Source organism: Diabrotica virgifera, chromosome 4 (assembly GCF_917563875.1).
Source record: "Diabrotica virgifera virgifera chromosome 4, PGI_DIABVI_V3a".
NCBI lineage: Eukaryota > Metazoa > Arthropoda > Insecta > Coleoptera > Chrysomelidae > Diabrotica > Diabrotica virgifera.
The window spans coordinates 24,734,541-25,802,075 of NC_065446.1; the positions used below are offsets into that span (position 1 = coordinate 24,734,541).

Below are 1,067,535 nucleotides of genomic sequence, written 5' to 3' on the forward strand. Positions count from 1 at the left end.
GATTAAAAAAACATCTAAAATCTGATTTTACATCCTTGTAGCATTCAATTCGCGATTATGAAAACAGCGACTAATTTTCTAGCCTCTAGATTTTCTGCGACAGCGATTTTTTTGTCGCTGCGACTACAAATCGCAAGTGGAGTGCTAGCTTTAGAGGCCACTGTATAATGCGAACTTTCAATTTTTGTAATCGCTTTACTTTTGAATGTTTGAAAGAGTGTGTACCTATTGTTTGGGTATTGGCATTTTCGAGAATAATCTATTCTTTATCTATAAATTGGATTTATGTAATCTATTTTTGTCTTTCGTTTAACTATTTTAAAAGGACTAATTTGGTCCTATTTTAAAAGAACTTATTTTAAAGTCGAAAAGTGAGATAAATTATTATTTAATTCCCACAATTCAAAAAGAAATTATTAGAAACTAAAAAAACTCCGTGCGATTATTTTGGATACAATTCGAGACATGGCCATTGATTAATAACCTACACAGTTTTTACCCACTACCTGGGTAGTTTTTAATCAATGACATGGCGAAATCTGACAAGTTTCTGTAGTTTTTGGAACAGGGCCCCGCCACAAACACTGACACTGGGCTCCTGTGGGGCTAGGCTACGGCACTGTGTATAGGCGTGAACAGATGTAACAGTAGAACAAAGGCGTTTGCAGTGTATTGGCGTATCTGCATATGAGATTTTTTCGGAGAATATGTACATTATTTAGCGACTTTATTTTTTATAATTAAAAGGTACGGGCCCCTCCGGGGCCCGGGTCCTAGGGCGCCCGCCCCAAGCGGTTAGTGGATAAACCGGCACTGTTTGTCACTTTTGATGATTTCATTTCTGATTAAACTGAAAAGCACGGGACTCAGTGAGTCCCCAATCTTTTTTATCTTTAGTTTTATCCTTTGAGGCTTCAATCAGTTTAGTTTTTATTATTTTTAGCGTTAAAATTTCTGAACTCTTGTATTTCGGTTTCTGTGTCTATCATACATTTCAAAAAAATCACTGGGTGGTCTGGTGTTGGTGTGCATGTTTTAAGGGGAGGGAGTGGTAATATAATAAAATATGATTTCAGGAAAAAGATATGTGCAAAAAAAGTACACTATAATGCGTATTTAATAAAACAAAGTTTCATTTGACACACAACTTTTATTTTTTAAGTAAACTTATACAATATACTCGTATTAACATTTGGAACTTTCATTTAATTCGTATTTAAGTACATGCTTTTTGTAATAAATTCACTGTATGTAAAACTATTAGTGTAATGTTTACCTTAAATACAAGTGTAGCTATACTAGACAGCTTACAAAAAAAATGATAGATGGTAAATTTTCAACAAAAAAATAGGCCTGAATCTCGCGTTCTAAAAAAACCTAATTATAAGCAAGCTGAAAAGTTAATAGCTTAACGGTGTCTATTCAGACAAACTTTGATGTAATGGAACACTGTATCAGGGAAGTTTTAATTGTAGAACGTGTCATCCTGACAAGTTTATGATTGTGAAAACTAGCAGGTTGTTTTTAAATTTATTCAATAGCAAAATTTATATAAGTTTTGTCCGACATAATACATGGGACGTTTTCGTAGTCTGACGTACAAAACCTGTAACCTGTTCCACAAGTAAAACTTCCCCTGATCCAGTGTTCCCGTACATCAAAGTTTGTTCGACTAGACACCGATAAGCCGTTAACAAATTTTCAGCTTGCTATTAATAAACTTTTTTTGGTACGCGGGTTCCAGGCCTAAAATCGACATGTTAGATAGAGAATAATATAGAAATTGAAGAAATTCAATAATAAATAAATAATGAGAGCGTGATTAAAAAAAAACGTTCGGACACGTTTGATATTTTTTGGTGCTCATTTTTAATAATAAAATTTTTTTTATGTTGAGATGCGAAGAATACACGATTTATTACTCAGATATTTTTTTATCTTTTATTATTTTAAAATTTTGAAGTGTAACAAAAAGCATATAATAATATACGAATTGCGTATATTTGTTTCTAAAACAACTAACGAAAATAATATAAAGATTTTTTTGTATTTAATAATATTAATGTAATATTACATGTGGACAATTTAAACCTTTATAATTCTAGAAGTTTGACTAATTATCCCAAGAAACGAAAGCGAAAACAAGTTCAAAAATCGAAAAATTTAATAAATAAAAACGACGTACCACCGCATGCGTATCGAAATTTTTTCTCCGTCATTAATTTATTAACAAAAGAAAAAAAAAAGAAACTTTTAATTCATTTCAATATTCTAAAAAAACTACACATTTTAGATGAAAAAGTTCAATACACGACTTTTTTGAAAAGATAAGATTGTTTAAATTAAAATTTTTACTAGTACATTCTTTCACGGTTTTTGCTGTAAATTTTAAAGAACCGCTTGGATTGACATGAAATTTGACATACGCATAGCTAACATGTCTAAGAAAAAAATATATGGGTGCTTTTGCCCTGGTGGTGAGTTTCACCCCATCTCGGGGGTGAAAAAATGTATGTCCAAGATAAGTCCCGAAGTGGATAAACTGACTAATTTTAAGCAGCTTTTGTTCTATAGAGTTTTTTCACCAAATCAAGACTTTTCGATTTATTTGCAAGTGAATATGTTCGTTTTTCAACACAATAACCACGTTTTAGACGGTTTTTCGCAAATAACTCCAAACGTAAGCATTTTGCCAAAAAAAATATTCTTAGCAAAATTATAGCCTATAAAAAAGTGAAAAAACGGTTTATATATTAAGTCTCTATACCTAGCCAAAGCAGAGTTATAGGTAATGAAAAATAGGTTTATATTCGAAAAATTCCAAATAGAATAATTCAATGTGAAATACTTATCTAAATAATGAAGCATTCTTGGGGAAAACACATTACAACTTTTTTAAAGGGTTTAAAAAGGCTTTATTTCTGTTTTTATAAAAAAAAAATTCTAGTATCAAATGTAAGCAAGTTACGCTCAAAATAAAGTTGGTCCCTTTTGTTTTGGCAAAAAACAATCAGGAAGATCACCCCCCAATTAACAACTTAAATGAAATATTCGTTACCGCTTCACAAGTTACTTTACTTACATATGTTGTGTTTACATGATCTGTAAGTTTCATCGATTCAAAGTGCATAATTTTGAAAAAATTTGAATTTAAATAAAATTTTTAAAAATTTTAATTTTGAAAAAAATTGCTGTTTCTCAAAATATCTTAAAAATTGTTAGAGATACCAAAAATCTTAATAAAAAAGTCGGCTTTACTTTTCTGAATATTTTGTATTTTTTTGTTTTTCTGTAAGACAAAAATTGGTTAAGATTCGGTGTTTCTAAAGTTGCATACACTCGTGATAAGTGACTCGTTCAAACCCTTTTAACTACAGCTCTTTCAAAAATAAGGACTTTGAACCGATGAAATTTACAGATCATATGATCAATACATACGCGAGTAAAAAACTTTGAAGTGGTAATTTGAAATGCTAATTAGGGGGTGATTTTCCCGATTTCTTACCAAAAAACAGGGAACAACTTTATTTTGAGCGTAACTTGTTTACTTTTACCTACAAAACAAAAATATGCATTTTTTAAACACTTTAAAACAGTTAAAATGAGTTTTCCCCAAGTGCTTCGTTTTTTGGTTATGGCACGTTAAAATATTCGATTTGGAATTTGACGAATATGAACCTGTTTTTCATTAGCTATAACTCTGCTTCTACTAGGTATAGTGACCTAATATATACACCATGTTTTTCACATTTTTACTTGCTATATTTTTGATAAGAATTTTTTTTTCGACCAAATACTTACTTTTGAAGATATTTACGAAAAAACGTGTGAAAACGTGATTATTGTGTAGAAAAATTAACATATTCACTCGCGAATAACTCGAAAAGTAATAACTTGGTGAAAAACCTTTATGGAACAAAAATTGCTTAGAATTAGTCATTTTATCCATTTCCGGACTTTTGCGAACATATATTTTTCACCCCCAACAGGGGGTGAAACTCACCCCAAGGGCAAAAGCACACATCGGCACAATATCACATTTTTTCTTTGTCATATTAGCTATGTGTATGACAAATTTTATGTCAATCCAGGCGGTTCTTTAAAATTTAGAGATTTTGCAATATTTTACCTATAAAGAACGTATTATACAAATTAAGCCCAAAAGTGATCTTTTTTTTCAATTGTTTAAAATTATTAAATTAAATTAAAATAAACAATATATATGTTTAAAACAAGTTTCACAATGTGAGTTTTTATGTAACTACTACATGTGCAAAAGATGGAGCAGTTTTTTTAACAATTCTTTGTCTTCTCATTTGAGAAGAAAGGTCATTTTCAAATGGTTGTACGGGTGCTTTGTCAATACTTAGAAGGATTTTTGGCCTTTTCGTAAGGTCTCAAATTTGTATGTTTTTAAAAAAGTATCCTAATTTTTAATTAAAAGGAAGTTTTCAATCTAATAGCACATACAATAACAATAAAAATATTACTCTACATACCACCAGATTCAAAACAATGGGAACCTTCTCTGGTTACACCTCCGAGGCTTCTAAAATTTACAAGCCATAACGGATGCTGAGACTAAAGAAGATGAGGGAATTTTACAATTTATAATTCACGTCCCATCTGCTCAGCGCGGTAAAGTTCCAACGAGAATGGTTCCCTTCGTACTCCAATCAGAGTACACATGTAAATCAAAAATGATTTTACATCATTTTTGACTTTTAATTTTTTAATTGCTTACTTATAAAAAATTGATGCAGAATGAAGTATCATCTTTCGCCTTATAAGCATTTAAATTATCTGCACCGTTTTAACTTTTACAAAAAATAAAACAAAATATACTATCTAGAAAGTTAAAAAATATATAAAAAAAACATATATTTAACCTTGAACTACTGACATATATGTTTTAGGACGTACACTCTACCGTGTGGTAGATCATGCCGTTGCTTATTCTCCTTTATTTTCAATATTAATTTGTCTTGAGTATAGAGCTGTATTTGTTTTTTACATCTTTTATCAATAAAATATATATTTTATCAATAAAATAAACTGTATTTTTTCAAGAAAATTATGAATATATACATGCATAATCTTAAAAAATTTTGAAGTTTCTTATAAAATCCTTTATAAAATAAATTACAAAACACTTGAGTATCTGTAACTCAAAAATAGTAAAATAGTGCATTCCACTTGAAGACAGATCAGATGAATGAACTTGCTGTCATACTAATAGTGAAAGAATACACTGGACTGCTTTTAACTCTAGAAACGTAAACAATCACATGCGGTACGTGATACCACAAGAAAACTTTACGTGAACGTAGCTCAAGGACTAAACCATACAAATGTCCAGTTGCACCAACAAATAAACGATTGATTTTTTGATTTATTGTAACGAAATTTTTATAATATTGTAACGAAAGAGAAATCGTGGCCGACCGCCGTATAACAGTAAACACCTCGAGAATGACGTAATCGAATGATCTAGGCCTCGGCGGAGAGGAGGAGAGACTTCTCGAACGTACGTCCCGTAGGCGGAACAAGCTGATAGCTGGAGATGGGCGTCGATTGTTCCAGAATAACAACTGGGTATAAATACGGGCATATTTGTAAATAGAGTTTAGTCTTAAGCTAAAGTTTGTAAAGTAAACTTGTATAAATAAATAATAAAGTCGTAAATAAATACCCGAACGCTCGTTTTTGTTACAATATAATAATTGTCAAAAAACTGTCAATTAAAAACAGAAATTTTAACGATTCTCCCGAAAAATATTAAATTTTTTTACCATCAAATATAATAACAGAACACTTTTCTTTCGAAAAAGGTTAAAATTTATTATTTTTCGGGAGAATCGTTAAAAATTCTGTTTTAAATTTGACAGTTTTTTGACAATTATATTTTAAAATAAACGGGCAATCCAAATCAATCGTTTATTTGTTGGTGCAACTGGATATAAAACTGCTGCAGTTGGAAGCAGGTACAATTTTATTACACACCACTTAAAAGTACAGAGATGGTATTCTAGAAATCTTTTATAAAACACGTTTTACAACAAAATCTATTTTCGGAAAGGTATTACATACCGTATGTCAGTGGTTAAGGGTTAAAAAAGAAATTGGTAAAACCCATTGAACCAGAGATTTTTTTTTTTTTCGCAGCACAATTTTTCGATTTTTAAATGATTCGTTTCCTGGGCTAAATGTAGCAATGTAACACAAGACTCAGATTTGTTGAGGTATATATTTACAAAAATAATTGTGCAACAGAATCATGGAATTTCTTTATATTATTCAAAGAAATATATGCGCGATTGTTGATATTATTTTTTTGATAGTAAGGTAACTCTTATTTTATATTCTTTTCGGATTTGGAGTTTAAGTTACACTTTCTTTACAAGTACATAATGTAATAAAATGTAACAAGTATGTTAAAATATATTAGGTTTATTGAAATGCTACGTCTGGTCGATTCTTGATCGAATGTTACGGATAATTTTAATTTTATGAATTATTATTATTTACAACAATTTATGGTAAATGCACGTGTAAGTAAATACGGCTAGAAGGAACATGCTACAAAACCCCTCGCACAACAACCATGACAATGTATAAACAGAGAAGAACAGAGAAAATAAAACTAATGAAAAAGAAGAAAAGAAAGTATCAGGAACAAAGAATCAGATAGAAGAAAAAATAAAGAACAAACAAGCAACACAGTTCTTTAAAGCAGTTTCAGAGATCAAGCCTAATACCAAGCAAGAATAGAAAACTTCCTTCAAAACGACATCGGGCAGCTTATCACTGATAAGAAGGAAATCCTAAAAACCTGGAAGGAATACTTCTGTAAACTGTTAAACGACCAATCTAGCAAAAATATATTAAATATATGTAGGCATAGGCGCCCATACACACGGGCAGGGGGGTCCGTGCCCCCCCCCCCTAGATTTTTTTTGTCAAAAAATTATTGGATAATTTTGAGAGATAAATTGGAAACAACATATTTATTAATAAAATAATTCACATATTGGGTAATTAATAGTTTAACAGAAAATCTGTGTGTCTGCGACAGCGGTCTATATGGAAATATGCATAATACACACTTCGCACAGTCAGGGTATGCTATTAACGAAAACATTGAAAGAGATTAGAAACATGGGAACATAATATATACTGTAACCGACACCCAAAATTACAAATTAAATGAACCATTTACAATACTGCAAAAAAAAATCATATCAGCAAGAAATCCGACCTCTGACCGATAATCACTAATGAGCCATTCGTCTTTGAGAACTGGCACTATAAAGATAAAGTGTAAAATTTGTGATTATATTTGTTTTCTATAATATTAAGTTTTGTGTACACCGAATAGAACCATCTTCATAAGCAGAAATAAATTCATATTGAAAAATAATTTTTTAAATTTATTGAACATAGTCAAATTTTAGTTTGCAAAAGTATTTTTTACTAAGTAGATTATTTTTAAAGTATACATTATGATGAACACAACAATTTTATTTAAATGAAAAACAGGTGATCTTTCATGACGAATGAGTGTTATATACAGCGTGTCCCAAAAGTAGCGGAAAGGTCGAATAATTCGCGAAATGAACATCGGATCGAAAAACTGAAAAATATGTGTTAAATATTTCTCAAAAATCTATACGATGACACTAAACAAGTCCACCACTTCAACCCCTGGGTGTGAAGCGGGGGGTAACTTTAAATTCTTAAATGAAACCCCTAATTTTTGTTGCAGATTTGGATTTTCCTTGTAAAAATAAGCAAATTTTATTCGAGCCATTTTGCGAATTGTGGATAGATAGCGCTATAATCGGAAAAAACGATATATCGTGATACCATAGCAAAATTATAGAAACGGTCTAATATCTCGAGAAATATACTTCCAAATGAAAAACTAAAAAACACGTGTTTAATATTTTTCAAAAATCTATAGAATGGCACCAAACAGGATTTTTCATTCCACACTCTGGAGGTGGGGTGAGAGTTAACTTTAAAATCTTAAATAGGAACCCCCGTTTTTTATTGCAGATTGAGTTTCCTCCTCAAAAAATAAGTAACATTTATTCGAAACTTTTTTTAGAATTGTTGACGGATGGCGCTATAATCGAAAAATGCGATTTATTTGCGCCATCTATCAACGATTCTAAAAATGTTTGGAATATATGTGACACTTATTTTCCATAAGGATTCTAAATCTTCAAAAATAAATGGGGTTATTTTTTAAGATTTTAAAGTAAAAACTTGGTTCGACACATACTCATGGTTAGTCTACTCGCCAAAGTTGAAGGCAGGGCTTTGCAAGCATTGTATTCTTTTCAAACTGGTTTTAAAGAGAGGCGCAACTTTTGTGGTACCCGTGACATTTCCATTTAAAACCTTGGTCTAGTATTTAAATGTATGAATAATTTCTCACAACAGTATTCAAACTAGGTTTTTTAGGTGGTTTAAATTACAGTAAACTCCCTCTATAACGAGAACTGAAATGGTGGACTAATTATCTCGTTATAAGCGGATTTCGTTATATCAAATAACAATAATAATGAAATGTTTTGATGCCTCTTACGTAGTTTATTAGATGTCGATGGTCAACCTGAACAGTGAACAATGAGACTTCGCCGTCATAAATTGTAAATTTCCTATAATATTCAATATCGGTCGATAAACAGACATAAGTTTATTACAGGTGGCCGAATTTATTACAGCACTGGCCTCGATAATAAGACAGATGTTGGGCATTTCTATGTACAGGCAGTTAGGGCATTTATTTATTTATGACCATTACAACGCTAAAAACAGGTAAAGACACGTATTCTTCGATTTCAATTTTCCTCGTTGTAACCAAATATGCCTCGTTATAGAGCGTTATAGTTCAATAGGAATTTCATGGGACACCTAATGTACCTCGTTATAAGCGAAACCTCGTTATACCCGTGTTCGTTATAGAGAGAGTCTACTGTATTTATATTTTCATCCGAAATATACAAAATGTAATGTGCAACATCTTCACGTTTGGCCCCCCCCCTAAAAATTTTTATATGGGCGCCCTTGTGTAGAAGTAAATGCAGCTCTAATAGAAGGCCAATACCGGGCATACGAAGAAGTAACCCAGGCAATTAAAAAACTTAAAAATATTAAGGCACCAGGTAGCGACGGTATACCCTTAAAGTGGTTAAAACACGGAGGAGAAGCGTTGTACTGTTCTATATAGGGTGAGGCAGATAACTGGCCTATTAGAAATATCTCAAGCATTAAAGGCAACATAATCATTAAAATTGGAATAAAGGGGTTTTGAAGGATGGTCTATTAAATGAAAATATTTTCATCTCTTTGCAACTTCCGGTTATACCGGAAGTTGCTTATAACTTTGTTTTTTTTTAAATGGGACACCCTGTATGTTTTTACATTTTTGGATTCTCCTTAATATTTTCTTTCCTAAAATATGAGGTTTTGTAATATTATACAGGGTATTTTAAGAGATATTAACGTTTTTTATTAATTTCGTAGCAATATTCACACCCTGTAGAATTGTAATAGTTTGACATTAAAAGCTCTGCTTACGTTCAGGTGATTTTTTATATAGTCTATTATTGTTAAGAATCATTAGTATAGCTAATTTTTATATTTTAGTATACAGGGTTGGTCGAAACCGTATTGGTCGTATTATTGTTAAGAATCATTAGTATAGCTAATTTTTATATTTTAGTATACAGGGTTGGTCGAAACCCGGAATGAATATTCTCTGAGTTTTCTTAAATGGAACATCCTGTATTTTAGTATTGTAATGAAATGATATTTAATGGCACTTTTTTATTTTATAAGTATTCACTATACCTAATTGCTTTAATTTGTGAGTTATTGGTGATTCAAGCCGTGAAAATATTCAATCACAAATAATTTTTCAGAAATAAATGCATATTAAGCCAAACTGATCCTTAAAATTACCAATAATGTTTTAGCTATCAAAATACCTACGTAGTTAAGATTGTTGGAGCGATTAACAATTAAGCATAAATTAAAGCAGTTAGGTATAGGGAATGCTTAAGAAATAAAAAAAGTACTATAAAATATCATTTCATTACAATACTAAAGCACAGGGTGTTCCATTTAAGAAAACTCAGAATACTCATTCCCAGTTTGGACCAACCCTGTATACTAAAATTAAAAATTTAGCTATACTGATGATTCTTAACAATAGTAGACTATATTAAAAATCATTTAAACGTAAGTAGAGTTTTAGATATCAAACTACTACAATTCTACAGGGTGTGAATGTTGCTAAGAAATTAATTAAAAAACGTAATTATCTTTTAAAATACCCTGTATAATATTACAAAACCTTATATTTTAAGAAAGAAGACATCGAAGAGAATCCAAAAATGTAAAAATATACAAGGTATCCCATTTAAAAAAAAAACGAAGTTATAAGCAACTTCCGGTATAACCGGAAGTAGCAAGTAGATGAAAATATTTTCATTAAACAGATGACTCTTCAAAACCCGTTAATTCAAATTTTCATGATTCTGTTGCCTTTAGTTCTCGAGATATTTCTAATAGGCCCTTTATTTGCCTCACCCTGTATATTATTATGTATAAGCGTATTCAAGATATTTGGCGAGAAGGAGCAAAGCCAGATTAATAGAAAGAAGGGGTCATTGTACCAATCCACAAAAAAAGAAACAAAAAGCAATGTACTAACTACCGGGGAATAACACTCCCAAATACCACCTACAAAGTCCTCGCAAACATCCTGCTAGAAAGAACCAAAACATGCACAGAAGAAACCGTTGGGGATTATCAATGCGGATTTAGACCGCTCTGCTATTGACCAGATATTCACAAAAAAAACAGATAATGGAAAAATACTGGGAGTTTGATCGGCTGAGCTTCATTAGATGTTCATAGATTTTAAACAAGCATTTGATAGAGTATCGAGGGCTAGACTATGGACAGCGGTGCAGGAACTTGGCTTTCCAAAAAAAAGTCAGTTGATATAGATGTGTATGAAAGGGTTACAATGGAAGATGAAAGTTGGACAACAATACTCGGAGACATTCAAGATAAACAATGGACTAAAACAAGGAGATGCACTTTCACCACAACTCTTTTCGCTCTGTAAGCCGAGAATATGGGGCTCCTAATCAATGAAAATAAAACGAAAGATATTATGTATATGTATATGAGGCGCAATAATCAAAGCAGAGACAGAATCGATTAGAACATCACCATCGATGGCTTTAACTTTGAGCTTGTTAGAGAATTTAAGTATCTTGGAACAATAATAAATGAAGACAATAACGGAACACAAAAAACAATAGGATACAAGCCGGCAACAGACGTCTCTATGCCTTTATCTAACAAGAGTCACAAAAATACAAGTATATAAAACAATCATACGACCCGCTGTGATATATGGAAGCGAAACGTGGACAATGACAAAGGCAAACGAAGAGAGACTACGTGTTTGGGAAAGAAAAATCCTAGGGAAGATCTTTGGCTCTGTGCTTGATTAAGCAGCAGGCCAATATAGGATAAGAACTAACAAAGAGCTCGAATAACTTTACCCAGACGGCAATATCGTAAAAGAAATAAAGTCCAGAAGACTCCAATGGGTAGGACACCTAAGAAGGCATTCTGACCAAAGAACAGTAATGCTGGTGTGGCAGGAAAGCTCAACTGGAAGAATACCACGCGGACGTCCTTGTCCCCGGTGGCAAGATAATATAGCAGGAGACCTGAAAGCTATGGGCGTGGAGAATTAGATAGAGATTGCTCAAGACAAAAAAGAGTGGAGACATGTTGCTGAGTCGGCTAAAACCCACGAAGGATTATAACGCCACGGAGTAGTAGTAGTAACACGTGTAAGCGAAAGGCCACGCGAGCGATAATTTACGGCGTTGTAAGAGCAGTAAACCTGACGAGGCATTGGTTAACTAAAGTCTGATTCTCATTATACCCCAGGCTGTGGGTAAAAAATAGGTCGATTTCAGGATATAATTCAGGAATTTTTGAAACCTATCAGGTGTTGTAAAGGACGATGCCAGGAATAACTTCTACTAAAATGTTACCAAAAATATTGTGCGCTTTTTGTTTTATTGCGATTTTCATTTGTTAAATTTGCAATTTTTAATGATTTTTAATTTTGCAGCTTAGGATATTGATTTTAGAAAAAAAGTTTTTAATACAAAGTTGTAGTAAATTAAAAAAGCTACAATTTAAGGTATGGTATGTTTAATTTTGTTAATTGGTTATTGCAAAACAGCCTGCGAAATGTCCAAAATGGCCGTTTTTTACAATTGCATTATTTATTGTACAAAGATTTTTTTTATTTTTTAAAGCTTTAAAATGAAGATCTTTCAATTCCAAACATAAAAAATTGTAAAGCCAGATTAACGAATTTGTTGCTTAGATATTATAAATTGTTTATCCCAAGAGGTCAAATGTCGAAGGCTACAACTTTTTGAAAAAAAAATCGTAGAGAGTTGCTGAAACATCTAATATCCTACTAAAGAGTTATATTTTCATATTCTGATGTAAATAAATGCGTAAAACATTTTTAAACCTCTAATTTTTGGGTTTGAAAATAAGGGGGCAAATTTCGTTATAAACATTTAGAGCTGAAGCGGCCCTGTACATCCTATGAGTTTCTAACTTACAGATTATTGTTGCTGAAGACAAAACGAAGATTTATAAAGAAATAAAAATTTTCTACAACCCACTGAAGCCGAGATAATTTTTTTTTTTCTTAAATCGTAGTGCCTTTATTTATAACAACTAAGAAATTATTTTACAGTCATCTACTAAAGAAAGACTTATATTATCTTAAAATAAAAATTATTATAAAATATAATTACATATAATTATTAAAAATTATTTTTAAAATCGGTGCTTTTGCAAGCGGCCAAATTTTGCAAATCGCCCGGCTCGCTTCAAATCCGCGCGCTCGGAAAATTTTTACGTACCTTGTATTAAATCTTGTCAGAAAACAATTTAATAATATTACCATTATAATATACAGTATATTTACCACTGTATTTGTTTTTCTTGATAATCTTTTAAATGTGAAATTTCATTTCGGAAGAAATAATATTACAAAAATGATACATATATATGAAATATATAACTATATTTTTAATTTCTTCAATGTTATATAAATTTAATAATAATAATGTTACTTCTTACTATGAAATATAATATAAAACTTTTTCTTCTTGTAGTGACTATTCGTTTTGGATTTCACATATAAAAGTTCATCAAGAAAAACAAATACAGTGGTAAATACTCGTAGACTGTATATTATATTGGTAATATTATTAAATTGTTTTCTGTCAAAATTTAATACAAGTTACGTAAAAATTTTCCGAGCGATTTGCAAAATTCGGCCGCTTGCAAAAGCACCGATTTTAAAAATAATTTTTAATAATTAAATGTAATTATATTTTATAATAATTTTTATTTTAAGATAATATAATCTTTCTTTAGTTAATGACTGTAAAATAATTTCTTAATTGTTATAAATAAAAGCACTACGATTTAAGAAAAAAAAATTATCTTGGCTTCAGTTGGTTGTAGAAAATTTTTATTTTTTTATAAATCTTCGTTTCGTCTTTGGCAACAATAACCTGTAAGTTAGAAACTCATAGGATGTACAGGGCCGCTTCAGCTGCAAATGTTTTTAACGAAATTTGCCCCCCTTATTTTCAAACCCAAAAATTATCTCGGCTCCAGTTGGTCGTAGAAAATTTTTATTTTTTTATAAATCTTCGTTTCGTTTTTGGCAACAATAATCTGTAAGTTAAAAACTTATAGGATGTACAGGGCCGCTTCAGCTCTAAATGTTTATAACGAAATTTGCATCCTTATATTCAAACCCAAAAATAAGAGGTTTAAAAATATTTTACGCATTTATTTACATCAGAATATAAAAATATAACTCTTTAGAAGGAGATTGGATGTTTCACCAACTCTCTACGATTTTTTTTTTCAAAAAGTTATAGCCTTCGACATTTGACCTCTTGGGATAAACAATTTATAATATCTAAGCAACAAATTCGTTAATCTGGCTTTTCATTTTTTTTTATGTTTGGAATTCAAAGATCTTCATTTTAAAGTTTTAAAAAATAAAAAAATTATTTTTACAATAAATAATGCAATTGTAAAAACGGCCATCTTGGACTTTTCGCAGGCTGTTTTGCAATAACCAATTAACGAAATTAAACTTACCATACCTCAAATTGTTGGTTTCTTAATTTACTACAACTTTGTATTAAAAAGTTTTTCTCTAAAATTAATATCCTAACCTGTAAATTAAAAATCATTAAAAATTGCAAATTTAACAAATGAAAATCACAATAAAAAAAAGAGCACGATATTTTTGGTTACATTTTAGTAGAAGTTATTCCTGGTATCGTCCTTTACAACACCTGAGAGGTTTCAAAAATTCCTGAATTATATCACGTTTTTTCACCCACAGCCTGGGGTATTAGACGTGCAAGGAACCGGACCGGTAACTGCAAGGCACGGGCAAGGTTTTCGGAGCCAGTTCACACTGCTAAAGGCTTGCTGCGGGTTGGTTGCTTTGTGTAGTGAACAATGTTGAAATCGAACGTTAATAAACATTGCTCTAATATTAGACGAAGAAGCAGAAAATGGAAACAAATATTGCAGAAATTGAAAAAGACGTTGTTGGGTGCCTAAAATGCTTAAGAAACGCACAAAAGAAGGATAATTTGCAACCATACACTCCAAACTTGTAGACGATCAGAGAAATTTTTTAAATATAACCGAATGACAGTGGATGAATTTAACAACTTACTGCTGCATATTGAACCATAATATTCAACCTAGTTCTTGAGCCACTCATCAGAAAAACCGATGAAACACCAAGACAGTACAAATAACTGCATGTGTAAACGATGTAGTTCTACACTTTAACACGACTAACTGAAGCGTTCAAAGACATTGATCCTGAAGCACGAAAAAGGGAGCTTTAAATAAACGAAGCAAAAACGAATTACATGACCGTCAAAAGAACACCTGACAATGAAAATTATATCACAATAGACAACTATACTCTTGAACGTGTGGATGCCTTCACATATATGGGTACAGAAATCAAAAGAATTGCGTAAGGATCGAAATTAATGCATGTATTTCCAGAGGGGAATCGTACGTACTATGCTATTAAAAGATTGACGACATCGTAATTATTAGACAAAAGAACCAAAATGACTATCTACAGAACATTGATTAGACCCGTATGGTTGTGAAACCTCAGCAATGAAGAAAATGGATGAAGCCCAACTCAGTACATTCGACAGAAAAATACTGAGAAATGTATATGGCAAGAGGAGAATCAGTACATGGAGATCAGCACATGGAGAATCAGTAGAAACAACGAGATGAATGAATTGAATGAAGGTTACGATATTGTACAATTTGTGAAAAGTCAAAGACGCTCATGGCTGGGACATGTACAGGGAAAAGACAATCAATATACTACAAACAAAATATTACAATGGAAGCCGATAGGAAGGCGAAAAAAAAGAAAGGGCCAGAACGAGAGGAATGGATGACGTGGAAGACGATATGAAAACCATGAACATAAGACAATGGAGAAAAGTACACAAGAGAAATCCGAATGGAAGGATATAGCCAGACAGGCAAAGACCCATCCAGGATTATGATGCCAAAAGAAGAAGAAAAACTGGCGCATATTGAGGGACCTCTTTAAAATCAAAATATTTCTTTTCTCTATCGTCTTTATAAAACTGCTCTTAAACAACCAAGATTGCAGATTGCTTGCCGGTAAGGTATTCACAGTGTCGTGACCTTCACGGCACATGCTGGGCAAAGATTGTTTCGAAAAAACGTCGCATGCAAAACCCGTGGCTTGTCGGTGCCTGGCACGCATAGTGTCAATTAAATCCCGTGAAGTTCATAAGATTTTATGTAAAATGTATCTTGCCGAGCCGATGCCTTGTCCATGCCGAGCACTTGCCTTGCATGATAGTGAGAATCAGCCTTAACTCCTATTTCACCTACAACAATGCCTCGTCAGGTTTACTGCTCCTACGGCGCCGTAAACTATCGCCCGTGTGGCCTTTCGCTAAGTGGTATATTCCTATGGTTTCCAAGAAAAATCATTCTAACGATCGTTTAATTTTTTTTTGAAATTTGTTTAAATAATTTATACGGATAATTTAACATTAAATTTTTTATCAGTATGCACATCCGTAATGTAAGTATAAAAAAAAAGAGTACAAAGAAAACTCAAACAAATTTTCAGATAATTCGCCAGGTCAAAGTCACGGCATACCTTATTTTTCTGGACTATTTTAGGAAGGTTTTATCTAGACTATTTTATGACTTTCTCTGGACTATTTTAGGAAGACTTTTTTTCGTAAAATTTTCATTTTAACATATTATCCCAATATGTGCATCCTGCCATCTTTATTGAATACATAGAATATTATTAAATAAATTCCATCATTCGTCACACTAAATGTAGACGCTTCAAAAATTATTGCTACACTTTTTATAATAATTCGTTATTGTTATTACCAGGACGATTATACAGTTAAACAGACGGATTTGACTGGAACATTCAAAAATGTCTATAAGAGGTAAAACATATTTTTACACGACACATTTCCTAGACTAATAATTCGGTTGATTAGGTACACTGGATTTCGATGCCCTGGAACAAAAAAAGTATCATTAGTTGTATAAAACATGCTAGTGAGATATTTTCAAACAAAAAAGTATTATATTACACAAAATAAACATATTCGGTTGCGTTTCGAATAAATTCGAGTCTCTTACCATCCTTTTGCACGTGTTTCTAGGTCTACCTGTCATCAGTGAGGCTCGTAAGAACGTAAGAAGACTGAACTGAATCAAAACGCACCGACAATAATTGTCTTCTACAGTCACTGCACTCAATTATTGTTTGTGTCATCCTCCTATTTTATCTTATCTCCTTCCAATTCCATTTTTTTCCGATTCCCTTAATTTTTTCTGGTATTCTCCAATTTTATCTAATACCCTCCAAGAAAACAAGTTCTTGGTTAAAAAACATTCGTGAATGGAGTCAGATATCAAATGCTGGACAATTATTCCATATTGCAGAAGATCGAGAAGCCTTCGCAATGGTGATCGCCAACGTCAGATAATTCTGATATGGCACTTGAAGAAGAAGCAGATTCGCTAGAATTGGCAATAAAAATAGAATTAACAATACGTAATAAGAATGGGCATTTAATAATACTTCTGTTGGAATTTAATATTCAACTATAAATTATTATTTTTGATAGCGTTAGAATAAACACATGCAGTCTTCAAGGGGCGGGCCACTTCTCCGAACCATTAGGTCGATACAGCCTTACCTAAAATTGCATAAAAGTGTCATGTTACATATAGTCTAAGAGCTAGTGAACCTTCCGACTAACGGTCTTCCTGTAAGGCTAGAAATTTGTATAGTGATAATTCATAGCACACCAAGGCTAAAAACCGTGACCTGGCAGGCATCAGCCCTGCACGTGTATCTACCAGGTGAATCGAAAAGTGCATAGTTTAGGGGAAAAATAAACTTTCTCCTATAAAGTTTAAATTTAAGTATGTGTTTGAGTAAGTCATTTAGAAGAAATGTGTACAATGCCAGGCGATTCTGAACAGCATAAGACCTTGTCAGGTGCTGGGAAAAATTGGGCTTTTTTCCTAAAATTATTATTTTTGCATCGAACATAGTTTTTTTTAGATTTTTTAAATCATTCCAAACATAAAAGGTCTTTAGTGGCTTTTTTCTTAGGTTAATAGTTTTTGACATATAAGCGATTAAAAAGTTTAAAAATTACCATTTTTAACCCTGAATCGGTCATTTAACCCAAAATTTTAATGTTGCTAAGGTAGGTAGATATTTTTTAAACGTCAATTGATGAAATCCCGAAGAGTTCTTTGCAATACAATATCGAAAACCCCCTTGTTATTTAATTGCTAATCAAGCGGGCGCGACACTCTATTATAAGTTGGGACGTTTGAATTTGCATAAATTCATTATCTCGAGAATGGGCAAATTTGAAGAAAAATCCTCGGATAGGTCGATTTTTATTTTTAAATTAGGACTTTTGGCATATATATAATACTAGTGACGTCATCCATCTGGGCGTGATGACGTAATCGATGATTTTTTTGAATGGGAGTAGGGGGTCGTGTGATAGCTCATTTAAAAGGTTATTTAATTCTCTATTCAGTAATATAAACTTAACCTAATTTTTTATACAAATGGTGTGCAAAAAATTTTTCTTCTTTTTGTGTAAATTAATTTAATAAAATTTTTTTTGTACATTGTGTATAAATAATTATGTTAATGTTTATATTTCTGAATAGAAAATTAAATAACCTTTCAAATGAGCTATCACATTACCCTATTCCCATTCAAAAAAATCATCGACTACGTCATCACGACCAGACGGATGACGTCACTAGATGCCAAAAAGTCTTAATTTAAAAATAAAAATCGACCTGTCTGAGGATTTCTCTTCAAATTTGCCCATTCTAGAGATAATGAATTAATGCAAGCTCAAACGTCCTCACTTTACAGTGTCGCGCCCGCGTGATTAGCAATTAAATTACAAGGAGGTTTTGGATATTGTATTGCAAAGAACTCTTCAGGATTTCATCAATCGACGTTTAAAGAATATCTACCTACTTTAGCGACATTGAAATTATTAGTTAAATGTCCGATTCAGAACTAAAAATGGCCGATTTCGCGATTTTTAAATTTTTTAATCGCTTATATGTCAAAAACTATTAGGTAACCTAGGAGAAAAGTCACTAAAGACCTTTTCTGTTTGGAATGATTCAAAAAACCTAAAAAACTTTGTTCGATCCAAAAAATATAATTTTAGGAAAAAACCCTAATATTTCCCCACGCCTGGCAAGGTCTTATGCTGTTCAGAATCGCCTGGCATTGTACACATTTCTTCTAAATTACTTACTCAAACACATACTTAAATTTAAACTTTACCGGAGAAAGTTTATTTTCCCCCTAAATTTGCACTTTTCGATTCACCTGGTAGACACACGTGCAGTAGTGGGAGCACGCAGAATAGAATTCTATTTTAGTGACGTCACGTTGCCTAGCAGCGGTCGATTCTTGCATTGTAAAATTCGATTTTGTGACGTCAGCAAAATAGAATTCTATTTGGCGTGCTCAGAGCCCTGGGCTGATGCCTGTCAGGTCATGGTTTTTAGCCTTGGTGCGCTATGAATTATCACTATACAAATTTCTAGCCTTACAGGAAGACGTTAGTCGGAGGGTTGACTGGCTCTTAGACTAATATGGATGTGAGAACGCTGTTAGTTCTGTGTTTGATATTTAGTATTTTAGTCTGTTCGAATATTTGGTAGAGGAAACACCTCTCTTAATTTCTTTGTATTATATTGTAATAATTCGGTTCGCTTAAAATAAAAATAGTTTATATCTTTTATTTGTACTTTTTATTATCTTATATTGCTAATAACTTCTGCATGATAAAGGTGATGAAAAATGAAGGATTTCATGATTGAAAAGCTTTCATACTTGGTTTTCAACAAAAACTGTAAAACTGTTAAGAACAACCGTGAATAAAGTAACCATAACGGTACCATAACCATAGGTACTAAAAGATGAAGAGTCTTTAATGTAATGTGGTCACGGAGTGAATCTCTCTAATTTTACAAAAATAAGTCATTTAACCCCAAAGCAACGCTGTGTGATTCTGAAACGACATGAAAGATACTCAAGTCAAGATGATGTGCTGAATAAGATTTAGAAGTTAAAACTAGCGAATTCATCGTAAATACCAATTTTGATGCACCGGTAGAATGACTAACTACGGGATTATTGACCAAAGTTTATTATACCAGTAGCCAGTAGTTTCTTCTCTGCATCTCTTTATGATCCTACTGAATGTTAACTAAACAATATCATTCAAATCAAATATCTTTACAAAGAATTCGCCAGATGAGGGGTCAACCCATTACCCTCTTCAAAAATTTTATGAGGACGCATAAAAAAGTATTTGATACCATTCTCAAAGAAAGTAATAAAAATAAACACGTGTGTATGGCGAAGTCGGCCTTTTTTTTCAAACCTCTTTATTCTCTATTATTATTAACGCCACATAACAAATTGGGTAAGTTCTGAACATTAAAGGCGGCTATGGGAGAACCAGCTTTCATTTGTTCGAAGTCGTAAAACTCCTAAAGAAACTATGAATATATTTAAGTTTTATTACCTAATTATGACAGTAGCTTCCATGATTTTTATGTTCAGACAAGCTATTATGTATTATTTTGTTGAGATTCGTCAGACTGTCAAGGATGGGATTTGGAACGGATACAAAAAGATTACATGGACCAGCAACAAACAGTCTATTATAGTTTTTAAATGGAAACCAGAGAGACGAAGGAACGAATGAGCTGCAAAATGTTGGGGAGTGCTATTATATTGGTATACTGGGTCGTAAATCAAGAAGGAACGTACAAATTTAAAACGATATTTTATGACATGATTATCGTTGTAACTTATTAGGAAAAGTTAAATATCTCGTCTCAGGTTAAACTCGTATGTTTTCGTCTCAACCCCATAGCACGAAGAAACTTATAGCCCAGTAGATGACCGTTTTGAAGTAGTGTCATTTTCAGCGTCATGACCGATTTCGTTGAAAATTTTGATTTAGATTCTACTTATAGGCTATTGATAATGTATTTTAGAAAGGAACTACAGCGTTAACAGGGTTTTATTGTTTCATATAGTCAACGGACCTCTATATATGAAAAAACCGCGGAGTGCTACCATTTAAATTTGTGCGTTTTTGAAAAAGGGGTGAATTAGTCCCTAGACACAGGGCGAATTAGGGTGAGTTCTATGCACATTTAGTGCAAACACGTCTATAGGAAAATTATTTCAGGTTAAATTTACTATCGAAATATCACATTTTAAAGTCAAAAACATGTTTTTTTACAAAAATCTATCCAAAAGAAAAGCAAGAAAAAAACATGAAAGGTATCAATTTTATTTTTTGCCCCATAACTTTTTTCCACGGGGATGTAGGTATAGGCATTGCTTCACATAAAAGAAACTTCCATCCTTTCTCTTTAAAATGGCTTTCGGTAGAAGTCCCTGTGATTTACAATTTCCAAAATATGATTTTTCAAATTTCGCCACTCACAGCGATTTTGGGATATTTTCCTTGTTACTTCGCAAACATTGGTCTGTAACATTTTTCTACTCATTTCTAGGTATACGCAATGGTAATTTTAGTAGAAATAGAAGTCAATTACCTTTAAAATGTTCTATCGTAGAAGGACGTATGGCTATATTTATGCAAGATATGGTTTTTCAAAATTTTATACTTTTAATGCTTTTTGATATATTTTACGATTATTTTTAAATTTCTCATTATAAATTTTTTTATTTTATATTTGGGTATATGTATTGTGTAATAAAGAGGAAAGCCCATTTTCTTTACTTTAAAATGGTGTACTGTAAAAAATTCTAGGACTATTTTTAAACAAGATATGCTTCTTCAAAGTGTGACACATTATACACATGCAATAGTTGGAACCATATGGAAAACTCTTTTAGTATTAATATTATGAAAAAAAGTTATTCTTTATAAAATGCTCTGACTAGTATGAAACCCAAAATGCGATTATCAGATATAATATGTTATTAATAGTGTACGAGGTATGTTAAAAAATATGAATTTGCTCAGGAGTAAAGTACCTTTATATTTCACAATATCGAAAAGTGTTATTAAGAAAAACTATTTGGAATTAAAAATTATATTATAATATGCAATTATATTCTTCTAATTGAAAAAAAAAATAAAAAATAATTTTTTTCAATCTACGGATACTCTTGAATATCCTACGGATATCTTGTTTAAAAATAGTCCTAGATTTTTTTGGAATACACCATTTTAAAGTAAAGAAAATATGCTGTTTTCTATTATACAATGTATATCCCTAAATGTACAAGAAAAAAAGTCATAATGAGAAATTTAAAAAATAATCATAAAAATTATCAAAAACCATTAAAAGTATGAAACCTTGAAACAGCAGAACTTGCATCAAAATAGTCAAGCAACCTTATACAATATACCATTTTAAAGGTAATTGATTCCTCTTTCTAATAAATGCATATACCTAGAAATGCGTAAAAAAAGTTACAGAACAATGTTTGCGAAATAATGGGGAAAATGGTCCAAAAATGCTGTGAGCGGCGCAATTTTAAAAATCCTAGTTCGAAAAATATAAATCCTAGAGACTTCTACCAAACGTCATTTTAAATAGAAAGGATGTAAGTTAATTTCTGCTGAAGCAATGTTTATACCTATATCTCCTTGGAAAAAAGTTATGGGGCAAAAAACAAAATTGCTTTCTTTCGTGTTGTTTTTTTGCTTTTCTTTTGAATATATTTTTGTAAATAAAAATATTTTTGACTTCAAAATGTAATATTTCGATAGTAAATTTAACCTGGAACAATTTTCCTGTAGAGGTCTTTGTACCAAAAGTGCATAGCACTCACCCTAATTCACCCTGTGCCTAGGGACTAATTCACTCATTTCTCAAAAACGCACCCATTTAAATGGTAGCTCTCCGCGGTTTTTTCAAATTTAGAGGTCCGTTGACTATATGAGACGATAAAATCCCGTTAACGTTGTAGTTCCTTTTAGCTCTCTTACTTTGAACATAATCAATTGCCTATCACCCTACACTTCAAAGTTGGACTTGTGCCATTGGTTGCTTTTTCTTGGGGGGTGAAAGGCATTCCTTCTCGTGGGTTGTACGTGGGTTGAAAATGAACATACAATCTGTAGGTTCCTCTTGGTGTTATATTGAAAAATTCTGTGAGGTTCTTCGGTTTTCCGGTCGGTTGGTTCAAATTAAAGTTATATAGCGAGCAAACGTTAATGAATAATTGTAATATAATAGTCTCCTCGTAACGACCTCTAGATCTCTAAGGGCATGCGTTGCTATAATATTTCATTTTAGCTCGTTGCTAGACAAATACAAATACTTTGATAACGATAAGTTTTGAATGTATTTATCAAATATGTATGTGTAAAAAGTGCCTTAAAACTCACCATTTTAAACCTAATTTTTAAAATATTTCCTAAGGACCACAAGGTATCTCTCTCCTCCTCTGATATGACCAGGACCTCGATTTTTGACCCTTCGCTTCGTTATCGAACGTATTCGCTTCGTATACTAAACAGATACGAAGCGAATAAGTTCGATAACGAAGCGAAGGGTCAAAAATCGAGGCCCTGGACCGCTTTCTATAAACTTAAACCAGTTATTATGAAATAAAAAACTGGGAATAGAAATTAGAAATACAGTGCGTCCATAAAGTAACGCATAAATTCATTATTTCGTAAACCGGCGACTTTAAGGAAAAACACTGACACAGGTCGACTTTTATTTTTAATTTCCGATTTTTTGGCATATATATCATACTAGTGACGTCATCCATCTGGGCGTGATGACGTAATCGATGATTTTTTTAAATAAGAATAGGAGTCATGTGATAGCTCATTTGAAAGGGTATTCAATTCTCTATTCCATAATATAAACAGTAACAAAATTATTTATACAAGGTGTTCAAAAAAACATTTTTTTAATAAAAATAATTGAGACAAAAAGAAGAATGTATGTAATTTATCTAATTCAAAAAACGTTTTTATGTTGTCAAAAAACAGGAAGAAAATGTTTATTTGAAAAATAAGTATTGTTTTTTGCTTAAATTCAATATTAAAGCTGCCACCCAGCTGCCTCTTGTCAGTTTGAACATTTCGTTTAAGCGAAAATCAATGTTTATTTGTCAAATAATTTTTTTTTATTTTTTCTGACATTAGTAAAACGCATTTTGAATTAAATAAATTACATACATTCTTCTTTTTGTCTCAGTTATTTTAATTAAAAATATATTTTTTTGAACACCCTGTATAAATAATTATGTTATTGTTTACATTATTGAATAGAAAATTGAATACCCTTTCAAATGAGCTATAACATGACCCCTATTCTCATTTAAAAAAATCATAGATTACATCATCACGCCCAGACGGATGACGTCACTAGTATGATATATATTCCAAAAAATCGTAATTTAAAAATAAAAGTCGACTTGTTTCGGGATTTTTCCTCAAAATTTTCGGGTTAGGAAATAACGAATTTATGCGTTACTTTATGGACGCACTGTAGAGTATTTGGATACGATATATTCTTTGACTCGTTATCATTTGTATTCCGATATCAAGAAAAAAAAATGTGCTCTTCGCGATGTAGTGTTATCGAAGAAAGAGAAAAATATAATAGACACAACGCGTATCAGACATTTTAAGAAAGATGAGAAAGATGACTACTTAATCACATACTAAGAAATGGAATATTTAAGTTGATGCGATTAGTTATACTACAAGGCAAGGTGAAAATAAAAGGGGAATCGACGCACGTACTGTAGTGATGTTGATTATAGTTACTTTCGAGTATTCGTTACAAATCGTTACTTTTGTATAAAGTAATCACTTACAGTATTCGTTACTTTGGTTACTATGATTACTGATTACTTATGTTACTTTTGTATTTGAGTACCGGTAATCATATCTAAAATCGTATTTCTCAGTAGGTAGGTATTTTGTATAAAGTAATCATTTACAGTATTCGTTACTTTGATAACTATGATTACTTTTGTATTTGAGTACCGGTAATCATATCGAGAATCGTATTTCTCAGTAGGTAGGTATTTTGTATAGGTATTCCGATATAACAACGAGCTTCACCGATCTGTTTAAGGGATAAAAATGATTTGATTACTGTGATTATTTTTGTTACTTTTGTGTTTGAGTACCGGTAATCATATCGAGAATCGTATTTCTCAGTAGGTAGGTCTATATAGGTATTCCGATATAACAACGACCTTTACCAATCTGTTTAAGAGATAAAAATGATTTGATTATTATGATTACTTTTGTATTTGAGTACTGGTAGTCATATCGAGAATCGTATTTCTCAGTAGGTACTAGGTAGGTATTTTGTATAGGTATTCCGATATAAAAACGACATTCACGAAGTACGAAGTAATCAGAGTAATCAAAGTAGATACAATAGTCGATACTCGCTCTAATACGATTGGTATGGGTATGAAGTAACGAAGTAACAAGTAATCAGAATAATGAAAGTAATCAAAGTAGATACAATAGTCCTTACTCGCTCTGATACGATTGGTACAAAGTAAGAGTAATCAAAGTGTGGCGACACGCTTTAATTACTATTCTTCTATACTTTTACTATACTATTTATCAGTTCAGTCGATCTGCAACCACGCGTCGGTTCACGCACCCCCCAGCAAGCATCGGTCGCTCGCTGGGCCAAACAATAATACAACCTCTTTCGAGAAATATTCACGCTATTTTACCAACACAAATAAACATATTATTGTTCGTTGTTTACACTTATTTTTAATTGATTCCGTCAACCCAGCATCCGAACAAAAGTAATCAAAGTAGATACAATACAATAGTAGTTACTCGCTCTAATACGATTGGTATGAAGTAACAAAGTAATCAGAGTAATCAAAGTAACGATTTGCCTCTCTGTATAGTAATCGTTACTTTCGGTATTCGTAAGTAACGAGTACTTTTTAACGAATAGTTACTTTTTCAACATCACTATAATGGCTGAAAAATGTAAATCAGCGGAATAAAAACCAAGAATAGAACTATTCAGAACTGATACAGAGAAAATAGGCATAATAAGAAGAAGAATAAAATGTTCAATTATAAATACCAGAAAAGAAGAAACGGAAGGAAGCAGAAGTTACCAGTAGGTACCTAATATATAAATTTATTCTCTTTTACCGATCATAAACATTTATACCAGTAACATAATTTTTTGGATACAATTTCCAGATTGGTAATCAAAACGTCAAAATAAAGTGAAAAATAATAATTAATTAATTATTAATAATTAATTACTAATAATTGTGTTTTAATCCTATTTAAAAAATATTTTTTCAACATAAAAATTTTTTCTTAATTTTGCTTGCTATTCAATTTTAAAATACTTTTCTTATATCATTGTAAGGAAATAAGTATAAATGTAAGTGCTATCTTAAATACACTAACTGGTGGTAATTAATGTTTTATTTCCAAATAACATTTCTGTTTAATAGTTTGTTTACTATTATGAGTATTACTTGAGAATGGCCTGTAAGTGACAATAATTCTGAAACCGATTAAACGTTATAGTTTTATGAGCTTTATAAGATCTTGTTTATTTAAAAATGAATCAAACGGAACATTTAAATACAAACACACAAATTTTATGTTCTATTAATTTGTTCCTATGTGATATTATCGCTAAAGAGCCATTTTTCGAGCGTTTAGTAAAACAGTGTTGTCATTAATGGGTATATGGATGATTATGCGCAGCATTCTTCTATAATAAACCACACCTCAAAGGCATACATTTTTTGGCATTCTTGCGCAAAGAGTTTAAGTTTCTGAGGCGTATAGAAATCTTCTTCTTCTTTACGTGCCAACTCCGCGACGAAGGTTGGCAATCATCATTGATATTCTAACTTTTGACCACAACAGCCCGAAAGAGTTCAGTTGAGCTGAATCCAAACCATTCTCTGAGGTTTTTCAGCCAGGGCATTTTTCTTCTAGGTACCTATGCTGCGCCTTCCTTGAATCTTTTCCTCCATTATTAATTTTAGGAGTTTATATCTGTCACCGCGTGTCCAATATCAAACATTCATTATTCATATTCGATATTGAACAGTATATTTTTATCACCCCGTATATGACATGAACCAATTTGTTATTATATAATTACATGTACGGGTCTCTAATTTAGTTCAGGAATTGTAAACTGTAACCAATAATTCGGGCAATTGCATTATTTAATTTGATGATCAAATATATTTCTTTGTTCTCAATATTTGTAAATATACTCAGCGCGTGGCTTGACACCAATACTAAGTGCCACCGCTGAGAAAGTATACATATTTAGAATCATTCTCAAGAATCAACTCAAGCCGTCAAGATGTAACTTCAAATAGAGTCTTCATCAGTCTTCAACTAAACGCGTACCAGTAACCAGTCAGTGTTCAAAAGTTCTCCCGGGGTAAAAATACCCAAGTGTCGGTTCTATAAATAAATTCCTTTATCGCTATTGGTGTTTCCATCTGAACAACGTTCTCCACTGAGCCCCAAAGGGGTTATACATTATACACCACGTGTTATATGACCCAAGTATTGCAGTTTTCTTATTTTGATGGAATCCAGTATCTCCCTGCTGTTCTCTATTCTTCTTTAGTACTTCTCCATTGGTTATTTTGTCTATTCAGGAGATTCTCAGCATTCTTCGATATGTCTACAGGTATAGAAATATTGGGAGTATAAGTTTACTTCTTCTTCTGATTCGCAGTTGCCATCGTTAGATATGTTAGATCCGCGACCTATTCTTCTAAAGCCATCCTAACGACCTGTTGACCATAAATAGTGAATAAGTAAAGTGCCAAAATTCATCCTCTTTATCTGTTCTGAATTGTCTTAAAAACTTCTGATCTAGTCGTACTGTTCCCATATTGGGTTGGTACAGATTTTTTAAGTGTTACCAGGTATATCAGTGCATCCATCTTCAATTAAATGCACCAAAGATTCACCCAGCTTACACAGTCGGATAATTTGATCTTCTTCTTCTTCAAGTGCCCTGTCCGTTGAGAACGTTGGCAATTTTGATCTTGCTTACGGCACTTCTGACTGAATAGTTCGACCGATATGCGCCCGAACCACTTCCTCAGATTTTGGAGCCACGAGTGTCTTCTACTGCCTGGCCCTCGCTTACTGTCTATTTTTCCCTGGACAATCAATTGCAATAGACGGTACTTATCTTGTCTCAATATGTAGCCTAGATATTCAAGTTTTTTTTTGTTTAATTTTTTAAATTTCTTTCTCTTTTCCGATTCTGTGGATTACCTCTATGTTGGTGACATGTTCGGTCCAGTATATACGAAGAATACGTCGGTACACCCACATTTCGAATTTCTATTTTCTTCGTGAGCGTCTCTGTCAGCGTCCAGGCCTCCACATCTTATAGTAAGATCGGAAAAATGTAGCATGTAACTAAACGTAGTCTAAGGGTCGATTTCTCATAACTGCGGTAATCTATGGTTCAGTTGAACCAGGTTCACCGGTGATCGTCGGTTTTGTTCGGAATGCATTTCTCATTGCACGTTCATGTCAGCGCTCGTTCTACAGCTTTCGAGAAATGCCAATAGATGGCGAAAGGTAAAAACTGTCGCCATTTTGAACTACCTTTTTTATGCTGTTTTTGAATGAAGTTAAATTTGAGTATTTATAGTCAAATAGTCATTTTAATAATTATAAATAAATATTATAAAAACAAAAATAATGTTATCGTTTATCGTTAGCTTAATATAATAAAATAGGATATATTTATATTATGACAGCGTTTCGTGTTAATACAACGCATGCGTAGTCCATGAAATCATCTGAACTGAGTTCTGAAATCTTTGAACGGCCGAATTCCACCGTTCAAGCATCGTTCAAGTTTAAACTGCCATCGGTTGAACGTGCGAATTGAGAAAGACGATTTTGACTTTAAACCAACGTTTACTAGAAGTTCGGGTTAAACTGGAGTTGAACTCGATATGAGAAATTGGCCCTTAGAGGAAGAGATAAATCTTTGCTTAGGAGGAGCTATTTCATATTGTTAATTGCTGCTCTAGCTCGTTCTATTCCCGCCTTAATTTCTGTGCCGTATTCCCATCTTGCATTTACGTTGGTGCCAAGGTATTACATAAGATTCTACATGATCAATTAGTATGTTGTTTACTCGTAACTGTCGAGCAGATTGTTGATTTTTGCTTATCAGCATCCATTTTGTCCTCTTGAAGTTGAGGCTCAAGCCGTATTCATCACTAACTGAATTAACCCTTTCCATTTCATCTTGCAATGGAAAGGGTAATTCATCTAATCTTCAGTCGTAATTCATATACGCAACTTGCAAGGATCACCGTGTACCGTATCATCGGCATATCTTATACAGTTCGTAAACGAGTTTTCTTGCATTTCATTATTTTACATTATCAGTAATTTTCATATTCTGATCCGTAGGTACATCGCACACTATAATACAACTATAGGCACAGGTACCGCATCCTCGGAGTAGACCGCATACCAAACTTTTTCATAAAAAATAGAAAATTATGAAACTAAGGGTTTGTAATATACAGGGTGTAACGAAAATACAGGTCATAAATTAAATCACATATTCTGAGACCAAAAATAGTTCGAATGAACCTAATTTACCTTAGCACAAATATGCACATAAAAAAAGTTACAGCCCTTTGAAGTTTCAAAATAAAAATGATTTTTTCGAATATATCGAAAACTATTAGAGATTTTTTATTGAAAATGGACATGTGGCATTCTTATGCCAGGAACATCTTAAAAAAGAATTATAGTGAAATTTGTGCGCCCCATAAAAATTTTATGGGGGTTTTGTTCCCTTAAACCCCCCAAACTTTTGTGTACGTTCCAATTAAATTATTATTGTGGTACCATTAGTTAAATTCAATATTTCTATAACTTTTTTGCCTCTTAGTATTTTTTCGATAAAGCAGTTTTTATCGAGTTGTAGCTTCTTTTTTAATATGTTTACATAAAAATTTTATGGGGGTTTTGTTCCTTTAAACCCCCCAAATGCTTGTGTATGTTTCAATTAAACTTTTACTGCGGTACCATTAGTTAAACACAGTGTTTTTAAAACTTTTTTGCCTCTTTGTATTTTTTAGAGAAAGCACTTTTTATCAAGATATTACTTCTTTTTTAATATGGTTCAAAATATACCTAAGAATGTAAATCATAAATAAATTTTCATATTACCAAGTCTCCATAATCGTACTTAGCCATATACAAATATGTGGTGGATTTGACAAATATTCAAAATATTTCGATAAAAACTGACTTTTGGAAAAAGTACTAAGAGGCAAAAAAGTTTTTAAAATATTGTGTTCAGCTAATGGTACTACAATAATAATTAAATTGTAACGTACACAAAAGTTTGGGGGGTATAAAGGAACAAAACCCCCATAAAATTTTTATGGGGTGTCCAAATTTCACTATAATTTTTTCTTAAAATACTACTACCATAAGAATGCCACATGTCTATTTTCAATAAAAGATCTCTAATAGTTTTCGATATATTGGAAAAAATCGATTTTTATTTTGTAACTTCAAAGGGCTGTAACTTTTTTTATGTGCACATTTGTACTAAGGTAAGTTAGGTTCAATCGAACTATTTTGGGTCCCAGAATATGTGATTAAATTTATGACCTGTATTTTTGTTACACCCTGTATAGTATATTCTTTCACGGTTTTTGCTGTAAATTTTAAAGAACCACTTGGATTGACATGAAATTGCCATACGCATAGCTAACATGTCAAAGAAAAAAAGTGATATTGTGCTGATGTGTGCTTTTACCCTGGGGGTAAGTTTTACCCCTCCTAGAGGGTGAAAAATATAAATCTAAAATATGTCCCGAAATGGATAAAGTGACTAATTCTAAGCAACTTTTACTATATATTGTTGTAGAATTGTTTTTTTAAGAAATTCAGAAAAAATTAAATTTATATCAACGACCATAAAATGATAGTTTTTCATCACCCTGTATTTTCATCTCCAAAATTGTTTAGAATTTAATTTTGCTATTAAGCAAGTGTTTCGGGGAAAAAGTGAAACGACTAATAAGTGATTCGACATGAACAAACATTTCGGTGATTAGAAACCAAATTGTCGACCGGTTGAAGAGTCAATTTTCCTGGTCCGAGGGAGCTTCTTTTGTTTTGTCTAGAACGAGTAGCTGATTAATATCTTTTTGCATAAGATATCGAACAAGGAAAGCTGAGTAACAGAATTCAAGCAAATCCTGTATGATTTTTGGAAGGAGTCGTGACGAGAGGGACTTTTTCGCAACATCCAGAGAGTACGTGTTTGGGAGAATCAGGGACGGGCGCAATCCAGAGAACGAGGCAGTGAAGAAACAAAAAGGTCAGTCAAATTATTTGTCGGAATGGAGAAAATTTTTATATCAAACCCATATTTGTTTATTTGTTTATTGAACTTTTTTTACGCAGTTAGTCATTTAAAATTTAAGAAATCAAGTCAAAAGAAGAAAAGTAAATTTTATTAAATTTAGTATGAGTAAATAATAAATTAATTCAATAATTTTTTTTGTCAAAACAAGGAGATATCAGAGTTAGAGTTTAATTGATTAAGTAAGAGATTGTTGCAACAAAGTTTAAATTTAATATTTTTTGAATCACATGTACACGGCTTATTTAATAAAAACAGTAGGTTACATTTATATGATATTGAGTGTTTTCAATTTCCCTGTTTCCACCCTGGAAGAAGTAAGCAATCAGAAATATTAGAAGCCACAGATCACAGGCATTGTATCCAATACAAAATTAGCCCTGAGAATAAAATTGATTGGAAAATTTAATTTGAATTTAGTTTTTGTTTTACATAGGCAGTAAATAAAATAATTGAATAATTAATTAAAGTAAGAATTTGCTGATCAATCTAATTAAATAGATATAATAGAGCATAATAATATATTCATTCATTTTTCAACAAAATAACCACGTTTTTAGACGGTTTTTCGCAAATAGCTCTAAAATAAATATTTTACCGAAAAACATATTCTTTGTAAAAATATAGCCTGTAAAAGAGTGAAAAAATAGTGTATGCACGAGGTCTGTAGACTTGGTAGCAGCAGAGTTATAACACGTGAAAAGTTGGTTCATATTCGCCAAATTTCAAATAGGATATTTAAACATGAAATATCCAATTTTTGGAGAAACCTCATTAGAGCTTTTTTAAAGTGTTTAAAAAAATCTTTATTTCTGTTTTTATAAAAAAGTTTCTAGTATCAAATGTAAGCACATTACGGTCAAACTTATGTTGGTCCCTTTTGCTTTGGCAAAAAAAATCTAGAAAATCACCCCTTAATTAGCAACTAAAATGAAATTAATCGTTACCGCTTTACAAGTTGCTTTACTTATGTTGTGTTTATACGATCTGTAAGTTTCATTGATTCAAAGTGCTTATTTTTAAATAAATTTGGTTTTAAAGTAAAATTTTTAAAAATTTTAATTTAAAAAAACTGTTTTTTTTTTCGAAATAACTTAAAAATTATTTAGAATTTAAAAAATCTCAAACAGTAAAAAAGTCGGATTTGGTTTTCTGATTGTTTTGTATTTTTTTGTTTTTCTGTAAATTTTTAAATTGGTTAAGATATGACTGTTTAAAATGTGCATAAGCTCGTGATTAGTGACTTCTTTAAGATCTTTTAACTACAGCCCTTTCAAAAATAAGTAGGTAGTAACCTACTTTAAACCGAAGAAATTTACAGATCATATTATAAACAATACATACACGAGTAAAGTAACTTGTAAAGTGGTAACGATTAAGTTGATTTAAGAAGCAAATTAGGGGGTGACTTTCCAGATTTTTTTACCAAAAAAAAGGACCAACTTTATTTTGAGCGTAACTTGTTTACTTTTGATGCTAGAATTTTTTTTATAAAACAAAAATAAAGCTTTTTTTAAACAATTTAAAAAAGGTTGTAATAAGTTATCCTTAAAAAGTGCTTCATTTTTTTATTATTTCACGTTAAAATATTAGATTTGGAATTTGACGAATATGAACCTATTTTTCATTAGCGATAACTCTGCTTCTACTAGGTCTAGAGACCTAATATTCTATACCATTTTTTTCACTTTTTAACAGGCTATAGTTTGTTAAGAATGTTTTTTTCGACAAAATCCTTACTTTTTGAGTTATATGCGAAAAACCGTCTAAAATCGTGGTTATTTTGTTGAAAATGAACATATTTACTCGCAGATAACTCGAAAATCATTGACTTAATAAAAAAACTATATAGAACAAAAGTTGCTTAGAATTAGTAAGTTTTTCCATTTCCGGACTTATTTGGGACGAATATATTTTTACCCTCGAGAAGGGGTGAAACTCACCACCAGGGCAAAAGCACATATAGGCACAATATCACTTTTTTTCTTTGACTTGTTAGCTATGTGTATTATGCCAAATTTCATGTCAATCCAAGCGGTTCTTTAGAATTTAGAGGGTTTGCAATATTTTACCGTGAAAGAACGTACTACCTATATATTACGTTTATACCTGACAAAACAGACACAAAAATGACAGGTCAAAAATATTGAAAGCACTTTAATCTTATGAACAAAATTAGTTTCTTTAGAGAGACAGCTTTATGTGCATCTTCTTCACCAAATCTTAATACGAACGATAGTATTTCATAGAAGTACATAAAACTACAAGAATGCATAAATTATCTTCTCCTGGTGGTCTACAGCTGGGTGGCGAAATTTTAATTGCGCATCGAGATAGGTTTTATAGCCTCATTCTGGGTTAAAACGGTGTTCCATTTTATAAAGTTCGGCTCGTTGTGTCTTTTAAGTTCTTGGAAACTGCGATGTGAAAGCAAAGAGACGTTTATAAGCATCTAGGAAAAAGTCTGTCTGCATACTTTTAGGGCATTAAATATTAAGTTTGTTAAGTGTGTAATAGAATTCTGTTTATCTTTTTTTATCAGAAATTATTATGAAAGTTGTAACGTTACAAACGTCACATCTTTGATATTTTTAAATAATTATTTTACCTTATTTCCTTTAATATTTCATTAATAATTATCTTCTTCTAATTGGTTTACCCATTTTCCCTTTTAAAAATCGGTTGGCGCTCTCTTTTATCATTCTCTTTGATTATCCTCTTTGATTATCATTTTATTATCCTTTTTTATTATCTTCTATTTACTATATCTCTTTTCATTTAAATCAACATACTGAACGTACCCTGTATACATTGTTACTCCGTAAGTATCTGTCTCAATTCGGAACATGCCCGCCACCTATGTCGCACTGTCATGAAAGTGTCACTTCATACTTCATCCCTACCAGAAGACACAAACTGGAAGGGAAAAATTAATCCTTAAAAAGGCATGTAATTTGAAAAATAAATCATTTTGTTCCATCAAATCATCTCTTGGGGTAAGAATAATATTTTATTGTAATTATATTTCTCCGTCTAACAGTTTTTCTAATGTTTTTTTTATCTAACCTTCAAATGTTCAACCATGTGTTTGGTTTCTATATTTCTTTTCATCTATTAATATGCACGTTTAGTAATCAAAATTTTAACTATCCTCCTCATCTAAATTCTATGTAATTTAACCTTGCCAATTACTATTTCTGAATACTATTTGGCAAAGGTACATTTTGGTTTTTCTTCTTGATTGTTGATATGTGTTTACTCTTCTAGTTTTTGGAATAAGATCACCGTTCTCCCTCCGGGAGTTTCAACAACCCTCAGATCGCCGGCGATACAACAACGAGGACCATGTCATCAGGGCTGCAACCACATAACCAAGACTGCAACGACCAACATCCGTAGGCCTGGTGGAATATACAACACCTACAACCCCAGAGCCCGTTGCAGAACCAGCAGCAGTACCATACGACATCAAGAAGATACCATCAGCTACTAAAAGCCATAAGTATAATCCAGAATTGTTAGTTTTTGGCAAGAATTTGAATACATTTGTTAATGCAATTTACTAAGTCATTTTATTTATTATATCTTTATGAACAATAAACATGATTAGTTAAAATTATTGTTTTGTTTGCTACCATTCTAAATTTTCATAGTTCATATCTGAGGTTAGGACAAGACGAACACACACCTGAGTGACTGAGCTAAGCTGAGGGTGTAGCGATGGCTATCTTAGATGATTGAGGTAATATTTTCGAATATTATTTCAATTAGCGGGGTAGTCCATCGCTTTTCGTTTCAAAGTAAAAATGTAAATAACTATAAAATCATGATGGGAATAGTCTCAGGATGGTATATGTTTGTTGATCAGTCTTTTATCATGCTTAATAACCACACCCAGGGGCATAACAGAGGCCCCCGCAGCATGAAGCTTGCGGGGGGGGGGCAATATGTCAGGGGCCCCATCTTGTTGTCTAATATTTATGTAAAAATGTGTTATTGCTATATTATTAGGCATACATACGCAACGTTTTTTAAGCAATGCAGTATTGAAAATGAAGTTGCCCATCAGATAGATATGTATTAATAAAACTGTAGATATATTCGCTGATAGTAGTGCACGAAGAAAGTTTTGCTTCTCATAAAATAATACTATGGAATACAACGGTAATACTTAATGTAATCGTTGATTAATTTTCGTTCTATTGTATTCTATACCAATACAGACGAAAATTGTAAGTTGTCATAAACAGTGCGTGAATACACTAATAGCCCAGTAAATGACCGTTTTGGAGTGTAATTATCAGAGGCATCACGACGTATTTGCTTGACAATTAAGATTTAGGTTCTAATTATCCTACCCTTGAAAGTTGGATTTGTGCCGTTGGTTGCTTTTACTTGGGGAGTGAAAGTCACTCCTTATCGGGGGTGAAAAACATACCTTTAAAATTAGTCCGGAAATGGATAAATTGACTAATTATAAGCAACTGTTGTTCTATAGAGTTCCTTTATGTAAGTCAATACTTTTCGTAAGTTATTTGCGAGTGAAAATGTTGCGGTTTATCGCAAATAACTCACAAAATAAGTATTTTATCGAATTAAATATTATCGAAAAAATATTTTTAGCAAAAATATAGCTTATAAAAAAACAAAAAAATGGTGTATTTATGAAGTTTATCGACACAGTAAAGCAAAGTTTTAGCTTATGAAAAATTGTTCTTCGTCCAAAAAATCGTCCAATTCCAAATTAAATATTTCAACGTGAAATTCCCAAAAAATGAAGCACTAACACTTTTTCAAAGCACATTTTTTGGTAAAAAAAACTGAAAATCTTCTCCTATATGATCTATAATAGGTAAGTATGATCGGTTCGAAGTTCTTCTTTTTGAAAAAATTTGGTTTTATAGTCAAAAATGTTTTTTATTTTGGAAAAATGCCCATTTTTAAAATAACTTAAAAAGTATTAGCAAGGGAGGATTCAGAGAGGGGGCAATGGGGCCATGCCCTTCCTCTGGAACGCAACGTTTAAAAACATATAAATTTAAGTATTTCCAGTTCAAATATTTTTAGCTTTGTGCTGACCGGTAGTAAAGGTTGTGTTGAAAGGGGTAAAGTGTAAGGTAATCTAAGCTATGCATATATCATAAAAAAGGTTCATGCTTTCCGTTCTATACGTTCATTTGCTGGGATATATCACATATAAGTGTTTTTACACATGTCCCATTTAGTAATTTTTTAAAGGGGGCCCCATTTCCAATTCTGCGGGGGCCCCGACGAATTTTGTTACGCCACTTATCACACCGTTAAAGCAAGTAATACGCCAAAATATTTGCTATACCTACTCCTTGTAGAGATTTAGAGATTAATAAGTTGATTTCATGTCTTCATATAAAGATTCTCAAGTAATCTCCTCAAAAACTTCAATAATGCATGGGCCAGAAGCAATATAGAAGAAGCTGATGTCTTCGCGGAACATCTAAAAAATGTATTTAAACAATTTTCTTCCGCGATATCCACCACATAAGAAAAAGAAATAATGGACTATCTAGAGGTTCCATTTTAAATGGACTTGCCTATACATAAATTTACTGTAAAAGAAGTCAAATACATTGTAAAGCATGAAATCAACATAAAAATAAATATGAAAAAAATATTTTTAAGAAGCGCTTTTTTTAGTTACGAGTGACTAAAATTAAACATATAAAAAAATCAACTAAAAAGCAAAAAATTAAAAAATTGAAAAAATCTAACACATTCGTCAAAGAAAAGCGTGGCGCGTATTCATCGAATAAATGGCTATCGCACCACGCTTTTCTTTAACGAATGTGTTAGCTTTTTTCAATTTTTTTTATTTTTTTGCTTTTTAGTTGATTTTTTAGAATATGTTTAATTTTAGACACTCGTAACTAAAGAAAAGCGTTTCTTAAAAAGATTTTTTCATATTTTTTTATTTTTTACTTTTTAGTCTTACACTTTTCAAACATTAAAATATATCGTCATGTTTATTAAAATATGTATAAAACATATGATAAAGCATAACGTAAACAATTAAAGTAAAAAGTGAAATTATGTATAGTTCATATAATTATATACAATCTCTAAAAGTTTCAAGTTTCTTCATTGTAAAAAACGAGAGAATTTAAGCATTTTCCGTTAAAATGGTTTTTTATTTAAACAATTAATAAACAAAAAAATTTTTTATTGACTATTCGTGTATTGTTCCCGCGAATGCATATGTCTGCAAATTTTTAGTCATTTGCATTGAAGAAAAGTCAGTCAAATTAACGTCTAAAGATTTGACTCAAACGATTGAACTAAATAAAATCGTTTACTTAATTAATACGACAAAACGAATTCTAATGTTAATTGTAGCACAAAACGTCTCTACCGGTGGTTTCTCTAAGACTACGATAAAAACACGATCTTTTTGAATTCAAGTTTTGTTTCGTATTGTATTGAAATTTGACACGAACAAACGCCGATTTATATATAAACAAATATATGAGCGTTCAAAATTTGAAATTTTATTGTTTATTTATGAAGCATAACGTAAACAATTAACGTAAAAAGTTAAATTATGTATATAGTTCATATCATTAGCTACAATCCGTAAAAATTTCAACTTTCTACATTGTAAAAAACAAGAGAATTTAAGCATTTTCCATTATAATCGTTGTTTTTTATTTAGACAATTAATAAACATAAAAAAAAATTTTATTGACTATTTGTGTATTGTTCCCGCGAATGCATATGTCTGCAAATTTTCATTCATTTGCATTAAAGAAAAGTCAGTCAAATTAACGACTAAAAATTTGAGGCAAACTATTGAAGTAAAGAAAAGTATTTAAAAAGGCACCTGGATTCGATCTAATTTCTATAAAAATCCTACAGGAGTTACTTGAAAAATTCTAACCTTCATATTCAATGCAATGCTATGAACGAGTTACTTTCCCTGTACCTGGAAGATTGCAAAAATCATCATGATCCCCAAGCCCGGAAAAACCTGAGGTCGTCTCCTCATACAGACCAATAAGCCTGCTCCCAATGTTTTCTACATTTTCTAAATTTTTATTACATTTTGATATAAATAAATAAATTTGTTTATTGCAAAATAAAAACATATACTCTATCCTTTGAAATAACACTTTTTTTAGCAGAAACTTTCTTTGTCCATATATTTTAACTTAGAGAATAAACGTTTATTATTTTTAAACATATGCAATTGTTTAAACAATATTTCACAAACAATAATAAAATTAGTTTGATTTTTGTGGAATTAAAATATTAAAATACAACAAAATATAGAGTAAGAAAATAATATATTAGGTAAAGATTGCAAGAAATTTTGGTGGAAATCAACTTGTGTGAATCGAACACCGCTGTCCTGCGCGTAGCACCAAAAATTAATGTTTACTTAAAAAATTCCTGACGCCGTGGTAATTAATCGATTTTAATTTTGCAAATTAAAAATGAAAGGTGCAGTACACTTCTATAAGTAAAAAAAATCAACTTGCTATCTGCTTTATTTTCAGTCCTCCAGCATTTAGAAAAAATGGATTTTTTTTGCGAAAGCTGGATTGCAAAATTCATTTTGCAAAATATATTAAACCGATCTTAATGAAATTTACAGTGTTGTTTTAATATATCATGAAGTTTTTCTGGGTAAAATATGAAGTTCCTAAGTGTAGCATAAATGGTTGAAAAACGTAAAATGCCAATACTTGTTTTTGTATGGTTTTTTCGCAATTATTGCTATTTTGCAACAAGGGTGACCATTTCTTTAATTTTTAACCAATTCTATATTGTTGGAAATTTAATTACGCAACTTTTATGTTAGTACAACTTTTCTCAGAAATGAATAGTTTTAAAGTTATAATCAAAAAACCAATAAAAAAATCGAATTTTTCCTTCATATTTTGACATTTTGATTATTTAAACAATGTTCGGGACCATTTTGAGTGGGAGGATAACCCAAATATTATTATTTGAATTATTTTCAAGCATTTTCTGCAAAAAAATTTCAGTCACCTCTCAACGTCAATCTCAAAACAGATGCGCCCTGGTCTATTAGTGAGAAAGCAGCAGTGGCGGCCCGTGAGGTAGTGCCATAGAGCCATGGCACTACCTTGCAAACTATGCAGAAACATATTTTTTATCTTCAAAACTTTTTAATTCCTGTAAATTTTTTGTGTGTATTTCTTTTGATCTTCATAAATTATATAAAATATGGCAACTACGGGCGTAATACAATCCCTGCCGACAGCGGAGAGTATTCGACAGGAGAATCTCCTTCGTGCCGAAGTCAGTACTGGCACGACTAAAGAGAGAAAGATTTTACGAGCATTCTATGTAAGTGACAGAGAAAGAGCTATATTGGACTATTAGTATACCTTAAAATTAGAATCTCTGTGCCAGGCACGAGGGTATGATGCCAGGTCTATTTATTTTGAGTTTCTTTACGTGCTGGTTTGTCGCTTTTATTATGTATATTTTCTGTTAAAAAGTTTTTGTATTTATAATTAAACTTTTAGTGCATCACGATCGTGGGTATTTTGATAATATTTTGATTATTTCTCAAGTTTAATTTATTAAAAAAAAATGATTTGGTTTTTTTTTAATTTATTAATTGACAATGAAGATTAAAAGAAGTATCCTAAAAAATTTTTTTGGTGGTTTTTCGCTAGAAAAAAAAACTACAAATAATGTTATAAGGTGTTGTGGAGCTTTCGAGTTAGCTTTAAGACTTTAAGACGTCACGACGAAAAAGAAAATTCAGAAAATGGGGGCATATTTAAGGAGCTGGTCAATTTTAGCGCCGAATTAGACAAATACTTAAAGGTTCATATTATTCAAAGTACCAGATCTTCTCCGGACATTTAGTTGCTTCTAATTTATTTATGTCGGAGAAGTTTTCTGCTTATAAGCATCAGTTTTTCGAATCATTTCTTAATGAAACATGGAGACAATTTTAATTTTTAAGCAAAACTCGGTTTAAAACTGAATTAAAAGTAGGTACTGTATTAGCCAGACGAATTAAGTACTACCTCTGGGGCTGTTTCGCTATCGGTTTTATTGTAGAGGGAAGGTTTAAAAAGCACATTTGAAGAAACTATTAAACTTTTAAGTATTTTAGTTACCATTCCTAGTATACCAATGAATTTCATATATCGTAAACTTTAAAAGTGACATTACAAAAATTTGTGCATGTGTGTGAATAATGAAATAGTATTATTTTTATAAATTGGTAAATAGAGACTAAATCGTAATAACAATTTTCAAGCACTAACACTATCAGCAGTAAATGCTGGTAGTAGGTTAAGAGATTTTTATTATTAATTAATTTACGGAACTGTTTTGATCAATGTTGGACAATTGCTTGGCACCTCAGATCAATAAACTAAGATACATAACATAAAAGTATCCGCGCATATTTTTTTTTTAGTTTTTGTTGTCACTATACCTTTTTTGACAATATCGTGAATCCGTCACTAAAAATTTTGGCGGCTGCCCCGGCTGCCCGAGTTCTGCCACTACCTTCTTAAAGTGGTACGAGCCGCCACTGGAAAGCAGCAAGCTTTTGAGATGGGGCTTTTTTAGAAAAATAGTGAAAGTACCGTTGACCGATCACACGAACGAAATGGTACTGCACAGAATGAGAAGATGCAGAGAACTTTTGACCAGCATTAAAAAAGAAAAACAGAATACTTGGGGCACATACTTAGAATTGATCAGAACTAGTTATTACTGCTGATTATGAAGGGTAAAACTGAAGGAGAAAGGAGTTCTGGTAGACGACAAAAATATCCTGGCTGAAAAACATTTGTGACTGGACCAGGTTAAACACACAGGCCCTTTTCACAAGAGCAGAAGATAGAAAAGAATTTGCAATGGTTATAGCCAACCTTCATTAGTGGAGTCGGCATTAGAAGAAGAAGAATAGGAATACACGAAAAATATAGGATTTTAGATAAGATTAGGCGATGATGTTCAAAAACTATGCTGGAATTTTAACAGGCACGATAGCTAGAGGTACGCCAGGTGTTGGAAAAAAACTGGAAATTCAAGCGCGATGTACACCAAATCTTCGTGGACTTTAAACAAGCTTACGATTCTGTTAGCGGAGAAGCATTTTGGGAGACTATGGTAGAAATGGGAGTACCTGGGGAGCTGGTACGATTAGCACAGGTGAGCACGGAGAACGCTTCTGCACGAATCAGAATTGGTAGCACCACGTCGGAGGAATTCCTTATTGACACCGGGCTTAGACAAGGACATCCTCTCGCCCCCTGTTGTTTAACTTCGCACTGGAACATGCAGTATATGTGAATGCAGTATATGTGAATGAGGAAAGCTTAGGCTACGGCTCCACGGGCGAGAAATTGACGCTAGCAGTAGCAGTAAAATGAACTTAAGGTTCCGCGGAACGGAATGGGAGTAGCCGAACTGAACCGACTACGCACAAGTCCTGTAGTCGGTACAGTTCGGCTATTCCCATTCCGTTCCGCGGAACCTTAAGTTCATTTTACTGCTACTGCTAGCGTCAATTTCTCGCCCGTGGAGCCGTAGCCTTAGCCACAACTAACAAACGGATTTGCCGCCCAAGGATCAAAAATACTATTGGCCTTTGCGGATGACGTGGATACAATTGCACAATCCACCAGAGATGCAAAAGAAGTTTTCACCCTATTCGAGAACGGAGCCAAGGAAGTTGGTCTTAAGGTCAAGGAGGACAAGACCAATTACATGGTGGTTACGAAGAACCTAAGACCAAAGGTTAGACAAAACGTAACAATTAATGAATACAACTTTGAAGTCGTCAAAGAATTTAAGGACCTGGGAGCGATCATAACATATATAAATACGAAAAGGACGTGGCAGCCCGGATCACTGCAGCAAACATGGCATATTACTCATTAATGACTCTACTTAAATAAAAAATACTCTCAAGATTAGCAAAAATAAGAGTATATAAGACAATAATTCGTCCCACAATAACGTATGGACGCGAAACATGGACTCTGAACCAGCGGGAAACGACAAAATTACTTGTACTTGAAAGAAAGGTACTGCGGACTATCTATGGGCCTTGCAGAGAAGAGACAACAGGAGAATGGAGATGAAGACATAATGATGAACTCCAGACAATATACGGAGATGAAAACATAGTACGCTACATTAAAGCAAACCAAATACGATGGGCGGATCACGAAAGGCTCGATGGCAAAAGGTCAGTTGGTCACCTAAGAAAGAGATGGAAGGACGCAGTAGCCAGTGATCTACGCAAAATGGGAGTACAGCAATGGGAAATAGCTGCTCAGGACCGACAACAATGGAGGGAAATAGTAAACGCGGCCAAGACTCACATTGTAGAGCCAAATGATGATGACGATGACGATAGCTAGAGAGATTTTTAATAAAATAAAGTATGGATTAAGAAGTGCAGTGTGAAATTTATTTTAAACGTACAGGAATAATAAAAGCACTAAAAGTTTATAACTCCAATATCTCCACACATTTGAATATATATTAAACATTGTTGGACGGTATTTGTATATTTATTTGTTATTTAGTTATGCTCATAAATGTGTGTGTGCGTCAAAGTAATAAAATATATTAAAATACTTATCTTTTCGCTTCTGGTATTTGCGAATGCACCGATTCAAAGCACGCATTCGTTTAATAATGGACATTAAACCGTTATATGTAAATAAAAGTGATATGAACATAAATTGTACATAAACACAAAACGCAGCGGCTATAATATTACAAACCAAAACATTTTCGCATAAACCAATCAGAATCGGACTTGAGTGGTAGAGATTAAACAAGAAAGTGCATAAAGCGAAGAAAACTGCTAATGTAGTCTATTAAGGATGTGGCCGGTGGTCACCAATAAATGCCGTATTTCGATAATTTCGACCGTTATCGTTATCAGTCAAGTGCGATATTTCAATTTGTTGATAATCAACTAAGCGCTAGTAGTCCAAGTAATGAAACTTAAAATAGGGCAAAACCTCGCAATTTTTACAGAATGGATTTGCTTGAAAATTCGAGAATAAGTAGTGGATAGTCCAAGGATTAAAATGTATATGATGCCGAAAGGCGCTTTTACCATGGGGATGGTTGCCACCCCATCTCGAGGGTGGAAATTTTTTATTATATTTTGACCGCAAAAGTTGATAAAAACGTTCATTCTAATCAAAAAAGTTCCATACATTTTTTGGATAAAATTATAGTTTTTGATTTATTCGCTTTCGAAAGTGTTGGTTTTGTATAAAAAAATCAATGTTTTTAATAAGTTTTCTGCTAATAACTCCAGAAGTTTTCGTTTTATCAAAACAAACTGTACTTAACAAATATGTGCCTTAGGAAAAAATAAACAAAACTGTTTTTTTTTAATTGTCTTTAAGACCAATAGTAATCGAACTATACTATATTATATGTTAACTCTTCTTCGTCAAATTCTAAATATTGTAGTTTCAAAGTCAAAAGACGGGAAAACTATGCATTTTCAAGGATAACTTGTTAAACTACTTTAAAGTATTTAAAAGCTATCTCAAGAAATATAAAACAGTCTCTAGCTCAAAAATTAAGTGACTTATAATGAGAAGAACGGCAGTCTCTATTTTTTCAGCGAAAAAGTGATCGGAAGCAACCTCCTAATCACCACCCTAATTAAAATTAGTCATTGACCTTATTTGGTCTTCTTTATTTATGTATTATTAATAGATTCTAGAAGTTTGACCGGCTTACAATGATTAGTTTTTTTAAAAAAAATTGAGTTAACACGAATAACGAATTTTTGTGTTTGGGAAAAAATGGCATTTTCCTCAGAATTGAAAGATTAGCATCTGAGGTACGAATAAATTTTTCAATATGAAATTGTAGCTTATTTAATTCCCAAGAACCTGGTTTGCAAAAATTTTTTTACGGCAATAACTGAATGAGCTATTGACAATTAAAACTTGTAATAACATGCAAAAACCACCTTTACCAACTCTTTCAACGTCACCTCTTTTTGCGTTTGAGTCGTTAAAAAATAAATATATTTTTTTAAAAAAAGAAAGGAGAAATCCAATTGCAAGCATAATAATGTAAGTTTTATTGTAAGATTATATAAGATGTAAGATTATTTTTTTAAAAACTTCATTTAAAATCTAATAACGAATCGTTTAATAAATCTAAATAAAATCTAATAAAAATCGTTTACTAAAAAGTTTAATAAAAAATGCCATTTTCTTCAGAATAGGAAGATTAGCATCAGAGATGCGAAAAAATGTTTAATTATGAAATTGTAGGTTATTTAATTCCCAAGAATTTGGCTAAAAAAATTTTTTTCTACGGCAAAAATTGAGTGAATCGTAAATGAGTATATCGAAAATAATTGGTTTTTTCGATATGAAAATAACTCTTTCGAGAACGAATAAATCGAAAACTAATAATTTTATAAACAAAATGTAATTATAATGAATCTTTATCAACTTTTGCGGTCAAAACATAATAAAAAAATTGCACCCCCGAGATGAAGTGGCAACCACCTCCATAGTAAAAGCGCCTTTCGGCGTCATAGAGATTTTGATCCTTGTACTATGCACTACTTATTCTCAAATCTTCAAGCAAATCGATCCATTCTGTAAAAATTGTGAGGTGAAAAGCGTCGGTCGGTTCCTAGACTATAGGTTAAAACATGTACCGGCCGTACGTTGCAATGCTCGAAAATAACCAAAGACGCTGCCTCCAATATTTGAAGTCATTCATAGCAGATAGACACTGCGTTTGACATTCAATAGAGACCATCTATTATTATTGCATACAGCATACATTCGCAACCTACTGCGTGACAGTGTAGGCAGCGTACGGCGTTTATTGGTGACCACTGCCTGTGAAGCCGTGTACAGCAGTTTGATGCTAGGTTTGGAGTACGGTAACAGACCGTAACTATTATTTATTATACGGCGTAACTTTGTACGCAACCTACGGTATTTATTGAAGACCACAGCCTTAGACTTCTCCAAAGCTTTTCATGGTATTCCCAAACGTCCATTACTATCTAACTTGGATCACTATGGTACCTGCGTAAACTTAAACATCTGGATCAAAAATGAATAACCATTTTCAATTTCGTTGCAACACGAAACTACAGCCGCAACATTATTGCAGTTCAATCAGAGATTGCAGCAAGCACCTCTACCGGTTTCGAAACTTATTAGTCTCTCATCAGGAGGCACATATGCTGCTCTCTCTGACCCAACTAGGACAAACCCCGGCGTGCAGTAACGATTTGCAACGAACGAAATAGCAGAGATGCCCTAGCGGCAACTGCTAGCAAAAAACTAAGATTTCAATCTAATAGCACATAAAACAACATCCAAAAATGTTACCCTTCTCTGGTAACAGAGAGAAGGTTCCCATTGTTTCCAATCTGGTAGGATGTAGAGTAACATTTTTGGATGTTCTTTTGCTAGCAGTTGCCGCTAGGGCATCCCTGCCATTTCGTTCGTTGCAAACCGTTACTGCACGCCGGGGTTTGTCCTAGTTGGGTCAGAGAGAGCAGCATATTATGTGCCTCCTGATGAGAGACTAATAAGTTTCGAAACCGGTAGAAGTGCTTGCTGCACTCTCGTGATTGAACTACAATAATGTTGCGGCTGTAGTTTCGTGTTGCAACGAAATTTAAAATGGTTATTCATTTTTGATTTACATGTTTACTCTGATTGGAGTACGAAGGGAACCATTCTCGTTGGAACTTTACCGCACTGAGCAGATGGGACGTGAATTATAAATTGTAAAATTCCCTCATCTTCCTTAGTCTCAGCATCCGTTATGGCTTGCAAATTGTAGAAGCCTCGGAGGTGTTACCACAGAAGGTTCCCATTGTTTTCAATCTGGTAGGATGTAGAGTAACATTTTTGGATGTTGTTTTATGTGCTATTAGATTGAAATCTTAGGTTTTTTTAAACGTTTGGATTCAATTTTTTTTTCTATCGACAGGTACTTCCGGGTGCGTGTTGGAGGAGCTTATTCACTAGATAAACCAATCAAGAGCGGAGTCCCACAAGGATTAGTACTTGGATCACTACCCTTTCTACATTATTGATCTTCCGCTTGTATCCAGTAAGATTTCCATACGTAAAAGCGACACGACGCGACGTCCGTACCAGTCGAGCAGCTTTTTGCTGAAGCAGCTCTGGTACTAACGAATAAAAAAATGTTCTTCTAAAAGATAAAAGTATCAAATAACTTATTTGTGTCAGCAGATGGATGAAGAGCTCTTTAAAGCATAATATTTATGAGGTTACAATGCAATTTATCCTATTTCTTGTATATTTTAAGAGATTTCTTTAAGTAATAAAGATAATGGAAAAGGAATAAAGAACTGTTGTTTTTTATTAAATTAATCTCTTTATGTCCATATTCTATTAAGTATTGTATAGATATCGCATAGAAATTAATATAAATACGATATTTTTATAAGAAGGTATGGCCGATACCTATGTCCGATACGATACTTCATTGGCATAACCCATACAATACTCAATACTTAAAAAGTATCGATATTGTATCGTATCGTGAAGCTGTAGAAACCAACAACATTGCGGCCGAATTTCTAAAAGATGAGCGTGAAAAACTTAATTTTTTGCACATTTTCCGAGCTATTGCTATATTTTCAACAGTAAACATTAAATTTTCAATTAAAAATTAAAATTTCAATTAAACTTTCAATTAAAAATCTTTTTTCAAATCTCAAAATCTCAAAAAATATTTGTAAAATAAAATTTTTTTATTAGGTTGAAAAACTTAGCAGATGCCGCTACGCACCTACTACCTTCACGTCAGTTGCAATGGGGGACTAATATGTCGAAAAATTTTTACCTGGAGTAGAGAAAGAAGCCTATGCATTCTCTGAAGAGCCTCTAACAAGAGGTGAAATCGTCGATAAGAGTGCTGGCTGCACTCTCTAATCTAGGTAAAAATTAAGACGGTTTTTGGCTTCGCATTGCAACTGAATAAAAATGGTATACATTTTTATTTTATATTAGTATTACTCCTATAGAGTAACTAGGTCCATTTTCCGTTGGAACTTTACCAAGCTGCAGACGGGGGTTGTGAATTGCATAGTGTAGAATTCCTTCCCTTTTGTCTTCACTGCAGCATCCATCTGGCTTGCATATTGTAGAAGCCTTGGAGGTGTCACCAGGAAAATGGGCGAATAGGTTTCTCAATTAAAAATATTTTAAAAATATTTTATTTTACAAATATTTTTATTAAAATAAAAATGTATACCATTTTTATTCAGTTGCAATGCAAAAGCAAAACAATCTTACTCTTCAATTAGAATACGGAGTGCAGTCCAGTCCCTTGAATCGCGATTTTCGGCTCTTATTGGAGCCTTCATCGGAAGGAACGTAGGCACTGTTCTCCATATTTTAACTGATTCGTATCCAGAGGTTTTCCCACCCATTGCAACTGAAGTGATGATAGTAGGTGGCTAGCGCCAACTGGCGCTATTATCTATCTATGGCGCTATTATATATCTGGCTATTTTTATTAAGTTGAAAAACTTAGTCTTTCATTTAGCAGATGCCGCTACGCACCTACTACCTTCACGTCAGTTACAATAGTGCTACAGTGCTACAGTGCTCACGTAGCTACAGTGCTAATATGCCGAAAAAATTTTACATGGAGTAGAGAAAGCAGCCTATGCATTCTCTGAAGAGCCTCTAACAAGAGGTGAAATAGTCGATAAGAGTGCTGGCTGCACTCTCTAATCTAGGTAAAAATTAAGACAGTTTTGGCTTCGCATTGGAACTGAATAAAAATGGTATGCATTTTTATTTTATAATTTATATTATATTTTCAATTTCTAGGTAGTCAAATATTCCACAATTTTTTTTTCGAGAAATATCTCTTAAGTTATAGGCGAAAATGAGAGGGCAAAAAAACAAAAATTTTCGATTTTTTTCAAATCTTTTATATAAAAAATTAAAGACAAGTTTGCAACTGGCTCATATCAAGATACAAGATACATCCTGAAGAGTAAACAATAGCGCATCATAAATATTTTTGTTTTTCGAAATTTCTGCGAACTTTCAACAGAGAGGCAACAGTGCGTCGGTAATGCGACACTGACAGTAACTATCAAAAACAATAATTTTTATACTCATAGGCGCGAAATGTTGCCGAGTCAGTCACGTTCGATTTTTTGTTATAGAAATTCGATTTTTAGTAGATCCATTGTGACACAAAACCTAGGCATGGGATAAAAAAGTTTATTTGAAGAGAGTGTATTTCTTGTTCTTCTTAATGGCGGTTCAGGCTCCTTTTTGCAATATTTTATTTAGTTATAGAGTAATTTCCACACACATTTCTTAAATTGGGCTCTGTACCGCCATTCTTTATTATATTACGAATATGTGTGCCAAATATCTCGACAAAATATTCAAAATTACAGCCGCAATCTTGGACCGCGTTTGTTGCTATCTGTTGATCGCTACTGTATGCTCTGAAGTGATTCAAACAAAAAAAAAAATAAACTCATGTGGAAACTTTCTAATTCAAAACAGTTCCCGCCTAAACCACAATGTGATACTCACAACTGAGTATTAATTTAGACAAGCCTCTAAAAAGCTGATCCAACTCTGTCAGTCTAATGTTATTTATTCCGCATAGTTTATGAACCATAAAATTTTTTAGTTTGTTAGCAATTACACAAATTAACTGTGGCCAACGCGAGGCTAGTAAAACTTTTAATGGTGCTTTATTAATTAGAATGTAGACGATGCGGTGGTGTTGATGTTGACCACTTTTATAGGTGGCGAAAATGGTTTTGGGTGGCTCTGAGATAGCAGGCAGCTGTAGTTTTAGAGCAAGCAATCCTACGAAGAGCTGTTTTTTCAAATACTTAAATAAAACATTTTGAAACGTGCAATTACTATTCTACGTCCCTAGGTTAACGTAGATTTTATCTGAAATTATAATTAAATAAAATCAAAATTAAAATTCGTAGCAGTTTTGGAAATGGTGTCTCAACAGCCATTTGTTTTTAATGCTCCAGGTATCTCCTTTGAAAGTATAATGGAAATAGTAGAGTCTAATTAGACGTCAATTGTTTTCTTACTCTTCTTCTTTTTCTTACCATACTTTTATGCCTCTCGTTGGATTTTTTGACCCCCTTTTAAGCACTTAAGTTGTTTTATCGTTTTGTTAACACTTTCTATCTCTCTTTTGCCACTTAGTCCAAGTAATGAAGCTTAAAATAGGACAAAACCTCGCAATTTTTACAGAATAGATCGATTTGCTTAAAAATTTGAGAATAAGTAGTAGATAGTTTAAGGATCAAAATCTATATGAGGCCGAAAGGCGCTTTTACCATGGGGGTGGTTGCCACCCCATCTCGGGGTGGAAATTTTTTATTTTATTTTGTCCGCAAAAGTTGGTAAAGACATTTATTCTAAGCAAAAAACGTTCTATACATTTCTTTGATAAAATTGATAGTTTTCGATTTATTCGCTATCGAAAGTGTTAGTTTTATATCGAAAAAATCAGTCAAAAATGTTTTTATATAATCAGTTTTCTGCTAATAACTCAAAAAGTTTTCGTTTTATCAAAACAACTTTGCTTAACAAAAATGTACCTTTTGAAAAAATAAACAAAACAATTTTTTATTTTCTTTAAGACCAATAGTAATCCAGCTATACTTTATTAATATTATGTTAGCTCTTCTTCGTCAAATGCTAAATATTGTAGTTTCAAACTCAAAAGACGGGAAAACTGTGCCTTTTTCGAGGATAACTTGTTCAAACCAATTTAAAGTAGGTATTTAAAAATGTCTATCTACAGAAATAAAAAAAGTCTTTAGCTCAAAAATTAAGTGACTTATTATGAAAATAATGTCAGTCACTATTTTTTTCAGCGAAAAAGTGATCGGAAACTTCCCCCTACTTACCACCCTAATTAAAATTAGTCATTGATCTTATTTGAGTCTTCTATATTTTTGTATTAATAATAGGTTTTAGAGGTGTGAGCGGCTTAGAATGATTAATTAAAAAAAAATGTAGTTTGTAAAAAAAATGTTTTGTAGTTTAGTAAAAATGTCTTTTTTTTCAGAATAGAAAGATTAGCATCAGAGGTACGAAAAATATGTAAATCTAAAATTGTAGCTTGTTTAATTCACAAGAATGGGGTTAGCAAAAATTTTTCTTATGATAAAAACTGAGTGAGCTATTGACAATTAAAACTTGTAATAACATGCAAAAACCACCTTTACCAACCCTTTTACAGTCACCTCTTTTTGCGACTTGGGATTTTAAAAGGATTTAATATTAATAGACTTATAGATCTTGTAGAGACCTACAAAATTTTTTTTAACAAACTTTCTAGGATAAAAATAAAAAAGTTACGGTTAAAAAATCAATATATGTATTTAAAAAAAAAGAAAACCAATTGGAAGCTTAATAATGTAAGTTAGCGGTGTTTTTAGACATTGGCCTTATTCATACTTCTTTATTTATGTATTAGTAATACATTCCAGAAGTTTGACTGGCTTAGAATGATCAGTTTTAAAAAAATTAGAGTTAAAAGCAAATAACGAATTTCTGTAGTTTGGTAAAAAATGCCATTTTCTTCATAATAGAAAGATTAGCATCAGAGATACGAAAAAATGTTTAAATACGAAACTGTAAGTTATTTAAATCCCAAGATCTTGGTTTGAAAAAAATTTTTCTACGACAAAAATTGAGTGAATCGTAAATGAGTATAATATCGAAAAACATTGATTTTTTCGATATAAAACTAACACTTTCGATAGCGAATAAATCGAAAAATATTAATTTTATCAAAAAAATGTATAGAACATTTTTTGCTTAAAATGAATGTTTTATCAACTTTTGCGTTCAAAATATAATAAAAACTTTCACCCCCAAGGTGGGGTGGCAACCACCCTCCATGGGAAAAGTGCCTTTCGGCGTCATATAGATTTTGATCCTTGGAGTATCCACTACTTATTCTCAAATTTTCAAGCAAATCAATCCATTCTGTAAAGATGACGAGCTGAAAAGCTTCGGTTCCTGGACTAACTGTCTCATTGCCGAGATGGTGATGTCCTCTAATACTCCTAACAAATTTTCTCAATTGGTCTGTCTCTTCAGATCGTCTAAAGCTTTCGCAGAATAAGGTGACCGCTGAGTTATAAATTCGATTGGACCATCTAATTAGTTATCCTCCTCTTTGACTTCTTCCAGGGACGTTTTAAGGAACACTTAATCTCTTTAAATTATCGTCACCTTTGCGAGCCACGTGACCAAAGAACTTAGAATTCGCTGCAAATATGTGGAGACAGTTATTTTTCTTTTCCTCCGGAAAATAACAGGTATTACTGATGTCGCCAAGCATATAGTCAAGCTGAAATGGAATTGGGCACGACACGTAGCGAGACTAAGAGACTCAAGTTGGACCAGAAGACTAATTGACTGGCGCTCAAGATAAGACAAACGCAGCAGAGGACCACCACCAACACGCTGGATGGACGACATTAAACGGATATCCAAGAAATGGCAACAAGACGCACAAAACCGTGGAGAGTGGAAATGGGAGAGACCTATGTCCAGCAGTGGACAGAAAAGGTTGCATGATGATGATGATGATGATGCGGGGCAGCCTTTTTAGTGTCAAGTTGGTTAATAATGAAATAATTTGTCCTACGAACTGTACAGGGTATGCACCAAATCTTTCTCCAACACCACATCTCAAAAGCATCAATCTTTTGGCATTCTATTGCGAGAAGACTCACCACGAGCTGTAAAGCCAGTCAAAAAAGAAGAAGTATAGAAATATTCAGAATAAGAGTGCATTCCCCAATCGCATTTTAATTTTTGAAGAGATAAATCTGTTGTTAGGCGGCTCATCTCATTTTTTTTTTCAGCCTCTTGTCAGCCTTTTCAGTCTCCGGACGTCTAGTACGCTATAACCAATGTTAGTTATACTAGATGGGAGTTAGTTGAAGCTGTCTACTATCTGGTATTTCTGGTTACTCATCTGGATCTATCCATCACCATTATGTTTGTTTTGTATTTATTAATTTTAAAACCAACTGTTATGCTTTCCAACTCAACTCTTCGCAAGAGATCTAGTATTTCTTATTCACTTGCTGCTGTAAACGTAGTGTCATCAGCAATCTTACATTGGAGACTTTTCTATCGGCCACAGTTACTCCAACTACCCATTCGTCTAAAGCCATCCTCATGACATGTTTCCCATAAATATTGAATAAGTCAGGTAATAAAACGTATCCTTTTTTAATTCCTTTCTCTGATCCGAATAAACTTCTGATCTAGTCGTACTATTGCAGTAAGACTGAACCTAACTGGACTGGTAAATTTTTTAAATAGTATCATCAAGTGTACCACTATCAAATATTTATCCAGTTTACACAATCAATTGCCTTCTGGTAGTCAACAAAGTGTATTATCCTAGGTAATTGAAATTCTGTTGAATCAACGGAAGTTGATTTCGTCATTCCGTGTACTCAAAATAAAATGAAAAATTAAAAAACAGCTGTTTTTTTTATTTTTCATTTTACATATCCATATTTTGAGTACACAGAATTAATTTTCGTTGGAATTTTTCCTAGACGAATACACGGAATGTGGCTGCATATTGCAGGAGACCCTTTCATCTTCTTTATTTGTTGTCTCCTTGCCTTATAATTTGTAAAAGGCAGAGATTAAGGATGTTACCAGAAAGTGGTTCTACGAGAAGTTTCGACTTATTGTTTAGATCTGGAACTTCTCATTTCTCTTGAAAATTAATGGTGTTAGGAGAAGCAGGTACAAGACAGATCAGCAGGTATGAAGACAGATCCTGGCAGGATCGCCATGTCGCGTTGCAGAATTTTCATGTCGATTTGTCGTGTTGGATCCTCAATGGAACGGAAGACTATAACTTATAACTTTATTTAAAGTTTACAACATCCATACACGTAAAGTTACGAAGATGTTGTTTCGCGGGGTAGTCTTTCAGACACCCATCTCACACGACTGCTAACTAGCATGGTATCGATCTTAATCTTAATAGGAACATTAATCGTTCTATTTTACCACTCTGCGGGCTTTTTAAATCTTCCTATAATTTGAACTTTGAAAGTAAACGGTACGTGAGTATCCAAGCGGTACGCGAGGTTACCCAAACAAGCTTCGTCAATCAACCTTCGCTTTGTTGGTGATTGTAGAAACAACATATTCTGTAACGAACTAATTATGCTTAAATTGTTTACATTTTTTTAGATACATATTATATTATATAGTAAGGGTTTTTTCCCTTACTTTCAATTATGTTTCTCGTTGTTTGGCACGCTGAAGTGTTCTTGAAATTTAAGTCTCTTGGGCAGTAGTAATTTAACGCTTTCTTGCTTCAAGGAGTTTTGTATTGTGTATACACAATTTTAGTTGTTGCTCCAGGATTTTTTATGTTTGCTTTTATTTCACTCACCATATTTCTTGCATCTGCTGTGAAAAAGTCCTTCGTTGCATTTAATCATATCGTCACCTTTTAGAAGACTGTCACTATACGAAATTTTCATTTATTAAGTATCTTAAAAAATGATAAATTTCGTATAGTGACAGTATTCTTTTCAATGTGCGATATGTACCACATCACACATTGAAAAGAATACTGTCACTATACAATATCGCACATTGAAAAGAATACTGCTACTATACGAAATTTATCATTTTTAAGTATCTTAAAAAATTATAAATTTCGTATAGAGACAGTATTCTTTTCAATGTGCGTTTTGTACACCTACATAGGTGCTTTAAACTTGTTGTTATAACTGTTCAGATACTTCCAATCAGCAAAGTTATAAGATCGCTAATGTTTCTCAATTTATCTTCGAAAACCGATTTATGGTATCACAAGGCTTATTATGTTCAAAACTATGTGGGATGAAGGATAAAACTGTTGTTGATGGAAGTAAAAGTAGAGGAAAACTTAGTAGAAGATGAAACGATTCTGTGGCAGAAGACTTAATTAACCCTTAAGTTCCTAGCGTTACATATATGTAAAGCAGAAACCGCTAAAATCTTAAGCCTTAAATTCGGGAAGTAATTCTAATTTTAACTAGATGATGATGCAAGACTTTCAAGGGATGTTAGTTTTCAGCAGTTGGTTCGAAGATTTGATCTAAACTGTTTATTTAGTTGAGTGTTTTATGTGACGGTGTTTATTATTTAGGGAGCGTTCAAGTATTACGTAACGCGATTTTTGAAGATTTTTGACCCCCCTCCCCCCTACGTAACAAACTGTAATGGGCGTTTACCTATTACGTAACGCAATTTTTGAAGATTGTTGACCCCCTCCCCCAACCTTCGTTACGTAATACTTGAACGGTCCCTTATGGTAAAAATGAATCTCAAGTTTGAGTAAGTATATTTTTTACTATCCTTTTGTTATCATATTTTGTTTAAAGTGTTTTCAATTGAGAATAAATTAATGTCTTTTCTTATTGATAATATAAATTTTTAGAAATTTTATCCTGGTTTTGTAAAAAGTGCCTTTAATTTTTGGTGTTACATATTAGTGTAGGAAACAGAGGTTGAACCTTGCAAAATGGACACAAGTCCGGTTTAATTTTTTTTCTGGCATATCAAGGGGTGCTTATTATAAGACTAACTTTTTCTGAAAAAATTTCGCCCCGGAACCCCCCTTTTCACCCCTTTAAAGGGGGTAATTTATGGTTTTTGCAGAACGTAGCCCTTCCTGTACCTTTTACAAAAAATTTCTTTTATAGAAATATGAAGAGGACTATATTTTCTACGATTTATTTCCGACAGCATCTCTCTATCATCCACCGTTTAGCAAGGGTGGCGCCCCAAAGTTGACAAGTTTTTAAAAAAGATGTTTTTAAAAAATATATATTTTTCCCTAACTGTAACGGAAATTAAAAAGAAAGGCTGCGGAGATTATTCACAAATAGATGATTGATTTTTTGGTATAGGTTTCACTTAAGGGTAATTGCCCTTTTTTTAATTACAGGGTGTTACGTTTCAAAAAACCCCTTTTTATACCATCTGAACCGTTTATGCTAGAGTAAAAAGACTTTCAGCGATTACCCATGTACTGGTGTTATTTACAAATTTGTATAATGCACCCCCATTTTTTCCCCGGAACCATCTAAAAAAAAAGAAGAATTAATAAATAAAGTGATTTTCTTGAAATCCTTCACACACAATGCCCTTCATTAATATGCTTCATATATCATTTTGTGCAAGTTATTATTACCCATACATGGACACTAAAGGCGATTTCCTAGTGCAACCCCTGTAGCCAAAAACAATAAATAAAATGGGGGGTTGAAAATTTATTTTTGTTTTTTTGCTTTTTGATCCATATGGGCATATGCTGCATCAATAGTGCTTTTCAAAAATATATATGGTTATTGCAACATCCCTGCGCAAACCACCCCTATCCTTGAAAATATACTGCAGAAACTACCCCTATACCTTATCCAGCACGTTTTTACGATTTTCTCATTACCTATTCATTTTTTTTAAACAAAACTTATACAAGGTTAAAGACCACTATTTACTCTAAATATTAGGTCCTATTCATTTTTTTCGTTTAAGCAACCGTTACGGCACAGTGGCGCCGTAAACCTCATATATGCTTTGACGGGCTCCAGTTTTTGTTTATTTTTTCGTCATCTGTTTGTTTTATTGATAAAGTACTTATGTAAAATAAAACAACACAGTGTAACCTACAAATCATGACCTATGCACATTTTACATTCTTTGCTCCCCAAAGCTAGAGTGGTGGCCCAAAATATTTTTTTTTATATTTTCGCCACCTACACGCATTTTATTGCGTTAATGCTACCTTAATAGCACAATATTCACCCCTAAGTGGTCGCTAAGCAGTGGCGGATCCAGGGAGGGGCGATGGGGGCGATCACCCCCACCCCTCTCAAACCAAGTGATATTATATTTGAAGATTATAAAAATATTCATTTATTTTTATAGAAATACTTATATTATATTAATATTATTTTTATAAGAATGACTTTTTATGCTTTAGCGACAGTGGCGGATCCAGCATCGTTAAGAGGGGGGTGCCAATTGGTTAAATTTCTATAAAAATAAATGAATATTTTTATAATCTTTGAATATAATATCACTTGGTTTGAGAGGGGGGGAGGTGATTACCCCCATTACCCCTCCCTGGATCCGCCACTGCGTAGCGACCACCTAAGGGTAAATATTGTGCTGTTAAGGTAGCATTAATGCAATAAAATGCATGTAGGTGGCGAAAATATGCAAAAATTTATTTTGGGCCACCACTGTGGCTTTGGGGAGCAAAGAATGTAAAATGTGCATAAGTCATAATTTGTAGGTTACACTGTGTTGTTTTATTTTGCATAAGTACTTTATCAATAAAACGAACAGATGACGAAAAAAAAAACAAAAACTGGAGCCCGCCAAAGCATATATGAGGTTTACGGCGCCACTGTGCCGTAACGGTTGCTTATACGAAAAAATGAATAGGACATAATTTTTAGAGTAAATAGTGGTCTTTAACCTTGAATAAGTTTTGTTTAAAAATAATACATAGGTAATGAGAAAATCGTAAAAACATGCTCGCCAAGGGATAGGGGTAGTTTCTGCAGTATATTTTCAAGGATAGGGGTGGTTTTCGCAGAGATGTTGCAATAACCATATATATATTTTTGAAAAGCACTATTGATGAAGCATATGCTCATATGGATCAAAAAGCAAAAAACAAAAAAAAATTTTCAACCCCCCATTTTATTTATTTTTTTTTTGCTACAGGGGTTGCACTAGGAAATTGCTTTTGGTGTCCATGTATGGGTAATAATAACGTCCACAAAATGATATATGAAGCATATTAATAAAGGGCATTGTGTGTGAAGGATTCCAAGAAAATAAATGTATTTATTAATTCTTCTTTTTTTTGGGGTGGTTCCGGGGAAAAAATGGGGGTGCATTATACAAATTTGTAAATAGCACCAGTACATGGGTAATCGCTGAAAGTCTTTTTACTCTAGCATAAACGGTTCAGATGGTATAAAAAGAGGTTTTTTAAAATGTAACACCCTGTAATTAAAAAAAGGGCAATTACCCTTAAGTGAAACCTATACCAAAAAATCATTCAAATTTTTTTGAATAATTGCCTCATGATTTCTTCTTAATTTCCGTTACAGTTAGGGAAAAATATATATTTTTTAAAAACATCTTTTTTAAAAACTTCTCAACTTTAGGGCGCCACCCCCGCTAAACGGTGGATGATAGAGAGATGGTGTTGGAAATAAATCGTAGAAAATATAGTCCTCTTCATATTTCTAAAAAAGAAATTTTTTGTAAAAGTTACAGGAATGGCTACGTTCCGCAAAAACCACAAATTACCCCCTTTAAAGGGGTGAAAAGGGAGGTTCCGGGGCGAAATTTTTTCAGAAAAAGTTAGTCTTATAATAAGCACCCCTTGATATACCAGAAAAAAAATAAAACCAGACTTGTGTCCATTTTGCAAGGTTCAACCTTTGTTTCCTACACTATATATGTAACGCTAGGAACATATGGAAGCAAAAATTGGAACTTTTGTAATTGTAACGTATTGTTTGTTCCAGAAAAGGGTTCAAAAAGCGCTAAAGATGATTGATGCCGTTGAAACTTTTTAGACGTTGATGCTATATATTAGGTACTGAAACTCCAGAATTGAATGTGCTTACAGACGAGGAGTTTGGTGATGAGAAATATAATGATTTTAACAGGCTGTTCGAGAGAATTCTAAGAGAACCTGTTAAACTTGTTTTACGAAATAGTGAAAGAGATTTCGAAATATATGACGATATTGACGAGGCTCAGCCTTCCAGATCATCAGCAAAAGCTAAAAAACTAGTAAAAGGAAAGTTGAAGTTGATCTTATGGACCAGAATTTAGCTAGATACCAAGTAGGGATTTGCTCTAAAAAATGATGGTGGTGTCTATCTACATTGATGCTGGACATAACTATGGACATAGCGGTCTATTTACATTGATGCTGGACATAACTGAACATAATAAATCCTATGATCCTCTGCCACAACTAGAATTTCGAAGGTATCTAGTAACATAGTATCTTACGAAATATGGTATCAAACCAAAAGATACAGGCAGACCATCTTTGTCCAAAGTAGTCGTAGATATAAGATCTGATATGATTGATCATCTCCTGACCTATATTCCTGATAAGAAAAGGAGACGTTTTGCAGATGAATGCTGTAGTTCATATGTGCGCACCTTGGGTTGCAAGTGCAATGTGCAACATAGATTTTCATCTACAATAAATTGATTATGATTTTTCATTTATCTAGTATTGTATTTGTTTGTTATTTTTAAATTTATAATCGGAAATATTTTAAAAAGGTTTGCTCCTATATCTTCCTAGCGTTACATATTTGTAACGGCAATTTTCTAAAAAATCAAAAAAGAAAAAAAATGTATTTTGTTTTAAAACTTTCTCCTGAATACCTCAAAATAAAAAAAAATAAAATTGTCTAAATAAATTAATTCAGGATCATAAGGGTTAAGAGAGAAGAGTTTAGTGGAAGAAGTCACTACGAACAGAAATGGGTGCCTAAGAAGAGTAAGAAACAGCGACTCCTGAAAAGGCAAAATCTGAGGAAGAAGAAGAATTTTCACTTTCCTTTACAAAATGCTTGCTTAGGGAATTTGTAAATATAGTTATAGGCTTAAACGTCAAGAGTCAAAAAGTCAAGACGCAAGAAAGTTTATACCCAGATTTAGATAAGATAAATACAGTAACAAGGAATATACTAATTGCATATAAAAATGGGATCTATTTTATAAAAGTTGTCTGTATGAGTTGTATTATTTTTGTTTTGTTTATTTTCTCTCTAGAATATATTATATACAGTTTATATTATATTTAAATGTTGGCATAATTCTCTTAGTAAAAATCTTTTAAAACCTTCTCAGCTTTATCAGCAATAGTAAAATTTAAATGGCTTTAAATAAAAATATCGTTAAAGTGCAACTTTATAACTTAAAATGGGATTTAATGTCTCTAATGACGTTCTGACAACCATGAATAAACAAAGGCTTCTATTTTAGTGCCTGATACCGATGTCGTCAGTAAAACTAGCTAGTGTAAAACATTAAAATTAGAGAAAATCATACAGTCTAACAAGAAAACACTGAAAAACTTGTGTTTTCAATATTTTCACAAAATATATTATAAGTTAATATATCTACACCTGTTTCGACAGAGAGTCTTTCTCAAGTGAATAATTTTATTATGTGTCTCAGTGTTGCCAATCTGCGGATAATTATCCGATTTGCGTACCATTTTCAGAGTTGTCGTATCTTCTTCGTATCTTTAAATAAATCGGATATTTGCGTATATTTTTCAGTGTATCTACAATCTACTAAAACTTTCTCATCCATATACATATTCCCAACACCAACAACACATTAATTTTGTTTGGTTCCACCCAAATTTTTATACCGGATGAATGTTAGTGACATCCGATACTTTTCATCTTTTGACAAAAGGAACATGTGTCAATTCTTTTGTTTAGAATTTAAATGCACAAGTGCGTCCACTTAAAGCATACTAATTCAATTCAAATTTTAAAAACCGACTGCCGTCCGATGTTATTTATGAGTTTTTAGTTTTTAGTCTTTAAACTTATCAAAGCTAATTCACGCACGATTTAGTTTTATTTTCATTTTATGTAGTGCAGTCTAGGGATGGGAAAAACCTACCGGTTATAACCTAAAACCGGTTTTTTCTCTGATATAATCGGTTTTTCCGGTTGTTTTTTGTCCCGGTTATAACCGGTTTTCTCTTTTTGAAGTAACAACCGGTGAAAACCCGGATAAGTGGAAAAATACTGAATTCAGAGAAAAAATAGAAAATTTTTTCGCCCCACGCTCGTAAATGAGAAATTTTAACCAGCTGACTGGAATCTATTGTACCGGGTGTCCCAATAAGAATGGCTCTCGGCCATATCTCAGGAACCGTTTATAGTAGAGCTTTGAAATAAAAAAATTTATAACAAAATTTGCCTCAGGAAAAGCCTGGAAATTATTTTCATAATTGTGGGTCCACCGCTAGAGGGCGTAATTGAATATCAAAAATAAAAAAATCTAAATTTTACAAAATTTTCCTAATGAAGGGGCACTGGAAATCCGATTATTGTATTCTTCATCAAATTCTGCGCATATTTGATTTAACAAGTTTAACTGTACCTTTGCAAATAAGAGGTGAGGGTGAGTGGGAACCTTGTTGTGAAAAAATGGCTGTAAGTCCGGTTCTGCTAAATCAAATTTTGAAAACTTTGTCTTGTTGAAGACAGATCTTTTTCTTCAATGTAAGCGTGATAATTTTGAACCATCCCAATAAGTAATAAGCCAGCTGGGAGGCGTTATTTAATTTTTTTCAGAAATCTAGTTTTCTTTGGAAAATATTAAATACAAGTATGCATTTTTAATCATACTTTATAAAATTAGATTAAATTAGCAATAGAATAGCGAAAACCGCATGTCGATACCTTTTTTCTATCTCAAGATATCTCGAGAAACGTGTAAATTTTATACATAACTGTTACTATCACCGGTAAACTAAGTTAATGAAAAGTAGTGTGCTGTGGAAAAAACACAATAACATTTTCCAGATGTCAACGTATAAAAATATAATTAATTAAAACAACAATATAAAGAGAAACAATACTATTAAAATTAAATATAACACAGAACAAAAAGAACTACTTAGTGACGACCTAAATATTCAAATTGTTGCCCATCATACACTACTCTAGAATACATTATCCAGAGAATACTAAACGCCATTCAAAGCATATCGAGAGCAGAAATTGAGACTGCTGTTCAATCTACTCTTGAAAGAGTAAATGTTTGCAACGAAAATGATGGGCAAAAATTTGAACGTTTATGTCATCACTAAATAGTTGTTTTTATTTCTTTGTAATAGGGCTTTTCAACGCTTCTCATTTGTTTCGAGCCTCTGTCATATGCCGTATAATCCGTGTATAACATTAATATACGAGATATGAACGAGGCTCGAAACAAATGAGAAGCGTTGAAAAGACCTAATATACGTTGACAGCTGGAAAATGTTTCTTTGTTGTTTCCATAGCACACTACTTTTAATGAATTTCGTTTACCGGTGACAGTAACAGTTATGTTTTTAAATTTACACGTTTTGTAAGATATCTCGAGATAGAAAAAAGGTATTAACATGCGGTTTTCGCTATTCTGTTGCTAATTTTGTCTAATTTTGTAATATGGTATTAAAAATGCACGTTTGTATTTAATATTTTCCAAGGAACACTAGATTTCTGAAAAAAATTAAATAACGCCTTCTAGCTGGCATATTACTCAGTAAGCTAGTTCGTAATCATAACTTTTACATTGACGAAAAAGATCTGTCTTCAACAAGACCAAGTTTGCAAAATTTGATTAAGCAGAACCGGACTCACAGCCAGTTTTTCATAACAAGGTTCCCACTCACCCCCACCTCTTATTTCCAAAGGTAGACCTAAACTTGTCAAATCAAATATGCGTATAATTTTATGAAGAATACGACGATCGGATTTCCAGTGCCCCTTCATAAGGAAAATTTTGTAAAACTTAGATTTTTTAATTTTTGATATTCAATTACGCCCTCTAGCGGTGGTCCCACAATTATGAAAATAATTTCCAGGCTTTTCCTGAGGCAACTTTTGTTATAAATTTTTTTATTTCAAAGCTCTACTATAAACGGTTCCTGAGATATGGCCGAGAGCCATTCTTATTGGGACACACGGTACATAGGGTGTCTATAAAAACCGAACAACGGTTTTTGGAACAACCGGTTTTTGACCGGTTATAACCGCCAGGTTAAACCGTAGGTATTGATTTATTTATTATTTATTTTTCTAGTACCTAGTTTTAGGTAGTTATTACGTTTTAATAAAATAATCTTTAAAAGTGTTTTTCTTACTTAATAATATAATAAAAATAACGATCCAAATAATGAAATATTTAGATTTATTTATTTAGAATTTAACACTTACAATAATACAAAATACGAATAATATAATAATAGTAAGTAAATAGTATTTTCCACCTACCTCTACCGAAAGTATACTTTTCCGGACCTGATTGTAGGGAGCAAAGTTGTACTTTTCCTCCCTAGGGAGGAAAATTTTTTTCCTCCCTAGGGAGGAAAAGTAAAAGTGAGGTCATGGTATTTCATTCATGAAATATAACTTATTGACGCCCTGTACAATATCTATTTTCTATTACGTAAGTATCTATACATTTTAACGTTTATTTATAAGACACCCTGTATTTTGCAGAATGGTAAAAAACATTAAATTGTTATTTTGATTTAACAATGTTTACATTAATAATTTGACTTATATTTGACAGTTGACAGTTATATTGTACCTACTTGTTAGTTTTAGTTCTAATAAATTTTGTTGGTTAGTTACATAAATAAATTAAGTAAAAATGAAAAAATAACTTGTTATTTGAGGAAGGTGGAAAATCCATATGTATAACAATGGAGTAAAGTGCCTTTTCCTCCCTTGAATGATTACTGCCCTCCGCTACGCGTCGGGCAGTAAACTTCATTCTCGGGAGGAAAAGTAGCACTTTCCTCCCTTGTTATACAAATAGTTATTTCCACCTACCTCTACCGAAAGTATACTTTTCCGGACCTGATTTTAAAAGTTGCAAAGTTGTACTTTTGCTCCCTAGGGAGGAAAAGTAAAAGTGATGTCATGGTATTTCATTCATGAAATTTAAGTTATTGACCAATATCTATTTTCTATTACGTAAGTATCTATTCATTTTAACGTTTATTTATAAAACACCCTGTATTTTGCAGAATGGTAAAAACAGTAAATTGTTATTTTGATTTAACAATGTTTACATTAATAATTTGACTTATATTTGACAGTTGACAGTTATATTGTACCTACTTGTTAAGTTTTAGTTGTAATAAATTTTGTTGGTAAGTTACATAAATAAATTAAGTAAAAATGAAAAATTTATTGTTATTAATTTGACGAAGGTGGAAAAATGATTACTGCCCTCCGCTACGCGTCTGGCAGTAAACTTCATTCTCGGGAGGAAAAGTAGCCCTCCCTTGTTATACAAATAGCTATTACATACATGAATTAGGTAATCAGCTAGGATACGAGATTTTCATCTATAAACGAAAATTTTTAAACTGTGAAACAGAGATAAAGGGCCGGTTGTTCGAACGCTAATCAGAAATGGAATCAACTGATCATTATCAAATATTTAATTACTGTCAACGTCAACTTTGATTGGGTTGCTGAAAACATAATTGATTATAATTATGAGATTAATTGATTAATTAATCAATTATGTTAATAATTGTTACGTTAATTGATAATTAATAATTAATCAATCAATTAATTATGTTAATTATCATAATGATAATTGATTACAATTAACTGATTGGCGTACGAACAACGGATTTTGTTATTTGATGGTTGTTAAGGGGAGTAAAAGAATAACATTGGCAACATTGAACTTAATAACAGAATAAGTTTTGACCTAGCGTACCTTTTCGTGACAAATCGGATATTTTTCGAGTGATCATCGGATAATCTAGAGAAATGCGATTGGCAACACTGATGTGTCTACACTTTAAAATCTCTAAAAGGTGCATTTAGACGGACCACTAAAATTGCATATTTTCGGCAATATTTAGTACAAATATTGCTCAGCGATATTTGTCAAAACAGATATACCTCTATTGTCACTCTCGATGTAGCCGAAATGGCTTATTTTTTATACTGTTAAGGTCATTCGACCTACCACAGTAGCTAGTTTCAACTACTTTGGATCTGGAACTTTAACCTGATGATGGACTGATTAGTCCGAAAACGTTTGTTTGTATCGTACCAGTGATGTACACACTTTGGCGGCAGACATAGTGGAAGCGGTTTCCGCTTATGGGCAAACCGCGCGGTTCTCGCGCGCGGGTATGGTAACACAGTGAAGACGGGTAAAAGCGAGAGAGATCGTTCAAATTTGTCAGTTGCGTCTACTACTTGTAGCAAAATGTCGCCTTCCGATGACGATAATATAATGGCTTTAGATTCTGTTTTGACTAAACTGAAAAAAAAAGAGAGTTGGTGTATATATATCAATCGGTTTTAAAACGTCTTGCGACGTTGTCCGATGCCTAATTTCCATGACACTCTATCATCCCATTGGCCCTCTCTAAGATCTCTTGCGCTCATCGCCTTCGTTATTCCCTTTCTCCAAGATTTCTTGGGTCTTCCTCTCTTTCTGCGGTTTGGTGGTACCCATTGCATAATTATTTTAGGGAGTCTTGAGTTATCCATCCTCTGGACGTGTCCGTACCATATCAGCTGTTTTCTTTCTATGTCTGTTGTTAGAGAGCCGTCAACCCCCATTCGCTGTCTTATCTCATCATTACGTACAGAGAGTTGGTGTACATACTATTAATCAAGAAAGATTAATTTATGGAGAATATCATCATCTAGTTCAAAAATTAAAAGAAGATAATGAACGATTCTTCCAGTATATGAGAATGACTCAAGGACTTTTAATTATATTTTGGAGAAAGTGGAGTATCGTTTAACTAAAAACTGGTGTAATTTACATAAATACATATTTACATATTCATTGTAAAATCACTGAACTCGCGCGACAGAAAGAGGGAATAAACTAAATTCTCATTCGAGTAAACATTAAACCGCGCGGAAAAAACTAAATTCTCATTCTAGTAAAAGCGGTCAGGTGGGTTATTTGGCGAACAGAGTGGAGGCGGTTTCCGCTTACAGTTAAACCGCGCGGACCCGTTTTTAAACGTTTTCAAAATGAATGCACGTGTTTAAATGTACACGAACATAGTCAAAGCAGGTTCGCGCGGGCCAACCGCTTTAACCCGCCTGACCGCTTTTACTAGAATGAGAATTTAGTTTTTTCCACGCGGTTTTAATGTTTACTCGAATGAGAATTTCGTTTATTCCCTCTTTTTGTCGCGCGAGTTCAGTGATTTTACAATGAATATGTAAATATGTATTTATGTAAATTACACCAGTTTTTAGTTAAACGATACTCCACTTTCTCCAAAATATAATTAAAAGTCTCTTGAGTCATTCTCATATACTGGAAGAATCATTCATTATTTTCTTTTAATTTTTAAACTAATGATGATATTCTCCATAAATCAATCTTTCTCGATTAGTAGGATGTACACCAACTCTCTTTCTTTTCAGTTTAGTCAAAACAGAATCTAAAGCAATTATATCGTCATCGGAAGGCGACATTTTGCTACAAGTAGTAGACGCAACTGACAAATTTGAACGATCTCTCTCGCTTTTACCCGTCTTCACTGTGTTACCATAACCGCGCGCGAGAACCACGCGGTTTTCCCGAAGCGGAAACCGCTTCCATTATGTGTGCCGCCTTAAAGCGGTTGATCCGCGCGAACCTGCTTTGACTATGTTCGTGTACATTTAAACACGTGCATTCATTTTGAAAACGTTTAAAAGCGGGTCCGCGCGGTTTAACCGTGAGCGGAAACCGCCTCCACTGTGTTCGCCGACCAACTTGAATCTTTTTTAGAAACAATTTTAAATAAATTACTTATATGCCATCTACAAAGGAAGATTTTTACTTCTTTAGTAATTTTTATTATGGTATACAGCCAATGAGAGGGATTCTTTCTTTTTTTTAAATAATAATAATATGATAGAACAGTAATCTCTATAGATATGTTCGCGTTACCTTAGCATGCAACAAAGTAAATAAGTCAAGAATAGTAAGTCGCCATTATTTATCGTATTTCAAGTTTCATAACACATTTTTTAAGAAGTTCTTTTATAATGGAAACTAGTGACGATGAAACATTTTCTGGAACACCACCGGAAATTTTTAAAGCAGCAGAAGATGCAAAATTAAGTTTACTACCCGCTAAATCTAAGAAAATATACGATAAGGTCTACGATGAATTTGTTAGTTGGTAGACCAGGGCGCATCTGTATAAATATTAGTACATTTGGACGTTGAGAGGTGACTCAAATTTTTTTGCAGAAATTGCTTAAAAATGAATCAGATAATATTTGAGTTATCCTCCCTCTCAAAAAGGTCCGGAACATTGTTTAAATAATCAAAATGTCAAAAAATTAAGGAAAAATTCGATTTTTTTCTTGGTTTTTTGATTATAACTTTAAAAGTATTCATTTCCGAGAAAAGTTGTACTGACATAAAAGTTGCGTAATTAAATTTCCTACAATATAGAATTAAAAATTTAAAAAATAGTCACCCTTGTTGCAAAATAGCAATAATTGTGAAAAAACCATACAAAAACAAGTATTCGCATTTTACGTTTTTCCACCATTTATGCTACACTTAGGACCTTCATATTTCACCCTGAAAAACTCTATGATACAGTAAAACAATACTTTAAATTTCATTAAGATCGGTTCAATAAATTTTGCAAAATAAATTTTGCAATCCAGCTTTCGTAAAAAAAATTCATTTTTTCAAAATGTTACAGGACTAAAAATAAAGCAGATAGCAAGTTGAAATTTTTTTTGCGTATAGAAGTGTACTGTACCTTTCTTTGGAAATTTTGCAAAATTAAAATCGATTAACACCACGGCGTCAGGAATTTTTTAATTAAACATTAATTATTGGTGCTACGCGCAGGACAGCGGATAGTTTGCTCTGATTGGGCATTCCAGTGACCTTTGACAATGATTGCTACATTTTAATTTTTATTACATTTCGATATAAATAAATAAATTTGTTTATTGCAAAATAAAAACACATACTCTATCCTTTGAAATAACACTTTTATTAGCAAAAACTTTCTTTGTTCATATATTTTAACTTAAATAATAAAAGTTTATTATTTTTAAACATATGCAATTGTTTAAACAATATTTCACAAACAATAATAAAATTAGTTTGATTTTTGTGGAATTAAAATATTAAAATACAACAAAATATAGAGTAATTTCGGTGGAAATCAACTTGTGTGAATCGAACACCGCTGTCCTGCGCGTAGCAACAAAAATTATTGTTTATTTCAAAAATTTTCTGACGCCGTGGTAATTAATCGATTTTAATTTTAAAAAATGTACAGTACACTTCTATAAGCAAAAAAAATTTCAACTTGCTATCTGCTTTATTTTCAGTCCTGTAACATTTTGAAAAAATGAATTTTTCTTGCAAAAGCTGGATTGCAAAATTTATTTTGCAAAATTTATTGAACCGATCTTATTGAAATTTACAGTATTATTTTACTGTATCATGAAATTTTTCTGGGTGAAATATGAAGCTCCTAAGTGTAGCATAAATGGTTGAAAAACGTAAAATGCGAATGCTTGTTTTTGTCTGGTTTTTTCGCAATTATTGCTATTTTGCAACTAGGGTGACTATTTTTTAAATTTTTAACCAATTCTGTGTTGTAGGAAATTTAATTACGCAACTTTTATGTCAGTACAACTTTTCTCGGAAATGAATACTTTTAAAGTTATAATCAAAAAACCAAGAAAAAAATCGAATTTTTCCTTCAATTTTTGATATTTTGATTATTTAAACAATGTTCCGGAACTTTTTGAGAGGGAGGATAACTCAAATATTATTATTTGATTTATTTTCAAGCAATTTCTGCAAAAAAATTTGAGTCACCTCTCAACGTCCATCTCAAAACAGATGCGCCCTGGACTATGGTGCAAATTGTAGAATGTTAAAGACCACCAACACACCGGCCATCTAACATTACCGTCCGGCGCGCGGCGGGCGATAAAGAAGCCCACGGACGCTAAAGTGGCACTTTACGCCCGCCAAATGTATATATAATATGGACTTTACCGCTCGGTCGTACATAAAAAATATTTACTGCAATATTTCCAGCCCAGCCATGTTTGTTACATTATATTTCTGTTTTAGACGAAAAATAACGAAGTCAAAAATAAAGATGTCCGACATTGTACAAGTTGCTGCGTCCTTAACCGTGCTACGACGATACATAAAAAAGAAAAATAAAACGCAGAAAATGTGGATACCTCCTTTTTTAAGTAAACGCGAAACAATGAGTAATTTAACTATGGAAATAATGCTAGACAATTATTTGTTTAAGAATTTTACAAGGATGTCAAAAAGTGATTTCGAACTATTGTTTTCACCCAATTTTGAAAAAATGTGAAAAGTTGAATTAGCCATGTCCGTCCGTCTGTCCGTCCGCAAATACAACTCCTCTGTCATTACACCAAGTAGAATGACAAATGAGGTGTCGAATGAAAGCTTATCATCCAAGGGTAGCACTAAAGGTGAGAAATTTGACCCAGAATTAGGACCTAGGTTTTAGAAATATAACCCAAAGTACTGTTTTAAGGCTCGTTTTCACGATACGTCTTATTGTACGTTTTGTGTGTCATGCAAAACGTACGACAAAACGTATGTTTTGTGAATAAGCGTAGCGTGAAAACAGCAAAACGTACGTCTTGTCGAATCGAAAAAACTAAATCCGCTTATTCACAAAACGTACGTTTTGTCGTACGTTTTGCGTGACACACAAAACGTACAATAAGTCGTAGCGTGAAAACGAGCCTTTAAAGGCACCGAAGACTACTAAAGACGAGAACAAATATATACTTCCGGTTTCATGATTGTCTGTCCGCCCGCGAGTATAACTACTCCGTTATTAATACAGATATAATGGCAAGTGAGGTGTCGATGAAAGCTTATAACCCAAGGATAGTATTAAACGATATATTAAAGATTAGAATTTTGACCTCGGATTTCAGGTTTTTGAGTTGCAACCGAAAATACCGTTTTAAAGTAACCGAAAAAGTGTAAGCGACATATTATTCGACGTACCTTAGCAAGATGAGAATGTCCCAAGTGGCACAATAAAAACATTTTAGTTTTATTTTAAGTTTATAAAGGTTTTATTGTGGTAAATAAGAAGATAATGATTTTAAAGTTACCTTGTAGATATACTGCCAGAACTTTAAAACTGTTAAGCATTTGTCACTAGTTTTAAAGTATCTAATAAGAGTATCAAATAAGACTAATTAATCTTAATAGATAATTTGTCTTATTGTAGTTTTAAAATGGTTTATTCTCAGTTCACTTTAAAACTAATCAGTTTTATAAAGAACTTTTGGACTGTTTGGTTTTATTAGATTCTTGTTTGTTACCTTTTAGTTTTAAACCAGTTTTAAAGATTCTCCTAATATGACTAATAAAACCTATTATTAAAACTATTTGATCTCAAGACTATTATGTCAGTAAAACATATGCCTTAAAATTATTTTTGTAGTTGTCTTTAAAGTTGCTTTCTTAAAAGCAATTAGTAGGCTATATTAAAGCCAAACGCTCTTAACTGAATCAATTTGGGTATCGTATAGACTATAGACTAAACTATGCTTCTTATTAGAAACTCTAAAACTAAACCCATCCCCTCTTCTTTCATGTCCAAAATGATCGGCTATTTGTTTTAGAGCGAAACAGTGGTGTAGTGTGTTGTAAAAAGTGGAATTACAGTTAGTATGGAAGAAATATGTCGCAAGTACTTAAAATATAAACGAACTGGTCATTTTAAACGAAAAATGCAACACACACAGCACTGCGACCGCGACGCCTCGATTTTAGGTTAGATTCACATTAAACCCGAGTGGCATTATTGACAGCAGCATTAAAACTAAACGGTTTTAATACCAAGGCAACCTTGCTTTTATGTAGGATGTATGCTCTTGGCAAGGTATAAAATAAAACCATTTGATCTTATCAATTCTCTGTCGATAGACTAAATAGTTTTATTTGGATTTCGGCAATATTGCTTTCTGGAGATACTGAAAGCCATGATAGATTACAATATAAGGCTTACATAAAAATTATAAATAAGCGACCTAAAGACATAAATTCGATTTATTTTAACATTTAAACAATAAAATTGTAGATAAAATTAATTTTCTTTCAAATTAATATTTTTCGGATTTAAATTTTTTTATTATTTTTATTCTTTAATCGCCAAAAGTCAGAAATTTTAGGGCGCGTGAGTTATTTAGACCTCTTTTTGTTAACATTATTAATAAAGTTGGGTGCGCAAGTGTTTTTCTACCTTGACAGTCCGAAATAACCAAGTACTTTTTATTATTTTATGATTACAAATGCGTATGTACCTATCATAACACATGTAAAAATTTGTTGGCCTATATGGAGTATATGGGTTTAAAGAATCATTTAATATGGTAAATCGTCTTTAAAAGTCTCCATTTACGAAACCTTTTTAAGTTTGCTATAAACTGTCTGCACTTAAAGTGTCTTTTAACATGGTTTTAAAATCACCTTCACAGCAGCTTTAAAACAGTCGCTTAAGAAAACAAAGTTTTAAGAAGGTTTTTATTTTTGGTTTTATTGACCTCTTTCAGAGTGGGCCCTTTTATGCTGAAAGCGGTTTTATTGCAACCTTAAGATTTACTTAAAAACCAAATGGTTTTAATTTTAGTTTTATTCTACAGTTTTAAAACATCCTTAAAATACTTAATAAACCCGTTCGCTGCTACTTGGGGTATCCTTTTGGGTTTTATATCATTTCCGGTTAAAAGTTCAAAATGGAAATGTGATATTATAGTCGCAGACATAGTACATGTGACATATCAATCGAAGCTTATTTAAAAGTCGAGCATGAATCTCAAGTTCCGCTTTTGAAGTAATTTCCATTTAAACAGATATGATTTAAATAATATGAATTGACGCAAAGTTACACGAAGAGGTCAAATATCGACTTGCGGTTCTACTTGCGGTCACTTTATGAGAAAATCTATGAGTTACGAAGTTCAATTACTTATTGTGCGTTCAGTTGACCACGTATTCATTTTTTCTTTGTATGTTTGACAAAACCAAATTAAATTTCAATAGAGTAGCCGAGCAACATGCAAGATTTTCCACAGTAGTTCGACTTTATCGGAAATGCATCAGCCACTAAATGCAATAGTGTTAAATACCAGCATTATTTCGGCGACATGGCTCGGTGATATTTTCATTAGGCTACGGCTCCACGGGCGAGAAATTGACGCTAGCAGTAGCCGTAAAGCGAACTTAAGGTTCAGCGCAACGGAAGAGGAATAGCCGAACTGAACCGACTACAGGACTTGTGCGTAGTCGGTTCAGTTCGGCTATTCCTATTTCGTTTCGCGGAACCTTAAGTTCGTTTCGCGGAACCTTAAGTTCGTTTTACGGCTACTGCTAGCGTCAATTTCCCGCCCGTGGAGCCGTAGCCTTAGATGCTGCAATGTCGCCAGCAACATACTAGCCCATCTAAGCGCAACTTAACTTGCTCTTGCTCTCTGAAGTGAACCTTTTCGCTGAGAGTCTTGCGCCTCGAGAGCACGCTCTTAAAACATTGATATCTTGGCCAAAAATAAACCTACCAGCACTTTCTTAAGCTCAAAATGTTCCTTTTGAGTTATTTTATCATCAATGTTAATTAAAGTAAAAACGTGTATTGCTCAAATTTACTAAAAACCCTTATAAACAAACTGATGTACAAAATTTTTTAAAGAAAATTATAACTTTAAACAGGTATTACTTCAAAACTTCAAACTTTAACACAAATAAAGATAAAGTAATTTAATAAAAATTGTTTATAAGTGTGTGAATTGGACTTTAAAATGAGACCATGTTTAGCTCATTTGCATGCGTAGAAACAGAGTTACGATCGAAAAAGCTTCGAAAAATACTTATTTTGCACTTTGCACTATGCAGTAGTTTTACAATATCTTGAGTTTTAATCATTGCATTTAAGTATAGGAAACGCCATTTTCTTTATTTTTGAAGTTATACTTCTTTACGATCGAGAGTGAAATTTTATAATACCGGGCGCATGCGCACACAGACAGTATGTAGTTCGTTGCTAATCTTTCAAAATGTATCATAGATAAGGATGTATCAGCACTGTCAGAGCCAATAAGTCATTAAAAGGATATGTTAGTGTTTTTAGTAAATATATTATTTATTACAATTTTTGTGTCTTTGGATTTGTCTTCCTCGGGTGTAATATAATAAAATATCTATTAAAACATTTTTATACTTCACTTGATCTATTTGTCACCGTGATGTGTAATTATATCCAAGACGTCAATTACAAGCGGCTTGATAGCTTGGTTGGTAGAGCATTGCACCAGATATCGAGAGGTCCCGGGTTCAAATCCCGGACGATTCATATTCTTTTTTTTTTAATTTTTGGTATCGTTTTAATAAAAAATTTTTAAAAGTGGTATAAAATTAAATTGTTTATAACAATTTGTTGATAACTCGGATCGAAATCCACCCTCGAAACTCGTAATAGTAGCCAAAACTCCATTAGAAACCGTTAAGTTTGCCCATCAGAATTGAAAAGGACACAATGACCTAGCTGGCACCTTGACTGTCACTTATACCATATAAATTGTCGGCCTGTCATAATAGTTTAAAAAATAGAGATTGTAGCGTTTAAAAAACCAGTGAAAATATGATCTTTAGATTTGTATAGATTTTACAATCCCTCTCTAAGAAGTCCAAATTTTTTTATTCAGTTTTTTACTTAAATTCAGATTGCAAGGAATTTTCTAAAACCGCACCTGTATACATCTACAAAGTATTGCGCACATTTCAATGTGTTACAAGATTCCTGTTTATTTGAGACGCAAAAACAGAATTTGTAAGAAGTTTTGACAAAAGTACAGTTCTAATGCGTAGATGAACTTTCTAGAAGAAATGTTGAAAATCAATTTGATTGGTTTGTTTGAATTTGGTACAAAGATCGAAGCTCGTAATTGGCTCTGAAGAACGGAAGCCGGAAATTGCGTAGTGACAGGATCAAGGAATTTTGGCAGGAGACGGAGAAGAAAGCAGGCATTCTTACAATGGTAGTGAATCAGTAAACATCGATAGTCAGTAACCGGCTTTTTTGCGACGCAAAAAGAATTTCCAAGTAAATGGGATCTATCAAAGTTCTTCTGTGTTGTTGTTAAGTAGGTGTACCATCAGTTTGATGGTGTAGCAGTTCCTTTTTTGATGGTAAAAGTGTAATATACGCTTTGTAAAAATACTGCGTATGTATTTATGAAAGCCGGCATAGTACTAATATCGTAGTGATGAATTAAACCCAAGCCTCCCGTCTCCTGGATTAGAAAACCTATTTCCCGAGGTAAATAAGCAAATTTCTTTTGTTTTATGGTATTTTCATGGTATAATGGTATATGGTGCAATCAGTAATTTTCCATTGACATTTTCCCCTTCGAGTGACGTATGAACTACGTACGTGCTGTCAAGTGTCATGTCAAGTTTCACAATGGTGAAGTTTTGAATTTTAAGGTATAGTGACTTTTAATAATTATAAAATTCTCAAACTAATAACGTTAATTTCTTTCAACATAAAAAAATAAATCTTTTTGGAACTTAAAATACAAAAATGAAAAAGTAAATTGTTGAACAGAACAAAGAATAATTTTGCTTCCATCATTAAAATATTATTGTAAAGACATAATTGTAAGTTAATGTTAAAATCCTTTTTGAAACCTTTTGAAATAGTTAAAAATAAAAGATTTAGGGAATGATATTTGACAGGTGACATAGTTGTTGTTATTTTCAATAATTAAGTACTACGAGGAGTAGTCAGTAATTCTTTAATGTAAACATTATTCCCTGAATGAATATAAATTTTTGTTTTAATGCAAATGCTATAATATATGTCATAATTAGGTCAGTCAGTCAGTTATACAAGTCATAATTAAGTCAGATATCAAATCCTCAATGCAATAATATTATTGTTTATCTTTTGGTGCACCATAACCTATGTTCAGAAAAGTAGATGTATTTTTTTACAGGTAATTTTTTATGTAATCTGAAAGTTTTGTTATCTCAAGGAATAATTTTTCAATAAATGCCATAACTGTGTATTTTGTCCTGTTTATTTACCGCTAACCTATTGGCAAAATTTTAACCACAAACTTTAAAAGCTTTTTAGAGTCAAATTTTAAGATGTTGGATGATCATAGAAAGTAAAACTCCTGGTAAGGCGCCCTAACAAAATATAGCCAGGATTTATATTTAACACCCCAGGATATCTGTAAGTACCCTTGTTTAAATTTTTGATAGTAGTAAATATTCCCTAATCCCTAACTTCTTCTTAACGAACTCACAACCTTAGCTCTCCAACCAAAACACGAGCCGCCGTAGCAAAGTAGTTTTTAGAAATATCCCCTAGTTTTCTCGACCCTTTTGTATTTAAGCAGTATCTAAATTTTCCAAGCTTTTATCTTCCCCCTTATTTCTAAGCGCTACAAAATGTCGCCCTAGAACGTGGGGCCGATTCATTTTTCTGCCTCTTTCAGTGTCCAGTTGTGCGCTACAAAATAGCACCCTCAGACGTGAGGCCAGTCTCTTTTCACCCCCCTGTCATATCGTTAAGTTGTTCCCAAGCAGTTTACATTTTTTTAGTTAGTCCCAACTGTTTTTCAACTTAATTTCCTCTCCTTGCCCCAGATTCGAGACCGATTCTACTATCACAACCAGTATCGCAACATAGTTTAGCCCAAGAGCCCCTACATTTTTTTAACGTTACGAAGTGGTATAAAATTTTCAATAGGATGTGTAAATATGTACTCATTGTAGTGTATTAACATTGTTTTTATGTATGTACTTATAGTAGATGTTAATACAGTACCCATGGTGAAAGCAATATTTAAATTTTTTTTAAAAAAAGTATTGATTGTATAGACAAGTAATCTATATAAGTAACGTTGAACATTCCAATATTGAAACTATTGATAAAGTATAACATTTTAGTTGTATTTGTGCATTTATTCATAATTGATTAACAATTTTTTACAGAATAACTTGTTTTTGTGATTTTTTTTGTTCGTCATTTGAGTATATGTGTATAGTCTGTGTAGTTTCCGTTTGAGCTTTTACTCCCAATGTTGTCTAGTTGTCCCATTATTTTTTTCTCAACTAATCTAGCTTTGTCAGTGTCATAAAGATACCAAAGGTTAGTTGGAGTCTGCCTGTGAAGTAGTTTGAGTGTATCCGTGAAGTAAATTAGTTAGTCAGTCCAATTACTATTTGTCTTTCCCTTCTTGTACCAGAATAGATCACAAGTGTAATACTCGTGATAAAGGAAGTGTGCTTAGTTGTCTAGGAACACTCCCAATAGTTATCGGAACAAAAATCGTTGTTGGTGTTATCCCGTGTAAGCTCATTCGAGAAGCAAGTTTCAATATTGTTTGTGTTTGTCTATCCCTGTTTTGTCTGAAAATATTTGAGTCTGTTGTTTCCTGTTTGTTTTGTGTACCCTTGTGTTATTCCCTGTTAGTCCGTGTCAGTGGTGGAGTGTGACTTTTTTGACGAATAGTTTATTGACCCCTCTTTTGTTTATTGAGTGATTGCAGACCAAGAGCAGAAGTTGCAACAAAGTCAGTGAGGTTAGGATCTGGCTGCGTGAGAGTGCAAGTGAGGTTTGTGTTCGTTTGATAAATAGAAACGGTTTTTTGTCCGAAAGTCATACTTTCTACTATTCCCATTGGTCTTTCCCCTGTGTGTTGTTTTCACCCCAGTTCTAAAAATGAAGTCTACCCAAGTTAATGATCTGAAAACCGATGAGTTATCTTATGAACTTTTCATAAGAGGTTTTAATGTCCAAAATAAGACTGTTGAAGAAAAACGTAAGTTGTTGAGAGGTCAGTTAAGTAAAGAGACCATCTCATCTTCCATTGATTTGACTAAAAATGTAGTCGATCCTGATCAAGAGTTGCCTACAATCCAGTCAATATTAGCAGATTTGCAAAGTATTGCGCGGGCAATGAGTGCACAGTCATCAAAGGCTGACTTTGCTCGTTTCAAAACAAGGTCCAGTCATCTGGATTTCAGATTGGAAAATTTCCCTGATAATGTAGAAGAAGCTATAAAAGAAGTTATTGACAACTATAAGATGGATTTATTGATGTTGACTGGAGATGTCTTAGAAAAGGAAGAGACATCTGACAATGTGTCCATCCCATCGACTAGTGGTACAACTTCAGTCCCCGTTGCCCCTATTAGTTCAGTTTCAGCCCCTATTATACAAATTTCAACTCCTGTTAGAGTTTCTGATTTAAATATCAAATTTAATGGTGAGAGTAAAGCCCTTCCCACATTTTTAGAAAAAGTAAGAGATTCTGCTAGATCCAGAAATATTTCTGATGATGTCCTGTTTAGATCAGCTTTTGAGTTATTCGACGGAAACGCTGCTATTTGGTATAGGAGTGTTGGAAATACAGTTAACAGTTGGAATGAGTTGGTAACCCTTCCCAAAACTGCTTTCCTACCCCCAGATTATAATGATAATCTCCTTGATGAAATTAAAGGTCGAAAACAAAAAAAGTCTGAGTCAATCACTATTTATTCCGCAATCATGGAGAATCTCTTTAAACGTTTAGAAGAGTACCCGTCTGAAGCCCAACGAGTAAAGATTTTAAGAAAAAATATTTTGGTGGATTATATTCCACTCGTAGCCCTTCAAGATTTTCCCACTGTCGAAATGTTAGTCATAACTGTTAAACGTTTGGAGCAAAATGTTTTGCCCCTGCTTCAAACTACAAAAGGTCTTGCTGGTATTTCATTAGAGGATTCAGAAAAACCCCAAGAGAAGCTTCAGGTACTTGATAAACAAGACAAGCCTGATAACCTCAAAGGAGACAAACGAGAAAAGCAAGATCGTCCCTTTAAGAAATCCAAGTCTACGCAGAGAAATGAGAGACCCAATCCTCCAGTAGATACTGATGAAAGACATCAGTCTTCTTCTTCTTATCCACCAGAAAGACATCAGTCTTCTTCTTCTTATCCACCCCACAGAAATTAGTCTTCTTATCCACCTCCGTTGATGCAATCCCCTCCCTATCGACCGTATGGAAATCAGTCTTCTTCTTATCAACCTCATTCAATGCAACCCCCTCCACAACCCTACCAAACACATGACAACCCTAGAAAAATTATTTTTTGTTTTACTTGTGGTAAGCCCAACCACATTTCTCGCAATTGTACAAACAGAGAAATGTCTTGTTCTCGTTGTGGTAATAAAGGAGTGAGAACGTCCTCCTGTATGTGTCAAAAAAAACTAGGTAGTGTGCAGCCAGTCGGCAGTTGCACTCCATATAGAGTTAAGCCCGACAAATTCCCCCAAAACATACTTAACCCTCTTTTTGAAAAGAAAGGTTGTGACAGTCGTCCTCATGTTAGTATTTCTATCTTTTCTAAAAACTTTGTCGCCCTCTTAGACAGTGGTTGCACCACATCCGTAGTAGGTGCCGCTGGAGTTAAATTTTTGGATTCCCAAGGAATTAAATATAATTCTACTCCCTGTAAACACGTCTGCTTAGCAGATGGTTCTCAAAAATCAGTTGTTGGTACTATTGATCTTCCAATTGAGGCTGATGGTGTTTCCCAAGTAGTGAAATTTCTTGTCGTACCCTCCGTTCCCCATAGTTTTATTTTGGGAAGTAACTTTATGCATAAATTTTCAGTGTTGTTGAATTTTAGAGATGGAACATGGCATTCTTCCCAAAAGGAAGAGAAAACAGAAACTTTGTATTCTGTAGACTCATTTTCTCCCACTGAAAAAAATTTAGTAGATTCCACAGTCGCTTCTTTTGAGGAAATTTCTAGTTCCAAGTACATTGGAAGAACCAATAAAATTGAAATGGTTATTGACACTGGTGATGCAAAGCCATTTAAGAAAAGACAATATCCTTTATCCCCTTATATGAACAAAATACTACATGAAGAGTTAGATGAAATGTTACGATTAGGAGTAATCAAACCAGCCCAATCCCCATGGTCAAGTCCCATATTATTAGTCAAGAAAAAGTCAGGTGAATATAGGTTCTGTTTTGATGGTCGTTCATTGAATGAAGTCACTGTTCATGATACTTATCCTTTACCCCAAATAGACAGAATTCTTTCGTTACTTAGAGGAGCTAAATGCATTAGTTCCATTGACTTAAGAAAAGCTTTTTGGCAAATCCCGCTGCATCCTGACTCTAGGAAAAAGACAGCCTTTAATGTTTCTGGTAGAGGTTCCTTTCAATTCACTTCTGTTCCTTTTGGTTTGTGTAATAGTGCACAGATTCAACAAAGATTAGTTGATGCTATCTTTGGCCCTGAATTTGAACCCTATATATTCTGTTATTTAGATGACATCATAGTGTGTACCCCATCTTTTGAAGAACATATCCGATTGTTGAAAATTATAAGAGATAAACTGAAAGAAGCAAACTTGACCATTAACATCGATAAGTGTGATTTTTTTAAATCTGAATTGAAGTATCTTGGTTAAGTAGTTGGTAACAATTCCCTTAAAGCAGATCCTGAAAAAATCTTAGCTATGGTTAATTATCCCAGGCCATCTAATTCTACTGAAATTAAAAGATTTATAGGTATGTGTTCCTGGTATCGTCGTTTCATTAGAGATTTTTCCAGTTTAGCCTCCCCTATTAATGACCTCCTTAAAGGTCATAGAAAGAAAAAACAACCAGTAGTTTGGACTAGTGAAGCTGAAAAAGCTTTTTTGAAAATTAAAGAACTCCTAATTTCTGCCCCTATCTTAGCCCAACCCAATTTCGAACTTCCCTTTGTTGTGCAATGTGATGCATCTGACACTGGTCTTGGTGGTGTCTTGACTCAAACTATTGATGGTGAAGAAAAAGTTATAGCTTATGCAAGTAGGTCCCTTTCCCGAGCTGAAAGAAATTATTCAGTTACAGAGCGAGAATGTCTCGCAGTGATCTTCGCTATCGAGAAATTTCGAGGTTATATTGAAGGAGTTAAGTTTTCGGTCATTACTGACCACCATTCACTTCTCTGGTTGAATAAACTGTCCAATCCTACAGGCAAATTAGCCAGGTGGGCTATGCGCCTAAGACAACATACCTTCGATTTGATTCATAGAAAAGGAACATCCCATTTAGTCCCTGATGCTTTATCTTGAGCTCATACCAATGATACACCCAAAGATGCCCAAAAAGTTGATTATCTAGAAATAGATCTTGACAGAATAGACCCTTGGTTCGATGATTTAAGATCAAAGATACTCCGTTCCCCTGGTGATTTTCCACAATGGAAAGTGGAAAATGATTTCATTTACAAGTATGCCCCATCCCCCAGTTCTTTCAAGACTAATGATATTGAATGGAAAATTTTAGTTCCCAAACCCCAAAGATTAGAAGTAATGCAATCTTGTCATGAGCCACCTACGTGTGCTCACTTTGGATTCTATAAAACTTTGTCCCGTATTCAAGAAAGGTACTATTGGCCCAAAATGCGTTGTGATGTGCTTAAGTTTGTCAGATCATGTAAAGTTTGTGGTGCTCAGAAAACACCAAATCATGCTCCTTTAGGTAAAATGGGTAAGCAGAGAGAAGCCCAATTCCCCTGGCAAATAGTTGCCATTGATCTGATAGGTCCCTTTGTTCGTTCTAAAAAAGGTTATACATGGTTATTAGTGGTTGCTGATTGGTTTAGTAAATATACCTTAGTCCATCCTTTGAGGAAGGCTACGGCTAAGAGTATTACTGAATTTTTGGAAGATAATGTCTTCCTGATGTTTGGTGTTCCCCAGTATGTGATTTGTGATAATGCCTCAAATCTGAACAACCCTCTTCTAATTAATCTCTGTAGTAGGTATAATATTCAGAAAGTATGGTTTAGCCCCGTGTATGCACCACAATGTAATTTTGTGGAGAGAAATAATAAAACAATTGGAACAGCAATCCGTATGTATATAAAAGACCACGTAGACTGGGACAAGAATTTAGCAAAGATCAGACAAGCTATTAATACCGCAAAGCACGAAGTAACTGGATACACCCCAGCTTTCCTTAATTATGGCCGTCATGTTCCCCTGAGTGGAAACTACTATGGTGTTGATCAAAACGATCAACGGAAGCAAGATCTAGAAATTATTCCTGGTAACCGTGATATGTATGCTTCAGAAGTAAAAGGATTAAGTCAAGTCTTCGAAAAGGTCAGGGCTAATCTTCGAAAAGGATATTAACGTAACGCTAGAAGTTACAACTTACGAAGAAGAGAAGTCCAATTCCAAGTAGGAGATAGAGTATGGAAAAGGAATAAATTCCTGTCTAATGCTGCTAACAAGTTTATGTCTAAACTAGCACCGAGGTACATTGAAGCTACAGTCCGTGAAAAGTTGTCACCAGTGGTGTATCGTCTCTCTGATTTAAATGGTTCTGATCTTGGTAAATGGCATGTTAAAGACTTAAAACATTTTGTATCTGATGGAGATAATATGTCATCCCCTTAGTTCTGATCCCCTATTCCCTGTTCCCCCTGTATTGTTCTTCAGTTCCCTTAGTCTTGATAAGAAGTTGATATTCTCTTTGATTTTGGTATGTCGTCTTTTGGTCCCTGTTGTTGTCATATACCCCCTTGTATGAATTTGTTGTGATTTGGCCCTTGTTGTTGTTGTATACCCCTTTTTTAGTCTTATTTTATTTTAGTCTAGTTGTTGAAGTGAGTATATTCCCTGTGAGACGTTTAACATAAAGTTACCGATCTCGACTTGAGACAAATGTTAAGATTACGTTGTCTCATTGAGGTATTTAGAATGGAGATTCTAAATCCTCATTTTTGCTGAACCGTTGCCAACAAAATTCCCTGAAACTCGCTAGGCGTTTAGTGGAGTTTAGGCAGATGCCTATCTGCTGAGCCTAGAGCTCAAATGATTTTTTTAGTTCTCGAAAACCGCTCGCGGTTAGGCAACGAGGTGACAAGGCTGTGCCTGCCCTGATATTTCACTTGTGTTACTGTTGTGGATGTCAGCGAGGTCCACACAGGGCACAATGTTAGCTTCTTCCCCAAGGCACAGAAACTCTTGTCACCTACAGTTCATTTTAGAGTCATTACACATTTCAGTCTACTCGACTTTAAAGAGTCTGGCGATCGATGGTACGCTAGCCCAATCCCTAACGTTTGTTTGTTTAATTTAATCCCCACTAGCCATCATCTAAAAAAATTTTGATGTGATTGTTTAGCCTCACTCAAGGAGTCATGGTTGATTTTTGTTTGGTTTATCGAAAACTGGATAGCTATCCGAGCTTTCTCTTTTCGGAGGAGGCTGTGTAGCGTTTAAAAAACCAGTGAAAATATGATCTTTAGATTTGTATAGATTTTACAATCCCTCTCTAAGAAGTCCAAATTTTTTTATTCAGTTTTTTACTTAAATTCAGATTGCAAGGAATTTTCTAAAACCGCACCTGTATACATCTACAAAGTATTGCGCACATTTCAATGTGTTACAAGATTCCTGTTTATTTGAGACGCAAAAACAGAATTTGTAAGAAGTTTTGACAAAAGTACAGTTCTAATGCGTAGATGAACTTTCTAGAAGAAATGTTGAAAATCAATTTGATTGGTTTGTTTGAATTTGGTACAAAGATCGAAGCTCGTAATTGGCTCTGAAGAACGGAAGCCGGAAATTGCGTAGTGACAGGATCAAGGAATTTTGGCAGGAGACGGAGAAGAAAGCAGGCATTCTTACAATGGTAGTGAATCAGTAAACATCGATAGTCAGTAACCGGCTTTTTTGCGACGCAAAAAGAATTTCCAAGTAAATGGGATCTATCAAAGTTCTTCTGTGTTGTTGTTAAGTAGGTGTACCATCAGTTTGATGGTGTAGCAGTTCCTTTTTTGATGGTAAAAGTGTAATATACGCTTTGTAAAAATACTGCGTATGTATTTATGAAAGCCGGCATAGTACTAATATCGTAGTGATGAATTAAACCCAAGCCTCCCGTCTCCTGGATTAGAAAACCTATTTCCCGAGGTAAATAAGCAAATTTCTTTTGTTTTATGGTATTTTCATGGTATAATGGTATATGGTGCAATCAGTAATTTTCCATTGACATTTTCCCCTTCGAGTGACGTATGAACTACGTACGTGCTGTCAAGTGTCATGTCAAGTTTCACAATGGTGAAGTTTTGAATTTTAAGGTATAGTGACTTTTAATAATTATAAAATTCTCAAACTAATAACGTTAATTTCTTTCAACATAAAAAAATAAATCTTTTTGGAACTTAAAATACAAAAATGAAAAAGTAAATTGTTGAACAGAACAAAGAATAATTTTGCTTCCATCATTAAAATATTATTGTAAAGACATAATTGTAAGTTAATGTTAAAATCCTTTTTGAAACCTTTTGAAATAGTTAAAAATAAAAGATTTAGGGAATGATATTTGACAGGTGACATAGTTGTTGTTATTTTCAATAATTAAGTACTACGAGGAGTAGTCAGTAATTCTTTAATGTAAACATTGTTCCCTGAATGAATATAAATTTTTGTTTTAATGCAAATGCTATAATATATGTCATAATTAGGTCAGTCAGTCAGTTATACAAGTCATAATTAAGTCAGATATCAAATCCTCAATGCAATAATATTATTGTTTATCTTTTGGTGCACCATAACCTATGTTCAGAAAAGTAGATGTATTTTTTTACAGGTAATTTTTTATGTAATCTGAAAGTTTTGTTATCTCAAGGAATAATTTTTCAATAAATGCCATAACTGTGTATTTTGTCCTGTTTATTTACCGCTAACCTATTGGCAAAATTTTAACCACAAACTTTAAAAGCTTTTTAGAGTCAAATTTTAAGATGTTGGATGATCATAGAAAGTAAAACTCCTGGTAAGGCGCCCTAACAAAATATAGCCAGGATTTATATTTAACACCCCAGGATATCTGTAAGTACCCTTGTTTAAATTTTTGATAGTAGTAAATATTCCCTAATCCCTAACTTCTTCTTAACGAACTCACAACCTTAGCTCTCCAACCAAAACACGAGCCGCCGTAGCAAAGTAGTTTTTAGAAATATCCCCTAGTTTTCTCGACCCTTTTGTATTTAAGCAGTATCTAAATTTTCCAAGCTTTTATCTTCCCCCTTATTTCTAAGCGCTACAAGATAAGCACAAATGTTAGAACCAGCAACATAAACGAAAAATATACAGGGTGGGCCAAAGAAAACAGTCCACCTCGATATTTGGCAGTATTTGTTGGATTTTAAGAAAATGGCGAAACGGGTCGATTTTTGATCTAAGGGGACACATTTTTACGGTACATACATCTGTCATTTGTCTACCTCCTCCCTTCCACTCCCCCACTTATTTTTAACTAGGGAATAGGAGTCGTGTGCTAGCTCATTTAAAAGGTTATTCAATTCTCTATTCAATAATATAAATATTAACATAATTAGTTATACAAGGTGTCCAAGAAAAAAATATTTTAATTAAATTAATTGACACAAAAAGAAGAATGTATGTAATTTATTGAATGCACAATACATTGTACTGCTATCACAAAACAGAAAAAAATGTTTTTTGATAAATAAACATTGCTTTTCGCTTAATTGCAATGTTCAGTTGCCACCCATCTGCCTCTTGGTAGGTTGAATATTGAATTTTAGCAACAAACAATGTTTATTTATCAAATAAATAGTTTTTTCTGTTTTCTGTCAGCAGTAGAATGTATATTGAGTTAAATAAATTACATATATTCTTCTTTTTGTGTTAATTAATTTAATTCAAAATAATTTTTTGTGGACACAATGTATAAATAATTGTGTCAATGTTATTAATTCCGAGAATAACCTTTGAAATGAGCTAGCACACGACCCCTATTCCCTATTTAAAAATATGGGGATGGGGAAGTGGAAGGGAGGGGGTTGAGAAATTACATAATATACGTATGTACTATAAAAATGTGGGACATCTTGGATATTAGTGCACCCTATGTAACGCACGGCGGAACCTTATGTTTCTGAGTCACAGTGTTGCCATGCCATTTCTTTTATAATTTCAATCAATGTTAAATGTGCCTACATGAATAATATAATAAGAACGTTTACTTTTCCGTCATTATACTAGGTAGAATGACAAATGAGGTGTCAAATGAAAGCTTATAATCCAAGGATAGTACTAAAGGTGAGCAATTAGACCTAGATTGTCTCTCCCTCAAAAAATAAGCGTTATATTGGGGATTTCTAATGTCGACATTAAAAGTTGCACTATTTTTTTTCTATAAAACATTTTGATCTAAAACTTACCAGAAAACTTCTTTGTACTCTCTACTTCCAAATAAACGTTATTAAGAAGCTAAATTTTAAACTTTGTCAAGGAGCGTCATTTGAAATTTTGATTGGGGGGAATACATTATATATGATGTAATGACGAAAATTGATGTATTTTTTGTAAATTTCAGTCATTTTCAGGGCCAGGGGGGCAAATGCCCCCCCTGCCCCTATCAAATGACGCCCCTGTAAACAACTTTTGCGATTAAACTTTGCAATGCGCAACTTTTTTTAAATTCATAACCTTTATCATGATAAGAATAAAAACTTGAAGCAGGTACCTTTGTCTTCAGAAATGTTAGAGCTATATACTGTAAAAATTTCAGAAAAAAATATTAAAATGGAACAGAGTTGTAGCGAGGTAAACGCAATAAACGTGATTTAATTTTTATTTTATTTTTAGGTTAAAATTGCGATTTTGACAATGTTCCCCCACATAAAATTCAAAATAAACCTCATTTTCGTTTTCAGCACCCTCGAAAATATAAAGTATGATTCAAATTAGCCATTCATCCCTCCGTGGTCAGTATCTCGAAAACTAAGCGCTTTTTTGAGAGTGTCCCGCTCGTGTATAATATCACAAAAAATTGTAACGTGATAGTATGAAAAAATAGAGGATACAGCAACGGTGTTACAAGTGATGGTCGGATCCAATGCCAAAATCTACACAGACATATTTGGGTGCACTAATATCCAAGATGTCCAAAGTGTGTCCCCCTTAGATAGGGTTACCATAATTTATTAAGGCCAAACCCGGACAGGGGTAGTCCAAGGGGTTGTAAAAAATGTAAAATGTGAATTTGACTGTCTTGCTACTTACCTCTACATTGTACATATAGGTATGCGAAATGCTTAGTCTGTACTGGGCCCAGGGATACAATGTTCTTCATCTGTTCTTCTTTCGTACGTTTCAGAAGACATAATTTTTCTCAAAAGTGACTTGTTATTTTTTATTTTGTCTGGAATTCGGAACATGACATTACAGAATTTGGTTTAATATTGAGAAGCTCCTTTACAACAGGCAGAGATAATCTTCCTCTTTCAGCCGTCCATATAAAATTCATCATCGAAAAGATACGTTCAGTAGGAGCAGGAGCCGAAGTACCAAGCAGACAAAAGATGAATTCTACTATTTTAAAAATATTCGTAAAGGAAACGTTGCTTTTAGAAAATGCTTCAAATATTTCTTGCCATTTTCCATGAGTGTTTGTGGTTTCTTCTAGTAAAGTCCATTTAGGTTTCAGCCTTTTTAGAACTTAAAGAAGTGACGAGCGCTCATCAAATAATTCATCCACATTGACAGAATTCGGTACAACGCTGACTATAGTTAAAGCGCTCTCCTCCATCTCTTTCCATGTAGGATCACCTTGTAGCGTTAACCATTTGATTTAGCACAGAATGCAATTTCCCACCGTTGGGCTAAGTGCTTTCCATTTTTTTTAGTAAAGAAAAAAATCCGGACATTTCTCATATCCGGACGCCAATCCGGACATGTCTTTCAAATCCGGACTGTCCGGACTAAATCCGGACGTATGGTAGCCCTACCCTTAGATCAAAAATCGCCGTGTTCCGTCATTTCCTTAGAATCTAATAAATACTGCCAAATATCGAGGTGGACTGTTTTCTTTGGCCCGCCCTGTATATTACTGGCATAAAATCAACTGCCGACATAAGCTATAAAGCTGTAAAATCGGGTTTGTCTTAAATCTAGAATATGTCGATACTGCGTCAACAACTGGAACAGATGAAATTGAATAAATTTTGTAGTTTGCTCTGCTCTGCTACAAACAAACCAATCAACTAAGATTCGTAACTTCTGGATCATCAAATTTCTATTTATTTTTTATGAGATATAAACGTAAAAATATTCCAAAGCTTTATTTTAAATGGAATAATTTAAAGTAAACTTTCATCCGAAGTAAAAATTATCTATTCGCTTTGTGCTAGAAAATTTTTCACAAAAATTCAATTTCAGAGATATTCCAATAGTGACTTCAATTTCGTATCGTAACTTTAAATGAATATTTAATGAGAAGGACATAAAACTGAATCCATGGTTTTCTGCTGATCCTCTCTATACTTTTTGTTCTCACTTCCAGACTAGGTATCACATAATGCATAAAATTGCTCATAAATATATTTTACAATTTCGTCAAGTACGCTATAACTTTGGTATGAATAAAGTATGGAGTTATAAAACTCTTTTACACATCTTGCTGAAAGATATATAACCTAGGAAGACTCGCTTGTGTCTGTGTTAATAACCAAATTTTAAAGAAAATAAATAGTAGCTCTAGTAACTAGTGAATCATTAACTACGGATAATCAATAGAAACATTTAACATAAATCAATAGAAACTTGTTCATCTCATATTCTAGTAGTTACTACATCTAGTATTACTACATCTAGTATTACTGCAATAACAAAACATATTTGGAAAACGAAGCTGAAAAAGCACTATAAAAAAGAAAAATTACTAGGCATTACTTTCAAGCTTGAATATATGCCAGAAGTCAATAGAAAAGGCGTACCACCTCGCGGGTATCGAAATTCTTACTGCGTCATTATAGTTTTTTATTTTTAAAATTACGGAAAAAATAACGAATATTACAACTCCCATGAGATACTACCCCGTGAAATTATAAAAAATGTTTTAAAAGCAGGGGCATTTAAGGGATGCTGAAATTTTTATTTCAAACTGCCAATTTATTTATTGCTCCAAGACCAGTTGAGCTATGAAAATGAAATTTGGTGAGTTTTAGCAGGTAGATATTTTTTTACATGCAATTAAGAATTTTTTATTCATCATTGGCGCGCATACGGGTGGTAGTCTGAATTTTTTTTTAAGAAAAAAATAGTAAAAAAAAATTATTTTTAAATTTTACGTTTAATTTTTAATAAAACAACCTTTCTTCTCTTTTTTTTCATATGGTGCACCGTTTTTATGCAGAAAAATAAAATATCTTGTGAGGGTATTTTTCATTTCTTAATACATTACCAAGAACTATCCAATATAAATATAATAATACTAAACTAGAACAATAACAGAAAATATTACTAATGAGATTTTAACTAGTTGCAGAGCTACAACAAATGTTAAAAATGACCTCCTTTACAGGTAACAGAAGAATTTTATATTTATCATTGGCGCGCATACGGGTAATGATCTAAATTTTTTTAAGAAAAAAATAGTACACCACTGAGATATGTCAAACTAAAAATCATTTTTGAATTCCTCGTTCAGTTTACGACAAAAAATCTTTCTTGCCTTTTTTTCATACAAGGCGCCGTTTTTATACAAAAAAAAAATAAAACATCTTAGCACAAAGTATTTGAGGTAGTTTCCATATGCATAGAAACTTAGTTCAAATACTTTGTAAACGTTAAGATGTTTTATTTTTTTGCATAAAGACGGCGCGCCGCATATGAAATTTTGCCGCGTTGTAAATTAAACCAGCAATTCAAAAATTATTTTTAATTTGACATATCTCAGTGGCGTACTATTTTTCTCTTAAAAAAAATTCAGACCATTACCCGTACGCGCGCCAATGATGAATATAAAATTCTTAAGAGGATCGGTACGTATTTTCGGCTGCAATGCTATTCAAATGGGGATTCATTTTTTTCGAATCCTGAGAAAACTAATAAGTATTTTTTTAAAATTTAAACGCAGATTGAAAGATTACGTTATTAGCGAGGGCCGAAAGTCTCTGAGAACTTCTATAATGTTTATTTTAATAAGTTACAGGGGTGAAAAACTAAGAGAAAATTTAGTGTGATTTTTAATTTCAAATATATCATTCAAAATAAACTTTTTATTTATTCTAAGGGACTTTCGGCCCTCGGTAATAATTTAGTCTTTCATTCTGCGTTTAAATTTTTCAAAAATATTTATTGGTTTGTTCAGGATTCGAAAAAAATGAACATAATGCCGTGGTAATATTTCCCAAATCTATCTTTGTCTTACAACGCACTCAGCCGAATATAATATTGTCAGCATATATTGTCAGTCAGACACTGACAATCAGTGACAATTTTAAATATTTGACATTGCATCGGGAATATGTTGAGTTATTGATTAAATATTATTGATATATAGTGTATTTGATAAATAATTGATTTAAGACGTGAACTTAATAAAAAGTTATTTATTGTGTATTATTTGTGGAAGATCCAAGCAGAGAATACATCAGGATAATATTATATTCTGTGATCCAAGTATTTTGTTGTTAAAGATGTTCAAATTGTAAGCGTTCCATAACAATATATTATTAAAAAATCACTTTAACACTTTTCCTCTTTTCTCGATTGAGTATTAGTCTTTGTTGTACAAATAAATTATTACAATCACTGAATACATAGTTAGTGAAAAAATTATCACATTTATTAACTGAATTAATAATTTGCAATTATAAAAATAACAGTTATCCAAGAACATTCAAAACCCATCTCTTTAAATTAATGATGACATTTTCAAGTAGAATGACATTCTAGTAATGTTTACATATCCATACCAGTGTGAATTTTACTACACGTAATTTGCCGTGTAAAGACAGATAAAGTAGGGATACACGTAAAATATTTGCGAATTATGTACCCATAGCCTTTTGTATGTCAAAAAATGCGAAATAACTACCTTCTAAAACTCACCAAATTTAATTTTCATAGCTCAACTGGTCTTAAAGCAATAAATAAATTGGCAGTTTGAAATAAACATTTCAACACCCCGTATCTCGGAAACGAAGCATTTGCGCACATACGTTTATAAAGCAAACCGGCATTATTTTTTCATGTCGAATTAGCCCTTAAAATTTTTCATACTTATTTACTAACACCCTGTATTTGCAAAATAGATATTTTTACCTTCTTTTACACCCCTTCCTTGTTTTTCGTCCTATTAAAGTTTAAATTCACAAGTACATATAACACATAAAAATATATTACATTTGGAAAAAACCCTTTTATATTGTCAGTGTTCGTCTGCTTTATACTTTTTGTCTTTAAACATTTTTAAGCTAGTGTCGAGAAGCATAAAGTTTACTGCAAGTTTTCCCGTTGTAATTGTTATGAAATGAATGATGCCGTGTCCACGGAAACATTCTCTGTTTCAGGGGCGTTTGTAAAATGTTACAAAAGATTTATTGACACACAACTGTTATTTTGAATAGAGCTTCGGGTTTATGTTTTATTTTATGGTGTTCATTTTTTGCTTCTGAGTTGAGACAAGAAGTCCTTACTAGCGTATTATTGCGAAAACTGTTTCCTTGTGGCATTGCAGTTTTGTCAAATGGATTGTTGAGTATAAACCACAAAATGAAAAATGATTCTATGTATTTGGTATAATTTTGACACAATTCTGTTAAAAACAAGTAATTGGACTTCGTAAGTCCTAGGTTTTCACCCAAAGTAATCGAAACTAGAACTGGAAGTCGATATCTGAACGCTTCGTGTAACTTTGCGTCGATCGATATACGATTTTACCAATGTTGAGTCATTGTTACTAAACTTTGGGTATTCATTGTTTAAACAGAAATGACTTCAAAACAGGAACTAAAGATTAAAACTCAACTTTTCAATACGCTTCGATTGATGTGTTACATGTACTATTTTTGCGACTATAACGGCACTTCTGGTTAAAAATTTTTAAGCGGAAATGATATAAAAACCAAAACCAAAATTTTTTCTCATCTTTCTAAGGCACGACGAATGATATATCGCTTATACTATTTCGGTGACTTTAGAACAGTTCATACGGTTGGAACTCTAAAACCGAAAGTCCGGTGTCAAATTTCTCATCTTTAATACCATCCTTGGTTTATAAGCTTTCATGCAACACCTCATTTGTCATTCTATCTGTATTAATAATGGAGGAATTGTATTCGTGGACGGAAAGACAGATGAACAGACAGTCATGAAACCGGAAGTATATATTTGTTCTCTTCTTGCGAATTAGCGTCGAGTAATATATCACGTGTACTATTCCGGTGACTTTAAAACAGTACTTCTGGTCGCATTTCTAAAACCGGAAATCCTAGGTCAAATTTCGCACATTTAGTATCATCCTTGGATTATAAGCTTTTATTCGACACCTCAATTGTTATTCTACCTTGTATAGTGACGGAGGAGTTATATTCGCAGTCCGACGGACAGACGGACAGACAGCCTAGGTCAAGTTTCTCACATTTAATACCATCCATTTGTCATTCTACCTGGTATATTGACGGAGGAGTTATATTCGCGGTCGGACGGACGGACGGACAGACAGCCTAGGTCAAATATCTCGCCTTTAGTACCATCCTTGGATTATAAGCTTTCATTTGACACCTCATTTGTCATTCTACCTGGTATAATGACGGAGGAGTTATATTCGCGGTCGGACAGACCGACGGAAAGACAGCCTAGATCAAATTTATCACTTTTAGTACCATCCTTGGATTATAAGCTTTCATTTGACACCTCATTTGTCATTCTACCTGGTATAATGACGGAGGAGTTATATTCGCCTAGGCTGTCTGTCCGACCGACAGACAGCCTAGGTCAAATATCTCACCTTTAGTTTCATCCTTGGATTATAAGCTTTTATTTGACACCTCATTTGTCATTCTACCTGGTATAATGACGGAGGAGTTATATTCGCGGTCGGACAGACCGACGGACAGACATCCTAGGTCAAATATCTCACCTTTAGTACCATCCTTGGATTATAAGCTTTCATTTGACACCTCATTTGTTATTCTAGCTGGTATATTGACGGAGGAGTTGTGATTACAGACAGACGGACGGACAGACGGACGTGGATAATTCAAAGGTTTCACATTTTTTCAAAATTGGGTGAAAACAATAAAATGAAAAGGCTTATTTACATAGGTTTCACCTCATATTCAAACAAAATTATAGATACTTATACGATTAAACCAGAACAAACAACAAACACAAAATGAACATTATGCAAGTCTCAAGAGTATGTAATATGAGGCATTAAGAACATTCAACTGCGGACAAACCAGAGAGCGACACTGAAACTTTCTACGAAGGCGTAGACAATATTTCTGTAGTGTTTTGTTTTGGCAATACTTGATGTGTATCTAATTTAATTTTTCAGTAGCTTGAAATTTTCAGAACGAGTTGCCAATGTGATTTTTAACTTACAAGATAACCGGTGTAACGAAATTTGTTAACTGGTATTAGATCATTGTTTAATGAATACCTCTTTTTTTAAATGGTTTTCTTCAAAATACACACAAAAACAGGAAACATATGTATTATTGGCAACCCAAAAACGAAAAGTAAATATCAATACCTGTCAACATAAGAAATCAAGTTAGATATCAAGTCCTGTCCTGTCTAATAAGTACCACAACGGGCACATCATACTATTGTCATTCTCATTTTTACCAAGTTATAGCTAATACATTGTTTAAACTGTATAGTCCAGGGCGCATTTGTTTTGAGATGGACGTTGAGAGGTGACTCAAATTTTTTTGCAGAAATTTCTTGAAAATAACTCAAATAATAATATTTGAGTTATCCTCCCACTCAAAATGGTCCGGAACATTGTTTAAATAATCAAAATGTCAAAAAATGAAGGAAAAGTTCGATTTTTTTCTTCGTTTTTTGATTATAACTTTAAAAGTGTTCATTTCCGAGAAAAGTTGTACTAACATAAAAGTTGCGTAATTAAATTTCCTACAATAGAGAATTGGTTAAAAATTTAAAAAATAGTCACCCTTGTTGCAAAATAGCAATAGTTGCGAAAAAACCATACAAAAACAAGTATTCGCATTTTACGTTTTTCAACCATTTATGCTATACTTAGGATCTTCATATTTTACCCAGAAAAACTTTATGATATAGTTAAACAACACTGTAAATTTGATTAAGATCGGTTTAATAGATTTTGCAAAATAAATTTTGCAATCCAGCTCTCGCAAAAAATATCATTTTTTTTAAATGTTGCAGGACTGAAAATAAAGCAGAGAGCAAGTTGAATTTTTTTGCTTATAGCAGTGTACTGTACCTTTCATTTGAAATTTGCAAAATTAAAATCGATTAATTACCACGGCATCAGGAAATTTTTTAAATAAACATTAATTTTTGGTGCTACGCGCAGGACAGCGGTGTTCGATTCACATAAGTTGATTTCCACCAAAATTTCTTCCAATCTTTATCTAATATATTATTTTCTTACTCTATATTTTGTTGTATTTTAATATTTTAATTCCACAAAAATCAAACTAATTTTATTATTGTTTGTGAAATATTGTTTAAACAATTGCATATGTTTAAAAATAATAAACTCTTATTCTCTAACTTAAAATATATGAACAAAGAAAGTTTTTGCTAAAAAAAGTGTTATTTCAAAGGATAGAATATGTGTTTTTATTTTGCAATAAACAAATTTATTTATTTATATCGAAATGCAATAAAAATTAAAATGTATCAATCATTATCAAAGGTCATTGGCATGCCCAATCAGAGCAAACTATCCGATGTCCTGCGCGTAGCACCAATAATTAATATTTATTTAAAAAAATTTCTGACGCCGTGGTAGTTCATCGATTTTAATATTGCAAATTGCAAGTGCTACAGTACACTTCTATAAGCAAATAAAATATCAACTTGCTATCTGCTTTATTTTCAGTCCTGTAACATTTTGAAAAAATGAATTTTTTTTGCGAAAGCTAGATTGCAAAATTTATTTTGCAAAATCTGTTAAACCGATCTTAATGAAATTTACAGTATTGGTTTACTATATCATAAAGTTTTTCTGGATGAAATATGAAGGTCCTAAGTCTAGTATAAATGGTTTAAAAACGTAAAATGCGAATACTTGTTTCTGTAAGGTTTTTTCGCAATTATTGCTATTTTGCAACAAGTGTGACTATTTTTTAAATTACTAACCAAATCGATATTGTAGGAAATTTAATTACGCAACTTTTATGTCAGTACAACTTTTCTCGGAAATGAACACTTTTAAAGTTATAATCAAAAAACCAAGAAAAAAATCGAATTTTACTCAAAATTCGATAGGATATTCGGGAGGATAACTCAAATATTATTATTTGAGTTACTTTTAAGCAATTTCTGTAAAAAAATTTGAGTCACCTCTCAACGTCCAAATGTACTAATATTTTTACAGATGCGCCCTGGTCTAGTAGACTTAGAAGACTATATCCAAGGGTTTTTGCTCTAATTTTAAAAATCCTCTTAGATTGACATGACATTTGCCATACACGTAGCTAACATATCAAACAAAACAAGTGATATTGTGCCGATGTGTGCTTTTACCCTGGGGGTGGATAAAGTAGATAAACCAATTAATTCTAAGCAACTTTTGTTCTATACAGTTTTTTCCAGTTATTTGCGAGTGAATATGTTCATTTTTCAACAAAAAACCCCACGTTTTTGATGGTTTTATAAGCACTTTCGAACTGATGAAACTTCATCATATAAATACAACATAAGTAAAGTAACTTGTGAAGTGGTAACGATTAATTTCATTTGAGATGCTAATTAGGAGGTGATTTTAACATCCAGATGGGATGCATGGGAAAAGTTATAGCGGACGGACTATAGGTCCATTTTCCGTTGGAATTTACCCGCTGAACAGACAGGATCATGAATTGTAAGTTTTTGAATTCCCTCTTGTCTTCTTCGCTTCATCATTCATCTGGCTTGCAATTTTTAGAAGCCATGGAGATGTTACCAGGAAAATGGTCCAATAAGTTTTCAATTAAATATCTTTTAGGAATATTTTTAATATTTTTCAATATTTTTAGTGTTTTTATTAGGTTGAAAACTTTGACTTTCAGTTGCAGATGTCGCTAGACACCTACTCCATAAACGTCAGTTGCAATGCGGGGATAAGCCCTAGGACGCACTTGGGGAGCACTTGGGGCAGAGAGCAGCAAACCTATGCCTCTCTGATGATGACACTAAATAGAGTCGAAAATCGTCGATTTAGAGTGCTGGTTTGCGCTCTCTGTTCTAAGTGAAAATAAGATAGTTTTGCCTTCGCATTGCAACTGTATAAAAATGGTATACATTTTTATTTTATTTTATATTAGTTTTACTCCTTTGAGTAACTAGGTCCATTTTTCGTTGGAATTTACCATCTGAACAGACAGGGTCATGAATTGTAAGTTTTTGAATTCCCTCTTGTTTTCTTCGCTTCATCATCTATCTGGCTGGCAATTTTTAGAAGCCATGGAGATGTTACCAGGAAAATGGTCAAATAAGTTTTCAATTAAATATCCCTTAGGAATATTTTTAATGATTTTCAATATTTTTAATGTTTCCATTAGGTTGAAAACTTTGACTTTCAGTTGCCAGATGTCGCTAGACACCTACTCCATAAACGTCAGTTGTAATGCGGGGATAAGCTCTCGGAGTTTCGACACTTGGGGCAGAGAGCAGCAAACCTACGCCTCTCTGATGATGACTCCAAATAGGGTCGAAAATCGTCAATTTAGAGTGCTTCATGCTGGATTGCGCTCTCTGTTCTAAGTGAAAAATAAGACAGTTTTGCATTCGCATTGCAACTGAATAAAAATGGTATATGTATATTTTTATTTTATTTTATATTAGTTTTACTCCTTTAAGTAACTAGGTCCATTTTCCGTTGGAATTTACCAGCTGAACAAACGGGTCGTGAATTGTAAGTTTTTGAATTCCCTGTTGTCTTCTTCGCTTCAGCATCCATCTGGCTTGCAATTTTTAGAAGCCATGGAGGTGTTACCAGGAAAACGGTCCAATAAGTTTTCAATTAAATATCTTTTAGGAATATTTTTACTATTTTTCAATATTTTTAATGTTTCTATTAGGTTAAAAACTTTGACTTACAAACTAGTTAGTTACAAAAATAACGATCCGAATAGTCAAAAGAATATGTTAAGGCAGGTTAATTATTCTTTCAATCCATTTTTATGACTTTATGTTTAGAATTTTATTATTTATAGATCTGTTTAAAAACAATTAGCATATTTTAAATATCAATTAAAGATCAACATAAATTTTCGGGGACTTTCAACCTTTACCGATTCATGGCAACGTCTTTGGTCGTACAACACCGTCTTAGTTTATGGTTCCCAGCCCGTGTAACTTTACGATTGGCATTTTGGCTGAGACTTTTTATGGCAGTTACAATTTTTCACCTTTGTTTTGTTCAAGATTATTTTACAGTCTGTTCTTTCTACCAGACTATGTCTAACCCATATAAACTTTGTGATATATGTGTTTCTAGACTTTTATGTCTACTTTTCTTCTATATTTTATTGTAATCCTAAATGCTTCTCGCTAAATACACTTTAGGGTTAGCCCAGGGCAGGCATCGGCAGGTGAATTTACGACTGCTTATTATTAATCGCTGCTTAAAATTTTATTACTATATATGACTTATAACATTCGTTTCTTAGGATTAATACGTCAAAATGCAATATTTCAAAATTTGCAAATAGTTTTGTTAACGTTCTAGTGAATATTCTTGGTTCAAAAATAATTTTTATTGCAAGTCGCCAAAAAAATTTAAAACAAATCCGAAATCTAATAATAGCAATTATACCACTGAATTCATTTTTATTTGTTAGATAATGAAACTATTTACTTTTATAGTCAAAATATTTAACGTAGCCACAAATATTAATTAAATAAGAATAACTATATATACCCTTGGGAACCCTTATCAATGACACAGGTGACCAAAATCACGAGATAAAAACACGTATTGAAATTGCCAGGTCTACTTTTATAAAAATGAAAAAATTATTTTGTAATCGTGATATTAGTATTCATCTACGAACTAGAATGTTAAAATGCTATGTATTCATGGACTCTTAAACAGAGGAATATTAAAATTCTTGAAAGTTTTAAGATGTGGTGCTACCGCCGTATACTAAGAATAAATTGGGTGGATAAAATTACAAATGAAGGAGTAATACGCATAATAAATAACGAGCCAGAAGTTCTACTGAATATAAAAAAGAGAAAACTTGAATACTTAGGCCACCTGATGAGGGGACAAAAGTACACATTCCTACAAAATATAATGCAAGGAAAAATCCATGGACGAAGAAATCCAGGCCGTAGAAAAATGTCCTGGATGAGAAATTTGAGAAAGTGGTTTGGCTGTACCACTAACGAATTGTTCAAAACAGCAGTAAATAAAATTAGAATCGCCCTAATGATATCCAATCTCCGATAGGAGAGGCACTCAAAGAAGAAGAAGAACTATATATACACCGATATTGGGCGTCAACGCCCTTCCGGTAAGGATTTATTCAGGAGTATCACGTATCACCAAGCCGCAAGCTCTTATCCCTTGCCGTACCGCTCCTACATAGACCGATCACACACCTTGCTTATTCGAGACCAAGCCGTACATTCTGTACTATTCTTACGATGTCAGTTGGACCAGTATAAAAACAAAATTCGGCACCGTTTGTAAAACAAAGGCGGCGCAATAGAAATTAATGAGTAAACTTTTATTTTTAAATTATGGTTCAATATTTGTTAAACAGTAATAATGTTGTTAATTGTTCACATTTCTTTATGAAATTGACACCAAAGATAATTAAAAATACATAATACAAATGAAATTTAACGTGCTTATTAATTTGAGAAATAAAGAAATAAGACTACACTTTGAATATACACATAAAATACATGAAAACGAACAATTCCTCTTCCAGTCGAATTGTCTAATTCATGACTAATGAAGAGATCACTTTTACTACTGTATAGTATTTTTACTACAAAAGCGATATTACGTAGGTCAAAATTTTTGACGTAAGAGAACTGTCAAAACATTAGAATGTGACTCTTCATTATATCCATGTTTATAATAAACATGGCAATAATGAAAATTCACATTCTAATGTTTTGACAGTTCTCTTACGTCAAAAATTTTGACCTACGTAATATCGCTTTTGTAGTAAAAATACTATACAAAGGACATATTTTTGACAAGTTGAAATATATCACTATCCGTGTGTTCAGAACTTGATTCGACACTTGTCGTGTTTATAACTACCACACCAATATTGGAAAAGAAGTGAAAGGCGCAATTTACACAACAGTTATCAGACCAATAATGACATAAATACGCGGCAGAAACACGACTTGATACAGAAAGGACAGAAAGAATGCTAGAAACAGCAGAGATGAAAATACTTTGAAAAATCGATGGGATATGGGAAGAGGTAGAAGTGCAGATATACGACAGATATGCAAGGTGGACAACATCAATAACTGGGTAAAAAGCAGAAGAGTATAATGGAACAACTACATGAGCCAAATGACAAAAAACAAAGTAGTAAGGACGGCGAGAGACGGTTCCCCAATAGGAAGACAATCAGTTAGGTCTGTATCCCGCGTATGAAAAAAAAAAGTTGATTAATAGTAAGCTGAAAATTTGTTAATAGCTTAAGCGGTGTCTAGTCGGATAAACTGTGATATATGAGAACACTGTAACAGGGGCAGTTTTAATTGTGGTTAAAAATTTGGAACGGTCAGACTTAAACTCTCCGAACAGAGATTAAACTCTCATGCAAAAATCAGACTGCTATTTATCAGCTGTCATAATTCCTGTCATTTGACATATTCTACATGTTCCACTCATTAAAACGCCCATGTGTTGATAAATAGTAGGCTGATTTTTGCATGAGAGTTTAATCTCTGTTCGGAGAGTTTAAGTCTGTTCTGTCGGACAAAATACATGTGCCGTTTTCGTGGTCTGGCCGTTCCAAATTTTTAACCTGTTCCACAATTAAAACTTCCCCTATTCCAGTGTTCCCATATATCAAAGTTTCCCCAACTACACACCCTTAAGCTATTCAAAAATTTTCAGCTTGCTATTAATCAACTTTTTTTTCATACGCAGGATCCAAAACTAAGTGGGAAGACCACGAAAACGATGGAATGACAACTTACCTGAGCCACATTGAAAAACAGACAGTCATGTCTACACAAGAAGAAGAAGAAGGAAAAGAAGAAGAAGACATTAATATTGGTGACAAAGCAAGATAATATTTTTATTTTGCTTGAACATGAGCTACACAATTTTTCCAAATGTCACTTTTGACTTGTAAGTATATATTATATTGTATTAAAACAGAAAATAGCAAATTGACGTCATTAAATCTCGCATAATATATGGGACATCCTGTATAAACAATACAGTTTCAGTATAATACAATACAATAAAATTTAAAATTGATCATTAAAAGTATATAATACTTACAAATGCAATTTAATGTGCTTATTCATTTTTTAAGTACTAAAGAAATGAGACAAAAAATGTATTATAAAAATAAAATAATTGTAAGTTATGACGACGACACTGTTTATTTAGTGTTTATATTGCTTGCCGCCTTTGAAACATGAGAAGGTATTTTGACCAGATAACGATATGATTTGAGCCTAAGCACTTCCGAACAATTTGACCAATTACTCTTCAGTATTGCCCAATAAGATACGTTAGAAAGTAGTAAGCCACACCCGCGTCCATGTGGACTAATACAAGGAGTGATCAATTTTGAAGCAAGCAAATGTTTATATGGTTTATCTTTATTTCTATGCTCTTCGTAGAATTATTGACCGGACCCCAAAAATGCTTCTGGTCCAACTGACATCGTAAGAACAGTACAATTTTAGACTACTGCATCAGCCTTTTTATTTTTCTATTCACCGGACCGGGAACCTCGATCGTAAATCCACTAGAGTTGTCTACGTCTACCGAGAGCCTCAGCTCGCTAAGCCATCTGACCGACAAATAAGAAATAAGAATAATTAATTTAGTAAAAAATTAATAAAAACAGCACTTACAATTATTAATACCCGTGTTGAACTGCCCCCCCCCCCCCCACTACTTGCAAAAATTAAAAAATAAATAGCGCTGATTTATGAGCTCTCATATTCCGCAATATTAAAAATTTGGAGCTCGTTCCACTGAGCAGGAATTTAATATTTTAGTGGGGTCAGCCCCGCCCCCCCACTACATAAAAATAAGGATATTGAATCGATCTTTGCGGCAGAATTACGAGCTATTTATGAGTTCTCGAAGTGATATAGTTTAGATTTTTGAGCTCATCCCCTTCACTCCCAAACAACCCATTAATTGATTTAACTTAAGAGAAACATGCTGAGAAATATTAAAATTTATTGTATCGCGGATATAATTCGTATAGCTGATACACTCTAAGGATAAACTCTTAAATCACGCCCATTTCGATTATTGAGCTACAACCCCTTCGCAAGAAAACCACCCCATCTTCCCGGCTTAAGAGAGAGTTTTACTTAAAATGAATTCAATTTATTTTTTGGCTACATATCGTCTACTAATTTATTAACTCACAAAATACACGCATTTAGATCATTAAATTGCAATTTCTTTTGTATAGTGCAGTCAATCAAGGTAAAAATAAACTATTACATTCAATTTCGGTGAACCTTCATGGATTTTTACGAAAATTGGTGAGAGGTTAGTTAGAGCATACCTCAAGAAATAAAGATGACATAGTTGCCACCTTGCGCTTTTACCCAGAGGGTGGATACCACCCCTTCTCGGGGGCGAAAATTATTTTATTAAAAATAACTTCAAAAATCGATAGAAGGACAAATTATAAGCAAAATTTGTTATATAAATATTAAATTATTATATTTGTTTAATAAATATTAAAGAAAATTAAAAAATACTATACTAAATTTACCATCAAGATGCAGTAGAAATAAACAAACCAAGACACTTCAATGTTACAATGAACACTCCCAAAATATTATTTTCAATGTATATACATTGTATAAATCTCAAATCATGATTTATAAAGTTTCTACATTGTAAATCATGATTCGAAAGTGCTCCTCGTAACATTGAAGTGTCTTGGTTTGTTTATTTCTACTGCATCTTGATTGTAAATTTAGTATAAGTAATATAGAAAATAAAATTTGGACTTCAAAAAATGTTTATAGAAAACTTAATTCCCTACAAAAAGTTTTTCATAAAATATTTACTAGAAACCATAGTTTTTGAGTTATAACCAAAATACCGAAAAGTAGAGAATAAAAGACAATAAATCCGATATGAACTCCCTGTTTGCTGATCAGGCATCTGTAATAAAATAAAGAGTTTTCTGTATACCTATGTGAATTCTGTTAATACCTGTCTTGCAAGAAAGGTATTAAGCGGTCGCATATGTAGTATCTACAGACAGTGTGGAAGGCACTTATGGAATAAAATTATTTCTGCTCTTGTTTCAAAAAATTATAAAAAACGCCGAGACCCGTCGATTTTTAAATAAAAATGTGCACTTTTTAAACATAAATTTAAATATACAGGGTGATTCATGCAAGTCTAGCAGAGTCCATAAGCTTTAGTTTTAATGGAACACCCTGTATATTTTTGTATTTTTAAAAGCAGATTAATATCCTGATTTTAACGAACTATATCATGTAGCGTGTATTATAAAGAATATAGGGTGAAATTTTGACATTAAAAAACTATGGAAACCACTTATGGAATAAAATTGTTTATGTCCTTATTTTAGTTTAGAGAATTATAGAAAACACTGGAACATTTCAACTTTTAAATTCACATGGGCGCTTTACAAACATAAATTTAAACATACAGGGTGATTCACGCAAGAACAGCATAGTCCATGACCTCTAGTTTTAATGGATCACCCTATATATTTTTATGTTTTTAGAAGCTACTTCACAACCTCATCTCAAAAAAGTGAATTATGTAGGGTCCTTTATGAATAATACAAGTTGAAATTTTGAAATTATTTATAAATTTTGGCAAGACTTTAAATACAAAACCCAATAGATTTATACTTAGTTTGGCAAATGTATGTCTTTATTGAGCTAATTTAAAAAATAATACCATTATCTCTAAAGTATTATAGATTATTAATATGTATCAAAATTTTATGTAGGTATTTAATATTTTAATAAAAGTTATACATAATTTTAAAATTTCACCTTGTATTATTCATAATAGGCCCTACATAATACACTTTTTTGATGTGAGATTGTTTAGCAGATTCTAAAAACATAAAAATATACATGGTGTTTCATTAAAATTAAAGATCATGAACTATGCTAGACTTGTGTAAATCACCCTGTATATTTACATGAATGCTTAAACAGTGCATATTTGAATTTAAAAGTTGAAGTATAGCGGCGTTTTTTATAATTTTCTAAGTAAGTAAGTAAGTAAGGTATGCTTTATTGTCAAAAAATTTTAACAATTTGTGGACAAAGCTTATACAAAATAAAAAATACAATAAAAAACAAAAAATAGTAAAAAACTACAAACAAAACAAAAACAGAAACAGACACCAAGTAAATGGCGTGAGTTATACTACTTAATATAATTTTACAGTTATTAAGTACACATTAAAAAATTAAAAATTTTGCAAACAATAAGTATACAACGTCAGAGCAAAAAGAAGGCAAACGAGGAAAGGGCAAAGGGAAAGTAAATCAAAAGTTCTATGCCGCTGCAAATATGTACACAAGTACTCGAAAGTAATAATCCTACAAGTCAATTAGCTGAATTCAAATCGTTTATAAAAAAATACACTAAAATACTAAAATAAGGACACAAACAATTTTATTCCATAAGTGATTTCCACACACAATAATTTCACAAATTCACTCTGTATTATTCATAATACACCATACATGATATGGTTCGTTGAAATCAGGTTGTTAAGCGGCTTTTAAAAATATAAAAATATATAGGGTGTCCAATTAAAAATAAAGCTTATGGACTATGCTAGGCTTGCCTGAATCACCCTGTATATTCAAATTTAGGTTTAAAAAGCGTACACTTATATTTAAAAATGGACGGGTCTTAGCGATTTTTTAAATTTGTTAAAACAAGGACAGAAATAATTTTATTCCATAAGTGCCTTCCACCCTATATGTAGTAGAATTTTATTACACATTGTGTTTGTGGTTTGAATTATCTAGCTAGACAATTAGACAAACACTTTCATCTTCCTTACAAGCGTTTTGTATTTTCTTTTCTAGTATCTTCCTACACTCTGTGAGGTATATGTACGGTGACCATATGTACTTATTTAAGTAGGACAGTACTTATTTTTAAATAATGTTCTAATGTAATTTAAAACCTTTCTAAGGACACGCGAATGTACTTATTTTTTCTAAAAAATGAATATTTTTATCTTTTACTACTTTTAAACAAATTTCTTTGTATACTGTTCCAGGTATTGCAGCTTTTGTGTCTTGATGGTTTCCAATATTTCCATTCTTTTGTTGACTCTTCTCATGACTTCGTTGTTTGTTACAGGCTCGGTCCATGCTATCTTCAGGTACCTTCACCCACAGTTCAAATGCTTCCAACTTTTTAGTAGTCGACGCGTTAATTGACCATGCTTCTATCCCGTAAAGCAGAGTCGAGAAAATATAACACCTTGCCAGCCTAACTCTTAAGTCTTAATTATTTCAGTTTTCTTGCACAAACTACCTTTCTCATTTTATTGAAGTTGGTTCTTGCCTTCTCTATTCGAACTTTAATTTCTTTGGAGTAATCGTTTGTGTGATTAATTATTGTGTCAAGATAATTGTAGTTTTCAACTTGTTCTAAAGTCAGGCTTTTATCATTATTTTGGGTTTTTGATATCTTCATAAATTTAGTTTTCTTGATGTTTACTGATAATCCATATTGTTCTCCATACTCAACTATCTTGTTCATTAGCTTTTGGAGGTCTTGGAGGTTGTCCGCTATTATGATAGTGTCGTCCGCATATCTAATGTTGTTAATTGGCGTTCCATTTAGGTACCTTTATTCCTGCTGTTTCTTCCTCAAGAACTTTTTTCATAATTTCTTCAGAGTATCAATTTAATAGTAGTAGTGACAATACACACCCCTGTCCCACTCCTCTTTTAATTTTGAACTCTTCTGATGTGTGTTCGTTAATGCGTATGTGTGCCTGCTGTTTATAATATAGATTTGTTATAATTCAAAGGTCATTGTATTGTAATTGTTTTGCTTTGAGGACGTCCATTAGCTCTTTGTGGCGGACTTTATCGAAAGCCTTGTTGTAATCTATGAAACAGACGTACATATCCTGGTTCACATCCAAGCATCTCTGGATTAGTAATGTAAATCCAAAGTGGGTTTCTTCAATATTCATAACCAAGTGTGGTAAATGCGTTTATGAATGATCTTTAAAAACATTTTAAGTGTGTGAGACATCAGGCTTATGGTGCGGTGGTCGTACACAAAACTTCACTGCACAAGTGAAACATTTTTACACAAGATGTGTAACCTATCTAGAAAACTTGAGTACAAATTTTCATGAACTTAAACTATTCAAAAGCATAGATCTAAAGTGGGCTCCACACTTTCGGCGAAGTTACTTCGCCAAAGTTGACCGAAGACCGAAGTACCCTCTCTACACACTCGTTCTACTTCGCGAGGAAGTGCGATACCGACAAAGAGCGGTGCGATACCGACAAAGATCCCTTTGACCAGACCGACAGAAAATGGAAGTAGAACGAAGTGAGGCAAAGTTACACAAGGTGGCCGTCTACACTTTCGTACTTGTTGAACCTCGATCGACTTCGGCGAGAGTGTGGAGCTCGCATAAGAAGTGAAATAGCATGGAACGATGTTTGTTATTCTCTCGAAGCTTTTAAATTGTATATCAAGGCAACCATGTTAAACGAAGATCAACTCTTTGACGAACTGGGAATTTTGAAAGACGTGGCTACAAGTGAAAAAATTGCTGAGTGGAACAGAAAAGAAAAAAATATTCAGGATCGATAGCTTAAAGTTTTTAAGTGTGTAGATCAATTCAAATTGAAAAACTTGGCGATTTATTTTTTCCGTTCCGGGTAAATACTAGTGCGGCTATCGAGTGTTTATTTTCTGTAATAAATAATTATTATTGGACGTCGGAAAAGTCACAAATGTCCATATCCACTCTCAAGGCAGCGATGCTGGTGTACGCAAATTTTGATGAGACTTGTATGAAATGTTTCATTTACTTCAGTCGAAGCCGGACCTTCTTAAATTAATTTTAAGTTCAGAAAAATATGAATGATGCAAAAAACCGGAAGAAGATGAGGCTATTCCAGGTCTCTCATCTAAAAACTCTTAATTACAGGCTTGCAACTTTTTCAAAGTGAATGTAATGTGATATATTTAGTTTAATTGATATAATTTTTTATGTTTAGCTACATAGTTCATTTATTTTTAATGCAAAAAAGTTATATTTGTCCAATAACAAGATATATTTTGCGTTTTTAATACATTTTGGTTTTTTGTACTTTTTTTTCTTTAAAAAGATATGGTCACCGTAGGTATATGGCATATGCATTACCATAAAGAAAAGAAACCTAATGAATATAAGCCGACCACCTTGACTATAAATACGGAAAAAATATTTCATTGCATTTACTGATAAACTTATTTTAGCATATATCCTAATGAAGCAAATAAATTTTGTGAAAGCTCTATATTTTTATATATTTATCATGCCCTATAAATCAATGACAGCAAACTCAGAATAAAACTGTATTTGATATATTATGTATACAGTGCTAATAGTCAAAAGTCTCCGCTCCCCCTTATATATTCTTTTGAACGATTATATTTTTTATAATAGTGAAAGTTGGAGGGAGGAAATAAACGGACGTAGGCTTCTCAAATAGTCATAACTGATGACGTAATAGTGACAGAGGACGTTACAGAGCCAATTTGACTAATAATTTTAATATAATTAATTTTAAATAGGACCCCTTATGGCAAGCGATATCTCGTTTGAAAAGTATTGAAAATACCTATTCAATCATACTAATTTTGTTTGGGTTTACGTTGATTTTGATTAATGAACTAAAAAAATATAAATGATGAAAGGGTTGCCAATGCGAGTCCATTATACTACTGGATAAGGAAATGAGTCAATACTCGCAATCTTATAGTTTGTATGTTGTTTATTAGTTGTTAAGCAATCATGGGACAACCGGTTTCGAAGCTTACATTTTATGCTCCATCTTCAGGCCCAGTGCATATATTTTTCACATATACAAACTACTAGGTAAAATTAACAAAAAGACAAAAATGTACATACATATAAAAACATAAAAACAACTATGTCTAGGTTGTGACTAAAAACATACAATAAAGCAAAACAACTGTGGAGTATTGAACTTAGTGTTCCATAGATAGGGGAGTGCATATAGATTTTCACTTCGGAAAAAATCAAACAAGATAGAACTTTTTGCAATTTCATTAAGAAATGTTTAATAAACAACATCAAAAAGTTCTACTCGAGAAGTGGGTGCTTCATTTTTTATTAAACAAATGAACTACGAGGTTTGATGTTTTTTAAATAACTCCGAAAATATAAATTTTAGAACAAAACTGACTTGACCATTGGAAAATTCAGAAAATTTTACAAAAAAAGCCTTATACATAGAATTTTCTAAAATTAAATCTGTATATTCTATAATTTCTTATTTATAACGCTAAAGCCACTCTTTTTACAAACACTGGCGCACTATAAACTAACGTACGGCGAAGTGCACGGTTGAGTTATTTTAATGTAATTCTGTAACTAATGGATCAAACGAAATTTTACAAATTGAACATGAAAGAAGAATAATTAAGCTATCTTATGGTTATAATAGAAAGAAATAACATGTATGGGCATAAGTATGGTGTGGGCGGAAAGTGAGCCTTACATGAATTTTGTTTAAAAATGATTTAAAAATATGTAATTAATACAATTTTTCTTATAAAACTCTCAATTTTGCACAACTTGCCTTTCAAGCATCTTAGTAAATGATGTTTCGTTCAAAAAAAATCTCAAAAATTTTAATTCAAATGACATGACGTCTCAAAAAATGTAATTCTTGAAATCTTCGTAGTTTTATAGAATTACCACCACTTTAAGACAGTATTACTCAAGTTTGAACAGGTCTATTACAGTTTTATAAGTGATTTTTTAAAGCTTGGGATGTAATCTTTAAAATGCAGTAAATTATTTTACTTTAGAAATGAAAAAACTATTTCTTTTTAAGCAAATTAGGAAAGATAACAAAAATGTAATAAAAAACCGAAAATTACCAGCTAAAAAAATGTTTATACAAAGTGATCAAAACTTTTTTCTGTAAAACTGACCTAAAATACATTTAATAATAAGCTTCAACAATAATAAATGTTCAGCAAAAAATTTTTTTGGCTCTTATACAGTTTTTCTGCGTATTGATGACTTTTTTATTATCAGTTTTACAAAAAAAAGTTATTCTTTATAAAATACTCTGCATCGTATATAATCTAAAATACAATCATCAAATATAAAATTTAATTAATGTTATACGAGGTATGTCAAAAATATGAATTTCACTCAAGAGTAAAGTATCTTTACATTTCACAATATCGAAAATTGTTATTAAGAAAAGTTGTTAGAAATTAAAAAAATTGTTTTAGTGTTTAATTACATCCTTCTAATTAAAATATTGTGAATAATAAAGGCACTTAACTCTTAAAAAAAATTCATATTTTTTACATACCTCGTATAAAATTAAAAAAGTTTGATATCTGATGGTTGTGTCTTATATTTTATACTAGGGACAGCATTTTATGAAGAATAACATTTTTTCGTAAAAGTGATGATAAAATAGTTATCATAATTGTACTAAAATGATGAGTATCCGTAATTTGAGACAAAAATTGAAATTTTTATTTTCGATTAGAATGATGTAATTGTATATTTAGACATAGTTTCTAATTTCAAACAACTTTTCATAATAGCATTTTTTGATATTCTGGAATATAAAGGTACTTTACTCTTTAACGAAATTCATATTTTTGACATAACTCGTATAAAATTGATAAAATTTGATATCTGATGGTTCAGTTTTAGATTTTTGACTATCCAAAGCATTTTATGAAGAATACCTTTTTTTCGTAAAATTTATAATAAAAAAGTTTTCCATGTGGTTCCTAGCTACGCAGACATACTGTATAAGAGCTTCTGTATAAGAATTTTCAAATTGCAATGCCATTTTCGGATTCAGTATAATCAAAAACAAAATAGAAAGATATTTGATCAAAGTAAAATGATGAATTTAACGATATTTTTAAAATTATGTATACAAAAGAATTGTTATTGCTTAAACAATTAATAAACAATTAGCGGCCAAATCTGCGAGTAGAACTATTTACTTTAACATGTATATAAACTAACAAAAAAAGTTTTAGAGAAATATTAAGCTTGTTTGAATTTTTCCGAAACAATGCATGTTTTCGTTCTAATTGCACTCCCTTAATTAGTTTCTACGTTTTCTTTCACGGATATACTATTTTAAAAATAAAAGATTTAGGTTTTGTCTATTGTCATTATTGCCAACTATTAATATTCCCTACTGCACCTTTGTTTTATAATATTTATGTGCTTTGTCAAATTACCTCCGTTTATTGTTCTCTGGAGCGCTCCGATAAATATAAAATAATCTATAAAAGATAAAATACCATCTCGGCAGCATTTTGAGTATATAACCCTTACTTCGTATCGGTTATGGCTATTGATCATAAAACTACTCGAAATACCTACAAATCAAATAATCTGGAATTCAGTGTCCAATAAAATCGTGTAACAGAGAATATCAAAGAAATTCAGTTTAAAAAATTACTTTTTCTACGAGCGTGCAAAAATGTCTACTTTCGCGCACGCGTTTTAGTTTAGAAAGTTTTACTTTTTCGCACGGGTTTTACAATTCCGCACGCGTTTTACTTTTCCGCACTGAATTTAGATATGTTAATATGGCCTTAAAGTAATTATAATACATGCAATAAACTAATATTTAGATATTATTTACTAATTTATTTCAAATATATATCTTATTGTGTTCACATTTTAATGAAATTAACACGAGAATTCGATGATATAAAATAATTTGACATAATATTCGAAAGTCAAATCAGTAGACAATAACAGTGGTTTTGAATCGTCGTCATGGAAGCCAAGATCGTCGTCATGCTAACCAATTATGCTGAAAGTTTGGTTTTGACAACCTTGTCAAATAATTAATTTGTGTATTTATTTATTTTCATATTAATTAAATTAATTGATTAAGATTTGGTCATTTTTTAAAGACTCGTAGAAAAAATATTGTTCCTAACACTTGCAGAAAGTCTCTTTTCCGCACTCGACTGCTTGCCGAACTCCCGCTTCGCGTCGTTCGGCAAACTGCAGTCGCGTGCGGAAAAGTATGACTTTCTGCACTTGTTAGGAAAATAACTATATTTGATGATATTACTGACTATTCAATAAATTTTGCGGTTCGACAAGAGGCGAGCGTTACTATCTACTAGCCTAATTTTTTTTGTTATATTGGTACACTCTTCATATAGGGCATTTCAACATGCTGTCAAAATTAAATCAATCTCACAGCCGAGAGGCAAACATAAATGTTATTCTATCAGTTCTTAATGTGTTTTAGACCTTTTTAGTTGCGTTTCTTTGCAATTTTGTTTTGTACAAGGATTAATTTAACTTTCTCACTAGAAGAATTAATCTAAAAAGATAATATGCCTCATTTCTGCTGTGTTTTGAAGTGTGCAATGCGAAGTAATCATGATAAAGTTCAGTTTTATCGGTTAACATCACTGCTACATTTTAAGCATAAAACAACTAAAAAGTTATCATCTGAGAGACAAAAACATAAAACAACTAAATAAGTTATGATCTGGGAGACAAAAACAATAGTTAAGTGCTATAAAACGTCCTATAAAAATGCTAAATAACTAACTGTGTCCATGTTACTTACGCTTGGAAAACGTTTAAACCGTAGGTTAACTTAGGCCCCTCGAGAAAAAGTCAACCAATATTATTTATTTTCCAATCTTTTGCTTGTGCCTACCACTATGCGTCTAGGTACCTACTAGAAACATTTGTATTGTCTACCAACAACTTTATATGCACTCATGTTTAATTATTTACTGCTTAAAACTAAATAAAATCGTTCTTCTAACGATAGTTCTTCTACAACTAAAAACTACACAAACTCTGAAACAAAATGTTTGAAAAATACAACTAAAAAACTGTTAACGGTAAAAAGCTTAAGAAACATTTGGTGCAAGTAATATAAACAAACATAATAGGTTTGTTCGTAGTACGATCCAAACGATCAGCAACCGTTGCCAACCATTAGACGCATGAGCAGTAACAGTTGGAGTTGCGCAGTTAACAGTTAGAGTTCGTAGACTACGAACTGGCATGCGTCTGATGGTTGGCAACGGTTGCTGATCGTTCTGCGAACAAACCTAATGTTTGACAGTTTGCCTTCCAAACGTCAAAGTCCTGGAATGCCCTATGAACGTGTGTGAAGTTTAATTTCAATATGTCAATTCCTTTTTTTGTTTACAAGCCATTTTTTGTATCGGCGTGTCACAGTAGTGGTAGGGGAGCAATATATATATATATATATATATAATGTTCTTGAACTCCTAAGTGGAGCATAGAGCTTCAGTGAAAACGCGCCATCGGGTTCTATTTTGCGCTAGGGCCTTCACCTCATTCCAAGACTTTCCTTGACTTCTTATCTCGTCCATTATGGATCTTCTCCAAGTTTGTGCTGGGCGACCTTTTTCTTTTTCCTTGGGGATTCCACTCTAGGGCAGTTTTTGCATACTGGAACTATCTTTTCGGAGTGTGTGACCTATCCACCCCCACTTTCTGGATTTTATTTCATTTTCTACCCTCTTTTGTTGGGTCAGGTGTAGCAAATTTTCGTTTCTGATGGTGTTTGGCCAGAAAATACGGACAATTCTTCGTAGACATTGGTTAACAAAGACCTGCAATTTGTCTGTAAGGGATTTTGTCACTTTCCAGGTTTCACATCCATAGAGTAGAACAGATATAACATTTGACTGGAATATTCGGATCTTTGTCCTTGTAGTATATTTCCCAGACCTCCAAACAGGGTTAAGCATGCTGAATGCTTGTTGAGCTTTTCGTATTCTCATACAAATGTCGTTTTCTGTACCTCCGCTTTCTGTTATGGCACTTCCAAGGTACGTGAAGTTTTCCACATTTTCAATCTGCATGTTGTCAATATTAAATAGCGTGTTGTTCCTTGCGTTTATTCTCATGGATTTGGTTTTACTAATATTGATTTTTAAACCTATTTTATTGGCCTCAGTGGATAGTGTTTCCAATTGATCGGCCACATCCTGGAACCTTTGTCCTAACAGGCAGATATCGTCGGCGTATTCCAGATCACTTAGGCGTGTGGTTAACGTCCATTGTATCCCTTTTGTGTCAAAGTCTAGTTTGGAGAGAACATAGTCTAGAGCTATGTTAAACAGAAACGGAGAAAGCACACATCCCTGTCTGACTCCAGTAAGTACGTCAAATTCGTCACTGTTGATCCCATTGTGTGTCACGCTGCACGTCGCGCGTCGCCTCAGTGTACAGTGACTTTATAATCGAAATTATTTTATGAGGAATGTTGCTTAGCTCTAAAATTTTCCATATAGCAGCATGAGATAGGCTGTCAAAGGCACGTTAGAAATCAACAAAAACCATTTATAGAGGTGTGTTCCATTCAACCGATTGTTCGATTATTACCCTCACAGTATTAATGTGATCTATGCAGGAAGATTCTGGTCTAAAACCTGCTTGATTTGCTCGAAATTCAACCTTGTTTGTTAATCTTTTATGTATGATGGTCGTAAAAATTTTATTTATGACGGTAAGCAAGGTTATTCCTCTCCAATTTTTGACAGTGTGAGGTTGCCCTTTTTTGGAAGTTTAATAATGTTACCTTTTTTCCAGCCCGCTGGAATGCGGTTTGTTTCCCACACCTCTCGGACTATGGGGAACACAAGTTCAGCGGTTAGATGTGGGTCAGTTTTAAGTAGTTCGGCAGCAATGTTATCGATTCCCGGGGACCTGTTATTTCTCAGAGATTTGATATCTGTTATTATCTCCGTTTTGGAAGGGGACTCGCAAGATATATGCAAGTCTATATTCTGCGGGTGTTCAACAATTTCATCTGCGTTATCCCTGGGCGTGCCTAGCATCTCCTGAAAGTGCTCTTTCCATCTCTCTACTTGGTCATCCGTTGTAGTAAGTAATTCACCTCTCTTGGATCTTACAATGTTCGAACAATTGGGCCCATTTTTTGTTAATTGTCTAGTAATTTGGTACAGCTCTCTAGTCCTGTTGTGTTGTGCAGCTGTTTCTGCTTGTTTTGTCAGTTCTTCAGCCCACATTTTTTTGTCTCTTCTGCATTCCTTTTAACTGCTTTATTTAGTGTTTTATATTCTTGTTGTCGAGCCTTGGTAGGGGAGCAAAGTATATGCTTAATGTGCAGTCACTCGACCGCTTTGGAGACATATTGGGTTGTGAAAAGTAGGTCCTAAAACCAAAAAAAAGTTAAGTCATTTTAGTGGGGACTTTCCATTTTTAATTTAATTTTCCATTTCCAACAATCGTTTTTTTAGATTATAGCGTCATCTGTCCATAATTCGAAAAAATGTCTTGAATAAAAGTTACTTATTTTTACGCAATAAATCCAAATCTGCAATAAAAAATGGGGGCTCCCATTTAAGATTTTAAAGTTACCCCAAACCCCACCTCCGTGGGGGTCGTGTTTAGTGCCATTCGATAGATTTTTTAAAAATATTGAATAGGTACGTGTATTTTTCAGTTTTTCGATCTGATGTTCATTTCACGAAATATCGCGGGATTTGTATTTAAAATATTAAATTTACCCCCCACCACTCTTCGTGGGAAGTCGTGTTTGGTATCATTCGATAGATTTTTGAAAAATATTTAGTACGAATTTTGTAGTTTTTCGATCTGTCGTTCATTTCGCGAAATATTCGCTTTTTCCTTGTGAAATTTTGGGACTCACCCATTTCCTTACGCCCTTATTAAGCTGACGACTTCTAGTTTAGGTACATTTTCAGGATACAAGGTTTCTCCCCATGTAATAATCTGACGCGCTCGAGTAACTGCAAAAATCCCCGCTTGGGCTCCCCTATGGAAACAATTAAGTATCGTGCAGTGACTGAATTTTTATTTTTGGAAAGTTTAAAAGCAAAGGAAATTTATGAAAGAATGTTGAAAGTGTATAAGGACTCTCCGCCTTTAATTAGTATAGTATAGTAGAAAGATGGGTTACTGAATTTTAACCTAGTCTTACAAGCCTTGAAGAAGATCTACACCAAGAACGTCCAAAATCAGCAACAACGCCATAAATCGTAGAAAAAATCCGGGATATGGTATTGGAAAGCCGTCCAGTGACTGAAAAAAATTTATTAAAAGCCCTAGGCAACAACTCATTGGGCGGTGTAAGCAATATTTTTACTAAAGTATTGGTTTTCAGAAGGCTGTGTTCACAATGGGTGGCGCATTTGTTAACAAGGGAACAAAAACACATTCGAATACCGTCTTTCTAAACAACATTTGGAGCATCTTTGAAAGAATAAAGTATATTTTGTGCGTGGATTCATGATTATGGATAACCATGATCCTGAATCAAAACAAGAAGCTAGAGAGTGGTGTGAATATGGTTCTTCGGATTCGTGTTAGCACAAGCTTTTTGAGATACGAGAGGAATTTTGTATATGGGTTTACTTGAAAACAGGTAAAACAATAAATTCTGGATATTACTGTAACCTTTTAGACCAGCTGAAGGAAAAAATTCGTGAAAAGACCCAGTTTGCAGAAGAAAAGTTCCTTTTCCAGCAGGACAATGCACCGTGTCATATATATGAGCATTTTAATAATGGAAAAGATCCATGAATTAATTTCGAATTGTTGGACCATACACCGCATTCAGCAGATTTGGCCTCAAGCGACTTCTATCTGTTTCAAAACTTAAAAAAACATACTTGGAAAGCGTCTTTTATCAAATGATGACGTCATAAGAGCTATGGGCGCTAGGGTCGTATTTTTCAGCCCTTCCAGGTTCTCTCAGGGATAGACTTAATAAATTGGAATCTCATTGGCACACGTCAATTGATGTCCAAGGGGACTATACTTGTAACGTTACAAACGTCACATCTTTGATATTTTATTTTTAAATAATTATTTTACTTTATTTTCTTTAATATTTCATTAGTAATTATTTTCTTCTATTTGTTTTACCAGTTTTCTTCGTTAAAAACTCGTTGGCGCCCTCTTTGATTATTCTCTTTTATTATCCTCTTTTATTATCCTCTTTTATTATCTTTTTTTATTATCTTCTATTTACTATATCTCATTTCATCTAACATCTAAATCAACATACTGAACATACCCCGTACATTGTTACTCTGTAAGTATCTGTTTTTTAATACGGAACATGCCTGTACTAAACTAGCACTTGGTTGTCATTTCAAAAGTCGCACTGTCATGAGTGTCACTTCATCCCTACCAGAAGACACAAAATGGAACGTAAAAATTATTCCTTAAATAGGCATGTAATTTGAAAATTAAAATATTTTTATTTTAACAATCAACTCTCTTGGGGTAAGAATATTACGTATCATATTTTAATTATATTTCTACATGCATAACTAGCTTCTTATAACATTTTTTCTAAATTTTTTATATCTAACCTCCAATATCAAAAGCATGGTTTCTGATATTTTAGTTTTAAATATATTATATTTTTAATTTACATGTATGCACGTTTAGTAATCAAAATTTTAACTATTCTCCTCATCTAAATTCCATTTAATTTACCGTTGCCATCTACTGGTTTCTGAATACTATTTGGCAAAAGTACATTTTGGTTTTTCTTCTTGATTGTTGATATGCGTTTTACTGTTACAGCTTTTTTGATAAAGATCAACCTTTCTCCCTTCGGGAGCTTCAAGCCATCCTCATAATCGGTTATGGAACTACAAAGGCAGGACTTCATGGATAAATCGTTTAGGTTTAGACTACAGCATCGAACATCTTCAGCTGCAGGGGCCTAGGGCCGAAGATCAGCCCAGGCCTACAAGAAGTCTACAGCAGTACCATACGACATCAAGAAGTTACCATCAATACCAAAAGCCATAAGTATAATCCAGAATTGTTAGTTTTTGGCAAGAATTTGAACATATTTTGTTAATGCAATTTTACAAGTCGTATTTTTGTTATATTTTTATGAACAATAAACATACTGTTAAAAATACTGTTTTGTTTGCTTCCATTCTAAATTTTCAGTGTCCATTTCTAAGATTAGGACAAGACGAACACACACCTGAGTGACTGAGCTAAGCTAAGGATGTAACGATGGCTATCTTAGATGATTGAGGTAATATTTTCGAATATTATTTCATTTAGCTAAGGTAGTCCATCGCTTACTCGTTTCATACTGACTAATAAAGTGTATTTCGAATCATAAAATTGTGTTTTTCTTATTAAGAGCAAACAGTAGCGCGTTATCAATATAACTTCGGGAGATAATATCATACCTTTTTTCGCAAGGTCTGCGAAACATTGGCAACAGTGGTAATCTTTGACAGTATCTAAGATCAATATTTTGACAATTTAACTCATAGGCGCGCTAAATGGAAGTAATAGAAAACAATTTTGTTATTAGTAATTAAATATTTATAAAAATAAACCAAAATGGGTGAAAATGTTATGTTAACATAGGTATTTACACGAAATAATACCTAATAATAAATAATTATTTCGTTGTGAAGCGAAACAAGAGCTGTGTTTTATTTAGTTCATAATTTTCAGGTTCGCATAATTTTGGCACGGTTTTTAATGGACTTTTTCTTGGAAAGTTTCACTTTATTTTTTGTTTGATTAACTTTTTCCATTTTGTTAAACTATTGATTATATTTTTAGAATAAAAGATCCTCCTTAAACTTTTTATACTCGCATTAGAATTCGAAATTGTTCTATTACACAAAAATATAATAAATTAACTATAAATAAACATTACTTTCCAATGAAACAACAATAATGAATTCTTAAAATAACACACTACTGCACTGCATAGGTATCGACAAAGATAACAGAACCGATAAGAGAAAATCTGACGCAGGTTTTTCAAAATGACAGTGACAATTCCTCTATGTGGCCTAATTAGTTATTGCTAGTTATAATATGTTCGATTTCTTGTTAGAAATAAAAAATTTTAGTAGGTCCAAAATGACACAAAATCTAGGTATCGGATAAAAAAGTTTATTTGAAGAAAGTCTATTATTTTGTTCTCCTTGATGGCGGTACAGGCTCGATTTTTTAATATTGTATTCAATTACAGAGTAATTTCCACATACTAATATATTTCTCAAATTGGGTTCTGTACCGCCATTCATTAGTATATTACGAATATGTGTGCCAAATATCTCGACAAAATATTCAAAATTACAGCCGCAATCTTGGACCGCGTTTGTTGCTACCTGTTGATCGCTACTGTAGCCTCTTAAACGGCAAAACTTATTTAACAACCTAGTACTCTAAACCGCTGATGTTTTTTGAGATGATTCTGACTGTGCTTTTGTGTTATTTTGTGTTAATTTGTTTATGAAACCAGTATCATAGATGTGTCTGTATACAATTAATAGTAGAGGATCCGACATAAGATCGATCGGGATATATATGTTGGATCATTACGATTTTTCTCAATAAAAGTGTAAATATTTCGAAAATTATTAACTTACGGGCCGGTTGTTCGAACGCTAATCAACAATGATCACTATCAAATATTTAATTACTGTCACAACTGTCAATGTCAACTTTGGTTGGGTTGCTGAAAACATAATTGATTATAATTATGAGATTAGTTAATCAATTAACATAACAATTATTAACATAATTGATTAACTAATTTCATAATTGTAATCAATAATTATGTTTTCAGCAACCCAATCAAAGTTGACATTGACAGTTGTGACAGTAATTAAATATTTGATAATCATCATTTTTGATTAGCGCTCGAACAACCGGCCCTTAGACCTATAAAACCTTATAGGTCTTAAGTTATTCATATTCATATTCTTAAAAAATATATCCAAAAATGATTTAATATATAGGGTGTTCCACAAAAAACACAACTTTGGTTCATACCGTCCTTCTTACTGACCCTATATAATAGAAAATAATTTTAAATTATTATATAGACGTCTTTAATACATATTAGTTTTGTTATAAACATTTTTTTGTATATCCCATAGTTTAGCCGTAATCAAAGAAAACAAGAGGTATAACGCACCCTGTAATGCCCTGTATATCATTAAATACCTATACATATAACATGCTCCTGGTGATTACATACAGGAAATCAACATTAGATTAGAAAATGTTGAGGGGTGGGTAAAGTGCAGCCCGTGGGCCGCATGCGGCCCTTTAGACATTTTTTTGCGGCCCTTTAGACAAGCGAATTATTTTCATTTAAAGAATGATCGTTTTTTAATTGTTGCTATACCCCGTTTTTAAACTAAGAGGAGTAATTCAAATTTACCGCGCCGTAATGCTTGTTTTTAATTGGTCCAACTGCAGGCAAGTTTACTCCACCGATATGAAATTTTTACACTATTGACATTTATGAAATTTTGATACTACTGGCATTTCATAGGTTAATTGAGTTATATCGGCGATTCTTTATGTTTTCTGCGTTAGTCTTTTAATTTTTAGATTTTTAGTTTGCTTTTTTACAAAAAAAAAAACAGTGGTTTTTAGAACTGTTTAGCGACGTATTAATATTATAATAATATAATATTTATGGATTACCGTCGAAGGCCTACATGATCAACCAAAAGAGAAGATGTATTTGGTGATTTTTCTAGTGACTTCCTTGGGTGTGAATGTCCTTTTAGTTTACTCATCCTGGTTTAAAAACCAAGAAAGTATAGTAAGTGTAACAACGGATAGAGCACCAACCTTACGAGGAACAAATATTGGAATGTTGAGAAAACTTAAAGATTACGTTCATGAACAATTTCCAGAACATGATTTATTTTTTTATTGCATGATCGATCAGCAGGTGTTGTGCACAGTGTTTTGCATGTAGACAACGTCATTTCAATTATAGGTAATATTGTTAATGTTATTCGTTCAAGAGGATTAAATCATCGAGAATTCATAGCATTTTTGGAAGATTCAAATCGAACATACTCGATGGTTAAATTTAGGAAAAGTTCGTAGAAAATGCTGGGAATTAAGGGAGAATATTGTTTTATTTTTAGAAATGAAAAACTGCGACAAATTTGCTAAATTTACAAGTTTTTCAATGGACATGTGATTTTGCTGTCTACCCTGGACCTGGACATTGCTAATCATTTAAATATTTTAAAAAACACATTGCAGGGCAAAAAGGTATACGCAGACAATATGGTAACTGAGGTAAATTCTTTTAAAATGAAACTCAAACTAGTCATTGATCACATAAAAAGGAAAAAATGATTCGTTTTTCATCATTAAAATCAATAAATAATGTACCAGAAAATAAGTTTAAAATTTACGAAGAAAAACTTGTAATTTGCTCACGGAATTTGAAAATCGTTTCAATGATTTGTAACATATATAATTTTCCTTATCACTTATAAGAAATCCTTTTTCAATTCAAATTTATTCTATATAATATATTTGAGGAAAATCTCATGTTTAAATAAGTGGGAAGGTCATTTAAACAAAATTAGTATAGTTAAACATTTGAACATAAAACGTAACAAATATTGCGGCCCTCGGTAATAGATCAAAAACGTTTTGTGGCCCTTACCAAAAAAAGTTTGCCCACCCCTGGGTTAGAGCAAATTTTAACAAAATGAGAAAAATGCTCTGCACAATAGATTTGAAGTTGGAGCTAAGAGTTAGGTTGGCTAGGTGCTACGTTTTCTCGGCTTTTTTTATGGAATAGAAACTTGGACTTTAAATGCGATATCAATGAACAAGCTAGAATCATTCGAGCTGTGGGTGTATATAGGGTGAGGCAGATAACTGGCCTATTAGAAATATCTCTAGAACTAAAGGCAACAGAATCATGAAAATTGGAATAAAGGGGTTTTGAGGGATGATCTATTAAATGAAATGATTTTCATCTCTTTGCAACTTCCGGTTAAAATTGGTTTTTTTAAATTGGACACCCTGTATATTTTTACATTTTTGGATTCTCCTCAATATCTTCTTTCTTAAAATATGAGGTTTTGTAATATTATACAGGGTTTTTTAAAAGATATTTACGTTTTTTTATTAATTTCGTAGCAACATTCACACCCTGTAGAATTGTAATAGTTTGACATTAAAAACTCTGTTTACGATCAAGTGATTTTTAATATTAGTATATTTTAATATTTTAATAATAGTCTATTATTGTTAAGAATTATTAGTATAGCTAATTTTGAAATTTTAGTATACAGTGTTGGTCGAAACTCGGAATGAATATTTTCTGAGATTTCTTAAATAGAACACCCTGTATTTTAGTATTGTAATGAAATGATATTTCATTGTACTTTTTTATTTTATAAGTACATATTCCCTATCCCTAACTGCTTTATTTTGTGAGTTATTGGTGATTCAAGCTAAACATTAATTGCAACAAAAAATACGTAAATTTTTATTAGGTTGGCCGTGAAAATATTCAATCACAAATAATTTTTCAGAAATAATTACATATTAATCCAGACTGATCCTTAAAATGACCAATAATGGTTTAGCTATCAAAATACCTACGTAGTTAAGATTGTTGGTGCGACTAAAATTAAGCACAAATTAAAGCAGTTAGGTATAGGGAATGCTTAAGAAATAAAAAAGTACCATAAACTATCATTTCACTACAATACTAAAATACAGGGTGTTCCATTTAAGAAAACTCAGAAAATACTCATTCCGATTTTCGACCAACCCTGTATACTAAAATTAAAAATTTAGCTATACTAATGATTCTTAACAATAGTAGACTATATTAAAAATCATTTGAACGTAAGTAGAGTTTTAGTTGTCAAACTACTACAATTCTACAGGGTGTGAATATTGCTACGAAATGAATAAAAAAACGTAATTATTTTTTAAAGTACCCTATATAACATTACAAATCCTCATATTTTAAGAAAGAAGACATCGAAGAGAATCCAAAAATGTAAAAATATACAGGGTGTCCCATTTAAAAAACGAAGTTATAAGCAACTTCCGGTATAACCGGAAGTTGCAAAGAGATGAAAAGATTTTCATTTAATAGATCATGCTTCAAAACCCCTGTATTCCAATTTTCATGATTCTGTTGCCTTTAGTTCTCGAGATATTTTTAATACGCCAGTTATCTGCCTCACCCTGTATATGAATTTTGAAAATGTGGACCGAACACGTCACAAAAAAAGAGGTTCTGAGAAAGATGAATAATGAAATGAAAATCTAAGATACCATCAAAACAAGAATATTAGAATATCTCGGACATATTATTACACGTGGAGAGTGGAGAGTGATACAACTTGCTTCAATTTATTATGCATTGAAGGTTTAAAGGAAAAAGAAGCATAGGGAGATGCAGAATATCGGGGCTGCGCAACCTGAGAGAATGGTACGGATGTACATCAAATGAACTTTTCAGAGCAGCCGTCTCTAAACTCCGGATAGCTATGATGATTGCCGACCTTCGTCGCGGAGATGGCTCTTAAAGAAGAAGAATATCACATGCTCCAGACCTTTCTTTGCAATTTAAATTTTATATTCACAAAACAAATAAAGAAAAATTTTTACTTGGAGAATTATTTCATCATAAACGTTGTTTTGTAGCTGTCGCAGTATACCAGAAATATAACGCGACATGTTATTCTTTTTATAGCAAAAATGTTGTCCTATAAAGTGCGAAAATATCTGAACTTCAATAATATGACTATGAAAAACTTTCATTACATTTTCAACTACAAGAGGTGCTGCAGTTTTGATAACAAAACGTATGCATCAGGGGTAAAATTAATACGAAGAGAAGATTTTGCATGTTTTATACTTTCATACATTTCCGCACAGGAGCAGTAAAGTATAAACCGGTCGTAAAACCTCACAAGCGTCCCAGAAGCGGTGCTCTAATATGCCGCAGGCTATCCTATTGACTGCGCCAGTTTTCAATTCGGGATACTAGGTTTATGGACTTACGGATTAATGGAATAGAACTTTCCTCGATTTAACTTAAATGGAAGTTTAAGTATCGCTTCCAAATTTTTACGTTGACGGACATAAACAGAAAATTAAAAGCAAAATGTTTTATGCTACTTTCTTCAAAAATCGTATTAGAGAACAGCAAGATTTTCCGAGTATATAGAGAGGTTCAAAATTATGGAATAAATTTATCGACCACTTACAAAAAATTTAAAGATTTTCCGTAATATTATTGCTAAATTTGGAGTAAAACGCGCCACAAAAGAGAACCTTTAATATAGTTTGCATTTTGAAGTTTTTTTGTGGCGTGCTTTACTCCAAATTTATCAAATATTATGGAAAAATCTTTTAAAATAATACCAGAGAATACATTTTTGCGTCATGTAATATTTATATCAGCTCTTTTGTAGTCCGAATACTATCTACTAATGTTTACGGCGTTTAGAGGTTTTTTATTCTTGTTTCAGAAATTTTCCAAAGTTTTTTCTAAATTAAATGTATGAAGTTGAATGTAATGTTTCTCGATTACATGTTAAGCGTTATAAATGGTCGCCTTTGTATCCCATATCCGATTCATCCCAATACTTTTTTTCAATATAATTCTTTGTGTGCATCGAATCTGATTCCTTTAAAAAATAATTATAAAGGAAGCAAAATGGTCTAAAACACGTCATAGCCCTCCTGTTTACTTTCGTAACATATATAGAAGAGATATTTGTCAGTAGTGTAATAAAATAGAATATAGAACAAGTTAAACCTCATTTGCCCGTAAGTATGAAGTATTTTATAAAATTTCTGAAGGTTATGTAAATCGTTCAAAACGAACTTAGACAAGAAAATATCGGCGTCTTTATAAACTAACGACGCCGCTGAAATTGTGGAATTTCCCAACAAATTTAAAAATCAGTTCTTTACAATGAATCACCCATCACCCCCTTTAATAATAAGTCTTAGACTATTTTCCTTCTTGTGCTACTGTCTCCTTTAGTGGAGGTAAGCGACTACACTCTCAAATCTGTTTCTGTCCAATGAGGCTCTAAACAAAGATGGAAGGCTGGTCTAGTCTCTAACATTTTTCTAAGCCGTGAAATCTGGCACCTACCGGGACCCCGTTTTGCTTAAATTCTACCTTGGATGATCAATTGCGCGAAGCGGTACTTTTCGTTTCTCATTATGTGTCCCAAGTAGCTAACTTTTCTGACTATAATGATTTTTAGCAGCTCCCTACTATTCTTCTCAAAACATTTTCGTTGGTGGTGTGGGTTGTGCAAGGTGTTTTCAAGATTCTTCTAAAAAGCCAGAGTTCAAAGGCTTTTAACTTATTCATTAGTGTTATGTTGAGTGTCCACGCCTCAGTTCCATACAAAAGTATTGACCACACATAGCGACATAGCAACGCAAAAACGACATCTCGGGAATATATTAATGCTATTGTTACAAAATAAGATTTTCATTTTGATAAACCCCTAGGTATCCCGAATAAACTACGTGCCTCTTAGTGGCGTGATACGGGCAACAATACATTGGCTTATAGGGCTGTCCTTACAGTAGGGATCCTGGCCTATACAGAAAAATGCAGGCGGGTGTGGGGTAATACTGCACTTTGGTTGCATTAGTAGTGTATTGGCTAAACGTGCAGGGCAGGATATGGTGCTGATAGAAAAGGCATTCAGGCATCAAATATCCAAACAAAACCTTTTCAGGCCATAAAAATGAAAAGAACTTCTCCAATGATATAAAAACTTATATACTGAAATGATGGCATCTCCTGAGGTAAACTATGCTGGAAGTAAAATGAGCCTCCGTTCGGATTTCCGGGCGAGGGCTATCTCAGGGGGAACACCATTGCAGATTAGAAAAATCAGGATAGGGTCGTGGAATCTTGGTAGTCTTACAGGTAAGAGTCTGAAGTTAGTGGATGTGCTCAAACGAAGGAGAGTTCAAATTGCTTGTATTCAAAAAACTAGGTGGAAAGGACAAAGGGCGAAAGAACTAGGTGAAGGTTACAAATTGTGGTATGCAGGGAGTAGTAACACTAGAAATGGAGTTGGTATAATTGCTGATAGTGAAATTAAAGATAACGTAGTGGAAGTTGTAAGAACGAGTGATAGAATGATGTCAGTGATGTTGATAAAGAGGTATTGAATGTTGTGTGTGTGTGTGTGTGTGTATGCTCCTCAAATAGGTCTAGGTGAGAATGAAAGAAGAGCTTTCTATGACCAATTAGGAGACGTCCTGAGTGATATTCCGTCAGAGGAGAAAGTTATAATAGGAGGTGATTTCAATGCACATGTGGGCCAAGCCAAGGCAGGATACGAAGCAATACATGGGGGATTAGGCTTTGGAACTACAAATGAAGCTAGAGATGATATGCTTGAACTAGCAACAGCACTAGATATGGCGATTGTTAACACATTCTTTAAAAAGAGAGAAGCTCATCTTATTACGTACAAAAGCGGACAACATCAATCCCAACTAGACTATTTTATGATAAGGAAAAAAAAACAGACGTGAATTCAAGGACTGCAAGGTAATAGTTAGTGAGAGAGTTAACCAACAACATAAGATGCTTGTTCTGGAAATTGAAGTAAAAAGGGAAGCTAAGCCAAAATATCGGAGAGGGCCACAAAAAGTCAAGTGGTGGATGCTAGAAGATGAGAAGGAAGGCCTATTCAGGGAAAGAATAGTAGACACAATATGTTGTAACATGAAAGGACGCCCTAATACAATTTAGAGAAAAATGGCCAGTAGTATTAGACACATTGCTATTGAAATACTTGGGAAAACGTCAAGAAAAAAGTTTGAGGATAAGGAGACTTGGTGGTGGTCAAACGAAGTACAAGAGAAAATAAAAGAGAAGGGAAAATTATATAGAAAGTGGCCAGAAACCAGATCTGACACAGATCATCAAAACTATATGGTCGCGAAAAAGGAAGCGAAGGTAGCAGTAGCAAAAGCCAAAGCAGAAGCGTATTCAATCCTATACTATTAACTTGATACCAGGGAAGGTGAAACGAAGATATATAAAATAGCCACACAGAAAGCAAAGAAAGCAAAAGATTTTAATCAGATTAGATGTATCCGAGATGAAAATAATAAAATACTAGTTCACGAAAAGGATGTCAAAAAGAGATGGAGAAAGTACTTTGACAGCTTATTAAATGAAGAATTTGACAGACAGACTGTAGAGTCAACGGAGACAGTAGCAGAAATGGTCACCAAAATAACAAACGAGGAAGTGGCTCAAGCGCTTCAAAAAGTAAAGAAAGGAAAAGCGGTAGGACCAGATGGTATTCCTGGGGAAGTACGGAGAGCATTGGGAGAGACAGGAACAAGGTGGCTAGCAGGTTTATTTAATAGAATTATGGAAGTTGGACAAATGCCAGATGAATGGAGAAGCAGTATACTAGTACCTGTCTACAAAAACAAGGGAGATATACAACAATGTACAAACTACAGGGCTATAAAACTGCTTAGCCACACCATGAAAATATGGGAAAGAGTAATTGATAGACGGATACGTGAAGAGACCGAAATATCCGAGAATCAATTTGGATTTATGCAGGGCAGATCAACAACAGATGCAATTTTCATTATAAGGCAGTTGATGGAAAAATACAGGAGTAAAGAAACAAACGCTCATATGGTATTCATTGATCTTGAGAAAGCATACGATAGAGTTCCTCGAGAGATTATGTGGTGGGCACTCAATAAGAAAGGAGTCCCTGGTGAATATGTAAAGATTGTGAGGGATATGTATGAGGCAGTAACGACTAGTGTTAGGACAGGTGTGGGCGAGACTGATAAATTTCATGTGAAAGTAGGATTGCACCAAGGCTCGGTGCTTAGTCCGTATTTATTCTCATTTGGTTTGGACCAGATAACAGCGAAACTACACGGTAACATTCCATGGTGCTTAATGTATGCTGATGATGTCGTGTTAGTAGGAAATAGTGAAAGAGACTTGGAACAAAAACTGGAACAGTGGACACGAGCTCTGGAGGAAAAAGGTTTAAAACTTAGTAGGACAAAGACAGAGTATTTGGAATGTTCATTTAAAGATGGAGTTACTACAAGTAAAATGGTATCTTTGGATGGTGAACTGATTGTAAAAAGCAATAGTTTTAAGTTCCTGGGATCGGTATTACAGAGTAATGGAGAAATAGATGGAGATGCATGCAGAAGAATTAGGTCTGGATGGATGAAGTGGAAAGAAGCGAGTGGTGTGTTGTGTGACAGAAAAATTCCAATGAAGCTGAAGGGAAAATTCTATAAAACAGCCATAAGACCGGCAGTGATGTACGGAACTGAATGTTGGGCAGTGAAAAAAAGAGGAACAACGAATGCATGTGGCGAAAATGAGAATGCTTAGATGGATGAGTGGAGTGACAAAGAAGGATAAAATTAAAAATTAGTATATTAGAAGAAGACACCCGACACCTTAGGGTAAATGGGTTTAGGATTATATATATATATATATATATATATATATATATATATATATATATATATATATATATATATATATATATATATATATATATATATATATATTGTTAAGATATGTAAAATTTGAATTAATATGGTTTCGATCTTAATATTTTAGAAAAGTTAAAACATATAATAAAAATATACCAAAATTCATTTCGAAGAAATGAAAGTCAATTATCTTTGGATGGCCGTAGGTAAACAAAATTTAAATAGGGATTAAGTATTTTCTTTGTACAGTTAGTATGAAAAGAAAGTGGTTGTGTGTTTGGACAATGAGACCGGGTTTCCCAAATGGACTTTTGCGGCGAGGGAATAATTGTATTTAGAAATTTAAATGAATGTAATCTTTGTTTAGATATTAAGAAAGGAAAAAAAAACCGATTGGCATGTAATTAGTTTTAGGAAATTTCTAATGGTAGGGAAAATTGGTGTTTGTTATCTGAAAGGTAGATGGGGATAAAATTGAGGAACTCGGATTGGTGAAGAAGGAAAAAGGAGGGGCTAGGTATGAAGAATGGGAGTTTAGCGAAATGTTAGAGGGTGGAAGAAGAGTCAGTTGTTAAATGATCGTTAAGTCGACTAGTGGTGATCTCTAAGAGTCTCCTGAAGTAGTAAGGCAGATAAGTGAATAGTTGTGAGTTTGTTGAAATAAGTGTCCTGACGGAAGCTCATCACGTAAAGCATTGTAAGTTATATTGTTCTACTTATATTCCAAGAGTCACCGTTGCATGCCGGAACGAGAAATAGATTCAGTTTATCGAGAGGAGAAAAGGCTAGCATTGTTTTTTGAAAGATACGTGCATCTGTAGGGGGTCATTAATGACAATAGGCTTGCAATAATTTGTTGCGAGATTGCTGACTACATAGGGGGCTGCTAAGAGTAAATTGTAGGCGACCAGAGACAAGAATTTGGACAACTCATCATCCGAGAGACAGTTTTATTTTTTTTGTAGAATTATTCATAACGCAAATTTCAATAAGTACTTTAGATAGTGGTAGGGTTATTTCAATAATCAGAATAGGAGATATTATTTTTAGAGGATATTTTGAGGGTGAATTTATTTCAATAGATGCTTTTGTACCATATATGTGTTTTATTCCGTTAATCTTTGACCTTATTTATCATATATAAAGCAAAGGAGATATTGAAGCACGAGAATATAAAACCCTGAGATTAGAGCATTAAATAGTGTGATTAAATCATAAGTGCATCATTAAAATTAAATTTAATTAATTAGTTAATTATCTAATCAAGTGCTTTGAGCACACCGATCTTTGAATATCACATTAACTGGAGCCCAGAACGTGGTGGCTTAAAAATATCGCAGCTTTGCATTTGATGGTAGGGAAAGAGATAAGGAATAACTACAGGTGATCCAGAGATAATTTGACAATTTTTCCAGGTGTAAAAATAATTTTGATTTATGGATTGATCGTAGGTATTGGATATTTACTGCCATTGAATTATTTGATTTTTTTTTTTACCAATCGTACATTTGATATTTATTGTGAAATTTACTGATTGCATATTTGATATTTGTGGCGAAAATTTATTAAATTTGGGGAGAAATATTTGTCGTGTTCTGCAACTTATAGAGTGTTGTAAAATTTCACATTTGGCGGGGACAAAGAAAACAGTAACGAAAAGAAACAACATGTCGACCACAAGGAGGCAAAGCAAAATGCAAGAAAACAGAGAAGAGGAAAAAATTGTTGAAGAAGGATTGGATAATGAAGGAGATACAACGATTATGGAGAGAAAAGAACAGGAATTAACAGGAATAGAGAAACTATTGCAACTGATGCAACTCCAGTCACAACAAATGGATAGAAATCAACAGGAAACAAAAAGGACAATGCAAGAAAATCAACAGGAATCAAAACGAGCCATGGAAGAAACACAAAGAGAAATATCACAGAGAATAGAACAGAAATTGGAAGAGAATGATGGCAAATTGAAAAAGCGTTTGGAAAAATATGAAAATGAAATGAAAGCCTGTTTAGAAAAAGTTAGAGAAGAAACAGAAAGGAAACTGGAGATGCAACGAGAAGAAATAGAAACTAAAATGAAGGATATTAAGAATGTGCAGAAGATGGAATTAGAACAGTTAGAAAGCAAATTTGAAAATGCAATACAAGAAGACAGGCGAGAAATAGAAGAAAAATTTAAGCAAAACGAAAAACAAATTGCGGAACTCAAGAATCAACAGAATTGTGGAGAAAGAAGGGAAATGATTATCCATGGTACAAGCGACGCGAAAATACAATTTGGCGGGGATATTAGAAAAACACACCCAGTACCATTTGTTAAAAATTTGAGAACCAACATATTAGATATTTTGACGACTGCAAAGAAACAATTAGAAACCATCTGAAAGAAGGAGCAGCGTTATGTTATGAAAGTAAAGAAGATGAGTTTGAAAATTGGACAGATTTCGAAAATAAATTTCTCAACTATTTCTGGGGGAAAGTTAAACAGAGGGAAATCAACCAAGAGCTACAGAATGGAAGATATCACGAGAAAATGGGAATATCGGAGGAAAGATATGCTTTGCAGATATATAACAATTCCAAATATCTAGACTACAAATACTCTACCGAACAACTGGTAGAAATGATAAGCAGACATTTCGAAGAAACGCTGGAGGACCACGTGATTTTGAGAAACTATCAAGATATTGATAGTTTGTGCCAATTCCTTCAAGTAAGGGAAGCAAAACGAAGAGAAATGCGAAACAGAAGACAACATGAACAATATAATGGACCGGCAAGAAGGTATCAATCAAATTATGACCAGAGAAACCGACATGCCCAATCAACAAACGAAGATAGGCCGAGAGAATACCAAAATTACAATAGACAACAAAATTATGATAACAGGAATCACGCAAAAAATAGAACATATGAAAATCACAACAGAAACAGAGATGCACAAAATCCTCCGACTAGGAATACGAACGAACAAAGGGACGGTAGAAACAATCAGAATTTCCAACGACAAAATAGAAGGGAGATGAATCATGTAACAATAGAAAACGAGGAAGAAGATATATGCAATGAATCCAGACAGGATTTTCAATAAAGCATCCACTGAACAAACATAAACAACTCTCCGGTATATTTTGTCATCCGAGAGAGTTTATACAGTTGGCGGGAAATGAAAGACAAAGTTCTAATTCCAATTTAATATTCTTAGATGCATTTATAAAACATAAAGCGATTAAAATTTTGATTGATTCTGGATCGGAGATATCGTTAATCAATAAGAAACTAGTAAAAGAATTAAATTTGGACAGATTTGTGTACAAAATTCCTAGGGTTGTTTTAGTGGGTGCAAACGACAAAAAATTGACGACAGTAAATGAAGGTTTGGGAGTGCGGATCAGAGTGGGAGACAAATACTATATTATGCAATGTGTGGTGATCGAAGATTTAAACCATGATATGATAGCGGGAATTGATGAATTGAGTGAAAAACACATCACCATAAATTTTTCGGAGAATAAACTGGAAATCAGAGCAGAACCAGACAACATAGAAGAAGAAACGGAAATAGAGAGGAAAATAATTGTTGAAAAGATAAATGAACAGGAAAAACATAAAGAAATCAATATGACTGTAGAGGAAAAACCGAAAGTACAAGAAAAAAATCAACCAGAAAAAAAAAAGAAGGAAGAAAAAGAAGAAGAGTTCAAAAAGAAAGAAGGAAAACACGGTGGATACAAGAGAAAGAAAGGAAATCGAAGATACGGAAGAATTGTCGGCAATCGACGATAAAACAGAAAGGAAGCAGGAAGAAAAGGAAGTTCTCATAAGAGAAATGAAAGCAGTAGAAACATGGTGCTCGGGATACCAAATGGAAATTGAAGATAAAAAAAAACAGAAGAAGAAATAAAGGATGAGGACAGAGAAGAAATGGCAATAATGGACGAGAATCCAGAATTTTATGAAGAAATATTTTGGACAGTGAACACATGCGAACAAAATGAGGATGAAAGAAAATTAAAATGTGGAGAAAACATGGAAAAGGAAGTAGAGAAGATTCTAGAAAATTATGGAGATTTGATTAATGAAGAAAGCCGAGTGGCTAAAAATTATGAACATTCTTTTAAAGTTAAAAACTTAGAAAATTTTAAATCCAAGACATATCCAATCCCGTATAAATACAGGCAAAGCGTCGGACAGGAAATTGAAAAAATGATCGAAGACAAGGTGATAGAAAGATGTGACTCTCCATATATCAACCCGATAGTATGCGTTAAAAAATCGAGTGGTGATTTGCGATTATGTTTAGATGCAAGAAACATTAATTCACACACAATCGCGCAATACGAAGCGCCTTTGAACATCGAAGCCATATTTGGACGAATCACAGGGTCACACATTTTTTCCAAAATCGATTTGAAACATAGTTTTTGGTTAATACCTTTGGCAGAGAAATGTCGAAATTATACCGCTTTTTTGATCGACGGAGTGGTATACCGATTTAGGGTGGTACCATTTGGCCTACAGAGTGCATGCGCTGCTTTGGTTCGCGCATTGAACACAATCTTAAATAGGCATGAAGAATTTGTTGTACATTACATAGATGATTTATTAATTTTCTCACCGGATATAACAAGCCATCTACGACATATTCACACTGTGCTAGAAGAACTGGATCAAGCGGGATTGAAATTAAATATTCAAAAGTGTCAGTTTTTCCAAAAGGAAATACTGTATTTAGGATTCAAATTAGACACAAAAGGGATTAGTCTTGCAGAAGATAGAATCGAAATTATAAATAACTACGCTAGACCAACCAATTTAAAAACATTGCGGGGATTTTTGGGAATGGTAAACTATTTCAAAAAACTAATACCAGACATCAGCACAAAAGAAATACCGTTGATAGCATTACTTAAGAAAAATGTTAGGTGGAAATGGGGAACGGAACAAGAAATGGCTTTCAAAAATTTAAAAGGAGCTTTCTCCACAGCTGTAAGAGTACACCACCCAAGATATGATCAACCTTTCATTCTCCGGACCGATGCTTCCATAACAAAATTCGCAGGGGTGTTATCACAGATCCAAGACGATGTAGAGGTGCCAATCTGTTTTGTCTCCCGTGTAACCAAAACATATGAGAGAAAGTACAGCGTTACTGAATTAGAGTTCGCCAGTGTGTTATTTTGTGTAAATAAATTACGGTTTTACCTACTAGGGGCAAAATTCACCGTTGAAACAGACCATGCAGCTTTGGTACATATAATGAAAAATAGGCTGGTAAATAATAGAATTCATAGGGGCATTCTTTTACTTCAAGAGTATGATTTTGAATTTAAATATATCAAAGGAACTGACAATATCTTGGCTGATGCGTTGACGAGAGATAAACAATTCCGCAAAGAGGACCACAAAACTCTCCACGTTGGCATGAACATAATGAGAGAAGAAGCAGGCTTATTTTCTTTGGCTCAGATCAGGGAAAATCAGGAACAACTGGATGAAAGAGAAAAGCAAAGGGCCGAACAAGAAGATAACTTATATTTTAAGAGGGTCGATGGTAAAGAACTATATGTAACCACGGAACAGATGGCAAAAGAAGTTTTAGCAAAATTACACTGTGACAACGGACACATTGGAAGCAGGAAGGTGTGGCTTATGTTCAGGGAGAACTACATTTGTCGACAGGACTATACAATAGCCAAAGAGATGACTCGAAATTGCGAGACATGCCAAAAGTGTAAAAGTAAGAATTTCAAAAACGAAAACATCACAAAAAACGTCATAGCTCGGAAGAAACTGGATATTGTCGCCATTGATATGTTGAGCGATTTAATAACAACAACACAGAGGAATAAACACATATTAGTTATGGTGGATGTTTTCTCAAAGTATTTAAAACTGTACCCATGTAGAACCACGAAAGGAGCTGAAATACTTCGGAAGATAGACGATTTTATCGAAACAGTGGGAAGACCAGACAATATTTTGTTGGACAATGCGACATACTTTAGGAATGACCGTTTTAAAGGGGAATTAAGAGAGAGAGGCATAAATACAAAATTTGTAAGCATCCGACATCCACAGAGCAACCCATCAGAGCGTTTTATACAAGAAGTCACAAAATTTCTAAGAATTGCTGCGGAAGAACATCATCGACATTGGGACAGAAAAGTGTTTGAAATAGAGACGTATTTGAACTGTGCACCAAATACGGTTACCAAGGAGACGCCTTTATATGTAATGAAAGGAACAATGCCTACGAGACCGTGGGAAGACACCGCCCCCAGACAATACGAAGAAGTGATCGAGGTGGTTCAACGAAGATTGAGACGAAGTGGAGAGAAATATCTCCAAAGGCAAGAGAGGACCCGAAGAAGAAGGCCGTTTACATTCCAGAAAGGGGATAAAGTTTTAGTGAGGGCACTGAGGGTGTCCAATTTACAAAATGGTATTTGTGCTAAATTGATGCCGGTGTTTGAAGGTCCATATAGGGTCAATACGGAAAATGGGGTAAATAGTTATGAATTAGCGCATATAGAGACAGGCAAGATACGGGGTATTTTTAACATTCACGACATTTATAAGTATCATGAGTAGAGTTTGGTAACATAATGGAATAATTTGATCCTAAAAAAAAACTTGTGTCATTTAAATAAATAACAGAATTTTTTCGGCAAATCAAATGGCGGGGAGTTGTTAAGATATGTAAAATTTGAATTAATATGGTTTCGATCTTAATATTTTAGAAAAGTTAAAACATATAATAAAAATATACCAAAATTCATTTCGAAGAAATGAAAGTCAATTATCTTTGGATGGCCGTAGGTAAACAAAATTTAAATAGGGATTAAGTATTTTCTTTGTACAGTTAGTATGATAAGAAAGTGGTTGTGTGTTTGGACAATGAGACCGGGTTTCCCAAATGGACTTTTGCGGCGAGGGAATAATTGTATTTAGAAATTTAAATGAATGTAATCTTTGTTTAGATATTAAGAAAGGAAAAAAAACCGATTGGCATGTAATTAGTTTTAGGAAATTTCTAATGGTAGGGAAAATTGGTGTTTGTTATCTGAAAGGTAGATGGGGATAAAATTGAGGAACTCGGATTGGTGAAGAAGGAAAAAGGAGGGGCTAGGTATGAAGAATGGGAGTTTAGCGAAATGTTAGAGGGTGGAAGAAGAGTCAGTTGTTAAATGATCGTTAAGTCGACTAGTGGTGATCTCTAAGAGTCTCCTGAAGTAGTAAGGCAGATAAGTGAATAGTTGTGAGTTTGTTGAAATAAGTGTCCTGACGGAAGCTCATCACGTAAAGCATTGTAAGTTATATTGTTCTACTTATATTCCAAGAGTCACCGTTGCATGCCGGAACGAGAAATAGATTCAGTTTATCGAGAGGAGAAAAGGCTAGCATTGTTTTTTGAAAGATACGTGCATCTGTAGGGGGTCATTAATGACAATAGGCTTGCAATAATTTGTTGCGAGATTGCTGACTACATAGGGGGCTGCTAAGAGTAAATTGTAGGCGACCAGAGACAAGAATTTGGACAACTCATCATCCGAGAGACAGTTTTATTTTTTTTTGTAGAATTATTCATAACGCAAATTTCAATAAGTACTTTAGATAGTGGTAGGGTTATTTCAATAATCAGAATAGGAGATATTATTTTTAGAGGATATTTTGAGGGTGAATTTATTTCAATAGATGCTTTTGTACCATATATGTGTTTTATTCCGTTAATCTTTGACCTTATTTATCATATGTAAAGCAAAGGAGATATTGAAGCACGAGAATATAAAACCCTGAGATTAGAGCATTAAATAGTGTGATTAAATCATAAGTGCATCATTAAAATTAAATTTAATTAATTAGTTAATTATCTAATCAAGTGCTTTGAGCACACCGATCTTTGAATATCACATTAATATATATATATATATATATATATATATATATATATATATATATATATATATTAGGGGAAGTCTAGGTGTGGCACTAATTGATGCCAAAATGAGAGAGCATATTGTTATACAGTTCCGTAGATTGATCCTACATTGAAAAAGTCCCTTGACGTTAAAGAAGAAGTAGTCACGTACGAGAATGTTCTGGATGTCATGGAATAACCCAGAAATGTCTGGTGACGTCCAGAACGTCAGAAATCTATATAAACATACGTGTTTGACATTTTACAGTTCAGTTGTAATTGAGTATTTAAAGTTGATAGTTGTCATTGAGTTTGTATTGTAATTGAAGTTAAATAAAGTATTTTAAAGAAGTTGTAACATTGGTGACAGCGGTGGGATTGAAGACATAACTACATTTTGAATGGTTAATACGAGATCAACAGAATTTAAGAAAGAAATGGATAAGTCCGGACCCCCAGAATGGTTTTTACAAATGAAAGCAGATAAAGAGAAACGTAGGCAAGAAGAAAATATAGAGGAAGAGAAGCGTAGACAAGAAGAGAAAGAGGACAAGGAGAAGCGTAGGGAGGCGAAGGAGAAGCTTAGACAAGAACAGGAGGAGAGGCGTAGAAAAGCAGAGGTACAAATGATAAATAGTTTAACCCAAATTCATGAAAATTTTCAATTAGAGGTAAGCCAACTTAATAATAGAATAGACACATTAGATGAAAAACAAAACTCTTTAGTCAATAAAATACAGCAGCAACAAAATTCTTTAGTTAATTTAGAGCAACAACAAAACGATTTGAAATCTAATTTAGAAAGACAAATAGTTGAGTTACAAACCAAAATTAATACCCAAGCTTCATTATCACATATTTCAGTAACTAATATCGACTCTGAACAAACAGCCCCTTCATCGTCGATAGTGTATCCAGGTACCGTCAGAACGAGCAAAATCTTAAAACCACCGACATTTGATGGCCAAACAGCATGGGAAACTTATCGTTTTCAATTCGAAGCTGCAGCTAGAGCAAATGGCTGGAATGAGAACGAAATGGCAGCTTCCTTGGTGGTGTCGCTTCGAGGTCAGGCAGCGACCGTTTTGCAATTTCTTCCCCAGGATGCACCCAATTATACCTCTCTCGTACAAGCTTTAGAGACAAGGTATGGCCAGCAACATCTGAAGCAGGTTTTTCAAAGTCAGCTGAAAGTTCGATATCAAAAACATAATGAGAGCCTGCAAGAATTTGAAGCCGATATTAAAAGATTATTACATTTGGCATATCCTCAGGCACCAAGAGATTTTCTGGAACAAATCGGTATACAGGCTTTCATAGATGGACTGCATGATATCGAAATGCAACAGGCTCTGCGATTACAACACCACAAAACGCTAGATAAAGCACTAATCTCAGCTCAGGAGTACGAAGCGGCGAAAAATATTTCTAGATCTCTTCCACAATTAAAAGAAATAAGATTTACAGAAAATAAGCAAGTCACTACCACAGATAATGAACAACTAGTTTTATCCCAGATATTAAGCTTACTACAAAATATCCAACAAAAACCTCGAAATGAAAACAGAAGATGTTTTAACTGCGGAAGAATGGGACATCTAAAATCCAATTGCAGAAGCCGATCCCAAGCACGAAAAGAAGAATACAAGAATGAGATCAGAAGGTCGCCTAGTTCGACATCCAGAAGCCTGTCGCAAAGTCTCACTAGAAATTATGGTAGATGGTCACTAAGAAACAGATTTCCTACAACTGACCATAGAAAGGAAGAAAATATACTGGAATTTGAAGTTAGCCATTTGAAGGAACAACTAGCGATTAGTAAAAATGAAATAGAAAGATTAAGAGGACAGGTGACAATATTGCAAGAAGAGTGTAAGGTAATTCAAAATAATGCAAAAACTACACAGTCCAATCTGGAAAACGAATGTCAAAAACTGATGAAAGAGAAGAATGTGTTAAATAAACAATTGCAAGAATACCAAAATGCATTAAATGAATTACAAGTTCAAAGCCAACGTCAGCTAGCACAAAAAGAGAATGTAACCGAAGAAGTTAGTCTGCGGATGACCACAGTTGAACAGCAAGAAGATAATGACCAGATTTCTCTGGAAAACATTAAGAAGAGTCAAAAGAAAGATAACGACTTAAGAGTTATACGAGATTGGCTTAAAAATGGAGTAAGACCTCTTTGGCAGGAAATATCTAAATACAGTCGAACTATAAAGGCGTACTGGGCTCAATGGGAATCCTTGCATCTTTCGAATGGTTTGTTATATCGGAAGTGGGAAAGTTCCGATGGAGTACGTATAGTTCAACAGGTGGTACTGCCAAAATCACACATTAAAAGTGTGTTGGAAGACCTTCATAGCAGCCTGTCTGGAGGACATTTTGGAGTAAAAAGAACACTGGCCAGAGTTCGAGACAGATTTTATTGGATCAATTGTCGCCGAGATGTAGAAGAATGGTGTAAGAAATGCGATTTATGTAACGGAAGAAAAGGCCCTAGAACAAGAAGTCGTGGTAAAATGGCACAATATCTTTCCGGAGAGCCTTTTGAACGACTTGCAGTAGATATTCTCGGTCCACTCCCGCTGACAGAGAGAGGAAACAAGTACTTAATGGTTGTAATGGATTATTTTTCGAAATGGCCTGAAATTGCACCCCTTCCTAATCAAGAAGCGACTACAGTAGCAGAAGCATTTATAACACACGTCGTATCAAGACATGGAGTCCCTTTAGAGTTACATTCTGATCAAGGTCGAAATTTTGAATCAGAATTATGGCAAGAATTAATGAAAATCTTGGGTATTAAGAAAACTCGAACTACGGCTCTCCATCCACAATCAGACGGAATGATCGAAAGACACAATAGAACTATTTGTCAATATCTTTCAATGTTTGTTGCTGATAATCAAAAAGATTGGGATACCCTAATTCCTCTGTTCTTGTTAGCCTACAGAAGTTCCGAACATGAAGCAACTGGTTATTCTCCATCGATGATGATCGCCGGAAGAGAAATGAAGCTTCCTCAAGATCTTATTTTCGGAAGATTGCCTCCCTGCGAAGAAGAACCTTCATCCCTGACCTACGTTGAAAACTTAAAAGAAAGATTGGAAAAAGTCTACGAATTTGCTCGTAAAAGTTTGAAGCTCCAAAGTGATAGAGCCAAGTCCAGGCTCGATATGCATGCTACTGGGACAATTTTCGAAAGAGGCGACCCAGTATGGCTATACAATCCCACACGCAAGAAAGGACTTTGTCCGAAACTTCAACGCAACTGGGAAGGCCCATACACCGTTTTGAAGAAAATAAATGATCTACTCTACCGCATCCAGTTTTCAGCTAGAAGTAAACCCAAGGTAGTTCATATCGAGAGATTAGCCCCATATCATGGAACTGATCCACCCTGTTGGCTTCAACCAGACCCTGATAGAGCAGTTATTCGAGGCGAATAACTATAAAGGAGGGAGCAGTGTTATACAGTTCCGTAGATTGATCCTACATTGAAAAAGTCCCTTGACGTTAAAGAAGAAGTAGTCACGTACGAGAATGTTCTGGATGTCATGGAATAACCCAGAAATGTCTGGTGACGTCCAGAACGTCAGAAATCTATATAAACATACGTGTTTGACATTTTACAGTTTAGTTGTAATTGAGTATTTAAAGTTGATAGTTGTCATTGAGTTTGTATTGTAATTGAAGTTAAATAAAGTATTTTAAAGAAGTTGTAACAATATGTTGAGATGGTTTGGTCATGTTCAACGTCGAGACGTTAATCACCAAATACGAAGAATAGCTGGAAGTGCAGATTCCTGGAAGGAGTAGGAGAGGAAGACAAAAGGAGACGTGGGGGGAGACGATTAGGCAGGACATGTTGGTAAAGGGGATTAATATTGATATGACACAGGATAGATTTGTGTGGAGAAATGCAATTAGGGAAGCCGAATCCGCATAGCGATAAGGCAAAGAGAATGATGATGATGATGATATTTAACATACTGTAATGTCATTGATATTGTCTAAGTACCGCTCAAACGTTTTCACTTTGTAATATGCTTAATGTCGGCGGCATATCCCTTTAACTTATAATTCCTTTTAACAATTTGACAATTTTCGCACTAAAATCCCATTTAATTAACGAGACTGTATATGCAAAAATAGTAAATTCTGAAACGAGCTCTGGGAGTAATCCCCGTCTAGGAATTCCACGTACCGCAACATTAACCGTGGTCGTTAAACGCACTTTATATCCCTTTTATAGCATTCGTAAAATATTGCATGGGGACTAAATATACAGGACGGATTATTCCCTTGCTTTACACTATTGCATCTATCTCAACTTTATCAATGATAATATTCCGCCAATAAACATAAATTGCAAAATCAAACACGACTAAAACATTCCAAGCCTATAAATGTGATGGTAAATAAGAGTAATGAGTTCTGGGTAGCACTTTATGGTCAGATAGAACAAAGTTAATACAGTCAAACCCGCTTATTAGAATACCTCTTAAAGGAATATCCCGGTTTAAGGAATAGAAATTTGCGGTCCCGAAACGTTTCTACTAGCGACCAGTGATCGGTTATTAGAATATCCCGGTTATAGGAATATTTTTGATTGGCACGAAGGCTATTCCAATAAGCGGGTTCGACTGTACCATGTACTGTTTTTCTTCTAGTATTTAAGTCTCTATCAGTGTAGGTCGGTGACAATTTCGACATTTGTAGATTTGTGCTGTTCGTTCTCTTATGTCGATCGGAATTGAGTCCTGTACAGTTAATGCACTGAGAGCAACAGTGACCTAACCAACAATCCACAATTTTGCCAAAACGCTTTTACTATATTAAAGTTATCACTTATTTAAGTATATTCAGATGCGGAGTGGTTCCAGCATTGGTTGGTGGGTTGTGGGTTAGGTAATTGTGAGTTGTGGATTAGGTCACTGTTGCTCTGAGCGCCTCAGTTAGGCGGACGAATACTTCTGGACATTGTTGTTTTTTACTTTATCGTACTATATACGTAGTATAGTATAATAGATAAAGTTATAGGATCGTGCAAAAAAAATTTTTTCAGATTTCACTTTTTTTCGACGTTTTGAGTCCCTTTGAGTCTAAAAAGCAAATAAAAAAAACATGTCGGAAGTATGTACGTACGTACGTACGTACGTACGTACGTACGTACGTATGTCGCCACCGCCCAGCAAAGACTACTGGACCGATTTTGATGAAATTCGGTATGAGTAAGTTTAAGAGAATTTTGTCGAGAAACTAAGCTTTTAAAAAAAACCTCTCAAAGGGGGGCCGAAATAGGGGGGTTATTTTGGGCCCATTTTTGCAAATTTTGACCGAAATGAATGAAATTCAACTCAAAGTAAGCTCATCGATAGGTAAATAAAAATACGGAATTTGACATTTCCAAATTCAAAATGGCGGCCAAAATGGCCGACCGCCCACCCGACATATTTCCCTATCTATCTAAAAACTTGTTGAAGATAAGTTTAATTTGAAAAAGTCGTTATATAGTCTAAAGATGGGGCTATAAGAAGGATGTTATCGTTTTTCAGAAAAAGTTACGGGTTGCCTATATTTAAGGGGTCACATTTTGACATAAATTTGAACTAGATTTTCTCAAAAATGGCTCCAAGGAATTTTTTTATTTTTTGATATATCTTTGATATCCTATCAGTAAATTGAATGACATTAGTCATATATCTTAACTCCCCATAGGAGGGGAGTTATGAATTTTTTATAAAAAAATATTCGAGTGCCCGTAACTTCCTTCTTAATAGAAACTAAAATTTGAAATTTTGCAAACATATATGGTACTTTATTATCTATTATCACAATAAATTTTACCAAAAATATGGCAAAAAAAAAAGTTACGGTAAATCGAAATTTTGCTATAATCTTATGTGTGTCCTCTCTCACGCGTTCATAGCAGAGCATTATTGTAGGGCAGTCAATGAGGGTATTTGGCTCCGAGTTCCATCCTACTACATTGATGTACTTGATATTTTCACAGTAAGTAGGGAATAGCTCAAGAAACAAAATCTACCCTATATACTATGGCGCTTTTATCTTGGGGCGGTTCCCACTTCTTCAAGGGGGTGGAAAATTTGTTGGTCAAAATAAGCACGAAAGTGGCTAAAGAACCTATTTCTAAGCAAAAACTGGTCTATACTTTTTTTTTGGAACTCAATATTTTTTGAGTTATGCGTAGTTGAAAATTGGCCATTTTCATTGAAAAATGACACCTTTTCGGACGGATTTTTTGTGAATACCTTAAAAACTATGCATCGAACTAAAAACACTATATAAAACATTTTTTAGATTATAAATAATAAAGAGATTCGTTCCTTCGTAAATGTTCTATTTATAATACAAAAAGAGATATGGTAGGTGAAAATAGTTTGTTTTTTGGTGCATGCTCAAATTGGCGTATTCAACTTGAAATAACAGAGGAACGGTAGGTTTAGGTGTATAATGCTACCAACACCTTTTGTAGTGTTTGAAAAGGCCTTTAAAACGAGCACCGTTAAATGTCGGTTACTTACAAACTAAGCGAGATATGGTGCAAACAAATATATGACTAATGTACTTTAAGGAAAAATGAAAAGTATATACATTTAACTCCCCATCTACCATAATTTAAATGCATTGTTTTCCTTCTACAATACCTTTTAATATATATATATATATATATATATATATATATATATATATATATATATATATATATAAAAAAAAACAAAAGATGTAAATCTTTGAAACACACTCAGTGATCAAAAGATCTAAGTTATTGGTTTACCGACCAAACGTAACTAAATCAAACAAATGAAATAGAGAATGTGGAAAAATCCCCTTACGAACAATTCACACATCCATATATATATATATATATATATATATATATATATATATATATATATATATAGTGTTATTTCTACTTTCAAAATGTTGAACGGGTTTAAAATGAATGGTTTTTGTAAAAAATGTGATCAAATTATAGAATGAATTTTTAAATTTTCTTAAAAATCTTCCTTTTTCTCCATGTAATTCGAAAATAAAAATATTTCACCCCTGAGAATTGGTGGGAACCTCCCCCATGATAAAAGCGCCATAGTATATAGGATAGACTTTGAATTAGGAGATTGGGCTACTCCCAAAATTTCATTAAAATCCATGCAGTAGGATAGAATTTGGAGATAATATCTTGTTCTTAATCTCGTGCATTGACTGGCGTAATCGAAATAGAATGAAATGCAAATATTGTAAACTATTAATTTCTCAGAAAAATGAACTAATTTGAAATGAAAGTATGACTATAATATTCTATTAATTTATGCAATAATCTACACATCTATAGTGTGTCCCCGAAATATGGCATCGAACATTTTCTCAAATGCAGGAATTAATGATGCGTAGAACCATAAAATACTTTTAAGTACAGTAGGTGTTTCTAAAATATCAAAATAACGAGTAACTTTGTTATTTTTATAGAATTCCAGTATCTAGTACCAAAACGATAATAGATCGGTACGATAAAGTTCTCGGGCGGCCCTTCCGTCCAGCGTTTTATATATTTTTATTAGGTATTACTGTAACAATATTAATGTCTTTGCGGTAAATCTAATGGTGTCTCTTTAACCGTTTTGTTTCCTGACTGTTGTCTAACAAATTAATTACAAGGAGACCGGCCCTGGCAAGGTAGGAAGTGTGACAATTTTCAAAATTTTTAACTAAACCTATGTGATAGGAAATTTTATTGCGCAACTTTTATGTCAGTACAACTTTTCTCGGAATTGAAAACTTTTAAAGTTATAATCCAAAAACGAAGAAAAAAATCGAATTTTTCCTTCATTTTTTGACATTTTGATTATTTAAACAATGTTCCGGTCCTTTTTGAATGGTAGGATGACTCAATTATTATTATATGAGTTAATTCCAAGCAATTTCTGCAAAAAAATATGAGTCACCTCTCAACGTCCATCTCAAAACAGATACGCCCTGGACTATAATGCTTCTATAACTTTCACCTTTTTTATCTATAACCTCTTAACGTTTCTAAGTTAATACAGGTGCATATAAACAAACATTGCGAATCAACTTAATTTTATAATAATTATTTATTAGTATACTCCTATTATTTTGCCTGTTATTCATTTAGTATCATATTTAAATAAAAATGTGGGTGTGCATGTGTTGGGCAAATAAAAATAAAAAAATAATATAACAAATTTATTACAGTCTAAATTTTTATAATTGAACTAAATTATAAACATAATGTAACATGTTATACCAACGTAATAAAATACAGGCACATACAACCATATCTGTATTTCAGAGCCAGACTATATTAACGCTGAATTTGTTCATTTTTAGAATAATGTGTGAAATATTAAGCCCGGTAGCTTATTTCCGTTTACGTGTCCATTTCACGACAGCGCGGTTTTGAAATAGACACGGAAACAGCAAGACTGATTTGGTTCCAAACTAGCGTTGATTTGTAAGAGCTACTACCTCCGAACTACGTACCTACTGGTTTGTATTGTACATGAAAGTTTTTCAGTTTACATAAAATTGGTATGTACGAAGTATTGGTAGTAAAGAGTAGATTTGTAAATAATTTTTTTTTTTGAATTTTAAAGTAGTATAAAACTCAAATACATTTATTTGAAAGCGCTTTTTTTACAAATGCAAATTGATAAACAACACAAAAACAAATAGACGTAGTACTGCGAACTGTTATGTAGCATCCCAACGTCGCATGTTTCGGTACAAACCCGTGCGTAGTTCGGGGGTTAGCTGTTTCAAATCAATAATTGATTGGAACCAAATATTTCTGGCAGTTTCCTTGTATATTTCAAAACCGCGCTGTCGTGAAATGAATACGCAAACGAAAATACGAAGCCGGGTACATATGCGAGCCGAACTGTATACGAACGCTATATTCGTATCATTTGTACGGCAGGACGAACCACTTACGAGCTGTTCATTCGCCACTCGTCACGAATCACGGCCTGTTAGTTTTTAGGACGAACGCAAAGGATATTCGCAGCTCAGTTTGGACGGCGGACGCAGCGATATTGTCTCGTCGAATCGAGATTGTGTGAATGACGTGTTCCTAGAGATAATAAACGTGACAAACACAATGTAATCAATTTTTATTTTATTGTTGATAAACAAATAATTCTTGTCTTTATTTACATTTAGAATGTGACTTTGAGATAAAATACAAATTAAATAAATCATTATTTACACTTAGCACAAGTTGGTTCGTAGTTGTCTATTCGCTTTCCATGGATCTTAATGAGTTTGCGATGAGTTCGCTGTAAATATATTTTTAACGAACTGTATGCGAGCAGTCCGCGAACAGTTCGGCTCGCATAAGTGTCCGGCTTTTCATAATATTCTGTAAATATGTAATTCTTATTTTTAGTGTTTCTTTTCACAATGACAAATAAAAGTAATTTGCGTAATGGTGACGCATATTATGAAAGTTTCTTTGGATATGTGACAATTTGAAAATGAAATGTAAATTCAAAAAAATATTGAAGCTTCCGTTTAACCCATTAGCGCCCCTGTATCCCTTTAAGGCTGTTTTATCGGTGCACCAAAACCTAGGGACAGTGTTTTCTCTGTTATTTACCGACAGAATGTCTCGAAATTTGGACACGTTGTTCGAAATTATGTTGCCTTTAAAATGATGGATTTACTTTTTTTATTTTTTTGAAAATTCTGTTGAAAAATTAGATTATAATGTTTAACGTTCTATTATAACCAAACTTTTTACTCCCATCACTTGAAAGAGTTTTTTTTCTGTAATCGTTGATTTTTTTTTCACCTTTCTGTGTCCAGTAATAATCGAGAAAAGCGTGTTCCAACTTTGAAGAACATTTGCTAAAAATATTGAAATCTAATAATGAAACGAGTTACGCAGCATTGGCGCTTAGTTTCATCGTTATCGCCTTCGTGACGACAAATCTCATGAACGTACGGTCAGTCGGTCAGTTCGCTTGAATTATTAGAATTTATTTCCAGTTATTCATTCTTGTATTTTCTTCATCAACTTGCTTAGTGTTTACAGTTTACAGTATTCTTAGTTATTTTGAAAACATTAAACTTATTTAGTTTACGGGTATTTTAAGGACATAATATATTATTAGTTTAGTGGTATAAGTTACAAGTTCTTTAATTTACGCGTATTTTTAAGTATTACATTAGTTTAGGGATATAGGTTGACAAGATAAGAAATGAGTCCCAGGGTGTTTTAAAATAAGACAGAAAATTATACTACTATCCACGATTTGTGTTTTATTCATCAATTGGATACTTTCTTTATGTAACTGCAACCTATAAATATATTCAAATAATGTATATGTTACCGGCCAAACCCGATTTCGGGACAAACTAGTTTGGCCTAGGCCAAACTACTTTGTCCTAACCGCCTAGGATAAACTAGTATGACCTAGGTCAAACTAGTTTATCATATCACGCGTAGGCTAAACTAGTTTATCCTGATATAAATAAACACACTTCAGGCCAAACTAGTTTAGCCTAGGCCAAACTAGTTTATCCTGATATAATAAAGATTCACACTTCAGGATAAACTAGTACGGCCTTCTTCTTATTCTTCTTCTAGTGCCTATCCGTTTCGGATATTGGCGATCATCATGGCAATCTCTACTTTTCTCACTGCTGCTCTGAAAAGACTTTTAGTGGTTGTGTTGAACCACGTACGTAGATTTTTCAGCAAGGTGTTAAATGAAAGCTTATAATCCAAGGATGGTACTAAAAGTTAGGAATTTGACCTAGGCTGTCTGTCTGTCGGTCTGCCCGACCGCGAATATAACTGCTCCGTCACTATACCAGGTAGAATGACAAATGAGGTGTCAAATGAAAGCTTATAATCCAAGGATGGTACTAAAAGTGACAAAATTGACCTATGCTGTCTGTCTGTCGGTCCGTCCGACCGCGAATATAACTGCTCTGTCACTATACCAGGTAGAATGAAACTTATACTGTCACTTATACTGTTAAACTGTCACTATACCAGGTGTCAAATAAAAGCTTATAATCCAAGAATGTTACTAAAGCCCAAACTAGTTTGGCCTGAAGTGAGCGTCTAGAACCGGAAGTCCTAGAACAAAGGACCCCGCAGAAACTTTATGGGAAATGGCTCTCTGTCAAATGCTCTGAAACTTAGGATTGTGGTAATTCTTGATGTGTAGAACAAAAGACTCCATGGACGCGTAGCTCCAAAAAATCATAGTTCTAAGATATAAGCCTCTGAAGATATAGGTATAGAGAGGACGTTTGAGTTGGAATAAATTCATTTTCTCGAGAATGGGCGACTCTGGAGATAAATTACGAATCAGGTCAATTTTTATTTTTAAATTATAATTTTTGGCATATATATCATACTAGTGACGTCATCCATCTGGGCGTGATGACGCAATCGATGATATTTTTAAATAGGAATAGGGGTCGTGTGATAGTTCATTTGAAAGGCTATTTAATTCTCTATTCACTAATATAAACATCAACATAATAATTTATACAGGGTGCCCAATTTTTTTTTAATTAAATTAATTGAGACAAAAAGAAGAATGTATATAATTTATTTAATTCGAAATACATTTTACTGCTGTCAGAAAACAGAAAAAAATGTTTATTTGATAAATAAATATTGTTTTTTGCTTAAATTCAATATTGAAGCTGCCACCCACCTACCTCTTAGCAGTTTGGACATTTAATTTAAGCGAAAGGCAATGTTTATTTTTCAAATTAACATTTTTTTCTGTTTTCTGACAGCAGTAAAATGTATTTCGAAATAAATAAATTATATACATTCTTCTTTTTGTCTCAACTAATTTAATTAAAAAAAAGTTTTGGCCACCCTGTATAAATAATTATGTTAATGTTTACATTAGTGAATAGAGAATTAAATTACCTTTCAAATGAGCTATCACACGACCCCTATTCCTATTTAAAAAAATCACCGATTGCGTCATCACGCCCAGATAGATGACGTCACTAGTATGATATATACGCCAAAAAATTATTATTTAAAAATAAAAATCGAGCTGATTCGTAATTTATCTCCAGAGTCTCCCATTCTCGAGAAAATGAATTTATTTCAACTCAAACGTCCTCACTGTACCTATAACTTCAGAGGCTTATATCTCAGAACTATAATTTTTTGGAGCTACGCGCCCATGAAGTCTTTTGTTCTACATATCAAGGACTACCAGAATCCAAAGTATCAGAGCATTTGACAGAGGGCCATTTCCCATAAGGTTTCTGCGGGGTCCTTTCTCACCTTTAGTACCAGCCTTGGATTCTAAGCTTTCATTTGACACCTCATTTGTCATTATATCTGGTATATTGACGGAAGAATTACATTCGCGATCGGACGGAAAGACGGACAGACAGCCTCGCTAAGATTTCTCACCTTTAATAACATCTTCGGATTAAAAGCATTTATTTGACACCTCATTTTTCATTCTACCTGGTATAGTGACGGAGCAGTTATTTTCGCGGTCGGACGGACCGACGGACAGACAGCCTAGGTCAAATTTCTCACTTTTAGTACCATCCTTGGATTATAAAGGACGTAATTTGGGAATTCCCCGCATGTAAAAGTCCTTACATGTTCGTCAAATTACTTTCGACTCAGCTAAATTAGTGTAGGCTAGGCCGTACTAGGCGAAGGATTTCCTGGCTGAAAAATTTACGTACGTGGTTCAACACAACCACTACAAATCTTTTCAGAGCAGCAGTGTGAAAAGTAGAGATTGCCATGATGGCCGCCAACATCCGAAACGGATAGGCACTACAAGAAGAAGAAGAAGGCCGTACTAGTTTATCCTGAAGTGTGAATCTTTATTATATCAGGATAAACTAGTTTGACCTAGGCCAAACTATGTGACAAAAATGTGATAATTCTTTTAAAATATTATCCACGATAAAATCAATCTAACAAGGTATTCCCGACAAAACTAATTTGAATGGAGAATAATGCATTTTGTTGTCATTAAAATACTTATCCGCCGGCGCCACTGAGTAAAGATCGAATTGTCGGTCGCACTCCCTACTTCCAATCAATTTCAAGTAGGGAGTCACGTGTGTGGTGACGTAAGCAGTCTACGAAAGTAAGTGATACGCCCACTTAACATTGCAATGTGCTTCAACTGATAAAACAGCCTTAAGTAAAGCTGCTATTTTGACATACTAATGCCACATGGTCATGGTCATATACAATAAAATAGTTGCAATTCTTAGCAAGTACAGGAAACTAAATACCACTAGGCAGCGCACATCAAAGAAACATGAAACGTGAAACAAGAAACAAATACATTGTGAAAAAAGTACCATTTCATGTGATAATTATTGGCCAAACCAAAAAAAAATTATTTGTATAGTCGACACTGGAAAGTGATGACGAGGTCGTTGCTGTCGTGGAAATTCTTTTATAACTGTTTTATTTTTATTACTACGCACAAGTCCTGTAGTCGGTTCAGTTCGACTATTCCTATTCCGTTCCGCGGAACCTTAAGTTCGTTTTACGGCTACTGCTGGCGTAAAATTGTCGCCCGTGGAGCCTTAGCCTAAGGGAGGCAGCACATCAAAGAAACGTGAAATACAAAACATGTGAAAAAAATACATGAGTAACATTATATTTTCCATAATATGTGTGCGGTGACCTTTAATGCTTTCTATCGATAATTTCCCACCTCTACTAGTTTCTTCTCTTTTTAGTTCACAACATATTATGTTTTCCATCTTTTGCTTTATTTGGCCGGTTCTTAGCGCACTGTATAGAAATTTACGATACTGTTTATAGTTTTTTGGCTACAGAGGTAAAACTCTAAAATTTAATTTCAATTGAAGGTGGTAGGTGCAAAATCATTTTTATCGAATCCTGGGAAAATGAATAAATATTTTTGAAAAATTTAAACGCCTAATGAAAAATTCCATTATTATCGAGGGCCGAAAGTCCTGAAAACTACTATAATGTTTATTTTAGAAAGTTACAGGGGTGAAAAAAAAAAAGAAAAAATTTAGTGTGGTTTTTAATTTCAAATATTTCATTCAAAAGAAACTTTTTGTTTATTCTAAGGTACCTTCGTCCCTCGGCAATAATGCAATCTTTCATTCTGCGTTTAAATTTTTAAAAATATTTATTAGTTTTCTCAGGATTCGAAAAACATGAATGCATTTAAATAGCATTCGACCAAGATTTTGCACCTACCCCCTAAACCTTTTGCTGCCGACCACGCGCCAGCGCGTAATATAGGTACTTCAGTCAAGTGTCGTTCACGCGGCAGCGAGTCAGTGATGTTGAAAAAGTAACTATTCGTTACAAAGTACTCGTTACTTACGAATACCGAAAGTAACGATTACTATACAGAGACGCAAATCGTTACTTTGATTACTCTGATTACTTCGTACCAATCTTATCAGAGCAAGTATGTACCTAGTTGAGTATTGTATCTACAATCGGTTGATATAGGAATCGGACCGGTATTCCACGAGTGTTCGGCATTAGTACAGTTAACTAAAATTTTATCTATGAAGGGCTAAGGCTATGAAGAGTTTTACAGGATTATAGGGCGCTGAGTAGTAGCTGAAACAGAGGGAGGTATATCATTTAACAAGCATGCACCCAGAAACAGATGTCTATTACGATTTGTCGAGGTTGATAATTCACAGAATAAAAATAAAAATAAAAATAAAAATGCAACACATTAGATTTTAATAATAAATACACACTATTCTTATCAGGCATAAAAAATAGCTTAGATTGACCGGAAAAATGTAGAAATGATAATATTGCTAGACTATGATCATCAACTTTAATTTTCAATGTAGGTATGGCATTGTTTTTATTAGATCAGGGCATTTAACACTAAAAGCCCAGGAATAAATTTATTTTTAAATATAGTAGGTACATAGGGACTTGCAACTTTTTGCATTATATTTAGGATTAGGATGACGTCTGAAAAAAGTCTACAATAGAAAAATAGGTGGAAAAGCATTATTACATTTTAAAGTGTATAAAACGTATCGAAAAATGCATAAACATGTTAAAATCAGTATATTAAGGGCCAGATTTTCTTATTTCGGGGTATTTGACCCTCGAAACTATAGATGACGTACCTTAGCAGTAACCCTGGGCACCAGGTGCTTCGGAGGTTGGTTCTGATTGCGTAGTCGTGTTCAGTGATTCCAAAAACCCCCGAATAACAAAATCTGACCCCTAATATACTGATTTTGACATGTTTATGTACTTTTGGATGCATTTTATACTGCAATTATGCATTTCCACCCTTTTTTCTATTGAAAACTTTTTCCTGTTTCACTATTTCCCTAAAAATCATTTATTTTTTCCTAAGCGCCTTGCTCTATGTATATTTTATTGTTATGATCCAAAAATCTAAAATAGTATCTACCCGCGCCAAAAAATTTGTAGAATTAATTAAAAAATTCCTTTTTAATTATAGTCCTGTCGCCAGGGGGGGTACAACGGCCTTCTTAATTCAGATGGACTTACTCAAGTTTTTTATGTATTTTGGCCCGTAGAACACGAATTTTTTGGGTAACAGTTGATCCGGATGTCGATAAGATTGTTATAAACAAAGAAGTTGAGGAATTATATAACAGCGATTTCTCGCATAACAAAACATTTTTTTGTATTTTTTGGGTCATTCTAACCAAAAAACGTTCCTACAAGTTTTTTCATAGGATGCATAGTTTTCGAGATAAACGCGGTTGAACTTTCAAAAAATCGAAAAATTGCAATTTTTGAACCCGAATAACGTTTGAATAAAAAATAAAATAGCAATTCTGCTTACCGGCTTTAAAAGTTTGAGTCAAATTATATCTGTTTTGAATATTTGCATTGCTAAAAATTTATTTTTTGATTGTTAAAAAAGCTATAAACACATAGTGTTTCCCGTGCCTAATACATGCGTTTTAATGCATGCTATGTAGAAATAGCCCCGCTTGCACTTTTACCTCCTCTACCTACTCGTTCGATTTTAAATGAGAAATCATTGAAAACATCACTCAAGCACTAGGTGTTTATAGCTTTGTTTAACAATAAAATAATAAATTTTTAGCAATACAAATAATTAAAACCGATATAATTTGACTTGAACTTTCAAATGCGGTAAGCAGAATTGCTATTTTATTTTTTAATCAAAAGTTATTCGGGTTCAAAAATTGCAATTTTTCGATTTTTTGAAAGTTCAACCGCATTTATCTCGAAAACTATGCATCCTACGAAAAAAATTGTAGGAACATTTTTTGGTTAGAATGGCCCAAAAAATACAAAAAAATGTTTTGTTTTGCGAGAAATCGCTGTTATGTGATTCCTCAACTTCTTGATTTATAACAATCTTATCGACATCCGGATCAAGTGTTACCCAAAAAATTCGTGTTCTACAGGTCAAAATACATAAAAAAAAACTTGGGTAAGTCCATCTGAATACAGGAGGCCGTTGTACCCCCCCTGGCGACAGGACTATTATTAATTAGTCTGGACAAAACTATGTCGGGCAACACTTGTTTTTAATAATTAATAGATTACATATTATTTAATTTCTATCCATCAAATAGATCGGTGGAGGTCGTTTTTATATCGGATTTTGTACTTATACGAAATACTGAGAAATCTGATTCTCGATATATGATTACCGGTACTCAAATACAAAAGTAATCACAGTAATCAAAGTAACGAATACTGGAAATGATTACTTTATACAAAAGTAACGATTTGTAACGAATACTCGAAAGTAACTATACTCAACATCACTACAGCGAGTGATATGGTTACTTCAGTCAGGTGCCGTTCAACAGAATGGCTCCTAGCTGAGTTCCATCCTCTTCGATAGGCAGCGAATGGCTTAGGGAACATTGTTGTACTATAAAGTGATTTTTTGGAATTAAGATAGTCTAGCTCTTGGATACAGATATTTACCTTATCACGTTCGACTTGTCGGCCTGATTGGGCTAGAGACCGGCCTATGTGGAGTAGATTGGGCTACTGGTGAGGTGGGGGTGATTGGTGACACTGGCGACGAACACATTGCGGGCGCAGTGGTGAGTAACGTCGATTGGGGGTAATGACATAGACTAGGTGGCAGTAACCAGGGCTGATACAGCGCTGATGTGTAAATATTTGGATATGGAATGGTGTGGTAGCTGCATTGTAGTGATAGACTAGGTACAGATCTGAAAGAAAAAAATATACACTAAAGAAAATTATTATTATATTATATAAGAAAACTTTACTATGTACTACACTTCTCCAAAAAATTAACGCACCACCTTAAACATGGGTCGTTTTTGATGTTTCGAATTTCCTAAACCTGTTGTCCGATTTAAGTGATTTTTTCAATATGTTATAGCCTTATTATTTATCAATATTGCTGTAATAATACTGTTCCTACACAGGTAAATTGTCATTGTATACCGGGTGTACTAATCAAACTGTGTTTTTTTCTCAAAGTTTGTCACACCCTGTGGAATATTCTACCATTTATAAAATAGTAAAATTAAAACCTAACTATAGCCTCAGGTTTTCTTAACATTCTGTTTTTCTGATTCACTCGCTTATGTTGGATAATAAAAAGTTAGGTGCTTTTACAACTAACCATGTTTTTGAAATAACTATGACAAACTTTAAGGAGTAATTCTGCATAAAAAAATAATTGACTAAAGTTTGCTTTATAAACGTACGTCCGCAATTGCTTCGTTTTCCAAATAGGAAGTGTTGAAATTTTTCTTTCAAACTGACGATTTATTTATTGCTCTAAAACCGGTTGAGATATGCAAATAAAATCTGGTTAAAAGTTTTTAGAGGTAGTTATTGCGCACTTTTTGACATACAATTAAGAATTTTATATTCACCCTTGGCGTGCATACGTGTAATATGACCCTTAGGTGCGCCAATGGAGAATGTAACATTCTGTCATTATTTTTTTATGCAGAAATGTGTCGCACTTATCTAGAAACACCCTGTATTGATAAAAGAACATAGTTGTTAAAGTACCTAACTCTTTCATTGTCCAACATAAGCGAATGAATCAAAAAACAGAATGTTAAGAAAACCTGAGGCTATAGTTGGGTTTTAATTTTAGTATTTTATCAATGCTAGAATATTTCACAAGGTGTGATGAAGTTTGAAAAAAAAAACAGTTTGATTGTTATACCCGCTAAACAATGACAATTTACCCGTCTAGCAACAATATTATTATAGCGATATTACATTTTTAAGGTGGTGCGTTAATTTCTTGGTGTAGTGTATACAGGGTGAGTCATGAGGAACTGTACATACTCCTACCTCGTATAGAGGCTCCTATGGGGAATAATAAATGACCATTAAAAAGTGTCTGCTCCCATTGTTTAATAATATACAGGGCGAGTTTCGCATTTTGACAGAAATTTGTATTCGTCATAATTTTTGAACGGTCAGATCGATGTGTCTCTTATTTTGGCCAATCGTTACACTATTAGCACCTAATCAACTAATTTATTCAAACTAGAAAAAAATCAGGTCCGGCTTTAAAAGAATTAGTTCGTTTGGGTCTTAGAAAAAATTTCACCCTGTATACGCTTTTTGAAAACTCTAATACGAATTTTACAAATTAGACTAATAGGCAATTAAAATGGCATATTTATTTTTTTCCGCACACGATTACTTAATTTTTTATAAAAAAATCAAATTTCACTATGAATTAAAAGTTTGGTAAAGTGAACCATAGATTTAAAAAAAATAACTTTTATTACAAAAATTAATTTTTTTTGCACAAATAAGTAATTTATGTTACCATCCAATCAACTGATTTATTCAAACTAGAGAAAAATATTTGATCACGTCTATGTTAAACTATAGAGTCCAAAAGAAGTGTTATGGGAAGTTTTAGATCTAGACGTGTTATAGAAAAAAAAAAAATGGTAAAACTTTTAATTTTAAGAAAAACGTTGTTTTTGTAAATTAATTTTTGTAAAAAAAGTTAATTTTTTTAAATCTATGGAAAAACTTTGCCAAACTTTTTATGCATATTCAAATTTGATTTTTTAATAAAAAAATAAGTAATCGTGTGGGGAAAAATAAATACGCCATTTTAATTGCCTATTTGTCTTATTTGTAAAATTCGTATTAGAGTTTTCAAAAAACGTATACAAGGTGAAATTTTTTCTAAGACCCAAAAAAACTAATTTTTTAAATCCGGGCCTGATTTTTTTCTAGTTTGAATAAATCAGTTGATTGGGTGATAACATAAATTAAATATTTGTTCAAAAAAAATTCATTTTTGTAATAAAAGTTATTTTTTTAAATCTATGGTTCACTTTACCAAACTTTTAATTATTCATAGTCAAAGGACATCGCACACATCTTATGGAAAATATAATGTCACTCAAATTCAATAAAATTTATACGATTAGATTCGTTTTAATATAACGATCAATTCTTATCATTGCGCCAACTCTTAATTATGATTAATTACGGCGCAAATTGCAATTAAAGTTTATCGAAATCACATTTTTGGAGTCCATAAAATGTTAGTTTACAATCATTATTGCTCTGAGTGCTATTCATAACAGCTTAAATCCCGCTGGGCCTAAGCGGATTAGTGAAACTAATCCGCTGATTTATGGAGTACCGAAAATCTGGGTATTTTAAAATATTTTTTCTCTCTCTTAACTTATGTACCTACCCATTTGATTTCAGATTTATTTATATCAATTTCTGCTCTTATTTTTGAAAATAGAGAGTTGGCGCAATGATAAGATTTGATCGTTAATTTAAAACAAATATATTGGTATAAATTTTATTGAATTTGAGTGACATTATATTTTCCATAAGATGTGTGCGATGTCCTTTGATTTTTTTTATAAAAAATTAAGTAATCGTGTGGGGAAAAAATAAATATGCCATTTTAATTGCCTATTTGTTTAATTTGTAAAAATTATATTAGAGTTTTCAAGAAGCGTATACAGGGTGAAATTGTTTCTAAGACCAAAACGAACTTATTTTTTAGATCCGGGCCTGATTTTTTTCTTGTTTGAATAAATCAGTTGATTGGTGGTAACATAAATTAAATATTTGTTTAAAAAAAATTCATTTTTGTAATAAAAGTTATTTTTTTTAATCTATGGTTCACTTTACCAAACTTTTAATTATTCATAGTCAAATTTGATTTTTTTATAAAAAATTAAGTAGTCGTGCGGGAAAAAAATAAATATGCCATTTTAATTTCCTATTTGTCTAATTTGTAAAAATCATATTAGAGTTTTCAAAAAGCGTATACAGGGTGAAATTTTTTCTAAGACCAAAACGAACTTATTTTTTACATCCGGGCTTGATTTTTTCTTGTTTGAATAAATCAGTTGATTGGTGATAACATAAATTAAGTATTTGTTCAAAAAAAAATTAATTTTGGTAATAAAAGTTAATTTTTTTTAAATCTATGGTTCACTTTACCAAACTTTTAATTCATAATCAAATTTAATTTTTTTATAAAAAATTAAGCAACCGTGTGCGGAAAAAAATAAATATGCTACTTTAATTGCCTATTTGTCTAATTTGTAAAATTCATATTAGAGTTTTCAAAAAGCTTATACAGGGTGAAATTTTTTCTAAGACCCAAACGAACTAATTTTTTTAAAGCCGGACCTGATTTTTTTCTAGTTTGAATAAATCAGTTGATTAGGTGGCAATAGTAGAGATGCATCAAGTCAAACTAGTTTGATTTTACTCAACAAACTTGACTTGACTTGAAAATCAAACTTTTTGTATAAAAAAGTTTGACTTGACTTGATTTCGATATCTTTAGGTTTGACTTGAATTCAAGCATCTTCAAACAGTTTGAAAAGTTTGAATATTACGCAACTTGTTTATTTTCAGTTTTAAATGAGACCGCCTACGCCTTTATTTGTTCACTGGCGGATGAACGGGGGAGGGGTAGGGGAAATTCCCCCCTCCCAACAAGGTCCAAAAAAATGTTTTTGACAAATTTCAATAAACATAGAAATGTATTGGCTGATACGATATTTAAACCGCAGACAGACAAATAAAACCCAATAAACGCGCCAGTTAGGATAATTATTAAGAAAGTTTAATGCATATTTATACATTAATTTTTTTAAAATTTAAACCCAACATTTGTAGCCTGTATCCGAAAAAAATTTAAATTGTAGATATAAAACCATATAGACCTGAATCCCGCGGACCAAAAAAAAGTTGATTAATAGCAAGCTGAAAATTCGTTAATAGCTTAACGGTGTCTAGTCAGACAAACTTTGATATATGGGAACACTGGAACAGTAGAAGTTTTAATTGTGGAAAAGGTTAAAAATTTGGAACGTCAGACTACGTAAACGTTCCATGTATTTTATCGGACAGAACTTCCAATTGATTTGTTACCATTTCATTAAACTCTCATGCAAAAATCAGACTGGTGTTTATCACCAACTGGGCATTTTAATGAGTGGAACATGAAGAACATGTCAAATGAGAGGAATCATGTTGGTTAGTAATAGCAGTCTGATTTTTGCTTGAGCGTTTAATGAAAGGGTAACAAATCAATTGGATGTTATGTCCGACAAAATACATGGGACGTTTTCGTAATCTGACGTTCCAAATTATTAAACTGTTTCACAATTAAAACTTCCACCGTTCCAGTGTTCCCGTACATCAAAGTTTGTCCGACTAGACACCGTTAAGCTATTAATAAATTTTCAGCTTGCTATTAATCATTTTTTTTGGTACGCGGGATCCAGGTCTAATAATCCTATGGTTAGTTTTGAATTTTAAAGAAATACCAACTAATATACAGCAATACCAGAGAACAATGACCACTGTTCTCTGGCAATACTAACTTTTGTATTGTGGTACATATTTTCGAGTGAACTAGCAGCTTGGTACCACATGTTTTTTCGAACTGGCCCTAAGATAAATAAATGCCTTTTTTAATAAAAGAAAGTCATAAAAATTCCAAATAAGTTTATTTTGAGCTGTCCATTGGAAAACCGAATAGTCTTATTTTATTGTAACCCTTAAGGACATAGGCGTAACATGTCGCTTATCAAAATTTTCAATGTGTTTTAAATATATTAATTTTTTTCAAATCCTGAGAAAACTAATAAGAATTTAAAAAAAATTAAACGCAGCATGAAAGAGTACATTATTTCTGACGGAAGAACATCCCTGAAAACTTCTATAATGTTTATTTTAATAAGTTACAGGGGTGAACATAAAAGGGAAAATTTAGTGTTGTTATTAATTGCAAATATTTCATTCAAAACAAACTTTTTATTTAGTCTAAGAGACTTTCGGCCCTCGGTAATAACGCAATCTTTCATTCTGCGTTTAAATTTTTCAAAAATACTTTATTTTCTCAGGATTCGAAAAAAATAAATGTCTACATTTAAAAGTTTTAAATTAAAACACATTGAAAACTTTGACTTTTATGTGACACTCATTGTATAATTAATTTTCTTATCTTATTTGGCAACTAACATGACATGTCTATCTCGACAAAAAAGTATATCTACTAAATAAATTATTATTCAAACTGTTTCAAACTAGTTTGACAAACAGTTTGAATTTTCAAACCTGTACGATTGACCAGTTTGACTTGACTTGAAATATTTGTTAGAAGGATTGACTTGAGTTTGACTTGAAATTAAGTCAAACTCAAGTCAAGTTCAAACATTCAAGTCAAACTTGTGCAACTCTAGGCAATAGTGTAACGATTGACCAAAATAAGAGACACATCGATCTGACCGTTCAAAAATTATGACGAATAAAAATTTCTGTCAAAATGCGAAACTCGCCCTGTATATTATTAAACAATGGGAGCAGACACTTTTTAATGGTCATTTGTTATTCCCCATAGGGGCCTCTATACGAGGTAGGAGTATGTACAGTTCCTTATGACTCACCCTGTATTACAATCTGATACAAACAAAAAGATTTTTTTGTATTTTATCATTGATGACACTTGACATTTCTATTGGGGACAGAAAACTATTTAAATTATAAACACTTTATTTTACAGCTGATTTTACAAATGGTTTTTATGTATTTTGGTCTACTAAATCCGAATCTGTAACATGATAATCTGATTTGTTGGACACGGATTTGTTATCAACAATTTAATTGTTTAAATACTTATAACTAATAATCTAATAAAGATATACCTTTCTCCAATAATGTCTCGTTTCTTAAAAAAAAAAACAGATTTTTAAAAATTTAAATTGGTCGATTAGAAGCTGAGATATTGAAAATTTATTATTAAACATGCTGAAAATGCGAGCATTTTCATAACGAAAACTTTGTTTATTTACGTATTTAAATTCATAATATGGAAAATTTCTATTACGAAAAGTTTTTAGTATTAAATGCTATGTTTTAATATGCAATTATATCCTAATTTAAATATTGTGAACTATAAAGGTACTCTACTCTCGAGCGAAATTCATATTTTTTGACATACCTCGAAAAAAATTGATAAAATTTGATATATGATGATTGCATCTTAGATTTTAGACCATGCAGATCTTTTTATGAAGAATAACTTTTCTTCGTAAAATTAATAATAAAAGAGTTATGAATGAAAATGATATTGGTATCCGTAATTTGAGAAAAAATTTCAGATATTTTTTTTTATCTTTAGAAGGATGTACAAGTAATTGCATACTAGAACATAGTTTTTAACTCCAAACAACTTTATAGTCGGAGAGACAGAAGCGGATTTTGTGCGTGATAAGTAATATGAAAAAACTATACGGGGATATGTTGAGTTAGTTGTGTACATGACTTTCACCAACGGCCGGAAACCAGAGTGGGGGTCAAACCTAGTTACAAAGGGTCAAACTCGCGATTTTTATTATTTTTTTTTGTGAAGCACGAGATAGTGCACCAAAATTTGGGAATAAGTAGGTCATGACGTAATTAAGTAAAATCTCTAGGGGCGGAACGCTGCGTGGCCGACAAAGGGGTGGGGGTAGGGGTGAATATAAAAAAATATAAAGGGTTTTTTTGCGACGTTCATGATTGAGATAGTGGACCAAAATTTGGGAATAAGTAGACCATGACATTACTAAGTAAAATCCACAGAGCCGCAAAACCAAAGTGGAAGACGAGGGTAGTTACAAGGGGTCAAAGTCACCGTTTTTATTATTTTTTCTTGTGACGCGTATGATCCAGATAGTGCACCAAAATTTGGATATAAGTAGATCATGACGTAACTAAGTAAAATCTCCAGGGGTCGCACGCTGCGTGGTCGACAAAGGGGTGCAGCAGGGGTGAATACAAAAAATATAAGGGATTTTTTTGCGATGTTCGTGATTGTGAGAGTGCACCAAAATTTGGGAATAAGTAGACCATTACATAACTAAGTAAAATCCTCAGAGCCGGAAACCCGAGGTGGGGGACGAGGGTAGTTATAAGGGGTCAAATTCGCCGTTTTTATTATTTTTTTTTGTGACGCTCATGATCGAGATAGGGCACCAAAGTTTGGGAATAAGTAGGTCATGAGCTAACTAAGTACAATCTCCAGGGGTGGAACGCTGCGTGGCCGATAAAGGGGTGGGGGTAGGTGTGAATATAAAAAATATAAGGGGTTTTTTGCGACGTTATAGATTGAGATAGTGCACCAAAATTTGGGAATAAGTAGACCATGACTTAGCTAAGTAAAATCCGCAGAGCCGGAAACCAGAGTTGGGGATGAGGGTAGTTTTAAGGGGTCAAAGTCGCAGTGTGTATCATTTCTTTTGTGACCCGGCACAACATATGTCCCCCACGCAGCGTTCCGCCCCTGGAAATTTTACTTACTAATGTCATGATCTACTTATTCTCAAATTTTGGTGCACTATCTCAATCACGAACAGCAAAAAAAACCCCATATATTTTTATACTCACCCCTGCCTACCACCCCTTTTTACCTCAAGCAGCGTTCTGTCCCTGGAGATTTTGCTTAGTTACGTCATGACCTACTTACTCCCAAATTATGGTGCTCTATCTCCATCATGAGAGCCACAAAAAAAATAAAAACCGCGACTTTTACCCCTTGTAACTACCCTCATCCGCCACTCTGGTTTCCGCCTCTTTATATTCACCCCTGCCCGACCCCTTTATCGGCCACGCAGCGGTTTCACTCCTCACTCCTGGAGATTTTACTTAGTTTACGTCATGACCTACTTATTTCCAAATTTTGGTCCACTATCTCGATCATGAGCATCACAAAAAAAATAATAAAAAACGGGACTTGACCCCTTATAACTACCTTCCTCCCCTACTCTGGTTTCCGGCTCTGGTAATTTTACTTATTTATGACATGGTTTACTTATTCCCAAATTTTGGTCCAATATCTCAATCACGAACGTCGCAAAAAACCCTTAATATTTTTCATATTCACCCCTACTCCCACCCCTTTGTCGGCCACGCATCGTTGCGCCCCTAGAGATTTTACTTAGGTACGTCATGACCTACTTATTCTTAAATTTTGGTGCACTATCTCGATCATGAGCGTCATAAAAAAAATAATAAAACCGCGATTTTGACCCCTTATAACTACCCTCGGCCCCCACTCTGGTTTCCGGCCGTTGGTGAAAGTCATGTACACAACTAATTCAACATATCCCCGTATAGTTTTTCCATATTACTTATCACGCACAATATCCGCTCCCAGATCTTAGACTATTATATTGTAATAACACTTTTCAATATTGTGAAAAATAATAATACTTTAATCTTGATCGAACTTCATATTTTTTGACATACCTCGTATAATATAAATTTGATATCTAATAAAAATAAACAAATACAAAATAAACCGTTTTCCTTGAAAATAGTGAATTGTAATTTAACATTACATTAACATAAATAAATAAAATTTGTTTATCTGACATTTCAATTTTATGTTGACGTTTAGTTGCGTCAAACGAAAACAAAGTAGAGTTGACGTTTCTAAGTCGGAAGAAAATGACAATTTAAAGGAGGCTTGTGACGTCACAATGGCGACTTTGAGGTTGGATATCTCGAAGATGGTTAGAGATAGCGAAATGCCGTTTTCAGATTTAGATTTAGAAGACAAAACTACATAGGAATCCATCGCTAGTTGGCCTCTAGATATTTCAGGAGCGGCAACGCAATAACACACACACTTTTGCGAATTTATAAACGAAAAGTTTTCGTTGAAAATATAAAATTATCGACCTATGGGAGGCCTATATCCATAACTGAAACTAGAACAGGCTTCTAAAGAAGACAGTGTCAGCACAAGTAGCCAGGGGCTGCCTCAGGGAGAGTTTTGTCTCCTCTCTTATGGAATCTGGTAATCTATGACCTGATAGCTAGACTCAGCAACAACAGGCATCATAGCCTGTTTTATACAGATGACCTGGTCATTTTTAAAATTGATAGGAGAAGGTTGAATGCTCGAATATATGAAATTTATTGAAATAAAAGGCAGATATCGAGCACCCACACTCAACGAAAAAGGTACGTAATATCAATAAAAATGTTAATTCAGACAACAAACGCAATTCTTAAAATTTGTCCAATTCTTGGTTTTATTGGAACAACAAAGCGATGTTCATCAATTCATTATTTTCGTTAGTTGAGCCAATGTATTACGTTTATTGAATGGACGAACATTCATTATGTATACCATAATCTCACTTTATTGATATTACGAACTCTGTTCATTGAGTCAACGAACACTATTTATTGAAACAACAACGTCGTTAATTGACCGACGAAGACCATTCGTTGTGCCAATAACAGTGTTATTTCTCCTAACGTATTTCGTTTATTTCTACAATTATTTCCGTTTATTGTTACAATTAATTCCGTTCATTGGCACAATAAATACGGTTATTCTTACCAGCAATTCTATTCATTGTTACAATCAGTTTCGTTCATTCCTACTATGAACGTATTTTATATTAATAATTACTGAATGCATTAGCCCAATTTATCATATTAATTGATTAATAATAATTTTTTAAATCCCCTTTTTTGTCCTTAACCTTTATAAGCAAAACGCTCAGACAGGTCGATTTAAAAATTATCAAAGTATATTATAACATCAATGTTTCGAACTTTACACGATCCCTCTTCAGGTGACAAGCGTAACTTTGATTTTTTTAATGGGAAAGTACATCATGTGACAGCTCATTTAAAAGTGTTTGAAATGGTGATTTCAAAAATGTATAACACTTTAATCATTTTTGAGAGCCCAGGGGCAAAATTTCGATCGAATTATTTCTAAACGCATTCATTTTTTTGGAATCCTGAGAAAACTAATAAGTATTTTTGAAAAATTTAACCGCAGAATAAAAGACTACATTATTACTGAGGGCTGAAAGTCCCCTAGAATAAACAAAAAGTTTCTTTTGAATAGTATATTTGAAATAAAAAAATCATACTAAATTTTCTCTTTTTCACCCCTGTGACTTATTAAAATAATCATTATAGAAGTTCTCAGGGACGTCAGACCCTCGATAATACTGTAATATTTTATTCTGCGTTTAAATTTTCAAAAATACTAATTATTTTTTTCATTCAGGATTCGAAAATTAATTTTCATTCATAAATAACATCTTAAGTTCATCTTATAAATAACATCACAAGACAATATTAAAAGTAAACACTTACAAACATAAGACACTGACAAGTTTATTTTTAATTAGAATGTTCTCCCGTATTTACCTTATCAGAAAAAACTTACTTTTATTCAAATATAAAAAATAAGTAATATCTTATCCTTATCTTCCTTCTACTACGGACTACACTTGGAAACAAAATGCAATTATTTTTCGGCACTTCGGTAGAGGTAACAGCATTGTTTAACAAAGAACTCTTTTTTAAACAATGGTAACACAGAGAAGCTAGTAGGGGTATCACGATAAGGAAAAGCCGTTACATTTCAAATGGTCAAGCAAAACATTTATTGTCTCAACAACCACGATTATTGTCACAATTAACGCATTGTTTGTGGGAATTAAAGGCAGTAGTAGATTGATTAATGCATTCGTTGGCACAACAATCAGTGTACATCTATTCAATAATCATATATTACTCTATATTAACAACATTTGTACATTGTTTTAATGAAATCTGTACGTTGTCACGATAAACCAAGGTAATTGCTTGTCATCTACGAAATCAAGAACGTGAGTTGCTGCCACAATTAACAGTATTTATTAAATATACGAAACTAAGTTATTGGCTGAATAAATTGAGTGTTATTGATTAATGTACTCTAGTTATTCTCACAATTATTATTCAATCATTGTGGCAATAACCAAGTACATTCGTCAATGTCTAAAAGTTCGTTGAAACAACAAATTAAATTGTTGTGACAACGAAATACTATTCAATAATCACTGTTAATCAATATTACGAACTAAATTTTTTTGAGTGCAGTTTATTAAATCTTGCACAAGTATACTTTTGCTCCTAGAGTGGAGCATCACCAGGGGCGTTTTTAAGTTTGTTTAAACAGAGAGGCTATCGAAATAAACGAGAAATCTACTATATATGTGGGTATACAAATCTACAATATCAACGTAAAATTAAATGAGTCTCACCTTGCTGCCGCTAAGAGGGATGGTATTTCTCGAAAAGCTGAAAAATAAATTAAATTTTAAAAAGTTACCAATGTTGCGTGACAAATATAAAGAATATGTTATACAGGGTTGTGATATTATGAACCAACTAAGAAGTTGTCAAAAACACCAAGTATATATCTTTGTTATTGTGGTGTCTAAATGTGGGATTTTTAAGATCACTAAGTGTCCACTTTTACAGTTAACATATTTATGTTATTTTCCCAAAGAAACATCCTGAATATAAAATATAGATTATTATAGATTTATGTATTTGTTTATTAAATACATAATCGATAGGTGTAACCGTCTATCTATTTGCAATTTATAGTCATGATAGTATAAATACATGAAAAATAGGTCATGGTAGACTCTAACAGTCTACCACGACGAGTGATATGATAATGAGTTGCGTATTAGTTTGCTTTCCGAGATAATTATTCGTAATTTATCCAGCACAAAATTTCAAAAACCTTTCAAAAAGAATGAATTTACTATTAGTCTCAGATCCGAATCTATAGCTGGACCTTCACTTATCTGCTTTTCGGATGAAACATTTTTTTTATCAAATTTTCATGCATAGACAAATATGACTTGCGTGGATTGCCTATCAAAATCTTGTCATTGCTAAAGAGGGGGAGGTAGGGTTTTTCACAAAAACACATTTTTGTGATTTTTTTTAATGAATGGTAGAATTATTATTTTATCGCCAACTGTCACTAAATCATCCATTATTGCACTCCTTTGCCTTCATTTCTGGTAGTAAAGTAACACTTTATTGTACTAAAAAAAGAATTTTACTTTACCTGCCGCGATTATTAATCAAATTAACCGAGATTGAAAATGCAAGTGGTCGATGGAAGTAATCGATTACACAAGTTTACAAAAAAAAATAAATTTCGGACTATTTGACGAAACTATATGACTAGGGGTTTTTCGGGGTCGCTGATGACGAATCCGGGATCCACTGACCTCTCTCACGTCTAGCTCAAGGTCATTTTGAGGTCAAATCAAGATAAATCGACACAATCGCTCTGAAAAAGTATATTAGGGGGTTTTGGGGTCGCTGATCACAAAAATGGAGTCCGTTGAGCTCAACCACGTCAGGTAGTCATTTCAAGGTCAAATCAGTTTTGTAGACTTGTCCTGATTTGACCTTGAAATGACCTTTACCTGACGTGGTAGAGCCCAACGGACCACAGTTTTGTGATCAGCGACTCCAAAAACCCCCTAGTAAACATTTTCATGGCGATTGTATCGATTTATCCTGATTTGATCTTGAACTAGACGTGATAGAGGTCAGTTGACCCCGGATTCGTCATCAGCCACCCCAAAAACCCTCTAATACACTTTTTCAGAGCGACTGTCGATTTATCTTGATTTGACCTTGAAATGACCTTTACCTGACGTGATAGAGGTCAGCGGACCCCGGATTCGTGATCAGCGACCCCAAAAACCCCATTGTCATATGGTTTCGTCAAATAGTCCGAAATTTAGTTTTTTTTTTGTAAACCTGTGTTATTTATTTGAGTGAACTTAAAATTTATTTACTTTTATTATTAAAAATATTGTACAAAATGTACTTCATTAATAATTAATTTTATGTCAAAAAGTAAAATTCTGTAGTATTTTTCAATTATGTTCATACAAAATAAATCAAAACTTTACAGATTTAGTAATTATGTATTCAATATTGATAATGATAAATGATAACTATCGATTAAACATCGAAACCAGCCATCATGCAAAAGTCATATGTCATTACTGTCATAAGAAATGTTTATTTCGTCTAAAATTAAAAAATTCTGAAATTGTACGTAAGTGTTAATCTTTTTAATGATTAACGATAGATAATAAGATAAAGACTCTTTATCGAACTCGTCTGTTACTCGCCTCATTCGCTTCGCTCCCTCTGCACGTAATATCAGAATCGCTCGATAAAGAGTCACTTTACTGACTTATTACATACATAAATAACTACTATTTTTAAATTAAATAAGCATATTGAGTACAATTCATAGAATATTCAAAAAATATTCAAGGAAAAATAGGGTCTAGGACGTTTCATCGCCACCAATTCATCGCCGCCGTTTCGATGCCGCCAGTTCATCGCCGGCCGATTCATCGCCGGCCGATTCATCGCCAGTTAGTTAATCGCTATCTGATAAATTTCCGAATTTTCGACAGTTACATTTATTATTTATTTTTAGTATTAATTAGGAATTCAAGGAAATGCGAGATATGACCATTCCCGTTGCCATACTTAATCTTTTAATAGACTTTTAAACTTTTATAATATAAAATATATTATTATGATCTTTTAAATTTCACGGTCAACATTTCCAACCAAGAGAAACTGTTTCTTAAATGTGAAACGAACCCAAAATTTCTGTACAAAAATTTAGGGGAAGTAGAACAGTAAATATAATAATATTTTTTATCTTTTTAATTGTCATAAGTTTTGAACTGAACTTAACGTCGTGTCGTGTCATCTCCCATAATACAAAATCAACTGACTAACTGGCGATGAAACGGACGGCGATGAAATGGACTGGCGATGAATCGGCGGCATCGAAACGGCGGCGATGAACCGGCGGCGATGAAACGTTCCATTCCGGAAAAATATTGGAAAATAAGCCAACGGTGCAGATCAAAATCCATCATTTATTAGCTTAGATTTGCCAAGATTTTATTAGCTTATGAGTTTCTCGAGGTAACGCTTTAGTTTATCGATTTTTGACTTTTTGGTATCACTCCGTAGTCAAAACAAGGATTTTTTTTTGCAAAAAGGGTGAAAATCAACCTATTATATAACATTCCAGGTAAATCGGTCAAGTAGTTTTTGAGTTACAATGTCTACCTGCTTTGAAAAAGGCAGTTTTGAGAAAAACGCGTTTAAAGTATTGCCAACTTTTATTTTCAATTATTTTTCTGTCTTTCAAATCGCAAAGTGATGCACACCAAAATATGTTTTTGAATCACGGAGAAATTTACAAAAGATACCTTTTCACCGTTGCTCACTACGTTCAAGAGCGCTGGCGCGAACCTGCCGCAAAACGATTCGAAGGTAGGGATATTTATCATGCTGTATTTTCGGTAATTTACGATTTTCGTTTATGAAAGTATCTTTTCCGTCGACCGTCCATTTATTATCAATTTTAACACCCTCAAAATCATTGATTAATGATCCCTATTAATGAATGAATTTCTATTAATGAACGAATTCATTATAGGCAACACAACATACATTGCTTGCATAAATTAATTAAACGCACTGTGATTGGCAGTGACCTGTGGTGTAGGCAACCAAACATATACCTACCTATTTATATTACCACTAAAAAATTTAAACTCAAGTAGCCGCTGTCAGTACTATCTGTCATTGTATGTCATTATTTACTTTATTGTTTAAAATTCTGTGTATTTGAAAAATCAAAAGATGAATATATCTTTATTTCTGAAAAGTACGGTCGACGGAAAAGTTTTGTAACGAACTCGTGAATTAAAATGGCGATTAACAATCTCGAACATTAACGCGCTCGCACCGCTCACGCGTTTAAATATCTCAATTGTTAATCGCCCTTATTATTACACTTGTTGGTTAAATAACTATAAATGATATTAAATAATTAAATTTTAATATCAAACGCGATGATATAGTGTTGAATATCTTCTACTAGCTCTGCAGCAGGTTCGCGCCAGCGTGCTTGGGTGTAATGAGAAATGAGAAACGTTCAACAGGTGTTCCCATTCTATTTTGTGAATTACTCCGTGATTCAGAAACATATTCCGGTTTGCATCACTTTACGATTTGACAGACAAAAAAGAAATTGAATATGATAAAAGTTGACAAAACTTTAAACTGCTTTATTCAAAAGCGATAGACATTGTAACTCAAAAACTGCTTCGTTGCTATTTTTATAAAATTGCTATTTTTATCAAAACAATCATTGTTTTAAATTCTGAGTGAATTCTGAGTGACGGAACTCAGACTCAAAATTTACGTTGACCTGCGGTATCTTTTACCTAATAGTAAAACATGTATGTATTGTTACGATCTGCTTTCTATTAATTTGATATTAATTATTATTTATTTGATCAATTATTTAATTAACCCAAATCATACATAAAAATATTAAGAAAAAATCTCAGGGTACCTTTTGTCAAAAATTTAATTAAATTCTCTTAGGTTATACTTATCCTTTCTCGTGGTTTCAGTATCTCTTAATTGATCCTTATCGGGATAAAATAGGAAAAGGAAATAAATAGAAAAATCATAAATAAACACATACAAATACCTTTATTATCAAAAGCAATGCTCTGTAAATTTATTAATTAAATCCTGTGGGCATAACTGTCCAAAAGAAACTTTTACCATATAAATTAATCTAATTCAAACAAATATTTATCGCTTTGTTCTTGATACTATTAATAAAACAAGCTAAACAAACAAATTTGGTATTCGCAAATTACTTATACTTCCTATTAAATTTTTGAAATGTTGGAATCTTAAATGCTTATGCTTTTACGTAAAAAATTTTAACTTCTGATTATAAAACAAAATCTATCACATAGGTATAGGTTATTGACTGACCTTTTTGACTTACACAAAATGATGTCTCCTCTTGACCCAAACAGTTCCTCCTTGTTGATTATATTAGGCTACCAATCAAAGCCCTCTCCGTTCTCAGCAAACAATCCAGCAGGATACCAGCAACTATTTCTCCAAAACACAAGCCAGGCCTCTTTTTTGCCAGTACTCGTTCAATAAACTCCAAAACTCTTTCCTCTCTTTCTCTCAACAATAATCTCCTGAGACCCAAGTATCTTTTTTACTTGGTGTCACAAATAATTTTTATAATGATAATTCTTGTAACTTACTCACTTGGACTGTACATAATCAAAGAGATATTTCTTCTCGATTTGATTTGTCTCTCCTACCACTTTTCGGCTACTCCCACTATCAAAACAAAACACTAGTACTTGCTGCTGAACTACTCACGAAAACTTTTGACTGCCCCTTTTGGATGCCGGTAACACAATGAATTCCTCTTTCCAAAACTATCTCAACATTCAAACAAAACTTTCCCCATTCCAAATTGCCAAGCCAATCAGAAACATTTCTCTCTCCACCTCCCTCTGTTTCAATCGAAAAACCCAGTCATTCCTTCAAACAATACTTCTACTCAAAACTAATGACTTTTCGGAAATTATCTAAATATTCCTGTCATTGAACAAGCATATTTAAAATTCCAATTCTCTTTACCTCTATTTTTCTAAAAATTAATAATTACATCTACCTGTGGATTTCCCTTTTCCGTAATAAACAATCGGTTTAAAATTATAATCCTAAATAACTTTCACTTCACTTTTTATTTACAAAAATGTTTTTAATTCTTCATGGAAAACTTCATTAAGGAGAAACCACCTTGCGTGACAACTAACTTCTAATAAATATTTACAAATCAATATACAGGGTGTATCTTTATGTGCCCACGTTATATTAAAAAATAAAATTTTTATTCTATCTTTGATTGATAGATTGATCCACAATAGTATGTATCGGTTTTAGAACGTCTTTCGACGTTGTCCGATGCCTAACTTCCACGTCCTTCTATCATCCCATTGGCCATCTCTAAGATCCCTTGTACTCATTGCTTTGGTTACCCCTTCTTTCCATGTCTTTTTGGGTCTTCCTCGTTTTTTGCGGTTTGGTGGTACCCACTCCAAGATCTTTTTAGGCAATCTTGTGCTTGTGTCTTCTATTCTTTGAACATGACCATACCAAATCAACTGTTTCCTCTCAATGTCTGTTGTTAAGTAACCATCTATTCCAATACGTCGTCTTACGTCATTTCGAATTCTTTCCCTACAGGAGATACCTAACGATCTTCTAAACACATCCATTTCTACAGCTTCTAATTTTTTCCTGTTGTTCTCGGTTATTCTCCAAGTTTCTGCTCCGTAAAGTAGGCTGCTTTTAATAAGTGTTTCATAGATGTTGTATTTTCGCTGTATTCCTATTTCGGAGCTCCAAAGTATTCCATTTGGGCATCCAATTGTTCTTCTACCTTGTGTTACTCTTTTCTTTATTTCCTCATCGTCTTTTCCTGTTCTATCGAAGAGTACTCCCAGGTACATGTATTCACTACAGGATGTGATTTGTTCATTATCCTCTAGTTCGATATTGGATAACTCAGCTCCTATGGGTAGGTATTTAGTTTTTTCCACATTAATTTCCAAGCCCCACTGTTCATATTCCTCCTTCAGTTTTCTTGCCATATACTGTAGGTCGTCTTTATCATTAGCTATGATGACTTGGTCATCAGCAAATTGTAAGGTATACAGACAAACCTCTCCGAGGTCTATACCCATACCGTGGCATTTACGTTTCCACTAGTTTAGTGCTTTTGCAACATATATCTTGAACAAAGTTGGTGAAATACAGCAGCCCTGGCGCAGACCCTTGTTAACTATGAACTTTTTAGATAGTGTGTTGCCAATTTTTACTTGTGATGTAGAATTTTCATATAGATTTTTTAAGGCTTTGACTAGAGTGTAGCTGATGTTAGTTTCTGGTAGTGATTTCCACAATTTAGTCACAGGAACGCTGTCGTATGCTTTACGGAGGTCAACAAACATGAGATGGGTCTCTTGATTGGCTGCTGATTTGTTTTCAATTAATTGTTTTAGGCAGAAGACATTATCTGTGCAAGTCTTTCCAGCGCGGAAACCAGCCTGTTCTTCTTCTTCTTGTTCCCTATACTCCATCTCAATGAGATTTCTAAGAATGCGCCCGTACACCCGGCTTAGTGTAATAGTTACCGATATTCTTCTGTAATTTGAGCAATCCAACTTATTTCCTTTTTTATGAATGGAAGAAATATAAGCTACTTTCCATAAACTGGGTCGTGTGACACCGTTTATATATTTGTTCATACACCAAGTAAGTGCTTGAAAGAGTTTATCTGTGCCAAGTGCCACATTTTATTAATTCGGCAGGAATAGTAAAACATAACTCATGTTAAATAATTTTTGCAAGCAATGAATAGGTAAATACATTTGCGCAAAAGCGTTCTTAACAATCGTTCTAGACGGATTATACCGAGTAGAATTAAATTTGTCCAAAATGCAAACAAAATTTATGAAATTACCTTCATCGGTAATGACCGTAATAAACCGTTGAACAAAATACGACTTCAGCTAGTCGATTCTTAATGGCGGGTATCGCGTAATACGTCAATAAGGCAAAAGCACGCATATGCACATACTAAAAGTATTATAACCTTTGCATTTATGCTGCCATAAATTATAGTTTAACGATTGTGTGCAGTTGTTTCAGCATTTTACAGCATTATATCTCTCGGTTGTGTTTTACAAAAAATTTTCACACTTTATTCTCATATTGGTTTATTTGTAAGTTTGGTTGGAAGCCGTGGGTTGAGTGCTTTTGTATATGGATACCTTTTTTTGTCACGGAGAATTAAATAATTGCTACTTTTGTTTCATTGTCACGGACTCGGTTCACAACGTTGCGAAGGTTATAAACGTACACTGTTAAAAAAAAATTTAAATTATAATTTTGTCTATGTATTATATTAAACGAATAGTGTAGGAAACAGAGGTTGAACCGCGCAAAATGGACACAAGTCCGGTTTTATTTTTTTTCTGGTATATCAAGGGGTGCTTATTGTGAGACTAACATTTTCTTAAAAAATTTCTCCCCGGAACCCCCTTTTCCATCCCCTTAAAGGGGGTAATTTGTGGTTTTTGCGAAACGTAGCCCTTCCTGTGCGTTTTACAAAAAAAATTACTTAATAGTAAAATGAAGAGGACTATATTTCCTACTATTTATTTCCGGACAACACATATGTCTGTCATACACCGTTTAGCGGTGGTGGCGCCCCAAAGTTGACATATGTTTAAAAAAGATGCTTTAAAAAAATTATTTTTCCCTAACTGTACTGAAAATTAAGAATAAACCCTGCGGCAATTAATCACAAATAAGTGGCTGATTTTTTGGTATGGTATGTTAAACAGTAAATGGTTAAGTTCAATTAGTTACCACTATAAACAGCCCGGATTAACCGATAATAGTATAAAAGGCCCAGTTTCAGGTAAAATTTATTTTAGGCTTTATTATGGGAGTACCGTCTAGTCAGTGTTAATTGCAAAAGACCAACTCTGTCTACCTCGGTGGCTTATCGCTCCGGGTGGGTCTTAACAATGGGCCAGGTCAGATAAATTTAATAATATTTACGACCGCACTAATTGAATTCAAACCATTTACTGTTGAACAAACCATACAGGTTTCATTTAAGGGCAATTGCAAATTTTTTAATGACAGGGTGTTACATTAAAAAAAACCCTTTTTATACCATCTAAACTGCCTATGCTAGAATAAAAAAACTTTCAGCGATTATCCATGTACTGGTGTTATTTACAAATTTCTATAATGCACCTCCATTTTTTTCCGGAACCACCCCAAAAAAAGGAGAATTAATAAAGAAAGTCATTTTTTCTACAACCACTATTCAAAGTGCACTTTTCTGCACGGTTTTATGTTAGCAAACTTGATATTTTCTCACAGTATAAGATATTTGACATTAGTGTGCAGAAAAGTGACGTTTCTGTGCCGCAAAGTGACGTTTCTGTGCCGCAAAGTTCTTTTCTGCACAGTTGACTACCTCATTCTGAGTAACGTTATATTCTGTTTACATCCGTGGACTACCGCATTCTGAGTAACGTTATATTCTCTTTACATCCGTGGTTAAACTTTAGGCAAATATATAACCTATAAGACAATTATTATATTTAACTATAGCATAGAAACTAAATTATGGATGTTACAACTGTTTTATTTTACAATTTTATTCTTATTAAACATTTTATAATTATCAAATAACCAATAAGTTTAAATTGTTTAAATTTAAACAAATTAAGGCAGTGCATTAATTTTTTAACTGATTTCTGTGCAATTTATTTAGGTATAAGGAATTTAAATTGATTAGTAGGTATTAATTAAATACAGCTTAAAATTTATCACATAGGTACCTATTATAATTAATCGTCGTTTGGAAATTGTGATTTTTATTTTTAGGAAAAACTGTGCTTGTAGAAAAAGTATAGTGTGAAACACGTGCAGAAAGGTAATTTCTCACTCGTTTGAATTGCGGCACTCGCTTGCGCTCGTACCGCAACTTTTCAAACTCGTGAGAAATTAGTACCTTTCTGCACTTGTTGCACAATATACTATTCTTGGAATCCTTCACACACCATGCCCCTTATTAAAATGCTTCATATATTATTTTGTGCACGTTTTTATTGCCCATGCATGGACACCAAAAGCTATTTCTTAATGCAACCCCTGTAGCCAAAAAAACTAAATAAATATATATGATATAAAAATAAATATATATGATTATTGCAACATCTCTGCGGAAAGTACCCCTATCCTTGAAAATACACTGCAGAAACTACCCATATCCTTTGGAGAGCATGTTTTTACGATTTTCTCATTACCTATGCATTTTTTTAAAACAAAACTTATTGGGACCGTGCAAAAAGTTCGGCAAAGCGATAACTGGTTTCTACGCTCTGCAAATTTATTCGCACTTTTCATTATATTGGCCAATTATATTAGTCCTGGTTACTGGATAATTGTCAAGACCATAGTCCAAAAAAATAAAAAGAAGAAAAAATAAGATACAGGTTATGTTATTAAAATGTAAACAATTGTATGTAGTAAATAACATTAGTTATTAAAATGCAGTACTGCAAGCAAAATACAATTAATTAAATTTACCTTTATAATAATTGCATATCATATCAATATTGTGGAGCAATATACAATTTTTCTTCTTCAATGACAATAGGTATGAAATGTACGTCAATTTGACAATTTCAATTGACAATATGAATTATTTAAGAAAGTTACAATATTTCTCCGCTATTCGCGCAGGATCGTTTCTCGTATCCATTCCAAGTACTTGTACACCGCGAATACAGAATTAAAGACCACTATTTTCTCTACAAATAAGGTCCTATGCATTTTTTTCGTATAAGCAACCGTTACGGCACAGTGGCGCCGTAAACCTCAAAAATGCTTTGGCAGGCTCCAGTTTTTGTTTTATTTTTCGTCACCTATTAATTTTATTGATAACGTACTTATGAAAAATAAAAGAACACACTGTCTGCTACACATTATGACCTATGCATATTTTATTTTCTTTGCACCCTAGAGTCACAGTGGTGGCCCAAAATAAATTTTTGATTATTTTCTTTATTAATTCTCCTTTTTTTTGGGTGGTTCCGGGGAAAATATGGGGGTGTATTATACAAATTTGTAAATAACATCAGTACGTGGATAATCGCTGAAAGTTTTTTTACTCTAGCATAGGCGGTTCAGAAGGTATAAAAAGGGGTTTTTTAAAATGTATCACCCTGTAATTAAAAAATGGGCAAATGCCCTTAAATGAAACCTATACCAAAAAATCAGCCACTTATTTGTGAATAATTGCCGCAGGGTTTCTTCTTAATTTGCATTACAGTTCGGGAAAAATATTTTTTTTTAAAAACATATTTTTTAAAAATTTTACGGGGCGAAATTTTTTAAGAAAATGTTAGTCACATAATAGGCACCCCTTGATATACCAGAAAAAAAATAAAACCGGACTTATGTCCATTTTGCGAGGTTCAACCTCTCTTTCCTACAATAAGTGATTTTAGCCCAATAAATGACCGTTTTGGAGTGTAATTTTGAGGGGCAACTCCGAATTGCATGAAAATTTGGATTTAGGTTCTAGTTACCCTCCAGTTCAAAGTTGAATTTGTGGCGTTGGTTGCTTTCAGTTAGGGGGTGACAGTCACCCCTTCTCGGGGGTGAAAAAACATACGTTCAAGATAAGACCGGAAATGGATAAACTGACTGATTATAAGCAACTTTCGTTCTATAAAGTTTTTTATGTTAGTCAATACTTTTCGAGTTATTCGCGATTGAAAATGTTGATTTTTCGACAAAAAAAAACTACGTTTTCAGACGGTTTTTCGCAAATAACTCAAAAAGTAAATATTTTATCGAAAAAAAAATATTGCTAGCAAAAGTGTAGCTTATAAAAAAACGAAAAAATGGTCTATCACTAAAATCTATAAAAGGAGTAAAAGCAAAGTTGTAGCTCATTAAAAATACGTTGATATTCGTTTAATTCCAAATCTAATAATTCACCACGAAATCAACGAAAAATTAAGCACGTTTCGGGAAAAGCTTATTAATATTGTTAAAGTATATAAAAAAAGGTTAATGTTGGTTTTTTTACAAAAGTTTCTAGCAACAAAAATAAATGAGTTACACTGAAAAAAAGTTGGCCCCTTTTTTTGTTAAAAAAATCGTATAAACCTCCCTCTGTTAGCACCCTAAATAAAATTAATCGTTACCGCTTTACCATTTATTTTAAATGTATGTGTATTGTTTATATGATCTGTAAGTTTGATTGGTTTGAAGTGCTTATTTTTGAAAAAAAAAATGATTTTATAGTAAAAAAAATGTTCTAAAAATTTTTGAAAAATTGCCTCATTTCAAAATAACTTAAAAAGTATTAGTGATAAGAAAAATCTTAAAGAGTAAAAAAATGTAGGTTTTGCTATTATAAATATGCTAGTTTCATTTTGTTTTTCCATAAGACAAAAATTTGTTAAGATATGGCTGTTTAAATTTGCATAAACTCGTGATTATTGACCCGTTCAAGCTTTTTCAACTATAACCCTTTCAAAAATAAGCACTTTAAACCGGTGAGAATAACAGATCATATAAAAATAGATAAGTAAGTAAATTGTTTGTAAAGCCGTAGCGATTAATTTCATTTGGGGAGCTAAACACGGGGAGATTTTCATGATTTTTTTACCAAAAAAAATAGGGCCAACTTTATTTTGAGCGTAACTCACTTATTCTTAATGCGAGAAACTTTTATGAACCATTAAAATGCAGCCTTTTATAAACACTTTAAAAAAGTTTGAATGTTCACCTTGAAATATTCAATTTGGAATTAGACGAATAAGAACGTATTTTTCATGAGCTACAACTTTGTTTTTACTCGAATAATAGACTTTACTGATACACCATTTTTTTCGGTTTTTTGTAAGCTGCACTTTTGCTAAGGATATTTTTTTCGATCAAATATTTACTTTTTGAGTTATTTGCGAAAAACCGTCTGAAAGGTAGTTTTTTTGTCGAAAAATAAACATTTTAAATCGCAAATAAATCGTAAAAAACCCTATAGAACAAAAGTTGCTTAAAATCAGTCAATTTATCCATTTCCGGTCCTATCTTGAACGTATATTTTTTTACCCCCGAGAAGGGGTGACTGTCACCCCCCAAGTAAAAGCAACCAACGGCACAAATTCAACTTTGAAGTGGAGGGTATGTAGAACCTAAATCCAAATTGTCATGCAATTCGGAGTTGCCCCTGAAAATTACACGGAATCGCCGTATTTTCCGTTCATTTACTGGGCTATTTGGTATTTTTTTAAATAAATTAAGGGAGTGCAATTAGAACGAAAACATGCATTGTTTCGGGACAATTCAAACAAGCTTATATTTTCCTAAAACTTTTTTTGTTAGTTTATATACATGTCAAAGTAAAAAAGTCCTACTTGCAGATTTGGCCGCTAATTGTTTAAACAATAACAATTGTTTTGTATAAATAATTTTAAAATTATGGTTAAATTCATCATTTTACTTTAATCAAATATGTTTCTATTTTGTTTTTGATTATGCTGAATCCGAATATGGCATTGCAATTTGAAAATTCTTATGCAGAAGCTCTTATACAGTATGTCTGCGTAGCTAGGAACCACATGGAAAACTTTTTTATTATCAATTTTACGAAAAAAGTTATTGTTCATAAAATGCTCTGGATAGTCAAAAATCTAAAACTCAACCATCAGATATCAAATTTTATCAATTTTATACGAGTTATGTCAAAAATATGAATTTCGTTAAAGAGTAAAATACCTTTATATTCCAGAATATCAAAAACTACTATTATGAAAAGTTGTTTGAAATTAAAAACTATGTTTAAATATACAATTACATCATTCTAATCGAAAAAAAAATTTCTCAAATTACTAATTAGTAATCATTCAAGGAAGGAAAAGGCACTTTACTCCCATGTTATACATATGGTTTTTCCATCTTCCTCAAATTAATAACAAGTCATTTTTCATTTTTACTTAATTTATTTATGTAACTAACCAACAAAATTTATTAAAACTAAAACTAACAAGTAGGTACAATATAACTGTCAACTGTCAAATATAAGTCAAATTATTAATGTAAACATTGTTAAATCAAAATAACAATTTACTGTTTTTTACCATTCTGCAAAATACAGGGTGTTTTATAAATAAACGTTAAACTGTATAGATACTTACCTAATAAAAAATAGATATTGTACAGGGCGTCAATAAGTTATATTTCATGAATAATAATTTCCTCCCTAGGGAGGAAAAGTACAACTTTGCTCCCTACAATCAGATCCAGATAATAATAAACTAGATGTTGTAGTTATAAAATGTATTCACGTATATTGTCAATGAAGTTGGTAGGCAAACCACATTACACAAATTATTTTTATTCGAAAACTGAAATCAGTAATCAAATCCTATTATCGATAGACCCAGGATTTAGAAAAGCAATTTTGTGTTGATTTAAAGTTATCGAATTTATTCGACTTCCGTTTAAAGTTATCAAATTTATTTAACTCAACAGGTTTGGTTTTAAACACTTAGCGATCCGGGCAGCCTGCAGGGTTCTTAGCAATTAGTAGCCTTAGTCTGAGCTTGTGTTTTTTAATGATATATACCCCTAGATTATTTAAGACATTTTTACACTTCAGTCACCCCCACTGTGACCTCTTTTTAAACATAAACAAATTCCAACAACTTCCAACAAGTTAAATAAATTCGATAACTTTAAATTAACACAAAATTGCTTTTCTAAATCCTGGGCCTATCGGCAATAGGATTGAATTACTGATTTCAGTTTTCGAATAAAAATAATTTGTGTAATGTGGTTTGCCTACCAACTTCATTGACAATATACATGAATACATTTTATAACTACAACATCTAGTTTATTTTAATTTTAATTAATCATTTTTCACAGTGGAGTAAGTGTTGTTACATTTCGTAATTTAACAAACTGTACACCATAATCTTCAAATATGACAGGTTAAATTTTCAATTTCCTGTGGAACTGTCACTTGTGTCATGTCACCGTTCAGAAGTCCCCATTTATTTCATTGTCACTTGCCACCACACTGTCATGTGAACAAGTCGTATCAGAGGTCAGATGGTACCGAGAGCGTGGTACATATGGAATATTTTAAACATCCATACTTTAGTTAGCATATTTCATCAATGTTTCCTCAAAGGATTAATTTTAAAGGGTTTTTACCCTCATATTTTTGTAATATTATATTTTGGTGGTTAGCATGTTAGATCACGTGAGTATAACCTACAACTTTTCTTAACCGTAGTCAAAATTTTAAAACATTTGCATCATTTTATCAGGTTAAATTCATTTTAGGTAAGCACTGATGATGATTGGTCAACCAATCGAAAACTAGTTCTGTGATGATTCGTTTTTTTTTTAATTCATTTATTTCTGCTACGACTGATACTTTTGTTTGAGAAGATGTAATTTATACTACGAATAAATATGTATTTCCGATATGCATGTGTGTCCGTAAAATATGGAATATATTCCAGCCGAGCCCGGCTACGAGCTCAACCTGCAGCTCGAAGTTCAGGCTAAATGAGCAGAAATAAATGAATTAGAAAAAGTATTAAAGTATTATCTAAAATATTGACAAGCTCGTTAAATCCATCGGTACATAAATATAGTCCGTCCTCTATAACTGTTCCCATGCGGTACGATTCATTTTCAATCAAATTAAGTCAAAACATAAATTGAAACGAACGTCGATGTGTATACAGGGTGATTGATTAGTAGGGTAAAGCTCAATAGCTCCGCTATAGTAATAGATAGCAATAAAAGTTAATAACAAAACTTTTAGCCACCTTTGAGCTTCACATTACAAAATTAGTTAGAATGTTACAGGGTGTTCCATAACACAGTGGCAGACCTAACTTATGTTTTTTTAAATGGAACACCCTATATTTTATTTTAAATTCGAAATCCTGAAAAATGTAAAGGTTTGTTATGTTATACAGGGTATTTACAAAGTTATAACCAATTTTATATGAAAATCGTAACAAGTTCATCTCCCTGTATAAATAAAAATAAGCAAAACAACAATGGTTTATTAATGCCATAGTTTTTAGCGTATTGTCAAAATTTTCAAGAATGGTCGATATTGGTAATTTTCTTTATATCAAATACAGGATGAGTCAAAAGGCAAGTACATTATTTTCTCAGTAATTTTAAATGGAACACCCTGTATTTTATATCACTATTGAAAAGTACCATTACCGTACTTTAATTTTTAGATAACATTCCCTATGTCTAAATTTATTAGTTTTCGAGATATTTTCATTTTTCAATGGACCAGTAGCGTGGCCATCCAAATCACCAGAATTTAATAAACTGGACTGATTTTTTTGAGGTTACGTTAATAATGAAGTTTATAAAATACCTCCAACAACAAGGGATGAGATGAAAAATAGAATACAAAGTGTATTTCGATGTTAATTTACAAATGCTCCGTAGAGTAAGTAGCTCATTCAATGATAGTTTTTATGCGTACATAAATGTGTTAGGAGATAATTTTGAACACCTTATGTAATTAAATATTAAAAATATTTTATTAAAAGTAGCTTCTAATTTTTTCAAATATGTTTTTTTGCAAAATGTATTACTGATAAATGTTTCGTTCTTTATTTGTTACATTGTTACATTTACATACAAAAGTAGTGTTTAATTGTCTTCACAAAATATTGTATTTTGTGTTTGTGTGTTTTTTTGTAAAATTTATTACTAATTTTCTTTGTTTATTTGTTGCATTTACATAAAAAGATAGTTTTTAATTGTTTCAAAAATGTTGCATGTAGTGGTTGTGTTTTTGTTTGTAAAATGTATTACTAATAAATTATTTTTATTTCTTTGTTTGCTACAGTGTTACATTGATTACCGGATTGATAATCGGTAATCTTCAATTGTCAATTCAGTCATGGCTTACTTAAAATTTAGATAAATTTAAACACCTAAATTAATTTGCTCTGAAAAATGAAAATATCTCGAAAACTAATGAATTTGGGCATAGGGAATGTTATATAAAAATTAAAGTACGTTAATGTTACTTTTAAATAATGATATAAAATACAGGGTGTTCCATTTAACATTACTGAGAAAATAATGTACTTGCGTTTTGACTCACCCTGTATTTGATATAAAGAAAATTAGCAATATCAATAATTCTTAAAAATTTTGACAATAAATAAAAAAATATGGCATTAATAAACCATTGCTGTTGTGCTTATTTTTATTTATACAGGGAGTTGAACTTGTTACGATTTTCATACAAAATTGGTTATAATGTAAATACCCTGTATAACATTACAAACCTTTATATTTTTGTGATGGAGAAGTTAACAAGATTGCGAATATAAAATAAAATATACGATGTTCCATTTAAAAAAACATAAGTTAGGTCTGCCACTGTGTTATCGAACACCCTGTAACATTCTAACTAATTTTGTAATGTAAAGCTCAAAGGTGGCTAAAATTTTTGTTATTAACTTTTATTGCTATCTATTACTATATCGGAGCTATTGAGCTTTACCCTACTAATCAATCGCCCTGTATACACTTTCTGTTTTGACTTAATTTGATTGAAAATGAATCGTACCGCATGGGAAAAGTTATAGCGGACGGACTATAATTCGCAAATATTTTACCTCTGTCCCTATTTTTTCTGTCTTTACACGGCAAAGTACGTGTAGTAAAATTCACACTGATATGGATATGTAAACATTACTAGAATGTCATTCTGCTTGAAAATGAAATCATTAACTTTAAAGATATGACTTTTGAATGTTCAAACTGTTATTTGTATAATTGCAAATTATTAATTCAGTTAATAAATGTGATAATTTTTCACTTACTATGTATTCAGTGATTGTAATAATTTATATGTGCAACAAAAGCTAATACTCAATCGAGAAAAGAGGAAAAGTGGTAAAGTGATTTTTTAATAATATATTATTACTATGGAACGCTTACAATTTTGAACATCTTTAACAAACAAATACTTGGATCACAGAATATATCCTGATGTATTCTCTGCTTGGATCTTCCATAAATAATAAACAATAATTAACCTTTTATTAAGTTCAGGTCTTAAATCAATTATTTATCAAATAAAATATCAATATTATTTAATCGACAACTCAAAATATTCCCGATGCCATGTCAAATATATAAAACTGTCACTGTCTTGTCATCATATTCTATTTGACTCAGTGCGTTGTATGACAAAGGTAGCGAATGTTCGATTTGGAAAATATCACCACGGACATGGTGTCCATTTTTTCCAATCCTGAAAAACCTAATAAAATATTTTTTTAATTTAAACGCAGAATGAAAGACTATATTATTATCAAGGGCCGAAAGTCCCTTAGAAAAAATATAAAGTTTCTTTTGAACGAGATATTTGAAATTAAAAATCACACTACATTTTCTCTTAGTTTTTCACCCCTAAATTTATTAAAATAAACATTATAGAAGTTTTCAGGGACTTTCGGCCCTCGGTAAGAACGTAATCTTTAATTCTTGCGTTTAAATTTTTCAAAAATACTTATTAGTTTTCTCAGTAAATAATTACAGTAATATTAATAAGGTAAGCGGAAAATAGTAAATAATGTTAGATATGTGCCAACTGCGATTAAGAAAAATGAGGTCCCACAGCCAACTGTTTAACGTGCAACTCATTTTCTTTAACGTGGTAACTATTATTTATTCTCTTACTGCTTTTAAATAAAATTTAATTAATAAATTTTCAGTTACTTAATCAAAACTTTAATTATTTTTGTTGTAAGTACCTGTAATTTATTTGCCAGTTGATCCCCTAATACATTACCTGGATTCTACTTGGAAGGGTGCCCACATGCAATTTGTTAATACACATTACTAAGAATAGGCTAATATTACAGTTTATGTATATTAATTGCGTAAAGAAGTTTAAAAAAAATTTACAACGTCTAATTGACTAATAGATAACCGTATCTTTCATTAGTCCCCACCACAAGGTGGTGTCGCCGGTGACCCCACCGCACATTTTATTTTGACATGTGTGTGATTCTGATGAACCTATAGGTTTCTTCCAACATGAACTTTTGGACGGCCCAGAAACCGTCACGAAACTACTTGTACCGTTTGTTGTGCGCATGTTCGTAATTGTATCGCCCAGTTATCGTCCCATGACGGTAATTTGGAAACCGATGTTAGAACGGTTATCTGATTGATAACTGATTTATCTATCATTATCATATATTTGTCATTTGTGTTGGTGACAGTTTGTGTGCTTTTAGTCGATCAAAGGCTCAAAAAATTTAAAGAATTAAATCCTAGTGCTCAAGTCAGTCCAACCAGCACATTATGCATTTGCCCGATTACTGAAATGATCATCACGAAACCGTCACCGAAAGATCACAATTATTGTTGGAACAGTGGGAAGGACGATCCGACGACGATCATATTTCTGTTGGAACGGATTTTGTTTACTGCGCAGGAGCGTTACCGTTTCGTGACGGTTTTCAGTTCTCGGTCGTGTTGGAACAAAGCTTATATGTTTTCCGCCCATCTACCTTCAGTATTTCACATGACTCATAACTGGTGATGCATGTTTTTATGACAGTTCATATTTAGTCTTATTTGCAGCACATTTGTGATTTTTGACCTCACCTAAGGATAGAAAATCAATAAAACTAAGACAAAAATAATGGTGGTCGACAGATTCGACACTATTCAACTGACTAACATGTTACAAGAATACCAGATAGTAAACACCTTTGTCTATCTCAGGTCTAGTATAACTAAAGATGGTAACTGTGAAGCAGAAGTTCGGAGACGTATTGGTATGGCAAAAAATGCGATGAGTCGCCTAACTAAAGTTTGGAAAGACAGATCTTTCTCTCAAAATATCAAGATGCGACTGATGAATGCCCTTGTATTCTCAATATTTCTATATGGAGCAGAGACTTGGACTATTCGCGCATGCGAGCGCCAAAAATTGATGCCTTTGAGATGTAGTGCTGGAGAACAATGCTGCGCATACGTTGGACAGCTCATAGGACAAACGTTTCCATTCTAAACCAACACAATATTAAAAAAAGGCTGTCCACAATATGTTTAACGAATACTGCAATTCTTTGGTCATGTGGTTCGCAGAGGTGACGACAGTTTGGAGAGATTAATTAATTATTGTTTCTGGAAACATTCCAGGGAGAAGATCAAGAGGACGATCACCAACTAGATGGTCCGACCAAATGAAGAATTCAGCTGGAAACTCATTCTGCGAAGCTCTTAGAGCAGCTCAAAATAGAGACCAATGGAGAAACATTGTTAGGAATATCGGAAGAAATCACGATCCTCAGTAATGGGGAAACGACAAGAGAGAGAGAAGGATAGAAAAGGCCACCATATTTCTGTATACTGTGCAAAAAATATGTGTGCAGAAACATCAGTTTAGTATTTTTTATAAAGATTGTAAATAATATAAAAATAAACTATTTAACCCTTAACTTGGTTTTTAATAATTACCTTTGCTATGTGGGAAATGAAATGCGCTGAATTGGATAGATATATGGGAGGAACGAAAGTATATGAAGCTTGGCAAACCCTTAAAAATTTAAGAACGGACGAAAAGTATAATACTAACGTTCAGTTAATTAAAATGGAACAATGAGAAGAGCATTATAAAATGTTACTAACAGAGGATAGACCGGAATTTATAGAAAACACTGAGTCTGATCAAGAAGAAATAACTACAAATATAGAAATGATCACTAAAGAAGAAGTAAAGAAAGCTATGAAACACATGAAAAATGGGAAAGCAGAGTGACCTGGAGGCATACCTATAGAGCTGGTGAAATATGGCTCAGATTTGCTAATAGAGAAAATTACAGATATTTTCAATAAGTGTCTTATAAAGGGAGATACTTTCCCGAAAGATTGGGAAATGGCTTTTATAAGCTCAGTACATAAGAAGGGATTTAAAAGAACATGTAGCAATTATAGGGGTATTAGTGTAACCAGTTCTGCGGGTAGGCTGTGTGGTAGAGTTTTAAAAATAAGAATCGAGAAGTTTTTCCCAGAAATCGAAGAGCAAAGCGGATTTCGCGCCGGACGATCCTGTTTGGACAATACCTTTGTATTACAGCAATTGGTAGAAAAGAGAATGGAAAGAAATTTGACAACTCATCTAATGTTTGTAGATTTGGAAAAGGCTTACGACAGTGTGCCAATAAACAGGATGTTTAAAGTGCTCCAAGAATCTGGTTTAGATAACACGTATGTAAAACTCTTGATAACATATACAAAAATTCGGTTAGTAGGATAAAAATAGGAGACAATTTATCAAAACCCTTTAAAACATCTAAAGGTCTAAGACAGGGATGTTGCCTCACTCCTACGCTGTTCAAAATTTACATCCAAAAAGCGCTACAACTATGGATGAGAAAGTGCTCGAGAATGGGAATAGAAATTGGAGAAGACTGCCTGTATACTTTGCTATTTGCAGATGACCAAGTGCTAGTGGCAAATAATGCAGAAGACATAACATTCATGACAAGAAAGCTAATCGAAGAATACACTAAATGGGGATTAAAAAACATAAATAAAACGGAACATCTTGTAGTTGGAGGAAAACCAGAAAATATTCCAGTCGGGCTTATTTTAAACACGCGTTTTTCACCCCCTGAGAAGGGGTGACTGTCACCCCCCAAGTAGAAGCGACCAATGTGACAAATTCAACTTTGAAGTGGAGGTTAAGTAGAACCTATATTAAAATTTTCATGCAATTCGGAGTTGCCCCTGAAAATTACACTCCAAAACGGTCATTTATTGGGCAATTAGTATTGCTCATTTTAAAGGTTTTTTCAAGCACTACAAAAATTATTAGTATCATTATACATCTAAAATCGACAGTTTCTCTGTTATTTCAAGTTGAATACACCGATTTGAGCATGCAGAAAAAAAAACAAACCCTACCATATCCCTCTTTGTATTTTAACTAGAAGATTTATGAAGGGACGAATCTCTTTGTTTTTTTATAACCTACAGAAATATTTTATTTATTCAGTGGATATTTTAACTAAAACATTTTTCATCCCCGGGTGGGAACCACCCCCAAGATAAAATCGCACATCGGCATAGGGTAGACTTTGTTTCTTGAGCTATTCCCTACTTACTGGTGAAAATATCAAGTATATCGATGTGGTAGGATGGAATTCGGAGCCAAATACCCTCATTGACTGCCCTAGTAAGATTGCAACTAGATCGAATAAAGGACATATGTAAGTATCCCTTTTATTTTAGTAGTTAGCTATTCCCATTATCCCCTAAAGGTCCCACGACCCAGCTTGTCCGAACTAAAACCTGAGATCCATACGAAAAAGTACGATTAACCTTCTCTCAAGCCCATATCGACTTCCTTTTCTAAAGTAAATATTTCGTTTGTTCACTTGTTCCAATTAGTCCCCAACTCTATTTCAGAGTAAACATTACAATTTGTTACAAAATTCACCCTCGAAATTCGAAACCAGCAACCTAACATACATCAGAAATACTTGGATTTGTCCATCAGAATTGAAAATAGACAAGGCGGAAACGGCGGGTTCGTTAGAAAAAATATTCCCATGAGATTTTTTTTTGCATAATCACATTCGTGAGACATTCCAGAATAAGGTTCAAAAAGTCGCCCACGTGAAAAGTGGTCCAAATTTAAAAAAAAAAATTTAATAAAATTTCAAAAATCAATATTTTTGGTCCTTACAAATTATTGTTAGGTTTTTTGGACCATTCTGGACAAAAAAGGCCTTTTGTAATTTTTCTCTAAAGTTGATCGTTTTCGAATTATAAACAATTTAAAATTGAAAAAAAAAACGAAAATGAAGATTTTCAAGGCTTAATAAATTCGTTAAAAGCTACAAGACCTGAAGAAATTTTTGTCATTATGTATTTTGTTACTAAGCTGTTATTTTTAAGTAGGTAATAATAATGAGCGCCTGCACATATTAGGAGGCCGTCTATGGGGAGTGGTGAGTGCGAGAGAGATGTCATTACGGCAGTCCAATGGCGCATCTTACTCGCACTCACATATTTACAGCCGCGTCAATACGATCTTACGGCTTGTTGTTAATAATTAAAAATACTCACATATTTACAGCCGCGTCAATACGATCTTACGGCTTTATTTATTTAACCTGCTCTACAGGCCTTGGAGGCCTAGGGCTGTACAACTTAACAATAACAATTTTACATAATACAAATGACAATATGTACTAATGTCTTATATTTGTTATATAATTTGATTTAATGTCTATGTAAAAAGTGTTGCACTATGTTTCTCCACTGTATCCTGTTTTCGCTTTCTCGTTCCAGTCTGTAATTTCCATCGATCCTATATCTTCTTGAAACTTTTCGTGCCATCTTTTTCTTGGTCTATCTCTTCTCCTTGTCCCAACTGGTCTTCTTAGTAGTATCTTCTTTGGCATTCTTGACCTATCCATCCTCTCGACATGACCTACCCACCTGAATATTTGTGCCTTTGTGTATCTTGTTATAGTTGGTTCCTTGTAAAGCATCCTCAATTCTTGATTAGTCCTTCTTTAACAATAAAACACTGAAAACGTTTGTTTTCTATACTTCCACAAAATTTATTATATCTAAGTGACTACAGCTGTTTCGGCGGAGTGCCTTTCTTAAGTAATATAGTTTACAAAGTGTTTGCCTTTTTAATCTTCAACTGAAGAGGTTGAGGAGTGGGGAGCTGTTTGTCTCGAGTTGGTCATTCAGAATTATATCTGTATTTTTCAGTTTATTAATTTCCATAGATTCTAAAAAAGATAGCTTAAGGCCTTTATTTTGAATATGTAGAATTTGAAACTCTTCATTGAAAGAATGATTATGATCTAGAAGGTGAAGTGCGTATGTAGAAGTGTCTGTTTTTCTATTGTTGAATGCCCTTTTGTGTTCTGCTATCCGTTTGTCAAAAGTTCTGCCAGTTTGACCGATGTACGTTTTCGGACAGTCACCACAAGTTAGTTTGTACACACCACTCTGTAGTTGCTTTCTCTTTCGGCTTTTATTGTTCTTAATATATTTGCTTAAGTTGTTGTTAGTTCTGAAAGCTGGTGTTATTCCTTTCTTTTTTATGTATCTGGCTATTGTTGTTGTTATCTTGCCAGTATATGTGAGAGAGCAGAAGGTACTGGGTTCTTTCTGTGGTGGTGGATACACTAATTTCAGGGCTTTCTTATGGAGTTTTTGGTTTAAAATTTTGTTAACTGTTTGTTCGTTATAGCCGTTGTTTACTGCTATTTGTTTAATGATGTTTAGTTCTATTTCGAAGTTATTTTTTGTCATGGGAATTTCTGTCAGTCTATGTATCATGCTATGGTAGGCTGCTAATTTGTGTTGTGTAGGATGGGATGATGAATTGTGTATAGTTGTGTCAGTATGGGTAGGTTTATGATATACGGAGAACTCATGTTTGTTGTGTAGTCTGGAAATCGTTACATCTAGAAAGTTTATAGAGTTATTCTGTTCTGTTTCTACTGTAAACTCAATATTATTATGAAGTGAATTAATATATGATAGAAATTGGTCAAGTTGTCTGTTAGTTCCTGTAAAGCATACTAGTATATCATCCACGTATCTCCACCAATATAAGAACTGTTTAAATACGGGATGTTTAGAAATTGTTGTTTCAAGTTGGTTCATAAATATATCTGATAGCAATGGGCTTAGAGGATTACCCATAATAAGTCCTGCACTGTTGTTTGTGTATATTTGATTATTGAATTCAAAATAGTCTTGATTTATGCAAATTTCAAGAAGGTGTAAAATTTCAGATGCAATGATCGGATTTGTACTATTATGGTCTAAAAGATTCTTAACTAAAACAAAAGTTTCTGTAGGAGGAACACTAGGAAAAAGATTTTTTACGTCAAATGAAATTAGTCTGGAGTTTTTGGGCAATTGAAAATGTTGTATTTTATTAACTAGTTCTAGTGTATTTTTTACGGTGAATTTAGGTGAAAATTTAGTGTATTCTGTAATAATATCTGACAGTTTTTTTGAAATTTTATATGACGGAGCTGTATAAAAAGAAACTACAGGTCTTATTGGGTGGTCAGGTTTGTGTAGTTTAATAAAAGAGTATAATTTAGGAGGTTGTGGGTTCATAATATTAAGGTATTTCTGTTCTGTTGAATTTAGTATTGATTTTGAATTTTCAATAGCTAGTTTAATTTGTTTTCGGTATTTTTCTGTGGGGTCTTTGTTTAGTTTTATACTGTTTTGGTTAGTTAAAAATTCTATTGTTTTGTTATTATAGTCTCGTTTGTCGATAGCAATAGTAGTGTTACCTTTGTCTGCTTTTGTAAATATTATGTCATGTTTTATTGATTTATTTTTAATTGAAACGGCTATTTGGTTTTCTTTGAAAGAGGAATTATTAGTTTCACTACATACATCAGTAATAGATTTTGCAATGATGCTTTTTTCTATGTTTTTGGCAGTTTTGTTTAACGCTACTTCACATTCTACACCTAAATACTCTAAATTTTTTTGATTATTATGTTGAGGCAAGTTGTGTTTGAATCCTTTCTCTAAAAGTTCTATTTCACTATTATTGAATTTAGTATCTGTTAAGTTTATAAATCTATTGAAAAAACTATGATTTGAAAAATTTGTTGTATGAGTATTGAGTTTTTTACTATTGCGAATTAGATTATTTAGTTTTTTACATTGTGTATTAAATTTTTTGTCTATTATATTATCTACTTCAGTTCTTACTTTAGAATCTAGGATGTCAAATTCTATATTATCTAATCTATAATGTAATTCTGAATGACATACCTTAAGATAAACAGCTATAATATCTCGTTTTCTGTATTGGGTGCTCCTATCCCGTTTCAGCCATCTGGTTTGACCCTGGTGGATACCTGCTATGGCAGCGGCACTGCGGTTGTTGGTTTTTAACTTTATGTATTTCGGGAACACGTTGTTTTTCACGCACATGTTTAGAAACCAGATATTTTGTGTTGTTACTCTACGCTTTAAAAGCAATCTTGAAAACAATATGGTCAATAGCCCTGTATTGGCTTCCTGTAAATAATTGATGGATTCGACCGTTACTTGATGGAAGTTCATTTTATCTAACAATAAAACACTGAAAACGTTTGTTTTCTATACTTCCACAAAATTTATTATATCTAAGTGACTACAGCTGTTTCGGCGGAGTGCCTTTCTCAAGTAATATAGTTTACAAAGTGTTTGCCTTTTTAATCTTCAACTGAAGAGGTTGAGGAGTGGGGAGCTGTTTGTCTCGAGTTGGTCATTCAGAATTATATCTGTATTTTTCAGTTTATTAATTTCCATAGATTCTAAAAAAGATAGCTTAAGGCCTTTATTTTGAATATGTAGAATTTGAAACTCTTCATTGAAAGAATGATTATGATCTAGAAGGTGAAGTGCGTATGTAGAAGAGTTCAAGAGTTGCCGCTGCCATAGCAGGTATCCACCAGGGTCAAACCAGATGGCTGAAACGGGATAGGAGCACCCAATACAGAAAACGAGATATTATAGCTGTTTATCTTAAGGTATGTCATTCAGAATTACATTATAGATTAGATAATATAGAATTTGACATCCTAGATTCTAAAGTAAGAACTGAAGTAGATAATATAATAGACAAAAAATTTAATACACAATGTAAAAAACTAAATAATCTAATTCGCAATAGTAAAAAACTCAATACTCATACAACAAATTTTTCAAATCATAGTTTTTTCAATAGATTTATAAACTTAACAGATACTAAATTCAATAATAGTGAAATAGAACTTTTAGAGAAAGGATTCAAACACAACTTGCCTCAACATAATAATCAAAAAAATTTAGAGTATTTAGGTGTAGAATGTGAAGTAGCGTTAAACAAAACTGCCAAAAACATAGAAAAAAGCATCATTGCAAAATCTATTACTGATGTATGTAGTGAAACTAATAATTCCTCTTTCAAAGAAAACCAAATAGCCGTTTCAATTAAAAATAAATCAATAAAACATGACATAATATTTACAAAAGCAGACAAAGGTAACACTACTATTGCTATCGACAAACGAGACTATAATAACAAAACAATAGAATTTTTAACTAACCAAAACAGTATAAAACTAAACAAAGACCCCACAGAAAAATACCGAAAACAAATTAAACTAGCTATTGAAAATTCAAAATCAATACTAAATCCAACAGAACAGAAATACCTTAATATTATGAACCCACAACCTCCTAAATTATACTCTTTTATTAAACTACACAAACCTGACCACCCAATAAGACCTGTAGTTTCTTTTTATACAGCTCCGTCATATAAAATTTCAAAAAAACTGTCAGATATTATTACAGAATACACTAAATTTTCACCTAAATTCACCGTAAAAAATACACTAGAACTAGTTAATAAAATACAACATTTTCAATTGCCCAAAAACTCCAGACTAATTTCATTTGACGTAAAAAATCTTTTTCCTAGTGTTCCTCCTACAGAAACTTTTGTTTTAGTTAAGAATCTTTTAGACCATAATAGTACAAATCCGATCATTGCATCTGAAATTTTACACCTTCTTGAAATTTGCATAAATCAAGACTATTTTGAATTCAATAATCAAATATACACAAACAACAGTGCAGGACTTATTATGGGTAATCCTCTAAGCCCATTGCTATCAGATATATTTATGAACCAACTTGAAACAACAATTTCTAAACATCCCGTATTTAAACAGTTCTTATATTGGTGGAGATACGTGGATGATATACTAGTATGCTTTACAGGAACTAACAGACAACTTGACCAATTTCTATCATATATTAATTCACTTCATAATAATATTGAGTTTACAGTAGAAACAGAACAGAATAACTCTATAAACTTTCTAGATGTAACGATTTCCAGACTACACAACAAACATGAGTTCTCCGTATATCATAAACCTACCCATACTGACACAACTATACACAATTCATCATCCCATCCTACACAACACAAATTAGCAGCCTACCATAGCATGATACATAGACTGACAGAAATTCCCATGACAAAAAATAACTTCGAAATAGAACTAAACATCATTAAACAAATAGCAGTAAACAACGGCTATAACGAACAAACAGTTAACAAAATTTTAAACCAAAAACTCCATAAGAAAGCCCTGAAATTAGTGTATCCACCACCACAGAAAGAACCCAGTACCTTCTGCTCTCTCACATATACTGGCAAGATAACAACAACAATAGCCAGATACATAAAAAAGAAAGGAATAACACCAGCTTTCAGAACTAACAACAACTTAAGCAAATATATTAAGAACAATAAAAGCCGAAAGAGAAAGCAACTACAGAGTGGTGTGTACAAACTAACTTGTGGTGACTGTCCGAAAACGTACATCGGTCAAACTGGCAGAACTTTTGACAAACGGATAGCAGAACACAAAAGGGCATTCAACAATAGAAAAACAGACACTTCTACATACGCACTTCACCTTCTAGATCATAATCATTCTTTCAATGAAGAGTTTCAAATTCTACATATTCAAAATAAAGGCCTTAAGCTATCTTTTTTAGAATCTATGGAAATTAATAAACTGAAAAATACAGATATAATTCTGAATGACCAACTCGAGACAAACAGCTCCCCACTCCTCAACCTCTTCAGTTGAAGATTAAAAAGGCAAACACTTTGTAAACTATATTACTTGAGAAAGGCACTCCGCCGAAACAGCTGTAGTCACTTAGATATAATAAATATTGTGGAAGTATAGAAAACAAACGTTTTCAGTGTTTTATTGTTAGATAAAATGAACTTCCATCAAGTAACGGTCGAATCCATCAATTAGTCCTTCTTTGCCAACCATCTGCCGTATTTTTCCCCCGAAAATAGTCCTCAGTACCTTGCGTTCCCATCTCTCTATCATTTCTTCTTCTGTTTTGTTTAGTACCCATGTTTCACATCCGTAGGTGACTCTTGCTCTTATTACAGTTTGGTATATTCTAATTTTCGTCTTTCTTGATACGTAATTTGACTTTAATAATTTTTTTAAACTACCGACCTTTCGGTTATTTTTAGCTATCCTGTGCTTTAGTTCGTTTTGCTCGTGTCCTTTTTCATCTATAATGGCACCTAGATATGTAAAGTGATTTACTCGTTTAAATTTATATTCTTTTCCATCGAACGCTGTTAACTTTAGCATATCTTCAGGTTCTCTTTCTGCGTTGCCTAACACCATATACTTCGTCTTTTCTTCATTTATTTCTAGGCCGAATTTTTTTGCCTCTGTGACTAATCTTCTCATGATTTTCTTTAATTCGGTATTAGTTTTTGCTAGCAGTGCAAGGTCGTCGGCGTAGGCCATGCATTGATGTTCGTTACGGTAGATCGTTTCTTGTGTTTCTATTCTGCTGTTCCTTACAATTGTTTCCAAAACTAGGTTAAATAACACAGTTGATAGAGGGTCACCTTGTCTAAGTCCTTTTTTGACTATAAACTCTTCCGATTTGTGACTGTTCCACACTATTTCGTTAGATTCATATTTAAGGTAATTCTTATTAACTTGATTAGTTTTTCTGGTATTTCCATTTGCCGTAGGGCTTCATACATTTTTTTTCTATTAATTTTGTCATAGGCCTGCTTAAAATCTATGAATAGTGCATATAAAACCATTTTATGTTCGTAGTAGCTTGTTTGGATTTCTTTTATGTTAAATATTTGCTCTGTCGTCGATCTATTGTTTCTAAATCCTGCTTGGTATTCTCCTATTAGTTTCTCTGCGTATACCTCTAATCTTTCTCTTACAATCCTAGCAAATATTTTATAGCACACGTCCAGCAAAGCAATACCCCTGTAATTTTGCACCATCGTTGCATCCCTTTTTTATGTAATGGGATTATCCAGGCTCTGGCCCACTCTTCAGGCATCTTTTCTTCTTTCCATGTAAGTCTTATCAGTTCATACACCTTTTCTAGTAGTTTTCTTCCCCCTGCTTTCAGCATTTCTGCACTTATTTCATTTGGACCTGGACTTTTATTGTTTTTCAATTTGCTTACAACTCTTTGCACTTCGTCTTTGGTTGGGTCGGCTATTCGTATATCTGCACCCTCTGTTCTGTCTTCGTCCTCTCCCTGATCTTCATCATCACTGTTTAGTAACGTTTCGAAATACATTTTCCATTCTTTCATAACTTTTCCGGCTCACTTACTAGCTCTCCTTCTATGGTCTTTACGTAGCTTGTTTTGCTTTGGTAATCTTACGGCTTGTTGTTAATAATTAAAAATAACAGCTTAGTAATAAATTAATGACACAAATTTCTTCAGGATCATGTAGGGGGGCTTTAAACTTTGATTTAGTCACTTTCTGACTTTCATAATAATAATTTTTATCGCCACCCGTCACTAAAGTCATTCATTATTGTACTCATTTGCCGCCATTTGCGGTATAAAGTACATAACACTTTATTGTACTGGAAGAAGAATTATACTTTACCTGCCGCGATTAATCAAATTAACTGAGATTGAATGTAAGTGGTCGATGGCAGTAATCGATTACTTATTTAAATGAAAGAAGTGAAAGAAGTATATTAAGTGTGATATTCATTTCAAGTGTGTACAAAACCTATCAGTCTTTCAACTGATTACTTATTTGAGTGAACTTAAAATTTATTTACTTATTAAAAATAATATTGTGCAAAATTTACGTTATTGTTAATTAAATTTATGTCAAAAAGTGAAATTCTGTAGTATTTTCCAATTGTATTCATAAAACATAAATCAAAACTTTATTGATTTAGTAATTAGGTATTCAATATTGATAACAACTATCGATTAAACATCGAAATCGGCCATCATGCCAAAGCATTCTGTCACTGTCATTACTGTCATACGAAATTTTTATTTCGTCTAAGATTTAAAAAAATTCTTAAATCTTTTAAGTTTTGTATTATGGTAATATAATATGAAATGGTGTTTTTGTTAATTCGATTATATGTAGGACGGTGATATATATTTACTGATAATTTGTTAGCAAATATATTTATTTAGATTTTCTACTATTAATCAAGGGAAAAGCAACTGCGCTGCGGGAGGCTACACTTCATAAACAATGACATAACACATAACTACTAACGGTATTTTTAAATTTTGGTATTTTATTTTTTTTATTTATTTTATTTTATTTTATTTTATTTATGGTGTTATGTCATAAACAATGACATAACACATAACTACTAACGGTATTTTTAAATTTTGGTATTTTATTTTAAGTATTAAAATTAGTTAAATATTTAAATAAACATACGGTTAAACTGTTTAAAATATATTTATTTCGTTGAAATCATAATAATAGAAGTATAACTTCTTACGTGCATACAAAGTACACACACACTCTTTTTTCATTAGTAGGATGTAATTAAGTAAGGGTTAAGTACTAAGTGTTAATGTTTTTTATGATTGGCGATAAAATTTTGTGTGCACCACGTCAGTAAAGACTCTTTATCGAACTCGTCTGTTACTCGCCTCGCTCGCTTCGCTACCCCTGCTCGTAATATCAGACCCATTCGATAAAGAGTCACTTTACTGACTTGGTACATAAATAACTATTAACCGAGTTATTAAGTCTTAAAAATGGCCATTTTCGCGTTTTTCAAATTTTAAATTGCTTATACATAACACGAAAACCATCAAGATCTTTTTTATCCAGAATGGTCCAAAAAACCAAACAAAAATTTGTACTGGCCAAAAATATTGATTTTTGCAATTTGATTAAAAAAACTGTTAAAAAAAATTTGGATCACTTTTCGCGTGGGCGATTTCTTGAACCTGATTCTGGGTTGTATTATAAATGTGATTATGCAAAACAAATCTCATGGGGATATTTTTTCCAACAAACCCGCCGTTTTCACCATATCTAAAAGGTCACGGTGACCACTATTTTCCGCCTAGACTATTTTAAATATATCTAGAAAAAGAGGATAGGGTAGCTATCTTTGTTAAATAATTTTATTAAGGAGAATAGAAAGAGTTATAAAATTTTACTGTATTAGATATATAAGAGGGTTTTAAAAGTAAATGTGTTTTAAAGTTAATCCTAGATAAAATCTTGACTACAAACTCATATTTTTCTTTAGGAAACTATATACTTTGACTGGAACACAATACCGAAAGCAATTTCATTATCATTTCATGGTTTCAGGAAGAGTAGAGGTAATCTTTCACCCGTCTTTGAAATTGTGGTTATTTTTACGACTCCTAATTTAAAAAGCAAGCAACCGTGCTGAGTCAAAGCGCATAAAATTTATAGCTCCACAGTAAGATTGCAACTGGATCTAATAAAGGTCACGTGATACCTACGGAATAAAGCTCTTATCTATAATGATTTCATCACGTATCGATTTCACATAAATGCATTTAAGTCTATTGTATGTTTGGAATAATATCCAGCAATGAAACTGTAGCTTCATGAATACTGAAGCCTCGGCATACGCAATGTAGTCAATACTTTCCAGGGTTAGGAATTTTATGACCGTCAATGTCACCGACGAAGTGCTGGCCTGTTCCAAAACATTTTCCGCAACTAAAATGAAAAGAGTTGAGTGTAAGGAAACAGTGCAGTCAGTGGAAATTCCCTGGTAACGTATCTTGTAGAAAGTTGAATTCGTGAATTACGATCTCTAACGATTTATTCCTTTGCTTTGAACTTATAATGCTCTGTATAATGTTGAATAATTATAAACTCAAAAGAAATTAAAACCTCCGAAACGGAAAAGCAGCAGGAAAATAGCAGTGGAATTATTAATAACTAAAGCTCGGATTATAGGCAAAATGCCTTTTTTTGCCTATTTTGCCTAATTATAATTGTTTTTTGCACTTTTTGCCTTTTTTCGTAAATTCCGCCTATTTGTGCGTTTTTTAAAATTTCATGGTACTACCCATGATATTATTCTATTACTAAACCATTCTCTAATAAAATTTTGGGTCAATAATAAAATATCAATGGTTTGTTTAATATAACAGATTTCTAGGAAAATGTACCTGATCGAGACTTGAGGGTTAACTATTTGGAAATCCCTAAGCTTTATTAGTTTATTATCAGTTGTACAGTCGGTTACTGTATCAGAGTTTAGTCACAAATTGCTATATCCTAGTTTAGTTTTGTTGCCTATACCGAAAAGCAAAGAACACGTTTTAAAACGTTTTAGACATTTGTGTGAAAAGATGACATTTAAATTAAGGTTATGGATCGCACCTTATTCGGAACTTTCTCTAGAAGGAGATGGAGCATTTTGTAAACCATGCGGCAAATCGGTAAGTTTTATTTTTTCTCTTTTTTTCTCGTCCCACAATATAACTAAATTCTAAAGCGGTTTTAGAATTCTAATTATTTTTTTTTAAATTCTCAGATTTCAAGTAGAAAAAAGTACTTTATTGACCAGCATTGTGGAACCCCACTTCATAAACGTAATTTGGAAAAATTAAATTCCTCTAAGTTAGCCCAAATATCTCTGCGGGATAGTTTAAGCAGTTCAAAAAAAAAGGAGGAAGACGCATTTAAATTTGATTTATGCCAGATGATGATTGCATCCAACATTCCTCTATATAAAGTTAATAACCCTAGTTTTAAATGCTTTTTCGAAAAATATCTTAATAAATCCTTACCGGACGAGAGTACATTGAGAAAACATACTGTAGAAAAATGTTATCTGGAATGCATTTCAAAAATTAAGCGGGAGTTAGAGGGCAATTTTTTGTATATTATCGTATATGAAACGACAGATGTATGCGGCAGGTATATAGCTAATTTAATGATTGGAATTTTGAACGAAAACTTTGCGAGAAAACCTTATTTAGTTGTCGTTAAAGAATTGGAAAAAACAAACAATTTAACAATAAGTCGATTTATACAAGATAGTTTAACAAACCTCTTTTTACTCAACCCTATACCAGTTAATAAAATAGTTTTAATGCTTTCAAATGCTGCGGCATATATGTTAAAATCTGCTGTTAATTTAAAGATTTTTTATCCTAATTTAATTCATTGCACTTGTGTAGCCCACGGGGTAAATAGAATTATTGCTGAAGAAATAAGAAATCTGTTTCCGTTGGTAAATAATTTTATAAATTTTATGAAAAAAGTTTTTGTAAAGGCTCCGTTGAGGGTGCAAATATATAAAGAAAGACTTCCCGGTGTCCCTTTGCCACCTAAACCAGTAATTACAAGGTGGAGAACCTGGCTCGAATCAGTTTTTTTACTTTGAACACTGCAATGAAATAGAATTAGTTATGTCAGAATTTGATGATGATATTTTCGAAGCCATTCGAGAAGCAAAAAAAAATATTAAAAAATCCCAAATTGAAACAGGAACTGGCTTATATCAATGACAATTATAAATTAATAGTTACCACAATTACCTTATTAGAAAAACAAGAGATAAATTTATGTGAGTCAGTAAAATTAATAGATAATTTAAAGACGAAAATTAAATCGGCACCTGGAAGTAACGGTCAATTAATTTTTAAAAAAATGAAATATGTTTTTGACAAGAATGAAGGTTTTTCGTTTTTATCTAATGTTGCTAAAGTTTTGAATGGGAAATTTTCCGAGGAATTACAAATTATGCCAGATTTATTATCCGCTCTGAAATATGCTCCAATTACATCTGTCGATGTCGAACGTTCGTTTTCAATGTACAAATTAATTTTAAGTGATCGAAGACATAGTTTTAAGACCGAAAATATTGAAAAACATTTAGTTGTTTCTATTAATGATAAAATTTTAAGTGGTTATAAATAATAAGTTATATTCCTTTATTGCCTATATTTTGCCTAAATGTTAATATTCCTGCCTTTTTTAATAAAAATCTTTGCCTATATAGGCGCCTTTTTCTTCAATTTTTGTTGCCTATAAATCCGAGCTTTATTAATAACATACGGAGGAAGAGAATTACATAGAGAAATAAACCAGCCAATACAACAAATATGTATGTTACGGTCTTCTTCTTCTTGTGCCACTCCTATCGGAGATTGGAAATCATCAAGGCTACCCTGTGGGCTACCCTGACCTTGTTTACAGCTGACCTAAAAAGTTCATTAGTGGTGCAGCCAAACCACTCTCTCAAATTCCGCAACCATGACATTCTTCTACGGCCTGGATTCCGTTTTCTTTCTATTTTTCCTTGCGTTATATTTTGAAGTAATGCGTATTTATGACTTCTCATCCGGTGGCCCAAATACTCGAGTTTTCTTCGTTTTATCGTTAACAAAATTTCTTGGTCTCTTCCTATTCTTCGTATTACTTCAAGGTTTGATTTTTTCAACACAACTTATCTGCAGCATTCGACGGTAGCACCACATCTCGAAACTTTCAATATTTTTTATGTTGTTCTGTTTAAGAGTCCAGGCCTCTACACCGTAAAATAGCGTGTTAAATACGTAGCTTCTTAGCATTCTTAATCGTAGAGGGATGCTTATATCTCTGTTGTAGAAGAATTTTCTGATCTTTATGAAGGTGGCCCTGGCAATTTCGATACGTCTTTTTATTTCATTGTTTTGGTCTCCAGTTTCGTTTATTAAAGTTCCCAAGTATTTTTATCTTGATACTTTTTCAATTTGAATGCCGTTTATACTAATATGTGCTGGTTGTGTCATGATTTTACTGAAGACCATATACTTGGTTTTTTTTATATTCATATTTATGCCATAATTGTTGCAAGCAATATTTATGTTTGTAAGTAATCGTTGTAACTCTTCTACTGTTCTTGCAACTAGTACAGTGTTGTCCGCGAATCGAATATTATTTACGACCTCTCCATTGATTACGATTCCTTCATTGGCTTGCAAAAGGGCTTCCTGGCAGATACTTTCACTCTATACATTAATAGCAGTGGTGACAAAATGCATCCCTGTCGTACTCTCCTCTACGTATTTCTATTGCTTTTGATATCTCATTTTCTATGTTTATATACATTGTAAATTCCAAATCATGATTTGCAAAGTTTATAGCATTTAACATGTCTTGGTTTGTTAGTTTCTACTGCATCTTGATTGTAAATTTAGTATATTTATTAGTGTAGGAAACAGAGGTTGAACCGCGCAAAATGGACACAAGTTCGGTTTTATTTTTTTTTTTCTGGTATATCAAGGGGTGCTTATTATGAGACTAACTTTTTCTTAAAAAATTTCGTCCCGGAACCCCCCTTTTCATCCCTTTAAATGGGGTAATTTGTGGTTTTTGCGAAACTTAGCCCTTCCTGTACGTTTTGCAAAAAATTTACTTAATACATAGTAAAATGAAGAGCACCGTTATTTCCTACTATTTATTTCCCGACAGCATATGTCTATCACCCACCGTTTAGCGGGGGTGGCGCCCCAAAGTTGACAAATTTTTAAAAAATATATGTTTTTAAAAAGTATATTTTTCCCTAACTCTAATAAAAATTAACAAGAAACCCTGCGGCAATTATTCACAAAAAAGTGACTAATTTTTTGGTATAGGTGTCATTTAAGGGCAATTGCAAATTTTTTAATTACAGGGTGTTACATTTTAAAAAACCCCTTTTTATACCATCTGAAAAAACTTTCAGTGATTATCCATGTACTGGTGTTATTTACAAATTTGTATAATGCACCCCCCAATTTTTCCCGGAACCACCCAAAAAAAAAGGAGAATTAATAAATAAAATAATCAAAAATTGAATTTGGACCACACTGTGGGTTTAGGGTGCAAAGAAAATAAAATATGCATAGGTCATAATGTGTAGCAGACAGTGTGTTCTTTTATTTTCCATAAGTAGGTACGTTCTACGTTATCAATACAATGAATAGGTGACGAAAAAAAAAACAATAACTGCAGCCCCGCCAAAGCATTTCTTAGGTTTACGGCGCCACAGTGCCGTAACGGTTGCTTATACGAAAAAAATGCATAGGACCTTATTTGTAGATAAAATAATGGTCATTAATTATGTATAAGTTTTGTTTTAAAAAATGCATAGGTAATGAGAAAATTGTAAAAACATGCTCTCCAAGGGGTAGGGGTAGTTAATGCAGTTTATTTTCAAGGACAGGGGTAGTTTCCGCAGAGATGTTGCAATAATCATATATATTTATGAAAAACCCTATTGATGGACATGTTATGTCCATATGGGTCGTAAGCAAAAAATGTTTTCAACCCCCTTTATTTATTTTTTTTGCTACAGGGGTGACAAAAAAATCGCTTTTGGTGTCCATGCATGAGTAATAAAAACGTGCACAAAATGATATATGAATCATTTTAATAAAGGGCATGGTGTGTGAAGGATTCCAAGAAAATCACTTTCTTTATTAATTCTCCTTTTTTGGGGTGGTTCCGGGAAAAAATGGGGGTGCATTATACAAATTTGTAAATAAAACCAGTGCATGGATAATCTCTGAAATTTTTTTACTCTAGCATAGGCGGTTCAGATGGTGTAAAAAGGGGTTTTTAAAATGTAACACACTGTAATCAAAAAAATTGCAATTGCCATTACATGAAACCTATACCAAAAAATCAGCCACTTATTTGTGATTAATTGCCGCAGGGTTTATTCTTAATTTTCATTACAGTTAGGGAAAAATATTTGATTTATTCTTCTTAACGTGCCCTATCAAGTCCCCTTGACGTTGGAGATTAACATGGCGAAAGTGTCTCTGTCTCGAGCTATTCTAAATAGGTGTTCTGCTTTCTTTATTCCTGTCCACTACCGGATATTCTTCAACCAAGAGGCTTGCTTTCTACCAATTCCTCTGCGTCCTTCGATTTTACCCATCATAAGTTGAAGAATATTATACCGGTCTCCCCTTACTACGTGTCCAAAATAGGCCGTCTTTCTATATTTGATGTTATCAAGAAGCTCGCGGGTAGCATTTGCTCTCTTAAGGACTGCCACATTTGTCAGCATAGCTGTCCATGGTATTTTCAGAATACGTCTGTGCAGCCACATTTCAAAGGCCTCCAAACGGTTAATGGTGGATATTTTTAATGTCCATGCTTCGACACCATACAAGAGGACTGACCAAATGTAGCATTTAATCATGCGCTTTCGAAGTTCAAGTTGCAAGGTATAATTACAGAAGAATGACCTCATTTTTAAAAATGTCGTGCGGGCTATCTCGATTCTACATTTGATCTCTTTATCTGGATCTAGTTATTCAGTAATATGGCAACCAAGATATTTAAAACTGGGTACTCTTTGAATTATATGACCATCAACATATAACCGTGAATCTTGATGGGCCAAACGGCTAAATACCATGTATTTTGTTTTTGAACAGTTTATATTTAGGTCAAACTCTCTTCCCACTTTGTCAATCGCATTTAAAAGGTGTTGTAATCCATTCATATCATCACTTAAAATAACTGTATTGTCTGCATATCTGATTGTATTTATCAGAATTCCATGAACTTTCACACCCCATTCCAAATTATGCAGCGCTTCCTTAAACTTTTTCCCTAAATTTTTTTTTATAAACACCTTTTTTAAAAATATGTCAACTTTGGGTCGCCACTCCCGCTAAACTGTGTGTGATAGACATATGCTGTCGAGAAATAAATAATAGAAAATATAGTCCTCTTCATTTTACTATTTATTAAGTTAATTTTTTGCAAAACGTACAGGAAGGGCTACGTTTCGCAAAAACCACAAATTACCCCCTTTAAAGTGATGAAAAGGGGGGTTCCGGGGCGAATTTTTTTAAGAAAAAGTTAGTTTCATAATAAGCAACCTTTGATATATCAGAAAAAAAGTAAAACTAGACTTGTGTCCATTTTGCGAGGTTCAACCTCTGTTTCCTACACTATAAAATATCCCACATTTTTTCTAATGGTCTTACGAGTATGTCAGGACTACAAGCTACTGATAATACAAAACCGGAATTTACAAAATTCTATATTATTTATTCTACTGCTAGCGATTTCAATTAGTTAATTCCAAGCTAACTCCAATTTTTCCAACATTATTCAAACTCCTTATCTTATTTTTGTTTTAATTTTTTATGCATTTTAACCCATTTTTGTATAGTAAACTTTTTCTTGGCGTCATCTTGAACACAATGCAAAATAGTCCAGAGAAATAGGATTTTTCTCGTGACACAACCCCCTCCAGGCCGAAACCAAATTTTTTAAGTAGTATGGACGTTATGTTTCCTGCAGCCGATTTTGATGATATACGTAGTTATAAACAAATGAAAATCAAAAACGGTAAATTTTCGCTTTTTTCGTCATTAACCAAAAAGTTAAGCATTTTAAACAAATTTGAGAGCAAGAAACTCATAAATCGTCTTAAAAATTTCAATATACCGTTCGCTGAATATGTCTCTCCTTATTGGTTACTTAGAAAATTGCAAAATAAATCATAAATTTTGAGTTTTTATAAATATTCATAACTTATGCAAAAAATTAACTTAGAACCTTCTTGTTACACGAATTGCTGAGACTTCTGGTGCTTAGATTATGTTTTAAATTTCAAAGCAATTGGTCAAACAGTTTAAAAGTTATTTAATTTGTTTATCCCAAGTTCATTTTTTTGCAACACTATAAGTCAAAAAATTATGAGGTTACAGTAAGACTTCTGACAGTTTATGGAAGAAAAACATTTATACTATTGACTTAAGTAAAGAAAAATGACAAAAAGTAATTTTAAACAGTGGAAAGTTATTTTGCAAAAACACGTCGATTTTTTGCTTACTTATAAACAATTAGAATAACTTTTTAATCGTTACCCGTAGAAAAATTATTTTTTCATATTTGGAAACAATGAATTTTTATACACATTTAAAAAGAAAAACAATTGTCCTAGGACAATTAGGGACGAAGTTAGCCCCCCCTTTTTTAATTCACATGTTTTTGCAAAATAATTTTGCAGTATTTAAAATTATTTTTTGTCAGTTTTTTTAAATTAAATTAATAGTATAAATTTTCTTCTTTCATAAACTATCCAAAGTAATACTGTAACTTCATCATTTTCTGACTTATAGCGTTGCAAAAAAAAATAATTTGGGAAAAACAAATTAAATACCTTTTACACTATTTCACCAATTGCTTTGAAATTTAGGGTATGATTTAAGCACCAGAAGTCTCAGCATTCCGTGTAATAAGAACGTTCTAAGTTAATTTTTACATAAGTTATGAACATTTTTAAAAACTCAAAATTTATGATTTATTTTGCAATTTTCTAAGCAACCAATAAGGATAAACATATTCAGCGAACGCCATATTGAAGTTTTTTATACGATTTATGAGTTTCTTGCCCTCAAATTTGTTTAAAATACCTAACTTTTTGGTTATAGACGAAAAAAAGCGAAAATTTATCGTTTTTTTATCTTCATTTGTTTATAACTATGTATATTATCAAAATCGGCTGCAGGAAACATATAGGTTATTGTATTAATAAAGATGTCCATACTACTCAAAAAATTTGGTTTCGGCCTGGAGGGGGTTGTGTCACCAACAGCATATTTTCCCCCTTATTTCTCTGAACTAAAAAGTTGAAAGTCTCTAGGTGCTGTATTTAAAAATCGACGTATTCCGGTGTTTTTTGTTTTAAATGCCCATCTTTAGTATATTAAACTGTGACACTTGTCAGCGAATAGATTAAGAACTAACCATTTTAAATACCTAGGATGTTGGATAAACGAGACACTAAATCCGGATGAAGAAATTAAAACTCGTATAGAAATTGCAAGAGGAGCATTTATGAAACTTAGATCTATTCTGAGCAACTCTCAGCTGAACTTACAACTAAGAATCAAGTTCCTAAAATGTTATGTGTATCCTGTATTACTATATGGATGTGAAACCTGGATCATAAAGGTTAACATGATGAACAAATTAGAAGCCTTTGAGATGTGGTCATATCGTAGAATGCTCAGAATATCTTGGGTTCAACGCATTTCTAACAGAGAAGTCTTAAACAGAGTAGGTCAAGGCGAAGGTGACTTAATGAAGATGATAAAAAAGAGAAAACTTGAATATCTGGGGCATATAATAAGAGGTAGCAGATACAGGATGCTGCAGTTAATACTCAATGGAAAGATCGACGGAAAAAGAGGAATTGGTCGAAAGAAATATTCATGGCTCCGAAACCTTCGTCAATGGACTGGCTTATCGGCAGATCAATTGTTACATGCCGCACAAGATCGAGAAAGATATCGGCAAATTGTTATGGAAGCTACCCACGCCTAAAAATTTGGGCACGGTACTTAAAGAAGAAGAAGATTAAGAAAAACACCGATGGCCATCGAACGAGCTATGTTGGGAGTATCTTTGAGAGAACATATTATACGAAACGGGGACGTGCGAAGCAGGACGAAGGTGGAAGATGTAATTGGAAGAATTACGCAAATGAAATGAAATTGGGTAGGACACGTGGCACGACAAAACATCGAAAGGTGGACGAGAAACATTGTACCGGATGTCCCAATTAGTATGGCTCTCGGTCATATCTCAGGAACCATTTATACTACAGCTTTGAGAAAAAATATTTATAACAAAAGTTGCCTCGGGAAAAGCCTGGAAATTATTTTCATGATTGTAGGTCCACCGCTAGGGGGCGTAATTGGATATCAAAAATTAAAAAATCAAAATTTTACAAAATTTACCTAATGAAAGCGCACAGGAAATCCAATCATCATATTCTTCTGATTCTTCATAAAATTCTGCGCATCTTTTATTTCACAAGTTTAAGTCTACCTTTGCAAATAAGACTTGGGGGTGAGTGGGAACCTTCTTTTGAAAAAATGGCTGTAAGTCCGGTTCTGCTAAATCGAATTTTGCATACTTGGTCTTGTTAAAATCAGCTCTTTTTCGTCAATGTAAGTGTCTAATTTTCGGAACAGCCTAATAAGTAATATGCAAGCTATGAGGCGTTATTTAATTATTTTCAGAAATGTAGTATTTTTTTGAAAATATTAAATATAAGTATGCACTTTTAATCCTGTATTACAAAATTAGACCAAATTAGCAACATAATACCCAAAACCTCATGTCGACACTTTTTTCCTACCTCGAGATATCTTAAGAAATGTTTAAATTTTAAACATAACTGTTACTGTCACTGGTAAACGAGGTAAAGGAAAAGTAGTGTGCTATGGAAAAAACAAAGAAACATTTTCCAGATATAAACGTATATAAATAACTAAAACAACATTAAGACAAACAACAATATAAAATATAACAAAGAAATAAAAGCAACTACTTACTTAGTCTTAGTGACTGCCTAAATGTTCAAATTGTTGCCCATCATTTTCGATGCAAGCATTTACTCTTTCAAGAGTAGCATGCATAGCAACATATTTAACTGTTTTAGACTTTTATTTATGGGGACGGATTAAAGACCTTGTTTTTGCCGATAGGCCCATTACGCGAGAAAACATGATCTAGAATCTAGAGAATACGAAACGCCATTCAAAGCATTGCAAAAGCAGAAATTGAGACTGCTGTTCAATCTACTCTTGAAAGAGTAAATGCTTGTATCGAAAATGATGGGCAACAATTTGAACATTTAGGCAGTCACTAAGACTAAGTAAGTAGTTGCTTTTATTTCTTTGTTATATTTTATAGTGTTGTTTTAATTAATTATATACGTTTACATCTGGAAAATGTTTATTTGTTTTTCCATAGCACACTAATTTTCTTTAACCTCGTTTACCGGTGACAGTAAAGGTAGACTTCCGCACCAAGCGACCGAGACAGGAGACCGCGACAGGCGACAGATAGGTCGCGATTAGACGATAGTTGGTCGCTGGTCTCGGTCGCGGGCTGCAGAACTACCCTGATATAATTGCATTGAGAGCAGTCGTGGGGAGACCTCGCCTATCTGTCGCCTGTCGCGGTCTCCTGTCTCGGTCGCTTGGTGCGGAAGTCTACCTTAACAGTTATGTTTAAAATTTACACATTTCTTAAGATATCTTGTGATGATATGTTGTATCGACATGCGGTTTTCGGTATTAGGTTGCTAATTTGGTGTAATTTTGTAATACATGATTAAAAACGCATACTTGTATTTAATATTTTCCAAAGAAAACTAGATTTCTGAAAATAATTAAATAACGCCACCTAGCTTGCATATTACCTATTAGGCTATTTCGAAAATAAGAAACTTACATTGAAGAAAAATAGCTGTTTTCAACAAGACCAAGTATGCAAAATTCGATTTAGCAGAACCGGACTTACAGCCATATTTTAAAAGAAGGTTCCCACTCACCCCCACCTCTTATTTGCAAAGGTAGACCTTAACTTGTGAAATCAAATATGCGCAGAATTTTATGAAGAATACGATGATTGGATTTCCAGTGCCCTTTCATTAGGTAAATTTTGTAAAAATTTTATTTTTCAATTTTTGATATTCAATTACGCCCTCTAGCGGTGTTTCTACAATTATGAAAATAATTTCCAGGCTTTTCTCGAGGCAACTTTTGTTATAAATATTTTTTCTCAAAGCTGTATTATAAACGGTTCCTGAGATATGGCCGAGAGCCGTTCTTATTGGGACACCCGGTACATTGGAGACCACGCGAATACAGTCGTAGTAGAGGCGGACCACAAAAACGATGGCTAGGCGACATCAAAGCCAAAGTGGGGAGTAACCAAATAGCATAAAACAGACAAGAGTGGAGAGCTCATGGGGAGGCCTTTGTCCAGGAGTGGATGCAAACAGGCTGAAGAAGAAGAACAAAAAGAAGAAGAAGAAGAAAAAGAAGAAGAAGAAGAAGAAGAAGAGGAAGAAGAAGAAGAAGAAGAAGAAGAAGAAGAAGAAGAAGGAGGATATTAAACACCTCCAAACAGTTTTTTTAATAATTTTGTACAAGTATTTCTGAAAATAAAATATAATCAACTTTTTAATTATCATTATAATATGTAAATAAAAGTATGTGAAATAAAACAGCTGAAGTGCTCTTTTCCAGATTACTCTTTTCTCATACCAATAAAATGTAGTTTCTTGTACTTAAAGTCTGATGGCTAAATCCCGAAAATATTGATTTCGTTCCTTTTATATTTAAAATTTTTATAGAGCTTAAAGTTGCTTCTATTTCATTGCACGCTAATAAAAATATATCCGGATATAAAGTAGACTTGCAGTAAAACCATAGACGTAGATCCCAGGATAGATTTATAGGAAAGTTTAAAACGGTTTGCCAATCATTCGATCATGGGTAACTAATAAACTTGATCAGGAACGCACACTACAGGAGAAACATGATAAAACATTTTACATATTTAATACAGAATATAAATTATTGTAAAGTCCACAAGGAAAAGAAAGAATTTTTCCTGTAGCTGGCTTAGAGACGCATCAAGTCAAACTACATAGTTTGATTTTACTCAACAAACTTGACTTGACTTGAAAATCAAACTTTTTGTATAAAAAAGTTTGACTTGACTTGATTTCGATATCTTTAGGTTTGACTTGAATTCAAACATCTTCAAACAGTTTGAAAAGTTTGAATATCATATTACGCAACGTGTTTATTTTCAATTTTAAATGAGACCGCCTACAAGGCGACAAGGCAACAAGGTCCAAAAATTTTTTTTGGCAAATTTCAATAAACATAGAAATGTATTAGCTGATAAATATGATATTTAAACCACAGACAGGCAAATAAACCCAATAAACGTGCTAGTTAGGATAATTAAGGAAACTTAATGCATCTACATTAATTTATTTAAAATTTAAATCCAAACATATAATAAAATTTGTAGGCTGTATCCGAAAAAAATTTAAATTGTAGATATAAAACCATAACTCTATGGTAAGTTTTGAATTTCAAAGAAATACTTTTGTATTGTGGTGTTTTCGAAGGAACTAGCAGCTTGGTACCAAATGTTTTTTCGAATTGGCCCTAAGATAATTAAATGTCTTTTTTCATAAAATAAAATCGTAAAAATTCCAAATGATTTTATTTTGAACTGTCCATTGAAAAACCAAACAGTATTTTTTTATTGTAACCCTTAAGGGTAAATTCTTGGATTCTTGGCCATTTTTGATAATGACAGATAATTTCGTGACGGGCACAAAAATATTCTATTTTTCGTGCTGGTTCTGATATTGGATTCTGTAGATCATTCTTGGATTTATTAAAGTAGTTAACTTTAAATATTTCTTAATTTTTTTACTGCCTCTGATTGTAGAAGCTTTCCCCAAGATGAAGATGAAAATGCCTCTACTTTATCCGAGGATCCAAAACAAGGACTATACAGTATATCCAATTAGTTTTGTTACAGTGTTTCAGTATTTTATCTCTCGCAGCTTGAATTCAGTAAATTAGTTGCTTATCGATAGCGTCTCTTATCAATTTGATTATCAAGTTCATCAGCATATTTCCAATTTGTCTAAAAGTAACTTTATTGCAATCAACACCAATGGGAATGTGCAATATTTTTTCCCTTCGAGTATTGTAGAAAGTGGTCACGTCACCGGGTATAAGATGTTAAGAAAACGTCAAGACAAGATTTTTTTTAATTTCTTGATTTTTTCTCAAGACAAGACAAGAAGTTATTATCAAGACAAGAATTCTTGTCTTGTCAAACCCTAAAAATGCACTTTTCACGAAGAATGTATTATTTTTGTTTTAAATAAATGTATTTGTTATATCTACTTTCTATATTTTAATATTCATATTTTGGATATATCTACTAACTACATATTTTTTTCAAACCCTCAAACTAGTTTGACAAACAGTTTGAATTTTCAAACGTATAACCTTTGTCTAGTTTCATTTGACTTGAATTATTTGTCAGTATAATTGATTTGAGTTTGACTTGAAACTAAGTCAAACTCAAGTCAAATTCAAACATTCAAGTCAAACTTGTGCAACTGTAAGCTGGCTGTATACCATCAATTACAAAAAATTTATTGAAAAAGGCTTTGTAAAAGGTAAATTAAAATTACTTTAAGGGCTACATCAGAGAACATTTTCGATTTTTTACACAATCATCATCAGTGTTAAAAAATAAACAGGTTAAATGCTAGCTGAGCTACCAAAGAGATACCAGGGTGAGAACAATTTAAATGGTATATAATAAGTGTCATACTTAACCGAAGGGCATAATTCCTTCTAATATTATCCATCCTATGGAATTTCAAACAAATATGTAATTATAACATTATTATATACCATTTAAAGGTATCTCACCCTGGTTGTTTAATCTCAAATATTCATCATTCATATCCGATATTGAACAGTATAAATTTATCACCCCGTATATCACATGAACCAGTTTTTTATTATATTTACACAAGTGCGACCTGCTAATTTGTTTAATTGTTGAAAATCATAAACAATATATTTGGACAATTGCATATTTAATTTTGATGATCGAATATATTTCTTTGTTATCAATATTTTGTAAAGATACTCAACGCGTGGGCTGATCTCAATACGGGTGCCGCTAAGAAAGAGGGGGTCCGGACAAATAATCCCTGGACAAATAATCCCGGAAAAAAATCCCCACAAAAACAACAGCACTAAAAGTGCAAGTGGCACAAGTGGCAGGTCACATTGCGAGACTAAAGATGGACCAGAAAATTAACTGACAGGCACCCAGAAAAGAAAAACGCAGCAGAGGACGACCACCAACACGCTGGATGGATGACATTAAACGAATATCCAAGAAATGGCAACAAGACGCACAGAACCGTGAATAGTGGCGAAAAATAGGAGAGACCTATGTCCAGCAGTGGAGGCAAGAGTTTGCATGATGACGATGATGATACCACCAAATAGCCCTGCTCATCTTATTCTATTGGCCTTTATAATTCTGACTTGATATCTATTCCAAAGAGAGACTCTTTCGTTGTGTCTGCACTTCCATTCATTTGCCTCTCTAATACAGGGTGTTTCATTAATAATTGTCCATATAGTAACTGGAGAAACCTTAGCACAAACTACGAAGATTTAACCTAAAACACTTAAATAAAATGTGGTCCCTTACTGAGTTACAGGGTGTTTTATCTAAAAATTTAAAAACTATTTTTGCTCAGCATTTTAAAACTATTCAACGTATTCTTTTAATACTTGGCAGCAAGTGCGACTACTATACACCCTACTAAATTATGATAAACAAACGTTTCTAGCTACTACCAGAGGCGTACGACAGGGGATAGTGAATGGTTGACCCTTCTCAATTTCGACGCCACTGGGGGAATTACTATTTTAGTGCCGTTTTTAGATTTTCCAATACTTTCTACGTAAATAATATACTCCTCATTGGTAACGATAAAGTCATTCGTTTTCCAGATATTTGAAGTTAAATATGAAACGGCACAGTTATTTTGATTAATTTATGATATGATTCATATGATTACAATTTAAAAATTATTTGTACCCAGTACTTTAAAACTATTTGGCGTATCCTTATCATACTTGGCAGAAAGTGTAGGTACTGTACACCCTACTAAATTAAGATAAATAAACGTTTCTAGCTACTACCAGAGGCGTACGACAGGGGATAGTGGCGGGTTGACCCTTCCCAAATTCTACGCCACTGACGAAATTGCTATTTTAGTGTAATTTTTTGATTTTCCAGTACTTTTTATGTAAATAATATACTCATTCGAAACGATAAAATGATTAGTTTTCGAGATATTTCAAATTAAATATGAAGCACCACAATACATTAATCAAAATAACTGTGTCGTTTCATTTTTAATTTCAAAGATCTCGAAAACTAATGACTTTATCGTTACGAATGAAGAGTACATTATTTTCATAGAAAGTATTGGAGAATCCAATAATTGAACTAAAATAGCAATTCCGCCAGTGGCGTAGAATTTGGAAAGGGTCAACCATTCACTTTCCCCCGTAGTACGCCTCTGGTAATAGCCAGAAACGTTTGTTTATCATAATTTAGTAGGGAGTCTAGTAGTCGCACTTCCTGCCAAGTATAAAAAGGATACGTCGAATAGTTTTAAAATGCTGAGCAAAAATAATGTTTAAATTTTTAGATAAAACACCCTGTAACTCAGTAAGGAACCACATTTTATTTAAGAGTTTTAGGTTAAATCTTCGTATTTTGTACTAAGGTTTCTCCAGTTACTATATGGACAATTATTAATGAAACACCCTGTATAATAGACCGGGCAGTATCGTCGCCCCCGCTAGCGCAATTATTCCGATTCGATTTTTTTGTACAAACTTACTCAAAAAGAGGTCCTTATAACATATCCACAGGGTGCCGGCCGGTGCCGTGGTCGAAAAAAATTTTAAACAATTTTTTTTAAACAAATTCACAAAAATGATTTTTTTATTTCCAACAATTTTTTTTAGATAATTTGGGTCATTCTGAGCAAAAAATGTCTCCTGTCATTTTTCTCTAAAATTGACTGTTATCGAGTTATACGCGATTAAAAATTTGAAAAATGCGAAAATGGCCATTTTCAAGGCTTCATAACTCGATTAAAAATGATTATTATGAAATTCAAAAAGTGACAAAATCAAGATTCAAATACTTTCTTCAAAGTCCTGAAGAGATTTTTGTCACTATTTTATTACAAAGCTGTTATTTTTAGTTATTAACAATTAGCGGTATAGTCCAACTGTATCGTCGCCCCCGTTAGCGGAACTATTTCGATTCGATTTTTTGCACAAACTTACTCAAAAGAGGTATTTATAACATATCCACAGACTACCGGGCGGTGCCGTGGTCGAAAAATTGTTTAAACAATTTTTTTTAAACAAATTCACAAAAATTATTTTTTCATTTCCCACAATTTTTTTTAGATAATTTGGATCATTGTGAGTAAAAAAGGTCTTGGGTCATTTTTCTCTAAACTTGACTGTTGTCGAGTTATACGCGATTAAACATTTGAAAAATGCGAAAATGGCAATTTTTGCATTTTTCAAATTTTTAATCGCGTATAACTCGACAACAGTCAAGTTTAGAGAAAAATGACCCAAGACCTTTTTTACTCACAATGATCCAAATTATCTAAAAAAAATTGTGGGAAATGAAAAAATTATTTTTGTGAATTTGTTTAAAAAAAATTGTTTAAACAATTTTTCGACCACGGCACCGCCCGGTACCCTGTGGATATGTTATAAATACCTCTTTTGAGTAAGTTTGTGCAAAAAATCGAATCGAAATAGTTCCGCTAACGGGGGCGACGATACAGTTGGACTATACCGCTAATTGTTAATAACTAAAAATAACAGCTTTGTAATAAAATAGTGACAAAAATCTCTTCAGGACTTTGAAGAAAGTATTTGAATCTTGATTTTGTCACTTTTTGAATTTCATAATAATCATTTTTAATCGAGTTATGAAGCCTTGAAAATGGCCATTTTCGCATTTTTCAAATTTTTAATCGCGTATAACTCGATAACAGTCAATTTTAGAGAAAAATGACAAGAGACCTTTTTTGCTCAGAATGACCCAAATTATCTAAAAAAAATTGTTGGAAATAAAAAAAATTATTTTTGTGAATTTGTTTAAAAAAAATTGTTTCAAAAATTTTTCGGCCACGGCACCACCCGGCACCCTATGGATATGTTGTAAGGACCTCTTTTTGAGTAAGTTTGTGCAAAAAAATCTAATCGAAATAGTTCCGTTAACGGGGGCGACGATACAGTTGGACCATAGCGCTAATTGTTAATAACTAAAAATAACAGCTTTGTAATCAATTAATGACAAAAATCTCTTCAGAACCCTGGAGAAAGTATTTGAATCTTGATTTTGCCACTTTTTGAATTTCATAATAATCATTTTTGATCGAGTTATGAAGCCTTGAAAATGGTCATTTTCGCATTTTTCAAATTTTTAATCGCGTATAACTCGACAACAGGCAATTTTAGAGAAAAATGACAAGAGACCTTTTTGGCTCAAAATGACCCAAATTATCTAAAAAAAATTGTTGGAAATAAAAAAATCATTTTTGTGAATTTGTTTAAAAAATTTTTCGACCACGGCACCGCCCGGCACCCTGTGGATAGGTTATAAGGACCTATTTTTGAGTAAGTTTGGGCAAAAAAATCGAATCGGAATAATTGCGCTAGCGGGGGCGACGATACTGCCCGGTCTATAAAATAAATAAACATAACCGGTGTTTATTGCAGCTTAATCAAAGCTTGAGAAAATATCCTGAACTTCTATGTTAATTGTGCTACTGCATCAAGTCATCAACAAAGGCGAGTAGGTACTATTTTTGCTCACAGAGCAGCTACGTCCAGTTTGATTTTTGGATAAATTTTTCACATGACAAATTCCAAGGCCAGGTTAAACAACAATGGAGACAACGGATGTTCTTGCCTCGGTACAAAATTTACGCAGAAAATATTTGAAAATTTTCGCTTCAAGCCACCTTTACAAGGTCGGCATTATTGATGCAATATTTTCTCAATGATATTATTGTTTTAATGTACCTATTCCTTATACGTTCAATATATTGATCAATATTGATATTGCTTCAATATTATTGACCATGTAAAGGTGGCTTTATTCTAACTTGTGCAAAGGAGTTACTTACACATGTACGTTACCGCACTTAGTTTCTTGGGTACGCCTAGCTCAACCATTGCCTTCTGTAATGTTGAACGATTAATTGAATCATAGGCTTGTTTGAAATCTATGAAGATCTGATGTACGTCTTGATTACATTTCCAATACTTTTCAAGCATTTGTCTAATAGACATTTTATTAAATAGTCAATATTCCAGGCTTGAATCCACACTGGTAGTCACCATCTATTTCTTCGGAGTATGGTAGTATTTTTTTTAGTAATAACTAGGCCACTAGCCTAAGCATGTGCTCACTACGGAGACCAAAGAATGGTATCCTAGTCTAGAGCATGGTATCGTACTCTTCATATTCGTGAATTCTCGCATTTAAAATAATGTATTTATTTTACCTGGCGATCTAAACTATATTATCGATCGCTATGTAAAATAAATGAATTATTTTGAATGCCAGAATTCACGAATATAAAGAGTAGGATACTACGCTCTAGACTAGGAAACCATCCTTTGGTCTCCGTAGTGAACGCACCCTAACATTTAGGAACTAAGAATTTACGAGGTTATGTAAGGAAGCATCCAAAAGGGATTCAGCAATAAATCAAAACAAAACAAAATAGCTACTATGCTCAAGAAAAAATTTAGTTAATGTTATAAGTTTAAATATTGGTGACAATGAGTTTGAAAAGGTAGAATACTTTAACTATTTTTGGGTCTCAGTTAATGGAACTAATGATCATTATCATCATCATCATCATCATCATCATCATCACACAGCCAAATGCAGATGGAAGAATCAGATAGTCAAGGACCTTAAGAAGATGGGAGTTAGAGAATGGGTAACCATAAGCAAAAACAGGAACGAATGGAGAAAAATCGTAGAAGATGTCAAGTTCGCGCAGACTGATTCCCCGCCACAAATGAATCGGAAGATCCCAAAGAGGGCGGTAATCACTTCGCTAGGGATGTAAGGGATAGTGATGCGCAACGTATAGCCTCTCCTATCCAAATGTCAACCTCACCTGCCCGCGTGATGATCTTGATTCTGGTCATCCCGTGCATCCTGCTAGATAACAAACGAGGCTCTGACGTCCGAGTGATTGCCGGTATAAGCAATCCCCCACTTACCTACCAACGGCTTCGGGCGGATGAGTTGGGTAAGTGGTAGGGCACTCTTTTGTCCTAGGGTTGGGAAGCTGGCCCTAAAGGCGGATGAACCGAGAACTAGGTCAACGGCGTAAGGATGTAGAAGGCAAGGAAAAACCACTACATTAAAGATCCATATGGATATCTCTTGTACATCTGGCTACAGCTTTGAGAGTGAAGACTACTGATCATGTATATCGGAGTGCAAGATCCGGCAGGGGAGGAATAACAACACAGAACCATGGGGACTCCCAGGCCGTTAGCAAGCGAAACCCCCAAGTAAAAGGAAAGGATACGCCTAGAAAAATTAAGCAGTTTATTAAAATATGCACCTGGAACGTCAAGACCATGTACGAAGCAGGCAAAATTTATAATGCCATCCATGAAATGGAAAGACTGAATATCGATATAATGGGCATCAGTGAAATGCGATGGCCTGATGCCGGAAAATGTCAAATAAACGAGCACCAAGTATATTACTCTGGAAATACAGAAGCTCAACATAAGCATGGCGTCGGCAAACCAACGCAAATTACTTTTCGCAACCATTCCCAGCAAAAACCAACATAATCCAAATATACGCACCCACAGCAGACAAATCAGACGAAGTAATAGAGGCTTTTTATTACGATTTAAGGAAAGTCCTAAGTAAGTTAAAAACCAATGAAGTAACGCTAGTGATGGGTACTTTAATGCCTAAATCGGTAAGGGTAGTTATGGTGAAGTAGTAGGTTCATGGGGTTTGGGTGAGCGAAATGAGAGAGGAGAACGCCTACTCATATTTGCTACGGAAGAAGAGTTGGTAATCACCAATACACTCTTCAAATTACCATACAGAAGGTTATACACATGGCGCTCACCCGGTGACACGCCAGAAAATCTCATAAGAAACCAGATTGACTATATTTTAATAAATAAAAGATTCAAAAACTCTATAACATCAACATCAGTGAAAGCCTACCCTGGTGCAGATATTAAGTCAGACCATAACCCACTTGTCGGTAAGTTTCGTCTGAAATTTAAAAAAATCCAAAAACCTAATCCTATAAGATACGATCTCAAACAACTAAGAGATGATGACATAAAGCAAGAAGTACGGGAATATCTGAAGAACAACATATCCAAGTCAGAAGTAGTTAATGATGTTGACACAGAAATAAACCACTTAGAAAACGTTGGGAAGGAAATATTAGACCAATACCTGCGACCGAAAAAGACAGAAAAGAAAAAACCATGGATGACCGACGGTATATTACAGATGATGGACAGAAGAAGAGAATCCAAGCGGAAAGACTACGTTTCATATCAGTTTCTAGACAAAGAGATAAAAAAAGCTGTCAGAGAAGCTAAAAACAGAAATCTGGAAGAACAGTGTGAAGAAATCGAGATGTTGGAACGTAAACACGATTCCTTCAACCTCCACAAAAAGATCAAAGAAGCAGCAGGCATCTATAAATCAAAAAGGCCGGGACACTTAACAGACGCTCAAGGAAATCCAATAGTTGATATTGAAGAAACAAAAACAACATGGATGAACTATGTGACAACAACATTTGAAGACGATAGGAATTTCACCATCACAAAAAATAAAAATGACGATACCGGACCACCTATTCTCGAAGCGGAAGTAGAAGCTGCTATAAACAACATTAAGGAGGGAAAAGCCGCAGGACCAGACGAGTTCTACTCAGAATTTTTGAAAATTATGGATAAAGACGAAGTAAAAAGACTTACCTAGATCTTCAACAACATATACCAAAGTGGAAAAATACCCCAACAGTGGCTAATATCAACTTTTATAACAATCCCTAAAAAACCCAATGCCAAAAAATGTGAAGATTATCGAATAATAAGCCTTATGAGCCATCTCCTGAAAACTTTTTTAAAAATTATACATAAAAGAATATATAAAAAGTGTGAAGAACACATGACAAACACACAATTCGGCTTCAGGGATGCATTGGGTACTCGAGAGGCACTTTTTGCAATACAAGTTCTCTTTCAAAGATGTAGAGACGTGAATTGTGATATATATGTGTGTTTTGTTGATTACCAGAAAGCGTTCGATAGAATAAAACATGACGAACTGATGAAAATATTAAGTTCAATTGGTCTAGACAGCAGAGATCGCCGTCTAATAAACAATATCTATTTCGAACAAACTGCAGCTGTTAGAGTAGGGGATCAGTTAACAGACGACATAAAGATAAAAAGAGGTGTGCGACAGGGATGTATATTGTCCCCATTATTGTTCAATACATATTCAGAGCACATTATGAACCTAGCGCTAACGGACATAGACGAGGGAATACTTATAAACGGAGAACGATTGAACAACATAAGATACGCTGATGATACTGTCATTTTTGCAGACAGTCTTGAAGGTCTGCAGACACTTGTCTCCAGGGTGGCAGAAGTAAGTAGCAGGTTTGGGCTTGATTTTAACATAAAAAAAACCAAATACATGGTTATAAGCAAAAATAGGATACCACCTGGTCAATTACTAATTAACCAACAACCTATAACACAAATCACCAACTTTTGTTATTTGGGTGCAAACTTAAATGAACAGTGGGACCAATCGACGGAAATTAAGATAAGGATCGAGAAGGCAAGATCAGCCTTCGTCAAAATGAAAAAAATCTTTAACAGCCACGATATAAAATTGGAAATAAAAATTCGTTTTCTAAAGTGCTACGTATTCTCCGTTCTTTTATATGGCGTGGAGTCATGGACCTTAACTGAAGTATCACTGAAGAGACTCGAAGCATTTGAGGTGTGGTGCTATAGACGCATTTTGAGGATTTCCTGGATAGACAGAGTTACCAACGAAGAAGTTCTACATAGAATGGGTAAAGAGCGCGAACTAGTCGTAACCATAAAACGTCGCAAACTGGAATACCTGGGCCATGCAATGCGTAATGAACAACGATATGACCTACTTCGGACCATACTTCAAGGTAAAGTGCATGGGAAAAGAGGTCCAGGACGAAGAAGAATATCCTGGCTGCATAACCTGCGAAAATGGTTTAATTTAACCACTACCGGACTTTTCAGGGCAGGAGTCAACAAAGTCAGAATAGCCATGTTAGTGTCCAACATCCGTAACGGATAGGCACCATAAGAAGAAGAAGGAATGTAGATGCCATGCTGATTGTGAACCTGGTATATCAGAAATATGGACAAGTAGTTAGAAAGCTAACTTAATTTCGATATTTATTATGTAGAAAGGTGGTTATTGATATTCAAATAAAGTAGCCCTCATAGACGTGAAAACGTGTAACTACTGCTTCTTTTATAGCTTAAGCTTAAAGGATGACTTAGAGAATATTCTTAACAATACTGGCTAGTTAATTGTAGAATATAGAAACTTAAATTGCTTATCTTTATCTACTTACTTTACGGTTTTATGTTTTGTTACGCCGAACAAAAGATAGTCTCCTCATTTAAAAATTAAGTTTCTCTATACTCTAGAGGTAGTTTTATGATTATAATATTTCACTGAGGCATTTTTAAAGGAAAAACGCCAGCAAGGTTGGTCGTAAAATAAATCTTGCAAACATTAATAGTAAAGTATTAGATGATTTATTTTATGTATAGTTTTTGCCTTTAAGAAGTTTTTTAATCAGTTTACGACCCTAAAAGTAATTACACAGGTATCACATGGCGTAAATCATTTGTTTTACCAACCAGTTTCTCTGCGTTGTTTTTACAATTAAAACGATTATATAGCCAATTTGCAATTTATTTTCTTGCAACAAGCAGGAAGGCAACAATTTTAAAATATCTATATATGTACAATAATAAACCGGAAAGCTATTAAAACAGAATATATGTTATGCTAATAAAGATAGATATATAGAATATATGTGACAATGTGACAAGTTATAAAATAATTTTATACAAAGTAGAACTGTACACAAAAACACAATTATCCTTGATTTATATTATATTAAAAAATATAAATATCACATGGCATTCTTGCGAAATTCTACTCTCCTAACAGCAGTATTAGTCAAGAGAAATAAGGTTTTTGTCGGCACACTTGAGCAGCCATGTTGCAAATGGGTTTTTTGGGTACTTTATGCCTAATACATTATAAATACAAAATATGGGAAAATATGGGAAAGAGTAATTGACAGACGGATACGTGAAGAGACCGAAATATCCGAGAATCAATTTGGCTTTATGCAGGGTAGATCAACAACAGATGCAATTTTCATTATAAGGCAATTGATGGAAAAATACAGGAGTAAAGAAACAAACGCTCATATGGTATTCATTGATCTTGAGAAAGCATATGATAGAGTTCCTCGAGAGATTCTGTGGTGGGCACTCAATAAGAAAGGAGTCCCTGGTGAATATGTAAAGATTGTGAGGGATATGTATGAGGGAGTAACGACTAGTGTTAGGACAGGTGTGGGAGAGACTGATAAATTTCATGTGAAAGTAGGATTGCACCAAGGTTCTGTGCTTAGTCCGTATTTATTCTCATTAGTTGTGGACCAGATAACAACGAAACTACAGAGTAACATTCCATGGTGCTTAATGTATGCTGATGATGTCGTGTTAGTAGGAAATAGTGAAAGAGACCTAGAACAAAAACTGGAACAGTGGAGACAAGCTCTGGAGGAAAAAGGTTTAAAACTTAGTAGGACAAAAACAGAGTATTTGGAATGTTTATTTAAAGATGGAGCTACTACAAATAAAATGGTATCTTTGGATGGTGAAATGATTGTGAAAAGCAATAGTTTTAAGTACCTAGGATCGGTACTACAGAGTAATGGAGAAATAGATGGAGATGCATGCAGTAGAATTAGGGCTGGATGGATGAAGTGGAAAGAAGCGAGTGGTGTGTTGTGTGACAGAAAAATTCCAATGAAGCTGAAGGGAAAATTCTATAAAACAGCCATAAGACCGGCTATGATGTACGGAACTGAATGTTGGGCAGTGAAAAAGAAAGAGGAACAACGAATGCATGTGGCGGAAATGAGAATGCTTAGATGGATGAGTGGAGTGACAAAGAAGGATAAAATTAGAAATGAGTATATTAGGGGAAGTCTAGGTGTGGCACCAATTGATGCCAAAATGAGAGAGCATAGGTTAAGATGGTTTGGTCATGTTCAACGTCGAGACGTTAATCACCCAATACGAAGAATAGCTGAAGTGCAGATTCCTGGAAGGAGTAGGAGAGGAAGACCAAAGAAGACCTGGGGGGAGGCGATAAGGCAGGACATGTTGGTAAAGGGGATTAACATTGATATGACCCAAGACAGAATTGTGTGGAGAAATGCAATTAGGGAAGCCGACCCCGCATAGGGATAAGGCAAAGAGAATGATGACATTATAAATACAAAAATTCCCGTCACAGTTCGGACGAGAATTTTAGTTATTAACAAATAAGCGTCAAAAATGGCAGTTTTTTCGTTTAAATCGCTACAGGTAAAAATAGGGTAATTAAATATCTTATTTGGAGTATTCACCTTTTAGTAGATGAGCAAAGGTTCAAAATGGCAGTTTTTTAATTTTGGTCCGATCATTTGTTGCTTCGCTAATTGCAAAATAAAACTAAAATTTCGAAAATAAAAAATTTGCTATAACTTTTGCGAAAATTAGCCTTAAGACTTTGATATTGCATGAAAAGTTGAGAAAACCAGTACATATCATGCACAAAAATTTTTAAGACGATTCGTCAATTAGTTTAAATCTTATTTAATTTGTTTATCCAAAAGAGCTTTTTTTGCAATGTTATTGTTCGGAAAATAATAATGATACGGCAATTCTGTGGAAAGTACATGAAAGAAGAACACTTATCAAATAGATGAAATAGAGAATGTGGAAAAATCCCCTTAAGAACACTTATGTTTTCAAATCATTTAAAAAAATCTATAAAAAGTCAATTTTATCATTCCGAAAATATTTTACTAAAGTAGAGTCATTTTTAGCTTAAAAACAATTTGAAAAGTATTGTTAATATTGACTGTAGAGTCAATCTACTTTGGGATGTCGGAAGCTGATATTTTTACAAGAATTTTCAAAAAAAAACTTTTTGACTAGGTTAATTGCGATCAAATATAGCCACTGTTATCATTTAATTCACAGTTACTGCTATTTACATAAAATTCTCCTGTAACGAAGTTAGTTACCATACTCCTCCGAAACGGCTTGGCCGATTTTTATGAAATTTTACAAGTATATCCTGTAGGACTGAGAATAGGTTCTAATCTATTTTTCATGCCCATATATTATAAGGGGAGTTGCCCCCTTGACATTTTTTGTATTTTTGAAGTTATACTTCTTTACGCGCGATATGAGGGTGAATTTTAATAGGATTAAAACCTTTGATCCCGGCGCAGTCGCATTACAACTTTGTTCTGATTGGATGTTCAAATGACATGACAAAAATTATCCAATATGGCAGCTGTGGCATAGCTGTGGGACTGTGGTTTGGTTATGTATGGTTGTTGCGTTTTAAAATTTGTAGGAAGAGAAACAACAAACAAAAAGTTAGTTAATGGTTATACTGCCTTTTTAAATAGTTTTCGTATTATATTTTTGGACTTATTAACATTGAAGAGATGATTGTTGCATGCCAATGTGAAAGCCCATCAAACTGTGACTAGTATGAGTGCCGCAAAATTACTGATAAAAAACCTATTAGCTCGAAGGCGTAGAGAACTGTGGATAACAACAATCAACCGGGACGATCTACGATCTCGCTTATTCAAAGCTAAAGAATCTTACACTGGTAAGTGTTTTAAAAATAGTTGACCAAATTTTGTTATGATATTTGAACATAGCCACTTTGCATTGTTTTAATAAAAATGTTTGAGAAGTAGTAAGTACAAATTAGTTTAATATTTAAATAAAATATAAATAAAAAGTATATTAATTTCGTTTATAATCATATAATCATATTATAATAGAAGTATAACTTCTTACCTGCGTACAAAGTACACACACATTCTTTTTTTGGACAAAATTGTCTACCTTAATTTTATATGGTGTAGAATTAAAAAATACATACAACCCTTAATTTTCACTATTCTAAAACCAACCCCTATTTTTTAATAGCCATCTATATATTTGCATCTATAAAATTCTCCTTTCACACTGTTAGTTGCCATTCTTCTCCGAGACCGCTTGACCGATTGTTATGAAATTATATAATATGTATATTCGGTAGGTCTTAGAATCGGTCGTAATCTATTTTTCATATCCCTGAATGAGAAGGGGGTTCCCCCTAACATTTTGTAATGTTAGGTGGGGATATGTGTACATAACGTACTCTACAAGACAACGAGTACATACAAATTTAAAAAATTATGATCAAAATCCATCAACAAGCTCCGGAGATATTAATTGCAGCATATATTTGAAGAATCAATTTCATTTTTTGAGTGCACGGATTTTAATAATTATTCCCCTCCACCGACCATGAATCGATTTCGTTCGACGAAATTCTTAAAGCGTTATTAACCACTTTATTAAAGTTCAAAGTTTCGTCAAACTTTACACATAAACTGTATACTTTGAACTTCAAAATGGCGCTAGTTAGGTTGCTTAATTCTTATAAACAAAGTAGCTGTGAATTAAATAAAAAAAGTGGCTAACTCTGACCCTGATTAACCTGGGCAAAAAGGTTTTTCTTTGAAAATTCGTGTAAAAATACCAGCTCTTTGTACAGGTTTGTACCTGATCGGGACACTAAATGTCCCGATTTTTACCCACGAAAACCAATGAGGGCTTGCAGTGAATTTTATAACTACGTTATAAAACAAGTCCACTCCTAAAAGCAGCAAAATCGAATGAAAAATTAAATTATTTATTTTAATAAAAAATAAATAATTTATTTAATCTACGATTTTTTTTGTAGATAATTTCGTCTGATTATTATCATGTAGAATTAAATACAGATTAAAGAAACACCTTGTAGTCCGAACTGGAAATACTGCGATACCGTGTAATTTTCAGGATCAACTCGGAATTACATAAAAATTTGGACGGCTTGTGCCGTTGGTTGCTTTTACTCGGGAGGTGACAGTCACCCCTACTTGGTGGTGAAAAACTGCGCGTTTAAAATAAGTCCGGAGATAGATACATTGACTAATTCTAAGAAATTTTAGTTCTATACAATTTTAACTTAGTTAATACTTTTCGAGTTATTTATGATTGAAAATGTTTATTTTTCGACAAAAAAATCCCGTTTTCAGGCGATTTCACAAATAACTCAAAAAGTATTTGATAAAAAAAAATGTTAGCAAAAATGTAGCATAATATAAAAAAATTAAAAAATTGTGAACTCGTAAAGTCTATAGACCCAGCAAATGCAAATATGTATGTAGCTCATGAAAAATACGTTCTTATTCGTCAAATTCCAAATCAAATATTTCAACGTAAAATAACCAAGAAATAAAGCACCTTTCGGGAAAAACCAATTAAAACTTTTTTAATAAAGCTTTATGTTATGTTTTAAAAAAGTTTCTAGCATCAAAACTAAGAGGGTTATGCTCAAAATCTAGTTGATTCCTTTTTTTTTTGGTAAAAAAATCGTGAAAATCTCCTCCTACTTAGCACCCCAAATGAAATTATTCGTTACCGGTTTACAAACAATTTACTATATACTTAAGTATTTTTTACATGATTGAAAGGGCCCGGACCAATGACTAATCACGAGTGTATGCAAAATATGAAGAACCATATTTTAACCAATTTTTGTCTAACAGAAAAACAAAATGAATCTATCATATTTATAAAAGCAAAACCTACCTACTTTTTACTCCTTGAGATTTTTAGTATCCCTAATACTTTTTAAGTTATTTTGAAAAAAGGGCATTTTCCAATATTTTAGGAAAAAATTTTTATAAACAATATACACACACCCAAACTTATATGGAATCACCATGTATTTCAAAGTAATATTTATTTCTTTTAAAAAAACTTGTTATTGTTGCTAATAATAAAGGTTTTTATTGAAAATAAACAAATATATAAGACAATCGGATAGTATAGTTCGGTACTGTATAGGTTATTTGCTTGAGTTGCAAATTGAACGAAAATAAATACACTAACTTTTGCGTCCAAAAACGAAAATATACCTCACGTGGAGTTATAGAACTTACAACGAGCAAGGATTACACTGGGGAACACATTTTTTGTTGAGTTAGATCTGACACTTGTTTTGCACTAATTTTTGGCGTCTGAATCTGAGAATAACCTCAGATTTTCTCTATCACGTCAACTTTTAAAACTACAGGATTTTCTCAAAAATCATAAAAATCATGCATATAAAGGAACATAAAATAAAAACGTACAAATTATACAGTTTACAAATCATTTAATTTAAGTTGAATCGAGTTCATACAAATAAAATTGTTTAATTAATGAACATTACTTAAAAATTAAGAAAAAATTTGCGTTTATGGCTTTTTCTGGAGTATTCAGTTTGTGTACATTCGCGCTTGATGCTCCAACAATAGTCAGCCATCATATGTACATCCCATCTACCTGAGTACCGTGCTTCCATGATGCAACAGAACCAAATAAATTTCCATTATGGAGGAGAACACATTTCAAGCTTCGCTTTGAGCTATCTATAAACAGTCGTCAGTCAGGTGCGTTATAGTTTGAAATTCCCAATTCTTCCATTAAACCACTTACATTACGGCAAAACACAAATCCACCTTCACTTTAAATATATTCCAGAAATGCCCTTTCTTGTGTTCGAAAATTGGATATCTTGGCTCCCTTTTCAAGCAAGTTTTTCTCATTGAGTCGTGATGCTAAGAGCTCTGAAGCTTTTTTGGATAGTCCCAAATATTGTACCAAATCATTTAGCTCTTGTTGTTCGAATCCCTTACGTACGGAGTCATCTTCAATTTCGAAATCTTCATCGTTGGAGTCGCTTTCATCTGCACCATATCCGTATTCCTTTTCTTCCAAAGAGGGAAATTCATTGAAAACTGGCACAGGGTTTTCGGCTGAATGCGGCACTGGGCGTATAGCTGACAGTAAACTAGGATACTCTATTTTACATTTGTTTTTCTTGTTATATCCTGATGTTTTCAATATACAAAAGTAACAATCACTTGAATGACCTTATGGGCTCACGCCAAATCATAGGTATACCAAATGGAAGTTTAGCACGTTCTCCCTTGGTCCACATCCGTAAACCCGGAAATGCACTTTATGAGGTGCCCATACTTTATCTTGATCACCAAGTTTCACTTTAAAATAGACAAAATATGCTTGTCTGACAAATGTACTAATGTTTGTCTTTTGACTGGGAATGGTAAAACTGCCACATATATAACAAAACGAATCGGGGCTGTTTTCGCACTTACGACGTATAGGAGCAGAGGTAACCATGAGGAAACGTTTCAGTTCAAACACACTAAGCAGTTCTATACACTTCAGTAACAAAATACTAAATACTGCTAACCGACACACAACATTTCACCACAGTATAACAGATATAACTGAATTTAACAGGCAAGTCTAGACAAATTGCAGTTATCAGAGCGTCATTACCCCCACCAGGCGCCCCACCCACATAGAAAAAGAACGTGACGTGATAGAAGAAAACTAAAAACAGTTTTGAAATCAGCATGCCTAATTCTATAGAAAACAGCTAAAAAATCTAACTCAACAGAAATTAAGTTTCAAATTGTTCCCCAGTGTTATTGGTCTTGTGGAGAAAGAATGTTCTTAGAGGGACATAGCTGTAGAGCTAGGCGTAATACAGGGCGTTATGTCCAAAATTTATGCTAGGTAACAGGAACTAGGAAAGCTCAAAAATAAAGCAAGGGAAAGTCGCCAAAAGTAATAACTGCTTTCCACGATCGTTTAATTGTCCAATCAGCTTGAAGACACTCAACCATTTCTCACCTGCAGCTCCAAAAGGCAGCTTTTGGAAGCTACAGGTGTAACTGTTTCAGTTGAAACGATAAACGGCTTGCATCGATTTACATAAAAATTTGAGATTAGGATCATCTTACCCTGTACTTCCTATTCAATATCATGCTCAAGGGCGTTGATTATTTTTAGGGGTGTAAACTACCCCTTACTTTCAAAAATTATATACAAACATTGTAAACTTTAATATGGGTAAAATTTGGTTTTGATTGGCTAAATAACGATTGTTTTATGCTAAAGGATATAATATCATATTTCAACCCTTAAAAACTACCCTTAATAACATTGCCATTTTTATAAGTAGATAATTTAATATATCTATACAGAAAAAAGGTGGAATTAAATAATTACAAAAACATTTAGTTTTTTAGTCATCTTACAGTCTACGAACTAGTTCTGTGGTATTATATACATTGAAAATGCTCTATAAGAGGACTATTCGATTTTTTCGAAAAAAAAATTCGTTTTATAAACATAGCTCCTTTATTTTTGGCGATAAAAAGTGAGTTTCAAAATGATTTTGTATGAGTTTTGAGGAGCTATAAGACTGTGTAAATTAAATTCCGTAAGATCCCCTAGTTTTTAATTGAAGTGGGTTTAAAGGGCTCGATAAGGGGGTGTTTGCTCGTAAATAGAGGTTTTAAACAGCTATATCTCGCTAACTATTCACTGCAATGAAAATCTATGCACAAAGAAATTTTAGTTAGGAAAAAAGCTACAATTTAGTAGTCTATCATTTTTTTCGTATCTCTAGCATTTTCGGAGATATTTTGAAGAACATGGTGAAAAATACGAAATTGCAAAAAATCAATTTTTCTTTAAACCCCAATTTTTCTAAAATTAGGCCTTTTAAATGGGTCAAACTTCTTGGGTGTATTGATAATACAAATATAAAAGGAATTACAGAAAGGTATAGCCCCATTTTTAATTAGGAGGGTAGTTACGGGGTTGTTTTCACTGATTTTTTCATAAAGAAAAGCAAATATACCGACCTTTTTTTGATTATACGTCACTTAATTTTTATGCTAGAAACTATTTGTTTTTTTTTTGAAATGTCTAATTATATCCTCGAAAAAAGATTATCTAAGTTTTCCTCGAAAAATGCAAAGTTTTCCCGTTATTTGGTTTTGAATATTTCAGATTATAAATTTGACGAAAAAAGCTAACCTTTAACATGCCGTATCTCGGTTTGTATTGGTTGTAAAGATAGTATACAAAAAGAATTTGTTTGTGTTACTGAAAGACACAATTTCGATAGCTACAGTTTTTTTTTATTAAATGCATATTTTTCAAGTTATTCTCAAAAAACTCTCTAAAAAAGTGGATTTGTTCGAAAAATTCGAAACTCGAAAAATATTAGTTTTACGAAAAAAATGCAATACAACATTTTTTCTTAGAATTGCGTTTTACATCGATTTACATGGTTAAAATTTAATAAAACATTCCCACCCCCGAGATGGGGTGGCAACCACCGCCAAGGTTTCAGCGTAAAGCGGCATGATATAGAAAATGATCCTTGGACTATTCCCTACCTTCTGTGAAAATTTCAAGTAAATCCATGCTGGACGAAAAAATTGCGAGCCAAAATGCTTCATTTCCTCAACTACTAGAGGTGATAATACAAAAAAAATAAATAAAAACAATTATTTAAACATTATTCGTTTTACATTAAAATTTTGTATGCTATATTGACTTTTAAACAACTACTTTCAATTTGTTTGTTAAATACTTTATTGTTTTATTTAATTGTTATGTATTTGTTATTAAATTGCTTTAAAATAAATATTGTTTGACTTGTGTGTTCGTTTTTTTAAATTCGCACGAAATAGTAAGAAATATCAGATTATTTCATGTAAGTTTGGGTGTGTGTACATATAAAGTAAATGGTAAAGCGGTAACGATTAATTTTATTTACGGTGCTAAATAGGGGGAGATTTTCACGATTTTTTTTACCAAAAAAAGGAGCTAACTTTATTTTGAGCGTAACTCGCTTAGTTTTAATGCCAGAGACTTTTATATAAAACAAAATTAAAGATTTTTTAAACATTTTAAAAAATTTTGCTCGAAAATTGCTTAATTTTTTGGTTATTTCAAGTTGAAAAATTCGATTTGGAATTTGACGAATAAGAACGTATTTTTGATGAGCTACAACTTTGCTTTTACTGGTTTTATAGACTTTTTGAACATACAATTTTTTTGCCTTTTTAAAAGCTACATTTTTGCTAAGAATATTTTTTCGATAAAATTACTCGAAAAGTATTGACTTAGTTTAAAAATTATATAGAACAAAAGCTTTTTATAGTTTGTCAGTTGATCCATTTTGGGACTTACTTTAGACGCGCGTTTTTTTTACCCCCGAGAAGGGGTAACTGTAACTGTCACCACCCACGTAAAAGCAACTAACGGTACAAGTTCAACTTTGAAGTAGACAGTAAGTAGTACCTAAAACCAGATTTTCATGCAATTCGGAGTTGACTCTGAAAATTACACTCCAAAACGGTCTATTGCTGTTTATTTGTCCAAAACTACAACCCTAAATCCCGATTTGTTTTTGCTTATGTACCGATTAAAAGCAAATTGGGCCTGGCAACACTAGTTGTAACTAATACACTAAGGGCTGATATGATATATAGGAATAAGTTTTTGATAAATTTATTTTTTATAATTATTATTGGTTATTTCGCTATGATTATTTCATTCATAGGAGATTCTGACCAATAGAAAGCTACAGAAATCTAAATTAAATCGATAATTTTTAATAATTTCCCGTCGTCAAGTATATTACGTCAGATGCCCTTCGTTGCTCCGAAAAAATACATTCAGTGACATTAATGACAATTAATGGTTTAAAAATTATAAAAGTGATGACTTTCAACCGTCAAATTAATATTTATAACAACTGTTTGTTTAATTGTAGTAATTTGTACTTACATAAATAAATTACAATAAAATTTTGGTTTTGAACAATTTTATTCATGAAATAATCGCAACAAACTGCACTCGATCTCTAAAATTAATATAGAATATTAGAGCTCTTGTGCAATTACTACTGATTATTTCATTCATAGGAGATTCTGACCAATAGAAAGCTACAGAAATGCAAATTAAGGTGATAATTTTTGATAATATCCCGTCGTTAAGCATATTACGTCAGATGCCCTTCGTTGCTACGAAAAAATACATTCAGTGACATTAATGACAATAAATGTTTTAAAAATTATAAAAGTGATGACTTTCAATCGTCATATTATATTTATAAAAACTGGGTGTTTAATGGTACTTTGTACTCACATAAATAAATTACAATTAAATTTTGGTTTTGAACAGTTTTATTCATGAAATAATCGCAACCAATTGCACTCGACCTCTGAAATTAATATAGAATCTTTGCTCTCGTGACACTTTGACATAATTTCGCTCGCCTTCGGCTCGTAAAATTAAAACTGTCAAAGTGTCACTCGGGAAAAATTCAATAATTTCAGAGCTCTTGTGCAATTACTACTGATAATCTCCCGATTTAGTACCAGATTAACTTCATACTTTTTTTATGAAACGTATTTCGGCGTCTGCGTGAATAATAAAATCAGCCTCTGTCCTTTGGATAGTGGCTTGTGCAAACCAGTGGTATTTAAAATATTATCTGCTTTATGTATAAGTTTATTGTTATTTAATTCAACATGTCCATTATAACCAAGTATTTAAAACTGTACATTTTTTATTACATTTTTATCTGACACTATTAACTTAAAATGAAGCCGTTTAAGTATAAATTACTTAATGGTTTGTCAACCGATTTTTGTGAATAAAAATTTCTCTATTCCATTCTATTGTCTCCCCAGTATTTCGATGCCTGAGAAGCCAATCGGTGTAAGTTACATAATAAATATTTAAAATGAGATACTGAGACGTTTCTTATTAAAAACAAATAAACTGTCTTTATTTATCATAATATGGGTAACATATTCATAAATACAAACAAAGAAATAATAATATTATTAAATGTAATAATAAGTGTTATATCTCATAAGTCATTTTTAGGGAGAATGTAACTTATTAAATGTAATAATAAGTGTTATATCTCATAAGTCATTTTTAGGGAGAATGTAACTTACACCGTTTGACTTCTGAGGCATCAAAACAAATTTTGTCAAGTGTATGACAGTAAGCGAGGAAATAAAGCATTACACCTCCTAACTTTTTTAAAATAAGACGGATCGTTATGAAACCTTTTGCATTCGCTTCGGGAGAGCTTTAGGAAAATTTTTGACTACTTGGCATGAGGGACAAATGAAAATTGCATTGTTGTAGACGGAAAATGCATTTTCCAAAGTACATCTCATAATGTTCAAAAAATAAAAATTAACAACTCTGAAAATAATCATGGATATATTCAGTTTTATACTCGGGGGCTTTGAGGTTGCTGAACAGGAATATCGCGTCGGAGAAGCTGTAAAGCCGATGCCGCACTGCAGGATGCTAGATGGTCGCTTGGAGGGTGGATTTTAAAGGTGTATGGTGGAGGGGCGCTGCATTCTGGACGCAGTGAAAGAGTGAAATGAAGTCAGAAGTCAGTATCCAACTGACTGCTGAGGAATCATTTGTTTCATTATTTGTTACGTCACATTTGGTTTGTTTTTTAGCATATCGTCCTATTAGAGGTAAAACTCTCTAATTACACTTTCCAGAAAGTGGAGAAAAATCCACCCAAAGGTACAAGCTGTTTTTTAAATTCACCTGACTTGAATATTGGATTTTTTTAATGCAACTAGAAAGAATAAATAAAACAGATATAATATGTTAAGCCATGTTTCGTCACATAGTGGGTCTGCTGGGTCCCAAATTGCCCTTTCTTATACACAACACTTATTACGCTGTCCTCCGTAGTCAGGCTACCCGGATGGAATATCACACACGCCTGATGATTTGGGTGGATAGACGCCTGGCGAACCACTGGATGGTTAGATGGTAGTGGGAGGCCATTGCGGCTACCGTCGTTTTGTTATTCGTGGTATAAGTAGCTGGATGGTCGCCAGGCAGTTATCTACCATCCACCATCCTACCAAACTTCCTGCAGTGTGGCATCGGCCTAAGAGCTACCTGGTGTCCGGTATCCAGGTATGCACGTCGTCTCCTGAAGTTTTATGGAAATTCATTATGAAAATCGTTGTAACTTGTTATCCCGGTTTTGAAGTCGCTGAACACGAATTTTACTTCGGCGTTGCTGTACGAGGTACCTGGTGCCCGGTATCTACGGCGTCTCCTGGAGTTTTTTGGAAATTCGTTATAAAATTAAACAGTGAGTAACAGTTACAGTAAGTTATTTTAAAAATATCACAAGGAAAAAATTCCTGTACTGGCTGTATACCATAAATCACAAAAAATAAAAACCCTATCTTGTTAAAGGTATATTTAAATCCCTAAAAAGGGCTGTATCACAACAAAACGGAATCAATATTCCATCATCGGTGTTATCACCTAAAATAAGTAGGTATAACTCTACAAGCAAAACAAACGTGAGGTTAAATTTTGACAAAGGTAAAAAAGTGAATAGATAGTTATCAGAGCGTGAAGATTATAAAAAAATTCAAAATTTTTTTTAGATTTAATATTTTTTTAGACAGAAAGATATCAGAACCACGAGTATGTGATTAAAGCTCTCAGTAACCTTAAAAACCCAGAATAACAAGTTTTAACAATATATTACGAATTTCCATCCAATTTCCGGAGACGACGTAGATGTGGGGCCCCATGTACTTTGTACAGCATCTTCGATGCAACATTCATGTTCACGGACATTAAAAACCAAGAGATAATAAATTTTAACTATTTTCATAAAGAATTTTTATAAAATTACAGGAGCTGACTTAGATACCGGGCACCAGATACCTCTACCAGCATCTTCCATGCAAAAACCCGAGAAAATAAATTTCAACTATTTTTATAACGAATTTTTATGAAACTCCAGAAGATGATATAAATACCAGGTACTTTGTATTGTACCTCGTACAGTACCAAAACAGTTACAGAGTTAGTGTAGGAAAGAGAGGTTGAACCTCGCAAAATGGACACAAGTCCGGTTTTATTTTTTTTCTGGTATATCAACGGATGCTTATTATGAAACTAACATTTTCTTAAAGATTTCGCCCGGAACCCTCCTTTCCATCCCTTTAAAGGGTGTAATTTGTGGTTTTTGCGAAACGTAGCCCTTCCTGTGCGTTTTGCAAAAAATTTATTAAGTAGTAAAATAAAGAGGACAATATTTCCTAGCATTTATTTCCCGACAGCATATGTCTATCACTTACCGTTTTGCGGGGGTGGCGCCCCAAAGTTGACAAACTTTTAAAAAAGATGATTTAAAAAAAATTATTTTCCCTAACTGTAATGAAAATTAAGAAGAAAGCCTGCGGAAACTAATCAAAAATAAATGGCTGATTTTTTGATATAGGTTTCATTTAAGGGCAATTGCAATTTTTTTTAATTACAGGGTGTTACATTTAAAAAAAACCCCTTATTATACCATCTTTACCGCCTATGCTAGAGTAAAAAACTTTCAGCGATTACCCATGTACTGGTGTTATTTACCAATTTGTATAATACACCCCCATATTTTCCCCGGAACCACTCCAAAAAAAGGAGAATTAATAAAGAAAATAATCAAAAATTGATTTTGGGTCACCACTGTGGCTTTAGGGTGCAAAGAAAATAAAATATGCATATGTCATAATGTGTAGCAGACAGTGTGTTCTTTTAGTTTCCATAAGAACGTTATCAATAAAATGAATAGGTGACGAGAAAAAAAAACAAAAACTGGAGCACGCCAAAGCATTTCTGAGGTTTACGGCGCCACTGTGCCGTAACGGTTACTTATAAGAAAAAAATAAATGCATGGGACATTATTTGTAAAGAAAATAGTGGTCTTTAATTCTGTATAAGTATTGTTTTAAAAAAATGCATAGGTAATGAGAAAATCGTAAAAACATGCTCTCCAAGGTCCAAGGATAGGATTAGTTTTTGCAGGGATGTAGCAATAATCATATACATTATGAAAAACCCTATTGATGGAGCATATGTCCATATGGGTCAAAAAGCAAAAAAAAAATTTGTTTTCAACCCCCCATTTATTTATTTTTTTTTTGCTACAAGGGTTGCATCAATAAATCGCTTTTGGTATGCATGTATAAGTAATAAGAACGTGCACAAAATGACATATGAAGCATTTTAATAAAGGGCATGGTGTGTGAAGGATTCCAAGAAAGTCACTTTCTTTATTAATTCTGCTTTTCTTTTGGGGTGGTTCCGGAAAAAAATGGGGGTGCATTATAGAAATTTGTAACTAACACCAGTACATAAATCATCGCTGAAAGTTTTTTTACTCTAGCATAGGCGGTTCAGACGGTATAAAAAGGGGCTTTTAAAATGTAACAACATGTAATTAAAAAAATTGCAATTGCCCTTAAATGAGACCTATTATAGCAAAAAATCAGCCACTTATTTGTGATTAATTGCAGCAGGGCTTCTTCTTAATTTTCATTACAGTTAGAAAAAAATATTTTTTTTAAAAACAGCTTTTTTAAAAATTTGTCAACTTTAGGGCGCCACCCCCGCTAAACGGTGGGTGATAAGACATATGCTGTCGAGAAATAAATAGTAGGAAATATAGACCACTACATTTTACTATTAAGTAAATTTTTTGCAAAACCTACAGGAAGGGCTACGTTTCGCAAACACCACAAATTACCCACTTTAAAGGGATGGAAAGGGGGTTTCCGGGGTGAAATTTTGTAAGAAAATATTAGTCTCATAATAAGCACCGCTTGATATACCAGAAAAAAAAATAAGACCGGACTAGCGTCCATTTTGTAAGGTTCAACCTCTGTTTCCTACACTAAGTAACAAAAACTTTGAACTTTGAAAGCTTACAAATACAATTTAAATGAGGAAACGATTGCAGCATTAGAAAGTTAAATTAGAAATAACACTATTTGGCAATTGATTCAGTTGGCAAGAAGTTGAATAAACTCTAATTAAGCTCTTAATCGATATGCTTCACAACAATTATACACGGTAAAACTATAAAAATTTAGGAAGTTAAGATTAATGTGAGATTACAAATTAATGGACTAATACAATAATTAATGGACTAATTTGTGAATATTGTTCATTGTTAATTTTAAAAATATACTTACATTCTTCTATTTTACTAAAAGCTTCATCTTGATTTTTTTTGGAATATTTTAAGACGACGCCCACTAACGAGATCATCCTCCAGGATAATTGGAAGGAATCCTTCACCCGTTGACATAAGTTTAGAAGAGTTTCTATGGTCTGACCTGCCAACAAGAGTTTATATGTTACTTAAGCCATTTAAATCATTTGAAAAACATACAAAAACAAGTATTCGCATTTTACGTTTTTCAACCATTTATGCTACACTTAGGACCTTCATATTTTACCCAGAAAAACTGTATGATATAGTAAAACAACACTGTAAATTTCATTAAGATCGGTTTAATAGATTTTGCAAAATAAATTTTGCAATCCAGCTTTTGCAAAAAAAACTCATTTTTTTAAAATGTTGCAAGACTGAAAATAAAGAAGAGAGCGAGTTGAATTTTTTTTTTGCTTATAGAAGTGTGCTGTGCCTTCCATTTGCAATTTGCAAAATTAAAATCGATTAATTACCACGGCGTCAGGAAATTTTTTAAATAAACATTAATTTTTGGTGCTACGCGCAGGACAGCGGTTTTCGATTCACACAAGTTGATTTCCACCAAAATTTCTTTCAATCTTTATCTAATATATTATTTTCTTACTCTATATTTTGTTGTATTTTAATATTTTAATTCCACAAAAATCAAACTAATTTTATTATTGTTTGTGAATTATTGTTTAAACAATTTCATATGTTTAAAAATAATAAACTTTTATTCTCTAAGTTAAAATATATGAACAAAGAAAGTTTTTGCTAAAAAAAGTGTTATTTCAAAGGATAGAATATGTGTTTTTATTTTGCAATAAACAAATTTATTTATTTATATCGAAATATAATAAAAATTAAAATGAATCCATAATTATCAAAGGTCATTGCAATGCCCAATCAGAGCAAACTATCCGCTGTTCTGCGCGTAGCACCAATAATTAATGTTTATTTAAAAAAAATTACTGACGCCGTGGTAGTTAATCGATTTTAGTTTTTCAAATTGCAAATGAAAGGTACAGTACACTTTTATAAGCAAAAAATATTTCAACATGCTATCTGCTTTATTTTCAGTCCTGTAACATTTTGAAAAAACGATTTTTTTTTTGCGGAAGCTGGATTGCAAAATTTATTTTGCAAAATTTATGGAACCGATCTTAATGAAATTTACAGTAGTGATTTACTGTATCACATAGTTTTTCTGGGTGAAATATTAAGGTCCTAAGTGTAGCATAAATGGTTGAAAAACGTAAAATGCGAATACTTGTTTTTGTATGGTGTTTTCGCAATTATTGCTATTTTGCAACAAGGGTGACTATTTTTTAAATTGTTGACCAATTCTATATTGTAGTAAATTTAATTACGCAACTTTTATATTAGTAAAACTTTTCTCGGAAATGAATAATTTTAAAGTTATAGTCAAAAACGAAGAAAAAAATCGAATTTATCCTTCATTTTTTGACATTTTGATTATTTAAACAATGTTCCGGACCTTTTTGAGAGGGAGGATAACTCAAATATTATTATTTGAGTTATTTTCAAGCAATTTCTGCAAAAAAATTTGAGTCACCTCTCAACGTCCAAATGTACTAATATTTTTACAGATGCTCCCTGGTCTATGTGACGATTTCATGTTTAATTAAAAAAAATTATACTTTATGACAGTTTGTATACTTTTAGTTTAGTTATGTCGATAAGAATTTATATAATTTGTAAAAGTCATAACAATAATGAGCTTCAATAAAGAGAATATAGTTCAGGAATCGAAGCTTTTCACCTCCCAATTTTTACAGAATAGATCGATTTGCTTGAAAATTTGAGAATAAGTAGTGGATAGTCCAGGGATCAAACTCTATGTAATGCCGAAAGGCGCTTTTACCATGGAGGTGGTTGTCACCCCATCTCAGGGGTGGAAGTTTTTTATTATATTTTTACCACAAAAGTTGATAAAAACATGAATTCTAAGCAAAAAATGGTCTATACATTTTTTTGATAAAATTAATAGTTTTCGATTTATTCGCTATCGAAAGTGTTAGTTTTGTATCGAAAAAATCAATGTTTTTCGATAATACTCATTTACGATTCACTCAATTTTTGCAGTAGAAAATTCAAGATTTTTTCAAACCAAGTTCTTGGGAATTAAATAACATACAATTTCATATTGAAACATTTTTTCGTATCTCTGATGCTAGTCTTACTTTTCTGAAGAAAATGGGATTTTTTACCTACAAACTACAAAAATTCGTTATTCTCTTTTAACGCCAGTTTTAAAAACTAATCATTCTAAGCCAGTCAAACTTCTAGAATCTATTAACAATACACAAATAAAGAAGAATGAATAAGGCCAATGACTAAAAACACCGCTAACTTACATTATTATGATTCCAATTGGATTTCTCCATTTTTTTCAAAAAAAATATATTGTTTTTTTAACCAAAAGTTTTTGAAGTTATACTTCTTTACGGGCGTAATGACGGTGAAATTTTATATGGGAAAACCTAGCGACCGGGCGCATGCCCATTATAACTTTGTTCTGATTGGATGTTCAAATGACATGACAAAAATTATATCCAATATGGCAGCTGTGGCACAGCTGTGGGACTGTATGGTTTGGTTATAATGTATACTTGTTGCGTTTTAAAATTTGTTGGAAGAGAAACAAACAAACAAAAAGATAGTTAATGGTTATACTGCCTTTTTAAATAGTTTTCATATTATATTTTTGGACTTATTTACATAGAAGAGATGATTGTTGCATGCCAATGTGAAAGCTCATCAAACTGTGACTAGTATGAGTGCCGCAGATCTCGCTTATTCAAAGCTAAAGAATCTTTCACTGGTAAGTGTTTTATAAATAGTTGATCAAATTTTGTTATGATATTTGAACATAGCCACTTTGCACGACGCAAGTGATTGCGAAATTTATTAGTCGTTATACGGGCTCCGATACCTACCTTGAACGTACCAAAATACATAAGTAGTATGTAATACTTTTATTTAAATAATATTCACCTAATATATTGTTTTCTTACTCTATGTTTTGTTGTATTTTTTCAATTCTAAATCATTTCTATTCAAAATCAAAATAATTTGATTTACATAAGTTAAAAATGTCAAAAGGTTAATCTGTTTAGTTAGACGATCTTCGCACATAATGACAAGCTGTCTCTGTGGCGAAGTTTTAATGCGGGTGACTCCCAATACAACGCAAATACCAGCCGCTTGGTAAGTTGGTTCGAATCCCAATAGAGACTTTTATTTTTTTATTTTTTTTTATACATTTTATGATTGTAAGTATATTTATTATATAATTTTATTTTCAGAAAATACGTATTTAGTTAAAAAATTTTCCGACAATTAATGTTCAGAAATCATTTGTGGTATTTTTAATGTACTTGTGTGTGTTTTATTTTTTTATTATTTTAATTTTTGGCACTGTTTTAATAAAAATGTTTGAGAAGTAGTAAGTATAAATTAATTTAATATTTAAATAAAATATAAATAAAAAGTGTATTAATTTCGTTTATAATCATATAATCATATAATAGAAGTATAACTTCTTACGTGCGTACAAAGTACACACACATTCTTTTTTTATTTTTTATCTTAGAAAGTTTGGTAAAAAAGAATTTTGTAGGTTTACAAGATCTATAAGCTCATTAATATTAAATCTTTTTAAAATCCTCAGCTACAAAAAGAGGTGACTTTGAAAGGGTTGGTAAAGGTAGCTTTTGCATGCTATTACAAGTTTTAATTGTCAATAGCTCACTCAATTTTTGCCGTAGAGAAAAATTTTGCAAACCACGTTCTTGGGAATTAAACAAGCTATAATTTCATATTTAAAATTTCTTTCGTATCTCTGATGCTAATCTTTCTATTCTGAAGAAAAGCCATTTTTTTCTAAACTACAAAAATTCGTTATTCGCTTTTAACTCCATTTTTTCAAATACTGATCATTCTAAGCCGGCCAAACTTCTAGAACCTATTAATAATACATAAATAGAGAAGACATAAGTTTAGAAGAGTTTCTATGGTCTGACCTGCCAACAAGAGTATACATGTTACTTAAGCCATTTAAATAATTTGAAGGGAGGTTTTTTTTTAAATAACAAAATACTATGTTGCAATTCTATGGATATGCATGTGACGATTTCATGTTGTCATTTTTAATTAAAAAAAATTATACTTTATGACAGTTTATGTACTATCAATTTAGTTATGTCGATAAGAATTTATATAATTTGTACAAATGATAACAATATTGAGCTTAAATAATGAGAATATAGTCCAGGAACCGAAGCTTTTCACCTCGCAATTTTTACAGAATAAATCGATTTGCTTGAAAATTTGAGAATAAGTAGTGGATAGTCCAGGGATCAAAATCTATGTGATGCTGAAAGGCGCTTTTACCATGGGCGGTGGTTGCCACCCCATTTGTAGGTAACAAAGAGAGGTGACTTTGAAAGGGTTGGTAAAGATAGCTTTTGCATGTCATTACAAGTTTTAATTGTCAATAGCTCACTCAATTTTTGCCGTAGAAAAAAATTTTGCAAACCACGTTCTTGGGAATTGAACAAGCTATAATTTTATATTTAAAATTTCTTAGTATCTCTGATGCTAATCTTTCTATTCTGAAGAAAATCCATTTTTTTCTAAACTACAAAAATTCGTTATTCGCTTTTAACTCCATTTTTTTTAAATACTAATCATTCTAAGCCGGTCAAACTTCTAGAACGTATTAATAATACATAAATAAAGAAGGCCAAATATTGACTAATTTTAATTAGGGTGGTGTTTAGGAGGTTGCTTCCGATCACTTTTTCGCTTAAAAAATAGTGTGTTTTATTCTTTTATTTTTTTTTAATTTTTGGTATTGTTTTAAAAAAATTTTGCAAAGTAGTAAGTATTAAAATTAGTTTAATAGTTAAATTAAATATAAATAAACTGCTTAAATTATATTGATTTCGTTGAAATCATATAATAGAAGTATAACTTCTTACGTGCTGACAAAGTACACACATTCTTTTTTTTTATTTCTGGAGATCGATATTTTTAAATAATTTAAATTAATTTTAACAAATTATCCTCGAAAAATGCATAGTTTTCCCGCTTTTTGACTTTGAAATTACAATATTTAGCATTTGACGAAGAAGAGCTAACATATAATAAAGTATAGCTCGATTACTGTTGGTCTTAAAGAAAATTAAAAAAAATTTGTTTATTTTTTAAAAGGTACATTTTTGTTAAGTAAAGTTGTTTTGATAAAACGAAAAAATTTGGAGTTATTAGCAAAAAACTTATTAAACACATTGATTTTTTCGTTATAAAACTAAGACTTTCGATAGCAAATAAATCGAAAACTGTTAATTTTATCAAAAAAATCTATAGAGCATTTTTTACTTAGAATGAATGTTTTTACCAACTTTTGCAATCGAAATATAAAAAAATTCCACCCCCGAGATGGGGTGGCAACGAACCCTATGGTAAAAGCGCCTTTCGGCATTATATAGTTTTGATCCTTGGACTATCCACTACTTATTCTCAAATTTTCAAGCAAATCGATCCATTCTGTAAAAATTGCGAGGTTTTTTCCTATTTGAAGCTTCATTACTTGAAGCTAATAGTAGGAAAACAAGGAAAATGTCCGTGAAGTTTTAAAATTACACAATAAGTTCTTCAGTAAATTCTTTATTATTTGACTTATTCAGTTTCAGATTTTTTCGAAGAAAAAACCGTCATAACCTTCATTATTAAACCAAGAATTGTCTAAATATCAAAAGTAACTTCTCCTGCGAATATGTAGGATACAATAATGTATACGCATACAGTACGGTGGAAATATCTAGAATAAATTAGTTATTTCGTAAACTGGCGAGTTAAGAAAAAATCCCAAAATTGGCTCCGTGCGTCTCCCCTCTACTTACAGTCACGTGACACGCTGTCAGATTTTGTAAGGACGTTTTAACATTGAGTCTTATGGGATTATTTTGTTAAACTAGAATATTTTATTTTGTAGTGATAATAACCGAATACAATTATTAAAATTCATTAGTTATTAATTTATACTGTAATTTATAGTGCAACAAAAATATTTTCTTTTTCGTTAATAAAGATTTATTGACATAAACTGCGATAGTGAGGTTATGTATACAAAATCAAACTGATAATCAATATTGGAAATAGAAGAATTTATATCAGATAAGTGCGTTTTTATTTTCTGTTTATATTAATACATAATATCACTAGCGGGACACGGCATTTTTTTAAATGTCTCATTTAAACATACACAAAGCGTCCTGATAAAATTTCAAAAAACCGCTACCATGAGCAGGTCGGTCGATTTTGCTTTGACACTTTGTTAACGCTCAGAGCGAATAGCGGTCGTGTGCAAGCTCATTTGAAAGAGTATTCAATTTTCTATACTATATAGTAATATAAACATTAAATTAATTTTTATACAGGGTGTCAAGAAAAAACTTTTAATTAAATTAATTGACACAAAAAGAAGTATTTATAATGGGAAATAAGCCAAAATTTTACCAAAAAAAGATTTTGTTAACGTTTCTTTTTTTTTTACTTAGCAACAACATTTTTGTTTATTTTAGTAGTATTTTGTATTTTGACAACGAAACCCGATTTGGGCTTCGAAACGTTAATAAAATCTTTTTTTGGTATAATTGTGCCTTATTTCCCATTATAAATAGTTGATTATAAAAATGCCACAAGGAAATAGCTTCAGACCAACATAAAGAATAATATAAATGTGTAAGTTATTTAATTCAGAATACATTTTACTGCTGTCAGAAAACGTAAAAAGATGTGTATTTAACAAATAAACACTGCTTTTCACTTAAATTAAATGTTCAAAAAGCCAAGAGGAAGGAGAGTGTTAGCTTGGACATTGAATATAAGCTAAAAGAAACATTTATTTGTGAAATAAACCTTTTTTTGGTTTCTGACTGCTGTAAAATGTATTTTGAATAAAAATGCCACACATTCTTCTTTTTGTATCAATTAATGTAATTGACAAAAATTATTTTGCACACCCTGTATAAATAATTATGTTATTGTTTATATTGCGAATAGAGAATTGAATAAACTTTCAAATAAGCTGGTACACGACCCCTAATCTCATTTAAAAAATCATCGATTACGTCATCAAACCCAGATGGATGATGTTATTTGTATGGTATACATTTCAAAAATTTATAATTTAGAAATTAAAATCGACCTTTTCAGGATCTTTCCTTACAGTCGCCATCTTACCAAATACCGAATTTATTCCAAACATTTACACCTTACTATATTAGTCCTGTCGCCAGGGGGGGTACAACGGCCTTCTTAATTCAGATGGACTTGCTTAAGTTTTTTTATGTATTTTGACCAGTAGAACACGAATTTTTTGGGAACAGTTGATCCGGATGTCGATAAGTTTGTTATAAACAAAGAACTTGAGGAATTACATAACAGCGATTTTTCGCAAAACAAAACATTTTTTTGTATTTTTTGGGTGATTCTCAGCAAAAAATGGTTTTCCAAGTTTTTTCGTAGGATGCATAGTTTTAGAGATAAACGCGGTTGAAATTTCAAAAAATCGAAAAAGTGCAATTTTTGAACCCGAATAAATTTTGATTAAAAAATAAAATAGCAATGCTGCTTACTGCATTTGAAAGTTCAAGTCAAATTCTATCGGTTTTGATTATTTGCATTGCTAAAAATTAATTTTTTATTTGTTGAACAAAGCCATAAACACCTAGTGTTTCCCGTGCCCAATGCATGCGTTTTAATGTACGTAATCTACGTAGAAATTGTCTGTATGCGCGAATACTCGTTCGATTTCAAATGGGAAATGCATTGAAAACATCATTCAATCACTATGTGTTTAAAGCTTTGTTTAAAAATAAAAAAATTATTTTTAGCAAATAAAAGTAATCAAAACCGATAGAATTTGACTTAAACTTTCAAATGCGGTAAGCAGAAGTGCTATTTTATTTGTCAATCAAAAGTTATTCGGGTTCAAAAATTGCAATTTTTCGATTTTTTGAAAGTTCAACCGCGTTTATGTCGAAAACTATGGATCCTACGAAAAAACTTGTAAAAACATTGTTTGCTTAGAATGACCCAAAAAATACAAAACAATGTTTTGTTTTGCGAAAAATCGCTGTTATGTGAATCCTCAAGTTCTTTGTTTATAACAATCTTATCGACATCAGGATCGACTGTTACCCAAAAAGTTCATGTTCTACAGGTCAAAATACCTAAAAAAAATGGGTAAGTCCATCTGAATTAAGGAGGCCGTTGTACCTCCACTGGCGACAGGACTGTATAGAGTGCAATCCAAATACTGATCAATAGTTACAATCCGATAATAAAAAAATCTTATGATTAGTATATAGTATATATTAATAATATCTTATAATCTTATGATTGTATATATTAATAATATAGGTATGCAAAGTCCGCAGATAGTGTGCTACTTTTTTTTATAAACAAAATGGCGCCCGAAAATCGTGTTTTTTCAATTTTTGCTCTATAACTCCAAAGATTTTAACTTTACACCAGAAACACTTAAATGTAAATTCACCGTATTTAAATTCTGCATAGAGACGTCTTTTTCCCGATTTACTTCGACGAAAATTTTCCCCGAAAAATTCGGGTTTTTCCAACAAACTCTTTAATTTTCAACTAAAATTTTAGATAAGTAATTGTTTATTAATAATTAAATAACTTGGCAATATAAAAGCTCTTTTCATATAGATTATATTTCCAGAAGCCGATGGAAATTGAATAAACAGCTTTACAACAACTGAATTGTTAATTAAAAATTTACAGTCGCTATAATAACCACAATAGTTATGATACATAAAAATAACTATGATTTTTGTATAAAAACACACTGTACCTAGCTAATGTACTTTACAGATTTGAAATAGGACTATTTGGGCGGCCTCAGGAATATTTTAAAATTATAAACAATTTTTTGGCTTATAATCAAATAGAATATCTCTGGAAATATTAAATTAAATTAAATCATGAAAACGGTATTAGAAAAAAATTGGCAGGACGCTTGTTTTAAAATAAAAAAAGTTTAATTGTGATGAGTTTTTCCTAAGATACAACCGGTCAAAGTTAACCGGCATTTACGGCAAAGATACAAACAATAGGATCATAATTTTCGAACCATGTCCTTTTTATTTCGATCCTCTTTCTCTACACCAATTTTCATATCTTTAAAATGCTCATAACATACATTATTATAATAAAAACTAACGATATTACGAGTGAAAATTGCCAAAAATGGCAAAATTCCATCAAAAATTAGGATGGAGAAAATGTAATCTCAAACTTCAACATCGATATAGGTTAAAAAAAATGCATTTTCTCGGCTTCCCATTGAGCAATTTTCTTCATTCTTTTTTTTTAAAGCAAGTTTTTTGTTCGAGTAACTCGAGTAGAGCCATGTAACTAACGCAATATTAAATGTCAAAGTTGCTTTTGTTTTGTTATAATAAATTTATTTATTTATTGTAACAAAAATTTTTAATTTGTTTAAATAAAGATTGTTTAAACAATTATACAGCTTTCAAATGAGAATATTTGTGTTTTTAAAGTTAAAAGGTACACTTGTAGTAAGTTTACCTAAAAAAAGTCTACAACTGAAAAAAATTTGTAGTTTTCTTTTCTTATAAATAAATTAATCTATTATAACAAAACAAAAGCAAGTTTGACATTTAATAATGCGTTAGTTAGATGACTCTACTCGAGTTACTTGGGAACAAGAAAAAAATAAAGAAAATTTCTAGGGGGGCTACGACTTCACAGGATTGGTTTCTCCCAAATGGCTAAAAAAATATTACCAGTTTTATTTCCCATATAAACATGAGCAAAAAGTAAAGAGAAGAAATAAATGAGAAAGCTTTTTTTAAGAAGAAATGATACTGAAAAATTGACCATTTAAATGGAACAAAAACTAATCTCAGGTAACTTTGAACTATTTTGGGTGTGAAGACATGAACAAATAATGACATTGAATTTAAAATTGGAACATAGAATATGATTTATCTGAGAGAATATGATATTAATATAATAATAGCCATCTACACACATACTATATACCTTAATGAAATGGTTTGGAACCAGGCAAAGATAGTTACTTGACAATTTATAGATATATTGGATGCTCAATCAGTTTAAAACGTACAGAGAAGTAATGATGATTATTTCCAATATTTATTATTTCCAAAAACCCCATTCATATACCTATAATTTCCCCTAATGAATATTCAATAAAGATCGAAATAATCTACATCCTTCACTTAATGGGTTCGCTAAGGAAATTTAGCAATGACACTAATATTGCAAATATTCATAACAAAACATCCGAAGGTTAACAAAAAAATTACTATAAAAAAAGATTTTATTACCAGTGATTTTTATTCAGATTCCAAGAGGAGTTGTGTTACCCGCATGTCTCCTCACTCCAGACAACCATTGGTAACTTTTCACTTTAAAATTGCTTGATGTTGAATAAAATAATTATGATGGAAATCAACCGCCATTTTATGGTACCAACTACCCACCTCACAGCCACAAGCCAAGTGTCCTCATTCCTCTATCCTTCAAAGAGGAGAACCTCAAACGACCACAGAACATGAATTAAATGTCACGGAACGATTCGACAAGTACTTATGTTCCGTAGACGCCGAACTGTGACGTCACGTAATAGTCCTTTACGAGAAAATTAGAGAAATTAATTAAGCGATCAAAAGAAAATAATTATAAAAATATTTAATGATCTAATTTCGTAACGTGAACCGTTAGAATGGGAAGCCGAGAAAATGCATTTTTTAACGTATACCGATTTTGAACTTTGAGATAACATTTTCTCCAACCCAATTTTTGATTGGAATTTTGCTATTTTTGGCAATTTTCACTCGTAATATCGATAGTTTTTATTATAATAATATATGTTGTGAGTATTTTAAAGATATGAAAATTGGTGTGGAATGTATGAATGTGGTAAACGTTTTTTCTTTTAAAAGAAGCGTCTTGCCGCTTTTTTCCAATACCGTTTTCATGATTTAATTTAATTGAATATTTCCCAGGATATTCTATTTGTTTATATGCCAAAAAATTATTTATAATTTTTTAATATTCCTGAGGCTGTTTAAATAGTCCGATTTCAATTCTGTAAAGTACATTAGATAGGTACAGTGTCTTTTTATACAAAAATCATAGTTATTCTTATGTATTATAATTATTGTGGTTATTATATCGACCGTAAATTTTTAATTAACAATTCAATTGTTGCTAAACTGTTCATTCAATTTCCATCGGCTTCTAGAATTATAATCTATGCAAAAAGAGCTTTTATATTACCAAGTTATTTAATTATTGATAAATAATTACTTATCTAAAATTTTAGTTGAAAATTAAAGATTTTGTTGGAAAAACCCGCATTTTCCGGGGAAAATTTTCGTCGAAGTAAATCTGGAAAATACGTCTCTATGCAGAATTTAATTACGTGAATTTTTATTTGGGTGTTTTTGGTGTAAACTTAAAATCTTTGGAGTTACAGAGCAAAAATTGAAAAAAACACGATTTTCGGCCGCCATTTTGTTTATAAAAAAAGTAGCACACTGTCTGCGGATTTTGCATACCTATATTATTAATATACACAATCATAAGATTCGATTCGAGCAATAAAATTGCTGGTAAATAAGTTTTCCTTGTATTTTGCTAATTAGCCCAGAGTACTATAGATCGGTTACATAATTGTGACGACATATATGATGATTTATTTTGCGGATCGACAGGTATATTTTTATTAGTAACAGAGGAGATATAGAACAGAATAGAAGTAGAATGCTCAAATACAAATTACAAAAAAGTTTTAAAACAAAGTCCTGCAGTAGTACGGCATGTAAAAGGAATGTCAAAGCACAGGTGACTGAAAAGAGTATTGGACTGAGACCTACCACCGGGAAAAAAACGAAGATGAAGACATGCTAAGAGATGGAAAACGTGCATAGGAAATTATTTGATAGATAGACACCTCAGATAAAGTGCTATGCACGTCATCTTCTGTAGTTTCGTGGGGTACAAACAGATTACTCGGGGATTTTTGTTTGGGTTTGTTGAATACAAATATTACATTAAAACAGAATCTTGGAGCTTTTGTTTGGAGCAAAACAGATTAAGGGGTTTTTTTTCAAGAGTCACAACCTTTCTCTTGGTATAAAATTAAGAATGCTGAGATGCTACGTCTTCTCTGTCCTTTTTATGGTGTTGAATCCTGGAGATTGAACGAAGATATCTGACGAAAATTGGAAGTATTTGAGATGTGGCTACAGGGCCCCCGTAAGGGGTACTGGCGCCTGTTTGCAAAAAAGGATTTTGGCGCCCCTTAAGGCATTTTGGATCATGTTTTTTATTTATTTTTTGAAGGTAGGTTAGGTGCTTGAAATAAACCAGAAAACTGAACTTTAGAATGTGAGTTTCACCCCTTCTCGAGGGTGAAAAGTCATAGGTTCAAAAAAGTACGGAATTGGATAAAATGACTAATTTTAAATAACTTTTCTTCTATAAAGATTTTTCTCTGTATACTTTTCAATAGTTTTCAAGTTATTTGCGAGTCAATTTATGTTAATTTTTCAACAAAAAAAAAGCTTTTAGACGGATTTTCTTTTCTACCAAAAAAAATATAGCTTATAAAAAAGTAAAAAAAATGGTGTAAGTACCTATGGATGCCTCAGAAGTCAAACGGTGTAAGTCACATTCTCCCTAAAAATGACTTATGAGGATAATAACACATATTATTATATATAATATTATTATTTCCTTGTTTGTATTTATGAATATGTTACCCATACTATGATAAATAAAGACGGGTTATTTGTTTTTAATAACTACTATTTCTGTAACTACTTTCAGAAACATCTTAGTAGGTATCTCATTTTAAATGTTTATTGACTTACACCGATTGGCTTCCGAGGCATCGTATGAAGTCTGCAGACCCAGTAGAAGCAAGGTTGTAGCTGATGAAAAAGAGGTTCGTATTCGTCAAATTACAAATCAAATATTTCAACGTGAAAAAACCAAAAATACAAGCACTTATCAGGGAAAACTCATTACGACTTTAAAGTGTTTAAAAGAAGCTGGGGTGGCGATTGGGCTATGCTGGTCTATTACGCAATCGAATTTAAAGCGGACTGTATGGAAATAATAACAAAAAAATTCTTACCTTATTTTAACTGGTAGGTCGAGAAGTCTTCAGTTATTAGTAAGGTGAAGGAAGGAGGGAGAAAGGGTTAATTTATTTTTTACTATAACTGAAACCGGCGTTTTTTGGCGACACTTGATAACTACAGGAAACGACTTAACAATTCAATTTGTTCTTACTTACTGACGACCACGACTAGTTAGTACTAACGAAAGGTAATTAAAGAGAAAACAAAAAATTTAGTACAATATCTGGGCAAGAAAATAGGCCAGGTACTTCGAATGAAATAAATTTAATGAGGCCAAAACATCCTGCCCCCCCGAGTTTATTTTTAAAATAAACGAAAAATCAACGAAAACTAATTTAATTTTAATATGCTAAGTCTGCAGATGAACCCATCACCCTAAACTAAAATTTTAACTATCAAATAAAATAAAAAAAATCCTCTCCAGTTTATTGACTGGGTAGAGGACACAGTTTAACGACTGGGCGCATGTAACTACCGTGCTTGGTTCGCACTTTTACGATTCGAACAATCCCATCTTTTCCAGGCTACAAAGTCTCTATGACTGCCAGAGGCCACTGTAAAGGTGGGATAGTTTCATTTTTTATTATAACTACCATTCCCTCTTTGGGAGGGTTCGAGTTAGTGTTCCATTTTAAACGAGACTGCATAGAAGACAAATATTCTGAATGCCATCTTTTCCAATAATGTTGAACAATGCAATCTAATAATTTATATCTTTTCAAAGTACTCATATTTTTATCAAGATCAATATCCATCGAGGGTAATGACACTAAAGGTTCTGTACATAAAAAATGCGATGGAGTCAGCGCGACTGGATTTTCAGGGTCGTTACTTTGAACACAAAGAGGACGCGAATTCAAAAGACACTCGATTTGTGTCAGAACAGTTAAAAATTCTTCGTAAGTAAGGATTTGATTCCCCACAACTCTATTTAAATGAAGTTTTACACCTTTTATATTGCTTTCCCAAATACCACCGAAGTGACTGCCATAAGGTACGTTCATTTTCCAAGAAATTTTGGTATTATTAAGTTCCTGTTGGAATGCATCTTTATAAGTTTTTTAAGTAGTTAATTGATATATTTCATCGAGGACTCTCTTGGCACCCACAAAATTTGTGCCATTATCTGAATATAAAACCTTACAATTTCCACGACGAGATAAAAATCTTTTGAAAGTGGCTAAGAAACAATCTGTAGAGAGCGAGGAGGCTAATTCAAGATGTATGGCTTTCGTACTTAGACAAACAAACAAACATACGTAAGCCTTTTGAGTTTTTACGCCACGATATTTTCCTATAGTAATGGAAAACGCACCAGTATAATCTACACCAGTGTGTAAAAAGGCTTTTGCCTGATTGACTCTTACGGCGGGTAAGTCAGCCATCATAGGATAGGTAGGTTTAGGATTAAGACGAAAACAACGATTACATCTCCAAATTCTATTTCTGATGGCCTGACGACTAGATAGTATCCAATAATTTGTTCTCAGAAGATTTTGCAACAAATACGCTCCAGCATGTAAATGCAATTTATGGAAATAATCTATTAACAAAATGGTTAAAGGATCGGCTTTGGGCAACAAAATCGGATGTTTTTGTTCAAAACTACATTGGGAGTTGGACAAACGTCCACCTACTCTAATTATTCCATTTTCAATAAATGGATTCAAACGACGTATGGAAGATTTTACAACGAGATTTTGAGAAAGGGCTTTATATTCTTCAGAAAAATGCTTTTGCTGGACAGCTCGAATTAATTCAATTTCTGCAATTTTTAAATCAAATAGAGATATCCGTTTATTTAAAGACAATTTTCTAAGAAATCTCAATACGTATACTGTGGAATTTAAAAGTTTCGACCCACTGGAAAAATATTCAATAAGAGTATACAGCGGAGAAATTACACGAGTGACATTACCAAAGAAGGTTTGTGATCTATATTCAGAATCACAAATCATAATTTCCTGTCCGTTGACAGACTGAATAGGCCAATATTCTGGCTCCAACAGTAACCAATTTGGACCAGTAAACCATGTGGAATGGTTGACTAACGAAGAAGGAAACAAACCTCGAGAGGCGCAATCAACAACATTTTCCTTTCCAGGAACAAAAAACCAATACTCTGACGGAACCATCTTATGAATTGTAACAACTCTATTTTGAACAAATATTTTGAGATTTTTCTCTGAGGACTTTATCCAATTTAATACAATCATGGAATCACTTAAGGCAAAAATTTTATCAATATTATGTCTAGGAGAATAAGTTTCAATAGCATGTGAAAGAAGCTTTGAGAGAAGAAGCGCTCCACAAAGCTCTAATCGAGGAAGAGTTATTTTAGACATTGGAGATACTTTAGATTGAGAGTACAGTAAAGTAACTTTAACTTGACCTGTACAATTAACAACCCTGGAATAAACAATGGCTGCGTATCCAGCAGCACTTGCGTCTGAAAATCCTACAAAAGACAACGACGAATTAGGTGTAACTGCTATATGGCGTGGAATTTGTATTTTGTATAGGACATGAAATTCATTTTGAAACTTTTCCCATGCTATTTCGATTTCTTTTGGTACGGTACTATCCCAATCTACCTTTAGAGTCCAAAGTTTCTTTATCCAAATTTTAAGCAAGAGGGTTATAGGAGATAGGAATCCCAAGGGATCAAACATACGAGCAACAAGTGAGAGCATGTTTCTTTTTGTACAACGGGTCGATGAGGGTATTTCTAACCCAAAACTAAAATTGTCACATTTTTCTTCCCATTGCAATCCTAACACTTTGGAGACTGACTTATCAAATTGTTTGGTTTTGACCAATTGAAGGGGTTCGGGGATTGTCGATAGTAGATCGTTCGAGTTCGACATCCATTTGGTTAATTTAAAACCACCTTTTTGAAACAAATTCACTAACTGAGTGTGTGTAACTATAGCTTCAGAAACATTTGGAAAACTGCTAATAAAATCGTCTACATACATATCTCTTAAAATTGGGATGATAGCATCAGGAAAACTTTTAGATTCGTCATTACATAATTGTTTTATTACCCTGAGACTAAGATATGGTGAGGCTTTTACTCCAAAAGTTAAAGTATTTAATTGGAAAATAGAAATAGGATCATTGGTATCAAATCTCCACAAAACTCTTTGAAACGAACAATGAGATTCAACCACTTTAACCTGCCTATACATTTGTTTCAAATCAGCGACAATTGCGATTGGAAAAAGACGAAAATTCAACAATATTGTGGTAGGATTATTTTGTAATTTTGGACCTTTATAAAGAATTTCATTTAATGACGGTCCTTTACTAGTTTTCATAGAGGCATCAAAGACTATTCTACAAGGAGTGGAAGGGCTATCTGATTTAAAAACACAATGATGGGGAATATAATACGACAACGAATCAATGGTTTGAATGGGAACTAAACTCATGTGCTTTTGGTCTAAATAGTCTTGAAAGATATCACAGTAAAGTTTTCTAAGTTCTGGGTTTGGTGCTAGGCGATTTTCTAAGGACAACAATCTATTTTTAGCAAGAACAAAAGAATCACCCAGTACATTAGGATCATTTTGGAACGGCAATGAAACTGTGTATCTACCATCTGCATCTCTACATACATTTTCTAAAAATAAATTTTCACAAATTTCATCTTCTGATGAACTATTAGTAACAGTGGGCAAATCCTCTAATTCATACATTCTTTCGACCAAGGAATCTAAATTCAACAAAGGGTTACAGACGAAAGACAAATATGTGTGGATTTTTTCAAAATTTGGTGCAGCTGAGCCCATGACTACATAACCTAAACTAGTCTCAATAGCTGATAGAGAATCTTCGCATGACACTCTATTACAACCAATGATATTTGAAAAGACAGATAAGCCTAAAATACCATCTATCTTGCCAGGAAAAAAGAAATTCGGGTCAGCTAATTTCAAGTGTTCTATACTGTTAATACAGTCTTTGTCAACTGGTTGATCTGGCAACTTATTAGAGATTGTGTCTATAAGCAACACTTCTATAGGATATTGTATTTTTTTATCAAAATGGGAAAAGATAACAATGTTGGTTTTACCTACTATCGGGGTGGTTGATCCTCCTATACCAGAAACTGTCAAATTTAATTTCGAATAACTTAGGCCTAATTTTCGGGAACAATCAAAAGTAAGAAAATTAGCAGAAGAACCACTATCTAACAAAAATCTAACCTTGTGAGCACTACCCCATTTATCAACAACTTTAACCATTATTGTCCCAAACAGACTAACAGAACTCGATTCTGATTCATTTGGGATATTTTTAGAATGGCGGACATGTAAACTAGAAGGATTATCAGAAGAACCAGAGGTAGGCTCAGTACTAGTGGAGGGAAATGGAACATTCTCATTAGGCCGAGTAGTATTTGGCTTATGCAACTTGGAATGGTGCCTAGCTTTGCACACAACACAAGAAAATTTTGACGGACAATTGGATACTCGATGCTTTGAAGAAAAACAATTTAAACATAAATTATTTTCCTTCACTAATTTAAATCTGGATTCAAATGGTAGCCCTAAAAAGTGCTTACAGTCTTTAATTAAATGTGGGCCTTTTTTACAAACAACACAATCTATGGAGGAATACGTATTCTGTTCTTGCAAATGAAACGATTTGTTCGGTTTTTGAAACGAAAAATTATTTTTGGAATTCCTTGATCTATCATTTTTAATAAGAGATTTACTACGTTGGCGTAAAAATTTCAATAAATCATCATAAGCGGGTAAATCATTATTATTTCTTATTAAATCAAATGAATCTATGGTATCTTGTGGTAATTTTAACATAGCTAAATAAGTTAAAATATGATCATCTAAATTATCGAGATTTAATCGTTTTAGTGCAGAAACATTAGTATCAAACTTTTCCAAAAATATTTCCAAATATGATGGATTATTAGATTGCAAACCGCGAAAATTAACAATTCGATCCATATAGAGATTAAACAAATATTTTTTATCATTATATCTTTCAACAAGCATATTCCAAATAATGTCATAATTATTAGGAATGGGTTCTATTGAGCTACAGCTTTTCAAGGCTTTCCCGGAAATACAACTCAACAAATACTGTAGCTTATCGGACTTGGGATATTCTATTTTGTTATGAACAAATTGTTTGAAATTTTCATAGAAAACAGGCCACAGAGATATATCTTCACCATCAAACTTAACTAATTCAAATTTGGGCATTTTAATAGTAGAATTATTAGTACTATTGGGATTATTACTCAAAACAGCAGGTTTATTTATTAATAATGAAGCTAAATATTCAATATTGGAGTAGAGATCATAAAATGCATCTAAATGCGTATGGTATGCAACGCCAGCATCTGGCTCCATCTCTTGTTTTAATATAACGATATCTTGAACAATTTCCTCATATTCTGATAGAGTTTTTTCGAAAGTACTATATCTAACTGCAAAGTTACGCATTTTTGAGGCATTTTCTGGATCTTTTTCTAAGGCCGACCCGGCATCGTAACATAATTGAGCCCTACGACAGATAGTTTCACGTTTAGAGCATAATCGCTCCAATTTTAGTTCGTTTTGACTTTTAGGCATGTTTAATAATAAATATTGAAATTCTTTCAAAAAATTATCAATGATGAAGAAATAAAATGGAACAAAACCCAAAATATGTCAAGAATAGTAGTTAGGTGTATATATTTTTTCAACAATTACTAAAATTTTATTAAACTAAATCCAAACAAATTATTTTTAGGTTTGCAAAATATCCAAATCAAATATATTTACTTAATCAAAATCGATTTCACTAAGCGATGGGTTCAGAAGCAAAAACACGAATTCAATGTTCCAACTATAGTCGACCGAAGAACAAGGTTTTTGGATACACGACAAAAAAAGGGTACACTACGATTTAATTAGATTTTAACACGACAAATATACTATACCGATTACAATTATAATTTTAAATAAATTTATCCAATGCGAAAAATACGATAGATCAGATCTTGAACCGGCAAAGCAACAACGAAATTGATTCAAGACGATCCGGCTAGAAGGCCAAACTTATGGGGTGGCGATTGGGCTATGCTGGTCTATTACGCAATCGAATTTAAAGCGGACTGTATGGAAATAATAACAAAAAAATTCTTACCTTATTTTAACTGGTAGGTCGAGAAGTCTTCAGTTATTAGTAAGGTGAAGGAAGGAGGGAGAAAGGGTTAATTTATTTTTTACTATAACTGAAACCGGCGTTTTTTGGCGACACTTGATAACTACAGGAAACGACTTAACAATTCAATTTGTTCTTACTTACTGACGACCACGACTAGTTAGTACTAACGAAAGGTAATTAAAGAGAAAACAAAAAATTTAGTACAATATCTGGGCAAGAAAATAGGCCAGGTACTTCGAATGAAATAAATTTAATGAGGCCAAAACAGAAGCTATATTTTTTTAACATCAAAAGTAAGTAAGTTAAAAATAATATTGGCCCTTTTTTGGTAAAAAAATCATGAAAACCGCCCCCTAATTAGCATCCCAAATGAAATTAATCGTTACCGTTTCACCACAAGTTACTTTACTTATGTATTGTTTATATGATCTGAAGTTTCATCGGTTCAAAGTGCTTATTTTTGAAAAGGCTGTAGTTAAATGGCGAAAGGGCTGAACGAGTCACTAATCATGAGTGTATGCAAAATTTGAACAGCCGTATTTTCCAATATCACTAATTAATTTTAAAGTTATTTGGAAAAAGAAATTTTTTCAAGGTTTAAAAAAAATTACTTTAAAACCAAATTTTTTCAAAATTGAGCACTTTAAACCTATGAAACTTACAGATCATATAAATAAAGTTTTTCTTAAACATTTTAAAGAAGTTGTAATGAGTTTTCCCCGAAAAGTGCTTAATTTTTTGGTTAATTCACGTTGAAATATTCGATTTGGAATTTGACGAATAAGAATCTACTTTTAATGAGCTACAACTCTGCTTCTACTTGGTTTTGCAGACTTCATATAAATTATTTTTTTCACTTTCTTGTAAGCTATATTTTTGCTAAGAGTATTTTTTCGATAAAATAATTATTTTTTAATTGCGAAAAACCGTCTAAAAACGGGGTTGTTTTGTTGAAAAATGAACATACATACTCACTCGCAAATAACTCGAAAAGAATTGACTTAGTGAAAATCTCTATACAACAAAAGTTGCTTAGAATAGTCAGTTTATCCAATTTCGGACTTATTTTGAACGAATGCTTTCTCACCCCCGAGAGTACCCCATCGGCACAGTAGGCATCACTTCTTTTCTTGTTAGCTATGTGTACTTATGACAAATTTTATGTCAATATATGCGGTTCTTTAAAATTTAAAACAAAAACCGTGAGTAAATGGACTATTATTAGTAGGCTAAAATATCAAAATGAAGCAAACAGAATCAAAGCATAACAAAATAAATTAAAATGCCTGACTTCTGACATGTTCTCGCAAATGGGAATCGGCAGTAACTGGATGATATACTAATAAAATTTCGTGTGTATTTATATCCAATCCTAATTAATTTCTCAACTTTTATTTTAAAATTAATTTTTGTTTTTTTATTTCTTTGCTTTTTTGCAATTTTTGACCCCGGGTTTTGGCGCCCGTGTGCATTGCACACTTTGCATATATGGTAGCGGGGGCCCTGTGTGGCCATATCGGATAATTCTTAAAATCCCATGGACTGACAAATGAGGAGGTCCTTAGAAGAATGGGGAAGAACTAACTACCATCAAATCTCGAAAGTTAGAATACTTTGGACACATCATGCGAAATGAATCCAGATATGAACTTCTACAAGACATCCTGCAAGGAAAAATATTTGGAAATCGAGGTCCAGGAAGAAGAAGAACATCCTGGTTAAGGAAGAAAAACCTCAGAACCTGGTTCAATACAACATCTGTGCAGCTTTTCCGCGTTGCTGCAGATAAAGTGAAGATTGCCATGATGATCGTCAACATTCGTCACGGATAGGCACACCAAAAAGAATAAATATCTAACTCTTAAAACATGTTAACGTGATAACTTAGTTATTATATTTATTATTATATTATAAAAAATAGATAAAAAATAAGACAAGACTGTATCTAACTCTTCAAACATATTAAAGTGATTACTTAGTTATTTACTATATCTATTTATTTTTGTTACTATCAAGCGAATGTATATTTATCTAAAAGATAAAAAAAAAATTAAAAATCTTCGTCTAGAAATAATATAAAAATATATCTAAAAGTCTGTATTTGACAATCGTCAAGGAGAGTCAAGAGTCAAGAAGATGAATAAACTAAAGAAATATTCTCATACATTAAGTACGATATAAAAAAATAAAAACTCGAAGGTTAATTGCTAGCACTTTACTCCAGTGAATATGTCAAATTAATTATTACTTGAAAACATTGGAAACAATTTTTAATGTCTATCTATCTCAGCGTTTCCCAAATGGCGGGTCGCGACCCTGTACCGGGCCACGAAAGCAAAATGCCGGGTCGCCTCGTCTCGCCTTTTCACATGAACATCTTCTTTTAGACTGCGAAGTGCATTGACTATCAAAAGGGAATGTTAAAAAAAACTTTAATTGAATAATTAAAGGAAAAAATTTTAATATTCTTAGAACAACATCCACCAACGGCTAGGGATGCAATATTTCAATTTAAAGACAGTTTTCATGATGTCAATCGGTTAATCAAGGTAGCCTATATTTGTTATATTTTTGACTTCTCCAACAATTTAAATATGACATTACAAGGTAGCAATGTAGTACAAGAGAAGGTGGATGCTGCAACAAAAAATATTTGCTTAATTTATGGACACGTCGCGCGGAAGCAGAAAATTACAAATCTAACAGAACTACAAAAAGAGTATAATGTGAATTCATTGCCGAATGTTATTTCAGCGGCTTTTAACGAACACCTGCCAGGACTGGAGGCAAATCTGAAGGAATATTTTCCCCCATCCACAGCAACAAAGCATGGATAAGGAATCCATTTACAGTGGACGTAGAATCCAAGACAGGACTTGCGGATTTAGATATTGAGTCAGTAATTGAACTATCGTGTAATAGGGTACTCAAAGACATATTTGACAAAATTCCACTGATAGATTTTTAGCTGTCCTGCCGCCAGAAGTACCCAGTTTTAGCAGAAAAGCGATAAAATTTCCAATTCCTTTCGTTACGACATGTAAGTGTGAGGCAGGGTTTTCACTATTCAACACTGGTTTTTCTCAACAATAAATATAGGAACCATTTGGAAGTCGAGCCGGCCTGAGGATAAAATTAACATCTTTTTCTCCAAATTTGAAATATTCAGTTAACCAGACACAGCTGCATACCTCATTAATAAAGTTTTTGATTTTTATTTTGCTTTGTTACATTTATGTTTGAGCTAATGACTTTTTATTAATATATAAAACTATAATAGATATTTAAATATGTTTCCTTGTATACGCACGCCAGGATATGCAAAAAAAATAGTGGGTCACGAAGGATAAGCACAAAAATAACCGGGCCACGAAAAAATAAGTTTGGGAAACGCATCTAATTAGCCTTCTTCGGTCCATCTCTGGACATAGGCCTGCGTCCTCAATCCTTTTCCATTCTTCTCCGTCGCTACAGTCATCCATCTAGAGCCCAAGTTCTTCTTTATATCATCTTCTCATCTCATTTGTGACCTTCCTCTACTTCGTGTATATTACCGCGGTCCTCAACTTATAAGAATTTTGATCTATCGGTCTTCTTTTTCTTATACATATTGTGTCCGGCAAATCTCCATTTCAGTTTTACAACTTCCTGTCTAACATCCCTAACTTTTGTTTTCTCTCTTATCCACTCGTTTCTCTTTTTATCCATTAGTCTTTGTGCAACATTTGCCTTTGACTTGCTCTTTGCGTTTTTATGATTACGTTTGGGACCATAAGTGAGAACAGGCAGAGTCTGGATGAGCCTGGATTTTCCTCTTAGGAGTGTGAGCCGTATGGCTAAATCTGGATAAAATAACTTTTTTAATAAATGGATTAATTATTTAATAAAAATATAGTTGCACCAGAAATTAAAATTTTTATTAACAATAAATAAAATTTATATTTAAACAATTAAACATTGTGTAACTGTTTACAGTGCAAAAACTACCGTGGAATTTTTCTACTATGTGCACATGTATTACAGCATATTATACAGTGCATTCGTAAAGTGTGGAAATGGTCTATTATCTCATGACTTATTTATTTTCAGAGTTAAAGCTCTGACACTTCTGACAGGTCGATTTTTATTTGTAAATTATGATTTTTTGACGTACCTATAGTACATAATAGTGACGTCACCAATTTTGCATGATAACGTCATCGATGATTTTTTTAAATGGGAATAGGGGTCGTGTGGTAGCTCATTTGAAAGGCGATTCAATTATCTATTCAGTAATATAAACATTAACATCATTCAAAAATGAATAACCATTTTCAATTTCAAAAATGAATAACCATTTTCAATTTCAGTGCAACATGAAACTACAGCCGCATCATTATTCAAATGTTTTTTTTATTAACGCCATTATTTATACAGGTTGGCCAAAAAATAATTTGTGAATTAAAATAATTGACGCAAAAAGAAGAATGTATGTCATTTATTTAACTCAAAATACATTTTACTGATACCACATAATATAAAAAAATGTTTATTTCATAAATAAACATTGCTTTTCGCTTAAATTAAATGTCAAACAGCCACACACCTGCCTCTTGGCAGTTTGAACATTTAATTTAATTTTTCTCTTTTCTGATAGCAGTAAAATGTATTGTGAGTTAAATAAATCACATATATTTTTTTTGCGGCAATTAATTTATTTCAAAAATTATTTTTTTGACCACCCGGTATAAATAATTATGTTAATGTTTATATTACTGAATAGAGAATTGAATCACCTTTCAAATGAGCTACCACACTACGGCTCCAAGTATTGCAGGGACTGCGACGCACAAACGAACGTACGAACCAACAAACTTTGCAAATTTATAAACGATAACAAATTTTTCGTTGAAAAAAATTAGCGGAATTCATTAATGCGTTCATGAAAAAAACTTTTAACATGACTATAATTTTTGGTGTTGCAAAACGTTTGCGCTAAGTTTATGAAGGAAACGGTATTCCTTTTTCCTCTTCATATGCCATCTCCGCCACGGAGGTTTGCAATCATCATGGCTATTTTAATTTTTGAGGCAGTAGCTCTAAATAGTTGTTTTGAGCTACAACCGAACCATTCTCTCAGGCTCAGGTTCTTCAGCCATGAAATTTGTCTTCTTCCGATGCTTCTTCTGCCATCTATCTTTCCTTGCATTATGACTCGCAGGATGTCATACTTCCCGCCCGCATCACCTTTCATACTGTAGCTTTCTTTCTTTAATTGTAAGTTCAACTTCCTTCTCTTTACCTATTCATATCAGTACCTACTTCATTGTTCGTAACTCTATGTACCCAGGAACCCCTCATAATTCATCGATAGGTCTACATTTCAAAGGCGTTAAATCGTCTCATTGTCTCTGGATTTAACGTCCATGATTCCACTCCATAGTATAGTAAGTACACTGTATACGTAACATTTTGTTAGGCGTACTTTAAGACCTAATGTTAAATCTTTGTTACATAGTGCCTTTTTTATTTTGATAGAATTGGAACGTGCTTTTTCGAGTCTGACTTTGATTTCTGCAGTGTAGTCATTATTTTCTGTTACAAGTGTTGCTAGGTAAGTGTACTTTTTTAGTCTTTCGATCTGCTGGCCCTGTCTTTACTAATTGTCAAAAACTTCGTCTTTTTGAAATTGAGAGAGAGTCCGTGCTCCCTACTACAGTCCGACCAGGTTCACTTTGTATTTGAGATTTGTATGCGCACCAGGGCCGCCGCTACCATGTGTGCAAAGTGTGCATCGCACACGGGCGGCCAACAATAGGGCCGGCTAAAAGCAGGCCACTTATGATAATACTTTTTTTAAAACGAAACAAATTCAAATAATTAAATAGTAATAATACAAATAGTTCTAATTCTAAACTCTAATAATCCAAACAATAATTATTATTATTACCTGATAATACTAAAATGCGTTTCATTTATTATTTATTTTTTTTTCTGTTCTGCGCATAGTTTAAATCTGGCGGTGAATGATGTAGTAATAACAATAAGTTTTGAGTCGGTGGAATTTTTTAGTACTTTACAGGAACTATATGTATTTTTTTCTTCTTCGAATATTCGATGGAACATTTTATTAAAGCACCTTCCAAAGTTGACATTGAAGCATTGTCGGACACGTGATGGGAGAGTGGGATAGCTGCAACCGCACTATTAAAAACCCAGATATAGTCGTTTCGCTAAACTCAGACACAACTGGCTAGTGATTTTAGTAGTTAATTTTTTTGTTTTTTGCCAATTTTAACAAAATTGGCAAAATTACTAACTATTTAGTAATTATTAACTATTTAGTAATTACTTTTTTGCCAATTTTACCAAATGGGCAAAATCACTTACTAAAATCACTAGCCAGTTGTATCTGAGTTTAGCGAACCGACTACAGTAAAACCTCGATACAACGGACCCCTATTTAACGGACTTCGGATATAACGGACAAAACATCATATCAAAAGTAAAAAAAAATTGAATGTTAAAATAAATGAAAAATCGAATTCTGGATCGCTTGGATTGACTGTTATAATTGTTAGCAAATCTCGTAAACCTAGAGTTGTCAAAGGTATAATGCATCATCTGCCCGTTTTATACTAGAGCTCTAATAAGCATGATTCATCACAGATATTTTCAAAAATTGGTTTTGTAAAAAATTGTACCTGCAGGGAGAGAATTTCAAGAGAAGAAACTAGAAGCACCGCCGAAAGAAGTGAAATGTTTATTGATTTTAGACAACGCTCCTGCTAATCCCCCTGAAAATATTCCACATGCAGAAGATGGCAACTTTAATGGCATCTTTTTGCCAAAAAATTGATCGCTTATTCAACCCATGGATCAGTGAATAATTTTGGCAATTAAACGAGTATACTGCAGAAAGTTTTTAGATGGAGTAGAAAAGTAAAAAGTAGCAAACAAAACTTTATGTCTTTTTAACTTACAGATTTGTACGCTGCATCTAAATATCTTATGAGCATCTTTCAGTGCGTCACAGTTTTTCGATTTCATTCTAACGCATTAAATTGTATGTGACAGAAAAAAACGCACGTCGGTGATTACATTTCATCGGTGACATTTATATCATTTATTCTAGTTGTCAATAGATGGCGCTATAATCGAAAAAAAAATTATTTACGAATTATATAATATATCTACGAATATAATCTGTACAATTTATAAGACTATACAAATCAAAGAAAATACCATTTTATAAATGCAATAAACACAATTGATTTGTTTTTATGCCAAATTGCAAATAAATTGTGACAACTGTCAGATTTAACTAAAATGTCATGTCAATAAAATGTATATTATCACGGACTTACCTTTTTTTCTATCATTTGTGACGCACTGAAAAATGCTCATGAAAAGAAGCATACATATTTTCAAAAAGAAATTTTGATTGATTTTAAACCAACTTTTATATAACGGACTTTCGGCTTTAACGGACATCCCGTCCCCCTAATTATTCCGTTATATCGAGGTTTTACTGTATAAGTGAAATCTATTATGATGCTTTAGAAAAATTGCAAAATAATAACAAAAGGGATATGAATACAAAAACTTTAAATTAAAATTCATTTGTTCTGTTAAATACTAATCGAAAATAACGTCGACGTCATAGCCATTCAAGAAACTCACGCATCATCAGAAACCGAGCTTATTAAGAGGGGTAAAATTCCGGGATATAGCATGATTGGAGCCACTTACAGCAATGTTTACGGAACTGCAACTTACGTGAATAACAGTATACAAAATTCCAAGGTGAAGGACTGCAGCTGCGAAAATAGTGTATCCATAATCTCTGCGGAGGTGAATGACATAACCATAAAGAACATCTACAAACCACCATTAACTAAATGGCCAATAAATGTAATCAAAACTGAGGGCAACCAACCTACAGTCTACATAGGGGACTTTAACAGTCACCACAACAAATGGGGGTATGAAAACAATGATGAAAATGGGGAAAAACTCCTGGAGTGGGCCGAAGAAAACAATATCCACCTTATCCATAGTCTGAAAGATAAACCTACTTTCTTTTCTAGAAGATGGCGCAAAGGCTACAACCCTGATCTATGCTGGGTTTCGAGTAACTCACAGTTGCAACCACTCCCAAACTCCCGAACTGTACTGCCTAGTTTCCCTCGCAGCCAACATCGACCTGTCATAATCGAAATAGGCATACAAATTTGTATCGTTGAATCCACGCCGAGACCCCGTTGGAATTTTAACAAAGCAAATTGGCCTGAATACGCCAAAGAGCTGGACACCTGCATTCGCTTCATTGACCCGAAGGCCAACAATTACCACCGTTTTTTAGGAATGGTTATCTCTATCGCCAAAAAACATATCCCCCGAGGTTTTCGAAAGGAGTACATCCCAGGCTGGACGGAAGAAAGCCAAAAACTATATGAAGAATTTATGAAATCAGAAGATCCCGAAATCGGTGACAACTTACTCAAGTCACTGGATTCAACTAGACTTAATAAATGGAAATCTACCGTAGAACATATTGATTTCTCCCGTTCCAGTCGGAAGGCATGGGGACTGATCCGCAAACTGGGCGAAGCAAGCAGAGCACAACACTTAAACAAATCAACAATTGAGCCAAATAAGATAGCCAATAGAATAATTGAGAACTCTCGAGCTCCATCTGAGAAAACTCATACATCGATGGTAAAAAAAGCTCTTAAACAACTTAAAGCAAATACCCCCGCATCATCAGAATACTCACGTGCCTTCTCATTGGATGAAATAAACGAAGCGCTTAACCAAACCAAAACGGGAAAACCAGCTGGTTTCGATGGAGTATATCCTGAGTTTATAGTCCACACTGGTACAAAAACAAGACAATGGCTCAAAGAATTCTTTAGCGACATTGTGACTACAGCTATGCTACCCCCAGAATTCAAAAGAACAAAAATTATCGCAATCCAGAAGCCTGGCAAAGACAACAAGCTACCTGAAAGTTACCGGCCTATCGCCTTACTCAGTTGCTGTTATAAATTACTAGAACGACTCTTATATAATAGAATATGTAACACCATTGAGGACGCTGTACCAATTGAGCAAGCTGGATTTAGAAAAGGACGAAGCTGTTGTGACCAAGTGCTGTCCTTAACTACATTCATCGAAGCTGGCTTTGAAAGACGTGAAAAATCTGCCATAACATTTATAGACCTTACGGCTGCCTATGACACTGTGTGGAGAGAGGGTCTTATTTATAAGTTGATGAAAATCATACCCTGTCTCAAAACTTGCCAGCTGATAAACAAACTACTAACTAACAGACTGTTTCAGGTATATATAAATGATGCACGAAGTAGCGTTAGAAAACTTAACAACGGCTTACCTCAAGGCTCAGTGCTAGCTCCTTTATTATTTAACCTTTATACGGCGGATATACCTGAAACAAAATCGAGAAAATTCGCCTATGCAGACGACCTGGCCATTGGCTTCCAAGATAATAGTAAGGAAGCTGGAGAACGAGCTCTAAACGAGGACCTAACTACACTTAGTAACTACTTTAAGAACTGGCGCTTACGTCCTAACACAAGCAAAACTGAAACCTGTCTCTTTCACCTGTCGAATCAACTTGCGGGCGATACCCTCAATGTAACTCTAAATGATGCAGCTATCAAACATAACAACAACCCCAAATATCTAGGCATCACACTTGATAGAACACTCACCTTCAAAAGCCATCTTACAAACGCAGCCGGTAAACTGATAACAAGAAACAATATAATAACAAAACTTGCTGGAACAACTTGGGGTGCTTCTGCAGATACTCTTCGGACCTCTGCTCTAGCTTTGGTTTTTTCAGTGGCAGAATATTGTGCACCAGTATGGTTAAATAGTGCACATACAAACAAAATCGATGTCCAACTTAATCAAACCATGAGAATAATCACTGGAACAATAAAATCAACCCCAGTGAGATGGCTGCCTACTTTGAGCAATATTGCTCCACCAGATCTACGCCGTACAGCAGCATTAGTGAGAGAGTATCAGAAAATTGTAGCCAACATACAATTACCAATCCATCAAGACATACCAGACATCTCAAAAGAGCACCAGCGACTGAGGTCTAGAAATCCTCCAATCAGAACTGCCCGAACAATTGGTGATTCCTATGATATACAAAGGCAATGGTCCACAAGATGGATGCCAACAATAGCAGCAGACTATATTCAGATATCCATCCCAACCCAGGGTTTCATCGGATCGGGTCTGCCCCGGCCCACCTGGGCGAGGCTTAATCGCATACGTACCGGACATGGTAAATGTGCTGATTCTCTGTTCAAATGGGGTCGTGCAGAAAGTCCACAGTGTGATTGTGGATCGCCTAGACAGACCATAAGTCATTGTGTTTCAGATTGCCTAAATCGTGCCTACCGTGGAAACCTCCAGGACTTTGTGGAATGCTCCCCAGATGCAATTGAATGGCTATGTAAATTGGACATTAATATTTAGATTCATTCATTATGTTTTGGTGTTTGAATAATATATATTATATTTGTGTATTTATCGTACTGAAAAAGTCCATACGCTAAATAAATAAATAATTTGTTCTGTTGTGGTGTGGCAAGATATTTTAAGTAAGTAAAATAAACGTGGTTATCAAAATCCTTCAAAGTCCAAAATTTGACACAAAATCTTCACTTGATGTATTTATGTTATATATTTACGGTTTATTTTAATTAAATGGACGTTTAAATTAGGATATTGAGATACCTATAATGGACCTTGGATCTTGGATATTAGTCTAAATGTCGAAGTATCTACCTATTTACAAATGATTATTGTTATGCATCTTCTGCACATTTTTTTAAATAGGTACTAGTATGTATAAATGTCTAAAGTGTTGGAAGGGGGCGGCAAATATTAAGTTGCACACGGGCGGCCCTGATGCGCACTATTATTGACGTTTGGTTTGTCCACGTTTTCTAAATTTTATTTTGGTACCGTGCAGGCATTTTACTTGGCAAGACGTTACCAAAATAAAATTCAGAAAATCTGGAAAAACCGAACGGTAACAACAGTGCAAATCCAAATCTCAAATACATGAGTCTTTCCAGGTCTTCTAAACTATCGGCTATTATTACTGTATCATCTGTGAATCTGATGTTGTTAACTAAGACTCCATTTACTCTTATGCAGACTGTTTCATCTTCCAGAGTTTCTCCAATTACCTTTTCAGAATAAGCGTTAAATAATAGTGGTGATGTTTCCTTTTCAATTCTTACTGTTGCTCGCTAATTGTAATAGAGGTGTGTTATTAGCCTTAAATCTCTTTTATCTAGGTTTTTATTTTTTAGAACTTCCATGCGTCGATCATGTTTTACTTTATCAAACTCTGTATTGTAGTTTATAAAACAGACGTAAAGAAGACGGTTAACATCCAAACATCTCTGTGTCAGCACGTTGAAGGAGAAATCAGCACGATATTCCTGCAGTAATTTTCAACGAAAACATTTCGTTTATAAATTCGCAAAAGTGTGTGTGTGTGTGTTATTGCGTTGCCGCTCCTGCAATACTCAGATCAGATTTATCGATGGATTCGTGTGTAGTTTTTTCTTCTGAATCCAAATCTGAAAACGGCATTTCGATACTTCTAACCGTCTTCGAGATAATCGACCTCCAAATCTAAAATGTGCCGTCACAATCGTTTTATTTTCTGCCGACACACTACACGTCCAGCTGAAATCGTTGCTATTAAGTAGGCTAGTTTTTTAAACTCGATTTGTTAAGCAAAGCATAGGTGATTTACATTTGAGTTTGACACTTCGTGAGTCGTGAATGTCAAACTAAATTTTAAATTAAGTATTTATAAAACATCCATGACATTTGATAGTGAATTTAATTATTATATAAAATAAATAAGTTCAAAAATACAATTTGAGTATATTTTAAAAGCAATAATTTATTAACAGCTTTAAAAAGGTTTATACGGGTATACGGCTTCCCCTTTATAATAAATGGACTGTTTCATTTGCTATGAAATTAAAATATAGTCGGTTCGCTAAATTCGACCCAACTGGCTAGTGATTTTAGTAGGTAATTGTTTTGTTTTTTGCGAATTTTGCCAAAATTGGGAAAATTACTAATTATTTAGTAATTATTAACTAATTAGTAATCAATTTTTTGGCCCAATTGGCAAAATTATTGACTAAAATCACTAGCCAGTTGTGTCTCAAGTTTAGCCGACAGTATATGAAATAATATTGTTTGATATAAAAAATTATGGTCTGATATGTGCAATTACATCCTTCTAATGGAAAAAAATATTTGAAGATTTTTCTCAAATTATGGATACTAACAACATTTTCATTTATAACTCTTTTATTTTTAATTTGATGAAGAAAAGTTATTCTTCATAAAAAGCTCTTCATGTTCTAAGATTTATGATGCAACCATCATATATAAAATTTTAATAATTTTATACGAGGTATATAAAAAATATGAATTTCGATCAAGAGTAAACTACCTTTATAGTTCATAACATTTAAATTAGAATGATATAATTGCACATTAAAACATAATTATTAATTCTAAACTACTTTTCATAATAGCAATTTTTCATATTATGAACTAAAATACGTAAATAAATAAAGTTTCCGTTATGATAATGCTCGCATTTTCAGCTTGTACATTATCGATGTCTATTAAGCCAGATCATCCATTTCATAAGTCCATATTTGGAATAGTTTCATATTTTTTTGCTAATTTTTTGCTAATTTATTACCACAAAAACAATTTTTTTGCTCCACCCCTAACCGAGAAACAATGGTTGATGTAGCTTAATATTATGTCACATCATCGATAGCCATATCTCGCGAACCTAAAGAGCTAGAAAATCGTACGACGCGGCATATTTTTTTGCTAATTTATTGCTGTCGATCTGCATATTCAACATACCCCAAAACCACCCCTGCTTCCCTTACAGCTAAACAACACCCCCAAAAAACAACGAAAAATCTTGAAAAATGATTTTTGTGATATAGTTATTGACGGTTGATATTTAATTGCTAATTTTTTGCTGTCATTAGCAGTAAAAAACAAATTTTTTGCTCCACCCCTAACCGAGAAACAATGGTTGATGTAGGTTAATATTATGTCACATCATCGAGAGCCATATCTCGCGAACCTAAAGAGCTAGAAAATCGTACGACGCGGCATATTTTTTTGCTAATTTATTGCGGTCGATTTGCATATGCAACATACCCCAAAACCACCCCTGCTTCCCTTACAGCTAAACAACACCCCCAAAAAACAACGAAAAATCCTAAAAAATGATTCTCATGATATGGTTGACAGTTGATGTTCAATAACAAATTTTTTTCTATGATAAGTTCTATCGATCCAAAGCTTATTTTAAATGTTTTTTAATGATACTTATGCACGTATTATAAAAATTCAGTTATCCATCGCATTTTTTCGGTATGTCAAAAAAAAAAGTGTTTCATTTTTTGTTTATTACATTTTCTGTTATATCTCGAAAACTGCTCGATGGATTTTAATGATCCTCATCTCTTTTTATTTTGTTAAACGTGCAAAAATATGAATTTTTCATTTTACCATATCAATGTATATCGAACCATATCTCCGAGATTTATCGATCGATTTTTGACTATTATTAAATATGAGTCACTTCGATACCACTCCGGCTACACTCATAAAAAAAGTAGTTACCGATCTTAGAAAAAGCGTTCTTGAACGAAGAAAGGCTGTTTTCTACAGCAAAGAGTAAAATAAACTATAGCCAAGAACTTACTCTTCATAAGAATGTATTGAAAAAAAATTCTTGGTTGTAATTTATTTTACTCTTGGCTCTAGAAAACAGCCTTTCTTCGTTCAAGAACGCTTTTTCTAAGATCGGTAACTGCTTTTTTTATGAGTGTAGCCGGAGTGGTATCGAAGTGACTTATATTTAATAATAGTCAAAAATCGATCGATAAATCTCGGAGATATGGTTCGATATACATTGATATGGTAAAATGAAAAATTCATATTTTTGCACGTTTAACAAAATAAAAAGAGATGAGGATCATTAAAATCCATCGAGCAGTTTTCGAGATACATATAACAGAAAATGTAATAAACAAAAAATGAAACACTTTTTTTTTGACATACCGAAAAAATGCGATGGATAACTCAATTTTTATAATACGTGCATAAGTATCATTAAAAAACATTTAAAATAAGCTTTGGATCGATAGAACTTATCATAGAAAAAAATTTGTTATTGAACATCAACTGTCAACCATATCATGAGAATCATTTTTTAGGATTTTTCGTTGTTTTTTGGTGATGTTGTTTAGCTGTAAGGAAAGCAGGGGTGGTTTTGGGGTATGTTGCATATGCAGATCGACAGCAATAAATTAGCAAAAAAATATGCCGCGTCGTACGATTTTCTAGCTCTTTAGGTTCGCGAGATATGGCTATCGATGATGTGACATAATATTAAGCTACATCAACCATTGTTTCTCGGTTAGGGGTGGAGCAAAAAGTTTGTTTTTTACGGCTAATGACAGCAAAAAATTAGAAATTAAATATCAACCGTCAACTATATCACAAAAATCAATTTTCAAGATTTTTCGTTGTTTTTTGGGGGTGTTGTTTAGCTGTAAGGGAAGCAGGGGTGGTTTTGGGGTATGTTGCATAAGCAGATCGACAGCAATAAATTAGCAAAAAAATATGCCGCGTCGTACGATTTTCTAGCTCTTTAGGTTCGCGAGATATGGCTATCGATGATGTGACATAATATTAAGCTACATCAACCATTGTTTCTCGGTTAGGGGTGGAGCAAAAAATTTGTTTTTTACGGCTAATGACAGCAAAAAACTAGAAATAAATATCAACCGTCAACTATATCACAAAAACCATTTTTCAAGATTTTTCGTTGTTTTTTGGGGGTGTTGTTTAGCTGTAAGGGAAGCAGGGGTGGTTTTGGGGTATGTTGCATATGCAGATCGACAGCAATAAATTAGCAAAAAAATATGCCGCGTCGTACGATTTTCTAGCTCTTTAGGTTCGCGAGATATGGCTATCGATGATGTGACATAATATTAAGCTACATCAACCATTGTTTCTCGGTTAGGGGTGGAGCAAAAAATTTGTTTTTGTGGTAATAAATTAGCAAAAAATTAGCAAAAAAATATGAAACTATTCCAAATATGGACTTATGAAATGGATGATCTGGCTTAATAGACATTCTTTATCGTTTTACACCATTCTTTTTCAATTTTCGTTTTCCCATTTTCCTAAAGATACTCCTAAAAATAATTACGAGACGTATACATTAGATTAGATCAACGATTTATCAAAACTACATTCCGCCGGCATAAATATAATTCTATACGACCTTGCACTTAGCACTGAAATTGTATTTGCACGCACGTGCTTCACAATTTGTTACTATGTTGAATATAATCAGCTGTTATATTATGCAAATTCCATCGTTACATTCAAAATGTAATGTACAGATAGGATTTTTTTATCAGGTTAACCGAGATGTGTGTCATAAGAGATTAGTTCTAATCTCATATTTATTATTATCTAGGAGTAAATATACAAAAGTACTATGAAAAAATAATGTATTAATGCAGGAATACCGTGTCTATTTTTTTTTTAATAATAAAACACAAAAGTTTTGCACCAGCAAAAATTATACTCAGTTTACGGATTAACGGATTCCGTTAATTTTTTTCAACGAAAAAATTGTTATCGTTTATAAATTTGCAAAGTTTGTTCGTTCGTGCGTTAGTTTGTGCGTCGCAGTCCCTGCAATACTTGGAGCCGTTCTACCGATGGATACATAAATATGTAGTTTTGTTTCCTGAATCCAAATCTGATCGAGGCCACCTATGAGATAACTGATCTCAAAGTCGAAAAAATCGATTTTTCGACTAAAGGCATATGATATATCAGTTCGATGTGCTTTTTTAACGTAGATTACGAATATCACATTGCCAGTTCGAATTCTCGAACTAGATTCGATATTAACCGACCTCAAACTTGAAAAATCGAATTTTCAATTTATATTATTGTACAAAAATATACAGGGTGGGCCAAAGGAAAGAGTCCACCTCGATATTTGGCAGTAGGTATTAGATTTTACGGAAATGCCGAAACAGGTCGAGTTTTATTTTTAAATTACAATTTTTTGATATATCTTTCGTCACACTAGTGACGGCATACATCTGATTTTTTTAAATAGGAATAGGGGTCGTGTGGTAGCTCATTTGAAAGGGTGTTCAATTCTCTATTCAGTGATATAAACTTTAATATCATTATTTATACAGGGTGACCAAATAAATAAATATTTTTGAATTAAATTAATTGACGCAAAAAGACGAATGTATGTAGGTAGGTAATTTATTCAACTAAAAATACATTATACAATTATACCGCTCTCACAAAATAGAAAAAAATCTTTATTTAATAAATAAACATTTCTTTTGGCATAAATTAAATCACAAACAGCCTCCCACCTACCTCTTGGCAGTTTGAACACTTAGTTGAAGCGGAATGCAATATTTATTTGCCAAATAAATATTTTTATATTTCCTGACAGCCATAGAAAGTATTTTGTGTTAAATAATGTACATAATATATTCTTCTTTTGGCATATATGGTATACTAGTGACGTCATCCATCTGGGCGTGATGACGTAATCGATGATTTTTTTAAATGAGAGTAGTGTCGTGTGCTAGCTCATTTGAAAGGTTCTTTAATTCTCTATACATTAATATAAACATTTACATAATTATTTATACAGGGTGTCCAAAAAATTTTTATTAAATTAAATTATTTGACAAAAAAGAAGAATGTATGTAATTTATTTAATTTAAAATACAATTTACTGCTTTCACATATCAGAAAACAAAGTTTATTTCACAAATAAACATTGCTTTTCGCTTAAATTAAATGTTCAAACTTGCAAGAGGCAGGTGGCTGGCGGGAACATTGGATTTAATCGAAAAGCAATGTTTATTTGTAAAATAAACATTTTTTAGTTTTCGGGTAACAGTAAAATGTATTTTGAATTAAATAAATTAAGTACATACATTATTCTTTTTTTTTTCAAATAATTCAATTAAAATCTTTTTTTGAATACCCTGTATAAATAATTATGTAAATGTTTATATTAATGAATAGAGAATTGAAGAACCTTTCAAATGAGCTAGCACACGACCCCTATTCTCATTTAAAAAAAATCATCGATTACGTCATCACGCCCAGATGGATGACGTCACTAGTATACCATATATGCCACAATATCATAACATAAAAATAAAAATCGACCTGTTTCGGGATTTTTCCTTAAAGTCGCCGGTTTACAAAATAACGAATTTATTCCTGTTTCATTTGCACCCTACTGTATAAATATCCATATAGTATGGTATAACTAGACCCAAACCCAGACATCCAAAGTGGAAGTTATCCTCCAACACCAAATTGTTCTATATGGTCCACATAATGTTCAGAAAAAAGTCACACCATTTTGAGCGTCGGGTTTGGGGAGGAGAGGGGAGAGAAAGCGATAAATTCGTAGTTTTTTATGTTTTTTGTCAATACTTCTAAAACTATGCAGTTAAGCATGAACAACCTTCTATACAAAAATATTCTACATAAAATTTGAAATAAAAAAGGCCCCCCTATGCATAATCCTTCTAAAATGAACGGTTCCAAAGTTACGGAGATAGTATATTATAATTGGTCTAAAAAAAGGCCTAACCCAGACATCCAAAGTAAAAGTTTTCCTCCAACACAAAATTGTTCTATATGGTCCACATATTGTTCAGTAAAAAGTTACACCAATTTGAGCGTCCGGTTTGGGGGGAAGATGGGGGAGAAGTCGGTAAATTAGTAGTTGTTTTACGTTTTTCGTCAATATTTCTAAAACTATGCTTTGGCGTAAATTACATTCTATACTCAAATTTTCTACATAAAATTTAAAACAAAAAAGATCCAATACATAATTGTTATAAAATCAACGGTTCTAGATTAACGGAGGGTGAAAAGTGGAGGTTTTCGATACTTTATATATTTTCTGGGCAATTTAAATATTATTACTGATGAAAGAAATTTTTTTGTAAATAAAATTTGCTATTTCAGTGGCCGATGGTATGTTAGTGATAAGCCCTTGAAGAAACGTAAAAAAAAATATTGACGAAAATATTGACGAAAAACGTAAAAAACTACGAATTTACCGATTTCTCCCCTCTCTCCCTCCCAAACTTGACGCTTTGACGCTCAAAATGGTGTGACTTTTTTCTGAACATTATGTGGACCATATAGAACAATTTGGTGTTGGAGGATAACTTTCACTTTGGATATCTGGGTTACGCCATTATTTGGATCAATTTTATCATACTAATAATATATTTTATTTTGAACCTATGTTTTACTGAGTCTGTTGTCCAAAAAGAACTACCCGTTACAAGGTGGTTTTGATGCCATCTAGCAATCAATAAGAATATATTATTATGTCATTACAATAATCACATAAAAACTCAATATGAAATTATTATTCAAAAAATGTCTTTTATGCATTATTACAATTTTATTGGATTCACTTCCATAAAAAAGTGAATATTTTCTAAAACAAACTGTACATAGTATAAAAAATAGCACTATGTATCCTTGACATTGACTTTATCGAACTTTATGTGCCTCGTGTATTATGTTAATAAAAATACATAGTCGGGTACTGATATAATTGATTCGCAATATTTATCTTTTTAAATTTAGAATAGTTCAAAAACCCACATTAATATTTAGTTTAGATAAAGAATTTACGCAGTGATATGTTTAGATATACACATATTATGTAGTTTGAATATGCATCAGTTAAAATTGTGCTCATTTTCATAGTTGATTTTTTCGTGAATTGATTAACGGATTTAAAATACATATTAAAGAGTAAAGCCGTCTAATTTATTTATTATTAAAGTTATCAGAGAAAATAAAATGTTCACAACATGTGAGACCACAAAATGATTTTGATGCATACCTATCTTTGTACCTTTTACTCCCTACAGTCTTTCAAACTTTTGTTTTGGTTAAAACACACGTTAAAGAATAAAACCGTCTACGTTCTTTGTTTCTAAAGATATCAGAAACACTCAAAAAAGAAAATGTTCACAAAACATAAGACTACAATACCATTTTGATGCATACTCACACTTTTACCTTGTTCTCCCTACAGGATGTCTCAAACTTAACATTAGAAAAACATTTCTTTTCTTCCACCCAGTATAAGTGCAAAAAAAAGTTCGCAAAGTAAACCTTTGCCCAACTTTGTAAATACCAAAGAAAAATTTAAAATAATAAAATTATTTTTGATTTAAAATTTTATTGTTAAAATTATTATCTTTGCGTTTAAAGATAATTAATTAATTACGGCAAGGTTTCTGCCGACCGGGAAAACCTTATCAAACGCAGCCTGATGGAGGAATTGGACAGAGCAATCTTGTCCACCTCAACAGCCAAGCAAGAGCGCCCACGTTTAAGTCGTGGACCTAGTCTGGTGAGATCATCAGAGTGGCCTGCGATGACGACGAGGCGCTTGCGTTGCTAAAAAAGGCTATAGATGACCTTAAACCGTGGGAGGACGCATCACTGGCTGTTGTCAGTCAGGATAAGCTGCCGAAGCTTACTAAAGCCTCTCTATGGATCTCGGAGGATGTTACTAACACCTCCGATGACACAGAAAGAGTGCTGCGGAGGCTAACGGCGCAAAATCCGGACATGTCAGTTGCGAGATGGTGCACCTTCCACCATGAGGCCAAAACCGATCCAAACGGACACCTGTTCGTCTTCGGAATCGGAGACGAGGACATGGCTGTCCTTAAGAAAAGAGCAATGAGGCTGAGCTACGCGTTCACCTCATTGACTCTAAAAGCAAGCAAACAAAAAATGGAGGGCACCTCCTCGGAACCAGGGACCTCAGATACTCGGCAACCGGATACGGTCACTGAGACTGAAACACCCGTGGTTCCACAGCAGGACGACGACCATCAGATGGTGGTCGACGAACCCTGCAGAGGAAGCACCGAAACGACTAAGGCTGCCGGCTCCTCAAGTGAGGAGGAAATGGACGCCTAAAAAGAACCAATACGACACCTTCGCCATGGGCAAAGACGTCGGGAAAAAGGTAACCATTATTCAATGCAACCTCCAGCACAAAAAGGTGGCATCCGCGACACTCTGCCGCCACCTGGATGTAAAGGAGGATGCAATAGCATTAATCCAAGAACCTTGGATAATTAAGACCAAAATAACTGGTTTTGGCAGTCTTGGTCAAATCTTCAGCTTACCAATCAACCAACAACCGAGAGCAGCAATATATGTTCCCAGGAAAATTAAAGCCTCCCCCCTGGTGCAGTTTTGTACTTCAGACGTAACTGCTGTTAAAGTAAAATGCCCATGGGGAAAAGGCAAAAGCAGAGAGTTGATACTAGCATCGGTCTACCTACCCTCAGATGCAGCCACCCTACCACCAACAAAGGAGATGGAAGATCTGGTAGACCATTGTCTCAGCCAGAAGGTAGAACTTATTATCGGCTGCGATTCGAATTCTCACCATCTAGGCTGGGGCAGCAAAGATAACAACTCTCGAGGTAAGTCTCTTTATGACTATATTATTAGTAAAGATTTGTATATCTTAAATAGAGGCGCGGAACCTACATTTATTAATGTTCGTAGCCAAACTGTTATAGATATCACGCTAGCAACAGCAGAAATATCTAATAAAATTCAGAACTGGCAGGTCTCAGAGGACATCTCTATGTCTGATCACCGCTGGTTGACCTATATTATTAGTCTGGAAAAAAGCCTTATCAAATCTCGCGACCCTAGGAGGACGGATGTAGAACTCTACAACCGCCTCTTAGAAGATGCTCTGCGGAATGAAAAGGCTTTAACTCCAGGAACTAATACAGAATTGGAAAGGTACACGGTATCTATCCAAAATAAAATAAGCTACGCTTATAAAAAATCCTGTCCGATAAGGATGGTCCAGGAAAGTCGCAAAACCAACTCTTGGTGGTGCACTGAACTGGAACACCTTAGAAAGACAGCAAGAACTTATTTTAATAAAGCAAAACGCACCAAACTCAAAGAGGATTGGGATATTTATCAATCAAACCTCAGAGAGTTTAAGAAAGTCTGTAGACAAAAACAAAGAGCTGCTTGGAGAGCCTACTGTGAGGAAATCTAAGATTTTCCGCAAGCTTCCAGGCTACAAAAAGCGCTCTCAAAAGATCCACATCGGCATATCAGCATACTAACAAAGGAAGATGGAAGCAAAACTTCCAACCTTTGCGAAAGTGCTGAGGTCCTGATGAAAACACACTTCCCCGGTTCTAGCATTTCAAAAGCACCAAACTGGACGGAAGAAATAATCATACCCACACCAAATGACTGGCATCTTGCCAGAACATTAATTAGTGAGGAAAAGATAAGATGGGTCATATCGTGCTTCGCCCCTTTTAAGTCACCAGGGCCTGACGGCATATATCCAGCCCTACTACGGTGGGGACTGGATATTCTTTTGCCGCACCTTGTGGGAATGTTCAGAGCCTCCTTGGCTCTGAGATATATTCCTAGAGAGTGGAGAGAGGTACGTGTGGTCTTCATACCAAAACCAGGTAGGATGGATTACACCCTACCGAAGGCTTTTCGACCAATTAGCCTGACATCTTTTCTCTTGAAAACGATGGAAAGGCTATGCGAGAGGTACATAAGAGATGAAGTTCTGGTTCATAATCCACTTCATCCCAATCAACATGCATATACTTCGGGAAGATCTACCGATTCTGCACTTCATCAAGTAGTGGGAAGAATTGAAAGATCGCTGGATAATAAAGAATCCACCCTAGGTATATTCATAGACATTGAGGGAGCGTTTGATAAAACAACTTTCCCAACCATCACCCAACAGCTCAATGTCAGGAATGTCCCCCTGGCCGTGAGCGAATGGATATTCAGTATGCTGTCAAATAGAGCAATAAGCATAAATGTAGAAGACGTTTTGGTTAGAGGGATGGTTACGAGGGGATGTCCACAAGGGGGGGTGCTATCACCACTCCTCTGGAACATAGTGTTGGATACCCTGGTTTACCAACTCAGCAAGAACGGTTTCTACACAATAGCCTATGCAGACCATATAACCGTCTTGCAAAGCGGTAAGTTTGAGAACACACTATGCGAGAGATTACAAGTTGCTCTCAGACTAATAGAAACATGGTGTAAGGAACACTCACTGTCTATAAATCCAAAAAAGACAGAGATGGTCCTCTTCACCAGAAAAAGAAGGATCACGGGCTTAATACCCCCTAGGATTCTAAACTGCAGTCTGAATTTCTCTGAAGAGGTGAAATACCTTGGTATTACCCTTGACAGGAAGTTAACATGGAACTCTCACTTAGATAGTAGAGCTAAAAGAGCATATATTGCCTATGAACAGTGTCGGCGAACGGTCGGACGCACTTGGGGCCTTTCGCCCAGGGTGGTCGCCTGGATCTACACTACTGTCATTAGGCCAATGCTAACTTACGGAGCCATTGCTTGGGTACCAAAAGTGCTACAGGCAACAGCGATCAACAAACTAAACCATATTCAACGGATGGCTTGCCTAAATATAACAGGCGCCATGAAAACAACACCAACTGCTGCAATGGAGTTGCTCATTGGCATTACCCCTTTAGACATATATGTCAGAGAGGTGGCGCTGATGACGATGATGAGGTTACGCTCAGCGGGTGCAAACCTTGATGTAGGAATGGGACAATTGAGATGTCGTTTCTGGCGGGGTGAGCTGGAGGCACTGCCCCAGCTGCATGCGGGCCATGGATGCGACTCAATTAAACCTACGTTTGTCTTCGACAAACCCTACAAAATCGAAACAAGACAACATAGGGAGTCAAACGTGGCAAATGCATATTGCATCTACACCGATGGCTCCAAAACGAAAGAAGGCTCAGGATGTGGAATATTCTCCAGATCATTGAACCTTAGTATAAAATGGGGCATGGGCAAAAATGCCAGCGTAGTTCAGACTGAACTGGCTGGTATCTCCATAGCCGCAAAAGAGATAATCGGGAAAGGTATAGCCGGCAAAACTGTAATAATCTGCACAGACAGCAGACAAGCGCTACTAACCCTGAACAGACCACGCGTCATATCAGGGCTAGTAATGGAGTGTCATGAATCACTAGCCCAAGCTTCGGATGGTAACAACATCATCCTGAGGTGGGTTAAAGGACACAACAGAAATAAAGGCAACCGCATTGCTGACCAGCTGGCTAGAAGGGCAGCAGGCCTAAGACTCTTAGGACCTTGTGATCTTTTTGGCTTGTCGATTACAACAATCGCGGAAACTGTCAAATGTCACTCCCACACGCAAACCGTAAGAAGATGGGAAGAAGGGCCAGGATGTAGACTTGCCAAGGTAACACTAAGGAACCTTGGGAAGTCAGCATCAGAAAAGTACTTGAGAATGACCAGGAAAAACCTACGCTTGACCGTTGGTTTTTTAACTGGCCATTGTCAACTAAGAAAACACCTCCACACACTGGGGCTAGTAGACACATCTCTATGCAGGAGGTGTGAACGAGATGGCGAAACTGTCGAGCATGTCCTATGTGAATGTCCGGAGTTATCGTCAATACGAGAGTATGCGTTCGGCGAGCCTTGGCCTACACCTGCCGATATAGGGGAGATGTCACCAGGTGATTTGTCCACTTTCCTGGAAATGGCAGGATGGATAATGAACTAAGGACGACAACCCCCTGGGAGGATGTACAATGGGTCAATTGTGGCCTAAGTGCTGTGGGACTTGACTCACACTCCCTACTCTACAGATACAGACAGATGACTCAGATAATTCCAAAAAAACCCTTATTTAACATTAAGTTAAATAATGATAAGAACTTTTTTTTTAGATAACGACATGTAACCTAACTAATTAAAATAATGGCAATTAATGAGTTATTAAAGTGTATTAAATTTCAATCAGACCGACCGAATAGTTATTATTTATTTAATTTGTTTATCGCGGAAAGCGATTGATTATTTAAAGAACTGCACTTGCCCCAGCAGTGACTCTACAGGTATTTTTAACACGTTAAGCGCCATGGCGGTCCCTATGGATCGATGTAGGAAGTACTCCATACGCCATGGAAGTCCCTAGGGACCGCTGCGTATTGGCGAAACTGCCACTTGGCGCGGGAGCTATTTTTTCAATATTGTGTCTAGCGCTTAACCGGCTTAACGTGTTAAATTGCAATTGATTCCTTGAGGCGTCAGTTTTAAAGTATATTTAAAAAACTTTAACATTTTATTAAATTTTGAATTAATAAACAGTTTGACAAAAGACTAACTTTTCATCTAATAGCACATAAAATAATATTAAAAATATTACTCTACATCCCACCAGATTGAAAACAAAGAGAACCTTCTCTGGTTACACCTCCGAGGCTTCTAAAATTTGCAAGCCATAACGGATGCTGAGACTTAAGAAGATAAGGGAATTTTACAATTTATAATTCACGTCACATCTGCTCAGCGCGGTAAAGTTCCAACGAGAATGGTTACTTTCGTACCCCAATCAGAGTAAACATGTAAATCAAAAATGAATAACCATTTTCAATTTCGTTGCAACACGAAACTACAGCCGCATCATATTCTATTTCAATCAGAGAGTGCAGCAAGCACCTCTACCGGTTTCGAAACTTATTAGTCTCTCATCAGGAAGCACATATGCTGCTCTCTCTGACCCAACCAGGACAAACCCCGGCATGCAGTTACGGATTGCAACGAACGAAATGGCAGGGATGCCCTACCGGCAACTGCTAGCAAAAGACTAAGTTTTAAATCTATTAGAACATAAAGTGATATTAATATCATTATTTTTAATAGAGTAATATTTTTAATATTATTTTGCCAGCAGTTGCCGCTAGGGTATCCCTGCCATTTCGTTAGTTGCAATCCATAACTGCACGCCGGGGTTTGTCCTGGTTGGGTCAGAGAGAGCAGCATATGTGCCTCCTGATGAGAGACTAATAAGTTTCGAAACCGGTAGAGGTACTTGCTGCACTCTCTGATTGAACTAGAATATGATGTTGTAGTTTCGTGTTGCAACGAAATTGAAAATGGTCATTCATTTTTGAGTTTGACAAAGTTTAAATTTTTAAGCCTAGTAACATTTATAACACTTTTGATATTATTTATGTTATACCTATACAAACAGGTACGTTCAATAAAAACTGGTGAAAAAACACACGTTCCAAAAAAACAAAACCTATCATATGATGATAGGAACCAATAGGAACAAAGATAGCATTTTTTCTAATTTTCTAAAAAATCATATTTCCATTAATTAAAATTAACAACTGAAAATTGATCTGATTCTACACGAAGATTATGTAGACGGCGTATACACTGAAGGAGTAAAAATTTATAAGCTGTCAAAGTGATGATACTTGTAAAATACCGCCATGTAAGAGTGGAGGGGAGAACAATCAGAGTTCCATTTTTTTAGAATAGAACCTCAAATTGAAGCTGCTTTTTTCAACTTATCCCAAAAAGTTACAATGAAATTTACAAAACAATTTAAACTTAATTTGTGTAGTGTCTTGTTTTGTGTAGTGTCTTGTTTAGTGTGCTTTTATAACGTTTGTGTTTTTAAATATGGTCTGTTTTCGTTATGGGTCGAAACTCCAGAAGATGACGTGCTTTAGCAGTGACACCAGGTGCTCCGGAGGTTGGTTCTGATGGCGTATTGGTATTCAGCGACCCCAAAAACCCCCTAGTAATCTGTTTGTATCAATTTAATTTAGTGCCCATGTGGACGGCCATAGCTCAGCGGCCAGCGGCTTCACAGCCAGAGCGCACTCATTCGGTTCCCGGCACCAACAACATTTTCATTTCTTAGAATGATGCGAGCCGTTCACCGTGCTTCGGAAGGTACGTTAAAGCATCGGTCCTCCCGGACTAGTGTGAGCATCGACACTAGCTACTTTAAACAGGGTTAAAGATGCAATTTGCGCTGGAACAATCCGAAAAGATCTCCCCGGCTAAAATGCCAGACGATATTATTTATCCTTAGTGCCCATAATCCTCGAACCTCCCTATGACGTATCTTAGCAGTAACCCTGGACACCAGGTTCTCCAGTGGTCGGTTCTGAAGGCGCAGCCCAACGGCGTAACCAGGATCGTCCTAAGGGGGGGGGGTTACAAGGCTATAAGGGGTGGTTACAACTACTGGAAGGTCTCTAGCGGGTATGATGTTAAGCGTATAGAGCTCAAAGTACATCCCAATGGGGGTGAGGGGGGTTATAACCCCCAAAACCCCCCTGGTTACGCCTATGGCGCAGTCACCCTAAAACCCCCAGGTACCAAAATCTCCGGCCCTCAAGATGCTTATTTTGACAGGTTAATGCACTTTTGGATGCCTTTTATGCACTTTAAAACGCAATTATGCATTTCCACCCATTTTTCTATAGCAGACTGTTTTCCTGACATCATCTTAGACAAAGAGTTGCAAGTTTCTAGGTGCTGTATTTAAAAATGTATTTATTCCGGTGTTTCGAGTGCTAAATGCCCTGGTCTAAAAGACTTTTAGAGAAGACGGGTTTGTTGGAGAAAATATTCCCATGAGATTTTTTTGCATAATCACATTCGTGAGACATCCCAGAATAAGGTTCAAGAAATCGCCCACGTGAAAAGTGGTCCAAATTTTTCTTAACTATTTTTTTAATCAAATTGAAAAAATCAATATTTTCGGCTTGGGTAAATTTTTTGATTTTTTGGACCATTCTGGACAAAAAAGGTTTCTTATAATTTTTCTCTAAAGTTGATCGTTTTCGAGTTATAAGCAATTTAAATTTGAAAAATAACGAAAAATAACGATTTTCAAGGCTTAATAACTCGGTTAAAAGTTATTATTATGAAAGTCAGAAAGTGATTAAATTAAAGTTTAAAGCCCCCCCTACAAGATCCTGAAGAAATTTTTGTTAATACTTTATTACTAAGCTGCTATTTTTAAATAATAATAATGAGCGCCATGCACGTATTATGCTGCCGTCAATGGTAAGTGCGAGGGAGCTGCCATTCCGGCAGTCAATGATGCATCTTACTCACACTCACATTTTTACAGCCGCGTCAATACGATCTTACCGCTCATTGTTATTAATTAAAAATAACAGCTTAGTAATAAATTAATGACACAAACTTCTTCAGGATCATGTAGAGGGGGCTTTAAACTTTGATTAATGCCTGGTTGCACCAACAGATCTTAGGCTTAAGACGTGCCTTAAGCTCAGCTTATGAAACATACGCGTTGCACAATTGAGTATAGATCAATTTTCAGCTTGCCGCAATGGATTTCCACGTGGATTGCATCTTAAACTTACCAGTGAAGACGTGGTAACATAGCCGAGCCCCATCTATAAGCTGAGCTGGGCTAAGCTGGAGCTTAAGATTTGTTGGTGCAACTAGACATTAGTCACTTTCTGACTTTCATAATAATAATTTTTAACCGAGTTATTCAGCCCTATTCTGTAATTTTTAACAAATCGAATAGAAATGACCAAGTCGAATCGTAATTACCCAAAATCGGAATGTTTGATATCTATCGCGTCATTTTTGTGTTTGGATCGGTATTCTGTAACTCATATCGTAATCGAAATCTCTGACTTCTATTTCACGCGGTTCTGAGGAGGTGGCAACCGCGCAGTAACCAGCGAAATTTTGTTCTGTGACCTATTTTGTTACTTGAAATATGACACCGTTGCCATTTCCTCAATGTTTTCATACTTTCTTCATACTATCCTCAAAGTTTTGAGAAGTAAATAAAATATTCGTGTAAATACTGGATGCAAAAAGCTCAAAAGAGGATAAATGGTTTTAAATTAAAGTTAATTAAAATTGATATAAAAAAGAAGATAAACTGATAAATAAAAAAGATAAGTGAAGATAAGAAGTATAAATGCTTTTAAATCAAAGATATTTAAATTGATGTTATTAATTCATTATTATTAATAAATTATTTAAAATTGATATTACTAATAATATGCAATCTTTAAGATTCGATTCCAGTTGAAATAACTGCTAAACAGCTTTTCCCAAAAATGGCATCTTTTCTATAATTTGTTCAGACTATGAGCGTTGACTGATAAATATACAAGTATACTGGTATAATATTTATTTATCAATTAACGCATAAGAAGTCTATCGTATGCTATTCTTGTGCATTATACCATTGATTGCAATTGTACAAGAAATATGCGAAAAAAATATGGCAACAATGTGAATGGGAAACATTCACATTCAGACGCCAAGTAGCAAATAAATAAGGTTAGGTCCAATTATTCATACTCGTACAACATGTCTAAATGAAATATATATAGTTCTCTAAACAAATAACACCACAGACTAAAAATTAAGCAGCTAAAAAAAGGTACAAATACTATAAATAATTATAAATAAGTAGTATGTAATTAATTATTTTTATATATAAAATATAAACGTCAAAACAAAACAAAATGCGCTTGCGTCAACCACAATTCCGATAATCGAAATCTCATCTCGACAGGGTAAATGCTGTCGAAGTGATTTCTATTCACATTACGATTGTATAGATTCCGAAGTAGTTATGGAATACGGATTTGGACTATCTCTATTCGACTTGGCCACTTCTATTCGATTTTACTGACTTCTATCATCGAAATGAGTTACAGAATAGGCATGATTAAGGCCCGGTACTTTATGTCTCCGTTAACAGCCGGTTAGTTAACCGGGGTTTAATCGGGACAGAAATATATGCATAACATAGACATAAACGCAATTATACTTATTATTATATTCATAAATAATTATAATAATAATTATAATTGCTTTTATTACAACGCAAGAGGCCCTATGAGGTACTTTTCTGTCCCGATTAAACCCCGGTTAGCTAACCGAGGTTTAACCGGGACATAAAGTACCGGCCCTAAGTCTTAAAAATGGCCATTTTCGCGTTTTTCAAATTTTAAATTGCTTATAACTCGAACACGATCAACTTTACAGAAAAATTATAAGAGACCTTTTCTGTCCGGAATAGTCCCAATAATCTGAAAAAAATTTTTCTGGGCCGAAAATATTGATTTTTGCAATTTGATTTAAAAAAAATTGTTAAAAAAAATTGGACCATTTTTCGCGTGGGCGACTTCTTGAACCTTATTCTGGGGTGTCTCACAAATGTGATTATGCAAAAAAATCTCATGGGAATATTTATTCCAACGAACCCGCCGTTTTCGTCTTGTCTATTTGCATTTATAAACGTGGTAGATATTATCATTGATTATAAACACACACATGGTGTTTTTAATCAATGATATTATCGAATGTTTATTATGTTGCAACAAATATCTACTCTATGTTCACTTGTTCACTTCTTTGATTTGTAGTCCTGTATTTCATCGTTGAATAACACACCTACTACAAATTACAAAATGTGTAGGTTTGTACGTAGGCTAAATATAACAATTAGATTAAATTTTAATGATTTTAATAACCTAGACAAGAATTTATTTCTACAAATTTGCCAATAATAAACAGTTTTTATTGCTTTTCCTTGTAATTTATTATGAAGTTGCTAAACCCCGTTTTACGATTTCATATACGAGTACATTTGTACAAGTGCCAAAATATGCCAAGAAATATCAGTCAGAAGTATATAATTATAAAATTTATTTCTCTTGTTCTTTTTACTTAATTCTGATACATACAGTGGCTCACAGCTTGAATTATGCAGTCGCTACTCAATAAAACTAGCTTGTGTCCGTGGCTCAATATTTATTAGAAAAAAATTACATATTGAAATTGAATTACCATAAGTCTTCGAAAATAGCCTATTGTTGACGCGTATATCTCTATCTCCACTGGCGCGCATACGGGCCGTATTACCCGTATGCACGCCAATGGTGAATATATTCTTAATTGTATGTCAAAAAATGCGCAATAACTACCTCTTAAAACCCACCAAATTTCATTTGCATATCTCAACCGGTTTTCGAACAATAAATAAATCGTCAGCTTGTAAGAAAAAATTCAACATCCCGTATCTCGGAAACGAAGCATTTGCGGAAATATGTTTATAAAGCAAACAGTCATTATTTTTTCATGCAGAATTACTCGTTAAAGTTTGTCGCACTTATTTAGAAACACCCTGTATTGATGAAGACCATGGCTAGTTCTTGAAGTACCTCATTTTTTTATTATCTAACATAAGCGAATGAATAAAAAACGCTGGACGGAAGGGCCGCCCGAGAACTTTATCGTACCGATCTATTATCGTTATGGTATAGACGGAGAGCTAGAGGCGAGAAATCATCGTCATAAGTAATATGGAGTTTGTCATGTGAAATGTGTCTATTGTATATTGATAACTATGACCCCTTTCAGGCTGACACGTCAGTGGATACAGGAAGTAGCAATAAGGGATGAAAGGGGAAATTTGGTGCAGTCATTAAATGTTTTCACCTTCTATTTTATTAAACCTCCATCGATTTGCATGAAAATTGGTGAGTAGTTAGAGCATAACTCAAGAAACAAAACTGATATGGTGCCAACGTGCGCTTTTACCCTGGGGGTGGATGCCACCCCTTCTCGGGGGTGAAAACTATTTTATTAAAAATAACCCCACTAATCGATAGAGGGACAAATTTTAAGCAAAATTTGTTACTTCTAATTATTAAAATAAATCAATACTTTTTGAGTTATTAAAGATCAAAGATTTGAATTTTTCGTGAAATAATGCATGATGTAAAGCGGTTTTTCGTGAATAATTCAAAAACTGTAAGTTTTATCAAAATAGTTATGAATACCAAAATTGAAGATAAAAAAAGAGATTTGTTATTCGAAAAACCTTTGAGAATTATTAAAAAGTGCGTTATAGGTGATGGAATATATATTTTTTTCGGCTAGTACCCAAATCTAAGTATTCAAGCTCAAATAACGGGAAAACGGTGCATTTTATAAAATATATTTACTGAACACTTACCAAAGTACTCAAGAATACCTATCAAGTAAGCTCCAGATGAAGTTTATAACATCAAAGTTAAGCAAGTGATGATGAAAATAAGAGAACCCTTTCGAGTTTTTAGGAAAAAGTGAAAATTAAAACATACGCTATTTATATATTTATTTTGAAATTAGTTAACAGAATAATTTTTAAAGGAATTTCGGGAATGAAGTTAGGATTATAATTTATTATCAAGTTCGTTTTATTACAATTTAAATATAACAAGTTAAAAATGCGAGCATTATTATAACGAAAACTTTGTTTTTTATGTATTTTAATTCCTAATATGGAAAATTGCTATTATGAAAAGTTGTTTAGAATTAAAAATTATGTTTAATGTGCAATTATATCCTACCATTTAAATATTGTGAGCTATAAAGGCACTTTACTGAGCGAAATTCATATTTTTTACACATCGACTAAAATCGATACAATTTTATATAATCTTATGTTTATGATTGCATCTTGGATTTTAGACCGTGCAGATCTTTTTATGAAGAATAATTTTTGTTCGTAAAATTAATAATAAAAGAGTTATAAATGAAAATGATGATTGGTAGGTATCTCTAATTTGAGAAAAAAATTAAATATTTTCTTTTTATTAGAAGAATGTAGATAATAGTTACATTATTATAATAATTATTAATTATTTAATTATAATAATAACAACTAATGCATATATTAGAACACAGTTTTTAATTCCAAACAATTTTTTGTAGTAACAATAATTTACAACAGTGTGAAAAAAAGGTACTTTAATTTTGAGCGAAATTCATATTTTTTAAAATACCTCCTATAATATAGATAAAATTTGCTATCTGATGATTGAATCGTAGGTTTTAGACGATGCAGAACTTTTTATGAATTATAATTTATTTCGTAAAATTAAAAATAAAAATGTGTCCCGTAATATATGTGTCCAACTTAAGTAGACACACTGTATATTATACAATATAATATACATAATACATAAATCATTGGGTAGACAGCACCAAAAATTTGTAACCTGCCATTTAACATTACTTACATTAAAATTAATAAGTAATATTTATTTATTTGATATTTCAATTCTTTTACAGTTTATATGAATAGAAGTAATATATTTTTGAAATAATATGAAATTTTCATTAAAATTTTTACGTACAGTGTCTCCATTGTAGAATTATCTCGCTATCTAAAATTGCTAAAAAATCATAAATTGCTGTCCCGAGATGCAACTTGTTTTTGAGGTCGGTTATCTCGAAGATGGTTTGAGATATCGAAATACCGTTTTCAGATTTGGATTCAGGAGACAAAACTACATTGACATCGGTACATAAGCTCCAGATATTGCAGGGGTGGCAACGCAGGAACGAACGAACGGACTTTGCGAATTTATAAACGAAATCAAAATTTTCGTTGAAAATACTACTTATTTTTCACTTTCGCTGTCACATTCACTAAAATCGCTATCATAATTATTTTCATCACTTTCGCTATTATGAATGTCATCATCAGCTTGCTCATTATCCATCTCATCGTCTGTTTCATTCTCAAAAATAATATCTCTAACAATCTCTGGCCCTTCAAGCCATTTAAATTTATATGTGTTATCTTCAGCAAGTTCCCAACCATTTTGTTCAATAACCAGATCTGTCGGATTTTTTTATAGGCGTTCAACCAAATACTTGTAATGTATCGTGCTCGTAAAAGATGTTGATATAGCTCAGATTGAGATGGTGGTAAAGTTGATGCATCAAAATTTTTCAGATATTTTTTAAAAAATGGTTCATTAACGTCTTTTAGCTTATATCGACGATTAAATATTGTAAGCCGTATGTCATTGACTTTTCTTTGGAGAATTCTTTTTGTAATCCCTGTACCGTATATGTGACAAATATATGTTTCTAGAATTTCAAAAACCGTCTCTTCGTCAAAATCGATATCTCCAAGAGCGTAAAATGCTTCCTTATATTGCTCAAATGATTTCATAATATTGAATGGTCTCTTTTTTCCCTTTCTACGAAAACATGGATTATAGTCACAGCCAGTTCGAGCGTGGAAACCAGCTAAAGCTTTGCATATTGAATCTCCAAAATGTTCGTAAATTTTACAGATATCAATATAATGTTTTTTTTTTCCTGCGGTTCCAGACTGTATCCAAATGTGTAAATTACTGTTCAAGTGATGCATACTACTTAATATAATAACCAGAATATCTGTATCTGAGCACTTTATGATTCCATTGGCATCTTTCTGTAGTTGACATACGTGGTATATTATTTTAGTGTCTGCCTCCTCATGAGCTGGACAACTGAAATGTGGAGCTTCGTCTTTCTGCACTTCTCCATTTTTACTAACGAAAAACTTGTGACACTCAACAAAATTAACATATATTATTTTACCTTGCAGAAAAGGTGCTATTTCGTTATCAGCTCAATAAATAAAAAAAAATAAGTACTAAAATATTATTTTTATATTATTTCTATATTCAATTGAATTTTTTCTATCGATATAAACTTAGTGGCGGTTCTAGCCAGGGGCAGGGGGGCATCTGCCCCCCTTCAGTTTTTACAGTACTTTTGTACTATAATTTTCGTTAAAAAGGCACGTTATCTTGTTTATTCACCGGTTGTCTTCCCTTGCCCCCACTTTTTTTGGTCTAGAACCGCCCCTGTATAAACTGAATATGTACAGAAACTGAGGGTGTCCAATAATTGGCACATTTGACATAATATTCAAATACATTTTTGCTATATTTTATATAAATGTCTTAAAACAATTTTAAAAACTTATATAAATAATATCATAATTAAGCTCCACATTTTTGGAGCCTAAACTTTGAAAAATGTTTGTAGCATAATGTTTAATGGTATCAACTTTTCCGGGAGCTCATTTGATACATATTTCTAAGTACTTTGACAAGTGTTCAGTAAATATATTTTATAAAATGCACCGTTTTCCCGTTATTTGAGCTTGAATACATAGATTTGGGTACTAGCCGAAAAAATATACATTCCATCACCTATAACTCACTTTTTATTAATTCTCAAAGGTTTTTCGAATAAGAAATCTGTTTTATTTTTTATTATCTTCAATTTTGGTAATCATAACTATTTTGATAAAACTTACAGTTTTTGAATTATTTACGAAAAACCGCTTTACATCATGCATTTATTTCACGAAAAATTCAAATATTTGATCTTTAATAACTCAAAAAGTATCGATTTATTTTAATAATTAAAGGTAATAAATTTTGCTTAAAATTTGTCCCTCTATCGATTAGTGGGGTTATTTTTAATAAAATAGTTTTCACCTCTGAGAAGGGGTGGCATCCACCCCCAGGGTAAAATCGCACGCTGGAACCATATCAGTTTTATTTCTTGAGGTATGCTCTAACTACTCACCAATTTTCATGTAAATCGATGGAGGTTTAACAAAATAGGAGGTGAAAACCTTTAATGACTGCGTTAACTTTCCCTTTTCATCCCTTATTGCTACTCCCTGTATCCACTGAGGTGTCAGCCTGAAAGGGGTCATAATTATCAACATACAATAGACGCATTTCACATGCCAAACTCCATATTACTTATTATGATGATTTCTCGCCTCTAGCTCTTAGACTAGTACTAGATACTGGAATTCTATAAAAATAACAAAGTTACTCGTTATTTTGATATTTTAGAAACACATACTGTACTTAAAAGTATTTTATGGTTCTACGCATCATTAATTCCTGCATTTGAGAAAATGTTCGATGCCATATTTCGGAGACACACTATAGATGTGTAAATTATTGCATAAAACAATAGAATATTTAGTCATACTTTCATTTCAAATTAGTTCATTTTTCTGAGAAATTAATAGTTTACAATATTTGCATTTCATTCTATTTCGATTACGCCAGTCAATGCGCGAGATTAAGAACAAGATATTATCTCCAAATTCTATCCTACTGCATGGATTTTAATGAAATTTTTTGAGTAGCCCAATCTCCTAATTCAAAGTCTATCCTATATACTATGGCGCTTTTATCATGGGGGAAGTTCCCACCACTTCTCAGGGGTGAAATATTTTTATTTTCGAATTACATGGAGAAAAAGGAAGATTTTTAAGAAAATTTAAAAATTCATTCTATAATTTGATCACATTTTTTACAAAAACCATTCATTTTAATTAAACCCGTTCAACTTTTTGAAAGTAGAAATAACACTATATATATTAAAAGGTATTGTAGAAGGAAAACAATGCATTTAAATTATGGTAGATGGGGAATTAAATATATATACTTTTCATTTTTCCTTAAAGTACATTAGTCATATAATTTTTTGCACCATATCTCGCTTAGTTTGTAAGTAACCGACATTTAACGGTGCTCGTTTTAAAGGCCTTTTCAAACACTACAAAAGGTGTTGGTAGCATTATACACCTAAAACCTACCGTTCCTCTGTTTTTCAAAAAACAAACTATTTTCACCTACCATATCTCTTTTTGTATTATAAATAGAACATTTACGAAGGAACGAATCTCTTTATTATTTATAATCTAAAAAATGTTTTATATTATAGTGTTTTTAGTTCGATGCATAGTTTTTAAGGTATTCACAAAAAATCCGTCCGAAAAGGTGTCATTTTTCAATGAAAATGGCCAATTTTCAACTACGCATAACTCAAAAAGCATTGAGTTCTCAAAAAAAAAGTATAGACCAGTTTTTGCTTAGAAATAGGTTGTTTAGCCACTTCCGTGCTTATTTTGACCAACAAATTTTCCACCCCCTTGAAGAAGTGGGAACCGCCCCAAGATAAAAGCGCCATAGTATATAGGGTAGATTTGGTTTCTTGAGCTATTCCCTACTTACTGTGAAAATATCAAGTACATCAATGTAGTAGGATGGAATTCGGAGCCAAATACCCTCATTGACTCCCCTACAATAATGCTCTGCTATGAACGCGTGAGAGAGGACACACATAAGATTATAGCAAAATTTCTATTTACCGTAACTTTTCTAGTTTTTGATCTACAGCAATGAATTTTATGTCATTGGAAAGGTAATTTTGCATTATTTCAAAATATGTTAAAATATACAGGGCATATCTAAAAAAATTAAGATTTTTTATTCATTTCCGGTTCAACCGGAAGCCATATTTTTGGTAAGATTTATTGTGATAATAGATAATAAAGTACCATATATGTCTGCAAAATTTCAAATTTTAGTTTCTATTAAGAAGGAAGTTACGGGCACTCGAATATTTTTTTATAAAAAATTCATAACTCCCCTCCTATGGGGAGTTAAGATATATGACTAATGTTATTCAATTTACTGATAGGATATCAAAAATATATCAAAAAATAAACAATTCCTTGGAGCCATTTTTGAGAAAATCTAGTTCAAATTCATGTCAAAATTTGACCCCTTAAATATAGGCAACCTCTAAGTTTTTCTGAAAAACGATAACATCCTTCTTACAGCCCCACCTTTAGGCTATATAACGTCTTTTTCAAATTAAACTTATCTTAAACAAGTTTTTAGATAGATAGGGAAATGTGTCGGGTGGGCGGTCGGCCATGTTGGCCGCCATTTTGAATTTGGAAGTGTCAAATTCCGCATTTTTATTTACCTACCGATGAGCTTACTTTGAGTTGAATTTCATTCATTTCGGTCAAAATTTGCAAAAATGGGCCCTAAATAACCCCCCTATTTCGGCCCCCCTTTGAGAGGTTTTTTTTAAAAGCTTAGTTTCTCAACAAAATTCTCTTAAACTTACTCATACCGAATTTCATCAAAATCGGTCCAGTAGTTTTTGCTGGGCGGTGGCGACATACGTACGTACGTACGTACGTACATACTTCCGACATGTTTTTTTTATTTGCTTTTTAGACTCAGGGGGACTCAAAACGTCGAAAAAAAGTGAAATCTGAAAAATTTTTTTTTCACGATCCTATAACTTTATCTATTATACTATACTATACTACGTATATAGTACGATAAAGTAAAAACATAATGTTAAGAAAACCTGAAGATATAGTTGGCTTTTAATTTCAGTATTTTATACTGACGTATCCTATATCATGTAAATGATCTTGCAGGACAAATAAAGTATTCTATTCTATTCTATTCTATTCTATAAATGCTAGACCAGGGCTTCCCAAACTGTGCGTCGGGGCGTCGCGGCGTTGTCCCAGGGGCGTCGCTTGTCAGCGCGGACTTTTAATACAGTAAATATATTTGTCCGGATAGTATGCAGGACTAAAAGCTCTCATCAAAACCAAGCCTCCAAGTGTAAAATGGACACATTGTGTCATACATAGAGAGGCCTTAGCAGCAAAGAACATTACACCTGAATTAAGTGTTGTGATGGATAGCATTATTAAAGTGGTGAACTACGTTAAAACATAACCGTGAAATCAAGACTTTTCCATAAACATTGTGAAGAAATTGGGGCCGAGCAACCTCTTTAATGTATTATTGCAACTCTCGTTGGCTGTCCAAAGGCAACGTACATATCATACAGAATCCCATAATGATGCGCAAAACTTTATTAAATCAGAGTTTATAATAAAATTAGCATACCCCTGTGACATATTTAACAAATTAAATTATAGGTAAATCATACTCAAATCATCCTGAAATTGGCAGATAAAATTACTGGGTTTCAGAAGTTGCTCTTATGGAAGAGAAAATTAGACAAGAAATTGACTGTTTTCCTGCTTCACAAGGTATTCTACAAGAAAAATCGATAGAAATCCTCGGTTCCTCTTTAAAAAATATGTTTACACAACACATGTTATCATTGAACGAACACTGAGAAATGTTTTCCCAAAAATCTGGAGCAATATGACTACATCAGACAGAGTCCCTCCCTAGTCATTCACACCATCGACACTTTCAACAGAGGAAGAAGAACAACCGAGAGAATTGTCCTGTGATTCCAGCCTAAAGATTCAACACGACAACGACCTGTTTGAATTTTGGAGCTCAGTTTCTCATGAATATCATGCCATCAGCACTGCTGCATTAAAGGTTTTATTACCATTTGCGACTTCGTACTTGTACGAAACTGGCTTTTCTACAGTTGCAGTAAATAAAAACAAGTACAAGTCAAATATAAACTTAGAACAAGAAATTAGAGTGAAAAGTTCCAAATTGGAGCCTCGATTTCATAAGCTATGCTCAAAAAAGCAAGCACATCCCTCACATTAACCAGCCAGCTACATAAATAAATATCCCTTTTTATTTTTGTGCCTATGTTTTGATTTCTTTCTTAATTTCTATAAAAATTATAAATAACCTGTTACTAGGCTAGTACTAAAATTGGTAAGTATTATTGGGGGTTGGGTTGAGGGGCGTCGCAAAAAAAATAGCAAAGTCCCAAGGGCGACACAGTACGAAGAAGTTTGGGAAGCCCTGTGCTAGACTATTGAAAAGGGTGTGGCGAACTTTGAGAAAAACACATTTTGATTGGCAGGTCCGGTGTACAATCGCAATCTACCTGTCTAGCAAAAATATTATCACAGCGATATTGTTAAAGAATAAGGCTATAACATATTAAAAAAATCAATTAAATCGGACAACAGGTTTAGGAAATTCGAGACATCAAACATTACCCATTTTGTAGGTGGTCTGTTTTCTCTGACACGCAGTGTATTCACATGATCAGAACGTAGGGTGACACACTGACGAGAATTGCAGTAGAGGAAAAGCCAGATGGGATAATAGTTCACTAATATATTATGATTTAATATTCAAATGAATTATACGTACACGTGCAAACATCTTAAAGAAAAGGTAAACATTTCTGATTTTAGAAGAACAGATTAAAAAACTTCTAGAAATTTTAATATTCTATAATAGGGGTGGTCAAGCTTCAATTATTTAAAAAAATGTAAAAAAAAGTATGTAATTTTTCTCATACTGTTTGAACTACACGAACTTTAAAGTGAAATGAAATGATTCACATCGTTGTTTCAAATATGCAAATAATTCTACAAACAGACTTTACTAATTCAGAATACTTCAATTCTTCTTCATCCTTCCATCTTTTTCTGGGACGGCCTACTGATCTTCTACCGTCTCTCAAAAAACACTGTCTTTAACACTCTGTCTTCCTCTGATCTTACCACATGACCTGCCCATCTTATCTTAGCTTTTATATCTCTTACGATATTTTCAGTACCATACAGTCATCACTTCAGCTCTGCGGCGCCTTCTCCACTCTTCTGTCAATTCATCTATTTGAGGGCCAAACATCATTCTGAGAACTCTCCTTTCAAACACCAGCAGCTTATTTTTTCCCGCTGATGTAGAGTCTATGTTTCACTCCTATATGTAACAATTGGACGAATAATAATTGACATACAGTCTTAATTTAGATTGACTTTTTAGTAGCTTAGTTCTTAATAATGATAGTATGATGATCTGTTCCACGCAGTTATTCTTTCTGAGATCTCTTTTTATATGTGGTTGTCATCTGTGATTACTGCCCCTAGATATTTAAACTCTTTTACTACTCCGAAGTTGTGGTCATTAATATTTATGTTCTGCCTAACTCTTGGTCTTGGATTTTTGGTTACGTTCATGTTTTTCGTCTTCTCTTCATTTATTTGAAGGCCCAGACTACCTTTTCCTTTCACTAGTTGTGAAAACACCTCTCTCACGTCTCTTGTAGAATGAGCGACAGCGCCTAGATCATCAGCAAAGGCCAACAACAGTTTTGATCCTCGATTTGCAAATCCCCCTGTCAGCTGAGATGATATTGTAACAAAATAATTATTGACCTACCCTCGTATACCAGCTCCCGTCTTAGCACAGGCAGAACACTATCGATGTTTCGAGATACGCCGATGCAGCGCCGATGACGTGCAAGCGGTCACATGGACATAGCTGGAGATATATAGATATTTCTGGAATATCTGTATCGCATATATAAATAGGACATATTTGTAAATAGAGAGTCTTAAGCTAAAGTTTGTAAAGTAAACTTGTATAAATATAAATAAAGTCGTATATAAATTACGAACCGCTAGTTTTATTGTAATTAGAATTAATTACACTAATCACGCTGCAGTGGTGTTAACGGTGTGGAGTGTAAATAAATGAAAAGTGAAAAAAAAAAAGACTTTTGAACTTTATTCGTCGAGAATAATCGGAGTGCGTTAATTGTTCGGTATTCGGAAAGACTTTTAAAAGACTTTTGAACTTTATTCGTCGTTAATAATTGAAGTGCGTTGATTGTTCGGTATTCGGAAAGACTTAGACATTTTGAAAAGTACGTGTGTGCCGACCAAAGATGTTGCTACAAGAACTGACCATAAAACAGCTCCGTGAACAATTAGAAGAGTACGAATTAGACAGCAGTGGGTGCAAGATAGTCCTACAAGCACGACTCAAGGATGTCCTCACGAAGAACGGAGATGACCCAGAGACGTTCCACTTCCAGTCAGCAGAGCAAGTAATCTTATCGAAATTAAAAACTGTTTCTGAAACGATCGATGAAACTTCTAGAAAAAACAACGAAAAACTTGAAGAAGTTAGTAGAAAAAGCGACGATAAATTCGAAAATGTTGCTAAAAGATTTGACGAGACTTCTCAAGTAATTAAAGAAGTTTGTAGACAGAGCAACGAGAAATTTGAAAGTGTTTCTCAAGTAATTAAAGACGTTTGTAGACAGAACGACGAGAAATTTGAAGAGGTTTCTAGAACATTCGATAAGATACAGAAAAGCGTAGACGACAGTAAAGAAATGTTAGAAGATAAGATCAAAAAACTAGAGCGGGTCGACACCAAGGGGCAACTGCCGACCTCGAGAACTAGAGCCCCCATAGTAACTGTCAACCTTACGTCCTCCGGTGGAATCCACAACTTATACATCGAAGGTCGTATCAGTAATAGATGTAGATCATTTTTGGTGGATACAGGTGCAACGAGAACTATCGCACGTCCAGATGTAGTACGAGACCATAATAAATTATCACCTGCAACAGTAAAGCTTAGAACAGCGACTGGTGAGCTAATTAATACATATGGCGAGGCTAATATGTCAGTATCCATTGGCCAGACCACAGTTGAACATCAAGTATTAATTGCCGAGATCTCCGACGAGTTCATATTGGGGATGGACGTACTACGAAAAGTGGGGGCAATATTGGATGTTCAAAATGGAGTTCTCAGGATCAACGGTGAAGAGTTGCCCTTTCACGACGACAAAGAAGATGTCATCCGCTTACTAACTACATGCGACGTAACCATACCCGGTAATAGTGAGAAAATTCTGATGACCATGCTTGATGGACACTGCCGAGAGGGAAGTTTAAGGATGGTCGAAGATGTAGAAAATGTCGAGTTCCTAACGGCGAAAACTTTGGTAAAAGTTCGAGATGTCATCCCTGTAAGAGTTATGAATTTAAGGGAAACTGCTATTAAGTTAAGTAGAGGAGCTTTGATCGGACAGTGTGTTCCCGTGGCTTCAATTTGCTCTATGAATACCAATGAGAAATAATCAAAGTCAAAGTATCCAAAAGACCTTGTCGAGATGATCATTGAAAGATGCCAAGACCTTGACTATGAACGAACGGAAAAAGTAAGGTCTATGCTGATAGAGTATCAAGATGTTTTTGCTATTGATAAGAAGGATAAGGGCAAAACAAGCATAGTAACGCATAAAATAAATACCGGAGACGCTCAGCCAATCAGACAACGGCCTAGACGACTTCCATTTGCGAAAAGAGATGAAGCCGAAGAGATTATCAAGGATATGGACAAACAAGGGGTAATTGAACCATCGAACAGTCCATGGACATCACCAGTAGTTCTGGTAAAGAAGAAAGATGGTTCAACGCGTTTTTGTATCGACTACCGCCAGCTCAATGCGGTAACAAAAAAAGATAGTTATCCTTTGCCCAGAATAGACGATACATTGGATACTCTCTCCGGTTCTCGTTGGTTTTCCACACTCGATTTAAAAAGTGGATATTGGCAAGTAGACATGGAGCCAGCCGATCGGGAGAAAACCGCATTTTCGATAGGATCAGGGCTTTGGCAGTTTACGGCTATGCCGTTTGGTTTATGTAATGCCCCTGCCACATTTGAAAGATTAATGGAGGCAGTTTTAAGAGGTCTAACATGGAAAACATGCCTGGTTTACTTGGATGATGTAATTGTGGTTGGAAGGTCCTTTGATGAACATGCCAAGAATCTAATAGAAGTCTTTCAACGATTGAGGGCAGCGAACTTGAAGTTAAGTCCGAAGAAATGTCACATGTTTCGACGAGAAGTTAAGTATTTGGGACATATTGTATCGAGTAATGGTGTAACAGCTGATCCCGAAAAGATTGAAGCAATTAAAGATTGGCCAGTACCAAAAGATAAACATGAAATTAGAAGTTTCCTTGGCCTATGTACATATTACCGACGATTTGTCAAAGGATTTGCCAATATCTCCAAGCCCCTAACAAAGTTGACGGAGGAGGGCAAAGAATATACATGGAGTGAAGAGTGCCAAAAAGCTTTCGAACAACTACAAATGGCTCTGATCAGTGCACCGATATTAAGCTACCCGGGACAGGCAGGAAAATTTGTTTTGGATACCGATGCTAGCAACAGTGCTATAGGAGCTGTTCTCTCCCAAATCCAGGACGGACAGGAAAAAGTCATCGCTTATTTCAGCAAAGTCCTGTCGAAACCGGAAAGAAACTATTGCGTTACCAGAAGAGAACTGCTGGGTGTAGTGAAGGCTTGCGAACATTTCCATAAATACTTGTATGGCAGAAAGTTCCTTCTTCGCACCGATCACGCTGCTCTAAAATGGCTCATACAATTCCGTAATCCAGAGGGCCAGATGGCAAGATGGTTAGAACGATTACAAGAATATGATTACGAGATAGAACACAGGGCCGGAAGAGTTCACTCAAATGCTGATGCCCTTTCGAGACGACCATGCAGTGCGAATTGTAATCACTGTGCCAAATTAGAGGAACGATTTTGCCCCGTGAGACGAACCACCGTAATTAATGAGCAATGGCAGCCCCAACAGTTACAAGACGCCCAAGAAGATGATCCATGTATAAAAAGAGTATTAGATTGGATGCGGCAAGGTGAGAGACCTAGTTGGCAGAACATTAGTGCATGTAGTCCAGAAGTCAAGGCCTACTGGAGCCAATGGAATTGTCTGGTACTAAAAGATGATCTTCTGTACAGAACCTTTGAGAACGATGATGGTACAGAATCTAAGCTTCAGTTAATTGTACCTAAAAGTAAAGTGTCAGAAGTATTGCGTCAGTTGCATGACGGTACATCAGGTGGACACTTTGGTATTACGAAGACTCTGCAAAAGGTTCGAGAACGGTTCTATTGGGTGAACTGTAAAGATGATGTAAGAAGATGGTGCCGAAAATGTGAACCGTGTGCATCTGGTAATGGTCCGGTTGGTAAAAAGAGAGCACCCATGAGACAGTACAATGTTGGAAGTCCTATGGAAAGAGTAGCTATCGACATTGCAGGTCCATTTCCAGAAACCGATGCTGGAAATAAATACATCCTGGTAGCCATGGATTATTTTACAAAATGGACTGAGGCCTATGCATTACCAAATCAAGAAGCTGCTACCGTTGCAGAGGTACTTGTTAAAGAATTCTTTAGCCGATTTGGTGTTCCCTTGGAGATCCACTCCGACCAAGGGCGAAACTTTGAGTCAGCTCTTTTCCAAAACGTTTGTAAATTGATTGGTGCCAATAAGACCAGAACAACACCCCTGCATCCTCAATCAGATGGGATGGTCGAGAGGATGAACCGAACGATGGGTAAACACTTGTCCAAAGTTGTATCTGAACATCAGCGAGATTGGGACCAACACATTCATTTATTCCTGATGGCCTACCGCTCGGCCGTAAATGAAACTACAGGTCAAACACCAACCTGCCTGATGTTGGGTCGTGAAGTTCGGTTGCCCTGCGACCTAGAGTTTGGCTGCGGACCTTCCGAGGAACATGTTGCAGGCGAAGACTACGTTGACCGCCTGAAATTACGAATGAACAACATTCATGAACTTGCCCGACAACACATCCAGATAGCCAGTGACAGAATGAAAGATCAATATGATTCTCGATGCAAGAATGAAAGCTTCGAAGTAGGTGATCTTGTCTGGCTTTATAATCCGCAACGTCGTCGAGGCTTGTGTCCTAAACTGCAAAGACAATGGGAAGGTCCGTATGAAGTTAAGAAGAAAATAAATGACGTAATATATAGAATTAAGAAGTTGCCAAACGGTAAACCAAAAGTTATTCACATAAATCGTCTTGCACCATATGCTGGCTCAAATGAAACAGAAGAAGCACGAGTCCTCCAACAGGAGATGAAAGATGTCGCACAGCCAAGTTTTAATCAATTTATGTCAAATTACGCAGAAAGAAAGAGTGCTAGATTCAGCGTGACCACAGAAGTTCAGCAAGATCTGTTTGGTGTTCCAGAAAACGTCTCTCTAGCCCACTGTGTTGCACAAGACCTCGAGATGACTAAAGGAATCTCGTCCGTATTCAATAGAAAGTTCGGCCGCCTGGACGAGTTAAGGAATCAACAACCTAAAATTGGAAGAGTATTGCGATTGGAAGATGGTCCTCGATCTTTGCTGTATATAGTGACCAGGAAGTCTTATACGGACACGCCAAGCTACGAGAACATATGGCGTGCTCTAACTAATTTAAAGAAAATGGTCTGTAATTATGACATCAAAGGTTTGGCTTTACCAAAAATTGGCCATGCAGTAGAAAATCTGGATTGGAAGATTGTGAGAAGCATGCTGGAAGTGATCTTCAGAGAAACTGGCGTACGGATTACTGTGTGTTGCATGAACCCGAAGATGTCATACCCTTCAAAGACAGTAGACTGTTACTTCTTTTCTAGGGGTGTATGCAGAGCTGGAGAATCCTGTAGATTCCGCCATCCTGGGCCATCTAGAGTTGCTGATCGGGACGCTCAGATCTTAAGAGGGGAGCAGTGTAACAAAATAATTATTGACCTACCCTCGTATACCAGCTCCCGTCTTAGCACAGGCAGAACACTATCGATGTTTCGAGATACGCCGATGCAGCGCCGATGACGTGCAAGCGGTCACATGGACATAGCTGGAGATATATAGATATTTCTGGAATATCTGTATCGCATATATAAATAGGACATATTTGTAAATAGAGAGTCTTAAGCTAAAGTTTGTAAAGTAAACTTGTATAAATATAAATAAAGTCGTATATAAATTACGAACCGCTAGTTTTATTGTAATTAGAAGTAATTACACTAATCACGCTGCAATATTTTACTTATTACCTATTCTAAGATCAAATTAATAGCAACGATGATAAAGGGTCTCCTTGTCTAAGTCTAATGTTACACAGTCTTTCATATTTTTTGTTATCAATTATTTAAGTCATTTTAAAACACAAAAATTAAAAGTAATTCAGGTACATGTATTGAGAGCCACAAATAATCCTTCAAAGAGCCACATGGGGCTCGCGAGCCACAGTTTGACCACCCCTGTTCTATAATAATTATTATAATAATTAATCTATCCTCCAATCCTCCAATTACTTAAATATTTAATTTAAGAATATGAAGGAATCCCCTTGTCTGTCAAATAAAGAAAAAATAAGTTACAACTATTACAAGTACAAGACAGTAGATAAACTAAATTTAGTTGTCCCAGACACATTAAAAGGAAAAGTGGTGAGTGGTACATCGGCTACAATGCATATGCACTCCTAATTTAAGTATTATACCACATCACTTTTCCGGGTAATAACAGAAATGAAAACAGGAGTTATTATTAGAAGTTCAGCGATATATTCATCGCGGATACCTGTGAAAACATAACAAGCAAAAAATGCCCATTATGATAACGAAAACTTTGTTTATTTACGTACTTAAATTAATAATACGGAAAATTGCTATTAGTCCAAGTAATGAAGCTTAAAATAAGATAAAACCTCGCAATTTTTACAGAATGGATCGATTTGCTTGAAAATTTGAGAATGAGTAGTGGATAGTCTGAGGATCAAAATCTATATGATGCCGAAAGGCGCTTGCCACCCCATGTCGGGGGTGGAATTTTTTATTATATTTTGACCACAAAAGTTGGTAAAAACATCCATTCTAAGTAAAAAACAATCTATACATTTTTTGATGAAATTAATAGTTTTGATTTAATCGATATTGAGTGTTAGTTTTAAATCGAAAAAATCAATGCTTTTAATAAGTTTTATGCTAATAACTCCAAAAGTTTTCGTTTTATCAAAACAACTTTACTTAACAAAAATGTACCTTTTCAAAAAATAAACAAAACCATTTTTTTTTTTAATTTTCTTTATACCAATAGTAATCGAGCTATACTTTATTATTTATGTTAGGTATTCTTCGTCAAATGCTAAATATTGTAGTTTCAAAGTCAAAAGACGGGAAAACTATGCATTTTTCGAGGATAACTTGTTCAAACTACTTTAAAGTATTTAAAAATATCTATCTCCAGAAATAAAAAAAAGTCTCTAGTTCAAAAATTAAGTGACATAATGAAAACAATGTAAATCCCTATTTTTTTTTTTTTTCAGGAAGTAACCACCACCCTAATTAAAATTTCAATCAGTTTTAGAACGGGATCCTACAACATTCACAAGAAATAATACGAGGAAAATATCAATACCATATGTAAAAGGACTATCCGAGAAACTTAAAACAATAGGAAATAAATTCAACATATCAACAACATTCAAAACAACAAACACATTGAGATCTATTCTATCTAAAACTAAACCTAACAGTGAACAAGAAAGAACAAAGAATTGTATTTATAAAATACCTTGTGAATGCGAACAATTTTATATAGGTGAAACGTCAAGACCATTAGACGTTAGAGTAAATGAACATCAGTCTTATATAAAAAATAGAGAATTTGATAGATCTCAAATATGTCAACACGCATGGGATAATGAACACAGAGTTCAGTGGAGAGCTTCAAGTATAGTCCTAAAAGAAGCAGACAGTAAAAAGAGAAAAATCAAAGAAGCGGCTCTAATTATGCTAAATGAAACCAATTGTGTCGCAAATTCCTCGGTAGAATGCAGTAGGATGTGGTTACCCATATTAAAGGAGGAAGTCAATAGAAAGAAAATACCACAATTAGTAAATCAGTAACATATCGAGTTAGTACATATTTAGTATTTTAGTATTATTTAAAATTTAAAATATCAAGTCAGAATTTGGTATTAGTTTTGAGAGTAAACTAAATGTAAACCCAAATACTTACAATGTCGGGATAGTATCACGAGGTTTTTCCTGGTTTTCCCTCGTGATTTACTATGGAATCTCTAACGCGAGAATTTCAGTGCCACCGTTGCATTTGGTTGTCTTTTTAAAGACAGATCACATGCTATGATTTTTTGTGGCGGATATTCTTGAATTGGGATTGATTTCATGTAATCGAATGAACTATCTTTTAGTAAAGTCGTCCCAGGAACGCAACTCATCAATATTGGCAATATCATTTTAAAGTCGTCTACTTTAAAATGTATAATACGTGTCTGAATTGCCGATATAAATGAGTCAGATTAAATAAATTATTAGAAGAATTTTTTACTAAGCAACAACATTTTTGTTTATTTAGTATTATTTTGTATTTTGACAACGACACCCGACTTGGGCGTCGAAACGTTAATAAAATCATTTTTAGGTAAAATTGTGGCTTATATCCCATTTGAATATACTTGATTATAAAAATGCCACAAGAAAATAGCTTCAGAACAACATTATATATATATAGTATACAGAGAGAGTCTCTAATTTGGAATAAATTCAATATCTCAAATACTAATTGTTTTTTTGAAAAATGCTAAGACCCGTCGATTAGTATTTCAAATTGTCTTTTTTGGCATATAATAATAATGTATACAGGGTATCCCACCTTAGAGATGAGGTCATCGTTGATTTTCTTAAATGACAACACTGTCATTTTGACAGCTATTTTGATAGGGTGTGTAAAGTTATACACAACTGCAAAATATCAAATTTTTATTCTGAACCATTTACAAGATAATAGAAAATAACAAAGTTATATCTGTAATTTGGAATAAATTCAATAATTAAAATACTAATTGTTTTTTTTTTGAAATATGCTCAGACCCGTCGATTAGTATTTCAAATTGTCATTTTTGACATACAATAATAATGTATACAGGATGTCTCAATGTAGAGATATGACGTCATCGTTGATTTTCTTAAATGGCAACACTGTCATTTTGATAGCTATTTTGATAGCGTGTGTAAAGTTATACACAACTGCAAAGTTTCAATTTTTTATTCCCTACCATTTACGAGATAATAAAAAATAACAAAGTTATAGAAAACAAGTACATAATTAAATAACAATTGAATTTAATTATTTCACATAAGCAAATACTCATAATGTTGCCCTCAATTATTGTCAAATTGTCAATGGGCAACGTTATGAGCATTTGCTTAATTGAAATAATTAAATTCAATTATTATTTGATTACTTGTTTTTCATAACTTTGTTATTTTTTATTATCTCGTAAATGGTAGGGAATAAAAATTTGAAACTTTGCAGTTGTGTATAACTTTACACACGCTATCAAAATAGCTATCAAAATGACAGTGTTGCCATTTAAGAAAATCAACGATGACGTCATATCTCTAAATTGGGACACCCTGTATACATTATTATTGTATGTCAAAAAGGAAAATTTTAAATACTAATCGACGGGTCTGAGCATTTTTCAAAAAACAGTTAGTATTTTTTTAAGATATTGAATTTATTCCAAATTACAGACTCTCTCTGTATCCTTTCATATATATTGTTATATTTCTATTTGATATGAAAATTAAATTTTGATAATTATAAACAAAGTTCAATTTAATATAAAATATTTTCAATTTTCTCAACCACGGGCATATAAATTTAAAACAACCTGTATACAACAAATTGTTATATGTAATTTTAAGAAGTGATTAGAATAAGCGTACGAAACTCGGAACAATGTGCTTAGATAAACAAAGTGAATGACGCGTACCATTATCGTTCTTCTCGGAAGGTCGATCATTAGCCTATGCTAAATAAAACTCAGTGAAATAGATGATAGTTCATTATCGTTTTTCGCGGAAGGTTTCGATCATTAGCCTATGCTGAATAAGACTCATTTGAAAGAGAGAATAGGTCATTAAAATTTGTAAATAATAGAAAGTAAGTTAGAATGGGAATTAAATATTTTCTTTTGAAATCCATTAAGCATATTTAGAAAGATTAAAAATTGGTTTTGGGGAATACTGTGAATGAGAGTTGGTGGTGGAAGATTGATTTGTGAATCTGGAAGGGATATTTAGAAAGTAGGTGAATGAATGACAAAGTGAGATCAGAATGTTTTGAGCTGTGGAGAAGTGAAGTCGAGTAGTAGACGGTAGTGTACGGAGAGTGAGAAAGCCGGTGTAGTTCCGTGAGTGTGGAGTATCTATCGTGGAACGAGAAGTAGGCCAGGTCGAGAGTAAAAGAACCTCCTTGAGCCAAGAGTGTCCCGGTAGCTGATAGCAGTTTCGAAAAAGGTAGAACACAGCATCACGACCGAAGCAGGAACGAGAGCTATTCGAGCTAGTTTTTCAAAGGAGTACATTACTGGAAGCCAGGACGAGGTTTGATCGCAGCCAAGGATAGCAGGAACGGGTTTTATGTGAGGACATTTTCAGTTCACCAGGAAAAGGTCAGTCTCATTTGTTTGGACATGAATGTATGGGTTTTTCGTATTAAATTCCACATAAAAAATTGAATAACATAATCAATTATATCAGAAAAGCTTCACCAAACTTGAATAGAGTTGTTCCTAATAACTCCTAATAGTTAAATGTTAATAAAAACTTACAATTGAAAACCAAAAGGAAATAAGATTCCCATTTGTAAATGTTATGTTTAAGAATAATAAGAAATAGCAAATATTAAGCATTGATTGCCTTTTAAATAAAATAAAAAATATTTTGATTATAATTGTAACCCATATGTGTATTTTTTTTTACTCTTTTCTTTTCTATCCCGATTAGGAACCATTAAGAAATATTTAGAAGCCACGAAAGTAAGTAATTAATTTATAATTCGCCCTGAGATTGAAAACATATTGATATGTGATCTGGTTAATTAATTAGATTAGTATTAATACATTGATTAAATTAAGTGACATATAAGAATATTATCTCATATCAAAAATCAAGATCACATCAACTGTCGTCCAACGTGGAAAGCATTATAAAGTATTTCTAGTGGCAAATTTGAAGGATAGAAAGAGTAAAGCCGGTATTTGAAAATTTATATGCCTGTGGTAAAAAGTGAGATACTTACATTTGATAACATAAAATTTTAGATCTCTTTAGGTACAAATTTTACATAACTGATTTAATATTTTATTTTTACGATATTACATTTGATATATTTATTGACAATTTATAATATTTGGGTGAGAAAAAGTCGTCTTGGTAACATACTAGTAAAATTTCATATTTGGCGGGGACAGTACTTCTTGAAAACAAATGTCTGTGACAAGAAGCCAAAGCAAAGACAACAAAAAACAAAAAGAACATTCAAATCAAGAGAATAATTCAGACCAAGAAGACATTTTAGACACGACAATCATGGCATCAGAACAGCAAGAATTATCAGGAATAGATAAAATATTACAAATGATGCAACTCCAGTCACAAAGAATGGAACAAAAACTGGATGAAAATCAACGTGAAACGAAACAAGCCATGGAAGAAACATCAAAGAAAATGGATAAAGTGGATCAAAAAATGGATGAAACACAACAAAAAATGGATGAAACACAACAAAAACTGGATGACAATCAAAGAGAAACAAAACAAGCAATAGATGAAACAAAAAGAATAATGCAAGAAAATCAGAAGGAAACAAAACAAGCAATAGAAGAGAACAACAAGAAAATGGAGGAACGCATAGGAAAGTATGAAAAGGAAATAAAAGGATGTTTGACAACAATGAAAAACGAGATGAAAGAACAAGAAATGAAAATTCAAAATAAAATAAAGGAGATAACGAACTGCCAGAAAAAGGAAATAGAAAATTTGGAAAACAAGTTTGAAAACGCTATTCAAGCAATCAGAGAAGAAATGGAAAGAAAGATTGCGGAAATCAATATTCAACAAAATGGAGGAGAAAGAAGAGAAATAGTTATACATAGCACAGATGACGTGAAGATAAGGTTTGGCGGGGATGTAAGAAGATTACACCCAGTGCCGTTCATAAATAGCCTGAAAAAGAAAATACAGCACATCGGAAATTTCGAAACAGCAAAAGAAACTATCAGAAACCATCTCAAAAATGAAGCAAGCCTATGGTTCGATTGCAAAGAAGAAGAATTTGACAGTTGGCAAGAATTTGAACAAAAATTTTTGAATTATTTCTGGGGAAAAGTCCAACAATTGGAAATTAACAAGGAATTGCAAAATGGGAAATACAATGATAGGATGGGTATATCAGAAAGGACATATGCATTACAAATTTACTATAACGCAAAACATTTACAATATAATTACTCATCGGAACAATTAGTCGAACTGATTGCAAGACATTTCGAAGAAACGCTGGAAGACCATATCACATTGCAAAACTACAAAGACATAGATAGTTTATGCCAATTCCTACAAATAAGAGAATTGCGTTTAAGAGAAAGAAAATCAAGAAGGTCGCGAGAAGATTACAGGCCCCGAGAAACACAGGAGTACAGAGATAGAAATGAAAATAGGAGGGACGATACAAGACGAGATTTTAATCCCAGAAGGGAAAACGAAAATAGGGACAACGGAAGAGGAAATTATGAACAAAGAAATAGGCAATGGAATGAGGACAGAAATCGAGAATACCAGAATAGAAACACCACACGCTCAAATCAAGAAAACAGAAATAATGGTAGACAAAATGAACAGGGATATCGAGAAAACCGAAACAGATCCGACAGACCAAGAGAAAATAGAAGAGAAGTAAATAATACCCAGACAGATGAATATGACGGAGAGAGACATTATGACGAAAATATAAACAACGATGAGCAACCGGCGTTTTTTCACGACGGCGCTCACTAAAAACCAAAAATCAAACAGGAATTTTTTGTAACCCCAAGGAGTTTATTAAATTGGCAAGAAACAACGAAAAGAAAAATGGAGTTAATTTAAAATTTGTGGATGGATTTATCAACGAGAAACCAATTAAAATTATGATAGACACTGGATCTGAAACAACATTGGTCAACAGAAAACTAATAGAAGAAGTTAACTTAACAAATTTACATTACAAAATACCTAGGGTAAATTTAGTGGGCGCAAACAAACGGACATTGGCAACTATAAATGAAGGTATACGAGTAATGGTACGACTGGGTAAGAAGATGTATGCACTACAATGTGTAATAATGCCAAACATGTCACATGACATGACAGTAGGAGTTGACGAATTGGCAGAAAAACATGTAGTGATAGATTTTAAAAATAATACGATGAATCTAACAGAAGAAAAAGAAGAAGAACAGGACAAGGAACAGGAGAAACAAAATACGGACGAATCAGGTAAAGAACAAACAGTGGAAATGAATTTGGCAACGAGCTCAGGAGAAGAAGAAATAAAGCAAAAAAAATGAAAGCGAAAAAGATATGATCGAAACAGTGGCATTTGAAGAGGAGGCATATGAAAACGTGGATGCAGAATACACGGTAAAAGTATGTGAAAAATCTGAGGAAAAAGACAGAAGATTAATATGGGAAAAAGGGAAAGACAACATAATAGCCGACACTCTAACACAGGATGAGGACACTGAAAATAAGGAAACAATTACTCTACAGGTGGGACTAATTAGAGTAATACAAGAAGAAGGGGTATAAGACGTAGATTAAAGTAAGGAAATATACAGGGAGTTGGTTTTGCCTCGAGAAAATTTATTTAAAAATGCAGATAAATTTTATCGAATACAAGGCGGGGATTTGTTATATTTCTATTTGATATGAAAATTAAATTTTGATAATTATAAACAAAGTTCAATTTAATATAAAATATTTTCAATTTTCTCAACCACGGGCATATAAATTTAAAACAACCTGTATACAACAAATTGTTATATGTAATTTTAAGAAGTGATTAGAATAAGCGTACGAAACTCGGAACAATGTGCTTAGATAAACAAAGTGAATGACGCGTACCATTATCGTTCTTCTCGGAAGGTCGATCATTAGCCTATGCTAAATAAAACTCAGTGAAATAGATGATAGTTCATTATCGTTTTTCGCGGAAGGTTTCGATCATTAGCCTATGCTGAATAAGACTCATTTGAAAGAGAGAATAGGTCATTAAAATTTGTAAATAATAGAAAGTAAGTTAGAATGGGAATTAAATATTTTCTTTTGAAATCCATTAAGCATATTTAGAAAAATTAAAAATTGGTTTTGGGGAATACTGTGAATGAGAGTTGGTGGTGGAAGATTGATTTGTGAATCTGGAAGGGATATTTAGAAAGTAGGTGAATGAATGACAAAGTGAGATCAGAATGTTTTGAGCTGTGGAGAAGTGAAGTCGAGTAGTAGACGGTAGTGTACGGAGAGTGAGAAAGCCGGTAGTTCCGTGAGTGTGGAGTATCTATCGTGGAACGAGAAGTAGGCCAGGTCGAGAGTAAAAGAACCTCCTTGAGCCAAGAGTGTCCCGGTAGCTGATAGCAGTTTCGAAAAAGGTAGAACACAGCATCACGACCGAAGCAGGAACGAGAGCTATTCGAGCTAGTTTTTCAAAGGAGTACATTACTGGAAGCCAGGACGAGGTTTGATCGCAGCCAAGGATAGCAGGAACGGGTTTTATGTGAGGACATTTTCAGTTCACCAGGAAAAGGTCAGTCTCATTTGTTTGGACATGAATGTATGGGTTTTTCGTATTAAATTCCACATAAAAAATTGAATAACATAATCAATTATATCAGAAAAGCTTCATCAAACTTGAATAGAGTTGTTCCTAATAACTCCTAATAGTTAAATGTTAATAAAAACTTACAATTGAAAACCAAAAGGAAATAAGATTCCCATTTGTAAATGTTATGTTTAAGAATAATAAGAAATAGCAAATATTAAGCATTGATTGCCTTTTAAATAAAATAAAAAATATTTTGATTATAATTGTAACCCATATGTGTATTTTTTTTACTCTTTTCTTTTCTATCCCGATTAGGAACCATTAAGAAATATTTAGAAGCCACGAAAGTAAGTAATTAATTTATAATTCGCCCTGAGATTGAAAACATATTGATATGTGATCTGGTTAATTAATTAGATTAGTATTAATACATTGATTAAATTAAGTGACATATAAGAATATTATCTCATATCAAAAATCAAGATCACATCAATATGTATTCTCTATTTCATTTGTTTGATTTCGTACGAGTGGTCGTTAAACCAGTACCATGGATCTTTTGATCACTGAGTGTGTTTCAAAGATCTACATCTTTTGTTTTTTCATAAACATTATCTTACTTACTTTAAGTAATTAGGGAATTAAAACTTGAGACTGTCATTTTCAGGTTGGGCGTAGAATTACGCTCCTGCTATGTCTAGGACTCGAATGTTGTTTTTTGATTGGAATGTGTCTGAAGATATTCAACCTCTCATCTTCACTGATGAGCCCAGAGAGGTTGAAGAGGGCGAAACACATTTCTAAGAACTGGTGTTTGGATCTTTGATCCTATTCAAAAAATTTTTCCCAGACCGAAATGGTGGATGTGTGAATTATTGTTCGTAAGGGGATTTTTCCACATTCTCTATTTCATTTGTTTGATTGCGTACGAGTGGTCGTTAAACCAGTACTTGTGGATCTTTTGATCACTGAGTGTGTTTCAAAGATCTACATCTTTTGTTTTTTCATATAAACAAATATATATTGAGCGTTCAAACAATGAACGTAAAAAGTGAAATTATGTATAGTTCATATCATTAGCTACAATCCGTAAATGTTTCAAGTTTCTACATTGTAAAAAACAAGAGAATTTAAGCATTTTCCATTAAAATCGTTTTTTATTTAACCTTCCGATGACCAACCTTTTTTTGTTACACGGATGACCAAGGGAGGGGGAGGGGATGACTCCAGGTCAAAAATGTCAAAAATGACAATTAACAAAAAAATGAAAATTTTTTATGGCATGGACTTTATGTCATTCAGCCAGTCACAACATGAGTATTAGTGTCATGTGTAGTGTGTATGTTGAGTAAGTGTCTTGTTACTTTGCAAAGTCGACGTCATTACCGTAAAACTACTTGGAATTACACATAATAGACGCTATTTTACTATACATCAACTTCGGAATATATTTTTTATTCGTAAAATACAGGGATTCTTTTTTTTTATTTCAAAATATGAGGATATTTAGAATGATATTAAAGTCAAATAAAAAAATAATGAGTTAAAAATTGAAAATACTTTTGAATTTATTAAAGAAAAACATACGCTGGGGTCACAATTTCCCCCGCTTGGTCATCCGAAGGTTAAACAACAATTAATAAACATAAAAAATTTTTATTGACTCTATTCGTGTATTGTTCCCGCGAATGCATAATATATCTGCAAATTTTCATTTACTTGCATTGAAGAAAAGTCAGTCAAATTAATGTCTAAAAATTTTATGCAAACTATTGAAGTAAAGAAAAGCGTTTAAAAATTGAAATCAGGAGAAGAGTTAGTCTCTGATGTAACCAGGGTAGATGCGATATTTCGTATTTATTTTGCTTTTTTTATCTTCTTATGACCATATTTTGTGACGACTTACTTTTTTAAATTGTAATTCTCGATATGTTTGCCATTTCTGAAAGGCATTCTCGTTATCTTTAACATTTCAACTAATTTTGTTGCATATCAAATACTACTAAGCACCACAAATCGATTATTATGTATTCAGAAGAATTAAAAATGAATACATTTCTTTCTAATAATATCCCTAGTTGTAGTCCGTTCTTTAACAGTAAAATATTGCAAAACCTCTAAATTTTAAAGAGCCGCTTGGATTGACATGAAATTTGGCATACACATAGCTAACAAGTTAAAGAAAAAAAGTGATATTGTGCCGATATGTGCTTTTGCCCTAAATGTGGTTTTCACCCCCTCTTGGTGGCTGAAAAAATATTCGTCCAAAGAAAGTCAGGAAATGGATAAACTGGCTAATTTAAATAACTTTTGTTCTATACAGTTTTTTCACCAAGTCAATACTTTTTGAGTTATTAGCAGTGTATATGTTCATTTTTTCAACAAAATAACCACGCTTTTAGACGGTTTTTCGCAAATAACTCAAATAGTAAGTATTTTGTCGAAAAAACATTCTCAGCAAAATTATAGCCTGTAAAAAATTTAAAAAAATTGTGTATATATCACGTTTCTACACCTAGCAGAAGCAGAGTTATAGCTAATGAAAAATAGGTTCATATTCGTCAAATTCCAAATGGAATACTTTAATAACGTGAAATAACCAAAAATGAAGCACATTTCGGGAAAAACTCATTAAAACTGATTAAAATGTTTAAAAAAAGCTTCATTTTTGTTTTATAAAAAAAATTCTAGCATCAAAATTAAACAAGTTACGCTCAAAATAAAGTTAGTCCCTTTTGGTTATGGTAAAAAAATCGAGAAAATCACCCCCTAATTAGTATCTTAAATGAACTTAATCGTTACGACTTCAAAAGTTTCTTGACTCGTGTATATATGGTATGTAAGTTTCATCGGTTCAAAGTCCTTATTATTGAAAGGGCTCTAGTTAAAATTGGTTGAATGAGTCACTGATCACGAATGTATGCAAATTTAGAAACACCAAATCTTAATCAATTTTTGTCTAACAGAAAAACAAAAAAATACATGATATTCAGAAAAGCAAATGTGACTATTTTTGTTGTTTCTAGATTTTTGGTATCTCTAACAATTTTTAAGTTATTTTGAAAAAAAGCATATTTTTCAAAATTTAAATTTTTAAAAATTTTATTTTGAAACCAATTTTTTTTTCAAAAACAAGAACTTGGAATCTATGATACTTACAGATCATATAAACACAACATAATTAAAATAATTTGTGAAGAGGTAACGATTAATTTCATTTAAGTTGCTAATTAGGGGGTGGTCTTCCCGATTTTTTTTGCAAAAACAAAAGGGACCAACTTTATTTTGAGCGTAATTTGCTTAAATTTATTGTTAGAGACTTTTTGTAAAAACAAAAATAAAGCTGTTTTTAAACACTTTAAAAAAGTTATAATGGGTTTTCCCCAAAAAGTGCGTAATTTTTTGGATATTTCTCGTCGAAATATTCTATTTGAAATTTGGTGAATATTAATAATCTATTTTTCATTGACTATAACTCTGGTTCTACGTGATCCAGAGACCTAACTCGTACACCAATTTTTTACTTTTTTATAAGCTATAGTTTTGCTAAGAACGTTTTTTTGGACAAAATACTTACTTTTTGAGTTATTTGCGAAAAACCGTCTAAAAATGTGGTTATTTTGTTGAAAAATGAACATATTCACTCGCAAATAACTCGAAAAGTGTTGACTTGGCGAAAAGGCTCTATAGAACAAAAGTTACTTAAAATTAGTCAGTTTACCCATTTCCGGACTTATTTTTGACATATATTTTTTCACCCCAAACAGGGGGTGAAAATCACCCCCAGGGCAAAAGCACACATCGGCACAATATCACTTTTTTTCTGTGACATGTAAGCTATACGTATGCCAAATTTCATGTCAATCCAAGCGGTTTTTTTAAAGTTAGAGCAAAAACCGTGAAAGAATGGACTATAGGGAAGTCAATATAGAACGGAAACGTGCACTGTTTCGGAAAAATTCAAAAAAGCTTATACAGGGTGTCCCGAAAAGATTGGTCATAAATTATACCACACATTCTGGGGTCAAAAATAGTTAGATTGAACCTAACTTACCTTAGTACAAATGTGGTCATAAAAAAAGTTATAACCCTTTGAAGTTACAAAATGAAAATCGATTTTTTTTTCAATATATCGAAAACTATTAGAGATTTTTTATTGAAAATGGACATATATCATTTTTATGGCAGGAACATCTTACAACGAAATTATAGTGAAGTTTGTCCACCCCACAAAAATTTTATGAGTGTTTTGTTCCCTTAAACCCCCCCCCCAAACTTTTGGGTACGTTCCAGTTAATTCATTATTGTGGTACCCTTAGTTAAATACACAGTTTGTAAAACTTTTTCGCCTCTCAGTATTTTTTCAATAAGCCATTTTTTATCGAGATGCGGCTTCTTTTTTAATATATTTCCATAAAAATTTTATGGGGCCTTTGTTCCTTTAAACCCCCCAAATGTTTTTGTACGTTCCAATTAAACAATTATTGTGGTACCGTTAGTTAAACACAGTGTTTTTAAAACTTTTTTGCTTCTTAGTCTTTTTTTGACAAATCACCTTTTATCGAGATATGGCTTTTTTTTCAAAATATACCTAAAAATGTAAATTATCAATAAATATTCAGATTATTAACAGGTCTCTATAATCATACTTAACCATATACAAATATGTGGTGGATTCGACAAATATTCAAAATATGTCCATGAAAACTGGCTTATCGAAAAAGTACTAAGAGGCAAAAAAGTTTTAAAAGCATTGTGTTTAACTAATAGTGCTACAATAATAATTTAATTGGAACGTACACAAAAGTTTGGGGGGGGTTTAAAGGAATAAAACCCCCATAAAATCTGTATGGCGTGCACAAATTTCACTTTAATTTTTTTTAAGATGTTGCTGCCATAAGAATGCCACACGTCCATTTTCAATAAAAATTATCCAAGAGTTTTCGATATATGAAAAAAAATCGATTTTCATTTTGTAACTTCAAAGGGCTGTAACTTTTTTTGTGTGCACTATTGTATATAGGTAAGTGAGGTTCAGTCAACCTATTTTTGACCCCAGAGTCTGTGGTATAATTTATGACCAATCTTTTCGGGACACCCTGTATAGTCAAACCCGCTTATTAGAATACCTCTTAAAGGAATATCCCGGTTTAAGGAATAGAAATTTGAGGACCCAAAACGTTTCTACTACCAACTAATGATCGGTTATTAGAATATCCCGGTTATAGGAATACTTCTGATTAGCACGAAGGCTATTCCAATAAGCGGGTTCGACTTTACTTTTCTAAAACTTTTTTTGTTAGTTTATATACAGGTTAAAGTAAAAAGTTCTACTCACAGATTTAGCCGCTAAATATTAATTAACCTTGCAACCCTTGCATTCACGTATGTCTTCTTTCCTTATCATGAAGTAGTCTATTTGGGATTGATGTTGTCCACTTTTGTAGGTAATAAGTTGAGTTCCTCTCTTTTTAAAGAATGTGTTAACAATCGCCATATCCAATGCTGTTGCTGTTGCCGTCCAAACCGTACTTATACTGATATATTTTATTTCATTTTATTATAACTATAAGATGGCTTTATTGTTCTTCCTTTATTTCCTATTTGTAAAATTTAATTTGATCAATTATTTAAAGAATTATATTAAAATAACTCAATCGTGCGTTTCGCCGAACGCAACTATTCACTGCGCCAATGTTTCTGAGAAGGATGAATTTAGCGTTATAAATAAAAAAATTATAGAAGCTATAGATTTAATTTTAGAAAAAACTTTATCTGAGATTTTTTTGTGTAAAATTTTCTGAATTTTTCAATGGTCAAGTAAGTTTTTTATAAGATTTATACAGGGTGTCCCGAAAAGATTGGTCATAAATTATACCACAGATTCTGGGGTTGATTAAACCTCACTTACCTATATACAATAGTGCTCGCAAAAAAAGTTACAGCCCTTTGAAGTTATAAAATGAAAATCGATTTTTTTTAATATATCGAAAACTCCTAGAGGTTTTTTATTGAAAATGGACATGAGGAATCTTTATCGTAGCAACATCTCTAAAAAAAATTATAGTGAAATTTGTGTACCCCATAAAAATTTTATGGGGGTTTTGTTCCCTTAAAGCCCCCCAAACTTTTATGTACGTTCCAATTAAATTATTATTGTGGCACCGTTAGTTAAACACAATATTTTTAAAACTTTTTTGCCTCTTAGTACTTTTTTGATAAGCCAGTGTTTATCGAGATATTTTGAATATTTGTCGAATCCACCACCTATTTGTATATGGTTAAGTATGATTATTAATCTGTTAATAATCTGAAAATTTATTTTTAACTTCAAGTTTTTGGTATATTTTGAAAAAGAAGCCACATCTCGATAACAGTTGACTTATCAAAAAAAGACTAGGAGACAAAAAAGTTTTAAAAACACTGTGTTTAACTAATGGTACCACAATAATAGTTTAATTGGAACGTACACAAACATTTGGGGGGTTTAAAGGAACAAAACCCCCATAAATTTTTTATGTAAATATAGTAAAAAAGTAGCCGCATCTCGATAAAAACTGGCTTATCGAAAAAATGTTAAGAGGCAAAAAAGTTTTAAAAACGTTGTGTTCAACTAATGGTACCACAATAATGAATTAATTGAAACGTACACAAAAGTTTGGGGGGGTTCAAGGGAACAAAATCCCCATAAATTTTTTATGGGGTGGACAAATTTCACTATAATTTGGTTTTAAGGTGGGCCTGTCATAAGAATTATACATGCCCGTTTTCAATAAAAAATCTTTGAGAGTTTTCGATATATTGAAAAAAATCGATTCTCATTTTGTAACTTCAAAGGGCTGTAACTTTTTTTATGGGCACATTTGTACTAAGGTAAGTTAGGTTCAATCGAACTATTTTTGACCCCAAAATGTGTGGTATAATTTATGACCATTCTTTTCGGGACACCCTGTATATTAGTAGGTGTATTTAAAAAAACAACTAATATCGCAGTTCACTGGTTTAATAAAAAATGAAGAACCCACTTCTGGAGTAAAACTTTTTGGTATATAGGGTGAGGCAGATAACTGACCTATTAGAAATATCTCGAGAACTAAAGGAAACAGAATCATGAAAATTGGATTGGGGGGGTTTTGAAGGATGATCTATTAAATGGAAATATTCCCACTTCCGGTTTTACCGGAAGTTGCTTATAACTTCGTTTTTTAAATGGGGCACACTGCATATTTTTACATTTTTGGATTCTCCTGAATATCTTCTTTCTTAAAATATGAGGTTTTGTAATATTACGCACGGTATTTTAAGAGATATTTACGTTTTTTTATTAATTTCGTAGCAAAATTCACACCATGTAGAATTGTAATAGTTTGACATTAAAGGCTCTGCCTTGTAATAGTTCAATTGATTTTTAATATAGTCTACTATTGTTAATAATCATTGGTATAGCTAATTTTGAAATTTTAGTATACAGGATTGGTCGAAACTAGGAATGAATATTTTCTGAGATTTCTTAAATCGAACACCCTGTATTTTAGTATTGTAATGAAATGATATTTCATGGTACTTTTTTATTTCTTAAGCATTCCCCATACCTAACTGCTTTAATTTGTTAGTTATTGGTGATTCAATCTAAAAATTAATTTCAACAAAAAATACGTAAAATGTTATTAGGTTGGTAGTGAAAATATTTAATCACAAATCAGTTTTCAGAAATAAATACATATTATTCAGACTTATCCTTAAAATTACCAATAATGGTTTAGCTATCAAAATACCTACGTAATTAAGATTATTGGTGCGATTAACAATTAAGCACAAATTAAAGCAGGTAGGTATATGAAATGCTTAAGAAATAAAAAAGTACCATAAAATATCATTTCATTACAATACTAAAATACAGGGTGTTCCATTTAAGAAAACTCAGAAAATACTCATTCCGAGTTTCGACCAACCCTGTACACTAAAATTAAAAATTTAGCTTTACTAATGATTCTTAACAATAGTAGACCATATTAAGAATCATTTGAACGTAAGTAGAGTTTAAGATGTCAAACTACTACAATTCTATACAGGGTGTAAAAAAAATACAGGTAATAAATTAAATCACATGTTCTGGGACCAAAAATAGTTCGATTGAACCTAACTTACCTTAGTACAAATGTGCACATAAAAAAGTTATAGCCCCTTGAAGTTACAAAATGAAAATCGATTTTTTCCAATATACACACACCGGCAAAATTAGCCGAACACGTTAAAAATGGGACATGTTTGATGTCTCGTATTTCATAAACCAGTGGTCCGATTTGAGTGATTCTTTTAGTATGTTATAGCCTTATTATTTAAGAATATCGGTGTAATAATATTGTTGCTAGACAGGTAAATGTCATTTTATACCGGGTGTAACAAGCATACTGTGTTTTTTTCTTAAAGTTCGGAACACCCTGTGGAATATACCAGCATATATAAAATATTAAAATTAAAACTCGATTGTAGAATTATGCTTTCTTAACATTTTCTTTTTTGATTCATTTGCATATGTTGGAAAATAAAAAAGGTATGTGCTTTAAGAACTAACCATGTTTTTTATCAATAAATCCTCATAGTAGGGGAGAAAAGTATTCTAAATTTGCAATTACCCGAGCGTTCTTGAGACCTGCAGTGGATTGTGAAGAGTGGGTGCTACAACCAAAAAAAGTTAAGTTAAGTTTTTTATAAAGTGTGGGACTCTCCATTTTTCAATTTAATTTTCCATTTCCACCAATCGTTTTTTCCGATTTTAGCGCTATTTATCCATAATAGGAAAAAATATTGCGAATAAAAGTTGCTTATTTTTACGTCAAGGATCCAAATCTGCAATAAAAATTGGGGGCTCCTATTTAATATTTTAATGTAACCCCCCACTCCACCTCCGTGCGGGGTCGTGTTTGGTGCCATTCGGTAGATTTTTGAAAAATATTGAATAGGTGTATTTTGCAGTTTTACGATCTGATGTTCATTTCGCAAATTATCGCAGGGTTCGTATTTATAATTTTTAATTTACCCCCCACCCCTCTCCGTGTGGTGTCATGAGCCCCCACGGAGGTGGGGTGGGGGATTTAATTTAAAATCTTAAATAGGAGCCCCCAATTTTTATTGCAGATTTGGATTCTTTACGTAAAAATAAGCAACTTTTATTCGACTTTTATTCGAATTATGGATAGATAGCGCTATAATCGGAGAAAAATGATTGTTTCAAATGGAAAATTATATTAAAAAATGAAAAGTCCCCCACTTTGTGGAAAACTTAACTTAACCTCTTTCGGATTTTAGCACATACTCTTCATAGCGCTCGAGTAACTGCAAATTTAGTATACTTTCCTCCCCTACTATGAGGATTTATTGATGAAAAACATGGATAGATGCTAACGCACATAACTTTTTTATTATCTCACATAAGTAAATGAATCGAAAAGGAAAATGTTAAGCAAGTCTAAGTCTACAATCGAGCATTAATTCTAATACTTTTCATATGCTAGAATATTCCACAGGGTGTTCCAAACTTTAAGAAAAAACACAGTATGATTGGTACACCCGGTATAAAATGGTATTTACCTGTCTAGCAACAATATTATTACAACGATATTCTTAAATAATAAGGCTATAACATACTAAAAAAATCACTCAAATCGGACCACTGGTTTATGAAATACGAGACATCAAACATGTCCCATTTTTAACGTGTTCGGCTAATTTTGCCGGTGTGTGTATTAAAAACTATCGGAGAGTTTTTATTGGAAATGGACATGTGGCATTCTTATGGCAGGAACATCTTAAAAAAAAGTAATAGTGAAATTTGTGCACCTTATAAAATTTTTATTGGGATTTTGTTCTCTTAAACCCCCCAAATATTTGTGTACGTTCCAATTAAATTCTTATTGTGGTACCATTAGTTAAACAAAATATTTTTAAAACTTTTTTGTCTCCTTTTATTTTTTCGGTAAGCCAGTTTTTATCGAGATATTTTGAACATTTGTAAAATCCAACATAAATTTTGACATGGTAAGTAAGATTATAGAGAACTGGTTAACATGGTATAGTCGCTTAGATAAACTCAGACACAACTGTCTAGTGATTTTAGTAGGTAATTTTCTTGTTTTTTGCAAATTTTGCCAAAATTGGCAAAATTACCAACTATTTAGTAATTATTAACTATCTAGTAATTATTTTTTTACTTACTAAAATCACTAGCCACTTGTGTCTGAGTTTAGCGAACCGACTATAATAATATAAAAATTTATTGTGAATTTACATTGTTTAGGTATATTTTGAAACATTATTAATATCTCAAGAAAAATCGTTTAAATATCAAAAAAATACTACGAGGCAAAATAGTTTTAAAAACATTGTGTCAATTTTCAATAAAAAATCTCGTATAGTTTTTGATATATTAGAAAAAATCGATTTTAACTTTGTAACTATTATGTGCACATTTGTAATAAGGTACTAAGTTAGGTTCAATCGAACTATTTTTGGTCCCAGAATAAATATATGATTTAATTTATGACCTGTATTTTTGTTACACCCTGTACACTTATTTAGAGTGATAACGGATAATTGAAATCATTAATGGACAGCTGATAAAATTTAATTAACCTCATTATCGTGTATCCTTAAAAATATTTAATTAGACACAATAATTGCAAAAACTACAACAAAGTTGTATCGTCTTTATTACTATGTACGTTGTATTCAAGTTCAAATGCGAGGTTGTAATTAACATAATATGTATTTATAATATTATTATAAATACACCAGTGCATTGTTCACAAAAAATTACGCAAAAAAGTATGCCATTGTTGGCATTGTTCATGGATATTTAACATACACACGTCAAAATAATCTAGTGTTTCCTCCTCCTCCTCAGTCGTTTCCTCATTGCTGAGTGTCGTGATTCCCTATAATACGAGCAACTATCTCTGTTGGAAATTCCATACAATTGATTCGTTGTGTAAATAGTTCGAAATCATGTCCCTTTTTTTACCCTTGTCGACGTCCGTGGTTCCTCGCTTGCATATTTTCGAATGCACATCTGGGCCGCGGGCAAAAGGACTAATCACGTGAAAACCAGAAATTCTGTTCTCCCTTCGACAGACAAGAGAAACATTTAAGGTCGCCTCATATTATAATGCACGTCGCGTTTTCGGCACGTAGCGTTTCGTTTGCGAAAAATATAATTTAATGGTTTTTAAATTGAACCATTCATATTGTGCGTATAAGACACGTAACGTAGCGTATAAGACACGTTACGTCTGCGTTCGGTTCATTCGAAAGCAATATTTTTCGGATGTTGACAGCTACGGGTCGTTTTCCCCTCGTTATTTATTTAGGTATTTCTTTGAATTTGATACAGAGTATTTAGACCGGTCAGTATCGTCGCCCTCGCTAGCGAAATTATTTTTATTCGATTTTTTGCACAAATTTACTCAAAGAGAGGTTCTTATAACATATCCACAGGGTGCCAGACGGTGCCGTGGTCGAAAAATTGTTTAAACAATCTTTTTTAAACAAATTCACAAAAATATTTTTTCATTCGAGCAATATTTTTTTTAGATAATTTGGGTAATTCTGAGCAAAAAAGGTTTCTTGTCATTTTTCTCTAAAATTGCGAAAATGGCTATTTTCAAGGCTTAATAACTCGAATAAAAATTATTATTATGAATTTCAATAAGTGACCAAATCAAGTTTCAAACAACTTCTTCAAGGTCCTGAAGAGATTTTTGTCATTATTTTATTACAAAGCTGTTATTTTTAACTATTAACAATTACCGCTATAGTCCAACTGTATCGTCGCCCTCGTTAGCGAAATTAGATTTTTTTGCACAAACTTACTCAAAAAGAGGTCCTTATAAACACATCAACAGGGTTCCGGGCGGTGCCGTGGTCTAAACATTGTTTAAACAATTTTTGTTAAAACAAATTCACAAAAATAATTTTTTATTAATTATTTAATTAAACCCAAATTAATAATAATTTGAGTTATTCTGGGCAAAAAAGGCCTCTTGTGATTTTTCTCTAAAATTGATTGTTGTCGAGTTATATGGCCATTTCCGCATTTTTGCAAGATACGTTTTTTGCAAAGAATAACCCAAATTATCTAAAAAAAAATCGTTCGTAATGAAAAAATTATTTTTGTGAATTTGTTTAATAAGAATTGTTAAGACAATTTTTTGACAAGGGCACCGCCCGGCACCCTGTGGATGTGTTTGTTATAAGGACTCTTTTTGAGTAAGTTTGTGCAAAAAAATCTAATCGAAATAGTTTCGCTAACGGGGGCGACGATACAGTTGGACTATAGCGCTAATTGTTAATAACTAAAAATAACAGCTTTGTAGTAAAATAATGACAAAAATCTCTTTGGGACCTTGAAGAAGGGGTTTGAAACTTGATTTGGTCACTTATTGAAATTCATAATAATACTTTTAACCGAGTTATTAAGCCTTGAAAATGGCCTTTTCGCATTTTTCAGATTTTTAATCGCATGTAACTCGACAACAATCAATTTTAGAGAAAAATGACAAGAGACCTTTTTTGCCCAGAATGACCCAGTTTATCTAAAAAAATGTTGCTCGAAATGAAAAAAATATTTTTGTGAATTTGTTTAAAAAAAATGTTTAAACAATTTTTCGACCACGGTACCGCCCGGCACCCTTTGGATATGTTATAAGGACTTCTTTTTGAGTAAGTTTGTTTAAAAATATCGAATCGGAATAATTTCGCTAGCCGGGGAGACGATACTGCCCGGTCTAATTTAAAAAGTAGTTTTCGAGGCAATTTGTCATGTAAACATGTGTTGTGACAATAAACACATCTGCACCGCACCAAACTGAAACCAACGTAAACGTTCTATGTATGATAATGTGAATGGGCAGTCCGATTGCCGGTCTGCAAACGCTACGTGCCGAAAACGCGACGTGCATTATAATATGACGCGACCTTTAGACGGCCCACGAGAAAAGACGTAAAACATAGTGACTTGGTCGACGCGTCCTGAGTAACGATTGTAAGTACCTTATTTTTTACCTTGTTTTGTTGTCACCTATATTATTTATCCATTGTTCCTTTGTTATCGTTTTTTGAGCTATTTGACCACCAACAATTGATTTAAATGTGTTTATTAATAAGTTTATACGCGCCTATGAGAATTTCCATTAATCTCTACCAATAGTAGCTATCGGAAGAAAATAGCAGGTATTGTAATTTGTATTGTTTATTGTTTGTTTCGATTTTATGACTCGTTTCGTTCAATACCTGCTAATAACCTACGATCTCTTTCCATCGGCTTCTGTCCTGAGCTTCCCTCATGGATTCAGAGAATGTTTTTCCACTGGCTTTCTGTACTTGATCCGTCCATCGAGTACTAGGTGAGTGACCTCTACTCTTGCGCCCGTCAACGTTTCCAGAAATTATAAGTCTCACTATTATCATCATTTCTTCTTGCAATATGGCCGAAAAATTTTAAGACGGTGGAGAGGCAAATAGAGGAAAGTCGAGTCTGAATATTAAGCTCTTGGAGGATTGAGTGATTTGTTGTGTGTTCCGTCCATGAGATTCCAGCACCACATTTCAAAGGCGTCAATCCTTTTTCTGTCGTCCGATTTCATGTTCTAGTGTTTAGGGGACAAAAAAAAGAGTGTGTATTGGACATAGGCCTCCGTCAGTTCTTTCCAGTGTTCTCTACACTGAGCCGCTAGTAGCCAGTGTCCCGCTACTCTTTTTAATATATTGTCGGTACATCTAGTTCAGGGGTCACCAATTGGGGGACCGCGGTCCGCATCCGGACCGTGGGCTAGTTTTGTGCGGACCGCGATTAAATTCAGAATATAGTATTTTACAATTTTGAAAATGTTTTGCCATGAAATTGTTTAGTATGTTTGACTCAACTTATATGTGCGAAGCCGCTTTTTCAAGAATGAACTTTATTAAAAATCGGTACAGATCTCAGCTAACAGATGAATATCTTAACTCACTAATGATAATCAGTTGCAATAAACTCATTCCAAACTTCAGACAAGTTGTAAATTTTTTTACATAGGAAACAATTTTTTTAAATAAATTCAAAATTACCTTTTTGCTTCACAAAATGTATTTTTAGGTTTTTTTGGGTGATTTTAAACATTGATAGTTTTCGAGTTATAAGCGATTTGAAATCTGAAAATTGGGAAAATACGCATAACCATTTTCGAGGCTTGAAAACTCGTGTGTAAGTTATTAATAGTCCTGTCGCCAGGGGGGGTACAACGGCCACCTGTATTCAGATGGACTTACCCAAGTTTTTTTTATGTATTTTGACCCGTAGAACACGAATTTTTTGGGTAACAGTTGATCCGGATGTCGATAAGATTGTTATAAACAAAGAAGTTGAGGAATTACATAACAGCGATTTCTCGCAAAACAAAATATTTTTTTGTATTTTTTGGGTCATTCTAAGCAAAAAAGGTTCTGGCAAGTTTTTTCGTAGGATTCACAGTTTTCGAGATAACCGCTGTTAAAATTTCAAAAAATCGAAAAATTGCAATGTTTGAACCCGAATAACTTTTGATTTAAATATAAAATAGTAATTCTGCTTACCGTATTTGAAAGTTCAAGTTAAATTATATCGGTTTTGATTATTTTCATTGCTAAAAATTTATTTTTTTATTGTCAAACAAAGCTATAAACACATAGTGTTTCCCGTACCTAATACATGCGTTTTAATACATCCTACGTAGATATTGCCTCGCTTGCACTAGTACCTCCTCTACCTACTTGTTCGATTTTAAATGAGAAATCATTGAAAACATCACTCACGCACTAGGTGTTTATTACTGTTTATAGCTTTGTTTAAGAATAAAAAAACTAATTTTTAGCAATGCAAATAATCAAAACCGATAGAATTTGACTTGAACTTTCAAATTCAGTAAGCAGAATTGGTATTTTATTTTTAATTCAAAAGTTATTCTGGTTCAAAAATTGCAATTTTTCGATTTTTTGGAAGTTCAACCACGCTTATTTCGAAAAATATGCATCCTACGAAAAAACTTGTCAGAACATTTTTTGCTTAGAATGACCCAAAAAATACAAAAAAATATTTTGTTTTGCGAGAAATCGCTGTTATGTAATTCATCAAGCTCTTTGTCTATAACAATCTTATCGACATCCGGATCAACTGTTACCCAAAAAATTCGTATTGTACGGGTCAAAATACATGAAAAAAACTTGGGTAAGTCCATCTGAATTAAGGAGGCCGTTGTACCCCCCTGGCGACAGGACTATTAATGTTTAGGTTGACACATGCCTAAATTGAAGTTTAAATATTCAATTTCCAGATTCTAATGAATAATCGGGGCTTATTTCAATATAGACCAAAATTTTTTAATCGTTAATTGTCGCGCGTCGTACTTGATGGTGCGTCTCTGTCGCACGTATTTACACTAAGCATCAAAATTAACGCACCACCTTAAAAATGGGATATATTTGACGTTTCATATTTCTTAAACCTGTTGTCCGATTTAAGTAATTTTTTTAGTATATTATAGCTATATTCTTCAAGAATATCGATGTAATAATATTATTGCTAAAGAGATAAGTGTTATTGTATACCGGGTGTAAGAATGATAGTGTGTTTTTTCCTCAAATTTTGGAACACCCTGTGGAATATTGTAAAGTATATAAAATATTGAAATTACAATTTAACTGTAGCCCTAGGCTTTCTTAAAATTTTGCTTTTTGATTCATTCGATTAGGTTGGATAATAAAGTTAGGTACTTTAACAATTACCAATGTTATTCATCAATACAAGGTGTTTCTAAATAAGGGCGACAAACTTTAAGGGGTAATTATGCATGAAAAAATAATGACCGTTTGCTTTATAAACATATGTGCGCTAATGCTTTGTTTTCGAGATACGGGATGTTGAATTTTTTTTTACAAACTGACGATTTATTTATTCCTCGAAAACTGGTTGAGATATGCAAATGAAATTTGGTATGTTTTAAGGGGGTAGTTATTGAGCATTTTTGATCTACAATTAAGATTTTTATATTCACCGCTGGCGTGCATACGGGTATAAACGTTTTAGATACATCCCGTATGCACGCCAATGGTGAATATAAACCTCTTGGTTGTATGTCAAAAAATGCACCCCTTAAAACCTACCAAATTTCATTTGCATATCTCAACCAGTTTTAGAGCAATAAATAAATCGTCAGTTTGTAAGAAAAAATCCAACATCCCGTATCTCGGAAACAAAGTATTTGTTTTGATTATAAAGCAAACGGTCATTATTTTTTCATGCATAATTACCCCTTAAAGTTTGTCGCACTTATTTAGAAACACCCTGTATTGATGAATAACATAGCTAGTTGTTAAAGTATCTAACATTTTTATTATCCCACATAAGCGAATGAATCAAAAAGAAAAATGTTAAGAAAAATTAAGGACTAAGGCTACAGTTGAGTTTTAATTTCAATATTTTATATACGCTAGAATATTCCACAGGGTGTTCCAAACTTTGAGGAAAAAACACACTATCATTTTTACACCCGGTATACAATGACACTTACTTGTTTAGCAATAATATTATTACATCGATATTATTGAAGAATAAAGCTACAATACCTATACTAAAAAAAATCACTAAAATCCAATAACGGGTTTAGGAAATACGAGCACATCAAAAATGTCCCATTTTTAAGGTAGTGCGTTAATTTTTATGCTTAGTGTATATATTAAGCCGGCTACTCACGATACTTCGGCGTCTTTCAATTTTGTGAAATTCGACTAATTAACAAAAATCTTGATCGTATGTGCATCCAACAAAATCGTTACAATTTTACAATTGGCCATGAGCCGATGGGTAGAGGGGATTTGACAGCTTTCTCCAGCGCTGTTAGTGGCAGTTTTGTGCATTTATCTGATAAATTTAAATGATGCGCCATGGGTAGAGGAGAGGGGATTTGACGGTTTTCGCCACAGCTGTTAGTGCAACGTTGCCACATTTAGTAGATTTCTACTTTTTTGGTAAATTTTTGATATTTTTTAAAAAATTCTAGTAGGCAATATTTTTTAGTAGATTTTTGGTATATTTCAACATTTTCTTATGACTAAAATAAAATTTGCTTTTTAATAGTATTTACCCCATTTCTAAATTAATTTTTAGACATTTTGTTACAATTTCCCAATGTCATTACCGAAAATAAGATTCAGGGGTGGGATTCTGTGTACAATCGCTAACACCGCCGACCGCTTTCTATCAATGTCAATATATTTGAATTTTTAGTTTTAATTCAAATATTTTCTTGTTTTACAAGTGTCACTTCAGCATCAACTAGCAAAACTAGAAAATAATTCAATTAAAACTAAAAATTCAAATATTTTCACGACAATTGACATCGATAGAAAGCGAAGTGTAGATATCTACAGTGCACGGAATCTAGCCCCAGGACGTAGATGATGAATATTAAACAGAAATGAAACTGGATTCTGGTGTAACAAACTTGCATATTTCAAGTAGCAGTGCAATCAGTACCTATTTCAGGTGTTATTGAAGAGTTCTGGTATTCGGTGGTCGGTGAGCCTGTTAGAAGCTAACGATGGAAAACTAAAATATCTAAGGCCCGGTCTTTTCACCTCCGAATAAAAGTTATTCGGAGGTTATTTGACAGATTTACATGTAATCTGCCGGATAAACTTCCTAATAAATATTTATTCGGAGGTGAAAAGACCGGGCCTAATTATAATATATGTAACTTTGCAAAACAACAAATGTTGTGTTTGCGTGTTTCTAATGTAAAATTCGAAATAATTGTTTGAAGAATGTGATCCAGATATGCAGATGTTAAAATCAGTGGATGACAAAATATTATATATAAATATTAAATATGAAACTGATAAAAATTAATTATAGTTGGTCATTTTGTTCCCCAGTTAAAATATAAAAAAGTTTGGTTTTTGTTTACAAACAGTCATATTAATTTCTAGTTAAACTCCCTCTGTGGCTCAGTAGTAAGAGCGCCTACTTTTGGATCGAAAGGTCCGAATGGTCGTGAGTTTGAATTTCAGCAGGGTAGAGAATTTTTCGTTTATTATAAATTAATAAATGAAAATAGTTTCTATCCTTGGGGGATCGGTACCCACCGGAGGGAACGCAGACGTTCGGATACAATTAGCGTCTCTGCAAAGACAATGACATCGACTTTCCAAAGTAACAAGACACTTACTCAACACACACACTACACATAAAGTCTACTTTACACTACATGATTTATCACGTGATTTATCATATGATTTTGCCCATTACGAGCCGCATGACAATGCTTATGATAAAACACAATGCTTATGGCAAAATCATATGACAAATCACACAGTGTAAACATGTAAATTTTACTCCATGACCAAATCATATGACAAATCACATGATAAATCATGTAATGTAAAGTCGACTTAACACTAGCTACCTAATTGGTAAAATCCACTATACCATCACCATGCCAATGCCCATTAGTTGTCGAGGCATTAGCTAAATAAAAAAAATTTCTAGTTAGTCAGCTGTTATTTTTATTATAAAAAGTCATAAATTATATACAAATATATTAATAAAGTTTTATAGTATATTTTAGTTTTTGATAAGTAGATTTTAGTAAGCTAAACTTACAGTAGATTTTCTAAATAAAATGTGGCAACGCTGTGTTAGTGGCAGTTGGCAGTTTTGTTTTGTGCATTTGATAAACTTCACAAACTGAAATGGCGGGTAATATGGATTTTTCAAAAAAGAAAACAAGATATTGCAGCTGTTGTATTGATTCATGTAAAAATATTGAATATAACAGTACTGGATGCAGTTATTATATTCGGAAACATTGCGTACATGTCCTGTATCAACTAAATCCTTTCCTTTTTTGGTGTTGCTGATTGAAATTGGATATCATGGGAAATAAGACTGAATCCAGTATAATGTTTAATATCCATTTTGATAGAATTCAAACAAATTACAATTCATACAAATTGCAAATTTTAATAATCAAAGCAGTAAGCACACAAAAATAAACAGAGGTAACCTTTAAAATGTTAAATAATTCATATAAACTTATTCTTTTTCTCAATGGTCTCTTGCGTAAGCAGTCATCCAGTCTCACGAACTTATATATTAAATATTAAAATTATAATGAATAAAATAAAAAAACATAATTAATTTTACTATTAATTCTGTGTATTCGTTTAGTAATCAGGTAACAATAATATTTCAGTTCATAATTTGTGTCTTTCTAGATAAGTATCTATTTTTCTCGTTTTGTATATTTCACATACATAAATTTTATCAGAAAAGTATAAGTTTCAAACCGCGAGATAGCGCTACCGTCGAAACTCACAGCCAATAGAGAAACTGGTTTTTATGCTGCAGTACTGCAGAATTGATATCATCGACGATTTTGTCGAACAACACCGCAGTCTCGTGTGTGGCCGGCTTTATACGTAGTTATGCGAAAAATTTCCAACAAATACTTGACATTATTAAAATTTTATAATTTAACATAGTTCTTTTAGATATATGTTTTATTTATTCAGTTATTTATTACCAATGTGTTGATTAAATACGCCAATCATATAGTGCGATACGTACCATAGGTATAGTGCGACGCGGCGGCAGCTTAAGGGTCGAGTGGACGAGGATAATTAACAAATAAAAACCACGTTCTAAATTGAAATAAGAGCCCTGATCAGTACTCATCAGAATCCTGAAATTTAATATTTATACTATAATTTAGGTAGGTACTTAACAACCTCAAAAATAATAATTTACACAGTTTTCAAGTTTCGAAAATGTTTATTTTCGCATTTTTCAGATTTTAAATAGCATAAAACTAGAAATCTATCAACTTTTGAGAAAAATGATAGAGCATTTTGTTTAAGATGGCAAAAAAATGCTACAAACATTTTTGGGGGCAAAAAAGGTGATGTTTTGAATTTGTAAAAAAAAAAGTTACAACAATTTCTGACCAAAAATTTCACCAGACACCCTTCTGATTTGTTTAAAGGGGATATTTTTTAATAAGAATCTGCAAAGAAACCTAATCAAAACAACCACACACTGGTAGCATTAAGTCCGGACCCCGGAAGTGTCTTAGGTGTTCGAAACGGACCCTCAGGGAACATAATTGGTGACCCCTGATCTAGTCGGTGGTCGTCCATGGCTTCTTTTAGTTAGTTATTTTGAAAAAATTTTCATAATATTTGCTGAACTTGAAGTTGAAGTAAAGCGCGCCACAAAAAAATAACTTTGATAGAGTTTACAGTTTGAAGCTCCTTTGTGACGTGTTTTACTCCTTTAGCAAATATCATCGGAACATCTTTTAAAATAAAATTATAATTTTATTTTCCATCAAATTGAAATAGTTATTAAGGTACCAAAGGTATTATAAGGATAATAACGCTTGAGGTCAATGGTGTATATCCGAGGGATATACGTTGGCCGAAAGCGTTATTATCTATAATACCCGTGATGCCTTCAACTCTTAGGGCCAGTTGTTCGAACGCTAATCAACAATGATCATTATCAAATATTTAATTACTGTCACCAACTGTCAAAATCAACTTTGTTTGGGTTGCTGAAAACATAATTGATTACAATTATGAAATTACTTAATCAATTATGTTAATAATTGTTATGTTAATTGATTAACTAATCTCATAATTTTAATCAATTATGTTTTCAGCAACCCAATAAAAGTTGACATTGACAATTTTTGTGACAGTAATTAAGTATTTGATAGTGATCATTGTTGATTAGCGTTCGAACAACCGGCCCTTAATGTCAGACTAAATTATTCTTTATATGCAAAAATATGAATGAATTTTGAATTAATTAGTTTTCAAATAAGTGCATTTAGCAGCAATAATCGTAACGTAATTGTGGTAACCATAGTTCTACTTAGGTTGTTATTTGTCAACTTAACAGTAGTAGGTTGTTATTTGTCAACTTAACAGTATTTAACTAGTTAATTAAATTTGATGCCCTAAGGCATCATACTATACTCGTATCATACTTAACTGACTTCAAAATCATGTCATTATTTGTCAAATAATATACCAGTCTGACATTAATACATTTTTGCGCCACACAATTTTCATATCAGCTCTTTTGTAGCTAGAATATTTTGTGAAAAACTTAGAAGTTTTTTTAGTTTTCGTATCAGGAGTTTTTCAAAGTTTTTTATAAATTAAATGTATGAACTTAAATGTACTGTTTCTCGATTACCCGTTAAGCGTTATAATTGGTCGTCTTTGTCACATTATCGTCCAAATCTTCTAGTGGTTACAAGACTAAACTTGTGATAGGGCATTCCGAGTTTATATTCCAGCCATCCCAATACTTTTTTTTTCAATATAATTCTTTTTGTGCATCGAATGTCCACTAGATTTTTTTTCTATTCGGAATATATTGCAAAAAATATTATGATGGCTGACAAATGAACTTGAACTGCCCGGTCAAATTTAACGTCGTAACCACTACAACTAGAACGTTTCGGCGATAATGGTTTAATGGATTTTACTTAGCTGGATAGCTCGATATGGCGTAACCGATTTTGATCACTAAACATGAGTTCGAAAGGTATTGACAAGTAGTATCTGATGCATCTAAGGTCAAATATGATAACTGAAGGTACAATAGGTAATTAGTAAAATTGAAAATCTGTTTTTTCCCATAGGAACTTGATTTAGTCGTAATTCTTATGAGCCCTATAACTTAAAAATTCGAATCTTTTCAGATATGATTCATATACCGTAAACACATCTAAAGGCCTCGTACGCTCAATTATTGGCGCAATTCGTAGAATGAAGTTTTGAGTAATTGTCGGAAAACCAAAATTTTCAAAGTTCAATTTTTGAGTTTTTCGGCTATACTGAGCCGTGTGTATGTCCGATCCTGACCACATAGGCACCATTTGAAAACATAACTCAAGTGCTATTGATTTGGTGTATTCGCGGTTTTCCTGCCTCTCTTTGAACGTAAGATACATACCCCCAAAAAATATGCCGTGGTGTACCTACCCAGGACCTCGATTTTTGACCCTTTGCTTCGTTATCGAACGTATTCGCTTCGTATACTAAACAGATACCTTATACTAAACAGATTTTGCCACCTTTGTGTCTTGAGGTATCTTCTAACTACTCACCAATTTTTATGAAAATCGATGGAAGTTCAACGAAATCGGAGGTGAAAACCTTCAGTGACTGCACTAAAAAATACTATAAATTTTACTTGAATTTGTACTTTAAAATCGTGGTTTCGAAAGCGTACCGACGACGTCATCAATTGCGACGTTGCCTTTTTCTCTTCATGGCTTGTAAAGTAAAGGTGGCTGTGGAAGAACACACGGGTCAAATGTCTTCCTTTTCATAGCCATAGCCATGAATATCTTCTGGTTTTTCTTAATTCCTTCTACGTAATATGTCTACTAAATTATATCGTAAAATTCTTCTTTAATTCCCATGGCAGCATCTTAGTTGGGGGCATAAATCCCCTGTTGGAGGGTTTATGCCACCAACAGGGGGTATTTATTTATCATTAATGATAAAATTGATTAAATTATCATAAATGATAATTTGCTCATAAACTTTTTGCGAGATTTTTACGTATTTTACTAGTTTATTATAAATGGGCACAGCTGCACAATGTTTGACTCTATTATTCTTGGGTTCACCGCTGTAAACTTACCTATTTATTAAAAGAATTTTATAATTTACATAGTTCTATTGATTTTTCGTCTCATTTAAAAAGCCTATCCATCAATCAAGTTTGCACCTTGACATAAAATTATTAAGTTGACGCTTAAGAAAACGAAATCATTCCTGCAAATATAATAATTATTGATCCCACAACTCGTTCATATCTTCTACATAGTCCACTCACTCACGGTAAAATATTGCAAAATCTCTAAATTTTAAAGAAACGCTTTTATTGACCTGAAATTTGGCATACACATACACATAGCTAACATGATAAAGGAAAAAGTGATATTGTGCCAATGTGTGCTTTTACACTGGGGGTGGGTATCATTCCATTTCGAGCGTGAAAAAATATACTTTTAAAATAAGTCTTAAAGTGGATAAACTGATTAATTCTAAGCAACTTTTGTTCTATAAAGCTTTTTCACTAAATCAATACTTTTCGAGTTATTTACGAGTGAATATATTCATTTTTCAACAAAAAATAAAACACGATTTTAGACGGTTTTTCGCAAATAACACAAAAAGTAAGTATTTAATCCAAAAACTATTCGTACCTAACAAAAATATAATTTATAAAAAGTGAAAAAAAAACCGTGTATATGTTACCGGCCAAACCCGATTTCAGGACAAACTAGTTTGTCCTAAGCGCGTTAGGATAAACTAGTATGGCCTAGGCCAAACTAGTTTATCCTGATATAAATACACACACTTTGGGCCAAACTAGTTTGGCCTAGGCCAAACTAGTTTATTCTGATATGAAGACGCACACTTCAGGAACTAGTTTATCCTGAAGTGTATATTTTTATATCAGGATAAACTAGTTTAGCCTAGTCTAAACCAATTTAATAGAATTTTCTATTCACCCCTTTTTCCAAGATGGCGGCCAGGGGACAAGGGTGGCGACCCCAAAAACTTGAACTTAAGCTTCTACTGAGCCCCCCTACACTTTAAAAAAATAAAATTGACTCCTCTAACAAATGCAACCCTAAATGTAACATTTTAATGGACTAATGTTTTTATGAAATATTTTAAGATTCTAGGCAAAGCAAGAGCAAGGCACGTACACGGTGTAGTGCACTGTATAGTAAAACAATTTATTTAGTCTGCAAGTTATAAAAGAATCATTATTCACATGAATTGTTAGTAAATCTAAAATTCCAGCACTTAATGAATACGTTGCCACTTAATAGTATCATCAGTATCATATTGCTTCTCACCAGATGAATTGATAGCGTTTTCTAACTTTTCCTCTATCTGAAGGACCTTTTTTATGGAATCTACCAGTGTATAGTACAACAAATCGAGGCTTGACCGAGTCTGTCAGTTACTTCTAGGATCGCCTAGTCAAAGTCCGAAACAGATTATTTTTCCTGTGACTTTTGACTGAAAAGTTAGACACTCCTAGGTTTAACTAAAATCACTTCAGTCAAAGGCCGAAAATGGAATGTATTTCGAGGTTTGACTAAGACCGTTAGTCACACCTGAGGATTGCCTAGTCAAACCTAGGAATGCCAGAAATTCGGGGTTTGACTACAACATATACACCATTTTCAGTTTTTTATAAGCTATATTTTTGCTAAGAATATTTTTTCGACAAAATACTTACTTTTTGAGTTATTTGCGAAAAACCGTCTAAAAACGTGGTTTTTTGTTAAAGAATTAACATATTCACTCGCAAGTAACTCCAAAAGAATTGACTTATACTTATTAGTGAAAAAACTCTATAGGACAAACATTGCTTAGTCAAACATTGCTTAGTTAGTTTATCAAATTCCGGACTTATTTTGAACGTATGTTTTTTCACCCGTTAGAAGGAGTGGAACTCACCCCCAGAGCAAAAGCACACAACGGCACCATATCACTTTTTTTCTCTGACATGTTTGCTATGGTCGGAAAGCGGTTTCGCCGTCGCCATTTCGCCGTCGCCGTTTCGCCGTCGAGCCACTTCGCCGTCGCCATCCCGGCATTGGTTAAGTTTACAAGAACGTGATAACATCTATCTATCAATCGGTTTTAAAACGTCTTGCGACGTTGTCCGATGCCTAATTTCCATGACACTCTATCATCCCATTGACCCTCTCTAAGATCTCTTGCGCTCATCGCCTTCGTTACTCCCTCTCTCCAAGATTTCTTGGGTCTTCCTCTCTTTCTGCGGTTTGGTGGTACCCATTGCATAATTATTTTAGGGAGTCTTGAGTTATCCATCCTCTGGACGTGTCCGTACCATATCAGCTGTTTTCTTTCTATGTCTGTTGTTAGAGAGCCAAGTTTACAAGAACGTGATAACATACTAACTTTTTTTTATACTAAATGTCAGTGCAAATAAAATGCTGATGTTGGTAGTTAAACCAAGTTATATTTTCGTATTCAACTATACATTGTTTTCGTCTGAAAAATAAAATATTTACAGTATTAAAAATATGGCTATTATCAGATTCCCGGAAATAAACAATATTGAGAACAGGGATTTCAATTTCAATTGTTTTTACTGTATCAAAAATAAAAAAACTTCATTATGCAAAAGTGTTCGAAAGTAACTAAGTAAAATCTCCAGGGGTGGCACGCCGCGTGGCCGACAAAGGGGTGGGGCATGGGTGAATATAAAAATATAAGGGGTTTTTTGCGACGTTCGTAATCGAGATAGTGAACCAAAATTTGGGAGTAAGTAGATCATGACGTAACTAAGCAAAATCTCTTGGGGTGGAAACCAGAGTTGGGGATGAAAGTAGTTTTAAGGGGTCAAAGTCGCAGTTTGTATTATTTTTTTTGTGGCACATCACAACATTTATCCCCCACGCAGCGTTCCGCCCCTGGAGATTTTACTTAGTAATCTCATGATCTACTTATTCCCAAATTTTGGTGCACTATCTCGATCACGAACAGCAAAAAACCCCTTATATTTTTATACTCACCCCTGCCTACCCCCCTTTGTACCCCAAGCAGCGTTCCGCCCCTGGAGATTTTACTTAGTTACGTCATGACCTACTTACTCCAAAATTTTGGTGAACTATCTCTATCATGAGCGTCACAAAAAAATAATAAAAACCGCGACTTTTACCCCTTATAACTACCCTTGTCACCAACTCTGGTTTCCGGCTCTAGGGATTTTACTTAGTTATGTCATGGTCTACTTATTCCCAAATTTTGGTGCACTATCTCAGTCACAAACGTCGCAAAAAACCCTTTATATTTTTTATATTCACCCTCACCCCCCTTTGTCGGCCACGCAGCGTTCCGCCCCTAGAGATTTTACTTAGTTACGTCATGATCTACTTATTCCCAAATTTTGGTGCACTATTTCCATTATGAGCATCACAAAAAAGTTAATAAAAACCGCGATTTTGACCCCTTATAAATACCCTCGTCCCCCACTCTGGTTTTCGGCTCTAGGGAATTTACTTAGTTATGTCATGGTCTACTTATTCCCAAATTTTGGAGCACTATCTCAATCACAAACGTCGCAAAAAACCCTTTATATTTTTTATATTCACCCCTACCCCCACCCTTTGTCGGCCACGCAACGTTCCGCCCCTAGAGATTTTACTTAGTTACGTCATGATCTACTTATTCCCAATTTTTGGTGCACTATCTCGATCATGAGCGTCACAAAAAAAAATAATAAAAGCCGCGACTTTGACCCCTTATAACTACTATCGTCCCCCACTCTGGTTTCCGGCCGTTTTGGAAAGTCATGTACACAACAAATTCAACATATCCCCGTATAGTTTTTCCATATTACTTAACACGCACAAAAAATCCGCTCGCAGCTCTTAGACTACTATAAAGATGCCAAATTCCATGTAAATCTAAGAAGTTCTTTAAAATTTCCAGCAAAGACCGTGAGTAAATGGACTAACAACAGCAAGGATATACTTAGGTTATGAGTCCAGTATTATTTTAATGGTGCCGCTTACCGTGAATGCTTATATTATATTCTGTCGTTAAAATGATTATACACTTTCCCAAAGCTTAAATAATATTCAGATTGTATCGTCTCAGTTCTTTATATTTAATAACAGTTTCGATACTATTTTTTCAAAAATGTGGGAAGGTTAATATTTTACACTTTTAGTTAAATTGTTGGATACAGTGTTTACACCAGAATCGGTTTATACTAAAATTGCACAGTTTTCCAATGGTTCTCATTTGAAGATAAACAAAATAGAATCGGGAAAGACTGAGAGAAATACACTCAACCAAACTTATATGGAATCATCTGATATTTTTTATTATTTTAAGCGAATTAATTCTGAATTAAATTTTCTTCCATCGCATCTCTCAGGAGCCTAATAGTCCGTTCTTAAACGGTAAAATATTGCAAAACCTCTAAATTTTAAAGAACCGCTTGGATTGACATGAAATTTGGCATACACATAGCTAAGAAGTCAAAGAAAAAAAGTGCTATTGTGCCGATATGTGCTTTTGTCCTGGGGGTGGTTTTCACCCCCTCTTGGGGGTGAAGAAAAATTCGTCCAAAGAAAGTCAGGAAATGGATAAACTGGCTAATTTTAAGTAACTTTTGTTCTATAGAGTTTTTTCACTAAGTCAATACTTTTCGAGTTATTTGGCAGTGAATATGTTCATTTTTTCAACAAAATAACTACGCTTTTAGACGGTTTTTCGCAAATAACTCATATAGTAAGTATTTTGTGGAAAAAACATTCTCAGCCAAAATATAGCGTGTAAAAATTTTAAAAAAATGGTGTATACATCACGCCTCTACACCTAGTAGAAGCAGAGATATAGCTAATGAAAAATAGGTTCATATTCGTCAAATTCCAAATGGAATATTTTAACGTGAAATAACCAAAAATGAAGCACATTTCGGGGAAAACTCATTACAACTTATTTAAAGTGTTTAAAAAAGCTTCATTTTTGTTTTATAAAAAAATTTCTAGCATCAAAATTAAACAAGTTATGCTCAAAATAAAGTTAGTCCCTTTTGGTTTTGGTAAAAAAATCGAGAAAATCACCCCCTAATTATTATCTTAAATAAACTTAATCGTTACTACTTCACAAGTTTCTGGACTCGTGTATATATTGTTTATATGATCTGTAAGTTTCATCGGTTCAAAGTCCTTATTATTGAAAGGGTTGTAGTTAAAAGGGGTTGAACGAGTCACTGATCACGAATGTATGCAAATTTAGAAACATCAAATCTTAATCAATTTTTGTCTAACAGAAAAACAAAAAAATACGTGATATTCAGAAAAGCAAATCTGACTTTTTTTGTTTTTCGAGATTTTTGGTATCTTTAACAATTTTTAAGTAATTTTGAAAAAAATCATATTTTTCAAAATTTAAATTTTTAAAAATTTTATTTTGAAACCAAATTTTTTCAAAAATAAGCACTTTGAATCGATGAAACTTACAGATCATATAAACACAATATAAGTAAAATAATTTGTGAAGCGGTAACGATTAATTTCATTTAAGTTGCTAATTAGGGGTTTGTCTTCCCGATTTTTTTTTGCAAAAACAAAAGGGACCAACTTTATTTCGAGCGCAACTTGCTTAAATTAAATGCTAGAAACTTTTTGTAAAAACAGAAATAAAGCTTTTTTTAAACACTTTAAAAAAGTTAGAATGAGTTTCTCCCAAAAAGTGCTTAATTTTTTGGATATTTCACGTCGAAATGTTCTATTTGAAATTTGGTGAATATGAATCTATTTTTCATTGGCTATAACTCAGGTTCTACGAGATCCAGAGACCTAACGTGTACACCATTTTTTTTTACTTTTTTATAAGCTATATTTTTGCTAAGAACGTTTTTTTCGACAAAATATTTACTTTTTGAGTTATTTGTGAAAACTCGTTTAAAAATGTGGTTATTTTGTTGAAAAATGAACATATTCACTCGCAAATAACTCGAAAAGTGTTGACTTGGCGAAAAAGCTCTATAGAACAAAAGTTACTTAAAATTAGTCAGTTTACCCATTTCCGGAGTTATTTTGGATATATATTTTTTCACCCTCAAGAGGGGGTGAAAGTCACCCCCAGGACAAAAGCACACATCGGCACAATATCACTTTTTCTTTACATGTAAGCTATGCGCATGCCAAATTTCATGTCAATCCAAGCGGTTCTTTAAAATTTAGAGCAAATGGATTTAGAGCAAATGGACTATAACTAGGTACATGTTATAGAACCAAATCAACATACCTGCGAGCTATTATTAGTTAGTTGGATGAAAATTGAAGGATTGTTTTACCGATCATAATTCCTCCCCAGAACATGACCCTTTCTGTTTTATATTACTGAATAAATCTGGCAGTTTCCGTTCTTGCTTTTCTTTTGTTTTGTTTCTTTTCTTACTTTTGTTTGAAAATAGCACATTATTCCAATTTCCAATGTTCCAGTTTTGGTGATGAAGACACCAATTTAGACGATCAATCTTGTGCTGCCTGGATAACTCGGCATCTCGTAACTTCCTCCTGCCATAATATAGCCCTTGGGCACAGCAACTCATCTTCTTAACATTTCAACTAAAATATTTACACCTATTAGTGTAGGAAACAAAGGTTGAACCTTGCAAAATGGACACAAGTCCGGTTTTATTTTTTTTTTTTTCGTTATATCAAGGGGTGCTTATTATAAGACTAACTTTTCTGAAAAAATTTCGCCCCGGAACCCCCCTTTTCACCCCTTTAAAAGGGGTAATTTGTGGTTTTTTCGGAACGTAGCCCTTCCTGTAACTTTTACAAAAAATTTCTTTTATAGAAATATGAAGAGGACTATAGTTTCTACGATTTATTTCCCGACAGCATCTGTCTATCATCCACCGTTTAGCGGGGGTGGCGCTCCAAAGTTGACAAGTTTTTAAAAAAGATGTTTTTAAAAAATATATATTTTTCCCTAACTCTAACGGAAATTAAGAAGAAATCCTACGGCAATTATTCACAAATAATTAATTGATTTTTTGGTATAGGTTTCACTTAAGGGTAATTGCCCTTTTTTAATTACAGGGTGTTACATTTTAAAAAACCCCTTTTTATACCATCTGAACAGTTTATGCTAGAGTAAAAAGACTTTCAGAGATTACCCATGTACTGGTGCTATTTACAAATTTGTATAATTCACCCCCATCTTTTCCCCGGAACCACCCCAAAAAAAGAAGAATTAATAAATAAAGTGATTTTCTTGGAATCCTTCACACACAATGCCCTTTATTAATATGCTTCATATATCATTTTGTGCACGTTACTATTGTGATTATTATAGCGACCGTAAATTTTTAATTAACAATTCAATTGTTACTAAACTGTTCTTTCAATTTCCATCTGCCTCTGGAATTATAATCTATACGAAAAGTGCTTTTATATTATAGTACCAAGTTATTTAATTATTTATAAACAATTACTTATGTACAATTTTAGTTGTTGTTCTGAAGCTATTTCCTTGTGGCATTTTTATAATTAAGTATTTTCTATGGGAAATAAGCCACAATTTTACTAAAAAAATGAATTTATTAACGTTTCGAAGCCCAAATCGGGTTTAGTTGTCGAAATACAAAATACTATTAAAATAAACAAAAATGTTGTTGCGAAGTAAAAAAGAGAAAAAAAAAATTCTTCTAATAATTTATTTAATCTGACTCATTTATATTGGCAATTCAGACGTATATTATACATTTTAAAGTAGAAGACTTTAAAATGATATCACCAATATTTATTAGTTGCGTTCCTGGGACGACTTTACTAAAAGATAGTTCATTCAATTATATGAAATCAATCCCATCTCAAGAATATCCGTCGTAAAAAAAATCATAGCATGTGATCTGTCTTTAAAAAGACAATAAAATGCAAAGATGACAGTAAAATTCTCGCGTTAGAGATTTCATAGTAAATCACGAGGGAAAACCAGGAAAAAACCTCGTGATACTATCCCCACATCGTAAGTATTTGGTCTTACATTTAATTTACCTTCAAAAAACTAATACCAAATTCTGATTTTAATATGTTTAAATTATAAATAATATTAATAATACATAGATATACAATAAGTAACACTAAAATATAAAATTTGTACTAACTCGATATGTTATTGACTTACTAATCGTGGTATTTTCTTTCTATTGACTTCCTCTTTCAGTATGAGTAACCACATCCTACTGCATTCTACCGAAGAATTTGCGACACAATTGGTTTCATTTAGCATAATTAGAGCCGCTTCTTTGATTTGTCTCTTTTTACTATCTGATTCTTTCAGGACTATACTTGAATCTCTCCACTCAACTCTATGTTCATTATCCCATGCGTGTTGATATATTTGAGATCTATCAAATTCTCTATTTTTAATATAAGACTGATGTTCACTTATTCTAACGTTTAATGGTCTTGATGTTTCACTTAATAAAATTGTTCGCATTCACAAGGTATTTTATAAATGCAATTCTTTGTTCTTTCTTTTTCATTGTTAGGTTTAGTTTTAGATAGAATAGATCTCAATGTGTTTGTTGTTTTGAATGTTGTTGAAATGTTGAATTTATTTCCTATTGTTTTAAGTTTCTCGGATAGTCCTTTTATATATGGTATTGTTATTTTCCTCGTATTATTTCTTGTGAATGTTGTAGGATCCCGTTCTAAGTTGTTCTATTCCATTCGATCCAATCTTGTCAATTCCTTATTTATAAACGATAAAGGATAATCATTTTTTAATAAAACAGATGTTAACAATTGTTTTTCTTCTAAAATGAATTTTCGTTAGAACAAGTAATTTTGGCTCTATCATATAAGGATTTAATGATTCCCTTTTTAACGTTGATGTTGTGATTTGATTTGTAATTTAGATATCTGTTGGTGTGTGTTGGTTTTCTATACACTTGAGTCTCATATCCAGTATCCTTCTTTGAGACTAAAACATCGAGGAAAGGCAAAGTGTTATTGTATTCCTTTTCCATTGTAAATTTTACTGTCTCTTCTTGATCGTTTATAACATTCAGGAATGTATCCAACAATTCTGATCTATGAGGCCATATTGAAAACACATCATCTACATATCTCCACCATACTGTGAAATCCTCCATAAATATGTTAGCCAATAATGGAGATAAAGGAGAGCCCATTGCTGGACCAAAATTTTTATTTTTATTTTTTTATAGAATTCATTATTTAGTTGAAAATAGGTATTATTAGTACATAATGTCAATAACTCCATTATAGCTGATACATTTAGTTTTGTCCTGGTTGTCAATGTATTATCATTTTCTAACTTCGTTTTAATTATGTTTAAAGTTTTATCTAATGGCACATTTGTAGATAAACTGTTTATGTCAAAACTTACTAAAATATTATTTGGATTAAATTCAATATTTGTTAATTTGTTTAAAAAATGTTGTGTATTTTTTATAAATGTGTCAATATTATTTGCAAATGGTTTTATAATATTTAATAAAAATTTTGATAGCTCACTACAAGGAGAATTGATGGTACTACAAATGGGTCTAAGTGGAATATTCGCTTTATGAATTTTCGGTACTCCACAAAAATGTGGTGTCTTACTGTAATGAGGTGTCATTAATTTTCTTTGATAGTACGTGAGATCATTTTTAAATTTGAATAAAGTTCTATAGATTTTGTTTTCCAGTGTCTTCATTTGGTTGTCTTTTTAAAGACAGATCACATGCTATGATTTTTTTTACGACGGATATTCTTGAGTTGGGATTGATTTCATATAATCGAATGAACTATCTTTTAGTAAAGTCGTCCCAGGAAGGCAACTCATAAATATTGGCGATATCATGTTAAAGTCTTCTACTTTAAAATGTTTAATATGCGTCTGAATTGCCAATATAAATGAGTCAGATTAAATAAATTATTAGAAGAATTTTTTTTTACTTAGCAACAATATTTTTGTTTATTTTAATAGTATTTTGTATTTTGACAACGAAACCCGATTTGGGCTTCGAAACGTTAATAAATTCATTTTTTAGTAAAATTGTGGCTTATTTCCCATAGAAAATACTTAAAATTTTAGTTGAAAATTAAAGATTTTGTTGGAAAAACCCGCATTTCGGGGGAAAATTTTTGTCGAAGTAAATGGGGAAGAACACATCTCTATGCAGAATTTAATTGCGGTGAATTTTTATTTGGGTGTTTTTGGTGTAAAGTTAAAATCTTTCGAGTTATAGAGCAAAAATTGAAAGAAATACGATTTTCGGGCGCCATTTTGTTTATAACAAAAGTAGCACACTATCTGCGGACTTTGCATACCTATATTATTAATATATACATTCATACGATTCGACTCCAGCGATAAAATTGCTGGTAAATAACTTTTCCCAAAAATGGCCTATTCTTTGATAAATCTACCCAGACTAATTAGGTTTAAAAAAAATGTTAAGTAAAATGATAATTTTACGTTTAGTCAGATACTTTTGTCAGGATATACGACCCCCACAAAAAGGGTCGGAGAATTTTGTCGGGTCAGGAGGTCAGGTTGTCAGGTTATCAGGGCGTATGTAGACGGTTTTAAAACAATTTTAAGAACGGTAATAATTTTAGGAAATTATACGTTGGCGCTTTAAAAATACCGATTTAAAAAAAAACGTACCGATAGTAGTATCCGGTACGGCACAATAAATAGTTTCTTGGAAGCTATATTCGTCTGCGGTAATCACAACGCAATTACCTACATTCATATAGACCAGGGCATTTGGGACTAAAAACACTTATACTTTATTTCACGTTTAGAATATAGCCTAATAAAATAAAAAAAAGTCAAAATGTAAATTCGTACAGGTTAAAACAAATTTTATATCAAAGTTTAGGTGGGTACAAAAGATATTTTCAAGAAAGTATCCAAATCATACAAGGGGATCATTGTTTAAATAATTAAAAAGGGGTCATTTTTGCAAAAAAATACTTTTTTAACTGCTGAGCTAATCCACTTATCGATGAAGGTCTATGGGATTTTTTTCTGCAAAGTTGAAAAGAAAATCTTTCACATAAGACTTACTAAATTAAATTTGGCCCCCTATTTATTTAAATAATTGTATATAAAACTTTAAAAACAAATTTGCAAAAAAATATTTTTAGCGTTTTAAATAAGCACGATATAATATCTTTTTTTTACAAACTAAGTTGCGCTATGTTATCAGTATTAAGCAAAAAAAAATTGGTCAAAAAATATTTAATATTTTTTGAGATATTGAATTTGTTTATTAAATGTTACTCTATTTTCAATTACAAAAACGCGGTTGTTGCCAAAGAAGTATTCACCTGTATTAAATCTTATTATTTTTATTCTTTTGTATATGTTCGATAAATGTATTGATAAATTCAAATTTCAATTAAACTTCCCCCTAAAATGGCATTTGAAAATTATTCAAATTTGTTTATAATTTGTTTTTTTTTTTTAATAACGTCGCGGGGATTAAACATTTTCAAATACCGATTCAAAAATTGGATTCCTGGGAATTTTTCACTAATTAACAAATTTTTTTGTCTTTCTTTCCTCTTCTTTTTTTTTCTTGGAGTTATATTACTTTAGGGTTAAGCTTCGTTAAGAATGTCGAATCTCTAAGTTGTAGATTCTAGACCTAAAAATATTAAGATTGGTCTAAAATCACTTAAATAAAATGTGGCTACTTACTAAGTTACAGGGTGTTTTATTTAAAAATTTAAAAATTATTTTTACCAAGTACTTTCAAACTATTTGACGTATCCTTATCATACTTGGCAGAAAGTGTGGGTACTATACAGTCTACTAAATTGTGATAAACAAAAGTTTCTAGCTGCTACCAGAGGCGTACGACAGGGGATAGGTAATGGTTGGCCCTTCCCAAATTCTACGCCACTGAGTGAATTACTATTTTAGCGAAATTTTTCGATTCTCCAATACTTTGTATGTAAATAACTATAGTGGTATCGATAAAGTCATCAGTTTGAGAGATATTGGAAGTTTAAAATTAATGAATGAATGAATCAAAATAACTATGCCGTTTCATTTTTAACGTCCAATATCTCGAAAACTAATGACTTAATCGTTACCAGTAAAGAGTATATTATTTACATAGAAAGTATTAGAGAAACGAAAAATTTCGCTAAAATAGTAATTCCCTCAGTGGCGTAGAATTAAAGAAGGGTCAACCATTACCTATCCCCTGTCGTACGCCTCTGGTAGCAGCTAGAAACTTTTGTTTATCACAATTTAGTAGACTGTATAGTACCCATACTTTCTGCCAAGTATGATAAGGATACGTCAAATAGTTTGAAAGTACTTGGTAAAAATAATTTTTAAATTTTTAAATAAAACACCCTGTAACTCAGTAAGTAGCCACATTTTCTTTAAGTGATTTTAGACCAATCTTAATATTTTTAGGTCTAGAATCTACAACTTAGAGATTCGACATTCTTAACGAAGCTTAACCCTAAAAGGGCCCGTAGTAATATAACTCCAAGAAAAAAAAAGAAGAGGAAAGAAAGACAAAAAAATTTGTTAATTAGTGAAAAATTCCCAGGAATGCAATTATCGAAACGGTATTTGAAAATGTTTAATCCCCGCGACGTTATTAAAAAAAAATATAAACAAATTTGAATAATTTTCAAATGCCATTTTAGGGGGAAGTTTAATTGAAATTTGAATTTATCAATACATTTATCGAACATATACAAAAGAATAAAAATAATAAGATTTAATACAGGTGAATACTTCTTTGGCAACAACCGCGTTTTTGTAATTGAAAATAGAGTAACATTTAATAAACAAATTCAATATCTCAAAAAATATTAAATATTTTTGGACCAATTTTTTTTTATTAATACTGATAACATAACGCAACTTCTCCTGTAAAATAAGATATTTTATAGTGCTTATTTAAAACCCTAAAAATAATTTTTTTGCAAATTTGTTTTTAAAGTTTTATGTGTAATTATTTAAATAAATAGGGGGTCAAATTTAATTTTGTAAGTCTTATGTGAAAAATTTGCCCTTCAACTTTGCAGAAAACAATCCTATACACCTTCATTAGTAATTGAATGACCTCAGCAGTTAAAAAAGTAAGTTTTTTGCAAAAATGACCTCTATTTAATTATTTAAACAATGATCCCCTTGTATGATTTGGATACTTTCTTGAAACTATCTTTTGTACCCACCTAAACTTTGATATAAAATTTGTTTCAACCTGTACGAATTTACATTTTGATTTACATGTAGTGTAATTTTATTTTACTAGACTAATAGAACATTGGGCTTATGGTCCATGTGGTGAGACCGCTCCCGTCTGAAAAAATTTCTGATTCGGTTTCTTTGTGGATTCCTATTCAAAAATGTCCCCTTTAAACAAATCTGAAGCGGAATTTTTGGGCAGATATTCTTTAAACAATTTTTTTAAACAAATACAAAAGATCACTTTTTTTGACCCGAATAATACTTTTTAGGTTTCTTGGGTCATTCTAAACAAGAAAGGTACCTATCTTGTGATTTGTCTCAAAAATTGATAGTTTTCGAGTTATAGGCGATTTAAAATCTGAAAAATTCGAAAATACGCATTGTATGGCTTAAAAACTCATATTTAAATTACTATTTTTGAGGTTGCCAAGTACTTGAATTGTAGTTGAAAATATAACTTAAATTTACACCGTTGTTATTTAATTGTTAATTATGCGTGTTCATCCGATTTTTTTGCCGGTGCGGCGCGCACTTTTCCAAAAATCTCCGATTTTCCTCCGAAAAATATATTTTTTTAGATTTTTTGGGACATTCTAAATAAAATAGGTTTCTTGTCATTTTTCTCAAAAGGTAATAGTTTGAGGGCCGGTTGTTCGAACACTAATCAACAATGATCATTATCGAATATTTAGTTACTGTCACCAACTGTCAATGTCAACTTTGTTTGGGTTGCAGAAAACATAATTGATTACAATTATTAAATTACTTAATCAATTATGTTAATAATTGTTATGTTAATTGATTAACTAATCTCATAATTATAATCAATTATATTTTCAGCAACCCAACAAAAGTTGACATTGACAGTTTTGGTGACAGTAATTAAATATTTGATAGTGAGCATTGTTGATTAGCGTTCGAACAACCGGCGCTTAGTTATAAGCGATTTAGTCTAGTAAAATAAAATTACACTACATGTAAATCAAAATGTAAATTCGTACAGGTTGAAACAAATTTTATATCAAAGTGTAGGTGGGTACAAAAGATATTTTCAAGAAAGTATCCAAATCATACAAGGGGATCATTGTTTAAATAATTAAAAAGGGGTCATTTTTGCAAGAAAATTACTTTTTTAACTGCTGAGGTCATTTAATTACTAATGAAGGTCTATAGGATTGTTTTCTGCAAAGCTGAAGGGTAGATTTTTCACACAAAAACTTACTAAATTAAATTTGACCCCCTATTTATTTAAATAATTATACATAAATCTTTAAAAACAAATTTGCAAAAAATTATTTTTAGCGTTTTAAATAAGCAATATAAAATATCTTGTTTTACAGGAGAGGTTGCACTATGTTTTCAGTATTAAACAAAAAAAAATGGTCCAAAAATATTTAATAGTTTTTGAGATATTGAATTTGTTTACTAAATCTTACTCTATTTTCAATTGCAAAAACGCGGTTGTTGTCAAAGAAATATTCACCTGTATTAAATCTTATTTTTATTTTTATGTATATTTTCGATAAATGTATTGATTAATTCAACTTACAATTAAACTTCCCCCTAAAATGGCATTTGAAAATTATTCAAATTTGTTTATAATTTGTTTTTTTAATAACGTCGCGGGGATTAAATATTTTGAAATGCCGTTTCGATAATTGGGTTCCTGGGAATTTTTCACTAATTAACAAATTTTTTTGTCGTTTTTTCCTTTTCTTTTTTTTTTTCTTGGAGTTATATTACTACGGGCCCTTTTAGGGTTAAGTTTCATTATGAATGTTGAATCACTAAGCTGTAGATTCTAGACCTAAAAATATTAAGATTGGTCTAAAATTACTTAAATAAAATGTGGCTACTTACTGAGTTACAGGGTGTTTTATTTAAAAATTTAAAAATGATTTTTACCAAGTACTTTCAAACTATTTGACGTATCCTTATCATACTTGACAAAAAGTGTGGGTACTATACAGTTTACTAAATTGTGATAAATAAAAGTTTCTAGCTACTACCAGAGGCGTACGACAGGGGATAGTTAATGGTTGACCCTTACCAAATTCTACGCCACTGAGGGAATTACTATTTTAGCGAAATTTTTCGATTCTCCAATACTTTCTATGTAAATAATATACTCTTTACTGGTAGCAATTAAGTCATTAGTTTTCGAGATATTGGACGTTAAAAATGAAACGGCATAGTTATTTTGATTCATCCATTCATTCATTTTAAACTGCCAATATCTCTCAAACTGATGACTTTATCGATACCAATAAAGTTAATTACATACAAAGTATTGGAGAATCGAAAAATTTCGCTAAAATAGTAATTCACTCAGTGGCGTAGAATTTGGGAAGGGTCAATCATTCACTATCCCCTGTCGTACGCCTCTGGCACTAGCTAGAAACGTTTATTAATCACAATTTAGTGGGGTCTATAATAGCCACACTTTCTGCCAAGTATGATAAGGAGACGTCAAATAGTTTTAAAGTACTAGGGTAACAATAATTTTTAAATTTTTAAATAAAACACCCTGTAACTCAGTAAGTAGCCACATTTTATTTAAGAGATTTTAGTTAAATCTTAATATTTTTAGGTCTAGAATCTATAACACAGAGATTCGACATTCTTAATAAAATTTAACCCTAAAAGGGCCCGTAGTAATAAAACTCCAAGAAAAAAAAAGAAATTTTGTTAATTAGTAAAAAATTCCCAGGAACCCAATTATCGAAACGGCATATCAAAATACTTAATCCCCGCAACGTTTTTAAAAAAACAAATTATAAACAAATTTGAATAATTTTCAAATGCAATTTTAGGTGGGAGTTTAATTGAAATTTGAATTTATCAATACATTTATCGAAAATATACATAAAAATAAAAATAATGAGATCTTAAGCAGGTGAATATTTCTTTGGCAACAACCGCGTTTTTGCAATTTAAAATATAGTAACATTTAATAAATAAATTCAATATTTCAAAAAATATTAAATATTTTTTGACCAATTTTTTTTTTCTTAATACTGGTAACATAGCGCAACTTAGTCTGTAAAATAAGATATTTTATAGCGCTTATTTAAAACGCTAAAAATAATTTTTTGCAAATTTGTTTTTAAAGTTTTATATACAATTATTTAAATAAATAGGGGGTCAAATTTAATTTAGTAAGTCCTATATGAAAAATTTACTCTTCAACTTTGCAGAAAAAAATCCCATAGATCTTCATTGATAAGTTAATTACCTCAGCAGTTAAAAAAGTATTTTTTTTTGAAAAAATGACCCCTTTTTAATTATTTAAACAATGATCCCCTTGTATGATTTGGATACTTTTTTGAAAATAGTTTTTGTACCCACCTAAACTTTGATATAAAATTTGTTTTAACCTGTACGAATTTACATTTTGACTTTTTTTTATTTTATTAGGCTAATTTAAAGTTTTCGGATTTTAATTGCCTGGTGTCCAGAAACTCTCCCGACAAACGAAGACAGGAGATTATTCAGGTTTATGTACATCAGAAATATAACGTTGGACTTCGCATTAAAAATGTTTTGCACCTTACCACACTAAATAACTTTTTAATGTTAAAATTATTATATTATGTACCTATTACAAACAGTTTTGCAATACAAACGTCTCTAAATGACTACAAATACCATACAGTATCAGTAAATATCTCAAAAACCAAACCAAAAAAAATTTTCTTTTACTATTTCTGCTTCTTTATACTGGTTAAATACAACAATATAAAAAAATAATATGTATTTAAATCTTAAAAAATATATTCTCGGTCTTAATGGGTTAATCAAAAATACTCCGAAACTGTCATAAAGTAATAATTTCATTTAATTAAATTACTTACCATCTACAAAAGTTGAATATTCAATATGTTTTCCAAATTCTTCAAAATTGCACTTGCTTATTCACGAAGTTATATTACACATAGCCTAAGAGATCTATTTCAAATATGACTACTTGAATAATGACGAAAAAAGTTTTAAGGCTAGTTAATACGTTAATACTTCAGACATCTATGTCTTCTAGCCACACAAAGAGTATATTTAGAGTCTTTTTAACTTAACTTAGCAAAAAATTAGAAACATAAAAAACAGGTAGGCTTTTTGTCAAAAATAAATAAGGTTTTGGCGGTTGAACTTTGAAGATTAGATGAGAACGTTGCATTTAAACTGCAGATTCACCGACTTGAACGTTGGGTTGTTGAATGGAGTTCTTCGGTCTTGAGTGGTTGTCTTCAGATCTAGTTTGAAAAAAATAAATAAACAAATAAATTTAGCTGAAAAAATGATGTTGTATAAAACACCCAAAATTTTAAAATTAAAAGGAAAATTAAAAAAGTTAAATGTTAAGTGACTGATTAAAATATCTGCAAAAACAAATTCTAATTTTGGGTGAGAGTTAATTTTTTAATCATCCATACTGACGGGTCGAATTTCGAAGCTCCACGCCATCGTACATATTCAAGTTGTGTATTCTTGAGTATTCATTCACCACCCTCTTTCCTATTTAAAAAGAATACAAATAAATTATAATGTACAAAATAAATATCATTATTACAGGTTTCACAATAATTGATTACTTTTTTAGTGCCTAAATAGCCCGATCAAAGAACAATCTGACCCAAAGAAAATAAGGAAGGATGAAAATTGGAAATAGATAGTTGAAATTGTCTAATATTATATAAGAAAAAGTTTACAATTCTACATCCCCTCCATTTTACAAAAATAGAGGGGAATACCCCCTCTCGAAAATGAAAAAAAAAATAGATTCAAAATAAGACTGGAATTGGATAAAATGACTGATTCTAAACAACTTTTCTTCTATAGAGTTTTTTCACTAAGCCAATACTTTTCGAGTTATTTGCGAGTGAATATGTTCATGTTTAACAAAATAAAACATGTTTTTGGGCGGTTTTTCTGAGATAACTCAAAAAGTAAGTATTTTAGCGAAAAAAATATTAATAGCAAAAATATAGCCCATAAAAAATTTAAAAAAATGCTGTCGACCCAGTAGAAGCAGAGTTGCAGCTAATGAAAAGTAGGTTCTTCTTTGTCAAATTCCAAATCGAATATTTCAATGTGAAATAACCCAAAAACGGAGCACTTTTAGGGGAAAATTCATTTTAACTTTTTTAAAGTGTTTAAAAAAAGGTTTATTTTTGTTTTTTAAAAAAACTTGGAATATTAAAAGTAAGTGAATTACGCTCAAAATATTGTTGGTTCCTTTTATTTTTTGGTAAAAAAATCGCGAAGATCACCCCCTAATTAGCATCACATATACATTTTAACATTAACACTTCACAAGTTACTTTGTTTATGTATTATTTTTATATGATCTGTAAGTTTCCTCGGTTCAAAGTGCTTCGTTTTGAAAAAGCTGTAGTTAAAATGGCTTGAACGAGTAACTAATCACGAGATTAGGCAAATTTTGAACAGCCATAGCATAACTAATTTTTGTCTAACAAGAAAACAAAAAGAAAAAATATTCAGAAAAGCAAAACGTACATTTTATTACTCTTTGAGACTTTGGTATTCCTAATTGTTTTTAAGTTAATTCCATAAACAATTACGATTTTTTTCAAAATAAAAAAAATGTTTTATTTTAAACCCAATATTTTTCAAAACTAAGCACTTTGAACCAATGAAACATAGATAATATAAACAATACATAAGTAAAATAAGTTGTAAAGCGATAACGATTAATTTTATTTAAGAAGCTAATTAAGGGGTGATTTTCGCCGTTTTTTTACCAAAAAATAAAAGGTACCAACAATATTATGAGCGTTACTCACTTACTTTTAATGTTAGAAGTTATTTTAAAAAACAAAAGTAAACGTTTTTTTAAACACTTTAAAAAAGTTGAAATGACTTTTCCCCGAAAAGTGCTCCGTTTTTGGTTATTTCACATTGAAATATTCGATTTGAAATTTGACGAAGAAGAACCTACATTTCATTAGCTGCAACTCTGCTTCTACTGAGTCTGCAGACCTCACGCATACACCATTTTTTTTAAATTTTTTATAAGCTATATTTTTACTAAGAATATTTTTTTCACTAAAATACTTACTTTTTGAGTTATCTCCGAAAAACCGTCAAAAAACTTTTTTTGGTTAAAAATGAACTCATTCACTCGCAAATAATTCGAAAAGTATTGACATAGTAAAAAACTCTATAGAACAAAAGTTACTTAGAATTAGTCATTTTATCCAATTCCGAACTCCTTTTGGATAGTCCTATCAGGGAAATTGAATCAATCCCTGCCTTCTGCAGATTCCAGGTGTTTCCTGACCCGGGAAACTAGTACCTGCTAAGTGTCCCCTGTCCAGGGTCACGGATGAAGCCCACAACGGCATCCAGGGCGGAGAAGAAGGTCTTCACAACGGTCTGGAGGACGGAGGTGGCAGCCCCCTGGTTTTAGGGCTTGTATAAAATCGAACCTGGAAATCGGCAGCTGGTTTTTCAGTATCTGTATTGAGCGGAAGTCATTTAGGCCAGAACGGTCAATACAGAATAGTACTCGGTGCGGTGGCAACCACTTAAACAGCGTGTACACAGCGGTGTAGAAAGCCAAGGGAATGACTACTACACTATTTTTCCCAGGTTAATCAATATGGCTGAGGAAATAAACGATGGCCCCGAGTACGGGCGCTTCTTAAATGGGGCAGGGGTGCGAAGAATCTCCCGCTTGGCCAAATTTGATATACAGAGAAGTTGTAGAATAGGCACATGGAATGTGCGGAGTTTATATGAACCAGGAAAAACACACAATACCATAAATGAGATGAAAAGGCAGCAAATATCATTTCTGGGTATCAGTGAAATGCGATGGCCTGGATCTGGCCAATGCCATGTGGATGATCATGAAGTATATTATGCAGGAGAAAAGAGTAATTACCATCGTCATGGTGTAGGATTCATAGTCTCGAACGAGGTTAGCAAATGTGTTAGGGCGGTATGCCAGGTATCTGAACGAGTCATAATGATTCAGTTGAACGCGAAACCCAGAAACATAAATTTAATACAAGTGTATGCACCGACAGCGGAAAGTGAACTGGAAGAACTTAACAAGTTTTACGCCGATGTAAAAACTGTTACCGACCAACTCAAGACTAGAGATCTCACCATTCTGATGGGTGACCTTAATGCTAAGATAGGAAAAGGCAGACAAAGTAATATTATTGGCTGTTATGGACTGGGCGATAGAAATGAAAGGGGAGACTATTTCGCAGATTTTTGCAAAGAACATAATCTATGTATAATGAATACCTTTTTCAAATTACCTAAAAGGAGATTATATACGTGGAAATCTCCAGCAGATACCCCCAATAATATCGTAAGAAACCAAATTGACTACATAACCATCAGTGAGCGTTACAGAAATGCAGTAAAGTCTGTAAAAACCTATCCTGGCGCCGATGTGCCATCTGATCACAATCTATTGTTAGCCGAAATAAAATTAAAACTTAAACGGATAAAACAACAACGATCCTCTAACAAACTGGATACCGATTTTATTAGAAACAATAGTCAGGGGATTTCAAACAATTTAGAGAGCAATTTTGAGAATAGCGAACAACAAGAATCCATCGAGGATCATTGGAACCAAATCAAAACGATTATAAGCAACTCAACTCCAAACTTCAAAGAGAAAAATCAAAAGAAGCAACAGTGGATGAACGATGAGATTTTGAATTTGATGGAAAAAAGACGAAAATTTAAGAATCAAAACATCGAAATGTATAAACGCATTAATAAAGAGATAAGGACTAAAATACGTGCGGTAAAAGAAAGATACTTTGAAAAAAAAATGTTTAGAAATTGAAGAGTTGCAGAGAAAACATGATTCATTTAATATGTATAAAAAAATAAAAGAACTCACCGGTCAGGTCAGAACAAAAAACATGCAAATAACATCGTTGATAGAGACGGAAAACTGATTATCACTGATTTGGATAAAATAGACAGATGGAAAGAATACATTGAGGAACTGTTTAATGATGAAAGGCCCGAGCTTGAAATTAACGAAGTAGTTACAGGACCTGACATAACTATCGACGAAATTGAACAAGCAAAAAGATTAGCAAAGACCAGAAAAGCGACGGGACCAGACGAAATACCGAATGAAATAATAAAGCTCTTCGAAAATTCAGGTAAAAGATCTCTCCTTCATCTTTTTAATAAAGTTTATCAAACTGGCTATATACCAACGGATTGGCTGCTGTCGACTTTTGTGACGATTCCTAAAAAAGCAAACGCGAAAAGATGTAGTGACTACCGAACCATTAGCTTGATGAGTCATGTTTTAAAGATATTTCTACGAATTTTGCACTCTAGGATGTACCAAAAAATAGAAGAACAGCTTGGTGATACACAGTTTGGATTCCGCAATAACCTTGGGACCAGAGAAGCACTGTTTAGTATTCAGGTTATGGTACAGAAATGCAGAGATGTCGGACATCCGGTTTATATGTGTTTCATTGACTTTGAGAAGGCCTTTGATCGGGTAAAACATACGGAAATGATTGCTATTCTTCAGAAAGTGGGTATTGATGATAAAGACCTACGCATTATCAAAAATCTTTACTGGCATCAACGTGCAAACATCAGGATTGGCTGGGACACGTCTGAAGAACTTCAAATACGAAGAGGAGTAAGGCAGGGCTGCATTTTGTCCCCACTAATATTTAACATCTATTCTGAGTTTGTTTTCAATAAAGCAGTGGATAATGCTCAATGTGGTATCAAAATGAATGGCGTCAATATTAATAATTTGAGATATGCGGATGACACGGTGTTAATTGCGAGCAGTTATGAAGAACTTCAACATCTGATTAATAGGATTACCACAACGTGTGATGAATATGGACTCAAGCTAAACACCGCAAAGACCAAGGTGATGGTTGTCAGTAAGACGCCAATACAACCGGAAGTAGTAACAGCTTATGGTGAACAATTAGAGAGAACTAACAGTATCACCTACCTTGGTTGTAATCTAAATGAGAACTGGGACATGAGCAAAGAAATTAGAATACGTATAGAGAAGGCCAGAGCTGCATTCTTTAAGATAAAGAAACTTTTATGTGGAAACAACATTACTTTGAATCTTAAAATTAGATTAGTGAGATGTTATGTGTTCTCTACTCTTTTGTACGGTGTCGAAGGTTGGACTTTAACAGATACTCTTCTCAAGAAATTGGAAGCCTTTGAAATTTGGGTATACCGAAGAATCCTACGAATAAGTTGGGTGGATAGAGTTCGTAACGAAGTTGTTTTGCACCGGATGGCAAAAGTCACAGGAGTCGTCAGAACAGGTAAAAATCGAAAACTTGAATATTTTGGCCATGTTATGCGACACCCAGAGAGATATAATATACTCCATTTAATAATACAAGGCAAGGTAGACGGAAGAAGAGGACCAGGTCGAAGAAGAACGTCATGGCTTAAAAACCTGAGAGAATGGTATAACAGATCCTCTGCATCCCTTTTCCGAGCTGCCGTTAACAAAATTGCTATAGCCAATTTGATAGCCAACGTTCGATAATCGAGCACAACACATGAAGAAGAAGAAGATCCAATTCCGAACTTATTTTGAACGTATATTTTTTCACCCCCGAGAAAAATTTTTCACCCCGTATTTTCCATTTTTTGTAAAATGGAGGGGATGTAGAATTGTAAACTTTTTCGTATATAATAATAGACAATTTCAACTATCTATTCCCAAATTTTCACCCTTCCTTTATTTTTTTGGGGGTTTTCGTAAAATTTTGCGTTCCCTGATCGGGCTAAAACTTAAAGCTATGTCTACACTGGCGCAACTTCCTGTTCGACAAACGCATGCGTCACAGCGCACGGTGTAATAAAAAAAAGGCATGCGCTACAGCATGCCTTGTTTGGAGTTGAAAGGTGGAAATTTTTTAGCGCACGGTCTGATGCATATAGAATATAGAATATAGATCTAAACCTGTTGGATTTTTCGTTCAACTTCTCTTTCAATTCATGTTGTTTTCTGTGCCTTATCAGTTTTATCAAAAGCAATACTGTAATTATGTCGAGTAAAACAGACACAAACATCAAATTTTATTGATGACTACAAAAAAAATTTTGCACTGTGGGGTATTTGTCGTATACAGTATAAAAACAAACAATACGTACTGATCCTCTAGAAGGCTTAGCAAAAAAATATAATTTAACTGTTACCGCTGTCAAAACGAAAATAAAAAGTTTGAGATCGTACTTCTCAAAAAAATACTTTTATCAACTGTCAATATAGCTCAACCAATGTGGACAGCACTTTACAGGCATCTTATCTTGATCATCAAGGCATGCAATGTAAGCAATGTCGACAGTTGAAAAAGCGTATTGAATTGAAAGAGGAAGACGAAAGTGAACAAATGTAGACACAGCTTAAGAAACGATATAAGTTCGAACTGAACTGATCTGTTTAATGGATAAAAATTATTTGATATGTAAGTTAGTGTCTTAAAAATTATAGAAAACAATGGACAACCGATATAATCTTGTCCTGATTATAATGAATTAATAAATAAAATATTTTTTTTATAAATTAAAAAAAATCGGTCCGAGCAGATACACCTAATTTTAAATTTTTTGTATCATTCAAAACAAAAATGGTCTTCTGTAATTTCTCTCTTAAGTTGGTAGTTTTCGAGTTATAAACAAATTTAAAACTGAAAAAAAAAACGAAAAATGACGATTTTCAAGGCTCAAAAACAAATGTTATTCTGTAACAAATGTTAAATGTTATCAGTTATTGATAAGTATTTTGGACTGATTTCATTTTAAAACATGCATCAGGCATGCAGCCTGTTTGTCCGTCTTCCCAAAAGGAACCTTCATTAACAAATAAAAAAATATATTAGGTATATAATAAATATCAAAAATTTTTATCGGGACCTGATAGAAAAAGGTTTTACTGTGTTTCTCGATCTTGAAAATCGTCAATTTTCTTATTTTTTAAGTTTTAAATTGTTTACAACTCGAAAACGATCAAATTAAGAAAAAAATTACAAAAAATCTATTTTATTTCGAATGATCCAAAAAATCTAAAATAATATGTGAACGGTTAGAAAATTAAAAAAAAAATACATATTAAATAATTTTTATTTATTAAGATCGGTGAAGGTCACCCTTATATTAGGGCAGTCAATGAGGTTATTTGGCTCCGAATTCCATCCCACTACATCGATTTACTTGATATTTTCACAGTAGGTAGGGAATAGGCCAAGAAGGAAAGTCTACCCTATGCTGATGTGCGCTTTTATCTTGGAGGTGTTTCCCATCCCTTCTCGGGAGTGAAAAATGTTTTGGTTAAAATAGCCACGGAAGTGGCTAGAGAACCTAAATTTTAGCAAAAACTGTTCTACAATTATTATTTTTTGAAAACTCAATACTTTTTGAGTTATTCGTGGTTGAAAGTTGGCCATTTTCATTGAAAAATAACACCTTTTCGGACAGATTTTTGCGAATACGTTAAAAACTATGCATCTAACAAAAAAAACGGTATAAAATATTTCTGTAGGTTACAAAAAAAAACAAAGAGATTCGTTTCTTCATAAATCTTCTAGTTAAAATACAAAGATGGACATGGTAGGTAAGAAGAGTTTGTTTTTTGCTGCATGCTCAAATCGGTGTATTCAACTTGAAATAACAGAGAAACTGTCGATTTTAGGTGTATAATGACACTAATAACTTTTGTAGTTCTTGAAAATACCTTTAAAATGAGCAATACTAAATGTCGATTACATTCAAACTAAGCGAGATATTCTGCAAAAAAGTTGATAACTAATGTATTTTAAGAAGAAATGAGAAGTATATTTTACCCCTCATCGATCAGAATTTAAGTACATCGTTTTTCTTCTACAATACTTTTTATTATAGTGTTATTTCTATGTTCAAAAAGTTGGACTGGATTAAAATGAATGGTTTTTGAAAAAAATAAGATCAAATTGTAGAGCGCATTTTTAAATTTTCTTAAAAAGCTTCTTTTTCCTCCATGTAACTCGAAAAAGATAAGATATTTCTTATCATTTTTAAGTTACCTGGAGAAAAAGGAAGATTTTTAAGAAAATTTAACGATGCTCTCTATAATTTGATCTTTTTTTTTAAACCATTCATTTTAAACCCGTCCAACTATTTTAACATAGAAATAACACTATAATTAAAGGGTATTGCGGAATGAAAACGATGCATTTACATTTTGGTGGATGGAGGATAAAATTACTTCTCATTTTTTCTTAAAATACATGTGGTTATCAACTGTTTTTGAAGCATATCTCGCTCAGTTTTAATGTAATGGACCTTTAATATAGCTCATTTTAAAGGTCATTTTAAGCACTACAAAAGGTATTAGCAGCATTATTAGTGTGACTAACTTCAATTCAACCGAATTCGGGACAAGGAAGAAAAAAATACCTGAAATCCGGGACTTTGCCATGAAAATCGGGCCATTTTTTTTTAAATAAACATAGAACTTTAATACCATCATTTTATTGATTATTATTTAACATTTCTATGTTGACAATAATATTTTTGATGGGATTATGCTACAATTGGTTTGTCCACAGTTTTGGTTTTGGTAGAACTATAATAACACGGACGGTTTTTTTTCCAAGAATACGGTCTAACAATAAACATCAAGAAGACAAAATTTATAAGCATATCTAAAATACAAAGAAATAACGAAAATCTCCTCATGAACGGAACTAATGTTGAACGAGTAGACCAATATACATATCTTGGAACAATAATCAACTCCACAAATCATTACTTCCAGGAAATTAAAATTAGAATAGAAAAGGCTAGAGCTAATTGGCTAGGTGCTACCTTTTCTCGACTTTGTTTTACGGAATGGAAGCTTTAAACTTGAATACGGCATCAATGAAAAAACTGGAATCATTCGAGATGTGGGTGTATAGAAGAAGTCTGAAAATATCATTTGACAGAACACGTCAACAAACAAAGAAGTTCTGAGAAATATGAATAAAGAAATGGAAGTTTAAATACAATCAAAACCAGAAAATTGGAATATCTCGGACATATTATTACACGCGGAGAGAGATACAACTTGCGTCAACTCAATATGCAGGAAAGATTCAAGGAAAAGAAGTATTCAACCTGAGAGAATGGTACGGATGTACATCAAATGAAATTCTCAGAGCAGCCGTCTCTAAAGTTCGAATAGCTATTATGATGATTATAACCTCCGTCGCGGAGATGGCACTTGAAGAAGAAGAAGATAATATCACGATATAAAATGCATGCGTTTTGGATGTCGTATTAGTATTACGCTCTAGAAGTTGTCGACTTTTTTTCGTCCCACCAATTCAATAATTTGATATGAATTCTTAGAAGAATAATATTCAAAATTTCAAAATAGAATTTTACCAAAACGTTGAAAATTCGGATGACCCGGAAGCCTTGCGCGGGACGCCGGGACACGACTTCGTAATTCGGGCCATGTCCCGGATTTTTCGGGCTAGTTGGTCACACTAAGCATTATACACCTAAAATCGACTGTTTCTCTGTTATTTCAAGTTGAATAAATCAATTTGAGAATGTACCAAAAAACAAACTATTTTACCTACCATATCTCTTTTTGTATTATAACTAGAAGATTTATGAAGACAAGTGTCTCTTTGTTTTTTATAACCTACAAAAATGTTTAATATAGTTTTTTTAGTTAGACGCATAGTTTTTAAGGTATTCGCAAAAAAACGTTCGAAAAGGTATTATGTTTCAATGAAAATGACCAATTTTCAACCACGAATATTTCAAACAGTATTGAGTTTTGAAAAAAAAATTATAGAACAGTTTTTGCTTAGAATTAGGTTTTCTAGCGAATTCCGTGGTAATTTTAACCAAATAATTTTCCACCCCTAAGAAGGGGTGGGAACCACCCCCAAGATAAAAGCACACATCGGCATAGGGTAGACTTTGAATTAGGAGATAAGTAGAAGCTAGGCCCAAAATTTCATTAAAATCCATGCAGTAGGATAGAATTCGGAGGTATTTAATATCCTATTCTTGCTCCCATTGACTGGCGTATATCATATATCGGATCTTTTATTATTAGGGTATGTATTTAAAAAACAGAATATTTTTTCAACCTTAATTTTTCAATCGATCTTATATCGGATCCTCTACTATTTGGTTAGGACATACACAGTAATTTAAATTAATATTTTCCCAAGTATTACAATAATTATTATTTATTTATCTAACCCTAAACCATGAAATTTGCACACATTTCAAGTAGAAAATATGATTCAATGTATACAGTGCGTCCATAAAGTAACGCATAAATTCATTATTTCGTAAACCGGTGACTTTAAGAAAAATCCCAAAACAGGTCTGTTCTTATTTTTAAATTACGATTTTTTGGCATATATAACATACTAGTGACGTCATCCATCTGGGCGTGATGACGTAATCGATGATTTTTTATAAACGAGAAGAGGGGTCATGTGATAGCTCCTTTAAAAGGGTATTTAATTCTCCATTCAATAATATAAACATTAATATAATTATTTATACAGGGTGTCCAAAAAATATTTTTTAAATTAAATTAATTGACACAAAAGATGAATGTATGTAATTTGTTTAATTGTTAATACATTTTACTGCTGTCAGAAAACAGAAAAATGTTTTATTTGAAAAATAAACATTGATTTTCGCTTAAACGAAATGTTCAAACTGTCAAGAGGCAGGTGGGTGGCAGTTTAACATTGAATTTAAGCGAAAAGTAATATTTATTTATCAAATAAACATTTTTTCCTGTTTTCTGACAACAGTAAAACTAAAGTATTTTGAATTAAATAAATATATACATTATTCTTTTTGTCTCAATTAATTTAATTAAAACATTTTTTTTGAAGACCCTGAAAAATTAATTATGTTAATGTTTATATTAATAAATAGAGAATTGAATGCCCTTTCAAATGAGCTAGCAAATGACCCCTATTCTCATTTAAAAAAATCATCGATTACGTCATCACGCCCAGATGGATGACGTGACTAGTATGAAATATATGTCAAAAAATCATAATTTAAAAATAAAAATCGACCTATTTTGGGATTTTTCCTTAAAGTCGCCGGTTTACGAAATAGTGAATGTGTGCGTTACTTTATGGACGTACTGTATTACCCTTTTAACCCTTTAATATCTGGGTACAATAATTAATGAAAATAATGAATAAACAGAAGAAATTAAATCCAAATAAGACAGGCAAAAAATGCACTCAACAAACTGAAAAAAGAATTCTGTAGCAGGGATATGTATTACAATTTCTTTAAAAATAAGACTTCTGAGGTTCTACGTGTTTCCCGTATTATTTTATGGGTTGGTGGTTTGGACATTAAAGAAAGATGTTTCGGACAGATTAGAAGCCTTCGAGTTATGGGCCTACAGAAGGATATTACGAATAAGTTAAAAGAAAGAGAGGTTCTAGATACAATTAAACTTAGAAAACTGCAATATCTGGGACATGTCATGAGTGGCGAGCATTATAACTTGTTGCAATTAATAATACAAGGAAGAATACAGGGTAGAAGGAGTCGCGGAAGAAGACGCATCTCCTGGTTAAACAATTTGGGAGCTTGGTTTAACTGAACTTCTGCTGATCAGTTTAGGACAGCGGTATCGAAAGTGCGAATTGCCATGATGGTTGCCGATCTTCTTGGAGGAGATAGCACACGAAGACGAAGAAGAGACTTCATATGACTGACACGTGATCCCGGGTAGGAATGCTTCTGGAGCAGTTAGGGCGTGTGACTTTCTTCTTCTTCTTGATGTGCTTATCCGTGACGAATTTTGACGATCATCATGGCAATCTTTAATTTAGCTGTACCAACGCGGACAAGTTAAACAGATGTTGTGTTGAACCAGGTTCGGAGGTTCTTTAACCAGGATGTTCTTCTTCCTCCTGGACCTCGCTTTACAAATATTTCTCCTTGTAGGATGACTTCCAGGAGGACATATCTGGATTCATTTCGCATAATGTGTCCAAAGTATTCCAACTTTCGAGATTTGATGGTGGTTAGTACCTCTAGGTTCTTCCCCATTCCTCTAAGGACCTCCTCATTTGTGACCCGGTCAGTTCACGGAATTTTAAGAATTCTCCGTTATAGCCACATCACAAATGCTTCCAATTTTCGGCAGATATCTTCATTCAAGGTACATGATTCAGCCCCATAAAAAATTACGGAGAAGACAAGTGACAGTTTATGGCGCTGTAAGGGCAGTAAAATGAAGCGCGAAAAATCGGCCCACGATGAGTGTAGTGGATGGCCAGACTGAGCTGTAAAAATATCGCGCAGCAACATAGTAACATAGCATAGGACCTTTTTTCGCGCTTCTCTTTACTGCCCTTACAGCGCCGTAAATTGTCGTTTGTTTTGCCGTAGCCTTACTTTTATACCAAGAGAAAGGTTGAGGCTCTTGAAAAATTCCCCCATACGGTTGAAGGTGATCTAGCTTTTCCGATGCCCGCTCTTATTTCTTGGTTGTTGGTCCATTCTTCATTTCTTATTTTGCCAAGGTAGGTAATTGTAGTTACCGCATGACTTTAGATGACTAATTTCATTTTTTGTTTGCTAGGTTATAGGCTAGAGGCGCTTTGACAGGTTTCAGAAGTTAATTATTATTTCTAGTTCTGTTTTTTAATGTATGAAAATATAGTTTTAGGTAATAATTATTAATAACTATAAAAAGTACCTAGGTTAACTGTTTCTAGTATTAGTTGATACAAACAAATTAATATGTATTTGATCATTAGTATTCATTTAAAAAAATTTTAATATATGTACAGTGCATAACGATTTTTATCATATTAATTCTAATTAAGAATCGATTAGCATTAATTTTAGTAAAAATAAAAACTGGCTTTGGATAAAATAAAAATACTGGCTTTCAATAAAATAACAAATTAGATTATATTATTATTATGGAGAAATTAGTATCATTAATGGCATTATAAACCATTACTTCTAGCTTCATAAGCCAGGGCGCACGAATTCGATTCTCAGTACCAACAACGACATTTTCAATTTTAAAAATCATACGAGCCGTTCACCGTTCTTCGGTGAGATCTGTTCTTCACCCATATCCAAGATTTCTCGACTTATTACCTTTCCAACAAGTTTCTTACGCACAAAGCACACAAATCCTTCTCCTTCGTATGAAATCGGCGAGCTCTCTGCCTTTACCTGTCATACTTCCGCCCTTAAGTGTTGCAATCGTCCTGTATACTTCTTCTTCTTCTTCTTCTTCTTCTTCTTCTTGTGCCGTCTTCTACGAAGGTTGGCGATCCCTACTTTAATCTGAAAATTAATATCTTTTTATAATTGATGGATTCGACCGTTACTTGATGGAAGTTCATTTTATCTCACAATAAAACGTTCTTATATTGGTGGAGATACGTGGATGACATACTAGTCTGCTTTACAGGAACTAACAGACAACTTGACCAATTTCTATCATACATTAATTCACTTCATAGTAATATTGAGTTCACAATAGAAACAGAACAGAATAATTCCATAAACTTTCTAGATGTAACGATTACCAGACTACACAACAAACATGAGTTCTCCGTATATCATAAACCTACCCATACTGACACAACTATACACAATTCATCATCCCATCCTACACAACACAAATTAGCAGCCTACCATAGCATGATACATAGACTGACAGAAATTCCTATGACAAAAAATAACTTCGAGACAGAACTAAATATCATTAGACAAATAGCAGTAAACAATGGCTATAACGAACAAACAGTTAACAACATTTTAAACCAAAAACTCCATAAGAAAGCCTTGAAATTAGTGTATCCGCCACCACAGAAAGAACCCAGTACCTTCTGCTCTCTCACATATACTGGCAAAATAACAACAAAAATAGCCAGATACATAAAAAAGAAAGGAATAACACCAGCTTTCAGAACTAACAACAACTTAAGCAAACATATTAAAAACAATAAAAGCCGAAAGAGAAAGCAACTACAGAGTGGTGTGTACAAACTAACTTGTGGTGACTGTCCGAAAACTTACATCGGTCAAACTGGCAGAACTTTTGACAAACGGATAGCAGAACACAAAAGGGCTTTCAACAATAGAAAAACAGACACTTCTACATACGCACTTCACCTTCTAGATCATAATCATTCTTTCAATGAAGAGTTTCAAATTCTACATATTCAAAATAAAGGCCTTAAGCTATCACTTTTAGAATCAATGGAAATTAATAAATTGAAAAATACAGATATAATTCTGAATGACCAACTCGAGACAAACAGCTCCCCACTCCTCAACCTCTTCAGTTAAAGACTTAAAAAAGCAAACACATTGTAAAATATATCACTTGAGAAAGGCATTTTGCCGAAACAGCTGTAGTAATAACATAGTTGTAATAAATTTTGTGGAAGTATAGAAAAACAAACGTTTTTCAGTGTTTTATTGTGAGATAATATCTTTTTGATATCGTAAAACATATTTTATAAAAAGGTATTTACCCTCTTTCGCTTCAAGGCCGTAGACTTGAATTCCACGGTTGGATGATGTGTTGTCTTATTTTTGTCACTTATTTTTAGTTTAGATGGCTGCTTTTAACTAGTTTTGATGGGAAATGGCTTCTTTTCATGAGGTATTCAAACATACTTACATCTCTTTTGCATCTCGAGACTCGCAGAACTTAGATAAAAGTACTACATCTTTATATTTTTCATCAGTTATAAGAATAAAGTTGAAATACAACTGGTTAGGCAAATTTAATGGAACTCCGATACTCCGATTCTTTTAGACTTTCAGATTTTTTTGACTGAGCGGAAGAACGAATCGGATCTTCAATCCTATGGCCTATACCCATGATAGTGAGGGGGTTAGAACTGATGGACAATATTTCCTATATCTTATGTATTGCGAAAGGGCATTTATTCAGATATCTTTTAGTTAAAAATTTGGTCCACTCTTTAACAAGAGCTTGAGTTATACACGCGGTGCGCCTCGTGGCAAGCGATATTGCTTGGGAGACAATCATTGTTTTCACCCAATTACGCGTGGACAAATATCGTTTTCTCCCGGTATGGCCAATTAAAAAGGCTTAAAATCTCTGAACATTCATCGTTTTCTACTGATGAAGGAATGATGCGATAGTATTTGTTAAAATCTACAAGACGGCGTATTTAACAAAATTTCACCTATTTAGTGACATCCACGGTTTTCTCCCAACCCCCTTCATTTATTTATCGTTACGAAGTATATGGCCCAGATACGATGTTTTTCTAATTTTTATTGTGTTCATCAGCTTGCTGCCATGTCCAATTCGTCTTAACACTTCTTCGTTTGAGACTTTTGCAGTCCAAGGAATTTTCAGAATACGCCTATATAGCATTCAGAATACATTTCGAATGCCTCCAATTTTTTTACGGGGTGGGCTTTTAGAGTCCAAGCTTCTACTCCATATAGTAGTTGCGACCAAACATAATATTCGACGAACCTCAATCGAATGGCTATACTCAATTTCTTATTTGTACCTAAACATTGACTTGTATTTTATACATCCTTTTCGAGCTATTTCTATTCTGACCTTTATCTCTTCATCTTAGTCTAATTGTGAGTTTATAATTGCTCCGAGGTATTTATACTTGTCGACCCTCTCTAGCAGTTTACCCTCCAATGTCAGATGTATGTTATCAACAGGGTTTTTTGAGATCACCATTTATTTGGTTTTATTTATATTTATTGTTAGTCGCATCTTTTTCCTCTCTCTGTTAATGATTACTAGGAGAATTTGTAAATCGTCTATATTCTCTTCCATGATTGCGGTATCGTCTGCAACTCTTATGTTATTAATGATGCTCCCTCCAATCCTTACACCTTCAGTTCTTTCCCATAGTACCTCCTGACATATTGGTTGGGAGTACCTACACATTAAATAATTGTGGCGACAGCACGCATCTCTGTCTGACTCCTCTTTGAATTTCCACTTGGTTGTCTCACTCTCTTCTACCCGTACGACCGCTGTTTGATTGTAGTATAGATTTTTGATTAAATTAATATCCTTGGTATGTGTTTCAATGCATGTGTGAGTTTACAATGTTGAACTCTGTCAAACGCTTTTTTGAAATCTATAAAACATACATATGAATACGTTTTTATTATATTTCCTGCATTTTTGTAATAGTACCGTCATCCGTCATCAAGCCAAAATCCAAAAGTCGACGTCAACGAAATAGCATTGGTCCATAAATATAAATACTTAGGGCATGAAATCCCAATTGTCAGGGACAATCAAACTGCCGAATTACAGAGAAGGATCACCTTAGCATGGGCCGCATATCTCTATCAGACATCTTCAAGAGCAACTTGCCAAATTATTTGAAAAGGAAGACGTTCAACCAGACGTGTGCTTCCAGTCATGACTTACGGCGCCGAAACATTATCGTTAACCCAGGCCACAGCAACGAGACTTAGAGTGGCCCAAAGAAGAATGGAACGGTTACTAGGTACTTGGATTGACTCTCAGAGACAGGGTCAGAAACGAAGAAATCAGAAGAAGGACAGGCGTCACAGATGTCATAAAGCGAGTAGCATGGCTGAAGTGGAATTGGGCGGGCCATGAAGCCAGAATGAAGGACGGGAGGCGACCCAAAAAATTACAGTGTGGAGACCAAGAGAAGACAGAAGAAGTAGAGGTAGACCACCTACACGATGGACAGACGACGCGACGTCAAAAGAGTTGGTTGCAGAAAGCCCAAGATCGACAAAACTGGAAGAAATTAGGGGAGGCCTATGTTCAACTTATTTAGATGCAGAAGGCTGGATGATGATGATGATGACCGTTATTGCGAGCAGGGCCTATTTTACCACTAGGCCAGTGAGGCACCTGCCTCGGGCCCGCATTTTAATGGGGCCCGGAAAGATCATCACAAAATTTTTATTGCAATACAACAAGATAAATTTTCAAATTTGTCAACTATGGTCTTAGAACCACATGAGCCACACTTTGAGAATCTTTCTACGTATCATCCACAGTAGAATCAGAGATAAATGTGAAGAAGATCAGGATGAAACACAATTTGGCTTCAGAAATGGACTGGGAACCCGGGTCGCACTCTTTGCACTAAATATATTATTGTAGAAATGTCGAGATCAAAGGAAAGACGTATTTGCTGTATTTATTGACTATGAGAAGGCCTTTGATCGAGTACAACATCACAAATTAATTAAAATATTAAAGAATTAAGGAGTTGATAGTCAAGTACGAATCATAGAAAAATTATACTGGCGTCAAACATCGACAGCTTGCATAAAAAGAAAATCAACAGAAATATGCAAAATACAAAGAGATGTCAGACAGGGTTATATACTGTCCCCACTGTTATTCAATTTATATTCAGATAGAATATTTAAGGAAGCCTCCATATTTTGGAATGGGGTGTGAAAGTTAATAGAATTCTGATAAATACAATCAGATATACAGACGATACACTTATTTTAAGTGATGATATGAATAGATTACAACACCTTTTAAATGCCATTGACACAGTGGGAAGAGAGTTTGGCCTAAACATAAACTGTTCAAAAACAAAATACATGGTATTTAGCCGTTTGGCCCATCAAGATTCACAGTTATATGTTGATGGTCATATAATTCAAAGAGTATTCAGTTTTAAATATCTTGGTTGCCATATTACTGAACAACTAGATCCAGATAAAGAGATAAAATGTAGAATCGAGATAGCCCGCACGACATTTTTAAAAATGAGGTCATTCTTCTGTAATGATAACTTGCAACTTAAACTTCGATAGCGCATGATTAAATGTTACATTTGGTCAGTCCTTTGTATATTGTCGAAGCATGGACATTAATAATATCGACCATTAATCGTTTGGATGCCTTTGAAATGTGGCTGCACAGACGTACACTGAAAATACCATGGACGGCTACTCTGACAAATGTGGCAGTCCTTAAGGGAGCAAATGCTGCCCGCGAGCTACTTGATAATATCAAATATAGAAAGATGGCCTATTTTGGACACGTAGTAAGGGGAGACCGGTATAATATTCTTCAACTTATTATGATGCGTAAAATCGAAGGACGCAGAGGAATTGGTAGAAAGCAGGACTCTTGGTTGAAGAATATCCGGGGAAAGACAGGAATAAAGAAAGCAGAACAACTGTTTAGAATAGCTCGAGACAGAGACAGTTTCGCCATGTTAATCGCCAAGGTCAAGAGGACTTGATAGGGCACGTTAAGAAGAAGAAGAAGGTCTTAGAACAATTAAAAAATTTGATATCAATATTAACTAATTAACTTAATTAATATTATTATTAAATTATATTTAGGGGACCGAAAATTAGTGTAGTGCCTCGGGCCTGAGTTGAAGTAAAATAGGTTCTGATTGCGAGCAATGATTCTCTTGTTCCCATTCCACCTCTAAATCCAAACTGTGTGTTGTCTATAATTGTTCTTCACATTTTTAATTGTTGAATTGTTCTATAAATTATATACTATTATATTTTGAATTAGTTGTGTGCCAAATATGCTCGAAAGCCTCATTTAACTAAAAAAAACCGAATCGAGTTATCTCAGTTATTTATCCAAAACAAAGCAGGCATTTCCTTTTAAACTGGTCCATTTCCCACGTCAAATTAGTCATCACAATATTCACCGGTCCATGATTAGTTCGTTCATTTCCCGTTACTTATTTTTGCTACTCTCTCTCCGTCAACAATTCCATGCATTATTATTATTAAAAAAACCAGCTCAGACAAATTACGCTGTAATAATTAGAACCGAAGAAACTAATGTAAAAATAATTGCGAAATGAGTTGGAAAAGTTGCAGAGTTGACAAAAAGAGATTGCAGTTCATTTGGTGCTTAATAAGATCACAACGATTTAATTAAGCGAAACGAATGCTATTTTGGTCCGCAAAGTAATTAATTAGTGGCGTGTGGTTCTTTTTTTATACTGCTGGGTATGAAGTGTAAACAGAAAATTGGTAAAAATGTTCTGAAATTTTTGCTTGTAGCATGTTTAAGTTAACACATATGGTGCTTCTCACAGAACAAGAAGAGAGGAAAAACGCATACACCGAAAGAAGAAACGAGACTCAGAAAATGACATATTAGAACGGCTTGAAAGCCATATGAGTCACGGAGAAACAAGAAAGTTCTACCATCAAATAAATACTATTAGAAAAGGATTCAAACCGAGAATCAATTATTGCAATGATAAGGAAGGTAACTTACTTACCAACAAAGATGATATCCTGTTACGATGGGTAGGGCACTTTCAAGAGTTGCTGGAAGGGGAACCTACTAACAACATAGAGCTGGAATACCGAAATGAGGAGCTCGTGGAACCCCCCTCGGTAGAAGAAGTGAAAATATCTATTGAAAACCTAAGGAACCACAAATCTCCAGGCAGCGATGGCATCCCAGCAGAGTTATTTAAGCACGGTGGAGAGCAGATCACCAAGGTGATGCGAGAAATTGTTTGTAAAATTTGGTCTGAGGAGCAAATGCCTGAAGAATGGAGTTTAGGCTTAATATGCCCGTTACACAAAAAGGGAAACCAACTGGAATGCAATAATTACCGCGGAATAACTCTCCTAAATACAGCATACAAGATATTGTCAAACATTTTACACGAGAGATTGAAGCCCTATACCGATACGTTTCTAGGAGAATATCAGGCAGGATTCAGGCGCGGATGTTCAACCATTAACCAGATCTTTACACTACGACAGATCCTCGAAAAAGCGCAAGAGTTTAACATAGATATGTACCATATTTTTGTCGATTTTAAAGCGGCATATGACAGTGTCTTAAGACCAAGTCTTTACAATGCTATGAATGAGTTGGGAATTCCAAAAAAACTCATATCTATGATAAAAGTGACAATGGCGAAGATGCTATCAGCAGTAAAAATTCAAAACTACTCATCAACCCCATTCGAAATACATAAGGGGTTAAGGCAGGGAGATGCGCTGGCGTGTCAGCTTTTTAATGTAGCCTTAGAAAAAGTTGTACGAGAGGCTAATTTAGATAGCAGAGGAACAATATTTAATAGATCAGTCCAAATTCTTGCATATGCAGATGACGTGGACATTATAACAAGAACCAGGGCGAGAACTGCGGAAATCCTAACCGATCTAGTAGCAGCAGCAGAACTAATGGGGTTACATATAAATCAAAATAAAACAAAATTCATGGCGACCAACTCAAACACAAGAGCTGGAAATGTTGATGCAGATCTAATCATCAATGACCAAAGCTTCGAAGCGGTCAAAGAGTTCATATATCTAGGGACATCGGTTAACCCCAATAATGACACATCTGAGGAAATAAAAAGGCGAATAATAATTGCAAACAGGTGTTATCATGGTCTATCAAAGTACTTATCTAACAAACGTCTGTCTCAAAAAACTCGTATAAGGCTGTATAGAACATTGATAGTCCCCGTTCTCACATATGGTTCAGAGGCATGGACGCTAACTAAAACAGATGAATCCGCTCTATCAATTTTTGAAAGTACTACTAAAAAGTACTACCAGTAAAGTACTACCTGAGACAGTACTACCTGAAAAGATAGTACTACGCAAGATATTCGGAGCGGTTTGTGAGAACGGAATATGGAGGCGTAGATATAACTTTGAACTGCAGCATATCTACAAGCAAACGTTTGGTGGAAAAGATATTATCACTATAATTAAGCGAAATCGCCTGCAGTGGGCAGGACATGTAGCCCGAGCCCCTGAATCGAACATGATAAAAAGGATTCTAACAGCTCAACCCGTGGGAATGAGAAGACGGGGTAGACCAAAGTTGAGATGGATGGACGGGGTAACACAAGATGCCGAGAAGATCGGAGTCGGCAACTGGAAAGTGCAGGCAAGGGACAGAACAGAATGGCGTAGAACGCTTGAGAAGGTCGAGGCCCTCTAAGGGCTGTAGCACCATGATGATGATGATGATGATATGGTGCTTCTCAGAAACCTTTTTCAGTGCGTCACAGGTGACAGAAAAAAGGTACCTACATCTGTGGTTGTGATTATACACATTTATAACATCTATTCTAGTTGTTGATGCAGAGCTGGATTTAAGGCAGTGGGGGCCCCTGGGCAGATTTGTGTATGGTCCCTGGGCAGATTTGTGTGGGGACCCTACCTCCTACCATTAAAAAAATGTTGATCTGCTTTTATAAATATATCTTTACATAATAAAAAATACAAGAGCTGCAACTTGTTACAGTAAAATGTTAAAAATAAACATAGTAAGATGAATGGTAAAAGTACGGATACTTTTTGAGATATTTTAATAGAAAATTCCTTGATTATGTCATACATTTAAGACATCGTGTTCAATGCTCATTATGGAGAGATGATCATAAAGAAAAGTCGATTTTTAATTAACTTAAGTTTTGAGAATGATCTCTACCCACTGCAGTTAATTAGGATCAGAACTAAAAATATAAACGAGGTGTCACCTTAACATTTGGAAACGCATTATTCCAATAATTCTTTTCTTTTGGCCGTCGGTACATTTGAAGTTCTTTGCTGATATTTGACGAGCCGATTTCCTCTTTAAATGAATTGAAGAAGTCTACAAGTTGTACCAGATCGACACCTATGTTTTCATCTAAATCATTGCTGTAAAAATAAAAATCTTGATAAGCTTTAGCGATGGACCTTCAATTTCATTGAGAGTTGAATTCTCCAAATGATGTAAAAATCCAAAATTTGAATGAATGGATTCATATGCAGAAAGCTGACTTACAGAGGTAATGAAGTGATCTATAATAGCGATAAAATTTTGAGTCCTAAATTTCCCTGATATTCTCATATTATTTAAAGTTGTCACGTTTTCACTGTATAAATTATTTTATTGATATTTATTATGATCTAAGTACCGCCACTCCTGAATTAAGGTCAATATTTGGATCTTGTAGAATACGACTTGTGCTGTTTGTCTTCTCTAATATTTCATTTCTAGGATCCTCTCTGTTTGCAGTAAACACATTCGATTTTAGGTACAGTCGGAAAAATGAAAGAATACCCATGAACACATCAATCACATATTATTCAGATTATTAATAATCTATCTCTCTCGTTTGATATTTATGGAAAAAGAACAGCAAATACAAAATATGTGATTGATGTGATCGTTCATGGGTATATGTACTTTCATTTTTCCGACTGTACAAACCATTTGCATCGCTACGAGTTTTAAATTGTTGGTCACCGTCTTCTGAAATTTTGGATAATGCTCCTTTAATCTGATTATAACCTTTAACTAGCTCTTTTGCGGCATCACCTCTAGATGACCATCTAGTAGTATTTACTCTTTTATTAACAATACTATTTCTTCCACGGCCTGCATTGCTTTCGCTTAAAACCGCAGCTTTTAAACATTCGATTATATGTATTTATATGTAGAGGAAGTGAAAAATACATATTATAGTTCTTCTAAGAAATGAAAGAATACTATAGCAGCAAGACAACACTCAGCTGCAGCTTCTGCAACTAAATTTAGAGAGTGGGCGGAACAAGGAATCCATAACGCTAAGATATTATGTTCTATCTATATAATATAATTGTAGCCTGTGAACACGATTGTATTTTTTACTCATAACTGACGCATTATCGTAGGATTGTCTCCTGCTGTTTTTCAAATCGATATCATGTTCTTGCAAAAATGTCATTAGAGAATTAAATATAGGTATATTCTGCTTTGTGACCGCAATTTGGCAAAAATATGGTAAACCTTTTAACAGGAGTGAAAACTATGTAACGAAATATCACAGTTAATTGATTGGTATGCCATTCATCAGGTGTCAAGTCAAGAGAAACGGAATAATATTTTGACTTCTTTTAATTCCAGTAGGTTATCATTCCACCTTTTTCGTGGTCTTCACACTGATTGTCTTCCTATTGGGGAACCGTCTCTCGCTATCTTTACTACTCTATTTGTTGTCATTCGGTTTATGTAGTCGTTCCATTATACTCTTCTGTTTTTCACCCAGTTATTAATGATGTGTAATTAATCCCTGTCTAACCATCGATTTTTCGAAATGTTTTCATCTCTGCTGTTTCTAGCATTCTTTTTTGAGTTACCATTTTCCAATAGTTCTCTATTTCTTCGGCCTGCTTTGCTATTTCAGTATCACTACACTCCACTTCTTTCGCACTACAGGCACGGTAACGACTGCATTAAGGTTTGCTTTCGACATTTCGTGATCCATAAGCCTACTACCTACATATTTCCAATAACAAAATCCGCTGTGGCTAAAATGTATACCCACACCAGATAATAATTTAAAGAGAGCAATACACTCAGTGGAAGCTGAAAAACATAACTATGAGCAATGTATTATATCACCATTACGCTCCTTCCTTTTAACATACTTGTCGTACATTGTCGAATTCCTGATTCCTATATCTCCTGCCAATATCTGTTTAAAAGAACACCTCTTACGTTTTAGGTTTTGTGGGGGCCCCCGGAATGTGGGGGCCACGGGCAGCTACCCAGCCTGCCCCCCCTTAAATCCGGCCCTGTGTTAAAAGCTGGCGCTATAATCGGAAAAAATTATTTATTACTAGCTGACCCGGCAGACTTCGTACTGCCTCAATAGATAAGAACAAACTTTTGTAAACAATAAACTTAAAATAAACAAAAGGAATTCGTAATTAATAAACACAAAAAATGCTCGATGTGAATGAGTTTTTATTATTATTTTTAATGAATTACACATAATGTTTGAAGTAATAAAGTTTAGTTAGAAAAAGTTTGCAGTGCAACAGTTGCAATCTTAAATTTGTTTTTCTTATAATGAATATAACAGCTTTATTTTATTTACATTCAAAAAAACCCTGTATTTATAATTGGGTTCGGGGTTGTCCAACTATATAGGTGTTGAAAAATAAAATAAAATTAAAATTAAATATCATTAAATAAAATGAAACAAAATTTCATAAAATTGAATAAAAGTCAATAAAAATAAATAAAACTGAATAAACTTAAATAAAAATAATAAATAAATTTAAAAAAATAATAAAATTAAAAAAAATAAATAGAATCTAATAAAAATAATTAAAATTTAATAAAATGAAACAAAATTAATTAAAATTAAATCAAATTTTATAATGTGCTGCTTGTTCTTTTCGTTTGCTCAGAACTTTTCTTCTGCTTGCCGTTCGTCAGAAAAGTTCGGTAGAGATATTTTTTGAAAGTTTCGAAAAATTAAGAAATTCATATTTTGCCCAAATTAAGTCCAAAAGTTAAACAGTTGCACTTTTCTTCGATGAAATTTGTTGCTCGTTCTTCTTCTGTCTTAATATTTCTATGGCTTAAGATATTGTATTTTGGACACCGATTGAGCTAGAAAAAAAATTTAGTAAGGTTCTGTTCGAAATTCAGCAAGGAGTACACCGAATTAATTTCGTATTTTTCACGTCACTATTGTGAGAGTTATGACGTCACACGCAACCCCCTTATGACGTAGAGGTATAAAATATCGACATAAACCTACTCCCAGTCCGGTCGAACATAGCTGCCAAATTTCATAAAAATCGGTCAAGTCGTTTCGGAGGAGTATGGCAACAAACACTGTAAAAAGAGCATTTTATACATATAGCTGTAAAAATTTTGGTGGCTACTAAAATGACAATATAAAATCGTATAAACCTTCCCTGAACTTCCACAAATAATTCAACATCAAAATTAGCCAAATCGGTCCACACATTCTCGAGTTTTAGCGAGACTAACGCACAGCAATAGATTTTTATATATAAGATGCAAAATTTTAGATGGCTATTAAAAAATAACGGTCGAAGATAGAAAAGTGAAAATTTAGGGTTGTATTTACCTTTGCCTTCCACATCACATAAAATTAAGAAAAAACAGTTTGACCAAAAAAAATAAAAAAATATTTTAGGGGGGCAGCCCCCGTTACGACGTACGGATATGAAAAATACATAACAACCTATTCTCGGTCCGGTCAAATATACGTGGAAAATTTCATAAAAATCTATTCAGTCGTTCTCGAGTTATGTGTTGGTAACTGTCACGACTTTCTTTTGTTTATATAGATGTAAAATATTTAAATTGCCATTAAAAATAACGGTTAGTGCTGGAAAAGTGAAAATTTAGGGTTGTATGTATCTTTACATTCCACATCATATGAAATTAAAAAAAAAAGAGTTTCTCTGAAAAAATAGAAATAAATATAAGGGTGGCAAGCCCCCTTAAGACGCACGGGTATGAAATACAGATAACAACCTACTACCGGTCCGGTCGAATACACTTGCAAACTTTCATAAAAATCGGTCAAGTCGTTTCGGAGGAGTATGGCAACAAACACTGTAAAAAGAGCATTTTATACATATAGCTGTAAAAATTTTGGTGGCTACTAAAATGACAATATAAAACCGTATAAACCTTCCCTGAACTTCCACAAATAATTCAACATCAAAATTAGCCAAATCGGTCCACACATTCTCGAGTTTTAGCGAGACTAACGCACAGCAATAGATTTTTATATATAAGATGCAAAATTTTAGATGGCTATTAAAAAATAACGGTCGAAGATAGAAAAGTGAAAATTTAGGGTTGTATTTACCTTTGCCTTCCACATCACATAAAATTAAGAAAAAACAGTTTGACCAAAAAAAATAAAAAAATATTTTAGGGGGGCAGCCCCCGTTACGACGTACGGATATGAAAAATACATAACAACCTATTCTCGGTCCGGTCAAATATACGTGGAAAATTTCATAAAAATCTATTCAGTCGTTCTCGAGTTATGTGTTGGTAACTGTCACGACTTTCTTTTGTTTATATAGATGTAAAATATTTAAATTGCCATTAAAAATAACGGTTAGTGCTGGAAAAGTGAAAATTTAGGGTTGTATGTATCTTTACATTCCACATCATATGAAATTAAAAAAAAAAGAGTTTCTCTGAAAAAATAGAAATAAATATAAGGGTGGCAAGCCCCCTTAAGACGCACGGGTATGAAATACAGATAACAACCTACTACCGGTCCGGTCGAATACACTTGCAAACTTTCATAAAAATCGGTCAAGTCGTTTCGGAGGAGTATGGCAACAAACACTGTAAAAAGAGCATTTTATACATATAGCTGTAAAAATTTTGGTGGCTACTAAAATGACAATATAAAACCGTATAAACCTTCCCTGAACTTCCACAAATAATTCAACATCAAAATTAGCCAAATCGGTCCACACATTCTCGAGTTTTAGCGAGACTAACGCACAGCAATAGATTTTTATATATAAGATGCAAAATTTTAGATGGCTATTAAAAAATAACGGTCGAAGATAGAAAAGTGAAAATTTAGGGTTGTATTTACCTTTGCCTTCCACATCACATAAAATTAAGAAAAAACAGTTTGACCAAAAAAAATAAAAAAATATTTTAGGGGGGCAGCCCCCGTTACGACGTACGGATATGAAAAATACATAACAACCTATTCTCGGTCCGGTCAAATATACGTGGAAAATTTCATAAAAATCTATTCAGTCGTTCTCGAGTTATGTGTTGGTAACTGTCACGACTTTCTTTTGTTTATATAGATGTAAAATATTTAAATTGCCATTAAAAAATAACGGTTAGTGCTGGAAAAGTGAAAATTTAGGGTTGTATGTATCTTTACGTTCCACATCATATGAAATTAAAAAAAAAAAAGTTTCTCTGAAAAAATAGAAATAAATATAAGGGTGGCAAGCCCCCTTAAGACGCACGGGTATGAAATATAGATAACAACCTACTACCGGTCCAGTCGAATACACTTGCACACTTTCATAAAAATCGGTCAAGTCGTTTCGGAGGAGTATGGCAACAAACACTGTAAAAAGAGCATTTTATACATATAGCTGTAAAATTTTGGTGGCTACTAAAATGACAATATAAAATCGTATAAACCTTCCCTGAACTTCCACAAATAATTCAACATCAAAATTAGCCAAATCGGTCCACACATTCTCGAGTTTTAGCGAGACTAACGCACAGCAATAGATTTTTATATATAAGATGCAAAATTTTAGATGGCTATTAAAAAATAACGGTCGAAGATAGAAAAATGAAAATTTAGGGTTGTATTTACCTTTGCCTTCCACATCACATAAAATTAAGAAAAAACAGTTTGACCAAAAAAATAAAAAAATATTTTAGGGGGGCAGCCCCCGTTACGACGTACGGATATGAAAAATACATAGCAACCTATTCTCGGTCCGGTCAAATATACGTGGAAAATTTCATAAAAATCTATTCAGTCGTTCTCGAGTTATGTGTTGGTAACTGTCACGACTTTCTTTTGTTTATATAGATGTAAAATATTTAAATGGCCATTAAAAAATAACGGTTAGTGCTGGAAAAGTGAAAATTTAGGGTTGTATGTATCTTTACGTTCCACATCATATGAAATTAAAAAAAAAGAGTTTCTCTGAAAAAATAGAAATAAATATAAGGGTGGCAAGCCCCCTTAAGACGCACGGGTATGAAATATAGATAACAACCTACTACCGGTCCGGTCGAATACACTTGCAAACTTTCATAAAAATCGGTCAAGTCGTTTCGGAGGAGTATGGCAACAAACACTGTAAAAAGAGCATTTTATACATATAGCTGTAAAAATTTTGGTGGCTACTAAAATGACAATATAAAACCGTATAAACCTTCCCTGAACTTCCACAAATAATTCAATATCAAAATTAGCCAAATCGGTCCACACATTCTCGAGTTTTAGCGAGACTAACGCACAGCAATAGATTTTTATATATAAGATAATTTGATTGCAATTTGGTAAAAAATCAAATCAATCGTGTTTATTGCGTTTATAAAAAAGTTTGTTCTTTGATTTGTATAGTCTATAAATTGTACAGATTATAGTCGTATAGATAATACGTAAATCATTTGTTTATTATAGCTCCATCTATCAACCACTAGAATAAATGTTATAAATGAGTAGATAGATAGATAGATAGATAGACATTTATTGTTTTTAAAAACTACTGTTTTATAACAATGAGTTTAGTAAGTACAGAATATAACTAACAACTAGTCTAGAACATAAATAACTATTAACAAATTTAAACAAAAGTTAAGCGCTATCACTAACTGAAATGGAGAACTTGGTTTTTTTAATAAACACCAATGAAGGAGAAACTGAAGTACAGAATATAACTAACAACTAGTCTAGAACATAAGTAACTATTAACAAATTTAAACAAAAGTTAATCGCTATTACTAACTGAAATGGAGACTTGTTTTCTTAAATAAACACCAATGAAGGAGAAACTGAAGCCTATTCATTTAAAACAAAAGATCTAAGTTTTATGATATTCCAAATATATATTGAAATTGCTTTCAGAGATATTATAGTTACATTATTAAGACAACCAATAAGGTCGGTGCAATTATTAAGGGGGGCCATATTAACCGGTTTCATTGAACTGTAAATGGGACATTCAAACAGTAAATGTTCAAGAGTTTCCAACTTGTTTGTGTTACAAATAGTACAGATTTCAGATGGTCGTATATGATATGTTATACCATTATAGGTAAATTTTAACACATGGCGATTAGATGTTCGAAGTTGCGCCATGGCACGAATGTATTTTATGGGAATTTGAAATTCCAGATATTTCTGTACTGAGGTATCTACGGATAAATGTTTGTAAATAGTTGAGAATGTTGACATGGAGACTGCTTGAATGTCTTCTTGATGAAGCATATCCATATACTTTTTTAACATGCTTTTCTTGTTTTTTAATAGCCAATCAGAGATGTTTTCATCCCAAGAAAATTCATAATCTAATATTTGAAAATATTGCTTAAACTGTGAAACCCAGTTGTATCTGTTCGTATTTATTGAATTATTTGCTGAAGAAATTTGAAGCTGACGCAGAAAACAAATAAGAGGAAGTCTTAAATCATGCATTTGCGATAGCTTGATAAGCCAATTTAAAGTTAGCTTGAAAATAGTAAAAGAAATTTTTACTCTTCCTGTCTCCAACCTAACAGCATAATCAGGTGTATTGATACTGGGATGTAAAAGTTTTTTAAAGAAAGTTATTTGTATTCTTTCTAACTGGTCAGCATATCTCATTCCCCAAACGGGCACACAGTTCATAACAAGGCTTTGAACTAGCGAATCGAAAAGTTGCACACGAGATGTCCAAGAATTCATTTTGGTTTTAGCCATTAAACCTATCACGTTACCAATTGCGTGTTTTGCTCTTTCCACTGTTGTATCGGCCATTGCTTTAAAAAGTGATGTTGTGGTTAGGGTGACTCCAAGATATACAAATTTGTTAACAACTTCTATTTTTTCATTCTTATATAGGAACTTAACGCCTTTATTGCCAATTTGACCGCTTCGGGCAAATGGAAGAATTTTGGTTTTGCCAACATTTACAGTTAGCTGGTTTTTGTCACTGTATTTTTCTAGATAACTTAAATTTTTACCGAGTTCAACTTCCGAGTCACAAAGAATGACCAAATCATCAGCATACAATAGCATTATTATTTGATTTTGGCTATCAATGGAGATACCTTGTGATCCTTGACTAATAAAAAACTGTTCTATATCCGCAATAAATAAACTAAATAATAGTGGACTCAAAGGTTCACCCTGTAAGACTCCTGTTGAAATATCAAATGGTCTTGTGTAGCCGTTTGGAGTTTTGATGTACATCCTAGCATTATCATAAATGTTTTTCAAAATGGCTATTATTTTAGAACTCACCCCAAGGCCAAATAGCTTTTGCCACAGCAAATGATGGATAATGGAGTCAAAAGCCCGCTTATAATCTACAAAGGCAGCGTACACTTTGCGTTTTTTCAGTCGTAGTTGCAGTTGTACAGCAGAAGTGAGGGTGAATACATTATCAATGCAACCCCTTGATCCCCTGAAACCCGACTGACATTCGGGAAGAACATTATTTACTTCAACCCAATCTCTGAGTCTGTTTAACAAAATATTAGTAAATATTTTTTCAACACAATTAAGTAAGGCAATACCTCTATAGTTTGCTGGATCATCTCTGTTGCCCTTTTTAAATATCATAGTAAAAATGACTTCACTCCAGTTATGCGGCGTAATGGTTGTTTCCAGTATTCTATTAAACATGCCCGTTAAATACAGTATCCAATTATTTGGAAGATTTTTAAAGAATTCATAAGAAATATGGTCAGTTCCAGGTGCTTTACGATTGGGACAGTTATTTAGGACTCTATATATTTCGTCACTGGTTATAATAGCGTCAAAAATTGGATGTCTTGCATCAAAAAAACGGGCATTATGATATAGTTTTGGGGGATATATATTCGAATAAAATTGCTCCCATACGTCTACATCGATAAAAGAAGTATTGTGATTTTTCCGAAATTTCCTAATCACTGACCAGAATGTTTTGGAGTCCCTGCTGTTTGCAAGTTGAGAATACAGGTTATGAAAATATATATGTTTTTTCTTTTTAATTATTTGTCTATAGGCTTTTTTTGATGTCAAAAAATTTGTTTTATAGGGGTCGCGGAAGTTATTTGATTTAGCTGTTTTGAGGCTTTGTTTCATGTTGTTTTTAGCTGAGGTACATTCATGATCAAACCATGGAGGACTTTGCCTGATACACGACGGGAAAGATTTTTCTTTACAAAGTTGTAATTGCGAAGCAGTTTCTTTAATTGCTGACATTAGATTATTGTATAGTTCCTGTGCATCAATATTTATAGAAAGAGACGTTTTATTCGAATGTTGCATAGAAATTTTATAGAAAAAGGCAAGGTCAGTATTCCATTGATATATAGTTTTTTTTTGTATAGGAAGTGCTTTTTTGAAACGACTTTCTCGAAAAAAGTCGGAAACGCAAGTTACCAGTATACCAAAGTGGTCAGAAGGGCTGTTATGGTTCATTACACATAAATCTTGGATAATAGGTATTGCACTGTTCTGGATAAATGCTAAGTCAATTACACTATTTCCAGCTTTGCTAATGTGAGTAAATTGTGCCGGTGTATCAGACTCAGTCCTCCCATTAAGTAGACAGAAAGAGTTGGTGTTCATGAAGTCAATAATATGGCGCCCCTTAGTATTTAAAACCATGTCATTGCTTAGACGATACTCCGATAGATTTGTGCCCTCCAGCATCTCTGGCGGAACTTCTCCAATATCTGATATTCTACTGTTAAAGTCACCGCCAATTAGAAGCGGAACATCGAAATGGTTTTCTAGAATTTCCGACAGAGATACTTGAAAAAGTTCTAGAATATACACAATATCTAAGGACGGTTTAAAATATACTGTGCAAATAATAATAGACTCTTCCGAAGGAGAAACCAGTCTGCAAAATAGCCACCACGGTGTTTTTTCTAAAATTACACAGTTGTATACATTTTTATAAAATATGTAGATACCACCGCTTGCTCTGCCCACGGATTTCTCTTTCGAAGCAGGACTACTTATAACATTATAGGATGACAAAACAATTGACAAATTATTACACTCATTAAGTAGCCATGTTTCAGTAAGACATAAAACCGAAAAATCATCGTAATCTCTAACAAATTCATCCAGATTGGCAAATCCTTGACAGTTCCAAAATACTATTTTGAATGATTGCTATTCAGGTACAGATGAGTTTGCCCCACATAAAGCAGGCTTTGAGGTCTTGAGTCCCTTTTCACGTCTAGGTGATTCCTGTTCCTCTCTATCACGTTTGGTTGTTCCTCTTGTAGTAATTCTAGGTATTTTGTTTATGTAGCTTTAAAGTTAGCTTGAAAATAGTAAAAGAAATTTTTACTCTTCCTGTCTCCAACCTAACAGCATAATCAGGTGTATTGATACTGGGATGTAAAAGTTTTTTAAAGAAAGTTATTTGTATTCTTTCTAACTGGTCAGCATATCTCATTCCCCAAACGGGCACACAGTTCATAACAAGGCTTTGAACTAGCGAATCGAAAAGTTGCACACGAGATGTCCAAGAATTCATTTTGGTTTTAGCCATTAAACCTATCACGTTACCAATTGCGTGTTTTGCTCTTTCCACTGTTGTATCGGCCATTGCTTTAAAAAGTGATGTTGTGGTTAGGGTGACTCCAAGATATACAAATTTGTTAACAACTTCTATTTTTTCATTCTTATATAGGAACTTAACGCCTTTATTGCCAATTTGACCGCTTCGGGCAAATGGAAGAATTTTGGTTTTGCCAACATTTACAGTTAGCTGGTTTTTGTCACTGTATTTTTCTAGATAACTTAAATTTTTACCGAGTTCAACTTCCGAGTCACAAAGAATGACCAAATCATCAGCATACAATAGCATTATTATTTGATTTTGGCTATCAATGGAGATACCTTGTGATCCTTGACTAATAAAAAACTGTTCTATATCCGCAATAAATAAACTAAATAATAGTGGACTCAAAGGTTCACCCTGTAAGACTCCTGTTGAAATATCAAATGGTCTTGTGTAGCCGTTTGGAGTTTTGATGTACATCCTAGCATTATCATAAATGTTTTTCAAAATGGCTATTATTTTAGAACTCACCCCAAGGCCAAATAGCTTTTGCCACAGCAAATGATGGATAATGGAGTCAAAAGCCCGCTTATAATCTACAAAGGCAGCGTACACTTTGCGTTTTTTCAGTCGTAGTTGCAGTTGTACAGCAGAAGTGAGGGTGAATACATTATCAATGCAACCCCTTGATCCCCTGAAACCCGACTGACATTCGGGAAGAACATTATTTACTTCAACCCAATCTCTGAGTCTGTTTAACAAAATATTAGTAAATATTTTTTCAACACAATTAAGTAAGGCAATACCTCTATAGTTTGCTGGATCATCTCTGTTGCCCTTTTTAAATATCATAGTAAAAATGACTTCACTCCAGTTATGCGGCGTAATGGTTGTTTCCAGTATTCTATTAAACATGCCCGTTAAATACAGTATCCAATTATTTGGAAGATTTTTAAAGAATTCATAAGAAATATGGTCAGTTCCAGGTGCTTTACGATTGGGACAGTTATTTAGGACTCTATATATTTCGTCACTGGTTATAATAGCGTCAAAAATTGGATGTCTTGCATCAAAAAAACGGGCATTATGATATAGTTTTGGGGGATATATATTCGAATAAAATTGCTCCCATACGTCTACATCGATAAAAGAAGTATTGTGATTTTTCCGAAATTTCCTAATCACTGACCAGAATGTTTTGGAGTCCCTGCTGTTTGCAAGTTGAGAATACAGGTTATGAAAATATATATGTTTTTTCTTTTTAATTATTTGTCTATAGGCTTTTTTTGATGTCAAAAAATTTGTTTTATAGGGGTCGCGGAAGTTATTTGATTTAGCTGTTTTGAGGCTTTGTTTCATGTTGTTTTTAGCTGAGGTACATTCATGATCAAACCATGGAGGACTTTGCCTGATACACGACGGGAAAGATTTTTCTTTACAAAGTTGTAATTGCGAAGCAGTTTCTTTAATTGCTGACATTAGATTATTGTATAGTTCCTGTGCATCAATATTTATAGAAAGAGACGTTTTATTCGAATGTTGCATAGAAATTTTATAGAAAAAGGCAAGGTCAGTATTCCATTGATATATAGTTTTTTTTTGTATAGGAAGTGCTTTTTTGAAACGACTTTCTCGAAAAAAGTCGGAAACGCAAGTTACCAGTATACCAAAGTGGTCAGAAGGGCTGTTATGGTTCATTACACATAAATCTTGGATAATAGGTATTGCACTGTTCTGGATAAATGCTAAGTCAATTACACTATTTCCAGCTTTGCTAATGTGAGTAAATTGTGCCGGTGTATCAGACTCAGTCCTCCCATTAAGTAGACAGAAAGAGTTGGTGTTCATGAAGTCAATAATATGGCGCCCCTTAGTATTTAAAACCATGTCATTGCTTAGACGATACTCCGATAGATTTGTGCCCTCCAGCATCTCTGGCGGAACTTCTCCAATATCTGATATTCTACTGTTAAAGTCACCGCCAATTAGAAGCGGAACATCGAAATGGTTTTCTAGAATTTCCGACAGAGATACTTGAAAAAGTTCTAGAATATACACAATATCTAAGGACGGTTTAAAATATACTGTGCAAATAATAATAGACTCTTCCGAAGGAGAAACCAGTCTGCAAAATAGCCACCACGGTGTTTTTTCTAAAATTACACAGTTGTATACATTTTTATAAAATATGTAGATACCACCGCTTGCTCTGCCCACGGATTTCTCTTTCGAAGCAGGACTACTTATAACATTATAGGATGACAAAACAATTGACAAATTATTACACTCATTAAGTAGCCATGTTTCAGTAAGACATAAAACCGAAAAATCATCGTAATCTCTAACAAATTCATCCAGATTGGCAAATCCTTGACAGTTCCAAAATACTATTTTGAATGATTGCTATTCAGGTAGAGATGAGTTTGCCCCACATAAAGCAGGCTTTGAAGTCTTGAGTCCCTTTTCACGTCTAGGTGATTCCTGTTCCTCTCTATCACGTTTGGTTGTTCCTCTTGTAGTAATTCTAGGTATTTTGTTTATGTATCTAATCGTTAAATTTTTCTCCCCATTATCTATACGACTTTGTAGCTCTGTTCGTAATTCAGCTAGATATTTTGACTGGCAAGGTGTCAGATCTTGTTTTATGTATATGTTTGAGTTTGAGTTTTGATTCAGTTTAGATTTATTTTTAAGAACAAAAAGGGCATCTTCACTGGACATCATAGTAACTTTCAGCGGCCTTGGTTTCATATCTTGGCGAGGAAAGCCAAGCCGGCGATGCGAAGCTATTTGTAAGTTAGGAGCTACCTGATTTAATATTTGTTGTGCATTAACTTCATCGGATTCTGTATTTTCTGGAACACCCATGAGCAAAACATTTTTTTCCCTTTGTTTTCTATCAGCCAGCTCTATAAGGATATTTTCGGGAGGAGAGGATTCTATTTTCTGGATTTTAATTTTTAGCTGTTCGTTTTCTCTTCTTAGAACCGCTATTTCCGAGATGCAAGCGTCAATTTTTGTCGACTGAGAATTTACTAAATTATGTAAGTCAGACATTCGAGTGTTACATGTTGCGATAGCGTTACTTAAATTAGCAAGCTGAGCCATAATTGCGTTGAAGTGCATTGTGCTAGCATCTGCTTCTGTGGTACAATTTTGACACTTCCATGTCAACAAGGTTGCAGGTGAAAAATTTAAGGGTTGAGGTTGAGCACAAACACCGTGCCATGTTGTTTTGCATCCAGAACATTCCAGTTTGCTACCATCTGTCGGTGTTATAATTTTATGGCATGCCTGACAATTTAAATCCATTATAGTAATATTAACCGTACTATTAAAGGTACCACTAATTACTTAAGTTTTTGTCTAAGGCAATACTCAAGTTTCAATTAAGTAGATCGCTGAAATGTAGATTGTATTTCTTGTTTAAAAATTGGGTTTTTCTCCTTACAGGTGTGTTTATAGTAAAAACTATTCAACTGTTCTAAGGCAATATTCTGGTTTCGATTGAGTAGAACGTTGAAATGTAAATTGTATTTCTTTTTTAAAAATTAAGTTTTTCTACTTACAGTTGTGTTTACAATAAAAACTGTTTAACTTTTAACTTATATTGGTAAAATTCACAAGCCACTGTTAAACGATGTTACCTCTACGGCTGCTAGAACTAAACTCACCTTTAACTTATATTGGTAAAATTCACAAGCCACTGTTAAACGACATAAATGAGTATAATCACCGACGTACCTTTTTTCTGGTGCTTCCAACAGAAAGAAATCGAAAAACTGTGACCCACTGAAAAAAGCCTCTGAGAAGCCCCATACATAAATACATAATCGATAATCCTCTTATACCGGAATGTGTCGAGGTGTCTTCTTTACTCGTTATTCACTGCGAACTTACGCCACTTTTTTCTGTCCCTAGCTAATTATTTGGCTTCCTGCCACGATTTTCCTGTATTCGTCAATATTTTAATCACACTTGTATTCCAGGTTTTCCTTTTTTCAACTTCTTAAAAAGGTCTTCCAGCGCTTGATAAAAACAATTAGAGTAGATATTACAAAGATTGCATGGATTAATCATAGTATTTTTGTCAAAATGTTTAAAATACATTGTTCTATTATCAAAATATTATAATGATGGGTCGGCGTTCATACAGGCCTTAATACATGAAAGGGATAGTTAATATTCAGATCGTTCACACGGAAAATTATGTGGCGATTATTATGGTTTGATTGCTTATCATTATCTTAAATTTTATCTTGATGCGTATGAATTATGGGCAGAGTGAACCACGGGCCAAACAGTTATTAACTCGACTGTCCTGTCGAAAGGTATTATCTTATAGTAGGTAGGTATGATACTCTACAACAGATGTGTGCCATTATAACGTTGTTACGACGTAATGAAGTAATATTAAATATTAAAGTGTAGTCCATAGTTTTGAAAATATTTATGGGTTTCCCCTGGTGCTTCTTTGCTGTAGCGTTGTGGTTCTTTATGTTATGGGATTATAATATACTGTTTTTTTTTTCATTTTTATATAGAGGAAGCTCTGATACATTATTGATTATATTATAAACAAAAAATCTTGCTAAAATGCTGTACACGAGGTGAAAATCGATAATAAGTATAAAAATATGGGCTAAAATGTACATATTTGAGGAATGTAAACGTGGAATACCTAAGGTATGGTTAAATTAAAATTGAGACCAAAATATGTATTTATTTAAATTGCTATCCAGCGCTGCAGAGATATGAATAAAGACGAGTACCTACATGCTTTATAGACTACGCAAAAGCATTCGATAATGTAAAGCACGAAAATATAGTTAAAATAGGAACTCCATACGATCAGAATCGACTCTAGAGACATTCGAACAATAGCGAGCCTCTATTGGCGTCAATCACAATCAGTTAAAGTGAAAGAAGGATCTACTACATTGACAATAAAATTGAGATCAAGAAAGGGGCCGTACACCGGCGCAATCGTGCCCATAGCTTCAAGGAGACTTTATCCAGACATCCTCTTCTTCTTTAAGTGCCATCTCCGCGACGGAGGTCGGCAATCATCATAGCTATTCGTATTTTAAAAACGGCTGCTCTGAAAAGTACATTTGATGTACATCCGTACCACTCTCTCAGGTTGCGCAGCAACGATATTCTGCGTCTCCCTATGCTTCTCTTTCCTTGAATCTTTCCCTGCATAATCAATTGGAGCAAGCTGTATCTCTCTCAACGTGTAATATGTCCGAGATATTCCAATTTTCTTGTATCCAGACATATTACATAGGTATTATAGTAGGTGCCATTGGGCCAATCGTCCCCCGCCCGTTGCAAAAACAGATTTTACATTTATGTTTACAAGTACATATATCACAAATACAAATGACGGCTTTTAAAAATTTTAAGAATAATTTTAAATAATTAGTTTAGAATATAAACTGTTATTGAATGAGTTAGTTGTTAGATAATAAATAAATTATATTCTCTCAATTAACGTACTAACACTATTTAATATTAAATACTCAGTTAAAAGTCGATATGACCATTCAAATAAAATAAATAAAACGAAGCAATTATTACAACGAAACGAAGCAACATTATTTGATATACAGGGATAATAATATAATAATAAATCAGATTTAAATTTTATGTCTTTGGTGGATCAATTCCTTTTAAAATAGGCAGAGGAGTCCGACAAGGATGTATTCTATCTCCAAATCTTTATTTCTATGGGGGATATATAATGAGAAAAGCACTCGACAAATGGAATGGCGGTATATCTATCGCAGGAAAGAAGATCTCAAATCTCAGATATGCAGATGATACAACATTAATAACTGCATCCGAAGAAGAAATGTCCAGCCTGCTGCAGCTAGTGGAAGCCGAAAGCAATAAACATGTGGTCTCAAGATCAATAAACAAAAAACAAAAATTATGATAGTAGATTATTCAAATTCACTTCAGACAACAGGAGCCTTAGACCAGTTTGAAGTGGTTAACGAGTTCAATTATCTAGGATCCTACATCAGTAATACAGGATCTTGTGAAACAGAAATACGTAGGAGAATAGGCATGGCCAAAAACGCTATGAGTCGATTATCAAAAATCTGGAAAGATCGCCTTGTCGAAGAACACCAAAATAAGATTAGTACGTGCCTTAATTTTTCCCATATTTAATTACGGATCCGAAACATGGAGAATGAAATCGGACGACAGAAAAAGGATTGACGCCTTTGAAATGTGGTGCTGGAAAAAAATGCTTCGGATCTCATGGACGGAACACAGAACAAATCACTCAATCCTCCAAGAGCTTAATATTCAGACTCGACTTTCCTCTATTTCCCTCTCCACCGTCTTAAACTTTTTCGGCCATATTGCAAGAAGAAGTGATGATAATCTTGAGAGACTTATAATTTCGGGAAACGTTGAAGGGCGCAGAAGTAGAGGTCGCTCACCTACTCGATGGACGGATCAAATACAGAAAGCCAGTAAAAAAACATTCACTGATTCCATGAGGGAAGCTCAGGACAGAAGCCGATGGAAAGAGATAGTTTCTATTATAGGGAATCACGACACTCAGCAATGAGGAAACGACTGAAGAGGAGGAGGATCAATTATTGGTATGTAAAAAATTAATTAAAATTCTTTATAAAAAGTATATCTATAATTTATTAAAATTCCCTTAAAGGAGCCAAATCACATATGTAGAACGTTTTCGATCTTAATACAGATCATCATCAGTGATGAAAAGGATGTTCAAGCCATGCTAAGCCGCCAAAATTGAAAATTTATGGGTAAAGACCCTTTAAAATGATACAGTCATGAAAACATTGATAAAACTTGTTTTAAATAGCAGGGATGTTATAAATAATACATGATTAAGCACCGGGAACCATTTGACTCTCACATGAGCTGGACACGTCCTGAGGTTCAGCTACCTCATATCTTGAACGGTTGATCGCAACTGAATCGATATAACTAGAATCATTGAATAACAGTAAAGTGGCACAGAAAGCAATGGAGAGGTTAATGTTGAAGATCTCCTGGTATTCCGCAGAAACAGAATTTTAAATCAAATAGTTACGACTAGTTACGAGAGAAACCGTTGTGACGGACACAGTTAAAAGAATTACAACGATAAAAAGGAACTGTTACCAGAGTCAAAAATGGTAGAGGAACCAATAGTCCATGTGGTGAGACCGCTCCCGTCTGAAAAAATTCTGATTCGGTTTCTTTGTGGATTTCTATTCAAAAATGTCCCCTTTGAACAAATTTGAAGGGTATTAGGCGGAATTTTTGGGCAGAAATTGTTTAAACAATTTTTTTAAACAAATACAAAAGATTACTTTTTTTTGCTCTGGGTCGTAAACGTAAAAAACATATTTTTTACGTTTTTTGGGTCATTCTAAACAAGAAAGATATCTTGTAATTTTTGTCAAAAATTGATAGTTTTCGACTTATACGCGATTTAAAATCTGAAAAATGCGAAAATACGCATTTTCAAGACTTAAAAACTCATATTTAAATTAGTATTTTTGAGGTTGCCAAGTATTTAAATTGTGGTTTGAATATTCATTTGCCAGATTATGAAGAGTTATCGGGTCTAACCTTAATTTAGACCGCCATTTTTTAATTGTTAATTATGCGTGTCCATCCGATTTTTTCGCCAGTGAAAAATATATTTTTTAGATTATTTGTGACATTCTAAATAAAATACGTTTTTTGTTATTTTTCGAAAAAATTAATAGTTTTAAAGTTATAAGCGATTTAAAATTCGAAAAATGCGAAAACGCGCATTTTTGGGTTTTAAATCGCTTATAACTTTAAAACTATTAACTTTTAAGAAAAATGACAAGAAACCTATTTTATTTAGAATGTCCCAAAGAATCTAAAAAATATATTTCTCGGAGGAAAATAGGAGATTTTTGAAAATAGGGCAAAAACATTGGATGGACACGCATAATTAAAAATTAAAATAACAACGGTGTAAATTTAAGTAGACCCGATCAGTCTGCAGAATCTTGAATATGAATGTTTAAACTACAACCCAAGTACTTGGTAACCTCAAACTAATTCAAATATGAGTTTTTAAGCCTTGAAAATGCGTATTTTCGCATTTTTCAGTTTTTAAATCGCCTATAACTCGAACACTATCAATTTTTGAGAAAACTCATAAGATATTAACTTTTTTGTTTAGAATGACCCAAAAAACCTTAACAAATATTTTTTTCAAAAAAAGGTGATCTTTTACATTTGTTTAAAAGAACTGTTTAAATAATTTCTGCAAAAAAAATTTTGCCCGGCACCCTTCAGATTTGTTTAAAGGGGACATTTTTGAATAGGAATCCACAAAGAAACCGAAGCAGAAATTTTTTCAGACGAGTGGTTCTCACCACATGGACTACAAGAGAACCTTCAACCTCCCCCTGCAACCCTAGGGAAAAGCACACTTCGCATTATTTTAATTCGGCACAAATTTTCCGCAAAACCGAGGTCCGTTGATAAAAATCGGAAGTTAACATATTGTTATCGTGGTACACTGGACTAAATGTACTAATTTTTTAGTTCAAGTAATGAAGCTTAAAATAGGACAAAACCTAGCAATTTTTACAGAATGGATCAATTTGCTTGAAAATTTGAGAATAGGTAGTGGATAGTCCAAGGATCAAAATCTATATGATGCGGAAAGGCGATTTTACCATGGGGGTGGAAATTTTTTATTATATTTTGACCACAAAAGTTGGTAAAAACATTCATTCTAAGCAAAAAACGTTCTACACATTTTTTTGATAAAATTAAATGTTTTCGATTTATTCCCTATCGAAAGTGTTAGTTTTATATCGAAAAAGTCAATGTTTTTAATAAATTTTCTGCTAATAACTTCAAAAGTTTTCGTTTTATCAAAACAACTTTACTTGGCAAAAGTGTACCTTTTGAAAAAATAAACAAAACTGTTTTTTTTTAATTTTCTATAAGACCAATAGCAATCGAGCTATATGTTATTATATCTTAGCTCTTCTTCGTCAAATGCTAAATATTGTAGTTTCAAAGTCAAAAGACAGGAAAACTATGCATTTTTCGAGGATAACTTGTTCAAACTGATTTATAGTATTTAAAAATATATATCTCCAGAAATAAAAAAAGTCTCTAGCTCAAAAATTAAGTGACTTATAATGAAAAGAATCTCAGTCCCTTTTTTTTCAGCGAAAAAGTGATCGGAAGCAACCCCCTAATCACCACCCTAATTAAAATTTGACATTGACTTTATTTGGTCTTCTTTATTTATGTATTAATAATAGTTCTAGAAGTTTGACCGGCTTAGAATGATTAGTTTAAAAAAAAATGGAGTTAAAAGCGAATAACGAATTTTCGTAGTTTGGAAAAAATGACCTTTTCTTCAGAATAGAAAGATTAGAATCAGAGATACGAAAAAATGTTTAAATATGAAAGTAGCTTATTTAATTCCCAAGAATCTGATTTGCAAAAATTTTTTCTACGGCAAAAATTGAGTAAGCTATTGACAATTAAAACTTGTAATAACATGCAAAAACCACCTTTACCAACCCTTTCAAAGTCACCTCTTTTTGCGACTGAGCATTCTAAAAAGATTTAATATTAACAGACTTATAGATCTTGTAATAACCTACAAAATTCTTTTTTATTAAAATTTTTAAAGTAAAAAATAAAAAAGTTACGGTTAAAAAATCAAAATTTAAAAAAAAAAAAAAGGGAGAAATCCATTTTGAAGCATAATAATGTAAATTAGCGGTGCTTTTATCATTGGCCTTATTCATTTTTCTTTATTTATGTATTATTAATAGATTACAGAAGTTTGACTGGATTAGAATGATAAGTTTTTAAAAAACTGGAGTTAAAAGTGAATAACGAATTTTTGTAGTTTGGTAAAAATGCCATTTTCTTCAAAATAGAAAGATTAACATCAGAGATACGAAAACATGTTTAAATATGAAATTGTAGGTTACTTAATTCCCAAGAACTTGGTCTGAAAAAATTTTTCTACGACAAAAATTGAGTGAATCGTAAATGGGTATATCGAAAAACATTGATTTTTTTATATAAAACTAACCCTTTCGATAGCGAATAAACCGAAAACTATTAATTTTATCAAAAAAATGTATAGAACATTTTTTGCTTAAAATGAATTTTTGTATCAACTTTTGCGGTCAAAAATATAATAAAAAATTTCCACCCCCGAGATGGGGTGGCAAACACCCTCATGGTAAAAGCGCCTTTTGGCATCATATAGATTTTGATCCTTGGACTATCCACTCCTTATTCTCAAATTTTCAAGCAAATCGATCCATTCTGTAAAAATTGCGAGGTGAAAAGCTTCGGTTCCTGGACTATTTATAATAAATTAATAATGAATTTTTGCACCATTGGATTTAAAATTTGACGATGGGGTAGAAATTATCCTCTGTGGTGAATACAAGTACCTTGGCATAAAGATAACTTGCCATAATATAGATTTGACACTCGATGATGCTATAAAAGACAGAAACATACAGGGTAGAAAACACATATCCATGATGAACGGCATTCTGTAGGACCAAGCAATATCTAAAGCGAACAAACAGCTCATATACAATACCACACTTAAAAGTGTAATCACATATGGCAGTGAAGTTTGGCCACTGAAACAAAGAACAGAGAAAGTGTTACTAGTACAGAAAAGGACTGCTGGAGAAAAGCAGCAGGCAAATCAAGAAGAGATCGGATATCAAATGAGAGAATACGAGAAAATAAATGATGGGAGTCACACATACAATAGTTGATGACATGGTACGGCCATGTACAGAGAATGCCACATGACAGGATGGCTAAACACATTTTGGCGTAGGCACCGCAAAGGAGAAGAAAAAGAGGAAGGCCGAGAAGGAGCTGGAGGCTGGAGGGAGAAAATTGAAAAACAACTAGAGGAATGAGAAATCCCTCCAGGTCTATGGTTAAACAGAGAAAAATGGCAGTTAGGAGTCGGAAGTCCGAAGGCGTTGGTGAACACTGTAAACCGATAATAGTACTAATTACAATGTTAAGAATCGCTCGATTTATAATTATTATTCTTCCAATATTGTAATAAAGACACGGGGCATAATATACTCCAAATTTATTTTCCGTCAACATCAACTTAGTAAAATCAAAAAATCCAAAAACTTCTAAGTAATACGACATTATGATATGAATGTAATGGTTAATGGTTTTAATTATTTAATACACTATGAACTTTGTTATACATATTCATATGTATAACATATTCAAGTTCGGTTCAAATAGACTTTTAACTAAGCGTACAAAAGTACCTACGCCTACGACTATTGCTTTGTTATTACATTTACCTAATTAATCTTACTTGTAGTAGTGCAATCATTGAAGGTTTTCACCTCCGATTTCGTTTAACGTTCAAGGATTTTCATAAAAATTGGTGAATAGTTAGAGGGTACCTCATAAAACAAAAGTGGCGTGGTGCCAACTTGCGCTTTTACCCTAAAGGTAGATGCCAACCCTTCTCGGGGGATGATTTGATTGAAGATGGCCCCATAACTCGATAGAAGGACAAATTCTAAGCAAAATTTATTATATGGTATAATACATATTATATTATAATCGCCAGGGTAAAAGCGCAAGTTGGAGCCATGCCACTTTTGTTTCTTGAGGTATCCTCTAACCACTCACCAATTTTCATGAAAACGATGGAGGTTCACCGAAATCAGAGGTAATGCCTCATATCCACCTTCAGTGACTGCAGCTTAGATACATAACATGACACATATCTTGTAAATTAACTGATTTAGTATTAAATATTACATAGAAATTTTTAAAATATTATTAACAGGTTGACTGTCAGCCTGGTTTTCCCTGCATTGTCAAAAGAGTCATTTGAGTAGGTACCATATATGGTACTAAGTCTAGAAAATAAACTGAAATATTGAGTGCCAAATTTGGTACTCCGTATAACTTAAAAAACTAACAAATAAAAATTATTGTCATGGTCTCATGGATCAACACGCTCTAGAATTGCTGCAGCATAAATGGTAAGTTAACTGTGTACCATATTAAATTTGGTAGTCATGGCAGTCAACCTGTTTTAACTATTACTATATCTTTGAAAAAAGAAACCGATACTAACCTTCATCTATTCTCCGTGATGCCTCTTCCAGATCCGCCCTCGCATCTTTGAGGATGGCATACATTAACGGCATCATTTCCCAGGGGTACTTAAACCTTTCTAGTAATTTTTGGCAGTCTTCTAGAAGGTCTGAACTTTGGTGTTCTGCAACAAAAATTACATTTAGTAAAGGCAAAAACCTAAACAAAAATGTTCGAATAAATATTAGGCCTGGATCCCGCGTACCAAAAAAAGTTGATTAATAGCAAGCTGAAAAAACCCAGTTAATATGTTAAGCTTAAATATTGGTTAATATGAATTTGAAAAGGAAGACCATTTTAAATATCTTGGAGTCTCAGTTAATGGAACTAATGATAGAAGTATCGAAATTAATGAAAGAATCCAGGCAGGAAACAGAACCTATTGGAAATACAGTAACTTCCTCAAAGATAAGAAGCTTACTCAGAATACAAAACTGAAAATTTACCAAGCAGCAATTAGACCAGTAATCACATATGGTGCTGAAGTAATGTGTCTGACACAAAAAGAGGAAGAAAGATTGAGGATGCTAGAAAAGAAAATAATTCGGAGGATAGCAGGACCACTAAACTTAGGTAATAATGAATTGAGAAAACTCATGATCCACGAAGTAAGAGAACTTCTGAAAGGAGAAGACATCGTGAGATTTATCAAGGCACAGAGACTCAGATGGATGGGACATATAGAAAGGAGAAATCCACAAGCCGTTATCAAGAAAATTTCCAAATGGAGACCTGTATCAGGCAGACCACGAGGAAGACCCAAAACTAGATGGAAGAACCAGATAGTGGAGGACCTGAAGAAGATGGGAGTCAGAGAATGGGTAACCAGAAGCAAAAACAGGAACGAATGGAGGAAAATTGTAGAAGATGCCAAGTCACACAACATACAACCAATTGTAAAACCAAAAGGTTAATGCGGATTGATTCACCGCGACAAACGAATCGGAAGAGCCCAAAGAGGGCGGCAATCACTCCGCTAGGAGTGTAAATGCCATGATGATGATGATGATGAATAGCAAGCTGAAAATTTGTTAATAGCTTAACTGTGTCTAGTCGGACATACTTTGATGTATAGGAGCACTGGAACAGGGGAAGTTTTAATTATGGAACAGGTTAAAAATTTGGAACGTCGTACTACGAAAACGTCCCATGTATTTTGTCGGACAGAACTTCCAATTGATTTGTTACCCTTTCATTAAACTGTCATGCAAAAATGAGACTGATAATATCAGTCTCATATCAGTGATAAATATTATTTATCACCAACTGGGCATTTTAATAAGTCCGACACGTGGAATATGTTAAATGACAGGAATTATGTTGGTGATAAATAGCGGCCTTATTTTTGCAATAGAGTTTATTGAAAGGGTAACAAATCAATTGGAAGTTCGGTCCGACAAAATACATTGGACGTTTTCGTAGTATGACGTTCCAAATTTTTAGCCTGTTCCACAATTAAAACTTCCCCTGTTCCAGTGTTCCCATACATCAAATTGTGTCCGACTAGACCACGTTAAGCTAATAACAAATTTTCAGCTTGCTTTAATCAACTTTTTTTTGTGCGCGGCATCCAGGCCTATATTCGAACGTATATAAAAACCATGTAAAGAAATATGTACATATTTTTTTCAATTGTGTAACTTAACCCCCAGCAACGTTGTAAACATTGTAAATGTAAAACACTGTAATAGTCCGTTCTTTAACGGTAAAACATTGCAAAACCTCTAAATTTTAAAGAACCGCTTGGATTGACATGAAATTTGGCATACACATAGCTAACAAGTCAAAGAAAAAAAGTGATATTGTGCCGATATGTGCTTTTGCCCTGGGGGTGGTTTTCACCCCCTCTTGGGGGTGAAAAAATATTCGTCCAAAGAAAGTCAGGAAATGGAAGTCAATACTTTTCGAGTTATTTGGCAGTGAATATGTTCATTTTTTCAACAAAATAACCACGCTTTTAGACGGTTTCTCGCAAATAATTCAAATAGTAAGTATTTTGTCGAAAAAACATTCTTAGCAAAAATATAGCCTGTAAAAATTTTTAAAAAATTGTGTATATATCACGTCTCTAGACCTAGTAGAAGCAGAGTTATAGCTAATGAAAAATAGGTTCATATTCGTCAAATTCCAAATGGAATACTTTAACGTGAAATAACCAAAAATGAAGCACATTTCGGGGAAAACTCATTAAAACTTATTTAAAGTGTTTAAAGAAAGCTTCATTTTTGTTTCATAAAAAAAATTTCTAGCAACAAAATTAAACAAGGTACGCTCAAAATAGAGTTAATCCCTTTTGGTTTTGGTAAAAAAATCGAGAAAATCACCCCCTAATTAGTATCTTAAATGAACTTAAACGTTACGCCTTTAAAAGTTTCTTGACTCGTGTATATATTGTTAATATGATCTGTAAGTTTCATCGGTTCAAAGTCTTTATTATTGAAAGGGCTGTAGTTAAAAGGGGTTGAACGAGTCACTGATCACGAATGTATGCAAATTTAGAAACACCAAATCTCCAAATCTTAATCAATTTTTGTCTAACAGAAAAACAAAAAAAATACATGATATTCAGAAAAGCAAATCTGACTTTTTTGTTTTTCAAGATTTTTAGTATCTCTAACAATTTTTAAGTTATTTTGAAAAAAAAGCATATTTTTCAAAATTTAAATTTTTAAAAATTTTATTTTGAAACCAAATTTTTTCAAAAATAAGCACTTACATTGATGAAACTTACAGATCATATAAACACAAAATAAGTAAAATAATTTGTGGAGCGGTAACGATTAATTTAATTTAAGTTGCTAATTAGGGGGTGATCTTCCCGATTTTTTTTGCAAAAACAAAAGGGGCCGACTTTATTTTTAGCGTAACTTGCTTAAATTTGATGCTAGAAACTTTTTGTAAAAACAGAAATAAAGCTTTTTTTAAACACTTTAAAAAAGTTATAATAGGTTTTCCCCCAAAAAGTGCTTATTTTTTTGGATATTTCACGTCGAAATATTCTATTTGAAATTTGGTGAATATGAATCTATTTTTCATTGGCTATAACTATGGTTCTACGAGATCCAGAGACCTAACGCGTACACCATTTTTTTTAGTTTGTTATAGGCTATATTTTTACTAGGAACGTTTTTTTCGACAAAATACTTACTTTTTGAGTTATTTGCGAAAAACCGTCTAAAAATGTGGTTATTTTGTTGAAAAATGAATATATTCACTTGCAAATAACTCGAAAACTGTTGACTTGGCGATAAAGCTCTATAGAACAAAAGTTACTTAAAATTAGTCACTTTACCCATTTCCAGACTTAGTTTGGACATATATTTTTTCACCCCCAAGAGGGGGTGAAAGTCACCCCCAGGGCAAAAGCACACATCGGCACACTATCACTTTTTTTCTTTGACATGTAAGCTATACGTATGCCAAATTTCATGTCAATCCAAGCGGTTCTTTAAAATTTAGAGCAAAAACCGTGAAAGAATGGACTATAATAGTGTTACTGTTAAGTAGGTAGCTATAACACAGGCCTACAGTGTTTTTGGTGCCAAAGTGTTTAGAGCTGATTTTAGGTATATTTGGGGTGCTGATTCCGAATATACCTTCAGTTTTGCCCTATCAGCTCTAGTTTTCAAGATAACATATGCCATGCTAGCTTTTATGCATTAAACTACGCATACGCTGATATGGATATACTAAATTGAAATAAAAATCACACAATTAAAAAATACGTATATTTTAAGCCATTTAACTACAATAAAACCCTTTGTACAATGAAACAGATATACAGTTTGTTTTGAGAAAAAACTAACCAAATAGAAAAAAAACTTTACTTGACGTAACGAAAGCTTTGCTTGCGTGATTTCCTGGAATGAACTTTTAAACAGTCTCTGCTCAAACTCCAGCAAAAATCTGCCAGCATATGAGTGTCCCATCTTCCTTGGTAGCAGTTATTCATGATTTTTATGTCTTGGTGAAATCTCTCACCTTGCTCCTCACTTGTGTCACCTAAGTTTTCAGGGAAACGGTCCAGTTGGCTGTGAAGATAGTGGACTTTGATGCTCATATTACATCCAAGTGATTGGAAGTTATTCAGCAAACGGTTTACCAGCTCAGCATAGTTTTCACTTTTGTGATTTCCCAGAAAATTTTTCATAATGTCCACAAATGAAAGCCAAGCTTTTTTCTCTGCCTCATTCATTGACCTCACAAAAACCGGATCCTTTGTAAGAAGTCTGACTGTGGTCCATCAAAGATTCCAGCTTGAAGTTTTTCCGTACTTATCTGGGGCAGCTTCCTTCCTATGTAGGCAAAGCATGGTCCATTAGAATCAAGTGCCTTAACGAATTGCTTTAGACCTAACTTAATATGAAGAGGTGGTAAGATTATTTTCTCTGATTTGACTAAAAACTGGTAATGAACCGACTTGTAATGCATAAATAAGGCATAATACAGTGAGAACAACAAATATACTGAGGAAGAAGTTTAATTAACAATGTACATGCCTTTAAATAGCATATTCTTCATTATCCCAAACATTAAAACTACAAATTTCGGAATGTGCCATATCCAGAAAACTAGAGCTGATACAAAAAAAACGGAATCCATATTTCGATTTATCGCCCCTAATATAGTAAAAATCAGCTTAAAGATTCACGGCACCAAAACAAAATTTTTTTTCTGTAGACCTGTGTAATCTATAATGTGTGCCTAAAAAGAAATATGTTTCGCAAACACTTTCTCTTCAAGTATCACTCACTCACTTTCACCCTCTAAATACGTTGGCAACATGCCCTTTTTAGAGTCAGTGCGATCTCAGTCTAGATCCAAGCAACACCCCGTTGCCGGACTATCTCTCATAAGCAGTGGCAGATCTACGGGGAAGGAAAATTAAGAAATTTCCCCCCAACAAGTTCCAAAATTAAAGAAATAAATATTGTTGAAACGTAAAAATATATTAGCTGACATGAAACTTAAACCAAAAAGAAAGACAAATTCAACCCAATAAACACGCAAGTTGGGAAAATTAAGGGAATTAAGGGTTTATCTTTTTTACGTCTCTTGGTTGGTGTTTCTTTGCAAGTTCCCCCTAAGGCAAATTTCCCCTCCCAAGGTAAATGTCTTGATCCGCCAATGCTCAAAAGTGTGAGCAAAGCAAAAGCAGTCAAGGAATTTTACATCACTCTCTAAAGTGTAAAAAGAAAAAGAAGACTCAACCTTCATTGTGCTTCAATAAAGTCTTACTCCAATTAGAAAACCAATCAAATTACAAGTAAGTGTCAATAGTGCCCTTTTTTGTGCGAACAAGTGTTAGAAGCTCCATCGCCTTTAGGTGAAGCCAAGCAATGTTGCCACGTTCTCCTCACACCACCGTAGCCAGGACCTGCGTCCCAGTAAAGTATTTTTCATAGACAATAGTGCACACAGAGAAATTTGGAAGACTCATTTTTAATAGTAAGTACTTGCAGGTACATAGTACTTTTTGTTCCTCGTGTAATCTCCTTTTTTTGTGCTCCATTTTGTATTGAGATGCTACAATAAATAGTCATTACCCTTGTAAAAGCTCTTTTTAAAATCATAGTATGTATTATAAATCCCTCTATAGGGCATTCCAACATGCTTTCAAAATTAAATCAATATGGCGGCTGGGAGGCAAACATAAATGTTATTCTGTTAGTTATTTATGCATTTGAGGTCAATGTACTTGTAAGACTAAGTTTTCAATCTAATGGCATATAAAACAACATAATGTTACTCTACATTCCACCAGACTGAAAACAATGGGAACCTTCTCTGGTTACACCTTCCAGCCTTCTAAAATTGGCAAGCCATAACGGATACCGAGACTAAGGAAGATGAGGGAATTTTACAATTTATAATTCACGTCCCATCTGCACAGCGCGGTAAAGTTCCAACGAGAATGGTTCCCTTCGTACTCCAATTAGAGTAAACATGTAAATCAAAAATGAATAACCATTTTCAATTTTGTTGCAAAACGAAAATACAGCCGCACCATATTCTAGTATTGAAGTCCAATCAGAGAGTGCAGCAAGTACCTCTACCGGTTTCGAAACTTATTAGTCTCTCATCAGGAGGCACATATGCTGCTCTCTCTGATCCAACCAAAATAAACCCCGGCGTGCAGTCACGGATTGCAACGAACGAAATGGTATAGATGCCCTAGCAGCAACTGCTATTAAAAGACTAAGTTTTCAATATAATGGCATATAAAACAACATAATGTTACTCTACATCCCACCAGACTGAAAACAATGGGAACCTTCTCTGGTTACACCTCCGAGGCTCCTACAATTTGCAAGCTTTGGAGCAATTTCACAATTGCACAATTTTACAATTATAAATTGTAAAATTACCTCATCTTCCTTAGTCTCAGCATCCGTTATGGCCGTTAGGAATATTACGAATGAGAGTTGGTGGTGGAAAATTGATTTGTGAATCTGGAAGGGATATTTAGAAAGTAGGGGAATGGATGACAAAGTGAGAGCAGAATGTTTTGAGCTGTCGAGAAGTGAAGTCGAGTAGTGGACGGTAGTGTTCGAGGAGTGAGAAAGCCGGTGTAGTTCCGTGAGTGTGGAGTATCTATCGTGGAACGAGAAGTAGGCCAGGTCGAGAGTAAAAGAACCTCCTTGAGCCCAGAGTGTCCCGGTAGCTGATAGCAGTTTCGAAAAAGGTAGAACACAGCATCACGACAAAAGCAGGAACGAGAGCTATTCGAGCTAGTTTTTCAAAGGAGAACATCACTGGAAGCCAGGACGAGGTTTGATCGCAGCCAAGGATAGCAGGAAAGGGTCTTGTGTGAGGACATTTTCAGTTCACCAGGAAAAGGTCAGTCTCATTTGTTTGGACATGAATGTATGGGTTTTCGTATTAAATTCCACATAAAAAATTGAATAACATAATCAATAATATCAGAAAAGCTTCATCAAACTTAAATAGAGTTGTTCCTAATAACTCCTAATAGTTAAATGTTAATAAAAACTTTCAATTGAAAACCAAAAGGAAATAAGATTCCCATTTGTAAATGTTATGTTTAAGAATAATAAGAAATAGCAAATATTAAGCATTGATTGCCTTTTTAAATAAAATAAAAAATATTTTGATTATAATTGTAACCCATATGTGTATTTTTTTTACTCTTTTCTTTTCTATCCCGATTAGGAACCATTAAGAAATATTTAGAAGCCACGGAAGTAAGTAATTAATTTATAATTCGCCCTGAGATTGAAAACATATTGATATGTGATCTGGTTAATTAATTAGATTAGTATTAATACATTGATTAAATTAAGTAACATATAAGAATATTATCTCATATCAATAATAAAGATCACATCAGTATATACTGCATATATTTTTTCAGATACATAGGTATATAAGACAATAATACGACCAGCAGTCGCGTATGGAAGCGAAACATACGGAAGAGACATAAATAAATTGCTGTTGTGGGAACGTAAAATCCTTTGAATGATTACCCAAGTAGCACAATAAAAACATTTTAGTTTTATTTAAGGTTTATAAAGGTTTTATTGTGGTAAATAAGAAGATAATGGTTTTAAAGTTACCTTGTAGATATACTACCAGAACTTTAAAACTGTTAAGCATTTGTCACTAGTTTTAAAGTATCTAATAAGAGTATCAAATAAGACTAATTGATCTTAATAGATAATTTGTCTTTTGTAGTTTTAAAATGCTTTATCCTCAGTTCCCTTCAAAACTAATCAGTTTTTATTATGAAGAACTTCCGGACTATTTGGTTTTATTAGATTCTAGTTTGTGACTTTTTAGTTTTATTGCAGTTTTAAAGATTATTCTGATGTAACTTATAAAACCTCTTATTAAAACTACTTGATCTCAAGACTATTATGTCAGTAAATCATATGCCTCAAAACGATTTTTTTAGTTTTCTTTAAAGTTGCTTTCTTAAAACCCATTATCAGGCTATATTAAAACCAAACGCTCTTAACTGAATCAATTTGGTTATCGTAAAGACAACACTATGCTACTTGTTAGAAACAATAAAACTAAACTCGTCCCCTCTTCTTTCATGTCCAAAATGGTCGGCCATTTGTTTTAGAGCGAAACAGTGGTGCAAAAAGTGGAAGTACAGTTAGTACGGAAGAAATAAGTCGCAAGTACTCAAAATATAAACGAACTGGTCATTACGGCTTATTTTTCAAAGAATACAACACAAGCAGCAATACGACGCCTCGATTTTAAGGTTAGATTCACATTAAAACCGAGTGGCATTATTGACAGCAGCATTAAAACTAAACGGTTTTAATTCCAAGGCAACCTTGCTTTCATGTAGGATATATGCTCTTGGAAAGGTATAAAATAAAACCATTTGATCTTAACAATTCTCTGTCGATAGACTAAATAGTTTTAATTGGTTTTCGGCCATATTGCTTTCTGGAGATGCTGAAAGCCATGATAGATTACAATATAAGGCTTACATAAAAATTATAAATAAGCGACCTAAAGACATGAATTCGATTTATTATAACATTAAAACATTAAAATTGAAGATAAAATTATTTTTCTTTCATATTAATATTTTTGGGATTTAAATTGTTTTATTATTACTATTATTTTTTAATCGCCAAAAGTCAGAAACTTTAGGGCGCGTGAGTTATTTAGATCTATTTTTGTTAACATTATCAATAAAGTTGGGTGCGCAAGTGTTTCTCTACCTTGACAGTCCGAAATAACCAAGTACTTTTTATTATTTTATGGTTACAAATACGTATCTACTTATCAAAACACATGTACAAATTTGTTGGCCTGTATGAAGTATATGGGTTTAAAGAATCATTTAAATTAAAATTGTCTTTAAAAGTCTCAATTTAAGAAACCTTTTTAAGTTTGCTATAAAACTGCCTGCACTTAAAGTGTCTTTTAACATGGTTTTAAAAGCACCTTCACAGTAGCTTTAAAACCAGTTGCTTAAGAAAACAAAGTTTTAAGAAGGTTTTTATTTTTGGTTTTATTGACCTCTTTCAGTGTGGGCCTTTTTATGCTGAAACCGGTTTTATTGCAACCTTAAGGTTTACTTAAAAACCAATTGGTTTTAATTTTAGTTTTATTCTACAGTTTTAAAGCATCCTTAAAAGACAAATATGATTTGAGAGAGCGACAAATAAATGAAGGCGCAGATACAATAATTGTGCAGATGAGTTAGAGTTTAGAGTGTTAGATTATCTCTTGGGAAAGGAAGATCATATATTATTTATAAAAGGCAATAGACTCATGTAGGCAGGGAATGTGAAACGCAGTAACGACAGTCACCTTATAATGTGTTTTGGTAAAGGCTAGATGGGAGAAAATCTGTATGACGGCCTAGGAAAAGGTGGAAAAATGCAGTCAGAGAAGATCTGGAGAATATAGGAGTGAGACAATGAGGAATAGTGGCACAGGACAGGCAAACATGGAAGGCAATAGTAAACGCTTTAAAGACTCACGAAGAGTTGTGTACCATTTTTCCATGCTGAAGTCCGAGACCGAGACTAACATCACCCAAGAATAAAAAAAATATTGTTTCATTCACCATAAAATTAAAATGTATAGTCCGTCTAGAAAGTATCCGGAAAAAAGAAAGCAGAATTATAATTTTACGGTATTCATTTCTATCACTTGAAATATAAAATTTCAACAAATAATTCATCTTATTTACTTATACAACCTCCATTTAAATCTAAACTCTTAACTAAACGTCCAGGTTTACCCGAAACTAGGTCAAGGTCATAATTTTCGGTAATGGTGTTTCAGGCCTGTAAAACTGACCGAATTAAACCTTCTTTATCTCGTGGCGCTACTCGCTCCACTTCAATCTTCATCAGTCCCCATATGTTTTCAATGGGGCTAAGATCTGGAGATGCTGTGGGCACGGAATTGTTGCCAATTCGTGTTCTTGCATCCAAGCTTGAATATAAGCAGAAGTATGGCATCTTGCATTATCTTCCTGAAATCGCCACCCCTCTGGATGTAAAACATGAGCCGTTTCAAGAAGAAAACCATTTAGGATGTCACAATATTGCGTACTATCAACAGTACCATTAACTATACAGAGAGGTGTAGCATCACGCTGAGATATTGCTCCCCAAACCATTATTTTAGTGAGCAATTTGGAAATTTGAACGGTAACATTTTCTCTTGATATAAAGCTGGAAACAATTTTCATCAGATATAAAGACATTATTAAAATTATCTTCTCGAAAACGTTGACAAAAATCTATTCTTCGTTGCCTTTGCAGAGGTGTCATTGTAGGGATTTTTTTTATTCCTTGATATGTAGCCTTGCTTTTTCAGTGACATGCGGACAGTTTCTGGGCACACTTTTATTCTTCGTTGATTTCCAAATGTGTTCGCTAATTTTCGAAATCCTGGGCGCGGATTTTGTCGTCCTAAAGCCACTAAAGCAGGGGTTGTCAATCTGTGGTACATGTACCACTGATGGTACGTCTCATTATTTGGGGTGGTACACAAAATACAAAAACACAGCAAAAATCCAGCATATTCGTAGTTAGTTAGATTACCTAGATCGATAGGTATTTTAGTTAGGTGGTACCAAGAATAATTTTAAAAGAATTTTGAGGTACATGACTCAAAAACATTGAAAACCGCTGCACTAAAGCATTTAAATTATTTCCGCGAATCTTACGCGGTCTACCCGAAACTAGTCTATGTCTCATATCTATGCCATTTTTATCCTCTTTATTGTCTCATACACTGCACTTTTTCAGAGTTCAGTCAATGGCACTAATTTTTTATTCTAAACAAATATTCCACCACTTTTCTTTTTCTACTTGCGACATTATTTGACAAATCTTAAGTCTGTTTACAAACAACAATATTTGACAGATGGTGTTGTCATGCGATTTTGTCCATAACCTACTATCGGCACAACCTACTTGATGCATTACTTTTGTGTCTTAAAATGTTGCAAAAATACTCTGGGCTAATTAGCAAAATTCATGGAAAATTATTTACCAGCAATTTTATTGCTGGAATCGAATTATAAGATCCTATATATTAATAATATAGGTATGCAAAGTCCGCAGATAGTGTGCTACTTTTTTTATAAACAAAATGGCGCCGACAAATCGTATTTTTTTCAATTATTGCTCTATAACTCCGAAGATTTTAACTTAACAACAAAAACACCCAAATAAAAATTCACCGCAATTAAATGCTGCATAGAAATATGTTTTTCACGATTTGCTCCGACAAAAATTTTCGTCGGAAAATGCGGGTTTTCCTAATAACAACTATAATTTTCAAATAAAGTTTTAGGTAAGTAATTATTAATCAATAATTAAATAACTTAGTGACATCAAAGATTTCTTGGTATAGATTGTAATTCCAGAAGCCGGTGAAAATTAAACGAATATTTTAGCAACAATTCAATTGTTAATTCAAAATTTACGATCGCAATAATAACCAAAATAATCATGATACTTTGATCAAACTTATAAAGATGAGATGCTTGTTTAATATTTTATCGACAAAATGTAAATTTTTTTTTTGCATAATCTTTAAATTTTGAAAAGAAAATAGTTATAATACGTTGGTCTAATTAGTAAAGTACAAAGAAAGGTTATTTACCAGCAATTTTATTGCTTTAATCGAATTATAAGATCTTATATATTAATAATATAGGTATGCAAAGTCCACAGATAGTGTGCTGCTTTTTTTATAAACAAAATGGCGCCGACAAATCGTATTTTTTTCAATTATTGCTCTATAACTCCGAAGATTTTAACTTTACACCAAAAATACTCAAATAAAAATTCATCCCAATTTAATTCTACATAGAGGCATGTTTTTCCCGATTTGCTCCGACAAAAATTTTCCTCGGAAAATGTGGGTTTTCCCAACAAAATCTCGAATTTTCAAATAACTTTTTTGGGCCAGTAATTATTTATCAATAATTATATAGCTTGGTGAAATAAAAGCTTTCTTGGTATAGATTATAAATTCAGAAGCCGGTTAAAATGAAACGAATATTTTAGCAACAATTCAATTGTTAATTAACAATTTACAGTCGCAATAACAACCAAAATAATCATGAGACATTGATCAAACTTAGAAAGCTTATAAAGGTGTGATGCCTATTTAATATTTTGTCGACAAAATATAAATTTTTCATTTTTTTGCATAATCTTTAAATGTTTAAAAAAATTGTTATAAACAACTTAACATTTCTTAGAAATTGTTTATTATATTCTAATTTTAAAAAATACTTAAAATGCGTATTTCATAGGTCTTGAAAATGAATGCTTTAAAAAAAATTTTAAACCATTTGCAAAAAAGTTAGGAAATAGCAACATAAATATACGATATCTCCATTGTTTATAATTTGTTTTAATTGTTTCAAAGCTTAAAAGTAAGTCTATGGTACAATCTAATTACTCACAAAGAATGTCAAAAATTAGTGCAATGGTTATTAATCAAAGATTAAAAATACTTTTTTTGTAATTTTTAGCGCGAAAGTAGGCTTGATACAGAGCCGGAGATAAAATGTTCACTCGAAGCGACTGACACGCTTAAACTCGCGCGAGTTGTGTATGTGGGCGGGTAGCTACGGTACTGTATTTTTCTACTTTCGCGCGTGTAAATTACAAAAAAATATATTTTAAATCTTTAATTAAAATATAACCATTAAGCTGATAACCGATATTGTTTATAAATATTTAGCTTGTACTTTAAACTCACTTCTACGCTTTGAAAGAATTTAAAAAAATATTAACACCGCAGTAATCGTATGTTTACTTTGCTGTTTCATAACTTTTTTGCAAATGGTTGCAAAAAAGTTTTAAAGCATTCATTTTCAGTATATTGAAAATGCGCATTTTAGCTATTTTTTAAAATTATAATATAATAAAAACTTTCTGAGAAACGTTAATTTGTTTATAACTATTTTTTTAAACATTTAAAGATTATGCAAAAAAATAAAAAAATTATATTTTGTCGACAAAATGTTAAATAGGCATCTCATCTTTATAAGGTTTCAAAGTTTGATCAGTGCATTATAATTATTTTGGTTATTATTGCGACCGTAAATTATTAATTAACAATTGAATTGTTGTAAATATTCGTTTAATTTTCACCAGCTTCTGGAACTATAATCTAAACCAAGAAGGCTTTTAAGTCACCAAATTATTTAATTATTGGTAAATAATTACTTATCTAAAACTTTATTTGAAAATTAAAGATTTTGTTGGGAAAACCCGCATTTTCCGAGGAAAATTTTCGTCGGAGCAGATCGGGAAAAACACGTCTCTATGCAGAATTTAATCACGGTGAATGTTTATTTGAGTGTTTTTGTTGTAAAGTTAAAATCTTCGGAGTTCTAGAGCAATAATTGAAAAAAACACGATTTTCGGGCGCCATTTTGTTTATAAAAAAAGTAGCACACTATCTGAGGACTTTGCATACCTATATTATTAATATACAGGATCTTATAATTCGATTCCAGCAATAAAATTGCTGGTAAATAACTTTTCCCAAAAATGGCCTATTCTCCGATAATCAGCCCAGACTAAAAGAAAATCTATTAAAATTAGGAAAAATATAAAATTCCGGATACTTTCTAGACGGACTATATAACTATTAACATATAATTTATTAATTTATGCACTTACAAAATCTAATATGCATATTATAGATAATTTTGTTTATTTTAAATTCAAAATATGTGATATATTTCACTATTTCGCCGGTAAGTTATTCAGTCGGTATAGCAGTTTACTACTTCATTAATGAGTGATTAACTGACAGGACATAAAACATCAAAATCGTAAAAAAGTATTTATAGAATAGTTTATGTTTTGTTGAAAACACATCAGCCAATTAAATTAAGTACTTCAAAAATTGCCGAAGGTCGACCAAAATACCTATATTTCATTATCTGTATAAAGCGAAAAAATAACTAAGTTACAAAAAATAAGTAAAAGTAGATACCTATGTATTCAATAGAAGTAGGTACCTGTAATGTTAAATTATTAATATAATATTGTGTGGACTGTATTAGGTTTTGGTTCAAGGGAGATTAGATAGGGAGATATTATAGGTTTGTTCTAGCAAACAGTCAAACTAGTCAAAAACCGTCAGCAAACAGTTGGTCAGTGAGAGAACATAATAATACAGTCACCAGTGCTATCCCCTCTACTCACGCTGGTCCACTATTCGCTGATGGTTTCAAACCGTTTGAAACTGATGCTAGAACAAACCTTATGATACACAGATAATATCTAATTAAGTTTATAAAAAATCCAAAAAGTCACTGCTCACTAGCGTATTGATCAACATCACATATGCAGGTTTCACACGCAGATGATTCGCGTACGAAGTTGAATGGGCTTTAGCGGTTTTGTGTATAACGGAATAACTGTAGTTGTTCTGTTCTTCACTTTATTGTCTTTAGCGGATACGCGCGTTTTAAATTAGTTCATAAAGAGATAAAAGCATTTATTCAGCGATAGTTCAACCCAGATGAGCGTTAACTGTATTTTTGCGTGTTAACTAGCGAGGAGAGAAAATTGTGGTACTTTACCACGTGTTTATTGCCTTCAAGCGAAGAAGACAGAAAAGAGAACTGTCAACAATCGAGAGATGGCACTGTTTTAAAGTTATAAACAATGTTTTGGCTTATAAACAAATACAGTGAGCACATTTGAATTGGAATACATACATTTTCTTGAGAATGGGCGACTCTAGAGATAAATCCCGAAACAGATTTGAAATCCCGAAACAGATCAATTTTTATTTTTAAATTATAATTTTTTGGCATAAATAACATACTTACTAGTGACGTCATCCATCTAGGTGTGATGACGTAATCTAAATATTGGAATTAATTTAATTCAAAAAATTTTTAACCCTGTAGAAATAATTATGTTAATGTTTATAACAGTGAATAAAAAATTGAATAGCCTTTCGATTGAGGTATCACACGGCACATATTCTCATTTAAAAAAATCATTGATTACGTCATCATGCCCAGATGGATGACGTCACTAGTATGATTTATATACCAAAAAATTAGAATTTAAAAATTATAATCGACCTGTTTCGGGGTCTATCTCCAGAGACGCCTATTCTCGAGAAAATGAATTTATGCCAACTCAAACCTCCTCACTGTATTTGTTTATAAGCCAAAACATTGTTTATAAATTTAAAACAGTGCTGAGGCCGCTTAAATAATCCGATTTTAATTCTGTAAAGTGTTTTAGATAGGTAGAGAACCTATTTATATGTAAAAAAATTATCAAACTTCTAAATGGTCTACATTTTCTTCAGAAAATTTTTAAAAGATTTGAACTTTTTTTATAAAAATTTAGATTGCAAAATTATTCTGCAAAATCTGTAAAGTCGATTTTAATGAAATTTGGTATTTAAGTATCTAGTAAGAATTTTCTGAGCGAATTACGAAAGTTCTAAGTTCAACCAAAGTGGTTGAAAATCATTAAATAAAAACAGGCTTGTTTTGCCCCCTTATTTTGTATTTATTGCTATTTTGCAGAAATGGTAATAACTTAAGACATTTTTAACCAGTACCTAGTTTATCATTTAATTCATCATTCTCTTCATCATTCTCTTTGCCTTATCCCTATGCAGGGTCGGCTTCCCTAATTGCATTTCTCCACACAATTCTATCTTGGGTCATATCAATGTTAATCCCCTTTACCAACATGTCCTGCCCTATCGTCTCCCTCCAGGTCTTCTTTGGTCTTCCTCTCCTACTCCTTCCAGGAATCTGCACTTCAGCTATTCTTCGTATTGGGTGATTAACGTCTCGACGTTGAACATGACCAAACCATCTTAACCTATGCTCTCTCATTTTGGCATCAATTGGTGCCACACCTAGACTTCCCCTAATATACTCATTTCTAATTTTATCCTTCTTTGTCACTCCACTCATCCATCTAAGCATTCTCATTTCCGCCACATGCATTCGTTGTTCCTCTTTCTTTTTCACTGCCCAACATTCAGTTCCGTGCATCATAGCCGGTCTCATGGCTGTTTTATAGAATTTTCCCTTCAGCTTCATTGGAATTTTTCTGTCACACAATACACCACTCGCTTCTTTCCACTTCATCCATCCAGCCCTAATTCTATTGCATGCATCTCCATCTATTTCTCCATTACTCTGTAATACCGATCCTAGGTACTTAAAACTATTGCTTTTCACAATCATTTCACCATCCAAAGATACCATTTTATTTGTAGTAACTCCATCTTTAAATGAACATTCCAAATACTCTGTTTTTGTCCTACTAAGTTTTAAACCTTTTTCCTCCAGAGCTTGTCTCCACTGTTCCAGTTTTTGTTCTAAGTCTCTCACTATTTCCTATTAACACTACATCATCAGCATACATTAGGCACCATGGAATACTACCCTGTAGTTCCGCTGTTATCTGGTCCAAAACTAATGAGAATAAATAAGGACTAAGCACCGAGCCTTGGTGCAATCCTACTTTCACCTGAAATTTATCAGTCTCTCCCACACCTGTTCTAACACTAGTCGTTACTCCCTCATACATATCTCTCACAATCTTTACATATTCGCCAGGGACTCCTTTCTTATTGAGTGCCCACCACAGAATCTCTCGAGGAACTCTATCATATGCTTTCTCAAGATCAATGAATACCATATGAGCGTTGGTCTCTTTATTCCTGTATTTTTCCATCAGTTGCCTTACAATGAAAATTGCATCTGTTGTTGATCTGCCCTGCATAAAGCCAAATTGATTATCAGATATTTCGGTTTCTTCACGTATGCGTCTATCAATTACTCTCTCCCATATTTTTATGGTGTGGCTAAGTAGTTTTATAGACCTGTAGTTTGTGCATTGTTGTATGTCTCCCTTGTTTTTGTAGACAGGTACTAATATACTGCTTCTCCATTCGTCTGGCATTTGTCCAACTTCCATAATTCTATTAAATAGACCTGCTAGCCAACTTATTCCTGTCTCTCCCAATGCTCTCCATACTTCCCCAGGAATATCATCTGGTCCGACTGCTTTTCCTTTCTTTATTTTTTGAAGCGCTTGAACCACTTCCTCGTTTGTTATTCTGGTAACCATTGCTGTTACTGTCTCCGTTAACTCCACAGGCTGTCTGTCAAATTCCTTATTTAATAAACTGTCAAAATACTTTCTCCATCTCTTTTTGACATCCTTTTCGTGAATAAGTATTTTATTATTTTCATCTCGGATACATCTAATCTGATTAAAATCTCTTGCTTTCTTTGCTCTCTGTTTGGCTATTTTATATATCTTTGCTTCGCCTTCCCTGGTATCAAGTTAATCGTATAGGTTTGAATACGCTTCTAATTTAGCTTTTGCTACTGCTACTTTCGCTTCCTTTTTGGCGACCATATAGTTTTGAAGATCCATGTCCGACCTGGTTTCCTACCACTTTTTATATAATTTTCTCTTCTCTTTTATTTTTCCTTGTACTTCATTTGACCACCACCACCATACAAAATTCAATTATCTTTATTTTATTTCTGTACGACTTTGTTCCAAAATGAATCGTTTTAAAGTTATAAGTAAGCAAAGAAAGTAGAAAAATCGAGGTTTTTCGAAATTTTTAAATATTTAATTTTTTTTATTAATGTTCCGGGCATATTTGAGAAGGAGCATAAGTCAATTATTATTGTTGAAGTTGTTACCTAACTTTATCTGCAAAAATCCGAATGCCACCTCGCACATCCAAAAATAGACGTTTTTTCACAGATCCGCCCTGGTCTAGTTGGAAATGTTGATTTTAAACCCTACGCCCTCGCCCTCTCCCTTAGCAATAACAATATTTTGATAGGCAACCCATGCAGTCGTATTTGTCTATATGCATGAAATTAAGTAAAAATCCGTGTACAATAAATATTGTTTACATTTTATTAGTTTAAACAAAGCGATAATTATGAAGTTACGACAATCAATAAAACAAAGACTTTTAATTTTGTTTATATTTAACAGGGCGTGAATCACATTTTGTAAGCCTTATACCGCAATAAAATTATCAAACTGAATAAAAACCTATTAAAACTAAATTTTAAAGTGCAACCTATTACCAAATTTAATTCTTTTGTTATTTCATTATACTTATTTGTTAAATTTCCCATAAAAATAAAACCTCCTCCATATTTGGAGCCATTAAAAGAAACAATTAAACCGGCCCACGACGTCAGCCTATAGAAAAGCCTCCAAACAATAGGTCATTACAAAAGAAGGCTGATGTTGCCATCCGATTTTTTTTCATTGCGATTCCAGGTTGCGATTAGAGGTATCCAATAGTAATAGCGAGGCCTGCGTAGGCCCCACCTTTAACGACCGTCTACAATTCTATTGGTTAATGCCGCGCGTTATGAGGCACATGTCTCTAGATAGAAGGAAGTGATTAATGTGTACGTTGCGTTTCGGGCCGGCAATGCCAAGCCAAAGCCATTCCAATGGAGAATGAACGACTAGAGGCTCGTCACTTCGTTCTCGCACTTCGGGTTTTGATAGGGTGATTACATAACGTATCTGCGTATTGTGCGTATCCTTGTTCTCGAGTTCCACACACATAAAAGTGAATTCTTCCTCATTCAAAACATATCTGGGGCTCACTTCATTTATGCATAAATGTAATTTAAAAAAAAATATTGTTCTGAATGTTTTTACAGAGGGTATTTCTGAAGAATTATTTCTTGTGGTCTAAAATATGTATTTGATTGCCAGAAAATTTCTTGTTCACAAATATAAATATGGATTAACTTAACATATAGTTCTTATACTGCAAAATATGTATAGTTTTCAATTTAAGAAACAAAAACTTTAGGATAAGAAAATTAAAATGTAACCATTAATGCATTTGTTAGTATTGAAGAAATTATCTGTAAGAAATTATTGAGTTGTGTTTAAAAAACTAGTTTCTTGATATGTGAAGCGGTATGTTTAAGTTAATATGATATGGTAACTTTTAAGAAAGATAGCTCAAAGAAATCAGTGTTTTAGGAGAAAAGAAATTGTTCTCTCGGTGTACCAATAATTAACAATAATAGGTTCGTCCTTCCGCTAAAATAATGTAGTTATGTAATAACTAATATTTGTCTTGTGTTTTAAAAAATTAAAAAACAAAAAAGCGAGGACGGACGATATTTAGACAGCATTATTAAAACATAGAGGATACAAAGTCTGGGGAAGAATTCCTTATCCAGTGGCGTAGCGTGAGTGTCGGCCGCCCGGGGCGGAAGACAATTATGCCGCCCTCTTATTTACGTATTTCAATATATTGTATAACATTACATACATTAATTATAGAGAACTTTTCGGCGAGAACAGTCATCATTATTTTGCATTATACAGGTTAGATTTTAAATAAAAAAGTTTATCTAAGTTTTACAATCACGTTTATTAATACAAAAATTCTTTTATTTTAACCAATTAGATACATTGATATAACTTAGGTTATATAACCTAACTTAGGTTGATATAACTTAGGTTAGGAATATAGAATATATGTAGAACGATACTGTAATGTTATATTTTTATTTTTATTGAAAAGTAATATGAGTGTTTGTTAGAATTAAAAACAAAACTTCCGTCTTCAATTAAAAATTTATACGTCTACTTTTTTTAAGAGCAGTCTTTTATTGCACCATAAATGTCTATCGCATCACACACCTCTTGCTCAATAGACAAAATAGCCAAATTAGTTAGTCTTAGACCTTAGAGTACCTACTGTTATTGTCGATCTTAAATACCTTTCATTTTCAATTTTGAAAAACTCTTCTCACAGCTGGCATTGTTTATAGCAACTGTGAAAAATATTCGGAACATTATTAAAATATTGGACAGAGTATCTTTCAGCTTGGATTTAACAATAAATTTAAATAATTCAAGTGAGTCTGCATTAATCAATTTCGTTGCAACGAAAGTCCGCAGTCGAAGTTTTTCCAGCTTGAAACCCTGCTCGTCAATTTCGTCAGATGCGTAGTCTAGATTACATTCAGTGTTGTCTGGATCTAATAATATAGCAGGTGTTAGATAAACAAACTTATCCGTTAAATTCTGTTGCTGTTGAAAATGCTCACGAATTTCTACAATAACTCTATCTAACGAAGAAAACAGCTTTCCTCTCAACTCATTTTTCCGTCATCGAAAATATGCTTTCTTTTTATGCGCCTCCGAGGTTTTATGGAAATTCCAAGTTCTTCACACATATTTTTGCATAACCTACAGCGCCATTTGCCCATTCCTCTCTTCTCTCTGTCAATATCATCTGCAAAGCATTTACTTTCTGAGCGCACAATCTTATGTCAAGTCCCCTTGTTTGTATTTTTGTACATCATTCACTTCATGTAGCACCAGTTGCCACAGGCCCAAAAAACAAAGAAAGGAAAATGACTGCATCGAAACTAGTAAAGCACCTGCATCTGTCCTAGTGTTTAAGCTTTCACCTGCCTCTGTCAGTTTTTCCAAAGTGACGAGAATGTCTTTGTAATGATGCCATGTCACATTTACGGCATCGCCTCTTGCACTCCACCGCGTGTCTTGAATCCTTCTTTTGCCTGTAGCTGCTATCAGAACGTCCCAACGATGTGTCGATGAGAAAAAAAAAAGAATAGGCAACGTTCTAAAGTGCCGAAAAAAGTTGTGCTGATGGTTAGTCATAAACGGGGAATTCCCGTTTCAGTCAGTATAGACTATAGACGTTGTTGCCAGTCGCTACAAAATATCATTCAAAGAAAAGGAATTCCCCGAATTCGTCACAAAATAAGTATGTAATGAAAAATTCCGTGCTTCTTTCAATCGGTCCGAATTTGTAGTTGCGATAAAAATATAAAATGGTTCAAATATATACAAAATATTTTTATTATTTATTGTTCAAATTTGCCGCCCCTGCCGCCCCCACTACGCTACGCCACTGTCCTTATCTAATAATAATTAATATGGACCAAGACCACACTATAAAGAAGGACAGTAGAACCACTCTCCGAAAAATTGGAAGTAAAATCTGTAGTCGGGCATGGCGACCGCGCAATATTGGCAGTCGCTTTTGCCTCACTCTCGCATTGCTATTCGCATAGAAACGTACGGCTTTTAAGAGGGAAAACCCGCATCCACCACTGGTGAATTACCAATTGCGTACTGCCGGTGTTACTTCTTGAGATCAAAGCGCCGATAGAGGAGTGAATTTACTGTGGAACCTCTATATACTGTGCCAAGACCAAGAAGCAAATGCCAGAGGAATGAGCAGTTAGCCTTATACAGAAAAATATAACATGTACAAGAAAGAAGATAAGAGGGAATGCCAGAATTATAGGCCAATTACATTGCTTAATGTAGTTGGTACCTATACAATATTCTTTCTAGTGTTATGTACATAGAGTAGATTGTTAAAATAATCCGGAAATATATTCGGCGATTATCAAAATGAATTCAGACCAAATAGAGCCACTACTTACAGTAGGTACAGACAGAGAATATAATCATACTTACTAAGAACGATTTAAGAAAAAGCTTATGAATACGACTCTACAAAGAATTTAAACAATATTATTTAGAAGACTAAGTTTTCAATCTAATAGCACATAAACTAATACCAAAAATATTACTGTACATCCCACCAGATCGAAAACAATGTCCTTTGTTTGTCCTGGTTGGGTCAGAGAGAGCAGCACATAATATGCTGCATATTATCCTCCTGATGAGAGACTAATAAGTTTCGAAACCGGTACAGGTGCTTGCTGCACTCTCTGATTGAACTAGAATATAATGCGGCTGTAGTTTCGTGTTGCAGCGAAATTGAATTTTGATTTACATTTTTACTCTGATTGGAGTACGAAGGGAATTCTCGTTGAAACTTTACCGCGCTGAGCAGAGGGGACGTGAATTATAAATTGTAAAATTCCCTCATCTTCCTTAGTCCCAGCATTCGTTATCGCTTGCAAATTTTAGAAGCCTCGGAGATGTAACCAGATAAGGTTTCCATTGTTTTCAATCTGGTGGGATGTAGAGTAATATTTTTGGTGTTGTTCTGAAGCTATTTTTTTGTGGCATTTTTGCAATTAACTATTGTTTGTTTCTTAACCAAGAGGAGTGATTCAAATTTACCGCGCTGCATTGCTTGTTTGTAATTGGTCCAACCGCAGGCAAGTTTACCACTGTTAGAAAATTTTGACACTAATGACATTTATCAAATTTTGACACTAGTGACATTTCATAGGTTAATTAAGTTATAATCAAGTATATTAAAATGGGAAATAAGCCACAATTTTACCTAAAAATGATTTTATTAACGTTTCGACGCCCAAGTCGGGTGTCGTTGTCAAAATACAAAATAATACTAAATAAACAAAAATGTTGTTGCTTAGTAAAAAATTCTTCTAATAATTTATTTAATCTGACTCATTTATATCGGCAATTCAGACACGTATTATACATTTTAAAGTAGACGACTTTAAAATGATATTGCCAATATTGATGAGTTGCGTTCCTGGGACGACTTTACTAAAAGATAGTTCATTCGATTACATGAAATCAATCCCAACTCAAGAATATCCGCCACAAAAATTCATAGCATGTGATCTGTCTTTAAAAAGACAACTAAATGCAACGGTGGCACTGAAATTCTCGCGTTAGAGATTCCATAGTAAATCACGAGGGAAAACCAAGAAAAACCTCGTGATATTATCCCGACATCGTAAGTATTTGGGTTTACATTTAGTTTACTCTCAAAACTAATACCAAATTCTGACTTGATATTTTAAATTTTAAATAATACTAAAATACTAAATATGTACTAACTCGATATGTTACTGATTTACTAATTGTGGTATTTTCCTTCTATTGACTTCCTTCTTTAATATGGGTAACCACATCCTACTGCATTCTACCGAGGAATTTGCGACACAATTGGTTTCATTTAGCATAATTAGAGCCGCTTCTTTGATTTTTCTCATTTTACTATCTGCTTCTTTTAGGACTATACTTGAATCTCTCCACTGAACTCTGTGTTCATTATCCCATGCGTGTTGACATATTTGAGATCTATCAAATTCTCTATTTTTTATATAAGACTGATGTTCATTTACTCTAACGTCTAATGGTCTTGACGTTTCACCTATATAAAATTGTTCGCATTCACAAGGTATTTTATAAATACAATTCTTTGTTCTTTCTTGTTCACTGTTAGGTTTAGTTTTAGATAGAATAGATCTCAATGTGTTTATTGTTTTGAATGCCGTTGATATGTTGAATTTATTTCCTATTGTTTTAAGTTTCTCGGATAGTCCTTTTACATATGGTATTGATATTTTCCTCGTATTATTTCTTGTGAATGTTGTAGGATCCCGTTCTAAGTTGTTCTGTTCCATTCGATCCAATCTTGACAATTCCTTATTTATAAACGATATGGGATAATCATTTTTTAATAAAACAGATGTTAACAATTGTTTTTCTTCTAAAAATGAATTTTCGTTAGAACAAGCAATTTTGGCTCTATCATATAAGGATTTAATGATTCCCTTTTTAACGTTGATGTTATGATTTGATTTGTAATTGAGATATCTGTTGGTGTGTGTTGGTTTTCTATACACTTGAGTCTCATATCCAATATCCTTCTTTGAGACCAAAACATCGAGGAAAGGTAGGGTGTTATTGTATTCCTTTTCCATTTTAAACTTTATTGTCTCTTCTTGATCGTTTATAATATTCAGGAACTGAATATAAATAGGATTGATTTCATGTAATCGAATGAACTATCTTTTAGTAAAGTCGTCTCAGGAACGCAACTCATCAATATTGGCAATATCATTTTAAAGTTGTCTACTTTAAAATGTATAATACGTGTCTGAATTGCCGATATAAATGAGTCAGATTAAATAAATTATTAGAAGAATTTTTTACTAAGCAACAACATTTTTGTTTATTTAGTATTATTTTGTATTTTGACAACGACACTCGACTTGGGCGTCGAAACGTTAATAAAATCATTTTTAGGTAAAATTGTGGCTTATTTCCCATTTGAATATACTTGATTATAAAAATGCCACAAGAAAATAGCTTCAGAACAACATTAATTAAGTTATATCGGCGATTTTTGTGTTTTCTGTGTTATTCGTTTAATTTTTAGATTGTTAGTCTGCTTTTATATAAAAAGCAGTTGTTTTTGGAACTCTTTAGCGACGTATTAATTTAATATAATATTTAATGGATTAACGTTGAGGGTCGACTAGATCAACCAAAAAAGAAGATGTATTTGGTTATTATTCTAGTGACTTTCTTGGGTGTGAATCTGTCTTTTTAGTTTACTCCTCCTGGTTAAAAAATAAGCTATAGTCTTGATGGGAAATAAGCCACAATTTTACTAAAAAAAATGATTTTATTAACGTTTCTACGTCCAAATCGGGTGTCGTTGTCAAAATACAAAATATATTAATGTTTAATAAAAATATTAAATCGATTTGGGCGTCGAAACGTTAATAAAATCATTTTTTTAGTAAAATTGTGGCTTACTTATTTCTCATCAAAACTAATATTTTTGGTATTATTTTATGTGCTATTAGATTGAAAACTTAGTATTTTGCTAGCAGTTGCCGCTAGGGCATCCCTGCCATTTCGTTCGTTGCAATCCGTGGCTGCACGCCCCGGGGTTTATCCTGGTTGGGTCAGAGAGAGCAGCATATGTGCCTCCTGATGAGAGACTAATAAGTTTCGAAACCGGTAGAGGTGCTTGATGCACTCTCTGATTAAACTAGAATATAATGCGGCTGTAGTTTCGTGTTGCAACGAAATTAAAAATGGTTATTCATTTTTAATATTATGTAGACATATTCTAAGCTCAGGTTAAACAACAATGGGATCTCCCTGTCTTCACCATATTCTAATTTGTGTAAAGAAGTTAAAAAAATGTACGTTACCGCAGCTAGTTTCTTGGGTATCTTCAGCTTAACCATTGCATTCAATTGTATTATAAACGATTCGTTGTTTTCCTCGTAATACGAGAGATATCGCTAGATTGCGTCTCAAAAGGTGGAATCATTGTATCGCGATGGTTTCCCTTAAATAGGCAGATTGTTTATGTTCCTTTCAGAGTTGTGACTGCATAGCTTCACTGAGGAGGCATGAGGATGCTGAAATAGCTATATGGAGATGGTGGTCCAACTCTGGATCGAATATAAACAAAAACTGCCTTTATCTTTTCCATTTGTACTCAGTTTTGAGTACATATTTAGAAATTGTCTTTCGGTCCTTTTCCTAGACGAAGAGAAGGTAAATGCGTGGCCTAAGTGTCCTCTATTTGCTTTCTCCTATTTTCGTCGTCTCTGTGATTATATATTGTAAAATCCGGATATACGGGATGCAGCCAGAAAGCAGTTTATTAAAGAAAAGTCTTGGATTTAAAATATTGTTTATTATATTTTTATTTCAATTATTCTAATTGTTTAAAAAGTAGTAAACTTTGTATCTAGGGCTTTTCGTTGTTTTCCTCGTAATACGAGAGATGTCGCTAGATTGCGTCTCAAAAGATGGAATCATTGTATCGCGATGGTTTCCCTTAAATAGGCAGATTGTTTATGTTCCTTTCAGAGTTGTGACTGCATAGCTTCACTGAGGAGGCATGAGGATGCTGAAATAGCTATATGGAGATTGTGGTCCAACTCTGGATCGAATATAAACAAAAACTGCCTTTATCTCTTATAAACGATTAATTTATTCGTATATTCGTACTCCTGTTTTGAATCTATAAAGATCTAGTATGTGACATACACCTCTTGATTACCTACACTCCCAAGACCTTCAGGCATTTGTTTAATATAATAGTATAAGTATTGGATCAATAGTCGATCTTCCAGGCCTGAAGGTGGAACCAGGGGCTCAAAGGATTAGTGACACGTACCTATTATAGGATGCTGTCACCTGAGCAACCTTGATGAAGATTAGGTAACCAATCCCAATTGAAGGCAGGGTCAAGCAGTCTTTCGAAAAGGTTGTTTTGCTGCGGACCAGCGATCCATACAGGTAAAACACTAATGCTACGAAATGAATATGTTTCCACGTGTGTAAAACGCATGAACAATGAAAGATGGCCAAGATAGATTCTCTTAAGCAATGCAATATATCGGTAGTCAATGCGGCAGTCAGTCAATGCTCGAAGCATTTTATGGTGATATCAAACGACTTCTCATGGTCTTTAATAACTTGTAGATGATTATTAATTTGTTCCGTATCTGGAGCGAAACCCAGCCTGGTCGCAAAGTTGAATAGGCTGCTTGTGAACAAACTGTATACAGTTTGGCAATCCAGTCACAACCTATAAAACAACTACAGTGCCGGTTTAACCTAACTTCGGGCCCTGGGCGCTGAATATTTCGGGGCCCCCTTAATTGCTATTCGTTGTCAGTTTTATAACAAGAAAACACATATTTATTGTAAAATCCATACTTTTTTTAAACCAAACAAGAAGAATAGGAAACGTAAAAAATATTCCAAAAAATACATTTATAAATATAAAAAAAAACAGAAATTTACACAAAACAACACATGACGAACAAAAAAATATATTCTAAAAAATACATACTAATGACAAAAATTAGATCATTTTTTTTGACTAGGCATTAGCAATCTGTCATATAATACTATCACAATTCAGTTGCTCCAGGTCTTCATTTTCTATAATACAATAGTGATATGCGTCTAGATTTTGTTGGGCCTAATTTGGCATTAAATATATTTTTATTGTTTTTAAAGTCGAAAAAGACCGCTTGCCTGACGCATTAGAAGTTGGTATCGTGAAATAAACTTGCAGTAAAGGGAAAATATTGGTAATTGTTGCCTTTACAATCTTTACATCCTGGATGACACCAAATTTTATAAATGTTTATTTAATTTTTGGCATAATGTCATAAAATGAGTAATTTCATTATGCAAGTTCTCTTTGGTTTCATCAACATCTTTTTTATATTTCACACATAAAGTATTAACTGACTGCTTCTTTATCTAGCGTAGAAAAACATCTAACAGCTGATGTAACATCTTTGTAGCATTTAATTCTCTTTAAAAGATCTTGAGTTATTATACTGGCTATAACATTAAATACATACTTCAATTCCAAATCTTTATTGCCCCTTTAATTGTTTCACTTTCACCTGCTTCATTGAAAAATATTTTCCCTTCTTTGTTCTTTGAGAACAGAGAATATGTTATGAACAGAGATATCGTCGTCGTCTTCGTAAAATATATTTTTGGCTTTTATTCAATTTCACTTATCATATTTCTTACGTCTCCAACAAATCTCAAAATAGGTGTCATTAATTCTACTCCAATTGACACAAGTCCACAGGTTCTGCACGTTCACGTTTTGCTTGTTGCATTAACTCGTTCCAAAGTTTTTGTCCAAATCACTGTTAATTGTCTCTGTCTCAATCACTGTCTCAAAGGTATCCATTTTATTTTTCAATATCTTGGCTTCATTTTTAATTGCTAATTTTTCGTCTCTGTTATTGCTTAACTGGAGAAAATAGGTTTGATGGATCCCTAGTTTTTAACTAAAGCATTTACAGCGTTAAAAGTTTCTACAAGTTTTGATTTTATTACTTCCAAGAACTCATTGCAAATTTGGTGAGACAAATAGCTAACTGAACCCTTTCATTTATTCGCATTCCGTTGTAAATGCTCAGCTAAGAAGTAGTCAAATTTAGCCTAGTATACAATTTTCTTTACGACGACTCGCTAAATCGTCATTGGATCAACGGAATGCTAGTCCTTGAGAAGCAAGTAATTTAGCAGTGACGTTTATCCAATAGCAGTAGTAGTTTATCCTGTAGCAGTAATTTAGGACGTTTATCCAATAGTCAGCTTCGCGTTCTACTTGCTCTTTCAAGGCAGCGTCTGCAAGTCCAATTATTGATGATCTTGTTATTAATGTAACCATAAAGTTACTTTTACAGATAAAATTTACTTTTTTCGTGAGATTTGAACAAACTATTCAAATGTTATCAGTGGATCCATCCAAAATCAGTTAAACTATTTTTTCAATTGAAAATAATTTGCACGGGTAACAATAAACAGCTTTAGCACTTGCGTCGTATATTAACCAATCTCTCTTTTCTTTGCCTCCATTGAGTTTTCCTCTATAAAAGTTGCTTTCATTTAATCTTCTATAATAATCTTTGTCTTCATCTTGACACATTTTTTTACAATTTTCTAAGGAATCACTCTTTGGTTTAAAAGTTCATAGTTTTTATAAAGTCATCCGTCTTAAAATCAGACCATTTTAAAATCGCAGGTATTTCGTCGTCGTTTTTTCTATTTTGGAAAATATGTAGATTATTTAGCGCGGTTTACTTTTTTATTAATAAAAGGAACGGGTCCCTACGGGCCCCTCCTGGGTCCGGGCCCCTGGGCGCCCGCCCCAAGCGCCCAGTGCATAAACCGGCACTGAACAACTAGCAAATATGAGATCTGATGTAGTAGCCATTCAGGAAATGAGATGGATAGCGTTGGGAACAATACACATGGAGAAGTCATTAATTAGTAGTATTGTGGTCTGGACTGGACATGAAACTCGACATGAAAAAGGATGTGGCTTTGTAATAAATGAAAGACTGCAATTATTAGAGCTATTACACTTTTAACCAATTAATGAAAGAATCGGAATTATAAGATTAAGGAGTAAATAATGAAATTTAACTATATTCTCAGTGTATGCAACAACCGAAGAAGCATCAGAGGATTATAAAAACAAACTCTGCGACTCTTTAAATCAACTATACACAGAAGCTCCTGATCATTATATCAAAATAATACTAGGGGATATAAACTCGAAAGTAGGTACCTACACACGTGTACCTACGTAATACCGTTGGCAGGAAGATAATAGTTAAATGACGTTAGGAATAACTGACAATGGATCAGAATTGATAGATTTTGCGACAGGCTGCAAGTTAAGTCATCAAAAGCACTCAGTTTGCTAGAACAAAAATCCACAAGGCAACATGGAGATTAAACGATGGAAGAACAAAAATAATAACATAGGTCATGTACATGTATTGATTGACGGGAAACATTCTTGCAGCATATGCAGCACAAAAGAAACAAACAAAAGAAGAATTGATTATGTGTCTAACCCATCAGACGAAAAACGTATACAAGTCAACAGAGAGAGAAGGAGAGACAGTTAGAGATAGAGAGAGAGAGAGAGAGACGCAGCTAAAAGAAAACTAATGCAAAAAAAAACAATATCGTCAACAAATTTACGGGTACAAGGAGAACATAGACACAATCAAAGTAAAACATTCTTCAGAAAGGTAAGAGGCTCCAATATAAGTAGGTACACCCAATTTCGTAAGAGACACTAATGGAGAAATGCTTCTACAGAAAACCAAATGATGAGCTGAATATTTTGATGAGCTCCTAAATATCTGGAAACAACGGAAAAAGAGTATCAAACGGTCGAATTAGAAATTTTATACCTACTGCCAGTTGTCAGTTTTTGTTCCATGGCAGATATCCCTGGCCCTGGTTCCCTTTGAGGATTGGCGATACGATTTCCTATTACATATGTATTTCTTATTATTTGTATTATGTCTGTTTTTCCTTTTATGACCTTAGTTATTGTTTCCATAATTATATTAAACAGAAGAGGACTAATCCTATGTTATTGTTAAGTTCCTTTCTGGTTTTAAGTGGATCTGATCTTTGTCAATTTACTATTAGCATGTCTTACGTCATCGTCATCATAATATATACCTTTTTTATTCCGGGACCTCCGAGGAGGTCCTCTAAGACAGTCCTAAATTACCTTTCTATTTGTGTCTTCTTTGTATCTTCGTTTCCTGTGGGTTACTTGTTCTTAATTCTTGATTAAAATCAAGACAAATAACTGCATCAGAACCTCAATACACTATAACTAAGAGATCTAAGATTATAATAATATTGGGTAATATGTAACAAAAGTCACCATAGCATATTACGAATACAATGCGTCCATAAAGTATAGCATAAATTCATTATTTCGTAAACCAGAGACTTTAAGGAAAAATCCCAAAATAGGTCGATTTTTATTTTTAAATTGGGATGTTTGGCATATATATCATACTAGTGACGTCATCAATATGGGCGTGGTGACGTAATAGATGACTTTTTTTAAATGAGAATAGGGGTCGTGTGGTAGCTCATTTGAAAGGGTATTCAATTCTCTATTTACTAATATAAACATTAACATAATAATTCATACAGGGTGTCCAGAGAAAAAATTTTTAGTTAAATTAATTGACACAAAAAGATGAATGTACGCAATTTATTTAATTCTAAATACATTTTACTGCTCTTAGAAAACATAAAAAAAATTATTTGAAAAATAAACATTGATTTTCGCTTAAACGAAGTGTTCAAACTGATAAGAGGCAATAAGTGGGTGGCAGCTTTAACATTGAATTTAATGAAAAATAATATTTATTTGTCAAATAAACATTTTTTTCTGTTTTCTGACAACAGTAAAACGTATTCTAAATTAAAGAAATTATTTTATACATTCTTCTTTTTGTCTCAATTAATTTTTGTCAATTGTCAAAAAAAAAATTTTTAACACCCTATATAAATAATAATGTTAATGTTTATATTATTGAATAGAGAATTAAATACCCTTTCAAATGAGCTATCACATGACCCCTATTCTCATTTAAAAAATCATCAATTACATTATCACGCCCAGATGGATGACGTTACTAGTATGATATATATGCCAGAAAATCTAAATTTAAAAATAAAAATCGACCTGTGTCGACATTTTTGTTTAAAGTCCCCGGTTTACGAAATAATGAATTTATGCGTTACTTTATGGACGCACTGTATATTAAAAATAAAATGAAAAAGGACATGATACACGATCATTATATTGCTCGATAACTCTATACCAAAATTAATTTAAACAAATACGTTCTTGGCTACTTATTGCCTCGTGTTCAACAAGGCAATAAGCACAACGTAGCACACACCTCTTTTAATTACTTATACACAGTTTTTATATAGCCGTTAATGAGTTAAAGCTGAAAATCGGTTAATGCTTACCAAGACACCACCTCAGGTGGAAATTTTACGTCCATTAAAATGCGATGTAGGTGCATGTTTACGACTAGACTACGACTACAAACTGAGCTTTCGAATCGAAGCAATTTACACTGAATTGGCAGAGAGGAATTAGCCCCAGTTTTCCACAATCCTTTTATGTAAAGATTATTATCTACAACCTATGTAATGTAACATATTATGTAATGTAACATTTTAGAAAGAAGATTTGAATGTTGGATAAAAACATCAGTTGGTTAAAAAAATCCTTTATAAAAGGTATATATTTAAAATCCCTAAAAAGGGCTACATCACAGAACATCACAACATTGGTTGACCAATCATCATCAGTGCTGACCTAAAATGAGTATAACCTGCTAAAATAATGCAAAGATTTTGAAATTTTGACTACGATTAAGAAAAGTTGTAGGTTATACTCACGTGAAGTTTACATGCTAACCACCAAGATATAGTTTTACAAAAATATGTTGATCAAAGCCCTTTACAAGTACCTAATCCGCCAAGGAAACATTGGTTAAAATGCTATCTTAAGCATGGATGTATAAAATATTTATTAATACGCCCCAGGTAACATCTGTGCTATGGTTTTAATTGTTCACATGGTGACAGTATGGCAGCAAGTGACAATGAAATGGATAAAGACTCCTAAACGATGACATGACAGAAATGACAGTTCCACAGGAAGTTAAAAAATTAACCGGTCATATTTAAAGACTATGGTGTACAGCTAGTTAAAATAAGAAATTATGTACAACACTCACTCCATTGTGAAAAATAATCATTTAAAATACAATAAACTGGATGGTGTAGTTAAAAATGTATTCATGTATATTGTCAGTGGAGGTGGTAGGCAAACCACATTACACAAATGTTTGTATTCGAAAACTTAAGTCAGTAATAAAATCTTGTCAAAAGACCTAAGACTTAAAAAAGCAATTTTGTGTTGATTTCAATGAACTGTCAATACGGATGGAATGGCCCCAAATAGTGAAGCGAGATTGACGCCAACATGCAAGCGAGAGGTGCTGAGAGAGATAGAAAAGGATCAGGTAAAATTTGACAGGCCGTGTAATTTGAGTTACCTATATCAACTTAAATCGGGGAAATGGACCTCATATTTTTTTAACTTGGTATCAGAGCTGATAGGTAGTATTTAAAATTAAGTAAGTTAATAAAGTTAAAAAAAAATGAGGTCCCTTTCGCCGATTTAAGTTGATATAGGCAACTCAAATTACACGGCCTGTCAAATTTTACCTTATCCTTTTCTGTCTCTCTTGGGACCGCTCTCTTGTATGTTGGCGAAATTAATTTTCTTCATGCCTATTCCATCCGTATTGACAGTTCCTTGGTTGATTTAAAGTTATCGAGTTTATTTAACTTATTGGTAGCTGTTGGAATTTGTAAGTTTAAAAAGAAGTCACGATAGGGGTGAGTCCACTGGCGGATCCAGGGAAGGTGTCACGGGGGTTATGACCCCCCTCTGCAATTGTAAACCCGCTTATCCTAGGGTTGGTAAGACTAAGTGACCTTGCATCTGAGAATAGTAATAAAATCGCCCTCAAGACCCATGACGCCCCCCAAAACAATTTCTAGATCCGCCACTGGGGGTGACTGAGCTGTAAAAATGTCTTAAATAATCTAGGGGGATGTATCATTAAGAAAGCACAAGCTCAAACTTAGGCGACTAATTCCTAACGACCCCGCAGGCTGCCCGGATCAGTTAGTTTTTTTCTAATGATCAGTTAGTTCTTTTCCCTGATCCCGGATCAGTTAGTTCTTTTCTAAGGAACTAAGCGACATTTTGGTATTCATTTATGGTTATATTTTTTTTTTCATTTAGCTAATTCTTCGACAACTAATGGCCATTGGCACGGTGAATTTTTGCAGTTATAACCTAGTGTTATGTGTAGTGTGTGTGTTGAGTAAGTGTCTTGTTACTTTGCAAAGTCGACGCGGGTTTATTAACCCACAGACGGGAGATTATTTAAGGTTTTAACTTATCAGATATTTACTTCTTCTTCTAAAGATTAGCATACTAGACCAGGACATTTAGCACAAAATAAGAAAATCCATTTTTAAATACAGCACCTAGAGACTTGCAACTTTTTGCATTGTGTTCAAGATGATGTCAGGAAAAAAAATCTACTGTAGAAAAATGGATGGAAATGAATAGTTGCATTTGAAGTGCATAAAATGCATCTGAAAGTGCATAAACATGTCTAAATAAGCATATTTAGTGCCAGATTTTGTTACTCCGGGGTTTTTGGGGTTGCCAAACACGACTACGCCTACGACATCAGAACCGATCACCGGAGAACCTGGTGCCCAGGTTCACTACTAAGGCACGTCATCTGAAGGTTAGAGGTTTTTTTGGCACTAAAATAATGCAAACGGATTACCTACTCGTGAGTTTTTGGAGTCACTGAACAACAGAACAACAATACGTTATCAGAACAGAGTCCCGGTGCACCTGGTGCTCAAAAACCCTCCATATAACATGACAGCGACCCCAAAAACCGCCTAGTAACCGCCATGCATCCAAGGCAGAAAACATTCGAATCTCCTGAAGATGACGTGCCTTAGCAGTGACCTTTGGCAACAGGTGCTCCGGGGTCAGTTTTTTGGCCTATTCGTGTTCTGTAACCCCTAAAACTTCTCTAGCTCTAGGAGATGACGTGACTCTAGACACCACGTGCTCCGGGTATATATAGGCTCTAATGACGTATTCGTTTTCAACAACCTCAAAAACCGCCCGAGTAATCTATTTGCATCAGTTTAGTGTCGAAAATACTCGAAACTCCAGAAGATGACGTGCCCTAGAAGTAATACTGGGCACAAGGTATAGGATCCTGCGAGAAATATTAAGGTATGATGTGTAGCATAAATGGAAAATAACACGGAAAGAGTCCCTCCACAGCTCAATCCTTTTGATACCTTGGGATGAGTGAATTTCATCATCAGAGTAAGTGTGAGTCGTATGGCTAAATCTGGATAATATAATATTTGCGATAAGTCTGCCCCCCTATTATAAATTTCTAGATCCGCGCCTGCCTACATGAGCCATACGACAAAATCCGTAAGTCTTGCGGAGGATGAACAAAGAAAGAGAGCGTATGCTGATAATAAAAGAAGGGAAAACACAATATTTTGGTTAGAACTGCTCCAGAAATCGAAGGCAAAATCAATAGTAAAAGGGGAACAGGAAGAAGATGCAACTATTGGCTTAAAAACCTACGACAATGGATGAATATGACCTCCATAGAACTGCTCAGGGCGACTGAAAATAAGATTAAATGAGAAATAAGAAGAATTTTCAAATTCAGAAACATAGGTGTAGAATTACCATTTTTAAAATTCCAGTAAACAATTGACATTTCTGTTTATTCGCACACATATTAAGACAAAAAATTAATAAAAACAAAAGAACATTTTTTAGTAAGAATCGTATTGTAAACCATGTGTGGAATTATAGATACTGGCTCGTATGAATAAAAATGAGAATGTAATTTATACTCCAAATGTTGGAGTACATCATACTCCACGTAGAGAGTGGATGTACATGTATGTACTTTTATGTACTGTGAGTAGAAACTCATCACATCAATAGATTTTTATTCATATGAAATGGAGTATAAACTTATACTTTATTCTCATACTCATGAGAACATACTCGGAGTTTATATGTACTCCGTTTTTATTCATACCACACTGAACCAAAAAGTACGTAAATATAATGAAAAAAACATTGATTCAAAAACGGGGAGCATTAATTTTCGTTCAAAGATCAGTATCGTTGGTCCAATGTAAGTAGATACATTAACTAATGCTCAAAAACATTAACTTCAGGGGCGTAACAGAGGCCCCCGCAGCATGAAGTTTGCGGGGGGCCCCAATATGTCAGGGGCTCCATCTTTTCTAATATAATACGTAAAAATCTGTTACTGTATTATTTTAGTTTGCGCATACATATCTACGCAACATTTTTTAAGCAATGCATTATTGAAAATGAAGTTGTTCATCAGATAGATACAATGTATCGTATGTATGTATTGTATGTATTAATAAAATTGTAGATAATTCGCTGATACTAGTGCACTAAGAAAGTTGTTCATCTCATAGAATAATACTATGTAATATTGTAATAATGTAGTCGTTTATTAATTTTCTTTCTATTTTATTATATACCAATAAAGATGAAAAATGTAATTTGTCATAAACAGTACATGCGAATAGCCCAGTAAATGACCGTTTTCGAGTGTAATTATCAGCGTCACGACGAATTTGCTTGGCAATTTGGATTTAGATTCTACTTATCCTTCACTTCAAAGTTGGTGTTGTACCGTTGCTTGGTTGCTTTTACTTGCGGGAGTGAAAAACAACATACGTTTAAAATAAGTCCGGAAATGGATAAATTGACCAATTATAAGAAACTTTTGTTTTGTAGAGTTTCTTTATCTATGTCAATACTTTTCAAGTGATTTCCGAGTGAAAATGTTTATTTTTCAACAAAAAACCACGTATTCAGGCGGTTTTATCGTATAAGTAAAAAATTAGTAGGTACTTTATCGAATTAAATATTATCGAAAAATTATCGAAAAATTATCAAAAAAATATTTTTAGCAAAAATGTAGCTTATAAAAAACAAAAAAAAAAGGGTTCATGAAGTCAATCGACACAGTAAAAGAAAAGTTGTATCTCATGAAAAATTGCTCTTATTTGTTCAATTTCAATTCGAATATTTCAATGTGGAATAACCAAAAAACGAAGCACTTTTCGGAAGAAACTCATTGAAACTTTTTTTTAATGTTTAAAAAAGAGCTTTTTTTTATTTTAATTTTTTTGTAGCATTTTATAGTAAGCTTCTAGCATCAAAACTAAGCTTCAAAAATAAAGTTAGCCCCTTTTTAATAGGGGGCCCCATTTCCAATTCTGAGGGGGGGCCCGACGGATTTTGTTACGCCACTGATTAACTTCTATGAATTAGTACGTTCATTCAATGTACTTTCTAGTTAAGAATTAATGTACCGATACATTGATTCAATGTACCGATACATTGAGTCTTAACTGGAAAGTAAATGAATGAACGTACCAATTCATAAAAATTAATGTTTTTGAGCATTAGTTAATGTATCTGTATGTTTACTAGGTATTGAACGAAAACAATAGAGCAATCAACAATAGTTACAATACCTATACTTTAACTATGCCTTCGATAGCTTCTATTGGTAGAGATGAATGGAATTTTCCAATAGACGCATATACACATATTTAAATCATTGGTTTGCTGCTAAATGATTCAAAAAAACGAAACAAAGGAAACAATGGATAAATAATATAGGTAATTAAAACTACTTACTTGTCGAATGCGAAACACTAGCGAACCAACGAACATCGATGTGTGCACACAGGTTTCTCGTCTCCATGTGTCTCATAGGGGGAAGAATTATTTGGACGCTCAACCACTTGAAGTCCATTTCTTTCGCGACACATGTGAACCTCGCTAACAGGCGAACAAGGAAGAACAAAGGCGTCGACAAGGGAAAGAAAGGAAACGATTTCGAATTATTTAAGACAACCAAATCAATTTTAATGGAATTCAAACAGTATCTACTGTTATATTTCTATTTGATATGAAAATTAAATTTTGATAATTATAAAAAGGATTAAATTTAATATAAAATATTTTCAATTTTCTCAACCACGGGCATATAAATGTAGAACAACCTGTATACAACAAATTGTTATATTTAATTTTAAGAAGTGATTAAACGAAACTCGGGAAAATGCGCTTAGAATAAACAAAGTGAATGGCGCGTACCATTATCGTTGTTCGCGGAAGGTTCGATCATTAGCCTATGCTAAATAAGACTCAGTTGGAATCGATAATAGGTCATTATCGTTGTTCGCGGAAGGTTCGATCATTAGCCGATGCTGAATAAGACTCAGTTGAAATAGAGAATAGGTCATTAAATTTTGTAAATAGTAGAAAGTAATTTTAGAATGGGAATTAACTATTTCTTTTTTGAAATCCATTAAGCATATTTAGAAAGATTAAAAATTGGTTTTGAGGAATACTGCGAATGAGAGTTGGTGGTGGAAGGTTGATTTGTGAATCTGGAAGGGATATTTAGAAAGTAGGGAAATGAATGACAAGCATAGATCAGAATGTTTTGAGCTGTCGAGAAGTGAAGTCCAGTAGTAGACGGTAGTGTACGGAGAGGAGAAAGCCGGTGTAGTTCCGTGAGTGTGGAGTATCTATCGTGGAACGAGAGGTAGGCCAGGTTGAGAGTAAAAGAACCTCCTTGAGCCAAGAGTGTCCCGGTAGCTGATTGCAGTTTCGAAAAAGGTAGAATACAGCATCACGACAGAAGCAGGAACGAGAGCTATACGAGCTAGTTTTCAAAGGAGAACATTACTGAAAGCCAGGACGAGGTTTTGATCGCAGCCAAGGATAGCAGGAAACGGGTCTTGTGTGAAGACATTCTCAGTTCACCAGAAAAAGGTCAGTCTCATTTGTTTGGACATGAATGTATGGGTTTTTCGTATTAAATACCACATTATAAATTGAAGAACATAATAAATAATATCAGAAAAGCTTCATCAAACTTAAATAGAATTGTTGCTAATAAATCCTAATAGTTAAATGTTAATAAAAACTTTCAATTGGAAACCAAAAGGAAATAAGATTCCCATTTGTAAATGTTATGTTTAAGAATAATAAGATCTAGCAAATATTAAGCAGTGATTGCCATTTAAATAAAATAAACAATATTTTGATTATAATTGTAACCCATATGTGTGTATTATTTTACTCTTTTCTTTCCTATCCCGATTAGGAGCCATTGAGAAATACTTAGAAGCCACGAGAGTAAGTAATTAATTTTATAATTCGCCCTGAGATTGAAAACATATTGATATGTGATCTGGTAAATTAATTAGATTATGATTAATGCATTGATTAAATTAAATGACATATAAGAATATTATCTCATATCAATAATCAAGATCACTTCACTACTTACATTGGACCAATGATACTGATCTTTGGACGAAAATTAATGCTCCCCGTTTTTGAATCAATGTTTTTTTCATTATATTTACGTACTTTTTTGGTTCAGTGTACCTCTCCTTCTTTAAGCTTATTTCTATTTTACCTCGTACCATTCTATGGTCGCTACTGGTAACAAATCTGTTTAGAACCGTAATGTCTTTAACTGTGTCTTTTTTGTCAGTGATAATCTATTTCGTTTTGAGTTTTTCCATCAGGACTTTGCCATGTCCATCTTCTCTGTGGTTTCTTTTTAAAAAAACTGTTCATTTGGAATAGTTTGTGTTGCAGCATGAACCTTCACAGTGTTTCGCCACGTTCATTTCTACTTTTCTACCATCCAAGCCAAAGTTTCCCAGTGGCGTTTCTGTAGGATTGGATGCCATTCCTATTTTGGCGTTAAAATCACCACATATAAAAGTAAAATGTCCTTGGTTGTCTTTAAAAGCAGCTTCGATATCATCATAGAATAGATCCACTTCTTCTTCATCATGGCATGTTGTTGGTGCATAAATCTGTATTATCATCATATTATACCTTGTATTCAATTTGAGAGTAAGACAAATCACTCTTGTTGAAATTTTTTTTAGTGATACTATACTTGATTGAAGACGCTTGTGTATAATGAAGCCGATTCCTCCTAAGGAATTATTGTCGTCACCTACATGGCAAAAACTATGCCCCGATTTTAGTTTAATTAATTGTTCGCCACTTCTTCTGACTTCGCTGAGACCGACTATGTCCCACTAGTGTTTTCTAGTTCGCACTCAAGTTCAGTAATTCATCCATCGGATAGTAGAGAACGTGCATATGTTCCTATGCACCAGCTGACGCATTTTATTCCAGGTTTTTTAATATACCTACCTAATCTTCTCCAGAAAAAACGCAGTTGGTTGGATACGAAGTGAAATAGCATTTTATTGTCTCCAGATAAGCCAAGCCTATTAGCCGCTTTCCAATCCAAAAAATCAATCAAACCGTAATTGGAAGAGATTATGGAGATAATGTGAAATAAAGATTCCCTCCTAGATTCGTTACTGACCACAACAAACACATTTCAAATCGAGATACGTTAGAAATAAAAGGGAAGAAACTTTTATGTCCTCAGAGTTGTTACGACTGCAAAATTTTAATGGATCGTCGTTAAGTTCGGGTGTACGAGGACCAACTCCTAAAGCTGCTATTAAACTAGCGAAATGTCGGCGGTCGGCCCATATTGATTTTCTTGGTGCTGGTCGGAAATTCGCAGTCGCTTTCCCCAATATAGATGCACTTTTTATATCTTTTGCATTAGCGTAAAACTGCACAAGAGGTACCTTAACTTAAACTAGAACAACAACGATTTAAGCGGAACATTTTTTCTGTTAGAGCTCAATTCTTGATCGTAGAAAGTCTGATGCTATGGATCCTTTTTGTGAATCGTTTAAATTATTTTCTCTATTTCTTTCAGAATTGCTGCTTGTCAACAAATATCACAGAAATATAATTTATATTATAGTCGAGGAAATGAAGCGTTTTGGCTCGCAATTTTTTCGTCCAGCATGGATTTACTTGAAATTTTCACAGAAGGTAGGGAATAGTCCAAGGATCATTTTCTATATCATGCTGCTGTAGGCTAAAACCTTGGGGGTGGTTGCCACCCCATCTCGGGGGTGGGAATTTTTTATTACATTTTATCCATGTAAATCGATGTAGAAAGCAATTCTAAGAAAAAAATGTTTTTTACATTTTCTTCGTAAAACTAATATTTTTCGAGTTATTCGTGGTTGAAAGTAACAGTTTTTCGACGGAAAAATCGATTTTTTTAGAGGGTTTTTTGAGAATATCTCGAGAAATATGCATTTAATCAAAAAAACTGTAGATATCAAAATTGTATCTTTTAGTAACACAAACCAAACTTTTTTTCTATAATATGTTTACGACCAATACAAACCGAGATACGGCATGTTAAAGATTAGCTTTTTTCGTCAAATACATAATTTGAAATAATAAAAGCCAAATAACAAATAACTTTGCATTTTTCCAGGAAAATTTAGATGATGCTTTTTCAAACATACAATAAGATCTTTCAAAAAAAATAATAAAAGTTTCTAGCATAAAAATTGAGCTACTTATAAAAAAAGTCGGTACCTACCTGTTTTTCTCTACGAAAAAAACAGTGAAAACAACCCCCTTACTACTCTCGTAATTAAAAATTGGTCTTCGCCTTTCTGTAATTCCTTTTATATTTATATTTATTTATTTATATTTATATTTTATATTTATACACCTAAGAAATTTGACCTATTTAAAAGGCCTAAGTTTAGAAAAATTGGAGTTTAAAGAAAAATTGATTTTTTGAGATTTCGCATTTTTTATCATTTCCTTCAAAATATCGCCGAAGATACTTGAGATACAAAAAAAATGATAAATTACTAAATTGTAGCTTTTTTAATAACTAACATTTTTTTGTTCGTAGATTTTCATTACAGTAAATAGTTAGCGAGATATAGCTGTTTAAAGATCTATTTACGAGCAAACACCTCCTTATTCGAGCCCTTTAAACCCACCTCAATTAAAAATTAAGGGATCTTACGGAATTTAATTTACATAGTCTTATAAACTCTTCAAAAATCCTACAAAACCATTATTGAAAAAACTTTTTATCGACAAAAATGAAGGAGCTATGTTTATATTTTTTGAAAAATTCGAATAGTTCCCTTACATAGAGCATTTTAAATGTATATAATACCACAGAACCAGTTCGTATACTGGATGATGACTAAAAACTATTTGTATGTGTATTTTTACATATTTGTAAATTCGTATTTTTGTGTAAATAAGTGTTTTTGTAATTCTTTAATTCTACTTTTTTTTCTGGATAGATCTACTAAATTATCTACTTATAAAAATTGCAATGTTATTAAGGGTGGTTTTTAAGGGTTGAAATATTATATTATATCCTAAAACATAAAACAATCATTATTTAACCAGTCAAAACCAAATTTTACCCATATTAAAGTTTACAATGTTTTTATATAATTTTTGACAATAAGGGGTAGTTTACACCCCTAAAAATAATCAACGCCCTTGAACATGATATAGCATATGAAGTACAGGGTAAGATGTTACTAACTCCAAATTTTTATGTAAATTTATGCAAGCTGAAATTGTTATTTTACGATAAGTAAACTTTTTATATATAGCTCCAACAAGGGTGTCTTTAAGGGTTGAAATATTATGATATTATATCTTAACGCATAAAACAATCATTATGTAACTAATAAGAAGCAAATGTTGACAATATTAAAGTTTTAAATGTTATTTTATAATTTTTTACACTTAGGGGTGGTTTTCACTTTTAAAAAACCAAAAGCGTACAACGGCTTAATATACAGGGTGGGGCATTAGTGTGACAAAGTCCAATTACTCGTTTCTCGTAAGAGATACGAAAAAAAGTTATTTAGATAAGGGTGGGGCATTAGTGTGACAAAGTCCAATTACTCGTTTCTCGTAAGAGATACGAAAAAAAGTTATTTAGATAAAAGTTGGGGCACACATAGTACCATAATCTAAAAATATTTTCAAATATACAGGGGCGTGCGTATTGACAGGGTGACACAAACTTATGTTTTTTTAAATGGAACACCCTGTATATTTTTACATTTTTGGATTCTCCTCAATGTTTTCATTCTTAAAATATATAGTTTTGTAATATTATACGAGGTAGTTTAAAAGTTAATTACGTTTTTTTGTTAATTTCGTAGCAACATCTACACCCTGTAGAATTGTAGTGATTTGACATCAAATTTTCTATTTATATTCAAACGATTTTTAATATAGTCTACTACTGTTAATCATTAACAGTATAGCGAAATGTTTAATTTTAGTATACAGGGTGGGTCGAAACTCGGAATGAGTATTTTCTGAGTTTTCTTAAATGGAACACCCTGTATTTTAGTATTGTACTAAAATGATATTTTATGGTACTTTTTTATTTCTTAAGCATTCCCTATACCTAAGTGCTTTAATTTGTAAGTTATTCGTGATTCTTTAAGCCAAACATTAATTACAGGAAAAATGACGTAAAATTTTATTAGGTGGCCGTGAAAATATCCAATCAAAAATAATTTTTCAAAAAAAATACATAATAATCTAGCCTGATCCTTAATTTATTAATATTGGATGAGATATCCAAATACATTCGTAGTTAAGGTTGTTGGTTCTTAAAATATTAATCAGACATATAAAATTTTCCCTAGTTGGCTATGACACAAAATTTGCTTAAAAATTTGACATTATACTATTTATATAGTTCCAGTTGATTTGTTACCATTACTAATATTAATTTTTCTAATGAGGTACTGATTAAAATGGCTTTGTGCTAGGACAGTATAACAAAAATGAGCTACTTGCAATAAAAAATTATCATCAGCAATTCCCTGATAGACGACAACCAAAAAGAGAAACTTTTGAAAGTGTACTAAAACGGTTTCAACAGACTAGATACTTAGATTGTAAGAACGGTTGTACTAATATGCAGATCCTCAGTGAAACTAAGGATTACATTTAATTCCTGTTTTTTTTCACTTACAATAGTTTTTGTTCGATCAGATTTATCATAATCTAAGTGTCCAGCCTGTTGAAACCGTTTTAGTATATTTTTAAACGTTTCTCTTCTTAGTTGTCGTCTATCAGGTAATTTCTGATGAAACATTCTTATTGCTAGTAGCACTTTTTGGTATACTCCATTAGCACAAAAATCTTATCAGTTCCTCACTAGAATAATTATTCATATTATGTAGTAATGGTAATAAAGCAACTGGAACTATAAAAATAGTATAATGTCAAATGTTTAAAGAAATTTAGTGTCATAGCCGACTAGGTAGAATATTGTATGTTTTTATTAATATTTTGAGCACCAACAATCTTAACTACGAATTTATTTGGATATCTCATCCAATATCAATAAATTAAGGATCAGGCTAGATTATGATGTATTTTTTTTGAAAAATTATTTTTGATTGAATATTTTCACGGCCACCTAATAAAATTTCACGTAGTTTTTCTTGCATTTATTGTTTGGCTTAACAAATCACGAATAACTTACAAATTAAAGCACTTAGGTATAGGGAATGCTTAAGAAATAAAAAAGTACGATAAAATATCATTTCATTACAATACTAAAATACAGGGTGTTCTATTTAAGAAAACAAAGAAAATACTCATTCCGAGTTTCGACCAACCCTGTATACTAAAATTTAACATTTCGCTACACCGTTAATGTTTAACAATAGTAGACTATATTAAAAATCGTTTGGACATAAAATAAAAATTTGATGTCAAATGACTACAATTCTACAGGGTGTCGATGTTGCTACGAAATTAACAAAAAAACGTAATTAACTTTTAAACTACCTCGTATAATATTACAAAGCCATATATTTTAAGAAAGAAAACATTGAGGAGAATCCAAAAATGTAAAAATATACAGGGTGTTCCATTTAAAAAAACATAAGTTTGTGTCACCCTGTCAATACGCACGTCCCTGTATATTTGAAAATATTTTTAAATTATGGTGCTATGTGTGCCCCAACTTTTACCTAAATAACTTTTTTTCGTATCTCTTACGACAAACGAGTAATTGGACTTTGTCACACTAATGCCCCACCCTGTAGAAAATGAACTAGACAGTGAAATGAGCCTAATCCCAAATTTTTGTACAAATCGATTCTGGACGAAAAAATTGCAAGGTTTGCCATTTTTCCAGCTTCATTTCCTCGACTACTAGAGCTTAGGCTTCTTTCAGACGGTACGATATTTTGTCGTAGTCGTGTAAGGAGACGATATCGTGTTAACTCATTAATTAAATACAAGCTTTCACACTACATGATTTAAACTGCCCTAAAGGTACCTTAACTTAAATTAGAACTACAACGATTTAAGCGGAACATTTTTTCTGTTAGAGCTCAATTCTTAATCCTAGAAAGTCTGATGTTATGGATCCTTTTTGTAAATATTTTAAATTATTTTTTTTTCTTTCAGAATTGCTGCTTATCAACAAATATCACAGAAATAGAATTTATATTAGAAATTAGGCTTCTTTCAGACGGTACGATATTTTGTCGTAGTCGGGTAAGGCAACTGTATCGGGTATAGCAGTTAACTCATTGATTAAATGTAAGTTTTCACACTACACGATTTGGAGAGATTGGAACAGGCTTGAGAGATTGGAAAGAAAAGGCAAGGGACTGAATAAAAAGCAGAGAAATAATTAAGTTTGTGGAAGACAGGTGCCTATACAAGACCAGTAGTGTTGCATATTTTAACTAAATATGTATTGTTATATTTTACAATCCTATAATCGTTAACTATCCACCCTAATGAGAGGGTGAAACCTATGTCGTATGCATCCTCGAAAGCCTACAATTGAGGGGGCTAGAAGTAAAACAGTTTAAGTGCACTTTTCTAAAATTATACTCGAAGTACAAATTCGCAAACTTAAAAGGTATTGGTGGTAAAACGATTCAAGCATATTTCGCCCTACAGTCGCCATCTATCACAATTACATTTAATTTAATGAAAACAATTGCAGTTTGCATTAGTAATAAACGGGATTATGTGCGCTTGAACCATTTTACCATAAAACAGTTTTTAGTGTTTTGTAAAAACACATGTTAATTCAGGATTAATTTCAAGTAAATAAATACAGTAGAACCCCGCAAATCCGAACTAATTGGGGGGACAGTCTGTTCGGATTCCAAAAAGTTCGGAGTATCCAAAAGTTAGCCTAAATATGAAAGTTAGCTTTCGTCGCTTTGAATAATTGATTTTGAGTTGCTGCAAGTGTCTTACTCTCTCCCTCTTCCACCTATCTCATATTGATGTCACTGATGCAGAGCCAGTGTCATTGTTTGTGTTTAGTCGAACTCGCTGGTTTTCCACGCTCCATTACAAGATGACCTGGAAGTCGTACAACAGGATGAGAAAACGAAGAAGAAAGTGCAGTTTCAGAATGGATTAAAGCTGACGACAATGGGTACCAAGAGTTTACGGATAAAGACATTGTAGACTTGGTTTAACCCCAAGGCAACCCTAATGAAGATGAAGAAAGCTAGGAAGAAGTTTCCCTGTCATATCGAGTGGCACACACGGATGCCACTAAAGTCTTGTTGTGGCTCTACATTACGTGGAGCAGAACTCTGCTGCGTTACTGGTCGATGTAATGTTTATGCGTAAATGGTTTACCATCGCTGGGTCAATTCACTACACCTCCATGCATCAGAAAAAAATTAGTGAGTCAAAAACCTATTAATCCTAGATTTTTAAATTTTCTGGTTTTACTCTGTATAATATTCATGTTTTTAAGTTTTTGTCTTAAATTTTTATTTTTTTTTATTCACTTTCTGTTGGTTCGGATTTGCCAAACGTTCGGATTAGCGGGGTTCGGATTTTCGGGGTTCTACTGTATTACATTTTTGCCGAATTTTGAAGGCTAATTTATTCTTATGCAACTTGCCAGTTGTAGTTACACTGTGGATAACAGCTGGGATAAAAATATTATTAGTAATAGCCAACATCATCACTTGAACTGTTTTACCTGTATTTATCAACACGATGTACCGATTCAAGTACATTTTTTTAATAACTGAAAAAAGGACGAAAATGACAAATATAGTAAGAGTAACAATATCTTATTCTTCTACGGCACTACAGCCCAAATTGAGCCTTGGCCTCCTTTATTTTTTGCCTACATCCTTGCTTGCCTGAGGCTGCTTCTCTCCATACACGGACTCCTAAAAGGGCTTGTGCGTCGCTGTTTAGTGTGTCTTCTCAGCGCTTTCTTGGCTTCCCAACCTGTCTCTTTCCCTGCATTCCAGCGTTCAGTGCTCTTTTTGGTAGCCTATCATTTTTATCACATATCCGACCCATTGCAATCTTTGTACTCTAATGAAGTCTGACAGGGGTGTTTCCTTATAAAGTTGATAAAGCTCGTCGTATCGACTTCTGAAGATTCCGTTTTCCCTCACAGGTCCTAGTATTCGCCTTAGAAGAGTCATAATATACCCTTATATTTTTATCATTTTATAGAACATTGTACACTAGACATATTTTAGTTTAATGACTAACACTGTTACTAATAAAACACTCGTATTCAAAGGTTATTCCGTATTTATACCTAGAATAGTTATCCTAAGTATAAGGTCGATATAGAACGAAAATAATTTGTTACTAATAAACTCGGTATAAGTTAGATATAAGTATTCCCACTTTATTCCGAAATAATAGTTTGGCAACGTCGCAATCATCTGCATAAATACATAGAACAACGATATATTGTGTCAAATATGTCAATTTTGATTTTTCTCTGTAACCGACAAACCAAATTAACATAGGCAAAAAGTTTTTTTTGAAAATTCGTTTATATAAAAATACCAGCTTTTCAAATCCCAAACTAGATTTAAGTCTACATTTAATATTAACAGACTTATTCAAATTGTTTATAAGCCAAAATTGACTCTACTTTTGTAAAATGTTTTCGGAATGATAAAAATGAGTTTTTGTTGCAGTATTATTTTTTCATATGGTTTCCACAGAATTGCTGTATCATTATTATTTTCTGAACCCTTGGGATAAACCAATTGAATAAAATTTAAACTAAGTAACTAACGAATCATCTTGAAATTTTCTGGGCATTATATGGACTATTTGACTTAACTTTTCATGCAATATCAAAGTCTTAAATTCATTTTTGGAAAAGTTATAGCAAATTTTTAATTTTCAAAATTTTAGTCTTTGCAATTTTCGAAGCAACAAATAATCGGACCAAAATTAAAAATCTGCCATTTTAAACCTTTGTTCATCTGCTAAAAGTTGAATACCCCAAAAGATATTTAATTACCCCATTTTTGCCTGTAGCGATTTAAACGAAAAAACTGTCATTTTTGATCCTTATTTGTTAATAACTAAAATTCTCGTCCCAATTGTGACTGGCATTTTTGTATTTATATTGTATTAGGTATATAGTACCCAAAAAACCGATCTGCATCCTGGCTGCTTAAGTTTCCCGAAAAAAACCTTATTTCTCTGGACTTAAAAACCTTACACCCTCTTTAGAAAAACGATATTTAATTCTGAATTCCTTATCGGTGTATTGTGAAAAGGGATTTATTCTATCTTTGAAAAGTTTCCCTTTTCGTGTATTTTCTATCACTCATGTTAATTAAATTATCAACTTCTTCGACAGCCGCAATACCTTCTAACACATTTCTTTATTATATAATTACTCACAAAACAAATCAAAAGATAATATATTTTTGCCTTTGATGACATTGACAGTCATAAAATAGGTTATACCAGACTTAAACAAGGGTGTGGGTCGGTCAGGGTCGGTCAGGGTCGGTACAAATTTGGACTAAATTATTATACCAAGTATAACCTATATCTAAGTAATTCCATGTTTATTGGTAGTAATCTTGCCTATACCTGATTTATTCTCAGTATAACTTTTATACTTGGTTTATTAGTAACAGTGCTAGAATTTACAAAACTCAAACAACTTTGAAGCTGATTATCTGAGAACTATCAAAGCTGCACTTAAATCATAGATATATAATACACTTAAACCGTTGTACGTCTGACCACCTCAATTATCTAGTAAAAGGAAAAATCCCATTGGTTGGATGTATAACATAGTTTAAAAAACTTACAATAAAGTAAACAGTTTCTAATGTATAATGGTAGTGTAGTATATTATATTTAAAGGTAACGTATAAGTTATAACGGCATCATTATACATTAGAAGTTACTTACAAACAGTTCTATTTATAATTTATATTGACATTTAGCTGAAAACCAACTTGTTAAGCATGATATACACTATATATTTAGAGAACATAAAATACAAAGTTAACACTCTTGCTAATAACACCATTTGAGCTTAAGCTTGCGTTTGACCAATCCACCATTCAATTCTTGCAAGACGGATGTGAGGATATTAAGCCGTCACCCCGTATGTTTTTTTGTTTATAATTGATATAATCTACAGATACTTTTAAAAGTAACATCCCTACATGATAGACGTTGAGTACTTAATGATATGACATCATATGACTATGACTATAGGCACGTATGGTTATGGGTTATGGTTTTATTGTGTACACCGATATATATATTTAAAGATATTTGGAATATACGTATTTCATTGTAGTAAACATATTGTGGGGATGATACAATGTCTTTTTATTCTGGTTAATATCCGTAACCGGCATTATAGTTTGACTGATAATTTTCTTTTATTTCTGAAAAAACAAGAATGAAATTTACTTTTATTGGACTGAAGTCAGTTAGATCAGTTTCATAACTTCTTCTTCTTTTTAGTCCTAAGCCTTCTACCTTTATAGGTGTAAGTAGGGATGGACTTGGTCTCGAGCCGAGCCGAGCTTTTGACAAGCTGGAGCTCAGCTCGAAATTTCGAAACGAGCTCGAGATAGAAGCTCGGCTTGAATTTCGAGCTGAAGGTTGACCTCGTAGCTCGTGTCGGCTCGGCTAGAACATAACGAGCCGAGCAGAGGCGGGCTCGGCTGGAATTTATTCCATATTTTACAGACACCCTGTATATTGAAAATAAATATTTGTAGTCTGGATTATTTTTATTCTCAAGCAAAAGTATCATTCGTAGCAGAAATAAATGAATTAGAAAAAGTATTAAAGTATTATCTAAAATACTGACAAGCTCGTTAGGGAAAGCTTGGCTCGTTTCGAATTCAGCTCAGCTCGGCTCGAAGCTTGGATCACAAGAAACAAACCGGCTTGAGCTTGAAACTCAGTTCGTCAAACAAGCCGATCCGAGCTAAGCTCGAGCTTGTGACCATCCCTAGGTGTAAGGCTGGTGGAGTTACGTCTAGCATTGTAGTCTCCATGTTTTCCGATCTTGTGTTAGTTTCTTGCACTTTCCGTCGTCAATCCTTTCTTCTCGACTTCTGTTCTGATTTCATCTACCCACATAACCCTTGGTTTTCCTCTTTTGTTTTTCTCCTGTACTCTCGTTTCGAACACTCGTTTTGTTAGTCTCTCGTTCGACATTCTACACACGTGCCAGGCGCCGATACGGGGGGGGGGGTCAACGGGTCCATGGACCCCCCTATTGTATTTAGTCTATAAGTATTTTTTTATTATTTATTATTTTTTTCTGTTAACTCTAAACTTTAAGCCATCAGTACAACACTAAATTACACGAAACCGCTTCCAAAAGAAGCCATAAAATCTAATAAAACACTCTTCTCTGAAAAATAATCTACAGGTGCATTTATTTGGGTACCGGTGGAATCATAAACAACGAAAATATTTTTCTCAATTCAAGGAATAACAAAAATGTTATTTTAAAATGCAAATACATTGCACTGGGTATAAACCTTATCTCATGAAAAGTCACGTTTCAAATTTGCGATACAATAAAGATATAAAAATTTGTATTTTACTATAGATAATCTATGCGTACCTACCCGTTGATGGTAGAAAGGTTAATCTTTATGGTAAACAACGACCAGTGAGATTTAATAGTCCTGAATTGTCTATTAATCCTTTTGATACCGTAGGTATCTGGGATTATATATAGTGCATTTATTTTATCCTTAGAGTAAGTGTGAGTCGTATGGCTAAATCTGGAAAATATAATATTTGAGCAGTGTTGGCACATGCCTTGGACAAAATTTCGGGAGACTGCTCCTATTTTTTCGGTAGAAATCGTCAAATTTCGGTAGATTTCATTTTTTGCTTCTTTTGTTATCACATTGCAAAAAAATGATACTTTAGGTACGAGTATTCAAAAATAAACTACATGCATCATCATATAATGATCAATAATCACAATTCATCATAAAAATCATTCAAAGTTCAAAATCGGTATACCTTAAAAAAATGTATTTTCTCAGCTTTCTAGGTATTATAGAGCAATTCTCTTCATTTTTTTTAATCCAAAGTAACTCGAGTAGAGCCGTATAACTAACGCAATACTAAATATCAAGGATGCTTTAGTTTTGTTATAAGGAATTAATTTATTTATAATAAAATAAAACTGCATATTTTTTCCTGTTGTAGACTTTTTAAAAAAACTTACCACACGTGTACCTATTAACGTTCAAAATACAAATACATATTCTTATTTGAAAGCTATATAATTTTTTAAACAAGTTAAAAAATTTTGTTATAATCAATAATAGTTTATAAATTAGGTAGGTACTGCAAAAATAAGGGTTTTTTGCAATTAACTCCAATTGTTTATGTATTTCAAATTAGAAACTATTAAGATCTAGAATATTTATTTGACACATTTTTCTCTAAAATCTACAAGGAATGTTTTATAGACAAAAACATGATTTTTTACACTTTATAATCATCGGACATATAATCGTCGGATAATAAAAACAAAACAATGTCGGATATTGAAGCAATTGAGAACGAGAAAATTTTTAATGTTCTTTAGTTATGTCGAAATACTGTAAGTTAAAAAGGTGCAAAATAAATTTTTCCTGTTTTAAGATTTTAATATAAATACTATTTTTAGTTTGGAATTATCTTCTATATCAAAATAAGCCACAATCCTTCAGTATTCACTATTCAGATTCAGGTAATATATATTTTACTCCCAAAATCCTAATATAAAAGCACAAAGGACTGGTCATAAAACTGATATCGGTAAATCCGTATCTGCTGGTTAGTACATTGTGTCACAAGCTAGTAAAAACAATTAAAGAATTCTTGAAAATTGACTAAACCCTGTTGCCAAATATATCCGCAAAAAAAATTTCTAATAATTTTGATTTTTCGGTAGAAAAAAAAAATCGGCAGATTAATTTGAAACTTAAGAATTTTGATTTTTCGGTAGAAAAAAAGGAGAATTAGATAGATCGGTAGATTTGGCAGGTATTCAGTAGATCTACCGAAAAATCGTTAGCTGTGGCATCACTGTATTTGAGTTAAGTCTGACCACCCTATTATGAATTTCTAGATCCGCGCCTGCCGGACGTGCCCTATCGATCAAGTTGTCCTTCTATTATTTTTTCATTGATCGGTTCTACTTTTAGGTTTTGTCTGACTGTTTCGTTTCGTATTTTGTCTGTTCGCTTTCTGTTTGCTATTTTTCTCAGGAACCTCACTACCATAGCCCTTTCAGCACGTACCCACACATTTGTGTGGGTTTGTATTGAACTGATGTAAAACTGCTAAATAGTAAAATCTAGCGTTCAGTACGAACGACGATGGTTGTGTAGGTTCAGCGTTGTGCTTTGAGCTACCTTACGCGATTCTTGAATTTATTTTGTCTCGACAGTCACAACTTCTCTTGCAACTAAGGGGGGTCGTCAATTCGGTAAGAACTGTAAATGGATTTTTGTTATTAAAAAATGTCAATAATAAAATGTAAATGCCTGTAGATTACTAACACATGTTTATTTAAAGCACCTATACATAGATATTTTCAAAAATGATGTTAATAATTTTCAAATATCCAATTACATCACTACCAACACAATTGTGTGGGTTGGGGGATCGTTAGTGTCGTTCTCTCCGTTTGTAGATTTTGGCTTTAACAAACCAGAAGATATCGAGGAGGTACTGAACATTATTAATGAAGATTTAGAACTAGAAGGCTTTAGTGGTGACTTATATTCTGATACGACGTGGAATAAGGAGCTAAATAGCCTTAGAAAAAGCCTTTAAGACAGCCATTTTTCTGATTTTGACCAAGAAGGAGAAGATACTCTTGAGAATTCCCTAATTCACAACAAAAACACATCTTCCCCAAATGACATTAAGGTTCCTGGTACTTCCGGTGTAACTGAAGCTCCCATAAAAACTTACAATGTTAATATGGGTGGAGTCGATATCTGCGACCAGGAACTTATGGGAATATTATAGAATCTGGATAAAAACCAGATAATTGACACTAAAAGTTATTCTTGATTTTTTAGATTTAGCCGTAGTAAATGCTTGGAAAGAATACCCGAAGATTGTAGGGCAAATAATATGTCAAATTCAGATCAAGAAGTGGAAGAATAGGTCGAACAGAAAGAATAAACACAAGACGAAACATAAATCAGGACATAAAATGATCGAGCTGTACAACCAGCTGAAGATAAAAGGTTATGTGGGTATGAACATTTGCCAAATATTGACCACTTAACTACACCAAGATTTTAAGATTTTGCAGGTCAGGTTGTAATGGCGGAACCGATGTTAGATACCTTAAATGTGATCTTTACCTATGTCTCACCACAGACCAGAACTGTATTTGGAAATTTCATACCAATCATATGTGTTCTAATGTATTAGTATTTTGCACAGTTTGCGTAAAATAAAAGCCAACCTACCCAATTGTGTGGGTATTGTATTTCGAGACACCCTGTATAAATAATTATTTTATTACTTTTTTCTGTATTAATTTAGACATAAGAACATAGAGTACAAAATTTCGAAATATTTGTTGAACATTTTTTGTTGCCGTGCTGAAAGGGATAGCATTACCATAGCATAAATGATTGTTGGTCTAATGTAAATACAAAAAAAAATAGTCCCAAAGGGAGAGCGTTAGATTCATGGAGCTATACGAAGCTGAAGAAGCATTATGGGATGTCCGGATAAAGTAATATAAAAATAAAGATGCTAGAAGTGCGGCACTACACCGACTAAAAATGCACATGAATATTTCTGGTCTGACTGAAAACGATGTATGTATTAAAAAAATTAATGCTCTGGCAACTACGTATCAATACCCTTGCCATGGTTATTTGACATCCAAGTAATTTAACCGTTGCAACCAATTAAGTCCAAGTACACATGAACAAGTGTACTTGTTCCGAGTTGGAATCCAAGTACACTTGGATCGTGTCAACCCGCCCTAATTAATATGAAATATAGAACTATGTCCTTTCTTTCCGGACAGGAGGGTGTTTTGCAACCCCTTCACCCGGCTAGCGGCGTCCATGGCCGTTAATATTATATTTACTTAAACTATAGAATATATCGCATGTATTAGAAATATATGGGTTTTCAATGTGTTTTAAATGAAAAGTTATTCATTTTTTTCGAATCCTGAGAAAACCAATAAATATTCAAAAAAAGAATGTGTGTGTACTTTGTACGCACGTAAGAAGTTATACTTCTATTATATGATTTAAACGAAATTAATATACTTTTTATTTATATTTTATTTAAATATTAAACTAATTTATACTTACTACTTCTCAAACATTTTTATTAAGACAGTGCCAAAAATTAAAATAATAAAAGAATAAAACACACACAAACACATTAAAAATGCCACAAATGATATCTGAACATTAATTGTCGGAAAATTTTTTAACTAAATACGTATTTTCTGAAAATAAAATTATATAATAAATATACTTACAATCATAAAATGTATAAAAAAAATAAAATAATAAAAGTTTCTATTGGGATTCGAACCAGCTTATCAGCGCGGTTGATATTGGCGTTGTATTGGGGTTCATTCGCTTTAAACGCTTCGCCACGGAGACAATGTGTCATTGTGTGCGAAGATCGACTAACTAAACGGATTTATTTTTGAATTAAATCAAATTATTTTGATTTTGAATTGAAATGATTTAGAATTGAAAAAATACAACAAAACATAGAGTAAGAAAACAATATATTAGGTGAATATTGATAGAAATTTTGATCGTTAATCAAATTATGTAAATAAAAGTATTACATACTATGTATTTTGGTAGGTTCAAATAGGTAGGTACCTATGATACATTTACAATTATTACGTACCTGTAAAAACTTTTTAAAAGTCACTACAATTATAAACTTTTTTGTTTCTGTCCTCACAACAATAAAACTAATATATTATACATTTGTTTACCTTCATATTGAACAATTATTTATTATTGACAGATCATTTCAACACCCAATCAGAGCCCGTATAACGACTAATACCATACTGTCGGTGTACGCATGCGCGCAGATTAATATAAATTCATCCTCAATCTCAATCGCGCCTAAAGAAGTATAACTTAAAAAAAAATTAAACGCAGAATGAAAGATTACATTATTACCGAGGGCCGAAAGTCCCTGAAAACTTCTGTAATGTTTATTTTAATAAGTCACGGGGGTGAAAATAAAAGAGAAAATTTAGTGTGATATTTAATTGCAAATATTTCATTTAAAAGAAACATTTGCAAATATTTTATTTAAAAGAAACATTTTATTTATTCTAAGGGACTTTCGGCTCTCAGTATCCGGTAATAAAGTAGTCTTTCATTCTGCGTTTAAATTTTAAAAAAATACTCTCAGGACTCGAAAAAAAAAATATAATTAAAACATATTGAAAATTTTGACATGCGTCAATATTTTGCATTTTGGTTAGTTTACCTTAACGCAGAAAATTTAGTTTCATTTTCAAATAAGGGAGTTAAAATATTCAGTATTTGCTTGTACCAAAACTAAATTTATGGAGCTATAACATGGCGTAATTCCGGAAGTTATCTGGTTTATAGTTGTGAACAAAAGGTGAAGCATTAGAGATGCGAAGCGAAAATGAAAATCTTATCTTTTATGTGTTAATTTATTATCCTTTCTGAACCTGACATCTTATCTTAGGAGCTATATTATACAAGATAATTTGTGTTTTCCTTATGTCTAACAGAGATGAAAGATTAAACTGTAATATACCTGGTATGTCATTTCATATGTTAATATGTCTTTACGTTTTGTACATTTTATAGTTCGGTTCAGAACTTTGATATTAAAGGCAAATATAAGGAATATAAAATATTTAATTTGGTGAGATTGAACAAAATCGCGCAAAGCTTCGACATTTCTGATACTTAATAGGTCGAAATAATACAAAATTAGTCCATGTGGTGAGACCGCTCCCGTCTGAAAAAATTTCTGATTCGGTTTCTTTGCGGATTTCTATTCAAAAATGTTCCCTTTAAACAAATCTGAAAAATGCCGGGCGGAATTTTTGAGCAGAAATTATTAAAACAATTTTTTTAAACAAATACCAAAGATCACATTTTCTTGCTTTGGAACTTTTTTTAGATTTTTTTTTTGGTCATTCTAAACAAGAAAGGTATCTTGTGATTTTTCTCAAAAATTTATAGTTGATAGGAAGCTATCAAAATTTCTCAAAAATTGATAGGAAGCTGCAGGACGTTTTGCAGAGACAAAAAGGTAAAAGCAGAAATAGACCAGTAAGGATCTGCGAAAAAACGTCCATTTTTGGATGTGAGAGGTGGCATTCGGATTTTTGCAGATAAAGTTCGGTGATACCTTCAGTAATAATAATTGACTTATGCTCCTTCTCAAATATGCCCGGAACGTTAATAAAAAAATTAAAATATTTAAAAATTTCGAAAAACATCGATTTTTTTCTGCTTTCTTTGCTTATAACTTTAAAACAAAGTCGTAGAGAAATAAAATAAAGATAATTGAATTTTGTATAATATACGACTGGTAAAAAATGTCTTAAGGTATTACCTTTTCTGCAATATAGCAATAAATACAAAATAAGGGGGCAAAATAAGTCTGTTGTTATTCAATATTTTTTAACCACTTTGGTGGCACTTAGAACCTTAGTAATTCGCTTAGGAAATTATTTGTAACATAATTAAATCGTGTACCAAATTTCATTAAAATCGACCTAATGAATTTTGCATAATAAATTTGCAATCTAAATGTTTTTAAAAAGTTCAAATTTTTTAAAATCTTTCTGAACAAAAAGTAGACCATTTAGAAGTTGGCTAATTTTTTTACATATAAAGAGGTGCTTTACCTATCTAATACACTTTACAGAATTAAAATCGGATTATTTAAGGGGCCCCAGCAATGTTTTAAATTTATAAACAATTTTTTGGCTTATAAACAAATAGCTTTGTTTAATAATAAAAAAATTAATTTTTAGCAATGCAAATAATTAAAACCGGTATAATTTTTAAAGTTTCAAATGCTGTCAGCAGAATTGCTATTTGATTTTTTAATCAAACGTTATTAGCGTTCAAAAATTGCAATTCCTCGATTTTTTGATAGTTCCACCGCGTTTATCTCGAAAACTATGCATCCTACGAAAAAACTTGTAAGAACATTTTTTGCTTAGAATTACCCAAGAAATACAAAAAAATGTTTTATTTTGAGAAAAATCGATTTTATGTAATTCCTCAAGTTCTTTGTTTATAACAATCTTATCAACAACCGGATCAACTGTTACCCAAAAAATTCGTGTTCTACGGGTGAAAATACATAAAAAAAACTTGGGTAAGTCCATCTAAATAAAGGAGCCCGTAGTACCCCCTCCTGGCCACAGCACTAATTTGTTTATAAGCCAAAAAATTGTTTATAACTTTAAAACATTGCTGAGGCTGCTTAAATAATCCGATTTCAGTTCTGTAAAGTGCATTAGAAAGGTGGAGTACTTTTTTATATGTAAAAAAATTGACAAATCTTTGTATGTTCTAGTTTTTGTTGTGCAAGATTTTAAAAATTTTTAATTTTTTAAAAAAGTTTAGATTGCAAAATTATTATGCAAAATCTAGTAAGTCAATTTTAATGAAATTTGGTGTACGGTTTTAGCACATTACAAAAATTTTCTAAGCGAATTAGGAAGGTTCCAAGTGTAACCGAAGTGATGGAAAATCATTTAATAAGGACAGGCTTGTTTTGCCCCCTTATTTTATATTTATTGCTATTTTGAAGCAAGGGTGATAAATTAAGTCATTTTTAACCAATCGCATCTGATATAAAAATTTAATTATCTTTGTTTTACTCCTATAGGACTTTGTTATAAATGAATAGTTTTTAAGTTATAAGCAAAAAAATTTGAAAAAAAAAACGAAATTTTTTGAAATTTTTAAATACTTATTTTATTTTTTTTATTAATGTTCCGGGCATATTTGAGAAGGAGCATAAATCAATTATTATTAACGAAAGTTATCACCTAACTTTATCCGCAAAAATCTGAATGCCACCTCTCACATCCACCTAAAAACAGATCCTTGGTCTAAAAGTGGTCCACATCAATTTCTCTTCTCAATTTTTTATTTTTAATAAATAGTATTCATTTGTAATAATGTTTGCATATTATTCATAATTAAGTATCCAATTTCCTTCTCTTTAGTCAACTAAGTAAGAAATAATAAGGTAGATTTAAGGTACTATTATATAAATTTAATCTTGATTTAATTTATACTAATAAATTAAATTTATTCTCTAATTTAATTTATACTAATTTATCTTGAGATAATTATTTATATTTAATTAATTTTCATTTGATTTGTTTATTAATCAGTTTTTCTTTGTCTTCCCTTTCAAAACTAAAAGACAAAATTGGCGCCCTTTCGGCTTTATATTGCTTCATTATTTATTTATTTTTTGTCCATTATGTCCTAATTTAGCTCCAGTAGCTATGTGCCCTTTTTAATTTTTTGTCTATTATTTATCATCTATTTCCCAGCTAATAAAAAAATGTAAAGAACCACTTCCACATCTCTAACCGATTCTGAGCAACGGGGCCTTCGTTAATCCCATATGTGTTGACGACTTCTTCTTCTTCTTTCCTCTTAATTGCCACAATCTAATTACATTTTTATTCTTTCTGTTCTCTAAGTGTCAGGGTTTGACATATATTTTACAAAGATATCCTAACAGATAGACCTGTCAGGAATAAATATTAATATAAATAATGTCAATATTGAGGTTGTTGACGAATATATATATACCTCTTCAAAATAATCAAAGCTAATAGAGAGAACGAAACAATTGAAGTACAGAGAAGAATCCGATTGGCGTGGGCAGCGTTTGGAAAGTTAAGATGGATACTAAGAAGCACAAAGATACAACAGTACCTAAAAACCCGTGTATTCGACCAGTGCATCCTTCCTGTTCTGACGTATGGCTCAGAAACATGGACATTAACAAAGGCCAATATAAACAAAATAGAAATAACTCAGAGAAAAATGGAAAGATCCATGTTGGGAATAAAACTACAAGACAGAAAATCAAACGAATGGATAAGACAGAAAACATCAGTAAAAAATGTAACTGAACATATAACAGGTGTTTGGGAAAGTATGCCGTGCATTTCAATATTTTTCTTTATTAGTGTTTTATATTTGCTCTATGACTAGTTAATTATGTAATACGATTAATTTCTTTTAAAACCTATAATCTTATTTGATATTCACCCTATATTTTGTATTTTCTAACACCGCCCTGTAAAATGACTGGCCATATCATATTTTGAGCAGATATTCAGAGAAAACGCACTTTTACTTTTAACACAAAGGCATCTTTGACACTAATGCCTTTCAAAGCACCACATGTGTCAATAATTTATGACCCAAGCTAAGGGCTGTCACCTCGGCCCTGCAAAAGACAACAAGAAATTTTAGTACGAATTTACCAGTTGAACGAACTACATCGCCTTAACTTATAAAAGGGACGGCCGTCCACGTCGCGGAGATGGTGCCCACTAATGAAGACGCTGTCCAACCACATTCATTTTAAAGGTAGGTGCGATATTTTCTCTAACATTGATACAATTTATGAACATATAGTCAGGTCAACTTTTTCACATTTGCGTACAAACACACACATTTATTCATTTTTGCTATACTAAATGCACATATATATCTTATCTCTACAAATCTAAACAGTCCATTGTCTCTACTACCTAACTAATTAAACCCAGCGACCATTACTCATCAATCAGAAGACATTAGACGCTTCAACAGGGTTAAAATGGAGATTTGCGGGCCACAATGCGAGACAGGAATATAAAACATGGAATGCTGAAATACAAAACTGGAGACCATGGACAGGAAAAAGAGGAAGAGGAAGACCTCAGATGCGATAGAAGGACGATATTGTTAAAGCTTTAGGAAATAACTGGAAAAGCGCAGCCAAGGACAGACGGAAATGGAAAGATATGGGATAGAACCCAAATAGATTTTGGGAACCTATGTCCAAAGTTCGATAGAAATGGGCTAAAGAAGAAGACCTGTCAGAGTAATTAATATACTCCGGCTATTTAATCAAAATTTTAGAATGTATTGTGTTCTTTATCTTCTGTTTTTAATATTTATCTTACTTGAACATGTTGAGCCGCATCAAGCTTTCCTTTAATAATCTTACGACTAGTGAGTGTACTAATACAATGTAACATTTTATTAATACCTACATATTGTTTTACACCACAGCGTCTTGAAAAAGGGATCAAACAATCCCGAGAGCTAGACAAAAGGTCAAAAGAGTGTTTCTTTGATATCCTGGTCAACCTTCTGACTGCCACCATAATAAACAAGTTGTATATTATAAACCTTTTCTTTGTATTAAAAAAAGTAAAAAGTGCAATGAAAATGAAAATTACATTATAAATCCAACGAGCGAACCATTTTTCATGACCGAGAGAGAGAGAGAGAGAGAGCAAGCTCCTTTAATCCGAATTGCCGCGCTGCGTTAAGGAACACACCCTTACTTTGAATTATATTCCTGGTTATAAAGAAATGTACTAAACTGAATGGAACAAGCAGACATAAGAAACAAACTGCTAAAAAGGGTAGTTGATGTGTAATTCACCGCAACAAAGGAAATAAAACACTCAAAATGTATTATTATTACTTTATTCCGCTGAGTGCCTTGACAGAGATATACACGAAGAGTTGAGTGCATTTTTTGAGCGAAATACAACATTGGTTGTGTCATATAAGTGACAAACATGATGACGTATTCTATTAAAAGAGTAATAGCTGATAGACCAGGCCAGCATCTGTTTCAAAGTGCCACATTTGGGTGAGAAGTAAATAAATGCAGTTTTTTGCATAAATCGCTTCCAAGTATCACTAGATATCGTAATCTTAAGATCTTAAAAGTGGGCTGAACTTTTATTAATCAGTATATTAAAAAAATTCAACAATTCAGTATTTTCCACGTTTTTTTATATAAACACACTTATCAACTAAGATGGGTAGGACACATTCAGGAAAGAGGTACAACGAAAATAAATCGGAAAATTGTCGAAGAAGAGAATCTAAAGAGACTCAACACCAAGAATTGGAAAACGACAGCAATGGACACGAAAGGATGGAGGAGAATAATAGTCCATCAATCCATTGATCGACCTACTGAATTCGTGTCCACTGATTCCAAATCTGCGGAACTGGCTGGACTGCGGACATAGGCGTTTATAGACTACTAACTGACGCAGGTGCTCATAGAACATTTCAAGGACACTGTTCACAGACTTCTGAAACTGTGTCACATACCCTTTTAGAGTGTGATAAATGGGTATGAGAAAGGAAACAGCTAGAAAGAGTATTCGAGTCTGTGAGAAAGATAGTAGGAAAAGTTGTGACGGATGAGTGGCGCTGGAATAAAATTCACAACTGTGTGAGACAAAAGTGGCGCATAGTTGTAGTGCTGCCGACAAAATAGCAGGAAGACCGGAGGCTAGATGCAGTTTAAGCAGGTATCGATGAAGCAGAACTGGTACTGCAGGGGAGGAAGGAGGCGGTTGAAAACACAAGGGCAGGTGAGTTCTAGAGTTCAAGAAATAAACTGAAAAATATATAGAATATAGATGAATTCTATTGCGGACGACACAGTACTCCTAGCTTCTACTCAAGAATATCTGTAAACATTACTTGATAATGTCATTAAGAGTTATGAGGAACTGGATCTGAACAGACGGAAAGCTAAAATACTCATCATAAGTAAACAACAGAATATAAGACCCTCTATATATGTAAATAATACCAAACTTAACCAAGTTGATCAAATTATTTACCTTGGATATCAATTAAATTGTAACGCAGAGAGTCACGGCGAAATTAGATCTAGGATAGAGCTGCTTTTAGAAGGACATCCAAGGTGTTATGTAACACAGACCTAAAATTGGCATTGAGAATTGGCCTATTTCACTGCTACGTGTTCTCGGTCTTACTTTATGGTGTCGAGTCCTGGACTATGAATAAAATCGATCTAAATCGTCTGAAGGCTTTCGATATTTGGTGCTATAGAAGAATTTGAAAAGTTCCTTGAGTGGGGAAGATTCTAAATTCCACAATATTAGAACGCCTCAGCAAGACTACTGAGATTATAAAAAGCATCGAGAAGCATCGAGAAGAGAAAGTTTGAGTATTTCGGACACGTAATGAGAGGTCCCAAATATAGATTGCTACAAAATATTATGCAAGGCCTCATGGTTGAAGAACTTGCGAGATTGATATGGTGTTGAGACAAGCTTGCTATTTAGCGTCGCAGTGAATTAAATCAAGATAGCTATGATGGTAACCAACGTTCTGAAAGTACATGGTCCCATCGCTGTCATTTCGATGACAGTGACACTTCATCCCTGTAATTCGACCACATCAACCTCTACGGCAACGGCAGCTGCAGAATTATATTAGCTATTTAAGGTGCTGTTTAGCATCTTGGCTTCATTTATTTACAATAATTATTACGATCTCCTGGGGCAAGTAGTTTATATTACTGTTCGATAATATTTACAATCAAGCTAATATTCATAGTTCTTTTAACCCATTAACCGCCAAGCAAAGAAATACTACAATAATTAATATATTTGATTAATATTTGATTGTAATATATTTGATAAGAGTAAAAAAATTTAACCATTTTTTCATATTTAACCTCACTTTTATTTTTCACAGCACGTGTTAATGTTTGATAATTTCTTTTACTTATATGCATGTAGAAATCATACAAAATTTAACTATTTAATATTACTAGTAGTTCTATTTACTTTATTCCTTGGCATCTGCTAGGTTTTGAATACTTTTTGAAGAATGACAAGGAAGCTTTTCAATGTTTCTTTGTCACTGATAAAAACGGCGTACGAGGATGATCCTAAGGGGGTTACAACTACTAGAGGGTCTCTGTGGGTATGGAATTATGAAGTATGTGTTAAACGTATAGAGCTCAAAGTACATCCCAATGGAGGCCCCCCTCCGGTTACCCCTATGACTAATGCATAGATGTATTTTAATTTTTGGACAAAATCAGAAAGTAACCATTTTGCTTTCGGGAGACATCTCGATGCCACTACAATGCAGCAATTGAACATCTACCGACTGCAATAGACCTGATGGCCTGCAATCTAAGTCCAGGTCTACAAATCAACGACTATACCATCCTACATTAAGAAGCTACCGTCAAATACAAAATGCCATAATTATAATCTTAACTTGTTAGCTTTCGGCAAGACTGTCTATCAATGAATTTAAAACATTATTTTCTTTATATTTTTAATGAAAAATAAACATGATTAGTTAACTTATTGTTTTTATTTGCCCCAATTAGTCCAGAAAGCCACTGCGCACAGGGCCGCGCCAAGGCTTTCAAGCGCCCCGGGGCAAGTAATTTTAGGCGCCCCTTTCCTCCTTCCTTTTTAAGTAGTTTTTTGTAGCTTAGTGGATCGTTATACGGTATAAATACAAACTATTTTTATGTGTTGGGAAAGTATCATCATCATCATAATCTAACCGTTATCGTCCACTGCTGAGCATAGGTCTCCTCTAAGTTTCTCCATGTCTCCGTATGTTGAGCTACCACCTATCCAGTTCCCGGCAGTTCTCTTTACATCGTCACTCCATCGCGTTGGTGGTCGATATCTGCTTCGTTTATCCGATTTTATAACAAAGAAAAAAATTGATATTGCGTCGTCGGGGTTGAAAACTATACGTTAAAATTAAGTCCAAAAGTGGATAAACTGACTAATTCTAAGCAACTTTTGTTCCATAATAATATACAGTTTTTTCTACTGTCAATATTTTTCCATTTATTTGCGAGTGAGTATGTTGCGCATGAGCATAAGTTGCGTTAATTTTTCAACATAAAAACCACGGTTTTAGACCGTTTTTCGCAAATAACACAAAAAGTGTGTATTTTATTGAAAACAAATTTCTTAGCAAAATAGAGCTTATTAAAAAATTTGAAAAAACTTGTGCACGCATGAAGTCAGTAGATCTAATTAGTAGAGGAAGAGTTGTACCTCCAGTAAAGTGGGTTCTTATTCGTCAAATTAGATATCAAACATTTCAACGTGGAATAACCAAAAAATGAAGCACTTTTCGGGCAAAAGTAATGACAACTTTTTTAAAGTCTTTAGAAAAACCTTTATTTTTGTTTTTTCAAAAAGTTTCTAGTAGCAAAAGTAAGTCGGTAACGCAGAAAATAAAGTTGGTTCCTTTTATTTAGTAAAAATCTCCGCTTAATTAGCCTCCCAAATGAAATTAATTTTTACAGTTTTACAATTTACTTCACTTATGCATATTTGAAAGGTAAAGTTAATTATGTATATTTATCTGATCTGAAAGTTTCACCATTTATAATTGCTTATTTTTAAAAAAATTGGTTTTAAATAAAAAAAAATATATTGACATTTTTAAGAAAATGCCTTTTTTATAAAATTTTCCTAATATATTTTCGCTAAAATACTTACTTTTTGAGTAATTTGTCGGTGAAAAACGGTGAAAGACGAAAAACTGTTTAAAAACGTGTTTTTTGTTGAAAAATGAACATATTCACTCGCAAATAACTCGAAAGGTAGATATTGACTAAGTTATATAAAAATTTTATAGAACAACTTAACTTTATAGTTACTTACAATCCGTCAGTTTATCCACTTCCGGACTTATCTTTAACGTGAGTAGCTATATTTTTCTCCCGTGAAGGAGTGGTACTCCCCTAGGGCAAAAGCACACGTCGACGCAATATCATTTTCTTCTTTGACTTGTTAGCTATGCGTATGCCAAATTTCATGTTGATCCAAGAGGTTCTTTAAAATCCCGAGGTTTTGCAATATTTTACCATGAGTGAATGGAGTAATAGTTCAGTTTAAGGGGAACGGAGCAAAATGCGAAATATTGACCATGTCAGAATTTTTAATGTGTTTTAAATGTATTCATTTTTTTCAAATCCTGAGGAAACTAATACGTATTTTTGAAAAATTTAAATGCAGAATGAAAGACTACCTTATTACTTATTACCGAGGGCCGAAAGTCCCTTAGAAAAATAAAAAGTTTCTTTTGAATGAAATGTTTGCAATTAAAAATCACACTAAATTTGTCCTTTTATTTTCACCCCTGTAACTTATTAAAATAAACATTATAGAAATTTTCAGGGATTTGCGGCCTTCGGTGATAATGTTCTCTTTCATTCTGCGTTTACATTTTTCAAAAATATTTATTAGTTTTCTAAGAATTCGAAAAAAAATGAATACATTTAAAACACATTGAAAGTTTTGACATGCGTCAAATTCTTTTCATTTTGCTCCGTTGGCCTTTGATTGAAATAACCGTTCGTACACTTAGGGGATCAAAGTAATAGGTAATAACTGCTATTTTTATATCTACCTACGATATGTAAAATTTTCAATTTCACAAGATAATAAAATATTATTAATATTTCTGGTAATTTCGGTATTGTCAAATTTTTTTTTCGGCACCCTTTGGCGCCTTTTTACTTCGGCGCCGGGGGGCACCGCCCCTCTCCGCCCTTATGGACGGCGCGGCCCTGACTGCGCATCTGCTAGGAAAACTACTCTGATTCGGATTTTTTGCACAATCTTGCACAAAAGGTGGTCAAAAATTTTTTAAACGTTTTTTTTTCCTAAAATTATTTTTTTTTGCATGGAAAAAAGTTTCTTTAGGTTTTTTGGATCATTCCAAACAGAAAAGGTCTTTAGTGACTTTTCTCTAGTTTTTGACAGTTTTTGACATATAAGCGATTAAAAATTGAAAAATTGCGAAATCGGCCATTTTTAACCCTCAAAAACTATGTGAAAAACTGAAAATTTGAATGTTGCCAAGGTAGGTAGATATTCTTTAAACACCGATTGATGCAATCTCGAAGAGTTTTTTGCAATACAATATTCAAAACTCCTTTGTTTTTTAATTGCTAATCAAGCGTGCGCGACACTATTTTCCACCGACAGTATGGTGCAAATATGAAAGGAATAAATTCGTTATTTCGTAAACCGGCGACTTTAAGGAAAAATACCGAAACAGGTCGATTTTTATTTTTAAGTTATGATATTGTGGCATATATTATGGTATACTAGTGACGTCATCCCTCTGGGCGTGATGACGTAATCGATGATTTTTTTAAATGAGAATAGAGGTCGTGTGGTAGCTCACTTGAAAGTTTCTTCAATTCTCTATTCAGTAATGTAAACATTTACATAATTATTTATACAGGATGTCCTTCTACTTAATTTTTTGTAAAATAATTTAATTTAATAAACATTTTTTGCACACCCTGTATAGATAATTATGTAAATGGTTATATTACTGAATAGAGAATTGAATAACCTTTCAAATGAGCTAGCACACGACCCCTATTCTAATTTAAAAAAATCATCGATAACGTCATCACGTCCAGATGGATGACGTCACTAGTATACCATATATGCCACAATATCATAACTTAAAAATAAAAATCGACCTGTTTCGGGATTTTTCCTTATAGTAGCCGGTGGTTTACGAAATAACGAATTTATTCCTTTCATTTGCACCATACTGTCGGTGGAAAATAGTGTCGCGCACGCTTGATTAGCAATTAAAAAACAAAGGAGTTTTGAATATTGTATTGCAAAAAACTCTTCGGGATTTCGTCAATCGATGTTTAAAGAATAGCTACCTATATCGGTAACATTCAAATTTTCAGTTTTTCACATAGTTTTTGAGGGTTAAAAATGACCGATTTCGCAATTTTTCAATTTTTAATCGCTTATATGTCAAAAACTATCATTTTTAGAGAAAAATCACTAAAGACCTTTTCTGTTTGGAATGATCCAAAAAAAACCTAAAAAAACTTTTTTCCACGCAAAAAAAATAATTTTAGGAAAAAAACAAAAAAAAACCGTTTAAAAAATTTTTGACCACTTTTGGTCCTGGCAACATGCAAATTTGTTAAAAGGAGTCCTTTTTGAGTAAGATTGTGCAAAAAATCCTAATCAGAATATTTTTCCTAGTGGATGCGCAGTGGCTTTCTGGACTAAATCTAGATCTTTATAGTTCATATTTTTTATTAAGACAATACATACTCACAACCTGAGAGATTGGGCTAGGCTGAAAGGCTAGATAATTGAAATATTATTTTGCAATAGTATTTCAATTTTCTGTGGTAGTAATGGAAGCGTGGATACTAATCGTTGCATCTATGTCGGCTCATAAGCTTTCAAAATGTGCTGTTATAGGCGCATCTTACGTAGGTATATTCTGGGTTGACCGAATTACTAATGTGGAAGCCCTGCGTAGAATGGGGAAAGTGTATGAAATTCTCATAACCATCAAAACAAAAAAATTAGAATATCTAGGACATGTAATGAGAAATCAAGAACGTTACGGCCTTCTCCAATTGAGTCTCCAAGGAAAGGTAAATAGTAAAAGAGGACCGGGAACAAGATGCATTTCCTGGCTTCAAAATTTACGAGTGGTATAACACGACTACCACTCAACTGTTCCGGGCTGCGGTAAACAAAGTCAAGATAGCCATGATTATCGCCAACATGTGTAACGGATGAGCACTTTAAGAAGAAGGGTTTATCGTTACAAATACCCAGTGACAACGGTCAAGAAAGTTTGCTTACTCCTGGTTTACACTATATTATATAATATTATAGTACAAGTATTTTAACGTTATTGATGTTATTTCAACTAAAAATATCTACAAAAGAATTACATTCGAAATAATAATAGAACATGGGAAATGCGGAAAATCAGAAATTTTGAATTTCCACATTTATAACAAAGTAAACTGTTATTAAAAAGTGCGTAACTGATACCCGTTCCCATTAAAGTTCGTGAGAACATGTAATTCAATACAACAATTAAACTAATAATATATATTGATTAATTTAATTAATTTAGCAAATTTCTCAATAAGGCTTACACAACGAATGCAGAAACGTATTTTTTTACTATTATTGTTATATATTTCTTCAATTAACACAAATCCTTTGTTATTTAGTAACCTACTAAACGAACAACAATGCTATAAACTAAAGTCGCAATTTTATTGTTATAAATCGATTTTGTTATATACAGGGTGTTTGGTAACGAATGGGCCATAGCTTAACCTGAGATTTCTATGGTTACATATAAAATGAGCACTGAAAGACGTATGTGGCACCGTCTGGGTAATATAAAATTTTTGGTTGGGAATTTAGGTTTCTCGTTCCAAAAAAATCCCACTTACCAAATTTCGTGTTGTAATCCTATGCCTGTCAGGAAATATTCACAAAAAAAAATAAAAGTTTAACTTTGACACCCGGTATTTCGGTTATTATCAACTTTCGTACTAAGGTAAACTATTAGATTAAATCGACCTATTTCAAGCTCAGAAATCTAAGGTACATGGCCCATTAATTACCAAACACCCGGTAGAATGGATTTATTGTTAATGTAAGAATTACCAGCAACCAACGCCATTGGCGATGGAATAATTAGTGGGAGAATTCAGGATAACTGAACGTGGATAAATTTAAAAAACATATCAAAAATGAATAACCATTATCAATTTCGTTGAAACACGAAACTACAGCCGCATCATTATTCTATTTCAATCAGAGAGAGCAGCAAGCACCTCTACCGATTTGGAAACTTATTAGTCTCTCATCAGGAGGCACATATGCTGCTCTCTCTGACCCAACTAGGACAAACCCCGGCGTGCAGTCACGGATTGCAACGAACGAAATGGCAGGGATGCCCTAGCGGCAACTACTAGCAAAAGACTAAGTTTTCAATCTAACAGCACATAAAACAACACCAAAAAAATGTTACTCTACATCCTCCCAGATTGAAAACAATGGGAACGTTCTCTGGTAACACCTCCGAGGCTTCTACAATTTGCAAGCCATAGCGGAAGCTGAGGCTAAGGAGTTCCCATTAAGGACTTCCGCAGAGAAGTTTCCGATTGTTTTTAGAGTAACATTTGTTGGTGTTGTTTTATGTGCTATTAGATTGAAAACTTAGTATTTTGCTAGCAGTTGCCGCTAGGGAAACCCTGCCATTTCGTTCGTTGCAATCCGTGACTGCACGCCGGGGTTTGTCCTAGTTGGGTCAGAGAGAGCAGCATATGTGCCTCCTGATGAGAGACTAATAAGTTTCGAAACCGGTAGTGGTGCTTACTGCACTCTCTGATTGAACTGGAATAATTATGCGGCTGTAGTTTCGTGTTGCAACGAAATTGAAAATGGTTATTCCTTTTTGATTTACATGTTTACTCTGCTTGGAGTACGAAGGGAACCATTCTCGTTGGAACTTCACCGCACTGAGCAGATGGGACGTGAATTATAAATTGTAAAATTCCCTCATCTTGATTAGTCACAGTATCCGTTAGGGCTTGCAAATTGTAGAAACGACGGAGGTGTTACCAGAAAAGGTTCCCATTGTTTTTAATCTGGTACAAGGGCGGATCCAGGGAGGGGGCCATGGGGCCATGGAGGCCATGGCCCCCTCCAAGAATAAAAAAAAAATATGAATTTAAATATTTGCAAGTCAAATGTTTTTAGTTTCAAACGCATATATATGTACAAAACAGGGGATAAATATATCTTCTGGACTAGAATTCAACAAAAGCAGTAAAGGAAGCTTCAAGAATGACATAGGATGTTGTCATAGCTTGTGATAGCTTGGCAGCTATCAAAATCGTATCAGTTTCTATATTCTGTACACACAAAGAATAAAAAGAAATGAAGCATTACTTGGGTCACCAGCACTTGGAATAAAGGAGTTGATTGGTTGATTGGTACTTTCGTACATTCAAAAAGAATTGTTTTGCAAGTATTGATTTTTATTTTTCTAATGAAAAATATGGTCATAATAAAATGGATGACAGCCCAAAGCCTTGTCACGAAACCTTTAACATCTTTCGTCAAACCAATGGGCAACGACGAAGCCACACAATCCCAGAAAAACATCAGACCTCAAGGAGTGCTTTCAGGTTGAGCTAGATTTTCTACAAAGTTATCGCAATCCACAGAAGTCAGTTATTAACCAGATAGACTCTCAGAGGTCTAAACAGTTACAAGAAAATAGAGAAAGGCTACGACCAATAGTTAGAGTCTATAGTGTTCTTAGATCTTAAGTCGCATTTACACGATGGCAATTGGCGAGACAATTGTCATTGGACAATTGTCATCACGTGGTTGCGGATTGTCGGAGGCCAGTCCAGTTGAAAGAGAAGATGTTTACACGGGGCCAACTAAACATCATGGCCCCGTGTAAACATCTTCTCTTTCAACTGGACTGGCCTCCGACAATCCGCAACCACGTGATGACAATTGTCCAATGACAATTGTCTCGCCAATTGCCATCGTGTAAACGCGACTTTAGACCGACAAAATATTCCTCTAAGAGTCCATCGTGTAGATGGCCTTCTACTTCTGGACGAAGATGCTGGATCTAGCAATGAGGGGAATTTTGAAGGTCTAAAATCGCATCAGGAGATAAGACTCTTAAACAACACTTATCCACAGCATCTTCCCGAGCAAAATACATTAGTAGCACCAGTAAAAATGAATTGTTAACATGTTGTGGTGAAGAAATAATTGAACAAATAATGAATCAGGTTCAAAGTTCAAATTACTACTCTGTCATATTTGACGAAACGATCGACGTATCTCACGTGAGACAAATTTCTCTAAATTTGAGATACATACACAATAACAACATTCGTGAAGATTTGTCAAAGTCCATTGACGCTTATGAGAATATAAAAATAATTAGTAAAAATAATAAGAGAGGGGAAGAACAAGGCCTGACAGGAGAAGCATAGGGACAAATAGTATGTATTAAACTTGTTGAAAGAACTGCACTTGGATCTGAAGAAATGTGTAGGAGTCGGTATTGACTTTAATAATACTTTAATAACGATAAGTTTTGAATGACTTTATGGCAATCAAAAGTTGTGAAAAGTGCCTTAAAACTCACCATTGTAACTCTAATCTTTAAAAATTACCCCCAGATCCCCCAGTACCCCTCTTAAAAAAAGTTCATGACCCCTCCCGAAAATCGGTCCTGGATCCGCCCTTGATCTGGTACGATGTAGAGTAACATTTTTTGGTGTTGTTTTATGTGCTAGTAGGTTGAAAACTTAGTCTTTTTTTTTAAATATATACAAAAAAACACAACAAAAAGCTTCAGCCACCAAAAAAAACCAATAAAACACTAACAATAGGCGCAAGCCACAAAAAAATACTAACAAGAACCAAAAATCGGGCAAGAGGGACCCACACCCTCTAGGGCCGAGTCACCGAACTGGACGTAACCCGGAGCGTGGACTCGGGGTCCGAGCAACCAATGAAGATCGAAGCCAATAAGTCACAAGACGAAAGCAAAACCACGAATGCAGGACGCTAGCCTGCATTGACCGGGGTAGGATTTCGTGAGTGAGTCCGTGTACCCCACAGATCTACCACATGATAAGCACCTTGCTGATAGAGAGCCCCCTAGCGCATCAGAGAACCGGGGAGAACCAGGGGGAAGCAATTCTTTTGTAAACTATCGATTTTCAAAATTATATTTGTTTGGATTTTCCTTGAACATTTTTAAACGTGTATTGGATTTTTGCAAGCAACGACTTTTTTTCACTAATTTTATGGTTTTTTTTCCTCAAATGTAGTTTTCACCGCCATCTTCCATAAAATGTGGTCCAACATTGGCAATTTCTGCAAATTGAAAGAAATACAAGGTAGGCGGTTAATTGTGCCGATGAGTGTATTATATCAGTTTTATTTTACGTTATACTGGTATACAGAATAGACCAGGGCGCATCTGTAAAAATTTTAGTACATTTGGATGTTGAGAAGTAACTCATATTTTTTTGCAGAAATTGCTTAAAAATAACTCATATAATAATATTTAAGTTATCCTCCCACTCAAAATGGTCCGGAATATTGTTTAAATAATCAAAATGTCAAAAAATTAAGGAAATATTCGATTTTTTTCTTCGTTTTTGATTATAACTTTAAAAGTATTCAATTCCGAGAAAAGTTGCACTGACATAAAAGTTGGGTAATTAAATTTTCTACAACATAGGTTAAAAATTTTAAAAATTGTCACCCTTGTTGCAAAATAGCAATAATTGCGAAAAAAAAACATAAAAAACAAGTACATATTCGCATTTTACGTTTTTCAACCATTTATGCTACACTTATGACCTTCATATTTTACCCAGAAAAACTTTATGATATAGTACAACAATACTGTAAATTTTATTAAGATCGGTTCAATAGATTTTGCAAAATAAATTTTGGAATCCAGCTTTCGCAATAAAAATTTATTTTTTCAAAATGTAGGACTGAAAATAAAGCAGACAGCAAGTTGATTTTTTTTACATATAGAAGAATACTGTACCTTTCATTTGCAATTCGCAAAATTAACTACGACGGCGTCAGGAATTTTTTTAATTAAACATTAGTTTTTGGTGCTACGCGCAGGACAGCGGATACGTTTGCTCTGATTGGGCATTCTAATGACCTTTGATAATGATTGACAAATTTTAATTTTGAGTAAATTTCGATATAAATAAATAAATTTGTTTATTGCAAAATAAAAACACATACTCTGTCTTTAAAATAACACTTTTTTAGCAAAAACTTTCTTTGTTCTTATATTTTAACTTAGAGAATAAAAGTTTATTATTTTTAAACATATGCAATTGTTTAAACAATATTTCACAAACAATAATCAAATCAGTTTGATTTTTGTGGAATTAAAATATTAAAAGACAACAAAATACAGAGTAAGAAAATAATATATTAGATAAATATTGGAAGAAATTTTGGTGGAAATCAACTTGTGTGAATCGAACACCGCTGTCTGCGCGTAGCACCAAAAATTAATGTTTGTTTACAAAAATTCCTGACGCTGTGGTACTTAATCGATTTTAATTTGCAAATTGCAAATGAAAGGTACAGTAGTCTCCCTATGTGTAAAAAAATTCAACTTGCTATCTGCTTTATTTTCAGTCCTGCAACGTTTTGAAAAAATATTTTTTTTTTCCGAAAGCTGGATTGCAAAATTTATTTTGCAAAATCTAGTGAACCGATCTTAATGAAATGTGCAGCATTATTTTATTATATCATAAAGTTTTTCTGGGAAAAATATAAGGGTCCTAACTGTAGCATAAATGGTTGAAAAACGTAAAATGCGAATACTTGTTTTTTATGGTTTTTTCGCAATTATTGCCATTTTGCAACAAGGGTGACAATTTTTAAAATTGTTAACCAACCCTGTATTGCAGTAAATTTAATTACGCAAATTTTATGTCAGTGCAACTTTTCTCGGAAGTGAATACCTACTTTTTAGAGTTATAATAAAAAAAAGAAGAAAAAAATCGAATTTTTCCTTAATTTTTTGACATTTTGATTATTTAAACAATGTTCCGGATGTTTTTGAGTGGGAGGATAACTGAATTAAAATTATATGAGTTAATTACAAGCAATTTCTGCAAAAAAATATCAGCCCTATTGAAATCACAGACAATATAAACGAAGCATGGGAAAAAATAAAAAATCATATAACTAGTAGTGCAAAAGAAGCCATTGGAGAAAGAAAAATTGACTTAAACGGCGGCAGAAACCAAAAACCATGGTTCACACAGGAAGTCAAAGATTTAGCAAAAGAGAAGAAAGATGCATACGTAAGATATATTAACAATAGGACCCCAGAAGAGTATCAAAGATATAAATCAGAAAGAAATAGAACAACTAACAGAATCAAAGATCTAAAACAAATATATTGGGAAAAATTCTCAAATGACATGGAACATGATTTACGAGTAGGTCAAAGGAAGGTATGGAACATGTTGAGGAACAGGAAGAAGCCGGTTACCGAAGAATTACAAATTAACGCAATAAAACCAGAAGAATGGGTAACTCATTTCGAGAATCTATACAAAGACGATAACGACGATAATAATGAAGTACAAAGAAATGACCTACAAAACATTCACCAAGAAGAAACAGAGAATGACAACATCACCCAAGAAGAAGTAAACGAAGCAATCAAAAGATCAAAAAATAGAAAATCACCAGGTCCGGATAATATACCAAATGAATTAATTAAATACGGAGGTACAAAAATAATAGAAGAGATAACATTATTCCAAAAAATTGTAAACAACATGACAGTACCAGAGGAATGGAGAGAGAGTACAACAACACCCATCTACAAGAAAGGCGTAAAGACAGATCCTACGAACTACCGAGGAATTACACTACTCAATTCTACATCAAAACTATTGACAAAAATTCTATCCCAAAAAATATATAAGAAAGCCGGTGTATCGGAAGAACAACAGGGTTTTCGCCCAAACAGATCTACAATAGACGCTATTTTCATAATGCGACAATTAGTTGAGAAATCAATAGAATTCGAAAAGCCCATGTTCACATGCTTTGTAGATCTGAAACAAGCATTCGACAGAGTACGGTTAAAGGACGTGCTCAGTATCCTTGAAAAGAAAAACATAGGTCAGAGGTATAGAAACATAATCAAAGAGCTCAATAGATCCAACAAAACACGAATTAAAACCACACACGGGCTCACGGAAGAAATCAAAATCAATGCAGGCATTAGACAAGGGGACAGCCTCAGTCCATGCCTATTTAATTTAATAATGGATGAAGTTATAGGTAGTGTTAACATAATGAATCAGGGATACAAAATGGGTAACCGAACCATGAGAATACTTTGCTACGCAGATGATGCAATCTTAATAGCCGAAAACGAAGATGACTTACAACGCCTAATACAAAAATTCAAAATAACCGCCGAAAAGTATAACCTGACACTATCCAAAGAGAAACCCCAATCGATGGTAATATCCAGGAACCCAATTAGATGTAAGTTAGTAGTGGACGACCATATAATCGAACAGGTAATGGATTGCAGATACTTAGGTGTGGAAATATCTAGCGACAGGCATCTGTGGCAAGAATCAAAACAGCAGGCAATGAAAGCAGCGAGAATATCTGGTTTCCTGAGGGATATAATCTGGCGGAATAAATATATGAGCACCGAAAGCAAAGTCCGCATTTATAAGACATGTGTTAGACCCGTACTGACATACGCAGCTGAGACAAGGGCCGAGACAACAAAGACCAAACAGATAATGAGAACAACAGAGATGAAAACCCTAAGATCCATAAGAGGTATCACACTCAGAGATAGAGTACGAAACGAAGACACATTGAGAGAGCTAGGCGTTCAGGACGTAGTGAGATGGACAAGAGCGCGACGACGCATGTGGAGGGACAACGTAGATCGGATGGACCCTGAACGTATGGCGCATTGGGCGAAAACACAGAAGCCCAACACCAAGCGACCCATAGGAAGACCCAAAAAACGATGGTACGAGAGTTGGAGCTCCGGATCGCAGCAAAGACTGTAACAGAAGAAACAAGACATAGTCCTATTACAAGAAGAAGAAGAAGAAGAAGAAGAAGAAGAAGAAGAAGAAGCTTAGTAATAAAATAATGACAAAAATTTCTTCAGGATCTTGTAGGGGGCTTTAAACTTTGATTTTGTCACTTTCTAACTTTCATAATAATTATTTTTAAACGAGTTAATAAGCTTTGAAAATGGCCATTTTCGCGTTTTTCAAATTTTAAATCGTGTATATCGACAACAATCAATTTTAGAGAAAAATCACAAGAATTTTTTTTACCTCTTAATGACCCAAAGAATATATTATAAAAAAATACGAAGTAAAAAAATTGAATATTTGAATTTGTTTAAAAAAATTGCTTAAACAATTTTCCCACCGCGGAACCTACGGCACCCTGTGGATTTGTTATAAGGACCTCTTTTTGAGCGAGTTTGTGCAAAAAAACCAATCGGAATAATTTACCTAACGGGGGCGACGATATAGCCTGGACTAACTTAATTGAGACAATCTAGCGCTAGCGGAGTGGAACAGAGAACGAGGTTTTCGTATTTTACGAGTCTTGCCACTCACACATGACCTTCAAGAGTCTTCCCTTTTTTGGGGTTTCAGGGTCAAGTTCACTGAATAGTAAGCTGATAACGAGAAGGACCACTTTAATTAAATAAAAACAGATAAAGCATTCAACCGAGAACAGAATATTGTTCTGAAGCTATTTCATTGTTGCATCTTATGCAACTTACTATTTTACTTGGGAAATAAGCCACAATTTAAGTAGGAAATAAAATTTATTTGACATTTCGACTTCCACTTTAGAAATCGATATGAAAATATAAAATAAAAAAAGAACAGAATTCAACAGAAAAATATGAGATTTTAGAAGATAACAGAATATAAAATTCAAAGTGTAGAATCATATTATTTAAATGAGTTTAATGTGGAAATTTAAATCTGACAGCAATCTGAATAATTGCAATAATAAATGACTTAGATTCAGGGGCGTAACAGAGGCCCCCGCAGCGTGAAGCTTGCAGGGGGCCCCAATCGATCAAGGGCCCCATCTTGTCGTCTGATATTATGTAAAAATCTGTTATAGGTATATGATTTTACTTTGTGTGTTTGAATTTAAAAACGTAAATGTATAAATAGGCATATTCGTCAAGTTAATCATCTCACATCTAGAAACTTACTCCTTTCCGGTCTCACGAACTTTTATGGTGACGACACTAAACTATAATGCTTGGTACGTGACTATTGAAAGATTTGAGAAATGCAATTTGCCTAATTTTAGAACAATATTTCTAAATCTAGAAATGGGTTTTCTCATTAATCTTTACCTACGTTTAGTATTTCGATACAATTATCCAGATACGTAACAGAGGCCCCCACGCCCTAAGCTTACCAAGCTTATGGGGGCCCCAATATGTCAAGGGCTCCATCTTGCCGTCTAATATAATATGTAAAAATGTGTTGTTATATTATTTGCATACCTACTTTTTTTAAGCAGTGCAGTATTGAAAATGAAATTTCAGTAAATGACAGTTTTGGAGTGAAATTATCAACGTCGCGAAGGACATATTTGCTGGACAATTTGGACTTGGGTTCTAGTACACTCCACTTCAAAGTTGGACCCCCAGGAGGGAGTGACACCCCTCCTTGGGGTGAAAAACGTAGGTACGTTTAGTCCGGAAATGCATAAATTGACTAGTAAAGCAACTTTTGTTCTATAGAGTTTCTTTATATGTTAATACTTTTCAAGTCATTTGCGAATGAAAATGTTAATTTTTTAACAAAAAAACAACGTTTTCAGACGGGTTTTTCGCAAATAACTCAAAAATAAGTATCTATTGAATTAAATATTAGATATCGAAAAATATTTGTAGCAAAAATGTAGTTATAAGATACAAAAAAATGGTGTACTTATTCATGAAGTCTGTCGACACAGTAAAAGCACAGTTGAAGCTCATGAAAAATTATTCTTATTAGTCCAATTCCAAATCGAACATTTCAACGTGGAATAGCAAAACAATGAAGCACTTTTCGGGAAAAACTAATTAAAACTTTTTTTAAATGTTTCAAAAAAAGCTTTGTTTTTATTTTTTTATTATACGAGTTACGCTCAAATAAAGTTGACCCCTTTTTTTGGTAAAAATAATCGTGAAAATCTGCCCCTATTTCGCACCCCAAAAAAAATTTATCGTTAGCGCTTTACCATTTACTTTAAATATTTATTGTTTATTATGATCTGTAAGTTTGACCAGTTCGAAGTTCTTATTTTTGAAAAAATTTGGTTCCGTAGTAAAAAAAGTTTTTTTATTTTGGAAAATGCCTTTTTTAAAAATAACTTAAAAAGTAAATATTAGCGATACGAAAAATCTCAAAGAGTAAAGAAATGTAGGTCTTGCTTTTATAAATATTTTGGTTTTATTTTGTTTTTCTGTAAGACAAAAATTGGTTAAGATATGGCTGTTTAAAATTTGCATATACTCGTGATTAGTGACTCGTTCAAGCCCTTTCAACTAGAACCCTTTTAAAAATAAGCAATTTAAACCGGTGAAACTTACAGGTCATATAAAAAAGTTAAGTAATTTGTAAGACGATAATGATTAGTTTCGTTTGGGGTGCTAAATAGGGGGAGATTTTCACAATTTTTTTACCAAAAAATGGGACTAATTGTATTTTAAGCGTAACTGGCTTAGTTTTGATGCTAGAAACTTTTGTAAAAAATAAAGCTTCTTTTAAACACTTTAAAAAAGTTCTAATGAGTTCCCCGAAAAGTGTTTCATTTTTTGGTTATTTCACGCTGAAATATTCGATTTGAAATTTGACGAATAAGAAAAACTTTTCGTGAGCTACAACTTTTCTTTTACTGGGTCGATAAGACTTCATTTTTGTTTCATTTTTTTTTATAAGCTAGATACATTTTTGCTAACAATATTCTGTTCGATCAAATACTTACTCTTTGAACTATTTGCGAAAAATCGCATAACAACGTGGTTTTTTGTTGAACAATAAACATTTTTACTCATAAATAACTCAAAGAGTCTTGAGTTGACCACTTCGGTTGTGACATGGAAAATTACACGGTATCGCCATATTTTACGTTTATTTACTGGACTGTAACAAATATAGGTATTTGTTACACATGTTGCATTTAGTAATTTTTTAAAGGGGGCCCCATTTCCAATTCTGCGGGGGGGCCCGACGGAGTTTGTTACGCCACTGCTTAGATTAAATAGCTATAAAAAAATTTAAGGCACTCGGGCGAGTGCCTTACAGAAGTGAAGACTTCTTGCGAAGCAAACGTCTTCCGTCTTCGGGTACACACTTGATCCCTCCTCCAACATTATAACTTCGGTCGAACTTACACGCAATTCAACCTATAGTATATTCTTCTTCTTCTTCAAATGAAAATCCACTAATGGATGTTAGCGATCACATTTTCCATTAACTCTCTGTTTCTTGCAATGTGTATCAGATATTGTATGTCGTTAATCCCTGTCCATTGCCTTATGTCTCGGAGCCAGGACATTTTCTTGCGTCCTATTCCCCTCTTGCCTTCAATTTTACCCTTGATTATAAGTTGAAGGAACTGGTACTTTTTCGTTTCGCATGATGTGACCCAATATATTATAAATTACGCCAGTATATTACAAATTACTAATATCTCGCCGTACCAGAACAACATTTTATTTTATTTGTTGTAAGGATGTTCAATTTGCAATTTATATATTTTGCAATATTTTGTAATAAATTGTTTTTGTCTTTGCTTTTATAGCTTATACAGGGTGTCCAGAAACTCTACCGACAAACGAAGACAGGAGATTCTTCAGATAATTTTAAGACAATTTAGCTCAATTCACCTAGTCCGAAAATGCTTCCTAAGGGAGCTAGAGCTCTTTGAAGATGCCGTCATGTAATTAGTTTTTCTTAAATACCTCCAGAACGCTTCTATTTAGAAAAACGAAAATTGGTATGCGTATTTACTTTCCAGAAATGAATCGATTCCATCCATTGCGACTTTCTAGTACCGGTCATAGGCGTCCGTTTTGGGTAGGGCAACGGTTATTTTGTCGCCTAACTTTTTTGTCTTTAACTTTTAAGCATTTTTGACCCTGAATTATTAAATCGTGAGGTGTCCTAGTACTAAAAGGTACTCTTACTTTAAGTCGATAGGATACACCTAGAAAAATCGATTTGAAAACTTCTCGTTCTTTGATTTTCAAAAAAAAAATATTAAAAAAAAACTATTTAGAAAAATGAAAACAGGTACATTTATTTATATTCCAGAGGTTAATCGATTTCATTAATGGCGAATTTCTAGTACCGGTCATAGGCGTCCGTTTTGGGTAGGTCAACAGTTATTTTATAGCATAGCTTTATTGTCTTTAATTTTTAAGTATTTTTGACACTAGATTATTCAATTATGAGATATTCGAGTACTAAAAGTTACTCTTGCTTTAAGTTGGTAAAATACATCTTTTTTTTTAATTTTTTTCATTTTTTTTTTTTCAAAATCCCAAAACTAAATACTTTCAAATCGATTTTTCTAGAAAACGGTGTGTCCTACCGACTTAAAGTAAGAGTATCTTTTAGTACTAAAATACCTCACAATTTAATAATCCAGTATCAAAGATGCTTAAAAGTTGAAGACAAAAAAGATATGCGATAAAATAACTGTTGCCCTACCAAAAACGGACGCCTATGACCGGTACTAGAAATTCGCAATGGATGGAATCGATTCATATCTGAAAAGTAAATATGTATACAAATTTTCGTTTTTCTAAATAGAAGCATTCTGGAGGTATTTAAGAAAAACTAATTACATGGCGCCATCTTCAAAGAGCTCTAGCTCCCTTAGGAAGCATTTTCGGACTAGGTGAATTGAGCTAAATTGTCTTAAAATTATCTGAAGAATCTCCTGTCTTCGTTTGTCGGTAGAGTTTCTGGACACCCTGTATACTGTATATTGACGATTTATCTAATTTTAGTAAATTGTAGTTGTTATTTGTTATTGATATTATTTTTCTTTTGACTGTATGTAAGCTTTGTCCATAAAATTTTAGTGACAATAAAGCATATTTCTATTCTATTCTATAAAAAAATACGTGTTACAAAAAAATACCTGTTATCAGTTTTGGATTCAGTGTAACAAGTAGGTATTCCAGAATCAGTAAACAAAACTTTTAACGAAAGATAATATTTTTTCTCGCCCAGTGTACTTAGCACTTACCATGAAAGAATGCATAGAATCTAGTCCACAATATTTTTTCTATATTTTGGTATTATCCAGTTTAAATAGAAAACAATAGTTTATGTATATTTATTCTATCTACAATGATTACTTTAAACCTGAAATTTAGCCAATAAGCTTCAAATGATGTGCACTTACTGCCCTTTTGTCGATAGTTTAATCAACTCAGAAGAGAATTTAGGCACTTATTGTTTCTGGTTTGGTTGTGTGATATTCATTACAAAACAGACTTTGTGCACACTAACACAATTCAGATGTGAAGAGGTTTGTACTCCACACATATTTTATTCTCAAGTGACACAAGTTTAATTGCTTTTATCTATGCTATGTCAATGAAATCAACAACAATCAATAGAGTATTCGAGGCTCTACGATAGAATAGAAATATGCGTTATTGTCGTTGAAAATTGTACAATTTTATAGACAAAGCTCTCAAACAGTCGAAAATCAAAACAATAACAAATAAAATTTACCAAGATTAAATAAATCGTCAATATAAATTAAAAAAAAAATAAGTAAAACAATCTATTGCAAAATATAAATAAATTGCAACTAAACAACCTTAAGCCCCTGATCGGTACTCATCGGAGGGACCGCAGACGTTCGGATACAATTAGCGTCTCTTTGCAAAGACAATGACGTCGACTTTGCAAAGTAACAAGACACTTACTCAACACACACACTACACATGACACTAGGTACCTAACTGCAAAAATTCAGGGGTACCTGCCATGCCAATGGCCATTAGTTGTCGAGACATTAGCTAAATTAAAAAACAACCTTAAGCCCGATTCTCAACCGACGTGCAAGGAACAGGACCGGCAACGGCAAGACACAGGCAAGGTTTTTGGAGTCAATTCACACTGCGAAAAGCTTGCCGCGGATATTTGCTTTGTGTAGTGAACAATGTTCAAAACTTCCACGTTAATAAAAATTGCTCTAATTTAAGACGAAGCAACAAAAAATGGAAACCAATAGTGCAGAAACAGAAAAATACGTTTTTGGGTGGATAAAATGTTAAAGAAACGCAATAAAGAAGGAGAATTTGCAACATTACACTCCGAAGGTTGCATTTACTCATAGTATGTAGATCTAACGAAGTCATATGACATATTCCCCATTAATAGATTATGGGAAGTAAGTACTAGAAAAGCCCAGCATAAAGTATCTATTATTCTGGCACTCAAAGAACTATATTGAAACTCAGCATCCAAAATTAAAAGCGGAAATAAAATATCAAAAGGCTTCCCGGTCACTAACGGGGTTAAGAGTTAAGGCAAGGATGCTGTATGTCACCAGTATTATTCAATATATAAATATTGATGAAGCCCTTAGACAATGGAAGAAGTGCAATGGAATGGGACTACCGATAGGAGATACGATACTCTACACACTGCACTATGCAGATGACCAAATTGTAATTGCACAGGACAATGAAGATCTTGAATATAATGGCAAGGAAACTAAGAGAGGAATCTAGAAAATGGGGTCTGGAGGTGAATACCAAAAAAACACAATATCTATGCGTAGAAGGGAAGAAACGGAGAACCTGAACCTGGAACAGGAGACAATTAAAAGCTGCAATGAATACATAAATCTGGTACTAACAACTAGTACAGGATAAAACGAAGAAAATATAAAAGAAAGGATAGTAAAAGGAAAAGAGCTGATAGGAGCCTTAAATTCGGTACTGCCACAAAAAAATATAAGAACGAAAAAACAAACGAATTTACAACACAATATTTATTTATTTATTTATTTATTGACGCGCTAAACTATTTTCAGTTTTTGTACAATATGTATAATATACAGTAAGATACATAAGCTAGCTACAATAGTTTTTCAACATGTTTTTTAAATTATGCAGTTGAAGTATTAAATAATTCTAAATCTGTTTGGTAATTGTTCGCCGTACGTAACATCCTAGAAATAACTTCATAAGTCCATAATTAGTAGAATGGAAATCTACAAAAAACAGGTCAAAATTACGGGTTCTTCGCATAGGTATATTAAATGAGATTAAACCCAAAATTTCAGGGCAATTGATGAATCCATTTTAATTAAGTTTTCTGGGTATTATAAAAAGGACATCATATAATTCTATAATTGATCGCACTAGCGAACAGTATAATATTTTAAAAGTAAAAACTGAAAAGTTCTTTGAATTTCTCTGGATAACCTAACATTTTAAGGGCACGTGAAGTTATGTCATTAATATGATCATTAAAGTTCAGTTTTCTATCCAGTGTTTTATACCCAAATCCCGTACCTGATGTATCTCTTGCAGAACAGTACCATTAAGTGTGTAATTATTATTAAAATAAAAGAAGCCTGCGTTTTACTAAAAGTGATTTTAAAACATTTTTTTTAGATTTAAGTTTAAAACATTTACTTCACACCAACGTGAAAAATTATTTAAGGACAACTGCAAACATTCACAATCAGAGAGGAAAGTTAAAAAGTTCAAAAATTAAAACCAGTGTTAACCTATGGAGTTGAAGACTGGCAATTAACCAAAAATGACAAAGATAAATTACTAGCCACTAGCCACTGAGATGGATTTTTGGGAAAAGTCAGCAAGAAGGTCTAGACTAGAATACATAAGAAACGACATTAGACAACAAATGGAAATAAAAAGAACAATCATAGATGACATCGAAAAACAACAGCATAGTAGGTGGAAGTGCTTTGGAATGTGGAAGAACGTTACGAACAAACCTTTATCATTGTCTGGATGCCGGAGGTCATCAGTTTCACCATTTGGTCAACAAGAAATAAGAAACCAGCTACAAATATTAATTATTAAAATTTTTTTTCTAATCAATCACATAACTTATTGAAACGAATTTAAAAGCTTAAAGACTATAGTAGGGGAGGAAAGTATACTAATTTTGCAGTTACTCGAGCGTTATGAGGACCTATAGGATTGTGAAGATTAGGTCCTAAAACTAAAACAAAGATAAGTAAAGTTTTCCATTAAAGTGGGGACTTTCCATTTTTAATTTCGATCTATCCATAATCTGACAAATCAACAGTAACAAATCTCTGTGTTTTTTCTGAACACATTACTAAGGCTATTGAGGCAGGGGAGCAGTTGGACGTTCTCTATACTGATTGTGAAAAAGCATTTGATAAGGTCAATCACTGTATTCTTTTAAATAAACTCGTAGAGTTTGGATTCTCAAGAAAAGGTTTTAATTTATTAAAATCTTATTTGTCAGATAGGAATAACACAGTAAAAGTAGGTAATTGCTTTTCCCACCAATTTCTGTCACACTCAAAAAAAATTTAGTTCGTAATATTGATTAACAGTGATTACTGAATAGTATTTCGTTGTCACAACAATTTAATTCGTTGTTTCAACGAACTTTTAGACATTGACGAATGTATTTGGTTATTGTCACAATGATTGAATAATAATTGTGAGAATAACTAGAGTACATTAATCAATAACACTCAATTTATTCAGCCAATAACTTAGTTTCGTATATTTAATAAATACTATTAATTCTGGCAGCAACTCACGTTCTTGATTTCGTAGATGACAAGCAATTACCTTGGTTTATTGTGACAACGTACAGATTTCATTAAAACAATGTACAAAATGTTGTTAATATAGAGTAATATATGATTATTGAATAGATGTAAATTGATTGTTGTGACAACGAATGCATTAATCAATCTACTACTGCATTTAATTCCCACAACCAATGCGTACATTGTGACAATAATCGTAGTTGTTGAGACAATAAATGTTTTGCTTGACCATTTGAAAGTTAACGGCTTTTCCTTATCGTGATACCCCTAGCTTCTCTGTGTTACCGAAGTGCCGAATAATAATTGCATTTCGTTTTGAAGTGTAGTCCGTAGTAGAAGGAAGTTTTTGTGTGTCTATTATCGTGAAATTTTCGTCGAATTCTTTTTAAATGTATTCATTTTTTTCGAATCCTGAGAAAACTTATTATTATTTTTGAAAATTTAAATGCAAAATAAAATATTACAGTATTATCGAGGGTCTGAAGTCTCTGAGAACCTCTATAATGATTGTTTTAATAAGTCACAGGGGTGAAAAAGAGAAAATTTAGTATGATTTTTAATTTCAAATAGGCATACCATTCAACAGAAACTTTTTGTTTATTCTAAGGGACTTTCTGCCCTCGGTAATAATGTAATATTTTATTCTGCGTTTAAATTTTATAAAAATACTTATTAGTTTCTCAGAATTCCGAAAAATATGAATGCGCTTAAAAAGAATTCGATCGAAATTTTGCACCTGCGCTCTCAAAAGGGATTAAAGTGTTATACATTTTTGGAATCACTATTTCAAACGCTTTTAAATAAGCTGTCACATGACGTACTTTCCCATTAAAAAAAATCAATGTTACGCCGTGCCTGTCACCTGAAGAGGGATCGTGTAAAGTTCGAAACATTGATGTTATAATATACTTTGATTATTTTAAAAATCGATCTGTCCGAGCGTTTTGCTTATGTGCTAAAAATAAATAAGTTTATAAGGGGGTGGGGGAGTGTAACACTTATTCCAGTACACTGTATAAGTGAAATGATATGAAAAATCACACAGTGTAAAGTCCTTTAGGTTAAGGACAAAAAATGGGGATTTAAAAAATTATTATTAATCAATTAATATCATACATTGGGCTATTGCATTCACTAATTATTAATATAAAATACGTTCATAGTAGGAATGAACGGAATTAATTGTAACAATAAACGGAAATAATTGTAGAAATAAACGAAATACGTTAGGAGAAATAACACAGTTATTGACACAACGAATAGTCTTCGTTGGTCAATTAACGACGTTGTTGTTTCAATAAATAGTGTTCGTTGACTCAGTGAACAGAGTTCGTAATATCAATAAATAGTGTTCGTTGACTCAGAGTTTAGTTCTAGCAGCCGTAGAGGTAACATCGTTTAATAGTGGCTTGTGAATTTAACCAATATAAGTTAAAAGTTAAACAGTTTTTATTGTAAACACAACTGTAAGTAGAAAAACTTAATTTTTAAAAAAGAAATACAATTTACATTTCAACGTTCTACTCAATCGAAACCAGAATATTGCCTTAGAACAGTTGAATAGTTTTTACTATAAACACACCTGTAAGGAGAAAAACCCAATTTTTAAACAAGAAATACAATCTACATTTCAGCGATCTACTTAATTGAAACTTGAGTATTGCCTTAGACAAAAACTTAAGTAATTAGTGGTACCTTTAATAGTACGGTTAATATTACTATAATGAATTTAAATTGTCAGGCATGCCATAAAATTATAACACCGACAGATGGTAGCAAACTGGAATGTTCTGGATGCAAAACAACATGGCACGGTGTTTGTGCTCAACCTCAACCCTTAAATTTTTCACCTGCAACCTTGTTGACATGGAAGTGTCAAAATTGTACCACAGAAGCAGATGCTAGCACAATGCACTTCAACGCAATTATGGCTCAGCTTGCTAATTTAAGTAACGCTATCGCAACATGTAACACTCGAATGTCTGACTTACATAATTTAGTAAATTCTCAGTCGACAAAAATTGACGCTTGCATCTCGGAAATAGCGGTTCTAAGAAGAGAAAACGAACAGCTAAAAATTAAAATCCAGAAAATAGAATCCTCTCCTCCCGAAAATATCCTTATAGAGCTGGCTGATAGAAAACAAAGGGAAAAAAATGTTTTGCTCATGGGTGTTCCAGAAAATACAGAATCCGATGAAGTTAATGCACAACAAATATTAAATCAGGTAGCTCCTAACTTACAAATAGCTTCGCATCGCCGGCTTGGCTTTACTCGCCAAGATATGAAACCAAGGCCGCTGAAAGTTACTATGATGTCCAGTGAAGATGCCCTTTTTGTTCTTAAAAATAAATCTAAACTGAATCAAAACTCAAACTCAAACATATACATAAAACAAGATCTGACACCTTGCCAGTCAAAATATCTAGCTGAATTACGAACAGAGCTACAAAGTCGTATAGATAATGGGGAGAAAAATTTAACGATTAGATACATAAACAAAATACCTAGAATTACTACAAGAGGAACAACCAAACGTGATAGAGAGGAACAGGAATCACCTAGACGTGAAAAGGGACTCAAGACCTCAAAGCCTGCTTTATGTGGGGCAAACTCATCTGTACCTGAATAGCAATCATTCAAAATAGTATTTTGGAACTGTCAAGGATTTGCCAATCTGGATGAATTTGTTAGAGATTACGATGATTTTTCGGTTTTATGTCTTACTGAAACATGGCTACTTAATGAGTGTAATAATTTGTCAATTGTTTTGTCATCCTATAATGTTATAAGTAGTCCTGCTTCGAAAGAGAAATCCGTGGGCAGAGCAAGCGGTGGTATCTACATATTTTATAAAAATGTATACAACTGTGTAATTTTAGAAAAAACACCGTGGTGGCTATTTTGCAGACTGGTTTCTCCTTCGGAAGAGTCTATTATTATTTGCACAGTATATTTTAAACCGTCCTTAGATATTGTGTATATTCTAGAACTTTTTCAAGTATCTCTGTCGGAAATTCTAGAAAACCATTTCGATGTTCCGCTTCTAATTGGCGGTGACTTTAACAGTAGAATATCAGATATTGGAGAAGTTCCGCCAGAGATGCTGGAGGGCACAAATCTATCGGAGTATCGTCTAAGCAATGACATGGTTTTAAATACTAAGGGGCGCCATATTATTGACTTCATGAACACCAACTCTTTCTGTCTACTTAATGGGAGGACTGAGTCTGATACACCGGCACAATTTACTCACATTAGCAAAGCTGGAAATAGTGTAATTGACTTAGCATTTATCCAGAACAGTGCAATACCTATTATCCAAGATTTATGTGTAATGAACCATAACAGCCCTTCTGACCACTTTGGTATACTGGTAACTTGCGTTCCCGACTTTTTTCGACAAAGTCGTTTCAAAAAAGCACTTCCTATACAAAAAAAAAACTATATATCAATGGAATACTGACCTTGCCTTTTTCTATAAAATTTCTATGCAACATTCGAATAAAACGTCTCTTTCTATAAATATTGATGCACAGGAACTATACAATAATCTAATGTCAGCAATTAAAGAAACTGCTTCGCAATTACAACTTTGTAAAGAAAAATCTTTCCCGTCGTGTATCAGGCAAAGTCCTCCATGGTTTGATCATGAATGTACCTCAGCTAAAAACAACATGAAACAAAGCCTCAAAACAGCTAAATCAAATAACTTCCGCGACCCCTATAAAACAAATTTTTTGACATCAAAAAAAGCCTATAGACAAATAATTAAAAAGAAAAAACATATATATTTTCATAACCTGTATTCTCAACTTGCAAACAGCAGGGACTCCAAAACATTCTGGTCAGTGATTAGGAAATTTCGGAAAAATCACAATACTTCTTTTATCGATGTAGACGTATGGGAGCAATTTTATTCGAATATATATCCCCCAAAACTATATCATAATGCCCGTTTTTTTGATGCAAGACATCCCATTTTTGACGCTATTATAACCAGTGACGAAATATATAGAGTCCTAAATAACTGTCCCAATCGTAAAGCACCTGGAACTGACCATATTTCTTATGAATTCTTTAAAAATTTTCCAAATAATTGGATACTGTATTTAACGGGCATGTTTAATAGAATACTGGAAACAACCATTACGCCGCATAACTGGAGTGAAGTCATTTTTACTATGATATTTAAAAAGGGCAACAGAGATGATCCAGCAAACTATAGAGGTATTGCCTTACTTAATTGTGTTGAAAAAATATTTACTAATATTTTGTTAAACAGACTCAGAGATTGGGTTGAAGTAAATAATGTTCTTCCCGAATGTCAGTCGGGTTTCAGGGGATCAAGGGGTTGCATTGATAATGTATTCACCCTCACTTCTGCTGTACAACTGCAACTACGACTGAAAAAACGCAAAGTGTACGCTGCCTTTGTAGATTATAAGCGGGCTTTTGACTCCATTATCCATCATTTGCTGTGGCAAAAGCTATTTGGCCTTGGGGTGAGTTCTAAAATAATAGCCATTTTGAAAAACATTTATGATAATGCTAGGATGTACATCAAAACTCCAAACGGCTACACAAGACCATTTGATATTTCAACAGGAGTCTTACAGGGTGAACCTTTGAGTCCACTATTATTTAGTTTATTTATTGCGGATATAGAACAGTTTTTTATTAGTCAAGGATCACAAGGTATCTCCATTGATAGCCAAAATCAAATAATAATGCTATTGTATGCTGATGATTTGGTCATTCTATGTGACTCGGAAGTTGAACTCGGTAAAAATTTAAGTTATCTAGAAAAATACAGTGACAAAAACCAGCTAACTGTAAATGTTGGCAAAACCAAAATTCTTCCATTTGCCCGAAGCGGTCAAATTGGCAATAAAGGCGTTAAGTTCCTATATAAGAATGAAAAAATAGAAGTTGTTAACAAATTTGTATATCTTGGAGTCACCCTAACCACAACATCACTTTTTAAAGCAATGGCCGATACAACAGTGGAAAGAGCAAAACACGCAATTGGTAACGTGATAGGTTTAATGGCTAAAACCAAAATGAATTCTTGGACATCTCGTGTGCAACTTTTCGATTCGCTAGTTCAAAGCCTTGTTATGAACTGTGTGCCCGTTTGGGGAATGAGATATGCTGACCAGTTAGAAAGAATACAAATAACTTTCTTTAAAAAACTTTTACATCTCAGTATCAATACACCTGATTATGCTGTTAGGTTGGAGACAGGAAGAGTAAAAATTTCTTTTACTATTTTCAAGCTAACTTTAAATTGGCTTATCAAGCTATCGCAAATGCATGATTTAAGACTTCCTCTTATTTGTTTTCTCCGTCAGCTTCAAATTTCTTCAGCAAATAATTCAATAAATACGAACAGATACAACTGGGTTTCACAGTTTAAGCAATATTTTCAAATATTAGATTATGAATTTTCTTGGGATGAAAACATCTCTGATTGGCTATTAAAAAACAAGAAAAGCATGTTAAAAAAGTATATGGATATGCTTCATCAAGAAGACATTCAAGCAGTCTCCATGTCAACATTCTCAACTATTTACAAACATTTATCCGTAGATACCTCAGTACAGAAATATCTGGAATTTCAAATTCCCATAAAATACATTCGTGCCATGGCGCAACTTCGAACATCTAATCGCCATGTGTTAAAATTTACCTATAATGGTATAACATATCATATACGACCATCTGAAATCTGTACTATTTGTAACACAAACAAGTTGGAAACTCTTGAACATTTACTGTTTGAATGTCCCATTTACAGTTCAATGAAACCGGTTAATATGGCCCCCCTTAATAATTGCACCGACCTTATTGGTTGTCTTAATAATGTAACTATAATATCTCTGAAAGCAATTTCAATATATATTTGGAATATCATAAAACTTAGATCTTTTGTTTTAAATGAATAATCTTCAGTTTCTCCTTCATTGGTGTTTATTTAAGAAAACAAGTCTCCATTTCAGTTAGTCATAGCGATTAACTTTTGTTTAAATTTGTTAATAGTTACTTATGTTCTAGACTAGTTGTTAGTTATATTCTGTACTTCAGTTTCTCCTTCATTGGTGTTTATTAAAAAAACCAAGTTCTCCATTTCAGTTAGTGATAGCGCTTAACTTTTGTTTAAATTTGTTAATAGTTATTTATGTTCTAGACTAGTTGTTAGTTATATTCTGTACTTACTAAACTCATTGTTATAAAACTGTAGTTTTTAAAAACAATAAATGTCTATCTATCTATCTATCTATCTATCGTTGACTCAGTGAACAGAGTTCGTAATACCAATAAAGTGATATTATGGTATACATAATGAATGTTCATCCATTCAATAAACGTAATACATTGGCTCAACGAACGAAAATAATGAATTGATGAAGATCGTTTTGTTGTCCCAATAAAATCAAGAATTGGACAAATTTTAAGTATTGCGTTTGTTGTCTGAATTAACATTTTTATTGATATTACGTACCTTTTTCGTTGAGTGCATCCTCGGGAGTTCCACAAGGGAGCAAACTTGGACCATTGCTCTTCATTTTATTTATTAATGACTTGCCAGACTGTATTAAATCTTGTAACAGCTTAATGTATGCCGATGATTTTAAACTTTTTAAAACAATCTCTAATAAGAAAGATGTAGTTAAATTGCAGGACGATTTAAGGTCAGTTACTCAATGGTTCAACAATTCGAAAGTGACTCTTAACGTTAAAAAGTGTGCAGTAGTTTCGTTTATTTATTTATACGGGCAAGCCCAATTCGGTAATACATTAATAAGATATTGATAATTACAGTGTTGAATATATAAGAATAAAATGAGAGAGTACAAAACATTTAAAAAGACATGACAAAGTAAAATAATTACAAAACATTAATTACTAACAAATAACAAGGTTATGACATTGCTAAATATTTAATTTGGTTAAATGGTTCTTAAAAACATCAACAGAGTTACCAAAAAGTAAAAGGTTACCTAGGGAGTTAGCAAGTCTTAGTGTTCTAGGAACAAAAGTAAAATATGAGTAATTATATCTATGAAAAGAAATATGAAAGGTTTGAATTTGTCTTGTTGATCGTGGTGGAACAAACAACAATATTTTAGCAAGGAGTTCAGGGCAGTAATATATGCCATTGATAATATTAAACAATACTGTAAGATCTTTACGCTTCCTACGGACATCCAGAGAAGAGATATTTAAAAATCGTTCCATATCTGTATAATTATAATTGATGTGTTTTTTGAACCCAATATATCTAAGAAAATTATGTTGAACACTATCAAGTTTGTTCTTGAGGTGTAAATAATGTGGGGACCAAACTGGAGAACAGTAGTCAAGGTGCGTCCTGACTAAAGAACAATAGAGCATTTTAATAGCGAACACGTTCGTGAAATCACGAGTGGTCCTTTTAACAAAGCCAAGCATTTTCATGGATCTTTGAGTAATATTGTTGATGTGATGGTTAAAGCTCAGAAAGGAATCAAGAATAACACCTAAATCTTTAATTGAGTCTACCGTATCCAATAATTGATCATTTAAGGTATAATTAAATACTGATAAATGATGATTCCGACAAAACCGGATAATGTGACACTTGTTGACATTCAAATCCATCCCATTATCAAGACACCAGTTGGCTAAATTATCTAAATCTGATTGCAATGATATTGCATCATCTTGATTATTAATGATTTGATAACATTTAAGATCATCAGCGAATAAGAGAGCAGAAGTGTTAGAGAAGCAGGTGACGATGTCGTTAATATACAGGTTAAACAAAAGTGGACCCAAATGAGAGCCCTGAGGTACACCAGAGGTTACTAGAAAAGTGTTGGAGTAATGATGATTAACCATAACCTGCTGTGTTCTATTTGTTAGGTAACTGCCCAACCACTTCAACACAGAACCTTCTATGCCATATTCTATGTTTCATATGCTAATATGCTCGAAAACTTAATAGTATTATTGAAGATTATTATATTAACGATGATCGAGTGGAGAGAGTGAGTGTTATGAAGGATCTTGAAGTTACATTTCAAACAAACATGAAGTTTAATATACACTTTTGTGAAATAATTAACAGAGCCTATCGTTAACAGTATTAAGTACACAGACTGTAATTTAATTGAGTTTGTTTACTTTAGAGTACCTAAGAGTAGGTTAAGGATAACCAACCTAATAAATAATATGTTAAAAATCTGTAATAAAGTATTCAATAGACTGACTGATATAGACATATTTAATGTAAAATCAGGGACCTTAGGACATTGCTTGCACATCAGCGCTAGGTTTAAGGGATTTTATAAAACACAAATACTGTCTTCCTTTTTTCATTTGTACTGATTTTATTGGTTTTAGGTTTATATTCTTAAGTATTACTTTACTTTACATGTAACTACTATTAGTTTATAATGTTTGTAAAGTTTCAAATAAATAAAATAAAATAAAAATTATTCGAAAAAATGTCTGGAATAATAGTACATTGTTTACCGGGTAGGAAAAGCTTAACATTCCTGGACGACTGTGAAGATTGCTAAGTCGAGGCGCAAGCCGAGACTTAGCAACATAGAGTCCAGGAATGTGGCTTTTCCTACGAGGTAAACATACTATTTTTCCGCAAATCGTTTAAAATTCGACAGATATTGATTGATTTAAAAAAAAACGCGATAATTTTATTCCCAAATAAATGGTGCTTTGAAATTCCTAATAAAATTACTTAGGTTACTATGGAAACGTATTGAGGTTGAATTGTCAAATTTACTAAATTTATTATCGCTTATAAATTTAATTGCTGGTGTTCTCGAAAGTAAAATGATAAGTGATGATGAAATTTCCATTCCTGGGACTCCTCCAGAGCTGGTTGAGGCAGTGAATACTGCTTCATTAGAATTATTGCCAAAGAAATCAAGAGAAAAGTACGAAAATGCATACAGACGTTTTATGGATTATTAATAATTTTCTATCATTTATGTAGAACACTAACAACTGTACGGAAATATCATTTCCTTACAGTAAGGAAATGACATTTCCTTACAGTAAGGAAGTCCTGACTTTTTCTTCAAGAAATTTTGACAGGAATGTCAAAATTTCCTGGCGATTTGCGGAAAAAGTTATTTATTTTTACGTAAGGAATCCAAATCTGCAATCAAAAATGGAGGCTATTATTTAATATTTTTAAGTAACCCCCCACCCCACCTCCGTTAAGGGGTCGTGATTGGTGTCATTCGATAGGTTTTTCAAAAATATTGAATACGTGTATTTTGCAGTTTTTCGATCTGATGTTTATTTCGCGCAATATCGCGATTTACCCACATTCTCTCTGTGGGGGTCGTGTTTAGTATCATTCGATAGACTTTTAAAAAATATTGAACAAGTATATTTTAGTTTTTCGATCTGACGTTTATTTCTCGAAATTTTCGCTTGTTTCTTGTGAAACTTTTTGACTCGCCCATTTCCTTACGCTCCGCTCAAACCGTCAGATTTTTTAAATATACACTGTTGTGCATGTACTTAACTTACCTTATCTTAATTTGACGATTTCGAGTTTTTCTAAGGATAGATTTTTTTTTCGGACACCGCGTATCGAACTACCCTGTATTAAGATCCAATGGTAGGGGTACATTTACAGGGTACAAGATTTCTCCCCATGTCATCATCTGACGCGCTCGAGAAACTGCAAAAATCCCCGCTTGGGCTCCCCCACCACTACTATTATATAGGAAATTTCAATGGCTATCAAACGATATCTTTTGTTTACCCCGTTTAATCCGTCCATTAAAAAATGTTGGGATGACTCTTTTAAGGCTGATTTATGTTACACCGGGCCGTGGACGGTACGGTGCGCAGAACAATAGAAATCGCACATCCTCGGCACTTCCCGGTCTCGCCCCGTTCCGTTATAAGATAAACCAGCCAATGCTTTTTATATCAGACGATTTTTCAACGTGCCCCGTCCCGTCAACGTCCCCGTTGTAACATAAATCCGCCTTTACCCTGGCTTAAGGGTGAAGTAAAATAATCAAAAATACTGGAAAAATGTGTCCCCCTTTACTCAAAAAATTACTTGGGAGTGAGTTTTCCATTTAGGTTCCGTTCTCCCACCCTGTATATAACATAATTATAATCATTAAATTCATAAATGTAGTATTAAATGATTAAGTGACGTATTCAATAAAATAATAAATTAGTTGGTAAAGTTTTTCTCTAACCAAGATACGTCAACTTTTTCACAATTAATTAATGTAAGATGAAAGTGCTTCGCTTAGTTACTACTGAAAGGTTTAAAACCGGGTTTTTGTTAATTTTTCATTAATATTAATGAATTACATGTTGTAAAAAATGGGGAGTAGAATAAACCAAGCAACAAAGTGTAAATAGTAACTACATACATATTAATAAATATTAAAAATAAAGAGATATAACTAAACTCGTACATTTGAAACGAACAGGTTATTACATAATGTAGCAACTTACAATTAAAATAAAACGAGCGGTTTGAATTTATATTGAAAATTGGTATATAGCATCTGCAGGATGTAGAAATAAAGGGTTTTCCTTTAAAATTAAGATGGTGGCTATCGTAACGGAGGAATTTATTCGCCTAAAGATAAGAAAAATAAAATTTTGTGCAGCTCGGCATGCAAGGTCAAATGCTATCCCGACTGAACTAATATACTTTTGAGTCTGATATTATGGCATGTAACTTTTTTGGTATTGTAATATAATTCAAATCCTTCTAACCACTTTTAAAGTCTTCTACTTTAAAATGTATAATACATGTCTAAATTGCCGATATAAATGAGTCAGATTAAATAAATTATTAGAAGAATTTTTTACTAAGCAACAACATTTTTGATTAATTTAGTATTATTTTGTATTTTGACAATGACACCCGACTTGGGCGTCGAAACGTTAATAAAATCGTTTTTTTTTGGTAAAATTGTGGCTTATTTCCCATTGAAAATATTTGATTGTAATACTTAATATTTTTTTGATAAAATACTTACTTTTGAGTAATTTGCGAAAAACCGTCTAAAAATGTGGTTTTTTTGGTGAACAATAAACATTTTTACTCGAATCTCAAAAAATATTGATTTAGTGAAAAACTGCTATTGAACAAAAGTTACTTATATTAGACGGTGTATACATTTCCGGACATATTTTGAACGTATGCTTTTTGACCCCCCGAGTAAAAGCAAGCTTTATAAATGAAGTGGAGAGTCTGAAATGGTCGGTAACAGTCTGTGTAGGTCCGTCTGTGTAGTGTTTTATTTAACCATTTAACTTGCTTCTTTTTAAACTCTTTAGTTTAAACTCTAAAAAGTACTATCCTTTAATTGATTCTTTATACGGTTCCATGCATCCTATATATCAGGGGTGGCCAAGCTCCTTGATAGTGCGGGCCATTTGTCAAAATTTGAATTTTTTCGAGAGCCGCAGTTAAACAATTACCTAAAAAGTGAAAAAAGGTTATTATTATTACATTTCTCTCTCACTGTTTAGATTTCGTGATTTTTAAAGAATAAAATGGTTCACATAGTTGTTTGAAATATGCAAATAATTCTACAAGCAGCCTTTACTAATTCATGATACTTCAATTCTACATCATCCTTACATCTGTTTCTGGGAACGCCTACTGATCTTCTATCGTCTCTCAAAAAACACTGTCTTTAACACTCTGTCTTCCTCTGACCTACCACATGAATTGCCTATATTATCTTAGCTTTTATATGTCTGACGATGTTTTCAGTACCATACACAGTCACCAATTCAGCTTTGCGGCACCTTCTCCGCTCTCCTGTCAATTCATCTCTTTCAGGGAGTATCATTCATTCATTCGTCAAATATCATTTGAGAACTTTGCTTTCAAATACCAGCAGCTTATTTATTTCCCGCTGATGTAGAGTCAATGTTTCACTTTCATATGTAACAATTGGGGGAATAATTGGATGTACAGTTTTAATTTATATTGTTTTTTAGCAGCTAGATCTTAATAATGATAATATGGAGTATAATGCTCTATTCCACGCAGCCATCCTTGCTGAGACCTCTTTTTATATGTCGTTGTCATCTGTGATTACCGCCCCCTAGATATTTAAACTCTTTTACTACTTCGAAGTTGTGGTCATTAATAGTTGTTATATTCTGCCTCACTCTTCGTCTTGGATTTTTGGTAACTAGCATGTATTTTGTTTTCTCATTTATTCGAAGGCACAGACTATTTACCTGTTTCTTCCTCGAGTTGTGAAAATACCTCTCTCACGTCTCTTGTAGAATAAGCGACTGCACCTATATCATCAGCAAAGGCAAACAATAGTTTTGATCCTCGATTCTTAAATCCTCCTGTCAGCTGAGATGATATTTTACTTATTACATATTCTAAAGCCAAATTGAACAGCCACAGTGATAAGGGGTCTCCTTGCATAAGTACTGATGTTACACTGTCTTTTATATTTGCAGCCAGTAATTTAAGACATTTTGCAACACAAAAATTAAAAGTAATTCAGGTAAATTTATTGAGAGCCACAAGTAATCCTTCAAAGAGCCACATGTGGCTCACGAGCCACAGTTTGGCCACCCCTGCATCGTTCCTGTTCTTATGCTCTGGCGCTGTAGAATTCCATAAAATTGGTCATTTATGTCATTTTGGTACAGATTTAAAAAATCAAAAATAATTTCGTTCGTCCATTCTATGTTTTTAGCAAAAATCTACTAAAAACAACTGCAACAAACTTTAGTAACACCACAGAAAACTACTACTCGTGTCAGCGAATGAACAACTTCTGACTTGCCGTCTATTAAAACAGAGACTCACCTTTCCCTTTCATTTTACCTACTCTCGATGAATACCACGCACCAGCAGTGTTGCCAATCGGCGGATAATTATCCGATTTGCGTACGTTTTTGAGAGTTGTCGTATCTTCTTCGTATCTTTAAATAAATCGGATATTTGCGGATATTTTTCAGTGTATCTACCATCGACTAAAACTTTCTCATCCATATATTCCCAACACCAACAACACATTAATTTTGTTTGGTTCCACCCAATTTTTTATAAATAGCCTATACTGGATGAATGTTAGTGACATCCGATACTTTTCATCTTTTGACAGAAGGGACATGTGCCGATTCTTTTGTTTAGAATTTAAATGCACGAGTGCATCCACTTAAGGCATACTAATCCAATTCAAATTTCAAAAACCGTCTGCCGTCCGATGTTATTTATAAGTTTTTAGTTTTTAGTCTTTAAACTTACGAAAGCTAATTCACGCACGATTTAGTTTTATTTTCATTTTATGTAGTGCAGTGCTTAAGTAAACGTTTCCAGATTTCTCGGACATGAGATGTAGTTAAATCTAGTTCTTTTTTGTAAAGTTTTATCAAATCTAATATCTTAAATAAAACCATTTCATCAAAACACGTTATACTTACCTAATTATATTTATAATTTTTTTGAGGAATGTAATGGTACTATCCAGAAAAGAACTTTCCGGCACAGAAACATCACTTTTCTGCACACTACTGTCAGTTATTCTGTGAGAAAATATTAAGTTTTTTAACATAAAATTGTGCAGAAAAATGCATTTGGAATAGTGGTTGTAGAAAAATCTACTTATTTGAAACTAGTAATATCTAGATATCTACTAATTAACTCAAAAATCCTTTAAATTTTTTGCCTATAACAATTATTTAGTCGGGCATTAACGTTGGACGCACCACGGGTATTATGGATAATAACTTTGATACCTTAATAACTACAAGACTGTCAAATATATTTCTATTGTTTTAGTTGTAATAAATCTTTAGTTGTTAAAAGAGCGTAGGCGCAAAATTTCGGACCAATAATCTTTAAACGTATTCATTTTTTTCGAATCCTGAGAAAACTAATAAATATTTTTGAAAAATTTGAACGCAGAATGAAAGATTACATTATTACCGAGGGCTGAAAGTCCCTTAGAATAAACAAAATGTTTCTTTTGAATGAGATATTTGAAATTAAAAATCACACTTAATATTCTCTTTTCCTTTTACCCCTGTAACATATTAGAATAAAAATTATAGAAGTCTTCAGGGACTTTAGGCCCTCGGTAATAATGTAATCTTTCATTCTGCGTTTAAATTTTTAAAAAATACTTATTAGCTTTCTCAGGACTCGAAAAAAAATAATGCATGTTAAAAGCATTGACCAGAAATTTTGCGCCTATACTATTAATGTAGCTGTAGTTTATTTTGTATTGATTTATTTATTATTTATTTTTCCAGTACCTAGCTTTAGGTACCTAGTTATTAGGTTTTAATAAAATAATAGATATTTAAAAGTGTTTTTTTTACTTAAATAATTATAATAAATTAATATAACGATCCAAATAATGAAATATTTAGATTTATTTATTTGTTTAGAATTTAACACTTACGATAATACAAAATACGAATAATATAATAATAGTAAGTAAATAGTATTTACATATATGAATTAGGTAATAATCAGCTAGGATACGAGATTTTCAAAGGTAATACCACGAGTCCTCTAAATTTTATCGATAAATTTTTTTGTTTTCACGAAAACTTCTTTATTTGGTAAAATTACGAAAACAAACCGAATGATAAAATCACGAGTCCGAAGGACGAGTGATTTTATCCATTTCGGTTTGTTTGAGTGATTTTACCCTAAATAAAGAAGTTTAATTATGAAAACGAAAAAATGTATCAAGCAAAATTTAGAGGACGAGTGGTAGGTATTTGAAAAGATTATTTTGTGAACCAATATGTATTATTAGTAAATACGGGCATCTGTGAAATATTTTTAAGACAACTAATTTATTTTGAAAATAAAAACTGTAGAAAATTTGAGTATATCGTGGTTAGTGTTTTTAAAATATCTATGTACCAGGGCTGTTCATAAATTAAGTTAGTAAACACAGGTATGTACGTATTATGTGAAATTTAGGGTACCTTAAGTTTTATCAGGGAAGAGACTGTTTTATCAAGGATTTTGCTGTTTTATCAGTATTACACTCAATGATTGGCTAAAACGACGCGTGGTGATTGGCTGAAAAAGCAAAAACGTCAGAATTTGAAAGGTGAAAAAAATAATCATCTATAAACGAAAATTTTTAAACTGTGAAATAGAGAATCCAGTAGATTAAAGGGCCGGTTTGTTCGAACGCTAATCAGAAATGGAATCAACTGATCATTATCAAATATTTAATTACTGTCAATGTCAACTTTGATTGGGTTGCTGAAAACATAATTAATTACAATTATGAGATTAATTAATCAATTATGTTAATAATTGTTACGTTAATTGATAATTAAAAATTCATTAATCAATCAATTATGTTAATTATCATAATGATAATTGATTGCAATCAACTGATTGGCGTACGAACAACGGATTTTGTTATTTAATGGTTGTTAAGGGGACTAAAATAATAACATTGGCAACATTGATTTTAATAACAGAATAATTTTTGACCTAGCGTACCTTTTCGTGACAAATCGGATATTTTTCGAACGATCATCGGATAATCTAGAGAAATGCGATTGGCAACACTGCGCACCAGCACAGACGTGTCTGTGCTACCAGGGACGAGACTCTTCCCACGGTGCGTCGCGTCGGTGCGAGCTGGTCCGCGTCCGTCCGCGATATTGCGGATCTTGGGAAGCCAGCGTGACAGCCGTGTCGTATACGTCCACGTCCTAACAGAAATCCAGACCCGTGTTGAGCTGCCCCCCCCCCCACTTGCAAAAATTAAAAAACAAATAGCCCTGATTTATGAGCTATTTATGAGCTCTCATATTCCGCAAACTAAAAATTTTGAGCTCGTTCCACTGAGCAGGAATTTAATACCCTAGTGACTCAGCCCCCCCCACTACTTAAAAATAGGAATATTGAATCGGTTTTTGCGGCAGAATTACGAGCTATTTATGAGCTCTTGAAATTATATTGTTTCGATTTTTGAGCTCATCCCCTTCACCCCCAAACAACCCTTTAATTGATTTAACTTAAGAGAAAGATGCTGAGAAAACTTAAAATATATCGTATTGCAAATATAATTCCTATAGCTTATATACTCTAAGAATAAACTATTAAATCAAGAGCATTTCGATTATTGAGCTACAACCCCTTCGCAAGAAAACCACCCTATCTTCCCGGCTTAAGAGAAAGTTGTATTTAAAATACGTTAAACTAATTATTTGGCGACTACATATCATTTAATAATTTATAAGCTTCCAAATTACGCGCATTTAGATCAGTAAATTGCAGTTTATTTTGTATAGTGCAGTCACTGAAGGTAAAAATCAACGATTACCTTCAATTTCGGTGAACCTTCATCGATTTTCACGAAAATTGGTCAGTGGTTAGAGGATACGTCAAGAAACAAAGGTGACATGGTACCACCTTGCGCCTTTACCCTGAGGGTGGATACCGCCCCTTCTCGGGGGTGAAAATTATTTTTTAAAAAATAAATGCACAAATCAATAAAAGAACAAATTAAAAGCAAAATTTATTATATAAAGTTAATAAAATAAGTCAATACTTTTTAAGTTATTAAAGATCAAAGATTTTAATTATTTGTGAAAAAAATGCATGTTTTGAAAAGGTTTTTTGTAAACCACTGAAAAACTTTAAGTTTTTACAAAAAAGTTAATAGTAGTTTAATTCGTATAGCTTATATTCTAAGAATAAACTCTTAAATCACGCGTCTTTCGATTATAGAGCTACAACCCCTTCGCAAGAAAACGACCCCATATTCCCGGCTTAAGAGAGAGTTGTTCTTAAAATAATTTAAATTAATTATTTGGCGACTACATATCGTTTAATAATTTATGAGCTTGCAAAATATACGCATCTCAATTATTGAATTGTCATTTTCTTTCTATAGTGCAGTCACTGAAGGTAAAAATCAACTAGTACCTTCGATTTCGGTAAATCTCCATTCATTTTCACGAAAATTGGTGAGCGGATTTTGATACTATCAACTTTTTCTGCATCTTATTTTTCATAGGTATTTCTAAGTACTTTGACAAGTATTTAGTACCTAAGTGTTATAAAATGCATCTCTTTCCCGTTATTTAAGCTTGAACCCTTAGATTTTAACAGTCGCGAAAAAATATACATTTAATTACCAATAACTTACTTTAAATTAACATTAAAGGGTTTTTCAAGTAAGCAATTTATTATATTTTTTATTAGCTTCAATTTTAGTGATGAAAACTTTTTTGTAAAAACTTACAGTTTTTGAGTCATTTATGAAAAATCGCTCTAAAGCATGCATTTTCTTTCCAAAAATTAAAATATTTGATCTTTAATAACTCAAAAAGTATTGATTTATTTTTATCACATTATATAACAAATTTTGCTTACAATTTGTCCCTCTCTCGATTTGTGGGGTTATTTTTAATAAAGTAATTTTCACTCCCGAGAAGGGGTGACATATACCCCAGGCTAAGACCCCAAGTTGTTATTGTCAATTCGTGAAAATAAATGGAGATTTACCGAAATCGAAGGTACTAGTTGATTTTTACCTTCAGTGACTGCACTATAGAAAGAAAATGGCAATTCAATAATTGAGATGCGTATATTTTGCAAGCTCATAAATTATTAAACGATATGTAGTCGCCAAATAATTAATTTAAATTATTTTAAGAACAACTTTCTCTTAAGCCGGGAATATGGGGTCGTTTTCTTGCGAAGGGGTTGTAGCTCTATAATCGAAAGACGCGTGATTTAAGAGTTTATTCTTAGAATATAAGCTATACGAATTAAACTACTATTAACTTTTTTGTAAAAACTTAGATTTTCAGTGATTTACAAAAAACCTTTTGAAAACATGCATTTTTTTCACAAATAATTAAAATCTTTGATCTTTAATAACTTTAAGTATTGACATATTTTATTAACTTTATATAATAAATTTTGCTTTTAATTTGTTCTTTTATTGATTTGTGCATTTATTTTTTATAAAATAATTTTCACCCCCGAGAAGGGGCGGTATCCGCCCTCAGGGTAAAGGCGCAAGGTGGTACCATGTCACCTTTGTTTCTTGACGTATCCTCTAACCACTGACCAATTTTCGTGAAAATCGATGAAGGTTCACCGAAATTGAAGGTAATCGTTGATTTTTACCTTCAGTGACTGCACTATACAAAATAAATTGCAATCTACTGATCTAAATGCGCGTAATTTGGAAGCTTATAAATTATTAAATGATATGTAGTCGCCAAATAATTAGTTTAATGCATTTTAAGTAAAACTTTCTCTTAAGCCGGGAAGATAGGGTGGTTTTCTTGCGAAGGGGTTGTAGCTCAATAATCGAAATGCTCTTGATTTAATAGTTTATTCTTAGAGTATATAAGCTATATGAATTATATCCGCAATACGATATATTTTAAGTTTTCTCAGCATCTTTCTCTTAAGTTAAATCAATTAAAGGGTTGTTTGGGGGTAAAGGGGATGAGCTCAAAAATCGAAACTATATAATTTCAAGAGCTCATAAATAGCTCGTAATTCTGCCGCAAAAACCGATTCAATATTCCTATTTTTAAGTAGTGGGGGGGGGGGCTGACTCAGCCCCCCCACTAGGGTATTAAATTCCTGCTCAGTGGAACGAGCTCAAAATTTTTAGTTGGCGGAATATGAGAGCTCATAAATAGCTCATAAATCAGGGCTATTTGTTTTTTAATTTTTGCAAGTGGGGGGGGAGGCAGCTCAACACGGGTGAAATCCAGCTTTACACGGTATCATCGTATTTCACTTTAATTTACTGACCTATTTTTGCTGAGAGTAGATCCTCGTAAAATCATTTTTCTTTTCGCTAGTTTTAATCACGTGGTAGCGAAAAATCTTGTTTGCGGTTAATGTAAAATTATAGTGCTTCGCCAAAAACCAGTATATTTAATTACTTTTTTCTCGCCATATCAAAACACGGTTCGATCGAAACGAAATTGTTTTTTAATGGTACAGTTTATACATCATAAAGATGCTGTTTTGTTATTTATGGACCAAGATTGGTGATGATTATCCCGCTGAAGTGTACCTATATTGTAACCTGTGACAATATACTTATACACTGTGTTCCAATGAAAATTTGACCCCCCAAAAACTCAGGAAACAAGAGTTTCTTAGAAATTAAAAAAAACACGTCAATTTATACTCACAGTGAGGGGGACGAATTTTCATGCAAAATTCATGCTCTCAAATGTAACCCCCTACTGCCCCGCATCGACCCCCACTTTTTTTTAAATAGCAAATGTGGTCGAGTGGCACATCATTTGAAAGGTTATTTTTTTCTCTACCCTACAATTTACTTTTTTAATTTACGTAATAACTTTAAAGGTAATTTTGGATTTAACTAATTTATTGGTTGAATATCCAATCTCAATCTTATATATAAAAATAAATTGCTGTTTACCCCAGGCTGTGGGTGAAAAAACGTGATATAATTCAGGAATTTTTGAAACCTATCAGGTGTTGTAAAGGACGATGCCAGGAATAACTTCTACTAAAATGTAACCAAAAATATCGTGCGCTTTTTTTTATTGCGATTTTCATTTGTTAAATGTGCAATTTTTAATGATTTGTAATTTTGTAGCTTAGGATATTGATTTTAGAGAAAAACTTTTTAATAGAAAGTTGTAGTAAATTAAAAAACCTACAATTTCAGGTACGGTAAGTTTAATTTGGTCAATTGGTTATTGCAAAACAGCCTGCGAAAGGTCCAAAATGGCCGTTTTTTACAATTGCATTATTTATTGTACAAATATTTTTTTTTATTTTTTAAAGCTTTAAAAGAAAGATCTTTCAATTCCAAACATAAAAAAAATGTAAAGCCAGATTAACGAATTTGTTGCTTAGATATTATAAATTGTTTATCCCAAGAGGTCAAATGTCGAAGGCTATAACTTTTTGAAAAAAAATCGTAGAGAGTTGGTGGAACATCTAATCTCCTTCTAAAGAGTTATATTTTCATATTCTGATGTAAATAAATGCGTAAAACATTTTTAAACCTCTAATTTTTGGGTTTGAAAATAAGGGGGCAAATTTCTTTATAAACATTTAGAGCTGAAGCGACCCTGTATATCCTATGAGTTTCTAACTTACAGATTACTGTTGCTGAAGACGAAGCGAAGATTTATAAAAAAATTAAAATTTTCTACAGCCAACTGAAGCCGAGATAATTGTTTTTTTTTTCCTTAAATCGTAGCGCCTATATTTATTACAATTAAGAAATTATTTTACAGTCATTGACTAAAGAAAGACTTATATTATCTTAAAATAAAAATTATTACAAAATATAATTACATTTAATTATTAAAAATTATTTTTTAAATCGGTGCTTTTTGCAAATTTTGCAAATCGCCCGGCTCGTTTCAAATCCGCGCGCTCGGAAAATTTTTACGTAACTTGTATGAAGTTTTGACAGAAAACAATTTAATAATATTAGCATTATAATATACAGTCTATTTACCACTGTATTTGTTTTTCTTGATAAACTTTTATATGTGAAATCCAAAAAGAATAGTCACTACAAGAAGAAAAATTTTATATTGTATATTATAGTAAGAAGTAACATTATTATTATTACATTTATATAACAATGAAAAAATTAAAAATATAGGTATATATTTCATATATGTATTTCATATATTCATTTTTGTAATATTATTTCTTCAGAAATGAAATTTCACATATAAAGTTTATCAATAAGAACAAATACAGTGGTAAATAGACTGTATATTATAATGGTAATATTATTAAATTGTTTTCTGTCAAAATTTAATACAAGTTACGTAAAAATTTTCCGACCGCGCGGATTTGAAGCGAGCCGGGCGATTTACAAAATTTGGCCGCTCGCAAAAGCACCGATTTTAAAAATAATTTTTAATAATTAAATGTAATTATATTTTATAATAATTTTTATTTTAAGATAATGTGAGTCTTTCTTTAGCCAATGACTGTAAAATAATTTCTTAATTGTTATAAATAAAGGCACTACGACTTAAGAAAAAAAAACAATTATCTCGGTTTCAGTTGGTTGTAGAAAATTTTTATTTTTTTATAAATCTTTGTTTTGTCTTCAGCAACAATAATCTGTAAGTTAGAAACTCATAGGATGTACAGGGCCGCTTCAGCTCTAAATGTTTTGCCCCCTTATTTTCAAACCCAAAAATTAGAGGTTTAAAAATGTTTTACGCATTTATTTACATCAGAATATGAAAATATAACTCTTTAGAAGGAGATTAGATGTTTCACCAACTCTCTACGATTTTTTTTCAATAAGTTATAGCCTTCGACCTTTGACCTCTTGGGATAAACAATTAATAATATCTAAGCAACAAATTAGTTAATCTGTCTTTACAATTTTTTTTTATGTTTGGAATTGAAAGATCTTCATTTTAAAGCTTTAAAAAATAAAAAAAATATTTGTACAATAAATAATGCAATTGTAAAAAACGGCCATTTTCGACTTTTCGCAGGCTGTTTCGCAATAACCAATTAACCAAATTAAACTTACCGTACCTCAAATTGTAGGTTTTAGGTTTTTTAATTTACTACAACTTTCTATTAAAAAGTTTTTCTCTAAAATCAATATCCTAAGCTGCAAAATTAAAAATCATTAAAAATTGCAAATTTAACAAATAATGAAAATCGCAATACAAAAAAGCGCACAATATTTTTGGTTACATTTTAGTAGAAGCTATTCCTGGCATTATCCTTTACAACACCTGATAGGTTTCAAAAATTCCTGAATTATATCCTGAAATCGACCTATTTTTCACCCACAGCCTGGGGTAGTTCGTTAGTCTCGCTAAAACTCGAGAATGGCCGTATATCATAAGGTTTATTTAAGGTTTATTTAAGGTCATGAGTCATATTTCATACCCAAGACGCCATAACTCTCACAATAATGACGTGAAAAATACGAAATTAACATAACTCTCACAATAATGACGTGAAAAATACGAAATTAAGTAGGTAAACTCCTTGCTGAATTCCGAGCAGAACCGTACTATTTTTTCTCTGGCGCAATCGGTGTCCGAAATACAATATCTTAGCCGTAGAAATATTCTAAGGACAGAAGAAGAACGAGCAACAAATTTCATCGGAGAAAAGTGCAACTGTTTAACTTTTGAACTTAAATTGGGCAAAATATGATTTTTTTAATTTTTCGAAATTTTCAAAAAATATCTCTAAACCGAACTTTTCTGACGAACGCCAAGCAGGAGAAAAGTTTTGAGCACCGAAAAGAACAAGCAGCAAATTATAAAATTTTATTTAATTTTAATTAATTTTTTTTAATTTTATTTATTTAAAGTATTTCATTTATTTTCCTTTATTTTATTTTACTCAATTTTTTAATTCCATTTATTTTTTTATTTTATTTTATTAAATTTTATTTATTTTTATTTACCTTTATTCAATTTTATAAAATTTTATTTAATTTTATTTCATTTTATTTAATGATATTTAATTTTAATTTAATTTTATTTGGATTAATCAACACCTATATAGTTGGACAACCCCGAACCCAATTATAAATACAGGGTTGTTTTGAATGTAGATAAAATAAATCTGTTATATTCCTTATAAGAAAACCAAATTTCAGATTGTAACTGTTGCACTACAAACTTTTTTTTATTACTTCTAACTAAACTTTATTACTTCAAACATCATGTGTAATTAATTAAAAATAATAATAAAACCTCATTCACATCGAGCATTTTTGGTTTATTTATTACGAATTCCCTTTGTTTATTTTAAGTTTATTGTATACAAAAGTTTGTTTTTATCTATTGAGGCAGTACGAAGTCTGCCGGGTCAGCTAGTATAATATATATATATTGTGGGTATTTGCAAATATACGAAGATGCTTTGAAAATAGACTGTATTATTGTATAGGAGTCAGAGGAGGTTATTTCGAACATTTAACCTTCGGATGACTAAGTGGGGGAAATTTGGACCCCAGCGTATATTTTTCTTTAATAAATTCAAAAGTATTTTCAATTTTTAACTCATTATTTTTTTATTTGACTTTAATATCATTCTAGATATCCTCATATTTTGAAATAAAAAAAAATCCCTATATTTTACGAATAAAAAATATATTCTGAAGTTGATGTTTAGTAAAATACCGTCTATTATGTGTAATTCCAAGTAGTTTTACGCTAATGACATCGACTTTGCAAAGTAACAAGACACTTACTCAACATACACACTACACATGACACTAATAGTCATGTCAACGGCGGATCCAGCAACTTTGTAAGGAGGGGGCAATGAAATCTTGTCAATGGCGTACGCAGGATTCTTTTTCGAGATGGGCTGCTAATTTCTTCTTCTATACGTACCATGTACTTTCAGAAGGTTGTTTACTATCATAGCTATCTTAATTTTATTCACTGCCATCCTAAATCAACCATAAAGTTCTTTTTCGTTCTGGACTGCGTTTGCCTGCTGTTTTCACTTATATAAAATTTTTGTAGCAGCCTATATTTGGGACCTCACATCTCCAGCTTTTATTTTCTTGATGTTTTTTATGATCTCAGTAGTCTTGCTGAGACGTTCTAGTATTGTGGAGTTTAGGTTGGTTTTATTCACAGTCCAAGACTTGACACCATACACTAAGACCGAGAACACGTAGGAGCGAAGTAGAGGGATTCTTAATACCAATTTTAGGTCCCTGTTACATAATACTTCGGGCATCCTTTTAAAAGCGGCTCTTATTCGGGGTTTTATTAAATCGTAATTATTGCTTTCTTAAAAAAAAGTGTCATACGACGTTTGATAGATTCAGAAATAAAGATATAAGAAGAGAGCTGGAACAAGAACCGATAATAAGGAAGATCGAAAGAAAAGACAATTTGGCTGGTTTGGCCACATACAACAAATAGAGCAAAAGAGACTAACAAAAAAGGTAAATGAAGCCAAAATGGGAAAAAAGGGAAGGCCGAGGAAGACATGAATGGACCAGATCCAGGATATAGGCGAAAGGAGACAACATGGGTATAGAGATATGAAGAACCTGGCCACCAATAGAAGCGCTTGGAAGAAATGGATAAGAGGCGGACCCCGACCTCCAACTCCCTGAAGGGCACTAAGGATTATGACAAATAAAAAAGAAAAAAAGTGTCAGTAGACATCAGGCGAGGTCTCAAGGAGGGGGCAATTGACTCCATTGACCCCCTTGGATCCGCGCCTGAGTCATGTTGTGACTGGCTGAATGACATAAAGTCCATGCCATAAAAAAAACTTCATTTTTTTGTTAATTGTCATTTTTGACATTTTTGACCTGGGGTTATTTTCCCCCCCTTGGTCATCCGTGTAACAAAAAAGGTTGGTCATCGGAAGGTTAATTGGTTAATTTGATGAAATTTTATGTTTTTTTATTAGTGATGTTCAACCAATAAATTGTTTAAATTCAAAATTCGGTATCTTTATAGTTATTTCGCAAATTAACAAATAGTGTCGTATAGAGAAAAAAATACCTTTCAAATGATGTGCCACTCGACGGACTCGACCCCACTCCCCTGCCCAATTCCCTATCCAACAGGAATGAGTGTAAATCCGGTATTAAAATATGTAAAAATTTGACTTCGGTTTGCATTCGGAGTTAACTTCGGTATCATCCTAAAAATTTAATAAATTAAGAAGTAGAACATGTTATTAAAAACCACGTGTTCACTATTTGCGAATTAAAATCAAAACGGCTTACATCATCAACAGAAAAGTCGTATTAGTCTATGTGGTGAGACCGCTCCCGTCTGGAAAAATTTCTGATTCGGTTTCTTTGTGGATTCCTATTCAAAAATATCCCCTTTAAACAAATCTGAAGGGTGCCGGGCAGATTTTTTGGGCAGAAATTGTTTAAACAATTTTTTTAAACAAATACAAAAGATCACGCTTTTTTGCTCCGGAACAAATATTTTTGAGTTTTGTGGATCATTCTGAACAAGAAAACTCATTAAACTTAAAAACTCATATTCAAATTAGTATTTTTGAGGTTGTCAGATACTTAATTTAAAGACTAAATATTCAGCTTCAAGATTCTGAAGTCTGATCGCGTCTATCTTTAATTTATACCGTTGTTTTTTAATTGCTAAATATGCGTGTTTATCCGATTTTTTTGCCAGTGCGGCACGCTCCTTTTCAAAAATCTTCTATTTTTCTCCGAAAAATATTTTTTCTAGATTCTTGGGACATTCTAGATAAAATAAGTTTCTTGACATTTTTCTCAAAAGTTAATAGTTTTAAAGTTATAGGCGATTTAAAATCCGAAAATGCGTTTCTTTGTCATTTTTCGGATTTTAAATCGCTTATAACTTAAAAACTATTACCCTTTGAGAACAATGGCAAGAAACTTATTTTATTTAGAATATCACAAAGAATCTAAAAAAAATATTTTTCGGGGGAAAATGGGAGATTTTTGAAAAAGAGAGCGCCGCACCGGCAAAAAAATCGGATAAACACGCATATTTAACAATTAAAAATCAACCGTATAAATTAAAGTTAGACGCGATCACTCTTCAGAATCTTGAAGCTGAATGTTCAGTCTTCAATCTAAGTATCTGGCAACCCCAAAAATACTAACGAAAATGAAATATCCGCGGTGATGAGTTTATGGATCTCCAGAGAATGTCGAGATCTAAGATAAGATTCGATACATGTTATTTTTATATTTCTGTTTCTTTTCTAGTTCTACATCGTTATTTTGGTTACATACTGGTATTGCATGTACTTTAAGATTTGCCTTCTTCTTCTTCTTTAACTTTCATTTTCTATCAACGGCTGATACCGTAGCCATCATCATGGCTATGCGGACCCTGTTGACTGCCGCTCCAAATAGTTCTGCAGTACTGCATTCGAACCATTCCCTTAAGCTTTAAGTACTTCTTCTTCCTCTTCTTCTTCTTCTTCTTCTAGTGCCGACTACCCTAATGAAGGTTGGCTATAACCATTGTAAATTTGTCACTATCTTCTGCCTTTTTTTTCCTTGCATAATAAGTAATAATGAGTACTAAATTATGAGTTCAGAGAAATAAGGAAAAAAAATATCCTGTTGGTGACATAACCCACTCCAGGCCGAAACCTAATTTTTTGAGTAGTATGGACATCTATAATAATAACCTATATTGTTCGTCCGCTATAACTTTTCCCATGCGTCACGATTCATTTTCAAACAAATTAAGTCAAAACATAAAGTGAAACGTACGCCGATGTGTGTAGTATATATTACACAGTATACAAAATGGATATACACATTGACGTTCGTTTTACTTTATGCGTTGACCTAATATGTTTGAAAATGAATCGCGATGCATGGGAAAAGTTATAGCGGACGAACTATATGTTTCCTGCAGTCGATTTTGATTATATACATAGTTCTAAACAAATGTACATCAAAAAACGGTAAATTTTCGCTTTTTTCGTCTATAACCAAAATCCAAATCCAAAAAAGTATTTTAAACAAATTTGAGAGTGAGAAACTCATAAATCGTATAAAAAACTTCAATATGACGTTCGCTGAATATGTCTATCTTTATTGGTTGCTTAGAAAATTGTAAAATAAATCATAAATTTTGAGTTTTTATAAATATTCATAACTTATGTAAAAATTAACTTACAACGTTCTTATTACACGGAATGCTGAGAATTCTGGTGTTTAAATCATACCCTAAATTTCAAAGCAATTGGTCAAATAGTTTAAAAGGTATTTAATTTGTTTATCCCAAATTATTTTTTTTGCAACGCTATAAGTCAGAAAATGATGAAGTTACACTAATATTTTGAATAGTTTATGAAAGAAGAAGATTTATACTATTAATTTAATTAAAAAATGACAAAAAATAATTAATACTGCAAAATTATTTTGCAAAAACATGTGAAATAAAAAAGGGGGGCTAACTTCGTTCCTAATTGTCATAGGACAATTGTTTTTCTTTCTAAATGTATAAAAATTCAGTCTTTCCAAACATGAAAAAATAATTTTTCTACGGGTAACGTTTAAAAATTTATTTTAATTGTTTATAAGTAAGCAAAAAATCGACGTGTTTTATCAAAATAATTTTACACTGTTTAAAATTACTTTCTGTCATTTTTTTAATTAAGTCAATAGTATAAATGTTCTTCCATAAACTGTCAGAAGTCTTACTGTAACCTCATAATTGTCTGACTTATAGTGTTGCAAAAAAAAATGAATTTGGGATAAACAAATTAAATAACTTTTAAACTATTTGACCAATTGCTTTGAAATTTAAAATATAATTTAAGCACCAGAAGTCTCAGCAATTCCTGTAATTAAAAGGTAATAAAAGAGTTAATTTTTACATAAGTTATGAATATTTATAAAAACTCAAAATTTATGTTTCATTTTGCAATTTTTCCAGCAACCAATAAGGATAAACATATTCAGCGAACGCCATATTGAAATTTTTTAGACGACTTATGAGTTTCTTACTCTCAAATTTGTTTAAAATGCTTAACTTTTTGGTTATAGACGAAAAAAGCGAAAATTTACCGTTTTTTGATCTTTATTTGTTTATAACTATGTATATCATCAAAATCGGCTACAGGAAACATAAAGGTTATTAATATAGATGTCCATACTACTCAAAAAATTTGGTTTCGGCCTGGAGGGGGATGTGTCACGAGAAAAATCTTATTTCCCTGGACTATTATAATAATATCCCTCTCATCACATGTCCTAAATACTCAAGTTTTCGTCTTTTGATAGTTAATATTATTTCGTCTTCATTTCCTATCATTCTAGTTACTTCCTCGTTTGACATTCTTTGAATCCATGATATTCGTAGCATTCTTCTGTAACACCAAAATTGAAAGGCGGCCAACTTATTCAGATGAACTTGTTTTAATGTCCACGCTTCCAAGCTATAAAGAAGAATAAAGAGTAACACGTAACACCGAAGCATCCTTAAGCGTAGTTCTAACCTTATATCCCAACATCAAAGAAAATATCTGTCACAAGAGGTTAATGACCTGATTCGTGGTAATATGTGTACCTCATCTTAGTTTTTTATTACTAATAATCTAAAACCCAATTAAAAATTATGATCTTCTTTGTATAGTACCGTACCTTTTAGTTGACAGAAAAACGGTAATATTTACTTTACCGTTTACTGTTTATTCACCACAAATATGTTATAGGCCTGGATCCCGCGTACCAAAAAAAGTTTATCAAAAGCAAGATGAAAATTTGTTAATAGCTTAACGGTGTCTAGTCGGACAAACTTTGATGTACGGGAACACTAGAACAGGGGAAGTTTTAATTGTGGAACAGATTACAGGTTTCGAACGCCAGACTACGAAAACGTCCCATGTATTTTGTCGGACAGAACTTCCAATTGATTTGTTACCCCTTCATTAAACTCTCATGCAAAAATCGGACTGCTATTTACCACCTACATAATTCCTGTCATTTGACATGTTCTACGTGCCGGACTTATTACGATGCCCAACATATTTGTCGGACCAACATTTTTTCATATATTAAATAAAATCATCATCATTCTCTTTGCTTTATCCCTATGCGGGGTCGGCTTCCCTAATTGCATTTCCCCATACAATTCTATCTTGGGTCATATCAATATCCTTTACCCATTTATCCTTTACTATCCCCTTTACCAACATGTCCCGCCTAATCGTCTCCCCCCACGTCTTCTTTGGTCTTCCTCTCCTACTCCTTCCAGGAATCTGCACTTCAGCAATTCTTCGTATTGTGTGATTAGCGTCTCGACGTTGAACATAATCAAACTATCTCAACCTATGCTCTCTCATTCTGGCATCAATTGGTGCCACACCTAGACTTCCCCTAATATACTCAATTTTAATTTGATCCTTTTCTGTCACTCCACTCATCCATCTAAGCATTCTCATTTCCGCCACATGTATTCGTTGTTCCTCTTTCTTTTTCACTGCTTAACATTCAGTTCCGTACACTATAGCCGGTCTTATGGCTGTTTTATAGAATTTCCCCTTCAACTTCATTGGAATTTTCCTGTCCTGTCACACAGCACACCACTCGCTTCCTTCCACTTCATCCATCCAGCCCTAATTCTACTGAATGCATCTTCATCTATTTTTCCATTACTCTGTAATACCGATCCCAGGTACTTAAAACTATTGCTTTTTACAATCAGTTCACCATCCAAAGATACCATTTTATTTGTAATAACTCCATCTTTAAATGAACATTGCAAATACAGTAGAACCCCGCAAATCCGAACCCCGCTCCGAACGTTCGGCAAATCCGAACCAACGGAAAGTGAAAAAAATTAAAAAATTCAAGACAAAAATTTAAAAACATGTTTATTATACAGAGTAAAACCAGAAAATTAAACAATGTAGGATTAATAGAACTTTGGCACTTAAAACTTGTTAAAAATAAAGACGTACTTTAATATGTAGTGATTATAAAGGTTTTTTTTTATTTATAATTGGCTATGGCATAAACCAATTCTTCCTCTTAAAGTGCCTATCCATTCCGGATGTTAGCGATCATCATGGCTATCTTGACTTTGTTTACCGCAGCGCGGAACAGTTCAGTGGTAGTGGTGTTATACCACTTACGTAAATTTTGAAGCCAGGAAATGCGTCTTCTTCCCGGTCCCCTTTACCATTTACCTTCTCTTGGAGAATCAGTTGGAGAAGGCCGTAACGTTCTTGATTTCTCATTACATGTCCTAGATATTCTAATTTTTTTGTTTTTATGGTTATGAGAATTTCACACTCTTTCCCCATTCTACGCAGGACTTCCACATTGGTAATTCGGTCAACCCAGGATATACGTAAGATGCGCCTATAACACCACATTTCGAAAGCCTCCAGCCGATTCACAGATGCAACAGTTAGTGTCCATGCTTCCATTCCGTAGAGCAGAACTGAGAATATGTAGCATTTCAACAGAAGGTATTTTGTTCTTAATGCTATGTCTCGACTGTTGAAAATGGGTCTCATTCTAACGTATGCTGCTTTCGCCCTTATTATTCCCTGTTTAATTTCTGTTCAGTGGTCCCATTGGCTATTTAAATTCGTACCCAGATATGTATATTGCTCAACTCTTTCGATATTCTGTTGGTTGATTGTAAGTTGAGCGTTTAGTATTGGTTTCTTACTAATTGTCAATTTGGTTTTCTTTGTGTTAAGAGCTAGTCCGTATCTGTTGCTGACTTCTGTTATACGATTTGTTAATATCTGTTAATCATTGAGATTATCGGCAAAAACTATGGTGTCATCTGCATATCTAATGTTATTCAACCATTCACCATTTATTAATACTCCTTTGGCACAACCGTCTAAAGCTTCCTTAAATACCCATTCAGAGTAAATATTGAATAGTAGTGGAGATAAAATACAGCCCTGTCGTACTCCTCGTTCTATTGCAATTTTATCAGTTAACTGGTCTTCTATTTTGATTTTGGCCGTTTGATTGTAATAATGTTTCTGATAATTCTTAGATCTTTGTTGTCAATTCCAATTTCTTGCATTAGAGTTATTAATTTGTCATGTTTTACTCTGTTAAATGCTTTCTGGTAATCTATAAAGCATACGTATTGTTATATTTCTATTTGATATGAAAATTAAAATTTGATAATTATAAACAGAATTCAATTTAATATAAAATATTTTCAATTTTCTCAACCACGGGCATATAAATTTAGAACAACCTGTATACAACAAATTGTTATATTTAATTTTAAGAAGTGATTAAATAAGACTCAAGTGAAATCGTTAATAGGTCATTATCGTTGTTCGCGGAAGGATCGATCATTAGCCGATGCTAAATAAGACTAAGTGGAAATAGAGAATAGGTCATTAAAATTTGTATATAGTAGAAAGTAATTTTAGAATGGGAATTAACTATTTTCTTTGAAATCCATTAAGCATATTTAGAAAGTTTAAAAATTGGTTTTGAGGAATACTGCGAATGAGAGTTGGTGGTGGAATTTTGATTTGTGAATCTGGAAGGGATATTTAGAAAGTAGGGGAATGAATGACAAATAGAGATCAGAATTTTTTGAGCTGTCGAGAAGTGAAGTCGAGTAGTAGACAGTAGTGTACGGAGAGTGAGAAAGCCTGTGTAGTTCCGTGAGTGTGGAGTATCTATCGTAGAACGAGAGGTAGGCCAGGTTGAGAGTAAAAGAACCTCCTTGAGCCAAGAGTTCCCGGTAGCTGATTGCAGTTTCGAAAAAGGTAGAACACAGCATCACGACAGAAGCAGGAAACGAGAGCTATACGAGCTAGTTTCAGAGGAGAACATTACTGGAAGCCAGGACGAGGTTTTGATTGCAGCCAAGGATAGCAGGAAACGGGTCTTGTGTGAAGACATTCTCAGTGCACCAGAAAAAGGTCAGTCTCATTTGTTTGGACATGAATGTATGGGTTTTTCGTAGTAAATACCACATTTAAAATTGAAGAAACATAATCAATAATATCAGGAAAGCTTCATCAAACTTAAATAGAATTGTTGCTAATAAATCATAATAGTTAAATGTTAATAAAAACTTTCAATTGGAAATCAAAAGAAAATAAGATTCCCATGTGTAAATGTTATGTTTAAGAATAATAAGATATAGCAAATATTAAGCAGTGATTGCCATTTAAATAAAATAAACAATATTTTGATTACTATTGTAACCCATATGTGTTATTATTTTACTCTTTTCTTTCCTATCCCGATTAGGAACCATTAAGAAATACTTAGAAGCCACGTAAGTAAGTAATTAATTTTATAAAAAGCCCTGAGATTGAAAACATATTGATATGTGATCTGGTAAATTAATTAGATTATTATTAAAGCATTGATTAAATTAAATGACATATAAAAATATTATCTCATATCAATAATCAAGATCACAACAGTATATATCACAATTTACATCCCTGCATCTCTGAAATAGCACTTGCACAGCAAAAAAGGGCCTCCCGTGTTCCCAGAGCATCACGAAATCCGAATTGTGTTCTTGTTAGTTGTTCCTCGCACTTTGTATATATTTGTTTGTGAATCACCTTTAGAAATGTTTTAAGTAAATGGCTCATAAGGCTTATAATTCTATAGTCTTCGCACTTTTTCGCATTGGGCTTAAACATTTCTCGCTAAAACAATTAGCCATACTTATTTATAAAGGTTAAACATAAACTTACTTCGATTCTCTCGTAGTCATCTAGAGTCCAAAAATATTGTCCACAGTCTTACGAGAACGTTTTGCGACTCAAAATCAACGACAATGAAAGCTTTGAATTACTAGTTAGGCTAACTTTCGGATAATCCGAACTTTCCGGAATCCGAACAGGCTGCCCTCCACAGGTGCCCCCCAATTAGTTCGGATTTTCGGTGTTCTACTGTACTCTGTCTTTGTCCTACTAAGTTTTAAACCTTTTTCCTCCAGAGCTTGTCTCCACTGTTCCAGTTTTTGTTCTAAGTCTCTTTCACTATTTCCTACTAACACGACATCATCAGCATACATTAAGCACCATGGAATGCTACCCTGCAGTTTCGCTGTTATCTGGTCCAAAACTAATGAGAATAAATACGGACTAAGCACCGAGCCTTGGTGCAATCCTACTTTCACATGAAATTTATCAGGCTCTCCCACACCTGTCCTAACACTAGTCGTTACTCCCTCATACATATCCCTCACAATCTTTACATATTTACCAGGGACTCCTTTCTTATTGAGTGCCCACCACAGAATCTCTCGAGGAGCTCTATCATATGCTTTCTCAAGATCAATGAATACCATATGAGCGTTTGTTTCTTTACTCCTATATTTTTCCCTCAACTGCCGTATAATGAAAATTGCATCTGTTTTTGATCTGCCCTGCATAAAGCCAAATTGATTCTCGGATATTTCGGTCTCTTCACGTATCCGTCTATCAATTACTCTTTCCCATATTTTCATGGTGTGGCTAAGCAGTTTTATAGCGCTGTAGTTTGTACATTGTTGTATATCTCCCTTGTTTTTGTAGACAGGTACTAGTATACTGCTTCTCCATTCGTCTGCCATTTGTCCAACTTCCATAATTCTATTAAATAAACCTGCTAGCCACCTTGTTCCTGTCTCTCCCGATGCTTTCCATACTTCCCCAGGAATATCATCTGGTCCTACCGCTTTTCCTTTCTTTATTTTGTGAAGCGCTTGAGCCACTTCCTCGTTTGTTATTTTGGTGACCATTGCGGCTACTGTCCCCGTTGACTCTACAGGCTGTCTGTCAAATTCATATAAAGTGTGCTATTGAATAAACTTAAAAACAACCTGCTAGTTTTCACAATCATAAACTTGTCAGGATGACACGTTTCACTATTAAAATCACGTTCCACAATTAAAACTTTCCTTGTTCCAGTGTTCCCGTATATCAAAGTTTGTCCGACTAGACACCGTTAAGCTATTAACAAATTTTCAGCTTGCTAATAATAAACTTTTATGGTACGCGGGATCCGGGCCTATTAACAAATGAAATTACAAATAGGTACGTTTATTTTGCATGTATTAAAAATTTGCATTCGAATTATACCTATAGATACAACTTTTGCATATCTTACCAGAGTTACGTCTGCGTATTCCTTGAACTAGCCAGATCACGCTGTCTGTATGTATATGATTCACATATTGTATACAAATGTGACTTAAGCAGCTTATGTCTGCCTGTTTCTTGCCTATATATGTGTAATTACAGATTAACGCTTTTTCCTTATTATTGATATTCTTACATTATATATGAGACAAATGTAGGAAAATTATAATCAGGTCATTAGTAAGCAATTTGCAGAAAGAAATTAATTAATACGTGGCCTACTCCTACTGACTGGGATCATTTAAGTCGTTTCTTATATAAAAACGTTTCAATATGTTTGACATTTTGCTTTGACAATTAAAGCAATATTATTAGCAAATAATACCTTGGAAAGTATCTAATTAATATTAAATTAATGAGAACAAAAAATAAAGACTAAATGCAGTTTGCGGCAAAATAAACAGTACATTGAGTACATACTGAAATGAATATTGAAATGTTTATGTTTATTTATATATCTAATCTAGTAGGTATACATGATATAGCCTTGCAAAGATTATTCACGACTACGCACGTTCCCGATAAAACATATGTTAAAGATGCCCTCTGACCAGTGGCGGATCTACGGAGAAAGAAAATGAGGAAATTTGCCACCCTAACAAGGTCCAAAATTAAAAAAATGTTGAAACCACAGAAAGACAAATTCAACCCAATAAACACGCTAGTTAGGAAAATTATTAAGGAACTGAATGCCTATAAGTTATTATTTATGTCTTTTATGTAATATGAGTTTGTCTTATTTATGTCTTCTGTTTGGTTTTTCATTGGAAGTTCCCCCTAAGGCAAATTTCTAGATCCGCCACTGCTTCTGGCACGAAAAAATCTTTAATTCTATTCGGCAATTCCGAAATGGCAAACGGTGGATCTGTCTGACTCCTTCAGCATTCCTCATATGTACGCATCTGGTGGCGTTAGTTCTGGTGAGTGGCAACTCTCAAATGATCGGGCAGTGTCCGAAAGACTCCCTGGCAGTGTGACAGGTTGTCCCGTCTTGCTGAAAGCATTGTTGATTTTAAGCTTACACCGTTTTCGTGACCTTTTCCGTATGACAGAAAATAGTACTCTACCATAAATATTTTTTTTGTGAAAGTGAGAACCATTCTGAAGCCATTCTGAATGTCATTATCACGACATTCACATACGGTATAGCGACGTTCAGGCGCGGATCTACAAATCCATAATATTATATTTTCCAGATTTAGCCGTACGACTCACACTTACTCTAAGGATAAAATATACTATACAGTGCTAGTCAAAAGTCCGTACCCCCCCTCGTATCTTTTGAACGGTTATACCTATAATAGTGAAATTTGGAGGAAGGAAATAAACGGACGTAAGCTTCTTAACTAGTTATGACAGGTGACGTAATAGTGACAGATGACGTTACAGAGCCACTGTGACCGATAATTTTAAATAGGACCTTATGGTAAGTGATACCTCGTTTGAAAGGTATTTAGAATACCTATTCATCATACTAATTTTTTTGAGTTTAGGTTGATTTTGATTTTGGTGAATAAATTAAATAAATATAATATTGTAGTTTCGAATTTAATTAATAAAAATTCAAATGTCCGCCTATGAATTTTTTGGAAAAAAAGTTGACGTTTTTTACTTCTCTAGTAGTTTTTACGTCAACGTCAACCTGTTTGACAAGTAATCATAGGCGGAATTTTGAATTTTTATTAATTAAATGCGAAACTACAATCTTATATTTATTTCATTTGTTCATCAAAATTAGCTTACACTCAAACAAAATTAGTATGACTGAATAGGTATTTTCAATACCTTTCAAACGAGGTATCACTTGCCATAATGTCCCATTTAAAATTATCGGTCACAGTGGCTCTGTAACGTCATCTGTCACTATTACGTCACCTGTCATGACTAGTTAAGAAGCTTACGTCCGTTTATTTTTTTCCTCCAAATTTCACTATTATAGGTATAACCGTTCAAAAGATACGAGGGGGGGTACGGACTTTTGACTAGCACTGTATAATCCCAGATACCTACGGTATCAAAAGGATTGATAGACAATTTACGACTATTAATCTCACTGGTCGTTCTTTACCATAAAGATCAACCTTTCTACCATCAACGGTTAGGTACGCATGGATTATCTAGTAAAATATAAATTTTTATATCTTTATTGTATCGCAAATTTGAAACGTGACTTTTTATGAGATAAGGTTTATACCCAGTGTAATGTATTTGAATTTTAAAATATCATTTTTGTTATTCTTTGAATTGAGAAAAATATTTCCGTTGTTTATGGTTCCACCGGTACCCAAACAAATGCGCCTGCAGATTATTTTTCAGAGAAGGGTGTTTTATTAGATTTTATGGCTTTTTTCAATTCTTTGGAAACGGTTGTCGTATAATTTAGTGTTGTACTGATGGCTTAAAGTTTAGAGTTTACAGAAAAAAATAATAAATAATAAAAAAATACTTATAGACTAAATACAATAGGGGGTCTATATACCCGTTGACCCCCCCCCCCCGTAACAGCGCCTGCCGACGTTCGAAAACCACTCGTGACACATGCAAATTTGAGGCATACAAATTTCAGTACGTACTATTTATTTTGCCACGTACCGTACCACATTGTCGCAAATTCCATTTCAGTGAATTCCCTTTCTAGTCTAGTCGCAATTTGTATAACAGGGGAGGAAAGTGCTACTTTTACTCCCGTGAATGAAGTTTACTGCCCGACGCGTAGCGGAGAGCAGTAATCATTCAAGGGAGGAAAAGGCACTTTACTCCCATGTTATACATATGGTTTTTCCACCTTCCTCAAATAACAAGTAATTTTTTCATTTTTACTTAATTTATTTATGTAACCAACAAAATTTATTAGAACTAAAACTAACAAGTAGGTACAATATAACTGTCAACTGTCAAATATAAGTCAAATTATTAACGTAAACATTGTTAAATCAAAATAACAATTTACTGCTTTTTACCATTCTGCAAAATACAGGGTGTTTTATAAATAAACGATAAAATGTATAGATACTTACGTGATAGAAAATAGGTATTATACAGGGCGCCAATAAGTTATATTTCATGAATGAAATACCATGACGTCACTTTTACTTTTCCTCCCTAGGGAGGAAAAGTACAACTTTGCTCCCTACAATCAGGTCCAGAAAAGTATACTTTCGGTAGAGGTAGGTGGAAAAATAATTTCCCCGTGGGAAATTCTAGCTCGCCGTGATTTGATGGTGGGATTACAGGTTTTTTGGGTAGCTAAATCCAACTGAAGTGGTCTGGAAGCCCAAATATGGTCAGTTTAATTGTTATTAACAAATTATGGTAAAATTAGGTATTTTTCAGGTATTACTAGAAGCCCTGTAAAGAAATTTATAGTGTTAAGGTCTTCTCTGGTGTATTTTTGGTCAGTGAATCGAATGCGACTAGTCGTGATTACTCAAAATATGTTCTTATTTTGTTAAGAACAATATAATTGTTTATTCGCCGAAAAGCTCGAAATAATGCGCTATCTACAGCAAGTTTGTAGTCTTTTTCATAGTGCAGTAGACTCCCTGTATATAACGAGAACTGAAAGGGCGGACTAATTACCTCGTTATAAGCGGTTCCCGTTATATCAGACAACAATAATATTATAACAATAAAACTTCGCCATCATAAATTGTAAATTTTCTTACAATATTCTATCGTTCGATAGATATACACTCGATCTCTAAAATTATTATCGACTTGGTGCACTCGTGACACTTTGACATAATTTCACTCCCCTTGGGTTAGTATCTCTCCTTGTATCTTCCTTATCAAACTTTTATTGATAGCCCTGATATCCTTCGACAAATAAATTTTAACGTTGGGTCTTATCCAGTAAGAAATTCGATTACGTTCAGAAATATACAAGCTAGAACTAACCTTATGTTAAATTCTCCTCTATTCGTCATGTGCAGCTATTATAATGCCTTAAGTATTTACTGCGATATATTTAACTGCAGTTTAAAGCAACTGATTTCTATGGCCAAGATCTACCTAGGTGATTAATAATTTATTTCTTTAGGTTCAAATTTAGTTTTGTAAAATTTTTGTTATATTATCGATACCTATGAATTACTAATATTTTATTTAATTTTTTATTTGTTTAATATTTTGTCCTGTAAATGGATTCTGTTGGACAATAAACGCTATTATTATTATTATTATTATTATTAGTATTTTATTAAAGCAAGTTGGCTGAAATCGTAGTATTTATAAGAAGTGTAGAATCTGCTGTTTCTATTTTTGTACAACTACTTAAGGACTACCCTGTATATTAAAAGCTTCTCCTACAAAATGCACTTCTCCATCTCCAAGAAATTAACGCACCACCTTAAGAATGATTAGTCATTTTTAATGTCTCCAATTTCCTAAACCTGTTGTTCAATTTAAGTGATTTTTTTGTTATAGTCTTATTCTTTAACAATATCGCTGTAATAATATTGTTGCTAGACAGGTAAATTGTCATTGTATATCAGGGGTACAAATTAAACTGTGATTTCTTCTCAAAGTTATCGTCACCCTGTGGAATATTCTAGCATTTATAAAATACTGAAAGTAAACCCAACTAAACCCTCATGTTTTCTTAACAAATTGTTTTTTGATTCATTCTTTTATGATGGATAATAAATAAGTTAGGTACTTTAACAAGTAGTACGGTTTTTCATCAATACGAGGTGTTTTTAAATAAGTATGGCAAACTTTAACGGGTAATTCTGCATGAAAAAATAATGACAGTTTGCTTTATAAACGTATTTTCGCAAATGCTTCGTTTCCGAGATAGGGATGTTAAAAATTTTTCTTAAAAACTGGCGATTTATTTATTGCTCTAAAACTGGTTGAGATAATGCAAATGAAATTTGGTAGGTTTTAAAAGGTAGTTATTGTGCATTTTTTGACATAGGTTCAATTAAGAATTTTATGTTCCCAATTGTCAAACTGTCATTATTTTTTCATGCAGAATTACCCCATAAAGTTTGTTATACTTATTTAAAAACACCCTGTATTGACGAAAAACATGGTTAGTTTTTAAAGTACCTAACTTTTTTATTATCCAACATAAGCGAATGAATAAAAAAAGAGAACATTAAGAAAATGTGAGGGTATAGTAGGATTTTAATTTTAATATTTTGTAAATGCTAGAATATTTCTCAGGGTCACGCGAACTTTTGGTACACCCGGTATTGGTACACCCGGTATACAATGACAATTTATCTGTCTAGCAACAATATTATTACAGCAATATTGCTAAAGAATAAGTCTATAACATGTTAAAAAAATCACTTAAATAGCACAACAGTTTTAGGAAATTCAAAAATGATCGATTTTTACGATGGTGCGTTAATTTCTTGGAGAAGTGTATATTAGAGTAATCAAATTACAAAAAATTAATTAGTCCATTAAAATGCTACATTTTTTAGGCCGTACCTTGCATTTCTTAGAGGAGTCAATTTTATTTCCTTAATGTGTAGGGGGGATCAGTAGAAGCTTAAGTTCAAGTTTTTGGGGTCGCCATCCTTGTCCCCCGGTCGCCATCTTGGAAATGGGGTACAAAGGGGTTTCGCGCTATATCTCGTCAACTACCAACCCTACGGAAAATCTAATTACACATAAAATGTAGCAAATTAAATTTTCCACAATTTTCTTTCTACTAGATACTTTTTATCGTCAAGTGACCAACAAAAAAGATATAACCAAAAATATGTAAATTTTTTTTAACAAGTTTCCTTTTAGATGTTATAACTTTTTTTCAGTTCATTTTAAAATAAAATAACATTATAGCAATTTTGTAGAGGGTTTTTCAGTGAACAATTTCCACTATAAAGTTGTTTAATTCTATTTATTTATATAGGTTTTACAGCGCTTCAAGCTTTACCAGATTCTCGAATGCTCATAGGGATACAATAAAAACAAAAGTTAGGCTTACTTTTCTATCTATATATATTTTTTAATCATACAGTCTATTATGATTTTAACATTCCTATGCTATTATTAATCTGTTTTTGACCTTTATTCCCACTATAAAACTTATAACTCTAAGCATATATGAGAGATGTAAAATCAAAGGCGGCAATCTCCACTTTTTCATGTTTTGAGTTAGGCACGCCATTTGTTGCGTTTTTTTATTATCTGTTAGATAAAACTATTTGTAAAAACCAAAAGCGGTCTTAACTGTATACAACTCGCAGTGAAAAATTCATGTTAGGATCAAAAGCGGCAATATCCATAGCTGAGTGCGTACCAAACACGGCAATCTCCGCTGCGGGCCAATAAGAACCACGTTGCGCTCGCACGTGATCAACTGTGAATGTCGTGAACTCTGTCGTGAACCTGTGAATATATACCCGAATTTTCGGATATTTTGGTTACGTCATAAACATTTAAATTGCTTTTACATTATTGTTAAATATCAAAATATATTTTTCTTCACTTAGTAACCGGCACAATGATGTTTAATTAGTTTCAAAACTGGTAATATCCTTATAGATCATTTTCATATCAGTCAATCTACTAGCGTTGCAAACAAATGCGGCAATCTCCAAACAAAAATATTTAAAAAAAGGAAAATAAATAATTTCTTAAGCTCCTCCTTCTGGACATCCGATCACAAACCAAATTTTATATGATTCTTATCAGTTTTATTGCGTTAATTTAATTTTGCTAGTTTCTACAGTTTTTCGCGGTTTCCAAAAATTATGGTAATGGGAGATTGCCGAATTTGATTTTACACCCCTCATATAGAAAAGGCCCAAGAAGTTGTTTGAGGACAAATTCGCCGCTTCAGAAGAAGAATGACGCAACCGCAAAATGCAAAATTCTTGAGCAGAGCAAAAAAACGATTTTTGATATCAAAATCATAAATTATGATAAAAATTAGCCATTCACCACACCGTGGTCAGGATCTCGAGATATAAGCGTTTTTTGGAGTGTGCCGCTTGGATATGAAGTAACATAACTTTTTTCGTATTATATATTTTGACTTAAAATTTTCCAAAAAACTTCTTCATGAACTATATTTTATTGTTGTGTTGGTTAAAATTATAAACTAAAAAGTTTGTCACTCAACTTTTTTAAGTAAACATGAAACTAACGAAATATGACAAAATGTTAATAAATTAACAACTCCTTTTTTAATGTGTTTAAACATTTTGGACAAATTTCATTGTTATCTACATACTTCAAAGATGACACAGTAAAATTTTTAAAAGAAAATGTTTACAGCGACCAAAGACACAGCGAGTGATTTTTGGCATTTTTGTATAAAATTTATTTTTTAACATGTTCCACCAATTCTAGATAAAAATAAACTTCACATTCGGATTCAGCGACCTCGAAAACATAAAAATAGACCAAAATTGGTCATTCACCTTAAATTTGATTTTCGTGGTTGGCATAACGGTTAATGCCGCTCGTCTAATATATAGATAGAAAAGCATTATTTTTCTACGAGAATTCGAGAATCTGGTTCAGTTTGGAGCGCTGTAAAACCTAGATAATAAATAAAATTAAACAGCTTTATAGTGAAAATTGTTTATTGAAAAATCGTCTACAAAATCGCTATGATGTTATTTTATTGTGAAATGAACATAAAAAAAGTTATAACCTCCAAAAGGAAATTTCTTACAAAATTTTCTCTTATTTTTGTTTATAACTTTTTTGTTGGTCACTTTACGATAAAAAGTAATAGATATAAAATTGTAGAAAATTTAATTTTCTTCATTTTATGTTCAATTAAATTTTCTCTAGGGTAGCTAGTTTACGAAATACGGCGCGAAAGCCCTTTGCACCCCTTTTTCCAAGATAGCGGACAAGGGCCTCAACCCCAAAAACTTGACCTTAAGCTTCTATTAAGCCCCCCTAGACATTAAAAAAATAAAATTGACTCCTCTAAGAAATGCACACTAAATGTAACATTTCAATGGACTAAATGGGATAACACTAAACTAATTTTTAACCATTTGTCAAAAGGAAAAGCGGCTATTCAAGCAGCAAAATTGTTTAAGCCACCTAGTTAGTGCCACCTTATAAAAAAATTAATTTATATTCACCCTTTTAAAGTTTTTAACCTAATATTATTAATTTTTTGCCAATTTCATAGTTACTTAATTACAACTTCATATATTTTACGAGCTATTAATATATGTTTCCCTTGTTTTTAAGTCTACAAATATTAATGTCCATAATTTATGTTTTTGGGTGGCATTTACAGAATTTGGATTCATAAACGACAATTTTTACGAGTTTTTTTCATGTTGCCGACGTCTGACGTCATTTTACGACGATTCGGAAGGATGGGAGAGGACGATCCATCGTAAAATAACTTCTCGGGCCCGTCTCGTCGAGGAAATGTTAGGTTAGGTTGAGATCGGTATTCGTATTTCGCATTCGTTCCACAATCAGTTTAGTGCTTTACATATTCGACCGTTTTAATTTATTAGCAACTTCTGCAAATCTGAAAATATAGTGTGAGGCGTAAGTTAAAGATATAGTTAAAAATAAAAATACAATAAAGTTGTGCCCCAATCCCCAATGTAATAGACCAGGCAGGGACGGATTTAAGTTAGTGGGGGCCCCTGGACAGAATTGGTGTGGGGGCCCTACCTCCTACCATTAAAAAAATATTGATCTACTTTTATATATAATTTTAAATAATAGAAAGTACAAGAGCTGTAACTTGTTACGGTAAATATTAAAAATAATAGTAAGATGTATGGTTAAAGTCCGGGAACTTTTCGAGATATTTTAATTGAAAATTTATTGATTTTGTAGGACACACCTAGTTGCATTAAGACATCGTGGCCAATGCTCATTGTAGAGAGATATTCAAACACTCTTGGTCCATCATAGACCGAAGTCGATTTTTAATTAACTTTAATTTTGAGAATGATCTCTAACCACTGCAGTTAGGTAGCATCAGCACTAAATATAAACAAAGTGTCACCTCAACGTCTGGAAAAGCATCATTCATATTCTTTTCTTTTAGCAGTTGGTACACTTGAAGTTATTTGTTTATATTTGATGAGCTGATTTCCTCTGTAAATGGATTGAAGAATCTTACAAACTGTAGCAGATGGTTAAACAGACTTAAGTTTTCATCTAAACCATTGCTATAAATGTTGGTAAGCTTTAGTGAGTGAGCTTCAATTTCATTGAGAGTTAAATTTTCCAATTTTCCAAAATGATGTAAAAATCCAAAATTGGAATCAATGGATTCATATGCAGAAAGCCTCTAACTTAAAGAGGTAATGAAGTGATCTATAATAGTGATAAAATTTTGAGTTCTAAACTTCTCTGATGTTCTCATATCTTTCGAAATTGTCTCGCCTTGACTGTATAATTTATTTAAGTGATCTAAGTGCTACCACGCCTGAATTAGGGTCAATATTGGGATCTTGTTTGTTCTCTCTGTTTCCAGTAGACACATTCGATTATAGGTACAAACCATTTGCAATGCTACGAGTTTTAAATTGTTGCTTATAATCTTCCGAAATGTTGGATAATGCTTCTTTAATCTGATTATAACCTTTTAACTAGTTCTTTTGCGGCATTACCTCCATGACCATCTAGTAGTATTTGCTCTTTTAGGAACAATAATATTTTTGCCGCGGTCTGCGTTCCTGTCGCTTGAAGACGCAGCTTTTAAACATTCTGTTAAGTTGTATCTACATATATATGTACATAGAGGAAGTGAAATAGCTATTTGTATAACAAGGGAGGAAAGTGCTACTTTTCCTCCCGAGAATGAAGTTTACTGCTCGACGCGTAGCGGAGGGCAGTAATCATTCAAGGGAGGAAAAGGCACTTTACTCCCATGTTATACAAATAGCTATTTTACTTCCTCTATGTACATATAGATACAACTTAACAGAATGTTAACAGAATCGGTTTTTCCCCCTTCCTCAAATTAATAACAAGTCATTTTTCATTTTTACTTAATTTATTTATGTAACTAACCAACAAACTTTATTAAAACTAAAACTAACAAGTAGGTGCAATATAATTGTCAACTGTCAAATATAAGTCAAATTATTAATGTAACCATTGTTAAATCAAAATAACAATTTACTGTGTTTTACCATTCTGCAAAATACGGAGTGTTTTATAAATAAACGTTAAGATGTATAGATACTTACGTAATAGAAAATAGATATTGTACAGGGCGTCAATAAGTAATATTTCATTAATGAAATGCCATGACGTCACTTTTACTTTTTCCTCCTTGGGAGAAAAAGTACAACTTTGATTTTTCACGAAAGGGTCAAAGGGTAAACTTAACGAAGCGAAGCGTTCAAAATCGGAGTCCTGGTGCCCAAGGTCACTACTAAGGCAGGTTATGTTTGGAGTTTGAAGGGTTTTTGGGCACCAGGTGCACCGGGGGTTCGGTTCTGATGGCGTATTCTTGTCCAGTCACCCAAAAACTCCGAGTAACCTGTTTGCATCAATTTAGTGCCGAAAATCCTCGAAACTTCAGATGACGTGCCTTGGCAGTGAACCTGGGCACCAGGTGCTCCGCTTGTCGGTTCTGATGGCGCACTCGTCTCTAAGTGCTGTATTTAAAAATCAATTTATTTTGTCCCAAATGCCCTGACCTACAAACTTAACCGCAAAAGTTTTGCACCACCAAACATTAAGGCCCAATTAAACAACGTTAGTAACTCGTACGAGTCGCTAAAACCGAGTACTGCCTTTTAGTACTCTCCTTGTGTAAATTGGTGTTTTATATTCCAATAGAGTACTCGCTGCCAGTGTGCATGCCAATCGAGTAAATAGAAAGCAATCAATCCTATTTACAGCAACGAGTAGGTTCCTCCACCAATACTTCTCCCACGCAGTACACTACTGTATGACGTACTAGCACCGTAGAGACCAGTTACATGGTTCTAGTATCTGGCACCAGTGATTAGAGTTAACAAAACTTTAAAAACATAAAGGCACATGACGTAAATTTTTCCTTGTTCGTGTCTTATCTTCGATATGGTCTTCCTTTTTGGGGTTCTAGTACAGCTGCCCAATTAGATGTTATTTTCAATTTACAAAAAAGAGCAATAAGGTATCTGTTTGGCCTCAGAAGACCAACACATTACGGAAGTTACTTCAAAGATCACGGAATTTTAACCCTTCCATCTTTATATATTTTAGAAACTGTTTGCTTAATTCGTAAACACATGCATGTCTTTCCAGCAAGGCCTCATCATGACTACTCCACCAGAAATTCAACTTTTGATGTCTATTTACCGATCCCGTCCTCTGAGTTAGTGAAGAAATCTATATTATATTCTGCAAAAAATGTATACAACAATCTCCCTTCACAACTCAAATCTGCAACATATTTCCCCAAGTTCCGTAAAATTACTATTTATACTAATTACCATTTCTATCTAAAAGACCATATTATTCAGTAGAATAGTTTCTTAATGACTAACTAAGAAATTACAGAAATGTAAAAGTAACCGAAATTATCTATATTTGGGTGTCACATGCAGCAGCTTAAACTTATTAGTTCCTATGTCTGTATTTTCCTTTGTTGTATGTTCACTTTGCAATTTCTATTAATTTTTGCAATACATATATCGGTTTTGTTTTATTTTCTTTACTTTATTAACTTGTATTTTCTACATTGACAATTTATCAAATTTCAGAAAATTGTAGTTGTTATTGTTATTATTTTTTTTCTTACTTGATGTTAAGCTCTGTCCATAAAATTTGTATAATTTTCAGTGACAATAAAGCATATTTCTATTAGACCAGTAAGGATCTGTTTTTAGGCGGATGTGAGAGGTGGCATTCAGATTTTTGCGGATAAAGTTAGGTGATAACTTCGTTAATAATAATTGATTTATGCTCCTTCTCAAATATGCCCGGAACATTAATAAAAAAAAATAAAATATTTAAAAATTTCAAAAAATTTCGTTTTTTTTTAATGTTTTTTTGCTTATAACTTAAAAACTATTCATTTTAGAACAAAGTCCTATAGGAATAAAACAAAGATAATTAAATTTTATATCAGTTAAGATTGGTTAAAAATGTCTTATCACCCTTGCTTCAAAATAGCAATAAATATAAAATAAGGGAGCAAAACAAGCCTGTCTTTATTCAATGATTTTCCATCACTTAGTTTACACTTGGAACCTTCCTAATTCGCTTAGAAAATTTTTGTAATGTACTAAAACCGTACACTAAATTTCATTAAAATTTACTTAGTAGATTTTGCATAATAATTTTGCAATCTAAACTTTTTTAAAAAAATTAAAATTTTTTAAAATCTTGCACAACAAAAACTAGAACATATTTGTACAAAGATTTGTCAATTTTTTTACATATAAAGAAGTACTCCACCTATCTAATGCACTTTACAGAATTGAAATCGGATTATTTAAGCAGCCTCAGCAATATTTTAAAGTTATAAACAATTTTTTGGCTTATAAACAAATCAGTGCTGTGGCCAGGAGGGGGTGCTACGGGCTCCTTTATTTAGATGGACTTACCCAAGTTTTGTTATGTATTTTGACCCCTAGAACACGAATGTTTTGGGTAACAGTTGATCCGGATGTCGATAAGATTGTTATAAACAAAGAACTTGGGGAATTACATAAAATCGATTTTTCGCAAAATAAAACATTCTTTGTATTTCTTGGGTAATTCTAAGCAAAAAATGTTCTTACAAGTTTTTTCGTAGGATGCATAGTTTTCGAGATAAACGCGGTGGAACTTTCAAAAAATCAAGAAATTGCAATTTTTGAAAGCGAATAACGTTTGATTAAAAAATAAAATAGCAATTCTGCTGACAGCATTTAAAAGTTTAGGTCAAATTATACCGGTTTTAAATATTTGCATTGCTAAAAATTAATTTTTTTATTATTAAACAAAGCTATTTGTTTATAAGCCAAAAAATTGTTTATAAATTTAAAACATTGCTGGGGCCTCTTAAATAATCCGATTTTAATTCTGTAAAGTGTATTATATAGGTAGAGCACCTCTTTATATGTAAAAAAATTAGCCAACTTCTAAATGGTCTACTTTTTGTACAGAAAGATTTTAAAAAATTTGAACTTTTTTAAAAACATTTAGATTGCAAATTTATTATGCAAAATTTATTAGGTCGATTGTAATGAAATTTGGTACACGATTTAAGTATGTTACAAAAAATTTCCTAAGTGAATTACTAAGGTTCTAAGTGCCACCAAAGTGGTTAAAAACTATTGAATAACAGCAGACTTATTTTGCCCCCTTATTTTGTATTTATTGCTATACTGCAGAAAAGGTAATACCTTAAGACATTTTTTACCAGTCGTGTATCATACAAAATTCAATTATCTTTATTTTATTTCTCTACGATTTTGTTCCAAAACGAATCGTTTTAAACTTATAAGCAAAGAAAGCAGAAAAAAATCGATGTTTTTCGAAATTTTTAAATATTTTTATTTTTTATTAATGTTCCGGGCATATTTGAGAAGGAGCATAAGTCAATTATTATTACTGATGGTGTCACCTAACTTTATCTGCAAAAATCCGAATGCCACCTCTCACATCCAAAAATAGACGTTTTTTCGCAGATCCTTACTGGTCTATATTCTAATCGTTCTAATCGTTCTAATCGACAGTTTTTGATAAGTGAGCGGTGTGTACATCGCAACATAAGATGATATTGTTTATTGGACGCCCTGTGATGTTTTGGGGTGGAATTTCCTTTACAGTAAAAACGAATTTAGTGTCTTTACGTGAAAGATCTTTAAATAGCGATTACAACAGAGATTTTCTTTTTTTGAAGACTTTGTTCCTTTCAGACGTTGTATAGGAAATAATTTCATCTTAATGCATAATCATTCCTTCTCACGTAACTTTAATTTTACTCGATATTTTATTGACGTTTGAAGAGATTATCAGCAGAAAAAACCAAATGTTGTTCTGAAGCTATTTTCTTGTGGTATTTTTACAATTTTAACTATTTAGAATGGGAAATAAGCCACAATATTATTAAAAAATGATTTTTATTAACGTTTCGACGCCCAAATCGGGTGCCGTTGTCAAAATACAAAATACAATAGTATTTTGTATTTTGACAACGGCACCCGATTTGGGCGTCGAAACGTTAATAAAAATCATTTTTTAATAATATTGTGGCTTATTTCCCATTCTAAATAGTTAAAAAACCAAATGTATGACAACATCTATATACCCACTACGATGTAAAATCTAAATGGATGGGAAAATAATAAAGCAGGAAGCAAGGTTTAGATATCTGGGAATAGATATAACCAGTTACAGAGATGTTGAAGAGGAAGTACGACAACAAAGCTTAAAAGCAAGTAAAGCGGCGGGATCTCTTAATGACACAATCTGGAAGAACAAACACCTAAGACAAGACACAAAAGCAAGAATCTATATAGCAGCAATTAGACCTATATTGACATACACGGCGGAGACAAGATCTGACACATCTAAGGCTACGGCTCCACGGGCGACAAATTTACGCTAGCAGTAGCCGTAATCTATTCCTATTAGTAGGAATTCCTCTTGTAGGCTATTCCTATTCCGTTCCGCGGAACCTAAGTTCGTTTTATGGCTACTGCTAGCGTAAATTTGTAGCCCGTGGAGCCGTAGCCTAAAACGAGACGACTACTAGAAACAACAGAAATGAAAATACTCCGACGAATATCATGGAAAAGTCTGTTGGATAGGGCGAGAAGCGAAAATATACGAAGATCATGCGATGTAGAAGACATAAATGGATGGATGACAAAACGGAAACAGGAGTCGAACGAACACATTAGTAGAATGGCAGAGGATAGGATAGTACGAATAGCACGGGATAAGTTATCAAAAGGACGAAGAAGTATTGGCAGACCAAGAAAAAGATGGTGCGATAAGTTAAACAATTTAGGAGGCTAATATTGAAGAAGAAACAGGCTTTAAAACCTACATACAAGAAGGAAGAAAAAGAAGAATATACTGAAGATATTAAATTGGCCCCCTCACAGTCCTGACATGAATCCTATTGATCACTTATGAGAACTCGTCATATTAGTTTATAATATGTTTTTTTTTCTGTTTTTAAAGTATGTTTTTAAAATGTGTGCTTACAGTCATGACGACTATTTTAAGCAATATGTAAAAAATAAGCATAATTTGTTAATGTAGTTTGAAAAACTTAAAAAAAAATAATATTAAAAAAAACACAAAATAAAATAATAAAAAAAATAAACAAAAAAAAAAGAAAAAAAAAGGAACAAAAATAAAAAAGAATGGAAAAAAAGAAGTAAAAAAAAGTGTTTCGCACAAATTAAAATATATATTAAAAAAACACAGTAAAATAATTAAAAAAACAAAATAAAAAAAAGCTACACAATGTACCAATGTATCTATAAAAATAAAATTGTAGAATGTACTTATTTTATAAGAAATTTATGACTATGAATCTGCAATCAATCAGAAACAAGTCTGGCTAATTGGCTCTGTCAAAGCCATTTTTCAAAAAAAAACAAAAGACTATTTTAAGAGTTTTTTTCATGTTGCCGACGTCTGACGTCATTTTACGACGATTCGGAAGGATGGGAGAGGACGATCCACGATCGTAAAATAACTTCTCGGGCCCGTCTCGTCGAGGAAATGTTAGGTTAGGTTGAGATCGGTATTCGTATTCATTCCACAATCAGTTTAGTGCTTTATATATTCGACCGTTTTAATTTATTAGGTCTGGATCCCGCGTATGAAAAAAGATGATTAATAGTAAGCTGAAAATTTGTTAATAGCGTAAGGTGTCTAGTCGGACAAACTTTGATGTATGGGAACAATGGAACAGGGGAAGTTTTAATTGTGGAACAGGTTAAAAATTTGGAACGCCAGACCACGAAAACGTCCCATGTATTTTGTCGGACAGAACTTCCAATTGATTTGTTACCCTTTCATTAAACTCTCATGCAAAAATCAGACTGATATTTGTCAACTGTCATAATTCCTGTCATTTGACATGTTCTACGTGTTAGAGTCATTAAAATGCCCAGTTGGTGATAAATAGCAGTCTGATTTTTGCAGGACAGTTTAATGAAAGGGTAACAAATAAATTGGAAGTTCTGTCCGACAAAATACATGGGACGTTTTCGTAGTCTGATATTCCAAATTTTTAACCTGTTACACAATTAAAACTTCCCCTGTTCCAATCAAAGTTTGTCCAACGAAAATTTTCAGCTTGCTATTAATCAACTTTTTTTTCATACGCGGGATCCAGACCTATATTGGTAACTTCTGCAAATCTGAAAATATACTGGGCATAAGCATCAGTTGGGATATAGCTCAAAAGTAAATAAATAATAAGTACTGAGCACGCGTGCGACACATATTTTAACGCCTTTTCTTCTTCCTTCTTCTTCTTCCTGCTACCTTAACAGGCTGTTCCATCTTCGGATGCCTCCTCATCAGATATCCAGGTTGTTACTCCATCTCTTCCTTAGCCTTTCTATACCCCTTTGGCCGTTTGCTGATCTGTCTGGTGCTATCTTTACCAGTCTTCTTTCTCCCATTCTGCTTATATGGCTATACTTACCATTCTTTTATTCTTTTCAGTGTCCAGTCATTTATGTTCTCTATATTACAGCTTTGCCTGATAGCCCAGTCGGGATAGCATTTGACCTTGCATTAGGAGCTGCCCCAAATTTTATTTTTCTAAACTTTAGGGAGGGTCAATATTAGTATAAATTTAAAATCTCGACTGAATTCCGCCGTTGCGTTAGCCGCCATCTTGATTTTAAACGGGAACTGTTTTTGCTCAATATCTCCGCTAATTTCAATTTTTTGACAAAAAATGTACAAACTGAAATTGTTGAAAATACGATTTTCCATAGTTTCATTTATTATAATTTTTTTCGTGCGGTCGATATTTTCCGAGTTATGAGGGGAAAATAGTGACAGTTGTAGCATAATTATTGAATTATTGAATTATCTCGTTTATTATTAGTTTTACAACAAATATATACCTACTCAAAAATGAAGAGAATTAAATTTTGTACAATTTTGATTTCGTACATTTTTTTTGATAAAATCAATATTTAAGGTAGTACGTAGGTGGTAAATGTGTGATCGTAAGACCTGATTGATTTTGTAGCAATGGTTTTTGTTCAATAGAAATAGAAATATTTATTGATCCTTTCAAGACATTTTTACAAATGTATAGGACAGGTCATATACATGATTTTACACTGTAGAACGTAATATAACTGTTACAAGCTAACATGGTTCAGCTACAAAATTTTATTTAGGTACCTAACACCTAACACGTGATAACATATATTACAAAATAACATATTTGGACAACAATTTATACATAAAAAATAAAATAGTTTAAAATCTCTCCACCATTTTCAACTTTTCGACAAAAAGTGTAAGAATTGAAATTGTTGCAATTACGATTTACTACAATTTTTCGAGAAAACCAGTGGCGGGTCTACAAGGCGGGGGGATGGGAAAATTCCCCCAACAGGGTCCAAAGTTAAAAAAAAAAGAGTTAATTATGCTCCAACTCTCACTATTTTCCCCTCGGAAACTCATAACTCGGAAAATATCGACCGCACGAAAAATATTATAATTAATGAAATTATAGAAAATCGTATTTTCAACAATTTCAGTTTCTACACTTTTTGTCAAAAAATTGAAAATGGCGGAGATATTGAGCAAAAACGGTTCTCGTTTTAAATCAAGATGGCGGCTAACGCAAGGGTGGAATTCAGTCGAGATTTTAAATTTACACTACTATTGACCCCCCCCCCCCATAAAGAATAGAAAAATAAAATTTGGGGCAGCTCCTAATGCAAGGTTAGGCCTGTTATTCGTCTAACCCGACTGGACTATGAGGTCTGTGCTACGTTGACTGTCCCATAATGATTTTCCTGTGATATCTCGCATTATTTTCATTTCACACGTTTCCATCAGTCTTTTTGTCCTTGTGGTGTCAGGTCTTGTTTCCGCAGTGTAAGTCATAATTGGGCTAACTACTGTCCTATAAATATTGGCCTATGTTTCTGTCCGTAGATGTGTGTTGCGCCAGATAGTGTGTTTAAGACATCATGCTATTCTGTTGGCTTTGTTTATTTTGTTAAGCGACTTATCCGCTTCTCTATCGCCATAACTGTGCATTAGTACTCCCGGGTATCTGATACTTTTTTCTTGTTGGATTACTTTGCTGTCCACTTCCAGCTTGCACCTCATTGGATCTTTAGAGATTACCAAACTTTTTGTTTTATTTGGTGATATTATCACACACACATATCTCAAAATTAAAAATTTTGAGAAATCTGCATCTTTTCCAAAATTACTTAAAAATTAGTGATACAAAAATCTCGAAGAGTAAAAAATGTGGGTTTTGCTTTTTTGTATATTTTGGGTTTTTTGTTTTTCTGTAAGACAAATTGATTAAGGTGTGGATGTCTAAAATTTGCATAAACTCGTGATTAGTCACTAGTTCAAGCCCTTTCAACTACAACCCTTAAAAAGAAGTCAAAAAGTGAAGTGGAGGGTAAGAGGAACCTAAATCCAAAGGGTACCCCCCCGTTAAGATAGGCAAAATGCACCCACTCTCAGAATTCAATCTTTTTAATTTTTTTACGTTCTGTGCAATTAAAAAATGAGATAACGCGGATTTTTAGTTCGCCACCCCCTTACCCCTCCCCCACAGCCTAAAACGTAGATTTTTAGATTTAATTTTTTTTAGTTGGGTTGCAATTGATTTAAAAATTTCAAAAAATTCACACGTGTAACTGAGGCTTTTACAAAACATGTCCATTTTTTATGGACCCTTAGGTCGAGTGTGCATAACCTCAAATTTTTTTTAACTTTTTTAAAACCTATAACTTTTTTTTGGAGGGGGTTGCAGGTCTAATTTGCATTTTGGTTTTTTTGTTAAAAGCTATCTCTCTGATTTTTTTCAGATTTTTCCGTCAGGTGCGCCATCTTGAAAAATCCGGAAAACTGTTTTTTTAGGGAGTTTTTAGGGATTTTCTCCATTTTATAGACTGCAACATAGATCAATTCAAGGTTTTGTTAATAGATTATGTATAATTTGAAATAAATGAGTATTTTAGGATTATCAAAAATTGGGCAAAATACCTTTAAACCCCCCAAAAACCATGTTTTGTTAAGTTATGTAAGGGTTTTTGCGTGCTTAATGATATTTTTTGAGGTCAATACAGCCTGAATATATTTTTTATTTTTTTACGTTCTATATGATTTTGAAAAATTAGGACTCACCGCAATTTTAGCCCACTTCCCCTATTCCCCCTCCCCCACAGCCAAAAATATCAATTTTTCGATTTTTTTTAAGTTGGTTTGCAATTAGATTAAAAATGTTGTTCTGAAGCTATTTCTTTGTGGCATTTTTGTAATTAACTATTCTAAATGGGAAATAAGCCACAATTTAACTAAAAAATGATTTTATTTTCCATCTGTAATGCGATAGAGAGAATTCGATAATCTGTGACACACTGAAAAAATGGTTTGGGACGATCTATATAAATAAGTCAGATTAAATTAAATTATTAGAAGATTTTTTTACCATCTTTTTGTTTAATTTATTGATATTTTTTATTTTGACAACGACGTCCGTGGTGGACATCGAAACGTTAATAAAATCATTTTTTAGTTAAATTGTGGCTTATGTCGCATTTAGAATAGTTAGTACCTAATTATTAAATTATAAATTACAAAAAATTCACACGCAGAGCTGAGGCTGTTACAGAACGGCTATTTTCATGGACCCGAAGGTCGAGTGTACATATTATAACCTCATTTTTTTTTTGTTTTTTAATAGGTACGTATAACTTTTTTTGGCGATGGCTGCTAATTTTTTTTTTGTCTTTTGTGTATTTTACAAACCATCTACGTTTGGCTCCTAATGCAAATAGTCCACGCTGTATGCTTGTCCCGTTAGGTAAATTATTCCGATTAATTTTTTTGCACAAACTTAATCAAAAACAGGTCCTTATAACAAATCCACAAGGTGCCAGGCAGTACCGCGATCGGAAAATTGTTTAAACATTTTTTTAAACGAATTCAAAAAAACAATTTTTTCACTTCGGACAAATTTGTTTTAGATTCTCTGGATCAAGCTGAGCAAAAAAGGTATCTTGTGATTTTTCTATAAAATTGACTGTTGTCGAGTTACATGCAATTTCAAATTTGAAAAACGTCAAAAAGGCCATTTTCAAGGTTTAATAACTCGATTAAAAATTACTATTATGAAAGTCATAAAGTGACCAGCTCAAAGTTTAAAGCCCCCCTGCAATAGCCTAAAGAAATTTTTGTCATTATTTTATTGCTAACTATTATTTTTAATAATTAAAAATGAGCGCTAAGCATGTATTGAAGCGGCCGTCCGCGAGAGAGAGATGTACAATATTCATTGGACGTTTTAAAAAAATATCGATTGGAAGTCAAAAATATGTTTTAAAAAAATAAAAAAGGAATTTTGAGCTTATATGTATTGTACACTCGACCTACACGGGTCTATAAAAAATAGATATGTTTTGTAGAAGCCTCATAAAATTTTTAAATTAATTGCAACTTTAAGCAAAAAAAATAGAAAAATTCACGTTTTTGTGGGGGCAGGGGGGGTGGTGTGCTAAAAATGCGATTAGTCTTATTTTTTATTCACATATAACGTAAAAAAAATGAAAAAAAATGTATCGATCTCAAAAAATAATATCATTAAGCCCGCAAAAACCCTTACATAACTTAAAAAACATGGTTTTTGGGGGGTTTAAAGGTATTTTGCCCAGTTTTTAATAATCCTAAAATACTCATTTATTTCAAACTATATATAATCTATTAACAAAACCTTGAGTTGATCTATGTTGCAGTCTATAAAATGGAGAAAATCCCTAAAAACCCCCTAAAAAAACAGTTTTCCGGATTTTTCAAGATGGCGCACCTGACGGAAAAATCTGAAAAAAATCAAAGATATAGCTTTTGATAAAATACACAAAATGCAAAAAAAATTGGACCTGCAGCCCCCTCCAAAAAAAAGTTATAGGCTTTAAAAAGTTTAAAAAAAAATTTGAGGTTATGTACACTCGACCTAAGGGTCCATAAAAAATGGACATGTTTTGTAAAAGCCTCAGTTACACGTGTGAATTTTTTTAAATTTTTAAATCAATTGCAACCCAACTAAAAAAAATTAAATCTAAAAATCTACGGTTTTGCCTGTGGGGGGAGGAGGGAGGGGTAAGGGGGGTGGCGAGCTAAAAATCCGCGTTATCTCATTTTTTAATTGCACAGAACGTAAAAAATTAAAAAAATTGAATTCTGAGAGTGAGGGCATTTTGCCTATCTTAACAGGGGGTACCCTTTTCATGCAATTATGTGATGATACGGAAAATTACAAGGTATCACCGTATTTCACGGTCATTCACTGACCTATGAAATAGACTTGAATCCCGCGTACCAAAAAAGTTTATTAATAGCAAGCTGAAAATTTGTTAATAGATTAACCGTGTCTAGTCGGACAAACTTTGATCTACTGGAACACTGGAACAGGGGAAGTTTTAATTGTGGAACGTGATTTTAATTGTGGAAGGTGTCATCATGACAAGTTTATGATTGTAAAAACTAGCAGGTTGTTTTTAATTGTATTCAATAGGTAGCAAACTTGATATAAATGAAAAAATGTTTGTCCAACAAATATGTTGTATTTTAATAAGGGGGCGTTCAAGTATTACGTAACGCAGCTTGGGGGGAGGGGTCTTGTAAAACGTTACGTCGCGTTACATGGGGGAGGAGGGTTCGAACAGCGCGTTACGTAACATTCTTTTTTAACTTAAATAAACAAAAAACTACAGAATTTCTTTTGTTTTACATAGACCCCTGAATTGTATTATGTTGCACCCTCATGCTCCGCTGATGTTCCAACAACAGGACAATAGTATCAATAATGAAAAAATCTATGCATAACATGCAGTATCGTTTTCTGCAGTAGGTAGCTTATTTAAAGTGTGATTCCTGAATTATTAATTTCAAAGTTTTATGTAATGAATATCTTGACAAAAATTATACATAATTTCAAAATTTCACGTTGCAATATTCATAATAGACCCTACATAATACACATTTTTGAGATGAGGTTGTTAAGCAGCTTCTAAAAACAAAAATATGCTAGACTTGAGTGAATCACCCTGTATATCCAAATTTATGTTTAAATAGTCCATAGTTGAATTTAAAAGTTAACGTATCCTAGCGTTTTCATAATTTTCTAAAATAATGACACATGACAGAAGCCATTTTATTCCATAAGTGGTTTCCATACATTATAACTTTAAATGATTAGCTAAAGCTAATTAGATAAAAAAATTAAAATAAAAACATTAGATAAAAGCGAAAAATTGATAAATAATTGGGGTTTGCTTACTAAATAATTTTTGTAACAACATGCGTTTTCACGATACAGGGCGTTGAAGAACAAAACATTTTTTCACTATTTTTCCGAAACTACTGGCAACGTCGTATATTATTCGTTATACAAAAATTTTTACTAAGCAAAATAAAATGTTGAAATAATAAATGTTATTTTATTTTAAGCGTTTATTAAAAAAGATAAAATAGAAGAATGCATGAGAAGAACAATAAAGGATGAAGCAAAAATGTATGTAAGGATGGGGCCAAGTAGGGAAAATGTAAATGTAAATGTAAAATTAGTAATAAAAGATGATTATTGTAAGTTTTGGACATATTTCATGTCATGGGGCATGAAATTACGATTGACAGGGATAACCAGACACATGAACTGAATAGAAGAATCGTTCTTGGGTGGGCAGCATTTGGAAAACTGAGAGAAACTTTTAAAAGTGAGTTGCCCACATGCCTAAAGAGAAAGCTATTTGATCAGTGCGTCCTCCCAGTCTTGACGTACGGATCAGAAACACTTATAACTTAACTAAAGCCTCGGCTACCAAACTAAGAGTAACACAGAGAACAATGGAGCGGTCAATGTTAGGAATAACTCTGCAAGACAAAATAAAAAACGAAGAAATCAGGAGAAGAACAAAGGTGACTGACGTCATCGAAAGGCTAGCCAGGTTGAAGTGGAGATGGACAGGACACATAGCCAGAATGACAGATGGGCGATGGACAAAAAGGTTATTGGAATGGAGGTCACGACAAGACAAGAGAAGCGTCGGTCGACCGCCTACAAGATGTAGAAAAGCTAAATAAAAACTGGATGAGAGCGGCGCAGGATAGACGTGGTTGGAAACGAGGGGAGGAGGCCTATGTTCAGTAGTGGACATTTGAGGCTGGATGATGATTGTATGTTTTTATTATTACCTCAAATGCGATTAAAATAATAACAAAGTTTTTTTACCGAGTGTCCGGTACTTCTCGCAACCTAGTTTTCCATTTAGGTTCAAATGGAAACTTGGGTGTTACGTAACGTTTAGGTAGGGGGAGGGGGTACAGAAAAACGTAACGGTGCGTTAAATGGGGGGAAGGGGGGTCAAAAATCTTCAGAAATTGAGTTACGTAATACTTGAACGCTCCCTAAGTCCGACACGTAGAACATGTCAAATGACAGGAATTATATTGGTGATAAATAGCAGTCTGATTTTTGCATGAGAGTTTAAGGTGATACAGTAGCGATCAACAGGTAGCCAAAACGCGTTCCAAGATTGCGGCTGTAATTTTGAATATTTTTTCGAGATATTTGGCACACGTATTCGTAATATAATAGAGAATGGCGGTACAGAGCCCAATTTGAAAAATATATTAATATGTGGAAATTACTCTGTAATTAAATACAATATTAAAAAAACGAGCCTGTACCGCCATTAAGCAGAACAAAAAATACACTTTCTTTAAATAAACTTTTTTATCCGATGCCTAGATTTTGTGTCATTTTGGAACTACTAATGAAATAAAAAATTTTAGTAGTTCCAAAATGACACAAAATCTAGATCGGATAAAAAAGTTTATTTGAAGAAAGTGTATTTTTTTTGTTCTTCTTAATGGCGGTACAGGCTCGTTTTTTTAATATTCTATTTAATTACAGAGTAATTTCCAAATATTAATATATTTTTCAAATTGGGCTCTGTACCGCCATTCTTTATTATATTAGGAATACGTGTGCCAAATATCTCGAAAAAATATTCAAAATTACAGCCGTAATCTTGGAACGCGTTTTGGCTACCTGTTGTGTCCGACCAAATACATGGGACGTATTCGTAGTCTGATGTTCGAAACCTGTAACCTGTTCCACAATTAAAACTTTCCCTGTTCCAGTGTTCCCGTACATCAAAGCCGTTAAGCTATTAACACATTTTCAGCTTGCTATTAATTTTTTTTTGGTACGCGGGATCCAGGCCTAACTGAGTCGGTATTAATTATTGTGTTACATAGAATATAATTTTATGGGCAATACTGCAACATTGAGCTGCCCGTAATGAACACCTTTGTATTGAATATTGCGATGGTGGACACTAATGCAGTCTTGTTTATTGAACAATTTAAAAAAACTGCACGCGTTTCCATTTTATATGGATAATCAGGATAATTGGAATGAGGTGTAACTTACCATTTTTAAAGTTTCCTGTAATTCACAATCTTGGTTACGGCCCTGGCGCGTCATATAACTTAGCAGAAAACCGTTCAATAACCAATAACTTGGAATTACGTTTAAACCAATTTGTAGTTTAGTAGTTCAGAATATCTACTTATATACAGGTTTTAAATCTGTATGGGAATATAAACATTTTACTGGCTCTGTTCTGAATTTTTAGACTCAGGTTTATGATTTATTTGTTGCACAAATTGCTTCTCGTTAAGTGTGTGTTGTCAACAATTTACGAATAAAGCTTAATTCTGTATCTAATTACATATTTTATGCTAATAAGCTTTTGTGGGACGTGTTCAGTTTTTATTAGTAGAGATGGGGCTGTACCGTCGCCCCCGTTATCGAAATTATTCCGATTCGATTTTCTTGCACAAACTTACTCAAAAAAAACGCTGGACGGAAGGGCCGCCCGAGAACTTTATCGTAGGGATGGGAAAAACCTACCGGTTTAAACCTAAAACCGGTTTTTTACTACGCAATAACCGGTTTTACCGGTTATTTTTTTGTCCCGGTTATAACCGGTTTTTTCTTTTTAAAGTAAAAACCGGTTATTAGGTTTTTACGGTGATTAGGATTCCAAATCTACCTATTTCTACCGATTCCAATTCTACCTATTCTACAAATATACAAACGTGTTAAAAGTAATACATGTTCTTTCGATAGTACTAATTTTGATCATATTGATATCGAGTCGAATGGAGTATCGCAAACTAAAGTGTATTGTAAATGTAACTTTGTAACCTATTGGATTAAAAAAACCAAAAACCGGTTTTTCCAAAAACCGGTTTTTTTTGGCCGGTTATAACCGCCAGGTTAAACCGTAAGCAAAAAAAACCGGTATAACCGAAAACCGGTGTTTTGTCAAAAACCGCCATCCCTACTTTATCGTGCCGATCTATTATCGTTATGGTACTAGATATTGGCATTCTATAAAAATAACAAAGTTACTCGTTATTTTGATATTTTAGAAACACCTACTGTACTTAAAAGTATTTTATGGTTCTACGCATCATTAATTCCTGCATTTGAGAAAATGTTCGATGCCATATTTCGGGGACACACTATAGATGTGTAGATTATTGCATAAATCAATAGAATATTATAGTCATACTTTCATTTCAAATTAGTTCATTTTTCTGAGAAATTAATAGTTTACAATATTTGCATTTCATTCTATTTCGATTACGCCAGTCAATGCGCGAGATTAAGAACAAGATATTATCTCCAAATTCTATCCTACTGCATGGATTTTAATGAAATTTTGGGAGTAGCCCAATCTCCTAATTCAAAGTCTATCCTATATACTATGGCGCTTTTATCATGGGGGAAGTTCCCACCACTTCTCAGGGGTGAAATATTTTTATTTTCGAATTACATGGAGAAAAAGGAAGATTTTTAAGAAAATTTAAAAATTCATTCTATAATTTGATCACATTTTTTAAAAAAACCATTCATTTTAAACCCGTTTAACTTTTTGAAAGTAGAAATAACACTATATTAAAAGGTATTGAGAAGAAAAACAATGCATTTAAATTATGGTGGATGGGGAGTTAAATGTATATACTTTTCATTTTTCCTTAAAGTACATTAGTCATTATATTTTTTGCACCATATCTCGCTTAGTTTGTAAGTAACCGACATTTAACGGTGCTAGTTTTAAAGGCCTTTTCAAACACTACAAAAGGTGTTGGTAGCATTATACACCTAAAACCTACCGTTCCTCTGTTATTTCAAGTTGAATACACCAATTTGAGCATGCACCAAAAAACAAACTATTTTCACCTACCATATCTCTTTTTGTATTATAAATAGAACATTTACGAAGGAACGAATCTCTTTATTATTTATAATCTAAAAAATGTTTTATATAGAGTTTTTAGTTCGATGCATAGTTTTTAAGGTATTCACAAAAAATCCGTCCGAAAAGGTGTCATTTTTCAATGAAAATGGCCAATTTTCAACTACGCATAACTCAAAAAGTATTGAGTTCTCAAAAAAAAGTATAGACCAGTTTTTGCTTAGAAATAGGTTCTTCAGCCACTTCCGTGCTTATTTTTACCAACAAATTTTCCACCCCCTTGAAGAAGTGGGAACCGCCCCAAGATAAAAGCGCCATAGTATATAGGGTAGATTTTGTTTCTTGAGCTATTCCCTACTTACTGTGAAAATATCAAGTACATCAATGTAGTAGGATGGAATTCGGAGCCAAATACCCTCATTGACTGCTCTACAATAATGCTCTGCTATGAACGCGTGAGAGAGGACACACATAAGATTATAGCAAAATTTCTATTTACCGTAACTTTTCGAGATTTTGAGCTACAGCAATAAATTTTATGTCATTGGAAAGGTAATTTTGCATTCTTTCAAAATGTGTTAAAATATACAGGGCGTATCAAAAAAATTAAGATTTTTTATTCATTTCCGGTTCAACCGGAAGCCATGTTTTTGGTAAAATTTCTTGTGATAATAGATAATAAAATACCATATATGTCTGCAAAATTTCAAATTTTAGTTTCTATTAAGAAGGAAGTTACGGGCACTCGAATATTTTTTTATAAAAAATTCATAACTCCCCTCCTATGGGGAGTTAAGATATATGACTAATGGCATTCAATTTACTGATAGGATATCAAAAACATATCAAACAATAAAAAAATTCCTTGGAGCCATTTTTGAGAAAATCTAGTTCAAATTTATGTCAAAATTTGACCCCTTAAATATAGGCAACCCGTAACTTTTTCTGAAAAACGATAACATCTTTCTTATAGCCCCATCTTTAGGCTATATAACGACTTTTTCAAATTAAACTTATCTTCAAAAACTTTTTAGATAGATAGGGAAATGTGTCGGGGGGGCGGTCGGCCATGTTGGCCGCCATTTTGAATTTGGAAATGTCAAATTCCGTACTTTTATTTACCTATCGATGAGCTTACTTTGAGTTGAATTTCATTTATTTCTGTCAAAATTTGCAAAAATGGGCGCTAAATAACCCCCCTATTTCGGCCCCCCTTTGAGAGATTTTTTTTAAAAGCTTAGTTTCTCGACAAAATTCTCTTAAACTTACTCATACCGAATTTCATCAAAATCGGTCCAGTAGATTTTGCTGGGCGGTGGCGACATACGTACGTACATACGTACGTACGTACATACGTACGTACGTACGTACGTACGTACGTACATACTTCCGACATGTTTTTTTTATTTGCTTTTTAGACTCAGGGGGACTCAAAACGTCGAAAAAAAGTGAAATCTGAAAAAAATTTTTTTGCACGATCCTATAACTTTATCTATTATACTATACTACGTATATAGTACGATAAAGTAATATACTTACCTTATAACAAATCTACAGGGTTTCAGGCGGTACCTTAGTCGAAAAATTGTTGAAAAAATTTTTTTTAAACAAATTCACAAAAATAATTTTTTCACTTTGAGCAAATTTTTTTTTGATAATTTGGGTCATTCTGAGCAAAAAAGTCTCTTGTGATTTTTCTCTAAAATTGATTGTTGTCGATTTGTACGCGATTTAAAATTTGAAAAATGCGAAAATAGCCATTTTCAAGGCTTAAAAACTCGATTAAAATTCATTATTATATTATAGCGTTAATTGTTAATAATTAAAAATAACAGCTTTATAATAAAATAATGTACATGGATATGGATAAAAGAAGAAATCCTCCAACAATGGAAGAAAAGTATAATCTGCCCTATTCATAAAAAAGGAGACAACCTGTTGTGTCAGAATTATAGAGGCATCTCTTTACTTTGTTCGGGATACAAAATATTCACAAACATCCTTAATCGAAGACTTCAACCTCTCACGGAAAAAATCATCGGGGAATATCAAGCAGGGTTTAGGCAAAATTTACCATTGACCAACTATTTACAGTTAAACAAATACTAGCCAAAGCATGGGAATATGACATGGACGTTTACAATCTCTTTGTGGATTTTAAACAAGCCTATGATTCAATAGATAGAACAATTCTACCTAATATATTGGAAGAATTTTGCATACCATCAAAATTAATACGACTATTAGTGCAAATGACAACATAACAGAAACAGAAGCACAGGTATGTATTCAAGGACAGATCACTGATGCGTTTGCAAGCAATGAAGAAGAACCGGAAATAAATAGAAGGCTTGTGCTGGCAAATAAAGCTTATTTCGCGATGGGCCACAGATTCAAATCGCGAAACGTACACCGGAAAACAAAACTCCGGGTATATAAAACGATAATCATTCCCATAGTAAGTTATGGCTGTGAAACATGGGTGGTGACACAGAAATCTGCCAATGCATTAGATGTGTTTGAAAGAAAAATATTACGTAGGATACTGGGACCAATAAGTGAAAATAACAACTGGCGAATTAGGTATAATAGCGAACCAACTCTAGCACAATACACTAAACTGCAGAGATTACGGTGGGCAGGGCAAGTGGTCCGCATGCATGAGAATAGAATCCCCAGAAAATTGCTAAATGCAAGAATGCAGGGAAAAAGACCTATTGGAAGACCTAAAAAGAGATGGGAAGACGAAGTCGATGAGGATGCCAGGAATTTGCTGGCAACACGTTCATGAAAAAGAACAGCGGTAAATCGAAATGATTGGAGAAGCTTGTTGAAGGAGGCCAATGCTCGATTTGGGTTGTAGAGCCATTGGATGGATGGGTGGAAATAAATATTTGATGAGAGCGGCACCAGATAGACGGGGTTGGCAACACGAGGAATAAGCTTATGTTCAGCAATAAACTTTTGGGACTGGATGATGCATTGTAATGAGAATTACAGTTTTTAGTTATTATTTCAACATTTTATACCGTCAACGCGGCTTTGGAATCAGGGTAGTCTGCTATATCTAGAGCCTACGGTATACAAGGAAGGTAACAGGGCCAGTGCTACGCTTCAACTGCCTATTATTATCACTGATTTTACACAAGGTACTCATTTTTATTGAGTTTGAGTCAACCTGGGGGCTATAGACTTATTAAAAATGTCTAGATGTTCTCGGCGGCGCTGGGTTTCGAAAACCGGCCTACCTGCGTGGAAGTCAGACATACTACCGCTTGAGCTATTCCGGCCCTTCAATCTGAATATCGTTTTAAAAACATTCTTAAACAAATGAACTTAATTGTTATTAGGTTGTTAGGTTGTTATTAGGTGTAATATATAGGTAATCAATTATTGTGGTTTTCTCAAGGAATCATTCCAGACAATCATCTGGGTACCCTCCCATGTAGGTATTCAGGGCAATGAGAGAGCAGACGCCGCAGCCACATCAGCACTATCATCAACCAGTGATCCTGAAAGTATCCAAATAGACAAAGATCTAAAATGTCATTTTAGACATTTAACAGGCAACTGTTGGCAAACCCATTGGAATAGGCTGCCTTCGAAACTGAAAGAAATTCAACCGAATATTGGTACATTTAAACCGCCGAATATCTGCAGAAAATCAACCGTAGTACTTAGAAGACTAAGAATTGGGCATACCAGACTAACCCACGGATATTTAATGGCTTCTGAAGACCCTCCTATCTGCCAATATTGCAAATGTCAACTGTCAGTATCCTATTCGAAATCCACAAGGAAAAGAAAAAGTTTTCCTGTAGTTGGCTGTATACCATCAATCACAAAATTGGAAAGAAATCCTTTGTAAAAGGTATAAAATTTTTTTATTAAAAATCCCTTAAAAGGGCTATATCACAACAAAACGTTTTCGATTTTTATAAAAAATCATCATCAGTGTTCGATAAACTGGATGCTAGCTGAGCCACAAAAGAAAATATCTGGGTAAAAACCCTTTACATAAAATATAGATGCCTTAAAAGTGCATACTTCAATAAAAAGGCCTGTGATGGTCACATGGCAAACAGGATAATGCCCTAAGGTAAAGTATACAGGTTTCCCAACACGTGGGATCCAAATTGAGTTGATCACATTTCAATGACTTAATGGCCATTTTTTTGATTTGAATGACGACTTCATGGACAAGAATAGCCTGAATGTAGCACTAAACTCGCCAACTGATATACTCCACACCATAAGCTACCTACGAATTATAAATATTTTTAATAAAATATTAAATGGAAGATAAAGACGAATGAGAGTAAATCCATCCATGTAACCTTCACCATGAAAAGACAAACATGTCCATCTGTAACACTAAATGAAACGCAACTCCCACAAACCAAAACTGTCAAGTACCTAGGAATCCATCTTGATAGGAGACTAACTTGGCAAAAGCACATTTTTACAAAAAGAAAACAACTAGGAATAAAATTCCGAGAAATGTACTGGATCATCGGTCGTAAATCTCAATTATCTCTTGAAAACAAACTGCTGATATATAAATCTATATTAAAACCAGTGTGGACCTATGGTATCTAACTTTGGGGGACAGCCAGTCAAACTAACCTAGAAATACTGCAGAGATTCCAGAACAAAGTCCTTAGAACAATGCTTAATGCCCCTTGGTACGTGCCAAACTATGTGATAGAGCAAGACCTCAATGTGTCATCCATAAAAACAGTAATAACAGAATATTACAAAGAGTATTCCAAGAGACTAGAATCTCATCCAAACAAGTTATCCAGCAACCTCACTGATGACCACAATGATGTACGACGCCTGAAGAGATTCAAAGTAGTGGACCTAGCAAGAAGATTCGAATAATCTGTGATAACTAAACTTTTAACTTGTTTTAATTTAATTTATGTAAAGAGGTTGATCACTGGATCTCCCTCTACAGGTCAAATTTTCAATTTTTGTCAAAGAATTTACCTATTGTTCTTAGTAAAGACAGATTGTAAATTGTTCTTAGTTAAGGACACCTAAGTTGTACCTATTGTTCTTAGTTAAGGACATTAAAAAAATATATATATATAAATGTTCATGTAATGTAAATCGCTCGAATCTATGTATTTATTGTATGTGTGTATTATTTATTAATGTATAATTTTACCTGTGTCAATGATCATTGTAATCGAGACACGTTAATTCAATAAAAAAAAATTATTGTGGTTTAAGCCCATACAAAATAGTTTTTAAGTATCTTAAATCTTGCATCTATTTATTCATACTGATGAGTAGGAATAATGATGAGTAGGCCAGCAGTGGCTGGCCTCTGTTGCCGATTCTCGCTGCTAGTGGCGCCCATTACAAAATCATTGGCGCTACAAAATCGCCTGTTTAAGCCACTTTGTGGCGCCACAGAGTAGCGCTGCAGAGTGCGGCTCGTCTGTTTCTCTTCTAATTCTTATAAGTAATCTCTGTCGTTTCTAATGCATGTGTCATTATTGGTTATATATTGGCTTTATAAATTCTTAACTTGATCTCAGTGATAATATGCTGGTTTCTTCATATAGTGTTGTTAAGGTATCCAGCCACTCCTGCCAGTCTATATGCTTCTTGGGTAAAACAGAGTGTTTGGAGTGGGCAAATAAATAATATCTTTAAAGGTCAAAATCATTGTGAAAAGTAATAGTTTTAAGTAACTAGGATCGTTATTGCACAGAGTAATGGGAAATATAGATGACAATGAGTGTAGTAGAATTAATTGGATGGACAAATTGGGAAGAAGAGAGCAGTATGTTGTATGACAGAAAATATCAAAGGATGAGGTCCCTAAAACGAGGTCGAGATTTTAATCCGCTTAAAACCCGAAATGGTTGCATGGCCCGAACTCGGAACAGGTAGAAATGGTCGATATTCGAAGGCGCTGTTGCCAAATCTACGGAATGAAAATAAATTTGGTTCTTTCTAGTATTAATTGAAAATTTATTATGGTAAATTTATTTTAAATATCGTATAATAATTACAAGACATGTTAATGCAGGATTAGAAGTCATACTCAAACCAAATTACAGTACAACTGAAGCAATGAAAAATTCTATAAAACAGCGACATTTATGATATGATGATATATATAAATATACTGAATGCAAGGCATAAACAAAGAGAAACAACGAATGCATGTGGCGAAAATAAGAATTTATGCACGAAATAATGAATTTATTCCATTTGGCTTTGCCACGCTGTATATTAAAATATGCGGATATACTTCTTTATATTACAGTTATACTCTTTTCTTATCGCAGTGATTACATTAGTTCACTTTCTTACAACTTTTTTACCTTTTACCTAGAGCGTAATCGATCAATCAGCACCATCATTATTACATTGCCTGTAATTCTAACAGACAGTTCTAACCATATAATTTTGTAATTAATTAATAAGTTATTACATAACTAAGCTTCTCTAAATAAAACTAAAAACTAGTATTCATTAATAAAAGTAGTATTCAAAAGTTAATCTAGAAATTCCACAGAAATAGTGATAGTCTAAGATACGATATAAGGTCGATTTGCACCGATCTGTTTAATGGAGAAAAATTATTGGATATATGTAATTTAGCATGTTGACAATTACAAAAAACAAGGGTTGCCCGATCTAATCCTGTTCTAACTATAATTAATTAATAATTAAAAAATTACATTTTTTTATAAATTTCAAAAAAAAAATTTCGACCCGGGCAGATATTATTTTGGATTTTTTAGGTCACTCTAAACAAAAAAGTTCTTTTGTAATTTTTCTCTAAAGCTTATCGTTTTCTAGTTCTAAACAATTTAAAACTGAAAAAAGAACGAAAGATGACGATTTCAAGGCTCAAAAACATAAGTATAAAATATCATTTTTGAAATTACCAAGTAATTCGTATTAAAAGTTCAAACCTTATTCTATCAGTTCTTGATAAGTCTTTTGGACTTATTTCATTCTGAAACATTGTTTTTTAGTTGTTAATACCCGTCTCACCATTAGGCTATTGATTATGTACTATAGAAAGGAACTACAACGTTAACGGGGTTTTATTATTTCATATGGTCAATGAATCTCTATATATAAAAAAACCGCGGAGTGCTACCATTTAAAGGGGTGCGTTTTTGAGAAATGGGTGAATTAGTCCCTGGGCGCAGGTTACATTAGGGTGAGTTCTATGCACTTTTGGTACAAACACGTCTACATAAAAATTGTTCCTGGTTAAATTTCCTATCTAAATATAACTTTTTAAAGTCAAATATACATTTTTTACAAAAATATATTCAAAAGAAAAAGCACAAACAAACCCAAAAGAAAGAAATTTTGTTTTTTGTCCCATAACTTTTGTCCATGGGGATATAGGTATAGACTTAGCTTCATAGAAAAAAAATATACATATTTTACCTTTAAAATGTACTGTACTGTACTGTATAATGTTGTACGACTTCTTTTAAAGAGGTTATCTTTTTCAAAACTTTATACTTTTAACGAGTTTTTGTATTTTTTACAATTATTTTTTAAATTTCCCATTATAACTTTTTAATATAAATATATAATAAGAAAGAAAGCTTATTCTGTTTACTTTAAAATTGTGTATTATAAAAAATTCTAGGATTATTTTTGAATAAGATATGATTTTTCAAAATGTAATAAGTACTTGCAACGATTTTTGATTTTAGGATTATTTTTTAAATTCCTCATTATAACTTTTTTATGTGATTGTGTGTTATGATTGAATCTTATTTTTTGTAGGTAATACTTTGGATCCACTTGACTCGGCCGGGCAAACTTCAAAATATGGATTAATTCCAATATTTATTGTCAAAGCTCCTGCACCACAAGCTTTGCTTGAAAAAATAGCATGTAAATGTACCAAAGGACGTACAAAATTGCGGTTGTAGGAAGATAGGAATTAGTTGTTCAATATTCTGCAAAGAGTGCATGTGCAATGTGCATGGGTACTAATTGTGGGAATTCCAAGATAACTGAGGTGTCAGAGGAAAATATTGAAGCTAATGCTAACGAAGAGATGGACTTTGATTTTGAAAATTTTTTAAATGTCAACATTTAAATAATTTTAACTAAAGTGATGTTTTCTAAGTTTAATGTTTATGTAATTTTTGTAAAAGAAATTATTTTAAATAATGCATGTAAAAAGTACCTATCAAAGAATCACTCGGTTTCCATTACATATTTAAATATAGATGATACACCATTTTAAAGAACAGAAAGTAAGCCCTCTTTATTGAGCAATATACAGTATATTCATGTACAAGAGAAAAAAAGTTTATGTAATGTAGCTTATGTAAAAAAAATGTAATATTATATTATATATACTATATATAATATAATATATAATATATTATATAATAATATTATTTTATTTTTATATTATATTATAAAAAATCGTTAAAAGTATAAAATCTTGAAAAACCATAATCTCTTTAGAAAAAGTCGTACAACGTTATACAGTAGACCATTTTAAAGGTATGTAATTGATTTCTATTCCTATTACGTGTACCATTGCATATACCTAAAATTACGTAGAAAAAAGTTACAGAACAATATTTGCGAAATAACAAGGAAAATTGCCCAAAATTGCTGTGAGTGGCGAACTTTGAACGATCATTTTTCGAAAACTATAAATCCTAATTACCTCTACTAAACAACATTTTAAAGAAGAAGTATGTAGATTTTTTTCTGTAAAGCAATGTCTATGCCTATATCCTCGTGGACAAAAGTTATGGGACAAAAAACAAAATTTCTTTCTTTTGGGTTTCTTTGTGCTTTTTCTTTTGAATATATTTTTGTAAAAAAAAGTACCATTGACTTTAAAAATTGATATTTAGATAGGAAATTTAACCAGGAACAATTTGTATGTAGATATGTTTGTACCAAAAGTGCATAGAACTCACCCTAATGTACCCTGTGCCCAGGGACTAATTCACCCATTTCTCAAAAACGCACCCCTTTAAATGGTAGCACTCCGCGGTTTTTTCATATATAGATGTTCACTGACCATATGAAATAATACGTTATCCCCGTTAACGTTGTAGTTCCTTATAGCTATCTTATTTTGAGTATAATCAATAGCCTACATAAGAAACCTTCCTCATTAACAATTAAAAAAATATGTTTTAGAATAAAACATGGCTAAAATTCTTATCGAGACGTGATAGAAAAAGGATGATATTTTGAATGATAGAATATTTTTTACTTGTGTTTTTGAGCCTTTAAAATTGTCATCTTTCGTTCTTTTTTCAGTTTTTAAATTGTTTATATGTAACTCGAAAACGATTAACTTTGGAGAAAAATTACAAAAAAAAAACTTTTTTGTTTAAATGACCCAAAAAATCTGGTATATCAGCCGGGGTCGAATTTTTTTTAATTCATAAAAAATGTCATTTTTTAATTATTAATTTAATTATACGTAGTTAGAAAAAGGTCAGATCGGGCAACCCTTGTTTTTTTTTTAATTGTTAACATGCTAAATTACATATATCCAATAATTTTTATCCATTAAACAGATCGGCGCAAATCGACCTTATATCAGATCCTCTACTATTAGTGCAGTCGCTGAAGGTTTTCACCTCCGATTTCGTTGAACCTTCATCGATTTTCATGAAAATTGGGGAGTAATTAGAAGATACCTCAAGGAACAAAGGTGACATGATGCCAACTTGCGCTTTTACCCTGGGGGTGGATGCCACCCCTTCTCGGGGGTGAAAATTATTTTATTAAAAATAATACCTTAAGTCAATAAAGGGACAAATTATAAGCAAAATTTGTTATATAAAGTTATTAAAATAAATCAACACTTTTTGAGTAATTAAAGACAAAAGATTTTATTTTTTCGTAAAAAAAATACATGTTTTAAATCGGTTTTTCACGTATAAATCAAAAACTTTAAGCTTTTACAAAAAGGTTATAATTACTGAAATTGAAGATAATAAAAAATTGAATACATTCCTTACATAAAGAACTAAACTAATGTTAGTTCGAAGTGAGTTATTGGCAATTGAATGTGTATTTTTTTCGACGAGTACTCAAATCTAATTATACAAGCTTAAATAACGGGGAAATCATGAAATGTATAAAATATTCCTGCTAAACATTTGCCAAAGTACTTCAGAATACCTATCAACTGAGGTTCAGAACAAGGTAATAGCGTCAAAATTAAGCAAGTTATAATGAAAATAAAAGAACCGTTTCGAATTTTTTAGGAAAAAGTGAAAAATAAAACATACGCCATTTCCACAAAAATTAAAATTTATAGTAATCCTTACAAGAACTTCTTTATATTAGCATAAGTAATGTTTTCCATAATTTTGACCGGTTTAGAATGCATATTTTTGAAAAAAAGATATAATTTAAGAAAATCATAATTTTTAAAATTATTGTAATTCTCATATTCTTTTGATAATAACTCCAAAAATACTCAATGTACGTAAAAATTATATAAAACCAAATTTTAGTTTTTTCTGTGCGAAATATTTTACCTGTTTTACTATTTGTATAGGGCAGTGGCGCACCGAGAATTTTCCTCTGGGAGGGGTTGGCTTGGAAACCGAATTCTTTTTGTATTGTTTGTGAAAAACAAGTTACATTTTCCTGTAGGCGAGGATATAAAGCATTACGTTATGAAACCTTTTGCGTTCGATTCGAGAGAGCATTAGGAAAATTCTTGAATGCTCGGCATGAGATACAAATAAAAATTGCATTGTTGTAAACAGAATAGTTATTTATGAAACAGTTCGTGAAGTATGCTTTTTGCGAATGCACGTGATGTTTAGAGTAACATCGCGTAAGTTCGCAAAAAGTATTTCACGCACAGTTTCATACAATATTTTATCTACGATAAATAAATAAAACAACTGTAACTCTTCGTCACTGGAATTCATTTCTAATTTAAAATTTTTAGAACTTTGACATTTAAAAATTCTAACTTCTGTCAAACCACAAAACTGTCAAAACTTTTATTTTAATTTATTGCTCATTATGTCATCACCATGACAACGCGAAAGTTAAGGGTATTTTGTTATATAAAATTGTGTCAAAAACCAGTGCGAAAAAGTAAATGCCATTTAAAATACATTGTAACTTCACGCACTGCTATCTATAATGACACTTTTCACAAACTAAAAACATACATAATTATGACATAGAGTAGAAAAATACATTGTATAGTGATCACTGTTATTATAGATAGCAGTGCTTGAAGTACTTTTTGCGAACTTACGCGATGTATAGCACTCGCTCCGTTGTCGCGCGTGCTCTAAACATCGCGTGCGTTCGCAAAAAGCATACTTCACGAACTGTTTCACAAATAACTATTTCCAAAGTGCTTCTTAAAGTGTCAAAAAATAAAAATTTACAACTCAGAAAATAATCAGTAGTAATTGCGCAAGAGCTCTAAAATTATCGAATTTTTTTCGAGTGACACTTTGACAGTTTTCATTTCACGAACCAAGGGCAGTGAAATTATGTCAAAGTGGCACGAGGGAAACAAGTCGATAATAATTTTAGAGATCGAGTGCAATTTGCTGCGATTATTTCATGAATAAAACTGTTCAAAACCAAAATTTTATTGTAATTTATTTATGTAAGTACAAATTACTACAGTTAAACACACAGTTGTTATAAATATTTGACGGTTGAAAGTCATCACTTTTATAACTTTTAAAACAGTAATATTGCCATTAATGTCACTGAATGTATTTTTTCATAGCAACGAAGGGCATCTGACGTAATATACTTGACGACGGGATATTATCAAAAATTATCACTTTAATTTTTATTTCTATAGCTTTCTATTGGTCAGAATCTCCTATGAATGAAATAATCATGGAAATGAGTTATATTTTTATACTCGGGGGTTTTTAGGTTGCTAAACAGAAATATGGGTTCGGCGAAGCTGTAAGAGGTACCTGGTGCCCGGTATCCCAATAGGCACGTCGTCTACTGGAGTTTTATGGAAATACATTATGAACATCATTGAAACTAATTCCGAGTTATTTGAGGTCGCTGAACCCGAATATTGCTTCGACGATGCTGTACGAGGTACCTGGTGCCCGGTATCTATATTATCTCCTGGAATTTTGCAATAAATATTGCATGGAAGATGCTGTATGAGTATGAGTTACCTGGTGCCCGGACTCTACTTCGTCTTCTGGAGTTTTATAGAAATTCGTAATAAAATTCAACGGTGAATAACAATAACCGTAAGTTATTTTAGTTCAGAGCGAAAATTATGAAAAAAAAATAATTCGAAATTTTTTTTCACTATTAATAATAATTTTTTTAGATATAAAGATGCCAAAACCTCGAGTATATGATTAAAACTCTTAGTTACCTTAAAAACCCCGAAATAACAAGTTGCAACAAATTTTATTGCGAATTTTCATACAATTCCCAGAGACCACGTAGATACAGGGCACAAGGTATCTCGTACAGCATCTTCATTGCAATATTCTTGTTCAGCGATCTTAAAACTCCGAGATAATAAATTATTTTCAATAACGAATTTCTATAAAACTCCTAGAGATGGCGTAGATTCCTGGCACCAGGTACCTCTTACAGCTTCGCCGACGCTATATTCCTGTTTAGCGACCTCAATATCCTCCGAATATGAAAATTAAACTTATTCTCATGATTATTTTCCAAGTTGTGAATTTTTATTGTGTAAACACTTTGAGATGCACTTTGGAAAATGGATTTTCCGCTTACAAGAATGCAATTCTCATTTGTAATTATTCATGCCAAGTATTCAAGAATTTCCCTAAAGCTCTCCCGAATGGAATGCAAAAGGTTTCATAATTCAAATATAGTTTCAAAGATCTACATCTTATGTTTCATAATTCGTCTTACTTTAAAAAAGTTAGAGGTTTAGGCGGTTTTAGTGGTTTATTACTATTCTTTATATATCTTTGTTATATGCCCTGGGAGGGGTTCTAACCCCCGAAACCCCCCCCTGGGTGCGCCACTGGTATAGGGTAAAAAATAACCGAGATAGAGACGTTTAAATCTTAAATTTTGCTGTGGGAACCATGCAACCGGGGTCATTTAACCTTTTATTTTAAAAAAAGTAAGGAGTTTAAAAGATTAGGTTCAACGCGCTTAAATAGCACTTGGAATTATCTTTCAAACAGTTTTTAAATGAACCTGATATCGTAAACACGAACGGAGTTATTAAAAAAAAAACATTTTTTTGAAAAATTTTTAAAAGATAAATTTTGAAAAAATTTTGGACCATAAATTTTAACGCTATCAACATGTTCGGGTGCTCATTTAATAGATATTTTTAAGTACTTTGAGAAATGCTTAATAAGTTTATGTTATAAAATGCATCAATTTCCCGTTATTTCAGCTTGAATACTTAAGAGTTTTTTACTCGCCGAAAAAAATATACATTCAATTACCTATAACTCACTTTTAGTTAACATTAAAAGGTTTTTGTAGTAATGAGTTTATTTAATTTTTTATTAGCTTCAATTTTGATAATAATAACTTTTTTGCAAAAACTTACACTTATTGAGTTATTGATGAAAAATTGGTTAAAAACATGCATTTTTCTCAAGAAAAATTAAAATCTTTGATCTTTAATAACTCAAAAAGTTTTGATTTATTTTAATAACTTTATATAACAAATTTTGCTTGAAATTTGTCCCTCTATCGAATTATGGGGTTATTTTTAATAAAATAATTTTCACCCCCGAGAAGGGGTGACATCCACCCCCAGGGTAAAAGCGCAAGTTGGTACAATGTCACCTTTGTTCCTTGAGATATCCTCTAACCACTCACCAATTTTCATGCAAATCGATGGAGGTTCAATGAAATCGGAGGTAATAGCTCATATCCACCTTTAGTGACTCCACTATATGACAAAACACAAAAAGCGGTTCTGTTACTTTACATAGATAATATTTTTTGCATGCTATAAAATCCGCTAAACGCTGTAAAAATGAGTGGCGCATACAATATTCCAATTAGCTAGTTCCAGCTACAAAAGATTTGATATAAATATTACGTGGCGCGAAAATGTATTTTCATTTTGATGCAAAATAAAATTCTAATTTTATTTAGCAAATTTAGCAATATAAATTAAATTAAATTAGAAAATATGAAAAAATCTTTTAAAGCAAAACTATAATTTTATTTTCCATCAAAATGAAAATACATTTTTGCGCCATGTCATATGTATTAATATCAGCTCTTTTGTAGCTGGAACATTGTGTGCGCCACTCATCTTTACGGCATTTAGCGGTATTTTATTCTTTGTATCAAGAGTTTTTTATAAATTAAATGTATGAAATTAAATGTAATGTTTCTCGACTACACGCTAAGCGTTCTAAATGGTCGCTTTTGTCGCACTATAGCCCAAATAATCTAGTGGTTACGACACTAAACTTGTAATAGGACAATCCGAGTTCATATCCCAACCATCCCAATTTTATTTTTCAATATAATTCTTTGTGTAGGTATCTCGAATGTACACCACATTTTTTTCTATTCGAAATATATTAAAAAATATATTGGGATAGCTGGCAAATGAATTCGAATTGCCTAATCAAACAAGTAATTGGACTTCGTAAGTCCTAGGTTTTCACCCAAAGTAATCGAAAGTAGAACTGGAAGACGATATTTGAATTTTACGTGTAACTTTGCGTGGATTGATATACGAATTTACTAATTTTGAGTCATTTTTACTAAACTTTGACATTTGTCACCTCATTTGTAATTCTACCTGGTATAATGGCGGAGGAGTTATATTGGCGGTCGTACGGACCGACAGAAAGATTGCCTAGGTCAAATATCTCACCTTTAGTACCATCCTTGGATTATAAGCTTTCATTTGACACCTCATTTGTCATTCTACCTGGTATAATGATGGAGGAGTTATATTCGCGGTCGGACAGACCGACGGACAGACCGCCAAGGTCAAATATCTCACCTTTAGTACCATCCTTGGATTATCAGCTTTCATTTGACACCTCATTTGTCATTCTACCTGGTATAATGACGGAGAAGTTATATTCGCGGTCGTACGGACCGACGGAAAGACAGCCTAGGTCAAATATCTTACCTTTAGTACCATCCTTGGATTATAAGCTTTTATTTGACACCTCATTTATCATTCAAGCTGGTATAATAATGGAGGAGTTATATTCGCGGTTGGAGGGACCGACGCACAGACCGCCTAAGTCAAATATGTCACCTTTAGTACCATCCTTGGATTATAAGCTTTCATTTGACACCTCATTGTTCATTCTACCTGGTATAATGACGGAGGAGTTATATTCGCGGTCGTACGGACCGACGGAAAGACAGCCTAGGTCAAATATCTCACCTTTAGTACCATCCTTGGATTATAAGCTTTCATTTGACACTTCATTTGTCATTCTACCTGGTATAATGATGGAGGAGTTATATTCGCGGTCGGACAGACCGACGGACAGACCGCCAAGATCAAATATCTCACCTTTAGTACCATCCTTGGATTATCAGCTTTCAGTTGACACCTCATTGGTCATTCTAGCTGGTATATTGACGGAGGAGTTGTGATTACAGACAGACGGACGGACAGACGGACGTGGATAATACAGTTTTCATATTTTTTCAAAATTGAACCGTTACTTGATGAAAGTTTATTTTATCTAACAATAAAACACTGAAAACGTTTGTTTTCTATACTTCCGCAGAATTTATTATAACTATGTGACTACAGCTGTTTCGGCAGAGTTCCTTTCTCAAGTGATTTAGTTTACTATGGGTTTCCCTTCTTAAAGTTTTTAACTGAAGAGGTTGAGCAATGGGGAGCTGTTTCTCTCGAGTTGGTCATTCAGAATTATATCTGTATTATTTAATTTATTAATTTCCATAGATTCTAATAAAGTTAGCTTAAGGCCTTTATTTTGAATATGCAGAATTTGAAACTCTTTATTAAAAGAATGATTATGATCTAGAAGGTGAAGTGCGTATATAGAAGAGTCCGTTTTTCTCTATTGTTAAAAGCCCTTTTGTGTTCTGCTATCCGTTTGTCAAAGGTTCTGCCAGTTTGACCGATGTAAGTTTTCGGACAGTCACCACAAGTTAGTTTGTACACACCACTCTGTAGTTGTTTTCTCTTTCGGCTCTTATTGTTCTTAATATATTTGCTTAAGTTGTTATTAGTTCTGAAAGCTGGTGTTATTCCTTTCTTTTTTATATATCTGGCTATTTTTATTATTATCTTGCCAGTATATGTGATAGAGCAGAAGGTACTGGGTTCTTTCTGTCGTGGTGGATAGACTAATTTCAGGACTTTCCTATTAAGTTTTTGGTTAAAAATTTTATTAATAGTTTGTTCGTTATAGCCATTGTTTACTGGTATTTGTTTAAGAGGCTACAGTAACGATCAACAGGTAGCAACAAACGCGTTCCAAGATTGCGGCTCTAATTTTGAATATTTTGTCGAGATATTTGGCACACATATTCGTAATATAATAAAGAATGGCGGTACAGAGCTCAATTTCAGAAATATGTTAGTACGTGGAAATTACTCTATAACTAAATAAAATATTGAAAAATGGAGCCTGTACCGCCATTAAGAAGAAAAAAAAATAAACTTTCTTCAAATAAACTTTTTTATACCATGCCTAGATTTTGTGTAATCTTTAATTTTGGACCTTATTAGGTAGGCAAATTTACTCATTTCCCTCCCCGTAGATCCGCCACTGGCCAGAGGGCATCATAAACATATAAATATTCATTTCAGTACTGTTTATTTTGCCGCATACCTACTGTATTATGATTGTGTTTTATAAAAAATGTCCTAATGGTAGGGGAGCCAAAGCGGGGTTTTTTGCAGTTACTCGAGCGCGTCATATTAGCATATGGGGAAAAACCTGGTACCCTGCAGATGTACCTCTACCATATATTGGCTCTTAACACAGTGGAGGCTCGTTAAGGGGGCCCGAAAAAAAAATCTATCCTTAAAAAAACTCGAAATTGTCAGATTAATAATATAAGGTAAGTTAAGTACATGCAAAAGAGTGTACATTTCAAAAATCTGACGATTTGGGCCGGGTGTAAGGAAATGGGTGAGTCTCAAAGTTTCACAAGAAAAAAGCGAATATTACGCAAAATGAATGACAGATCGAAAAACTAAAAAATACGTGCTTAATATTTTTTAAAAATCTATCGAATGATACCAAACACGACTTCCCACGGAGAGGGGTGGGGGTAAATTTGATATTTTAAATACGAATCCCGCGACATTTCGCGAAATGAACATCAGATCGAAAAACTGTAAAATACACTTCTTATTCAATAGTTTTGAAAAATATATCGAATGGCACCAAACATGACCCCCACGGAGGTGGGGGGTTACTTTAAAATCTTAAATAGGAGCCCCCATTTTCTATTGCAGATTTGGATTCCTTACGTAAAAATAAGTAACTTTTATTTGAAATATTTTTTCGAATTATGGATAGATGGCGTTATAATCGGAAAAAACGATTATTGGAAATGGAAAATTAAATTAAAAAATGGCAAGCGCTCACTAAAACGGAAAATTTTACTTAACTTTTTTTGGTTTTAGGACCTACTCTTCACAACCCAATAGGTCCCCATAACGCTCGAGTGACTGCACATTTAGCATACTTTGCTCCCCTACTATAAACGGCTTGTTGTGCGTATAAATAAATAAAAGAAATTTTATTTAAATTATACACCATATCAAATTGCTTTATTCATTCCCATCGTTCTAATGGGCGCTAATTAATTGAAGCGGCCCCCAGATAATATCGCACCTAGCCGTCTTTAAAGATAAGAGTAAGTAATTATATAATTATGCGTTACTAATTGCAAATTAGTAATTTTATCAGTCAATCAGTTTAGTCAAACATATTTAGATATACTTATATTCTTATAGTCACGACGTGCTTATTACTACAATTCTATGTGGTCGAAGTCTTTTTTGTAGCTAATTAATGCCAGAAGTAGAAGGTTGTATCCGTTCGTGTTTAATATTAACATAAGGGTATGAAGCTGATCATACTTTATGCTTTTCTAAGCCCTGCATGCTCTACTGATTTGTATAAAACAAATTTGCTATGTAATCTCTATTCGTATAACAGTAGTTGTAAAAGTTTTATTCATTTGTGTAAAGTACCGATTTATTCTTCTTTTTCTTCTTCTTCTTCTTCTGGTAGCACTACAACCCGGTGTGGGTCTTGGCTGACCCACTCAACCAACCAACTCAATTGAGCTACAATTCCAGTAATCTTTAGATTTAGTAAATACAATACAATACAATACAACTAAAATATTTATTATTATAAAATTTCACAGAATGATGAAGAATTGAAGAAGAATGAAGGTTAATAAGTGAGAAATGTTAAAATTTTATTAATTTTATGATGGTTGATACAGCTTGCCCTATTGTACTAAATTTTTAAAATATTATATTGTACTACCTGATATTTTGTAAAACATTTTAGGGTAGGTACTATAAATAGCATTTCAAAAATGTAAGGATATAATAATTTAAATTTCAAGATTTTATTATCATTTGATACCGTGCCAATATGATATATTAATCCTGTGTGAACGATACATTGAATCTAAAATATCGATATATGTTTCGATAAATCGAAAGTTAAATATCGATATAAAGATATCGATTAAATTTTAAAATATATCGATATATTTAATATATCGATACATCGTTGCCATCCCTACTCATGAGCTGATTGTGAAAATTGCATAGCAAAGGAAGTACGACCCTGAGAGGTAGCACTCTTTAACGACGTCGTTAATTTAACAATTGTTTTCGGTTTTATTTCTCTCTGAATAGTTTTTGGTGTTAACACCTGCCGTAAAACTCCTATAAAAGAAAAAAAAAAACTATATATACTCTATCTGCAGAATCGGATTTCCTAGTGGGATTAAGGCTATACAAGGTGTCCAGAAACTCTACCGACAAACGAAGACAGGAGATTGCTCATATAATTTTAAGATATTTTAACCCAATTCATCTAGTCCGAAAATGCTTCCTAAGGGAGCTAGAGCTCTTTGGGAGCGTTCAAGTATTACGTAACGCAGTTTGGGGTGAAGGGGGATCTTGTAAAACGTTACGGCGCGTTACCTGGGAGGAGGGGGGTTCGAACAACGCGTTACGTAACATTCTTTTTTAACTTAAATGAAAAAAACTACGGAATTTCTTTTATGTTTTACATAGACCCCTGAATTGTATTATGTTGCACCCTCACGCTCCGCTCATGTTCCGACAACAGGACAATTGTACCTATTCAAGTGAAAAAATCTTAAAATTTGTAACACAGATGAAGCACAGTAACATGTGTTTGTAATAATTAAAGATGGACCTCTATCCACAATAAAAGATTAAAAGATACAGATGTTCTTTAGAGGTTGTAGAGGGAACTACGTGTTCATGAATCATGTATGTTTTCTGAAATTGTTTTCTGCAGTAGGTATTCATTAATGTTTTAAATACGCAAATTTTCAAATGATTTAAAAATGTCTTTAAATAAAAAGCATTAAATACAAAACCCACTATATTGATACTTAGTTTAGAAAATTGATAGATATTAAAAAAAATAATAGGTACCCTTTTTCCTGAATGATTCATGAATTATTATTTTCAAAGTTTTATGTGATTAATATCTTGACGAAACGTATACATAATTTCAAAATTTCACCTTGCATTATTCATAATAGACCCTACATAATACACATTTTTAAGATGAGGTTGTTAAGCAGCTTCTAAAAACAAAAATATATAGGGTGTTTAATTAAAATTAAAGATAATGGACTATGCCATGGACTATAGCGTTTTTATAATTTTCTAAAATAATGACACAACAATTTTATTCCATAAGTGGTTTCCATACATTATAATTTTAAATGATCACCCTGTATTATTCATAAAGACCATGAAATAAGATTGTTAAGCAGCTTTTAAAAATATAAAAATATACAGGGTGTTAAAGAATAAAGCTTATGGACTACGGTAGGCTTGCATGAATCATCCTGTACATTTAAATTTATGTTTAAAAAACACACATTTTTATAGATGAAAATCTACGGGTCTCAGCGTTTTTTTAAATTGATTAAAACAAGGACAGAAATAATTTTATTCCATAAGTGCCTTCTTATATATACAGGGTGTTTCAGAAAAAGGTAACACGATCTCTAAGATAGGTGAAAAACTGAAAAATAATTGGGGTTTGCTTAGTATAAGATTTTTGTAACGGCATGCGTTTTCACGATACAGGGCGTTGAAGAACAAAAAGTTTTACACATTTTTTTTCACTATTTTTCCGAAACTACTGGCAACATCGTATATTATTTGTTATACAAAAATTGTTACTAAGCAAAATAAAGTATTGAAATAATAAATATGTTATTTTATTTTAAGTTTTTATTAAAAAAGATAAAATAGAAGAATGCATGAGAAGAACAATAAAGGATGAAGCCAAAAATGTATGTATGTAAGGATGGGGCCAAGCAGGGAAAATGTAAATGTAAATGTAAAATTAGTAATAAAAGATCATTATTCATAAGATCATAAGTTTTGGACATATTGCATGTCATGGGACATGAAATTACGATTGGCAGGGATAACCAGACACATGAACTAAAAAGAAAAATCGTTCTTGGGTGGGCAGCATTTGGAAAACTAAGAGAAACTTTTAAAAGTGAGTTGCCCACATGCCTAAAGAGAAAGGTATTTGATCAGTGCGTCCTCCCAGTCTTGACGTAGGGATCAGAAACACTTACCTTACCTAAAACCTCGGCTACCAAACTAAGAGTAACGCAGAGAAGAATGGAGCGGTCAATGCTAGGAATAACTCTGCGAGACAAAATCAAAAACGAAGAAATCAGGAGAAGAACAAAGGTGACTGACGTCATCAAAAGGATAGTCAGGTTGAAGTGGAGATGGGCAGGACACATAGCCAGAATGACAGATGGGCGATGGACAAAAAGGTTATTGGAATGGAGGCCAAGAGAAGACAAGAGAAGCGTCGGTTGACCGCCTACAAGATGGACAGATGACGTAAGAAAGCTAAATAAAAACTGGATGAGAGCGGCGCAGGATAGACGTGGTTGGAAACGAGGGGAGGAGGCCTATGTTCAGCAGTGGATTTTTTAGGCTGGATGATGATTGTAAGTTTTAATTATTACCTCAAATGCGATTAAAATAATAACAAAGTTCTTTTACCGGGTTTCCGGTACTTTTCGTAACCTAGTTTTCCATTTAGGTGTGTACACTATGTGTTCTTGATAAACATTAAGTAATATAATATATTTATATTTATTAACATAGTATGTACATTAGCTGTAATGAGTAGGTAAATAAGAAGTAAAAAATTGTAATAATATTATAATAACCAAGTTTCACTAATTGGCAATATCTTTAATACATTTACTTTTGATTGAGACTGGCTGAATGACCATAGTCCAAGCCAAAAAAGAAAAAAAAAAGAAAAAAAAAAAAGAAATAAAAAAAAGGGGTCACTTGGGTGTTACGTAACGTTTAGGTAGGGAGAGGGGAGGTACATAAAAACGTTACGGTGCGTTTCATGGGGGAGGGGGGTCAAAAATCTTAAAAAATTGCGTTACGTAATACTTGAACGCTCCCTTTGAAGATGGCATCTTGTAATTAGTTTTTCTTAAATATCTCCAGAACGCTTCTATTTAGAAAAACAAAAATCGGTACGCATATTTATCTTCCAGAGATTAATCCATTTCATCCATTGTGAATTGCTAGTACCGGTCATAGGCGTCTGTTTTGGGTAGGGCAACGGTTATTTTATGGAATAACTGTTTTTTCTTTAACTTTGAAGCATTTTTGATACGGGATTATTAAATTGTAAGGTATTCTCGTACTAAAAGACACTCCTGATTTAAGTCGGTAAAACACACCGTTTTCTAGAAAAGTCGATTTGAAAATTTTTCGTTCCTTGAATTTGAAAAAAAAAATGAAAATAATTTAATAATCTAAAGTCAAAAATTCTTAAAAATTAAAGACAAAAAAGTTATGCGATAAAATAACCGTTAATCTACCCAAAACGGATGCATATCACCGGTACTAGAAATTCACAATGGATGAAATCGATTTATCTCTAGAAGATAAACACACGTATTAATTTTCGTTTTTCTACATAAGACTGTTCTTGAGATATTAAAGAAAAACTAATTACAAGACGCCATTTTCAAAGAGCTCTAGTTCCCTTAGAACTAGATAATTTTCGGACTAGATGAATTGGGTTAAAATATCTTAAATTTATCTGAGGAATCTCCTGTCTTCGTCTGTCAATAGAGTTTCTGGACAGCCTGTATAATTTTTGTTATTGACAATTAGATGAAGAAACTCTTATTATATAACAACTTGTATTAAAACAACGCTCAAATAAAAAAAAGAATGTGTGTGTACTTTATACGCACGTAAGAAGTTATACTTCTATATAATTTCAACGAAATAAATATACTTTCAACAGATTATTTGTATTTAAAGATAAAACTCATTTTTACTTACTACTTTCCAAAAATTTTTATTAAAACAATACTAAAAATAAAAAAAGTTAGATAACACACGGATTTGAACCAGGGACCTCTCGATCTCCGGTCAAACGCTCTACCACTGAGCTATACTCCCTTTGCTTTGACAGGTTACAAAATTTCTCATACATACTGACAAATTTAATAGACCAAGTGAAGTACAAAAATACTTTAAAATTTAAAGTAAAAATATACTTACTATTATTATAAAATATTTTATTCCCGAGGAAGACCAATCCAAAGACACAAAAATTATAATAAATAATACATTTATTGAGAACACTAATATATTCTTTTAATGACTTATTTGCGCTGATACATACATAATCGTAGGGGAACCCAAGCGGGGATTTTTGCAGTTACTCGAGCGCGTCAGATTATCATATGGGAGAAACATTGTACCCTCTAAATGTACCCCTACCATATATAATATGGACTCTTAATACAGGGGACTACGTTGAGGGCAGTCCGTCAGATTAGTAAAAAAAATTTCTACTCCGAAATATTCGAGCGCGTAAGATTAAGATAAGGTAAGTTAAGTACATGTAGAACAGTGTATATTTCAATAATCTGACGATTTGAGCGGGGCCTAACGAAATGGGCGAGTCCCAAAGTTGTAAAAAAAACATCAACTTTAAATACTCGAGCGCGATGGATTTTTTTTTATTTTGAAGGAAACCCTTTAAGGATTAGGAAAAAATATAATCTGACGATTTTCATGGGGCGATGTAGCTAAAACAATAGATAAAGGGGAGCGTACAGCTGCCGAGAACTGTATTTTCCATTCTGCGTCTCCTGGAAAGTACTGTTGCATTAAATTTTCTTTATTTGTATCATTTATTGGCTGTTTATTCAGCGTATTATAAACGTCAACCCATTATACATCCATAGGTTGAAGTAGTTTTAATATAAAACTACCCGTCATCGAATACCTACATACAATTTCTATGTACTTATAATAATCACGGACAGCGCTTTTTTTTCTGTAAACGTAATGCGTCGTCAGGGAGAATTCAATAAATTTGATTGTTGTCTATCAACACAACTTTGTGAATTTAATGCCGTAAATTTTGTATGCATTACAATAATGAGTGATGTAGGTGTGAAATGTGTATTTTGTAGAGAAGAAACGTGTGAAAAATTTCAGAAGTTTACACCGAAAACTTTAAAAAAATGTATAACTATTTTGGAGTATCGTAAAGTGAAACCGGTTCAAAGAAGTTGTAGCAACGCTTATGCTACGGTCGAAATTTCTAACGAGACATCTTTATACGATAGCTATTATCATTCCCACTGTTACAAACTCTTTACAACTATAAAAATACCGCCCAATTTTCAAAGGCAAAATGGAATGACACCGGAAAGTGCAGAGAAATGTGATGATACACCAGAACTTGCTCAAGAAAGTCCCGAATCATCTATTTCTAGCACCTCCACAGTGCAGACTGTTAGACCAACAGTAGAAGAGTAAGTGTTTGTGTAATAGATTAACAAATAGTCCATTGAAAAATCGGATTTAGGTTTGCATTTTTTAGAAAACACAGTTTTATTTTTTAAACTCAACCGCCACTGGGTAGCCACCAGTCTCTGCCGCGATCATGAAAAAAGGGGTGCAAATGTTTTTTATATCTTACAAACTGTTGGTTTTACAAAACACTGTTTTTTGGTGCTAATGGAATTGTCTATAGCTTTACTCCTGTAACATTTTACAAATATTAACGGAGTTATTAATAAAAAAGGTGAAGACTTTTAGTCGGCGGAATCCATTTTTTTGTATACTATTTTCAGGCATTATCTGAAGGGGTCCATACCAATTAAGTCTTTTGGCTTTGATCGTGTCTATTATATTATCTAGATCAATTTCCATTTTTTTTTTGTTATATCTTCGCTTCTCACCCTATCAAGTCTAGTGAGCCGGAACATCGTCTACAATAATTCATTTCCATGGCCTTAATCTTTAATTTGTTTCTTTGGTATATTTCCCAGAGTTCGGCGACGTACAACAATAAAATAAATAAAAAATTATTCATAAGTTCATAAACATTCCTGATTACAGAAACACGAGATGACGAAGAAAGTGACCGAATGGAAACCAACTTCGAAGACGAATCCAGTGAGGATGAAGAATGAAATACTTAATTTTAACATTTATTTACCTAGTTTTATATCAATAAATTATATAATTGTACATATATATGTATATTATTTTCAACATCCAGTAATAAAAAAAAACAAAAATAAAATTTTTCAAATTGTCAGATTAACAATTGTCCTCCATATATTTGTCAGATTATTATTAAGGACGATTAGGACATCAAGTTGAACCAACTGTATGAAAATCTGACACGCTCGAGTATTTCAAGGTCGCATTTTTTTTACATCTTTAAAAATCGACCATGACTTTTGGCCCCGTCACTACTCGTCAGATTAATGTCTTTTGGTTATCAGAAAGACATAGTGGGTATACACTATGAAAATCTGACGCGCTCGAGTATTTCCATGTGACTGTTTTTTTATATTTTTGATAATTGTTTACACACTCAAGAGCCCACTAAAATGGAAAACTTTACTTGACTTTTTTTGGTTTTAGGACCTAATCTTCACAACCCGATAGGTCTCCATAACGCTCGAGTAACTGCAAATTTAGCATACTTCCCTCCCCTACTATAATGTGATAAGAGGTACGAAAAAAGATATTGTAAAAAAATGTAGGGTTTTTTTTAGATAAAAATTTTGTTTTTGTTTTTTATTACCTACTGTATCTCTTATCATTTTCAAGTTATATGCAGAAAAAGTAAGATTTTTAAGAAAATTTAAAAATGCGCTCTATAATTTGATCATATTTTTTTCGAAAATTATTCATTTTAAACCCGTCCAACTTTTTGATCATAGAAATATACTTCTCAATTTTTCTTAAGATACATTAGTCATCTCTGAATCGAAACGATACCAAGCGGCCTATTTAAGCAGAATTTCAAAAATAATTCTGCGTATCGGACACTATAGCAGTAGCGACATCTATTAACGAGAAATGAGAAGTTCTAGATCTAAACTGAATTTTAATCTAAATCTGAAGAATTTTTAGTTGTATTGTTAAGATCTGGGTTTAGATCTTGACAGTTTATTAAATGAAGAATTTGACAGACAGCCTGTGGAGTTAACGGATACAGTAACAGCAATGGTTACCAGAATAACAAAAGAAGAAGTGGCTCAAGCGCTTCAAAAAATAAAGAAAAGAAAAGCAGTCGGACCAGATGATATTCCTGGGAAAGTATGGAGAGCATTGGGAGAGACCAGTGGCGTAGCCAGGAATTGGCTTTGGGGGGCCCACCGGGGGGTCTGGGGGTATGGAATACTCCCCAGGCAAAAGGGGAGTCCGGGGGGTAATTTTTGAAAATTAGACCTTGAAATAGGCGTTTGGGACTCATTTAAGCATCAAAATCTTAGGTTACAAATAACTTTATTATAGTTTTCAATTCCTCTCGAAAAGGAAAAATCAACGACATTTAATTTTGTTGATTAAAACTTTAGGAAAGATGTAAAGTTGTATGTTAATGATCCTTGAGTCATAATTTGATTGATGCTCTGTCATACTGTATACTCTACCACTTTCTTATTGAAAAATACTCATATTTTAACAGATCAAAACCCATAAATATTACAAGTAATGTTCATAGAAAGGTTTCAAAACTCAATACAATTTTTTATCCGTTCATAACATTTATTAAGTGCACAAAATTAGCAAGTTTACTTTCAATACAATCCTGAATTGGTAATAGATATGAAGATGTGCCCTACTAATGGAACTGCAACCTTCTTGGAGTTCTTGTGTATTGGCAGATGATTTCTTCTGTCTTCACTTGCAAATCTCGATGTATGGATAAGAGTGCAAGGGAAGGGGTCTAGGACGTTTCATCGCCGCCGTTTCGATGCCGCCAGTTCGATGCCGATGCTGGCCGATTCATCGCCAGTCAATTAATCGCTATCTGATATATTTCCGAATTTTCGACAGTTACAATTATTAGTTATTTTTAGTATTAATTAGGAATTCTAGGAAATGCGAAATATGACGGCGATGAAATGGACTGGTGATGAACCGGCGGCATCGAAACGGCCGGCGATGAACCGGCGGCATCGAAATGTCCCATTCCGAAGGGAAGTAAGCCTTTCTTCACCTATTGAATTTCTTAAATAGGTCTTCAGTCTTTTCAGTGTTGAAAATGATCTGGAAAATTAAAAAAAGCTGGAATCTTTTGAACTTTAAAGTGAGGTAAATAGTAATATTACTGACAAGCTGTCTAGTATTATTAAAAATTGTTACAACTTCAATAAATTACAATGAAGAAAACATATTACTAGAACAACTAAAAAGAACGATATTAACTATTTATAGTTCAAAGTAAACTCATCAAAGTTTATAGGAAATATTGTATAATAATTTACCTTTCAACTGATGCTGTTGTGACAGGGAGGACTGCCAATATACCAAGAAGAATCTTCATGTTAGGAAAAGCATCATCTTCGTCCTTCAAAGCCTTTAGCACTGAAGTAGCAGTTTTAGGCGTAACCTGGGCAATCTTCCAGTGGCTTTTCCATAACTCCCACTCCGCATTCAAGATGTCCCGGTTTGTGTGGACCAAATCGGATTGGTAAAAATCCAAGGCAGGCTCCAGATCAGTGAACTGCCTTTGTTGGATATTGCAAGGAAGTACACTGTCTAGGCCAATTAACACATCTTTGTGGCTGGTGAAATAAATTATTTGTACAAACTTTATACTAAATTAGGCATCAGCAAAACGAGGAAACCTTACGGGAAATAGTTGGTCCAACAAAAACAGACGTAGTCTTAATAGATAAATAATGTTTACAATTAGACCCAATTTCAATAACAAAGTAAAATATTTAAATATAGGCTATATTATCGAACTTAACTTACCGGTACTTCTTGAGTTCGGGAATTTACTCCTCCGTCCGTACTCAATCTCGGTTTTTTTAGAAATGCGTCCATTTTATTTATTTAATATGAATATAAATTATCATCACAGTTCACAGCAAGCATTAGACTGAACACTAAAACACTTCACCATGTAGGCCTATGAATAATTACGTTTTCAACTGTCGAGTCGAGTCGGTGCGTCCTAACCTCAAAACAAACCAGAAAGGCGTGAGAGCGAAAAAATCTTAGCAGCCTAGTGGCTGCTGACAGTCGGTCCCATGAACAGTGTTGCCAACCTTTACCTTCTAGAGAAGAAAATATACCCAGTACCGAGTACCGACACACTGTTACTTTATAATAACTGCAACTCTTTATTTATGAATGCAATAATACGTGTACACTGTTAAATAAGATGTGTGAAGTACGTTGTTTTACGTACAAGATTTAATACAACTAAACCGTAAGTCAATACCCGTAAAACTTAGTTTTTTATGATTTCTACAATGTTTAAAATTTTATAAATTTCGGGGGGGGGGGCGGCCCTCTTGGGCCCCTTCCCTGGCTGCGCCACTGGGAGAGACAGGAATAAGTTGGCTAGCAGGTCATTTTAATAGAATTATGGAAGTTGGACAAAATGCCAGACGAATGGAGAAGCAGTATATTAGTACCTGTCTACAAAAACAAGGGAGACATACAACAATGTACATGTACAATGCCATCTCATTTCTCTGTTTTTAGAAACTTTGTCTTGTAGGACTTTTATACTATTGTTAAAATAGCAGCTGCTTGAAGGAGCTCATAAATTTACAAGAAACGGCTCTTTTCTATAAACTTCCCTTTCACAGTTGTTTCTAATAAGTTATGAAAATTTATACACGACGTGCAGTCCCCTCTCATGTGAATTATTAATCATTAAGTGAGTTTTGACATAAAGTAATAACCAAGTATTATGACGAACACTTTGCGTTATGAACATTTGTATGATCTTCAATAAATAAACCCATAAAATTGTACCATCTTGTTCTCTTGCTTTTGGTTATTATTAATATTTACTACTTGGAAAATGGATAGGTTGTAAATCATCTTTAAAATTAATTTTTATTAACGGGTATCTTTGTTGATGTTCTATGAAACACAATTACAAACGCACCTAGGTGATTATACTTACCACCTACTTACTGTCGTATTGTAAAGTGTATAGACCGGTCTGATGAGACCCAAAAATAAGAGTGAGGTTACAATAATCCTCATCTTGCTGAAAATTGGTAGGATTATTCAAAACGCCATCATAAATGAAATCTAAAAAGTCCTCATCGATTTGACTCGAGGAAAAAAGTTTACTCCGGGTCAAAGGTCACAAAACCGAGATTTTAGTGATTTTATCAGCAAAACGGTTACCCCAGAAACAAACGAACCAATCTGCAGCACCACTCACAAAGTAGCTTCCGATGAGTAGTTGTAAATTCTTCTTCTTCAGCTATAGGACTTGGTAGGTACAAAACGGCATCGGTCTGATGCATTGTCTCTTCGGTTCAAGAAGAGACAGAAGAACCGCAAATACACCAAATCAATAGTGTTGAGTTAAGCTTTCAAATGGTGTGTAAGCCGTCAAGATCATACATACACACGGCTAAGTATAGCCAAAAAACTGAAAAACTAAACTTTGAAAATTTTGGTTCTTCGACAATTACTCAAAATTTCAACCTGCAAATTGCGCCAATAACTGAGCGTTTGTAGAAGGACTCTAGGCGAATCTAACGGTGTATGCCTCATATCCGGGAAAATTCGAATTTTTAAGTTATAGGCTTCATAAGTACGATCAAATCTATTATATATGGGAAAAAACGGGTTTTCAAGCTGAATAATTCCTGTAATAGCTTCAGTTATCATACTTGACCTTAGATGCATCAGATACTACTTGTCAATACATTTTTCAAACTCATGAAAAGTATAATCCAATTAACGATTATTTCCGAAATGGTTGGTAGTTGTAGTGGTTACGATGCTAAATTTGATCTGGCAACGGGCAATCCGAGTTTATTTACCGGCCATTCCAATATTTTTTTTCAATCTATTTCGAATAGAAAAAAAATCTAGTATACATTCGATGGACACTAGATCATTTGGGAGGGAATGAGACTAAGGCGACCATTTATAAAGCTTAACGTGTAATCGAGAAACATTGCATTAAACTTCATACATTTAATTTATAAAAACTTAATATATAAAAAACCAATACAGAAGTAAAAACTTCGAGATGTATTCTGGTATAAAATCGTTTATTTAAAACTATAAAATGTCATCGATTGCAGAACGTTTTCGTTCTAAACAGAACATCTTCAGTGCATCCTGCCGAGTATTTTGAAACTAGCACAATGTAAATAGTGTTAACATCATCATATATGGTTTACATAATGTAATATGTTAAAATGTTATGACTACAAGTCGATGTTAATGGATAAAGTGGAACACATGCTAAAAGGCAGTTGGTCTGTGCCCATTGAATTGGCAAGTACCTAGTATCTTCGAGCAGGGAACCATCGCACCCTTTTAGCATGTGTTCCACTTTATCCATTAACATCGACTTGTAGTCATAACATTTTAACATATTACATTATGTAAACCATATATATGATGATGTTAACACTATTTACAGTGTGCTAGTTTCAAAATACTCGGCAGGATGCACTGAAGATGTTCTGTTTAGAACGAAAACGTTCTGCAATCGATGACATTTTATAGTTTTAAATAAACGATTTTATACCAGAATACATCTCGAAGTTTTTACTTCTGTATTGGTTTTTTAAACTATGGTATACAGCCAACTATTGGGATTTTCCCATTGATTTCTTAATATATAACTTCATACATTTAATCTATAAATAACAAAAACAGTTTGAAGTATGGGCCATTCCACGAACATACGCCTGTTTTGGATTACTTCGACAACGAATATTTTACTGTGAAACATAAGAAGTACGAAAGTAAATGGCGCTAATAATTATTCCAATAAACAACAATGCAATGTAATTTGCAATTTACTTTCGTCCTTCATATTTTGTACAGTAAAATATTCGTTGTCGAAGTAATCCAAAACAGGCGTGTGTTCGTGGAATAGGGTATAAACGAGCCACAAAAGAGTTTCAAAATTCAAACTCTATCAAAGTTACTCTTTTGTATCGCGTTTTACTTCAAATTGAGCAAATATTATGGAAAAATATTTTAAAACAAAACTAGAATTTTGTTTTGCATCAAAATGAAAATACATTTTCGCGCCACGTAATATTCATATCAGATCTTTTGCAGCTGGGATATTGTATGCGCCACTCATTTTTACGTTTAGCGGTTTTTTATTCTTGTATTATATTACTATTACTGCTTGTGGGTACTTCTTCTGGCATCTTCTTCTTTTGGGCACATATGGGGCTGTCTTTTTTAGTGGAGGTTAGTGACTACATTGGAATTAGACCTAGACGAAATTTGGGGTCTATTAGACCCCACTTATTAACGACGTAACAAAAATCGGCCGCACTAGTGAAGGGTTAAAAGTAATAGCCCAAACAAGATAGGAACTTATTAATACTAGAGATAACAGAATAAATAAGTGAAAGTCTCTAGGAGCTAAAGAAACAGAACAGCTTGGAAATATTACACATCTTTACAAAACATTGAATACGTGGTTAACATAATATATTACAGCTTTTAACTCCACTTTACAGCCCATTTATGGTATTATAACGAGGAAGAAAAAAACGATAATTTACAAACGAATAACTTTAATGAGGGGTGTCTGCCGTAGAGCCGTCGATTTTTGAACTCAATTACTTGATCGTAAAACCGCTATATTTATAGTAGTAAGAAGTCGTTATATTTTATTTCCCATTTTAATATTGAGGACTGATTCTGATGCATTCAACTATAAATTATTATTCCAACATAAATAAACTACATCTTGTATGATAATTTTTTGATCAGGGCATTAAATTATGTTGTTTCTAGTATTAATATATTTACCCCTCACGAAGACAGTCTTCGTCTTCGTGAATGGTAAAGGAAGATATCAACACAGTTTGTTTGTAGTATAATATGTATTGCGGAAAAATAGAACCTCAATCAAGGACACAACAAAACGTCAAAAATCTTAATACTGGTAGTTTAATGCAAAAATTTTTGACAATTGCTTTTGGTTCTCTCTGAACTAACTAAAATAATACGGCTCTTGTTTCTTATCACAACGAAATAATTATTTATTTACTTTTGATTTGTTTTAAACGTTCAACAAGATTTATTCGAACATTTGAAATTCCCAAAAGGATATTAAAACTCCCATAGTTTAATAGAATTCCAGGAAGATTCAAGACAGATCGTAAAAGCAGACTACCTTAAGATTTTTCTTTGTTCAACTTTCCACAGTTCTAGAAGTACAGAGTGGGTATAATTTATGGCCTTAGTGAGAAAGCACGAGATTATCAAAAAGCTCTTTTAAAGTATGCGAACATCCTCAAAGTTTCTTTGATTGCTACTCTTACTACAGTTACGACTTACTGAAAAGGGCATATTTATAAAGCATATTTTACTTAACAAGACCAAGATAAATTGTGGTCTCCACATGTAATATATGCAAAACTTGAAAGTAATGTTGAAAACTTGCAGCAATTGCCAAAAGGACAACGAAAATGTTTAAAGTTTGATGTTCCAATGGTATGGAGGGAACGAGAAAATTATTTTGACGATTGGTATTTCGGTATTGTGAATGTAAAAGGCAATTATTGTAACAATCGACATAAGTGGACATATCCTAACATGGATTCAGCAATACGACCTACTTCACATCAGCTTGAGCATATACCCATTCTAATATTTACTAGTCTAGATAAGTTGGCAAAGGATAATGTCGAAACGTCATCTGAGAAACTAAAGACTAATCAAATACATATGAGATAAGCGACAGTGATTTTGAAGAAGATTCAGCACGTCCTGAACTCTTTATTCAAGATGAGGTAAATTATCGTATTAGAGATTTGAATCTTCCCAATGGATCTTCTGAGTTGCTTGCGTTTAGACTGAAGTAGATACTTACTTACTTTCCGTGTCCGGAACACCAACAACTTTAAATTCTGTATTTCCAATGGTTGGCCACATAGATGGCCCTGTCATTTGCTATAATTAAGTCTTGTTCTGTGCAGGTCTCTCTCATCTCTGTGCATGATAGCAGATGCCGGCTGGTCTGAACCGCGCCACAGTCGCAGGTATCCTCCTCCTGGTATCCCCATTTTTTCAGGTTACTAGCACAACGTGAAACGCCGGTTCTTAGTCTGTTTAGCGTTTTCCAAGTCGGATACGGTAAATTGTGTCCAGCAGCCATTTCCTCTGAGGGAGGAAAATGTGTCGCGGTAGCTGACGCTTGCCATAGGTGTATTCGGCGCGTCTCTGGCGCTTCGGGGATGGATCTTGATGTTTTCAGGAAGCTTTTCCGAGATCTTAGTCTGCTTGGCTGAGTTTGGTGGTCATATAAGGGGTGTCTTCGGTCCGTCTCCTGCTTTTTCCGTTCTATCTCTGACGTGACCTTCCTCCTGATAGGTGGTGGAGCAATTCCAGCAATGAGGTATACCTCTTCGATAGGTGTCGGTTTCAGGCAACCCGATATTATACGGACCGTTTCATTTAGAGCCACGTCGACGTTCTTTGCGTGAGCAGAGTTTGCCCATACTGGTGCTCCAAACTCCGCGGCCGAAAAACATAATGCCAAGGCAGAAGTGCGGAGAGTGTGTGGTTGTGCTCCCCATTTTGTATTAGTTAGCTTGCGGATGATATTATTTCTGGCACTTATTTTCTTCTTGACATCTTGACAGTGGTATCGGTAAGACAGAGTTCTATCCAGACGGACGCCAAGGTATTTTGGCGTCTTGTTGTGTTCCAGCATCTGACCACGCCATTCCACCTCCAGCGACCTTCGGGCATGCTTGTTTCTCAGGTGGAAAGCACATACCTGGGTTTTTGTGGGATTGGGTTTCAGATGGTTTTTATCATAGTATAGAGCTAAGTCTCCCAGCCGTGCTAGGTCTAGTTTGCATGGAGGAAGAGCTCTGAATTGGGTAGGGGTTTTTCAGTACTTTGTGAAAGACAGACCTGGATGGGGAAGTCCTTAACCCCAACACGGCGCGTCCCAATGGCTGATAGGGAACGTTCCTGTAGATATACAGGACAGGTACGAATAAGGCTTCGCCAAATAAGTACCGGCGGATCAACTGAGGACATGACACAGGACAGCAGCTGTGTCATTAGTGGCTCGCGGCTAAGGAATACAATTCCTAACAGGTGCGGTGCCATAAAGTCGCAGGCGACAATCAAATAATGATTTAACCGGCTGCGATACTGCGAACCTAAACCTAAATAAAAACCGAATGTGCGCCGGTATAAGCAATCAACCGTTACCAGGAGGTACGGAAGGGCACTCTATTGTCCTGGGGTTGAGAAATCGGCCCCGAAGGCGGATGAGCTGAAAATTCAGTCAACGGCAGTGGAATCAGGAAAGCAACGGGAAACTACCTGATTATAACTTCCCTAGTAACTCATGATGACAGATGTTAATAATGTAAATATATTTACTAATCATGGGACTCGGAATCCAAGATTCGGCGTGGGAAACAGCAGGGTTTCCCCAGTCGTCAGCAAGCGAATTCCCTGTAATTCATCAAATTTGGTAATAGATAAGGAATGTTTAATAGCGACTTGGAATATTACAAGTATGTTTGAGTCTGGAAAGATTCACAATACGATCAAGGAAATGCGAAGGTTAAATATAAATATCTTAGGTATAAGCGAGATGAGGTGGCCGGGTTCTGGCCATATAACGATAGATAATTATGAAATTTACTACTCTGGTGAAGAAGGTCCGCAACATAGAAATGGTGTGGCATTTATTTTAGAACAAAATGTCGCAAAATCAGTAAAAAATATCGTGCTATACTCAGATAGGTTAATAATGTTACAAATAAAAACAAATCGTACAGACTTAAACATCATTCAGGTATATGCACCTACACAACAATATGACGATGAAGTTGTCGAAAGCTTTTATTCAGATCTAGACTATTTATTATCACTCACAGGAAGCCAAGATATAAACATTGTATTGGGGGATTTCAATGCCAAGGTTGGAAGAGGTAGTGAAGAAGATGTCGTTGGCAAGTTTGGTTTAGGAACGAGAAACGACCGTGGAGATAGAATGATTAGATTTTGTGTAGAAAAACAATTAGTAATTTCCAACACTTTTTTTGACTTGCCTAAGCGACGACTTTACACCTGGAAATCTCCTATGGACACTTACGGAAGAATAGTAAGAAATCAAATTGATTATATCTGTATATCAAAAAGATATAGAAATGCTATCTTGTCCTCCAAAACATATCCAGGAGCGGATGTACCCTCCAACCACAACTTACTAGCAGCTAAAGTATTACTTAAATTTAAAAAGATTAAAAAACCCAAAATATCTCCTAGGATCAGCAAAGATAAACTTTCAAATGCGGAAGTGAAAGAAATAGTAACCGATAAATTAGAAGATCAGTTTCAGAAATTGGGAAATAAAAATTCAGAAGAACAATTATGGGAGTCATGCAAAGAAACATTGGAAAAAGTCCAAGAAGACCATCTAATGGAAAATCAGCGTAGGAATAAGCAACAGTGGATGACAGAAGAGATATTGAATTTAATGGATGCAAGAAGAAAATATAAGAATGCTAATCTGACAGAATACAAAAAGCTAAACAGTATGATTCGAAGAAAAATAAGATCAGCTAAATCAGAGTGGCATAAACAACAATGTAAAGAAATTGAGAACTACGAGCGTATCTATGACGCATTCAATATGCACAAAAAACTGAAAGAAGTTGCAGGACTGAATAAAAAATGTAATCCTCCACTAATCGAAGATAAAAACGGAAAAATTATAATCGATATCGAAGGTCAACTAATACGATGGACAGAATATATAAAAGAATTATTCGATGATGAAAGAAGCGAACTAGAAACGCTAAATGACATAAGCGGTCCTCCAATATCTAAGGAAGAAGTGCAATACGCTATAAAGAACGCAAAAAACGGGAAGGCGATCGGACCAGATGGGATTTACGTAGAAACACTAAAGCTTTTAGGTGTCGAGGGCATTAAGATACTTACGAAATTGTTCAACTTAATCTATGAAAGCGGAAAAATTCCTAAAGATTGGCTTAAATCCTCATTTGTTGTACTACCAAAAAAACACAGAGCCACAAAATGCAGCGACTATCGCACCATCAGCCTAATGAGTCATGTATTGAAAACGTTTCTTAGAATCATTCATCAAAGAACATATAGAAAAATTGAGGAAAGAATCTCAAGTACTCAATTCGGTTTTCGCTGTGGCCTTGGAACGCGTGATGCACTATTCGCAACCCAAGTTTTAATTCAGAGATGCAGAGATGTAAATCATGACGTTTTCATGTGCGCGATTGATTTTGAAAAGGCCTTTGATAAAGTTCGCCATGAAAAAATGCTACATATTCTCAAAACTACCGGTCTGGACGGTAGGGACATTAGAATAATCGCAAATTTGTATTGGGGCCAGGCTGCATGTATTAGGGTTGCGAATCAGTGCTCTGAAGAAGTAAAAATCAAGCGCGGAGTTCGACAAGGCTGTATATTGTCACCAATGTTGTTTAATCTTTACGCTGAAACAATCTTAAATGAAGTCTTGGAAAACGCAAAAGAGGGAATACTCATTAATGGTATGCTTATGAACAATATCAGATACGCAGATGACACCTTGTTGCTGACTGGATCAATTGAACATCTTCAAGCGTTATTGAATCGAATGGTGGCATTCTGCGCGATATATGGACTCAAACTCAACGCAAGAAAAACAAAGTTTATGGTTATTAGTAAACAGGCAGCCGTAAATAATAATAACTATAACGTAACAATCGGTAATGACTCAATTGAACGAGTAAGTAATCTTGTATATCTGGGTACTCATATTAATGAAAGCTGGAACCCTAGTACAGAAATAAAAAGTAGAATTGCCAAAGCAAGAACAAGTTTTATGAAATTTAAGAAAATCCTGTGCAGTCATGATCTAAATTTGGAACTTCGCATAAGAATGGTCCGATGTTATATATTCCCAGTACTACTTTACGGGGTTGAAGCATGGACACTGACAGAATCGCTTTTAAAAAACCTAGAAGCATTTGAAATGTGGGTCTACCGCCGTATTCTGAAGATCAGTTGGGTAGAAAGAGTCACAAACGAAAGGGTTTTGCAACGTTTGAATAAAAGTTGCGAAGTAGTGAACACGGTTAAAAGGCGCAAATTGGAATACTTTGGTCATATAATGCGTCACCCAGAAAAATATGACATACTTCACCTTGTCATGCAAGGTAAAATAATGGGAAAAAGAAGTGTGGGCCGCAGTACAACTTCTTGGCTTAAAAACCTACGCCAATGGTTTGGGAAAACTAGCACTGAACTATTTCGTGCGGCTGTAAATAAGACAATGATTGTTAATATGCTGCACAACATGAGAGCCAACGATCGACAAGCGGTCTCGGCACCTTAAGAAGAAGAAGAAGTCTCCCAGGGCATCTGTCAGTTTCACTTCGACTTCATTGAAGGTTCTTCCCTGAGCTGCTACCGCTGTATCATCAGCGTAAATAAATTGCCTTGTTTGTTGGTGTATGGGTTGGTCGTTGGTGTATATGTTGTATAGAATCGGCGCGAGGACACTTCCCTGTGGTAGCCCATTTTTTTGGTCCCTCCACCGACTGTTCTTGGACTGGAGCGTTACGTAGAAGCGTTTATTCTGGAGGAGGCATTTCACTAACCTTGTTAGTCGGAAATCCTTTGTAGTTTCGTAGAGTTTTGCGAGTAGCCGTTGATGGTTAACTGTATCATAGGCGGCAGTTAGGTCTATGAACGCTACTCCTGTTATTTCCTTCCGTTCAAAACCATCTTCAATATGTTGGGTGAGATTAAGAATTTGACTGCAGCAGCACTTTCCGGGTCTGAATCCTGCTTGTTCTGGAATAATTTTAGTCTCCACATATTCTGCGATCCGGTTCAGTATCATTCTTTCAAAGGCCTTGAAAAGATGGCACAAGAGAGATACAGGTCTAAAACTCTTTGTATCCGCCGGATCCTTCCCTGGTTTTAAGAGGGCTACCACTCTAGCTTTTCTCCAGATTTTGGGGATTTGTAATGTACGGATGCAGCAATTCATCATTTTTACGAGCCACTCTACGGTTTTTAGTCCAAAGTTCTTTATTTGCTCTGTTCGTATGTCGTCCAGGCCAGCCGCTTTATTATCTTTCATTTGATGGATCGCGCCTCTCATCTCCTCTAGACAAAAAGAGGTACCTAGAACATCTCTTTCTTCGTCGATAGTCCGTTGAGCTCTCACCTTGTTCTTTCTTGATGTCGTCTTACCGTTCATTAGAAGATGATGGGCTATCTGATCGGGTGTGACTTCTGTCATGTTGACTGCCGGAGCAGCGGGATCGTTGCCAATATTCCGAATCAGCTTCCAGGCACGTCTGCTGTTTTGTTTCATGTCCAGACTCGTGACCAGCTTGCACCACCTTTCCGTTCTGTTGGCGGATATCGCATGTAACATTTCCTCCCCAGCCTGTATTGTCGCTTCCGAGAAAGGGTCTTCTTCATATAGCTGTTCCTATCTTGTAGGGCTTTAGATTCTTCATTGAGCCCCGCTATGTACTCAGTTCGACAACCTCTAGGGATAAATTTCCGTGATACTTGCTTTACGATTTCTACAAATTTATCGTACGAATCAGGGCAAGGTTCTAGCTGGGAAACTTCTTGATCCAATGTTTCAGAGAATTTTTCCCATTTTGCTTTAGTAAAGTTGAACCTTCTCTTGAAAGGAACAATTTCGTATCTGATTGCCGCGTTGGAAAGACAAATTATTGGTCTGTGCTGTGTCTTTGGGAGGGCGCTTCCAACGATTTTTGTCACCTGGTCTCCAATTCTGTCGCTGACAAATATATTGTCTGGGTTGTAACCTCTGCGCCATCTTCCACTGTTGAACGACGCAGGCTGCTTTGGATCGTGAATAAGTTTTAGGTTCATGCTTTCAGCCCATTTTTCTAGTTCTTCGCCATTGGAATCTGTTTCGTTGTAACCCCAGGCGACACTGTGACAGTTGAAGTCACCCAGTACGAATTTGATTTGCTGTGATTGAAAGTTATTCGGTTCCTCAAAAGCAAAGTCAGCGTTTGGTGGTTTGTAGATTGACGTTACTGTACAGGAGTTTATCTCCACTGTGAGGATCTCGATGTCATTTTGATCTGTTAGAGATGTGGATGCTACGTCGATATCTGGTCTGACGAAGACTGCGCTACCATATTGGTCGTGTGGTCTCTCCAGTATGAGCTTCATACCCCGAATCCTTGGTCTGCGGCTTGCAGTACCTCTATGGGTTTCTTGAACCAGTAGAACATCGACACCATTTTCTCTGCACATATTAGACAATAGGTCTTCTTTATCTGCTGATAGTCCTTCAATATTAATTGAGGTCGGTGCACCAACAACACTGAAGTAGATGAATCTTGTTCATCCGGGCACCAAAATTGCATACATTGCGTTTATCAATGTATTATCGACAATGGAGCAACGGCCGAAGTATTGTTTAAAAAGATAGGTCTCGGCACTGAAAAACATATTGTACATAGTACCAATGAACGCCAATCATTGACTTTTTTTACATTGATTTAATGAAAATTTCGTTAATACTATAAACATGTAGTCATTAAGTAACGACCATATTCATTATTACAATGTAATTCTATTCATTAAAAAATAATGAATAGAATCATAAATTCAATGAATCGTTTTATCTATCCAATGTAGAGATGCATCAAGTCAAACTAGTTTGATTTTACTCAACAAACTTGACTTGACTTGAAAATCAAACTTTTTGTATAAAAAAGTTTGACTTGACTTGATTTCGATATCTTTAGGTTTGACTTGAATTCAAACATCTTCAAACAGTTTGAAAAGTTTAAATATTACGCAACGTGTTTATTTTTAATTTTAAATGAAACCGCCTACGCATTTTTATATGTTCACTGGCGGATCAACGGGGTTGGGGGAGGGGTAGGGGAAATTCCTCCCCCTCCCAACAAAGTCCAAAAAAATTTTTTTGACAAATTTCAATAAACATAGAAATGTATTGGCTGATACGATGTTTAAACCGGAGACAGACAAATAAAACCCAATAAACGCGCCAGTTGGAACAATTATTAAGAAAGCTTAATGCATATTTATTATACATTAATTATTTTAAATTTAAACCCAACATTTGTAGCCTTTATCCGAAAAAAATTTAAATTTTAGATATAAAACCATATATACCCGGATCCCGCGTACCAAAAAGAAAGTTGATTAATAAATAGCAAGCTGAAAATTCGTTAATAGCTTAACGGTGTCTAGTCAGACAAACTTTGATGTATGGGAACACTGTAACAGAAGAAGTTTTAATTATGGAAAAGGTTAAAAATTTGGAACGTCAGACTACGTAAACGTTCCATGTATTTTGTCGGACAGAACTTCCAATTTATTTGTTACCGTTTCATTAAACTCTCATGCAAAAATCAGACAGGTGTTTATCACCAACTGGGCATTTTAATGAGTGGAACACGAAGAACATGTCAAATGACAGGAATCATGTTGGTTAGTAATAGCAGCCTGATTCTTGCATGAGAGTTTAATGAAAGGGTAACAAATCAATTGGATGTTCTGAATGACAAAATACATAGGACGTTTTCGTAATCTGACGTTCCAAATTTTTAAACTGTTTCACAATTAAAACTTCCCCTGTTTCAGTGTTCCCGTACATCAAAGTTTTTCCGACTAGACACCGTTAAGCTATTAACAAATTTTCAGCTTGCTATTAATCAACTTTTTTTTGGTACGTGGGATCCAGGTCTAATAATCCTATGGTTAGTTTTGAATTTTAAAGAAATACCAAGGAATATACAGCAATACTAACTTTTGTATTGTGGTACATATTTTCGAGTGAACTAGCAGCTTGATACCACATGTTTTTTCGAACTGGCCCTAAGATAAATAAATGCCTTTTTTAATAAAAGAAAGTCATAAAAATTCCAAATAAGTTTATTTTGAGCTGTCCATTGAAAAACCAAATAGTCTTATTTTATTGTAACCCTTAAGGGCATAGGCGTAACATGTCGGTTATCAAAATGTTCAATGTGTTTTAAATGTATTAATTTTTTTCAAATCCTGAGAAAACTAATAAGAATTTAAAAAAAATTTAAACGCAGCATGAAAGATTTTATTATTTCTGAGGGACGAACATCCCTGAAAACTTCTATGTTTATTTTAATAAGTTACAAGGGTGAACATAAAAAGGAAAATGTAGTGTTGTTATTAATTGCAAATATTTCATTCAAAACAAACTTTTTATTTATTCTAAGAGACTTTCAGCCCTCGGTAAGAACGCAATCTTTCATTCTACGTTTAAATTTTTCAAAAATACTTATTAATTTTCTCAGGATTCGAAAAAAATATATATCTACATTTAAAAGTTTTAAATTAAAACACATTGAAAATTTTGACTGTTATGTGGCACTTATTGTATTATTAATTTTCTTATCTTAATTGGCAACTAACATGTCTATCTCGACAAAAAAGTATATCTACTAAATAAATTATTATTCAAACTCTTTCAAACTAGTTTGACAAACATTCAAGTCAAACTTGTGCAACTCTAATCCAATGACTTTTTTCATAATACTAATAATTTCTTCATTGTATATATGAAATTATACATCAGGATTATGCGGTTAAATTAATGAATATAAAACGTTGCACTAATGTACAGTGTTATTTAAATTACGAACTCGTTTATTGAATCAATGTTTTCGTAACATCAAATCAATGTTTTCGACTTTGATTAATAACTCGATACATTGTTTTGATGTAACGTAATCATTGTATTAATGTAATATACCTAAATCAATGATCAATTCATTGTAGCAATGATCTTGTACATAAACCGACACATTTCTTAAAACTCTATAAGTGTTTTTATTGGTGTAAAAAATCACGTGACAACGGTTGCAGCCTCCTAGCAGACAGTCACCCTGCAGACTCTAAGGAGCGGTATTTGGCACTAGTGATTTGGTTGATTTTTCTGAGGTATGTATTTACATATATTTTTAACTATTTATAAATTATTTTGTTGGATTTCTATAAAAATAAGTTGTACTTCTATTTCCACTTTTGCAGATTGATATGGACTTTGGAGTGGCATTTTGAAATGGAAATGGACTTATTGATGGATGGGACAGCAATAATTTCGAAAGAATTATCTCCTTTCTTCGGTGTGAAAGTCATATCAAGAATAAAACAAATACATTTTTATTTGAAAAGATTACCCATGAAGACATTACGGAATGTAAGTATTACCTCTTTCATTATTGAATCCTGCATATTTAGTATTAATTAATTTTTGTTCTCTGTAAATTTTTCAAAAGCTAATTCGACACATAGGTAAAAGAAAATATGAACCATTTGAAAATATTTCTAAATGGTATAATCTTATAAAACATTAGTAAATTAAATCTTTAGGTGATTAAACCGTAAATAATTGAAAAATATTATTAACTCTTGCAGTCGGTAGTATCTATCAAAGTAAAAATAAACATCTCAGCATCTAGCAATTTTTTTCAGGATAAATTAAAATATTTCTATAAAAAAAGTGATACCCAAAAATACAACTATGTTCACTATTTAGATTTATTATTTTTTATAATAATTATTAATATAAATTGTAGATGGCTAACATGCAGTTATTCTTTGGGTTCTACATCGATATTTTGTACGAACTAATAAAATATACCATCAGAGATTTCCAGTAATCATTCTTACATCGGGAAGACCCAGCAAGAAATCGAAGATCATATTAGATTTTTGAAATCAAAGAAAAATGCCATTCAACCATTTGTTTTTTATATGGGTGGTGATATTTAATCCCAAAGAGATGTTGTATTTATGGAGATGTTATTGTAGATGTATTTATTTTCACGATAATATCAGGTATACAGTTTTTATATAATATAATTTTTATATATTTTATAAGAAGAATCAATTTCTGTTATATTTAGTTATTCAGTTTTTTCCAAATTACATTATAAAAAGTTGTTTGTGTTAATTAAAAATGTATGTTTTTTTCTTTAAACTTATAGATATTACTTAACATTAGTTTGAGAATCGGAAAAAAATCGTTGCTTCAACCTATATTTGTAATATTTATGTAGATATTAAGTCATCATTTTGTTTACTTATTAACTATTTGTATGTCATATACAAATATACACGAAGATGACATTCACTGAACCAAAAAAGTACGTAAATATAATGAAATAAACATTGATTCAACAACGGGGAGCATTAATTTTCGTCCAATGATCAGTATCGTTGGTCCAATGTAAGTAGATACATTAACTAATGCTCAAAAACATTAATTTTTATGAATTAGTACGTTCATTCAATGTACTTTCGAGTTAAGAATTAATGTACCGATACATTGATTCAATGTACCGATCCATTGATTCAATGTAACCGATACATTGATTCAATATTCAATGTACCGATACATTGATTCTTAACTAGAAAGTACATTGAATGAACGTACTAATTCATAAAAATTAATGTTTTTGAGCATTAGTTAATGTATCTACTTACATTGGACCAATGATACTGATCTTTGGACGAAAATTAATGCTCCCCGTTTTTGAATCAATGTTTTTTTCATTATATTTACGTACTTTTTTGGTTCAGTGTGTGTATATTTTTATTGAACCAACGTTTGTTTCCTTATTGTCGAATACAAGTAGGTTCAATGAAAAACATTTTCTAAAACAATTGAAATTCTCAAGAGGATATTAAAAGTCCCATAGAATTCCGGTAAGATTCAAAACAAAACGTAAAAGCAGACTACCTTAAGATTTTTCATTGTTTAACTTTCCACAGTTGTAGAAGCACAGCGTGGATATAATTTATGGCCTTAGTGCGAAAGCACGAGATTATCAAAAAGCTCTTTTAAAGTATGCGAATATCCTCAATGTTTTTTGATTGCTGCTGTTTCTAACAACAAAAAGTCTAACAAAAAATTTTTGTCTCGCTGCCGAAAAAAGAAACAATTGATTTTGATCAATTTAAGTGTGCTGATTCTGCAACTACAAAGTTTTTCTTTGTATCAGCTCTATTTTTTCGAGATATAACATCCAGTGTGTGACTGTGTAAACAGGGAAACCAGTTTGTGACTTTGCGAAAAGTGTCTATCAAACCTAATTTACGAGTTTATTTGGTTCATTTCGGAAAACAAGATAAATCCTGGGTCCATGTAGTGTACAAAACTTGTACTGAAAACTTGCGGGAGTGAACAAAAAGACAACGAAAATGTCAACGAGGCAACCAAAAAAACTATTTTGGCGATGGCTATTTCTGTCATGTAATTGTAAAGGGCATTAATCGTAACTAAAGTCCGGAATATAAGCATGACAGAAAGGTCAAAATAAGCACTTACATAAGCAAGAAATGTCGCAAAAATAAGCAAAGTTTTTATGAAATAAGCAAGGTTCATGAAAAAAAACCTGTAAATAAACATGGATATAATGATACAAATATGAATAAAGGACATTAACATTAAATTACATTTATTTTTAATTATTGTATTATTAACAATAAACAAAAAATTACAAAAGTGTTAAACTATAATATAGTAACAAAATCTAAAAATAATTAAATCATACTAATATATTTTTTATTCATAGCCATTAGCATAAAAACAATTAATATGTTTTTCAAAATTTTCTTGTAAAAAGCTATGTCTTCTATCTCTATACATATATTTATACGTAGAAAAAGTTCTTTCAACATCTACAGCTGTGATTTTACAACAATATAATAAATTTGAAATGTCTGCAGACAAATATTAGTTTATTACATGGATTAAGGATGGGTTTTCTCGTTTATCTCCTAAGCCTAAGGGATTAAAATTCTTATGGTTTATTGCATTATCAGAATTTTATATCTCTGTATACTTCGTTGAATTTTGCTTAAGACAGGAAGTACTACATGAAATTAAACTAAAGTTTATCATAAAAAGTAAAATAAACAAAGATAAGCAACATATATCTTTAAAATAAGCATTTTTACTAAATATCCTAATTATAAGCAAAAAAAAAACAAAATGCTTATAATCCCGACTTTAATTATAACAATCGATATAAGTGGACATATCTTAAAGTGGAGTCAGCAATAAGATCTATTCCACATCAACTTGAGCAGATATATCTGCTCCAAAGCCAACCAGTCTACCTACGTTGGCAGGGGATAATGTCGAAACTTCATCTGACGAAATTCACAGTAATACATACGAGTAAATCTGAGAGACGCGACATTGATTTTGAAGGGGATTCAACACGTCCTGAACACTCTACTCAGGACAAGGTAAATGATCTTATTAGAAATAAGATTCTTCCAAAGGAAAGTTCTGAGATGCTTACCTTCAGACTAAAGGCAAGAATATTCCTCATCCGGCACCAAAATTACAGACTTAACAGAGAAAAATATCTTTTGTCGTTTTTTCTCAGAAAGATGATAATATGGTTTTTTCTAACAATATTACAGGACTTTTAGAAAAATGGATATATCAAAGTATACACCAGATCACTGGCGTTTATTTATCGATAGTTCCAAACGAAGATGCTTTAGATTTGCTTTAGTGCAAGGCACAGCTACCATAATTAACGAAGAATTGGTGGAACGATGTGGCCAGAATCTTCTTTGTTTTGAAAATTCCCTACACTTAGTACAGACAAATTGAAAGTCGAAATATTTGAAGGGTCTCAACAACTTATAAAAGATTCGCATAGCTTCGCAAGATATCAAAAAGATGGAACAGAAATATCTGGAGAGATGGGACAGTCATATGATGGCCAATTACTGTTGGAGTCTTCAAAGAGACCGTCCTTTTACATCTTTAGTATCTGTATTTGTGCTGCAATGCTGGTTGGATTAGATAAAAAGGTTCAGGTTTTTGGCAGATACGTTGATGGTTTTTGTAAATATATTACTGTACAATAAATAACTTTCTTTTTATTCGTGCGTTGTTGCTTTTATGGGTAGCATCATTGGCAACAGTAAAAAAATTGCCGGCGACAGATTGTGTGTTTACCATTATATGTATTATCGGCAATGAAGCAACGGTAGGAAAATTTTTTAAGAAGGCAGATCTCTCTATAATATGTTTATTAAACAAATATTTGTTTTCTTAGTGTACTTATATAATTCAGGAAACATATTTGCTAAAAGAATAGAATTTCCCAAAAGGATATTAAAACTCCCATAGTTTAATAGAATTCCAGTAAGATTCAAGACAGATCGTAAAAGTAGACTACCTTAAGATTTTTCCTTGTTCAACTTTCCACAGTTGTAGAAGCACAGCGTGGGTATAATTTATGGCCTTAGTGCGAAAGCACGAGATTATCAAAAAGCTCTTTTAAAGTATGCGAACATCCTCAAAGTTTCTTTGATTGCTGCTCTTACTACACTTTAATACTATACTTACTTTTAAACCATTTAAAGCAGTAACTGCATATTTTATTACTAAAAACGCCGGCTCGGCTCGAACACTATACTTTTTAATGGCCGTTTTTTGCTTAAATGAATTATAACCCATGAAAATATTGCAGGCTCCCTTGCACAATGCATCCTCGGTAATATAACTTAGTCATTAGGATGCGTTATACTAGATCGCTTTTTATGGGCTTTTTACGAGCGAACGTTTCACAATTCGAATCTTAACTCGGCTATCTACGGAATCGAGTAGATGTATACTAAGCCCAGAGCCGGATTTTATCTAGAAAACTAATAAAAAAGTATATTTAAAAGCTGAGAGTACCGTAACGAAATTTTGCAAACTTTTCTTTTTATTTCACTTTGTTTTTTAAATGAAGTAAAGTAGACGAAGCGAAAGCTTTTTACCTGGTAAACGAGCTAATGTACGTTAAGGGCTTGTTCATATAGGGCGGTTTGCCAACGTCGACGTCGCGGTTTACCTGTTTTCCCCCTGTTTTTCTTGGTGACTTCAAAGACGGCATTAGGGTGAGATCAAGTAAAATAGGGGGAAAACAGGTAAATCGCGGCGTCGACGTTGGCAAACCGCTCTTATATGAACAAGGCCTAAAGGAAAAGCATATATGTAATACGTTTCTTAAAGAACGGACGTATCGGTTTCATAATAGAGCAGGAAGCATCTGTAAAAATATTAGTACATTTGGATGTTGCGAGGTGACTCATATTTTTTTGCAGAAATTGCTTGAAAATAATTCATATAATAATATTTCAGTTATACTCCCACTTAAAAAGGTCCGGAACATTGTTTAAATAATCAAAATGTCAAAAAATGAAGGAAAAATTCGATTTTTTCTTCATTTTTTGATTATAACTTTAAAAATATTCATTTCCGAGAAAAATTGTACTAAGATAAAAGTTGCGTAATTAAATTTACTACAACATAGGATTAACTAAACATTTTAAAAGTTGTCACCCTTGTTGCAAAATATCAATAATTGCGAAAAAACCATAAAAAACAAGTATTCGCATTTTGCGTTTTTCAACCATTTATGCTACACTTAGGATCTTCATATTTCACCCAGAAAAACTATATGGTATAGTAAAACCATACTGTAAATTTAATTAAGATCGGTTTAATAGATTTTGCAAAATAAATTTTGAAATGCAGTTTTCGCAAAAACAATAATTTTTCAAAATGTTGCAGGACTGAAAATAAAGTAGACAATAAGTTAGCTTTTTTTTACATATAGAAGATTACCATATCTCTCATTACCAAAAACACCAACAGACCCACATATAACCTGAACAAATTAAAAACTCTTCCAGAAAAACACATGTTTAGGGAGGAGCTTCAAGTAAAAACAAGAGAACGTGAAGTAAATAGCTGGGAAGATTTGGCAAATGTTCTGACAGAAATAGCTGAAGACAAACTGGGTAAAAAAGAGAAAGATAGAAAGGAATGGATATCAGATGAAACTTGGAATCTTATCGAGGAAAGAAAACAACGAAAAAAAGATATCTTGCAAGCAAGAACTGTAGAAGGAAGAACGAACCGACAACAAGAATATGAAACACTAAATAAAGCAGTTAAAAGGAATGCAAGAAGAGACGAAAGAAGGTGGGCTGAAGAACTGGCAAAACAAGCAGAAACAGCTGCACAACACAACAGGACTAGAGAGCTGTACCAAATTACCAGACGATTAACAAAAAATGGGCCCAACTGTTCGAACATTGTAAGATCCAAGACAGGTGAATTACTTACTACAACGGATGATCAAGTAGAGAGATGGAAAGAGCACTTTCAGGAGATGCTAGGCACGCCCAGGGATAGCGCGGATGAAATTGTCGAAAACCCGCAGAATGTAGACTTGCATATATCTTGCGAGTCCCCTTCCAAAATGGAGATAATAACAGCTATCAGGTCTCTGAGAAATAACAGGTCCCCGGGAATCGATAACATTGCTGCCGAACTACTTAAAACTGACCCGCATCTAACCGCTGAAATTTTGCTCCCCATAATCCGAGAGGTGTGGGAAACAAACCGCATTCCAGCGGGCTGAAAAAAAGGTAATATTATTAAGCTTCCAAAAAAGGGCAACCTCACACTGTGCAAAAATTGGAGAGGAATAACCTTGCTTACCGTCATAAATAAAATTTTTACGATCATCATACATAAAAGATTAACAAACAAGGTTGAATTTCGAGCGAATCAAGCAGGTTTTAGACCAGAATCTTCCTGCATAGATCACATTAATACAGTGAGGGTAATAATGGAACAATCGGTTGAATGGAACACACCTCTATACATGGTCTTTGTCGATTTCGAACGTGCCTTTGACAGCCTGTCTCATGCTGCTCTATGGAAAATTTTAGAGCTAAGAAACATTCCTCATAAAATAATTTCCATTATAAAGTCACTGTACACTGAGGCGACGTGCAGCGTGACACACAATGGGGTCAACAGTGACGAATTTGACGTACTTACTGGAGTCAGACAGGGATGTGTGCTTTCTCCGTTTCTGTTTAACATAGCTCTGGACTATGTTCTCTCCAAACTAGACTTCGACACAAAAGGGATACAATGGACGTTAACCACACGCCTAAGTGATCTGGAATACGCCGACGATATCTGCCTGTTAGGACAAAGGTTCCAGGATGTGGCCGACCAATTGGAAACACTATCCACTGAGGCCAATAAAATAGGTTTAAAAATCAATATTGGTAAAACCAAGTCGATGAGAATAAATGCAAGGAATAACACGCTATTTAATATCGACAACAAGCAGATTGAAAATGTGGAGAACTTCACGTACCTTGGAAGTGTCATAACAGAAAGCGGAGGTACAGAAGACGATATTCGTATGAGGATACGAAAAGCTCAACAAGCTTTCAGCATGCTTAACCCTGTTTGGAGGTCTGGAGAATATACTACAAGGACAAAGATCCGAATATTCCAGTCAAATGTTAAATCTGTTCTACTCTATGGATGTGAAACCTGGAAAGTGACAAAATACCTTACAGACAAATTGCAGGTCTTTGTTAACAAATGTCTACGAAGAATTGTTCGTATTTTCTGGCCAAACACAATCAGAAACGAAGATCTGCTACACCTGACCCAACAAAAGAGGGTAGAAAATGAAATCAAATACAGAAAGTGGGGGTGGATAGGTCACACACTCCGAAAAGATAGTTCCAGTATTGAAAAAAAAATACCATAGAGTGGAATCCCCAAGGAAAGAGAAAAAGAGGTCGCCCACGCCCAGCACAAACTTGGAGAAGATCCATCATGGACGAGATAAAAAGTCAAGGAAAGTCTTGGAATGAGATGAAGGCCCTAGCGCAAAATAGAACCCGATGGCGCGTTTTCACTGAAGCTGTATGCTCCACTTAGGAGTTCAAGAACATTATATAATATAATACCTCTCATTTGTAGTTTGCAAAATTAAAATCGGTTAACTACCACGGCGTCAGGAATTTTTTTAAATAAACATTAATTTCTGGTGCTGCGCGCAGGACAGCGTATAAGTTTGCTCTGATTGGGAATTCCAATGACTTTTGATAATGATTAATAAATTTTAATTTTTAGTACATTTCGATATAAATAAATAAATTTGTTTATTGCAAAATAAAAACTCATGCTCTGTCCTTTGAAATAACACTTTTTTTTAGCAAAATCTTTCTTTGTTCATATATTTTAACTTAGAGAATAAAAGTTTATTATTTTTAAACATATGCAATTGTTTAAACAATATTTTACAAACAATAATCAAATTAGTTTGATTTTTGTGGAATTAAAATATTAAAATTCAACAAAATATAGAGTAAGAAAATAATATATTAGATAAAGATTGGAAGAAATTTTGGTGGAAATCAACTTGTGTGAATCGAACACAGCTGTTCTGCGCGTAGCACCAAAAATTAATGTTTATTAAAAAAAATTACTGACGCCGTGGTAGTTAACCGATTTTAATTTTGCAAATTGCAGAAGAAAGGTACAGTATTCTGCTATATGCAAAAAAAATCAACTTGTCAGCTGCTTTATTTTCAGTCTTGCGACATTTTGAAAAAATGAATTTTTTTTGCGAAAGCTGGATTGTAAAATTTATTTTGCAAAATCTATTGAAACGATCTTAATGAAATTTGGAGTGTTGTTTTATTATATCATAAAGTTTCTGTGTAAAATATGAAGGTCCTAAGTGTAGCATAAATGGTTGAAAACCGTAAAATGCAAATACTTGATTTTTATGGTTTTTTCGCAATTATTGCTATTTTACAACAAGGGTGACAATTTTGAAAATATTTAACGAATCCTATATAGTAGGAAATATAATTACGCAACTTTTATCTCAGTGCAACTTTTCTCGGAAGTGAATACTTTTAACGTTATAATCAAAACACCAAAAAAATATCGAATTTTTCCTCCATTTTTTGACATTTTGATTATTTAAACAATGTTCCGGACCTTTTTGAGTGGGAGGATAACTCAATTATTATTATATGAGTTAATTTCAAGCAATTTCTGCAAAAAAATATGAGTCACCTCTCAACGTCCATCTCAAAACAGATGCGCCCTGGATTATAAGGAGAGAAATAAGAAAGAGTTCAAAAATAAGTAAATAACGGGGGGGAATGGTAGAGGATACCTGGATCCTGATCTGTGGCGTTTCCAGTCTGAAGTTGCATATCATCATCACTATCTGTACTCTATCTATATACCTCTGCTCTGAAGATGGAACTGCATTTAAACCCATCCCTTAAATTCTTCAACCAGGACACTCTCCGCCTTCTTATACTCATTCTCCTTCCTCCTATTATCTTTCCCTGTATTATAAGTCTAAGCAGTTCATATCGCTGTCCCCCCATTACGTGTCCCAGATATTGTAACTTTCTTATTTTTGTTGTGTTTATTATTTCGTATTCTTTGTCCATTCCTCGCAATACTTCCGTGTTAGGCTTTTCCTGTGCCCATGCTATTCTAAGCATCCTTCTGCAACACCACATTTCAAAGGATTGTAGCTTATTTAATGTGTTCTTGCTTCAATGTCCAGCTTTCAAATCCATACTGCAGTATTGAAAACACGTAGCATCTCAGAGCTCATACTCTCATTTCCAATCTAAGGTCCTTGTTGAATTGTTTTCATTTTTACAAACGCATTTCTTGCTACAGTCGAACCCGCTTATTGGAATAGCCTTCGTGCAAAGCAAAAGTATTCTTATAACCGAGATATTCTAATAAGCGGTCATTGGTGGCTAGTAGATACGTTTCGGGGCCTGAAATTTCTATTCCTTAAAGCGGGATATTCCTTTAACAGGTATTCTAATAAGTGGGTTCGACTGTATTTCTATCCTGGCCATTATTTCTGTTGTTTGATCATTATTATCTGAAATCCAGGTTCTAGGTATTTGTATTTATCAATCCTTTCTATCGGTACATTTCCCAAATGCATGCGTTTGGTTTTGTTTGTAATTTGTTCTTTTTTTATCTAACAATAAAACGCTGAAAACGTTTGTTTTCTATAGTTCCACAAAATTTATTATAACTATGTGACGTTTCGGCAGAGTGCCTTTCTCAAGTGACTTAGTTTACTATGTGTTTGCCTATTTAAACTCTTTAACTGGAGTCTTTAATTAAAGACAAAAAAGTTATTCGATAAATAACCGTTGCCCCATCCAAAACGGACGCCTATGACGAGTTGTACTAGAAATGCGCAATCGATGGAATCGATTTGTCTTGAAGATAAATAGCCTTCCACTTTTCTTTCTAAATAGAAGCGCTCTGCAGGTATTAAAAACTAATCACAAGACGCCATCTTCAAAGAGCCCTAGCTCCATTAGGAAGCATTTTCGGAATAGGTGAATTAAATTAGATTAAATTGTCTTAAAATTATCTGAGAAATCTTCGGTCTACGTTTGTCAAAGCTTCTGGACACCCTGTGTGACATATTAAAATTTTAAAATACGATGATATATGAATCATTTATGACTTACCACCAATCGTAGAAGATTATAAACTCCATAGTTATATTTACCTGCAACAAAAATGTATTTCAATGAATATTGTTTAAAAAAAAACTTTTAAAATATATTTTTATCATAGCATAAGAACCAATTACTCTGGCGAAGGACAGCAACGATCATCAGTACCAGCTCAGGGCGCACAGGGAATGATCCTGGACCGGCTTGAAACTAGACTAGGCGATTATTATTGGGAATCATCATTATCACATCATCATCAACAGCTCATATTCACAGTTCTGCTGTCATATTCACAGTTCTGCTCTACGGAATGGAAGCTTGGACACTAACTGTTGCATCTATGAATCGGCCCGAAGCTTTCGAAATGTGGTGTTATAGGCGCATCTTACGTATATCCTGGGTTGACCGAATTACTAATGTGGAAGTTCTGCGTCACGGTGTTCAAGAGAAAATCTAAATAAAAGTTGATCGAAGCCCCTATTTTTTTGCTTTTATGCTTGCATTATCCCTTGTAGATCAAAAATACGTCAAAATTAAAATCGGCTACGGGTCACTTTTTTGCGCATGCGTAAAAGAATATTTTTTGTATTTATTTTTCTGTTTTTTTTATGTTTCTTTATTTGTATAATCGGATTTTCATATATTTTAATGTGTGAGTATGTATATGATATGTATACACACTCACACATATACACACAGACATACACATTCACACAGAAATATACCGGGTGTTGAATAGTCAAACGGGCCATAGGAAACAATGGGAAATTCTAATCTGTTGAATTCCTGCTTCCCTAATTCTTTTAAATCGAAAGTCATGAGAAACTATTTGTAAAGGACTGAAATCTGTATTAAAACATATGTTAAAATTGTTCTACGAATTAGACACATTCCAAAATTTTGCAAAAATGTAAAACAATTGCCAGAGTATTATTAGTCCAATCGACCTCTAAAAGTCAGATTTGACCTCTAAAAATCTTATGAACAAACTGACTTCATTTGCTACAAAATGCAAAAATTAGACACAAAAGCTGAACATATTTTATCTTTAAAATGCATTTGGATTTTTGTCAAAAGGACGCTCTGATCAAAATATATTGAATTTTGACCGTCGAGTTGATACAAATTCTATTTAAAAAATTGAGTTCGTGAGCGTAACTGACATTTAAAATCGCCGGTCGGTTCAAGCGTTGTTTCTGAAAGAACGGTTCATTCTGCACAAAAAATGCTAACAAACATTTTGTTCAATATCTGAGCTACATTTTGTTTAAATCATTTTTTTATACGGCGTAAACATATTCTTGGTAATATGAAGTTTTCGATTTCCCCCTCTACGACGGGTGGTTTTAGGGGGAAGCCCGGGGGTAGGACTGGCAATCATTTTTGCATTTTTTTTTGGGTACCAAAGTTGATATTTTTAGCAAAATTCAGCTAGTTCGTATGGTTTTTAGAGGTCAAATCTGACTTATAGAGGTCGATTGGACCTCTGGAATAATTATCTGGCAATTGTTTTATATTTTTGCAAAATTTTGAAATGTGTTTAATTCGTAGAACAATTTTAACATTTGTTTTTAATACAGATTTCAAGTCCTCTACAAATAGTTTCTCATGACTTTTGATTTAAAATCATTAGGGAAGCAGAAATTCAACAGTTTAGAATTCCCCATTGTTTTCTATGGCCGTTTGACTATTAAACACCCGGTATATTTGGGTGTGTATGTGTATGTCTGTGTGTATATGTGTGAGTGTGTATACATATCATATACATACTCACACATATTAAAATATATGAAAATCCGATTATACAGATAAAGAAAAATAAAAAAAAAACAGGAAAATAAATAGAAAAATCTTCTTTTAGGCATGCGCAAAAAAGTGCCCCGTAGCCGATTTAAATTTTGACGTATTTTTGATCTACAAGGGATAGTGCAAGCATAAAAGTAAAAAAAAAAATAGGGGGTTCGATCAACTCTTATTTAGATTTTCTCTTGAACACCGTGGCGTAGAATGGGGAAAGAGTGTGAAATTCTCATAACCATCAAAACAAAAAAATTAGAATATCTAGGGGATGTAATGAGAAATCAAGAACGTTACGGCCTTCTCCAACTGATTCTCAAAGGGAAGGTAAATGGTAAAAGAAAAACGGGAAGAAGACGCATTTCCTGGCTTCAAAATTTACGGAAGTGGTATAACACGACTACCACTGAACTGTTCCGCGCTGCGGCAAACAAAATCAAGATAGCCATGATGATCGCCAACATCCGGAACTGTTAGGCGCTTTAAGAAGAAGATCAACAGCTATTCCATCCATCGTGAGATGTAAGCCTCCCTTAGGCGTGCCCGCCCGTTCATATCTGTTTGCTGTTTTTTGCATCAATTCGTGGCCATCCATTCGCTTGATGTGATCAGTCCATCTTGCTTGAGGTGTGCCTCTACTTCTTTTGCTTGCCTTTGGTCGCCATTCGAGAATTCACTCTGTCCAACAGTTTTCTTCCATCCTTACTATGTGTTCTGTCCAATTCCATTTTAACATGGCAGTTTTCTGGATCACATCTGTTACTCTTGATCGCCTTTTTATCTCTTCATTGGACTTGCGATCACTGAGCCTAATGTTGATCATTCTCCGTTCCATAGCTCTCTTAGTCACTTAAAGGTTGTGGACTACGCTGTTATGTTGTTAAAAGCCCAAGTTTTAGTTCCATATTTCAGAATTGGCAACAAGTACTGATCGAAAGCTTTTGCGTTTAAAGTATTTGGTAAGTTTGATTTAAATTCTTTTCGTAATCGACCAAATTCTACCCATGCTAAGAAACATGTTCTATTTAAATCAGTCATTACGTTAAGCTTAGACAGGTCCATTTTTTGTCCCAAGTATATATGTTATGGCGAGCACGCCACTGTAGCACTGTGTGCGTTTTCATTCCCATATCTAGACTAGAGCGGAGATAAGAAACACCCACGCTGATGATTTCGAGGTGTCAATGATATGTGCCAGGACTGTGAGAGGTTTTAAGAAATTTTGTATTTATTAATTTGGAATTCAGTATCGTTTTGTACTCTGAGCTGTTAACATCTAAATAAAACTTGTGCATTTCCTTCAGTAGTTTCGTTAATTAATTCTCCAACGAACAAACATCATTTTATAAAGAATAAAACTGGCGCAGTCAGTAGGATTTTCCAATTAGAAAAAGTAAAGCCTTTTTTAATCGATTTTAATCGTTAATTGGGAAATTGGAGAATTAGTGACTTAGTAGTTGAGTTCCAAGTGTAAGGCCACGAGGAAGCAAAACTGAAGGAACCCGTAAGCAACTTGAAGAATTCCAAGTGTAAGGCCACTTGTTGTGTAAAGCCGCAAAGCAATTCGGAAGTTCTGGGGAGGCGCAACTAGCAACTTCGTGAAATCTTCTCAACCACCAGCTTCAGTGAAAAGCCACTCGACCCTGGAAACGGTGAAGCATTTCCACAGAAGAAGCAACAACATCCCGGCTACCATACCGATACATACAGTTTAGAATTTCGACCAGTTCCAGTGTACAGCCACTTGATCCAGAAGGTATAACGTTCTCCACCTGTTCTCTACCCGTTCCAGTGTAAAGCGACTAGATCTGGGAAGCTGCAACATTTTCGACCCGTTCCGGTGTAAAGCCACGTTCTCACGGAAATACTAAAGGTTAGTCAAATTATATTCATTTTTTATTTGTTTTCATTTTTTTTTATTTACTCTGTTTCGCTATTTTCAAACTTTTAAGATATCATATCTAGTATTTGCATTTTTTTTACTTGTTTAATTTATTTTTTGTCAATACAATGGCAACTAACGACATAACAGCAACTACGTCCATAAATTCCGCCAGCACTTCTAATAATTATATTAATTGTGACAAAGCTATCAAGCTTATAACTGTTTTTGATGGGTCTTCTTCAAAATTACACTATTTTATAGATTATGTTGATTTAATTTTTGAAAAAATTTGACCCAGCGAATTTACAAATTTTTCCTTTTATTGTAAAAAGCAGGTTAGAGGGAAAAGCTCTTGATTTCATTTTCTCGAAAGAATTTTCGACATGGCAAGAGATAAAAAATGCTCTCCTTTCTCAGTTTGGTCAAAATTTGGATTTACAGTGTCTAAATTTTGAGTTATGCCATTTTAAGCAACGTTCTAATGAAAAACCTGTAAATTTCATTGATATAATTGAAAAACAATTAATAAGAATAAATCAAGTTATCAAATACGATTCAAATTTGAACAATGTCGAGAAAAAAATGTTTAAATAACTTTCACAGTAAGACTGCAATTCTGACCGCTATTACGGGCATATAAGAACCTTTGTGCCAAATGTTTCGCTCTTTAAATCCTAGTTCGTTAATTCAAATTAAGCAAATTTTAAACAATTATGAAAATCAACAATATTTCAAACAAACAAATGACAATTTTTCTAAATTAAATATAAATAATGACAATAAAATTTCTTGCAAGTACTGCAGGTACGCAAAAAAACATTTTCTGCTCCCGGTTCAACATCAGTGCCTGGGAAATTTTAATATTTACACCTTTTCCCTTTTGATAAACAAAAAAAAATTCTCACTGTTATAAGCTTTATTTTAACTGATAAAATTCTAAATACACCAAAATCAGTATTAAATACAGGACCGTATGTTATTCATTCTTGAATTTAATGAAACCAATAAAAGTCTGACATTTAAGTTGGATAACGAGATTATTCGCAAATTTCATTTTAATGTAACACAATTTTATGGTGCGATTACTTAAACGAAGTTGAAGTGTAACACGGCAAGTAGTAGATATGAGCTTTCATTATACATATTATAATGAGATTTTAATCAATAACTACAACATAATATAATTCAATTACCTTGTGGTACACTTCATCCTTCTCACAACAACAAAAATAGAATGAGTTATTGCCGGTTGGTTTCTTTGTTTCATGTGGCCCTACCTGCCCTGTGGGGAGCATGTCCAGAGAGGCTCTACACTACAAGCCAAAACTTCGAAGCTGCAAAAGAAGCCCTTCTTGGACACCCCAGCTTCGGTCTTCAGAAGGGAGGTGTTATGGCGAGCACGCCACTGTAGCACTGTGTGCGTTTTCAGTCCCATATCTAGACTAGAGCGGAGATAAGAAACACCCACGCTGATGATTTCGAGGTGTCAATGATATGTGCCAGGACTGTGAGAGGTTTTAAGAAATTTTGTATTTATTAATTTGGAATTCAGTATCGTTTTGTACTCTGAGCTGTTAACATGTAAATAAAATTTGTGCATTTCCTTCAATAGTTTCGTTAATTAATTCTTCAACGAACACTCCTCATTTTATAAAGAATAAAACTTATATACGACTCAACTTTTTCTATATTATTGTTGTCCAGAGTTCTATTTCCAGTTATATCTAGAGATTCGTTGTTAAGAAATTTAGTTTTTGCTAATTCTTAATCCTATTTTGTTTGATTTGGTATTTAGGTCTGATATCATTTCCTGCCATTCTTCTCTATCTTTTACCATTAGCGTAACATCATCGGCCAATCTCAGATGGTTTAGGTCTTACGTTTTCGCCTTCTATCGTCACTCCTTTATTTGCCATTCTAAAGTTCGAAACACAGGGGCGTAACAGAGGGCCTCGCAGCATGAAGCTTGCGGGGGGGCCCCAATCGCTTAACCCTTAAACGTCCAAGGGTGGGTAAAAAATGTCCACCTAATGCGGATTCTCTTGTAACATATTTATTACGTGCTTAAAAATTTTTCAAAAATTATTTATTGTTAAAAAGACAGGCCTTTATCGAATGTTAATTTGGTTCTACCGATATTTTTGAAAATAAAAGTAATATCGTGAGTTTAATGTGGGTGAGCATAAAAAGTACACCCTTAGTAAAACTTGTTACTAAAGGTTTGTATATAATTTCTCGTTGGAAGGAACATAATCCATATAATTATCGACGTATATTTACATAATCGACACAATTATCGGCCAATGAGGAGCCTGAAAAGAAGAATGTGGAGAAAATCGACAAATCTGAATTACTGGCTTTTAATGGTATGTTTATTTTGATGTACATTGTAATTTTGTTGTAAGGTTTTTAAATTGTTTAAATTAATATTATAGATGATGCTTTGTTTATTAAGCATAAGATTCTTAAGTTTAATCCATTTCCAACAACTAACAATAAATATATTAGCTATTTTCGAGGTGGACATTTTTTACCCACCCTTGGGCGTACATGGAACCTAAAAAAGGTTGGGCGTTTAAGGGTTAAGGGCCCCATCTTGTCATCTGATATTATGTAAAAATCTGTTCTTGTTATATTATTTTTTCGTTGTCTGTTTAAATTTAAAAACGTAAAAATTTCTAACTAGACGTATTTGCCAAGTGAATCATCTCATAATATCTAGAAACTTAATCCCTTCCGGCCTACCGAAATTTTATGGCAGAGACAATAAACTATATAATGCTTTGTACGTGACTATTGAAAGATATTAGAATTGCAATTTGCGGAATTTAAGAACAATATTTTTAAATCTAAAAATGGGTTTTCTTTCTCTCTGTTCTTTACCTACTTTTAGTATTTCGATACAATATTATCGCCAATAATTTCATATTGGTTGTTTGCATTGAATGTTATTTATTATGTTTGTGTTGTTTTACGGTTATAGTTGCATCAGTTTGGTACGCATTTATTTAACAATTATTGACGACTTTTCTTGTGTAATTATTGGACAATCTCCCAACAGATAAACGCTAAGATAAGGAAATTATAACACTTACGCTTTAGGGAAGTCAATGTAGAAAAACTTGCATTGTTTCGGTTTCGGAAAAAATCAAACAAGCTTATATTTTTCTAAAACATTTTTTGTTAGTTTATATATCTTATCTTAAAGTGAAAAGTTCTACTCACAGATGCCTCTAATTGTTTATTAATTCTTTAAACAATAAAACTGTTCTATATTAAATAATTTTAAAAGATATCGGTGAATTCATCATTTTACTTTGTTCAAAAATGTTTCTATTTGCTTTTTGATTATGCTGAATTCGAATATGTCATTAAATCAGGGCCATAAGTACGATGTTGGGGGCCCCGGGGCAAACGTGATCTGGGGGACCCCTACCGGGGGGTCTGGGGTTAATCACCCAGCAGAAGGAGTCCGGGAAAATTGATATTTAACCACTTGAAAACGCATTTTAATGTACTCCATGACTGAAGTTTCCTGTACCTACCTACATATTGCTATTTTAGTTGACCAACATAAAAAAAATTTGAAATCACATTATTTTAAGCTAAATATTTACCATCAATATAACATATTTTCTGTTTTCATAAAAAATATACTACATATAATGTTACTTACATTCTTCGGTTATAATGTAGGTTTTTAATCGCGTTATATTGCCTATAGGCAGTAGAACGCGATTACAATCGCGGGGCTCCCTTCGCCGGGGGCCCAGAGGCACTTCCCCGGTTGCTCCAATGGTAGTTACGGCCCTGTCAGACATTAAAATTTGAAAATTAAAAATAAATTTTTTTGAACACTTATACAGTATGTCTGCGTGGCTTCGAACCATATGGAAACATTTTTATTATCAATTTTTCGAAAAAAGTTATTCTTCATGAAATGCTCTGAATGGTCTTAAATCTGAGATACAAAATAAGCCAGATAAATCATCAGATATCAAAGATTATCAATTTTATACGAGGTAAGTCAAAAAATAGGAATTTAACTCAAGGATAAAGTACTTTTATATTTAACAATATACAATTTTAATTTTAATATGTAATTACATCCTTGTAAATAAAAAATTAATTTTTCCAAATATTTCTCAAATTACCGATAACCAACATCATTTTATTACAATTATAATAACTATTTTATTATTAATTTTTTAATTTTACGAAAAAATTCTTTATAAAATTCGTATCAGATTCTTTATAAAAAGCTCTGCATTATCTCAAAACGAAGATTCAATCGTAATATATCACATTTTACCAACTTTATACGAGGTATGTCGAAAAATATGAATTTCTCTCTAAGAGTTAAGTATCTTTATAGTTCACAATATTTCAACTGGAATGATATAATTGCATATTTAAACATAGTTTTTAATTGCGAACAACTTTTTATAATAAAATTTTCAATATTGTAAAATATAAAGGTGGTATAGGTACTATTGAGCGAAATTGATATTTTTTGATATACCTCGTATAAAATCAATAAAATTTAATATCTGATTATTGCAACTTAAGTTTTATACCATGCAGAGCATTTTATGAAGAATAACTTTTTTCTCTTAATATAAATTTATGTAATAAAAAAGTTTCCCATAAGTTCCAAGCTACGCAAACACACTGTATAAGAGATCAAGAAAGAATTGTTTTAACATTTACTATTTTTAAAGCTGGTTATTAAATGTATTGTAGGTAAGTTGTACAGAAAACAACAAAAGAAGTTGTTTATTTGGAATGGGTCTGTATACCAATAATGATGAGAAATGTAAGTTATTATGAACAGTGAATGATAACGCTAACACAAAAAAGTTTTTGGTAAATAAGTCGTATTTAGTAATTGTTTAACGCGGGAGCAGTCGCGCTCACTTCTGTCACGTAAGCAGTCGCGCCTAGAACAAAATCTAACAATACGAATTTAAAACAAAGTTCAATTTTATAATATTTTTGTTTGCTTGTTATGTTAAAAAGATCTATTTCTAACAATTTTAAAACTAATTGGTTCCCACCAAAGCCATAAATTCCACAAAAAAAAAATAAAAATGAAATTAAAAAATTTAAAAAAAAATCCTACGCATTACTACAATCTTCTTCGAGGCACTTACAAGTGGAAAGTTATCTTGCAAAATTTTTCATTAAGTTATCATGGAAAATGATAAAAAGTTGGATTTTTTCTAACGGCGCGACTGCTCCCGTGTTTAAAAGGGCCCCATTTCAAATTCTGCGAGGGGGCCCCGACGGAGTTTGTTACGCCACTGTCGAAACATATCTTCTATAGCTAAGGTAAATAGTTTGGTTGAGATCGAATCTCCTTGTCTAACCCCTCTTTGCAGTTTTATCTTTTTTATTTTCCCTTGTGTTTTTATTTGCTGCGTTGCATTGTCATATATTGGGAATATGCCAGCATAAATATTTCACTTTAAAATAGACAAGACACTTTACAAATATAATAACGATTGTCATTGTGTTAAAATTCTAGTAGACTGTTCTGTAGCTGAAGCCAAGTATAATCGAATCAACTGTTTTAAGTTTGTTACCATCACATACAAATAAAAGCAGTACTTTGACAATTAAGTCAATTCAAATTAAAATTTTCATCAGAAGTTTACAATATGCAACTACCACCTCTGTCTGGCCGTGCCAAAAATAATACTAGTTTCTATTTAAATTTTGCACGTGTTTCTACATGGCACATTTGTTTTATGCCTTTATACACTTCTCCAAGAAATTAACGCACCACCTCAAAAATGGGTCATTTTTGATGTCTCGAATTTCCTAAGCCTGTTGTCGATTTAAGTGATTTTTTAAATGTTTTATTTTATTTTTATTTTAATAATAAGCCTTAGCCTTATTCTTTAACAATATCGATGTAATAATATTGTTGCTAGACAGGTAAATTGTCATTGTATACCGGGTGTACCGATCAAACCAATCAAAATAATAATATGTGATTTATTCTTAAATTTCGCGTGACCCTGTGAAATGTTCTAGCAGCTAGGCATTTATAAAACACTGAAATTAAAACCCAACTATAAGGTCATGTTTTCTTAACATTCTGTTCTTTTATTCATTCGCTATGTTGCATAATAAAAAGTTAGGTCCTTTAACAACTAACCTTGTTTTTCGTCAATACAGGGTGTTTTTTGAATAAGGATGGAGAACTTTAAGGGGCAAATCTGCATGAAAAAAGAATGTTTTAAAATTTTTAAATTGTTTAAAAATTGTTTTAATGTTTAATTTAAAAGTCTCCTCTTTCTGCAACAATGAGTTTATTATGAAGTACATCATACTGTATATATCAGTAGTTGACCTCTGGATCTTTACTTATACTGATTTTTATCTTCGAAGTTATAAATAAAGTTGACAATGTCACATAAGTCTTAAGTTTTATTTCATAATATATAAACAAATATCTACAAGAATAATAATAACGTACTATTCACACTTTCATGCAATAAAACCGCATTTTCTCGTGGTATTTATTTGTTTAATATTTTTAATAAATTTAATGGTTTAGTGAGTTTAATGAGAGGTTAATGGTAGGGGAGCAAAGTATGCTAAATGTGCAGTCACTCGAGCGTTATGGGGACCTATTGGGTTGTGAAGAGTAGGTCCTAAAACCAAAAAAAGTTAAGTAAAGTTTTCCATTTTAGCGGGCGCTTGCAATTTTTTAATTTAATTTTCCATTTCCAACAATCGTTTTTTCCGATCATAACACCATCTATCCATAATTCGAAAAAATGTTTCGAATAAAAGTTACTTATTTTTACGTAAGGAATCCAAATCTGCAATAAAAACTGGGGGCTCCTATTTAAGATTTTAAAGTAACCCCCCACCCCACATCCGTGGGGGGTGGTGTTTGGTGCCATTCGATAGATTTTTCAAAAATATTGAATAAATGTATTTTACAGTTTATCGATCTGATGTTCATTTCGCGAAATATCGCGGGATTCGTATTTAAAATATTAAATTTACCCCCCCCCCCTCTCCGTTTGAAATTGTGTTTGGTATCATTCGATAGATTTTTAAAAAATAATAAAATTTTAAAAATAAAAGATAATCTGACGCGCTCGAGTAACTGCAAAAATCCCCGCTTGTGCTCCCCTACCATAATATTGCATACAGTAGGTATAAATCACACTATAGGAAAAACCAACAAACACGCAAAACAACAGCAACACAAAAAAAAAACCTTTTAAGAAGGCAGACCAGAACGAATATGGTATCGACATCAATAAAGAGAAGCTCAGTCATTTGAGATTCTCAGAGGACATCTTCCTTATAGCCGATCACATGGATAATGCAATAATAATGTTGAACAAATTATATCACGCTTCCTTACAGATCAGACTAAAGATTAACATCAACAAGACGCAAAGAATCTGTGAGTAAAATGTCTTCTCCAGTCTCATTTTGATTTTTTGGAAGATAGATCCACTTTTCCAAACTTCACTTAATACATCTCACCGCATTATTGCCATACCTAGTATGTGTCTCTAAATTTTACTATTTGCTGCTCTAAGGGTAATGTCATCAGCAAATCTTAAATGGGAGATTTGTCTACCAGCTACTGTTACTCCACCTTCAAAAATCATCCTCGTGGCATATTTACCATAAATGTTGAATAAGTCAGGTGTTAAAACGCATACTTTTCTAACCCATCTCTTTGCTCTAAATTATATTGAGAACCTCTGATCTAGTCATACTGATGTCATATTAGTCTGGTACATATTTTAATAAGCGTCACCAAATGTATCGATTCACCCATCTCGATACAAACAATAAAAACCTATCGATACAGAAAATGTTCGATACCTATCATGGAAGGCATATTCAAATTTTTGATAGGGACGAAACCCTGAACAAAGTTCAAATTTAAACAAATATGAATAGCAATAATAGTTGATAGTGAGTCCTGAGACTGATCGTACTTATCACAGATAATTTTTTATCTCATAGACATTTGCGACATAATCAATAACTTACCTCTCACCGATAAAAAAACATATTTCCGTGTTTGCTTTTTTATTAGGTTAGGGCACTGTGAACTTGATCGCTTGTTTGTATTGCCACATTCAGTTGGTTTTAAACTTAAATCAATAAATAAAGTTATTTATGAAACAGTTCGTGAAGTATGCTTTTTGCAAACGCACGCTTGTTAAGAGCATGATCGACAGCGGAGCGAGTGCTATACATCGCGTAAGTTCGCAAAAAGTACTTGACTCACAGTTTCATACAATATTTTATCTACGAAAAACAAATAAAAAAACTGTAACTCTTCGTCACTGGAATTCATTTCCATTCTACAATTTTTAGAACTTTGATATTTAAAAATCCTAACCACTTTCAAACCACAAAACTGTCAAAATTTTGTTGTAATTTATTGCTCAAATGTCATCACCATGACAAAGCGAGTTAAGAATATTTGATTATAATGACAGAGATAGCTATACAGTAGATGTCTATGCTTAATTCAGATATACTTTCACGTTTACCTCACCTTTTACTCTGGTCTAATTAGCAAAATACAAGGAAAAGTTATTTACCAGTAATTTTATAGCTGGAATCGAATCTTATGATTGTATATTATATTAATAATATAGGTAGGTATGCAAAGTCCGCAGATAGTGTGTAATTATTTTATAAACAAAATGGCGCCCGAAAATCGTGTTTTTTTTCAATTGTTGCTCTATAACTCTAAAGATTTTAATTTTACACCAAAAACACTCAAATAAAAATTCACCGTAATTAAATTCTGCATAGAGACGTGTTTTTCTAGATTTACTGCGATGAAAATTTGCCCTGGAAAATGCGGGCTTTCCAACAAAATCTTTAATTTTCAACTAAAATGATAAGTAATTGTTTCTCAATAATTAAATACTTTGGTAATATAAAAGCTCTTTTTGTATAAATTATAATTCCAGAAGCCGATGGAAATTCAATAAACAGTTTAGCAACAATTGAATTGTTAATTAAAAATTTACGGTCGCTATAATAACCACAATAATTATGATACATAAGAATAACTATGATTTTTGTATAAAACACACTGTACATCTTTATACTGTACATCTAATGTACTTTACATAATTGAAATCGGACTAATTAAGCGGCCTCAGGAAAATTTTAAAATTATAAACAATTTTTTGGCTTATAAACAAATAGAATATCTCGGGGGAAATATGAAATTAAATTAAATCATGGAAACGGTATTGGAAAAAAAGCGGCAGGACGCTTCTTTTAAAAGGAAAAACGTTTAATTGTGATGAGTGGTTCCTGAGATACAACCGGTCAAAATGGAGCAAACATATAATGCCGAAGGATCACTACAAAATATATGTGAAACCTTTAACAGCATTAGAGAAGAACATCTAATAGAAAAGAAAGAGATGAGAAAAGTTGGATGAACGACAATATACTACAACTTATGGAATAAAGAAGAAAATCAAAAAACAACAAAATAATGTACAACACGATTCAGAGACAAAAAGGAACTGAAATAAGAAAGACCAAAGAAAATTGGTTAAAATCACAGTGTGAAGAGACAGAGTCGTTATAGCAAAAAGATGATACGTTTAACATGCATAAAAAGGTGAAACAAGCAGCTGGTCTTCAGAAATCCAACACGAATAGCAAATTGCGAGACCAACAGGGGGATATCATCACAGACAGAAATCAAGAAATCTTCATATGGAGAAAATACATACAGGAACTCTTTGATGATACTAGATCCGAACAACCTCCATCCTACATATGTGATGACCACTTACCAATCACATCAGATGAAGTGGAAAGAGCAATATCACAACTAAAAGAAGGCAAAGCTCCTGACAATGCATATGCTGAACTCATAAAACTATTTAACACCGACGGTACTCAACGCCTAACCAAAATATTTAACGACATATATTTAAGCGGAGTAATACCAAAAACATGGTTGAAGTCGACGTTTGTTGCTTTACCAAAGAAAACAAAGTCCGTATCCTGCAGTGATTTCCGAACCATCAGCTTAATGAGCCATATTTTAGAACTATTTCTAAAAATTATATATCAAAGGATATAATATATCTATATTATAGACTGAAGAAAAAATCAGCCGAACACAGTTTGGTTTTTGAAATGCAGTGTCCGAAATTTTTTTTTTAATTTTTGGCGGGAAATTAAATTTTAGAACGATTTTAAAATTTTAAATGAGTAAAAAAAAATATCTAATTCATTAGTTTTCACAAAAAAAATATATAACGTGTATTTTTGCATAACGTTTTACCCTGAATTTTTTCAAATTTTTAAAATTGGTGAAACGCACCTTTAAAAATAAAAAACCGCTTTTTTCGGTTTTTTTTCGTTTTTTGATAACATTTTATAGGTATTTTTCAAAAAAGGTAACACCGTCACTAGAATAGGTAAAAAACTGAAAAATAATTGGGGTTTGCTTAATAACAATTTTTTGTAGTGCCATCCATTTTCAAGATACCAAATTTGAAACCGTTGAAGAAAACCAAATTTTACACATTTTTTACGATTTTGCCGAAACTACTGGCAACATTGTAATAAAATTTGGCGAGTTTTAAGAGATAGTTGTTGTGCATTTTTTGATATACAATTAAGAATTTTATATTTGTCATTGGCGCGCATAGGGGCAAAGGTCTGAACTTTTTAAAGAAATAAGATAGTACGTCACTGACATATTTCAAATTAAAAATCGTTTTTGAATTCCTCGTTCAATTTGTGACAAAAAATCTATCTTCCTATGTTTTCATACGACGCGCCATTTTTATTCAAAAAATAAAATATTTAACCCTTACAAAGTATTCGAACTTCTAGTAGTTTCTACTTTCTACATCTACATAAACTCGTACATCCATTATAAAAACTAATTCAAATACTTTGGAAGCGTTAAGATATTTTATTTTTTTACAGCAAAACGGCGCGTCGTATGGAAAAATGAGAAGATAGTTTTTTTATCGCAAATTGAACGAGAAATTCAAAAATGATTGTTAATTTGAAATATGTCAGTGACGTACACTGACATTCAGACCATTACCCCTATGCGCGCCAATGATGAATATCAAATCCTTAGTTGTATGTCAAAACATGCACAATATCTACCTCTTAATACCCGCCAAGTTTGATTACAATGTTGCAAGTAGTTTCGGCAAAATCGTAAAAAATGTGTAAAATTTTGTTTTCTTCAACGCCCTGTATCTTAAACATGGATGGCGTTACAAAAAATTTTTATTAAGCAAACCCCAATTATTTTTCAGTTTTTTACCTATTCTAGTGACGGTGTTACCTTTTTTGAAAAACATGTATGAAATTGTATCAAAAAATGAAAAAAAAAAAAAAAAAACGAAAAAATGCGGTTTTTTATTTTTAAAGGTGCGTTTTACAAATTTTAAAAATTTGAAAAAATTCAAGGTGAAACATTATTCAAAAATACACGTTATATATATTTTTAGTGAAAACGAATATCTTAGTTATTTTTTTATACTCATTTAAAATTTTAAAATCATTCTAAAATTTAAATTTCCTGCCAAAAATTCAAAAAAAAAATTTTCGGACAGAACTTTTTAAAGCTTACAACTTTTTTATTTAAAGTTTCTCGCTAGTTCCCGATGCGGCTGAAATAAAAAATAAAAACCTAAAAGCCCTAATTAGGCTCTAGGTGGGTCACATGACCACCTAGGGGGCTAAAAATTTCAGAAAGTGAGTTTCACTATATATGCTAAACGGTGACCTATATGGAATTCGAATCGAGTTGGGGGCAGTTTTCATCATCTTACCCGGCTAGGCCCTCTAATTGATAATATCGCAAATTTTGTACAATATTTTTAATAAATAAAGTAAATAAATATTAAGTTCGTTCAAATAAATAATCGATTACTGCCATCGACCACTTTACAATCAATCTCGATAAATTTGATTAATAATCGCGGCAGGTAAAGTAAATTTCTTCTTTCAGTACAATAAAGTGTTACTTTACTGCCGCAAATGGCGTCAAATGAGTACAATAATGAATGACTTTAGTGACGGTTGGCGATAAAATGAACTTTCCTCGAGTAACGGTCGAATCCATCACCCATTATTAGTTTAATTTGATGGTAAATACAGATAGATTCAAGGCAAAGTAGATCAGGTGGAAATATCTGCAGAAACAGTTAGAGCAATATATATGGAGGAATATGTACAGAAATTGGGTGAAGAAGAAGACTAATTCAAGAAATAGAAAGTTTAATAATAGGTAATAATATGTGAATAGAACAAGTTCTATAAAGGGACAAAGAGTAGATTGTTTAATATATTGTTGTAGAATTGTTTTTTTTAATTCAAAAAAATTATAGTTCATCATTTAAAAAGAAAATTAAATTTATATCAAAGACCATTAGATCATAGATTCTCATCGCAATCTAATTTAGCTATTAAACAGTGTTTCGTGAAAGTGAAAACGATTAGTGATAATGATTCGACGAAGTGAATGGGTACACTAACAAACAATTCGGGATTAGAAAGTGGACATATCGTTTGGCGAGAACAATAATGTTTTTAAAATGTTTCCGGGAAGGTTTGATAATTGTAAACACTTTGTTTTAGTTTTTAGAAGTAAAAGTAGTATGTAGGAATAAACTAAATATGATATTTCTTAAAATTTGACAAATTGGAAAGTTATATAGAAAAATATTTGGTTCAGAAGAAATGGGTATGAAAGGTTTTGAGAGAGGCGTGTTTTTGATTGGGTGGAAAAGATCGGTAGAAGGAATAAGAAGTAGGAGTCTGAATTTGCGAGAGAAAAAGAGGGTCACTGTAGAATGGATATCTGGTAAGAGCAGTCGAGTTTTCAAAAGTAAGAAATCAGTGTAAAGTGGTGTGATCGGCCTTTGCGAGCAGAATCAAGTTGAAACCAAATTGTCGACCAGTTGGAAAGTTAATTTTCCTGGTCCGAGGGAGATTCCTTTGTTTTGTCTAGAACGAGTAGCTGATTGATATCTATTTGCACAAGATATCGAGCAAGGAGAAAATTGAGTAAGAGAATTCGAGAAAGTTCCTGTGTGTTGTTTTGGAAGCAGTTTGGACGAGAGGGACCTTTTCGCAACATCCAGAGAGTACGTTGGGAGAATCGAGAACCACGCAATCCAGAAAAAGAGAAAGTGAAGAAACAAAAAGGTTAGTCAAATCATTTGTCGGAATGGAGAGAATTTGTTTATATCAAAACCATATTTGTTTATTTGTTTATTGAACATTACTATACCGCAGTTAGTCATTTCAAATTTAAGAATTCAATTCAAATGAATAAAAGTAAATTTTATTAAATTTAGTATGAGAAAATAATAATTTAATTAAATATTTTTTTTGTTAAAACATAGTGGTATCAGAATTAAAGTTGGATTTATTAAGTAAGAAATTGTTACAACAAAGTTAAATTTAGTATTTTTAAAATCATATGTACACGGCTTATTTGGTAAATGAATAATATATTACAATTATATGATATTGAATGTTTTTAATTTCCCTGTTCCATCCTGGAAGAAGTAAGCAACTAGAAATACTAGAAGCCACAAATCATAGGTATTGTATCGTATCAAATACAAAATTAGCCCTGAGAATAAAATTTATTGGAATATTTAAATCGAATTTAGTTTTGTTTTACATAGGCACTGTTTAAAGTAATTGAATAATTAATTAAATTAAGAATTTGCTAATCAATCTAAATAAAGAGATAAAGTAGAGCATAACAATATGTATAGAAATTATTGAAAATTATTTGTAGGACACCAATTTGTAGGACAATGTGGGTGTTAAATTATATAAATATTAACTAACCAACATGAAAATCAGGTAGTAAGTAATCATTTTTCATGGCCTCATTAATGGTACATGTTGGAAAGAGGACCCTTTTCTTGGATTTTGTAGAACAAATATTTTTTCGTCTAATTTAGATAATTATCTTGAATATTAACAAAAAAGGACCAGTTATTAACAAATTTTGGAGAACCTTTAAATCAACATTGACAACCCTTGTTAGCTACCACGAACCGAAATTGTTGCAAGGAAAAAAGTTGCAGTCTCGTCAAAATGAAGCTACTCACGAAAAATGAGCTTGTTAGTAATAATAAAAAATGGTGAAAATGGCCCTGGGGTTCCGGACTATATTATGTGCATGTTTTTGCTCAAAGAGTATTAATTTAACAACCCAACTTGTATTTTAAAGGTACATTGCATACATTTTTCCTATACATGAATCTATCTGAAACCGTTTTAGCATAAATCTTTGAAAATGATCGAATTACTCCGACAAGTACTTCTGGGCATAGATGCGTTAATAAAGCGCATGTAAAATGAAGTAGGTATAATATGTCCAAATAAATTTAAATTAGAAAAAATCTGTACCCGCAAGCTGACCGGCGAGTCACAATACGCGCAAGCTGGCGTGAGAAAATTTGTAGAAACGCGAGCAAACCGTAGCAAACGTGAGAAAAATTTATACACACGCGAATTATTACGTTATACAACGAGGTGTGAGTCCGAAGTCCTCTCGAATTTAGATGTTCCTATGTGCAAATGTTTGGAATAAATTCGTTATTTCGTAAACAGCCGACTTTAAGTAAAAATCCCAAAACAGGTCGATGTTTATTTTTAAATTATGATATTTTGGCATATTATACGATATGGGCGTGATGAAGTAATCAATCATCATCATCATCATCAATGGTTCTACAGCCCTATGAAAGAGCCTCGACCTTCCCAAGTCTATTACGCCAGTCAGTCCTATCCATTGCCAACCGTTGCCAGTTTGCTGCGCCTATTTTTCTCCCATTCTCATCTACACCATCCTTCCATCTAAGTTTTGGCCTACCCCTATTTCTACTTCCCACAGGTTGTGACATAAGGATTCTTCTAGGAGGGTTGTTATGCTGTGATCTTGCTAGATGTCCTGCCCATCTTAGCCTTCCAATTCTTATAAGAGATACTACGTCTTTACCACCAAATATGTTTATATCTGTGGTATACCTCGTAGATGTACCTTCTCCTGCATAAACATTTTCACAGATATAAGCAGAAGGTTTTCATCTGCCTTGGAGATGGTCCATGTCTCCGATCCATATGTCAACACTGGTTGTATAAGGGTTTTGTATATGGTTATTTTTGTTTTTTGGCTTAAGTTACTGCTTCTCATATGTCTACTCAGTCCAAAATAGCATTTGTTCGCTAGGATTATCCTTCGTTTGATTTCTTCCGTCATGACGTTCTCCTTGGTGATCAGGGAGCCTAAGTATGTGAATTTCTCCACCACTTCAAAGGTAGAGTTATCAATAGTGAATTGGTGACCGATGTTTCTGGCTCTATTGTTGGGTGTTGATGCCATCATCTTAGTTTTCTCCTCGTTTACTTTCAGGCCCATATTTTTTGAGGCATTTGAGAAGGTGGTATACATTTCTTCGAGTTTGGGTTTTGTGCGGGGAACTAGGTCCACGTCATCTGCATATGCCAAAATTTGGGATGATTTATTAAAAGTATTTCGTCTGTTTTCTATTCGGGCATCTCTGACCGCCTTTTCCAGAGCTCTGTTGAAGAGGAGACACGCCAGCGCATCTCCCTGTCGCAGCCCAACATTCATTTCAAACGCCTGTGATTGTTCGCCCTGTATTTCCACTTTGCAAGCGACTTTACGCATTGTAGGCTTAACCAATCTTATAAGATTATCAGGGATGTGGAATTCATCCATGGCTTCATACAATTTATTTCTTAGGACACTATCATAGGCCGATTTAAAATCTACGAAAAGATGGTATGTGTCGATATTGAATTCATTGGTTTTTCGAGTAATTGCCTTAGCACAAAGATCTGGTCTGTTATTGATCGACCAGGCCTAAAACCACTTTGATATTCTCCAAGAAGCTCCTCTGAATGTGAACTTAGGCGACCATATAAGATACTCGAAAATATTTTGTAAGCTGTATTAAGGAGGGTTATTCTCTATAGTTTCTACATTCCAATTGATCACCCTTTTTGTGTAGCGGGCAAACGATTCCAACACACCACTCTTCCGGGATTCGTTCCTCATTCCAGGCTCTCAGTATTATTTTATATATTTGATTAGTCAGAGTAGCACCTCCATATTTAATAAGTTCCGCGGATATACCATCACTTCCTGGAGCTTTATGATTTTTTAGGTGTTTTATTGCATCCCGTACTTCTTGAATTGAAAGAGGCTCTAATGGTGTGTTGTTGGTTGCTCCTGGGGGTGGTTGATTTGGATCTACTTCGATGGTAAGTAGTTATTTATAGTGTTCCACCCACCTTTTCAATATGTCTTCTTTTGTATTAGTATGTGCCCCTCCTTATCTTTACATAGTCTTAGCCTTTGTTTGAATTCCTTTCTTGTATTATTCAGAGTTTTATAGAATTTTCTTGTTTGATTCTCCTGTTTTAATGCCTCAAGCTCTTTCAGTATTCTATTCTCATAAATTCTCTTTTTTCTTTTATGGATGCACTTCTCTTCTCTTCTTAGGTCTTTATATTTTTGTTGTTTTTCTCGGGTTCTTCTTTGCTGCATCTGTTTATATGCATCGTTCTTTCTTCTTATAATGTCCTCACACTCAGCATCGAACCAGTCATTGCGTGATGGCGGTTTTTCTGGCCCTAGAATATTATTTGCTGCGTCTTTAATATTACTTTTACACATTTCCCATTGTTCGCTGATTGTTAGATTCTCATTAATTATGCAGTTAGTTTCGATATAGTTTTGAAGCCTTTCTACCGTTTAAGGCTCGTTGTTTTGGTACTTCTCTTCTTCTTCGCGTTTGAGATTCTATCTCGAATTCTTGTGCCAACTAGAGAGTGATCTGAATCAATATTGGCGCCTCGATAGGTCCGGACATCCATCAAGTTTGAGAAGTGTCTAGCATCGATGATCACATGATCAATTTGGTTGTTCGTTAATCCATCGGGCGAGGTCGAAGTTCCCATGTGTATTTTTTTGTGTAGAAAACATGTGCTTCCTATGATCATGTTCTTTGCGGCTGCGAAGGTGACAGCTCGGTGTCCATTCGAATTGGTATCATTATGGAGACTATATTTACCGATGTGCGGTAGATATATTTCTTCTCTTCCGATTTTTGCGTTCAGATCACAGATTACTAGTAGTAAGTAGTAATCAATGATTTTTTTAAATGACACTAGGGTTCGTGTGATAGCTCATTTGGAAAGTTATTCAATTCTATATTCAGTGTTTTTTTTATTTTAAACAACACCGAGGCGATGCATTGGTTATTTACAACTAGTCACAAAATATTAGACTAACGAGCAAATTCTCTTTATTGGCAATCTTAAAACTAATCTTTGTTGAGTTCTCCCCAATGGTATTCCTCAATTTTTTTTAGCCAGCTTAAACCTAACACTTAACAGGTACATGACTCTATTTGCTATTTACACTAACATTTACTATTTACACTTATTTAAAAGGTTTTACACTAACTCGAAAGGTTTAGTTCTCTTGAGTCTTCTCACTATTCCGTGCTGATCCAGGAGTTGAATAGCCTCTATGTTTGCATGGTTATGAAGAATTCTGTGTTATGCTTCTTTGCGAATACTTTAATTACATCTGCCACCATTTCCACACCTAGGTCTCTGTGTAGGTCGCTACTTCTTATGTACCAGGGAGCATTAACAATGTCTTCTTATTCTTCTTATAGTTCCTTCTCCTATCGGAGGTTGGCTATCATCACAGCTATCCGTAACTTGTTAGTGGCGGCTCTGAAAAGATCTAATGAGCTGCACTATACCACTCTCCTAAGTTTCCCTGCCAGGAAATTCTTATTCCACAATATGGATCTTTTCCGCTTAATTTTGCCCTGCATTCCGAGCCTTAACATCTCATATTTCGCACCTCTAGTAATGTGGCCCAAATATTCCAGCTTTCTTGTTTAGATGTTCTTTATCACCTCGCAATCCTTTTATAGCCTTCAACCTTGTAGCCTTACAATCTCTCTTAGTACTTTATTCTGAAAACGTTGGATCATTTTGATGTTACTCGCACTGGCACATCCCCAGAGCTGTATTCCATATGTCCAAACCGGCTTACTGTATTCAGTAATATAAATATTAACATATTATTTGTTTATACAGGGGGTCCAAAAATTTTTCTTTTAAATTAAATTAATTGACAAAAAGAGAAAAATGTATCTAATTTATCGGAATAGTGTGGAAATCACTAGAAGAGCAAGACTGGCATGGGCACACCAAGAGAATGCAATTTCTTTTCTCCTAAAACACTGATTTCTTTGTGCCATCTTTATTAAAAGTTAACATATCATATTAACTTAACATACTATTGTGTTTCAATTTATCAATCAAAGATAGAATAAAAAATTTAATTTTTTTAATATAACGCGGGCACATAAATTTGATACACCCTGTATATTGATTTGTAAATATTTATTAGAAGTTAGCTTTCACGCAAGGTGGTTTCTCCTTAATAAATTTTTCCACGAAGAATATTAAAAAATTTGTAAATAAAAGTGAAGTGAAAGTTATTTAGGATTATTATTTTAAACCGATTGTTTATTACGGGAAAGGTAGAAGTCATAGGTAATTAGTTCTTAGAAAATTAAGGTAAAGAAAGCCGAAAGGAGCATTCAAAAGTTTTCGTGAGTATGTAGTTCAGAAGCAGGTACTAGTGTTTTGTTTTGATAGTGAGAGTAGCTAAAAAGACTGGAACGAGAGACAAATCAAATCGAGAAGAAATACCGCTTTGATTCTGTAAAGTCCAAGAGAGTAAGTTACAAGAATTATCGTTATTAAAATTATTTGTGACACCAAGTAAAAAAGATACTTGGTTCTCAGGAGATTATTGTTGAGAGAAAGAGAGGAGAGAGTTTTGGAGTTTATTGAACGAGTACTGGCAAAAAAGAGGCCTGGCTTGTGTTTTTGGAGAAATAGTTGCTGGTATCCTGCTGGATTGTTTGCTGAAAACGGAGAGGGCTTTGATTGGTAGCCTAACATAATCAACAGGAAGGAGCTGTTTGGGTCAAGAGGAGACACCATTGTGTGTGAATCAAAAAGGTCTGTCAATAGCCTATGTGATAGTTTTTTTTATAATCAGAAGTTAATTTTTTTTACGTAAAAGCATATGAATTTAAGATTCCAACATTTCAAAAATTTAATAGGAAGTATAAGTAATTTTGCGAATAACAAATTTGTTTGATTAGCCGGTTTTATTAATGGTATCAAGAACAAAGCGATAAATATTTGTTTGAATTAGATTAATTTATATGGTAAAAGTTTCTTTTGGACAGTTATGCCCACAGAATTTAATTGATAAATTTACCGAACATTGCTTTTGATAATAAAGGTAATTGTATGTGCTTATTAATTTATGATTTCTCTATTTATTTCCTTTTCCTATTTTATCCCGATAAGGATCAACTAAGAGATACTGAAGCCACGAGAAAGGATAAGTATAACCTAAGAGAACTTAATTAAATTTTTTTTTGACAAAAGGCACCCTGAGATTTTTTCTTAATATTTTTATGTATGATTTGCGTTAATTAAATAATTGATCAAATAAATAATAATTAATATAAAAGTAATAGAAAGCAGATCATAACAGTACATTCTTCTTCTACATATCGATATATGACTATCAGACAAAAAGAGAAACGACTGAGTAAGATCAAGAACAAAAGTCGAGGATATCGTAACAAAAATTGTCAAACTCAAATGGAGCTTCGCAGGCCACACTGCTAGACAAGAAGACCAAAGTTAAAATGCCACAATACAGTACTTAGACGTTGTTCTGAAGCTATTTCCTTGTGGCATTTTTTTAATCAACTATTTTAAATGGGAAATAAGCCACAATTTTACCAAAAAATGATTTTAATAACGTTTTGACACCTAAGTATTTAGACCTTAGGAAGGTAGACGACCAAGAGAAGACCACAGATGAAATGAGTAGATGACATAAAAACAATAGCCGGAACAAAATGGAAATATGTTGCTCAGGATAGAAATCGATGGAAGGAGTTGGGAGAGGCATATGTCCATAAATAGGCGATAGAAGGCTAAGAAGAAGAAAAAGAAGCTCATATCTATGTACTTTCAGTGACTGCACTAGTAGAAAGATTTTTTCAGTATTTTTCTTCATGGACTGGCGTAATTAAAACAATTTTAATACATTTTAGCAATGTAAAATAATCAGGCATTCATTACGAATGGTCTTATTTGCTTTGCCAGTATAAATGTCTATAAATTAATCGTTGTTTATAAAAGCAAAGACACCATCAAGACTAATTAACGGAATAAACAAAGTTTCATTGTTTATTTAGTTTGTGTGTGGCTACATCCGACAGTTTTATTGAATTATTATCAATAAAGTTATTACTAGTCGATTGCTTATGGCTGTCAGTAATAGTAGGAGAGCAGAATCGGGGATTGTTGTAGTTACTCGAGCGCATTAGAAAATCACATAAGGAGAAACCTTGTACCCTGTAAATATACCCCTACCATATATGGACTGTTAGATCGTTAAGGGGGGTCCGAAAAAAAATCTATCCTTAGAAAAACTTAAAAACCGTCAGATTAAGATAAGGTAAGTACATGCAATATCTTCGTACAGATACCTTGGGGCATGGATCACAGAAGATACTGATCAGACAAAAGAAATAAGATGCCGCATTGAAATTGCACGATCCATTTGTAACAGAATGAGGAAACTTTTCTGTAATCGCAATATCAATATAACGCTCCGGATAAGAATGCTTCGTTGTTATATTTTCTCCACCCTTTTGTATGGGGTTGAAGCATGGACACTAAAACAATCCAACACTAAAAACCTGGAAGCAATCGAAATGTGATGTTATAGACGTATTCTGAAAATATCATGGACAGATCGTAAAACAAACGCACAAGTGATCGAACAACAAGGAAAACAATGCGAAGTTTTAAATTCCATAAAAATCAGGAAGTTGGAATACTTGGGGCACATCATGAGAGGTGAAAAATACGAACTATTAAGGAATATAATGCAGGGCAAAATCAAAGGCAGAAGAAGCGTAGGAATACGTAAAATCTCGTGGCTACGCAATCTCCGTGAATGGTTTGGATGCAGCTCAATTGAACTATTCCGGCGCGTAACCAACAAAATTATAATTGCCAGAATGATTTCCAATCTCCGATAGGAGCGGAACTTTAAGAAGAAGAAGTACATGCAGAACAGTATTTCAAAAATGTGACGATTTGAGCGAAGCGTAAGGAGGCGAATCACAAAGTTTTACAAGGAAAAGCGAATAGTTCGCGAAATGAACGTTCGATCGAAAAACTGAAAAATGCCTTTCCATAGTTTTCAAAAATCTATCGAATAATACCAAAAACGACCAACACGGAGAGAGGTGGGAAATAACTTTAAAATTTTAAATAGGAACCCCGCGATATTTCGTGAAATGAACTTCAGGTCAAAAAACTGAAAAATACCTAAGTGTTCAATTTTTTTAAATCTATCGAATGACATCAAACACGACCACCCACGGATGTGGAGTGGAGGGTTACTTTAGAATCTTAAATAGGAGCCCCCATTTTTTTATAACAGATTTGGATTCCTTACTTAAAAATAAGTATCTAACTTTTATTCGAGAAATTTTTTCGAATTATGGATAGATGGCGCTATAATTGGAAAAAACGGTTTTTTGAAATTGAAAATTAATTTAAAAAATGGAAAGTCCCTACTAAAATGGAAAAGTTAACTAACCTTTTTTTGGTTTTTGGACTTACTCTTCACAAGCTAATAGGTCCCCATAACGCTCGAGTAACTGCAAATTTAGCATACTTGTCTCCCATACTATAAGATACAATTTGTTTTTTTAATTAATTAGAGTACAGAATGAAAATCGTGATGGATTGTACAGATCATGGTCATGTGATCCGTTGGAACGGTTTATAACTGTTTATAAATATTAAATCAGATCAGAATGATGAATTCGCTTAAAGATTTATTCAGTTTATTTTAATTGATTACATTATAAACAAATTATCAGTGCCTTTTAACTTCTGACCTGCTATTATTAATTTTTCATGCCTTTTCTAGAGATTACTGTTTTAGCGTATCTTGTTATTGATTTTATGGAAGATACGTTCTACAAAATTATCTCATATGAAATTATTATAGAGTTTAACGCAGAGATTGGTAGGAAAGGTGTATAACTCAATAGCAGGTGGAAAAACTAAAACGAGAAAAGTAACTTAACAAATACATAGTATACAGGGTGTTTGGTAACGAATGGGCCATAACTTAATCTTTTGTAAGTTCCTGAGCTAAAGATAGGTCGATTTAAGCTAACTTTTAACAAATGTGCATGTTGCCAGGATAAAAAACAGTCCAAAATTTTTTAAACGTTTTTTTTTGTTTTTTCCTAACACTAATTTTTTTGCATTGGACAAATGTTTTTTGGTTTTTTGGATCATTCCAAATAGAAAAGATCGTAAGTGACGTTTCTCTAAATCTGATAGTTTTCGAGCGATCGAAAATTTAAAAATTGCAAAATTGGCCATTTTAACCCTCAAAAACTATAAATTTTCGGTAAAACCGAAAATTTCAATGTTACCAAGATAAGTATCTATATATTCTAAACATTGATCATTGATTGATGAAATCCCGAAGAGCTTTTTGCAATGCAATATCAAAAACCCCTTTGGTTTTTATTTGCTAATCAAGCGGGTGCGATACTATTTTCAGCCGTTGCTTGAATGTATAATAGGTAACCGGAAAACACGATAAGTTAAAAAAAAATTGTTTAAAAAATTTTTTGATTCATTTTCGACCCTGGCAACATGCAAATTTGGTAATAGGGAATTTTTTCAAGCAAGACCGTGAAAAACATTGGAAGACCTTGGCAACATTGAAATTTTCGGTGTTTCACATAGTTTTTGAGGCATAAAAATGGCCGATTTCGCATTTTTAAAATTTTAATCGCTTTTATGTCAAAAATTATCAACTTTAGAGAAAAGTCACTAAAGACCTTTTCTATTTGTAATGATCCAAAAAATCTAAAAAAACTTGTTCGATGCAAAAAATAATAATGTTAGGGGAAAAACAAAACAAAAAGGTTTAAAAAAATTTTGACCCACTTTTGGATCTGGCAACATGCAAATTTGTTAAAAGGGGTCCTTTTTGAGGAAGACTGTGCAAAAAATCCAAATCAGAATATTTTTCCTAGCGGATGCGCAGTGGCTTTCTGGACTAATAATACTTGTGCATATTCTCATATTTACGTCATTGCATCGCAAATTCCATTTGAAGGAATTTGCGATATATTTTTGGAAATTATTATGGTTTTAAGTTTATTTTTCGGGTGTAACTACAATTAAAATGCGTTTATCTCGAAAACGGTTGAGTTTAGCGAGATGAAATGTGTATAGCTACCTTCTTCAAATAAAAATAATAGGGGAATAAAAGTTTTGCAACATAATTTTTGGTGGCGAATTTAGATTTCTCGTCCCAAAAAACCCCCGCTTACCAAATTTCGAGTTGTTATTCCATTGCTGTCAGGAAATATTCAAGAATAAATAAAATGAAATTATAACCGTGAGGCCGTGACAACCTGTGTTTCGGATATTATCAACTTTTGTACTAAAGTAAGTTAACCTAAATTGACCTATTTTAACCTAATATTAACATAAGGTTAAGCTATGGCATATTCGTTATCAAACACCCTGTATAGCTAAAGCGCTGTATGAAGTGCCACGCGCTGTTATTTAGTATTAATATATATTTATCTCAAAAATGAATATCCATTTTCAACTTCGTTGCAACACGAAACTACAGCCGCATCATTATTCCAGTTCAATCAGAGAGTGCAACAAGCACCTCTACCGGTTTCGAAACTTATTTGTCTCTCATCAGGAGGCACATATTCTGCTCTCTCTGACCCAACTAGGACAAACACCGGCGTGCAATCACGGATTGCAACGAACGAAATGGCAGGGATGCCCTAGCGGCAACTGCTATCAAAAAACTAAGTTTTCAATCTAATAGCACATAAAACAACATCCAAAAATGTTATTCTACATCAGTGGTGCTCACACTTATACTGAGTGGGATCTACTACATAAACTGCAAGCATCCAGCGATCGACTGCTAGTAAAAAAAAACGATTTTGAAAACAAAAAGCTATATTGCACATTTCTGTTTGATAAAAAGTTGCAACTATAGAGAGTTGTAATTAAAGTCATGTTTTTATCTTGATTTTACTTGGATGTTGATGCATGGCACTGCATATCATCCACAAGTTTTTCATATGATGGTACGTAATTACAGAGGGCCAAACGCAAGCATGATGAGAGATGATCGTCAGATAGCCGATTACGATACTTTGACTTCACTACCTTCATTTGGGAAAATGCAGACTCACACAAGTACGTTGATCCAAAGAATGATGTGAGCTGCAGAGCTACTTGTCTCAAAGACGGATATTTGTCATACGGTATGAAAGACCAAATTTCGTATCGGTTGCTCTGGATTTAAGGTGTATATCCGACATTATTTTCAGTACCTCATTTTGGATGGAAATAATCTCCATATTGAAAGTAATGGATATTTCAGCAGCAATTTTTACATCTCTTCATAAGAAAATGGATTAGACATGAATGTTACAATATCTGTAAGTTTTTTAAAATCAACGAAGCATAATTCAAGTGAGCCGTTACCCTTTTTTTCAACCATGGAAAGTTGTTTAAATCCTTCCTGTTCAGTTGATTAATCAATAATTTCAATTTGTTGACAAAATAATGTACTAAGCTCGATTGTATCGATTATATCGATAATTGTTTTATTTTTATCCTGTAGTTTCAAATTAAAGAGGTTCAAAAAATGTTTTCCCAAATCTGATACGAAAGCCAGATCACTGAGCCATTTTTCGTTTTGAAGTAAATGAGCGCCGTCCCTTCGTTCTTCTAGAAAAGAAATTATTTCGGGAAGTAACTCCTGGAACCTATCTAAAAATTTTCCACGGCTCAACCACCTCACATCTGTATTCAGAAGTAAATCAGTGTGTTCCGCAGAGTCGCTAGCTTCCAATTGCGCTTTAAAAAGTTGCAAGCTTCGCGCTCTGATCGAATTCATAATTTTTGTTGTCATCTTCATGACGTCGGCGTCGTCCATATTTAAAATTTTGGAACACAAAACTTGCTGCTGAATGATACAATGAAATGAAAAAAAAACGATCGAAAGTCATCGTTAGCTCGACATAATTCAACACATCAACACATTCATTGTTAACGCCAGTCATGGATGGTGCACCATCTGTTGTAATACACACTAGTTTGTAAATCGGTAAAGAGGCAGCATTGTTAACAATTATTCTTTAGCCAACATTTCTTTGATAGCAGACATAATTTCTTTTCCATTTGTATTTTTTTCGTAAATCGCGATCGACTTCTAAAAATTTGGCGATCGACCGGTCGATCGCGATCGACTCTTTGAGCACCTCTGTTCTACATCCTACCAGACTGAAAACAATGGGAACCTTCTTTGGTAACACCTCCGAGGCTTCTACAATTTGCAAGCCATAACGGATGCTGAGACTAACGAAAAAGGAACTAAGGTAGAATAACATTTTTGGATGTTGTTTTATGTGCTATCTGATTGAAAACTTAGTTTTTTGATAGCAGTTGCCGCTAGGGCATCCCTGCCATTTCGTTCGTTGCAATTCGTGACTGCACGCCGGGGTTTGTCCTAGTTGGGTCAGAGAGAGCAGCATATGTGCCTCCTGATGAGAGACTAATAAGTATCGAAACCGGTAGACGTGCTTGTTGCGCTCTCTGATTGAACTGGAATAATGATGCAGCTGTAGTTTTGTGTTGCAACGAAATTGAAAATGGATATTCATTTTTTATTTGCATGTTTACTCCGATTGGAGTACGAAGGGAACCTTCTCGTTGGAACTTTACCGCGCTGAGCAGATGGGACGTGAATTATAAATTGTAAAATTCCCTCATCTTCCTTAGTCTCAGCATCCGTTATGTCTTGCAAATTGTAGAAGCCTCGGAGGTGTTACCAGAGAAGGTTCCCATTGTTTTCAGTCTGGTAGGATGTTGAATAACATTTTTGGATGTTGTTTTATCTGCTATTAGATTGAAATTTTTTTATATATTTATAATAACAATAAATTAGAGGAAGTCGGAAAAATTTTAGCGAGTCAAAAAAAATTTGAGGAGATATGATAAAATAGGAGAAAATAAAAAATTGAGTGCAGTGACTGTAGAGGGCAATTAATTGTATCCCGAGTCGCAGGGCGAGGGGTAAAAACACTAGTTATACATAAATACCTATCCAATATTTACGATTTCTACTGTAGAGCAATACTTTTATCAAAAATTTTAAATTTCTCCTCTTGCTTTTATATTTCTCCATTTTTATCGCTATCGTTGATATTTTTTATATTCATAAATCAACCTCACAGTTGTAGTTCACATCCTTACAAAACTGAAACATTTATTAGCTATGTCAAAGAGCATTAATGAAAACGTTTAGTTCAGAACAGTGTTGCATCAAACGAATATCTCACTCACTAACCGGTAAGTAATGATAAGACATGGCATCAATCAACATCACCTGTGGCATTTACAATACCAACACATACCTTAATAGACCAGGGAATTCAGGAACAATAAGTAGATTTTTAAATGAAGCTAGGACAAATAGTCCCCGGACAAATAATCCCGGACAAAAAATCCCCACAAATTATCCCTGGACAAAAAATCCCCGAAAAAATCCCCGGACAAATAATCCCCGGACAAAAAATCCCCGGACAAAAAATCCTCACAAAAAATCCCGGACAAATAATCCCCACAAATTTTTTTGGAACAAAATATCCCCACAAAAAATCCCCAAGAAATATTTGTTGTCGAATAGTTCTCTAAAAGTTTTCCTGAAATTTTAACAAATTTCGAGTTCCAATTCCATGCTGAAAACTTTAAATTACACATGACAAAAAAGTGTGAGTTTTTTCAAAAATCGTGGAAAATATGGGGAATGAGCTAAGGCCCCGTTTTCATGACAGGTGCTTAACGCGCGATTACAACTACATACATTTTACTTGAGGCCGTGCGCATGCCAACGCGCGTCTTAATGACCTAAAACGCGCGTTAGCATGTGAACGGTCTTCAGTAAAATGTATGTAGTTGTAATCACGCGTTATCAAAACTCGCGTTAAGCGCCTGTCATGAAAACGGGGCCTTAGCTCATTCCCCATATTATCTTCCACGATTCTTGAAGAAACTCACTCTTTTGTCATGTAAAATTTGAAGTTTTCACCATGAAATTGGAATTCGAAATTTGATAAAATTTCGGGAAACATTTTTAGAGAACTATTAGGCAACAGATATTTCTTGGGGATTTTTTGTCTGGGATTTTTTGTGGGGATATTTTGTCCAAAAAATTTTGTGGCGATTATTTGTCCGCGATTTCTTGTGGGGATTTTTTGTCCGGGGATTATTTGTCCGGGGATTATTTGTCCGGGGATAATTTGCGGGGATTTTTTGTCCGGGATTATTTGTCCGGGGATTATTTGTCCGGACCCCGATTTTTAAATACAGCACCTAGAGATTTACAATTGTTTGCATTGTGTTCAAGATGACAGGAAAAAAGTCTACAATAGAAAAATGGGTGGAAATGTAGAATTCCATTTTAACGTGAATAAAATGTATCCAAAAGTGCATAAACATGCCAAAATAAGTGTATTAAAGGCCATATTTTATTACTTGGAAGTTTTTGGGGTCGCTGAAGACGAATACATCATGAAAACCGACCACCGGAGCACCTGGTTTTTAAGACCTAAACAAAAATACGCCGTCAGAACCAACCCCAGCTGCTCTTGGTGCCCAAAAACTCTGCAAACTCCAGAAAATAACTTGTTAACAGTGACCTTGGGCACCAGCAACTACCGGGATCGTTTCTGATGGCGTATTCGTATTCAGCTACTGCTACTCCAAAAACCGTCTAGTAATCTATTTGTATTAATGTATTGCCAAAAACCCTCGAAACTCCAAAAGATGACGTGACCCTATGCACCTGGTACTCCGGGTGTCGGTTCTGATGGCCTATACGCTTTCATATATCGAGTGTTTTACAGCATCCGCCGTTTCCCGCATCCTATTCGCCATGCTTTTCGATCACGAATATCTTTCTCGTTAAGTTGTCTACTGTTCATTGCTTTCTCTACATCTTGTATCCATGTTCTCTTCGGTCTGTCTCTTTTTCTTCTCTCGGGTGGTGTATACTGGACCATCTAGTTGGTCCCATTCTCTGGACATGTCCGTACCATATTAATCTTTTTTGTTCTATTCTGTCTATAATATCCTTTTTTCTACCTGCATTTTCTTTTAAGTCACCATTTGGGATATGCTGTAGTTTAGATATTCTGCAGCTTCTTCTAAGCGCGTCCATTTATAAAGCTTGGAGTCTTTTATTTTGTCGATCTTTTACTTCCCACACTTCCGAGTTGTACAGGACAATTCCTTCCACGATAGTTTGGTAGATTCTTTTCTTTGTCTGATTTTGCAGTCCTTTACCACCAAATGCCATTCAGCTGTTTTATAGCTTTTCTTCCTTGACTTATTCGATATTCTATATCTTGATCTCATGTGGAGTTTTTGTCAAAAATATAACCTAAATATTTAAATTCATCACATCCTTTTATGTATTCCCCTTCTAATTCTAAGTCTTCAGTATCAACTCCGACTACCAGGTATTCAGTTTTCTCCATGCTTATTTCCAAGCCCCGTCTTCGGTACTTCTCTTTCAATTTTCTAATCATGTAACTGGCGTCTTCTTTATCAGCAGCAATCACAACTTGGTCGTCAGCAAATAGCAACGTATACAAATAAGAATCTCCTACTGGTATCCCCATTGTTTAACATTTCCTAGTCCAATATTTTAACACATGTGTAAGGTAAATTTTAAATAAAGTGGGCGACAGACAGCATCCCTGCAAAAGGCCTTTCGAAGTTTTAAAGGTACATATTTGAAAGTTTCGTTCCAATTTTAATTGCTGTTGTTCAGGGGCGTCATTTGGGCGTCCAGGGGGGGGGCATTTGCCCCCCCTGGCCCTGAAAATGACTGAAATTTACAAAAAATACATCAATATTCATCATAACATCACATATAATGTATTGTATATATAGTGCTTGCCCCCCCAAACAAAATTTCAAATGACGCTCCTGCTGTTGTTGCATTAGCATAGAGATCTTTTATTGTTTAGATGTATTTTCTATTTAAAGTGGTTTGTTGTAATATCTCATTTTTTCCCTGGGAACGGAATTTTCTATACGCTTTCAGCAAACCCAAAAAACCCCCATGTAATCTGTTTGTATCAATTTAGTGCCGATAAGCCACGAATCTCCAGATGACGTGCCTTACCAGTGCCTCTGCACACCATGTGCTCCGAAGGTTGGTTCTGATGGCGTATTCGTGTTAAGCGACCCCAAAAACCACCCGAGTAACAAAATCTGGCCCTTGATTTATTTATTTTGACATGTTCATGCACTTTTTGATGCATTATATGCACTTAAAAATGCAATTATGCATTTCCACCCATTTTTTAATTGTGGACTTTTTTCCTGACATCATCCTGAACACAATACTCTATACAAGTCTCTACAGTAAATTTCAATAAGCCATGCAGTGCATGTTAACAAGGATTTTAGTTGTTAAATGTGTTCAAAATATTCAAAAGAGTATATTATTAACATCACTTTATTACTCCTTCTCCTCTCTAGATTATAAGTTTTTATCGTATATTATATAAATTATTGTAATCACTGCATACATAGATAGTGAAAAAATAATCCTATTAATTAAATTAATGAATAATTTACGCGATTATGCAAGTAAATTTTATCCAAGAATAATCAAAACCTGAACCAAATATCCACCTTATTCGTGGCTAATGACAACATCGCTGTCAACTAATGTTTACGTGTAGTGCATAGCTCATGCGAATAAACTGCAGATTCTGTATATAAAAATCGATTTATTCCCGTGTTTTAAAGCTAAATGCCCTGGTCTATTATAAATAGTTCAAGTAATTGATGAAAAGTAGTGTAGTTGTAATGTTAAAAAGAAGTTGACAACAGAACAGCATTACTTACACGATCGGTTTTTTATTGATTACTTTTAAAACCCGTTCCGAGAGTTTTGCAGACTTTGTGGTGAGTCGAGAATTGGAATCGGATTAGTAACTGGAATATTTCTTTTGAATAACAAAATATCACAATTTGCAGCCTTTTGAATATAAAAATCCACTCTTTGGCTCGTATCATTGATTATAAACTACCCTGGGTAGTTTATAATCAATGCTCGTATGAATAAGAATGAGAATGTAGTTTATACTCCAAATTTTGGAGTACATACTTCACGTGGTAGTATCTACTCTTATGTACGATGAATTGAATCTCATCAGGTCATCATATTTTTATTCATATGAAATGGGAGTATAAACTTATACTTTATGCTCATACTATGTACTGAGAACATACTCGAAGTTTATACTCCGTTTTTATTCATACCACAATTTGTAAAGTCATTGGCTCGTATAAATAAAAATAAGAATGTAGTTTATATTCCAAATTTTGGAGTAAATACCTACTCCACGACGCCGACGTTTGAATAAAAAACAGAAGTAGAAACTCGGCTTGAGTAGGTACTATTATGTACAGTTTGTTGTGAGCATATACAAAGCAATCGAAAGTAGAACTGGAAGTCGATATTTGAACGCTTCGTGTAACTTTGCACCGATTGATAAACGATTTTGAGTCATTTTTACTAAACTTTGGGTCATCATTGTTTAAACAGCAATGACTTCAAAACCGAAACTAAAGATTCAAACTCAACTTTTCATTACGCTTCAATTGATGTGTTACATGTAATATTTCTGCACTTCTTCATACATATACAGGGTGTTTCATTAATAATTGTCCATATAGTAACTGGAGAAACCTTAACACAAAATACGAAGATTTAACCTAAAACACTTAAATAAAATGTGGTCCCTTACTGAGTTACAGGGTGTTGTATCTAAAAATTTAAAAATGATTTTTGCCCAGCATTTTAAAACTATTCGACGTATCCTTTTCATACTTGGCAGAAAGTGCGACTACTATACACCCTACTAAATTATGATAAACAAACGTTTCTAGCTACTACCAGAGGCGTACGACAGGGGATAGTGAATGGTTGACCCTTCTCAAATTCTACGCCACTGAAGGAATTATTATTTTAGTGCCCTTTTTAGATTCTCCAATACTTTTTACGTAAATAATATACTCTTCGTTGGTACCGATAAAGTTATTAGTTTTCGAGATATTTGAAGTTAAAAATGAAACGGCACAGTTATTTTGATTAATTTATGACATGATTCATATATTATGATTAAAATTTAAAAATTATTTGTACCCAGTACTTTAGAACTATTTGGCGTATCCTTATCATACTTGGCAGAAAGTGTAGGTACTGTACACCCTACTAAATTAAGATAAATAAACGTTTCTAGCTACTACCAGAGGCGTACGACAGGGGATAGTGGCTAATTGACCCCTCCCAAATTTTACGCCACTGACGAAATTGCGATTTTAGTGTAATTTTTTGATTTTTCAGTACTTTTTATGTAAATAATATACTCTTTATTCGGAACGATAAAATGATTAGTTTTCGAGATATTTGAAATTAAAAATGAAGCGACACAATACATTAATCAAAATAACCGTGTCGTTTCATTTTTAACTTCAAAGATATCGAAAACTAATGACTTTATCGTTACGAATGAAGAGTATATTATTTTCATAGAAAGTATTGGAGAATCCAATAATTGAACTAAAATAGCAATTCCGACAGTGGCGTAGAATTTGGAACGGGTCAACCATTCACTTTCCCCTGTCGTACGCCTCTGGTAATAGCCAGAAACGTTTGTTTGACATAATTTAGTAGCTTGTGCAGTAACTATACTTTCTGCCAAGTATGAAAAGGATACGTCGAATGGTTTTCAAATGCTGAGCAAAAATAGTTTTTAAATTTTTAGATGAAACACCCTGTAACTCAGTAAGGAACCTCATTTTATTTAAGAGTTTCAGGTTAAATCTTCGTATTTTGTGCTAAGGTTTCTCCAGTTACTATATGGACAATTATTAATGAAACACCCTGTATAAAAACCAAAATTTTACATTTGTTCTCATCTTGCTAAGGCACGTCGAATGATATATCGCTTATACTATTTCGGTGACTTTAAAACAGTTCATACGGTTGCAACTCTAAAACCGGAAGTCCGATGTCAAATTTCTCATCTTTAATACCATCCTTGGGTTATAAGCTTTTATTCGACACCTCATCTGTCATTCTACGGAGGAGATAGACATACGGGCAGACAGTCATGAAACCGGAAGTATATATTTGTTCTCTTCTTGCGAAGTCGCGTCGGATAATATTTCACTTGTATCATTCCTGTGATTCTAAAACAGTACTTCTGGTCGCATTTCTAAAACCGGAAGTCCTATGTCAAGTTTCTCAACTTTCTTGTCATTCTGCCTGTTATAGCGGATGACTTATATTCGCAGTCGGACGGACAAACAGCCTAGATCAAATTTCTCACCTTTAGTACCATCCTTGGATTATAAGCTTTCATTTGACATCTCATTTGTCATTCTATATTCTATCTGGTAAAATGACGAAGGAATTATACTCGCGGTCGGACGGACAGACGGACAGACAGCCTAGGTAAAATTTCTTACCTTTATTACGATACTTGGATTGCAAGCTTTCATTTGACACCTCATTTGTCATTCTGTCTGGTAAAATGACGGGAGGAGTTATATTCTCAGTCGGACGGAGAGACGCACAGACAGCCTAGGTCAAATTTTCTCATCTTTTTTGCCATCTTTGGATTATAAGCTTTCATTTGACACCTCATTTGTCATTCTACCTGATACAATGACGTAGGAGTTATCTATATTAGCGGTCGGACAGACAGACAGACGGACAGACAGCCTAGATCAAATTTCTCACCTTTAGTACCATCCTTGGATTGTAAGCTTTCATTTGACACCTCATTTGTCATTCTACCTGGTATAAAGACGGAGGAGTTATATTCGCGGTCGAAGAGACCGACGGAAAGAAAGCTTAAGTAAAATTTATCACCTTTAGTACCACCCTTGGATTATAAGCTTTCATTTGACACCTCATTGGTCATTCTAGCTGGTATAAGGACGGATGAGTTATATTCGCGGTCGGACAGACCGACGGTTAGACAGCCTAGGTAAAATTTCTCACCTTTAGTACCATCCTTGGATTATAAGCTTTCGTTTGACACCTCATTTGTCATTCTAGCTGGTATATTGACGGAGGAGTTATATTCGCGGTCGAAGAGACCGACGGATAGACAGCTTAAGTAAAATTTCTCACCTTTAGTACCACCCTGGGATTATAAGCTTTCATTTGACACCTCATTTGTCATTCTAGCTGGTATAAGGACGAATGAGTTATATTCGCGGTCGGACAGACCGACGGTCAGACAGCCCAGGTAAAATTTCTCACCTTTAGTACCATCCTTGGATTATAAGCTTTCATTTAACATCTCATTTGTCATTCTACCTGGTATAAAGACGGAGGAGTTATATTCGCGGTCGAAGAGACCGACGGATAGACAGCTTAAGTAAAATTTCTCACCTTTAATACCACCCTTGGATTATAAGCTTTCATTTGACACCTCATTTGTCATTCTAGCTGGCATAAGGACGGATGAGTTATATTCGCGGTCGGACAGACCGACGGTCAGACAGCCTAGGTAAAATTTCTCACCTTTAATACCATCCTTGGATTATAAGCTTTCATTTGACACCGCATTTGTCATTCTAGCTGGTATATTGACGGAGGAGTTATGATCACAGACAGACAGACAGGCAGACGGACAGACGGACGTGGATAATTCAAAGTTTTCACATTTTTTCAAAATTGGGTGAAAACAACATTGTTAAAAATGAGTTTAGGCCGTCATACGCAGTAATTTTAGGAGATGAAGGATATGGCGTAGCACAGTGGCGTGGTGGTGCCCTTTAGAAATCAGAATACTCCTGCAAAGCTTGTTTATAATAAATTATTTACAAGGAGTGTGTAATAATTGAAAGATGTTTTGAACAACTCTTATGGTTTGTTCAACAGTAAATGGTTTGAGTTCAATTAGTGCGGTCGTAAATATTATTAAATTTATCTGACCTGGCCCATTGTTAAGACCCACCCGGAGCGATAAGCCACCGAGGTAGACAGAGTTGGTCTTTTGCAATGAACACTGACTAGACGGTACTTTCATAATAAAGCCTAAAATAAATTTTACCTGAAACCGGGCCTTTTATACTATTATCGGTTAATCCGGGCAGTTTATAGTGGTAACTAATTGAACTTAACTATTTACTGTTTAACATACCATACCTGTCTATTGGTACGACCTTCAGAATTACTGAGCTGAGTCTGTTCACGAGTAGCTTTTCAAGTAGTTTGTAACCAGCGCAATTAGGCGGTAGACTTCCTCTACATTTTTGGGGTTACTGTGTTTAAGCTCTGCATATTTTAAAGTCCATATTAAATTAAATAAATGTCCTTCGACTTCCAGCCTTGTAAAAAATCATCGATTTTATACAAATTTCCACATCGATTACCACAACGTATTTGAAAACTCTTTTGAATAGCATGGCATATAATGGCAAAATTTATAACCTGATAACAAATCTACACAGTTAATTTCCGATTAAACTCTCTTACCCACACCATGATATTGATAAACATGTGTTGGATTGCGTGAATAATCACATTTTGAATTTAAAACTTTTTTTTATACATATTGTAGTCAGGACTATAGCTTAGCTAGTTTGTACAATGCTCGTCATATCAGAGAAAACTGGCTATCTACCAAATGTAGAAAATTTATATTTTTTAATAAATTAATTATGACGTTTAGGGAGAAGCTAGACTGAGCCTGTAAAGAGAATGAACAAATTTGCAAAACCTGTTAAACCCGGGGTCATCAATTATGTTCCCTGAGGATCCGTTTCGCAAACCTATGCAAAAGTTGAGGACACTTGCGGGGTCCGGATTGAATGCTACCTGTGTCTGGTGGTTCTGATTCGGTTTATTTGCGGATTCTTGTTAAAAATATCCACTTTAAACAGATCAGAAGGATGCCCGGCGAAATCGTTGGGCAGAAATTGCTTAAAATTTTTTTTAACAAATTCAAAACATAGTTTTCTAGTTTTAAGCAATTTAAAATCTGAAAAATGCGAAAATAAGTTTTTTCGAAGCTTGGAAACTCATGTGTAATAGCTATTTGTATACCAAGGGAGGAAAGTGCTACTTTTCCTCCCGAGAATGAAGTTTACTGCCCGACGCGTAGCGGAGGGCAGTAATCATTCAAGGGAGGAAAAGGCACTTTACTCCCATGTTATACATATGGTTTTTCCACCTTCCTCAAATTAATAACAAGTCATTTTTCATTTTTACTTAATTTATTTATGTAACTAACCAACAAAATTTATTAAAACTAAAACTAACAAGTAGGTACAATATAACTGTCAACTGTCAAATATAAGTCAAATTATTAATGTAAACATTGTTACATCAAAATAACAATTTACTGTTTTTACCATTCTGCAAAACACAGGGTGTTTATAAATAAACGTTAAAATGTATAGAACTTACGTAATAGAAAATAGATATTGTACAGGGCGTCAATAAGTTATATTTCATGAATGAAATACCATGACGTCACTTTTACTTTTCCTCCCTAGGGAGGAAAAATATTTTCCTCCCTAGGGAGAAAAAGTACAACTTTGCTCCCTACAATCAGGTCCGGAAAAGTATACTTTCGGTAGAGGTAGGTGGAAAATTATTATTTTTGTGGTCATCAAGTACCTAAATTGAAGTTTAAACATTCAGTTTTAAGATTCTGATGAGTAATCGGGGCTTATTTCAATTTAGACCAATGTTTTTAATTGTTAATTATACGGGTCCACTCGACTCTTAAGCCTCCGCTGGTGCTTATTGCACTATATGATAGGCGTATTTAATTAGCACATTGGCAATAATTAACTGAATAAATAAATAAATTATTTTTTCTACGACCGTTGAATAACATGCTCATTATTAGCTATTTTTTCATAGATAATAGCACCCATTACTGTACCGGTGAGTAATATTTCATTACTCACGGGCTGAAGTTACTCGCGGGTCATTACTCACGGGCTGAAGTTTGGTTCAAGTACTGAATATCAGTTTTAATAAATGAAATTACTTAAACTTGTTTATTTTATACAATAATTATTGTAATTTATATCAATAATTAACTTCGAAAAATGTTTAACGGATTTTTAACTGTAACAATGGTTCGATATTTTTTTACGTTTAAATTTTATCATTTGAACATTTAAGTTGAGGTTAATTAAAGGTAAATATAAACGTTTAGATGCCGTCCAATGCGATCGCGACGTAGTAGTAATTTCTGCATCAAGTAGCTTATTGTCTTGCCGGTTTGTGTGTGTTGTCCCGTTGCTAGGCAACGACAATAAATAACGATAGCAAATAACGCCATTCTAAACAATTATCAATTTGTCATTGACGCGTCTGTATTCAGGTATTTTGCAATTTTTACGTTTAGTTTTACGTTTTGTTATCGTTAATATTATTATTCTACTCAGAATAATATTATGGTAGAATTAAGTGGCGACGAATTTGAAACTTGCACACCACCTGAAATTACCGAAGCTGCAAATGAGGCAACATACCTACAACTTAGTACCGGAGAAATCACGAGGAAAGTATGAAGCCGTTTTTCAGTCATTTATGGACTGGAAGCAGAGCCAAAATGCTAATTCATTTTCTGAAAACGTACTGCTAGTATATTTTCAACAACTTTCACAGAAATATAAAGCCTCTTCCTTGTGGGCTCATTATTCTATGTTGAAAAGTACTCTCGCAATAAAAAATAATATTCATATAGAAAACTATCCGACACTTTAGACCTTTTTTGAAAAGGAAATCAGAGGGATACCATGCAAAAAAGCAAAAATATTTACCTCAGAGGAAATTCAAAATTTTTTAAATGAAGCACCGGATAAAGATCATCTAGTAACTAAGGTAAATTTTTTTGTTGTGTTGGATTTTGTCAAGAGTCTATGACCTTGAAAATTTCACATAGACCTGTGTACTAAATTGGCATGATTCATAGCTCTTGACAAAATCCAATACCTTAGTAATATAACTAAATATTTCGATTCTAAAATATACTAAAATACTTTCAAAGAGTCCTAAGTAAGAAAAAAATATTTAGTTATATTCTTTGCGACATTTTCAAGGTCATAGCTCTTATCAAAACCTATTACCTTTTCAACACTTGTTTTTTTCTATGGTACTTTAAATTGCATTGTTTGCTTATTGATATAATTGATTGATATTGATTGCATGGTTTTACATAAGCAAACCATGTACTTTAAAGTACCATAATATTTTTACCAATAAAACAAGGTCGTAGAAAAAGTATAGTATTCTACTAGCATGTAGTTAATGGCTATTACTCAGTACTCACTCTGATATATTTATGAAATATTTATATAACTTAAGAAAGGCATGGTATAACACGTCACGTAGACTATATAATACAAAAAATGGTAAATAAAGTGATTTTTTGATTAACAGATAGTTCGGCTAGTAAATAAAAAAGCGATAAAAATTAGTTTAATTTAGTTGGGTTACAATTATTAATAAACTGACGAGATTACAATAATTTTTCCACTAATAAAAAAGAAGAAAGAAACGTCGTAGAAAAAGTATAGTATTCTACTTGCATGTAATGGCTATTACTCACTCTGATGAATTACGACACTCGCCTTTGGCTCGTGTCGCAAACTTCATCATCGTGAGTAATAGCCATCATTACATGCTCGTTGAATAATGTACTATTACCGACGATTATATACCAATTAAAAAAAACGGTCTTTATTGAATAAGCCCCGATTACTCGTTGGAATCGTGAAGTTGAATGTAGAACAGGGGCGTCATTTGGGCGTCCAGGGGGGGGGCATTTGCCCCCCTGGCCCTGAAAATGACTGAAATTTACAGAAAATACATCAATATTCATCATAACATCATATATAATGTATTGTATATAGTGCTTGTCCCTCCCAAACAAAATTTCAAATGACGCTCCTGATGTAGAAGCTTTAATTTAGGCACTTATCAACCTGAACACTAATAATTTACACTTAATGAGTTTTCAATCCTCGAAAATGCGTACCATTTTTCAGATTTTAGATCCCTTATAACTCGAAAACTATCAACATTTGTGAAAAATAACAAGAGACCTTTTAAGTTTAGAATTGCCCAAAAAACCTAAAAATACATTTTTCGGAGCAAAAAGGTAATTTTGAATTTGTTTAAAGAAATGTACAACCTGTCTGAAGTTTTTCTGTTAGCTGAGATTTTTAATACAGTTCATTATTGAAAAAGCTGCTTCGCACACATAAGTTGGGCCAAACATAGTACATACACATACACAATTTCGTGGCCAAGCATTTTCAAAATTGCAAAACACTATATTCTGAATTTAATCGCGGTCCGCACAAAACTAGCCTACGGTCAACTAATTGGTGACCCCTGTGTTAAACCATAAAATTCTCAGAACCCATTATTTACTACTCAATAAGAAACTTCGAGAAATTGATGGATTTGAGAATTATGTGACCTGTTGTAGCGTTCTAAAGAGTTTCTGAGATATCTTAGTCTTTGTATTACACTGACCTCCTTACAGTAAGTGTGTTTCAATAACGATGGAAAAATATCGGAAGTATCTTAAGATTGTTAAATTGCTGCAAAATGGACAAAGCCATAAAAGTGTTGCAAGACAATTGAATACTAGTCGATCAAATATGCATAGAACTTACCAACGATTTCTTGAGACCGGATCTTATCAACGACGACACGGTCTTCTTCTTCTTTAAGTGCCATCTTCGCGACGGAGGTCGGCAATCATCATAGCTATTCGGATTTTAGAGACGGCTGCTCTAAAAAGTTCATTTGATGTACATCCGTACCATTCTCTCAGGTTGCGCCGTCATGATATTCTGCGTCTCCCTAGGCTTCTTTTTCCTGGAATCTTTCCCTGCATAATGAGATGAAGCAAGGTGTATCTCCACGTGTAATATGTCCGAGATATTCCATTTGATTGTATTTACGACTTCCATTTCTTTATTCATCTTTCTCAGAACCTCTTTCTTTGTGACGTGTTCTGTCATTGATATTTTCATAATTCTTCTATAAATCCACAGCTCGAATGATTCCAGTTTTTTTTATTGGTGCCGCATTTAAGGTTCAAGCTTCCATTCCGTAAAATAAAGTCGATAAAACGTAGCATGTAGCCAACCTTGCTCTTAGCTGTAACTTCAGATCTCTTGTGCAGACCTTTTCTCATTTTGTTAAAATTCGCTCTAGATTCTAGACCAGGGGGTGGCCAAGCTCCTTGATAGTCCGAGCCATTTTTCAAAATTTGAAATTTTTCGCGAGCCGCAATTAAACAATTATCTAAAAATTTTTCTCTTACCGTTTGGATTTAACGAATTTTAAAGTGAAATAAAATGGTTCACATCGTTGTTTCTAATATGCAAATAATTCTACAAGCAGCCTTTACTAATTCAGGATACTTCGATTCTTCATCATCCTTCCATCTTTTTCTGGGATGGTCTATTGATCTTCTATCGCCTCTCAAAAAACACCGTCTTTAACACTTTGTCTTCCTCTGATCTACCACATGACCTGTCCATCTTATCTTAGATTTTGTATGTCTGACGATGTTTTCAGTATCACTCTCCTGTCAATTCATCTCTTTGAGGACCAAATATCATTCTGAGGTCTTTGCTTTCAAACACCAGCAGCTTATTTATTTCCCAGTAGCTTGGTTATTTATTTAATTTGTGACAACATAGCCGATCTTCAACAACTACTTGTCACTATAATCGGAGAATACAGTAAGAGAATGGGATTAGAGATTAATAGCAAAAAGACAAAATTCATGATCATCTCCAGAAACATGGATGCACTTTAAAACTCCACCATAACACTGAATACCAAGTCCATTGAAAAAAGTGAGCAAATTTGGGAACCTGGGAACGTGGCTTTTTGAAGACTGGGCATCGGACAGGGAAGTAAAAGGTCGCATTGAGCAAGCTCGACAAGCTTTCGTAAAATTCAGGACCTGTTCAGAGTTCGATCTTCAACTGAGACTAAGATTTACTAAGTGCTACGCATGGTCGGTGCTGCTATATGCCGTAGAGGGCTGGACACTCAAAACGAGGAACATAAACAGATTAGAAGCTTTCGAAATGTGGCTTTATCGCCATATCCTAAAGATACCATGGACAGCGAAAGTCACAAATGTAGATGTCCTTAAAAGAATCAACCAAGAACGCGAACTTTTCGAAACCATTAAGAAAAGGAGGACTGTGTATCAAGGTCGCACCATACGAAATGAAAAATACCAGTTCCTCCAACTTATAATCGAGGGTAAAATTTAAAGCAAGGGAGGAATGGGACGCAAGAAAATGTCATGGATCCGAAACATAAGGCAATGGACAGGGATTAACGACAATCAATATCTCATATATTTTGCAAGAAATACAGAGTTAATGAAAAATGCGATCGCTAACATCCATTAGCTGATTTGCATCTAAAGAAGATTTATTTCCCACTGATGTAGAGTAAGTAGAGTTCAAGTTTCACTTCCATATTTAACAATTGGGCGAATAGTTGGATGTATAGTCTTAATTTAGATTGTTTTTTTTTAGCAGCTTAGATCTTAGTAATGGTGATAGGGAGTATAATGCTCTATCCCACGCAGCTATCCTTGCTAAGACCTCTTTTTATAGTGTGATTTTTATGTGTGATTACCGTTCCTAGATATTTAAACTCTTTTACTACTTTGAGGTTGTGGTCAGTAATAGTTGTTATGTTCTGCCTAACTCTTGATCTTAGATTTTTGGTTACTAGCATGTATGCTCTCTTCATTTATTTGAAGGCCCAGAAGCGCAGAAGGCTACCTGTTTCTCCCTCGAGTTGTGAAAATACCTCTCTCACGTCTCTTCTAGAATGATTGATCTATATTATCAGCAAAGGCCAACAATAGTTTGGATCCTCGATTCGCAAATCCTCCTGTCAGCTCAGATGATATTTTACTTATTAGATATTCTAAGGCCTAACTGAATAGCAACAGTGATAAGGGGTCTCATTGGCCAAGTCCAGATGTTACGCTTAGGCTTTTATATTTGTTGCCACATTTAACAAATTTGTTGAAACAAAAATTAAAAGTAATTCTGGGACATTTATTGAGAGCCACAAATAATCCTTCCAAGAGCCACATGTGGCTCGCGAGCCACAGTTTGGCCACCCCTGTTCTAGACTTTTCTATTTTAATTTTAGTTTTCTGGAACTATTCATTTGTGGAGTGTGGAGTTAATCATTGGTAAAAGATATGCATATTGGTCTACTCGTTCGACACTGGTTCCGTTTATGAAGAGATTCTCGCTACTTCTTTGCGTTTTAGATATTGTCATAAATGTTGCCTTCTTGATATTCATTGTTAGACCGTATTTTTGGCTTTACATCGCTATTCTGTTCACAAGTCTCTGAAGATCTTCAATATTTTCGGCTAAGATAACAGTGTCATACGCATATCTAATGTTGTTAATGGGAACTCCGTTTACCTTTATTGTAACTGTTTCGGCCTCAAGAGTTTTTAGGATCTCCATAAGGAAAAAATGTCCTGTGGCTGGCTGTATACCATTAATTACAAAAATTGAAGAAAAAAATATTCTGTGTAAAAGGTATATTTACTTGAAAACCCCAATAAAGAGCTACATTAAAAAACAGAACGTTTTCGCTCCAAAGAGGGTATCATCAGTATTATTTGCCTAAAATAAATATAACATAATTAGTAAAGACAAAAGTAAAAAATTTAAAGGTTGACCAAGATAAAAAATTAATTTATACTCACAACCTCTACATGCTAAGCCACAAAAAATACATGGGTTAAAACCCTTAAAATGTCGACTAAAAGTCTTACATTGACATGTTGTATACTAAATCCTGGCGATGGATGAAATTTAGAGAGATACATCAAAGCATTATAAATGACTATTCCACGAAACATGTGGGTGGTTGAGTCGATTTCTCTGTCTTCACAGAGAGAAAGGTGAAAGCCAACTGATTACGGGTGACAGGTGTGAAAGCCAACTGATTACAGGTGACAGGTGTGAAAGCATTTCTGACTAATGACAGTACGAGACAGGCAGTGTATCTTGGAAGATTTGTGAATTGATAGATATGTAGTTTAGTTAGGTACACTAGCCACTAGTTTTAAAAAATTATTTGTAGTAAAATTTAATAATAACAACAAACATCGTGTGCTGGGATTACAAGTATTCCATATTAAGCTAACAAGAATAATATAAGGAGTGAAAATAAAGTTATTTGAAACCAGTTGTCAGCGGGGTTCAAATAAGTGTATTACTAAAGATAGGCAACTAACCATACATGTGGTGTTTTTTAAAATATAATAAGATATTATTTTTGTTTTAATAGTTGTAAAAAGAATAATTTGCCCATATGATCAAACGCATCTAGGGCAGAGAAATGTATAGAAATAAAATATAGGGAAATCAAACTATTAAATATGATGTGGGCAATGCATATCTAAGTTGAAGTTTATATATTTCTATAAGTATGTAGTTATTTGAGATCCAACACAAAGATTATTGATGTAACTGATTGAAATGAGAAAGTCAACAGAGGTATGACTAGTGGTAGAACTATGAGACATGGAGCTCCATATGTCTGATATTTAATGTGATTACACAACAGTACCTATGTATTGGTGTAGATTTCTAAAAAAGGAGGACTTAAAAGTATATATTGGTATGGAGCATAAATTAATATAACTGATATTCGTACAATAGTAAACTATATGGGGTAGTAATCCTTACATACCCCATAAACTTTACTATTGTACGAATATCAGTTACATTAATTTATCCTCCATACCAATATATACTTTTGAGTCCATCTTTTTTAGAAATCTACACCAATACATAGGTACTGTTGTGTAATCACATTAAATATCAGACATATGGAGCTCCACGTCTCATAGTTCTACCACTAGTCATACCTTTGTTGACTTTCTCACTTCAATCAGTTACATCAATCATCTTTGTGTTGGATCTCAAATAACTACATACTTATAGGAATATATAAACTTCAACCTATACATTGCCCTCATCATATTTAATAGTTTGAAAAATCTACTTATTTTCTCTGCCCTAGATGCATCTGATCATATTTGCAAATTATTCTTTTTACAAATATTAAAACAAAAATAATATCTTATTATATTTTAAAAAACACCGCATGTATGGTTGGTTGCTTATCTTTAGTAATACACTTATTTGAACCCCGCTGACAACTGGTTTCAAATAACTTTATTTTCACTCCTTATATTATTCTTGTTAGCTTAATATGGAATACTTGTAATCCCAGCACACGATGTTTGTTGTTATTATTGAATTTTACTACAAATATTTTTTTAAAACTAGTGGCTAGTGTACCTAACAACATTTCTATCAATTCAAAAACTTCAAGTTACACTGTCGGTCTCGTACTGTCATTAGTCAGAAATGCTTTCACACCTGTCATCTGTAATCAGTTGGCTTTCACCTTTCTCTTTGTGAAGACAGAGAAATCGGCTCAACCACCCACATGTTTCGTGGAACAGCCATATAATGCTTTTGAGGTATCTCTCTAAATTTCATCCATCGCCAGGATTTAGTATACAATATGTCAATGTATATGTCAATGGCTTTACCGTCGAATCCTGAAGATATCTTATACCGACCACATTACTAATGAGGGTGTTTTGCTGAGAATGAAAAAAGAAAAAGAGCTGTTAATCAAAATAAAAACAGCCAAAATCGAATACCTCGGTCACATCATGAGGAACAGTGAGAGATATGGACTGCTGCAACTGGTCTTGCAGGGAAAAGTAGAGGGAAAGCGAGGACCAGGAAGGCGAAGGATTTCCTGGCTGAAAAATCTACGAGCGTGGTTTAACACAACCACTACAAATCTTTTCAGAGCAGCAGTGTGCAAAGTGCAGATTGCCATGATGGTCGCCAACATCCGAAACGGATAGGCACTACAAGAAGAAGATGTCAATGTAAAACTTTTAGTCGACATTTTAAGGGTTTTAACCCATGTATTTTTGGTGGCTTAGCATGCAGAGCTTGTGAGTATAACCTAATTTTTTATCTTGGTCAACCTTTAAACTTTTTACTTTTGTCTTCACTAATTATGGTTATACTTATTTTAGGCAAAGAACACTGATGATGCTCTCTTTAGAGCGAAAACGTTCTGTTTTTTAATGTAGCCCTTTATTGGGGTTTTCAAATAAATATACCTTTTACACAGAAGATTTTTTTTCTTCAATTTTTATAGGATCTCTTACGAGTAGGCATAAAAAAGAACTGGAGACAATACGCATCACTGTCTCACCCCACGTCTAATTTCAATTTCCTCTGACAGTTGTTCGTTAACACGTACTTTTGCTCGCTGTTTATAGTATAAATTAGATACTATTCTGAGGTCATTGTAGTGTATCTTCTTTGATTTCAAGACATTCATTAATTCTTCATGTCGTATTTTATCGAAAGCTTTGTTATAGTCAATAAAATACACATATACATACCTATATCTTGATTGACGTCTAGGCACTTTTGTATTAGGATATTAAGTGAGAAAAGAGCTTCATGCGTTCCTAGGTCTTTGCGAAACCCTAATTGTGTATCATTAATGTCTATTTCCAGTTTATGATATTTCGGTTATGGATGACTTTCAGTAGCAACTTTAGCACTTGGGACATCAAGCTAACGGTGCGGTAATCGGCACATTCTCTTGAGTTTTTCTTTTTGGAAAGACAAGCAAGGATCGACGTTAACCATTCTTTGGGTAATACGCCTGAGCTATAAATTTGGTTCACGAGTGGAACTAGAACATCAATGTGCTGCTCATCTTTATTTTTTTTTAATTTAGGTTTAATAATAATACGTAGGTAGCATGTCAGGTCCAGGGCTTTCCCGTTCTTCATTGTTTTTAATGCGTGTGCTATTTCTTCTCTTGTAATATCTGGACCAGAAGTGTCCATCCAGAAGTGCACCAGTGAGATTTTGTTTTCTTAGTCCTGTCATTTCTTTGATTTTTTTTAATATTTTAAAATCCTTTTAACACTTTTAGTTTGATATAAATAAAAAAAAGGATAAAAAGATTTCTTAAATTTTATGGGTGGACTGTTTTATCTGACGCGCAGGTATTATAATATTTTGACTATTTTCAAGGCCCTCCGCAATAATTGTTCGGAAATTTCATCTTTTAGCAGCAGGTGTCGGATCCCGACCGTCTCTACAACTCCTCGCAAAACCAGTTGATGCCGCTGCGATATTAATGGATGATGATTATCTTAACGACCTAAATAGGTATACATAAAATGTATAGTTACCTCAAGCATTCTTGTTCGTGTAATTTTTAAAATCACATAAAATATAAATATAGGTAATTAGGTGCGCAGAAACAACACCTTCGCTACTTCTGTTCATCATAATTTATGACCAGCATAAGAAATGAGAAGCTTACGTCAATTAGGTATATAGTCTTTATGATAATAGCGAATATTAGTTTTAATTGCTTGTCAGCATCTTTGCTTAGTTCCACTAAGTTCTTAAGATTGATTGATTTACTTATAAAATTTCGAGGCTTCTGTTCGGTTCGGTTCGGTTCTTTTAAGTAGAAACGACATGGATACAACATGGGAGCGCATAAAATCACGATATTATGCTATGTCGATGATGCCGTACTGTTTTCTGATAACGAGGATGACCTACAAAGGCAGCTCCACACGTTCAATATCAAAGCAAACAAACTTAACATGAGAATATCGGTCTTCTTCTTCAAGTGCAATCTTCGTTCCGAAGGTTGGCCTGCTATCTTCCCCTGCATAATTATTCGAAGCAGTTCATATCTTTCGCCTCTTGTAATGTGTCTCAAGTGTTGCAGTTTTCGTTTTTTGATCGTAAATATGACTTCCCTTTCTTTATTCATTCTTCTCAAGTCTCAAGACCTCGACGTTTGTGACCCTGTCCGTCCATGATATTCTCAAGATTCTGCGATACATCCACAGTTCAAATGCCTATAATTTTTTGGTATCAATCTCTTTCAGCGTCCATGACTCCATTCCGTAGAACAGCACAGAAAGTACGTAACATCTCATCAGGCGAAGTTTCATGTTTCAACTAAATGTATAGTGATAAGTAAAGAGCCGCGTAGATAGATGCAAGATAGAATAGATTCAATAACCTATGAATAGGAGTGGAGATCACTAGTGACAGGAATATAAGAACAGAGATCACAAGGCAAGCAGCGAAAGCAGCAAGAGTAAGTGGTTGCCTCCGAGAGACCATATGGAGAAACAAATATCTGACCACGGAAAGAAAAATAAAAGTATACAAGAAAACAGTAAGACCAATCCTATATGTAGCGGAGACAAGGACCGATACAAGAAAGGCGAAACAACAAACGAACAATATAGAAATGAAAGTATTAAGATCAATAGCGGGCATATCAATAAGAGACAGACAAAGCAACAGAAAAGTATATGCGAACGATGCAAAATTCAAAATATTAACAGGTGGATAAAAACAAGAAAGAAAAACTGGAACGAACATGTAAACCGAATGGAACCAGATAGATTAGCGAACATCTGTAAAAACAACAACAGATACAATAATTGATGACATAAAAACAAAACCACTAGTATGGTAAGGCCATGTACAGAGAATGCCAGATGATAGGATCCCTAAGCAGATTTTGGCATGGACACCACAAGGGAGAAGAAAAATAGGAAGGCCGAGAAGAAGCTGGAGGGAGGGAATTGAAAAAGGACTAGAGGAAAGAGGATCCAGGTCTATAAAGAGGATCCAGGTCTATGGTTAAACAGAGAAGAATGGCGGTTAGGAGTCGGAAGGCGTCGGAGAACGCTGTGAATCGATAGTAATAAAAAGGTGATGGTTTGAAAATTATGATCCTATTGTTTATATCTTTGCCGTAAATGCCGGTCAACTTTGGCCGGTTGTGTCTCAGGAACCACTCATCACAATTAAACGTTTTTCCTTTTGAAAGAAGCGCCCTGCCGCTTTTTTCCAATACCATTTTCATGATTTAATTTAATTTAATATTTCCCGAGATATTCTATTCGTTTATAAGCCAGAAAATTGTTTATAATTTGAAAATATTCCTGAGGCCGCTTAAATAGTCCAATCTCAATTATAATTTATACGAAAAGAGCTTTTATATTAGCAAGTTATTTAATTATTGATAAACAATTACTTATCTAAAATTTTAGTTGAAAATTTAATATTTTGTTGGAAAACCCCGCGTTTTCCGGGGAAAATTTTCGTCGAAGTAAATCAGGAAAAACCCGTCTCTATGCAAACTTTAATTACAGTGAATTTTTATTTGAGTGTTTTTGGTGTAAAGTTAAAATCTTTGGAGTTATAGAGCCAAAATTTAAAAAAACACGATTTTCGGGCGTTATTTTGTTTATAAAAAAAGTAGCACACTATCTGCGGACTTTGCATACCTATATTATTATTAATATATATATACAATCATAAGATTCGATTCCAGCAATAAAATTGCTGGTAAATAACTTTTCCCAAAAATGGCCTATTCTCCGATGATCTGCCCACACTAATGATAAATACGAGCTATTCGAGCTGATTCTGCCGTGAAAAGGTAAAAAGCAGTAAGTGCCAAAATAATGGGTTCGAGTTATTTGTAATTTAAGATTTTTTGTTTCACACAATTTATTATTTCTTTAATTTTAAGCAGAAAAACGTTAAAAAACATTAAAAAATATGCATTAATTTTTGACAAAACAAACAATTGTGTTACTTGTTTTTTGGCTGAAAATTCAGCAGTTACTGCTTTTTGCCCTAATAATGAAGTTGTTTTCTTAAGCAAAAATGTAGAATTGTCAGCTTTATGTAAATATCGGTTTTAAAAATAAAACAAAAATGCAGAATAAAGCGGTAGTGTAATCAAATGTGATTCACATTATAAAAAGAAAAAAGTCTTAATTAATTACGTAATATTGAAAAAACTATTCGAAATTTATTAAGTCTTCTACGTCATCTTCTTTTAATGAAAGCCAAAAATGCCGTCTGTTTTCAGGTATGAGAGGGCACAGTTGCGAAATTATACCTTATCTCTTTTGCGTAGGGACACCTCTACAATTATCGCGTAATTTACTAGGAATTTCTAGTTTATTCTCTGTCATGTGTTTATTTTAACGGATTCAGGTAATGTTTAAATGGCAGTATCTTATGTCATGATAATAATACAAACTTTGAATACAAATGTGAAGGAAAATAAGTAGATATTGACAATAATCAGCAGATAAGTAGACAAACAGCAGTAATTAGTTATTTATTACGTTGGAAACTGCCCGTTACCATCACATTGAGAGTTACTTTGTTAGTTACTGCTTTTTGCCATTGGTAGTTCTGGTATAAGTTGACTATAAATGTGCACCAAACCCTTTGTAAAAGAAAGAGCAGTTACTACTTAGGTAGGATACATTAATATCTCATTTTTGACAAAAATGTCACTTACTGCCTTTTACCTTAACAGGGCAGGATTCATCATCATTCTCTTTGCCTTATCCCTATGCGGGCTCGGCTTCCCTAATTGCATTTCTCCACACAATTCTATCTAGGGTCATATCAATGTTAATCCCCTTTACCAACATGTCCTGCCTTATCGTCTCCCCCAGGTCTTCTTTGGTCTTCCTCTCCTACTCCTTCCAGGAATCTGCACTTCAGCTATTCTTCATATTGGGTGATTAACGTCTCGACGTTGAACATGACCAAACCATCTTAACCTATGCTCTCTCATTTTGGCATCAATTGGTGCCACACCTAGACTTCCCCTAATATACTCATGTCTAATTTTATCCTTCTTTGTGTCACTTCACTCATCCATCTAAGCATTCTCATTTCCGCCACGTGCATTCGTTGTTCCTCTTTCTTTTTCACTGTCCAACATTCAGTTCCGTACATCATAGCCGGTCTTATGGCTGTTTTATAGAATTTTCCCTTCAGCTTCATTGGAATTTTTCTGTCACACAACACACCACTCGCTTCTATCCACTTCATCCATCGAGCCCTAATTCTACTGCATGCATCTCCATCTATTTCTCCATTACTCTGTAATACCGATCCTAGGTAGGTACTTAAAACTATTGCTTTTCACAATCATTTCACCATCCAAAGATACCATTTTATTTGTAGTAGCTCCATCTTTAAATGAAGATTCCAAATACATACTCTGTTTTTTTCCTACTAAGTTTTAAACCTTTTTCCTCCAGAGTTTGTCTCCACTATTCCAGTTTTTGTTCTAAGTCTCTTTCACTATTTCCTATTAACACGACATTATCACCATACATTAAGCACCGTGGAATGTTACCCTGTAGTTTCGCTGTTATCTGGTCCAAAATTAATGAGAATAAATACGGACTAAGCACAGAGCCTTGGTGCAATCCTACTTTCACATGAAATTTATCAGTCTCTCCCACACCTGTCCTAACACTAGTCGTTACTCCCTCATACATATCCCACACAATCTTTACATATTGACCAGGGACTCCTTTCTTATTGAGTGCCCACCACAGAATCTCTCGAGGAACTCTATCATATGCTTTCTCAAGATCAATGAATACCATATGAGCGTTTGTTTCTTTACTCCTGTATTTTTCCATCAACTGCCTTATAATGAAAATTGCATCTGTTGTTGATCTACCCTGCATAAAGCCAAATTGATTCTCGGATATTTCGGTCTCTTCACGTATCCGTCTATCAAGTACTCTTTCCCATATTTTCATGGTGTGGCTAAGCAGTTTTATAGCCCTGTAGTTCATAGGCGCCCATACACACGGGCAGGGGGGGGCCGTGCCCCCCCCCCTAGCTTTTCGGGAAAGAAAAAAATTAAATTTATATTACATAAACGTATTTTTGTCAAAACAATATTGGATAATTTTGAGAGATAAATTGGAAACAACATATTTATTAATAAAAAAAATTCACATATTGGGTAGTTATTAATAGTTTAACAGAAAATCTTTGTGTCTGCGACAGTGGTCTGTATGGAATGTGCATAATACACATTTCCCACAATCACGGTATGCTACTAACGAAAACATTGAAAGAGATTAGAGGCGTGGGAAACATATACACTGTAATTGACACCCAAAATTACAAATTAAATGAATCATTTATAATACTGCAAAAAAACCGTATCAGCAAGAAATCCGATCTCTGATCGATAATCACTAATAATGAGCCATTTGTCTTTAACAACTGGTATAAAATAGTAATTATATTTTATATTTTGAAAAAATTCATACTGAAAAATAATTTTTTAAATTTATTGAGCATAGTCAAATTTTAGTTTGCAAAAGTATTTTTTTAGTAAGTAGATTATTTTTAAAGTGTTCATTATGATGAACAGAACAATTTTATTTAAATGAAAAACAGGCGATCTTTCATGATGAATGAGTGTTATATACAGGGTAGCGGAAAGGCCGAATAATTCGCGAAATGAACATCGGCTCGAAAAACTGAAAAATACATGTTCAATAATTTTCAAAAATCTATGCGATGACACTAAACAAGTCCACCACTTCAACCCCTGGGTGTGGAGCGGGGGGTAACTTTAAAATCTTAAATGGAACCCCTAATTTTTGTTGCAGATTTGGATTTTCCTTGTAAAAATAAGCAAATTTTTATTCGAGCCATTTTGCGAATTGTGGATAGATAGCGCTATAATCGGAAAAAACGGTATATCGTGATACCACAGCAAAATTATAGAAACGGTCTAATATCTCGAGAAATATACTTCCAAATAAAAACTAAAAAACACGTGTTTAATATTTTTCTTTTCAAAAATCTATAGAATGACACCAAACAGGATTTTTCATTCCACACTCCGGAGGTGGGGTGAAAGTTAACTTTAAAATCTTAAATAGGAAGCCCCGTTTTTTCTTGCAGATTGAGTTTCCTCCTCAAAAAATAAGTAACATTTATTCGAACTTTTTTAGAATTGTTGACTTGACGGATGGCGCTATATTCGGAAAGTGCGATTTATTTGCGCCATCTATCAACAATTCTAAAAATGTTTGGAATATGTGTGCCTTATTTTTCATAAGGATTCTATATCAGCAAAAAGATTTTAAAGTAAAAACTTGGTTCGACACATAATCATGGTTAGTCTGCTCGCCAAAGTTGAAGGGAAGGCTTTGCAAGCATTGTATTCTTTTCAAACGGGTTTTAAAGAGAGGCCCAACTTTTGTGGTACCCATGACATTTCCATTTAAAAACTTGGTCTAGTGTTTAAATGTATGAATAATTCCTCACAACAGGGTTCAAACTAGGTTTTTTAGGTGGTTTAAGTTTAAACTACAGTAGACTCCCTCTATAACGAGAACTGAAATGGTGAATTAATTATCTCGTTATAAGCGGATCTCGTTATATCAAACAATAATAATAATGAAATTTTTTGATGCCTCTTACGTAGTTTATTATGTGTCGATGGTCAACCTGAACAGTGAACAATGAGACTTCGCCGCCATAGATTGTAAATTTCCTATAGTATTCAATATCGGTCGATAAACAGGCAGATGTTTATTACAGGTGGTCAAGTTTATTATAGCACTGGCCTCGATAATAAGACAGACGTTGGGCATTTCTATGTACAGGTAGTTAAGGCATTTATTTATTTATGACCATTACAACGCTAAAAACAGGTAAAGACAAGTATTCTTCGATTTAAATTTTCCTCGTTATAACCAAATATGCCTCGTTATAGAGCGTTATAGTTCAATAGGGATTTCATGAGACACCTAATGTACCTCGTTATAAGCGAAACCTCGTTATATCCGTGTTCGTTATAGAGAGAGTCTACTGTATATATTGTCAACCGAAATATACAAAATGTAATGTGCAACATCTTCACGTTTGGCCCCACCCTAAAAATTTTTATATGGGCGCCCTTGCTGTAGTTTGTACATTGTTGTATATCTCCCTTGTTTTTGTAAACAGGTACCAATATACTGCTTCTCCATTCGTCTGGCATTTGTCCAACTTCCATAATTCTATTAAATAGACCTGCTAGCCACCTTGTTCCTGTCTCTCCCAATGCTCTCCATACTTCCCCAGGAATAAGGTATAAAGTCGGTATCCTAAAGTAGGTATAAAGTACGTATAAAGTAGGTATAAAGTAGGTAATCCTGCCCTTAATAGGGCAGGATCATGAAGGGTAAATTTGAAGAAAAAAGGAGTCCTGGTAGACGACAAATATCCTGGCTGAAAACATTCGCCACTGAACAGGGTTAAATACACAGACACTTTTCAGAAAAGCAGAAGATAGAGACGAATTTGCAATGGTTATAGCCAACCTTATTAGTGGATTCGGCACTCGAAGAAGAAGGAGAAAATGCTTACTTTGACGTAGGGTTGAAAGTAACATAATCGAAAATACCAGAAAATGTGTCCCCTTTTAATCAAAAATTGAGCTGTTGATGGGATTTTAAAAAGTGCCGTAGTTCCTGTCCTGATAATGCCTGTTTTTTGTTTCAGTCCGGCCACCCTATATTATGAATCATTAAAAAGCAAAATTATGGGAAGAAAAGTGTATCCGACAACCGAATATTAACACTTTTAAAACAACTTGATAAGACTTTTTAAGCAATCTGTTAAAAAGCGGCATATTTATAAATACCTACTTCTATTAGCAACATTGTATATAACGAAAACAGTATTAGTTTCAGTATCAGATTTCTTGAACGTTACACGATCCCGTAAACCATAAACTAAAAGATAACTGCCTTTCCATGACGTATGCCTTCATCTTCTAAATGGTTCATTTTCCAATCCAATTAAAAATACACAAAAGTGTTAAGATATTATAAACACCTATGTCTATCATCTCATCATTCTCATCTCATTAAGCGGTAAAGAAACTAACATCACACGAAACATATTAGTAAATATTTAGTTTAGCCTGTAGACGTACTTACATCCATCATCCATCTGTTAATTGTTGGCGATAACCCAACTCAGCAGAATGAATCTTAAGTGGAAGCATTTAGTTCATTAGAGCCGTTTTACATGACCGAAATTTACTTCGAAATTGACGCTGATAACTACCATGAAAAATTATCTAATAAAAATATTAGATGTAAAACACAAGATTTACTCTGAAATTTCCCATGAAAATTCTCAATATAAAAATTTAGAACCCGTTCTATATTCTAAAAAGTTTTCAGAGTAAACTGCGCGAGTTTGTGCGCAGAACGTTAAATAACGCCTTTGTGTTTACGATAACATACCCTTTCCTTTATAATTACAACTTCGTTGATTACAACATGTCTTGCCTCCTTAGTAGCCATTCTTTTGTCCATGTAGACCGCTTTTTCTTCGTAAATCTTTTATTTACTGCCCAAAACGCCCATCCTACTTGGATGTTTATGAGAGCTGCAAGAGCCAGTCTATTTCTATACTGGTTATCCATGTGTTATTACTATAATTATATAATCTTCAAATTACTATTTTTGTACAAGAATTTACTGTTCTAGTTCTCTGTCCAAATATATTTTATATTACTAAAAGTAAAAAAATAAACAAATGAAAGTTGTATTGTAACATAACCTTAAAATGTCATTTCACATTTATTCTTTTCTTATTTTACCTCTTAGTTTTCGTTGATCAGTGACCTTTTATTTATAACAAAATTATATTTAATGTCAGTCACATTTCAGACTACGCATGCGTTTCACCAAAATTATATTAGGATTTTACTGTAGGTGTAAAACAAGGAACGAGGGAAAAATTGTATAATTTTACTACATAAATTTCCGTTATTATTCTTCAAATAATTTTCGAAGTAAATCTCGGTCATGTAAAACGGCTCTTAGGGGTAGAATTTACTTTTTTTTGCCTTTTAGATGTAAAAAACGTTGCTTTACATAGGAATAGAAGGCATTACATTGTAGATGGCATAACAATGTAAAAAATACTAATAGGGGTGCAATTAGAACAAAAATATGCATTGTTTCGGAAAAATTCAAACAAGCTTATATTTTTCTAAAACTTCTTTTGTTAATGTTAAAGTAAAAAGTTCTACTCACAGATTTTGCCGCTAATTGTTTATTAATTGTTTAAACAATAACAATAATTATTTTGTTTAAAATTTTTTAAAAATATCGTTAAATTATTCATCATTTTACTTTGATCAAATATGTTTCTATTTTGTTTTTGATTATGCTGTATCCGAATATGACATTGCAATTTGAAAATTCTTATACAGAAGTTATTATACAGTATGTCTGCGTTGCTAGGAACCACATGGAAAACTTTTTTATTATCAATTTTACGAAAAAAAAGTTATTCTTCGTAAAATGCTCTGGATAGTCAAAAATCTAAAACTCAATCAACAGATATCAAATTTTATCAATTTTATACGAGTTATGTCAAAAATATGAATTTCGTTAAAGAATAAAGTACCTTTATATTCCAGAATATCAAAAAATGCTATTATGAAAAGTTGTTTGAAATTAAAAACTATGTTTAAATATAAAATTACATCATTCTAATCGAAAAAATGTTTTTCTATTTTTTCTCAAATTAAGGATACTCATCATCATCTTGTTACAATTATGATAACTATTTTATTATCACTTTTACGAAAAAAGTTATTCTTCATAAAATGCTCTCCCTGGTCTCAAATCTAAGATACAACCATTAGTTATCAAACTTTTTAAATTTTATACGAGGTGTGTAAAAAATATTATTTTTTCTTAAGATTAAGTGCCTTTATCATTCACAATATTTTAATTAGAAGGATGTAAGGATGTGTAATTGAACACCAAAACAAATTTTTTAATTCCAAACAACTTTTCTTAATAACAATTTTCGATATTGTGAAATGTTAAGGTACTTTACTCTTGAGTGAAATTCATATTTTTTGACATACCTCGTATAAAATTAATTAAATTTGATATTTGATGATTGCATTTTAGATTATATACGATGCAGAGTATCTTATAAAGATATAACTTTTTTTCGTAAAACTGATAATAAAAAAGTTATCAATAGGTTCCAAGTTACGCAGACATACTGTATAAGAGCTAAAAATTTTTTTTTGCTGAACATTATTTATTATTGTTGAAACTTATTATTAAATGTATTTTAGGTAAGTTTTACAGAAAAAAGTTTTGATCACTTTGTATAAACATTTTTTTAGCTGGTAATTTTCGGTTTTTGTATTACATCTTTGTTATCTTTCTTAATTCTCTCAAAAAGAGATAGTTTATTTCATTTCTAATGTAAAATAATTTAGTGCATTTTAAAGACTACGTCATAAGCTTTAACACAGCACTCATAAAACTGTAATAGATCTGTTCAAATCTGAGTAATACCGTCTTAAAATGGTGGTAATTCTACACAACTACGAAGATTTCAAAAATTACATTTTTTGGGACGTCATATCATGTGAATTAAATTTTTGAGATTTTTTTTGAATGAAACATCATTTAGTAAGTTGCTTGAAAGGTACGTTGTGCAAAATTGAGAGTTTTATAAGAAAAATTGTATTAGTTACACATTTTTAAACAAAATTCATGTAAGGCTCATTTTCCACCCACACCGTACTTATGCCCATACATTTTATTTCTTTTTGTTATAACCATAAGATAGCTTAATTATTCTTCTTTTATGTTCAATTTGTAAAAGTTCGTTTGATCCATTGTTTAAAGAATTACATTAAAATAACTCAACCGTGCATTTCGCCGTACGCTAGTTTACAGTGCGCCAATGTTTGTGGGAAGGGTGACTTTAGCGTTATAAATAAAAAATTATAGAAGATACAGATTTAATTTTAGAAAATTCTTTATAAAGGTTTTTTTTTGTAAAATTTTCTGAATTTTTCAATGGTCAAGTCAGTTTTTTTCCAAAATTTATATTTTCGGAGGTATTAAAAAAATCTAATTTCGTAGTTCATTTGTTTAATAAAAAATGAAGCACGCACTTCTCGAGTAGAACTTTTTGATATGTTGTTTATTAAACATTTCTTAATAAAATTACAAAAAGTTCTATCTTATTTGATTTTTTTCGAAGTGAAAATCTATATGCACTCCCCTATAAAATAAAATGAATTCTTTTAATGCATAATAATTAGCCAGTTAGGTACGAAGCTCAAATTTTTTTTGTAAAATATATTTTATTTCTAGATACACACCATTAGTTCTAAATAATTAAAAAATATACAACATGTAAAGCAGCTTTTATTTTTAGTTGCAAATTTTCAACGAAAACTTTTCGTTTATAAATTCGCAAAAGTGTGTGTGTTATTGCGTTGCCGCTTCTGAAATATCTAGAGGCCACCTAACGATGGATTCCTATGTAGTTTTGTCTTCTGAATCCAAATCTGAAAACGACATTTCGCTATCTCTAACCATCTTTGAGATATCCGACCTCAAAGTCGTCATTGTGACGTCACAAGCCTCCTTTAAATTGTCATTTTCTTCCGACATAGAAACGTCAACTCTACTTTGTTTTCGTTTGACGCAACTAAACGTCAACATAAAATTGAAATGTCAGATAAACAAATTTTATTTATTTATGTTAATGTAATGTTAAATTACAGTTCACTATTTTCAAGGAAAACTGTTTATTTTGTATTTATTTATTTTTATTAGATATCAAATCTATATTATACGAGGTATGTCAAAAATATGAAGTTCGATCAAGATTAAAGTATCTTTATTTTTCACAATATTGAAAAGTGTTATTATAAAAAGTTGTTTGGAGTTAAGAACTATGTTCTAATATGCAATTACTTGCAATATGTACATCCTTCTAAAAATAAAAAAAATATTTGAAAATTTTTCTCAAATTACGGATACCAATATCATTTTCATTCATAACTCTTTTATTATTAATTTTAGGAAGAAAAGTTATTCTTCATAAAAAGATCTGCATGGTCTAAAATCTAAGATGCAATCATCATATATCAAATTTTATCAATTTTATTCGACGTATGTCAAAAAATATTAATTTCGCTCGAGAGTACCTTTATTGTTCACAATATTTAAATTAGGATATAATTATTGCATATTAAAACATAGCATTTAATACTAAACAACTTTTCATAATCGAAATTTTCCATATTATGAATTTAAATACGTAAATAAACAAAGTTTTTGTTATGATAATGCTCGCATGTTCAGCTTGTTTTTTATTCTTTTTGAAATTAAGCCACACTCTTAAGTTTATTTGACGTATTTTCACTCCAGAAATCGTTCCCAAAACACAAAACACTAAATTAAACAAATTTTGTTATTGCTTAGTGAAAAATTCTTCTAATAATTTAATTTTATCTGACTCATTTTTATTGACAACGCAGATACATATTACGCATTTTAAATTAGATGTAAATTTAGAATGATATTGTCAATATTTTTCTTTATTATAAGTTCCTGGAAAAGATTACGTCAAAGACAACCACATGCAGTGATGAGAGTAAACTTCTCCTGTTAGTGATCCCATAGTTTTATCAATGAGAAAAACGAATCTATTTCCTATCGTTTTAAGTTTCCCGATAAACCTTTTATGCATGGTATTGCTAGATATATTCCTCGTATATAATATTTAAAAATATATAATGATTAAAGTCCAAGAGGCAGGCAGCACTGAAAAATCTCTCTGAATTTACTAAAGCTAGTTTTTTCACAGTTGATTACTGTTATTGTGTAAGAAACATACTGCGGTCGGTTAAGCGAAACGTAGAACAGGGGTTACTGATAGGTTATCAAGTTGCTTTCCTACGAAGGTAATGCAATCAATTTACTAAGGCTGAAAATTAGTACACACATTCTAAATTGAATATAAATAAAAGTTAATTATAGTCGGTCAGCTGTATGACGGGACAGAGCCGGTCGGTCGGCCCCAGTGAATGTAGAGGGTTATTCACTATATTTTGACCCCCTGTAAACTGCCAGAATTAGAAAAAATGTAAAATAAAAAAGTTATTCGATTTTTAAATTATGATTTTTTGACACATAATCGTACTAGTGACGTCATCCATTTGGGTGTGATGACGTAATCGACTATTATTTTAAATATTAGTCGATAGTAAATTATTTTAAACGTGATAGGAGTCGAGTGCTAGCTCATTTGAAAGGTTATTCAATTCCCTATTCAGTAATATAAACAATAACATGATTAATTTTACAGGAAGTACAAAAAAATTTTTTTAATTAAATTAATTGACACAAAAGGGAGAATGTATGTAATTTATGTAAAACATTCTACTGCTATCAGAAAACAGAAATAAATGTTTATTAAACAAATAAACATTACTTTTCACTTACATAAATTCAATGTTTAAGCTGTCACCTAGGCAAGCTGCCTCTTGCCAGTTTGAACATTGAATTTAAGCAAAAATCAATGTTTATTTGTGCAATAAACTTTTATTTCTGTTTTCTAACAGCAGTAAAATGTGTTTTGAATTAAATAAATTACATACATTCTTCTTTTTGTGTCAATTAATTTAGTGCAAAAAAAATTTTTTGGACACCCTGAATAATTGATCATGTTAATATTAATATTGCTGAATATTGAATTAAATAACCTTTCAAATGAGCTAGCACTCGACCCCTATTCCCATTTAAAAAAAATAGTCGATTACGTCATCACGCCCAAATGAATGACGTCACTAGTACGATATATGTGTCAAAAAATCATAATTTAAAAATCGAATATTTTTTTCTAATTCTGGCTGTTTACAGGGAGTCAGAATATAGTGAATAACCCTGTACATTCACTGGGGCCGACTGACCGGCTCTGCCCCGTCATACAGCTGACCGACTATAATAACTTTTATTTATATTCAATTTAGAATGTGTGTACTGATTTTCAGCCTTATTAAATGGATTGCATTACCTTCGCAGGAAAGCAACTTTGATACCCTCTCAGTAACCCCTGTTCTACGTTTCGCTTGACCGACCGCAGTATGTTTCTCTACACAATCACAGTAATCAACTGTGAAAAAACTAGCTTTAGTAAATTCAGAGAGATTTTTCGGCGCTGCCTCTCCGTCTATTACCTACACACCATTTCGGTATGTACGACCCTTATAGATTTTTCTTAAACATAAAATTGTGATTTGACCCAAACGCGATGGCTACACTTACAGAACAATTGAGATATATTCAGTGAGGTCGCTTTTAGTCTATTTTACTGCGACCTTTTTAAATCCATTACAATCCTCTGTCCTCTGACCATAGATTACACTTTCTAGCCAAAGGATTTTTAAAAGATACAATAACTTCCGAGAGAGAACGTTGTATGTGGTGGCTTTTCCTTACCTAATACAAAGAATCGCACATTTGCCAGGCTGTCATATTGACATAAAATGTGTTATATCTGTAGTTTCTTCCTTTTAGGTGACAGAATCTGCATAGGTCATGATACGCCAATCTTATCAGCTTCAACTGCATATTCAGCTTACAGTGTTCTGTTAGCAGATATACTATGGCTTTGACTGTTTTCTTATTTTTGCTTTGGTATTAGGTGTACTGTAAATTTTGGCGACTGATCTGTAAAAATCTGTCTTAAAAACCTCAGTCTTAATTTTTCTTCTTATAACATTTTTGGGCTGTGGCCTTGACAATTATCCAGCAACCAGGACTAATGCAATTGGCCAATACAATTAAAAGTGCGAAAAAAGTTGCTGAGCTATGAAACCAGGTGGCGCTTTTCCAAACACGCACGGTCCCAATACAATGAGTGAATTAAGCGCTGCCTGCCTCTCTGTAAAGATGGCAATTGAAAGGTACGTTCTTTACTCTTTTCAATTTTTTCAACGTAGTGATGAATTGCCGTTATTTCCGCTGGGAACACTCAAAAAAAAATTAGTTCGTAATATTGATTAACAGTGATTATTGAATAGTATTTCGTTGTAACAACAATTTAATTTGTTGTTTCAACGAACTTTTAGACATTGAGGAATGTATTTGGTTATTGTCACAATGATTGAAAAATAATTGTGAAAATAACTAGAGTACATTAATCAGTAACACTCAATTTATTCAGCCAATAACTTAGTTTCCTATACAGTCTAACTCGCTTATTGGAATAGCCTTCGTGCTAATTAAAAGTGTTCCTATAACCGGGATATTCTAAAAACCGATCATTGTTCGCTAGTAAAAACGTTTCGGGACCTCAAATTTCTATTCCTTAAACTGGGATATTCCTTTAAGAGGTATTCTAATAAGCGGGTTTGACTGTATTTAATAAATAATGTTAATTGTGGCAGCAACTCACTTTCTTGATTTCGTACATGACAAGCAATTACCTTGGTTTATCGTGACAACGTACAGATTTCATTAAAACAATGTACAAATGTTGTTAATATAGAGTAATATATGATTATTGTATATATGTAAACCGATTGTTGTGACAACTAATGCATTAATCAATCTACTTCTGCGTTTAATACCCACAATCAATGCGTTAATTGTGACAATAATCGTAGTTGTTGAGACAATAAATGTTTTGCTTGACCATTTCAAATGTAACGGCTTTTTCTTATCGTGACACCTCTAGCTTCCCTGTGTTACCGTTGTTCAAAAAATAATTATTTGTTAAACAATGCTGTTATCTCTGCCGAAGTGCCGTAATTTCATTTCGTTTCAAGTGTAGTCCGTAGTAGAAGGAAGTTTTCGTGTGTCTATTATCGTGAAATTTTGGTCGAATTCTTTTTAAATTTTTTTCGAATCCTGAGAAAACTAATTATGTAGTATTTTTGAAAATTAAAACGCAGAATAAAATATTACAGTATTATCGAGGGTCTAAAGTTCCTGAGAACTTCTATAATGATTATTTTAATAAGTCACAGGGGTGAAAAACAGAAAATTTAGTATGATTTTTAATTTCAAATATACCATTCAAAAAAAACTTTTTGTTTATTCTAAGGAACTTTCTGTCCTCGGTAATAATGTAATCTCTTATTCTGCGTTTAAATTTTTCAAAAATACTTACTTATTAGTTTTCTCAGGATTCCAAAAAAAAATGAATGCGTTTAAAAAGAATTCGATCGAAATTTTGCACCTACGCTCTCAAAAAGGATTAAAGTGTTATACATTTTTGGAATCACTATTTCAAACGCTTTTAAATGAGCTGTCACATGACGTACTTTCCCATTTAAAAAAAGCAAAGTTACGCCGGTCACCTGAAGAGGTATCGTGTAAAGGTCGAAACATTGATGTTGTAATATACTTTGATTATTTTAAAAATCGACCTGTCCGAGCGTTTTACTTATGTACTAAAAATAAATAAGTTAATAAGGGGGTGGGGGGAGTGTAACACTTATTCCAGTGCACTGTATAAGTGAAATCATATGAGAAATCACACAGTGTAAAGTCCATTAGGTTAAGGACAAAAAAGGGGGATTTAAAAAATTATTATTAATCAATTAATATCATACATTGGGCTAATGCATTCAGTAATTATTAATATAAAATACGTTCATAGTAGGAATAAACGAAACTGATTGTAAAAATGAATAGAATTGCTTGTAAGAAAAACCGTATTTTTTGTGGGAATGAACGGAATTAATTGTAACAATAAACGGAAATAATTGTAGAAATAAACGAAATACGTTAGGAGAAATAACACTGTTATTGACACAACGAATAGTCTTCGTCGGTAAATTAACGACGTTGTTGTTTCAATAATAAATAGTGTTCGTTGACTCAGTGAACAGAGTTCATAATATCAATAAATAGTGTTCGTTGACTCAGTGAACAAAGTTCGTAATATCAATAAAGTGATATTATAGTATACATAATGAATGTTCATCCATTGAATAAACTTAATACATACATTGGCTCAACTAGCGAAAATAATGATATGATGAACATCGCTTTGTTGTTCCAATAAAACCAAGAATTGGACACATTTTAAGTATGTATTGCATTTGTTGTCTGAATTAACATTTTTATTGATATTACGTACCTTTTTCGTTGAGTGAAAATTGTGCCATCTTTAGTCTTATTGAGAAATGTTTCCCTGGCTGTGTCCCTACTATACAATGTGGGGAAATTTTCGCTATTTCACTGCATGGGGTTTCTACTGACTTTTTCTCCAGTGTTTTTGTCTTCCTTCCTTGTAACGGAAAGTTAACTTTCCCACTCCAAAAAAGTTATATTTTGGAATTCTGAAGCTCTTCTGTAGATTCAGAATCCATTAAGAAGGTTCATAAAACACCTTTGAAGATTTGCTAGTATCCATCTAGATGTATTCTGAGCCCATGGTTACTTATCCTTAGACTATTAATGATCCTTTTGGCCTCAAAATGTTCCTCATCTTCATCCTATACGAAGACAGTGCATGAGTGAGTCTTCTATATGTCTTTCCCTTCAAATCTCTGGACCATTCGCCCTCGTGAGGCCTTAGGGTTGGAATAACCTTGTTTAGCGACCTCGCGCTTGTGTCATATGTCATTCACACAGTTAAGTTCTAGAAAACTCGGGCTCTCGGCCTGTGTACTCTTCAGGAAGCGAACCTGAGGTTGTGCTTTCGGAATTATTATGGTACAGTTTCAATATTTTGCCGGTCCATTAAAACTTAAAAGTTTTGCGGATTAAATATTATTAATTAAAAACATCACAGTAGCTTGTGTTTTTGGATATAATCACAAATTTGTTTTTGATGGAAATCTTCAGTATCTGAAATCTGAAGTATTCAATTATATGCTGATTTTAAACTTACCATATATTAAAAAAATATAAACATTAAAAAATACTCCCATTCTCAATTTTTCAAGGTGCGGCCTTTGTAACAGCTATTCATAAAAATTGATGCTTGCAGTCGTTTTGTTATATGATTCTAAACTTATAAACAATTGCTAAACGTGACTTTGTAAGAAATCGCGGTGTGAGCTGTAATCCATCCGCAAAACAATAAATTTGGATTGCTGCTGCTCGAACTGTTTGTATAATATTAGTGGAAGGCCCCTTTTACCAGACTTGCTATTTTAACTATATTGTAAACAGTTGAAATGATTTATAAGCAGGCGCACTAACGCAGAGAACAAAAGCTGTCGATAAGGCTGATATTTTAAAAGCAGTTTCATTGTAAGTTGTAAGTGAGTATGAGCTGTTTGGGAATATAATATTTGAAATGGCAATTTTTATTACTCAGAAACTAAAATAACAGCTGCTTTGAAAACCAGAAACAAAATAATTGGATGTGGATAATGTAAGAGCTATTTAAAGACGAACGGACTGAGATAGTACTAGAGCAGAAAAAGTTCGACAACGGCCCAGACATAACAGAAGATGAGGTATTATAGGCGATAAAGCGAACAAAGAACAACAAGGCAACAGGTCCTGACCAAATACCTGTAGACATAATACGGTTAATAGAAGAACAGCAAATTGGAATATTGGTCGACTTATTTAATACAATATACAGTACAGGAATCAGTCCCAGAGATTGGCTGCTGTTAACGTTCATAACACTGCCAAAAAAACCAAATGCAAAAGAATGCCAAGACCACCGGATAATAAGTTTAATGAGTCATACACTCAAATTATTTTTAAAAATTATACACCGGAGAATACTTAACAAACTTGAGCAGGACATAAGCGACACGCAATTTGGATTTAGAAATGCAATGGGAACGAGGGAAGACCTGTTCGCTGTAAATGTACTTGTGCAAAGGTGCATGGATGTTAATCAGCCAGTATATATATGTGTTTCTTGGATTACAACAAAGCCTTCAATAAGATCAGACATAACCGCCTTATCGAATTACTTGAAAAGAAAAACTTAGATATGAGGGACATCAGGATCATTAGTGCAATCTATTATAATCAGATCGCTGTGGTAAAAGAGAACAACGCCTTTTCAAATGAAATACAGATTGAGAGGGGCGTCAGACAGGGCTGTGTCCTGTCTCCTACTTTGTTCAATTTGTATTCAGAGGAAATAATCCAGGAAGCACTAGAAGACCTAACCACGGGAGTAGAAGTAAATGGCCGACCAATCAATAATATACGGTTTGCCGACGACACTATTTTATTAGCCGAATGTTTTGAGGATTTACAACAAATGGTTGACAGAGTGGTAGAAGTCAGCCAAGAAAACGGACTGTCCCTAAACACAAAAAAGACACAATTTATGGTAATCACAAAAGCTCAACAGCGCCAAGAAAGCATAACAATACATGGAGAACAAATTAAAAAGGTTGAAAAATATAAATATTTGGGTACAATAATTAATGAAACTAATGAGTACACAGAAGAGATTAAAGCAAGAATAGGACAGGCAAGAAATGCTTTCAACAAACTGAAAAAAGTACTCTGTATGTAGCAGACATTAATGTGGGACATTACAATTTCTTTAAAGATAAGACTTCTGAGATGCTACGTGTTCTCCGTATTATTCTATGGTTTGGAGGCTTGGACATTAAAGAAGGATGTTTCGGACAGATTAGAAGCCTTCGAGTTATGGGCCTATAGAAGAATATTAAGAATAAGTTGGGTGGATAGAGTCACGAATATCGAGGTGTTGAGAAGAATGGGAAAAGATAAAGAGGTTTTAAATAAAATTAAAGTCAGAAAACTGCAATATCTGGGACATGTTATGAGGGGCGAGCGTTATAACTTGTTACAATTAATAATACAAGAAAGAATACAGGATAGAAAGAGTCGCGGAAGAAGACGCATCTCATGGTTAAACAATTTGAGAGCATGGTTAATTGCACTTTTGCTGATCTCTTTAGAGCAGCGGTATCGGAAGTGCGAATTGCCGTGATGGTTGCCAACCTTCTTAGAGGAGATGGCACATGAAGAAGAAGGAGAATGTAAAAGTAATGAAAAAGCAAAATTCATTGCGTTTATAAAAAAATTAAAACAAGATAAGAAGCAAGTGGGCTTCTCTCCTTCATTTCTGCCTATGGTTCTATTGAATAAAAAGAAGTATTTGCTTTTACACAAGTATTTACTTAATAGTAATTGAATAAAGTCATTTCTTTAATGCTTTATTTAATTACTATTAAGTAAATACTTGATTAATTATTTATATGGGAAATAAGCCACAATTAAAATGAAAAAAATAATTTTATTAACGTTTCGACGCCCAAATCGAGTGCCGTTGTCAAAATACAAAATATTACTAAAATAAACTAAAGTGTTGTTGCTAAGTAAAAAAATTCTTCTAATAATTTATTTAATCTCACTCATTTATATTGGCAATTCAGACATATATTATACATTTTAAAGTAGAAGACTTTAAAATGATATTGCCAATATTTATGAGTTGCGTTCCTGGGACGACTTACTGAAAGGTTTTTCCTGGTTTTCCCTTGTGATTTACTATGAAGTCTCTAACGCGAGAATTTTACTGTCGTTGCATTTGGTTGTCTTTTTAAAGACATATCACATGCTATAATTTTTTATGACGGATATTCTTGAGTTGGGGTTAATTTCATGTAATCGAATGAACTATCTTTCAGTAAGTCGTCCCAGGAACGCAACTCATAAATATTGGCAATATCATTTTAAAGTCTTCTACTTTAAAATGTATAATATATGTCTGAATTGCCAATATAAATGAGTGAGATTAAATAAATTATTAGAAGAATTTTTTTACTTAGCAACAACACTTTAGTTTATTTTAGTAATATTTTGTATTTTGACAACGGCACCCGATTTGGGCGTCGAAACGTTAATAAAATTATTTTTTTCATTTTAATTGTGGCTTATTTCCCATATAAATAATTAATCATAAAAATGCCACAAGGAAATAGCTTCAGAACAACATTAAGTAAATACTTAAATTCGAGGAGGTAAAAGCAAATACTTCTTTTTATTTAACAGACCCTATGTTGGGAGTACACCAATATAAGTCTTATTCTTTATAAAATGTGGTGTGTTCGTTGGAGAATTGAGTAACGTAACTACTGAAGGAAATGCACAAATTTATTGAGATGTTAACAGTTAGAGATACAAAACGATACTAAAATTAATGAATACAAACTACATATTTCTTAAAACCTTTCATAGTCCATGAACATTTCGCTGACACCGCGAAATTACAAGCGTTGGTGTTTATCATGTCACGTAGTCTAAATATTGAAATATAAACACACACAGTGGCGTGCTCGCCATAACACCTCCCTCCTGAAAACCGAAGCTGGGGTGTCCAAGAAGGGCCTCTTTGCAGCTTCGAAGTTTTGGGCTTGTAGTGTAGAGCCTCTCTGGATATGCTCCGAACAGGGCAGGTAGGGCCACATGAAACAAAGAAACCCACCGGCAATAACTCATTCTATTTGTGTTGTTGTGAGAAGGCCGTAGATGAAGTGTACCACAAGGTAATCGAATTATATGTTGCAATTATTACTGATTAAAGTCATTTATAATATGGAAAATGAAAGTTCATATCTACTACTTGCCGTGTTACACTTCAACTTCGTTTAGTTAATAACCTCATAAAATGGTTTTACATTATTGAAATGAAATTTTCGAATAACCTCGTTATCTAACTTAATTTTTAGAGTTTTATTGGTTTCATTGACTTCCAGAACAACATATGGTCCTGTATTTAATATCGATTTTGGTGTATTTGGATTTCTTGGTCTTTTTAAGAGAATATTATCTCCAACTTTATACTTTACTTCCAAGTTACTCGTTCTTAAGTTATCAAAACGGTTCTTTTGCTTTTTCCTTTGATCGCATTGTTTTTCCCTTATATTTTCTAACTGATTATTATACGAAATTTCATCAAATTCTCTATCATTTTTATATGGAAATACTAAACTGTAGGGGGTAGTGGATGTTGAATGATGTTTACTAGAATTATATGAGTATATAGCGACTAAAAGTGCATCTTCTAAGTCGCACTGGTTATGTTCTAAAAGATAGCTTCGCAAAGTATCTGTTATGGTAGCATGGAAACGCTCAATTATACCGTTAGAGGCATGGTACTCAGACGAAGTAAGGTGCCATTCGATATTCAACGAATTAACAAAACTTTGTATCTTTTTATTATTAAATTCGCCCCCGTGATCTGACATAATCATCTTAGGAAGGCCAAAAAGCGAAAAATAATTTTTTAACTTACTAATTATCGTTTCTGGTTTTTTATCAGTTAAAATATACGCTTGCGCAAATTTTGTTAGATTATCTATAACGGTGAGCATTTTCTGTTTATCAAAAAAGAACAGGTCTACAGATAAAGCCTCAAATGGTTTCTCCGGAGAATGCCTTACATTTAAACCTTGAGTACGATTCCTACGATCAAATTTTGAGAGTTGACAAGTAGGGCATAAAGTAATAAATTCGGTTATTTCTCTATACATATTTTTCCATTTATAAAGTTGTCGAATTTTGTCTGCAGTTTCATTAATTCCTTTGTGATAATTACTCGGGTCGTTGTGATATTCGAAAATTATCCTTTGCCTATCTTCTACAGGCGGCATAGTAACGATATTTTTACAAATTACAAAGTTAACGTCTGGATAAAGGAAACTGAGCATTTTATAATAAATATTGCTTTCAAAATAAGGTATGCTATAAGTTTTATTTCGGACTAATACTAGTTTTTTCAAAGTATTAAAATTCTCAAGGCAATGGTGTGGCTTAATTTTAACTATATTAATCTCTCTACTACGATTTTCGTTATATAACTTTAAAATTTTTTCAAAATCCGAGTCACCAACTGTGGGAAAATTATCATTGATAATTTCGAAATGATTTATATTTCTGTCATTCTCATCGTATAGATATAAAATACTCTTATTGTTAACGTCTAAGATTTGCTCATTAGAGTAGGAAAAATTATTTAAAACTAAGTTAGTTTTAACATTCTCAAATTCGGTATATTCATTTTGTTTTTGATGCACATGGTTTAATCGAATTCTTGACAGAGCGTCTGCAACTCTGTTTGCTTTGCCCGAAATATGCTGAATATCAAAATTATATTCACTTAATTTCAGTCTCCATCGTGATAATTTAGAATTAGGATCTTTTAAATTTAAAAGCCATATAAGTGGTCTATGGTCTGTGACTAATCGAAATTTAACTCCAAATAGATATGGACGGAAGTAATTTGTAAAGTGTACAACAGACAATAATTCCTTTTCTGTAGTGGAATATTTCATTTCAGTTTCATTTAATGTTCTCGATGCAAAAGCGATAGGTCGATCCTCACCGTTATCGGACATCTGTGACAAAACCGCACCGACAGCGACATTCGATGCATCGGTCGTCAAAATAAATTCTTTAGAGAAATTAGGATAAACCAGAATTTTTTCCGAGGTCAAAAATTGTTTACATTTGTCAAAGCATTCCACTACTTCGGGTGTAACATGAAACTTTATATTTTTTTTCAACAAACCCGTTAGAGGTTTAGTTAAATCAGCAAAATTATTTACAAATTTCCTATAATAGCCAAATAAGCCGAGAAATGATTTACATTCAGTTTGATTTTGCGGGACTGGAAAATCTAAAATAGCTTGAATCTTTTTCGGGTCTGGTTTAATACCTTCCGGTGTCAATAAATGACCTAAGAAAGTTATTTCATCCGTTAAAAACTTACATTTATCAGGTTCGATCTTTAAATTATTTTTTTGTACTAATTCAAAAATTATTTCGATATTTTTAAGATGATCTTCGACTGTATTACTAAAAATTAAAATATCGTCCATATAAATGAAACATGTTTTGCCTATGTGCTCTCGAAATATGTCATTCATCACTCTAGCAAAGGTACTAGGAGCGTTTTTAAGCCCAAACGGCATTCTAGTAAATTCAAAGTGCCCGTTTTCTGTGGAAAAAGCTGTTTTTTCGATATCTTCGGGATTCATGGGAATTTGGTGAAAACCCGACGCCAGATCGATTGTAGAAAAAAATTTAGAGGTATTGAGAAGGTCGAAAATATCGCTAATATTCGGGATAGGAAATCTATCGTCAACCGTGATAAGATTTAATTTTCTAAAATCAATTACTATCCTCCATTTTTGAACATTATTTTCGTCAGGTTTTTTGGGGACAATAAAAAATGGCGAATTCCAAGGACTGACAGAATCGCGAATTATTCCCTGCTCTAATAATTTTGTTATTTGTTTATTGACCTCTTTTTTATGAACGTGAGGGTGCCGATAATTTCTAGTATAAATCGGACTGGCATTTTCAGGATTAGTACGGATATTATGTTTTATTCGACTGCTAAAAGTTAGATGTTCGTTAGGTAACGAGAATATATTTTGGAACTTCACATGAATATCTTTTATCTTTGTTTGTAATCTTTCATCAAGATGGTCTAATTTTAGTTTACTTATAATAGTATCAATTTTTTCAGTTGAGTCGATAACATTACTTCGGACTTGATTTTCGTGTATATTATTTAGACTAAATATATTATGTTCCCGATCAGACGAAAACAATGGGATTTCCTCATGATTAGCAAATAAAGTATTCAAACCAAAGTCAATAACACATTTATTCTTTTCTAAAAAATCATAACCAAGTATTCCATCAAAAGGTGAATTTATGTCTACTATATAGAATTTTTCAACACTCGAAAATAATTTAAAGTTTACGCTCTTTGTAACTTGAATTGGTTCGTTACTAATACCAAATATTTTAAAATTTTCATGATTAAACTGATAAGAGTCTAAAATTTTACTTGGTTTCAATATTGATATAGCTGCCCCTGAATCGATTAATAACTTTAAATTTAAATTTTTAATATGCGCGTAAAGAAGCGGTTTATTTGCTACTTGGTAAATTGTAAAGTTGTCAGCGGAATTTGCTCTAAAAAATCCTGATCAACTTCGATTTCTATGTCTTTTTCGTTTTCTGAACTGTCGTTGTCGCAATAGGTATTATGAACAACATTGTGAGATTGTGGTTTACGATAACATTTTTCTGCTTTATGTCCATATTTATGGCAAAAAGTGCACTTTGGAATGGTTAATTTAATTGGTGGATTTGGATTTATCGATTGATTTGTTGAACCGGGCGCAGAAAATGTTTTTTGCGTACCTGCATTACTTGAAGAAATTGTATTGTCATTATTTATATTTAATTTAGAAAAATTGTCATTTGTTTGTTTGAAATATTGTTGGTTTTCATAATCGTTTAAAATTTGCTTAATTTGAATCAACGAACTGGGATTTAAAGAACGAAGCATTTGACACAAAGGTTCTTTTATGCCCGTAATAGCGGTCAGAATTGCAGTCTTACTGTGAAAATTATTTAAACATTTTTTTTCAACATTGTTCAAACTTGAATCGTATTTGATAACTTTACTGATTCTTATCAATTGTTTTTCAATTCTATCAACGAAATTTACCGGTTTTTCATTAGAACGTTGCTTAAAATGGCATAACTCAAAATTTAGACACTGCAAATCCAAATTTTCACCAAACTGAGAAAGGAGAGCATTTTTTATCTCTTGCCATGTCGAAAATTCTTTCGAGCCAATGAAATCAAGAGCCTTTCCCTCTAACCTGCTTTTTACAATAAAAGGAAAAATTTGTAAATCCGCTGGGTCAAATTTTGCAAAAATGAAATCAACAGAATCTATAAAATAGTGTAATTTTGAAGAAGACCCATCAAAAACATTTATAAGCTTGATAGCTTTGTCACTATTAATATAATTATTAGAAGTGTTGGCGGAAATTATGGACGTATTTGCTGTTACGTCGTTAGTTGCCATTATATTAACAAAAAATAAGTTAAACAAATAAAAAAATAAAAAAAATGCAAATACTAGATATGATATCTTAAAAGTTTGAAAATAGCGAAACAGAGTAAATAAAAAAATGAAAACAAATACAAAATTAATATAATTCGACTAACCTCAAGTACTTCCGTGAGAACGTGGCCTTACACCGGAACGGGTCGAGAACGTTGTAGCGTCTCAGATCAGGTGGATTTACACTGGAACGGGAAGAGAACGGGTGGAGAACGTTGTACCTTCTGGATCAAGTGGCTGTACACTGGAACTGGTCGAAATTCTAAACTGTATGTAGTTGCTTCTTCTGTGGAAATGCTTCACCGTTTCCAGGGTCGAGTGGCTTTTCACTGAAGCTGGTGGTTGAGAAGATTTCACGAAGTTGCTAGTTGCGCCTCTCCAGAACTTCCGAATTGCTTTGTGGCTTTACACAACAAGTGGCCTTACACTTGGAATTCTTCAAGTTGCTTACGAGTTCCTTCAGTTTTCCTTCCTCGTGGCCTTACACTCGGAACTCAACTACTAAGTCACTAATTCTCCAATTTCCCAATTAACGATTAAAATCGATTAGAAAAAAGGCTTTACTTTTTCTAATTGGAAATTTCTACTAACTGCGCCAGTCTTATTCTTTATAAAATGTGGTGTGTTCGTTGGAGAATTGAGTAACGTAACTACTGAAGGAAATGCACAAATTTATTGAGATGTTAACAGTTAGAGATACAAAACGATACTAAAATTAATGAATACAAACTACATATTTCTTAAAACCTTTCATAGTCCATGAACATTTCGCTGACACCGCGAAATTACAAGCGTTGGTGTTTATCATGTCACGTAGTCTAAATATTGAAATATAAACACACACAGTGGCGTGCTCGCCATAACATATATAAATACATATTAACAAATCAATATTTATTTTTAGTTATGTGTAAAATTTGAGTAAACTTTGAACTTCAACAGAGCTGTCAGTAAAACTTCAAAAATAAAGTCCTAACGAAATCGACTCGTGGTCGGTGGAGGGGAATTATAAAATCAGTGAACTCAAAAAATGAAATTGATTTTTCAAATATAAATATGCTGCGCTTAATATTTGCGGAACTTGTTGATTGATTTTGATCATTATTTTTATAGTAATCCCTCGTTATCCGCGGACTCATCAACCGCGGGTTCACTTATCCGCGGTTGCGATATCTGTTGAATCTTCAATGAGAATATTTTATTATTTTTATATATTTTTTACAACTTGACCAGTCGCGTTAAATTACTCATGATACGCCACTGGCACTTGTTCTCAGTAGTAATACTACGGTAATTAGTTTATAGTTCGGAAGGTTTAAAATACCGGCGAATGTAGACGCTGATCTCAGGGTCTTTATTTTTGTTGATAATATGATAATATTACATATTTCACAGATATGCAATTATTTCTTTGTATGTCTAATATACGTATCCAAATTGGGATTATATGTCATATTCTTCTTTGGATCGTGGATCCCTCGCCAACCACGGATTCACCAACCGCACCTTTCTTTTCGGAACGTAACCCCCGCGGTTGAAGAGGGATCACTGTACTCATAGTCTCGTTGAGTACCTAAATTATGTATTGTTATATTCCTATTTGACGTAAGAAATAAAAGTCTATAGTTATATTTAAAATTCAAATAAAAATAAAGGTTTTCGTTTTTCTCGACCGCGGGCATGTAAATTTGGAACACCCTGTAAAAAAACAAATTTTGTATAGGTAGTTTTTAAGAAAGTGTTTCGGAGAAGTGTTTACGAACCCCAGGAACAATACGACTCAAGTAAACAATTAGAGTGATGTTTAAAAAGAAAGTGTTCGTGGAAAGGTTGTCAATAACCACCGATAACTCATATTCTAGTAAATAAGATAATAGGTTATTAAATTTGTAAAGAGGATTAATGTGGAAAGTAAAATTGAAATGGGGAATATTATTTTTTCTTGAAATCCATTAAGATATTTAGAAAAAGGAAAGTTTGTGTTGGTAAATACGGATAATTGAAAGTTGCTTGGGATTGTACAAAAAAGTGAAACGCCGGTATAGTTAGTTTTGTTTTTGAAAATTAAAAAGTAAGATTATCGTGGAACGAGTGTTAGGCCGAGTCGAGATAGTATATAACTCCTTGAGTCTAGAGTATCCCGGTTTGTTGAAGTGTTTAAAAAAGGTGGAACACGGCATCAGGAGAAGGCAGGAACGAGTGCTGCACGAGGCGTAGTTTTCAAAGGAGCTGAGGCATTACTGGAAGACTTAGACGAGTCGTTGGATCGCAACCCAAGCCAATAGGAAACGTGTTTTGTGTGAAGACATTGTCAAATCATCAGTAAAGGTCAGTCTAATTTGTTATGACATGAATGTATGGTATGTGTATTAAATACCACATTGAAAATTGAGCCACACAATCACTATTAAAAAAATTTCATCAAACCTAAATCAATTTGTTACTGATAAATCATAATAGTTCATTATAAATAAAATAAATTTGGAGACAAAAAGAAATAAGATTCCCATTTTTGTAACTGTTGTATTAAATAAAGGTAGAAAGATAAGATATAAGAAATATTAAGCAGTTATTGCCATTTAGATAAAATAAACGATTTTTATAATTTCTAATTGAAATCCGTATGTGTGTATTATTTTACTCTCTTTTATCTATCCCGATTAGGAATCCACTGAGAAATACTTTGAAGCCACGAAAGTAAGTAATTGATATTATAATTTAGCCCTGAGATTGACACTATATTGGTATTTGATCTGTTTGATTAATGAGATAATTATTGATTAATTAATTAAGATAAATTACATCTGAGAACATCATTAGATTTCAAAAGTAAGATCACAACAGTATATATCCCCATCTAGCGTTACAAAATGTTAGTGCGGGACCCCCTTATCACTCAGGGTTATGAAAAATATATTACGACCGATTCTCAGACCTACCGAATATATAATTTCATAAAAATCGGTTAACTCAGTGGTCGGCAAACTTTTTAGCCAAAGAGCCAAATATGAACATTACAACAATTAAAAAAAAATGGGAGCCAAATCTGCTTTGTTCAGCAAACTTTTGTTACACTAAATAAAACTAAAGGGTGTCCTTGTCGATTAAGATAGTGACAAATACTCCCAGCGATATTCCAAAAATATAAAAACCACATGTTCTACATTAAAAAGTATCTAGCCCCATCCATAAACCCCAAAAAAGTGTCCTTTCCGCTGAAGATGCTGCCAGAAAGCAGTTTCTTTTAACGAAAGTCTTCGATTTAAAATATTGTTTATTATTTTTCTTTTAGTTATTTTTAATTATTTAATTATAGTAATCTTTATATCTGGGGCTTTTCGTCTTTTTCTTATCTAATTAGTAAAATTAGCAATCCACCCCATCTCCACTATATAAAAGCTAGCCCGCGACACCTGTGCTCTCGCCGCCAACGAAGTGGGCTGGGCTGTGTGGTGGGTGGCATATTGACAGCGATAATGACAAATGTCACGCACTGACATTTACGATTTGTAAAATCGCTTTAATACCAATCATCAGCATTTAAGTGTGAAATCAGCAACCTACTTCATTACGAGGTTTTTTAGTTGGATCATTATAATATGACGCGACAGTTAACTAATTACGCAAAAAATATATATTAACATGTACAGGTACAAACACTAAGTGTGTGTGTTCTAAGTCTAAAAAACTACGAGTAATTAGGCGACACATTGGGAAAAAATACAAGAAATTATATCTAAACACACCTATTTAGTTATTACCCTCATAATTAGAATCTTTAAGATAATCACATATTATAGATATTACATTAACATGAGAGTAATACGGTTTTCCATGCGATATATAAAATAGAAAAATGAGCAAAAAAGTTAATTTGCTTAACATTTTTCTTATTCTGTTAACTGTCGCTACAAATAGTTCTACTCTAGTGTATTCAAACTATTACCTCAAGTTCCACAGTTCCAGGATATACTTCGTGTTTCCACATTTCGCCACCACACCTATTCAAAATTCCTCCTAGATATAAGTACTACAGTCATTAGCACAACAATATTTATTTATAAAGAATTCACACCACTTTCTGCAAAAACTAGCAAGATAGTAATCAATTTGAAAAAAAACTAAACTTGAAGACTTGAAGCCTTCAGGCGAATCCTAAGGATATCATGGACGGACAAGATAGCCAACGAGATCGTATTAAGAAAGAATGGAAAAAGAAAGAGAGGTAATGTATACCATTAAAAGGAGAAAGTTAGAATATATCGGACACATAATGAGAAACGGCATTAAATACAGATTACTGAAGGTAATGCTTTAAGACAAAGTATTCAGAAAGCGAGGCATTGGGAGAAGAAGAATATCATGGTTAAAGAACCTGAAGAAATGGTTTATCACAACAACAAATAGTCTATTTAAAGCATCAGTTAATAAAATAATTACCGCAGAAGTTCGGATACAATTAGCGTCTCTTTGCAAAGACAATGACGTCGACTTTGCAAAGTAACAAGACACTTACTCAACACACACACTACACATTACTCCCCTGAGTTAGTAATAAGTTATAGTACCTATAAAAAATCATTATGAAATTGACTGGCCAGTTGGTTGTGAAAACCAGTGCCAATAAAACACAAAACACACACACACACACACACACACACACACACACACACAATAAAATAATTATAGCCAGAATGATCGCCAATATTCGAAACAAATAGGCACCAAATGAAGAAGAAACGATGCCCGTGGTCAATTATTGGTGATACAAAGGCCAGTGAAGAAGAGTAAGTATCGACAATAATAATTTATAGTCCATTTATTCACGGTAAAATATTGCTTGGTAAAATAAATTTTAAAGAACAGCTTGGATTGCCATGAAATTTGGCATATACATAGAAAAAATGTCAAAGAAAAAAGTGATATTGTGCCGACGTGTGCTTTTGCTTTGGGGGTGGGTTTCACCCTTTCTCGGGGGTGAAAAACTATACGTTCAATATAAGTCCGGAAATAGATACACTAACTAATTCTAAGCAACTTGCTCTATAGCGTTTTTCAATAAGCAGCCATATCTTAACCAATTTTTGTCTTACAAAAAGATAAACAGTCAAAAATATTCAGAAAAGCAAAAACTACATTTTTTTACTGTTTGAGATTTTTGGTACCATTAATAATTTTTAAATTATTTTGTAAAAAAGCTTTTTTTCAAATTTAAAATTAAAAAAAGTTTTACCTTAAAACTAATTTTGTTCAAAAATAAGCACTTTTGCACTGATGAAACTTAAAGATAGATTATATAAATAATGCATAGTTAAGCAACTTGTGAAGCGGTAACGATTAATTTCATTTCAGATGCTAATTAGGGTGTGATTTTCGCTATATTTTTTACCAAAACAAAATAGACCCCTTTATTTTGAGCACTTGCTTACTTTTGATGTTACAAACTTTTTTATATAAACAAAAATAAAGCTTTAAAGCCATTTAAAGTTGAAATGAGTTTTCCCCAAAAAGTGTTTAATTTTTTGATTATTTCCCGTTGAAATATTCGATTTGGAATTTGACGAAATTGAACCTAGTTTTCATTAGCTACATATCTGCTTCTCCTCTGTTTAGAGACCTTATATAAACACCATTTTTTCACTTTTTTATGAGCTATATTTTTGCTGAGAATGTTTTTTCCATAAGATACTTACTTTTTGAGTTATTTGCGAAGAACCGTCAAAAAAACGTGTTTTTTGTTGAAAATAAACATATTCACTCGCAAATAACTCAAAAAGTATCAACTTAGTGATAAAACGCAAAAAATAGAACAAAAATTGCTTTGAATTAGTCAGTTTATCCTCTTCCGGACTTACTTTAAACTTGAGGATATTTTTTTACCCTCGAGAAGGGGTGAAACTCTCCCTCAGGGCAAAAGCATACGTCGGCACAATATCACTTTTTTTCTTTGACATGTTAGCTATGTGTATGCCAAATTTCACGTCAATCTAAGCGGTTCTTTAAATTTGGAGCAATAATTGAACCGTGAGTAAATGGACTATTATAACTGGTTCAATCTCTCAATATAAGTGTTCGCTACACAGTATTTAGTAAGGACATGATTTAAAGTTATATATAATTTGGGTGCTTGGTATTTTATGCATGGAGCACCATAAAATGTATAAAATACTTCATTAAAAGAAATACAGGTGTTTATAATAAAGGCTATTTCAAAAAATTCGCAGCAGATTAAATATTAAGAGAGGAAATCATTGGTTACAGTCAATAATACACTTTTAGTCCAGGAATCTAAGGTTTTCACCTCACAATTTTTACAGGATATATCGATTTGCTTGAAAATTGGAGAATAAGTAGTGTATAGTCCAAGGATCAAAATCTATATGATGTCGAAAGGCGGGCGCTTTTACCATGGGGGTACTTGCCACCCCATCTCGGGTGTGGAAATGTTTTATTATACTTTGACCGCAAAAATTGCTAAAAAAAATTATTTCTATGCAAAAAATGTTCTATACTACATTTTTTGATTAAATTAACAGTTTTCGATTTATTGACTATCGAAAGTGTTAGTTTTATATCGAAAAAAATCAATGTTTTTAATCAGTTTTCTGCTAATAACTCACAAATTATTATTTTTTTTTTCTAATTTCCTCTACGACTAATATTAACCAAGCTATGCTTTATTACATGTTAGCTCTTCTTCGACAACTGCTAAGTTTTGGAGTTTAAAAGGATATTGGAGTTTTCAAGGATAACTTATTGAAACTCATTTAAAGTATTTAAAAAGATCTATCTTTCAACATAAAAAAGTCTCTAGCTCAAAAATTGAGTGAGTTATGACGAATAGAAATCCAGCCCCTATTTTTTCAGCGAAAAATTGAGCGGGAACAACTTCCTAGTTATCATCCTAATTAAAATTAGTCGTTGGCCTTATTCACTCTTCTTTATTTATGTATTATTAATAGATTGAAGAAGTTTGACCAGCCTAGGATGATCAATTTTTAATAAAATGGAGTTAACAGCGAATAATGAATTTTTGTACTTTGGTAAAAAATGACATTTTCTTCAAAATAGAAAAGATTACACTCTGTAACACCCTGTACCTCGGTTATAAAAATCGGCGGGGTAATAATTGTAGTATATCTAGAAAGACCTCATTGACCTCTATTCGTCATTCAAGCATTTCATTTGATATCCAAGCGACATTTACCTACATAACATAAAGCCGTGAAGTGTAGCAAACCAAATAAATATAATTTTGGACTTTATTTTGAATTTTAAGAAAATATTTTAACATGACAGCTTATGGTCAAGTAATAATTAATTAAATAATAAGGTAAATGTATAAAAAAATGAGGGCATAAAACTGTATTATAATCCGTTTTTAGCTAAACATAAGGTTCCATTTTATTCAGTTATATGAAAGAACGTTTAAAAAAATCATGTGGATAATCAGCTTACATATAATTTTACAAAGCATTACAAACAAGTAAATTATACAGCTCGGACCTACAAAGCATCTCTTATCTTAATATTATTAGGAAACTGTAAATTAAAAATTCTACACTTACTGGAAAAAATGTTTGCACTGTTTAATATAGCACATGGCTAAGTAATCAATAAAAATTTTCCATATTTTTTTGTCCATGACTAAAGCGTGTGGTAAATTTCAGATCCTAATATGATACCGCTGGTACTCAAAGAATGTACCTGCGATTTAATAACCATTATTATTCACTGAACAATTTACTTTTCACGTTGAATTTTATCACTTCAGTCGATCAGCACATCATAATTTGTTTAGTAAATGTATACCCAACAAACTTTCAGATTATCTAATGATAGAGGAGGGGTAGAGAGTAATTATTACTCTATAAAAGTTTTGATATTGTATATTCTGACAAATAGAAATCTTACTGATCTTTAAAACTTAGTCGCGTGGTATTCATGATGTTTAGATGGATATATTTATACACACACCCAAACTTATATGAAATCACCATGTATTTCAAAGTAATATTTATTTCTTTTGAAAAAACTTCGTTATTATTGCGAAGAATAAAGCTTTTTATTGAAAATAAACAAATATATTGTTATATTTCTATTTGATATGAAAATTAAATTTTGATAATTATAAACAGAATTCAATTTAATATAAAATATTTTCAATTTTCTCAACCACGGGCATATAAATTTAGAACAACCTGTATACAACAAATTGTTATATGTAATTTTAAGAAGTGATTAGAAGAAGCTTACGAAACTCGGGACAATGCGCCGAGAATAAACAAAGTGAATGGCGCGTACCATTATTGTTGTTCGCGGAAGGTTCGATCATTAGCCTATGCTAAATAAGACTCAGTTGAAATAGATAATAGTTCATTATCGTTGTTCGCGGAAGGTTCGATCATTAGCCTATGCTAAATAAGACTCAGTTGAAGTAGATAATAGGTCATTAAATTTTGTAAATAGTAGAAAGTAATTTTAGAATGGGAATTAACTATTTTTTTTTGAAATCCATTAAGCATATTTAGAAAGATTAAAAATTGGTTTTGAGGAATACTGCGAATGAGAGTTGGTGGTGGAAGGTTGATTTGTGAATCTGGAAGGGATATTTAGAAAGTAGGGGAATGAATGAAAAAGATAGATCAGAATGTTTTGAGCGGTCGAGAAGTGAAGTCCAGTAGTAGACGGTAGTGTACGGAGAGTGAGAAAGCCGGTGTAGTTCCGTGAGTGTGGAGTATCTATCGTGGAACGAGAGGTAGGCCAGGTCGAGAGTAAAGAACCTCCTTGAGCCAAGAGTGTCCCGGTAGCTGATTGAAGTTTCGAAAAAGGTAGAAACACGGCATCACGACAGAAGCAGGAACGGGAGCTATACGAGCTAGTTTTCAAAGGAGAACATTACTGGAAGCCAGGACGAGGTTTTGATCGCAGCCAAGGATAGCAGGAAACGGGTCTTGTGTGAAGACATTCTCAGTTCACCAGAAAAAGGTCAGTCTCATTTGTTTGGACATGAATGTATGGGTTTTTCGTATTAAATACCACATTTAAAATTGAAGAACATAATCTATAATATCAGAAAAGCTTCATCAAACTTAAATAGAATAGTTGCTAATAAATCCTAATAGTTAAATGTTAATAAAAACTTTCAATTGGAAACCAAAAGGAAATAAGATTCCCATGTGTAAATGTTATGTTTAAGAATAATAAGATATAGCAAATATTAAGCAGTGATTGCCATTTAAATAAAATAAACAATATTTTGATTATAATTGTAACCCATATGTGTGTATTATTTTACTCTTTTATTTCCTATCCCGATTAGGAACCATTGAGAAATACTTAGAAGCCACGTAAGTAAGTAATTAATTTATAAAAAGCCCTGAGATTGAAAACATATTGATATGTGATCTGGTAAATTAATTAGATTATTATAAATGCATTGATTAAATTAAATGACATATAAGAATATTATCTCATATCAATAATCAAGATCACATCAATATGTATAAGACAATTGGATAGTACAGCTCGGTACGGTATAGGTTATTTGCTTGAGTTGCAAATTGAACGAAAATAAATAAACTAACTTTTGCGTCCAAAAACGAAACTATGCCTGATGTGGGGTTATAGAACTTGCATCGAGGAAAGATTATTGGTCTTGTGGTGAAAGTAAATGTTCTCAAAGGGGGATAGCTGTAGAGCTAAGCGTAATACAGGGCGTTCTGTCCAAAACACATGCTAGGTAACAGGGACTAGGAAAGCTCAAAAATAAAGCAAGGGAAAGTCGTCAAAAGTAATAAAGGCTCTCCAATAGCGTTTAATTGTCTAATCAGCTAAAAGACACCCAACCATTTCTCACCTGCAGCTCCAAAGACAGCTTTTGGAAGTTACAGGTGTAACTGTTTCAATTGAAACGATAAGAAGAAGAGTTCGCACCAAGAATTATATAGCAGGAGACAGTTATGGGTTCCCGACTTATTCAGGCTTGATCGCCTAAATTGGTGTCTTCACCACTAAAACTGGAACATTGGGAATTGACAAAATGTGCTATTTTCAAAAACAGTCAGGATTTGTGTAAAATCAGATGACCCATGAAATCGTGTACTTAGAGGTCGAGGAAGACAAGCAAGAACAAACTGTCAGATCTGTTCACAAATATACAAGGGGAAGTGTAATGTTCTGGAGAGGAATTGTGATCCGTAAAAAGACTCCTTTAATTTTCATTCAATTAACTTTGACTCATCATAGGTATGTTGATAACTTGTAGTCAGGCTCTGGAGAGGTGCAACAGGAGAAAATTTTAATTTTATTGCATGATAATGTACCTCTACATACCATTAGAGTGACTACAGACATAATTGAAGCAGAAGGTATTCCTTGTTTGGAGTGGCCTGCTTGCTCACCCGAGCTTAATCCTATACTATAGGATATTTGTGGTATATGCTTAAAAGAAAAATAAGAGCTCGCCGGGGTAATCCACAGAACATCGCACGGCTAGTACAGGCTGCTCTCGGCAAGCCACTTGCAGTCATATTTTCAACATGTAAACAAGTCAAACGCACAGCTCAGATGTTACCTGGGCAGATTAGCTAAATATTTTAAACATCCACACTTAATGTATCATTTTAAACCAATGTTTCCTTGACGGACTTCTTTTACTGGGCTTTGAACCACATATTTTTGTTAAATAAGATCTTGGTGGTTAGCATGTACAGCTGGTTCCTAAAAAAACTGATACGACTCTTAGTAAGATTTGATCATTTTGAGCAGTGTATTATTGGGCTGACATTATATTATATTTATTATGACAGACAAATAATAAAATAAACAAACAAACAGCCATTTTTTGAGTTTGAAGTTATCTGACAAATTATAAGATTTGGCAGTGACAGTGACAGTATGTAAATAATAAGTATTTATCCTTCAAAATATAATAAATTAAATATAATTAAACTCATATTCATTATATCACACCTCATCAAAAGCTTTTTACAAGAACATAGTCGGCGATTTTGACATTGCTTAGAGTCAGACTACATCAAGATCCCCTATAAATCGTGCTGGTAATTGGTAATTGCCTTGCAGCGGGACCAAAAACAAAAAGAAGAAGAAGAAGAAAGTACACTGCTCAATTTTCTACAAAATACGCTTTAAGAGTCGTATCAGTTTTTTTTGGAACCAGCTGTACATTGCACTTAAGCACTGATGATGACTGGTAAACCAGTCGAAAACTAGTTATGTGATTTTGATGTAGCCCTTTTGAGGGTTTTTAAATATACCTTTTATACAGCATTTTACTGCTTTTTATATTACATGGTATACAGCAAACCACAGGAAAACTTTTTCCTTGTGAATTTTTAAAATATTTTTTCATTTCTTCCGATCGGTATCTATAAATTAAAAAAGAAATTTGACTGGACATTTGCCCAACTGTTTAAATACCAAATAAAAATATAAAATAAGAAAATTAGCGGAATCCGTTCGTTCACCAGATAATCAATTTTTAAAATGAGCATCATTTTGTAGTGCAAAAATATTGCGGTTAAGTTTGTATACAAAATATCTATCGTTATCAATTATTAGTCTAAATACTTAGTATAGAATTGTATACACAAAGTGAATTTTTATTAAAACTCTCTGTAGAGATAAGTGAAGAGCACGTGCACCAGCGGCGCGAAGATGGAATATTTGAGGAGGTGTCAATCAAAACCAGTCTTGTCCACTTTAAACAGTTTTAGGGAAATCGCAAAAAACGTAAATAACCTTATAGGTCTGGATCCCGCGTATGAAAAAAAAGTTGATTAATAGCAAGCTGAAAATTTGTTAATAGATTAAGGGTGTCTAGTCGGACAAACTTTGGTATATGAGAACACTGGAACAGGGGAAGTTTTAATTGTGGAACAGGTTAAAAATTTGGAACGGTCAGACCACGAAAACGGCACATGTATTTTGTCCGACAGAACAGACTTAAACTCTCCGAACAGAGATTAAACTCTCATGCAAAAATCAGACTGCTATTTATCACCAAATGGGCGATTTAATGAGTGGAACATGTAGAATATGTCAAATGACAGGAATTATGACAGGTGATAAATAGCAGTCTGATTTTTGCATGAGAGTTTAATCTCTGTTCGGAGAGTTTAAGTCTATTCTGTCGGACAAAATAAATATGCCGTTTTCGTGGTCTGATCGTTCCAAATTTTTAACCTGTTCCACAATTAAAACTGCCCTTGTTCCAGTGTTCTCATATATCAAAGTTTATCCGACTAGACACCCTTAAGCTATTAACAAATTTTCAGCTTGCTATTAATCAACTTTTTTTTCATACGCGGGATCCAGACCTATACACTGAAAATCGGTTAAATTAGCATGATATATCACTTTATTAAGTGAAATTAACTTATTATAGTAAATATTTCAAATCTGAAGGTATAAATAAACCTGTAAATATATACGTTTTAAAAAAAGGACATGTTCTTATTTGATTGGATTTCATGGACATGATCTTTTTTGTTTGAAGTCTTATGGGACATGTTTGATTTTGGTTGATCTCCAGTAAGATGGAATAGAATATCATTTTATGACATGTTTACTTTTTTATGATCTTTATAATATTTTAATCAAGTGAACAAATCCGGGCATTGCTATTAGCTAAATGGACATAATGTCTTTTATGATTAAAACTAGCTGTGGACATGAAAGTTTATGATTACTATGAAAGTTTTCCTTCAACACCAAATTGTTTTATATGGTCTACATATTGTTCAGTAAAAAGTTACACCATTTTGAGCCTTGGGATTGGGGGGGAGGCAGAGGAGAAGTCAGTAAATTAGTAGTTTTTACGTTTTTCGTAAATACTTCTAAAACAATGCGGTTTAGCGGAAACAATGCTCTATGCAAAAATGTTCTACAATGAATTAAAAAAAAGATCCTATGCACAATTCTTCTAAAACGAACGGTTCTAAAGTTACGGAGGTAGTATAGTATAATTGGTCCCAAAAAAGCCTAAACCCGCCATCCCAAATTAAAGTTTTCCTTTAACATCAAATTGTTCTATAGGGTCCACATATTGTACAGTAAAAAGTTACATCATTTTTAGCGTCGGGCTTGAGGGGAGGGGGATAGAAGAAGTCAGTAAATTAGTAGCTTTTTAACATTTTCGTCGATATTTCTAAACTCAAGCGGTTTAGTGAACAATATTCTATACAAAAATGTTCCACATTAAATTTGAAACGAAAAAGGTCCGATGCATAATTGTTCTAAAATCAACGGTTCCGGAGTTACGGAGTAATACGGAGGGTGCAAAGTGGGGGCAAAATATTTTTTATATTTTTTGGACAAATTATAATATTATTACTGAGGAAACTAACTTTTTAACAGGATTGTGTTTTCTAAATATAATTTGCTATTTCAATGGCCGGTGGTACGTTACTGATAAGCCGTTGAAGAATCGTCAACCTCATCACCTTCAAGAGGCTTCTACAGGCCTAGGCCATATAAATCTCTGGTATGGAGAAACCCAATCTGAACTTACTATGGCCAATGTCCCATGAATATCTTTCCAGCAGTAAAATTTTCGTTTCAAATTTAATATAAAACATTTTTGTATAGAATATTGCTCACGCTAAACCGCTTAGGTTTAGAAGTATTGACGAAAAACATAAAAAAAATACTAATTTACCGCCTTCTCTTCCCCCCTCTCCCTAAACCCGACGCTCAAAATGGTGTACTTTTTAGTAAACAATATGTGGACCATAGAGAACAATTTGGTGTTGGAGGAAAACTGTTATTTTTAATGATGGGCCTTTTTTTGAACCAATTATATCATACTACTACCTCCGTATTTTTGGAACCGTTCGTTTTAGAAGGATTATGCATAGAATATTTTTTGTTTAAAATGTAATGCAGAACATTTTTGTATAGAACATTGTTTAAGCTAAACCGCATATTTTTAGAAATATTGACGAAAAATATAAAAAACTACTAATTTACAGACTTCTCGCCCACCTCCCCACAAACCCGACGCTCAAAATGGTGTAACTTTTTACTGAACAATATGTGGACCATATAGAACAGGGGTGGCCAACCTTTTTGGCAACCGGGCCAAAATTCGGAAACACAATTTCGCACCGGGCCGTACTACTAAATAATCTTATGTAGCTAATGGTAGGGGAGCCCAAGCGGGTATTTTTGCAGTTACTCGAGCGCGTCAGATTATTACATGGGGATTATTACCTTGTACCCTGAAAATGTACCTCTACCATATATTGGCTCTTAATGCAGGGGAGTTCGTTAAGGGGGGGCCGAAAAAAAGAATCTATCCTTAGAAAAACTCGAAATCGTCAGATTAAGATAAGGTAAGTTAAGTACATGCAAAACAGTGTATATTTTAAAAATCTGACGATTTGAGCAGGGCATAAGGAAATAAGTGAGTCCCAAATTTTCAAAAGAAAAAAGCGAATATTTCGCGAAATGAATGACGGATCGAAAAACTAAAAAATACGTACCTAATATTTTTCAAAAATCTATCGAATGATACCAAACACGACTTCCCATGGAGAGGGGTGGGGGGCAAATTAAACTTTTTAAATACGAATTCCGCGATATTTCGCGAAATGAACATCAGATCGAAAAACTGAAAAATACACTTATTTAATATTTTTGAAAAATTTATCGAATGGCACCAAACACGACCCCCCACGGAGGTGAGGTGGGGGGTTACTTTAAAATCTTAAATAGGAGCCCCCCTTTTTTATTGCAGATTTGGATTCCTTACGTAAAAATAAGTAACTTTTATTCGAAACATTTTTTCGGATTATGGATAGATGCCGTTATAATCGGAAAAAACGATTGTTGGAAATGGAAAATTAAATTAAAAATGGACAAGTCCCCACTAAATTGGAAAACTTTTCTTACCTTTTTTTGGTTTTAGGATCTACTCTTTACAACCCAATAGGTCCCCAAAGCGCTCGAGTGACTGCACATTTAGCATACTTTGCTCCCCTACCATAAGTAACGAACAAAAAAAACATCATTTTTGAAGATATTTTTAAAAATAAAACAAATTTCTTACTAAAACAATTTAATAAAAAAATAAAAACACAAATTTTTTGTTTTATGTATCATTTTGCTAACTGAACAAATTTGTAAATTAATGAGATATCTGACTTTGTTTAGCAGAACTAAGCTCATCAATATTAACCTCGACTGAAGTCGTTGCTACACGCAGACAGTTTTCTAGATGAACATCGGTAATCCGTGTTCTGATATGGGATTTAATATGCTTCATCCTACTAAAATGTTTCCAAATAATGACATCACGAACAGAGCATGTTTGTAAAATGTAGGATATTTCTCCTTGTCAAAATAGTTTTTATAGAATTCTTCCAAGACAACCTGATCAAATTTTTTTTTCAGCTGTGCATCACATTGCATTTCGCAACATTCCATTTGTAAATGTCCCGGCAAGGAATTTATGTCTGTTGAAAATGGTGTTGCCAATGCAGAAAAAAGCACACAATGCTTTTTGAAATCTTGGAATCTGTTTTCGAATTCGATTTTTAAATCAGATATCAAAGATGAGTATTTAGTTGCTGTCTCCGATGTGATATCTGGTCGTTCTGAAAGTGTAGTAAAATGAGTGAAGTTTTTAGTTTCGAGCTGCTGTTCCAAAAGCCCTAGTTTTATTTGAAACGTAGAAATAAGATCATACGTGCCATTAATAAATTGATCATTGCCTTGTAGACGAGTATTGAGTTCATTTAAGTGGCTAGTTATATCTACCAGAAATGCAAAGTCGGAAACCCACTCGTCGTCTTGAAACTCTGAAATACTCTTTGATTTGCTTTCAAAAAATGATTATACTTCTTGCCGCAAATCAAAAACTCTTTTTAACATTTTAGCACGGGTCAGCCATCTTACTTCTGCATAAAATATAACATCTTCATATTCTGATTCGAAGGACTTGAGAAATTCTTGAAATTGACGGTGATTCAAAGCTTGTGACTTAATAAAGTTCACTATTTTGATAACTACCTTCATAACATGGTCCATTTTGGGAGATTTGGCACACAAATTCTCTTGATGAATACATAATGCAATGAAAATTCAGCATCGACGTATTGCCTACTTTACAGGCCTCGTTTTCCATTGCTGGACCACCAGCAGTTGTTAAGCCCACAAGTTGTTTAGTTGCAATGAAAAGCGATTGAGTGTGGTTTGAACGGCCTCTAATAAATCTCGTGACTTAGTGATATCCTTAGTGGAAATAATGCTGCTAGTTCTTCCGTTTTATTAAAATAGGCATCAACACCTCTGATAAAGATCACCATTACACTTGTGCGGTATCCGTCATATCGGTGATTTCATCCAATGCCAGAGAATAATATATGAACTCAGATGCGCGATTGTTCTTATCTTCGACATGTTTTCCAATATCATCCACACGCCTTGTAATAGTTTGACGAGATAGGCTTATTTTTGAGAATTCCTTTTTCTTTTCTGGGCATAAAATTTCAGCGACACTGTCCAAACACTCCTTAACAATTTCACCGTCTGAAAAAGGCTTTGATTTTTTTGCTAGGATTGCAGCTACTGCATAACTCGCTTTTACATAACATGTTGACTTTGAATTCGCTCTTGTAAATACTTGTTGTTCTGCAGAAAGTTTTCTTTTAAGCTATTGACCTGGTCCTGTCGAAACTGTCCTTTGTACTTGTCGAACTTATTTGCATGTTTAAATAATGTCATAACGACGTTTAATGTTGTACTCTTTCATAAAAGAAACTGATTCATTGCATATTAAACATATTGGTTTTAGTTTGTTATTTGTTATGCTATTGGCATAGCTTCGCGGGCCACAAGCTGACAGTTGAAGGGCCGCATGCGGCCCGCGGGCCGCTGGTTGGCCACCCTTGATATAGAACAATTTGGTGTTGTTCAGGTAACTTGCTGCTCTGTTTGATTTATTCACTTGATCTTCCACTTCCATGTCGAGCTTTCCGTAGCTGGATGGTGTGATGCCTAGATATTAAAACTCCATCACTTGTTCTATTATCTGGCCATCCAGCTCCAATTTACACATTATTGGATTTGCTGTTCTAACCATGCATTTTGTCTTTTTTTGTGAATTTAACATGTTAAATTTTTTGGCGGTTATATTAAATTGGTGCAGCATACCTTGTAAATCATCTTCATTTTGAGAAATTAGTATTGCATCGTCTGCATAGCAGATTATTTGATAATCAAGTTGAACAATAAAGGACTCAAGGAATGCCTTTGTCTTATCCCATTCTTCTTTTTTGGCATCATAACCCTGGATGGGTCTTTGCCTGTATGGCTATATCCTTCCATTCAGATCTCTCTTGTGCCCTTCTCCCCCATTGTCTTATATTCATGGTTTTCAGGTCGTCTTCCACGTTATCCAACTATCTTGTGCTGGGCCTTCCTTTTTTCCGCCTTCCTACCGGCTTCCACTGTAATATCTTCTTTGTCGTTTTCGTATCTTCTTGTCGCTGAACATGTCCCAGCCATGACAGTCTTTAACTTTTCACAAATCTTACAATATCATACCCTTTATTCAGTTCATTAACCCCGTCGTTTCTCCTGATTCTCCATTCTTCCTCTTGCACCGGGCCATATACTTTTCTCAGTATCTTTCTCTCGAATGTCCTGAGTTGGGCTTCATCTTTTTTTGTGATTACCCAGGTTTCACAACCATAGGCACAGTATAAAGAGGGACAGTAGAACCACTCTCCGAAAAATTGGAAGTAAAATACGTAGTCGCGCATGGCGACCGCGCAATGTTGGCAGTCGCTTTTGCCCCACTCTCGCATTGCTAGTCGCATAGAAACGTACGGATTTTAACAGGGAAAACCCGCATCCACCACTGGTGAATTAACAATTGCGTACTGCCGGTATTCCTTCCTGAGATCAAAGCGCCGACAGAACAGTGATTTTACTGTGGAACCTCTATATACTGTGCCATAGGTTACTACGGGTCTAATCAAGGTTCTTTAGATAGTAATTTTGGTCCTTTTGTCTAATAATTTTGATGTCATCAATCTTTTATTAGTATAGTAATAGTATGTACGATTTCCACTGGCAATACGTGCATTAATTTCGCTACTTATGGAATTCTTCTGATTAATTTATGTGCCCAGATTTGTGAAGGCGGAAGGAATCCGGATTCCTCATGAAACAATAAGTAATATTTATTCGAAACATTTTTTAGAATTGTTGATAAATGTTTCGAATAGGTATTACTTATTCTTTCATAAGGAATCCAAAACTGCATTAAAAAACGGGGTTCTTATTTAAGATTTTAGAGTTATCCCCACCGCACCTCCAGGGTGTGGAATGAGGGGTCGTGTTAGAGTGTCATTCGATAGGTTTTTGAAAAATATTAAAAACGTGTTTTTTGTTTCTTCATTTGGAAGTGTTATAGTTCGTCTAGAAAGTATCCGGAATTTTATATTTTTCTTAATTTTAATAGATTTCCTTTTTGTAACATTTTAAGACAAAAATAATGCATCAAGTAGGTTGTGCCGATAGTAGGCTATGGACAAAATCGCATAACAACACCATCTGTCAAATATTGTTGTTTGTAAATAGACTTAAGATTTGTAAAATAATGTCGCAAGTAGAAAAAAGAAAAGTGGTGGAATATTTGTATAGAAAGGGTGTCCGAAACGTTAAAAAATTAGTGCAATTGACTGAACTCGGAAAAAGTGCAGTGTATGAGACAATAAAGAGGATAAAAAATGGTATAGATATGAGACATAGACCAGTTTCGGGTAGATTGCGTAAGATTCGCGGAAACAACTATTTAAATGCTTTAGTGGCTTTAGGACGAAAAAATCCGCACCTAGGGTTGCGAAAATTAGCGAACAGATTTGGAAATCAACGAAGAATAAAAGTGTGCCCAGAAACTGTCCCCATGTCACTGAAAAATCAAGGCTACATACCAGGGAATCCAAAAAAATTCCCTACAATGACACCTCTGCAAAGGCAACGAAGAATAGATTTTTGTCAACGTTCTCGAGAAGATAATTTTAATAATAACTTTATATCTGATGAAAGTTGTTTTCAGCTTGGTGCAAATCATCTAATGCCGGTTGCACCAACAGATCTTAAGCTTAAGTCGAGAATATCATAAGAATTATTCTAATATAATTATAATATATTACAATAAGAATACCATAATATAATAATAGATATAATTGATAATAAGGTAAGAATCAAAAATTATGGTGCAACGTAAGTGATACGCAAGGAGGCCCTATTTATAAGTAGAGCTTAGCTAAGCTGGAGCTTAAGATCTGTTGGTGCAACCAGGCATAAAGTCCTATCAAGAGAAAATGTTACCGTTCAAATTTCCAAATTTCCCACTAAAATAATGGTTTGGGGAGCAATATCTCAGCGTGGTGCTACACCTCTCTGTACGTATAGTTAATGGTAATGGTACTGTTGATAGTGCGAAATATTGTGATATCCTAAATGGTTTTCTTCTTGAAACGGCTGCCATAAGATGCCATACTTCTGCTTATACTCAAGCTTGGATGCAAGAAGACGAATTGGCAACAATTCCGTGGCCAGCAGCATCTCCAGATCTTAGCCCCATTGAAAACATATGGGGAATGATGAAGATTGAAGTGGAAGGAGTAGCGCCACGAGATAAAGAAGGTTTGATTCGGTCAGTTTTACAGGCCTGGAACACCATTACCGAAAATTATGGCCTTGACCTAGTTTCGGGTGTACCTGGACGTTTAATTAAGTGTTTAGATTTAAATGGAGGTTGTATAAGTAAGTGAGATGAATTATTTGTTGAAATTTTATATTTCAAGTGATAGAAATAAATACCGTAAAATTATAATTCTGCTTTCTTTTTTCCGGATACTTTCTAGACGGACTATATTAGGCCGTTTCTATAATTTACCTATGGTATCACGATAAATTGTTTTATCCGCTATCTACCCAGAATTCGAATAGGTCTGGATCCCGCGTATGAAAAAAAAGTTGATTAATAGCAAGCTGAAAATTTGTTAATAGCTTAAGGGTGTCTAGTCGGATAAACTTTGATATATGGGAATACTGGAACAGGGGCAGTTTTAATTGTGGAACAGGTTAAAAATTTGGAACGGTCAGACCACGAAAACGGCACATTTATTTTGTCCGACAGAATAGACTTAAACTCTCTGAACAGAGATTAAACTCTCGTGCAAAAAGCAGACTGCTATTTATCACCTGTCATAATTCCTGGCATTTCTGTTCGGAGAGTTTAAGTCTGTTCTGTCGGACAAAATACATGTGCCGTTTTCGTGGTCTGACCGTTCCAAATTTTTAACCTGTTCCACAATTAAAACTTCCCCTGTTCCAGTGTTCCCATATATCAAGGTTTGTCCGACTAGACAACCTTAACCTATTAACAAATTTTCAGCTTGCTATTAATCAACTTTTTTTTCATACGCGGGATCCAGACCTAGAATAAAAGTTGCTTACTTTTACGCATGGAATCGAAATGTGCAATAAAAACCTGGGAGCTTTCATTTAAGATTTTAAAGTTTACCCCCACCCCAGCTCCAGGGGGTAGAGTGGGAGATCGTGTTTGGTGTCATTCGATAGATTCTTGAAAATTATTGAACACATATTTTTCAGTTTTTCGATCAGATGTTCATTTCGCGAAATATTCGACCGTTGCACTACTTTTGGGACACCCTATATATTCGAGTACAGCTGTAAATAATTTCAGAGAGATAGTATCACCTTGTGTAATTCGTCTTTCTATTCCGAACTTTTTGGAATTTTTTGAGCAAGTCGAGCACAAGCTATAGCAGTTTCCTAAATAGGTAGGTATTCTTATTCGAATCGAGGCATAGTCAATGCGCCAGTCAGCCAATGCTCCATTTTATGATGATCTATAATATCAAACGCCTTTACATAGTCTACGAATATAAGAAATATTCTTGTTGTATTTTGAGCACTTTAATTGTTCCATAGGAGAGGAACCCAGCTTATTCGCAAGGTTAGTAACTATCCAGTTTGTTCAAAAGCCGTTTTGTTGTTATTTTATACACAGCTACGTACACACTTTATGTGTTATGTACACAGTTTAGGTAAGATGATTTCACCTTGCCGTACTCCAGGTTGTATTTAAAATATAGAAGCATTATACTGTGAAGTATCACACTTTTGTTATTGTATTTATACTTTAATTATTTTTGCATATTGGTGGTCTCTTCACCACAATCAACCAGTGCAGTTATTTTGTCTTTGTGGTTACTGGTTTTTCTATCAGTGTTTTCATAACTCGTAACTAGCGATTTGTATCAAAACCGAATTTAAAACCTGCCTAATAATATTTTTCTGAATAATTTAAACACGTGGGGAGAAGACTCATTGAGCCGTAGTTTTAAAGGTAGTGGAATGGTCCTTCTTATGCGTGATTAGCATGATGGCGTTGGTTGATGACACTGGGAATTTTCGAGTTTCTAAACATCTAATAAACAGAACTCAAACAGTATTACTTAATTTTCTCGTCCTGTGGCTGTTGTTTTTCATTCATCTTATTGCCATTTCATTTTCTAATATGCAATTTCCTTTATATATCTTCCGAACCGTGATTGCGGACTATTGTACCTAATATTAGTGACGTCGTTACATATTATCTTCAGCTTCAACATATTAAAACATTCGTGCACATATCTAGAGGCCAGTTAGTCCATTTACTCACGGTGCATTTACTCACGCTGCTTCAAATTTTAAAGAACCGCTTGGATTGACATGAAATTTAGCATAAATACAAGTTAACATGCAAAATAAAAAAATGATGTGCCGATGTGTCCTTTTGCTCTAGCTAGGGTGAGTTTCACCAATTTCCAGGGGTGAAAAAATATACGCACAAAAAGTTCGGAAGTGGATAAACTGACTAATTATTCTAAGCAAGTTTTGTTTAGTTTTACAGGGTGATTGATTAGTGGGGTAAAGCTCGATAGATCCGCTATAGTAATAGATAGCAATAAAAATTAATAACAAAAATTTTAGCCACCTTTGAGCTCCACATTAAAAAATTAGTTAGAATGTTACAGGGTGTTCGATAGCACAGTGGCAGACCAAACTTTTGTTTTTTTAAATGAAACATCCTATATTTTATTTTGAATTCGAAATCCTGTTAACTTCTCCATCACAAAAATATAAAGTTTGTTATGTTATACAGGGTATTTACAAAGTTATAACCAATTTTATATGAAAATCGTAACAAGTTCAACTCCCTGTATAAATAAAAATAAGCAAAACAGCAATGGTTTATTAATGCCATGTTTTTTAACGTATTGTCAAAATTTTCAAGAATGATCGATATTGCTAATTTTCTTTATATCAAATACAGGGTGAGTCAAAACGGAAGTACATTATTTTCTCAGTAATTTTGGAACACCCTGTATTTTATATCACTATAGAAAAGTACCATTACCGTACTTTAATTTTTAGATAACATTCCCTATGTCTAAATTTATTAGTTTTCGAGATATTTTCATTTTTCAATGGACCAGTAGCTTGGCCACCCAAATCACCAGAATTTAATAAACTGCGACTGATTTTTTTGGGGTTACGTTAATAATGAAGTTTATAAAATACCTCCAACAACAAGGGATGAGATGAAAAATAAAATACAAAGTGTATTTCGATGTGTTAATTTACAAATACGCAGAGTAAGTAGCTCATTCAATGATCGTTTTTAGGCGTGCATAAATGTGTTAGGAGATAATTTTGAACACCTTATGTAATTAAATATTAAAAATATTTTATTAAAAGTAGCTTCTAATTTTTTCAAACATGTTTTTTTGCAAAATGTATTACTGATAAATTATGATTCGTTCTTTATTTATTACATTGTTACATTTACATACAAAAGTAGTGTTTAATTGTCTTCACAAAATGTTGTATTTTGTGTTTGTGTGTATTTTTGTAAAATTTATTACTAATTTTCTTTGTTTATTTGTTGCATTTGCATAAAAAGATAGTTTTTAATTGTTTCAAAAATCCACAAGGAAAAAAGTTTTCCTGTAGTTGGCTGTATACCATGTGATACAAAAACAATAAATGCTGTATAAAAGGTATATTTAAAAAAACCTCAAAAGGGCCACATCAATTCACATAACTAGTTTTCGACTGGTTTACCAGTCATCATCAGTGCTTACGTGCAATGTACATGTTAGCCACCAAAATGCTATTTTACAAAAATATGTGGGTCAAAGCCCATTTCAAGTAGTCCGTTAAGGAAACATAACGATGGCTTAACTTGCAAATCGGCTAACTCCATTTTACCGGTAAGTAGTTTTAATGAAATAATATAACTTTTTGTGAGAAATATCCTAGTTATAACATAATATGTTGAGGATGGAGTTGTCCATTTTTAACGTAACTATTTACTATGTGAATTGAGGAGTTACCCAATATACCAATTCTGTGATTTTAAGAAGTTTTTTTGTGTTCCCTTAAAGTTTTAAAAAACGGAGTTAGCCGCTGTGCAAGTTAAGCCATCGATAAGTATAAAAAGCTACCTTAAGCCTTGATGTTTAAAATATAATTTAATTTGCCCTAGGTAACATCTGAAATTTGGGTGTGACTTGTTCACATGTTGGAAGTTTGACGGCAAGTCAGACGGCAAGACTTGCCGTCAAACTTCCAACATGTGAACAAGTCACACCCAAATTTCAGATGTTACCTAGGGCAAATTAAATTATATTTTAAACATCAAGGCTTAAGGTAGCTTTTTATACTTATGTTTCCTTAACGGACTACTTGAAATGGGCTTTGACCCACATATCTTTAATAACTCAAAAAGTGTTGATTTATTTTAATAACTTTATATAAAAAATTTTGCTTATAATTTGTCCGTTCATCGACTTATGGTATTATTTTTAATAAAATAATTTTCACCCCCGAGAAGGGGTGGCAACCACCCCCAGGGCAAAAGCGCAAGTTCGCATCATGTCACCTTTGTTCCTTAAGGTATCTTCTAATTACTCACCAATTTTCATGAAAATCGATGGAGGTTCAACCTCCTGCACTATTTGTTTGGAAATGTATGCCAAATTTCCTGTCAATCCAAGCGGTTGTTAAAAATTCGGAGGTTTTGCAATATTTTACCGTGAGTGAATGGACTAGTTCCTAGCTCTGAGTGCGGGACGTATACCGACAAATAGAACGAAAAGTACAACAGGTTATCTCCCTCGCTCTCGCACTGAATTATTATCGGTCTCAACCCTTCTAGGGTCCTATTACAAAGCTAAACGGCTGGGAACAATTTAAATATAAGTAATTATGCACGTATCGTATGGTCATGTGGTTATCCTTTTACTTTATAAACCCGAAGAGAGTTCAAATTAGTGGTTGCTTTTCATTATAGTAGAGAATCGGATATAAAGACGACCTTCTCCGACCTGTTTAGTGGATAAAAATTATTTTATATGTAATTTAGTATGTTAAAAATTATAAAAAAATAAGTGGTAATCGACATAATTTTGTCCATACTATATATTATAGGCCATTAAAATGTTACATTTTTTAGGCCATACCTTGCATTTGTTAGAGGAGTCAATTTTATTTCTTTAATGGGTAGGTGGTATCAGTAGAAGCTTAAGTTCAAGTTTTTGGGGTCGGGACCTTTGTCCCCCGGCCGCCATCTTGGAAATGGGTTGCAAAGGGGTTTCGCGCTATATCTCGTAAACGACCAACTCTACGGAAAATCTAATTAAATGAAAAATGTAGCAAATTAAATTTTCTACAATTTTGTTTCTATTACTTTTTATCGTCAAGTGACCAACAAAAAAGATATAAACAAAAATAGGTAAAAATTTTTTAACAAGTTTCTTTTTGGAGGTTATAACTTTTTTTCAGTTCATTTTAAAATAAAATAGCAGTATATCAATTTTGTAGAGGGTTTCTCAGCGAACAATTTCCACTATAAGGTTATTTAATTCTATTTATGTATATAGGTTTTACAGCGCTCCAAACTTGACCAGATGCTCGAATGCTCACAGGGATACAATAAAAAAAAGGTTAGGCTTACTTTTCGATCTATATAAATTTCTTATTCATACAATTTATTATGATTTTAACATTCTTATGCTATTATTAATGTATTTTTGACCTTTCTCCCCACTATAAAACTTATAACCGTAAACCCTAAGCATATATAGAAAGGCCCAAGAAGTTGTTTGAGGACAAATTCGCCGGTCCAGAAGAAGAATGACGCAACCGCAAAATACAAAATTCTTAAGAAGAACAAAAAACGATTTCTGATATCAAAATTATAAAGTATGATAAAAATTAGCCATCCACCACACCGTGACCAGGATCTCGAGATATAAGCGTTTTTTGGGGTGTGCCGCTTGTCTATGAAGTAACATAACTTTTTTCCTATTATATATTTTGACTTAAAATTTTCCAAAAAACTTCTTCATGAATCATGTTTTATTGCTGTCTTGGTAAAATTATAAACTAAAAAGTTTTTCACTCAACTTTTTTAACTAAACATGAAACTAACGAAATATGATGACAAAATGTTTAAAAATTAACAACTCCTTTTATAATGTGTTTAAACATTTTGTACAAATTTCATTGTTATCTAAATACCTCAAAGATAACACAGTAAAAGTTTCAAAAGGAAATATTTACAGCAACGAAAGATATAGCGAGGTAAATTTGAAAAATCATAAAAATTAATTTTTGGCATTTTTAGATAAAATGGCATTTTGGCATTTTTCACCAACTTTAGATAAAAATAAACTTCATATTCGGATTCAGCGTCCTCGAAAACATAAAAAATGACCAACATTCGTCATTCACCTTAAATTTGATTTTCGTGGTCGGCATAACGTAATTTTAATTAAAGTATTGTTTTTATTGTATTCCTATGAGAATTAGAGAATCTGGTCAAGTTTGGAGCGCGAAAAATGTTCATCGAAAAATTCTCTACAAAATAGCTATTATGTTATTTTATTGTGAAATGAACGGAAAAAAAGTTATAACCTCCAAAAGGAAACTTCTTACAAAATTTTCTTTTATTTTTGTTTATAACTTTTTTGTTGGTCACTTGACGATAAAAAGTAATGGATATAAAATTTTAGAAAATTTAATTTGCTAAATTTTATGTGTTACTAAATTTTCTGTAGGGTTGCTAGTTTAGGAGATACAGCGCGAAAGCCCTTTGCAGCCCTTTTTCCAATATGGCGGCCGGGGGACAAGGGTAGCGACCCCAAAAACTTGAACTTAAGCTTCTACTGAACCCCCCTACACATTAAAAAAATAAAATTGACTCCTCTAAGAAATGCACACTAAATGTAACATTTCAATGGATTAATAGAATTAATTAATAATTAAAAGATGCCCTTTTTTATAAATTCTGCTAAAATTTTTTCGGCCCGGGCAATAGTTATTTTCCTGACTAGTGCGGAAAGTGATACTTTCATGCACGAGACTGCCGTTGACCCGAACGACGCGATAGCGGAGTTCGGGCAAGCAGTCGAGTGCGGGGAAGACACTTTCCGCGTGAGTTAGGAACAATATTTTTTCTAGGGCCGTACGTTTGGAAAAAAGCCACAAAAAATAGAGTTATATCAATTTTTATTTAGAAGTGAAAATACACAAATTAATTCTTTGACAAGGTTGTCAAAACCAAACTTTCACTATAATGGGTTACCACGACGACGATATTGGTTACCATGACGACGATTCAAAACCATTGTAATTGTCTACTGCTCTGACTTTTAAATATTATGTCAAAATAATTTTATTTCATCGAATTATCAGTAGTAATTGCACAAGAGCTCTAAAATTCTATATTAATTTTAGAGATCGAGTGCAATTTGTTGCGATTATTTCATGAACAAAACTGTTCAAAACCAAAATTTTATTGTAATTTTTTTATGTAAGTACAAATTAGTACAATTAAACACACAGTTGTTATATAGTTATTTTCCTAACAAGTGCAGAAACTTATTCTTTTCCGCACGCTACTGCAGTTTGCCGAACGACGCGAAGAGGGAGTTCGGCAAACAGTCGAGTGCGGAAAAGAGACTTTCTCTGCAAGAGTTAGGAACAATATTTTTTCTAAGAGTCTTTAAAAAATTATAAAATCTTAATCAATTAATTTAATTAATATGAAAATACATACACAAATTAATTCTTTGACAAGGTTGTCAAAACCAAACTTTCAATATAATTAGTTAGCATGACGACGATCTTGGTTTCCATGACGATGATTCAAAACGACTGTTATTGTCTACCGATTTAACTTTCGAATATTATGTCAAAATAATTTTATTTCATCGAATTGTCGCGTTAATTCCATTAAAACAGGAACACAATAAGATATATTTGAAATAAATTAGTAAATAATATCTAAATATTAGTTTATTGCATGTATTATAATTACTTTAAGGCCATATTAACATATCTAAATTAACACGCGTGCGGAAAAGTAAAAACCGCGTGTGGAAAAGTAAAAAACCGCGTGCGGAAAAGTAACACGCGTGCGGAAAAGTGAAACTTTCTAAACTAAAATGCGTGCGCGAAAGTAGACATTTTTGCACGCTCGTAGAAAAAATATTTTACGGTTGAAAGTCATCACGTTTATAATTTTTAAAACATTAATTATCATTAATGTCACTGAATTTATTTTTTTGATAGCAAGAAGGGCATCTGACGTAATATACTTGACGACGGGAGATTATCAAGAATTATCAGTCTAATTTAGATTTCTGTAGCTTTCTATTGGTCAGAATCTCCTATGAATGAAATAATCGCGCTAATTTCATTAAATAATGAACACAATAAGATAAATCTGAAATAAATTAGTAAATAATATCTGAATATTAGTTTATTGCATGTATTATAATATATTATAATGCCATATTACAAGGTGTTTTACGCAGTGTGGGAAAATTTACTTTCTAAATATGATCCTGTTTTAGCTAAATTAATCGATGAAAACAATACCTTAAAAACAAATTACTTAAGCCCCCAAATACAAAACGAAGTTATAAATTTGCTGGCTCAAGAAACTGAAATTTGATTCATTTAATTAAAAAAAGTTCTTGTTATTCAATAATTCTTGATAAAATACCACTAAAGATATTTCAAAACGGGATCAGCTTAGTTTTATTTTCCGTTATGTAAAAGTAACTTGCGACGAAAATAATTTTTCCACCTACCTCTACCGAAAGTATACCTTTCCGGACCTGATTGTAGGGAGGAAAGTTGTACTTTTCCTCCCTAGGGAGGAAAATATTTTTCCTCCCTAGGGAGGAAAAGTAAAAGTGACGTCATGGTATTTCATTCATGAAATATAACTTATTGAAGCCCTGTATAATATCTATTTTCTATTACGTAAGTATCTATACATTTTAACGTTTGTAAAAACACCCTGTATTTTGCAAAATGGTAAAAAACAGTAAATTGTTAATCTGATTTAACAATGTTAGTTTTAGTTAGTACAGTGGAACCTCGATTATCCGTCTCTCCATTAACCGTCACCTCTGTTAACCGTCAGGGTTCGAGCATAAGTTGTATTGAGTACATAACCACTTTTTTAGCATTGTGATAAACCAAACGAAATTCGCTGAAATGTACAGTGTGGTAACAGACGAAGTTATGGCTGAATCAACTGTTTTGTTTTTGTTGCCTAAAGATGACGAATGGTTAATTTGTAATGAGGACGCAAATGACTATCGATTGCTGGCAGATGATGAAATTGTTGAAATGGCAAAACAGAGGCTGACGAAACAAGTTTAGAAGCTGACACAAACTTGGAATTTGACGGTGGCGATGTCGATGATGGTTTTGCAACTGACAAAGATTTGCCTAAAAAAGCTAGAGAAGCTGCATCTCACATGCAACCATTCATCGAGTGGTATTCTCGACAAAAAGAATCCACTAAAGTAGATTACATGATCTTACGCCGAATAAGAAATCAGCCCTTGCAAAATGTGAAGCATCAGTAATACAAAGATTTCAGAATATTTTAAACCAAATTCGACAATATTAATTAACACGAACACAAATTTCTCTTATACCAACAAACAAAAGATACAAATAAAATTTGAGAGTTTTATTATCAATTTTGATTTTTTTTAATGTTCTGTTAACCGTCTTTTCGATTATCCGTCATACCCCTGGTCCGGTATCCTGACGGATAATCGAGGTTCTACTGTACTTGTTAGTTTTAGTTCTAATAAATTTTGTTAGTTAGTTACATAAATAAATTAAGTAAAAATGAAAAAATGACTTGCTATTTGGGGAAGGTGGAAAAACCATATGTATAACATGGGAGTAAAGTGCCTTTTCCTCCCTTGAATGATTACTGCCCTCCGCTACGCGTCGGGCAGTAAACTTTATTCTCGGGAGGAAAAGTAGCACTTTCTTCCCTTGTTATACAAATAGCTATACCTTCCAAAGCAGAAGTTGTTGAAGGTTTTTTGGGATTTATTCGCATATTAGACCAAAGTGCAGAAGGTCTTTAAAATGAAATTTTACAATGTATACAATCAAAGCACCTTTCCATACACAACTGCAGATGAAAGGGGTATGATGGGGCAAGCGTTTATGAAAGGTGTATATTCAGGCGTACAAAGGCGCATAACTGACATTGAAAAAACAGATTCCTATGTTCATTGTGCAACTCATAATATGAACCTAATAGTGTTGAATGATGCCGTTGCTGGTGTACATGAGTTTGGTTTTCCTACGATATAATTAGGAGATTATTATGTCTTTTTTTTAATACAAGTATTAAAAGATGGGATGTCTGCATTATTTACTATTATAACTATGGATTCATCGCGTTTGCCAACACTTAAAAGGTTATGTGAAACCTGGTGGTCATCCAGACATGATGCTGTTATGGCTTTGCGTCGAGCTTTCCGACAAGTAATGAGATCTTTAACGAAAATTTCATTGCTATCTAAAAAACGATGAAAAATTAGAAGCTAATGCATTATTACAGCATATGTATTATGAATAATTAAAAAAAATTGAATTTGCCTTTATTACCTAATATTCAATCTAAAATACTTAACTTAATTATTAATCTAACATCAAAACTTTTGCAATCTGAAACGGCAGAGTTAACGGTGCCCTTCAACTTTTTGAAAAAACTCGTGATAATCTTCGAGAAATGAGAAATTCGTTTTCCTAAACTTTAGCAGAAGTAGTGGGGTATTCTATCGGAATTTAAAAATAAACGGATAAAACGTATAAAAAAATTTTACGACGAAAAATTAACTTGTTGCAAAACCATTTAGTAACCAAAACCAAAAGTTAATGTTTTCAAAGTAATTTAGATGTATTGAAACAACTTACTAATAGGTTAGTCGGAATAAAGAGACAGGTATAACAGGTTTTCATGTCTATTCCCAAAACAGCTATTATAGACACTATCTGATGAAGACTTATTAAATAAAGGCCAAAGATTGTCATTTACACATATTTTAGTAATTATACTGTTACTAGTTGTTGTTATGTTTATAATACGGGGGTCCACAGAAATTGTCGTGGGGGACCCCTCAATCTTCAGCTACGCCACTGGTCATGTTAATACCCAACGTTCCCAACGGACAGGCCACTTGAAGGAAAAGTCAATTCCCTTGCAAAATTATTGGTAACGCCTATTGAATGCAAAAATGAAAACCATTTGAATAATTTTTTAAGTTTCTGCACAAAATTTCCGACTGACGTTTATTTAATGATAATAATAATCTGCAATAGAGTTTATCTACATTTTGTTCGTTTTTTAAGTACATGACATATTACATAACGTCAATAAAACATCACAAGCAGTTATCTCAACACTACAATGGATTTCCTGGTAATTTTATATTCTTTATAGAAATCAAATTGTTTAAAATGAAAGTGTGAATAAAAGAAGGGGCCAAAAGTTATCGTTCTTTTGTTAATTATTCGATAATTTTCATCATAATTAAATAGCATATAGTCCATTGAAATGTTACATTTTTTAGGCCGTACCTTGCATTTGTTAGAGGAGTCAATTTTATTTTTTTTTAATGTGTAGGGGATCAGTAGAAGCTTAAGTTCAAGTTTTTGGGGTCGCCACCCTTGTCCCCCGGCCGTAATCTTGGAAAAGGGGTGCAAAGGGGTTTCGCGCTATATCTCGTAAACTACCAACCCTACGGAAAATTTAATAAAATATACAATGTAGCAAATTTAATTTTCTACAATTTTGTTTCTATTACTTTTTATCGTCAAGTGACCAACAAAAGATATAAACAAAAATAAGTAAAAATTAGGAAAACAAGTTTCCTTTTAGAGGTTATAACTTTTTTGCAGTTCATTTTACAATAAAATAACATTATAGCAATTTTGTAGAGGGTTTTTCAGCGAACAATTTCCACTATAAAGTTGTTTAATTCTATTTATTTATCTAGGTTTTACAGCGATCCAAACTTGACCATATTCTCGAATGCTCATAGGGATGCAATAAAAACAAAACGTTGGGCTTACTTTTCTATCTTAATATTTTTTTATTCGTACAATTAATTATGATTTTAACATTCCTATGCTATTATTAATCTATTTTTGACCTTTCTCCCCACTATAAAACTTAAAACCCTAAGCATATATAGAAAAGGCCCAAGAAGTTGTTTGAGGACAAATTCGCTGCTCCAGAAGAAGAATAACGCAACCGCAAAATTCAAAATTCTTCAGAAGGGCAAAAAAATGAGTTTTAAATATTTAAAATAGGGATTAAATGAAGAGTAATCGTCCAGGAGCATCGGTATGGCGTTTGTTTTTTTGACAACGATGGCTTTTATTTTCATGGATATTGGTTCGAATTTCATTATCTTAATTTAATCGCCTCGTTTTCAACTCTATCTACAGTTGCGTCATTATGCATCTGAAACAAGGTCTAACACAGCGAGTATTTCAGTAACGACGCAACTACCCTATAGTGGCTCAGCGCATTTTTACCGTTCGGTCTTTTTGTATCATCTTTACATAGTATTTTAGAAGTTAATTGCGCAATAAACAGGAATTGACGTCATTTTTCTTTCGTACCGGATTAAATATCTGCCTGCTATTACTTTTATTATTATAATTTATCCTAGGTGGCACAGAGTCCCCTTCTACTTAACTTATTCTTACAGTTGTGCTACCTATTTGGCCACGTGCAGTCGTATTAAAAATTGTGAGAAGTATTTTTAGTTTTATAGATAATACTATTGAGAGTATTGTGGGTAAAATTTATATTTTTGTGATTAGATAAGCATTTTGTGTTTTTTGTAAGAGCGCATCATGAGTGGTGGATATTTTATTTTTGTAAGAAACCTCTAGGGAAAATTATTTGTCAGTAGGAAAGTTGAGCCATCTTTACTCACTGTTGTCGGCGAACGTTTTTCGTCTCTTTATATGGCGGAAATAAAGACGATTCTTTGGAAATCCTGAGATACAAACGATTCGCTAAAACAGTGACAAAAAATGCATTTAAACTATTTTCACTTCCTCCAACACAAGATGCAGCCCGTTTCCACAGACTCCGAGGTTATCACCATATTCAGTCATGGCTCGGTAAACATTGTGATCCAGAAAAATGGGGCTGGAAAAAGCATGGAAAATTTTGGATACCAATCCAAACTTATAAGCCTCCAGTACCCCTGAGCTTATGAAATTCATCTTTAGCAGATGCAATGGAAACTGGAAGTGCATGTGGTTGCCGAAAAGCAGATCTCAAATGTTCAGCAGTGTGCCTCTATTGTGGTGGTGAAAGATTTAGCAACATCGTGGACATATCAACATTAATTTATTGAAGAAAATGAATTGGTAGATGAATTGGTAGATGAATTACCGACAATGACGCCAACTCTAACTCTCATTATACCACAAAAATTCACCTCGGATACTGATTCAGATCTTGACTCGCCGCCTGGACCATCGAAAAAATGAAAAAATAATAACTATGATAGATCTTTTGCAACATATTATAATAATAAATAATATTATTTTGTCTAGAAATTGTCCGTGGATTAGGCCTATTGGGGATACCACACAAAAAACGCGCATCCAGACTCTACCTCATAGGTAAATAGCTTAATAATAGCATAGGAATGTTAAAATCATAATAAATAAATATATAGATAGAAAAGTAAGCCCAAGATTTTGTTTTTATTGTATTCCTACGAGAATTCGAGAATCTGGTCAAGTTTGGAGCGTTGTAAAACCTCAATAAGTAAATAAAATTAAACAACTTTATAGTGGAAACTGTTCGATAAAAATACTCTATAAAATCGCTTTGATGTTATTTTATTGTAAAATGAACGGAAAAAAGTTATAACCTCCAAAAGGAAACTTCTTACAAAATGTTTTCTTATTTTTGTTTATAACTTTTTTGTTGGTCACTTGACGATAAAAAGTAATAGACATAAAATTGTAGAAAATTTAATTTGCTACAGTTTATGTGTAATTAAATTTTCTGTGTGGTTGCTAGTTTAGGAGAAAAAGTACGAAATCCCTTTGCACATCTTTTTCCAACATGGCGGCCGGGGGACAAGAGCGGCGACCCCAAAAACTTGAAATTAACCTTTTACTGAACCCCTCTACACATTAAAAAAATAAAATTGACTCCTCTAAGAAATGCAACCCTAAATGTAACATTTCAATGGACTAATACAAGAAAACGCAATACACATAAACCGAAGATTGTTGTGAAACACACATGCTTGTTAATATACGCCAGGGAAATATGTATGTCAAAAGTTCAAAAGTATACCATGTTCGGGACACTTGACCAGCCCGTTCTTTCGGAATTCGCAACTTTTTTGTAATAGAACGCGCATACAAAATAGTGCTTCTCTAGTTCCTAGACCATTTCTAAATCCAAATTGCTTATTACCCATTCTAGTTTCGCACAGAAAGAATACTCGGTTTTGTATAATACGTAAAAGTATCTTAAGTGTGTGACTCATCAAACTGATTAGTCTAAAATCGCTGCATTTGGTGGGGCTGCTTTTCTTTGGTAATGTTATAAACAGTGACTCCAACCAATCATCTGGTATTTTTCCTTCGTTGTAAATTTTGTTAAAGAAAGTAGTCAAGTAGGTAATGTTTTCCTCATCTAAAAGTTTAAGTGGCTCAACAGGGATTTGATCTGGTCCAGGTGCTTTATTGTGACTTCTGACTTCAGTATACTGGGACCTCTGTCTAATTGGTTGCCACAGGTAGTATTTGGAGCATTTTCTCGGATAGCATCGTCAAAAAGGTCCCTGATGTGTCTCTCCCATTCTTTGCACTGTCGTTCGTGATCACAAATTTTTCCGTCTGCGGTTTTAAGTACGTGAGCGTTTTTCTGTTTTCTAATTCCGGAGGTATATTTAAGTTTCTTGTAGAGGTTAAAAGTGTCATGCTTTTTTTGGAGGTCTTCTATTTCCTTACATGAATTCTCGAGTGAGGATTCTTTGGCCTGTTTAATTTTTCTTTTTATGAGTTTGTTGATTTCACGATATTTGATAATATTTGTATTTTTGTATTTTCGTCGAACTTCCATCAGGTCTAGAAAGTTCAAAGTCAAGTTTACATAACCGTATGTTGCGATCTTAGTGTCATTGGCCGCGTATAGTTAGTACGTAGTCTTTCCGCGCGCATCCCGTACATATTTTCTTGGAAACACGCACACGCACAGATCGGCACCGGTGTCGATTAAGAATTGATTTTTGGTTGCATAGTCTCAGAGTTGCCAGATGCGATTTTCTAAATCCCCCACTTTTAAACTAAAATTCCCCCAAATTGAAGCTCAAATCCCCCAAATTTAAATTTTTGACGCATTTTAATAGCTTTGTTCGCGGAGAGAGTCTATGACTAGTTTCTGACTCATACGCATGCGCAGTTCCGTTTTCAAGCCCTTAAAAACGGAACTGCGCATGCGAATCAGTCAGAAACCAGTCATGGACTGTCTCCGCAAACAAAGCTAATGAATTAGGAGCAGTAGTAGTGCGACTAATACACGGTAGTACTCAAATGTAAAGAACAGTAAACCAAAATTATACTACTTATCAACAGAGGGCGCTGAAATAATTCATATGTTCTATCATCTTCGATTATATGAGAGTAGAATATACAGTTCTTTCTATGTACTTTCACAAATTTAATTTACCATGAGCGTTAAAATTATCCATAATTCTTCCCCCAAAAATCCCCCAACCATTAATTCTTCCCCCAAAAAATCCCCCAACCATTTCTGCTTATAAAAATTCCCCCAGACGCTTTCATATTACCCCAAAAATGGGGGAAAATACCCCAATCTGGCAACTCTGCATAGTCTGTCACTAAAAGGCGGTGAGACTTTGAGCGTGGATCGGATGTCGCACTTACCGACTGCCCGCGATGTTTTCCTGATGCTTGCACGGAGGAGAGCACTTTTGAGCCCGGTCACCAAAACGGTAGTGATACCAACACATGTCACTATTACGTTCCCTGCTGTAGCTTCGGTCTCTAGGGTACGGTCTGCCTCTTGAGTTGCTGGTTACGACGGTATGTATTCGTTTGTGCTTGAGCATTTGATAAGGTAGCTAGCTGAATTTTCATTACAGATCATTCGGCTGTCAATCTCCCGATGGTACTTTCAAACGTGTTGGAAGTTTCTGAAATTTGGGCTCAAGGAGCTATAGCTTCAAAGACTTTGTCAGCTAGCTCGGCAACTGCGTCCAAATTAGCGGTTGCTTGAGTCGCTAAAATAGCCTGTGTAGACAATGGCAGTCTACGTAACCACAGAGATCGTATTATATTGTCTGGTATATGTGCCTGCTAGAGACTGTAAATGTCCTAAGAATTGGGAAGGTCTTCGATCGCCCAATTCTTCATGCTCAAACAGTCTTTTAATTTTTTGTTGTTGAGATGCACTAAGTCTCTTAATTAATTCTGATTTTAATTTTACATAGGTACTCTCTGTACTTGGTGGTGACATAATGACGTCCCTAACTTTGGACATATTATGCTGTTTCGAGATCAGCAACTATGTAATTGAACTTTGTCACGTCACTTGTAATATTTGCTAGTGCAAATTGGTTTTCCACTTTTCCACTTCACATCTGATGTGAGCAAGTCAAATTCGAGCTCAATGTTACTTAGAGCATAAAACATTGGATATTTTAGACATCCATGTTTAATTTCACATTATTCATCTATGTTCCTATGACGGATCAATTGTAAAGGGTTTTTAACCACATATTTTTTATTTTGGTGGTTAGCATGTTAGATGTCAAGTAAATACTGATGATGATCAGTCATCCGATCGAAAACTAGTTCTGTGATGTAGCTTTTTCAGGGATTTTAACAAATATACCTTTTACAAAGGATTTTATCGTTTTTATAAAATACGTCCACGGGATAATAGCCATTTCCTAATTATTTCCACTGACAGTATTGTACCCTCGGAGATCGGTGGAAAAAATTTACATCCAAAATAACAAAATTCAGTTTGGCAACACTGTGTGAATGTTGATAGTAACATATCGCTATTAAGATAAACAGAACTGTAATTTAGTCCAGACAAATTAATATGTTGTGCCAATAAAAATGAGATTTTTCAACCAAATAATGTTTCAAATATGATGTGGAAAATAATTTTAAATTGGTTTCTGCTAATGAGCTTGCTTTTTTTGTCATTAAAGTAAAAACAATTTTAAATTTATTCTTTATAATCATTATTGTCCAGTTCTCGTCTTATTATTTTTACTGTACTAATATCCGTCGACTAATTTACAATGATTGCGATGTTAAAACATTTTATCGTTAGCGGCTTCTGGAGTGTCTGAGACATATCTAATTTCATTAATAAAATGCGCACTCCCACCGATTTCCACTTGAACAATACGGATCCATGATACTTACTACACATCGACGTACGTTTTACTTTATCTTCTGATTTAACTTGTTTGAAAATGAATCATGACTCATGAGGCATGGTTAAAGATAAAATTGAACAACTATAATAAATAATTTTTATCCATTAAACAGGTCGACCTTATATCGGATCCTCTACTATGTACTTAAAAGCACACGAAGTAGGCATGTTGCTTCGACGAAAAACACCTATTATTAGGGATTACTTTTAAATAAGGAAAATGTGTAGGTACCTATTTCCCAGCATGCTATTTATTTACCTACTAAAGCTATTCTAATATAAGCGAATGTTAAAGAAAGTATTACTTTGTTGTTGCATCATCCACTTTACGAAAAATTACTTAAGTGGCCAATAAGTTGATGCGTTTCAAATGTAAGTGTTGAAAAATTGATAGTTTCAGGACCCTGATAGAAGTTAAAACGGTTTAACTATTTCACGTGTTAAAATTATGTATTCATTTGGACGCATTGCTGATATTAAGGGAACTAAATCGTGCCAGCACACACACACATTATATATATTATACAGAGTGGGCCAAAGAAAATAGTCCACCTCGATATTGGCCAGTAGTTATTGGATTTTAAGGAAACGCCGAAACACGTCGATTTTTATTATTATATTGCAATTTTTTGGCATAGTATATTTCATACTATGTATAGTATAGTATAGTTGATCCAAAAGATGGCATAACCCAGACATCCAAAGTGAAAGTTATCCTTTAACACCAAATTGTTCTATATGGTCCACACAATGTTCAGAAAAAAGTCACACCATTTTGAGCGTCGGGTTTGGGGGGAGAGGGGGGAGAAATCGGTAAATTCATAGTTTTTAAAGTTTTTCGCCAATATTTCTAAAACTATGCGGTTTAGCATGAACAACCCTCTATAGAAAATTGTTCTACATTAAATTTGAAATAAAAAAGGCCCTATGCATAATCTTCCTAAAATGAATGGTTCCAAAGTTACGGAGGTAGTATAGTATAACTGGTTCAAAAAAGGCCTAATCCAAACATCCAAAGTAAAAGTTTTCCTCCAACACCAAAATGTTCTATATGGTCCACATATTGTTCAGTAAAAAGTTACACCATTTTGAGCGTCCGGTTTGAGAGGGAGATGGGAGAGAAGCCGGTAAATTAGTAGTTTTTTTAGGTTTTTCGTCAATATTTCTAAAACTGTGCTTTAGAATAAACAATGTTATATACAAAAATGTTCTACATGAAATTTAAAACAAAAAATGCTGTATACATAATTGTTATAAAATCAACGGTTCCAGAGTTACGGAGGGTGAAAGTCGAGGTTATCGATACTTTTTATATTTTTGGGCAATATTTATGATATATAACTATACCAAAAACCCAGACATCCAAAGTGAAAGGAATCCTCCAACACCAAATTGTTCTATATGGTCCACATAATGTTCAGAAAAAAGTCACACCATTTTGAGCGTCGGGTTTGGGAGGGAGAGGGGGGAGAAATCGGTAAGTATAAAAAGTATCAAAAACCTCCACTTTTCATCCTCCGTAACTCTGGAACCGTTGGTTTTATGACAATTATGTATAGAACCTTTTTTGTTTTAAATATTATGTAGAACATTTTTCTATATAACATTCCATACGCTAAAGCATAGTTTTAGAAATATTGACGAAAAACTTTAAAAAACTACTAATTTACCGTGGACCATATAGAACAATTTGGTGTTGAAGGAAAACTTTTACTTTGGATGTCTGGGTTAGGCCTTTTTTTGTACCAATTATAATATACTAAAGTCTGTTCGCTAAACTCAGACGCATTTTTCTAGATATTTTAGTCGGTAATTTTGCCAATTTTAGTAAAATTGGCAAAAAATAATTACTAAATAGTTAATAATCACTAAACAGTTATTAATTTTGCCAATTTTTGCAAAATTGGCAAAAAACAAAAAACTTATCGACTAAAATATGTAGCCAGTTGCGTCTGAGTATAGCGAACAGACTATACCTCCGTAACTTTAGAACCGTTCATTTTAGAAGTGTTATGCATAGGGCCTTTTTTATTTCAAATTTAATGTAGAACAATTTTGTGTAGAGGGTTGTTCATGCTAAGCCGCTTAGTTTTAGAAATATTGACGAAAAACGTAAAAAACTACTAATTTGCCGAATTCTCCCCCCTCTCCCCCCCCCCCCGAACCCAACGCTAAAAATGGTGTGACTTTTTTCTGAACATTATGTGGACCGTAAATTTGGTGTTGGAGGATAACTTTCACTTTGGATGTCTGGGTTTGGGTCTAACTATACCATACTAGTAGTTACATCATCTATCTGAGCGTGATAACGTAATCGATGATTTTTTTTTAAATGGAAATAGGGGTCCTGTGGTAACTCAATTCTCTATTCAGAAATATAAACATTAATATCATTATTTATACGGGGTGACCAAAAAAATAATTTTTGAATTAAAATAGTTGATAGTTGACGCAAAAAGAAGAATGTATGTAATTTATTTAACTCAAAAGACATAAACTGCTTGGCAGTTTGAACATTTAATTTAAGCGAAAAGCAACGTTTATTTGCCAAATAAACATTTCTTTTCTATTTTCTGACAGCATTAGAATGTATTTTGATTTAAATAAATTACATACATTCTTCTTTTTGCATCAATTAATTTAATTCAAAAATTATTTTTTGGCCACTCTGTATAGATAACAATATTGATGTTTATATAACTGCATAGAGAATTGAACCACCTCTAACCATACATTGAATTGAGTCACTCCCAGATGGATGACGTCACTAGTTTGAAATATAATATGTATATTAAAAAATTATAATTTAAAAATAAAAATCGACCTGTTTTGGCATTTCCTTAAAATCTAATTACTACTGCCAAATATCGAGGTGGACTCTTAGTTATGGAATAAAGTCATTTTTTCGAGAATGAGAGATTTTGCAGAGAAATCCCGAAACGGACAGTTTCTTATTTTTAAATTACGTTTTTTGGTATATATATCATACTAGTGACGTCATCCATCTGGGCGTGATGACGTAATCGATATTTTTTTGAAAAGAGAATACGAACCCTGAGATAGTTCATTTCAAAGGATATTCAATTCTCTTTTCACTGATATAAACATTACCATAATTATCTAAACAGGGTGACCAAAAAATAATTTTTGAAATAAATTTTTCCTTAACAACTGACATGCAGTATGCCATGCCTCGCCGAAAATATATTTTGTTGTAAAACTTGTTTTATAAATAATTACACTTTTTTATAAAGGACTTTTTTATAATAAAACGTTTTTATTATTTATAGGAGAGAATATAAAATAATTTGACGATATAAAGTGCTTAAAATTCCAAAAATTCCACTATAATAAAAAAGTAATTTTTATAATAACACGGTTTTATTATATAAAGGACACAACATGTTTCGAAAGAATAAAATATGAATTTTTAGTAGGTGTATTAACTGTTAAAATTATAATTCCAAAAATTACACTAGTATAAAAAAAGGACTTTTTATAATACCACGGTTGTTTAAAATATAATATTTGGTACATTCCATGTCAAATCACTCAGGCAAAAAATTTTGGATCTCCGATTTGTCTGAAAATTGGTATATAGCTTCTGCGGGACGTAAAAATAAGATATTTAAGGTCAAAAAATCTTCTTCTTTTTTTCTCAAAATGTTATTTTATGCGATTTTACAGTGATTTGGTGTTTATTTAAACAAATTTGCATTTTCTGTCGTAAAGTATCAATGAAAAACATAATATTTTAATAGAAAGTACTCACAAATGTCATTATATGGTATTATAACAAGTTATTTTGAACCAAAACAAGTTTTTGATCAAATTTTATAGTGTAAAAAACGTTAAAATACCGTTTTTTATATTTTCCTCCTTTCCCAAAATACGTCATCATTGATTTGGCTGAAAATTTGCCCACAGATAGCCAAAAGATAGGACTTTAAGTGGTTAGAAGGATTTGAATTATATTACAATACCAAAAAAGTTACATGCAGTAATATCAGACTCAAACGTATATATTAGTCCAGTCGGGATAGCATTTGACCTTGAATGCCGAGCTGCCCAAAATTTTATTTTTCTGATCTTTAGGGGAGTCAATAGTAGCCTAAATTTAAAATCACGAATGAATTCCTCCTTTACGTTAGCCGCCATCTTGATTTTAAAGGAGAACCTGTTTTGCTCAATATCTCCGCCATTTTTAACTTTTCGACAAAAATGGTAGGAACTGAAATTGTTCCAAATAAATCGTATTTACAATTATTACAATTTCTTTTTAACAATTTTTGTCGTGAGGTCGATATTTTCGAGTTAATTGTACCTACAGTAGACGCCTATATTTTTGACTATAATATTGCATGTAACTTTTTTGGTATTGTAATATAATTCAAATCCTTCTCACCACTTAAATTCCTACGTTTTGTCTATCTGTGGGCAAATTTTCAGCCAAATTGATTATGATGTATTTTGGGAATGGAGAAAAATGTAAAAAACGGTATTTTAACGTTTTCTACACTATAAAATTTGATCAAAAACTTGTTTTGAATCAAAGTAACTTGTTATAATGCCATATAATGACATTTTTGAGTCCCTTCTATCAAAATATTATGTTTTCCATTGATACTTTACGATAGAGAATGCAAATTTGTATAAATAAACACCAAAGCACTGTAAAATCGCATAAAGTAACATTTTGAGAAAATAAGAAGAAGATTTTTTGACCTTAAATATCTTATTTTTACGTCCCGCAGAAGCTATATACCAATTTTCAGACAAATCGGAGGTCCAAATTTTTTTTGCTCCAAAATTGAGTGATTTGAAATGGAATGACCCATTTACATATAATAATTAACTTATTAAATATGAATTTTAAGTGGTATATCAACTTTTAATTATTTATTAAAAAAAATTAAAAAAAGATACGCAACCGCCGTGTTCGAACTAGGCAACTATCGATCTGCAGTCTAATGCCACTGACCCACCATCAATTTAGTATTAGTCACATTTTTAAAATAGGTATTTTAACAAAAATCAGTGCTCCGTAGATCCGTTATAGTAATAGATAGCAATAAAAGTTAATAACAAAAATTGTAGCCAACTTTGATTACACATTGATAATCAGTAATCGTAAATTGTCAGTTTTAGACAATTCAGTCATGGCTTACTTAAAATTTGGATAGATTTAGACCCGTAATTAATAATTTGCTCTAAAAAATGAAAATATCTCGAAAACTAATAAATTTAGACATAAGGCATGTTAAATAAAAATTAAATTACGGTAATGGTACTTTTCGATAGTGATATAAAATACAGGGTGTTTCTTTATATCGAATACAGGATGAGTCAAAACGCAAGTACATTATTTTCTCAGTAATTTTAAATAGAACACCTTAATTAATAACTTACTCTGAAAAATGAAAAAATCTCGAAAACTAACAAATTTGGGCATATTATACAAAAATTAAAGTACGGTAATGATACTTTTCGATGGTGATATAAAATACAGGGTGTTCCATTTAAAATTTCTGAGAAAAGAATGTACTTGCGTTTTGACTCACCCTGTATTCGATATAAGGAAAATTAGCAATATCAACCATTTTTATAAATTTTGACAATCAACAAAAAATGTAGCACCAATAAATCATTGCCGTTGTGCTTATTTTTATTTATACAGGGAGCTGAACTTGTTACGTTTTTCATAAAAAATTGGTTATCATTTTGTTAAAGCCCTATATAACATAACAAACCTTTATATTTTTTGGTGATGGGAAATTTAAGAAAATTTCGAATATAAAATAAAATATAGGGTGTTCCATTTTAAAAAAACATAAGTTTGGTTTGCCACTATATTATCGAACACCCTGTAACATTCTAACTAATTTCGTAATGTAAAGCTGAAAGTTGGCTACAATTTTTGTTATCAACTTATATTGCTATCCATCACACTCATCAATCACCCTGTATATTGAATTTGAATTATTTTAGGACGAAACATTTTTTTTGTCATTACTATTTAAATTACAAAAATGTCTGGCAATTATAGTTAATATTTCTAATTAATGTTTAAAAAGTAATGACAAAATCATTTTTCGTCTTACAATAATTTTAAATTCGATATGTTTACCTGTACAAATAGGCTGCGCAGTAATGAACGCAACCTGTATCAGCAGCCAGATGGCCGGTACGGTGTTCGGGGAAGCATAGGGAATAATATACAGTGCGTCCATAAAGTAACGCATAAATTCATTATTTCGTAAACCGGAGACTTTAAGGAAAAATCCCGAAACAAGTCGATTTTTATTTTTAAATTCCGATTTTTTGGCATACATATCATACTAGTGACGTCATCCATCTGGGCGTGATGACGTAATCGATGATTTTTTAAAAAGAGAATAGGGGTCATGTAATAGCTCATTTGAAAGGGTATGTAATTCTCTATTCAATAATATAAACATTAATATAATTATTTATACGGGGTGTCCAAAAAATGTTTTTTTTTCAATTAAATTAATTGGTACAAAAAGATGAATGTATGTAATTTGTTTAATTCTAAATATATTTTATTGGTGTCAGAAAACATAAAAATGTTTTATTTAAAAAATAAACATTGATTTTCGCTTAAGCGTAATGTTAAACTTCCAAGAGGCAGGTGGGTGGCAGCTCTAACATTGAATAAGCGAAAAGCAATATTTATTATTTGTCAAATAAACATGTATTCCTGTTTTCTGACAAAAGTAAAACGAATTTTGAATTAAATAAGTTACATGCATTCTTCTTTTTGTCTCAATTAATTTAATTAAAAAATTCTTTTTGTACACACTGTATAAATAATTGTTTGTATTAGTAAATAGAGAATTAAATACCCTTTCAAATGAGCTATCACATGACCCCTATTCTCATTTTAAAAAATCATCGATTACGTTATCAAGCCCAGATGGATGACGTCACTGGTATGATACATATGCCAAAAAATTGTAATTTAAAAATAAAAATCAACCTGTTTCGAAATTTTTCCTTTAAGTCGCCGGTTTGCGAAATAATGAATTTATGCGTTACTTTTTGGACGCACTGTATAAAGAACCAGTTGTCTTAAAATAATTTTTTTTCCGACGTTGCTAGTCTTGGTCCATATATAACAATGTGATTTGATTAACTATGTCCTGAACGTAGTGATGTTGCTGTGGGATCTCGGACTATAATATTATAGAAGCAGTGAAAAAAAATTATAAATATTAGTGTAAGAGCTAGAGGCGAGAAATCATCGTCATAAGTAATATGGAGTTTGGCATGTGAAATGTGTCTATTGTATGTTGATAATTATGACCCCTTTCAGGCTGACACCTCAGTGGATACAGGGAGTAGCAATAAGGGATGAAAGGGGAAAGTTAACGCAGTCATTAAAGGTTTTCACCTCCTATTTTGTTAAACCTCCATCGATTTACATGAAAATTGGTGAGTAGTTAGAGCATACCTCAAGAAATAAAACTGATATGGTGCCAACGTGCGCTTTTACCCTGGGGGTGGATGCCACCCCTTCTCAGAGGTGAAAACTATTTTATTAAAAATAACCCCACTAATCGATAGAGGGACAAATTTTAAGCAAAATTTGTTACTTCTAATTATTAAAATAAATCAATACTTTTTGAGTTATTAAATATCAAAGATTTGAATTTTTCGTGAAATAAATGCATGATGTAAAGCGGTTTTTCGTAAATAATTCAAAAACTGTAAGTTTTATCAAAATAGTTATGATTACCAAAATTGAAAATAATAACAAATAAAAGAGATTTCTTATTCGAAAAACCTTTGAGAATTAATAAAAAGTGAGTTATAGGTGATGGAATATATATTTTTTTTCGGCTAGTACCCAAATCTATGTATTCAAGCTCAAATAACGGGAAAAGAAAACGGTGCATTTTATAAAATATATTTACTGAACACTTGTCAAAGTACTTAGAAATATGTATCAAATGAGCTCCCGGAGAAGTTGATACCATTAAACATTATGCTAAACATTTTTCAAAGTTTAGGCTCCAAAAATTTGGAGCTTAATTATTATATTATTTATATAAGTTTTTAAAATTGTTTTAAGACATTTATATAAAATATAGCAAAAATGTATTTGAATTTTATGTCAAATGTGCCCATTATTGGACACTCTCAGTTTCTGTACATATTCAGTTTATACAGGGGCGGTTCTAGACCAAAAAAGTGGGGGGCAAGGGAACACAACCGCTGAATAAACAAGATAACGTGCCTTTTTAACGAAAATTATAGTACAAAAGTACTGTAAAAACTGAAGGGGGGCAGCTGCCCTCCTGCCCCTGGCTAGAACCGCCACTAAGTTTATATCGATAGGAAAAATTCAATTAAATATCGAAATAATATAAAAATAATATTTTAGTAACATACATTTAATTAATAATAATATGTTCTTTTTATCATTCGTAACTTCACGCATGTGCTCTTAAATTGACGCTATTCTATAGGTACTTGCTACTGTCATTTCGGAGTCGGCGTTTGTATTTAATATATCCATCTCAATCTGAGCTATATCAACATCTTTTACGAGCACGATACATTACAAGTATTTGGTTGAACGCCTATAAAAAAAATCCAACAGATCTGGTTATTGAACAAAATGGTTGGGAACTTGCTGAAGATAACACATATAAATTCAAATGGTTTGAAGGGCCTCAAATGCCAGAGATTGTTAGAGATATTATTTTTGAGAATGAAACAGACGATGAGATGGATGATGAGCAAGCTGATGATGACATTCATAATAGCGAAAGTGATGAAAATAATTATGATAGCGATTTTAGTGAATGTGACAGCGAAAGTGAAAAATAAATAGTATTTTCAACGAAAATTTTGATTTCGTTTATAAATTCGCAAAGTCCGTTCGTTCGTTCCTGCGTTGCCACCCCTGCAATATCTGGAGCTTATGTATCGATGTCAATGTAGTTTTGTCTCTTGAATCCAAATCTTTAAACGGCATTTCGATATCTCAAACCATCTTCGAGATAACCGACCTCAAAGACAAGTTGCATCTCGGGACAGCAATTTATGATTTTTTTGCAATTTTAAATAGCGAGATAATTCTACAATGGAGACACTGTACGTAAAAATGTTAATGAAAATTTCATATTATTTCAAAAATATATTACTTCATATAAACTGTAAAAGAATTGAAATATCAAATAAATAAATATTACTTATTAATTTTAATGTAAGTAATGTTAAATGGCAGGTTGCAAATTTTTGGTGCTGTCTACCCAATGATTTATGTATTATCATGTATTATGTATATTCTATTGTATAATATACAGTGTGTCTACTTAAGTTGGACACATAATATATTATGGGACACTTTTTTATTTTTAACTTTAGGAAATAAAGTTACAATTCATAAAAAGTTCTGCATCGTCTAAAACCTACGATCCAATCATCAGATAGCAAATTTTATCGCTCAATATCGCTATATAAAAAATATGAATTTCGCTCAAGATTAAAGTACTTTTTTTCAAACTGTTGTAAATTATTGTTACTACGAAAAATTGTTTGGAATTAAAAACTGTGTTCTAATATATGCAATAGTTGTTATTATTATAATTAAATAATTAATAATTATTATAATAATGTAATTATTATCTACATTCTTCTAATAAAAAGAAAATATTTAATTTTTTTCTCAAATTAGAGATACCTACCAATCATCATTTTCATTTATAACTCTTTTATTATTAATTTTATGAACAAAAATTATTCTTCATAAAAAGATCTGCACGGTCTAAAATCCAAGATGCAATCATAAACATAAGATTATATAAAATTGTATCGATTTTAGTCGATGTGTAAAAAATATGAATTTCGCTCAAGAAATTCGCTCAGTAAAGTGCCTTTATAGCTCACAATATTTAAATAGTAGGATATAATTGCACATTAAACATAATTTTTAATTCTAAACAACTTTTCATAATAGCAATTTTCCACATTAGGAATTTAAATACATAAAAAACAAAGTTTTCGTTATAATAATGCTCGCATTTTTAACTTGTTATATTTAAATTGTAATAAAACGAACTTGATAACAAATTATAATCCAAAGTTCATTTCCGAAATTCCTTTAAAAATTATTCTGTTAACAAATTTCAAAATAAATATATAAATAGCGTTTAATTTTCACTTTTTCCTAAAAACTCGAAAGGGTTCTCTTATTTTCATCACCACTTGCTTAGCTTTGATGTTATCAACTTCATTTGGAGCTCACTTGATAGGTATTCTTGAGTACTTTGACAAGTGTTCAGTAAATATATTTTATAAAATGCACCGTTTTCCCGTTATTTGAGCTTGAATACTTAGATTTGGGTACTAGCCGAAAAAAAAATATATTCCATCACCTATAACTCACTTTTTATTAATTCTCAAAGGTTTTTCGAATAATAAATCTCTTTCATTTTTTTTTATCTTCAATTTTGGTAATCATAACTATTTTGATAAAACTTACAGTTTTTGAATTATTCACGAAAAACCGCTTTACATCATGCATTTTTATTTCACGAAAAATTCAAATCTTTGATCTTTAATAACTCGAAAAGTATTGATTTATTTTAATAATTAGAAGTAACAAATTTTGCTTAAAATTTGTCCCTCTATCGATTAGTGGGGTTATTTTTAATAAAATAGTTTTCACCACCGAGAAGGGGTGGCATGCACCCCCAGGGTAAAAGCGCACGTTGGCACCATATCAGTTTTGTTTCTTGAGTTATGCTCTAACTACTCACCAATTTTCATGCAAATCGATGGAGGTTTAACAAAATAGAAGGTGAAAACATTTAATGACTGCACCAACGTTACCCTTTCATCCCTTATTGCTACTTCCTGTATCCACTGAGGTGTCAGCCTGAAAGGGGTCATAGTTATCAATATACAATAGACACATTTCACATGCCAAACTCCATATTACTTATGACGATGATTTCTTGCCTCTAGCTCTCCGTCTATATGTACTTATTATTGAATGGACATCAGTTTAAAGCCACCGGAGTAGTCATCACATTTAATATGACGCCTATGTTGTTCATCAGAACAATGAAGTCCTGGTCTTGGCATCGTGCCTTATCTTTTATAAAGAATATAATTTTTGTAAATTTATACTGAGTAATGGTCCTTATCTTCAATCCGTGATGATAACTCCTTTTGAGGAGGATTAATAGTGAGAAAAGTGATATTAATTGAGGTTATTGATATACCAAACGTAGTCTAAAGTTCAAGAACCAATAAATGAACCACAATTTCTTATTTTATTTGCATCAATTAAAAATAGTCTACATTCGAAAGATAATTTAATATAGTTTTTCATTTTATTGTATGTTTCATTGAAGTTTCTCCTATCTTCTAGCGACCACATTGATCAGTCATATTCGATTCACGGTAGCTTGAAATATCAGTTAACGTTAGATCAGTCCACTTTCTAACGCTTTGTACATATGATGGCGGTTTGCCAAGGATTATGTTGGGTTTTACCTGGTTTCCTTGGTAACTTAAAAGGCGGCGTTAGGGTGTGAACAGGAAATAACAGGTAAAACGCGACGTAACAACTGACAAACCGCCCTGATGTAAAATAGACACTTGGCCAGGATATACCTATGTCTACGTCCATGGCCTATCTTGGCCTCAATCTTGACTTGTAGAATCAACTCTTGAAGTCAGTATCTATTATTTCTCATAATGCGGCCGAAGTAAGACAAATTTTTGTTCTTTAGGATGTTAATACTTAATTTCTTTGTCTTTTCTTAGCCTCTGGAAAATAGTTTTTTTAGTTGTATGGTGTATATTATAAATCTCTTACGATATTTCGGTAGCACATTTAAAACGCCTTTATTCGTTTTATGGCATCTTCTGTAAGAGTCCAGCTTTCTACTCCGTAGGGGAAGGACACTAAAGACGTGACATATTGTTATATAATTTTTATGAAAAAAATTAAGAAAATTAATTTATTTCAAAGACCACGAGATCATAGATTTTCGTCGCCCTGTATATAGCCAAAAATTGTAAATAGTATTAGTTAGTCATAAGCAGTGTTTCGTGGAAAGTAAAAATCGTTCAGTATTAATGATTCTATGAACAGACTTATACAACTAATACGGTCGGATTAGAAAGTACATGTATTCGGTTTGAAGTGAACAATAGGAAGTTTATAAATGCTTCTTAGAAGGAAAGACGGTAAACACAATTGTTGAGTTTTAGAATATCGTTTTTTTATAGCATGTAGAAACACAAAAATAATTTTGGTATCTCCTGGAATTTGACGAAACGGAAAAGTGTATACAAAAATAATTTGTTCTTAAGAAATAACGAAAGTAGGGATGTAATGTGTAGAGAGGATGTTTTGTGATTAGAGAGAGAGACGGATGGAGGGAGAATAGTGTTGGAGTCTGAGATTGAGAAAAAAAGGGGAACTGTGTAATGAAGATCTGGAGAGAGCAGTCCAGTTTTTGAAAAGTAAGAAGTCGGTGTAAAGTGGTGAAGTTGGCGGCCGTGTAAGCAGAATCGTGTTGAAACGAAATCGTTGATAGAGTTGAGAAGTTAAATCTCCTTGTGTCCGAAGAGATTCCTGTTTCTGTCTGGAACGAGTAGCCGGTTGGTATCAATTTGCATAAGATATCGAGCAAAGAGAAAACTGAGGAGAGATTTCGAGTGAGTGCTGTTGTGAAGCAGTTTGGACGAGAAGGATCGTCGCAGTATCCGAGGAGCACGTGTTGGAAAAATGAGGACTACACAATCCAAGAGAAGAAGTAAAGAAGAAAAAAAAGGTTAGATTATTTGTGAAAAGGAGAGAGTTGTTTTATATCCCATACCATATTTGATTAATGTTTTATTGAACAGTTCTACAGCATCATTTAGTCATTCATAAATTAGTCCATTCTTTCACGGTTTTTGCTCTAAATTTTAAAGCACCGCTTGGATTGACATGAAATTTGGCATACATATACCTTACATGTCAAAGAAAAAAAGTGATATTGTGCCGATGTGTGCTTTTGCCCTGGGGGTGACTTTCACCCTCTCTTGGGGGTGAAAAAATATATGTCCAAACTAAGTCCGGAAATGGGTAAACTGGCTAATTTTAAGTAACTTTTGTTCTATAGAGCTTTTTCGCCAAGTCAACACTTTTCGAGTTATTTGCAAGTGAATATGTTAATTTTTCAACAAAATAACCACATTTTTAGACGGTTTTTCGCAAATAACTCAAAAAGTAAGTACTTTGTCGAAAAAAATGTCCTTAGCAAAAATATAGCCTATAAAAAACTAAAAAAAATGGTGTACGCGTTAGGTCTCTGGATCTCGTAGAACCAGAGTTATAGCCAATGAAATAGAGATTCATGTTCACCAAATCTCAAATAGAATATTTCGACGTGAAATATCCAAAAGATTAAGCACTTTTTGGGGACAACCTATTTCAACTTTTTTAAAGTGTGTAAAAAAAGCTTTATTTCTGTTTTTACAAAAAGTTTCTAGCAATAAATTTAAGCAAGTTACGCTCAAAATAAAGTTGGTCCCTTTTGTTTTTGCAAAAAAAAATCGGGAAAACCACCCCCTAATTAGCAACTTAAATTAATGGTTACTGCTCCACAAAATTATTTTACTTATGTTGTGTTTATATGATCTGTAAGCCTGATCGATTCAAAGTGCTTATTTTCGAAAGAAATTGGTTTCAAAGTAAAATTTTTGAAAATTAAAATTTTGAAAAATATGCTTTTTTTCAAAATAACTTAAAAATTGTTGGAGATACCAAAAATATCGAAAAACAAAAAAAGTCAGATTTGCTTTTCTGGATATTATGTATTTTTTTGTTTTTCTGTTAGACAAAAATTGATTAAGATTTGATGTTTCTCAATTTGCATACATTCGTGATCAGTGACTCGTTCAACCAATTTTAACTACAGCCCTTTCAATAATAAGGACTTTGAACCGATGAAACTTACAGATCATATAAACAATCTATACATGAGTCAAGAAACTTGTGAAGTAGTAACGATTAAGTTTATTTAAGATATTAATTAGGGGGTGATTTTATCGATTTTTTTACCAAAACCAAAAGGGACTAACTTTATTTTGAGCGTAACTTGTTTAATTTTGATGCTAGAATTTTTTTATAACACAAAAATGAAGCTTTTTTAAATACTTTAAATAAGTTGTAATGAGTTTTCCCCGAAATGTGCTTCATTTTTGGATATTTCACGATAAAGTATTCCATTTGGAATTTGACGAATATGAACCTATTTTTCATTAGCTATAGCTCTGCTTCTGCTAGGTGTAGAGACGTGATATATATGTTATAGTCAAAGCCCGAATTTCAGGCACTCCTAGGTTTGACTAGGCAATCCTCAGGTCTGACTGACGGTCTTAGTCAAAGCCCGAAATAAATTACAGTTTCGGCCTTTGACTAGTCAAACCTAGGAGAGACTAAGTTGGTCAGGCAAATGTCGAAATTTAATTTTGTGATATCGGGGTTTGACTAGTCAAACCCCGATCAGCTATTAAAATGTCGAAATTTGTTATATTAGGTTTAATAATACGTCAATCTTTAATTTTAATGTTTATTATTTTTATATTGTTGTACTTAAAATAAAAAAGTGTGTTTATAAAATAAAAATAGTGTTTATTCTCACATGTTGAGGCATTATGGCATTTAGATTTGCATAATACGTTAGATTTTTTACACTTATATAATTTTGAAGAGCATTTCTTATCGCAGTAGCATTTTATAAAGCTTTGTCCTCCAAATTTAGAATCTTTTGTACGAGTGTCTCTTAGAGACAGCTTAACGTCTGGAACATCTTCGAAATTAAGTAAATTCTCTTATTTGATTTCTTGAAAAAAGTGTGTTTATTTTTCCTTATTTCGTACCAACTCTATACAAACCATCAATTGTTTTATGGTCAACTGTGAAAGAAGATATTGCAATCGGAGAAAAAACTAAGGATCACCATAATACTAACGAAGCCTCTGGACCGTCGTCACTAGGAGAGGAAGAAAATTGTCACACAATTCAGATTATTTCTTCAGATGTGGTTTGTTGTATTTGCCAAAAAGAGAGCTCTGACGCACATACGTGCATATTTGAGGTTGCTGCATACTATGAAGGTTTTGAAAGAAAACTTACATAGATGCGTTGTGCACACACAGAAAAGATTAAAATAAATAAAGGAAATGCGACTGAAGGTCTTTATGCCCAGGCTAATGCTATGGAACAATTAAGTGAAAAAAAAATTCCTCCAATTTCGATCGGAAAAACTGTAACAATATCGTATGCATTGATACAGCCAAAGGAGATATTCGAAATATTTTGGGTATCATACAAGATAAAACAATTGACGGTTTATATAGAGTTGGTACGAAATACGGAACAATAAACACACTTTTTTTAAGAAATCAAATAATAGAATGTAAAGGGAATTTTCTTAACTTCGAAGATGTTTCAGACGTTAAGCAGTCTCTAAGAGAAATTAGTACAAAAGATTCTAAATTTGGATAACACTCTTTTATAAAATACTACTGCAATAAGAAATGCTCTTCAAAATTATGCAACTGTAAAGATCTAACGTATTGTGCAACTGTAAATGCCGTAATGTCTCAACATGTAAAAATAAACACTAATTTTTTTATTTTAATTACGACAATATAAAAATAATAAGCATTAAGATTTAAAAAATGACGTTTTATTAAACCTAATCTAATAGATTACGACATTTTAAGCTAGATCGGGGTTTGACTAGTCAAAGCCCGATTTCATAAAATTAAATTTCGACCTTTGCCTGACCAACTTAGTCTCTCCAAGGTTTGACTAGTCAAAGGCCGAAATTCTAATTTATTTCGGGCTTTGACTAAGACCGTCAGTCAGACCTGAGGATTGCCTAGTCAAACCTAGGAGTGCCTAAAATTCGGGCTTTGACTATAACATATACACCATTTTTTTAAATTTTTTAGAGGCTATATTTTTGCTAAGAATGTTTTTTCGACAAAATACATACTATTTGAGTTATTTGGGAGAAACCGTCTAAAAGCGTGGTTATTTTGTTAAAAAAATGAACATATTCACTGCCAAATAACTCGAAAAGTATTGACATAGTGAAAAAACTCTATAGAACAAAAGTTACTTAAAATTAGCCAATTTATCCATTTCCTGACTTTGTTTGGACGAATATTTTTTCACCCCCAAGAGGGGGTGAAAAGCACCCCCAGGGCAAAAGCACATATCGGCACAATATCACTTTTTTTCTTTGACTTGTTAGCTATGTGTATGCCAAATATCATGTCAATCCAACCGGTTCTTTAAAATTTAGAGGTTTTGCAATATTTTACCGTTAAAGAACGGACTAAATTCAAAGAAGAAATAAGTAATCTATTCAAAAGGTAAAAAGTAAATTTTGTTTTTTTTTATATAATAGTAAAAACAGTCTAACGAATTAGTTAAATGAAAATTTTGTTAAAAAAGGAGATAGCAGAATTAAAGATTAATTTATTAGAGAAGAAATAGTTGCAACAAAATTGAGTTTTAAATGGTTTTAGCATACATTTAAATCTTATATTTATGGTATATTAGATAAAAAGATAAATAAATAATATTTATAGAATTTATATGACATTGAGTATATTTATTTACCCTGTTCTGTCCTGGATGAAATAAGCAACTAGAGATACTAGAAGCCACAAACTAAAGGTAATACATTAATATAATTTAGCCCTCAGAATAAATTTTATTGGAAAGTTTTATTTAATTTTTTTTTGTTTCCATAAGTAATAATTAAAATAATTAATTAATTAATCGAAATAAGAATATGCTGATCAATCTCATAACAGAGAGAAAATACAGAGCATAATAATATATAAGAATTCTTATGTGTATGTATAATGTATATTGATACATACTTTAAGATAAGTTGCAGATAATCTTCCTAAGATTGGTAATACAGCTTCTGGCTTTAAGAAAAGTCGTATTCTGAATACGAGTTTTTATTTCTAACTGTGTATCGCTTATTGTAATTTGAGCAATTCGTGTTGGTGTTCTTATGAATTATCATTATTTTTGTCTTCGTTAACAATTTAATTTTAGGCCATATTTGTTACATGTTTTTACAGCATTATCCATCATCCTTTGGAGCCCCTGTACACTATCTGCCAGCAATACTGTATCGTCTGCATATCTAATATTGTTTACAAGTTGGCCATTTACTGAAATTCCATGTTCTGATTCGTCTAAGGTTTCTCTAAAGATGTTTTCAGAGTACCTATATATTAAATAATGCTGGTGACTGTATGCATCCCTGTCTTCTTTTCTGACTGTGAAGATCTCGAACAGTTTATTTTAATATAAGTTTAAGATAAGTTTTACATCAGTCTTAATTATATCCTTAGCATCGAGTCCCGATGTTTTTAGGGTATTGATTAGTTTCCCATGTAGTAGTTTGTCAAATGCCTTCTAGAAATCAATAAAACATGGTTCTTTGTATTAGAACTTGTAAACTGCAAAGTTCTGAGTCCAAATCCAAATTGAACGAATTAGGTGTTCTTTTCATTTTGGTGTATATGTTAAATTTGGTGAATTATAGTAAGAAGTACTTTAAGTACAAGGCTCATCAAACTATTAATTCTTCTTCGCATTTCATAGCTTTGGCTTTTTTGGTAAGTGGAATGTTGTTGAATGGCTTCGTCAGAGCTGTGATTTAAAATTTCACCATGCACTTCATCAGATCCTGGTGATTTCCCATCTTTAATTCGCTTAATGTCCATAGTTACTAGTTACTTCTTCGTATTGGCCCCATTGTCACTACATTTGTACCATACCTAGTGATCTAGAAATCTAGATTATAAAGAATTAATTTCAGAATACTGGTACACAATAGGATAGGTTACACATTATGGCTCAGTCTGGCTAGATTATAGACGCACCTTCTGGGTGATGGAGGTGAGAAACATAAGAAAGATTAGAAACTAAACTATAAAAAAGGAAATAACGAAGAGAACAGCTCTTCAAAAGTAGAAAGGACGGTACCGTTTTGAAATGTTTGAGTTAAAAAAAAATCAGATACCTATGAGAAAAAAAAAATAAAAAATCATAAAAATAAATAAAAAAATTAAAAATACAATATTCAAAAATATCAATATTTTAAATATCACAAAATAAGTAAATAAAATATTCAGCTATAACATTCAAATAAATAAATAAATATAATATCCAAATCAAATATGGATAAAGTTATTATCATAAACAACATAAAAACTGTCTCTTTGACCAATAATTATCTACTTTAGTGCTCCCTTAATGGATTTACTGCGTTGGCAATTAAAACAAATCATGCTATTGAATGTAAATATGCAAAAGCAACAAAAAATTTACTCTCTAATTAATCCATCTTGTATCTCGATAAAAACTGGTTTATCGAAACAATACTAAGACGCAAAAAAGTTTTAAAAACATTGTGTTTAACTAATAGTACCACAATAATTTAATTGAAACGTTCACAAACAGCCCACATTTGGGGGGGGGGGTCTAAGGGAACAAAACCCCATAAAATTTTATAGGGTGTACAAATTTAACTGTTATTTTTTAAGATGTTCCTGCCATAAGAATGCCACTGTCAATTTTCAAATAAAAAATCTCTGACAGTTTTTGATATATTGGAAAAAATCGATTTTCATTTTGTAGCTTCAAAGGGCTGTCACTTTTTTGATGTGTAGATTTGTACTGTACTAAGGTAAGTAAGGTTCAATCGAACTATTTTTGGTTCTAGAATATGTGGTTTAATTTATGACCTGCCTTTTTGTTACACCCTTCATTGTGTTTATATGGGATAAAGTCACAATGAAATGTAATGCAAATTAAATTTTTAACTATGTATATTTGATATTTAGATTTTTACTCCGTACCTCGATTTCAAACAAGATTATTTTTAAGAGTTGCATGAGAAGTTGTTGAGGGGGTTATATCCATAATAAGCATCATACTAATATCCATACTAAGCATCAAAATTAACGCACCACCTTAAAAATGGGACATTTTTGATCTCTCGTATTTCCTAAACCGGTTTTCCGATTTGAGTGATTTTTTTAATAGGTTGTAGCTAAAATTATTCAAGAATATCGTTGTAGTAATATTGTTGCTAAACAGGTTAAGTGTAATTGTATACCGGGTGTAACAATGTTACAGCCGTGTGTTTTGTCCTCAAAGTTCGGAACACCCTGTGGAATATTCAAGCGTATATAAAATATTGAAATTAAAACTCAACTGTAGCCTTAGGCATTCTTAATATTTTGCTTTTTGATTCATTCGCTTATGTTGGATAATAAAAAAGTTAGGTACTTTAACAACTATCAACGTTCTTCACCAATACAGGATGTTTCTAAATAAGTTCGACAAACTTAAAGGATGATTTTGCATGAAAAAATAATGACCGTTTCCTTTATAAACATATGTCCGCAAATGCTTCGTTTTCGAGAAACGGGATGTTGAATTTTTTCTCACAAACTGATTATTTATTTATTACTCTAAAACCGGTTGAGGTATGCAAATGAAATTAAGCAGGTTTTAAGAGGTAATTATTGCAAATTTTTTGACATAGCACTAAAAATTTTATACTTACCATTGGCGTGCATACGGGTCATACATATTACCCGGTCATATTACCCGTATGCACGCCAATGGTGAATATAAAATTCTTAGTTGTAAGTCAAAAATGTGCAATAACTACATCCTAAAACCTACCAAATTTCATTTGCATATCTCAACCGGCTTTAGAGCAATAAATAAATCTTCAGTTTGTAAGAAAAAATTCAACATCCCGTATCTCGAAAACGAAGCATTTGCGGACATATCGATACATTTTTGGCAAAGTAACGTAAGTGACATTTTTGGCGAAAATCATGTTTTTCCATTAAACTAACGCTATTAGTGTTTAGAAGGTACTGTCAAAGTGTAGTAAGCCTAGAATTGCTTTAAACCTTTTTTTTTTAACTATTTTAAAAACGTATGTCCAGAATTTTTTTAATCATACCCGCAAAAGAAACGTAACTTTAGCACTATTTCCATAATAATAACGTAAGCAAACGTCGTTTACCGCCATAATAACGTAAGTACCGGTCGGTTTCTGTTACTTACGTCAGATTTTCGCAGTCAGTGTTTGGCTTACGACAGTAACAGATTCATGCTACAATCAACTAAATGATTGATTTTAGGTAACTTATAACGAAAAACATGTTTTTGTAGTTATATTTCAAAAAACTCGAAACCTTAACTAACATTATGAACCTGTAAAACTCCTTTTCATATTTAATTTTGTTTATTTATTACAAATTATTTTGACATAGCCTAAGAAAAAATTTGGTTGAATTGTTTGTTAAAAAATCTTTGTAAATTTTGATATGAAAATGTAAAATGTTTGTGAAAAAATAAGTTAAAAATTGTAAAATTATCAATTTCAACTCTTGTATCAAGAAAACGGTTAGAAATAAAGAAATATTGCTTGCATGTTTCTATTCTGATTTAAATAGAATAGTGCAGTCACTGAAGCTTTCACCTTCGATTTCGTTGAACCTTCATCGATTTTCATGAAAATTGGTGAGTAATTAGAAGATACCTCAAGGAATAAAGGTGACAGGATGCAAACTTGCGCTTTTATCCTGGGGGTGGACCCCTTCTCGGGGGTGAAAATTATTTTATTAAAAACAATACCATAAGTCGATAGAGGGACAAATTCTAAGCCAAATTTGATATATAACGTTATTAAAATAAATTTTCTTTTTGAGTTATTAAATATCAAAGATTTTATTTTTTCATAAAAAAATGCTCATTTTAAAGTTATTTTTCACGTATAACTCAAAAACTATAAGCTTTTACAAAATAGTTATTATTGACGAAATTATCAATAGTTAGTATTGACGAAATCAAGATAATAAACAAAAATAAATACACCCCTTACTTAAAGAACGAAACTAATGTTAATTCAAAGTGAGTGATGGGTAATTGAGTGTATATTATTTTCGACGAATACTCAAATCTAAGTATTCAAGCTTAAATAACGGGAAAACGATGCACTTTATCAAATATACCTGTTAAGCACTTGTCAAGGTACTTCAGAATATCTATCAAATGAGCTGGAGAAGAAGTTAATAGCTTCAAAATTAAGCAAGTTATGATGAAAATAAGAGAATTTTTTCGAATTTTTTAGGAAAAAGTGAAAAATAAAACATATCCCATTTTCACAAAAATTAAAAATGTATAGTAATCCTTACAAGAAGTTCTTTATATTAGTATAAGTAATTATTCCAACAAGTTTAACCGGTTTAGAATGCATATTTTTGAAAATAAAAAGTGTAATTTAAAAAAATCAGATTTTTAAAATAATCGTAAGTTTCAATTTCTTTTGATAATAACTCTAAAAATACTCAATATACGTAAACAATGCTATATAACTAAATTTTAGTTTTTTCCATGTCAAATATTTTACCTTTTTTTACTTAATTAATTGTTGTAACGTTATTTTGTGTTTCTTATAATAAACGATTGTTTGTAATTCTTTCCAAATTACTTTGAGTGCTACAATTTCCCGCCAAAGTAACGTATGTGTGTGCTTACATTGCATTTTTTATCAAGACTCAAGGTTTTAGAACCCGTAAAATAACTTAAGTATCAATTAACCGCCAAAACTATACAAAAACTTTAAAAAATATTGTTCTTTATTAAACTGTAGACCTCAAAAAACACCCTGGTAAATTTTGTATAATTTCAATAAGCTTAACCAGGTTAAATTAAAAACATGGTTTTTCTACAAAAACGTTTTTGGTGACTTACGTTACTATGCCAAAAAGGTATCGATATGTTTATAAAACAAACGGTCATTATTTTTTTCATGCAGAATTACCCTTTAAAGTTTGTCGCACTTATTTAGAAACACCCTGTATTGATGAAGAACGTTGCTAGTTGTTAAATTACCTAACTTTTTTTATTATACAACATATACAGGGTGAGTTTTTAGTGCGGGATCGGTCGATAACTCTATTATAGTATAAAATATCGAGAAAAGTTATTTAAAAAAAATGTAGGCAACGATATTCTCCACGCTTGGAAAATATGTCCATTTCTACAGGGTGATCAATAACAGCGTGGTATATCAAACATATAATTTTTTAAATGGGACACCCTATATATTTTTTCACATTTATATTCCCCTTATAATTCTTGTTCATATAATATGTGCATTACTATACAGAGTATTTAACAAGTTATGACCATTTTTATTATGAGATTAGCACCCTGTATATAAAGAAGTAATTCGTAGACAATTATTTGTTTTATGTAATAAGATAAAAAATATACTGTAGTTTTTAAATTAAGTCCAATTCACATCATTTACGAATATTTGTATACAGGGTGAACTACAAAACCAAATTACGATTTTCTCTATTTTTTTAAATGGATCACCCTATATTTTATTTTTCAACATTATTGTATTTAATATACTCTTTCATTTTTATGTAGCATTCCCTATATCTAAACTTATTACTTTCCGAGATATTTTTAGTTTTCTTCAAATTTCGGGAATACATTCAATTTTTTCTAGTAGAAATAAGTTAGTATTGAGTGATAATTAAACAAACTTATTTTTATTAGATAAATAACTAACACAAAATATAAACCATAGTAATATGCAGTGAATATACTAATAAATGTGATATTAAGAAATTATCATATTTCCGTAATATAAAAGAATCGTAAAATTCCTACAAAAAAAACTTTCTATTGTATATAATAATATAACAAGATAATTTTTATTAAATAAATAACTTACATGAAACATAAATCAAAACAATATAGCACTGATGTAACAGTTTTTAGATTGGTATATCAACAGCATTCTAAGCCAAGAATTTTTTAGTAGAACATTAATTTTTATAAGCACTTTTAAACTACAAAACCAAATTACGATTTTCTCAATTTTTTTTAATAGATCACCCTATATTTTATTTTTTTTGAAATATTGTATTTATGATACTCTTTCATTTTTATATAGCATCTCCTATACCTAAACTTATTAGTTTCTGAGATATTTTTAGTTTTCTTCATTTGCCGGGAATACATTCAATTCTTATAAATATAATAATAATAACTTAACAAATAAGTATTATGCAATAATATAACAAATATTTTCATTCAATAAATAACTAACAAAAAATAATAAACCATAACAAAATTTAATGAATGTACCAATTAATGTGATGTTAAGGATATAAGTCTAAAGTAAATGTTGAAAATGACCACTTTCAACGTCTATGCAATTTTGTAACCGATATTCAAATGACCGAGCCACATTTCTAACATTTTTGTAAGTCAATATTATTAAAAGCTTCTTTTATTCTATTTTTCATATAATCAAGCGTTGTTGGATGCTTCTGGTATACAAGGTTTTTTATATAGCCCCACTTGAAAAAAATCAATTTTGGAAGAACTGGAGCACCGTCGTATAAAAACCTGAACCGTTAAAAAATGTGGACCAATCACATAATCTCTAACAATATCACCTTAAACTTTTATAGATCACCTAATTTGAGTGTTAACAAAGTAGGGATTTCTTGATGCATATTAATGAAATTTAATATGAAAATTATATTATTAATAACTGCGGGTCACAATCTGCAATTAGGAATGTGTTACTAAAAACTTCTTGGCTTAGAATGCTGTTGATATAATAATCTAAAAACTATTAAATTAGTTGTATATTGTTTTGATTTATATTTGTGTGAGTTGTTTATTAAATAAAAATAATCTTGTAATTTTATTATACACAAGATACCTAGGTATATTTTTTTGTAGGAATTGTATGATTCTTGAATATTAGGGAAATATGATAATTCCTTAATATCACATCTATTGATACATTCATTGCCTATTTCATATCAACCTATCACAACATGCTGTAAAAACAATTTTACTTTCATATTATTATACCAGCTCTAGTTGACACAAATACAAATATACCTTTCTTTATATGGTATTTAATAGCTCTTAATAGAAGCATTGAATATGACAGAATATTGACTAATTAGTCTTATTCTATAAAGTGCTTTTCTTATCGTGTCTGTCAATCGTATGATCTAAAGTCAATGATCATTTTTTTAGAAAATCAGTAGATAAACTTCAAATGGCGGTGTCGATACCAACGCTTGATGATTACATATTATATGGCACTTACAAAAGAGATTAATAATTAATTCATCATCATCAATCAACCAATCGCGTACACTGCTCGACATAGACCTCCTTCAACTCATTCCATCGTTCTCTGCACTGAACCGCTTGTAGCCAGTTTCTCTCTACTCTTTTTACGTCGCGTCGTCGGTGCATCTAGTCATCTAGCTAGACAATGGTAGTCCTCGGCTTCTTTTATAGATTCTGGGCCCCCATTCCATGATTCGTCTTATTCACCATCCATCTCGGAAGCTAAGACAAATAATCCCCGGACAAATAATCCCGGACAAATAATCCCGGACAAAAAATCCCCACAAATTATCCCTGGACAAAAAATCCCCGGACAAAAATCCCCGGAAAAATAATTCCCGGACCAAAAATCCCCACAGAAAATCCCAGACAAATAATCCCCACAAAATTTTTTGGACAAAATATCCCCACAAAAAATCCCGGACAAAAATCCCCAAGAAATATTTGCTGTCGAATAGTTCTCTAAAAGTTTCCTGAAAGAACAAATTTCGAATTCCAATTCCATGCTGAAAACTTTAAAATTATACATTCGTGAAAACGTTCACATGCCAACGCGCGTCTTAATGACATAAAACGCGCGTTAGCATGTGAACGGTCTTCAGTAAAATGTATGTAGTTGTAATCTGGCGTTATCAAAACGCTCGTTAAGCGCCTGTCATGAAAACGGGGCCTTAGCTCATTCCCCATATATTCCACGATTTTTGAAAAACTCACACTCGTTTGTCATGTAAAATTTGAAGTTTTCAGCATGGAATTGAAATTCGAAAATTATTAGATTTTGGGTAAACTCTTAGAGAACTATTTGGCAGAAAAAATTTCTTAGGGATTTTTTGTCCGGGATTTTTTGTGGGGACATTTTGTCCAAAAAAATTTGTGGGGATTATTTGTCCGGAATTTTTAGTGGGAATTTTTTGTGCGGGGATTTGTTGTCCGGGGATAATTTGTGGATTCAGACCGGGAAGGTCGACCATAGACCAGATCTTCGTCCTACGCCAGGTGTTGGAAAAAAACTGGGAATTTAACCGCGACGTACACCAAATCTTCGTGGACTTTAAACAAGTTTATGATTCTGTTAGCAGAGAGGCATTATGGGAGACTATGGTAGAAATGGGAGTACCTGGAAAGCTGGTACGATTAGCACAGGTGAGCACGGAGAACGCTTCCGCACGAATCAGAATTGGCAGCATCACATCGGAGGAATTCCTCATTGACACCGGGCTTAGACAAGGGGATCCTCTCGCCCCCCTGCTGTTTAACTTCGCACTGGAACATGCAGTAAGGAAAGCTCAGCCACAACTGACAAACGGATTTGCAGCTCAAGGATCAAAAATACTATTAGCCTTTGCGGATGACGTGGACACAATTGCACAATCCACCAGAGATGCAAAAAAAGTTTTCACCCTATTCGAGAACGGAGCAAAGGAAGTTGGTCTTAAGGTCAACGAGGACAAGACCAAGTACATGGTGGTTACGAAGAACCCAAGACCAAGGGTTAGACAAAACGTAACAATTAATGAATACAACTTTGAAGTCGTCAAATAATTTAAGTACCTGGGAGCGATTATAACATCTAAAAATAAATATGAAGAGGACGTGGCAGCCAGGATCCTTGCAGGAAACAGGGCATATTACTCATTAATGACCCTACTTAAATCTAAAATACTCTCAAGACCAGCAAATATAATAATATATAAGACAATAATTCGTCCCACAATAACGCATGGAAGCGAAACATGGACCCTGAATCAGCGGGAAACGACAAAATTACTGGTACTTGAAAGAAAGATACTGCGGACTATCTATGGGCCTTGCAGAGACGAGACAACAGGAGAATGGAGAAGAAGACACAATGATGAACTCCAGACAATATATGGAGATGAAAACATAGTACGCTGCATTAAAGCAAACAGAATACGATGGGCGGGTCACGTGCTAAGATCAAGTGACGAAAGACTTCTGAACGCCACATTCTGGGAAAGGCCCGATGGAAAAAAGTCAGTTGGTCGCCCAAGAAAGAGATGGAAGGACGCAGTAGCCAATGATCTACGCATAATGGGAGTACAGCAATGGGAAATAGCTGCTCAGGACCGACAACAATGGAGGGAAATAGTAAACGCGGCCAAGACTCACATAGAGTTGTAGAGCCAAATGATGATGATGATGATGATGATAATTTGTGGGGATTTTTTGTCCGGACCCCCCATCTTGTGTTCTAGCTAAGTGTTCTGCTCAGTTTCACTTAAGGGTCGTGATTCTTCGTGATGCATATTGCTTCTTTGCTTAATTTGCTGATTGGTTAAGTGGTCTCAAAGGCTCACGTCCAGCATTGGACGTTTCATGGCTCGTTGTGTATATCTGAGATTATTTGCGCATTTTTGAGTCAGTGTTTGCTCTATAATTTTGCTCTATAATTTTGCAAGTCTTTGTTCTATAATTTTGCCTTTATGCCAAACATATTCGCATTTATAATTCATGTGTTTGATTGCCTCTGCTTATTATTTGATCTCGTGTTCCAGATATTTGTGTTGTGTTTGTTGTATGGTATTATTGTTGTATGGTATTATTGTCAATACTTATCTTCTTCTTCTTGTAGTGCGTATCCGTTTCGGATGTTCGCAACCATCATGGCAATCTGTACTTTGCACACTGCTGCTCTGAAAAGATTTGTAGTGGCAATACTTATATGTAGTGTCAATACTTATATTTCCACTTATTACGAGAAATTTTGTCATTTTTAGTTTATCTTAAATCATCATCTTAAATCTTATATCAAAGTTTAGTTATCTTAAAGTTAAGGCAGAGTTTTAAGCGAATTTATCATAAAAACTGTATCTTGTAAATTGTCTGCGATTAATACAACGTCATCTATAAACGTCAGATGATTTAATCTTTCTCCATTTATATTGATGACCATATCGTGCCATTGAGTGTTCTTAAATATTGACTCTAGATCTGTCGTGAACAATTTTGGTGAAATATTGTCTCCTTATCTTATTCCTCGACCTATTCTGAACTGAATTTTTCTGTGTCTTCGTGTAGTCGTATATGTATTTGATGTAGCGTTCTCATAGATGATAGATGTTTTTGATTAGTGACGTATACCCGTAATCTATTCGGCCAGTACTGTTTTAAACTTTGCAAAATCAAAAGCTTTCTCGTAATCGACAAATGTAAGAGCCAGTGGTATGCAGTACTAGATGCATTTTTCAATTAATATTTTTATGGTTTACAAATGGCCATTTATACCATATGCCGCCCTGAAGCCTGCCTGTTTTGTGGACCGATAGAAATCAAGTTTAGAATAATTAATTAGTTTAAAGAAAACAATCAAATTAAAGAGTTTGGAGTTAAAGACAAGGACCATTTGGTTTGAATAAATACAAAAATAGTGATATTGGCAAAACGACGAAGTTAAAGTGTATCTTTATTAATGATTCTTACATAAGTAATCCCCTAGCCCTAGCCATATCAAAGAAGTCTGATGTTTATCCTGTACAGTCGTTTTGTTTGTGCGCTTAGGAGACATGCAATAATTTCCAGATTTTACTACCAAAATAAAACGTGAATTCTATACAAGTTAAATGAAAAAGTTTATGCTAAGAATAGTTGCAATTTCTAAATTTAACGCAGTGCTTCTCCCGTTAGATATTAGTGCTCTCAGTATATTTTGGTTTTTACAAGATTGTTACGCTTGTCCGAACACGCTTCAACATACTTCTTTAATACACTCACCGACAAAATTAACCACCCACCTTGTATTTCTATCAATTTGCATAAATTGTCAAACTTATAATATTATATGAAAGATACGGCGAAAAACACATTTGAGAAAAAGAAAACAATAAACTTATTGAAAAAAATCTAACGGGAGCAAAAAAAAGGGATAATTATTATACCTATATTATCGGTCTATATCAGGGGTGGCCAAGCTCCTTGATAGTCCGAGCCATTTGTCAAAATTTGAAATTTTTCGCGAGCCGCAGTTAAAGAATTACCTAAAAAGTGAAAAAAAAGGTTATTATATTTCTCTCTTACTGTTTGGATTTCGTGATTTTTAAAGTGAAATAAAATGGTTCACATCGTTGTTTGAAATATGCAAGTAATTCTACAGGCAGCCGTTACTAGTTCAGGATACGTCAATTCTACATCATCCTTACATCTGTTTCTGGGACGGCCTACTGATATTCTATCGTCTATTACTTTATCGATATTTTAAGTTACAACATGTAACGGCACAGTTATTTTGTTGTTCTGAAGCTATTTTCTTGTGGCATTTTTATAATCAAGTATATTCAAATGGGAAATAAGCCACAATTTTACCTAAAAATGATTTTATTAACGTTTCGACGCCCAAGTCGGGTGTCGTTGTCAAAATACAAAATAATACTAAATAAACAAAAATGTTGTTGCTTAGTAAAAAATTCTTCTAATAATTTATTTAATCTGACTCATTTATATCGGCAATTGACTCATTTATATATATATAAATGAGTCAGATTAAATAAATTATTAGAAGAATTTTTTACTAAGCAACAACATTTTTGTTTATTTAGTATTATTTTGTATTTTGACAGCGACACCCGACTTGGGCGTCGAAACGTTAATAAAATCATTTTTAGGTAAAATTGTGGCTTATTTCCCATTTGAATATACAGTTATTTTGATTAATGTGTTGTGCCGCTTAATTTTTAATTTCAAATATCTCGAAAGCTAATGATTTTATTGTTAAGACTAAACAGTATATTATTCATTCTTAACGATAAAATCACTAGTTTTCGAGATATTTAAAACTAAAAATTAAGCGGCACGATATATTAATCAAAATACCTAACTAAATAACTGTGCTGTTACGTGTTTAACTTCAAATATCTCGAAAACTAATGACTTTATCGTTACGAGTAAAGAGGATATTATTTACGTAGAGAGTATTTGAGAATCCAAAAATTGTGCTAAAATGGCAATTTCACAACTGACATAGAATTTGGGAAGGGTCAACCATTTACTGTTCCCTGTCGTACGCCTCTGGTAATAGCTGGAAACTTGTATTTACCATAATTTCATAGGGTTTATAGTACATACACTTTATACCAAGAATGAAAAGGATACGTCGAATAGTTTCAAAAAAACTGAGCAAAAATATTTTTTTAATTCTTAAATAAAACACCTTGTAACTCAATAAGGAGCCATCTTTTATTTAAACGATTTTTGTTATGTCATAATATTTTGAGGTCTAGAATCTACAACTCAGAGATTGGACATTCTTAATAAAACCCCCTCTATAAGCAAAACTTTATCTTTTACTATAAGGAAAAAAAAAGAAGAAAAAACGAAAAAAAAAATTGTTAATTAGTGAAAAATTCCCAGGAACCCGATTATCAAAACAGCATTTCAAAACGTTTAATACCCGCGACGTTATTAAAAAAAAAACAAATTATAAATAAATTGGAACAATTTTAAAATGCCATTTTAGAGGGGAGTTGAATTGAAATTTTAATTTATCAATACATTTATCGAAAATATACCAAACAATAAAAGTAATAAGGCTTTACACAGATTTATATTGCTTTGGCAACAACCGCGTTTTTGCATTTGAAAATATAGTAATATTTAGTAAAGAAATGAAATATCTCAGAAATTATTAAATATTTTTCAACCAATTTTCTTTTTGCTTAATAGTGGTAACATAGCTCAACTTCTTCTATTAAATAAAATAATTTATATTGCTAATTTAAAACCCAAATAATAATTTTTTGAAAATTTAATTTTTAAAATTTATATATAAATGTTTGAAATAAGTAGGGGGTCCAATTTAATATAGTAAGACTTAAGTGAAAGATTTAGCCTTTGTTTTGCAGAAAATATCCTAAAGACCTTCATTAGATGTAAATTACCTCAGCAGTTAAAAAAGTAAATATTGTGCAAAAATTACCTCTTTTTAGTTATTTAAACAATGATCCCCTCATATATGATTTGGATACTTTTTTGAAAATATCTTTTGTATTCACTTAAACTTTGATATACAATTTATTCCATTTCCAACCTGCACGGAATTACATTTTGATTTTTTTTATTTTATTAGGCTAATAGGGAACTTCTCTCATTTCTTTAAAACAATTTAATAATTTATTGTATCCCTTTTTATTTAGTGATGGGATTTAAACTCACATGATTAAGGCCCATTTATACATACCCGGGCCGTGTCCGTTCCGGGTCAGTGCCGAGTCCGAACATTTTTAAAGCAATATTTACATACAACCGGGTTGTGGCAGTGTGCGTACCGGGCCGAATAAGAGATGAAAACGTTATTACATATCTCTGTGTAAAAGATAGTTGAAAATATTTCGGCTTGGATAGAAGATCTCACCTTACAATATATATTGCTTGTCTGTTTTCCAGCAGTCGCGTTCACAAAACAATAAAATCGTGTTTATACAAGTCCCTGCGATCCGTACCATTCTCGTGCATCGCCAGTGCCGACAGCAAAAATATCGGCTGGGATTAATTTCAGACCGGGCCCGGACGGGCCCCGTCCGGAAAACGCCAATGTATAAATATACTCATAAGAGTACATATTGTTTTTTTTTTGGACCGGGCCCTGTCTTAACACGGAACGGACACGGCCCTGATATGTATAAACGGGCCTTTAGGCGCCAAAAGCGAAAGTACTCACCTCTAAACTACCATACTCCGCAAAAAAACTGCACAAAATCACCGAATTTACTCTATAGCATTACACACAATAATGTTTACTTCCATACTGCACTTTTGAGAAGCTTACCTGCAACAATAAGAAAAAACTTATTTTGTGTTTATAAATCATCGTTCTATTATTTATTATAGCAACATAATAGCAACGTTACATATTATAGGGTGTTCCAGAAGTAGCGGACGGTCGAATATTTCGCGAAATGAACATCGGATCGAAAAACTGAAAAATACGTGTTCAATATTTTTTTAAAATCTATCGAATGATACCAAACAAGTCCCCCACTCCACCCCCTGGAGGTGGGGTGGGGGGTAACTTTAAAATCTTAAATTGAAACCCCATTTTTATTACAGATATTTTTGTTCCGCCAAAAACACTTTTTTCGAGTTTAAATCAAAGACATTTGAGGAAAAATTGGGAAAAATTCCCAACAAAACTTTTTTACTAAAATTTTAATTATTTTTTATTTAAGCATATTTTATTAATTTTGTCAACATTTCGCAGTGCAAATCTGTGATAAATCTGTGTATATATCCCAAAATGTAACCATATATAAATTTGATTATGGATTTTTAACTGACTTTTCAACGAAAACTTTTCGTTTATAAATTCGCAAAGTCTGTGCGTTAGTGAGCTGCCGCTCCTGCAATACTTAGAGCAGATTTATCGATGGATCCCCATGTAGTTTTTTGTCTTCTGAATCCAAATCTAAAAACGGCATTTCGATATCTCTAATCGTCTTCGAGATAATCGACCTAAAAGTCTAAAATGTGACTCAATCCTTTTATTTTCTGCCGACACACTAAACATCAGCTGAAATCGTTGCTAGTAAGTAGGCTAGTTTTTCAACGAAAACTTTTCGTTTATAAATTCGCAAAGTCTGTGTGTTATTGCGTCGCCGCTCCTGCAATACTTAGAGTAGATTTATTTATAGATGGATTCTTATGTAGTTTTGTCTTGTGAATCCAAATCTGAAAACGGCATTTCGATATCTCTAACCGTCTTCGAGATAATCGACCTCAAAGTCTAAAATGTGACGTCACAATTATTTTATTTTCCGCCGACACATTAAACGTCAGCTGAAATCGTTTATAGTAAGTAGGCTAGTTTTTTTAATCTGAACTTGTTAAGCAAAGCATAGGTTATTTACATTTGAATTTGACATTTCGTGAATGTCAAACTAAATTTTAAATTAAGTATTAATAAAATATCAATGACATTTGATAGTGAATTTAATTATTATATAAAATAAATAACATGTTCAAAAATACAATTTGAGTATATTTTGAAAGCAATAATTTATTAACTTTAAAAAGGTTGATACGAGTATACGGCCTCCCCTTTAATGGGACTACCAATGATAAATGGACTGTTCCATTTGTTATGAAATGAAAATTGTTATTATAGTCGATTCCCTAAACTCAGACACAACTGGCTAGTGATTTTAGTAGGTAATTTTTTTTTTTGCCAATTTCGCCGAAATTGGCAAAATTACTAATTATTTAGTAATTATTAACTATTTAATAATTATTTTTTTGTCGAATTGGCAAAATTACTGACTAAAATCACTAGCCAGTTGTGTCTGAGTTTAGCGAACCGAATATATGAAATGTTGTTTGGAATAAAAAATTATGGTCTTATATGTGCAATTACATCCTTCTAATGGAAAAAAAATATTTGAAGAGTTTTCTCAAATTATGAATACCAACAACATTTTCATTTATAATTCTTTTATTTTTAATTTGACGAAGAAAAGTTATTCTTCATAAACAGCTCTTCATGGTCTAAGATTTATGATGCAACCATCATATTATATCAAATTTTATTAATTTTATACGAGGTATATAAAAAATATGAATTTCGATCAAGAGTAAAGTACCTTAATAGTTCACAACATTTTTAAATTAGAATGATATAGTTGCACATTAAAACATAATTTTTAATTCTAAACAACTTTTCATAATAACAAATTTTCCATATTATGAATTAAAATATGTAGGTACGTAAATAAACAAAGTTTTCGTTATGATAATGCTCGCATTTTCAGCTTGTTTAATCTGAATTTGTTAAGCAAAGCATAGGTTATTTACATTTGAGTTTGATATTTCGTGAATGTCAAACTAAATTTTAAATTAAGTATTAATAAAATATCAATGACATTTCATAGGTAGTGAATTTAATTATTATATAAAATAAATAAGATGTTCAAAAATACAATTTGAGTATATTTTGAAAGCAATAATTTATTAACTTTAAAAAGGTTTATACGAGTATACGGTCTCCCCTTTAATGGGAGTACCTAATGATAAATGGACTGTTCCATTTTTTATGAAATGAAAATTGTTATTATAGACGGTTCGCTAAACTCAGACACAACTGGCTATGGGTTTTAGTAGGTAATTTTTTTTGTTTTTTGCCATATTTGCCAAATTGGCAAAATTACTGACTAAAATCACTAGCCAGTTATGCCCGAGTTTAGCGAACCGACTATATGAAATGTTGTGTGGAATAAAAAATTATGGTCTGATATGTGAAATTACATCCTTCTAATGAAAAAAAAATATTTGAAGATTTTTCTCAAATTATGGATACTAACAACATTTTCATTTATAACTCTTTTATCTTTAATTTCACGAAGAAAAGTTATTCTTCATAAAAAGCTCTTCATCATTTATGATGCAATCATCATATCAAATTTTATTAGTTTTATACGAGGTATATAAAAAATATGAATTTCGATCAAGAGTAAAGTACCTTTATAGTTCACAACATTTTTAAATCAGAATGATATAGTTGCACATTAAAACATATTTTTTAATTCTAAACAACTTTTCATAATAGCAAATTTTCCATATTATGAATTAAAATACGTAAATAAACAAAGTTTTCGTTATGATAATGCTCGCATTTTCAGCTTGTTTAATATAAAATAAAAATGAAACTGCGCATTTTGAAACTGCTTAACTTAACCTCTCATTTAATATTTTTGTTTTTTTTAAATGTGTGTCCAATCTATTGAAAAGTGGTCCCAAAAACGCTAAAATTGGCTTTTTTTCGTCTTTTTTAATTCATTATTTGCATTTTAATTTTTAAGAAACAAGTAATTTGTAAAATAACAATTTCTTAATAAATTGCTATCTACTAATAAATAGGTTCCCGAGGAAAACCTTTGCTACACTTTTAAGGGCGTATGCGCAAAATTTAGTGCAAATGTGTTTTAAATGGATTCATTTTTTTCGAATCCTGAGAAATCTAATACATAAGTATTTTTGAAAAATTTAAACGCCGACTGAAAGATTGCATTACTACCGAGGGCGGAAAGTCCCTGAAAACTTCTATAGGTAATGTTTATTTTAATAAGTTACAGGGCTGAAAATAAAGAGACAATTTAGTGTGATTTTTAATTTTAAATATCTCATTCAAAACAAACTTTTTGGTTATTCTCAGGAATTTTCGGCCCTCGGTAATAGAATGTAATCTTTCATTCTGCGTTTAAATTTTTCAAAAATACATACATTTTAAACACATTGGCGGAAAATTGTGCGCTTTCACCCTAAACATAGCTTATAGGTATTGTAAGCTATTTAAAACAATTTTCTGCTTTTGGATATGAAATCAACGTTATTTTGTGGTCTTGAAATCACCTCACTAAAGTCAAGTACATATTCAATGTGTAAACTTAAAAATCATAACTTGTTTTCGGTTTGTTTTCTCAGATCGTGATCTGAAAATGTAGCGGCAAAAATAATCAACCTCCATAATTACTGTTATTAACTGCATGTGACTGCATCAAAGAATCCGGTCGAACTGTCATAAAAAGGTCCACAGATCTTATTCTTCATGGGACTTTTTTTGGGAAAAGTGAGATACCGGGGGTCTGTGGGAAATTTTTTTAAAAATAGGATTAAAATGGTGTTTTAAGGCACTTTTCACACAATTTTGAATGCCATAAAGACATGCAAAACTTATCTTCAACGTTATTAAAAAAAAATTATTTGTGTAGCAACGAAATATCAGCATTTTTTTTTTACTCCAGGGGGTATGGATCCGCCATTGTAAACTACATATTAGGTGCGTTCGCGGGTACAGTTGACAAATTGTCGCCGACAATTTCTAACCTCATTTAATATAAATAATATCGTTAATAGATAAATAAACAAGGTATATTTACTTTTAATTAATATTAATAACTAATTATTAAATTATAATTGGTCAATATACCTTGTATATTTATCTATTAACGATATTATTTTTATCATTTTAAAGGGCGCATGCGTTTTGCTGCTAATTTGTCGCCGACTAGTCGCCGACAGGCACCCGCGAACGCACTTATTAGGTGCGTTCGCGGGAGCCTGTCGAGGACTAGTCGGCGACAAATTAGCAGCAAAACGCATGCGCACTTTAAAATGATATAATTAATATCGTTAATAGATAAATATAGTATTTTTACTACAAAAGCGATATTACGTAGGTCAAAATTTTTGACGTAAGAGAACTGTCAAAACATTAGAATGTGACTTTTCATAATTGCCATGTTTATTATAAACATGCCATGGCAATAATGAAAAGTCACGTTCTAATGTTTTGACAGTTCTCTTACGTCAAAAATTTTGACCTACGTAATATCGCTTTTGTAGTAAAAATACTATATACAAGGTATATTTTAATATTATAATTTAATAATTAGTTATTAATATTAATTAAAAGTAAATATACCTTGTTTATGTATCTATTAACGATATTATTTATATTAAATGAGGTTAGAAATTGTCGGCGACAATTTGTCAACTGTACCCGCGAACGCACCTATAAAGTTCGCGGGTACAGTTGACAAATTGTCGCCGACAATTTCTAACCTCACTTAATATAAATATTACCGTTAATAGATAAATATACAAGGTATATTTACTTTTTCCTATGGATGCTATACAATGTGCAACTTCTCTCACTACTTACATACATTCAAAACGAACAATTCCTCATACAGTGAGAAAAGTCGGCCATTGCAGTGAGAAATATTTTTTCTATTTAAAGAAGAAGAAAAGTAAATATACCTTGTTTATGTATCTATTAACGATATTATTTATATTAAATGAGGTTAGAAATTGTCGGCGACAATTTGTCAACTGTACCCGCGAACGCACCTATTAAGTTCGCGGGTACAGTTGACAAATTGTCGACGACAATTTCTAACCTCACTTAATATAAATATTACCGTTAATAGACAAATATACAAGGTATATTTACTTTTTTCTATGGATGCTATACAATGTGCAACTTCTCTCACTACTTACATACATTCAAAACGAACAATTCCTCATACAGTGAGAAAAGTCGGCCATTGCAGTGAGAAATATTTTTTCTCACGGGTTCACCGCCGGTTTACATACATATGATCGCCATTTTCATGGCAACATGCACAATACAAACACAATTATTTTTGTCAAACAAAATGTCAAAACTTATTAAAAATTACCTTCTAAAACTGTTCAACTGTAAATTATAATTTTAAATAAATAAAGTGTATAAATATTAAGAATATTAAATACCTATGTGTATATATATATATATATATTTTATTTCAATTTAGGCATATAATGTACCTAAAAGCACCTAAATAGGGCTTTTCATCGACTGTCATTTGTTTCGAGCTTCTGTCATGTGTCACATAATATTAATATATCTACGCCATACGTCTTTGGTTTGTATCATTGGTATATATCAATAACGTATGACGTAGATATATTAATATTATGTGACACATGACAGAAGCTCGAAACAAATGACTGTGAATGAAAAGCCCTATTATTTAATTTTGAAGTTTGAACTCTTGACAAAAACGCATCCATAGAAAAAGTACAGTGTACAACACGAGAGAAAATGACATATTTCTCTCTCGCTTGATTTGCGGCACTCGCCTCGTGATTCTGCGCTCGTGAGAAATGTATCTTTATGTCTTTTTTCTCTCTTGTTGTACAATATACTATTAATTAATATTAATAACTAATTATTAAATTATACTAGGTAAATATACGTTGTATGTTTATCTATTAGACGTTTCACGTAAATTGTCAAGGTCAAGACAGCAAATTAGTTACCATTCCAATCCAGAGATGTCGCTGTCAGTCAATTCTCTTGTCATATTTAACAACTGACAGTTGACAATTAAATTAATTTCTTATTTACTTTTTATTTTACAGTTTGTGGCTTAAATATTTTATTATAGTGGTGTTACGTTTTTAATTAGATTTAATCACAATTTTAATCAATTGTATTAACCTCCTCTCCGTTTTTGTGAGTAGAATTTTTAGTTTACATTGATCAATCCGTGTTGTGTTTCTCCACATTTAAAAAAACAATATAATAGATCCTGAAACAGTTTATTCCAATATACAAGTGTGTCATCAACATTTCGGGCCTATATATTTTTGGAAGTTTGTGAAAGATTATAAGGTATTTATCTAAACAATCATCCTACAAGATTATTTCAAAAATTTTCATTCAACTCAATATTACACATCAGTGCTTTCACGTGACACATGGCAGTAGTGTTTATAGCATTTTGAAAACAAATTGGAATATTTGAAGTTTTCAGTAAAACATTGAATAAAACATTGAATTGTCTTTCTGTTGTTTTAATTTCCTGCGAAATTTCATCAAAAATTCCGCAAAATTTATAATTTGAAATTCCCACGTAACTAAAATTTGTCAATTTAGTTCCCATTCCGATCAAGAGATGGCGTTAATTCGATCCGAAAGATTAACATGGCCGTGAAACGTCTATGAGTATGTATGGTTTGTGATATTAACGATATTTTTTATATCTTTAAGTGCGCATGCGTTTTGCTGCTAATTTGTCGTCGACAGGCACCCGCGAACGCACTTATTGATATAGCATTGTAAGCAGTAAGAACGTCAAAAAATTAATTTGAGGTGTAAAAAACAAATGAAATTCAGATCTAATCGGTCATTTATGTTGGTAAACAAGTCAGTTACTTCATTGATTTATTGAAAATTGTTCACTTTACAATTTTTTAAAGCTTTATTAGTTCAACTGTAGTCGGTTCGCTAAACTCACAACTGGCTAGTGATTTTAGTAAGTATCTAATTTTGCCAATTTGGTAAAATTGGCAATTGTCATGTTTGACGTTGGTCATCTGTGGAACAAAAAAATGTTGGTCATCGGAAGGTTAAAGAGGACATTTCTGAACAGGAATCCATCAAGAAACCGAATCAGAATTTTTTTCATACGGGAGCGACCTCACAACATGGACTAACTTGTATTATTTTTAGTTTTGCCTTAAATCGTGATAAACCTGTTTTTTGCCTTAAGAACTCACTCACTCTTACTTCTTGACCTCAGATCGAGCATAAATTAGCTTTATCCAGGTGCACATCGAATTGTTCCATCCTGTTATTATTTTTTTGTCTCAAAAATGATCGGCTCTACAGGGTTAGTCCATGGGATCTGAACCCCTCCCAAAACTTCCCCGGCTTTGGTATCAAGGCAGCAAAGCAAGTTCATCCCCAAGTTAATATTATTATTTTGGAAAAAGTTAACGAAATTATTATTTTTTACTACGATTATTTCTGTTTTTATTTAGTGTACGGATCAACTTATATTCAATGTAAAAATCAGGTTTACCAAAAACGAAAGTATTCTATCGGCATTTCAAATTTTTTACCTGGATTTGTCTCTACAGAAAAAGCAAAATTGCTAGAAAATTTGTCTACGTATTATTCCCGTGAGACTTCCGTTACAGCAATAAACGCTGAATATATGTTATGGTCTAACTGTAATACAGTATCATCTTTGGAACCAAATACCGAAGTTCTCCTCGTAATGGAACTTTGTAATAAATAAGTTTTCCAAACATTTACAAATTCAAAAATGAATAACCATTTTCAGTTTCGTTGCAACACGAAACAACTGCCGCATTATATTCTAGTTCAATCAGAGCGTGCAGCAAGCACCTCCACCGGTTTCGAAACTTATAAGTCTCTCATCAGGAGGCACATCTGCTCTCTCTGACTCAACCAAGACAAAACCCCGGCGTGTAGTTACGGATTGCAACGAACTGGTTGCAATCCGTACCCCATTGTTTTCAATCTGGTGGGATGTAGAGTAATATTTTTAGTATTATTTTATGTGCTATTAGATTGAAAATTTAGTCTTTTGCTAGCAGTTGCCGCTAGGGCATCCCGGCCATTTCGTTCGTTCCAGTCCGTAACTACACGCCGGGGTTTGTCCTGGTTGGGTCAGAGAGAGCAGCATAAGAAGGGCTGAGAAACATAGTGGTGTAAGTCAAATTAACTACTTTTTCAATTACGAAGGTTTTGCCTATGACACTCTAGAAAAATCAGTGAACCATTCAGAGAAACTGAATTAAAAGTTTTTACTAGTCAACACACTAAATTTACTTATTAAACTCAGTAACATAATTTTTTGCAATGTTTGTATTTTTTACGTATTTTATTATGACAGTACAGACTTACACCACAATGCATACCAAAAAGTGACTTACACCATAATCAGTTTTGGGTATTAAAGTAAAAATATTATTTAATTTACTATTAACACAATAATTAAGGTTTAAATTTCTTCTTCGTTCTCCTCAGAGATCGCATCAAGAAATGGACATACGTCTTCTTCATTCTGATTACTCCTTATGTTTCTAAAAATAGCGTGATTCACAGGGGGAATGTATTTTAACAAATACAGCATGTCTTTTTTCTTAAGACAGGACATAGTTCGGGGACTACTGTAAAGTTTATCTTGTTCAATAAGAGCAAGGCTACGAGGTCCACCAAGTTTGGTCCACTCAAATAGCATAAAGTCGTTCAGTGTGTTCTTGTACAGGATAGAATATTCCTTGTCCTTTTGGAAACGAAGCCACTGTATTTTCAACCAGTTCACTTTGTCCCCGTCTATATTTTTCTGTCGTCTTGTTACTGCTTTTGTCAAGTTTTCAACACTCAGGATATCGTCATCTGCCATTCTTACTAACAAGAACTTGTTTGTTTTCCGTGCGGTTGTTATTATTATGTACCAGTCATCCCGGGTGAAGATAGTTTGATTTCGTGCTGCTTGTTCTAAGTATGTGACCAAAGTCCGCATCATTAGGTAGATACGAGTGTCCTGAAACCATGAACTTTAGATCAATGACGTCTACATTTTTTATTTCTTGTGTCAGTTTCATTAAAGTTAAAGCCTACGTTAATATTCCGGTTTTGTCCGCCACAAGTGTCACTGAAAATTATTATGTGTTTACAGGGATTGTGTTTTATGTGCTTGGTAAGACAAGCAGAAATTTCTTGTGATTCCCTGCTTGCCATCGTCTCATCCCATACGTACATGTACCTACCCTAAATTTTTCCCCATATCATGTACCCCCAGGTTGTAACAGTACATGTTTCTCCGGTAGTACGCCTCAGACACTGCTAGTTTTGGAAACGGGAGGGCTTTCTGCAAATCAATAGTTAAGGTGCATAAATCTTCATTTTATTTTGCCAATGTGCTATCTGTCTTCAAAGTAGCACGTGCTTTTTCAGCTCTTTCCAAGTGGAGCTTATGTTCCCTTTCCAGCTCTGCTCTTGTTTCTGGATTTTGCTCCATATCTACCATTTGCTTTTACCTATCGCAGTGTTTACATGTATCTTTTCTAGGCAAGTGAAACTGTAAATTAAATTTTGAGTTGAAAGTAGATCGGTAGTAATACTCTTTCACAGGATCAATTTCAGTTTCGACACACCACTGTGTATAAAGATTGTACATCTTTGCAATGTTAAGATCTGGGCTCAAGTATCTTCTAGTCCTAGTCCTTATTGGCGTCGCTATCATCGCTATTAGCAATTATATTAAACATTTTATCACTGCTGTAATCCATGTTACTACTATGTAGCTTATCGGATTTTTGACAGAAGCTTAGACACATAGTGGTGTAAGTGAGACTTACTTCACTATGATGCTCAAGGTATTTGATATTTTAATAAGTCCGCTAAGGATATGCTGCTATCTAGTAGCTAAAAGTTTAAGTTTGACTTACGCCACGGGGCGCCGTAACAGATTGCTTATTTTAGATGCCAGGCAACGGGATATCTTAAAACTGCAAATAAGTGACTTACACCACTATGTTTCTCAGCCCTCAGGCACATTATGTGCCTCCTGAGGAGATAAGTGACTTACACCACTATGTTTCTCAGCCCTCAGGCACATTATGTGCCTCCTATAAGAGACTAATAAGTTTCGAAACTGGTAGAGGTGCTTGCTGCACTCTCTGATGGAACTAGAATAAAATGCGGCAGTAGTTTCGTGTTGCAACGAAACTGAAAATTGGAAAAAATTCCTTATTACAAAGTTCCATTACGAGGAGAACTTCGGTATTTGCTTCCAAAGGTGATATTGTATTACAGTTAGACCATAACATAATATATAATATTCAGCTTTTATTGCTGTAACGGAAGTGTCACGGGAATAATACGCAGACAAATTTTCTAGCAATTTTGCTTTTTTTTGTGTTTAAAATTAGGAACTGAGTGAGAAGACATTTTTTAATTTGTATAGAAGGCCTGTGTGAAAGACTTTATCGAATGCTTGCAAGATGTCTAGAAAGGTGTCAGTTCTGCATATCCGATGAACTTATTCTATGATTGCATGTTGGGATCTGAATCCAAACTGGTGGGCAGATATTAGTTCTCGATCTGATAGGAGTGGCTGAATTCTTGATAGTATCAGTTTCTCTACGATCTTTGTTACTATAGACAGTAAACTTATGGGTCGATATGATTTGACATCTTTCAGAGGCTTACCTAGTTTGGGAATTAGTATAATTTTTGCAACGTGATAGAGGAGAAAGAAAAATGAGGTTCTTAATACTGCGTTGAAATTGATATTTATTTGTAATGCTGGGGCCACAGTAACGTTAACGTCTATCGTCCATTATCGTATTAATTAACACACCAACAATTATGGAATAAACAGCGCGTTAAAGTGGCTGGCCACACTTATTTTAGCGCGTAGTCAGCAGAAAATGCGTTTTTTAATCCAATAATTTCAAGATGGAAGTCGAAGCTGCTACGCTGTTATATTTTATGAGTGCTGATTATTATTTTTTGAATTTATTATTTTGATGGTGGATGATAAAAATGCACAGAAAACAAACACGATAATGACATCAAATACAAACCAGTAACCAGCTTGTTTCATATACCTCATTCGTTCCCATGCCAGATTTTAACGATTTTGTATATTTATTTAAATGGGTCTTAGAGTATCCCATTGTCTTTTTTCTTATTCAAATCTTCTACCGTCGCTGGAAAAGATAATGATTGCATAATGGCAAAGAAAAATAGAGAAATATATCTGAGCTTTATAGACATGGAAAAAGCATTCGACTCAGTCAAAAGAAAAGATATATGGGAAAGCCTAAAGAAGAAGCAAGTAAGTGAAGAACTGATAGAAGCAACAAAGAGTATATACATGAAAACAACAAATACAGTAAGAATGTAAAATATACAGTCAGAACCATTTGAAACAACTCAAGGAGTTAGACAAGGGGGAAATCTCAGCCCAGTGCTATACATAAATGTAATAGATGACATAGTGAAAGAATGTAAGAAAACTTTCAAGAAATACTGCATCGGTTGGAACAGAATGCAAATGATAAACGCTAAATGTGTATACAGTGGGTGATCATATTATTAGAGCCACCTCAGAAAATTTTACTTTTGTTTAATAACGGTATGTAAGTTTTTTCTTTATACGGTCCACGTTGCCTTTGAAACTTTAGAAATGGATGCTATGTTTCTGTTGGAGTGATTAGTATTGAATATTGAAGTTTTTATTTCTGCTATTTTCCTTGGTGAGATGTCTTTGGATTTCCCATGATTTTCTGGTATCACTAGTGTAACGAACGGGCAATTTTTACTAAATTCGCAAAAAATAGTATAGGCCTGTCAGAATATCACTAGAGAGCAATGGAAACTCGCAAAGTATATTATAACTCTAAACACCAAGAATACAAAATAATAGGCACACGAGTTGCAAGCTAGGCTAGGCAGTACTGACAAACAATGGCATCTAAGTCAAGGGCGGATCCAGGACCGATTTTCGGGAGGGGCCATGAACTTTTTTGGGGAGGGGTACCGGGGAGCCACGGGGTAATTTTTAAAAATTATGGTTAAAATGGTGAGTTTGAAGGCACTTTTTACACATTTTAAGTTCTATAAATACATTCAAAAGTTATCATTATTAAAGTTATTAAAGTTGTTACCGATTCATCCACATTTCTTCGGACCCAAGTGCAGTTCTTTCAACAAGTTTAATACTATTTTTTCCAATGCTTCTCCTGTCACTCTGTCAGGCCTTCCCTTCTTTCTTGATTTTCACTAATAATTGTTTTTATGTTCTCATACGCGTCAATTAACTTGACAAAGTTTTCACGAATGTTGTTACATATTGTGTATGTATTTCAAATTTAGATAAAGCTGTTCTACGTGGGACACGTCGGGTATTTCGTCAAATATGACAGAATAATTATTTGCACTTTGAACCTGATTCATGTTTTGTTCAATTATTTCTTCACCACAACATGTTATTAATTATTGATTTTGACTGGTGTTACTAATGTATGTTGCTGCGGATAGGTGTCGTTGAATAGTCTTATCTCCCGATGAGATTTTAAATCTTAACAATTCCCCTCATTGCTAGGTCCAGCATCTTCGTCCAGAAGCAGAAGGCCATCATCACGACAGCCTCTTAGAGGAATATTTTGTCGACCTAAGAACACTATAGACTCTACTATTGGTCGTAGTCTTTCTTTATTTTCTTGTATCTGTTTAGACCTTTGAGAGTCTTTCTGGTTTGACTGACTTTTGCGGGTTGTGATAACTTTGTAGAAGATCCACCTAAACCTCAACGCACTCCTTGTGATATGATGTTTTTTCATGGATTTGTATGGCTCCGTCTTTGCCCATGAGTTTGGCGAAAGATGTTAAAGGTTTCATGACAAGGCTTTCGGCTGTCATCCCTTTATTATGACCATATTTTTCATTAGAAAAATAAAATTCAATACTTGTAAAACAATCCCTTTTGACTGTTAGAAAATACCAACCAACTCCTTTGTTGTAAGTTCTGGTGATCCAAGTAACGCTTCATTTCTTTTTTATTCTTTGTGTGTATAGAATATGGAAATTTATAGGATTTTGATGGCTGCCAAGATCGTTCTAACAATTGGCACTTATCTATATTTTGATTTATAAAACATCTTATGTCATTCTTGAAGCTTCTGTTACTACTTTGTTCAATTCTAGTCCAGAAAACATATTTATCCCCTGTTTTATACATATTATATGTGTTTAAAACTAAGAACATTTGAACTGCCAATATTTAAATTTATATTTTTTTAAATTCTCGGAGGGGGCCATGGCCCCCTCCCTGGATCCGCCCTTGATCTAAGTCACGCATTGCCACATATGCGTGTTGCCACTATTGTCAGACTATTTATTGCACTTTCATAAAGTGTAGCAAGACAGCCAAATGGAAACAAATCCATTAATATATGATACAGCTCAATTATATGCCCTTCCTCTAAAACACTGAATTTTACTAGGTGGCTCTAATAATATGATCACCCACTGTATTTGCAGACGACATAGTATTAATTGCGGAAACAGCAGAAAAACTGAAATACAAATTAGAGAATTGGAACCTAGAAGCAAGCAAATACAACTTAAACGTAAACAAAGAGAAGACTCAGATAATGAAAATATCAAGGAAACAAGGGACGGAAGATCAAATAGAAGTAATGATAGACCAACAAAAAATAATACGGACAAATTCATACAAATACTTAGGAACAGTAATCAACAACAAAGGAGACATCGAGGACGATCTGAACAACAGAATGGAAAACACAGGAAAACTATTCCAAGCACTAAATAGAGAATTCTTTAATAGCAAATAAATATCAACAAAGACCAAGATGACAATATACAAAACAATATATTGACCTACGGTAACATATGGAGCAGAAAATTGGATATTATACAAAAAATATCAGAGCAGAATTCAGGCAGCAGAGATGAAATACCTCAGAAGAACTATCGGAGTAAAAAGAACTGATAGAATCAGAAATGAAGAAATGAGAGAAAGACTAAAATCAAATCGATACTCGACTCAATCAAGGAGAAAAAATTGGCATAGTTCGGACATCTAAGCCGGATGGACAATAATAGACAAGTAAAAAGAGTGTGGGACGCCAAACTAATAGGGAAGAACAGAAGAGGAAGACCCATTAAAGAATGGAACAGTGACATTTCGCAGATACTGCAGAGTAAGAGTAAGACTTGGCAGGAAGCAACACAGATGGCATCCAATAGGAAGGAATGGAGAAAGTTCGTTAAGAGCTAGAACAACTCAGAAGTCAGAAGATTGTAAAATATTGTAATTTAATGAATTGTATTATAAACGGCTCAACACCGAAAGGTATAAATGGGTATACTGATTAAGTAAAGTAAAATAATGGCAATAATAAATTAGCGCGCTACGTCGTGGCTACACCTCTTTTTAATGTCAAATAACGCGTTAATTAACGGCATTAGACGTTACTGTGGCCCCAGCATAAGGAGAATGTTACTTGCAACTTTGAGATTAATTCTGAGTCTGTCAATATCAATAGCAGCACTAAAAACTGTATAATAAAATTAGTTACACCTTTTTCGGAAGTTTTTTGATTATCAATTTGTAGTAAAGAACAGGTATCTCGTAAAACACCACATATTCGTGATCAAGGCGTGCAACTTTTTTGACTATTAAGTCTCGTATACGCAATATAGTATGTGTAACCGCTTGACTTTTATACACCGCAATTTCGCGATGTCTGTTATTATTAAGAATTTATGAGCTAGCCAGTCATTTTCTATAAAATTAAAGGACCATGTAAAATACAGGCTTTAATTTAATATGATATAAATTGAGATCGCTGCCTCCAGTGTTTTTGTAATCATTAAATGAAAAAAAAAGCGTTAAATTATTAGTTTTCCAAATTTGTAAATAGCGTTTTAAATGTACATAGACCAAAAACATCCTGCACAAAATACCCACTCAACAGATGCGACAAAAGTTTGTCATGTAACTTTTATTTCATTGTAGTTTTAAAATAAAATTAGAATGGTTTTGATATACCTACATTTCTGTAACCACAACCACATAATTCTAATGTAAATGGCAAACGTCATTAAAAGAGAAATTCCTCATTAAAATACATTGAAAGGGTTTGAAAGTTGAAAAAAAAAGAGTGTGCATGTGCGTACTTTGTACGCATGTAAGAAGTTATCTATTATTATGATTACAACGAAATAAATATATTTTAACTATTTTAATTGTATTTCTATTTAAATATTAAATTCATTTCAATACTTAAAATAATACCAAAAATTAAAAATAACCTTAATACGTCATTTCTTACGAACTGTAGCTTCCCCGCAATTGCTTTTTCGTTGAGGAATCGTAGAAAATCTTAAAAACGTCAGATTTTTCACACAAATGTTTAATTCAAATTTTAATAGAGTATAACTTCTTACGTGCGTACAAAGTACACGCACACTCTTTTTCTTTTTCATGTAATTTATATTACATTTATTTTTATTGTTTCTTTAAACTTTAAGGCTTTTTTGATTATTTGACAAAAATAGAACACTATTTAAGAAGTCAGTACAACTATAACCTCATCTTTTTCTCAGCTCTCACAACTTTTAAAATACAACTTAACAACCATAACCATAAATAAAAATGACAACAACACATTATTTAACCACAGCCGCCATATTGAATAATTTTTGACATGCCATTGGAATGCCCAATCAGAGCAAACGTATAACGTATCTGCGCGTGGGGCAAACAATTTTTTATGAATTCGCGCACATTTAAATTTACTCCCAATCGCAACATTTTTCCCAATCGCGCCTGAAGAAGTATAACTTCAAAAAATTAAAGACAAAACTAGTATGTATGTAGTCAGGCGCGGATACCGGTGGAGGGGGGATTCAACGGGTCCATGGACCCCCCTATTGTATTCCGTCTATTTCGTATTTTTATTTTTATATAAGTATTTTTTATTATTTTTTTTTCTGGTAACTCTAAACTTTAAGCCATCGGTACAACCGCTTCCAAAGAACTGAAAGAAGCCATAAAATCTAATAAAACACCCTTCTCTGAAAAATAATCTGCAGGTGCATTTGTTTGGGTACCGATAGAACCATAAACAACGGAAATATTTTTCTCAATTTAAAGAATAACAAAAATGATATTTTAAAATGCAAATACATTACACTGGGTATAAGCTTTATCTCATGAAAAGTCACGTTTCAAATTTGCGATACAATAAAGATATAAAAATTTGTATTTTCTTAGACAATCCATGCGTACTATTGCGTACCTACCCAATGATGGTAAAAAGGTTAATTTTTATGGTAAAGAACGACCAGTGAGATTAATAGTCGTGAATTGTCTATCAATCCTTTTGATACCGTAGGTATCTGGGATTATATAGTGTATTTTATCCTTAGGAGTAAGTGTGAGTCGTATGGCTAAATCTGGAAAATATCATATTTGAGCAGTGTTGCCACAGGTCACACGTCGCGGCCAAAATTTCGGGAGACTGCTCCTATTGTTTCGGTAGAAATCGTCAAATTTCGGTAGATTTCATTTTTTTGCTTCTTTTGCTATCACATTGTAAAAAAATAATACTTTGGGTAAGAGTATTCAAAAATAAACTACATTCATCATTATATAATGATCAATAATCACCATGCATCATAAAAATCATTCAAAGTTCAAAATCGCTATTCCTTAAAAAACTATATTTTCTCGGCTTTCTAGGTATTATAGAGAAATTTTCTTCATTTTTTTTAATCCAAAGTAACTCGAGTAGAGCCGTCTAACTAATGCAATACTAAATGTCAAGGATGCTTTAGTTTGGTTATAAGGAATTAATTTATTTATAATAAAATAAAACTGCATATTTTTTCCTGTGGTAGACTTTTATTTAAAAAAAAACTTACCACACGTGTACCTATTAACGTTCAAAATACAAATATTCTTTTTTGACAACTGTATAATTGTTTAAAGAAGTTAAAAAGGACATCGCACACATCTTATGGAAAATATAATGTCACTCAAATTCAATAAAATTGAATTGATATAAATAAATCTGAAATCAAATGGGTAGGTACATAAGTTAGAGAGAGAAAAAATATTTTAAAATACCCAGATTTTCGGTACTGCATAAATCAGCGGATTAGTTTCACTAATCCGCTTAGGCCCAGCGGGATTTAAGCTGTTATGAATAGCACTCAGAGCAATAATGATTGTAAACTAACATTTTATGGACTCCAATGTTATTTCGATAAACTTTAATTGCAATTTGCGCCGTAATTAATCATAATTAAGAGTTGGCGCAATGATAAGAATTGATCGTTATATTAAAACGAATCTAATCGTATAAATTTTATTGAATTTGAGTAACATTATATTTTCCATAAGATGTGTGCGATGTCCTTTTTGTTATAATAAATAATAGTTGTAAGTTATTAACATTTTTTATAAATTGCTGCAAAAATCAGGGTTTTTTGCAATTATCTCCGATTGTTTATGTATTTCAAATTAGAAACTATTAAGATCTAGAATATTTATTTGAAAGATTTTTCTCTAAAATCTACAAGGAATGTTTTATAGGTAAAACATGATTTTTTACACTTTATAATCGTTTAAAAACAAAACAATGTCGGATATTGAAGCAATTGAGAACGAGAATAAATTTCAATGTTCTTTAGTTATGTCGAAATACTGCAAGTTAAAAAGGTGCAAAATAAATTTCTCCTGTTTTAAGATTTTAATATAAATATTATTTTTAGTTTTACATTATTTTTCTATATCAAAATAAGCCACAATCCTTCCAGCATTCACTACTAAGATTGAGGTAGATACATTTTACTTTACTCCCAAAATCATAATTTAAAAGGACAAAGGACTGGTCATAAAATTGATATCGGCAAATCCGTATCTGCTGGTTCGCACATTGTGTCAAAGCAATTCAAGAATTCTTGAAAAAGATCTGTTGCCAAATCGATCCGCTAAAAAAATTTTCTAATAATTTTGATTTTTCTGTAGAAAAAAATCGGCAGATTAATATGAAAATTAAGAATTTTGATTTTTCTGTAGAAAAAAAGGAGAATTATTTAGATCGGTAGATTTGACAGGTATTCGGTAGATCTACCGAAAAATCGGTAGATGTGGCATCACTGTATTTGAGGTAAGTCTGTCCCCCCTATTATGAATTTCTAGATACGCGACAGTATGTAGTTGCAAAAAGTATCAAAACCTAAACGAAAAGATTGTAGATTGATTATAAACCCGTTTGTTTTCTTACAAACAGTTATAGATTAAAAATAAATAATATTTGAAAACCCAAAAAAAATTTTTTTGGGGCTTGGGATAAGAACTTAGCGTTAACATTTTGGGCTGAAATTTGAAATTGAGGATTTATAGCCCTACCCATCACCAGAAAACAGCCTGGGAGATAAAAAGAGAGAAGAGAAAATAATCGAAAATATGTAAAAAACCCAAAAACTATGGTTTTTTTCGGAACACCCTATTCATAGTACCTACGGAATGAGCCGCTCTGTACAAATTAAATTGAAATTAAACGACCACATCAATTTATTTTTATTAATTTTATTATGTTACAAAAAACCCCTAAACTTTTCGGATGTGTGTATTTTCGATAAGATGTGTGCAAAAGTTTTAATGTACCAGAATAATGTAATCAATTAAATCTTTATTCACGGCACGTTCTTTTTGAAGAGTAGTAGCAGGTAGTAGTGGCTTGGTTGGTTACGTCCATGGTTGTGGTTGAATGCAGATAAATCTAATATACAGGTATAAAAAATGGGCGGTTTTGTTTTTTATTAGCATTCTTCTTCGGATGGTGAATACGGTATCTTTTGTGAAGATTGATTTACTGCCAAACCAGTTACTCAGTTTTATTTATCGTCTACATCTACATCATTATACAGGCAGTATTATTTGAATATTTGGCAGATATTATTATTATACGCCAGTCAATGGGAGAAAGAATAGGATATTACCTCCGAATTCTATCCTACTGCATGGATTTCAGTGAAATTTTGGGAATAGCCTCTACTTATCTCTTAATTTAAAGTCTACCCTATGCCGATGTGTGCTTTTTTCTTGGAGGTGGTTCCCACCCCTTCTCAGTGGTAGAAAAGTTTTGGTTAAAATAACCACGGAATTCGCTAGAGAACCCAATTCTAACCAAAAACTGTTCTATAATTTTTTTTTTGAAAACTCATGACCTTTTGAGTTATTCGTGGTTGAAAATTGGCCATTTTCATTGAAATATAACACCTTTTTGAACGTTTTTTGCGAATACCTTAAAAACTATACATCTATCTAAGAAAAGTATATAAACATTTTTGTAAGTTATAAAAAAACAAAGAGACACTTGCCTTCATAAATATTCTAGTTATAATACAAAAAGAGATACGGTAGGTGAATAGAGTTTGTTTTTTGTTACATGCTCAAATTGGTGTATGGGTGGTTCGCCAAAATAAGCGGTATATTGTGTAACTCGCTCTTTTCTAAGTCCTTTACATACTGTGTTTCAAATTATGTTGCCAAATACAATAGATGAATGTACGCCACTTAACATTAATTTTAAAAAAAGTATTTTTACAAGCATTTTATGCAATTTTAATGTCAAAATATCAACTCCGAGGCTGTAACCCACCTTGTTTTTTGATCTGTTTTACAGTATTACACACTGAAAAGTTACAAAAGGGCAGATTTTATCAATAATTAATTAAAAACCCAATGTAATTTAAAAGTGTCAAATTAATAACTTTCATTTTTAAAATTAAACCATAAAAATCTACTACTAAAAACTGTAACCAACTTTGTGCATCAACACCGAGACTTCATGAAAATATATGAAAATTTAGGCCAAACTGCACTATACTGTATGGCAGGCAGCTTGACAAGAGAGGAACGCTTCAGTCTAACCCAAATTGTGGAAGAAAGTGGACGAACATGATATCGTTAAGCGATAGAAAAGTTATCAAGGTGTCTTAAGGTAAGCGTATGTTTTTATACAGTCAACACCGAATGCTTCGTAAAAACTTAATTTTGCTAATTTTTTTAATATGTTTTTCTTTTAAGTATGCGCTATAAAGTTTTTTGACACCCCATGAATAAAGCAGAATTATTTTTAAAATTTGTAGAAAGTAGAATTAAAAATGTATGAAATCATCAACACCGAAGCCATCAATTCCGAAGCTCAGTCGTGCCTCGGAGTTGAAGAGCGTGCCTCGGAGTTGTTGAAAGTATGTGAGTGGTCATTCTTAAACTAAAAAAATTCAATTTACATTTAGTCTGATATAGGAAAAGGGTTACTGGGTAAGCTCTCAAGGTGTTTCAGTCGGTTTGGTAATATTATCTTTTTTTTTATAGAAAATGTCTCGTATACACTGGAGTACAAACGGAAAAATGAAGGCGAAAACCCGCAAAATCGTTAGATAAATATTTTATGAGAGAAAGTAATATTTTATGCAGCTATGCTCATTTCTGTAAGAATATACCGTTTTAGGTAGTCTTCTCTAATGTTGATAAAAGAGACATCTGTCTATGTAGGCACATTATGTGAAAACATGGAGCTCATGTGTGGAAGCGGATAACAAATCATTATGTTTCGCAGAAAATACTGAAGAATGTATAGAAAGGAAATGCCAAGATTGTGTTCAAAAGCGGATTAGATTTTTGAAGTTTAACGGAGAAGACACGGCTACATATTGGAAAGTTTTGTCAACACGAAGGCCGGTCTAAATCAACTCCGACGCAATTGATATTTTACCTATTTTTAATGTTTTTCTGTAGTAGTTTATATCAAGATGGAAGTGTTTTGTATAGTTTTATTACATACCAATTTTTATTTAATTGTTACGATCATAAATTTCAATTACCAGAAAATTTTGTCAATACCGTGGACACTTAGTCAACTCCGAAGTCACATTTCCGTTTTTCGGAAAATATTTAAAAATGATCTCTGCTGGTATCATGGGTAAGTTAAATGGCTCATTTTATAAAAAATATTTAAAAATGAACTAATTCTAAACCATGTTTTAAATTAAATTTCTCTACCTCGAAATGTCTGTCTATTTTGGCGAATCAGCCGTATTCAACTTAAAATAACAGAGAAACGGTCGATTTTAGGTGTATAATGCTACCAATACCTTTTGTAGTGCTTGAAAAGACCTTTAAAATGAGCAATATTAAAGGTCCATTATATTCAAACTAAGCGAAAAATGCTGCAAACAAAATTGATAACTAATGTATTTTAAGAAAAAATGAGAAGTAATTTTAACCCCCATCCACCAGAATGTAAATGCATCGTTTTCCTTCTACCATACCTTTTATTAAAGTGTTATTTCTATGTTCAAAATGTTGGACGGGTTTAAAATGAATGGCTTTTGAAAAAAAATAAGATCATATAGAGATAAATTATAAATTTTCTTAAAAATCTTTCTTTTTCTCCATGTAACTTGAAATTCATAAGAGATACAGTAATGAAATATAAAACCAAATTTTTATCTAAAAAAAACCCTATATTTTTGTTTGGTATCTTTTTTTCGTATCTCTTATCATTTTCGAGTTACATAGAGAAAAAGGAAATTTTTAATAAAATTTAAAAATGCGCTCTATTATTTATTCTTATTTCTTTCAAAAACCATTCATTTTAAACCAGTCCAACTTTTTGAACAAAGAAATAACACTAAAATAAAAGGTATTGTAAAAGGAAAACGATGCATTTAAATTCTGGTGGATGAGAGGTTAAATAGACTTCTCATTTTTTTCTTAAAATACATTAGTCATCAAATTTTTTGCAGCATATCTCGCTTAGTTTGAATGTAATCGACATTTAATGTTGCTCATTTTAAAGGTCTTTTTAAGTACTACAAAAGTTATTAGTATCATTATACACCTAAAATCGGCCGTTTCTCTGTTATGTTAAGTTGAATACACCGATTTGAGCATGCACAAAAAAAAACAAACTTTTCTCACCTACCATATTCCTTTTTGTATTATAACTAGAAGATTTGTGATGAAACGAATTTCTTTGTTTTTTTATAAGCTACAAAAATAATTTGTATGGTTTTTGTGTTAGATGCATAGTTTTTAAGATATTCCAATGAAAATGACCAATTTTCAACCACGAATAAGTCAAGAAGTATTGAGTTTTCAAAAAATAATTAAAGAACAGTATTAAATTTGCTTAGAATTAGGTTCTCTAGCCTATTCCGTGGCTATTTTAGACAAACAAAATTTCACCCCCGAGAAGGGGTAGGAACCACCCCCAAGATAAAAGCGCACATCGGCATAGGGTAGACTTTGTTTCTTGAGCTATTCCCTACTTACTCTGAAAACATCAAGTAAATCGATGTAGTAGGATGGAATTCTGGGCCAAATACTCTCATTGACTGCCCTATTATCAAATATAAATAGTTTTACTGTAAAAAAAATAAAATCAATTTTTAAAATTTGATATTTTATAGAGTCGTAGAGTATAGTAAAATACATAGCATTTTGTTATGATGTTAACAGAGGTCTTAAAAGAAGATCACGTATTGCAGGGTGCACGGTGCTTTTTGGTATTGGAAAAAATAATCAGATATCAGAAACATGTCTGACATAATCGCTGAAGGCCAGACATGTTTCTGACGAAAGCCTTCTATTATTCTGACGAAAACAAGGAACGAGTTAAGAAGTGTTATAACAATAATATTATAAAAGGAGGCAAAATATTTTAACCTAGAAGTAAACAAAATAAAGTGAAAGACGTTAATGAACACGTGGTAAAACTCAAATGGAAATTTGCAAGTTACACCATCCGACCATCCGACAAGCAGATGAAAGACCCGTGTTGAGCTGCCCCCCCCCCCCACTTGCAAAAATTAAAAAACAAATAGCCCTGATTTATGAGCTATTTATGAGCTCTCATATTCCGCAAACTAAAAATTTTGAGCTCGTTCCACTGAGCAGGAATTTAATACCCTAGTGGGGGGGGGGGGGCTGAGTCAGCCCCCCCCACTACTTAAAAATAGGAATATTAAATCGGTTTTTGCGGCAGAATTACGAGCTATTTATGAGCTCTTGAAATTATATAGTTTCGATTTTTGAGCTCATCCCCTTCACCCCCAAACAACCCTTTAATTGATTTAACTTAAGAGAAAGATGCTGAGAAAACTTAAAATATATCGTATTGCGGATATAATTCCTATAGCTTATATACTCTAAGAATAAACTATTAAATCAAGGGCATTTCGATTATTGAGCTACAACCCCTTCGCAAGAAAACCACCCTATCTTCCCGGCTTAAGAGAAAGTTGTACTTAAAATGCGTTAAACTAATTATTTTGCGACTACATATCATTTAATAATTTATAAGCTTCCAAATTACGGGCATTTAGATAAGTAAATTGCAATTTATTTTGTATAGTGCAGTCACTGAAGGTAAAAATCAACGATTACCTTCAAGTTCGGTGAACCTTTATCGATTTTCACGAAAATTGGTCAGTGGTTAGAGGATACGTCAAGAAACAAAGGTGACATGGTACCACCTTGCGCCTTTACCCTGAGGGTGGATACCGCCCCTTCTCGGGGGTGAAAATTATTTTATAAAAAATAACTGCACAAATCAATAAATGAACAAATTAAAAGCAAAATTTATTATATAAAGTTAATAAAATAAGTCAATACTTTTTAAGTTATTAAAGATCAAAGATTTTAATTATTTGTGAAAAAAATGCATGTTTTGAAGAGGTTTTTTGTAAATCACTGAAAAACTGTAAGTTTTTACAAAAAAGTTAATAGTAGTTTAATTCGCATAGCTTATATTCTAAGAATAAACTCTTAAATCACGCACCTTTCGATTACATAGCTACAACCCCTTCGCAAGAAAACGACCCCATTTTCCCGGCTTAAGAGAGAGTTGTTCTTAAAATAATTTAAATTGATTATTTGGCGACTACATATCGTTTAATAATTTATTAGCTTGCAAAATATACGCATCTCAATTATTGAATTGCCATTTTCTTTCTATAGTGCAGTCACTGAAGGTAAAAATCAACTATTACCTTCGATTTCGGTAAATCTCCATTTATTTTCACGAATTGACAATAACAAGTTGGGGTTTTAGCCTGGGGTATATGTCACCCCTTCTCGGGAGTGAAAATTACTTTATTAAAAATAACCCCATAAATCGAGAGAGGGACAAATTGTAAGCAAAATTTGTTATATAATGTGATTAAAATAAATCAATACTTTTTGAGTTATTAAAGATCAAATATTTTAATTTTTGGAAAGAAAATGCATGCTTTAGAGCGATTTTTCATAAATGACTCAAAAACTGTAAGTTTTTACAAAAAAGTTTTCATCACTAAAATTGACCTAATAAAAAATATAATAAATTGCTTACTTGAAAAACCCTTTAATGTTAATTTAAAGTAAGTTATTGGTAATTAAATGTATATTTTTTTCCGCGACTGTTCAAATCTAAGGGTTCAAGCTTAAATAACGGGAAAAAGATGCATTTTATAACACTTAGATACTAAATACTTGTCAAAGTACTTAGAAATACCCATCAAAAATAAGATCCAGAAAAAGTTGATAGTATCAAAATCCGCTCACCAATTTTCGTGAAAATGAATGGAGATTTACCGAAATCGAAGGTCATAGTTGATTTTTACCTTCAGTGACTGCACTATAGAAAGAAAATGGCAATTCAATAATTGAGATGCGTATATTTTGCGAGCTCATAAATTATTAAACAATATATAGTCGACAAATAATTAATTTAAATTATTTTAAGTACAACCTCTCTTAAGCCGGGAATAAAGGATGGTTTTCTTGCGAAGGGGTTGTAGTTCAATAATCGAAAGGCGCGAGATTTTAGAGTTTATTCTTAGAATATAAGCTATACGAATTAAACTACTATTAACTTTTTTGTAAAAACTTACAGTTTTTCAGTGATTTACAAAAAACCTCTTCAAAACATGCATTTTTTTCACAAATAATTAAAATCTTTGATCTTTAATAACTTAAAAAATATTGACTTATTTTATTAACTTTGTATAATAAATTTTGCTTTTAATTTGTTCTCTTATTGATTTGTGCAGTTATTTTTTATAAAATAATTTTCACCCCCGAGAAGGGGCGGTATCCACCCTCAGGGTAAAGGCGCAAGGTGGTACCATGTCACCTTTGTTTCTTGACGTATCCTCTAACCACTGACCAATTTTCGTGAAAATCGATGAAGGTTCACCGAAATTGAAGGTAATCGTTGATTTTTACCTTCAGTGACTGCACTATACAAAATAAATGGCAATTTACTGATCTAAATGCGCGTAATTTGGAAGCTTATAAATTATTAAATGATATGTAGTCGCAAAATAATTAGTTTAACGCATTTTAAGTACAACTTTCTCTTAAGCCGGGAAGATAGGGTGGTTTTCTTGCGAAGGGGTTGTAGCTCAATAATCGAAATGCCCTTGATTTAATAGTTTATTCTTAGAGTATATAAGCTATAGGAATTATATCCGCAATACGATATATTTTAAGTTTTCTCAGCATCTTTCTCTTAAGTTAAATCAATTAAAGGGTTGTTTGGGGGTGAAGGGGATGAGCTCAAAAATCGAAACTATATAATTTCAAGAGCTCATAAATAGCTCGTAATTCTGCCGCAAAAACCGATTCAATATTCCTATTTTTAAGTAGTGGGGGGGGCTGACTCAGCCCCCCCCACTAGGGTATTAAATTCCTGCTCAGTGGAACGAGCTCAAAATTTTTAGTTTGCGGAATATGAGAGCTCATAAATAGCTCATAAATCAGGGCTATTTGTTTTTTAATTTTTGCAAGTGGGGGGGGGGCAGCTCAACACGGGTAGATGAAAGATGGAAAAAACAAGCAAATAAAATCTTAATAAATAAATAAAATATTAAACGATACCAACAGAATTTGCTTGAAAATGTTTAAAAATATATATATGTTACAGTTCAAGTTGATTCTCAGTTAGAGTTGACTCCAACTAGTTGGAGTCAACTTCAACTGAAACGAGCAGTAAAAGTTGATTTTAAAAATTTAAATCAACTTTTACTAGTTGGAGTTGACTCTTACTAGATCGATTCAGTAAATGTTGATTATACGAGAATCTCAAGTGCATTTTTGATGAGTGTGCGTTTCTTTGTTTTGACCGTTTCAACTACTTATTAGTATAGTCTGTAACGTCGCCCCCGTTAGGTAAATTATTCTGATTCGATTTTTTGCACAAACTTACTCAAAGAAATACATCCGTATAACAATCCTTATAATAAATACACAGGGTATCACGCGGTACCGCGGTCGAAAAATAGTTTAACCAATTTTTGTTAACCAAATTCACAAAAATAATTTTTATCTACTCTATCTCATCTTATGAAAAGCAATCTGTGGTACATGTACCACTGGTGGTACATATCATTATTTGCGGTGCTGCCAAAGACAAACCATTTTCATTTCCAATAATGACACGAGCCGTCTCACCGTGCCTCGGAGAGCACGTTAGGCCGTCGGTCCCCCTGGGCTAGTGTACATCGACACTAGTTACTTGAAACAGGGTTAAAGATGTAATTGACGCCGGACCTGTCCGAAAGGCAAAAATGCCATACGATATTTTATATTATGAAAGTCAGAAACTAAAAAAAATCAAAAATTAAAGCTACCTCTATAAGATCCTGAAGAAATTTTTGTCATTATTTCATTAATAAGATATTATTTTTATTTATCAACAATGAGCGCTAAGCGTGTATTGAGGCGGCCGTCAATGTGAGTGCGAGTGAGATTCACCATTGGACGGCCGGAATGGTGCATCTCTTTAGCACTCACCATTGACGGCCGCCTATTACGCACTTAGCGCTCATTGTTAATAATTAAAGATAAAGCTTAGTAATAAAATACAGTCCTCTCTCTCTATAACGATATGCAAGTGACCGGGAATTTTCATCGTTATAAGGAGAGATCGTTATACAGAGAGAGAGAGAAAAAAAATCGTTATTGTAATAGTAATCATACTGTACTAAATAACTTGTGTTAATTTTCTCTATTGCCGAGTTATCGATAACTTTTCTTTAACCGAGAGTACTCTACGCTTTTTTGAAAATATCTTGACTGTTCACAGACCGAGATACAACCGAAATTGAAACTTAGAAGTCGTCAATAGTCAATAGAGGACAACATCTGTGTGAAAACAGTTAAGGACCGCCCGAACGATAAAAGCGTGTACCTACTCAACTTTCTGCATATCGGATTGAAATTTGAACCACCAAATTTTTGCTAAATTGGAGCTACAAAATGAATCACTCACTAATCACTTTTTATCAAGTTACACCTACGCAAGAGCTTTTTCAGTTATTCCCTGTGTTTCAATTAAGTGTTATCTTTAATTGGTAAAATTCTCACGGTTTAGTTATCTTAGTTATTGCCAAACGCAAATGGTTATCAGTTCTTTCTTGAAAAGTGAGGTCATCGAATATTGAAAAGTTATCGTTATAAAGAGAGAACGATATCGGTATAGAGAAAGAATTAATACAGTGTCCTTATGACAAACCAAACAATGCTTAGTATTTTGATCGTTATAGAGGAATTATCGTTATATAGGGAATCGTTATAAAGAGAGACTACTGTAGTGACAAAAATTTCTGCCGGATCTTGTAGAGGGGGCTATAAACTTTGATTTGGTCACTTTTTGACTTTCATAATAATGGATTTTAACTGAGTTATTAAGCCTTGAAAATGGCTATTTTCGCATTTTTCAAATTTTAAATAGCGTATAACTCGACAACAATAAATTTTAGAGAAAAATCACAAAATACCTTTTTTGCTCAGACTAACCCAAATGATCTAAAAAAAAATTGTTTGAAGTGAAAAAATTATTTTTATGAATTTGTCTAAAAAAATTGTTTAAACAATTTATCGATCAAGGTACTGCCTGGCACCCAGTAGATTTGTTATAAGGACCTCTTTTTGAGTAAGTTTGTGCAAAAAATTCGAATCGGAGTGATTTACCTAACGGGGCCGACGATACAGCCTATACTAATTTGAACATATTCAGTAACATTTAATTTCTAGAATCGGCTGTTTGTGTGAATCAGAATCAACTTTTACTAAATGGCATTGGGAAGAGTATACTTTTCCTAGTTGGAGTCTACTTTAACTAGTAAATGTTGAATATAAATCTTCATTTTATATTTATAATCAACTTTTACTGAAACCAGCCGTTAGAGTCGACTCCAACTAGTTGGAGTCAACTCCAACTGTATAATCAACTTGAACTGTAACATATATAAAAAAAATTATTCATTTACATTTATTTAGAGTAAATTTCCAGTTATACAGGTCACAATTTAACTTGATTTTCAAATAAATCCATCTGATTTTAATGAGTATTAAAACCAAAACATTGCGTCCTGGTTTTTGCTCCTCATTTAAATACAACCCCCCCCCCTGTATTGTTAATTATCTGTAATTCATCTTTTGTAACCACAAGTAATTTCCAAATATGTTAATTTAGATTGATTTCTACCATAGTATTGCACAAAATTGTATTAGATCTAGCCAATATTATTCATTAACAATATTGTCAAAAAAATATATATTTTATCGCAAACTGACAAGGCCTGCAACTATTACTACATCATAACAGAAAAAGAATTTGACATTGACTGAATCTCTCACTCTCAGTGACATTTGAGTTTTCTTTGTAAATAAACCCAAATTAGAGGAATTTTTACAGTTCTTAAAAATCGAAAAGAAATAAGATGTAGTAGTACACAGATTGCTTTCCTCATCAAAAATTCCCAAACTCCTGTTAGGTCCATCTCCTTTGTGTGCGTTCGAGAATCTGTTATATGTTATTTATCGACTTTAAAACAAAAAAAAAATTTTTCAAAACTTTTTTAACTTTACAAAGAAACCATATAATTCAGCTCAACCAGGTAACTTTTTCAAAGATCTTTTGAGATTAACTTTCAATCTACTCAACTATTTATTAAATTCAACAGATATTAACATAAATGAATGATTTTTTCATATTTGCCTTTTCTAACTTTTTCTAACTTTTTTAGTAAGTAATATCTCATACAATCTCACTGCTGCACAAATAATCATAACTTTATATTACTATAAATTTAATTTCATGTACAGTTACCTTTACACTTGACTTTAATTCTGAATTATTTATTAATGATTTTATTGTTTGACACTTTTAATATTAAAAAATTTTAGCAAATTTTACCTAATTACTATTGTTCAATTTAATTTCAATATCTCCAACAAAACAAATTAAAATATTTTCACAATCACACCACAACTAATACACAACTGACCAATTCTGGTTTAGGAAAATTGCACAACCAATCTTACATCTATTAGTTCTTGAACATCCAGAACAACATCTAATAATCCCAACTAAATTAAAATATACACTATTAATTAAAAATATAAAAATAACATCACTTTATATATAACTAACAATATTTTTTTTTTGGTGTTTCACGGTTTAATGTCGTGTTTCCTTACTAATCCCCTCAAGATCCTGCCAATTATTTTGGTTTTGTTAATGCATTACATTCAAATCTGTCCCTCTACCGTTTGATATTGAATACTACTATATTCTTCCCTTATACCGGAAAGTAAGTGTATATTTTATACTTATACTTAACATACTTTTGTTGCCACTACATTTGAATGCGTGCATGTATGTGAGTATGTGAGTATGAAGTACTGAGAAGAATAGGTAAAGAAAAGGAAGTTGAACTTACAATTAAAGAAAAGAAGCTACAGTATCTCGGACATGTGATGCGGGGCGAGAAGTATGGCATCCTACGACTCATAATGCAAGGAAAGATAGATGGCAGAAGAAGCATCGGAAGAAGACGAATTTCATGGTTGAAGAACCTGAGAGAGTGGTTTGGATGCAGCTCGAAACAACTATTTAGAGCTGCTGCCTCAAAAATTAAAATAGCTATGATGATTGCCAACCTCCGTAGCGGAGATGGCACCTGAAGAAGAAGAAGATGTATGTGAGTGTGAGGGTTGTAAACCATATTTACGTACATGTTAGTATTTATATGTATGCAAAAAATATAAATATACTTTAATATTGGCTTGATCATTACCCTTTTGATTTCAACCAGACCACTTAACTAACTCTGGTTTTTTGTTATTTGTAGCATTTAATTTTACTTTTACCGTGACCTGAAGATGCTGTGAATATTGTAGACAGCGAAACCGGTCGTCAGTTGTAAAATAAATTGTTTGTGAGAACGTCTCTCTTTTCTTTACTACAATAGTATGGACTCACACATGCAACCCATTCATTTTTTCAAATAAAATCTATTGGCGACCATGGGAACATAAGAGAGGAAGAGAAAGGTCTGAGATGAGATGGAGCGACGAACTCAAAAAGCATGCCGGATCCAGATGGATGACCGACCACAGCGCTGGATAGAAACCTGTGGAAAAGATGGAGAGATTAAAGTTCAAAGATAGATAAACAGATATAGAAATAAACCAGGAAAAGTTAAAGTACACATACTCGGAAATACAGAGCAAAAAGGAAAGGGGCGGGAGATGGGATAGGTACATAGACGGCAAAGGTAGAATTTCTGGTTAGCCCAGTCGGGATAGCATTTGACCTTGCGTTACGAGCTGCCCCAAATTTTATATTTCTAATCTTTAGGGAGGGTCAATAGTAGTATAAATTTAAAATCTCGACTGAATTTGACCGTTGCGTTAGCCGCCATCTTGATTTTAAACTAGAACCGTTTTTGCTCAATATCTCCGCCATTTTTAACTTTTCGATAAAAAGTGTAGAAACTGAAATTGTTGAAAATACGATTTTCTATAATTTCGTTCATAATATTTTTTTTCGTGCGGTCGATATTTTTTGAGTTATGGGGGAAAATAGTGACAGAGTATAATTATTGATTTATTGAATTAATCTCGTTTATTATTAGCTTTACAACAAATTTGAACCTATACAAAAATGAAGAGAATTAAATTTTGTACAATTGATCTGTTTAATGTTTTTGATAAAATCAATATTTCAGATAGTACTATGCGGTAAAGGTGCGAGCGTAAGACCTGATTGATTTTATAGCAATTGTTTTTGTTTAATACCTCCGCCATTTTCAACTTTTCGACAAAAAGTGTAAGGACTGAAATTGTTGCAATTACGATTTACTACAATTTTTCGAGAGAACCAGTGGCGGGTCTACGAAGGGGGGTATGGGGAAATTCCCCCCAACAGGGTCCAAAATTTAAAAAAAAATGTTGAAATATTAAAATATGTTAGCTGACATGAAACTTAATTATCGACAGACAAATTTAAGCAATAAAACTCGCTAGTTAATAAAATTAAGTAAACTTAATGCATATAAGTTATTATTTATGTCTTTTATGTACTTAGTTTGATTGGAGTGTCATTGGAAGTTTCAAAAATTGTATAAAATATAATTCTCTTTATTTTTGTTTATGTACAATTATGTCGTAAATTTAATAATAAATGAGACAATTCAATAATTATGCTTCCCCTCCCCTTTCACTATTTTCCCCTTAATTCGGAGGATGTTGATCGCATAAAAAACTGTGGAAAAGAAATTGTAGGAAATTGCGTTTCCAACAATTTTAGTTCCTACCGTTTTTGTCGAAAAGTTGAAAATTGCGGAGATATTAAGCAACAACGGTTCTCTTTAAAATCAATATGGCGGCTAATGCAACCAGTGAATTCAGTCAAGATTTTATATTTACACAACTATTGATCTCCCCTAAAGGATAGAATTATAAAATTTCGGGCAGCTCGGAAACAAGATTCAATTCAGTAATTATGTTCCCCCACCACTTTTTACTATTTTCCCACTTAACTCGGAAAATATCAACCGCATGAAAAAAATTGTTAAAAAGAAATTGTAGCAAATCATATTTGGAACAATTTTAGTTGAAAATGGCGTAGATATTGAACAAAAACAATTGCTACAAATCGGGTCTTACGCTCGCGCCATTACCGCATACGTACTACCGTAAATATTAACTTTATCAAAAAAATGAAAGAAATCAAAATTATGTAGAATTTAATTCTCTCTATTTTTGTATAGAAATGTTTTTGTCGTAAAACTAATAATAAACGAGATAATTCAATAATTATGCTCTAACTGCCACTATTTTCCACCATAACTCGGAAAATATCGACGGCACGAAAAATTTGTAGGAATAGAAATGCTAGCAAATCACATTTTCAACAATTTTGGTTGTTATACTTTTTGTCGAAAAGTTGAAAATGGCGGAGCTATTGAGCAAAAACGGAATTCAGTCGAGATTTTAAATTTACACTACTATTGACACCCCCTAAAGATTAGAAAAATAAAATTTGGGGCAGCTCCTAATGCAAGGTTAGGCCCGTTATTCGTCTAACCCGACTGGACTAGGTGGAATAGTCATGATTAGGTCATTAGGTCTTGCTGGAAAGACATGTAGACGTTTACGAATTAAGCAAACAGTTTCTAAAATATATAAAGAAGGAAGTGTTAAAATCCCGTGATCTTTGAAGTAGCTCCTGCAATCCATAATCCATAAATATTGGATATCGAATGGAATAATATCAACTTATGCATTAATAAATATATACAGGCTGGGCCAATAAAACAGTCCACCTTGATATTTGGCAGTAGTTATTAGATTTTAAGGAAATGCCGAAACAGGTCGATTTTTATTTTTAGATTAAAATTTTTTGATATATATTTCATACTAGTGACGTCATCCATCTGGGCGTGATGACATAATAGATGCTTTTTTTAAATGGGAATAGGGGTTGTGTAGCAGCTCATTTTAAAGGAAATTTAATTCTCTATTCAGTAATATAAACATTAATATCATTATTTATACAGGGTGACCAAATATATAACTTTTGAATTAAATTAATTGACGCAAAAATAAGAATGTGTGTAATTTCTTTTCGGTTAAATCTAAACAGCCTCCCACATACCTCTTAGCAGTTTGAACATTTAATTTTAGCGAAAAGAAATGTTTATTTGCCAAATAAACATTTTTCCATTTGCTGACATTAGTAAAATGTAGTATGAGTTAAATAAATTACATACATTCTTCTTTTTAGGTCAATTAATTTAATTCAAAATTATTTTTTTGGCCAACCTGTATAAATAATTATTAATGTCTATATTACAAATGAGCTATAGAATAGAATAGAAATATGCATTATTGTCATGAAAAATTTAACAATTTTTAGACAAAGCTTACAAGAATCATAAATAAGAACAATAACAAATACAATTTACTAAACTGATATAAATCGTCTATATAAATAAAATATAATGAAGGGAAAAAACAGTAACAATCTATTGCAAAATTAAAAAAAAAATTGCAAATTGCATAATCTACCTTAAGAAATTTAAATGGCCTTTCAGATAAATAGGCTTGTCATTTTACGGAACTTGGGGAAAGATGTTGCAGATTTAAGTTGTAGAGGGAGATGGTTGTAAAGTTTTTTTGCAGATATTAAAATAGATTTCTTTACTAACTCACTGGACGGGATCGGTAAATAGATGTCAAAGGTAGAATTTCTGGTGGAATAGTCATGTCTAGGTCTTGCTGGAAAGACATGTAGATGTTTACGAATTAAGCAAACGTTTCTAAAATATATAAAGAAGGTAGTGTTAGAATCCTGTTATCTTTAAAGTAGCTTCTGCAATGTGTTGTTCTTCTGAGGCCAAGCAGATATCTTATTGCTCTTTTTTGTAATTTAAAAATAACATCAGATTGGGCAGCCGTACCAGAACCCCAAAAAGGGAGACCATATCGAAGATGTGACTCGAACAAAGAAACAAATGTTATTTTGGAAGAGGCTAAATTCATTTCTTTCGAAACAGATCTTATTGCAAAGCAAGCTGAGGATAGTTTCTTGCTTAACACATCAATATGAAGGGACCATTTAAGGTTGCTATCTAAAAAAATACCAAGAAACTTTACAGAATCAACGATACTGATCTGGCTGTTATGAAGAGGTAAGGGTTGAAGAGCTCCTTTATAGGATAATGCTACTGTTTTATCTACGTTAAAAGAGAGTAAATTTGAATCGGACCAGGATTTTATTGTGAGTAGATCAGAAGGTATAGTAGCATGAAGAGTTGCGATATTTGAGTTGCTCCAAGTGATACTGGTATCATCAGCAAAAAGAAAAACTTTTCCTGAAAAAAAAATTACTTACTATAATCACTAGCCAGTTGTGGCTGAGTTCAGCGCACCGACTATATCAGAAAATTGCAATATAAAACTAAAGCCTGATTCTCATTAGACGTGCAAGGAACCGAACCGGCAACGGCAAGGCACAGGCAAGGTTTTCGGAACCAATTCACACTGCGAAAGGCTTGCCGCGGGTTGGTTGCTTTATGTAGTGAAAAATGTTAAAATTGAACGTTAATAAAAATTGCTCTAATATTAGACGAAGAAACAGAAAATGAAAACAAATATTGCAGAAATAGAAAAAGACGTTGTTGGGTGCTTAAAATGCTAAAGAAATGCACAGAAGAAGGAGAATTTGCAACCTTACACTCCGAACTTTTAGACGATCAGACAAAATTTTTAAATATAACCGAATGACAGTGAATTAATTTAACAACTTATGGCTGCATATTGAACCATAATATTCAACCTAGTTCTTGAGTCACCCATCAGAAAAACCAATGAAACACCAAGACAGTACAAATTACTGCATATGCAGACGATGTAGTTCTACACTTTAACACGACTAACTGAAGCGTTCAAAAACATTGATCCTGAAGCATGAAAAAGGGAGCTTTAAACAAACGAAGCAAAAACGAATGACATGACCGTCAAAAGAACACCTGACAATGAAAATTATATTACAATAGACAACTATACTCTTGAACGTGTGGAAGCCTTCACATATCTGGCCACAGAAATCAGAAGAATTCCGTAAGGATCCAAATTAATGCACGTATTTCCAGAGGGGAATCGTACATACTATGCTATATTAAAAGATTAATGACATCGAAATTATTAGACAAAAAAATCAAAATGACTATCTACAGAACATTGATTAGACCCGTATGGTTTTGAAACCTGAGCAATGACGAAAAGGGATGAAGCCCAACTCAGTTTATTCGAGAGAAAAATACTGAGAAAAGTATATGGCCAGGTGCAAGCAGAAGACGGCACATGGAAAATCAGTAGAAACAACAAGGTTAATGAATTGAATGAAGGTTACGATATTGTACAATTTGTGAAAAGTCAAAGACTGTCATGGCTGGGACATGTGCAGAGAAAAGACAATGAATAAACAACAAAGAAAATATTACAATGGAAGCCGATAGGAAGGCGAAAAAAAAAGAAAGGGCCAGAACGAGAGGGATGGATGACGTGGAAGGCGACATGAAAACCATGAACATAAGACAATGGAGAAAAAGTACACAAGAGAAATCCGAATAGAAGGACATAGCCAGACAGCATCCAGAGTTATGATGCCAAAAGAAGAAGAAAAATTGGCGCATATTGAGGAACCTCTTCAAAAACAAAATACTTCTTTTCTGTATCGTCGTTATAAAACTGATTTTAAACAACCAAGATTGCAGATTGCTTGCCGGTAAGGTATTCACACTGTCGTGACCTTCACGGCACGTGCTAGGCAAAGATTGTTTCGAAAAGAACGTCGCATGCAAAGCCCGTCACTTGCCGGTGCCTGGCACGTATAGTGTGAATTACATCCCGTGAAGTGCATAAGATTTTATGTACAATGTATCTTGCCGAGCCGATGCCTTGCCCATGCCGAGCACTTGCCTTGCATGCTAGTGAGAATCAGCCTTAAAAATCGACCTGTTTCGGCATTTCCTTAAAATCTAATAAATATGTACTGCCAAATATCGAGATAGACTGTTTTCTTTGGCCCACCCTGTATTTAGTTATTATACAGGGCAACTCAATACAAATTAAAATCACGAAACTTTGAAATTTCACCTGTCCGATAACCTTTCCAAATAGGTAATCAGGTTGGGCACCCGTACCAGAACCCCAAAAAGGGAGACCATAATCGAAGATGTGACTCGAACAAAGAAAAATATGTTATTTTGGAAGAGGCTAAATTCATTTCCTTCGAAACAGATCTTATTGCAAAGCAAGCTGAGAATAGTTTCTTGCTTAACACATCAATGTGAAGGGAACATTTAAGGTTGCTATCTAAAAAAATACCAAGAAACTTTACAGAATCAACGATACTGATCTGGCTGTTATGAAGAGGTAAGGGTTGAAGAGCTCCTTTGCAGGATAATGCTACTGTTTTATCTACGTTAAAAGAGAGTAAATTTGAATCGGACCAGGATTTTATTGTGAGTAGATCAGAAGGTATAGTAGCATGAAGAGTTGCGATATTTGAGTTGCTCCAAGTGATACTGGTATCATCAGCAAAAAGAAAAACTTTTCCTGAAAAAAAAATTAGTTACTATAATCACTAGCCAGTTGTGGCTGAGTTCAGCGCACCGACTATATCAGAAAATTGCAATATAAAACTAAAGCCTGATTCTCATTAGACGTGCAAGGAACCGAACCGGCAACGGCAAGGCACAGGCAAGGTTTTCGGAACCAATTCACACTGCGAAAGGCTTGCCGCGGGTTGGTTGCTTTGTGTAGTGAAAAATGTTAAAATTGAACGTTAATAAAAATGGCTCTAATATTAGACGAAGAAACAGAAAATGAAAACAAATATTGCAGAAATAGAAAAAGACGTTGTTGGGTGCTTAAAATGCTAAAGAAATGCACAGAAGAAGGAGAATTTGCAACCTTACACTCCGAACTTTTAGACGATCAGACAAAATTTTTAAATATAACCGAATGACAGTGAATTAATTTAACAACTTATGGCTGCATATTGAACCATAATATTCAACCTAGTTCTTGAGTCACCCATCAGAAAAACCAATGAAACACCAAGACAGTACAAATTACTGCATATGCAGACGATGTAGTTCTACACTTTAACACGACTAACTGAAGCGTTCAAAAACATTGATCCTGAATCATGAAAAAGGGAGCTTTAAACAAACGAAGCAAAAACGAATGACATGACCGTCAAAAGAACACCTGACAATGAAAATTATATTACAATAGACAACTATACTCTTGAACGTGTGGAAGCCTTCACATATCTGGCCACAGAAATCAGAAGAATTCCGTAAGGATCCAAATTAATGCACGTATTTCCAGAGGGGAATCGTACATACTATGCTATATTAAAAGATTAATGACATCGAAATTATTAGACAAAAGAATCAAAATGACTATCTACAGAACATTGATTAGACCCGTATGGTTTTGAAACCTGAGCAATGACGAAAAGGGATGAAGCCCAACTCAGTTCATTCGAGAGAAAAATACTGAGAAAAGTATATGGCCAGGTGCAAGCAGAAGACGGCACATGGAAAATCAGTAGAAACAACAAGGTTAATGAATTGAATGAAGGTTACGATATTGTACAATTTGTGAAAAGTCAAAGACTGTCATGGCTGGGACATGTGCAGAGAAAAGACAATGAATAAACAACAAAGAAAATATTACAATGGAAGCCGATAGGAAGGCGAAAAAAAAAAGAAAGGGCCAGAACGAGAGGGATGGATGACGTGGAAGGCGACATGAAAACCATGAACATAAGACAATGGAGAAAAAGTACACAAGAGAAATCCGAATAGAAGGACATAGCCAGACAGCATCCAGAGTTATGATGCCAAAAGAAGAAGAAAAATTGGCGCATATTGAGGAACCTCTTCAAAAACAAAATACTTCTTTTCTGTATCGTCGTTATAAAACTGATTTTAAACAACCAAGATTGCAGATTGCTTGCCGGTAAGGTATTCACACTGTCGCACAGTGGTTCCAAATGCCGAAAACGTGGTCATGAATCTTTAAAAGCGTATATTGTTTATACATTTTGGAATTACTTTCGTTCTTAATGGTTTTTGGCATCGCTGATTACGAATCTGGCCTTATTTTTTCTGAAAAAGAAAATGGCGGATCCAACATGGCGTTAAGAAATTGAAAATATCAATCAAAAAGGAAAATTTTTTATCAAATTTGGTAGGTTAAGGTCGCTGATTACAAATCTAACTTTACTTTTTCTTTAAACAAAATGGCGGATCCAATATGGACGAAAGAAATTCGAAATTTTTATTTTAGCTGCATTTTTGTTTAAAATTTTATATTATAAAGTACTTTTGAAACTGCTGATTACCAATACACTTTCTTTATGAAGTACAATATTCAGAACCTATTACTTATGTACAACTGCCCATACATACTCAACAATCGCCAGAAACATGTAATATGCGTCATTTCCCACTTTTGTATTCAAACAACTGCCAGCAATGCATAGGCAGTTATAGGCAGCTAAGCCAAAGTGATTCTGTATCTACTTACTATATATTTTAAGATTAATAAACATTAGTCGCAGAATTATGCAGAATTTTGTACTTTTTGAATGCATCTTTACAAAATTTCAATTATTTCAAGTACATTTTCACTATTGATGCATTAACAAATTTAAGGCATTTATTGTTAATAAATGTTGATTTAAGTTACACCTTACATTACTACATACTTAAAAAAGAAGAATCTGCTTTACAGCGATAAAATTGATAAACTACAAAACGTTTTACAGCGTTTTCAATATACGCGTTCTATTTCACTTTCTCTGCCGACCAAAATAAACCCGGACATGGCCCACTTGTTCCTGAGTTGTGAACCAGAATACATTCAGTCTGATCTTCATACCTGCGTATTAGGACTCTACGATAGTATGAGAAAACAACTGTAAACATGAAAATCCCTAAATAGGGACTTCTTTTTTCGCCTCATGACCACGTTTTCAGCATTTGGAACCACTGTGTGTCGTGACCTTCACGGCACGTGCTAGGCAAAGATTGTTTCGAAAAGAACGTCGCATGCAAAGCCCGTCACTTGCCGGTGCCTGGCACGTATAGTGTGAATTACATCCCGTGAAGTGCATAAGATTTTATGTACAATGTATCTTGCCGAGCCGATGCCTTGCCCATGCCGAGCACTTGCCTTGCATGCTAGTGAGAATCAGCCTTAAAAATCGACCTGTTTCGGCATTTCCTTAAAATCTAATAAATATGTACTGCCAAATATCGAGATAGACTGTTTTCTTTGGCCCACCCTGTATTTAGTTATTATACAGGGCAACTCAGTACAAATTAAAATCACGAAACTTTGAAATTTCACCAGTCCGATAACCTTTCCAAATAGGTAATCAGGTTGGGCACCCGTACCAGAACCCCAAAAAGGGAGACCATAATCGAAGATGTGACTCGAACAAAGAAAAATATGTTATTTTGGAAGAGGCTAAATTCATTTCCTTCGAAACAGATCTTATTGCAAAGCAAGCTGAGAATAGTTTCTTGCTTAACACATCAATGTGAAGGGAACATTTAAGGTTGCTATCTAAAAAAATACAAAGAAACTTTACAGAATCAACGATACTGATCTGGCTGTTATGAAGAGGTAAGGGTTGAAGAGCTCCTTTGCAGGATAATGCTACTGTTTTATCTACGTTAAAAGAGAGTAAATTTGAATCGGACCAGGATTTTATTGTGAGTAGATCAGAAGGTATAGTAGCATGAAGAGTTGCGATATTTGAGTTGCTCCAAGTGATACTGGTATCATCAGCGAAAAGAAAAACTTTTGGTGAAAAAAAGCTGCCACACGACCCCTATTCACATTAAAAAAATCATCGATTACGTCATCACGCCCAGATGGATGACGTCACTAGAATGAAATATGTTATGTATAGTCGGTTCGCTAAACTCAGACACAACTGGCTAGTGATTTTAGTAGGTAACTTTTTTGTTTTTGCTAAATTGGCAAAATTACTAACTATTTAGTAATTATTAACTATTTAGTAATATTTTTTGCCAATTGTATCAAATTGGCAAAATTACTTACTATAATCACACCGACTATATCAAAAAATTGCAATATAAAACTACAAATCGACCTGTTTCGGCATTTCCTTAAAATCTAATAAATATGTACTGCCAAATATCGATGTGAACTGTTTTCTTTGGCCCACCCTGTATTTAGTTATTATTCAGGGCAACTCAATACAAATTAAAATCACGAAACTTTGAAATTTCACCTGTCCGATAACCTGTCCGGTAACCGATATAACTCTTTAATCAAAAATATCGAACAAAAAAATTTACCTTCGTCATAAAATGTATTTAATGACGAAGGAATTTAAATGTCTCACAAATCTTTGTAATTTAAGGGAATGGTATTAGGCCTGGATCCCGCGTACCAAAAAAAATAAATAACAAGTTGAAAATTTGTTAATAGCTTAACGGTGTCTAGTCGGACAAACTTTGATGTATGGGAACACTGGAAGAGGTGAAGTTTTAATTGTGGAACAGGTTACAGGTTTCGAACGTCAGACTACGAAAACGTCCCATGTATTTTGTTGGACAGAACTTCCAATTAATTTGTTACCCTTTCATTAAACTTTCATGCAAAAGTCAGACTGCTACTTACAATCAACATAATTCATGTCATTTGACATGTTCTGCGTGTCGGACTTATTAAAATGCCCAACATATCTGTCGGACAAACATTTTTCCAGATATTCTATAAAGTTTGCTATATTGTATAAACTTAAAAACAACTTGCTAGTTTTCACAATCATAAAATTGTCAGGATGACACGTTCCACAATAAAAAATTTCCGTGTTCCAGTTTTCCCGTATATCAAAGTTTGACCGACTAGACACCGTTAAGTATTAACAAATTTTCAGCTTGCTATTAATAAACTATTTTTTGATACGCGGGATCCAGACCTATATGAAATATATATAATAAAGATATTATCAATTTTAATACAAATGACATCACTACATGGAAAATTTAAGTGTACTAATTGCATTGGCCAATTTTAAAACGATCTGCCGCATGCCGTAACGAAGCTAGTAGTCCAACGAGAAAAAAAATAATTTTAATTACGGAGGTGGAGCCAGAAGCATCAGGTATAATTGTGTTACAATAAAAGAATTACTGGATTGAATACAAATCATAAAAACAGGTTTACTTACTGATTTTATTTGCATATATGATTGCAATCTTTAATTTAACCCTTTGTAGGTCTGTGGTCTGCGTTACTCAAAATTGTAACAACGTATACCTACACAGAGAATGTGAGAGAAATCTGAGCGACAATCAATTTGGATTTCTTGTGGGGCTTAGTACGAGGGAGACATTATTTAGCCTACAGATATTACATACTACAAAAATGGCCAGATCAACGAAAAGACGTGTTTCTCCGTTTTATGGAAGACGGAAAAGCGTTTGATCGAGTAAAACACACAGAACTCATAGAAACCCAAACCTAACATGGTATAGACCATAACAGTGTGGCCCTTCCCTTATTACGTAACATGGTATAGACCATAACAATGTGGCGCTTATTAAAAACATATATTGGGATCCAATGGCGTCAATCAAAATAGACAATCGTCTAACAGCAGAAATGTCAAAAAAAAGAGGAGTTCGTCAGGGCTGTGTACTTTCTCCACTGGCGGAAGAACGTAAGACACTGGACACTCTGGACAAGCATGGACAGACATTCGATACTAAGGACCGCTCAAGATAGAGATAAATTTGCTTTAATTATAGCCAACCTTCAGTAATGGAGAAAGCACCTTAAGAAGAAGAAGAAGATAGATATGTGGTCGATATTTCGACCACTGCACTTAATAATAGTTATGAGCTAGTAATTTACATGAAAATTTGTCGAAGTGCTAACTCAATGTTTGTAAATAATGAACTGTACCCAAAACACACATCACAGAACAACACCCGGAAACGTGGCAGAAATATGGTCAATTATTCAACCACAATCCCTCATAGTCAAATGAAATTTCAACCACCCAAACCAACAAGGAATGAAAATAAAATGGATAAGACGCAAGAAAGCATTCGAACTCACAACCCTTCGATCCAAAGGTAGGCTCTTTTACAACTGAGCCGCAGAGGGGGACAGACAAAAGAATTAAAAGCAGACAATTAGATATATGAGATTAGGCAATTACAGGTATATAAACGAAATAAATGTTAAGTACAAGGTAGTTTTGATAAAAAAATCAGCATCATAAATCAACATCAGACATCAACAATACAGGACACATATGGTGAGTACTGATACTGATAACATCCAAAAGTCAAGGACATACATATTTCTAAATTAAACAAATCGCTTAGAATATGTGCATAGGAGCGAGATAAGTTTAAACCATTTTTGCAAATTTACTTTGGATCCACTAATATTAAATATAATATGTAAAAGTTGTTTTAATAAAGGAATAAATGCACAGTAATTTACAAGGTAAGCCGAGATAGTTTTTTGTAAGAAAATCGCGAGCACTGGAACGTCCACTGATGATTTGAGTATCGGCAACTAAAAAGTTGCTTAGTTAAAACCTAAAGAATGCATGAGAAAACCAGAAAACCATAGGACGACAAAAATGTAGGTAAAGTGGGCCCTTAATGGTCACTGTTCGTCAATATATTGTTATTGTACATTAATATTTGTAGGTCGACCCATACGATGCACAATAAACTGGTTCCCGACTGAAACTGGTGCTGTCTATTGCATTAGTTGTATCTATAAAAAAGGGCAAAACGCAGTGGGATGAAGGAATAGCTTAAAAAAAGAAATAAGTACACTGATGAAAATCTATTAAACGATTTAGGAATTACCGAATAGTAATTACTACTATTACTACTAGGAAATAGTTTATGTTTAGTATAGGGGGCGTTCAATTATCACGTAACGCAATTTTTGAAGATTTTTGACCCCCCTCCCCCCAACCTTCGTTACGTAATACCTAAACGGCCCCTAATTTCATTTTCATTTCCTTTGCTATTATTTCATTTGTTGGTGGTCGTCTCAGTCGCTTTTCAAACGTTGACGTGTGTGGACACTGCGAAGTTGCAGTACGTTTGGGGGTGAAAAAATATTCGTCCAAAGAAAGTCAGGAAATGGATAAACTGGCTAATTTTAAGTAACTTTTGTTCTATAGAGTTTTTTCACTAAGTCAATACTTTTCGAGTTATTTGGCAGTGAATATGTTCATTTTTTCAACAAAATAACCACGCTTTTAGACGGATTTTCGCAAATAACTCAAATAGTAAGTAATTTGTTGAAAAAACATTCTTAGCAAAAATATAGCCTGTAAAAATTTAAAAAAATGGTGAATATATCACGTCTCTACACCCAGTAGAAGCAAAGTTATAGCTAATGAAAAGTAGGTTCATATTCGTCAAATTCCAAATGGAATACTTTAACGTGAAATAACCAAAAATGAAGCACATTTCGAGGAAAACTTATTACAACTTATTTAAAGTGTTTAAAACAAGCTTCATTTTTGTTTTATAAAAAAAATTTCTAGCATCAAAATTAAACAAGTTACGCTCAAAATAAAGTTAGTCCCTTTTGGTTTTGGTAAAAAAATCGAGAAAATCACCCCCTACTTAGTATCTTAAATGAACTTAATCGTTACGACTTCACAAGTTTCTTGACTCGTGTATATATTGTTTATATGATCTGTAAGTTTCATCCGTTCAAAGTCCTTATTATTGAAAGGGCTGTAGTTAAAAGGGGTTGAACGAATCACTGATCACGAATGTATGCAAATTTAGAAACCAAATCTTAATCAATTTTTGTCTAACAGAAAAACAAAAAAATACATGATATTCAGAAAAGCAAGTCTGACTTTTTTTTGTTTTTCGAGATTTTTGGTATCTCTAACAATTTTTAAGTTATTTTGAAAAAAAACATATTTTTAAAAATTTTAATTTTTAAAAATTTTATTTTGAAACCAAATTTTTTCAAAAATAAGCACTTTGAATCGATAAAACTTAGAGATCATATAAACACAACATAAGTAAAATAATTTGTGGAGCGGTAACGATTAATTTCATTCAAGTTGCTAATTAGGGGGTGGTCTTCCCGATTTTTTTTTTGCAGAAACAAAAGGGACCAACTTTATTTTGAGCGTAACTTTCTTAAATTTAATGCTAGAAACTTTTTGTAAAAACAGAAATAAAGATTTTTTTAAACACTTTAAAAAAGTTATAATGGGTTTTCCCCAAAAAGTGCTTAATTTTTTGGACATTTCACGTCGAAATATTCTAATTGAAATTTGGTGAATATGAATCTATTTTTCATTGGCTATAACTCTGGTTCTACGAGATCCAGAGACCTAACGGGTACACCATTTTTTTACTTTTTTATAAGCTATATTTTTGCTAAGAACATTTTTTTCGACAGAATACTTACTTTTTGAGTTATTTGCGAAAAACCGTCTAAAAATGTGGTTATTTTGTTGAAAAATGAACATATTCACTCGCAAATAACTCGAAAAGTGTTGACTTGGCGAAAAAGCTCTATAGAACAAAAGTTACTTAAAATTAGTCAGTTTACCCATTTCCGGACTTATTTTGGACACCCCCAAGAGGGGGTGAAAGTCACCCCCAGGGCAAAAGCACACATCGGCACAATATCACTTTTTTTCTTTGACATGTAAGCTATACGTATGCCAAATTTCATGTCAATCCAAGCGGTTCTTTAAAATTTAGAGCAAAAACCGTGAAAGAATGGACTAGTATCTTTTTGTTCTTCTTAATGGCGGTACAGGCTCCTGTTTGCAATACTTTATTTAGTTATAGAGTAATTTCCACATACTAACATATTTCTCAAACTGGGCTCTGTATGGCCATTCTCTATTATATTACAAATATGTGTGCCAAATATCTCGACAAAATATTCAAAATTACAGCCGCAATCTTGGACCGCGTTTGTTGCTACCTGTTGATCGCTACTGTATGCTCTTAAGACAAATAAATTTGTCAAAAATGCAAATAATCGGTTTTGTTTTGATTCAAATCTTCTTGTCATCCTCTGACACCGTGTTTCGGGGTCTACCCTTTCTCAAAGAGGCTTTGCAAGAAGACTGATTTTAATCAAAAAGCACCGAGAAAATGGTATAAATATTCCATAAAGGGTAGACCCCGAATCACGGTGTCAGAGGATGGCAAGAGACTCGATTTGAATCAAAACCAAACCGATTATTTTCATTTTTGTTTTATACCGTACTCCGTACTTATTAGAATACAAAATGATAGATAGCATTTCATAAGGGTAATCTGCGATGCATTGTTGGAATACTTTCCTAACGTCGCCCGTTTGGTACTTTAGTACGTGGGTTAACAGATTACTTTTAAGGATCATATTTAATGCCCGATATATCAAAATCAGAAATCAAAGAGGCTCTGAAGAAAATGAAATAAATCGAACCCCAGGCAAAGATGGAATAGTATCAGAAGCACTAAAAATTGGAGGAAATATACTACTTGAAAAAATTAAACTACTTTTGAATATCTGCCTTCACAACGCCAATATTCCAACAGACTGGAACAACGCTACTATGATTATATTACACAAAGCAGGAGACAAAGCCAAATTAGAGAATAACAGACCGATTAGCCTCCTCAGCCATTTATATAAGTTATTTACGCGAATAATAGTTAAGAGAATGGAAAGAAAGTTAGAGACTTATCAACCAAGAGAACGGGCAGGTTTCCAAAAAAGTTACGGAACAAATGACCATCTAGAAAGTATAAAAACCCTAATAGAGAAAGTAGTGGAATACAATAAACCTCTAGTTCTGGTTTTTATCGATTTTCACAAAGCCTTTGACACAGTTGAGCTTAGCAACATATTATGGGCGCTTAAAGAATGCAGGCTAGATTATAGGTATACAAAATTATTATACAAAATATACTTACAGGCAACAACCACCGTCAAATTAAATACTAACAGTAATCGCATAAAAATAGAACCGGGGTTAGACAAGGAGACCCAATGTCACCTAAACTATTTATTACGGTCTTAGAACATGCTTTTAAGAGTTTGGATTGGATGACAAACGGAATAAAAATAGATGGAGAATACCTAAACAACTTACGTTTCGCCGATGATATAGTCATAGTAGCTGAGGATCTAGGTATGGCAAGAGATTTGGTAAAGGAACTCGTTATGGCTACAGAAAATGTAGGTTTAAATATAAACATCTCGAAAACAAAAATAATGACAAATTTGGTACCCAACCAGAACATCAGTATTGGTGGGAAAGAAATAGAACTCGTAGATAGATATAAATACCTGGGACATGAAATTACGATTGGCAGGGATAGCTAGACTCATGAACTGAAGAGATGAATCGGCCTTGGGTGGGCAGCATTTGGAAAACTGAGAGAAACTTTTAAAAGTGAGTTGCCCACATGCCTAAAGAAAAAGGTATTTGATCAGTGCGTCCTCCCAGTCTTGACTTACGGATCAGAAACACTTACCTTAACTAAAGCCTCGGCTACCAAACTAAGAGTCACGCAGAGAAGAATGGAGCGGTCAATGCTAGGAATAACTCTGCGAGACAAAATCAGAAACGAAGAAATCAGGAGAAGAACAAAGGTGACTGACGTCATCGAAAGGATAGCCAGGTTGAAGTGGAGATGGGCAGGACACATAGCCAGAATGACAGATGGGCGATGGACAAAGAGGTTATTAGAATGGAGGCCAAGAGAAGACAAGAGAAGCGTCGGTCGACCGCCTACGAGGTGGACTGACGACTTAAGAAAGCTAAATAAAAACTGTATGAGAGCGGCGCAGGATAGATGGGGTTGGAAACAAGGGGAGGAGGCCTATGTTCAGCAGTGGACTTTTGAGGCTGGATGAAGATAACAGATTACTTGATTCGTTGTCGACATTCATTTAACTCACTTCAAATAAATTTGTTCTCTGATTGGAATCAGAATAGTTCGTTGCTGACATAGTTAAAAAAACAGATTTAAAATATGTATACTGAAACCGGTCCTGTTTCACAGCCTCCGGTAACTTAATGACCGGTTCACCGATGTGAAGTGGAATAATTTTATTGGTATTTTATGAGTAGTAATTGAACTTAAATATGTAAATCCAAATAGATGATAATAATGAGTTGTATCTACTCACGATCCCAATCTTCTGTACACCAAGTCACTCTCTTGCAAAAGTAGGAAGAATCAGTGGGGTGTTAAAATACAAAAAGGTATCAATAAATAAATATAAAAAAAAGGTATTCAACAGTTTTATTGAGAAACATTGTGCATTGCAGGCCACGCAAGCACAATTGTAGTACCTAGAGCAGTTCAAAATTATAGTGTTTGGCAATTTTGAAAATGTTTGGCTATGATATTGTGTACTACGTTTGGCTCAACTTATGTGTGCAAAGCCGCTTTATCAAGAATGAACTTTATTAAAAATCTGTACAGATCTCAGCTAACAGATATCTTAACTCCCTAATAAGAATCAGTTGCACTAAACTCACTCAAAACTTCAGACAGGTTGTACATAATAAAAACTGTCACTTTTTTCACTGATAATTTAATTTTGTAAAGAGTTTTCCCCTTATTGTTATGCATAGTATTAGGTCTGGATCCCGCGTATAAAAAATAAGTTGATTAATAGCAAGCTGGAAATTTGTTAATAGCTTAAAAATGTCTAGTCGGACAAACTTTGATATATGGGAACACTGAAACGAACGAAATGGCATAGATATCTTAGCGGCAACTACTAGCAAAAAGACTAAGTTTTCACTCTAATGGCATATAAAACAACATAATGCTATTCTACATCCCACCAGAATGAAAACAATGGGAACCTTGTCTGGTTACACCTCCAAGGTTTCTACAATATGCAAGCCATACGGATGCTGAGACTAAGCATTCCATCTTCCCATATCTCTTCGTACGGCACCCATTCTCGATTTAATCTTATCTGTAGCCTCCCTGAATAGTTTCCTATTCTTTGTTTTGCTCCGGGGGATTCTTAGCACCCTCTCCTCATTTAAGAGGGGCCCGGGACTAGAGATTTAACATATCGAAAAAAAAAAAAACGGTAAAAAACAGGTTTTTTCCGTGTTTTTCCAGACCATTGGAAAAATTGGAAAAAATGGGAAAATTTCAATATTTTTTAATTGAGACTTGAAACCTGAAACGTGAAAAAATACCAATTTTAAAGTAGTATAAATATTTTGTAAAAATGAATAGAGCAGCATACTTTATAGTAGGGGAGCAAAGTTTGCTAAATGTGCAGTCACTCGAGCGTTATGGGGACCTATTGGGTTGTGAAGAGTAGGTCTTAAAACCAAAAAAAGTTAAGTAAAGTTTTCCATTTTAGCGGGCGCTTGCCATTTTTAAATTTAATTTTCCATTTCCAACAATCGTTTTTTCCGATTATAACGCCATCTATCCATAATTCGAAAAAATGTTTCGAATAAAAGTTACTTATTTTTACGTAAGGAATCCAAATCTGCAATAAAAAATGGGGGCTCCTATTTAAGATTTTAAAGTAACCCCCCTCCCCACCTCCGTGGGGGGTGGTGTTTGGTGCCATTAGATATATTTTTTTTAAATATTGAATAAGTGTATTTTACAGTTTTTCGATCTGATGTTCATTTCGCGAAATATCGCGGGAGTCGTATTTAAAATAATAAATTTACCCCCCACCCCTCTCCCTGGTAAGTCGTGTTTGGTATCATCCGATAGATTTTTAAAAAATATTGAGTAAGTATTTTTTAGTTTTTCGATCTGTCATTCATTTCGCGAAATATTCGCTTTTTTCTCGTGAAACTTTGGGACTCACCCATTTCCTTACGTCCGGCTCAAATCGTCAGATTTTTGAAATATATACTCTTTTGCATGTACTTAACGTACCGTATCTTAATCTGACAATTTCGAGTTTTTTTAAGGATAGATTTTTTTTTTCGGGCCCCCCTTAACGAACTCCCTTGCGTTAAGAGCCAATATATGGTAGAGGTACATCTGCAGGGTACCAGGTTTCTCACCATATGATAATCTGACGCGCTCGAGTAACTGCAAAAATCCCCGCTTGGGTTCCCCTACCATTAATAATATCTATTAATATCTAAAATCTAAGATATAATAAGTACAAACTAAGTATATAGGGTCAAAAATAATTTTATAATTATTATTATCTAATAATTATTGACAGTATCAAAACCGAAACTTCAAAGGTAGAAAGCACAATTTTTATCTAAATCGCTCAGTGGCATATACGAATATTCATCTGAGTCTGAATCTGAATCTTCAGACCAAGCAACTGATTCAGACTCTATCTCCGCTTCATCATACTGGACGGATAAAACAACATGATATTTTTCAGTCTCTTCTAAAAGTAAATCTGGTCTAGCAAACGAACTTCTGAATTTTATCCTGTGATAATATATTTCTTTTGCTTGTAAGTACGAGGCTGTGTAAAGACCAGTTTTTTTCTGAAGAGGCGGAAGATGGAGGTTCATTTAAAGTTTGGGTGGCAAATTGGCATAAGTGGCTGCGATATATAAACCTTGCCACCATATAACGAGATGAGTACTTATATTATTAAATAATATAAAGAATTTCGAATAATTAATAAGATAAAGAATTTCGACTAAAAAATCCAGTTTCTGTTCTAAATTGGGCTAGATTTGCCACCAACTTATCTACATCTAGTTGGTCTTCATTTAATTATTCTCATTTAAAGCGAGCATCAAGAAGATTGGCTGCAAAGGGAATCAGCTTAAAACAAAATTCGTAGCATTTTGTTTGGTAGGGCAAAACTTGATTTGTTACTTGATTTCTAATGTTTCGTTTTTGGGTTGGCAAAACATAATTCAAACTTTCAAAATGCTCTCCTGAAAAATTTGGTCAACGCGCATATCAACTTTTGCCAAAACACTACAGATTTAATATCGTGTCTTTTATATACCTACTTAAAGACAAAAGACACTTCTGATAATATAGATCTATTCTACTAATAGGCTATTGATTATGTTCAAAATAAGATAACTAAAAGGAACTACAACATTAACGGGGTTTTATTATTTCATATGGTCAATGGATATCTATATATGAAAAAACCGCGGAGTTCTACCATTTAAAGGGGTGCGTTTTTGAGAAATGGGTGAATTAGTCCCTGGGCACGGGTTACATTAGGGTGAGTTCTATGCACTTTTGGTACAAAGATATCTACATAAAAATTGTTCCTGGTTAAATTTCCTATCTAAATATCACTTTTTAAAGTCAATGATACTTTTTTTTACAAAAATATATTCAAAAGAAAAAGCACAAAGAAACCCAAAAGAAAGAAATTTTGTTTTTTGTCCCATAACTCTTGTCCACGAGGATATAGGTATAGACATTTAATATAGTAATGAAACACAGACCTACTCACAATCATTTAATTATACTTTGACGACCGGTTTCGATCTCTACAATATACAGATCATCTTCAGGTTGGCGTTACAAGTAGTTAAATGCTACAATAAGAGAAAACCTGTGTTAGAACAGTGTCTGATTGAAGAGATGTTAATAGAAAGCCAAATTTAAAAAAAAAATTTTAAAAATTTATAAATTTTTTTAGAAATAAAGGTTTGCAACTGTTGACATTTCAGAATATTGTTATATACAAAGGCACACCTATGAGTAAAAATGCTCATAGGCATGTATGTGCAAATGGGTGCATACAGTTTGTGAATTTGTTGAGATTAAAATTTTTTAACCATTAAAAAACAAAATAAACATAAGCTGACTTAAATATGCTTCCAAATTCAAAGTAGTAATAATAAAAGAGATAGTAATATTGTTCTAATCTACTTACATGCCGTTACAAGGATTGCGTTGCAACTTAGTTGTTGTCATATTAGTACGTCCAAATTATGCTAATTGGTTTGTTGGGATAGTGATAGGGTAAACAGACATGTTACGTAGGTTAAAACACAGTAAGATTTCGAATTTGGAATGGATCCTGAAGGAAGATGCGTATGTGAAACGGGTGATGTTTTGTTCGAATGGAGAAAGACAATGCTCCAGGGGTTGCGTATTAATTGTAGCAAAGTATGAAATGTTATTCTAGACTCTTGTACAAATGTGATGGTCTTAGCTCGTAGATGTTATACGATGCGGGCAGAGGTCAAAGCATAGGAAATGACACATAGGAAATTGTTGAAATAAATTAATCTAATTTAAGATGTGTTGTTCTCAGTAACTTAACTGAGGGATGTCATAAGTATAATAATAACATTATAATATTATGAAGTAGTAAGTGCCATACACTGTGAAACTATGAAGTGTATAGAAATTAAAAGAAAGCAAGTAAGTTAAATGAAAAAATTATTATTATTAAAAAGTCGGTTAAGAAACTTTAAATTGAAAAATTGAAAAAGGTAAGAAATTGAGAAAATTAAAGATTATTTTGTTTGAGCTATTGTATAATGGGATATGTACAAAGAAAAAGAAAGAAACGAAATATTAATGGAAGGGTGTAGGCACTTACTTGAGAATAGTTTTTTTAAAATAAATAAATAAATTAACACATAACACATAGGGTTTAAAAGCACAAAGACATAACAATTATTGGTAAAAGTTTTTTAAGGGAGGTAGCACTACATTTCCCCAATTCACTAATTAACTTATTTTTTATTTCCTGAATTGAAGTCTAGTTTTTGTGTTTTCAAGAGGGAATATTGACAGTGTAGACAGATCCATCTATCCATCTGAAGACCGTCCGAGCTAAGACCATCACATTTGTACAAGAGTCTAGAATAACATTTCATACTTTGCTACAATTAATACGCAACCCCTGGAGCATTGTCTTTCTCCATTCGAACAAAACATCACCCGTTTCACATACGCATCTTCCTTCAGGATCCATTCCAAATTCGAAATCTTACTGTGTTTTAACCTACGTAACATGTCTGTTTACCCTATCACTATCCCAACAAACCAATTAGCATAATTTGGACGTACTAATATGACAACAACTAAGTTGCAACGCAATCCTTGTAACGGCATGTAAGTAGATTAGAACAATATTACTATCTCTTTTATTATTACTACTTTGAATTTGGAAGCATATTTAAGTCAGCTTATGTTTATTTTGTTTTTTAATGGTTAAAAAATTTTAATCTCAACAAATTCACAAACTCTATGCACCCATTTGCACATACATGCCTATGAGCATTTTTACTCATAGGTGTGCCTTTGTATATAACAATATTCTGAAATGTCAACAGTTGCAAACCTTTATTTCTAAAAAATTTTATAAATTTTTTAAAATTTTTTTTTAAATTTGGCTTTCTATTAACATCTCTTCAATCAGACACTGTTCTAACACAGGTTTTCTCTTATTGTAGCATTTAACTACTTGTAACGCCGACCTGAAGATGATCTGTATATTGTAGAGATCGAAACCGGTCGTCAAAGTATAATTAAATGATTGTGAGTAGGTCTGTGTTTCATTACTATATTTAATATGGACTCACATATGCAACCCATTCAATGTTTGTATAGACGTTGCTTCACATAAAAAAAACTTACATATTTTCTCTTTAAAATGATGTTTGGTAGAGGTAATTAGGATTTACAGTTTTCGAAATATGATTTTTCAAAGTTGTCCACTCACAGCAATTTTGGGCAATGTTCCTTGTTATTTCGCAAATATTGTTCTGTAACTTTTTTCTGCGTAACTTTAGGTATATGCAATGGTACACGTAATAGGAATAGAAATCAATTACCTTTAAAATGGTCGACCGTATAACGTTGTACGACTTTTTTTAAAGAGATTATGGTTTTTCAAGTTTTTATACTTTTAACGATTTTTTATAATATAGTATAAAAATAAAATAATATTATTATATAATATATTATATAGTATATAATATTATATTATATATAGTATATATAATAAAATATTATATTATATATTATATAATACCTAATATAAAAAAATTATTTTTTACATTTTTTACGATTATTTTTGAATAAGATATTATTTTTCAAAATTTAATAAGTACTTGCAACGATTTTTGATTTTAGGATTATTTTTTAAATTTCTCATTATAACTTTTTTTTCTTGTATTACATGAATATACTATATATTGCTCAATAAAGAGGGCTTACTTTCTGTTCTTTAAAATGGTATATCATCTATATTTAAATAATGGAAACCGAGTGATTCTTTGATATTTTTTTACCTGTATTATTTAAAATTATTTTTTTTACAAAAATTACATAAACATTAGTCTGAGAAAACATCACTTTAGTTAAAATTATTTAAACGTTGACATTTAAAAATTTTTCAAAATCAAAGTCCATCTCTTTGTTAGCATTAGCTTCAATATCTTCCTCTAACACCTCAGTTATCTTAGAGTTCCCACATTTATTTAGTACCCATGCACATGCACTCTTGGCAGACTATTGAACAACTAATTCCTATCTTCCTACAACCGCAGTTTTTTGTACATCCTTTGGTACATTTACATGCTATTTTTTCAAGCAAAGCTTGTGGTGCAGGACCTTTGACAGTAAATATTGGAATTAATCCATATTTTGAAGTTTTCTTGGTCGAGTCAAGTGGATCCAAAGTATTACCTATAAAAATAAGATTCAATCATAACACACATTCACAAAAAAAGTTATAATGAGAAATTTAAAAATAATCCTAGAATCAAAAATCGTTGCAAGTACTTATTAGGTACATTTTTAACCTTTAACTACACGCGCTGGCGTACTTTGTACGCCAGATATAAGAATTCTACTGGAAATATATTTAAAAATTTAATTTTTGACCTTGCTTATCTCTAACCTATAACTGGAATGTGCTTTACAATTTGGTTTTAGTTTCGTTATAATCGGCGTGCTGGAAAGATCGTAATTTACATTTTATTATTTGTTGTTTCCGGTGGTGGACAATATACCCCAGAATTATATTACTATAAGTCGTAATATAAGTACATATTTTAATTGTTTTTTAGTCATTATGACACAAAATATATTTATCTTTATAAACAATACTTTTTCTCCTGTAAAAAATCACATTTAAAAAAATTTTTTATTAGTAATTTTATTTATCATGGAATCCAATTATTCCATGATTCCAGTTATAAATCCCAATTGGCTTACTGAAAAGGAACTCGAAGTATTCACTGATGCCGAATAAGGTTTATAATAAACAACTAAGTTTATTTTGAAAAAAAAATTAATCAAATCCGCTGTTTTTAAGTGTATTTTCTTGTGGCGTACAAAGTAAGCCACGCGTGTAGTTATGTTATAACTTGATGCGCGGGTAGTTCAAGGTTAAAAAGCATATCTTATTCAAAAATAATCCTATAATTTTTTATAATACCCCATTTTAAAGTAAACAGAATAAGCTTTCTTTTTTATTATATAATAAATACCTAAACGTAGAAAGAAAATTTATAATGGGAAATTTAAAAAAAATCGTAAAACATAAAAACTCGTTAAAAGTATAAAATCTTGAAAGAAGTCGTACAACATTATACAGTAGAACATTTTAAAGGTAATTTCTATTCATCTTACATGTACCATTGCATATGCCTAAAGTTACGTAGAAAAAAGTTACAGAACAATATTTGCGAAATAACAAGGAAAATTGCCCAAAATTGCTGTGAGTGGCGAAATTTGAAAAATGATATTTTGAAAACTGTAAGTCCCAAGGACCTATACCAAATACCATTTTAAAGAAAAAATATGTAAGTTTTTTTTCTGTGAAGCAATGTCTATACCTATATCCCCGTGGACAAAGTTATGGGACAAAAAACAAAATTTCTTTCTTTTGGGTTTCTTTGTGCTTTTTCTTTTGAATATATTTTTGTAAAAAAAAGTATCTTTCACTTTAAAAAGTTATATTTAGATAGGAAATTTAACCAGGAACAATTTTTATGTAGACGTGTTTGTACCAAAAGTGCATAGAACTCACCCTAATGTAACCTGTGCCCAGGGACTAATTCACTCATTTCTCAAAAACGCACCCCTTTAAATGGTAGCACTCCGCGGTTTTTTCATATATAGGGATTCATTTACCATATGAAATAATAAAACCCCGTTAACGTTGTAGTTCCTTTCTATAGTACATAATCAATAGCCTATAAATTTATTGATTTTGATAGAGGTACCTACCTATTGTAACAAATTTCAATTTTTCCGTATTTTTCCTTTTTTTCCAAGTTTTTTTTTCCGGAAAAAACAGGTTTGTTTCCTGCACCCAATTTTTCCGGAAATTTTAAATCTCTAACCGGGACTGAGAGCCATTGTTTTTGGTTCCATGAGCATATGTAATTTTCCTGGGGAAATATTATTATTATAGTGGTTTCCTTTGCCTTCTACACCGCTGTACTCGGCTGTACTGCTGTACATGCGCCGCTTCTGTGAATGTCACCACGCCGCATGCTGTCTTAACTCACAGCCATTTCAGTCTGCCCGAGGTTACGTTGGAAAATATCTCTAACATTAGGAAATAAATGTTTCTGTTGTTGGTTACATAATATAAAACATGTTAAAATATGCAAAATATTGGGCGAGAAGTAAGGCAATACTGTTAATTATACAGGACAGCTGTATAGTGTCATCCTCGTGCGACCATACAGCATCTGGTAAATTGACATCATCTACTATATATTTCATGCATTTCGAATACAAAGCACGAACCTATTCAAAAGATGCACAAAAGTCTTCATATATAATATGGTGGAACTTTATACTCCTGCTACTATAAATTGTTCTGAACCATGCTTGCAACTATGTAATCAATTGCATAGTTATCATAACGCCAGCTTAAATATGGGACCTCAGACTACGGCCAGACAAGCGACAATTTACAGCGCTGTAAGATCAGTAAAAGAGTAAGAGCAGTAAAATGAAGCGGCAGTAGCTGCAGTAAAAAGCATGCCAGACGTGAATGTAAATTACAGCGTGTCGCGAGATGTAAATACAGTGTTTTGGTCGTTGTTGTGGCTAGATGAGCTACAAATTTGGACCCCGGTCCATTGGACCCATTTTTGGGCTTCATTCTACTTCTCTTACAGCGCCGTAAATTGTCGCTTGTCTAGCCGTAGCCTCACTGCTATCAAAACACCTCCACTTCTAATTTGACTACTCTGGTTAAGTGTATATCTGCTCTAAAAACATTAAATTGTGGACTGCATATTTTTTCTTCATATATCAGATGTGAGCAAATTTTTAGTAAGATTTTAAAAACAAACAAGAAATCACATTCCTATTCCATCTTATTCAATTTTCCTGGTTTAAAAAGCCGCTCGAAAGAAAACGTGTATGCAACAAGTACATTTTAGCAAGTTTTTCTTCTTTTTCTTCAGCCTATTTTCATCCACTCCTGGACAGAGGCTACCCCATGAGATTTCCGCACTTATATGTTTTGTGCTATTTGGTGTCAGTTTCTTCCCACTTTTGCTTTTATGTCGTTTTTGTAGTCTTTCTCTAGGTCAGGGGTCACCAATTAGTTTCCGTGAGGGTCCGTTTCGAAAACTTATGACACTTCCGATGCTACCTGTGTCTGGTTGTTCTGAATTGGTTTCTTTGCGGATTCTTATTAAAAAATATACCCTATAAACAAATCAGAAGGGTGCTGGGCGCATAGGCGTAACCAGGGGGGGTTTCGGGGGTTATAACCCCCATTGGGATGTACTTTGAGCTCTATACGCTTAACACCATGCTCTTCCAGTAGTTGTAACCCCCCCTTTCAGGTAGTTGTAACCCCCCCTTAGGATCATCCTGGTTACGCCTATTAGGCGAAATTTTTGGACAGAAATTGTTTAACAATTATTTTAACAAATTCAAAACGTCACTTTTTTACCGCCAAAAATATGTTTTTAAAATTTTATTCATTTAAACAAAAAAGATCTGTGATTTTCCCAAAACATGACAGATTTCGGGTTTTAAGCGATTTAAAATTTGAAAAATGCGAAAATAAGCATTTTTGAAGCTTGAAAACTAATGTTTAAATTATTATTTTTGCGGTGGTCATGTGCCTAAATTGAAGTTTAAACATTCAATTTCAAGATTCTAATGAGTAAGCTAAGATTCAATTATTTAAAGCTAAATTTTAGACCGTTGTTTTTAATTGTTAAATATGCGCGATAATTCGCGCGAAATAAGCCCCGATTACTCTTTAGAATCTTGAAATTGAATGAATAAACTTTAATTGAGGTACTTGGCCACCTGAAAACTAATAATTTGCATATGAGTTTTCAAGTATCGAAAATGCTTATTTTCGCATTTTTCAGATTTTAGTCGCTGATAACTCGAAAACTATCAACTTTTCAGAGATATGACATGAGAGATCTTTTGTTTAAAATTACCCAATAAAAACAAAAAGGTAATTTTGAATTTGTTTAAAAAAATTGTTTGGTCCGGCACCCTTCTGATTTGTTTAAAGGGAATCCGCAAATCCGTTGTTTATTTGAACAGAAATCCGCAAAAAATACGAATCAGAAAAATTTTATTTTGGACACAGCAACACAGTAATATTTTAAAAGCTAAGAATTTATATTGTGAATGTTAATGACCCTTTCTTTTAAATCCAGTTATTGAAACTGAGAAATTTAAAATAAATAATCATAGTATAAAATGGTAATTAACGTGTTCTCTTTTCTACATTAGTTTCAATGCAAGCTGTTTGTTGCAAACTTATTAAATCTGAAAAGTATTTCAATTAAATGCACAGCTGAAAAGTACTCCCACTTAAATCTACTTATAGTAGAGAGGAAATGAATATAAAAACGCACGTGACAGTTTTATATACCAGTTTACTTAAATTCAAAATTAATGATTATAATTACATATAGGTCTGGATCCCGTGTATAAAAAAAGTTGATTAATAGCAAGCTGAAAATTTGTTAATAGCTTAAGGGTGTCTAGTCGGACGAACTTTGATATATGGTAACACTGGAACAGGGGAAGTTTTAATTGTGGAACAGGTTAAAAATTTGAAACGGCCATACCACGAAAACGTCACATGTATTTTGTCCGACAGAACTTCCAATTGATTTGTTACCCTTTCATTAAACTCTAATGCAAAAATCAGACTGCTATTTATCACCAAATAGGCATTTTAATAAGTGGAACACGTAGAACATGTTAAATAACAGGAATTATGACAGGTGATAGATAGCAGTCTGATTTTTGCATGAGAGTTTAATGAAAGGGTAACAAATCAATTGGAAGTTCTGTCGGATAAAATACATGTGACGTTTTCGTGGTCTGACCGTTCCAAATTTTTAACCTGTTCCACAATTAAAACTTCCCCTGTTTCAGTGTTCCCATATATCAAATTTATATTGCGTTGCGTTATTTACTGTAAAAATAACTTTTATGTATTTTTTAAGGCTTTAACATGAAGATCTTTCAATACTAAACATAAAAAAGATTTGCAGTGCCCGATTTGTGAACCTGTTGCTTAGATACTGTAATTTGTTTATCCCAAGAGGTCAAATGTCCAAGGTTATAACTTTTTGAAAAAAAATCGTACGAGTTAATCCAAGATCCACTTTCCTTCGAAAGACTTATATTTTCATATTCTCATGTAAATAAATGCGTATAACATTTTTCAACCTCTTATTTCAGGTTTAAAAATAAGGGGGCAAATTTCGTTATAAACATTTAGAACTGAAGCCGCCCCTGTACATCCTATGAGTTTGTAACTTGCAGATTATTGTTGTTAAAGCCAAAGTAAAGATTCAAAACCAAATAAAAATATTCTACGACCAACTGAAGCCGAGATAATTGTTTTTGTTTTCTTAAATCGTAGTGACTTTATTTATGACAATTAAGAAATTATTTCACAGTCATTGACTAAAAAAAGACTGATATTATCTTAAAATAAAAATTATTTTGACCGAAAGTTACATTTAATTATTAAAAATGATTTTTAAAGTGTAGTGGAGATTTATTTTTCCTTTCGACTGTGATTTATTGTGTCGGTTGCCCTTAGCAACGGCTAGCAACTTATAATACATTGAATCACGGTTTTCGCTTTAAATTTTAAAACACAGCTTGGATTGACATGAAATTTGACAAACGCATAGATAATATGTTAAAGAATAAAAATGATAGTGGGGCTCTGTGTGCTTTTGTCCTAGGGGTGAGTTTCACCCCTAATAAGAGGTGAAAAAATGTATGTTCAAAATAAGTTCGGAAATGGATAAAACGTCTAATTCTAAGCACCTTTTGTACTATAGCATTTTTTCACTAAGTTAATACCTTTCGAGTTATTTTCGAGTAAATACCTTCATTTTTCAACAACAAAAAAAACACGTTATTAGGCTGTTTTTGCCAAATAACTCAAAAAGTTAGTATTTTATTCAAAAAAAGAGTTTTAACAAAAATATAGCAAACTAAAAATTGAAAAAAATGGTGTACAAGTGAAATCTCTAGACCCAGGAGAAACAAAGTTCTAGCTAATGAAAAGGAGGTCCATAACCGTCAAATTTCAAAGTGAATTATTTCAACGTGAAATAACCGAAAAATCATGCATTTTTGGAGAAAAATCATTACAACTTTTCTAAAGTGTTTAAAAAAATATGTATATCTATTTAAAAAAAAAGTTTATAGCATCAAAAGTAAGCAAGTTACGCTGAAAATAAAGTTGATCTCTTTTTTTTTGGAAAAAAACTCGGGAAAGTCACCCCCTAATTAGCATCAAAAATGAAATTAATCAATTTTACGAGCTAGTCAATAATCACGAGTGTATGCAAATTTAGAACAGCCATATATTAACAAATTGGTGCCTTCCAAAAAAAGCAAAATATCCAAAATATTCATAACAGCAAAATGATTTTTGGTCACATTAATAAATTTTAAGTTACTTAGAAAAAAACATTTTTTTTAATTAAAAATTAAAACAGATTTATTTTAAAACCAACTTTTTTAAATAAGCCCTTTGAACCGATGCTGCTTACAGATCATATAAATAATACATGAGCAAAGTAACTTGTGAAGCGGTAATGATTAATTTGATTTAAGATGCTAATTGGGGGTTGACTTTCGAGTTTTTTTACCAAAAAAAGAGATCAACTTTATTTTCAGAGTAACTTGCTTACTTTTGATGCTATAAACATTTTTTAAAAACATATATACATATTTTTTTAAATACTTTAAAAAATTATTTTTCTCCAAAAAGTGTAGGATTTTTTGAATATTTCAAGTTGAAATAATTCACTTTGAAATTTGACGGATATGAACCTATTTTTCATTAGCTAGAACTTTGTTTATACTGGGTCTAGAGATTTCACGCATACATCATTTTTTTCAATTTTTAATTTGCTATATTTTTGTTAAAACCCATTTTTTCAATAAAACACTTATTTTTTGAGTTATTTTTCAAAAACCGCCTAAAAACGTGTTTTTTGTTGTTGAAAAATTAAGGTATTTACTCGAAAATAACTCGAAAGGTATTAACTTGGTGAAAAAATGCTAAAGAACGAAAAGTGCTTAGAATTAGACGTTTTATCCATTTCCGAACTTATTTTGAACATATATTTTTCACCCCTCATAAGGGGTGAAACTCACCCCCAGGACAGAAGCACACAGAGGCCCAATATCATTTTTATTCTTTAACATGTTATCAATGTAATTGCCAAATTTCATGTCAATCTAAGCGGTGCTTTAAAATTTAAAGCAAAAACCGTGATACAATGTATTATAAGTTGCTAGCCGTTGCTAAGGGCAACCGACACAATAAATTATAGTCGTAACGAAAAATAAATCTCCATTACACTTTAAAAATCATTTTTAATAACTAAATGTAATTTTCGGTTAAAATAATTTTTATTTTAAGATAATATAAGTCTTTCTTTAGTCAATGACTGTGAAATAATTTCTTAATTGTTATAAATAAAGTCACTACGATTTAAGAAAACAAAAACAATTATCTCGGCTTTAGTTGGTCGTAGAAAATTTTTAATTAGTTTTGAATCTTTATTTTGTCTTCAGCAACAATAACCTGCAAGTTAAAAACTCATAGGATGTACAGGGGCGGCTTCAGTTCTAAATGTTTTTAACGAAATATGCCCCCTTATTTTCAAACCCGAAATAATAGGTTGAAAAATGTTACACGCATTTATTTACATCAGAATATGAAAATATAAGTCTTCAGAGGGAGAGTGGATCTTGGATTAATTCTGTACGATTTTTTTTTCAAAAAGTTATAGCCTTGGACATTTGACCTCTTGGGATAAACAAATAATATCTAAACAACAAGTTCACCAATCGGGCACTACAATTTTTTTATGTTTAGTATTGAAAGATCTTTATTTTAAAGCCTTAAAAAATACATAAAAGTTATTTTTACAATAAATAAGGCAAGTGCAAAAAACGGCCATTTTGGACCTTTCGCAGGCTGTTTTGCAATAACTTATTAACGAAATTAAACTTTCCATAGCTCAAATTGTAGGTTTTTTAATTTACTACAATTTTCTATTTAAAAGTTTTTCTCTAAAATTAATATCCTAAGCTGCAAAATTAAAAATCTTTAAAAATTGTAAATTTAACAAATGAAAATCGTCATAAATAAAAAACCGCACAAAATTTTGGTTACATTTTAGTATAAGTTATTCCTGGCAACGTCTTTTACAAGACCTGATAGGTTTCAAAAGTTCCTAAATTATATCACGTTTTTTCACCCACAGCCTGGGGTACTAGGCATATCACTTAAGGACAGGAAAACAAACACATTGATAAGACACAAAACCAAAGTCACCGATGTGGTACAAAAATCATTGAAATTGAAATCTGAATACGCTGAACATGCAGCTATTAGCGATCTAAACAAATGGCACAGAACAATTCTAACCTGGAGACCATACCAACACAAAAGACCCAGAGGCAGACTGTAACAAAAAGAAGAAAACTTCTGTTGGAGTGAAAGTAAAAAGAAAGATATGCTCCAACAGAAGTAAGGAAAAAAAAAGAAAAAGACTAGATAGTTGTGGCTCTTATGAAAATAAAAATGAAAAGAAGAGAGTGTGGGGGGTGTAAATAAAAGGGTGAATGAAGTGGCTTCTACGTTGAGAAGCCGCAATAGGAAAAATACTACTAAAGTGCAGTAGTAGTGAAGAAAGGGGGATTAGAAGGGATAGAAGTAGAAGTGGGAAGAGACAGAGGCAAACTGAATAGAGTTGGCTAGCTATAGATGCAAGAGAGCAACTTGACACTCAAGGATGGATACGGCTCGTTTGCATGCCTGTCGAAGAACAGTAGCTCTATATAGATAGTAATGATGACTAAAAGGTGAAATAATAAAATAAGAATAATGTACTGGAAATGAATGAATATGAATAATTGCTAAAGACGAACAAAATAAATAAAACTAACTAATCATGGGCGCCATGAAAATGATCTTCGATCATTTTCCCAGGTATCTTACACTGCTGTCAAATATTAAATATATTAAATCTGTAATAATGAACATAAAGGAGTAATAAAATAATTGATATACAAAATAAGTAAATATTTATTATAAATAACTACTAGATCTTTGACAATCTCTGAGTTACACAAAGTGCATATCATGTGACTCTAAAATGACATGTTATACAAAAAGTTATATTTGTCTAAGATAATAACAATACTGTTACCTGTTACAAAACTTAAAGGTATAAGTAACTCTTACTAACATATAGGGTACAACTCACATGAGTCTTCTACCAAATGGTTATAGTACGCCTGCTACGTACAACTAAATGAAACTGACAAAGATGAAAATACTACAAATAAATAGGCCCAAGCCTCACTAAGAGAAAATACCATAATGAATAAATAAAGTTAAATATACAAATGAATAAAGAGATAGTAATGAAGTAATTAATACCGAAACGATGACCTAAATTAACCGAGAAAATGCAATGAACTAAAGTAACGACGAATTAACCGAACAATCGAAATAAAGCGAATAACAAGAAAATATTTGGGAAACAAGCAAGTAATATTACAAAATAAATTTACCCGAATTACATAAACCAGTATCAAAGCAATAATAAAGTATTAAAAACCTAATTTTCTCTAGGCTTATTCCTGTGCACAAGAAGTTACCGTAGATACAAAGTTTGGGAACCAAATACAATAATATACAAATATGTCATATTAAAAAAAAAACCAGAGGTAAACTAAATCTGGAAAAAAAATTAATTAACATGGTGCATTAAATCAAATGTCTAAAATATAAAAACCAAAAGTTACTTAATGCACAACACTAAATGTTCCCAAACGACTCCTAAAGAGGCTGCTGCTGCATCCTCAGAAATGAGCATCAGGATGATGCGCCCCATGCCCTCCGTAGGCCCAGGTGGCAGGACGAAAATGAGCTGGAATGCTCCCAAAAAGCTTGTTCCCAAAAAGATGTATTCCCTGGCGACTTATGGTTGGAGATTGGCCTCACGGTGTTTCGAGGTGTTTTAAGTTCTTACATGGGTGGCTACAAAAACATAATTCCCGTTTATTTCAATTTCCCAAGTGTACAACAAATCAAAGAAAAGGAAGAAAAAACTAGGAAAGTGTTTTTTTTTGAATAGATAGTAATGAAAAAAACTCATTAGTTAGGCACAAGAAATTACTGAATACTTAATCTTGACAACTTTATGTGAGAATTTCTAATTACAGCCACGTGGATTTGGAATAAATATGATTTCTTTAAAGTAATTATTATAGGGTACTTATAAATGATATTGGAAGTTACTTTAGTATAACCAAAAAAAATTAAAACTATTAGAATTTTCTCTGGATGAATATTATCTATAGATATGGGAATAATTAAAAGATATTACTTATAGATAGTAGAATAATTAAAAGAACAATTCACTGATTAAATTTACACATCACACACATCAGAAAGAATATATATTTTGTCACCTGGAACAAGAGTGACAACAGGTGGTTATAAAAACTATTTATAAAAAACAGATATTGCTATTTACCGTGTGATACGATGATGTTGTGCAGAAATCCCATTGGATTAATTACTTATTCCGTCCCCAAATAAGTTTTTGGTGATCCAAACTCCAAAATTCACATATTGGAGGTCTAACCTCTAAATTTGACCTACTATTTGCACACGCCACCCATCCATGCTCGTTGAATCCCCAACCACAAGTGCCACGTGCAACGGAACTTCTCTCTCCCCTTCCAAGAGGAGCATCTCAAACGACCACAGAACATGAATTAAATGTCACGGAACGATTCGACAATTGTTCCGTCGGCACCGACGTGTGACGTCACGTAAGAAGTCCTTTACGAGAAATTAAAGAATTTAAATGAGAGACCGAGGGAAAATAATTATAAAAATAATTAAAGATCTAATCTCGTAACGTGAACCGTTACAAGACCTCCTATGAGATGGACAGATGATCTGAAACGAACTGTCGAAAAAAATTGGTTACAAGTAGCGTACAATAAAAAACAATAGAAAGGAAGACTTGAAGAGGCTTATGTTCAGATATGGACGTGAATGGCTAGACGAAGAAGAAGTCTAGTATATGAGAGTTTTGAATGCAGCACACCCCATTCTTATTCTTCTGTTTATTTCTTTAGTCTGTTTACTTTTGTCTGCTCTGATAGCTTGTCCTAAGTAAATCTATATTCTTGGACGTGTTCTATGTTTGTTCCAGCTATGGTAATTTTAATGATGTGTCTTCTGTATTAGTCATTATTTTAGTTTTGTTTAGATTCATTTCCAGTCCTTTTTCAAGAGATGTTTTTTTCTAGGTCTGAAATCATTATTCGGAGTTGTTCCATAGTTGTTGCTATCAGGAGCACATCATCGGCGAATCTTAAATGATTTAAATATTTCCCGTTGATACAAATGCCTTTATTGTCCCAGTCCAGCGGTGCTCAGACTTATACTGTGTGGGATCTACCACATAAACTGCAAGCGTCCAGCGAAACAACAGTTTTGAAAATAAAAAGTTTTGTTGCACATTTATATTTGACAAAAATTGTCACTTCAGAGAGTTGTAATTAAAGTCATGTTTTTCATCCTAATTTTATTTGGATATTGATGCATGGCACTGCATAATATTCAAGATTTTCATATGATGGTACGGAATTACCGAGGGCCAGATGCAAGCATGATGAGATATGTTCGTCAGTTAGCCGATTATGATACTTTGATTTCACTACCTTCATTTGGGAAAATGCAGAGTCACACAAGTACGTTAATCCAAAGAATGCGATGAGCTTCAGAGCTATTTGCCTCAAAGATGCATATTTGTTATACGGTATGAAAGACCAAAATTTCTTATCAGCTGCTCTGGACTTAAGGTGTATATAAGTATCCAAAATTATTTTCAATGCCTCATTTTGGACGGAAATGATCTCCATACTGAAAGTAATTAATATTTCAGTGGCAATTTTTTCCACGTCTTCACAAGCAAATGGATTAGAGATGGATGTTACAATATCTGTCAGTTTCTTAAAATCAGCCAAGCGTCTTTCAAACTCGCCATGAACTACTTGCATCTCCGTCTCATAATAAATATAATTCAAATGGGCTGTTAACCTTTTTTTCAACGACAGAAAGTTGTTTAAATCCTTTCTGTTCATTTGATTAATCAATAATAACAATTTGTTGACAAAGGAATGTACTGCGCTCATCAGTGGCGTAACAAACTCCGTCGGGGCCCCCCTGCAGAATTGGATATGGGGCCCCCTTTAAAAAATTACACAATGCGACATTTGTAACAAATACCTATATGTGTTACAGCCCAGTAAATCAACGTAAAATATGGCGATACCGTGTAATTTTCAGTGTCACCACCGAAGTGGTCAACTCAAGACTTTTCGGGTTATATATGAGTAAAAATGTTTATTGTTCAACAAAAAAAAAACACGTTTTTAGGCGATTTTTCGCAAATAGTTCAAAGAGTAAGTATTCGATCGAAAATAATGATATTAGCAAAAATGTATCTAGCTTATAAAAAAAAGTATCGACTCAGCTCATGAAAAGTTTTTCTTATTCGTCAAATTGCAAATCGAATATTTCAACGTGAAATAACCAAAAAATGAAATACTGTTCGGGAAAACTCATTAGAACTTTTTTAAAGTGTTTAAAAGAAGCTTTATTTTTTTACAAAAGTTTCTAGCATCAAAACTAAGCCAGTTACACTCAAAATACAGTTAATCCCATTTTTTGGTAAAAAATTGTGAAAATCTCCCCTATTTAGCACCCCAAATGAAACTAATCATTATCGAATTACAAATTACCTAACTTTTTTATACGACCTGTAAGTTTCACCGGTTCAAAGTGCTTATTTTTAAAAGGGTTCTAGTTTAAGGGCTTAAACGAGTCACTAATCACGAGTATATATGCAAATTTTAAACAGCCATGTCTTAACCAAGTTTTGTCTTACAGAAAAACAAAATAAAGCCATAATATTTATAAAAGCAAGACCTACCTGCATTTCTTTACCCTTTTTAGAGTTTTTTCTTATCACTAATACTTTTTAAGTTATTTTGAAAAAAAAGGCATTTTTCCAAAATAAAAAAACTTCAATTTTTTCAAAAAGAAGAACTTCGAACCGGTCAAACTTACAGATCATATAAACAATAAATATTTAAAGTAAATGCTAAAGCGCTAATGATAAATTGTACTTGGGGTGCGAAATAGGGGCAGATATTCACGATTTTTTTTTTACCAAAAAAAGGGCCAACTTTATTTTGAGCGTAACTCGTATAGTTTTGGTGCTAGAAAGTTTTATAAAAAATAAAAATAAAGCTTTTTTTTGAAACATTTAAAAAAAGTTTTAAGAGTTTTTCCCGAAAATTGCTTCAATTTTTGGTTATTTCAGGTTGAAATATTCGATTTGGAATTGGACAAATAAGAATAATTTTTCATGAGCTTCAACTGTGCTTTTACTGTGTCGATAGACTTCATGAATAAGTACACCATTTTCTGAATCTTATAAGATACATTTTTGCTACAAATATTTTTTCCATATCTAATATTTAATTCGATATATACTTATTTTTGAGTTTATATTTAAACTTATGTTTTTCACCCCAAGAAGGAGTGTCACCCCCTGAAGTAAAACCAACCAACGGCATAAATCCAACTTTGAAGTGGAGTGTAACTAGAACCTAAATCCAAATTGTCAGTAGTAATTGCACAAGAGCTCTGAAATTATTGAATTTTTCCCGAGTGACACTTTGACAGTTTTAATTATGTCAAAGTGTCACGAGAGCAAAAATTCTATATTAATTTCAGAGGTCGAGTGCAATTTGTTGCGATTATTTCATGAATAAAACGGTTCAAAACCAAAATTTGATTGTAATTTATTTATGTAAGTACCATTAAACACACAGTTTTTATAAATATTTGACGATTGAAAGTCATCACTTTTATAATTTTTAAAACATTAATTGTTATTAATGTCACCGAATGTATTTTTTCGTAGCAACGAAGGGCATCTGACGTAATATACTTAACGACGGGAGATTATCAAAAATTATCGATTTAATTCAGATTTCTGTAGCTTTCTATTGGTCAGAATCTCCTATGAATGAAATAATCAAGTAAATACGTCGTCGTGACGCTGATAATTTCACTCCAAAACTGTCATTTACTGAGCTATTGGTGTATTCATGCATTGTTTATGACGACTTACATTTTTCATCTTTATTGGTATAGAATAAAATAGAACAAAAATTACTAAATGATTACATTATTATATTATTACTCTATGAGATGAACAACTTTCTTCGTACACTATCTACTATCAGCGAATATATCTACAATTTTATTAATTCGGATAGACAACTTAATTTTTAATACTGCACTGCTTAAAGAACGTATGTATGCAAATAATATAAAAACACATTTTTACATATATTAGACAACAAGATGGGGCCCTTGACATATTGGGGCTTCATGCTGCGGGGGCCTCTGTTACGCCTCTGGATAATTGTATCGAAATACTAAACGTAGGTAAAGATTAAAGAGAAAACCCATTTCGGCAAATTGCAATTCTCAAATCTTTCAATAGTCACGTACAAAGCATTAGTTTATTGTCGTTCCCATAAAATTTCGGTAGGCCGGAAGGGATTAAGTTTCTAGATATTATGAGATGATTCACTTGGCAAATACGTCTATTTAGAAATTTACGTTTTTAATTTTAAACAGACAACGTAAAATAATATAACAGTAACAGATTTTTACATAATATCAGATGACAAGATGGGGCCCCTAAGCGACTGGGGCCCCCCCGCAAGCTTCACGCTGCGGGGGCCTCTGTTACGCCCCTGGCGCTCATTATATCCATAATTGTTATTTTTACCCTGTAGTTCCAAATTAAGGAGGTTCAAATGATTTGCTAAATCTGATACGAAAGCCAGCTCACTGAGCTTTTCGTTTTGAAGTAAATTTTCCCCTCGTTCTTCTAGAAAAGAAATTATTTCGGGACTAATTATTTTAACCACCTCACATATGTATGCAGAAATAAATTAGGGTCCACAACTTTTTCATTTGTATTTTTTCCGTGAATCACGATCGACTTCAAAACTTTGGCGATCGACCGGTCGATCGCGATCGCCTCTTTGAGCACCGCTGTCCCAGTCTATAAATTTAGAAATGTATTTCAACGTCAGAGTAAATAGTTTGGGTTAGATTGTAACCCCTTGTCTGACACCTCTCCAAATTGTAATTAATGGAATTTGTCCTATAAAGGATTAAACACGAGGCGTCAACAAGATTTCTCAGCGTCATCATCATCCAGCCTCAAAAGTCCACTGCTGAACATAGGCCTCCTCCCCTCGTTTCCAACCCCATCTATCCTGCGCCGCCCTCATCCAGTTTTTATTTACCTTTCTTAAGTCGTCAGTCCATCTTGTAGGCGGTCGACCGACGCTTCTCTTGTCTTCTCTTGGCCTCCATTCCAATAACCTCTTCGTCCATCGCCCATCTGTCATTCTGGCTACGTGTCCTGCCCATCTCCACTTCAACCTGGCTATCCTCTCGATGACGTCAGTCACCTTTGTTCTTCTCCTGATTTCTTCGTTTCTGATTTTGTCTCGCAGAGTTATTCCTAACATTGACCGCTCCATTCTTCTCTGCGTGACTCTTACTTTGGTAGCCGAGGCTTTAGTTAAGGTAAGTGTTTCTGATCCGTACGTCAAGACTGGGAGGACGCACTGATCGAATACCTTTCTCTTTAGACATGTGGGTAACTCACTTTTAAAAGTTTCTCTCAGTTTTCCAAATGCTGCCCACCCAAGACCGATTCTTCTCTTCAGCTCATGAGTCTGGTTATCCCTGCCAATCGTAATTTCATGTCCCAGGTATTTATATCTATCTACGAGTTCTATTTCCTTCCCACCAATACTGATGTTCTGGTTGGGTACCAAATTTGTCATTATTTTTGTTTTCGAGATGTTTATATTTAAACCTACATTTTCTGTAGCTACAACGAGTTCTTGTACCATCTCTCTTGCCATACCTAGATCCTCAGCTACTATGACTATATCATCGGCGAAACGTAAGTTGTTTAGGTATTCTCCATCTATTTTTATTCCCTTTGTCATCCAATCCAAACTCAGCGTACCTATCGGTAAATATTTCAACATTGCTTGCTATGCGTGTTATGACTTGACTTCTATTTGTATATGCCGCGGTTTTATTTTGTACATAAATTACAAAACTGCGATGCAAGAGTGCGTTCTTCTCACGAGCGCGCCAACTCGCGAATTATCTCGTCTGCCGTGAATGACCGACTGCCCAAACCACAAACCACAACGGTTCTGCACATAAATAATTCTGCTGACAGACAGACGCTTAAATTCTTCAGTCCGTTCGTATGTATGGTATGGTATTATTATGAGATATATTATCTTTACTGAAATTGGTACAAATAAAAACAAAAACTGCCTTTACTTTTTAAAACGTTTTTATACACTTGGCTTGGTCGGTGTCACGGACTCCGCAAATTTTGTAATCCATTTTAAAAATAGTTCTAGGGTACGTAGTACGTAGGTACCTCAAATTTTCAGAATAGCTTTGAACTAGCTAACAATGCAATATTTAACTGCTATTATACAGGATGATTGATTAGTAGGGTAAGGCTCCGTAGATCCGTTATATTAATGGATAGCGATAAAAGTTAATAACAAAAATTGTAGCCAACTTTGAGCTTCACATTACAAAATTAGTTAGAATTTTACAGGGTGTTCGATAACATAGTGGCAGATCAAACTTATGTTTTTTTTTAAATGGAACACCCTATATTTTATTTTATATTCGAAATCTTCTTAACTTCTCCATTACAAAAATATAAAGGTTTGGTATGGTATACAGGGTATTTACAAAGTTATAACAAATTTTATATGAAAATCGTAACAAGTTCAACTCCCTGTATAAATAAAAATAAGCACAACGGCAATGGTTTATTGACGCCGTATTTTTTTACTTGTCAAAATTTTCATAAATGATTGATATTTCTGATTTTCTTTATATTGAATACAGGATGATTCAAAACGCAAGTACATTATTTTTACAATATCACTATCGAAAAGTACTATTACCTTACTTTAATTAATTTATATATAACATTCCTTATGTCTAAATTTATTAGTTTTTGAGATATTTTCAATTTCAGAGCAAATTATTAATTACGGGTCTAAATCTTTCAAAATTTTAGATAAGCCATGACTGAATTGTCTAAAACTGACATTTACGATTACTTATTATGAATCTCTTCGCAAAGACCTGGGAACTCGTGAAGCTCTTTTTTCACTTAACATACTTATACAAAGGTGCCTGGACGTCAATCAAGATATATATGCGTGTTTTATTGACTATAATAAAGCATTTGACAAAGTACGACATGAACAATTAATGCATGTTCTGGAATCAAGGAAGCTGGACTACAATGACCTCAGGATTATATCGAATTTATACTATAAGCAACGAGCAAAAGTACGTGTTAACGATCAGCTGTCGGAGGAAATTGAAATCAGACGTGGAGTGAGACAGGGATGCGTGTTGTCGCCGGTTCTTTTTAATGCCTACTCGGAAGAGATCTTGAAAAAAGCTCTGGATGGTGAAACAGCTGGAATAAAGGTAAATGGAGTTCCCATTAACAACATTAGATATGCGGATGACACTGTCATCTTAGCTGAAAATATTGGGGATCTTCAGAGGCTGGTGACCAGAATAGCAGAGTTTGGAGAAGAATATGGGCTAACAATGAATGTCAAGAAGACAAAGTTTATGAGAATATCGAAAACTCAAAGAAATAACGAAAACCTCGTCATCAACGGATCCAATATCGAACGAGTCGATCAATATGCATACCTTGGAACAATGATCAACTCCAAAGGAGATTACTTAAAGGAAATCAAAATCAGGACAGAAAAGGCTAGAGCAAATTTTAACAAAATGAGGAAAGTGCTCTGCACAAGAGATTTGAAGTTGGAGCTAAGAGTTAGGTTGGCTAGGTGCTACGTTTTCTCGACTCTGTTTTATGGAATGGAAGCTTGGACCTTGAATGCTGCATCAATGAAAAAACTAGAATCATTCGAGCTGTGGGTGTACAGAAGAATTCTGAAAATATCGTGGACAGAACACGTTACAAACAAAGAGGTTCTGAGAAGGATGAATAAAGAAATGGAAATCCTAAATACCATCAAAACAAGAAAATTGGAATATCTCGGACATATTTCACGTGGAGAGAGATACAGCTTGCTCCAATTGATTATGCAGGGAAAGATTCAAGGAAAGAGAAGCATAGGGCGACCCAGAATATCGTGGCTGCGCAACCTGAGAGAGTGGTACGGATGTACATCAAATGAACTTTTCAGAGCAGCCATCTCTAAAATACGAATAGCTATGATGATTGCCGACCTCCGCCGCGGAGATGGCACTTAAAGAAGAAGATTATGAATCTGTAATCAAAGTTGGCTACAATTTTTGTTATTAACTTTTTTCTTGCTATCTATTGTCTATTACTATAACGGATCTACGGATAGACCGAGCAGTATCGTCGCCCCCGCTAGCGCAATTATTCCGATTCGATTTTTTTACACAAACTTACTCAAAAAGAGGTCCTTATAACATATCCACAGGGTGTCGGGCGGTGCCGTGGTCGAAAAATTTTTTAAACAATTTTTTTTTAAACAAATTGTGTCTTGTCATTTTTCTCTAAAATTGACTGTTGTCGAGTTATACGCGATTAAAAATTTGAAAAATGCGAAAATGGCCATTTTCAAGGCTTCATAACTAGATCAAAAATGATTATTATGAAATTCAAAAAGTGACAAAATCAAGATTCAAATACCTTCTTCAACTTTCTGAAGAGATTTTTGTCATTAATTTATTACAAAGCTGTTATTTTTAGTTATTAACAATTAGCGCTATAGTCTAACTGTATCGTCGCCCCCGTTAGCGGAACAATTTCGATCAGACTTTTTTGCACAAACTTACTCAAGAAGCGGTCCTCATAACATATCCACAGGGTGCCTTGCGGTGCCGTGGTCGAAAAACTTTTTAAACAATTTTTTTTAATCCAATTCACAAAAATAATTTTTTCATTTCCAACAATTTTTTTTAGATAACTTGGGTCATTCTGAGCAAAAAAGGTCTCTTGTATTTTTTCTCCAAAATTGATTGTTGTCGAGTTATTCCCTATTTTATATTTTTGGATTTATTTGAAATTCCCTATTTCCTAATTATGAATATTTCATTTGTTAAAAAATGTTTCATGTATTTGTTAAAATTATTTTATATTTATTTGTTAATATATTTGTGTATATACTTTTTTGGATTTATTTGAAATATCCTATCTCCTAAATATGACTATTTTATTTGTTAAAACTGTTTCATTTTCCTATTTGTTATTAAAATTATGTTATGTTTAATTGTTGAAGCGGATGAATTAGAATAATTGCCGTGATTGATTCTATTATAAAATATTATGCATTTAACTTGGCGATAGTTGATGAAAAATTGAATAACATTGGCAAAAAAAAAATAAATAAACAAAACAAAGTTTTAAACTTTGATGTGGTCACTTTTTGACTTTCTTAATAATAATTTTTAATCGAGTTACTAGCCCTTGAAAATGGCCATTTTCGCATTTTCCAAATTTTAAATCGCGTATAACTCGACAACAATCAATTTGAGACGAAAATTACAAGAGACCTTTTAAGCTTAGAATGACCCAAATTATCTAAAAAAAATTGTTGGAAATGAAAAAATTATTTTTGTGAATTTGTTTAAAAAAATTGTTTAAACAATTTTTCGACCACCGGCCGGCACTCTGTGGATATGTTATAAGGACCTATTTTTGAGTAAGTTTGTGCAAAAAAATCTAATCGAAATAGTTCCGCTAACGGGGGCAACGATACAGTTGGACTATACCGCTAATTGTTAATAACTAAAAATAACAGCTTTGTAATAAAATAATGACAAAAATCTCTTCAGAACGCTGAAGCAGGTATTTCAATCTTGATTTTGTCACTTTTTGAATTTCATAATAATCATTTTTAATCGAGTTATGAAGCCTTAAAATGGCGATTTTCGCATTTTTCAAATTTTTAATCGCATATAACTCGACAACAATCAATTTTAGAGAAAAATTACAAGAGACCTTTTTTGCTCAGAATGACCCAAGTTATCCAAAAAAAATTGTTGGAAATGAAAAAATTATTTTTGTGAATTTGTTTAAAAAAAATTGTTTAAAAAATTTTTCGACTACGGCACCGCAAGGCACTTTGTGGGTATGTTATGAGGACCCCTTTTTGAGTAAGTTTGTGCAAAAGAATCGGATCGAAATTGTTCCGCTAACGGGGGCGACGATATAGTTAGACTATAGCGCTAATTGTTAATAACTAAAAATAACAGCTTTGTAATAAATTAATGACAAAAAGCTCTTCAGAACGCTGAAGAAAATGTTTGAATCTTGATTTTGTCACTTTTTGAATTTCATAATAATCATTTTTCATCGAGTTATGAAGCCTTGAAAATGGCCATTTTTGCATTTTTCTAATTTTTAATCGCGTATAACTCGACAACAGTCAATTTTAGAGAAAAATGACAAGAGACCTTTTTTGCTCAGAATGACCCAAATTATCTAAAAAAAAATTTTGGAAATAAAAAAATTATTTTTGTGAATTTGTTTAAAAAAATTGTTTAAAAAATTTTTCGACCACGGCACCGCCCGGCACCCTGTGGATATGTTATAAGGACCTCTTTTTGAGTAAGTTTGTGCAAAAAAATCGAATCGGAATAATTGCGCTCGCGAAGGCGACGATACTGCCCGGTCTAGGAGCTTTTCCCCACTAATCAATCACCCTGAATGGATAAATCGGTTGCGTATCTTTCTTTAATTTTTTTAATAAATAGTTATAAGTTTATATAAAAAATTCATATTTTATAAGTTAATTATTATATTATATATAATAGGTTTTCCTAGACGAAAACAAGGTAAATACGTGGTCAGTGTTCTTTATTTGCTTTCTTCTATATTCGTCGTTACTTGTGCTTTTATATCTATTGTAAAAGCCAGAGATACAGGATGCAGCCAGAAAGCAGTTTCTTAACGAAAAGTCTTGGATTTAAAATAGTGTTTGTTATTTTTATTTCAATCATTTTAATTGTTTAAATGTAGTAAACTTTGTATCCAGGGCTTTTCGTTTTCCCGTATTACGCGAGATGTCGCTGTTTTTGCGTCTCAAAGGTGAAATCATTGCATCGCGATGTTTTTCCTTAAATAGGCAGGATGTTGATATTGGTTTAGAGTTGTGACTGCATAGCTCCACTGAAGGCGCATAGATGCAGAAATAGCTATCTGGAGATGGTGGTCCAACTCTGGATCAAATAAAAACAAAAACTGCCTTTACCTTTTTAAATATAATGCTTATACATATGTGGAGAAAACTAATAAATATTTTTGAAAAATTTAAACGCATTTGTTTATAAGCCAAAAAATTGTTATAAATAAAACATTCCCGAGGCCGCTCAAATAATCCAATTTCAATTCTGTAACGTACTTTAGATATGTATACCTAATGCCTTTTTATACGAAAATCATAGTTATTCTGGCGTATCATAATAATTATGGTTATTATGGCGTCCGTAAATTGTTAATTCACAACAAAATAAACGGTTTCGTTTTGATTCAAATCCGAGTCTCTTGCCATCTCTTGCATCGATGGAATATTTTTCCTAAGCGTCGTCCGTTTGATATTTATACAGGGTGTTTCTTTAATAATTGTCCATATATTAACAGGAGAGAGAAACCTTAGCACAAAATACGAAGATTTAACCTAAAACACTTAAATAAAATGTGGTTCCTTACTAAGTTACAGGGTGTTTTATCTAAAAATTTAAAAACTATTTTTGCTCAGCATTTTAAACCTATTCGACGTATCCTTTTCATACTTGGCCGGAAGTATAGGTACTGTACAAACTACTAAATTATGTTAAACAAACGTTTCTAGCTATTACCAGAGGCGTACGACGGGGGAAAGTGAATGGTTGACCCTTTTAAAATTCTACGCCACTGGCGGAATTACTCTTTTAGTTCAATTTCTGGATTCTCCAATACTTTCTATGAAAATAATATACTCTTCATTCGTAACGATAAAGTCATTAGTTTTTGAGATCTTGAAGTTAAAAATGAAACGACACGGTTATTTTGATTAATGTATAGTGTCGCTTCATTTTTAATTTTAAATATCTCGAAAACTAATCATTTGATCGTTACGAATGAAGAGTATATTATTTACATAAAAAGTATTGGAAAATCAAAAAATTACACTAAAAAGCAATTTCGTCAGTGGCGTAGAATTTGGGAAGGGTCAACCAGCCACTATCCCCTGTCGTACGCCTCTGGTAGTAGCTAGAAACGTTTATTTATCTTAATTTAGTAGGGTGTAAAGTACCTACACTTTCTGCCAAGTATGATAAGGATACGCCAAATAATTTTAAAGTACTGGGTACAAATAATTTTTAAATTTTAATCATATGAATCATATCATAAATTAATCAAAATAACTGTGCCGTTCCATATTTAACTTCAAATATCTCGAAAACTAATGACTTTGTCGTTACCAATGAAGAGTATATTATTTACGTAGAAAGTATTGGAGAATCTAAAAATGGCACTAAAATAGTAATTCCTCCAGTGGCGTAGAATTTGAGAAGGGTCAACCATTCACTATCCCCTGTCGTACGACTCTGGTAGTAGATATAAACGTTTGTTTATCATAATTTAGTAGAGTGTATAGTAGTCGCACTTTCTGTCAAGTATGAAAAGGATACGTTGAACAGTTTTAAAATGCTGAGCAAAAATATTTTTTTAAATCTTTAGATAAAACACCCTGTAACTCAGTAAGGAACCATATTTTATTTAAGTGTTTTAGGTTAAATCTTCGTATTTTGTGCTAAGGTTTCTCCAGTTACTATATGGATAATTATTAATGAAACACCCTGTATATCTGAGCTAACAGCTTGCTTGAAGTCGTCGACATTCATTTTAATTCATGTGAATTAACAATTTAATTTTTGCTAAACTATTCATTCTATTTTCACCGCCTTCTACAAATATAATCTATACCAAAAAACTTTATGTCACCAAATTATTTAATTATTGATATATAATAATTACTTGCCTAAAATTTTAGCTGGAAATAAAAGATTTTTTTTGGGAAAACCCGGACTTTCCGAAGAAAATTTTCGTCGAAGCAAATGAGAAAAATATCTCTATGTAGAATTAAATTACGGTTTATTTGTATTTAGGTGTTTTTGGTGTAAAGTTAAAATCTTTGGAGTTACATAGCAATAATTGAAAAATTACAATTTAGGAGCGTTAATTTGTATATAAAAAAATTGCACACTATCTGCGGACTTTGCATACTTTTATTTTTATATATATCACACTATGAGTGCAATAGTATCGCAACTCAAAAGAAGTAAATGTGAAGATAATGAATGTTTTAGTTTGGCTCAAATTTTTATCTTTTTTTTACATCAACCCTATTAATGATAGAATGGTATTGTGAATTAAAACAACACATTTAGATTGACTCATTTCAGTTAGTGTTTTTAAAATATTAACATAATATACTGATAATGATATATTTGAAGTTAAGATAGTCTTGCACCGGAGTAATATTTACACATTTTAGGATATACGATCCTAATTTAATGATAATAAAAGTCAGAATCATTATTTTCCGAACAAAACGTAATTTATTAAATAAAACCAATAACATAAAATTAAGAATATACAAATAACAAATTGTGTTTCACTTACTTATAACCTAATATTGCTTCATGAGTTATTCAACATCTGGTTCAAAGTCGTGGTTATTAAATTTTTCTTCCACAGAGGTAGTAACCCATATTTTTTACCCATATTTTTTAACATTTATACTATAAATGTTATTTGCCTGTAACCACCTTTAACATTCTATTTTTTTTTCGTTATATTGCTGAATGCATGCCCTCGCCCTCATTCTGAGTATGAACAGCAATTCAATATTTGTGGGAGATGGTATTTATATTCTCCAAATACTGACTAAGTAAAGGCAGTAAAGGTATGTTGCTGCTATAAATTTATTTCTATTTTGTCCGCAGCAATTATCTGAATAAAATATGACGTCAGTATATCTGTCATTGTTCTTTAAAATTGATCTTTAAAGGTTCGATTCCAGCAATAAAATGGCTGGTAAATAACTTTCCCCAAGAATGGCCTATTTTCCGATAATCTGACCAGACTATAAAGAAAATCACATTTTATAATGGCTTTATTATGTTTTATGCATCGGTTTTCAATCTGTGGTACATGTACCACTGGTAGTACATAAATTATTTGCGGTTGTACGCAAAAACACTAAACGGACATAATAATCACCGCATAAAATAACACAAAAAAATTAAGTAACGACCGATCCACTATTATTTTCATCAAAACTGTCCGAGCAAAAAATTACGTTTGTCTTGTTTTAATCTGAATTTGTATCATCGGTTTATAATGCCTGATTGCACCAACAGATTTTTATAACTTTGTAACCAACTTGTAGACAAGTTGCGCGATGCGACGGTATAAAATTGAGACATAGACATTGGGTGGAATGCATAAAACGTAGTACCTGCTAATGCTTCAAGTACGTACTACATTTTTGAAGAATTTGCTACACTTACAAAGCATTTGCTTTCCTCCGTAGCATCTGCTAGTATTTACCAGATACATAGAAGGATGTACTATGCTTTTGAAGTATTTGCTAGTTTAGTAGAATTTGCTTCAGTTTAGCTGAAGTTGGTGGATGAACGACTTCGGCGTAGGTTTTTTTTGTTAAAAAATGGCAGCATTTATGAATGTTCAGCATTTATGAATAAAAATTCGTCGAAGAAAAATCTACAAACCAGGAAGAAGATACAACGACGATATTTATCGTAAAATATTTAGGTAATTATCATGAATTGTGCAGTTTTATTCATACAGTGCGGTGGAATAAGTATTACCCCCCATATTAACTCATTTATTTTTAGTATGGAAGCAAAAAGCTCGGAGAGGTCAATTTCTAAAATAATCATAGTATATTATAGCCTCAAAGTTTCGAATTTTACGCAGTCCCTCTTCAGGTGACAGTCATAACTTTGATTTGTTAAATGGGAAAGTACATCATGTGACACCCCAATTAAAAGCTTCTGAAATACTGATTACAAAAAAGGACTCCTCCTTCGCACTAGGATATTTGGGAGATCTGCCTGTTAGTTTTTGGCAACCAGAATTGGAACTAAAAAGAACGTTTTCATCATTATTTTTTTTTGTGATGAAACCCCAATCTCCTCTGTTACATCGGCCTGACAAGCACCTGGTACCCTGTGCAAGACTGGATTTTTTCCAATGTTCCATAACTCATAGAATTTTCTTTATCAGTCAGTACGATTTTTTTGTTACCAGTTTTTTTACGTCAACAATTTTTTTAATCTTTGTTTTCATGTTGTTGAATTTCTTTAAAATCTGTTTTGAATCTAGGTTTTTTTCGATTATTTCATTAAAGGCAGCAGTTAATTTATTCATTGCAGCTTCTCTTTCATTTTTAATTTTTGGGATCATTCTTTTATAAAATAAAATTTGATAGTTTTCAAGAAGATTTTAACCAACAATACTTGTTCATTTTTATCCTCTCCTAACTCTTTTGTCGCTTCGGAATCTGAACCACTCATTTTTACTCACTATACTCACTTATTCTAATAATAATTAGGTACGTAAAAATGTGAATTCACAAAACACAAGCACATGGAAAAATAGTTCTAATAATACAAGTGGTGTGATGCGCACAAGGGCACTACGGCTGGCGCTACGTTTAGTAGTAGATCCTTCAGGTCAGTAGCAAGTACTTCGGTTGTGTAGTACGATCTTCACAACAAAGCACCTCCTTTTATGTAAAAGAAAATGCTACAAACTAGATACTATTTGCTGAAGCAATAGTATCTACTACGTTTTATGTATTCCACCCATGGTCTAGCTAGAGTTCTAGAGTCTAGGCTATACTAAAATCACAATAAAGATGCACTAGAAATAAACAAACCAAGACACGTTGAATGTAACGAGGAGGACATTGTAAATCTCGAATCATGATTTAAAAAGTTTATACACTCTAAATCATGATTGGGGAATGCTCCTCGTAACATTCAACAAGTCTTGGTTTGTTTATTTCTAGTGCATCTTTATTGTGAATTTAGTATAGAAACACCGATCTTTGTCTCGTCTAGCGTCTACACTGTGATGTTAATTTTTGAGTCTCATCTTCACCAACAAGCATGGAAATCTTTTTTATTCTTAATTTGAAAAAAAAAAGTTATTTATAAAAAGTTCTGCATGGCCTAAAACTTGGGGTTTAACCATCAGATATACAATTTTATTAATATGTATTATACAAGGAATGTCAAAAAATATGAATTTCGCTTAAGAGTAAAGTACCTTTTTTATCACAATATTGAAAATTGTTATTGAAAAGTTGTTTAGAATGAAAACTATAAAAAAAGGAATAACCATTTTTAATTTCGTTACAAAACAAAAATACAGCTGAACCATATTCTAGTCCAATCAGAGAGTGCTGCAAGCACCTCTACCGGTTTCGAAACTTATTAGTCTCTCGTCAGGAGGCACATATGCTGCTCTCCCTGATCCAACCAAAACAAACCCCAGCGTGCAGTCCCGGATTGTAACGAACGAAATGGCATAGATGCCCTAGCGGCAACTGCTACCAAAAAGACTAAGTTTTTACTCTAATGGCATATAAAACAACATAATGCTATTCTACACCCCACCAGAATGAAAACAATGGGAACCTTCTCTGGTTACACCTCCGAGGCTTCTACAATTTGCAAGCCATACGGATGCTAAAACTAAGGAAGATGAGGGAATTCTACAATTTACAATTCACGTCCCATCTGCTCAGCGCGGTAAAGTTCCAACGAGAATGGTTCCCTTCATACTCCACACAGAGTAAATGTAAATCAAAAATGAATAACCATTTTCAATTTCGTTGCAAAACGAAAATACAGCCGAACCATATTCTAGTCCAATCAGAGAGTGCTGCAAGCACCTCTACCGGTTTCGAAACTTATTAGTCTCTCATCAGGAGGCACATATGCTGCTCTCCCTGATCCAACCAAAACAAACCCCAGCGTGCAGTCCCGGATTGCAACGAACGAAATGGCATAGATGACCTAGCGGCAACTGCTACCAAAAAGACTAAGTTTTTACTCTAATGGCATATAAAACAACATAATGCTATTCTACACCCCACCAGAATGAAAACAATGGGAACCTTCTCTGGTTACACCTCCGAGGTTTCTACAATTTGCAAGCCATACGGATGCTGAGACTAAGGAAGATGAGGGAATTCTACAATTTACAATTCACGTCCCATCTGCTCAGCGCGGTAAAGTTCCAATGAAAACTAGGTTTCAATATGCAATCATTACATCCATCTAATTGAAATATTGTGATCTATAAAGGTACTTGTTCTACTATGTTATGCGGTCTACCGTAGCGTTTGTAAACGCATAAAACATTTTAGTTTTACAAAGTTTTATTTACTAGTTTAGTGGGCAATAAGCCAAATTTGTGGCTTATTCACAATTAAAATAATAAATTAATATGACAAAGTATTAACACTAGTAAAATTAAAATAATAATTCTTCTGATTTATAGGTACGCTTTATCACTTTGTAAAGATATTTATGATATATTCATAATAAATTATAAATTCTATGTTTAAGCTGCCACGCACCTGCCTTTTGTTGTACTGAGAAAATATTAACAAACGACCTGGTTCCCTTGAGAGATATTTTCGTCCCTGGAGATCCCAATACCGCCAAAAAGGAAGTAACATGCTTTCATTTAAACAGCATATTGGCCAATTACCAATTAAAAATCCACTTTGAATCCTCAGCCATACTAAATACCCAAAAAATCTAGGTGTGACACTCTATACTCTATAGATTCTTCCTCCTCTTCATGTGCCTTGTCCGTTGCGGACGTAGGCTATCATCATAGCAATTTTAATTTTGTTTGCGGCGTTTCTGAATAACTCGATCGATGTTAGTCCAAACCATTGCCGTAAGTTTACCCTGTATTTTACCCTGTATTATCCGTTGGAGTATATGATATTTATCATGTGTCATAATATGACCGATGTTGACCCTCACAAGAAGATCAGGAGGAACGGCCATCCTAGTCAAGAAGGGAATTAAACACACAAGATTCACGACCCTACCACTTGTAAACATGGAGGCAACAACAATAGAAGTGAAAATGAGGCAAGGCGTAGTCAAAATAACATCAGCCTACGTAAGACCGCAAGACCCATTAATGGACGATGACCTAGATGCGTTCCTAAACATCGCTGAAACATCGATAATAATAGCCTGAATGCAAGATCCCCCAACTGGAACGATAGAGCTACGAACAGAAACGGACGACTACTAAATAACTATATAGAAAATAACGAAGACATAGTGGCAATGGGCCCAGAAGAACCAACACATTTCGCAGGAAATGGACTTCCCACCCACATCGACATCGTTGTGGCTAAGAGCCTAGGACTATAAGCTGAACTAATCACCCTGAACGAAGGAACTACAGATCACAACCCCATTCTACTAGAACTAGGAACATGGGAAGAAACAAACCCGCCAAAAAGAATAAAAAAGAAAATAAAGTGGACGAATTACAAAAGATTAGTGAGTGAAGGAATAAACATAGTGCCAGTTATAAATAAACCTCAACAAATAGAAGAAAAAGTCCTAGAGCTAGAAAACATCATCCAAGAAGCAATCAGAAACAGCACAACAGAGGAAGAAGTCGAGATCCACACGGGAAGGTTCAAAGACATACCACAAGAAGTACAAGACTTGATAAGAGAAAAAAACAGAGCAAAGCAAATAGCCAGAAGAACAAGAAACCGAGTAGACAAAACCTGGGCAAACACATTAAACAGAGAGGTCAAAACGGCCCTTCGACAACACCGCAGTGAAAAATGGGACAACTTCGTACAAGAGATGGAAGAGCTAGACTCAAACATGAAAAATATCTGGAAGCTCCAGAAAATGATGAGAAGTGACAGAAAACCCATCCCCCATTACATGGAGAAAACGGCATGGTGTATACCATAGAAGAAAAGGCAGAGGTGATGAGGTCTACACTCGAAAGAGAATGCAGGTTAAACTTCCACCAAGACGAGGACGTAGTCTTCATGGAAGAAGTCGAAGAGCAAGAAGAAGGACCAGAGGACCCAGAAGACATCATTCCCCCAAGATCACCGGAAGAAATCAACAAACATATAAGAAACAGTTCACCGAGAAAAGCGCCTGGTCTAGACGAAATAACAAATAGTGCCCTAAAGTATTTGCCTATAAGAGCTATAGTGTACTTTACAAACATAGTGAATGCGATATTAAGATACAAAATATTCCCGAACAGATGGAAAGAGGCCCATGTCATCATGATCCGAAAACCTGGCAAGAACCACAAATTCCCGCAGAACTACAGGCCAATTAGCTTACTCCCAGCGATCAGCAGGATAGTGGAAAGAATTATTCTCAGCAGACTGCAAACGGAAACAAACAGACTAGAGATAATCCCAGAAGCTCAATTCGGATTCAGACCAGAGCACTCCAGCGAGCTACAAGTACTCAGATTAACTCAAAGCTCTTAAAATGGCTACCATCTCGATAGTTGCAAAGGCTTTTTTGTAGTCAACAACTACTAGAACTATCAACCGGTTGTACTCCACAGTTTTTCGATTAGGATCTTTAGACAAGTTAGATGGTCATTGGTACCATACCCAGTGCGGAAACCTGCCTGTTCTTTTGGCTGGCATGTTTCTAGTTTGTTCTCAATTCTGACAGTGATTATTCGAGCAAATAATTTATACAGGTGGCTTAGAAGACTAATTGGTCTATCCTATAGTTTTCAAGATCTGTTTGATCTCCTTTCTTATTTATGAGGAGCGTTATATAATTATTCCATTCAGTATTCAGCTTAATAACTCTGTTAAAAATTATTATTATGAAAGTCAGGAAGTGACCAAATCAAAGTTTGAAGTCCCCCCTAAAAGATCCTGAAGAAATTTGTGTCATTATTGTATTAAGTGGTTATTTTTAATTATCAACAATGAGCGCTAGGCGCGTATTAGGCGGCCGTCAATGGTGAATGCGAAAGAGATGCACCATTCCGGCCGTACAATGGTGCATCTCACTCGCATTCACATTGATGGCCTCCTCAATACGCTCTTAGCGCTCATTGTTAATAATTAGAAATAACAGCTTAGTAATAAATAAAACAAAAACTTCTTCAGGATCTTGTAGTGGGGGAGGGATCTCAAACTTTGATTTGGTGACTTTCTGACTTTCATAATAATAATATTTAACCGAGTTATTAAACCTCGAAAATGGTAATTTTCACATTTTTCAAATTTTAAATCGGGTATACATAACTCGACAACAATCAATTTTAGAGAGAAATCACAAGAAATTTTTTTCTCAGAATGTAGTACAATTCTTTCACGGTTTTTGGCATAGGCATAGCTAACATGTCAAAGAAAAAAAGTGATATGGTGCCGATGTGTGCTTTTGCCCTGGGGGTGAGTTTCACCCCATCTCTGGGGTGAAAAAATATGTGTCCAAGATAAGTCCCGAAATGGATAAACTGACTAATATTAAGCGTCTTTTGTTCTATAGAGTTTTTTCACCAGATCAATACTTTTCGAGTTATTTGCAAGTGAATATGTTAATCTTTCTACAAAATAACCACGTTTTTAGCCGGTGTTTCGCAAATAACTCAAAACGTAAGCATTTTGTCGAAAAAATAATCTTATCAAAACTATAGCCTATAAAAAAGTGAATAAATGGTGTATATATTAGGTCTCTATACCTAGCAAAAGCAGAGTTATAGCTAATGAAAAATAGGTTCGTATTCGAAAAATTCCAAATAGAATAATTCAATGTGAAATATCCAAATAATGAAGCATTCTTGGGAAAACACATTACAACTATCTTAAATTGTTTAAAAAAAGCTTTATTTCTGTTTTTATAAAAAAAATTTCTAGCATCAAATGTAAGCAAGTCACGCTCAAAATAAAGTTGGTCCTTTTGTTTTGGCAAAAAAAATCAGGAAGATCGCCGCCCAATTAGCAATTTAAATGAAATTAATCGTTACCGCTTCACAAGTTACTTAACTTATGTTGTGTTTATATGATCTGTAAGTTTCATCGATTCAAAGTGCTTATTTTTGAAAAAATTTGGTTTTAAAGTAAAATTTTTCAAAATTTTGTTTGAAAAAAATGCTGTTTTTTTCAAAATAACATAAAAATTGTTAGAGATACCAAAAATCTTAAACAATAAAAAAAGTCGGCTTTACTTTTCTGAATATTTTGTATTTTTTTGTTTTTCTGTAAGACAAAAATTGGTTAAGATTCGGTGTTTCTAAATTTGCATACACTCGTGATAAGTGACTCGTTCAAGCCCTTTTAATTATAGCTCTTTCAAAACTAAGGACTGTGAACCGATGAAACTTTCAAATCATATGATTAATACATACGCGAGTAAAAAACTTGTGAATTGGTAACAATTAAGTTCATTTGAAATGCTAATTAGGGGGTGATTTTCCCGATTTCTTACCAAAAAAAAGGGACCAACTTTATTTTGAGCGTAACTTGTTTACTTTTGATGCTACAATTAAAAAAAAAAAAAACAAAAATAAGCATTTTTTTAAACCCTTTAAAAAAGTTAAAATGAGCTTTCCCCAAAAAAAGTGCTTCGTTTTTTGGTTATGGCACGTTAAAATATTCGATTTGGAATTTGACGAATATGAACCTATTTTTCATTAGCTATAACTCTGCTTCTACTAGATATAGTGACCTAATATATACACCATGTTTTTCACTTTTTTACGTGCTATATTTTTGATAAGAAATTTTTTTGACCAAATACTTATTTTTTGAGTTATTTGCGAAAAACCGTCTGAAAACGTGGTTATTTTGTGGAAAAATTAACATATTCACTTGCAAATAACTCGAAAAGTATTAACTTGGTGAAAAAACTTAATAGAACAAAAGTTGCTTAGAATTAGTCATTTTATCCACTTCCGGACTTATTTCGAACATATATTTTTCACTTTCAAAAGGGGGTGAAACTCACCCGTAGGGCAAAAGCACACATCGGCACAATATCACTTTTTTTCTTTGACTTGTTAGCTAGGTGTACGCCAAATTTCATGTCAATCCAAGCGGTTCTTTAAAATTTAGAGGTTTTGCAATATTTTACCTTTAAAGAACGTACTAATGGCCCAAATGACCTAAAAAAAATTGACCGAGGTGAAAAAAATTGTTTATGTGAATTTGTTTAAAAAAATTGTTTAAACAATTTTTCGACCACGGTACCTACCGCCTGACACCCTGTGGATATGTTATAAGGACCACTTTTTAAGTAAGTTTGTGCAAAAAAACCTAATCGGAATAGAGAAAGGCAGTTTTTGCTTTTATTTGATTCAGAGTTGGACCACCATCTCCAGATAGCTATTTCTGCTTCTCAGGTATGCAGACGTTATCAATGGAGCTATGCACATGCAGTCACGACTCTAAACCAAATTCTAGCAGGTTGCCTTATTTAAGGGAACTTACCGCGACTGCAATAATTCTATTCACCTCACCAAGACGCAAATCAGCGACATCTCTCGTAAAAAGAGGAAAACGAAAAGTCCGAGATACAGTTTACTACTGTTTTTCGGTCCTTTTCCAAGACGAAAAGAGTGGATACGTGACCGTGTTCTTTCTGCTTTCCTATACAGGGTGTCCCGAAAAGATTGGTCATAAATTATACCACACATTCTGGGATCAAAAATAGTTCGATTGAACCTAACTTACCTTAGTACAAATATGCTCATAAAAAGTTACAGCCCTTTGAAGTTACAAAATGAAAATCGATTATTTTCAATATATCGAAAACTATTAGAGATATTTTATTGAAAATGAACATGTATCAATCTTATTACAGAAACATCTTAAAACAAAATTATAGTGAAATTTGTCCACCCTATAAAAATTTTATGGGGGTTTTGTTCCCTTAAACCCCCCAAACTTTTGTGTATGTTCCAATTAATTCCTTATTGTGGTACCATTAGTTAAACACAACGTTTTTAAAACTTTTTTACCTCTTAGTATTTTTTTGATAAGCCAGTTTTTATCGAGATGCGCCTTCTTTTTTAATATGTTTACATAAAAATTTTATGGGGGTTTTGTTCTTTAAACCCCCCAAATGTTTGTGTACGTTCCAATTAAACTATTATTGCGGTACCATTAAATAAACCCAGTGTTTTTAAAACTTTTTTGCCTCTTAGTCCTTTTTTGATAAGTCACCTTTTATCGAGATGTGGCTTCTTTATCAAAATATACCTAAAAATATAAATTATAAATAAATTTTCAGATTACATATTAACAGGTTTCTATAATCGTACTTACCCATATTATACAAATAATGTGGTGGATTCGACAAATATTCAAAATATCTCGATAAACACTGGCTTATCGAAAAAGTACTAAGAGACAAAAAAGTTTTAAAAACATTGTATTTAACTAACGGTGCCACAATAAAAATTTAATTGGAACGTACACAAAAGTTTGGGGGGGCTTAAGCGAACAAAACCCCCATAAAATTTGTATAGGGTCCAGAAATTTCACTTTAATTTTTTTTAAGATGTTGCTGCCATAAGAATCCCACATGTCCATGTTCAATAAAAAATCTCTAAGAGTTTTCGATATATGAAAAGAAAACGATTTTCATTTTGTAATTTCAAAGGGCTGTAACTTTTTTTGTGTGCACTTTTGTATATAGGTAAGTTAGGTTCAATCAACCTATTTTTGATCCGAGAATCTGTGGTATAATTTATGACCAATCTTTTCGGGACACCCTGTATATTCGTCGTCTCCGTGCTTATCAAGCCGGAGATACGGGATGCAACCAGAAAGCAGTTTCTTAACGAAAAGTCTTAGATTTAAAATATTGTTTATTATTTTTATTTTTTAATTGTAGTAAACTTTGTTTCTCTAACTTTTCGTTTTCCTCTTTCTAATCGGAATAATTTACCTAACGGGGGCGACGCTGCAGCCTGGACTAATAACTTTATCGCAGAAAATAAATACACAAGAAGATATTATGTAGATGTAGACGAATTCTCCGCATCAGGTAATTAAAAACAGGTTTAATTTAATAGTTTGGGTTAAATTTCAAAGGATTATCCACCTTATTTACATGCATGTATTAAAAATCAGAAAGATGCTACATTCTTTTACAGATTTAAAATACAGCGAAAGCCAAAATTATGGAATAACTTTATTGTATCGAGAATAGACGAATTTGAAGACAAATCCCGAAAGAAGTTGATTTTTTTTTTACCGAAAAAAAATTAAAACGAAGTAATGCCCTTTTATGGGGAAAGGGGTTGGTGACAAAAAAATGAAAAAAGCTGAATTTTGGGAGTCAGGGTATTTTGCCTACCCTAACTGGGATTACCCTTTGACCCAAGCCAATTCGAAGTTTAAGAATTATAATTTTTGCTATATGTAATTCTTTTTATTTCTCTTCTCATAGATATGAGAATCTATTTTTCCTGCTAGTAGAAAAGATAGCAGTACTAAACATTTACATATTTATAAACTTTTTCGAGTATCTTCATGGTAAACAAAATTAGGAACCATTTTCTTTTCACTTAATTCAATACATTTTAAGAAACCAATGCGGATGATCTAAATGCATAAATTTACAAGATTTGCAAAAAAGAGTTAGATTGTAAAACGTCATATAACTCCAGATTCCCAATTTTCAAAAATCTTATTGTCGTTGGTTCAATTATTGCCAAGAGGCAGGTAAGCGTTAATTTAAACACGTTTGAACATAAAAATTAGGCGACAGGCAACTTCCTGTCATTAAAATCATTCTGTCATTAAGGTCAATTAAACTCTTTAACCATTAATAAGTCAAAATGTATTGATTTATGGGCTCTCGAAGTCAACATTAAGAAGACTGAAGCCACGTTTGTGTATTGGAGGGACAAAGCAGTCCATTACATTAGACCAGTGATTCCCAACCGGGGGGCGATCGCCCCTTTGGGGGCGATTTGAGATTTTCAGGGGGGCGATAGAGCGAAGGGGGCGATATGGGGGGCAATAGAGAAAAGGGGGCGATAAGGTGGACGATTAGCATCTGGGAAAAAAAAATGGGTAATAGAGAAGATAAAACAATACTTTCGATCGGATATCCATCGGATAATAAAAAGTAATTAAATGTACACCAATGCAGGTAATAATAATACAAACATCTCGTCTAGTAACAGATAAGAGGGCTATGAATCATGATACAATTTAATTCTATGGGTAAGTAATACATTATAATTAATTCTGCATTTTCCTTTTATCGAGCTTTCGTATTGGGCGAAAATCCGCACAAAATAGAAAGGGATAGAAGTGAAATAAGAATGATGAGAGTAGGTACCGACCCTGACGATCTGACTAACAAAAAGTGTACGGCCAAAATTGTGGTCGTTTTGTCATCTATCTATCTTTTGCCCTTCATTTGTCCAAAGTTGAACGTAGGTCTCCCCCTTATTTTCCCACTCTTCTTCGTTCAGTGCTAATCCTGTCCACCTGGTCCCAGCGTATCTTTTTGGGTCATTCGACCATCTCATCTGTTGTCTGCCGTTTCCTCTTTTAGGGTCCCAAGGTCTCCAGTGGATTGTCGCTTCATTCCATCTTCCGTCTTTTTGTCTGTTGTTTTGTCATGTTTTTAATTAGAGAGTAGCTGCATGTTTGTTTAGATCTTTCACTTTGGTTTTATTTCTGATCCATGTATTTTTATTTTTGTCACTTATCTTGATACCCAGCATCTTTCTTTCCATTGCCCTTTGAGTATTGACCAATCTTTCCATATTTTCCTTCGTGAAGGTCCATGTCTGTGCTTCATATGTAAATATTGGTCTTGTCATAGATGAGGTAAATAAAATTAAAGCAAAACCAAAGAATGATGGAATATTTCGTACACTCTGACACTCTGTAAAGAAAATGATGAGATATTTAATACATTGCTACTACAGTACTACATACGGAAGTCCGCTGGCTTTTGAAAGGGAATTGCTTACGGCGGTTCTGCAGTCTCATGGATACTATTATCGAATTTCTGATAACTACTGACCCCACACTGTCAGATATTTCTGAAAAATTAAATGGAACGAATCTGGAATTACAAAGGAAGAACATAAATATGGCCAAAGCGAAGGGAGTAGTCGGAGCATTCATTGACAAACTATCTATTTTTGAAGAAAATATACAGAGAGGAGGTCTGACCAAATTCCCCAGAAATCATCATGTGGTTATTCTGAGGATCTTCAAACATATATCCTCCACCTTGGAGGGGATTTGAGGTACATAGCTATTAACCAACATTGAGCCAGACATAAAGAAATTATGTGAGTATCAGAAGGCCCAAGGGAGAAATTAACAATTATTACTAACCATGTTCACCAACACGTGGACAAAATGCAAGAGGCACAAGATCGAAATAGAGGGAAAATTATGAGAGAGATCTATGTCCAGCAGTGGACAAACGAAGATTGAATGATGACTTATCATGTATCATTTTACGAAATGTAAAAATAAATCAATATTTTACTGAATAATTTTTTGTTTTAATTTAATTGGGGAGGGGGGCGATTATAGTATTCACAACTGGTGAAACCTGTCTAAGGGGGCGATCATGGGAAAAAGGTTGGGAACCACTGCATTAGACGATGGGGTAAAAATTAAACGCTGTAATGAATACAAGTTGTAACGTTACAAACGTCACATCTTTGATATTTTATTTTTAAATAATTATTTTATCTTATTTTCTTTAATATTTCATTAATAATTATCTTCTTCTAATTGGTTTACCCATTTTCCCCTTTAAAAATCGGTTGGCGCTCTCTTTTATTACCTTCTTTTATTATCTTCTATTTAATATATCTCTTTCATTTAAATCGTCATACTGAACATACCTCGTATATTTATACTCTCCAAATATCTGTATTTTCAATACGGAACATGCCGCTACTTCATAGTACTTGGTTGTCATTTTAAACGTCGTTTTCAATGACAGTGTCACTTCATCGACTTGACCCCCTACTCCCTGACATACACTGGAAGGGAAAAATTAATCCTTAAAAAGGCATGTAATTCGAAAAATAAATTATTTCTATTTCAACAAATCATCTTCCTCTTGGGGTGAGCTACATATAGTTTTTTTAATAATTTCTTACAGTAATTATATTTCTCCATCTAACAGTTTTTATATTGTTTTTTATCTAACCTAACTTCCAATGTCAGACCATGTGTTCTGATATTTTAGTTTCAAATATAATTATCTTTTAATTTACATGTATGCACGTTTAGTAATCAGAATTTTAACTATTCTCATCTAAATTTCATTTGATTTATTCTTGTCATCTGCTACTCTTTCTGACGATTAGAACGGCAGATGGCACACGTTGGTTTTTCTTCTTGATGATTGATATGTGTCTCTATTTTATAGTTTTTTGGAAAGAAACCACTTTTCTCCCTCCGGGAGTTTCAACAACCCTCAAATCGCCGGCGATACAACAACGAGGACCATGTCATCAGGGCTGCAACCACATAACCAAGACTGCAACGACCAACATCCGTAGGCCTGGTGGAATACAACACCTACAACCCCAGAGTCCGTTGCAGAACCAGCAGCAGTACCATACGACATCAAGAAGATACCATCAGCTACCAAAAGCCATAAGTATAATCCAGAATTGTTAGTTTTTGGCAAGAATTTGAATACATTTGTTAATGCAATTTACTAAGTCATTTTATTTATTATATCTTTATGAACAATAAACATGATTAGTTAAAAACTATGTTTTGTTTGCTTCCATTCCAATTTTCATAGTTCATTCTAAGGTTAGGACAAGACGAACACACACCTGAGTGACTGAGCTAAGCTAAGGGTGTAACGATGGCTATCTTGGTTAGTTGAGGTAATATTTTCGAATATTATTTCAATTAGCGGGGTAGTCAATCGCTTTTTCGTTACAAAGTACCTGGGCATGAAGATAGCTCAAGATGGAACACTCGATGCTGCTATAAAAGACAGAAACATACAGGGTAGAAAAGCCATAATCCATGATAAACGGCAATCTGTGGGAGCAAAAAATATCTTAAGCGCACAAACAGTTCATATACAATACCATACTTAAAAGTGTAATCTCATATGGCAGTGAAGTTTTGCCACTGAAACAAAGAACACAGAAAATGTTACTAGTAACAGAAATGGACTTCGGGAGAAGAGCAACAAGCAAATCAAGAAGAGATCGGATACCAGACGAGAGAATACGAGAAACGATGGGAGTCACACATACAATAATTGATGACATAAAAACAAAACAACTAATATGGCACGGCCATGTACAGAGAATGCCAGATGACAGGTTCTCTAAACATTTTAGCGTGGACACCACAAGGAAAAAGGAAAAGAGGAAGGCCGAGAAGAAGCTGGAGGGAGGGAAAAAGAACTAGAGGAAAGATAAATCTCTCCAGGTCTATGGTTAAACATACAAGAATGGCGGTTAGGAGTCGAGTCGGAAGGCGTCGGAGAACGCTGTAAACCGATAGTAGTACATAGTATATTGATTTATTGTAATAACTTGATATTACAAATTTTGTTTAGAATTTGTCCCTCTCTTGATTTATGGGGTTATTTTTAATAAAATAATTTTCACTCTCGAAAAGGGATGGTGTCCACACCCAGGGTAAAAGCGCAATTTGGCACTATGTCACTTTTGTTCATTGAGGTATCCTCTAACTATTTACCATTTTTTTATAAAAATCGATTAAGGTTCAACGAAATTGGAGATCAAAGCCTTCAGTAACTTCACTTCAGTAACCTCCAGTCAAAAACTGCAAAGGTTCTAACAGGGTGTCCCCGAAAATAGTGCGTTCCTTTAATGTATGGATATAATACACAATGTAGAACAAAAAAGTCCTATAAAATTTATTTTTCAAATTAACCGTTTCCAAAAAAAAAATTACATTGTTCGCCATATAAGCGAACTTTTATTTTCATAAAATTAACTAGTTTGGCATCACTGTACAAGAACTGCTTGTGATTTAGTTTATTGACACCAAAAATGTAGGTCAGAGAGGTACACCTGCAAAATAACTGTACCACCCAATGTTTGAAAATCCAACAAAACAAGAATTTGTTTGTTTAGGATGAAGACAGGGTTTAATGTAAATACTTATGGCTAAAATGCTGCAACTATTTTTGAATTGTGATTGTCTATGTTTAGATCTTTGTTTACATAGTTGTCAGATTTCAATTTGCATACCAAAATGTATTTTGGTTTTTTAGCCAAACGGTTGCATTTAGAAAAAAATGTTATAAGGACTTTTTTGCTCTACATGGTGCCTTCTACCTATACCTTTAAGAAACGCACTATTTTTGGGGACACCCTGTATATGGTTTCTAAGCTGAAAATTTATATGGGCTTAGTGAAATATGCATATCAATATAGTAAGGAAGACATGCGAGTGGGCACATTGGATAATTACCAACAGTGTAGTTTCTTAACACAAATGAGTGCTAATAGTGTTAAAGATATTTATCTCTTTAAAACTAAACACATTCTCAAGACAAAAACACACGCCACCCGGAGGGTGCGTGGGAAATCGATCGAGCGGGTTCCGTGCCTGAAATACTTAGGTACACTCGTTAAGCAACATGCAAGAGGTAATGCATAACTTAACAAAACAAGACGCCAAAAACTACATAAAGTCCTCAGCAGCATGAAATAATAATTGCTAAACAATTGCCTATTCCACTTCAAAGGGTACCCCTTTCAAGATAGGCAACATGCCCTCATTTTAGAATTATTTTTTTTCGATTTTTTCCGTTTTGTTTTAAACAAATAAGACTCAGCACAATTTTAATCCGCCACCCCCTCCCCTCTAACCACACCACCAAAAACAGCATTTTTTCGTTTGTATTCTTTTTAGATGGGATGCAATCAATTTAAAAATTTTCGGAAATTCACAGGCATAGGCTTTCAAAAAACGTGTTTATTTTTTATAGACCCGTAGGTTGAATGTAAATAATTAAAGTGCATTTATTTGTCCGAAAAAAGAGTGTAACTAATTTTTGGAGATGGCTATAGGTGTATTTTTTTATTTTGTGTCTTTATCAAAAACTATATTTCTAACGTTTTCCAATTTTTTTCGTAAGATGCGCGTTCAAAAACCAAAAAAATCTGCCCTGTCTGTTTTTGTGGATTTTGAGGAATTTTCCTTATTTTATAGACTTTGAATAGATCAAACCAAGGTTTTTTTAGAGCTAATGTATGTATATTATGTATATAAGCTGTACACTCCCGTGGAAGTTATAGCTGTTTTTTACTTTCATGATCCGTTAAGACATGGGGGATCAGTCCACTTTTCTTCTAATCTGTCTCCTCAAAGCTTCTGGTGTGTTGTTTTGGACTTGCTGTTTCCATCTTGCTTCTGGTCTGCCTCGTGCTCTTGTCTCAGGGGGTATCCAGTTGGTAATAACTTTAATGGGATCATCTTCACTTTTTCTACTTATATGACCATACCACCTTATTCTTCGTGCTTTTGCTTCTTTCACTATGTTTTCTCCTTCCACCCATTGTTCTATTTCGTGGTTCATCCAGGGTCTTCTTTCGTTTTCATTTAATACTTTTGGTCCCAGAATGTTGCGCATTATTTTTCTTTCCAATACTTTCAGCTGTTCTTCTTCTTTTAACGTTAGGGTGTTGGTTTCTATGGTATACATTACCACTGGCCTTATGGTAGTCTTATATATTTGCATCTTTGCATTTCTGCTTAATTTTTTATCTTTTATTAATTTTTTATTTTTGTGATAAGCTCTATTTCCTGCTTGTAGTTTCTGTTTCAGGTATATTCTTTCATTATCTCTACTAATCATCGTTCCCAAGTATTTGAATGTATCTACTTCCTCAAATCTGTAATTATCTATTATCACTTGTGTTAAAACTAAATTCAGTTAGAGCTAATGTACAGTCGGAAAAATGAAAGAATACCCATGAACGATCACATCAATCACTTATTTTGTATATGCTGTCTTTTTCTATAAATAACAAACGTTTGTTATAGAAAAAGACAGCAAATACAAAATAAGTGATTGATGTGACCGTTCATGGGTATTCCTTCATTTTTCCGACTGTATAATCTGTAGTAACTGAGTCCTTCATAACATACAAAAAGTGGGCAAAATACGTTCAAATCCCCTAAAAACGCTCGCTCTCAACAAAAATATCATATCGACAACGGTTTCCAAGCCATCTTGTGCCAAAGGAGGGAGATTTATGTAAAGTTGGTACAAAACCCAGTGGGTACTGGGGCTGAGATGTCTCAGAGACCATCGTTGACATGATATTAGGGTTCAGCGAGCCCAAAACCACTTGGCACTGATTTTCTATTAAGTTGTCACAAAACAACAGCAGACGAGACCAATCATGGGCACCACGTGCCTTGGATACCATCGGCGTCATGATATTGGTGATCAACGACCCCAAAAACCCCGAGTAATACTTAATATTACCTAATATATAACATTTTCGTCAATTCCGAGTTACAAATATTTATCATTTTTCATCATTTCAAAATGCATTCTCCTGGTTCAATAATGCAATTTTAATTTCGTCATTATCACTTTGGTTCACAAAGTTTCTTAAGGTTCTTACGAATCGGATGCAAAAAGTTTCAATGCGATTCATCCTGCTGAAAAAATTTAGTAGGTTTTGGGATTTTACTGCTTTATTGCCTCGTCTATTACTGGCTTCGTTTATTTTAATTTTATCGAAATATTGCTAAGAAACACCCCTGTTGAGCAGCCCCTCCCCCACTTACAGAAAGTAAAAAAAATGAGCTATAAAGGCTCATGTTTTGAGCCCACCAAACATGCACCCTGTGATAACACTGATGATGGAATATTAATTCCGAAACCGTTCTGTTTGTTAAGAAGTAACCCTTTTTAGGTATTTTAAATATACCAATTACCTTTTACGTAGAGGTACTTTATTTTTTGTGACTTATGGTATACAGCCAGAGGAATTTCTTTTCCTTGTGGAAATTGGTAAAATGTGTCACTTTATCGATTTCTGGAGTTATTTTTAATAAAATAATTTTAATAAAATAATTTTTATGTATGTATCGTCCCAGTGGTTGTTCTTATTGTTTTACCATTGAAAAATTAAAAATTAAAACTAGCTTTCATCAGCCGGAGTTGTACAGTGGACCAGAATTAAAAATTTCTTAATGCGATGCAAGAAAATACATTCCTAAGTAGCCGGTATTTTTATATATTGACCATTAGCTCTGAAGATGACTTTTATGTCGAAAGCGCTTAGCTAAGGAAATTAAAATACATTTACACACTTTAATATACTTCTTTCACTTCTTTCATTCATTTCAAGTGTGTACAAAACCTATCAGTCTTTCAACAAAATAATTTTCCCCCAGGGTAAAAGCGCAAGACATCATGTCACTTTAGTTTCTTGAGGCTAATTTTTCCTCCGTATTTTAGAAGCTCGTTGGTTATTCCGTCTGGTTCTGGTGACTTTCTATTTTTGAGTGAATTTATGGCTATCTGTACTTCCTGACAACTGATTACTTCTTGTCTTAATTCAGGTAGGTTATTGTTTTGATTATTATTTTCCTTTCATTTAAACAGTTCAGTCAAGTATCTTTCGCATTCGTTTGCTGGTATGTTATTGTATTCCTTCAATTATGCCATTTCTTTCCGTTGGTTTCTTATGAATCTCCATATGTATTTGTTTGTGTGTTCCGTAGAAGTCTATAAAGCAGCAATTAGACCTATATTGACATACACGGCGGATACAAGACCTGACACATCTAAAACGAGACGACTACTAGAAACACAAGAGATGAAAATACTCCGACGAATATCAGGGAAAAGTCTGTTGGATAGGGAAAGAAGCGGAACCATAAGAAGACCATGCAATGTAGAAGACATAAATGGATGGATCACATTAGTAGAATGGCAGAGGATAGGATAGTACGAATAGCACGAGATAAGTCACCAAATGGACGAAGAAGTATTGGCAGACCAATAAAAAGATGGTGCGATAACTTAAACAATTTAGGAGGCTACTATTGAAGAAGAAACAGGCTTTAAAGCCTACATACAAGAGGAAAGAAGAAGAAGAAGAAGAGGTATCCTCTAACGACTCTAACCATTCACAAAGTTTCGTGAAAATCGATGGATTGAACCAAATCGTAAGCAACCTGTAGTTGATTTGTACCTTCAGTGACTGCACCATACAAAAGAAATTGTAATTCACGAAATTGTGAGCATCGAAATGCTCATTAAGAAATTAAATACTATGTGGGTGCAAAATATAGTTATTTATGTACCAAGTCAGTAAAGTGACTCTTTATCGAACGAGTCTGATATTACGAGCAGAGGGAGCGAAGCGAGCGAGGGGAGTAACAGTCAAGTTTAATAGTCTTTATTGACGTGGTGCATACAAAATTTTATCGCCAATCATTAAAAACATTACTTTTCCTACTACGCACTCACTTATAATTTAATTTATTTTTTAATTTTAGACGAAATAAACATTTCGTATGAGAGTAATGACAGATGACTTTTGCATGATGGCCGGTTTCGATGTTTAATCGATAGTTGTCATATGTGAGAATCGATAAATTAATTTTATTCATTTTAAGTACAATTATCTCTTAAGTTGGGAAGATGGGGAGGTTTTCTTGCGAAGGGCTTGTAGCTAAATAATCGAAGTGCGCGTCTTTTAAGAGTTTATTCTTAGAATTTATACGATATACGAATTATGTTATCTGCGATAGGATATACGGATATACCTATTTTAATTGGTCTCAACAACTAACAATAGTGTGGTAGAGACTTAGTCAGACCGCCCCCCCCCCCCCCATTACTAAAATATTAAATTTCTGCCCATTGTAACAAGCTCAAAATTTTTAATTTGCGGAATAGGCAAGCTCCTAAATAGCTCGTAAATCAGCGCTATTTGTTTTTTAAATACTGCAAGTGGGGGGAGGCGATCTGCCCAATGGGGTCTAAGAAATTTTTTGCCAAATTTTTTGTTTGTATTATAGCTATGAGAACTTATGCATAACTTCTAAGGAACAAATAATTATCAAATTAAATATATAAAGACATTTTTAATTAGATGTTTCCCACATAAAAGTTCTGATAATCTGCACGACATGAGCTAATAACGTTTAAAGTATATAGATATGAACTAATTGACGGTAGTTGAGTTAACTGAAATAAAAGACGTATTTATTATAACATAAACTGTTTAACACATGCAATCTATTGGGTGGTCCAACGTATTTTAATCTTTCTAGTCAAAACTTAACCCATTAGGGAATCGCGGACGCGAGTCGTCGCGAACAAGACAGTCGTTGTGTCAGAATAACAAGGTTCTAACTGCCTCAGGTGCCATTTTTAGTTATGACTGTTTAAAGTTTCTATGTTATGTATTTATTTTACTATTGTCGCCACTTTTATGTGTTAACAATGTAAATTTTTAAAAAAATTAATATATTTTTATTAACAGTAAAAGGTTACTTCAATAGTTAATACAAAGGAGTTCTGATTTGAGAAATGAATTAAACTTATTTAATCAAGTTCTATTTTCCACACATACCTTTGTTTAACAATTAGTATACAATAAAACCACTTCTAGTTGTTTAATAAAGTCTTATTATTAACTTATAAACACTTTTAGTTCTTGCAGATAGGACCTGGTGTACTTAGTTGACTGTTTTTTATGTTAGTTAGAAGCTTGTTAACTTATCAACATTTAAAATTCTCTGAGATAGAACCTTGTAACTTACGTATTTCAGCCACCTGTTAATAGATGTCGGTGCTAGGCTAGGATCATATTAAGGTGAAGAACATAAAATAGAACCAAGTTACATAAAAATCTCAATTTTAAAAAATTTGCAGATAGAACCTTGTTATTCTGACACAACGTGTAGACGACTTGAGTTGAAATTTAGTCCATTGAAATGTTACATTTTTTAGGCCATAGCTTGCATTTGTTAGAGGAGTCAATTTTATTTTTTAATGACTAGGGAAGATCAGTAGATGCTTAAGTTCAAGTTTTTGGGGTCGCCATTCTTGTCCCCCGGCCGCCATCTTGGAAAAAGGAGTGCAAAGGGGTCTCGCGCTATATCTCGTAAACTACCAACCCTACGGAAAATCTAATAAAACATAAAATGTGGCAAATTAAATTTTCTTCAATTTTGTTTCTACTACTTTTTACTGTCAAGTGATCAACAAAAAAGACATAAACAAAAATAAGCAAAAATTTTTGAAGTTATACTTCTTTACCGGCGATATGAGGGTGAATTTTTATATGTTAAAACCTATGATCCCGGCGCATGCGCATTATAACTTTGTTCTGATTGGATGTTCAAATGACATGTCAAAAATTATTCAATATGGCGGCTGTGGCACAGCTGTAGTTAGATTATTTATGGTTGTTGCGTTTTAAAATTTGTGTGAAAAGAAACAATAAACAAAAGTTAGTTAATAGTTATACTGCCTTTTTAAATAGTTTTCATATACCTATATTTTTGGACTTTTGGACTATTTTGGACAAGGAAAACTCATTCTAATTTGGTAAGTAGTTTTTATTATAATCATATTGTAATTATACATTTGGATTAGGTTGAAATACAGTAGAGCGTCGATTATCCGAACTAATTGGGGGACATAGGTGTTCGGAAAACCGATTTGTTCGGATAATCGAACTATAATATATTGATACATATTTATAGTCATACATATTTATCCACAAGTGAATAAAAGCCATATTTATATACCTACATATTTATTTATATCTTGATAATGACAACTAGCAACTAAACAAAAAAGTGCAGTCTTTGCAACAACATAATTATTTTTGGATACAATATTGAAGAAAATTTAAGATATTTTAAGCGTCAATTACTAACGCTTGCTTGGTATTCGAGTGCGGGACGCGGGAGTCGATAGTTCGAATAAGCGGTCGTTCGGTTGATCGACGTTCGGATAATCGACGCTCTACTGTACATTTATTTTCTCAAGAATGGGGATTTTAGAGAGAAATCCCAAATTAGGTCCGATTTTTTTTTTAAATTATGATTTTTTGGCGTAGATTTATTTATCTAGTAGGTATGTAATGCTTTGATTTACATACTTAATTTGATTACCAACAAAAGTTCTACCAATCTTCATCTACTATATTGTTTTCTTACTGTTTTGTTATATTTTAATATTTTCTTCCACAAAATTTAAACTACATAATTTAATTATATTCAAAACAACGGTCAAACAGTAAAACGTTCCGTTACCCTATTTTTCCACATGACAAATAATGTGGAATTGGACGAGTGAGTCTAGGCTTCGATTACGAATCAAAGCGACCTGTTCACGGGTTCGATTCCCGGTGCAAGTTTTTATTTTTTTATTTTTTATGCATTTTATGATTGTGAGTATATTTGTTATATAATTTTTTTTTCAGAAAATGCGTATTTAAAATTTTTGCCAACAATTATTATCGTTCAGAAATCATTTTTTCTTTGTGGTATTTTTCAATGTGTTTGTGTGCGTTTTATTCTTTTATTTTTTAAAATTTTTGGTATTGTCTTAAAAATCACATAATATTTAGTAGAAGTATAACTTCTTACGTGCGTACAAAGTACACACACATTATTTTTTTTAACAAGTTTCCTTTTGGAGGTTATAACTTTTTTTCAGTTCATTTTACAATAAAATAACATTATAGCACTTTTGTAGAGGGTTTTTCAGCGAACAATTTCCACTATTAAGTTGTTTAATTCTATTTATTTGTCTAGGTTTTACAGCGTTCCAAACTTGACCAGATTCTCGAGTGCGCATAGGGATACAATAAAAACAAAACGTTAGGATTACTTTTCTATCTATCTATTTTTTATTCATACAATTTATTATGATTTTAACATTCCTATGCTATTATTAATGTATTTTTGACCTTTCTCCCTACTATAAAACTTAGAACCCTAAGCATATATAGAAAAGGCCCAAGAAGTTGTTTGGGGACAAATTCGCCGGTCCAGAAGAAGAATGACGCAACCGCAAGATGCAAAATTCTTCAAAAGAACAAAAAAACGATTTACAAATATTAAAACTATATAAATGAAAAGTAATCGTCCAGGAACAACGGTAAGGCGTTTGTTGTTTGACAGCGATAACGATGGCTTTTATTTTCATGGATATTGGCTCGAATTTCATTATCTTAATTTAATAGCCCCATTTTCAACCTCAACCTTATCTACAGTTGCGTCATTATGCATCTGAAACAAGGTCTAACATAGCGCGTATTTCAGTAACGACGCAACTACCCTACTATAGTGGCTGAGCACATTTTTACAGTTTGATCGTTTTTGTATCATCTGTACATAGTATTTTAGAAGTTAATTACGCAATAAACAGGAATTTACAAAATTTGCCCTTACGTTATTCTTCTTCCGTACCGGACTGAATATCTGCCTGCTATTACTTTTATTATTATAATTTATCCTAGGTGGCACAGCAGTCAATTCCCCTCTACTTAACTTATTCTTACAGTCGTGCTACATATTGGCCACGTGCACTCGTATTAAAAATTGTGAAAAGTATTTGGAGTTTAATAGATAATACTATTGAGAGTCTTAGGTAAAATTTATGTTTTTGTGATTAGATAAGCATTTTGTGTTTTTTGTAAGAGCGCATCATGAGTGGTGGTTATTTTATTTGTAAGAAACGTCTAGGAAAAATTATTTGTCAGTGAGAACGTCGAGCCATCTTTACCCATTGTTGTCGGCGAACGTTTTGCGTCTCTTTATATGGCGGAAATAAAGACGATTCTCTGAAAACCCTGAGATACAAACGATTCGCTAAAACAGTGACAAAAAATGCATTTAATCTCTTCTCACTTCCTATAATACAAGATGCAACCAGTTTCCACAGACTCCGAGTGTATCACCAGATTCAGTCATGGCTCGGTAAACATTGTGATTGTGATCCAGAAGATTGGGGCTGGAAAGAGCATGGTAAATTTTGGATACCAATCCAACTTCCAAGCCTCCAGTACCCCTGAGCTTATTAAATTCATTTTTTGCAGATGCAGTGGAAACGGGAAGTGCATGTGGTTGCCGAAAAGCAGACCTCAAATGTTCAGCAGTGTGCCTCCATTGTGGTGGTCAAAGTTGCAGCAACATCGTGGACATAGCAACATTATTTATTGAAGAAAATGAATTGGAAGATGAATTACCGACAATGATGACAACTCTAACTCTCATTATACCACAAAAATTCACCTCGGATACTAATTCAGATCTTGACACGCATCCTGGACCATCGAAAAAAATGAAAAAATAATAACTATGATGAATCTTTTTCAACATATAATAATAAATAATATTATTTTGTCCGTGGATTAGGCCTATTGGGGATACCACACAAAAAACGCCCCTGCAGACTCTACCTCACAGGTGGCGGAGAAAAGGGTCAAAAATAGCTTAATAATAGCATAGGAATGTTAAAATCATAATAAATAAATAAATAAAGAAGTAAGCCTAAGGTTTTGTTTTTATTGTATTCCTATGGGAATTCGAGAATCTGGTCAAGTTTGGAGCGCTGTAAAACCTAGATAAATAAAAAAAATTAAACAACTTTATGGTGGAAATTGTTCGTTGAAAAATCCTCTGCAAAATCGCTATGATGTTATTTTATTGTGAAATGAACGGGAAAAAAGTTATAACCCCCAAAAGGAAACTTCTTACAAAATGTTCTCTTATTTTTGTTTATAACTTTTTTGTTGGTCAATTGACGATAAAAAGTAACATACATAAAATTGTAGAAGATTTAATTTGCTAAATTTTCTGTAGGGTTGTTAGTTTAGGAGATACAGCGCGAAAGCCCTTTGCACCCCGTTTTCCAAGATGGCGGCCGGGGGACAAGGGTGGCAACCCCAAAAACTTGAACTTAAGCTTGTACTAAACTCTAAGAAGTAACATTTCAGTCCTAAATGTAACATTTCAATGGACTAATTTTCCATTGGATCTCATTTTAATAGATTGAATCAAGTCTTCGTTTCGTTCGGGACTTCCAAATGCGTTCATGATGAAGATTAAAAACAACGTAAATAATCTGAGCTAGGGCAGCAACCAAAGGCTTGTATATAAATGAGAAAAAACTAAGTATATGATATGGAATGGGCAAACAAGCAATTCATTCGAGAGCAATACATAACAATGACAACAGCGAAGGGAACACAATATAAATTCGAAGAAGTTGAAAGATTTGAGTACTTAGGAACTGTCTTCACAAGAGAAACTAATTGTGAAGAAGAAATACAGAAAAGAATTATGTCTGGCAACCGCACTATACTCGTATATGGTGTTTCATTAATAATTAGAAATATTGTTAACTGTAGATTCCTGGGCTCAAAATATTATGGTTTATCCCAAATCACCTAGTCTGAACATGCCTCCTAAGGGAGCTAGAGTTCCTTTAAAGATGGCGTCTTTAGCTTTACCCCCTTTATAGTGAGCCTAGTATTGATAGGTCTATCAATATAAAAAAAAAGGCTGCGGTGACTAGGCCACTTAGAGATAATGAATGAACTGGAGCCGTCGAAACACATGTATAACTAAAGGTAGGATGGTGTGAGGAGAAGAGGAAGGCCCATAGCATGATTTAAGGATCAGAAGGAAGATGACTTACGAGTATTAATAGTACAAAATTACAAAACCAAGGCGAGGGATAGGAAGGAATGGAATGATTCTAGAACAGGTCAAGACACACTGTGGTTTGAAGAGCCAATGATGATGATGAAATGACCGCTACCCTCCAACCAGACCTGAATTTATGTATTGGGATATTACGGATATACGTATTAGGATATCCAATAATATTGGATATCACTTAAATTCTAACGCCGAGACTCACGGCGAAATTAGGCCAGCGCCTTCTGGTCTTCTGGCCTTCTGGAAAAGTTTCTTGGGTGGAGAAGATTCGAAACTCCACAATGCTAGAACGTCTCAGCAAAACTACTGAGATTATCAAGATTATAAAAGCATCAAGAAAAGAAAGCTGTGGAGTATTTCGGATATGTAATAAGTGGTCCCAAATATAGGTTGCTATAAAATATTATGCAAGGGAAAATAGAAGGTAAGCGCAGTCCAGGACGACGAAGGACCTCATGGTTGAAAAACTTGCGAGATTGGTATGGGGTTGATGCAAGCATGCTATTTAGGGTGGTAGTGAATAAAATTAAGATAGCTATGATGGTAACCAACGTCCTGAAAGGACATGGTACATGAAGAGAAGATATTACGAAAGTGGTATCCAAAACATTTTCTCAAATGTCTACCAGCTCTCCTACTATTACAGAACATGGTTTCAGATAAGATATTATAGCCTCTATATAATTTAGTATTATCTGATTGCATTATTTGAAAATTCAATTATAACTTCCCGATAGTTACTCTAATGATGGTGGAAAACGAACAACCGATTAGTAAAATAAATAAACACACATTTTTTCGAAAAATTATGTTTACTCAATAGAACAACCCGTCATTAACAATTTGTCCGCCATTTCTGAAAACTAGTAGACGGTAAAGCTTGTGGATAAAGTAGGCTTGCACGAAGAAAAATTATGTGGGTTAATAGTCATTAGATAAATTTAATGCCCCCAGATAGATTATGCCCCGCCCAGTTCGCTTAAATATTCCATTAATTAACAGTAGGCCACACCCATCGTAAATGCGTGCATCCCGTGGAACAAATTTAAGTAATTATAGGTATTAAATGAATTAAAGAAGGTCCTGGGAACATTACTTCGTCCCATAAATCTTAATACACTTAGCTATGTAATTGATACCTGCATAACCTGTAATGAAAATTGTTTCATAGGCTTACCCGAAATTCAATTTAAAAGATTACTATAATATTGCAATACTGTACTTGAACAGTATTGATATTTATTAAAAAAAGTGTTCGTATGCGTACTAGGCGAGCGGCACGCGGCACGCACCCCCCAAAAATGACCAGGTACTACCAAATACATTAGACTATAATACATACAACTCTTGACATTTACGATTAATTTTGTGGAAGCTAACAAAATAGCGCCATCTAGTGGTACGGGTTGTAACCACAAACTATGCATTTAAAAGAAAGGTATTTTTATAGGATTAAATCAAAATACAAATTTAGTTGCGAGCTATTTTCTAATTTTATATTCTTACTTTTTAATTTTTAATTATTTTTCCTTTTTACTATCGTTAATTTTATTTACATACGCTTTTATTAAAAAATAAAAATATTCATCTATAAAAGTTTTGTGACAATTTTTACATACATTTTGGAAAGTTTGTTGTAAGTAACATTTTAATTTTAAATGATATTTAACATTTTCAACACTCTTGTATATAATTTTGAAAATACCTTTTAAAAATATTATTAATTTTATCTGAAGCTCCCTTTATAAGTTACACATAAATTTCACACCATCAGGTGTATCCTAGTAATAGAAAATAAATGTTCTATCCAGTCTGCGGTTAGCCTTGTAAAAAGAAATTGCAAAACTTGGTTTTTTACAAATGTTTCTGGCATCAAAACTAAGCGAGTTACGCGCAAAATAAAGTTGGTCCTTCTTTTTGGTAAAAAAAAAATTGTGAAAATCTACCCCTAAGTACCAACACAAATAAAATTAATTGTTAGCCCTTTACAAAAGTTCTTCAAAGTTCTTATTTTAAAAAAATTGGCTTTATAATAAAATGTTTTTTTACTTTGGAAAAATACCCTTTTTTTTTAAATAATTTAGAACGTATTAGTGATACGAAAAATCTCAAAGAGTAAAGAAATGTAGGTTTTGTTTTGTAAGATATGACTGTTCAAAGTTTGGATACACTCGTGATTAGTGACTCGTTCAAGCCCTTTCAACTATAATCCTTTCAAAAATAAGGACTTGAACCGGTGAAACTTACAAGTCAAATAAAAAAAGTTAAGTAATTTGTAAAGCGGTAATGATTAGTTTCATTTGAGGTGCTGAATGGGGGGAGATTTTCACGATTTGTTTTACCAAAAAAAGGGAGTTAATGTTATTTCGAGCGTAACTCGCTTAGTTTTGACGCTAGAAACTTTTATAACAAATTAAAATAAAAGCTTTGTTTAATCACTTTAAAAAAGTTGTAATGAGTTTCCCTCGAAAAGTGCTCACTTTTTTGGTTATTTCACGTTTAAATATTTGATTTCGAACTTGACCAATAAGAACAATTTTTCATTAGCTACAACTTTGCTTTTGCTGGGTCGATAGATTTAATTTTTTTTTTTTTTCATTTTTGTATAGACGATCAAATAATTAGTTTTTGAGTTATTTGCGAAAAACCGCCTAAAAGCGTGCTTTTTTTTGTTGAAGTTGAACAATAAACATTTTGTCACTCACAAATAACTCGAAAAGTATGACCACTTCGGTGGTGACACTGAAAATTGCACGGTATCGCCGTATTTCCTGATCACTTACTGGGCTATGCTTATAACACATACAAGTTTTTGTTACACACGTCGCATTTAGTAATTTTCTAAAAGGGCCCTTATTTCTATTTCTGCGGAGGGCCCCGACGGAGTTTGTTACGCCACTGCCCTTATGAAATGAGTACTGTAGCTGTAGCTTAAGAGGCATCGAGATCGATGGAATTGCACAAAAACCTATGATGATTATTGACTATAACAAAACGATGGTAGGAGTGGACATGGTAGATCAGTTATCATCAAAATACAAAGTAGCTCGCAATACTAGAAAATGTGTTTATAAGAATATATAAAGCGATATGTCTATCGGTCCAATAGACCGAGGTCACCAGCAATGTATAAATTTCTTACGTCACCGTTGGAGGGTTAGAAACTGCACAAAAAACACATTAAAAAGTTTGTTTATGGTGCGAGCACCCAACCATCTGGATGGAGTTAAGGCGACAGTTTCTGTCTTTAATAGTTATTTGTGAAACAGTTCGTGAAGTATGCTTTTTGCGAACGCACGCGATGTTTATAGCACGAGCGACAACGGAGCGAGTGCTATACATCGCGTAAGTTTTTAAAACTTTGACATTTAAAAATTCTAACTTCTTTCAAACCACAAAACTGTCAAAACTTTTGTCGTAATTTATTGCTGAAAATGTCATCACCATGACAACGCGAAAGTTAAGGATATTTGATTACATGAAAGTGTGCCAAAAACAGTGCGAAAAAGTAAATCACATCTAAAATACATTGTTACTTCACGCACACTTTAAATCCTTCACGCACTGCTATCTATAATGACAGTTTTCACAAACTAAAAACTTATACATAATATGAGATAAAGTAGATAATAGCTATTTGTATAACAAGGGAGGAAAGTGTAACTTTTCCTCCCGAGAATGAAGTTTACTGCCCGACGCGTAGCGGAGGGCAGTAATCATTCAAGGGAGGAAAAGGCACTTTACTCCCATGTTATACATATGGTTTTTCCACCTTCCTCAAATAACAAGTCATTTTGTCATTTTTACTTAATTTATTTATGTAACTAACCAACAAAATTTATTAGAACTAAAACAACAAGTAGGTACAATATAACTGTCAGCTGTCAAATATAAGTCAAATTATTAATGTAAACATTGTTAAATAAAAATAACAATTTACTGTTTTTTACCATTCTGCAAAATACAGGATGTTTTATAAATAAACGTTAAAATGTATAGATACTCCGTAATAGAAAATAGATATTATACAGGGCGTCAATAAGTTATATTTCATGAATGAAATATTATGACGTCACTTTTACTTTTCCTCCCTAGGGAGGAAAAATATTTTCCTCCCTAGGGAGGAAAAGTACAACTTTGCTCCCTACAATCAGGTCCGGAAAAGTATACTTTCGGTAGAGGTAGGTGGAAAAATACTTTTCTTTTTAATTCATTCATTTAATAGTTATTTATGTACCAAGTCAGTAAAGTTACTCTTTATCGAACGAGTCTGATATTATGAGAAGCGCAAACCTAGCGAGCGAGGCGAATAACAGACGAGTCCGATAAAGAGTCTTTACTGACGTGGTGCATACAAAATTTTATCGCCAACAATTTGATATTGGTTAACACTTACTTACAATTTAAAATTTAAGAATTTTTTAAATTTTAGACGTACCTAATAAAAATTTTATGACAGTGATGACAGATAACTTTTGGCATGATGACCGCTTTCGTTTTTCAATCGATAGTTATCAATATTGAATAATTACTAAATCGGCCAAGTTTTGATTTATGTTATAAATATGAATATAATTACAAAATACTACAGAATTTAACTTTTTGACATAAATTTAATTAACAATGTCGTAAATTTGGTACAATATTTTTAATAATTAAAGTACATAAATTGTTACTTAACTCAAATGAATAATCGATTACTGCCATCGACCAATTACATTGAATCTCGATTAATCGCGGCAGGTAAAGTAACATTCTTCTTTCAGTACAATAAAGTGTTACTTTACTGCCGCAAATGAGGGCAAATGTGTACAATAATGAACGACTTTAGTGACGATTGGCGATAAATAAAATAACTGATAATTCAACCGATAATTTGTCGGAACTGGAAATGAATGAACTGACTTTTTCAACATTGTCAATAAATTCGTGATAATTCTTTAATTCTCTCAAATTAAGATTAACTTTGCGTGATGAATGTTATGAACCTTTTTAAAGTAGCACGTATCTATATAACGTAATTATTGTTTATGAATCTTAAATGTTAATATTAGCAAAGAGCGCTTCCCTAAATGCGAATTGCGTGTTGGTCAGTCGCGCTTCAGGCTGTTATTTTAAAATTCTTTCTCTGCTTAAAATATTATTCCCGTCTGTTCCGAAAATAAAGGAAGGTCCAAGTCAACTGTATGCGTTAACTGGCATGTACATAATGCAGCAAAAACTTTTTAGTGTAAACAATATTTTGAAACATGTTTGAAACATGAAATTAACTCACCAACTTAAAAATTGGTCATTTTTTATATAATTATTTAGTACATTCTTTCACGGTTTTTGCTGTAAATTTTAAAGAACCGCTTGGATTGACATGAAGTTTGGCATACGCATAGTTAACATGTCAAATAAAAATAGTGATATGGTGCCGATGTGTGCTTTTTCCCTGGGGTGAGTTTCACCCCATCTCGGGGGTGAAAAAATATGTCCAAGGTAAGTCCTGAAATGACTAATTATAAGCAACTTTTGTTCTATAGAGTTTTTTCACCAAATCAATACTTTTCGAGTTATTTTTAAGTGAATATGTTAATTTTTAAAAAAAAAACCACGTTTTTAGACGAATTTTCGCAAATAACTTATAACAGTCTGTTAACTTTAATTATCTTTATAGTTATTTTATTTAAATTTTAATAACGGTTTGTCATTAAATTATACTTAAAAATAATAAGATCTAACTAAAATAAATCTTTGACTGACGTCATACTTAACTATTAGTTGGCACAAGTACTTCAGTTGGTATTAGACACCATTCGCTGTCATGTGAGTTTCGTTCTGTGAGGCTCCTCGTCTAACGACGGGAAATAATTGACACTTCGCTTGGTACGCTAGAACGGAAAAGTGGCGGATGACTGATTGAAAAGGACGGAAATTTTAATACAATAGTTTCAAGCTTTTATAAGTGATATTTAGTGGCAAATTATTGGTGGTGTTTTGGAGAAGCTAGGAGACTAAGTTTTGGGAGATCCCGGAGGAATTGGAAGTCATGTCATCCGGTAAATTTTTTTTTACTCTTAAAAAGGTTGAGAAAAAGGAACGAATATGGCCGCTATCATGTCATATTAAATTCCTATTGAATTTATTTCTGTAAATGTATGAATCGGAGTTGTTCTTTGAATTTAGTATCTTTAATTATATCCATAGTTCGAAAATATACACTCAGATGAAGATTATCTTGTCACATATCCTGTAAATTATATCATTTGATTTGTGTGGTTATGTCAACCTCATAATATTGAATTCAAATTTTACAGATTACATTCATTATTCTCTATTCTATTAGATTGTGTGTATTCTAGCCACCTTAAATTCGTTCCAAAAGCCAGTATTTTTCTTAAAATTTACAACACATTACATTATCCCATACCATTTTTAATAATAAAAAAATACCCTTTATAGACATATTTTTCAGATAAAAATCATATTCTGTATTAAATATTGAATTTAAAGTTAAATCCCAAATTAATGTGTGTAATGTGAATCAAGGTCAAATCCATCATTGTTTTTGCTAATGATCTTTTTGTTGTTCATTCTGAAAAAAAGATATCTCATTTCTTTTCCTTTGGCTCTTTGACCTTTCCTTAGATTCTGACATTGAAACTAAAACGGGACATGTTTGTTTTTAGCCACTTGGGGGAAATCTTAAACTGTAACCAGTCCGTCAGCTCCCCTCACAACTGGGAGCAACCGTTCTACGCCAAGCCAGGTCATTTGGAGACCAGCCTGGAGAACCTCCCACATACCTACTTTGTATCCTGCCCTCTGCATCCCAGAAGGGCATCGGTATATTAATTGGTACAAGCTAGCACCATCCCTGTGCTAATTCGCCTACCAGGGATTTTGGAATCCGTAGCAAGGACACTCTCGGGGACCATTTAGGGTTTGTTTTGGGACACTTAGTATCTGCTAGTGATTGTCACTTCCACTATTACACCACATTCATTTTTTGTATAAGACTCGGGACATTTATTTTGATGATTAAGTTTTATAGTTTATCGCACATATTTTGTTTCAAGATTTAAGTTGCATATTGTTTTTATATATCTATAATAGTTGATAGTGTTCCCCAAACCAGTAAACTCTCTGGTCAAAGAGGTTTGAGCTCAGATCATCTTTTCCCCATATGAGATTCTCTTTACCTTTACATATTACCTGAAATTTACTTGTACCATTTATTTACTTAATTAACTTTATATTTTTAGTACTAACCTTGCTTGTCTCCACTTATCAATTTAAATTTATATACTTTGTCCTCTTAATTTGCTTAATTTATTAACTTATTCATATAACTTTAATCTTTCTTTAGTCAATCATAATTATTTAACTTATTTGCTTAACTTTACTTAAATTCATTTAATCAATTTCTAATTATATCTTTGGACGCTATTCCCTTTGAATAGCTATCCATTTTACTTGTTATATTTTTTAGTGACTACGTGTCGAAGCAACTGATTTTTATATATCAAGTAGACCGTAGGTTCACCTTAATGAGGCTAGTGCCTATTTAACTCTTTGAGAGTTACGGAAATTATTCATTGTGAATAATCCTCCCTTAATTATATTCTGGTTCATTAGTTCTATAGGGTTTAACGTTGCTGTACGTATTGCAATCGTACAATTATTTGGTGAAGGTTGTTATTTAACCTAGTATATGTAAGTTGGGGGTATGCTCTATATAAGAGCTACTCCATTACTAATGTAACTATAGATTATATTTATATTACTATAGGTAATTATTTCCCATTGTCATTTTAGAGTTACATAGTTTGTATTTTTCTAACTCAGAGGTTGTCAAAAATCTAAGTAGTTATATTTAATAAATATTTATTTGTTTTGTATATCCATTATTTTTTTTCCCATTTTTGAATTTAATATATTTACTATTTAACAGCAGTGTAAGATACCTGGAAGTTTGGTCCATTCCAACTTCTGGCGCCCATAATTCAGTCTATTTTATTTATCTCCTATATTCTTCTATTTTTATTATATTATTATATTTATCTAATTTATTTTCTGAACATATATTTTTATCTTAAAAGATTTCCCTTTTTCTAGTCATCATCTCTCTTTAGGTTGAGCTACTGTTCTTCGACAGGCATGCAAACGAGCCGTATCCATCCTTGAGTGTCAAGTTGCTCTCTTGCATCTATAGCTAGCCAACTCTATTCAGTTTGCCTCTGTCTCTCCATACTTCCATTATCAGTTCATCACCCTTCCTTCATTCATTTCATCTTATCATTTTAGTTCAACAAATACTACTGCAAAGTAGTATTTTTGTTACAAACTCAAAACGTAAGCATTTTGTCGAAAAAAATATTCTTAACAAAACTATAGCCTATCAAAAAGTGAAAAAAAAACGGTGTATATATTAGGTCTCTATACCTAGCAAAAGCAGAGTTATAGCTAATGAAAAATAGGTTGAATAGACTAGGAATCGGAATAGGAAAAATAGAAATGAAAGGCAAAATTTACAAAACAGTCATCAGAACAATAATGACATACGCGGCAGAAACACGACCCGACACAGAGAGGACAAAAAGATTGCTCGAAACATCGGAGATGAAAACCCTTCGAAAAATCGATGGTAAGACTCTATGGGACAGAGCTAGAAGTACAGATATACGACGGAGATGCAAGGTGGATACCATTAACAACTGGGTAAGAAACAGAAGAATAGAATGACCACATAAGCCGAATGACAACAAATAGGGTAGTCAGGACAGCGAGAGAAGGTTCCCCAATAGGAAGACGATCAGTGGGAAGACCACGAAAACGATGGAACGACAACTTACTAGAGACAAATTGAAAAAACAGACAGAGTCATGTCTATACAAGAAGAAGAAGAAGAAGAAGAAGAAGAAGAAGAAGAAGAAGAAGAAGAAGAAGAAGAAGAAGAAGAAGAAAAATAGGTTCATATTCGAAAAATTCCGAATACAATAATTCAATGTGAAATATCCAAATAATAAAGCATTCTTGGGGAAAACACATTACAACTTTTTTAAAGTGTTTAAATTTAAAAAAAGCTTTATTTCTGTTTTTATAAAAAAAATTTCTAGCATCAAATGTAAGCAAGTTACGCTCAAAATAAAGTTGGTCCCTTTTGTTTTAGCAAAAAAAAAATCAGGAAGATCACCCCCCAATTAGCAACTTATGAAATTAATCTTTACCGCTTCATAAGTTACTTGACTTATGTTGTGTTTATATAACCTGTAAGTTTCATCGATTCAAAGTGCTTATTTTTGAAAAAATTTGGTTTTAAAGTAAAATTTTTAAAACATTAAATTTTAAAAAAAAACGCTTTTTTTCAAAATAACTTAAAAATTGTTAGAGATACCAAAAATCTTAAACAATAAAAAAGTCAGCTTTACTTTTCTGAATATTTTGTATTTTTTTGTTTTTCCGTAAGACAAAAATTGGTTAAGATTCGCAGTTTTGGTGTCTCTAAATTTGCATACACTCGTGATAAGTGACTCGTTCAAGCCCTTTTAACTACAGCTCTTCCAAAAATAAGGACTTTGAACGGATGAAACTTACAAATCATAATATGATCAATACATACGCGAGTAAGAAACTTGTGAAGTGGTAACAATTAAGTTCATTTGAAATGCTAATTAGGGGGTGATTTTCCCGATCTCTTACCAAAAAAAAGGGACCAACTTTATTTTGAGCGCAACTTGTTTACTTTTGATGCTAAAAAATTTTTTTACAAAACAAAAATAATCATTTTTTAAACACTTTAAAAAAAGTTAAAATGAGTTTTCCCCAAAAAAGTGCTTCGTTTTTTGGTTACGTGTTTTGTTACGTTAAAATATTCGATTTGAAATTTGACGAAAATGAACCTATTTTTCATTAGCTATAATCTGCTTCTACTAGATATAGTGACCTAATATATACACCATGCTTTTCACTTTTTTACGTGTTATATGTTTGATAGGAATTTTTTTCTGGACCAAATACTTACTTTTTGAGTTATTAGCGAAAAACCGTCTGAAAACGTGGTTATTTTGTAGAAAACTTAACATATTCACTCGCAAATAAATCGAAAAGTATTATTTTGGTGAAATAGTTATTTTCCTAACAAGTGCAGAAAGTCATACTTTTCCGCACGCGACTGCAGTTTGCCGAACGACGCGAAGCGGGAGTTCGGCAAGCAGTCGAGTGCGGAAAAGAGACTTTCTGCAAACGTTAGGAACAATATTTTTTCTATGAGTCTTTAAAAAATTACCAAATCTTAATCAATTAATTTAATTAATATGAAAATACGCAAATTAATTCTTCTTGTCAAAACGAAACTTTCAGCATAATTGGTTAGCATGACGACGATCTTGGTTTCCATGACGACGATTCAAAACCACTGTTATTGTCTACTGATTTGACTTTCGAATATTATGTCAAAATTTTTTTATTTCATCGAATTCTCGCGTTAACTTCATTAAAACATGAACACAATAAGATATTATATTTGAAATAAATTAGTAAATAATATCTAAATATTAGTTTATTGCATGTATGATAATTACTTTAAGGCCATATTAACATATCATTAAGAAGCGTGCGGAACAGTAAAACGCGTGCGGAACAGTAAAACGCGTGCGGAAAAGTAACACGCGTGCGGAAAAGTAACACGCGTGCGGAAAAGTAACACGCGTGCGGAAAAGTAACACGCGTGCGGAAAAGTAAAACTCTCTAAACTAAAACGCGTGCGCGAAAGTAGACATTTTTGCACGCTCGTAGAAAAAAACTTTATGGAACAAACGTTGCTTAGAATTAGTCATTTCATCCATTTCCGGACTTAATTCGAACATATATGTTTTGCACCCCCAAAAGGCGATGAAACTCACCCCTAGGGCAAAAGCACGCATCGGCACAATATCACTTTTTTCTTTGACTTGTTAGCTATGTGTATGCCGTATGCCAAATTTCATGTCAATCCAAGCGGTTCTTTAAAATTTAAAGGTTTTGCAATATTTTACCTTTAAAGAACATACTAATTCTGTTCATTGTATTTTTGGTAATCTGCCTATCCCACAGTACTCCGTTAATTTGTTTAATACATGTTCTTGTCTGTGCTAATCTGCTGGTTGTCTCTTGCTCGGTACTTCCATTCTTTAGTATAAATCCTAAGTAAGTAAGTTCTCGCTTTATGCGGTGGATACGTTCTTCAGAAAAGCGCATATAAAAAAAACTCGCATTAAAAAAGACTTTACTTGCATTGAAAAAGTAGGGATACGTTCCGCAGTTTTCTAAAATCACATAAAATGGTGGAAGTTTGTCCACCAAAAATTGTGTCTTTGATGTTTTTTTTTTCATTGGGCCAAATAAAATCTTAAAGAAGAAATTAAAAACGCAGACTAACGATATTGAGATTGCAAAAACCTCTTCTTATGGAACATAAAACTTTACGACACTTAATTAAATATTTCAATCCAGAAATCAAAACTTGCTGTTTAGACCGGTCTAGTTAGATTCAAAAATAGGAGTGAGGCTACAATAATTACCATCAAGCTGAAAATTGGCAGGATTGTTCAAAATACCATCATAAATGAAATCTAAAAAGTCCTCATAAATCCGACCCGTGCTAAAAAATTTACGGGGGGTCAAAGGTCACCAAATATGGTTTTTAGCGATTTTCAGAGAAAACGGTAAGTTTTATCGTAAAATTAGTTCTAACGAAAAATGTAGTTAGATATAGATCTATAAAAAATATCTTAATAGTTTTTTTCCTAAGAGCCACTGTTTTTGAGATACAACGATTCAAAGAGTTGAAAGACTTCTAATCGTCATAATATATTATGTATTAGTACACCAGGTATATACATCACTGAAGCTGTAATACAAGTAAACATAATATTCTATCGGTCACTTAACTTATATTACACATGATAATATAAGATTATAAATATGACAATGTTTCTACTATACAGCTTGCGGTCTACCGAGGGATGCAATGTATAAGCTGTATTATACAGTGCCAACAAAAAAATCTTTACAAAGTGAATGTTACGCGAAAATAATAAGAATTATTTGAATTTTACGGCTTAATCCCAACAAAAATAGTAAATTGATATGACAAAGTACTAACTTATAATAATTCTTTTTATTTATGCGTCTTAGTTCAATTTGTAAAGATGGGTTTTGTCGGAATAAACACGTTCGTCGGCTAATCTAATCACCCTACCTATTCTTTTCTCAGAAGGGTTTGAACATAATAATGAAAGACAACTTTATTTGATGGCTATAATGATTTTACGAGAAATATTAAAGCTGCAGAACAACGTCGTAGAACTTCAGCAACATCTTCATCTTCTAATATTTTATTTGATCAATATATGACAGTATCTACCACTCAACAGAAATTTCTTGCAAATACTCACAACAAATGTCGGTTCATTTTAATGCTGAAAGATAAGGTTATTGCTGAAAATATATCGGTAAAACAAGCTAATAATGATGCTGACGTAACGATAATTGAAACAGCCATAGAGCAATTCAATTTAACAAATACACCTATTGTTGTAGGTGATGATGTAGACTTGCTTGTATTACTCACTGGTAGAACTCCAATCGAAAAAACTATCTTTTTTTTAAACCTGAAAAAGCTCAACACCAATCGGAAATATATTCATCGAAAAGTTTATCTACTTTTGCAAAATGTCAAAATCATATACTATTTTTACACGCAATAACTGGATGTGATACGACATCTGCATTTTTCAGGAGGGGTAAAACGACTATTGTTAAAATGTTTGAAAAACAAGATTCACTTGAATGTGCTGAAGTTTAAAAAAAAACTAATTCAACTCCACAAGAAGTTATTTCCAACGGAATTAGCTTTCTTCTCTCTATGTATGGAGCGCCTAAGAAAACTACGTGCTTAGATAAGTTTCGATATGCATGTTTTTTTTAAAAGTACTCAAAACAAAAAACAAGTGCAGTTATCTTATCTTCCTCCAACCTCAGCGGCTGCTCATCAACATCTTTTTCGGGTATATTACCAAGTTCAAGTGTGGCTTGGTTATCAGCTAGATCCAAAAGACTGGGGATGGAAATTAGTCGACAGTTCATTAGAACCAATTCAAACTTTACTCCCCCTGCGCCGGAAAAATACCTGAACACAATTTTTTGCAACTGTAAAAAGGGATGTAGCGCTAAATGTGGTTGCAAAAAAGTTAGACTGTTTTGTTCGGTAGCATGCACTAATTGTCAAAACCGGTCGTGATCCAATGTTGAATCAACCAACAATTGAGGATTCATTTGATTCTATAGAGAAGCCATGCGATGTGTCATTATTGGGACAATTTACTTGCACCCAGGATGAACAAGAAGAAGACGAAGAACTAGAAGATGAAGAAGAGGAAGAAGAACAATGGGAACAAGAACAAGGGAAGCAGAAGTATTAGAAAATTATGAACCAGTTTGATAAATTTCCCTTTTTTTTTTAATTTATACCGCTTTATATAACTTTTATCATTTTTAACCCTTGCCAATATCAATTATTAAATAGCTTTAAATTAAACAGAATCATAACAGATCCGTGGAATAGGCCTACTGAGAAAACCACGTTAAAAAAACGCGCTAAGTACACTACCTCAAAGGTGGTGTGGAAACGTGTGCGCATATTATGACGATTAGCACTTTTTGAATCGTTATATCTCAAACACGGTGGCTCTCAGGAAAAAAGTAATAAGGAATTTTTTATAGATAATTATCTAATCTACATTTTTTGTTAGAACTAATTTTACGATAGAACTTACCGTTTCGCTGAAAATCGCTAAAAACCATATTTGGTGACCTTTGACCCAGCGTAAAATTTTTAGCAAGGGTCGGATTTATGAGGACTTTTTAGATTTCATTTATGATGGTATTTTGAACAATCCTGCCAATTTTCAGCTTGATGGTAATTTTTGTAGCCTCGGATGCGTAAGTTGACCGGAGTATGTTTATTATACTGCTGCTTGAAATCAGCAACATTTAAACTCTTATTAAAGAATTAAACATTTAAATTTAATTTCAAAACAATTACAGGTTATACCTTTCAACTTAACAAGGGGAGTAACAAGGGGAATACCCGAATTGCAAATCCTCAGATTACTGACATCTGGATGGGAATAATTAAATATACTAGTTGCTAATAATATAAATTTTGTATGAAATACAAACCACACAACTTCAAAATCGCATTAATAAAATCCGCATAAAAAGAGACCTTACTGTATTTGATTTTTTCAGTGCCCTTAATTTCCCTATCATCATCAATTTCCAAGTTTCTCACTGGTTCTTGTTCTGTTGTTAAGTAGTCTGTCTTTTGTAGGTTCATTTCCAGTCCATTTTTTGTGAATTCCTCTTCTAATTTTCAGAGAATATAGGACAAGACTTCTTCACCTTGAGCTGTTACCACTTGGTCATCTGCAAAACTTAATTTGTACAAGAAGTTTTCCCGGATTGGTATTCCCCCATTCTTCCACATTTCCTTTCCCATGGTTTTAATATTTGTTCCAGCAATATCTTAAACTGTGTCAGAGATGTAGAGCATCCCTGCAATAAGCCTTTTGTGGTCTTAAATTCGTTGGAGTATTTATTGCCGGTTTTAACTCTTACCCTGTTGTTGTTGTCGTAAAGGTGTTTTACGGATTCTATTAACCTCTGAGTTATAGTCCAGAGTAATAAGGATTTTTTAATGTAGACCTATAGGAAGAAAACCTACCCGTTTCCTGCCTAGAGTTCGCGTCCGTTTTTTAATTATTAACAATTTAGTGCAAAAATGGCGATTTTTTCGATTTTTTGCACTCCATTCAAAAGCTAAATAGTTGACATAAAATTACAAAATTCAGTTTTTTAGAACATTGTAAAACCTTCAAAATGCCGATTTTTGAAAGTTAAAAAGTTAATTTGTGCAAACTGCAAAATAAGTGAAAATCGTTATTTCTTAATAACTTTTACTAAAACTAACTTAGAACTTTAGTGTTTCACCCAAAGTGGGGTATTGGCGTACTTAACACATTCGCGGACACGCTGTCATTTTATACACGTATTCTTATGGAGTAAATGACTTCATATGCAGTCATGACCGCGAATGTGTTAACAAACCTTCAAAATTTGAGACCGATCCATTCATCAGTTCAAGAGTTATTCTATTTGTTTATCCCAGAGACCTTTATTTTGCAATAAGATAAGACAGAAAATAATAAAGATAGGGCAATTCTGAGTATGCCAAATGAGAGTAGAAAGAGTGATAGTATCAAAATGTATTAAAAAAAAGATAAAAAAAATAATTCATATAGTCAAAAATCCTAATGCCAAATTTTTGAAATTTTGTAGTTTATAAACATTTAGAATAACTTTAAAAATGTTGTCCGTAGAACAATCTTTTTATATATTCGAAAAGATAGTATTTTAACACGAATTTTTAAATAAAAAAATTAGCCTGGGTTCATTTGGAAAAAAGTTAGCCATATGTTTTTTTTAATCCACAGCTAATTTGTTTATAATAATTGAGGATTCTCATTAATGACATTTTAAAGAATGGGATTTGTATTTTTTCTTAAAAGATTTGCACAAACATTGTACCTTCACAGCACCCTCTACGATTTTTCAAAAATGTAGTTCAAACGATTACTAGGGAAAACTACAAATCCAGCGAGTTAAAATACCGAAAAAGCAATTTCAAACGAATATAATTTTCTGTATATCCGGATCAACTCAATGGATTTTGATCTTTTTGTAATTTGTATGTAATTTCTACGTCCATTACAAATATGCAATTTGTTTGTAAATTTATTAATTAATAAACAGTCTAATTGGTTTAAACAATTCTTGAAAAAATATATTTTTTACAAAAACCTATTTTTTTAATTATAGTATCATTAATGATCATAGAAAAAGTTAAAGTACACTTTAATTAAATAAATGATTATTATTAGATAAAATTATTTATTGAAGTTAATTTATTTATTAAAGTATACCCTAACTTTTTCTATGATTAATAAGTGTTAATAACGATAGTATGATTAAAATCATGGATTTTTGGGAAAAATTTATTTTTTCAAAAATTGTTTAAACAAATTAGACTCTTTTTTAATTAATAAGTGTCTAGACAAATTACATATTTGTAATGTACAGAAAAATTACATACGAATTAAAAAAAGAACGATCAAAATATATTCAGTAGATCCCGAGATATACAAAATGATAGTAGTTTTAAGTTGCCTGTTTTAATTTTTGAACTCGTGCATTTGTCGGCTCCCAGCTCCCCCTTCACTTACCACGACTAGTCACCAATTCAACTACACTTTTAAAAATTCGTGTGAAATACCAGCTTTTCTAATTATGTAAAATGATTTTTTCTACGGACAATATTTTTAAAGTTATTCTAAATGTTTATAAATTACAAAATTTAACAAATTTGGCATTAGGATTTTTGACTATATTAGATAATTTTTTATCTTTTTTAGTGCATTTTGATAACATCAGTTTTCTACTTTCATTTGGCATACACAGAATTGCCCTATCTTCATTCTTCTGTCTTATGTTACTGCAAAATAAAGGTCCCTTGGGTAAACAATTAGAATAACTCTTAAACTGATTAATGGATCGGTCTCAAATTTTAAGGGTATGTTAAGTACCCCAATACGCAATTAAAGATCTAAGGTAGTTTTAGTAAGTTATTAACAAATAACGATTTTCACTTATTTTGCAGTTTCCGTAGCAACAAATTAACTTTTTAACTTTCAAAAATCGGCATTTTGAACGTTTTTTAATGTTCTAAAAAAATAAATTTTGTAATTTTATGTCAACTATTTAGTTTTTGAATGGGGTGCAAAAATACGAAAAAACGCGATTTTTGCACTAAATTGTTAATAATTAAAAAACAAACGCGAACTCTAGGCAGGAAACAGGTAGGTTTTCTTCCTCTAGGTCTACAATAACTAAAAAAGTAGTCAGCTACCTGGATCTTTGAGTGTCCCGAACATGGTCTATTTCTAGCTTATTACCCTGGAGTATTATTCCAATTTCCTTCATCGTGTTCCATAGTTGTTTTCTAGTAACCGTGTCACATGTATTTTTTAAATCGAAGAATGGCATGTATACTAGTCTATTCTTTGCCAATTTTTTCTCCAATTAATTGTTGTAGTGTATATTATGTGGTCTATGCAAGACCTTTCTGCCGTGAACCCCGCCTTATCGTCTCCGATTTATTTGAGATAGATTTTTCCAGTTTTTCTTTCACTATTTTTCCATATAACCTGCCCATACATGCTATCACACTGATGCCGCTGTATTATTTATATGTTCACATTAAATAAGAACGAAAATGCTTTTTCAAAGACAAACAAAAATATGATTGCTTTTCCGATATCATTATGAAAGCATTGAATAATGCTAAAACAAAGCAACTGCTATTATAGTCCAGAGAAATAAAGTTTTTGTCGGGACACTTGAGCAGCCAGGTTGCAAATGGGTTTTTTGAGTACTATTATACCTAATACATTATAAATATAAAAATGCCCGTCACAGTTCGGACGAGAATTTTAGATATTATTAAATAAGTGTCAAAAATGGCAGTTTTTTCGTTTAAATAGCTACTTACAGGTAAAAATAGGGTAAAAACATGAAGAGAAGTATCCATACTTACTCAAATGTGGTCTCGAGGTAAACCAATTACAAAAAACTCGAAGATGTACCACAAGGTTATTTATTATTGTTTAAAAACATATAAAAGGACGCGTTTCGGCTTTACACAAGCCATCATCAGCTTAAATACAGGACTGAAAACAACGGACTGACCTACAATGTAAAAATATCCAACGTTACACATGAGAATAAAGTAAATGGTGACAACGCCCACCTCAGTTAAGGAACTTAACAGAAAAACAGGAAGGAGGAAGAATCAGCTAGTTTACATTACATAGTACAGAGATTTACACATTTCTTCATTAATAATTAGCTATTAATAGCATTTTGTTATTATTGTATTGTAAAATCCTCAAGAACTTCCGCATGTAGAGGAACCATCATGTGAGCCGGTCAGGTGTAAAGACCTTCCGGTGAAAAGTCAAACTGCTGTCAATGATGACATAGAGTACTCAACAATGAAGTGTCATTAATGGTGGTAAACTTTGTAACTAGGAGACTGTTCGAACTAAGGAAAGAAAAAGAAGAAGATAAACGTCAGAATTAATTTAAGTGGATTGAGCAGAGTGGAAAGGAAACTGAGACTGTATGAAAGTGTGACAAAGATGGAAACGACCAGAGAATGTCTGTAATAATGTTGAATAGCAATAACTTTTATGTAAGTAACTACTGAGGCGGACGAGACCAAGTAAGGTTGGATAGAAGTAGGCCAGTCATTAAAAAGATTCAATCAGGACAAAAAACATATTACGGTAGCACCAAATAAATTACAATAAGATAATACTCCGAATTACGTATCAGTCAGGAAGAAAAATAAATAAATAATATATATTACAATATCTGTTTAGGTAAAATGGTTTAAAAAACCGAAATAACACCCTGTACCCTCAAAAGTGTTAAACTAAAAGAGTGCATATATTAAATGTATAAGGTTATTTAGTAATAGTATGGGTGTTAAAACAGTTCTATCACAAGAAGATGCATAAGTGATGGACTACAATAATTTGTCTGATAGTTGGGGTTTTGTTTTTGTTGCGACCTGATTTAGTGTCTTAAGGATTCTTTTGCTATTTAAATCCCACTTTTTTAACTTACCTTCTTTCCATATCAATTTTGTTAAATAATCAATCAATTTCAATATAAAAATTTTATTTCACATATTTTTCTCATGGCGTCACTACCAAGTAACATGTTCAAAGACACTCATGGTCTTTTTTGTACAATATTACATTTTTTCACCTAATTATTGTAGTCCATCACTTATGCATCTTCTTGTGATAGAACTGTTTTAACACCCATACTTTTACTAAATAACCTTATACATTTAATCTATGTACTCTTTTAGTTTAACACTTTTGAGGGTACAGGGTGTTATTTCGGTTTTTTAAACCATTTTACCTAAACAGATATTGTAATATATATTATTTATTTATTTTTCTTCCTGACTGTGATACCTAGTTCGGAGTATTATCTTATTGTAATTTATTTGGTGCTACCGTAATATGTTTTTTGTCCTGATTGAATATTTTTAATGACTGGCCTACTTCTATCCAACCTTACTTGGTCTCGTCCGCCTCAGTAGTTACTTACATAAAAGTTATTGCTATTCAACATTATTACAGACATTCTCTGGTCGTTTCCATCTTTGTCACACTTTCATACAGTCTCAGTTTCCTTTCCACTCTGCTCAATCCACTTAAATTAATTCTGACGTTTATCTTCTTCTTTTTCTTTCCTTAGTTCGAACAGTCTCCTAGTTACAAAGTTTACCACCATTAATGACACTTCATTGTTGAGTACTCTATGTCATCATTGACAGCAGTTTGACTTTTCACCGGAAGGTCTTTACACCTGACCGGCTCACATGATGGTTCCTCTACATGCGGAAGTTCTTGAGGATTTTACAATACAATAATAACAAAATGCTATTAATAGCTAATTATTAATGAAGAAATGTGTAAATCTCTGTACTATGTAATGTAAACTAGCTGATTCTTCCTCCTTCCTGTTTTTTCTGGTAAGTTCCTTAACTGAGGTGGGCGTTGTCACCATTTACTTTATTCTCATGTGTAACGTTGGATATTTTTACATTGTAGGTCAGTCCGTTGTTTTCAGTCCTGTATTTAAGCTGATGATGGCTTGTGTAAAGCCGAAACGCGTCCTTTTATATGTTTTTTAACAATAATAAATAACCTTGTGGTACATCTTCGAGTTTTTTGTAATTGGTTTAAAAATAGGGTAATTAAATATCATATTTAGAGCATTCACCTTTTAATAGATGAGCAAAGTTTCAAAATGGCCGTTTTTGAATTTTGGTCCGATCATCTGTTGCTTCGCTAATTGCAAAATAAGTCTAAAATTTCGAAAATAAAAAATTTGCTATAATTTTTGGCGAAAATGAGTGTCAGACTTTAATATTGCACGAAAAGTTGAGACAACCAGTACATATCATGCACAAAAAATTTCAAGACGATTCTTCAATTAGTTTAAATTTTATTCAATTTTTTATCCCAAAGAGCTCTTTTTGCAATATTATTCATCAGAAAATAATAATGATACAGCAATTGTGTGGAAACTATATGAAAGAAGAACACTTATATTTTCAAAGAGTTTAAAAAAATCAATCAACAGTCATTTTTATCATTCCGAAAACATTTTAATAAAGTACAGTCATTTTTGTCTTAAAAAAAAATTTGAATAGATTTGTAAATATTGACTGTAGAGTAAATCTACTTTGGGATTTCAAAAGCTGGTATTTTCACACGAATTTTCAAAAAAAACTTTTCGCCTAGTTCAAGTTCAAATGCTGTCAAAGTTAACCACTTGTATTATTTAATTCACAGTTACTTCTATATACATAAAATTCTCCTGTAACAGTGTTTGTTACCATACTCCTCCGAAACGGCTAGACCGATTTTTATGAAATTTTACACGTATATCCTGTAAGACTGAGAATAGGTTTTAATCTATTTTTCATACCCATAAATTATAAGGGGGGGCTGCCCCCCTGACATTTTTTTTATTTTTTTTTGGACAAAATTGTCTACACTAATTTTATATGGTGTAGAATTAATAAATATATACAACCCTTAATTTTCACTCTTCTATGACCAAACCCCATTTTTTAATAGCCATCTATATATTTACATCTATAAAATTCTCCTGTCACAGCGTTAGTTGCCATACTCCTCTGAGACCTCTTGTTCGATTTTTATGAAATTAACATACGAATTTTCGGTAAGTCTTAGAATCGGTCGTAATCTATTTTTCATATCCCTGCGTGATAAGTGGATTCCCCCTAACATTTTGTAATGTTAGGTGGGGATATGTGTACATAACGTACTCTACAAGACTACGAGTATATACAAATTGAAAAAATTATGATCAAAATCCATCAACAAGCTCCGGAGGTATTAATCGCAGCATATGTTTGAAGAATCAATTTCATTTTTTGAGTGCACGGATTTTAATAATTCCCTTCCACCGACCACGGATCGATTTCGTTAGGACGTGATTTTTAAAGCTTTATTAACCACTTTGTTGAAGTTCAAAGTTTAGTCAAACTTTACACATAAACTATATATGTACCTTGAACTTCAAAATGGCGCTAGTTAAGTTGCTTAATTGTTATAAACAAAAGAGCTGGAAATTAAATAAAAAAAGTGGCTAACTTTGACCGTAATTAACCTAGGCGAAAAGGTTTTTTTTTTAAATTCGTGTAAAAATACCTGCTTTTTAAATCCCAAAATTGATTTAATCTAGAGTCAATAATAACAAATTTATTCAAATTGTTAATAAGCCAAAAAATGACTCTACTTTAATAACATGTTTTCGGAATGATAAAAATGATATTTTTTTAAATTCGCTGAAAATATAACTATTCTTCTTTCACGCGGTTTCCACAGAACTGATATACAGTTCTTATTTTCTGAACAATGATATTGCAAAAGAAGCTCTTTGTGAAAAACAAATTGAATAAAATTTAAACTAATTGACGAATCGCCTTAAACTTTTTTGTGCATTACATATATGGACTGTTTGACTCAACTTTTCATGCAATATGAAAGTCTAAAAGGCATTTTCGCAAACGTTATACCAAATTTTTTATTTTCGAAATTTTTTTGGGCGTTTTTGTATTTATAATGCAGTCGGAATATAGTACCCAAAAAACCTATTTGCGACCTGGCTGATCAAGTGTCCCGAACATGGTATATTTTTGCCTTATTTCCCTGGCGTATTAAAGAAGCGGCTACATATTTTAAATTCTATGTATTTTCATTTAGCAGTAGCAGAAGCAATATTATTAATACCAAAATAACGGGTCGAACACATCTCTAATTTATACAATTACCCAAAGTAATTGTATAAATTAGAGATGTGTTAAATTACCTTATACAAAGTATACCTATGGAAGAAGTAACAATAATGTAGCGAGTTCCAGGTTTCAATTGTCAGTAACCAGTAGAGTGTTTAACAATAGCCGAACACGCAATTTAAATCGTGAACGCTAAAAGCGATATTAACTAAGAAAGGAACTAAATAAAAGCAAAGTAGATTGTATGGGTGCTTCTTAGAAAAAATCACCTGAACCAACAATAGGTAAAGGTCATGATTCTTTATACTTCTGTTAAAAACTGAGAAAAATGATATAAGAGCTACTTACATGAACCTAAAAATCACGATATTTAACACGCCGTTGTTCACGTTATGAGCACGGCGCTCCGTTGAAATTATTTTTATTGTTATCAAAGTCCTTGAAAAGAACCAGTATCTCAACCTAATCTATAGAAAAGAAAAGAAGAAAGTTCCAGATACAGAATCTAATATTAAAGTAGTAATAGATAATTATTTAAATCTGACACTTTCCTTGTTAGAACACCTTTCTGTTTAACTTCCTAAATATCTGCCTTTAGGCTCCGAATTCCATCCTACTACGAGTATAACGTCGAAAACTCAAAATTTGCACAAAAGAGTTGTTCCTATTCTTAGAAAATCCATTGTAGCTATTTGATGAATGCCAATATTTTGTAGTTCAGTCTCTATAATTTCGTCGTCTTTCTTATTATTTTGGCTTATAACTGCCAGGTTAAACCGTATGTAAAAAAGGTATAACCGAAAACCGGTGTTTTGTCAACAACCTCCACCCCCAATTTCCTTAGTTTCTGATAATGCCTGTGCTACGTTTTAGTCCGACCGCCATGTATAACATAAAACTATATATTTTAAACCCGCCTGCGGGTATTTGATCTACTACTTGTACGAGAATATTTTTCAGTAAAAAGGAGCATCTTCGACGGAAAACTAGATATTGATAACGGGTTAACCTGTAACAAGATTAACTAGTTTGTTATCCAGTAACCTGTATAATACAAGAATTGCAGCATCAAGTGAGTCTAATAATTATATCTCATTTAAAGAAATTATCCTTCTCCGAGCAAGTCCTTTTTTCGCCCCATTGTGGAAGAAGAGATCTCTCAAATAATTAAATCTCTTAACAATTCCAATTGTAAGGACGTTCACGAAATTAATAGCACGATTTAAAAAAAAACTTACCATACAGTTTAAACACCTTTGACTCATCTCATTAACTTAATTCTATCTACTGGAGTATTTCCAGGAGCACTAAAGTACCCAAAAGTAGTACCTGTGATTCCTCGAAAGCTGACAATTACAAATCCGTAAGCATTGTTTCTACTTTCTGGAAAGTGATTGAAAAGGTGTTCAAACAACAATAATAATTATTCCTATTTTGACTAATTTTTTGAGTCCAAAAATTATTTTAGCAGCTCGCAATATGAATTCACAAGTGCTCGTTCTACTACGAAACCGGTATATAATGTGGTCAGCGAGGTGATTGAGGGGCTTAAACGCGGCAATCGCATAGCAATTTCTCTTTGCGATTTGGCGAAGGCTTTTGACTGCGTTTCACATGACATTCTGCTCCACAAATTAAATTATGGTGGAATCAGAGGTATTCCTCTTAGGCTTATCACTTATCGCTTCTAACCTATGTGGGAGACACTAGGCTGTAGTAGCTAAAGGTCATCTCTCCGATTTTCGACCCGTAAAACATGGAGCCACAAGGTTCGGTCTTGGGACCTCTTTTATTTATTATTTATGCGAATGATTTGCCTCAATTCATATCTCTGTACAAAGCAGTACAATTCGCGGATGATACGACATCGGTACGTTATATCAGGAAATAATAATGAGGATTTAAAAATGGCTTACTAGGAAGTTTCTGCTAAATCTAGCACATGGTTTGCTACAAACAAACTAAAACTTATTTCTGATAAAACGCAGGACTTGGTTAAGTATATCTGCAAGTGTTTGCATTTTTGCATAGTGATCCAGATGACAAAAAGACTGCTAAACTATTAGGAATAACCATAGATAATAATCGATTGAACTGGTCGGCTGAAATTTCACAACTAAAGAAAAAGCTGTGAAGTTCATTGTTTCTTATTCGTCAACTAGCAAGGTTGTCAACTTTAAAATATTATCCATTAACCAGTCCATTTGAAGACTTTTCTCTAGAAGATAGATAAGCCACGAAAATTAGTCTGACAGTTGCACTTTTTTTATTAATGGCGTAGGCTCAAAATTTCGCGCCAATGTGTTTTAAATTCATTATTTCTTTTTTCGAATCGTGAGAAAACTAATAAGTATTTTTGAAAAATTTAAACGCAGAATGAAAGATTGCATTATTACCGAGAGCCGAAAGTTCCTGAAAACTTTTATAATGTTTATTTTAATACATTACAGGGGTGAAAAAAAACAGAAAATTTAGTGTGATTTTTAATTTTAAATATTTTAATATTAAAATTAATGTGACCAAACTTTGAGTAATGGATTACATAAACCTAACTCACGTGCGAAAAAGGTCGTCGAGTCATAAGTCCGCGTCCTTACTCCCATGTCTGTCACCTCTATTAGACATTTTTGATATGTTTATATGTAATTTTTAAGTGTGTTTTTTTTTGAAAGATTATTCGACAATACAAAGTTAGTACAGTACACTTCTTTTAACGATGCCTGCGAATTTGCCTTAAGGACACAAAGTGGTGAAATACCGATATTAATCCAGAGAAAAGTGAAACCAAACCAAACCAAAGTAAAACCGATATTAGTCCAGAAAAATAAGGATTTTCTCGGGACACTCAAAGATCCAGGTAGATGACTACTTTTTTAGTTATTGTAGACCTATAGGAAGAAATCCTACCTATTTCCTGTCTAGAGTTCGCGTCCGTTTTTTAATTATTAACAATTTAGTGCAAAAATCGCGATGTTTTCGATTTTTTGCTCCTGATTCAAAAGCTTAATAGTTGACATATATTTACAAAATTGAATTTTTTAGAACATTAAAAAACCTTCAAAATGCCGATTTTTGAACGTTAAAAAGTTAATTTGTTGCTACGCAAACTGCACAATAAGTGAAAATCGTTATTTGTTAATAACTTTTACTAAAACTAACGTAACTTTCTTAGAACGTTAGTGTTTCACCTAATGTTGGGTATTGGGGTACTTAACAAACCAGACCGATCCATTAATTAGTTTAAGAGTTATTCTATTTGTTTATCCCAGAGACCTTTATTTTGCAATAACATAAATATGTCAGAAAATAATGAAGATAGGGCAATTCTGAGTACATATGTCAAATGTAAGTAGAAGAGCGATAGTATCAAAATGTATTAAACACTGATAAAAAATTAATTAATGTAGTCAAAAATCCTAATGCCAAATTTTTGAAATTTTGTAGTTTACAAACATTTAGAATAACTGTGAAAATGTTATCCACAGATACAATTTTTTATATACATATTTGAAAAGCCAGTACTTTAACACGAATTTTGAAATAAAAAAATTTAGCCTGAGTTAATTTAGGACAAAGTTAGCCATGTGTTTTTTTTTAAATTCACAGCTAGGTAATTTGTTTATAATAATTAAGGAATAATGTATGTTTGGCATTAGGGTTTTTGACTATATTACGTAATTTTTTTATCTTTTTTTAATACATTTTGATACTATCACTCTTCTACTTTTATTTGGCATACTCAGAATTGCCCTATTTTCATTATTTGCTGTCTTATGTTATTGCAAAATAAAGGTCTCTGGGATAAACAAATAGAATAACTCTTAAACTAATTAATGGATCGGTCTCAAATGAGGGTTTGTTAAGCACCCCAATACCCAACTTTGTGTGAAACACTAAAGTTCTAAGGTTTTAGTAAAAGTTATTAACAAATAACAAGTTTCACTTATTTTGCAGTTTGCGTAGCAACAAATTAACTTTTAAACTTTTAAAAATCAGCATGTTGAAGGCTTTTCAATGGTCTTAAAAAATTAAATGTAATTTTATGTCAACTATTTAGCTTTTGAATGGGGTGCAAAAAATCGAAGAAATCGCGATTTTGCACTAAATTGTTAATAATTAAAAAACGGACGCGAACTCTAGGCAGGAAACAGGTAGGTTTTCTTCCTAGAGGTCTGCAATAACTAAAAAAGTAGTCAGCTACCTGGATCTTTGAGTGGTCGAACATGGTCTATTTCTAGCCGGTGCCGTCCAAAATCCCGACAGCCAAAATCCCGACAGCCAAAATCCCGACACGCCAGAATCCCGACAGGCCAGAATCCCGACACACCAAAATCCCGACAAATAAAAATCCTGTCAGATTTTCAAAACAATACATAGTATCCATCTATTTTTGTTACGTTACAGTATTATTTCAAACATGAAATTTTTTTATATTTCAGTTAGTACTAATATCATCTACTTTCAAATAAATTAAAACTGATTAATTCGCAAAGATTTTTCCATTCTTGTTTTCACTAATTTTGGAAAAATGTGAAAACTTTTAATTGCGTCCGTCTGTCTGTCTGTCCGCAAACACAACTCCTCCATCATTATACCAGGTAGAATGACATTTGAGGCGTCAAATGAAAGCTTATAATCCGTTTTATTAATCAGTTTTAATTTATTTTCTAAGTATGTAGGTGATATTAGTATAATTAGCTAAATATAAATATTGTTGTGATCTTACTTTTGAAATCTAATAATGTTCTCAGATGTAATTTATCTTAATTAATTAATCAATGATTATCTCATTAATCAAACAGATCAAATACCAATATAGTGTCAATCTCAGGGCTAAATTATAATATCAATTACTTACTTTCGTGGCTTCAAAGTATTTCTCAGTGGATTCCTAATCGGGATAGATAGAAGAAAGTAAAATAATACACACATATGGATTCCAATTAGAAATTATAAAAAAAACGTTTATTTTATCTAAATGGCAATATCTGCTTAATATTTCTTATATCTTATCTTTCTATCTTTATTTAATACAACAGTTACAAAAATCGGAATCTTATTTCTTTTGTCTCCAAATTTATTTTATTTATAATGAACTATTATGATTTATCAGTAACAAATTGATTGAGTTTTGATGAAATTTTTATAGTGATTGTGTAGCTCAATTTTCAATGTGTTATTTAATACACAAACCATACATTCATGTCATAACAAAATAGACTGACCTTTACTGATGATTTGACAATGTCTTCACACAAAACACGTTTCCTATTGGCTTGGGTTGCGATCCAAAGACTCGTCCCAGTCTTCCAGTAATGCCTCTGCTCATTTGAAAACTAAGCGTCGTACAGCCCTCGTTCGTGCCTTCTCCTGATGCCGTGTTCTACCTTTTTCAAACACTTCTACTAAACCGGGATACTCTAGACTCAAGGAGTTATATACTATCTCGACTCGGTCTATCACTCGTTCCACGATATCTTACTTTTTATTTTTTAAAGACAAAACTAACCAACCCGGCGTTTCACTTTATTGTACACTCTTCTCGAAAACTGGACTTCGCCTCTCAGATCGCTCAAAAACATCCTGACTCCTCATTGCTCATTAATTCTCCTACTTCCAAATACCCCTTCCAGCATTCAAAATCAATCAATCCAAAGCAACTTTCAATTATCCGTATTTACCAACACAAACTTTCCTTTTTCTAAATATCTTAATGGATTTCAAGAAAAAATAATATTCCCCATTTCAATTTTACTTTCCACATTAACCCTCTTTACAATCTAATAACCTATTATCTTATTTGCTAGAATATGAATTATCGGTGGATATTCACACCTTTCCAAGAACACTTTTTTTTAAACATCATTCTAATTGTTTACTTGAGTCGTATTGTTCCTGAGGTTCGTAAACACTTCTCCGAAACACTTTCTTAAAAACTACCTATACATAATTTGTTTTATACAGGGTGTTCCAAATTTACATGCCCGCGGTCGAGAAAAACGAAATGTTATATTTTTATTTGAATTTTAAATATAACTATAGACTTTTATTTCTTATGTCAAATAGGAATATAACAACATATATAATATAAATAAATTTCATGCTTAAAATAATACTGTAACGTAACAAAAATAGAAGAATACTATGTATTATAGTTTTGAAAATCTGACAGGATTTTTAATTTGTCGGGATTCTCTCCTGTCGGGATTTTGGCTGTGGGGATTTTGGGGTAGACCCATTTGTAGCTTATTTCCCTGGAGTATATCTGTTTAACAACCCTTTAGCAATACCTTTTAACCAGCAATGATACCTGAGGGATTTTTGATTTTTTCGTCAAAGGGTTGTGAAAGTGTCAAGTTAATTTTAAGTTTCGCGGGCTAAGCAACTGTGTGTCTTGTGTTGTCATTTTATTTTGTGATTTGTTTTGTCACTGGGTTAGTCTTTGTGATGTAACTAGACCGGACGAGAGTAGACATTACACGCGAATAAAAGCTATCGGCGATTGAAGAAGTGAAAGATGGTGAACTATCAACTGTTGGCGATTAGATGAAAATGAAAGTAAGGATTCGAAACAGCCAAATAAAAGAAAATTTGAAAAATATGAAAAAAGTTAATTAGGGTATTTATCTATGTCCAGGGGTGGCCAAGCTCCATGATAATCCGAGCAATTTTTCAAAATTTGAAATTTTTCGCGAGCCGCAATTAACCAATTATTTAAATTTAGAAAGTGTAAAAAAGGTATACAATTTTTCTCTCAGTGTTTGGATTTAACGAATTTTTAAGTGATATAAAAGGGTTCACATCGTTGTTTCAAATATGGAAATTATTCTACAAGCAGCCTTTACTAATTCAGGATACTTCGATTATTTATCATCCTTCCATTTTTTTCTGGGATGGCCTATTGATCTTCTACCGTCTCTCAAAAAACACTGTCTGTAACACTCTGTCTTCCTCTGATCTTACCACATCACCTGCCCATGTTATCTTAGCTTTTATAAATATGTCTTACGATGTTTTTAGTACCATACGGTCACCAAGTACCATACAGTCACTGGGCGAATAATTTGTATGAACACAATGTACAGTATTAATTTAGAATGCTTTTTTAGCAACTTGGATCTTAACAATGATGATAGGGAGTAAGACGCTCTATTCACCGTAGCTATCCTGGCCGAGACCTCTTTTTATATGTGGTTATAATCACTGCCCCCAGATATTTAAACTCTTTTACTACTTCGAAATTGTAGTCATTAATAGGTATGTTCTACGTAACTCTTGATCTTGGATTTTTGGTTACTAGCATGTATTTCGTCTTCTCTTCGTTTATTCGAAGGCCCAGACTACCTGTTTCTTCCTTGAGTTGTGAAAACACCTCTCTCACGTCTCTTGGTGAATAAGCAACTGCACCTAGATCACCAGCAAAGGCCAACAATAGTTTTGATCATTGATTCGCAAATCCCTCCGTCATCTCAGATGATATTTTACTTATTACATATTCTAAGGCCAAATTGAATAGCAACGGTGATAAGGGGTATCCTTGTCAACGTCCTGATTTTACATTTGAGTCTTTTATATTTTTTGTTGTCAGTAATAATTACTTACTTAACTTATTTAAGACATTTTGAAAGAAAAAAAATTAAAAGTAATTCAGATATTTATTGAGAATTGAGAGCCACAAATAATCCTTCAAAGAGCCACATGTGGCTCGCGAGCCGCAGTTTGGCCACCCCTGATCTATGTTTTATGAAACAAAAATATGAAGGACCAGCGATCGCTGGACCAATACTTCAGGAAAAAGCTAAGATATATCATTTCTGAAATTATAGGTGAGGCAGGATTGAGGTTTGAAACTATTTCTCATTAAATGATGAAAGGGTCGTCAATGCGAGTCCATTATACTATTGGATATAAATTGAGTCAATACTCGCAATCTTTGAATTTGTATTTATTTAATGGTACAAACTGTGGGGCAACCGGTTTCGAGGCTTACATTATTTGCCTCATCATCAGGCCCAGTACATATCGCACCCTTAGTAATATAGAGGCACAATTCAAAAAAGTAGATTTTTGGCAAATCACGTTTAAAGATTTTCGTTTCCTACATTGCAGCTATTTTTTCAAATAACATGCTTTTTATTTAAGTTATAAATTTGAAATTTGGCATCTTTGTTATTTGATAATTGCGCAATAAATGTCAATAACAAAAACTAATAATGAAAATAAATTCCATTAATTACAAGTAACGGAAAAAATACTTTCAAGTTAGTCCCAAAACAACATAACAGAAATAAGGAACTATTTTAAGTTTGATCCCTTATATTATTAATTACCTTCACTGTTTATGCCATATAGCGATCTATTACGAATCGGAACCAATTATTTATTAGGTACATTTTGCATAATATAACGGCTCAACAAAAAATTGTTCTATATAATACAAAAACTGTTAAAACACAATCTCACCAGGATTTTCGTCATAGAAAGACATGTTAGTGATTGCTACCTTGTAGTAGTATAAACGAGAGGTGGGCGGGGAGAGTGAGAGAGAGGCACAAATATATTTACATGACCATTAATGTTCCTTTTTCTATCTCTGTCAGTGCTAACCGGTAGAGAATTTCATTTTGTGCCCTTATCATTTAAAATCACAGTTAACAAAAATTTTGAGTTGAGCCCTTATATTACTGAGGGTGCGATATATTCTTCCATAAAACAAACTACAAGATATTAGTAACAAAACTGTTCTACAGCTAGAGAATAATTGAAGACACAAGTGCATGAAGGGTCTATGTGACAAATTTTTCAAAACATGTTTTTTATGTTAAAAGTAAGTTGTTCGAACCTAAAAATCTTTCAAACAAGCCAAACCCGTTTTAACATTAATATTTTCTAAGTTACTAGAGTGTAAAGGATCTATGTACACAGTAAATTTTAAAATGTAAGTGCATAAAGGATCTATGTACACTTTTTAAATATAAAAAATATAGAATAAATATTTTTTTTAAACTAAAAGGGAGGTTCCCTAGGTTGGCTGTATACCATATAGTTAAAAAACTCTAACAAGAAGTAAAACCACTTCTATGTAAATTGGTATATTTATTAAAACTTAAAAATCCCAATGGATTGAATAAAAATGTCCAATTCAGAACGTTTTCAGACCTATCGGTCCATCATCAGTGAATCTACAATAAAATAAGTAATCCCACTATTAGAATTGAAAGATGGTTGAAATTTTTAAAAGCTAAAAATGTGGTTAGATTACTTACGTGCATACTTGCTAAATAGCCCCAGAACCAAACAATGGTTGAATTTAAAATTCAATTTACATTATTTAAAAATAATATTAAACAGGCTAAACGTCGATGTTACAGGATATTGCCTATGGGAACATGGTGAAACCCTACCAAAACCTCAATCAACCATCTTAGGCCAACTTTGACTATAAAGTGACACTAATGTCTAAGGAACTGTTTGAAGTGACATTGACAGTAGAGAAAAAGGTAGTCGATTTTCAATGATAATTAACCAAAAGGTCATGACCCACAACAAATGATAAAGATTTTAATATCTGAAAATGTCTAACATTTTAAATCTATTGGTTATTGAAAAGAAATTGTGATATACAAAATTAATTTAGAATATAAGATTATTTATATTGACTGTATACCATAACATTAGATTGATCAAATTGATAGAAAGAAAGTAAGCTGCTGTCAATAAAGATAAAAAGATAAAAAATAAAAATAGATGAAGGTGAGAAAAGAGAAAAATCAATATTAGTTGGAAAGTTATTGTACAAAATGAATAAATTGGTAGGCAATTTAATCTAGTCTAAATTGTATTGGTGGTTGTATATGTAAAAGGAAAATATTGTTATTTAAAAATGCAAGTTTTTGTAAATAATGGATTTGAGTGAGGATACAGTCAAATAATTAAAAGTGTGTAATATGTGAATGTAAAAGAATTATAATTATTATGAGATGGTTTATTTTTTAATTTTATTTCAAAAGTTTTGAGAGAATTCTTGTGACAAAGTGTTGGTATGGGAAATTAGAGATAAAGTAATGTATGATTATAGCTGTTAAGTCCAGTTGATACAAAAATGAAATTAAAATGAAAAAAATATTGAAAGTGTACTGAATAAAATAAAACCAAAGTAAGAAAAAGAATATAGATATAATTTAATTGTAATGATAATGGATCTGAATGTGAGAACTGAAATCAAGTGAATGGATGTTAGTTGGAGAGGTAAAAGTTTTCTTGGAAAAGGTCAAAGACAAAAGCAGAGGGCTGTGGTGTAAGGTATAAAGACAAGAATTTTAAGGGAAAGAGAGGGATAAAGAAAAGATGAGGTGTGGGTTAAACAGAACGAAGTAATGAAATGAAAAAGAAGTAAAAAGATAGTAGGGTGAATTAATGAGGTGATGGTTAATAGGGTTCAATAGTTAATAATGTTATTCGGGTAAAGGAGTTTGGAAGCAGTGAAGGAAAGAGGAAATTTTGAAAAAGAAGAGAGAGTAAGTTGAAAGAGAAAGAATAGGATAAAAAGAGGAAGTTGAAAAAATAGGAATTATGAGAATAATTGGCGGTGAATGGGGACAAAGTTGCGGTTAAGGGATGTTTGTCTATTGACACAGTTGGGACTCTTCTTCATGTCCTTGCCAATCTCCAAATCTTCGTATAAGTCTAAACGGAGTGTATTGTTTTGTTGAATATTGTGTATCAACTGGACACCTTCAGGAATCTTAAGTTCATGTTTATTGACTTTTAAATGGTGTGAAAAGGCAGAAGTGGTATCTCTCTTGCTGTGTTCAGCAGATCGGGTAGAAAGGGATCTGTAAGTTCTGCCGATGTAGGTGGCATCACAATCTGAACAAGAGAGTCTGTATACCCCACTCCGGTTCATATAATGGATAGGATCTTTGGTATTAGTTAAACTTTTGCTGAGAGTGTTATTAACTTTGAAAGATATTTTTATGTTGTCACAAGAATTTGAAATGATATGTTTGACTCTTTCAGATAATTTGGAGTTATTGAATGGTAAGGAGGCATAGATGGGAGTAGTTGTGGATGATGTAGAGAAAGCGGATTGTTGTAGTAATTTGAGTTCTCTTTTTTGTTGAAGTTTAGTGATAATGTCTGGGTCATAACCATTGTTGACTGCAATCTGTTTGATAATATTCAACTCTTTGTTGAATTCAGTTACGGATAAAGGAATAGAGTTTAATCTATGTATAAAACTGCGAAAAGCAGAGAGTTTATATGATAAAGGGTGATTAGAAGTAGAATGGATAACATGATCTGTCTGTGTTGGTTTACGGTAGATACCAAAGTTGAAGTGGTCATGTAGTCTGGTAATAGATAAATCCAGAAAGTTAATGGAGTTAGAAGATTCTAGTTCCATGGTAAAGGTGATATTAGGATGGATTTGATTTATTTTGTGAAGTAAGTTGTGAGCTGAATCAGAGTTACCAGAAATGAGGACTAAAATGTCATCAACATAACGGAACCAGTGTAAGATCTCTGGATTTTTTATGATATAGTTGGATTCTAAGTGATCCATAAAAACATCAGCTAAGAAAGGGGATAAGCAACTACCCATTGCTAAACCGTCAGGTTGTTGATAAAAGTTGTTATTAAAAACAAAGTAATCTTGAGATAGACAAATTTTGAGAATGTTTATAATAGACGAAGTGGTGGTGGAAGTGACAGAATTATTTAAGAGGAGTGAATTAACCAGACTAATCGATTCATTTTTTGGTACTGAAGTAAATAAATTGCTAACATCAAAAGAAAGCATAACAATATTTGGATTAAGATTGACAAGTTGAAGTTTTTCAACTAATTGGCGAGAATTCAAAACAGTAAACTGTGGGGTAAAGTTAATAAAGTTTTTAATGGTGTTAAGAATGAATTTAGATAAAATAGAAACTGGAGTGTTAATGAAGCTGACAACGGGACGAATAGGAATGTCAACTTTGTGTATCTTTGGTAAACCGTATAACCTGGGGGTGAGTGGATTTGATGGAATTTTAGTATATGGTGCTTCAAATTCAGAAAAGAATTCAGTAAATTGCTTTAAGTTGGTTTTCATCTTCGAAACAAAAGATTTAGAGGGATCAACAGGAAGCAAAGTAAAGTTATTGTTGTCTAGGAAAGAGGTGACTTTGTCAATGTATAATTGTTGGTCTAAAATAACAAGGCAGTTACCCTTATCTGCTTTGCTGAAGATGAGGTGGTGGTTTTGGATCTTATTTTTGATAGATTTGAGTGTGGAGAGAAGGGATTTAGACTTATTATATGAGAAATTGGGAAAAGAGAGAGATGAAGAAGTTTGTGTAGAAGTAGAAGGGGAACTGATGTTGGTAAGAGAGGAGTTATTGTTGGAAAGAAGTTTAGTTTTGAATTTGTTGATAGTTTGGATGCAAGAGTTTCTGATTGAAGTTTTTTGTGTGAGTGAAATGGAAAGATTCTGAATAACCAATGACCTTTGTCTTTGACCTTTTCCAAGAAAACTTTTACCTCTCCAACTAACATCCATTCACTTGATTTCAGTTCTCACATTCAGATCCATTATCATTACAATTAAATTATATCTATATTCTTTTTCTTACTTTGGTTTTATTTTATTCAGTACACTTTCAATATTATTTTCATTTTAATTTCATTTTTGTATCAACTGGACTTAACAGCTATAGGGGAAGGGTGGGCAAGTCGACATACTCGAAGGTAAAATCGATTTATTTTGAAAAATGTAAAAGGTAACACGAATTAAAAAGCGCCATAATACAAACAAAACATTCTTTTTTAATATTTATCAAGTGAAAAACAAAATCAGAACTCCATTTTAAAACTGTAAATGTAAAACAAAAAAGAGACAAATTGTCATCTTGCCCTACCCTAGAGGGCAAGACGGCATATACGTGGATTTATACATAAAGTGATCAATTATCAAAACATAATTCGCAAATAAAGTTCTTAGCCTTCATTGATAGTCCTGCACACTCTGCATGAGCCCACATTTTACACATTTGGCAACGTAACCAGCCTTCTTGACATTTGGATAGGCTATATAACTCATTGCAATAGAGGCATGCGCAATCATCGTCGTCGTCCTCATTAAAGGGCTCTTCATAGTCTGATTTATTTTCATAGATTTTAACTGCCGCACTTCGTTCACTTTTTCTTAATTTTCCGGTTCTCTTATCTCGACAATCTTTTTGAGTGTCTTTATCTCCACATTCTAAGGTACCATCAAACACATTTTTCTTTACTGAGTTTTGCTTATTCCCTCTTACCTCTCTCGCTTTCTTAATATTCTGTTGTTCGCGAAGACTCTGGAGGTATGGACTCGTGGTAAGAACATCTTGGTAACTATTGGCCTTTCTTCTTCTGGACTTTCTTGCATTTCCCTGAGGAAGAGGTGAAATTTGCAACAAAACGTTTGTGACGTTATTAGCTGAAGACTCTACACGTTCATGTTGCTTTGTATTTACTGTTGTAGATGACTGCGGATCTTCTTCATTCAAATGTTCTGCTGCAGCGAAACATGCACCCGGATTAAGGGATTCAGTGTTTGCATTATCGGCCTCAAGTGGTACGTCAGTTACTGTGCTGGGCAAATACATGTGTTCTGGAAATATATCCGGGTTGAAAGGTGAGATCCCTGTTGCTTTGAATCCGCTTAAAGCTATCGTTGGTATTGCGGTTTTATTGTAGGCGGAAGAAAAAAGCGAGGCGACCTGATAAAAAGTGATGACACGACTCGGATTTTCCTTCAACCATTGAGTTGCTGCTGCATCGTAGTAGTTACTTAGTGGCCCGAAAAAGCACACATCGAGAGGTTGGAGACGATGTGTGCAATGTGAAGGCAAGCAAAATAGCACCACTGAATTGTTTTTTGCAAGTTCCAATGCTTCTAAATTTTTATGGCTGACATGCCCGTCTAAAATTAGCAGGGCTTTGTTTTTGGTGTTCGGTCGAACATGTTTAATAAAGTGTTCCATCCACTTTAAAAATAGTTCCCCGGTCATGTAACCTGATTCATTGTACAAACATAAAGTCCCAAGGGGCGCTCCGTCGTATAATGTTGGATTGAATTTCTTCCGAGGAAAAATTATAGCAGGTGGAATATAAGTTCCCCCTGAACTCATGCACGCTACTACAGTTGAATGTACTCCCCTTTCCCCGCTGGTGATAGCACCCACTTGTTTCTTTCCTTTTAGCGCAAAAATTTTAGAAGTATTTTGTACAGTTGTCAACCCTGACTCGTCCATGTTAAAAATCATACTTTTGTCGATGTCTTCATTATTTATTACGTTACGTAGATTTTTAAAAAAGGTCTTTACTTGTGGTTTGTTAAAACTTTCAGCGCGTGCCATTGATGTTGCCTCTGGCTGACGTAAAGATATATTCGGATGCCTTAGTCGAAAAGAGCGTAGCCAACCTTTGCCTGCAATTTTTTTCGTGTTATTGAATTGATGTTTTAACTTCATTCTCACTGCAAATTCATATGCCAAAATGCGGACATCTACGGTCGTTAAGCCAAAAAATCTGGCTTCCAGTGCTAGCATATGCTCCACTAGAGCCTCTTCTAGTTCTCGATTTAAGGTTGTTTCATGTCTGCCAAGATGCTTTCTTGTACCAACTGCTATTTTATTTCGATTCATGGCACGGCGGCGAAGTGTTGCCTGGGGCACTTGGTAATGCCTGCTAGCCTTTAACCAACCCATGCGCTTTTCCGCTACAGCCTGCAACGCTCGCTCCATGTTCTTCTCATTCCATGTCCCTCTATTGGTTTTTCTTTTATAATTAGAAACCATCTGTAAATAAAAACAGCAGTTGCAAATTTTAGGTCATAAAGGCCAAGGGCGGATCTATGGTGGGACGGGGGAGGAGCAATGGGGATAATTATTCCCCCAGACAGGTCCCACCATAATTTAAATGAATGGAAAAAACTGGATATAAACACTATAGGTAAGAGCTTAAAAATATACTAAAAAATATATAGGTACCCATGTTTTTACTTCTATATTAATAGCAAGTGCCCAAAACATTAGTTGAGCATTTTATTTTAAAGGATTTTTGGATAAAAGTTGAGCCCAGAGTTTTTTTACCCTCCCCCAGTAATATTTCATAGATCCGTCCTTTAGAGGGCAAGATGACACAGCTATATTTCAACTTGCCCGCTAGCTCGGTGATCATAACATGAAAGCATGGTCGGATAAAATATAACCCTAAGAGCAGTTACAATATCCTAAGGTAAAGATTAGGAACGCCCTTTTTATCTCCAAAATAAATCACGACAAGAAATGCTACGATGGCATAAATATATAACGAAACATATGGTACTTACATTGGACCAAGATACAACAATGACACAAAAACGTAAATATTTTTTTAAACGTACGGAGCATCCGCACCCAAAGACTATCAAACGATTACTGTGAAGGAGTAGATTCTAACGAGCGTACGGACTGAACGAATAATGGACTAGTTTTCGTGGTGGGGGCAGTGTGTCGTCTTGCCCGGCTATGTCAACTTGCCCACCCTTCCCCTAATCATACATTACTTGATCTCTAATTTCCCATACCAACACTTTGTCACAAGAATTCTCTCAAAACTTTTGAAATAAAATTAAAAAATAAACCATCTCATAATAATTATAATTCTTTTACATTCACATATTACACACTTTTAATTATTTGACTGTATCCTCACTCAAATCCATTATTTACAAAAACTTGCATTTTTAAATAACAATATTTTCCTTTTACATATACAACCACCAATACAATTTAGACTAGATTAAATTGCCTACCAATTTATTCATTTTGTACAATAACTTTCCAACTAATATTGATTTTTCTCTTTTCTCACCTTCATCTATTTTTATTTTTTATCTTTTTATCTTTATTGACAGCAGCTTACTTTCTTTCTATCAATTTGATCAATCTAATGTTATGGTATACAGTCAATATAAATAATCTTATATTCTAAATTAATTTTGTATATCACAATTTCTTTTCAATAACCAATAGATTTAAAATGTTAGACATTTTCAGATATTAAAATCTTTATCATTTGTTGTGGGTCATGACCTTTTGGTTAATTATCATTGAAAATCGACTACCTTTTTCTCTACTGTCAATGTCACTTCAAACAGTTCCTTAGACATTAGTGTCACTTTATAGTCAAAGTTGGCCTAAGATGGTTGATTGAGGTTTTGGTAGGGTTTCACCATGTTCCCATAGGCAATATCCTGTAACATCGGCGTTTAGCCTGTTTAATATTATTTTTAAATAATGTAAATTGAATTTTAAATTCAACCATTGTTTGGTTCTGGGGCTATTTAGCAAGTATGCACGTAAGTAATCTAACCACATTTTTAGCTTTTAAAAATTTCAACCATCTTTCAATTCTAATAGTGGGATTACTTATTTTATTGTAGATTCACTGATGATGGACCGATAGGTCTGAAAACGTTCTGAATTGGACATTTTTATTCAATCCATTGGGATTTTTAAGTTTTAATAAATATACCAATTTACATAGAAGTGGTTTTACTTCTTGTTAGAGTTTTTTATTTTTTTTAAGTTTTTTTACTAGTGTTAATAAATATATTAGTTTTAGGACTACCTATCCTATAAATTTAGTCTATTTAGATCTTATAGTAAAAAAGTTCTAGTATAATAACTTTAACTTTATTTTTCTCAATAACTTACAAATGTCACATAGACACTTCATGCACTTGTGTCTTCAATTATGGAAGCAAATAATGTAAGCAAATGGAAGCAAATAATGGGGCAAATAATGTAAGCCTAGAAACCGGTTGCCCCACAATTTGTAACATAAAATAAATACAAACTTAAAGTGCGAGTATTGACTCAATTTATATCCAATAGTTTTTCTCATTAGTTGGAGAGATGGAAAAATAGGGCATGGCGTTCTTTAAATACAAGTCAGCAGTGAAAAGGTATTCGCCGATATAGATGCATTTTTCATTGTCTTCCTCTTAGCCTCTTATTGTCCATTTTTGAACATAGGCGCCTTCCAACTCCCTCCAATCTCTATCCTGAAGAACATGCTTCCAATTTGCTCCGGCTTTTTTTTATATCATCTACATATCTCATCTGTGGTCTTCCTCTAAAGCATCTATCTTTGTAAGGTCTCCAATGTTGTATTGCGGCGTTCCAATCGTTCTCATCTTCCTCTACAGTCGTTCCTCTTTCTACATGACAGTTATATACATAATATCTCCCTTTCTGTTGTGGCTAATTTAGACAGCCTAGCTGGTTTATTAATTAATTTATATCTGTCATATGTCATATGTCATAATAGAAAGTATCAACTGATCGGACCCTTTGTTCCTCAAGTATTGAGGTATTTTGCAGTTCTTATAATTCTTAAGTACATATTCAACTGAGTTTTTCAAATCGAAGATTTTCTTTTTGATTGACAATAACGAGAAAGCATTATAGACCAGGACGGATCTGTTTTGCCATGGATGTAAGATCGGATTTTTGCAGATAAAGTTAGGTGATAACTTCAATAATTTTAATTGACTTCGCCCACTCTCAAGAAAATGAATTTAATCCAACTTAAACGTTCTCACTGTATTTGTTTATAAGTCAAAACGTTGTATATAACTTTAAAACAGTGCTGAGGCCGCTTAAATAATCCGATTTTAATTATGTAAAGTGTATTGGATAGGTAGAGAACCTTTTTATCTGTAAAAAACATTAGCAAACTTCTAAATGGTCTACTTTTTGTTCAGAAAGTTTTTAAAAAATTTGAACTTTAAAAAAAAACTAGATTGCAAAATTATTATACAAAATTTATTAGGTCGATTTTAATGACATAATGAATAATGAAATGACATAATGAAATTTGGTGGACGATTTAAGTATGTAGGCGCAACCAAAGTGGTTCTTTTTTTGCCACCTTATTTTCTATTTATTGCTATTTTGCAGAAAGGGTAATAATTTAATACATTTTAAACCAGCCGTATATTATACAAAATTCAGTTATATTTATTTTATTTTCCTACGACTTTGTTCCAAAATGAATCGTTTTAAAGTTGTAAGCAATGAGTGTAGAAAAAAATCGATATTTATCGAACTTTTTAAGTATTTAAATTTTTTTATTAATGTTCCGGGCATATTTGAGAAGGAGCATAAGTCAATTATTATTATTGAAGTTGTTACCTAACTTTATCTGCAAAAATCCGAATGCCACCTCTCACATCCAAAAATAGACGTTTTTTCACAGATCCGCCCTGGTCTATTATGTGTTATTTTTGTAATTATTCATCATCATATTTGGATCGACATCGTTTGTGGATCCTGGCCTGCTCTAATATTCGTTGCCATTCTCTTCGGTTTCTGGCAACCTGTTGCAATCCTCTGATTTATACTGTTGGGTCCCAACTCCATCTAACGACCTAATTGGCGGTTGGCTTCTTACTCTTCTTCCTACAGGTGTTCCTGTGATTAGCTTTTTACAATACTTATGTTTTAATGGACGTTTCGACTTTTGGTAGAGGTGGTATCATTGGAACTTGATATTTTTTACCTTTCTGCCTTGCCTGCTCATGTTGTGGAAATTATTCTATAATTAAATAAAATATTTCAAAAACGAGCCTGTACCGTCATTAAAAAGACCAACTTTTTATCCCACGCCTAGATGTTGTGTCACATTGGAATTACTAAAAATCAATTCATCATCATTCTCTTTGCCTTATCCCTATGCGGGGTCGGCTTCCCTAATTGCATTTCTCCATACAATTCTATCTTGGGTCATATTACTATTAATTCCCCTTACCAACATGTCCTGCCTTATCGTCTCGCCCCAGGTCTCCTTTGGTCTTCCTCTCCTGCTTCTTCCAGGAATCTGCACTTCAGAAATTCTTTGTATTGGGTGATTAGCGTCTCGACGTTGAACATGACCAAACCACCTCAATATATGCTCTCTCATTTTGGCATCAATTGGTGCCACACCTCCACTTCCCCTAATATACTCATTTCTAATTTTATCCTTCTTTGTCCCTCCACTCATCCATCTAAGCATTCTCATTTCCGCCACATGCATTCGTTGTTCCTTTTTCTTTTTCACTGCCCAACATTCAGTTTCGTACATCATAGCCGGTCTTATGGCTGTTCTATAAAATTTTCCCTTCAGCTTCATTGGAATTTTTCTGTCACACAACACACCACTCATCATCCACTTCATCCAGCCAGCCCTAATTCTACTGCATGAATCTCCATTTATTTCTCCATTACTCTGTAATACTGATCCTAGGTACTTAAAACTATTGCTTTTCACAATCATTTCACCATCCAAAGATACCATTTTATTTGTCGTAACTCCATATTTAAATGAACGTTCCAAATACTCTGTTTTTGTCCTACTAAGTTTTAAACCTTTTTCCTCCAGAGCTTGTCTCCACTGTTCCAGTTTTTGTTCCAAGTCTCTTTCACTATTTCCTATTAACACTACATCATCAGCATACATTAGGCACCATGGAATGCTACCCTGTAGTTTCGCTGTTATCTGATCCAAAACTAATGAGAATAAATAAGGACTTAGCACCGAGCCTTGGTGCAATCCTACTTTCACCTGAAATTTATCCGTCTCTCCCACACCTGTCCTAAGAATAGTCGTTACTCCCTCATTATCTCTCACAATATTTACATATTCGCCAGGAACTTCTTATTGAGTGCCCACCACAGAATCTCTCGAGGAACTCTATCGTATGCTTTCTTAAGATCAATGAATACCATATGAGCGTTGGTCTCTTTATTCCTGTATTTTTCCATCAGTTGCCTTACAATGAAAATTGCATCTGTTGTTGATCTGCCCTGCATAAAGTCAAATTGATTATCGGATATTTTGGTTTCTTCACATATCCGTCTATCAATTACTCTCTCCCATATTTTCATGGTGTGGCTAAGTAGTTTTATAGCCCTGTAGTTTGTACATTGTTGTATGTCTCCCTTATTTTTGTAGACAGGTACTAATATACTGCTTCTCCATTCGTCTGGCATTTGTCCAACTTCCATAATTCTATTAAATAGACCTGCTAGCCAACTTATTCCTGTCTCTCCCAATGCTCTCCATACTTACCCAGGAATATCATCTGGTCCGACTACTTTTCCTTTCTTTATTTTTTGAAGAGCTTGAGTCACTTCCTCGTTTGTTATTCTGGTAACTATTGCTGTTACTGTCTCCGTTAACTCCACAGGCTGTCTGTCAAATTCTTCATTTAATAAACTGTCAAAATAGTTGTTGTCAGTTGCCATTAAGTCATTGAAATGTGATCAACTCAATTTGGATCCCACGTGTTGGGAAACCTGTATACCTTACCTTAGGGCATTATCCTGTTTGCCATGTGACTATCACAGGCCTTTTTACTGAAGTATGCACTTTTAAGGCATCTATATTTTATGTAAAGGGTTTTTACCCAAATATTTTTCTTTTGTGGCTCAGCTAGCATCCAGTTTATCGAACACTGATGATGATTTTTTATAAAAATCGAAAACGTTTTGTTGTGATGTAGCCCTTTTAAGGGATTTTTAATAAAAAAAAATTTTATACCTTTTACAAAGGATTTCTTTCCAATTTTGTCAAAATGCTTTCTCCATCTCGGTTTGACATCCTTTTCGTGAAATAGTATTTTATTATTTTCATCTCGGATACATCTAATCTGAATAAAATCTCTTGCTTTCTTTGCTCTCTTTTTGGCTATTTTATATATCTTCGTTTCGCCTTCTCTGGTATCAAGTTGGTAACTAAATATCAATTATCTATAACAAGAAATCGAACTTGACTGACTTGGAAAGATTTAGCTAGCCTATGAGTATAATATTACCATTACGGATTACCAACCAACTGGAAAAAGAAAACAAGGCAGACCAATGACATCCTGGAAAAGAAATATTACCAGAGAGCTAGAAGACAATGGGTTAACATGGAAAGAAGTGAAAGCCCTGGCCAGAAACAGAGATAAATGGAGGGGGACTGTAGAGGCCCTATGTTCCAAATGGAATCAAGAGGAGTAAAGTAAAAAAAGTAATGAGTATAATAATTATTGTTATCACAATATTGACCTTCGTTTTTGATAATACAGTGTCACTTTCACTGTCGTACTGCCGACGCACTGTTCCCGCACTGTTGAAAGTTGGCAGAACTTTCGAAAAAAAATTGATGACGTGCTGATGTAGCCTCTTAATGTCGAATAATTAGCACCGGCCAGTGGTTTTAGAAGATGACCGTATTCGTGCCATCGTTTCTTCACTACACTGTTTTTTTTTACAGGATAAACAATAATTATCTGTCTTTTTTGACATATGAATGACAAGAAATTATCGTTATTTTCATAGTAGACAGCACAAAAAATCCACAGCATCGGTTAATTACATATCCTTTAATACTATTAAAATATCAAATTTTGACCGTTGTTTTGTTTTCCTGCTTATATTTATGTATTAATTTTTACCCATGGCTATAAGTGTGTATAACCCAAATTTTTGATGTTATATAAGTTTCTTAAACGGAGCATAGAGCATACACAAGGTGTTTGATAAAGAATGGACCATAGCTTAACCTTAGATTCCTGAGCTTAAAATAGGTTGATTAAGGGTAACTTACCTTAGTACGAAAGTTGATAACCGAAATAAGGTGTCAAAGTTTAACTTTTTATTTTATTTATTCTTGAATATTTCCTGACAGGCATGGGATAACAATACGAAATTTGGTAAGCGGGGGTTTTTTGGGATGAGAAATCTGAATTCGCTAAAAAGAATTATGTATTACCAAGAGGGCGCCACATACGTCTTTCAACTTTCGTTTAATACGTTCAAACTTTTTTTATCTCCCACTCTACATACTATTTGAATAAAAATTTTTATTCTCTTAATATTTTTACTTAAAAAAGTAAACTAAACTCAACTGCTTTCGAGATAAACGCATTTTAAATCTGCGATACAACATAATTTTTGGCATAGTTATCATTGCAGTTAGACTCGAAAAATAAACTTGAAACAATAATAATTGTGCCAGTCCTCATATTTATGTTATTGCATCGCAAATTCCATTCGAAGAAACTTGCGATACATTTTTGTAAATTTTTATGGTTTTAAGTTATTTTTCGGGTGTAACTACAATGATATTTTGCAAAAAATTATGTTGCCTGGCAGAATTAAAATGCGTTGATCTCGAAAACGGTTATTAGAACAATAAAAGTATTGATTCAAAAAGTATGTGGATGTGGAGTGGGTAATAAAAAAACTGAACCTATTAAATGAGCGCTTAAAAGCGTGGCGCCCTCTGGATTATACATCATTTTTGGTGGCGAATTTAGATTTTTCGTCCCAAAAAACCCCCGCTTACCAAATTTGGTGTCATTATCCCATGTTTCTTCTGTTATAATGACATACTTTACTTACTTAGTCCTAAGCCTTTCTACCTTTAGGTGTAAGGCTGGTGGAGTTGAGTTTGGCATTGTAGTCTCCATGCTTTCTGATCTTGCGTTAGGTTTCTTGCACTTTCCAATGTCAATGCTTTCTTCTTAACTCTTTTCCTGATTTCATCTACCCACATAACTCTTGGTCTTCCTCTTTTGTTTTTCCCCTGCACTCTCGTTTCGAACACTCGTTTTGTTAGCCACTCGTTCGACATTCTACACACGTGCCCGAACCATCTAAGTTGTCCCTCCACTATTTTTTCATTGATTGGTTCTAGTTTTAGGTTTTGTCTATGTAATTGTTTCGTATTTTGTCTGTCCTCTTTCTGTTTGCTATTTTCCTCAGGAACCTCATTTCCATAGCATTGACTCTGGATTTTTGTCTCCCCGTCAATGTCCATGTCTCGCTGCTATACATGATTGTTGGTCTAACTACTGATTTAACGACTACCGTTTTTACTTTCTCCGGTATCTCTTTTTTCCCCAAAAATGTTGTTTTCATAGTGTTAAATAAGCTTCCTGTTCGTCCCATTCTCTCGTTTATTTCCATGTCTTGTTTACCATTTGATTCGATTATTACTCTTAGGTATTTAAAATATTCCACTTGCTCTAGTTGTTTCCCGTCTAATTCTATTGCGTGTGTCTTCCTCGTATTTGAAATTATCATTGTTTTTGTTTTCTCTGTATTAATTTTCATATTTATGTTTGATAGTTCTTATTCTAGGATTTAAGGATTGTTCTGTAAGTCTTCTCTGTTTTCTGCTATCAATACCATGTCGTCTGCAAATAGTAGCTCCGATAGTTGAGTCCGTTTCATTTGCCAGTATCCTAATGTTAGTTTTCTCATTCTTCTCTTGACTTGTAATAAATTCTCTGGATTCCACGTTATTGGTTCTTACTGTATTTGTATTATTTTTGTACATATCCTTTATTACTTCTATTATGTGTCTGTCGACTCCCCTTTCTTTTAGTGTCTTCCATACGTCCTCTCTTCGGATTCTGTCAAACGCCTTTTCCAGGTCAATGAAGCACATTTGTATCTCTCTATTCTTCTTGATTACCTTCTCACTTACTTGTCTTAATGTGAATATTAGGTCTTACGTGCTTCTGTCCTTCCTGAATGCACACTGTGTGTCTTCCATAGTTGTTTCTATTTTGGTTTTTATTCTTGTCTCTATTATTCTTGCGAATACCTTCCCAGGGATACTTGATATGGTGATACCTCGGTAATTATTACAGTTTCTCTTGTCTCCCTTTGTGTGTATTGGTAATATAATGTCTTTCTTCCAGTCCTTTGGTAGTTCTGCTCTATTTATGATATTCATTAGTTCTTTCATGCTATCCATTCCCTCTGTCCCCATGAATTTTATCATTTCCGGAGTGATATGATCCTTGCCTGGTGCTTTGCCCAATTTTACTCTTTCTATTGCTTTCTCTAATTCCTCTCTTGTTATGGATTCCACTTGTTGTTCTTCATTCCTTTCTTGTATCTCCGCTATGTTGTCTGTGTCTGCATGAGTTAGCTCTTTGAAATGTTCTCTCTATCTTTCCATTATTTGTTTTTCTTCTGTTAGTACGTTTCCATTTTTGTCTTTTATATTCGGCATCGTGTGCTCTTTCTTTTGTCTGAGTTGTTTTAATGCGCCTTAAAAGAGTTTTTGGTTTTCCCTTTAATTTTTTGTCCAAATCTCTCCCATGATCTTTCCTTTCCTGCTTTCACCGCTATTTTAACCTCTTTCCTTTTTCCTCATATGCCTCGTAATCTTCCGGGTGTTTTGTGCTTAGATATCTCTTCCATTTGTCTTTTGTGTTCTTTATTTTCTCTCGTATTTCTTCCGTCCACCATTCCGTTCTCCTCATGTTAGTATTTGCTATTTTTGCTTTCCCGCAAGTTTCCTTAGCTGCTTATCCAACTGATGGATAAAGTCCTTAAGGATTTTAAAAAAGTTGTAACTTTCTAGGTGCTGTATTATATTTGGCATTATATGACCCCCACAAGGCACGTGGGTTGCTTAATTGACAATATGTCTGCACATAACGGACGGTAAGTGGCAACTACAGTGATTCACTTCAGTTGAACTTTTTGGGATCGCTAAACACGAATGCGTCATCAGAACCGAGCCGCGGAGCACCTGGTGCCTAGGGTCACTGCTGAGGCACGTCATTTCTGGACTTTCAAGTATTTTCGTTGCTAAATTGATGCAAACAGAATAGTAAAGGGTATAAAAAAATATCAAAAACCCCCCCTAAGTTGTTTACATAAATTTGATGCCGAAAATTCTCGAAATTCATGAAGATGACGTGCCTTAGCTGTAGCCGTGAGCACCACGTACTCCGGTGGTCGGTTCTGACGGCGAATCCTTGTTCAGCGTTCCCAAAAACCCAGATTAATCTGTTTGCATCAATTTGATGCCGAAATCCCTCGAAGCTCCCCAGAAGATGACGCGGCTTAGCAGTGACACTGGGCACTAGGTGCATCGGTTCTTATTGCATATTCGTGTTCAGTGACCCCAAAACCCCCTGAATAACAAAATCAGCAGTGGGATGTGGGATTACGAACACTCAATACGAATCGTATCCGCCATGTTTTACCGTAGCGCCTTACGGTAAAACATGGCGGATACGATTCGTATCGAGTGCTCGTAATCCCACAGCTGGTCCTTAATATACTGCACTTTTGAATGCATTTTATGCACTTTACAATGCAACTATGCATTTACACTCATTTTGTATTGTAGACAAATTTCCTGGCGTCAGGACAAATTTCCTGAACACAATGCAAGAAGTTGCAAGTCGATAGGTGCTGTATTTTTAAAAACCGATTTTTTCCGGTGTTTTTTGTTCTGTGGTCTATTCTCTATTCTATACATCTCTACATATCTCTATACATACAGGGTGAGGCATTAGTGTGACAAAGTCCAATTACTCGTTTGTCGTAAGAGATACGAAAAAAAGTTATTTAGGTAAAAGGTGGGGCACAGATAGGATCATGATTTAAAAATATTTTCAAATATACAGGCCAACCGTATTGACAGGGTGATACAAAGTTATGTTTTTTTAAATGGAACACCCTGTATATTTTTACATTTTTGGATTTTCCTCGATGTTTTCTTTTTTAAAATATAGTGTATATTATTAGTAATATTATACGAGGTAGTTTAAAAGATAATTACGTTTTTTTGTTAATTTCGTAGCAACATTCACACCCTGTAGAATTGTAGTAATTTGATACCAAAATTTCTATTCATTTTCAAACGATTTTTAATATAGTCTACTATTGTTAAACATTAATAGTATAGCGAAATGTTTAATTTTAGTATACAGGGTTGGTCAAAACTCGGTTTCTTAAATGGAACACCCTGTATTTTAGAAGTGCATTTAGCACTAAACACACCGGAATAAATCGATTTTTAAATACACCACCTAGAGACTTGCTAGTTTTTGCATTGTGCTCAGGATGATGTCAGAAAAAGAGTCTACTGTAGCAAAATGGATGGGAATGCATGAGTAATAATATTTTATTTCAAAGTGCATAAAATGCATCCAAAAGTTCATAAACATGTCAAAATAAGCATATTGAGGGCCAACTTTGTTTATTCGGGGGGTTTTTGGAGTCGTTGAACGACTACGCCATCAGAACCTACTCCCGGAGCACCTGGTACCCAGTGTCACTGCTAAGGCACGTCATCTTCTGAAGCTTCGAGGGTTTTCAACCTTAAATGGATGCAAACATATTACTCGGGGGAATTTTGAGGTTGCTGAAAACGAATATGTCATCAGAATTGACACCCAGAGCACCTGGTATCCAGGGTCGTGTCATCTTCTGGAGTTTAGAGGGATCTTGGTACTTCTTCTTCTTCTTTTTCTTCTTCTGACCTAAAGAGTTCATTAGTGGTGCAGCCAAACCACTCTCTCAAATTCGGCAACCATGACATGACATGATCTTGTCACTACATTAATGCAAACGGATTACATGGGGGAATTTGGTGTTGCTGAACACGAATACTCCATCTGAACTGGCCCCCGGAGCACCTTGTGCTTGCGATCACTTCTAAGGCACCTCATCTTCTGGAGTTTCGAAGGTTTTCGGTACTGAATGCATGCAAATAAATTACTAGGCCGTTTTTGGGGTCGCTTAAATGAATATGCCATCGAGACCGACCCCCGATAACATGGTGCCCAAGGTCGTTGCTGAGGCATGTTATCTTCTGGAGTTTGGAGTCTTTCTGGGCACAAGGTGCACAGGGGGGTCGGTTTTAATAGCGTATTCTTATTCAAAGACCCCAAAAGCCCCCGAAAAATTTGTTTGCATCAATTTAGTGCCGAAAATCATTGAAACACCAGATGACGTGCATTAGCAGTGAATCTGGACACCAGGTGCTCCGGTGGTCGGTTTAGATGGCGTATTCGTCCTCAGTGCCCCAAAACCCCCAGTAACAAAATCTGGCCTTAAGACACTTATTTTGACATGTTTGTGCACTTTTGGGCTCTTAAAACGACCTTATGCATTTTCACCCATTTTTCTATTGTAAACTTTTTTCCTGACATCATCCTGAACACAATGAAAAAAGTTCTAACTTTCTAGGTGCTGTATTAAAAATCGATTTATATTTTCTTAATTGTCCTGGTCTATTTATTAGTAATCACACCACTGATTCATTTGTCAAGTTCGTTAAACCAAATGTTTACGCTCGCGTACTTTTAAATTGTACACGTGCTTGTGCCTCGTGTGAGCGCCCTGCTTGCCATCGCAATCGCAAACTCGTATACTTGTCAAGTAGGCGAATAATTTTGTACTTGCCAAGTACCTACACGATTCGTGTGAGTCCGCCTTATATCATTCTATGATAGTTTATCCTCATAGTTTATTGAAACACATTTGATTTATTGCAAGCTCTTGGATGGAATTTAAATAACAAGGTTTTACGGAAACACATTAGTCCTTCGTCATTCTAAATAGTATTACCATGTATTACTTTCATAAGTACATATTACCCGTTTCTAATGATTCTGCATAAATAATTTAATTTGAATGAACGTATTAATCGAATGCATAGTGTCAATTTAAATGCATTTGAATTATTGTAACGGTGCTTCTAAAAGTATTAATTATACAGTTTAGTTATTTATTTTTATTTGATATCGACATTATATGGTCATTGACACGGGTACAGTTTACAATAGTCACAGGGGCTGCTTTTGTAGATTTGACAGCAGCCTATGACAGAGTACTGCACAAAACATTGCTCCACAAATTATAGGACACTGTCAATGACCACCATCTAGGTAAGGTATATTTCTTACTGCAAAACAGACATTTTTTCGTCATCATCATCACGTAGCGCTACAACCCTGGGTGGGTCCTGGACGACTGTACAATAGGGTGGGCCGTTTTTGTACTTTTTTTTTTAATTTCAAGACGCCTGTAGTTTAAAAAGTTGCTATAAAAAAACAATCAAGTACTTTTCGACTCTTCCACTTAAGAGCAGTTCTTCGCTTGTTTTGTAGATCAAAATATACAAAATAACCCAGAACTCACCACAGGGAGATAGCTGCCATCGAGTTCCATCCCTGCCCACCCATCCACCCAACCATGTGAGCAATTTTTAATTTCCTACTTCATAATCTGGTTTGCTATCTTTTGGCATGTTGTTTCTAGACGCTATAGTTGTACGTATCCAACCATTCCTATTAGTAAACCCACATACGGCCGAAGATGCCTCCGTCACTAATTTGACACCTCTTTCAACAGCCTGTGAATGACAGGGTAACTTCCATAGATCTCCTTCTGGATAGCTACCATATTTAATAAATTCTTGAATGTCTTCATCAGCCAGATGTTTCGTCATTGGCGGCTCCCTCTGCACTATTGCCAATTTATTAAATCAATGTAGGATTTCGCTTGAAAATTGAACTTGGGAATTTCAAATTTTCTCACAGTGTTATTCATATTTTCTTGTGGTTTCGACCTGCACTTCAATATTCTTTTGTATCCTAATTCTCTTATATGATGACGTGAGTCAAAGATCATCGCTAGTAAAATATCTTCAGGATGGTAATAAAAGCCATTTCGTTGAATCACAGGGTCAACTACAGCTTTTAGTTCGTCACTTAAATATCTGGAATGTTCAATTAGCTTCCAAAGGTGAAGAGCTCCAAATGTACACACTGGTGCAGTTTTTACTAAAAACCAAACATTAGCATATACTCACAGAATGTACTCTGTTAAAATTTTTAACATGTTTAAGATGTAATTCCATCAAATATATTACACCACCGTGGGGCCCAGTATTAACGACAGTACCATCGTAGCCAACAGCAGTCAACTCGCTAATTGACAACTGATTTTCTGTTAAATGATTTTCTGTTAGACTTGTCTATTACATAAGACTTGTCATTTTTGGATATCAATCCAATATCTTCAACAACTGCACTAGCGATCATTGCTCCTTTTTTACTCAATAATCCAGTTCGGTCTATTGCTTTTGCTAGTGCCGGAAATTCGAGGGTTATTTTGTAACGGACAAAGAAATCACTTCATGTGATGACGTGCTGGACCGAACACCAGGATTATCCAAGGACCTCGTTGCTCAGAGTCGGGAGCGTAAAAATGGGGGGGTTCGAATTCAGATCTTAAAATAGGGTAGCTGGGAGATTGAGATGAGGCTAAGACAAGACAAACGATACGGAATACATAAGACTAGAAGTTGGGCGCCGTTTAAATTTTTACCACTAAATTTATAAAGGAAATACATAAATATAAAAATAACATACCTGTAAAAAAATACACAAAAAAATATACACATAAAAATAAGGAACTTATACTGGACTTCATAAAAAATAGTAAATCTCAAAAAAACTTTATTTACGATACTAAATAGTTTTAATATATATTATAATATATTACATGTCCCTACTCTTGACGGTGTTTACAGAATATCATGCATTATGTATACTATCCTATTAATGGGACCGTGGTCTCTAATTGTACTAACTGATCAAACGCAATATTTAAGAAACTTTAAAAAAATGAAAGATAATGTCTAAATAAGCTAAATTTTATGAATGAAGTTAATTAGACCATTGTCCACTGTGAAACCAATAAAAAGCTTTTCATGTTTCGTTTTACTCTACAATAACCTATTATTTATATATTTACAAAAAATACACAAAAAAATGTTTTAAATAAAAAAATTGTCCGTTAATAGTTCACAATGGAACTATATTTGCAAAAATTAAGAAAGTTCTTTAATCACGTAAAGGAATCTCCTAACACTCAATAGGTCATTGACACGATTTCAGATCAAACAACTCAAAGTGCCTCATCTGTTTATTTAGATGGCACGCGACACAAAATAAATTACTGACTGACCTTATGTTTGAAGGGTGGATGGCTAGTCGTCTTGCGGCGACTTTAAAGATGAACAATGAACAGCCGGTATCCAGCCTGCTGGGGGTTGCTGTTGTCGAAAAATGGTCAAGATTGGAATATATCCCTCGGACTCTTTAAGATAAAAAAAAGGATTTCTTTAATATCATTGAATTGACTTAGGAAATTTAAAAAAACTTACCACGTGTAATATTACGTGAGATTTTAGCACGAACACAAAGAACTTTAACTGAAGCGTCGAAGCGTCCTGACTTCGGACGAAACCAAAAAACTAATGAGCCACTAACAGCTCAAAAACTATACACACAATGACAAGAATTCACGGATTTTTTGCTTAAATAGGGCTGATGGCTTGTATGACGCGAGATTGTTAACGGTCGTCAAAAACACACAAAAAAGGCCCTTATTAGCATCGTAGCAGTGTCTCAGAACTCTAATTCTAAATGAGTTATGACTGTTTCAGGAGATTAAGTGTTAATGATTTTGTCCATTCCTAGATAGCCACGTTGAGTGTGAAAACAGATGGTTATGGGGAATATGGCATTCGAACACACATGTAGGTACAGCACCGGCATAAACAAGCTATTTGACGAAATGAGTTAGATTTTACACGCGGAAAATTAAACCGTTATACTGCCCGTCCGCACGATTCAAACCTGGTGCAGCACCAGTGTTTGCAATCGGAGTCTGCAGCAAACACCATAATCAAAAGGCCTGATGACCAAGCAGCAGCCTAGCCCCGTTAGACCCACTGTAATTAATCTGGTTCTCGAAATACTTCAGCGCCAGTGACAAGGTCGAAGAAAAAGCAAAAAGTGAAGAAAAGGACATTAGTACGAGAAATACCAGACAAATAAACTTTCTTTTGATATAATTCAAATGCAAATCAAACAGAAATATTAAAAACTATATGTACAAAAACTATTCTAACTCTTTATAACTATGATAGCAAAAAGCAAAAACTCGAAAGCCACGTTAGCTCGTAAGAATAACGACTAGTAGCAGATTTTCACAAGAGTGGCGCAAGCCAAACCAAAAATGGTTATCTCTAAAATAATCTAAACACAAAAACTAACCATTCAACTCGAGCAATATTCGCAAAAATAAACTCATTGCAAAAACAAGTTATAGTGCGTCCACTAATAACACCGAGGGTCGAGTTCTAATAAGTTTACTACATGTAAAGTTGCCGCGAAGTCTTTCATACCGGACTTGGAGGACGAAACATGCACTAGTCATAGCTAGTGGGATGTTTACTCGATTCTACTTTGTCAAGTCATGGCAAAGCATTTCACAATCAAATATTCGCTAAAGATATTGTGTGTACAAAAACTAAAAAAGGTTACTACTTCCGACGAAATTACTTGTACTGGAATAGCCTAAACAAAAACGAAAAAAAACACGAGTAACTTTCGAAACCTCCAAAGCACCATTACCATCTCGTTAACTGCAGCGAACCAAAAGAGACTGAGAAGTGAGTAAGGAGGCCAAGGGGGTTCTCAACAAATGCATTGTTGTCAAAAAAATTGAAATAAGTGACCAAAAGAATATTTGGATAGTTGTCAAAATCTGCATATCGTTAGGACATTGATAGCTTACGCGTAATCAGACGCCTGCCGTGCAGGTGTATTTTCAGTGAGAGTCGAAGTCGGTAAAGGGTCGAAGTCGGGAAATGTCGCGATTGGTAGGGGTTTAGGTCCTAGGTAGATATGACAACTAGTCGCAAGAAAGTTACATCGTAGTACGGTGAAATTTTTAACGACAAGCGGATTAATACTTTGTGATGACCACAAGAGTGGAGTTATCCTGCAAATGCCATCTCAGCGAGTAACTAGCGGAAATCCTCACAAGTCATTCCTAACTTTTCTCCGTGCCTAGTATCTAGCAGGAAACTTCACTCCGTATTAAACCAACACAAGAATATTAAACCACTATCCTAATTCATGGCCATATTCCAAGTTATGGACATAGAATAGATTGTTACTCGATGGGGATCTATTTTCTAGTGTGAACAAAAGTTCCGTAGAGATGGATGTTATGCAAAAAAAATAGAATAAATGTTGCAAGGTTATTCCAACTCTGTGATAGAAAGCTCGTCATCCTCTTCTTCAGAGTAAAACGGCTTAAGATCCTTAATGTGCCAATTTCCTGCACTAGAACCATCCAGGTTCTTAATCGTATACACTAAGGGGGACAGCTTTTTGATTACTGTGCCTTGAACATATTTAGGGGCTAACTTAGACATAAAGCGTTTTGGAGCGCTCGACAGAACCATATTGCGTCTCCAAATTTTATCACCAACGTTGAACTGCATATCTCTTTTGCGTAAGTTATAATGTTTAGCATTTCGTTTATATGCCTTATCTAGGTTTAGCTTAACTTCCTTAAACACTTTATCTAAACCTCTAACTTCAGAGACATACTTCTCTCTATCGGCAGAAGAGAATTCTATGTCCTTTACATCGCCTGGAGATTGATTATAATAGTTACCAGAAAGAGGGACAAAACGGGCGAAGTTCAGGAATGCTGGGGAATGGTGAGTTACTTCATGTTTCGCGGTATTGATTGCCTGCCTGATCTTATAAATTTCTCTGTCCCAGTCGGAATGGTCCTTAATATAGCTACGAATAGCAGTGCCGATAGTACGGTTGCTGCGTTCGACGAAATTACATTGTGGGGAATAGACCGCGTTAAACCAAATTTTTTGGACATCGTAGTTGGAACAGAGCTTTTTAAGCACAGAACTATTTAGATTGGAGGCATTGTCGCAAATGATATGCTGTGGAACACCAAACATCAGGAAAACTTGATTCTCGAGAAAGTTAGCTATATTGATGGCTGTGGCTTTACGAAGGGGTTGTAACAAAGTGTACTTCGAAAACCAATCAGAGACGACTAGCAACCAACAATACCCATGTTTACTGCGTGTAAGGGGTCCTATTAGGTCAACAGCTATTATTTGCCATGGGAAATCGGCCTGTTTTTGTTTGCCCATTTGGCCCATTTGGGGAGTATTTGGGGATTTCTGCGCCCCGCAAACCTCGCAAGAGCGAACGAACTTGAGAACATCACGTCTCATTTTAGGCCAATAGAATTTTTCTTTAATTCTCGACAAAGTCTTAAAAAAGCCTAAATGTCCGCAAACCGGCGGTTCGTGACATGAACGTAGAACATCTAATTTTTGCGGTGACGGGACTAAAGTTTTCCATTCTATTTCATTAGATTGGAATGGCAGACAAGACGGGACAAATTTGAAAACAGTATCGTTTTCTACCTTCCATTGAGGAAATTTGTCGGGATTTTCTAAGATCTTTGTACGTAAATTGTCGTACCACGGATCTATTCTATCGATATCGACATCGATATAAGCTATATTCGGGGATTCAGAGACTTCAGAATTTGACTTCTCGTTGTGAATTCTACTTAAAGCGTCGGGAACCTTATGAGAAGACCCTTTTCTGTGAACTAAGGTAAAATTGTGCTGTTTAAGGCGCATAGCCCAACGACATAGACGGCCCGAGGGGTTTTTTAGCGTAGTAAGCCAAAGAAGGGAATAATGATCTGTTATTACGGTAAACTTAGTACCTTCTACATAGGGGCGAAACTTTTCTACTGCGAAAATAACGGCTAAGCACTCACGTTCCGTAACGGAATAATTGCGTTCACTTCTGGTAAGTGAGCGACTGGCATACGAGATGACTTGCTCCCCTGATTCAAACTCCTGAGTAAGAACAGCACCCAGGCCAGTGTTACTAGCATCGCATTGTATTGAAAAGGGCTTTTTAAAGTCGGGTTGGATAAGAATAGGCGCTGAAACTAGCGCTTCCTTAATCGCAATAAAGGAATCTTCAGCTTTCTGGTTCCAATTAATGGCTTGCTTTTTGCCTTTTCCTTTGAGGAGGTCATTGATTGGAGATATAAGAGACGAGAAGTTTTTGACAAAGCGACGATACCATGAACAGAGTCCGACAAACCGTTTAATCTCAGTGGTGGTGGTAGGTCTGGGATAGTTTATCATGGCCGATATTTTATCGGGGTCTGAGCGTAGAGAGTTGTCTCCAACGATATAACCTAGAAACTTGAGCGAGGTTTTGAAGAACTGACACTTACTAACATTGATTGTTAAATTTGCCTCTTTTAATTTTTCCTTGACTCTACTTAATAGGGAAATATGTTCCTCGAAGGTAGGCGAACATACAATAATATCATCCAGATAGCAAAATATGTATGGTTCAAATTCTGGGCCAAAAATCGCATCCACTAGACGTTGTTGAGTCTGTGCAGAATTGCAGAGACCAAAAGGCATAACCGTGAATTGAAACGATCCACGACCTATAACGCCAAAAGCCGTTTTTTCTCTAGACGAAGCGTCCAACGGGATTTGCCAAAAAGCCTTCTTTAGATCTATAGAAGAAATATACTTTGCTCCACGGAGAAGAGAAAGAATTCGGTCAATGTTGGGCAAGGGGTAGGAATCGTGACGGGTGATCTCATTAAGTGGACGACCATCAAAACAAAATCGGAATTCGCCATTTTTCTTCTTCACTAACAGGACTTGCGAACACCACGGCGAATTAGAAGGTTCGACGACTCCTAGCTTTAACATTTCATCTAACTCCTTGTTAAGAATATCTGACATATAGGGGGACAAAGGGTAGGGACGTCTCTTAAATGGTTTTGAATCTCCTGTATCAATGGTTAACTGAATCTTATTAGTCCTACCTATGTTTTCAGCGCTACTAACTACATCGAATTCTTTAATAATTTTTTCGGCAATAGAACGAGAAGGGGGGTTTAAGGACTCAATTGAACAGAGATACTTAAATGGATCTGAACCAGATAAATCTAAACCTTTGTTTGACTCATTAGTGTCCCATTGATTGTTTTTAAAATCGATTACCAACGAAAATTTATTAGCAAAGTTGCTACCTAAGATAAACGAGTATGACAACGAAGGCACTATAAGACATTTAATTACTTTACACACATTATTTGCAACAATGGGCAGGTCCACTACGCCGATTACTGACTTAGTAGAGCCATCTGCCAGAATCACGCTTTTATCTGATAATTTGCTAATTTTAACATCATTTAATTGTAAGAATTCAAGCCCTTCTTTACCCGCCACCGTTGTGGAGCAGCCGGTGTCTAATAACAGAACAAAGTCGCGTGAAAAGATATTTACAGTGAGATATGGCCTATTATCTATTTTGCCTAAGGGTTTCGAAATGGCTAATGACGACACATGTCTCGGATTAGGGGTACTACTATAAAAACTCTTAACTATTTCTAAGTATCTATTCCAATCTTGGGATTGTTTACTATACACTACGGAATTTCTGTTATGACAGGTGTTGGATTTTATATAAGAAAGTGGAACGGATTTACCAACACGAAATGTTCCTGCAATTAGTTTTTTTTGCAAATCGGACACTTGGGAGCAATCACATTTTCTAAGCCACAACGGAAACAAAATACACGGCGGTCTTTATTGCACAAGCTATGCCGATGGCCTTCCTCGTGGCAATTCCAACAGGTAAGCACTCTAGATTGGTTTACCTGGGGAGGTGGAATATTGGGCTTATTTTGGGGGGATTTTCTTTTAGGAGTCACATTTTTCTCGCTGACAACGGAAATATGTGGATTATCTTTCCTTGTAGATACTGATGGGACATTATTCTCGAGCTTTTTTATGATAAGCGCTAACTCTCCTAGAGTGTTAGTATCCTGCAGCGCTATCATCGGGACATACTCGGGCAGTATGTTTTGACGCATGTATTTTACAAGTGTCTGCTCTAATGGGCGGAAAGGAAGACGTTTGGCAAGCGTTAAGATCTGAGCCTGATAGAGAATGAACGACTCACTTCTCTTTTGCTTTCTATTCTTAATTTGCTGCCAAAGCTCTTCTTCGTAATCATGTGGCAGGAAGGTAGCTTTAATTAAATTTATTAATTGAGACCAACTGGAAAGAGAATCTCGGACACTGCGAAACCAAGTAACTGCACTACCAGAAAATAATTCTATAGCAGACCTAAACAGAACGTCATCGTCGACTTTGCGAGACTCCGCAATATCCTGAACCTTTTCAAGGAATGTAAACACGGATTTAGGATCACCGGAGAATTTAATATTCCAATCGGAGAGGTTGATTGGAGTTGTTACCTGAACTATAGGAGGGGCAAAACTAGAAACAGAGGCAGAAGTAGTATCTACACTCCTGACTTCGTTATTATCGTTGGGAATAATTTTTTCGTCTAACTGGCTTTCCAGTAGAAGACAGGTGGCTGATATTTCGTCCTTAAATTCTACTTGATCTTCTATTGTGATGTCTATTGGCATTCGGCCAATTCTTAGTGACACATGTGTACTAAGGGCTTTAGCTCTTCTGTATGTCGAGTCATTTACATTTCCTTCAAATTGCTCGACTATCTGGGTAATATCAGCTATAGTTCTCTCTATTTCTGTTTTTTCTTCTGCAAAATTTAGCGGATTATTTTCCAAATCAATTGGTGATCCTTTTTGTATGAGCTTTTTTAACATGCTCTTTTTGTCACTGCATTGTCTTCGTGATTTTGTACCACGAATTTTAAGTTCGTACTCTACTTCTTCCTTCTTTAGGTACGCTACAATGGATTTATCCATTTTGCGTGACTGGATTTGACGATACCTTGATCGAGTAAATACGGGAGAAAATTAGGTATTATGAAACAAGCCTCAACTCTCTGACAAAAGGACAATTAGAAAAGATGGTTAAGGAAAAGCCCAGAGCGTTGGTGCGCCATAAGTGTAACGGACAAAGAAATCACTTCATGTGATGACGTGCTGGACCGAACACCAGGATTATCCAAGGACCTCGTTGCTCAGAGTCGGGAGCGTAAAAATGGGGGGGTTCGAATTCAGATCTTAAAATAGGGTAGCTGGGAGATTGAGATGAGGCTAAGACAAGACAAACGATACGGAATACATAAGACTAGAAGTTGGGCGCCGTTTAAATTTTTACCACTAAATTTATAAAGGAAATACATAAATATAAAAATAACATACCTGTAAAAAAATACACAAAAAAATATACACATAAAAATAAGGAACTTATACTGGACTTCATAAAAAATAGTAAATCTCAAAAAAACTTTATTTACGATACTAAATAGTTTTAATATATATTATAATATATTACATGTCCCTACTCTTGACGGTGTTTACAGAATATCATGCATTATGTATACTATCCTATTAATGGGACCGTGGTCTCTAATTGTACTAACTGATCAAACGCAATATTTAAGAAACTTTAAAAAAATGAAAGATAATGTCTAAATAAGCTAAATTTTATGAATGAAGTTAATTAGACCATTGTCCACTGTGAAACCAATAAAAAGCTTTTCATGTTTCGTTTTACTCTACAATAACCTATTATTTATATATTTACAAAAAATACACAAAAAAATGTTTTAAATAAAAAAATTGTCCGTTAATAGTTCACAATGGAACTATATTTGCAAAAATTAAGAAAGTTCTTTAATCACGTAAAGGAATCTCCTAACACTCAATAGGTCATTGACACGATTTCAGATCAAACAACTCAAAGTGCCTCATCTGTTTATTTAGATGGCACGCGACACAAAATAAATTACTGACTGACCTTATGTTTGAAGGGTGGATGGCTAGTCGTCTTGCGGCGACTTTAAAGATGAACAATGAACAGCCGGTATCCAGCCTGCTGGGGGTTGCTGTTGTCGAAAAATGGTCAAGATTGGAATATATCCCTCGGACTCTTTAAGATAAAAAAAAGGATTTCTTTAATATCATTGAATTGACTTAGGAAATTTAAAAAAACTTACCACGTGTAATATTACGTGAGATTTTAGCACGAACACAAAGAACTTTAACTGAAGCGTCGAAGCGTCCTGACTTCGGACGAAACCAAAAAACTAATGAGCCACTAACAGCTCAAAAACTATACACACAATGACAAGAATTCACGGATTTTTTGCTTAAATAGGGCTGATGGCTTGTATGACGCGAGATTGTTAACGGTCGTCAAAAACACACAAAAAAGGCCCTTATTAGCATCGTAGCAGTGTCTCAGAACTCTAATTCTAAATGAGTTATGACTGTTTCAGGAGATTAAGTGTTAATGATTTTGTCCATTCCTAGATAGCCACGTTGAGTGTGAAAACAGATGGTTATGGGGAATATGGCATTCGAACACACATGTAGGTACAGCACCGGCATAAACAAGCTATTTGACGAAATGAGTTAGATTTTACACGCGGAAAATTAAACCGTTATAATTTGTGTAGAAATTGACGACTCAGATTGGAAGTCTGGATCACAGTCTGGTTGACTTTGCATTGATATATTTGATAGATCGTCCTGTTTAATGTTTATTTCTGGGACAATACACGGAAAGTTTTTTTGATCTTTTTTCTCCATGATATTACACGGGAGGTCTCTGCTGCTTTTTATTATATTTTGTCTGCAATTTTTTACATGTTTTGGCATCTACTTTCCCGATAAACATCAATCGTGTAGTTCTTTGGTCATTTAGGAAAGCCTGTTCTATTTTTGGAATTTTGTCCGACTTCTTAATAAGGAAATACACAAGGAAATAGTCAATTAAATACACAAGGAAAAATCGGTACATTTGCACAATCGGTACATTTTGAAGCTTACTTTTTGCAGCATCACTTGTTTTCTTAAGTGACTTCTCCAATTTTGTTGAGTTTTGTTCATAACAGTCTTAATTATTTGGGTAACTGTTTTATTTTTACCTTCACCACTGCCTGATACGTCTTTTTGGATATAGAGGAAATATCGCATGACGTCACCAGTCACCATAACAGGGGAGCCCTGTTTCACCTAAAACGGTAGGTTCATCGAAGACGGGATCACGAATTGTTTGCCGTGTTAATACTTTACATCTCTCCGTCATTGATTTTGAAACCCGTGTTGAGCTGCCCCCCCCCCCCACTTGCAAAAATTAAAAAACAAATACCCCTGATTTATGAGCTATTTATGAGCTCTCATATTCCGCAAACTAAAAATTTTGAGCTCGTTCCACTGAGCAGGAATTTAATACCCTAGTGGGGGGGGCTGAGTCAGCCCCCCCCACTACTTAAAAATAGGAATATTGAATCGGTTTTTGCGGCAGAATTACGAGCTATTTATGAGCTCTTTAAATTATATAGTTTCGATTTTTGAGCTCATCCCCTTCACCCCCAAACAACCCTTTAATTGATTTAACTTAAGAGAAAGATGCTGAGAAAACTTAAAATATATCGTATTGCGGATATAATTCCTATAGCTTATATACTCTAAGAATAAACTATTAAATCAAGGGCATTTCGATTATTGAGCTACAACCCCTTCGCAAGAAAACCACCCTATCTTCCCGGCTTAAGAGAAAGTTGTACTTAAAATGCGTTAAACTAATTATTTGGCGACTACATATCATTTAATAATTTATAAGCTTCCAAATTACGCGCATTTAGATCAGTAAATTGCAATTTATTTTGTATAGTGCAGTCAGTGAAGGTAAAAATCAACGATTACCTTCAATTTCGGTGAACCTTCATCGATTTTCACGAAAATTGGTCAGTGGTTAGAGGATACGTCAAGAAACAAAGGCGACATGGTACCACCTTGCGCCTTTACCCTGAGGGTGGATACCGCCCCTTCTCGGGGGTGAAAATTATTTTATAAAAAATAACTGCACAAATCAATAAAAGAACAAATTAAAAGCAAAATTTATTATACAAAGTTAATAAAATAAGTCAATACTTTTTAAGTTATTAAAGATCAAAGATTTTAATTATTTGTGAAAAAAATGCATGTTTTGAAGAGGTTTTTTGTAAATCACTGAAAAACTGTAAGTTTTTACAAAAAAGTTAATAGTAGTTTAATTCGTATAGCTTATATTCTAAGAATAAACTCTAAAATCACGCGCCTTTCGATTATTGAACTACAACCCCTTCGCAAGAAAACCATCCCTTATTCCCGGCTTAAGAGAGGGTTGTATTTAAAATAATTTAAATTAATTATTTGTCGACTATATATTGTTTAATAATTTATGAGCTCGCAAAATATACGCATCTCAATTATTGAATTGCCATTTTCTTTCTATAGTGCAGTCACTGAAGGTAAAAATCAACTATGACCTTCGATTTCGGTAAATCTCCATTCATTTTCACGAAAATTGGTGAGCGGATTTTGATACTATCAACTTTTTCTGGATCTTATTTTTGATGGGTATTTCTAAGTACTTTGACAAGTATTTAGTACCTAAGTGTTATAAAATGCATCTTTTCCCGTTATTTAAGCTTGAACCCTTAGATTTGAACAGTCGCGGAAAAAAATATACATTTAATTACCAATAACTTACTTTAAATTAACATTAAAGGTTTTTCAAGTAAGCAATTTATTATATTCTTTATTAGCTTCAATTTTAGTGATGAAAACTTTTTTGTAAAAACTTACAGTTTTTGAGTCATTTATGAAAAATCGCTCTAAAGCATGCATTTTCTTTCCAAAAATTAAAATATTCGATCTTTAATAACTCAAAAAGTATTGATTTATTTTAATCACATTATATAACAAATTTTGCTTACAATTTGTCCCTCTCTCGATTTGTGGGGTTATTTTTAATAAAGTAATTTTCACTCCCGAGAAGGGGTGACATATACCCCAGGCTAAAACCCCAAGTTGTTATTGTCAATTCGTGAAAATAAATATAGATTTACCGAAATCGAAGGTAATAGTTGATTTTTACCTTCAGTGACTGCACTATAGAAAGAAAATGGCAATTCAATAATTGAGATGCGTATATTTTGCAAGCTAATAAATTATTAAACGATATGTAGTCGCCAAATAATCAATTTAAATTATTTTAAGAACAACTCTCTCTTAAGCCGGGAAAATGGGGTCGTTTTCTTGCGAAGGGGTTGTAGCTATGTAATCGAAAGGTGCGTGATTTAAGAGTTTATTCTTAGAATATAAGCTATGCGAATTAAACTACTATTAACTTTTTTGTGAAAACTTACAGTTTTTCAGTGATTTACAAAAAACCTCTTCAAAACATGCATTTTTTTCACAAATAATTAAAATCTTTGATCTTTAATAACTTAAAAAGTATTGACTTATTTTATTAACTTTATATAATAAATTTTGCTTTTAATTTGTTCATTTATTGATTTGTGCAGTTATTTTTTATAAAATAATTTTCACCCCCGAGAAGGGGCGGTATCCACCCTCAGGGTAAAGGCGCAAGGTGGTACCATGTCACCTTTGTTTCTTGACGTATCCTCTAACCACTGACCAATTTTCGTGAAAATCGATGAAGGTTCACCGAACTTGAAGGTAATCGTTGATTTTTACCTTCAGTGACTGCACTATACAAAATAAATTGCAATTTACTGATCTAAATGCGCGTAATTTGGAAGCTTATAAATTATTAAATGATATGTAGTCGCCAAATAATTAGTTTAACGCATTTTAAATACAACTTTCTCTTAAGCCGGGAAGATAGGGTGGTTTTCTTGCGAAGGGGTTGCAGCTCAATAATCGAAATGCCCTTGATTTAATAGTTTATTCTTAGAGTATATAAGCTATAGGAATTATATCCGCAATACGATATATTTTAAGTTTTCTCAGCATCTTTCTCTTAAGTTAAATCAATTAAAGGGTTGTTTGGGGGTGAACGGGATAAGCTCAAAAATCAAAACTATATAATTTCAAGAGCTCATAAATAGCTCGTAATTCTGCCGCAAAAACCGATTCAATATTCCTATTTCTAAGTAGTGGGGGGGGCTGACTCAGCCCCCCCCCACTAGGGTATTAAATTCCTGCTCAGTGGAACGAGCTCAAAATTTTTAGTTTGCGGAATATGAGAGCTCATAAATAGCTCATAAATCAAGGCTATTTGTTTTTTAATTTTTGCAAGTGGGGGGGGGCCAGCTCAACACGGGTGATTTTGAAAGTAACAGTTCACTAATAGAGACAATAATGAAACAAATAATAATACTTACAACGAATATGAAATATATATTAGTGTTACAACACAACCGCACAAGTAATCAACACTGAACTAAAAATAAACACCGACGCGGGTCAAGTGAAGGCCATACATAGTTTAGGATAGTCGGTGTAGACGTTGAGTGCTTGGGGTAATAGGGGTCGTTCTGGAACTCAACAAATTTAGCGGGCGGAGGAGTTTAAGGTTGTTTAAATTAAATAATTATATTTTTTAGTGCATTTTAAGCTATTTTCAGTCGTTTGAAGCATAAGGCTTCATTGATGTAAGAATTAAATTTTTATTTTTTTTAGGGGTCCGGCGGGGGGGTAAAATATTAAAGTAAAAAAAAATAAAAAAATCACTATTAATTCTAGACCATTTGGCAACATTTTTCCCTACAGGCATAAAAAAACTAGAGAACCGACCCACCCTACTGTACAACTTTCTTCCAAGTTGTTCGGTCTTCCATCAACCTAGGGTCAAATGGAATGTTCATTTTCCGGAGATCTGCTTGGATGTTGTCTCTCCATCGCATTCTGGGGCGTCCGAGTGATCTTTTGCCTGTAGGAATCTCCTCCCATACCAGTCTTACAAGTCTCTCGTTATGAAGTCTGTGCACGTGGCCTGTCCATCTTAGTCGCTGTGATTTAATTTTTTGGATAATATAGGTGTCATTGTAGAGTGCTTTTAATTCGATGTTGGTTCTGATTCTATACTGGTTTGTGTTAATGTCGTGGTGAGGTCCGAAAATTTTCTCTAAGCCTTTTTCGTTCAAAACGTCTGAGCTTTTCTTCGTTTGATTTGGTCATGGTCCACGTTTCGCATCCATATGTTAGTACAGGTCTGACGATGGATTTATAGATTTTGATCTTGGAACTTCTTGTAAGATTTTTTGATTCTATAAGCGTATTCAGTGCGAACAGACAGCGATTTGCCGATTGGATTCTGTCTTTTATTTCTTCAGTAACATCGTTGTCAGCTGTAATTACGGCCCTCAAATACTCGTCATGCTGGAGGACAAAGGGACAAAGTAAGTGGGTGGAGAGTTCAAAAGAACGGCCTCCCACAGGGAAGTGTTTCATAACCTATATATCTAGGAGTAAATCTGCACCGGATGGGAAAAGTCACGGAAGTCGTCAGAACAGTTAAAAATCGAAAACTTGAATATTTTGGCCATGTTATGCGACACCCAGAGAGATATAATATACTCCATTTAATAACACAAGGCAAGGTAGACGGAAGAAAACAGCCAGGTCGAAGAAGAACGTCATGGCTTAAAAACCTGAGAGAATGGTATAACAGATAACAGATCCTCTGCATCCCTTTTCCGAGCTGCATTAACAAAAGCTTAACAAAAGAGCTTAACAAAATTACTATAGCCAATTTGAAAGGTAACGTTCGATAATCGAGAACGGCACATGAAGAAGAAGAAAATCTGGGCCGGTCCCTCACTTACAGACAACATTGCATAAAAACGAGAGGGAAAGTAACAGGAAGTAAATGGGGTGCATATCCTGTCGTCTTGAGAACAACGGCACAGGCACTGTGTTTTTCAACTGCTGAATATGCTTGCCCTGTTTGGGGTACGTCAGTCCACACCAAACAAGTTGATACTGCGCTAAATAAGACATGCAGGATAGTAACGGGGTGCACGAAACCAACGCCACTCTCAAATCTATAATATAAAACAGCGGGTTTCGCAGAACCCTCAAGACGCAGAGGCGTTGCAGAGCACGTAGAGAAAATTAAACAGATTGCGGACGAGCGGCATGCCCTATATAAAGCTCGAACACCACGAAAGCGACTGAAATCGAGGAAAAGCTTCCTTGGAATAGTGCAGGATGAACTGTCTGAGTATTTTCCTCTTCCCCAGGTTCAATGGACCGGCCAATCCCTAGGTTTTAAAACGTGGAGAACTATGAATAAGATAAGAACGGGGTCGCTCCAGTAAAATTAAACATCGTAAAATGGGGCAAAATAGACCAAGATGATGTGAACTGTGGATGTGGAGAAATACAGAATATGGAACATCTTCTTTCATGCAGAAACTGTCCTCATCGGTGTGCTCTCGAAGATTTGTGGCTCTCCAACAAAGATGAAACCGACGTAGCCCGATACTGTGCCGAAATTTTATGAATGACATGGCTGGACACGATAAAGTAAAGCAACAACAGTATAGACATTTGGTATGTGGTGAAGCTGAGCAATAAAACTTAACACTATGAACTGGTTAAGGTCGGTACACATATTCGAGCCGAACTGTTCGCGAACCGTTTGCGAACGCTATATTCGTATATTTTGTAAGGCGGGACGAACCGCCTGCGAGTTGTTCGTTCGTCGCTCGTCACGAACCACGGCCTGTCGGTGTTTGGGACTAACACGAAGGATATTCGCAGTTCAATTTGGACGGCGTTGGCAACGATATTGCCTGTTCGTGTCATAGCATCGAGAATGTGTGAATAACGTGTTCCGAAGAGATAATAAACGTGAGAAACACAATGTAATCAATAATACCCAAATTACACATTAAATAAAGCATTTATATAAACTTCGCACCAGTTGGTTCGTAGTTGGCTCGTCGCTTTCCATGGATCGAGATGAGTTTACTGATCGATCACTACATGGATTTCCGAAGCGGTAATCGAAACGTCAATATAAACTTATTTTAAAGTAAAATTTTGGCTTATTCCCAATAAAAATAGTAAATTGCATTAAGATGCCACAGGAAAAAAGCTTCAGAACAATACGACACCCCCATCGAATAAGGTTGTAACTCAAGTTACATCTTTTTTCAGATTTCAACACAGGCGAATTCAGCAAAAAATTGCGCACACATCAATATAAACGACGTAGTTTAATTCTCAATAGTTTGGGTAATACTTCATTCAAAAAAGTTGTATTTTAAATTACGTGTGCCATTTTAGCGTGAAAAAGGCAGTAACACTTTATACTTCACGATTAACAATATTTTTAAATGAGTTACAAATATGTTGCACGTATGTTTAATTTATAAAGTATTTAAACATATGGTGCATCTCATAAGTCAATTTATCGAAATAAAATTAAAAAAGGATTTACAGATTTTTTTTTCCTTTTTGATAGTTGTGGTGGACAAAATAAGTATAGAATAGTGTTTGCTACCTACTTCTATGTAGTGAAAAAGTTTAATATTAACATTACACATATATTTTTTGAAATAGCACATTCACAAAACGAGGGTGATTCAATGCATGCCCTTATAGAAAAACGGAAAAAAAAACATTAAGTCATATATATGCTCCACACCAATGGATAACCATGATACGATATGCTAAAGCATCAGGCAAGCCTTTCCGTAACTGAAATAAATCAGAACCAAATTCTAAATTTTAACCTATTTAAGGACACACATGATAGAATATTATGGTTATTGTAAAATTTGTAATTTCCAATTAAAATTGTGTAAACTGTGAGTTGATATTTTGTTTAAATATATCATAAAAACTAATTTTCTCCTAGCTATATTGCAAATAACTCAAAACATACAACCTTTTAATAGTTAAACGGGAAAATGTAATTCCTTAAGTTCTTTGTTTATAACAATCTTATCGACATTCGGATCAACTGTTACCCGAAAAATTCGTGTTCTACGGGTCAAAATACATAAAAAAACTTGGGTAAGTCCATCTAAATAAAGGAGCCCGTAGCACCCCCTCCTGGACACTGCACTAATTTGTTTATAAGTCAAAAAATTGTTTATAATTTTAAAATATTGCTGAGGCTGCTTAAATAATCCGATTTCAATTCTGTAGAGTGCATTAGTTAGGTGGAGTGCTTCTATATATGTAAAAAAATTGAAAAATCTTTGTATGTTCTAGTTTTTGTTGTGCAAGATTTTAAAAAATTTTAATTTAAAAAAAAATTTTAGATTGCAAAATTATTATGCAAAATCTAGTAAGTCAATTTTAATGAAATTTGGTGGACGGTTTTAGCACATTACAAAAATTTTCTAAGCGAATCAGGAATGTTCCAAGTGTAACCTTAAGTGATGGAAAAACATAGAATAAGGACAGGCTTGTTTTGCCCCCTTATTTTATATTTATTGCTATTTTGCAGCAAGGGTGTTAAATTAAGACATTTTTAACCAATCGTATCTGATATAAAATTTAATTATCTTTGTTTTATTCTTATACGACTTTGTTCCAAAATGAATTGTTTTAAAGTTATAAGCAAAGAAAATAGAAAAAAATAAATTTTTTTAAATTTTTAAATATTTTATTTTTTTATTAATATTCCGGGCATATTTGACAAGGAGCGTAAGTCAATTATTATTAACGAAGTTATCACCTAACTTTATTCGCAAAAATCCGAATGCCATCTCTCACATCCACGTAAAAATAGATCCTTCCTGGTCTAAAAGACATCAAACAAAAATGATTTCAATGGAGTTGGAGTATGAATGATGGCAAAAAATACACTTGGTATGAAATAAAAAACAAATAAGTACAGAAGAAAAATAATAAAGCAAAAACCAATAATCATAAAATATAAAACAAAATTATTTGTAGTTGTATGACCACGGCTCTGGGAAAAGAAAAGGAAAAATCAATATAAGAAATTAAGTAAGAACAAAGTCGGACAAATCTAGAGGATATGCGATAGAGGTTCGAGCTCCGGCCGGTGGATAGAAAAATAAAATGGCCAACGTCGTAGTCTAAAATTCTAAAGGGACGATTTCGAACAAGACCGCAAACCGCAAACTGCAAACCGCAGACTGCAGCGACAGACCTACTGGTTCATATGGTGTCTTATGAGCTGTATGTCGAGTAGAGCGGCACTGTTGCCACCGCACGCAGAACGTCGCCACCGCAGACCGCAGTACTGCACCAGAACCAGTAGTGTCGCCGACCGCAGAGCGACAATCCGTATTTTTGCTGTTTCCAAATTGACTGAAAAGTGAAAAGAATTGAATTTCTTGTGAAAATGAGTATTTCAAATGAATAAGAAGAGCAATTAATTAATTGTGTAGCAAAATATTCAGTTATTTACGAAGCAAGCTTCCTTCAAATTGTCTATTTTTAAATAGAGACCTAGTTGACTTCCTTTTTCTTTTATAATGCAAAAGTAAAAGATTGTCATCACCTTCTTCTTCCATCAAAAGATATAACATAGGTTTGTTCTAGCAAACAGTCAAACTAGTCAGAAACCGTCAGCAAACAGTTGGTCAGTGAGAGAACATAATACAGTCACCAGTGCTATCCCCTGTACTCGCGCTGGTCCACTATTCGCTGATGGTTTCAAACCGTTTGAAACTGGTGCTAGAACAAACCTATTAATTCATCGTTGTTCATTGCGTCTGACATCATACTTATACGACTTTTAATAGTATACTATTATAAATTCCCATCGTGTAATGCTGTTGTCGCTATTATGTAGATGCAGTGCAGTTCTGCTCGGAATTGGTCTGACCGCAGACGACACTGTCGCTGCAGTCTGCGGTTTGCGGTCTGCAGTCTGCAGCCACTTTCGGAATCGTACCTTAAAGAATCTACGGCTTGGTCTGAAGTAAGCTACTGTCTGATCGGCCTATCAGACGGCCCCCTACGGGGGAGCGGTACGGCAAGGGATAAGGGCTTGCGGATCGGTTATACTCCTCCATAGATCCCTACCGGAAGGGCATTGACGCGTAAAAACGGTATATATAAGTTAGACGTTGCGATAGAAAACATTTATAGAGTCAGTATCTCCATTTCAATTCGACTATTGTAAAGTCAAAATTCGACTATTGTAAAGTTGTTCAAATCATTGAGAATAGAAGAAATCTTTGTCAAAGTGACGTGCATAGTGAAAGGGAGAAAGCTAGTTTAAGAAATCTCAATAGAGAAATAAAACGAAGATGCAAGGCAGACAGAAAACAGTACTATCAAAGTATATGCAAAGAAATTGAAAGACATGATCAGAATAATCAGCCGAGAGATCTATTTAGAAAAATACGCTACTTAACAAGAGACTTTAACCTTTAACTACGCGCGCATCAAGTTATAACATAACTACACGCGTGGCGTACTTTGTACGCCACAAGAAAGTACACTTAAAAACAGCGGATTTGTTTAATTTTTTTTTGAAAAAATACACTTAGTTGTTTGTTATAAACCTTATTCGGCATCAGTGAATACTTGGAGTTCCTTTTCAGTAAGCCAATTGGGATTTATAACTGGAATCATGGAATAACTGGATTCCATGATAAAGAAAATTACTAATAATTTTTTTTTAAATGTGATTTTTTACAGGAGAAAAAGTATTGTTTACAAAGAAAAATATATTTTTTGCCATAATGACTAAAAAACAATTAAAATATGTACTTATATTACGACTTATAGTAATATAATCCTGGGGTATATTGTCCACCACCGGAAACAACAAATAATAAAATTACGATCTTTCCAGAACGCCGATTATAACGAAACTAAAACCAAATTGTAAAGCACATTCCAGTGATAGGTTAGAAAAATAAGCAAGGTCAAAAATTAAATTTTTAAATATATTTCCAGTAGAATTCTTATATCTGGCGTACAAAGTACGCCAGCGCGTGTAGTTAAAGGTTAAAGCCAGAACTTGGGCCATTAACGACAACACTGGAACTCTGAGAACAAACAGAGAAGATATAGCAGAGACATGGAGATCGTATTGCAGGGACATATAAAAATGATCAACGCTAAGAACCTGTTAACCAAACCTCTGACGAGGTGGAAGAAGAACCTGATATACTGGAAAATGAAGTAAGACTCGCGATCAGTAAGCTTAAATATAATAAAGCACCAGGTCCAGATATAACAGCCGAAATGCTCAAAGCCACAGAAGAAACTGGCGTAAAATTACTTCATATCTACTCTGTAACCAAATATGGCATTCTAAACAATGGTCTGAAGACTGGACTGACCACAATTCATAAAAAAGGCAGCTTCCATAAATGCGACAATAGAACTATTTCTCTTATATCACATGCCAGTAAAATAATGCTACATATAATCAATGAGAGACTAAAAACATTAATTCAAAGAGAAATTCCACAAGAGCAAACTGGATTTACCAAAGGTAGAGGTACTCGAGAACACCTGTTGAATATAAGACAGATAATCAAAAAATCTAGGGAATTCAATATTCCACTGTACATACGCTTTATAGATTATCGTAAGGAGTTCGACAGGGTCAAGTGGAGACACTTATGGCGAATACTAAAAGAAGTAGGCGTACCCAAACACCTTATTTCGCTTATAACTGAACTATACGAATACACTACTGGATCAGTTAAAGTGCTTGACACACTTTTAAACGAATTTCATCCAGAACGGGGTGTCAGACAGGGATGTATACTATCTCCACAACTATTCAATATATATGGAGACCATATTATGAGAAGAGCACTTGAAGGATGGGAAAAAGGCATCTCAATAAATGGTCATAAAATAAACAACCTACGTTTCGCAGATGACACAGCCCTTCTTGAAAATAGTCAAGCAGAGCTGATTGATCTTATACGACTGGTTAAAAACGAAAGTCAAATATTTCGTCTGCAATTAAACATATCAAAGACAAAGATCATGATAGTGGATAGACTACATAACAATCATCCACACATAACCACAATTGATCGGTTTGAGGTTGTGAGCTCATACTTATATCTGGGATCATTAATCACAAACACAGGGTCACTACAAGAAGAAATAAAACGTAGATGTGATCTAGCAAAAGTCGCCACAGCAAAAAATGACCACAATATGGAAGGACTGTCAAATTTCAAGAGCGGTAAGATGAGATTGATCAACTGCTTAATATTCCCAATACTGACCTACGGATGTGAATCTTGGACCCTGAGAAATTCGGAAAGAAGAAAGATAGACGCCACTGAAATGTTCTGTTGGAGACGAATGCTACGAATTCCTTGGACCGACCATAGAACAAATAATTCAATTTTAAGGGAGCTAAAAGTTAGCCAACGACTCTCCAGTAAAGTCCATCTCCAACAATTAAAATACTTTGGACATGTAATGAGAGCAAACACAGAAAACATGGAAAGGCTCATTATACAAGGAAAGGTGGAAGGCCGAAGATCACGAGGAAGATCCCCAACAAGATGGATCGATCAAATTACAGGAATATGCAAAAGACCTAAGCACGAGTTAAAATAAATGACCAGAGACAGAGATCCTTGGAGACGGTCAATACACCACATCACGTCGGCCACTACACTCCCTCCGGGGGGTCAGGACTGAAGAGAGAGATTGTAAAGTCAGAAGTGTATGACAAGACGAGGTAGGTATAATTGTTGATTATACGTCATATTTACATTGAAAGATTTTTTATCTACAAATTTTTTATAATTCAATTGATATAAAATATTATAATTCATGACAGTCTCTAAGTGGTAATCTAAACAATGATAACAGATTAGTGCATACTAGTTATTAAGTAGATCATAGAGTTTTTAAACTTTTTAATATATTTATCAGTGAGTGTTAATCATGAAAATTATTTTACAATGATGTAGCAAAATGTAATTTAAATAAAATGTATATAGGGTGTGGCAGATAAAGGGCCTATTAGAAATATCTCGAGAACTAAAGGCAACAGAATCATGAAAATTGGAATGAAGGGGTTTTGAAGATTGATCTATTTAATGAAAATATTTTCATCTATTTAGTACTTCCGGTTATACCGGAAGTTGCTTATAACTTTGTCTTTTTTTAATGGGACACTCTGTATATTTTTATATTTTTGGATTCTCCTTGATTTCTTCTTTTTTAAAATATAAGGTTTTCTAATAATATATAGGGTAGGTAGTTTAAAAGATAATTACGTTTTTTTATTCACTTCGCAGCAAGTTTCACACCCTGTAGAATTGTAGTAGTTTGAGATCAAAATCTCTATTTATGTTCAAACGATTTTTAATATAGTCTGCTATTGTTAAGAATTATTAATATAGCTATATTTTTAATTTTAGTATACAGGGTGGGTCGAAACTCGGAATGAGTATTTTCTGAGTTTTCTTAAATGGAACACCCTGTTTAGTATTTTAATGAAATGATACTTTATGGTACTTTCTTACTTCTTAAGTATTCCCTATACCGAACTGCTTTAATTTGTGCTTAATTGTTAATCGCACCAACAATCTTAACTACGTAGGTATTTTGATAGTTCAACCATTATTGGCAATTTTAAGTATCAGTCTAGATTAATATGTATTTATTTCCAAAAAATTATTAGTGATTGAATATTTTCACGGCCAACCTAATAAAATTTCACGTATTTTGTGTTGCAATTAATGTTTGGCTTTAATCACCAATAACTCACAAACTGAAGCAGTTCGGTATAGGGAATGCTTAAGAAATTAAAAAGTACCATAAAATAACATTTCATTACAATACTAAAATACAGGGTGTTTCATTTAAGAAAACTCTCAGAAAATACTCATTTCGAGTTTCGATCAACCCTGTATACTAAAATGAAAAATTTAACTATACCAATAATTTTTAACAATAGTAGACCATATTGAAAATCATTTGAACATAAATAGAGTTTATAATTTCAAACTATTACAATTCTACCGGGTGTGAATGTTGGTACGAAATTAATAAGGAAATGTAATCATATTTTAAACTACCCTGTATAATATTATAAAACCTTATATTTTAAGAAAGAAGAAATCAAGAAGAATCCAAAAAAGTAAAAATATACAGGGTGTCCCATTTAAAAAAACGAAGTTACAATCAACCTCCGGTATAACCGGAAGTAGCAGAGTCCAAAATATTTTCATTAAATAGTTCACACCTCAAAACCCCTGTATTCCAATTTTCATGATTCTCTTACCTTTAGTTTTAGAGATATTTCTAATAGGCCCTTTATCTGCCTCACCCTGTATATTTTCCCCAGATATTTATAAGTATAGTATTTTACTGTTTCCTAATTTTAGCATTTTTTATAGCGTGTTCTACTTCTGATTTCATAATTTCTGGGGCGTCATCGTCAGTAGGTAAAATTTTGGTAGAATTCGGTAATATTATTTATATTATTTTCAAACAATTCTGAACATATTCAGCTGTCATTCTCTTCTTATTTCGTTTTCATTTACAATAAATTTGTTGTTATTGTCAACTCTGTGGTGCTAAGGCAATCCATATGTCAAAAAACTTGATTTTGCAGCAGACGATAGAGAACAATTATTTAAGAATATGGAGGAGACCTATATCCAACGCAACGCAAGAGGTTGCAACCCAATGCAAGAGGTTGAGAAATGATGATGATGATGATGATGATGATCATGGTGCCCATGATTCACGAGTGTCGTTACGTTTTCATGACGTGATACCAGCCAAGTGGCGCTTGTTCAAAATGGGCACCGCACGTCTTAAGAAAAAATGATCAATATATTGATTTGCGATAGAATTCTGAGTCCACCAGGATTTAAAAACATCGTTTATCTTCTACAATTCCTTTATTCTATTGTTATTTATATGTTCAAAAAGTCGGACTGGTTAAAATGCATGGGTTTTGCAAAAATAGAAAAAATTGTTTATTCTAAGGGACTTTCGGACGTCGGTAATAATGTATTCTTTCATTCTGCGTTTAAATTTCACAAAAATACTTAAGTACAGTAAGGTCTCGTTTTATGCGGTGGATACGTTCTTCAGAAAACCGCATATAAAAAAATCGCATAAAAAAAGTTTACTTGATATCGCATTGAAAGAGTAGGGAAACGTTCCGTGATTTTCTAAAATCACATAAAATGGTGGACGTTTGTCCACCAAAAATTGTGTCTTTGATGTTTTTTTTCTTCATTGGGCCAAATAAAATCTTAAAGAAGAAATTAAAAACGCAGACTAACGATATTGAGATTGCAAAAACCTCTTCTAATGAAACATAAAACTTTACGACACTTAATTAAATGTTTCAATCCAGAAATCAAAATGTGCTGTTTATTATACTGCAACTTAAAATCAGCAACATTTAAATTTAATTTCAAAACAATTACAGGTTATATAGGTCTGGATCCCGCGTATGAAAAAAGTTGATTAATAGCAAGCTGAAAATTTGTTAATAGCTCAAGGGTGTCTAGTCGGACAAACTTTGATATATGGGAACACTGAAACAGGGGAAGTTTTAATTGTCGAACAGGTTAAAAATTTAGAACGGTCAGACCACGAAAACGTCACATGTATTTTGTCCGACAGAACTTCCAATTGATTTATTACCCTTTCATTAAACTCTCATGCAAAAATCAGACTGCTATTTATCACCTGTCATAATTCCTGTCATTTGACATGTTCTACGTATTCCACTCATTAATATGCCCATTTGATGATAAATAGCAGTCTGATATATGCATTAGAGTTTAATGAAAGGGTAACAAATCAATTGGAAGTTCTGTCGGACAAAATCCATGTGACGTTTTCGTGGTATGACCGTTCCAAATTTTTAACCTGTTCCACAATTAAAACTTCCCCTGTTCCAGTGTTCCCATATATCAAAGTTTGTCCGACTAGACACCTTTAAGACACCTATTAATCAAAGATATTTTTATTGCAAATAAAAAGTATCAATATAAGTAAATACATATTATACATAAATAAATGATTATGTTCAAATGTATTTTTTATTAAAACAAAAAAAAACATTGACCCAAAATACTGATATAAAATTGATTTAAATGATGTATTTATGTATTAAATTAATTAAAAATATTAATAAATCCCTTTTTACACTTTTTATTATCAAATGGGGTGGTTTATAAGGGTTAAATTATTCAGCCAGCCAACAATAATGTCTAAAAATATAAAAAGACCTTTTCTTAACTTTATCAAACGTTATTCAAGCCTAAAGAGTACTTTGATTTAGGTTACAACTAGTTTTATTCAATTTTGGCAATAAGGGGTAGTTTTCACCCCTAAAAAATAATAAGAGTGCATCGCCATCGGGTGGACTTTGAATGAGGAGGTAAGTAGAGCCTCTTCCCAAAGCTTCATCAAAATCCATGCATTATGATACAAATCGGAGGTATAGTACCTTCCAAGATATTTTAGAAACCGTATCTTAATCATATCAAGTCATTTGTATTTAAGTAGTATCGTTAAATTTCGAGTAGTGAACATACTGAATAGCAGATATAAGTAGGTAATGATTGAAAGTACAATAGATTAAAATTTATTAAAATAGATTTTAATCTAATTGCACAAAAAAAGATATTTAAAATACCATTTTATAATCTACCAGATTTAAAAAAAAATTAAGGGACCATAGGGGGGTGAGAGGGTGCCTTTCTCGGCAAGCTTAAGTATGGCATAATGTCTTAATAATGGCAAGTATTATTTGACGTGTTTTTGCTGTTTTTTTTTTAAATCAGTGGTTCAAAAGTTATTTAAGGTGGATAGTTTTATCTGAAAAGCACTGTATATTATATACCACGCACCCATGAGATTTTTAGCAAAATCATTATCATGGAGATACGTGTTTCTATACTTATATTTTATCTACTGAGTTAATTTTTATGATGTAGGGTTATTTAGAATTACTTAATTAATGTAATCGTTTATTTACACATTACACATTATCACAACTGTGCGAGATAGACAGACCAGAACAGACTATTAATAAAAATATTGCATTTTGTTTATAATTGATACATTTGTACGTTTATATAATATTTTATTAATATGTAGATGTAGACATATGTTTCAAAATGCGTTAACATGTATGACACTAAAAATGATAAGTGATTTCCGTTTCTTCTATTGGAATGTTTCAAGATTCAACCTCGATAAAATTATTTTTAGAATTAAGTTCATTGCAATAGTCAATAATACCATAATACTTACATACATATACATAATATAGAATATTGAAACTAGAAATTATTAAACATACATAATTTCAAAAGTTATGCTTCACCTAAAAGTATGCTCATTTTCATAGTTGGTTTTTTCATGAACAGATTAATTAGTCCAAGTAATGAAGCTTAAAATAGGACAAAACCTCGCAATTTTTACAGAATGGATCGATTTGCTTGAAAATTTGAGAATAAGTAGTGGATAGTCCAGGGATCAAAATCTATATCATGCCGAAAGGCGCTTTTACCATGGGGGTGGAAATTTTTAATTATATTTTGACCGCAAAACTTAGTAAAAACATTCATTCTAAGCAAAAAACGTTCTATACATTTTTTTGACAAAATTAATAGTTTTCGATTTATTCGCTATCGAAAGTGTTAGTTTTATATCGAAAAAATCAATGTTGTTAATAAGTTTTCGGCTAATAACTCCAAAAGTTTTCGTTTTATCAAAACAACTTTACTTAACAAAAATGTACCTATTGAAACAATAAACAAAACTGTTTCTTTTAGTTTTTTTAAGACCAATAGTAATCGAGATATACATTATTAAATGTTAGCTCTTCTTCGTCAAATGATAAATACTGTAGTTTCAAAGTCAAAAGACGGGAAAACTATGCATTTTTCGAGGATAACTGGTTCAAACTAATTTAAAGCATTTTAAAATATCTATCTCCAGAAATAAAAACAAAGTCTTTAGCTCAAAAATTAAGTGACGTATATTGAAAAGAATGTTAGTCCCTACTTTTTTCAGCGAAAAAGTGATCTGAAGCAACCTCCTAATCACCACCCTAATTAAAATTAGTCATTCACCTTATTTGGTCTTCTTTATTTTTATATTATTAATAGGTTCTAGAAGTTTGGCCAGCTTAGAATGTTTAGTTTAAAAAAAATGGAGTTAGAAGCGAATAACGAGTTTTTGTAGTTTGGAAAAAATGGCATTTTCTTCAGAATAGAAAGATTAGCATCAGAGATACGCAAAAATGTTTAAATATGAAATTGTAGCTTATTTAATTTTCAAGAAACTGGTTTGCAAAAATGTTTACTACAGTAAAAATTGAGTGAGCTATTGATAGTTAAAACTTGTAATAACATGCAAAAACCACCTTTACCAACCCTTTCAAAGACACCTCTTTTTGCGACTGAGGATTTTAAAAAAAAATTAATATTAACAGAATTATAGACCTTATAAAAACCTGCAAAATTCTTTTTCGCCTAACTTTCTAAGATAAAAAATAGAAAAGTTACGGTCAAAAATTCAATATATTTATGTATTTAAAAAAAAGGAGAAATCCAATTGGAAGCATAATAATGTAAGTTAGCGATGTTTATAGTCATTGGCCTTATTCATTCTTCTTTATTTATGTATTATTAATAGATTCTAGAAGTTTGACTGGCTTAGAAAGATTAGTTTGTAAAAAACTGAAGTTAAAAGCGAATAACGAATTTTTGTAGTTTGGTAAAAATGTCGATTTCTTCAGAATAGAAAGATTAGCATCAGAGATACGAAAAAATGTTTAAATATGAAATTGTAGGTTATTTAATTCCCAAGAAATTGGTTTGAGAAAATTTTTTCTACAGCAAAAATTGAGTGAATCGTAAATTAGTATATTATTGAAAAACACTTATTTTTTCGATATAAAACTAACACTTTCGATAGCGAATAAATCGAAAACTATTCATTTTATCAAAAAAATGTATAGAACATGTTTTGCTTAAAATGAATGTTTTTATCAACTTTTGCGGTCAAAATATAATAAAAAATTTCCACCCTCGGGATGGGGTGGCAACCACCCCCATGATAAAAGCGCTTTTCGGCATCATATAGATTTTAATCCTTGGACTATCCACTACTTGTTCTCAAATTTTCAAACAAATCGATCCATTCTGTAAAAATTGCGAGGTGAAAAGCTTCAGTTCCTGGACTAAATTTATTATGTTAGATTTTTCTTTGGTATTTACACACCTGCATAAAGCTTTAATCAAACTTTTGTTGTACTTATACGTTCTTCAAAGTTAAGTTCTTTGACACCCTGTAGGGAGGACAAGGTACAAGTGTGAGTATACATCAATCGTATTATACTCTTACGTTTTGTGAAAATGTTGTTTTTTGAACCTCCCTGATATCTTTATAAACAAAGAAAATAGATGGTTTAATTATCCAGTGGCGTAGCTAGAGTGGGGCGGAGGGGGCAGTCCGCCCCGGGTGATATCCGAGAGACCCGATCACAAAAGAATGAACCGTTTGTAACTTTACTCACTTTATAATCAAAATACAATTCGATATTACTTTGTGAACACACGAAACCGAGAAAAGTCGAGTTCAAATAGGCATGTCTTGGATTTTTTATGTTAAAAGCAAAAAGCAGTTGATCTAAATAACGAAATTATCAAGAAGCTTGAAATTGATGATTTAGATCAGTGATTCCCAAAGTGGTCCAGGTGGACCCCCAGGGGTCCATGAGGGACTCAACGGGGGTCTACGTTTTCGTGAACTAAAAATGGGGGTTCACAAGTTATAAGTTATAAGTGGGTCCACGATAATTTTATAGTGATTTGGTATTTATTTAAACAAATTTCCATTTTTTTCGTAATATATCAATGGAAATCAATGGGAAAAATAATGTTTAAATAGTAGGGACACAAAAATGTCATAACGCATTATAATAAGTTATTTTGATTAAAAATTTTATTTTTGTGTAGAAAACGTTAAAATACCGTTTTTTATATTTTGTTCCATTCCAGATAGCCAAAACCCAGGACTTTAAGTGGTTACAAATTTTTTATACTTTAACAATATAAAAAAACGCGTGGAATAATATCACAAAAATATAGGTGTCTACTTTAAGTACAATTAACTCGGAAAATATCGACCGTACGAAAAAATCGTTAAAAAAATTGTAATAATTATTGTAAACACGATTTATTTAGAACAATTTCAGTTCCTAAAATTTTTGTCAAAAAGTTGAAAATGGCGGAGATATTGAACAAAAACCACTGCTATCAAACCAATCAGGTCTTATGCTCGCGTCTTTACCGCATACGTACTACCTGAAATATTGATTTTAGCAAAAAAATGAAAGAGATTAAAATTGTATAAAATTTAATTCTGTCCATTTTTGTATAGGTACATTTTTGTTTTAAAACTAATAATAAACGAGTATGCTCTAATTGTCACTATTTCCCCCCATAACTCGGAAAATATCGACGGCACAAAAAAATTTATAATAAAAGAAATTACTTATAGGAAATCATATTTTCAACAATTTCAGTCCTTACACTTTTTGTCGGAAAGTTAAAAATGGCGGAGATATTGAGCAAAAACGGTTCTCCTTTAAAATCAAGATGGCGGCTAACGCAACGGCAGAATTCATTCGCGATTTTAAATTTACACTACTATTGACCCCCTAAAGCTTAAAAAAATAGAATCTTGCTTGGGTAGCTCGGCATGCAAGATCAAATGCTAACCCGACTGGACTATATAATTTTGACTCTGATATTAGTGCATGTAACTTTTCTTGTATTGTAAAACTACACAAATTCTTTTAACACTTGTCCTGTGTTTTGACAATCTCTGGGCAAATTTTCAGCCAAATAGAAGAACATGTATTTTGGGAATGGAGGTAAATGTAAAAAACAGTATTCTACAGGTTTTCTACCCTAAAATTTGATCAAAAACAGGTTTTAAATAAAGAAACTTGTTATAATGTCTAATGAATCACATTTTTCAGTCCCTTCTATTAAAACATTATTTCTTCCATTGATACTTTACGATAAAAAATGCAAAGCTTAAATAAATTCCAAATCACTGTAAAATCGCTTGGAATGATATTTTGTGAAAGAAAAAAGAAGAAAAAGACGGTTCGACCTTTATTAATGTCTTATTTTTTTCCACCCAAGTTCCCCCCACCCCGAGGCATTTTTCTAGACCCGCCACTGACGTGCACAGCTAGAAATATGACTTCTGCTGGGGGTCCACTGAAACCAGTAAATTTTTTAAAGTGGTTTTTAGAGTACGAGAAAAATTAGTTTGATACGATATTATTACGAGATGAATTAGATACGATAATAAGGCGCGCCAAAATAAGTACAACTGTACCTTATCGACACTAGTCTACATGAAGTGCAGGGTAAATTGAAGATGGAATTACAAAAAAAAATTATGTTTGTCTTTGTGCTCACTTTATAAGGCTCAAAAAATTACGGGATCTGGATTTCAATGCATCTTTTTTTTATAATTCTAGTATCAAAGTTGCGCGTGAAGTTAGGTATGTTTAATGACAGTATCGACTTTGGGGGCCACCCACGATAATGCAGCTGTTATGATCAGCGTACATGGAGGAATACAAGCTATTTATTATTAAAGCAAAAAACAAAAAGGCTATTTTCGTTGGATGTATTGATCATTTACTTAATTTATATGGCCAGCACTCTTTTGCACAAAATACATCTTGTGTAACATTTTTCAGAACTCTAAGAGGCAATTTTAATTTTTCTTCTGCTTCCACTAGCTGCTGGGAAGTGCTTATTAAACACAGCAAAGCATTTGTTAAGCGACTAACCATACCGCGTTGGAGTGCTCACTATGCTGCAGTTAAAGTATTGGCAAAACATTTTAATAATGTTGTTGCTGCAATTGAGGAATTATGTATGTCATCAAGAAATTATGACAAAAATTAAACAGAGAAATTAAAGTCCGAATTGAAACTACAAGGCAAGCATTTATAAAAATGAAGACACTGCTTACAAACAAAGACCTTCAGTTGCCTCTCAGATTGAGGGCTCTAAGATGCTATATACTTTCTATATTGCTATACGGAATGGAAGCTTGGACATTGAAGAGACAACACATAAGAAGAATAGAAGCATTCGAAATGTGGTGTTACAGAAAAATATTGAAAATTCAGTGGGTTCAAAGGATTACCAATGTTGAAGTGCTACGATGTTTAAATAAGGAGTTAGAAATTATAAAAAGTATAAAAACTATAAAACTGGAATATTTGGGTCACATTATCAGAGGAGAAAAATATGAGTTGCTGAGAATTACTATGCAAGGAAGGATCCAAGGAAGAAGACGCATCTCCTGGCTGAGGAACCTTAGAGAATGGTTTAACTGTAGTTCATTACAACTATTCAGAGCAGCAGCCAACAAAGTGACCATAGCCATTATGATATCCAACCTACGATAGGAGAGGGAACTTTAAGAAGAAGAAGTCATCAAGAAAATTTAGACACCAGAGTTGTTGCACATAACCTTATGCCTGCTGTGTATAATTTCACATTTCTTTGTTATTTTTTCTTTTGGAATGATGTACTAAGAGAAATCAATTTTTGTCAGATTGAATTGCAAAATAAAGGCCTAACCGTCGATCAATCAGCCACCAAAATAGGAGCACTTCGTCTTTATATTGAAGAAAAACGTGGTCATGTCATATTATAGATGAAGCAATAGATTTTGCCACGAAAAGATTTGAGGACGAAGACATTCCCATTGAAAAACGAATTCGACGTCAAAAACAAATGGATGGTGAGTTAGCTACTGATACAGGACTCACACTTCAAGCCGAACTTCAAAAGGATGTGTTGGAATGTTTTGACCTATCCAATATTGAACTCGAAACCAGATCAAAGTCCATTCAAGACGAGGTGGCTTCATTGTTCGAGGTTGTGCAGACACACACTTTGCTTTTCGGGAAGAGTGATCAGTTGAAATTAGCTGTTTCAACATTTTGTGACTTTTACCATGAAGAAGTATTAGAAGCAGACCTCCTGCTAGAAATACCAAGGTTCAGAAGACATTTACAGGCGGCCAATCTAAATGGTTAGCTGTAGACTTTTTAAAATTCCTTGTGGAATGGGATTTCATGGAATCCCTCCCATACTTAATGGTTGCATTAAAATTGTTTAATACCACGTGTGTATCTGTTGCTTCATGTGAGAGAAGTTTTGGTAACCTAAGATTGGAGATGCATCAAGTCAAACTAGTTTGATTTTACTCAACAAACGACTTGAAAATCAAACTTTTTGTATAAAAAGTTTGACTTGACTTGATTTCGATATCTTTAGGTTTGACTTGAATTCAAACATCTTCAAACAGTTTGAAAAGTTTGAATATTACGCAACGTGTTTATTTTCAATTTTAAATGAAACCGCCTACGCCTTTATTTGTTCACTGGCGGATCAACGGGGGGTGGGGGAGGGGTAGGGGAAATTCCCCCCCCCCTCCCAACAAGGTCGAAAAAATGTTTTTTGACAAATTTCAATAATCATAGAAATGTATTGGCTGATACGATATTTAAACCGCAGACAGACAAATAAAACCCAATAAACGCGCCAGTTAGGATAATTATTAAGAAAGCTTAATGCATATTTATACATTAATTTTTTTTTTTATTTAAACCCAACATTTGTAGCCTGTATCCGAAAAAAAAAATTAAATTGTAGATATAAAAAAACACATAGACCCGGATCCCGCGTACCAAAAAAAAGTTGATTAATAACAAGCTGAAAATTCGTTAATAGCTTAACGGTGTCTAGTCAGACAAACTTTGATGTATGGGAACACTGGAACAGAAGAAGTTTTAATTGTGGAAAAGGTTAAAAATTTGGAACGTCAGATTACGAAAACGTCCCATGTATTTTGTCGGTCAGAACATCCAATTGGTTTGTTACCCTTTCATTAAACTTTCATGCAAAAATCAGACTGGTGTTTATCACCAAGTGGGCATTTTAATGAATGGAACACGAAGAACATGTCAAATGACAGGAATTATGTTGGTTAGTAATAGCAGTCTCATTTTTGCATGAGAGTTTAATGAAAGGGTAACAAATCAATTTGATGTTCTGACTGACAAAATACATGGGACGTTTTCGTAATCTGACGTTCCAAATTTTTAAACTGTTCCACAATTAAAACTTCCCCTGTTCCAGGGGTTCCCGTACATCAAAAATTTGTCCGACTAGACACCGTTAAGGTATTAACAAATTTTCAGCTTGCTATTAATCAACTTTTTTTTTTGGTACGCGGGATCCAGGTCTAATAACCCTATGGTTAGTTTTGAATTTTAAAGAAATACCAACGAATATACAGCAATACTAACTTTTGTATTGTGGTACATATTTTCGAGTGAACTAGCAGCTTGGTATAACATGTTTTTTCGAACTGGCCCTAATATAAATAAATGCCTTTTTTAATAAAAGAAAGTCATAAAAATTCCAAATAAGTTTATTTTGAGCTGTCCTTTGAAAAAGCAAATAGTCTTATTTTATTGTAACCCTTAAGGGCATAGGCGTAGCATGTCGCTTATCAAAATTTTCAATGTGTTTTAAATGTATTAATTTTTTTCAAATCCTGAGAAAACTAATAAGAATTTAAAAAAAATTTAAACGCAGCATGCAAGATTACATTATTTCTAAGGGACGAACATCCCTGAAAACTTCTATAATGTTTATTTTAATAAGTTACAGGGGTAAACATAGAAAGGAAAATTAAGTGTTGTTATTAATTGCAAATATTTCATTCAAAACAAACTTTTTATTTATTCTAAGAGACTTTCGGCCCTCGGTAATAACGCAATCTTTCATTATGCGTTTAAATTTTTCAATTTGTTTCTTATACTTATATTAAAACTTATTAGTTTTCTCAGGATTCGAAAAAAAATAAATATCTACATTTAAAAGTTTTAAATTGAAAATTTTGACTTTTATTTGGCACTCATTGTATTATTCATTTTCTTATCTTAATTGGCAACTAACATGTCTATCTCGACAAAAAAGTATATCTACTAAATAGATTCCCTTTCAAACTAGTTTGACAAACAGTTTGAATTTTCAAACCTGTACGATTGACCAGTTTGACTTGACTGGAAATATTTGTCAGAAGCATTGACTTGAGTTTGACTTGAAATTAAGTCAAACTCAAGTCAAGTTCAAACATTCAAGTCAAACTTGTGCAACTCTACCTAAGATTAATCAAGAATTACTTGCGAGCAACAATAACGTTCTATTTCGTTATAATACTTGGTGCAATTTCATTAACTATAATTCTTATTTTTTTTTCATTATTAAAAACATACGTTTGTGGATTTTCGTTGATTTTCACAATCTTTATTTTTAGGATTTGGGGTCACACCATCGATTACCACCCCGGCACCCCGGGTGTCACCCATGCTAGCTACGCCACTGTATTATTTAACATCTGTTTTGGCTGAAACGAAAGTTTGAGACACCCTGTAGAGAGAAAATGGTGCATCGAAATTATGTTGTAATCTCATATTTTGTGAAAACGTTTATTTTTGAAGTTATACTTCTTTACCGGCGATATGAGGGTGAATTTTTATATGTTAAAACCTATGATCCCGGCGCATGCGCATTATAACTTTGTTCTGATTGGATGTTCAAATGACATGTCAAAAATTATTCAATATGGCGGCTGTGGCACAGCTGTAGTTGGATTATTTATGGTTGTTGCGTTTTAAAATTTGTGTGAAAAGAAACAACAAACAAAAGTTAGTTAATAGTTATACTGCCTTTTTAAATAGTTTTCGTATACCTATATTTTTGGACTTTTGGACTATTTTGGACAAGGAAAACTCATTCTAATTTGGTAAGTTGTTTTTATTATAATCATATTGTAATTATACATTTGGATTAAGTTGAAATACAGTAGAGCGTCGATTATCCGAACTAATTGGGGGACATAGGTGTTCGGAAAACCGATTTGTTCGGATAATCGAACTACAATATATTGATACATATTTATAGTCATACATATTTATCCACAAGTGAATAAAAGCCATATTTATATACCTACATATTTATTTATATCTTGATAATGACAACTAGCAACTAAACAAAAAAGTTCAGTCTTTGCAACAACATAATTATTTTTGGATACAATATTGAAGAAAATTGAAGATATTTTAAGCGTCAATTACTAACGCTTGCTCGGTATCCGAGTGCGGGACGCGGGAGTCGATAGTTCGAATAAGCGGTGGTTCGGTTGATCGACGTTCAGATAATCGACGCTCTACTGTACATTTATTTTCTCAAGAATGGGGATTTTAGAGAGAAATCCCAAATTAGGTCCGATTTTTATTTTTAAATTATGATTTTTTGGCGTAGATTTATTTATCTAGTAGGTATGTAATGCTTTGATTTACATACTTAATTTGATTACCAACAAAAGTTCTACCAATCTTCATCTAATATATTGTTTTCTTACTGTTTTGTTATATTTTAATATTTTCTTCCACAAAATTTAAACTACATAATTTAATTATATTCAAAACAACTGTCAAACAGTAAAACGTTCAGTTACCCTATTTTTTCACATGACAAATAATGTGGAATTGGACGAGTGAGTCTAGGCTTCGATTACGAATCAAAGCGCCACGAAATTCACGGGTTCGATTCCCGATGCAAGTTTTTATTTTTTTATTTTTTTATGCATTTTATGATTGTAAGTATATTTGTTATATAATTTTTTTTCAGAAAATGCGTATTTAAAATTTTTGCCAACAATTATTATCGTTCAGAAATCATTTTTTCTTTGTGGCATTTTTCAATGTGTTTGTGTGCGTTTTATTCTTTTATTTTTTTAAATTTTTGGTATTGTCTTAAAAGTCACATAATATGTAGTAGAAGTATAACTTCTTGCGTGCGTACAAAGTACACACATTCTTTTTTTCGCTGTGTCTAGGTACACGCTAAAGTGTACGCAAATAAAAAAGTTAGGTACACGCGAATTAAACTTCATCAAGCCAGTGACGTCATTATTTAGCGTACGCAGTAACTGTATATTTTGGTACACGCTATTTTGATATGTTTAGTGTTTGTTTGATAGAAAAATGTTTGGTTATTAAGAGAAGGGAAGCAGAACTACTGAGATGGTTTAAACTTAATTGTATTAAATAAATGTATATTATAAAAGTATATTATATTCAGGTTAGCAAAATAAATATATATTTAGTTGACATGACATGTACAAAATATTGTTAAAATAATTTTTATACGTAAGTTAATTATTATAATCAACTATTCTAAATGGGAAATAAGCCACAATTTAACTAAGAAAATGATTTTATTAAAGTTTCGACGTCCAAATCGGATGTCGTTGTCAAAATACAAAAATAGTCAGGTTAAATAAATTATTAGAAGAAATTTTTTACTAAGAAACAACGTTTTTGTTTAATTTATTAATATTTAGTATTTTGACAACGACCTCCGATTTGGACGTCGAAACGTTAATAAAATCCTTTTTTTAGTTAAATTGTGGCTTATTTCCCATTTAGAATAGTTGATTACAAAAATGCTACAAAGGAAACAGCTTCAAAACAAGTTAATTATTATTCTGAAAGCTTTAGGTATTCGTTTTATTTTAATTTATATTAATAATAAATTAATATATAATAATTTATAGTCTCTTATCTTTTTTATACTGTTTTAAAATATTGTTAAACTCATTAAAAAAACTAAATAATTGTCCACACTCCATAGTTAATTTAAAAACAAACACCAAAGAAATAAAAAATAAGAAACCTCTTTACTAATATGAAAGTGTAAATACAACGCGAATAAACAAATTCTAACACTCTGACTCTCCGATACTCGCGGTATATACTTACCACAGCAATACTCGCGGCTCAAGTTAGCGTGTATGCAAAAAACCAGTAACAGTGCACGCTAAATAGTGACGTCACTGACTTGATGACGTTTCGCGTGTACCTAACTTTTTTTATTTGCGTACACGTATTTTAATAACAAAGAAACTATTTAGACTTTAGACGGTGTTACTCTTTAATATGTGTTTTAACTGAGGACATGCGATACATGAGGAGACTTTGTCTTATAATACCACTAAGATGAAATTATTTCCCATAATATATAGTGCAAAAGGAACAAAGTGTTCAAATAACGAAAATCTGTGCAATGTACCTTTCACTATTTAAAGAGCCTCTACGTAGACCCCAAATCCGTGCTTACTCCAAAGAATATCGCGCCCCAAAATATCACAGAGCCTCCATTAAACAATTTCGTCTCTCGTTGTGTTGCGCTGTGCATACCGCTAACTTAGTCGACAAAAATAACAAGTGTCTACGAGAATTGTTAACATTAGTCGCCTTTCTGTTTGAGTTCGGTTAACTGTTTTTTTTTTGTTAATTTAGTTTTGTTCAGTTAAAGCACATCATTTTTATGGGTAAAAGCGTATATTTTCTTTGTTTCTAAAGATATCAGGGACATTAAAAAAACAAAATGTTCACAAAACATAGGATTGCAATTTACAATAAGATTTCGATGTATACTCATACTTATTTATACCTTGTTCTCCCTACAGGGTGTCTCAAATTTAACATAAGAAAAACATTTCTTTTCTTCCACCCGGTATAAGTTCAAAAAAGAAGTTTCAGTAAATCTTTGACCAACTAAAATATCAAAGAAAACTCTAAAATAATAAAAAAAAGAATTAGCGGAACGTGTTAATCTGTTCACGAAAAAATCAACTAAGTATGAAAATGAGCATAATTTTAGGTGATGCATAACTTTTGAAACTATGTGTATATTGTATATTCAGTATTGAAACTAATTATTTATATCTACATTCCTAACACACATTTATAATAAGAAATGTTTTTCGACGCTCGGTTTACCTCTGTATATTAAAATTAAAGTACATAGTTGTAAATTTTATAATTATTGCAAACAATATTGTTGGAATATAGCCCAGTAAATGAACGGAAAATACGGCGATACCGCGTAATTTTCAGGGTCAACTCAGACTTGCATGAAAATTTGGATTTAGGTTCTTCTTACCCTCCATATCAAAGTTGAACTTTGCAGTTGGACAAAAAAGACGTTTTGTGGCGGTTTTCACAAATAACTCAAAAACTGAGTATTTTATCGAATAAAATATTTTTAGCAAAAAATTTAGCATTGAAAAAAAACCGAAAAAAGTTGTATATTCTTGAAGTCTACAGACCCAGTAAAATCAAAGTTGTAGGTCATGAAAAATACGTTCTTATTCGTCAAATTCCAAATCGAATATTCAACGTGAAGTAACCAAAAAATGAAGCACTTTTCGGGAAAACCCCATTAACCTACACATTTTTAATGTATTTAAAAAAAGCTATATTTTTATTTTTTATAAAAGTTTCTGGTATCAAAACTAAGCGAGTTAGGCTCAAAATAAAGTTTAGGCCTCTTTTTTTTTGGTAAAAAAAATCTGAAAATTTCCCCCTATTTAGCACTCTAAATGAAATTAATCATTACCGCTTTAAAAATAATTTACCTTACTTACGTATTTTTATACGATCTGTAAGTTTCATCGGTTAAAGCGCTTATTTTTGAAAGAGTTATAGTTGAAAGGGCTTGAAGGAGTCACTAATCACGAGTGTATGCAAACTTGGAACAGCTGTATCTTAACAAATTTTTGGCTTACAGGAAAACAAAATGAAACTAGGATATTTACAAAAGCAAAACCTACTTTTTTTTAACCTTTTTTCCAAAATTTTCAGAAAAAAAATTTTTTACTATAAAACCAAATTTTAACGATTAATTTTATTTAGGGTGCTAAATAGGGGGAGATTTTCACGATTTTTTTTTACCAAAAAACGGAAAACTTTATTTTGAGCGCAACTCGATTAGTTTTATGTTAGAAACTGTTATAAAAATTAAAGATAAAGCTTTTGTAAACACTTTAAAAAAATTTAATAAGAATTTTCCGAAAATTACTTAATTTTTTGGTTATTTCACCAAAGAATATAGACGTCAATAGAATTTTACTGCCTTGTAATGTTTCAGCATAGGATTTTGTGTTCCTACTGAATAGGTGCATGTGGCCTGACAACGATTACGGTATTTTTAAGGGACAAATAAACGTGACCATCTGTTCCATTCAAACTCTTCTTCTAGGAGAGTATATATTCTTTGATTTCACGTTGAAATATTCAATTTGGAATTTGACGAATAATAACGTATTTTACATGAACTACAACTTTGCTTTTACTGGGTTTATTTATAGACTTCATTAATACACATTTTTTTTTGTTTTTTTATGAGCTACATTTTTGTTACAACATTTTTTCCGATTAAATATTTACCTTTTGAGTTATTTGTGAAAAACCGCCTGACAACGTGTTTTTTTTTGTCGAAAAAATAAACATTTTCAATCGAAAATAATTAGAAAAGTATCGACTTACTTAAAATACTATATAAAAACAAAAGTTGCTTAGAATTAGTCAATTTATCCGTCTCCGAACTTATTTTAAACGTGCGGTATTTCACGCCCGAGAAGAGGTGACTGTCACCCTTCAAGTAAAAGCAACCAACGGCATAAGTTCAACTTCGAAGTGGAGGGTAAGTAGAACCTATATCCAAATTTTCATGGAATTCGGAGTTGACCCTGAAAATTACACGGTATCGCCGTATGTCCCGTTCATTTACTGGGCTATAATTATTGCAAACAATATTGTTGGACGTTGGAATATGTTAATATGTATTATAAACGTATATTTTGTACTAACCTCTATTAAATTCAGAATAAGATGAGTGACACTCGCTCATTGAACTGATGTTAACAGTGGTGGAAGGAATTTCACTGTTTGGAGTTAACTTCATGGCCTTATTGGAGTTTTGATCAGCACAATGAGAGGAAGAAGAATAATCACAATCTGGTAAACGCCGTTTTAATGGACTTATAATAGGAGGACTTTGTTGCGCTAAAGGAGTAGATGTCATCTTCACTAGCTTACATGGAGGTTGATCTGAATCGGAAGAATCACAGTCTACGTGTCGCTTCATGGAGGTAATTTGAGGTGGGCTGTGTTGAGCCAAAGGAATCATATTCATGTCGTCTGGATTTGTGGAAGTGCTCCTTAACATGGCCTCGTCCTGAGCTTGTGCTCTTCTGAGCGCTGTCTGCATAGCCATAACTCGTTGTCGTTCTGTGGTTAACCTGCACTTTTCGCACTTGCACAAGCGATATGGACAATAGCGCTTATGTCCCTTTAGCGCGACTTTTTTTCGGTGATTCCGACACCTAGCGCAATTCGGAGGTGTTCTTGGAGTCACGGAAGTACTAGATGCGTTAACGTCCATCTTATTTTCAAATTCCTGCGAGTCTGACATTATTTAAAACATACTAATTACCACCAAAGTCACTGCACTCGAATACCGGTAGCTAGGCTAGGCTGACCGTGAAAATGCAACAGGTTCGCCAGTCAGTCAAACACGCGGATACGAGACGAAAATTTACCATGTAGCGGCCGACTCCTCGCGAAATCAACTGTCAGTCTTGCAACGAGCGATGTGAAGTAAGTTGCATTGGCAGTGCAGCGGGGCCAGAGGGGCAATCATTTACGACTTTAAGCGGTGGGGTAAATGCATGTGCAGGACTGCAGTTTAGAACCGTGTTTTATGCCGTAATAACGTAGGGAAGTGAGTTTTGATGACAGGTATTCAAAAGTAGTTTTGTTGCAATTCGACGAATACCAGGGGGTTATATTAGCCGTTTATGATATAATACTCTGTTCTATTTGTTATATTCTCCTGCATTGTTGTTTATGGCTCATAATACGTCTGTGTTGCAGTCTTTACTAAATTTTCTATAGTCGTATTTAGATATTAAATTTTAGGAATTTAATGTGTGACTGTTTATAGGTACCGTCTAGTTACACTTCTATCTTTAATTAAACAACCGTATCTAGCTTTACGTCTATCAATGAACGTAAACTTATCCGCAATGTACAACCATGCAGATAGAACTTTTAATCCACATTAATGTCCGGAGAATAAAACAAAGGGTTGCAAACACTATTTGCAGGATTGCAGGACCGTATTAAAACAAACTTTATTTAATTTTAATTTCGCGATTGTTACAGACAAATACAGTTAAGCCTAGATGTGAACAGTGCCGGATTAACCATTAGGCGGACTAGGCGGCCGCCTAGGGCCCGGGCACGTGATGGGGCCCGCATCCCACACAAATGCATTAATTAATATTTAATTATTTAAGCAGTTATTTAAAAAAAATTAAAATGTTAAAAAAATCGAATAGTGCTGAGACAAAATGCTGAGACAAAAAAAAGAAAATGGTTAATTTATGATTTCTAATCAAACTCAGTTTTTTGCTTTGACTTTTGTCAAATATCAGAAAAATACAACCGAACTTCAAGACAAATTAAGCAGTTATCTTCAAAGGCATTTTTATATTCCCTATTCTAATCATTCCCTCAATTTGGTAATCAATTTTGCAAGCAAATTTTGATAAAAGCTGGTAATTATTTTGGTATGTTACGTTTTTTTTTCAATTTCTACCCACCGATGGGCCTTATAGTTCATTCACTCACGGTAAAATATTGCAAAACCTCCGGATTTTAAAGGACCTTTGGATTTGAAACAAGAGCTTGGATTGACATGAAATTTGGTATAAGCATTCATAGCTAACATGTCAAATAAAAAAGTGATATTTTGCCAATGTGTGTTTTTGCTCTACGGTTGAGTCCACCCCTTCTCGGGGGTGAAAAAATATACCGTCAAAATACGTGCGGAAGTGGATAAACTGACTAATTCTAAGCGTTGATTGAAATATTAATTTCTAAGCAACTTTTATTCAACAGAGTTTTTTCATCAAGTCAATACATTTCGTGTTATTTGCAAGTGAATATCTTTATTTTCAACAATAAAAAACACGCTTTTAGACAATTTTTCGCAAATAACTCAAAAAGTAAGTATTTTATCGAAAAAATATTCTTAGCAAAATTATAGTTTTTAATAAATTGAAAAAAATGGTGTATGTGTGCAGTCTGTAGACCCACTACAAGCAGAGTTGTAGCTAATGAAAAGTAGGTTTTTATTCGTCAAATTCCAAATCGAATATTTCAACGTGAAATAATCAAAAAATGAAGCACTTTTCATGGAAAACTCATCATAACTTGTTTAAATGTTTTTAAAAAGCATTATTCTTGTTTTAAAAAAAAATTTCTGTCATAAAAAGTAAGCAAGGTACGCTCAGAATAAATTTGATCCCATTTTTTGGGTAAAAAAAATGGTGAAAATAACCCCTAATTAGCATCCCAAATGAAATTAATCGTTACCGCTCACAAGCTACTTTACTTATCTATTGTTTATATGCTCTGTAAGTTTTATCGGTATAAAGTGCTTATTTATAAAAGGGCTGTAGTAGAAAGGGCTTGAACAAGTCACTAATCACGAGTTTATGCAATTTTTTTTATTTGGCTTAATGCCTCGAGAACTCATGGCCATGGTACAGTGCATTTTTCCAATCAGGTACCTAGTGTAGTGGGTAGTGTGTGTGTTGAGTAAATGTCTTGTTACTTAGCAAAGTCGTCATTGTTTTTGCAAATTGTATGCAAATTTTGAACAGTCATATCTTAACCAATTTTATCTTTCAAAAAAGCAAAAATCTGAAATATTCAGAAAATCAAAACCTATATTTTTTACTCTTTCAGATTTTTGGTACCACTAATAATTTTTAAGTTATTTTGAAAAAAAAAAGACAATTTTTTCAAAATTTCAAAAAATTTGTTTTACTTTAAATCCCAATGTTTTGAAATATAAGCACTGTGAACCGGTGAAACTTACAGATCATATAAATAATATACTTATAAGTTTTTTCAAGATTTTCATAAATTTTCAAGATTTATGTGCCAAAAAAAGGAATCAACATTATTTTAAGCTTTACTTGCTTAATTCTGATACTTAAAACTTGTTAAAAAAAAAAACAAAAATAAAACTTTTGTAAACACTTTTAACACTTTAAAAGTTGTGATTATTTCTCACCGAAAAGTGCTTCATTTTTTGGTCATTTACGTTGAAGTATTTGATTTGGAATTTGTCGAATAAGAATCTACTTTTCATTAGCTCCAGTTCTGCTTCTACTGGGTCTACATATTTCATACATACACCATTTTTTAAATTTTGTATACGCTATATTTTTTCTAAGAATATTTTTTCGATAAAATACTTAATTTTGGAGTATTTGTGAAAAATCGTCTAAAGAGGTGTTTTTTTAACAATGAATATATTCACTCGCAAATAACTCAGAAATTATTGATTTAGTGAAAAAACTCGATAGAACAAAAGTTACTTAGAACTAATCAATTATTTATTATTCTGAATATATGTTTTTTCACCCCCGAAGGGGTGGCACTCATACCCAGGGCAAAATCACATATCGACACAATATCCCTTTTTTTCTTTGGCATATTCCATAGCTATTAGCTATGGATTATTAATGGGAAGTTGTTGCGAAATGTAAAAAAAAAAGAAAAATGATCTTTTTTACATTGTCGTAATTTATTTTTGGAGTAACTACTTTTCAAAATAACATAAATATCTGTAAATTTGTTTTAAGTAAATGGTCGATATAAAGGGGCCTACTTCTTATGGCCGCCTAGGGCCCCATGATGCCTTAAACCGTCACTGGATGCGAAGACGATTTTTTTGGCAGAAATTTTAGAACTCAATTAATTTAAGATAATTCTTCTTCTTCTTCTTCATGTGCCAATCTTTATTTTTTCTGCAGCAACGCGGAAAAGCTGCACAGATGTTCTGTTGAACCAAATTCTGAGGTTCTTTAACCAGGATGTGCTTCTTCTTCCTAGACCCCGCTTTCCAAATATTTTCCCTTGCAGGATGGCTTGTAGGAGGGCATATCTGGATTCGTTTCGCATAATGTGTTAAAAGCATTCCAACTTTCAAGATTTGATGGTGGTTAGTACCTCTCGATTCTTCCCCATTCTTCTAAGGACCTCCTCATTTGTGACCCAGTCAGTCCAAGGGACTTTAAGAATTCTCCGATTTATCCACATCTCAAATGCTTGCATTTTTTGATACATATCTTCGTTCAAGTTCCATGATTCAACACCATAAAAAAGGCCAGAGAAGACGTAACATTGCAGCATCGCAGCAGCAGACGTAACATTGACAGGTTTATCAAATTATGCAATCAGGAAGATTGGAATAATATTTTTTGCTCTCCTGATTTACTCCATCAATTTCATCACACTCTCATGAAGATTTTCAATTTGGCATTTCAAAAAAGAATTCTCAAAAAGAAAAATAAGAAAACTTGGGTTACTAACAGAATTAAAATTTCCTGCAAAAACTTAAGATCGTTAAACGACATTAAAAAACATATAATATGCAATGTTGAATTTTTGATATATTTCTATAAATATAGGTCCATATATAGGAAGGTTACTAAATTAGCAAAATGTATATCTTTTAAATCTAGAATGGAAAATGCCAATAATAAACAAAAGAAATCTTGGCGTATAGTTAATAATCTTAGAGCTAAAGTTCCCCGAACTACTGATGTAGTCTTAGACCCTTAGACCCTAGTAAGCTGAATAAATATTACTGCTCAGTAGGTCCAGAACTCGCTGGAGAAATTAATTCTTCTTCTAATCCAATGCATTTTTTAAATGGAGTAAACATTACAAATTTTTTTATTTTTTTATTTTCTTCCCACTAATTCGGCTGAAATAAAAAATATTATACAAGGCAAAAATTCTATGGCTGCAGGCTAGGATGATATGCCATCTATAGTTTTATCTCATCTTCCTGATAATGTTCTGAAAATTTTAGCGGAGGCAATTAACACGTCTTTTTCAACAGGTCACTTTAGCGATTGTTTAAAATGTGCTAAGGTTATTCCTCTATATAAAGGTGGTGACCACGTTTTACCTGCTAATTATTAATTATCGTCCTATTTCTTTGTTACCATCGCTTTCAAAGGTTGTAGAAAAATTGGTGAAAATCCGAATGATGTTTTCTTACAAAAACACGATTTACTTTCTTCCTTCCAATTCGGTTTCCAGTCATTAAAAAGTACATATGATGTCATCTTCAAATTCATGGAAAAACTATACTTAGACTTAAATACCGATTATGTTGCTGCTGCAGTTTTCTGTGATCTATCTAAAGCCTTTGACTGTGTCAATCACAAAATACTTCTTAATAAACTGGAAAGATATTGTTTTAGAGGCACTACTCTAAAGTGGTTCAGTTCATACTTATAAGACTGATGCCAGTCTGTATCAATCAATGAGCGCTATTCTAGTAATATCTTTATTAATTGTAGCGTACCTCAAGGCTCTGTCTTGGGTCCTATCTTTTTCTTGATCTATTTTAATGACATAATTAACCTCGATATTAATGGACAGTTTACTATATTTGCAGATGATACCACAATTTTATGGCAAAACAAGGACTCTAAGGTACTGAACAAGATTATTAGTAGTGATATGCCCTAAATCTTAGAGTGGTGCAAAGCTAATCATTTGACATTTAATTTTTCAAAAACCAAATTAATTTCTTATAAGAATGATCTAAACAACACTACTCTGGATAATGAAGGCATTTGTTCTGACACCGTTAATAAATTTTTAGGTCTCTATATTGACAATAAACTTAAGTTTGAGCAACACACTGTATATTTAAGCAAAAAGATATCATCGGGTTGCTTTGCTGTCAAATTAGTTGCACACCATTTAGATTTCAAGATTGAAAAAAGTGTTTATGTGGCCCTGATTGAATCTAATTTGAGATACGGTATTGCCTTTTGGGGTAGCTGTTCTCTAAGTTCTCTTCATCATTTCAGTAGAATCTTTATGCTACAAAAGGGAGCACTTAGATATTTATGCAAGGTCAAGTTTGGTACATCATGCAGGCCTCTGTTCTGGACACATGGTATCTTGACACGTCTTTGCATATATATCGTTGAATTAGCTTGCTTAATTTTTAAAAAACATAAAGAAGATATTCGGACAAATTCCCTTTTGTAACACTCGTCTAACTTACGTTATTCCACTTCCAATTCCCTCTTCTATATTAATTTAAAAAATCATTTATTTACACTGGAAAGAAAGTGTTTAATCACCTACCACTCAATATAAGATCCTCAAGCAATATTTTTCTATTCCGAAGAGCAATCAAGAAGTTCTTATTATCTAAGTGTTACTATAGTATCGAGCACCTAGCGGTAAACGGGTCATAGGTAACTATGCTTCTGAACAGAAATAAATCTCTTTGTTTTCATCTATTCTTTTTCTATAGTTACCTAGTAGTTTTTATAAAAATCGTGGTTATTAATACATTGTAATAAACAAGCAACAAATATTGTGTACCTTCCCTTAAAAATTGGTGTTTCTATTTCGAATGGTATTATTCTAATTATACATATACATATATGTACATATTTTCAATAGTTATGCATCACTTAAAATTATGCTAAATTTAAAAAAATATATATAAAAGGAACAGAAATAACAAGTATTATTAAATATTATTATTTTGTTGAGCCACAATATGTCAGCAACAAATTGCCAACATTGTTGTTATTTCTGTTTTCTTTCAACAGTCAATAAATACATATTGGTTCATTAATAATAATGTTCTATTTGTGATAAAATATATAAAATTAAATGGACCACCAAACAATATACCTTGTGTCTGGCACATATGCTTTTTCTCATGAGCATTTTTCAGTGCGTCACAGTTTTTCGATTTCTTTCTAAGGCCTTGTTCATATAGGGCGGTTTGCCAACGTTTGACGCCGCGGTTTACCTGACAAACCCAACCGCCGCGGTTCAAGTTTACATAGAAACAAATGCAACCGCTCAACATCGTACACATGCAACCGATCCGTCGTCAAACCGCGACGGTTGTAAGTTTACTATGGGAAGAATGAGACCGCCAGTCAATCGCTGTCATGTGTACGAACCGCGGCGGTTGGATTTTTCAGGTAAACCGCGGCGTCAAACGTTGGCAAACCGCCCTATCTGAACAAGGCCTAACGCATTAAATTGTATATGACAGAAAAAAAGGCACGTCGGTGATTACTTTGGTAATTATTCTAGTTCGGTGATTATTCTAGTTATCGATGTAATAGAAAAAAAATTATTTACTAATTATATAATATATCTACGAATATAATCTGTACAATTTATAAGACTATACAAATCAAGGAAAATACCATTTTATAAATGCAATAAAGACATTTGATTTGTTTTTATGCCCAATTGCAAATAAAATTTGACAACTGTCAGATTTAACTAAAATGTCATATTAGAGTAAATGTTATAAATGTATATTATCACGGACTTACCTTTTTTTCTATCATTTGTGACGCACTGAAAAATCCTCATGAAATGAACTCTATAATACTCTGTATAATACATTTAGTATTACAATGGTATTACCTCATAATAACCATTTTTTTAAATCTTTTATAGTGCGTCTAATAATTTGGCCAGAGATTGTGTACTACGGAAAAAACATAATCTGTTCAGATTGTTATCAAATGTTAGCGTTTAGTGAAGCGTTTTGAAGAATTCTTCAACTTACTTTTATTTTTTTATAATACAGCTTCATAATTTTACAACACTATATTTTTCGGCAAACTTTTATAAATTTATACCAGACTTTTCACTTTCTCAGCTATTATAATATTTTTATTATGTTTCTTAGCGACAAAGGTTTCATATTTTACGACATCCTTTCTACGTGTTCGCCGACACCAACCCTTATGCAGGGTAATTTAATCTCATTTTAGATAAATACGAAGTAATAAAATAGTATTGGGTATTTCGCAATACTGGGTATTATCAACAAGTACCCATACAAAAATATTTTGGCCGATAGTAACTGGTAAATTTCTATAAAGTGGGTTTTAAAAATAATGACATTGTTTGGCCGCGTCCGTATTATATAAATGGCCGTTAGTACAGGTTGCCGATTTTGACAGGTGGCCGTTAACACAGGTTTTAATAAAATAACATTTAACTAAAATAAAAATTTGTTTCATGAGAAGTACCTAGCTATTTTTTTGCGCTTAAATACCTTTAAATTCAATAAATATTTTACAATATAAGTTTAGATCAAACCTATCAGAGGTAAACTGCACTATGTCACTGTGAATAACCATTAATTACAGTAATTAGGGCAAATTTTAACGTTTCATTAGTTGGATTGTACAAACTAGTTATATGTTATGATTAAAATACGATCGCATTGTCTTTCAGAGCGAAAGATACCTAATTATGGGATATATAAGATTTTTAAAACATTCAGAGGTAAACTGCACTATGTCACTATAAATCAGAGCTGGGTAGTACCCAGATACTTCTGTATTCGAATACAATATCCGGATACTTTTTATGTATCCGAAAGCTGTATCCGGATACATTTTAAATTTTGTATCCGGTATCCGTATCCGTGATCAAATTTTAAAGTATCCGGCATCCGGATAGTTTTTTTGATATTCGGATACTTTTAAATATTTATCGCCCAATGATAATGCACCTAACGTAGGCACAACACTGCCATTCCTTCAATCCAGATGTGTCTAATATGAGGGGTGTAAAATCAAAGTCGGCAATCTCCCATTTCCATAATTTTGGGAAACCGCGAAAAACTGTAGAAACTAGCAAAATTAAATTAACGCAATAAAACTGATAAGAATCATATAAAATTTGGTTTGTGATCGGATGTCCAGAAGGCGGAGCTTAAGAAATTATTTATTTTCCTTTTTTTAAATATTTTTGTTTGGAGATTGCCGCATTTGTTTGCAACGCTAGTAGATTGACTGATATGAAAATGATCTATAAGGATATTACCAGTTTTAAAACTAATTAAACATCATTGTGCCGGTTACTTAGTGAAGAAAAATATATTTTGTTATTCAACAATAATGTAAAAGCAATTTAAATGCATATTACGTAAACCAAAATATCCGGAAGTTCGGGTATATATTCACAGGTTTTGACAGAGTTCACGACATTCACAATTGATCACGTGCGAGCGCAACGTGGTTCTTATTGGGCCGCAGCGGAGATTGCCGTGTTTGGTACGCACTCAGCTATAAATATTGCCGCTTTTGATCCTAACATGAATTTTTCACTGCGATTTTTATACAGTTAAGACCGCTTTTGGTTTTTACAAATAGTTTTATCTAACAGATAATAAAAAAACGCAACAAATGGCGTCCCTAACTCAAAACATGAAAAAGTGGAGATTGCCGCCTTTGATTTTACGCCCCTCATATGTTAAATCCCACTTTTCGTACTCGTCACCGTTATAATATATTTTATATAGCTAATGGAGCTTTGCTTTTACCTACTTGCTGTAATCAGTTATAAATCTTCATAAGGACGTTGTTTAATTAATTACTTACATTTATTTTTTATATTTTCTGTAACTCTCTTTTCAAGTACCCTGTATAATTAGAAGAAATTATTTTTCGGATTATAATAAAGTACATCTTAATATTTATAATTTTATTTTAGTGTACCTACAAGTACATATAAGTACACCCCCTAAGGTAAAAAGTTTAAAATTTGATAACTCGTCTGGTCCGACGCTGGCCAAATTCAATATCAAAAGCTCAGGCAGTAACACGTTTGATTTTTACAGGAAAATCCTGCAAATTCTTGTCTACCGAGTACAGAAGACAAAGGTTTTCGTTAGCTCATTAGTGATTTGAGTTTTAGTTGAGAAAGACAAAAGTATCCTTCAAAGTATCCTAGGAAGTATCCGAAAAAACTATCCGGATACTTGTATCCGAATACATTTTTAAATGAAAGTATTCGTTATTTTTTAAAAAGTATCCGGATACATTTTGAGTATCCGTATCCGGTATCCGGATACTTTTTTTCAGTATCCGACCCAACTCTGCTGTAAATTACCATTAATTACAGGGCAAATTAATTAGGGCAAATTTTACCGTTTTATTAGTTGGATTGTATAAACTAGTTACCTATATTTTATAATTAAAATATGATCACATTGACTTTCAGAGCGAAGGATACCTAATTATGGGAAATAAAAGATTTTTAAAATATTCAAACGGCCCTACTGAAAAGTTGCTTAAAATGACATAGTGTAGTTTACCTCCGAGGTCCAGATTTGAAAATAATAATTTTTTTATTTCTTTTATCTCTATATTTCGAAATGTGTTAACAAATATTATCGACAGCAAAAAATGCAGTATTGTTAATTTTATTACTGCCGTTGCCACTGCCACCACCTGATTAGTCTGTCTCAGCATCTTTAAAAAGAAAAAGTGTTCGGAGATGATTATTTATTATTAATACGTGACCAATCGGTATTTTAGGTACGTGATGTATTTCGATTGTAGCCTTGTGCCGCTCTTTGTATTCGGTATTCATGAATGTGCCTTATATCAATGAAACATCAAAAAACAGGATGCAGACGTAGAAAAACTTCTACTTGTTTAATACAGATTAAATTTCAATTTTTATTTATGATAGTATATAATGTATTATGTAGTTATTTTTTTACGAGTTAGTTTTTACGAGTAAGATTTTTAAAATTCTCAAATTATAACTGGGAGGAGTTGTTCTTCAAAAATTCTTCAATAAGAAAATAAGAAAAATCCCTTTCCTCTTTAATTTTCAAGAAACTCTCTACACTCTACGCCTACGCGTATATAAGTACTCCCGCTTCGCGTCGTTCGGCAAACTGCAGTCGCGTGCGGAAAAGAATGACTTTCTGCACTTGTTAGGAAAATAACTATTACAAAAGTTTTTTTATTCCACTTTAAAGCACACGCGCCAGTGTTAATGCAAAGGGCCTAGCCGGGTAAGATGGTGAAAAGTGCCCCCAACCCAATCTAAATTCCATATAGGTCACTTTTTAGCACATATAGAGGAACTCACTTTCTGAAATTTTTAGCCCCCTAGGTGGTCACGTGACCCCCCTAGAGCCTAATTAGGCTGTTTATGATTTTATTTTTTATCTCAGCCGCATTAAGAGCTAGCCAAAAACTTTATTTAAAAAAGTTGTAAGTTTCAAAAAGATCTATATGAAAAATTATTTTTTTATTTTTTTGGCGGGAAATTCGAATTTTTAGAACAATTTTAAACTTTTAAATAAATCTGAAAAAAAAACTAAGACACCCGTTTTTACGAAAATTAATTATAATGTGTATTTTTGCACAATATTTCACCCTGAATTTTTTCAGATTTTTAAAATTGGTGAAACGTACCTTTAAAAATAAAAAACCGCATTTTTTCGGTTTTTTTTCGTTTTTTTGATACAATTTTATACATGTTTTTCAAAAAATTTAACACCGTCACTAGAATAGGTAAAAAACTGAAAAATAATTGGGATTTGCTTCATAAAAATTTTTTGTAACGCCATCCATTTTCAAGATACAGGGCGTTGAAGAAAACAAAATTTTACATATTTTTTACGATTTTGCCGAAACTAGTGGCAACATTGTAATAAAACTTGTAATAGTACATTGAAAACTTGCAATAGTAATTGTAATAATACAACTAAGGATTTAATATTCATCATTGGCGCGCATAGGGGTAATGGTCTGAACTTTTCAAAGAAAAAAAGATACTACGCCACTGACATATTTCAAATTAACAATCAGTTTTGAATTCCTCGTTCAATTTGCAATAAAAAATCTATCTTCTCATTTTTTCATACGACGCGCTGTTTTGCTGCAAAAAATAAAATATCTTAACGCTTCCAAAGTATTCGAATTAATTTTGATAATGGATGTATGAGTTTATTATGTATGTAGATGTAGAAACTACTAGAAGTTCGAATACTTTGTAAGGGCTAAGATCTTTTATTTTTTGAATAAAAATGGCGCGTCGTATGAAAAATAAGAAGATACATTTTTTGTCACAAATTGAACGAGAAATTAAAAAACGATTGTTAATTTGAAATATGTCAGTGGCGTACTATCTTTATTCTTTAAAAAATTCAGACCATTACCCCTATGCGAGCCAATGATGAATATCAAATCATTAATTGTATGTCAAAATATGCACAATAACCAGCTCTTAAATCCCGCCAAGTTTTATTACAATGTTGCCAGTAGTTTCAGCAAAATCGTAAAAAATGTGTAAAATTTTGTTTTCTTCAACGCCCTGTATTTTGAAAATGGATGGCTTTACAAAAAATTTTTATTAAGAAAACCCCAATTATTTAGTTTTTTACCTATTCTAGTGACAGTGTTACCTTTTTTGAAAAATATGTATAAAATTGTTTCAAAATACGAAAAAAAAACTGAAAAAATGCGGTTTTTTATTTTTAAAGGTACGTTTCACCAATTTTAAAAGTCTGAAAAAATTCAGGGTGAAAGATTGTGCAAAAATACACATTATAATTAATTTTCGTAAAAACGAGTGTCTTAGTTTTTTTTTCAGAGTCATTTAAATGTTTAAAATTGTTCTAAAAATTCGAATTTCCCGCCAAAAAATTTAAAACATTTTTTTTCTTATAGATCTTTTTGGAACTTACAACTTTTTTTAATAAAGTTTTTGGCTAGCTCTTGATGCGCCTGAGATAAAAAATAAAACCATAAAAAGCCTAATTAGGCTCTAGGGGGGTCACGTGACCACCTAGGGGACTAAAAATTTCAGAAAGTGAGTTCCTCTATATGTGCTAAAAATTGGCCTATATGGAATTTAAATCGAGCTGGGGGCACTTTTCACCATCTTACCCGGCTAGGCCCTACAGAAAGGCAAAATTATTTAACCAAAGAGTTTTACTTCATAAGCGCCAGTAGGTATATAGTATCAGATGGTATCACTGACTATTCATAATTTTGTTGATAATTTAAAATTTGATCTTCCTCCATTAAAGTAGATTGTTGACATAAGGGATAGCTATGTGACAAATGACCCAAAAAAATAAACAACCTTTTTGTATCGTGAAAAGAATTTGTCTGCATTAATTTTGTATGAGTTATTAGTGAGAAAAACCATAACATATTTCTTAGGTTGCATTATATTTATTAGTGAGTTTTGGTTTTAGTCTTTTAATCTTTTTTTTAGTTATGAATTCTGACTATACATAGAAATAGTTTTCTTATAAATAATATTAGAATTATTTAAGCAATGTCATAGGAAAAATGTTCAAAAATTAATATGTTAAATTTAAAAAAATAATGAATGGAAAAAACGTATTTTTATTTGGGTGTCCTTCAAAATTTGGCGCCCGTTAACATTTGGCGCCCCGGGCGGTCGCCCGGCTCGCCCGCCCCTTTATCCGGCGCTGGGTTGAAGTATGAATAGTACATAGTACATAGAGACTTTAATGTTGTTCTATTTTCAAAATTTTGAGTTTACTTGAGGCGTCAAAGATCCAGTTGAAATTTTGGTCTAGCGAAATTATACCTAATAATTATTTACTGCAATTATTTAAGAATTTGCTTTTTCGTTTTTGGTACCGAAACCTAGCATTGCATTTAAATGGCCAGTAGTGAAAGGATTTAACTCGTGTTGAGTATTTTCGAATTGCCCCCCTTAACAATCAAATTGCCCCCTGTGGGTCGTGGGCCCCACGTTGGGAAACACAACTTATTCCGATTATTTTTTTTACACAAACTTACTCAAACATGGGTTCTTATAACAAATCCACAGGGTGCTAGGAGGTACCGTAGTCGAAAAATTGTTGAAACAATAATTATTTTTAAACAAATTTACAAACATAATTTTTTCACTTTAAACAAATTTTTTTACATCATTTGGGTCATTCTGAGCAGAAAAGGTTTCTTGTGATTTTTTTCTAAAATTGATTGTTGTCGATGTATACGCGATTTAAAATTTGAAAAACTCGAAAATAGCCATTTTCAAGGCTTAATAACTGGGTTAAAAATTATTATTATGAAAGTCAAAGTGACCAAATCAAAGTTTAAAGTTCCTCCTACAAGATCCTGAAGAAATTTTTGTCATAATTGTATTGCTAATCGCGAGGCGGCCGTCAATGTTGAGTGCAAAAGAGATGCATCATTCCGGCCGTCCAATAGTGCATTGATGCAAAAAAAAAAAAAAAAAAAAAAAATGAAAAAATATAAAAATGAAAAAATTATTTTGTAATCGTGATATTAGTATTCATCTACGAACTAGAATGTTAAAATGCTATGTATTCAGTACTTTGCTCTACGGTGTTGAGTCATGGACTCTTAAACAGAGGAATATTAAAAATCTTGAAAGCTTTGAGATGTGGTGCTACCGCCGTATACTAAGAATAAGTTGGGTGGATAAAATTACAAATGAAGAAGTAATACGCAGAATAAATAACAAGCCAGAAGTTCTACTGAATATAAAAAAGAGAAAACTTGAATACTTAGGCCACCTGATGAAGGGACAAAAGTACACATTCCTACAAAACATAATGCAAGGAAAAATCCAAGGACGAAGAAATCCAGGCCGTAGAAGAATGTCCTGGATGAGAAATTTGAGAGAGTGGTTTGGCTGTACCACTAACGAATTGTTCAAAACAGCAGTAAATAAAATTAGAATCGCCCTAATGATATCCAATCTCCGATAGGAGAGGCACTCAAAGAAGAAGAAGAATGGTGCATCTCCCTGGCACTCACATTGACGGCCACCTCAATACGCTCTTACCGAGTTATTAAGCCTTTAAAATGGTCATTTGCACATTTTTCAAATTTTAAATCGCGTATAACTCGACAACAATAAATTTTAGAGAAAAATCACAAGAGACCTTTTTTGCTCCGAATGGGCCTAATCTAAAAAAAATTATATAAAGTGAAAAAATTGCTTGTGCGAATTTATTTAAAAAAAATTTGTTTAACCCTGCTGTCCTGTTCGGGTCTATTTGACCCCCCAAAAAATGTATTTCTAATTTCACAAATTATTACCGCGGCGTAACGATTTGGTGTTTTCTAACTTTATTACCTAATATGACGCCTTTAAATTACATATGAAATAAAAAATCAACTTCCTGATTTTTTTGACAAAAATTAAATTGTTACCTATGGTTAGTGTGACCAACTAGCCCGAAAAATCCGGGACATGGCCCGAATTACGAAGTCGTGTCCCGGCGTCCCGGACAAGGCTTCTGGGCCATCCGAATTTTCAACATTTTGGTAAAATTCTATTTTGAAACTTTGAATACGTTATTCTTTTAAGAATTCACATCAAATTGAATTGGTCGGACGCAAAAAGTCGACAATTTCTAGAATGTAATACTAATTTTTTTTCTTCTACGGCCCTACAGCCCAAATTGAGCCTTGACCTCCTTTATTTTTTGCCTCCACCCTTGTTTGTCTGTGGCTGCTCGCTGCTCTTCTCCATACACGGACTCCTCAAAGTGCTTGTGCGTCTGTTTACTGTTTACTGTGTCTTCCCAGCGCTTTCTTGGCTTTCCAAGCGGTCTTTTTCCCAGCATTCTAATGTTCAGTGCTCTTTGTAATACTAGTACCACATCAAAAATTCCTTTCTTGAGAACGATTTCCGTCGAAGCCTCAAAAACTAAGAAAAATGTAGATATCGTTACAACCAATTGTCGCTTGCCTAATCCCAACAAAAATATTGTCAACATAAAAATGTTAAATAATCAGTAGTAATTGCACAAGAGCTCTGAAATTATTGAATTTTTCCCGAGTGACACTTTGACAGTTTTAATTTAAATTATGTCAAAGTGTCACGAGAGCAAAAATTCTATATTAATTTCAGAGGTCGAGTGCAATTTGTTGCGATTATTTCATGAATAAAACTGTTCAAAACCAAAATTTTATTGTACTTTATTCGTGTAAGTACCATTAAACACACAGTTTTTATAAATATTTGACGATTGAAAGTCATCACTTTTATAATTTTTAAAACATTAAAATTGTCATTAATGTCACTGAATGTATTTTTTCATAGCAACGAAGGGCATCTGACGTAATATGCTTAACCACGGGAGATTATCAAAAATTATCACCTTAATTTGCATCTCTGTAGCTTTCTATTGGTCAGAATATCCTATGAATGAAATAATCAATAAAATGATGATATTAAAGTTCTATATTTAAAAAAATGGTCCGATTTTCATTGAAAAGTCCCGGATTTCAGGTATTTTTTTAGCTTTGTCCCGAATTCGACTGAATTGGTGTTGGTCACACTACCTATGGTACGTTCTGGTCAATATGACCCGCGTACTTAAACCGTTTAAAATTACATGTGTAGGCAGTGCCGGATTTAGGATACTTGCGGCCCTAGGCCAAATTACCCCGAGCGGCCCCCGATAACTTCACGATAGCATAACATAAATGAAGAGAAATGCCACTAATTTGCTATTATTTGAATACGGTACATAAATAGGCTGAAAAGTTGTATTCATTATTTGAATATTCTTGGTTTACGGCTAAAATTCCAAAACAGCTTCAACAACAATTTCTATAATTTATAGAAAATATATACCTAACTCAAAAAGTTAGCAACCAGCAGTTATTTGTAAAAATATTAATATTGCTAAAATTATTATATTATACCTAAATAGCCCAGTAAATGAACGGGAAATACGGCGATATCCGATACCGTGGAATTCTTAGGGGCAACTCCGAATTGCATGAAAATTTGGATTTAGATTCTACTTACCCTCCACTTCAAAGTTGAATTTGTGCCGTTGGTTGCTTTTACTTGGGGGGTGACAGTAACTCCTTCTCGGGGGTGAAAAAACATACGTTCAAGATAAGACCTTCTTCTTCTTCAGGAGCCATCTCCGCTACCTAGGTTGGCAATTATCATGGCCATTTTAATTTTTGAGGCAGTAGCTAAGATAAGACCGGAAATGGATAAATTGACTGATTATAAGTAACTTTCATTATACAGTCGAACCCGCTTATTGGAACAGCCTTCGTGCCATGCAAAAGTATATCTATATTCTAATAACCGATCATTGGTGGCTAATATATAGTAACGTTCCGGGACCTCAAATTTTTATTCCTTTAAGCGGGATATTCCTATAAATGGTATTCTAATAAGCGGGTTTAACTGTGTAGAGTTTTTTATGTAAGTCAAAACTTTTCGAATTATTTGCGATTGAAAGTGTTTATATTTCGACAAAAAACTACGTTTTCAAACGGTTTTTCGCAAATAACTCAAACAGTAAACATATTATCAAAAAAACTATTTTTAGCAAAAGTGTAGCTTGGAAAAAAACGAAAAGAGTTGTGTAGTCGTGAAGTGTATGGAACAAAAGCAAATTTGTAGCTCATGAAAAATACGTTTTTATTCGTCCAATTCCAAATCGAATATTTCATCGTGAAATAACCAAAAAATTAAGCACTTTTCGGGAAAGACCCATTTAAATTTTAAAAAGGTGTTTAAAGAGAGCTTTATTTTAACTGTTGACAAAAGTTTCTACCGTTGAGAAAAAGCGAATTACGCTCAAAATAAAGTTGGCCCCCTTTTTTTTGGTAAAAAAATCATGAAAATTTCCCCGTGTTTAGCTGGTGTTTTTTTTATAACCTACACTTTTGATAAGAATATTTTTTTCGATAAAATATTTACTTTTTGAGTTATTTGCGAAAAAATGTCTAAAAACGTAGATTTTTGTCGAAAAATAAACATTTTCAATCGCAAAGAACTCGAACAGCATTGATTTACATAAAAAACTCTATAGACAGAAAGTTGCTTAGAATTAGTCAATTTATCCCTTTCTGGGCTTATTTTACACGCGTTTTTTCACCCCCGAGGAGTTACTGTCACCCCCCAAGTAAAAGCAACCAACGGTACAAATTCAACTTTGAAGTGGAGGGTAAGTAGAACCTAAATCCAAATTATCATGCAATTTGGAGTTGCTCCTGAAAATTACACTCCAAATCGGTCATTTACTGGGCTAAAATTAGGATTGCAGTTAATTGTTAAAGTTAAATAACATTTGTTTCATTTGATGGGGAAAAGTACAGGTGACAAAAAAAGACTAAAAAAAGCCCAGTTGAAAAGACATTATAAGTAACAGAACAAGCAAAATAATATGAACTGTAATAGTAATAGGCTACGGTAACCTACTCAAAAATAAAAATATTTAGAAAACAAAAATTTTAATTCAATTAAATTAAATTGAAACAAAGTTTTTTGACAAAACGCTGCGGCCCCCTTTTGCTTGCGGCCCCAGGCCGCGGCCTAATCGGTCTAGTGGTAAATCCGGCACTGTGTGTAGGTATGTTTAGTTGTCAGTATTCTATATTTATAACAGTGTTTGTCAGTCGGGTACGTCTATAAATAAAAACAGGTTACTGCAAGCTATAACTTGTAAAAAAAATTGTTATGCTCTAAAATTGCAGATCTATACAGGAAAGCAGGTACCACGTCAGAACGAAATCAGGGAATGCGAGTGGTGTGTGACTTGAGTAGTGATTTGAAAGGCCACAATATTACATACTTGTGATAACTTTACAATTTAGCACAATTTTTTCTAAAAAAAAAGTACAATGCTGGTGACTATAAGAAAAATCAACCGGAGCTTCCAGCAAAAATCGAGAATAAAGAAGTTTATAGTTCGTCTTTTTTGCTTCACGCAAGATACCAATGTTGTTGACAATATTCCGAAAAATAATAAATATATTGTTCTAATGAGTACTTTTCATCATGAAAAGGCTATTAGTGACAAAAATGAAAAAAAAAACCCAAATTATTTTAGATTACAATTATTCCAATAAGGGAGCAGTGGATACTCTAGATCTGCTTGTTGGTACATATACATGTAAGAAGAAGACAAATCGCTGGCCAATGATTGTTTTTTATAATTTTCTAGACATTTCTGCCTACAACGAGTTCGTTTTATAGACATCAATAAATCTCCAATAGAATACCAATAAACTGGCAAAACCTGCGAATTTTTTTTGAGGAATTGAGAAAACACTGGTGAAACAAGTTATCGTTTCTAGTAAGATATACCAATAACTGAAGGCTCACAACTCACAATAACTGGTAAAAAGGACACGAGCAGAAGCGAGTAGACAAGATAGAAATTCTAGTGAACTCTCTATGAACAATCTAACTCCGCCGGCTAAACGAGCACGCTGTAAACTTGCTCTAAAAACGATAACAAGACTAATACATAAAATATTATTATGTTGTATATACGGTGACAATATCTTTTTAAAGAAAAAAAAGTACAAAAAACAAAAATGCATTAAAAACGCAAAATGTATCTTGTTATTGGACAAATCTAACTTTTTGGCATTAAAAATAAATAAACTATGTAGCTAAACATAAAAAATTATATCAATTAAACTAAAGAAAACATAACACATTACATTAACTTTAAAAAAGTTACAAGCCTGTAATTACGAGTTTTTAGATGAGGGACCTGGAATACCCTCATCTTCTTCCGGTTTTTTGCATCATTCATATTTTTCAGAACTTAAGATTAATTTAAGAAGGTCCGGCTTCGACTGAAGTAAATGAAACATTTCATACAAATCTCATCAAAATTTGCGTACACCAGCATCGCTGCCTTGAGAGTGGATATGGACATTTGTGACATTTCCGACGTCCAATAATAATTATTTATTACAGAAAATAAACGCTCGATAGCCGCACTAGTACCCGGAAGACAAAAAATAAATTCGCATAATATTTGTAAGTTTTTCAGTTTGAATTGATCTACACACTTAAAAATTTTAAGCCATTGCATCGATCCTGACTATTTTTTTCTTCTCTGTTCCACTCAGCAATTTTTTCACTTATAGCCACGTCTTTCAAAATTCCCAGTTCGTCAAAGAGTTGATCTTCGTTTAACATGGTTGTCTTGATATACAATTTAAAAGCTTCGAGAGAATAACAAACATCGTTCCATGTTATTTCACTTCTTATGCGGGCTCCACACTCTCGCCGAAGTCGATCGAGGTTCAACAAGTACGAGAGTGTAGACGGCCACCTTGTGTAACTTTGCCTCACTTCGTTCTACTTCCATTCTCTGTCGATCTGGTCAAAGGGATCTTTGTCGGTATCGCACTTCCTCGCGAAGTAGAACGAGTGTGTAGTGACGGTACTTCGGACTTCGGTCAACTTTGGCGAAGTAACTTCGCCGAGAGTGTGGAGCCAGCTTTAGATCTATGCTTTTGAATAGTTTAAATTCATGAAAATTTGTAGTCTAGTTTTCTAGGTAGGTTACACATTTTGTGTAAAAATGTTTCACTTGTACAGTGAAGTTTTGTGTACGACCACAGCACCATAAGCCTGATGTCTCACACACTTAAAATGTTTTTAAAGATCATTCATAAACGCATTTACCAAACACTTGATATGGATATTGAAGAAACCCACTTTGTATTTACACTACTAATCCAGAGATGCTTGGATGTGAACCAGGATATGTACGTCTGTTTCATAGATTACAACAAGGCTTTCGATAAAGTCCGCCACACAGAGGCGGCTTTACCTATTGTGCAGGGTGTGCGGTGCACACGGGCGCCGGGATGTTGGGGGGCGCCGATCGCCAAAGAGCGGGTCCTTTACTGTGTTTCAACATAAAATATGCCTTAAAACGATTAATGAATAATGACATTGGCACTTAAGCGCGAGTTATAGATTCCTGCCCGCCCGGCTGTTCGTCCAACGGACGGACGGCAATCTTTTGATTCGTTTGAAAACATACCGATAATGGTTCCGAAATCTGTTGTGGAACCTATAAAGGTCAAATTGCTTGGGACTTGTCGGGCATTTTCAAAGGCGTTTGTACAGGTGTCGCGGGATAATTTTGCGAAATAAACTTTGACAGAATGGATTAAGAATTTGTGTAAGTTAACATGTAAATATAAAGTAAAGCGGCTTTTCATTTGATTAAAATTATTTAAAAGGAAGATTTTCTTTTATTACTACCACAATTTACCGAACATGCGAAGAACAAATTGCGCCCAATCAGTTTGGATTTGTGAACGCTGTTGGTACGAGGGAGGCTTTATTTAGCGTGCAGGTGTTGTTTCAGAAATGTAGAGATGTCAGCTGTGATGTTTTTGCATGCCTGATTGACTACAAGAAGGCTTTCGATAGAGTCAGACATGAACAAATGATGGAAATGCTGAAGAGGACAGAGATTAACGGAAGAGACCTGAAAATAATAGCTAACGTGTATTGGAATCAATTAGCAGTGCTCCAAATAGATGGAGAATATAAAGATCAGGTCAAAATTTTAAGGGAGTGAGACAGGGATGCATAATTTCACCGCTGATCTTCAATCTGTACTCAAAGCACATTTTTGAAGAGGCTCTAAACCCTAAAAGATATTGATGAAGGCATCTCAATAAAAATGGAATCAAGCTCAGTAACATGCGGCATGCAGATGATACAATAGTGTTTTACAATACCATAGAAGGGCTGTAAAACTTAATGAACGAAATAACGGAAACAAGTATAATATATGGACTAGACATAACCACCAGCAATTCCAAGCTAATGATCATCAGCAAGCAAAACATAACTGGAGCAAATCGCATCGTCGCATGTCGCATCGGAAAGGAAAAAAGTGCATTCTTGACTATGAGCTCTGTGTTCAAGAGCCATGACCTGACCTTAAAAACAAAAATAAGGCTCCTTAAAGGTTACGTGTACTCAGTGCGTCTATACGGAGTAGAAACGTGGACATTGAAGGCAGAAACTCTATCGAAACTTCAGGCTTGCGAGCTATGGTTGTACAGAAGGATCCTGAAGATACCATGGACAGACAAATTCACCAATGAGGAAGTACTACGGAGGATGAACACAACCGCAGATTTAGTCAACATCGTGAAGGCCCGTAAGTTGCAGTACTTGTGACATATAATGAGAAATCGAGGCAGATACGAGCTACTCCAATGCATTTTACAAGGTAAAATTGAAGGAAAAAGGGCCCCAGGATGAAGAAGAATATCCTGGCTTGCTAACCTGAGAGCATGGTATAGAAAGACTTCAACACAACTATTCCGTCTGCAACCAACAAAATCATCATAGCCAGAATAATCGCCAACGTTCGGAACGGACAGGCACCCTAAGAAGAAGACTACCACAATTATTGCGACATTCAGTGGAGTCAGAGCTCCTCAAAAATTATCCATATTAACAATTTGTTGTTGGTTTTTTAAGTAATACTGAAAATACGTAGTATCTAGTTCATCATTTTATCAACCTCAACTAATTTTCAACCTTACCTCATAGATAAAAAGTTCATTTTTAATTAAATATTTTTAACAGATTTGGGTAGGTTGTTCTGACGTCGTGAATATCTATTGGCTCCCGATATCATTTAATATTGCACTATTTGCATCTGGATTTTTGTTTACATTATAAGAGTAAATACCCTATGTACAAGTACTAGGTAGGTACCTATTCGACTATGCCATTTTGGAATCGACTGGAAAGGGCGCCGGGCATCGACTGCACACGGGCGCTGTATGGGCTAGAGCCGCCTCTGCCGCCACAAAGAGCTAATGGACGTCCTCAAAGCAAAACAATTACAATACAATGACCTTTGAATTGTAACAAATCTATATTATAAACAGCAGGCAACAAAAAAGTTCTTGAGGGAGAAACAGCAGGAATAAAGTTACCTAAATGGAACACCAATTAACAACATTATATATGCTGACGACACTATCATAATAGCGGACAACCTCCAAGACCTCCAAAAGCTAATGAACAAGATAATTGAGTATGGAGAATATGGATTATCAGTAAACATCAAGAAAACTAAATTTATTAGGATATCAAAATAATGATAAAAGCCTGACAATTAAAGGTAAAACTTTAGAACAAGTTGAAAACTACAACTATCTTGGCACAATAATTAATCACTCCAAAGAAATCAAAGTTCGAATAAAGAAGGCAAGAACCAACTTCAATAAAATGAGAAAGGTAGTTTGTGCAAGAGAACTGAAATAATTAAGATTTGAGAGTTAGTCTGGCAAGGTGTTATATTTTCTCGACTCTGCTTTACGGGATAGAAGCATGGTCAATTAACGCGAAAACTACTAAAAAGGTGGAAGCATTTGAACTGTGGGTGAAGGTACCTGAAGATAGCATGGGCCGAGCCTGTAACAAACAACGAAGTCATGAGAAGAGTCAACAAAAGAATGGAAATATTGGAAACCATCAAGACACAAAAGCAGCAATACCTGGAACAGTATACAAAGAAATTTGTTTAAAAGTAGTAGAACAGAAAAATATTCATTTTTTAGAAAAAATAAGTACATTCGCGTGTCCTTAGAAAGGTTTTAAAGTACATTAGGACAATATTTAAAAATTAGTACTGTCCTACTTAAATAAGTACATATGGTCACCGTATACATATATCTTAAACATATTTGTAAAACCCATTCTTTTTATTACTGCCCCCATAGGCGTAACCAGGGGGGGGTTTTGGGGGTTGTAACCCCCCCATTGGGATGTACTTTGAGCTCTATACGCTTAACACCATAGCCCTCAGAGACCTTCCAGTAGTTGTAACCCCCCCTTTCAGGTAGTTGTAACCCCCCTTAGGATCATCCTGGTTACGCCTATGACTGCCCCAGTTGTAAACTGAATTAAATTTTTGTTGACATTTGCTATTAGGGTTTTCTGGATAATGAAAGAAAAAAATACCTTTTATTTTTGTTAATAAGGTTTAATTTACATTAACAACATAATTTTTGTTTAATTAACCATATTTTTTTGTTAATAAAGTTTTGTTTGGCATCATTAGCTTATTTGATTTCGGTAAATAAGCGTAAATAGTTGGGTCATATTGACCCGAACAGTGTACGTTTGTGTAGTTGACTCAAAAGGGACAGCAGGGTTAAACAATTTTTCGACCACGGTAGCGCCTAACACCATGTGGATTTATTATAAGGACCTCTTTTTGAGTAAGTTTGTAAATACAAAAAATCGAATCGGAATAATTTACCTAACGGGGCCGACGATACAAGCTGGACTAATACCGGGTGTCCACATATATTTTCCCCCATTTTAACTGCCTATAACTTCTAAACGGCTCAAGATAGACATATGAGGTTTTCGCTGAAATGTTTTATTTTAGTAAAAGTTTTGTCTGAATGGAATGAATTTTTTATATCGCTTTCAAATACGAAAAAAAATGGCGGATTTTTGAAAAAAACATTGTTGAATTTTTTTTAATGGAACACCCAGTATATTTTTTGTAAATTGAAAGAAAGGTCATTCACCTATCCAGCGATATAAAGTTTTTCAAAATCGGTTGTCAAATCACTGAGTAATTAATTTTTAAAATGAGAGGCGCATCGTGGATTTATGCAATTATTAAGCAAATTTAATTATGTTATGTAATTTACACATTGCATCTCTCATTTTAAAAATTAATTGCTCAGTCATTTGACAACCGATTTTAAAAAAAAATTATATCGGTGGATAGGTAAATGATCTTTGTTTCAAGTTTTTAGGTAAATGACTATTTTTTATATCGCTTTTAAATAAAAAATGGCGGATTTTTGAAAAAAAAAACGTTGTTGACTTTTTTTATTAAAACACCCAGTATATTTTTTTGTAACTTGAAAAAACGGTCACTTACCTATCCAGCGATATAATTTTTTTTTAAAATCGGTTGTCAAATGAGTGAGCAATTAATTTTTAAAATGAGAGATGCAATGTGGAAATCACATAACATAATATCAATTTGCTTAGTAATATTATTTAGGTATGTAATATACACGTTGCACCTCTCATTTTAAAAATTAATTACTCAGTGATTTGACAACCGATTTTGAAAAACTTTATACCGCTGGATAGGTGAATGAGCTTTCTTTCAATTTACAAAAAAATATACTGGGTGTTCCATTAAAAAAAAGTCAACAACGTTTGTTTCAAAAATCCGCCATTTTTTTTTTTCGTATTTGACAGCGATATAAAAAATTCAATCCATTCAGACAAAACTTTTACTAAAATAAAACATTTCAGCGAAAACCGCATATTTTTATCTTGAGCCGTTTAGAAGTTATAGGCAGTTAAAATGGGGGAAAATATAAGTGGACACCCGGTATAAAAAACATTAAAAATTATATGCCTCATTTATTTCGTATTATTCAGAAATGCAATCGGAAACACCAAGTCTTTTTAATGAAATATGCTACATTGTAAGGTTTAAACTACTTTTCCTATATTTTTTTTTTTCAAATACGTTACTTTGTAAGTTTATAGCTGTTTTTCAATAGTTACACGACTGAATGGAGACAAATCAATTAAAAAAGTCATTTACATCTACGTGACTAATTCGATATTATAAAATTTTGAGTGAGTAATAAAAATAGGAACAGATGTTTCTGCAAACTTGAGAGGGTTGCTTAGAGTTATATTTCCTTGAGATTGTAATTTTAAATTGCAGAAAATATTCAAACCAAAATATACATATTAGTTCGAATATTGTCAATTATTGTTTATACATACATTATAGTCCATTGAAATGTTATATTTGTTAGGCCTTAGCGGCATTTTCAGAGAATATAATTTTATTTTTGTGATGTGTTGGTGGATGGTTCTTATGTAAGTACATTAAGCAGCAAAATTAACGCACCACCTTAAGGTACTAGTACACTTTAGAAGACCAAAAATAATCATTTTTTTCAAGAATTTTTGTCTCAGAACCTTTATCGAAAATGAACATAAAAACTTTTTACTTATTAATATCTAGCTCTTATAGAGTACAAAAATTATATCATTTTTCATTTATGCACTTACATTAATATTGTAGAGGGCGCAAAAGTCAAGGCCTCGAAAAATGATGGCGGACAGTTAATCTCAGGATTGAGATATCCGAAACAAAAAAATCGTACTGCATTTGAAAAAGGAAGGTTTCTTACGTGACAATTTACCACAATATGACCAAAAAATAAAAAATAAATATTCTTTAACCATGAAAAACTGAAGAAAAACAGACGAATTTTTCACAAAATTTTTTAAAATTTTCGTAAAATCTTTTTTTTTGCGGAATTTTTTACTAACGGCGGTAAATTGTCACGTAAGAAATCTTCCTTTTTGAAATGCCGTATGATTTTTTTGTTTTAGCGATCCGAATCCTGAGATTAACTGTGCGCCATCGGAACCAGTGCCGGTTTATGCACTGGGCGCTTGGGGCGGGCGCCCAGGGGCCCGGGCCCCGGAGGGGCCCGTAGAGACCCGTTCCTTTTCTTAATAAAAAAAGTTTAGTCCGCTAAATAATCTACATATTTTCCAAAATGGAAAAAAAAGACGACGAAATACCTGCGATTTCGAAATGGTCTGATTTTAAGACTGATGACTTTCTAAAAACTGTGAACTTTTAAACCAAAGAGTGATTTTAAACCAAGGGGTGAGAAAATTGTAAAACAATGTACCAAGATGGAGACAAACCTTATTATAGAAGATTAAATAAAAGCAACTTTTATAGAGGAAAACCCAATGAAAGGAAAGAAAATAGAGAGCTTGGCTAATATACGACGCAAGTGTTTATTGTTTCCCGTGCAAATTTTTTTCAATTGAAAAAATAGTTAACTGATTTTGGACGGATTCACTGGACACATTTGAATAGTTTGCTCAAATCTCACGAAGAAAGTAAATTTCATCTGAACTCTATGGTTACATTAAGAAAGTAAATTTTATCCAAACTCTATGGTTACATTAAGAACAAGATCATCATTAATTGGAGTTATAGTTATAGACGCTGGCTTGAAAGAGTAAGTAGAACGCGAAGCTGACTATTGGATAAGCTTCATAAGAAAAGTTGGTTTCACTACCAAATTACTTGCTTCTCAAGGATACAATGAGGATTTAACAAGTCGTCATAAAGGAAATTACTTAAGTTGTCTTGTATACTAGGCTAAATTTCACTACTTTTTAGCTGAGCATTTACAACGGAATGCGAATAAATGAAAAAGTTAAATTAGCTATCTGTATCACTAAATTTGCAATGAATTCTTGGAAGTAATGAAATCAAAACTTGTACTCTTTTGACACTTTTGACTCTGTAAATGCTTTAGTTAAAAACTAGGGATCTATCATTTATCAAATCTATTTTTTCCAGTTAAGCAATAACAGAGACGAAAAATTAGCAATTAAAAATGAAGCCAAGACACTGCAGAATAAAATGGATACCTTTGAGACAGTTCTATTCACACTGATTTGGACAAAAAATTTGCAACGAGGTAATGCAACAAGCAAAACGTGAACGTGAAGAAACTGTGGACTTAAGCGTGTCAATTGAAGTAGAATTAATGACATCTATTTTGAGATTTGTTGAAGACGTAAGAAATAATATTTTAAGGGAAGTTGAACTAGAAGCCAAAAATATTTTTTACGAAGACGAGGATATCTCAAACATATTCTATACAACTGACCTTCAAAGAACAAAGAAGAACAAAACATTTTTCGATGAAGCAGGTGAAAGTGAAACAATTCAAGAGGAAAGAAAGATTCGGAATTGAAGTATTTAATGTTATATGCTACAATAATTACTCAAGTTCTTTTAAAGAGAATTAAATGCTACAAAGATGTTACATCAGCTGTTAGATGTTTTTCTACGCTAAATAAAGAAGCAGTCAAGACGTCAATTAATACTTTATGTGTGAAATATAAAAAAGGTATTGATAAAACCAAAGAGAATTTGCATAGTGAAATTACTCATTCTATAACATGCCTATAATATAGTGGACTCACGCAGATGACATTGATCTCGTTGGAGACTCCATATTGTCCACAAAAGACATTTTCAACAAGGTGGAAGGAGCAACAAGCAAAGTAAAGCTGAGGATTATTGAAGAGACGACGAAATATATGTGTATAAATAGATCGACACGAATAGACAGGATAGGACAAAATGTGACGGTCAACACCTTTAACTTCGAAAGAGCACAACGTTTTAAGTATCTGGGGGCCATAATTACAGCTGACAACGATGTTACTAAAGAAATAAAAGACAGAATCCAATCAGCAAATCGCTGTCTATTCGCACTGGATAAGCTTATAAAATCAAAAAATCTTACAAGAAGTTCCAAGATCAAAATCTATAAATCTATCGTCAGACCTGTACTAACATATGGTTTCGAAACGTGGACCATGACCAAATCAAACGAAGAAAAGCTCAGACGTTTTGAACGAAAAATACTTTTAGACTAAGATGGGCAGGCCACGTGCACAGACTTCATAACGAGAGACTTGCAAGACTGGTATGGGAGGAGATTCCTACTGACAAAAGACCACTCGGACGTCCCAGAATGCGATGGAGAGATAACATCCAAGCAGATCTCCGAAAAATGAATATCCCATTTGACCCTAGGTTGATGGAAGACCGAAGAAATTGGAAGAAAGTTGTACAGTCAGCCAGGACCCACCCAGGGTTGTAGCGCTACGTGATGATGATAGCATGCCAAAAGTTGAATAAATTTATAAAATTTGGTGTCATCCAGGATGTAAGGATTGTAGGCAACATTTCCAAGTATTTTACCTTTACTGCAAGTTTATTTCACGATACCAACTTGTACTGTGTCAGGCGAGCGGTCTTTTTCGGCTTTAAAAAGAATAAAAATATATTTAACGCTAAATTTGGGTCAAGAAAATCTAGGCGCATATCACTATTGTATTATAGGAAATGTTGGAGCAACTAAATTGTGATAGTATTATATGACAGATTACTAATGCCTAGTCAAGAAAAAGTCATCTAATCTTTGTCATATGTATTTTTTTAAATATATTTTTTTGTTTGTCATGCGTTGTTTTGTGTAACTTTCTGTTTTTTTATATATTTTTGAATGTACTTTTTCGAATATTTTTTACATTTACTATTCTTCTTCTTCTTGTTTGGTTTAAAAAAATATTGTATGGATTGATATTGTATGAATGAAAATATTGTAAGTTACAATAAATACATTTATTTTCTTGTTAAAAAAACTGACAACGAATAACAATTAAGGGGGCCCCTAAATATTTAGCGCCCAGGGCCCGAAGTTAGGTTAAACCGGCACTGATCGGAACTACTTTTTTTCGAGGCCTCGACTTTGGCGCCCTGTACAATATTAGTGTACGTTCATAAATGAAAAAAGATATATTTTTTGTATTCTCTAATAGTTAGATATTATAGACTAAGAGCCGCTATAGGTGAAATTTCTTAATCATTTTAGGCACGATGGGACCCTATAACTTAAATAGTAGAACATAAAAGAAAAGGTTTGAACACTGTGCCGTCACTTTTCAGTGGCACATGCGTCGACAGTGGCGCATCAAACGTTCCACTTATAGACAGGATACATAAATTAAAAAATACCCTCCCTCACGACCGGAATTCAATTTTTTTCATTTATTTAAGTTCTATGTGATTAAAACATAAGATTCATCGTAACTTTAACCCACCACCCCCTTCCCCCTGCCTCCACCATCAAAAACTGTATTTTTCGATTTTATTTTTTTTTTTGGTGGGATACAATCAATTTTAAAATTTCAAAAAATTTACACGCATAGTTAAGGCTTTTATAAAACACGTCTATTATTTATAGACCTGTAGGTTGAGTGTACATAACCTCTAAATACTTTAAAAAACTTTTTTTTGGAAAAAAGTATATAACTTTTTTTTTGGGGGTAGCTGCAGATCTAATTTTTTCTTAATCTTGTGTATTTTATCAATCACTATATTACTAATTTTTTTCAGATTTTTCTGTAACGCTGGTCACCTTCAAAAATCCAAAAAACTGTTTTTATGGGGGTTTTGGGGGGGTTGAACGTGTTTCTCCCATTTTTAAATATTCTAAAGGACTCAGTTACTTCAAGTTACATATTACCTATAAAATCGAAATTGATTTGATATATTATGAAGTCCATAAAACAGGGAAACTCCCCAAAAACCCCCCAAAAAACAGTTTTTCGGATTATTTAAGGTGTCGTGCATTACGTAAAAATCTAAAAAAAAATTAGAAATATAGTTTTTGATAAAACACACAAGATTAAGAAAGAATTAGACCTACAGCTATTACCTAAAAAAAGTTATACGCTTTTTTGAAAAAAAAAATATATTTTTTAATTTTTTGAGGTTATGTACACTCTACCTACGGGTCTATAAAAAATAGACATGTTTTATAAAAACCTCAGCTATGCATGTGAATTTTTTGAAATTTTAAAATTGATTGCATCCCAGCAAAAAAAAATAAAAACGAAAAATGAAGTTTTTGATGGTGGGGGCAGGGGGAAGGGGGGTGGTGGGTTAAAATTACGCTGAATCTTATGTGTTAATCACATAGAACTAAAATAAATGAAAAAAATTGAATTCCGGTAGTGAGGGAGAGTATTTTTTAATTTATGTATCCCGTCCATAAGTGGAAAGTTTGATGCGCCACTGTCGACGCATGTGCCACTGAAAAGTGACGGCACAGTGTTCAAACTTTTTCTTTTAGGTTCTACTATTTAAGTTATAGGGTCCCATCGTGCCTAAAATGATTAAGAAATTTCACCTACAGCGGCTCTTAGTCTATTAACATGTACAAAGTTTTATGTTCATTTTTAATAAAGGTTCTGAGAAAAAAAATCTTGAAAAAATGCCAATTTTTGGTCTTCTAAAGTGTACTAGTACCTTAAAAATGGGATATTTTTGATGTCTCAAATTTCCTAAACTTCTGGTCCGATTTGAGTGGTTTTTTAATATGTTATAGCTTTACTCTTTAATAATATTCCTGTAATAATAATATTGCTAGACAGGTAAGTGGTCATTGTATACCGAGTGTATCAATCATGTTGTATTTTTTCTAAAAGTTTGGAGCACCCTGTGGAATAGTCTAGCATTTATAAAATGTAGAAATTAAAACTCCATTGTAGCATTACGCTTTCTTAACATTTTGTTTTTTGATTCATTCGCTTAAGTTTGATAATAAAAGAGATATTATGTACTTTTATATTACCAATGAGATTTACTATTTGGTCTTGAAAAATATCATTCCAAATCTCGAGGGCTACTCAGTGGCGTAGCGTGAGTGTCGGCTGCCCGTGGCGGAAGACAATTTTGCCGCCCTCTTATTTAGGTATTTTAACCCGCCATTACACGCGCTATGAGGGAATCCCTCACCATATTTGTTTATAACCAATGAAATTGTGTAAACTAATACGATAACCTTAAGCACCCAGGAATGCCTTTAGCATGGTTCATGAGAGGGTATGAAAAAGTTACAGAATATTTCAGGCGGTCAGTGTGCTGTGTGATAGTTGAAAGAAGAGACATCCCTCTTCAAGTGAGAGAATTCCTCACTGCGCGTGCAATCACAGTGAAATCACGTTTCTATTATCTCAAAGAAACTTTTAGGTTTTTATTTAATATTTAGGTAGGTTTAATTAAAATATTATTGTTTGGATTAGGTTAGGAACAGTGGCACACCGAGGGGGGTTTGGGGGTTAAAATCCCACCCAGAGCATGTAGAAATATATATAAAAGAAAGTAGGAAAATGTACTAACTAGTAGAAACTAGTCGTAACCATAAAACGTCGCAAACTGGAATACCTGGGCCATGTAACGCGCAATGAACAACGATATGACCTACTTCGGACCATACTTCAAGGTAAAGTGCATGGGAAAAGAGGTCCAGGACGAAGAAGAATATCCTGGCTGCATAACCTGCGAAAATGGTTTAACTTAACCACTACCGGACTTTTCAGGGCAGCAGTCAACAAAGTCAGAATAGCCATGTTAGTGTCCAACATCCGTAACGGATAGGCACCATAAGAAGAAGGAAAATGTAACTTGTCTTTCACAAATAATACAAAAAACTTTCGGTGCCCAAGCAAACCCACTCCCCCCCCCCCCAGAGGAAAATTCTAGGTGCGCCACTGGTTAAGAACCCATTTTTAAATTTACCTATTCTAATTGGGAAATAAGCCACAATTTAACTTGAAAAATTGATTTTATTGACGTTTCGAATTCCACCTCGAACGTCGTTATCAAAATACAAAATATTAATAGTTAATTACATAAATGCCACAAAGAAATAGCTTCAGAACTGTTGTTAATTTTAATTAGTATTTTTAGTAAAATTAATTCGCGTAAAGAACGTTAATTTCTTCAGTGGCTTGCTGAAATTGAAAATTAAGAAAACTTGCTCTTTTGTTTTGTTAAATTAATAAAAAAAATGGTTTACGAGACTTTCTATAATATGTGAGTACAACCCATTTTATATTTATACATGTTGACATTCATTCTTCCTCGAAATAGGTCGAATTGGTGTAGGTGAGGGCGACGCTCATACGCGTGTAACCACGTCACAATAGAAGACGCGTGTAACGGCGGGTTAATTTAATGTATACTATACATTACACACATTAATTATAGAGAACTGTTCGGCGAGATCAGTCACCATTATTTTGCATTATACAGGTTAGATTTTAAATAAAAAAGTTTATCTAAGTTTTACAATCACGTTTATTAATACAAAAATTCTTTTACTTTAACCAATTAGATACATTAATATAACTTAGGTACCTATCACTTAAGATTAGATACACCTTGAAGATCGACAAGATTTAAAAATTAAATCAATTTTTAATTAGAACTATTTAGAACGATACTATAATGTTATATTTTTATTTTAATTGAAAAGTAATATATGAGTATTTGTTAGAATTAAAAATAAAATTTTCGTCTTCAATTAAAAATTTATGCGTCTAGTTTTTTAACGGCACAGTCTTTTATTGCACGGTCAATATCTATCGCATCACACACCACTTGCTCAATAGACAAAATAGCCAAATTAGTTAGTCTTAGAGTACTCATTGCCGATCTTAAATATTTTTTAATCAATTTCAATTTTGAAAAACTTCTCTCACTGCTGGCATTGCTTATAGCAACTGTGAAAAATATTCGGAGAATTATTAAAATATTGGGCAGAGTAACTTCCAGCTTGTATTTAACAATAAATTTAAACAATTCAAGTGAGTCTGCATTAATCAATTTATTTTCGTTAGCCTGTAGCAGCAACGAAAGTCAGCAGTCGAAGTCTTTCCAGCTTGAAATCCTGCTCGTCAATTTTGTCACATGCGTAGATTACACATGCGTCACATGCGTAGACAGTGTTGTCTGGATGTAGTCATATATAGCCGGCGTTAGATAAGAAAACTTATCCGTTAAATTCTGTAGCTGTTGAAAACGCTCACGAATTTCTACAATAACTCTATCTAACGAAGAAAACAGCTTTCGTCTCAACTCATTTTCACAAGATAAGTTAGCATCTCTAATTCCGCCATAAAAAATATGCTTTCTTGTTGTGCGCCTACGAGGTTTTATGGAAATTCCAAGTTCTTCACACATATTTTTTGCATAACCTACAGCGCCATTTGCCCACTCCTCTATTTTCTCTGTCAATATCATCTGCAAAGCATTTACTTTCTGAGCGCACAATCTTATATCAAGTCCCCTTATTTGTAAATATTTTTGTGCATTATTCACTTCATGTAGCACCGGTTGCCACAGGCCCAAAAAACAAAGAAAGGAAAACGACTGCATCGAAACTAGTAAAGTACCTGCATATGTCCTAGTGTTTAAACTTTCACCTACCTCTCTCAGTTTTTCCAAAGTGACGAGAAAGTTTTTGTAATAATGCCATGTCACATTTACGGCAACGTCTCTTGCACTCCACCGCGTGTCTTGAACTCTTTTGCCTATACCTGCTATCGGAACTTCCCAACGATGTATCGATGAGGAAAAAAAATAAATAATAGCAACGTTCTAAAGTGCCGCAAAAAGTTACTGAATCCACCTCAGCTGAGGCAGCGTGTAAACAAACTAGGTTTAATGAATGATTTGAGCAAGGTTCGAATTCAGCTTTAGGGTGTATTTCTTGAATTTTTTGCTGAACTCCTGAATACTTTCCAGCCATAACAGCAGCATTATCATATGCTTGGCCTCTACAGTTGCTTATATCTAGGCCATCAGTTTGAATCTTGTCCAAAATCATCTTTGAAATTCCTTCAGCAGTTTTGTCTTTAGTTTCAATGAAATGTATAACAGATTCCATTACTTTTACTTCCTGATTTTCAATTACTATTTATATTAATACCTGATTTGTTTGATCTTTATGAGAACGATCTGGAGTGCTGTCGAATATAATAATTGAATAATACCTAGCCTTTTTTATTTGTCCGATGATATGTTGGCGAACATTATTTCCCAAAATGGCAATAAATTTAAAAATGGTTCAAATATTTATAAAATACATATTTTTATTATTATTTATTGTTAAATTTTGCCGCCCCCTAAAAAGTGCCGCCCGGGGCGGGCCGCCCCTGCCGCACCCACTTCGCTACGCCACTGGGGCTACTACTTTTACTTCTTGTAAAGTTATAGGAGGTGGCAAACGCTGTCGTAGTCTTCTGACAATTATGTCCCACAAATGTATTACGATTTATATTTTATTTATTTTTAAAGGTTCCACACTCTATTTAAACCGAAAATTTTTACGTTGATTTCATTTATTTCAAGTATCCTCACTTCTGCACCAATGTGATGTAATTGTCTTTTTTTACGCGGTTGACTCTACTATTTTATCTATTTATACTTTTAGGCACTAATTTTAATTTAAATAAAGGAAGACTTACTTATATTATTTTATTTACATCGCTTATTTATTTAATAATTACAAATAACACCAACTAACACATCTAATTTATTTACAAACTCAAATTTATGATTTAATTAACTAAACATAATAATTTCGATAACTAATAAATACATTTCAAAACATATGATTCGGATACATTAAATTACGCGACGCGCTTCCATCAATGAATGACTGGCCTGTGCTCGAATCTCGGTTCTATATATACTTCGGCAGCGCTCGCTCCGAACGCCGTGGATAGGAATGGTATTGTCTCGTAACGCCGAGAAGCTTCGGGAAGAAATAGGCCAATTTGTGAGCGGACTTAATAGTGTCACAGTATAATAGACTAATAACGCCCGGTTTCCGAAAGGATGATCATCTCAAAAATTATGTAATCGACGATTAACAATGGATTAAATGCGTCAGAAACGTCAAACAAACTAGTTTTAACAACAGTAGATCACCTGACAAAAGATTAATCGCTTGTTAACAGCCGATCATAAGTGTTTTGAGTCTCTGAAAGGTCGATTAACCAGTTTCGCTTGTCAAACGGCGGTAAAAATGTACTGTTACCTAATATGAGATATTCCGTCGATTAACGGGCTGTTAAGAGTTTTTTTAGTTTTTTAATTACTGTAATTAACAAATACCGGGAAAAAATTGTCAAATAACACTTATATAAATGAGATAAATCATATTATTCAATAAACATAAGTTTTTTATGGAAGAAATAATTTAAAAAAAATTTTTACTTGCAGAACATGGATATCTCGGACATTTTTGTATATTTGATTATATAATTTATATTTTTTTCGTTTAAAAATGTAAGATAACAACGATGCTAGACTCATAGAGCTATTTTTGAGAGGCCAGAGCTCTAAAAAGCAGAACATAATGATAATATCGATGTAAATAAGAGGGAAAACGTGTGTGAAATTATAGCAGCCAACTTTGAAGACAATAAAACAGCCGGTAAATAAATTAAAAATAAATACAAAAAGTAATTATATAGACCAAAAATAAAAATATGAGTATAAAATATTATAGATCATAAATAAACTGTTTTATATCTCCAAATCTCATCACATAAATTTAATGCGTTTTATTATTTTTGAAATTATCCAGCCTCATTTTTAAAATGCTATCATTCAATTCTTGCTCCAAACAAAAGTGACAGTACGTAAGAGAGAATGCACCTTTAGAGATACAAAGATACAAGTTTGGATTTAGAGGTTAATATAATTGAAATTTTGAAGGATAACAGTCAATTGTGACAGTATCGATAAAAAATAGTATGTCAGATCATCGATTACATGATCTATGATCGTGTAATTTTACAATAATTGGCGTTTGAGAAACCCATCACTGGTTAACAGTTGATCAAATCTGACAGCCGATTAGATGATCCGAGATTTGAATAACGTTTCGGAAACCGGGTGTAAAGGCCAGGATAGGTGAAATTTGCTAATCATTTTAGGCACCATAAGAGTCTATAACTTAAATAAAAAGAAAACGTATGTGCACTATGCCGTCACTTTTTAGTGACACATGCATCAACAACGGCGCATCAAACTTTCCACTTATTATAGACGGGATAAATAAATTCAAGGGTACCTCCCTCACTCCCAGAATTCAATTTTTTTCATTTTTTAAGTTCTACGTAATTAAAAAATAAGACTCAACGCAATTTTAACCCACCACTCCCTTCCACCTTCACCCCCTCCCCCTCCCCGACCATGAAAAACGTCATTTTTCATTTTTTTTAGGTGGGTGCAATCAATTTTGAAATTTCAAAAATTCACACGCATAGTTGAAGCTTTTACAAAACATGTCTACTTTTTATAGTCCCGTAGGTTAAGTGTACATAACCTCAAAAAAAATTATTTTTCTTTTGAGAAAAAGTTTATCTTTTTTGGATATGGCACAGGCCTATTTTTTTTTCATTTTGTTTATTTTATCAAACACTCAGGGCCTCCTTTACCACTAGGCCCATGAGGCACTGGCCTCGGGCCCGCATTTTAATGGGGCCCGGAAAGATCACTAAAAAAATATTTTGCAATAACAAAATAAATTTTCAAAATTCTTTCATTTCATTCATTTAAAATCGCGTTGGACCAATTAGGCGAAGATTCAATATAATATAATTTTAATTTACATATGAGTTTTTAAGACTCCAAAATGCATATTTTAGCATTTTTTAGATTTTAAATCGCATATAACTTAAAAACTATCAACTTTGTAGAAAAATGCCCTTTTTGTGTAGACCTTTTTTGTTTAAGATGTCTAAAAAATGGCAAAACTCCTAAAAAAATTGTAACGTTACAAACGTCACATCTTTGCTATTTTATTTTTAAATAATTATTTTATTCTATTTTCTTTAATATTTCATTAATAATTTTCTTCTATTTGTTTTACCTGTTTTCTTCGGTAAAAACTCGTTGGCGCCCTCTTTTATTATCTTCTATTTACTATATCTCTTTTCATTTAAATCAACTGAACATATTGAACGTACCCTCTGTATCCTTACAATCTAGATATCTGTCTTTTAATACGGAACATACCTGCCACTTCGTACGTCCCACTGTCATGGCAGTGACACTTCGTCTCTCAATTCTCAATATGGTGGTGGAAAATTAATTTCGGTATAAAAGCCAAAGAAGCTTCAAAATTAAAACATTTCTATTTCAACAATCATCTCTCTTGTGGTAAGAATATTACATATCATATTTTAATTATATTTCTACATCTAACAGCTTTTTATAGTCATTTTTACGTATCTAACCTAACCTCCAATGTCAAAGCATGTGTTCTGATATTTTAGTTTTAAATATATATTTTTAACTTACATATATGCATGTGAGTAATCAAATTATTTAACTATTCCCCTCATCTTAATTCCATTTAATTTACCCTTGCCATCTACTAGTTTTTGAATACTATTTGGCAAAGGTACAATTTGGTTTTTTAATTTCTTGATTGTCACTTATACGCATTATTCTTCTAGTTTTTGGGATAAAGATCACCGTCCTCTTTCTGGGAGCTTCAAGAATCTTCAATCGCAGGCGATAAAAGAACGAGGAACATGAAATCTAGACTGCAACCAAATCATACAGACTGCAACGACCAACACCTGTAGGCCTGGTGGCCCTGAACAACTACAACACCAGAGCCAGTTGCAGAACCAACAGCAGTACCATTCGACATCAAGAAGTTACCATCGAACCAGATACCAAAGGCCATAAGTATAATCTACAAATTGTCAGTTTTTGGCCAGAATTTGAATATATTTGTTAATGCATTTAATAAGTCATATTTTTATCAACGAAAACTTTTCGTTTATGAATTTGCAAAAGTCTGTGTGTTATTGCGTTGCCGCTCCTCCAATACTTAAAGCAGGTGCATCGATGGATTCTTATGTAGTTTTGCCTTCTGAATCCAAATCTGAAAACGGAATTTCGATATATCTAACCGTCTTCGAGATAATCGACCTCAAAGTCTAAAATGTGACGTCACAATCCGGTTATCTCCTACAGACGCACTAAACGTCAGCTCAAATGGTTGATTAGGAAGTAGGCTTTTTTTTAAATCTCGATTTGCCAAGCATAGGTTATTTACATTTGAGTTTGACACTTCGTGAATGTCAAACTAAATTTTAAATTAAGTATTAATAAAACATCAATGACATTTGATAGTGAATTTAATTATTATATAAAATAAATAAGATGTTCAAAAATACAATTTGAGTATAAATATTTTAAAAGCAATAATTTATTAACAGTTCTAAAAAGGTTTATACCAGTACAAATACGGCCTCCCCTTTATGATAAATGGACTGTTCCATTTGCTATAAAATTAAAATATTATGTATACCTAGTCGTTCCCTAAACTCGACACAACTGGATAGTGATCGTAGAAGATAATTTTTTTGTTTTTTGAGAATTTTGCCGAAATTGGCAAAATTACTAATTATTTAGTAATAATTATTAACTATCTAGAAATTATTTTTTTGTCGAATTGGCAAAATTATTGACTAAAATCACTAGCCAGTATTGTGTCTGTGTACATCCTTCTAATGAAAAAAACTATTTTCTCAAATTTTGGATACCAAGAACATTTTCATTTATAACTCTTTTATTTTTAATTTGACAAATAGAAGTTATTCTTCATAAAAAGCTCTTCTTGTTCTAAGATTTATGATGCAACCGTGTCCCAAAAGTAGGGGAACGGTCGAATATTTCGCGAACTAAACATCGGATGGAAAAACTGAAAAATACGTGTTCAATCATTTTCAAAAATCTATCCAATGACACCAAACACCAACTCCCACTACACTCCCTGGAGGTGGGGTGGGGGGTAACTTTAAAATCCTAAATGGAAACCCCTAGTTTTTCTTGCAGACTTGCATTCGTTACGTAAAAGTAAGCAACTTTTATGCAAGACATTTTTTCGAACTGTGGATAGATGGCGCTATAATTGGGAAAAACGATTTATCCTGATACCATAGGTAAATTATAGAAACGGTCTAATATCTCGAGAAATACACTTCCAAATAAGAAACCAAAAAACAGGTTTTTAATATTTTTCGAAAACCTATCGACAAACACTAAATATGACCCTCCAACCCACCCCCTGGAGGTGGGGTGGGGGGTAACTTTAAAATCTTAAATAGCAACCCCCACTTTTTATTGCAGATTCGAATTCGTCATGAAAAATTAAGCAACATTTATTCAAATTTTTCAAAAATGCTGATAGATGGCGCTAATAAATCGTATTTTTCCAATTAAAGCGCCATCTATCAACAATTCTAAAAAATGTTTCGAATAAATGTTGCTTAGTTTTCCATGACAAATCCGAATCTGTAATAAAAAGTGGGGGTTGCTATTTAATATTTTAAAGTTACCCCCACCCCACCTCCAGGGGGGTGGTTTGGAGGGTCATGTTTAGTGTTATTCGATAGGTTTTCGAAAAGTATTAAAAAAATTTGTTTGGTTTCTCATTTGGAAGTGTATTTCTCGAGATATTAGACCGTTTCTATAATTTAACCATGGTATCAGGATAAATCGTTTTTCCCAATTATAGCGCCATCTATCCACAGTTCGAAAAAATGTCTTGAATAAAAGTTGCTTACTTTTACGTAACGAATCCAAATCCGCAAGAAAATCTAGGGGTTTCCATTTGAGATTTTAAAGTTACCCTCCACCCCACCTCCAGGGGGTGTAGTGGAGGTTGGTGTTTGATGTCATTGGATAGATTTTTGAAAATGATTGAACACGTATTTTTCAGTTTTTCGATTCGATGTTCAGTTCGCGAAATATTCGACCGTTCCACTACTTTTGGGACACCTTGTATAAAATTTTATTAATTTTATACGAGGTATATAAAAAATATGAATTTCGGTCAAGAGTAAGCTAACTTTATAGTTCATAACATTTAAATTAGAATGATTTAATTGCACAATAAAACATAATTATAATTCTAAACTACTTTTCATAATAGAAATTTTCCATATTATGAATTAAAATACGTAAATATACAAAGTTTTCGTTATGACAATGCTCGCATTTTCAGCTTGTTATATCTTTATTGAACAATAAACATGATTGGTTAAAAATACTGTTTTGTTTGCTTCCATTCTAAATTTTCAGAGTTCATATTCTAAGATTAGGACAAGCCGAACACACACCCTGAGAGACTGAGCTAAGCTAGGGTGGACGATAACTATCTTGGTTGGTTGAAATATTATTTTCGAATATCGTTTCAATTAGCTGGGGTATATCGTTTATATATATTATATAATATCACCCTTTTTTTCGTTTCACTGGCGCCCAACGTGGAATATTTTCCAGAGCAAAAAAGGTGACCTTTTGAATTTGTTTATATCATAATTTTTACCCAAAAATCTCGCCCGGCTGCAGTGGCGTACCGAGAATTTTCCTCTGGGAGGGGTTGGCTTAGACACAGATTTGTTTTGTATTGTTTGTGAAAAACAAGTTACATTTTCCTGTAGGCGAGGATGTAAAGCATTACGTTATGAAACCTTTTGCGTTCGATTCGAGAGAGCATTAGGAAAATTCTTGAATGCTCGGCATGAGGTACAAATAAAAATGTGATGTTTAGAGCACGAGCGACAGCGGGGCGAGTGCTATACATCGCGTAAGTTCGCAAAAAGTACTTCACGTACAGTTTCATACAATATTTTATTTACGATAAACAAATAAAAAAACTGTAACTTTTCGTCACTGGAATTTATTTCTATTCTACAATTCTTAGAACTTTGACATTTAAAAATTCTAACTTCTTTCAAACCACAAAACTGTCAAAACTTTTGTTGTAATTTATTGCTCATTATGTCATCACCATGACAACGCGAGAGTTAAGGGTATTTGATTATATGAAAGTGTGTCAAAAACCAGTGCGAAAAAGTAAATCCCATTTAAAATACATTGTTACTTCACGCACTGCTATCTATAATGACAGTTTTCACAAACTAAAAACTTATACATAATATGACATAGAGTAGACAAGTACATTGTATACATTGTATAGTAAAAACTGTCATTATAGATAGCAGTGCGTGTAGGGTTTAAAGTGTGCGTGAAGTAACAATGTATTTTAAATGGAATTTACTTTTTCGCACTGTTTTTGACACACTTTCATATAATCAAATATCCTTAACTTTCGCGTTGTCATGGTGATGACATAATGAGCAATAAATTACAAAAAAAATTTTGACAGTTTTGTGGTTTGAAAGAAATTAGAATTTTTAAATGTCAAAGTTCTAAAAATTGTAAAATAGAAATGAATTCGAGTGACGAAGGGTTACAGTTTTTTTATTTGTTTATCGTAGATAAAATATTGTATGAAACTGTGCGTGAAGTACTTTTTGCGAATTTACGCGATGTATAGCACTCGCTCCGTTGTCGCTCGTGCTCTAAACATCGCGTACGTTCGCGAAAAGCATACTTCACGAACTGTTTCATAAATAAGTATTTCCAAAGTGCTTCTTAAAGTGTCAAAAAATAAAAATTCACAACTCAGAAAATAATCATGGAAATGAGTTATATTTTTATAAATAAAATAAATTTCGACCAAGAGTCAGGATTCTGTTAACCGAGATACGATAGTATCAAGCGGCGCCGCTAGGAGGAGCTTCTCCAACAATGCGTCTCAGATTACCTTACTTGCAATACTTGCAATACTCTACTTGCAATAGCCTCTTCGATAAAGGGTAGAGACCCAGAAACACTGTGTCAGAGGATGGCAAGAGACTCGAATTGAATCAAAACGAAAACGATTATTTTCTTTTTCTTTTTCATGCTTTACTCGGTTTAGAGTACAAAATGACCAAGTGTTCTTAAGGTATTCTGATACGCATTGTTGGAGAAGCTCCTCCTAGCGGCGCCGCTTGATACTATCGTATCTCGGTTAACAGAATCCTGACTCTTGGTCGAAATTTATTTTATTTATTTTGTCATTCCCCGTTAGAGGACAGTCTAACCACAATATACTGCAGATATTTTAATAGATGCAGTTCTTCTTCGTCTCGAGTTGATTCAATTCAGTCTACTTGCAATAGCCTCTTCGATAAAGGGTAGAGACCCAGAAACACTGTGTCAGAGGATGGCAAGAGACTCGAATTGAATCAAAACGAAAACGATTATTTTCTTTTTCTTCTTATATTTTTATACTCGGGGGTTTTGAGGTTGCTAAACAGGAATATAGGTTCGGCGAAGCTGTAAGAGGTACCTGGTGCCCGGTATCCCAATAGGCACGTCGTCTCCTGGAAGGTTTTTGAGGTCGCCGAACCCGAATATTGCTTCGACGATAGTGTACGAGGTACCGCGCCCGGTATCTATATTATCTCCTGGAGCTTTGCAATGAATATTGCATGGAAGATGCTGTATGAGTATGAGTTACCTGGTGCCCGGACTCTACTTCGTCTTCTGAAGTTTTATAGAAATTCGTTATAAAATTCAACGGTGAGTAACAATAACAGTAAGTTATTTTAGTTCAGAGCGAAAATTATAAAAAAAAATAATTGGAAAATTTTTTTACTATTAATAATAATTTTTTTAGATATAGCGATGCCAGAACCTCGAGTATATGATTAAAACTCTTAGTTACCTTTAAAACCCCGGAATAACAATTTGCAACAAATTTTATTACGAATTTTCATACAATTCCCAGAGACGACGTAGATACAGGGCACCAGGTATCTCGTACAGCATCTTCGTTGCAATATTCTTGTTCAGCGATCTTAAAACTCCGAGATAATAAATTATTTTCAATAACGAATTTCTATAAAACTCCTAGAGATTGCGTAGATTCCTGGCACCAGGTACCTCTTACAGCTTCGCCGACCCTATATTCCTGTTTAGCGATCTCAAAATCCTCCGAATATGAAAATTAAACTCATTATCATGATTATTTTCCAAGATGTGAATTTTTATTGTGTAAACACTTTGAGATACACTTTGGAAAATGGATTTCCGCCTACAAGAATGCAATTCTCATTTGTAATAATTGTTCATGCCATCACTTCTCTGCTCAGCGTTGAAAATCTACGAAATTATCCTAGAAAAGAAACTACGAGAAATAGTTGAGCCTCGACTGGCGGATATACAAAGTGGATTTAGACCATCACACAGCGTACAAGATCATATATTCACACTACAGCAAATTACTGAAAAAACACTGTTAAAAAACGATACACTGTACCTGGCGTTTTTAGATAAGAAAAAGGCATTTGACATGGTCAATAGAGAAGGAATATGGCAAAGCCTGATAAACAAGGAAGTAGATGAAGAACTTGTAAGTGTAATAAAAAGTTTGTATGTCAACACAAAAAACCAGGTCAGGACAAGTACTTAATCTCCGGCGAATTCTCTAATAACGACGGGGTTAGACAAGGTGGAGTGTTGAGCCCACTGTTATTTATTTCCGTTATGGATGAAGTTATTAAAAAGTGTTGGAAAAAAACTAAAAAATGCGCTATAGGGTATAGAAATTTGCAACAAATAAAAATTGAAGCCTGTGCATTTGCTGATGACATTGTATTAGTTGCAAGAACTGAAAAGGCTCTCGCAGATAACATTAGAATCTGGGCTGAAGAACTAAAAAACTACAACTTAATAATAAATATGGAGAAAACTAAAGTAATGACAATAGCCAACAAAGAAGCAACTGTAAATATTGAAATCGAAGGGCAAAAAATCGAGCAAGTAGACCTCTTTAAGTATTTGGGAATAATGTTAAACAACAAAGGTACACAAGAAGATGAAATTGGTAACAGAATAAAATTGGCAACGAGAACTTATTATTCACTGTATAAAAATTTCCTAAACAAAAAAGAAATATCGAGGAAAACCAAAATGACAGTATATAAAACTGTATATATGCCAATTACAATATATGGGGCAGAAAACTGGGTACTTAATGACAGACAAAGAAAAAGATTACAAGCTACAGAAATGAGATACTTAAGAAAAGTGGTGGGAGCAAGAAGATTAGACAAAAGAAGAAACGAAGATATAAGACATGAATTACAGGTAAAATCGCTCAACGAAAAAGTTGAAGAAAAGAAGTTAAAATGGGCTGGACACATGATAAGAATGAGTGGTGAGAGACAAGTAAAAATGACATGGGAGGCCAAAGCAGTGGGTAAAAGCAGGAGGGGCAGACCAAGGAAAAGCTGGAACACTAGTGTAAACGAAATACATAAGAAAAGAGGAACATCGTGGCAAGAAGCAAAAGTTTTAGCAGCAGATAGGAAGAAGTGGCGTAAATTTGCAGAGAGTATTATATAAAGGAGGAATCCTCGACACCTAATGGTAAAAGAGGCAACCGATTATGTATGTATGTATGTTCATGCCAAATATTCAGGAATTTTCCTGAAGCTCTCCCGAATCGAATGCAAAAGTTTTCATAAGGATCCGTCTTACTTTAAAAAAGTTAGAGGTTTAGGCGATTTTAGTGCTTTACTACTATTCTTTATACAGTGAGCACGTAAAAGTTGGAATAAATTCATTTTCTCGAGAATGGACGATTTTGAAAAAAAATCCCGAAACAGGTCAATTTTTATTTTTAAATTGCGACTTTTTGGCATATATATTATACTAGTGACGTCACCCATCTGAGCGTGATGACGTCATCTATGATTTTTTTAAATGAGAATAGGGGTTGTGTAATTGCTCATTTGAAAGGTAATTCAATTCTCTATTCAGTAATATAAACATTAACATAATTATTTATACAGGGCGTTAAAAAAAAATTTTTAAATTAAATTAATTGGCATAAAAAGAAGAATCTGTGTAATTTATTTAACTCAAAAATACATTTTACTGCTATCAGAAAACAAGAAATATTGTTTATTTGACAAATAAATATTGTTTTTTGTTTAAATTCAATATTAAAGCAGCCACTCACTCAGCTTCCTCTTGACAGTTTGAACATTGAATTTAAGCGAAAAGCAATGAATATTTTTCAAATAAACATTGTTTTCTGTTTTCTGAGAGCAGTAAAATGTGTTTTGAATTAAATAAATTACATGCATTCTTCTTTTTATGTCAATTAATGTAATTCAAAAAAAATTTTTTTGGACACCCTGTATAAAGAATTATGTTATTCTTTATATTACTGAATGGAGAATTGAATTACCTTTCAAATGAGCTATCACACGACCCCTATTACCATTTAAAAAAATCATCGATGACGTCATCACGCCCAGATGGATGACGTCACTAGTATGATGTATATACCAAAAAGTCGTAATTTAAAAATAAAAATTGACCTGTTTTGCGATTTTTTTCCAAAATCGTCCATTCTCGAGAAAATGAATTTATTCCAACCTTTACGTGCTCACTGTATATCTTTGTTATATGCCTTGGGAGGGGTTTTAACCCCCAAAACCCCCCTGGGTGCGCCACTGCCCGGCTGGCACCTTTCTGAATGCCAATGGTCTAAAGAGGACTTTATTGAACAGAAATCCGCAAAGAAACCGAATCAGAAATTTTTTCCTACGGGTGCCTCCTGAACATGGACTATCAGCTTTTTCACAAGTTTCACAATTTTAATTATCTTAAGAGTTTTCAATTTACTTATTGATTGAAAAAACAAACACAATCGTGTGTTATATTTATTTAATATCCCTGTTTTCTAAACTCAGATTTGCACAAATCCAAAGCGCCGTCTTCAAAAGTTTTAAATTATACGGCTCCACTGACTACAGTATCGATTTCGAATAAAAAATGTCAGAGTTTTATGGTTCAACCATAAACTTGACAAGATTTATAACGGCCGTTTAGGATTTTCACAGACGGTGTCCATGCTAAAATAATTAGTTCACATGGGTTTATCGTAAAGTTCGGAATTATAACCAAAGATTATAATTCGGTTTTAAAGAGTGCATTTCGGCACCTTTATCGCAAAATTTGGCATCCGCAGAACGTTCGCTTTATTTGTATTAAAAAATTGTCATTAGTTGTATTTATAACAGACCTGCATTCTTCACATGTTTTTAAGAACCTTGATCTTGACGAGAATTTGCGGTTGACCAAATTTTGTTTATATTATATTGAATAAATTATATATTATTATTACAGTGAAGATCACTCTTTGTGGCGAGCGACTAAAAAATTTAAAAGACCGACTACATAATATATTAAAAATATTTTATGTTATTTATTCTATTTGTTTTATTTATTTTATTCTTTTAAGTTTTTTTTTATTTCAATTAATTTTGTTGTATTTTTAATCAACTTATTTTAATTTTATTGATTAGGAATATCTAATTTTCCTTTATTAATTTTTTATTTAATTTAATTTTATATAATTTATTTTATCTCAATTAATTTTAAATACTCTTATTTTAGTTTGTTTTATTCTAATTTATTGTATTTTAATTTACAGACCCGTGTTGAGCTGCCCCCCCCCCCGCACTTGCAAAAATTAAAAAACAAATAGCCCTGATTTATGAGCTATTTATGAGCTCTCATATTCCGCAAATTAAAAATTTTGAGCTCGTTCCACTGAGCAGGAATTTAATATTTTAGTGGGGGGCTCAGCCCCCCTCACTACTTAAAAATAGGAATATTGAATCGATTTTTGGGGCAGAATTACGAGCTATTTATGAGCTCATCCCCTTCACCCCCAAACAACCCTTTAATTGATTTAACTTAAGAGAAAAATGCTGAGAAAATTTAAAATATATCGTATTGCGGATATAATTCCTATAGCTTATATATTCTAAAAATAAACTATTAAATCACGTGCATTTCGATTATTGAGCTACCACCCCTTCGCAAGAAAACTACCCCATCTTCCCGGCTTAAGAGAGAGTTGTACTTAAAATACATCAAATTAATTATTTGGCGACTACATATCATTTAATAATTTATGAGATCACAAATTACGCGCATCTAGATCAGTAAATTGCAATTTATTTTGTATAGTGCAGTCACTGAAGGTAAAAATCAACTATGACCTTCGATTTCGGTAAATCTCCATTCATTTTCACGAAAATTGGTGAGCGAATAGAGGATACCTCAAGAAACAAAATTAACAATAACAACTTGCTGTTTTAGCCTGGAGTGTATATCACCCCTTCTTGGGGGTTAAAATTACTTTATTAAAAATAACCCCACAAATCGAGAGAGGGACAAATTCTAAGCAGAATTTGTTATATAATGTTATTAAAATAAATCAATACTTTTTGAGTTATTAAAGATCAAATATTTTAATTTTTGTGAAAGAGAATGCATGCGATTTTTCATAAATAACTCACAAACTGTAAGTTTTTACAAAAGAGTTTTCATGGCTAAAATTGAAGCTAATAAAAAATATAATAAATTGCTTACTTAAAAATAATGTTAATTTAAAGTAAGTTATAGGTAATTAAATGTATATTTTTTCTGCGACTAGTCAAATCTAAGGATTCAAGCTTAAATAACGGGAAATAGAGGCATTTTATGTAACACTTACTAAATACTTGTCAAAGTACTTAGAAATACCTATCAAATGAGCTCCAGAAAAAGTTGATAGCATCAAAATTTATACTCCAAAAATTTTTCCAAAAAAATTAATTTTTTTTAATAACTCTGTTACTTTTTATGATATCAAGCACATCCAGCTATTTGAAAGGTAATTTCAAGAGCTATAAAACTGTATTACATTTAATCTTTCAAATGTTGCGACCTCAAAAAAACACCCTGTATATTAATTTTAAAAATGTTAAAAATGTTCCGACCCCAAAAAACACCCTGTATATTATTTTTTTTTAAATGGATTTTGCATTTGAAAAAGTATGAAAAACTAAATTTAGTGGTATACTTTAAATTTTCGGAAAAATGATTTTTCTAATAAAATTTTGAATTTGAATTCTGAAATTATGTCACTTGCGAGAGCTCTAAGTAGAAAAAATTAAAATGCGACTTAATTTTAATTAATACCATTATTTAAACTAAATTGGTAAAATGTTAAAACATTTCAGTGTTTTTTATTATCTGTGACAAATAGTTTATGGCGAATAATCATTTTTAAATAATGAATAAATAATAAAGAGTCAATAAAGAATACATCACTTTAATCAACAAAGTATCTAAAAATTATAACAAAACAGAGAAAATGTGCAGCATAACTATTCAAAACTAAAGTACTTATTCAAAATTACCACCATCAAAAATTATTGTTTTGTGTCAAAATGTTAATATTTTACCAATTTAGATTAAATAATGGTATTAATTAAAATTAAATCATATTTTAATTTTTTGTACCTTGAGCTTCGCAATTCACATAATTTCAGAATTCAAATTCAAAATTTTACCAGAAAAATTATTTTGCCGAAAATTCAAAGTATACCATTAAATTTAGTTTCTCAGCCTCTTTTTAAATGAAAAATCCATTTTAAAGAAAAATAATATACAGGGTGTTTTTTTTGGGTCGGAACATTTATACAATATTTTTTAATCCGGACCTGGATTTTTTTATTTGTAAATAAATTAATTGATTGGACACATAAAAGAATATTCGCGTGTTAAATATAAAATGAATATACAGTGCGGTTGACAAGTTGTAAGCTCTATTTCAATTTTTTTCTACTTAGAGCTCTCGAAATTCACATAATTTCAGAATTTAAATTTAAAATTTGACCATAAAAATCATTTTGCCAAAAATTCAAAGTATACCACTAAATTTAGTTTTTCATCCTCTTTTCAACTGAAAAATCCATTTTAAAAAAATTTAATGTACAGGGTGTTGTTTTTGGGTTGGAATATTTTTCCAACTTTTTTTTAATCCGGACCTGGATTTTTTACAATTGTAAATCATATAATTTATTGTACACCTTAAACGATATTTGCGTGCCAAATATAAAATAAATCTACAGTGTGGTTAAAAAGTTATGAACCAATTAAGAAAATGGCAAAATAGATACAACGCTCAGTATCTTTGTTATTAATTTAGTAAGACCCATTAAGTATGGTATTTTTGAGACCGCCTAAGTGTCCTCTTTCTGCAGTAAACGTATGTTACTTTCCCAATGAAACACCCTGTATAATTTACATTTGTTCTCATCTTGCAAAGCCACGTCGAATGATACACCGCTTATACTATTTCGGTGATTTTAAAACAGTACTTACGGTTGCAACTCTAAAACTGCACGTCCGATGTCAAATTTCTCATTTTTAATACCATCCTTGGTTTATACACTTTCATTTGACATCTCAGTTATCATTCTATCTGTATTAATAACGGAAAAGTTGTATTCGAGGACGGACAAACAGACGGACAGACAGTCATGAAACCGAAAGTATATATATTTTTTTGTTCTCGTCTTGCGAATGCGAAGGCACGGTGAATAATATATCACTTGTACTATTCCGGTGACTTTAAAACAGTACTTCTGGTCGCATTTCTAAAATCGGGAGTCCTAGATCAAATTTCTCACCTTTAGTACCATCCTTGGATTATAAGCTTTCATTTGACACCTCACTTGTCATTCTACCTGTTATAATGACTGAGGAGTTATATTCGCCGTCAGACGGACAGACGAACAGACAGTCTAGATAAAATTTCTCACATTTAGTGCCATCCTTGGATTATAAGCTGTCATTTGACACCTTATTTGTCATTCTACCTGGTATAGTGACGGATGAGTTATATTCGCGTTCGGTCGGACAGACGGACAGACAGCCTAGGTCAAATTCCTCATATTTAGTATAATTCTTGGATTATAAGCTTTCATTTGACACCTCATTTGTCATTCTACCTTCTACCTGGTACCTACAATGACGGAGGAGTTATATTCTCGGTCGGACGGACAGACGGACAGACATCCTAGGTCAAATTTCTCACCTTTAGTACCATCCTTGGATTATAAGCTTTCATTTGACACCTCATTTGTCATTCTACCTGGTATAATGACGGATGAGTTATATTCGCGGTCGAAAGGACAGACAGACAGACAGCCTATGTCAAATTTCTCACCTTAAGTACCATCCTTAGATTATAAGCTTTCATTTGACACCTCATTTGACATTCTACCTGGTATAATGATGGAGAAGTTGTGTTTAAGCACAGACGGACGGACGGACCTGACCAAGATATAGGAGTTAAAATAAATGGCAGTTTAATAAATAATTTGAGATACGCTGATGACACAGTATTAATTGCAGAAACCCCGGAAGATCTCCAAACACTGATAAACAGAATAGTAGAGTGCAGCGAAAAGTTCGGTTTATCACTTAACATCAAAAAAACAAAAATAATTATGGTGTCGAAATCTCCACAAAATTTTTCTGACATAACCGTACATGATCAAAGAATTGAGCGTGTTAGAAAATATAATTACCTGGGAACTGTTATTAATGAAAACAACGACAACTCTGAAGAAATCAAGACCAGAATAGAAAAAGCTAGAGCTACTTTTACCAAAATGGAAAAACAGTTTTATGCGGAAGAGAGCTAAGTTTAAATCTTAAAATTCGCCTCATGAGATGTTACGTGCTGTCAGTTCTTTTCTATGGAATGGAAGCTTGGACACTGAAAAAGATCGATACAAGGAAAATAGAAGCATTCGAGATGTGGATGTACCGCAGGATACTGAGAATATCGTGGACAGAGAGAGTGACAAACATGGAAGTGTTGCGAAGGATGCAGAAAGAAAAAGAACTTGCGCTTACTATTAAAAAGCGCAAACTGCAATACTTGGGGCATATAATGAGGGGACAAAAGTACCAGCTACTACAATTAATTATTCAGGGAAAAATAATAGGTAAAAGATCCATTGGTAGAAGAAAACATTCATGGTTGAAGAATTTAAGAGATTGGTACAAGTGCAGCAGCTGCCAATTATTTAGATCTACGGTATCAAAAATATGCATAGTCTTGATGATAGCCAAACATACCTATTATTTTATTGAATTGTCCAATCTTTTTTCACTATTGACGAGATTCATAGACTCAACATTAAACAGCTTGAATATTACTCATAGTAGTTATGAAGATAAAATAGAACGGTAATAAATGAATTAAAAAAAGTCACAACCACAAAGTTAATATTTTTTTAATTAATTAGTTCATTAGTTAATAATAATTAGATTTAGTATTACCTAAGGTTGAGAAATAAAAAACTATCGAGTGAATTACATAAAAAAGTAACATTTTTAGTATATCGCACCTTTGGGGAAACAGTGATAAAATATTGCAAATTTTTCACAAACTGAGCTATCAACATTACTGTAACATTGAAACGAGCGTTTCGTATTTATATACGACTTTATTAATTATCTATTTATACAAGTTTTCTTTTACAAACTCAAGCTTAAACTAAACTCAAGTAAAAGCGCGCTCCGCTTAAATAGCAAATAACGATATTCTCGATCATTCCACACTTCGCCACCTCTAGCTATTGTGTGACCTTCCACATACCGCACGTCTTTCTCCACCGATTCCACGTATATCGTGCTTCCGCCAGAATGTTCTGGAGATGGAACCGTTTGGAACTGCTACTTGCGGCCGGTGATTCATTCTTTTGCTATACTACGATAACTGAAATATTCTATTTTTGGTTTATAAATGATATAAAACTAAATAAACTTTATTGATTGGCGATGTCAATGACGACCTCTCGTGGATTTCGGCGGAACTAAAATTGAGTGTTTTTCTTTTTATTGGCCTGCTATAATGGGGATTTTTAACGTTAAAATTGTTGTTAGTATTTTCGAAAATCTATAAAGTGGAAAAGTTAGTAGTCCCATCGATTAATCTATCAGCATCAGTAGAATCAAAAGAACGTGTTCGTCCTAAATGTACTCCAAATATTCTGCAACACAACACACATATAAGATCACTTTTGGCAAAAGGTTTGTAAGCATTTAATTAAATCTTTTGTATCAAAATTTATTAATTATATTGATTTTCAAAAATACTGACAACGATTTTAACAACCATTTGACATTAAAAACCCCCATTATAGCAGGCCAATAAAAAGAAAAACAGCCTCAATTTTAGTTCCGCCGAAATCCACGAGAGGTCGTCATTGTGACTTAACGTCGCCAATACATCCAAATAATAAATAAATTCAAATAAACCAATAAACTGTCACTGCCAATGAAAATTATAAACGTCAAAAACTTCAATAAGGTATCACGTATACAGTGATGAGCGCGCTAATAACCGGCAAAATAACGCAAAAGATGAAAAACATAATACATTGCGAAACAAAAAGAGATGAAACTAAGGGAGGTGGAAATTATCGTTATAAACGTATAAATTAACATTACATTACATAGTTTCCCACCTTTAGACGTATCAGAGGAGTATGCGAACTGTCACTGTGGAAGTAGAATTTTATAAAATACTCCTGACACAGACTTCTATAGGTAGGAAACTACTAGATATAATGTAATGTTAATTATTTATACTTTTTTAACGATAATTTCCACCTCTACTATACAGTTTCATTTCTATTTATTTCACAACTTATGTGTTTTCCATCTTTTGCCTTATTTTGCCGGTTATTAGCCCGCTCATCACTGTATTTTGTATTGTTTATCCTTGTTTAACTTATTGTGGTTTCTATGAACAAGCGGCTTAATTTTTCGATTATAATTTCTGTGAGTTAAAAAGAGACCTAGTGTAAAAAGTAATTCGTAAATAATTTCATGCATGGGAAAAGATAGCGTGGAAGAAATATATTGCTCATTGCGCATGTGCCACCTCGAGACAAAACGCTATCTCTATAAAAATTTGTATTGTATTGAAAATCTGTGTCAGAATAAAGATGATACAGGTGTTGAAATAATATTGAAATAATAAATTAAAGTTTGTATGGTATGAGAGTAGAAAAAAAACTCATTATCGAACATGTAATTTTGAATAATAACTTCAGTATCATTGGGATACTGAGTATCACAAGAGGATTTAATTAGTTGTCTAGTATAAAAAGAGGCCTTGTTCCTAATAATTACACTGCCCGTAAGGTTTTTCATGTTTTGGGTGATAGACACATAATGGAAATTTACAACGATAAAAAATAATGACTCATAAATTTTTTAACCATAAAAAATAATGACCCTACTTACCCTGGATCTGCTACCTACTCGTTGTCTTAACACTGATTTGTTTGTAGTTTAGCAAAGCCCCAGAAGCAATTTTTTTATTAACATGAGAAATCAATTTGTTCCAATATCTCCACTTGTTAATTGGTTAACAAGGCTCGGAGATGCCCAATTTTTTGTGTGATAAAGAAAAAATGGATCTAGTAGATAAGAAGAACCTTTACAACAGGATCTGGATTGTGGCCTTGTGGCAAGTCAACGTTATGCTATTGGGAGTCTGTCTGCAATATTTGAAAATGTGTTGAGATGGTTATCTCTAAAAACGTGCTCTATTAGATGACATAATCGTCTTGGGAGAGACTTTTGAACACCATCTGAAGAAATTATAAGCTGTTGTGAATCGACTTAAAGCTGTCCAATTATTGATGTTAAACCCCAAGAAGTACTAGATATTCCAAAGTAAAGTCAATTATCTGGGTCATATGATCAGCAGATGAGTGGAGAGCAAAAGATAGAAGCTCTCTTGGTCTATAAACAGAAGAAAAGTTTAAAAATAATTTTTAATTTTTAGCATAATGTTATAATACTTGTCTATCGTCTTCTTTAGGTGTCTACAAACCCATAACATTTCAAGTTAACTCGTGTAAGGAGTTTAAAACAGTAAACAAAACGTTGTTAAAACAGAATATTTATTATGGACATTTGTGTTCGAGAATTTGATCTGCGCACTACGTCTGCCTGAGTTTTAAATGAGGAGGTAAGTTCTTGCAAAAAATGAGTTATACATATAACATCAGAACAAGCAGGCCAAATTGTAACTTTAATTGGAGATGGAGATTTAATTGAATCCAGCGTTTCAAATGCTTTAAGAAGGTAATAGAGGGAGTGGGGGATACACAAGAAGACACCAGTGAAGGATACACCAGTTCCATCAGGTGCACGAACCCCGCAGATGAACGTTTTTTACATATGCAGACTTTGCGTACACAACATGTTACAGTTAGACAACTGCGAAATTATCTGTCCACAGCCAGTGGCCCGTAGTATTCGGATCGTAAAGTGCCAATTCGGGTAGAAACAGATTAAGGGAATTTGGAATCAGAGTCAGAATGCCTGCTAATGCTCCACTGTTAACAAGTGCACACCATATAGCATTTTTAACTTTTGCAGCAGAATATGTCGACTGGGATATTAACCACTGGACTAATATTCTTTTTACTGATGAGTCAATATTTGCAGTTTGTGGATACGACATGCAGAAACTTTGCACTGTCGGATCCACAAAGTGCAAATCTTGACTCACCAATAAAAAGAATGTTAGCTCAGTCGTTAATATCTCAATCGACCTATCCTGGTGTAAAGCTTAAACGTGCCATACCATTTGCCCTCGTTAACAGTGGAGCAGTAGCAGGCATTCTGGCTCTGATTCCAAATTCCCTTAATCTGTTTCTAACCGAATTGGCACTTATTAGTATATGACGGACTGTGGAAAGATCATTTCGCAGTTGTCTAGCTGTAACATGATGTGTACCTACGCAAAGTCTGCAGATGTAAATAATGTTCGCCTGTGAGGCTCATGCACCTGGGAAGTGTTGGACTTAATCTTCTTGTGTATCCTCCACTTTCTTTATACCTTCTTAAAGCTCTTGAAACGCTGGATTTGTAGATTCCCATAACATCAGCCAGATATTGCTGCGATCGTCCATCTCCAATTTAACCTACATTTGACTGGTTGTTCTGACGTTATATTACATACTCATTTTTTATAAGAACGCACCTCCTTATTGAAAACTCAAGCATACATAGAGCACACATCAAATTGTCGGACGTATATAATGTCCAATATAAATATTCTCATTTAAAAACGTTTTCTGTTTGTTTTTTCGGTAAAAACACGCTTGAACTTGAAATGTTATGGGTTTGTAGACACATAAAGGAGACGATAGATGAGTATTATCACATTTTGTTAAAAATTAAAAATTATTTTTAATATTTTTTTTATTTAAAAAATTATGCGGTACTTTTTGTGAGTAGTGTATTTGTGAACCTTCTAGACTCTAGACACTTGAAATGAATCAACGTAGTATCAGGTATTTAGTAAGTTAAGTTTACTAGCCCAGTAAATGAACGGGAAATACGGCGATACCGTGTAATTTTCAGGGGCAACTCCGAATTGCATGAAAATTTGGATATAGGTTCTACTTACCCTCCACTTCAAAGTTGAAATTGTGCCGTTGGTTGCTTTTACTTGGGGGGTGACAGTCACCCCTTCTCGGGGGTGAAAAAATATATATTCAAGATAAGATCGGAAATGGATAAATTGACTGATTTGAAGCAACTTCTGTTTTTTATGGAGTTTTTTATTAAGTCAATACTTTTCGAGTTATTTTCGATTGAAAATGTTTATTTTTCGACAAAAAAACTACGTTTTCGGACGGTTTTTCGCAAATAACTCAAAAAGTAAGTAATTGATCGAAAAAAATATCCTTAGCAAAAGTGTAGCTTATAAAAAACTGAATAAAAAATGTGTATCAGTAAAGTCCATCAATCGAGTAAAAGCAAAGTTGTAGCTGATGGAAAATACGTTCTTGTGCGTCTAATACCAAATCGAATATTTCAAGGTGAAATCACCGAAAAATTAAGCACTTTTCGGGAAAAACCTTTTTTAACTTTTTTAAAGTGTTTATAAAAAACTTTATTAGAATTGTTAATAAAAGTTTCTAGCATTAAAAATAAGCGAGTTATGCTCAAAATAAAGTTAACCCTCTTTTTTTTTGTAAAAAAATCATGCAAGTCTCTCCGTGCTTAGCTCCTCAAATGAAATTAATCGCTACCGCTTTACAAACAGTTTACTTACTTATCTATTTTTTATATGATCTGTCAGTCTCACCGGTTTAAAGTACTTATTTTTGAAAGGGTCTCACCGGTTTAAAGTACTTATTTTTGAAAGGGTTATAGTTAAAAAGCTTGAACAGGTCACTAATCACGAGTGTATGCAAATGTTGAACAGCCATATCTTAACCAAATTTTCTCTAAATACAAAATGAAACTAGCATATTTATAATAACAAAAAATATATTTTTTTACTCTTTAAGATTTTTCTTATCACTAATACTTTTTAAGTTATTTTGAAAAAAGGAAATGTTTCAAAAATTTTTAGAAAATTTTGTTTTACTATAAAACCAAATGTTTTCAAAAATAATCACTTCAAGCCAATCAAACTTACAGATCATATAAACAATATACATACAGTTAAAATAAATGGTAAAACGGTAACGATTAATTTTATTTAGGGTGCTAAATAGAGGGAGGCTTTCACAATTTTTTTACCAAAAAAAGGGGCCAACTTTTTTTCAGTGTAACTCGTTTATTTTTGGTGCTAGAAACTTTTGTAAAAAACCAATATAAATCTTTTTTTAGGTACTTTAAAAATGTTAATAAGCTTTTCCCGAAAAGTGCTTAATTTTTCGGTGATTTCGCGTTGACTTATTCGATTTGGAATTAGACGAATAAGAACGTATTTTTCATGAGCTACAACTTTGCTTTTTCTCAATTTATATACTTTACTGATACACCATCTTTTTTGTTTTTTATGAGCTACACTTTTGCTAAGAATATTTTTTTCGATAAAATATTTACTTTTTGAGTTATTTGCGAAAAACGGTCTGAAAACGTAGTTTTTTTTGTCGAAAAATCAACATTTTCAATTGCGAATAACGCGAAAAGTATTGACTTAGGTAAAAAATTTTATAGAACTAAAGTTGCTTATAATCGGTCAATTTATCCATTTCCGGGCTTATTTTAAACACGCGTTTTTTACCCCCTAAGAAGGGGTGACTGACACCCCCCAAGTAAAAGCAACCAATGGGACAAATTCAACTTTGAAGTGGAGGGTAAGTAGAACATAAAAACCAAATTTTCATGCAATTCGGAGTTGCCCCTGAAAATTACACTCCAAAACGGTCATTTATTGGGCTATACGCTATACGTTTATTATGTAACACTGGGGCAGAGCCGTAACTAAGATGGAGGTCCCAGGGCAAACGTGATCTGGGGGGCCCTACCGGGGTCTGGGGGTTTACACCCCCCCCCCCCCAGCGGAAGTGGGGGTTCCGGAAAAATGTTTGATATTTAACCCCTTGAAAACGCATTTTAATGCATTCCATGACTGAAGTTTTTTGAATCTATATATTACTATTTTAATTAACACAAAAAGACACAAAAACATTTTGAAATCACCTTATTTTAAGCTAAATAATTTTGCAACTACCATCAATATAACATGTTTTCTGTTTTCATAAAAAAATATACTACAGTGCGTCCATAAAGTAACGCATAAATTCATTATTTCGTAAACCGGCCACTTTAAGGAAAAATTCCGAATCAGGTCGATTTTTATTTTCAAATTACAATTTTTTGGCATATATATCATACTACACTCACCGGCAGAGAAAACGGGCCCCCTAAAAAATGGGTCATTTTTAATGTCTTGTATTTCCTAAACCTGATGTCCGATTTAAGTAATTTTTTAATATGTTATAGCCTTATTCTTTATCAATATCGCTGTAATAATATTGTTGCTAGACAGGTACATTGTCATTGTATACAGGGTGTACGAATCAAACTGTGTTTTTTTCTCAAACTTTGGAACACCCTGTGGAATGTTCTAGCTTTTATAAAATACTTAAATTAAAACCCAACTGTAGCCACAGATTTTCTTAACATTCTGTTTTTTTATTCATTCGCTTATGTTGGATAATAAAAAAGTTAGGCACTTTAACAACTACCCCTGTTTTTCGTCAATACAGGGTATTTTTCAATAAGTACGGCAAGCTTTAAGGGGTAATTCTGCATTATAAAATAATGACAGTTTGCTTTATAAGCTTATGCCCGCAAAGACTTCGTTTCTGAGATAGGGGGTGTTGAAATTGTTCTTACAAACTGACGATTTATTTATTGCTCTAAAACGGTTTGTGATATGCAAATGAAATTTAGTAGATTTTAAGAGCTAGTTATTGCGCATTTTTTGGCATACAACTGAGAATTTTATATTCACCGTTGGCGTGCATTCGGGATATATCTAAAATATTTATACCCGTATGCACGCCAATGGTGAATATAAAATTCTTAATTGTATGCCAAAAATGTGCAATAACTACCTCTTAAAATCTACCAAATTTCATTTGCATATCACAAACCGTTTTAGAGAAATAAATAAATCGTCATTTTATAAGAACAATTTCAACACCCCATATCTCGGAAACGAAGCATTTGCGGGCATACGTTTATAAAGCAAACTGTCATTATTTTGTCATGCAAAATTACCCCTTAAAGTTTGCCGTACTTATTTAAAAACATAATGTATTAACGAAAAACAGGGGTAGTTGTTAAAGTGCTTAACTTTTTTATTATCCAACATAAGCGAATTGATCAAAAAGCAGAATGTTAAGAAAACCTGAGGCTATAGTTTGGTTATAATTTCAGTATTTTATAAAAGCTAGAACATTCCACAGGGTGTTCCAAAGTTTGAGAAAAAAACACAATTTGATTCGTACACCCTGTATACAATGACAATGTACCTGTCTAGCAACAATATTATTATAGCGATATTGATAAAGAATAAGGCTATAACATATTAAAAAAATTACTTAAGTCGGACATCAGGTTTAGGAAATACAAGACATTAAAAATGACCCATTTTTTGGGGTGCCCGTTTTCTCTGCCGGTGAGTGTAGTAACGTCAGCCATCTGGGCTTGATAACGTAATCGATGACTTTTTTAAATGAGAATAGGGGCCATGTGATAGCTCATTTGAAATGGTATTTAATTATCTATTTACTAATACAACAATAACATAATTATTTACACAGGGTGCCCAAAAAGAATTTTTAATTAAATTAATTAAGACAAAAAGAAGAATATATGTAACTTATTTAATTCAAAATTCGTTTTACTTTTGTCAGAAAACAGGAATATATGTTTATTTGACAAATAGTAAATATTGCTTTTCGCTTAAGTTCAATGTTAGAGCTGCCACCCACCTGCCTCTTGGAAGTTTAACATTACGCTTAAACGAAAATTAATGTTTATTTTTTAAATAAAACATTTTTATGTTTTCTGGCACCAATAAAATATATTTAGAATTAAACAAATTACATACATTCATCTTTTTGTACCAATTAATTTAATTAAAAAAACATTTTTTGGACACCCTGTATAAATTATTATATTAATGTTTATATTATTGAATAGAGAATTACATACCCTTTCAAATGAGGTATTACATGACCCCTATTCTCATTTAAAAAAAATCATCGATTACGTCATCACGCCCAGATGGATGACGTCACTAGCATGATATGTACGCCAAAAAATCGTAATTTAAAAATAAAAATCGACCTGTTTCGGGATTTTTCCTCAAAGTCTCCCGTTTACGAAATAATGAATTTATGCGTTACTTTATGGACGCACTGTATAATGTTAATTACATTATTCGACTACAATGTAGGTTTGTAATCGCGTTTGTAATTGCCTATTATAGGCAGTGTAACGGGATTAGAAACGCTGTATATTGCCTATAGGCAGTATAAAGCGATTACAAACCTACAGTATAGCCGAACAATGTAAAAGGCAATTTGCATTGTCTGTAAATAACAGAAATGTTATATGGAATGGCGCCTGTGGCATCTCTTCCTGGACTTGTTGTATCCTGACATCTTTATATCTTTACGAACGGTCTCGGGGGCCCCCTCTTCCAATGGCATTTTAGGTTTTATTACGCCGAAATAACTAATTTCTTAAGTAACAATTTAAATCTTTATGTTAAGGTCTCGGGGGCCCCAGCTTAGTTCAGGCCTCAAGGGCCCCTGTTGTGTTCCAATTGCATTTTAGTCGAAAAGACTAATTTCCCCAGTGAACAATTAAAACGTTATGTTGAAATCTAGGGAGCCCCAAGGTCTTTTTAAAATTGTGTCATTTGAAAATTTTTCTTTTTAAAATCTAAATTTTTCTCGTTAAAATCTATTATATGTGCACGGCCAACAAAACGAGGGCCCCTTCGGGCCTTCCCTTGGCTCGGGGCACTGCTCAATGATAGTTACGGCCCTGACTGTGGCGTCTCTGTAGTTCAGAGAATAGTGCAATTTCATCAGTTGATGAACCGTACCCAAATCGATACACAAGAAGGTGATCTTATCCGAGTCTGAAAATCTTAAAGATCGCTAGGGAGTAGGATTTATCTACTGATGCAAAACAAGTAACTACCAATGTTTTTTAAACTCTCGTCAAAAGAAATATGAATTTGAATAGTAACGAAGCCTTAGGCAGCGTTCATACTCGGGCGATAAAAGATAAGCGATATGTCGTAAACGATATACGATAGGCGATATGCACAAACAAATACTTAAAATATAAATAGAGACGATAAAAATTGTTCACTTCCGCGCGATTGCACAACATATATCACAAGTGATATAAGTATCACCGAAGTGCTTATCATTCGAAGTGCTACCTTCGGTACCATTCGGTCGCCCTCGCGATTGTTTTCGTACGATATTTCAAACTGTTAACATGTCGGGAAGAGAAGAAGATAGTTCTATGAATAAGTATCTTCATTAATTTACTGAAAGCTCGACAGAGCATCTGGAACTATTCCCTTCCTGCTTACAGTAAGACAGATGTGACGAGCACTGTATGAAGGGAAATTGCGTCAGAAATGAAAGATACAGGTCTTTGATCGTGTTGATACAGCTCTATGGAAACAACAGCTGAGCTATGTTGCGCGTTGATCAGATTATAGGAATGTACCCAGTATTTTCTTTTTCTTCTCATTCGACGCCTAAACCAATAAGCCACTACAACGTCTTCTTCATTTGAGCTCATAATTTTAACTGTAAATGAATTGTGCTTCCATTATCATCGCATGGTCGCGGCGATTTATCGTCCGCTCTCTTTGAACCTTCCTTACAATATATCTTGGCGATAAAATGTCGCTTATCGGCTATCGCCCGAGTATGAACGCAGTCTAACATCAAACGACAATTTTTAAGTAAAAAATCGCAGTCGTTTTAAGTAAAAGTCCGCAGTCAGAGAAATTGTAAGTAATCGTAGTACACAAACAATAACAAGATAACAATAATGGTAAATCGTACAAATTATGAAGATATAATTAATCACAAAGTGTATTAATCCGGTGTACCAGGCTCAAGTTCAACATTTATTGCTAACATGCTAATTTTTCGTGAGCAGCTTCATTTTTTTTTCTAGCTAAAGCTTCATTTTCATAGTTGATTTGGCGATTTTCAAAAATGTATTGCTAACTGTGATTTTTTTATTAATTCTCAAGATAATTATCTGACTTATCCGAAAAACGATTTGTGTTACAAAATGTAAGGTTTTATCAAGGAGCTCCCCTTTCTCCAACATGTATCATTAACAAGGCCATGAAAAATAATAAATCAGCAAATCAACAAATCAAGTTCCTAATAACGTATCAACAAAGCATACATTCTTTACTTTTGACAGAACCGTCAAAGTTAAACTTTTTTAATTTCCTTTTGAATTTTTATTTACAATCAACTTGTACATGAGAGTTTTAAGTAAATGTGAGTGAACTTGTAAGCATGGAAGGGGAGCATCCAATGATGCTTCATCTCATCGGTTTATTTCATTGTAATAAATCTTGTAGCCACGTTCGCGGGAGTCTTCTGATTGCTGGTCTATTATAGTAGAGATGTTCAATTAGTTCGTTGTGGTTTCTTGTTCGACTTTCATGGTTGGTCGCTGTCAGCTGTATATTTCATCTCTTAAGCGCCCCCTAGACGGTCAATATTAACGTCAATATAATATTGCATGGGTCACCAAATGAAGGACCGCGGTCCGCACCGCATCCGGACCGTGGGCTAGTTTTGTGCGGACCGTCATTAAATTCAGAATATAGGTAGTGTTTGGCGATTTTAAAAATCCTTGACAATAAAATTTTGTAAGTTTTGAACTTTATTAAAAATCGGTACAGATCTCAGCTAACAGATGAACATTCAACTCTCTGATGAGTGTCAGTTGCAATAAACTCACTCCAAAGTTCAGACGAGTTATACAAAATAAAAATATCCACAAGGAAGAATTTCCTGTATTTAGCTGGCTGTGTACCATTAATTACTACCTAGCAACCCACCTACCACGTGTGGGAGTCATATGTTGCCCTAAGGCCATATCCATAGGAATTAAGCGTCGTTCAGACTTAGCGATAAGTCACAGCAACTAGTTGTGATGACAAGTTGCTGTGATTTATTGATGACTGAAACGCTGTTTAGACGCTGCGATAAGTTGATGTGATTTATCGCGATGTTATTGACCACAACAAGTTGAAGAGGGGAGTATTGTGTACACTTTACACCCTTCAATAAAAGATAACGAGCTTTCATGCTAACAAATAGATCCTCTTACCTTCTTCATAACAAAAATTAAAGGTTGGGTATGTTATACAGGGTATTTACAAAGTTATAACTAATTTTATATGAAAATCGTAAAAAAGTTCAACTCACTGTATAAATAAAAATAAGCACAACGGCAATGGTTTATTAGTGCCATATTTTTTATTTTCAAAAATTTTAAAAATGATTGATATTGCTAATTTACTTTATATCTAATACTGGGTGAGTTAAAACTCAAGTACATTATTTTCTCAGTAAAATTTAAATGGCATACCCTATATTTTATATCACTATTGAACCATTACCGTATTGTATACAACATTCCCATGTCTATATTTATTAGTTTTCAAGATATTTTCATTTTTCAATGGACCAGTAGCGTGGCAACCCAAATCACCAGAATTTAATAAACTGGACTGATTTTTTGGGTTTTTAGACATGCATAAAATGTGTTAGGCGGTCATTTTGAACAAATTACATAAATATTTAAAATATTTTAATTTTTTCAAAAATGTTGTGTTTTGTGTTCATATCTTTTTGGTAAAATTGTTTACTGATAAATTATTTTTCGTTCTTTATTTGTTACATTGGTACATTTACATACAAAAGTAGTTTTTATTTGTTTTCACAGAATGTTTGTTTTGTGTTTGTTTTTTTTTTGCAAAATTTATAATTAATAAATTATTTTTCTTCTTGTTTTTTACACTTACACACAAAAGTAGTTTTTAATTGTTTCAAAAATGGTGTAAGTATGTTGTGGTTGTGTTTTTTTTGTAAAATTTGTTACTAATAAATTATTTTTCTTTCTTTATTTGCTACATTGTTACATTTATTACCAGATTGATAATCAGTACTGAATCGTAAATTGTCAGTTTTAGACAAATCAGTCATGGCTTACTCAAAATTTGGAAAGTTTTAGATCCGTAATTAATAATTTGCTCTGAAAAATGAAAATATCTCGAAAATTAATAAAATACATAGGGAATGTTCTATAAAAATTCTAGTACGGTAATAATAATAATAATATCGTATGGCATTTTTGCCGGGGAGATCCTTTCGGATAGTTCCAGCGCCAATTACATCTTTAACCCTGTTTCAAGTAACTAGTGTCGATGTACACTAGCCCAGGTAATGATACTTTTCGATAGTGATATAAAATACAGGGTGTTCCATTTAAAATTACTGAGAAAATAATGTAGGTAGGTACTTGCGTTTTGACTCACCCTGTATTCAATATAAAGAAAATTAGCAATATCAATAATTTATGATATTGATATACGAACAAACTCCTAAAGTACGGAGAACAAGATCTAACTAAACAACTATTAAAACTCATACAAAACATAATAGAACAAAACAGAAGAATGGAGATCAAGCATCCACAAGAATGGAGATCAGGCATTCTAATACCTCCCTTCAAAAAAGGAGACAAATCGAACCCGGAGAATTATAGAGGAATTAACTTATTAAACGCAACATTAAAATTAACAACCAAAGTGATAACAAACAAATTGACTGAAATTATACCATTAGCAGAAGAACAACAAGGTTTTAGGTCGGGAAGTCATGCACTGACGCTGTATTTATAATGAGGTAAGTTCAAGAGAAATCGTTGGAATACAACAACCTGGCATATTTATGTTTCGTGGGCCGCCTTTGACATGGTCAAATTAAAGGACGTTATCCATTTGTTATACTCGAGAGAGGTATTTCTAGGAATCATTAAAACGATCGAAAACATCTACCAGAACCACACAATAAAAGTAAAAGTGGAAGATGAACTAACTGACCTAATTGAAGCCGGATGGGATGAGACAGGGGGAGTCCTTTATTATCCAACCTGATCATGGACGAAATAATAAAAAAGGTAAGAACTAAAAAAGGATACCAAATGGGAGACAACTCAAAATAATCGTCTATGCATACGGTGCAATACCTACTAATCTCTCAAAATGAAGATGATTTACAACGTATTCTGCACCAATTTAACATAACCGCCAGAAAATTTAACATGCTAATTTCCCCAAAAAAGTCAATATGTATGGTTATAACAGCAGATCCAATAAGATTTAAATTGGAGCTGGAAGGTCAGATAATAGAACAAGTGATGGAGTTTAAATACCTAGGCATCACACTATCTAGCTGTGGAAGGCTCGAAACCGTAGTGGAAGATCAAGTGAATAGAGCAAACAGAGCTGCAGGTTGCCTGAATGACACAATATGGAGAAATAAAAATATCCGGAAAGAAATGAAAGGCAGAATTTACAAAACAGTCATCAGACCAATAATGACATACGCGGCAGAAACACGACCCGACACAGAGAGGACAAAAAGATTGCTCGAAACAGCGGAGATGAAAACCCTTCGAAAAATCGATAGTACGACTCTATGGGACAGAGCTAGAAGTACAGATATATGACGGAGATGCAAGGTGTATAACATTATTAACTGGGTAAGAAACAGAAGAATAGAATGGAATGACCACATAAGCCGAATGACAACAGAGTAGTCAGGACAGGGAGAGACGGTTTCCCAATAGATCAGTGGAAGACGATCAGTGGTAAGACCACAAAAACGACGGAACGACAACTTACTAGAGGTACATTGAAAAAACAGACAGTCATGTCTATACAAAAAGAAGAAGAATACAATTGGATATGGTAATTGAGTCAATACTCGCAATCTATAGTTTGTATTTTTTATTAGTTGTTATGTAATCATGGGGCAACCGGTTTCGAGTCTTACAATATATGACTCATCATCAGGCCCAGTACAAAAAGTCTTCTCTATACAAACTACAAGCTAAAAAACACAAAACCAGAGACATGTACACATATATATAAAACATGAAAAACAACTTTGCCTTGGTTTCAATCACATACAATAAAGCCAAGCAACTGTTTAGTATTGAACTCAACAGTCCATATCATGTAAAATGAGACATTATATCATTGGGAGCGACCAATCTGATGAAAAGTGCTTGGTATATAATTTGATATATATGCTACCATCAATCCTTAACTAGTCAAGGGTCGATGGAGCCCTGGTAAAATAGTATGCGATCAAAAGACATAATACAAATTTTCTTTAGTAAACGGTATCTACTTACATAACAGCCATAGAAACTGTTCCACAGCTAAAGATGTACCTGGAAGTCACCAGCCCCATAAGAAAAGTTGACCAATCAAACAGCCCTTAGTCTCTTATTGTTAGTTAGTTAAGTGCAATTTGGAACCGTTCAAGAAATTATTTTATACTGTGTTCCAAATGGTGTGTGTTATTTCTCTTAAACAGTTGTCCTTGTCCAATTGTCCCATCAAACAGCCCTTAGTCTCTTATTGTTAGTTAGTTAAGTGCAATTTGGAACCGTTCAAGAAATTATTTTATACTGTGTTCCAAATGGTGTGTGTTATTTCTCTTAAACAGTTGTCCTTGTCCAATTGGACAAGAACTGTCACTTCAAGAAATTATTTTATACTGTGTTCCAAATGGTGTGTGTTATTTCTCTTAAACAGTTGTCCTTGTCCACTGTGTTCCAAATGGTGTGTGTTATTTCTCTTAAACAGTTGTCCTTGTCCAATTGGACAAGGACAACTGTTTAAGAGAAATAACACACACCATTTGGAACACAGTATAAAATAATTTCTTGAACGGTTCCAAATTGCACTTAACTAACTAACAATAAGAGACTAAGGGCTGTTTGATGGGACAATTGGACAAGGACAACTGTTTAAGAGAAATAACACACACCATTTGGAACACAGTATAAAATAATTTCTTGAACGGTTCCAAATTGCACTTAACTAACTAACAATAAGAGACTAAGGGCTGTTTGATTGGTCAACTTTTCTTATGGGGCTGGTGACTTCCAGGTACATCTTTAGCTGTGGAACAGTTTCTATGGCTGTTATGTAAGTAGATACCGTTTACTAAAGAAAATTTGTATTATGTCTTTTGATCGCATACTATTTTACCAGGGCTCCATCGACCCTTGACTAGTTAAGGATTGATGGTAGCATATATATCAAATTATATACCAAGCACTTTTCATCAGATTGGTCGCTCCCAATGATATAATGTCTCATTTTACATGATATGGACTGTTGAGTTCAATACTAAACAGTTGCTTGGCTTTATTGTATGTGATTGAAACCAAGACAAAGTTGTTTTTCATGTTTTATATATATATATATATATATATATATATATATATATATATATATATATATATATATATATATATATATATATGTGTGTACATGTCTCTCGTTTTTTGTTTTTTAGCTTGTAGTTTGTATAGAGAAGACTTTTTGTACTGGGCCTGATGATGAGTCATATATTGTAAGACTCGAAACCGGTTGCCCCATGATTACATAACAACTAATAAAAAATACAAACTATAGATTGCGAGTATTGACTCAATTACCATATCCAATTGTATAATGGACTCGCATTGGCAACCCTTTCATCATTAGAAGAAGAATAATTTATGAAAATTTTGATAATAAATAAAAAATATGGCATCAATAATCCATTGCTTTTGTGCTTATTTTTATTTATACAATGAGTTAACTTATTACAATTTGTCATATAAAATTGGTTATAACTTTGTAAAAGTGTTAAAAACTTTGTTAGTGTAAAAGCAGAGCATAGTGTTGTATTGTGTGTTAGTTTTAGTTTTAAAATTTCATACTTGTTAAAAAAAAATAAGAGGACACCATAGGGTTAAGATCTTAGATTATGTATCATTTAGTAATATAAGTTAAAGAAGAACTGATAATTGGTCAACTGATGACCAGATTTCAGTAGTCTAAACACGGCTTGTATTTAATAAAAAAAACTTTGTAAAATACCCTGTATAACATAACAATCCTTTATACTTTGTATATACAGTGTGTTCCATTTAAAAAAACATAAGTTTGGTCTGCCACTATGTTATCGAACATCCTGTAACATTCTAATTAATTTTGAAATGTGAATCTCAAAGTGGCTACAATTTTTTTTATTAACTTTTGTTGCTAGCTGTTATTATAACGGATCTAAAGGAGTAAACGGAGCTTAACCCCACTAATCAATCACCCTGTACATATAATTCTTATACGCTGTGAGCTCGTACGTAGAGAGGATATTTACAAATTCGCGAGCGCCAGTAGTGGCAAGTCTGTAAACGTTTACCGGAAATTTGACATAAATGTCAAAGTGATTAATTTAAAATTAAAATTAAAAACATTAATTATAAAAAATATTGGTTGGTCAAAGCTGTGGTATATATTTTTACCTTAAATATACTTACGTTTTAAATACTGAATTTAAGTTTTTTTAATGTTCCGTAATATGTAATTATAAATTAATCTATTAATCTTAGCGCCATCTACACGATAATTGTGAAAGTATCCGAAGTAAGAAATTCATATTTTATCAATAGAACGTCAAAATGATTAGCAAAATCTTAAAAAAATCGATTATAATTTATTTACTTTTTTGCGTTGTAAATATTAAGCGATAACAATTAAATAATAAATTTAAAAATTACCGGTGAAAGTTGAATTAGTAATCCGCCAGGAGCGACACCAGCGAAGCTCAGAGCGTATAGTTGATAAAAGTATTATACCATATAATAGTATATGGTACTACCCATGGTACCTATATAAAAGTATATGGTATACCTGTATACCATAATATAATTAAAAAATCATACAGAAGTAAAAACTTCGTTTGTACAAGGGTATAAAAAAACATTTTTTTTATACCTTTGTACAAACGAAGTTTTTACACTTCTGTATGATTTATTATATTACTGTTGATTGATGCAACCCAACTCCAATGATAAATCGCTGTACCGTTTAGACACGACGATAAATTAAAACAACTCGATCGATAATAAGTTGATTCAACCCGATACCAACTTCAACCCAGCTCCAACTTCGATAAGTCGCTGCGATGCACCGTTTACACACAATGATAAGTTGCAACAACTCGATTGATATTGATAAGTTGTTTGATTTATCGCTGTGTCTAAACGCCGCTTTATATCTATCCTTTGGATTTTACCATGTTTCCGTTTATGTAAGACATTTAGTCTATTTTTAAAAGGTTTTAACCTTTGTATTTTTGGGTGACTCACCATGTTCTTGTAAAACTGATGATGCTCTTGTTACAGAGCGAAAACGTTTCGTTTTAATATTTGTAGCTCTTTTATGGGCTTTTTAAATGAATATACCTTTTACCAAGAAAAATTTTTCATTAAAATAATAATTTTTCTCAGTGATGATTTAATTTTGTAAAGAGTTTTTAGTCCTGTCGCCAGTGGTACAACGGCCTCTTTAATTCAGATGGACTTACCCAAGTTTTTTTTATGTATTTTGACCCGTAGAACACGAATTTTTTGGGTAACAGTCGATCCGGATGTCGATAAGATTGTTATAAACAAAGAACTTGAGGAATCACATAACAGCGATTTTTAGCAAAACAAAACATTGTTTTGTATTTTTTGGGTCATTCTAAGCAAAAAATGTTTTTACAAGTTTTTTCGTAGGATGCATAGTTTTTGACATAAGCGCGGTTGAACTTTCAAAAAATCGAAAAATTGCAATTTTTGAACCCGAATAACTTTTGATTGAAAAATAAAATAGCAATTCTGCTTACCGCATTTGAAAGTTCAAGTCAAATTCTATCGGTTTTCATTACTTTCATTGCAAAAAATTAATTTTTTATTGTTAAACAAAGCTATAAACACATAGTGATTGAATGATGTTTTCAATGCAAATCTCATTTGAAATCGAAAGAGTAGGCGCGCATACAGACAATTTCTACGTAGATTACGTACATTAAAACGCATGCATTGGGCACGGGAAACACTACGTGTTAATGTGTTTATGGATTTGTTTAACAAATAAAAACTTAATTTTTAGCAATGCAAATAATAAAAGCCGATAGAATTTGACTTGAACTTTCAAATGCAGTAAGCAGAATTGCTATTTTATTTTTTAATCAAAAGTTATTCGGGTTCAAAAATTGCAATTTTTCGATTTTTTTAAAGTTCAACCGCGCTTATCTCTAAAATTATGCATCCTACGAAAAAACTTGTAACATTTTTTGCTGAGAATCACCCAAAAAATACAAAAAAATATTTTGTTTTGCGAAAAATCGCTGTTATGTAATTCCTCAAGTTCTTTGTTTATAACAAACTTATCGACATCCGGATCAATTGTTACCCAAAAAATTCGTGTTCTACGGGTCAAAATACATAAAAACTTGGGTAAGTCCATCTGACTTAAGGAGGCCGTTGAACTCTCCCTGGCGACAGGACTATTTCCCCATATTTTTATACCTATTATAATCATTAATTTTGAATTTAAGTAAACTTTAATGTAAATTTGACATGTGTGTTTTTTTATGTTCAATTCCTCTCTAAAAAACAACGGTCCATATTGAAATAAACTCCGATTACTCTTGAGAATCTTGAAACTGAATGTTTAAACTTCAGATTAGGTCCTTGGCAACCTCAAAAATAATAATTTAACTACATATGAGTTTTCAAGCCTTGATAATGCGTATTTTCGCATTTTTCAGCTTTTGAGAAAACTGAAAAGAGACCTTTTTTGTTTAAAATGACCGAAAAACCCAAAAAAAATATTTTCCGGAGTAAAAGAGATGATCTTTTGAATTTGTTTAAAAAAATTATTTAAACAATTTCTACCCAAAAATATTGACGGACACCCTCCTGATTTGTTTAAAGGGGGCATGTTTGAATAGGAATCCGCAAAGAAACATAATCACAAAATGTTTCATAGGCGAGCGGCCTTACAACATAGACCAAGAGTTGCCAAAAACCATTAAGATATTATTAATTTAAAATTTATTATTAATTTGCCTTTCCATGTATAGTTTTTTTATTTGTCATAAAATGTCTATTGTATCAGCCGTTATAAAGTAAACAACCAAATTTTTTTTAATGGAATACCCTCTATTTTATTTTATATTCAAAATCTTCTTAATTTCTCCATTACAAAAATATAAATGTAGAGTGACGGGGCAAAGTGATCTAAGTGCCAAAAAATCAAAAAATCACTTTTTCCACTCAAAGTGTTCTATGTGCCATCGCCAATAGCCCCACTGTGATTTAAGTCCCTATTCTACTGTTACCTAATTTAAAAATTGACTGCATGATCAAGCTAGCGGTATGTCCTTCGGACGTGTCCGGCCAAACTGTTCTAAGTGCCATGCTTCTTTATTAGTATTGTTCCATAGTTCCATGTCAGTAGTTGCTTATAAACGTTCGGGAACGTGTCGTTTTAAGGTTAAAATTCCTATTTTGCATGAAATAATGAATGAACAAGCATTTCGTCGTGATGAAACAGTTAAAAACAAAAAACGTAAGAGAAAAATACAGAGTGAGGCACGAGTTAGTGGAAATTCGTACACTACCGATAAATTTAAAAAAACTAGTTCCGGCAAGACGTAAACCTAAAAACGAGGTTAGTATTAATTTTTATTTTCGAGTATGTGTGCAATAATGACGTTAGCAACAAAAACCAATATTTGCAATGTAACCTTATATTTTGCTTTTTTTGTTTTCAGGTTGAATGCAAATGTAAGAACAGCTATTGTAAGGAACTGACTGGAATAGAGAAGATGCAACTCCATGAGTCCTACTATTCACTGGATTTAAATGAACAGGGTAGTTATCTTATGGGACTGATTCAGATACTTCCGGTGACACGACGTCGTCATGGTACTGACGATGATGATTCAGAGAGCCGACGCCAATGCACTATGAGTTACACTGTTCCTGATGGTAAGGGAGGTTTACAAAAAGTTTGTAAACATACATTCATGAAGATTTTTTCTGTTAATCCCCAAAGGATTACAACCATTGTCAAGAAGAAAAAAAGTGGGGATTACACTTACACAGACAAGCGAGGTGGTGCAAAAATGTTTAAATTCACTGTCCATGATCGTCGTTTAGTGAAACAACATATTAATTGCTTCCCTAAAGATGTCAGTCATTACAACCGACTTAAGTCGGACAAAGAGTATTTGAGCTCTGATCTGAATGTGCATAGGCTTTTCAGGGCATTTCAAGAAAAGAATCCTTGTACTCATATTTCACACAAGTTTTACCGAAGTGTTTTTTTGAAGGATTTTCCGAACCTATCCTTCCGTCGACCACGAGTGGATACTTGCAAAACATGCGATCAACTGAGCATATCAACCAAAAGTTCTGACCCAGCAACCAAGAAAACAGGGACAACAAAACTTGAGTTACATCACCGCCAAGTAGAAGCTGTTTTCGTATCTATAAAAAGCGACTTTATACGAAGCACTTTGCCAGTAAGTGAGACGTGCACCATAACAATGGATTTGCAGAAAGTCTTTTCGTTACCCAAACTAACTCACAGTAGTATGTACTATTCCCGCCAAATATCTGGTTACAACTTTGGGATTCACGTGGCTGATACAGATGATGGATTGATGTGTATTTGGCATGAGGGGCAATCAGGAAGAGGAGGCAACCAAATGGCATCTTGCCCTTTACAAACACTAAACTGTGGACTACTCAATACATACAAAAAAAATCTGTGCGTTTGGAGTGATAACTGTGCAGGTCAGTTGAAAAACAGAATGCTTTTGTTCTTGTACATTTTTCTTGTCTGCCATGAAGTTTTTGAAACGATTGATCATAAGTTTCTTGTATCAGGTCATTCGTTCTCAGCTTCAGATCGGGACTTTGCTTTAATCGAAAAAAGAGCAAGACAATGCAAGCTAATTAATATGCAGGATGTTATGAAGGCGATAGTCACAGCGAGACCTTCACGTCCTTACAAAGTTCTGAACATGGGTGACGAGAAAATTTTGTTTGATTTTGATGCAGCCTCTTCCGCGTTTCTGAATACAGCCAAACTTGGAATTTTGGAATTTCTACAGCTGTTTGGATTCGAGTTTCAAAGAACAACCCTGGGACCGTCATGTACAAGAAAAGTTACAGTGATTTAGCACCATGGGAAAGTTGTATAGTCCTAAAACCTGGCATTACTGCCACTACCATCAAAAATTCTACACTGTCTTCTCTTCCAAATTCCTTACCTTTAAAAGAATCTAAAAAGAAAGACATTACTGCAATGTTGCAATTTCTCGATGATGACAATAAACAATATTTTTTAAACATTTTGACAGTTTAAGCACTTTATCATTTTCATTTTTTGTAATATGTGTTATATTTGAAGCATGTTTAATATTTAAAATGACTTAATTTAACAGTTTTTATTTTTAAATAAACGATTTACGACAATAAATTTGATTCAAAAACGGTTTTTTGTGTTTTCCCAATAAAATGTTTTTTGGCACTTAGATCACTTTGCCCCGCTACTCTACAAATATTTGTTATGTTACATATGGTATATCCAATTTTATATGAAAATCGTAACAAGTTCAGCTCCCTGTATAAATAAAAATAAGCACAACAGCAATGGTTTATTGGTACCATATTTTTTTGTTAATTGTCAAAATTTTTAAAAATGGTTGATATTGCTAATTTTCTTTATAAAAAATACAGGGTGAGTCAAAACGCAAGTACATTATTTTCTCAGTAATTTTAAAAGGAACACTCTATATTATATATCACTATCGAAAAGTACCATAACCGTACTTTAATTTTTATCAAACATTCCCTATGCCTAAATTTATTAGTTTTCGAGATATTTTCATTTTTCAGAGCAAATTATTAATTAGGGGTCTAAATCTTTCCAAATTTTAAGTAAACCATGACGGAATTGTCTAACACTGACAATTTACGATTACTTATTATCAATTCGGTAATCAATGTAACAATGTAGCAAATAAAGAAAGAAACATAATTTATTAGTAATAAATTTTACAAAAAAAAACACAACCACAACATACAACATTTTTGAAACAATTAAAACTACTTTTGTATGTAAATGTAACAAATAAAGAAACAAAATAATTTAAGGTTATAAATTTTCCAAAAAGAAAACACAAACATAAAATACAAGATTTTGTGAAAACAACTAAAAACTACTTTTGTGTGTACCTAAATGTAACAATGTAACAAATAAAGAACGAACAATAATTTATCAGTAAAAATTATTACAAAAAAAATGAACACAAAATACAACATTTTTGAAAAAATCAAAAGGTACTTTTAATAAAATATTTTAAATATTTAATTACATAAGGTGTTCAAAATGACCTCCTACCACATTTATGCATGCCTAAAAACGGTCATTGAATGAGTTACTTACACTACGAACCATTTGTAAATTAATACTTCGAGATACACTTTGTATTCTATTTTTTATCTCATCCCTTGTTGTTGGAGGCATTTTATAAACTTCATTATTAACGTAACCCCAAAAAAATCAGTCCAGTTTATTAAATTCTGGTAATCTGGGTGGCCACGCTAGTGGTCCATTGAAAAATGAAAATATCTTGAAAACAAATAAATTTAGATATAGGGAATGTTGTATACAATAAAGTACGTTAATTGTAATTTTCGATAGTGATATAAAATACAGGGTGTTCCGTTTAAAATTATTGAGAAAATAATGGACTTGCGTTTTGACTCACCCTGTATTCGATATAAAGAAAATTAGCAATATCAATCATTTTTAAAAATTTTGACAATAAATAAAAAAATAAAAAATTTTCCATCAATAAACCAGTGCCGTTGTGCTTATTTTTATTTATACAGGGCATTGAACTTTTTACGATTTTCATAGAAAATTGGTTATAACTTTGTACATACCCTGTATAACATAACAAACCTTTATATTTTTGTGATACGACAGTTAAGGAGATTTCAAATATAAAATAAAATACATGGTGTTCCAATAAAACACTGAAAAACGTTTGTTTTTCTATACTTCCACAAAAAAAATTACAACTATGTTATTACTAAAGCTGTTTCGGTCAAACATCTGGTCAAACTGCTTACATCGGTCTGCTTACATCGGTCAAACTGGCAGAACTTTTGACAAACGGATAGCAGAACACAAAAGGGCTTTCAACAATAGAAAAACAGACACTTCTACATACGCACTTCACCTTCTAGATCATAATCATTCTTTCAATGAAGAGTTTCAAATTCTACATATTCAAAATAAAAGCCTTAAGCTATCACTTTTAGAATCAATGGAAATTAATAAATTGAAAAATACAGATATAATTCTGAATGACCAACTCGAGACTAACAGCTCCCCACTCCTCAACCTCTTCAGTTAAAGACTTAAAAAGGCAAACACATTGTAAAATATATCACTTGAGAAAGGCACTTTGCCGAAACAGCTGTAGTAATAACATAGTTGTAATAAATTTTGTGGAAGTATAGAAAAACAAACGTTTTTCAGTGTTTTATTGTGAGATAAAATGAACTTCCATCAAGTAACGGTCGAATCCATCAATTACATGGTGTTCCATTTAAAAAAACATAAATTTGGTCTGCCACTAGGTTATCGAACACCTTGTAACATTCTAACTAATTTTGTAATATGAATCTCAAAGTTGGCTACAATTTTTGTTATTAACTTTTATTGCTATCTATTACTATAGCAGATCTATTAAGCTTTACCCCACTAATCAATCACCCTGTATAATAAACTTTCTTCCTATTTTCTTTTGGCAGCCATATTTTTAGCCGCACCACGATGTTCACAGGAAGAGTGATAAAACACGCATGAACTAATATTGCGCAATATAGGCCACAGCCACTTCAATATTAGTATATTACATAATAAAAATCAAAGTTCTCTATGGTTGCGATGTGCGTTAATTTAGCACATCCCCAGAGATTGATACCGTACATCCAATTTGGCTTTAATATGGCTTTGTATAGAAGTAATTTGTTCAATTCAATCACAATTTGGAGGTTCCACCAAGTCGCCAGTACAGTTTTCTGATTGAGACCCAACTGCCTGCGAAGCTTCAAAAAATACTTATTTTGCAACCATTCAGCACTAATTTTTCATTCTCCTGAGTTCTAACTATGGGACTAAAGTTTAATAAAGGTAAGTAGTAAACGCCTATTCCTTTGGTTCTTGTAAAGGAACAAATTTTATTTGACAAAAAAAATGATCTCTTTTAATTTACGAGCTAGAGCCTTGTAACGAATTAATTCGTTTATCGTAATTGTTTAACCACAGAAAAAAACAAAAATAATGACTCCGACGAGAAGAAATATAGTCCCACAAAACATTATACATGAAGATGACATTGAAACGGTTGGAAAGTTTACATACCTGGGAGTAGAAATATATGCCGACGGATCAGAAGACGGAGAAATACGGAAGAAAATAACGCAGGCAAACAAAGCTTATTTTGCCCTCTCCCATATATTTCGGTCTAAAAGTGTCCACCGAAATACAAAGATGAGAATCTATAAAACTTTAATTCGACCAATAACATGCTATGGCAGTGAAGCCTGGGCCCTGAAAGAAACATCCAAAAACAAACTCGACACATTCGAAAGGAAAGTACTGAGGAGAATACTAGGACCTGTGAGGGAAAACGGAATCTTCAGAAGTCGATACAACAACGAACTTAATCAACTTTATAAGGAAGCACCCCTGTCAGACTTCATTAACATACAAAGATTGAAATGGGCCGGACATGTGATAAGAATGGGAGACGATAGGCTACCAAAAAGAGTACTGAATGCTAGAATGCAGGGAAAGAGACCGGTTGGAAAGCCAAGAAAACGCTGGGAAGACACAATAAACAGCGACGCACAAGCCCTTTTAGGAGTCCGTGTATGGAGAAGAGCAGCCACAGACAAGCAAGGGTGGAGGCAAAAAATAAAGGAGGCCAAGGCTCAATTTGGGCTGTAGTGCCGTAGAAGAAGAAGAATTGTTTAACCACTAGGATCGAAATCCACCCTTAAAATTCGTAATCATCAACTAAAAATAAATAAAAAAATATCTTGGAAGCTTAGACCAATAATCCCCTGACAACTAATCCCGGACAAAAAATCCCCACAAATTATCCCTGGACAAAAAATCCGCAGACAAAAAATCCCCACAAAAAATTCCCGCAACTAATCCCCACAAATAAACCCCGGACCAAAATTCCCACAAAAAGTCCCGAACAAATAATCCCCACAAATTTTTTTAGAAAAAATATCCCCACAAAATATTCCGGACAAAAAATCCCCAAGAAATATTTCTGTCGAATATTTCTATAAAAGTTTTCCCGTGAATGCAATCGACTGAAATGTTTTTTTAGCCTCAGTGCATGAAAGTTATAGAAATAGCAATGAAACCGCTTTTCGGCACCAAAATAATGATTAGCAATTAGGATTAAACATGAATAATTTTAATTTCGATTACCAAATTTCGAATTCTAATTCCATGCCAAAAACTTTAAATTTTACATGGTAAAAGAATGTGAGTTTTTTCAAAAATCGTGGAAGATATGAGGAATGAGTGGGAATGATGTAATTATTATTATTCACTTAAATCTTTTGCTCACTCTGCTTGAAATATCTATTTTGAATAACTAAATTTGTTCAAACATTTAGTCCAAGACCTGGGAGCGGATTTTGCTCGTGATAAGTAATATAGACAAACTATACGGGGATATGTAGAATTAGTTGTGTACATGACTTTTTCCTATAGGCGGAAACCAGAGTGAGGGACGAGGGTAGTTATAAGGGGTCAAAGTCGCGGTTTTTATTATCTTTTTTGTGGCGCTCATCATCGAGATAGTGCACCAAAATTTCCGAATAAGTAGGTCATGACGTAACTAAGCAAAATCTCCGAGCTTCTTGGAAAAAGTCCATAGTTTGACGAGCAATATGGGGACGTGCGTTGTCTTCCTGAAAAAGGGCGTTTCGACGGCCGTCTAGATAAGGCAGTAAACTGGTTTGTAAGATGGCATCAACATAACGCGCATCTGTCATACTGCCTCGAATAAACAAAAGTGGTGATCGGCTACCATAGGCATTAACCCTCTAAACCAGCGGTTCCCAAACTGGGGGGCGCGCCCCCCCTGGGGGGCGTGAGAACATATCAGGGGGGGCGCGAGACAAGTTGAACATTAAATTAAATTTAGTTATATTTTTCTAAAATTCAATATTAACCGCTTGTCAAACTGTGTCTGGTAGCGCAGAGTAAGCAAAAGTTATCTCAAATACCTCTTTTTGACAACACTGTGCATGAAACGCCGCATTAATGATATGACCGAAGACGTACAAAACCAGGTAGTTGATGCAGTAAAATAATCGCCATTTTTTGCTATTCAGCTAGACGAGAGTACTGACATAGCACAATGTTATCAGTTAATTGTTTATGTTCGGTATATTCAAAAGGAAAGAATGAAAGACAAGCTACTCTTTTCTACAGAGTTGGAGACTGGAGACCACGACAAAAGCTATTAATGTTATGAAAGCAGTGTGAGAGTTTTTTGACAAACATGAACTTTCTTGACAAAAACTGATCAGTTTATGTACAGATGGCGCACCTTCAATGCTAGGTTTTCGCTCAGGCTATTTGCAATTAGTAATAGAGAAAAATGCTGGTCTGATTGGGATACATTGTTTTATACATCGACAAGCCTTGGCAGCAAAACCCCTTCCAAATGAACGTATGGCTGTCTTAAAGTTGTGTATTAAAGTAGTGAAGTACATAAAAAAAGAGTTCGTTGAATACTCGACTGTTTAAAACGCTTTGTGAAGATTTAGAAAGTGATCACAAAACACTGCTACTTCATACAGAAGTACGATGGCTCTCAAAAGGAAACATGTTGGCAAGATTATTTGACCTTTGAGATGAAGTAATCACCTTGAAATATCAAAAGCAAAATGAGCTAAACATGGCCTTCAAAAAACATTGTAGCCAAGTAATATTGGCTTATTTGTCAGACATCTTTGACTCGTTGAACATCCTCAACCTAAAACTGCAGGGTGGAGACTCAAATATAGTAGTTACTCATTGTGATGGAGGCTTTCCACTTTGGAGGCGTAAAATATCAGCAAATCCCTGAAATTATTCAAATTTCTCTAAAGTAGAGCCAATCTCAGAAGAAACACGCAGAGGAAAGGACATTTATGAAGGATCAAGTTTGAAAATCCAAATATCAAACCATTTGGAGAGCCTAATTGAAGAGTTCCAGAAATACTTCCCAAACACCTGTGACAATTTTATTTACAGAATGTCAATTGATCCATTCCATGTCAACATAGACTCCCTGCATGAATCACTTCAAGAAAATGCTTTGCAAATAAATCCAAATGATTTTTTGCACGATTCCTCTGCCAAATACTTTGTTATAATGGCCAAACCTTCATTTTGGTTAAAATATTTCAAAGTGTATCTTAGTGTATCACGGGAAGCTCTTCATTTATATTTGCCTTTTTCAAGTAACTATTTGTGCGATTTTCAACACTTGTGGCAATTAAAACAAAGTATCGGAATAAACTTGATGTTGCTAGTGACTTGTGCTGTGCACTTACTAAAACTCAGCCTAGGAATCCTAGTAAATAAAATGCAAGCACATTTATCTCACTAAGCAACATAATCTATTTTTCTTTTATTAATAATTTTTGTATTTTATGGAAACTGATATTGTTGTATCTTATGGCAGAATAAATAAATGTTTTGTTTTCAAGCTAATACTTATTTGTTTTTGTTTTGTTCCTATTTAGGCGCATACAATTTATTGTAAGGGGGGCCGCGAGAAGCTTTCTTTAAAAAAAGGGGGCGTGGTACAAAAAAGTTTGGGAACCCCTGCTCTAAACCATTACTCCAACCGTCCTGTGTAGATGCCTCCCAACAGCAAACCCGATATCTAGTCGACTTATCGTCTGGCGATAAAGCGTCGTATGGCGGCGTCTTATCATCTTACGACCAGCATTTACCTAAACAAAATCGCGGTTCATCGCTGAATGCCGCATTATGCCATTCTGCCACCCAACGCTGCCGTTCTCTGCACCAATTCAAACGTTGAGGACAGTGGTCCGCAGTCAAAGGAAGCACTCGTGGTGGGCGGAATGCAAACCAGTCCAAAGGCTCAAATGCTACGGTGTAGGGTACGTCTAGTAACAGGTCTACCTTCTACTCCAAACCATTGGTCAGCTATTTGACTCGTAGTAGCAAAACGGTTTCTCAGACCCAGGAGTCTAAAGTGCCTATCTTGACGCCCTGTGATACGCCTCGGTTGACCAGTTGGTCTTCTTCGTATTCCTCTACCTTCGTTTGTCCACACACGACATACTTGCATAACTGTCATTGCCGTACAATTAACACGACGACCAATTTCGCGATACGACAAACCCATATCTTTAAGGCAATAATTCTACCCCTGTCAGAATCGCTAAAATGGTGGTAATTTTGGTGTCTTCGAACTCGAGGCATATTATTGCACTGAATACAATTAGACTGAGTAATCATAACTAAAAATATCTGTACTAACCGGTCTTTATAAATTGGTTTTTTCACAAAAAAATTTAAAGATAAAACTTTATTTTTACAAAAACTATAAAAGATAAAACATTGATATTGTTATCATAGCATGCCTTAAATATAGTCATTGTGCTGCCAAAAAATCAAGTTCAAGAAATGATTACTTCTGGGTGTAACACTTCTAATGTCATTGAGTATATAATGTCACTCAAATGCAATAAAATTGCTTTGCTACTAAATATCATTGCGCCAAGTCCGAATTCTTTATAATAACGGAGTAAATTGGAAATTTCGATAAACTTGAATTCCAATTTACGCCGTTATTATAATTATCGGCATGGGATTTGAATTCGAAATTTGGTTATCAAAATTAAAATTTATGCTTAATCTCAGTTGCTAACAATTATTTTCGTGACGAAAAGCGGTTTCATGGCGATTGGAAAACTTTTAGAGAACTATTCGGCAACAATTATTTCTTGTGGATCTTTTGTCCGAAATTTTTTGTGGGGATATTTTATCCATAAAAACTTTTGGGGATTATTTTTATTCGGGATTTTTTGTGGGGATTTTTTCTCCGGGGATTATTTGTGGGGATAATTTGTGATGATTTTCTGTCTGGTGATTTTTTGTTCAGGGATAATTTGTGGGGACTTGTTGTCCGGGATTAGTTGTCGGGGGATTATTTGCCCGAAACCCTTTAGGAAGACCTAGCTAACGCCTAGACTAAATAACAAGCAAGACATTTTGTACTGAAAACGCTCTTAAAAATACTTATTTATCAATCCAAATACTCAATCAATCGGAGAGCAGCATAAATACTTTTAGAACTCTACTTTTTATATTGAAGATATATGTATTTAAGTGAAAAAATTGTTTAATCCTCAATATTCAAGAATACTAACTTTATTCAAATTTTGCCATTTATAATCCATTACTTATAATTAAATTATATTTCATTTGGAGGCAAAAACGAAAGATGTTTCATTTTCCATCTAAAACCAAAGCGATCAAATTTTAAAAGTTGTATACTTTACCATAAAACAGGATATTTGCATATAATTATATTTTAATAGAACTCGTGCAATTCTTTCGTAAAATTTATTAATAGTTGTACTAATTTGCCGATACCGTGAGAAAGGGTTTTTATTTTTTAAATTTTTTAATTATCCTCATGAACCATGCAACGCTATTTGCTACGACTGTTAGCGAAATAATATTTTGTAATAACAAATATTTGTATTTATAATTATTCGTGTTGAGTAGGGGAAACTTGGTACGGGAGAAATCACTAATTTTTCAACGTATGTCTCGTAAATACGCTATTAGATGTGTCGATCGGGCTTCTCTATTGATTAGTCATTATTTGTCAGTATGTGTGTACTGCATCATTTGCATACAAAAAAAACATAAAAATTACATTAAAAGCAAACCCAGAAACTTTCCATGTTATATAGGTATGGAGGTAGGATATGCCCACAACATTTAAAACAAATATACCAATCCATTTAATAAGCAAAGCTTTTAACCTTCCGATGACCAACCTTTTTTTGTTACACGGATGACCAAGGGGGGGGGGGAATGACCCAGGTCAAAAATGTCAAAAATGACAACAAAAAAATGAAGTTTCTTTTTAACTTTTTTTTTGCATGGACTTTATGTCATTCAGCCACTCACAACATGAGTATTAGTGTCATGTGTAGTATGTATGTTGAGTAAGTGTCTTGTTACTTTGCTAAGTCGACGTCATTAGCGTAAAACTACTTGGAATTACACATAATAGATGGTATTTTACTAAACATCAACTTCAGAATATATTTTTTATTCGTAAAATATAGGGAATTTTTTTATTTTAAAATATGAGGATATCTAGAATGATATTAAAGTCAAGTAAAAAAATAATGAGTTAAAAATTGAAAATACTTTTGAATTTATTAAAGAAAAACATACGCTGGGGTCACAATTTCCCCCGCTTGGTCATCCGAAGGTTAACCAGTGCGTTCTACCAGTCCTCAGTCCCCACATACGAAGCAGAAACCTTAAAGGTCGCGGCATATTATCATGCACAAACCGTTTCCAGCACGTAGCGTTTAGTTTCTGAAAAATATTGATTTTAATGGTTTTAAATATGAACAATTCACACTGAAAATCAGGTTTTTCGGAGACTACGCTACGTGCTGGAAACGATTCCTGCATGATAATAAATATGTCGCAACCTTTACTCTCACGAAAACATTAGCTGAAAAATGGAGAAGTACACAACGAAATGTTTGTCGATTATAGAAAGGCTTTCGACCGCATTAGACACGAAAAATTGATTATGGTGCTAAAAGAAGTAGGGCTGGACCGACACGACATAGCTATATTAAGCAATACATACTGGAACCACACAGGATGTGTTCGACAGACAACGGAAATACCAATTATGTAAACATAGAACAAGGAGTGCGTCAAGGGTGCATTCTGTCCCCTCTACTATTTAACGTCTATGCCGAACGTATCATTAAAGCTTCTCTTGAAGATCGCCCTGAAGGTGCCAGAGTCAATGGCATTATCATTAACAATGTAAGATATGTCGATCAGTGGCGGCCCGTGAGGTAGTGCCATAGAGCCATGGCACTACCTTGCTAACTATGCAGAAACACATTTTTTATCAACGTGGAATGAAGTAAACACTTCTTTTGTATGTAGGCATATGAATTTATTAAAAAATCCTTAAAATTTATCCACTAAGGAGTGGAAGTACAAAACGTTTTCGGTCAGACTGACCATCATCAGTGTAAACGTCCAGTGTACAAGTAATTGTAACTAGCCACTTCAATAGGTACAAAAACCTCTAAAATACATTATTGTTACATTCTATATTAAAAAGTGGTCGACATTAAGTCGATGTCTTAAGATTTATCGATCACATGTGAATGTATTTCTTCCTTGCTCGAAAGTTGCACAAGGTAAAGTTGACACCATCTATCTATCGTCCGTTCGGTAAATTCAAACAAAAATATAACTCCAGACCATCTTTTACCACCTTTAGTCCAGAAAAATTAATATATGTATTTAATATATTTTTACCACCAAAAATGAGATGTTTTAATCAAATATTGCTTCAATTATAATCTGCAGAATAATTTTGAATCACGTTCCGCTAATGAACTTGTTGTTTTGTCCTTAAAAGTAGAAAAAAGTTTCAATTCTATTGCTTAATATTTCATCTAAATATAATCGTCTATCAATTTTGACTGTACTAATGCCCAAGTATACATTTTCAAGTGTTAAACTGATTGATTTACGATGAGTAACCCGGTAAAAATACCGGCATGTGCCTTAACAAAGGGACATCGGTTTACTCGAATTTCATAACATACAAATGTTATCTGTTTGAATTTGCCGACGGGCGAAATATCTATGGACCCGACTTTATGTACTTGTGTTCAGGTGAGAGGTTACGAACCAACATTTCTTATCTTCAAAACCTTTTAATGCTTGTTAATATTTTGTTTGTATTTCTTATTATCTTCATAAATTATATAAAATCTGGCAACCTTGTGCGTAGTACAATCCCTGCCACTTACAGGGGAGATTATTCAGAATGTTGTGCCGAGATCAGTACTGGCACGTCTGAAAAGAGAAATATTCTATGTAAGTGACAGAGAAAGAGCTATTGGACTATTAGTATACCTTCAAATAAGAATCTTTGTGACGGGCACGAGGGTATCTATTTATTTCGAGTTTCTTTACGTCCTGGCTTGTCACTTTAATTATGTCTATTTTATGTTAAAAAGTTTTTATATTTATAATTAAACTTTTAGTGCATCATGTTCGTGGGTGTATTATAAATAATATTTTGATTATTTCTTAGGTTGAATTTATTAATAATTGACAATGAATCAGATTAGCATCTTAAAAAACTTTTTTGGTGGTTTTTCGTTAGAAAAAAAAACTACAAATTTTATAAGGTTTTGTGGAGCTTTCGAGTTAGCTTTAAGAGGTCACGACGAAAAAGAAAATTCGGAAAATAGAGGCATATTTAAGAAGCTGGTCAATTTTAGCGCCGAATTAGACAACGACTTAAAGGTTCATATTCAAAGTTCCAGATCTTTCAAAGGTCTACCGTCTCCGGACATTAAGTTGCTTCTAATTTATTTATGTCGGAAAAATTTTCTGCTTATAAGCATCAGTTCCCCGAATTATTTCTTAATGAAACATGGAGACAGTTTTAATTGTTAAGCAAAACTCGGTTTAAAACTCAATTAGAAGTACTGTAGATAAATTAGGTACTAGAAAATAGACTGACATGAAAACTTCAGAGAACAAAAAACGTAAAGAAATAATGATAATAATAATATTAATAATAACTTTTATTCGCATGAAAATATACATATATAAGTAATTATAATATAATTACAATACAATATAATAATATGTTTTGCTTTAAATATATACGTAAATAATAACGCAAACAAACCATAGAACCCATTAAAACAATTTAGTTGTGCATGGCCATTTTAGTTTTCAAATTGTTTGTTTCTATTGGATACATAACATAATAATTAAGAAGTAAATTTACTGGCATGCGTGCTACGAATAATTACAAAAAAAAAATAGAAAATGAAAGTCGAATTCATTAACTATTAAGGGCTTATTGATAATATTGTTTTAATTATAGGTTTATATCGACGACTGAAACGCAAAAATTACCAAGCTCCATTTGATGAACTTTGCACTACAGCTATTTAAAGTTCTAAATTTTGAAAAATATTTCATAAAAAAATATTCAGTGGTAAATATGGTTTTATTGTCATAATTCCAACGAATTTTAATGCATTCTAGATACTTAACAATCTGTCATTTAATAGGTATTTCCACCTACCTCTACCGAAAGTATACTTTTCCTGACCTGATTGTAGGGAGCAAAGTCGTACTTTTCCTCCCTAGGGAGTAAAAGTACTTTGTGTAAAATTAAAAGTGACGTCATGGTATGTCATTGATGAAGTAACTTATTGACGCCCTATACAATATTTTATTTTCTATTACGTAAGTATCTATACATTTTAACGTTTATTTGTAGAACACCCTGTATTTTGCAGAATGGTAAAAAACAGTAAGAGGTCTGGATCCCGCGTATGAAAAAAAAGTTGATTAATAGCAAGCTGAAAATTTGTTAATAGCTTAAGGGTGTTTAGTCGGACAAACTTTGATATATGGGAACACTGGAACAGGGGCAGTTTTAATTGTGGAACAGGTTAAAAATTTGGAACGGTCAGACCACGAAAAGGGCACACAACCGAAAAATACAACACGATCTATTTCCTGAAACAGATTTCACCAAGATAAAAATGTTTTATGTGCATGAATCACACTCGCTTCTTGTGTGTGCGGACTTCTATTTGTTTAGCTGTGTTTTATTTTCATGAAACGTGTTTTACGTTTCATGTTTTATGCTTCATGTTTCTTTGGCGTGGGGCGTTTCGAAGATAAAAATGTTTCACGCACATGAATCACACTCGTTTCATTGGTCTTCTACTATTTATTTAGCAGGGTTTTGTTTTCATGAAACGTGTTTTACGTTTCATGTTTCTTTGATGTGCGGCCTGCCTAAGGGAGCTAAAGCTCTTTACAGATGGCGCGTTTTAATTAGTTTTTTATATCTTCAGAACGCTTCCAATTCGAAAGACAAAAACTGGTCCGCCTTTTTTTTTCTAGAGATAAATCGATTCCATCAATTGCGAATCTCTAGTACCGGTCGTAGGAATATTATTTGTCTTTCCCTTTTAGGTATTTTTGACACTAGATTATTAAATTGTGAGGTATTCTAGTACTAAAAGATACTCCTACTTTAAGTCAGTAGGATGCACGGTTTTCTTGAAAAATCCATTTTAAAATTTTTCGTTTGTTGAATTTGAAAAGAAAATTTAAAAGATTTAAAAAAAACGGTGTATTTGCCGACTTAAAGCAAGAGTAACTTTTAGTACTAGAATACCTCATAATTTAATACTCTACTCTCAAAAATGTCTAAAAATTTAAAGACCAATAAGTTATGAGATAAAATATCCGTTGATCTACCCAAGACGGATGCCTATGACCAGTACTAGAAATTCACAATTGATAAAATCGATTCATCTCTGGAAGAGAAATAAACGTAGCAGTTTTCGTTTTCCTAAATTCTTTTAAACTCAAAAAACCAAAAAACGACAAATTTTTCAAATCGATTTTTCTAGAACACTGCGTATTCTTCTGAGTTAAAGCAAAAGTACCTTTTAGTACAAAACTATCCCAGAATTTAATAATCCAGTGTCAGAAATGCTTAAAAGTTAGACAGAAAAGTTATTCGATAAAATATCCGTTTCCGTACCCAAAACGGACCCCTATGACCGGTACTAAAAATTGACAGTTGATAATTAATTGACATTTGACAATTGACCTCTGGAAGATAAATAAGTGTACCAGTTTTCGTTTTTTCAAATAAAAGCGTTCTGCAGCTATTTTAAAGAAACTAATTACAAGACTTCGATATGCTTCTTCTAGACGAAGCATATCGAAGTAGAGGTCGTCCTCCAACCAGATGGTCTGATGACATCAAACGGATCGACAGAAACTTGATGCAGACAGCACAGGACAGAAATGCATGGAGAATACTGAGGAAGACCTATATCCAGCATTGGATAGATCCGGGTTGAATTATGACGATGATGAATTACAAGACGCCATCTTTAAAGAGCTCTAGCTTTCTACGGAAGCATTTTTGAACTAGGTGAATTGAGTTAAATTTTCTTAAAATTATCTGAGGAATCTCCGGTTTTCGTTTGTTATGAGAGCTTCTGGATACCCTGTATAATATAATGGGTAGGTAAATTCCCTACTATAACCAATAAATTGTAAAAATTGTTTATTTACTTTTATTGCGTTTACTTAGATAAAAATATGATCTAATCACTTAAAATAAAGATGTCACAGTTTGCTATTAGATTTGAAAAATGTGTAAAAATTCCGAGACATTATTCAGGAAAATAATATTTAATAGGATACGATTGTTTTAATGATATACAAATTAATTTTTTGTATTATTCATCTTTGCGGTTATCCTGCCAAGTTGTAAACGGTATTAGATAATGTTTTTTAAGCATACTCGACATGGTATGACTCAGAAAATTGTGGTGATATGAATATGTTTGTATAACACCCTGAAATAATTTTACAGACACACAATTTAATTTTTTTATACGAAATAACTATACAACCATCCTGCCCCTTTGAAAATAGATTTATATTAACCTTCTTGAGATATGTGCGAAATGGCATGACTTAGAAAATCGTGTAATTTTCCACGAATTTTCTTACAAATGTTTTTAACGATATATAGTAAAAAAGGTGTAACTAAACATCCTGCCATTTTGAATAATGTCTTCTGAAATTATTTATTTTATAACAAAATTTATTTTATGACTTAGAAAATCACGGAACCAGAGTGAAAATGTTATACAGAATTTTCCAAGAAACAAGTGCAGTTAAACATTAGGTGACGTCATGCCAACATTTTTTTTTGGTCATTTTGAAAAAAATATGATTAATTTATTAAGTTGGCAGGACTTAGAAAATTATGAAAATTTCATTATTTTTATTACATGTTTGTATATCTGTATACTCCCTTAGTCCGTTTGCAACCGTCCTGCCCAAAAAATGTTCTTCATAAAATAGATAGTATTCTGTTATTCTATGGATATGGCAGGACTTAAAAATTCATCGCAACTCCCAATTTTTTTTTTCATGGAAAATCTAATTTTCACATGAAAATGCCACAGGAAACCCGTGGATTTTTCCACAAATTGTAAGTACCTTCTTTAACCTTCCAGTATTGCAAAGGGCAGGACTTAGAAAATCGTGGTTGAACTTCTATTAATATCTCCCGGTTTAAACCTATCAGCACTTATTTGCATTTTGGAATCCGCGATGCCAATATTCGATAAAATGAACGTAATGATTTTAATCCTTCCCTAATACTTGGAAATTATCATAATCTCTATATCATAATGAGACTAAATCGAAATCGTTATTTTTCTTTTTATTTCCAAAGTTCAAAGATATTTTAGAGTTGTAATAAATATTTTTTCAGCATAAATTAATATACGATTATATACGTAGAATATCACATAATTTGTCCTATTTAAAATATCTTTCTTATGGCTATATTTTGTATGAATATGAATAAATATTTAGATATATATATATATATATATATATATATATATATATATATATATATATATATATATATATATATATATATATATATATATTGTTATATTTCTATTTGATATGAAAATTAAATTTTGATAATTATAAACAAAATTCAATTCAATATAAAATATTTTCAATTTTCTCAACCACGGGCATATAAATTTAAAACAACCTGTATACAACAAATTGTTATATGTAATTTTAAGAAGTGATTAGAATAAGCGTACGAAACTCGGAACAATGTGCTTAGAATAAACAAAGTGAATGACGCGTACCATTATCGTTTCTTCGCGGAAGGTCGATCATTAGCCTATGCTAAATAAAACTCAGTGAAATAGATGATAGTTCATTATCGTTTTTCGCGGAAGGTTTCGATCATTAGCCTATGCTAAATAAGACTCATTTGAAAGAGAGAATAGGTCATTAAAATTTGTAAATAGTTAGAAAGTATTTTAGAATGGGAATTAAATATTTTCTTTTGAAATCCATTAAGCATATTTAGAAAGATTAAAAATTGGTTTTGAGGAATATTACGAATGAGAGTTGGTGGTGGAAGATTGATTTGTGAATTTGGAAGGGATATTTAGAAAGTAGGGGAATGAATGACAAAGTGAGAGCAGAATGTTTTGAGCTGTCGAGAAGTGAAGTCGAGTAGTAGACGGTAGTGTTCGAGGAGTGAGAAAGCCGGTGTAGCTCCGTGAGTGTGGAGTATCTATCGTGGAACGAGAAGTAGGCCAGGTCGAGAGTAAAAGAACCTCCTTGAGCCCAGAGTGTCCCGGTAGCTGATAGCAGTTTCGAAAAAGGTAGAACACAGCATCACGACAAAAGCAGGAACGAGAGCTATTCGAGCTAGTTTTTCAAAGGAGAACATCACTGGAAGCCAGGACGAGGTTTGATCGCAGCCAAGGATAGCAGGAAAGGGTTTTGTGTGAGGACATTTTCAGTTCACCAGGAAAAGGTCAGTCTCATTTGTTTGGACATGAATGTATGGGTTTTTCGTATTAAATTCCACATAAAAAATTGAATAACATAATCAATAATATCAGAAAAGCTTCATCAAACTTAAATAGAGTTGTTCCTAATAACTCCTAATAGTTAAATGTTAATAAAAACTTTCAATTGAAAACCAAAAGGAAATAAGATTCCCATTTGTAAATGTTATGTTTAAGAATAATAAGAAATAGCAAATATTAAGCATTGGTTGCCTTTTAAATAAAATAAAAAATATTTTGATTATAATTGTAACCCATATGTGTATTTTTTTTTTACTCTTTTCTTTTCTATCCCGATTAGGAACCATTAAGAAATATTTAGAAGCCACGGAAGTAAGTAATTAATTTATAATTCGCCCTGAGATTGAAAACATATTGATATGTGATCTGGTTAATTAATTGGATTAGTATTAATACATTGATTAAATTAAGTAACATATAAGAATATTATCTCATATCAATAATCAAGATCACATCAACTGTCGTCCAACGTGGAAAGCATTGTAAAGTATTTCTAGTGGAAAATTTGAAGGATAGAAAGAGTAAAGCCGGTATTTGAAAATTTATATGCCTGTGGTAAAAAGTGAGATACTTACATTTGATAACATAAAATTTTAGATCTCTTTAGGTACAAATTTTACATAACTGATTTAATATTTTATTTTTACGATATTTACATTTGATATATTTATTGACAATTTATAATATTTGGGTGAGAAAAAGTCGTCTTGGTAACATACTAGTAAAATTTCATATTTGGCGGGGACAGTACTTCTTGAAAACAAATGTCTGTGACAAGAAGCCAAAGCAAGGACAACAAAAAACAAAAAGAACATTCAGACCAAGAAGATATTTTAGACAAGACAATCATGGCATCAGAACAGCAAGAATTATCAGGAATAGATAAACTATTACAACTGATGCAACTCCAGTCACAAAAAATGGATGAAGCAAAAAGGACAATGGATAAAAATCAGGAGGAAACAAAACTAGCAATGGATGAAGCAAAAAGGACAATGGATAAAAATCAGGAAGAAGCATCAAAGAAAATGGATAAAGTGGATCAAAAAATGGAGGAAAAACAACAAAAAATGGAACAGAAAATGGATAAAGTGGAGAAAAAAATGGATGACAATCAACAGGAAACAAAACAAGCGATAGAAGAGAACAATAAGAAAATAGAGGAACGCATAGAAAAGTATGAAATGAAAATTAAAGATCACATGCAAAAACAAGAAATGAGAATGAAGGACCACATGAAAGAACAAGAAATGAAAATTCAAAATAAAATGAAGGAGTTAACGAATTGCCAGAAAAAAGAAATGGAAAGTTTGGAAAACAAGTTGCAAAACGCTATTCAAGCAGACATAGAAGAAGTGGAAAGAAAGATTGCGGAAATCAATACGCAACAAAATGTCGGAGAAAGAAGAGAAATGGTTATACATAGCACAGATGACGTGAAGATAAGGTTTGGCGGGGATGTAAGAAGATTACACCCAGTGCCGTTCATTAATAGCCTGAAAAAGAAAATACAACACATCGGAAATTTCGATACAGCAAAAGAAACTATCAGAAACCATCTCAAATATTAAGCAAGCCTATGGTTCGATAGTAAAGAAGAAGAATTCGGCAATTGGCAACAATTTGAACAAAAATTTTTGAATTATTTCTGGGGAAAGGTCCAACAATTGGAAATTAACAAGGAATTGCAAAATGGGAAATACAATGATAGGATGGGTGTATCAGAAAGGACATATGCTTTGCAAATTTACAATAATGCAAAACATTTACAATATAATTACTCATCGGAACAATTAGTCGAACTGATTGCAAGACATTTCGAGGAAACGCTGGAAGACCATACCACATTGCAAAATTACAAAGACATAGATAGTTTATGCCAATTCCTACAAATAAGAGAATCACGTCTAAGAGAAAGAAAATCAAGAAGGTCGCGAGAAGATTACAGGCCCCGAGAAACACAAGATTACAGAGATAGAAATCAAAATAGGAGGGACTATACAAGACGAGATTTTAATCCCAGAAGGGAAAACGAAAATAGAGACAACGGAAGAGGAAATTATGAACAAAGAAATAGGCAATGGAATGAGGACAGAAATCGAGAATACCAAAATAGAAACACCACACGCTCAAATCAAGAAAACAGAAATAATGGTAGACAAAATGAACAGGGATATCGAGAAAACCGAAACAGATCCGACAGACCAAGAGAAAATAGAAGAGAAGTGAATAATACCCAGACAGATGAATATGACGGAGAGAGACATTATGACGAAAATATAAACAACGATGAGCAACCGGCGTCTTTTCACGACGGCGCTCACTAAAAACCAAAAATCAAACAGGAATCTTTTGTCACCCCAAGGAGTTTATTAAATTGGCAGGAAACAACGAAAAGAAAAATGGAGTTAATTTAAAATTTGTGGATGGATTTATCAACGAGAAACCAATTAAAATTATGATAGACACTGGATCTGAAATAACATTGGTCAACAGAAAACTAATAGAAGAAGTTAACTTAACAAATTTAATTTATAAAATACCTAGGATAAATTTAGTGGGCGCAAACAAACGGACATTGGCAACTATAAATGAAGGCATACGAGTAATGGTACGACTGGGCAAGAATATGTATGCACTACAATGTGTAATAATGCCAAACATGTCACATGACATGATAGTAGGAGTGGATGAATTGGCAGAAAAACATGTAGTGATAGATTTTAAAAATAATACGATGAAACTAACAGAAGAAAAAGAAAAAGAACAGGACAAGGAACATGAGAAACAAAATACGGACGAATCAGGTAAAGAACAAACAGTGGAAATGAATTTGGCAGCGAAGCAAGGACAAAGAAGAAAAAGGAGAAAAGGTCAGAAAAAGATAAAAGAAAATGAAACCTGTGGCTCCTCAAAAGAAGAGTTGAGCCCAGAAGAAGAAAATTTGAGAGTATCAGAAACAAAGGAAACCTGGGATTCCTCAAAAGAAGAGACGGGCTCAGGAGAAGAAGAAATAAAGCTAAAAAATGAAAGTGAAAAGAATATGATTGAAACAGTGGTATTTGAAGAGGAGGTATATGCAAACGAGGATGCAGAATGCACGGTAAACATGTGTGAAGAATCTGAGAAAAAAGACAGAAAATTGATATGTGGAGAAGGGAAAGAAAAAGAATTGCGGTTGATGTTAAGAAACTACGAAAATTTGATCAATGAGGAAAACAGAGTGGCTAAAAAGTACGAACATTCATTTGAGGTGAAAAACTTGGGAAATTTTCGATCAAAGACTTACCCGATTCCATACAAGTATCGACAAGAGGTGAAAGAAGAAATAAATAAAATGTTGGAAGATCAAATCATCGAAAGATGTGATTCACCGTATGTTAACCCGATTGTGATAGTAAAGAAAAGCAGTGGAGAATTGAGATTATGTTTAGATGCCAGGAATATCAACCAGCACACTGTATCACAATATGAATCACCTCTAAACATCGAGGCCATTTTTGGAAGAATCACCGGGTCACACATATTTTCGAAAATTGACTTAAAACACAGTTTTTGGTTGATACCGTTAGCTGAAAAGTGTAGAAACTACACCGCTTTTTCTATTGATGGTATTGTCTACCGGTTTAAGGTAGTGCCGTTTGGATTGCAGAGTGCTTGTGCTGCACTCGTCCGAGCTCTACATACCATTTTGAATCGCCACGAAGATTTCATAGTTCATTATATCGATGATTTATTAATTTTTTCACAAGATACTCAGAGTCATCTGAAACACATAGAAATAATTCTGGAAGAATTGGACACAGCGGGATTGAAATTAAACATTGAAAAATGTCAATTTTTTCAAAAAGAAGTCATTTATTTGGGTTTTCAATTGGACACCAAAACAGTAAGATTATCCGAAGACAGAGTCAAGCTCATAGATGAATACCCAAGACCAACGAATTTGAAAACATTGAGAGGTTTTCTTGGCACGATTAATTATTTTAAAAAACTGATTCCCGATTTGAGCCAAAAGGAAATCCCTCTGATAAAGTTGCTTAAAAAAGGAATAAAATGGAATTGGAAAGAAGAACAGGAGGAAGCTTTCGAAACATTAAAACGAGAATTCGCAAAAGGAACGAAAATATACCACCCCATTTACAATTTACCTTTTATACTCCGAACTGATGCGTCCATACAAAAATTTGCAGGAGTTCTGTCTCAAATACAAAACGACCAAGAAGTGCCGATATGTTTTATATCGCGAGTGACTAAAACACATGAGAGAAAATATAGTGTTACAGAATTGGAGTTTGCCAGTGTACTATATTGCGTGAACAAATTGAGGTTTTACTTATTGGGAGCAAAATTCACAATCGAAACAGACCATGCAGCTTTAGTACATATCATGAAGAATAGATTAGTAAATAATAGAATACATAGAGGTATTCTATTATTACAGGAGTATGATTTTGAGTTCCGATATATAAAAGGAAAAGACAACATAATAGCCGACGCTCTAACACGGGATGAGGACACGGGAAAAAAGGAAACAATTACTCTACAGGTGGGACTAAATAGATTAATACAAGAAGAAGGGATATATTCGTTAAATGAGATAAGGACAAACCAAGAAGACCTAGAGGAAAGAGAGAAAAGAAGAGCGGAAATAGAAAATGACATATATTTTAAGAGAATAGACGGAAAGGAACTATATTTAGTGACACAGACATTGGCCGAAAAGATAATAAAGAAATTACATGAGGACAATGGGCATATCGGTAGCAGAAAAGTTTGGCTCGTTTTTAGGGAAAATTACATCAGCCGACAGGATTACCGCATTGCAAAGGAAATTACCCAGAAGTGCGATGTATGTCAAAAATATAAGAGTCGGAATTTCAAAAACGAAAATGTTGCCAAAAATATTGAAGCCCGAAACAAACTAGACATTGTAGCAATAGATATGTTAAGCGATCTAATTATGACCACTAAAAGGAACAAACATATTCTGGTAATGGTGGATGTGTTTTCAAAATACGTAAAATTATATAGTTGCCGCACCACAAAGGGGGAGGAAATATTAAGAAAAATCGACAATTTTATAGCCATAGTAGGAACACCAAAAAAGATCCTACTGGACAATGCAACGTATTTCCGAAATGATCGTTTCAAGGGACAACTTCGAGAACGAGGAATAGAGACAAATTTTGTCAGCATCAGGCATCCACAGAGTAATCCTTCGGAACGATTCATACAGGAAGTGACGAAATTTCTTCGCATTGCAACAGATGGTCAACATCGCCACTGGGACAGGAAAATGGCGGAAATAGAAAGGTATCTAAATACAATTCCGAGCACAGTAACAAAAGAGACCCCAGAATACATCATGAAGGGTGTATTGCCGATAAGGCCATGGGAAGACCAAGAGCCAAAAGAATATCAACAGGTGATTGAAACCGTACAGAGAAGATTACGGCGAAGCAACGAAAAATATATCCAAAGACAGGAACAAAATAGAAAAAGAAGACCAGTGACTTTCCAAAAGGGTGAAAAAGTACTCGTGAGGGCATTACGAGTATCAAACCTTCCTGGGGGCATTTGCGCAAAGTTGATGCCTGTTTTCGAAGGCCCGTACATCGTGAATAATGAAAATGGGATAAATAGTTATGAGTTGAGGCACAGGAACTCGGAAAAAATCCGAGGAATTTATAATATTCACGATGTATACAAATATCACGAATAAAAGACAGAATTACATGAAGTAGATAGTAAGTTAGGATATAAGACGTAGATTAAAGTAAGGAAATATACAGGGAGTTGGTTTTGCCTCGAGAAAATTTATTTAAAAATGCAGATAAATTTTATCGAATACAAGGCGGGGATTTGTTATATTTCTATTTGATATGAAAATTAAATTTTGATAATTATAAACAAAATTCAATTCAATATAAAATATTTTCAATTTTCTCAACCACGGGCATATAAATTTAAAACAACCTGTATACAACAAATTGTTATATGTAATTTTAAGAAGTGATTAGAATAAGCGTACGAAACTCGGAACAATGTGCTTAGAATAAACAAAGTGAATGACGCGTACCATTATCGTTTCTTCGCGGAAGGTCGATCATTAGCCTATGCTAAATAAAACTCAGTGAAATAGATGATAGTTCATTATCGTTTTTCGCGGAAGGTTTTGATCATTAGCCTATGCTAAATAAGACTCATTTGAAAGAGAGAATAGGTCATTAAAATTTGTAAATAGTTAGAAAGTATTTTAGAATGGGAATTAAATATTTTCTTTTGAAATCCATTAAGCATATTTAGAAAGATTAAAAATTGGTTTTGAGGAATATTACGAATGAGAGTTGGTGGTGGAAGATTGATTTGTGAATTTGGAAGGGATATTTAGAAAGTAGGGGAATGAATGACAAAGTGAGAGCAGAATGTTTTGAGCTGTCGAGAAGTGAAGTCGAGTAGTAGACGGTAGTGTTCGAGGAGTGAGAAAGCCGGTGTAGTTCCGTGAGTGTGGAGTATCTATCGTGGAACGAGAAGTAGGCAAGTCGAGAGTAAAAGAACCTCCTTGAGCCCAGAGTGTCCCGGTAGCTGATAGCAGTTTCGAAAAAGGTAGAACACAGCATCACGACAAAAGCAGGAACGAGAGCTATTCGAGCTAGTTTTTCAAAGGAGAACATCACTGGAAGCCAGGACGAGGTTTGATCGCAGCCAAGGATAGCAGGAAAGGGTTTTGTGTGAGGACATTTTCAGTTCACCAGGAAAAGGTCAGTCTCATTTGTTTGGACATGAATGTATGGGTTTTTCGTATTAAATTCCACATAAAAAATTGAATAACATAATCAATAATATCAGAAAAGCTTCATCAAACTTAAATAGAGTTGTTCCTAATAACTCCTAATAGTTAAATGTTAATAAAAACTTTCAATTGAAAACCAAAAGGAAATAAGATTCCCATTTGTAAATGTTATGTTTAAGAATAATAAGAAATAGCAAATATTAAGCATTGGTTGCCTTTTAAATAAAATAAAAAATATTTTGATTATAATTGTAACCCATATGTGTATTTTTTTTACTCTTTTCTTTTCTATCCCGATTAGGAACCATTAAGAAATATTTAGAAGCCACGGAAGTAAGTAATTAATTTATAATTCGCCCTGAGATTGAAAACATATTGATATGTGATCTGGTTAATTAATTGGATTAGTATTAATACATTGATTAAATTAAGTAACATATAAGAATATTATCTCATATCAATAATCAAGATCACATCAATATATTGTTATATTTCTTTTTGATATGAAAATTAAATTTTGATAATTATAAACAAAATTCAATTTAATATAAAATATTTTCAATTTTCTCAACCACGAGCATATAAATTTAAAACAACCTGTATACAACAAATTGTTATATGTAATTTTAAGAAGTGATTAGAATAAGCGTACGAAACTCGGAACAATGTGCTTAGATAAACAAAGTGAATGACCCGTACCATTATCGTTCTTCTCGGAAGGTCGATCATTAGCCTATGCTCAATAAAACTCAGTGAAATAGATGATAGTTCATTATCGTTTTTCGCGGAAGGTTTCGATCATTAGCCTATGCTAAATAAGACTCATTTGAAAGAGAGAATAGGTCATTAAAATTTGTAAATAGTTAGAAAGTATTTTAGAATGGGAATTAAATATTTTCTTTTGAAATCCATTAAGCATATTTAGAAAGATTAAAAATTGGTTTTGAGGAATATTACGAATGAGAGTTGGTGGTGGAAGATTAATTTGTGAATTTGGAAGGGATATTTAGAAAGTAGGGGAATGAATGACAAAGTGAGAGCAGAATGTTTTGAGCTGTCGAGAAGTGAAGTCGAGTAGTAGACGGTAGTGTTCGAGGAGTGAGAAAGCCGGTGTAGTTCCGTGAGTGTGGAGTATCTATCGTGGAACGAGAAGTAGGCCAGGTCGAGAGTAAAAGAACCTCCTTGAGCCCAGAGTGTCCCGGTAGCTGATAGCAGTTTCGAAAAAGGTAGAACACAGCATCACGACAAAAGCAGGAACGAGAGCTATTCGAGCTAGTTTTTCAAAGGAGAACATCACTGGAAGCCAGGGCGAGGTTTGATCGCAGCCAAGGATAGCAGGAAAGGGTTTTGTGTGAGGACATTGTCAGTTCACCAGGAAAAGGTCAGTCTCATTTGTTTGGACATGAATGTATGGGTTTTTCGTATTAAATTCCACATAAAAAAATGAATAACATAATCAATAATATCAGAAAAGCTTCATCAAACTTAAATAGAGTTGTTCCTAATAACTCCTAATAGTTAAATGTTAATAAAAACTTTCAATTGAAAACCAAAAGGAAATAAGATTCCCATTTGTAAATGTTATGTTTAAGAATAATAAGAAATAGCAAATATTAAGCATTGGTTGCCTTTTAAATAAAATAAAAAATATTTTGATTATAATTGTAACCCATATGTGTATTTTTTTTACTCTTTTCTTTTCTATCCCGATTAGGAACCATTAAGAAATATTTAGAAGCCACGGAAGTAAGTAATTAATTTATAATTCGCCCTGAGATTGAAAACATATTGATATGTGATCTTGTTAATTAATTGGATTAGTATTAATACATTGATTAAATTAAGTAACATATAAGAATATTATCTCATATCAATAATCAAGATCACATCAACTGTCGTCCAACGTGGAAAGCATTGTAAAGTATTTCTAGTGGCAAATTTGAAGGATAGAAAGAGTAAAGCCGGTATTTGAAAATTTATATGCCTGTGGTAAAAAGTGAGATACTTACATTTGATAACATAAAATTTTAGATCTCTTTAGGTACAAATTTTACATAACTGATTTAATATTTTATTTTTACGATATTCACATTTAATATATTTATTGACAATTTATAATATTTGGGTGAGAAAAAGTCGTCTTGGTAACATACTAGTAAAATTTCATATTTGGCGGGGACAGTACTTCTTGAAAACAAATGTCTGTGACAAGAAGCCAAAGCAAAGACAACAAAAAACAAAAAGAACATTCAGACCAAGAAGAGATTTTAGACACGACAATCATGGCATCAGAACAGCAAGAATTATCAGGAATAGATAAACTATTACAACTGATGCAACTCCAGTCACAAAAACTGGATGACAATCAACGAAAAGTGGATCGAAAAATGGATGAAACACAACAAGTAATGAAAGAAAATCAGGAGGAAACAAAACAAGCCATAGAAGAAAACAACAGAAATATAGAGAGTATTAAGAAGGAAATGGTTAAAAAATAGAAGAGATTGCAGAAAAGAGCGAGAAACAGGAGTTAGAGATTAAAGAAATCAAAATCAAAATAAAGGAGATAACGAATTGCCAGCAAAAGGAACTAGAAAATTTGGAAAATAAGTTGGAAAATGCTATCCAAGTAGACAGAGAAGAAGTGGAAAAAAGAATCACAGAAATAGAAAAACAAGTCACCGAAAATAGGACGCAACAGAATGTCGGAGAAAGAAGAGAAATGGTTATACATAGCACAGATGACGTGAAGATAAGGTTTGGCGGGGATGTAAGAAGATTACACCCAGTGCCGTTCATAAAGAGCCTGAAAAAGAAAACACAGCACATCGGAAATTTCGAAACAGCAAAAGAAACTATCAGAAACCATCTCAAATATGAAGCAAGCCTATGGTTCGATAGTAAAGAAGAAGAATTCGGCAATTGGCAACAATTTGAACAAAAATTTTTGAATTATTTCTGGGGAAAAGTCCAACAATTGGAAATTAACAAGGAATTGCAAAATGGGAAATACAATGATAGGATGGGTGTATCAGAAAGGACATATGCTTTGCAAATTTACAATAATGCAAAACATTTACAATATAATTACTCATCGGAACAATTAGTCGAACTGATTGCAAGACATTTCGAGGAAACGCTGGAAGACCATATCACATTGCAAAATTACAAAGACATAGATAGTTTATGCCAATTCCTACAAATAAGAGAATCACGTCTAAGAGAAAGAAAATCAAGAAGGTCGCGAGAAGATTACAGGCCCCGAGAAACACAGGAGTACAGAGATAGAAATGAAAATAGGAGGGACTATACAAGACGAGATTTTAATCCCAGAAGGGAAAACGAAAATAGAGACAACGGAAGAGGAAATTATGAACAAAGAAATAGGCAATGGAATGAGGACAGAAATCGAGAATACCAGAATAGAAACACCACACGCTCAAATCAAGAAAACAGAAATAATGGTAGACAAAATGAACAGGGATATCGAGAAAACCGAAACAGATCCGACAGACCAAGAGAAAATAGAAGAGAAGTAAATAATACCCAGACAGATGAATATGACGGAGAGAGACATTATGACGAAAATATAAACAACGATGAGCAACCGGCGTCTTTTCACGACGGCGCTCACTAAAAACCAAAAATCAAACAGGAATCTTTTGTCACCCCAAGGAGTTTATTAAATTGGCAGGAAACAACGAAAATAAAAATGGAATTAATTTAAAATTTGTGGATGGATTTATCAACGAGAAACCAATTAAAATTATGATAGACACTGGATCTGAAATAACATTGGTCAACAGAAAACTAATAGAAGAAGTTAACTTAACAAATTTAATTTATAAAATACCTAGGGTAAATTTAGTGGGCGCAAACAAACGGACATTGGCAACTATAAATGAAGGCATACGAGTAATGGTACGACTGGGCAAGAATATGTATGCACTACAATGTGTAATAATGCCAAACATGTCACATGACATGATAGTAGGAGTGGACGAATTGGCAGAAAAACATGTAGTGATAGATTTTAAAAATAATACGATGAAACTAACAGAAGAAAAAGAAAAAGAACAGGACAAGGAACATGAGAAACAAAATACGGACGAATCAGGTAAAGAACAAACAGTGGAAATGAATTTGGCAGCGAAGCAAGGACAAAGAAGAAAAAGGAGAAAAGGTCAGAAAAAGATAAAAGAAAATGAAACCTGTGGCTCCTCAAAAGAAGAGTTGAGCCCAGAAGAAGAAAATTTGAGAGTATCAGAAACAAAGGAAACCTGGGATTCCTCAAAAGAAGAGACGGGCTCAGGAGAAGAAGAAATAAAGCTAAAAAATGAAAGTGAAAAGAATATGATTGAAACAGTGGTATTTGAAGAGGAGGTATATGCAAACGAGGATGCAGAATGCACGGTAAACATGTGTGAAGAATCTGAGAAAAAAGACAGAAAATTGATATGTGGAGAAGGGAAAGAAAAAGAATTGCGGTTGATGTTAAGAAACTACGAAAATTTGATCAATGAGGAAAACAGAGTGGCTAAAAAGTACGAACATTCATTTGAGGTGAAAAACTTGGGAAATTTTCGATCAAAGACTTACCCGATTCCATACAAGTATCGACAAGAGGTGAAAGAAGAAATAAATAAAATGTTGGAAGATCAAATCATCGAAAGATGTGATTCACCGTATGTTAACCCGATTGTGATAGTAATGAAAAGCAGTGGAGAATTGAGATTATGTTTAGATGCCAGGAATATCAACCAGCACACTGTATCACAATATGAATCACCTCTAAACATCGAGGCCATTTTTGGAAGAATCACCGGGTCACACATATTTTCGAAAATTGACTTAAAACACAGTTTTTGGTTGATACCGTTAGCTGAAAAGTGTAGAAACTACACCGCTTTTTCTATTGATGGTATTGTCTACCGGTTTAAAGTAGTGCCGTTTGGATTGCAGAGTGCTTGTGCTGCACTCGTCCGAGCTCTACATACCATTTTGAATCGCCACGAAGATTTCATAGTTCATTATATCGATGATTTATTAATTTTTTCACAAGATACTCAGAGTCATCTGAGACACATAGAAATAATTCTGCAAGAATTGGACACAGCGGGATTGAAATTAAACATTGAAAAATGTCAATTTTTTCAAAAAGAAGTCATTTATTTGGGTTTTCAATTGGACACCAAAACAGTAAGATTATCCGAAGACAGAGTCAAGCTCATAGATGAATACCCAAGACCAACGAATTTGAAAACATTGAGAGGTTTTCTTGGCACGATTAATTATTTTAAAAAACTGATTCCCGATTTGAGCCAAAAGGAAATCCCTCTGATAAAGTTGCTTAAAAAAGGAATAAAATGGAATTGGAAAGAAGAACAGGAGGAAGCTTTCGAAACATTAAAACGAGAATTCGCAAAAGGAACGAAAATATACCACCCCATTTACAATTTACCTTTTATACTCCGAACTGATGCGTCCATACAAAAATTTGCAGGAGTTCTGTCTCAAATACAAAACGACCAAGAAGTGCCGATATGTTTTATATCGCGAGTGACTAAAACACATGAGAGAAAATATAGTGTTACAGAATTGGAGATTGCCAGTGTACTATATTGCGTAAACAAATTGAGGTTTTACTTATTGGGAGCAAAATTCACAATCGAAACAGACCATGCAGCTTTAGTACATATCATGAAGAATAGATTAGTAAATAATAGAATACATAGAGGCATTCTATTATTACAGGAGTATGATTTTGAGTTCCGATATATAAAAGGAAAAGACAACATAATAGCCGACGCTCTAACACGGGATGAGGACACGGGAAAAAAGGAAACAATTACTCTACAGGTGGGACTAAATAGATTAATACAAGAAGAAGGGATATATTCGTTAAATGAGATAAGGACAAACCAAGAAGACCTAGAGGAAAGAGAGAAAAGAAGAGCGGAAGTAGAAAATGACATATATTTTAAGAGAATAGACGGAAAGGAACTATATTTAGTGACACAGACATTGGCCGAAAAGATAATAAAGAAATTACATGAGGACAATGGGCATATCGGTAGCAGAAAAGTTTGGCTCGTTTTTAGGGAAAATTACATCAGCCGACAGGATTACCGCATTGCAAAGGAAATTACCCAGAAGTGCGATGTATGTCAAAAATATAAGAGTCGGAATTTCAAAAACGAAAATGTTGCCAAAAATATTGAAGCCCGAAACAAACTAGACATTGTAGCAATAGATATGTTAAGCGATCTAATTATGACCACTAAAAGGAACAAACATATTCTGGTAATGGTGGATGTGTTTTCAAAATACGTAAAATTATATAGTTGCCGCACCACAAAGGGGGAGGAAATATTAAGAAAAATCGACAATTTTATAGCCATAGTAGGAACACCAAAAAAGATTCTACTGGACAATGCAACGTATTTCCGAAATGATCGTTTCAAGGGACAACTTCGAGAACGAGGAATAGAGACAAATTTTGTCAGCATCAGGCATCCACAGAGTAATCCTTCGGAACGATTCATACAGGAAGTGACGAAATTTCTTCGCATTGCAACAGATGGTCAACATCGCCACTGGGACAGGAAAATGGCGGAAATAGAAAGGTATCTAAATACAATTCCGAGCACAGTAACAAAAGAGACCCCAGAATACATCATGAAGGGTGTATTGCCGATAAGGCCATGGGAAGACCAAGAGCCAAAAGAATATCAACAGGTGATTGAAACCGTACAGAGAAGATTACGGCGAAGCAACGAAAAATATATCCAAAGACAGGAACAAAATAGAAAAAGAAGACCAGTGACTTTCCAAAAGGGTGAAAAAGTACTCGTGAGGGCATTACGAGTATCAAATCTTCCTGGGGGCATTTGCGCAAAGTTGATGCCTGTTTTCGAAGGCCCGTACATCGTGAATAATGAAAATGGGATAAATAGTTATGAGTTGAGGCATAGGAACTCGGAAAAGATCCGAGGAATTTATAATATTCACGATGTATACAAATATCACGAATAAAAGACAGAATTACATGAAGTAGATAGTAAGTTAGGATATAAGACGTAGATTAAAGTAAGGAAATATACAGGGAGTTGGTTTTGCCTCGAGAAAATTTATTTAAAAATGCAGATAAATTTTATCGAATACAAGGCGGGGATTTGTTATATTTCTTTTTGATATGAAAATTAAATTTTGATAATTATAAACAAAATTCAATTGAATATAAAATATTTTCAATTTTCTCAACCACGGGCATATAAATTTAAAACAACCTGTATACAACAAATTGTTATATGTAATTTTAAGAAGTGATTAGAATAAGCGTACGAAACTCGGAACAATGTGCTTAGATAAACAAAGTGAATGACGCGTACCATTATCGTTCTTCTCGGAAGGTCGATCATTAGCCTATGCTCAATAAAACTCAGTGAAATAGATGATAGTTCATTATCGTTTTTCGCGGAAGGTTTCGATCATTAGCCTATGCTAAATAAGACTCATTTGAAAGAGAGAATAGGTCATTAAAATTTGTAAATAGTTAGAAAGTATTTTAGAATGGGAATTAAATATTTTCTTTTGAAATCCATTAAGCATATTTAGAAAGATTAAAAATTGGTTTTGAGGAATATTACGAATGAGAGTTGGTGGTGGAAGATTGATTTGTGAATTTGGAAGGGATATTAAAAAGTAGGGGAATGAATGACAAAGTGAGAGCAGAATGTTTTGAGCTGTCGAGAAGTGAAGTCGAGTAGTAGACGGTAGTGTTCGAGGAGTGAGAAAGCCGGTGTAGTTCCGTGAGTGTGGAGTATCTATCGTGGAACGAGAAGTAGGCCAGGTCGAGAGTAAAAGAACCTCCTTGAGCCCAGAGTGTCCCGGTAGCTGATAGCAGTTTCGAAAAAGGTAGAACACAGCATCACGACAAAAGCAGGAACGAGAGCTATTCGAGCTAGTTTTTCAAAGGAGAACATCACTGGAAGCCAGGACGAGGTTTGATCGCAGCCAAGGATAGCAGGAAAGGGTTTTGTGTGAGGACATTGTCAGTTCACCAGGAAAAGGTCAGTCTCATTTGTTTGGACATGAATGTATGGGTTTTTCGTATTAAATTCCACATAAAAAATTGAATAACATAATCAATAATATCAGAAAAGCTTCATCAAACTTAAATAGAGTTGTTCCTAATAACTCCTAATAGTTAAATGTTAATAAAAACTTTCAATTGAAAACCAAAAGGAAATATGATTCCCATTTGTAAATGTTATGTTTAAGAATAATAAGAAATAGCAAATATTAAGCATTGGTTGCCTTTTAAATAAAATAAAAAATATTTTGATTATAATTGTAACCCATATGTGTATTTTTTTTACTCTTTTCTTTTCTATCCCGATTAGGAACCATTAAGAAATATTTAGAAGCCACGGAAGTAAGTAATTAATTTATAATTCGCCCTGAGATTGAAAACATATTGATATGTGATCTGGTTAATTAATTGGATTAGTATTAATACATTGATTAAATTAAGTAACATATAAGAATATTATCTCATATCAATAATCAAGATCACATCAATATATATATATATATATATATATATATATATATATATATATATATATATATTTTGTTATATTTCTATTTGATATGAAAATTAAATTTTGATAATTATAAACAGAATTCAATTTAATATAAAATATTTTCAATTTTCTCAACCACGGGCATATAAATTTAGAACAACCTGTATACAACAAATTGTTATATTTAATTTTAAGAAGTGATTAAACGAAACTAGGGAAAATGCGCTTAGAATAAACAAAGTGAATGGCGCGTACCATTATCGTTGTTCGCGGAAGGTTCGATCATTAGCCTATGCTAAATAAGACTCAGTTGAAATAGATAATAGGTCATTATCGTTGTTCGCGGAAGGTTCGATCATTAGCCTATGCTAAATAAGACTTAGTTGAAGTAGATAATAGGTCATTAAATTTTGTGAATAGTAGAAAGTAATTTTAGAATGGGAATTAACTATTTTTTTTGGAAATCCATTAAGCATATTTAGAAAGATTAAAAATGGGTTTTGAGGAATACTGCGAATGAGAGTTGGTGGTGGAAGGTTGATTTGTGAATCTGGAAGGGATATTTAGAAAGTAGGTGAATGACTGAAAGGAGAGATCAGAATGTTTTGAGCTGTCGAGAAGTGAAGTCCAGTAGTAGACAGTAGTGTACGGAGAGTGAGAAAGCCGGTGTAGTTCCGTGAGTGTGGAGTATCTATCGTGGAACGAGAGGTAGGCCAGGTTGAGAGTAAAAGAACCTCCTTGAGCCAAGAGTGTCCCCGTAGCTGATTGCAGTTTCGAAAAAGGTAGAATACAGCATCACGACAGAAGCAGGAACGAGAGCTATATACGAGCTAGTTTTCAAAGGAGAACATTACTGAAAGCCAGGACGAGGTTTTGATCGCAGCCAAGGATAGCAGGAAACGGGTCTTGTGTGAAGACATTCTCAGTTCACCAGAAAAAGGTCAGTCTCATTTGTTTGGACATGAATGTATGGGTTTTTCGTATTAAATACCACATTAAAAATTGAAGAACATAATCAATAATATCAGAAAAGCTTCATCAAACTTAAATAGAATTGTTGCTAATAAATCCTAATAGTTAAATGTTAATAAAAACTTTCAATTGGAATCCAAAAGGAAATAAGATTCCCATTTGTAAATGTTATGTTTAAGAATAATAAGATCTAGCAAATATTAAGCAGTGATTGCCATTTAAATAAAATAAACAATATTTTGATATAATTGTAACCCATATGTGTGTATTATTTTACTCTTTTCTTTCCTATCCCGATTAGGAACCATTGAGAAATATTTAGAAGCCACGAAAGTAAGTAATTAATTTTATAATTCGCCCTGAGATTGAAAACATATTGATATGTGATCTGGTTAATTAATTAGATTATTATTAATGCATTGATTAAATTAAATGACATATAAGAATATTATCTCAATATTATCTCATATCAATAATCAAGATCACATCAACTGTCGTCCAACGTGGAAAGCATGGAAAAGTATTTCTAGTGGCAAATTTGAAGGATAGAAAGAGTAAAGCCGGTATTTGAAAATTTATATGCCTGTGGTAAAAAGTGAGATACTTACATTTGATAACATAACATTTTAGATCTCTTTAGGTACAAATTTACATAACTGATTTAATATTTTATTTTTACGATATTTACATTTGATATATTTATTGACAATTTATAATATTTGGGTGAGAAAAAGTCGTCTTGGTAACATACTAGTAAAATTTCATATTTGGCGGGGACAGTACTTCTTGAAAACAAATGTCTGTGACAAGAAGCCAAAGCAAAGACAATAAAAATCAAAAAGAACATTCAAATCAAGAGGATAATTCAGACCAAGAAGATATTTTAGACACAACAATCATGGAAACAGGAAAAAAAGAATTGTCAGAATTAGAAAAGATATTACAACTTATGCAACTCCAGTCACAAAAAATGGATGAAGCAAAACGAACAATGGATAAAAATCAGGAAGAAACATCAAAGAAAATGGATGAAACACAACAAAAAATGGATGAAACACAACAAAAACTGGATGACAATCAAAGAGAAACAAAACAAGCAATGGATGAAGCATCAAAGAAAATGGATAAAGTGAATCAAAAAATGGATGAAACACAACAAAAATTGGATCAAAAAATGGATGAAACACAACAAAAAATGAAACAAGCAATAGAAGAGAACAACAAGAAAATGGAGGAACGCATAGGAAAGTATGAAAAGGAAGTAAAAGGATGTTTGACAATAATCAAGAACGATATGGGACAACAAGAGACAGAGATTAAAGAAATCAAAAGCAAAATAAAGGAAATAACGAATTGCCAGAAAAAGGAAATAGAAAGTTTGGAAAACAAGTTGCAAAACGCTATTCAAGCAGACATAGAAGAAGTGGAAAGAAAGATTGCGGAAATCAATACTCAACAAAATGTCGGAGAAAGAAGAGAAATGGTTATACATAGCACAGATGACGTGAAGATAAGGTTTGGCGGGGACGTAAGAAGATTACACCCAGTGCCGTTCATAAATAGCCTGAAAAAGAAAATACAACACATCGGAAATTTCGAAACAGCAAAAGAAACTATCAGAAACCATCTAAAATATGAAGCAAGCCTATGGATCGATTGCAAAGAAGAAGAATTTGACAGTTGGCAACAATTTGAACAAAAATTTTTGAATTATTTCTGGGGAAAAGTCCAACAATTGGAAATTAACAAGGAATTGCAAAATGGGAAATACAATGATAGGATGGGTATATCAGAAAGGACATATGCATTACAAATTTACTATAACGCAAAACACTTACAATATAATTACTCATCGGAACAATTAGTCGAACTGATTGCAAGACATTTCGAAGAAACGCTGGAAGACCATATTACATTGCAAAACTACAAAGACATAGATAGTTTATGCCAATTCCTACAAATAAGAGAATCACGTTTAAGAGAAAGAAAATCAAGAAGGTCGCGAGAAGATTACAGGCCCCGAGAAACACAGGATTACAGAGATAGAAATCAAAATAGGAGGGACTACACAAGACGAGATTTTAATCCCAGAAGGGAAAACGAAAATAGAGACAACGGAAGAAGAAATTATGAACAAAGAAATAGGCAATGGAATGAGGACAGAAATCGAGAATACCAGAGTAGAAATATCACACGCTCAAATCAAGAAAACAGAAATAATGGTAGACAAAATGAACAGGGATATCGAGAAAACCGAAACAGATCCGACAGACCAAGAGAAAATAGAAGAGAAGTAAATAATACCCAGACAGATGAATATGACGGAGAGAGACATTATGACGAAAATATAAACAACGATGAGCAACCGGCGTTTTTTCAAGGCGGCGCTCACTAAAAACCAAAAATCAAACAGGAATCTTTTGTAACCCCAAGGAGTTTATTAAATTGGCAAGAAACAACGAAAAGAAAAATGGAGTTAATTTAAAATTTGTGGATGGATTTATCAACGAGAAACCAATTAAAATTATGATAGACACTGGATCGGAAATAACATTGGTCAACAGAAAACTAATAGAAGAAGTTAACTTAACAAATTTAATTTACAAAATACCTAGGGTAAATTTAGTGGGCGCAAACAAACGGACATTGGCAACTATAAATGAAGGCATACGAGTAATGGTACGACTGGGTAAGAAGATGTATGCACTACAATGTGTAATAATGCCAAACATGTCACATGACATGATAGTAGGAGTTGACGAATTGGCAGAAAAACATGTAGTGATAGATTTTAAAAATAATACGATGAATCTAACAGAAGAAAAAGAAGAAGAACAGGACAAGGAACAGGAGAAACAAAATACGGACGAATCAGGTAAAGAACAAACAGTGGAAATGAATTTGACAACGAAGCAAGGACAAAGAAGAAAAGGGAGAAAAAGTCAGAAAAAGACAAAAGAAAATGAAACCTGTGGCTCCTCAAAAGAAGAGTTGAGCCCAGAAGAAGAAAAATTGAGAGTATCAAAAGCAAAAGAAAACTGGGATTCCTCAAAAGAAGAGATGAGCTCAGGAGAAGAAGAAATAAAGCTAACAAATGAAAGCGAAAAATATATGATCGAAACAGTGGCATTTGAAGAGGAGGCATATGAAAACGAGGATGCAGAATACACGGTAAAAGTATGTGAAAAATCTGAGGAAAAAGACAGAAGATTGATATGGGAAAAAGGGAAAGACAACATAATAGCCGACACTCTAACACAGGATGAGGACACTGAAAATAAGGAAACAATTACTCTACAGGTGGGACTAATTAGAGTAATACAAGAAGAAGGGGTATAAGACGTAGATTAAAGTAAGGAAATATACAGGGAGTTGGTTTTGCCTCGAGAAAATTTATTTAAAAATGCAGATAAATTTTATCGAATACAAGGCGGGGATTTGTTATATTTCTATTTGATATGAAAATTAAATTTTGATAATTATAAACAGAATTCAATTTAATATAAAATATTTTCAATTTTCTCAACCACGGGCATATAAATTTAGAACAACCTGTATACAACAAATTGTTATATTTAATTTTAAGAAGTGATTAAACGAAACTCGGGAAAATGCGCTTAGAATAAACAAAGTGAATGGCGCGTACCATTATCGTTGTTCGCGGAAGGTTCGATCATTAGCCTATGCTAAATAAGACTCAGTTGAAATAGATAATAGGTCATTATCGTTGTTCGCGGAAGGTTCGATCATTAGCCTATGCTAAATAAGACTCAGTTGAAGTAGATAATAGGTCATTAAATTTTGTGAATAGTAGAAAGTAATTTTAGAATGGGAATTAACTATTTTTTTTGGAAATCCATTAAGCATATTTAGAAAGATTAAAAATGGGTTTTGAGGAATACTGCGAATGAGAGTTGGTGGTGGAAGGTTGATTTGTGAATCTGGAAGGGATATTTAGAAAGTAGGTGAATGACTGAAAGGAGAGATCAGAATGTTTTGAGCTGTCGAGAAGTGAAGTCCAGTAGTAGACGGTAGTGTACGGAGAGTGAGAAAGCCGGTGTAGTTCCGTGAGTGTGGAGTATCTATCGTGGAACGAGAGGTAGGCCAGGTTGAGAGTAAAAGAACCTCCTTGAGCCAAGAGTGTCCCGGTAGCTGATTGCAGTTTCGAAAAAGGTAGAATACAGCATCACGACAGAAGCAGGAACGAGAGCTATATACGAGCTAGTTTTCAAAGGAGAACATTACTGAAAGCCAGGACGAGGTTTTGATCGCAGCCAAGGATAGCAGGAAACGGGTCTTGTGTGAAGACATTCTCAGTTCACCAGAAAAAGGTCAGTCTCATTTGTTTGGACATGAATGTATGGGTTTTTCGTATTAAATACCACATTAAAAATTGAAGAACATAATCAATAATATCAGAAAAGCTTCATCAAACTTAAATAGAATTGTTGCTAATAAATCCTAATAGTTAAATGTTAATAAAAACTTTCAATTGGAATCCAAAAGGAAATAAGATTCCCATTTGTAAATGTTATGTTTAAGAATAATAAGATCTAGCAAATATTAAGCAGTGATTGCCATTTAAATAAAATAAACAATATTTTGATATAATTGTAACCCATATGTGTGTATTATTTTACTCTTTTCTTTCCTATCCCGATTAGGAACCATTGAGAAATATTTAGAAGCCACGAAAGTAAGTAATTAATTTTATAATTCGCCCTGAGATTGAAAACATATTGATATGTGATCTGGTTAATTAATTAGATTATTATTAATGCATTGATTAAATTAAATGACATATAAGAATATTATCTCAATATTATCTCATATCAATAATCAAGATCACATCAATATATATATATATATATATATATATATATATATATATATATATATAATTTTTTTATTCGAGCAATTTGTATTGAGAGCAACTTTCATGTCGAGCAATTCGTTTTCCAGCAATAATTGATTTCGAGCAATTGCATTCGAGCAATTGACCGGTTACCCTCATACCTACGCCTTTCATGAATCCAAACACTGTGTCTTCTTTTTTAGTCACAAGTTTAGTGTTGTCACAAGGAAAAGAAATGATAAGACAAGTTTCTTTTTTAGATTCCTTGTAGATATAAATTATTCTTGATTTATAGTAAACCCCTTTAACCAAAGGCCAAAAAAGTGAGTAACTTTTTAGATTCTTTGTAGACATAAATTCAAGATCTAAAAAGTTCATCAGTCGCTTCCAGTTACCATAGAAATCTAGGAGTAGGAACTTAATTATAAGAATTCCCGGCGGAATGGAAAAAGTACATATGCAACTAAAATATACATAATTCTACCAGTTACTCATTAAGTGTCCGCATTCGACAGAAACTATTACATAAGTAGATTATTAATTGCTAATAAATATATAACCAGATATTAAAACTCATCTGATTTTACGGCATAGGGGAGTCAATTGAGTTTTTACTTACGTAAAAAATCAAACAAGATAGAACTTGTTAAAATTTCATGAAGAAATGTATAAAAACCAGCATATCAAAAAGTTCTACTCCAAAAGTGGGTGCCTAATTTTTTAAACAAATGAACTGCGAAATTAGTTGTTTTTTTTAAATACATACGAAAATATAAATTTTAGAAAAAAACTGACTTGATCATTGAAAAATTCACAAAATTTTACACAAAAATCCTTATATAAAGATATTTCTAAAATGAAATTAACGGCTTCTATAATTTTTTATAGTTGATATTGAAGAAACAAAAACAACATGGATGAACTATGTGACAACAAAATTTGAAGACGATAGGAATGTCACCATCACACAAAATAAAAATGACGATACCGGACCACCTATTCTCGAAGCGGAAGTAGAAGCTGCTATAAACAACATTAAGGAGGGAAAAGCCGCAGGACCAGACGAGTTCTACTCAGAATTTTTGAAAATTATGGATAAAGACGAAGTAAACGACTTACCCTGATCTTCAACAATATATACCAAAGTGGAAAAATACCCCAACAGTGGCTAAGATCGACTTTTATAACAATCCCTAAAAACCCAATGCCAAAAAATGTGAAGATTATCGAATAATAAGCCTTAAGAGCCATCTCCTGAAAACTTTTTTAAAAATTATACATAAAAGAATATATAAAAGTGTGAAGAACACACAAACACACAATTCGGCTTCAGGGATGCATTGGGTACTCGAGAGGCACTTTTTGCAATACAAGTTCTCTTTCAAAGATGTAGAGACGTGAATTGTGATATTTATATATGTGTGTTTTGTTGATTACCAGAAAGCGTTCGATAGAATAAAACATGACGAACTGAAGAAAATATTAAATTCAATTGGTCTAGACAGCAGAGATCGCCGTATAATAAACAATATTACGAACAAACTGCAGCTGTTAGAGTAGGGGATCAGTTAACAGACGACATAAATATAAAAAGAGGTGTGCGACAAGAATGTATATTGTCCCCATTATTGTTCAATACATATTCAGAGCACATTATGAACCTAGCGCTAACGTACTTAGACGAGGGAATACTTATAAACGGAGAACGATTGAACAACATAAGATACGCTCATGATACTGTCATTTTTGCAGACAGTCTTGAAGGTCTGCAGACACTTGTCTCCAGGGTGGCAGAAGTAAGTAGCAGGTTTGGGCTTGATTTTAACATCAAAAAACCAAATACATGGTTATAAGCAAAAATAGGATACCACCTGATCAATTACTAGTTAACCAACAACCTATAACACAAATCACCAACTTTTGTTATTTGGGTGCAAACTTAAATGAGCAGTGGGACCAATCGACGGTAATTAAGATAAGGATCGAGAAGGCAAGATCAGCTTTCGTCAAAATGAAAAAAATCTTTAACAGCCACGATATAAAATTGGAAATAAAAGTTCGTTTACTAAAATGCTACGTATTCTCCGTTCTTTTATATGGCGTGGAGTCATGGACCTTAACTGAAGCATCACTGAAGAGACTCGAAGCAATTGAGATGTGGTGCTATAGACGCATGTTGAGGATTTCCTGGATAGACAGCAGGGGCGGCTGTGGCAGGGAGGCGCTTGGGGCACTGCCCTCCCACTAGCTCATTTAATGTAGTAGATATCTCATACAATTGATATTGAATGAATTTTTCTTTATTTAAAAATCAAATAAAAATATTCAGTCGATGCGACGCGACGCTCCAAAAAGTTTATTAAATACAAAATAATAGGACCTCCTAGACCAAAATTGGACATAATTCAGGCAGGACAAAGTGGTAATAGAACTTTTAATCGTAAATTCAATGAGAAACATTATTTGTTAGTAGACTGGTTATTCGGTTGTGAGGAGACAAATCGCTTCTATTGTTTTAAGTGTTTATTGTTTTCATCACAACTGGACGAGGCTTGGACAATCCAGGGTGTATAATGTATGATATTAAACATCTCTCAAAGGAAATTAAAAAACATAATGTTAGCTCCAAACTCCAAACACATCCAGTATTGTGTTGAGTACCAATTATTAGGGTCAATAAAAATATACAATCACAGTTAGATTCGGCTTTTAGAAGATCAATAAAGGAACATAACGAGATAGTGACCAAAAACAGGTATGTTGTGATGGATGAGTGATGGTGGGATCACATCCACAACTATGTAAGAAACGTGCTGTAGATAAAAGAGAAGGTAGAGGTAGGAAGAAGGAGCGGTTGACAGCATAGGGGTAAAGGACGTGGTCGTCAGATGAGTGCGAGAGATGGAAGCTGATGCGTGATGGCGAGCGACTGAGAATCGGGCAAAAGAAGGACATCGGGGAGAAGTTATGCTCTAATGAGCGACTCCACCCTGATACCCTAGTATGAGAGTGGTGGGGTTCAGCTGGTCCCTGCTACATCGAAGTTACGGAGGCCAGGGAGGTCTGACTTAAGGCCAAACTGGTCGACGTGACATTGATGAGGTTTTAGCTCAGGAACCCAGCACTGTCGGAAATGTTTACCTCCGACGCGATGTCTGTTTGCAGATTCCCCAACTAGTGATGAAAAATGAGTGAAAAACCCAACGAGTTCCCCAACTAGTGAAAAAAAGTGCCTCACCGATATTTTTACTCACGAGCCGCCACTGATAGACAGAGTTACCAACGAAGAAGTTCTACATAGAATGGGTAAAAGCGCGAACTAGTCGTAACCATAAAACCAGTGCCGGATTAACCAATAGGCAAAGTAGGCACACCGAGAGAACAATTTCTTTTCTCCTAAAACACCGATTTCTTTGAGCAATATTTCTTAAAAGTTAACATATCCTATTAACTTAAACATACCGGTTCACATATAAAGAAACGAGTTTTTTAAACACAACTCAATAATTTCTTACAGATAATTTCTTCAATACTAAGAAATGCATTAATGGTTACATTTAATTTTCTTATCCTAAAGTTTTTATTTCTTAAATTGAAAACTACAAATATTTTGCAGTATAAGAAATATAATGTTAAGTTAATCCATATTTATATTTGTGAACAAGACATTTTCTTGCAATCAAATAAATATTTTAAACCACAAGAAATAATTCTTCAGAAATACCCTCTGTAGTAACTGTGGTTATAAAATAAAAACTTTGTCATTAATGCCGAAATGTTACTTGCAAAGAGATTTTCTTCCACAAAAGAATTGCGCAGATTAACTATTTATGATTTAGTCGTCAGTGTTTGTCAAGATGGCGTGATATGTTTATGTTCATATAGATGGATTTTCGATTTATTGGTGTTCTTTAAAAATTAACGGATATTTTGAAGGTACGTACATATAAGTATAGGTATTAAATAAAAGTAAATTGAGTAATTTAAGATGTAATAATAATATTGTTGCGTATCCGAATGGTTAAAAAAGAAACATAATAGTACCTATCTTTATAAGTATGCGTTTTAGGTATAATGATGGAAGACTCTGAAATAAAGGAGCTTATTATTCTAACTGGGAAATATGCCACAATTTTAAGCTGGGACAGAATGATATAATATATAGCTTCAGAACAATATTAAGAAAGGAGTTATTAACCAACTGCGGGACCTTCCAGAAATGGTAGAACTTTATACATGTAAGTACCTTTTTAAAAATGCGTATACTTATGTATCAACTATAATAGGTTTCTTGAATGTATCGTCTTCTATAAAAATATACAATACAACGCTATATCAAACATGGCGGGTGCAACGCTGAGGATGTTTTCTGTTAATTTATTTGAGATAAAGAAATCAGTTAGTCTAAAAGAAATATATGTTTATGGTTAAGAAATATTATTGCCGAAAACCGTGAATTAGTTAATATATATTAAATGACTTAGATGTAAACTAATAATACTTTCCCGTAATAAAATTTCTTAATGATTAGGTATGCTGTCTCTTTTAGATTATAAAAATTAAGAAAACTACATATTATTATGTCTGATTCAATGTTTTCATTGGTTGTATTTTCCCTCTTGTTTTAGCTAAACAATGTTTATTGTGTGACTTAATATTATACAGATAAATAATTAATATTTCATTAACAAAAAGAAAAAAATAAACAAAGATGTGTAGGTTAAATAATGCCATGTTTGAACTAAATATGATTGATTATTATTAGTATTAATAGTTCATATGTGGGGCCGTGTATTTGTTTTTTTTTTGTATTTCCTAAATTTGTCAAAATAAATATCTATATATTTATAAAAAACATTTTATTAAAGTAAGTTTACTCTTTCTACATAACGATTTTGTTTTCGTGAATTGCTGATATACAAAGTGCTATTAACAAAAGAAGGAAAATTTGACGAAGTTGGATTTGCCTCTCCATCCTTTTATTGTTGTGTAGAAGCCAGTGGTTTAAGAGTGGAGAAAATATTTGTATGTAATAATAACGTTTTATATATTGTTTTATTAATAAATAATGATTTTACCTTAACACAATGATTTATTTCGCCGTATGTAATATCACTTTATTTTCAAGAAATATTAACTTAACTCTAAATATACGTTTATCTCTGCGAAATATATTTCTTAACATTAAATACATTAATTATTAATAGTAAAATAATAATATTCCTTACTAAGAAATATTATTGCTCAGAAAGAATAGTTTTGTAATGTGTAGAAGATATATTTTTATGACTAATAAAATTAATTAACATCAAGTGTAATTTCTTTCTGATAAATGGGTTTGAAGTTTGCCAGAAAGTGATAGTTAAATCATGTTTAAGATATATTTCATTGGCTATAGTAGAATTTATTTGAAATATTTTAGAAAATTATATCTTACATACAAAGATATATTTCTTAGGCAATATGCCAAGTCGATCTTTCTTAAATATTAATAAAGTTTCTTTATGTCAAGAATTTTTTTCTCTCGGTGCGGTTGCCTAGGGGCCTTGGCCTCAAAGGGAGCCTCGCAGGTCCCAAAATTAAAAAATAATAATTAAATTTAAATAAAAATAATTAAAAATCATATTACGTTGAAAAATTCAAATATCGCGCAATATCATAAAAGTGACGGTGGACGTATAAAACTACATTCTATATTACAATGCTTAATTTTGTTCACATATAAAGCCTATGTTCTGCGAATAAGTCGCTAATGAATGCCGTTTGGTATAGAAGGAACAGTACTAACTCCCTATCAGTCTGCATCTGCATGGTTTCTTAGAAAAGTATAGAGCAGTGATTCCCAAAGTGGTCCAGGTGGACCCCCAGGGGTCCACGAGGGACTCAAAGGGGGTTTACGTTGGCGTGAAATAAAAATGGGGGTTCACAAGTTGCAAGTGGGGGTCCACGAAAATTTTATAGTGATTTGGTATTTATTTAAACAAATTTGCATTTTTTTTTATTGTAAAATATCAACGGAAAAAATAATATTTTAATAGTAGTGACTCAAAAATGTTATTATAATGCATCATAACAAGTTATTTTGATTAAAAACAAGTTTTTGATCAAATTTTAGTGTAGAACACGTTAAAATACCGTTTTTTTACATTTACCTCCATTTCCAAAACACAAGCCTTTCGATTTGACTGAAAATTTGCTCACAGATAGCCAAAACACAGGACTTTAACTGGTTAAAAGAATTTGTATCATTTTACAATACAAAAAATACTTGGAATAATATCAGAGTCAAAAATATAGGCGTCTACTGTAAGTACAATTATTTCGGAAAATATCGACCACAGGAAAAAAATGGTTAAGAAAATTATAATAATTATTGTAAACACAATTTATTTGGATCAAATTCAGTTCCTGAGTTGAGAATTGCGGAGATATTGAACAAAAACCACTGCTATCAAATCAATCAGGGCTTATGCTCGCGCCTTTACCGCCTACGTACGACCTGAAATATTGATTTTAGCAAAAACATGAAACAGATCAAAATTGTATAAAATTTAATTCTCTTCATTTTTGTATAGGTACATTTTTGTTATAAAACTAATAATAAACGAGATAATTCAATAATTATGCTGTAACTGTCACTCTTTCCCCCATAACTCGGAAAATATCGACGGCACAAAAAAATTTATAATAGAATAAATTATACGAAATCATATTTTCCACAACTTCAGTCCGTACACTTGTTGTCGCAAAGTTAAATATGGCGGAAATATTGAGCAAAAACGGTTCTCCTTTATTCGCGATTTTAAATTTACACTACTATTGAACCCCTTAAGATTAGAAAAATAGAATCTTGCTTGGGTAGCTCGGCATGCAAAATCAAATGCTAACCCGACTGTACTATATAATTTTGACTCGTTATTATACAAATTCTTTTAACCATTAAAGTCCTGTGTTTTGGCTATCTGTGGGCAAATTTTCAGCCAAATAGAAGAACATGTATTTTGGGAATGGATGAAAATGGAAAAAACAGTATTTCATCGTTTTCTACGCTAAAGTTTGATCAACAACTTGTTTTAAAACAAAAAACTTGTTATAATGCCTAATAATCACATTTTGGATAACCCTTCTATTAAAACACAATTTTTTCAATTGATAATCGATAAAAAATGCAAATTTGTTTAAATAGATTCCAAATCACTGTAAAATCGCTTAAAATGATATTTTGAGAAAAGAAAAGAAGACGAAAAATACCTTCAATATCTTATTTTTACCACCCCCCTTCTGTGTCTTATTATTTTATTTTTTTCATTGGAAGTATGGTAAAAATGTAGCAGAAGTGGAACCTCTGGTATAGAGCAACAAATGAATCAGCGCCCCCTCGCTACCCTCTCCGTCATTACCCATGTTTTCGCTGTCCAGGCAAATACGTTGGTCTCCAGGCTCATTTATCTAAGATTAAGAAACTTGCAATTTACATTTTTTGTGTCGCACACTCGCTTTAGTTGGAGTAAGTGCTGCTAAAAGTTGAGTTGGACCCGTTGGAGCAATATCGTATTTGGATTTGTTTAGTCCGTGTACAACTTTTTCCAAACTCTACCCACCGTTGGGAAACTCAACTAAGCGATCCCATTCGCCACGATCTAATCCTTGTCCTTAAAAGAACAAGCAGCACTAGATGGACTGCAAGGGCTGATGCAACAAGAGTTTTGTCTAAAGGTTACAACGCTTTCAAATTTGCTCTTCATACTCTTGCTGACAACCCTAATCAGAAAGCTGAAACAGTTCATGTGTTTGAAACAGTGTTTGTTGAAATAAATGTCAAAGCAGAAACATTCATAATGAATGGGTTTTAGGCAACCATTTTAGAACTCACCAACGCGGTCAGTAAATCATTACAGAGAGAAGAGATTTAACTTGAAACTGCAGTTCAGCTTCAAAAATGACTTTTGGAGTTCTTAAAATTCCAAACAGATAATTTTGCTTACTACGAGCAGAAGTTCTGTGATCTACAATACTCTGAATATACCGACGAGAGTAAACAAACGCGAGCAAGAAATTTACATTTTGATGATGCTAATTCCAATGAAGTTTTTCTACAGGGTCGAGAAAAGTTAAAGGTTTAAACGAATCTTCCAATTTTGGGTAATCTAATTATTACGCTGAGCCGTCAGTTGACAGCGTACGAGTCAGTAACTCAGTATTTGGTGTTTTGTGTGTTTTTCCAAAACTGAGTGATACTCAAATAAAGAAGTGTGCTTCAAAACTACATGAAAACTTTACTGATGATCATATTGTACCTGCAATTTAAGATGAACTAATGCAGTTCAAATATTTTATAGTCCATCTTCAGGACTTGTAGCGAAAACAACTTATTCCTGCTTCATAGTTTTTTTGGTCTATTTATGAGAACAAAAATTCAAATCGAAGTTTCGAAATTTGTCAGTAGCTTATAAGATTTTTCTTACGCTAATGACTACAAATGCAACAGGCGCACGGTCATTTTCAAAAATGAAAATTATTAAAAACTGTCATCGTTCTACAGTGGCACAAAATATACTAGTATTTCCCTCAATTACGGCTATTGAGAATGATGTGGTCGAAAATTTGAAAGTTGAAGATATTTTAAGTAGTTTTGTTTCTATGAAACTCAGAAAAGTTGCTTTATAATATGTAATTATAAGCTTTGAAAACTCAAACCAAATTTAATCCATAATTATTATTTATTATTACATAATTATGTAATAAGTAATACTTAGTATATATTATTCAACGAGCATGTAATGACGGGTATTACGATAAGGCGAGTGTCGTTATTCATTAGAGTGAGTAATAGCCATTACATGTGAGTAGAATACTATACTTTTTCTACGACATTCTTTTTTTTTTTTCATTATTAGAAAAATTAAAAATTAAAAAAAAACTAAAATAAGTTTTTATTGCAAAATTTAAAAAAAATTATATAAATAAACAGTTTCTTGACTTTTTTTGTTTTATTTCTTCAAGCAACACGTTTTACAAAACGAAACAAAAATTTAAAGTTTAAATCTACAAAATGTCCACTAATATATCAAAGGAATACTGGTCGGGGATGGAGGGGTTATCCGAGGTTTTGGGGGGAAAGAATCATAAATAAAATTAACATAAGCGACATCTTTCCAAATTTTATTTGATTTAGTAAATTAATATTAATTTTTAAATTTTTGTTCCCTTTATTGCTGCCGAAAGCTAAAGCGCCCTCTAGCGGCCTTTAATTATATCAGGGTGTTCGACCACCATGATAGTTTAGTAGAACTCTGTAGATCCAGACCTCCAGTATAAATTCCTTGAAAACTAATTTTGGAAAAGTTTTTTCCTGAGTGAAACTCGAAACTTTAAACATTAGTTCATTAAAAATGAAATATTTATTACATTAATAATTGTGACTCAATCCCATATAAACATAATAAATACTTAAACTAATTTTGGTTAGGAAATATTAGCCGGAATGGTGCCGCTATCTAACGGTTAAAAGCTAAACTAATAATGTAAAACGTCAACTTCTTTTTGTGGTTTAGCAAAAGCTGTGAAGATGTCGCTCGATATTATTTGATATAAATCTAAAAACAAGTTGAATTTTAACTTTTGATATTGTAAAAATTAAAACTAACAATATAGAAATATTTTTATATTTTTATACAAACATAATGAGATAAAATATACACAAATTAATTAATGCACAAATCTTATATGGTGACATCTATCTTTGGGCAGAATTTGCACCAAAATATAAAATAATTTTCTTCTATACATAATAAATATATTATTTGTCTTTATACTAAAACATAATTGTTTGTAATAACCTACTAATGCGAAGGTTACTATATAATAAATAATAATACTTACTATTCAAATTGTACAATAAAATTACGAGTATAATTAAGTGTAAAACTGTGTAAGACTTTCAGCCTTTGCCTTGCTATCACTAACTGCCTGTTGTGTTATTTCTTTATGCTTTAAATATAAACAAAATAATATATGTTAAATATTACACATTATATTATACAGAATGTCAAATTAATAGACGTATTATAATTATTATTACTTTGGAAAAATACCTCCAAAGAAATCTGTGTGCTAACGCCTGTGTTAATACAGTTAGTTGTCACTAGATGGAGATAAAAAATGAACATATTTTAAATTTTTTACTAAAAAAAAATTAGAAAAATTAAAATTAAAATTTAGTAATCAAGAAACAATAATTTATATTAATTATCTGTGAAAAAAAAGAATTCCCCAAATAACCTTTAATTTAAAAAAATGCAAATATTGCCCAAGAAAATTATCTCAATAATATCGCGCACCCTCAGTAACATAAGGGTTCAACTCAAAAATTTTGTTAACTGTGATTTTAAATGATAAGGGCACACAATGAAATTCTGTACTGGTTAGTGCTGAAAGAGATAGAAAAAGAACATTATTGGTCCGAGTGTCCGAGTCCGGTAACTATAACAAGGATCTATTTACAGTTCGAGCGAGTCTCGTAAATTGCACGACCTCGAGCCACGCTTCACGCAACCGTATTTGCGTACTTGTGTTTCAAGTTGCGTGGTCGTGCGGAGTTTAATTTACCAAATTTAAATATAATCGTTTCTATTGATTCATAATATGTATACAGGGGCGTAACAGAGGGCCCCGCAGCATGAAGCTTGCGGGGGGGCCCCAATCGCTTAAGGGCCCCATCTTGTCATCTGATATTATGTAAAAATCTCTTATTGTTATATTATTTTTACGTTGTCTGTTTAAATTTAAAAACGTAAACATTTCTAACTAGACGTATTTGCCAAGTGAATCATCTCATAATATCTATTAGAAACTTAATCCCTTCCGGCCTACCGAAATTTTATGGCAGCGACAATAAACTATATAATGCTTTGTACGTGACTATTGAAAGATATTAGAATTGCAATTTGCCGAATTTAAGAACAATATTTTTAAATCTAAAAATGGGTTTTCTTTCTCTCTGTTCTTCACCTATTTTTAGTAGTTCGATACAATATTATCGCCAGTAATTTCATATTGGTTTTTTGCATTGAATGTTATTTATGTTTGTGTTATTTTACGGTTATAGTTGCATCAGTTTGGTACGCATTTATTTAACAATTATTGACGACTTTTCTTGTGTAATCATTGGACAATCTCTCAACAGATAAACGGTATAAAGGAAATTATTATAACACTTACGCTTTAGGGAAGTCAATGTAGAAAAACTTTCATTCGGTCCATTGAATAAAAAAAAGTATTTGCTTTTACTTCCTCGTATTTAAGTATTTACTTAATAATAATTAAATAAAGCATTAAAGAAATGACTTTATTCAATTACTATTAAGTAAAAACTTAAATATTTGTAAGTAAAAGCAAATACTTCTTTTTATTCAATCGACCCATTGTTTCGGTTTCGGAAAAAATCAAACAAGCTTATATTTTTCTAAAACATTTTTTGTTAGTTTATATATCCTATCGTAAAGTGAAAAGTTCTACTCGCAGATGCCTCTAATTGTTTATTAATTCTTTAAACAATAAAACTGTTTTATATTAAATAATTTTAAAAGATATCGGTGAATTCACCATTTTACTTTGTTCAAAAATGTTTCTATTTGCTTTTTGATTATGCTGAATTCGAATATGTCATTAAATTAGAGCCATAAGTACGATGTTGGGGGCCCCCTATCGGGGGGTCTGAGGTTAATCACCCAGTAGAAGGAGTCCGGGAAAATTGATATTTAACCACTTGAAAACGCAATTTAATGTACTCCATGACTGAAGTTTCCTGTACCTACCTGCATATTGATATTTTAGTTGACCAACACAAAAAAAAATTTGAAATCACATTATTTTAAGCTAAATATTTACCATCAATATAACATCTTTTCTCTTTTCTGTTTTCATAAAAAATATACTACATATAATGTTACTTACATTCTTCGGCTATAATGTAGGTTTTTAATCGCGTTATATTGCCTATAGGCAGTATAACGCGATTACAATCGCGGGGTCCCCTTCTCCGGGGGCCCCGAGGCACTGCCCCGGTTGCCCCAATGGTAGTTACGGCCCTGTCAGACATTACAATTTGAAAATTCAAAATAAATTTTTTTGAGCACTTATACAGTATGTCTGCGTGGCTTCGAACCCTATGGGAAACATTTTTATTATCAATTTTACGAAAAAAGTTATTCTTCATTAAATGCTCTGAATGGTCTTAAATCTGAGATACAAAATAAGCCAGATAAACCATCATATATCAAAGCTTATCAATTTTATACGAGGTAAGTCAAAAAATAGGAATTTAACTCAAGGATAAAGTACTTTTATATTTAACAATATACGATTTTAATTTTAATATGTAATTACACTAATTACATCCTTGTAAATAAAAAATTAATTTTTCCAAATATTTCTCAAATTACCGATAACCAACATCATTTTATTACAATTATAATAACTATTTTATTATTAATTTTTTAATTTTACGAAAAAATTCTTTATAAAATTCTTATCAGATTCTTTATAAAAAGCTCTGCATTATCTCAAAACGAAGATTCAATCGTAATATATCACATTTTACCAACTTTATACGAGGTATGTCGAAAAATATGAATAATTTCTCTCTAAGAGTTAGGTACCTTAATAGTTCACAATATTTCAACTGGAATTATGTAATTGCATATTTAAACAGTTTTTAAGTGCGAACAACTTTTCATAATAAAATTTTTCAATGTTGTAAAATATAAAGGTGGTATAGGTACTATTGAGCGAAATTAATATTTTTGATGTAACTCGTATAATGATACGATATAACTCGTATAAAATCAATAAAATTTAATATCTGATTATTGAAACTTTTAAAAGTTTTATACCATGCAGAGCATTTTATGAAGAATGACTTTTTTTCGTAATATAGATATGTAATAAAAAAAGTTTCCCATAGGTTGCAAGCTACGCAAACACACTGTATAAGAAATCAACAAAGAATTGTTTTAACATTTACTATTTTTAAAGCTGGCTATTAAATGTATTGTAGGTAAGTTGTACAGAAAACAACAAAAGAAGTTGTTTATTTGGAATGGGTCTGTATACCAATAAAGATGAGAAATGTAAGTTGTTATGAACAGTGAATGATAACGCTAACACAAAAAAGTTTTTGGTAAATAAGTCGTATTTAGTAATTGTTTAACGCGGGAGCAGTCGCGCTCACTTCTGTCACGTAAGCAGTCGCGCGTAGAACAAAATCTAACAATACGAATTTAAAACAAAGTTCAATTTTATAATATTTTTGTTTGCTTGTTATGTTAAAAATATCTATTTCTAACAATTTTAAAACTAATTGGTTCCCACCAAAGCCATAAATTCCACAAAAAAAAATAAAAATGAAATCAAAAAATTAAAAAAAAATTCTACGCATTACTACAATCTTCTTCGAGGCACTTACAAGTAGAAAGTTATGTTGCAAAATTTTTCATTAAGTTGTCACGGAAAATGATAAAAAGTTGGATTTTTTCTAACGGCGCGTCTGCTCCCGGTTTAAAAGGGGCCCCATTTCAAATTCTGTATACACTGTATGTATACTAATATATTATATTAAAGTTTTTAAATATTGTTAAAGTTTTTAACATTGTATTTTAATATGTTTTGAGTTGTGTGGTCGTGCTCTGGTCGAGTGGAGTTATAATTTACCAAATTTAAATATACCTAATCGTTTCTACTGATTCATAAAATGTATACTATAATATAATATATTAAAGTTTTTAAATATTATTAAAGTTTTTAACATTGTATTTTAATATACTTTGTTTTATTAATAATAATATTACCTAAGTATTGCACCTTGTTCAAAAAAGTTCAAGATAAATACCGCGGTTTTTCCATATGAAAATGCAAAGCAAAATAATACAATTTGCAGAGTTTGTAAATGCTTGTTTTTTGATAAAATAATACAATTTGTATGTAGGTAGGTAGAGTAGCAAAGCGTTGAGTAGTTATAGCAAAAGTAGCTACGCCATCTGAGACACGATAAGGATGCAATTAGTTTTATATTTTCTTTTCTCATGGAGCATGCATGATGGAGAGTTTTTTTAAATACGTAACAAAGCATGCTGTTTTGTTATCTATGTTGCAAATATGTTTTTTTTAATTACAAAATATGTTGTTTTCAATACAAGTACCTAATTGTTGTTATTATTTACTGAGCATTTAGAATTTTGACTAACGCTCGATTTCATAATAAAGTTAAAGTGTGCGTTACCTTAAAAAAATGCAATTGTTACAGTACTCAAATTTTCAAACACCTCACCTGACACAGTGTCTCAAGTACGATTGCGCGAAGTCGCGCAATTTACGAGACGCGCCCGGTCTGCAGATCTAAGTGTAACTATAGGTATTTGTGCCTCTCTCTCACTCTCCACGCCCACCTCTCGTTTATAGTACATACTACAAGGTAGCAATCAGTAACGTGTCTTTATGACGAAAATCCTGCTGAGATTGTGTTTTAATATTTATTTTTTGTATTATACCTATAGAACAATTTTTAGTTGAGCTATCTTGAGTATTTTGAGTTGTATCTAATAAATAATTGGGTCCAATTCGTAATAGATAACTATATTGCATAAACAGTGAACAGTGAAGGGATATTAATGATATAAGGGCTCAAACTTAAATAGTTCCTTATTTCTATGTTTTTTTTTGTACTACATATATGGGACTTGAAAGTAGATATTTTTTTCCGCTACTTGTAATTAATGGAATTTATTTTTATTATTGGTTTTTGTTATTGCCATTTATTGTGCAATTATCAAATAATAAATATACTAAGTTTCAAATTTATAGCTTAAATAATAAGCATGTTACCTATTTGAAAAAATAGCTGCAATGTAGGAAACGTTTCAGCTATTACCAGATATTTTAGGGTCTTACGATAGTATCTCGAACATTCTAGATTTTTTATACCCACTTCTTGTTTTTGTCAAGGGACCTTTTTTCCAAGGGCCGGAGTAGCTCAGGCGGTAGGATGTCTGAGTTCCATGCAGGTAATCTAGGGTTCAAATCCCAGCGCTGGCGATAACAGCTAGAAATTTTAAAAAACATATATAGGCCTCAGGTCCACTCAACCCGAATAAAATGAGTACCTTGGGTAAAACCAGGGGTAATAATAGGCGGTTGAAGAGTAGCACTGGCCTTGTTAATTTCCTCGTATAGCGTAAGCCTTAGATATAGCAAACTACCCCGCTATAATCCCAAAACCGCGTAACTGTTGTAATACTGCTTGTTAGCTTGTTATTTTATAGTTATTCGTCTCGAATAACCTTCTGTAAGACTCCAGCTTACCCCTCTGTAGAGAAGGACACTCAACACGTAAGATTAATCCTTGACACTCAAATCTTCTTCAATTGATCCTTCCAAGGGGTATCTCACGAAAACAAGTATGTATTAATAACCCGGCGACATCTTTACTTTCGTCAAGTTGTAAAGCAAGCATCTCACTCTCACTGTCTTTCAACCTACAAATTAATTCATCTTCAATTTGTTCTGAAATCGTATGAATTCGATCAAATATGATGTCATTAGAACACTGAACTTTTGCAACTATTTTGCTACATCTTCTCTGAGTGCACAACTGACGATGTCTGTAATACATGGTTTGATTAAATTCTCTGCAATCGTGTGTGGTTTACCAGCACCAGAAATTCTGTAACTTAGCAGGGACGATACTTGTGTTTCGTTTTCATTATCTGTTTTAACATACCTCAGTAAAGCAGCCACACTGGTTTTATGTACTTCTTTGCAGTGGCGGATCCAGGGGAGGGCGATGGGGGCGATCGGCCCCCCTCTCTAACCAAGTTATATATAAAGATTAAAAAACATTCATTTATTTATTTATTTTTCATAAAAATTTAGCCAATCGGCCCCCCCTCTTGAAGATACTGGATACTACTGGATCCGCCACTGCTTCTTTGTGTTTTTCAAAAAAGCTTACACTTTTGTCTTTCAGTTGCGGATGGTTGGTGTCAAGATGCCCTTTAAGCTTTGCAAGTACAAGAGAGCTATTGCACAAATTTTACTGCAAATAACGCATTGTTCATCTGGATTCTCAACAATTCTTACAGGAATATATCCGACTGTTTACCGCGGACCATACTGGGGTTTTAGCGAAAAGTCGTAATTAGGTGTAATTATGAGCCTTTTCTACGAATGTTTTATTTAACTGTCGGATGGACGCGGAACCCCTGCGCCCCTTCTACGGAACCCTAGGGTTCCGCGGACCACCATTTAGGAACCGCTGGTCTAGAGTAAGCCTATGTACCTACTCAATAGAACAAATTCTTATACCGTCACTGACAGTATACAAAACCAAGTAGAAATCCATTAGCGATCATTCTTGGTGTGTCGAACGGAGAATAACCACCTACCTATCAGAACAGGTGAGTTGAACGTGTTTCTAAGCCCGTAAATTTGGTGGATTGAAGGAGATCGATAAACCCCCATCCTACTCGACGACTATAATGTGTTGAATGTAGTTATCATTAATTTCCTGTTCGATGCGCTGAATTGGCACATCCTTCCGTGTGAATTTTTTTCTCGTTAAGAAATAATTGTGACTCCTGATTAATTCAAACGTGTACCAAATATCGTCACACTAACCTTCTAAGGTTCTAAGGTCTACGAAAGCCATATACTTAGACGCTATGATGCTTATCTTACAGTATTTTTCGCATTTTTTTGGCTGCTGCTTTCTTTGAAGTGCAGTAAACTCAGATATCAGCCATTATGTTGGCATTTCTCCACGGTTGTATTATGTTGTTGAGGTATCTTTATGATTATTGCTATTGGTTTTTGGAAACTTATCTGTGTAGAGGTTTGTGTTTCGGGAGTGAAAAAATACAACGTTTTCCAAATAAATGTATATATTTATTATACTGCTCAATGAAAACACAGTCACAACATCTCGGCTAGCCCATAGGCGTCAGTTCATGAGCCTGAAGGGGGCCGAAACAATTGCTGTACACCAAATAGTAAAATTGTCTAATGTAACATGGATTACGGCACACGCTAAATAAACAAAAAGCAACGTAGGAAAAGTGCTTGTTAGCACAACTATGAGTACTTTGTACGTATATAGTATAGTATACGTCGCCACGTCACGTCCTCTCAAACGCCATATACCAATCTGTTCCCCACCGCCCTACCAACCATCTATATATATTATATAAATTTTTATTTACAAATTCATTTAAAAATTCCTAAACCTTATTTTTTATTAAATGTATCAACCTAAAATTTCTACAATAATTTTGTCAATACCAAATTTTGATTTACACCAATATAATTATAAAAATACTCTTAAATTTTTACACATATAAACTTTTCGGTTTGGACGGGCGGTACGGAGGATTAAATAATTTTGAGCTATCTCGCTTTTTTGTACTAAATATACATTCTTATTCGATTCTATCGACGTAATTTCTTATTTTCTACTTACGGAGCCTCGTGGCGTAACACCAGTGACCTAATCTCGACAACTTTGGCCACCATCTAACCATGTTTAGACAACTCATGGTTCACCCAACATCTTCCATTAACAAAATGTCAAACATAAAATTGGTTCCAGTTTCAATCGTATCGTAATTCAGTTTGAACGATGAAACTGTTAATAGTAATCACTAATTATTATCGATTTTTTTATTGATTAATTTTGTGCTTATCAACTTTTGTTACAAATATTCTAATATTATATATATACCGGTTTATTAGGTAGGAGTACTATGGAAGAGTACCACCGAGCCGCAAGCCCTTACCACTTGCCGTACTGCTCCCCCATAGGTCGATCACACACCAGCGTAATTTCAGTCTAAGCCGCAGATTTTTTTTTGGAATTTTAAACTGCTGCGTTAGCCTTTTTATTATTATATTCACCGGGCCAGCGTTCGAACTCACATCCACTAGAGCACTTCAGCACCACCGAATCGAAGTGAGGTCGACTGCCGGTCCCGCTTTGCTGTCTGACCGACATATTTTAATAATACTAATCCCAGACTAATTTATCCAGGCTATATCTCTTAAACGAATAGAGATTTTCGAATGGGACAAAAACTGATATTTGATATTTAACAAACTATTTGTAATACACTTTAATATGGCGTAGAAAAAATCATCCCCTAAAAATTCATCCCTTAGTTACAATTAGTTACTGTATTTTTTTAGAGTTTCTGATGTGCTCTTCTATCGTCTATTCAACAGATTTTTTAAAAATAAAATCGGTTTGTAAATATTTGAGAAAATATCAGTTTATTTTCAATTTATGTTAATTATGGTAAAGTTATTAAAAATTAAAGTTAGGGGTTGTAACTAAGGGATAAATATTTAGGGGATGATTTTTCTACGCCATTTTAAAGTGTATTACAAATGGAATATACCAGTTTTTGTCCTATTCGAAAATCTCTATTCGTTTAACAGATATAGTCTGGATAAATTAGTCTCGGACACCCTTATACTATGGATAATAAAAGGGATATTTTTAGTTCTGACACTATCTTTTTTATTCACGATTTTCATTATTTTTAGTCATGTGTCCCTGTGTTACAATGAGAACTACAAGAACTTTTTCTTCCTCGATAAAAACCAAATATAAAGAACCTATTATTTTATCTACCTGCTACCTGTTGTCTGAAAGATTGTAATACATACATGAGCATGTTTAAGAAGTTTTCTCATCATATAATTTTTATATATAGAAATTATTTTTTCGTTTTAGTAGATTTAATGGTAGATTCTTTTATTGCGATCTTATATCTAATGTATTAAATCTAACATTTAACTCGTCTTCATTTTTGCACTGCGTTAGCTAAACTTAATAATTATTCTACTTTGCGATTTGGCATTTTGTCAGATTTTGTGTTATTAAAAAGATGCTTCTGTCAACAAGCCAGAAACAACAAGCCAAAAATGCTTTTTTGAGCTTCGTTAATTTCTGACCGATCGCAAGTTGGAGTTCAAACTCCGATACAGATGCCAAAGTATTACCTTTAACCAGTTCTCTGGTATGGAATGGAAGCTTGGACGTTAAAGTCCAGCTTTATTAACAAACTTGAAGTTTTTGAAATGTAGTGCCTGCGCCGAATGCTTGAATATCATGCACGGACACAATCAGAAATAAGGAAGTATTAAGAAGACCGGGCTTTCAGGATAAGGAACTTTTTTATTACGTAAAAAGTAAGAAGTCTGCATTCTTAGGGAACATATTACGAGGAGAATGATATATCTTCGTACTTTTCAGCAACTGGTACTATACTATAAGGAAAGATAGAGCCTGGGATGTAAAAAGATGTTATGGCTGCGTAATTTTCGTCAATGAACAGGAATCCACAGCTATGAAATGCCTCATAATGCTGCTAAAAGCAGAATAATTTAATCCTGACTATCTAACATCTCACAAGACAAGACACTGTACGGTGAACGGCTACGCACAAATGCAAGGCACCTTAAGAATAAGAAAAATATAAAACAATGTTAACTTGAGAGAAACTTATTTCGGTTCTATTGCAAGAATTTTGAATGACTACTCTGTATATAAGTATTATTTATGGTTATGGTGAAATGGACGGAAAAGTAAATGGAAAATGTACACTTAATAATTAATAAAAAAACTAAACAACAGTAGTAAGATAATAATTGATAATATAAAGACGACATATCTGTTATAACAACTAATATTTCACAATAAAACACTGAAAACTTTTGTTTTCTATACTTCCACAAAATTTATTATTTACAACTATGTGACTACAGCTGTTTCGGCAGAGTGCCTTTCTCAAGTGATATAATTTACAATGTGTTTGCGTTTTTAAGTCTCTAACTGAAGAGGTTGAGGAGTGGGGAGCTGTTTGTCTCGAGTTGGTCATTCAGAATTATATCTGTATTTTTCAGTTTATTAATTTCCATAGATTCTAAAAAAGATAGCTAAACTGAAAAATACAGACATAATTCTGAATGACCAACTCGAGACAAACAGCTCCCCACTCCTCAACCTCTTCAGTTAGAGACTTTAAAAGGCAAACACATTGTAAATTATATCACTTGAGAAAGGCACTCTGCCGAAACAGCTGTAGTCACATAATTGTAAATAATAAATTTTGTGGAAGTATAGAAAACAAAAGTTTTCAGTGTTTTATTGTGAGATAAAATGAACTTCCATCAAGTTATGGTCGAATCCATCAACAACTAATATTTCCCCTAACAAGTATTAAAACATGACAATGACATTTTATAATATATTGGTTTAAAGGAAACGAATCAATAAACTGAAGAGCAGATAAAAAAGACATAAGTATAGAATAATAAGATCGGTTAGTTGAATTGATCAAATTTTATTAAAACCATGTATGTATCTGCATTCTGTATTGTCGATATAAATGTTTGATTTGTGTCAAGCTCTTCTAGTTTTATCTTTTTCTTTCTTATTAATAGCTTTAACTTTTCATGCATATAATCATATGTATTTTTCATAACTTTTGCTAAAACTTGTCTTTGTACCCGTAAGATAATTCTGGACTTCTTTTCTGCATTTTTTTAGTATACTTATTGCCTATGTTGTCACTAACCCAATTGTTTAGGAGACATTTACAGATTCTTATTTGATTACTATAAAGCTGCAAGATTTCTCTAAACTTAAACTGTATTAAACTTAAAACTGTAACAGTTTTTAGAAAACATCGTCTGTAAAGAAAAAAAGAAGAAAACCGTCTACTAAAGAAGATCTGCAAAGTGCAAACATTACTTGACAGTGTCGTTGACAAGGAAGCAGGTCTGGATCTGAACATACGGAAAACCAAAATACTCTTGTTTAAGAGTATTTTGGTTAGAACAAGTTGATCAAAGCCGCTTTTAGAAGGATGTCCAAGGTATTATGTAACAGAGACCTAACATTGTCATTGCTGATCCGCCTACTTCGCTGCTACGTGTTCTTGATTTTACTTTATGGTGTCGAGTCTTGAACTGTGAACAAAAGCGATCTAAATAGTCTTGAGGCTTTAGAACTATGGTGTTATAGAAGAATTTTAAATCTTACTTGGATTGAGAAAATTCAAAACTCCACAATACTACAACGTCTAAGCAAGACTACTGAAATTATAAAAAATCGTCAGGAAGAGAAAGCTAGAGTACTGTAAAGGACATGTAATTAGATGTCCCAAATAATATAGGTTGGTATATGTAAGGGAAAATAGCAGGTAAACGCTGTCCACAACGAAGAAAGACTTCATGGTTAAAGAACTTGCGGGATTAGTATGGTATTGATACAAGCATACCATTTAGGGTGGCAGAGAATAAAATTAAAATAGCTATGATGTGAACCAAGGTTCTGAAAGACATGGTACATGATGAAGAAGAAAAAGTCCATTGTTATTATTAATTTATGGAAAAAGGTAATTCATCTGATTTTTAGATTATAGGTAAAAAATATTATTAGAATTAGGTCGCCTATGAGATTATATTTTTTATTTCATACGTACTTTAGGGACATATTGCTAATAAATAATTTAACCCAAAGACATGCCTATATGAGCAAATAGAAATTAATGTTAGACCCTAAATCCAGTCCTGTTAAAGGGCGAGACAGGCAAATAGAGAAAGTTAAGGTCAAATTCCACAATGTAAATATGGTTTAATTAAAGAAACATATTCCTAAATTTTGTCCACTTTCTCACACTCTCTCGATACCAAATAAAGTGTAGAGTAATAAAATAAGATAGTAGCAACAGCATCTAAAAATTTTATATTTTCATTTAAATATTTTTAAATATTTTAAATTTTATGTCCAATGCAGACTAAACTGATATTCTTAGTTTTTTCTTCCATGAATTGCTAGGTATCATTGTCCTACCTTTCTCCGGTCGTTATGAGTTAGGATACTCTAATACTCTGTGTCATCTTGAATTTTCTTTGTGCCTTGGCTGTCTTATATCAACTCCAGAAAGTGATATATATTTCCCCCCTTATTGGATTTATTATCCAAGATACTTAATTGTTTGATTTATATGTTTCTAAATTATTTATAAGAACTATGATGTCTTCCATTTTTATATTTAATTATAATCTTTAGAATATTTGTAACAACGTTTACTAAATTTTTATTTACTGTACCCCCTACACATTCGTCCCTTTGAGTAAGCCAAAAGTAAAGGCACAAACTTCAGTGGCACAGTATTTATTGTATTTTGTAAACAACACTCCCAAATAAGGTCGAAAAAAATATATAAACTATATAGTTAACTGTAGTTTGAGATATTTCTACACCAAGTTCATTTCCAAGTTAAGCTTGAGGTCATCTCGAACTTATCTTAGGCATGAACGTGTTCTAGTAGTTTAGTAAGTGCTTTTAAAATCTCAGTCTAATAAAATGTAAAGTTTTACAAATAGTCAGGGATCCCAGGCCTATTTTCACCATTTACTACTAACAACTAATTTTTCGTGAGTAGCTTCATTTTAACGAGACGCCCAACTTTTTTCCTTACAACAATTTCCGTATGTGGTAGATAACAAAGATAATAGTCCAATCGGGTTAGACGAATAACAGGCCTAACCTTGCATGTCGAGCTGCCCCAAATTTTATTTTTCTTATCTTTAGGGAGGGTCAATAGTAGTGTAAATTTAAAATCTCGACTGAATTCCGCTGTTGCGTTAGCCGTCATTTTGAATTTAAACGGGAACCGTTTTGCTCAATATCTCCACCATTTTCAACTTCTCGACAAAAAGTGTGAGAACTAAAGTAATTGTTGAAAATGTGATTTTCTATAATTTTTTTCATTACAATTTTTTGTGCGATCAATATTTTCAGAGTTATGGGCGAAAATAATGACAGTTAGAGCATAATAATTATTTTCCCCCATAACTCTGAAAATATCGACCGCACAAAAAAAATTGCAATGAAAGAAATTATAGAAAATCACATTTTCAACAATTTTAGGTCTTATATTTTTTGTCGGAGAAGTTGAAAATGGCAGAGATATTGAGCAAAAACGGTTCCCGTTTAAAATCAAAATGACGGCTAACGCAACGGAGGAATCAGTCGAGATTTTAAATTTATACTATTATTGAGCCCCCTAAAGATTAGAAAAATTAAATTTGGGGCAGCTCGGCATGCAAGGTTAGGCCTGTTATACGTCTAACCGGACTGGACTATACTTTCTATCTTTGTTATCTACCACATACGGAAATTGTTGTAAGGAAAAAAGTTGGCCGTCTCGTCAAAATGAAGCTACTCACGAAAAATTAGCTTATTAGTAGTAAATGGTGAATATAAATAGTATTCGTGTTTTAAGTTAATTTTAGTGTTTGTTGATAGCACATATAAAACTATATAAAAAAAACTAAAATTTTTGAAGAGTTTAAATTATACGAATAAAAAATATACATAAAGTTGAAGAGTTGGGTCAAATTTGGAAACCATTCGAGTTTCTTATAATTTTAATCTAAAAATATTTGTGAACACTTGCCAAATGAGTGGTAAATTTAAATTTAAAGTATCCATGCAACTTTTGCAGCTGCATTTCCGGAAATTTAGAAGCCAAAATTTTGACATATTAGTGGCCGTTCAATGACGATTGTCACTCTTGTGTCGTTGTCGAGTTTACAATGAGGAAGACCGAAAGAGTCATCTGGTGACTAAAATTAAACTTAATAGAGGGATAGCGAGTCGCAACAGGAGCAGGCTCTGAAATATTGCACGCCTCTGGAAACTATTTGGTGAATGCCTGTGAAAATTTTGAATTTTACAATGAATATATGTGACAGTGAATGCAATAATGTACAAAAAGTGTGGGGTGTGTATATATACAGTGTATGTACTGTTTGGTTAGTTGCAGATCGGATAGTTTCCTGGATAGACACAGAGAGAGCTCTTGTTGCGTACGCCTAACAAATAACAATAACAGCCAACGTAACCTGTGTTTATAACATGGGTAACTGAAACCATTGAATCTGTATGTTTATTAGCTACTTTCTAATGAAAATTACTATATACCACAAATATAGTATAGCCTGGGTGGACGTACACCCCTGTCGGCCATCTTAGCATAACAATATAATATTTAAGAAATAATCTTATGTTATGTAACCGAGTGTCTCTTGGTTGAACAGAGTAGAATGACAGTAGGCAGAAGAGGACCTCGGAAGCGCTTTGGTTGGGCATTGTGTCTATTTAGGGCCCTTAATTTGTAATTTTTTTCGTAAAAACAACTTTGAAGGCACTTTTTTGACGGACGAATTGGCCCAGTGAAATTTTGAATGAGTATGAAAAGCCGGTTTTCCAAATTTCGATAAACTGCAGTTTTTGGATGGTTGCCTTCATTTCTATTGTATCAGTTTTAGTGTGACTTTTTAATGACTATTTCAGGTATGAGAACACTCCCGAGGTCCTGTACTGCCACAACGTAACTATTTTGCTATAGACCGAAACGCGAACACTAATCCATTTATATAGTACCTAGTACTAAACTTATAAAGTAAAAATTGTGCTTTGATTCTTCCAAAACCATACGTTTTGGAAGATAATATTACCTTTTACTCTTTTATTGTAAATATACCTCCTCCATGATTAGGATGTAGCTAACAAGCCCCAATGTGAAAAAGAGGTTGGGCGCCAATGTAACAAAATTATAAAAAGAGGTACTTTATTTGAGGTGCCAATGAGAGAAAATGTAGAAGTATGTGCTCACAAAATATGTAAGACTTAATGCAGCTTGGCTAGCAGGGTATGCCGGAGAAGAACCGCTTGATACTCAAGGAAGGATTTGGACAATTTGCATGTCCCTAAAAGACAGTAAACTCTGAATAAATAGAAATAGTTGATATAAGTAAGTTCCTGCTTTCAGTACTCTAAAAAGTCTCTGTTACAAAAAAAACTTGCAAAAATAAAAGCAAAGTTGAAAACAATATAGAATAGAAACTTATAGGAGAGAACTTAAAAACAATAATATTATAATAGTCTCTCCCTACCCTTCATAAAACATCATAAAAAAAATACTCAACAACGATACTATATCTGACACACGGGATGGAAAAACAGAAAATATTAGATTTACACTAATAATATAAAAAATAAACCTCAATGTATATGAATTATTCAAAAAACAAACACTTATTACTATTATCATTTAGGTACAGATCGTATAAGAGGTGAATAAAATAAAATATCATGTGCTGTTGTAAGAAAAATATGAAAAAGGGCTTCACGTTGGGCGCCAATTTAACAAAATTATGAAAAGGGGAACCTTAGTTGAGGTACCAATGTGAAAAAAGATTCATAAAAGAGTACGAATCCTAGCAATTATATAAATTGAGGAAGAAGCACGAAATTATAAAAAAGCACTCATTGAAAAATAAATCTTGATATAAAAATAATAGCAAAATCTTTTTAGGGCATTCTTAAAAAACTACAAAGTTTGCAGAATATGCATAAAAACTCACAAATTTCTATAGGTATTTTACCAAGACAAATTTTTTACTCTTAAGCATTTTCTAATTATTTTTCTTGACGATATAAACGAATTAGTACTCGCACCTCGTCCTACTATCAACAAATTAACATGTTATATTTAATATATTGTACAGTTACTATTATATCTTGTGATTACAGCGGTCCGATTTTGCTCATCCCTTACAACTGTTGTGATCAAATAGGGCTAAGTGTACCGCAACCGCTGATAGAGTGTGGTAAACCTAGTGGTACCAAAGAAAACTCGAATAACTAGTTGCTATGGCCAAGAGCAGTCGTCGAACAATCTCTTTGAAAAACAAAAGCCTGTATAGTGGATTAGGTGTCGAAGTCAGTAATGAACGACAAAAAAGGTTAGAATCTCCACTGAGCACCCTTGAAACTTTGTATAGTAGAAATACCATCATTGATAATAATTGAATTTGAAACAAGAGCATGGTAGCCAATATTTAGTGTTTTATTACAGCTTTTTTTTATTTACTGGCTTTTGATTCGATATTTACATTTACAACAGATGTTGCATATTTAGGAAATTGTTCGGAAATATAATAGCGAATTTATTATAGAGATTACCTGTCACTTAAAGAGCAATCGATAGAAACAAAAACAAGAAAAATAGTAAATGTTAGGTAGAGATACTCTAATTAGTGAATAAAATAAAAGCTATTCACGATAACATATGTTGTTGTAATAAAATATAAAAAAGATGCCCACATTGGGCGCCAATGTAAAAAAATGATAATAACAGGTACCTTGGTTGAGGTGCCAGTGTGAGAAAATATATAAATATGTGATCACAACACAAAATGTGTGAGACTTCATGCAGCCTGGTTAGCAGGGTATGTTGGAGAAGGACCGCTTGACACTTAAGAGGATTCGGCCAATTTACATGACGGTTAAAGACAGTAAACACATAATAAATATAAATAATAGGATAACGTAAGTTCTTTTATTGTATTCTTACGTATATTGTAGATGATATAAATTAGTAAGTTGGTAATTCCAAACATTAAACTTTTTTTTGGTGGTGGGACTTATTGATGTCGTATACTATTTTATCTTTGATTGCAAAGTCTAGGACAGAATATCTACTACACCTACGATTATTTTTCAAAGAGATGTGTTTGTTGAGTGCTCCTGAGGTGCTGTAAAACAATGTTAAACGGTACACGAACAGAGTTTGTCAAAAAAATGTGAACCGAGGTGAAGTCAAAGAAGACACCCGATAGTTTACCAACAATTGTACATGTATACTACAACCCACACAAAATTCTATGTATTACATATTGGACTAGATTAGTTGATAATAAATTTTTATGGAGAAACGGTTAAAAATCGTCAGTGTCAGTGGTAAAGAACGATATATACTAGCAAATAATAGCGCTATAATAACGGTAGGAAATTTTCGTCATAAGAAAATAGAATAAGGCAGATTTTGGTTATACACACTCATATCATTTTTGCTTCGAAATTTAATTTTTAAGGCGCAGAGGTGCTTAAATTAAGCTTGTACTTTTTTCGTGATATTTTTAAGTATCATTTTTGAACCGGTGACCTAAATGTTTATCCGAACAGTGTTAAATCTGTAAAATATAAGTACCTCCTGTAAAACAACAATAACTATGGTCAACCTCCACACGCAAGCTCTTCAGCATGCTTGAGAAGCCGCTTTTGCCAAAGATGTTGTCCAAATGTGTGTGCATTGAAACCAAACAATGCAAACGAAAATCTTTTAAGTACTTTAAACCAGCTAAACCATTGTCTAGGAACAGCAACCGCCTTCTACCAAATTACAAGTCCCATTTCATCTCATTTTTTTAACACCTGCTTCATAAGTTTTAAGAAGAAAATCATTGTTCTCTGTTCGATATGTTGTACTTGTTCTATCAAGTAATAGAGAAAAATCTCATTATAAATAAATTTATTCACGCTACATAATATGTCAATGAGAACAAATGCAAGGAACAACACGCTATTTACTATCGACAACATGCGGGTTGAAAATGTGGAAAACTTTACGTATCTTAGAAGTGTCATAACAGAAAACGGAGGTACAGAACACGATATTCGTATGAGGATACGAAAATCCCAACAAGAATTCAGCTTGTGTTTGGAGGTCTGGCATACTACAAGGACAAAGATCCAAATATTCCAGTCAAATGTCATCTCTCTTCTACTCTACGGATGTGAAACCTGGAAAGTGACAAAAACCCTTACGGACAAACTTCAGATCTTTGTTAACAAATGTCTACGAAGAATTGTTCATATTTTCTGGCCAAGTATCATCAGAAACGAAGATCTGCTACACCTGACCCAACAAAAGAGGGTAGAAAATGAAATAAAATACAGAAAGTGGGGTTGGATCGGCCACACACTCCGAAAAAATAGTTCCAGTATTGCAAACTGTGTCCACTGTCCACTAAAGTGGAATCCCCAAGGAAAAAAAAGAGATCGCCCAGCACAAACTTGAAGAAGATCCATCATGGACGAGATAATAGATCAAGGAAAGTCTTGGAATGAGGTGAAGGCCTTAGCGCAAAATATAACCCGATGGCGCGTTTTCACTGAAGCTCTAGTCTCCACTTAGGAGTTCAAGAACATTATATATTATTATATACATATGTCAAAGTTCTATATAGAAAAATATGTTTTAATACTTCAAAGAATAACAATACAAAGATACTACCTAATTAGCCACATAAGAAGCAAAGTGTATTACGTACTATCTATAGTTAAAAATGATTGATAATGTTAAACATATCATGAATATTACTGGAATACGTACCGTAATCTACCAAATGGTTATCATGTCTAATCATTACAAACTGTCAATTCTAAAATAAAAAAGAATGGATCTCTAGTGGTAGCGGAAATTTGAATTTCGTAAGCATTAACAAAAGTTGGGATCCAGAGACTGAGCAGAAAGAGCAGAGAAGAGTAGAACAAGCCAGAAATGCATATTGAAGTTTCTGATAACACAACCTTATTATGCAAAAGATACTGCCTACGCCCTTAATGTTTTGAATTAGGTTTATGTGAACTTTAATGATATGCCCTCAAAATTATGTAGCAGTTGTTATCTTCTTATATTCTAGAGTTTCTGTCCATTGTTAAATATATATTTTTTAAAACGAATAGTCCTTAATTTTTTCCATGATATGACTCTGTGTTTTATTAATTTATTTATTTAACAAATGAACTCTATTTTTTGGTAAGTTAAGTTAATAAAATTATTTTCTTCCCAGATGAAATGGCAGCTGCTATAGTTATATAGATTTGAATCAATAATTTACATCTTACTACTATATTTTCATACATATTATAGCAATATATTATTATAATTTCTTTGACTTTACTACTTTATATACAATCATCAATGTACGTATCTTACTTTACTAGTATTTTGAACAATTCAAATGTAATATTCATAAACTGTTCGATTACTTGTAGAAAAATTTAATGTTTGTTAATAATATTACCATAGTATCGTAGTTATTTATATCTCATATCTTTAAGAAACATATTAACGCACGGTTAAAGTTTTTACACTAATTATTAGAATTATTTGTCCACTTTCCATGTCACAACCGCTAGAGAATGTTGACTGTAAGATTAGGTAGCATGGTGACAATCATTGTTTATCTTAAGAGCTTTAAATTAGCTATCAATATAAATTTGACAATCGTCTGGCTCAAATGCGCCAATATAAGGGTCTATAGAAGTATGCATGATGTTATACTCGCCTATTTGTTAGGGTTTGCTGGAGAACATGCCCAAAACAAAATAACCGAATATACACAAACCAATATTCGTGTTTATTGAAAAATTTACTCTATTAATGATTTTTTGTTGTTAATAAACTTAATTTTAAAACTAATATTAATAATTAATAGATGTATATTAGTAGATTTATACTCGCATACCAATTGTCATTTTTTCTGCAGGTAATACTAGTTCGTTAGATTATAGTTTCTTATTAATTTTTAGCTTATAAATCTTAATAAAGCTTATAAAGCTGCTTAATAATTGCATATAAAGTAAGTCTTAATATATTGATGAATATCTACTTATAACAAATTATTAAGGAATAAAGTACGAGGTTTCGTTTTTGTTGACAATGGTTTAACCGATTTAAGGTACTTTTTACCGAACGAAGGTCATAAAATTGCCAAATAGTTGCAAAAATATTACTTGGGATGCAGTGGCGTCATGGTGTGGGAACGCGTGGGAACGCCGTTCCCGCACTGGTTAAGAAAAAAAAAAATAATAGAGAATTTAGGTTTTGTAAACAAAAATTAGCAGTGCGTTCCGGCACTGCGTTCCCACTCCGGCACTGCGTTCCCACACTGCTAATTTTGCCATGACACCACTGTTGGGATGTTAACTAAATCAAACCTTCTAACTTCAGCAAACTTTCCTGAGATTTCTATTTTATAAAATAGGAATTTTGACATAATTGTAACAATTTAGAGATAATTTTTTTTCCAAATCGATAAAATATATTAATCGTCAACACTAATCTAAAAGTTTGATTCTAGTCTCACTAATAATTTTAAATTTCCGAAAAGTTTGCTGGAAGAAGAAAGTTGGATTTAGCAAAGTCCTCCTAAAAATTAAAAACTCAAAAGGTACTATGCAGGGATCCTACCTAAGAAGGGAAACTACACTACATCCCGATTTGTTCGGGTTTTTGGATCGACCTCAAAAATTACTTTTACAGTCTCATCCAGAAAGCAATGTAATTCCTCCGGGACCTTTTTCAGGTCTTTTCTGAATTCATCTGTTGGGTTTGTCTTCAACAATTCGGACAATAGCCTACTACCATCCTTCGGCTAGCCGCGAATTGAGGCGAGAGACTTTTACACCGACACTTCTCAAAATTCCGTGATTCTATCCGAATTTTGACATATACCATACATATGACATATGACATATGACATACTACATATGCCACACACCAAGAATCAATTTTAGCAGTTTTTTCATTTATAAAATACTACGAACAGCAGAGCTTTATTCAACTTTGTTTTTATGTCTCTTTGATGACTAATAGATTTGTTTTATTATTTGAATTATGTTTTTTTGGCATTTACTTAGGACCAAGTAATACAGATTTTTAAATATTTAATGTTTTGTGATATTTTTCCGCAGAAATAGAACTTCAATTAATAGTCCATATTTCTAGTGATCCTTCTGCTTGACTAAACTACCTAAAGCCTTTTCTTGGTCGTATATATACCTCATTTCGAATAAAAGCCCACGTTTTTGTTTGTGGCGGATAGAGTAAAGTCTCTCGCTAAGAAAATCGTCATAATAGTCGGTTATATTCTGTGATAAGTTAAAGTTGGGTGAATTGTTAAAACCAACAGTAACTTTTTGAGGTCTTATTTGTCAAGTTAACGGACCAACATAATTATAAACAAGAAGCACTAGATAAGCTCATTACTATTTATTTGACAGCTAGCTTGTAGATTGTCCCTTAGCGTCCAAAAAGTTGTATTAAAATTTTACTAACCAAAAGTTACAATTTTTGTGATTTCAAACTTAGCTTGGTTTAGGCATTTAGTTCTACAACTTTTTTTAATTTGATTATTGTCCACTGAACTCCTTTCAAGTGATACAATTGTTTTTATTTAGCTTAGGTGCTACAAAACACATAGTTTTCAAATAAATAGTATATAAACGATACGTGATATAATTTATATATTTATATAAGTATATATCTATATATGTGATTCATATATATTTATATATCTATATATGTATTATCAAATTACTAGATCAATTGTCAAATGCTTTGACCTTTTGCTTTATATGATTGTGGTTGGTAGCTTTGGAGTTATCAATGTTACGAACAAAATGTACACGTACAGATATAAAATGTACACATAGGGATGAAAATGCTGTTGAATTTGTTCGTAACTTCGATAAATAAAAATACTTAACAAGTACCTGAAAACAACGCATTTGGTAATTTAGACAGTAATTCCATATTCGAGCCCCATCTTTAATTTATGTTTAGTGGGTCCCTTGGAGTATTGCTTCTTACTTATCATTACCCCAGTCCATAGCCAAGTGAAAATCTGCAGGATTTGCTCTAATAACACTTAAAAATAAAGCACTTGGGTATTCTCTTCATTATCCCTTTGTTACTTGCATGCCAGTCCACAAACTTTTGTACTCAGAATTTTTACCCAATTCGCTATTTCTTAGTATATTTCAAAAGTAACACCGAATATGTGCAATTCCTACCGGTTTAACATCTATTGTATGGAGAAAAGCTTATTTACAAATACGTATATCCGTTTCGAAACACTGAAGATAAACTTTGTACAATTTAAAATATAGTAGTTTACAAAATATTTCCTTTGAACACTGAATTGGTTTGCCGTCCCGTAAAAACTTTTGATTTAAACCATGTTAATCGAAAACAAATTTGTTTGACGATTCTTCTTTTTTCACTTTTGGCGTGCATAATAGTACATTTGCCAGTTGTTGGACGATTGTCTACTGGCAATCTTGAAAATCATGGAATAAAAACATTTTGAAAACTGCTGTATTTTTAAAACGCCATGGAGCAACCTATAATTGATTTGGATATAATGAATATTCCAGAGCATACAATTCAGTAACACACAGAATAGATTTTTTTATAAATAGGTATTTTGGTTCTATAACTACCAACTTAGGACTGTTTATATTTTTTTCTATTTTTTTATTTAATTTTTATTGCTCTTCAGTATTTCGAAATGTTCGAAAAATTTAATTACAGATTTGATTTGAAGAATTGGGCGTTTAGTTGTTTGAGAACTGACTGCATGGGTGGGTACTTTACAATCGACAACGTTATATACTTTTTATTCTAATAAATAACTATCTTATATTAATTTTTTTTCAAAAAACGTTTTTAATGTAATGTACCTGTTAAGGTCCCGAGTTAAACTCAAAATGAAACTCAAAATTTTCTAAAACATCCAAACGATTAATTTTGAAAGGAAACTAAATTTTTTAAAGAGAAATAAACTTCAACTGAATCTTAAATGAATGGCAGTCTTTCGAATTTCGGCAGTTTCGAATATATAACTTTAGGAACAGCAAAATCACGATTTCATAGTCTAGTTGTAGACTAAGATAATTTTCCTCGGGACCAGATTGTTATTCTCTGACAATGATGTGGCTGTAACTATTGTGGGATGAGAAGGAATACTGAGCTCTTACTATTTTTATATACAAATTTCATACTGGTATTTTTTAAATCCGGCTTTTGCCGCGGCTCAAAATGGTCGATTCCCGAAACATTTTACTCCACTGTAAACTGTCAATGGAGATAAGTTAGTCTACGAATAAAATAAAACCAAAAAAACCTGGAATATTTATATAAGGAACATATTTATACACAAAATATTTATTAAACTGATATTTTTTTCAAACCAACTTCTCAATCCAGTAGTACAGAGTCCGACAATAAATATCGTTCTCCATACCACTAGATTGACAACAGATGGAAATCTCTCTGGTTATTACCTCCGCGGCTTTAAAAAATTATAAGCCATACGGGTGTCGAGACGAACATTAAGATGAGGGAATTTTAAATAATTCACGTCCCATCTGCTCAGCGTGGTTAAGTTCCAACGAGAAGGTTTCCTAAGTACTCCACAAAAGAGTAAATAAATTAAAAATGTATCAACATCTTCAATTTCGTTACAACCTGAAAATGCAGCAGCATTATATTCTAGTTCAATCGGAGAGTTCAGGAAGAGTATATACCGGTTTTGTGGCTTGTTTTGCCCCATTATCAGTAGTCCCATATCCTCTTCTCTCCGATTCAACCAGATACATCGACGCGTGCCGTCGCAGATTGCAACGAACGAAATGTCACGTATATCGTAGCGACATCTGCTAAGAAACAAACTAAGTTCTCAATCCAGTAGTACAGAATCCGACAATAAATATCGTTTTTGTTCTCTATCATATGAAAATGTTTATATATTTTTGATATTTTTTTATTTTGACTATTGCTTTAAAACTAGTATTATATACGAGCACGAAAGCTCCCTTAACCATAATTTTTTTGTTTTTACTGTTCACATTTCAAGTTACTCTTGTTTGGATCGTTCGTGTCAAATGCATCTTTTTAATGGCACGCATGCCACATAATTATCATAACTAAATTAGTTGATATATTTCCACATCCCCGGGATATTACCCAGGAGTCCAAAGTAATTTGAATTATTTAGTCTTAGCAACATTTTGAATTTTATCTTTGTGTAATATTAACATGGAAGTGATACAAGAAAACTACAACCAAGAGAACTACAGAACAACCAACTACATACATCAACGACATCCCTGGAGAGATGATTAAACATGGGGGTAAAATATTAGAAAAGAGAATATGTAGCCTACTAAAGATGATATGGGATCAGAAAAAAATGCCGAAACAATGGAGTCAGGCTGTAATATGTCCGGTATTTAAAAGTGGAGATAAATCTCAGTGTGAAAGTTACAGAGGTATCGCTTTGCTTGATGTAATTTCTAAAGTCCTTGCCAAGGTTATAAGAGAAAATTCAGACAGATATGTTAGTGTGTAGGTAGGGGACTAGACTATTAAGGTGGTTTTAAGAAAGGAAGATCTACCATGGATCAGATGTTCGTACTACAGATGTTACAGAGCGGTACCTACGAACAACAGCTAAACATGAAGCTCCTATTTATGGACTTCAAGCACTCATATGATACAGTCGTAAGAAAACGTCTTTATCATGCACTTCGCTTAATTGTGACACCAGAGAAGTTGGTCAAACTAGTGAAAATGACACTGGAGAGAACAGAAAATCGAGTAGCATTGGAGGATAGCCTCTCAGAAAAGTAAAGTACGAAGGGGTTTGAAGCAGTTAGACCCTCTATCAACTGTCCGTTTCAATTGTGTATTAGAGACAATATTCATAAATAGCGGGATCAGAACGCAAGGTAAGATCCATGATAGAAGAACTCAGGTACTTGCATATATGCAGACGACATAGTATTGATAACAAAAACAAAAAGAGAACTGCTAATAGCACTTAACCTTTTTGAAAAAAGCTAAGCAGTACGGTCTGACAATTAACGAACACAAAACAAAATTTATGGAAATCGGAGATACACTAAATGAGGAACAGGTTTTGAAAATTAGAATAGATAACGATGAAAAATAATATTGTTTCGAGAAAGGGATAGAATTTAAATACCTACGAGTGACTATAACAGAGAAAGGAGATGAAGTTCCAGAAATTGAAAAAAGAATTTCGAAGGGAAGACGAGCAGTTGGAGCATTGAGCAAACTTTTAAAAAGTACTCTTATCTTAAGAGCATCAAAATTGCGGTTATATAATACGGTGATACAACCTACAGTACTGTATAGTAGTGAGTGTTGGATTCTGAATAAGAGAGAAGAAAATGCATTGGAAAGATATGAACGGAGTGTGCTGACGAAGATTTTTGGTGGTGTTAATGTGTGAAAGTGGGAGAGAACTAATGGAGAAGACGGACGAATGCAGAAGTTCAAGGACTGTTTAGGAAGCCAGTAATCAGACATACGGTTAAAACTAGAAGACTTCGCTGGCTGGGACATGTGGAAAGGATGTCAGGGGAACGATGGGTGAAGAGTATATTGTTAAGAGGTGAGGGAAGAAAAAGGAGGGGTCGACCGCGGAAAAAGTGGTTGGAAGCAGTCAAAGAGGATCTACAAAGAGCAGGCGTTGTAAACTGGAAGACAGCTGCCCTGGACAGAGTAAAGTGGAGAAAGGCAGTTGAAAAATTTCAACCCATGGACCCCTGAGGCCTGCAGTGCTGTTATATATAATATTAACATACTCGGAAATGTTAATATAAATAGAAATATTTAGCTTCAGCTACAACCCTTACCTGTCGTATAAAAAAAGATGTGGAACTCAGACACGTCGAGAATATCATGGCTGAAAATCAGACAGTGACAAAAATGACGACCCTGTATTTATTCAGAGCATCTATCAACAAAGTAATGTGTACAAACATGATTGCCAACAATCAGAGTGAATAGGTGTCAAAATACTTTGTCATACTAAACTGTTCAATAAGTTTGGTTGAAATCTGATGTATCATTTTTGAGCTGTGATTTTCGGCTACAGTCTGAAAGGCAATGTCTGAGAGCCTCCCATTTACAGTATGTAAAGTATGTTGAATTTAAAAGAAAGAAGGGCCAGAATATAAATAGCAAGAAATGCGTTTGTAAAAATGAAAATAATTCTATGCAACAACAACAAGGACCTGATTAGAACTGAGAGTAAAAGCTCTGATACTGCATATGGACTTGAAATCTGGACATTAAGGCAAGAACACATAAATAAGCTACAGTAATTTGAAATGTGGTATTACAGAAGGATGCTTAGAATAGCATGGACATAGAAGAAAACGAACACGGAAG

General features: G+C 33.2%; 2 protein-coding genes across 6 annotated transcripts; both read right to left on the reverse strand.

The window, feature by feature from the left end:
• Nucleotides 1-148,637: 148,637 nt before the first annotated feature.
• Nucleotides 148,638-921,696, reverse strand: LOC114334865 (protein doublesex). Of its 4 annotated transcripts, XR_007697668.1 has the most exons (7): nucleotides 920,922-921,696; nucleotides 389,025-389,168; nucleotides 345,233-345,310; nucleotides 344,653-345,048; nucleotides 231,487-231,630; nucleotides 161,473-161,509; nucleotides 150,015-150,099 (listed from the first exon to the last, which is right to left on the reverse strand). XR_007697668.1 is itself a non-coding variant. In XM_050649067.1 (5 exons), the coding sequence occupies exons 1-5, from the start codon at nucleotides 921,523-921,525 to the stop codon at nucleotides 149,850-149,852; spliced, it is 1,179 nt and encodes a 392-aa protein (XP_050505024.1). In that variant the 5' UTR covers nucleotides 921,526-921,696; the 3' UTR covers nucleotides 148,638-149,849. The 4 variants fall into 4 exon arrangements, 2 of the variants coding, with proteins under 2 accessions (XP_050505024.1, XP_050505026.1); XM_050649067.1 differs by lacking the exons at nucleotides 344,653-345,048; nucleotides 345,233-345,310 and having other exon boundaries at nucleotides 148,638-150,099; XR_007697669.1 differs by lacking the exons at nucleotides 150,015-150,099; nucleotides 161,473-161,509; nucleotides 231,487-231,630 and adding an exon at nucleotides 235,505-235,537.
• On the reverse strand, nucleotides 881,988-890,819 carry LOC126883483 (uncharacterized). 2 transcript variants are annotated; one of them, XR_007697667.1, is made up of 2 exons: nucleotides 890,371-890,819; nucleotides 881,988-882,643 (listed from the first exon to the last, which is right to left on the reverse strand). XR_007697667.1 is itself a non-coding variant. In XM_050649066.1 (2 exons), the coding sequence occupies exon 2, from the start codon at nucleotides 889,169-889,171 to the stop codon at nucleotides 887,939-887,941; it is 1,233 nt and encodes a 410-aa protein (XP_050505023.1). In that variant the 5' UTR covers nucleotides 889,172-890,303; nucleotides 890,371-890,819; the 3' UTR covers nucleotides 886,967-887,938. The 2 variants fall into 2 exon arrangements, 1 of the variants encoding a protein (XP_050505023.1); XM_050649066.1 differs by lacking the exon at nucleotides 881,988-882,643 and adding an exon at nucleotides 886,967-890,303.
• Nucleotides 921,697-1,067,535: the final 145,839 nt, after the last annotated feature.

Bases quoted from the DNA above. Each gene is read 5' to 3' on its own strand.
- LOC126883483 (XM_050649066.1), bottom strand. From the start codon at position 889,171: ATGGATAAATCCATTGTAGCGTACCTAAAGAAGGAAGAAGTAGAGTAC.
- LOC114334865 (XM_050649067.1), bottom strand. From the start codon at position 921,525: ATGTCAGACTCGCAGGAATTTGAAAATAAGATGGACGTTAACGCATCT. The intron at 231,631-389,024 runs GTTAGTATCGGT...TCTTGTTGGCAG, and splicing joins ATCACGGAGAATAGATGAAG to GTCAGACCATAGAAACTCTT. The intron at 161,510-231,486 runs GTAAGTATATTT...TTTATTTTTCAG, and splicing joins TTTTAGTAAAATAGAAGAAT to CTTTTCGAGAAATACCATCC.